Source organism: Leucopleurus acutus (assembly GCF_964270905.1).
Source record: "Leucopleurus acutus genome assembly, chromosome: 11".
Classification (NCBI taxonomy): Eukaryota; Metazoa; Chordata; class Mammalia; order Artiodactyla; family Delphinidae; genus Leucopleurus; species Leucopleurus acutus.
In genome coordinates, this window is record NC_139152.1 from 2,612,169 (window position 1) to 3,765,601 (window position 1,153,433).

The following is a 1,153,433-nucleotide window of genomic DNA, read 5'->3' on the forward strand; positions in this document are numbered from 1 at the left end:
CTGTCTTGACTGAGGTGTGCCGGGCATACCCAATAGGTAACGGAGACAAGGGAGATGCAGATTCTGTTCCTCAGCTGCTGAAATCTGATTGAAAACGTAACAGAACCGCATCACTGATGGCTCTGCCACCAGTCACGGCCCTTGGGGAAGTCACTGTGGCTCAGCTGCTGTATGAGTAGGACAAAGAGGCTGGAAAGAATTTGGGGCTCTCAAGGCTCGCTGTGCATCAGAATCTCCCGGAGGAGCTTTTAACACTCCAGGTTCCAGGGCCCCTGCCCAGACCTGCCGGATCAGAATCCCTAGGGGAGGGGCTCAGGGATCTGCCATGATTCTTAAAACGTCCCAAGGAATCAAATGCAGATATCTTGGTCTCGGTCCATCTGTAAGGCCCTTCTTAACAGTAAGGTTCTGCAATAAATTGCTGTCACGCGAGCTGAAGCTAAGGGTGCCACAGAAAAGGCCTAGGAAAGTGTCATGAGGGTTAGGAGAAGGCGAGGTGGCACGTCATGGAAGTGGAGCTGAGCAGGGCCTTGGGGAGGTGGCTGGAACCCGAACTTGAGGTCTAGAAGGGAAACAGAAGCCAAACGCCTGGCCGGAGGACAAAGCCCTTGAATGGGAATAATCGGACGGAGGCTGGAGAGGTAGGCTGAGGCCAACTTCACACACTCACTCACTCACTCACTCATTCATTCACTCATTCACTGTGTGACCTCACTTGGAAACAGGGTCTTTATAGAGGTAATCAAGTTAAAATGAGGTCATTGGGGGGGCCCTAACCCAATATGATTGAAATCCTTATAAAAAGGGGAAATTTGGAGACAGACAGACAAGCACGGGGGTTGGGGGGAAAGACGATGTGAAGATGCAGGGAGAGCGCCAGGTGAAGGTGGGGGGATGGGAGCGTGAGTCTATAAGCCAAGGCCCCAAAGATTGCTGCAAACCACCAGAAGCTGGGCCAGAGGGCTGGAGCAGATCCCCCCTCACGGCCTCGGGAGGAGCCAAGCCTGCAGACACGTTGATCCCAGACTTCCAGCCTCTGGACTGGGAGACAATAGGTTTCTGTCATTTTAAGCCCCCCAGCTTGCGGTTGGTGCTTTGTTGCTGCAGGCCCTGGAAAGTGATACGCGATGGAAGAGCGAAGGTAACAGGGGCCAAAGAACTGCCAGAGGCTGTACAGTACAGCCCTGATGCTCCCTTCTGTGCACCCAGGGGTGCCTGGGACCCCTCGCTGAGTAGAACCAGCATCCAGAAGTATTTGCTGAGTAATTAAGGAGATGTCGGTGGAAAGGGGGCGTAAAGAGGGGTGCTCGGGGAGCGTGATGGGACACACAGGAAGTGTACACTCAGTCCCAGATGCGCGAAGTTCTCCAGGAAAAGCTGACGCAGGAGGGGACTTGGGGGAGAAGTCTGGGCAGAGATGAAGTTTCAGGAATCGCCCATCTAGAGAGAATAGACCAGGTGCACTCAGGAAAATATATAGGAGAAGAAAAGAGTGTAATTTAGGGTCTCAGAAAAGAACAGAGGAAGTGGAGAGGGAAACGAGATGGACAAGCCGGTGGCCCAAGTTCAAGAAGGAGGCAGCGGCAGGACCCTGGATGGGGACACGGGTTTGACACGCGTCATTTCCTGTCCAGGAAACTAAGGGTCTGTTTTCCTTCCTTCTTTCCTTCCTTCCTTCCCTTCTTCCTTCCTTCTTCCCTCCCTTCCTTCCTTCCTTTTTTTAAACATAAATCCATGGCAAGTCTTGAATGGTTTCAAATGAAGCAGCTTTTTTTTTTTTGGGTTGTGTTGGGTCTTCACTGCTGTGTGTGGGCTTTTTCTCTAGTTGTGGTGAGCGGGGGCTACTCTTCGTTGTGGTGTGCGGGCTTCTCATTGCGGCGGCTTCTCTTGTTGCGGAGCACAGGCTCTAGGCTGTGGGCTTCAGTAGTTGTGGCACACAGGCTCAGTAGTTGTGGCTCGAGGGCTCTAGAGCACAGGCTCAGTAGTTGTGGTGCACGGGCTTAGCTGCTCCGTGGCATGTGGGATCTTCCCGGACCAGGGCTCGAACCCGTGTCCCCTGAATTGTCAGGCAGATTCTTAACCACTGCAAAGATTACCTCCCTCATGTCACAGATAAGGATGTTCAGGAAGTACAGATTTGTAGCTCAATTTTACCCAGAATATCAGGTTCAGGTGAAGAGCTGGGTTCTGACTCCCGGGGAAATATTCAAATCAAAGCACCAGCCGGTTTATTCATTCACTCGACCCGTTACTGATCAGTTGGCACCTGCCCTAGAGGCCCAGAGATGAATCGAACCATCCAGGCACTTCTCACAGGCACATTGTCAGGTAGTTTTTTTGTCTGTTTGTTTGTTTTTTGCGGTACGCGGGCCTCTCACTGTTGTGGCCTCTCCCGCTGCGGAGCACAGGCTCCGGATGCGCAGGCTGAGCGGCCATGGCTCACGGGCCCAGCCGCTTCGCGGCATGTGGGATCTTCCCGGACCGGGGCACGAACCCGCGTCCCCTGCATCGGCAGGCGGACTCTCAACCACTGCGCCACCAGGGAAGCCCCGTCAGGTAGTTTTTAAAAAATGTTAAAGACCTTAACTAGAGAAACTTTAAAAACAAGAACGTTACATTGATGACTGACTAGGTAAACGATATACAGACTCATGGATGAACCTTGAGGACCTTGTGCTGAACGAAGCAAGCCAGGCACAGAAGGACAGACACCATGATCCACTCACGTGAGGTGCCTGGAACTGGCGAATTCAGAGGGACAGAAAGTAGGAAGGTGGTTAGCATGGGCGGGGGGAAGGGACGGGACTGAGCTAACGGGGACTGAGTCTCAGTTTGGGAAGATGAAAACATTCTGGAGATGGGCGGTGGTGACGGCTGCAAAGCAATGGGATTGTACTCAAAGTCACAGAACTGAACACTCAGAAACAGCTACAACGGTACATTTTACGGGATGTACATTTTACCACAATTCAGAAAACCCACAATAATGTTTGTGAACCTATCAGGTAACGGAACAAATTAAAGCTCGTTTTCCAGGAGCCGCTATCTGAGCACACAGCCTTTCAGCTCAGTGAACTGCTAAGTTGTTGTGCTTCCAGATTCGACGCTGAAAGGAAAGTATTCCATTTTCTCTCGCCCAATTTGAGAGCTAGCAGTGCCCCACGGATCAAAAGCCACATGGAGGCCTTTGTGCCTGCGAGTCACGTGCGACAATTCTTACCCTGCACAATTAGGCAGCCGGTGATGCTGACATAGAGTTCCACCACCAGCGAGAACGGAGGCTCCCTCCGCCCTGCTGCCACGGAAGGGAAACCGCTCCAGGGCCCGTGCAGAAAGAGACCAATTCCCACCCCGACCAGGGAAGCTGTCCTTTCATTTAAATTGCGTGTCACCACTGACAGTAACTATTAACATGGGTCTAAGAACTGGCAAGCGAAGCTTCCTTTTAATACACAGAGAAGGTGTAACTGACCTCACTCGAGTAAAGAGACCGGGTCTAAGCTGCTATTCCAGGACACGCTACCTATTTTACAGTTTTTATCACAATTCATTAGCATTTGCATGGTTAAAAGTAACTTTTGGCTTTTACTTGATTACATGTTCGCTTCCAGAAATGTCAGAAAATAAGAATAAGAAAGGGGAAGAAACAGCACTTAAAGCTGTCACCTAGAAACTAACGCAACTTTGTAAATCAACTATACTTCACTTAAAACAAACAAAAAGACCCCCTGTCACCTAGAGAGAACCACAGCTAACGCTCTGCCACGGCACTTTCAGCTGAGCTTGCCCTCTGTTCCGTTTTCTGAAGCTCAACCCCTTGTACGGAATTTACCACCCGCCCCAGTTACAAATGGCAAGTGTGATCCAGAAGGAAGGCGGGGGCGACTTTCGCAGCATCGCACAGTCTGGAGGAAGGGGAGTCAGAGTCAGAATTCAATTCTCCTTTGGCCGTCCACGCCTCCTGCCACTCCAGTAACCATGTGGACAGTTCAAGCCACCGCCAACCACAGCCAGAGCTGCTGGCTGAAAACACAACCTCCTCTGAGATGGTTTCCGTTATTCGGATGTTTGAGAGCCGGCCAGAGCCTGGCCTGGGCGCTGAGTGAACATCTGCGTGAGGGACCGGCCAGAGAGCCACCCGGCAGCTGGGGGCCATATGGGCAAGCAGTCTCCCAGCCAGCAAGGCTGCTCTGCACCCCCTCCTCCCTGCACCCCTCCTCCCCCTGCACCCCCTCCGAAGATGGAGAGCCATGCCTGGGCCTTCACAAAGCACACAGTCCTAGGAAGCCACCAGGCATCAAAGTCGACACTCCAGAACATTCTATCGCAGTTTAACAACTCTGAAATCAAATGCAAATTTCCATGCTGTCAGCCCAACACACTTCAGTGACAGAACTGTCATTGCCGCTGAATGAGAGGAACTGGTCACAGTTGTTCATACTGTTGTCACTTCAGCTGAGCAATGTCCACTGTTGGTACCACACACACTGAGTTTAACTGCAATTTAAAATGTCTTCAGAAAGATGACGCCAGGATTCAGCATTGAAACACAAAGTTCTTACAACCACTGCGAAGCAGAAGGGCTGTTGTAAATTCACTGTTTCACGGGACCGTCTGAAAGGCCCTGTATCACAGGCAATTGGCACTGTTTTTCTCTCTTTGCCACAAAGAAGCACAGCATAAAACCAAAGTAGTCCAAGAACCCTTGGTTCATGTCAAGCTTAGCATCTCAGTAATTTTTTCACGGAGCCCCCAGGCCTCAAGAAATAGCTGATGGTTCCACTGAGGGAGTAGTTAAGTCCAGACAACGCGATAAGCGTTTATGTTCCAACAACTTAGAGCCATTTGAGGAGATGAAACACATAATTGGCGAGAAAACTATTCTCATCTCATTCTTAAACAACCTCACAATAACCCTTCAAGGTGAGCTCTCAACCCCCTTCAGAGATGAGAAAGTTGAAGGTCAGAAAGGTCAATGCCTTTCCCAAGGCATCAGAGCTAATAAGTGCTTCTGCCTTGTAATATGTGTCTTTCGGATTTTTGTTTCTCCTTCGAGGCAAGGACTGTCTTAGCTGTGTCTGCTTCAGCAGAACCTAGCACAGCATCTTGCCACAAAATAAAATAAATAGTTCTTGAATTAAATAATCTCTTCCAAAGAACTCCTCCGGTTACAGCATCTTTGGCATTTTGAGTAGCTAACTCTGCACTTGCCACGTTGAAGAGGATGATGAGAAAAAGATGAAGGGAAGAAAGGAAATGAAGGGAAGAAAGCACGGCTGGTTGCAGAGCCCGGACAGAGGTGGCTGAGAGCTACCGAGTGCAGACCCTCGTGGGTCTGTGAGTTCGTTTCATGAGGCACTTCTGCTCACGTGCCCGCCCCACATCCTGAGCCCGAGCGCGGGCTGTATGGTTACCATGGCGCTGGCAGAATCTGTCCCCGGGGCACGCACCCAGGAGGAAGCCTGGGCGGATTGGCGGATGTGACACAAGATGTACCCACAGGCCCCTGTGGCTGTGAAATGACAGCACGTGGAGAAGCGGGGGCCCCAGGGCTCCTGAGACCTCAGGACCCATCCGCTGGGAGCCATGTGTGGACAGAAAGCTCAGTAAACAGGACTGAACAGAAATAATCTGGGAGCCACCATTGAGCCCCAGAGTGAGCAGTCCCCGCACCCCTTCTTCCAGGCCCTGGGTCTCCCCCTGCCCCTCTCGATGGGGCGGTCGGGGCAACAAGGTGGCAAAATGAGAGCAGCCTGGCAGTGTCTGCTGTGACCTGGGCCTCTGTGGACACGAGTGTCCTCACATGTCACCCCCTTGGTGAGCGGCAGGGCACACGGCAGTCACAAAGGCAGGTGCTGGCCCGAGGTCGGACAGCCTGGTCCCCGACCCAGAGCCTCCGAGTCAGGACTGTCCCCCTCGCCTCTAATCCTCAAAGCCTTCTCACCCCCATAAAGAGGGGCATGCGGCAGAGTGGATCGATTGTCCTAGAATACGAAGCATCAACCTAGTCCCACCTGCTCTCGGAAAGTGATTCCCATGAACGACAGGGCTGCCCGTGGACGGAAAGAACTGCCTGGCGTGGAGAGCTGCCTGACCCCCAGTGACGGTCATGCTACCGAAATATGACAAACGCTTCTCAGGATATTTAATATCCAATTAGAATTTCATGTTACCTCTAATCAGCTCCAATTATCTTAAGAGGCATCATGAACACACAACTCCATGAATTTCAATTCACATTTATTTAAAAGGGATACACCGGGTAGTATTTTGGGAGAAGGGAGAGAAGAGTGGCCACAACACATAATGATACATGTTGCCTTTCCAAAAAGTCTACTTTTATTTTCAGAGGGCTTTCATTCACCTCTAAACTTCTTAAGTTGTGCAAGACACAAAGGGCGTGAAGCTCAGGTGACTGTGGAGTTTGAACATCCCTAAAGACCCCCGAGCTCCAACGGCAGGTGCCTCGCTTGGCCAGCGTTCCCCTTGCACAAGCCAACTGTCAATGGGGCTTTGGTGCACCGGCCATCTGCCCCAAAGGAAAGTCCCCAGGCTTCTGAGATCCTGCAACCCTCAGGACACCAGGTAGTGACAATTACAGGATTTCCTACTTATTATCTAAGAAAACAACATTAAGTACTGCAAATAATTGGAAGATTTCTATTTTGCCGATCTGTCATGGCTGGACTGGATCTTCTAAAGATGCTCAGGTTACTTTCTCTACCAATAACTAATGCAGGATGTCTCAGAGACCCGTATTAACTACTGAACATATTTCTTCTTCAGTGACACAATGCACCCAAAAGTAAGGAACCCACAGAAGAGGAGAAAGGATTTGCAAATCATATATCTGATAAGCTACCGTATAATAATAACACAACTCAATAATTAAAAGACAAAAAATCAAATTTTTTAAATGGGCAAAGGATCTGAATAGACATTTCTCCAAAAAAAGATACACAAGTAGCCAATAAGCATGAAAAGATGCTCAACATCACTAGACATCAGGAAAATGCAGATCAAAACCACAGTGAAATGCTTCATACCCGTCTTAGTCCGTCATAACCAAATACCATAGACTGGGGGCTTAAACAACAGAAACATATCTTCTCACAGTTCTGGAGGCTGGAAGTCCAAGATCAACGTGCAAACACAGCTGAGTTCTGGTGAAGGCTCTCTTCCTAGTTTGCAGATGGCCGCCTTCCCACTGTGTCCTCACATGGCAGAGGGAGGAAGAGCAAGCTCTGGTGTCTCTTGCTCTTATCAGGGCACTAATCCCCATCATGAGGGCCCCACCCTCATGACCTCATCTAACCCCAGCTGACTCCGAAAGGCCCCACCTCCTAATATCACCACGCTGGGAGGTAGGACTGCAACATGGCAATTTTGGGGGAAATAATTCAGCCCATGGCCTTACTTATTAGGATGGCTATAATAAAAAGACAGATAATAACAAGTATTGACAAGATGTGGAGAAATCAGAACCCTCATACACTGTTGGTGGCATTTTACAATGGTACAGCCACTTTGAAAAACAGTCTGCCACCTCCTCAAAGGGTTAAACACAGAGTTACCAAATGACCCAAATTCTAAACTTCACTCCTTGGTATCTGCCCTAAAGAAACAAAAACATATTTCCACACAAAAACTCATGCACAATTGTTGACAGCGATGTTATTCATAACAGTCAGAAAGTAGAAACAACCTTAATATCCATCAACGGATGAAAGGATAAATGAAAGGGGGGCTGTCTATAGGCCACAAAAGAGATGAAGGACTACAGCATGGACTAACCTTGGAAACGTTATGTTACGTGAAAGAAGCCAGTACAAAACACCACATACTGCACGATCCCATTTTTATGAAAAGCCCAGAATAGGCAAATCTATAGTGATAGAAAGTGGATCCGTGTTTGCCTAGGGCTGGTGGGGGAGTTGGGGGAATGAAGTGATTGCTAATGGCTGTGGGATTTCTTCTAGGGGTGACAATGTTCTAAAATTGATTGTGATGATGGTCGCTCAACACGGTGCACATACTAAAGACCACTGAATCATACACTTAAAATGAGTGAATTGTATGGTATATGAATTATATCTGTATATCTTTAAAAAGTAAGTAGTAGTTAACACCCCTGGAGTCCAGCTGAGATATGCCTTAGGAGTAAGAACCTTGCCCTTGAGTAAGACCTCTTCTAAACACAGTCTAGTAAGATCTCAAACCAAGCCCCAACAAGATCTACAGGAAAGACGGAGTTAGGGTTTGAGCCCTGCCAAGTTAAAGTCTGTGCTGCCGACAGATCTGTACTAACCGAGTGCCACACCACACCTCCACTGGCACCAAGTGATCAGCCAGTAACTTAACTGTCCGCCAAAGCAAGAGACATTTCAGAGACTGACAACAAAATCCAGAGTCTTTAAAACATAGTCACACAATGCCCAATATTCAATTAAAAAAATCACTGGACACAAATAAATAAATAGGAAAAAGGTGAGAAAAAATAGTTAAGATAAATAAAATTTGACACGGTCTAGATGTTGAACTTAGTTGACAAAGACAGACCTCGAGGCAGCGATTACAATCATATTTAAATTATTAAAAAAAATGTTGAAAGAATTTAATAAAAACTTGACCTTAATGTGGAAACAGATAGGGAAACTCAGGAAAGAAATGGAGACTATATAAAGAACCAAGTGAAAATGTAAGCATGGAAAAGTACAATAACTAAAATGAAAAATTCACTGGATAATCTTAACAGCAAACTGGAGAAAGAGTCAGTGAACACTAAGACACAGCAATAGAAATGATCTAATCTGAAGAACAGAGAGTAAAAAAGGATTAAAGAAAAATGAACTAAATTCCAGGAACCTGAGTGACAATATCCATCAGCCTAATATAAATGTAATGAAAGCACCAAGATAAGAGGATGAAAATGGGGCAGAAACAATATTTGAAGAAATAATGACCAAAAATTCCCCAAATTTGGTGAAAACCACTAACTCATAGATCTAAGAAGCTCACTAGACCCCAAGAAGGATAAACATAAAAAGAACCACGCCTGGGCACATCACAGTCAAACTGCTGAAACATAAAGATAAAATATCGAAAGTGTGGGGACTGCGGGGTGGCAGAGGCACGGTATGCACAGGGAACGAAGACTTTGAAAACGATAGCTGACTGCTCATTAAAACTACAGAGGGCAGAACATCATGAAACAGCACCTTTAAAGTGCCGAAAAAAATATGTCCAGCCAAAATGTCCTTCAAAAACAAAGATGAAGTGGCGACATTTTCAAGTGAATGAAAGTGAGGGAATTCATTATCAGCAGACCTGCAGTATAAGAAATGCTGAAGGATATCCATAAGGCTAGAAACCTGGAAGAATGACGAGTACCTGAAATGGTAAACAAGCATGTAAGTATAAAAGACTCTTTTCTTTCTTCAGATAATTTACTTAAAGGACAACTGACTTTGTAAAGCAAAAGTTCGAACTCTATAAGAAGGGGTTTATAACATATGTAAAAGTAAAAGATATGACAATATACGAAGGGTTAGGAGCAGGCAAGTAGAATTATGCTGTTGTAGGTTTATCATATCTGCAAAGTATGCTCTGTGAAGAGGTACTCTAAATAGACCTGATTATTTAAGGATGCTACAGTTAGCTCTAGAGCAACACACACGCCCCTTGCAAAAAAAAGCAGGGAGGGGATGAATGGAAAACAAATATCACCGTGGCAGATTTTAACCAAACCCTAACAAAAATTGCATTAAATGATCCAAAGTTAACACCCTCAGTGGTAGGAATGCCGACATCATGTACCCCAGAGAAGATGCACTGAGGGGACAGAGCGTCCCTTCTGTGGTATTCCTGCCCAAAATGTACAACCACGACCTGCTCGTGAGGAAACACCAGGCAACCCAAACTGAGGGAGGGACAGTCTGCACGTGTACACATCCAAGTGTCAAGGTCAGGGGAGACGAGAGAAACACCAGGCAGGGTCACTGACTGGAGGAGACTGATGCAACATGACAACTAAATTTAATGTGAGACTCAGGACTGTATTGGACTGGGGGCCAGAAAAAGACATTAGGGAAAAGCTGGTGACATTGGAAGAAGATCTGTGATGTACTTAATAATACTGTAGCAATGTTAATTTCCTGTTGTTTCCTGTGCTATGGTTATAGAAAAATGTTAACATTAGGGGAAACGAAACTACTTTTTGCAACATTTCTGTAAAAAAAGCTCAAATAATTTCAAAACAAAAAGTTGAAAGATGGTACTAAATGTAAATAGACTAAACAGGACAATTAAAAGACAGAGACTGTCATACTAACCAAAATCTAGAATAACGTGAATGCCCATCCAAAGTGAATTCCATGGTATATACCCAGCAATGAAAAGGAATGAACTACTAATATCTCAGCAACACGGAAAAATCTCACAGATACGATGCTGAGCAAACCAAGCCGGACAGCAAAGAGCTGAAACAAAACCCCTGAGAATTCCGGTATAATTCTGCTTATGTGAAATTCTAGAACAGGCAAGACTAATCTAGAACGACATCAATCAGAGCAGTGGTTGCCTGAGTGGCAGCGGGTGTTGGCGTGGAGAGACTGTGAGGGGACCAGGGGACCTTCCAGGGCAGTGGAAATATCTTGATTCGGGAGGCAGTTGCATGGGTTTGTGCAAATTTATTGAACTGTACACTTAACAATGGATGAATTATACTGCATGCAAACTATACTTCAATAAAGTTGATCAAAAAGAAAAAGTAAGGGAAATCCCTGGTGGTCCAGTGGTTAAGATTCCACGCTTCCACTGCAGAGGGCATGGGTTTGATCCCTGGTCGGGTGACTGAGATCCTGCATGCTGCGTGGTTTGGCCAATAAATAAATAAATAAAAAGAAAAAAGGAAAAGAAAAAGTTGCGCACACACCCCCTCCCCCATTCAGCTGCGACAATACAGGGCAGCACGTGAAGAAACAGAGGGCAGAATGCATGAAGCTTATGAGTTTTGAGGCCGCCAAGATCTCCCCCAGCCTCCAGATGCAAACAGCATGTGGAAGGAAGCTCAGGACGTTTCTTCAGAAGCAGGCCTCCCAGGCTGCACCCATAAAAGCTACATGCCACTTCAGGCTTTTCCTTAAGGACGAGTAGCAGTGCACCTCGACAATCTCACTTGAAAGAAAACAGTTCAAAGCTGTCTGGCAAAGTCGAGACCAGGATTCTCCTGATTTAGCTACAGTATAACAAACTGTATGTGAAAATGCAAAGTCGCTGGGGTCAGATTACTGTGGAATTGACAGGTTTGTGTAGCTTATTAATGCCACGTCTAAATGTGAAAATAACACCAAGGTGACCCCTTGTCTTCAGACATAACCCAGCGTCCGAGGATGTAGGCAGAGCCAGTCACTGGCTATTGCGCAAGAGTGGCTTGCCAGGTTGTTTAGAAGCACAGAGTGCACACCTGCTGGGCACGGCTTTCCATGGGCAAGGCCCTGCTAAGTGCTTCCCACGTGTTTCCTTTAATCCTCTCAACGGCCTCTAACAGATGAGGAAACAGAAGGCAAGAAGGTTTGGGTGGCTGGTTCAAGGGCACCTCTGGGTGTGGTCACACTGCTGGGGATTTTGTGTTGTCTTGTTTTGTTTCGTTTTTGGTTTTGTTATTTTTTGGCTGCGTGCCTTGCGGGATCTTAGTTTTCCGACCAGGGAATCGAACCCGAACCCTCAGCAGTGAAAGCGCCGAGTCCTAACCACTGGACCGCCAGGGAATTCTCACTGCTGGTGAGCTTTGGGGCCGGGACCGGGCTCCTACTGGGCTGCAGAAGTTGATTTTTTAAGCACTGCACATAGAGATTAGACTTCCTCTTTCATGATAAACACATTTGTGTTCATGTTGATGATGTTTTTTCTGACATACTTTCCAATGCCAAGGCAGTGAAACAGGAAAATATAAAATGGAAAAAACAAAAGGCCCGGCACTCTGGTTATAGGATGTAACTTCCTTCTGATCCTTCGGGATAGGATTTTACCACACCAGACAAGCTTCCACAAAGTTTTCAAAGACCCTCTCCTAGAAATAGAGAAATGAGAGGACAGGTGCCACGTAGGAATCACTGCTGAGTCAGCAGGGGCTGTGTCTCGTCAGTGGATTTAAAGAGTCTCTGGGTCACCTACCCACTCTGTACATCCTGCAGGGATGAACAGTGCCTCTCAGTGGTTATAAGCCACTTTCACACACATCGTCTCACTTAATCCTACAACTTGGTGAGGTAGGCACTGGGGGGGGGTACATTGTGAACCCCAACAAACAAATTACAAATGAGGCCAGGGAGGCTTGTCCAAGGTCCCTGGGAACACAGGGGCAGTGACCCTGGACTTCTGATTCACAGGTGACCACAGGGGGCCGACCGTCCTCAAGCATCCGGGTCCGAGGTCTGTGGGACATCTGGTCTTTGCCTAGAATTTCCCACCTCAGTTCTAACTCTAGTCAATAGATGGTCAGCATGGAGGTGACACTCTGAATACTCTATTTGGCAAACAAGAGGAGCACATTTCCAAGGGAACACCAAGGCAGCCACCAGGAAATGACAACAGGTCACCTTAATAAACAGTGATCAACGACACTGACTTATGTCGCCAAATCTAAGATGCCATTTATCTCAAAATGCACCATTATTCCATCCCACTAAGGGAGAAAAGTCCTCCCAATTAAACACATTGACTTTAAGATGAATCCTACAACAAGGTCCTACTGGATAGTGCAGAGAACTATTCAATATCCTAGGATAAACCCTAATGGAAAAGAATATTTTTTTAAAAATTATTTTATTTTATTTATTTTTGGCTGCGTTGGGTCTTTGTTACTGTGCGTGGGCTTTCTCTAGCTGCAGCGAGTGGGGGCTACTCTTCGTTGCGGTGCGTGGGCTTCTCATTGCGGTGGCTTCTCTTGTTGCAGAGCATGGGCTCTAGGTGCGTGGGTTTCAGTAGTTGTGGCATGTGGGCTCAGTAGTTGTGCCTCATGGGCTCTAGAGCGCAGGCTCAATAGTTGTGGTGCACGGGCTTAGTTGCTCCACGGCATGTGGGATCTTCCCAGACCAGGGCTCAAATCCATTTTCCCCTGCATTGGCAGGCGGATTCTCAACAACTGCACCACCAGGGAAGTCCCAAGAATGTGTGTGTGTGTATATATATATATATACATATATCTCTATCTCTCTCTATATATATATTTATATCTATATATATATATCTCTGAATCACTTTACTGTACAGCAGTAATTAACACAACATTGTAAATCAACTATACTTCAGTAAAATAAATTTTAAAAGATTATTAAGCTAGCTCTATGTTAAATTTCAAATGAATCCCTTAAGATGCATCCTGATCTCAGATATGTTAAAATGTGTCTTAGCATAGAGAACAGACTTGTGGTTGCCAAGGGGGAGGGGGTGGGGAAGGGATGGGTTTCGAGTTTGGGATTAGCAGATGCAAACTATTCTATATAGAATGGATAAACAACAAGGTCCTACTGTGGAGCACAGGGAGCTATATTCAATATCCTGTGATAAACCATCATGGAAAAGAATATGGAAAAGAATATATACATACACATATGTATAACTGAGTCACTCTGCTGAACAGCAGAAATGAACACGACTTTGCAAATCAACTATACGGCAATAAGATACACTTTTACAATGTGTCTCAGTATTGATGAAATACGGTAATCCATGACCAGCTTTCTCCAACTGGGGTGATAACCTTAGGCGTCACTAGCTCATTAGTCTCTCAATACTACTGAGTGGTAATGATGCTGATTGCTGGGACTACTCCAGGGACCCACTCAGGTTGGGTCCTTCAAGGAAAATTCCAAGAGCCTGGAGCCGTGCGCCCACAAGAGCGCCTCGTGAGAGCAGCTGCCATAGAGGCGAACTTTCAGATTCCCTTTGTCTCCTCACTGCCCAAACCACGTTACAAACACTCAGCGCTTCTGGCCCAAACCCTGAGCAGGCACTGGAGCATCTGGGTGGCGGCCCCTTGACACCTTCAATCTGTTTAGCAGAAGTTAAAGAAGGGGGCTGACACTGACTCCGCGCAGGAATTGCCCTAATTCACACAAATCATCACAGTGGATTCTCAGAATAACCCTAGGAGTTGGCCGTTATTATCCCTGTTTAAAAGATGAAGAACAGGGAGCTCAGAAAAGCTCGGCAGCCAGGGTGGGGTCTATCAGGCGTGAATGGCTGAGTGGGGATTCAAACCCACGTGCATCCACTTGCCCCCAAAGGCCACGCGCTTTCCACTCCACGGGGGACAGAAAGCAGGGAGGGCAAAGGCCTTCACAAGCCTGAAAATCACAGCCGTGCTAACCTGGAGCCTGGAAGGCTTCCGCTGTCTAAACAATTGCACGGCAAACAACAACCCTTCTGCTGCAGAACGCCCCACTCCCAGGGGACCCGCCGGTCAGCAGGAAGGCCAGTCACCCCCCTGACGTGGTCCCCTGCACTGCCCCAGCTGCACAGAGGGCCTCCCCTAAGATCTGCTGAGAACACAGCGTAACCAGCCACGTGCCTGGTAGGGAGGATGAGCCGTGAACACAAATGATCACGATGTAAGACAAAGTGTGAAAAGGGCCACACAGATGACCTCTGAACTGCAGCAGCCTGCAAGCTCCCAGACAGAGAGGGCATTTCTGACAGAGGCGGGCAGGGGGCTGGCATCTGAGGTGCACCTTGAAGGACAGGCAGGTTCCCACAGGAAGCGGGGGAGGGCGCCTGGCTCAAGTGGACATCGGGGAACGGGACACAGAGATGCAGAGGAGAGAAGCCTGGGAATGTTGGCAGGGTGAGGACTGAAGGCTACTGAACATCACAGTCAAGATATTCTATCAGTTCAGTGGGGTCACAAGGAGTGACTCAAGGATGCCGAGCAGGGGACGGACCCAGGGCGGCAGGGCGACCGTCCGGGAGCAGGTGACTGATGTCCCTGGCGACTGGACCAGGGACCAACAGCTGGTGGGAGAGCGGGGGCCCTAATTCACATCCCTCACATGAGGGCTCACGCCCAGGTGAGAGCCCCCAAACAGGATGCAAAATGGGTAATAATTCCAAGGGATTTAAGGGAAACGGCAATAAGGAAAGGTTCTCAGGAAAGGAACAGACACCCTTTAGAACAGCGGTTCTCAACCAGGGGCAACTTTGCCCCCAGGGGATAACGGGCAACGTCTGCAGACATTTTTGGTTGTCATCACACCGGAGGGCAGGTACTACTGGCGTCTAGTGGGTGGGGTCAGGGATGCTGTTAAACACCGCACAGTGGATAGAACAGCCCCTGCTACAAAGACTCATTGGGCCCAAAATGAACAGCGTCAAGGTTTAGAAACATGGTTTGGGGGCACAAGGAGAGGAAAGCGGCCCCATGCTCCTCGCCAGGCAGCTCATGAGCCCAAAGGCAGAGGAAGCACGGCGCCTTCTCTGCAGAGACGCAGCTACTCGCCAGGACCAGTACACACCTCTCCCCACGCCCTTCCTCGACATCCCTGGGCACGTGCTACGGCCGGGCCCGACAGGCACCGAGGGTGAGGACAGGGGCAGCCCTTGCCCTCAAGGAACCACCTTCCAGAAGGGGGACAAGCATAGAAGAAACACACACGTGTCTGAAAATGCTTACGTGCTCGCACATGTCACTGGTACAGACTGAAAAGGGACGCCTTTTTCCTGCGCGAGCCGGGAGGCCAGCAGAGCACTAGGAGCAGAACAGTGACACGATCTGACCTGTCTGAGCAGGACGGCTGCCGCTGCAGCAGGGAGGCCAGCTGGGAGGCTGCTGGCGGTGGACAGAGCCAGGAGGGGGGCATGGAGGGGTGAGGAGAGGCCGGGGGTCTGGGGATCTTCTGGGAAATTAGACATGTCAAGATCCACTGCTCCTGGGCTTCCCTGGTGGTGCAGTGGTTGAGAGTCCGCCTGCCGATGCAGGGGACGCGGGTTCGTGCCCCGGTCCGGGAAGATCCCACGTGCCGCGGAGCGGCTGGGCCCATGAGCCATGGCCGCTGGGCCTGCATGTCCGGAGCCTGTGCTCCGCGACAGCAGAGGCCGCAACAGTGAGAGGCCCGGGTATCGAAAAAAACAAAAACGATCCACTGCTGGACTGGATGTGGGCCGTGAGAGCAGGAGAGAAACCAAGGAGGATCCAGGGCTTACGGCGCGAGCGACTTGGAGGGTGCGATGGAGCAGGTCTAAGGGGAAAGGTCAGAAGGTCAGGCTGGGACGCCCCTCAGACCGTCTAGAGAAGGTGCTGCTTGAACAATCGAGATACCAGTCTGAAGGTCAAGGGAGAGGGGCCAGCAGGAGATGACGGTGTGAGATTAGCAAGAGGGCGGGCGGTACTTACAGCCATCGCAGTGTGCAGAGAAGAGAAGAGGTCCGGGGAGAGGAGGGACACCCAGAACCTCAGCCAGTGAGGGAGGAGGGAGCCTGGGAGAGTAAGGCATCTGGGGGCCAAGCCAAGACCGAGCGTCAAGGACGGGGCGACGGTGCAGCCGCCCGAGGCAGACAGAGACCCTTCTCATCAGGTCTTCTCAGATTATATTCAGTGGGACTCTACTGGACACTGGCTGGGCACTGGGACCAAAGACGTGCATGCTAGTAACTTCTAGACGGTGCCAGTCGTCTGCAATGACAGCCTAGCGAGGTAGATGGCTGTGTGCGCAATTCACTCACGGAGCTCCTAACCCAGGTCCTTCCCCACGTCTCCATCTGGTCACACACGGGTGGAAAATGTCCCGCTAGCAACGGCACAGGGAGGAACGTTCCAGGTCCGCCCGGGAGCAGCCGACCATCCGGCCTGAGCAGAGGCCAGGCCAGCGCTTCCTCTCTCGGATCTTCTGGCCTGGGCTGCTCCTGAGGCCTCCCGTTCTTCTGCGTTTCCAACTCTCTGCTGCATCCCCAAACCACCCGCAACGCGTGTGCACTGTCACAGATGGTCTTAAGCACAGGGTACGGGAGAATAAAAGACTCGAGAGGTTTTCGAATTCTGCATACTTGCCGTTTGTACATAGAAGGAGTTCCTAGAACAAAAGCTTCTGAGGTTCAGGGACTGTATCTTATATCCCCAGCGCCTGGGACTTGCCTGGACCAATATTTGTTATATGAATAATTCAATCCACAGAAAAATCATTAAGGATGGCATCTTTTTAGGCAAAATAGGCCTTTTCTAGCAAAGAACATCCTATACAATCACAAAGCTCATTGCCCTAAGATCAACAGTCACAGCTGTTTTGGGAGCACCGTTAAACTCAGGCACCGTCAACACTGTTTCAGCCCCGAGGATGCGTGGAGAACAGGAAAGACACAGGGTGGCAGACGTTTAACAAGAACTAACAAAAAAAGAGAGTCTGAGACGGTGATGAGTGCTCTAGAGCAAAGAGCCAGGAATAGAGACTGTGTGGGGGGGGCAATTCTGCCGCTGGGGCCTGAGGGTAGGGGTCCATCCAGCACAGAGAGGACCGCCCACAGCATCACGTGCGCCACGTGGACAGGAGGGCGGGACCGGCCACAGGGAGCTTGGTAGACCACGGTGTGGGGTCTGGGTTATGTTTAACTGCAGCGGAGCTAAGGAGGGTATCTTCTGGGAAGCGTGCAAACTCCCTGTTAATCCAGGAAGTCCCCTACATACGAACGAGTTTCGTTCCAAGAACACGTTCATAAGTCCAGTTTGTTCGTAAGTCCAACAGAGCTAGCCTAGGTGCCCGACGAACACAATCGGCTATATAGATAGTACTGTACTGTGATAGGTCTATAACACTTCTCACACAGATAATACATAACAAACAGAAAATAAAGAAAAGATGTTTAATCTTACAGTACAGTACCTTGAAAAGTACAGTAGCACCAGCACAACAGCTGGCACAGGGGGGCTGCCATCGAGTGAACAGGCAGGAAGAGTTACTGCCTGGAGGAGGGAGAGGAGGTGGGAGAGGGTAGAGCTGAAGGGTCGTCAGCAACAGGAGACGGAGGAAGCTGCAGTGTCACTCACGCCTGACGCTGATGGCGCGGGTTCTGGGCTGGAAATAAAGACACTGTCCTACTGTACTCTATACAGTACCGTACAGTAAAGTACACAAAAGCACAGCCACTTGTAGGGGATGCACACACGTGACAACGTACGCCAGACACGTGCACTAACTTACGTGATTGGACATGCGAACGCACGTCCGCACCTTTGACAGTTTGCAACTTGAAGGTGCGTATGTTGGGGACTTACTGTATCCGGAAAGATACACAAAATCTGCAGAGAAGCCCATGTGTGATGGCCCCGAACCTGACGCTCTGAGAGGTGGAACTGTCGGCGCAGCTGGAGACTAGGTTAGGGGCAGGGCTGGGGACGGCAGCCTCTGGGCTTTGACAAGTTAAAGGACTTGACCCAACCCCCTAGGTGAGGCCTGACCTCCACCTTGGAGAAGGGCCTGTCGCCTGCAAAGCCAGTGGGTCCCCGCTTGTCAGCCCGAGGTCCCCCGTGGTCACAAGGAAAGTCTGGGACAGCGTCCAGCCAGCAGAGGCCTTTGGTGGGGCGGAGTCAGTGGATTTGAACGCCTCTAGGTGGGAAACGCCCCTCCAGTGTGCACTGGACCCTGCTCCACAGCTGGCTGCTACCACCGCCCTCCCGTCCATCCCGCCGTTCGGCCCTGCCGGCTCCTGGGCGTACCTGAGCGCGAGGCCCTTCACAGGTGCTCTGCGGCTCGTCTCAAGGGTGGACGGACCTGGCCTGGGGAAAAGGAAGACGCCCTCGGGGGATCTCCCCCTGTGCATTTAAAGCATACTTCAGGTTTGATTTTGCAGAGGTTACCTTTTTAAGAACAAGAAAAGACAACATGTCAAGATCCTGAGTGGTTTCCAAACGCAGGGACTCTCCCGGCACCTGCTTAGTTAAAAGGACAGACTCGTGTGAGGCGGGGCCCTGATCGACCCCCAGGCTACAGGCCCCGTCGGCATCCTGACAGCATCCACTTTTCCTTCCCTTCACAACAGCCAACGCTGAACACCCAGCCCCTCCCGTCGGCGGTCGCTCCACAAACCGGGACCCTCCATCCCATGGACGTCACGCCGGATGGGATGCGTTTGACGCCCACGAGAGTCATTCCCTTCCAGGACTGGCGGGCACACGCTTGACACGGGCAGCTCTGTTAACAGCAGGGCGGGTTCCAGGTTCCTCCCTCACAGCTCGCAGCCAACGACGCCCAGCCCGGCACAGCCTAGTGCCCTGCACACCCAGACCTCACCACCAACTGCCTCTCGGCAACCACGCGAGAGGAACAGACAGTTACTGTTTCCACTTACAAGTGAGGCAACCGAGGTACAGAGAAGCCGGGTTACGTGGCTGGCTTCTGAGGGCCGGGCCACAGCTGCAGTGCCACCCCGAGGCCCAGCCTCTAGCGTCTCAGCTTCCCGCAGCCTGCGGACTCGGGGCATCAGCCACAGTGCCGCCCGGGACCCTCGCGCCATCCGCCAGCCCCTGCTCCCCAGCGGACAGGGCATTTCTAGCCTTACGCTTAAATACAAAATCTCTTTAAAGGTTCAATTACAGTGATTGCAGGTCTTGTAGCCAGACAAGATCTGTGTGAAGTGTCTAGTAATTCATTACTCAGAGTTTCCCAGGAGAAACTTCCCAACGAGCACGGGTGACGTATATAACCTTAGAGACGATTCCACAAAGGGAACCGACTTCCTTCAACCGCCCTCGGAGACAGGAACGCCATCATCTCTGGGTATCTGCTGGGGAGAGGGGGCGCCCAGCAGGAACAGAGCCCAGGGCCGCTCTGAGGCTTCTCCCCCAAAGTCCCCTCCGAAAGGAGGACAGAGTGAGACCCGGCAGCGAACAGGGTCACCCCGAGCCCGTGTCAGAGAAGCTGTGTTCTCATTTCTTTTGCTCTCCCAGCAGGGCTCAGAGCAGATCTACTGACTGGACACTCCAGGTAACTTGGATGTGACCTTCGGGCGCTAAAGTCTGTGAACCAAGAACTTCTCACACTGAAGCCAAGACCTCGGGAAACCCACCCCGACCCTTTATCAATTAGTGAGACAGGAGTGACCCTGGAGGGGCTAGCATTTCTGGGGCTCAGGGACCCTGGGTGCCCCCCAGGAACTCAGGCCCTGGCCCCTAAGTCACCAGCAGCTGGACACAGGGCCTCGAGCCATTCTTGGGAGGCCGGCTAACCACAGGGGCCCCTCCGGGCCGGAGCCCAAAGCCAGGAGCACAACCTGCGCCTCCAGCTGGCCCACAAGCCCTGCCTGCAGGCCTGCAGGGGGTGAAACAGTAACTGTGAAGGCAGCCCCGACGCCCCTCCGTCACCGCCCCTCCACCGGGAACAGACGCCTTTGACTGGCTGCCTCCCCACCCCTGGGCCTGGTCCACAGCAGAGGGATTTCCAAAACGGAACCAGCTAGAGCTGTTTGAAACAACAGCCTGTTAGAACTGGAAGGGCCTCCAGGGCAATCTAATCCCAAGCGCCACATGACGGGAGAGACAACTGAGCCCCCAGAGGAGATGCTACAATGCACCCCTCCCCCAGTACCCCTCCCCTCGAAACCTCACACAACAACAGGACATACAGGCGGGCTGGGTCCTCCTGGGTGTTGGAGGGTCGGGGTGCAAAAAGAAACACCCCTGTGTCTTTAGGGCCTGCACGTGCTCCCAAGGGGGCCCGGGGGCCCCGGGCTGGGCTGGCGACAATTGCAGTCAGCACGAGGGTCTCGGTGGCCAGGCTTGAGCTCCCTGAAACTCTTCTGTGCCTGACATTTGGAGGGAGAGCTTCCCCAGTACTAACCAGCTTCCAAAAAGAGCTGGGAAGAAAGCCCCGCGGGCAGAAGATGGGAGGAGAGAGGCCAGCTTTAGAGAGTCTGGAGGAGAACTCAGGCTGCAGAGTTGGGAAAGACCCAGCTGCAACCACAGGGCAAGAAAGTCTGGAAACGCTGCCCAGCGGCCACAGGGCGAGACCGAGAGCCAGTGGGTCAAACTGGGATGAGGGGTGGAGGCTTAAATTTACCCAGGTAAACAGAGCCAACTGGGGGGCTGGGACGAGTGGGCCATCACTGCCAAGGCCGGCCAGACTGGACCAAACTGCAGGTCCGCTCTCCCAGATCTGCCAACTCGCTGCCTGGGGGAGTGGACAGTCGCCCCTCAGAGATGGGGAGAAGGTGACCTTTTTCTTTAACATCTTTATTGCAGTATAATTGCTTCACAATGGTGTGTTGGTTTCTGCTGTGTAACAAAGTGAATCAGCTATACATATACATATATCCCCATATCCCCTCCCTCTTGCGTCTCCCTCCCACCCTCCCTATCCCACCCCTCTAGGGGGTCACAAAGCACCGAGCTGATGTCCCTGTGCTATGCGGCTGCTTCCCACTAGCTATCTATTTTACATTTGGTAGCGTATATATGCCCACGCCACTCTCTCACTTCGTCCCAGCTAAGCTGGGAGAAGGTGACTTTTACCATGAAAGGTGGTTCAGACGGAAAACGATAGGGCCTTTCACCTTCATCACAGCATCCGTTCCCAAGCCCTCTGCTGGATTTCTCTGGACTGCTGGAGGCAGTTTGAAGACACTTAATGGAACCCAGCCAGGACGCCCCTGGGTGTCCTCCCCTCACTCGGGGTTTCTCCATCTGCTATTGTGAGTCTTGAAGGGGCTACAGAAACAGCACCAACCAACCAACCACTGAAAACCCTGAGGACCATGTTCAGGTGTGCGGATGGAGCACAGGTGGCGTCTGAGGGCCTGTTCGGAAGATGATGAGGGGACGAATGACAGGCAGGTTGGAAAGGAGCTCGGGAGCACAGACCAGAGCAGCGAACAGGAAAGCTCTGTGGGCTCAGTGGCACTTACTCCGGAGGCGGCTAGCACCAGCGCTTCAGGTAAAGCCCTCGGCCCCTGCTAGACATGCCGGCATGGCCGTCCAGGATCCGCAGAGCCATCCCAGGAGTGAAAATTAGAACAGCCTCGCCTGGGCTCCTGTCCTTCTTGAAGGAGAGCCAACAAAAAATCTTCCAGCTGCCGCTAGGGCAAGCCCAGCGTGAAACGCGCAGGTGAAGAATAATCCCAGATTTTCTCTTTTCACAGCACGTGGCTCCCAGCAATCTGGCTCACGCTTCGGGCATAGAAATTCTTTTTTCAGAAAACAGTTGTTTCAAGCCAACAAGACACCCTTGGAGACATGAGCACGACCAAAGGACACGAAGAGGGCTGCTTTCGGGCACACCGAGCAAACGCCTGTCACACATTCACACTGGAACACACGGGAGGTCGGGGCCTGGGAGAGCAGGGCTGCTCCTGCTTCCCGGCAGGCAGACCCCAGCGGGTCCCACGCCCGAGGAACGAAGGGGGGCTGCCCTTAGGTCCTTATCCACATGTCACCTCGGTAGGTGCTTTGCTCCACGAACCTCCTTCCCTGCGTCTGCTCCACCTGCGCCTTTTGGGGCAGGGACCTGGCCCCAGTGTGCCTCTGGCCTCGGGCCCCGGACTGGACGTCCCCACAAAGAGCCCAGCCCCATCACTCCTCCGGCGAGCGTGCCGAGGGCTCTGAGCACTGCCCTTCCTTCCCAGGAGACGCACCTCCTTCCTCCTGCTATTTATAACCACAGATCTTCTGTGTGAAGAGAGAACAGATGCTATTTTGAAACAGAGGAAACCACCACTCAGCCTTCCACGTTCCACAGGTCGGCGGGTCTGCCGGGGGGCGCACGTGTGCTCCTGGCGGGCGTGTGGGCACAAGCTCGGGGCCGGGCCTCGCTCACCCACGCCTGAGATCGGAGCCTTGCCTTTCATAAGTAAACTGCACATCTGAGTCAGCAGTAGGAGGGCCGGGGTCCAGGAAAGGGTCCTCAGCTCTCCCAGAGTGTGCCCGCCACGCCCTGGCCCCCGTGTTGCCTTAGGGCCAGCCTCAGGGGGGGTCACCCTAAGCTTCCAGCCCTGTGCCTGCCTGGGTGCTGGTGTTTGGCCAGGAGCGCGACTCCGCCCACACCCACGCTGATGGCATCACAGCTCTGGCAAGTGGGCCCTTCCTTGGCCGCTAGACTGGTAACACGATCCTGGCCTTTCTCCTCCAGGTACCAGGCTGAAACTCTGCCCAGGGTGGTAGCAACTGAACGCTGTTGCCAAGCAGCCAGGTGGCAAAAGCAGTGAAGAAGGCCCGGGGGAAAGTGGAGAGCAAGTTCCCCAGAACAGCTGGGTCACCACTCAGCTCCCCTCTCTGCAAAACAGAAGCAGTCCCGCTCCAGGCAAGTGGAATGGTCTCTCACGAAGACTTGCAGGATGAGAACATCTAGGAACGGGGGCTCTAACTAGAGTGCGTGGCCAAATATCGCCTGCGGCTCCACGAGGAGGTGGAGAACGGCCACCCCGCACCTCTCCCGGCGGGGATGGAAGAGGCAGGGCGAGCGGAGGCGCAATGAAAGAAAACAGAAAACTAGGAGGACCAGCCGGAGACCTGCTCGGGCTTAGGCAGGAATCCAGGCACCAAACTAGCACTGCTCGCGGGGGTTAAAAGAATCCAGATGCAGCTCTCGCCACAGTCTGGCGGGCGCGGGGCGCAGACCCCACCGCGGACCCCAGCTGGGCCCGAGCGAGCCGGAAAAGCGCGCGGGAAGCTCGGGGGCTCGCGGCGCGCGGACGGGCCGGGGCCGAGCCTGCGCGCCCGGGGGCGGCTCCCCGCGGCTCCGCGGTCGCCGCCCGGGGACCGAAATTGGCGACACCCGCCCGCCGGGAGGGCGGGGACCCTCGCTACCTGCCGGCTGGAGGCGGCGCGGCCCGGGCGCGGCGAGAGCCCGCGGCCCCAGCTTTGTTCGGCGGCGGGGACCCCTTCCCCTGCGCGCCCCCCGCGCCGCCGGGCCCCGGCCCCTCAGACCCGTCCCGGGCCGAGCTCGCGGTCCCCGGGCGCGGGGGGTGGAGGGGAGGCCCCTCCCGGACCGCACCTCCCCGCTCCCGATCCGGGTGCCCCGACCGGCCCGCGGGCGCGGGGAAGTTGGGCGGCGGGGCGTGGGCTCTCGTTTCCCGGCCGCCGCCAGGCTTACCTGCGCGTCCGCGGCTTGTCAGGCCCGCGGGCTCCGGCTCGCTCTCTGCCCGGCCCGGCCCTTCTAGCGCCCGCGGGGCCGCGGCGGCCGGGGGCGCCGACTCTCCGCGCTGCGCTCCGGTCCCGCCGAGTGTCCGCCCGGCCCCGGGGGTCGGCCGGTCACCCCCGCGGAGCCCGCGCTCCTTGCCCCGAGGGCTCCCGCGCGGCGCCGGGTCCGAGCTGATGGGCGGAGGCGGGGCGCGGGCGGCGGCCGAGCGGAGGAGGCCGGGCCCTGCGCGGGGCTCTCCGCCGCGGCCGGGAACTTGGGCCCGAGTTGGCTGCGGCGGTGGCGGCCGCGGCTCTGAGTGCAGGGCCGGCGCCGGCCGGCGGGTCCCGGGCCCCGCGCCCCGCCCCGCGCCTCCTCCCCGCCCCCGCCCCGCCGCGCCGAGCCAACCCGCCCCCGGGGCTCCTCACGGGCGGCACCCGGCCTCGCACCTGCCTCAGCTCCCCGCGCGCCCGCTCCTGCGCGGGCCCCGACCCCCGGGCGCGCGTGGGGAGCCCCCCCGGACCCTCCGCACACCCACCGGCCCCTTCGCCGGAACTCGACCCGGTCCTCCGGGAGCACCTGGGGTCTCACGCGCCAGCAGCCCCCGGGGCGTCCAACTCAGGGACTGCGGGGCTGGAGGCTCTGGGACTCACGTAGTAGCTTTTCTACTCACATCAAACACTCACACGCGCTTTATCCTCCTTGAATCTCCCCACGGAGTGGAGTGATCTGTTATTTCTGCCTCACAAACCCGAGCCATTCCCTCTGGTCCTGGACCCCTTTCGACAGCACCCAGCAGAGCCATCCCTGGGACAAGGAAAGCTGGCGCGGCGCGGATACACCAAGAAGAGTGCTTCCACATGGGAAACGCGCGCTCCCATCGCTTCTGGGGCAGCGTCCGGCCTGAATTAGTCCATAGTCACTGACCGGTGCCTGAAAAGTCACTAGAGGCTCGGCTGGGACCGATGTCCCCAGGTCTGGGCAGTGCACCCTGGGTGAGCTGCCCCAGAGGGAGTAGGCAGAGCTCCAGCTTCAGCCCTGGACCCGATTCCAGACCCCAGTAACAGGGCACCAACCAATGGGGCCAGCATGGTTTGAGGCCAGCCCTCCAACTGCTTTTTTTTTTTTTTTTCAAAGTTCTGAACACCCCCCCACCCCCCGGCCCTTCTCTTCCCTGAGTGAGTAGGAGGTCGCTCTGCTAAAGAAATTGCCTTTGAATGCAGTACAGTGAGAAGAAAAAACAACAATAGCAGTAATCGAAGGCTTGGCCTTTTTTAATTAGTAACTGAACAGGGTGACAACCTTCCCCTTTCAGTGGGGGAAGGGACCGCGGGGGGCGGGCGGTGGTCAGGGAACGAGGGACCAGGAACCCACCGTACTGGGCTGGCAATAAGGAGCTATTGTCCTCTGGGTTTTACGATAAGAAAAGTAAGAGCAGTTTTAGCAAATACCAGACTAGAGGGAAAGTCTTCCTTGGAATTGTGCCGTCTTGGCCGGAGGTGCCTGACGACTCTTCTCACCTCACAGTGAATGGGGTTTATGAGACCGGGTCCAGCAACCTGAAATGAATGGCCTACGATTGCCATGCCCCCCACACCGCCCCCTTCACGGAGGGGAACTAGTTCAAGGCTTTACCTTTGGGGACAGATGAGACACAGAGGGTAGCTGGCCTCGTGCAGGACGAGAGCTTTGAATCCACCTTGTCAGATTACAAATAGGCCCAGCTCCTCTCCTCCTGAGGAGAAAGCATCGGCTCCGGGGTTAGGGTCTTTGCGGGAGGTCAAGGGAAGACCTCATGCAGGAGGCCCTGATCATTCCGGAATGCAGACTGGGAGAATTTGGGGATTTGCTTCACACTCACATTTCTTGAGCCCTAAACACACAGAGATGGCTGAGAGCAGGTCCCAGCCGCAGGAAGTTTAAAGTCTAAAGGAAGGAGCACAAGAACGAGCCACTTTGCTTCCCCACCCCCACCCCCCGCCCCCACTAGCTGACCACCCAGGGGGAGGGCAGGTGACAGATGACAGCAACCCCAGCTGTCCCTGGAGTGGTCCTGCACCTCCCACCTCCGTCACCGTCCAAGATGAGTCAACAGTTGTGGTCCAGCGAGGGAAGCTGCAGCTACCCCCGCCCCCGCCACCCCCAGGAAAGGAGCATGTGGCTGAGTAGCTGGGAAAGCATTCACACGAGGAACCCCGAGTCCTGGGCTGGATTCCCAAGGGAAGTGGTGAGCGCCCCACTGCCTGAGTCAGCCCGGAGATGAGAGCCGATGGGACTGTGGGCAGATCTCGCCCATGTTTTGTCTGTGATTGCTGGGCGGGGCCTCTTGCCTTCTCCCCCAGATAAAACATACCCTGACTTGGCATTTGTGGTTTAAACAAAGAAAGAGAAAGCAAGTATCTGGACATATGGAAATTAGTAAAGACTCCTGCTCTTTATTGGAGGCCCTATTCCCCCGTCCTGGTCATGCCCTCACAGGCCACCGGCCACACTGGGAGGCCCCTTCCAAGCCAGAACAGCTAACGAAACCCCATCAGAAAGAGACAGGAGGAGCCAGCCTGTCGGGGTACTAGGTCTAGGGCTGACCTCTGCCCCTTGGGCCGTGCACGCTGAGGGCGACCTTTCCCTTTCCATCCCGGCCCCGGGAGGAAGCGCTTCGGGGGGCGCGGCTGCTCCAGATGGAGCAGGAGGAAAGCGCCCCGAGGTGGGAAGGTCCGCCCCCGCCCCAGCCTGCTTCTCTGGCCTTTCTAAGGCTTCACAGGGACGCACAGAAGATTTCTTGGGGGCGCCAGCCTGATGAGCCTTTGAAGCCAGAGGACAGAGAGGCAAACCTGGTAACCGCCTCCCAACAGCCACTTCGCAGGCGCGTCGCCTGGGCCGTTCGGCTTCATTCTGTGCCGCTTATCTGGATGCCTTTCTGAGAACGAGGGCCGAAAACAATGGTAGATTCGGACCCAAATGTCCGGATACCATCCGTAGATTCCCCCCACGGACTCAACGGTAGCTGAGCCCTTCTGGGACGTGTGGGTCGGGGGATTCTAAGCCCTGAAGGCAGCAGGTGAGAAGAAAGTTCTGCCGTCATGAGCTCGATCTGCAGTTGACTTCCTGGGAAAAGTTCACCCCAGGAGGCCAGCAGCCCGAGGAATCCGTGTAAAGGCAGAAGGAGTCTAAAGTATCGACCGTTCCAACCGCTGATACGTGCGGAGATCTATCCAATGAGGACAGCTCCGCTCGCCGCACTTGGAGGGGCCTCCTGTGACCGATTCTCCCCACAGAGAGGCCAAGTGCCCTCCAGGGCGACGTCTAACGAGGGTGCTGAGCAGGGGGCTCCACGTCAGCCCCCCCGGGAAGTCCGGACTCACTGCCTGTGTGATCTTGGGCAAGACGCCACTGCTGTCTCTCAGCCCCGGTTTCCTCATCTGCAAGGGAGTAAGACGGCAGCCTGCCTGGGGGAACCCGAGGCCTAAGTCAGGCAATGCAGGTGAGGAAACCGAGAGCCACGTCTTGCATGTGGTACACACTCCATAAAAACTAGTAACGGTGTTACTACTCCGGAGTAGACAGGGCTGAGTTCGTTCCCATTTGGACAGTCTGCTGTGGCTCTCAGCCCTTGAACTCCTGGATCTTCATCCCCATTTTTCTCCTACGAGAAGATATACAGGGTCCTACATTGTTCCTTGAATGAATTACTGCTTCACAAATATGTAGAATGAGGCAGCTGAAGGTGTCACTAAAGACTGGCAAAATCCGGAGACCCTAGCCTCCGTCAGCATTGCCTGCCGAGGCCCCAGCGTGCGCGGACGGGAAGCCCTCATGGGCGGGGCCCCAGGAATGAACTGCTCCAGAGTGTGGCCCAAAGGGAGGCCCTGTTTGGAGTCGCCACGGACACGAAATGCTACATCCCTTTTGAGATGCCAGTGTCCCCATGTCCCTCCTGTTTCCCCTTCTCAGCTTTGACTGAAGTCCTTTCGTGTGTTCTGTACGGATGGATGTAGGAGGGCACAGGGACACGGGGCCCGTGCCAGGAGGTCTGCCCTCACGGTGGGGCTGGGGGCCGCAGAGGGGCACACGGCCAGGTCAGGCGCCCCGCTGTAGATCCCGGTGCCCTCAGGACGGGGTGGACCCCGCGCAGGTCACCTCCTCTCTTGGGGCCGCCGTGTCCTCGCTAACCTCACAAAGCCAAGACTGGGTCAAAGGGAAAGGGAAGCGGCTGGAGGTGTGGGTGGGAGACGAGACTCTGACCCCACGTCCATCTCGTTTTGAGAGTCAGTGGGGCGGTCAAGTGTTGACGGCAGGAAACAGCGACCCGGAGCGGGGTTAGAGGTCGGGGTGGCTGGAGACGCAGCTCCAGCAAACTGAACTGATAACTGTGAAAGCCAGACGGCCAGGGTCAAGGTGGGAGGGGATGGAGCCCCGGGGATAATCCCTGCACGGTTAACTGGGAGGAGAGCCGGCTGGCAGGGGCCCTGGGGTCAAGTGATGTGCTCTTCACAATACGGCCCCGGACACGCTTGAAATCAGAAGAAAAGTGAGGCGGAGGAGAAATTCCTGGTGTTGAGGAGGGGGCTGGGAGCTCGGAGGGGTGGTTAGCAGTCCACGCCCCGAGGGGCCTTCCTCCCTCCTCTCCAGGGGATGTTGGGTCTTGTGACCAGAGGGTGTCTCGCCATCCTCGGGCTCTGAAATTGCTGCCTGGGAGGCTTCCTAGGGCCCTGGTGGGTTGGATTGTGGGTTGATCAGAATCTCCCAGGAAAGACTGTTACAGACACAGACTCCCAGGCTTGCACCTCAGGCCTTCGGAACAGGTGTGTCTGTGGCCTGTACTTTTAAGGCCCCACAGGTGATTCTGGTCCTCAGCTCGGTCTGAGACTCGGCCACAGGGTCCCATAGGTCCACACCCAGCAAGCCTGAGAGGAGAGGAGAGGCGCCCTGGCTCCCAGAGGCCCAGGCGGACGGCAGGGCGGAGGGGAGCCCACCTGGTTCCCCAGCCCAACTCCAGCCCACCTTGGCCTTGGAGATGCGTCAGCTGAGACTGGGCTCCAGGTCCGCCATCACCATAGTGTTTGAGAGTTAACTTTCGCTAAATGGTACTAATGACGATGAAAGAGGAAATCCACAGGTAATCCAAACCTCTCACGGTTAAGTCATGGTTTGTCCCCCGCCCTGTACTTATCATCAGAAGCGTTTATGAACTCCTGAATCCCACCTTCTGAGCTGGGACGCTGTGCTGGTAGTTCCCTGGCTGGAGCGTTTGTTTGGCTTGAGAAAACATGGTTGTACCACAGAGGCGAACAGTGACACGTGGGAATGTATCATGGTAATGGAGTTACACTGGACGGTGTGAAATTTTAAGCACTTAGCCCAACACCCTCCCCTGTTCTCTGATCTTTCTCACTCTGTCTACAAGCCTCTGGGTCCTAACACATAACTAAGTTCAGCACCTGCACTAACCCTGGATGTCCGTAAACGTTGATCAATGAAAACAAGTCACAGGAAACAGCAATCAGCTTCAACGCTAACGAGACGCTGGGGACTCCGCCTTCCTAGAAGCCCTTCTTGAGACTTCATGCTCTGGCCATGAAGACAGTGAGCCGGAAAGATGATGAGCAAAGAGACTGGAATTATATTCAGTGTTTCCTTTCAAGTTTCAAACATGGGCCTTAAACACCTTTGATTCTAAGAGAAGAAACATATAAATGCCATTGGCTTTGAGAGACTTGTTGGTGGGCTAGAGGGGCTGACCCGTGTTTCCCAAACCTGAGTGGGTGGGAGGGAAACTGATAAGGAGAGAACAGTGTGGGAGGTGACTGCCCAGGAGGGGAAAGTGCTGGCTAGTGACCTCACCCCCTCCTTTATCAAACTCCTAACCACCACCACCCCCCCGCCAGCCCTGCTTCATTTCCTTTTTGCCTTTCTTGTAGCCTGGTAACCACACCTGTATCCCGTCGGCCGTCGGCTGATTTCAGTCGTGGGCTGCCATCTGGGGTGCATTTTAAGCAGGAATTTCTGGAAACAGAAGAGCTACCAGACCCACAGCAGATTCTCCAGTGGTGGAATTTCAGGCACCACAGCATCTGGATGGAGGAGATACTTCAGGGCCCCGGGGGTAGGTGGGACGCTGGGAGCCTTCCCAGTACCTTTAGATCTCAACACCCAGGCAGCCGCCCACCTCCAGTTCGCTCCCCAAGGCTCTCTGTCAGGGCTCCTGTCCCAGCTGGTGGCAGGCAGCCAGGAGCTGCTCGCTCAGCTTTTCAGTTTAAATGTCCACCTGGGTTTGCAGTGAGTGACAGGGACAGGGTCTCCGGAAGCTGACAGAGAAGGCCCAGGTCATCGAAACCCAGGCCTGGCAATCCAGGGTCCCCAGGAATTTCACTCGCTGGGATGGGTTTTGAGTGTGTGTTTCAAAGATGCCTTCATCCTAACTGTTAAAGGTTCAGACCTGACCTGGTCACCATCAATATGTTAAAAGCCTCTCCCTTTGCACTTAGAGAACCCTGAGCGTGGCCGTTAGGACAGCAACCCAGACAGACAGAGGACACTCGTGCTCCAGCTGTGGAGCACGTACGTTTTGACTTAGGGCCAAGCCCTGGCCCGAGAGCCTTTGATGTGGGGAGACAGAGATGAATCAGGCGGGTTGGCAGTTGGGCCAGAGAGAGGGAGGGAGGGGAGCTTCTCTCTGGGGAGGAGCTGGCTCAGAGCTGCTGGAGGAGGGGAGGGAGGGCCGGAGCTGGGGGGCCTGAGCAGGGGTGGCCCGAGGGGGGCAAGAGTGGGCAGCCGGCAGGCGTGCCGGGAGGGCCTTGGGTCAGCCGCCAACGCCACGGGCTGGAGTGTCCCCACCAGCCGAGTGGAGTCCTCACTGCTTGAAACAGAAGAGGGAACTCTCAGCCTTGTGCCCTGGGGGCCGAGGGAAGAGTCACCCCCAGTGAGGGAGGGGTGACAAGGAGGCCCTCACTGCCCAGGACTGGGCTCCAGATTCCCCGCTGCCGAGAGGTGGTCCTGAGACCGACGGTGCCGGAGATGGCGCATCCTGTCCTGTTCCGCACGGGCGGCCCCATCGCCCCGGCCCAGCCCCACGCCGAGGCCCAGCTTTAACCGCAGAGCCCAGTCTGACTTTCTTTCCCGTCTCAGTGGGCTCGGGAGGGGCTGGCGGGCTGGTAGCCATAAAGGATGTTTTGGGCAGCTGAAGCCACAGGCATGCACTCAGCTACGGACAAGCTGTGGGGCAGCCCCAGGGCACCACCCGTCCGCTCCTCGCCCAGGGCAGCCAACAGGAGGAACCACCTGGGCCGTGTTCCTGCTTGCAGCCCTGGCCCGGCCAGCCCTCCTCGCCCTCCAGTAGCCCCCTGGGTGTCCCTGCACCTTCCTCGGGGCCCTGGTGCGGTGGTCAGGTGGGGCTGCCGGTTCTGGGGTCGGGGAGGGAACACCCTCTCCAGCATAAGAACCACTGTTTGGGAAGCGCAGACCCCGGAGCCCGGCTTTTGGGAAAACCTTCCGGATTAGGATAGTTCCCATGGCAACGAGTGAGGGTGCTTTGTCAGTTACACCGTGTCACAGGGATAACTGTTAGCTTTTATGGATGTTCCACTAGTATGTGGTGTCAGGAAATGTGTGGGGGGACACCTGCTCGGTCCAGAGATTATATTGTAACAGCATCAGGACAGCACTGACCCGTCCTAACGGAGCGCGAACCACGGGCTGAGGAATGTGACCCTCCTAATGGCACTCTGAGGACAGCACCCTTGTCATCCCATCTTGCAGGTGAGAACGCTGAGACCCAGCGAGGCCAGGGGGACCCGGGTCAGGCCTCACCTGTCCCCAGGTGTACAAGAGCCAATGTGGAGACAGAGGCTTCTCCAAACTCCGCCCCAAACACCCCAGGTCTCCATCCCACGCCCACCATCACTCAGGGGCGGGAGTCACGCTGGCCCAGTTCTATAAGTAGCGGTGGGAGCGGGGCGGGCTGCGCTGGAGACGGTGGGAGAAACACAGAAGATAAACTGCTTTTCTGCGTAATCTGTTCAAGCTCACAAGCAGGCGGGAAACCAATTTCCGCCAAACTAAGAAAAAGGGCGGTTCTCTGGCCCCTGGCGCTGGAGACATGATGCTTTTTTTTTTTCTTGCGGTACGCGGGCCTCTCACTGTTGCGGCCTCTCCCGCTGCGGAGCACAGGCTCCGGACGCGCAGGCTCAGCGGCCGTGGCTCACGGGCCCAGCCGCTCCGCGGCACGTGGGATCTTCCCGGACCGGGGCACGAACCCGTGTCCCCTGCATCGGCAGGCGGACTCAACCACTGCGCCACCAGGGAAGCCCCGACATGATGCTTTTAATAAAACAATTCTGGGGTCGTACCTGGAGCTCCGGGGAACAAGCGCTGCCTGCCAAGCCGCTCAGGCCGGGTCAGGCCCGAGCAGTGGGAGGCTGCTGCTTCCTGTGCGCTGTGTCCCCTCCTGCCCCACCAGCCAGAGGCTGCAAAGAAAGCAAAGACCCACTGCATCCCAGGGTGGGAGGCTCCCGCAGTGGCCCTGTGGGCCCCCTCGCTGGTGGCCCCTGGGGTCTCGACGGGAGGAGGGAAGGAGGGAAGGAGGGAGGGAAGGAGGGAGGGAAGGAGGGAGGGAAGGAGGGAGGGAAGGAGGGAGGGAAGGAGGGAGGGAAGGAGGGAGGGAAGGAGGGAGGGAAGGAGGGAGGGAAGGAGGGAGGGAAGGAGGGAGGGAAGGAGGGAGGGAAGGAGGGAGGGAAGGAGGGAGGGAAGGAAGCAGAGGTCTGAGCAAGTCCAGAGTCTGCCATAGGAGAGGCCGGTCCACTCCTGGGCGTGAACCCAGGGGTGGAGAAGATGCATCAGGACCCCGAGTTCACGAGAGCAGAGGGGTGGAAACAGCTCAGACATCCACTGACTGACGGATGGATAAACACAGTGCATAGAAACACACAGTGGAACATTATTCAGCCTTAAAAAGGAAAGAAAATTTGACTCAGGCTACAGCATGGATGGGACTTGAAGTCACTGTGCTCAGTGACATAAGCCAGACACACCAGGCTCAATATTGTGTGACTCCACTTACACGAGGGCACCGAGAAGAGTCAAATACGTAGAGACAAAAAGTAGACTAGTGCTTACCGGGGCTGGGGGAGGGGCGGCAGGCCCCTTTGCTGTTTAATGGGGGCGGAGCTTCAGTTGGGGAAGATGAAGAAGTTCTGGAGACGGATGACTGCACAACAGTGTGAATGTACTTAACACTATTGAACTGGACACTTAAAAATGGTTAAAATGGTAAATTTCATGTTATTTATATTTTACCATAATAAGAAAAAAAAACAAGAAAAGAAAAAGAGGAAATGTGTCCATCCATTCTTGTGGGGAAAAACACACCTTTTCCCAGAGTCCTAAAACATTTCCCAAATCACCCAATTTGTGTTGAAATTTCCTGGGCTTGTCTCAGCCTAGAATGGAATCTAGGGGGGATACTGTCTTAAAATCCATTCAGTTTGGAAGAATAAATTGGGAAGAATTACTGTACCTGATGTGAAAACTTACAATATAGTTGGAGTAATCAAGGCAGCACGGCTTCATGGAAGGACAGACAGGTCAGTGGAACAGGGTGCGGAGCCTGGGGACAGACCCACACAAACACCCCCAAATGCTGTTGACAAAGCTGCAAAGGCAGCTCACTGGGGGGACGGTTGTCCCCAGCAGTTCAGTCTTTTTTTTTTTTCCAACATCTTTATTGGAGTATAATTGCTCTACAATGGTGCGTTAACTTCTGCTGGATCACAAAGTGAATCGACCATACGTATACACATATCCCCATATCTCCTCCCTCTTGCGTCTCCCTCCCACCCTCCCTATCCCACCCCTCTAGGTGGTCACAAAGCACCGAGCTGATCTCCCTGTGCTACGCGGCTGCTTCCCACCAGCCATCCGTTCTACATGTGGTAGTGGGACGAACAGTCTTTTCAGCAAGGGGTGCTGGGGCCACTGGGCACCCCTAGGTTGAAAACGTGAGCCCCAACATCATACAAAAATCAACGTGCTCATCACCAGCCACCAGGAACACGCCTGAAATCCACGGCGAGGTGTCGCCCCAGGCCCACGAGAACAGCTAAAATGCACAGAGCGACAATACCAAACACCGGTGGGGCTGTGGGAAGCTGGCTCTCTCATAAGTTGCCAGTGGGAATGCAAAATGGAGCAGCCTCTCTGGAAAAGAGTCTGGCAGTTTCTCTAAAAACTAAACATGCGCACCGTACAATCTGGCATTCGCACACCTGGGCCTTTATCCCAGAGAAATGAAAACTTGCGCTCCCACAGAACCTGTACCTGGAAGTTCATAGCAGCTCTATTTGTAACAGCCCAGACTTGGAAACGGCCCACATGTCCTTCAACAGGTCAGTGTGTGAACAAAACGTGGCCCGTCCATACCACTCAGTGACCAAAAGGAACCAACACTGATCCGTGCAACAATCTGGGTGGATCTCAAAGACGTTCTGCTGAGAAAAGCCATTCTCAAAGGTTACAGACCGAGGGGCTTCCCTGGTGGCGCAGTGGTTGCGAGTCCGCCTGCCGATGCAGGGGACGCGGGCTCGTGCCCCGGTCCGGGAAGATCCCACATGCCGCGGAGCGGCTGGGCCCGTGAGCCATGGCCGCTGAGCCTGCGCGTCCAGAGCCTGTGCTCCGTAACGGGAGAGGCCGCAACGGTGAGAGGCCCGCGTACCGCAAACAAACAAACAAAAGAACATATAACACTTTTGATTTTAACTGTTGGTAAGTACACAACGCAGTGACACTGAATTCACAGTGTTGAACAATCATCACCACGATCTACACTCAAAAGTTTCACGTCATCCCCAACAAAAACTCCATTCTACATTCTGTCTGTATTTCTTTTTTAATTAATTTTTTTACTGTGATAAAATTTACATAAATGTTACCATTTTAACCATTTTTTAGTGCATAATTCAGCGGCATTAAGTACATTCACATTGTGTGTGACCATCACCACGGTTCACATCCAGAACTTTTTCGTCTTCCCAAACTGAGACTGTCCCCGGTAAACACTAACTTCCCATCCCCCTCCTCCCGCCGCTGACAACCACGCTCCTACTTTCTGTTCCTGTGAACTTGCCTGTTCTAGGGACCTCCATAAGGAGTCACACCATATCTGTCCTTTGGGGTCTGGCTTAATCACTTAGCATAATGTCTTCAAGTTTCCTCCGTGTTGTATCCTGTGTCAGGATTTCTTTCCTTTTTGTTTTAAGGCCGAATAACATTCCATCTTATGGATACTTTGTTTCAGCTGTTCACCCATCGATGGACACTTGTATCGCTTCTACCTTTTGGCTTTTGTGAATATGCTGCCACGAACGTGCGTGTACAGGCGTCTCTTGAAGACCCTCAGTTCTCCGGGGTATAGACCCAGAAGTAGAGCTGCCAGGTCATCTGGTAGTTAGTTTAGTTTAATTTCGGAGGGAATTGCCATATCACTTGCCGGTAGCCTTTGAAAGAGCCCCACAAGCTATACCCAGAGAAGAGGCAGAAGAGCCTGGAAGGCAGGAGAGGTGGAGCCAGGCCGGGAGCCAGGCAGCCCCGGGGGTCTACCCAGCTGGCCGCAGCCGGGCTGCGTGAGCCCGTGTATGCGGCATCCCGCTCTGAGCTCTGTTTCCTTCCCATCCATTCGTGGAGTGCGGTTTTATCGAGCACCTAGGATGCGGACACTCTTGTATGCAGAGGGTACGCTGATGAGAGAACAGATGTGAGCCGCATCCGTCTGAAACGCAGATGGGACCCCGGTCCGTCGCGTGGCCAGGGCTGGCTTGGCGTCCAGCTCATCGCACGCACTTAATCAGCGGCCCCTTCCTGCCCTCCGCTTGCAGCCGGGCGACCGAGGGCACCGCATGTGCTCTACAAGTAACTCCTTTCTCAGTCTCGTTTCTTAAACTCACAGGGGGCCACCCGGCAGGACGACCACAAACCACTTTGGTTGTGTGGTGGGAGCTGGCGGGCCGGGGGGCTGCCCCAGGGACGTGAGTCACCCCCCGCAACGGCAACTGATGCAAACCTGGATGCAGACCTCACAGGGGCCCCCGGAAGAGCTGGTGAGACACAGACGTGAACCCCGGCGTCGGGCCAGGAGAGTGCCCTGCAAGCCACCCGGCTGCCCACAGCTGGGGCTCTGAGTCCGGGAGGCTGAGGAGGGAGCGTGAGGGCGCGCGGAGGGGAGGATCCCTGCACGCGGGCCGCCCCGCGCTCCTGCCCGGCCGCGTCCTCCCCCTCGGATGCCTTCCGGATCAGCTCCGGAGCCTTGCCCCAGACACGGTCCAAGTTGGCCACAGCTGCACGTTGGGCCGTTGGGCTTTTAATAGTTTATGATTTAAATCTTGCCTCTTGACACCTTCTTTGCAGGCCTCCGAGGGGAACAAAAATGCGGAATTTGTTTACTCATTTCCTTCATGGCAGGGAGACCCTCTGGGCCAAAGCCTGTGGGTACGTGTGCGTGCGAACACGCAGTTTGGTTGGGTGGCTGTCCGTACACACACGCGCACACACATCCACATGCACACGCTCAGGGGGAGGGGAGGAACCTTTAGAGAGACTGGCTGCCACCGCAGTCCCTGGCAACTTCCCCGAACATCAAACAAGCCTTCAGCACGAAGACCCTCCTCTGAAGAAGCGACCCTGCCGTAGGCTCCGGGTCTCTACCCGCCGCGGTTGGCGACGCAGGAAGGAGCCTCGTCAGACTCCTCAGAAGCTGCTGGAAAGAAAGGAAAGTCTCAAGGCCCCAGAGGACCCGGTCCCAGGGGAGCCGATGGTGAGGCCACGGCAAGGCCCTCAGCAGGGTTCCGGGGCTCCAGGCTCAGTCCCAGCTGCCCCCCTCCCAGCCTGGAGGCAGGATTGTGACTGGGCAGGGGGCAGACAGGTCTCCTCCTGACAGCCACCCGGCCAGTACACTTGCAGCCACACGGGCCGGAACCGGGCCCGCTGTGGGATGGTCCTGGAGTCAAGGCTCGTGGGAGGCCGCCGAGTGCACGGCAGTCCCAGTGTGAGCACAGGTATGCGCCACTGCATGCAGGGGCCCCAGAGAAGGAGGAGCCGCACGCCTGCCCTCGGGGTCCTTCCAGCCGCAGGCCCGGGCAGGGGAGCGGGCTCAGCTGCCGTCTTGGATGGGGACACCGCACCTCCCGCAGGTTCCGGTCCACGTCGGGGGCTGCGGGCTGGAGCCCACGGCGTGACGTCCTGGCTCAGGGACCCGGCATCAGGCTCCAGTCTCCCAGGTCCCTTTTGCCAAATGGGACAAAGTCCGCATTCAGGAGCCCAGCCCCGTGGGAGGGTAGCACGGCCACGGCTGATGAGGCAGGCACGTTGGCATCTGGCGCGTTTCCCTCTACAGCGGAAGCAACCTGCTTGTTGGCATCTGACGCCCCTGGGGGAGGGCACTGCAGCCAGGATGGAGGGGCCTGGAACAGGGCAGGTGAAGAGGCCCGTGACCCCCCGCAGAAGACTTCCCACTCCAGGTCCCGTGTCCCCCATCTGTGGGAGTGGGCATCCTTACCTCTATTTTAAAAATGAGGAAACTGAAGGTGAGAGAAGCCAGGTGGACCCTCCAGGGCCACACACCTGACCCGCAGTACAGACCGGACGGAGACCCCGTCTTCCGACTCCCGGCACACCGGCCTTCCCGCTCACGGCCAAGGGCCCCACGGGCCAAGCCCTACTTTGCCCTGGTTGCCCACCGTCCAGCAGGGTGGGGATACTGCTCCCCATACCTCCACAGGCCCCGCAGAGGCCAAGCGTGGGGAGGGGCCGGGCAGCCCGGAGACTCGGTCCCTCAGTGGCCCCCCGGACAGGAAGGCTGAGTGGCTACTCGAGTTTTCTTTTTCCCTAAAGCATCAGGTGGCTCATCCTGACGTCCGCACTATGGTGACAACCCAAGGAGAGCCTGACCGAGCCCTCCAGCCGCCCTCCTCCGCGAGCTGTCCGGGCGTGGAGGCCCTGCCGTCGAGCTCGGGAGGCCACCCGTTGCCCACCCAAGCTCCAGGCAGGGATGCCGCCCGCAGCTTCCCGCCAAAGCCCGACGGGAATCCTGAGAAATAAATTCATGGGTGGATGCTGTCCTCGCCCTCCCGGGACCGCAGAGCACGTGCCTTCAGGCACAGGCAACCTGGGGACGCCCAGGACAGGCAGCGGGTGCCAGGTGCCGTATGGATGGCGGCGGGAAGGCAGGGCGTCCCTCCTGGCCCAGGTCCCCGGGGGGCCCCCCGCCCGGTTCCTGCTGGTGAGAGCGTGGCTCCCCTCTACCCTCTGAACCCCCACTGGCCTCGATGCCCCAAACCCTCCAGCCAGGGGAGGTGTCCCCACATCCTCAGCGCCTCCCTGGCTCTGAGCCCTGGACTGGCCATGAGCCACTCAGAGGACAGGGAGGGAGGCTGGGGACACCGACAGGGGTCAACCCCTAGGCCCCTCACTCCCTGCTGTGTAACCGGGACCCGGGCCCAGCCTCCTCCCAGCGCGTCCCACAGCCTCGGGCTGGCGGACTGCTCCCTCCCAGCCCAGACACCCAGCTGCCTTTCCCCGGTCAGCTCCCCGCGGTGGCTGCAGGGGGGACCTGGGCGCGTGTGCCACGCTCCCTAGCAGGCCTTCCTCTCCAGGGCATCGCAGGCCTCCGGGCACTGACCTTGGGCCCCGCCGTGCCCTCCAGCCGAGCGAGTGACCTTGCCCTGGGGACACCAGACCACTCGCCCGTGTCCCTTCCTGCCTCCCCCTCATCCTTGAACCCCTCTGCTGGCAAAACTGTCTTCCAAGGTCAAACTTGAGGCCTGTGAGGAGCATGGCCTGCCCTCCTCTGCCCACCTCCCCTCCCCACCCCACCCCCGTGGACCCCGCACGCCCAGAGAGGTGGCCACTGACGGGGGTGGAGAGCACAGCTCTGGAGACAGAGCCCCGCCGTGGACGAGCGCACGGCCCTGGGAAAGCTGTGTGGCCGCCCTGGGCTCACCTGTGAAACGGGGCAAGAGGACCTACCGCACGCGACGGCCACGAAGGTGCCACGAGACAAACACGTGATGCGCCGAGTCCTGAACTGGCGCCCAGGCCACGGCCCCGGGCGCCCGCAGCTGAGCCGCTGAGCGTGGGTGAGGGATCCGGGGGTCTTGGGGGAAGCACCGCTGCAGGGTGTGAATGTTTAAGAAGACACACGCGGTGGACAGAGCAGTGTGAGGAGCTGGGTGCCCAACGCCCGGCTTGGACAATGGCTCACAGCCCGTCTCCCCGTGTCCACATCTTGCTCACCACTGCCTCCGCGGCACACGGGCTGGAGGATCTTAAAGCAAATCGCGGACGTGAAGAAAGCAATTCTATGCTTCCCACTCTTAAAGCAGCTTTCAAACAGGTGAAACAGGATCATCATTATCCCCGTTACAGCTTGTGACCTAGAGAAGGTTGGGAGATGAGGTCGAGGGCGGCCGAGGCTCCGGGCTGCGAGTCCAGGGTCCCCCCGGACACCTGGGAAAGCGTGTGGATCTCAAGCCAGCGTCCTCAGAATGGCCCCTCACCCAGGGTCTAACCAGCCCCTAACTGTCTTTGGGTCAGCCCGAGATGCTCCAAACAATCGCAATCTTCTCCGGATCCAGAGAAAAACCAAGTGAATGGACGGAATTCTCCACTGAAACTTCTCCTCTCACGTATTTTCCTTAAACCTCGGGGTCTCTGCATCCCTTTGTCTGCAGCTGAGCTGGTGACCACGGGGTGCAACAAGCAGCAGTGAGACAGGATGAATGGAAAACCCTGGGACCGCGACCACTGCCACCTGACGGCTGGCCGTGGACACACCTGCTCATGCTGGTGATTACATGCAGCAAAATCCGCATCCTGCCAGCAAAACTGTTCCCGCTTCACAAGGGAAGGACGGGCAGCAGCGGGTCTTCAGCCCTGTGAGCAGCGCCGCGTCCCAGGCTGGAGGGGGTGAGGCCGGGCAGAGCCGGGCGTGGCAGGGCTACGGGGGGGCGGCACTCGGCCCCCAGTGCCGACGCCCGGGTCGGGGGCCGCAGGACCCGCACGAGAGCAGGCCAGCCCCACGTGGGAGACGGAAACAAGCGAAGCAGAAAACCAGCTCTCACCAGAGCGCCCAGAATAATTTCTCCCTGAGCACCAGGACCAAGACAAATGCCAGAGCTGGAGATTTCCTGAGCAGACGCTCTCGGCGGCCTGGTCCTCCTGGTACCCGCCTTCTGTCGACTGACTCAGCTCACACCTCTGAGTCTACACATGGGTGCACGTCCCAGGGGAGCTCCAGCCCCCCCTGAACCAGACCCTCTGAAGCCGCGCCCGCCCTGTGGGCACTTGTTCTAAGCCCTGGAATCGTTAGAGCTGAATCGGGGACAGGGGCTTGGGCCTTGGTGTGCGGACTGTGAAACACAACGAGGGGGCTGCCAAGCTGGGGTCCAGGTGGGCACCCAGAGGGGCGCCCCCTTCTCCGCGTCAGGGCCAGGGTGCTGTCCACTCTTCCTCCCTCCCCTGACCCGGGCATCCCTGCATCCCTGGTACCCCGAGTGGGGCTGACCTCGTGGGGACCGCGGGCCTCTCCTGCTTTGCACAGCTTCTGAGGACACATTCCACTTGGATGAGCGGACTGCACGAGGCTCAAAGAAAGACACAGCGCGTGATCTTTAAGTAACTTTACAATTTCCTGATGGATTTAGTTTGTGAGTAAAAAGGAAAAAACGAACAAAGCGTTTACAATAATTATCAAGGCAAATCCGACTCTCAGTTTCTCTGTAACGTCATGATCGTGTCAGCCGCACGACGGGGCAGGTGCACAGCTGGAGGCAGCGGTGCGTTCGCTCACAGACCCCACCCCTCAGCAGCTACTGCTGCCAGAAGGAACTCAAGCTACAGGGGGTCAGTGCCCGGCGCCCTGGGGCCTCACCAAAGGGCAGCTCTCCCTCTGGAGCAGCGGGAGCCCGCCGCACACCCGCTGGGCTCGAAGGCCCCGGGCCGCCCCCAGGGGTCCACCGGGCCGAGGCGGAGAGCACAATACTGCTGTGGGAGGGTGGGGGGCTGCCCCAGCCCGGGGGGGCTCTCTGGCTTTGGCAGGGGCCACCTCCTTTCCTGGCCAGGCCACTGCTAGGGCCCAGACGGATGGCCTGGGCCTGGGAGACCTGGGCTCTAAAAAGCTTTCAGGGAAAGGATCCAGGAACTGAAGCCAAAGGAACTGGGCTCTGAGGAGGACTCCCCCATCCAGATCATAGGCTCCAGGCTGGCCGGGGCTCGGCCCGTCTTGGATGGGCCACGGGATGATATAGCACCAAGTGGGCAGGAAGAGGTCCGGCGCCAGGCCCAAGTGACCACACAGCATCCGGCGCACGGGGCTGCGGCCAGTGTGGGCTCACAGATCTGGAAACACCCCGCAGAGGTCCTGAAGGTGGACGGGCAAACCGGGGCCCAGGAGCCTGTTCCCCTAACTCAGCGGTTGCCTCCTTCCCTGGGTGGTCGCCTGCCTGGACCATGGCCACCGTGTTTCCCCAGAGGCCAGCTCAGCTTCCATCCCAGCCAACTCGGGGGGATGGAAGGAGCCTGGCTGCCCCATAGCTTGAATTCCTTTATTAACATGATATTGGAGGGATTTTTAAAAACACAGCTCTTTAATTTTTCAGTCCTACAACTACTTTGTAATATCTTAATAATCTCAACAGTGGACACAAGGTAACCGCCCCAATTCTCTGAACCACACAGACAACATCGACAAGCAGAGAAACAAAAGAGGAGGTGGGTGTGGGACAAAAAACCACTCCCCCCAAATCAATCCCTAAAACCACCTCTCCCCCAAGAGTCAGGAGGAGAAATACCTACAACAGGGTCACAGCACTCGCCAAACACGTTGGAAAAACCCAGGAGACACTTGGTTACAGTTTTGACACTAAAAAGTTTGGAAAGTTTTGCTTAAAAAGAGTAAGACAGCCATTTTGTTCAGAAGGATTCCCCTGGATGTCTTCTTCTTGCCCAAATGTTCCCTTAGTTCACGTGGGGGAAACACCAGATTCCTCTGAAGACACTTATCTGACGGTGCGTCCCTGCCAAGAAGCCGGGGCCGGCAGTGCGGGTGCGCCCAGGTCTGCTCGGCCCAGCTGCCCGCTCCCCCGGCCCCCCACGCCCTCCCCTCCCCTCCCGCAGCCCTGGGCTCCCGCCGGTGGGAGACGAAGCTGCGGGGGCGGGACGCAGGGTCCGTGGGGACTCGGGAAAAACCACTCGAGGGCCACGTCTGCACGGCCACGCCCTCCTCCGCTGCTCTTGCCTCAACGGCCCCAAGGCCACCCGTGGGCCTGTGCTTACACAGTGGGCTCCACAGGAGGGCGCGCGGGCGGGATCAGCAGGGCTCCAGCAGCCAATCCCAATGCCGATCCTGACCACCAGCCATCGGCCAAAACTTGGAGACGACCTCCTCTTCTCCTCTCCCTCTGAGGAGCGGGTGAGCCGGTGGCTCCTGGAGAAAACCCAACAGGCCTTTATGGACACACAGGGCCGAGCCCCGTTGCCTCCAACCACACTGGAGGTGCCTCGGGTTCCGTCTGCTTCACTAGTATTTCTAAAGCCCAAGTGTCAGGAAGAGAGGCGCCTTCGGATGGTAAGGTACACGGTCAAGGTTAGAGCCGAGATGGATTTGGGGATTCCCATTCCCATTTCTTCACATGTTAAAGCCCACTTAAAATCTTTTCCATTTCAAACGGTATCCAAGTCCTTGCAAATCTCAGTCCAGACACTGCATCAAGAGCTCAGTGAATGCTTGGGATGGAGGTACATGGGAAGAGGACACGGTCGCATTGTCCTTCTTCTGTCCTGAGCCCCAGGGCGGATGCCACCCACTCTCCCTCTTGCTTCCCCCTTCATGATGACTTTGATCTGGGTACAGAGCCGCAGGTGCTAAGGGGAACGAGACTTGCCAGTGGGATGGAGGAGTTTGGTGAGCATCACAGGTAACCCGCAGTGAGTTTTCAAGGTTACAGATCCTCGGTAGCAGCTGCATGAACTTGTGAAACCATGAATATCAGAAGAGGTCACGGAATGACAGATCCCGTGTGATGGGAATTGTGCATTTAGCAAATGTTGGCTCAGTGAATGACCTAAACTTCGTAAGACACTCTAAATGCTAAAAACTATGTTAACTTTGCCTGTGGTATAAAGGCAGGTCCTTGTTCACTACTAAACTTTAGCCAGAGCCGACTTTCATCCAGGACCCAACAGCCCCCAGAACCATCTGAGATGCCAGGATGACCACCCAGGAAGCACCGAGGAGAGTCCCGCTGCGCTTCAGAGGCAGACGGAAGGCGTCTGCCCAGAAACCGCTCTTCTCAGGAGCACTTGCCCAGAGGAATCCCGTAAGGCCCTGGAGGGGAAGCCGCAGGAAGGAGAGCAGGCAGGAGGGCAGGTGGCAGGGGTGGCATCTGATGGGTGACGTGGAATCAGCGGGACCCGGGAGACCAGCTAGAGAGAAGCCGGCCAGGCCCGCCGCTGCTCTGCACGTGGCCTCTGGGTCCTGTTCCCTGTTTGCTGTGGTCCCGGGGAGGGTGTCCTTCTACCGCAGTTCTTGCTCTGTGGTGGACAGTGTGAGATTCCCGGACTCCAGCCCTAAAATCCTGGGGGCTTTCTACATGATTTATGGGCAGTGCCGTAAACAAACGGGACTGAGGTAATTGACCACAAACGGTCACCACTTGCTGTCTAACCTCCGCTGCACCCCCTCTCCAGCCAGCCTGGCTATCAGGAAGCATCTCAGTAAGAAATTGATGAGCAGAGTCCATTTAAACCTTCGGTAAGGAGTACTCGACAGCTTCTCACAGGGAGTCGGGGCAGCTGGAGATGTGACCATATAAGTTAATGGTACAGTCACAGGCTGCTGGCGGGAAGATACAGGACTGATGGCTGTGAGGACCTAACAGGCAGCATCGGAGAACTTGGGGAGGAGAAAGGAGAAAACGCAGGACAGACCCATCGAGCCCAGCAACTCTTACCAGGATGTGAGCGTCTGGTGGGTGTCTGGCCAGAGAGGTGGTCAAGGGGCTACAGAGCTGGGTGAAGTGATCTACTTCCTGCTGCCTGACGTTTAAGGCTGCCATTATCTACGCCTGGGGAAGACGTCCACACCTTCCACGGGATTTGCAACTTTGGGGTCAATTTTCTGTTCTGCAACATGGACCTGGCTGAGTTCGACAAGGTGCACCTGGATGTCTAGAGAAAACATCCACCGTTGCAGCCCATTAAACAGTACACTCTCTCAGGGGGACAAAACCCCGAACCCCAAGTCACCAGATGGGATTCTGCAGGCGAGTAAGTGACTCAGCTCTCTGCCCCCCAAGACCCATAAATTCCATTATAACGAGAAATGCTGATCTGTGGAAGATTTTTCTGGAAGAGATACCTTCTATTAAGGTGGGGGAGGGGAAGGGTGTGCCTCTTACTGCTCTGACTGGACCAGGTGGGTCTCACAGAATCCTCGACTGCCCTCGCCCCCCGCAGACAGGCTTTCTTCCAGGATGGGTGCCCCTCTGACTGGACCAGGTGGGTCTCACAGAATCCTCGACTGCCCTCGCCCCCCGCAGACAGGCTTTCTTCCAGGATGGGTGCCCGACAGCGGCTTGCACACAGGAGGCACTTCATAGCGATTATCCGAATGCGAGAAAGGGGGAAGGGATGCGCGTGGGAAGAGAAACACTCATCCGAAGCAGAAGCTCTGGTTCAGCAGGAAAGCTGAAGGGGGGAGGCTGGGCCGCCTGAGCGTGGGGCACGGGCGGTGGGGTGAGGCAGAAGCATGCTTTGGGACCTAGACTGCTGACGAGGGAGGTGTCTGGGAGAAGCCGGCCTGACCCCGAGGACCGGTCGCCTTCCACAGAAGCAGAGCTGCGGGGGTGACCACACTGCCCTCTTCTCTTTCAGTGACAGATGTGATCTGACACACCAAGGTCCTCAACAAGAGGGACTCGCCCCAGAGGCTAGGAGAAGCGCAGGCACCAGTGCGGCACGGAGGCCAGGATCTCCAAGCCCCGGCGCAGCCTGCCCGCAGTCCCGCACAGACGGCCCTGGTGGAGAGTAACCAGGACGGATGGGAAAGAGAAGAGCCGGTCGGCTCTCTGTCCTGTTCTCTCTCCCCGCCGTCTCCTTTTTTAATACTCTTTTTGAGATTGTTTTTTGTCTTTTTCACCCTTTTACGAGAAAGCACCTGTTGTGACATTAGAACACGCGGCGCCCTGGTCTGCAGGGAAGGCGTCTCTCGGTGAGCTGAGCTCTGCAGAGTCCAGACCTAGTTCTCACGCCACGGACAGAAGGGAGGAGGGCTCTGCCCCGTGTCCCTCTGTCAGGGCACAGCCGCCCGCGTCCACGGTGTCACTGCCGATGGCTGGATGGCAGCTCTCCACGGAGGCTCGGCCACTCACCCGGCCTGGACAGCAGGACAATTAGCGCAGAGACAACAGTGGAAGACAGGAGGACAGACGCAGAAACGGTGCTGGAGCCACACTCGCGGGACTAACCGAGACAGGGCAGAGTCTGGAGTGTGTGCTTGCTGCCAAGAGCCGTCTGAGCGCCCTCTCCTCGCTCCTCGTGCTTCTCCCTCCTCGGCTCCTGGGCTCATCGAGCGGGCTACGGTACTGGGCTGGCCGCTCCCCACGGAGACGGTCACGATGACTCTTCCAGGGCGCTGACCACCTGCTCCAGGATGTCGGGGCAGCGGTCTGCTATCTGCTGCAGGACGGCGTTGGCAAACTCCTGTAGCTCTGAGTTGTCCCGCTCACCCTTCTCTAACTCGTTCTGAAGCTGCAAGGAGAGACGGATTCAGGAAAAATAAAACAACCCTACTGGCACTGAGTTAAGAATTGTTGTTCACCAACAAAGAGATGACATTTGTAACAACGTGGATGAAACTGGAGGGCATTGTGCTCAGTGAGATAAGCCAGACAGAGAAAGGTACATACTGCGCGGTGTCACTTATATGTGGAATCTGGGGGAAAAAAAGTCAAATCAAATTCAGAGACACAGAGAATAGAACGGTAGCTGCCAGGGGCTGGGGGTGTGAGAAACGGCAGTGGGTGGGGAAAGGGACAGACTTTCAGTTATGAGATGAATGAGGTCTGAGGTCTAAGGTACAACACAATGACTAGACTCCACAACACTGTGTTGCAGACTTGAAATCCGCTAAGAGAGCAGGACTTAAGTGTTCTCATACAGAAAAAAAGGAAATCGTGAGATGACGTATGTGTTGATAACTCGACCGAAAGGATGGAGAATCCCTTCATGACGTCTGTGTACATCACACCATCAGGGTGTATACCTTGAATATATTACAATTTCGTCAATCTTAGCTCAATAAAGCTAAAAAAGAAAAGAGAAATGACAAAAAAGAGGTAGTTTCTATGTGAAGTCTTCCTGTGTCAAAATTAACAATCAGGAAAGTGTAAAAGTAAATATCAAATGTCTCTTCCTGAAAACGAAGGTTAGTGACTGGTCCAAGGCCCCGAGAGGGTGACCTGCAGAGCTGGGCTCCCACCCCAGGGCTCGCGCTCCGGGAGTATTCGCCCACTGGGCGACACCATCACTCACAGGCCCAGGAGAGGGAGGGGTACACACGTGATCAGGCAGGATCTTCGTCTTGCACCCTGGTCCCTGCCTGAGGGAGGCTTCTCCACCGGCCACGTGCCACTTCCTTGCTGACTGAGCCAAAGAGAGACGCGTCTACTCCTCTGTTTGTTTACAAGTATATTTCCTATTGCTTTAAACACTGTCTCTGACATGCCTTGAGGCACCGAACCAGCATGTACTGAGGGCCTACTATGTGCTAGGTGCTGAAAGATGAACGGATCTGCACGTGCACAGACGATTATGACCCAGCAGGGAAAGGGCCACGACCGAGGCCTGAACACGCTTCGGGGGAGACAGGAGGATGTCCGCTTCACCCTGGAGGAAGCCGAGATGTTCCCGAACAGGGGTGTGTCCAGGAGATCAGAGACAGAAGAGGCGGTCGAGCAATAAAGCAAGTGCAGACGCGCAGAGCCACCTTGGGGCTTGGTGCAGACCTCGGGAGAGTGAGCCTCCCCTGCAGCTGAAGCATCAGGTAGGGGGCTGGGTGCAGAACGACAGAGGTGAAGCTGAAGGGCCAGACTGGGGCCAGACAGCATACACAGAGCTGTGGGGTTCGGATTTCATCTGGTTAGAACAACAAGGACGACAACAACAGCAGCAAGTCCGAGACCTTTAAGACAGCAGAGTGACGCGATTACCTTCATTTTCTCAGAAGACACTGGGAAGATAAAGCATGTCAGTCTGAGTGGAAGGAGGGACATGTCGAGGGAGGTTACTGTCACGAGCCCGGGTAGAGTGAAGCAGGACTAAACCTAAGGTGGGCCCAGGAACAGGGGGGGACCAAGTGGGTGGGAGATTCTCCAAAGGCAGGACTGGCAGGAGGCAGGGTTATGTGAGAGAGAACAGAGAGTCAGACAAATAAGACTGAAAATACAGGAGGCAGAGCAGGTTTTAGGAGAGGAAGTAAATTAAAAATTGGGTTTAGGGGCTTCCCTGGGGGCGCTGGTTCGAGTCCTGGTCCGGGAAGATCCCACATGCTGCGGAGCAACTAAGCCCGCGAGCCACAACTACTGAGCCCGTGAGCCACAATTACTGAAGCCCACGCACCTAGAGCCCGCGCTCTGCAACAAAAGAAGCCACCGCAGTGAGAAGCCCGCACACCGCAACAAAGAGTAGCCCCCGCTCGCTGCAACTAGAGAAAGCCCACACGCAGCAACGAAGACCCAACACAGCCAAAACTAATATATATATATATATATATATATATATATATATATATAAATGAGATATTCATATAAAGTACAGTACAATGCCAGACACACAGAAAATGCTTGGGAAATGTTAGATGTTGTTGTCATTATTATTACCGTTGTTTTTATTAAACAGATAAGATTACCCAGAAAAGACCATGTAGATTAAAATGCAAAAAGAATCCAAGTTTCAATTACACTGTTGACAGAACCTAGATGCTCTGAGCCAAGAATGACTACGCTGCTTTTTCAAACATCAATATAGCAAAGAGCTGGGAACAGATTTGGCAATCTTCTTTCTGCTAAACGTTGCTAAAAGACCAGGACGTGCAAGGGCCAGATTCAGACCACACGAAGTCTTGGTGTACCTCAAGCTCTGGCTGCATCATATGAATAAGAGTCTCTGAAACGGGGAAACCAGAGAGGCAAGGGGCCTTATGAACACGGCCGCATAGGCCGTAACCCAGAAATACTGCTCAGTGAAAATGCTGCAGCTCTCAGGTCTCTTCAACCAGCTGAAGTAAGTGAGGAGGTTATGAGGTTGTACTGCTTCAGTTTCTTACCTTAATCCTTCCCAGGAATTCTCTGGACAACTTTGGTTTATATTCTGAGCCAGGAGTCTTCACAAGTCATGTAGCTATTGCCCATGAAATATTTTTTATTCTAATTTGGGTTCTGTTAAGTTGATAATCATGAAGTTACTAATGAATATATTTTAGTTTAACAACATTTTTTCAAGGGTTTTATTTTTCTGATTTAAAAAGTATTACACATGCATTGTAGAAAATTTAGAAAAAAAGGCACCCCCCCCCAAATCACCTATAATATTAGCATCAGGAGATAACCACTTCTATATATAGTCATATATTCCTTGAGACTTTGTTTTATTTTACATACATGTAATTTTAGAAACAAAATGGCAATGATATTATATAGACTATATATAAGCTGATTTTGTTTTCACCTAAAAATATACTCTAAATACATTTCCAAACCAAATCCCAAAGGCTCTTTTTGAACCTTGGTAACTGATTCTACAATTTATCCTCAAGTGTAAATATATAAAAAGAGCCAAGAAAACATTTTAAAGGAAGAAAAATGGTGTAGGACTTGCCCTACCAGATTATAAAACAGTATAAAAGCACACTAATTAGAAGAGCATTGCATTGATACAATTAGATCAGTGGGATTTAGAATATGATCAAGATGCATTTGAAACCAATGAACTGTATTAGGAAAACTGGGCCCAGCTGTGGTTAGATTCCTACTCATGTCATACGTAAACATAAATTTAAAACTGGCTAAAGATCTAAATTTAAAAATTATACTGGGGCTTCGCTGGTGGCACAGTTGTTAAGGATCTGCCTGCCAATGCAGGGGACATGGGTTCGAGCCCTGGTCCAGGAAGATCCCACATGCCGCGGAGCAGCTAAGCCTGTGCGCCACAACTACTGAGCCTGCGCTCTAGAGCCCGCGAGCCACAACTACTGAGCCCGTGTGCCACAACTACTGAGCCCACACGCCTAGAGCCCGTGCTCCGCAACAAGAGAAGCCACCGCAACAAGAAACCCGCGCACCACAACGAAGAGTAGGCCCCGCTCACCGCAACTAGAGAAAGCCCGCGCGCAGAAACGAAGACCCAGCACAGCCAAAAATAAATACGTAAATAAATAAAATAAATTTATATAAAAAATAGAAATGTAAAAACATTCATTCAAAAAGTATTGATTGATTCGCCCATGAAAAGGAAGGCAGTTCTGATACATGCTACAACATGAACCATGAACACATTATCTGGACTGAAAGAAGACAGTCACGGAAGACCACACTGTACGACTCCATTTTTATGAAATGTCCAGACAAGGCAAATCCAGAGTTAGAAGGCGGATCAGTGGTTGCCCAGGGCTGGGGTGGGACGGGGTGATCAGAGGGAATGATGAAAATGTTAGAAAGCTGATTGTGGTAATGGTCGCACAATTCTGAGAACACACTAACCCTATTACATTGTACGCTGTAAACGGGTGGATTGTATGATGTGTGAATTATACCTCAAAAAAACTGTGAAAGCATACTGCCTGAGTCCTGCATGCAAAGTGCTGTAAAGGCCACAGAGAGGAATGAATGAGCGCTACAGCCTTCAGCTTGGGTAGAAAGGGGAGTTGGCAGTAGATGTTAGAAGACAGAAAAAAGGGTCATTCCAAACAGACAAACAGTAAGAGCTGACCAGGCACGGAGGAGGAGATGCGCTTGGCTGGTCCCCGAGGTTTGGGTCTCTGCAGAAGCAACGCCAGGTGTCCCCAGGCTGGCCAGGCGCAGGCACTGCCCCCAGGACCCCCCAGGCCACTCCACGCTCTCAGTGAGGTGAGCACCTCTTTACCAGAACAGCGGAGACAAACTGGCGTAAGTTAAGAGAACGATGGCAGGTACAGCTAAGACGCAGGGTTAGAGGAAATAAACAGGAGACTTGGAGGAGCGGAGACTGAGAGCGGGAATGTGATTATGACCCACAAACATAAGGGGTTAAGCAGAAGTGGGAAGGGTGACGGCACTGGAGGAGGACGCAGAGCCAGAAGTGATGGAAGAAGACCAGGGGAAAAAAGCAGAGGTCGACCATAAGGCTATGGTTTTTCCAACATCTAATGAATGGTCTGCCTGGGAAAAGGTGTTTAAACACAGAGAGGGTCAGAAGAATCAAAAGTTTGGAGAAGGCAGTGTTCCTTCATTGGTGGGAGCTGCTCTCCATCCCGCAGGCCTTCCTGTCTCCAGGGGTTACGGCTGGTTTGCACTTTATCTGGAAGCAGCATTAAACGTGGTCACGGCTGAGCAGGGAGAGACCTCACTGGCACTTGATCCATTATAAGTTCCTGTCTTGAAAAAAAAGAACTCTCAAAGATCAGCCTTTCTTGTGAAACTGGAATTACTTTTTAAAGGAGGATTTTTGTTTTGACTTTGAAATGCAAAGCTTTAGTCATCCTGAAGTCCGAGGAGCACAGAATGTGTCGGGAACATGTGGTTAAACCTTCAGACAACTTAGGAAAGAAAGGCAATGTGAAGAAACCAAAGGAGCAGCTCTGGACAGCTGTATTACACAGCACAGGTGGGAAAACAAATCTTGAGATGGATGAGTACCTCGTGATTTTAAAATGTTTCATTAGCATGCGCAGCGCGTGTAAAACGGAAGCTTCTGCATGGTTTCAGACGTGGCAGGTCCCATGGATGAACTGGGAAAGGTATATTCCAGCTTCTGAAACTTAATTTCTCAGATCTCACTCAAGATATTCCTGTCCCCACCCCTGCTCCCACCCTCAGGTCTGCCTATCCATCCCTCACCCGCCCCCCCCCCCCCGGCAAAGAAAGGGCCCCTTGGACTTGACACCAGGAAAGAACTTCCCAAAACGCGCACACATGTGATATTTGGGATTTAATGAAAATGCTTATTACATCTTAGCCACAATGAATTATATCCTCCTCTGTCCCTCTTCCCTTCCTTGTTAAAGCTACAAATCCAAATTTGGTGGATATAAATATGACTGAGTAATCCAACGAGATCTTCCATATCCTACTCTCTGCTTTCTAATACTGGCAGGCCAGTTCCACCACCGCAAGTACTACAGTGAAAAACACTGTCTTCTTGTTTACTTTCTTAAAAACATTATAATTATACGTAGCATGTAGGTTTACACAATCTCCCTGCTAGATACAGAGATGCAATTTTCCCTGTATGTACTGAAAGCTTTGCATCTAAAGACAAACAACAACAACCCTAAAAACATCTCCAAGTAAATTAATTTCCACTAAACTTCAAAACAAACTTGTTCCCACGAACCCCGCAAGCTCCTTCTGTTATGTAAGCATTAAATCCCAGACCTCAGCATCTCCGTTTCCTCCATATACAGAATATCTAACACAAAACCTTCCTCAAGTGTCTTGGGCCTCTTTCCATTCAACCTTAAGTGAACTAAGATGCTCTGGAGGATGGGACTCTTGTAGTAAGAGATGTACAAGTATGTGCCTCCGATAGAGAAAACAGAATACAGGCTCTGCTAAAAGAAACAGGGGCTCGGACATGTGGGTCAGGATGACCGGGAGGGCAGTGTCCTGCACGTGGGCCTGCTGCTGTCAGTGGCAAAGGGCACGGCTCAGGACGGCTCCCGGTGCCAGCAGCCGCGAGCCTGAGGACTCATTACTACGGTAACGCAGGCCTGACACAGCCTACCTCAAAACGACCCCACGACACTGCTGTTCTGCCTCCTTCTCCAGGCTACCCTGACCACCTCCCACGTCTCTGTGCCGTCAACTAACTCTGTTTCCAACCTCTGCGCTCCCCGATCTTCGACCACAGCCTCAGAGGGCACTCTCACCCCAAACTTTCTGAGTCTGCATCTCACAGGCTAGACCAATTTCCCTTTCTTTCACCATCAAACATCTAAAAGAACAGTCTACATTTGCTACCTCTGTTTCTCATTTCCCTCCTTAACATCTCAGAATTTAGTTTTTGCCATTTCACCAAAACTGCTCTCTCCAAAGTCTGCTAAACTAAGACTTCTACGCTGAAAACCACACGACATTATCTGGAGAAGTAACACAGCTCTTAAATGGAGGGAGACGTGATGACAGATTGGAAGACTCAGTATCGTAAAACTGTTTGTTCTGCCCAAACTACCCATGGATTCAGCGTAATTCAAATCACAACCGCGGCAGGTGTGTGTGTAACTGACACGCTGACTCAGAGTGTGAGAGGAAATGCAGAGCCCAGAGCAGCCCGAGCGATCCTGGAGAACGATCGTGGAGAAATCTCGCTACAACACAAAGCTCCCGTCACTAACACAGCTTGCGACTGGCACAAGAACAGACACAGAGACCACAGGAACAGAACAGAGAATTCAGAGGACGAGCCCAGTCCTGGGAGTGACCCGAACGTCCCTCAGCAACCGACTGATAAGCTGTGGATATTCACGCAGCGGAGTGTCAGCGGTGAGAACGGATGAACCACACCCACGCACAACGTGGTGCTGAACGGAAGCCGGACAGCAGAGTTCAGGCTGGGTGAGTCTGGGCATATAAAGCTTAGAAATGGGCAAAACCAGCCTGTGGTGCTGCAGGCGGGCTGCTCTGGGAGGCTGCAGTTGTGGCCGGAAAGCAGCCCTGCCTCTCGTGCCCGGTGCTCGTTCCACGGGCGTGTAAACTCACAGGCTTGTACACATATGACTCATGTAGTATGCTGTGTAGGTGTCAAACCTCCAAACCAAACCGAACCTCAGGGATCTCCTAACAGCACAACCTGTCGGCCGCTGGTCTTCGTCCAACACAAGCCCCCCTGGACACTTGGCCCTGGGGACACCTGCTCCGGACTCTCCCTCCCGCGCTTCCTGGCTCTCCTCTACCTGTCTGTTAGTCCATCTGTGTGTGTGTTTCTTCCTTCTCCTGCGGCTGTCCCTCCCCTTTCTGCTTCCTGCCCGACACGCAGGGGTTCCCTGAGGCCTACGGAGACTGTCCTCTGTTGCCTTGGGTCACCCTGTCCATCCTCGCTCCATGAAGTTCAATAATCATAGCAACTAACCTACTGGACATGGATCCCGGCCGGGTCTGCTCTACGTGCTTTAGTGAACCAGCACATTTAATCTACTTTCTTTGCCAACTTAATTATTTCTTTTCAGGTGGGTTTTGTAAGACCTTTTTATTTAGCAGAGAACTGCACACATATACAAAACAAAACAGTATAATAACCCTCATATGACCTAAATTTAACCATTTTCAAGGTATGTGTAATTGTAGCTCCCTTCTTTCTCCCGAGCTTCAGACTAACATGCAAATGCCTGATAAACACTTTTTTGTGAATGTTTTACTTATACATCAATTCATAGTGTTCATACTGTTTAATAAACTGTTCTTTTCACTTAATAATGACTAAAAATAGTTTTTCATGTGATTAAGTATTCTTCTAAAACCTAATTTTTAAATGGGCTGCACTGTAATCCTTTCTCTCTTTTTCTTTTTTCTTTTTCGGCACGCGGGCCTCTCACTGCCGTGGCCTCTCCCATTGCGGAGCACAGGCTCCGGACGCGCAGGGTCAGTAGTCCTTGTGCGCGGGCTTAGTTGCTCTGCGGCATGTGGGATCCTTCCGGACCGGGGCACGAACCCGCGTCCCCTGCATCGGCAGGTGGACTCCCAACCACTGTGCCACCAGGGAATCCCCACTGTAATCCTTTTAATGGATGTATTATAATTTATTTAACTAATTCCATTATTAGAAATGTAGTTGTTTTCAGTTTTTCACTACTATAATGTGTTGAAATTTTCTGTACATAAATCTTTGCATATCTATGACTGTTTTCTTAGAATTCCTGGGTCAAAGGGTATACACCTTTTTAAAGTTTTTGACATGTTACCAAACTGTTCAGGACAGTTGTACTAATTTTCAGTCAACAAATAAGGGTGACCATTTCCCAGCCTCCCGGTCCACTGGGGTCACACACACACCCCAACCCTGCCAATATGACAGGGCTGCTTTCGTTTGCAGTTCTTTGTAGTTCTTTTCATTTGTGGTGAAGCCAAAAACAGAGGCGACACATTTAAGAATATATTTACGGGCCCTTTCATCTTCTGTGAGATCCCTGTTAACGCCCTTTCCAGGCCATGCTTCTTTCGGTTTAGTTTCCTCCTTGCTGATCTCCTGGTCACAGCCCTAACACAGGCTCTCATATCTCAGCATCTTTTGCTTATTGCAATAGCTTCACAGTCATTTCAACCTTGGTTTGTAGGAGTAATCTTTCTAAAACAGGTTGGATTAGGTTCACTCCTCTTCCAAGGTCTTAAGTGATTTCTTACCTACAACAGAGTCCAATCTCTTTGGCATGGCAGCCACCCTCCGGCCCCATCCTACTTTTCCAGTTTCATCTCCTGGTATGTCCGTGCCACCCTCTGCCTCTCCTTTCACTCTGATGAGGTTCCCTCACCCTGGGGTGAGGACAATCTTACCTCCTACACCTCCCTCTTCCCCATCTAACTTATTCTTCCTGGTGGAGATCATTCGCCCCTTTTGTCTGTGGAGACATCCCTTTTCAGAGGTGAACACGCTGAAGTATTCATTTTGTCTCCTGTTTCAAGAGTTCCCTACATGTTCAACTCCCCAACTCTTCAGCAAGCTCCTCAATGCATTCTTTTTTACATACCAAGGCTGCCTAGCAGAACAACCTGCACATAGCAGACAATCGAAAAACAACTGGAGAATGAACTAAAGGAAAAGATGCTAATCCTGGGGGAAAACACCCATAACTTTCCCAAGAGCTTTTTAGGGTAAATCTGAAGCATCTCCAAGTCCAGACCGTCTGATGGTGCAGGGCTTGTAGCATCCGTGGTAACACCCACGTGGCCGAAGGTCTCAAAGGACAGAATATGGCACAAGCACAGGATACCAAGGTGGCCTCTGGCAGGAACTTTCTGGCTTTGTCTGCTGAATGTTATGATAATGTATTCTGTTCTTAGTAGCTATTCCAGCCCTCAGAGTAGTAATATGATTTCTAGAGGGACCCCAGCCAAGAATCACAAATGCAACAGCAACCCAATCTGGACGCTCAAAGCAACACACATGGGGAGGGTGTGTGGCAGAAAGGCGGAGGGGGGGCATGTCAGCCTCCACCGCTGCCCAGGGAAGAAGGCATTTCAGAGAGGATACCTCACAACCTCCACACTCCACAAAAACACGTCATGAAAGGCTGACTGTGAGAGAGACCACTCCAGCTCCCTTCCTGCTTTCCACGTCAGGATAGCTGTCAGAGAGCAGAGCTGACAGTGGCAGGATGATCCGGACACAGCTGGGCGGGACGGAGGGGCAGAGGTACAGCGGAGGACGGGCTGGCAGACCTGAAACTGCCCAGAACAGCCACCGCCAGCACAAGTCAGGGTTTCGGGGCAGGGGCGGCCTCTCTCCACAGCTGAGTCAAGGACAAGGGAGAGCGAACAGAAACCCGTGAAAAAGGGAAGGCTTAAAGGAGAGAAAAAGCCTTATTTCAAGGCAAATAGTTCTCTATTCACAGACACAGGATGAGGTGAGAGAGGAGGATGGAGGGATGGGTTTAAAGGAGGGATGGTTACAAGAAACCTGACTGAACAGATTCAGTCGTGCTTGGTAGTGACTCAGATTAATTCGTTTCTGCAGCTGGTTTGGTGGTGGGTGGGGAATTACACAACAGATGCTCAGTTTGGTTTAATCAGACACGAATCTGAACTTGAAGTTTTTGACAGCTAGGTCCCAGGACGCAGAGGCCATGAGGTCTGAGCTGTAAATGGACATGATGACTGGAGCCTTCCAGAAGTGACAGTGAAGCCAAAGCGGTCCTCTATCCTGGCCAGATCCGGGCTACAGTCCCCAGCCCCAGTTAGCAGGCTGCTTAACTACATGCACCCAGGAGATATGAAGACACGTAATACCCCGAGTTTGGATTTTCGAACAACTAGAATAAATTGCAATGTATTTTGTCATAATTATCTACTGAATAAAACATAAAACTTACATGGTCAGAGGGACCTGACAGCACGGAGGATATTTCATGCCCAGGCAGTAAATATTTCATTTACTTTTCTACAGGAATTGGGTCACTTTTTTGCTCTGTAGAATCCCTCTAGCATTTAGTAACAGGGAAAATGAAAGTTGCCCTTGAAAAACTCCAAGGCCCTCCCTTCCTTGTATTTCAAGTCCGAGCTTGCAGCTTGAATCTCCCAGTTTCCTTCCCAAGGTCTCCCCCCACCCCAGCTGCCTACTGTTAAGAGCCTGAAGCAGCTGCCACCCTGCCCGGACTCTGCAAGATGACCGGATGCGGTGGTGACGGTGAAGTTGCTGCTGGGCCTTCCCCTCCCCCTTCCCTGCCTTGCAATGAACCCCTCTGCCCGGCAGGGTCTGGATTTGTCTTCCTAAAGAGGGAAACACTGTTGTTGCTTAGGCCAAAAGTAAACAAGGTGCCATTGCTCCTCCATGACGAATCTTGGAACAAAACGATGCAATAAAAACCAGAGTTCATTCCACCAAGGGGATCCACAGTCAGTTCCACTGATGGCAACAGGCCTCTGCACGGCGATTTCCTCAAGATTCAATTGGTGAAATAAAGGAACTTCCTCCTCTCCTTCCCTCACCTCACGACAGGTAGCAAGGCAGGAGGAAAGCCCCGGCACTAAAGCCTCCCGAAGCATGAAAATCATAAATGACTTCCCAGTAGTGCCAAGAGCACGTTAAGCCTGGCACGTAGGGGGTGCTCCCTAAACAGTTACTGAATGAACGCTTGCCATGTGCCCTGGGGGAGCTAGATTTTTCAATGGTTAAAAACTAAACAGAGATAAAAACAAACCAAGAGCTTCTCTGCTTCCCGGCTGCAGCAGGGAAGTCCTGCAGTGTGGTACTGGCCACCCCCTAGCCCCGAAGGAAATAAGGCAGAGGGGGTTTTTCGTGACTCTGTACTAGTACAAAGCACACGATTTAGTTTCTACACGAACCCCCTCCCCTACAAAATATCAAACAGCGGAATTACCAGACCTAAAAGCAGGCCGATTCCAAAACTGAGAACCAAAAGCCTGGAAGGGAGCTAACAGAACCCGGAGTTCAACTCTCCAACCTTAAAGTGAGGCGAGGTGACGGGCCTGGTGCAGTTTAGGCTGATGGAGCGTGCACCCCAGGAAACCTGGGGCTCGTCCTTCACGCCCTGACAGCAAGCGGTCAGGGACCAAACTGCTGTCTCCAGATGCACAAGTGCTCCAGAGAGAAAAAGAGGCTATCTCTCCTGCCTCAGAGGCAAGTTTTACAAGAAGGCTGGTCTTGCTGGCTAACCACCGGCCCTCTTAGAGCCGGCATGTCACTGCCGCTTATCATCTTTTGAAGATTAGTGTCAGTCACGGTTCTGTGAGAGTCAACAACCCGGAGTGAACCCAGGTGAACTGGGGTCAACGGATCTAGGGACCAAAACACAGGTTGCTAACACCTGGATACAGCAGGCGCTGGAACCGGGCACCGTGACACCACAGTCCAGGTTTAGACGGTCATCTGCACATAAACCAGCACAAACTTCTGCTTGCTGATAATTCTGTTTTGTACTTGCAGGTGTCACTAACATACTGTCTTAATTTCTAACCTACTTAGGTCTAGACACTTCTAAAATGCTGGATGCGTTCCTGCCTGAAGTATTCTTCCCTGGCTGAGATAATCTGAGCTCTTCTTTGTGATATTCAACCTCCCAGGTTACTCTCTTTCCAGAAAGGTTCTGTCTTGATATAGGTGTTATACCTTCTCTGAACGAGTTAGGGAAGGGAGTGAACAGAGGAGGAGACAGAAGACATGGCTACAAAAGATAAAAGTGGGAAGAGACCCCCCCCCCCAAACCCAGTAGGAGGTTTACGTTGGGCTGATTGGCCTCCTATACATTAAATTTCAAGAACCAAGAGAATGGTGGGGGGGGGGGGGGAAGAATGGGGAATCCTCTCTTGTGTAAAAACCTTGCAGAACACCAAAGGAATCTGACGTATCATCCCGTTCAAACAACAAACCAGTTGTGACTACAGTTGATAACACGGTATTGTGTAACTGAAATGTGCTAAGTAGAACTTTAAAAAAGGTAAGTAATGCGAGATGATCAATGTGTTAATTAACTTGATGAGGGGAATCCTTTCACAATGTATACGTATAGCAATCATCACACTGTCCACTTTGAACATCTTACAATTTTATCTGTCAGTCGTATCCCAATAAAGCTGAAAGGAGCAAGCCAGGTGCCCACGTGGGTGGGGCGTTTAGATGCAGTGCGTCCTGAGGCAGAGACGGACCACTCCCCAGTCCAGACTTGCTGGGGCAGCACTGGAGGCTGGAGAAAGTACGGAGGTTTAAAAGGGGAAGCAGAATTCCTGCCACGCAGAATTTTCATTGGTAACACCTCACACCACCTCTTACAAACCCGTTAACTGACGTGAGTAGGGACATTCACTTTAAGAGCCTGTAGTTATCCACACGGGGAAGAATGTCCCTCTCTGTCAAAGGGACCATCAGAGCAGCAGCAGGGTTCTGAGAATCTCGGACACGGCCAGGCCAGGCCAGCCAGGCCAGCATGTTCAGTTTGGCTTTCAGAAACGGAACGTGTCAAACGGAGAGGATCAAAAACAGAAAACAAACCACCCAAACAACTAAGAAATCTAATGCTGAGGCCATCAGGACGACAAGAACAAGGCTCTGCTGTAACTGAGATTTAAGCGCTAAACCAGCACACAGCCAGTCCACGCCTATGAATCCCTGGCTGGGCAGGTCCGCTGCAGCGGCACGTGCTCAGGGCACATTCCATGTCTAGCACGTGGCACCCGATTCTAGGGCCGGCGTGACGGGAGAGACTGGCAAGGCTCCCTCAGGGAGCCATGGATCTTGTTTCTGCTTTCTTTTAGTGCCAACCTGACGTTCCCTGGGTGGTGAGATGACAAAATGACCTTTCACAAGCTCCTGGCCCAGCAACGCAGAAGGGCCAGGGAAGGGGTGCCACCACCGCTTAAGGCTCCGGGGCCGTGTGGGCTGTTCTGAGTGACCCCCGGGCACACACGACCATCGTCTGGAGGACCATGTACGGTGATGGGGTGGGCACAACGCGAGGACAGGCACCTGTGCTGACGTGGAGAAGGCTGCTGGGGCGGGGCCTGGACGGTTACTAATTTGGGGTGCAAAAGGGAAGAGGATGTGATTTGAAAGCTCCTGGGCAAAGCTGGATTGGAAAGAAAAATATTCCCTCGGCCCCCTAAAGCTCGGGACTTCTGCAGTCGTGTTTCCTTAGGTGAAGAAGGGTGGGAGGAGAGACCCAGGGACCTTCCAGTCCCGTCTGGCTCAGCGGACGCTCAAGGCGCAGCACACGGGGAGCACAGTCCCCTGGAAAGCGTGGGCGAAGCCACGGTGCCGCAGGGCCCGAGTGGCCTCCCACAGCGTGGTTTCCACGCGGCAGGAACGGCCGCGGTGAGAAGGGAAGTGCACAGTACTCCCGGGAGGCTTCTCCCAGCCCCTGCAGAGGGGGGTCCCCGAGCTTCGCGAAGCAGCAGCTGGAGAGGGAGGCGGGCTCAACCTTCAGCAGCGGCCCAGTGAGCAAGGATGCTCTGCGCGGGTAAGAGGAGACGGGGGCGGGGGGGGGGGAGTGACAGGGTGGGGCGCGGACCGCCCCCGGCACACGGCCCAGCGGGCCCAGCGGCCCCTGCGTGCGGCTCTCCGGCCACCCCGCGGCCCGTGTCACCAGACAGGACAGAGCTTAGGAGCCGACCGCGCGGGGAGCAGGCCGGGGCTGGCAAAGCCACAGCCCCGAGAGAGGCCAAAGAAATCTCCGGACAGGCATTTTAATGACCTCCTGCTCACTTTCCTCCCCGAAGAAAGTCCCAGTACTTGGTCGGCACACGGGGCCCGGGACAGACAGGCATCCATCCCTCCACACACGCGGCCTGAGCCCGACGGCGACGCCCGGCAGCCCTTGAACGCGACCACCGAGAACACGCCTGTCTCGGGGGCGTCCTCTGACAGGCGGAGGGGGTTTTCTCTCCCGGGGACTACAGGGGGATGTGGTGGGGACAGGTCTGGGATGGAGGGAAACGTCCAGGCCCCATCTGGCCACTCGGCTTCATCTTCCCAGGCAGGTCCCGTCGTGCCGCCTCAGCTCCCTCCCATGCAAAGCACCAGGGGCAGGGGATGAGGCTGAGTAAACGCAGCTGCCCCTGACGGAGCAACACGGGACCCAGCTGAGCTCCCGAGGCCGGAGCGTCGGAAGGGTCTCCTCTCCTGGCTCCTTGTCTGGCTCTCATCACAGGACGCTCCAGAAAACTGGATACCCTGTCTTTTCGGTGACTCCCCGCCTTCCCATGAGGTGCATCCTGACGCCCATGTGTGCTAAACTTAATCTTATGAATAAATATCTGTGGACACAAATTTAGGCTAAACACTTGCAGAGGGCTGCTGTGGACTTGAGCTGTGCGACAGGCCGGCATCAGCGAACCCTAAGGACGATGATGCTTGATCACCAGGCCCGGGTCACAGTGGAGACTAAGCTGGTTTTTAACGTGGCAGCGTTGTTCCCTTCTCAACTCTCCTCTTCCCAGCCACTCACCGTTCCTATCATCCTAACGTTCAGGCGCCTTGGGCAGGCTAACGTGGGAGACACCGTGCTGCCCTTCGTAGAAACGCCTGCATTTAGAAAGGTACTAACCTCGGAGAGATGCTTGATTCAAAGGAATAAACGGAACCAGTGACCGTCAGGCAGGGGCCCCATCAAACACCCCACCCCTGCCTTAAGCTGCCCACAGCCTGCTCTTCTGTTAGGATGGCAGTGAGATCCTGGCATTGAAGTTTGGCTGAGAGTTTCTATTAGAAAAAGTTATTTTTTTTTTAGTTTGATAACATTAAAACCACTATTTATCTTTAAAAAGAACCCCATGAAAAATCCCGTCCGTCAAAACCTGATTTTTAGGGTGACTTGCGTATCTCTTCCATTTACGGCAAGATCTGTTATCTTCAGTGTTAAAATTACAGGCTCCCTTTCACCAGGAGCACACGCTAGGTGGGGCATTTCCCCTTGTGCCGAAGTGGTCTTTAAAAAGAGGTAGACAAAGCAGTAAGGTAGCATTTATACGGTGCAGACGAATGCCACCAGCTCACCTCCAGAAAGTTCCCGATTTCATTCGCTCACTAAGCAAGCACCTGCTTCCTACTTTATGCCTTTGTGTCTGTTACACAGCTTTTAAGGAAAGGTCCAGTTTCTAAGTTGTGTCACAGGGCACTCTGGACTGACATCACCAGCAGGCCCTGCATCCCCACCTCCCCCCACCCGAGGGAGGAGTCTGTAATTAGTGGCTGTGAGCAAGGCTCTCCAGCACGCCCTGCCTCTTGATAGGCGGCCCCTGGGATTTATGTGGAAGGCCCTTTCCAGAGCTTGCTTGGAAGGTGGTCGTTGGAAACACTGAAACAATTACTTAAGTGGTAGTTAGGGCCCCAGGAGGCCCCATGGGCTACTGGCCATAATGTTATGGGCTGAGTCATGTGCCCTCCCCCAACTCACACGTTGAAGCTCTCACCCCCAAACCTTAGAATGCGACTGTATTTGGAGAAGTGATTTAAAGTGGTTAAGTTCAGATAAGGCTGTTAGGGTGGGTCCCACTCCAATCTTACTGGTGTCCTTGTGAAAAAGAGGAAACTTGGACACATACAGAGACACCGGGGATGTACCTGCACGGAAGAAGGACGATGTGAGGACACAGGAAGAAGGCGGCTGTCTGCAAGCCAAGGAGAGAGGCCTCGGGAGAAACCAACCCTGCTGACACCTTGATCTTGGATTCTGACTTCTACCTTCTGTTGTTTAAGTTACCCAGTCTGTGGTACTTTGTTGTGGCGGCCTTACAAACTAATACAGTATTGTTGGTGAGCAGTGTCACCTAACCATCAAAAAACCTAACCATCACTTGTAACATTTTATATATTGGGAGACGCCTTCTGCATCCCAACTCCTGCATCGGAAACACATCTTCACTTGCCCCCGTGGCAAGTTGAGTGTGGCCTGGTCCCATCTTTCCCACTTAACACTAGAAGGGGTTCAGGGAGAAAAACCTCACTGATCCAGCCGCCCTGATGTTCTTACAAGAGGTGCAGGAGAGTCGCTTAGAGGCTCAGCGAGTAATAGGGACAACAGTCAGAACAGCAGCAAGTGGGGACTGGGTCACTGGGAAGAGGGGACACCAGGAGGGAGGCTGTGGCAGTATTTCCCCCCTCTCTGGGGGAAGCAGCGCTTTAGGTCAGGAGGCACAGGGAGTCTAGTGGGGAACAGCAACACTGTCTGTAAACTGGGAGAGGGCTGTGGCCCAACACCTTTTCCTGTTTTGAAGTTCACACAGGTTTTCCCTAAGAATTCTGCTGTACATACATACGGCCAGCGTGACAATGGAGCTTGGTATTGTGCAGGTGCACTGGGGAAGAGATGTGGCTGGGACCATGCTGGACGCTGCCCACTAGACGTTTAAGTGACTTCTGTTTCTAGACTGTCCCACCAAATCTTTGGTAAAGAATTAAATAGTGGTTTGAGGAAAGCTAAGGACAACTTATTTCAAAGCTCTGACTAGATGGGAAAACTGCCGTCTCCAAGGCTTCTCCGCTCCACGGGCTTCGGGGTGGCAGTGCCTGCCCCGGGCCAGTTTCTGGACGTTCGCAGGGGTAAATTTCCCTGCATTATCTCTGTAAGTCAATGTGCTGGACTGTAGGAGTTGTCAAGACTCATGAAAACTCCAAGATGGTAACTAGCTGCTCCTGCGGCAGCTCCAGGGAATCACAAGCGCTGACCTCCTCCTTCCGTGGGAATACTCTCAACACAAAGGAAAAACACAGGGCAGCTAACAGATACTAAGAGCTCTATAAATACAGAGCTTCATAATTAAAAAATGTTCCATATTCCCATTTCAGAGCTCTAAAGGGCCCAGTGCAAGATCAAGCTAATGGAAACAAAATTAAAGGTTCCTGCCCTCTTTGCTGCCAAGCTGAGGGCACAGGAGACCTGAATTCAGACTAGGTGTTTCACGTTCTTTTTTTTTGCGGTACGCAGGCCTCTCCCGTTGCGGAGCACAGGCTCCGGACGCGCAGGCTCAGTGGCCATGGCTCACGGGCCCAGCCGCTCCACGGCATGTGGGATCCTCCCGGACCGGGGCACGAACCCGTGTCCCCTGCATCGGCAGGCGGACTCTCAACCACTGCGCCACCAGGGAAGCCCCATGTTCATTTTTATTTAGCCCCGGCCCGCTGTGGGCAGAGGCCCTGGCGACAAGGATCGGGATGGGGAGGGAGAGACTGTGGACAAGAGAGAAACAGCAGAATCCCCTTCTCTGAGATAAGTGAAGGGAGGAGATGGTCTGGAGGGATCTTTTGTATCAAAACAGTTCTGGCCTAGCTGAGTCTCTTAATGCAGTATTGTCTCTCCACAAACAAGATGACGCAGCACGTGCAGCCCCAAGCCTTTAGGTTAGCTCCTGTTTAGGTGTAGCCTTTCCTGTGTCCGCCATTCAGCTGCCCTCAGGTCGGGAGTGATTTGCAAAGGATTAGTGTCTGTGTCATTTCTACTGTGTGAGCGAGGTCCTCACCTCCTCTGCATTCAAAGCCTCTCTTCCTCCTCCTCCCCGCAACCTTGTTTTAGGGGATTTTACCGGAAGTCAGGCCGCAGGCTCAGGGTCTCAGGGCCCAAGCCAGCAGCTGGCCAGGCCCTGTCCTCTCTCGTGGGATCTTCCAGCGCTTCTACCTCTTTTTTTTTTTTTTTTTTTCCTTTTTAGAACAATCTCTTGTCTGCCAGATTTTCAACATCCAGCTGGCAGGATCCTCTGCTCTTTGCATGAAAAGGTTAATGGAAGCTGTCAGGAGGGGAGAGTGCCAGACCGTGAGAGCAGAGGGGAGAGGAAGAGTGAAGAGTGAGGCTGCCCCACAGGGTTTTCTCATAAACGTGAGACAGACAGACAGACAGACACACACACACACACACTCCATCCCCAAGCCCAGTCAGGCACAGACCCCGCCTGTCCTCAGGGCCTGCAGCTCTTGCTGCTGGATCGCTGGTCGCCTCGCTCAGCCTCTCATGCTCTGCCGCTCTTAGTCTTTTTGGACGAGAGTTCAACGTCGGAGCCGAGGAAACAGTGCAAACATCGCAAAGAGAAGAAAACCAGATCAGAAACATGCAGGCTGGGAACCAAGACAGAGTTTGCTGCCCATAAAGAACCCATTCTTCTCTTTTCTCTCTCTCGTTTTCTCTCCCCGTTGCCCCCAAAAGCTCCCGTGTCCACGTGGCCCACTTGGGGGCTATGACGATCTGTGCAGATGCATTCACGAGAGAAGAGTGTCACGTCGTGACTGATGACCCACGAGCTCCCGGAGTGAGGGCCCAGTGCCACCCCGGCGTCAACCATCCCAGACTCACCGCCCTGAAGAGAGAGGGGACAAGCCAAGCAGCCACTGATCAAAATCGAGAAGACAAATGGAAGACGGGCTCCGAGGAGACGACGAGGTCCGAGCCAAGTTGTGCAACGATACTTCCCTGAAGGTCAAAACCGGACTGGGTGCTGGGAAAGGGGCTGGAGTCCACAGCCGTGACCCGCGGAGTGAGCTGGCCAGTGAGGGCTCGTTCCAGCATAGTCGGCCATCAGGGCGCTGGCCTTCGTGGTGGAAAAAGGACGTGTGCTCCAGGGAGAGATTCCACGTTCAGCTTTTCAGCCGAATCTGCCTATCAGTCGACCTGCTTCAAAAAGTTCGAGAGGAGACTGGAAATGGGGTGTGACTTTTCTGTTTTTGTTTTGAATTAAACCACCATTGACATACAGCAAGATGCACAGATCTCTGTACATCAGGGTGTACAATCTGATGAATTCTGATCAATATATACGCCCACATGACCATCTCACCAACCGAAACACAGAACATCTCCATCGTCCCAGAAAGATTCCCGGGACCCCTTTCAGTCAGTTCCCACAGGCGCCCAGTGTTCTAGTTTCCATCACCACAGATGAGTTCTTCCTGCTCTGGAAATGCCATACAAAGGGAATCAGACATTAATCAGATATTCTATTGCATCTGGCTTCTTTTGCTTAACAGTGTTTTTGAGATTCATTCATCAAGTTGCTTGTATTAGAGTTCGTTCTTTTTGTTGCTGAGTAGTACGCCATTGTATGATATACGATACTTTAAAAAAACCTCTTCTGTTAATGAACATTTGGGTTGTTTCCAGTTTGGTGCTTTGACGAATAAAGCTGCTCTGAACAATTTTGTACACATCTTTTTGTGGACGTGTTTTCATTTTTCTTGAGTAAATAAGGAAGAGTGGGATTGTTGGGTTACAGGACAGGTGTGTGTCTAATTTAATAAGAAAATGCCTAACAGCTTTTCAAAGCCTTGGACCATCCTCACCACTGCACGTAGAGTTCCAGCTGCTCCACACCCTCGTGGACATTTGGTGAACGTGTAAAATTCACATTTGGTGAATTTTAGCCATTTTCTTGGAATTGCCCTGCTGTCTCACTGTGGCTTTCGTTTATGTGAGCACTGTTTTCGTGTGCTTGGTTTGTGTATTTTCTCTTGTGAACTGTCTGGTTCAAGTCTTCTGCCCATTTTAAAATTATGTTGTTTTGTCTTTTTGTTTCTGATTTTAAAAATATCTTCTCAACAGAAGTCCTTGGTTCAATATATACACTGTGAATATTTCCTCCCAGTCTTCTGATGAACTAGAGTTTTGATAAAGTACAATTTTTCATTTTTTCCTCTCACGTTTAATGTCTCTGTGCTTGCTGAATTGGGGGCAGTTTCAGCAACATATGTGCCATTTGGCTAATACCTAGAATTAAGACATAACGTTCATTTATCCCACTACAGGTGACGTTACCTTCAGTCATTTGGGTTTAGATGGTGTCTGCCAAGTTTTTCCAACGTAAATCAACTAAAAGGATTTTGTGCTAATTGACTGAAATAACTTTTTGTGTGCGTGTGTGAGGAGACACTTTTAGACTACGCAAATATCCTGTTCCTCAACCAACTTTCCAGTTCAAATCAGTTATTACTGTGATGGTTGCCAAGTGGTGATTCTCTAACTCCGCCACTCTTTCTCCATGTATTAGCTGGCATTCTACTACAGGGCATGGCCCCTGCCCCACCATGTATTTGCTTACTGATTTCTCTACACTAGTACAGACTCATAGATTCCTGTTCTACTCAGTGGGCTGTAATTTGTTACTATTATTAATTTTGCTGCTCAAATTCCTGAAGATTTTGCTACTGGGAGCCCCCCATGTCCTTCTTCTTTTTTTAAAAAATTTATTTATTTATTTATTTGGCTGTGTTGGGTCTTTGTTGCTGTGTGTGGGCTTTCTCTAATTGCGGTGAGCGGGAGCTAATCTTCGTTGCGGTGCGGGGGCTTCTCATTGCAGTGGCTTCTCTTGTTGTGGAGCACAGGCTCTAGACACGTGGGTTTCAGTAGTTGTGGCATGCGGGCTCAGTAGTTGTGGTGCACAGGCTTAGTTGCTCCGTGGCATGTGGGATCTTCCTGGACCAGCACTCGAACCCATGTCCCCTGCATTGGCAGGCGGATTCTTAACCACTGCGCCACCAGGAAAGTCCCCCCTCCATGTCCTTCTGACACCCCCCCCACCACTCCTGGAACACTCCGTTACTTTCTGGTATAAGATGCTCTGGATTTATGTTGTACTTTGCCACACACAGTCCTAGGCTGAGCCATGTCTCCAAGGAGCCCTGGTTCCTTTTGGTGAAAAAAGGCATCTATAAACCAGGAGCTGGGAGCTAGGTGAGCTTCTTGTTACTGGTGTATCACTGCTTCTAGGTGCTTCAGCAGATAAAACTAGGAAATACACACATGTATCCATGTAGATGAGCACACAAGTGTACACACAGAGAAAGCTATATCTATTGTCTGTCAAAAACCCTGAGTCCATACGGACACCTCCAACAGCAGCTGAATGCCACTGCTGGACTTGCCTTCACCCTTCTGTGTTTGTTACTTCCTCCTCCTGGAGTAACAAGCCTGCTCCCATGAGCTTCAATATACTTACTCATTTGTTCAGTCTCCTTGTATGTAGCCAGTCTCCCAACCATCTGCACCATCATCTTGGTCCTTGCCTCCAAATGCCACCATGCCAGCTGAATCCTCAGCCCTGGCCCTGCCAAAAATGCTGGCCACATGGGCCGAATCCTTGATCCAAGCCTGGCAAACACACCAGAATCTTTGGTCCCACCAAATATATAGGCCAGTGTCAGTGCCAGATTTATGGAAACACTAACAAGGTTTCCTGCCCAGGAGCTGGCAAGAGGGCCTGGCAAAGAAAAGAAGACACCTTCTGTAGAAGGTGTGTGGTGTGGGAAACGTGGACCTGGAATTTCAATTATGAGATGTGATTCTGGAAGATAACGGACAGCGGTCAAATATGGGGCTGTCCTAGAATCAACAGAGAAGATGTTTAAATCTAAAACTGAACCTAATGAAACCTTTTTCTTCATTCTAGCCACCTTGTACCACTACAGCATTCTACTTTGACACGACCTCAGTCTACTTTTTCAAAGAAAGTTTCTCTAGGGCTCCAGAGCCATACTTAAAATGGTATGAGACTTACATTTATCTGAAAAATTTCAGCTACGTCTTTTCTTCCAATAGCAAGTGACTAGAAGGCTCAGGTTCAGTAAACACTAATGAACAGAGAGATAGCCTGAGTAGTATGATGTCATTTATTTCAACTTTATATCACACTGAACAATACTGCACATTGTTCGTGTAAACAAATACGTATATTAAAAAGGTAAAAACGTGGACTGTAAAAATGCAAACCAGTTTAGGACGCTGGTTGCCACTGCAGATGAAAAAAGAAAAATGCAACTGGGTACAAAGAAGACTAACTGCATTTAGCATTAACAGGTAAGAGCAGCCTGCACTGGGAGAGGACAAGAGTGTGAAGGGGGAGCCCTGTGGTGTAGGCAATGAAGGAGCTACTGAAATCCAGGAAAAGTCAGCACTCAAGACTTTGCACTAAATGCACAATCACCACTGGAAAATTTAAAGCCTGTGGAGCGAAGAAAGCAACTCAAACCCAGCTCAGTTACTGACTTGACGCAGTTCCCAAATGCTAATGGTCTGACAGAAGAAGAGGAATTGCCTATTTCTAGACATAAATGTTATTAATCTCAGTTTCTACTCTTCTTTTACATATAATATTTACCACTTAATAAAAAATGAGACACAAAAAAAGCAAATGAACTTAAAGACATATTGATAGAAATTATCCAAACAGATAATAGGAATCTCCAAACATAACATGAAAAAAATCCCCCAAATAAACAAACAAAAGCCCCCAGACATTGAAGAGATGTGGAACAATATCAGATGGTCTAACAAATACATAACTGTAGATATAGAAAGGGAAGAGAGAAAGGGACGAAAGACATATCTGAAGAGATAAGGGCCAAGAATCTTCCAAAATTAATGAAAGACAACAAAACATAAGCCCAAGGGACACAGAGATCTCAAAAAAGATTTTAGCACCGACAGGAAACATAACGTAAACTACAAATAGGCACATTATTTTCAAATGGTTGAAAACAAAAGTTAAAAAAAAAATCTTGAAAGCAGTCAGAGAAAAAAGAAACATGAGAGGGTGGGGGTGGAGCACACATAAATACAGTAGACTTTTCAACAGCAACTATGGAAGCCAGAAGGAAATGGAACAGCATCTGTAAAAGTCAACCTAGAATTCTATACCCAGAGAAGAATATCTTTCAAAAACAAGGTATTAGCTTGCATGGGCTGCCATAAGAAAATAGCGCAGACTGGGTGGCTTAACAACAGAAATTTATTTCTCACAGTTCTGGAGGCTAGATGTCCAAGAGCAAGGTGTTGGCAGGGTTGGTTTTTTTTAAGGCCTCTCCTTATCTTACAGATGGTTGCGTTCTTGCTGTGTCCTCACGTTTTTTTTTTTTCTCTGTGAGCACACAGCCCTGGTGTCTCTGTATGTCCCAATCTCCTCTTTTTACAGGGACACCAGTCAGATTGGATTAAGGCCCACCTATCAGCCTCCTCTTAACTTAATTACCTTTAAAGGCTCTATCTCCAAATGTAGTCACATTCTTGGAGTCAGGGATTCAAGAATATAAACTTTGCAGGGGACACAATTCAGCCCATAACACCCTGCCTTCTCTACTCCCCACACTCACGTTCTTCCCACACACAAAACACATTCACCCCCATCCCAGCAGCCCAAGAGTCTTAACCCGCTGCAGCCTCAACTCTAAATCCCAAATCTCACGTAAATATCATCTAAATCAAGTGTGGCTGAGACTTAAAAAACGTGATTCATCCCGAGGCAAAATTTCAGTGTGGACCTGCTGGACCCAGACAAGTTAGCTGCTCTGAAATACAGTGGTGGGGCAGGCATAGGCTAGACACTCCCATCCCAAAAGGGAGACCCTGGAAAGAAGAGAAAGGGGTCATGGGTCCCAAACAAGTCCAAAACCTGGCAGGTCAAATTCCATTAGATTAAAAAATATATATTTATTTATTTATTTGGCTGTGTTGGGTCTTCACTGTGGCAGGTGGGATCTTTTGCTGCAGCGCTCATTGTGGCTCGCGGGCTTCTCTCTACTTGTGGCGTGCAGGTTTTCTCTTCTCTAGTTGTGGCGCGCGGGCTCCAGAGAGCGTGGGCTCTGCAGTTTGCGGCACGTGGGCTCTCTTGTTGAGGTGTGCGAGCTCAGTAGTTGCAGCGCGCGGGCTTAGTTGCCCTGCAGCATGTGGGATCTTAGCTCCCCGACCAGGGATCGAACCCACGTCCCCTGCATTGGAAGGCATATTCTTTACCACTGGACCACCAGGGAAGTCCCTCATCAGATTTTAAGGCTTGAGAATAAGGCTCTTTGGCTGGATGCTGTCCTCCAGGCCCACTGGGGTGGCAGCTCCAGCCCTCTGGCCCTGGGTGGCAGCCTGGCCTATTGAAATCAAGGAGGAAGAGACAGCCTTGCCCCCTAGGCCTGTGTCCTCTAGGCTGGTGAATATATGTTGTCAACAAGAAACTCACTGTAGCTATAAAGACATCGACAGCTTAAAGGCAAATATATGAAAAAGGGTTTATCGTGCACTCACAATTCTAAAGAAAGCTGGAATGGTTACGTTAATGTTAGACAAAGCAGACTTCAGAGCATGGAGTATTACCAGCTTTGAAAGGAGATATTACATCATGATGAAAGAGTCAAGTCATCAAGAAGATACAGCAATCCTTAATGTGTATGCACTCAATAACAGAGCTTCAAGATACATAAAGCAAAAGCCGATAAGGTAAGAAAAATAAACAAACCCATAAATTTAGTTGGTAAGATAGCCAGCCTCTAAGAGGGCAAAGGAAACAGAACAATTCTGGGAAATCTTCAGATGTAAAGTAATATTTCTGTAGGCCAGGCAGTTGCAGATAACAGGGTCATAACTCAGGATGGAGTCTGAGTGGTTCTCCTGACATCAACGTCAGATTATCCAAAGCTACCGGACGGCACTGAGGAAACTGTCTTGGGTCACCAAATAAACCATCAGCAAGGTATATACTAATAAGCATTCTTTACACGTACAGTACTGTGCCAGGCACTTTAGAAATACAAGACATGGTTCTGGCAGTGAAGAAACTCATCTAGTTAGGGAGTAAGAATCCTAACTATGAAATACAAAGTAATAAACTAAGCAGAACTCACTAGAATTCACTCACTCATCTGAGTTAGTAAGCAAGTACCAAGTACCTGACGTGGTGTGAGTTTTAAGATGAAAATGATATGGTTCATGTCCTCAGCTGACAGAAAGCCTAGACTAACGGGAAGACAGATATGAAAACTAGTAAGTACGAGTGTCACAGGTCATACAGAAGCCCTAAGGAGGGAGCGGCACATTGGGCCTGGGGTTTCAGGAAAGAACTCAAAAAAGAAATGATGTCTGAGCTGAGTTTAAAAACTCAGATTCCTATTTAGATATTCCCCAGGGAGACAAGGCAGGAAAGGGCAGAGCAGGCAGAGACACAAATGTGAAAACTGTAAGTCAATTAACAGTTTCAAAGACTGTCAGTTGTTGTATGCTTCAGGGATAGGGTGAGAAGAGATGTGCATTTAAGAATCAGGCCAAATGAAAGGAGGCCTTGTGTGCTTTGATAAGAAGTACGGACTGTATCCTGCGTGCCTTTCTCCTTCCCTTTCTCTCATTCCTTAAACAAACCTTTACTGCGCAGATACTATGTGCTAGGCATTATTCTTCGTACAGACAACAGTGCTGAAAAAGACAGACAAGGCTCTTGTCCTGTGCTCACGGGGGTGTGTGACCGAGGGGAGCATGGTGGCAGTGAAGCGCATGGGACATACAGAGTTGAGCAACACCAATGTCAAGTGCAGAAGGCTCTGTCTCCCCGAAGAAAACACACACGCAAAATAAACCAACGTGCATGTTGAGCGGTGATCTCTAGCTAATGTTTCTTGGGCTTCAAAACGGAAAGTCAGACCTTGCTCACAATAGGCAAGTCATTTTGTATTATCACAGGTCATCTTTCTCGACAGCCTGCACCACTCCCTTAAAATCTTACTTGGAGAGAGGTGGCAGAAAATGGGCTGGTTTCTCCACCAAACTCGAGCTGCTCCGGAGAGGCTGATGGAAGGGGTGGTTAGCTGCTGTGCCCCTTTACAGATGACCCTAGTCACCTGCTCCCCAGGTTTTCCAGGGCTGCTGCTGAAGATGCAGTTTCACACACCTCATGCAACAACTTCAGTAACTGAAGCAGGTTCTCAGCCAAGGGGAAACGTGATAATATTAACATGATTCATGTATGTGAGCAAAGCTGTTTGGATGATAACATGTGGGATGGCATGCCTTCTATTGAATTCCTGGTTTTTCACTCAAAACTTTCTGGAAGACTCTTAGCTTGAGATTTTCTGCCTTGGCCTCACCCTAAAGGTATCTTTTTTCCCCTTAGAAAGACTGATTGCTTCCATTCAGGCATATTTGGAAAACAGGACCAAGCCAAAATACTTTTTTTCGTTTCAAAGACAAGTTGTTTCACTAAGAAATAATTTAATGCCAGTTAAACTTTGATACATCACTGTTCGTGCTTTAAGATGCCCTGTCTCTGCAAAATTTTGGAGTGGAGTTTCTGAAATTAACTGGCTGTGTGCTCTGTTTCCAGCGGGCTTCCAGTGGCATGTTAACTTCATGGTTATTAATATCAAAAGGAGCTACTAGAAATTCAACTTAATTCTGTCCTTTAAATTTCTCCCTCTTTTGAGAAGAAAGAAATTAAAATTTCCATGGCAACACGCTAAATCTGAGAGGTCGGCCTTACCTTTTCCATCACACAAATCAGGTGGGTGACCGACAGGCCGTTAAATGGGTCTGTTTTTAGGCAATGTCCACACCCGGGAGTCAGTCCCGCCCCGACCCCAGCGTGCAGTTCTCGACCCGCGGCCGTCACTGCTCCCTGCAACCTCACACCACAGGATGTGCCCTATCCGACGCAGCCTCCGCTCACGCGTTGTGGGTGAACAGACAGGAGGCGTTCAGCTGGAAGACGGTGCACAGCTTCGACACGCTGGTGCAGAGCTCCAGCAGACTGATGGCACGATCACATCTACAAGGGGCTGGGACACCATCAACCCCACTCTGTGGCCGGGAACAAAAGCAGCTTAGGATTACTGTTCTAAAGCTGCTCGATTTCTTCTTTTCTATTTTTATTTCTCAGTGTTTATTCCATTTTTCTTTCTTTTACTTTCCATGTCTGCCCTCACCCCGTTTTCTCCCTGTTTCTTTTATTCATGGTTTTTGCCTCCTTTTAGCCTTCTCATTTTCTCTACTGAACTAAAAAAATCACGACATGGAAAAAAGAGAACCAATGGATTTTACAGGCAACAGTAAACAGAAAGTGGAGCAGAAGGGGGTAACCTAAACTAATTCACCTAATGGCCCTTTTATTGAAAAACTTAGCAGGTTGTGACCCACAGTTCCCTAGAGACAGCTGACTTGTCAAGGATCCTCATCCAAATATCCCCAACTCAGACTTCCTTTCCGTGGTCACAGTCACGAGTGGCCATCAGTTCTGTGAAATAACAGATTCCCCTTAACCCTCTCCCTTCCGAACCAGCCCTTTCTGATTCTTTGGCAAGTTACACTGGGGGAAGAATAAAGTGGGGCTTACTTCAAATGGTAGCTCCTAATACCTACTGAAGAGCCAACCACTGTTAAGAATCTTGACTCTGAACCCCGAATACTCCAAGGCAGCTTCTACTGCGCCAACCCAAAGAGCAGCTGAATTTTGTGAGGGTGTCGCCAGAGCTCAGGTGAGAGGCTTACCTGTTCCTGGGTCATCTTCTGCAGCTCATTCTCCCATGCTGCCTGGTCATCGTCCAAGTTATAGGAAGCTGGTGGAGTGAGTCCTTGAAGAATCAGGGGGTCTCGGTCATGGCAGAGGGCTGTCAGGTGTCCAATGTACAACTTTAGTTTGCTTCTGTTTTGGTCAAGTTCTAAGAGGGGCTGGATGATCTGAGGTGAAAAAAAATGAGGAAAGTCAAGGTCAATCTGAAACAAGAAGTTCCAGTCTCTTTATGCCTCCCAAGGCAAAGAAACGGAGCAAGACTAGAGCTCTTGTAATCACTACCGCAGTCTTCGGGACTGTAGAGAGAAGCAGGTCCATACACCTGCACGTGTACACGGTCACACCCACCCACCGTTCTGGGGGCTGCGTGGGGACCGCTGGCATGGACATCAACGCGAGATGCAGTTCTGACTTTGGGCTGGAGATCAAGCACAGGGTGAGCTTGTTTTTGCAGAGGTGGCATTCCTGATACAGAAGGACTCCAGTTACTTCACAATTGCTCATCCCATCTATTTACAAGGAGGTTACAAAAGACTGCTAGTGATTCACTTTGTTATGAAGCAGAAACTAACACACCATTGTAAAGCAATTATACTCTAAAAAACATGTTAAAAAAAAAAACGCCAAAACTCCTAGTGAAACGTGCTCATCTGAAAGCCTGATGCCACATGCTACGTGTGTTCCTTCACCTCCTACAATGGAAGGAAGGTTCTGCCTCTGGAGACAGTGCGTGTTTTTCTCGGCCACGAGATGTGGTGAGTGAACTCATGACTAGATCTGCCTCCTGGCTGGAGCTCCCTCGTTCACTGGGCCGAGGCCATCGATCCTCCTTTTAATGGGTGACAGATAAATCCTTACACAACGCCAGACCCCTGAGCCTGAGCCCGGGCCCAGTGTGACGCTGGGTCTCTTCTCTTGAATAGCAGTCCTGCGCTAACTCTGTTTTGTGTCCCCTTTACCCTGGATGAATAACTATCACCTCGGCTCCCTCTGAAAGCACATCAAAGGACAGATGACTTCATCGGGCAGCTCTCGGGCCCGATGACACTCGGTACTGGCAAGCCTGAGGGGCTGAGGCAGAGCTGGGCCGGCTCTCCAACGCTGAAACGCTGGCACAGCGTCTGCCTGACACACAGCAGCTGGGGGAGCCGCCAACCCACCAGATGCTGGCAGGCCCCAGACGTTCCCAGGGCTCACAGGCAGGGTCTGCACCTGCTGTGTGTCACCGGGCCGGCACTTTACACCAGCAGGACACCTCTGACCCACCTAATGGACAAGGAGCTCACTCATCTTCAAGTCAACAGAAACAAGGCCTGGTATTACTTTCAGCAGTGACACTGATTTCTTCCTGGCCTCAGAGGACTCCCCTGCTGCTTTCCTTTTAAGAGTTTCTAAAATAAAGTTTTATGTTTTTTATTGTGAAATCAATGCATATTTTACTCTGAAAAGTATGGGAGAAAATATAAAAGAAATAATAAATAGCCTATAGGTATTCCATCAAGAATACCACTTGCAACATTTTGCTGATTTTCTTCCAAGTCTTTTTATAAACTTACATAAATCAACTTTTAACAGTATCATACTTCACGTTTTGCTTAATACCCTGTTTATCCATTTAGTGTTATATTGTGAGTACTATTCACATTACGTATTCCTGGAAAACATGATTTTTAACGGTTGCTTTATAAATATATCACATTTCCTCTGTTTCTAATACTATTTCCATAAAATAGTTAAGAGAGGGAACAGCCAGGGCTTAGTGTCTAAAACGATCTTTAACTTACTAGAGAGATCAGAGTTCAGAGTTTAGGCCTACGTGGTATATAATACAATATAGAAATTGGAGCCTGTCTAGACAAACCAGAGAAAGTGAACACATTCAGCATTATTATTGCTTTTAAAACACACACACACACACACACACACACAATTCTCTAAGGATAAAGGTTACACATTCAGGGGCTGGGGTGGAAGGCTCTGGGCTCTGTAAGGGACCCCTAATCAGCAGGCTCGTGGTATGAGTCCTGTGTTACCCGTGGTATCAACACTGCCAACCACAGAAGGACGAGACTGTTTTGCAGAGGATTTGGAGACTGGGGAAGTTGGATAGCTTTCTACAAACAACACTAATCTCTCAAAAAAGACTTGTATTTTATTCCTGGCCACAAATGCACATTCACAGTGTAGAAGATTTAGAAAGAGTTCCAAAGCAGAATCTTTAAAGGCAAGTTCAAGGCAACTCCTTTAAATGCATGTTCACCTTGCACGTCAATATCCCAACTGTCTAGCCACGGCTCTCCTACCACACCCCTCATGCCTCCGCGCACGGCAGCCCTATTTCATCTCCCGTGTTTTTAGCTTGGCCTCCTCCAGCTTCTTTCATGGACACATTGATTTAAAAAAATCACTTCGGGGATTTTCATTGGATTTGTGCAACTTACTCCCATTCTTTGTGTGTCTGTGTATAGTTGCCATCACATCTGGGCTGCAAGGCTGAAAGCTGGTATCTTAGGTAATTACTGTTTGAGTTGGAAAACTGACATAAAAAAGCACGAGCTCTGAGGAAGAAGACAACGTGATAAATGGTGGTAGTGGAGAGGTCAAATTTTTCACAGTAAAATGGAACCTGGAAAGATACTAGCTCACTGCTGTATGACTGGGAATGAAAAAGTGGACTTTTTAAGGTCCCTGTTCTTAATCAGAGATGAATCTCAAACTGATTTAAATGTATTTCATGCTGAGGTGCTGACAGATTACAAAATATGTAGTGTTTTGCACTCTGAAATTTTTCAAAGTCCAATTGAAAAGTTAAAAAATGATGGAATCTGAAAAATTTTTCGAGGATAAAAATTCATTCCATGCAATGACCAAGATGCCCTTTCTTCTCATGTCAAAAGGAGTCGCTTTTTTAAAACAAAACAAAAAAACTATAGAGCTTACTCGGTGAAAGTGTATGAAACTGCCCGACCAGCACAGTTCTCGAATCTATCCATCAAGGGAAAAAAAAAAAAAAAAAAAAAAGTCACCGTGGCCTCTCTGGGACACATTCAACCATGTCAATCATGTGGGAAATGTCCTTATCTCTTCCTTCTCCCCATCTAACTTGGGCAGGCCACTCAGAAAAGAAACTGCATTTCCCACAAGGTAGAACTGCCACTGCCTAATCTCAAGAGGGAAGAGGGACACTTGCCAAGTAGGAAGAGGATGCCTTACAGGATCCGGAGGTTATGTCTTTTGTCCACATACAACCTCAGTACATTGGCAAGAAGTCCTACCCAAAGCTGTCAGTAATGCGGTCAGACCACATCAGTCCTACAGCTATGCAGAATTAGAATTAGCTATCTTTTTCTCGGCATAAAGAAGTTAAAAAATGAACTTGTCAAGATAACCTCTGCTTTTATCAAATATAATGTCAAAATGTCAATATCCCCCCAATCCTACGTTTACGGAGCTGTTAAGGAAAATAATTTAAGTTATGAAGGGGAATGAGAGCTTTCTGGTGGACTTACTGAAAGCTTTGTTTCTTCTTGCAAGGATTTATTTATGTATCAGACCCTCAAATTGGCTTCAGAGGCCAGCATTTGATGACACATGGTGATGGAAGACAGTGACCTCCAGAAGGTGTTTATTTTAACCTCCCTTCCACTCGAGCAGGTTAGATGGCTAGAGATCTTCTGGAAGACAGACCAGCTGCTCCTCTATTGTTCGATACAGATTGCAACTGAAAATTCTACAGCATCCCGTTTCTGCAACCCATTTATCTAAGACATGGGAACACATGTTCTTGGACCAGGATGGGACGTTCAGTGAAAGGCCCCTCCAGTCAATTCCATGGTCTGCCCCCTTCTCCCCACTCCACTGTTTCTGTACTAGATCTTTAATCTAAGTATAGGTGGGTTGGTTACGGCACATTCTGGGAGCTCATTCTGAGAGGAAAGGTATACCTTGAACTGAATATCACTTGGGACTTAAGGCATTTGCCCTTGCAGTACTAATATTTTATTGTTTGGAAGATGCCACTGTTTTTCAAGCTAACATTTATTGATCGTTTACTGTGTTCCTGGCAAATTATTTTTATATTTACTATGGTTCCTCTGTCGCTACAAAATCCTCTTACTCTTCTGTCTATCTGCGGAAGTCCTCGGAGGCAGGTTCAGCTGTCCCTGGATTACCGCATAAATGCCAGTAGCAGTTCTGACTTCTCACTGGGTCATCATTACACCACTGTCCCCCAGTGTAGGTTCACCAAAGAAGTCCTGGAACAACTAACGTATTAACTTCCCAGAAACATTATTCTTTTAATGACATTCTTGTCCAGAGGCCCCAGCACAGAGCTAAACTCTGAAAAGTAAAAAAGGAAGCAAGGGAATAAAATTCAATGGTCTAGCCTCAAAGTCTTTTCTCTTAAGAACTCACTTCACCTTCTTGGTTGCAGTGTGCGTGAGGATGAGGAAGATGAAGGACGGTACTGGGTCTCTTCCCAAAGTTTTGGACCTTTGTGTTGCTTTCTCACTTAAATGCAGCTACTTTGTGCAAGAATGTGGTTCTTTGAACAAAGATAGTAAACTGTCGTGATATTTTTGCTACATTAACTAGATATACTGCGTATCAAATCACACATATTGACACTGAGAACATTATGTAATTCGCTTAACAAACATTCAGTGGATGCCTTTGTGCCACGCCACAGCCAGCTTTTGCTGGCAGGAATATTAAGAACGAGATGTGGTCCTGTCCTGCATTAAAAGAAAATCACGAAATAATGGAACTAATGTGTTGAGTGTATATAAGAAGTAAAAGGCGTATATTCAGGATTTATCTTTGTTTTAACTTCAGTTTTGAAGTTTACTCTAGGCAGACCCTTAAACTGCTAAATCAGCCTCTTCACCTTGATTTGAGGCTTCGTGTGGCGTAGTCTTCACATATAAGGTTATAAAGCTCAACAACTTGCTTATTCTTAGTGGTCTCTGAGATCCAACCTTTTAATTTAGCCTTCCCTTTTGGAGCACAAACAGAAGGATACTCAATGGACCCCCTAAATGTTTTTGGTGTTATGGTCCTTACTCATTTGTAATCCTAGCAAGCTGAAAACAAATATGCCTTCGAGAATACCCCTCTATCTTATACTTCTCCTGCAAGAGAGACCCTGGACAAACATACGCCTCTCAGGTCACACCCTCATAATAACTGATATAAAGCCGGGCTACAGAAGGGTTCATGAGATACACCTGCACGACCTTCATCAGAAAACAAACCTTACTGTGAACAACGGGAATCTGGAAAGTTTCAGCAGCGTTAGCCTGAGTTTGTGCTTAGTGAGAGGGCTACAGTCTTTGAAAAGAAAAATCTCTTTTAGGGGGAAGTCAATTTCTAAAGTTTCATGAAAAGTTAAAAAGATAACCTAAAGCTAAAGGCAAGAAAGTTCAGAGCTCCAAATCCCGAGCCCCACTTCATAACCATTTTTCACGTGTGTCTATCTGACTCCTCAAACAAACTTTATAGAATGGGACTGTCTTACATTTATCTTCCAAAACAAAAAGTCACGACAAATACAAAACCCAGAACGACATTTCTTATGCTATAAATGTTTAGTAAGTACTTAGAATATTAGTTCTGTACTAAGCAGGGTCCCTTCCTCAGCATCTCTTACAGACGACCTACTATTACCACTTGTTTAGCTGATGGAAGAACTAACCAGGCAATCCCTGAGGTTCAATTAACTTTCTCATTCCCCTCATCTACATCCTGGGGACAGAGGTCTTCTCATTGACCAAATGTGGGTCAGGCTCCCCTGACCTCTCTTCTCAACTGGGCCCTGACTTTTGGGCGTTCATGTTCATCTCTATGTTGTCCAATTCCCCCAGGAATTCTAAGTTGGTTTGTATCTGACGGGGTCCCTCATCGCCCACTATCCCCGGGGCGATGTCTGATCACTCTGCCTGCCTTAGGCAAGAATCCAGTTAGGGTGGTTTAGCCGGAATCTCCCCCTATCCCTGATGTTTCCTCCTTAGGAAGTGTCCATCCACTGACCCCCACCTGCTCCTTGGCTGTAAATTCCCACTTTTCCTTGTTGTATTCAGAATTAGGCACTGTCTCTCTCTCCCTCACTGCAAAACCCCACTGCAGTGGCCCCTAAACCCATCACGATGGTCCTGAATGAAGTCTGCCTCACTGTTCTTTAACAAGTGAGTAAGTACCACTAGGAGTTCACGTCCAGGGCCACTAGTGAAACCGAGTCCCCCTAAAACTGACCTCCTCTGCCGACAGTTTGTGATTAACCTCTCCAGGGGAAACTTTATTCCGTTTCTCGTCCTGAACCCGCTCCCCTGAGAGTGAGGGGCACCACAGAAAAGGGGGGACTGAAACCACGTGCAAGCCCCTGTGTCTATATCCTTCGAAGCAAAAGCCTTTTGCTTTAGTCTCTCAGCCCTCTCCTGAGTCTCAGGAGGCTGACTCCAGAGGGAATGACCAGGAAATGTGAAGACGTAGAAGCAAAGAAGAGCTCTGGGTCAGGAACCTGGTAACAATTCAGACTGCACACCAGCCACACAGCAGAGCCACCAAACTCCCCGTTCCCTGGAAGATACGGATAAAGGCCTGACACACGTTCCTAAGCTGTCTCTAGAGGAAGCAGACCCCCACAGATGAAAACTACTGACCATCAGAGAATGCAGGCCCCAGGCCGGTTGCAACTGGAAGACTGGTGATGCTCGAAACTTCACCTTGTCGCCAACCAATCTGAGAGCTGCGTACGAGCTGATCATGCGTCCTGCGACCCTCTCCCTCACACACTGCCTGTAAAGCCCCTTCCCCGAAAGCCGTCGGGGAGCGTGGGTTTCCAGCACGAGCTGCCCGTTCTCCCTGCCGGGCCCTGCAATAAACGCTGCACTTTCCTTCACCACAACCCGGTGTCAGTAGATGGGCTTTGCTGCGAGTGGGTGAGCAGATCCAAGTTTGGTGATTTTGATTCACTAGGTGAATGAGATCAATAAACATTAATCAGAAATCTTACCACATAGAGAAATGCTGGGTTCTAAAAGTAAAAACTCTCTCCAAAGGTTTCAGATTTAAAGAGCTTTACGGTTTGTTAAAGTTAGATGTGTCTCTGAAAACGGCAAAAGGTTTGAAACATGAAAAAAACAGTGGGAATCATTTAAAAAATAAAATGTGATCATTTCCTCTTAGTTTTACAACTCAGAAATCTGTTGTCAATTTTCCTTTAAGCATGCATTACCACTCCAGCAAAACAAAACATCTCCTATTTCTTGACCCAGATATGGAGACAAATATTCTGTACTCAAAGTTGTAAGGAGATAGGAAACAGAGTTTAGAATAAAATGAATCTTGAAATCTGAACTACAGAGCTGCTAACTGCATTTTGCCTATTTACTCCTTATTCAGCTAAAACCTATCCTATTGTATTCGGTACAAGGAATCCTACTCGAATAGAGAGCAGAGTGTGTGGGCCCCGCCACTGAGGGAAGAAACCTCCTGCTGAGCCCACCTCTTCACGGCCATGAGAGCAGCGTAAGGCTGGAGGTATTGCAAGGACCTGCTTCAGTATCTGGAAACTTGTAAAATCGAGGAAAGTAAGGTCATTCACCAACAAGAAGGCAGACAAGTGAGTACAGACGAAGGCGGTGCACATCAATGGGCAGTAAGCGGAGAAAACGCTGCATGAGGCACTGAAGCCATCACGCGCTGACGAGTGGAGGGGACAGGAGGGGACGCATAGCGTGCACCCTGCGGGGACGGGCGGCCGGGGCACAGGGAGGTAGCCAGTGGCACGTGTCCCGCAGCTCTTCTTCTTTGCTCTTTCAATAGAGATGAGAAAGCACCTTCGATTTAGTTCTTGCCTTGAGGCTTGCCTTTCCACAATAAATCATTGACTGTATTTTAGCAAACCATGCAGTGGTTAAATATTTGTGTGTGTGTGTGTGTGTGTGTGTGTGTATACTTTACAGGACTTCCCCACAGTAAAGCTCCAGGGCTATACACTAATGAATTACAAATTATGGGAAGAAAGTCTGGGCGTGGGAAAGAAAACAAGGCAAAGGAGGGAGAAGAGAGGGTCACACTCTTTGAACAGGCCAGGCAACTGAAGGCTGATGCTGAATTTCAAAGGAAAAACCAGGTAGGCAGTTGGCCACAGGCGAAGACGGTGGCCTCCACCCTGCCGTGCCCGTACACACACACACACACACACACACACACACACACACACGCTGCGGCTGACGACACCTGCTCCGCCCAGTCCTCTGAGCTCTGGCACCTGAAGTGCTCGGGCTGCATTAGGGCTGCAGCCAAGCACTTCTCAGCACTGTTACACCTTCACAAGACAGAGGGATGGACGTGAAAAGCAGTAACACGCTTGTTGCCTGCCGTGTGGAACACAGTAATGACCTTATCAGGACAGTTCATTTTCTCCTCTCTCTAGCCACTGGGAGTAGAAGGAAGGCCAGCCCGAGCTGTGCCGGGTGCACAAAAGGAACCTCCTGACCTGGCCAGGATCTCGATAAGTAACCAAGGATGCCGGTCTAGATTACAGGGAGCCCACCCAATCGCTCCGCCTTGCAGGCCACAGGACGACAGAGGAGCAAAGAGCCAAGTACGCTTATCTGGTGACGAGGAGATTCGACAGCTTATCTGTACAAGGGCTCCCAAGCGGAGGCCAGGCTCTGGGGGAGACTCCCCTGTGACTGGCAGTTATTTCAAGGCTGGGTTAGAAGCAGGTGTGTGTGCGTGTACACACAGAGAAGCTGGAGGAGCAGACACGGGCAACTGGCCACTAGTCACATCATGACTGCAGCTCCAGCATCACATCCCACAGCACAGACTGCAGACACGCAGCATCTCCAGCTGAAAGCTTGCGACGGCTGCAGCTCCAGTCACTGTGTGTCCACAGGCTTTGGCTTCTCATCACACAGTGCTTCACAGGCACCTGGCCTTGGGGGTGCAGGTGGGAGGGAGGGGCTCCCTATCACCCGGAAGGCAGGGCAAGATAGACATGTACCTGTAGCTGTGTGTACACATCAGAGACGGGTATCTGTGCTACTAGAGAAAGACAGGCTACACACAGGAATTGAATCTCTTAATGCTGAAGTAGGAAACAGAACACGACCTGTGACAGGCTGAAACACCTGTGAGTGTGTATAAGGAGGCCCATGTATACGCCTGCAGTGGCGAGAGGGGGCCGGCAGGATGGGAAGAAAGATCTGTGCAGAATGGCCCTTAGCCCGGAATTCAGCTTTAGGATAGCTTAGCACTCTGCTTAACTGGGAGGGTGGAAATGTTTCAGAATATCATAAAAGAGCCCTTCAAGAACAGAAACCAGTACCAGGGCAGGGGGCACCAAGGGCATCTCCTTCACTCACTCCGGGCTGAACTCGTGCTGCCTTCTGGGGGCTGGCCTGGTGCGCCCCACCTCCACCCGCTGCTCTTCTTGTGCCCACGCCCCCCCTTCTCCATCTCTCCTCCTGACCCACCCACATGAAGAATCTTCATTTCCACTCCACACTCACACCAGAACTGTCATCTATCTAAGAATCTAAGAGGGATCTTGGCTGCTCTGACAGAGCTGTCCTTGCTGGATTTATGTCTGCCACAGTCAATCAGGAAATCATATTGCAAAAGCAAATTCTTTCTGAAAATTTTATACACCATGAACAAAACCCATGGATTAATGATTTCCAGACATCACCCCTTCCACCTTGGGAGTAATCCAGGCTTTGGGTGGAAGAAAAAGATTTGGGAAAAACAAAAATTAGGAAGACTGTTTTTCTCTACCCATTTTCTTTATTTGGGAATAAAACCTTCACACAATCACTGAATTAATCTCTCTTCCCCCTACTTCTGAAAGTTAAAATTCCTTAGCGTGACACACACTCTGGTAGACGTCACCATTTCAGTGTTTCTAGCTGCTGAGGTTTAAGCAAAGGTTTACTATCGGAGGATACAACAGTGACTATGACAAAAGAGTTCAGCTCAGGAATACCAGAAGCCCTACAAACTGTGGCTGATATTATATAAGGTAACCAGCCAGGGTAATTCAAGATTCAATAATCTGGGACCCACCAAGCCCTTCTCCGGAAGAAGGGCCCCTGTGCCCTGATTCCCCGATCCCCCTGATCCAACACAGGGCTCAGTAAGTGCTGACTGAAGATCAATTCTGAAGTGTAGGGTCAGAGCAGGGCGGTCCCACTGGGATGCGAGATACAGAGTGCTGAGAACGAGCAAACCCACACATTCCGATTGAGCCGAGAGACCCTGAGGGAGAAACTGCAGAGTACGGCAAGGAAAAAATGGGGTGCGGGGCAGTCCAAGGGGAAGGTTCCAAGGAACCAGAAACGGGGGTACACGTGAGGCTACCTGATGTAACAAAGAATAAGCAGCTTCTGGTACAGTTGTAAAGTGACCTGATAGCGGGGAAAAAAGTTAAGTTTGTGCAGAATCTTCGTATTGGTTTTATCAACCAGGCTCTAGTCCCACCTTTTCGTACTCATAAGAAACCTATCATGCACATGGACCCATATCCAAATTTTGTAGCAATTTCAGTGAGGGAATACAAAGGATAGAGACCATGTTTCTGATAGAATCAGAGGACCTAACACTTTATGGGTGTTTAGAAAACAGAAAACAACGGACAAGTGACACAGAAACTCCCAACTCTAGAAAGCAAGCAAAGAAGAAAAGGGAGAGGAGAACGTAGGAACACCTTTCTTCACCATGTTAATCTGTCCCTGTTATTAGTGCTTTCCCTGGTTCCCTCCAGGGAGCATACTTTTGGTGTTGTGGACTTGAACAGCAACGAACAGGAGGAAAAGCTCTCTCTGTGCTTTAAGCAAACTGCCCAAATGTACGCATCACACAAGTTGGGGGGATTCTTCATACTCAGTTGCCTTGTGGGCTCTAGCAGCTATAACCTTCTTATATATGAGATGCTACTGCTGACAAGAAATAGAAACATGGGGAGCAAAGTCTCTGCCATCTTATTCATCTAAGCAGTAACAGCTCATGACACTTGGTCTGATATGTTTCTGTCATTTGTCTAGCAAGCCATCCACATATCATTCCCCAGATGTGCCGTTTCAAAGCACAGTGCAGAGTCATCCTATAGTGGGCACGTGTGTTTCAGCCTATCCTGTGAGTCCGGTGAGGCACGTTCTATGTACCTGGAGGTTTTCAGCTTTCCCTGACTCCATTACCATGCCTGTCTCAATGATCATACATTTCTGTGCACGAGAATAAAGCAACAGGTTCACGTGTTAAGACACACTCGTACGTTTATGTGAACGCACGCACACACACACACACAAACGGAATGTGGTCTGACTGGGAGGGCCCAGGCTCCTCTGAACTGGAACTCCTGCATCTTAGCATCTCTTGCATCAACGACAACTTGTACGTTCCAGGGAAGCACGGTTGTTTGCCCAGCTGCTTGTCTTACCTATGATTAGGTTAGTTGCTTCCCTCATGGAAAATTTTTGTTAGTTAGCCACGGAATTCACTGAGGTGGTCCTCAGCATCTCATGATCTTAACTAGGAATTTTATCTACTTGAACACTTCTCTGGCAAGAGCAGCTGTGGCATCTCACACCTTATAGCACCACATGTTAAGCAGACACAGTGGTGTCCTTCTTTAGTGCCAGGGAAGGCCATGTGACTGGCTGTGGCCAGGGCCACGGCCACGGCCACTAACACGATCATTCAAACACCGCAGCCATATGCATGCAGGCCCTTGGCTGGTGATTATGTTAATTACTGGGCATCTAGCTTCAGAAACTGTGGTGAAAAAAGGCTTTTTTACCCAGAGGCTACCCTTAACAGAGACAGATTTGTACCAGTCACGTTGTGTGCTACAATATCTTTGCACTGCATTGATGACTGTGCAACACTGCAAAGCCACAAAGCAGTTAACAGCATGGGCTCTGGAGACAGACTGGCTTACCTCTGGGGCCTGCAACCTTCTAGCTATGAGACCTGGGACAAATTACTCTGAGGACAGTATACCTTATGAGGCTGTAATAATCCACGTGTCCATCACACGGTAAGCTTCTTCAGTAATTAGTGACCATTATTATTTCCAAGAACCTGCTTTACCATCTGTAAAATGGGAATGACCATTCTCATCCGTGTGAGGATCTGAGCACATGTAAAATGCAAGGTACTCCTGATAACTCCAGCTGACATTCTGACCCCGAGGACACCTGAACCCCATCATTTGCACTGAGCTCCACCAATGACCGGATGGCTACAAAATGGCACATGAAGAGATGAGAAGCACAAAGAAGAACTGGAAAAGCAACACAACAGACCAGAGGTCAGTAAATAAACGACAGTCCACGGACCAAATCCGGCATCACTGCCTGTTTTTGTACAGTCCATCACTAAGAATGCTTTTTCACATGGCTGGAAAAAAAATCCAAAGGGTATTTGGTGACATGTGGAGATCATCTGAAGATCAAATTTCAGTGCCCATCAATAAAGTTCTATCAATCACAGTCATATTAACCTCCACTCACTGACATACTGTCTGAGGCTGCTTTCCCACTGCAGAGCAGAGCTGAATAGTTTTGACAAAGAGTAAAGTTCACAAAGTATGAAACATTTACTATCTGGACCTTTATAAAAAGGTCTGCCAATCTCTACAGTGGACCTATTCCAGATAACAGGGTAACTATACTATTAGGGAGGAGATGCTTATAATTTTCTTACAGATTACTTAAGAAATAAATAATAATTACTGTTAAAAAACTCAATTCACAATGAATAGTACTTGTATTAATAGTAATATCAACACAAAACAAAACACTGGCTAAACAGAAAACTGGATTTGGCAATGGGCATAAAAAGAAAATTCACAGTTGCAGGAAGTTCTAATTAGTAAAATTTGATCTGGACAAAATCCCTGATTGATAAATAAAGTCATTATAAAGTTTAAATATGGAAAAGAATTGATACTAAAATGATTCAGTAAAATAAGAATATGGAAAAAGATGGACATTTTCAACCTCACGCCTGGAAAACTGAAAAAGAAACTGAATTAACTTAGTTTCAGTTCCAGCAAATATTCAGTGAAAATCCCTTGACATTGGTATAACCTGATTTAGATGTTTGTGAACAGATCAAATGTTTCTATTGAGTCAAGTATTCTCAAGGTTAAACAAGGATAAAACACTAAGTATATCATTCTGAGCACAGAGGAAGTTATTTTAGTGATCATCGAGGTCATCGACACCTGCCTCCTCGCCCCACTTTCTAAACGAAAAATTCAACGCCCGGGGAGGTGACCCGGGCCGTGAATGTGGCTGGACCGAAGTCACTCGGCGTCCAAGTGTCATAGCCACCATGGAACACATGGGCTCGTGCAGGGCTGTTTATGTGAACAGTGCCTGTAGGCAAGTTACCTTTCTGAATCACAGTGGGGCTTTCGGGCTGCGTTCTCTGCCTGGGACGTTTCTGAGAACCAAGCTTCCCGGTGATGAGCACTCTGGCGATCCTCCTGCATCCCGTCCACCGCCGTGGCATCCAGGCCGCATGGCCTCCTCCAGGACAGAGCCAGAAGCTCTGACATCCCTCCCGCCCACCCTCCACAGGTCGCCACGGCACACGAAGGTCATCGTGATCCACCCGCGCTGGCGGCACCAGCCGTGTGGCTTGTCACCCTGCCCCAACACCTGTGGAGGTTGGCAGTAAGTCCGCACGTGCTTTGACATGCCTCCCCTCAAAAAGTAAAGCCTAAGACGCCCTGGTCCATTCAGCACAGACGGTCTCAGTGCCTCGCGCTGAAGGAACGAACACAGTAGAGGTGGTGGTGTGTGACTTCCGATAATGGGTCATAAAAGTCCCTGTGGCTTCCTCCTTGCTCCCTTCTCTTGAATCACCCATTTTGGGTCCGGATGGTGAGGAGCTGAAGGTTCCTGCCAGTATGAGCTGTGGGCGAGCATCCTGGAACGGATGCTCCGTCCCCACCAAGCTTTGGACAACTACAGACCCAGCTGACATCCTCACTGCAACCGCGGAGACACTCATGCAAGAGCTACCCAGCCAGGCTGCTTCCGAATTCATGACCTGCAGAAACCACTGACCTAACAGGGGTGTATCGCTTTCAACGCTGCCAAGTTTTGGGGTAATGTGTTATGCAGAAATAGAGAATTAATTCACACCCTAAGCAGTATCCACAGGGAGCTTCTGAGAGTTCAACAGATTTACAGTATATCTGCTTGGCAATCGCCTACTGCTCCTTCAAGATGCGGCACAATGTAACCTCCTCTGTGAGCCCTTGAGCCTCCGGTGCAGACCTGGGTTTTCCTATGGCACCTCGTATTCTTTTTTCTGTTGGAGAAAATCTGTCCTTTAGTATTTGTTTTATAGTCTTGAAACATGTATTTCAACCCAGGTACCTAGTGCAGTGTAGGTACATAGTAGACTCCCAATAAATATTTTTGAGTTAATTTTCTCATTTCAGTCAGTTTTAAACCAAACAATAAAAACTTCAAACCGCACTTACGGACTTATTCTGTGTGACCTTAGGACCCAGGCGTCAGTAATGGACTGCGGAGAATGTGCATTTTAGTTTGTAAAAATATGAAGTCAGGGATAAACACCCTGGTTCAATTCTGGAGGATGTAACAGTGTGAATACTAGATTTCAAATAGTGACCCATCAACAAAATGACTGTGAGAATCTGAACATTTACGATTTTTTCATTTAATACCCAAAATGCCAAAAGAAAAATCTGAATAACTTATTTTATATTCACGTGAAAAGGAACCCAGACAGTGTAACAGCTTTTGGGGTTTGACAAATCCCTCCTCATGCAGAAAGTCTGTGATTCTAGTCTTGAAGAAGAGAGAGAGGTATATGTTCACTGTTGACTATCTTTCAATGAAAAGAAATGAAGTCTTGCTAACAAGTGGTTTGCCTTAAAACCTGAATTTTCACCGCAAAGAACTAGCCATCTGTTTTGAATATTATAAAGACTAAGCCTCTATTTGTGCTCCGCTTTGATCTCCTAGGATAACAGGAAGACAGTGATACAGTCCAGCTACACCTCAATCAAGTGTGCGCACTTAATTTATCCCAGAAACGCTGACTGACAGATCCAGCTGGAAACTGTAGTCTCGTCATCCCAGGATCAGGAAGAAGGAGGCAGACACATCAAGGGAGAATAGCTTTTTGTTTTGGTTGATGATGCATTTTTGTGTCCAAGAAAATATTCCTTTAACCCAAAACAGACAGTAACCCTAAAGACAGAGAGAATGTATAGAAAATAACAAATTAGGGAGAAGCTGAGGACAAGTTAATGAAAGAAATACTGCAGAACCCTATTGTAACAAGACTGTTGTTAAATAGTTCAGATAAAATGTGAGTCAAATCATATCCTCCAAAACATAACTCTATAGAATAAAAATGTGATACAGTAGGCAAGTGTTAGGCCTATCTTCCAAAACTGGTATTAAAAGGGGTCCCACCACACGTTAACTGAGGGGTGGCTGGTAAACCTGACAATGTATTCTAGGAGGTGGACTGGGAAGCCGGCAGTCCACGTCATAACCGCGTCAGGTTACAGGATAACCTGTTAGGGTACAGAGTAGATTAAAAGATGAAAATATCTACTACAAATGCATAAAATACAGGCAACTTTCCTTTAGGGTAAAAGCTCACCGGTTTTTATTTCAAAAACGATTTATTGGGCTCCGTAGGGCCCCCCCATTTTCAGGGGACTGTGAAAAACAATTAGGATGTGAAGAGTTTTATTTTGCATGAAGTACAAGGATATTTTTATTGTCCAGGAGGAATGTCTGAGTCACGAATGATACTACACACAGCAGGAAGCCCGCACTTCCTTATTAGTCAAATGCTCGTAATTGTTAAGGTAAGAACCCATGCCTCTGAGAGCTTATGTTCCAGAGATGTCTAAAACACTGCAATTTTCAGTCTAAGAAATACATCAAGTGAGTCACAGGACAATGTCACCTTAAATCATTCAGCAGAAACTACAAAAATGTAGGATGTACCTGTGGAACACTGTTAACTCTGTCTTAAAAATACACTGAGAGGGGCTTCCCTGGTGGCGCAGTGGTTGAGAGTCCGCCTGCCGATGCAGGGGACACGGGTTCGTGCCCCGGTCTGGGAAGATCCCACATGCCGTGGAGTGGCTGGGCCCGTAAGCCGTGGCCGCTGAGCCTGCGCGTCCGGACCCTGTGCTCCGCAACGGGAGAGGCCACAACGGTGAGAGGCCCGCGTACCGCAAAAAAAAACAAAAAAAAAAACAAAACACTGAGAGAAAGGTCTCTCCCCCAGATTACTCACAACTCACTCACGTGGCCTAAGAAGAGGTCCTTGCCTCACTGAGCTCGTGTGATCACCAAGCCTGTCAAGAATCACTTATAGCCACCGTGCAGGGGTGGTGCTCCTGCTTCTTTCTACGGCCTGAAAATAACCCTCAGGTCAGAAAACTTCAGAAGAAAGTGTCACCTGCCGCCAAGGGTGCTTCTTAAAGGTGATTAGGTCTGACAACGTCTGTGGCTGACCTCCCGCACAGATACCTGGGAGAGGTGTCTACACTGTTGCTCAGGCAGTACTGGTGACATCACTGATGATTCAGTAAAGAAGACATTTCTTTTGCTGCAGGAAAAATTAATTACTAGGATTGTGGGTTACTTGTGCAATGGGAGGAATGTTACTATATTAGGAGAGAGGAGAAATCTATAAAGTGAAGAGGAGCATCAAAGGATCTTGTAAATATTCGAGGATTTTTACCACAATCACTACCAATGTCACACAGTCCTTTACTAAGCATTTCCTGTGTGCCAGGCAGAGGGCTAAGTGCACTGAATACATTAGTACATGTAATCCTCCCAAGAACCTTCACTATAGGTTTTATTACTGCCATTTAACAAACGAGGAACCTGATGCTTAGAGAACAGGTTGAGTGACTTGTGGGAAATCACACAGCTACCGAGCTGGACTCAGATCAGATCTGGAGCCAAAGCATGCTATTTACCACCAAACTAAATGGCCATAAAGTAATATAACTGCCGTATAGGGGACACAGGAGAAAACATGCTTTGTCAGTTTCACAGGTAGGACGTGATAGGAGAAAATAAAAGAGACAGGATAAATAAAATCAGAAACGAAAGAGGAGACGTTACAACTGATACCAGACCAATACAAAGAATCATGAGGCTACTACGAACAGCTATATGCCAACAATTTGGACAGCCTAGAAGAACTGGATTAATTCCTAGAAACATACAACCTACCAAGACTGAATCATGAAGAAACAGAAAATTTGAACAGACCAATAACAAGGGAACTGAATCAGTAATTAAAAACCTCCCAAGAAAGAAAAGCTGAGGACCAGCTGGTTTCATTAGTGAATTCTACCAAACATTTAAAGAATTAACACCAATCTTTTAAAAACTCTTCCAAAAAAATATAAAAGGAGAGAACTCTTCCAAGTTCATTTTACAATGCCAGCATTACCTGATACCAAAACCAGAAAAAGATGCCACAAGAAAAGAAAATTACATGCCAGTATCTCTGATGAACATAGACGGAAAAATTCTCGACAAAATATTAGCAAACCAAATTCAACAATACATTAAAAGGATCATATACCATGATCAAGTGGGGTTTATTCCAGAGATGCAAGGATGGTTCAACATCTGCAAATCAATCAATGGGACATACCACATTAACAAGAGGAAGGAAAAAAATCACATAGTCATCTCAATAGGTGCAGAAAAAGCATCTGACAAAATTTAACATCCACTTATTAAAAAAAAAAAAACTCAACAAAGCAGAAACAGAGGGAACATTCCTCAACATAAAAAAGGCAATATAATGACAAGTCCACAGCTAACATAATACTCAATGGTGAAAAGCTGAGAGCTTTTCCTCTAAGATCAGGAACAAGACAAAGATGTCCACTCTCACCATTCTTGTTCAACATGGTATTGGGAGTCCTAGCCAGAGCAGTTAGACAAGAAAAAGAAATAAAAGGCAGCCAAATAGAAATGGAAGAAGTAAAACTATCACTGTTTGCAGATGACATGATATTATATGCAGAAAACCATAAAGACTCTGTCAAAAAACTGTTAGAACTTATAAAAGAATTCAGTAATATTGCAGAATACAAAATTAATACACAAAATCAGTTGCATTTCTATACACTAATAACACACTATCAAAAAGAGAAATTAAGAAAACAATCTCATTTACAATTGTATCAGAAAGAATAAAATACCTAGGAATAAATGTAACCAAGGAGGTAAAAGACCTGTTCCTTGAAAACGGTAAGACATTGATAAAAGAAACTGAAGAAGACACAAATAAATGGAAAGATAGCCTGTGCTCATGGATTTAAGGAATTAATACTGTTAAAATGTTCATACTACCCAAAGAAATATACAGATTCAATGCAATCCGTATCAAAATTCCAATGGCATTTTTCACAGAAACAGAACAAAGAATCGTAAAATTTGTATGAAACCATAAAAGACCCCCAAATAGCCAAAGAAATCTTGAGACAGAAGAACGAAACTGGAGGCATTATGCTCCCTGATTTCAAATATATTTCAAAGCTATAGTAATTAAAACAGTATGGTACTGGCATAAAAAGAGACATATACATCAATGGAACATAATAGAGAGCCCAGAAATAAACCCATGGATATATTGGTCAATTAATTTATGACAAAGGAGCCAAGAATACACAATGGAGAAAGGACAGTCTTTTCAATAAATGGTACTGGAAAACTGGACAGTTACATGCAAAAGAATAAAACTGGACCAAAATCTTACACCATACACAAAAATTAACTCAAAAAGGATGAAAGCCTTGAATGTGAGACCTGAAACCATGAAACTCCTGTAAGAAAACATAGGTGGTAAGCTCCTTGACATAGATCTTGGGGATGAATTTTTGAATCTGACACCAAAAGCACAAGCAACAAAAGCAAAAATAAACTAGCGGGACTACATCAAACTAAAAAGCTTCTTCACAGCAAAGGAAACCATCAACAAAATGAAGACAACCTAGTGAATGGGAGAAAATATTTGCAAATCATATATCTGATAAGGGGCTAATATCCAAAATTTATAAAGAAGTCATACAACTCAATAGCAAAAAATTCAACTAAAAGTGGGCAGAAGATCTAAAAGGACATTTTTCCAAAAAGACATACAGATGGCCAACAGGTACATGAAAAGGCACTCAACATAACTAATCATGAGGGAAATGCAAATCAAAACCACAACGAAATCACCTCACACTTGTTGGTTATTACCAAAAAGACAAGTGATAAGTGATGGTGAGGATGTGGAGAAAAGGGAACTCTTGTGCACTGTTGGTGGGAATGTAAATTGATGCAGCCACTATGGAAACCAGCATGGAGAGTCCTCAAAAATTCAAAATAGAACTACCATATGATCCTGTAATTCCACTTCTGAGCATATATCCAAAGGAAATAAAATCACTATCTTGAAAAGATATCTGCACGCCTGTGTTCCTTGCAGTGTTATTTATAACAGCGAAGACACACAGACAACCTAACTGTCCACTGATGGATAAAGAAAACTGTGGTGTATATATACAGTTACCCTTGAAAAATGCAGGGGTTAGGGGCACTGACCCTCTGAAGAGCCAAAAATCCGTGTATAACTTATAGTTGGCCTTTTGTTCTGTGGTGCCTCTGTATCCATCGTTCCATAACTGCAGATTCAACCCACTGCCCATTGTGTAGGACTATACTATTTACTATTGCCAAAAAAAAAATATCTATGTATAAGTGGACCTGTGCAGTTCAAACCTGTGTTGTTGAAGGGCCAACTGTACACACACACACACACACAGTAATATTATTCAGCCAATAAAAAAGAAGAAAATCCTGCCATTTGTGACAACATGGATGGCCCTTGAGGGTATTATGCTTAGTGAAATAAGTCAGACAAAGAGAAAGACAAATACTCTACAATCTCACTTACACGTGGAACCTAGAAAAACCAAACTCATAGATACAGGGGACAGATCTGGCAGTTGTCTGTGGTGGGGTTTGGGGGTGGGTAAAACGGTTGAGGGGGTCAAAGGTGTAAACTTCCAGTTATATGATAAATATGCCCTGGGGATATAAGGCATGGTGTCTATTGTATATCTGAAAGTTATTAAAAGAGTAGACCTTAAAGTTCTCATCACAAGAAAAAAACTGTAATGATGTGAGGTGATAGATGTTAACTAAACTTACTGTGGTGATCATTTGGCAATATATACACATACCAAACCATTATATTGTGCATCTTGGATTAACAGAATGCTATTTATCACTTATATCCCAAGAAAATGGGGGGGGAGGGGGTTGCCACATAGAGAATGAGCTTTGGTTTAAATAAACGTCAGGAGAATAGTCAAAATGTAGGCAAAGATCATTGAAGTCAGGTGCTTATAAAGCTCCCATTCTTCTATTACCTCTCTGCCGAAACCATTCTACACTGTGTGTGCAACCAGATGATTATTTTCTCTTATGATTTAACTTGGAGTACCTCCTCACTATATTATTATAAGGTTCTTTTTCTTTTTCTTCCTTCAGTGTTAAATATCACAAGCCTAGGGCCAATGCACAGTTAACCTGGGAGGTTACTAACTTCCTAAAGTAAATACCTTTTTATCCATAGCATCTCATCCTCTATGACAGGGATCCCCAACCCCCGGGCCACGGACCGCTACTGGTCATGGCCTGTTAGGAACCGCGCCGCATAGCAGGAGGGGAGTGGCGGGCAAGCGAGCGAAGCTTCATCTGTATTTACAGCCGCTCCCCATCGCTCGCATTACCACCTGAGCTCCACCTCCTGTCAGAGCAGCTGCGGCATTAGATTCTCATAGGAGCGCGAACCCTACTGTGAACTGCGCATGCGAGGGATCTAGGTTGCGTGCTCCTTATGAGAATCTAATGCCTGATGACCTGAGGCGGAGCTGAGGCGCTGATGCTAGCGCTGGGGAGCGGCTGCAAATGCAGATCATCATTAGCAGAGGTTTGACTGCACAGAGACCATAATAAATCAATTGCTTGCAGACTCATTTCAAAACCCTATCAGTGAGTGGCAAGTGAAAACAAGCTCCCACTGACTCTGCGTTATGGAGAGTTGCATAATTATTTCATTATATATCACAGTGTAATAATAACAAATAACAATAAAGTAGAAATAAATAATAGAAATAATAATAAAATGCACAATAAATGTACTGTGCTTGAATCATCCCGAAACCATCCCCCCACCCCCCAACCCCTGGTCCGGGGAAAAACTTCCTTCCACGAAACCGGTCCCTGGTGCCAAAAAGGTTGGGGACCGCTGCTCTGCGAGATGTCTAAAATAACAGCATAAAAAAGAAACATATTCTTTTATCTATAAAGGAAATGATGTTATCTGGCAATCTGCTCTCCAGAAAACTCTAGAAAGTCAATATTCAATAAGTATTAATTGAATGCCTGTTATTGCCAGACAAGACAGAGTGACTTTTCGTGTTAGTTTACACTGCTCCTTGCTGACTTAAGACTAATAAAGTAGATTTGAAGACAAAGAATATTCCTGGAAAATAAAGAGGGATATCTCATAATGACAGGGAGGTCAGTTTATCAAGAGTATACAACAATCAAAAATGGGTGTGCAAATAATAACAGAGCTTCAACATACATGAAACAAAAATTGAGAATTCAAGGGACAAACAATAATTCCAATTATACCTGGAGATTTTAATACTCCTCTCTCAGCATTTAATAGACTGCCCCCCACTCCCCTGCCAATTTTTAGTAAAGTCATAGGAGATCTGAGCAACCCTGTCAGCCACCTGGACCTATCAATATTTACAGAAGACTGTGTGCAATAACTAAAGAATATCATTCTTTTCAAGAGCTCGTGGTAAGTTCACCAAGATGATCATTTTCTGGGCCATAAAGCATAGGTCTGAGAAATGATTACATCTAGTAAGGCTCATACTTTGCTGGTACACATGGTGTTTTTAAAAATTTTTACACACAAAACATTATTTATGTTCTTAAGTTTGATAAGGCAAATCATCAACTTCAAAAGCTTGAAACTTTGTTAAGAAAATCTGTTCTCTGTAGAATTAGCAAGTCAAGACTTGGGCAATGTTTAGGGACCACTCATGCATTTCTTCAGGTAAAACCTTTATAATATAATTATATTCACAGCACATTTTAGAAAACTTGAAATACTCTACCACAGAAACTCCAGCTGTGGCCAGCTAATTGCAACTGCACTTTGTTAAACCAACGACTGTTAATATTTTAGTGCAGTAAGATCAATAGTGCAATAATTAAAAAAAAATTGGTAGCATTTGAACACTTGTTAGGAGTTAGATGCTGTTGTGGGAGAAGAGAAAGGAGAACGGAGACTCAGGAACAAGGTCATGTGAAGGTGGCTCATTTCTCAGTCTCCTGGTGAGGTTACCTATGGGCCGTGTTTCCTGTGACACCACGGGGCTGGGCTTCCTGCTGAGGCCTGCACAGAAGCCCCTGTGTTCTGCCAGAAGAGACAAGGCAGCTTCACCCTGGCGGAGGAGCCTGCTGAACTGCATTCAGCTCCTGCGCGGCCCCAACAGGCTGCACGATGCCCAGCTCCACCGCCCCCCGCCAGCGTGTAGTGTAGATAAAGAGAAGCACACGGACTTGCTCAGCTGCAGCTGTCTGGCGTGCGGGGTTCAAAGAGCTTTTTTTTAATTGGAGTATAATTGCTTTACAAGGTTGCGTTAGTTTCTGCCGCACGGCGAAGTGAATCAGCTTGAGGTAGACACATATCCCCTCCCCCTTGGGCCTCCCCCCCACGCCCGCCATCGCACCCATCTAGGTCCCCAGTGAGCACCAAGCTGCGCTCCCTGTGCTATACGGCAGGTTCCCACTGGCTACCTGTTTTACACATGGTAGTGTATTTATGTCGATCCTAATCTCCCAGTTCATCCCACACCCCTTTCCCCACCCGCTGTGTCCACACGCCCGTCCTCCACTTCTGTGCAGATGGACCTAGAGTCTGTCATACAGAGTGAAGTAAGTCAGAAAGAGAAAAGCAAATACTGTACATTAATGCACGTATGTGGAATCTAGAAAAATGGTACGGATGAACCTCTCTGCAGGGCAGGAACAGAGACCCAAAGAGCTCTGTGGTTGGCAGCACGCATCTCAGCTTCTCTCACAGCCTCAGGATAAAGCCACATGGAAAGTTTCCCGTCTTCACAGTGCACGCCTCTCTCCACAACTTACCTCATTGTTCTCCTCGGCTGTGTTTGCAGCGAGAGGTCTACACGACCCTCATCATTTTAAGGAGGGTGACACCAAGACACAGACTCTTCAGGAAGAAACAACTCCAGAAGAGTGAGATCGCCAATAAGCACAGGCAGTGAATCCAGGGGTGCAAGGCCACCAATACGTGTGAACTTACTCATCATAATTATTATTTCTTCTAAGAAAAGGATTTCCTCAGTCAAACCTCCAGGGCATGGGATCAAAGAGAGATACTGACACAGCTGGACTATATTTTCTAGCCAATTGGCCTGGAAGGGAGAATCTAGACAGTGTCCTGGCAACCGTTTAACACGGCAGCAATCCATAGAAGAGGGAAAAAGAACTCTGTAGACCGACTTTTTAAAAAGCCTTCTTTTGCTTCTTTATTTCTCTTTATTTATAAGGACAGTTTGGGGGTAATATCCAAGCTCTAGGGGTTGTCCAGGGTAGGCACTCTGGAAGAATTACTGACCCTGAGAATGCAGAGCATTCTTCTATAGACAGAAACTAAAGGTTTTAGTCCACAGTATAGGTTTTTTTTTTTTTTTTAAGACTATATACTTTAACTTATCATAAAAAGTATATCCCAAACCTACTGGCAGAGTATCTGATCAATTTTCTATTTCCAGTTTGATGTAAGTCACTATAAACCTTACCAGGACACTGTATATCATGCTAGACAGAGTAGTTTATAAATAAAATAACAACAGGAGAAATTTATCAATAGTTACATGCCCTGGAAGTTCTCCCAAAAATGCATAAAAGAAATTATAAAAGTGACTATTAACACACAACAAGAAAAAAAAGCCACAAACCCCAAAGCCCACTATGTCAGAAGCATAGCAATACACACAGGAATCAGGTGAGATGAGAAGGCAGAGAGCACACCACGGATTTAGTGAGTTACAGAGAAACAAGCGTGAGATGATCGTGTGAAAAAAAGTGACGGCAAACAAACAGCACGCATGTCTGTAGTTAAGGAGAGCCTTTCTCACCGTGCTGAACAAATGGCTGCCCTAGGAGCACGTGGACGGCTATGCCCATATGCCCTCCTCCTCGTCCTACGGGACGGCAGAGACCCCAGAGCAGCGTGGGAACGAAAAGAGCTGGTTAGTATTCAAAACAGAGACACAAGCACACTGTAGCAGCAGCAAACAGTCTCTAACCTCCTGACCCTTTTTACATGAGGCTCTGACTCGTAATTAGTTTGTCACTGTACTTCCAGCCTTCCGACCTCTCCGAGACGCTCTCTCTATCCACTGCTGGATCTGGGCAACATTATCAAGTGAGAGGCTTTTCTTTATTTTTTGCCTTTTCCTCAACCTTTCCCCATTCCTGTTTGCCTCCCACTACTGCGAGGTATCCAATTCCTTGTATGTATGAGCGAAACCTGTTTCAAGGAAAGGATCTAGTACTCGTCGTATACACACTGGCATAAACTTAATGCCAGGTATCAAGAAGCAGGCAGAACAAGCAAAGTGATGTCTGGCAGAGGGACAGACTGCTGACATCAGGCAGACGGCTCTCCATTCTGCCTGCGTCAAAGATTGTACTGCTTTCCGTCTAAAATATAAGGCCTGCCGCAACTGGCTAGGAAATGTCATCAAACCATGACTATACCTTCCGAATCTTAGAACAAAATTGCATTTGCGATATTATTGCTGCTTTCACCTGCAATATTTCTTTTTCTTCTCCTAAGACAAAGCTATGCTATCGTTTGGAGGAGATGCTCAGTGGGGGAGTTTGCCTTGACTCTTCAGTCATATGGATGTAATTACTTAACTATTATTTTTCTCCCTCAGCCGTATATTTTAAGATTGAGTGTGATGGAGATGTTGAAATCTGACTTTTGGCAATGGGATATGAGGTAATCTGTTCACTACTCTCCCCCATCCATCATATTCAAGATCTTGGGAGAGTTTCCTTCTTCCAAAAAAACTGGCATTGAATATGGTTCCCCTTCAGGCTGACTCATCACTGCCTCTTTTGCATTGATGAGAAATTGAAGGCAACAATTTAAGAATGACATAGATGGAAATGGGAGCGAAGAAACTAAGTTTCAATCTTCACGTCTACTAGGTGATGAGCAGAGATCTTAAAATTTGCAGTTAAATAATATTCAATAGTTATTACCGTTACATTGCACTGTGTGTGCCTCACTGAGCTTACAAGGAGAGTTTTGTTTTTCTACTGAGGCAGGACAGTTTCTTAAATAAGAAAAGCAGGACAGTTACAAATTAGTGAGTATCTCTGAGAAGATTAAATTTTTTTCTCATCTCAAGGATTCTTTAGTGTCCTCAAATCTGCTGAGTATCTCCTCTTAAAATAGTCAGAATCATGTACCACCCTCCTCTACAGAAACTGACTCTGTGTTAAAAAAAAAAAGTTTTCAGAAACTGATTATTTTTATTTTTCTAACTCATACCCCAGAATCTGTAATGTGCTAGTACAAAATATATCCAAATAAAAGCATACTGGTTTTCACAAGACAATCAGAAGCAGTCTTACCTGGTCTGGGGAGGGTTTATGATTGGTTTGACTGGAATGGGAGGATCTGAAGTGGTCGTCCTCATAATTGTCGGCCATGAGCTTCATCCGGTTTTGTGTCTAAGAGGAAATGATGCATAAGGTTAAATTCAGGTAAAATTTCTGTGACACACTGCAAGGTAACAAGTGCCTTAAGAATGTCCTAAGAAAGGATAAAACGAATCCTGTCCAAAATAAAATAAGTTAAACATAGGATTTCTGAGGATTTTGGGGGAAGAAAGTTTAGACACTATTATGGACTGAACTGGGTCCCCTCAAAATTCATGTTGAGGCCCTGAACCCCAAGCCGACTGTGTCTGCAGACAGCCTTTAGGAGATAAATTAGGGTTCAGCGAGGTCATAAGGTGGGGCCCTAATCTGATGGGACTGAGGCCCTGTAAGAAGAGGAAGCAGGAGATGAGTCCCCCTGCCGCGTGGGGACACGGTGAGGAGGAGGCCTCCGTGAGCCAGGAAGAGGGCTCTTCCAGGAACCAAGGCAGCTGGCACCTTGATCTGGGACTTCCCAGCCTCCAGAATGGTGAGAAAATAAATTTCTGTTGTTTAAGTCACTCAGTCTACGGTACTTTGTTATGGCAGCCCGAGCAGGCTAAGACAAGCACCTAAATTTCCACAGGAATTCTGGAGGGAGGAGTAACCTCCCTAAATTAAGCACTTTATTGCAGTGCTTGTTTTTATTTTTTAAAATAAGGATTGGATTATACTACATATAGGATAGAACTCTGCTAACTCTATTTCTTCACTTCATGATATCAATATATAGGACCCATCTTTCCAGGTTACCATAAAATTACTCACCCTTTTTAACAACTATTCCATTTGGGGGGGATGTTATATAACATACAGACCATAAATATTGGGGGAAAAGTTATCATTATCTGTAAATGAAATCATTATATACCTAGAAAATCCAAGAGAATCAATTGAAAAATGATTACAATTTACAATAAAGTTCAGCAAGGTGATCAGACAGAAGCTATATATTAAAATTCAATAGCTTTTCTTTACACCACCAATAAACAATTCAGGTTTTGGAAATGAACTGAAGATTCTGAAATCCTTCTCTTCAACCCTAGACCAGAAGAGGATTATTATCCCACTGCCTCTTCTCCATGTTCACCAAAATGGAGGACTGGATTCGTAATTCTGTGTGCTTGGTTAATTTAAAACCCAGGTGAATGTAATATATATATATATATATATATATATATATATATATATATATATATATATATATGTATAAAACATTTTAGAGAATTCCCTTTGCAAAGCAAGCAACTCAGAAAATGCACGGTACAAACACTATGCATAAAATCAAACAGCAATATTGTTAAAACCTGAAGTTTTAAAAGCATTAAAAATACATTTGTTAACATTATATGATTCAAAAATGTTCACTGTAGATAATCTAAAACACAAAAAGAAAAAAGAAAAATTACCTGTAAATCCCTCTAACCAGTGATAATCATTGTTAATATTTAGGTGCACCTGTTCAGCCTCTTCCCTATGAACATAAAAAGTAGCATGCTTTTCCGATTTATTCTCTATTTCTGCTATGATATGGTATTTTTTAAATTGCTATATCTTATGGTATATTTCGATATCTGGTAGGACATGTTGTCCTTCTCTACCAATTCTGCTTTGTCAAAATCTGATTGACACATTTTCTTTTCTAGATGAATTTAAAACATTTTGTCTAGATCCATAAAAAAGTTTAGAGAGATTTTTCTTCGGTATTTTTTCACATAATGATGCCTGAGCAAGGGTAGGGCCCAAGTGCCTGGGCCTGAATTCTAGTTCTGCCTCTTACCAGCTAGCTCAGCTGGGGCAAGCTACTCGGAGCCTCAATTTCCTCACCTTTAAAATGAGAATAACAATACCTTCTCCCCATAAGACTGTTGTTAGGATTAACCGAGTTAATACAAGCTCTTAGAAAGGTGCGTGGCATACAATCGACACCCAATAAATTTCAGCTATCACCACCGTTATGAACATTTCTTTTCAAGGCATTAAGTATCACTCTAAAACCTAACTTTAACTGGCTGCATAGTATTCAGTTGAATAGATGTTTAACAAGTCCCATATTGCCGGGCACTTGGGCTCTTTACATTTTCACCTAGTAATATATGAACATTGCTAAGCCAGTTCCTCCCTCCAGGATATAATGACAGCAGAAAAAATACTTATCAAGAAATTGTCTGTGATATCAAATTTCTCTTTTCTGAGATGACTTACAGGGACCTTGAAAATATGTAGGGCACTCTTTCTTATGTCAGACCGTACTTATGACAAAGGGAGAGTCGTCTGCAAGGCAGCTCTGGGGAAGCATGAGGGAGAGAGCAAAGGGCAAAGGGGCGCACCGGAAAGCGACAACATGCTGCACCTCACTCACTTTCACGTGGGTAAGAAACATTTCCCCGTGGACTTTAACAGGACCCTGCAGCAAAAGTACACGTGGATAGTTATTATCTTGGAACATGACACGCAGTCTTAATGCCTGATACCGAGTGTGAGTTTAAAATCTTAGAGAAGAACTAATAAAGCACATGCAAATCCACTTTCAAGGCAGGATGTATCTCAAGTATTCCTCAGGAATGAGAATGAAAGCCTCGCACAAGAACTGATCACAGGAGACAGATAAGACCAGTTACTTATTTGATCCATGTAAGCGAATGAAGAAATAGCCCTAAGAACGTCTCCATTTCTGAAAGACATGAGGTTTATCAAAGTTAACTAGTGTTCCCAGGTCAAATATTCATTAATTTGGTGTGAAGTCTGTTTCCTGCACAGTCAGAAGTTGAGCACTAAGTATCGGACAGCTCGCAGCGCAGTAGATATTATACAGATCATATAAACGACACTCTGCTCAAGAATCTCTTGTTCTACGCTCTTCTTAAGACTAAGACCAGCAAGCATGGAAGGTACTTTATATCCAAATACTTTCCCTCTTGAACCATGCCACGTGCATGTGCAGAGAGCCGAACTCCCATGGTCCCACGACATGAAGAATAAAGTTGTTTGAAGGAAGGAAGGAGAAAAAAAAAAGGACAGGAGGAAACTTGCTGAGATAAACTTTTTAAGCTGTAAACGCATATCTGTGTATATAGGTATACATACCCTCCCAGAGGAAAGGTTCATCGTTTATTCTGTTAATCTTTTCTTTTAGGACTAAGATGTCAATGCTCAAAAAAGGTGGTACAGAAACTATATGTTTCACAGAAAAATACTTAGTTAGGCTAAGAAACAGTACATGTTGGTTATTCAAACCCAGGTATTAAAAGGTTGGAATTCTGATCAGAGTTACCTGGTTGTTCACTAATCTTTCCTTTCTGGTTTCTGATAACGCTATTAACCTACCTAAATGAGTTTTAGAAAAACTACTACTTAGAAATATTCTGAGATATTTTAGAAAACATATCATAAATAAGTCTTAACCTAACTAGCATTATTTCCAGTTATAATTATCTTTAAGAAAGCATTAAAATTATTTCTGCCTATATTTGTCAAAGTTTAGAAATCATTTTATTATAGTGAATTTTAATTAAACTTTAATTTGCTATTTTGGTATTTGATATACAAAATGAGAAAAGCATAATCTTCATCATTTTCAGGTGGGTTGGACTCTGTTGGTTATAAACTTAGCAAAATTTCAACAAATTACCTATGAGCTTTATTTTAAACTTCATTTCATGAAAAAGTATAAGTAGTCATTCATTATTCTATTTTTTAGTTTTTTTTTTTTTTTGCGGAACGTGGGCCTCTCACCGTTGTGGCCTTTCCCGTTGCGGAGCACAGGCTCCGGATGCGCAGGCTCAGCGGCCATGGCTCACGGGCCCAGCCGCTCCGCGGCATGTGGGATCTTCCCGGACCGGGGCACGAACCTGTGTCCCCTGCATCGGCAGGTGGACTCTCAACCACTGCGCCACCAGGGGAGCCCCATTAATTATTCTTGAGTTGTTCATTTTATACACACTTGACTGAAGATTATCCTTCTAGCTGGGAAAGCTCCTTTTCCATTGGTTGGACAGCTTTGGGGGGACTCCCGTGAAGCAGTGTGGTAGGCAGGGGATGGCAACTAGATTAGAGGAGACAACTGTGCTGAATTTAGCCCGACAGCAGTCATGGTCAGACTACCTTCACATCCTATTTATTTTCTCAGCTGGAGTGCAAGGTCTAATAGAAAAGTGTGCTTCCTACTGACTTTGTTTTGCTTTTTAAAGAAATCAGTTAGCTAGTTTAATTTTGGTCCTGATTAGGACCAAAATGTGGAAGGAATAACCATCCTGTGCATTCTGTGTACGGTAGCAGACTTTCTGTGTCCTTCTGACATGACATTACTCTTGCGTTCCGGCAAACATGCGCTAAGCTCGTCTTGTACATTTCTTGCCCCAGATCTGGAATCAGCTGGTTTACCAAAGAGCTCATTCATTCAGTGGGACAGGAGCGGGTGCTGGGTGCTCAGTGCTGCTGGATTACTGCTTTCTGGTTGTTTCAGTTGAGAGGTAGGAAAAACTTTCTTTCTTATTAAGAGGGAGAAAATTATAAATTAACAGTGATATTTTCAGTTTAGATTTAAGATTCTAGATCTGCATCTTAAAGAATAAGTTCTTACTTAACTTCTTTGATTTTATACATCTTTTTTCCTGTTATGCTGAAAATCCTTGGTTCCTAACAATAATGACATAATTACTTTTTATTTGCTGTATCCATCAATTTAATTCTTTGAAAATACCAATACCAACGTAATCACTATCAATATGCCTTCAGAATGAACTTTAAAATTTCTCTGCATTATATTTGCTTCTCATTGGAGTATATCTTACTGAGAATGTACAGAGAAAAATCTGTAATATATAAGGTTAGTTGAACTAATTCTCTGCTGTATGTGACTATGCAACAATTTAATAAATAACTAGATTCATTTGTTTCAGTTTGTTTACAAAATTCAGGAATTGCTTTCCCCTCTTTCTGATGTAATTTTATTTTTGATTATGTAAAACATCCGTATGATTCTAGAGTCAAAACTATATAACGAGGTATAACGAGGTACTTTCAGAGAAGACTTGCTTTCAATCCTGCCTTCTCTATCCTATTCCCTTCCGCTTTTCACAGGAAATTTTTGGTGTAAATTTTAAATTTACCTTTAAATTGTTCTTTATGTAAGTGTAAGCAAGCATACACTCTCACAAACATTTATGAATTTACCCACTTTTCTCACATAAGAAGTAGAATATTAAATACACTATTCTGCATCTTGCTTTTTCATTTAACAACATATTCAAGTAGTCACTTCATAACAATAGAGATGTTTCCCATTCCCTTCTACAGCTGCACAGTACTCTCTACTCCATTGGATGTATTATAATTGATTCAACCAGTATCCCACTGTTGGGTATCTGAGTTATTTCTAATCTACTGCTACTACAAATATTGTAGCAAACACTATAGTAGCACACACGGAATTACCTTGTATATGTGTTATTTTGTAATTTTGAAAATGTGTCTTTGGGACAGATTCCTAGAAGCTTCACTTCTGGGTCAAAAAGTGAAAACATAGGTAAGTAATTTTATTACATGTTGCCAAATTCCCTCCACAGGAGGTGTGCATTTTGCACTCCCACCAGTAGAGTTTTACGAGTGTGTGGCATGCGCAGCCCTGTCAACTGAATATGCTGTTAAACCCTTCCTTGACTTTGGCCAAACAGCACCTCAGTTTGACTTTACCTTAATATGAGTGCGGTCGGGCATGGATTCATGTTTAGAGACTATCTACATTTCTTCCCCATGATCTTCCGTTCCTATCTTTTGACTATTCCCCCCACCCCCCATTAAGTTGTTATCTTCTTCTCCATTTTTAGGAATGCTCTTTTTTGGGATATTAGCTCTTGGTGATGTAAGCCGCAATTTCTCTTCTGAAGTCTGACACCTGTCTTAATTTTCAGACCCCACACTCTCAACTATGACACTATCCTGTCTGTATCTACTGTTCTTCCTTCTGATCCTTACACTTCCTCTCTTTAGTTATTTTAAAAACTTCAAGAAAATATTGCCCGTCTAGGATCTTAAGTCTTCAGAGAAGCAATCTCCTCTGTTACATCCTCCTCGTTGTGGACTGACTGTGAGCTCATCCTAAGGGTCACCTGTTTTTTTCCATGGGAATATTGTGATGTCTGGGCTGTTGAAGGATCCCAGCAGTGATACTGTAATTGCTTCTGCTAGGCTCTAATGGGGCATACATTTTTATTCTAATATTTCAGGTAGGAGCTTCCCACGCCCAGTGGCAGTATCAATTTATACTCTAAATCTGCTGGAGATACAGGCTTCAGAATTCTGACATCTTATAAGGGACCTGGGGTTCCTTCCCAAGGTCACGGCAGAGAAAAGCTTTTCTCATCTACCGGTGGTAAAGGTTTGACTCAATTAGTCTTATTTCCTTTCCCTTGAATGGCACTCATCTGACTGTCCCATTTCGCGGCAGAAGTTCAGTTCCAGGTCCCCAGTTCATGTCATCCTAAAGTCTCGCCTTCTTTCCCTGTGCGGGCACTAAAACCCAGCCCCAGCCCTAACTGGTCAGACTGGTCATAATGCCCAGGGCTGCTGCTGCTTCAGTTCACACCCCTCTTTGCTTCTGACACCTGCAGGTTTTTTCTGTCAATTGAGCTCAATCATGCATCACAAATTCTGAGAGGGGATTAACGCTTATCCAGTATCTTCAGGTTTGGAACAAAAGGATTTCAGTGTCATCTGGAACCTCTGTCAGATTCTAATAATCTGTCTACATGTCTTTTCTTCCCATGGATTGTGAGTCTGTGAGGGCTGGGACAAAGACTCACTCACCCGTGTATCAACCTAGTAACTAGTAAACTTGCCAGTATACATACATATATATATATATATATATACACACACACACACACATATACATATACACACACATATACACACACATACACACATACACACACACACATATATACACACACATACACACACATACACACACATATATACACACATACATATACACACATATATACACACATATACATACACACATACATATATACACACATATATAAACACACATGCATATATACACATGCATATATACACACATACATATATAACACACATATACACACATACATACATACATATATGTATGTGTGTGTGTGTGTGTGTGTGTGTGTGTGTGTATATATTCCTTAACATACGTTTGTCAAATTCAAGAATCTATTTTCTATGGTTGTTACATTTGGGATTATATTTTATTATTGTTCCAGCAATGAGCTTCATATTTTGAAAGCTTTTTCTATGAAATTACGTTTATTAAATAATGCTCTTTTCCATTTGTATTAATTAAAAATAGATACACTTACCAAACACAATTGCTCATAACTATGAAAAATCCAGCATTACCACAATGAGTTATCTCAGCCAAAAGAAAAGAAAATAGACATTTTAACTAACTAGCAGAGTTTTATCTCAAATAAAAACAACTGCTGTTACTTAGAATAGGTTCAGAAAGGACCCCAGCACCCAGGCACTCTGATTTATAAGCACGTATAAGGTTCTTTTCTTTGATTTCCTCATATACAAATTGATTTATGTGTGAAAAGGGGAACTTCTGACTATAGATATTCAGGTATTTATTTTGTTACTCAGTGGATTTTTTTTTCTTAAGGTTTCATGTAATCTTCTCTTATCTAAAAGGATATACTTGAATACATCACCATTTATGGCATTAAGCTCATAGGATATCTGTTCTTTCTACATATTCTGTATTTCCTAGCAAAACTCTACTGTTTTTTCCCCTCTTGGTAGAAAGCAAAGAAAACAAACTTTCTGATTTTTTTTTTTAAAGGAGCCTACGTTTTTCCGTCTCATTATAATCATTCCTTAGTTCTTAGAAAGGTTTGTGTGGGATTCCTTGCTTCCCTAACTCAGAGACGCACATATTCCTTCCTTCTCAGCCTCCAGAAAGTATTTATTAATCTTAATGCTTAGTCCTGATTATTATGTATGTCTAACACTTTCTTATATGCCATGCAGACTGTAACTTTGAACCCTGAAGGACGGAAGCTTATTCTTTCTCTCTTTCAACAAATATTAACATGAGAATAAAGACATATTCAGTGTTTTAAAACTAAAAAATACTTAAAATACTTTATAAGAATTTCTATTCTATTTCTAAATTTTGAGAGCTGTCCTGTTTCTGGCAGGCCCGTGGTGTGTATCTGCAGTATACTGGGGTGAAAAATCAGAGCCAGATCCATAAAGTTACAGGAATGAAATACCCTGTAGGCCATCTTGTTTATACTGACCCAAACCAATGTCTGAAATGAGACTGTTTAAAACAAAGTGCGATTGAAACTTTATTCCTGATCACTGCCTCAACTTTCCAGCACACACTTCTCATCCTTGCAATAAACCTAAAGTAACCCTTTAGGTTTACTTTTTTACTTGCAGTAAACCCAGTTTTAATGTTATAAGGATCATTTCTTCCAGTTGTATCGGTTCTCAAAGCAACAGAAGCACTACATTCTGCAAAATAACCAGAATGTTTAGGGGGAATATTAGCTGGATCCAGTGAGACTCACCATCATATCTAAGAAAAGAACAAAATGTAGGTAGATGCTTTCTGTTATTCTAGAAACCAGTGAACAAAGGTCAGTATCCGAGAGCATTTACCACAGCTCTGTTTATGGATTACGCGATCTGGGTGGCTAAGTATACAGTTAAAATGTTACAGATACAGAGGCCACGAAAAAGAGAAGTGACACTAAATTCCTTCACATGTAACAGAAAAGACCGACCCCCCCATTTTAAAAAAATCTTAGACTGTGTTAAACACAAATTAAAAAAAATCATTTTCTCAAGGATGGCAGCACAAACTATAGGTATCTATTGCAATGCGTTCCAACCCAACAATTTAGTGCTGCAAAGCAGGAAAGTTTAGTACTCTCACTTCAAACAGGACACCCTTTCCTTAGTAAATACACAGAAATTAACTTTAATTTATTTGATGCTTTTTATATAAAAAAAGTAAAAACGTTTCCCCCTGTTTGAGGAATAGCTGAGCAGGCAATGGGGTAATCTTCAAGAATTTGAAGCACTTTTAAGCACACACACACAGAAAAAAGATGCCTTTTAGATAAGAAGGATCAAAATTCTTAAAGTAAGAAGTTTTGAGGGAATTTTATGCTTTCCTTTTACAAAATCATGGTCCATGTGTGGAAAAGGAATGAATGGAATTGACTCAAAATAAAGTTAACTATAAATTGTACACTCATGAGCACGTACAATGAAGTATCTTTAAACAAACCCAGGGATGTGAGGGCCATTTGGGTTCTTACTGGAAACCATCCATACGGAGAGCAACTGACAGAAGGCCAGACTCTGCAATACCACCTGTTCTTCCTGTTCTGTGAGACTTCATTATAAAAGGATTTCTCTGTACATATGTGCTTTCACAAACCTTCATATGTGGTTATGCTGGTAAAATCAGCAAAAAACGACCAATGTGTTCTAGATGTCTTCTCTAGTTTCCAAAGTTACTTCTTTTTTTGTGAAATTGAGCTAAATGGCTTTCAGTCTTTTGTGTAAAGGAAAAAAACCCCTGACATTTATTAGAATCAGGCCTTTCTAAAACAAAACAAAACAAAACAAAAGATTAAATTTAAAAAAGTATCTTAGGGCTTCCCTGGTGGTTGGAAGTCTGCCTGCCAGTGCAGGGGACGCAGGTTCGTGCCCCGGTCTGGGAAGATCCCACATGCCGCGGAGCGGCTGGGCCCGTGAGCCATGGCCTCTGAGCCTGCGCGTCTGGAGCCTGTGCTCCGCAACGGGAGAGGCCACAGCGGTGAGAGGCCCGTGTACAGCAAAAAAAAAAAAAAAAAAAAAAAAAAAAAGCATCTTAAATGATCTCATATATTTACGGTTGTGGAAATACTTCACTGATCATTTCAATAAACTAAAGTATTTGAAAAACTCTGATTTCTAGAAATAAACAAGAAGCACCAGGCATAGATAGGTTCTAATAAGGAATGAATACCCATTAAGAATCATTTAAAAGGCATCAGTGGCTGAATAAATTAGTGAAACTAGACAGCAAAACTTGTCTGCTACTAGAGGTATCATTTTCTAAAACACATCAATAAGTGACTGGGGCTGGCGGGTAGTGAAGATTGTGATTTCAAAAAAACTGGGTTATCTGAATACTGGCACTAAAGTTCAAACTCTACTGGGGTCACTTAGATATCTAAACCTAGAACATAACTATTGTCTTACTAAAGAGAAAAGGTAGTTTTGCCTAAGTCTTCCTTCAGAAATAAAGGTTAGCTTTAACTTGCTGCTTCTAGAAGATGGAGCAGACATACTTTTCCCCATACCTCTGATAAGTACAAAAGTAAAACTAAAAAGTAACTGTAAGCTATACATACAAATGTAAAACTACAGCCACACCAACATAAAAAAGGTGGAGGGAAGACAGACTGGTTAAGGACACTGGGACCCAAAGAATGTCACAGGTGGTAAGTTCCCTGGATTTTCTTCTTGCCTCATATATCAGACCTGGAGCTGGAAACCAGCGACCTGGAAGCACCAACAGTCACAGACAACAAAAGCCTGAGCTCTCTAGCCCAGGAGGCCTAGAGGGGAAAGGGGCAGCCTAGCAAGATAAAAACACTTTAGACTATAATCACTCTACTCAAAAGGTCACAGGAAAAACTGCCGCCCATGGCAGCAAAGCTAAATGGTGAGCTGGGGCCTGTACCCCACAGCCTCTCCTCCCCCCGGGCAGGTGTCAGAGGAAGCCAGGGAAGGGGCAGTAACCGAGCCCCCCCAGTGGCAGCGGGGACAGGTGGGCGGAGCGGTGAGTCCCACCCTGGGAGGTGTCAGAGGAGGCCCAGTGCTGCACAGCAGGAAGGAGGCCACCCTGCAGTGCTTACGGAGGGAGTCCTACACATCCCGGCAGGAATAAGTCCAGGGAGGCCTAGCTGGGGTACAATTCATACCGCTGCCCGGAGTGACGGGGAGCCCCACTCCCTGGGTGTCAACAGAGGCAGAGGGGAGCCTGGATTTGCCTCCACTGGGCAGTAATGAGGCCTCACCACCCTCTCCTCTCTTGAGTGTGCCAACGAAAACCAGCTGGCAGAGACGGTTTAAATAAGATCCAGAGTTACAGGGCGTGCCCCAGACCCCAAATGTCCAGGCACCGATGAAAAATCACTCCTCATACTGAGAGCCAGGAAGATCGCCAACTGAATGAAAAAAGACAACTATGGTTAAAGGCACAGGGGAAGCGAAAACCTTCTTCTTGACAACAGACTTAGGTATTTGGGCAGCAGCTGATTAGCTACCACAGCGGGACTGTGAGGGGCCGGAAGCAGCCAGCAGCTGCCCCGAAGGCCTGCCCACAGAGCACCGCCCTCCCCAGCAAGCCTTGGTTCACCTCCGCCCAACCCTGGGACAGGTCAGGGAGGCAGGCAGTGGGGGCTGCTGTGTCTGCAGTAGACCTAACTCTTAGCAGCCACTTCCGGGAAACTTCTAGGTCAGGAGAGCCTATCCAGTCCAGGTCTCTGTAGCCATCTGACCACAGTTAGTCTGCAACTGGGTTCATCTAATCACCCAAAACTACAGCTTTATTTTGGTGGTAAGGACACCCCAGCCCCAAGAACCAACAGCACCCCTGCACTTCCTAGGCATGTGCAGGTAGGTCCTTTTGACTAGCCTCCCTGTTTTTAGGTTAAGAAAAATTCCTTCTTTCTCACACATGTAGCTCCTTCCATTTAGATAAATAATAATAGTAAATATTAATTTTATCAACTCATAAGTTATCAATATATTTTCACTTTTATTGATTTGAAAATTATTAATTTTGAAACTTATTGATTTATTAATCAATATTAATGGACAGCTGATGTTTATAATATAATTGATGTTTAAAAGTTCTTAATTTATGTTACTGAGGATTATGCTCTCCCAAAAATACACAGCAATTTACTGGCTGAGGATCAGTTCTAACTATATCAAGATGTGAAGTACAATTTATTACCCGACTATATGAAAGACTAGTTCATGAAATAACTGTGGCACTTAAAGTGAATAGGTTAACTTAACCAAGAGTTAAAAAAAGAAAAGGTACTAGATATTTTTGCTAAGGGATCAAATGCAGAAAGATTGAAAACTTTAGGTTCTTTAAGGGAAATAGAGAAAATAACCTGAAATCGATAGCATTTAGACTGAATTGTTTTCGGTAAGGAATTTTTTTACCCTACATTTATTTTACCTCTTCAAAATACGGCTGTAGAATTTTTAACTCCCATCCTCCTTGTTTCCAGGAACATATCTTTAATTTAAAATGTCAAAACAGCAAGAAGCCTGTGGGGTACATAATATCACAATTACCTGTGATACACTGTGCCATAAATGCTTAAAGCATTCTCAACACATGCAAATCATGGAAAAAAGATCTTAAAAGCCCTGAAACCTTATAAAAAACTTCCAGCAGTTCTCATCCAATAAAGCCGATTCTGAACTCTTAACAATGGGGTGGTGTACAGAGGGCATCTGTTTGCTGAGTTATATTATGTAAGGATTAAAAGAATGGCATGTGTTAATATTTTCACACAACTGTCAGAAAACAGTAAAAAGTAAACATAACGCCTATATTCTCTCTTGAGTAAGCAAATACATTTTTTATGGCTTTAACTGGTACTTCTATTTTGATGACTCCAGAAATCAGTATTTCTAGCTCTCATGAAGTTTTTATACTGCTTTCTTCTAAAAATGTTATTGTTTTAGGTCTCATGCTCTGGTCCTTGATTCAACTGGATTTAATTTTTGTATATGGTGTTAGGTAAGGGTCCAAACTCATTCTTTAGCATGTGGATATCCAGTTTTCCCAGCACCATTTGTTGAATTGACTGTCCTTTTCCCATTGAATGGTACTGGCACCCTTGTCAAAAATCATCTGAGGGCTTCCCAGGTGGCGCAGTGGTTGAGAGTCCGCCTGCCGATGCAGGAGACACGGGTTCGTGCCCCGGTCCGGGAGGATCCCACATGCCGCGGAGCGGCTGGGCCCGTGAGCCATGGCCGCTGAGCCTGTGCGTCCGGAGCCTGTGCTCCGCAATGGGAGAGGCCACAGCAGTGAGAGGCCCACGCACCGCAAAAAAAAAAAAAAAAAAAAAAAAAATCATCTGACCATGTATGTAAGGGCTTATTTCTGGGCTCTCTATTCCACTGGTCTGTACATCTGTCTTTATGCTAATAGCACATTGTTTTGATGCTTTTAGATTTATAGTAAGTTTTGAAATCAGGAACTGTGAGTTCTCCAGTTTTGTTTTTTTTCAAGACTGTTCTGGCTTATTCAGGGTCCCTTGAGATTGATTCCATATAGATATTAGGATGGGTTTTCTATTTCTGAAAAAAAGCATCTCTGGAATTTATATGTGACTGCATGAATCTGCAGATTGCTTTGGGTAGTAGTGATATTTTAACAATTTTAAGTCTTCCAAAACCATGAACCAGGAATATTTTTCCATTAATTTATGTCTTCTTTAAATTCTTTCAGCAATGTTTTGTATTTTTCATTGTACAAGTCTATCACCTCCTTGGTTAAGTTAATTCCTCAGTATTTTAATCTTTTTAATGCTATTGTGTGTGAAATTGCTTTTGTAATTTCTCAGTTTGTTCATTGTTTGTGTATAAAAACGCAAACAAATTTTTATATGTTGACTTAAAAAAATTTTTTTTTGAAGATTACTATTATTCTATTTTATTTATTTATTGGCTGCATTGGGTCTTAGCTGTGTTATGTGGGATCTTTCATTGCGGCACGCGGGCTCTTCGTTGCGGGCAGGCTTCTCTCTAATTGTGGCATGTGGGCTCATCAGTTGCGGCACGCAGGCTCTCTAGTTGTGGCACGTAGGCTCCAGGGCGTGTGGGCTCAGTAGTTGCAGCATGAGCGCTCCGAAGTGTGTGGGCTCTGTTGTTGTGGCATGCAGGCTTCAGAGTACGTGGGTTCTGTAGTTGTGGCACACAGGCTCTCTAGTTGTGGCATGCGAGCTCAGTAGCTGCAGTGTGCGGGCTTACTTGCCCCATTGCATGTGGGATCTTAGTTCCCCAACCAGGGATCGAACCAGTGTCCCCTGCACTGCAAGACAGATTCTTAACCACTGGACCACCAGGGAAGTTTTGTATGTTGACTCTTTGCACCTACTTTGCTGAATTCATTTACTAGTTCTAACAGCTTTTTTCTCTGTGAGAAATCCTTAGGGTTTTCTACATATAAGCTCATACCACCTGCAAACAGAGATAATTCTGCTTCCTCCTTTCCAAATTGGAGTTCTTTTATTTATTTATTTATTTTTGCCTAACTGCTCTGGATAGAACTTCCAGTAGTATGTTGAAAAGAAATGGTGAGGGACTTCCCTGGTGGTCCAGTGGTTGAGACTTTGCCTTCCAATGCAGGGGGTGTGGTTTCGATCCCTGGTTGGGGAGCTAAGATCCCACATGCCTTGCTGCGAAAAAACCAAAGCTTGAAGAAGCAACACTGTAACAAATTCAATGAAGACTTTAAAAATGGTCCACATAAAAAAAAAAATCTTAAAAAAAAAAAAGGCAAAGAAGTGGTGAAAGCAGGTACTCTTGCCTTGTTCCTGATCTCAGAGGAAAAGGTTTCATTTCAGTCTTTCACTATTGAGAATGATGTTTGCTGTGGGATTTTCATATATGGATTTTATTATGTGGAGGTAATTGAGTGTTTTTAATCATAAAAGGGTGTTGAATTTTGTCAAATCAATTGAGATGATCATGTGATTTTTTCCCCTTTATTCTGCAGATGTGGTTTATTACATTGATTAATTTTTGTATGTTGAACCAGCCTTGCCTTCCGAGAACAAATCCCTCTTAGTCATGATACATGATGTTTTAATATGCTGTTGAATTCTGTATGCTGGTATTCTGCTGAGGATTTCTGCAACAATGTTCATAAAGGGTACTGGTTTGTAGTTTTGTTTTTTTGTAGTCTCTTTGCCTGGCTTTGTTTTCAGGGTAATGCTGGCCTCGCAGAATGAATTAGGAAGTATTCCTTTGCCTTCCATTGTTGGGAAACATCGGAGGAGGAGAGGTATTAGTTCTTCTTTAATGTCCTTCTTTAAAGAATTCAGGAATGAAGCCATCAGGTCTAGGGCTTTTCTTTGTTGGGAGATTCTTGAATACTGACTCAATCTTCCTACTAGGTCTAACTCAGATTTTCTATTTCTTCATGATTTAGTCTTGGTAGCTTTTTCGCTGCTAGGAATTTGTTTCATCTAGGTTATCCCATTTTTTGGCTTACAATTGTTCACAGTACACTCTTATAATCCTTTTTATTTGTGGAGAATCAGTAGTAATGTCCCCATTTTCATTTCTGATTTTAGTAACTGAGACTTCTTTTTCTTCCCGAGTCCATCTAGCTAAAAGTTTATCAATTTTGTTGACTTTTTCAAAGCAAAAGCTTCATTGGTTTTTCTGATTTTTCTCTCCTGTTTTTCTGTTCTCTGTTTTATTGATTCTCTGCTTAAATCTTTATTATTTCCTTTCTTCTGCTGGCTTTGGGTTAGTTTGCTTTCCTTCTTCTACTTCCATAAATTATAAAGTTATATTGTTGATCTGAGATCGTTCTTGTTTTTTTTTTTTTTAACATCTTTATTGGAGTATAATTGCTTTACAATGGTATGTTAGTTTCAGCTTCACAACAAAATGAATCAGTTATATATATACATATATTCCCATATCTCTTCCCGCTTGCGTCTCCCTCCCTCCCACCCTCCCTATCCCACCCCTCCAGGCGGTCACAAAGCACCGAGCTGATCTCCCTGTGCTATGCGGCTGCTTCCCACTAGCTATCTACCTTACGTTTGGTAGTGTATATATGTCCATGCCTCTTTATCGCTTTGTCACCGTTTACCCTTCCCCCTCCCCATAGCCTCAAGTCCATTCTCTAGTAAGTCTGTGTCTTTATTCCTGTTTCACCCCTAGGTTTTTCATGACATTTTTTTTTTTAAATTCCATATATATGTGTTAGCATACGGTATTTGTCTCTCTCTTTCTGACTTACTTCACTCTGTATGACAGACTCTAGGTCTATCCACCTCATTACAAATAGCTCAATTTCGTCTCTTTTTATGGCTGAGTAATATTCCATTGTATATATGTGCCACATCTTCTTTATCCATTCATCCGATGATGGACACTTAGGTTGTTTCCATCTCTGGGCTATTGTAAATAGAGCTGCAATGAACATTTTGGTACATGACTCTTTTTGAATTATGGTTTTCTCAGGGTATATGCCCAGTAGTGGGATTGCTGGGTCATATGGTAGTTCTATTTGTAGCTTTTTAAGGAACCTCCATACTGTTCTCCACAGTGGCTGTATCAATTTACATTCCCACCAACAGTGTAAGAGGGTTCCCTTTTCTCCACACCCTCTCCAGCATTTATTGTTTCTAGATTTTTTGATGATGGCCATTCTGACTGGTGTGAGATGATATCTCATTGTAGTTTTGATTTGCATTTCTCTCATGATTAGTGATGTTGAGCATTCTTTCATGTGTTTGTTGCACTCTGTATATCTTCTTCGGAGAAATGTCTATTTAGGTCTTCTGCCCATTTTTGGATTGGGTTGTTTGTTTTTTTGTTATTAAGCTGCATGAGCTGCTTATAAATTTTGGAGATCAATCTTTTGTCAGTTGCTTCATTTGCAAATATTTTCTCCCATTCTGAGGGTTGTCTTTTGGTCTTCTTTATGGTTTCCTCTGCTGCGCAAAAGCTTTTAAGTTTCATTAGGTCCCATTTGTTTACTCTTGTTTTTATTTCCATTTCTCTAGGAGGTGGGCCAAAAAGGACCTTGCTGTGATTTATGTCATAGAGTGTTCTGCCTATGTTTTCCTCTAAGAGTTTGATAGTTTCTGGCCTTACATTTAGGTCTTTAATCCATTTTGAGCTTATTTTTGTGTACAGTGTTAGGGAGTGATCTAATTTCATACTTTTACATGTAGCTGTCCAGTTTTCCCAGCACCACTTATTGAATAGGCTGTCCTTTCTCCACTGTACATTTCTGCCTCCTTTGTCAAAGATAAGGTGACCATATGTGCGTGGGTTTATCTCTGGGCTTTCTATCCTGTTCCATTGATCTATCTTTCTGTTTTTGTGCCAGTACCATACCGTCTTGATAACTGTAGCTTTGTAGTATAGTCTGAAGTCTGGGAGCCTGATTCCTCCAGTTCCTTCTTTCGTTCTCAAGATTGCTTTGGCTATTCGGGGTCTTTTGTGTTTCCATACAAATTGCAAAATTTTTTGTTCTAGTTCTGTGAAAAATGCCAGTGGTAGTTTGATAGGGATTGCATTGAATCTATAGATTGCTTTCGGTAGTAGAGTCATTTTCACAATGTTGATTCTTCCAATCCAAGAACATGGTATATCTCTCCATCTATTTGTATCATCTTTAATTTCTTTCATCAGTGTCCTATAATTTTCTGCATACAGATCTTTTGTCTCCTTAGGTAGGTTTATTCCTAGATATTTTATTCTTTTTGTTGCAATGGTAAATGGGAGTGTTTTCTTGATTTCACTTTCAGATTTTTCATCATTAGTATATAGGAATGCCAGAGATTTCTGTGCATTAATTTTGTATCCTGCCACTTTACCAAATTCATTGATTAGCTCTAGTAGTTTTCTGGTAGCATCTTTAGGGTTCTCTATGTATAGGATCATGTCATCTGCAAACAGTGACAGCTTTACTTCTTCTTTTCCGATTTGGATTCCTTTTATTTCCTTTTCTTCTCTGATTGCTGTGGCTAAAACTTCCAAAACTATGTTGAATAAGAGTGGTGAGAGTGGGCAACCTTGTCTTGTTCCTGATCTTAGTGGAAATGCTTTCAGTTTTTCACCATTGAGGATGATGTTGGCTGTGGGCTTGTCATATATGGCCTTTATTATGCCTACTTTCTGCAGGGTTTTTATCATAAATCGGTGTTGAATTTTGTCAAAAGCTTTCTCTGCATCTATTGAGATGATCATATGGTTTTTCTCCTTCAGTTTGTTAATATGGTTTATCACATTGGTAGATTTGCGTATATTGAAGAATCCTTGCATTCCTGGAATAAACCCCACTTGATCATGGTGTATGATCTTTTTAATGTGCTGTTGGATTCTGTTTGCTAGTATTTTGTTGAGGATTTTTGCATCTATGTTCATCAGTGATATTGGCCTGTAGTTTTCTTTCTTTGTGACATCCTTGTCTGGTTTTGGTATCAAGGTGATGGTGGCCTCGTAGAAGGAGTTTGGGAGTGTTCCTTCCTCTGCTATATTTTGGAAGAGTTTGAGAAGGATAGGTGTTAGCTCTTCTCTAAATGTTTGATAGAATTCGCCTGTGAAGCCATCTGGTCCTGGGCTTTTCTTTGTTGGAAGATTTTTAATCACAGTTTCAATTTCAGTGCTTGTGATTGGTCTGTTCATATTTTCTATTTCTTCCTGATTCAGTCTTGGCAGGTTGTGCCTCTCTAAGAATTTGTCCATTTCTTCCAGATTGTCCATTTTATTGGCATAGAGTTGCTTGTAGTAATCTCTCATGATCTCTTTTATTTCTGCAGTGTCAGTTGTTACCTCTCCTTTTTCATTTCTAATTCTATTGATTTGGGTCTTCTCCCTTTTTTTCTTGATGAGTCTGGCTAGTGGTTTATCTATTTTGTTTATCTTCTCAAAGAACCAGCTTTTAGTTTTATTGATCTTTACTATTGTTTCCTTCATTTCTTTTTCATTTATTTCTGATCTGATTTTTATGATTTCTTTCCTTCTGCTAGCTTTGGGGTTTTTTTGTTCTTCTTTCTCTAATTGCTTGAGGTGCAAGGTTAGGTTGTTTATTCGAGATGCTTCCTGCTTCTTAAGGTGGGCTTGTATTGCTATAAACTTCCCCCTTAGAACTGCTTTTGCTGCATCCCACAGGTTTTGGGTCGTTGTGTCTCCATTGTCATTTGTTTCTAGGTATTTTTTGATTTCCTCTTTGATTTCTTCAGTGATATCTTCATTATTAAGTAGTGTATTGTTTAGCCTCCATGTGTTTGTATTTTTTACAGATCTTTTCCTGTAATTGATATCTAGTCTCATGGCGTTGTGGTCAGAAAAGATACTTGATACAATTTCAATTTTCTTAAATTTACCAAGGCTTGATTTGTGACCCAAGATATGATCTATCCTGGAGAATGTTCCATGAGCACTTGAGAAAAATGTGTATTCTGTTGTTTTTGGATGGAATGTCCTATAAATATCAATTAACTCCATCTCGTTTAATGTATCATTTAAAGCTTGTGTTTCCTTATTTTCATTTTGGATGATCTGTCCATTGGTGAAAGTGGGGTGTTAAAGTCCCCTACTATGAATGTGTTACTGTCGATTTCCCCTTTTATGGTTGTCAGTATTTGCCTTATGTATTGAGGTGCACCTATGTTGGGTGCATAAATATTTACAATTGTTATATCTTCCTCTTGGATTGATCCCTTGATCATTATGTAGTGTCCTTCTTTGTCTCTTCTAATAGTCTTTGTTTTAAAGTCTATTTTGTCTGATATGAGAATTGCTACTCCAGCTTTCTTTTGGTTTCCACTTGCATGAAATACCTTTTTCCATCCCCTTACTTTCAGTCTGTATGTGTCTCTAGGTCTGAAGTGGGTCTCTTGTAGACAGCAAATATGTGGGTCTTGTTTTTGTATCCATTCAGCCAATCTGTGTCTTTTGGTGGGAGCATTTAGTCCATTTACATTTAAGGTAATTATCGATATGTGTGTTCCTATTCCCATTTTCTTCATTGTTTTGGGTTTGTTATTGTAGGTCCTTTCCTTCTTTTGTGTTTCTTGCCTAGAGAAGTTCCTTTAGCAGTTGTTGTAGAGCTGGTTTGGTGGTGCTGAACTCTCTCAGCTTTTGCTTGTCTGTAAAGGTTTTAATTTCTCCATCAAATCTGAATGAGATCCTTGCTGGATAGAGTAATCTTGGTTGCAGGTTTTTCTCCTTCAACACTTTCAATATGTCCTGCCACTCCCTTCTGGCTTGCAGAGTTTCTGCTGAAAGATCAGCTGTTAACCTTATGGGGATTCCCTTGTGTGTTATTTGTTGTTTTTCCCTTGCTGCTTTTAATATGTTTTCTTTGTATTTAATTTTTGACAGTTTGATTAATATGTGTCTTGGCGTATTTCTCCTTGGATTTATCCTGTATGGGACTCTCTGTGCTTCCTGGACTTGATTAACTATTTCCTTTCCCATATTAGGGAAGTTTTCAACTATAATCTCTTCAAATATTTTCTCAGTCCCTTTCTTTTTCTCTTCTTCTTCTGGAACCCCTATAATTCGAATGTTGGTGCGTTTAATGTTGTCCCAGAGGTCTCTGAGACTGTCCTCAGTTCTTTTCATTCTTTTTTCTTTATTCTGCTCTGCAGTAGTTATTTCCACTATTTTATCTTCCAGGTCACTTATCCGTTCTTCTGCCTCAGTTATTCTGCTATTGATCCCATCTAGAGTACTTTTAATTTCATTTATTGTGTTGTTCATCGTTGCTTGTTTCATCTTTAGTTCTTCTAGGTCCCTGTTAACTGATTCTTGCAATTTGTCCATTCTATTGTCCATTCTATCTCCAAGATTTCGGATCAACCTTACTATCATTATTCTGAATTCTTTTTCAGGTAGACTGCCTATTTCCTCTTCATTTGTTAGGTCTGGTGGGTTTTTATCTTGCTCCTTCATCTGCTGTGTGTTTTTCTGTCTTTTCATTTTGCTTATCTTACTGTCTTTGGGGTCTCCTTTTTTTTTTTTTTTGCAGGCTGAAGGTTCGTAGTTCCTGTTGTTTTTTGAGTCTGTCCCCAGTGGCTAAGGTTGGTTCAGTGGGTTGTGTAGGCTTCCTGGTGGAGGGTACTAGTGCCTGTGTTCTGGTGTATGAGGCTGGATCTTGTCTTTCTGGTGGGCAGGTCCACGTCTGGTGGTGTGTTTTGGGGTGTCTGTAGACTTATTATGATTTTGGGCAGCCTCTCTGCTAATGGGTGGGGTTGTGTTCCTGTCTTGCTAGTTGTTTGGCATAGGATGTCCAGCACTGTAGCTTGCTGGTCGTTGAGTGAAGCTGGGTGCTGGCGTTGAGATGGAGATCTCTCGGAGATTTTTGCTGTTTGATATTATGTGCAGCTGGGAGGCCTCTTGTGGACCAGTGTCCTGAAGTTGGCTCTCCCACCTCAGAGGCACAGCACTGAGTCCTGGCTGCAGCACCAAGAGCCTTTCATCCACAGGGCTCCTTAATTTGGGATGATTCGTTGTCTATTCAGGTATTCCACAGATGCAGGGTATATCAAGTTGATTGTGGAGCTTTAATCCGCTGCTTCTGAGGCTGCTGGGAGAGATTTCCCTTTCTCTTCTTTGTTCTCACAGCTCCCAGGGGCTCAGCTTTGGATTTGGCCCCGCCTGTGCGTGTAGGTCGCCGGAGGGCGTCTGTTCTTTGCTCAGACAGGACGGGGTTAAAGGAGCCGCTGATTCGGAGGCTCTGGCTCACCCAGGCCGGGGGGGTAGGGAGGGTCACGGAGTGCAGGGCGGGCCTGCAGCGGCAGAGGCCGGCGTGACGCTGCAGCCTGAGGCGCGCCGTGCGCTCTCCCGGGGGAGCCGTCCCCGGATCCCGGGACCCCGGCAGCGGCGGGCTGCACAGGCTCCCCGGAAGGGCGTGTGGCTAGTGACCTGCGCTCGCACACAGGCCTCCTGGCGGCGGCAGCAGCGGCCTTAGCGTCCCATGTCCGTCTCTGGGCTCCGCACTCTTAGCCGCGGCTCGCGCCCGTCTCCGGAGCTCTCCCAAGCAGCGTTCCCAATCCCCCCTCCTCGTGCACCAGGAAACAAAGAGGGACGTAAAAGTCTCTTGCCTCTTCGGCAGGTCCAGACCCCTCCCCAGACTCTCTCCCGGCCAGCCGCGGCGCACCAACGCCCTGCAGGCTGTGTTCACGCCGCCAACCTCAGTCCTCTCCCGGCGCTCCGACAAAAGCCGGAGCCTCAGCTCCCAGTCCCGCCCGCCCCGGCGGGCGAGCAGACAAGCCTCTCGGCTGGTGAGTGCCGGTCGGCCCGATCCTCTGCGCTGGAATCTCTCCGCTTTGCCCTCCGCACCCCTGTTGCTGTGCTCTCCTCCGCGGCTCCCAAGCTCCCCCACTCCGCCTCCCGAAGTCTCCACCCGCGAAGGGGCTCCTAGTGTGTGGACACTTTTCCTCCTTCACAGCTCTCTCCCGCTGGTGCAGGACCCGTCCCTATTCTTTTGTCTCTGTTTAGTTTTTTCTTTTGCCCTAACCAGGTACGTGGGGGGTTCCTTGCCTTTTGGGAGGTCTGAGGTCTTCTGCCAGCGTTCAGTAGGTGCTCCGTAGGAGTTGTTCCACGCGTAGATGTATTTCTGGTGTATCTGTGGAGAGGAAGGTGATCTCCGCGTCTTACTCTTCCGCCATCTTCCCGGAACTCCGTTCTTGTTTTTTAATGTAAGCATTTGCAGCTACAAATTTCCCACAGCACTGCTTTCACTGTGTCCCAGAAGTTTTGGTAAGTTGTATTTTCATTCACCTCCAAGTATTTTCTAATTTCCCTAGTGATTTCTTCTTTGATCTACTGGTTGTTTAAAGGTGCATTGTTCAATTTCCACAACTTTGTAAATTTTTCAATTTCACTTTCGTTACTAATTTCTAACTTCGTCCTGTTGTGGTCAGAGAAGATACTTTGTATGATATCTATCTTTTAAAACCTATTGTGGTCTAACATATGGTCCATCCTGGAAAACACCCCACGTGCGTGTGAGAAGACTGTGTACAGGCATACCTTGGAGATACCGAGCGTCAGTTCCAGATCCATGTGATAAAGCAAATATTGCAATAAGTGAGTCACGTGAATTTTTTTCTTTCCCAGTGCATAAAAAGTTATGTTTACACTATACTGTAGCCTATTAAATGTGTAATAAAAATTACAGACTTTAATTAAAAAACATTGCTAAAAACTGCTAACTATCATCTGAGCCTTCAGTGAGTTGTAGTAGTAACATCAAAGATCACTGATCACAGATCACCGTAACAAATATGATAATAATGGAAAAGCCGGAAATATTGTGAGACTTACCAAAATGTGACATAGAGACACAAAGTGAGCAAATGGTGTCTGAAAAGCGTCACCTACAGACTTGCTTGATGCAAGGTCGTCACAAATCTTCAATTTGTAAAAAAAAAACAAACCAGAAAACCCCAACAACAACAACAAAACATAGTATCTGTGAAGCACAATAAAATGAAGTGCAATAAAATGAGGTATGCCTGTCTGCTGTTACTGCTGGGTAGAGTGTTTTGTACATGTCTGTAATGTTTAGTTGGTTTACTGTGTTGTTTAAATCTGTTATTTCCTTACTTATGTTCTGATTGTTCTATCCATTACTGTGAATGGGGTACTGAAGTCTCCAACTGTTACTGTAGAACTGTCTACTTGTTCCTTCAATTATGTCAGGTTTTGCTTCATATATTTTGATGGTCTGTCCATTGATGTGTAAATGTTTATATCTGCTTCACTGTCCTGCTGTATTGAACTTTTCATTAATATATAACATCCTTCTTTGTCTTTTGTAAACTTTTTCAATTTAAAGTCTGTTTTCTTATATTAGTAGAGCCACTTATGCTCTCTTACGGTCACTATTTGCATGGAGTATCTTTTTCCATCCTTTCATTTTTAAACTTTTTTATGTCTTTGGACATCAAGTGGGCCTCCTGATGACAGCATGTAGTTGGTTTATCTGTTTTTATCCAATCTGTCAATCTCTGTCTTTTGATTGGAGAGTTTAACCAATTTACATTTAAAGTAATTACTCATAAGGAGGGGCTTACTTCTGCCATTGTGCTATTTATTTTCTACATGCCCTATAGTTTTTTTGTCCCTCACTTCCTGCATTACTGCCTTCTCTTGTATTTAGTTGATTTTTTTTTTGTAGCAAAATGTTTAAATTCCTTTCTTACTTCCTTTTGTGTATATTCTATATCTATTTTCTTTGTGGCTACTATGGGGATTATATCTAACATCCTAAAGTTATAACTGTCTAATCTGAATTTACACCAGCTTAACTTCAATAACATATAAAAACTCTGCTCCTTTACAGCTCTGTCCCCACCCTTTCTAGCTGTTGATGTCACAAAACTACATGCTTATACAATGTGTAACCCAAAACATAAAAGTAATTCTTCTTAATGCGCCAGTCTCCTAAATTACGTAGAAAACAAGATGTGCAGTTACACACCAAAGTTACAGTAATATGAGCTTTTACACATAATTTTTTTCCCTTAAATCTATGAGTCTCTTAAATGATGCATAAAACAAAAACTACAGTTACAAACCGTTGTTACAATAATACTAGCTTTTATAATTGCCCATGTATTTACCTTTATTGAGATCTTTATTTCTCCATGCAGCTTCATGCTACTGTCTAGTGTTGTCCTTTCATTTCACCCTGCAGGACTCCTGTGAGCATTTCTTGCAGGGCAGATCTAGTGGTCATGATCTCCTGCAGCTTTTGTTTAACTCAGACTGTCTTAATTTCTCCCTCATTTTTCAAGGAGAGTATTACTGGATATAGGATTCTTGTTTCTTTCTTTTAGCTCTTTGAATATATCAGCCGCCCCAAAAAAGTCTTCTGGCCTCCAAAGATTCTGATAGGAAATCTGCTGAAAATCCGACTGAGGATCCTTGTATGTGATGACTCTCCCTTCATCTTTTGAAAGTTTGATTATAATGTGTCTCACTTTGAATTCATCTTACTTAGAGTTTGTTGAGATTCATGAATGTTTATATTTATGTCTTTCAGCAAATTTGGGAAGTTTTCACCATTATTTTTTCAGATAGTCTCCCTGCCCCTTTCCCTCTCTCTTCTTCTGGGATTCCCATGATGTGTATGTTGGTCCACTTAATGCTGTCCCATAGGTCCCTAGGCTCTGTTCACTTTTCTTAAATCATTTTTCTTTCTGTTCCTCAGCCTTGATAATTTCCCTTATCCTATCCTCACGTGCACCGATTCTTTCTCCCGCCTGCTCAAATCTGCCTCTGAGTCCCTCTAAGTGAGGGATTTCATTCCAGTTAATGCACTTTTCAGCTCCAGAATTTCTTTTTAGTTTCTTTTTAGGTTTTATGTCCCTTTATTGATATTTCCATTTATCCACACATCATTTTCTTGACACCCTCATTCCAAAAGGGAGAAGTTGGAAGGAGTAAAGGGGTTGTCAGTTCCAAGCAAGTCTGAAATCCAGCAGAACACATTCCATTAGGCTTTAAGGCCTGTGAACAAGGCCTCTGCGGCTCAAGGCTGTGCCCTCTCGCCACGTGGTGGCTTCACTGGCCTCTGCCTCTGGGCCCCCAGCAGCTCTGCTGACACAAAATCTTAACTTTAAAGTCTTGATTTTAAGGTAAAACTAATCAATACTATCAGAATTCAGGCAAGCAGTCATGTGCAGGACTGAGCCAGGTACAGAGCCTGAAGGGGAGCACGAGGGCCTGGTTCTGGGGTGCTGGTAGTGATCTGCTTCTTGGATATGTATGCTGGTTACATGAGAGTGTTTCCTTGTGAACATTCACTGACATGTACGCTTAGGTGTGTACTTTTCTGTGTGTAGATTTCAATAAAAAAGATTTTTTTAAAAAAGGTTGTAGAACAAGAAGATTTCAGCAATAGAGGAAATTATCTCTAGACAGAGAGAGTTACTTCCTTTAATTTAGCTCACGTTTTGCCATTTTCTACAGTTAAAACATTATGGTAATGAAAAGAGGATGTGAAGTTATGGCTGCTCCTACCAGCTGACATAAAAGTGAGACCTATTTCAGCCTCAGAGTATTAAAAGATACAATTTAGCTCTTTTAATATTATACAGTAAGAGAAATAGTTATTTCAGTGCATGGCCATAAGAACAGTTGTAAGCCAGTGGCTAGTAATATCATTACCATTCAGGAAGATAATCCAGGACTAGGAAATACTGTTATAAACAGTGAATGTCTAAACACAGTTAAAGATGGCAATCAGCTGAATTAGAACCAGCCTTCAAAACTGCTTTCCTGTAGCATATAGCTCTGCCTGGTTATTTTTTCTAAACAGTAAGGTAGATAGGGAGGCAACCGTGAGGAAAACTGTTGCAGAGATAACTTGATCTTACGAGTCTTCCATTTAGCAGAGACTGGGACAGAGCTGACTAGAGGGATAGCACACAGTGCGTCCTTTCTCTGGATCCGGGCCAGTGACTGAGAGCCGATGGAGAAGTCAACCAGGCTCTTACACGTGTTTAACGTGAGCCTTAATATACAGCTAGGTATTGGTTTCAGGCCTGCGAGGTGGATACATTTGCGAAGAGCACATATATATCTAAACATAGTTCGATCTCTTTGGATATTTCTGGTGACCTGGCTCATTAAAGTGCTAGGGAGGCCTGAAAGGCACATGTTCAAAACTATCTTCAGAGGCACCTAATTTTAGAGTTGACTCCTATTAGGCTGCAATCTCACACAAGGCCGGGAAAACATGATACCCAATCCAGAGTGCCATATTGAGGAGCACCACCGGCAACACCACAAACTTTATGTTAAGCACATTCTCTACCTTGAAAAACAGCTACCGCAAACCCTGTTTTAGCACTAAAGCTCATCAATTTATTTAGTTAATTAAATTCTTACACTGTATAAAATCTTTGAAATACAGGGGGAAAAGCTCTTGAACCTCAGGTATAACAGATGTTCATTCTTTGGCAGTCACTATTTTCTAGGAGCTTTTAACAGCTTTTCAATCTCTATTTGCTCTTCTTAAGAATGCAAATTTACTGATTCTTAAATTCTGCTGTTCAAAAGATATCTTAATAAATGATGTGTAATATTTTGGGGCCAGATTTCCATATATCTGCCCATGTACATATATGACAGTAACAGTATTTTCACACCAGAATCATTTGTGATGGTAATTTAGGATTACGACCACACAGGTTTTCAAACTTGGCTGCTTAAAAATCGGTCTATCTGATTTCAGATGCTCTCTGAGTTCTCAATCAGAATTCTCTAACTCTCATTAATTCAGTCAACAATTGCTAAGATAATTGTTGAAAATGAGAAGGTATCTGTTGACGTAAGATCGGGACTAGATTTTGGCCTGTCAAGATTCTGACTTTTTAAACTGAGCACAGTCCATTATGGTAATTTATTTTCACTGTAATTTAGAAAAGAGCTTCTTAAAGTACTATTTATCACGAGAGAATTACTGGGTCATTAATAATACAGCTAAAGGCTACTGAAATCTCTAACCAAAAGCCCACAATGATGGCAACACATTTCAGTGTAGTGATCAGCAGTGTTGGCAATGGAGGGACATGATTTGTTCTGAATCCCAGCTCCATCGCTTACTAGCTATGTGACTTTGGGCAAATTACTCACTGTCTCTCTCTTAGCATCTCCTCTGTACAATGAGGATAACTGTACTTCACAGGGTTGTTGTGAAGAGTATATAAGTTAATTCATGTGAAGCACTCAAAACAAGAGTTAGCTCAATAAATTCTAGATATTCTTATCTTGAATAATGTTTTCAAGAAAGCCAGATAGTACAGGTGATTTAATTTGGTCATGTACATTGTCCACGGGAAGGGCATTCTGTAACAGGTAATGTTACAGTTTTATATCACTCCTCTCGTCCTTGAATACAAATATCATTTAATTCCATATTCACTTTTAATAAGTATCCACATTGGTTCAAAAGGGACCAAAAGAGGCGGTAGGAATAGATTCTGTGGAGTACACTGGTCTCAACTGACTCCTGCCAAGAGAAGTTTAGTGGGGGAAAGGGGAACCACCCTAAACCAGCCTTCCTTTTACTCATGTTTAATGAGATCCTCAGACCAAGGTCAAGGAGCACAGGAAACAGTTATAAATCATGCCACCTGACGGGAGAAGGAATAGGAGGGGCACGTGCACTGGGGCAGGAAATCTAGGTTGATTTATTTGCATTGAGACAATTCAAGAGGGATCAGGAGACTCAGAAGGTTTATAAATTCCCTGTGGCATCATAAAAGGCAGCGGTCTGACAATAGGAAGGGCAAGCTAGATTTGACGCTAGAAAAGAAGGGAAGGGTCTTATCAAAGTTTTGTGAAGAATTTTTCTACATCTGGAATTGATGACAAAAAAGATGGAAGAGATGGAAGAAAGGAGGCTGGGAGGATTCCAGATTTCCCCACATCTCCCAGCCTCTGGACTTCACTTAACTCCAAGCAAGCAGAACTCATCAAAATATGATCTATTTCTTTGTAGGATACAAAAAGGGTTTCAAGGGGATAGTGAGTAACCAGGATTTCCTTTTTAACTTTAAAATGCAATATTTACTACTTTCATAAAGTAAGGAAATTCCTATAGACAGATTTAAACAATCCTTACATATGTGTTTTCTTATGCTTTACAATTCCTTCTTTTAAAACTGTTCCCAATGTCAGCAATTAGCAGGTAATATAGCTATAAGTAAATATATTGACTTGTCAAAAATTGGAAAATGCATAACTTTAGACCTCAAAATTAATTTTATCTATCCATGTAATATTATAGATGAGGAAGATAAGACCAGAGAGGTAAGTTAGGAAGCTTGTGACTTGATTCATTAGAAAAACCGAAAGAATAAATTAGTGGCCAACACTTACATATCAAGAGATTTGTAAGTGAAGGGGGTCAGAAAGTATAAACTTCCAGTTATAAGATTCAGTCCTGGGAATGCGATGTACAGCATGGTGATGAGAGTGAACAATACTGTGTTGTACATTTGAAGGTTACTGAGAGTCAAGATCTTAAAAGTTTTCATCACAAGAAAAAAAAAATGTAACTGTGTGATGATGGATGTAAACTAAACTTACTGTGGTGATCGTTTCACAATATACACACATATCACATCATTATGTTGCACATCTAAAACTAATATAATGCTGTATGTCAACTACACCTCCATTAAAAAAGAGAGGTTTATATATATGGATTCTCTGTGTGTGGGGGCGGTATGGATGACTGGATAACACAGGGCTCTCGTCTTGCAGGGTCACAACGAGCTGGAATTAAAAGCGGCGGCCTCTCTGGACAAAGCACGTGGCCCCCAGTTCATCATGGTCTCTCCTCTCGTCTTACATGCGTCCCTCCCCTCTTGAGCTATGGCATCTGCCTGGCCCACACAGCCCTCAGGCTCGGGGCTATAAGGCATCTGAATAGTACTCTGTAGGTTGTGAAGTGCTGTGTATTAGTTGATGGGGTATTACTGCTCCAGATGATACACTTAGTTTATCAACAGAGTTGGAGCTGGAGCTGAGGTCTGGAGCTGGAGCAACAGTTACCGGTGGGGATTCCTACATTTGAAGAGGACACTGTGGCTCAGAGTAAATAAGCAACAACTCGTAGGACAGCAAGTGAACAGTGCTGCTGCTTCTTTCCTCCTCCCGCTCGCATTTTAGCTTCTGCCCAAAGGAGGACGAATGTATGAATGAAGAAAAACAAAGAATGGCTTTGCTAATGTAAGGAAAAACACCAATTCTGTGGCTAGGAAATTCCAAACTACAAAGATGAGTCTTGAAGTGAAGATTAAAGCAGAGATTAAGCTGAGGAAGTAGAAGGCAATTCCAGAGATGAGGGCAGCGAACGGAAAATGCTTTGCATCCAGTTCCTTTCAAATAAATCTGGATACCAGCGGCAGGAAACATGTAGCTGATCCTAATGTTTGTAGTGGTTTAGAGGAAGACGTATGTATACTGAATACTTAATATGTAAGAATCTAGAACTGAAGGGAGATAGGATAATTAAAACGAGATGAGCACGTTTATCTGACCAAGTCAATACGGGCTGTTGAATCATGAAATAAGGATTGAACTGTAATCGTCTACTCTGTCAACTTCTGGATATCGGATATTCTAACCAGCAGAAGGTTTTCACTCTCTATGATCACCACGTACCAGCCACCTTCAGGGGATAACGTCACACAGATGGCTGAGAGGCTGGCTTGTGGACACGGCAAGTACAGGACAGAGCAGGCAGGCCAGCACGACACACAGGGAAGGGGTCCTCCGGCAGCGCCAGACGCCCGTGTGTCCTCTGAGAGATGCCTGCTGCGTCCCAGCACCTGGCATCGCGGGTGCGTGCTGAGTGGATGCGCGGAGGCTGGCCTCATCACCAAGAACGCCGGCGCTTGGCGAGGCGGCCAGACGCCTCTGGCTCTGCCCCCCACGTGCAGCCTCTGCAGCACTCCCGCTACCTCAACAACTTGCTGTTTATTTTTTCCTTTGTTCACTGACAGCTCAGGAGCTCTCTGTAGCTTCACCCTATTGCTGTTCTCTTTTCATAGAATGTAAAATCGTTTTGCTGTTCTCTCTCCAATGTTAGATGTCACTTTTAAACTAGTTTTAATACTATGATGAATGGGTTTTCCCAGCTGCTCCAGAACTGGTGGCCCAGGCCCAACGCCGGGGACAAAGGAGAGCTCAGCAGGTCACGTTCTAGAGAGCCCACAAGGGGGGTGGGGGGGCAGAAAAGGCACCACCGTCCACCAGGCCAGCCCCTCACAGCGCATGCCTTTTCTGGGTTGCGACTGGTGTGCGGTGATGCTAAGTCTGGCAGAAGGAGCCTTGACGGCACGGGGAGCAGACAGTCATGCACAAGGGGGGCCCCTGTGCTCAGTGAGAGAGGCTCAAAGAGAATCCAGCCCTAAGTCCTAGAGTCTTCAATCTTGAAGACGGGGTTTGAGTAGAAGGAAAGGAAACAGGCTTCTCCTTCCTTTGTTTGGCACCTACTCAGGCATCGGACTTGTTGGTTTGCCTTGTGCGCATCTGAGGAGGAGAAAGGACACCTAGAGACAGAGGGCAGGATGGACAGAGGAGCACGTGGCAGCCGACACGCTCTCTCCAGCCCGGCAAGGAGCAGCCAGGTCTGAGTCTTCCGGGCACTGCTCACCCCTCGGGGGTCAGCGCTGGCCAGAGAAGCAGCATCAAAGGGCTGCAATGGCATCAGAGGACCCCAACGCCAAAGGAAGAGGGAGAAAGGCATGAAGAGGCCAGAACCTGTCCCTTCCTGCTGCAGGCCCCTCTTGGGGGCGGAGGCAGGCAAGAGAAGATGAAGCGAGTTCTGCTCTGATGCCTCATCTGCCTTCTGAGGTCAGAGAGTAAAGTGGTCTTTTCTAGAGCTGAACATACACATGCAATCACACAGCACGTACTCCTCTACATCTGAACAGTGTCTCACCACAGGAGGACACCACTGTTTGCTTGTTCACTCACTTCTCATAGCAGCCAGCCTTCCAGACCGCCTGCACTGGTCCCCCCACGTTGTAGGTGGCTGGGGCGCGTGCAACAGGACGAGGGGAAGTGATGGTGTGCCCCTTCCGAGACAGGTTATAAGGACATCGTGGCTTCCATCTTGGCTGCTCTCTTCCCCTCCCCTGGATCATGTGCTTAGGGGAAGCCAGCCCCATGTTCTAAGTAACCCCATGGAGAAGCCTAAAAGGTACAGAGCCCCAGGCCATGTGCGTGACCCCTGTTGCCCCAGCCAAGCGTCAGGTAACTGCAGGCCTGGCCAGGAGCCTGACTGCAAACTCGTGGGGACCCTGAGCGAGCACGACCAGCTTGGGCCGGTGTCCTGGGCCTGCTCAGCGGCTGTCAGAACCCTCAGTTCCACCTGATGAAGCAACAAGTCAGGGGAGAAGTATCACGCAGGCACCCTGTGTGTCACAGGCAGCTCCCTGGAGACTAACCAACTGGTAACAGGAGAGCGGGCAGAACGTACTAAAAGACAATCACTGAAAGCAAGAGTCGCTTGACTCAGGTATTTCTTCATACCGGACCTACTGGAAATACTTGCGGCAACAGCGAAGTCCCCCCTTTTCCATCAGGGACTTAGGGATTAGGGAAATTAAGCGGTCTTATGAGGCTAAAGAAGTAACATACAGAAAACACAACAGAAAACGAGGCAAGTCTGTGAAAATGCTTGTCTGAAGAGGACAGGATCCCCCCACTGCCGCCAGGACCACCCGGGGGTCACGCAAGGAAGGAGAGCGGGGAGCGCTGGGAAAAGACTGCAGGGACAGGAGGGCATGTTTGGTCTGGGACAGTGAAACAGAAGGCCAGAGACCCTGTGAGCAGGCTCGGCCAGGTGAGCAGGTGACAGCACGTCTGTCTGACTTCCCCAGTAACAGACACGTTTCCACAGAACATGCACCAGGAGACCTCAGCTCATGACACAGCTCTGCACGGACACACTGCTCGTCTCAAGGTCTGGGTCCTGTCTGAAGACACTGACTGATTCTCACTAACTGCTCCCTAACGGAACAGGAGACGGCACCCACCTCCTAGCTGGGAGAATGACGCGCAGACCCAGTCAGCCCACCCGAGTTTTCTGCACCCACGACACAAGCACAGATGCATCGTTTACGACCCCTCCAGCCTCCTCAGTCCGCTGAGCTAGCCTTATCCATTCGTAATTCTCCTGCTGAACATAACGGAAACTGATAATTTGTTCAGAAAATGGGAAATGAGGACCAAGTAGAATCAGTTACAGCTCTTAAAATGAGACAGGTTGAGCAATGTGTGCTGGGGTGACAAACTGCTGATCAATTTTTTTGCTCCGTTTTCTTCTGTGATATGAAAGAAGTCTATCTCTCTCTCTCTCTCTTTTTCTTTTTTGTCAAGCTAGGTGACCTGAAAATGTTTATGTGGCAGAATTCCCACAAATGATGGATAAAGTGGTTGAACTTGCAATAAAGGGAGGCCCCCAGAGCACCTTTGTTTTGCTTTCCCTTGTGTCACTGGCGCCCAGGAGAGGGTGAAAGTTCACAGTGAATTCCATCTCTTAAAGGGATGAACGTCCAGGGGTACCAGAGCTTCAGTGGGTAAAAGGTTTCTTTCACTTGCAAATGAGCACTGGGTTGTTTTTTGATGGTCATCTATCTATCTTGCAGTAGGGAACATCTTCTGGTGTTTTCTCATCAAAGTCAGCCACGTAAAGTCTATTTATAAGCAGTTTTATTAGTCTTTAAAATAGAGAAAATATCTTTATTGTGTAAATAGTGATTCTTGTTTATTTGAACATTAAATATGATGCCAGGACTTCCCTGGTGGCGCAGCGGTTAAGAATCCGCCTGCCAATGCAGGGGACATGGGTTCCATCCCTGGTGCGGGAAGATCCCACATGCTGTGGAGCAGCTAAGTTCATGCGCCACAACTATTGAGCCCTCACACCTAGAGTCCGTGCTCCGCAACAAGAGAAGCCACTGCACCGCAACGAAGAGGAGCCCCCCCCCCCCCGCCGCAACTAGAGAAAGCCTGCGCACAGCAACAAAGACCCAACACAGCCAAAAATAAATAAATGAAAAGTGATGCTATCAATTGATGACTGATCCTCTAAAGTAGAAAAAAAGAAATTCCTTCACTTGAAAACTCTTTCCTACTCTGATTACTTCAGGCAGAAGGGAAAATGTGGGCAGCCCAAAGGTACAGAAAAGTGGCGGAGGATGAAGGGCATGACCTGGAAGGCAGGAGGTGGACACTCGTGTAGAACAGGAAGGCCAGGAACAGCATTGAAGATGGAGAGGACGCAGACTCTGAAATTCAGCTTTCTCCTTATCTTCAAAGGGGGAAAAGATCTGCCCCAGTTTTAAAATTGTGGCAAAGTATACACAACATAAAATTTACCATTTTAACCATTTTTAAGTGTGCAGTTCTGTCCATTAAGTATATTTACATTGTTGTGCAACCATCATCAATGAGGAAATTTCTAGCTTTTATTTTCACAGATGAAAGCCCTCACGTTAGTATTAAGCATTAAATTTGGGGAAGGTTTTGGGTGGAAAAGAAAAGGGCAAAACTTTGCTCTTACCATCAGAGCTTACCCAGCCTTGAATAACAGGAAATCACTTAAATGAAAATACCCTTAGTGCCTTCTGTAGCGGGAATCTGACTGGACGTAAGGGATAAGACTTTTCACCCGCTGGTGGTATGTGCACACCACCACCAGCTCCACACCACTGCTGCCTGCCCTTACATGCGGCCTCTGCCCCTGGAGGCACCACTGAGGACCCCAACAGCCCTTGCAGATACCCCACAGCACTTGCCAAGGACCATGCAGTTGTCAGTGCTGTGGACGACCCCTGCGGCCTGACCCCAAGAGACATGCAAACCCCCCCCCCCAAAAACCTTTTTCATTTCAAATGGGCAGAATTTCACTAATTTCATCCAGCCATTGCAAAAGTTAAAAAATTTCTCCTAAGACGTGTGACACCTTCTAAACCAGTCCTCTGACCAAGAATGCTCTGTGCTTCCTAGACAAAGCAGAGATTTGAAGGCTGAAGTCTCTGCTGGTGAAGATCAATTAGATAAAGACCAGACATCTGGCCCGAGGTGGGAGACCTGAGTGCGTGAGCCCGCACAGACGCGGGCAGCCTCCCCCAGCCCCACCAGTCATACCTGCTGCTTGAGCTGCTGCACGAGCCGGTCCTTCTCCCGCTTCAGGGCAGCCACTTCTTCCTGGGTCTTTTTCTTCGAGGATGAAAGCTCCAAAAGAGCTATATTGGCATCTTTTTCACTGATGGCGGCCAGAAGGGCTTCCTGCCTGCAAACGAAAGAAAACATCCCGATTTCCATCTAGTCCTCACAGCAATCCTCAAGTTACTAGTACCATTACCTCCATTTTATGGGTGGTGAAACTAAGGCTTAGAGAGTGTATGCAGCTGCCCAAGTTCACACTTGAAGCAAACGGTCCGGGCAGGAATCCCATTCAGGGCTTCTTGACTCTAAATGTCTTTATCAGGTCGTTATACTGACATCTTAATGAAGAGTTCCTAGATCTAGTTGTAGTTAAACTTGGAAAGTAAACGAAGTTAATGACTTTTTTTTAAAGTAGGAATTATCCTGTCATCTATACATTTTACCCATTTGACTCATTCTTTTGATAAGTATTCTGTGGTTTCCAGGCAAACGAGGCACCACTAAAACTGAAAACATTTTTATGTACAGAATGTATAACGAACTGTAAACGTTAGTAAATAGGATTCAGGAAATCAGCCAGCTGCTCCCGGGGCACTCTGAACATCTATGAATCTTTTTATCTCATCAATGCAAACACGTTTCCAGTCAAGGCTTTACTTGGCAATGATCTGCACATTTTGAAACAACAATTTAAACTTCACTGATTCCTTGTGGTTTACCTAACAACTATTTTTGGGTTCATATCCAGAAGGAAAAGAAGGTGGGGTTTTAGGGGAGGGGCGTTGAACTGAGAAATTGACAAAATAATCAGAATGAAGTTGGTGAACAATTAGTCTCATAGTCCAAACGCATTCCTCTATAGCTCATCTTTTATGTAATAAGTCATCTGGAAGAAGACGGATTTGATTTACAGGAACTATAAAAGTGGCCTGAGCTTTTGACCTGAGGAAATGCTGGATCTGAGAACGCACTGCCCAAGTTTAACCTTGCTTCTGTCTCTTGTTAAGATAATTACACTTCAACAGCAGTCATATGGAAGAGTTTTAGTTTAGCCACAAACTGGAAGACTATCTTTTGCACATTCTGACAAGGATATTCCATACTCAGATGGGTAGGTCTGGGGAACCCTGAACAAGCAGTGCTAACAAATGGAAGACGTAGATCAGTTTACATCATGGAAATGAGGATTTGTTTAACTAGTCTTTGCTGTTGGAAGGGAAGATTCGTTGACCTCAGTATAACTTTCCACTGTCCTCACTCTACATGAGTCTAAGAAATGGCAGATGGCTTATCCCATGAAGTCAACACCAAAGGGATAACGACAGTCTAAATATATCCACTGACCACTTGAAAAAAATATGTTAAGTGGTGAAATGAGCTTAAAGGTGAAGGAGTTCAAGATGGTCTCGCTCTGCGGTTTCCTGTTAATTGCTGTCATCTGTTCCCTTTTGGGGAGCCCAGAGACTGACAAGCTGGGACGAGAAATGTGCCTTCTCAATACGGGGGCTGCATTTCTGTGCATCAATAGTCAGAATGACACATTTAGCGGCAGGCAAATAACAGACGACGAATGAAAGATAAATCACTCTGTCCAGTTAGACCGAGTCATGAGGACTTCTGCCGAATGCAAGATAAAAGGCGATAGGATCTGAGTTCCATTCTGTACTTAAGGAAAGAAGCGTCATAATACGAAATGGTAAAAATGATCCTATACTGTTGAAACATCTTGACTGAATTCCAAATTCTTTTATAAATGATATGCTTGGCCAGCTAGTGTGGTACAGTTAATCTCTGGGGTAAAATGTCACATTCCCCAAATGCAATATGATATAACAGGTGCCAATTCATATTCTAAATTTTAAAATAAAGGATGTGGCACTGGAGTCTGAGCCATTGGAATGGTGCCTTTTTTAATAAGATATATATTTTGAAGTCTTTTTTTCTTTTTCTCTACGATTCAAATAGAAATTTTATTATGTCATTGATGCTATTTACTTTTTATTGAGCACTGATAATATATTATGAACTGCACAGAATCAAATTTTCTCTCCCACACCCAAGGCTCTCACCCTCTAAAAATTCCCTAGTGGATTAACATAACGCTGTCCTTTCCATTTTAAAACTGTACTCTCGATATTGACTTCTACATGTGTATGTGCCTATAAAGGGCAAGTCACAGTCAAGAGAATGAAATGTTTTGATTACATATTGCACATATGATCATGTAAACTCTGGGTAATGTTAGTATCTTTTGTGGGTTTATTAGCTTTCAGGTTTTTCTCTTGTTTTTGGAAGGGGACAGAGATTGTACTGTTTTCCCTATAATTTTGGTAAATTTGAAACGGACACCATGGGAAGAACAACTTCTTGAAAACAGTTTGGAGGACAGGAACAAAAATAAAGCTGGTAAGTAGTGACAGCCATCTAATTTTTGGGGAATAAGAAAAACTCTTGTTCCCTCAATACATGTGATAGTAAAGACCATATTTGTAGTTGAGCTTACGTGGTTAAGTTTTACAAAGAACATTCAAGTGTCTAAGCTAAGAAATTCTAAGAATACCCTGCCTTTCAGAGGGAATGGAATTTAGAGTGCAAAAAAGCAAATAGCAACAAGGATTTTATTTTAGTAGCCACCTATTCTTAATATAACTGCTTCTTTGAAAAACAGGTATTTTCTGATAACAAAGTAATGTTCATTCATTGCTGAAAAATGGCAAGATACAGAAAACTGTGAAGAAGGAAATAAAAATACCTGAAATAATTCCTTTCTAATCAGAGTCAATTACTTGAGAGCTGAAAGGCAGCTACTCTAACACTAATACGGCTCTTTCAAAGAAAATGAACCTTCCTGGGGATTAATAATCAACTTCAAAAGCTTTACTAATCCAAGGCTCTCCACAGAAAAGGAACACTTGCTGGTGGAACACTTCCCGACTTCATTTCCCATAAGCCCATAGGGACTAACACAAGCACATGAAACACAAAAGGGAACATACATAGGCCACAAGCCCAGACAAAAGAAGAACTAAGATGCTCTTCCTGACAAATCACTCTCCTTGTTCTCTTAGTGGCTCTTCCTCAGTTAAAAATAAAAAAAATGAAAATGTGGACACAGAACCTTTCAAAGTGATTAGTAATTCCCTACTGCATGACTAACAGGCCCCCTGACTTGCATAATGAGTAGGTAGTAACAGAAATCCAACTTTAAGTCATTAGTCTAGTCACACCATCCCTGGTGCTGTAAACTACCAGAACAGTTGAACCTGCCCTCTGACCTGCAAATTCTAATAGAATCAAGATGTCTCTAAAAGTTCTGCTGTGGCATTTGAGCTTCAAGAAATGGTAAGACCACCTTCTCTGTCCCCCTCCCCCTTCCAGCAAATTTCAGAAACAAGAGGCAAATACCCAAGGCAAGTGGAGCTCAAAATCCTGCTGGTAACTCCTGAATCCTTAAGGACAACACACGAGCCCTCTCTTACTAGTAAACGACGGTGGTTAGCAATTTAAGAGTGAGTCCTAGGTAAGCGTGTGTTTAACAGAAATGCAAGACAGAAAAGGAGTATGAATGAAGGGATATTATAACAGTTTATTTTTCCCTCTTCCTCCAACTGGGTATTCCAAACGGACCGATTAAATAATCGTGTTTCATAAGTTTCATAATCCAGAAAACACGAGGAAAGAGAGCAGATGAAAGCAACAGTGAGATCAGTAGCTTTGGACGTATTACTGTCAAAGACATGTAGGCACAGCTTACTCCAATTTTAAGATGAATCTGAAATCCAGATTCTCTTACTGATGCCTCCTTTACTTGTAATTTAACCGGTTAACTATCCGGGGTGAGATCTCTTTCACCCCTTCATTTCCCTTGGCGAGGAGGTCCTCCAGCCTCCCTCACGGAGCCCTCAGAGGGTGTGGCCGATACGCCACCTTACGAAAGTTCAGTGGGCAAGCCTGGCTGAAATACCTGAACTTCCAAATGTGGTCCCTGAACATCTCCTTATGTCCTCTCTAGGGAGCCTTTACTTAGATACTCAGCATTACCTTTAATATAAAATGTCTACACTAAGTCAGGTCTTCCATCCGTCATAACGAATCTCCCATTCAACGTTAACTGAATCACCACACTTCTAGGCCCACAGCCTGAGAACACTGAAAAAATTTGATTTCCTCTTTGTTCCCCAGAACCAATATGCAAGTTTTGTGGATTCTTCCTTTCTAATAGTTTTTAATGAACCCACCACTTTGTACCTGCATGTTCACTATCATGGTCCCCAGCATCCTTTTATCACAGGCCTGCATGATTCTTAAAACGCCCCCTCTGACCTCACTGCTGTTCTCACTGTCCTGCTTCCAGCATCACTTTCATCAGGTTTCTTAATGTATTAAACACTTGGGCCTAATATCTGACCAGCTACAATTTTCTATCTACTCCTTCCTCACTGTCTTCCAAGGACTGTGTGTCACTGAGACATGACTTGTTTTCACTTAGTTTTATGCCACATGCTCTACCTGAAAGGCCTGAGCTTTCTCCTCACCGGCTGCTGACTTCTCTCTGTTCAGCATTCCCTTCCAGCACTTTCAGTTTAGATTAATAGGCATCTGCTCTGTGAAGGTCCTTCAATTCTTCTACATGGGTCTGCTTCCCCAACTATACTATGCGTATGGCTTATGTCTTTAAAGTTTTCTTTTAATGTTGAGTTTCTTGGTCTTTCAATTTGTTGCTTTGCTAATTTTTAAACTTTTTTTCTTCTTAATTGTGGTAAAATACACATAAAATTTACCATCTTAACCGCTTTTAAACCAAGACCAGGGACAGGAGGCTGTCACCTGAAGGGGGGGGTGGGCGTGCCCCCAGGACGGGGAAAGCGAGTGGCGCCAGGCCCCTGCCGCCCGCTGCCTTGCTGCGAAGTGCTCCCTGGGCTGCCAGTGGCCAGGTTACAGCCCGGGTCCCATCTGCTTAAGCACCATCCATTCTCCCTGAGCCAAGAGCTTGGCCACAGGGGCCACGCTGGCCAGTGGCGCAAGGTTCCAAATGCTGTTTCCCAAGCTGGCTGACCAGAGGCTGCAGCTAGGCTTCCCTGCCAGGGGTCTGTGGGTCCCCAGGGACCTGACACAGATTTTCCAGGGTTTAAACACCTGTAAAAAAATGTTTGTTTTCATTTTGCTTACTCTAAATAAAGGACCCCCTTACCAGTCACAATGACAGAACTATTTTGTGACAACTAGAAATGAAAAGGTTTTCACAGATTAAAAAAAAAATACACATAACATTTACCACCTTAACCGTGTTTAAGGGTACAGTGCAGCAGTGTCAAGGACATTCATACTGCAGTGCAACCGTCTCCAGAACTCTTTGTCTTGCACAGCTTAAACTATGTATTAAACGATCCCCATCCTCCTCCCGAAGCCCCTGGCAAACCACCCTCGCCTTGTCTCTATGAATCAGGCTACTCTAGAGCCTCACGTAAGGGCAGCCACACAGTATTTGTCCTTCTGTGACTGGCTTGCGTCACTGAACATAAAGTCCTCAAGGTTCACCCCTGTGGCAGCATGCGTCAGAATCTCCCTTTGTTTCAAAGCTGAATAGTATGCCACTGTGCGCAGCCGCCACGCTTTGTCCATCCATCAGTCGATGGACATTGGGGTTGCTTCCACCTTTTGGCTATTGTGCATGCTCCTGTCTTTAATTTTTAAACTGTATTATTTTCCTTCTAGAGGTGCGGCTCGCGGCTGTGCATCCCGAAAGCTTGCGCACATTGTTAATTTTCTGCATTGCACGCGCCTGAGCCATTTACACTTTTTTCTCTTCTTTTCTTTTGGCTTCAGTTACTCTATACTCTGATATTATCTGCCAGTACTTTTTTTTTTTGGCCTAAAGTCTTTGCTCAGAAACAGCTGGAATACAAGCTCCACGAAGGCAGGGTGTCTGTCTATCGTGTTGTGTGTCCCAAGTGCCAAGAACGGCTCCTGGCACCAGTAGGCACTTCATACATGCACCCTGAACCAACAGCTCCTCCAGCTCTGACTCCATTCCCATCTGCCGTAGTGGTTCCCAACTGCTCCAACGTTTTCACTTATTCTGAAGCTGGGCTTCACTGTATTTTATTTATTTATTTATGTTTAAAAGGGCTTCAAATGCTTGGCTTATTTATTTATTTATTTATTTATGGCTGTGTTGGGTCTTCATTTCTGTGCGAGGGCTTCCTCTAGTTATGGCAAGCGGGGTCCACTCTTCATTGCGCTGTGCGGGCCTCTCACTATCGCGGCCTCTCCTGTTGCAGAGCACAGGCTCCAGACGCGCAGGCTCAGCAGTGGCTCACGGGCCCAGCTGCTCCACGGCATGTGGGATCTTCCCAGACCAGGGCTCGAACCCGTGTCCCCTGCATTAGCAGGCAGATTCTCAACCACTGAGCCACCAGGGAAGTCCCACTGTATTTTTAAGGCTTTTTTTTTTTTTTCAGTCCAGCAGCATGGAAAGCAACTGAGCAGAGGGTTAGAGTAGGGGATATCAAAATTCGAAAACATGAAAAAAACCAAGACTAGAAAGAGACCACTAGTTCCGGTCAATTCACATTTCATTAAAAGAAGAGATTTGCTTTTCTCTAACTAGACAGAGGACAACTGGAGAAGTAGGTTCAATTCTGGAGGCCATTATTCAAGAGGCAATTAAAAGTAGAGGGATCCAAAGGAAGGTGACAGGATGGGGTTATACAAGGGCATATTAATCCAAAAAGATTTACCCACAGAGCATGACTGATACTAGAAGAGCAGAAACAGGAAAGGCAGAAATAGGATTTTAATCTGTGTCTCTCTAGAAAGCACATATGACACTAAAGGGAGGACAGTCACAAAGATACATATTTCAGTTTATAAAGTGATCATCTAACGTATTATCTCCTGTTAATAAGTAGAACTGGGAGACCTAAAAAATGACAGGGCTTCTCCTGACTAGGTGGGTAAAGAGGTTATCAGAGGTACTGGACAAATGATTTTGCTTTGAGTGGTAAGTCTGTCCTTTTTAACTGTAAGATTTCAGCAGAGCGAATGAGATGAAACAAAAATGCTAACTAAGTGCCAATAAATTGTATAGGCCACACGTGCTGAAGTAAGTGATACCGCAGACAAAGAAAATCACCTGGGGCCGAGGACACGGGAAGTCAGTGGGCCTTATTTTGACAGAGATAATAAGAAAGACAGAGAAAGTGATGTGTATAAAAGCACAGGTCGTGTGAGGACACACGGCATGACTGGACTGGAGGGCTTCTATAGGGAAAGGACAGAGTGAGGGGGATGCTGAAAAGGTAGCTTTGAATCGGAGCACAGATGGTCTGGAATGGCAGGAAGGAGTAAACACAGACTGCGACACCCCTGAGGGTTCTAACCTGAACCCGGCAGACAGAGGGTACTCAAAATGCTGAATAAGGAATGATTTGATTTTGAGTATAATATAGAAGCATCAAAAGTTCCAGAAAAGTAAAGCAAGGTCTTAGAAAGACTGACTTAGAGGCAAAGAGGAGAGACGAAGTGATTCTGGAAGCAGAAGGGTCAGGAGGCTCCTGCTAGAGATGTATTATGAGCAGAATTCTTACATTACAAAAAAAGTTTTTAAAGATGTAAGAATAGAATGCTGCTGTCTGACTCTGGATTCCAGAGTCACAGGAGGGCTGTGATAAATCGCTATACTACTCAAAGAATACGAAACACACAATCAGTGTTGGACATATGTTTTGATGCTGGAAAGAAACTTTCAAACGTCACCAAACATAGACTCTCTGAGGGCATTTGATCCAGCAGCACGAGCTGGGGTCCTCCCTCATGTGACCTTCTCACGGCAAGGGGCCAGCCCTGTTCCACCTCCTGAAACAGGGGAAACAGACACACTGGCAAGAGAATGGGTAGAGAAGCTACCCCGCTATGGACGAACTTCTATATTTCAGAAGTCCTTGAAAAGAATCAAAATTAACATAAAGGCAGAAATTGCTGGTAGTTACAGCTCAGTAAAGGAGGCTGATTGAACAAAATTTTGTGCAGAAAAGCTGTATTCAGTTTTTCTCCTCACTTTTTCTGAAAAATGAGCATTTTGATATATCCAACCCACCACAAGTTATGACAAGTTTGGAAAACGGAGTTTTACTGTGATATTGATACTTCTGCTATAAAGCTTCTGCCTGCTTCTCAGACAGGCAAAAACTTGATGACTGTATTCCATGTGTCAGGAAAAAAAAAAAAGAGAGCCTATATCTTTTCCATTTGTTTAAATATAAAAATTGTAATCTAGTCCACAGAGAGATATAAATCAGATCAGTGTCTGCCCGGGACCGGGGACGGGGCTGCACAATAACCAGAAAGGCCCACGAGAGCTTCTGGAAGTGGATTATAGCTTGACTATGGTGGCAGTTACAAGTGTATACAGTTGTCCAAGCTCACCATACTGTGCACATGGGCACCATAAATACGGCATAAACTACATTCCATGATTAAATCGGCTTGCCCCGAAGTAAATGTCCTCGATTCCAGCTCCCTTGGGACTACTGAAAGTTTAATATTACCAGTACATAAAGATGATTCTTCTTATCCTATGTTTCCTTAAAATATAGCAAACATCCAGTTGCTTCCCTCATAAAATATACCTGTACTTACACTTCAAATGAAAGATAAGTTCTTCAAATAATTCATTTTAGGAAGTTATATAAAAACATTTATTCAATAATGTTGCCAAATTTATCTTTAAAACTGACTTCAGGGCTTCCCTGGTGGCGCAGTGGTTGAGAGTCCGCCTGCCGATGCAGGGGACACGGCTTCGTGCCGCGGAGCGGCTGGGCCCGTGAGCCATGGCCGCTGAGCCTGCGCGTCCGGAGCCTGTGCTCCGTAACGGGAGAGGCCACAACAGCGAGAGGCCCGCGTACCGCAAAAAAAAAAAAAAAAAAAACTGACTTCAAAATCTATTACATTATTTATGTATTTGGAATTATGACAAACATCCTTTTTATTAAACTGAATTTAAGTTCTGACATCAAGTCTGGACACTGAAGTTAGACAACCAGTCAAGATGATATGTTTTAGGACCACAGTGAGGATAAGAATATATTTATTTTCAGGGGCACCTCGTTAACCAGCTCTGGAAGCAACCGCCAAGAAAAGGGTTACAGACATATTCTTAGCAATGGCAGCACCAAGGGAGTAAGTGGAAAGCTGTCTAGGTGACTGTTTTGAGACCAGTCGGATCCTCAGTTCCTACACTCGTTATTTAAAAAAAGATCCTTACCACTTCATAGACAAACCTTATCTTCATGATAGATCAGGACAACACAATCTCCTCTAAACAGTATTGTGTCTAGAGCTCCCCTCCTGCTGAGTGCGACTTCCAGACTCTTGTTCTTGATACTCTAAGCTCCTTTACTTTTGAATTACACTTAATCAAAGTAGCTTTGTTCCTTTTGTAGCTCAGTGTGCCCTCCCCTCCCCACTCCTGCTCCTGGGGTGCCATGCGTCAGTGAGCCACCGTGGATTACGTGAATGGGGGCAAAACCACAGGAATGGTGGAGAAACAAGAAAGGATGACTTTGAACTCATGATAACTTTATAGGGCAGAATTAATATACCAGTTTGGACTTTGACAAGAAAGAGACATACATTTGTATACAGTTTGCTCTGTTATTTTTGTCGGAGCGGGTTAAACATATGTCCTAACTAGTTTTAATTAAATGTTTTAAATCCACTTAGCATTCTGTATACAAGAGGGAAAATCTACGAAAAGTCTACAAATAGTAAAATGACAATATAACTGGAATCTAAGAATTAGAAGAGAAATTGAGATAGGAATTAACCGCAGAATACATTCTTTAAAAAAAAAAAAGCTAGAAGAGAAAGGCATACCTTGTTAAGACAACGTCTGCTCATTTAATATGTCATTTTACTTACTGATTAGAATAAGATCCACTAAAAATTTAGAGGATCCAAAGTCAGTTGGAAAATACTGGCACACAGTACCTTTCTTTAAAACAAATCTAGAATTATAAAATTAGTCAACTATCAAATTGTATGTAAAATGTATATCTACATTCTCCATGTTAGAGGATTCAATTGATGATATATCTTTTGTGATACCCAAAGATGTGGAGACCAACAGTCCCTTCAATATGTTAAGCAGGAATTACAATTTATGGTGAAACACTACACCAGGAAGGAAAACAGTATCATTCAGACGAGTGTCTCGGGCTTTGTTCTCTATACAATCACAGCTCACTAGTGATTTGTCTCTATCTCTGGTTCAGTGTAGAAGTCATTACTGAATTCTACCTAATGTCCATCTGTTTCCAGAGAGAACTCATAAAAAGGAAGAACGTGTTTTATTTGATCTAAAATGATTTATTGTTCATACCACAATTACTGATGCTCGTCTTAAAAGGAAAAAAGCCTCCCTTGACTTACTTTCCCCTAAAGCTGCTATGCCTTCTGGTCAAAAATTTTGGCACTCCAATACAGTATTGGATTCCTGATTTCAAGATGGCAGAACAAAGACCTAGCTGCTCCCATTTCCTCTGGAAAATCAACCCCAAACACCAGAACAGCAAAAACCAGAAACAAGCCCTATCTTTGAAGATACAAGACTGATGTGATGCTGAAGTGTAATATATAAAGAGAAAATGGACATGGAAATTCTTAGCACAAGAAAGTCAACCCAAAGTGCCTACAGAGGGCAGGACTTATGAGAGGGAAGTAGATTTACCTGCAGAACCAAGAAGAGCTCAAGAATGCTAAGTCCACCACTATGGAAAGGTGTGTAACTCAAAGAAGTATAGCAGACTTGCTTTACAAGCAGTGATTCTCAAACATAACAGAAATTATTACAAATGGAAGGCTGTTCTCTACTCCTGACCTACCGAATCTGAATTTCAGGGGACAGCCAAGCCACCTATACTTTTTTTTTTTTTTTTTTTTTTTTTTTTGGCGGTACGCGGGCCTCTCACTGTTGCGGCCTCTCCCATTGCGGAGCACAGGCTCCGGACGCGCAGGCTCAGCGGCCATGGCTCACGGGACCAGCCGCTCCGCGGCATGTGGGATCCTCCCGGACTGGGGCAGGACCCCGTGTCCCCTGCATCGGTAGGCGGACTCTCAACCACTGTGCCATCAGGGAATCCCCACCTATACTTTTAAGAAGTTTTGCAGGTACTTTTGGAACCCACTACTTTACAGAAACAATTGATCGATTGATTGATATTTTAATAAATTTATTTATTTATTTATTTTTGGCTGCGTTGGGTCTTGTTGCCGCACGTGGGCTTTCTCTAGTTGCGGCAAGCGGGGGCTGCTCTTTGTTGCAGTGTGCGGGCTTCTCACTGAGGTGGCTTCCCCTGTTGCTGAGCGTGGGCTCTAGGCGCACAGGCTCTAGAGTGCAGGCTCAGTAGTTGTGGCACACGGGCTCAGTAGTTGTGGCACGCAGGCTCTGGAGTGCAGGCTCAGTAGTTGCGGCGCACGCGCTTAGTTGCTCCACGGCATGTGGGATCTTCCCAGACCAGGGCTCAAACCCGTGTCCCCCTGCATTGGCAGGCGGATTCTTAACCACTGCGCCACCAGGGAAGTCCGAAACAACTGATTTAAAAGACCAACAGTAAGGTGTTAGGTTTCCCTGATTCCCCACATCCTTGCCGAGACTGGGTTTTTAATATTTGTATTTACTTTTCCAAATTCACTAAGTACATATAAAATCTTCCAGTTCCACTGTAAAATGATCAGCTTTTCAAACTCTTAAATTCTGACGATACTGCAGATACTCATGAGACTGACCATCACTGAACTTAGAGATACCACGCAGAGATGACTCATGTGCTGTGGTTCTACCCAACAGATTGTCTGAAAGGCGAGCATTTCATGATGTATTTATAGGCAAATTTCCTCCTATCTTCATGGCAAGGGCCATCACAAGATAGACAGGTGAATGTAGGATCTTCTGCTTTCTAAATTCTGCCTTTAAAAAGAGCTGGCAAGCCAAGGGAGTTTTTGTTGGGGATTTACTCAAATCCTACCAAAATCCCTAGTGAATTATGTCTTAAACCCAATGATTTGTGTTGGAAATCCGGGGGGTAAAAACCGCTTAGCATGAGCCTCAAGAGATGAAGTTAAGTAGTGGGTTCACAGTAACATCTGGGGATGATGTGTACAGAAAGATTTATACGGCCTTTTCTTTCATTTTGTCTTTACTATTTCATAATAGTATGTCCTTTATGCCTCATGTTTGATAGTATAATATGAACAGAACACTTCAGAATATGAACTTCCCTTATAAAGATACAGTCCCTTCAAAATAATGGTCTGCTGGTTATTGTTATATTCACACTTCGGGCTGTATCATTTACTGTGTCTTCTTTTCTTAGTAAGTTTCTGTTTCCAAAGGAAAATAAAGTCTTCTTACAATGTTTCTCAGAACTCAAACACCAGAATCCCTCCATTTATTTAGATGTCTGTTTTAAGAATCACTGAATGCTTTAAGCAATTAATCTCTGCACTTTGTCACTGTCCCACTGTTGACTTAACCTTTTCCAGTTGTAGATAGATAACATGTCCATACCAGCTGCCCCCATGGTGCTACCATGGGGGCTGTCTGCCTTGCCTTTAGCTTGCACTGCATTCCGAGTCTGTTTGCTATGACATCTGCTAGAAGAATGCCAGTGTATCATGGCACTCATTCTCCACCTTCTAGCACAATCAAGAGCTCAGCGTGCCTTGATTTCACAAAATAGCCAACATTATACAGAACATCCAATGTCTGGATTTGTGGTACACTGCCTGAAATAAAAAGTAGGAACAGTTCCAATGAGTAAATATCCCAGATATCCTGCAAGCTGTCTATGAAGCCCTATGAGAGCTGGAGGGATATATATGCATGACTCCTGGGGTGCTGGGAGGGGCCTGAAGATGCTGGGCTGCTGAGATGCTGAAGGTCACCAAGGTACTTGCTGGACAAAACAGCTGAAAGCAGACTCTGCAATGTATTAGTGATTCAACAATTCCATCATTCACCTCCTATCAGTTTGTTGGCAAAAATTATAAGAACAACTCCTCTCCTACACAGGTCTCCAACGAAACATCTGGTGGGGAAATTCTACAGGAATACACAAGTGACTATGCTTGCGTTCGGTAGATGAATTGTTACTATTGTCGGCTGGGATCCCGTGTTCTCTGCATCCTCCCTTAGGTTCCAGCTGCTTGTCAAGTGATAGACATAAATTAGAAAGCAGGGCCTCTACACCTGTTTTTCCATTTTACATATAAGGGGCACATGGTGATGGTAGGCATACAAGGAGGGGAGATGTAGAATCTTCTGATAAAAGTGTTTTTTTTTTAATTTTGAAGTTTTTCTGCATTAGCAATTGTATTATTTTTAATAGGGAAAATATGTTCAAAAATAGTAAAGCAATAACCATCGCTTTACTTCTCAAAGATACAGGAAAAGGCCAACTGAAAATATTATTTCAAAATAAGTTTTAGAATTTAACGGTATGATTAATGATTCAACATTAATTAAACTTTTTAAAGTTTAAAAACTAAAAAAGTTTTTAAACTTTAAAATTTTTGCTTATTTAACAAGAGTAGTAAAGATTTTAAAACTATGGAAAATGACAACTATTACTGCTCGAATTTTGTTATGGCCTCCGGATCTCTTCCTCCTCAACTGAGTATTTTCTCTCTTACAGCACCTCTGTTTGCCTTCTGTTACAGCAACATATACACTTTTCCCACTTCCGAAAGCTGATCAATGACATGAAATTTACCACGTCCACTTCAACTCAGCCAATCTTTGAACCAGGTGCAGTGAGTGCCTAATTGGTACCTTCCTCGCAGGGGTAATTCCATTTTACTAGTCACTCTGTGACTAGTTAGCTCAGCTGATCAGAGAAAGAGTAATAAAGACAAGATACTTTCTCTTATTTCCGGTCTGTTCCACAACCAAAATTTTTACCTCTAGCACACATTTCTCAAAAGTGTATTCCACAGAAGTAAGGCAAGAGATAGTAACAAATGTCCGGTGAAAAAAGATTTCCATAGTCAAATAAACAGGAGAAACACGACCTAACAGGGCACTGGTGCAGACCTCAGAAGAGCTTTTTATGATGTAAGTTACATATCTTTAATAGGAGGCCATCTTTTAAAGCAGGGTTCCCCCAATTGCCGCCCACAGGCCAAGTCTGTCCACCACTTGTTTATGCACAGTCCATGAGCGAAGAATGGCTTTTACACTTCAATATGGTTGAAAATTTAAGGAAAAGAATATTTTTGTGATATAATATAAAATAATATTTTGTGAAAATAATGTGAAATTCCAGTTTCAGTGTCTATAAATAAAATTTTAATGGAACGCAAACATACTCATTTGTTTATGTATTTTCTATGGCCGCTTCAGCACTACAACAGGAAATCTGGGTGGTTTGACAGACACCAAATGGCCCTTAAAATCCAATATATTTAGAAAAGGTTTGCCAATCCTATTACAGACCATTTCCAAACTTACTTGAATGGAACCCTAATTCCTTCCTTCCTTCCATGTCTCAAGTAACACCTTGAGACGTAGTATTCCAAGAAAACAGTTTGGAAAGTGGTGATTTAAGGATAAGCCAATGGTTCCCCAAGAGAATAAATAAAGAGTCTTAATGAACTGGGTAAAAATTCACCATGATCAACACTGCCATGATTACTACACAGCTAGATGCTTTGCTAAGCACTTTACATGGATTAAGTAATAAATCCTTACAACTACCCTATGAACTTGAGAGAGGAGACATCTAGTAGGCAGTTGTACTGATGGGCCTGAGTTAAAGATGGGTGTGGAAATGGTCAGCATAGAAGGTAGCTGAAATAATACACGGGTCCACCAAGATCAGGAGGGGCACATAGCGCTGGTGGAAGAAAAGCCTGTCAAGAACTGAGGGCAAAAGTCTTAGTAGAAAACAAGGTGTGAGTGAGTGGTATCTTGGAAGCCAGAGAAAGTTTCAAGAAATAAGAAGTGATCAAACACTTTAAAGTGTTTATGGACAAGTCAAGACAAAGAATGCAAAATCTCCTTTGGATTTAGCTTTTAGAATGTTACTGGTTAGTTTGGAAAGCAGTTTCAGTGCTGGGAGCAGAAGCCACATTGAACAGGGTTGAGGAATAAACAGCAGGAAAGAAGTGGAAAGAGATCATAAATTAGCCTTTCAAGATCACAGAGAGCAAAACTAGAATCACAGACTCTTAGAACAGCAAAAGACCTTACAGACCACCAAATCCATCCACGAAAATGATTGCTTGATTTTGTTCCATTACATTCCTGTCAAGTAACCCTCCAGCTTACACTTAGACACATTTAAAGACATGGAATTCTAGCTATCCCAGAGTGGCCTACACTAACTGTGATAACCCCGCGCTTAGAAATGACTTTATAAAATCAATCCTGAAAGCTTCTCTTCTAAATTCCTTAATTCTATCCCTTTAGGCCACATTAAAGAAATTTAATCATTCTTCCACCTAACTGTCTTTTTAATATTTAGAAATGCTATTCTTTCTCCTCAGTGCTAAACAATTGCTTGCCAAAAGTTTGTCCAAGGTGCCGTGGCCTGATTTTGCTCTTCCTTAAGCCCAAGTGCACTGAATACAAGTCTTACGGAGCCAGGTGATCCGTATGAACTGGCAGTTGATGGGCTAACTGGCTGCTGAATTTCTAAGATGAGCAAATATGTCTAGATATTTTATTTAAAGCAATCTGTAAGCTGTATCGTGTAAAGTCTACTCCTTAAACCTCAGTTACGCAGAGCTGATAAATGTTGGATCTCTTGCCTCAATTATCTTGGAGAACAAAGTAAGACTTATAACTGGAGAAAACCATTCAAAAAGATACATGCACCCCCCCCCCCACTTTGTTCATGGCGGCACTATTTACAATAGCCAAGACATGGAAGCAACCAAAATGTCCCTCAACAGATAAATATGGAAGATGTGCTGCATATATATACACACATATGCGCACACACAATGTGTATATGTATACATACATACATACATGTGCGTGCATGCGCACGCGCGCGCGCGCACACACACACACACGCACACACAATGGAATATTACCCAGCCATAAAAAAGAATGAAACAATGCCATCTGCAGCAATGTGGATGGACCTAGAGATTACCATACTAAGTGAAATAAGTCAGAAAAAGAAAGACAAATACCACATGATATCACTTATGTGTGGAATCTAAAAAAAATGATACAAATGAACTTACTTACAAAGTAGAAACAGACTCACAGACTTCGAAAACAAACTCATGGTTACCAAAGGGGAAAGGTTGGGGGGAGGGATAATTTAGGAGTTTAGGATTAATATATATACACTACTATATATAAAATAGATAATCAACAAGGACCTACTGTACAGGGAACTCTACTCAATATTCTGTAATAACCTATATTACCTATATTCCTGTTATTACCTATATTCTGTAATAACCTAATATTGGGAAAAGAATCTGAAAAAGAATATATATATACATATGTATGTATAACTGAATCACTTTGCTGTACCCCTGAAACTAACACAACATTGTAAATCAACTATACTCCAATATAAAATAAAAATTAAATTAGAAAAAGAAATTAGTATAAAGAGTACAAATAAAATGTGGATTTTCAATGGCTCTTTCATGATCAGACTGATATTAGGAAATTTTATAGGGATTAAAATACAACATTACTGGGGAACGTTCCTGCTTGAGTCACGTGAGGAAAAATGAAAATGACCTCCTGTGAACTGTATCAAAGTGGACGAAGGGCCTTATTATCTTTTACTGATTGGCTAAGAGTTCAGATATCTTCTCTATGTTAGTTTCTACAGCAATCTCTGCAGAGCAGGAATCCTTAATGTACCATATCTCTGCAACTACCCTAGGAAGTTAAGAAAATTAAAAGACTTTTGCAAAGAAAGAACAACAACATAACATTATATCTTAGTTTATGAAGTTCATTATTTGATTTACCCAAATACACCTCTGGGTGAGATGACTCATTGCTTCTCATACCCTAGAATTTTATCACAATGAGAACTAAGAGATCGGGTTGAGTACACATGCTTAGACGGCATACAAGACAACATTTTAAAAAGAAAAAAGGTATTTCAAACAAAGTAGTCCTGTTCTAGAGTAAATACGCATTGTCTTACACAGGAGATCATGAATATAAGATTTATTTGTACATACTTTGAAAGAAACCGAAAGAGAGAGCGCAACAGAAAGTAAAACTCCCCAGATAACCTCTACTTGTGTATTATTTTAATTTTCACAAATTTCTATGACTACTCTGTGCACGTCCCATCATACTTGAGGGTAACTGCTTTAAGAGCCTAAGACCAAAGGCGCAGGCAATGAGAGATTATTTGAGGATCTACTGACAGATCTCAACTTGATGTTATCTGGATTAAGATTATGAATTCGAAGAACATTCTAGCCACAAAAATTCACCATTCTATGTAAAAGATAATTATACAAATTCACAAACTACACATGATAACATTAAAACCATTTGCAGTTTGGCTCCCAACCAATTTTCCCAGCCTGATGCTTGAATATTTGGAAAATTCTTATGTTCCCCAAATATGTGCTTCCCTTTCTTAGTGCCTTTTAAATTCTTTTCACTTAAAATGCAGTCTTCTAATCCCTCTTGCCTCTGCTGGTTCAGGTCAGTTCAGTACACGTTTACTAAACGTCTTCTGTGTAACAAGGTCACAGCACTAAGCATTGAGCCAAGATAAGAACTCAGTCCTAAGGTGTTATCCTGAGAAACCGTCTGGGTGAGTGGAGTGGGGAGGCATGATGCAGTCTCGGGTGGATGGAGTCCGGTGACCCCTAAGAGCCCCGGGAAGCAAGGAGGTGGGTGAAGCCTTAGGCCTTCGGAAGCTCCAGGGAAAGCAGGGGATTTCCACATACTGTGTCGGATGGAAAGGAGGCCGAATGGATCTTTGGGCCTTTTGAGGCAGTATACACGAAGTAGTGATTTATTTGCCAACTGTTTAACCGTATGAGAAAAGGAACTGGTTGTTTTCTTCTAAAAAGTTATTTGTAAATGACACTTGTAAAACTGGAAAATAAACCCTTTCCAATTTGACTGGTTAATCACATACATCTAGAAATTATTTCCCCCTGCATTTCATGAATAATGTCTCTGCATTAAAATAAGAGAATCTTAAATTCTTTAAGCATATAACTCTTTATATTCTGGATACTTTTGTTGAGAAGCATGTACTGTTATTTTATTTAAAATAAAACATGTTTAAAAATTTCAACTATCAAGAGACTGAGAAGTCCAGTCACAGACTGGGAGAAAATATTTGCAAAGGCACATCTGATAAAGGGCTGTTACCCAAAATATGCAAACAGTTCTTAAGACTCAACAATGAGAACCTGATTAAAAAATGGGCAGAACTCCCGGCACATCGCCAAAGACGATGCACCCATGAAAGATGCTCCGTATCATCAGGGATATGCAAACTGAAATGATGAGACACCACTACACACCTATTAAAAGGGCCAAAATCTGAACACTAACAACACCAATGCTGGTGAGGATATGGAGAAACAGGGACTCGCGGTCACTGCTGGTGGAAACGCAAAAACGTACGGCCACTTTGGAAGACAGTTAGGCAGTTTCGTACTCACAAAACTAGCCCTACTCTGACCACATGATCCAGAAAACACACTGCTTTGTATTTACCCAAGTGAACTAAAAAACTATCTCACACAGAAACCCAGACAGGGATGTTTACAGCAGCCTTATTCATAATTGCCAAAACTCAGAAAAGCCTTCAGTGGGTGAGTGGATAAACTGTGGCACATCCAGACAATAAAATATTATTTGGTGCTAAAAAGAAATGAGCTATAAAGCCATGAAAAAGACATGAAAGGAACTTAAATTCATATTACTAAGTGAAAGAGGCCATTTGACAAGGCTACATACTATACAATTCCAACTATATGACATTTTGGAAAAGGCAAAATTATGGAGACTGTGAAAAGATTAGTGGTTGCCAGGGGTTGGGGGGAGGGGGGGGATAAGGAGATAATAAGGAGAGCACAGAGGACTCCTGGGGCAGCGAAAATACTCTGTATGATACTACAATGGTGAGTACACGTCACCGTACATCTGTCAAAACCCACAGAACATGCAAAACTATGAGCGAACCCTAATGTAAACTATGGACTTTGGGTGACAGTGATGCACCAATGTAGGGTCACTGATTATGATAAATGTGCCCGCAGCTGTCACTGGGGGAGACTGTGCGTGTACAGGGATGGGAGGAATGGGAACTCTGTGTCCTTCTGCCCAGTTTTGCTGTGAACCTAAAAAATAAAGTTTATTAAATAACTAAAGCCAGAGTTAGTTAAAAGTCTCTGTTGAGAGGATGAAAAGATAAGGTACAGACTGGGAGAAAATATTTGCAAACCACATATCTGACAGAAGACTACTATTCAGAATAAAGAACTCTCAAAACTCAACAGTAAAAAAAAAAAAAATCTCATTAGAAAATGGGGAGAAGGCTGAAAAGCATATAGAGGGCAAATAAGCACATGAAAAAGATATTCAACATCATTCTCCTTTAGGGAAATGCAAATTAAAACCACAGTGAGAGGGCTTCCCTGGTGGTGCAGTGGTTAAGAATCCACCTGTCAATACAGGGGACACGGGTTCGAGCCCTGGTCCGGGAAGATCCCACATGCCCCAGAGCAGCTAAGCCCGTGCGCCACAACTACTGACCCTGCGCTCTAGAGCCCGCCAGCCACAACTACTGAAGCCCGTGTGCCTAGAGCCCGTGCTCTGCAACAAGAGTAAGCCACGACAATGAGAAGCCCGCGCACCGCAACGAAGAGTAACCCCCCGCGCACCGCAACTAGAGAAAGCCCGCGCACAGCTACAAAGACCCAACGCAGCCAAATATAAAAACAAATAAATAAATTTATATATAAAAAAACAAAACACAATGAGATATCACTATACAACTATCAAACTTGCTAAAATAAGAATAGAGACAACGGCAAATGCTGGTGAAGATGGAGAAAAACAGGATCATTTGTCCAGTGCTGCTGAGAACAGAATATGGCACTGCCAGTCTGGAAAACTGTTCAGCAATTTCCTAAAATATTAAATGGGCAACTACCGTATGATCCAGCAACTGTATACCTGGGCATTTATTCCAGAAAAGTGAAACCTTGAGTTCACACAAAAATCTGTACACAAATACTTAGAGCAGGTTTATTCATGATGGCCAAAACTGGAAACCACCCAGGAAAATTAAACAAACTGTATTACAGCCACACTATGCAGTATCACTCGGTAATAAAAAGGAAGGAACTGCTGTAGACACAACAATCTCGATGAATCTCCAGATAATTATGCAGAGTGAAAAAAAATCTGAGAAGATTACATGCGGTATGGTTCCATTTAGATAACATTCTTGAAATGACAGAATTATGGAAATAGAAAACAGATCAGCGTCTGCCAAGAGATGAGGAGGGGGCAGGGATGAGAGGGAAGTGGGTGTGGTTATAAAAGGGAATCTCCGTGGTGTATCTTGATGACATCAGCGTCTGTGGCTGTGATACTGTGCACAATATCACATCGTGGTTTTGCAAGACGTTACCATTGGGGAAACTACCTTAAGAGTACAGGGGATCTCTCTGTATTATTTCTTACAAATACATGTGAATCTACAATAATCTCAAAATAAACAGTTTAACGAAAACAACAAGACTATTTCATTCAGGTTAAAATGAAAAAATATCATGCTGTCCGTGTTTGGCTACGCATATAAATCCTAAGTGCAATTCTAACGGATTCTCTTTATCAGAGCTGGGGAATCAAATGAAGCTCCAAAGCCAGGCAGAACTCTGAGCTTATTGCCACACCGGCAATCAAGAGGACGACTGATCGTGGCTTAGCAGTCCAGTGAAGAACTTTCCAAGCAAAAGTTTCTTGAAAAGCCTATGAGCGACAATCTAAAATATTCAAGTCAGTTCTACTTTATAGAAGTAAATTCAAGAGAAAATATTAGTGACAAGTACATTTCAGAGCTATTTTTTAGGTCTGTAAGCAAAAAATCAAAGATTGGGTAGACTGAAACAGCACACAAAAAGCCCGAGGACACGTTCCGAGGAGGATGCTGAGCTTAACCAGTTCTGGACTGTACATCCCTGTGAAACAGGAAGAGAGCTCTTGGACGTGACACGAGCTGCGGCTGGCTCTGCCCTATCTCACTTCATGGATTTATGACATTTCCCCAGTCAAATACCCATCCCAGAAACCATGTGTGGCTTACACGACTGTCATTCCTACTATGGTACGGCATAAATAAATCACGGGGTTGGGTCAGTACAGCCAGCCTGGAAAGTGACTCAAGGAGTCAGCAGTACCGTCCCTAGGGCTATGTGCTTTATCACAGTAAACCTCGGAACAAGATACGACTTCCGGACTCAAGAAGCAGCCTTTAAATCAGGACACCTGGGCAGCCCTGGAATCATTTAAAAATTACAATAGGTCTCAGTCCACCACAGTTCCTCAGTGCTGGCCTGCACTCGCCCCAGGCCAGTTGCTTTTAACACTATTCAAAATGAATCCTTTCTGAGTGAATTATTATGGTGACAGAACTATTGAACAAACCTAAATGCATCCCATCCTCGGATCTCCTTTCTTTTGTCCTCCGTTCTTCCCTGACTTTATTTACCCGTTCAAGAAAATAACATTCCCCAAGTCAAATTTCCCTCTTGAGCCTTTTCCTAGACTTTAAAACTCATAAACCAAGAAGGCTGCCTTTCGGTGCTTAAAATAAAAAGGCAAGGGACCGTGAGCCTGGCCCCCACATAAGGCAATAAAGAGCACGAGCCGGAGCGACGCTGGGGACAGACCTGCCAGGGCGCCCGTCGGCTGGGCTTGGAGACCGGCACTGCCATCAGCGCGACCTGTGCAGACAGCACAGATACTCCAAACCAGGACTGGCAACAGGGCCAACCTCTCGTCAAGGAGAACAGGAAATATAACCAGCTGTAAAGGTTATGTGTTTGTTGAAAAGGGCTTTTGACATTAAGCTCTAAGTATAATCACCAAGCTATCTTTTATGTTCTCAACTGTTTGAATAAAATGCTTAACGCCACTAAGACAAACAAAAACCACATTCCTAGTTATCAAAAAGAACTACTTTTAAGCCAAGATGCCAAACAGTGTTTAGCTAGACAAAAAAACTACTGATCCGAATCAATCTCACTTTACAGATTTACTGAAGCCTCCAAGCCAAAGGCCAGTCACATGCTAATATTAACTTATGCTTCCCCTTGTACAACCCTGTATCATGACCACAGAGCTGACTCCAATGCCCCGATCCTTTGGGGGTACACTGAGACAAATTTACTTTCATTCAGTAACGACCTACTTGATTGTATATATTTGGGAACGACAGGTACAAAACAGTAAGAGACAGGCCGAGTGAAAACATGGAGTCTGGCCCATGAGCTCCGCCACACCATCCCCTGTCACGGAGATGACTGGACTGTACACATGCCTCAGGTGTTCAAACCCTTAGCATGAAACTGGAGGCCCAGGGGAACCACAACGATTAAATTGCAAACGTATCAAGGCTCAAGGCTTTCCACTGAATCAAAAAGAGAGAAAAGAAATGACATTTTGATGGCAATGTGATTGCTCATATCTCAAGGGACAAGGTCTTCATAAGTCCTGATAGGAAGTCTTGTCACGTTATACTGTAAAATATTATACATTTTTTTCCCTTAAGCTGATTCTTCACCATTGACCACACAGTCCAACAAGTTTCCTAAAAAGAACTCAGTAATGGAAGTTCTTTAATTGATGAATACTAAAACTGTTGAAACAAGAGACACAGACATTTCCTTCTTAATGACCTCTGGCTGTGTCCTGCTAAAGAAGACATCCAAACCTGGAAGAGGCAGGGGCGGGTCATCTGACCTGGTCATGGAGTGTTCCTCACTAGGAAGAGCCGCACGCCTTTGCAGCCCACCAGGCAGCGTAGAACACACTGCAAAATGAATCACACTCTAGAGGATCAACTAACTAGAGAGATACATGAGAAACTGGCGTTTAAAAAAATAACGTTCACTTCTAGATAAGCCTTGAATTCTTAACCTGGAAGCAAAAAGGATGATTTTTGTGGCATGTGTGAAAATTGATACCAATCACAAAATTCATCTAGTAGTTTGTAGGAAATAATGTCTTAAGGACCATCAAAATGTCAGTAGATAGGTTTAAGTTGTATATAATTTCTCTACATAGCAATTACTACATTATCTCAACTTCCCTCTTCAAAGCAATTAATTTTTATCTGGGTGCATTTTAAACTGACTAGTAAGTTAAGCACACTTTGAAAAAGGAAAAAAGTTCCTGGCATTAAAATGCATCTTAGTATTTTGATGACATATTTCAAGAAGATACATTTGAAAACTGCAAACAGTAAGTCTTGACAAAGATGAATAACTGTTTGTCTCATTTCTATTACTACTTAAACACTGTGCTACAAAATACCATCGTCAATGGATCCTAGCCCCAAGTCTAACCACCCCCCAAAAACAAAAAACCTCAAGATTAAATAAACACATGTCACAACACGGTTTCCCAGACACTACAGTAACTAGGTATAGTACAGTTAACCAATCCAGGACCCATGTGGACACCAAATCCAGAGACGCTCAAGTCCCGCACATAAAATGGTGCAATGCAGTCGGCCCCCCATCTCCCGGCTCCGCATCTCAGGATTCAACCAACAACATCTGAGCTGCTTCCGCCCTTTGGCTACTGTGGACTGTGCTGCTGTGAACATATGTGTACAAGTATCTGAGTGTTTGTTTTCAATTCTTTGGGGCATATACCTAGGAATGGAAACACTGTGCCACCTGCATCTGTAAATACAGGAGCACAGCCGCATTTCTTCATTAACACGCTGGCTACGGTTGCTTTTACACCTCAATGGAGAGTGAGCAGTTGTGAAAGACACCACGTGTCCTGCAAAGCCTACCACGTACTCTATCTGGACCTTTACAGCAAAACGTCTGCTGACTCTTGTTATAGTGCATTACAGTAAGATGTAGAAGGGGTGGAGAAGCAGCTGATTTTGTCTTATAAAATTAGGAGGCCTCTGTGTGTGTGTGTGTTCTGAAGGGGGCAATGGGAAGGGGAACATTAGGTCCTAACAACACTACCTTGGAAAAAATCATTCATATTCTGTTTTGACGCTGAGGTGAGGGTCATCATGCTAACCCACTACATTAAAGCATCTGCTGAGTGCTTTTCAAAGGAGGCTTCAGAGCAAGACTGAGCTTTACATTTTATGATTACAGGTTAACTACAGTTCCTCATTTTCTCGACACTGTATTCTCCCTTGGCTTTTGAGAAGTCACACTTAACTGGTTTACTATCTAACTCATATCATTTCTTCCCCTCCCCCACATGGTAAGTTCCCTAGTGTTCCAGCTTAGGCCCCCCTTTCATTTTATACTCACTGCTCATTCCTTTTGTCTGAGCTCCAAACCTACAGACACCCAGCTGTCTACTGGACAGTTCTAACAATGTCCTGTATCTCAGTGGACCACATCTACATCCACCTGTGTCTCACTCCGACCGACACCTGTCGTCCTGAGCTCCTCTATCTCTTAACCCACCACGTCCAACCAATAACCGACATGTTATGCCTCTTCTGTCTTTGGAATTCAATTTCTCAAAAATCTCTTAAACCTCATAAGCACTGCTTTATGTCAGGATCTCAACAACTCTAGATTCCTACAGTGTTTCCATGACTTAAATCTTGTCCTCTACACCTCATTCTCCACAGCAGAGTCACATATGTGAAACGCAAATATGAACATCACTTACATGTTCAAAACCTTCAGTAGCTGTTCACTGCTCCCAGGATGGGGCAGCCAGCCTCCAGAACGACCCCCGAATGATTCCGCAGCCAGGCATTCACACCCTTCTGCAGCCTTTTCTGTGTAACACCAGTGCTGATCTGGGACCAACAGAAGATGGCAGAGGTGATGCTTATCTCTTCCACGATGAGGTTACAAAAGAGACCGTGTGCCCTCTCACTCCTGGACCACTTGCTCTGTGAGCTGCCCCACAGAGAGGCAACGAGGTCTCCTGCCAACAGCTGGTGAGGGAGTGAGGACTCTTCTCGACAAGCATGTGGGGCGGCCACAATGAAGCTTCAGAGGACTTCGGCCCAAGATGGCCCCTCAGCTGCCCCTTCACGAGAGGCTGGGGCCAGAAGCACACAACTAAGTGGCTCCCGAATGCCTGACCATCAGGAACTGAGACAATCATTGTTTTAAGCCACTAAGTTTGGGATAATTTATTGACTAACACACAGGATAAAGGCCAAATTCCTTGGAATGGAACAGAAGGCCCTTGGTGAGCGTTAATAACGCCTCTCTCGCTCCCATCATGCATTATAATTTATGCTCCAATATTGCTGAAGTACTTGTAATTCTCCGAGTCTTGTCAACTGCTTCCCAGCTTTTACAATCCTTCTCTGACACCACCACCACCTAAAAGCTGTCCCTGATCAGCAACTCCCATCTCCCTTTACGCCTTACATAACTGGAGCACTGCCAGAACTCTGTGCTACCTTCACACACGGCACCCCCAGGGCCAGGGCACAGCACAACTGGCGATGTGATCAGTATGTGAACGGCACAGTGTGTCCACACACACAGTAGCTTTATGTATATGCTCCCACTTTTGAACTCGATCATGCTTTAGTATATCTGCTTATATATCTTTCCTTAGCACCTAAAATAGGTATTCAATAAGCCCTTGTTGAATGAACAGACTTGTGTTAAATTTTCAGTATAAATCGTATTACACAAACACTTAAAATATGCAACTTTAAAGAAGAAGAATTGTGCAGAACTTGCAATTAAAATTTTCATTTCCTATTTTTAATCCTAACTCACGACACAAACTTTTCATCCACAGAAAAGGAACAGACTGTAGAGACGTAGTGAACGTATCCTAGGCAACCCATATCCAAAACAGAAAAATGTTTTGTTGTTAATAAAACAAAACATGTAGATTTGAGGTCCCTTTTCACATCATGCGACACATGGAAAGTGATATTTGTACAGAGAACTGATGTGAAAGGCTGAGGCTGCTCTTGGTTCAGTGCTGACGCCTGTCTGGGACACTGCAGTGGAATGCAGCTTCCTGGGTCACATACACAGTATTCTCTCAGATCACCTTTAAAACTACATACGGCAAATTTGCCTAAAGGTGGCAGGTTTCAGAATCCAACTCCCCACCCAGTACTTAGGAAAAATAATGAAAGCACTGCAAAAGCCACAGGAACCAAACAAGACAAAGTTCACAATCTTAACTTTAGCTGTGGGCAAGGGGATGAAACAAAGCCTCTGGTGGGGATGGACGAGCCCTTGACTGCATTCTAAGTCCAGAAGCAATCCAAGGTCAGAAGCGAGGGGAAAAAATTGTGAGCATTCCCAGGAATAACCTCAAATTTGGAGGAAAAAAGATTGAAAGGGTAAACTGACAGTTCAAGAAATGAAAGTCAGGAGGAACACTTATCTCTAGAAGTCTCAGTACAGGCAAGAGAAACTACCAGGATATGCCGTTTTCTAGGAAACACTGAAGAATTTAGCAAAGGATCTGAACCCTACTCACTTCTACCAAGATGAGCATGGGACATTTATCAAAACTTCAGAAGGAAAAGACAGAGACCAGGTCTTCCGACAAAGCCTGTGCATGGCCCTAGCTGAGGCACTGTCCCTTCTCCCCACACCCTCAGACCGAAGCAGACTGAAGTCAACTCCCAGCCCCTCACACTTACTCTCAGAGGAGGAACCTATGAGGTTTCAGATAAGGTGGGGGTAGGAAAGATATCAGGGGACAGCTGCCCACTCTACATTAGAAGACACAGGTCCAGGAATTTCATAACCAACTGAATCTTCAAGTATAATGGCAAAATAAATATTATCCGGCATGCAAAAACAAAAAATGAAAAGAAGAAATCAATATCCATGTCTTTGCTTAAAAAACCAATTAAAGATAAGATTCAATAAATGAAACAAAACAAAAAAATCAAAGAATTCAGGAAAAGTAAAGAGGAGATTCAGAAAAGAGCAGGTGACAAAGCACGGAATTTAGATGTGGAACCTACACTGAGTTAATTTGGAAATTATAGTTATAAAATCAAATGTAAATATTGTAAACCTTGGCGAAGCTGAGATTATCAATAAAGCATATCTTTAAATACTGGTGAGAAGTGAAAACTTCATTTTTTAGAGCATGATTAAATGCTGCTGAAAAACATGACCTAATCTTTTAGTCTTTTCCTATCCTTGGAAAGATGTCTTAGGAATTCTTCTGCTGAACAGTAAAGAAACACTCAGTTGAAACTCCATTTGCTCGTTCTGTTACAATCAGGTAAAATGAAATTCAGTTTTTATTCAAAATGGCATGTTTCTACGATCCCATTAATTTTCCCCCTATTTTTCCTTCTGTATAATGTGCTTTAGAAATATGACAGGAATCAATACTTACTTACTACAAATGATTACTTCCCAAACAGTTGGTTTTGGGGTTATTTTTTTTCTTTCTTATTTCTACTTTTGCTATTGCTTAAATTAAAAAAAAAATAAGTAAATACATAATTAAAAACCTGACTTGAGGTACACTGTGACACAAGAAAAAGCATGTGTTTGGACTTCAACTCTGCCTTATACTTGCTGTGTGATTTGAGACAAGTAATTTCTTGAATCTCATTTTCCTAGCCATAAAATGGTAATACAAATGCCTAAATTTCCCAGAGTAGCTGTTAAGATTTTGACAATTTAAAATACGACACCTCTATTATAGCTGTGAATCTGGCACGAGGAAGGCACTTAACAAATTTTAGTTTTCCTAGAGAGCTCAGGTTGCGACAACAGAAGTAGAAAGAAGAAACCCACTTATACTCCTGGTCTTATATTTCTCTCCAATTATATCTTTTAACCTTTAGTCAATAGTCAAATGGATATGAGTTTTTTTTTTTCTAATTTATTTGTTATTTTTATTTATTTATTTTTGGCTGTGTTTGGTCTTCGTTGCAGTGTGCAGGCTTCTCATTGCAGTGGCTTCTCTCATTGTGGAGCACGGGCTCTAGGCGTGTGGGCTTCAGTAGTTGTGGCACATGGGCTCAGTAGGTGTGGCTCACAGGCTGTAGAGCACAGGCTCAGTAGTTGTGGCGCACGGGCTTAGTTGCTCCGTGGCATGTGGGATCTTCCCAGACCAGGGATCGAACCCGTGTCCCCTGCATTGGCAGGCGGATTCTCTACCACTGTACCACCAGGGAAGCCCTGGATATGAGTTTTATATCCCAAGATTAGTGTGCCTAAGGGCTGTTAGTTTTGTTACAACATGATGATGAAAATGTACCAGAAGGAGTTTTCAATATAAACTTCCATGTGGTTCTCGAGTCTTTCCTTTCCTCCTCTTCAGAAATCAGTCTCTTCTGGACTCAATGCAAAGAGAATATCACATTTAAAGTGCATTAAAAATATCTTTTCCTCCACTGAGATTTTGACTGAATCTACTGAATTCCGAGAGCAAAGGTCATGATTAGTAAAGAAAAACAAGTACCACAAAACTGATCAAGTTATCTTAAAAAAAAAAAAAAAAGCTCCTCCCCAAAAGGGACAATCCCCCTCCTCTTCAAGCCCATAAAACGATTTTAACATAGTTAGATGTTTTATTTATAGATAAAGATGAAAATGTTTTAACACATGAAGTCCGTAATTTAAAAGAGAAGCCTCTCACCACAGCTCATTTCAGCACATCAGCACGTAGCTCGGAAGCACTAGGACAGGGAGGCCCAGCACTAAACGGGAACCAGGGCTGTGCGGAAGGAAAGGAAAGCAGCTGAGACCCAAGACAGAAGGGAGAGAGCCAAGAAGATTCATGACACACATGGTCAGAGGGTAGAAAGGGTAGTTAAGTGACTGAGGGATGAGTTAGTAACAGCTACATAACTTCCTTTAAAAATGGATCCATATCAATACCAACATAACTAAACTCCAAAGCGACAACACAATCTTCTTCAAGGAAGAACAGACACATAGTTTCTATAGTAGATATAGCTTTCCTGATGTAGCTTACAGAAACCTTTTACATTAAAAGTAGCATGGGGACTTCCCTGGTGGTGCAGTGGTTAAGAATCTGCCTGCCAATGCAGGGGACACGGGTTCAAGCCCTGGTCTGGGAAGATCCCACGTGCAGTGGAGCAACTAAGCTCGTGCGCCACAACTACTGAGCCTGCGCACTAGAGCCCATGAGCCACAACTACTGAGCCCGCGCGCCGAGAGCCCGTGCTCCACAACAAGAGAAGCCACTGCAATGAGGAGCCCGCGCACTGCAACGAAGAGTAGCCCCCGCTCGCCGCAATTAGAGAAAGCCCGTGTGCAGCAATGAAGACCCAACACAGCCCTAAATAAATAAGTTAGTAAGTAAGTAGGTAGGTAGATAATAAAAAAATAAAAGTAGCATGATGACTGAATGGAATGTTTTCATGCCAAAATAATGAGAAGCAGAGTTCCCAAGCTGTAAATTACAAAGATTAATACCAAAACTGCTATCATTTGAATGTGCCATGAAATATTTCAAAATCAATGATACAGGTTAACTAGTTGCAACAAATGGTACTCTCCTTGGCGTGATGGAGTCTATAATGGAAAAAAACGGTCCTTTGCTTCGGAAGCTTGTCTGCACAGGGCTCTGCTGGTCTCATGGTGCCGACACAAGAAATCCCAGAAGAGCTGCAACATCTGCTTTAAGCCCAGGAACTCCTACACCTGTCTGTACAAACAGGGACGTTTCTGAATAAACACTTCAAAGCTGCCGAGTGCCAGGACTGGTCAGTTCAGGGGCTGTCAGGAGTTGTGGACAGCATGAGTGACAGGCAAAAAGATCACCTAGGTATTTAATCTCATTAATCTTCGAGTGTGCTTAATTCTTAAATTTAGAGAGTATTCCTGTCTGGACTCATCCAACGGATTCCTTACTGGTCTTCTGCTCCGCTCTCTCCCCGTTCCAATCCATCCTTAATAGAACCAGCACTATTTTCCTAAAATATGGATCGGACTGTGTCACTTCCCTGTTCCCTATGTCTACAGAATAAACATTTTAATTAGTGGCATAGCATACAAGGCCCTTCCAGCATCTTCCTTCAGAATTTGCCTCAAATATTCTTTGCTCCAGCAATACTAAATTTCTGATGGTTCCTCAAATACACCTTAGTATTTCATACCTCTATGACTTTTCATTTTCTACTTTATTTGGTCTATTAATACTTTCAAAGCTCTCTTCTCTTATTCCTCCTAAGAGACAGCTAGGGGGTCTGTGACACCTGCCTTAACCATCCCAGGTAGACTTGGGTCCCTCGCTTGCTTCAAGCTCCCGCTGAAGCCAGCTCATATGTCTTTTATATCCATCAACACAATATGTTATGATTTCCTGCCTTCATGAATTCCCAAGACACACCAGCAACCGGCACCAACTGTTTATCTCTCTATGAAATACAAGAAGAAATTCTGATAAATATTTTTCCAAAGTTCAAACAAAGATGTGAATATCCACTCAGTGATTCAGAAACAAACCTGTCCACAGAATTACCTTAAGTATGCCAGGCTGATCTTGGAGCCTCAAATTAATCCTGACACACGCTACAACGTGGATGAAACCTGAGTTCATCATGCTATGTGATAAAAGCCAGTCAAAAAAAGACATACTGTATGATTCCACTTAGAAGACTTATCTAAATTCGTCAAATCCATGGCAACATAAAGTAGAACGCTGGTGACCAGGGGCTGGGGCAAGGGGGAAGGACGAGCTCTTCAATGCAAGATGCAATGTCTGGAGACTGGTTAACACTATGGAACTGCATTTAAAAATGATTAAGATGGTAAATTTTATGTTATGTGTTTTCTTTAACTGTATAAACTACTTATTAACAGACAACGCCCACAAATTTATTTCTTCTTGGGCACACTTGCAGTACAGCCATGGCGGCCCGTGGTCTTGGTGTGCTGGCCTGGACACCAAGTCCCCAGAAGTGGCACAGCCTATGTGGGTCCAAGTCTGCTCCGGTCGCTCCAGGTCTTCCCGGAGCTTGTTGTCCAGACCCTTGGCCAGGACCTGGCTGTGTTTTCCATCCTTCAGGTCCTCTGTCTGTCTAAGAACCAGTCTGGGGTCCTGTACTGGCGTGGATTCTGCATGATGGTGACCACACGTTGCACCTCATCCTCAGTGGGCTGTCCTGGTCAGGTCCACGTCGGCTTTCCTCAACACCACAAGGGCGGATCTTCACCCCACACCCTTAATTGCAGCGACGGCAAAGGCAATCTTCCATCGACCACCGATGTGGGTGCTGAGTGCTCGCGAATATGGTGGACTTTCTCAGGGATTGCTAGGGAAATGGTGGCGGCCTCAGTGGTGGCGTGCGAGCCTCCAGTGAAAGAGCTATGTTTTTTTTATTTCAATAAAAAATTTGAATTAGGGACTACCCTGGTGGTCCAGTGGTTAAGAATCCACCTTCCACTGCAGGGGACGCGGGTTTGATCCCTGGTCGGGGAACTAAGATCCCACGTACTGCGGGGCAACTAAGCCTGCGTGCTGCAGCTACAGAGCTCACAGGCTCTGGAGCCCATGCGCCACAACTACTGAGCCCACGCACTCTGGAGCCTGTGCACCACAACTAGAGAAGCCCGCACACCGCAACAAAAGATCCTGCATGCTGCAACAAAGATCCCATGTGCCACAACTAAGACCCGATGCAGCCAAATAAATAAATTAATTAATTTTTAAAATTTGAATTAAAGAAAGGCAACTGCAAGTTAAAAAACATAACTACAACACCTAGGAAAGCCTATTCTAGAGCAATGCCTAAACACATGGTAGACACACAACAGTTTTCATGACTGAATATGTTAAGTAACTAAATTTCTCTAGTAGATGATATGTATTTGTGGGATATAGTTTATATCTCTGGGAATCCTCATTTAATCCCCCAATTCTGTCACGTATTTCCTATAGTATAGAATGAATGGAATTTCATGGGAAAATAGAAATGTTAATATCCAATGTTTTAAATCAGTATTTATTTGTTTTTCTGGAAGAACAGTAAAAACAGAGGTGGAATGAAGTGGCAATATACCACTTAGAGTTAAAATAACAGGAACTGGAAAACACTTTAACAAAAGGAGACCAGAAAAATAGCTTGTGGTATATCATTCAGTGGAATATTATGATATTTAAAATAATGATATACATCATTAACTGATTTAGAAAGATTTTCATATTTATTGCTAGGTGGTAAAAATCTTTATATGGAGATACAAACAGAATGAAGAATAGTCATACAACAAATAATTAGTTAGCTCTAGGGTAGGATTGCAAGTGATTTTAATTTCCCTTTCTAAATGTTTATGAAATAACTGGATTTAAACACATTAGCATGTACTCTTTTATAACAAGAAAAACATAAAACCGTTCCACTCTGATTCAAGTCCAGTGTTTCCTTGTTGATTTTCTGTCTAGAAGACTCATCCACTGTTTAAAGTGGGGTGCTGAAGTACCTGCTTTTACTGTATTCTCTACTGCTGCCTTCAGATCTGTTTGTATTTGCTTAACATTTTCAGGTGTTCCAATGTTGGGAACATATAAAATTATGACTATTCTGTCTTCTTGATGAACTGACCCCTTAATCATTACATAATGATCTTTTTGTCTCTAGTTACTGTTTTTGGCTCAAAGTCCATTTTGTCTAGTGTAACTACACCGGCTCTCGTTTTGTTTCTACTTTCAGGGAATATCTTTCTCCATTCTTTCACTTTGAGCCTATGTGTTTCTTTAAAGCCACAGTGAGTCTCTCGTAGGCAGCATATGGTTGGGTCTTGTTATTTTATCCATACAGCTAATCTATGTGTTTTGATAAGAGAATTCAACCCGTTTACATTTAGAGCAATTACTGTAGGTAAGCACTTCCTAATATGCCATCTTATTCATAGTTTTCTGGCCGTTTTCTAGTTCCCTTGTTTCTTTCTTCCTCTCTTCCTGCCTTCCTTTGTGAAATGGTGATTTTCCACAGTGCTATGCTTTCATTCCCTTCTCTTTATCTTTTGTGAATCTGCTGTAGGTTTCTGCTTTGTGGTTACCATGAGGCTGAAATAAAACATTTTATAGCTCTAATAGTCTATTTCAAGGTAGTAGCAACTTAGATCATACATAAAAAGTCTACCCCTTTACCCACTCCCTTTTATGGTTTTGAAATCACATTTTATCTCTTTTAATACTGTGTATTAATTAACAAATTACAGCAGTTACAGTTATTTTTAATACTCTTATCCTTTAACTCCAGAATTTTATTTTGTTTTTGTTTTGGGTTTTTTTTGGCGGTACGCGGGCCTCTCACTGTTGTGGCCTCTCCCGCTGCGGAACACAGGCTCCGGATGCGCAGGCTCAGCGGCCATGGCTCACGGGCCCAGCCGCTCCGTGGCACGTGGGATCTTCCTGGACGGGGGCACAAACCCGCGTCCCCTGCATCGACAGGCGGACTCTCAACCACTGCCACCAGGGAAGCCCTAACTCCAGAATTTTAAAACTCTTGTTTTATATCAGAGTTAAAACGCCACTATATTACTGTATTAGAATATTCTGAATTTGATTATATACTTCCCTTTACCAGTGTGTTTAGTGACTTGAAGTCACTAATTAGCGACCTTTCACTTCAGCTTGAAAAACTCCTTTCAGCATTTCTGATAAGGCAGGTCCAGTGATGATGAGCTCCCTCAGCTTTTGTCTGTCTGGGAAACTCTTAATCTCTCCTTCAGTTTCTCAAGGACAGCTTTGCCAGGTAAAGTATTCTTGGTTGGCAGTTTTATTCTTTCAGCGGCTTGAATGTATCATCCCACTCTCCCCTGGGGGTAAGGTTTCTGCTGATAAAGCAATGACAGCCTTGTAGGGATTCCCTTGTAAGTCATTGAAGCTTTTTTCTCTCCTGCTTTTAAGATTCTCTGCTTGTCTTTGGTTTTTGACAACTTTATTACCAAGTTTCTTGGAGAGATTTCTTTTATCTTTATCAGTTTTATGGAAACAGAATCAACATAGAACATTGTATAAGTTTAAGGTACATGACATAATGACATATAGAGAAATGATTACCACATATAAGTCTAGTTAACATCCATCACCTCACATAGTACCAAACATTTTTTTCCCTCGTGATGAGAACTTTTAGGGTTTACTCTCTTGGCAGTTTTCAACTATACCACAGATCAGTGTTAACTGTAGACTCCATGCTGTACATTGCACCCGTGGTGCTTATTAATCTTATAACAGGAAGTTTGTACATCTTGATCACCCTCACCCAATTCCCCCACTGCCCACCTCCAGTAACCACATATCTAACCTCTTTTTGATGTTTTTTTTTTTTTTGCAGATTCCACACGTTAAGATCTTTCAATATTTGTCTTTCTTTGACTTACTTTACTTAGCATAATGTCCTCTAAGTCTATCCCACGTATTGCAAATGACAAGATTTCCTTCCTTTTTCGTGGCTGAATAATATTCTTGTGTGAGACATTTTCTTTAACCATTCATCTGTTGATGGACACTTAGGTTGTTTCCATGTCTTGGTTATTGTAAATAATGCTGCAATGAACATGGGGATGCAGCAAATATCTTTTCGAGATAGTGATTTTATTTTCTTACAATATGTACCCAGAAGTGGGGTTGTTGGATCATATGACAGTTCTATTTTTAATTTTTTGAGGAAACTCTGTCTTCCATGGTGGTTGTACCAATTTACATTCCCACCAACAGTGCACAAGGGTTCCCTTTTCTCCACATCCTCACAAACACTTGTTACTTCCTGTTTTTGGGGTTTTTTTTTTATGATAGTCATTCTAACAGGTGGGAGGTGATATCTCATATTGTGGTTTGCATTTGCATTTCCCTGATGATTAGTCATGCTGAACACCTTCCCACATACCTGTTGGCCATGTGAGTATCTTCTTTGGAAAAATGACTATTCAGGTACTTTGTCCATTTTTAATTGGATTATTTAGTTTTCTTTGCCACTGAGTTGTATGAGTTCATATATATTGGTATCAACCCCTTATCAGACATGACTTGCAAATATCTTCTCCCGTTTGGTAGATTGCCTTTTCATTTTCTTGATGGTTACCTTTGCTGTGCAGAAGTTTTTCAGTTTGATGTAGTCCTGCATGTTGGTTTTTGCTTTTGTTGCCTTTACTTTTGGTATCAAATCCAAAAAATCATTGCCAAGACCAATATCAAGAGCTTAACCCTATGTTTTCTTCTAGGAGCTTTATGGTTTCAGGTTTTATGTTCAAGTCTTAAATCTATTTTGAGTTGATTTTTGATTTTTTGTGTATGGTGTAAGACAGGGGTCCAGTTTCATTCTTTTGCATGTAGTGGTCCAGTTTTCCCAACATCATTTATTGAGAGACTTTCCTTTTCCCACTGAGTAGTCTTGGCTCTTTTTGTCATAAACTAATTGACCATGTACGTATGGGTTTCTTTCAGGGCTTTCAATTCTCTTCCATTGGTCTATGTGTCTGTTTTTATGCCAGCACCATAGTCTTTTGATCACTATAGCTTTATATATAGTTTGAAATCAGGAAGAGTGATGCCTCCAGCTTTGTTCTTCTTTCTCAGGATTGCTTTGGCTACTTGAGGTCTTTTGTGGCTCCATACAAATTTTACGATTGTTTTTTCTACTTCCATAAGAAATGCCATTGGAATCTTAGGAGAGATAAGGTGTCTACAGATAGCTTTGGATAGTGCAGACATTTGACATGATGTCTGTATGTTAATTACTATTGAATGTTAATTCTTCTAATCCATAGACACAGGCTGTCTCTCCATTTATTTGTGTCCTCTTCAGTTTCTTTCATCAATGTCTTAGAGTTTTCCACATATACATCTTTTACCTCCTCGGTTAAATTTATTTTTAGTATTTTATTGTTTTGATATTATTATAAATAGGATCATTTTCTTTATTTCTTTTTCAGATAATTTGTTGTCAGTGTATAGAAATGCAACTGATTTTTGTATGTTGATTCTGTCCTGCAACTTCACTGACTTTGTTAATTAGATCTAAGTTTTTTGGTCATATCTTTAGGATTTTCTATATATGAAATCGTGTTATGTACAAATAGAGACAATTTTACTTCTTCCTTTTCACCCCTGGTGCCTTTTATTTCTACTCCTTGTTTAATTGTGCTGGCAAGGAGTATCAGTACTATGCTGGATAGGAAGGAGAGGATTTCTTTAAGCTGTTTTGTTTGGTGACTTATGAGGTTCATGTACTTCAATATCCAAATCTCTCCCCAGATTTGGCAAGTTCTCAGTTATTATTTCTTTAACTAAGCTTTCTGCCCCCTTCTCACCCTCTTCTCCTTTTGGAACCCCAATAATTCACAAATTGGTTCTCCTGATGGTATCCCACAGATCATTTTTGGTGTTCCCCAGTCTTGTGTTATTGTTGTTCTCCTCTGACTGGGTAATTTCAAAGCTCATGTCTTCATTCTCACTGATTCTTTACTCTGCTTGACCAAGTCTGCTGTTGATGCAGCAGACTTTTCATTACACTCAATGAAATGAGTGAAATCCACTGATCCTCAAATGGATCGATCTGGCCTCTCTTAGCCTAAGTCTGCATCTCAACCTTTCTCCCTTCATGATGCAAGAGACACAATAACTTCCAGGAGGCCAAGAGCCCACACACAAGGAATCCTTCAGTTAGAGAAGGGGAGAGAGAGGAATTTCTGTTTGGTTCTTTTTCATGATTTCTTATCTCACTAAACTTCTCATTTTGTCCCTATATTATTTTCCTGATTTCACCAAATTGTCTTTCTGTTTTCCTGCAGTTCACTGAGTTTCCTTGAAACAGGTATTTTGAATTCTTTACTGAGTAAACCATGGGTCTCCGCGTCTTTAGGCTCAGTACGGAAGGTTACTGTGATCCTTCAGTGGTGTCGTGCTTCCTTGATTTTCGATGTTCCTTTGAGTTTTGATTGCTGCCTTCACGTTTGAAGGTGCAGCCACCACCAGGCTTTCCTAACTGCCTGCTTCAGTGCATCCAAACTCCCTTTTTTTACTCCAGTGGAGTGCTAGATCTTCTGTAAACCTGGACTTCCACAAAGGCTCTCTTCTCTGTGGGTGGCTGTTTAAGCCAGTGTTCTCCAGGGGCTCCCAGACCTCAGTCAAGAGGACCTGGAGCTGGTTCACGAGTCACTTCAGGGTCTACAGCAGGGAATGAGGTCTGTGTGCCTATTACACACACAATGCGTGGGTGGGCGATGTTCCTTCCAGATCTCTGTGTATGACGACAGATCCTACAGCTCCCACGAAGACACTTTTATTCCCAGATGGATGCTGGATAGTTGGGGGGAGGGGGGGGTGTAGGTGGGAGGAAACATCTTATGCCTCCACAATGCTGATGCCACTTGTCTTTCCACTTTGAAAGATAAAAATTTACTGCTCCCCCACAAAGCACTGTTGACAAGATTAGAGAGATGCCAGAAATTGCTTCCCGCAGTCCATATATGGTTTACACAAGTGTTTCATCTGCATGGTATTTTGTTTTTAAGTGAACATGAATGCTTTGACACTGTCTCACTGTAATCATTTATATTATTTTCCATTTCAATAATTTACGTTATCTGCTTAGCCCTTGAATACATCTGAATTTGCTACTACAGGCTTTTACGACTGAAAAACTGGACCAAGCAACCATGGCAGAACCTTCTCACTTACGTAAATTGAACAGTGTACTCCTCACGTTCAGGTGGCTGCTTTAAAACTTAGAGTCATCTCAAATTCAAAAGCATGACAGTTTGGTGGGAGAGGACTACTTCCAGCACAGTATACTGCTAAGCCTGGAAGTCCCTCTGGTTCCATCCATCCTGGCTATGCTGAATAAATGTCTGAGCACTTGAGTGTAAACTAGAAATCTTGCAACCTAAGTAAGGGTCACCACTGTGGCCAGTGCTGAAATCTGGGCCACCGAGGGCACATCACCAGAGCAGAATAAAACTACCCATAGAACTATGCGGGATCAATTATTCAAGCCAAAACGAAATGAGCAATCTTCCTCCATTTCCTTCATCCCCAAAATCCAAACCATCAGAATGCCAAAGGCTCAACTTACAAAATATATTATAGATCTATAAACATTAAAAACATGAATTACACCATGCCACCACCCTGGTCAAAATTCTCTGACGGTTTCCCACTCTATTTAGAATAAAATTCAAACTCCTTTAAGACCTTAAATGACCTGGGTCTTGCCTACATCGTTGGGCACATTTCCTATGAATCCCCTCATTTATTGTACTCAGTGGTTTTGTTTCTGTTTTTCTAACAGACCAAGTTCAATCCTGCATCAGGGCCTCTGCATTTGCACCCATTTATGCCTGGAATGCTCTTACCCCAGACAGTCACATGGCTAACTTCTTTACAACATTAAGGAGATAAAGTTCAAGGAAGACTAAAAGAAGCATTCTTAGACCCCCTGATCTAAAATTTTCCCCAACCCCAACATACTATAAGATCCCTCCAGCAGTCAATTTCTATGAAAGATCTCTTATATTTTCCTCCTGTTACTTAATCCTTGTCTGAAACTATCTTATTTGTTTACTTATTTTATGTCTAAAATACACTAAAATGTATCCTATCCTCCACCTCCATAAAGGCAGGGCTCTTATCTGTCTTGATCACTTGTGTATCTCTTGATATTAGAGTACTTTCTAGCACATAATGCTACTTAATCAATGTCTGGTGAATGAATGAATGAACTGATCTTCAATAACTGTGTCATTTGTCAGTAGCGATATGAACTTCCCATTATCCCTTTCAGCTTGGTGTCTGAAAGCTCCTCCAATCCAATGGAGACCATTAAAATGATACTGAAGAAAGATAAAAAGGAAGTAACTTCTGTTATGGGTTTATTTCCTATTTGTATCTCTTTAGTATCAATATCAGATGGGAGCATTCAAAGAATTTCTAAAAGAGATAAAAAGAAGCAAGTGTGCTGCCAGATGAACAGGACTGGAGGAGTATCCCGCAGTCCAGGGAAATGCAGTAGGAGGCTAACGGTGAGATGGGACCAAGTCCTCCCTGAAAGACTCCAAAGAAATTCAGGACTCAAACAAGCCTGTGGGCGGGAGAGAAGGGAGGAGCCCAAAATAAGGGAATTCATTCAAACTCTAACTACTAATTCACTGCAGCAGCTGTCCCTCCTCACTTTCCTGTCTTCTTATACAGGACACGCGGCTTACTATTTTCCCCAGCTATAACAAGCAAGCAAGCAAAGAAATATGACGGGGTCCTCTATGATACCAAATACACTACTTAGGGAGATGCAAAGCTCTTATGTCAGAATCGGTGCCCCCAGGTAAATTCCTCATTCTAGACTGGGGGCCCTCCAACCTGGATCTATGCCCATCCATCCCAGCGAGATGTCTGACAGCTAACAAGTTCTGTTTATGTAAATAAAACTACTTGCCAGCTGCCTCATTCAGAGGAGAGGCCTAGCAGGACAGTAAACCTATAAACACCACTAAAGGAATCTCAATGCAGCCACCTACTGCAATCAACTCAGTTCCTAAATATGAATGGACCATTAAGGATCATCAGACGTATGTGGAAAACCTCCAAAATGAAAGAGAAAATAAATAATAACTGAGGTAGAAGGAAATACCACTCAGGAAACAGATGAAAGTTCTTAAAAAGGTCTAATTACTTTTCTCAGAGAAATTCAAGAAGATATTAAAGCTACAAAACAAAATCTAGGAGGTCATGAAAAAAGAACATTCAGATTATAAGACAGTTAAAACACTCATTACCAAAATAAAAAAAATTCAAAAGGACTGAAAGAAAGTCAAGAAAATACCCCGGAAACTGAAGAAATAAAACCCAAAGAGTTAAAAATATAAGAGAAATTGAGGATTAATCTAGGAAGGTCCCAAATCCAACTACTAGAGGTTTTACAAGGTGAGACCACTTAAAAATGAAGGAAAGGCCATCATCAAAAAATCTACAAACGATAAATGCTGGAGAGGGTGTGGAGAAAAGGGAACCCTCTTGCACTGCTGGTGGGAATGTAAATTGATATAGCCGCTATGGAGAACAGTATGGAGGTTCCTTAAAAAACTAAAAATAGAATTAACATATGACCCAGCAATCCCACTACTGGGCATATACCCTGAGAAAACCATCATTCAAAAAGAGTCACGTACCACAATGTTCACTGCAGCACTATTTACAATAGCCAGGACATGGAAGCAACCTAAGTGTCCATCGACAGATGAATGGGTAAAGAAGATGCGGCACATTATATACAATGGAATATTATTCAGCCAGAAAAAGAAATGAAATTGAATTATTTGTAGTGAGGTGGGTGGACCTAGAGTCTGTCATACAGAGTGAAGTCGGTCAGAAAGAGAAAAACAAATACTGCGTGGTAACACATATATATAGAATCAAAAAATAAAATGGTTCTGATGACCCTAGGGGCAGGACAGGAATAAAGACGCAGACGTAGAGAATGGACTTGAGGACACTTGAGGGTAAGCTGGGATGAAGTGAGAGAGTGGCATGGACATATACACACTACCAAATGTAAAACAGACAGCTAGTGGGAAGCAGCCGCATAGCACAGGGAGATCAGCTCGGTGCTTTGTGACCACCTAGAGGGGTGGGGTAGGGAGGGTGGGAGGGAGGGAGAGGTAAGAAGAGGGGATGTGGGGATATATGTATACATATGACTGATTCACTCTGTTGTGCGGCGCAAACTAGCACAACGTTGTGAAGCAATTATACTCCAATAAGATGTTAAAAAAACATTTAAAAAATAAAAAAAGTAAAAGAATTGACACTACATAAATAAAAAAAACTTCCCTAAGTTCATATTCTGCCTAAGACCAAGAAAGGAAGGAGAAGGAGCCTCTCTATGAATATCAAAAAGACAAGTGTTTCATCACATAATAAGTAGGAAATGACCTATCAAATATTTCCTGAAATCAGAGGACCAATTTTAAGCCATTGATACACCTTTTGATTACTATGATCACAACCATGACTGATAACAATGCTGATATAATTTAATTCTCACAACAACCTAAAGAGGCGCTATAATTATTTTCATTTCAGAGATGGGAGAGACACAGATAAATTAATTAACTTATTTGAATTCACACAGCTAAAAAATGGCTGAGATTCTAACTCTAATTTTGACCTATATGATTAAATAGCAACATTACCAACAAGAAGATGATTACTGAAAATACTGAAATCTGACAAGCCTGTAAATCTACGAGGCAATTTATAATAAAAAATTCTATTAATGGAAAAATGTTAAACGTCTCCATAGCGATGCAATTAGCAAAACCCAGAATGCAGGGCTAAGAACTTGGTTTTTTTCAACAAATACACTGAAAGGGGTAAACGAGATGGAAGGGAACTTAAAACAGACTTAAGAGACACACAAAGCAGCCTCAACATAGACATTGGTTTGGATGCTGAGTTGCACAAGCTACAAATAATTGAAAGTACAAACCATTTAGAAACAGCCTGGTAAATGCTAACACTAACTTTGATGAAAATAAAGAATTACTGTTAAGTTTTTTCAGCTGTGATAATGGTACTGTTGCCATGTTTTAAACAGAACTCTCATCTTTTAGAAATATATACTGAATGACTTAGGATAAACTAATATGATGTCTACAATTTGCTTCAAAATAAAACAGAATGGGGGAAGTAAGAATACAGATAAAATAAAATTAGTCATAAGTTGATCACTGTTAAAGATGAATGACAAACACCAAAGTTCACTGTTCTACTTGTTCTATTTTTAAATATGTTTAAAATTTTCCATAAAAAAAAACACCCCATGTCTTGAACACTGGAATCACACAAAATGTTATTACTTGAATTACAGACTGAGTATCAGAAACTGAAAAAATATCTTATTGCATTTGATTGACTTCTTAAAAAAGAAAAATCACAAGACACAAAACAACGAGTTGCCAAAGTAACGGAAGAGGCGCACAGCTCTTCTCACCTAGTAAGGAAGTACACAGTGACATTCCAACTCATCATGTAAAGGTTTGCTGTTCACAAGTAAAGATTTTTGGTTACAGGAGTGTTTATAAAAGGAACATTGAGCAATGCAGAGGGTATCATACATTACAAAAGTAATAAATTTTTTGCTACATATAATTGATTATTTTTAAATTTTAGAGACTTTCAAACGCCAGCAATATTCCATGTTTAGTAAACATTCATTAATTAAACAATGTTTGCGTGTTCACACTGAGCTGCCACTGTGTGGGGCAGAGTGTGTGCGCGAAGTGCCGCTGCCCGCAGGGGTGCAGTATGTGAGGTGGGGAGGGGTGGACAGACGGAAGAGGGAGCAAATGCTTCGCTGCTGCGAGACCTGGAGAACAATGGTCAGCGGAAGCATAATCTCCATTTAGAATAATGAGAGATTCACCAGCATCTGAGACTGAAAACAACACTGGAAGGTTTACTTTAAGTACTGACATTGTTTTCAATTGAGTTTGAGATGGTTCGAAAACATTCCCAGAAATCAAAGAAACAGGTGTAGCTAATAATTCTGGGATGACTAATTTGGCCTACTATATGCAGTATCAGATAGTTCTTAAATATATGTATCTCCCTCACCCTCACCCTGGGTAAAATGTGGCCACAGTTACTTCTCTGCACATAATTCATTCTCATTCTCTCTCTCTCTCTCTCTCTGCCCACCCCCCACACTCACACACACAGACACACACACACACAGACACAGACACACACACACACACACACACAGTCCTTCCAACGTTTCCTCTTTGCCTGGATTACAGTGACTGGGACTATAACCTCTGACTTGCTCTGCTGAGAGTAACACGATGTATATTCTTCTTTGGTCTCCATGAGTGACAGGTACCCTGGAAAGTCCACCAGTTAATCTTCTTGAGATGCGTTCTAGGAAGAAGTAAAAAGCTTGGCAGGCTCCAGAGTGAGGCGAGTGCGCTGTCTGGGCTCCCCTCCCACTCGGCCAGGAGGGCAGACTTTCAGGTTCATTATCACCTCAACAGTATGCCTGTCAGGTGCCAAGGGTGAGAGAAGACTGGGCCTCTTAAGGCGTCCTGGACTTTCTGACTTCTCTAAAGTAAGAGCAAATCCATAACAGACAGGTTATGTTTTAAACCTACTGCACCCATTTATCCACTTTAATTTATTGGATCGATTAGCTCAGAGTAGGAAATGCCTAACACTGGATTTGCCATTACATGGCCACCATTCGAATATCCTATTATCAGGACTAAGGGTGGGAAAGTGGACATGTGAGTTCGGGGGAGACAGGAGCACTGACTCACCTCTGATATGACCCTAACAATGTGGGCTCAAGTCTGACTGAGACGCAGAGCTTAGAAGGTACCACAGCAGAACTGAAATCCTGGTAAAGAGAGTGAAGCACAGTGGGAGGGAGAAACAGCTAACAATTGTCTCAAGAAGTACTTTCGTGTTGCACATTTAAAAGAAGAAACACGTGGGGTTTTCCGGTTTTTTGTTTTGTTTTTTAAAGCAGACAAAAACAAAAAGCAGTCATTCCTTCTAAGCAAAATATTTTCCCAACGTCTTTTCTATTTTGGAATGTGGGTTTAAGTCTTTAATTTTTCTCTGGGTAAAACGTGGCCACACAATTTCTCTGCAACTGATGTACTATTCTTTCTGCCCACACTCAGGCTTTAAAATTAGAATTATTCAGGTTTCAGACACTACATACTTATGCCCATCTTTATTGTCAAAAGCATATAGAATATTCACATTCCTCACAAAATATACTCTATACCAACTTGGACCCTCTTTTTTAAGATATAGGATTACTTTACAAATGTAATTTTTCCTATTGTGATGTTGAAGAAGCCTAGCAATAAAAAGAGAGATGGAAGAAAAATAAGGTTTCTCAATTCCTAGACTAGAATTCTCTTTATTAATCCACTGTTGAGGCACACAAACTCTTACCCGTTTTTAATCAGCAAGAGTAACGAAAATCACATGTGGAAAAGAAAGTCAGAGGTGATTGAATTCATCCAACAAAACCTAAAATGGACAAATTGAGGCTGGCAAACTGGAAAAGCAAGTGGGAAATAAAAGTTTAGAAAATACGAACAGGCTCAAAATGGGAAAATGACTACTGAGGCCAGTTACAGCCATTTTCAATAAAGACAGAAGTTCAGAATGGAGAACTGTACCAGCTGAGAAGAGGTGGACCTAAAAGAAACTGCTGAGAACTGTGGAATCATCATCACTGAAGATGTTCATATGCTGGAATCCAACACCGGCCTTTCTGGAACGGGGTCAGTGTATGAATGCTTAATTCATAGCAATTTCTATAAGCCCCAGATCTTATCAAGATAGAAAAAAAAGATGAACCGATAGTTTTTTTTTTCTCACTGAAAACTGTACACATGAGAATTAAGTGAATACGGATGTTTCTTGGAATAGTGGAAAGAATCCAGCGGCAATCAAAGTGGGATCTGGCACCAGTTCTGTCACTAAGTTGGCTTCCGACTGTGCACGAATCACTTGGCCATTCCGAATGCCAGTTCCCTTACATGTAAAGTAAGAGAACGGAAAGGAAGGAAGGAGACCGACGTGCACCGGGGGCTGGTCCACACCGTGCTCTCGTCTCACGGCAAGATGCTGACAGCAACCCTGTGGGTAGTGACTGCTCTGCTCATTCTTATAAGTGATGGAAGTTGGTTCACAGAGGCTAACTTGCCCAAGGTCACACCTACAGAGTAGGCAGCAGAGACAGGGTTTGTGTCCAGCCCTGTTTGACTCTGAAGTCTGTAATGTAAAAAAAACTGTACTGCCTCTCAGGAGTCTCAGAAAGTACCAGTGACCTAAATTCTCTCTGTTTTACTCTTGAGAGACTCGCCACCCTTTCTGCCATTTCCTGACTGAAGTCGCTTCTTCGGGCTCCCGCACCCACTCCCGACAGGCTCTCGTTGCCTGTTCCCCAACCTCATCTACTGCCCACATGGTGACCACAGGGTATTCCTAAGAGATACAAACTTGTTGTTGTTGTTTTTTGTGGTACGCGGGCCCCCCACTGTTGTGGCCTCTCCCATTGCGGAGCACAGGCTCCGGACGCGCAGGCTCAGCGGCCATGGCTCACGGGCCTAGCTGCTCCGCGGCATGTGGGATCTTCCCGGACCGGGGCACGAACCCGCGTCCCCTGCATCGGCAGGCGGACTCTCAACCACTGCGCCACCAGGGAAGCCCCAAACTTGTTATTTTTATATCCTTACAATAAAGGTTCAAAATACAGGAAAAATGCCCAAAGCTTGGGAAACACACACTGATGTCTTCATAGCGCGCTCCCAACTTTCTGCCTGCTGCTGCCCGAACAAGCCATGCCTTCAGTGCTGCAGACTGACGGGGATCACTCTTCCTTCCATCCGCACAGAAGACCTCCCCAGCCTTCAAGTACAGTCTGTCCCTACTGAGCAGCTCCCTCCATCCACGCAGCTCCAGCGCTGACCAGCCCAGAATGAGTCTCCCCTCCCCCGCTCCTCCTTCCCTCTGTGGCGAAAATCTTAACCTTTAAACCATAACTCATTGGTCATCATCTCCTCTGTGATCTCCTCCCCATCAAATTCCCTGTGAGCTGGTTCTTCCTTTGAGCTTCCATACCTTTACCAGAAACCATCTTACATTCGTTTTGAGCCTGTCTTCTCTATTGTGAACTCCCGGGGTTTTATTTACCTTTGCATTATTGCCTCCCCCCCCATCACCTATCAGTGTCTGGCCAATAATAATGACCAGACTTAATAATTTAAGTTTGTTAAATGAATTAATAAATCTGAAGAGGGGAATGCCTTCCTCAAAAGTAAACATCACTGCTTCCTCATGGACACTGCAGTGGCCCCATTTCCAGCAAACCATCAAACCACAAGAGGTCAAAACTCATTGTGTTTAGGGTGTTTGCGTGTATGGTGCAAGGGTAAGTAAGGGGCACGAGAGGAGGAGAGAAGAGAGGGCAGAAGAAGGAGCTAGGAAGACAGCTCAGACTAGACTGCACAGGGCTCTCTAAGTAAGAAGTTGAGGTTTATCCTCCAGGAGATGGGTGCTACTGAAAGAATTTTAAGCTGGGAAACGACACTGCCGTATTTACTGTGTGAAAAGCTGTTTAGCAGCGAGTGAAGTCGGAATTCAAAGGTGAAAACAGGCTGAAGACAGAGGACTCAGGAGGCAGTCTGGTTCCAGAGCTCCCCTTCTTCAACATAACCTCTCAGTAGTAAAGGGAGGGAATCCTGCCCAGAGTGAGTGCAGATGGCAGACAGGCAAGCACAGGCCGAAGGGAGCACCAATGCTCAAGAAGTGCAAACAGTTCACATCCATAATTACTTACTGTCTACTATATATTATAATAATGAACGTGTGCTAGGTACTGCGATGGAGAGAGATAAGTGAGAAACGATTCATAGTGAAGTAGGGAACACAGATTTACAAACAAATAACTAAAATACAGAATTACGGTTCAAAACAACAAAAAAAGGTCATTACCAGAGATAAATAAGTATGAGAAAAAGGTACCACAGAGTCAAAGGGAAGAAACAGTCTCGAGGGAAAAAAAAAAGGAGGGGGTTAACTAGTAGGGTACAAAATATTATAGAGCATCCACATACAATGAGGACAGAAAAGATAACAGTTTGCTTCTTAACTTTTGTTAAGTAAATAAATTCTGAAATTTCATATTGAAAAAGGCGGTGTCTCCAATTAGGTATTTTGCCCCAGGTGTAGATTAGAAATTCCCATAGTTCTAAACACGGTATAAGACTAATTCAATGTCGAATACTGTAACAATGCGGGATCTAAGTCCCTTACCGTATCAAGTAGGTAGATATCAATTTAAGTATATAGTCCTGTTATGAGCACAAGGACATTTATTCAATCGATTACAAACTTGCAAGCATATGACTGACTACTCCTCAAAGCATTAAAACACAGAAAATGATCTGATCACTGGTTCTAAAAGGACTGGCATGGAAAGAAGTAATTCCTTATTTCTAGGAATATGCTATTAACATGGGAGCGATTATGTATTTACTTAACTTTATTAGCATGAAAGGCGAGAAATGCTCCACACTGTGTAGTTGGGTACAATGAATTCAATAAACCTATGGAAGCAGGAAACAGTAAAGGAAGACAAACACTTATTCTATAAACACCCAAGTGTTATTTATAAAGATTTCTAAACCAACTGCCTGCTTTCCCAGTATAGTACCTAAAACCACGGGTAAAAGATACCCCATCTGAAGTGCCCATAGAGAATCTTCATCAGGAGTAGAACAAACTTTAAAAGTCTCAAGTTTCTAGGAATGAAGCCTAGCTTGCCTTTCAGTTACACTCAGAAGTAAAAGAGATAATTCAAAGCAGAAGCTACATTTTCTATGCTGATAATTCAATGTACAATTGATGACTTAAAAACATCATTGACAGTCAGGCTCCATGGTGTATGAGCAGCAGGCAACTGCCACTTCCACAGGAGGTACTTGTGTCTCATGAGAATATGCAGTAAAAACAATTTAATCCTGAGATAAAGTTACAAATATGTGTAGCAAAGTGAAGGTCAATTGGTTTGTAATAGGTGCTGGAGGGAAAAGACTGAGAAAATAGGAGTAAATCTAGCTTGTTAACAGCAGGAGTAAAAGGCAATCAAGTACAGACGATGCCCCTTACTCGTGGTAGTGATGCTCTATAAAGTAGCTGCGAACACTGAATTCACAAATCCTGACCTGCCGCTCCTAAGGGAAATACAGGATGAGGTTCCTGTGAGCTTCTGGGTACAACGTTTACACCAACCAGTCAATACCTAACCATGTTTTATGCGTGTTTTTGTTAAAGACACATATTTAACATACACTGCTGACTCATTACACTGGACTCCAGGCCAAGAACACGACTTACTGCTCACGCCTGAACGGAGCTTCACCAGCACACGTGTTTCCTCCGTAAGGCACATCAGAGGTACACCAGGCAGCCCTTTGTGCAAAGAGGGGAAACAAGTGGCCTCCACAGACCGTGAAGAGGACCCTGTGTGGAGTGTGAGCGCCAGATGAGAAGGCAGACAGCACGCGGCTCAGCCGCAGCGGGATGTGCACGGAGGTGAGTCACAAAGCCCGGCCACTCTGCCCACGTCCACGAATGGCTGTGAGAGTGTCTGAGTGCTGCGTTTGGAGTTACAAATAAGTGTTAGCAGCAGGTGAACTGGCATATACGGAACCCACAAATAATGAGGGGTGACTTTACTTCTCTCTCAAATGTATTAAAAGAAAACAAACCTTTATTTTCCACCCCATTAGTCAATCCTGCTTCCTATTAGAGTGACTGTGAACTGACCAGGGCCACCTCTCTTTGCATCAGTTTTGCTTCCAGTTTAGAAAAGACACAATGTAGCTGCACATCAAGAAACTAAGTTAAATCCAGGACAAGATCCTGAGGGATTCCCTATGCTTCAATCACAGCACTGTAACTTCTTGAATAAAAACATGTAAGGAAAATTGTGGATGAACTCAGTAAAGACTGAGTTTATGAATGGATCTGAAAACAAACTGGAATTCTTAATTCTGTATCTCCTCAGATTACACTTTACATGATAAGGATTCCCTTTTTCAAATTCTAAGGTTAATCTCATTCCTAGTGGATTCCTGGCATGGAAAGGTTCAGAAAGGTACAGGTCTGATTCCATCTGACATCAGTATTCTTCCACCAACTGTGAGAGCTTAATTTTATATATGAACACTCTACCACTGATTTCATGTAGACAACTTTGTTTCTAAGAGAAATAAATATGTGCTCCATAGTCATGGAAGTGGAAGAATTTACTAAGTAGAGATAATGGGAAAGTCGCAGCTCAGTAAATCCCTACATTTTAAAAAGAGGTGCTGAGAATTCACTTTTCCATTACAAAGGCCTATGAGTGAACACAGCTGCAGGAAGCAGCCTGAGAAATATAGGGCAGATTTTGTTTTTTTAAGGACCATTCTAGGGCTTCCCTGGTGGCGCAGAGGTTAAGAATCCGCCTGCCAATGCAGGGGACACGGGTTCGAGCCCTGGTCTGGGAAGATCCCACATGCCGCGGAGCAACTAAGCCCGTGCACCACAACTACTGAGGCCTGAGCTCTACAGCCCGTGAGCCACAACTACAGAGCCCATGAGCCACAACTACTGAAGCCCGCACGCGTAGAGCCTGTGCTCCACAATAAGAGAAGCCACCGCAATGAGAAGCCCGCACAAAGAGTAGCCCCCGCTTGCAGCAACTAGAGAAAGACTGTGTGCAGCAACAAAGACCCAACGCAGCCAAAAATAAATAAATTTATAAAGAAAAAAAATTACCATTCTAGGAATGGCGATGGATGTTGTCTAATTCGTTCTACAATAATAGAATAACCTTCCTCCTCCCTCTCTCCATTCTTTCAAAAAACACTCACAGGCCATGTAATGTACTAGAAGGTACAAGATGAAAACAATCTGGCCTCAATAAATAGTGAACCTATTGGAAGAGACTATAAGTAAAGAGGTAAATAAAATCTAGTGTGGTCTTTCTGTAAGATATCCAAACTGAAAGATATCCAAACAAATTTTTATCTACAGTTGAATGGATAAATAAACTAAGGTACAGTCATAGACTGGACTACACAGCCACAAGGATAAATGAACTACAGCCGCACGGAGGGGTAGCAGAAAGCAGGAGAGGTGCACATACCACACCAAGAAAAAGAAGTGTCCTTGTGCAGGAGGTAAAGGGTCGGAGACAGCGACGTTGAAAAATGTTAAGGAGAAGATTCAGCAGCTCTGAATTTTATACCAATCATTACGTCAGGCAATGTGAAGCATGCGTTACAATGAGACAAGAAGACCACTTAGGAGGCGATTAAGGAAATCCAAGCAAAAATCACCATGAAGGTACAAATTATGGTACAGAGAGGACAAGAGAAATCAAGTATTTAGAAACAAAATGTTTGTGAGCAGGAGAGTCAAAGAGGAGTCCCAGAATCGTTCTAGAAGGACCATGTGGCATTTCTTTTCTCTTCAATATTTTTTGTAATAATAAGACTCTTTAAGGGTTAGCTAAGTTTTGCGGCCACAGAAAAAAATTCTAAAATGGAAATTGCAAAAGCTACCCTCCAAAATATTTTTGAATGTTGTATACACTGGATATTCTATATTATATAGGCAGAATAGAATACGAACTGCAGACCTGCTGCATAACTGTGTATGTTGTAGTCCACACGTAGAAACTGTAATGTTTATAGAGAAGGTAGGCCATGTGGAAGCTGACCTTCTGAGGAAAATATGTGAAAACCTTGAGGTTTTGCAACATCTTCAAAGAGTTAGAAATGGTGGACACCAGAACTCTTGATAAACAAAGTAAAGAACACAGTAGTATCCGTTATTTTAGTGCTGTTCTAACTGTACTGAAATAAGTGAAACAGCATAAAATATCAAAATGTTCTACATGTAGACAGGAAAGTATTATTAAGTGAAACTTCCTTCAGTAACACAGAATGCAGCATGTGTGTGTATACATATTACCTGTTTAGATATTTTAGTGAATTTAAGCAGAGGTCATCCAAAGACTTACAGGGAAAGAAGTAGATAGTATATTGACATAAGAATGAGTTACAGCAGTTGAGTATGCTTCTGAATATGAATTCTTGTAACATTTCAGAAGAAAGTCTGGACAGTAATTAGATTGATATCCTATGAAGTCAATTTAAATACCTAAAATCACTGTCTGTTCTCTTAAGTAGTAAATATAAAACGAAGGACTTTCATAGCTACACCTTATCTTTCATAATTGCTGACCATCTGAAGTGGCAAAGAGATTGGAGTGGGTAATCTGAAGCACTCCCAAGCAAACTGATGCAGAGAGAAAGGATAAAAGTCATATGCAAGATGCAAAATTTGGGGAAGAGAATAAAACAAAAAAGAAACAAAACAAAACAAAAAGAATTGCACTTAGGATCTCTTCGGTTCTTTGGAGTTGGAGACCAATACTCAAGGCAGCTTGGACGTTTATAGAAACCACTGGTTTCTAGAAAGTTTTACAGAAACTTGCCAAGAGTCTTTTCTAATTTGATATTCTTGACAAGGAAAGTTTTATGAAGTCCTTGAGGTACAAATGACTTGGGAGGGAAAACTAATGGAGTAAATTTGGAAGAAACACAAGACATTTTAATATATTGTAGTGATAACATATACTTGTTATTTTCAAAAGCTGATATTCTTCCGCTACGCGTACATACACAACACTAATTCAAAATTTATTTCTTTGCAGGAATTACCCAGAAGTTATCACTGGCTAAATTATAGCGGCTTATAAGTAGATCCAGTTTACACACACACACACACACACACACAATACAAGACTACAACATACATGCCTGATAACATATGAGCCTGGCTTAAGGGTTGCTCATGTCAGCTTCTGAATAAATGTTTTACTCACTGTAACAGCTCTATTCTCTCTGCGTGTGTGTGTATTTATATAAAAGTAATAAATATAGGGCTTCCCTGGTGGCGCAGTGGTTGAGAGTCCGCCTGCCAATGCAGGGGACACGGGTTCGTGCCCCGGTCCGGGAAGATCCCACATGCCGCGGAGTGGCTGGGCCTGTGAGCCATGGCCGCTGAGCCTGCGCGTCCGGAGCCTGTGCTCCGCAACGGGAGAGGCCACAGCAGTGAGAGGCCCGCGTAACGCAAAAAAAAAAAAAAAAAATCTAAAAGTAATAAATATATATTAGTTTCCCACTCGTATTCATTTTTCCATTGTCTGGTAACATAAAAGAAGTCACCGTCACAAAGATCAAGCCTGGGTAATGGCCTCCTTCTGAGTAAAGCAAATGGTTCAATTCTGCCTCTACATTCACGTTTAAGTAGAGTGCAACAGACAGCAGACATTCTCTGATTCAGTTTTATCCCTCCAAATACTACCTCTCAGGATTTCATATTACAGAAATATCTTTGGCTGAAAGAATGGAAGGAATCCAAAAGAACTGACTCTGCTCCAGTGCAGCATGAGCTGGCCACTGTGCTACCCACTTTCCCACAGCTTCTCACTGAATTATGCAACTCCCAAGACAAGCATCTACTAGTTTCATTTACATACCTGAGAAAACAGAGATTGAGAGGAAATTAAATGTTTATGCTGAAGGTCACACAGTATACATTTAAATTTAGTTCCAATTTGAAAGCTCATGCTTTTACTACTATGTTAAAGAAATATTTAAAATATTACATAGGCAATACATTCACATGGTTAAAAATTTTTAAACGACTGAAAATTATACATTTATGCGTGTGTGTGCTCGTCCGACCTTTGTCTGTCCTCTTCCCTCCCACTGGCCTAGAGGATAACACGTAAGCGTGCGTGCGCCTGCACACACAGATGCTTTTGCCTCCCCCTGGAAAACGCTTTGCACACTGCTTTCCGCCCTGCTTTCTCATTCAACAATATTAGCTAGAATTACAGATGCATATGCTGTCTTACCCTACAATTCCACTGCTGGGGTTTTATGCTACAGAAATACTCGCACATCGGTTGAAATGCCTCTTATACAAGTTATTCTTATACTTATGAAAATTCTGTCTTCTTACGAACGTGTTACTGTCTTGCAGCAGTGTGTGTAAAATGGCTAAGTGTCAGGAGTAACTTGAATGGCCATCGGTGGAGGGCTAAGTAAGTACAGTACTGTGGAATACCACACTGCTGAAGGGGGACGAGAGGGAGTAACAGAATACAGAAGTGGGTCAGCAAACCTTAAAAGCCAGATAATACACAGTACATGCAGGAGACTGTGGACAGGAGTCTGTGGTAGAGCCTTCTGTTAAGAGGAGTTTAGCAACGGGAATCAAAATAAAATTTGCTTCACGTTTTAGCTCAGTAATCCCATTAATGAATCTCTCCCAGAGAATATGCTTAAATATGTGAGAAGACGCAAGTATAACAGTGTTCTTTGCAGTACTGTTTGTAATTTTGCAAAACTGGAAAAAAAGCTGTATGACCTTGAGCAGAAAAGTGATAGAAAAAACAATGGGACATCTATACGAGGGAACGCCAAGCAGTTGTTCAACAGAATATGCAGATCTTTATGTTGACATTAATAAGTACACACGACACTTTTCAGTTAAAATACTAACTGCAGAACAATGAGCCTAACATTCTGTTTACATATGTAAAGTCAGAAAGACGATATGTCAAAGAAAATGAACCGAGAGGCCTCCTCCCACCATAAACACACGCAAGTTGCGCAAGTGTTCTCTATGCTTTCCCAGTCCTACCAGAGTTTTAGGCACTCTGAAAATTAAACCTTATTACAGGTTAAGTAAAGAAATCCAGGATTTAAACATGCCAGTTACACCTCTGTGATGGCCACAAGTGTGAAAACGTAAGTCAAATTATGAAAACTTCTAACGATAAACTCAACTCACGATGCTTTGGCAATGATACCAAAAGGTAATATAGAGGAACCTAAATGGAAAGACAAAGTCTGAAGTGATACCTCATCACAATGAAGTCCTGCCATCAACCCAAGCGACACTTTTAGCAACGCAGTTTACGGGACTGACCAGCAATGTGTGCATGGACACCAGACACTGCTCTGTATCCAGAGGCCTTAGCACATCAACAGCAAAAAGCAACGTGAGGAACAGAAACTCAATGAGTCGTGATTACAACAATCACCTGTTTGGGGGCTTTCAAATCAGTTACCAAATCCGAGATGGGGCAAAGGATTAAGAGTTTTTCTATTTGCTATGTGAGCAAAGCTAATCAACAGAGGCAAGTGCTAGCCTTAAACCACACGTGCACAGACATACCACGTACAACAGTGCTAGCCTTAAACCACACGTGCACAGACATACCACGCACAACATCAACAGTAAGGGTGAATTAAACGTCAAAACTGATTCTTAAGTTATACTCTCAGCACAACTGGGCACTAAAGCTGACAGTGCCTTGACACGAAGGAATGAAGAATGAAGAAATGATCACTGTGGACTATCACGTAGCAGAAATAACAAGAGCCACCATCAAGCAAGCATCAGTAAGGTCAAAAGTCAGGAGATGGAAGAAATATGGGCCGAAAGTTCTCTTCTTTGGGAACTCTTCCCTCTTTTTGTTGGGTATGACATATTCTAACACTTAATTACTCCTACAGAGGAAATGCTTTTCTAGAAACTCTTCTTCACAATTACAAAGAGCTGAGAATCACACAGTAAATTTTTGGCAGTTAACCTGGGCGAGACCGTTGCTTGGAGCTGCTACCCCCAAACATTAAGCTTCCCAGTGAACAGGGCTGCTGTGGCCCGTGAACTCATCTCTGTGGAGGGCCCCACCGAGAGCCCCGCGTGTTCTACAGCTCGTGCCAACACCCCTTTCAACCCTCCAAAGGCTCACTTGCAACTCTGCATAAATTGTCAGTGTGTCTTGGCTCCAGAGACAGCTTCACCTGCAGGGCTTCATCTTTCTGTTTGACACCTACTGTTGATTTTCCTGCAAACTACAGAAGAGCCCTCTTCAGTGTTTCTCACACAATGACACAATCAGTCCTCTGTAACTCAGAAGAGGATTAATGATTGGGTTTTATTTGATTGTAGTTTTGATTAATCCTGACTTTGTTCAATTTGTGACCTTTGCTGGAATCCCAAGGGCTGGGAATTAGAAAATGCACACTGCACCACTGTACTCGGGGCAGTGTGAGCCTGCCAATTTACTTCACGCCTCATTAGCCACAAAAGCTATGAAATTGTAGTCCAAAACAGCTTCACATTTTTTCAGGGTATGGGTACAAAATTCTGTATGAGCTTTTCTTTCTGATTTAAATATAGTAAGCCAATAATTAAGTCTATCCTGGTTAAGCTCATAGGGTCCTAATTGCAATTGGCAGTTACCTCAGTAAATTATCAAACTCAGGCGAGTCATATCATGATGTAGCTGTCCTGACTTCCTGAGGCTTGGAATTATTAATAGTTTTCGAGAACGGGTGGGGAAAAAATCTGACTTTTTGGATTGCAAACGATTACAATATTCTTTAATAAATTTGTCTTTGGCATTAAACCGAATTTATACGACTAAATTTATCCTAGTTTGTGTTAAATCTTAAAGATATCACACCGTGGAAAAGTTGCTGCAGTTTTTCATTATTTACTATTTGAGAATCAGCTATTTATAATGTTTTTATAAATAATTTATAATACACAACATTCTACATAAAAGTGTTACCTTCTGGAGCTCCCAGAATCAACAAATTCTTTAAGAAACTGTAGAATATGCCCCTTTCTGTGATACTCAATTCTGCTACAGATTAACTAAAAAAAAGTTCATTAAAGAATGGAAAAAAAAAAGAATGGAGAAATTATACATATAAATGTACACTGCTTCACCAATTTTTGATGCAGGAGAGGTCCAAAGCTCACCATGTGATCCAATGCCTTAAATTCTGCATTGTACAAAAAGGACCCCTCAAGTTCCAGTTTTGTTAAAGTAGGGCTACTACTTAAAGACATTTGAAAGTAATTTCAGTTTAAAACACTTTTAGATTAAAGAAATTTCCCCCCATACTCAACGATTACCTCACTTTAACCTAATTCAAAAATGATTTTTAAACAATGATTTTTACTTTTATCTTCTTCCCAAAACATTCAGCTTTAGTTTCACAGAAATATTTTTTTTCTTACAAGTATGTCATTGGTTCCATATAAGATAAAAACACATAATTACAATATCCTGAATAACTGGAATAAACAAGTGTGGAAAAAAACATAACTAACTTTCAGTAATCACTCAACACGTTAACTGAGATGCGTGGGGTATAGTTCAGGACCTGGATTGTGAATGGGACGGTACAAGTAAAATGTTTAAAATCAAACTCAATTTGTGTGAAAGAATGGACCAACTCACAAATAGGGTGGATGATTCAAGCCTAAAAGCCAACGTGATTTAACAGAGAATGGTCTTTTTTTTTAGGAGTAAGGGAAGAATCAACCAAAGTTAATATATTAAATTATATATTTAAGTATATTAAAATATATTTTAAAAACAACTGCTTTTCTTCTCTGAGAAGCAAATGCATTTTAGAATCACCCTCAATGGGTTAAGAGGTCACAAGCAAACATACTACCCTCTTCTACTTGTTTCTGTCTATCACCCTTCACGCTTAAGACCAGAGGTCAAGCTAAAGGTGCTGAGGCATTCAGGGCATTCAGCAGTACTAAATTCAGAACAAAAGCTCTAATGGTGTATGCAACCACACCCCTATCACAGAGAAACAGCCCCACTTATTCCCATTATTGAGGAAATCATACAAACAGTAGTCATGAGCAGGAGAAAAGGCACTGTTAAGGGAAGAAATTATGCTATCCAACCCCCAAACTGAGACGCAAAAGACAAAATGATGCTCTTGGGGGAAACGGGAGTTACACTGTTTTCAAACAATGCAATTATGTAACCCTGGAGAGCATAAACAAGAATTGGTTTAGTTTTCCACACTACAAATTCAATCATAGAAAGCCAATGGAAAAGTTTTTATATTACTCAAACTTAATCAAATTCCATTCCATTCAGCTGTTGAATGTGTTGAAAACGCTTATTTTGGGCTATATAATGTATCTCCACAGGAAGAAAGAAAAGCATGACTAGTTCAAGAGAAACAGCCAGAAAGATAATTGATAACTCTATGTAATAAAGCAACTGCTCTTTTTTTTGAGCAAAACAATAAAATAGTGCTTATAAAGTTCCACTCCAAGAAATTTCTAGTCTAAAATAAGTTGTACAAGTTAAGTCCTGGTAACCCAGAACCTATACAGAAAAAAAATTCTGACTGTGATGCTTGCAGCCAATAAAGCAACAATGGATCTAGGTTAGAGGTGACAATAAAAATTGCATTGATAAATTATTTTCCTAGACATATGCAGAAACACCAAAGGCACATCTCTCTCTCGTTCTCTAAGTTCATAAGGCCTTTCGTTTCTTGCTACCAGAAAAAAATTCCTTACACTTGATCACTCCAGTTCTACTATTTTAGGTGTTTGCAGTTGATTCTATTAACCAACAACCACCGCCACATTAGATTTTTAATGACACTTATCAACCTACTCCACATTATGTAACTAAAGCAGTAACCTTAAGAATCTGGTTCATTACAAATGAAACCAAAGACTTTGCATTGTGTTTCTTAAAGAACAAAGTCTCAATGGGAAAATGGAAAAGGAAATAAGAAGACGTTCAAAAACAGTATATCCATGTCAGTCAATACATTATATTAAATCATAATTAAAAAGTTCTACATGAAAGATGGAGAAGATTAAAATTCCAGCAAATTATCTCAGGATTTATGTATAAAATCCGTGACATGGGCTCAAAGGCCCTGCGTGATGTAAATCTTGTCTTTTTCACACGTTCTGAATACCTAACCCCCATTTTCTACACTTGACCGCACAAGCTTTCCTTCAGATCCTTGAACACCCTAAGCCCTTCCCATCACTGGACCTCCCTTTATGCTAATACCTCTGCCTGGAATGTTCTGCTCTTCCTCTAGTTCCTTACTGGCTTCTCAATCAGATGGCACTCCTACTCATTCCTCAGGTCTTTTTTCTATCTAAATCTTTAAATACTTCCAGTATTTTGTTTCAGCCTATTGAGACATTCCTGATGTATAACATACACAAGTTCAAGGTGCACCACGTGATGATCTGATACACAGTGATGCACAGCTTGCCTCTTTTCATGGTATCTTATAATTCATGTTGGCTTTCTTCACTCCTTTTTATTCCTTTTGCTCCTCTGACTGGATGATTTCAAGCGACCTGTGTTCTAGTTAACTAATTCTTTCTTCTGCTTGGTCAGGTCTGCTACTGAAGCTCTCTAGTAAATTCTTCAGTTCAATCAATATATTCTTCAACTCTAGGATTTCTGTTTGGTTTTCTTCAGTGGTTTCTCTTTCTTTACTGAACTTCTCATTTGTTCATGCATTGTTTTCTTAATTTCATTTAGTTGTCCAGATGCTTTTTTTTAATTGAAGTATAATTGATTTCCAATGCTGTGTTAGTTTCAGCTGTACAGCAATTTAGATATATATATTCTTTATATATATAATTCATATATATACATTCTCTCTTTCTGTGTGTGTGTGAATATATATATTCTTTTTCAGATTCTCTTCTCTTATAGGTTATTACAAAATATTGAGTATAGTTCCCTGTGCTATACAGTAGGTCCCTGTTGGATATCTATATTACATATAATAAAATTTATATATTTGTTAATCCCAAACTCCTAATTTATCCCTCCTCCTCTTTCCCCTTTGGTAAACGTAAGTTTGTTTTCTATGTCTGTGGGTCTATTTCTGTTTTGTATGCAAGTTTGGCTGTATCTTTTTTTTTTTTTTAAGATTCCACATATAAGCGATATCATATGATATTTTATCTTTTTCTGTCTGGCTTACTTCACTTAGTATGATAATCTCTAGGTGCTGCAAATGGCATTATTTCATTCTTTTTTATGGCTGAGTAATATTCCATTGTATATATGTACCACTTCTTCTCTATCCATTCATCTATCAGTGGACATTTAGGTTGCTTCCATGTCTTAGCTATTGTAAACAGTGCTGCAATGAACACTGGGGTGCATGTATATTTTCACACTATGGGGTTTTTTGTAGTTCACTGAATTTTTTTAGGAGGATTATTATTCTAAATTCTTTCCCAGACAATTCACAGATCTCTACTTCCTTAGGGTCGATCATCCGAGTATTAGTTTTCTTTGGTGGAATCACGCTTCCTCGATTATTCGGGACCCTTTTGGCCTTGCTTTGGTGCTGTGCACTTGAGAAAGCAGGCACTTCTTCCAGTGTTTGCAAGCTGGCTTGGCGAGCAAAGCCCTTCATGGGTCAGCCCCTCCAGAGGCTCTGGGTAGAGGCCGCCCGGGGGTATCTGCAGGCAGGCTGGCTGGTGGAGTCCCTGAACAAACAGATCAGGCACCTGGGTCAGTGGAGATGAGCCTGGTGCTTGAGTCTGTGCTGATGGGCTGGGACCTGCATCTGCATGGGAAGATCTGGATCCTGGGTCCACTGGGGTGGACCTGGTATTTGGGTCTGCAGGTATTGGCATCTACAGGAGCCAGCCCAGTGCTGGGAAGGGCCAAGAGCCTGGCTTTACAGGAGCCAACCTGAAAGCTGTGGCCACAGGAGCTGGCTGTAGATTAGGTCTATCGGGGCCCATGTGGGAGCCTGGATCTGTGGGAATCGGCCTCGAAGATGAGGCAGCTGTGGTAGCAGGGGGTCCGTCTTGGTCCTGGAATGAGCTGGGAACCTGTGTATTCAGGAGCTGGTCTGGAGTCTAGAACCACAGAGACCAGCCTGGCACTGGAGTAGCTGGGGGTCTGGAGCCATGGGAGCCGGCCTGGTGCTGGGGTGGGTCAAAAGCATGGGGTCTGTGGTAGTTGGCCTGGCACTAGGTCTAGCTAGGACCTGGGTATGCAGGTGCCCACCTGGAACCTAGGTTCAAGAGGGATGGTTGTAAGCCTGGGGCCACAGGAACCACCCAAGGCTTCAGGAGCAACCTGGTGCTAGGATGTGCTGGGGACCCAGGCTCACTGGAGCCGGAAAGGACCCTGGGGCCACGGGAGGTGCCTAGGGCAGCAGCAGGAGCCAGCAGGCGCCGGGACCTGGCTTTGCAGGAACACACGGAGCCACGCAAGGCTGCAGGAGTTAGCCTGGTGCTAGGGGGGACCAACTCTGGGGGTCCATGGTAAAGCTGGTCACTTTCCTTTCCCCACGGGGTGGGTGTTTGCACGATGCTGTCTGGGCTTGGGCGAAAGGTAATGAGAATAGTGTACATCTATCTTTCCTACCCTCCTCAATGTACCTTTACTTCTGTGCTTCATGCAGGGTTGGAATCCCTCACATGAATCCTTGGCTCTTATAAAGGTACTTTTGTGCAGGGACAGCTGTTCCAACGGATTTTTCTGGCAGGGGCAAGAGTGCTAGGGAGCCCTACGCCACCATTTGGTGACATCACTCTCATTCCTCAGGTCTTAAATGCCACCTCATATGGAAGATCATTGCACGTTAGCTCAGACTCCTTATTATAAATTTTAATTTACTACTATACTTTTTGTTAATTAGACATTATAATCGTAACTAAATTATTATTTGCTTAACATGTCATCTTATCACTAGACTATTAGATAAAGGGACTGAATACATCTTGTTCAAAATCACATTAATGTTCAGTACGGTTCCTGAAACACAGGTACTATTACAGACATTTATTAAAAGACAGAAAAAAGAAACAAAGAATAGGAAGGAAGAATGGAGAGGGAGGAAGAGTAGAGGATGAGAGAAGTGGGAGCCAACTGAAACACTTACTGGGAAAACTTTCCCAATGTTGAGTATGTTTATAAAAAATAAGCCAAGATATTGCACCACTTTTTGTAATGAAAAAGATGGGCTGCATATATATTAACATAGCATAATTTAATAACCTGGACCAAGCACTATATACTACTCTACCAGCTACAAGTTCACAGAAATCATCAACTAGAATTAAATGTAGAGACAGGCTGATGGAAACATGCTATTAGAATAACTACTGGTCAACCAAGGTAAGTCTCATGCTTCTAACTCTGCTGCCATTTGATAAAAGCAAACACTAATACATTTAACATTGTACGAATGGAACAGGGAAGAGAAGCTAGTCGTCCCGTTTTCTTGGAATGTAGTTAGTTGTGTCTGTTTTAGGGCTTCTGGAAATTCTAGGTTGCCCTAGTGAGCGCAGTTAAGTAAGACAGGCAGGATTCAGATCCCGGTATGTCTATCCTGAAAGTTCATACCAGAAAAGACAGCTAACTGCTGCAAGTTATGAAACACGAACTTGATCACAGCCCTCCTGTATCCCTGAGAAATGTTCCCACTCCTAGGTTAACATTCCTCATTCTCCACATTTCTATGCCTCTGTTCCCAGTCTCACTCCCTTGAGAGTTATCTGATTGGCAAGTTTTGAAGAAAGAGATAAACATGCTCATTTTAGCCCTCTGCTCTCCTGTCTTCGGATTCGTCTGTCTATGCAGAATTTACACCCTGTTCTGCTCTCTGCATGTAGTAAAACGCCTGCAGTTATCTAGCTGTGCTCTAATTCACGAGTGAAATAGTAGGAAGGCTACTTGGCTGCAAATATAAAGTCGTGTACTCTAATCAGCTTTATCAGTATAAAGCTAATAATACTTTTATCTCCCTTTTTCCGACTCCTCTGTTTATCCAGAAAATCTTTGGCAAGGGATACAAAACATACCTGCCCAGGAGTAAAAATCCAGAAGAAAATTCATCCTTTTTACTATATATAGTAGCACTTTTAGAGGTTTAAACTGTTGTTTCTTTCCAATCCCCAAATGTTCTAACCTCTGATTATTCATTAAGGTTCTAATAAGTAATACAGCAGTAATTAACAGCCAAGGACTGTTTTAAGTGTTTCACATGTAGTAACTTCTTTATTCCCCTCAACATCATGTATTATTATTAATCTCCATTTGATAGATGAGGAAACTGAGTAACTGAGAGGTTAAATAATCTTGCATGTGGTCACAGATAGGAAATGGTGATGGCTATGTTAAAACCAAATTGGGCCCCAGAGTCTATGCCCTTAACTAGTCTTCCTCAGTTTAGTGGCTCTTGAGGGTCTTTACCTTGTTTTAAAAACAAAGTAAGGGCTTCCCTGGTGGTGCAGTGGTTGAGAGTCCGCCTGCCGATGCAGGGGACACGGGTTCATGCCCCGGTCCAGGACGATCCCACATGCCGCGGAGCGGCTGGGCCCGTGAGCCATGGCCGCTGAGCCTGCGCATCCGGAGCCTGTGCTCCGGAACGGGAGAGGCCACAACAGTGAGAGGCCCGCGTACTGCAAAAAATAATAATAATAAATAAATAAAAATAAAATAAAAACAAAGTAAACAAAAATAAAAAGGAACAGAAAATATCAGTGCACAGCAAGTAGAAGTCCTGTTTTGTTTGGTACTTGTTTCAGTTATTTGTGTGTGTTTGTGTGTATATGAGTGAAAGAGAGACAGGACAAAAGAGGGGAGGGGGAGAGAGAGCAAGAGAGAGGAGATGTAAAAAGCTCTTCCTCCTGGGGTCAGAGTCTCTGTTCCTAATTAAGATGCCCGCTGTCTCCCCACAGGCGGGTGAAGAGTCCTGGGTCCTCTGGTAACAGCCTGGGACACACTTTGCCCTCTTCCCCTAACAGTCTGCCATGGCAGCCATTTTTCCTGAACTAGGGTACCATCGAGTCTTATTAGCTAATATCATTCCACAATACTACCACAGTTCCCACCCTGCCCCAGGGAACTCAAAGGGGCACCGAAGAATATTTTCAATTTGGGGCAGAAACAGTGACATCTGTTAGACAACATATGAATCACGAGCTTGAGGTGGTTTCAGCACTTGCATCACACACAGATACATATGTCGAGACAGTCTCCATCTGTGAACCTGAGTTCCGATGTTTGCTGTGATGAAGAGCCCAGCACAGTAATGCACAGAAATCAACGTAGAACAGGAAATGAAGGTGGCAGTGGCCAGTCCGATTCCAAGACCTGTGCAGTGCCCAGTAAGCACACACTCCAGTAGTGAGTTACTGTGGTGATTAGAGAACAAATCTAAAATATTTTGTCTTTCAATTTATATATGATTTTTGAAGCGATCAGCAAATCGCTGATAGGACATAAATATTTACAATGCACACGCATAATTATTATTGAGAACCGTTAGGTATTTATTTTGGCCTGGAGGCCATGAAAAGTTGACTGACTGCACTGAGACCAAGAAAATGTGGGGGACCTCTGCCCTATGATAAACAAAAGCTCCCCTTAAGAAGCCGTAAGATAAAGTCTAGCATTTAAGTCGGAAGGAATTTCAAGTACTCCTTCATTCTGTGCATGTGGAACAACATAAATGGCTTTTGTTTTTCATTAAAGAGTCCTCATTTAATATAACTGAATATGAGCTCTCAGGTCTTTCGCTGCTTCTAATCTGCTGCAATACTCTGGGATCCAACAGAAAAGTGCCTGTGGAGTCATCACTATTATTCACGCAAAAAACTTACTGCTAAAAAATATCAACTGTAAAAATATGGTAATTCAGCAGCCATTCACCTCTCATCTTATCCCTGTCCCTGGCAGAGCTAGGGCTCTGCCCTACCTGACAAGCAATTCTGCTATTTTAAATAATGAAATAAGGTCTTCCTTAGGCATGATGAGTGTTCACACAAACACGGGCTTTGGGACTTAACTCCTTATGTTTTGAACCATGTTGTCAGTATCCAAATGGGATTTACAGTGGACCCAAGCCACCACTGTTCACACTGCATCACAGCTACACTAAAACACAACAAGATACCACAATATTTTCATCTGGAACTTTTTATTAGCCCACAGTTCAGTTCAGTTTGAGCCCATGAAATGCGCAGTGCTTTCTAAGTTGAAAGCCTCTATTTACAGTACTTCTTTAAGTAGCTGAGATGGAGGAGGAATACCACACAGGATATGATCCCTCTGACCTAAAGAGCAAGTAAAAATGCTCAAGTTTAAATAAAAACTCTTGGGTAGCATAAAGGAATCATCAACTTAACAGTGACTGGTGACCAAAACACTGCTCTGGTCTTAGTTTAAAGTAAAAAACAAAATACAGCTCTTGAGTCTTGTTATGCTTTAAATGTGAAAACAAAGATGGGATAGGGAAGCACCCAAAGCTAAAAAGAGGTAGGATGAGAGGAAGCTGCTATGGCAAAGAAATGCCTTCACACTAACGACACCCCAGGGTGAACTGAAGGGAAGAGTCAATTCATTCAAAATTCAATGCGCAATTTCTACTCAATGCGAAGCTCTAAGTAACGACCAACACTCTACCTAACGTGATTCTAGAGCCTGCGGACTTACTAAAGCATCTGTTCAAAACTGCAGAGCAGAGGTATGGAGGTGGGGGTAGGGTGGGGTCTCATTTTATGCACCACTTATTAAACTGAACTATTCCTTCTTTCTTTATTGGCCCAAACTTAAGTGACATGATTAACTATCTTCAGGGAAAAAAACAAATTTAGTTTATCTTCAATTCAAAGACACTAACAACAGCTGACATTTGCTAAAATAGCCCCCATCTCAGTGACAAAAGAAGTGGGATTCGAATGAGCACTGGCAGGTAATGGGTGGGCTCTGGGGCCGTTCCTGCTCTGGGGTCCATCAGCACTTCCCAGAATGGTGACTGGGAAGAAGGACGGGTCTGCCCGCTGTCCCCAAATGAACCTTCCTGAAAACAACTATGCTAAAGTATTTCTATTGTTTGCATGTGATGGATACATCATCATTTATATGTGTTGTGCAATTATCTGGATACTTTCTAACCGATGGAGGAACAACAATAAAATGAGAGGAAAACACTCTCTTAATTAGCACAGGCCCAAGATATGCACATCTGTCCTGGTGAAGAAACCCTCTGATGAGGCCCTCTTCCACATCTGGAAGCACTGACAGCTTTGAGCCTTATTACACTTCATCGCAGTAGGGCTTCATCCCCAGAAAGAAGGGCTGGAGGATCCACTGAATGACACAACAACTTAACCCTGGTGTCTCAGAATTTTCGTACTGAGGAGTTTAGTCACATTAAGCCCTCCTATAAAATAAAAATAAAACAAATAAAATATCAGAGGGAGAAATAATAAGAAATGTCCTCGAGGAAGCACAATTTCGGAGAAATGGAAAAACACAAGCACGTGTGGCTGTCTTATCTCTCCAGGAAATTAGTAGCCGAAGAGCTTCACTCCTCCAGTTTCTACTTCAATACTAATGGGTTCTGCAATTACCACATGGAACAAGCCCCCTGAATACCACCTGGTCTACCTCCCAGCAGTAAATTCCACTCCCATGCTTGTAAAGGCTCATTTAGATAGCACAGTGAGTTTCCTCTGTGAGCCTGCTCCCAGGGCTCAGAGTTGAAGATATAATGAGATACGAAGGTGTTTATCATGAAGTAGAATGGGAGTCTGAGCCAAAGCAACAGGAGATGGATATCGTGAGCAGGCTGAGAGCAGAAAGGTTTTCTTCTTTAAAGTAGATTGGAAAAATACACTGTTCCATAAGACACAAAGTTTGGGTGAAGATGAAAATCTTTAAGCAGAAGTAACTCTCCACCTTACAGAAACTTAAAAGAACAAAATAACATTTCAGAAACCAAGTAGGGCCAGCACATCTTTCATCGTTGCTTCTTGCTACCTTTCCACATAAAATTTTGGTTCAACAGAGTTGTAATTTACCCCATCCCACAAGAAATGGCAAAAATTTTGCAACAGATGTTCTGTCTAAAAAGTCGCAATCAAAATCCTTGTTATGCATTTTGAAGACTTCAAGAAGGCAAAGTATGCATATAAAAATAAAGGCCAAAAAAAATAAATTAAGAGAAGGGAAAAAAACCAAATTCTGAAAACCAATTTGGTTTAAATGGAAACTTACACTTCTGATAAACATTATGAACTAAGCCAACATATAAGGACACTTCCCTCCTGCTCCAAACTCATGAAAACACTGCATAAAATAGAAAATAACAATGAGGTATCAAGCATGAGGTAAACTAAACTGGAAGTGCCAATAATGAAGACAGAACTCAAAGTCAAAGCACTGATGAGAGATCAAGTAGAAATGGCTCATAAGGGGTAAAACACTGGGCTATAGGCCTTAATAACTAAGGGCTAGGGGAGAGGTTCCTGAATGCAGGCTCCACAGGAGACAGAAATAACCTGTGCATTACAGCTAAAGAAAGTCACAAAGGTTGGCTCCATCTGTAAAACAGGGGCCAGAAAAACGCTGCCTACCAGCCCAGCGGGGCAGTGAAGAGTCCAGAGCTTTGGGTGTGAAAAGAATCACCCATGAGAAATCGCTGGTAAACGAGATACACAAAATTCCAAGCACAGAAACTCACATAAAAACTGGTCCAGAAACAGTGAAACTCACTGTCTCAGACAAACTCAAAGCTGATCTGCAGGAATAAGACTCCCAAGGTCAGTAACCCCACAGAAGATGAGCTCATAGTCAAAGATTACAAACCATATAAGAAAACAAATCTTCATGAGGAAAGTTAAGTTACAAGAGACTTCACACTGTAAAAACCAGAAATAACTGAACTGTGTTAAAGGGCATTTAAATAGATATGAGAAGCTCTCCTAACAGAACGCCATGTATCAGGCTCTCCAGATTAATCAGTATCCTTTCTCCCTTCCGATAAATTCACTGATGTCCAAGGCATATTGACATAGGGCATCTAGGAGGCAACTGCAGAAGACTGTATCGGGCCGCCTTCCAACTTTGTTCATGGATCCACCCCTTCTTCAGCATGACTCAAAGATAAACACCCTCTTTCCAGACCTCAGAGGTAGGTACTAATAGAGTAAGACAAAAAAGGTGCACTTTTCCCTTCCCAGTGACTTGGCATGTGACTCAGTCTGGCCAAACGGACGAGGAAGGTTAGTCTGCTGTGGAAGGAGGCTGTGAAGGACTTCTGGGAAAGTTTTCCTTACATGTAAGAAAGAGACCTAGGAATACCTGGAAATGATGTCATCATCCTGATCCCAGCCTGAGGGTAAAATCAGCATACCGTCTAATGCCAGGATACCTGCTCAATAGATAATTTTAAACATTTCTACTGTAGCTGTATTTATGCCTCTTTTGCTTACCTTTTATAGACTATTTTTTCTCACTACAATGTATTCAATAATAATATTGTGAAATCAACACTGAATACTCCCCCCTAATTTTATGAAATTAAACCACCACACCCTGGATAAAACATGAATCAATGGGGAAAGCTTAGGAAACCAAAAGACCTAAAATACACAAGGAGAAATTTCTACATATCAAAATTTGGATATAGCTAATGGGAGGCTTAGAGAAAAATTTATAGCCTTCCATCATAACTGACAATATTCAAGTAATTTGGAAAAAAGTAAACATGGTAAATGTAAGGAAAATAGAAGGAAATGATAATAGACCAGAAACTAGTAGAGTGAAAACATAAAATAGAGGTGAACAAAATCCCAATCTAGCTCCTGAAAGAAAAGTATAAAGTACACAAACTTCTAGTAACACTAAACAAGAAAAAAAAAAAATACAAAAGTCACAAAGCATATGAATTAAACAGGGCATATATACAGTATAGATTTAAAAAGCACTACCAATCAGAAATAATAGCATTGGCCTATTAGATCCACTGAGAAATAAACTTTTACTGTGTTAAGTCACAGAAAGTTTTCAGCAGGTTGTGCTACTCTAGCTAACAAAGCTAATAAGGGGTAACAGGATATATATAGAACAGCAGTATTTTTTTAAAGATAGCTTTTTACATACCAGGAATAAAAAGGTAGAGAATTTAATTGAAAAAATATATCATTCATGATAGCAGCAAATGAGGTATCTAGAAATAAATCTAACGTAGATGTGTGAGAATTTTGCTGAGAAAATGCACAAAATACTAATGAAAGTCATAAAAGAAAACTTAAATGGATAAATAGGCTACGTAAGTGGATGACAAGACGTACTGTTTATAATAAATATCTAATTTTGCCTAGTCTATTAATAAATGCAATTTCTTATCAAAGTCCCAAAAGGGTTTTTTTTGTTTTTTTTTAAGAACCTAGTCAACATCATTATAAAATTTCTATGAAACAGTGAAGTTCCAGGTGATTCTGACTGAAGCACACTGAGGAGACTTCTGTCCTGCCATATACCAGAACTTAAAAGTAGAACAGTATATAAAACAGTAACGATCTGGCACGGCCATAACAGGTAAATGGAAAACTGAACAGAGCCCAGGAGCAGACTCAGGCACATATGGGCACTTACCATATTATATAGGGGATATTACAACTGGCTTTCCATAGAGAAAAACTAGAATAAAAAACTTTCCTCACACAATACATTTCAGGTATCTTAAGGACTTACATGTGGAAACAAAACTTTAACACACATAAAAACATTCTGTAAAAAATATAACATCCATTACAGGATGTTTTATCAAACGATGCACCCCTCTCATATGGCCGTTTGTGTTTATCTTCACCCACAGAAATCGTGTGTGCATAAGTCTATGAGCTCTGTGATGTGAGGAAAAAATACATCATCTCAGTGAATATTTTATCCACAGTGCTTAGCACAGTTTTGGAGCACATAGTCTAGAAACAAGGTGTAAATGGTGTAAAAATGCTCTAAGAAACAAAACAAAGAGCAAAGTGATGGGGGCACCAGTGTTGACTGGGAAGATCTAAGCTGGTTTCTTTACAGGCAATGTGATTTGGTGTCAGCCTTGAGAAAAGGGTGGAACCATAAAAGGCAGAATATGGAGAAAGCATTTAAGACAGAAGAATGGTTTTAGCAAAAGCATTAAGGAGGGAGAATGTAAGTTTGAATAGATTTGGGATAATGGAGATAAGAACCATAGAGGGAAATAAAGCCAGAAATGCTCCAAGGGACAAAATTATGGAGAGTTGATTGAAATAGGGAGCTTTTGAAGGTTTGTAAACGTCAGTGCAACATCATTAGATTTATGTTCCCAGTGAAAGTAAGAAACTTCTTATTTCCATTGAGCAACTGGTTAGAAAAAAAACGCTTTGAATATACTCCTATATATCAGAAAGGTCATGACTACTTTTATCCAGTTCATATTCAACTCAGTGATGTGGACTACACTGCCCAAAGATTAAAAATAGAAAATAAAAGCAAATGAAAACAGTAATATAAGACTTTATTATCCTTCAAGTGATGGGAGAGAGAACCATGATATGAAATGAGTACTTCTAATATCTGCCTTTCATAAAAGAAAAAAGAGAGTCAAGAGGTCTTGATTCTTTTTTTTAAAAGTTAATGAATAATATCCATACCCATGTCTGAATCAATCACACTCCCCCCCCTTCCAATGTACAGCCTTTACTTTATCTAACTCTACGAGTAATACACCCTCATTACGGAAAATTAGAAAATGCAACAAGTATGAGAAAGAAAAAAAAACACCCATTTTTCCACCATCCAAAGATAAGGACTTTTAACATTTTGGTGATTATTCTTCCCAGCTTTAAGTTTTTTGTTAAAAAATGCATCTATAGATACACACAGAAAAATCAGTTTTATGCTTTTTTTTCTCACTTAACATTGTATCATAAATGTTTCCCCAATTTGTTATTCTTTGAATGAATTGATCACACTTTTATGAGAGAACTACCCTATTCTTACTGTCTCTTTTTATAATGTTAACCCTCAACTCCAGATTTTGAGCACTGGATAAAGGCAATTAGACACATTCGCAAATTATGAATGCTTTATAAATGAGCTAAGAAAATGTAAGCAAAAAGAAAATATAAACAAGCAAGACAGTATGATAAAAACAAGAAATGATGAAAGAAAACGAAGATATGCAGGGTAGATGTGGCTGAAGATAAAGGAACACCAACTGGATGACTATATGTCTGGCGTACTGTGAGCTTGAGAGACACCACCAACGTGAGGCCAGAGCCCAGGAGGGCAGATGTATTCTGATAGGTTCACTCCAGATGTGTACGTTGCCCCCCTGTGAAACCAAGCTTAATTTCAAGATCAAACCGTTTGCTATCTCTGCTAGGTAGTAACCACCTTGCTCTAAAAAGCAACAGTATCTCTAACAGAAAATGCATGGCCACAAACACTAAGAAGAAATAAGTTAATTCTGGGTGGAAAATTATACCAATGTCCATGGATGCTGTAAGAATGTCATTATGTGGAAGAAAAGGCAATGAAGAAAAAGAATAAATCCAGTCATAATTTCTTTCACATGCATAGCAAAGACACTCTCTGCTAAAAGGAGGGGTTCGTCTGTTTCCCCCCGACAGTGACTCCTGTATAAAACTGATGTGCGCATCACAGATATTTCCCTTAGCAAATATTCCTAAACAAACAGGCATCCTAACCAAATAGCTTCCTAGAATATTAAACCACAGAGAAAAGAAGAACTCTGGATCTGAACAATGTTCAATCTGTCTTGAAGATCTAACTTGTAGAAATGACAAACAACATAAAGGCTGTTTAAAAACCATCAGTAATTTGGTTATACATTCTCTTAGAACACTTAATGTGAAAATAATTCAGTATAATTCAAAGAATATTTCCTGAGTGCCAATGTGTTGGGTACTGTGCTTGCTTTTCAGGATTCAAGAGAGGAACACTTCTGAATGTCAGGAGCCTGGAGGAAGATGATAAAGCTTGCAAATAAATGACTGTAACACGATGGGGTAAATCGTATAGAAACAGACATAATAGAGATTTAACTGTCATCTGCAAAGTTACATACAAAAATCCTTTACACATAAATATCTTACACCTTTATCATTCAATTCTTTTCATTTTCTTAATGGTGTCTTTTGAAGAAAAGCCTTTAATTTTGATGAGTACAATTTATCAATTTTTTCTTTTATGGTTAGTATATTATGTGTACTAAAATAATCTTTGCTTATTCCAAAGTTTCCCACTTTCTCCCAGAAGTTTATGGTTTTCCTTTTATGCTTAGGTCTATGATCCACTTTGAACTAATTTCTGCATATAGTATGAGGTCCCTACCTCACTTTACCCTAGAGACATCCAGTTGTAGCTGCACCATTTATTGAAAACACAAGTGTTTCCCCATTAAATTACACTAGTGCCTGTGACCGTGTATCTGTGGGTCTATTCGGTACTCTTCATTCTGTTCCATTATTCTACATGCCAGCGTTCATGCCCTAACCATACTTTTAATTACTGTCGTTGTATACCAAGACTACACATCTGGTAGTGAGAGTCTTCCGACTCTGCTTTTTCTTTCTTTCTTTTTTAAAATTTAATTTAATTTTTATACAGCAGGTTCTTATTAGTTATCTACTTTATGCATATTAGTGTATATATGTCAATCCCAATCTCCCAGTTCATCCTCCCCTACACTTTCCCCTCATGGTGTCCATACGTTAGTTCTTTACATCTGTATCTATTTCTGCCTTACAAACCAGTTCATCTGTACCATTTTTCTATATTCCACATACATGCATTAATATACAATATTTGTTTTTCTCTTTCTGACTTACTTCACTCAGCATGACAGTCTCTAGGTCCATCCACGTCTCTACAAATGACCCAATTTCGTTCCTTTTTATGGCTAATATTCCATTGCATATAGGTACCACATTTTCTTTATCCATTCGTCTGTTGATGGGCATTTACGCTGCTTCCATGATGTGGCTTGGTAAATAGTGCTGCAATGAACATTGGGGTGCATGTGTCTTCTTGAACTATGGTTTTCTCTAGGTATATGCCCAGTAGTGGGATTGCTGGGTTATATAGTAGTTCTATTTTTAGTTTTTTAAGGAACCTCCATACTGTTCTCCATAGAGGATGTATAGATTTACATTCCCACCAACAGTGCAAGAGGGTTCCCTTTTCTCCTCACCCTCTCTAGCATTTGTTGTTTGTAGATTTTGTGATCATGCCCATTCCAACTGTTGAGTCCATTCTAATTAGTGATGTTGAGCAGCTTTTCATGTGCCTCTTGGCCATCTGTATGTCTTCTTTGGAGAAATGTCTATTTAGGTCTTCTGCCCATTTTTTGATTGGGCTGTTTGTTTTTTTAATATTGAGCTGCATGAGCTGTTTATAAATTTTGGAGATTAATCCTTTGTCTGTTGATTCATTTGCAAGTATTTTCTCCCATTCTGAGGGTTGTTTTTTCGTCTTATACAGGTTTCCTTCACCGTGCAAAAGCTTTTAAGTTTAATTAGGTTCCATTTGTTTACTTTTGTTTTTATTTCCATTACTCTAGGAGGTGGGTCAAACAAGATCTTGCTGTGATTTATGTCAAAAAGTGTTCTTCCTATGTTTTCCTCAAAGAGTTTTATAGTGGCCCGTCTTACATTTAGGTCTTTAATCCATTTTGAGTTTATTTTTGTGTGTGGTATTAGGAAATGTTCTAATTTCATTCTTTTACATGTAGCTGTCCAGTTTTCCCAGAACCACTTATTATTATTATTTTAAAATTTTATTTATTTATTTTTGGCTGCATTGGGTCTTCATTGCTGTGTGCGGGCTTTCTCTAGTTGTGGTGAGCAGGGGCTACTCTTTGTTGTGGTGCACGGGCTTCTCAATGCGGTGGCCTCTCCTGTTGCGGAGCCTGGGCTCTAGGTGCACAGGCTTCTGTAGTTGTGGCATGTGGGCTCAGTAGTTGTGGAGCCCGGGCTTAGTTGCTCTGTGGCATGTGGGACCTTCCCGGACCAGGGCTTGAACCCATGTCCCCTGCATTGGCAGGCGGATTCTCAACCACTGTGCCACCAGGGAAGTCCCCCCAGCACCACTTATTGAAGAGACTGTCTTCTTCACTGTAAATCCTTGCCTCCTTTCTTATAGATTAGTTGACCACAGGTGTGTGGGTTTACCTCTGGGCTTTCTATCCTGTTCCATTGATTGATAATTCTGTTTTTGTGTCTGTACCATATTGTCTTGATTACTGCAGCTTTGTAGTATAGTATGAAGTCAGGGAGTCTGATTCTTCCAGCTCCGTTTTTTTCCCTTAAGATTGCTTTGGCTATGCAGGGTGTTTTGTGTCTCCATACAAATTTTCAGATTTTTTGTTCTAGTTCTCTAAAAAAGGCCATTGGTAATTTGATAGGTAGTGCACTGAATCTGTAGATTGCTTTGGGTAGTATAGTCCTTTTCACAATATTGATTCTTCCAATCCAAGAACATGGTCTATCTCTCCATCTGTTTGTGTCATCTTTGATTTCTTTCATCAGTGTCTTATAGTTTTCTGAGTACAGGTCTTTGACCTCCTTAGGTAGGTTTATTCCTGGGTATTTTATTCTTTGTGTTGCAATGGTGAATGGGATTGTTTCCTTAATTTCTCTTTCTGATCTTTCGTTGTTAGTGTATAGGAATGCAGGAGGTTTCTGTGCATTAGTTTTGTTTTTTTTTTTGCAGTACACGGGCTTCTCACTGCTGTGGCCTCTCCCGTTGCGGAGTACCGGCTCCGGATGCGCAGGCTCAGCGGCCATGGCTCACGGGCCCAGCCGCTCTGTGGCATGTGGGATCTTCCCGGACCGGGGCACGAACCCACGTCCCCTGCATTGGCAGGCGGACTCTCAACCACTGCGCCACCAGGGAAGCCCTGTGCATTAGTTCTGTATCCTGCAACCTTACCAAATCCATTGATCAGCTCTAGTAGTTTTCTGGTGGCATCTTTAGGATTCTCTATGTATAGTATCATGTCATCTGCAAACAGTGACAGTTTGACTTCTTCTTTCCCAATTTGTATTCCTTTTATTTCTTTTTCTTCTCTGATTGCTGTGGCTAAAACTTCCAAAACTATGTTGAATAATAGTGGTGAGAGTGGACATCCTTGTCTTGTTCCTGATCTTAGAGGAAATGCTTTCAGTTTTTCACCATTGAGAATGATGTTTGCTGTGGGTTTGTCGTATATGGCCTTTATTATGTTGAAGTAGGTTCCCTCTATGCCCACTTTCTGTAGAGTTTTTATAATAAATCGGTGTTGAATTTTGTCAAAAGCTTTTCCTGCATCTATTGAGATGATCATATGGTTTTTACCCTTCAACTTGTTAATATGGTGTATCACATTGATTGATTTGCGTATATTGAAGAATCCTTGCATCCCTGGGATAAATCCCACTTGATCATGGTGTATGATCCTTTTAATGTGTTGTTGGATTCTGTTTCCTAGTATTTTGTTGAGGATTTTTGCATCTATATTCATCAGTGATATTGGTCTGTAATTTTCTTTTTTAGTAGTATTTCTGTCTGGTTTTTGTATCAGGGTGATGGTGGCCTCGTAGAATGAGTTTGGGAGTGTTCCTTCCTCTGCAATTTTTTGGAAGAGTTTGAGAAGGATGGGTTTTAGCTCTTCTATAAATGTTTGATAGAATTCACCTGTGAAGCCATCTTCAGAGGCTGTACTTCACAGTCCTGGACTTTTGTTTGTTGGAAGATTTTTAATAACTATTTCAATTTCATAACTTGGGATTGGTCTTTTCATATTTTCTATTTCTTCCTGGTTCAGTCTTGAAAGGTTGTACCTTTCTAAGAATTTGTCCATTTCTTCCAGGTTGTCCATTTTATTGGCATAGAGTTGCTTGCAGTAGTCTCTTACGATGCTTTGTATTTCTGTGGTGTCCATTGTAACTTCTCCTTTTTCACTTCTAACTTTATTGATTTGAGTCCTCTCCCTCGTTTCCTTGATGATTCTGGCTAGAGGTCTACCAATTTTGTTTACGTTCTCAGAGAACCAGCTTTTAGTTTTATTGATCTTTGCTACTATTTTCTTTGTTTCTGTTTCATTTATTTCTGCTCTGCTCTTTATATTTCTTTCCTTCTACTGACTTTGAATTTTGTTTGCTCTTCCTTCTATAGTTGCTTTAGGTGTAAGGTTAGATTGGTTTTTTAAATTTATTTATTTTGGCTGCATTGTGTTTTTGTTGATGCACGCAGGCTTTCTCTAGTTGTGGCAAGCAGGGGTTGCTTTTTGTTGCGCTGCGCAGGCTTCTCATTGTGGTGGCTTCTCTTGTTGCAGAGCATGGGCTCTAGGCACACGGGCTTCAGTAGCTGTGGCTTGTGGGTTCTAGAGCGCAGGCTCAGTAGTTGTGGTGCACAGGCTTAGTTACTCCATGACATGTGGGATCTTCCTACAGCAGGGCTTGAACCTGTGTCCCATGCATAGGCAGGCAAATTCTTAACCACAACGCCACCAGGGAAGTCCCAGGTTAGACTGTTTATTTGAGATTTTTCTTGTTTCTTGAGGTAGGACTGTATTGCTATAAACTTCCCTCTTAAAACTACTTTTGCTGCATCCCATAGGTTTTGCATTGTCGTGTTTTCGTTGTCATTTGTCTCTAGGGATTTTCTGATTTCTTCAGTAATCTCTTGGTTATTTAGCAACGTATTGTTTAGCCTCCATGTGTTTTGTTTTTTACATTTTATTCCCTGTAATTTATTTCTAATCTCATAGTGTTGTGGTCAGAAAAGATACTTGATATGATTTCAATTTTCTTATATTTACCAAGGCTTGATTTGTGAGCCAAGGTGTGATCTATCCTGGAGAATGTTCCGTGTGCACTTGAGAAGAAAGTGTAACACACTGTTTTCGGATGGAATGTCCTATAAATATCAATTAAATCTATCTGGTCTACTGTGTCATTTAAATCTTGTGTTTCCTTATTAATTTTCTGTTTGGATGATCTGTCCATTGGTGTAAGTGAGGTGTTAAAGTCCCCCACTATTATTGTGTTACTGTCGACTTCCTCTTTTATAGCTGTTAGCAGTTGCCTTATGTATTGAGGTGCTCCTATGTTGGGTGCATGTATATTTATAATTGTTACATCTTCTTCTTGGATTGAACCCTTGATCATTAGGTAGGGTCCTTCCTTTAGGACAGTGTCCATTAGGTAGTGTCTCTTGTAACATTCTTTAAAGTCTTTTTTACCTGATATGAGTACTGCTACTCCAGCTTTCTTTTGATTTCTATTTGCATGGAATATATTATTCCATCCCCTCACTTTCAGTCTGTATGTGTCCGTAGGTTTGAAGTGGGTCTCTTGTAGACAGCATATATATGGGTCTTGTTTTTGTATCCATTCAGTGAGCCTGGGTCTTTTGGTTGGAGCATTTAATCCATTCACGTTTAAGGTAATTATCGATATGTATGTTCCTATTACCATTTTCCTAATTGTTATGGGTGTGTTTTTGTAGGTCCTTTTCTTCTCTTGTGTCTCCCACTTAGAGAAGCTCCTTCAGCATTTGTTGTAGAGCTGGTTTGGTGGTGCTGAGTTCTCTTAGCTTTTGCTTGGCTGTAAGGCTTTTGATTTCTCCATCGAATCTCAATGAGATTCTTGCCGGGGTAGAGTAATCTTGGTTGTTGGTTTTTCCCTTTCATCACTTTAAATATGTCATGCCACTCCCTCTGGCTTGTAGAGTTTCTGCTGAGAAATCAGCTGTTAACTTTATGGAAGTTCCCTTGGATGTTATTTGTCGTTTTTCCCTTGTTGCTTTCAGTAATTTTTCTTTGTCTTTAATTTTTGTCAATTTAATTACTATGTGTCTTGGCGTGTTTCTCCTTGGGTTTACCCTGCTTTGCACTCTCTGCACTTACTGGACTTGGGTGGCTATTTCCTTTCCCATGTTAGGGAAGTTTTCGACTATAATCTCTTCAAATATTTTCTCAGGTCGTTTCTCTCTCTCTTCTCCTTCTGGGACCCCTATAATGTGAATGTTGGTGTGTTTAATGTTGTCCCATAGGCTGTCTTCATTTCTTTCCATTCTTTTTTTCTTTATTCTGTTCCGTGGCAGTGAATTCCACCATTCTGTCTTCCAGGTCACTTATCCGTTCTTCTACCTCAGTTATTCTGCTATTGATTCCTTCTAGTGTAGTCTTCATTTCAGTTATTGTATTGCTCGTCTCTGTTTGTTCGTTCTTTAATTCTTCTAGCTATTTGTTCTTTAATTCTTCTAGGTCTTTGTTAAACATTTCTTGCATCTTCTCGATCTTTGCCTCCACTCTTTTTCCGAGGTCCTGGATCATCTTCACTATCATTATTCTGAATTCTTTTTCGGAAAGGTTGCCTATCTCCACTTCATTTAGTTGCTTTTCCTGGGGTTTTATCTTGTTCCTTCGTCTGGTACATAGTCCTCTGCCTTTTCATTTTGTCTGTCTTTCTGTAAATGTGGTTTTTGTTCCACAGGCTGCAGAACTGTAGTTCTTGCTTCTGGTGTCTGCCCTCTGGTGGGTGAAGCTAAGAGGCTTGTGCAAGCTTCCTGATGGGAGGGACTGCTGGTGGGTAGAGCTGGCTGTTGCTCTGGTGGGCAGAGCTCAGTAAAACTTGAATCTGCTTGTCTGCTGATGGGTGGGACTGGGTTCCCTCCCTGTTGGTCATTTGGCCTGAGGCAACCCAGCACTGGAGCCTACCTGGCTCTTTGGTGGGGCTAAGGGCAGACACTGGGAGGGCTCATGCCAAGGAATATTTCCCAGAACTTCTGCTGCCAGTGTCCTTGTCCCTGCGCCAAGCCACAGCCACGCCCTGCCTCTGCAGGAGATCCTCCAACACTAGCAGGTAGGTCTGGCTCAGTCTCCTATGGGGTCACTGCTCCCTCCCCTAGATCCTGATGCGCACACTACTTTGTGTGTGCCCTCCAAGAGTGGAGTCTCTGCTTCCCCCAGTCCCATCAAAGTCCTACAATCAAATCCTGCTAGACTTCAAAGTCTGATTCTCTAGGAATTCCTCCTCCCATTGCCAGACCCCCAGGTTGGGAAGCCTGACGTGGGGCTCAGAACCTTCACTCCAGTGAGTGGACTTCTGTGGTATAAGTGTTCTCCAGTTTGTGAGTCACCCACCCAGCAGTTATGGGATTTGATTTTATTGTGATTGTGCCCCTCCTACTGTCTCATTGAGGTTTCTCCTTTGTCTTTGGATTTGGGGTATCTTTTTTGGTGAGTTCCAGTGTCTTCCTGTCAATGACTGTTCAGCAGTGAGTTGTGATTCCGGTGCTCTCGCAAGGGGGAGTGAGCACACTTCCTTCTCCACCATCTTGCTCTCCTCTGCTCTTTTTCAAAATGGTTTAACTCTACTAGGTCCACTGAAATTCAATGTAAATTTAAAATTCCAAGTATAAGTTTCTACAAAAAGCTCCCTGTGATTTTGGCTGGGATTGTGTTGCAATAATAACTGAATTTGGGGGAAATGGTCAGCTTTAGGTTTGAATAATCAAATCATGAACTAGATATATCCCTATTTTTGTTTAGATATTTTTTATTTTCTCTCAGTAGTATGGTTTTCTGTGTAGCAATCTTGTACAATTTTTGTTAGACTTATTCTGAAGTACTTTATGCATTTTGATGCCACTGTAAATAATATTTTCTAAAATTTCAGTTTCCGTTTGCTTGTTGTCAACATATAGAACTACAATTGATTTTTATGTGTTGCCCTACTTAGACAATCATACTGTCTATGAGTAAAGACAATGCTACTACTTCCTTTTCAATTTTATTATCTCTTGACATATTGCGTTACTAGGACCTCCAAGTATAATAATGATCAAGGGGTTGAAGTGGATGTCTTTGTGTCCTTTGCAATCTCATGGGAAAAGTGTTCAACTTTCATCATGTGGTATGACCTTACCTGTAAACTTTTCATAGGTGCTCTTTTTTGAGCTGAAGAAATTGCCTTCTCTTCCTAGTCAGCTAAGAGTTATTATCATGAATGGATGTTAAAAACATTTTCTGAATATGTGAGATAATTATATGATTTTTTCTTTATTGTTAATGTAGCTGAAATTAGCTAATTCATTTTTTAATAGTGAAAAAGCCTTACATTCCAGAAATAAGCCTAACTTGGTTATGACATATTAGTTTCTTATTTAATTTGCTAACACTTTTTGTGGGAATTTTATGTCAATGTTCATAAGGGAGTTTCTCTTTATATAATGTGTTTTTCAGGTTTAAGTGTGAGAGTAATTCTAGTCTCATAAGATGAATTAGGAAGTATTTCCTTCTTCTCTATTTTCTGAAAGAGTTTCAGTAATGTTGGTATTATTTCATATTTAGATGTTTAGTAGAATTCACCAGTAAACTAACCTTTGCCTGGAGTTTTCCTTGTGGAAATATTTTTGATTACAAATTCATTTCCTTTAATAGATACAGCCTGGTCACCTTTCTATTCCTTTTTTGATCCAGTTTTGATACACCATATTTTTCAAGGAATTTGTCTATTATATCTAAAATATCAAATTTATTGGCATAAAGTTGTTCAAAATATTCTCTTTTTAAATGCCATTAGAGGGACTTCCCTGGTGGTCCAGTGAGTAAGAATCTGTGCTCCCAATGCAGGGGCCTGGGTCCGATCCCTGGTTGGGGAACCAGATCCCGCATGCATGCCGCAACTGAGAGTCCCCATGCCACAACTAAGAAGCCCGCATGCTGCAGCTAAGACCCAGCACAGCCTAATATTTTAAAAAAAGATTCTACTTAAAAATATATATATAAATGCCATTAGAACCTCAAGTGATATCCACTCTTGCCCTCTTCCATTACAAAAATTTGGTAATTTATGAGTCTTCATTTTTCCCTTGATCAGTCTTGCAAGGGGCCTACCAATTCCATTGCTTCTTTGCAGAAACCATGGTTGACTGTAAATTTTCTGTGTTGTTAGCTTTCTATTTCCTTGATTTCTGCTCTTATCTATATTATTTCCTTCATTCTATTTACTTTCATTTACTTTACTCTTCTTTTTAAATTTTCTTAGTGTGGAAACAGTTCACTGAATTCAACTTTCTTATCTTGTAATATAGGCATTTAAAGGTATAAATTTCACTCTAAGCACTACTTGAGCTGCATGACACAAAATTTCACATTTGTATTTTCATTTTCATTCAGTTCAAAATGACTTCTCATATTCCTTATGACTTCTTCTCTGAGCCATGGTATTTAGAATTGTATTATTTAATTTCCGAACATTGGGGGATTTTTCCAAAAATCTTATTATTACCTTCTAATTTAATCCCACTGTGGTAAGAGAACAATTCTGACATATTTTAGTCTTCTGAAACTTATTAAGATTTATTTTTATGGCCCAGCATATGGTCCTCATTGGTGAACATTCCATACATATTTGAAAAACATATATATTCTTCAGTTGTTGGGTGTACTACTCTATAAATATTAAATAGATCAAGTTGACAGTCTTCAGAGCTTCTATGTTTTTACTGCTTGTTTTTGGTTCACTTATTCTATCACTTTCTGAGAAATCGGGGTTATAAGCTCCAGCAATGACTGATGAGTATGGATCTGTCTGATCTTCCTTTTAGTTGTCAGTTGGCTCTTCATGAATTTTGAAGCTCTGTACTAGGTGCATGCATATGAAGGATTGTTATGTCTTTCTGGTTAATTATCTGCTTCATCATTATGGCATGTACTTCTTTATCTCCGGGAATACCCTCTGGAAGTCTCTTCTACCTGATACTAATATAGCCATACCAGATTTCTCATGATGACTATTTACAAGGACTATCTTTGTACATTCTTTAAAAGTCAACCTACTTGTGTTTATCACACTGTATGTCTTATAGACAGCATTGTTTCTTTTTTAATCAATTCTAATAATCTCTGTCCATTAACTAGAGTGTTTAGTCCATTTGATTTTGACCTAACTACCGATATGCTGAATTTATACCTATCATCCATTTGCCCCTCTCCGCTTCACTCCGCTCTTGTTCCTTTGCTGTCCTTTTTCTTCTGGGTAAATGAAGTAACTTCTAGTGTATTTTATTTCCTCTATTGGATTTTGAGCTTTTTGTCTTTGCTTTTGCTTTTGGTAGTTGCTCTACAGCTAACAACATGCGCCTTTAACTTATCAAAGTCTATCTAGATTAGAAATTATAAAACTTTGGGACGCCCCTGGTGGTCCAGTGGTTAAGAATCCACCTTCCAATGCAGGGGGTACGGGTTCAATCCCATATCTTAGGTCAGGGCACCAAGATCCCACATGCTACAGGGCAACTAAGCCTGCGCACTCTAGAGCCCGCATACCACAATTAGAGAGCCTGCACACTGCAGTAAAGATCCCACATGCTGCAACTAAGACCAAATGCAGCCAAATAAATAAATAAACATTAAAACAAAAAAAGACTTAAAAAAAATCGACCATATGTTTCTACCCTCCCCAATCTTTGGTGCTATTGTTGTCATATCTTTCAATTTTACTCCTATTATAAACTCCACCATACAATGATATTATTTTTGCTTCAGAGTCAGTTGTCTATACTTATCAGCTTATTTACCATGTGTGTTCTTCATTCCTTCCTGTAGATTCATGCTTCCATCTGGTTTCATTTCCTTTCAGCTGGAAGAACATCCTTTAGCATTTCTTACAGAATGTGTTTTTTTAGAAATGAATATTTTTTAATTGAAGTATAGTTGATATACAATATTATATTAGTCACAGGTGTACAATATAGTGATTCACAATTTTTAAAGGTTATACTCCATTTATAGTTATTATAAAATATTGGGTATATATCCTGTGCTGTACAATATATCTCCGTAGCTTACTGTATTTTTCTTTCTTTTAATTTTTTAAATTAATTTTTTAATTGGAGTATAGTTGATTTACAATGTTGTGTTAGTTTCTGCTATACAGCAAAGCGAATCAGCCATCACGCAGACATACCTCCACTTAGGGATGCATTCTTCGCATATTTATTTATCTGAAAAATGTCTATATTTAACCCTAGTTTTTGGAGTTTGTTTGTTTGTTTTTTGGTCCTAGAATTCTAGGCTGACAAATTTTCTTACAGTACTTTAGAAGAAGTTCCATTTTATTCTGATCTCCAATGTTTTGGATAAGAACTCAGCTATCACCGTTTCCCTTTACATACTGTGTTTTCTTCTTCCCTTGCTGCCTCTGTTTTTCTCTTTATATTTTGTTTCTGGCAATTATATTATAATGTTTATAGGTGTGGTTCTCTTTGTATTTACCCAGCTTGGTTTCACTAAGTTTCTAGGATCTGTAAATATACACGCTTTTTAAAAAGACTATTTTTTAGAGCACTTTTAGGTTAACAGAAAAATTGAGAGGGATGCACAGAGATTTCCCATACACCTTCATAAATCAGTGTATTTTAAATCAAAGAAATATTTCAGCCATTATTTTTACAGACTTGTTTCTACCCCCTTCTCACTCTTTTACCCTGCTGGAATTACAGTTACATGTGTATTAGCCCATCTGATAATGTCCAACGTGTCATGGAAGCTCTACTCATTTTGTAAAAACTCTTTTTCTCACAGTTGTTCACACTGGATAATTTCTATTGATCTGTTTTAAAATTTATGGACTCCTTCTTTTGAAAGCTCTAATCTGTCATTAAGACCATCCACTGAATTTTTTCATTTAAATTTCAGTTTTCAAATTTCCATTTTTAAAATGTTTTCCTTTCTCAGCTGAGATTTCCTATCTGTTCTATCATCAACATTACATTTTCTTGAAGACTTTAAAGCACACTTATAGGAGTGACTTTAAAATCACTGTTAATTCCAATATCTAGGACTTCTCTGACTTGCTTTCTACTGCATGTTTTTGTTCACTATGGGTTACATGTTACTGTTCTTTGAATGTCTGGCGATATTTTTTAATTGAATATAGAATACTGTAGATGATACACTACAAAGACTCTGGATTCTGTTATTTTCTTCTGAAAAGCAATGATTTTTATTCTAGTAGATAATTCAGTTAATAGCTGACTTCCTTGACCTTGTATAGGCTTGGATTTATCCTTTGTTGGGCTGATCTGTTGAAAGCTCAGGGTATTTCCCAAACCTCTCTATCCTGATGGGACTCATCCTCCAAATTCTACTGCCCCTGTAGATTGCCTTGGGGCTTTCAGTTTTGTTACACTACATCTATAGTTAGCTTTATTGTAGGTCATGACCCCTACTCCTAAAACCCAGACTTTCTGTTATCTCAGCAAGATGCCTTAAGTTTTAACAAGACTTTTGCCACTGTGACTGGGTTGGAACTGAAACTTCTCCAGCACTGCTGCTCTAACTCTAGCATCACAATTCCACTTCCATCCCCAGAGCAGCTTATCTCTGGTAGGCCTTGGGCAGTCTGATCCAGTGAACGTGAGGCTCAGTCCTCAGCCAAGGAATTATGGACATCTGACCCCCAACTTCTGCTCAGTATACTGTTTATATATAAATTACTTCTCTGATTTACTCAGAGCATTTGCAACTATAGAACCAAGGATGTCAGAAGGTCACCTAGTCAAAGAATCATATGATTTTTAAAATGACAGGAATCGTAGAGATGCAGGAAACCCTTTCATTTCAGAATGAGAAAACTGCCAACCGGAAAAGTTAAGTGCAAACTTAACAATCTTCAGTTGTATCATGCTTTGCAAATATTCAGCTTGACCAATTTCAAAGTGTTTTTATCACGTTATCTCATTTAATCCTCACAACAACCTCATGAGGTAGGTCAAAGTATTATTAACCGGGTTTATAACTAGCTCAAAATGTAAACACATTCTTTGCTACAAAGAGCATCTTATAATACCCTTTTACTCAGAATCTTCAGCCAGGAAAAGCTTATGATTAAATAAATGGATTACTATTTCTACATACAAAGCTTGAGGCAAGTTTTATCCATTTACAGAATGAGTAAATACCTTTATGGTACTCTGAGGGACACAGAGAATGAAGATCCTGAAAGGAAAAGATTTTTTTTTTTAATCCCAAACTGAAAAACCCTCTCATAATGGTATATTACGTAAAAAATTTTCTTAAAATGAGTATTGCAATTAGCTTAAGGCATTAGGTTACCTACCTGGAATAGCTGTCCCTTTAACTGTTTCAACTATATTAAACAAAGGGACTAGGGTTCATCCTACACCTCCAGTAGAGAAAAAAATAAAAAGATAAGTAAGAAGTAGGACAATAATCCCACTCCTTTCCCCTTTAGGAAAAAGAGGATGACCTATATTCTTAATTTCATCCCTGCACAAGCGAGGACATTCTTGCACACAAACCATATACTGATGGGGGAAAGACAGAATTATAAAAACTGGAAAAGAGAGGGACTTTGGGGCCTTTATCTGAAAAGTTCAGCTCTTTACTTACAGATTACCACAGCCATTTAAGACATTTTAAATGAAAAAAATTATTAGGAAGCATGATTTCTTCAGGAAAGTGGTTCTTCTGTTTGGAATTTACATCTGGCCTTAAATGGCTAAAAGGTAGAATGGATTTAGGATTAAGGGAGGAGAACGGGCAAGGGATATTAGGGTTGTTTGTAAATGATTCTAATTCAGGTCACAAGAAAATAAAACAATTTGAGAAAAACATTTGAAATACTCGTGCCTCATCTCGTGAGAAGCTGAGCATCACGGTCACCATTTAGGAGCAGGGAAAGGTAAGGAACTCAAATACTGTACTGTAAATACTGTAATTACTGTACTTAATTAACCCATCTCCATCACTGTCCTTAACAACTCAGAGCCCCACCTAAACTCTTAGTTCTGATGAGAAAAGATGTTTGACAGTTGATATCACACATTCTGTGAAGTAGGACGCATGAGAGAGCTGGATGTGAGGGTAGGAAAAGAGGGGACAGAATTAAAGAGTTAACCAAGGCTAGGAAGGAAGTCCCCAAGTCAAGAGTTAGAAACTTTTCTTTATAATTTTAATTAGGACCAGTCCCACTAGTGTTATTTATTGCTATACTATACAGCATACTTTGCTTTCTTTTTCAACTCAAGTGTAGGAAATTTTCATAAGAATTTATGTGATTTCCCACAAAATATTTAAAGCTCAGTATTTCAGGCCACTGTGAAAAATGCTTCCAACTCCACTAAAAGTCCTTTGTCATATGTCCAATGACTCAAACAAAGGCACTTGGTGGAAGTAGACATAAGTGTGGCTTTGCACAAAGTATACATGTTCTAGTCCTTACGTATCTTAAAAGGCATTTCAATGTGTTACTAGCATATAATTTGCACAACTATTATCAATTTTGTGGTTAATTTGGAAGACTGTCATAGATCCCCAAGTGGGATTTTATTTTTTAATGTCAGCAAATCTACAATAAATTTTAAAATGAAATTCTACAGAATATTAGGAGATAAAATAATTTAAAATACAGTCTCATTTTAATTATTCAAAGTAAAACAGATTGATCACCTAACTATACTAACCCCAAGTAGCCTGAACTTTTCCCAGTAACCATTTTCTACAGCTTCCTTAATTCCAAGCATACTGCATTTTTCTCTCAAATCAAAAGTATTTTTTCAATGCCAGAATTCAGATTATATTACTGAACTCTTCTTAGGTACATATGAAAATTTATTTTACGTGGGTGGGAAGTCAGATCTTTCTGTAGCCAGAAGTCATCTCACGAGTATATAATGTGGCCCACAGCGCTTTGGACTTCTCTAGCAACTTTATTAATGGGACGCTATTTATCACACAGCTCTAGATTCTCAAAGAAACCAAACAGCGATTCCACCACCACCTTCCGAAACAAACCAATTCTCAGTGTAGTCAAATGCGTAGTTTGATAAAAGTTTACTCGAAATGAAACGTGAGTCTTTTGAGCTGTATTCATAATGCTAACACAGGGTGAGACTGCAGTAGGACTTTGAATGCAGGGCAGTGGAGAATGAATCAGCTCATCTAGAAATCCTGATAGTGAAGCTCGTGACCTGAACTGATACTCAGAATTTATTACGGTTGTTATTTTATTACTTTCCTCCCTCTCCCGTTCATCCCTTCTTTCTTAGTCAAAGAGGTTAACATAAAAGTGAAGTAAAAAAACAGTGATTAACAAAACCACAGCATGAGGAGAAGAACCAACATGAGATCTGCCAATGAAAATGTCCCTTCTCCCCAGGGCTAGCCAAGCAACTCGAGTGCTTCTTCTGAGACACTGGCAGGTTACCAGGTGACCAGCTCCACATCTCCCCAGACTCACGGCCGTCTGTCTGTAACAGACACTCAGAAATTACAATTATAAATACTAGGGTTAGAAGAGAACTATCAGGGCATTCCTTTTGGTTTGACTAGTTCAGGATTATTCCAGAAAACTAGACTATCCTGGTGCTTTGCTGAAGGACTGTCTCTACAAATAGGCCAACCATCCTTTCTTCAGGGAAGACTTTTCTTATTCCAGATTCAGTCACACATGTTTCAGGCTCTTGTGCACATTGCATTCCCTTCATATTTCTTCTGCATTTCAAGTTCTCTGGTTATAGTAAACAAGTCCTTTTAACTTGTTCAGTTATTATTAATAAAACAATGAACACATTTAAAATATGGTGGGCCCTGCCATAACTACAGAAGGAAGAATCTTTTTGTCATTGCCAACAGCCACAGATAGGATATTACCTTTCTTCTTTTACATTTTGCTCAAATACTTTTCTGATTTCCTGCAAATTGTTGCCAGTAAGTACACGCAGCAAGCTAACAATACCCACTACTAAGGGCTTCCTATGTCAGGCACTGCTCTCAGTCCCGTATAGCAACAATTTCTTATCCTACTGTGATGAACATGCTATGAAATAGGGACAATCATTATTGCCATTTTACAAATAAGAGGACTGAAGCACAAGAAGGCTAAAGAACTTGCTGAAGACACAGAGCTCATAAGGGGCAGAGTTAGAATCCAGATTCAGGCTCTTTCATTCCAGGAAGTATGCTCTCACTATTTGCCACAAGTAATTAGATGCAGATACCATGCAGAACTCCTTGGGGGGAGTGAACTCCTTGCAAATTGACAATGAACGAAGCAAATTCTGAGCAAAGTTGTAGAACTGAGACACTCCCAACCCAGGACAGATGATTAGCAGAAACTGTTCAACATATGGAGAGGAGTCCAGAACATAGCAGAAGAAAGTCTATTCCCTTGGTCAGCTATGCAGTGAAAAGGAATCAAAAGTTTACTGTATCAGAACCCGCAATATGTCATTCATAGTGTTTTGTGTATAATTATGCTTAGGTTAATTGTACAGCTGTTGTTGTTTTTTTTTGTGGTACGCGGGCCTCTCACTGCCGTGGCCCCTCCCGCCGTGGAGCATAGGCTCCAGACGCGCAGGCCCAGCAGCCATGGCCCACGGGACCAGCCGCTCCGCGGCACGTGGGATCCTCCCGGACCGGGGCACGAACCCGCACCCCCTGCACCGGCAGGCGGACTCCCATCCACTGTGCCACCAGGGAAGTCCAATTGTACAGCTTTTGATTGAGGTTTTATGAATTATTACTTAATATTTGTATGCCAAACTTTAAAAAATTAAACTATAGTTGATTTACAATATTATGCTAGTTTCCGGTGTACAGCACAGTGATTCAATATTTTTGTTTGTTTGTTTTGGGTTTTTGTTTTTGCAGTACGCGGGCCTCTCACTGTTGTGGTCTCTCCCGTTGCGGGGCACAGGCTCCGAACGTGCAGGCTCAGCGGCCATGGCTCACGGGCCCAGCCGCTCCATAGCATGTGGGATCTTCCCGGACCGGGGCACAAACTCGTGTCCCCTGCATCGGCAGGTGGACTCTCAACCACTGCGCCACCAGGCAAGCCCATGATTCAATATTTTTATACATTATACTTCGTTTAAAATTTTTACAAAATAATGGCTATATTTTCCTGTGCTGTACAATTAACTGCTGTAGCTAATCTCCAAAATATACAAACAGCTCATACAGCTCAATATCAAAAAACAAACCACCCAATCAAAAAATGGGCAGAAGATCTAAATAGACATTTCTCCAAAGAAGACATACAGATGGCCAAAAGGCACATGACAAAATGCTCAACATCGCTAATTATTAGAGAAATGCAAATCAGAACAACGAGATATCACCTCACATCAGTAAGAATGGCCATCATCAAAAAAAATCTACAAACAATAAATGCTGGAGAGGGCATGGAGAAAAGGGAACCTTCTTACACTGATGGTGGGAATGTAAATTGGTGCACCCACTATGGAGAACAGTATGGAGGTTCCTTAAGAAACTAAAAATAGAGTTACCATATAATCCAGCAATCCCACTCCTGGGCATATATCCAGAGAAAAACATAATTCAAAAAGATACATGCACCCCAGTGTTCACTGCAGCTCTATTACAATAGCCAAGACATGGAAGTAACCTAAATGTCCATCAATAGATGAACGGATAAAGAAGACATGTTTTATATATTTATACATATATATGTATACACACACACACACTCACACACACCGGAATATTATTCAGCCATAAAAAGGAATGAAATAATGCCATTTGCAGCAACATGCATGGACCTAGAGATAATCATACTAAGTGAAGTAATCCGGACAGAGAAAGACAAATATCATGACATCACTTACATGTGGAACCTAAAAAAAAAAAAAAAAAAAAAAAGATACAAATGAACTCATATACAAAACAGAAATAGACCCACAGACATAGAAAACAAACTTATGGTTACCAAAGGAGAAAAGAGAGTGGAGGAGGGATACATGAGGAGTTTGGGATTAGCCACCACTCTCAACAGCATGTTTGGATAGACGATTTGGCCTGAAGTGCTTAATTTGTTAAAAGAAAGGTATTAAACAACCATTTTATTAAGATATGAAAATGAGAGGCAACAACAAGGAGAAATTTAAGTGCAAATTAAAGCAAGGACTACTTTAAAAACTTTAAGTCAGTAAATCTGCAGGACAAAAGTCTTGTAGAAAATCTAAGAGCAGCATGATGCTGTAGTAGTATCTCCGGAGCAGATGAGGAAGGTGATTTAAGGCACAGGTCACCTGTCAGAGCCAGGTTTTAACACCTTATTTCTAGAACTTTTATTCAATGTTTATTCATCAAATTTCTATACCACTTATAAATTCTCTGAATACTTTAATTACTTATCCCATGCCTTAGTGTGTGAGTGCTTGATCTTACCAAAAACAGTTTTGCAAATCACAGTATTTTTCTGAAATGTAATCTCTAAGCTGGGTTGGCAAGGGAAGTCCATAAGAAAGTTTAGCACTGTGGTTCCAAAAATAATAATAATAAAACAAAAAAATCACACGCAATTCCCTTTTAATGGTTTAAAGTCAAGCATTCTTTAAAAACTTCTTTCATATCTTTTCAAAGTCCTAATAATAAAGGAAAATTCCTTTACAAATCCACCACAGTTTTGCTATGGACACTTGAACTGAGTGGGAAAGATCTGACAAGTCGAGTCAAGATACTGGTACACAGAGAAAACGAAACAATACTCCTATCCCGTTGCTTTAGCAGGGTCTGTTTGTGCTTAGGAGTATCGCATCGATACCTTGTATTCCCGAATATTATATCCATCCTTCTTCTATGTTCTTATCATCAGTGATAAAACCTTGTCTTAAACTGCTTCTACTAACCTGGTCGTAAGAAGCAAACTTTCTCATCATGATACCCAGAACCCTCAATTCTCCCCGTTCTCCCTGCGCATCAACCTATTTCTGGCTCCAGTTATCTGTCACTTCCGAGAGCACATCACCTGTAATACTCTTCTAAAAGATCAGGCTCTCTTAACCTCCCACTGTGTCCTAACAATCCATAAGCACAGGGGACACCCCGACATTTGTTTCCTCAACTCCTGGGCCGCCGTCATGATAACAAAACAATCATGCCCCATGAAAATTCACGCCGAGGTGTCATGGCAAGATCCTCTGCTACTTTGTAATTCTCATATTCAACATTTATTGATAGTTCAAAGTAGCAGGAGAGGGGATGTTAGCTTCAAGCACTGGCTGGGCTCAGAAAGACTGTTTACTTTAGGTCAGAGAGAGTGCGTATTTATTGCAGAGAAGAAGGAACTAACAGAAAGTGAGCAAAGATTATGTGAAAGAAAATTAATGGAGACAGATTGCAGAGGAGGGAACCAGAGCTTAAATCTGTGATAGAAATAAGAAGGGAGCTTGGTGAAGGAGAGACGGTATCTCCTCTGAGTCAGAAGAGAAGACGACAAAAACACAGGTAACTGCTGAGGTGATGAAGGTAACCGAGGGGTCCCAGCATAGACTTGGTTTCAGGAAAATGAGAGCAGGACAATTACATAGGGGTGGGGATCAGAGTGATGGAGAAAGTACTAAGGGACTTAAAAAAGAGACATACTTGTTCTGAAGAGAAGGAAACCAGAACTTTTCAAAGTCACAGAGGAGAAAAAGAAGCAGCTGTATTATGCAGAGCAGATATATACAGCCTTCACAACAGACTATCTCAAGGAAGCTGCAAGATGCCTGGGAAGTAGGAAAATGATGTGAAGAAAGGTTCTGCTAAAAGTGACGATCCTGTGAAAGCTGACTGGAGAGCGTGGCAAATATTAATGGTTAAATATGGGGGATGGGTATAAGGAGGTTCAATATACTATTCTCTACTTTTGTGTACCTTTGGAAATGTTTATAATAAAACATGTTTTTAAAAATTGCCTAGCCATCGTATGTCCTCAGGAGCAATGGTTATCTTCCTCAGAAAGCTCAACAACTTGCCAGAACTTTCCAGAAGGTTTTAGGAATTTCAGAGACACAGTTGCATACGGATACATACACTCTAGAGGACTGCAAAATTCAGTGACAGGGAGGCAAAAAAAGTTTCCATTTGACCAGGATTTGTCCCCAATTTGTTCTAAGGAGCGAGAAACACAAGTGAGCATTAAAATTAGGCTAAGTGGGTCAGGCGTGACAAACAGGGCCAGAAGATGAAAGCGATGAGGACAAGTATTTCTACTAAGCATACGCCTGAAGACCAATATTATAGAACTTACTTCATCTCCAGAACTTCCTCTAAGTGTTTTCTTCTCTCGGCCCGAAGGTTGGTCAAATGAGTCTCCTTCTCTGCCAGCGACTGCTGCGTGCAGGACAGCTTCGCCTTCATGGACTCCAGCTCCTGCTTTACCTTCTCCATGGCCATCAGCAACTCCTCCACCTATGATCAACACACAAAGGTCAGAAACTGAGCATCTGGGCCAGGTATAGTCAGAGGAGCTGGGCAGTGGGCAACGCCTGGGTCCACAAAATTGAAGACACACCCATCAAAAATTCTGTACTCTCGCAGGATCAGACATAAATGGCAGTTAAAGACATACATCTTTCATCTTCCCTCCACTATAATTCTTCTCAGTTTAGGTCCAAAAAACCCTCATTTTCTTTTTGACAAATGTAAGGGCATCAGAAGTAACACTGTGCCAGAAACAATCCCTTCTAAGGAATTTATTTGGAAACAGTCCAGAAACTTCCATGGAAATAACAATATAATGCAGATAAAAATATAAGGAACAAAATCATAATAAATATTTCTAGAAGGATTTTAGGAAATAAAAGCCATAAACTTGACTAATACCAGATGCAGAATAAACATAAATGAGTCATTTTTATTCGTTCAAACTAAGATTCTTCTGTTTATACCATTACAAAGAATTTCTTGTTAAAGAAACAGCTAGAATTCAATCGGATAATTTCCTGCTCTAAAGCTAGGTAGGTAGAGATTTTTTGAGGAAGGCAGGAAGAAAAAAAATATATGACCAGATAGAGAAGAGACAGAATGCTTTTAAAAGACCTGTAAAGGACTTCCGTGGTGGCGCAGTGGTTAAGAATCTGCCTGCCAATGCAGGGGACACAGGTTCGGGCCCTGGTCTGGGGAGATCCCACATGCCGTGGGGCAACTAAGCCCGTGCACCACAACTACTGAGACTGTACTCTAGAGCCTGTGAGCCACAACTACTGAGCCCACGTGCCACAACTACTGAAGCCCGCGGGCCTAGAGCCCATGCTCCACAACAAGAAAAGCCACTGCAATGAGAAGCCCGCGCACCGCAACGACGAGTAGCCCCCACTCACCACAAATAGAGAAAGCCCACGTGTAGCAATGAAGACCCAACACAGACAAAAATATAAATAAACAAATTTATTTTAAAATAACTAAATAAAATAAAAGACCTGTAAAAACATGAGCGAAAGAAGACAGAACGCTAAAACACAAGAAACTAAGAGAGCAAGTTCTGTACTTTATCAGTTATTTCCACTTACTCCGGGTAGTTCCAAAATCAGATTTAAATAAACACGTTCATCTTAATTCAGAGGCGAAAAGATGTTGCCAAAATATCTGTTGTTACCTAAAAACAACCTCAACCAGAAAATCAAACAGCCAAGTATACCAATCACAAGAGTTTACAGTCAGTTTGCTACTTGACAAGAAATAATCTTGGTTATAATCCTTTCCAGAGGTAGAGGTGAGTGTAGGTAGATGGACTGGTAACAGCTGTTAAAAAGTTACACTTAGTTTTTTGGCACCTGAGTTATTTTACTTTAGGTATCTTCTCAGAAGTGATCAAGTTAATGCTCTCAGCTAAACAGCCTCCTGACAGTCCCAGTTGCTGTGAGATTTTTTCTTATTACGCAGATCTCTTTGGATATGTATTCACATATCAGCAAGCTTTACAAGAACATATAACTGCCTGCCTTTTTGAAAACTGTCAATAAGGATGATTCTACGTTATCAGTTTAATTCATATAAAATCTTAGCAAAAACCAGATTAAATTACGCCCCAAGGTATACTCTTACAACACAAAATCAGCCATCAACAGCATCATTTATAGAAGGTCTAATAAATAGTGAGATGTGTCCATCTTTTATGAACTTAAGCGTATCTCACAACATCTCCCTCCCATCCTGTCCTTCACTGCTCCAGGCAAGCAGCGGTGTCAGTTTCTTACATAACTTGAAGAGATATCTTATACATACACAAGCAAGCATGTATAAACTATTCCTCCTTTTCCTATACAAAGGTAAGCCCACTCTATACATACTCTTATGCATCTAAAGTTTTTAGTAAATATTTATTGAAATACAGCATAAAGAAAAATATACAAAAATTATAAATGTATAACCTAAAGAATTCTAAGTGAACAAACCTATATAAAGAGCACAGACCAATAACCAGAACATTACCATCACCCCAACCCCCCCATATCCCTTTTCTAGATTAAGAGTAACCATTATTCTAACACTCCAGATTAGTTTTGTCTATTCGTTTTAACTTTACACAAATGGAATTACATAGTATATAATTTTAAGCACGGATTTTCCCCCCCTGGTGTTATATCTGTGAGATTCATCTACATTGCTGGGTAAAACTGTAGTTCTGTAGTTCTCATAACTGTATGATATTCCACTGTGCAAAAATAGCAAAATTTCCTGAAAGCACTTCTGATAAGCAGAAGTTTTAAATTTTAATGGCATTTAACAAAATTTTTCCTTTATACATGTTTATGTTCAGAGCTTTTTGTATAATGAACATGACAATTTTGTCAACCTCAAGGTCATGAGGCTACTATCCTTTCTTCTAAATCCTTTCTTGGACTATACATTCACATTTAAATATATGACGTATATGCAATTGATTTTTTAATATGGTGTAATGGTCAGACTCATTTTTATCAACATGGATATCCAATAGGCTCAGCACTGCGAACGGTAGAAGGACTTCACAGTCATGGTAGGAAGGTACTTTGGGCCTACTTGGCAAAAGATCAGAAATTACTTAAAGACAACTTATAAATTATAGGAAAAATAATTTAACAATGTTTTATATTGCACATAACCACCTTTAAATTTCATAAATGATCCATCTGAAATATCATATGCACTGATAAAAGGCGTATGTATATATTCTAGAGCTAAGAGCAAAACACACACTTACATACTCACGACCCAGTAGCTTTTGTTAAGTGCAATTATCCAACTGTATTCTCTGACTCTCCTGTGATAGGTAATCGCTATTCTTAATCTGTGTACTTATTCCCTTGCATTTCTTTATTTTTACCTCTGATGCATATATTCCAAAATAAATCACTACTCAGTTTTATCAGTTTATGAACACTGAAAAAATGCTATTACTGACTTTATTTCATCCAAAATTATGTTTACTCATGCATATAAAAGAAGGGCCCACCATAGGAGTATAACCCGGATCTAAGAGCAAAACGCACACCTACGTCCTCACCACTCCAGAGGTAAAAGCAATGACAGTCAACAGCACTGAGGACCACAGCTCTAAGGTTACGGTTTCTCACTAAACTGAATGGGCTCCTTGGAAAAATTACTGATTCCAGATTAGGAGGCAGAAATATACAGAAGATGGACTTTGCACATGCAGTGCCAAAAAAACAAGAGAAAATAAGGATCATGACACAGAAACTCTGATAAAACCAGAAAAAACACAGCCGAAGAAAGAAAAAAAGAAAGCTTAGAGGAATACCCCTTATGACTATACAGATGCAAAAAATACTATAAAATCAAAGCCAGCAAGATATAAAAATTGAGATTTATCCCAAGAATGCAAGGTTGGTTTAACATATAAAATAAATGTAATAAATCATATTAATAAAATACATGGCAAAAACCACATGATCATTTCAAAAGATATAGAAAAAGCATCTGACAACTTCCAAAACCCTTTCATGATAAAAATATTCAAGAAACTAGGAATAGAGGAGAACTTCCTCAAGCCAATAAATGGCATCTATGAAAAACTTTTAGTGATGAAAGACTGCATGCTTTCCCTCTAAGACCAAGAACAAGACCAGGATGTCTGTTCTCACCACTTCTGTTTAATATTGTACTAGAGATGATAGCCAGTAAAAAGCAAGCTGCAAAAAATTTAAAGGCATCCATATCGGAAAGGAAGACACACCATTTTCTCTAGCTGAAGATGATATAATCTTATAAAGAGAATAATCCTAAGGACTCCATCTTAAAAAGTAAACAAATAGGGGCTTCCCTGGTGGTGCAGTAGTTGAGAATCCACCTGCCAACGCAGGGGACACGGGTTCGAGCCCTGGTCCGGGAAGATCCCACATGCCGCAGAGCAACTAAGCCCGTGCACCACAAATACTGAGCCTGCACTCTAGAGCCCGCAAGTCACAACTACTGAGCCCGTGTGCTGCAATTACTGAAGCCCACATGCCTAGAGCCCATGCTCCACAAGAAAAGCCACCGCAATGAGACGGCCGTGCACCGCAACAAAGAGTAGCCCCCACTCGTTGCAACTACAGAAAGCCCATGCGCAGCAACAAAGACCCAACACAGCCAAAAATAAATAATTTTTTTTGTGTGTGTGTGGTACGCGGGCCTCTCCCTGTTGTGGCCTCTCCCGTTGCGGAGCACAGGCTCCGGACGCGCAGGCTCAGCGGCCATGGCTCACGGGCCCAGCCGCTCCGTGGCATGTGGGATCTTCGCGGACCGGGGCAGGAACCCATGTCCCCTGCATCGGCAGGCGGACACTCAACCACTGCGCCACCAGGGAAGCCCAATAAATTGTTTAAAAAGTAAACAAATAAGTATACAAAGGTTACAGGATACAAGATCAATATATAAAAATCAACTGTATATCGATACACAGACAATGAACATTCCAAAAATGAAAGTAAGAAGACAATTCCATTTAATATAGCATAAAAAAGAAGGAAACACCTAGGTATAAATTTAGCAAAAAAAAAAAGAGCAAGGCTTCTGTTGAAAACTGTAAAAGGTTGCTAAAAGAAATTAAAGATTTAAATAGAAAGACAACACGTTCATGGATTGAAAGATGTAATGTTAAGATGGCAATACTCTTCAAACTGATCTACAGGTTCAACAAAATCCTTATAAAAGCTCTCTTTGTCCCAGAAACTGACAAGCTGATCCTAAAACTCATATGGAAATGAAAGACAGCTAAAATAAGTAATCTGGGGGTGGGGGGAAAGAGGACTCATACTTCTTGACCTCAAAACTTACTACAGAGTTTCAGGATGGTACTGGCATAAGGATAGACAAAGAGACCAATGGAAAAGAACTGAGAATCCAGAGATAAACCCTAACTTTTATGGTAAACTGATTTTTGACAAGAGTGTCAAGGCAATTCAATGAGGGAAGAGTATTCTTTTGATTGAAAGGTGCTTGGACAACTGCCCTATTGCTTTACATTTTAAAGTTCCCATGCCATTAACTTCTTAGCGAAAATGAGTCACTTGTCTTATAGAATGACCCACATTTTGGATTCAGTTGACTGCTTTTTTTTAATGATACTATTTGTGGTGTTCCTCTGGTCCTCATGTTTCTTGTAAACTGAAAGTAATAGGTAAAGGCTTCATGAGATTTGGGTTTGTTTGGTCTTTCTGACAACAGTACTCCATAGGCAAGGTGTGTACACCATATTATATCACATAATGACTGTCTGTCTCACTTTTAGCAATAACACTGATCAGTGTCTCAGAACCATTTATTGAAAAATCCATTCTATCTTCACCTTTGACATCCATCCCGTATACCCGTAAACATGGGTATGTTTCTATGCTTTCTATTATGAGCCACTGGTTTGCCTATTCCTACACCAAAACCACATTATTTTAATTATTATAGCTTTATAAGGTTTGACATCTAAGAGAAATGGTGTTCTCTTTTCAAGAGCATCTTAGCTATTTTTGAATTTTTGCAAAAAATATTTCCTGAGTCTAGCATAATCCGGGCACTGTTCTACAACAGTTCATGGAAGAGCTATATGGAAGAGATGTATATTTAGGACTTTAATATCTTTCAGAAAAGATTTATAATTTCCCCCATAATGATCTTGAACATTCTAATAATACTTATTCCTTGGAACTTTATACTTTTTTAAATGCTATATTAAATATTATCTTTTTTAAAAAATGTAATTTTCATCTTGGTGCAGGCTATAGAAATGCCACTGATTTCTAGAGACTTACACTGTATCTAGTGTCTACTTAAACAGTCTTTATGGACTTCTTCTCTACTATGTAGACAAACATTCATATCTTAATGATAGTTTTCTCGCTTACCTTCCAATCCTTATAGTATTTATTTCTTTTACTTGCCTTACAGCAGAGCCCAGAAAGTCTACAAAGATGTTGACAGCACGCACTCTGTCTCATTTCTGATCATAAATAGAATACTTTAAAAGTTTTATCCATAAGTAAGTAGTATAATTTTTAATAGCTGTCCTTTGACAGGCTACGGAAATTCCCGTCTACTACTAGCTAGTTAAGAATTTTTTAAAATTATAAATTAATGTAAAGTTTCTGCATTTCTTGAGATGATTATATGACTTTTCTCCTATCACATTTCAATGTGGTAGACTACAGTAAGTAGTCTTCTAATGAAACCACTATTAAAATCCTGGAATGAACCTCACTCCTTCAAGCATATCTTTCCTCTTCACACACACTCACCTTGGACTCCAGTGATATTTTGTTCAGGAATTTCTGTATTTATGTTCGTGCTTGAGACAGGCCTAAACTTTTACTTTCCTGTATTAACTCTGTCAAGTTTTGATATGGAGTTATGCTGGCCTTATAAAATATGTCCCTCTTTTTTATTTTTCTGGAATTGTTTCTATAAGATTGAAATGATTTGTTCCTTGTATGTTTATTAAAAATCACCAATATAACTCTCTGGGCTTGAAATTTGTGGGAAAAAATTTTATTACCAACTCTTTCTTTTCTTTCAGGTTTTCTTTTTCATATTTAGCTAGCTTTGCTGAGTTTCATTCTCCTTGGCATTTGCTCACTTAGTCTGAATCTTCAAATGTGCCGGCAAAGATACCCTTGTATCTTTTCAATACTGGCAGGACCTGGAGTTAGGAGCCCTTTGTCATTCCGGAAGTTCCTTGCTCACTGTGCCTTCTTTCTTCTTCTCTTTTAGTCTCACCCAAGGCCAGTCAATTTTCTCAGTGTTTTCAAAGGACCAATTCTGGGTGTTATGGACCCTTTTTATAAAAAGGGGGGAGGTTTGTCTCTTAGACTCTCTACCTTGGGCTGCCATGGACATTTTCTTTTGTCCTGCCAAGATACAAAAACCAACGTTCAAGTTCAACAGCTTACCAAGTACTTATCTTTGAATTCCCTCTCTGTTCATCCCCTGGCCTGAGAATTTTCTACATTCTTGACAACTTATGAATGCATATTTTATCAGCCATCTTCAATTGTTTCTGTGGAAGTTATTTTCCCAGCATCTAGTCTGCCATGGTTACAGATATGTTTTATCTTTCATTCCAAACTTGAACTTACAGAATTTCCTTGTTAGTAAAACATAATTTTCTCAAAGATTGCTTAATTTTCCCACCCATTTGAGTGCCAGGTCAAGGTGTCAAGGTATTTCCACCTCAGATCATACATACATCCAAATAAGCTTTAAAGCACTTTAGCATTCAATGCAAGAACGGTGCCACGAACCAGGATTTACAGCTAATCACCTGATTTGTGCTCTGGTTCCAAGCCAGGGAAACAGCTTCAAAGCCAGATGGAAATTCTGCACTTTCTGTTACTTTCCCACAGTCCCAGAGAACACATTCAGCTGTCTCCACTTGGACACCCACCCCGCTCTGTGCCCACCACACAGCAGTTGTTGTGTAGTTTTGGGTACAGACACTGAGAAACGAAGGTAATGAAAGCTGCGTAGAAGAGGAGATACATACCACACCGAACAATGAAGAAATTCTCCACAATTTTAAAATGTGCTCCAGGTCACAGTATGATTTTCGAAAGCACACGCTATAAGACATTTAAAAAAAAACAGAGCTGGGATTCAAGTATGTAACCTAACTGCCTCCACTAAAATATTAAGGAGAAAGTTCAAGGCTGACAGTGTGCAGTGCCAGCAGGACCAGATGGTTTGCTTAAATCACAAGCTAATAAACTTTTACTCAGAATAAGAAGGGAACAAATCATGGCTTTACCACAGACCCATTTTCCCTAAAAGAGCAAAGCAACTGGGCGCTTCAGGTAGGTGCTGGCAGAGACTGCATCTTCAAGTTTCCCTCCTTCTTCTGTTCCACAACGAAGAGCAAAATACTTTTTGTAGTTTCCAAGATGCTTATGGAAAATCTTGTTACAGTTTCTTGGGAAGATAAGAGGCATAAGTCTCCAAAGGAGAAAGAAATGATTAGAAGAAAAAAGGAGGGATACAAAAAGAAGATTATCTAGAGGTTAAGCATTCATTAATGTAAATGTAATTTACATTACATTTACATTAATGTAATTCTGTAAGTCAGATTTTCGTATAAGTCCCCTAGTTTTCCTGATTTCAATGAAATTCTAGATTAAGAGCCACTCTGTTATACAAGCCCCCCCCAAAAAAAGTTATCTAGCTCTTGAGTTGAGAAGCATGTTTGAAGTATTAATGAGAACTTACATACATACCTACATACACACATTCCCCTACCTTCTCCTAACAAACTGCTTTAGGTACCTCACAACCACTACTAATGAGAATTTGAATTCACAGAATTCCCAAGAGATTTATGCTAGTATTTATACTAGAAATCATCTCTTTATCCCCATATGTTCTCTTTGTCAAAGCATGGTAATTCTTTGACCAGGTATATACCAATAGTGCGGTATTTTATGAATATGGAACACCTATAGCTCTTACAATAATAATAAGAGCAACTTACATTATCTGAATACTTTGAATGCGCTAAGCCTTTTACATATGTTGCCTCATCATCCTCACGAGGATCCTATGAGGTGGCACTATTGTTAGCGTCAGTTTTACAGAAGAGGGAGCAGGTTCAGAGTTTAAGTGCCTAACCCCAGGTCACACAGCCGGAGGAGGCAGAGCTAGGGTTCCAACCCAGGCGGTCAGAAGGCGGTCAGACTCCACTGCTGTTCACAGTTAATGCTGCTTTGCTACAATGTATCAGTGTTCAAAAAGTCCTAAAACAGCCTCCCACAACTGTATCTAAGGAATCCCTCGGGGAGTGTGCCTGTGCCCACTTTTGCATCTTTCTATCCGTCCTTTCTCTCCCTTCTCTCCCATCCGCTCCCCACCCCCCCAGGTACTTAACTCCCTCCATGTGCCAGGCACTGTGCATTATACCACCAGGGCTTAATAGAAATACACGTGCTTCCCTAGTGCTCCATGTAGAGATACAGTCATTAACTAGTAGTATTTGTAAATGTATAATCATAAATCATGAATAGTTTTATGTAAGGAAGAACAAGACGCCATGAGAATAAGTAACATGAGGGCTTCCCTGGTGGCGCAGTGGTTGAGAGTCCACCTGCCGATGCAGATTCACGGGTTCGTGCCCCGGTCTGGGAGGATACCACGTGCCGCGGAGCGGCTGGGCCTGTGAGCCATGGCCGCTGAGCCTGCGCGTCCGGAGCCTGTGCTCCGCAACGGGAGAGGCCACAGCAGTGAGAGGCCCGCGTACCTCAAAAAAAAAAAAAAAAAAAAGTAACATGAGACTTTGATCTATGTTTTGGGGGCCTAGAGAAAGTTTCCCCAAGAAAGTCAAGGAGCAGATGGGGAGGAAAAGAGCATTCCAGCTCCAGCGCCCAGCAAGTTTAGAAACCCTGAAGTGGGAATGCATACACCTACAAGAGAAGATGAAAGTATCGCAAGCCCTGAGAGCAAGAGGAAGAAGGGTGCACACGTGGCAGGAAAGGAGGAAGCGGGCAGATGCAGCGCTGTGCAGGCCATACGAGGGGGTTTTGGCTTTTCCCCCCAAAGCAACAGAGGTACCAAAGGATGTGACCAAACAGAGGAGCGAGATGATTTAGAATGTTAAAATCAGAATGACTAAAATAATGGCCCCAGGAATCTAAGCTGAACAGAGAGGGACGCCAAGCCAGGGCCAGTGGATTGGTATAAAGCAAAAAGAGACAAAGAAACTCAAGAAACATAGTCGCAGTGGAAACCTGAAAGCTGAAATGACAGCAAAGTGTGATCTGAGAGGAGGATGCTATAATGAGTGGGCTGGAGGTGGACTGGGTTAGCAAGGTCTAGGATGCCAGATATGGAATGAAGAAAGGCGGCAACCTCTCGGGCCAGGAAGCAGAGAGGACAGACAAGTGGGTTATCCACACAGATGCTGAAGCTGCTGAGGCAGCAAAAGCCTGCAGTGAAAAGCTTCACACTACAGCTGAACAGCATGAGCCCTGAGGAAGCAGAGGCTCACATGGGTGTGACGGACCAGAGGTCTGAAGGGTAACAGGAAGCAAGACGGAATTCACATTTACTGACCACCAGGAAGGGCTGCGGGGAGTTTGCAGGGGAGAGGCCAGATTACACTTCGGGCAAAGAAGGTGAACGTGGTCCAAGAAGTAAAATAAGAGTGTTTGTGCCAGGACCAGGCACAGAGCAGATACTCAATGAGTATCTGTTGAATGGGTGAATAAGTGAAGATAGATGAATCTGTGAATTCTGGTGACCTAGAAGGAAATGTAAAAGGGATGAGAAGAGTGGAAGAGCTGGGTTAGGGCAAGAAGGCACTGAACAATATGGGGACGAAGGTGCAGAGCACAGATGCTCGGGGGCTTCTGGCGGTGGGGAGCAACATCTGCTGAAATGCAGGATGAGAGGCACAGCAAAATTAACTCCAATAGGTTCGCTGAAGAGAGTGGGCACTTCAAAATGAATCAGATGCCCCTAAAATAAGAATTTAAATATTTTGGGTTTTTTAGTCCCCATTTGAATGCATATGACATATGATAGTATTGATTACAACTCTCTATTCTGTTTATTGAAAATAAGATATAAGTGATTCTTGAGGTAACCTAACGGTAACAGATGCCACTGAACTCAGCAGAATGTTAGACTTAGGGACTGTCAGGCATTACTACTATCTTTTATTCCGGACTTTATAAAGAACCCAAACATGGGTAGAAGTCACAGATAACAGCACTGAAGAAAAACCACAGAAACCACAGTTCAACTTTGGGAGCCACTAGATTTCTTGACTTTTTATATGTAGTTGGATTTCTCCAATATTCGACAATGCCAGATGAAATCAGCAAATGACACTTTTAATAACTAATGTGCTCCATGGGTGAAGAATTTACAAGGTGTTTTTACTGTCCCTCAAAATATGCTTCACATTCCCTCAGGACACTTAATAATGCTTAACAATGCATGTGGCTCACAAGTACCCACACAGTTGAGGCTGACATGCAGGGGAGCTAAATTCACACTGACTGGCTGCATTCCTTCACTGGTAGCTGCCTTTAAGTTTCCAGTAACATTACGCTGTGGTAACAAATCTTCAACTGAAGATCAATTTTAAAAGAGTGGAAACACAACAATGTGAAGGAAATGCTTCTTTTTCAAGCCATCTCGATTTTCTTTCTTTTTTTTTTTTTTTAAAAACAACGCAGAGGGCTTGGGTAGATAAATCCTAAAATCATCACTCCAAAGTGGAGCTTGAAAAATCAGACATCAATAAAATGTGGGTGCACATTTTCAAAGCAAGGCAAACGTCCCCCTACTGGTAGGACTCTCATCATCTGAGTGACTGAGGGTGGAAAAAGGCTTTGAAAGGGCCAGTGTTTATCTCACTGCCAACTCTCCTTAGGTGATTTCTTGGTAACACAGCATCAAAACTAAAAGGTAAAAATCCGAATTAAGCACTGAAAACTATTTTTTCCGGAGACTGTTACTTGATTAATGTCTCCTATAACTTGCTTATCTTAGCAACAAACAGGTTGCACCAGCATCAAGTAAAATATAAACTTAATAGTTTCCCAGGTCCACATAAACTCCACGGCTCCTATTCTATGCCCGTAAGAAAGGAGGACAGAAATAATCTAGATAGCATCACACTTTCTGTCTCCGGCGAAGAAGATGGGACAACTATCATTTTGCACTTTTCTGCATCTGGGTAACTCAGGAAAAGAAATACAAAAAGAGGAGGAATGACAAGACTTTCCCTTGAACTTCGAGCTCTGGTAAGTTCTCTCCTGAAAAACAATTGTTTCTGCATTGCTGGGAAGTCAAGGTAACAGGATACAGTACATGACAGGAGGGCTGTATACATTGCCTATAGGCTTTGGAAAGAAATTTCCTGAGTTAAAATTATGTATTTGGTTATTTCACATGGAGAAAACCTTAATTGACCTTTATTACAGAAAACAGCAGTCCTCTCGCTAGCATGGAGTCGCCGACAGGGAAGAGAGCATTAGGGCTCAAGCCCTTCCTCTAAGGTCAAACGAACAATTTGAATAAATCAGCTCCAGACTGTTTCCTTAAGTTTTCAACAATGAAACCAAAAACTCACTGGCATTTTAACTGGAAATGTTAATGCTCATCTGCATTGCTAAAAAAAATCAAATAGCTACCTAGAAGTAAAAAAGTGACATTTCATTAATTAGAGATACATTTTGCGGGGAAAACATATTTCAATATAACCCCTGAAAAATGGTCACAAAGAAAATATTGACCAATGACAGTTATTTGACCTTATCAAAAGTATATGACTAGCCAAAGGAGTAAAGTAAAAGTGTGGGATTTAACGTCTGGCAACCCAAGGATACCAAGAGGGAACTCATAAGTATCTCTCTCTCTCTCTCTCTCTCACACACACACACACACACACACACACACACACACACACAGGATTATTCTGGTCTGGCCATAATAAATGAGGCTCAACATTTGTGTCCTGCCTTTAGAGGCGACCAAAACACTCGTGGGGGAATAAGTTACTCCACACAGGTGAGAGCACAGAGCCCTAGAAAGACTATGAAACTCGCCCTACGTCACAGCTAATAAACAGAAGAAACCGAACCCACGTCCCCTGATGCTGGCTCAAAGCCCTTCACACCCACCCTCGCTGCCTCTTCGTTAACTCACTAAAGAGGGTGGACGTCAGAGGAAGGGACACAGGAGCACCGACGCAGAGCTCGGGCCACGCCGCACACGAGAACTATCTGCTGTGCAGGATAAGTGCCGCTGTGCAGGTTTCTCTAGGAAAACGTGTTTCACTGAAAACACCCAGGAAGGCACAGCCAAGGAGAACGTAAACTGCATATAAAGATCAGCAGGAAGCCATCTGGCTCCCACGATTTCACCTTCAGCCGTATCCTGGATGACTGCCTCTATCATCAATAACTTGGTTTCTCAAACTGCACAGCAGGAGGTAACAGAATAAGGGCCAGACACCCCAAGAACCATTACAAGCAAACTAAACATCATCTGTTACAGATCTGCCACAAAGATTCCAAAAGCACTTCCCAGTGTGGCAGTGGTTACACAGTTTAGACACAAGTATAAAAACACACCTACTTTGAAAACCAGCATCTACAGACTCCCGCACTCAACTGTGTGGTTCATTTTGGGGTATGCCAAGGTTTTATTTCTTCTCCACTGCAGTTAATTTTTTCATCTGATTTTAACTTTTGAAAACACAGATGTGGCCCTTTTGTTGAATAAAAAGAAAAAATCAACCTGAAATTCAGAGCCACAGATATTTCCTGAAGTTCCAGGATAACATAATCATGTACTATTTTTTCAAAACTTTTCAAAGGTAAGAAACTAACCAAAAAGACAACCAGAAGTGTACTATTGTAAGAGCTACTCCACGAACTGCTGGTGAGTATAGGGGTTTTGTTCTGTTTTGTTTTGCCATAACCATTGTATGCGGTTACTTCCTGGAGGCTTCAGTTTTCTTTCAGACTTTCTTTAGCTGTTGTCTAGTGACCCCATCTGGCAAAATTATAGAGGAAGTTATATTGGCCCAAGCTTCTGGCAAGTCAAACTTTTTAAATTTTATGTAAGAAGGAAATAAGAAAATAGAAGTTCAGGGTGAGAGAATTTTAAGGATTTTTAGCTTCATCCTTCTGTAATACATAGGATAAGAGGAAAACCATGTAATTAAGAAAAGGTCATGCCATTCTAACTGAAGGAATTCATGTTGCTGCCTTTTCCTTGTTATTCTTGAAGATGCTTGTTTAATATTCTGATCTTCTATTAAAAGTTGTATTAAAACTCTGAGATTTCTGCTTGCTTGTTTAATACAAAGATGAAGTAATTAATTCAAAAGTGTATCCAGCATAACTGGATGAATAAGATTTTGAACAGTACAAAGCTGTTTAAATTTTTAAGTAAAGAGTTATTAAAGACAGAGAAATGTCAGTTTAAACCATGAAAATCGGCCTTGAGATGGTAGGCTTTAGTTGTCTCTCATTCTTACTATCAACATTCAGAGCTTGATTTCACTAAACGGGGTAAAAATTACAAGCAGAAACTGAAGGAGCGCTTTTAAAACACTGAGAGTTTCATTTTCATTCACCATCTGACTTATTCCGCACTTGTGAAGGTGGCTACAACATTCACACAGTTTCAGCTCTTCTTTTGAACGTTCACTGTCTGAGACATTTGAATTTTTAGACATGCTGTTATTTGAACATATTTGGGTAATTTCCATTAATAAGTGGATTGAAATGCAGAATAATATTGGGTCGCCATTACCGCAGACTGTATCATTCCTTTAACTTGAAGCCCATTTCATACATCTCTCTAAGATCAAAAGGAGGAGAAGTCTAAACATGGAGATTTCTGCTATGGCCGGGTACAGCCATTTAACTTCTTCTTTCAACAAGCCAGAGATGGCAGAACTCTCTTTGAAGTGGCAGCCCTGTTGGCCTTTGAAGTCCCTTGTCAATTGCAGAAAGGCTCTGGTGGGGTTTGTTTTGTAGCCAGCTGTCACCGTGAAGGCAGACATGACGTATTTCCAGCAGTCTCACTTCAGGGTCTGTCAAGTGACTGATTTCATAACCAGTCACCATAACAAAGGAGATTCAAACTCACTGACATGAGAGCAAGAGTCCACAGTGAAACTTACTAGGTTCCTCTTGACAGAGCCTGATTTAAATACTCAAGTGATTACACAATGGCAAAGAGATGACGGCTGTGAAGTTAACTGTCACATCTCCTCGGATCCTTGAATATTAAAAATGTACTTTCCATATGTTTATCAATAAAATGTTTCATAACAACAGTATCTTCAATCTTTGCACTGATGAGAAATGATGACTTCTGCAGAAATCAGTAAACTGCTTTAAAAGCACAGTTTACATTGCTAACTTACAACTAGACTTTCTTGGATAAGACAATGATTCTCTATAGTTCTGAGACAAATGTTTGCATTTGTAATGCTTTTAGACTGCTCAGCTACTCAAGTCAAAAATCCCCACCACTCCTGACACAGAAATCAGTTTAAGACTTAAAAGGATAAGTAAAGAGAAACAATTTAACATGTGTTAAGAAACTTCCATGAGCTATAAATATAGCCCATGATAGCACTATATAAAAGGAAACAATCTTAATAATATTACAAATCTATTTTTAAGGTGGGGAGAGATGACACCAATCTTGAAAAATCAAATGTTAAATTTACCAATGATGATCAGAAGTATTAATTCCACTGGAAGGAAAACAGGGTAGGAACAAAAAGATTTTCATACTAATCTGACCATAGTTTATGTCTGTTATGTAGAACGTTTTGAGCTTTCAGATGTTTTTATGAACATGGCTTGCTGCTATCAGAGCAGAAGACCAGATGTACACAAGACGTTTAGCTCCCAGGGGCTCTCAGGCCAACCTCAGTGTGGTTAGTGCTGCACGTTCGTCCCAGGAAACACAAGTCCTCTATTTCCCAATGAAGAATAGGTCACAGGAATCCCAATGATTCCTAAATTTTACTTTTCCATTCTGGCTACCATGCTTTAAACTCAAGCAACAAAAAAAAGGGTAAATTACGCTCAAATAACGATATCTATTCTAAGTCTTTAAATCTACAATTCTGAAATCTTTTGAGTTTTTCTGATCAGATGACAAAGCGCTTCATTAAATCCCATGGAAAGGAACTGCAGCAAAGAATAAAAACATGTATCAATTTAAAAAAATGTTTGGTAATGTCTGTAAGAATCATAAACTTCCATGAAACTTTAAATTGTTTAGTAAATAAAGTGATGCTGCTGCTATTAGGGGTATAGACACTCAGGTGGTCAGAATTAAATTTCATTCATTCACTCATGCACTCAAAAAATATTCAATGATTGCCACTGTGTATCAGACGTGATGGTAGGTATCAAAGATACAACAGTAAACAAGACACAGCCTGGCCCTCACGGAGCTTTCATTCTGCTAGAGAAGACAGAGAGTCTCTTCGGTGATAGTAAATAAGTCATAACAACACAGTAAAACAAACAGTACAGGATGCTGCTGCAAAACATGGGGGAGACACGTAACTCAGACTTGGAAGGTCAGAGAGGAATGTATGGAAGGAGAAGTGGGATTTATGCAGACAAGAGAAAAGGGCAAAGATGAAGACACTGCTTCATACAGAGGGAAATGTAGTTTCATAAATGCAAACAAGTCTTCACCCTTCTGAAAAAGGACCCAATGAGCACTGGTGCTCTTTTTCTGTCCAAGAAATATTAAATACATCCAAGACTTTACTATCGAAATGATTAAACAAGACTACTGAGAAAGCGTTATCGTGGAGACTGGCAGCTAACAGGTAATCAGTAAAGGCAGTACCTCGAGCAGTCGTTGTATTAAGAGAAAGATGCTATGTACGCGTCCTGTGGGCCACATCTTCTGGTAGTAAGCCAGGCACATATTTATGGACTCATCAAAAGCTTACTTTGCAGAAATATACAGAGTAAACAGGTACTCTCTCAGTTTATGTGCATTTGAGGGTAACTGGAAGAGGCGTGTATGCTGTGAATGGCAAACACAAAGCTAAAGTGAAGAAAAAAAGCCAGCCATACCTCATCTCCCGACTTTATATTCTGAGCTCAGAGCAGTCTTCTGAGCTAAACGTGTATATCCAACTGCCTACTTGACATCATGAGAAACAGGACACAGGCACCTCCAATTTAACATGTACAAAGCTGACCCCCTACCTTAAACTCCCCCTCCTCCAGCTTCCGCAGAGTTGAATAAGCACCACCACCCTCCACTTACACCGTCATGGCGGAAAAGGTGGGCATCGGCCCCCCCACATCCTCCTCCCTAACCTTCCCCACGCAGACCAGCAGCAGACCCTGCTCGTCCCACCTCCAAGCAGCCAACACCCTCCCCCGCCCTTGCATCATGCCGCATCTTCCTGACAGGTACGGCCCTCCTACCCGTGCTCTCTCTCTATTTATTCTTCAGATAACTGCCAGAATAGGCTCTCAAAACCTAAAATGGATTTTCATCACCCTTCTGTTTGAAACGATTTACACCACAATCTGGTCTCTTCCTACCTCTCCAGTTTCATGTCAGACCGTCTGTTCTCGCTTGTTTATTTACCCACGCGCCTACCTACGCACTCAGCCACCAGCCCGCTTCTACTCACTCCTCTCCACTAACCGGCTTTCCTTTGGTTCTCTGATTGCGCCTCGCTCTTCCATCAGGGGGTCCACACACCGTGGTTCCCCCGGAGGTAAACCTCTGGCCATTCTTAATCTCACTAAGTCCTGTATACTTTTCCACGTCTCAGTTTAAGCATCAATGCCTTTGTGATGCCTTCCCTGACCATTCATTCTAAATAAGGTCCTCTTGTTATACTCTTTCATAAAACACTATACAGGACTATGATTTGTTTGTGGCACAACTTTAAAGAATATGTTTAAATCTGTGATCACCGATCTCCCTAACATGTAAACGCCGTTAGGAGAAGGGACCATTTTGTCTGGCTCACAAAAATAGTCACAGCTTCTAGAACACAGCAGCCTCTCAATAAAATTAATTAAATGAACAATGGAATAAATGAAATAGGTGATATCTCTGAGGCCATTAAACTCTTAACAATGCTGGGGTGGCACATACTCCTGGGGGACAGACATCTCCTTCTCACTTGTATAACTATTCTACTCCTTTTTCTGACACTAACTCCAATGCTCATGCTATAAATTTAAGTGTCTAGTTATATGAATATGGGGAAACACACATGATTATGACATCTCATATTTCCCCATTATTTCTTAAAGGAAAAATTACTTTTGACTAACATGTAGACCACGGATGTTTTCCCAAAAACAAAAGTGAAAAAAGGACCAAGGACAAGCAAAAAAGTGCATGTACTTGTATATTTCATTTCTACAACTCTGACAGGCTCAGGAGAAAAAAACTGAGTAGTAGCTGCTGAGTACATGTGTGTCTATGTATTTATCCATCCATCTTAACACAGCAGAGAATCCAGCTGTCTGATACACTGACCACTGGACAGATTAATTAAATAAATATAAAAACTCAGTCCTGCCGGGGCTCTAGCCACAGTTGAGGTATTCAACTGGAACATGTGGCTGGGCTGTCATCTTACTCACATCTTATAAGACACACCCAGCGTCTCCAGGCCCTACTGGAGAGGGCTCCTATAGACTTCGGAGGCTTCAGTAACCAGCAAGCACTTGTAACGAAAAATGTGTATCCACAGAATTTATGTCAAAAGTGAAAAAGTAACCTCTGTTTAGAATTCAAATCCTTTTAATAGGGAATGGGATTTGGATACCACATGTGAGCACCAAGAGTGTACACTGCTACTGAAAAAAATCTGTTTTCTAGGTACTTTCAGTACACAGGAAGTGTGTGTGTGTACATCTATGTGTTTAAGGGGGAAAAAAAGTCATGAAAATTCAAACAGTTATTTCCAATTGTAATTTAAGGTTATGAGGATCAAACACAAATTTTTAAAATCCTAAATATTTTGTATCTTCTTATTTCTAGGAATAAGGTATAAGCATAATGTTCTAAAATCCATATTTTGCTTCTGATAGTGCTAAAAAAGTATTCTTTTCTTTCCCTTTCTCCTTCCTAAAGAAACCCACAGAATACACGACTTTGTAAAACTGAAAAATATTTAGCATTAGGATAGGATTTCACAGTACACATTTCTAGTCCTTTACTAAAGCTACCCATACTATCTTCATGAGGAAAACCTAAAAGTAAACTGGAAAATAACGCACAGACTACGATCCTGCACTGACCTAAGACACACTCTCAGAGAACGAACAACCCAGTGAGCAAAACCATGCCCACCTGAGCAACCTGTTAGCTGGCTGTGGCATCCTCAGCTGAGGTAGATACTACAAAATTCTAGGCCAGGCAAGGGGAGAGGACAAGGATTTCCTCAATTCACAGGAATTCAAACTTCATATATATGTAACCGGGAACTTTTAACAATAAGCATGTCATCACTGGTACCGAATCAACCAGGTAGGGTCTACAGATAGTAAGTTTCTCTGGGGCCTAGCCAGGTTGGACCAGTCCTCCCCTTGGAGCTATCGAGGGCAGTGGTGGTAGCAAGAGAAGTATCAGTGGTAGCTAATGTTGACTGACTACTCTCTTTACACATACAACCACCTCTCTTCATGCGGTAGATATACCAGATTATGCCAGCACCTTTATAGCACTATATACCAGTACCAAGTTTCTTTGACAGCTCAAGAACTGACACAGCCACCAGGTACTATAGTTTCCCTAAAGTTCTGCAGTGGCCTTCTGAACTAGAGAGTCACAGTATAAAATCTCTGTACCTAACATATCACTTCTGCCTTTCTTGGACTTGATTCTCCTAACACTGAGGATGCTAATTTCAGCTTTGTAGGATAAGAGTGTTTTCTCAGATGAGATGAAAAAGCCTGAGGGAAAAACTGGTTTGAGGCTAAGAAATAAAGAGTTCTGGATTTGGATGGTTTCAGGTTGAGATTTCAATGAAATACTGGAGTAAAGATACAAAGTAGATATGAAGTAGACTTAGCTTGGATCTCAGAAGAGAGAACTGGGCTGAAAGTACAAACCTGACGTGGTAGCAATTCTACTTCTCCTACTAATACAGCTAACATTCTTCAGCACAATTTCTTAGTTCTTATCCTGAACAAGTTTCCTGCTAGGGCATTCTCATCTCAGAAAACGGAACCACCACCTCTCAGGCGTCCTGTCAGAAATCAGAGGATCATTTTTGCTTCTTTTTCACCCTTACCCATACATGCAATTCATCAAATCTTTTTAGCTCTGTTTCCATGCTAAACCTGCTCACTCTTCTCCACCTCCACTGCCAGTATATGAGGTACTCAGCCTAATCTGCCCGCCCGCCCCTAGACCAGGAGTCTTCCACGACGACTGTGTTTGTATACCTCTTAAAGAGTTTATATAACTAGGATCTTAACTTGATATATCATTTTTTGGCATCATAAGTTAAAGAGTTGGTATCGCATCATAAGTTAAAGGGTTGGCAGGCATCGAGGGAATTTAAATCAACATAATAAAGGCCATATATGACAAACCCACAGCCAGCATCGTTCTCCATGGTGGAAACCTGAAACCATTTCCACTAAGATCAGGAACAAGACAAGGTTGCCCACTCTCACCACTATTGCCCAACATAGTTTCGGAAGTTTTAGCCACAGTAGTCAGAGAAGAAAAGGAAAAGGAATCCAAATCAGAAAAGAAGAAGTAAAACTGTCACTGTCTGCAGATGACATGATACTATACATAGAGAATCCTAAAGATGCTACCAGAAAACTACTAGAGCTAATCAATGAATTTGGTAAAGTAGCAGGATAAAAAATTAATGCACAGATATCTGTTGCATTCTTATACACCAATGATGAAAAATCTGAAAGAGAAATTAAGGAAACACTCCCATTTACCATTGCAACAAAAAGAATAAAACAACTAGGAATAAGGGCTTCCCTGGTGGTGCAGTGGTTGAGAGTCCGCCTGCCGATGCAGGGGGCACGGATTTGTGCCCCGGTCTGGGAAGATCCCACATGCCGCGGAGCGGCTGGGCCCGTGAGCCATGGCCGCTGAGCCCGCGTGTCCGGAGCCTGTGCTCCGCAACGGGAGAGGCCACAACAGTGAGAGGCCCGCGTACTGCAAATAAAAAAAACAAAAAAAACCCACCTAGGAATAAACCTACCTAAGGAGACAAAAGACCTGTATGCAGAAAACTATAAGACACTGATGAAAGAAATTAAAGGTGATACAAACAGATGGAGAGATATACCATGTTCTTGGACTGGAAGAATCAACATTGTGAAAATGACTATACTACCCAAAGCAATCTACAGATTCAGTGCAATCCCTATCCAACTACCAATGGCATTTTTCACAGAAGTACAACAAAAGAATTTCACAATTTGTATGGAAACACAAAAGACCCCGAAAAGCCAAAGCAATCTTGAGAAAGAAAAACAGAGCTGGAGGAATCAGGCTCCCGGACTTTAGACTATGCTACAAAGCTACAGTAATCAAGACAGTACGGTACTGGCACAAAAACAGAAATGTAGATCAACGGAACAGGATAGAAAGCCCATGCACATATGGTCACCTTATCTTTGATGAAGGAGGCCAGAATATACAGTGGAGAAAAGACAGTCTCTTCAATAAGTGGTGCTGGGAAAACTGTACAGCTCTGTGTAAGCTCTGTGTAAGCTCTGTGTAATGAAATTAGAACACTTCCTAACACCATACACAAAAATAAACTCAAAATGGATTAAAGACCTAAACGTAAGGCCAGACACTATAAAACTCTCAGAGGAAAACAGAGGCAGAACACTCAGTGACATAAATTACAGCAAGATCCTTTTTGACTCACCTCCTAGAGAAATGGAAATAAAAACAAAAATAAACAAATGGGACCTAATGAAACTTAGAAGCTTTTGCACAGCAAAGGAGACCATAAACAAGATGAAAAGACAACCCTCAGAATGGGAGAAAATATTTGCAAATGAAGCAACTGACAAAGGATTAATCTCCAAAATATACAAGCAGCTCATGCAGCTCAATATCAAAAAACAAACAACCCAATGCAAAAATGGGCAGAAGACCTAAACAGACATTTCTCCAAAGAAGACATACAGATGGCCAAGAAGCACATGAAAAGCTGCTCAACATCACTAATTATTAGAGAAATGCAAATCAAAACTACAGTGAGGTATCACCTCACACCAGTTAGAATGGGCATCATCAGAAAATCTACAAACAACAAATGCTGGAGAGGGTGCGGAGAAAAGGGAACCCTCTTGCACTGTTAGTGGGAATGTAAATTGATACAGCCACTATGGAGAACAGTATGGAGCTTCCTTAAAAAACTACAAATAGAACTACCATATGACCCAGCAATCCCACTACTGGGCATATACCCTGAGAAAACCATAATTCAAAAGGACACATGCACCCCAATGTTCATTGCAGCATTATTTACAATAACCAGGTCATGGAAGCAATGTAAATGCCCATCAGCAGACAAATGAATAAGGAAGATGTGGCACATATATACAATGGAACATTACTCAGCCATAAAAAGGAACGAAATTGAGTCATTTGTTGAGACGTGGACGGATCTAGAGACTGTCATACAGAGTGCAGTAAGTCAGAAAGAGAAAAACAAATATTGTATATTAACGCATGTATGTGGAACCTAGAAAAATGGTACAGATGAACCAGTTTGCAGGGCAGAAGTTGAGACACAGATGTAGAGAACAAACATATGGACACCAAGGGGGGGAAAGCAGCGGGGGGGGGTGGGGATGGTGGTGTGCTGAATTGGGCGATTGGGATTGACATGTATACACTGATGTGTATAAAACTGATGACTAGTAAGAACCTGCAGTATAAAAAGCAAACAAACAAACAAACAAAACAACTAATACTAAACTTTCTTTGGGTTATTTGTATGGAAATATGTTAATATAAATGTTTCAGACATTATATGAAATTCCTAAAAATCTTATATGTTCTGGTATAATGTTATAAGTCATAAATTCTAGTTATTACTTTAAAATGTATATCTCAGAAATAACTAAATTTCCTTGTCAATTGCATTATTATGAACTTTCATCAAATCTTTAACCGTGGTCATTTTTAAGGCTTTTGTCATTTACAGACAGTTCTGGGTGTACTCTGATGCTTTTGCAAATACGTTCCTACAAAAGGGTTTCATCTTCAGGGAATTCATGGAAAAGACTCTGACAAGTACAGGTTTCTGGTAACTGACTATACTGCTGAACTGAATGAATAAGCATTTTCAGAACTCTAATGGAAAACTGATGAACTCATAAAAGTGCTAACAAAAGATCAAGATAAAAAAAATTAATTACATGGGACTGAGTGAACTGATGAGGATGATTATAATTTTTGTGACTTTCTGTTTGAATTAAAAAAAAAATCCCACAAGGACTCAGAGGCAAAAAATATACAAAACAATTTTCTCTGCAAAGTAAAGGAGCTGTTACAGTGGAGGATTCCTGGACTGAATGTCAATATTACGACATAGTATGAGTGTGTTTCGTGTTTGGTAATTGCAATTATTGTTGCTTTTGTTGTGGTCACCCATTTACAATGCTTGGTGTCAGTCTCTTTATCTCTTGTAAAAATAAAATACAGTGTGTGTGTGTGTGTGTGTGTGTGTGTGTGAAAAAAGAAAAAAAAGAAAGTACAAGAAAAATAAATAAAATAAAAATAGCCTATTGGGCTTCCCTGCTGGCGCAGTGGTTGAGAGTCCGCCTGCCGATGCAGGGGGACACGGGTTCGTGCCCCGGTCCAGGAAGATCCCACATGCCGCGGAGCGGCTGGGCCCGTGAGCCATGGCCGCTGGGCCTGCGCGTCTGGAGCCTGTGCTCCGCAACGGGAGAGGCCACAACAGTGAGAGGCCCACGTACCGCAAAAAAAAAAAAAAAAAAAAAAGCCTATTAATATCAATCAATCTGCCCCAGAAAGCAAATTATAAACAGTTCACACAATAGCTTAAAAAAGAACATGTAACAGCAGTCTATATACCATGACATGATTTATTATTAATTGCCAAAATTGCTACATGATCTCTGGTATGTAAGACTTGTCACTAAACAATGATCCCAAAGCAGAAAAAAATCTTTACAGAAAGACAAAATGGGGAACATTTTGAAAATAGAGGGAAGAATGTCAAAAAAGATAAAATCAAGATACAAAAAAATCCTTCCTTACCCTGGAACAATGGTTGACACTACCCCTTCTCTGAGGCTCTCCACTACCCAAGCTCTGTTTAACTGTACATTAATAGATATTCAAATAGAAAGTGGACCGAGACATTTATCTAAGAATAGGGCACTGAAAGAAACTCATTCTGGAAAGATCAATTTTCCTTCAGCTTTGCTAATAAATGTCAGTTTGTCTTTCTACACTTGACACTAGAGAAACCAGATCCTTGTATCTAAGCTATGAGGGGACTCCCTGTAGTACACACCATGACACGTCTGCTTTGAAAGGTACCCCCCTTCCTTGCTATGGCGCTGCCCTAGCTCACAAGAGCTCCGGTGGTCTGATCAAAGGGCTCCCCAAAAGATTCATGTCACCCTCTCACTGAATACTTTTTACCAATAGTTTGGCACTTATGTTTCTCCAACAAAGAGATGGAAACAACACTGGAAAAGAGACACTCTTATAATGGGAACTGAGATTAGAGCCTTCACTTGTTAACACTATTTCTTCCATTCAGACCTCCCACCTTTATTCTTCCTAATAAAAAGTTTAAAGCAAGGGTAGAGAATCTAAAAAGACATAGAAAAACATAGAAAACAAACAGAAACAGCAGAATTCTTTAACAAGTCACCTCCGGGTTGAGATGCTGATCTGGGACTCCCAGGTGTCATGACATCCATGTCCTTCATACCTGTTACCAACCTCAACTTGTTATAACTTTAACGGCTCTTGTGAACAAGACAGGCTATAAAATAAATAAACGTTTTGCTATTTAAATCAACGTCTTTGACTCAGAAGTGTTTGTGTTTTCCCATTCAATTTAAAAGCAGGGCTGTGCTCAGTCTGGTGACAGACAGGCAAGTTAAATTTCATCTCATCAGATGTGTCAGCATACACAACATCAATATATACAAGTCAGCCCCAAATATGTAACGCACAGATGACTGCATTAACATGAATCAATTCTTAATACGGCTATGTTTTAATTCTTATTTAACTCTAAATACTTACACTCAGTGAAGTGCTTTGAAACCCTGCAAACATACATTATGTACTGTTCACCTAAGCCATACTGGCTGGGCTTCACCCTCCTTTAACCAGCAGCACTGCCGTAACTGTAAAAAATCGCAGACCTGTTTTTCAGCACTGGTCCTGGCTGACTCCTCCTGTGCCAGCACCATCTCTCGCTCTGCAGTTATCTGTACACTTTCTCTTAGTGCTTCTTCCAGCTCTTCAATCCTGTCATCCTTCTTACGGAGACTGTCCTGGAAAACGACGGAAGACCAGGTGAAGGAGACTAATTAACTCAAGGAGAGCCCATTTATCAAGGAAGGGCTATGTGCTTATAAAATGTTCTTCCCTTCAGAAGTACATCTAGGCCAAAAAGATATGGACACAAAGGAAAGAATAAAACAGGGGAAGAAAGATGTAAAGAGGTTGAAGAAGTAAGTATATTGTTAAGAGCAAAGGGTCAAGTTAGTTAAGCAAGAGAAACCTGTGATGGACTTCCTCCGTAACACACAGAAGAAAACTGTTAGTGTTAGGCAGATGGGCGGCAGGGGCCTGATTATCTAAAAATGCAAAGCCGTTTCTGAGCTACTCTCTAAACTGGGCTTATAGCCAGCTTTGATGAAGCCTAAGTCACAAGACTCAAGAGCTAAACATTCTCTCCCTGCAAAGTTAAGCCCAGATGAAAAAGTAAACAGCATGATCAGTCGGATTATATGCTACATATAGACAATTGTTGGCAAATTCATTTTTTAAAAAAGAAATGCAAAAGGAGATTTTTCCTCATGAATTCAAGAGAGTGAAGTTTTCTCTCAATCTCATATAAGAAAACTAAAAATAACTGGTGAGAAGTAACTGGTCTGGCTAAGGATGAGTAATTTGGTTAGACAACCAAAACCCACTAGGCCTAATATTCTACACAAGTCTAAGAAGTAACTTTTGGGGAGGTAAATATGGATTTCTACCAGAAAGACAAACAAAATCCTACAGGACTTTAAAATCATGTAAGACAGACGATATTAAAAGAAGAAGAATAAATGAAACAGTTTTCAAGTAGTATGAAGAACTGGATCCATCAGATTATTCTAAGCATTTCTTCTTTAAATAGAACCAGAAGACTAAGAATAAAGTGCTGCCTTTTATTAACAGATGAAACAAAGAACAAGGTTTGTCCATTCATTCTCCAACTTGCTGAACACTCACATCAGCAAAAGATACCAAAGGATTTTGTCTTTTATCTATGCAACTCTTATTTGATCTTATTGTAGTTCAGTTTTCATAAGTACAAAGTACAAGAAAGTCCTTTTTTGACAACTCTGTCTTCAGAAATCTAGAACTGAAATCTAGAACTGAAACCTCTCGAACTGAAATCTCTAAGTCAGCTTTTTCTCCCAACTTTGATGGAATGGCATCTATTATTTAACATCCTTCCTAATAAAAAGTTGTTATATCTTTTGCTCTCTCCCATTTTTCTCAATTAAAAAAAAAGATTTAGGAAAAAGAATATTCACATTTTGATGATGTATGTTCATTTTTCTTTTTAAGTATTCATTCTTCTCGGAGATAATGTTATAAAATACTCTGATTTAGTCCCTAAGTAAGGTTCTGTTTTATGCAGGGCAGTTTAGCTACATCAAAAAAATGCTCTTTGGTGAAATCTAAATGCTTCCAGTTTGCTTGCCATTAACAGCGGAGTACAATAAGTGTTTCTACAATGAGGCCAAGCAGAGAGAGACAAGGAATGACTCCCTTGAAAACAAAGTCCAACATAGTTTCTCTTGATTCAAAGAAAATGAAATGTAACAGAAGGATTAAGTGGAAAGGAATGGATGCAATGATCTGTGCAGTCCTGTCAAATCCTCTAATGAATGACTACATCTGTAGTAACATGGGGATTCTGAATTACAGATTCCTGTAAGCAAATAGAAACACAAATGGTTCCCATTATCAATTAGCTGTGAATAGCTCAGTGTTATGTTTATGTCCAGCCTATTGCATCCTTCACCCTTAAACTGTCTTCTGGAGATCTCCTGAGAGGCTTCTGGTAACCTAACCTAAAATGAGGGTTATTCCAAGTAACTTCCCAGGAACCCAATTTCAAGCAAATAGGTTTACTTGCTCTTCTGCATGGGCCAAAAAACAGCTTTGAGGCTTTATCAATCAAACTTTTTTTTAGAGTGAGGATAATTAGTAATTTGTCATACTGAAAGTTTCCCTGAAACCACTGTTAAAACCAGAGTCTACAAGATGAGCTGTGTGTGCAACGTCATTTATTTAAAAGTTTTCTGGAAAAAAACACTTTAGACTTCCGGGAAGATGGCGGAAGAGTAAGACGCGGAGATCACCTTCCTCTCCACAGATACACCAGAAATACATCTACGCGTGGAACAACTCCTACGGAGCACCTACTGAACGCTGGCAGAAGACCTCAGACCTCCCAAAAGGCAAGGAACCCCCCACGTACCTGGTTAGGGCAAAAGAAAAAACTAAACAGAGACAAAAGGATAGGGACGGGTCCTGCACCAGCGGGAGAGAGCTGTGAAGGAGGAAAAGTGTCCACACACTAGGAGCCCCTTCGCGGGTGGAGACTTCGGGAGGCGGAGTGGGGGAGCTTGGGAGCCGCGGAGGAGAGCACAGCAACAGGGGTGCGGAGGGCAAAGCGGACAGACTCCAGCGCAGAGGATCGGGCCGACCGGCACTCATCACCCGAGAGGCTTGTCTGCTCACCTGCCGGGGCGGGCGGGGCTGGGAGCTGAGGCTCCGGCTTTTGTCGGAGAGCCGGGAGAGGACTGAGGTTGGCGGCGTGAACACAGCCTGCAGGGCGTTAGTGCACCGCGGCTAGCCGGGAGGGAGTCCGGGGAAAAGTCTGGACCTGCCGAAGAGGCAGGAGACTTTTACGTCCCTCTTTGTTTCCTGGTGCACTAGGAGAGGGGATTAAGAACGCTGCTTGAGAGAGCTCCGGAGACGGGCGCGAGCCGCGGCTAAGAGTGCGGAGCCCAGAGGCAGACATGAGACGCTAAGGCCGCTGCTGCCGCCACCAGGAGGCCTGTGTGCGAACACAGGTCACTAGCCACACGCCCTTCCGGGGAGCCTGTGCAGCCCGCCACTGCCAGGGTCCCGGGATCCAGGGACAACTCCCCCGGGAGAACGCACGGCGCGCCTCAGGCTGCAACGTCACGCTGGCCTCTGCCGCCGCAGGCCCGCCCCACACTCCGTGACCCTCCCTACCCCCCGGCCTGAGTGAGCCAGAGCCTCCGAATCAGCGGCTCCTTTAACCCCGTCCTGTCTGAGCAAAGAACAGACGCCCTCCGGCGACCTACACGCACAGGCGGGGCCAAATCCAAAGCTGAGCCCCTGGGAACTGTGAGAACAAAGAAGAGAAAGGGAAATCTCTCCCAGCAGCCTCAGAAGCAGCGGACTAAGCTCCACAATCAACTTGATATACCCTGCATCTGTGGAATACCTGAATAGACAACGAATCATCCCAAATTAAGGAGCCCTGTGGATGAAAGGCTCTTGGTGCTGCAGCCAGGAGTCAGTGCTGTGCCTCTGAGGTGGGAGAGCCAACTTCAGGACACTGATCCACAAGAGGCCTCCCAGCTGCACATAATATCAAACAGCAAAAATCTCCGAGAGATCTCCATCTCAACGCCAGCACCCAGCTTCACTCAACGACCAGCAAGCTACAGTGCTGGACATCCTATGCCAAACAACTAGCAAGACTGGAACACAACCCCACCCATTAGCAGAGAGGCTGCCCAAAATCATAATAAGTCTACAGACACCCCAAAACACACCACCAGACGTGGACCTGCCCACCAGAAAGACAAGATCTAGCCTCATCCACCAGAACACAGGCACTAGTACCCTCCACCAGGAAGCCTACACAACCCACTGAACTAACCTTAGCCACTGGGGACAGACACAAAAAACAACAGGAACTACGAACCTTCAGCCTGCAAAAAAGGAGACCCCAAACACAGTAAGATAAGCAAAATGAAAAGACAGAAAAACACACAGCAGATGAAGGAGCAAGATAAAAACCCACCAGACCTAACAAATGAAGAGGAAATAGGCAGTCTACCTGAAAAAGAATTCAGAATAATGATAGTAAGGTTGATCCGAAATCTTGGAGATAGAATGGACAATAGAATGGACAAAATGCAAGAATCAGTTAACAAGGACCTAGAAGAACTAAAGATGAAACAAGCAATGATGAACAACACAATAAATGAAATTAAAAGTACTCTAGATGGGATCAATAGCAGAATAACTGAGGCAGAAGAACGGATAAGTGACCTGGAAGATAAAATAGTGGAAATAACTACTGCAGAGCAGAATAAAGAAAAAAGAATGAAAAGAACTGAGGACAGTCTCAGAGACCTCTGGGACAACATTAAACGCACCAACATTCGAATTATAGGGGTTCCAGAAGAAGAAGAGAAAAAGAAAGGGACTGAGAAAATATTTGAAGAGATTATAGTTGAAAACTTCCCTAATATGGGAAAGGAAATAGTTAATCAAGTCCAGGAAGCACAGAGAGTCCCATACAGGATAAATCCAAGGAGAAATACGCCAAGACACATATTAATCAAACTGTCAAAAATTAAATACAAAGAAAACATATTAAAAGCAGCAAGGGAAAAAAAACAAATAACACACAAGGGAATCCCCATAAGGTTAACAGCTGATCTTTCAGCAGAAACTCTGCAAGCCAGAAGGGAGTGGCAGGACATATTGAAAGTGTTGAAGGAGAAAAACCTGCAACCAAGATTACTCTACCCAGCAAGGATCTCATTCAGATTTGATGGAGAAATTAAAACCTTTACAGACAAGCAAAAGCTGAGAGAGTTCAGCACCACCAAACCAGCTCTACAACAACTGCTAAAGGAACTTCTCTAGGCAAGAAACACAAAAGAAGGAAAAGACCTACAATAACAAACCCAAAACAATTAAGAAAATGGGAATGGGAACACACATATCGATAATTACCTTAAATGTAAATGGACTAAATGCTCCCACCAAAAGACACAGATTGGCTGAATGGATACAAAAACAAGACCCACATATTTGCTGTCTACAAGAGACCCACTTCAGACCTAGAGACACATACAGACTGAAAGTAAGGGGACGGAAAAAGGTATTTCATGCAAGTGGAAACCAAAAGAAAGCTGGAGTAGCAATTCTCATATCAGACAAAATAGACTTTAAAACAAAGACTATTAGAAGAGACAAAGAAGGACACTACATAATGATCAAGGGATCGATCCAAGAGGAAGATATAACAATTGTAAATATTTATGCACCCAACATAGGTGCACCTCAATACATAAGGCAAATACTGACAACCATAAAAGGGGAAATCGACAGTAACACATTCATAGTAGGGGACTTTAACACCCCACTTTCACCAATGGACAGATCATCCAAAATGAAAATAAATAAGGAAACACAAGCTTTAAATGATACATTAAACGAGATGGAGTTAATTGATATTTATAGGACATTCCATCCAAAAACAACAGAATACACATTTTTCTCAAGTGCTCATGGAACATTCTCCAGGATAGATCATATCTTGGGTCACAAATCAAGCCTTGGTAAATTTAAGAAAATTGAAATTGTATCAAGTATCTTTTCCGACCACAATGCTATGAGACTCGATATCAATTACAGGAGAAGATCTGTAAAAAATACAAACACATGGAGGCTAAACAATACACTACTTAATAATGAAGTGATCACTGAAGAAATCAAAGAGGAAATCAAAAAATACCTAGAAACAAATGACAATGGAGACACGACGACTCAAAATCTATGGGATGCAGCAAAAGCAGTTCTAAGAGGGAAGTTTATAGCAATACAATCTTACCTTAAGAAACAGGAAACATCTCGAATAAACAACCTAACCTTGCACCTAAAGCAATTAGAGAAAGAAGAACAAAAAAACCCCGAAGTTAGCAGGAGGAAAGAAATCATAAAAATCAGATCAGAAATAAATGAAAAAGAAATGAAGGAAACGATAGCAAAGATCAATAAAACTAAAAGCTGGTTCTTTGAAAGGATAAACAAAATTGATAACCATTAGCCAGACTCATCAAGAAAAAAAGAGAGAAGACTCAAATCAATAGAATTAGAAATGAAAAAGGAGAAGTAACAACTGACACTGCAGAAATACAAAAGATCATGAGAGATTACTACAAGCAACTCTATGCCAATAAAATTGACAACCTGGAAGACATGGACAAATTCTTAGAAAGGCACAACCTGCCAAGACTGAATCAGGAAGAAATAGAAAATATGAACAGACCAATCACAAGCACTGAAATTGAAACTGTGATTAAAAGTCTTCCAACAAGCAAAAGCCCAGGACCAGATGGCTTCACAGGCGAATTCTATCAAACATTTAGAGAAGAGCTATCACCTATCCTTCTCAGACTCTTCCAAAATATAGCAGAGGGAGGAACACTCCCCATCTCGTTCTACGAGGCCACCATCACCCTGATACCAAAACCAGACAAGGATGTCACAAAGAAAGAAAACTACAGGCCAATATCACTGATGAATATAGATGCAAAGATCCTCAACAAAATACTAGCAAACAGAATCCAACAGCACATTAAACGGATCATACACCATGATCAAGTGGGGTTTATTCCAGGAATGCAAGGATTCTTCAATATACGCAAATCAATCATTGTGATACACCATATTAACAAACTGAAGGAGAAAAACCATATGATCATCTCAATAGATGCAGAGAAAGCTTTTGACAAAATTCAACACCCATTTATGATAAAAACCCTGCAGAAAGTAGGCATAGAGGGAACTTTCCTCAACATAATAAAGGCCATATATGACAAACCCACAGCCAACATCGTCCTCAATGGTGAAAAACTGAAAGCATTTCCACTAAGATCAGGAACAAGACAAGGTTGCCCACTCTCACCACTGTTATTCAACATAGTTTTGGAAGTTTTAGCCACAGCAATCAGAGAAGAAAAGGATATAAAAGGAATCCAAATCGGAAAAGAAGAAGTAAAGCTGTCACTGTTTGCAGATGACATGATACTATACATAGAGAATCCTAAAGATGCTACCAGAAAACTACTAGAGCTAATCAATGAATTTGGTAAAGTAGCACGATACAAAATTAATGCACAGAAATCTCTGGCATTCCTATACACTAATGATGAAAAATCTGAAAGTGAAATCAAGAAAACACTCCCAGTTACCATTGCAACAAAAAGAATAAAATACCTAGGAATAAGCCTACCTAAGGAGACAAAAGACCTGTATGCAGAAAATTATAAGACACTGATGAAAGAAATTAAAGATGATACAAATAGATGGAGAGCTATACCATGTTCTTGGATTGGAAGAATCAACATTGTGAAAATGACTCTACTACCCAAAGCAATCTACAGATTCAATGCAATCCCTATGAAACTACCACTGGCATTTTTCACAGAACTAGAATAAAAAATTTCACAGTTTGTATGGAAACACAAAAGACCCCGAATAGCCAAAGCAATCTTGAGAATGAAAAATGGAGCTGGGGGAATCAGGCTTCCTGACTTCAGACTATACTACAGAGCTACAGTAATCAAGACAGTATGGTACTGGCACAAAAACAGAAATATAGATCAATGGAACAGGATAGAAAGCCCAGAGATAAACCCACGCACATATGGTCACCTTATCTTTGACAAAGGAGGCAGAAATGTACAGTGGAGAAAGGACAGCCTATTCAATAAGTGGTGCTGGGAAAACTGGACAGCTACATGTAAAAGTATGAGATTAGATCACTCCCTAACACCATACACAAAAATAAGCTCAAAATAGATTAAAGACCTAAATGTAAGGCCAGAAACTATCAAACTCTTAGAGGAAAACATAGGCAGAACACTCTATGACATAAATCACAGCAAGGTCCTTTTTGACCCACCTCCTAGAGAAATGGAAATAAAAACAAAAGTAAACAAATGGGACCTAATGAAACTTAAAAGCTTTTGTGCAGCAAAGGAAACCATAAAGAAGACCAAAAGACAACCCTCAGAATGGGAGAAAATATTTGCAAATGAAGCAACTGACAAAGGATTAATCTCCAAAATCTATAAGCAGCTCATGCAGCTTAATAACAAAAAAACAAACAACCCAATCCAAAAATGGGCAGAAGACCTAAATAGACATTTCTCCAAAGAAGATATACAGAGTGCCAACAAACACATGAAAGAATGCTCAACATCACTAATCATTAGAGAAATGCAAATCAAAACTACAATGAGATATCATCTCACACCAGTCAGAATGGCCATCATCAAAAAATCTAGAAACAATAAATGCTGGAGAGGGTGTGGAGAAAAGGGAACCCTCTTACACTGTTGGTGGAAATGTAAATTGATACAGCCACTATGGAGAACAGTATGGAGGTTCCTTAAAAAGCTACAAATAGAACTACCATATGACCCAGCAATCCCACTACTGGGCATATACCCTGAGAAAACCATAATTCCAAAAGAGTCATGTACCAAAATGTTCATTGCAGCTCTATTTACAATAGCCCAGAGATGGAAACAACCTAAGTGCCCATCATTGGATGAATGGATAAAGAAGATGTGGCACATATATACAATGGAATATTACTCAGCCATAAAAAGAGACGAAATTGAGCTATTTGTAATGAGGTAGATAGACCTAGAGTCTGTCATACAGAGTGAAGTAAGTCAGAAAGAGAGAGACAAATACCGTATGCTAACACATATATATGGAATTTAAGAAAAAAAAATGTCATGAAAAACCTAGGGGTGAAACAGGAATAAAGACACAGACTTACTAGAGAATGGACTTGAGGCTATGGGGAGGGGGAAGGGTAAACGGTGACAAAGCGATAAAGAGGCATGGACATATATACCCTACCAAACTTAAGGTAGATAGCTAGTGGGAAGCAGCCGCATAGCACAGGGAGATCAGCTCGGTGCTTTGTGACCGCCTGGAGGGGTGGGATAGGTAGGGTGGGAGGGAGGGAGACGCAAGCGGGAAGAGATGTGGGAACATATGTATATATATAACTGATTCATTTTGTTGTGAAGCTGAAACTAACATACCATTGTAAAGCAATTATACTCCAATAAAGATGTTTAAAAAAATAAAAAAAATAAAATAAAAGTTTGCTGGACCTAATGGCAAAGCCTGGTGCAAAATCTTTCTCCATGACAAAAACGAAAAACAGAAGCCAAGTGAAACCACAAATAAAAAGAAAAGGAGAAGAGACTGTTGAATCATTTTTATGAGATACTGTAAGTCATGTTACATCTCAGTATAAAACTAGGTATGGGACCATCTGCTCTAAGGAACTCATATTAAACCAGGGCAATAACGAGAAAAATGAAGATAGCAAATCAAATACCCCCCACCATCTTTAACAAAGTCCAACTACTGAAACCATACAGTGAATAAAATTTGGCTCTAGTTTTGTTTTTGGAATCTTAACAGATATCTGCTAAGGCAAACCAAGGAAGTTTCCTTTGTACTGAACAAAACCTTGAATCTATTTCATTTAATAAAATATTGAGCCAATGCCAGAAATAAATAGAACCTTTTAGTTCTACAAATATTGGAGCCCTAACCACACTGCTAGGTCATATTTATAATTATTCTTTCTTGTCCTCACTGTTTCTTCAAGGTTAAATACATTTTTCTGCACTTAGATTATAATATGGGTACTTTTTGGTAACGTTTAGAATACTAGAAAAAAGAAAAGATCTTAAAAAGTTTAGAAGGGGCAAAAATGATCACCCATAAAGAATCAAAAAGTGGAAGGCAGTGGAATTTTTAATGGCAACACAGAAAACTAGAAGACGATTGAGGCGATGCCTTTAAAACTCCGAGGGAAAGATGACTTCTGATATAGAATTCTACATCCAAACTATCAATCTAATGTGAGGGTGGAATGCAAAGTCTGAAAAACTTTACCTCACATCACAGACCCTCAGAGAGCTACCAGGTCTGTGCTCTGTCTCAAATGCATGGTGAAGGGAACTGTGGAGGTGACAACCAGCCTGGAGAATAAGTACAGTTTGGAGTAGAGGACAGAAAACTCCAGGAAAGATGTTTCCAAGAAAAAAGTGCATGTAGAGATTACCTGAGGTTAATTAATAAGGGATGATGTATTTTACAACAGTAACAATATTGGGAGGAATGTCATGGTTGGAAAAAGGAATTTGGGAATAAACTGGTGATATGTATACAAATAACTAATAAAACAAACAAACCAATTACCACCACCAGGAAAAACTACAAGTCCAATAAAGGAAATGAAGTCATAATACACTACGTGCCTTGGTCACAATAATGCAAAACTTGATATAATTATATTGGAAAGACAGAGAGGGAAGAGTGTGGGGTGACTTGTATAAAAAAGCCAATTCCTCATCACTCAGGATAAGAACTCAATACATAGCTAATGTCCAAATGAGAAAAATAATCAAATAACGATAAAAAAGTGGAAGTAAACAACAGAAGAAACAACCCAAAGAGGTGAAAGTGGTCATCTCCGAGGGGCAGGAATCAAGGTTAGACAAGAACGAGGCAGATGAGCCGTACAGTACTGCCTTGCTTTGTATACAATATAAATATATATTCTGAAAAAAATCAAAATGAAATTAAAAATGTTAAAAGAATAGTGCACACTGCCAAGTAAATTAATAAGAATATAGAGAATTTTTGGAAATAGTTATAAATGTGGTGACTATTTCAGATACTGATACTCTAAACATACTAACTATTTATTACGGAAAGAGAAGAGCTGACTGGACAAATGTGTCACAACTCAGTGCTAACGGCAAAAAGGAATAAAAGTTTAAGAAAACAACATGTATGAATTTTAAGCCACTGTACTCTTCAGTTTTCTCTTCAAAAGTCCTGTGAAGACACAGGGAACAGACTTGTGGTTGCCAAGGCGGTGGGGGGACGGGAGATGGAGGGACGGGGAGTTTGGGATGAGCAGATGCAAACCATTATACACAGAATGGATAAACAATAAGCTCCTATGTACAGCACAGGGAACTATATTCAATGTCCTCTGATAAACCATAATGGAAAAGAATATGAGAGAGAATGTACATGTATAACTGAGTCACTGTTGTACAGCAGAAACTGACACATTGTAAATCAACTAGACTTGAATAAAATACAATTTTTAAAAAGTCCTGTGAATTTCTTCATGCCAATAATTTGCATGAGTGGGTCAAAATGATGATGATAAATTCCTTTCCAGTCTTTAGGTAACTGTGGGATACTCCAAATAATAACATTTTTTAAAGGAATGATAATGTTGCCATAAGTTCTGCTGTTAACCCAAAGATTCTGAAGATATCTAAAGCTTAAACATCTCAGCAGCCGAGGTCTGAGGCACCAAGCCAAGAGCTTTCAAAACTGTCCCCCATCCCCTGTTCTGTGCAAATGGTTTCTCACACACACACACACACACACACACACCCCTATAAAAATAGCAGTGAGTAGATTTCGGTGATAGAGTCTGACAGAGAATTCTGGTGATAAAGCTGCTCGTCTACACTGTACTTAACAGAGCGTTTTGGTTTGAAGAGAAAAGTCTCTCATCTGTTCACTGCCCTAACTTTGAGCAGAAGTGACAGTGACCACCAGCTTCTCTGAATACGTGTGATGCAATAAAATGTCACTTGGTAAAGTGGTGGACTTCAGAAACTGTGAAACACAACAGACTCGGTACACTCTCAGGCCCAGGCTCGAGGAAGCAGGGATGTGCTGAGCCCCCGGAGAGCACGCCTTGGTGGCTCGGAGAGTGACTGTACCAAGTACAGCCTAAGGCCCTGAATGTGCTTTACAGCCTTCACTAGACTTTCTCTTTCAAAAAGTCCACATTCACCCGTCGTCAACATAAATCATGAGGCAGCCACACCACTCAAGTCTGTAATCCTGGAGAAACCTGCACAGAAGCTCCGAGATCCCTAATCCCTTCTATCCCTGGGACACTCCACAGGCTCGAAGGCTCTGAGGCATCCAGAGAGCAGAAAGATGACTTACTGGAACCAAATGTAGATAGAGATTAAAGGTAAGCTTGAGAACTTCATTCCTGTTGTTCATACGCATTACTGATTTGCAGCTAGCCTGGAATAAAATCGTAACTCCTCATTTGTCTTGTCCAATGCAACACAGCCACTAGCCACATGTAGCTAATGAGCACTTAAAATGTGTCCAGACTAAGATGTGCTATAAATTCTAAAGACTTACTGCCTCCCCAAAAAAGGAATGTAAAATAGTTCATTAATAATCTTCACATTCATTATGTATTGAAATGGCAATATTTTGGATATACTGGATTAAGTAAAGTACATTATTAAAGTCATCTGTTTCCTTTTAGTTTTTTTTGTGATGCTATTAGAAAGTGTAAAATTATACGTGTGCTCACGTTGTATTTCTACTGGACACCGCTCAAGTTTTTACATACGAAATGCATCTATAAAAGGCTATACAACACACCATGTTTTACATAAATTCGTAACTCTTCTCTTAGTTCATAGCCTGTTAGCACATAAATATGAGGTACTAGGTGAGAATCCTTACGGAAAACACTGTCAAAAGCTCTAACAAGTGACTGAAAATTACTGCAGTGATAACATGAGTAACAGAAATTCAAATAGCACTTACTGTTCTATCAACAGAGAAAACCAAACTGTGAATTGAAAGGAAAAAGAAAAATTCAGGCATGTGGCAGATCACTTTAGTACCTAGGATATAAAGTGCCTATGTTAGCTATTAATTATATCAATTTAACATGTTACCTCAATACTTAGCAGCTTAAAAGAACAGTGAACATTTTTTGTCTCACACAGTTTCTGTGGGTCAGAAACTCAAGAGCAGCTTAACCTAACAGTCTGGTTCCAGGTTCTCTCACTGGGGGACAGCTGAGATGTCTGCCAGGATTCAGTCCTCTGCTTCCTCTTACATGGTTGGCGAGTTGGTGATGACCACTGGCAAGGGGCCTCTGCTCCTCTCCACATGGCACCTGGCATTCCTCAGAGCAGGTGACCCTGGAGAGCAAGGCAGGGCATCCATGTCTCTTGTGTTCCAGCTTCAGAAGTCACATATCATCACATCTGACACTTTCTCCTGTGCACAAAGACTAACCCTGCCACAAGACTACACAAGGCCACAAATACCAAGAGGTAAGGATGCTCTGGGGCCATCTTGGAAGATGGCTTTCATAGTAACCGAGGATATAGCTCCAGTACAAGAAAACTGGATTATCAACGAAGCAATGAAGAATGAAAACAGTGATTAACAGAACTGCTTCTGAGAGAAAAATAACTGTTAGGATAAGAGAGCCTTTACTACAAAGACACACCTTTTGTTATGAGATTATACTAAAGTGGAACCCAAATGATACCAAATTAAAATGAAATCCAAACACAGCTAAAATGTAAAAGGCAGACATTCAGAAGACATCACAAAATTGGGTTATGGATCAGCGTATCATTGGATATGAGATCAGCAAAATATGCATTCTGTCAGGAATTATTTAGAAGAAAGTCTGCAACTGGATTGAGTTGTAAGGAGAGATGTTTTCTTGGGATTATGGTAAACATTAGAGTAATCCAACTGAATTCAATGACAGTTCAGTCCTAAGAACACACAACAATATGCCAGTCAGTCACAGTTCAACTGAAAACAAACTCCTGGGTCAATGTTCGGAGAGCTATCTATAGAACAGAGGTTTATTAATATGTTTAGCCTCCACATTTTGGGGGAATTAAGCCAGTTTTTAAAGAAAATATGAGAATGAAATATTCAGAGTCTTGCTGGCTCCCACTGAGTAAAGCCCTCTATAAACTCCTGATCCCTCATGGATTTTGATGATAATTAAGTCTAATCTTTCCGCCAACTCTACTTATTAGCTGGGGTCCAATGAGACCACTTCATTCACAGAGGAAAGGGTTCAACGCAGGTGGTTTTTGTGACTAGTTCTGGGGGCATGGTAGAGGGAGAACGAGAGGAAAGGGGAAGCTACCAAAGAATTTCTCATATCTTTAAACAAGAAGCCTCCTATACTCAAACGAGATTAGGGCAAAAGCTGTGACAGCTGTAACTTAGGCAACTGAAGAAGATTGGACCAGACCCTTTAGCAAATCCCATAATCCTACTCCCCTAGAACACTCCTCTGAACTTTACTTCTTGACATCAGCTCTGTCAACATCAGCTATAAACCAGCTGTAAGACTCTACTCCCCACTGCCTTGCCTTCAGATCAAACGTTCACTAAGGAAAGCAAAGGCAAGAGGAAACAAGGAACAAGAGCAATCAGAAATTAATGTTTTGTTCTCTTCAAACAGCTCCCTCAAAATTAAAAGAAAAAACAAGGCTCACTATACAGTAACATAAAAAGAAATCACTTGATACGGACAAATCTCATTAAGCTTTTCTCAGCAGCAGAAGGAAGGTCACTGCAGATTTCATGAATATCTGAGGGAACAGCCCCCCACGTCCACTCATCCCCCTGCCCTGGTCCTGCCAGTGGAGGTCATTCCCTCAGCTTAACATTAAGAGCCACTTCCTCTGGGGTAAACACCACTTACCAGAGAGTTTAACATGCTCTGAAAGATATTAATGTTAACTGCTATCCATTCTCCTTACTGTGAAGAGACCATGCTTCCTTCTCCATCACCCTCAACCCCACTGCTATACCTCCTCCCCATCCCCCAAACATAAATACACATGTGGAAGAGTTCATTAAAATCATTCAACAGGTCAGAATTCAATTACCAACTGCTCAGATGCTTAGTGGGGGGAGAAAGTTGAAGCCAGATGCTTTGATGAAGTCAATTTTAAGAAAAGAAAGCTAGCCTAACACAGAGACAGAATTTGGTTACACACCAACCACTTTTTGGTTTAAGGAAATGCTTTGGGTTCAAATGTAAAGATATTTTCTCCCCCTGTTCCCTTTAAAGTCCCTCAAGTATCTCCCACAGTTCAAACTGTTAAAAATCAAAGTCAAAACAAAAGCAGATGCATTTCATTAAGGAAATGGAAACATATACATATAAAATAATGCTTTATATAAATAACTTTGATGGAGCACCGAGTACAAATATCCCACATAGATTGGCCAGGTGCTCATCTTGAAAATTCTGGTAGCTGGTAACAAAGTTCAGGCAAGGACATGGGGTTTACCTAATCGTAGGACACGTCTCCTCTGATCACTAATGCTTATTAAAAAGAAAAAGCACAAATTTTCAAAGTCTTCCCCCAAAACCCCAAAGACAGTCTTTTACTTAATATAATAAACAATTGATGTGGTCCATAAGAGGCTGTCTCTCTTGCCTTTGAGGTCTTGGCAAAGGTGCTATATATACACCTGTTTCTGCTCTCTCTTAAAAATAAAAGGAATCTCTTTGGAGATTCAACTTTCCAAATGCAAAGGAGGAGTTTCCACAATAACACAAAGGAAAGGATTAAACCATATGTTTCACTGAAGTGAGACCCTAGTACTTGTGAGAAATTTCATGACAAATGTAACTTTAACCACTTACTGATTTATGGGGAGCATTCCTGAAATAAGCTCAAATGATGTGATTAAAAGTTCCCATAGAAGAGGGCTAAACTTAACTGCAGGAAATAGCTTAGTAGGCTACACAATCATACTATCAATAAACATTCTTTCAGTAAATTTCATTGGCTATCAAATGGAACCGAATTTTGTCCAGAGGAAAACATGTCTACTGAGGACATTTCAAACATGGCAGAATTTCTTAAAGTCATTTTGAGACTTGTTTTGCTTTTTTCCTAAATGGTAAGAGGTGGCACAGTTTGAGCTAAAAGCTTTAAAAATTTGCACATGTGCCAACAATATAAGGAGGTGCTTTACCTGCAGGAAAACACAATTTTCAAGTTAATTTCAGCAACTATCCACAGGGTTGTAAAAACAGATGCTGATTTGTATGTACACTTTTCCTATATAATCCCTAACTCCATTTAATATTTGTTGAGAACTCCATAAAAACCCACTTATGCTCATATTCCAGATAGAAAAAGCCCTAAGAAAAAAACGAATCCAAAGGGAACAAAGGATATAGAATTAAATCTTTAAATAGGTCAAGAAGCTCTGTTAAGAAGAAACCAAAATTTATTTTTACAAAAACAAGAAGAACATTAATACATCAGAGGTATCTTGCATGTGACACATCACATACTATTTCTGGAAGGATGTCAGATAATCAATTTTTTAAAAGGTTATCTTAAACCATTATCCCCATGGTCAATAAAAAGCAAGGATAAGTGGTCTTCATTTCAGAAAGAAAGAAAGAAAAAAATCTCTTACCAAAATGGAAGAAAACAAATTTTTGTAGGTAGAGCAAATAAAATACAACTGTAAAGAAAAACACAAATGTTTCACTGATTCTGCATCTAAGAGGAGAATATGCCTAAATACATGTAAAGCTGCATTCTCCTATCTCTATTTCTATTGTTTTCACTTTCTTTGAACTTTATTCTTAATAGTCATTGGTCTCAGGAGAGCTGGCTCACAATGTTCTTTCAGCAGTCCCATTAATCTCCCTGACAGTCCTCTCTCTCAAGGTTAAATTCAGATACTTATCTTTGTCATAAAAACAAAGCACCAAACCACTACTGATATGAGCCACTACCCCCAGTTCAGTCTGCTTTGCCGTATTAGAACCTGCAGTTCTGTCAAAAGACAAAGTGTCACTGCTGAAAGAATAAAAATATGAAAGGTAGATATCCTGAACCAAGGGAAGATGGCATTTCCTTTGTTAAAATATGTGAGGCCCTTAGAGGGTAACCTGTGAAATTTTAAAGAATATTAGGGTGCTAAGTATAACATCATTATACAAAATTTTTTAAATTTGTAACTAAATTTTTATTACTTATAACAATAATTGTAGCTGTAATTAATGAACAGCTGCCTCTGTAAAAGATTAAGAAAGGCTAAAAAGAAATTTTTAAAATAGCCCTTAACCTAAGGCAGATATAAATTAGTCGGGGGGTGGGGGCGGAGAAGAATGATTAAATCACACAGGAACGATTCTAAAACAATGTATTGAAAAATATAAAACAATAAAATATAATTAAACATACAGGCTGAGGAACAACAGATAAGACAATAACAAGAACAGGGTAGAGTTCATCAACAAAAGTTAATTTTAAGCCAGAATCTTCAGGCAGGAAAGCTGGACATCCACAGGAAGAAGACTGCATGAGTAGAAGAGCGTAAGTCAGAAAACCAAGAAACTATGCTTAAGGAACACCAACACTATCAGGTTGTATAGAATAGAGTAGCTATGCTAGTGAGGATCTCACCTAAAAATGAGGCTAGAAATTCTTAAAGGATTCGGTTGACAGGAAGCTCCCAAGGGCAGGCTAAGATGCTTGTGAATGAGAGGTCTTGACATCTACTGATGCAACTGACATCAATAAACCATTTTATAGAGAACCAACAATGGGCAAAGTACCAAGACAGGGTTCCCAAACTCAAATATACGGGGAAACAACACACAAACTAACAGCATATAATACAAGGTAAGAAAAGAAGCCTTGAAATCAAAGCAGAAACAAGCTGTAATGGAACTGCAACACAGAGTGTGAGTAATTCCCACTGCAAGGATTTATGCAGGCTTTACAAGGGAGGGAACATTTGAGCTGAACCTTAAAAGATGGGTAGGCTTTCAGTACAAAGCTTTTCTAATCCCAAAATGACCATCAGTCAAATCAGCTACGATTATGCTTCCATATAACGCTTATTTGGGAGGCTCTTGTTGCTGGGATCTACCTAATTCCAGCTCTTCACACAGCAATTACTTATGAATTCCACCACAGCACATCTTTTCACATATCCAGCACAAAAAAAAGTTTTAATAAGCATATCTAATGTTCAAAGGGGGAAAAAAATTCTTATTTATCTCTATATCCTCACAGCACTCAGCGCAATGACAATTCCACAACGGGCACTCAATAAATGTTTACTGAGGATAACCACGGATTATTCTGAAATCTGACGTAGCCAATTGCAGTGGAACATAGCTTACAGAAAATGCGAATGAAACAACTCAGATCTAAATGTAACTAATACAGAGCTAAGCTCTTGAGTAGTGGAAACAGAAAGGCTGGCAAAATTTGACGCAGACTGTCAACAGAAGAGCCGCTATAATCGGAAAACATTATAGTAGGAAAAAACATGATAGTAGGAAAGGCCTGTCACCAATCTGTGCCTCATTGCTTTTATCATTCATGTCCTTTATTTGTGAATATCAACTGGAATTGTAAAATAGTTTAAATGTTAGTATGCAAGGACCATGGCAGAAACTCTTTAAATACCCATTGTATAGCAATGTCTTAGAACAGTCACACATATACCTAAGATATTCCAAGGATCTTGCGAGGGGCAGTGAATTTTGGTGAGCGTGTGACAGAAATACTGGCAAGGTAAGTATCTGGATTGATGTGGGATCATCTACTATGCCCAAGGTCAACAGGGCAGAATGTAAGGCACCCCTTTCCCCAGACCAGGGGGATCGCTGGGTACTTTCTCTCTTGACCATCCTGGATACACTGGATCAGACCACACACGGATGCTGTCCTCTTTCTCAGCCTCTCAGCAGCATTAACAATCCTCTCCTGCCTTCAGTGATGCTATACTCTTTTTCTCTCCCGCTTCAACTGGCCTCTTCATTTTACCTTCCTTCCGAGCACCACCCTCTCCGAGTCTGTCCCAGCTCTCAACGGTGAGGATCCTAAGGGTTCAGCTCTAACTACATTTTCTTCTGTCAGTATTTTACCTCTAGACGGTATCTGATTCTTATGGGTTAAAATATGATATTTAAGCGCAAGTCTCCAAAATTAATTTAACTACACCAGACTTCTCTAAACTTCAAATCTGCACTTCCAGCTGCTGGCTTGACATCTTCATCAGGATATCTCTCAGATACAGTCACATGTTGAAAATGGACTTGTTCCCTTTCCCTGGAAACCTGTTGAACTCACCCTCAGGGTTTGCCCATCTCATCACTGAGCATCGCCACACACCCTGTTCCCCGTGCCAGGCAACCTAGCAGCCATCCCCCTTCCTTCCTCTCCTTTAGTGCCCACATTCCAACCCACGAGAAATTCTTGCCTGTTCTACCTAAATGTAACAAATCTCAAATCCACCCTCTCTTCTTTTTTCTCTTCTGAGCCTCCAAAAAGCTCTATCATCACCTCTCATCTTCATTATTACTACAGGGCCTCCTACTACGATCTGAGCTCCTTTGGAGGAGGGACGTTGTTCATCATCACTATTTACACAAAGCAGGTGTGCAAGACATATTTACTGACATACACTTTCTTCAAAACCACTCTTATCCCATTCTAATCCGTTGTCCAAATACTGCAAAAAAAACCAGTACTCTCAAAATACAAATCAAATCCTGTCCATTTTTACTTAAGGTGTTTCGCTACTTATAAAATTTAAACTTCATACATGGCCTACAAGGTCCAGCGTTCCTAACACACACGGGTGCCTGTGTTCTACCTCACTCACCACACTCTGGTCCTCGAACAACCTAAGGTAAGGTTTTTCTTACCTTAGGGATTCCCTCCACTTTAAACACTGTTTCCTCTGCTTTGCTTTTTAAGACCTCATCTTCATGTCATACCCTCAGAAGGGACATCTCTGATGGCTCTACCTAAATTTGCTGCCCACCATCTTTCCCTCCCCCACTATCTTTCACGTGCCCGGTTTATTTCCTTACAGCACTTACCATAATTTCTACTTACTTGTCCACTTAGTTTTATCATTACACTCTCCTCCATGAGACAATATGCTCCAGAGGGTAGGGAACATGCCTTTTCGTAACTGCACAACCAAAGTTTAGCAACAGAGTGCTACACTTAGAGAGCATTCAATAAATGTATATTGAATAAATACAAGACATCAAGTATGTCTAAAGAAAATGAGCAAAATTAAACCTAACATCTTGGAGGGATAGAGACTTGTCAAGACATATCAACTCTGATAATAACGGTTTATTATCGATATCATCATGGCTTTAAGATTTGGGTCAAATCTTTGGAATAGTCAACTTGCTAAACTAATTCTAAATTAAATGACAGCTTTAGGATGTCAAACAATATGGAGAACACAGTAATATCTGCACTGCAAATTTAGAAATGGTATATGAAAAAAGCCCAAGATATCTATCTTGTATCATTACGTTTGGTGGTAAGATGTTTCTGAAATTCATAACTCACTTGTTTAAAGGAGATGGGAAAGTGAAGTGGGTGATTATAAGTGCTCAGGAAATATAGAGTCAATGACTATTTTTAATAAAATTTTAATTCTGAACTATTTACAGACATACAGAAAAGTTGCAAAAATAGTACAGAGTTCCCATACACTCCTCACCTAGCCTCCTGTAAAGAGTTTACATAACCACAGCACAATGATCAAAACTAGGAAATTCAGACTGGCACAATATTATTAACCAAACTAAAGATCTTATTCTGGGCTTCCCTGGTGGCGCAGTGGTTGAGAGTCCGCCTGCCGATGCAGGGGACGCGGGTTCGTGCCCCGGTCTGGGAAGATCCCACATGCCGCGGAGCGGCTGGGCCCGTGAGCCATGGCCGCTGAGCCTGTGCTCCGCAACGGGGGAGGCCACAACAGTGAGAGGCCTGCGTACCGCATAAAAAAAAAAAAAAGATCTTATTCTAATTTCATCAGTTTTTCCCTAATGTCCTTTATCTGTTCCAGGATTTAACCCAGGATCCTACATTTCATTTAGTTATTTAGTTGACATTTCTTCTAAGTGTCCTCCAATCCATCTAAAACAGTGTTCAGTCTGTCCTTCCCTGTCTTTCAAATGCTTGACATTTTTAAATATACTGCTCAGTTATTTTGTAAAAAGTCCCAGAATTTGGATTTGCCTGGTATTTTCTCATGATGGGAATGAGGTTATGCATTTTGCAGACACACATCAGCATCTCTGTACCTCCCTGTCTGCATATAAATTGAACACCATGAGTTCTTACTAGTATTTCTGATTCCAGTCTAGCAGCCCAGGTGCTTTTTCATTATTCTTTCTTGAATAATGAAAAGACTCAGCCTTCATTACCTACAATATATTTCTTTATTATTACAACATTTATGTACAGTTCTTCTGTCTTTAGCTTCACAGTATTCAAGAAAATGGCTTCCAAACCTCCTTAGGTCCGTTCCCTTCTTCCCCACCCCTTGGAGGGCAGTTATGTTACTCATTTATAAAACTGGATTTCATCTGTTAGGGTTTGTACTCCTTCTGGGGTTCCCCCAACCCCACACCTTGACTGGTTTTATCTAGTTTTTGGGAAGGGTGAAGAGAAGTGTCACTTTCTGCTCAAACCTACCACCCCCATCCCCTTCCCCTTCTTTCTACTAATCCCCTCCCAACCACTCCCTTAGATAACTGGTCTCTAGCTTACTGTTCCTGTTTTCTTTGGCAAAAAGGATCAGATATATGTGTGTTCTCTCATAATGAGCAGCATACTACAGACAGTCTTTCGTGTACCTCCCCGCCGCGGCTTGACAAGATGTCCTGGAAATCACTCCACATCAGTTCGTTAGAGATCTCCCTCATTCCTTTTTGGAGCTGCCAGTCTCCAATGCGGATGCACCACAGTGGATTCAAGCGCTCTCCTATCTATAAGCAATTACGTTGTCTGCAATACTTTGCAATTAGTACAATACTGCAAATAACCTTGCGTACCTGACCTGTGAACAACACGGGGCTTAATTTGAGTATAATTACAGTCAGCCCTCCGCATATGAGGTTCCTCTGCACCCGTGGCTTCAAACCACAGACCATGTGGTACTGTAGTATTTACTACGGAAAACTGTCGGGGTATAAGTGGGTCCTCGAGTTCAAAACTGTGCTGTTAAAGGGTCAGCTGTATATGTATCTTTACACTGTTGGAGATGTGTCTTTAGATACATCGAGATATTGGAGAGCTGGGGCAGTGAGTACCTGCATATGTATATGAGAATTACAACCCACATAAAAAAATTGCTCTGGGGACTTTACAAATTATTAAGAGCACAAAAGGGCTTCTAAAACCAAAAAGGTTGAGACTAGTTAATGTAGATCATAGTAATAACTGTTCAAATCACGAAAGTACAAACAGGATGCAGTCGAGTGCCTTCACAACTAAGGCCATGCTAAACAGCAGCAGTGCTTAGAGCCTGTGAGATCCCGCGATTCCCTCTATTCTCAGGTAGCATTTTCATTTCATATGCAAGGTATCTCTTTAGTCTCTTCAGGACACTTTTAATACGTTGAGCCAAGAACAAAGTAACAACTTATCTCGAAACTCACTTTATGCCAAAAAGAAATACTTTTATTTCCACCTGAAGTATTTTTAAAAATGGAAAATTAGAACAAAATGAAGATACCTTTTCAGAACACTTTCAAACTAAAACATGGAATTTTGAATTAAAGAAAAAACACACAGAAGAGCAAGGACAACGAATGTGCAAATGCTACGCACAACTGTCAAGGATAAGCCTCACACATGATGTTGAACAAAAGCAGCCACAGAAGAATAAATATGATCACTCTATTTACATAAAGCAAAAATATGTAAAACGAATCTATACTTTTTAAAAATATATACACAGGTTGTAAAGAAAAGCAAAGAACAATAAAAGTCACAATAATGAAGGAAGGGAAGAAATGATGATTGGGAAGGAATACATAAATGATTTCTGGGATGCCAGCAGTATTCCAATTCCTTGAGACAATCACTTTACATGTATTATTCACACTGTGCATGTGAGTGTGTGTGTGTGTGTGTGTGCTTTATGTACTTTTTAAAATGTATATTATTCTTCAGAATAAAGAAAGTTAAATGAAAAAGTAATACCACTGCTTTCTGACAAACTGTAACCAGTAAGAGGGAGGTCACCAATGAACTTAACACCATACCTGGTAGTCACTGAATAACGAAAGGCAAAAACGAACCTTCTAGTTTAAACCAAGCTTTACTCTTCACAGATGAATGAAAATACACTGTGTGTTTATTAACATGATAAGCATAATTAATCTTTGGGAGCCAAGGTGGCATCTGATAAAGATTAAATATTCATTACTCATCAAAGTTCAAAACATTAGTTATAAAGCATTTCTTTTTAACATGATAAAAAATATTTTTTAATCCTTGAATTACTATTATGCCCATACTGGAAATACTACAATAATTCCTTCCCTTCACTTCACCTATTTCATGAAAACATCAGTAATGGACCCATATGTACATTCAGAAATTTAAAACAAAAACAAATTCAGGTAATGAGAACTTTTAAAAATACAAATCCTCAAACAATTGCTTTTCTACTCCCCTACTCCCCCATGGATTCTACCATTAGCCATTTCTCCAAGAATCCCTAGTGTCTTTCAGTGGGGACTCATATTTAGAGATCACAATAGGGTCCTAGGGATACTCACCACCACTGGGTTGTCATTTGCAATGACACAGTTAAGAAACAAGTAGCAGAGCTAGTGAGTAAAAGAGCTGAGATCAGATGCAAAGTGTCCCGCTTGTAGTCCAGTGCTCTTTTTACATATCTGAATGAAGTGCATCCATGTGTATCTTGCATATGGCCATCAGCTATCGTTTTTCATAACTTGAATATCTGTCACTTACTGAGACACCTTGGAAAAGTCACTCATCCACTCTAAATTCCTTTTGTCTATATGTAATATATAAACAAATAATCTGATTCACTTATCTGTCAGGTTATATAAAGAGGAAACAAGAGATGACCTATGAAAGCACTTTTGGTGTTACTGTAACACCTGAGAGAAGATAAAAAGGGCACGCTTCGGTTTACAAAGACAGACTGGTAGCAGAAACCATTATCTGGCGGGGGTGGGGGGGAATGAGACAGATGAAACGGGTAAGGCGCTGCCATAAAGAAGGGCTTGTCTTATAAAACAAATAAATATTCTCTATAATTAAAAACAATGTGATCCTAGTCCAGAAAGCAGGTTGAACTGAAATCCTAGAAACAGCCTAATTATTAAACAATTTCATAAACCATAAAGATGTCAATTCAAACTTATGAGCAGTGAAATAATTTTCTATAAATACTCTAGTGAAATTGTTAGCAATGAAGAAAAAAATAAGACCCTCACAACACAAACTACCCTAAAATTATTTAAATTAAAAAGTAGGGCTTCCCTGGTGGCGCAGTGGTTTACAGTCCGCCTGCCAGTGCAGGGGACACGGGTTCGTGCCCCGGTCCGGGAAGATCCCACATGCCGCGGAGCGGCTGGGCCCGTGAGCCATGGCCACTGAGCCTGCGCGTCCGGAGCCTGTGCTCCGCAACGGGAGAGGCCACAACAGTGAGAGGCCCGCGTACTGCAAAAAAAAAAAAAAAAAAAAGTAAAGGTTAAAAATGAAAGCCCAAAACAACTTAAAAATATTTATAGGTAAATATTTATATGTTCTCAAAATGGGGATAAACTAAGCAAAAAATCTACAGGGAAAAAGCCACCATGGAAGACAGAGATAGATTTAAGTACATTAATAAACAAATGAAAACGTAAGACATGAAAAAATACTCTTCCTTACTGGTAATCAGAGAAATATAAATTAAAACAAAAATTAAATATTTTCCACCCATCAGATTGGCACTAAAAAATAAAAACGGAGGAAGAAAACTTATAGTATCAACTGTTATTGGCAAGGGTGAGGGAAAACTGGTATGATGCTTTTTCAAAAGTTGGTGTATTTGAGGAAATTTATACTGTTTCTATAGAGTATGTATTTTATAATCAAAGTTATATACAAGAGGAATGAAAAACGGAATTAAAAAGTCAGGTTTGCAGGTCAGAAATGAATTTGTTATAAAGCCTAAAAATGGTTTCTACGTAACAGATAACTCCTCCAAATCTCTCCAGTAAAGATTTCTGTGGCTATGCAATGTGGCATAAACACTATCGTACCAATTAGAAACTATAATGAGAGAAAAACAACCTGGCAGTGGCTAGCGGTCTTGGCAGGAGTTTTAGAGATTTCCACCACGTCTATGGCATTCTCTAAACTTAAACTTTCATTCAGACAGGTGAGAGATCCAGGGAGTCTCAGTTAAAATCACAGCCGAGCCACTGCGAAAGCTGTGTGCATGTAGGTGTAAGTAATTCAGTATTTCTGAGACCATTTCCTCATCTGTAAAATGTGCAAAACCCATCTGCCCCTCTGGACTAGTGAAGGTTAGAAACAGTGAACGACCAGGCCCTGGTTTCAAGCACTGGGCACACAGCTGGCACTTACATGGTCACTGCTACTCTTGTTACGGAGTCTGGTTTAACTTAGTCTTGTGAATAATTAGGTCCAAACATCGATTATGTCTCCAGTGAAGTAAAAAAGTATGTTTTAATACATCCTGTATGACTGAAATACACTCTCTAAACTAAACTTTTTAAAAGTAAGGAAAGAAAGAGGGAGGGGGGGAAAAGGTAAGAAAGGTGGGGGGAGAGAGGAAAGGAAGATGGAACAAAGAAGGAAGCCAGGCACAAACCAAGACCGTCAACGCACTTCAATGAAGGAAAAGGGCCCATCGCTACGCTGACCACCTGAAGCTCAACAGACCCACTCATCACACGGACGCTGAACTTACCAAGGAGGCGGGATCCCCTTGAGGAGACAGACTTTCTTCTTTGCTGAGGTCTCCAAACAAAGCTGTGGAATAAAACTTGCCTTTTCTATTTAAGGCCATCCCTTTACTGCTAAACAGCTGGTCTGAGAGGAAGGCAGCGGGCAGGGTTAGAAAGAGAGGAAGAAGAGGATGGAGAGTGAGCCACGTGCAAGCGGGGAGGGAACCTGCTCGCCCAGGGCCCGGCCCCCTGCCCACCTGCAGCTGCTGGGAGCTGTCGCTGAGGGTGTCCTCCCTGCGCCGGGCCTCCTCCAGCATCTGCGCGCTTTTCTTCTTCTCCACCTGCTCCTTGTGCTTCAGGTTTGCTACCTTCTTATTCTGGTCTTTCACTTGCCTGTGGATAAGGGGGCAAAAATCAAGCTCTTCATATATACGCACAGGAAAGAATGTTTATTCACTGACCTCCAAAAACACCTGAGAACCAGCAAGAGTTCCTGCTGCAAAACAGTCCCCTCAACACTGCAGTGCTCTTCCCATCAATGGCAGTGAGCTGTTAACCAGGGTGTTTTGGGAGCACGCATTTAAGCGTGTACTTTATGGAGCACAACGAAATCACAAAGCAAACCAAAAGAAGGCATGGGATAGTGTGAAATGGCAGAAAAGGGAAATAAAATTCAGAGATTTTCTCTGGAAATATGAAAACAGCCTCTTGACATCAATGCTATGAAACTGCAGAATGGCTATTTAAGAAAGATTTGTAATACAACTCTAATTTTACCGTTATTAAATTTTTGAAACTTTCAAAAAGCTATATATAACATATATGTGTATAAAACAGTCACATAAAGATCCAGGGCCCCAGCTTAAGCAACAGATCATCCTATCTACTTCTGAAGCTCCCTATCCAGCTCCACTGCCTCCACGCTAAGATAAGAAAACTAGACCAAGTGCTAGGTCACAGGTAAAGAAGACTCATTTCACCAGACTGGAATCATGATTACCAATCAAAAACTATGTTTAAGGCACTGCCCAGGAGAACATGGGCTCTGGAATGCACGAGGATCTACATTTGTTTATGCTTTGACAGTCTGTGAAGCTCTTTACATGCTCCTGACTCATCAGGTAGACAAGTATTTGGTTAAACGCCTCTCTCATGTACCAGGCATGAGAAATATCAATCCATGAATAAAAACAGTTCCTGCTCTCAAACACCTCCCAGGCATCCAAGCACATACAGGGTATACTAAGTGCTGTAAGAAAGTGCCCAGAAAAGGGGTCAGGGGTGGTCGTGATGATCGGGAAAAGCTTCCTGGAAAACGATCTACCTCTGAACTTTCCAAAGGTGACTAGGTGAGAGAACAGCAGGACTAAAGCCCTGATAAAAGGAGAATGTGTCCCGTTGGGAGAAGCCACATTCACTATGACTGCAGCTTAAAGCTGGAGCAGCAGAACAAAGGAAAAGGAAGCCAAAGGTAAACGAAAGCCACATAATTATATCGTGCTGAGCAAGGAAGGTGCAGTTTATCCTAAGTGTGTAAGACTTTATGTAGGGAGATGATATAATCAGATTTCCAAACTTTTGGAAACAAATCGAAGGGAGGATGCAACAGTTAGAATTCATTCAACTCTGCCTTAGAGTTGCATCAATAAACCGAACTAATAATGAGACCATACAAGCCACCATGGTCTATATTTAATTAACATCCTTTAAATCAGGTAATGACAGCCTGTAGTGAGGTCTCCTCTCAACACATTCTATAAAAGTTGCTTTATCTCCAAACTACATCATCATGGTTTGTCAGATAAAATACAGGATATCCAGTCAAATTCGTATTTCAGATAAACGACAAATAATGTTTTAGTATAAGTATGTCCCAATATTTATGACATATTAATACAAAAAATATTCAGTGTATATCTGAAATTCAATTTTAACTGGGCATCTCATATTTTTATTTGCTAAATCTGACAACCCTACAGAAACTCAAATCTTGACTAATTGTAACATTAGTCTTTCCTCCCTTCTCTATTGAATTTGCCATCTTTAGCTCATCTACAGAATACCAGGTAGTTATCTACGACTGCTATCTAGAAAAGCAACATTTACCACTTCTCAACGCATAATGGCGTGAAATTCAATACTCTTCAGTGGAAGAGTTAGGTAGATCAGCACAAGTCTGTGTTCACACACTTATTTCTATCAATGAATCATCCAAAACAGTAACACTATTTTATTTTAGGAGAAGTTAGTTAACAGAGGTGTGGCTACACTGTGCTTATGTGGCCTCCTACAAGAAACTCCAGGCAACATTATTGCTTGAGAGGAAAATAAATTAGGGAATATACTCTTGAACAACAAAGGTATTTAAGAACGCCAAAAGAATGACAAATGGAAGCAAAAAATGCAATTAACAACAGATCATTCTCTCAGATGATAAACTCTTGCCCATACGTCGAACTCCTTGTAAATAGATCCCACAGGGTCAGAAATGCTCTTGGCCTATAGAGCCCTGAACACTTTGGCTGAAAAGTAAGAAAATAACTAAGCCCTCACAATTCTACTAGACTTCTTTTTGTGAATGACATCTTATGAGGTTTTAGTGACTAGCATCAGTCAATAATGAAAAAAGTTTTCTAAAATGTGTAGAGAAATGGTTGTATGACCTAGTTTGATTTTAGAAATCAATGTAGAACTCTTTCAACAAACTAGATGAAACAGACTATAACACCAGGAATGTACTTGAGCAAGTCATAAAGTATTTAAATTTTATTACATAACAATACAGGGACTCTGGTCTTAACACGATTAGTAGGAAGCATCCCACAGATTCCAAACATTTGTCATGAAGACAGGTCTGCAAAGGCCACTGCTAAATAAAACATGGGTAATAATAATATTGCGCTTAATCTGTTTACATCTAAGAGTGAAAGAGATGACATTTATAGGCCTAACTTCCTGAATGTCTTGCCTTTAGCCAAAGGTGCTGCTATATAATAAAAAGCAAAGATGAATTATGGACTGAATCATGTCTTTTCATCTAAACATGGAATTCGTTCTTTGTATTCATTCTCTGGGGCTAATGTCACTGAACAGGAACTAAAGAGATGTGTGTTTAAGGATACAGAGTGAGAATCTTTAGTCATCGTCACTCTAAATAAAATCTCTGCTCTGTACTGAACGGAAAGGCGGACAGAGGAGGGCAGGGGAGGAAGAGCAGAAACAAATCCATTCAAAATGGAAAAGCTCAGTGGAGACACGAAAATACAACACTGCAGGTAATTGTCACTATTAACACAAAATAGGCTAAAACAAACACTGAATGAATAAGTACCTTGCCCGAAGTCACACAATGAAGTAGTCTAAACGTCCAATTCAATCTCAAACCATCAATAAATTATATTCTCTTGATGAGTTATTCAACTGGACTTGGCAAAACTGTAATTAAAATGGTGAAATGCTTCTATATTAAAAAAAAAAAGTACTAAATTCCAATCTGGAATGACAAGAGGGTTTTTTATATATTACAGCCAAAATGATCCTTGCCACTGGAAAAACAAAACTTGTTATATTTTTTATTACTTGAAAAATAAACTTATTTAGAAATAAGTATAGTTTAATGGCATTTACTGTTAACTAAAAATGAATCAGCTAAGAATACTATAATTAACCTAACTTGTAACTCAGAGAATTATGTCTACACCAATGACTTCCATGGACAAATTCTTCTGGAGCCTTTCATAAGGTTTTGTTTGGAGACATTTAGATCAAAATCTGTCATGCAAAAATCAAAATACAGAACAAAGTGATAAAACTTCCCAGTAAAACTATGAGAGCCCTCGAAGCTTAAGTTAGAGAGGAAAGTCCTCCAAATACAAGGCAAAAGCCTTCATGATATTTTTCTCCTAAAGCTGAATTGTGGTCAGACGTGGAATTACTTAAGTGGTACCCTAACAGTTTTACTACAATGTGGAGAAAATACTTAGAGTAGAAAATTGGAAAATCACTTTTAAAATGCTTGCTTGCTACTTTTATTGCAAATACTGTTAAGATTTCTTCCATAATGAATATGGTCTATTCAAAGTAGAGTGCCATAAAATGTTTAAAAAACAAAACAAAACTGAGTCTTTGGTAGTAACAAGGAGATGAAAAAGGCATTTTTTAAAAGAACGTGAGAAACATCAAGAATTAAGAAACATGTAAAAGAAGAAAAGCAAAACAGGCCAAAAACTGTCAACAAGGTGGTAAGAGAGCTAGCAGAAAACAATGTCACATAAACTATTAAAAAGCAGAGCTCCAAAAAGAAGAGAGAGAGTCAAAATTCTAACACCCCAGAAAGGCCGGTAGGCCCGAGACAGACAAGTCCACTAAACTTGGCAGAGTACCAGTGAAGCAATTTTAGCACAGCACTGAGAGAGGATTCCAAATTATATTGCTTTGGAAAATAAATGGGAAGTGTGAACGTGGAGGCATCAAGCATAAATGATTCTTTCAAAAACTGTGCAAATAAATAGAAAAGAAAAGGTAAAAGTAAGATACTGTAGTGAATTGAAACCAACGAAAAGACACTGGAAGGATTGCTTCCATGTCTTTTTAAGGATGGGGAAAACCAGGATATGTTTTATGTTTGGGAGAGTCAGTGGGAAGAAAGCGAAGAGAAACAGGGAAATAAGGAGAAGGAGGATTCAATTTATGCAACAAGGTTTTGAAAACTAGTCAGAGGGAAGGAATGAACAGGAAGTTTAGCCTTGGAACAGAGCTGGGACATCTGTCCCACTGACAAATGTAAGGTAAGGATGAGCGAAGAGAGACATTCTGATACGTAGAGAGAAGGAAGAGGATGGTTAAGAACCCCTTCATGAATTAGATTCGTATAAGTAATTATGAAACAAAAGTTTATTTTTTTAACATACACCCCAAACAAACTGCTTATTTTTAAAGAGTCAAAGGTAGGAAGACTTTTTCAGAAATTTCGTCAAGCACTGAGAAGAAATATCGGGGAGAGAGATTTGGGAAAGAGAACGTTTTTCCCAAAAAAAGCCTCAACTTCATCTTTCTACCTAGAATAGAAGTTTCAGCACCTGAAAAATAGAGTCTGAAAATGTCATTACAGAAGGGACACGGCTTCTTTTATCATCTTCTACACATAACATACACAGATTTCCACTTTCTATTAATAGTGGCAGGAGTCAAGAGCACAGTGTAGTGTTTTAAAGACCCTGAAACGTATGGCACCGTACTATGGTATCCTGGACCGAACAGGACTCCATGAAAAAAGCAAAAAGGAGTAATCGTAACAGCTCCATTTACTGACTGCTCACCTAGTGCCAGACGCTGTTCCAAGTGCTATCTGCATTAACTCATTCAAAGTCTACGACAACCCTTCAGATATTAGAGAACTACTCCAATTTTACAGATGGGAAAATGACAGATGAGAAATCTACCTAAGAACACCTGAGCAATCTGGGACTCTGATTCCTAGGCTAGAGTGCATATCATATAAAAAGCCCTGAGGCTGAAACGAGAATATCTGGCTTCAAATCTAAGTCCCACCACTAACTAGTTGGTTCTCCCTAGATGTCGAAATCACATTCCCTAATCTCAGACCCGCATCAGAATAACAATCTGTCCTGTGTAACCCACATGCTGACAAGTACTTTTATAAACAGTAAACATATATGATGTTGTTATTATTAGAAAATAGCTGGTAGGTAAACCGCATGTGGTATTAACAATACTTTCTGAACCCTATCAGAAATTCTCACACCTTAATTTACATTGCCATGGCTCATATGCAAAATAAATAACGTTTAAAATGCATGTTTCTGATTGTTTTCTGCCAGCTTCCGTTACTAATTTACTTACTAATGAAGACAGATGAGTTAGAGTTACTTAATGGACTCTGTACTTGTGTTACTTGCCTAAAAAGTGGAAATTCACGAACCTCTCTACCTACTTGCTGGGAAGATCGACTGAAATAAAACCTGTAAAGCTTCTCCCACTGAGCCTCTGACACATGAACAGCAGGACTGGTGGTTGTTTTTGTCACCACCAGTTCTACCCTTCAGCAGAGTCACAAAACAAACCCCAAACTGAAAGGGTATGTGTAGGTTTGTGTACGTGAAATAATTCAAAGGTTCTTGTAAAAATCCACAGACTGTGGCAATGTTCCCTCCCTCCTTCATGCTGCACTTTGCCTACAAATATAACAGCCAGAATGTCTCTGGATGAAAATATAATAAAATTAAAGCAATAATTTTCACCTCCTCATTCCTCTAGTGGCTTCCTTTCATCCTCGTTTCTCTCTCAGTCCACACCTGGTCAGTCTGATTCTCGCTTTCTGACCACTCTATCTTTTGAAGCACAGAACCATGAATCCACTCTTCCGATAAATCTAAGATTCATGACATTTTCTGCACTCATAACTGAATTTCTAGACATCTCGTTCCTGGGATAAGTTCCATCATTTCAGTTGCTTATAGGAATTCAAGGCAACGTTAGTATACAATGTTCTGTTGCATATCTTTGTTTTAGGACAAGCATACTGACCTTGAGGTGAGACTGAAGGAAACGGCAAATCCAGGAAGAAAGTGTGAAAGAGAAAGTTAGAAACAATTAGTGAGGGCAATATTCAGAAACAATATTATTCACGGACATAGACAAAATATAAAGCACAGGATTAGAGAAGGGAAAGGAGTCACACGGATTCTGCACTGGCAACAAAAATTAGTAATTTCAGATTTTCAACAAGTGTATTTTCATATTAGATTACACCACTGTACCTTAATGTAAGTTTCTAAAGGAACAAATTTTGTCTAAAATTTACCATTTCCTAGGGCAGGAAAAAAAGTAGTTTCTTAAACTTACAAAGGAAAAGAGAAGAAGGCTAGCTGCTCCCCTTCTCGTTTAAGCAGCTAACTGTGGTCCTACAGCGTCAGCCAGCTTAGGTCTACACACACCTACCTTAGAACTGACACCTCCTTTACCCACCCCAGTCCATTTCTTAGACCCAAGTTATCCAGGAGCAAAAGCAGAAAAACACTGACAGCTTCAATTATTCTGTAGAATACAGAACTCTGATGCATTTGGAAAATTTTGAAATAATTTTCTCAAATGTGAAAGTAATGTTTTCATAATTACACCCATTATTTCTCATTCCAAATCTATCAAATCCACCCCCAATGGTGCAATCTAAAAGCAATAATGAAGACTATATGGCTCTATAAACCTCACTTCATTTCCAATACTGCTCAGCAGAAAGAGGTGCAAAGTAGCCATGCTTCGTATTCCTACTGTAGCACGAAGCCCCTGAGGTTCATTATTGCTTTTCATAACAAGCAGTTTTCCCTGTTTAAAAATTAATCAGTTTCATTGAAAGTAGTATCGATATTATATCCTCCAAATACTTAAGACTTCTAACAGCCAGTGCCATCCAGCTTAGCTTCAGGATCTAAATGTTACTTTAAGAATCTAAAACAAGAAGTTTATTTCTTGAATGCAAGCACCATTTCAACTTGCACTTTAATGTTTTCTAATATTTCAGTACTAAAATGAGAGTTTTTTAAAACTCATTTTCAGAATAATGAAAGGCAAGGATAACAAGATTTATGATCGCCATTACATAAGATAAATAGATGAAAAACAGAGAAACAAAATGACAGACAAAACTCCTCACAACCACACAGCGAATACACGGTGGATCCGTGAGAAGAATGCAGGTCTGCTGACACACCTCCTGGGCATACTTTATATGTCCTATGATGCTTACAGATTCCTGAAGGGATCTGCAAAAATCCATGGGTCTTTGGCATTTGGAAAACAGTGCAGAACGCAGACAACGTTCAAAGTCAAAGAGAGGCCAACTTTTTACCTAAATGACTATTCACAATGCACTTTTTTATTTTTCTTGGTTATGACACATTACGTTAGAATAATTTTAGATCAACAATGACACTCACTGAAATCTCATATAGATGCAAAGCTTTACATGAGACACGAGAAAATCCCTGAAAAAAGAAAAATGAAGCTTATTCCTGTCAAGAGTGAGCAACCTTAAGGATCTTTTTAACTAATTTACAGTTCAGGAGTCTTATTTCACTTTGGCATCAAACTTTAGCTCTTGGGAAATAAATTTAGGAGAAAAAAAAATCTGCATATAGAATAACTATATATAATTCTAATGTTTCCAGTGTAAAGTAAAAACTTGAGGTAACCATCAAAATTTCTATCAAGACTGTAATAAATTATAAGGTGCTGTGCCCACAAGAAACTTTAGGAAGATGGCCTAATAGAATTGACTATGTAAAGCTGTGTGATTTATTCTTCTTTTAAATGAAATCAGTGAAATTCATCTAGGAGGAAGAAGAAAGAAACAGGCGGCCCCCCCAGGAAAGCAAGCTGAAGCCAGCAGGATCAGATAAAGAACCAGTCACCTTCCGTTATAACACTCGCAGCATCTCGTTTTCCCTTTTTCTTTTCATTTTTTTAAACACAACCCATTCTCCCTCAAGAAAGCACACACAATCACCACACTCATTTCTCCTCTGTTCCAACTACGTCAAGACCACATTCACCAACACTGTCCTTCGTGGATCAAAGATATATGACTATAAATTTAAAAGTAAGGAAATGCAGCTTCCCTGGTGGCGCAGTGGTTGAGAGTCCGCCTGCCGATGCAGGGGACACAGGTTCGTGCCCCGGTCCGGGAAGATCCCACATGCCGTGGAGCGGCTGGGCCCGTGAGCCATGGCCGCTGAGCCTGCCCGTCCGGAGCCTGTCCTCCGCAACGGGAGAGGCCACAATGGTGAGAGGCCCACGTACCGCAAAAATAAAAAAATAATAAATAAAAGTAAGGAAATGCTTTAAGGAACCATTTTCCTCATGAATTGTATACTAGTTTACGCCAAATCTATATACAGCTTAATATTAATTTCCCTATGGGAGATTTCTGAAGACATTAAGCTGAATGATCAATTTGGGATTTCTTTACAGAAAAAATATTTACAAATATGAAGATTAAATATGTAGGTTTATATTCTCAGGTTATACTGTGCCACAGATGCCTGAATATACTGTGATATCAATATAAAATCACAAACATAAAACCCACTTTCCCAATGAAAATGTCAAAAAAAATTTTAGGTCAACCTAAGCAAATAAACTTTCAGGATGCAGTTACAACAGTCAAATATCTAATTATAACAGTAAACATATTCATCTGGTTACACACATTTTAAATGGAATACATGAGAAGATAACGTTAATTTGGAAATACTTCCTTCCACCTCCAGTCACTTAAATAATTTTATTCACTCTCTTTGCGCACATCTTCAATATCAATTCACCAAAGGAAGAAGATGCGCCATTACTTTATATGTTACTAAGAAATAAAAAAATATATACCAATTAAATCACGCCATTATTCACGTATCCCAGTTTCAGTGATGTTAAAATGTAAAAATACAAGTTAGAATTGGTATTTCACTGTGACAGAAGAGGAGAGAGGTTATCTATACTTTTGTTTAACCTGCAGATAGAAAAGTAATCCTATTGAATTATATTAAATAAGAATACTTAATGCATATGCATTTACTTATATTTTTACCAAAAGAAAAGCATATGTGCAATGGTAAACGTATTACAAACATATAGAAGAAACAAATATAAAAATATATTCAATATCACAAACAAGGGTATAAGGGACTATTAAATCTCCATCTGTTTGATGAAAGGTCTGAATGTGCGGGGGATGGGAAGATAAAAAGGGAAGAAATGTGGGATGATTAGACAGTAAAATGGGAAACGAGCTGTGTCCCCATGTTTTAACGTATGTATTTACTGGGCCCACAACAATGCACAGTCTTGGGACAGAATGTGATAGATACTATAACAAAAGCACAAAAGAAAAAAAAAAAAGGACAGAGAAATTACTACCTAAGAGAGGTCAGTAAAGGTTTTTTTCCCCAAAAAAAGATAACAATTAAAAGGGGTCAAATTCCCCCAAATGAATAAGGGGAAAGAAAATTTTGGTCAAAGAGAAAATACTCAGAAAAAGCAGATAACAAAAAAGCATTCATCTCCTAATTCTAAAGCCCAGTTTTAAAGAAAACAAGGAGTTAAATCTACTAATATCAGACCAAAAGTTGGAAATATCCTGTAAACTCTAAGCTTGCCAACACATTTTGAAAGATTTATAAAAAATAAAAATAACTCCATTTTCATTACATAAAATTTCAGATAGTAGTAAGCTTTAAAAGCAAATAAAAAAACTTAAAAGGTCATATCCTTGAGCCATGAGGATTTAAGCCTAGCAACTATCTTCCCTAAATTCTCCAAATACCACCAGAGAAGTACTTTCTCTTACACATGCACACGTGCAAATAACACCACAGACTAAACCTCACTCCTGGCATAATGGGAAAACGACCCCATTCTTTGTGTTCAAGCTCAGTTCATTATTTTGATCTTGAACTACAGAAGTATAGATTCCTCTCACTTACCAAAATGAGGTTAACAGTTACTGCTTTAGCAATTTAGACAGTTAATTCAGGGGCTAACTACCTTGAGCCTGAATTCTGAGCAAACTGGGAACACCCTTACTTTAAAAAGAAACAAATCAAACAGCCCCAAATCTTACGAATAGATCATATGCCAGTTTTTTAACAGAGCCAGTTGTTTACAAATCAGAATGTAGTTCCCTTGGAAGCATTACAAACACAGGTTAAGTTTTCTTGCTAGCCCACAAAATTTAAGTTTAATCATGATGTAAAAGCCTAGAACTAATAGTTCTAGATGAGGTCTGGAAAAGACAGCAAAGAAAATGAAAGCGACCATCACAAGGCAGAAAAACTAAGTTTCCTCCTAATATTATAACTACTTACAAGACTGGCCCCCAAATGTGTTTATGTACCTATACGTGTGTGTGTGTGTGTGTGTGTGTGTGTGTGTGTGTGTGTGTGTGTGTGTGTGTGTGTGTAAATAACAACACTGGTTCCTGGTTCTCTTGCCTTTGTCAGAATAGTACCAATAGCAGCACACTATGCTGGCCTTCCCTCTCCATTTTACATCTCCATCTACGCTACAGTTCTAGGACCTAAAATTAGGAGCCTAGGATCCAAAACAACCTGCTAGCCTTCTATCCAAACAGCCTCTCAAGCCATTATCATTAATACTCGTCACAAAAATTAGAAGACCAGACCTAAGAGTCTGAAGTTCAACAAGAAGCCCCTTTTCTATAATAATTCTGTATCCTGGGGCACACATTAATTGAGTATGTTAAGTATTACTTCCCAGGAGAGCTCAACCAGACCGCAAATGGAAACGTCCTCACTGAAATTTCTAGGTACCGGCAAGCTGTGGAAGAACGCCTCTGCCAGCCTGCAGAGGAAAAGTCCGCTCCTTGCTGGAGCTCTGGTCTTCTGAGGGTAGATGATAAACTCCTTGAAGGCAGAGATTTTGTTTGTTTTGCTCCCTGTTGTGTCCCCAGAGCCCAGAACAGTGACCAGCAAATAAGAGCCTTCATAAGTAGAAAAATTAATTCATTAATTAATGATGAAGGAAAGGGTATATTTTGTGGCAAAGAGAAGAGTGAGTTATGGAGAGAAAAACTAAACTCACAGATTGGCTACTGTCCTCAAGGTCTTGATAACTACAAATCTTACTAACAGTAGTGTTTTTAGAGATGCATATTTAAAGGGAGAGTAACCAGGTAAAAGGAATAAGGAATAAAAAGAACTTTAGGACTTTCAAAGATTAAACATGTCTAAGAAAACATGTCCTTTCTTCTCATCTTTTAACCCCACTTATAAATTTCAAAACACAACCCCAAATGAAATCTATATCCATTAAAATTCCAGTTTTTATATTCCCACAAATCAGGAAATATAGTAAATCCAAATTTCTTATAAATTATTTAGGTTATATAATATTATTCTATTATCCTTTACATCACTGAAAATTCCTAACTTTCATAAACCAAAGGCAATCCTTGATACCTAAATTATGTGAAAAATCAGAAGATGGGTGTCATTCTCCAAACATAAAAGTTTCTAAGTGGGATGCTGAATCTAATTTAAATAAACCTCACATTAGAGTAAATTGAGGATTTCTAATGCAAACACCAAACTCTGCAGGTTTATTAGTGCTTCTGTATCAGAAAAAATAATGTAATAAAGCAAATACAGAAGCAAAATTATGCACGGGGGATAATGCTCCCAGTATACTGCCACGGCATGGGTATTTAGCTAAGGGGACACGAGTGAAAGAGCAGACAACAAGCAATTCTTTCAGGAGTCTGAAAAGATACTACTATCAGAATTTCATCAGCCTACATTACTAAACATTTTAAACATTATGCCAAAGAAAAGGCTATTCATCATGCATCTAAATAGAAACTATAATATGCTCACTTTAGAAGAGAAATATTCAATTTACATTTTGGGTTCCTCATGCTAATCTAAATCAATCTACTTATGTAGTATGTCAATCTTTAGGTTTGTGTTTACTATTATTTTCTCCCTTAAAATCATCTGTGGAGACTATCCAGAACCACCAGGTGATGACTTTCTGGAAGTGTCAACCTGGGTAGGCTACAGCACCCAGTTAACTTAATCCAACACTAATCTAGATGTTGCTATGAAGGTATTTTGCATACATTAAGTAAAGCCTACAATCCATTTCAGTAAAGGCGATTACTATCCCAGATGATTGAAGTGGGCATACCTCAATTCTTTGGAAGGCCCTAAAAGCAGGCTTCCCAAGGAAAGAAAAGAAACGCTGCCTGTGGACCACAGTTCTGGCCCATGCTCACGGGAGTTCTATCTTGCAGGTGATCTCCTCCTGACAGCTTTCCCATACACATTTCAGACTTGCTTAGCCAGCTGCTGACAATCACGCAAGACAATTCCTCGTAATAAATCTGATATATATATATCACATATATATAAATATATGTATGTATCTCTCCTACCGGTTCTGCCTCTCTGGTTGAACTCCAACTGATACACACCATAGTATGGAATATAAATTTAGAAATAGTACTTCTTAGATTTAATTGGGAAAAACATTTTGTATTTTCAGATGTATGGGTAGGCCTACATAATCCTCGTCTTAAAATTGCAGTAGCTCAAGACACTGGTACAACACTAAATCATCTGACAGGAACTACTATTGTTCTGTAAGAGCAGTGTAAGGGACTATTTGTTTTTCTCAAGACCACAAAGAATAAGTCTGGGAATTCTTCATGATTTAATCTAAACCTATTAATACTGGAGAATCTTACATAAGTACTAGGAAATTTTAAAAGAATAATAAGCATTTTCTTTAGCCCAATGATAACATTCTGCTGTCATTTTTGCACTTAGAAGGTTGCTGAACACCCGGTAAAAATGCATGCTACTTCCTGAATTAGGGTGTGGCACTGCAGCTGCATCGCCTGAGAGGCTACTGCTTAAAGGGCACCCCAGCAAAAGAACCACCACACAGGAGATGGGCTAGAAATCAAGAATAAGACAATTATATCCAACAATATCAGAATCTTACCAGAGAGAACACATACTTTACCCACAAGCAATGGACCTAAGAGGTACTGTTCAACTGGATATATAACCGGCTGGTCTTTAATTCTGATCAAGCAAAACCCCCAGCAAGCCCCAGCAGCAGCAGGAGTGGCAGCAGCAACCCCTCTAGTACAGAACTGTAGACTTACTTAACACTCACTTTCCCAGGAAGTCCCAAACAAACCCCCCTGACAGTTCAGGGACAGAAACGTGGCGTGGAAGGTACAAAGTGTGGGAGGCTGGCTTTCTGAGGAACAGCATGGCCAAGAGGGATATGAACACAGACAGACACAGAGACCAAAACCCCAATGGAATAGGACCAGGATAAGACAAGCCAAAAGAAAGGTGAAGAAACTCAGATGATAAATGACAGAGAGACAGACGCCCACACACAGGAAACAGTGGAATAGCAACATAAGAAGCAAATGGTTAGTAAGAAACACAGCAGCCACACATACGCAGCTCAGTACTAAAAATCTGGGAAGAAAAGGCATAAAATAATTCCAATCATCTTTTATTCCCATCTTAAACTACGCTGCTCAATTACAAAGCCAGTAGCAATTGAGTTTTTAAAACTGTTTCTTTTCTTGGTAGCCACGAAATTGTGTCGAATCTTAAAATAAGATTACAATGTTACATGACCAGAGGACAAAATTCTATAGTACTTTTTCAAATTTATAAGTAATATTCTGTGGAAAGAACAGATCATTTACAACTCTTTCCCAAAATGTGAGAAATATAGTGGCTAATAAAAGCTATCTGGTGTGCTTTGGATACAAATATAGATTTAATTCTATTTCTTACTCTCGTTCAAATCACGTCCATCTCCCCAAATCAGTATTGGGTCCAAAAATGAATTGAAACATTTTTCAAGCAAGGTATCTGTAATAGCAAGCAATAATTTCAATGCAGAGCTCTAATAAAAAAAAAATCAAACTGAAAAATAAAACTTTATCAAGAAATTTCTTTTCTGAAATACTGAAATACATTTAGTGGGAAGTCACTAATCCATCAGAAGTATCGTATTTTAAAATCTATGGAATTAAGATTTGAATAAAAGTCTGATTTCAAAAAACATTAAAAATATAAAAATAAAAATAAATAAAATCTATGAAATACTGCTGTTGATTTCAGGGTGACACAAAAGCAAAGAAAGGCATGTACTAATGTAAGTATGTAAGGAGAGAGAGTGTGTGTGTGTGTGTGTGTGTGCGCGCGCGCATACACACGTGTGCTGGGGGTAAAGATGCAGTGCAAACAGGGAAGACGTACAAAAACCATACATAATCTAATCTTGAGACTCTGATAACTTGTTAATTCTGATTTAAAGAACTTTATCCACCCACCTTATCCAGAACCAGACCAGAAAACATGAATAGAGTTAATACCAAAATAAGAGGAAACAAATGAGTAGGTGATCAGCTCATTTATTCATACTTTCAACTTAGTGATGAAGAATTGTGAGGGTTGGACTTTATCCTTTTAGTTTTTTGAAAATCAAAATTCTATGGTTACAGAACAAGAGGAAAAAATTACTTCTAGGGGAAAATATCAAGTCTACCAATATCCTAAAAATTTAAAACTTAGTAAACAACTTATGAAAGTATTCTACTACCTCCCAACATTCAAGAGTATGAAAATAAAATACTTCTATGAATCAGGCTCAGAGGAGTCACACGGATTAATGACTTCATTCTGTCACTGCCAGTCTCTCTGACTGTTCAGAATACAGTGATTAATGCAGTTCTACTGGAAGAACTATTTCTATGCACTTGTGAATTTATGTTAAATACATGGTGTAAAGAAAGAGGCCAAGAGGCATACACTTTATCTTTAGTACAAAATACCCTAACAAGAAAAAAAGGCAAAGAAAATTCCAAGAGAGCTATCTGGCTGGTTCTGTTTTAAAAAAGCTCATTTTGAAGAAGTCAAAGTCAGAGATCAAAAAAAAAATCACATCCAAGTCTCCTAAATTGTCCTCAAAATGTCCCTCCTTCTAAATTTGACCTATGTACCAATGTAATAGCTTGCTTCTCCACAATACAGAGTCTAAAAATTCACAGCCCAAAAGAGCAACAGCTCAACAGAAAAGGTCTAAACCAATGAAAAATGTTAACTCCTTGAACTTGAGGTTCATTTGTTCCTTAAACAGATAAATAAATAATTAGAGAGCAAGTGGCTATCTGCACTCTCTTGATTAACCAGTAGAAAACTTTAATTTCTTAATCAATGAATACTTTCTCTTTCCAATCAATGATGCTGAAGTCCATAGCTTTCCCAATCTATTCCCACTCTGTGCTGCCGTTCAGAGACTGCAACAAGAAGTTACACTGACTTAGAATAGAAGGTAGGTAATAAAGTAAATCCAGAGAGGCAGATATATTGGAAAAATATGACCTGAAAAGTACATAGTTTTAAAACCATCCTTCAACCTTTCTAACATAGAGAGTGCCTCTTCAGCTTCCCTTTCCTTACCTTTCCAACTCAGCAATCTTCTTATCTTTGTCATTCTTCTCATTTTCCACCTCCTTCAAGATTTCCAAGAGGCGGTCAACTTCTGCCTGGGCCTTGCTAGAGTCATCTTTGTACCTGGCAATCTCTCTCTCTAATTGCTGTATTCGATCACTCATCTCTGGACTGGCTCTGGCTTCCAGTGCTGCCTCGTGTGCCTACAAAGAAAATGTCCACATTCTATCAGATATACGTACAGTGGCAGTGGGCAAACCATGTCCCCAAAAGCCACCTATACTCCAATTTCAACAGGGTATTATCAAACATCTAATAGCTAGTCTTCAATTTATAAGGTTCTTCTCTGCTTAAATATTACATAGACAAAATATCACTACACAGTTACTTTTTTTTTTAATAACTGGAAGTTTGTACCTTTTGACCACCTCCACCCATTATACGAACACACACACACACACACACACACACACACACACACACAGTCCTCCATTTGTGACAACTACCAATCTGGTCTCTATCTATGAGTTCAGTTTTTGGTTGGTTTTTGGTTTTTACATTCCACATATAAGTGAGATCATCCAGTATTTGTCTTTCTCTGTCTGACTTATTTCACTGCCCTGCTTTAGAAACAGACATGATAAAATAGTCAAATTCATTCAACATCTAGCAGAACTAAAAAAGCTGTATAAGACAGGTATATTGTTAATTAAGATCTCTGTGATCTACTTTCAAATTCCTGGGCATAGGTAACTTATTGATTCCATAAACAGTTATGTGTTAATGAATAAAACTAAAGCTGATTCCCAAATATAATTAATACATTGCTTTTATTCTATTATTATTTTAGATTTTATTCTAAACAGCAAAATTCATACAAATACCTTCATAAAACAAGAATGAGTAAGCCTGTTCCATACGGGAAACTACTGTAACTTCAGTTCCAACATGTAAAAAACTCAGAAGTCATCACTACCATTCTTACAAGAAAAAGTTGAAAAACAGAAAATCAATGACTTTTCTAGGACCTATCAGAGAACTGAGGTCACAGGAAAAATTACCCCTCCAACATCAAGAGACACTGGCAAACCCACAGAGCTGAAGCTGAGATCTGCTCACCTGGAGCAGAAGCTGTGAGCAGAAACACTTAAGTGGTAATTTTAAGGAACTGCTGGGGGCTGAGTATGGACGTACAAGCAAACGAGTGAGAAAAGTCCCAGGGCCGGCAGTTTTAGGGGGGCCCATACTTTCATGCGCTTTAATCCAGGAACCACACCAGGGTCTCACAGTGAAGAGCCAACAAAAATCCCCTTGTGGTTCTGGCTGCAGGAGGGGAAGAGTAACAACTGTGAAATATGCCCAAAGCGTACTCTATCCAAAGACTGACCCTCAGGAGTAAAAATTTTAACAGAGCTTTATCCCACCTAGGGAAAGGGCATTTCTCCCACTCTAGCCCCTGCTAGTAAAAAATAAGACTCACATATTTGACACAGATGTTGGAATTATCAGACAGGGAATTTAAAGTAACTATGATAAATAGCTAAAGGCACAGGACTTCCCTGATGGTCCAGTGGTTAAGAATCTGCCTTCCAGTGCAGGGGACACGGGTTTGATCCCTGGTCAGGGAACTAAGATCCCACATGCCACAGGGCAACTAAGCCCGCGCGCCGCAACTACTGAGCCTCCGCGCCTCAGCTAGAGAGCCTGCATACCACAAACGACAGAGCCCATGTGCTCTGGAGCCCATGCGCCACAACTAGAGAGCCCACGCATCACAATGAAGATCCCGCGCGCCACAACTAAGACCCAACTCAGCCAAATAAATAAATAAATAAAATATTTTTAAAAAATAGTTAAAGGCACTAAGGGGAAAAGGAGACAACACCCAAGAATAGAGAGGCAATGTAAGCAGAGAAATGGACACTCCAAGGAAGAATGAGAAGGAAATGCCACATATTAAAAACATGTAAGATCTTGCTTATAATGTAGAATCTAAAAACGGTGAAGTCATAAAAGCAGAGCGTAGAAGGGTGGTTGCCAGGGGCTGGGGGTGGGGGAAATGGGAAGATGTTGGTCAAAGTGCACAAACTTTCAGTTATAAGATGAATAAGTCCTGGGGATCTAACATATAGGATATTGACTCTAGTTAACAATGCTGTGTTGCATACTTGAAATTTGCTAAGAGAATACATCTTAAAAAGTGTTGTCAACAACCTAAGTGTCCATCAGTGGATGAATGGATACGAAAATGTGGTATGTACACACACATAGGAATATTACTCAGCCATAAAAAGGGGGAAAGTCTTTTCATTTGCCGCAATATGGATGAACCTGAGAACATGCTAAGTGAGATAAGTCAGACAGAGTAGATAAATATCATTATGATTGCACTTATATATGGAATCTAAAACAAAAACAAAAAGACCAAGCTCATAGATACGGAGAAAAGACCGGTAGCCTGCCAGTAGTGGGGAGTCAGAGGTGGGTGACATGGGTGAAGGTGACCAGAAGGTACACATTTCCAGTTACAAAACAGTAAGTCCTGGGGATGTGATGTACAGCATGGTGACTATAAATACGTGCTGCACATGTGAAAGTTGCTAAGAGAATAAATCTTAAAAGTTCTCACGGGCTTCCCTGGTGGCGCAGTGGTTGAGAGTCTGCCTGCCGATGCAGGGGACACGGGTTTGTGCCCCGGTCCGGGAGGATCCCACACACCGCGGAGCGGCTGGGCCCGTGAGCCATGGCCGCTGAGCCTGCGCGTCCGGAGCCTGTGCTCCGCAACGGGAGAGGCCACAACAGTGAGAGGCCCGCATACCGCAAAAAAAAAAAAAAAAAAAAAAAAAAAAAAGTTCTCAGCACAAGAAAAAAAATTATAACTATGTATATTGATGGATGTTCAATAGATTTACTGTGGTGATGATTTTGCAATATATACAAATATTGAGTTGTTACATTGTACACCAGAAACTAATAAAATGTTATATGTCAATTATACTACAATTTTTAAAAAGCGTTCTCACCCCACACAGGATAGAAGGTAACTATTTAAGGTTGATGAATGTGTTAATTAGCTTGATTGTGGTAACCATTTCACGATGCATACATAGATTAAAGCATCATGTTGCACACCTTAAATATATACAATTTCTGGCATTGAAAAAGCTGAGGAAAAAGAAAAGAGTGAAAATGTATATTGCAAACTCTAGAGCAACCTATATTTAGGTTGGAGGAGGGCATTGTGGGAGCAGTATAATAGGAAAACATCACTAATTAATTAAAATGAAAAGTTACAGTCTTCCAGAATGAAAGAAGGGAAAATACGAAAAGTAAAATGGCAATTAGTAGAAAAACAAGTAATAAATCAGAGTAGGGGGAAGCCACCAAGTCCTCTACCCAAAGGTAACTTGATTTTTTTCTCATGAACCTAAACACAAAGTTTACGAGATCATAAAAATGACCAGCTATAGAAGTATCATGATAACAAGGAGATTAAAAATAAACAAAGAGGGGTTTCCCTGGTGGCGCAGTGGTTGAGAGTCCGCCTGCCGATGCAGGGGACACGGGTTCGTGCCCCGGTCCGGGAAGATCCCACATGCCGCGGAGCGGCTGGGCCCGTGAGTCGTGGCCGCTGGGCCTGCGCGTCCGGAGCCTGTGCTCCGCAACGGGAGAGGCCACAACAGTGAGAGGCCCGCGTACCGCAAAAAAAAATTTTTAAATAAAATAAACAGAGAAAATGTGGGATTGTCATAAATAGGCGAGTTTGGAATATTAGTGAATAACATTTATTACTCTTGACAGTTACTGCTCAGTTTCATAATCCTAAATACATCTAACAGTCTTATCTTCAATATTCCAGTATTAAATAGAAAATTACTTCCGCTTATTTAGTGCGGGGGGAAAAAAGTCAATTACCAAATCTGAATTAGTTAATCTCAAAAAAAGTATTTTCCTACTTATTCAAAAGTAACTTTAAGCTACTGGATTTTCTTCCTTTCCTTAGCTTAAGAATATGACTTCATTTCTGGCATACCCTAAATAATGATTCATCACGAGGTGTTCATGCTGAACACACCCAATGTATGGAAAAAGAACAGCACCAAGTCTCAAGACTAGGCTGGGCCCCCTTTTCATCAGTAACCACATGAACTGGACCCAGTTAATCAGAGTTGGTAACTCAGCGATAATAAGCATGAAAGTGCTTTGAAAACTACCAACTGCCATGTAAAGATTAGAGAGGAATAAACCAATGAAATGGATAGTAAATACCTGCACCAAATTCTAATATTCACTGGTACGGGTGACTGTCACTGTTAAATTAGCTCTTTCCAGGAAGCCTAATGCTAGTAGAAGAAAAATATCAGATAATTGAGATTTTTACATTGTTGTCTTACATTTCATCTATAAAGGAGTTGCATATTTTAATCTTACTCTGAATTGCCAATTTTCTAAGAGTTCGGGGACTCTCAGGAGTAGAGTAAAATCGGACAAGAACGCCAAGAGAATTAATCAAGGGATAAATGGTATTTTGAATTTTAGGAGATTATTACTCCACTGGTAAGTTATTCCATATGGACACTATAGAGTTTTCTACTATGCTGTTATTTAAAGCAAAGAAGGAACAGTAATCAAGACAGTATGGTACTGGCACAAAAACAGAAATACAGATCAATGGAACAGGATAAAAAGCCCAGAGATAAACCCACGCACATATGGTCACCTTATTCTTGACAAAGGAGGCAAGAATACAGTGGAGAAAACACAGCCTCTTCGATAAGTGGTGCTGGGAAAACTGGACAGGTACATGTAAAAGAATGAAATCAGAACACTCCTTAACACCATATACAAAAATAAACTCAAAATGGGTTAAAGACCTAAATGTAAGGCCAGACACTATAAAATTCTTAGAGGAAAACATAGGCAGAACACTCTATGACATAAATCACAGCAATCCTTTTTGACCCACCTCCTAGAGAAATGGAAATAAAAACAAAAATAAAGAAATGGGACCTAGAAACTTAGAAGCTTTTGCACAGCAAGGGAAACCATAAAAAAGACGAAAAGACAACCCTCAGAATGGGAGAAAATATTTGCAAATGAAGCAACTAACAAAGGATTAATCTCCAAAATTTACAAGCAGCTCATGCAGCTCAATATCAAAAAAACAAACAACCCAACCCCAAAATGGGCAGAAGACCTAAACAGACATTTCTCCAAAGAAGACATACAGATGGTCAACAAACACATGAAAGGATGCTCAACACCACTAATCATTAGAGAAATGCAAATCCAAACTACAATGAGGTATCACGTCACACCGGTCAGAAGGGCCATCATCAAAAACTCTACAAACAATAAATGCTGCAGAGGGTGTGGAGAAAAGGGAACCCTCTTGCACTGCTGGTGGCAATGGGAACTGGTACAGCCACTATGGAGAACAGTATGGAGGTTCCTTAAAAAACTACAAATAGAACTACCATATGACCCAGCAATCCCACTACTGGGCATATACCCTGAGAAAACCATCATTCAAAAAGAGTCATGTACCACAATGTTCACTGCAGCACTATTTACAATAGCCAGGACATGGAAGCAACCTAAGTGTCCATCGACAGATGAATGGGTAAAGAAGATGTGGCACATATATACAGTGGAATATTACTCAGCCATAAAAAGAAACGAAATTGAGTTATTTGTAGTGAGGTGGATGGACCTAGAGTCTGTCATACAGAGTGAAGTAAGTCAGAAAGAGAAAAACAAATACCGTATGCTAACACATATATATGGAATCTAAAAAAAAAAACAAAAAAAATGGTTATGAAGAACCTAGGGGCAAGACAGGAATAAAGACGCAGATGTAGAGAATGGGCTTGAGGACACGGGGTGGGGAAGGGTAAGCTGGGACGAAGTGAGAGAGTGGCATGGACATATATACACTACCAAATGTAAAACAGATAGCTAGTGGGAAGCAGCCGCACAGCACAGGGAGATCAGCTCGGTGCTTTGTGACCCCCTAGAGGGGTGGGATAGGGAGGGTGGGAGGAAGATGCAAGAGGGAGGGGATATGGGGATATATGTATATGTATAGCTGATTCACTTTGTTTTAAAGCAGAAACTTTAAATAAATAAATAAAGCAAAGCAAAAAATTGGAAAAGTTTTCTTTAACCTTTTTCAACTGTGAGTCCATCTTCAGACACTCTTCCTTCTTCTGCTCCAAAGCAATTTCTAGTGTCTTAAGCCGTGAGTCCTTTTTCAGTCCTGCGGAAGCCAGGGAAGAAGCATGCTCTTTCAGATCCAAGAGTGAAGCCTGAAAGAAGCAACATACATCTAGAATAAATACTATTTATTAACAAAATGGAGATTTAAATTCTTAAATTTATTTCCCTGGTGGTTTGTAGTTTCTTTCCATTAGCATATACTGACATATTTCCATTTCAAGAACATGAAATACAGAACAAAAACATTAGCTCTGGTTTTCAAGTCCTAACTAAACCAAAATGAATTCCCAAGAAATACCCACTGAATAGTGATTTAAAGAGCTCTACCAGTACATATCCATTCCCACAAAATAAATGGAAGTAGGTCAAGCTTTGTGAATGTACGCAGTCAACCTTAGTAGCTACACTGACTTTTTTCTTCTCTTCTAAGTTTGGAAGAAACATTCTATTACAAACTTAAATTCCCATAAATTTTCCTAAAGATATTAGAAAGAAAACCCTGAGAATGCCCCTAAAGCTCATGATTATCTGATCACAAGGCATTAGGCATTTTTGCTATTTAGGTGACATCGACAAGATTCTTCAAAAGGAAAATCAAAGTATATTAAGTCACCTAATTGGTCAACAATCATTTAAGACTTCTCTGCCAATGTTGAGGTGATCGTTAAGAGCTGATGTAAATAGACTGTCCTCCTTGTTCATATTCCGTTCGTCTATCAGCTTCCTCACCATGAGCACAATATTTCTCCAAATGTAACTGGAGAAATACTGTTATTTTAGGATCTGTAAAATGTCGTTAACAAGTAAGAAGCCAACTCATAACAGGTGGAAGAGGTAAGAGGTAAGACTTAGGAAATAAATGATTCAATCTACTATATCTCTGCAAAGCTTCCTGAAATAATCCCTGCTACAAGAAGATTCTTTAAATCTTCCAACAGATCGTTTTTTTATATGCATTCTGTAAACACCAACAACATATACACATAATGCACTGGCTAAGCAAACCAAGTAATTCCATTTTGGTGATCCTGACCTCTTTCTCTGAGAGGTCGCCTTGCAATAGGCTGACTTTTTCTTTCAGGTCTTTAAGATCTTTTTTGTAGTTATCAATTTCCTCCTGCTTTTCTCGCTCATCTCGGTCCCGCTGGTCCTTTAAGCGTTCGATTGTCCGCTCCTGATAAGAGAGCACATCAATACATGAGAAAATTCCTTTCATACTTCTATCATATGACTGCAATTCAGCTTCTAGCTGATAAAATTTCACACTTCCATCCTCCATTCAAAAGACAGTGAAAGGTTGTTAATAATTTACCTTTTAAAGAATTCAACCTTCCAACCTATCTTGCCCTAACATACATCTGGTTTTGTTCTTTTGATTCCCCTAGGTTTCTTTTCCTATAACCTTAATTAGTATTAGATGTCCCTAGAGTATTCTTTTGGAATAATCTCATTTATTCAAATCCCAAGCAACAAAAAACTTATACATATACCCTAAGGACAATAAGTAGCAAATATTTCTTTTCTATATATAATTCACATGTTGCCTACAAAGCAATGGAAACAACTCACACAGCAAAAAGGAGGAGGTTGGAGAGATTATGATTTGTTGAGCTTAAAGCATAAAGAAGGATAAAGAAAAGAGAAACCATGAAAACTTCTGTCAACAGATACTCAGGAAGTTTGAAAGTTGAAGCAATTTAAGTATATTTATGGGTATTATTTCTGAATATATTTGGGGATCAAGCCTTGATCCCTGGGCAGGAAGCCTGAAACATTCTGAGTTCAAGAGGCTTAAGGAACAGTAACCCTATTCCCTAAAGAAAAAATAATAAGAAGAACAATCCAATTAAAATGCCCCACCTAGAGTCCTTAAACCTCCTCCAAGACATTAACACTTGTCATGTTGGGCCACTTCTTATTTAGTCAACCATTCCTGAAAAAAACTAGGTTTGCTCATGAAGGCAAAATGAAGTGGCAAGGCCACGACTAGAAAAACACCAAGTACACTGTATTAATAACTAAAACCCACGAATATATTAGATCCCAGTGCAGCACAGTAAAAGAGAACTAATGTTGCCTCCTGATGGTCAGTGTCTGACATTCCCACATCACCGAATTCTAGCTGACCATACACATAAAGAGAAGATAGTAAACAGGGAGCACATGGCTGATTCTTTAGAAACTTCAGCCACTGCCCTCCAGTACGGAATCCATCCTGCCTAGCAACAGATGCTTAAATTGGCAACAACAAAACGCATCTTCTTTCCCTTACACTGGGTACGTCAGCAACAGTACAGGCAGCTCTTTTCCCTTTTGCCAAAGCGACTTCTTCTGTCTTCTCTATCAAGTCTCATCACTAAAGTGACTTTCAGATTAATGGGAAAGCAGAAGCAATGTGTCTGTGAGGAGTCTGGGCCAGTCACCCACCTTCTCGGCAAGGGCCTCCTCCAAAGTAGTCAAGGCGGTGTCAGTGTTGGTGGTGTCAGCCTGCAAGGATCTGACTCGCTCCTTCAAGCTGCTCATCTGCTTTTCCTTATCTCTAAGTTGCTCTTGGAGATTTTCAATCTGAGTTGTGTACACACATTTAAGGGGGGGAAAAAAGGAAATTAAGAGAAATACAAACAGTCACAATAAAAATCATTTTAAGTTGGAAACAGGTAGATCAGGGTTGTCAGTGTGTGCTCTGTAGAAATAATTTAACCCTAAGGGTCTTAGAACTTCATGCAAAGCTTTAAACTGGGAATTTATAGCCAGAAGAAAGAAAAGACATACACATGGGTATGGTCATACATGCAGAGTCATAAATCTCTATAAAGAAATAAGGAAAGTAGCTAGGGAGAAAAGACCCAACATATAGGGATGGGGATAAAGGGTCTTAAGACCTACAGAGAGGAAAGCCATGAGAAACTGGATTACTTCCAAACCAACAGTGCAAATGCCCAGAGAGATTCCTTTAAAAAATGCTGAGGGAGGACAGCAAATTGAACAGCTGTACGCTAAGAAAAACAAATCAGCTGTAAAAAGGAAAAACTGTTCTTAAATGCTAGTGTTCAAGTTAGGTTTTTATATCATCTTTTATTTGAACAGAAAGCATTTTCAATGAAATTTATTATTATAGTTATTCATTCCTTTATATACACGAGTACGCATTCATTTACTCAAAAAACTATTGGTGAATTCTCTACTCTATGCCAGGCACTAGTGACACAAAAGAAAATGAACAGACCCATTTTCATTACAAGATGGGAAGGGGACTTTATGCAGCTGAATCCAAGCTATGGATGGCCTTCCATGCCATCCTAACGAGCACACATTTTACTCTAGACGGATGCGAACTATTAGGGACTTTTAAGCAAAGAAATGGTCCGGTCAGTTCTGTATTTCAGACTGATAATTCTGACAGCTGTGGAGAAGATATTCAATATCTATGGGGAGTTACGTAGAGACATGGAAACTGCTAGGAGATCATATGAATTCAGGTAAGAGAGTTTGGAAACTAAATGAGCTAAGAGAGATGGAAAATAGGGGATGGGTTTGTGAAACAGTGTGGAAACAGCATTTTATCACTAGGGAGACTCCCGTACACACAATGAAAAATAGTAAGCAAAAATATGGAGGAACTGTAGAGAGACAGTCTTAATAAGCAAAAGGAAAATAAGACAACTATTCTAAAACTCACAAACTTCATTCTTTCATTCAGCTACATGCTAGGCAGTTTTCTAGGTGTTGAGGATACAGAATTAATCCAAACAGACAAAAATCCCTACCCTCAAAGAGCTTAACCCTAATACGGTAGACAAGGAATGAATGAATGAAATGAACATAGTATGTAGGATGGTGCTAAGTCCTACGGAGAAAAATGAAGCAGGAGAATATTATATCATCAACTACTCTTGAACTAGCTGGTTTATTTCACATGGCTTTCAAAAAGCAACGTAAATGTTATCTGCTTTGGGACAACTTTCTTGCTCTTACCTCCACGACAATAAGATGGCCACAGTCTGTATGCCATCACACATGAACAAAGTATTGATCTATATTATACATACACACATCTCCCATTCTTTTCTCTATCTATACATTTGTCTCCATTCTTCCATCTATCTATACATTATAGCACAAAGCTCCAACCGTATTGTTATTACTCATTCTATACACATCTCCACAAATAGACTGGATCTTACTCCTCTACCCCAGCTTTGTATCTTCATATCTGGCACACATCAGGTCTATAATAAATATTGGTTCATTAGTCAGTAAATAATACAGAAGCTTGGACTTTTATAAACTGTATTTAGGCATACACATAAACTTCTGCCAAGAAAAGAACTACAAAAGAACCTAAATCCAACCTTCAAATAATTCCTGCATCAATCCATTTAATATAAGCTCTTTAAGGGTCTGCTTCATTCCAAGCAGACCCTTCCAAGGGGAAGAAAAAAAGGTCCCTCTCTACAGTCCATGAGAATTCCACAGCAGAACGAATAAGCTAAGCGAAAAGATGCAGCGAACTCAGAATAGGGAACCATGAGTACTGTAAGGCTTGGATTTTCACTCCTTAACAAAGGAAGAATCCTACAGGTGAACCATTGAAATTGGCTCCAGTCTTTTCTATGCCAATAAAGTCCAAAGCATACTGTGAGAGAAAAGACCATCACATATGGGAAGCATTAGTTTCCTTTAGTTTAATCAGACACTCCTGTTGGAATCTCATATGGATCAATACTTATGTAAATGCACAACCACTAAAGAGATTTTGCCACTTAAAAGTCGAGTACTCCATAACATACAGAAGCCAATGCCCTGGTGTTTACATGTTTAACCAGCTGTGCGGGTCATCTTAGTTGCTGACATATAAACCTTATACAAAAAAAAAAGATATCATTTTGTTGATTAGACTTTTTTTTACCAAGAAAGAGCAGTACAACCACCTTTTTTAAAAAATAAAATTTCATAGAACCAACCAAGTTTTACATACAAGAAAACAGAGATTTGTTTTATGAGCCCACCTAATATACAAACAGCCCTTACATGCATAATAAGGATTATACCCTTCTTTCTCCTCCATCATCAGCATCTATGAAAAAATTAAGATGTTAACTGTTAACAATTCCACTTGTATAATTTGTATGTAGTCCAACTCTTAAAGGGATCCATTATTCTTTGCCAGCAAAAAAAAAAAAAAAAAAAAACAAACCAACAAACAAAAAGACTTTTCCTGATATACTCAGGTGCAGAAGCTGCTAAACCTCGCCATTAACAAGTTCTCCCCAAGCTACTTTCTTAGCCAATTACCCAGCTGTCTACACTGTTGAGTTGGAGGGGAGGAAGACGATGCCTACTCCTGGAGAGCAGAAATAGCCATTCCACGGCGAAGAAAGGGCAGCGCTCACTAGAGCTGTCTCCTTTGGGCAAGCTGCTATCGGCAAGGAAGACTTGCAGTAGATGCAGATGTGTGCAAACCAGCTGCAAGAGCATTAACCCAAAAGAGGCTCTGTGTGGTGAGTGGTAGGATGGGTGTGTACAAAGCACTTTCCATTTACCCAGCATCATGATGGACAGCAGCTGAATCCTACTGAAAACTCCTTTTATATATCCTCACTTTGGTTGTGACTCAAAATCGTGATTTTGTGATCAAGGCTCTCTGGGTTCAGACACGTTGCTAACCAAGGGGTGTATGAATGCTATCAAATTAATCTTGCCATTATTCTCTTCTTTTAACTAATCCAATATAGAGGCTGTGAAAACTGTTCACCCTAATAGTCCCATATCACACCATTTCAGTATTTACTATGCAATTTCTATAAAATGTATAGTGGAAATCCCATTCTATACCAAGTTCAATTATTCACAGGATCTAAAATATACTATTTACAAAAGCTTTGAATATAACAGCTAAGAGAAAAACTGGATCAGTTATGCACATACTTGACTATTAATGATAAAGGTGACTGTTTCAGAATCATGCTAAGTGGAAAAATCCTCCTTTAAATATGCTCAGAATATGTACCCCAAAAAAAGAGGAAAACTTCCCATTTTGTAGAAACAGAAACCACAGAATCTCTAGAATGGCAATATGATAAAAACAACAAGAAGTTACTCGTGATGGGGGTGGTGGAGGAGGCAGAGGCAGTGGCGACATGAGGGGCCACTAACACTAACAGAGAGTGTGGTATGTGTCAGGCACTGTTTTCAGAAATTTGTGTATAATGGCTATTGAAGCTCCACCACAAGACTATAATTATTAGGCAATCTACCTCCAGAATTGTACTCTTAATCACTGTGCTATAAATAATATGTTCTATGATGGGGGGGGGGGGGGGAAGAAAGAAAAGAAGAATCACACAAAGATGTCTCAAGCATCTTTCCATAAACGATTCCTCGTTATTAAGTAGTGTTTATCAATAAACACAATGTTATTACTACAGTCACATATGAAAATACTCTCCCCTACAGAAGCAAAGATGGAAGCGTGGAGCATCTTCCAGGTACTTCCGTGTACAGTCAAACATAACACAGAAAAGCTGATGGGCAGAACCAAAGGCACTTGATATCAGGATCAGTATCATGATAGTATTAGGACAGTCTGTTTAGCCTTTCAAGGGGTAGAAGGAGGCTAGTTTATTTATACACACGGACCAAGGAGCACTTAACAATAGCTAAAAAAGCTTTTCTTCTTTTACTTTAATAACTTATACTTAATAATATTGAAAGTAAAAAATTGTTGCAGAAAATGACGTATTTTATAATTCTATGGGCTCTTCCTACTTTATGCATAACCGATCTGTATTAAGAAGAAATCATTAAGCAGCTATTAACATGTATTCAATTTCTGCATGAGTAAAATTGTGTAGAGATCGAAGGAACTGGTGTTTATTCTATATATGTGTCCCTGGCGATAAATAGGGAGGGGGAGGGTCAATCAGGTTTACACATACAGCCTAAAATCATAGAGAAGAACTTAAGAGTGAAGAATTCAAGAAGGAAACACTTTTTAAATAACTGTTTAGAGAAAGAAGGCGTTTTCCTTAAAATAACCTCTCTAATTAGAGTATAACTCTGTTAACTGGGCTAGAAAGAAAATAGAAATAATTATTACATTAAATAGAGCCTTTCTTCTCCTCGTACAATTTTTATTTTACAAAGAGAGAAAAACTGATGAAAGGAAGACTAATGCAGAATGCATGCTGCACGCGAATCCATCAAATCTGCACACCAGCTCCACACTGGCACGGATTTCTTAACATCTTTTGTTTTGTTTTTTATCAGCATTGCCAGTTGTCAGAAACTATCATGGTTCAACGTGGGTGATTTATTCCTAGTCAAGTGGAACTGATTACTCCGCTGCTGAGGCCCTAATCACTGAGCAAACGTAGAAGGGGCTTCCTATAGGACGTAGTTCTAAGGACAAGAAATCCCAAAATACTTCTTGCAGTCGCCTAGCTACTTGGAACATCATTTAAAGGAAAGAATTTTTTGATGATGCCTCCACACTTGTTCTAAGCAGCCATCAGTGTCAAATGTATTGTGGAAAGCAAGTTACTCAGAAAGGCTCTGACCTTTACCTTCTTGGTTAATAATACCTCTCAGTATCAGTGGTAAAAGTACAGGCTGGATGAACTGGTCATAATCAGCTGGCAAAAGAGATCTACAGTAATCAATGGAATCTAAAAAGGAAAAATTCACTAAGTCCCCTGATCTACGCAATTGTTTGTCTACCATCCTGCAGGCCTGTGAAATGTACTAACAAGGCACAACTATACTTTACCAAAATGATCAGGGTTTGCCCAGACTGTACTGGCCTCTAAATTTTACTTGTCCAGTTATGTGTTTCCAATGATTAGAGGATACAAGAGTTAACAAAGTCATGTGGAACTCTAAGCAGTGTTTTAAACACAATTTAGGTTGTTAAAACTCCCATATCTATATTCTCAATTACTGTTTAGGGTCTTTAACAAGCCCAGCAAAGATTTTGGCTGACAACCAATTATTTCTTTGGTTGAGTTTCCCTCCCAATTGTGCTATTCTCTCATCATATAAGTAATGGACGGATTACCGTGATGAATAAATAGCTAGCTATGTCCCACAGGGCAAGTTACTTGTTCCTTCTAATTACTTACCTACAAGACAAAGACCACTAATATTCCTTTCAATTCTAAAATACAACTGTATTCTTATGATGGGAAAGACGAGAACATTTAAAAAGTAATAAACTTCAGCAGAGTACTACTGTATTTTATCTTAAAAACTGTTCAAATCGAACTATACAGGAAGTATAGGTATGACCTTTAGGAAAATACAGAGTCCATTGCTCTGGTTAGATTTTATTAATTGTTGGGAGGGAAAGTAAGTTCCTTGATAGACTTGCTCATGGTACAGATAATGGAACTAGGGACCTCTTGAATTAAAATAACTGGATAATATGAAGCAAAAGCTGGTGAGACCAAAGGTCACTGCCCGTCAAGATCTGCTTGGTAGACAATTAAGGAAATGGCTCAAATACTTCTTTTTATATCTGGCAGGCATATATAAAAATCTGATGGATATTCATATGCTAAAATTGCTCAAAAAAAAAAAAAAAGAGGATCCATAGATCTATAGTGGCTATGCTTTTGAAGCGGCAGCAGTGATGAGACTGTACTTAGGACCTCAATTCACATCTATACAAATGGCATCCCTTGAAGTTGTACAATAACAATAGACAGAACACTCTTAGATCTAATAGTTCACTACATTTTAGGGATGAAAGAACTCAGTATTTTTAAGTAACTAATTAAAGCAGAAACACTAGGCTTAGTTTCTGCCCATCCCCCCACAAAGAACCACTGTTCTTTGTATTACTTATTACCAATAACAAAGTTAGGAAAAATCAAGTACATAACAATAGAAGGCTAGCTAAATTAGATATGCTCTATCAACCACTGCAGTTCATATACTTGATGATTAATTAAGGATATGCAAACTTCTTTATTATATAATATTACATGAAAATGAAAAGTTATCAAAATGTACAATATTATCCCAATTTGAAGGAAAAGTTTATTTTTACATAGAATTTTCCTTGTTATACCTTTTCCACATTTTTCAGATATTCAGAATGGACATACATCATTTCAATGATAATGACAAAAGCAATAATTTTCTAACTCCTATCTGCGAAATCTTAGGATTTACAAGAAATATGATTAGGATCATGATAAGAGAGATTCTCCTAACATACGCACTTACCAACATGGGAAATCTCTAGGGGTTTCTGTGGGACATGTGAGCATTTCTATTTAACCCACACCTTCCACCGGTGCATACTGTGGGACCAAGCCAAGCTGTCAGAGACTTGGGGGGTTTTCTGCAACGCCAAAGCAAGACTGAGAGATGACAAATGAATCCAGAGAAAACAAGACTTTCGAAACCTATTTGAAATATAAGGTCCAAAGGAAACAGCAATAGGATGCTTCACATAGTTTAAGTCTAAATTCAAGTTCATCTCACTAAATTTTTATTTTAGCCAGGCCTACTTTTATGGCCTGAAGTAAGCTAACTTGTACTAAAAGTCAATCCTAGTGTGACAAGGCTGGGTTTCCCAAGAAGCAGACCTTGAGACAGATTTTACTGTTCAAGAAATTAGAGGGTGCTCTTGGGATCAATACCAGTGGAAAGGAAGTGGAGCAGGGGGGAGCATGATGGTGCAGAGGGAGAAATTAGGCTTCCATGAAGTCCCAAAGGATTCAGACAACCCCATGGGGAGCTCTGAATCTGTGATGACCTTTCAGAGTTGCCCCAAGTCAGGGCAATGGATTCAAGCCCTTGTACCCTACAAGGATCAATCACTGGATACCAATGGGGAGGGGTGTGGCCTTGTACAAGGTAGGTCTCTTTAGCCAAGGCAATCTCCACAGGGGATACTTCCAGCGCCTGGGGGAATATATCCTTCAACCCTCAAGGGGGGATCTGGGTCACTCATCACAGCATCCATTATACCCAGCAGCTATGTATGTGCTCTTTCTAGTTAAGTAACACTTAACATGAAATTGTAATTGCCCTCAATTTATGCTATATTTGAACCATATACATAATTTTATGGCTTTGTAAAACCTAGAGACCCTTCTATCGCAACTAGATTGTTTCACCAATGGTGGGCATTTTGAAGCAGGAGTTCGGGGATGGCCTTTAAGGTGTGTCTGACATCCCAGTCCACACAAATGAGCCATGTGCATTTTTACATGAAGAGCACCCGCAGCTTTCATCAGATTGTCAAAAGGGTAGGAGAAAAGTAAAAAATCATTAATTAGTGGCATTCTTTTCAAATACCCACAATATTTTCTAAAACGAATAGCCACTTCACTTAAAATTGCTTGCTTAGCTGTTTTACAAAGATACTGTGTTACCAAATTTGCTGTGTTAAGAGTTTGGCCTGGTTGGGATGCAGGGAGAATAGATCCAAACAACAGTTCCTCACCTAAATGCAATGGAAGCCCAAGAATCTTATTAAATTTAGTAAATTCTCCTTGGTCAACTTGAATGATTTGTCTAATCTGAAAAACCCCTGTAGGAAAAAAAAAGTGTCAGGAGAAAAAAGTAAGGAGGTCTGGCAATTACAGGAAGATAAAATAGATAAAGGACAAAATACATGTCTGATGCTGGAAGCTATTTTCTGGTGAGGGTGTACACATCGGTATGGCAGAGAGAAGGAAGAGCACAAGAAGCTACTTCATCAAAGTTTGATTTAATAACTTCTTCAGGAGGTTAATTATTTCAACTTCTCAACTAGAGTTGACAGGCACCTAGGCATCTATCCAAACAGGCATTCCCACAGGTGAGAATGCAATGCAAGTTAATTCATGCCAAATTATAAGCAGTTTTAAGCAGAAGAAAATATTAACTATGCTTCAAAACTTTGATCAAGCATTTTTTTTCCAAATCCTTTGCCCCTTTCTAGATACTTATCTATGTAATATCTATACTGTGACAAGTTCCTACTACAAGGTCTCCTGAGAGACTACTAAGAACAACCTTTGTCCCAAAAGGATGACCCTTCCATATGACTTGTTAATTACTATTTTTCAAGTTTAAAATATGTTTTCAGTCAAAACAGAAGTCAGGGCACTCCAAACTAGAGCTTGCAAGACTCTGAGAATATTACTATGGCATACGATCAACAGAAAATGGACACATTACATAAATCCTCAAATTATTCATGAAGCTACTTAAAAGTCCAAAGAAATGATGTTTTAATAAGAGTCAAAATTATTTCTGTGTTGTACAAAGCATTACACTATAAGCCTTTGAATGCTTCTTGTTTATATTATACCCTAGCACTTGAAAATAAAGCATTTATCCAAAGGCTATGTTCTCTCAGGTCCATTCCTATTGCCTCCATGACAATGGTGGTAGAACAAGTTTCTACATCTCTCCAGGTGAAAAATACAAGGCTCTTTAAAAACACATCCACTCTTATCCCAGGAATGCCAGGTTGATCCACCATACAAAAATCAATCAATATAATGTACCATATTAATAAAGAACAGAAACCACATGATCATCCCAATAGCTACAGAAAAAGCATTTGACAAAATCCAACACCTCTTCATGATAAAAAGCACTCAATAAACTAGGAACAGAAGGGAACTTCCTCAACTGGATAAAAGCCATCTGTAAAAATCCCAGTTAACATCATACTCAAGGTGAAAAATGAAAACCTTTCCCCTAAGATAAAGAACAAGACAAGGATGTCCACTCTCACCACCTCTATTCATCATTACACTGGACAATTAGGGAAGGGCAATTAGGGAAAAAAAAGAAATAAAAGGCAGCCACATTGGAAAGAAAAGGTACAGCTACCTCTATTTGCAGATGGCATTATCTTATACATAGAAAACACTAAAGAATCCACTAAAACACCATTAAAGATAATAAACCAATTTAGCCAAATTTCAAAACCCAAGACCAATAAACAAAAATCACTTGTATGTCTTTACACTAAAACTAAATAATCTAAAATGAAGTAAAGAAAATTCCATTTACAACAGCATCAAAAATAATAACATATTTAGGAATAAATTTAAAGAAGTGCAAGGCTTGTAAACTGAAAACTACAAAACATCAATGAAAGAAACTAAAAACAACCTAAATAAGTTAAAAGACATCCTGTGTTGATCAACTGAAAGACCTGATGTTGGGGGGCGCTTACTTCTTTTTTTGGACTCCCAAAAGCCAAAACGATCTTGAAAAGGAACAAAGGTAGAGGATTCACAGTGTCCAATATCAAAACCTATTACAAAGCTACAGTAACCAAGACAGACACATAAATTGATGGAACAGAACTTAAAGTTCAGAAATGAACATGTGTGTCTATGTACAACTGATTTTTAGCAATGGTCCCAAGACCATTCAGTGGAAAAAGAACAGTCTTTTCAACAAATGGTGCTGGGACAAATGGATATCCACATGCAAAATAATGAAGTTGGATCCCTACCTTACACCATATACAAAAATTAACTAGGAATGGACCAAAGACCTAAATGTAAAAGCTAAAACTATAAAACTCTTAGAAGAAAACACAGGAGGAAATCTTTGTGACCTTCAATTAGGCAATGGTTTCTTAGATATGATGTCAAAAACATAAGCAACTAAGGAAAAAACAGATAAACTGGACTTCATCAAATTTAAAACTTTTGTGCATCAAAGGATGCTATCAAGACAGTGAAGAGATAACCCAGAGAATGGGAGAAATATTTGCAAATCACTTATCTGGTATGGATGGAATCTCCCGAATAAAGACTTTCTAGAACTCAACAATAAAAAGACAAATAACTCAATTTAAAAATGGGCAAAGGACCTGAATAGACATTTCTCCAAAGAAGATACACAGATGGCCAGTAATTACATGAAAAGACATTCAACATCATTAGTCATTATGGAAATACAAGTCAAAACCACAACAACATACCACTGCACACCCATTAGAATGGCTATTTGAAAAAGAAAAATAACTAGTGTTGGCAGAAATGTAAAACGGTTCAGCCGCTTTAGAAACAGTTTGGCGGTTCCTCAAAAAGTTACAGGTAAAGTTAACATCAATTCCATTCCAAGATATAAACTCCAGAGAAATGAAAAACATATGTTCATACAAAAACTTGTACATAGATGTAACACAATCATTATTCAAGTGGAAACCACCCAAACATCCAGAAACTGATGAATGGATAAAAAAAAAAATGTGCTATATTCATTACAATGGAATATTATTCAGCCATAAAAAGGAATAAAGTACTGACACTTGCTACAACATAATGAACCTAGAAAACATTAAGTTAAAGAAGCAAGACATAAAAAGCTACATATTATATGATTACATTTATATCTAGAATAGGCAAATTGATAAAGACAAAAAGTAGGTAGTGGTTGCAGACACAGGTAGGGGTTGTGAAAGGTATGGGTTTCTTTTTAGGGTCATGAAAATGTTCTGGAACTGGACAAAAGTGATGGTTGCACAACCTTGTAAATATACCAAAAACAACTGAATTATATAGTTTAAATTAGTAAAGTTTACAGTATGTGAATTATATCTCAATTAGGGAGGAAAAAAAGCATCAATCCAATTAACCCCATGGTGCTAGCTTTAAAAGTCAAGGTTCCCCCCTCCCCCCCCACCTCCACCCAGGGGTTTTTACAACCAAAAAATGTTTCTAGATCTTGTACAATGCCCCTTTTGAGACAAAACTGTCCCTCCCGTCCCAGTTAAGAAACAATGATATAAATGGAATGAAACTATAATCTATTAATTTGAAGTGTCAATCTTTAAAAAGCATAGTTTCTGTGACAGAATAAGAAAACAGAAAAAAAAAAAAAGTCAAGGTTCCCAATATCCATCAACGAAGCATGAAACTACTCTAGTACTGAGATTTATCTGGCGCTATTCCCCAAATAACACAAATACAGATAACAGTTTAGTCAAGTTTCTCTGTTCTTAATGGACTTAAAAATTCTCTTGTAATCACTGTGTCATCCATGCACACAGTCTGACGCACATCTAGATGGCGTCTCTTCCACGTTAGATCACTCATACGCAAAAGTTTTCATCTAGACAGTTGTGCTGCTCACCTATGATGATCTCCAAATTAAATATATAGCATTAGTTCACCTTCTGCTGTCAGCCTGCCCTTTCTGCACACCTTATTCCTCTGTACCCTTTTCCCATCAATTATTTTCATACCCAGTGATAATGCCTCAACTGGGTAAAACAATTTAAAACTGTTTAGAATTCCTTCTGGTTTGAAGTGACTTCTGTTGACAGCAAAGGATGATAGACGTCCTATGAATAAGAGATTAAAACACTGAGCAAAAACACAAACAAACAAAAAGACACTGAGCAGAACATGGAAATACACAAAAAAGTCGTACGACAACAGAAAAGAAAGTGAGAGCTTTATTACCGCACCGCACAAACAAAATCTCGCCCTCATATTCTCAATCCTTTATCCAACATTTTTATTCAACTGGAGCAGATATTTTGCACAGACGGCCGCAACAATGTCTCCGACTTTACGGCTCTTCTGTAAGTGGCTTTGCCACTCCTCCAGTAAGACGTGGAGTATTTTTCTTGACGCTCCCGCCACCAAATCAAGTTAGGTCCTGTGACTACTGTGACCAAAAGAGTACAGACAAAAGGAATCCCCTGCTGCTTCCAAACCAACTCCTAGCGTAACCCTTAGCTGGCCACGTAGACACGTAGCCAGAGGCCAAGGAATACCCAGGCAGGATGTACGCAAATGAAGCAACCATCCTGGGAGTGGGTCACTCAGCTGCAGACACCCCCAGCTGTCACCAAACAAATCAGGGACAAACTATGGAAGAGAGCCCTTCCTGAATTCCTGATTCACAAATAAAATGACTGTTTACTCCACTAAGCTTCAGTGATGGTTTAGTATGCAGCGAGAGGGTTTCCTCCCCCGTCTATCTGTACAATGCTATTGCTCTTTCCGTTTTAATCACTGATATCGAAAGTGTACTGCTTCTAGATTATCAGAAGATAGGGATGAGGCATGTTGTGTTTTCTTTTATTGTTTTTATTTTTTGGAGAGGGGTGTTCTGGAAGAGGAGGGATGGTGAGGAGGAACATATAATGAAAAGATATTCTGTAACAAAGTGAACCAAGATCCTCCCTTTTTTAGGGAATAATTCTTCAATCATTGTAAGATGTCACTTGTATAATACCAGAATCATTTAAAAACAGTTATCTACTGACAAATGGAAGTTAAATCAGACTTTGCAAGTTCAACTATCTACCCTCCTTAAGGTTTACTTGAAAAAGTGAGGGGAAAAAAGTTATATGAAGCAAAGTAAATCCACATGGAGCATATTCCCCAGCAGAAATGTTATCATCAATCAGACTTCATTTACTATGCATTGTTTTTTCAATAAAATATTTCAAGAATTTAGCTATACATATTTTCCACTGAGGAAAAAAATTTTTAATTAAACTGAGTTCTATTCAAAAATAATAAAGAAAGAAAGAAAAGGGACAATTCTAATGCCTAAGTATATTAAGTTTCCAACTTAAAATCCAATTAGGGCCTGACCTGCTCTTCTTTCAACTTAGCTTCATTAGCAGCTGGCTTGTGATTTAAAAATAATATTTAGAAAACATTACAATTAATCCTTATTAAAAATAAAAGCACAATTTTTAAAATATTAATTTTCTCAGAATAAATTAGTAAATATTGTTTTCAATGATAAAATATATTCTTTCCATTTTATGATATGGAAAAAGTGAAGAAATTAACATGTCCTTAAGTCAAGACTCTACAGCAAACAAATAGAGTATATAAAGAAGCTATTCTTTCTGACTTCCTGCGGAAAACAAAGTAACAGGAGACTTAAAGAACCAATCCAGGACCACAAAAAGGGAAAACTTTCCAATTCAATTATCAGTTAGCTTTCTGCTACTGATAAATCTAAACTCTAAATACCAAAACCTAGGAAACTGGAGATGCAGGCAAGGTGAAATAAAGAGAAGTTACAGAGGCATAGAAGGGGAAGATGATAACGTCTGCGTCAGCAAATTAGACTCCAAGCTACATTACCATTTATAATCAATCAAGCAAGAAGCTGTACAATTTTAACACAGATTTTGAATGCAGCTCAGATTCAAATGCTCAATTACATTTTCCAGGTCAGTGATTTATTATAAAGATAAGAAATTTACTGTAACACAAAACTACTTTAAACCATAGGGGAGAGCCCTGGAAAGGAGAGGCCACTGCTAATCCCATTGTACTGCATGCTTGGCCATCTGCTATTGTCTCACTTCATTCTCTGAGCACAGGGCTATCCCTGTGCGTACAAATACATATACTACCTAGAAAGCTGGAAGGCTATGGGCAGGCAGTGGCGGCCCAGTCAGAGCCAAAATCGGTCCAGAGTATGTGATTCACAATCCAGCCATTATCAAAGCTGCTACTATTTTCAGAAAACAAGGACTTTTAATGCATATTTAATATGCCAAAGTAATACACTGTTTCCTGGTATTCTCCTTAAATACTAAAATAGTTAAATATTACTTAAATTTACAATTATAAGTATTATTTGTGAGAAAAATGATAGAGAATGCAGATGCCAAGAACAAGGAAAGGATGAAAGCAGAGTTACCATCTGCTCTTCCTTATGGAATAAGTGTCTAAATCAAGAAGCAAAATAGGGACCTCCCTGGTGGTGTAGTGGTTAAGAATCCGCCTGCCAATGCAGAGGACATGGGTTCAAGCCCCAGGAAGATCCCACGTGCCGCGGAGCAAATAAGCCCATGCACCACAACTACTGAGCCTGCATGCCACAACTACTGAAGCCCACGAGCCTAGAGCCCATGCTCCGCAACAAGAGAAGCCACTGCAATGAGAAGCCCGCGTACCGCAATGAACAGTAGTCCCCGCTCACTGCAACTAGAGAAAGCCTGCACGTAGCAATGAAGACCCAACACAGCCAAAAATAAATAAATATTTAAAAAAAGAAGAAGGAAAGTAGGTTAAGTGTTGCATAGAATTAAGACATGTCTCTAGGGACTTCCCTCGTGGTCCAGTGGTAAAGAATCCACCTTACAATGCAGTGGATGCTGGGTCGATCCCTGGTCAGGGAACTAAGATCCCACATGCCGCAGGGGCAACTAAGCCCATGCACCACAACTGCTGAGCCCACGTGCCACAAACTAGAGAGCCCACGAGCTCTGGAACCTGCGCACCACAACTACAGAGCCCATGCGCCCTGGAGCCTGCACACCACAGCTAGAGAAGAGAAAACCTGCCGCTACAATTACAGAGAAGCCCACGCGCTGCAACGAAAGACCCTGCGTGCCTCAATGAAGATCCCACATGCTGCACCTAAGACCTGATGCAGCCAAAAGTAAATTTAATTAATTAATTAAAAAATAAAAAGACATGTCTCCAGGAAAATCTCAAGTCCCACCTGTAAGGTTATACTTCAGTATACCACTGCAGGTAAATTTCTAAAGTTTCTGATGGAAAAACTTCAGGGCCAGGGGAAAGAAATATTGAATTCTATTTATTAGTTTCCTAAATAAACTAATAGGACAATAAAGATGAGTACATTCTCTGAAAACCTTCTCATTATGTAAGAAATGGGAATAATTTTCCCAGAGACCAGGTAATATGAGAGATCATAATAAGAAAGAAAAAAGGCAGTGAGAGACAGAGCTCTACCAGAAATTTTTAGGAATCCGTATTACAAATGTATGAAGTCCAGAGGTGAAATTCCAGGGCGTGACCCTCTGGAAAGGACACTATTCCCCTTTTTCATTCACACCACTCTCTCAGCTTGGGACGTCTTACCCCTTCCCCATCTGTCTAGCAAACCTTCACACACCTTTCAAGACTCGACTGCTAAGACCTCTCTTAGACTCCTTTCACACAAGGTCGAATCTGGAATGTCTTGCTTTGTGCCCACTGTACACCATTTGTATGTTAACTTCTTTAACTGCTACAACCCTGAGACTCTGAGAGCAGAAATGATCCTGTCTGTGTACTTAGCACAGTGCCAGGTGCACAGCAGAAGGCAATGTTGACTGCATGAATGAGACAGCTGAGGACGCCTGGGAAGACTGGGACGCCCACAGGAACATAAAGTGACTGTGAAACTATAAATGTACTCAGTAAGGGGGGAAAGGAGAGAAGCCAAGAAGATTCCAGTGTATACAAATAGACACACTGCTTAGAAAGCTAGGCCAACATGCACATGATCAAGTGGCTCACATCACTCCAAGAAGGAATTATGCAGAATGATAATGAGTCCAATGGACTCAGATTTTCAAGACAGATTTCTTCTGGATGAAGAACAGAGGAGAAAATGGATTTACAAAGGAACTGTACTGTATAGCACAGGGAACTGCTCGATATTCTGTAATAACCGAAATGGGAAAAGAACTTGAAAAAGAATAGTTACATGTAAATGTATAACTGAATCACTTTGCTGTACACCTGAAACTAACACAACACTGTAAATCAACTATACTCCAATATAAAATAAAAATTTTTTAAAAATAAAAAATAAATTAGACCTGCAAACAAACTGGGATTACCAAAAAAAAAAAAAAAAGAAAAAAATTCCTACAGACAACAAAAGGAGGTTTAAGAATTGTTTGGATAAACATATCAATCTGATAGAGTTTTCTTACAATATACCACAAAAGTCTTTTCTGGGCCTATGCAACATTTTATCACCTACATGGATGCATAAAGAATATATTCATGGGCATCCCTGGTGGTGCAGTGGTTAAGAATCCACCTGCTAATGCAGGGGACACGGGTTTGAGCCCTGGTCCGGGAAGATCCCACATGACGCGGAGCAACTAAGCCTGTGGGCCACAACTACTGAGCCTGCGCTCTAGAGCCCGCGAGCCACAACTACTGAGCCCGCGCTCTACAGCCTGCGAGCCACAACTACTGAGCCCGCATGCTGCAACTACTAAAGCCCGCACGCCACAACTACTGAAGCCCGTGCACCTAGAGCCCGTGCTCCACAACAAGAGAAGCCACTGCAATGAGAAGCCTGTGCACAGCAACAAAGAGTAGCCCCCGCTCGCCGCAACTAGAGAAAGCCCACACGCAGCAACAGAGACCCAACACAGCCAAAAATAAATAAATAAATTTACTTTTTTTAAAAAAAGAATATATTCATAAGGGTTGAAGGCATAAAACTGAAGGAGATAAACAGACTAAATAAATCAAGTTTCAAAAGATTCTCAAAGATTAGAATCATTGGCTGAATTTAGCAAAGTAAAATGTAATAAGAATAAACAATATTAACACCTATTAATATATGCATGGTATATAACACTTCATGGGTTCCAAGGTGCTTTTATACACATTACATCATTTAACAACTCCCCCAAAGTAACTATTATACCCTGTCTACAGATGAGGAAACTGAGAGTTAGTGAGTTTTCCCAATACCACATTTCAGGGAGGGCCAAGAACAGAACATTAATCACCTTCTAATCATCTCCCTTGCAATTAGATTCAGAAATCCAAAGAGTACAAGCATGGAGGAAAAAGGAGTGTAGAAAAACAACTGCCGTCAGAAAACTTAATCAGCGCAAGTAAGAATGATGGGGGCTGTCAAATATAGGCTCCCAATACCTAAAAATCATCCCGCTGAAGGAGGATTACACTTGTTCAGTACGGCCCAAGTTAATCTTAACCTGCAAACACAATAAGTAGCCAAATTCTGGTTCAAGGAAAGAGGGTCAAAACTGTCCAAGCCATTCATTCATCTTAATTGGACATATCTGACCATAAGCTGAATAAATCCATTTGCCAGACTCTGTAGGAAATTTTAATCAAACAAACAGCTGGGCTTTATCAAATGAGACTCTACATCTGCACCAGACACTGTTTCAAAATATACAAATAAACTTCTAGAGAAAGGTGGTTCTAATTTCACAATTATAAAATTAGGAATAAATTTAAAGTAAAACATAGGAAAAATTCTTTCTCAATGAAGACAGATATGTAGGTACAGAGAAGGTTTTTTCTACGCATTTTTATTATTCATATTCAAACAAAAGGAAACATATAAAGTATATAATAAGCACCCATGTACCAGCAATGCAAATTAAACAGAAGTAAATCTGCCTCCAGGTATTTTAAATATATGTCAAATATAAATATATACCTATATGTTATGAAGTATGTTAAATTACACACAAACGCATTACCCATTGTAAGAATGAGAATTACCTAAAGATACTCATATATTCTTCCTTATCCCAACCCTCTTCCCTTCCCTACCTCCAGAAGAAATAACTTTGCTGAATTTTTATCCTAAATATTCCCTTGCCCTAAAACGAAAATAATAATATATTCCACTGTGTGACTATACCACAAATTACTGACTCAATCATTCTGTCAATAAACATATGCAAAGTGCTTCCTCAGTTCTGTTTTGGTTTTTTCCTTAATCCAAACAAGGTTACTATGAGCGTTCTTACATACATCCTGGAGTTCATCTAAAGTATATGTATCTGGCAGGTACCCTTATGTTTAGTAAGCACTTTCCAAAATAGTTGTACCTATTTAAAAACCCAACAGCACTGTGTGAGAAATTCAGTTGCCATATTTACCAACACCTGATACTGTGAGACTTAACTTTTGCCAACACAGCTTACAACAGTGAGTATAAAATGGTTTCTTAATCTGGTCTTATTTTACATTCCACTGATTACAGTGAGGGTACATAACTTTTCATATTTATTTGTGTTTCCTCTTATATAAGTTTTATTAACACATACACAGGTTGTACAAAAACACGCATCCTGACCTAAGATACGGGTGCATGCATAAACACCAAAGCAAGCGTTTATTTCTGGGAGAGAATGGAGGGGAATACTCTCAAGAAAAGACATGCCAAAGAACTTTGACTCTGTTTGAAATTTTACTTCCCAAGTTGAGTAATTACTATTACTTATTATGTTATTCTCTATGCTTTTTGAATCTCACAAATAATTAAATTATAAAATGTAAAAAGATAATATAAATGCATGGTCAACAAGCAAGCACCCAGCGGACTTCCCTGGCTGTCCAGTGGTTAAGACTATGCTTTCCAATGCAGGAGGTACAGGTTCAATCCCTGGTCAGAGAGCTAAAATCCCACATGCCTCACGGCCAAAAAACCAAAACATCAAACAGAAGCAATACTGTAACAAATTCAATAAAGACTTTAAAAATGGTCTACATCAAAAAAAAAAAATCTTAAATAAAAAGGTACACTTAAAAAAAAACAAACAAACAAGCAAGCACCCAGGACCACTCTTGAAAAAGTGTTCAAAGGAGTTCTTGGGGAACCAAGAACTAAATGAAATGTAAACCTTGGGAACAGGTAAGCCATGGTGCTACAAACAGTGGTAAACATTAAATTCACTTAAACACAGAAATAAAGGCTAAACAATCTGAGTCACGATTACAGAAAAGACTTTTTCCCTTTCAAAAACCAACACAATGTAAATATGAAAAGTATCGTGGACTCAGCAAAAGACAACAAAGCTTACCAACAAAAATCAGGAAGGGGGGTTATAAACAAACTAAGTATTTTTCATAAAAAGCAGTCAAAGAAACAGAGGCAGATAAACGAAACAGACCAGAAACAGGCCCAGATTTAAACAATTTATTTTTGGCATTTCAAATCAGGAGGAAAAAGGTAGATTATTTAATAAATATTATAATGATGACTGGCCACATATAAGAAGAAAAAGCTGAATCATTAAAGCCAATATATAAATTTTATAAAACAATTTTTAGGTATAAAGAAAAAAGAAACTTTAAATGTACCAGAAGAAAGCATGTGTGAATTACTTAAAAACCTTGGTGGGCATAAAGACTTTCTGAGCATGACCGAAAACTGAGAGGACACAGAGGAAAGGACAACTAAATTTGACACATAAATTCTGAAACAAATACCATAAAGGAAGTAAAAAAGAAAATGACAAACAAGAAAACATATTTGTAAAACATGAGGAAAGAGGCCAATGCACTTACTAGGGAACCCCTACAAATCAATAAGGGAAAAAAATGAACCATCTAATAGAAAAATGTAGAAATGACATGAATATGTAGCTTCAAAACGAAGAAAACCCTATGAAAAAATGCTCAACATGCACTCAAATTTAAATAAATACTAAGCAAGAAAGTAGATATTTTTGGAACTTCCCTGGTGGCGCAGTGTTTAAGAATCCACCTGCCCATGCAGGAGACACGGGTTCAAGCCCTGTTCTGGGAAGATCCCACATGCCGCAGAGCAACTAAGCCTGTGTGCCACAACGACTGAGCCTGCGCTCTAGAGCCCACAAGCCACAACTACTGAGGCTGCGCGCCTAGAGCCTGTGCTCCGCAACAAGAGAAGCCACCGCAGTGAGAAGCCTGTGCACCGCAACGAAGAGTAGCCCCTGCTCACTGCAACTAGAGAAAACCCATGCGCTGCAACTAGAGAAAACCCACACACAGCAACAAAGACCCAACACAGCCATAAATAAATAAATAAATAAATAAATAAATAAATGGGGGGGGCGGGGAGAGAGAGAGAGGAAGGAAGGAAGGAAGGAAGAAAGGAAGAGAGGGAGGGAGGGAGGGAGGGAGGAAGGAAGGAGGAAGGAAGGAAGGAAGGAAGGAAGGAAGAAGATATTTTTAAATTATCTACCAGGTCAGTGGAAATTTTTAAAGGTTTGGCAACAAACGTCTGATGAAGCTGTGCAGAAACTCATCTTAATATATAAAAGCACAAGCTTTTTAGAGAACTGGGCATCCATCAATTTTTTTAGATGCATACAATATCAATTCATGAATGAGGTATGTTTATGTCATTAATTGTTATGCTATTATAACAAATATATAAACAAGAAAAAAACCCTATAAATATCTACTTATACAGCTATAGGACATCAGTTAATTATGGTGCAAGTGAGACACCGAAAACCATGCAGACGTTAAAAACAATGAGATAAAGCTACGTATAAAAAGACACAAAAATATGTTTATTTTTAAACGAATAAAAAAGTATGATCCCACTTGTCTGTTTTAAAAAAGGTGTGTAATATACGTATGCCTATATATGCACAGATATTTTATAGAAGAGTATACAAATAACTATTAACAAGTTACATCTCTAAGGAGCTGCACTGAGAGGGTCAAAGGATGAGAAAAGATAAGTTCATTTCATATGTTTTTGTACTTCTTGAATTTTTTTTTACTTTGAACATATATTACTTTCATAATTTAAAACTAGCTAATTTTTTAATCCACATTGTCATTTCTTAGTGTCTTTTCTTTAACTGAGGTATAACTGACATGTAACATTGTGTAGTTTCAGGTGTACAACATAATGATTCAGTATTTGTATATACTGCAAAATATCATCACAATTAAGTCTAGTTAACATCTGTTACCATATATCGTTATGAAATTTCTTTTCCTGTGGTGAGAACTTCTAAGATCTACTCTCTTAGCAACTTTCAAACATGCAGTACAGTACTGTTAACTATATTTAGTCACCATGCCATACGTAACATCACCAGGACTTATTTATTTTATAACTGCAAGTTTGCACCCTTTGACCCCCTTCTTAGTGCATTAAAATCTAGATTTTAAAACAGTTGAGTACATTTACTCAATATTTCAAATATTTCAAAACGAATATATTTCAAATATACTAGTGATTCTACATTATGCATAAAAATTAGACAAAAAAAGTTTCAGAGGCTAAACTTTTACAATGATTGTACAACTCTCTCCCGCAAAGTATACTTCAGAATTATTTTTTCTATTAAAAAAATAATTGTGGGCACACTAGAAGTTAGTAGCAAAGTTACAGCAACAAACTACAGTGGGAATAACCCAGGGATTTACAGCAAGCCAAAACATTAATACACATTGACCAAGAAAAAAAAAAGAGTACTCAAGTGTATAACAAGTTTTGCAAAGCTAATGTGTTTCAAAGTTCCCAATTAAAAAGCAATATAAGGGGGCTTCCCTGGTGGCGCAGTGGTTGAGAGTCCGCCTGACGATGCAGGGGACACGGGTTCGTGCCCCGGTCCGGGAAGATCCCACATGCCGCGGAGCGGCTAGGCCCGTGAGCCATGGCCGCTGAGCCTGCGCGTCCGGAGCCTGTGCTCCGCAACGGGAGAGGCCACAACAGTGAAAGGCCCGCGTACCGCAAAAAATAAAATAAAATAAAATAAAAATCTAACATTTATTAAAAAAAAAAAGCAATATAGGGACTTCCCTGGTGGTCCACTGGTTAAGAATCCGCCTTCCAGTGCAGGGTACACGGGTTCAATCCCTGGTCAGGGGAATAAGATCCCACATGCCAGGGGGCAACTAAGCCCAAGCGCCTCAACTAGAGAGCCCGTGTGCTGCAAACTACAGAGCCCATGTGCTCTGGAGCCCACGCGCCACAACTAGAGAGAGAAAACCCACATGCCACAACTAGAGGGAAGCCCGCGCACCGCAACAAAAAGCTTGTGAGCCACGACAAAAGGTCCCCTATGCTGCAACTAAGACCTGACGCAGTCAAAAACAAACGAACAAACAAAAAGCAATACAGGGGAAGTTTCTACAAGCTAAACATAGTCTAACCATATATCCAGCCATCATGCTCCTAGGTATTTACCCAAATGAGTTAAAAACTTGTGCCCACACAAAAACCTGTACGTGAATGTTCATAGCAGCTTTATTCATAATGGATAAAAACTGGAAGCAACCGAGATGTCCTTCTGCAGGTAATTACATAAACGAACTGTAGTACATCAGACAGCAGAATATTATTCAGCGATAAAAAGAAGTGAGTTATCAAGCCATGAAATGAAATGGAGGAATTTTAAATGCATATAGTAAGTAAAAGAAACAAGTCCTGGAAAGGGTGCATACTGTATGATTCCACATACATGACATTCTGGAAAAGGCAAAACTATAACCAGTAAAAACATCCGTGGTAGCGAGCTGGGAGAGAGGTGAACAGGTAGAACACAGAGATCTTTAGGGCAGTGACGATACTCTGTATGACTCTGTAATGGTGGAGCCATGTCATTATACATTCGGCAAAACCCACAGAACTGTACAAGACCAAGAGTGAAACCTTCTGTAAGCTACAGACTTCAGTTAATAATAATGTACCAATATCGGTTCATCAATTTTAACAAATGTACCACACCAATGCAAGATGTTAATAAGGGGAAACTGTGGGCAGGGAATAAATGGGAAAATGCCCTAAAAATAAAGCCTGTTAATTTAAGAAGAAGAAGAAGAAAGCAATAAAGGGTATCTCAAAGGCATAGGGAAGGGAAGAGCCCAGCGGAAGGTGCTCGGCTGGGGGTTGTAGTTAACGTGGGACAAAACCAGGTGACAAGCAAGGAGGAAGGGGGAAGGGCCGCACCACAGCACACAGAGCACTCGTGTGGCCAGGGAGGGGCTGCTGGTCCCGTGCTCCTCTTGAGGAACTCACAGCGAGCCATTTGTTTGTGTTCTCCACACTCACGCATTCTTCAAGTCTTGGTAACTGGAACATTTCTCTCTCCCGGCTCAGAAATGATCAGTGGAAAAGGAACCAAAACAAGTACCTCATTATGTGTCAAGATTAACCTGGGAAAACTGTGGGCTGTTGACTGAACTGCTTCTCTTAATCGGCTGGTGCTCTAGCTTTAAAAGTTCCCAGGAGACAACCTGAAATCCAGAATCTTCTCAGAACAGAAAAGAGTGGGGGAAATTCTGAATACATCATCAAACAGTAAGAGCCTCAAGCCTTTGGAAAGAGCCCAAAGGCCAAAAGCAAGACCTGTAGAGCTCTGTCCACACTGGTGGGTAACCTGATGATTATCTAACAAATTCAGCATGTGTCTACCAGAGTTCCAGAAGAGTGAGAAACCTTGGGATTCGTCTGAGTTAGAACAACCTTTGATTACAGCTGAGTCACCTCCGTGTTCTTAATACAAGTAAGACCTGGGGTCTTTTCACTGTGTCTATTCATGTGATATATGTCGCCCTCCAGTGTGAAATGGAAGGATGCCCTTGTTCTGTGGGGAAGACAACTGTGGAAGAAGGAGCTATGAGTACGGAGAGGGCCACCTAGAATGCCCCCTCCAAACCCCTCAGCAGAAGGCCTCTTCCTGGGGGCCTCTAAGAGACCCTGAATGCTGCAGAAACGCCAGAGGCTTGGGATCTGGGACCTTCCAGGAACTCAAGATCTCTCTTGCTGAGGTCCTTTCCATCATCACATGGACCAAAGTCTTCACCAAAGCCTTTGTGCTTCTCACTGTCTTCCTTACCAGGAAGCTCCACACGCCAACCAACTATCTCACTGGCTCCCTGGCCAAGACCAATCTTCTTGGCTTTCATCTTGGTCATAGCCATCTGCATCACATATACCATCACCCACACCTGGAACTTTGGCCAAACCCTATGTGACATCTGGCTGTCCTTTGGAATCACGTGCTGTGTGCATCTCGGCATCACGGCTGTGGATGGGTACTGGCCATCACCAACATCCTGTAGTACAATGAACGCCAGATACGCGGCCTCCACAGTCACCATCGTCTGGGCCATTTCACCTCCATCCTGTCGCTCTTCTCCCAGATCTCCTACATGATCTACTCCACAGATGGTGCCTTCTACATCCTGTCCGTGTGGCTCATCACCTTTCACACGGCCTCCCGAAGCCACCATATCACCACAGCCCAGCTCATCAGAGTTCACTCTACTCCCTCAACCCCCAGTCTCGCACTCAGCCAGCTCCCCTCTGTCAACCACCTGAAAATCAAGCTTTTGCTCATAGAATCCTGGAGCAAGAGGATGTCTGCACCTCAAGAAAGGAAAGCCATAATACAAATAATTATAGCTCTCTTGAGAACCTTTAACTGCCTCTAAACTTACTGTGTCTTTTTGTTTATTTTATGTGGATCCAAAAATTAAAGTTATTTCTATTTTATCAGCAAACAATGGTCCAGGAAACACATCACGAACATTGAGTCTAATGTTAGTACAGTAACTTCTACAACAAAATAAGCAGGCAGAACATAAAGGCTCTAAGCACTGAAAATGACAGTTCTAGAGGCATTATCTTAAAAGAAGCAGTAATAATCTAAACCAGTTTTGAAAGTAACTGTGCTACCTATTTGATAACTGTTTTAAGACAAATCAAAGTCTATAACATGACAAATTAGTGAGGCAGCTAGTGTACTAAAAAGAGCACAATTACCGGCCCTCTAGAGCCTACTCCACTGGCCTTCCACAGCGAAAGGCAAAGAGACTAGACAAAGCATGATACATGTTCTATTTATATGATGTCCTGTAGTGTCACAAAGCTTGAACACATACTACTGTCTAATCCTCCCAACAGGGAAGTTGTTGTCACGGGAAAAGCTGCATTTTGGAATAAGACCAACCTTGTGACAAAACCTGAAGCTACCACTTTTTTAGCTAAACAGATTTGTACAGATTTGAACCTCCCTTATTATGTAATATGTCTGGGACTTTGCTGGTTTGGGGCTTGTTTTTGTTTTGGGGGCAGGAAAGGGGAGCATGTGAGAACGGACACCAAGGTGTAAAAGTGTTTTATTAGTGAGTACTGAAATAACTTAATGGATTGGGACTAACACTTTTCTATTTCCTTTAAGAAATGGGAGAAGATAGTTCAGAGTATATTTTGTGAAAATTCTGTTTTACCTGTATCTCTAAGCATGTATGCCATACGTTGATACAGATTAATGTAAAATATATTTCTTATTATGTGTCACGGCCTAAAAATTTAGCCACTGATTATAACAGAGCAATCAAGATCTAAAATCCACTAGCAGAAAGCTGCAAGGATTAAACAAGACTACAGATATAAAGCGGCTAACATAAGTGCTGCCACTCTATTTTTACAAACTATGATTATTCCAGGATGATGAGGTGTTATTTCTAACTTCAAACCCCTGTTCACAGTAATGAAAAACTTTATTTAATGTTTATCTAGTTAAAAATAAGATGTGCATTACTTTCAAACAACCTTTGGGTTCTAACCAATGTACTTGTGACTTGGCAAAATCCACCAACATTACGAACGCATAGCCTTTCACCCAGCAATTCTACTTTAAGTAATTTACCTAGAAATATACTTCACTTATGAATAAACCAAACATGCCCATTTTTAAACTGCAGCGTCATTTTACATAACAGCAGAAACTTTAAGCAGACTGTCCACCGGTGGAAACCTTGTAATAAACCACAGCACATCCGCACAGTGCTGTTGGTAACAATGAAGAAGCCCCGGAAGAAGTTTCAAAATACATTAATGGGAAAAAAAGGAAAGCAAAGGGAAATAAAGGAATGGTAACATCTGTGTTTAGAGAAACATTTTTGCTTTATGTGGATTGTGCATAAAATGTTCATGGAAGAACACAGAAAGAGGTAAACAGAAAAAAACAGAATACATATCTGCCTGTGTATATGTAAACTGTGCCTGGAAGTGTATACAAGAAACCGGTAAGGGGAAGTGAGCAGTGGGGGGTAAGGTGAGAAGAACATATGTATAAAAATGTAAAACAAAGCAGCATCCACTAACAAGATACTACAGTCACTTATCTAGAGTGATCAAATTTTTATGTTTACTCATTGAAAGCAAATGAAAACCAAATTAATAGAGGACAACTATTGAACATGGTCCTCTGTACACAAAAGAAAGTCTGAATTTGAGGTTTAGCAAAGAGAGTTTTATTCCTGGGCTATTGTTAGAGGTTAAAAATAAACTGAGACAATGTCAAATATTTCTGATCTATGCCCTCAGTGGAGAAGAACAATAAATACCAGTGTCTACTATAACTATTATCTCAAAGGTACCCTTTAATTTAGCTAAAAGGGGGAGGGGAAGACAATTATTAGTACTTTCCTTATTTATTACAGTGTTAGCCTCTTTCCAGTTATGATTAAGGTAAAATAGGAAAGAAAGTCTTCCTTTCCTTGACGTATGTAGATTAGATGTCATTATAGTAGCATGTGTTTCTATTCAAAATTGCAGTCTTGCAAGAATCCCGGCCCACGTGCTACACTAATTCATGGCCCTACAGCTGCCGTACGAGACAGAAGATTCGGAGAGGCAGAAGAATGCCCATGCAAATACTCTGGCAATTCACAAGGCACTCTTCAGAGACAGCAGCATGGAAAATACTACTGAAGATACCAAACAGTGTTTACTTCGAAAGTTTAAAAACTGAACATACAGTTTTCACAATCTACCGCCTGCAGCAATGGTTTCAATTACGACCTGCAAATATATAAACAGAGGAATGAGAGAGAAACTCTGACAGCACTTAGGTACAACTCAGTGGTAGAAATGAGGACGTGGATCTGATGCGGGGCCCTGGGCTCAGAACACCTGCACCTCACCTTCTTCTGAAGGACATTAACTTTCCGCTCCTTCACATCCAGCATGTCCTTGAGGTCATGGATCTCTCCAGCTTGTGTCCCCTTCTCCTCAGCCATGTCCTGGATTTGTTTTGTCTTCTTATTCAGCATGGTTTCCTTCTCTTCCAAACGCAACCGCAGAGCATCCACCTAATATAACATTTTTACAAATGATTAATTGAAAAGGAACGTAATTCCTTCCAAACAGATGAGTACAGTTGCCTAAATGATACTTTTATAGTAAACTTTCATTAGAATCAAATAAAATACCACTCTAAATACAACTGTGACTATTTAGAAATGAAACCCTAAAATTCTGTGAGCACTTCCATAATAAAATAAAATTTACATCCGTTAAATTAAGGTGTAATCAAAATAAATAGATCTGAATAAAGGGGACAAAACTGGAGAATTTATATAAAGGGGTTGAGCTTTGCTACTTCTATAAAAGTGGTATAATCTATTATGTTTCTCAAATTTTAGAATCACAGGGAGGATTTAAACAGAATGCCAGGCCAAGCCACAAGTTTCTAATTTGGCAGGGTTGGGGCTCAAGAATCAGTATTTCTAACAAGTTCCCAAGTGATGCTACACTACTTTAGAAAATCCAAAATTAAAAAGAAAACCGTAAGCATCACCAAACATGACACCTGCTGTATCAGAGAATACAATCTAGCTGCAGCTGACAATCCCATAATGCACTTAGAGATCTGTAAGGCAAAGCAAGGTCTACTTTCAGATGTCAAGACTAGTCAGCTAAAGCTTGGTATCCAGGTACCTTTATCACCAAAGTTTAATACCATCCATTAGATATAACTTTAAAATAATCAGAAATCTAATATAAGTACTTATTTTTTCTTCCAGTTTTGAGATATAACTGACATACAGCACTGTGTAAGTTTAAAGTGTACAGCATAATTATTTGACTTCCATGCATCATGAAGTGATTATCACAGTAAGTTTTGTGAACATCCGTTGTCTCATACAGATACAAAATTAAAGAAATAGAAAACAACCTTTTCCTCATGACGAGAACTCTTAGGATTTTCTCCCTTAATGACTTTCACATACAACACACAGCCGTGCTTATTATCTTTATCCTGTTGTGCACCGCACCCCTAGCACTTTTTTTGTGTGTGTGTGTGCGGTATGCGGGCCTCTCGCTGCTGTGTCCTCTCCCGTCGTCGTGGAGCACAGGCTCCGGATGTGCAGGCTCAGCGGCCACGGCTCATGGGCCCGGCCGCTCTGCGCCACGCGGGATCCTCCCGGACCGGGGCATGAACCCGTGTCCCCTGCATTGGCAGGCAGACTCTCAACCACTGCGCCACCAGGGAAGCCCCCTAGTACTTATTTACCTGATATCTGGACGTTTGTACCTTTTGACTGTCTTCATCCAATCTTCCCTCCCCCGATTCCTCACCTCTGGTAACCACATATCTGGTCTCTTGTTCTGAGTCTGTTTGTTTGTTTTTCAAGTATAACTGACCTACAGCCCTATGTTACTTCCTGAAACACAGCAGTGTAAGTTGATGCTACTGTACATCTCAAAAAGTCTATTACAATACGTCACCACACAATAATATTCCACAGTTACTGACTGTATTCCCCACACTGTACATTCCATCCCCTTGACTCATTTATTTTGTAACTGTAAGTCTGTCCCTCTTAATCTCCCTCACCTATTTCTTTCCTCTCCCCATCCTCCTCTCCTCTGGCAACTACCTGTTTGTTCTCTATATCTATAATTCTGTTTCAGTTTTGCTATGTTTGTTCATTTGCTTTTTTAGCTCCCACATATATGCGAAATCACACAGTATTTGGCTTTCTCTGTCTGGCTTACTTCACTTAGCACAATGTCCTCAAGGCCCATCCATGTTGTCACAAACGCAGGATTTCCTTCTTTCTCATGGCTGAATAATAATATACACATACACAGACAACATCTTCTTTATCCATTCATCCACTGATGGACACTTAGGTTGCTTCCATATCTTGGTTCATTAATGCTGTAATGAACATAGGGGTGTACGTATCTCTTATAATTAGTGTTTTTGTTTTCTTCAGATAAATACCCCAGAGTGAACTGCTGGATCATACAGCAGTTCTACTTTTAATTTTTTGAGGAATCTCCATACTGTTTTCCATAGTGGCTCCACCAACTCACATTCCTACCAACAGTGCACAAGGATTCCCTTTTCTCCACAGACCACAGACTCACCAACACTTGTTATTTGTGGTCTTTTGGATAATAGCCACTCTGACAGGTGTGAAGTGATATCTCATTGTAGTTTTGATTTGCATTTCCCTGATGATTAGTGATGTTGAGCATCTTTTCATGTGCCTGTTGGCCATCTGTGTGTCTTCTTTGGAAAAATGTCTACTCAGATACTCTGCCCATTCTTTAATCAAGTTGTTTTTTCTTATGTTGAACTGTATGAGTTCTTTGTATATTTTGGATGTTAACCGCTTACTGAATATATTATCTGCAAATATCTTCTCCAATTCAGTAGGTGGTCTTTTTGTTTTGTTAATAGTTTCCTTTGCTGTGCAAAAACTTTGTAGTTTGATGTGGTCCCACTTGTTTAGTTTTGCCTGCTTCCCTTGCCTGAGGAGACATATCCAAAAAAAATTACTAAGACCGATGTTGAAGAGGGTACTGCCTATATTTTCTTCTAGAAGTTTTATGGTTTCAGGTCTCACATTTAAGTCTTTAATACATTTTGGTTTTTCGGTTATTTTTTTTAATTAATTTATTTATTTTTGACTGCGTTGGGTCTTCGTTGCTGCACGTGGGCTTTCTCTAGTTGCGGCGAGTGAGGGCTACTCTTTGTTGTGGTGTGCGGGTTTCTTATTGTGGTAGCTTCTCTTGTTGTGGAGCACGCACTCTAGGCACACAGGCTTCAGCAGTTGTGGCAAGCAGGCTCTAGAGCGCAGGCTCAGTAGTTGTGGTGCACAGGCTTAGTTGCTCTGTGGCATGTGGGATCTTCCTGGACCAAGGCTCAAACCCGTGTCCCCTGCATTGGCAGGTGGATTCTTAACCACTGTGCCACCAAGAAAGTCCTTTTAATCCATTTTGATCTTGTTTTTGTGCGTGGTGTGAGAGAGCAGTCCAGTTTCATTATTTTTCATGTAGCCACCCAGTTTTCCCAACACCGTTTGTTGAAGAAGCTGTCTTTTCCCCACTGTATATTCTTGGCCCTTTGTCATAGATTAATTGCCCATAGAAATGTGGATGCATTTCTGGGCTCTCTATTATATGCCATTGATCCATGTATCCATTTTTGTGCCAGTACCATACTGTTTTGATTACTGTAGCTTTATAATATAGTTTGAAATCAGGGAGCATGATACCTCCAGCTTTGTTCTTCTCTCAAGACTGTTTGGCTATTTCGGGCCTTCTGCGTTTCCATACAAACTTTAGAATTATTCTAGTTCTATAAAGAATGCCATTGGCATTTTGTACTTATTTTAAAATCTATTCACAGCAAATTTCATTAAACATACTCACACACCAAATTCTTTTGTTTTTTTGCTTTCCCACTAAGGATTTATAATTCAGCAAATAGTTACACATTTGATTACAGAAAAACAGGGAGGTGGGTTTCTTTCTGCTCAACAAAAATATAACATGAGTCATACATGCAAGCCACTTGTGAAATTTTTAATTTTCTAGCAGTCATATTAAAAAGTGATAAAGGAAGAGGTAAAATTAATTTTAATAATATATTTTACTTAATCTAATATATATACACATTATTGTCATTTCAAACCTATAGTCTATATAAAAAACTATTAATAAGCTATTTTACATTTGTTTTGTACTCAGTCTTCAAAGCCCAATGCATACTGTAATTGACACTTGTGTCACATCTCAATTTGGACTTGCCATGTTTCAAGTGCTCAACAGCCACATGTGGCTGGTGGCTACCACACTGACAGCGCACATCTAAGATAACAAGTATGTTTCTACAAAATATCTTTAATCTTGAACTTGTACTATATTATTTTTCCTGTCTGAATGTAGAATAACCCACAAAGAAAAAATAGGTCGGACTTCCCCGGTGGCACAGTGGTTAAGAATCCGCCTGCCAATGCAGGGGACATGGGCTCGAGCCCTGGTCCAGGAAATTCCCACATGCCGCAGAGCAACTAAGCCCGTGTGCCACAACTACTGAGCCTGCACTCTAGAGCCTGCAAACCACAGCTACTGAGCCCGTGTGCCACAACTACTGAAGCCTGTGTGCCTAGAGCCCGTGGTCCGCAACGAGAAGCCACTGCAATAAGAAGCCTGCGCACCACAACAAAGTAGCCCCCGCTCGCCACAACTAGAGAAAGCCCACGTGCAGCAACAAAGACCCAACGCAGCCCAACAATTAATTAATTAATTAATTAAAAAAATAGGTAATATGGGTAATGACTCACAGAGAGAATACCAAAGCATCAGGAAATATTATTATTACATTATATCATAACTGTATTATTACATCAATAACATATTGAAACTATATTATATCAAAACAATAAGGTATCTGAGAACCAGTACTGTATGTTCAGTGGCACTTACTGCTCACTAAGTATTGTGGAAAATTTCCTAGGAGACCAGTCTCATTTGAGACTGATATAGATAAGCCATCATGTACTTACAAATTACGTTGGACCATGCTGGAGAGGAAAAACATGTAAATAAACAACATTTCATTCTGCTAAACTGTATTTCTCTCAACCACTTCAATGCCACCAGTCTCACCAAGCCAGAAATTGGGGAAGCCGTCTTTTCAGGTCCCATTTATAATTCATCAGCACAAGTTCCACTGCCCCCTCAATAAACACTCTTGCACCTCTAATTTTCCTCTATTCTACTTTAATTAATGATACAGGGTAAACCTTATTACGTTCTGGAAAGGTCCACCTAAGAACTTTCAAACTCTGAAAATCTTATTTCTGAAACACGGTTCTTTCCTTTCTTCTATGCCTACTAAATCTACTCTTTGTCCAAAGTATAACCTCTGATCTACCATCCCTAACTTTTTGTTATTCACCTCCATTCTGGTTTTGTTTTTCTCCCAGCCTGAACAATCATTTCAAATACAGCCTCACATCATCTTTTTTTTTCCAGTCATGTTTATTTTTACAAACCGTTACTTCTGTATTAAATAGTTTTCTTCATTCTACCCTCAGACTTCTGAACCTTCCTGCACGTGGTCATGCATATGCTTGCCAACCACATACACAGTATATCAAAAGTCCTCAGAATTCTATTCTCAAGCATCATATTTCCTTCCCTTGTATTTCCCCTGTGGAAAATTTCAATTTCCCATGGTAACCGGCAAAACTGGTACTTTGAGAAGAAAGCAGACCGCAGATCTCAAAGCTAAAAATAAGTGATAGAGCATGGATTTAAGATTAAATGGTCTGTCTTCAGATCCTAAGCTCTTAACCACTAATTCTGTAAGATTTCACATATGTAAAATTCTACAAAATGCAAACTAATTTCAGTAACAGAAAGCAGACCAAGCGTTGCCTGGATATGAGGGAGGAAGTGGGGAGGAGTGAAGAATATCAGGGAGAGGCAGAAGAAAGGGGTTACAAAGAGGTACAAGAAAACTCTGGGGACAGTGTTCTTTATCTTGACCGTGCCATTGGTTTCAGAGGTGTGTGTCAGAACTTACCAAATTGTACATTTTGAATATATGCAGTTTATTGGATGTCAATAAATTTGATTTTTTTAAGTAAGCAAAATTAGAAAGCATGGTATTAGAACAGGAATAAACCAACAGACGTTTCCCACAGAAATGCGAGCCCAGACACACACACTCACACCATGTAGTGACCCATACACGTATAAACAGAGGTGACACTGTAACCAGTGAGGAAAGGACAGAGTATCTGATAAACTGTTTTCAGACAACTGGCTACCCATGCTGAGGGAGGGGGGAAGAACCCTGACTCACATCATACACAAAAATGAATTCTAGATGAATCAAAGCTTTATATATAAAAAGCAAATATTTAAAACTTTTAGAAAGAAAGATACTTTTTAAGTATCTTTTAAGACAGGGCAGCATGGAAGGATTTTTTTTTTTTTTTAAGACCCAGAAAGGATACATCATAAAGAAAAAATACTGGTAAGGCCAACTACGTTAAAATTAAAAACTCCTACAATGTCATTTACCATATTAAAATGTTTTAGTATTTTACCTATATTTTAAGTGCCTGAAATGGTTCTTTGTAAAAATACTACTAAGGAAAATAGAGGCATATTTATACTAGCTTTTTAATTTTTTAATTTATTTTATTTTATTTATTTTTATTTTTGGCTGTGTTGGGTCTTCACTGTTGTGCATGGGCTTTCTCTAGTTACGGCGAGCAGGGGCTACTCTTCGTTGCAGTGTGTGGGCTTTTCATTGTAGTGGCTTCTCTTGTTGCAGAGCATGGGCTGCAGGCACACAGGATTCAGCAGTTTTGGCACGCAGGCTCAGGAGCTGTGGCTCATGAGCTCTAGAGCGCAGGCTCAGTAGTTGTGGTACATGGACTTTGTTGCTCCACGGCATGTGGGATCTTCCTGGACCAGGGATCGAACCCATGTCCCCTGTATTGGCAGGCGGATTCTTAACCACTGCGACACCAGGGAAGTCCCTACACTAGCTTTTTAAAATGTTGATATTTTGTCAACTGGCCAAAATTAAATATGATGCAATACTGAACTTCAATTTTCAAACTGTATGACCATTTACAATCACTCCAAAAAAATTAAATACCTAGGTATAAATCTAACAAAGCATGTATAGGCTCTGCATGCTGAAAACTACAAACGGCTAATGATAGCAACTGAAGAAGATCTAAATGAGTTCTTCCCATGAATAGTATATGAAATGGAAACTTGACATGTGTAAAGATAGCCAATCTACTTAAATTTTTCCTCAAAGATGAGGAAAAAGAAAAGATTATTCAGCAGTGACAAAAAAAAAAGAAAGCGTTTTACTGGCAAACAGTAGAACTACAAGAAGCCAAGCCCAGAGAATGCAAAAGATGTTACATCACAAATTTCCAGTTCTGGTGCCTGAATTCAGCATTAGAGAGCTCAGAGCAAGAATTAAAATCCAATGCAGAACAAAGATGGAATACATGATCACCACTGAGTCCTCCAGCGGTCCTTTCTAAAGTGCAAGGTGACAAAATTCCTTAAGTTACCCCCAGTTTTCCTTCATCTACCTATTAAAATCAGAAACACTCCACTATGCAAAGAAGGAAAAAAGGTCCAGAAGGGAAATGTCAGAACAGACTGAATATTTATTCAACAGGGAGAAGAGAGCTGCCACCACAGAGTGAAGATGCTTGTGAATAGGAAATTCAACGACCAGGCTGTCGAGATGCCAGAAGAACTCACTGACCCTTATCCACCTGGCGTTTGTTGAGGCTCAGCTCCAGCCCGCCTACATGGCTACTAGTCCCATTTGACAGTAACAGATGTGGTTCCTATTAGTGAACCCATTACAGGGCATCCATCAGTCAGGGCAAGTCAAGAGGGAGCTCCTTGAACCCTCTGACCTGCTGCACAGTTAAAGAGGTCAAAGTCTTAGAAAGTACACATGCCAGAAACCTAAAAATAAATAAATCTCATGCCAAGTCATTTCTACCTAATTCCTACATTCTAATTTGTATTCTGTATACTATATATTCCACCTCTAATATGTATTCTATATATTCCAATAACCACAAGCAAAAAAAAACAAAGCAACTCACCTTAAAAACATTTTACCCAATACCCCTGAAATACACTATTAAATTCTTATTGCAGAAGTCAAAAGCCCAGACATTTAAACCTGTAGATAAGCCTGAACTGCCTTGTCTCTCAGTTCTTCTCAGCATTAATTTCAGAAAAATGAAAGGCTTTCTATCTGTGGGTCAGGAATCAGAATACAGCAGGAAAGCGTCCCTCATCGCTTCTAAATGTTGCTCATTCTGATGGGACCAATGTCTCAGGATAATAACTGTGGGGCCTCATATTTGTTGCTTCCTTACCAAAAGTACCCAGATGCCCCAGCTGCACTTTTACGTTAGATCCCTGACTCTGCTAAGTGACCTGGAAATGGGCCTGCACCAACCACTCATAAATACCCGCATGCCGATTTGAGGGAATGTCAGGTATGAGACCCACAAGAATTGATGACTGAAAAAGGTAAAGAATAAAAACTCTTGTTATAAACATACAAACCTTTGGTGTTATTGCAGTGGGAAATGCAGGTGTTGACATTAAAAATATTTCATATCACAAATATTAGCCACAGAAACTACCCAAGCCCACAGCCTAATTACTAAGTGATCTTTTCTTTTTTTAAAAAATTTATTTATTATTTATTTTTGGCTGCATCGGGTCTTTGTTGCTGTGCGGCTTTCTCTAGTCGCGTCAAGCGGGGGCTACTCTTCGTTGTGCAGCTCGGGCTCTAGGTGCGTGGACTTCAGTACTTGTGGCTCGTGGGCTCTAGAGCGCAGGCTCAGTAATTGTGGCCCATGGGCTTAGTTGCTCCACGGCATGTGGGATCTTCCCGGACCAGGGCTCAAACCCATGTCCCCTGCATTAGCAGGCGGATTCTTAACCACTGTGCCACCAGGGAAGCCCTACTAAGTGATCTTTTCAATTCAAATCATCTGTGTACACTTTTTCTTGGTCTGCTTTTTCATGCAATGCAGAATTAAAATGGGCTGGTCTGGAGATCTGAGATAAAAATAACCACAAAAACCACTTTGCTACTACTAGATTAACTGCTCTGAATTCTACACTGGTCTTTTGGTTTGGTGTGAACTAAATTCAGAGTATAATTTTGTGTGAGGTCTGTATTTTGCAAACCACAAAAAACGTATTCAGGAAAACCCCTCAGAGACTAGTAGGACACACAGTCATCACCCTAACACCATTCTTGGCAGGAGGAATAAGACTTTGTTTATTCACATCAACTGAACTGGAGGCACAGCATCTAACCAGCTTGCCAAGCACCAAGGTCTGTGGCAAACAGGTTATGCCAACTTCAACAAAATCAGAAGGTTTTTCCTCCACAAGACTTTCTCTACCAATGGACATGAACAGAAAAATGGCTACATTGCTGTTTTGGCCTTTTACCTCTGATCACAAAAGTATTAGTTATCTCAACCCACCTTCACCTTCTTTTGTTTTACATCAATAAACAGATCTACCTAAGAGCACATTAGCACTAGTAACTGCATGCCAGTAACAATGGCATGTTTCCTATAATTCCTCTTTTGCAATTATATGACTCACTGCCTTTCTAACTCTCTGACCACACCTTTTCAGTTTTCTTCACTGGATCCTCTGTCATTTCCCCCTCTTTACATCTCACTCTATACAACCTTCCTCTGGAGAAACCAATTCATCCCTAAGGCTTTAGCCACTACCCCCATAATGACAGCTTCTGAATATTTATTCCTAGCCTGTTCCTAGCCCCAACCAGTTCTAAAAACCTGAGATTCTAACAAAAGTTTCTGCTTTCACTGAGTATCTAGTTTAGAATGAGCTTTTTTTAAAAAAATCTTTCCTTTTAAAGGACCTTTAAAGATCACCTAATGTGGTCAAACATAAATGTAAGTTAAATCTGAGTACTGTCTATTATATTATTTTCTGCATTTTTCCTGTATTTCATAACTTTTTAAAAAAATTTATGTATTTATTTATTTGGCTGTGTTGGGTCTTCGCTGCTGCGTGCGGGCTTTTTTTAGTTGTGGCGAGCTGGGGTTACTCTTAGTTGCGGTACGCGGGCTTCTCATTGCGGTGGCTTCTCTTGTTGCAGAGCACGGGCTCTAGGAGCACGGGCTTCAGTAGTTGTGGCACATGGGCTCAGTAGCTGTGGCTCGCAGGCTCTAGAGCACAGGCTCAGTAGTTGTGGCGCACGCGTTTAGCCGCTCTGCGGCATGTGGGATCTTCCTAGACCAGGGCTCGAACCCGTGTCCCCTGATTTGGCAGGCGGATTCTTAACCACTGCACCACCAGGGAAGTTCCCATAAATTTTTAAAAAATTTAATAATCTAAACTACTCCTAATTTTAAAGCTGAGGAAATCAAAGCCAAAACTAAGTGACTTGCCCAAGATCACTAAGTATAATTTCCTATCACCACATCTCCCACTGTTCCCATCTAGAAAGGAGGACGAATGAAAGGCGTTGGGTCATGAGACTGAGAGTGTACATAAGCAGACTTTTTTAAAAGGCTATTTCAACAAACTGCACTGAGTTCTGTTTGACATTCCAACAAAAGGTTGAAGAGCTCAGAGAAACTTGCAAAAGGCCACAGGCAGAGATGTGTCCTTCAACTGTACAAAGGGAGGGGGGCTACAAAGTTATCATCTAAAAAAACCAGTGGCGATATTTTAAACCCATTGATATTTAATATTCACCTCCAAATTCAGATAAGAACTTCATAATTAAAAAATCTATTCTAGCCACATTAAACATCTATTCTAACCTTAGGAAGTTGGTATTATTATTCTTCTCAGTGACAGATGAGAAAATGGAGGATTACAGAGGTAAAATAACTCATCCAAGGTCACATAACTAATCAATGTAGAAGGCTATTTCAAGCCTAGGTCTGACTCCAAAGCCCATGCTTTGACCACAGTGCTACTAAATCCAGACTACCTCTGTGAAGGTCAACAGATTAAAGGAGATGTTCATAAAACAGGAGCAATTCCATAGATACTATATACTGTATACTGCCCAATACAAAAGGACCTCATACCATGGACACTGAACAGGAAAAAAAAAACAGGCCTTTTCCCACATCCTGTTTTTCCTTAAAGAATTTTAAAATTAAAAAAAAAAAAAACTCCTGAATCCATGTTCTTTTTCATATGTGCTTAATTTAGTGATTTGAGAGCTGGATGAAAGTCTAGGGTAGCTTCAGAGAGGAGGATGAGATCAATTAAGAGCAATTATAGGGGGCTTCCCTGGTGGCGCAGTGGTTAAGAATCTGCCCTGCCAATGCAGTGGACACAGGATCAAGCCCTGGTCCGGGAAGATCCCACACGCCGCGGAGCAACTAAGCCCGTGTGCCACAACTACTGAGCCTGCATTCTAGAGCCTGCGAGCCACAACTAATGAGCCCACGTGCCACAACTACTGAAGCCTGCAAGCCTAGAGCCTGTGCTCCGAAACAAGAGAAGCCACTGCAGTGAGAAGCCCGTGCACCACAACAAAGAGTAGCCTCCGCTCGCCGCCAACTAGAGAAGGCCCGCGCGCAGCAACGAAGACCTAATGCAGCCAAAAATAAATAAATAAAATAAATTTACTTTTTTAAAAAAAGAGCAATTATAGGAACAGAAATATAGCAATTATAGAAAAAGGTGAGAACTTTCAAAGAGCTGGTTCGAACTGTCTTTTATGGGATCCAACAGGAGAAAGCTGCTTTGGAAAAGGTGAGCCTTGTCAAGTGTCCCCAGAGTAATTTAAGAAAAAAAAGCAGATCCTGATAAACAGGCACATAACATTCACAGAATCACCCCAATTCAAAGGAAGTTAGCTTTTCTACTGTTATCTTTTAGAATGAGACCCTTATATTGGAGCAGTTGTCCTAATAACTTACAAGGGTAATTACTGAAACTCAGTTAGTCCTAAAAACAAATATAAAAACCATCCAAGAATGACCACAAATACAGTCTTTGTTCTCTGTGGTACAAGAAACCAATCGCAAGCCCATCTGTGTGAGACCTAGCTAATAAGAACACTATTTCAGAGGGTGGTACAAAGAGAAGGATGGATTGCCAAGGGGAAGAAGTCATCTATTAGACTGTGACAAGCTTTTAAGTGTTTGCATTATCATTAACCAACTGCCTGGTCCCCTGGTTCCCACACCTGCCACCTCCATCCAAAACTATCACAGCAGCAAACTTGGCAACAGGCCCACCTCCAAAACACTGGTGCCCTCTTTTGACCCTTTTGTAGTACTGCATGCATACCAGGCATTGATGTGAAAAACTCTAATAAAGCCACAAATTAATAAATTTGCAGGTAACATTTTTCAGATAATTCTATATTTGCAACTCCCTGAATAAACCTTAATTTAGCTTGATAAAAATATTAAATAGCAGACCTTCTACATAAAATTTATGCCAATGAAAAGAAAAGCAATAAGAATCTCTTACCGTTTTAACAGTTTACATATATTAGCTGATAGTATTACAAGAATTAGAATGATGCCAATAACTGACAAAGACCTTACTATGTGCCAGGGACTAGGAGTGAATAAATTCGTTTAATGCTAACAAGCTAATGAGGCAGGAACTCCTCTTCATCTTACAGATGTAAAACGAGGCACAATGAACTTAAGTAATGTGCCCAGGACCCTGCACCTGGTAGCAAGTGGTAAAACTGAAGTTCACTCAGTAACTGTGAGGCCAGAGCCAGAGCCTTATTTATCCCAAAATAGCCCTCTGAGGTATCACGATAAAACGAAACGTGATCAAAATAGAAAAAGTATAATTTGTAAGGAAAATTATAAATATATCATCCAAATCTCTCATTTTCAACAAAATCCCAAACTGTAAAAAAATAAAATACTATATGAAACATTTTGGTCATTTTCCCATTCCTCCTCGCTTGAAGATTCTGAACTTCTGGGTCTGAGATGTTTTTATGCATTCTTTTTACTACCCATTCCTTTTTTCATTGCACTATGCCTTTATTTATCTATTATCTTGTTCTTTAAAAGAAAAGAAAAAATTAATCCATACTATATGCTTTATTTTTCTTCTGTACAGCAGAACTGCTTACCTATTCCTACCTAAATTCTCTATTTCACTGAGATCTTTAGAAAATATTTTCCTTAAGACAGCAAATCCAAATAGCATCATCAATTCCTTCTCATTGCAAATATGATAGATTCTCATCTGTCTGGAATTATTTAGTGTGTTCCTACCTCTAATCAAGGCTGGCAGACTAGATAATCTTCTAATATTTCTAAAAATGCTAACTTTATTTTCAAACAGGACATGAAGTCACGTGTCTAATAATCTGCAGTTCAAAACAAGATTTATCTCAAACATTTCTAGATGCCACAGTTTGCTTACTTAAAGCTATTCATAATACCAAAAATTAAGGACACTTAATAACCCAACACAGGCTGACCAAGCTCACTCCCATTCATGACTGAAAGATTTACCACAGGTGAGGACAAATGCTTTTACAACTATCTTTTCATTTCATATCATTAGTTTAAAGTCTACTTAGAAGCACAGACTTAGTCAAAGTCTGAAGTATCAAAAACATATATTAACTGCACGGGTTTAATTTGTTAGATACAAGAACAACAGAAACAAGATGGCTATAGTTTAGTACTATAACTGACCACATCGCTAAAGAATCCATCATAATATTATTCATAGCTCCCGTATCTCAACACAACGAGAAGTGCACAGGTAATACACAAGAAAAGGTGCCAAGGAATGGGCTCCGTGCAAATCCCACAACTCCTTTTACCTCGGTCTGCAGGATGGCAGCCCTCTGCTCCTTAGCAGTCAAGGACTCCTTCAGCACTTCAATGTGTTGCTTGCTGTCTGAGAACTGGTTGGTGAGTGTTTCCAGCTTTGTCTGTAGGGCTAGTAGTTCTGTGTCCTTTCTGGACAGCTCCTGCTTCACCTGACCAATCTAGAGAAGAAGAAAAAGCAGGATAAGGAAAAAAGAAATAAAACCACCACCTCTGATCTGGGTCTCTGACAGATCCACGTCAAGATATACAGCATTAACTTTATGACAGGACACAATTCATCTTTTTGCATCATCTAATCTTAGCTGACCCCCCCAAAAAAAAACAAAGCTTATTCAACTAATAGCAAAATTTCCAGTTTTCATTTATTGTCTCCCCTAAACTTTTGAAATCCGTTAGAAAAGGAATGGAAGAAGAAAAATCCCAATTCACTTAGATGACTATGAGACAGCAGTAAGCATCTGAACATGACTGAAGCAGTTTTCATCTTATTAAGTCATAAGAAACTTCAAATCATACAGCAGGATTAGTGTAGATGGAATACAGAAAGAAAAAAGAAACTTCCTACTATTGCTATTTAAACTCAAAAGCTGCACATTTATTTTTTCATTGTTTTTTTTCATTCTCAAATGAAAGTGTACATAAAGTCCTTCTTAAAAAGCCACTTTAGTGTTATAAGGCATTATAAACATGTGCTTTCTGAAAATTATGTAATTTTGAGGAGTTAGGGGTACTGACCTAAAAAAAAGATTCCACCTACAAAGTTATATTACCTACAACATGTCATATCAACTAAATGGATAAAAGTATATAACCTAAATAAAGAATGCATAAAATCTCATTCTGTAAGAATCTACATGTGTAATCAAATTTGAATTACTCTGACAGAGCAATCCATAAATCGATAGGTGCCACTCACTCTCCCATAAATTTTTCTCATCTTAACTTAGAAAACGTTTAACATCAAACATCTCCTTTATATTTCTACTGTTTCTAAGAATTTTTACTCTTTTATTCTTTTTTTTTTTCGGTACGCGGGCCTCTCACTGTTGTGGCCTCTCCCGCTGCGGAGCACAGGCTCTGGACGCGCAGGCTCAGCGGCCATGGCTCACGGGCCCAGCCACTCCACGGCATGTGGGATCTTCCCGGACCGGGGCACGAACCCGTGTCCCCTGCATCGGCAGGCGGACTCTCAACCACTGCATCACCAGGGAAGCCCTTACTCTTTTATTCTAAATGTAAGCCAAATTAACAGAAATCATATCTGTTTTTACATTATATCTACTGCCTAAGCAAGGTAGCTAGCTATACACTAAAATAGAGACTCTTGGAAGTATAAATTTGACAAGAAGTCAGTAATCTCAGTATCACTGATGAAACAAAAAATACTTTTTAAAAAGTTGAATGTATCTAAAGTATTTTGACTGTAATAATCTTAGGCATAAGGGACAAAGTTTTTGTGAATAATTTCCCATGAGAAAGTATGAAATAAATTTTACTGTAATTAAAATTACTTTTAAGGAGCACTAAAAATAAACTTATAATTTAGTGTTCTGTTTCAGCAGGAAGACAAGCATTTTTCTCATATGCATGAAATCTCTACTTACAAATATAATATTCATTCATTCAACAAACATTTTTGTGTGCTCACTGTATGCAAAATACTTGCAGCTGGTAAGGACATCAGTGGAAGATAGCTGTAAACAGCAGCTACTTCCATCCTGTAACACAGATACGTACCCAGGAGCTGCCACATACTGTAATGGTGTAGCATTTCATGACATCCCTTTACCAACGTCCCACCCCTAACAAACAGAATGCACTAAAAACGCACTTGTGGTATGAATAAATAGTCAGGAGAAATGTTCAAAATGTTCTCACCTCATCAGCTAAAGAACTATGGCTTAAAGATTACTCAAATTTCCAGCTACCTCTGGACCATGTGATCAAAAATAACTATAAAATCTCAGTTTCCTCATCATCTGCATTACTAAATAATCCTGAAATAATGCTATACTGACCATAAAGACTGAGAAAACGAAGAAAATATCCTAAATAGAAGAGTTTAGAAGCACAAATTTTCCTTAAAAGTTAGCAGCATAGGGCTTCCCTGGTGGCGCAGTGGTTGAGAGTCCACCTGCCGATGCAGGGGACACGGGTTCGTGCCCCGGTCTGGGAAGATCCCACATGCCGTGGAGCAGCTGGGCCCGTGAGCCATGGCCGCTGAGCCTGCGCGTCCGGAGCCTGTGCTCCGCAATGGGAGAGGCCACAACAGTGAGAGGCCTGCGTAACGCAAAAAAAAAAAAAAAAAAAAAAAGTTAGGAGCATAAGGCTTTTGCAGTCAATCCCACGTGAGAACGAATGAGTGTGTCTTCTTGGATAACTACCTCTCTAAGCCTTGGTTTCCTAATCAGTAAGATGGAGAAAGCAAACCAGTGCCACTGTATCGCATACAGATTAAACCAAAAAAATGTATAGAAGGTTTAGCCTGTTGTTTGACACAAAAAGAAATTAATAATACTAGCTGAGGAAAAAAAAGTTATAGATCAACTTCTCCTCTAGACAATACATGGTTACAACAAACCAAATTGGACCCTTTTAGACAAAATATCTCACTTTTCTATCTATACTATAAAGTGGTCCACAAATAGCAAACACTAAATTAGCACAAGTGTTTTTTTTTCCTTTTAATGCTGCATTCCAGTCTTATCCTACCGTAATTTTCAGAAGCAGTTTTTTTCCTGACACTTGTGAGACAAATGTGTGCACAGCCTAGTATAGGGCAGTGGAGTGCAGAGCTTACCAGCACAGGTTCTGGAACCAAATGGCTTGTGTAAAACTCAAACTCTGCCTCTTACTAACTGTGTTTCCTGAGCACCACTGTGTACCTCAGCTTCCTTGTACAAAAATTGGGTTGAGAATATACCTACCTTAGTAGGTTATAAAATGCTTGTAATAAGTACTCAAGTGTTAGCTATTTTATTATAATTATTTTATCACAGTTTGAAATGGAATTTCAAGTTCTCTAGACAGATGATTGAGCTACTGAATAGATTTAGAGACTTTAAGTTTCATGCTACTTCTAATTTACTAGATAACTAAATGAGCTAATCACTTCAATACATCTGTTCGTTCCAAAGAAAGTAAAATTTGTTGCAAAATCACCTATCGGGGACTTAAAGATGATGCCTACATATGAAGGTAAAGCACTTCACTCAAGAAATCAGATTGAAATAAACCCTGGGTGATGGACCTAGAACATCTGCACATTCTTTGTACCTAAGAAGAGAAAAGAGACCATTCACATAAATCAACAAGTTTCTGGTAACAGGAAAGGAGTCGAGAAAAAACAGCTTTGAAGCACCATCCACACAGTGGCAAAGCAACAGTAGAAAACCAGGGACAGGGCGTCCAGAGCACGTGAGGGCTCGCTGCACACAGGGCGGCACGTGGGTCAATGGGTGAACAGGAGTCGGTCAAAGAGCAGAGCAGGCTGGTTAGTGCTAGTACCGGGCGAAGCTGCCGACCACAGAGTGAAAGTGTGAGCACCCGGAGCCAGAGCAGCGGGGCCCCACTGTGGGGCCCCTGCACGCAAAGGGTAAATCTTACGGCAAAGACCTCGGCCTGAAGACCAGCCGCTCTCTTTTTCAGCTCCTCCCCTTGAGCCTCTTTCGAATTTAGCTCCTCCTTCAGTTGCTCTACCTGTCACGACATTGTTATTCTTTTTCACTCATGTGTCAACTTAGGTCTTTTCATTATCTGCTTTTGAGCCAGAGCAGTAACTGGAAATAACAATAACTCATATAACACAATCAAATCTGTCCCCCTATCTCCTCTTCAAAGGGCCCTAGATGGGCTCACTATTTTCACGGGGTAACGGACTGAGATGTGCTAATCAGCAAATGGGAAGCAGAGGCAATATTTTATTTTGCTCTCAAGTTAGAATGGTGAGTCAACACTAACAGAAGGTTGGACATGTGAAGTTTTAAGTTCTAAAAGTTACATGAAATTGGCCATAGTCATTGATAACAGATTCTTAAAATAACAGAGGAATATTCTACTGACTTATATGCAGGTATGGGTATCACAGAAAGAAGCCAGAAACTGCATCATTAAAGGAACAGTTTTCACTTCTGAGAAATTAGGGAACTAACACAATTGGGATATGGGGGGCAGGGGGAGGGGAAGGAACACTTACTTTCTAGCTAATATTTTACAATTGAAATTATGATCTTTAGAACACCACAGACCTGATAAACTGATAACTGTAATAAACTAAATCCTCCAATTTACCTAAAATAGTTTATAGAAACAAAATAAATGCCTTTGGCTCTAAGGCAGGAATACTGTGACTGAGGTTATAATACAGACTGATATGTCTCAGCAATGCTTATCCTACTGTACATACACCCCAAGTGCACGTGGGAAACAATAAACCTGATACACATGGGTCTTCTCCAAGGGAGAGCACAAAGGGGTTTCCTTTAGGGAACTGTGTTTGAAGGGAAAACACGGTTTTATTTAAGCCATTTCAGGAAAAAAAAGGGGAGGTGGATTCAGTCTCTTAGGCTGAATTTCACTTCTAAATTTGTTCACAAGACATCAAGAACATGATGTTTCATATAGTGAGAAAAACTCATCTGGATGTAATCCTACTAATCGCCTCAGAAGTACTGGTAGACATGAAATGTTAAACCGTGATAATACACACTTAGCCTCACACAAGTAATTTTTCTTTTAAGTGAAATTTGAAATAACCATACAACATCAGTAATTGACTTTAATTCTGGAAAGTTCTATCTGAAAGAATTACGGTACAAGTATTCTTCCCTGAAGCCTGATAAAACAGCATGAAGTCCATCATCACTACAGAAGTAGGAACATGCATCAATTTTTCAAACCCCATTTAAAAATTACAGTATCACACACCATTACCTTGTTTTTCATAAATTTAGAATGGCTCCGATAGACTTCCATTTGCTTCATTTCTTCCTCTCGTTCTTCAGTACTCAAAGCCCCGTTCGATTTCAGCATCTGAATCTCCTCTTCCAAGTCTCGGAGCCCACGCTCCATAGAGGAAATTTTTGAATCCTGAGGACAAAGGAAGAGTTAGACATTAAAGTATTCGCAAAAAGTCAGAGAGGTTGCACAAGCCTGTCTTTACAGATGTGAAATTTAATAAAGATAAACAAATATGTAGAAATATTGCAACTGGTGCCTTGCTTCTAAAATATATCCTTCATGGCCATATGGTGGAGAGGAGGAGGACTGAGATCTATACTATGATTTTTTCCTCTAGCCTTTCCTCTGCACCCTTTTGATTAAAGTTGAGAGTATTAACTGAAGAAGTAGAAGCAATGGAAAACTAGTTAAAGTTTCTTAGTACTTTATGGTCAACGAACTTCTAGTGAAAACATTTGTAATATTAACAGTAAAACCTTTTCTAGCTATAATATTTTATTGTTTTACTTGATGACCTCTAAAAGGCTTACTTACGCTCCCAAAGGAGTGGGGAAGAGAGTAAGAAGGTTTCAAAGACTTACACAATAATTCGTATAACCCTATCTACAATAATAAAGATCTGATAACCTCCCACTGCAGAAAAACAAAGGGATGGATAATTATGCTAACAGTTACATTTTATCACACGGTGGTCCCGACTTATCCACAGTTTTACTTTCCGTGGTTCTGCTTTCTGTGGTTTCAGTTACCTGAGGTCAACTGCGGTCAGAAAATATCAAATGGAAAATTCCAGAAAAAAACAATTCAGAAGTTTTAAACTGTGCACCGCTGTTCCAATCAATATGATGAAATCTCACACCATCCCATTCTGTCCCACCGGAACGTGAATCATCCCTTTGTCCAGTGTACCCCTGCCCGTTAGTCACTCACAGCAGCCACCTCGGTTATCAGATGGACAGTCCTGGCATCACAGTGCTTGTGTTCAAGTGACCGTTTTTATGTGACAATATTTTATTTACTACCGTCCCCAAAGCACAAGAGTAGTGATGCTGGCAATTCAGTTTTGACAAAGAGAAGCTGTAAGGTGCTTCTTTTAAGTGAAAAGGTGGAAGTTCTCACTAAGAGAAAAAATCATATGCTGAGGTTGCTATGATCTACAGTAAGAACGAATCTTCCAGGAGTGAAATTGGGATGAAGGAAAAAGAAATTTGTGCCAGTTTTGCTGTTGCACCTCAAACTGCAAAAGTTACGACTACAGTGCATGACAAGTGCTTAGTTTAGATGAAGAAGGCATTAGATTTGTGCAGTAAGATACTGAGAGAGAGAGAGAGAACGAGACCTATTCACATAACTTCCATTACAGCATACTGTTATAACTGTTCTGTTTTACTATTAATTACTGTTGTTAATCCCTTACACACTGTGCCTAATTTATAAAATTAATCATAGATATGTATAGGAAAAAATACAGTATATATAGGGTTCGGTACCATCTGTGGTTTCAGTCCACTGAGGGTGGTGGAACCTATCCCCTGCAGATAAGGGGAGGTTACTTACTGCATTAGTAATCTTATTTATTCGCTATACTTCACCATGCATGTGAAGTATCTCATAATGATTTCAAAAAAGAAACATCACTGTCCTTATAAATCAGCATCACCACGAATATCACCTCCTTGTACAACAACCATCTACACTCATTTTCTTGGTTTTGTCTGTCACAGTATCTAGTTTATCCCCAGATTACTTTAGATGTCATCAATTACAGAAAAACTCCCACACAGAATAGATACTTTATAGCTGCATATGCTTATTCACCTAAGAAGTAAAGACCTCAAAGAGCATAAATGCAGTATAGCTTTATGTTATTTGGAATTTTATAGAAACCATTTCTTTAGGAAGAAATTTTGAGACTGACTTCCTCTTTTCACTTTACCTCAAGCCTGTCTTGACTGACTTTCCTTGCTATCTGAGAGTGTGCCGATAAGAGTTAAAGGACTTATCATGAGACAATTACAACTAGCTAGTTTTAGGTTTGGGGGGAGAAGCGAGGGCTGTACTCCTCTGACTTGCATTGCATTACCTTTAAAAATAACACAACAAAAATTTTCTTTTACAAATCTATTCAAATGCAACTTACATTTAGTTCAAAATTAAACATATTTAATTAACACAATCAGAAACGTCCTAAACCTAAACCAGGATTTTTTTTTTTTTTTTTTTTCCTGTACGTGGATCTCTCACTGCTGTGGCCTCTCCCGTTGCGGAGCACAGGCTCCGGACGCGCAGGGTCAGTGGCCATGGCTCACAGGCCCAGCCGCTCCGCGGCATGTGGGATCTTCCCGGACCGGGGCACGAACCCGTGTCCCCTGCATCGGCAGGCGGACTCTCAACCACTGTGCCACCAGGGAAGCCCTAAACCAGGATTTTGATTTACTCGTTTAAAACTATCCTGGCCCATAAAGAATAAATAAACGACTTCAAATGCACTATCTGAAAATCCCAGCACAGACAGAGAGGCAGCTCTTGACCAAATCAGACACTCACTATCAAATCATGCACCATAAAATCTGCACCTAAAAAGGGACCATAACTGCAGCTGTGAATGCCATGAGGCAGAAAAAGAACCTTCCAGGCTACTTTCTGGGATGAGGCCAGAAAATTAATGCCTGATATGTTGGACTAGTTGTAGCACCGACCAGTACTCAGGCTGGGTTTATTTGAGGACAGCCCTTTCCAAGGAGGTTTCTTACTCCTAGAATGTATCATAACTAAATAAATAAAGTTTTTATCATCTTACTACTCTATACTTGCCCAGCCCTGGGTCTCCCATCATTAATCAACCAACCCCACTGAGTCCACTGAAACCCTCTTCTCCTTGTTAAATTTCCCAAATCCTCAACTATTTTTTCAAAAGTTGTCTCCCTGCTCTAAGTAAACCCAGGCTTTCCCAAAGGATAGAATTTCCCCAAACGCTCTCCAGTGAAGTCCACTAATCCCCCAGCATCACAGAGTGGCAGGGAGAAGCATGGGCACCTCCAGGTTCCTCGATGCTGCTCCCATTTATTTATTTATTTTGCGGTACGCGAGCCTCCCACTGCTGTGGCCTCTCCCATTGCGGAGCACAGGCTCCGGACGCGCAGGCTCAGCGGCCATGGCTCAGGGGCCCAGCCGCTGCGCGGCATGTGGGATCTTCCCAGACCGGGGCACGAACCCGTGTCCCCCGCATCGGCAGGCGGACTCTCAACCACTGCGCCACCAGGGAAGCCCACTGCTCCCATTTAAAGCTCACACTCCTCTTCACTCTCCCTCCGCACAGCTGCCATCTAGGGGCTCCCCCGCCACTCCCGCCCACTGAAGAAGTCTTCAGCACCCGGCTGACAATAGATCTCTCCTTCAAATGCCACTCTTGCCATAATCCTAGGATTTCAATGTCCGACTTCCTTGACGTCCGTAACTCCAACGCCCGCATCCTCCGGTCCATTTTAGCTATCCAGTTTACAAGACCACATCACCCAGGACTCTCCTCCCAGGCCTGACACACTGTCACTCACATTAACTGCTGCTCTTGCATCTCACTGAGTCCTCCACCTCCCTAACTTCTACGTTTTCTCCCAACCTGTCCATCCATTCTGAATTCTCTTCCTTCCTATCCAGGCTACATTCCTGGACCGATCATCCCAACTACTCCTTCACCTCCACCCTCACTTCACTTGCATCCCAGTAATACTGCTGTATCTACCCAGCAAAACTCTAACCCTAGAGCAGTCCAGTAATTCCTCCCTGCTCCTCCACTGCTAAAGGGAAAAGAAAAAGTTAGAGAAGGGAGAAGGAAGCAGAGGGAAGAAAGTGGGAGAAAGGAGGAGGGAGAGGAGGAGGAGAGAGAAAAGAATGTTACGTCACCTTGAAGACAGCTGGGCTTTTTATAGTCCACCATCACCTCCTTTCCCATTTCCCCCAAAGACCAGTCTAGACCTTCATGATCCTCTCAAGCTCATGCCACACTCTCAGCATCTCAGCTACATCATCTGCAATTTCAACATAACATCCACCTGACCCCACTGGGCCACCAGAATCTCAGTCTCTTGCTTCTTAGCAGAATGGCTGGAGGTTAACACAACTTAAAATAGATCTACTGCCAGTTAAAACCAGTACACTTCCCTATGCCATCAAAAGGCAAGCAAAATAATTCTGTGAACATAGGTACACTCGTATGTTTTTAGGTTCCAACAGGGATCAGGAAATAACATGTACAAATAAACTTGTGGGAAATGTGAACATGTAATTAAACCTTTCTAGAGGCTGTTTACAAGATTATGTTCAAGACTATGAATTGTCTAACTGTAAAGAACCCAGAATCCACTAATTTGCTATTTGTTTAGTAAACCCTTTCCCCAGTGAGAATAAAGATGTATACAACAATAAAAACATAGTTTTAAGAGGAAATCATCTAAATTAAGAGAACCATTCTGATAACTGTACTTGAGAAGCATCTATTTTCATAAAACTATTTATATACTAAAAACTAAAGATTCTTGTCACATCAACAAACATTAAATGAAGGCACATGATGCAAAACACCGTGTCAAACTTTTCAGGGGATACAAAGAAGTTAAAAAAAGAGACAGAGAGGGAAGGAGGGGTAGAGGGAGGGGTCCCTATCTGTAAGAGTCTTCTAGCTCTTGCAAGAAAGAATATGTTTTTAATAAAAATAATAATAGCATAGCAGCTAACACTGACTGAATGTTTACTATGTGCCAGGTCCTGTTTAAAGTGTTTTACTTGTTTTAACTAATTTAAACCACAAAGGAACCCATGGGATAGGTACTATTGTTATCGCCATTTATCAATAAAGAAATTAAGGCATGGAGAGGTTAGGTTACTTGTTCTATGTCATACAACTGGTTAAATAAAGCCAGATTTTGAAGCCAGGGAATTTAACATAGAAGGCAAGTGCTTAGTCACCAATCACCATAACGTTCAGCCTAAAGATTTCTAACTACTCAGTAACCTAAAGCAGAGGTTTTCAAAGTATAGTCCGTGAAAACCTGGGGGTGCCTCCTAGCCCTTTTGAGAAGGCAGAACTATTTTCGTAATACTACTACGACTTTACGTGCCTTTTCCACTGTGTTGACACGTGCACTAAAGGTATAAAGGACAGGCAAAAGCGTTCGCTGCCTCCGGACAACAGCGTCAAACCGTACTAGCGGTCAGTGTATTCTTCAGTGTCAGCGCTCTCAGACAAAAAAGAAAAATAAGAAAGAACATTTTTAAAACACTGGCTCACTTAGGAATGTCCCTGGTGACTTTTCATATGCTCAGCCCTTGAGTATGTATCTCTGTACCATTCTGTGTGATGAAACAGGAAGGGGGGGCCCGGCTGCTGCGCCCTGGGTGTGATGCTGCTCCCAGGACAGCACTGGGTGCTCTGTGAGCTGCAAGCTGAATCAGGTACTTTTTTCACGGAACCCTATTCTTTCTCGAGAGAAGAACTGACACACAAACTTGGTATTTGGCAGACATTTTCTTAAAAACGAATGAAATAAGTCATTTTAAAAGAATAAGGGGCCCTGATATCAAAAGCTTTGAGAACAGCTGACTCCAAGAAATGCTGGAGGAAACGAAACTGAAGTTCATTTAATGTGTCGTTTTCATTAAGTCTTACTATTTCTTCTCAGCCTACAAAACGAGTGAACTATTATTACATACCACTTTCTTAAACTCACACATGAAAGTGTGATCACTTGAAAGTGTGAAATGACACATAAGATTCCTTAGGAAGTTCTCACTTACCTTCATTTCAATAACAGTTTGCAGAGCTTTAGTTTTGGCAGAATCGGGGGCATTCTCAAATCTCCGATGCATCTCCTATACAAGAGAAGCAAAAAAGAGAGTAAGTGTCCTCCTTTTCATTCTCATTTTTTCAACAGGAGAGTGGAGAGGCAAGGGAGTAGTAGTTACATGCAAAGATGACTACCCCGGCCTTGTAAGATACTCTGATCCACTTTCTGTCTTCCTGACCTTTCCCTGTGGACCAGGGAGCACACAGACTGCATTCAGGCTAAGGGGCACAGGAGGGTCCCCATCTCTGCACACTTGGTTATACACGGTAAGTCACACAGACCCCAGCCACCACAAGAGGTGACGCTCCGGCACATCCCCATGTTGTATGTCACTCTTCCACAGGACTCTGAGACATATTATCATAACTCCAAACAATCCAAAAAGGGTATTAGAAATAGTCCCTTTTTAAAAGGAGAAATCAGGACTTCCCTGGTGGCACAGTGGTTAGGAATCCGCCTGCTAATGCAGGGGACACGGGTTCGAGCCCTGGTCCGGGAAGATCCCACGTGCCGCAGAGCAACTAAGCCTGTGCGCCACAACTACTGAGCCTGCGCTCTAGAGCCCATGAGCCACTACTACTGAAGCCCGTGCGCCTAGAGCCTGTGCTCCGCAGCAAGAGAGGAGACCGCAATGAGAAGCCCATGCACCGCAGTGAAGAGTAGCCCCCACTCACCGTAACTGGAGAAAGCCCGCGTGCAGCAACAAAGACCTAACACAGCCAAAAATAAATAAATTTATTTTTAAAAAAAAAGAAAAAGGAGAAATCAAAGTAGCCACAGTCCACACTGCACAAAACAACTGAAAGCATTTGTGTTGACAACCTCCTTTGCATAGCATCCTCCCCCAGAGCAACAACCACCGGGCTACCTACAATGGTAATCGCTCTCTAGAGGGGCTACGATCAGAAAGAAAAAGAAGGTAAGACTGCTGAACAAGTTTCCTAAACAGTCTACCTGTAGCAAATAGCAGAAAAACATAGCTATTTTTTTCAATCCAAATGTCAGTGCGTTCAGGATCAGAAGGGAAAGGAGGAGATGGTAGAATATCACAGTTGGGGTCTTCAAGGATCCCCCTGAAGTTACCAGACCTCCTCAGGCTATCTTCTTGTCAGATTCTGTCGATGTCTCTGAGCCAGCCAGTACCAGAGTACCCCGGTACAGCCCCTAGTGATGGCAGAGAATACAGATGGAGACTTCCCATCTGAACAGTGCTGGTGAAACTCTAGCCCTGCCCTTGCTCTGCCCATCTGACATGTATATAGATGTTTACTAGGTCACTCAAACGTATTTCATTCAAAACAAAACTCGTGATTTTCTCCTCTTTAACCTAGCCCCTCCTCTGAAGATTGATGAGTCTTGCCCATCTCCTTAAACGGCATTGCCCTGCCGGTGGTTCAAGCCAAACAGCAGTGTCTCCTTTCATTCCTCACACACCTTCACTTCCTACCACCTTCTAGAGCAGGTCCTAATTGTTCCAGCTTCAAAAGAGTCCTTGAATTTATCATTTCATTCCACTTCCAGTCTAGTTTAAGCCTAGATTACTACAACAGCCTCGAGTTAAGTTTCCTTTCATTTCCTCTGTCCATTTTAAAGAAAGCAATGGTGTACTCTAGATAAGGCATCAACAAATCATGGCAATAGTCTGTTTTCAATCCTTCAACGAGTTTCCTATTTACTTCTCACCCTCTACCAGGTCAACACAATCTGATCGTAACAGACAGAAGACTAGCCCTCCTGTCATAACTATGTTAAAATTAGACAAAAATGCAAAAAGCAACTGTTTTCAGACACTGGAAAACAAGCAGCACAGGACTATGATCCTTGAGAGAAGAGAAACTAACAAGGTTATGGTCCGGACTTGCTATCCAATGTGACGCAGGGAGAGGAAGACCAAACGGAAAACAGCAGTCCCGCAGAGCTCAGAAGACAGATCAGTGGGTAAGAGTCCCAAAGACAGTAGAAATGTGCAGAGCAGAATGACACAGAGGAAGACGCTAGCCAGAAAAGCAGCAGTGTCTGATCTGACAGGGGTCCCCTGGAGTCTTTGACCAAATACTAAGCCTGCATGTACAGGGAAAGACTCCACAGTGTCAAAGAACAACTACTGGGGACAGAACAACTACCAGAGAGCTACGAGTCGAGCAACTACCTGAACTCACATGGGGCTGGGAAGAATTCAAGCTCCAGAGAGCCAGAGTGGAGAGAACATCAGAGGCACTGAGCAGAGACACCAGGAAGGCCACATCTTAGGAGTAGAGACAGTCTAGCCCTGGAGGGGAGGCTACCTAGACTAGAGCCAACAGAGTGTAAAAGCAAGTCTCCTTAAGGATCGAGTTAATCCACAATTAACCCCTGCAGGATAAAACACTTCATTAAGACAGTAAAATGCAGAACACATTAATCCGGGACAAAATCTGAACACATTAGTTCAGGCCATAATCACCTCTCACCTGCATTAAAACAACAAATTCATCAGTTAACCCCCCAGCCTCTAGTTTGTCCACACTGAATCTACTCCCTACACTGTAAACAGGTGACAAATTGGGCACACAGATATTTAATAATATGTTTAATAAATGACTGCAAACTTTAAAATGTAACAAAAATAAAATGAATCCTGCTAATTGTAAATAATCATCACCTCTCAATAAAATCCTCTATCCTACACTTCACATTTTTCACTTAATATTTCTGCAACTACTTGAAATACTAAAACTGCATTTCTCTGAAATATCTCACAATTCAGACCCTGAACTAATTTCATGTGACGCCTTTCCCATTACCTACTTCCAAATTAGGGAAATTTCCAAATGCTTTACAGTGAAACTATTACAATTTCATTTTAAACTCTAGCAAGCATATCAGCAATATATAAGGAAAGAAATCCATTTGAATAAAAAAAAAATCCTCCTCTGCTAAGGAACTAGGGTGCACTTTAAACCATTCGCAGGCATAAAGCTTTCCCGTTAAGATCTTGTAAAACCTATCGGTCGTAACAGATTTCCATTCAAAGGCCTGCGCATTAAAGCTCATTATGAACACATCCTGCAGTCACTGGGCTGGCCAACTCCCCTTTCCCAGAGAGCACATCGAGCCTCTGACTCCTGCACTGTTAATAAAGGGAGAGGACTCTGGGAATAAAAAAGAATGTAGCATTCAGACAAATGTGAGAAGTCGAATGTGCTAGTGCTTGCTTTATTTCCCTCTTTTTAGCCTGAAAATTTGCACTGCACAGAAATTAAAGTAAAGTACAGGCAGAATTATCTGGATCTTGTTATACCGCCAACTGTGGTACACGGCAGAAAATGTGTTCAGTTCCTCTCACTGACTTACTAAAGAATAATGACTACAGAAAGAAAACAAACAAGTTAGGAACAAAATTTATCCGTTGTTAGCAGTTTCTTTCTTTTTAAAAGTAAGTCAACATTTACTTACACAACTGAGAGAAAGGAGCATTTGTGACTGAAAAGTAGTACTTATGTCTGAAATTTCTTTCTTTCAAGTTTCAGGTTTTAGCCTCCAGCACACCCTTGGTGCAAGGGTAGACGTCCCTTCAGCAGGTTTCAATCCTCCACACAAGTTCTGGCTTTACTGTACTCCACACGGAGAAGTGAAGAAGGAGCCCTCTCTACCCTTCCTGCACCTCAACTCCGCCGTTGTAAGGCAGCACTGCACTGTGGCCCTTTACCATCTCAAGCAATGGCATGCTTCTGAGAAAACATATCTTCCTGTCAAAACGGAAATGAGGCACAAATGACACACCAAAAAAAAGATGAGGAAGGATAACCTGAATCAAGTTATGCGATGCAACTGTTCACACTTTCCAAAATCACTAGGAAAGGGCAAACTAACTAGGGACCCTTTTTCTTTTTTAATTCTTCCTACTCTTTTGTCCAAGGTTTCTATTTTTTTTCTATATATGTTTATTTCTCTTTTTTTCCCTCTAACCTCCTCTGCTTTTACCTTACAACTGCCAAAGATACAGACAGGCATTCCTCAGACATGTTAGAGCCAGAACTCCTAGCTTAGAACCTAGTTAAAGAGTAGGGCTTTTAAACCTCAAACACTGCTGCAAATCTTATCATGAGAGCAGTTGTTAAACAAGGTTTGCTGACTGAAATATTATAGAGACAAAAATTAACATACGTGTAAACGTTTTAAAACAAATTAGCATTTTAATTTCTTTTTTTTTTTTTGGCCGTGTCGTGCATCATGCGGATCTTAGTTCCCCGACCAGGAATCGAACCCATGGCCCCTGCAATGGAAGCGCAGAGTCCTAACAACTGGACCGCTAGGGAATTCCCAACAAATCAGTATTTTATTCATCACAATAGGATCTACATTTCAAAAAAACAGGAGCACATACAGAACTGAAATATTTATTCAGCCTATAGACAATGCTTGGTATGCACATGGATAGCCGATCCAAACATTCCATAGCCAATTCAGGTATGTTCTGCCAACAGACTGAGAACCAAACTTTGGTGTATCACAGAATCACCTGTAAAGCCTGTGAAAACTCCATACGCCTGGCCCCAGGCACTAACCACGTCTTGACTGTAGTTCAGTATGTGTCCAATAGATGTCTTCACGCTTCTATCCATCAAAGGAAAGGCACTCCAGTAAACAATACAAAATCTAACACTAAGTCACGTAACAATGTAATTTCAGTACCAACAGAAAATACAATGCTTAATTTAATTTTTGTTTCTCTTCTTTGGCTTTTATTTGGGGGAATTATTTACCTGCTAGCTACAGAATCATGTTCATAAACAAAATGGAAAACTAATCACAAATGTTCCTGGATATGAATGCCATTTTAATGTTACTGTATTTCATCAAATCTAAGATGCCACCGATTGTAAGGCAAACCACTGTTTAATGCGCTGGAAAGAAAAGAAGGAAATGCCTCCAAATAAACCATGACCCAAGCTTCTATCATTCAGAATTTTTATTTTATACTGATTGCAAGACTCTTTTTTACTTATTTAACCATAAAGTTTAATCATATATCATTCTGAACTGTTTTATAACTTTCTCCATAACAATAACTGTTTGTTTCAATGCTGATTCACAGCATAATATTACTGAAGACATAATGAACAACAGCTAAAGTTAACATGAGAAATAGCAAAAATGCTCACAACATTGACTAAAATGAGCAGCTGTTAACTGTTTGTGAGTACACAGGCAAACAAATAGAGCAGGACTGCGGCCTTGCTGACAGAGATTTTAAGATGCCATCAAGGATAAGACTTATTAACTCAATTTCATACTGTTGAGATGGGAAAAGCTATGAGCCTTGGAATTGATGAAAACCCGCTTTTTTAAAAGATGGACAATAATCCAATAATAATAAAACCTATGGATACCCCAGTGTTGCCAGCTCTCAGTTCTTTCTGCCTTTCTTGACACACGAGTGATATAATGTACAATAGCCATTTCAAGCCACCACTCACCCAACCTACGGTTGTTAAGTTCTTTATTAGACTTCCTTGTTCACTCGTAATTCTCCCTCCCCCATTTATTCTCAACACAGCCAGAGTAAATTTTAAAAGCTATACTACATCACTCCCTTGATTAAACATTGGCGCAGTTTTCTCTTGTACTTTGAATAAAATTGTTGCATTACCTGCAGGGATCCTGAAGCAAGTGCTCTGTCTCCTAGAGGGCATGGATTTTTGTTTTGTTCACTGCTACTGTATTTCCCTGTGCTCTGCACATGGGTTAGTGCCCAACAAACATCTGATGAATGGGATGAGTGACTCTGGCCCTCGCTACCTCTTCAACCTCTCATCTCATGCCTGTCTTCCCCTCAAACAATATGCTTTTGTCCTCTAGTCTCCTTACTGTCTCCTGAAAACTCCTTCTCATCAGGCCTTTGAAACCGTCAACCTTCTTCATGAAACGATTTTACCCAAATGCTCAGCAAGACTGCTTCAACTTTCTTCAGATCTCCCTTAAAGGGCACCTCCTCAAAGATGCTTACCCTGTTTATCCCCTCTCCCAACATAATTAGACTCAACTAATTTATTTCCTCTCATAATTATCAGTTTATTGTCTCTCACCAGATTTTTAAGTTCTAGGAGGGCACAGACCATGTGTTCTGACATGAAAAATGTATACCCAGCGTGTATCCCAAGGTCACACACATTCTAGAAGCTCAATGGATGTTTGTTGAGTAATGAGCAAAGAAAGGCTGTGCCGAGTGCCTCTAGCACCTTGTCACTCTGGAAACGAAACATCAAGCCACAATGTTACAAAGCTTTACTCCAAATTACCATTTTAGCTTCTGTTGCCTGTATTTTCTAACATACACAAATTTAATTGTTTAAGGCTCTTGCTATGGCAATAAAAGATTCTTTCCTGTCTCAAGATTGTATTAAAACCTTTTTCTTACATTCTCTTCTAGTGTTGTTATTTTTTAAGAAGTAGCTCTTTATTTCACCTAGAACTTCGCTTGATGTAACTATGTACTGTCTTCCAAATAGATGGCGATTATCCCCAAACATGCATCATATGCTTAAAACTCTATTATTTCTGGGTTCTATTCCGTCTCATCAATCTAGCTATCTATTACTGTGCCGGTACCACACATTTTAATATCACTGGGTTTAAAACACATATATCGTGAGCTGCTTAAACAAGTGTCCCCGCACTGTTCTTCTTGCAAAGAAACTGCAACATCATTTGGGCACGTGTCAAGAATATTCCTATCGGGATTACATTAAATTCACAGAGTTGGGGGAAAGCAGCACCTTTATATTAATGTTCCCATCTACACTGTAATGAAAATTTAGCCCTATCCTTTCCATTACCGTTACTGATATTATTTATTTCATTTTCCTTATCTAACGGCACTGCCTAACACTTCCAGAATAATGTAAATACTGACGAACACAGCTGTCTCTGCCTCTCCCTAACTTTAATGGATGCGTCTTAGTGTACCTCAGAGTAAGCACAATTCTGGCTACGAGTTTAAAATATGTTTATAATACACATTTACTGAGTTGTTTTATTTAAATCATGCTATAAAAGTGTCATTCAATTCTTATTTTTAGTTCACTTGGTTTAGTTTTCAAAGTGTCTGTAACATTTTATCTAATGTCTTTGAGACAGCTATCAAACACTACAAGGTTGTCTTTTCCTTTCACCTCTTACAAATCATAACTGTGAATGCCATATTGAGCCGTTCTGGATTGCTAGAATAAACTCCTTTGGGTCAGAATATTATCCTTTTATCATAATGCTGATTTTATCTGCCAATATCTTATTTATAACTTCTACATCTAAACTCATAAGCAAAACTGGTTTGGGGTTTTAGTTTGTTTCCTAACCTTTGTTAGGTTTTAGTATCCAGTGGTCACACTGGAGAAAAAAGAATTGGAAAAGCTATCCTTCTTTCTGTAAGCTCCAGGCTCAAACTTCTTTCCCTACATTTCAACTTATTCAACCAACATTTCTTGAGTACCCACTGTGCATTTGTTAGACACTGACAAGATAAAATTTCATATATATATATATATATATATATATATATATATATATATATATATATATATCTCCACATCCTTGGTGCAAAAAATTAAGTGAACAATGAAGAAACACACATGGAAGTATACAATAATATTACTGGCTCATCTACATATATGTATAGAGCTGCACAAGGAAGAATTCACAGAAGAACTGAAATTTGAGCTAAGTCTTGAAGGCAAGTAGGAGAAAAAGAAAGGGGAACCAGCATTCTAAACATGTGTCCCTGAAGCAATCACTTCTACTTGCTCTTAAATAATTTTAATCTATAGGACTGTGTTTCCTGTAAGATGATGCTACATTACTAATAGCAACTGGAATTGTGTATTGATACAACTGACAAGGCCTATACTTCTTTCCACATTATGTTCAGAAGTGGGACTTAATATTTGTAGAGCTTGTTACTTCAAAATTAGTCTTAAATTCATTTTTTTTCCTACTACTTGTTCAAATTCACCATATTTCTGGTTGTTCTCTGCCAGAATAACACTGTGGCTTTTCATAATCCTTAACTATTCACTATTTATTAACTCTAAAACTCAAAAATAAATGGGCAGAAGTTGAAATATTCAGAACAGAAGGAGTAAAAACATAACATTCAAAGTTCATCACGATGCTGGTAGGGTTTTCCTGCTGTATGCTATTTGATTTGAGATGATCACACCTTCTCTAACAATGTTCTATGGCCTGGCTCCAGGTTACCTCATTAAAATATAAACTCTTTAAAGTAAAATGAAAGAAACTCAGGATAGTGCCTACAACACAGTAGTTGTTGATAGAAAATTTTCTAAAACAATACAGCCCAGTAATTTGAAGACTGTAACATACACAGCTGCAGATTAACCGTAAAAAAACAGTATATGCTTCTGGGAGGATAAACTGGTCCAATCACTCTGGGAGACAAGACTGATATTCAGAGTTTTGAAAACGTACACACGCTGAGCAGATTCATTTCTGGAAATTTATGCTAAAGAAAAAAATTAATGTACAGGGATATATGGCTAGGGATATTCACTGCAGCACAGTTTTATAATAATGAAAAATTAACAGTAGTCTAAATTTTCAACAGTAAGAAATATAAATAAATACAACAGAACATTATAAATTCAATTGAAATTACAAAACTCTACATGTACTGACAAAGAAAGAAAGATGGTCAAGACAAATTATTAAGAAAAGCGGGTAACATTACATTATGCATCGCTGCACTACCTAATACAGTAGCCACTACCTACACAGAGATACTTAAATTTAAATTTGATTAATTAAATTTAATTTTAAATTAGTTATATTTAAATAAAATTTAAAATTCAGTTCCTCAGTCACACTAACCACATTTCTACTACTCAACAGTCACATGTAGCCAGTGGCTACCACATTGCAGAGAGCAGATACAGACCGCTTCCATCATCAGGGGAAGTTGCTGCTTTGCTGCTTTTAACTGCCTTCCTCACACTTCATTTAAAAAGGGATTATTCAGACTGGCACTAAAATAGTTCCGAGATTTTTTTTCCCCCTATCCAAATGTGAAAATTATCTGAAGACTCTGACCTCATATAGGGAAGTAGAGCTGTCTTTTTTTTAATTCAATGTAAGATGAATTCTTCACTTAAGCTTTCTTAAAATGAAGCATTACATAGAAAAGTGAAAAATTATCAGTAGTCACAGTGGTCAGCTGAAGTCTGAGGTTCCTCTCTAAAAATAAGTGACAGCATACCTCTGTATCATTCCCTCTAGCTGTGCCTCCAGGGCAGCAAATATATATTTTTTTAATTTTATTTATTTATTTTTGGCTGCATTGGGTCTTCGTTGCTACACGCGGGCTTTCTCTAGTTGCGGCAAGCGGGGACTACTCTTCATTGCGGTGCGCGGGCCTCTCATTGTGGTGGCCTCTCTTGTTGCGGAGCACGGGCTCCAGGCACATGGGCTCAGTAGCTGTGGCTCGGGGCTCTAGAGCACAGGCTCAGCAGTTGTGGTGCACAGGCTTAGTTGCTCCGCAGCATGTGGGATCTTCCCGGACCAGGACTCAAACCCATGTCCCCTGCATTGGCAGGCGGATTCTTAACCACTATGCCACCAGGGAAGCCCAGCAAATAATTTCTATCACGTATCTTTTACAGCAAGACAACAGTTTCCATGGAAACCACAGGGCAAACATCCATTACTGCTGCCTAGGACTCTATAAGCACACCGAAAATGAGGGAATCGCTTACTTTCAATTATTAATATTTTAAAATTGAGCAGTAGTTAGCTACTCTAATTCTGGTTTTGTTGTGTGTGTCTCTATGAACAAATCAAGAGATGAAAAACAAATCAAGAAAATTCTGTGCCCCTCTAGCAACAAAATGAGTCTACAGAAATCAGGAGGGGGAAAAAAAACCCCAAGAAAGGTATTAAGCCAGTATACATGCCAGCCAATGTCATCTCATACGAGATAGCAAATCAGAACAGAAATCAGTGCAGAATTTAGGTAAGAAAGAAGAAATTCCCTTGCACTAGTTCAGGAGAGCATATAAATTTATCTAGGTCAAAATGCTGGCTAATCAGGAAAAAAAGACAGTCGTAACAACTGAGAAAGTGGCCACTCACCTCTCTCAACAGAGCGTTCTCTTTTTCCTTCTGCTCCAAAAGGCTTTCGAGGTGGTGGACGTGCATCTCTGCCTCTGCCAGTCTCCTTGTTCTCTCATGGTCCTCCTCAGTAGCCTTAGCAGAAAGCCCCTTGCTCTGCAACATCTCCAGAAGCTTCTTGATGGATTCGTCCCGAGCGTTCAGGGTTTGCTTCTGAGTCTCAATCCGCAGCTCCATCTCCTCCAGAGTCTTTCGAAGGAGGAACAGCTCCTTGGCCTGCCGCTCGTGCTCAGTGTGCAGCCTCTGAAAGTTCTCCTCCGTCAGCTCTGTCACACAAGGCTCACCAGTCCTACTGTTACTATCCTGTTGAAACAGCTGGTTCAGGTCCCTCTGGATCCGCAATTCATCCTGGAGAGCCTGGATTGTCATTTGCATGTGCTGGTATAAAGACAAAAAGGAAAACCCAAATGAGCTTTCCTCCTCAAGTAGCAGAAACAAAGCAGATTACGGGGAGTGAGAAAGCAGCTACCACAGCTCTCAGAACCCTGCATTTAGCAAATGAGGATTCACATTATTCTGTTTCACACTGTCTTTAAAAAGGGGACACGGGTTCGAGCCCTGGTCTGGGAAGATCCCACATGCCGCGGAGCACATTATTCTGTTTCACACTGTCTTTAAAAATGATTGAGATAATCTGTAAAATGTCAGTAATTTAATTTGTGTTTATTACCAACAGGAAACAAGGTAAGTCTGGCAGCTCCTCACTTTGCTTGACTAAATAAAGACACTGTTCAAGATTAACAGAAGGTATTACATGGAACTGAAGGTGAGGAGAGGGAAAATCTATAGGAATACGGACACATCATACAAAAAATTTCACCAAAAAACAAAAGATGTCAAAATACAAAATGACTTTTAAGTGTTTTACAATTAAGTTAGCACATTAAATAATAAACATATGAGTGCATGCCAGAACGTGCTTTGCACTCCTTATGTGTTAATTCATTTAATCCTCACTATAACACATGTACTATTATTCGAATTTTATTGATGATGACACCATGCATGCAGAGACTTAAATACTCACCCCAAGATCACACAGTAAGTAACAGAGCTGGCATTCGAATTAAAGCAATTCTCGCAGCCCACTGAAGCTAGTACCCAAAGGTAGTAAGATAACTTGAAGCTTTAAAAACAAAACACAGGGCTTCCCTGGTGGCGCAGTGGTTGAGAGTCCGCCTGCCGATGCAGGGGACATGGGTTCGTGCCCCGGTCCGGGAAGATCCCACATGCCGCGGAGCGGCTGGGCCCGTGAGCCATGGCCGCTGGGCCTGCGCGACCGGAGCCTGTGCTCCGCAACAGGAGAGGCCACAGCAGTGAGAGGCCCGCGTACCGCAAAAAAAAAAAAAAAAAAAAAAAAAAAAAAAACACAAAAAACTGAGGCTGTGTGAGCTATTTATACAGAAGATAACAATATAAGAGAGTAATTTGAGTAATTAAATGAAAATGTTAGTGCAGATAAGCTAGTAAAATGTTTCAGAGGGTATATCTTTAGCCTGTATCCCTAACGAAGGTATATGAACCTTTAATTTGAATGGATAAATTCTAGAACATTATACAAAGAACCTAAAAGGAAGTTACATCAAGAATCATGTTTTTAGAAATGAAGAAGCAACAATAGAAAATCACTCTTTGTATTCAAGGTATTCAAGGTCTGGCAGTGTGCCGCAGTGGAAGGAAACTAACCCACAGTCAGAAGACATGAGTTTTAGTTCCAGCTCTCACACCGAAGAGCAACCTGATTTGGAACACATTGCCTTCTTTCTGGGTTTCAGGTTCCTCATATTTAAAATGAGGATGTAAATGCCTGCACCATCTTTTCAAAGAGCTAATAGTATCATTGAAATCTTTGTGGCATATATGTTAAAACATACATTGTTTAAAACTTTTGGCAAACTGCAAAACAGCAGTAAATATCTCAAGGAAACGATCTGGCAAGTGTACAAAGACGCTCATTGTTGTTTATACCAGTGACAAAATTAGAAACAACCTAAATGGATATTAATAGGTGATGAGTTAAGTAAATGAGAAATGTCCACCCAGTTTAATACTATGCATCAATTTTTTTAAATGTAGATTTATATTTACTGATAAAAACTACAGTTACAACATATTAAGTGTAAAAAAGCAGATATATAATAGCAAGTATAGGATGATCGCGATTCTAATTTTTAAAATGTATATACATGTAGACCCAACACAGCCAAAAATAAAATAAATTAATTTTTAAAACAAAGTATATACATGCAGAGAAAAGTCTAAAAGGATGCAAACAATTACCAGTGTCTGGGTATGGGTAGATTTTACATTTTTCTTCATACTTTTTTCTACTATCTAAATCCCCTACAGTAAGCAAGTAATCAATAAAAAGAGACATTTTTACCTTTAAAAATAAGAGAAAAGACTTCAGAGATGCCTGCTTGGCTGTGTTCAATTTGTTACCACTTTGGTTAAAAGGGAGGGAACAATAAATATTTACTATTTACTATAAATAAAAAATATCATAAGAAATAAAAATACTTCTGTAATGTTACACAAGAAATAATTAATTTGGGGGAACGGAGGAAGGCAAGAAGGGAGGAAGGGAGGAACGGACTGGAATCACTGAGGGACAACATGTAAGAAAACTTTATTCTATTCCACATAAAAATTTTTTTTAACTGAGGTGTAACTGACATTGAAAATTTTTTAATAATAGCTTTATTGAGACATAATTCACATATACCATAAAGTTTGCCGGTTTAAAGTGTGTAAGTCAGCAGTTTTCAGCATATTAAAAGTTATGCAAAAAGAAAGATTGAAATAAACTCATGTGTAAATGTTCAAAAAAATTTAAAAAGTCATGCATCGATCACTACTATCTAATTCTAGAACACTGCCATCATCCCTTAAGAGAAATCCCATATACATCTGCAGTCACTTCCCAGCCACTTCCCATCTTTCTCTCCTCCTAACCCTCCTCTTGTATTTGAACTAAATGTATGTACTACCCACTCAAAAATTAAATTTTAAAAAATGCCTAATGATATTTTTCAGCCTCAAAAAGGAAGGAAATGCTGACACACGCTGCAACATGGATGGACACTATGCCAAATGAAATAAGCCCGTCACAAAAGACAAATATTACACGAGTCCACTTACATGAGGGTCCCTAGAGCAGTCTACCTCACAGAGACAGGAAGCACAAGAGTGGTTGCCAGGGGCTGGGGAGACGGGAGACAGGGAGTGATTGTTTGATGGGTGCAGAGATTCAGTTTTACAGGATGAAAAGAGTTGTGGAGATGGATGGTGGTGATGGTTGCAAAACAATATGAATGTACCTTATGAACTGTACACCTGAAAATTGGTTAAGATGGTAAATTTAACATGGTGAATGTAAGCTGTATTTTACAACAATTTTAAACACTGGGGAAAAAATATGCCTGCCATAGAATTCCAATGTGTTGATATTAAATAATTTACTTATAACTATTGATAAATATTTAGTTTGGTTCTCATTTTCCACTATTATAACGGGCACCTTCACATGTATATTTCTGCACATCTATCCAAATTTTTCCTGGAGATAAATTCTGAAAGGTGGAATTCCTGGATCAGAGGGTATGCAGTTATGATTTTAATACACACAACAAATTACCTCTAAAAGGGTCTGTACAGATATAAACTTCCACCAAACGATGTCTGAGCACTTTCCTACACCTTTGACAATTGGGTATTTTCTTTCTTCTCTTTCTTTTTTGGGCTTTTCTTTGATTACAAGTAAGACTGAATATCTGTTCACATATCTACAGGTGCTTTGTATTCCTTCCTTTGTGACTCATCTGTCCTTGTTCTTTGTTCATTTTGTTTTGGGGACATTTAACCTTTCTCCTAATCCACTTTAATATCTTTTTATATTTGGAAAACAACCTTTTGCCTGCTGTGCATGTTACAAATATATTTCCAAATCTGTCATTTTTCTTTTAACATAGTTTATGGCAACTTAAATAGAGAATTTTTTTTAGTGCAAAGATAAGAACCTCTTCTTTTATAGTTTCTGGTTTTGGTATTATGCTTAGCAAGTAGTGAACTTTCAATTATGGCAGTCTTCAAACTCTCGAAAAGCACTGGCCTTTTCTTACGAAAAATAAATTTACAATAAAATTATCAGGTATTTGAATTCATGAATATGATTCTTTAAATAAATTTAACTACCCGCATCATGCTGCAAAGATTCTCAACAGTTGTTGGAGTTCAAAATCCTTAATAAAAAGATGTGTCAAAATGCTAATTCTCTGAAGCCTATAATCAACCCCCAGTTTCATTCTTTACCTTTGGAAGTCAAAAAATCCAAATAAATCCTGAGCAAGTTTATCCCACAGGGAAATATCAGAAGTTAAATTCAACAGTGAAACTGATTTCTAGGTACAACCGTCCCTCCTTTTCTGGACGCTCATCACCAAATTCATTCAAATCAAGAGAAACAGATGTTGACGACAGCTAACAGCCTCACATACACTTTAGCACTTGTGATTATACTAGTATGGCAAGCACTGTTTTGGTGAAGAAAGAAAATACAACGACTAATGTGCCCTGCTTCTCCAGCTCTGCTTGCACTCATTTTACTAGAATATAGAATTAAAATAATGCTCTGACTGGTAGCCGAGAAGGCTACACAGCAATTTTCTCCGTCGTAATGGGAATCAGCACCCCTTCTTTAGGCTACATTCAAGCTAGATTCACTTTATGAAAATTCCTGCCAACTCCCTTGGGAGAAGAAAGAAGCAGCAGGCAATAAGCCAGCCTGCCCTTTCTCTAGCACATTCGTACTGAAGATAAAGTGAGCATATCTGCACATATCACAGACATTTACCATGATCGACCAAAAACAGACATGCTGAATTTAGTAGGACGATCTCAGTTGTCAGATATTAGGAAAATTTCTATTTGGGAATTCTGCTCATGACACTCTCCAAAATGATCTCACACTTCTCACATTCCAAATTGTACACCAACACTCACTAGTCTACTTCTGCTCACTCTAACACTCAGTTTGAGCTGGAAGACTGGAAAAATAACAGCTTAAAATTTAGTTCAAGGATTGTGCTAAAATTACACCAAGCTGTATCTCAATAAAATGGTAGGATGTTGTGAACAACAGTAATGAAAATTCTTAAATCTCTGATAGGGTTTATGATCTTTTTTTTTAGAAAAATACATCTCAAAAACAACAAAAGATCACAACAATGCTTCATATATTTTAGACAAATATCAGAAGCTCTTCTGAGGCAAAACTTCCATTAGTTTCTCTGAAGAGAACGCTTTGATCCAGTTTATCCTGATTTCTAAAATGACAGAACCATGGAGTCTAGAGCTATTTTTAGTTACAGAAAAAGAATATTATGGATACATGAAAATGGTCATCATCACAAACATTATACTCCATCCCAGAGAGTTCAATGCACTATTTGTCAAGATAACCATTAGAAAAATTACCAGTACTGCATCCTATTATGTTAAATTAAGACCGATTTTTTTCCTGAAACATGTAAATACATACATTGAGTAAACTTTATCAATGCAAAATGCAAAAGAGTTTATAATAATTCTTACTAACATCACCCAAGTCGATCCTCAGGCTCTGTGATGTTCTGGTCTGTGCTGTACCGTATGTGTCCCTAAGAAGAGCACTTACCAGCCCAATCTGCAATTTATTTCTTTGTATCTGTCTTCAAGAAAAACTTTCTAGAGCTTGGGACTTTCATCTTTTTACTCAGGGGCATGGCACAGTGTTTGGTATAGTAAGTGCTCAATAAATTTTTGATGAAAGACTGACAAAAACAAATTGTCACGCATTATTTTGAAAGTAAATGGCTACTAGATAGTAGATGCAAATCAAGTCCCTGGAAAATTATATCTTTCCCCTATAACAGAGAGAATTACTCTCATTCTGTAACAATTAGTTCCTTACCAGCTAACACAAAAAAAATTCTATCTCAAATACAAACTGGCCAAAATACTAAATGCAATCCTAATTTTTAAAAAAATGTTAATTATACACTCTGGATTTATTTGTGTTTGATCTGAAGTGAAGAGAAGCATTTTCAAATAATAAACTGTCAACAAGTATCTTTTATACTTTTAATACTATACAACATACACAAAAAGTGTAGGATAGAGTTCTTGTCCAAAAACAGAGCGTACAAAGTGGTAAAACTTAATAGCTGTATACACACACTCACACACCAGCACTATACCTTATTATAAATTTTAAATTAAGAATACTCAAGAAGGAGAAATGGGACATATAAAAGCACTTCTTATATATGCAACATACTCAAATGAAGTTTAGATTCTACAAGATCACTATGATATGGATTCACGAATCTTTAATATGAAAAGAAAGTATTCTAATTTCTATCATTTTAGAAGAAGCTCAAAGTTTTTTAATGAGTCTGAATCTCCAAGACTGAGACAAAGGAAGAGCCTCTAAGGTAATTCATTTCATCTGATCATTCGTCTAGTATTCTTTCTGTTGATTCTTTCAGTTGATGACAAGGATTTATTTTCTGTGCAGCAAAGCACACTGTAAACTCTCAAATATTAAACCAAAACCAAGTTCTCAGACTGATCTAAACACAAGCAAGAGACATACTGCAATGCAAGAAACAACCACACCAGAATTCAAATGGATAGATTAAATTGTTTAAATGAATGCTACTTTGAGCTTATTCTCCTCTAAAAAAGATGTCAGAGTCAAGAAAATGAACAAGCAATTATTCCAGATTCCTAGCAGCTACTCTCTGCTACTGAATCCAGGAGAGAAAAAAGAACATCTGCCTTTATGCCAGCATAACCCAGAAGAGAAATTAAAGAATAAATGAAAATACTATCAAAATGGGCAAGTCCCAAGGTCATTAATACATTCTATTATTGTGTGCTCATAAAGACAACTCAAGTGACAATAAACTGATTTTAGTACAAGTTCTAGAAATGCCAAATAGCTTTCAGTTACCCAAACTCCCATACCATTTACTTACCCCTTAGCCTCTACTTAAAGAGTATCCTCTACCCGTTCCCTCACTTTCACTGCCAGCTAAATCCTACCTGTCCTTTCATCCTTAGATCAGGCATTATCTCCTCTAGAAAGCCTGTCTGACTCTCAAACTGAACAAAAGGCAAAAATAGAGAGGAAGGAATGGGTGGAGGAAGAAAAGTACAGAAAGAAGAAAAGATAATATCCCAAACCAGATATTACAATAGTAAAAATATCACACTAAGCAATGTCAGGGTTGAAGACATCATTCCATTAAAAAATAACATCAAAATAAAAACTTTTTTAACCTTAAAAGTAAAATCAACCAGCAGAGGGATCCTATAGTAACCATTTCCATAGTGTTTACTTGAGAATGCTCAGTACTAACAAAGCAATGGCAGAATTAAATACAAGGGACCATAAAGGTACTGTTCAGTCTAGCAGCATTTTAAGTATCAAGCTCACTTCTTTCTTCATGCTCTACAACCCAAAAGTTTCAAGCACCTGCAACAGATGTCAATGAGGCTAACAAAATTCCCAGATTTAGTCCCTGAAATACTAGTATATAAATCAAGAAGAAATAAGGGTAAAGAAAGAAGAGTTAAGCGATACCAATCAGCTGTGAACATGTGAAGAGCTAACCCTGGCAATGCTGCAACTCGGAGTGGATTCAGCTGAATAAACACACACCGGAGGCAGCAGCTTGGCTGTTGGGGGGCGGGGGGCGGTCCCTGCTGACATTCAGCTGCAGCGCATGGCATAAAGCTAACAGGGGCTAATGTCTGTGTCTCACAGAGCTATGTCAACACTGAAGTCACTGTGTGCCCAAAGCTTTCCAGAAGCTATAGAATTCCCTTCTCCTTTTTTTCCCCTCCTTTTCCTCCAGAGAAAGAGAAGAGGCAAGGAAGACTGATATTGAGGGAGAGTACAAAGAGATCATGACCTTACAGTCTTACAGAAAAGCACTCGTGTACACTGCCATTGTTTAAGATGCTTTCACACACACTATCACTAAACTGTGTTCAATTGAAATGAAGCTCACCAAAATTATTTACATAAATAATTCTGTCTTGAGGAGAAAACAGCATAGAACATATACAAAGAACATCAGCTAACCAGAATAAACCAACCAAATTACTCACATTTTTTTTCAAGACTTACATCTTTAATAATGGGCTTTCTTGTAAAAATCAAATCTACACTAGGCAACTGATAGACTACAATAGTCCACTGTTATATTTTGTTCTAGAGATACTAAGACCAAGTGCAGTAAGACAAGAGAAGGAAATCAAAGGTATAAGAATTAGAAAACAAGAAACAGTCATTATACAGGATGAAAACTCAAAAGAAATTACAGACAAAATATCTGTATCATTAAGAGTCCAGCAAGGGACTTCCCTGGTGGTCCAGTGGTTAGGAATCCACCTTCTAATGCAGAGGACGCGGGTTCTGCATCCCACATGCCACGGGGCAACTCAGCACGTGCCACAACTACAGAACCCACCAGGGCCCACATGCTCTGGAGCCCGCACACCGCAACGAAAGATCCTGCATGCTGCAAGGAATATCCCGTGTGCAGCAACTAAGACCTGACACAGCCAAAAATAAAATAAATAAATAAATAAATATTTTTTAAAAAAGAGTTTAGCAAGCCTGGCGCATATAAGATCAACATATAAAATTTAACTGCATTTCTCTACAAGGAACAAATCTTTAAAAAGTGTAATTAAAAAGAGAGAGAAAGAGAATCTTGATAAATAAAACCAAAGAAGCATCTGGGGATAAAATAACAATAAAAAGTCAAACTATTATGGAGAAAATCATAATTGTTTCGAAAGCAAAGCACCAAGGTATAAATAATTTTTTTTGTATACAATCCCTTAAATTTTCCATGGCAACCATCAAATAAGGCATATCTAAGACTCTTTTGCACATGCTTCTGTAAAAATGTTAAGTAGATAAAAGAAATCTTTAAAAATTAATAAAATTTTTTTGAAAATCAATTTAGGTACTAAACAGACAATACAAAAGATTGCTTCATGTTTTAGCAGCATGTTGAGAGGAAATAAAGCCATATGGTATCTTCATGGGGTATTTAAAAGGAAAATACATTTGTTTTCTTGACTCTCACCAATTTTATCACATAAACTCCAGTAAATACATGTGTTACCATTATTTTCATTTATCTCCTATATCCATATTTACTCATCACGTTATATTTTCAATTCGAATACTTAGGTCTATGACCACAGAATCTTTCACTTCACTTCAGCTGACTGCATACTTTTAGGGGAAAGTTAAACATGCACTTACCCTATGACCCAGCGATTCCACTTCTAGATATTTCCGCAAGAGAAATAAAAACATGGCCACAAACACATCTGTATAAAAATGTTTACAACCGCTTTATTCATAAGAGCCAAAACTGGAAACAACCCCATCAACAGGAGAATGGATAAACTGATTATGCAATATCCATGCAATGAAAACTACTCAATATTAGGATGACTATGGATACATGCAACAACACGAATAAACTTAAAAAAAATAGTACGCCGAGCAAAAGAAGCCAAACACAACAGGGTACAGACTGTGTGGCTCCATGTATAGGAGGTCCTAGAGCAGGCAAAACTAATCTAAAGTGAAAGGAATTAGAGCACCATCTGTGTGGGGCAGGGAAGATACTGATTGGGAAGGAGCCCAAGGGGGCCTTACGGGATGATGGAAGTGTTCCATATCTTCATAAGACTGCATTATATGACTACTGGCATTTGTCAAAACTCATGGAACTATGATACTGAAGATCCATGTATTTTGCTGTATGTAAACTATACTCCAACAAAAAATAAATATATTAGGGCTTCCCTGGTGGCGCAGTGGTTGAGGGTCTGCCTGCTGATGCAGGGGATACGGGTTCGTGCCCTGGTCCAGGAAGATCCCACATGCCGCGGAGCGGCTGGGCCCGTGAGCCACGGCCGCTGAGCCTGCGCGTCCGGAGCCTGTGCTCCGCAACGGGAGAGGCCCCAACAGTGAGAGGCCCGCGTACCGCAAAAAAACAAAACCCAGACTGGCTGCAATGAGGCTGCACATGAGGGGGAAAGAGAAAGACTGGGGGAAATTAGGAGACCACTGCAATAATGTCAGCCAACAGCGACATGACCAAACTATGACAGTGGCTGTGGGGTGGGAAAATGGATGGCTTTGAGAAATGCTTCAGAGAAAAAGGACCACCAGGATTTGACTGGCAGGGTGGGAAATGAGGGAGTGAAGCAATCAAGGAAAATTCTGAAGTTTCTGACTTAAACAACCATGGACAAGGTGGTGGCACCATAAACAAAAATGGGAAAAAATAAGGAAGGACCAGAATTGAGGGGAAATCTTGAGCTGAATGGAATGTGCTTTTGAGATGCTGAGAACAGGTTTGAGGGAGCAACTGGGCATGTGGGTCTGGAGCTTAGAGGAACGATATGAGCTAAAGATGTAAGTGTGGAAGCTCTCGTACACAGATGTTAACTGAGGCCAAGGTAGTGAATGAGCCTCCCTAGGAAGAGAAAACACAGCAAGAGGAGATAGTCCTAGGACTGATTCCACATTAGATGGCAGGCAGAGGAGACAAGGGGAGCAGTCAGAGAAGTGGGTAGAAATCAGGAAAGCAGTGTCACAGAAACTGAAAGAAGTTGATAAGGACCCTCCCTCTAAGGGGAGAACACAGGCCAAGAAAGATCTGGCTCTGGGTTCAATGCCTGGTTCCCTCAGGATGACTTCAGTGAAGTTAATTAAACACGCTGAGCCTTAATTTATTAATCTATACTATGAACATCATGAAATTTAATCTACAGGGTTATTATAATAATTAGCAGTAAGACAGAACACCTATCACGCTGTAAATTATCAATAAATAGCAGCTACTGTTGTTGCTGCTGTTTGTAAAATCAAAAGGTTTGGTTAATGGCTTATTGAACCCAGCCCTGGGAAGCCCTAGGGGTTCTAAAGAACATCTTCAGGGAATGCCTGGCAGGGCCACACTGGGGCATCTGCGCTCCCCAGTCCTGCCTCAATCAGAACAGCTTTGCCTTCTTTTTCATTTTACTTCTTAAAATAAGTTTTAGGGACTTGCCTGGTGGCACAGTGGCTGGGAATCCACCTGCCAATGCAGGGGACACGGGCTCGAGCCCTGGTCCGGGAGATCCCACATGCCGCAGGGCAACTAAGCCTGTGCGCCACAACTACCGAGCCTGCGCTCTAGAGCCCACGCGCCTAGAGCCCGTGCTCCACAACAAGAGAGGCCACCGCAATGAGAAGCCTGCGCCCCACACCACTCGCCGCAACTAGAGAAAGCCTGTACACAGCAACGAAGACCCAACACAGCCAAAAATAAATAAATTTTAAAAAATAAGTTTTATTTTCATATCTGAATAATATTCATTCGAAAAAAGGGGTCTGCAGCTTAAAGTGTTTTTCAAAAAGCAATGACTGGATCATCTCAATAGCCCCTTCAATTCATTTGGATTACAGCTCGTAATTCTTTTTTTTTTCTTTTTTTGAATGTTTGAAGTTTTATTTGTTTTTTTACACAACAGGTTCTTATTAGTTATCTATTTTATACATATTAGCGTATATATGTCAATCCCAATCTCCCAGTTCAACCCACCGCCACCCACCCCCCCCGCCACTTTCCCCGCTTGGTGCCCATACGTTTGCTCTCTACATCTGTGTCTCTATTTCTGCCCTGCAAACCAGTTCATCTGTACCATTTACAGCTCGTAATTCTTCACCAAAGTAAAACATGTGAGAAATAAGGACAAAACAACACACTTGATAACATAATCCCTAACATGAACCTTATTATTTAATTAGAATAATGGTTATAAATCAATTAGCTCTGTTTATCTACTGAAAATTGTACTAGGGTCAGTGCCATTACTGCCATTGAAGCACCACAGCCCTATAATCAGCAATTTTTTGTTTGTTTGCTTAAGATTATAACCCCATGAGCAGTGAAGAAAAGAGTTAAGCAGCATTAAAATCACAAAGGGCTTTCTTTTTTCATGAAGAATAAAGTTGGTTAGTGTGCTCAAATTACTTGTTTTCTTTTTGAAAGCCCTGCATGAAGAAAACCAATTAGTAAAGAATCAAAATATCTCACCAGCCTTTTCTCATTGAAATCAGTACCTCTAAAAACTTTCTTTTAATATCCTTTTCTTATGCTATTGATTGTTTGTAACGAATCACTTTCCTCGTCATCATTGTGTGTGGTCCTCTTGTGATAAACATCCCACACTCTCCAGTTTAGTCTATTGAGCAATCACCATTCTGGGGCAGCTGAAAATTCTCAGGGACACTAGCTTGAATCTCTATGGCACAGATGTCCTAATACTTCATTTTAAAATGGGGCAAAGGTTTTACAGAGCCTTGCTGATCTTCTGTCCCAGACACTGGCTGTCGTTTTCATCTAGGACATAATCAAAAATGTACTGTATTTTAAGAAGTGTACTGTATAAGTTTTGTAACTACAACTTTAGAATTTATACTCTTAAATACTAAGTCAGTTCTCTTAAATGACAGAATTTCCTTCTATTTAATTGCTGGAAATTTTAAGCAATTAAATAGGAGCTGACGGTGGATCAATAGTTGTCTTCGTTCTAACAGCTCACCCAATAATGAGGAACATGAGAACTGCATCTGGAAGATTTGGTGTGAAAGGAAATGACTTCTGAAAGGCTGACTGATTTATTTGTGCTGATACTGGCACAGACTGTCCTACTTTAGGCAGATGGTTAGGGAAGGTCTCTTCGAAGAAGTACCATTTAAGTGGACACCTGAGGCAGCCAGCATATAAGAAGAGTGGGGTAAGAATGTCTGACAGCACATAAGAATGGCAAATATATATATATATGTATATGTGTATATGTATGTGTGTGTGTATATATATATATTTGAAGGAAATTTTTTTCAATGCCCAATTGGCCATTAATACAAATTGCAAGCCTGTTATAATCAAATCAATGTAGTCCTGGAAAAAGAATATCAACAAAGAGATCAATGGAACAAATCTCACAATAATTAAGCACTTAAGAAAGAAAAAGGAGGGCTTCCCTGGTTGTGTAGTGGTTGAGAGTCCGCCTGCCGATGCAGGGGACATGGGTTCATGTCCCGATCCGGGAAGATCCGCGGCTGAGCCCGTGAGCCATGGCTGCTGAGCCTGTGCAGCCGGAGCCTGTGCTCCACAACGGGAGAGGCCACAGCAGTGAGAGGCCTGTGTACCGCAAGAAAAAAAAAAAAGAAAAAAGAAAAAGAAAGAAAGAAAAAGGAAATGCCACAAACCAAAAGAAAAGAGACTGATCGCAGTATTTAGAAAGCTTTTCAATTATTAGGAAAACATCAAAATAAATATGTTCTCCCCACACAAAATTTAAAATAAGTTCCAGGAAGATTAAAGAAGTAGGTATAAAATGCTAATTAATTAGAAAATAAAAAGAAAAAAATATTTAATGATATTCAGATAGGGAAGGACTTTCTAAACAAAAAAAGAAATGTAAGAAATAACAAATTACAGATGTAAGAAAAGTATAGTACATTTTACTGCTTAGAAATCTAGAATTATATACATCAAAAGTCAACAACTAGGGGGTGCTGTGGCCTGCCAGCTTCTCCTCCCCCAGGCACATCGACGCCTTCTGGTACAAGAGACACAGGAGGAGGATGGCGAGGCCACAGCCGCAGCTCTGGACACATGTGCCTGTCTGCGAACCCGCACCCCCAGAGCATCACGACAGAGCCATGAAAAGGCAAATAAGGGGATTGTCAGGTACCATCCAGTACTCTGTCTACGACTGGATTCTGCCCATTACCCCACACTCCTCTCTGTGAATCCCTATTCCCGCTCCATTCCCCCCACATATCTAATGTATTTTATGCTTGGAACTATTTTATAGACCCCTGATCATGCATCCCTGCAATAGAAATGTGCTCCAGAATTGACCACAAGGCTCTAAGTGTTCAAAAATAATAATCTTCTGGCCGCTGAGCCTGCACGTCCGGAGCCTGTGCTCTGCAACGGGAGAGGCCACGACAGGGAGAGGCCCGCATACCGCAAAAAAAAATAATAATAATAATCTTCTGGATTGAGAAATCGGTACAATTATTATTGGTATGCAAGTAATCAAAATGACACAAGGATATTACAGTTATGGTAAATAATTACTAAACATAAAAAGTAAAATTTAATAGATGGAGAGGGCTAATCTGTTTTCTTCAGTTAGTTCCTATGTCCACAAGGCTCAGCATCAACTCTATTCTTATTTTTCCAATTTATACATCAAAACACTGAAAAAAATCCCATTCCCATAAATAAACTGATGGCACCAGAAAAAAAAAAAAGTCAACAACTAATGAGTAAATGACAAAAACTAAAAATTATTCATAACTGTGAAAGAACTTTATCCTCACTATTGAAAAAGCCCGTATAAGTCAATGAAATACTAAGACCTTCCTGTACCCAAGAGAAATTAACAAATAGGAATAGACCAATCACAGACAATATGCAAATTGTCAATAAACACATGAAAATGTAAACAAAGAATTGCAAATGAAAACAAGGTAAGACAAAACCTTTTAACCTATGAAAGAGGTAAAAGGTTTTTTTCAGGCAAAAGATTTTTAAACATTATATGAACAGGTAAGGTGATACATGCGTTCTTATATGCCTGATCACCTAAAGTGGTCCAGTCCTTCTAGAAAACAGTGTGTCAATAAGTATATTCATCTCTTTTATAAGCACAACTGTATCATCCTTAGGAAGCAGAAACTATCTTCTAGCAATGTTGCTTTTCTCTCCAAATATAAGGTAGATAATATAGTAATTTATAGGGTCATTTTTGTAACAGTATCTCATTACAAAGTAATAAATATACGTGTTAAACATTTTAAGAATACATAAATTTATATGGGAAAAACTCTCCTATAATTCCTTTGATCCCCTCTGATGAATAGATTCAATTTTTTAAACAACCTATCATAGGAAAATAATCAGAAATATGAAAATGTATTAATAAAGATGGCCATAACAGTATGGCACGCCTCAGGCTGGTGCAACATCACGCCAGCCTCCGCCACCACAAGCTCACCACGCACTCTGTACCCCTCCCTCCCCCAGCCTGAGTGAGCCAGAGCCCCTGAATCAACAGCTCTTTAACCCCATTCTGTCTGGGTGGGAACAGACACCATCAGGCGACCTACATGCAGAGGCGGGTCCAAATCCAAAGGTGAACCCCAGGAGCTGTGCGAACAAAGAAGAGAACAGGGAATCTCTTCCAGCAGCCTCAGGAGCAGCAGATTAAATCTCCACAATCAACTTGATGTATCCTGCATCTCTGGAATACCTGAGTAGACAACAAATCATCCCAAAATTGAGGTGGTGGACTTCGTGTGATTTTGTCTGTACAGCTTTGCTTTTACCAATTGTCCTAGGGTTCTGTCCGTTTTTTTTGGGGGGGGGGGTTATAGTTTTTAGCACTTGTTATCATTGGTGGATTTTTTTTTGGTTTGGTTGCTATCCTCTTTCTTTTTTTTAATTACTTTTTAATTTTTTTATTTTCAATAATTATTTTTTATTTTAATAACTTTATTTTCTTTTTTCTCTCTCTCTTTCTTTTTTTTCTCCCTTTTCTTCTGAGCCATGCGGCTGACAGGGTCTTGGTGCTCCAGCCAGGTGTCAGGCCTGTATCTCTGAGGTGGAAGAGCCAAGTTCAGGACATGGGTCCACCAGAGACCTCCCAGCTCAACGTAATATCAAATGGCGAAAGCTCTCCCAGAGATCTCCGTCTCAACGCTAAGACCCAGCTCCACTCAACGACCAGCAAGCTACAGTGCTGGACACACTATGCCAAAAAACTAGCAAGACAGGAACACAACCCCACCCATTAGCAGAGAGGCTGCCTGAAATCATAACAAGGTCAATGACACGCCAGACACACCACCAGATGCGGACCTGCCCACCAGAAAGACAAGATCCAGCCTCATCCACCAGAACACAGGCACCAGTCCCCTCTACCAGGAAGCCTACACAACCCACTGAACCAACCTTAGCCACTGGGGGCAGACACCAAAAACAACGGGAACTACGAACCTGCAGCCTGCAAAAAGGAGACCCCAAACACAGAATGTTAAGCAAAATGAGAAGACAGACAAACACACAGCAGATGAAGGAGCAAAGTAAGAACCCACCAGACCAAATAAATGAAAAGGAAATAGGCAGTCCACCTGAAAAGAATTCAGAGTAATGATATTAAAGATGATCCAAAATCTGGAAAGTAGAATGGAGAAAATACAAGAAACGTTTAACAAGGACCTAGAAGAACTAAAGAGTAAACAACAATGATGAACACAATAAATGAAATAAAAAGTTCTCTAGAAGGAATCAGTAGCAGAATAACTGAGGCAGAAGAACGGATAAGTGACCTGGAAGATAAAATACTGGAAATAACTACTGCAGAGCAGAATAAAGAAAAAAGAATGAAAAGAATGAAGGACAGTCTCAGAGACCTCTGGGACAACATTAAACACACCAACATTCGAATTATAGGGGTCCCAAAAGAAGAAGACAAAAAGAAAGAGACTGAGAAAATATTTGAAGAGATTATAGTTGAAAACTTCCCTAATATGGGAAAGGAAATAGTCAATCAAGTCCAGGAAGCACAGAGAGTCCCAGGCAGGATAAATCCAAGGAGAAACATTCCAAGACACATATTAATCAAACTATCAAAAATTAAATACAAAGAAAAGATATTAAAAGCAGCAAGGGGGCTTCCCTGGTGGCGCAGTGGTTGAGAGTCCGCCTGCCGATGCAGGGGACGCGGGTTCATGCCCGGGTCCGGGAAGATCCCGTATGCCACGGAGTGGCTGGGCCCATGAGCCATGGCTGCTGAGCCTGCGTGTCTGGAGCCTGTGCTCCGCAACAGGAGAGGCCACAGCGGTGAGAAGCCCATGTACCGCAAAAGAAAAAAAAAAAAGCAGCAAGGGAAAAGCAACAAATAACATACAAGGGAATCCCCATAAGGTTAACAGCTGAAACTGAGTTTCAGCAGAAACTCTGCAAGCCAGAAGGGAGGGACGGGACATATTTAAAGTGACGAAAGGGAAAAACCTACAACCAAGATTACTCTACCCAGCAAGGATCTCATTCAGATTCTATGGAGAAATTAAAACCTTTACAGACAAGCAAAAGCTAAGACAATGCAGCACCACCAAACCAGCTTTACAACAAATGTTAAAGGAACTTCTCTAGTCAGGAAACACAAGAGAAGGAAAAGACCTACAATAACAAACCCAAAACAATTAAGAAAATGGTAATAGGGCTTCCCTGGTGGCGCAGTGGTTGAGAGTCCACCTGCCGATGCAGGGGACACGGGTTTGTGCCCCGGTCCGGGAAGACCCCACATGCCGCAGAGTGGCTAGGCCCGTGAACCATGGCCGCTGAGCCTGCACGTCCTGTGCTCCGCAACGGGAGAGGCCACAACAGTGAGAGGCCCGTGTACCGCAAAAAAAAAAAAAAAAAAGAAAGAAAGAAAATGGTAATAGGAACATACATATCAATAATTACCTTAAATGTAAATGGATTAAATGCTCCAACCAAAATACATAAACTGCTGAATGGATACAAAAACAAGACCCGTATATATGCTGTCTACAAGAGACCTACTTCAGACCTAGGGACACATACAAACTGAAAGTGAGGGGATGGAAAAAGATATTCCATGCAAATAGAAATCAAAAGAAAGCTGAAGCAGCAATTCTCATATCAGACAAAATAGACTTTACAATAAAGAATGTTACAAGAGACAAGGAAGGACACTACATAATGATCAAGAAGAATCACGCGCTGAGCCTGCGCGTCCGGAGCCTGTCCTCCGCAACAGGGGAGGCCACAACAGTGAGAGGCCCGCATACCGCAAAAAAATGAAACAAAACAAAACGAAACAAAACAAAATCTACAAACAGTGAATGCTGGAGAGGGTGTGGAGAAAAGGGAGCCCTCTTGCACTGTTGGTGGGAATGTAAACTGATACAGCCACTATGGAGAACAGTAGGGAGGTTCCTTAAAAAACTACAAATAGAACTACCATATGACCCAGCAATCCCACTACTGGGCATATACCCTGAGAAAACCATAATTCAAAAAAGAGTCATGTACCACAGTGTTCACTGCAGCACTATTTACAATAGCCAGGACATGGAAGCAACCTAAGTGTCCATCGACAGATGAATGGGTAAAGAAGATGTGGCACGTATATACAGTGGAATATTACTCAGCCATAAAAAGAAATGAAATTGAGTTATTTGTAGTGAGGTGGATGGACGTAGAAGTCTGTCATACAGAGTGAAGTAAGTCAAAAAGAGAAAAACAAATACAGTATGCTAACACATATATATGGAATCTAAAAAAAAAAAAAAAAAGGTTATGAAGAACATAGGGGCAGGACAGGAATAAAGACACAGACGTAGAGAATGGACTTGAGGACACGGGGAGGGGGAAGAGTAAGCTGGGACGAAGTGGCATGGACATATATACACTACCAAACATAAAACAGATAGCTAGTGGGAAGCAGCTGCATAGCACGGGGAGATCAGCTCGGTGCTTTGTGACCACCTAGAGGGGTGGGGTAGGGAGGGTGGGAGGGAGACGCAAGAGGGAGGAGATATGGGAACATATGTATATGTATAGCTGATTCACTTTGTTATAAAGCAGAAACTAACATAACACTGTAAAGCAATTATACTCCAATAAAGATGTTAAAAAAAGAGAAAATGAAAAGTCCTAAATGTCTTACAATAGAACGGCTAAAAATATAGCAATTTTATGTAGTCATTTAAAATAATGCTCCTGAAGAATATGTACTAAGATAGGAGAAATGCTTACCTCATATTAAATTTAAAAAATAATACAAAGAGAAAGAGAGATAGTGTGTGTGTACACACACACAGGCAAATAGACACACAAATACAATCCCAACTGGGTATGTCTATGACAAATGTGATTACAGGAGAGTTTTTTTCCTACATACATTTATGTATTCTTAAAATGTTTTACCATATTTATTTATTACTTTGTAATGAGGAAAAAAACATTCTAAAAATGACTCTATTAGTTACTATATTATCTACCCTGTGTTTGGAGAAAGAAGCAACATTGCTAAGATACAATATCTGCTTCCTAAAGACAACATAATTGTGTTTCATAAAATAAAAGGGACTGAATTAAAGAACACACAAAACAATATTCTTAGCAGCGCTACTCCGATAACAGGCCCTTACCCATATTTCAAAGTCAGTCTTCTAGGAGTAAAGTTAGTCTCCAGTCAAGAAACTCTGATTACAACCACATAAACTATGAAATTCGCTGACCCTTCAAATATACACTAATGAGGGACATTTAGAAGCTATTAAGCAATAGTTTTCCTTGCTTTCCTTCCTATATGTAAAATCTGCCTGTTAGGAAAATTCCTTCCCCACTGTCATCAAGGTTCTAATCAAGTTCAAAGTTCACAGAATTGTAAAACTTAGGCAGCAAATAACATGAAATCAACATATAAAAGCTTCATTAGGCAATATAAATATGATCTGTATACTCAAGAGAAAGTCTCATTTAAGCAACACACATAGAGTTTACAGACACAGACAGTAACAAAGAAACTGTAAAATCATCTTATGCTTCTAACAAAAGCACTAGTAAGAGTTTATGCCTATCATTCAGAAACTCTGAAGTCACTGTTTGACATTTGGAACAAGACTATAACAGGATCTTTGAAATCAAAATGTCAAGCTGACACAAACAGCTATGGAAATTACTCTATAAAGCAGTAGCTAAAATGGAATACAAAGTGGCAAACTCCAAAGGACACACACACAGTCAGTTTTGCTATAAAGTGTGCTTTTAATATCACGAATTAGCTCACACAGGATCATGATAAACAGAGGACTAATCATTACATCAAAGCTCTGTTGTTTCATAAGCAATTTTTCCAAAGCAAAGGAACAACAGAGGGCAGATGCAGAATTATAACCATCGGCAGGAAAGGAGAATGCCCTCAGCCTGGCTGCTACATAAACAGGAATCCTTTCAGCTTTATTTCAGGACAATTAAAAATGAGCACCTGCAGCAGGGCTCCCTTCTTACAGGAGTGCACCCTGAAGCGCTCACAGCTCTCAGTTCAAGTCAGGCTGCACTTGGTCTTGTGCTCAGAGATCCACCTCCATCTGCATTGTCTCAGCACTGCAAGCAAGCATCTCTACTGGATTATTTTTATGAGTTTTCAATACCCGCTGGAGCAGCCTCCAGCCACAATGACCTGCAATCCTGGGGCTATCCAAGTTATCTCCTGAGGTACCATTTATTATTTCTTTTAACTGTTCTGGTTACAAAGTTGCACCGATTTTTGAGGAGTCTCCCCCAAACATTAACTACTTTCCTACAGCAAACTTTCATAGACACTACCAACTTTTCAAAAGTCAATCTAGTGGTTGACAACCTACATATTTTTTAGTAAAACAGTAAAATTTAAAATATCTAAGTACATCTCACATAGAGAGAGCAAATGTTTTATCATGAAGCTTATGTTTTGATTATTTAGGCATATATATATATTCTATATATTACATGATATAACATATATTTCTACAATGGATTATGATCAAAATAGTGCTTAGTTTATGCTAAATATATATTACTAAAACAATTCAAAATATTAGCGAGGGAATTCCCTGGCGTTCCAGTGGTTAAGACTCGGCGCTTTCACTGCAGTGGCCCGGGTTCAATCCCTGGTCAGGGAACTAAGATCCCACACACATGGCACGGCCAAAAAATAAATTAAAAAAAATAAATTAGCTGTAACTAAATAGCTTAAAAAGAAATATTGATTAACTACTAAATGTTACTAAGTTTTCATTAGGGACTTCCCTGGTGGTCCAGCGGTTAAGATTCTGCCCTCCCAATGTAGGGCGCCCGGGTTCGATCCCTGGTCAGGGAACTAGATCCCACATGCCACAACTAAGAGCTCGCATGCCGCAACTAAAAGATCCCACATGCCACAACGAAGATCCCATGTGCCGCAACTAAGACCTGGAGCAACTAAATAAATAAATATTTTTAAAAAAAAAAGTCCATCTTTGTCCCCTGCTAAAACTTACATTAAAAAAACAAAAACAAAAATTTTCATTAAATGATCACCACTGTTTAAACTGAAAGTGCTACTGAAGGAGGCAAACATTCATTCACATAACGCGGGGGTCCCCGACCTCCAGGCCACAGACCACTACCGGACATGGCCTGTCAGGAACTGGGCCACACAGCAGGAGGTGAGCGGCCAGGGAGCGAAGCTTCATCTATATTTACAGCCGCTCCCCATCGCTCGCATTACCACCTGAGCTCCACCTCCTGTCAGATCAGCTGCGGCATTAGATTCTCATAGGAGTGCGAACCCTACTGTGAACTGCGCATGCAAGGGATCTAGGTTGCGTGATCCTTATGAGAATCTAATGCTGATGACCTGAGGTGGAGCTGAGGCGCTGATGCTAGCACTGGGGAGCAGCTGCAAATGCAGATCATCATTAGCAGAGGTTTGACTGCACAGAGACCATAATAAATCAATTGCTTGCAGACTCATTTCAAAATCCTATCAGTGAGTGGCAAGTGAAAACAAGCTCCCACTGACTCTGCGTTATGGAGAGTTGCATAATTATTTCATTATATAGTACAATGTAATCGTAATAGAAATAAAGTGCACAATAAATGTAATGCGCTTGAATCATCCCCAAACCATCCCCCCCCACCGCCCCTCCGCCGGCCATGGAAAAACTGTCTTCCACAAAACCGGTCGCTGGTGCCAGAAAGGTTGGGGACCACTGATATAATGTTCTCAACGGACCAGTCATGCCTAAAACAGCGATATCTAACAAACTCCAAAAAGAGTATATTTAACCAGGATTTAGAACTAGGCACCAAAAAAGAAAAAGAAAATAAACTATCAAAACAGAAATTCCTTTCCGAGTTAAAAAAATTAATTTACTATTTCTTTTTAAAAAATCACATTTAAACTATTTCATACAACATACATATTTTCGTTAAATTTTTAAGTATAATTTTCATCGTTTCTTTTAAATCAAAAATATAAAACTTAGGGAACTCCCTGGCGGTCCAGTGGTTAGGACTCTGAGCTTCCACTGCAGGGGGCCCGGGTTTGATCCCTGGTTGGGGAACTAAGGTCCCGCAAGCTGTGCAGCGCGGCCAAAAAAATATCAAACTTAAATACATGAGGTTGCAAATACAAACACTTCTTCTATAAGGGAAAAGAAAAGCTTTTCAACTACAATACAGAAAACTGTAAGATTAAAAAAAGAATTCAAAAAAGTGCAAGTTCATAATCAGATGATTCAAACTGGCAGTTTCCAAAGTATCAGATTAATACAACAAAGCTAAATTTATGACTTAAGATGCTCTAAACATAACCAGAGCAAGGTAAAGAACAAGAGTGTTCTCTACTAGCCAGTCTTTGATTAGATTTCAACAGCTCACTCTTAATTTGATTGATAAACTAGGTTTAAAGTGATTCAAGTCAGTATCTTGAAGAATTTTTTAAGCCCACTAATACAGTTCTTTGTTTTTCTTGTTCCTAATACCTATCTTGCAATGCTGCCATAAGGATTAGAATAAATACATGTGAAGTCTCCAGCCTATAGTAAATACTCAATAAGTGACAGCTATAATCATCATCTTCGTAAGATGATGATGGCTGCTCATCAACTTTAAAATTTATAATTTATTGAGATGAAATTCACATAACATAAAATTAACCTTTTTATTTATTTATTTACTTTTGGCTGCATTGGGTCTCTGTTGTTGTGCGCAGGCTTTCTCTAGTTGCGGCGAGCGGGGGCTACTCTTCGTCGTGGTGCACAAGCTTCTCACTGCAGTGGCTTCTCTTGTTGTGGAGTACGGGCTCTAGGCGTGTGGGCTTCAGTAGTTGTGACACACGGCTTCAGTAGTTGTGGCTCACGGGCTCTAGAGCACAGTCTCAGTAGCTGTGGCGCACAGGCTTAGTTGCTCCGTGGCATGTGGGATCTTCCCAGACCGGGGCTCAAACCCATGTCCCCTGCATTGGCAAGTGGATTCTTAACCACTGCGCCACCAGAGAAGTCCCCAAATTAACCATTTTAAAGAGAACAGTTCAGTGGCATTTAGTATACCTGCAATGTTGTGCAACCACCACCTTCATCTAGTTCCAAAATATTTCCATCACTCCAAAGTAAAACTCCTTCCTTACCCATTAAGTAGTTTCTCCCCACTTCACCCTGCTCTCACCCCCTGGTAACCACTAACTGGTGTTCTCTCTCTCTAGATAAATCTATTGTAAATATTTCATATAAATGGAATCATACAATATATGACCTTCTGTATCTGGTTTCTTTCACTTAATATAATATTTTGGAGTTATACCCAAAATACCCACAGTGGAGTTATACCCACTGGAGTTATACAGTGTGTATCAGAACTGAATCCCTTTTTATGCCTGAATAACATTCTGTTTATGCATATACCCATTTTATTTATCCATTCATCCATGATGAACATGTGAACTACTTCCAACTTCTGGTTATTGTGAATTTTTTCTATAAACATGCATATACATGTACTTGTTTTGAGTGTCAGTTCTCAGTTCTTTTGAGTATACACTTAGGAGTAAAACTGCAAAGTTATATGGTAATTTTATATTTAGCTTTTTTGAGGAACTGCCAAACTGTTTTCCACAGTGCCTGAACCACAGTGCCCTGAACCAATGCAGGGGACATGGGTTCAAGCCCTGGTATATACTACATATTTTGATATATTGATTTTTTAAAGCTATATATAAAGTATCAAATTTGAAGAAATCCTTAACATTAATATCCTGTTCTTATGAAAAATCCAATTCTTGAAGCTAGTCTAGGCCAAAATACTCTAGAATTCCACCCCTACAAAAATTCATCTTTAAGAAACTCCAGAGCATATCTATTTCATGATAACATGCTTTTAAACTCCTCAAATACCTGTCACCGTTTCTTTCTCTTTCTCCTCGCTCCCCTTCCTTAAAAAAAATCCCTCAAAGCACCCAGCATATTACTGGGCATTCATAGTAGGCACTCAGTAAATATTTATTGATAGACTGGCTAGACAGTGCTATGTTGGATAGAGATCATGCAGAAACAATGGTCATCTTGTGAGAGTGAATGCAGCTGGACCTCCTTTCTCTCATCAGGAAACCACATGGATCCCCCAAAGCAGTCCATCCAGATAATGCGCAGTGACACACCACTAGAGAAACAGCTAACGCTGCCACTCTGCGTAAATGCTGGACTTTGACTGCACTGAGGTCAATAAATACACAAACAGGCAAGGTACAAACCAAGAGAATTTTTTTTAAAGTGGGGTGAGGTGAGAATCCCAGTAACACACAAATGACAAGCAAAAACAAAAATCCTAAAGGGCTTGCTACACGCAGTCCTAGCCAATTCCAAGTGCTCTGTGATGTGTGTCACACCACAGGGCGTGCCCAGGTCCTGGGCATTTGGCCTTAGAGCAGCCCCCTGCAAAGAGGGAAGGCAGCTCCCGATGAGCCTCAGATTTCAAAGTCTGGCTAATCCTCGTGGATTGAGAATCATGATGGTTCAAACTTTGAATACAGAATTTTTATAGCATATAACATTCAAGTAATATTCTTTGTGAATTTTCAGATCCTTATCCATGAATAAAGGGAATTCATTTTAAAAAATAGTAACCTATATATTTTTTCTGAATCTAGAAGGCCAGGGCACTAGAGATAACAAAGGTACTATACTTTGACATGCAAATTACTGGAAACACTTGAAACATGAGCAAATACTGCCTAGAAAGGCAGGGGAGCTTGAAGACCACACTCCCATTTGTAAGGGAAATAAAGGTGGTTTCCAAGAAAAGAGACCAAATTCCCAGACTGTATGATAACTGAAGCAGACACCTCAGTAATGTGCAAAGTCTCTACTTTTGTCTTCTACATATACTTAGTATGAGGGCTCCAAATGTGAGCTTGCCTGCTTGTTAAAACAAAAACAGAGAGGATTATTCTCCTAAGGTCTACTTTGTGAGTGAAGATAAAGACTTGTAACAAGAGGGAACAAATAATCCAGGAAGGAAAACAAACAGAAAGAGTCTGGAAGAAAGTAGAAAGAAACAAGTGTGTCAAGAGGATAATTTACAGGAAATATGTGATATTTAGAACAAATGAATAGATAGGTGGGTGGATGGAAGGAGGGAGGGAAGGAGGGAGTGAAGGAGGAAGACGAATTGAAGCTCTACAAAGCTTTTCATCAAACAGTCCATACTTTGCAAAGCCACATACAAATCCTCACTTCAGAGAATGGTGAGGAAAACTCACAGAATCTAGCAAGTTCAGGGAATCCTGTTATTAGCTTCAAGATTAAAAAATATATAGAAGTGATTAATAATGCCCTTCAGAAGAATATAAAAACAGCGTAATTTCAATCCCACGAAACTAACTTGGCTGGGGCGGGGGGGGGGGGGGGGGGGGGTGGTCTCTACCAAAATGAGCCATCTATTTAAAGCAGGAGAAAAAGCTAGGCTAGACTAATCAAAACCGCTTTCACTGTTCCAGAATCAAGTTGACAGCACTAATTATGAACTCAGTGTTTTTTCCTCATTTTGTACAGAATGTCAGTTATATTTAAGGAAAAACAAATTGTTTTAGAACTGAACAAATGGTACAGTTATCCCTTCAGGTTCTAGGTTCCTATGTTTTCACAGCTGTCACATTTTTACACCACTGTACAGAGCAGCTTACCCTTTCTCCTCCCAGATGTCGACACACAAATGAACTCCGCTTATTAATTCTGTCAACTATTCAAATAAACAAATTACTTAAACATAAAACAGGGTACTGTGATTGCATATGACAATCTCATTTTTCAATATATAATACTTTTTGATGTTCTTCTCAGATTGAGCATATAATCAGGATTGTACTTTTTCTTCTGGCCTTATTTCACTCTGTTGCCTAAAAGACTGATCAAACAAGTTAACAGAACACAGTTACCTCTTCGAGATTATGGTAGTTCACCCCAAAGAGCACTGATCTCAAGCCCCGAGAAGTTGCCATACTTCAGGCCTTGTAAAATTGTGAAATAAGTTGAAATTGTGAAATACATTGGAAAAGTGTGAAATAAGATACAGCAGCCTATTAAGACCAAAACGGGAATACTAATTCAAAAGGAATATTTCTCTACACACCGCTAACATTTGCTAATTCTAGGTAATGTATACTTGGGTTTGTGCTTGTTCTATTTTTAAACTTTTCTGGATATACATAGAGAAAATAAATCTACGTCTAATGTTCAAGGTTTCTAGCTGGGTTGACTAGATTAGTGTTTCTTCAAGTGTGATGCTGGAGCAGCAGCAAAGCATCACCTGGGAAACTGTTAAAAGCATAAATTCTTGGGCCCCGCCCCAGGCCCACTCAATCAGAAACTCTCAGGGTGAGGCCCAGCAATTTGTGTTTCAACAAACCCTCTAGGTAATTCTGATGCACACGTACGTCAGCACCATCTGACTACGTAGAAGATCTTACCATTCACCCTGAACAGAAAACAAGAGAAGCAGGCTGGGGCAGAGCAGATAATCAGGATAAATAAAGAGCCTTCGTGCTTTACCAACTTACCTTCTTTTCCCTCCTTCCTGCCACACCCCTAGGTGGCCACTGTCTGCCTTCTAACTCTCCCAGATAAATTTATTTAGCACTCATGAATTTATGCTTCTTAGTCTGTTCACATTGTACTTTTTTTTTAAATCTCTAAATTCTCAGCTCAAAATATACATTACAATTACCTGGGAGAATGTTTTAAAAATACTGATGCCCACTGCTTCCACCATATGAGGACATGTGAAGAGAAGGCAGCAACCCGGAAGGGGGTCCTCGCCAGACCGACCCTGCCATGTGACACCCTGATCTACAACCTCCAACCTCCAGAACTGGGAGAAGTAAATGTCTGTTGTTTATTTAAAAAACAAACAAAACTGATACCCAGGTCCTATCCCATACCAATTAAATCAGATTTTCTGGGGCTGGGGACTGGCCAAAAGTATTTAAAAGCTCCCCAGGCAATTCTAGTGTGCAATCAGCAGAAAACCACTCAGTCTAAATGAAAGTTTTTGTCTCTATTTAATATATTTCCAAGTATGATGAGGAAAGTACTTGTATCAGAATCACCAGGGGCACATTTCTCACAATGATAGTTAAGATAATCTTCAATGATACATACATATGACCTTTTTAAAAAATAGCTATGTATTTACTTTTACAGGTTTTTTTTTTTTGCAAGTGATATGATTTCCACATATGGCAGTGAGAAGTTCATTTTAAAATGCTTCCATTTTTTTAAAGTGTGCCAACTTTATAAAAATACTAAATAAGAGAATAGCACCAGGGATGGGGCAAACATTGCAAAGATGCTAAGGGAACAAAAAAGTTTGGTTAACTTTGACCAAAGTGCTTGTTAAACTCCTGAGGCCTACCCCACAGTCCTAAACCAGAAACCTGGGAGTGGGGTCCAGAATTTTACATTTTTATCAAGTGCTCCCAGGTGATTCTTATTCACTAAAGAGGTATTTTATTCTTATTCACTAGTAAGAGGTATTTGAGCCTTTTGCCACTAGGCAGAGAACAAGTTTGGATGTCAAAGGGAACCCTCTCATTCCATTCATTTCACTACCACCACTTCCTGGTCTCACAGGATGAGCCCAGCTACACCTGCCGGGTGAGGAAGAAGCAGTCCCTAGGTGAAGAGCCATCCTGACTTCCCATTCCGTCCCTTTACTGCAAGTCTCTCGGAAGCCAGAGCCCATTCCAATTTTGCTCTCTTCTCACCTGTACATCCTCCTCAGCAACAGCCCTATGCCTTGAGCATTGCCACTCCAACAGACTACCTCTCGTCCCGCGCTCATTCAACTCTCCAGCTACCCTGTGAAGCTAACGCTTTTGAAATGTCACAAAATATTGACATGATCTAATCACCCCAGGTTATATTTGTGCTCTCAGTTTCCAATGATAAGCATTCTCTATCCATTCAAATTGAAGTTGTTTTTAACTACTTGTTTATTGTAGCTTGGAAACAAGTCACCCCACTAGACAGAGGACTGAGAACAGGTTTCAGTTCACCTAGCAACTCTTATCCATTAGTAGTAGCCAGTAGTTCTCCACCTTGACAGCACATTAGCATTACCTGGGGGGCTTTTAAAACTCCCCACATGGAGGCCGCACCCCAGCCCCAATTAAATCAGAATCTCCGGGGGCGAGGGTGAGACCAGGCATCTCTCCCCCACCCCCTTAGGCTTCTCAGGTGATGCCAACAGGCAGCCAAGGTTGAGAACCACGGAGCTGGGTTCAGCTAGCAAGGTTACCAGGACAGGCTTAGAAGCTGTCTGCCATGGGTGGGCAACGCTCTTGCCATTACTGCGTGAGATTCACTTAGCCAGATACAGGAGACTGACACGACAGAGACTTCTGAGGACAAAAATTCCAAGTCCCAACACTAATATTTAAATATAAGTTCAAAGCATATTTAAATACAAGTTCAAAGTTCAATACCATACAGCACAAACAATTTCAATTGTTTTTGGAGTATCTGTGATACAAATCCCTTCCATCTTCATTATACTCAGTAAAATTAGATCTATTAATTCAACATCCTGGACAGACTGCAGTCTAATATACTGTAAATCTTTTGAGTATGTGGAACTCAGATTTTAAAACCTATTTTGTAATAAATATGCCACAAAAAAATGTATTATACAACATCAAGTGAAAAGTATACTCTTAAAAAAAGTAATAACATTCATTTTACTCTTGGTGTGACAAAGAAATGATGTTTAATTTTAGGAAGCTACAATTCTTCTAATAAATGAAAACCTGGTAAAGAGAGTCACCGTTGTATCCACTTCCTGCCATAAATGCCAACAGCAAGTACATCCAATTTCAAGTTCCTCTGAAGCCAGTGAGTGGGCAGAAAAAAATCATAGCCAAAATGGGAAACACATGGCATTCATTCTTTGAAAAAAAGTCAGCAGTGGATTACAACCAGGAGGGGAAGCCATCTGTCACAAGAGAAGGAGGTGGCAGTAGCTATCAAGGACTAAAACATGCCACCTCAACCGGGGCAGGGTCAAGTCTTAGATTTTAATTCCAGCTAACTCTTGTAATAAGCAACAGTTTTCAAAATTATTAGTGTCAAATTATGGACGGAATGGGTAAGAAGAAGAAAAATCTACCAACACAGTTCAGTTCTACCAACACTGTTAACTCTTGCCTTGCTATGAGGAAGAGCAACAACATAGTAGATGGAAACCACACACACGTAAAAATCAGAACAAGTCAACACCTGGACAACTTCCATTTGCTCTAGTATAAGAAGGACTGGCAGTTTTATCTGCGCTGTATTTCTAGCCTATAAACACTGGCCCAACATGAAAAAGGAGAGCAACTTTCCGAACAGGAGAGTAACAGTGAACCCAAGTCAAAAATCACCTTTGCCACTGCCCCCACCCTTCACCTAGCCCTCCAGCCACCCTAGCCACGCCCAAGCCCTGCAGAACACTGGAGCTCCTGCTTTGGGCTCCACCTTTAAAAAGGTAAACTCTTCGGGCAACCTCAAAGGTTCGAAAGTAAGTGAAGGCCTGAAGTGTCAGGCCTATCTTCTCTACGGTCCTAAACCCACTAAAATTGGTCTCAGACACAGTAGGCTTCTAGGCTTCTAGGCTTCAAAGGATCCCAACAGTGAGTATCAGTTACCATCATTTTTAAATCTCAAAATACAGGTGCTGTTTAATTCAGATACAGTGTAGCCACTAGGCCTCTATTTACTGAAAGCTGCATTTTATACTGTCGTCAGAATGTATAAAAGCTGTTTCTGAATACGATACAATATTTGTGAAATTATAATTGGTCACACTAAGTCCAGTTTAGTCCCTCACTTGCTAACATTCCTTCCCTCATTCTAGTGGTTTTTGAAACCTCACTTCCTCCCCTCAGAGCCTTCTTCCCTAAAAGGAAGACAGTGATTTCCTCTAGAATAGATTCATCTAAATATCCAACTACTGGTGATTCAATTTTTTTCAGACTTTGGCATACAAAGCCATACTTATTCTTTACTTTAAAACGCCATTACATTTTCTAATTAAAACTCATCTGTTTGCGTCAACAAAAGTTCAATTTTTTAATATAATCGACTTGGGAGGTATACCTTCTGCTCCTTAAGAACAAAATAATAAATATTTATGATGACGGCGAAGAACACAGTTACTCTCTACCAAGGTAATAGTTATTATTCTAATTATACCAAAAATTAGACAATACGGTCCCGAAATGACCTTCACTATCTCAAAAGTTCAATAAGGAGGACATCAAGAAGTAGATCATCTCAATCAACAAACCTCTGGGAAAAATCTACGGAGTCCAACGAACAAAAAAGTTCAGGAATCATGAAGCAATCAATGTTGATCTCTTCCTTCTGCTCCTCAATAACATTTTGAGCAACTACAGCGTAAGGCTACTTCCCTCCTTTCCTGAAATAATTAACGTAAGTGTGAAGGATGCACTTAGTGTCCTGCAGTGTCCTATTTGTTTCTTCTTCCTGACCATCTAGTACAGTAGGAAGGAGCACAGACGTGGAGCTCAACTTCTGGGCTTGAATCCTGCCTCTGCCACTTACCTGCTCTGTGACCTCGGGCAAGTTACGTATTCTCTCTAAGCCTCTGTTTCCATATCAGTAAAATAAAAATAACAGTACCTACCTTCATAAGATCGTTATGATGATTAATAATAAAGGCAGAGCACATAAAATGGGGCCTGCTTCTTAGCAAACACTATACAAGCTATTACTGCTTTGAGTAGTAGTAGTTAGTTATCACTACTTATTCTGTTGTCTAAACCAGATGTCAGCAAACTTTCTCTGTAAAGGGCCAGATTAAATATTTCAGGTTTAAAGGACCATATGGACTCTGTCACAAATACTTAACTATACTGTTGCAGTGGGAAAGCAGACATAGACAATACACAAATAAATAAGCATGCCTATGTTCCAATCAAACTTTATGTATGGACGCTGAAGTTTGGATTTCATGTCATTGTCACATTCACAAAAACTACTCTTCTTTTCATTTTTTTTCAATCATTTAAAAAGGTAAAACCATTATTAGCTTGCAGGGGATGTATGAATCCTCTGGACATGATTTGGCCCACAGACTGTAACATAAAACCCCTGTTGTAAATCAATGCATCTTAAATGCCAGTCCGTGACCAAGTTTCCACCAATCCTTAATAAAATCGTCACTGTAAACTTAAAAGCTATATTTTCTTGGTAAGGACTGTTCTTTACTCTGTAATTAAGCAATTCCAACTCCTTTGGTGTTACAGTGTTTTTCCTCTTATAAAATGATACTAAGAGTATGAGGTCATTTATCTTTTTTTAATTGTCTTTACTTGACAATCCCATGAGGTCCACCCTCCTACTTTTTTGGGGGGCGTGGGGGGGTGGTTGTTGTTGTTTATTTCTTATTTTACTGGTGTGTGAACTCCAAGTCTAGGAATCATTAACCTAAAGCTTTCTGCCTAATCAAAACAAAGAGAAGTAGTGATACGTGTCACTGACACCTGCTGATAGTTAAACTAACCAAATTACAACTTTACCATCTGCTAAGCTGTTCACCTGAATCTCTTTTCTCGGCCCTTTCTCTTAACTTAACGTTGACTCCTTCCCAGAAGCATTTGGATCCTATGATACTTCCCTTCTTGTATTTCCTCCTCCAACTAAAATATTCACATTTAATAAATGACTATGTACATGTTAATTTTTCAATAAATATTTTAAACAAGTATCTGCATTTCACTCAGTTGTTCTTAGTTGAAAATGCCACAATGACATTTTACTTGGCTTTGTAACCAGAAAGACCAAGATCTGTCACTTCCCAGATACGAGATGTGAACAGATTACTCTCTTGATTTTTAGTTTCTTCACCTATAAATGAGGACAGTATCACTTCCCTACAGGATTTTTGTTAGAATTAGAAAATAACATATGAAAGAATCTAGTATGGCATTTGTAAATGCTCTATAAAAGTAGTTATTAACATGTTCATTGGGTTTCTACAGGAGGTACTCAGAGATGTATTTGACAACAGTGTCACTGTAAGACTTAATTTTCACTGACAAATCTACTACACTATTTTTAAAGGTACAATAGATGACATATAAAAACCAAAGAGAACACCATATGTAACGCTACATTTTTAATGGCAGTGAAGTAATAAGAGATAATGTGAGCAAAGAGCACTTTTTAGTGACATATATTAATATTTATATAAAAATTTCAGCTAGAAAAAAGTAACAACGCAGAAATAAATAGTTTTAAATAAACACAAGTGAATATATTCTGTGTTGTCCATCCTCAAGAATTCTCCACTGTTTTGTAAAGGTTAAGTCTTCTTTATACAAAGTCACATAGTTTAAATTATTGACAGAGAGTTTTGGGTCCAACTAACTAGCCAGAAACTCCTTACCACAGAGATAAAACAGAGCAGTAAAAAAACTATTTCCAGCAATATTACATTCCTTTTGGGAAAGCACTCTATAATTCATGGATGAGTCACTGTGGAAATAAAAAAGTTAAATAATGGGTAAGACTGTAACTGAAAATCCTGAGAGCTAATTACCCTACTCAAAGGTCCTGGTAACTCCTTCAGGAATATTAAGGCTACACTGGTAATAATTAGTTATCCAAATGAAACTTATTATCCATGGTGACCCACTTTCTAGAAAAACTGTATAGGTCCCATGCTACTGCTTCCCTCCTCAGAGCAGATTATAAGATACATCTCATACTTCAAAAAATGTTCTACAACATTCTTTGTATTTATGAAATACGAGACTTGGTTCCAATTGACACTGATTGCTCTGTATACCTATTATGGCATTTAGTCTTGTCCATAATTTTATACATATTATCTCCTTTAATCTCATTTAATTATCACAACAATCAAAAAAGCATTTTCTCCATGTGACAACTGATGAAACTCACAAGAAAGCTCTTTGCTCTTTATATGCAAGCACTGATTTTATGCTGCCTACCTTGGAAAGGACATCAATAGTCAAGTATTTCTCATTCCCAGAAGGGCCTACCTTGGTTATGTGAATCAGTCTTGAACCAGGGCATTAAATCAAAGTGAAGAGATTCTTAGAGAGAATTCCATTAGGAAAACTGACAAAAACAAATCAGATAACTGGTGGGACTTCCCTGGTGGTCCAGCAGTTAAGACTCCGCACTCCCAATGCAGGGGGCCTGGGTTCCATCCCTGGTCAGGGAACTAGATCCCGCATGCCGCAACTGAAGATCCCACATGCCACAACGAAGATCCTGCACGTGGCAACGAAGATCCCACGTGCCGCAACCAAGACCCGGCACAGCCAAATAAATAAGTTTTTTTTAAAAATCAAATAACTGTAGAAGTAAGAAAGAATCTCTAGAGACCACCTTGTCCAACCCTCTAGGGTTTACAGATGAGAAAACGGGTCCAAAAAGATTAAACCATGTACCCATGGTCACACACCTAGTTACTACTGACTGGCAGAGCCAGGATCAAAATGAGAATGCAAGTCTCCTTTTTTAGAATCAGTGTCCTATCCACTACACCAGTGATTCCCAAGCTCATCAGACCCAAGGCCACCCTTCCCCTTCTTATAACAAGTATTTTGTAATGTGCCCTTTACTATCTTAAAATAAAATTCATAGATAATAAGCCTACCCTCACATGAAATCCAAAAATATTAATATAATGCTCTGTGAAAGAAAGATAAGGAGTTTTATAATAAAATAACATGTATTTTAACATGTGAAATGCTGACATGGGCATGTGCAGAGAGAGGCTGTTTGGTGGATGCATTGGTCAACAATGCAATGTTGCTGCTTACGTCATTTTCTAAAATAATAAAAACTCTACATAAAGTTCCAAACAAAACAAAGTTACGATCTTCCATCAACTTACACAGTAGTCCCAATGCTAGAAAATTCAATGTACACTACAGCTATTCAAAACGATGCTAATGTATTCATGCACATTTATGTATATAGTTAGGATCTAGGCTCAGGTCATTATAAACAGATTTCTCATCTATACAAATTTTTGGCAAGACGTTTGAAAATCATATGGAATAAGGGAGAATTTTTCAATGCAGGGCTATCCTAAGCATTTCAGGGTATCTAGGAATCCTGGGCCTTCTCTACCCTAAATCCAAAAACTGCCTTCTGCATCCAAATTATGCTTCCTGCCAATGTTCCCAAAACTTTCCAATAACTGAGAACAACGAGTACCTATCACCAAAAATACCAAGAGAAAGTCAGGAATCTAGCCACTACCATTTAAGTAGATTCTCTTTTGACTGCTTCGTTTCTTGAAAATGCTCTGTACCATGGGTAGCATGTTTTCTCAGAGAAACAAGAAATATACCTCATGAAATTACAGGATAGGAAAGGTTGGAGCTCATTAAGTATGCTTCTCTCCTAAGAATGTGGCACCTATGCTAAGTGCCTATGCCCATGAAGAGCCATGTGGCTCATAGAATACATTACTCAGATTATCAAATCTATGAAAGATAATTAAAACTAAGAACGTTTTCTGAATATATTCTTCTACTTTCTCAGTAGATTTTATATCCTACACAACGACAGTTTTCACTTAGCTCCCCAAAAAATGCTTTTCTTTGAAATAGAGTGAATGCTGTAGGACATTTATAATGTAAACAGTGCAGCTGTGTAAAAATAAATAAACAAAAATACTATGCTTAAACAAAGATGTATCTGTGAACAGCTAATCAAAGCAGATTTGCTTTCATTTTAATACCATTATCTCAGACCAACAACAGGAATGATACTGGTGTACAAAGAATAATATATATAAATACCAGTCCAAAAGTCTTTACAGATGGTATGTAAGTCATCTATAACATACCATTATTTATATTTTTTTGACAATGAAAATACCTGAATTACAGACACATATCTCTTCCTAGATTTCACAAAACACAGAAGGAGAACTCAATATAAATAATGAAGAAACTGGGGCTTCCCTGGTGGCGCAGTGGTTGAGAGTCTGCCTGCCGATGCAGGAAACACAGGTTCGTGCCCCGGTCCGGGAAGATCCCACATGCCGAGGAGCGGCCACTGAGCCTGCGCGTCCAGAGCCTCTGCTCCGCAACGGGAGAGGCCACAACTGTGAGAGGCCACAACAGTGAGAGGCCACAACAGTGAGAGGCCCGCGTACCGCAAAAAAAAAAAAAAAAAAAGAAACTTAACCTGAAAAAAATATTTCTCAGTTATGCTTTTAAGGACACAGTTCTTCATCACAAAATTTTACAGCACAGAGGAAAATTTAAGAGATTAACTTGTCCAAATCCCTGCTCTAAGGCAAAAAAATGTATTGTGTGATAAACCAGTGGGTGACAACCTCTCATCATATCTTATGCTACAGTATCAGAAAATAAAAATACATATTTTCTCTTTTCTTTTACCGTTCAGAGAATTTAAAAACCAAATCAAGATGAAACATACAAAATAATAGGCCTAAACATTCACAAGGTAACTTTAGCAGAAACCAGCACATATCGTGGGCTCTGCACTCAACAACAGCTCCCTAAGTTTAATGGGTATTCCTCAAGCACAAACTAGGTAATTAAAAAGTTACATAAAATTTTCCATGAGAATGGCTTAAAATGCACTGCCTGCCAATATTCTTAGTCTTTAAAATTGAGCTCTCCTTCAGAATTTTACAATACTTTCTAATAGTTAAGCAATAGTAATACAGATTCCCACTGTCAAGGAATTCTTGATGATTTGCTCTCATTTTCAGGGCAACAAATTATAATGTTCAAGCACTGCTCACAAGTCAATTTTTAAAGTATGCAGTAGTTCTTGAAGAATTTAAGTCCTCCTTTATTTAAGGTTATGGATATTAAATGGATCCCAGAGAGTGAACAAATTTAAAAATCACAATTACAACCAAAAATTGATCAATATATCCTTTTCCTTTTTTTAGTTTCTTCACAGTAAAAACTGGGTAACTGATGAGACAAAGAGGAATCCTTACTGCAAAGCATTCCATAAGGAGAATATTTACTGCTTAGACAACTATAACTACTGGCTAAGACAGCCTACCCAAGGCACCTCTCTAATGACAGAAAAATATATGCCATTAACAAGCAGCAACAAGAAGAAAACATTGGATCTTTTGACCTTTTTCAACTTGTTGCTATTCCTTTCACTGATGTTTCTACTAAGGGGTACACTATGTATTTCTAGAAGTCTATTATCCTCCCATTCATTATACCCTACAAAATAAGATACAGTGTGAAAAGAACAATCCAAGAGATAATGTAAGTATTCTTTACATAGATCCTCTAAATCACTAAGACACTTTAATGTTCATGTTAATTCAGGAGTCCAAAAATTCAAGAAAGCAATTTACCACCTTAATAGTTTTCACATTGCTTTCAGCTTTATTTCTAGTTTAAGGTCAGTTCAGCAGAAAAATACAATAATACAAAGGGGGTGTTCAATATTTGTTAAGTCAACAATATTAAATATTAAACATTAAAACTAGTATTTAAAAACAGATGGGGCCTTCCCTGGTGGCGCAGTGGTTGAGAGTCTGCCTGCCGATGCAGGGGACGCCGGTTCAGGCCCCGGTTTGGGAAGATCCCACATGCCGCAGAGAGGCTGGGCCCGTGAGCCACGGCCGCAACGGGAGAGGCCACAATAGTGAGAGGCCCGCATACCGCAAAAAAATAAAAATAAAATAAAATAAAATAAAAACAGATGAACACTTTCACAAGCTTGCCAGAAAAAGGGTGGCATCTCTAACCACAGTTTATATCTGAGAACACACAACCAAAACGATTAAGGATAGATCTCAAAGTAGGAAGTTTCATTCAATGCACATGGATAAATTCATTCCAAAACTTTGAAGAAGCACTTTTCCAGCTTTCTAAAACAGCAAAGCTTTCTATTATTTAATACTGTCTGGGCTGAATTTTGGTATTAGGTTTTATCCAGTCTTTTCCCATTATTTACTATTACTGAAGAAACAGTAAAATTTCCTAAACCATGGCAAAGAAGCAAAAGCCTTGCTGATGTCAAAGACCACGACGTTTTATTACAACACAACAGATAAGAGAAGAGGGGTATTATAGCTAAAGAATAAACTAATCAAGACCCTTAGTGGCAACCTCTTACCAGAGTCAGAAGACCCCAGTAAGGCCTTTAGACTTGTAGTCCCTTCTGCCTCGAACATTTCACCCCCAAGAGTCACATCATTCAGGTCTCTCTTTCTCAGAGGCATAAAGCACTTCTGCTGCACACTGAAATACAATGGCTGTCTCAATGAGCACCATTTTAAAAGACTGAACTCAAAACCAATGATTATTCAGACTCAGGTATACGGATAAATTTTTCTCAAAATTTAAACTAACGTGTCAACTCAAAGACAATAACTGGCAATACTTCTTGCCAATGATAAAATCCGAGTTTCAAGGAAAACTCAGAATTTTGGAAAACTTGTATCTCCTGCCTGGTGAGCTTACCAATACTTGAAGACTCTTCTGATGAAATAAGAAGTGTTATTAACGAAAGAATTTTTTTAATCTAATGAAATGTGTCGACATTTGGAAGACCTACATAACTCAATGAACCAATATTTTCCAAATGACCAATATACAGTGTTACAAAAGCGGGAGAAGGCATATGTATTATTCATGTATGTCCTCTACATGTAAAAGATCTGTTCAGAGCGCAAGACAGACCAATTTATTTTAATGTAACAAAGTATGGAAAAGTCACTGATAGGATTTCAGATTCCACACTGCACTAACTGTAAGAAACTACCACTCACTGATGAAAATGTTCTAAAATTACATTATGGTTTTGATTGCACACCTTGCAGTAAATTTACTAAAAAAATTAATTGAATTGTACACTTAAAATGGATGAATCTTATGGCACGTAAATCATACCTCAATAAAGCGTTAAAAATAAAAACTACCACTTGTCAAATTTTGGTGTGGTTTCAAAACATATCCACAGGCTTCCCTGGTGGCACAGTGGTTAAGAATCTGTCTGCCAATGCAGGGGACACAGGTTCGAGCCCTGGTCCAGGAAGATCCCACATGCCACGGAGCAACTAAGCCTGTGTGCCTAGTTGAGCCTGCACTGAGCCTGCACTCTAGAGCCCGCGAGCCACAACTACTAAAGCCCACGTGCCGCAACTACTGTAGCCCGTGTGCCTAGAGCCCGTGCTCTGTAACAAGAGAAGCCACCACAACAGAAGCCCGCACACTGCAACGAAGAGCAGCCCCTGCTCGCCACAACTAGAGAAAGCCCGCGTGCAGCAACGAAGACCCAATGCAGCCAAAAATAAATTTAAAATAATATATATATATCCACAATTATCTGAAAAGGCTTTTAAAATACTCTTGCCGGGGCTTTCCTGGTGGCGCAGTGGTTAAGAATCCGACTGCCAATGCAGGGGACACAGGTTCGAGCCCTGGCCCGGGAAGATCCCACATGCCATGGAGCAACTAAGCCCGTGCGTCACTACTGAGCCTGCGCTCTGGAGCCCGTGAGCCACAACTACTGAAGCCCACGGGCCTAGAGCCTGTGCTCCACAACAAGAGAAGCCACTGCAATGAGAAACCACCGCAATGCGAAGCCCGCACACCACAACGAAGAGTAGCCCCCGCTCACCGCCACTAGAGAAAAGCCCGCGCGCAGCAACGAAGACCCAATGCAGCCAAAAATAAATAAATAAATATTATAAATAAATAATAAAATAAAATACTCCTGCCTTTTCCAACTAATTTATATGAAGCCTGAGTTTCTTCATATACTTCAATCCAAACAACAAACTGCAACAGACCACTGAAAGCAGAAACAGATATGACAGTTAGCTGTCATCTATTAAGCCAGACATTAGACTTGCAAAGCTATTTTTCATTAAAAATGTTATTTATATTAACATTTAATGTGTTCATTATTTTTAAATATATCAGTAAATATTTTTTGAATTTCTATTTTAGTCTCCAATATGGCAAATATTGATAGATAAACACCTACATACACAAAAGCTACTTGAGGTTCCTTAATAATTTTTACAAGTGTACCGCATCCTGAGGCCAGTTTGAGAACTGATGCTAAAGGGGACCATACCTGAGTGCCTGAGGGCTCCTCCAAAATCAGAACAGTTCCAAGGGTGGTTTCAAAGCAAAATAGGTCCTGCATATCACATGCTCTGGAAGTGTATGAGCCACTAGCACAGCTAGGGATGGTACAGTATGCGCATCAAGGCTGAATCGTTTCTCACCTTCTCAATCTACAAGGTCCACAGATGAAATTAAGCTGGACAGGTGTCATTTCAACCAAGTATTCTCCACCAATTGTCAAAATGCAACAGAACTTACCATGAGCCTATTAGGTAGGAAAGACTGCCAGAACAAACAGAAAGGGAGGTAGTTTCAGTAAGCATTACTGCTGATAATATGGAAAAATAGAAGGAACACATTTCTGTTAAAGACTAGCTTTCCAACTCCAGAAGGAAACATAAATGTTTTTGGAGATGCACATGGCAGCACAGAAAGTGAGAAGAAACAGTTCATAAAAGATTTCTAATCTTGTCCTTAGGGAAGAACAGAACACTTTCAATATGAAGTTAATCATTTTCTTGCTGAAAGCACATTTCCACAGTACTTCTCTTTTTGACGAATTTACTCCAAATTCATCATGCAGAGGTACCTGATTTCAATGAACTTGTTAACTAAAACAAAATAAAGGACGTCTATTAGCAAAAGTTCGTCATGACAGGAATATAAACATTCACCTTTCTAAATGAAGAGTGACTTTCGGTAATCGAGAGAGTCACTCAAGTTATCTACCGTCAAAGAGAAATACCACAAGAAAGACAGGAGACCAAGACACAGACACAGCGGGTGAGAAACCATACATAAAACACGTGCCGTTAAATGGCTTCTCTCTTCCTCTCCACTCCTAACTCCCACAAGCAGGGACATTCAGCCTGTGGGACTGAACTAACTAGATCAGTACAGTTTCCAACATTAACAAGCAAACATATAACAACATCCCTGTGCCTGTACCTGAGGTCACAGTCACTAGTCTCTTATCTGCAAATGCTTATGAAAAACTTCTCCTCAAATAATGAAAACTAAATTCACCATTTCTTACCCTTAATCTAGTTCTACCTTCTAATCTCTAACCATTTATCATCAATCGCAAAAACATTTCCTCAGTCTCAGTACCACAGTTCATCGCAGTCTTCTCTCTTGCCATCACAGTCTATATCCAAATATCTCTTTGAAAATACTTGGTGGATGTGCACCTCCTTCCCCATTCCTTTTACCCAAATAAATCCAGGCCTCCTGCAACGAACTCACTCGCTTTCCCTGCCTGCCTTCCTTCAATCTGCTCTGCAGACGAGCAATAAAGGCTGCTCCTAAACAATTTTTTGGTTATGTCATTCATTCCCTTGTTCGAGAGCACCCTAGGGCAACTAACTTCCTGTTACTTTCTCAAATTCTTCTTTGAATAAGTCAGATTAAGGAAGAAAAAAGTTACACACTTTTAAAGGATGAATTAAATTATACCTCAATAAAGTTGTCATAAAGGGAGAGAGGGAGGAAGCTAGGCCAGGAGCGGCAAAAGAAGGTGAGAGGAGGGGGAACTCTTTAAATGGCTGCCGGAGAAGTCACTGCAGGCACCCTGCAGAGCTGAAAGGCCAGGAGCACCCACACAGCTGTCTGAGGCATCGGGCCTCCCAGGAACCAATTCCAGTGACGGTCAAGCACTGGACTGTGAAACTGACTCTTGCATCAAACGGATATAGCTTTGTTAGAAAATACATTCCTCCATGGAGCCAGAACGTAAAACCTTCATATCTGTACTCATTTTTCCAGTACTGGCTTTCCAAAAAAAATACCAAAGAAGAAAGAAAGGGCAAAAACTTTCCTCTTCATGGCTGCCCGTCGAAACACAGAGTATAACTAAAATGCCACACGTCTCTCCTTTAGAGTCCCCACAACCACTTGTTATAAAGCATGGTTTCCAGGCCCCTCCAATACTCTTCCGGGCAAATAGAGCACTGGTAACATGATAGCAAGTTCCAGGGGCAGCATGATTTTAAAAAGTAAAATGGAACTATGACCTCCCTTGATCAATATTAGTGTAACTAAAAAAAGCAAGTTCATTTTCTGGTTTCTTTTGCACGAAAGAATAAAAAATGGGTTTCCCAACTCATATCTAAGCTGCTACTATCTTCATAGATTCTGTAAATTAGCAAACCCATAAAACTAATTCTATCACTGAGATGAAATCACACACTAGACCACACTGCAAAATGTACCAGAGGGGAAAGAGAGACTGCAATCCTCTGGCAACTTCTCTTATTTCCTCACAAATAAGCCCTGTCAGGTATTTGTACAACAGTTTTTATTAGATTCACTGGATCATTTTCCATAATACTCCACTACATCCCAGGTAAGCAAATTTACCAGCTCTACAAGAAGCCAATTTCCCACATGCATTTATATACCTTCGCACATGAAAAATCCAATGGATGAGTAGCTTATATTTCTATAAGCCACACATGAACAAATTTTGCTTCTCAAAATGACTGTTAACTCCCCAACAGGAGCATATCTATCTCACATTTGACTTAATTTTCTCAGGACATTCTCCACAGTGCCTCTAACACATGCCATTTCTGGAACGCCAGAAAAGATCAAATCTATCTGGAAAAGAGACTAGAATACCAATTTATCCACAATACTCTGAATAATCATTCATAATTCATCTCTGTGTTAAAACGGGATTATCAAAAAGAAAAGTTAAACAAATAGTCCAAGACAGAGATCCCAGATTTTGAAATCAGACGCTAAATGACAGTGAAACAATTAGCAACCTCATGAAAAAGTTTATTTAAATTCAAATAATAATGGCTTTCACCATGTAACAAATCAAGGTACAACCTAAAATTATTAAAATGTTAACAGTCACAAGTGTCCAAACAGTGAGAACAAATGACAAAACAAAGATTTACAGAGAGCAAGTCTCTTTTTTAATTTCTGAATTTCAAATTCTCTTGATCCCTAAATAATAAAATCAAAAAATCAGAATCCTAAATAAAATCAAACTCCAAGAGCAAAAAAATACAAAAAGCAAAACATTAAACTCACTTGCCATACTGTAACAGTTTTTTAAAGGTACTCTGATCACACAAAATTCCAATGAAAGTGGTTTAAAATAATTATTTTAAAAATAAGCTTCCAACTAAACATACAGGAATATTACAAGGCATAATAACCAAAAAGAAGTATGACAGTATCTTTACTAGATGCCGGTTAGAATAAAATTTAAAAATATAAATCATCCACAGCCTTAGCTTTGCAATTAACCAAGCTCACAGCTGGACTTCTATTCTTCATCAAGTAAACACACCAAAAGCCTTCCTCGGGCTTCCCTGGTGGCGCAGTGGTTGAGAGTCCGCCTGCCGATGCAGGGGACAGGGTTCGTGCCCCCGTCCGGGAAGATCCCACATGCCGCGCAGCGGCTGGGCCCGTGAGCCATGGCCGCTGAGCCTGCGCGTCCGGAGCCTGTTGCTCCGCAACGGGAGAGGCCACAACAGTGGGAGGCCCGCGTACCGCAAAAAAATAAAAATAAAAAAAGACTTCCTCATTCTCAATTTTAAAAAAGAAAAGCCTTTTCCTGTTAAAACATATATTGTTCCATTTCTCCAACACCAGTACTTGAAAGTTCAGTAACAAAAACAGCTGGATATTTATTTTTGAAACAATCTTCTAAAAGAACTTCCTAATAATGAACCATACACATTAGGCAATTCTAAGCAAATGTGTTTTTTCATTTGATAGGATTCTAGACCAAGATCTCTGTGGTCCAATCAGATCAAACATTTAGAATGTGTCTAAATCCCCAATCTCAAACTGAAATGGGGAAATTTGTTTAATTACTGTAAATCCTATTAAACCAATCTTCTTTGTAAAGTGGAAAATGTCCAACCTCTGAGGGCTATGGAGGGTGTAATGAATGCAGAGTTTAATTAGGGCCCACTGCCGGCTCACTATAATCTATTAATTAGCATTCTCAGTTCTCTGTATCTCATTGCAGTGTCTCACTTTACTTTAAAATTGCACCCTTCATTTTTTGGACCAAAGTTATACAATTTTAGGATTGTGTGGTAATTATAGTGGGTGCAGGAAGAATACACTCCTGCCAGCACTGGTGTGTAATTAGGGCAGGGGGCGGAATCTCGATAAGGCATTGTTCACCCTCCTTCAGCACATATGGTTTTTTTGGCATCAGAGCTCTGTGGACTGTTTCACTTCCACTGGACTAAAGTGCTGAGTTCCCACCATAGTCTTTTCAGAAGATTCAAATATTTGCCTTTGAATGTAGCTTGATAATTAGAAAGGTTATTGTCACTGCTTTTTATCCACATAGCTTTTAAAGTATAGGCATAATTAGCTGCCTGAATTATTTGAAAATAAAGAAGTAAGCCAATAATTTTTTTTCTCGTTAAAATGGACTGGAAATTTCCAGGTCGCTGGATAATTAAAACCGTCTTGGTGACAGGCATATTTTCAGCACCATCAAAAAGGTACACTGGCTAGCTAATTCAATGATAAATTCAATAACCTCAATTTAACATTCAACTTCTACCAAAATCTAATTTATATTTTATATATAACCAATCACAGCAAGTTGCCTTTCTTCCACCTTAAATCCTCAAATTTGAAGAATTAAAGAATTTTTTTAAAAAAGGATCCTGAAGTTAAACTTTCCTAAATGTCAAGAGAAAGAGCTGCTACTCATTGTTGGTACTTAATAAATATGTACAATGTTAACTTTTTAAAATTAATTTCTGTTCTGTACTGTCAGGATATTGATTTGCCTTGTGATAGGTATTTTTTTAAGATTGACTTTTTTAACACTTACTATGGTAAATCTTAACGCTATACCCCACGTAAGTTACACAGCCTGAATAATTTTGATAATGGATCTTAGAGCATGTGGCAAAATTACATTCTCATAAGAAGTGAAAAAAGATAATATATGCTGAAAGAAAAGAGGAAGAAAAAGAGAAGCTAGGGAAAAGAAACAAGCAAGAATGGTGAGCAAGCAGACATGGCAGCCAGAAAGAAATTAAAGCACAGGACCAATGTGGAAAAGGCGGAGAAATGGAGAGCACAACATACTAAGAAAAACAGGAAGAAGGAAAATAAATGAACCAAGAAGGGAAAGACCTAAGAAAGGAGAGAGAAAGAATGGCTCATTTCATTTATGTACATGAATTGTTTCATAAATACAGAATACAGAAAGGCAAACATATATATATATATAACTAACCTGGTTTTCCTCCTGCACAACTCTATACTGTTCCTTCCAAATAGTGATTTTGGAAGCTTCATCTTTTCTCAGGGCTCGTTCTTTCTTCAGCTCTGGGCTCCAGAAGGTCTTGATGCTATTCATTGAAGAACTTAATTTGCTCTCCTTTACTTCCACATCCTTTCGCAAGAGATCATTTTCCCTTAATACTTCCTTCAGCTGTGTCTGCAGATCCATGATTGTGTTATCTCTTGCTTGACGAAGAGAGTGAGGAACGGTGGATGCCATGCTCACAGGAGGGAGGTGATGCTCTCCAAATGCTATGGTGTCACTAGCAACCCCACTGCTAGCTATATTGGGGCTACTGCCCATAGCAGTCATCCTCACACCATAAGGCAGACGTCCTCCAGAACGGCCAAGGGTCATGGTGCTTTTAGGTGTTTCCGAACCCACATTTTCATGGTCACTTAGGTACATAGGGCCAGAAGTGGCATAGGCAGCGTTTAAGGACTGGATATTCTCCATTGAAAGGGTTTTCCCACTGCCACCTCCGACACTGCTTCCAGAATTCCCTCCTGTACTATTGGTTCGACGATGACCCAAGCGAGGGGAACGTGGAAGCCGAGGTGATCGCCCAGGGCTCTGGTTGCTTGGTTCCACCTTCCCAACTGAGCGAGCACTTCCATACATGGTTGCAAGATGAATTCAGGTGCCAGGAAAGGTGTAAAGCAGAAAACAAAATACGGAACTCTGTGAGGTTTCTCTATGGCTATAAGTCTGCTGAAGGCTAATCAGAAATACCAGGTCCTCAGCTGCCCAATCTTGAAGAAATAGCTTACACCATATCTGTAATGAAAAGATCACACATTAACTCCTCCAAAAAGAAACAATTCCCCTCTCAGACACTTTTCATTGCCCCCCTTGAGCAAGACCTCCCCTTCGATCATCTATTTACTCCTGCCCCTGTCTACAGCGTAACTTATTTCTCAGTAAACATCATTGTAAAAACACTCAACATGTCTCGAAACTGAATACTGAAGCCATACCAAGGAAAGGGAAAAGAAGCAGAGATAAGAGTGTAAACATTGGCAAGAAAAAGATAAAACTCAGTGCTTGAATATATGATTTTTCTAACTGGAAAATCCAAGATCATCAGCTGACAACTACTAGAACCAATAGGAGAACTCACTCAACAAACTGCTTAGGCACAGATCAATACATACATATCAGTACTTTTCTGTGCACTAGTAATAACAACTGGAAAATGCAATTTAAATAAAATCCCATTCACAACAGCAACAAAACCATAAAGACACTTTGCTATATAAATAGAACAAAAATGTGTACGAATTTTTGGAAAAACTACAAAACACTCCTGAACAAAAGGAAAGTTATCCATGTTCATGGAGGAGAAGACAAACATTGTAAAGGTGTCCGTTCTTCCCCAGCTACTCCACATGCCAATGAAAATCTCTACAGGATTCCTCACATAACCCAACAAGCTGACTCCAAAATGCAAATGGAGGAGTAAAGGTACAACAATAACCAAAACAATCTGAAACAGAAGAACAAAGGAAGATGTCCCCTAAATAGCAAGACACATTATAGGTCCATGATCCTTTATTTGCAATGCAAAAATGTTTTAAAACTCTGAAAGTAAGGTGTTTTTTTTTCTTTTTAACTTATTTAGTGGCAAAACCTGGCAGGATTTGATATGAGGTCACTTATTGTTTATACGTATCTCACCTAGTGTGATTATTCGTACACGTCACTGGGAAAACAATGTGTATGATTACCGGATACTGCATAACGCCCACTGGGCATTATGGGGAAAAAACCTGGACTCCAAAACCATATCTGACCCCTAGGATTTCTCATAAGGACTCGGAGTCTTTTAAAGCTATAGTGATTAAAACTGTACAGAAATGGCCAAGAATAGGCTCTAAACTATATATGTGAATTTAGCAGATGCTAAAAGTTAACATTTCAAAACAGTGAGAAAAGGACAAATCATTCAATAAATGGAGTTCCAACAACTGGTGCTCTTGGAAAAAAATAAATTACATCCCTACTTCACACAGTACACAGAAATAAATTCTATGTACATTAAAGATACAAATTTTAAAACTATTAAAAGTACTAGAAGAGGGACTTCCCTGATGGCACTGAGGGTAAGAATCGGCCTGTCAACGCAGGGGACACAGGTTTGATCCCTGGTCCAGGAAGATCTCACATGCTGCAGAGCAACTAAGCCCGTGTACCACAACTACTGGGCCTGCGGTCTAGAACCCGCAAGCCACAGCTACTGAGCCCGTGTGCGTAGAGCCCACACCCCACAACGAGAAGCCACCGCAGTGAGAAGCCCGCGCACCGCAACAAAGAGTAGCCCCCGCTTGCCACAACTACAGAAAGCCCGCGCGCAGCAACGAAGACCCAATGCAGCCAAAAATAAGTAAATAAATAAATAATTTTTTTAAAAAAGTACTAGAAGTCTTTTCCCTGGTGGCGCAGTGGTTGAGAGTCCGCCTGCCGATGCAGGGGACACGGGTTTGTGCCCCGGTCTGGGAAGATCCCACATGCCGCGGAGCGGCTAGGCCCGTGAGCCATGGTCGCTGAGCCTGCACGTCCGGAGCCTGTGCTCCGCAACGGGAGGGGCCACAGCAGTGAGAGGCCCGCATACCGCAAAAAAATAAAAATAAAAAAAAATTTAAAAAAAGTACTAGAAGAAAACGTAGGTGAATATCGTTGTGAATTTGAGTTAAGATACGGCTTCTTAAATAGGAAACAAAAGGCAAAAAAACAAAGAAAAATGACTAATATTCAATCATGTCAAAATGACAAAATACACCAAAAATTAAAAGAAAAACCAAACCCTTGGTGAAAAAATATCTAACATATGTATAAAGATTTGTATACAAAATATATAAAGAATTCCTACATGAGAAACGCCAAATTTGAAACAGCAGTGGTTAGATGGGAAGGGACTTTGCCTTCTAAGCTTGGGGGGAAATGTGTGTGGAGGCTTTAGCTTCACTTGTAAAGCTTTAGACTCACAATACTCAAATGCTTCAATCTTTTAATAGGAAAATATGTTCATATTCTACAAGTATAGTAATTAAGACATTTTAAACACACATATCATAGCTATCTACTTTCTACACTCCTCTCAAACATAAATCAATACAGATCTAAACTAGATCTCTGTGATTTCCTAATATCATTCTACCAAAGAATTGGCTTAGGTCAAGAAACAGATTTCAACGTATTCAATAATATTTTAATATGCACTTGAGAGTGCAATCCAAGTAAATCACATGGTCAAAAGATTTTAAAGGGTCTATATGTTTGAACCAAACTCAAACAAGTTAAAAGATCTTCAGAAATATGAATATACTGGCAGTCTCGTCTCTAGTGATCCAGTAAAGATAGACCACTAAAGATAGACCTAAGGTAACAACAAGCAGGACAGGAAAAACACAGAGTCTGAGCCTTCCGTCTCAGAAATAGCAATAGTACACCAAGTTCAGATATTGCAATATTCTACTAGTAATGTTAGGAAATTCCTTCCCAGGACTAACCTACCTCAGAAAGTAAACATGCCTTTTCATGATTAATCTGGACTGTAAGGTAGATGACACACTACTGTTCAAGTGAATTCTATTTCAAGACCAAAGAGGGTTGCAAAGTTTTTTATTTTTTTAAGTCATCTGAATATTGCTTAAAATAAGAGAGCTATTCATTACCCAGAATCCCTTGAATGATAACAGAAGCTAACATACAGTAAGTGTTTACCATATGTCAGGCGCTGTGCTAAGAATTTTATAAGATTTAATTTAATATTTATAAGCCCCCTACAACACAGGCATTGTCGTTAGCTCCACTTTACAGATGAAGAAAGTGAGGCCTATAGGTGTTAAGTGACTTAGCTATTAAGTGGTAGGGTGCCCTAATTCCAGAGCCCTGGAAACCCTTAACTACTATGCTTATCCACCATCATCTGCTGATGTTAACACCTCAATTGTCCGTAGGATATTAAAGGCCTCCAGTTTTAAGGCAGGGTGTCCTGCTAATCTAGGACTCTAAACCTAAACTTTAAGGCACACCTTAGGTTTTCCATGGTGTAATGCTTCAATAATCACATTTATCTTTCTATTAAGGAGAAAGTCTTTTTTAAAAGATGGTGGGCAAAAAGAACAAAATAAGGAAAACTAACAAAATAAAGAATAATAATTCAGAGTCTCAGGAATCATGCCATCAGAACTTTAAAGTGCCACAGTCAAGAAAAAAATTCCCAACTGTGCTTTTGTGCAAAACTCTATTTTCCTGTAGTCAAGTAACTAAGCCACACTATTAAATAGGCTAAGATCCAGCAACAAAAATCCACATCGAGTTTTCAACATTAGCGGGTGCACTCTAACATTCAAGCCACTTTCAGACCCAAAATGGCATTTGCATGTGGAGTCTCTTGTTGCTATCAGAACTATATTCACTTCTACAACAAAAGAAGAGAATTCACCAGCTCTGTCTAAAGCCCTCATTCTGGCTTTCTAATATGAGCTTCAGGGAAGACTGGGCTTCAAAATGTTTAATTGCTTTTAAAAATCTGCCAGATCCATCACCACAAGATAATAATTCCTGCACTTTAAACAGCTAACAAAAAATAATTCCGACCAGAAAAAAAAAAAGTTAAGCCATGTGATTTCATTTATATAAAATTCTAGAAGGACTCCATTATGACAGAAAGTACATCAGTATGTGCCTGGGGCTGGGGCTGAGGGATGCATGGATCATGAAGGGGTAGGAGGAAATTTTTGGAGTGATGAAAATGTTCACTATCTTGACTGGGGTGAGGCTTCCCAGACGCACACAGGTCAAAACTCATCGAACTACAGACTTTAAATATGTTCAGTTTATTGTACATAAATTATACCACAAAAGTTTGAAAAAAATAATTTCACATTCCAAACTCCCCTGCCCTTGATTAATCCAAAGAAACACCTTCACCAATAACCTACCTGGAGTCCTGACTGCTGCTGGAAAAAATCATGCATCTGTTCAGTTTGGGCCCATAGTGTTGGCCCCAGAGTCCGACAAGTCCCTTAGTTTGCTTCCTATCCGATATTTTGTTAGCTCCCTATCTAGTATCTGTTGTGGTTACTTCAAACCTTCTCCTTCTACTTATCAGACAGAACACATGAGTCTCCTGAGTCAGAGACAAAGAACTTTATTACTCACAGCACAGCCAGCAGTACAAGCATCCTGTTACCCCCAAGTCCCACAAGGTGACACAAGGGGGCCCAGACAGATGCTACACATGCAGTGGATTTACAGAGGAACGCTGAGTTTAGGGAATCCACCACTTTTACAGCAAGCAGTAAGTAAGCCTGGTCTTCCCCAACGGGAGACGTTACCTCATCCCTCAAGGTGGCTCGCTGCAAACACAATCCTGAGAAACGACCCACGTTAAGAGCACTCAGGCCCTCGCATTCAGGACATGCAGGAAAGAAGAGACCCATGGAGGACTCACTCTCTCGACAAGTAGTTGTGGTAGTTTTAAGGTACCTGAATAAATTCTTTGATACTCCTCCCTTCAAGAGGGGAAGCAAAATTCCTCTCCCTTTGAATGTGTACTAGACTTAAAGGATTTGCTTCTGATGATGTATCACTTCCAAGACTAACTCATAAAGACACTGGGACTTAAGTCTTGGTCACTCTCTTGGATCACTCGCTGTGGGGGAGTTAGCTACCATGCCGCTGAGCCTGCTCGTCCAGAGCCTGTGCTCCGCAATGGGAGAGGCCACAACAGTGAGAGGCCCGCATACCGCAAAAAAAAAAAAAAAAAAAAAAAGAATAGGGAATTCTGTACCTAAATCTTAATTCCAAGAAAACAGCATAAGCTCAACAAGAACAGACTAATATCCCTCATCTTCTAAGAAAATTTTTTAATTCATACACACAAACACACACAGCAATCATGCAGAAAATATCATGCCTATGTGTACATATCTGTTCTCAATACTGAAAAATCTCTGTCAAGTTAGTATCATAGCCAGACTTATCAACTACCTAAAATGAGTTGTTTTATCCTATATTTTGAGTTTTAAAAAATACCTAAAACACCAGCACAGCATTTAAATCTCTGCAAGTCTGCCCAGATTTAGGTTTTTTAAAAAGTTCCTAAAATCTAATTCTGATAAGTTGCGGAGCACAGGCTCCGGACGCACAGGCTCAGCGGCCATGGCTCATGGGCCCAGCCGCTCCGCAGCATGTGGGATCTTCCCGGACCGGGGCACAAAGCCGTGTCCCCTGCATCAGCAGGCGGACTCTCAACCACTGCACCACCAGGGAAGCCCCCTAGGTTAATTCTTAAAACAATGAAGTCACTTTTTTTAAACTTACCCAAATGAAGTGGAATGGCAAAAGTTAAAAATACAATTCCAAATCATGAAGCAACAGTGCTCAGGATACATGGACATGGTAGTTTTTATATTTTCCTCCTTAATTAACACTGCTGCCCTCTGTATTAAAGCATATTAGTAACACTCTGCTTAAGTATGAAACCAAAAATGTAACCTGAAATCTTTTCTACAGGGTAAGCATAAAAATGTGCAAAACAAAATGCAATGCATAGACCTTAAATATTTACATTTCACCCTAACAAGCGCCCTGTGAAGTAATTCTTATCGTGCTCCTGAGGCTTAGTTGTGTAGCAACTAGAAGGGAAGGCTTGGGCTGGTTCAGCTCCACCATTTAAACATTGTAGCTTTCAACGAATAAATAAATCTCACAGTGCCGCAGTATCATCTATTAAATGGGCATATCATCTTCCTCAAAGGATAGCTAAAAAGATCAAATTAGTGAGTGAGTATAAAATATCTGGTTCCTGGTAGGTTTTCAATAAATGTTAGTCATCGCATGTCTAGGAATTTATCTTACACATATTTTCACACAAGTGGGAAAACTGAGTAAAAATAAACTGCAGACTTCTTTGAAATAACAAGACTCTGGTTAATAGTCTATATAATTACGGGAATACTGTGCAGCTATTAAAAAGAATAAGGTTAAGTCTGCAAGTAGTGATAAGAAAAGAGATACAAGATATACAAGATACATTTTTTAACATCTTTATTGGAGTATAATTGCTTTACAATGTTGTGTTAGTTTCTGCTGTATAACAAAGTGAATTAGCTATATGTATACATATATCCCCATATCCCCTCCCTCTTGTGTCTCCCTCCCACCCTCCCTATCCCACCCCTCTAGGTGGCTGCAAAGCACCAAGTTGATCTCCCTGTGCTATGCAGCTGCTTCCCACTAGCCATGCATTTTACATTTGGTAGTGTATATATGTCAATGTTACTCTCTCACTTCCTCCCAGCTTACCCTTCCCCCTCCCCATGTCCTCAAGTCCATTCTCTACGTCTTGTGTCTTTCTTTATTCCTGTCCTGCCCCTAGAGTCATCAGAACCTTTTTTTTTAGATTTTATATATATATATATATATATATATATATATATATATATACACACACACACATATGTTAGCATACAGTATTTGTTTTTCTTTCTGACTTACTTCACTCTGTATGACACACTCTAGGTCCATCCACCTCACTACAAATAACTCAATTTCGTTTCTTTTTATGGCTAATATTCCACTGTATATATGAGCCACATCTTCTTTACCCATTCATCTGTCGATGGACACTTAGGTTGCTTCCATGTCCTGGCTATTGTAAATAGTGCTGCAGTGAACACTGTGGTACATGACTCTTTTTGAATTATGGTTTTCTCAGGGTATATGCCCAGTAGTGGGATTGCTGGGTCATATGGTAGTTCTATTTTTAGTTTTTTAAGGAACCTCCATACTGTTCTCCATAGTGGCTGTATCAGTTTACATTCCCACCAACAGTGTAAGAGGGTTCCCTTATTCTCCACACTCTCTCCAGCATTTATTGTTTGTAGATATTTTGATGATGGCCATTCTGGCTGGTGTGAGGTGATACCTCACTGTGGTTTTGATTTGCATTTCTCTAAAGAATAGTGATGTTGAGCAGCCTTTCATGTGTTTGTTGACAATCTGTATACCTTCTTTGAAGAAACGTCTGTTTAGGTCTTCTGCCCATTTTTGGATTAGGGTGTTTTTTTGATATTGAGTTGCATGAGCTGCTTGTATATTTTGGAGATTAATCCCTTGTCAGTTGCTTCGTTTGCAAATATTTTCTCCCATTCTGAGGGTTGTCTTTTTGTCTTTTTTATCGTTTCCTTTGCTGTGCAAAAGCTTTTAGGTTTCATTAGGTCCCATTTGTTTATTTTTGTTTTAATTTCCATTTCTCTAGGAGGTGGGTCAAAAAGGATCTTGCTGTGATTTATGTCATAAAATGTTCTGCCTATGTTTTCCTCTAAGAGTTTTATAATGTCTGGCCTTACATTTAGGTCTTTAATCCATTTTGAGTTTATTTTTGTGTATCGTGTTAGGGAGTGTTCTAATTTCATTCTTTATGTAGCTGTCCAGTTTTCCCAGCACCACTTATTGAAGAGGCTGTCTTTTCTCCATTGTATATTCTTGCCTCCTTTATCAAAGATAAGGTGACCATATGTGCGTGGGTTTATCTCTGGGCTTTCTATCCTGTTGCATTGATCTATACTTCTGTTTTTGTGCCAGTACCATACATTTTTAAATTTATAAAAAGAATACAAGAATTCGTGGGGAAAAGTGGGTTTTCACATTTTTCTTTTCTGCACTGAGGTTTTAACATGAATATGAATTACTTTTATGATTTAAAAAGTAATTATAGAGCTTCCCTGGTGGCGCAGTGGTTGAGAGTCCGCCTGCCAATGCAGGGGACGCGGGTTCGTGCCCTGGTCCGGGAAGATCCCACATGCCGCGGAGCGGCTGGGCCCATGAGCCGTGGCCGCTGGGCCTGCGCGTCCGGAACCTGTGCTCCGCAATGGGAGAGACCACAACAGTGAGAGGCCCGCGTACCACAAAAAAAAAAAAAAAAAAACAGTAATTATAGACCCATACATATATGGACAACTCATTTGTGACAGAAGTGCAGAGGCGATACAGTGGAGAAAGTGAGGCAGTGGGGCTCCCATGGAAGAAGACCTGAACGCACACCTCCATGATTGCCACAGTCCACCCCTCACCCTGCAGTCACTTCTGCACACAGGGACGGGAAGCAGCTTCTCCAGGATTCTCACAGGCCTCTGTTCTTGAGGGGATCAGAGAAGAGGAAGGTTACTGGAAGAAACTAGAGCTGCCGCTGGTCTCAGGAGCACAAATGGTCTCATCTCTCCCTCCTCCACTACCCTAAATGGCACCCAGCCTCAGTCTGCACCCAGCAAGGCTTAGTGGCTTACCTGATGGCAATCCAAACACTCCTTCCTAATAGGTCCTCAGCATGTCCTTCTCAGGCGAGGGCTGCTTCACATGTCCATTCACAGTTAAGATGGGGCAAGGGGGTACCAAAAGATGTCCAGCTGGATCACCTCGGTTCTACTACATGCATTATCCCAGCCCCCATTATGGTCACAATAGTGAAAAGTTACGACCTCAATGTCCAACAATGGGGTACCGGCTATGTAAGTTAAGGTACAACTATAAGATGGGTTACTATCTATAATGAGTTGAATAGCATCCCCCCAAAATTCACGTCCACTAGAAACGCCAGAATGTAACCTTATTTAGAAATCAAGTCTTTGTAGATGTAACCAAGTTAAGATGAGTTTATACTGGATTATGTTAGGTTCTAAATCCAACTGGTGTCTTTCTATGAGGAAAGAGAGAGATTCAGTCACAGAGACGCACAATAAGACCACGCAAGAAGGGAGGCTGAGATTGGAGTGATGCGGTTACAAGCTAAGGAACACCAAGGATTGCCAGGAGCCACCAGAAGCCAGGAAGAGGCAACGAGGGGTCCTCTCTAGAGGCCTGAGAGGGAGCAAGGCGCTGCCTACACTGATTTTGGACTTCTGGCCTCCAGAATTATGAGAGAATAAATGTCTATTGTTCTATGCCACCAAGTTTCTGGTAATTTGCTACAGAAGACCTAGAAAATACACCATGTCATTACAAATGATGATGTGGCTCTATACTTAACAACAGAGAAAGGTATTTGTGATCTATTGTCAAACCAAGCAGAAAAAAGAAAAAGTTATACACACAGATTCCACCTGAGTTTGTGTTTTTAATGTTACAGCAGGATACACGATTCTGGGTAGTAAGATTTCGGGGTGATGATCTCACTTCCTCTCCAAGCCATAAATTTTCTTCTATGAAGACATACTATTTTTATAATCAGGACAAAACAATAAACCAATTTTGGGAAGGGTAGTGTAAAGATATCCAACAGAAATGGTATAGATAAGGCTCTAGGTACTAAAAACTCCCACTACCACTTCTAGAATAAAGCCAGAATGGTTTCCTTATAGCCAAATTCAATGGATTCTCTTCACTTCTACTGCATTTGATGCTACTGAACACTTCTTTTTATTTTTTTAATAAATTTATTTATTTGTTTATTTATTTTTGGCTGCGTTGGGTCTTCGTTCGTATGCGGGCTTTCTCTAGTTGCGGTGAGCAGGGGCCACTCTTCACCACGGTGCCCGGGCTTCTCACTGTGGTGGCCTCTCCCAGTGCGGAGCATGAGCTCCAGGTGCTCGGGCTTCAGTAGTTGTGGCACGTGGGCTCAGCAGCTGTGGCTCACGGGCTCTAGAGCGCAGGCTCAGCAGCCGTGTCGCACGGGCCTAGTTGCTCCGCAGCATGTGGGATCCTCCCGGACCAGGGCTCAAACCCGTGTCCCCTGCAATGGCAGGCGGACTCTCAACCACTGCGCCACCAGGGAAGTCCCGCTACTGAACACTTCTACCTTGAAACTCTTACCTGGGTCTGTCTAATACTCTTCTGCTACTCCTATTATCTCTCCAGGACAATTCTTTTCTACTACATTTTATTGGCTCCTCTTCCTCCGCCTACCTTTAAAACACTAGTATATGCATATGACATCACTTATATGTGGAATCTAAGATAAGACACAAATGCACCTATATATGAAACAGAAACAGAATCATGGACATAGAGTACACACTGGTGGTTGCCAAGGCGGAGGGGGTTGGGGGAGGGATGGAATGGGAGGTTGGGATTAGCAGATGTAGGCTTTTATATATGGAATGAATAAACAACAAGGTCCTACTGTATAGCACAGAGAACTGCATTCTATATCCTGTGTAAACCATAATGGAAATTAACAGAACACTGTAAATCAACTATACTTCAATTTTAAAAAATACGGATAAAACACTGGTGTATGCCTTAGAGCGCTGTCCTCAAACATGTTCCTGGGCAATCTCATCCACAGCCACTGTTTCAACTAGTTTCAATTATTACCTATTTTAAGTAGGTGCTTATTTTAATTTAGGTTATCTCAGTAGTCCCAACTCTGGCTTCTCCCTTGGGCTGCAGACTTACGTGATCAACTACTTACTGTACATATCTGCCAAGATTTCCCATAGGTAACTCAACAGCTCTAACTGAGCATATATTTGCCCTAAATATGCTCCTCTCCTCCTATGTTCCCTATTTTGATAGAATTCATTTTGACTCCCCCTTTTCACTCCTCTATTCAGCTTCCCATTAACTAGTCAATCACTGTGCACCATCAAGCTTATCTTTCTAATATACTTCCTTTCCATCAAGCTTATCCTTCTAATATATTTCCTTTCTATCTCTACTGACTCATCCTGTGTGGCCAGTACTATCACAACAATCTCTGAAAACAGTCTCCTTGCCTATACAGTCTTGCCTCTTTCCAATCTACTGATGATCCTTAATTTTATTTTCTCAACCCAACATATTTAAGGGATATGACACATTATCATCATCAATAAGAGCAGTTCACTTTGCTAGACATTCTCAAATTGAGGGTGGAGGAACATGAGGTCAGAGGGTTAGTTTTCATTTGATAAGAGCTCCATATTCTAATATCCTACTCTGGACATTTCATATAAATACTATATGAGGCCTTTTGTGTCTGGTTTCTTTCATTTAGCATGATGTTTTCATGGTTCCTTTATTTTGTAGCATGTGTCAGTACTTCATTCCGTTTTATGCTGAATAGTATTTCACTGTATGGATATTCTACATTTTGCTTATCCATTCATCAGCTGATGGACATTTGGGTTGTTGATATTATGAATAATCCTACTACAGACATTCGTGTACAAGTTTCTGTGTGGACAAAAGTCTGCAATTCTCTTGGGTATATACCTAAGAGTGGAATTGTTTGGGCAATATAAAAGCTCTGTTTAGGGAATTCCCTTGTGGTCTAGTGCTTAGGATTTGGCGCTTTCACTGCCCTGGCCCCGGTTCAATCCCTGGTTGGGGAACTGAGATCCTGCAAGCCACACGGTGCGGCCAAAAAAAACAAAAACAGAAACTCTGTTTTGGGCTTCCCTGGTGGCGCAGTGGTTAAGAATCCGCCTGCCAATGCAGGGAACACGGGTTCAAGTCCTGGTTCGGGAGGATCCCACATGCCGTGGAGCAACTGAGCCTGCGCTCCAGAGCCCGCGAGCCACAACTACTGAGCCTGTGTGCCACACCTACTAAAGCCCGTACGCCTGGAGCCCGTGCTCCGCAACAAGAGGAGCCACCACAATAAGAAACCTGTGCACCGCAACGAAGAGTAGCCCCCGCTCGCCACAACTAGAGAAAGCCCGCGTGCAGCAACGAAGACCCAACGCAGCCAAAAATAAATAAATTAATAAATTAAAAAACAAACCAAAAAACTCTGTTTGGGGCTTCCCTGGTGGCGCAGTGGTTGAGAGTCCGCCTGCCGATGCAGGGGACACGGGTTTGTGCCCCGGTCCGGGAAGATCCCACGTGCCGCGGAGCGGCTGGTCCCGTGAGCCATGGCCACTGAGCCTGCGCGTCCGGAGCCTGTGCTCTGCAACGGGAGAGGCCACAGCAGTGAGAGGCCCGCATACCGCAAAAAAAAAAAAAAAAAAAAAACTGTTTTAACTTTTTAAGAAATATCAAACTGTCTTCCAAAGCATCTGCAACATTTCACATTCTTAGCAGCAACCTATGAGGAGCCCAATTTCTCCACATCCTCACCAATACCTGTTACTATACGTCTTTTTTATTACAGTCATCCTACTGAATATGAAGTGTTATTTTATTGTGGTCTTGATGTTATGACTTTTCATTTAAATAATAATCTTTAAAAAATCACAAGCATATTTGGAGTCATTTGGTGTACTTTTTGGTACACTTTTTGGTATTATGTGTTATTAATGTATTTAACCTATGACATTAAATGTTACTATTAAATGAGTGATACATGCATGTAGAAATGAAAATTCAAACAATAAAAAGTAAGTCTCTCCCCAGTGAGTTCTCCTCATTAGAGATAACTACTTTTGGCCATTCTGCTTTTAATTCTAGTGGTTACCTCCATAACTCTAAATTGTTTGACTCCTAATCGCTAAATTTAATCTCCATAACTTATTTCTTCATAACATTTATTACCATATAATACACAATTTCTTTCACTTCTCTGTTTATTGTCAGTCTCCTTCCCTAGAGTGAAAGCCCCACGAGGACAGTGACTGTTCCCTTTTCTGCTCACTGCTGCACCTCAGCACCTAGAATGGAGCCTGGCACATAAAAGGTAGTCAATACATTTATATTAAATTAAGGAATAAGTATCTACTTCTTGATTTATCTAAATCTTTAAATACATTTTCTTGAGTCTCTCCCCATAAAAGGTGAAGAATTTTGTTCATAACCCTCTTTTTTTCCCAATTTTTGTTGAATTATAGTTTACTTTTAGTTTTCTAATGGTTATCTTTATAATTTTAACTAATATACCTTAACTTTCCTCCATAAAATTTAAACTCTTAACCTCCCACCACCATCTCAGTATATGATGAGGAACAGAGAGTTCCAATACACCCAGCTACCTCACATTAATGACCTACACCGTTACTTTTACATTGTATAGGTATGTGACATTTATTTTCTGATCTATAACTGTCTTTTCTTTGTCTACAAATCAAATCTGAAGACTGAAAGCCAATAAACAGTTTACAATATGATGATAACGTAAACAACACTCACTGCAGAACCAAGTAGCAATTGGAACTACAGAGAACACACAATTCCATTTGTTCCCTTCCAAGGATTTACTACAATTTACAATTACCCTCTTTACATGTTGTCTGTATTTCTTATTACACCATAGTCTATGAGAATAGGATTTTTATACACACACACACCCTTGTTCATTACTATATCATGCACAGCCCTTACTACTATACCTGGCACACAGTATGCATTCAATAAGTACATGTTTGTAAATAGATGAATAGATTTGTGGAAGGAAGGGGAGAGGAGAAAAGAAGAGGGAAGGTCAGATCATCAAGGATACCAAAGCCAATCTACTTTAGACATTAAGTATCTTTATACAACATCCATCCTCCAGCATCAACCTGAGACAGAGTTAAAGTGGAAGGAAATGAATCTACATACCCTATGAGATCTATCAGTCAAGCAAATGTCAACCAAACATTCAGTTAGAATTTTTTAAGAAGTGGTGTCCTGTTTCTGTAATTAGAAAATTTTTATTGCTTTTACTAACTCATTTCTCCTATTTTTAAAAACCTTCTATACATGGGGGCAGGAAGGAGGGGGGGATTTTGAGTTTTTCTCCCTTAGTTCTTCAGTAAAGTTCCTTCTGAAAAACTTCAATCTTAACTGCTATAAGAAAAGTGCTTTTTCTTTGAATTGAGTTGAATATTTTAAAACGCTGTATTTCAACATTTTTTTATTGAAGTACAGTTGATTTACAATATTGTGTTAGTTTCGGGTGTACAGCACAGTGCTTCAGTTTATATATACATACATATATACATATTCTTTTTCAGATTCTTTTCCTGTATAGGTTATTACAAAATACTGAGTGGAGTTCCCTATGCTATACAGCAGGTCCTTGTTGGTTATCTATTTTATATACAGTAGTGTGCACATGTTAATCCCAAACTCCTAATTTATTCCTCTCCCCCAATATTTTTAAGATTCTGTCCATTTTGTTAAAGGGTTAAATATGTCACTAGGGACAAGAAATATGCTGCTATCTTAAGTCCTCTATGAAAAGATTAACAATAGACCAAAATTTTTTAATCCAATTCAAGTAAAATTTTGCAGAATCTATCAAATTTTAAATGTGTATACCCTCTGACCTAGAAGTCTCACTTTTAAAATTATTCTCTGTGAGACGTATTTCACAAGTTTAAAGATATATGTGCAATGACGTTCAATTACTGTATTATTTTGTGCCAGCAAAAAAGAGACAACTTAAATTTCCACCAAGAGTCTGGTTAGATAAATTATCATATCTCCACACTATAAAATAGAACACAGCTGTGAACAAAAGTTTTAAGTAAATCTCTATATCTGACAATCTCTATAAAGACATCTATGACATACTGTGAGGTGGGAAAGAAAGCAAGTTACAGAAGAACTGTATAATACAATCTCATCAGTAGACAAAAGTACAGACATGTATGTTGGCAAACACACAGAAATGATTTGGATAGCAAGAAGCTATTTCTGAAAGGTCAGATAGAGCTACTTTTTCCCTTGTATATATAGGTACTTCTTTTTTTCTTTTCTTTTTCAATTGTTTTAACAGTGAGTATGTATTACTTTTACTCACACACAAAGTCTCCCTACAACTAAGGGCTTCAATAAGCCCCTCAACCATTCAACACTATAATATGGTAATGAATGGGCTAGGCCCCTTACTAGGAGGTTAAAAACAACCCTACAAGTTAAAGGAAGCACAGATGTCTCTGTTTCCACCCTCAGCATGTAGCGTATCAGTTTTGTTAACACCAGGCATCAGGTTGTACGATCTTAATCTGATTCTCCTGGAGACCAAAAAGTATAGAACTGTGAGGCTAAAGCAGCACAGTTTTGATGACATACCAAGAAAGAGCACCTCTGCAAGGAGCAGCCATGACACACCTGTCACAGCTGCTGTTTCATTCTTTTTTAGGGAAGGGTGAGAAGGTTGAGTAACTCAGTTACAATCAAGGTAATTGTGGTTTTTAATAATTGTTATCAATCATTTAATCAAGTTAATTGTAAGGTCTATCAAAGTTCTCACCATGACAAATATCTTGTCAAGCAGATACTTAAAGCAAACACAAGGTTATTTATTAATCACAGTTGTTCTCTACTTATATCAGCAACTTGAGCTACTTAGCTCAAAAGAGCCAAGTTCTAGGTTGTGTAGCCTTCCCCAATGACTCCAGTCCTCACTGCTATCTGATTTCTAAAAATCCTAAAATATTAAATTGTTTGGATGGTAGTTACATTGTCTTCCATTTTATACCACATCTCATACTACATTACGATCAATTCAACAAATCCTACCAGACTGATTAAACTGAACAAATACACTGAATAGACACACATGTTCCCAACCACGTATCTCAATTCTAAAAATCTCTGAAAACCCCAAAATTTTGTAAATAATTTGGTGACAACATCACATCTGAACTCATACTGAAACACCAATGTGTCTGATGAAGGAATTGGAGGGTGCCCCCCACCTGGCTTGGAAAGTTAGATAATATATAGTATATGCATCACATCACCTTTCTAAAATCTGAGAAATTCTGAATTCTGGCCCAAAATATCTTGGATACAGACCTGTGTTATTGGATAAGAGTAAACATTCACATCACTGTTGGTAAAGACATTTATAACCAGCGAGAGCTATGCAAAACGTTTTTAACTCTACAATTATTTATTAAACTAGGTAGTCAGTACACAGATATTTATTAATTAGACAATTCTATCTTTTTGCATGTCTGAAACATTTCATAAATTTAAAAGTTTAAGTGAAAAATTATAAGTACCCAATGTTTTATTTTCTTCCTTAAAATAATAAAAGCATTTGTATCGAAAGTGTTTATTTTCATCCTTAAAAAAATAAGAGCATTTGGGAAGCAGCAAGTTTGAAAATGGTTAAGGGTCTTAAAAACATTCATATCTTTTGATCCAATAATTCCAAAAACAGGAAGCCCATCTATTTAAATGACCCAAAATGTAGAGAAAACCAGCTACATTATGACTTATGATATACAAGCTTTACTAGTACTCATTCAGTTGGAAAATGTTTAAGTGAAATCTTTATGATTTAACATGCCATCTACAAAAAACATTTATAACCAATGTCTGTCATAAAAAGTTTATAATACAGTAAGTGAAAGTGGATACACATTTTGACATACAGCATACTCTAAATTTTGAAAATACAGTTGACCCGTGAACAACACAGGTTTAAACCTCACGGGTCCACTTACATACGGATTTTTTTTTTCAACAGTAAATACTACAGTATTACACAACACATGGATGGCTAAATCTGCGGACGTGGAGAAATCCCTGTCATGGAGGGCCAACTGTAAGTTATACACAGATTTTCACCTGCAGGGAGGGTCAGAGGCCCCCACTGGTTCAAGGATCAACTGTATACATATAAGCATAGCAAAAAGAATGGTAGGAAATCTGTTTACTTTCTTCTTAACAGTTGCCAAAATTTTCCAAAAGGAAAGAAAAAAAATGTTTAAAAAGAAACAATATTTAAGCCACTGTAAATTAAGGTGAGCATTTCTTCCTTTTGGACCTGGTGTCAAAAAACCTGCCCAGCACAGCACTTCTGTGAAAGCCCGCGTGCAGCAACAAAGACCCAACGCAGCCAAATATAAATAAATTAAATAAACAAATTTACTTTTTTAAAAAAGTCACAATTCCTTCCTCTTTGACCTAGTAGAGTCCATTTTTCTCCTCTTTGTTACCATGCTTCCCTGAATACCATGAATTACCAAGGGGTTTTTTTCATCATAATCCCTTACATGTTTGTACCCAAATGTAGAATTATAGACTCTTTTTTTTTTTGAATTATAGACTCTTAAATTCTATAGATTTAGCCCAGAATACAATGAAATCATAAATTTAAAAGTATCCAAAGCAATTCAAGCAGAATTCACCAGTTCCTGGAATAACCAAGAGAAAGAATGTGACCATATAATACATTTCAAGGTTCCAGAATTAAAACAGTTTTTCTACTACAAAGTCCACTTAAGTGAAACTTTACAAAAGAAATACCATGTTACACTGCACATTAAAAAAAACAAAATATCATTGTATAAGGCATTTAACATAGTGTATGGACCATAATGAGCAGTCATCAGTATGAATAATACGTGTATTTCCTCTATTTTAAGATATACTTTTCCTCATAATTTAAAGTTTCAGAAATTGGGATTCAGCTCATAACAACATGTAAAATTAAAATAGGGTTTTTTCCCTAAAAAAAAAGAATAAATTATTAAATTGATGGTACACTCCACAAAAAATGGCAACTAAGAAATGAGGAGACAGGCACTATACATGGTAAATACTTGCCATGAATACTTCCTTTAACCTTTCTGGCAAACCTTTCAGGAGAGAGACTTTATCATCCCATTTCTAGATGAGGAGACTACGGCTTAGAAAGGCTCAGTAAGTTGCCCAAGATCACACATCTGATTCTAAACTCAGACTCTCAACCACTGCAATGTGCTGCATTCTCATTTACTATTTTACTCTCACCAGACAGATTTACAGATTTCTTTTTTTTTTTTTTTTTTTTTTTGCAGTACGCGGGCCTCTCACTGCTGTGGCCTCTCCCGTTGCGGAGCACAGGTTCCGGACGCGCAGGCTCAGCGGCCATGGCTCACGGGCCCAGCCACTGCACGGCATGTGGGATCTTCCCGGACCGGGGCACGAACCCGTGTCCCCTGCATCGGCAGGCAGACTCCCAACCACTGCGCCACCGGGGAAGCCCCAGATTTCTTTTTTTAGTGGAGCACGGAGAACTTAATATTGGGCTGTCCTAAATCAAGCTTGTTTTTTTATCTCCACATTCCTCACAGTCCCCACCATCTACCTGTCTATTCCTACACCTCTTACCTGAGCTCCAGACCTGAATTCCCAACTATCAAGTGAATGCAACTGATTATTCCAGAGCTGCACTGTCCAATGGTAGCCACTAGCCACATGTGGCTGTTGAGCACTTGAAACGTGCTCGTGAGACTGAGGAGCTGAATTTTTAATATTATTTTATTGTAATTAAAAGTTAAATGTAAAACCTGGTAATTCAGTTACTGAAAATTTTAAGCATGTTTGAAACAAGCTGGATATGTGAATCTATTTCTTCAACTGTAAATTTTTATGAACTCTAAATACAGATCAAGTATTTCTGATACAATCTTTGCATCTGAATTAAGATATGCTATAAAAGTATACAATTGATTTTAAATACTTAGCATGAAGAAATAATGTAAAATGGCTCATTAATAATTTTTTAAATGACATGTTTCAACATGTTGAAAATGACATTTTGGATGCACTGGGTTAAATAAAATATATTATAAAATTATGAAATCTAACCATTTCTTCTTACTCTATAATGTGGCCACTCAAATTTTCATTACGTAAGTGGCTCATACTACATGTCTACTGGACAGTACCCTTCCTAGAGATTCCTGTTGCCCTCACCACAGCCATCAATAGCTCAATGAATGGCATCACCATCCCTCTAGGGCAGTGCTGTCCTACAGAACCTTCTCTGTTCATGAAAGTGTTGCATATCTGATGATGACTGGATGGTGGTGGTGATAATTGTTTCTGACTCACAGAATCCCTAGGTTATTGTGGAGACAGAGTTCTTAGGAGACTGGAGAATACCACCTATTATTTTGACTTTCCTCTGGGGGAAGAGGTAGTCAGTACCAAAAATTGCAGACCAGGGTTAAGCAGCAAAACTTTCTGTGACAATGACAATGTTCTATATCTGCACCATCCGATACAGACGCCACGAGTCCCATTTGGCTACTGAGTACATGAAATACGGCTAGTGCACCTGAAGAACTAAATTTTAAATCTTAATTCATTTAAATCAGTTTAAATTTAAATACCCATATATAATGGGTACTGTATTAGGCAGCACTGCTTCTAACCTACCTGCTCCATCTGTAAGTCTGGAAGTCACCTTAGTCTCCTGCCTCACCACCAACTGCCCCTTCTCCCACGAAAGTACACACACACACACACACACACACACACAGAGACAGATATTCAATTAGCCAGCCCTGTGTTCTTTAAAGCTTTCATTAAGGCCACAGCCTCCTAGCTGGCCTCCTCACTTAGCCTCCTCCTACCCACTCCCTGTAAAATGTAAATAAAATTTGTTATTTCCTTTACACGAAAGTCTCCAAAGTCTTGGCATCGCCCCAAGGTAAAACTCTAGACTCTAACATGATCGACAAAGCCCTCCATGATCCAAGCCCCATTTCCAGCCTCATCTTTCACCACTCCCGTCCACCTCCCAATTCTTGCTCATATCATTAACCCTCATCATGCTCTATTAAAACTGCCTGTGTACTTGTCTCCTTCAATGTCTCTAGCATCCTGAGAGCAGAGAGAGTGTCTCAAAAATTATATTGCTAAGACAGAGCACAATACACAGTACACAAATGAAGCATACTAGAGTTTCTATAAATATTTTTTGAATGAGGGAAGAAAAGGGAAAAAAGAAAAAAAGGAAACAGATGTGTACTCTGGGACAACTATGAAAATAAAAAATTTGTAAAGCAGATATTTTTGCTATATTATTTAAAAGAATTTTAATATGAATTTAAGTAAAGAATCAACCCCTAATTTCAAGGAAATCCTGATTGGTGCTTTTAAGAAAGGCATATAAAAAACTTGCTATGTAGAAATACATACTATATTATCTGCATTTGTGAGTTTAAACCTAAAGAATAATTTATATCCATTTTTTTTCTTTTTTAATATTTACTTTTATTTATTTATTTGGTTGCGCTGGGTCTTAGTTGCGGCAGGCATGCTCCTTAGTTGCAGCTCACCGGCTCCTTAGTTGTGTCATGCGAACTCTTGGTTGTGAGATCTAGTTCCCTGACCAGGGATCGAACCCAGGCCCCCTGCACTGGGAGGGTGGAGTCTTATCCACTGTACCACCAGGGAAGTCCCTATATCCATATTCAATTAACTTATTTTCAATAACCAGGAATATAGATAGAAATTGCTGCTCTATTAAAATCAAGAAATACTAAGCCTAAGCAGTACTCCAATTATTTCAGAATAGATTCAGAAACTTGGCAATACTAGAAAATTAACAGCAAACCACTAGAAAAACCACCAGAAAAATCAAGTGAAATGTCCAATAACACCACTTTCAATAACTTCTTCTACTTTATAACTTTCTACTTATGCATGGGAGAAAAATATCAAGCAAAATTCAGCCTAAATTTGATACAGCAGTTTAGAAAGGGATGCAAAACTATCTGAAATATTCGAAATTATCTGCCACTAATGAAAGCAAAGTGAATACTGCCATGAGGGTAGAAAGTCACCTGTGTGGCATCTGAAGGGATGGGTCCTGAAAGATCTGAAGGGATGTACGCAAAAAGACTGTTGCAAAACACAGCTACTTTTTGTTTCAGAAGAAATCCTGAGCCTCTCGGATCTTTAATAACTTCTTACTGATCAATCATAAGTTCAACTTAGTCTTTCTTCCTTGAAAGAAAAGGTCAGCAACAGTAAATTCTATATGTATGAGGAGAAAAATCATACATATACATAACACAAGGGGAAAAAGTCAGGTAGAAATGAATTTTAAAACCAGTGTAATCAACCACATTAACAGGTTAAAAGAAAAAAAGACTGTCTCAATAGATATGAAAATGTATCAGGTAGATTTTAACATTTATTAATGATTAAAAATATTAACAAATTAGGAAGAGAAGGAAACTATCTCAATCTAACAAAGGATAGGTGCAAAGGCAAATAAGTGTCTGTAGGGGAACAGGCACCTCTGCTGCTGCATGTCTGGTGACCTGTAGCATTCTGAGTCTAGGCAGAACGCTTCTGACCTCCTCCTGCCCCCCATGCACCACCCCCACCCCCGCCCCACCGCCCAGAACAGGAGAGGATGGGAGGCCTACAAGAGGCAGCTACCAGGCCATCTCCCAGAGTTCCCCTCTCTCCCTTGGAGGCTGTCATGAGAGAGTTTCTCATTGCTGCCTGGAGTCTGATGAGGCAGGAGACTTTCAGCCCTACCCATCTCAGAACAGAGCTGTAGAATATGAAACCACGTAGGGGCAAATTAGAATGGGCTCCTTAGGGATAGGGCACCCCACAGCTCACTGTAGTCATCAGCAATGGTTTTGTTTTGGTGTCATCCTTTTTGGCCTATGGGACAAGAGTCATAGAGAGCTGGCACCTTTGGCTCCACTGCCCATGTAAGTGATAAACTGTCTAACCTGGAAGCGTTCATTGTATCTATACCAGTCAAATCAGTCAGGCCTTGGTCTTGGCCTTGGCCTTGCCTTGTCTTGTGTGTGTGTGCCTGACAACACCATACTTCACAGCGAAGAATTAGCTGCCCCAGCAACCACTGATTTGCCTTTTCTAGAAATTTCATGTAAATAAAATTATAAATGGCAGTTCTTTCCCTGAGCAAAACATTTTTGAGGTTCATTTATGTTGCTAAATGTATCAGCAGTTGTTCCTTCTTATTACTCAGTAGTATTCCATGATATGAATATACTGTATTTTGCTTATCAACTCATCAGTTGATGGACATTTGGATGGCTTCTGAGATTTGCTGTTAAGAATAATGCTGCTATGAATATCTGCACACAAGTCTCTGTGTGGACAGATGTTTTCATTTCTCTTGGCTAGATACCTGAGTCGAATGGTTGAGGACATACAGTAAATACATGTTTAATTTAAGAAATTACCAAACTGTCTTCCATAATGAGTGTAATATTTAACATTTCTACCAACAATGTATAAGAATCTCAGTTTCTCCACATCCTTGCTAATACTTCGTACTTCAATCTTTTGACTTTACCATTCTAGTGGGTATGCAGTGGCATCATACTGTGGTTTTAATTTGCATTTTCCTAATGTATAATGATGGTGAGCATCTTTTTCAAGTGCTTACTGCCATCAATATATCTTCTTTGGTAAAGTGCCTATTCAAATCTTTTGCCCATTTTGGGGGGGGTGATGTTTATCTTTTTTTTTTGTAAGAGTTCTTTAGATATTCTGAATGTTAAGTCCTTTACCAGATATATGATTTGCAACTATCCTCTTCTGATTTGTCTTTTGTATTTTCTTAATGAATTCTTCTGAAAAGCAAAATTTTCTAATTTTGATAAAAGCCAATTTATCAATATTTTTCTTTTATGAGTCATGTTTTTGGTGTCATATCTAACCCAAGGTCTCAAAGACTCTCCTATGCGGTGAGGCTTGAGGTTCATTTTTTTTTGCATACTGAGATCTAACTGTTGTAGTACCCTGTGTTGAAAAGTCTATCCTTGCTTGCACTGAATTCCCCTCCCACCTTTGTTGAAAATTAATTAACCATATATGTGTGTTTATATCTGGACTCTCTACTTAATTCCATTGATGTCTATATGTCTCTATGCTGATACCACTCCTGTTACTGACCATGACAGTCGCTGACCGACAATTAATGTCAAGACATTCCTGGAAAAAAACAAGGTGGGAGCACTTACTCTACCAGGTATGAAGACTTACTATAAAGCTATAGTAACTAAGACAGACTGGCACTGGACCAAGATAGAGAAATCAGTAAAACACAACAGAGAGCCTCAATTTATTACAAAGCAGTTGAAAAAGGAAGGAACTGTCAATAAATGATGCTGAGAAAATCAGGAACCAAATGGGAAAAAAATAAACCTCACAGCATATGCAAAAATCAATTATAGGCAGATCATGCTGCTATATGAGAAAGGTAACTTCCAGAAAATAACAAAAGAGTAACTTCATGACCTTAGAGTAGGAAAAGATTTCTTAAACAGGACATAAAACGCACTAACCATATAAAGGAAAATATTAACTGGACTACTCTAAAATTAAGAATCCAGTTCTTCAAAAGACACCATTAAGAGAACAAAACAGCAAACCACAGAGTAGAGTGGGGATATTCGCGACACAAACAGCCAGAGAAGGGCTCATTTCCAAAATACATAACTCCTATAAATTAATTAGGAAAAGAAAGAAAATCCAACAGAAAACTGAGCAAGATATCTGAACAAGCACTTCACGAAAGGTTCTCCAAATGACCAAAAGACAGAAAGGTATTTAACCTCATTTGTAACTGGTGAAATGCAAATTAAAACTATAAGATACCACTATAAATCAATCCACCAGAATGGCTGAAATTAATAACACTGACAATAATGGCAAGGATGTAGAACAAAAAGAAACTCTCAAATACTGCTTCAGGGCATGTAAGTTTGTACAACTACATAGGAATAGTTGGCACTTATCTAGTAAAACTGCACACATGCATACTCTATCACTGAGCACTTTTTTTTTTTTTTTTTGCAGTATGCAGGCCTCTCACTGTTGTGGCCTCTCCCGTTGCGGAGCACAGGCTCCGGACGCGCAGGCTCAGCGGCCATGGCTCACGGGCCCTGCCGCTCCGCGGCACGTAGGATCTTCCCGGACCGGGGCACGAACTCGTGTCCCCTGCATCGGCAGGCAGACTCTCAACCACTGCGCCACCAGGGAAGCCCCCATCACTGAGCACTTTTATTCCTGGCTATGAAAGCATCAAAAATACATGCACCAAAAGACTTGTGTAATAACGGTCATACTGGCATAATTCATAATGCCCCCAAACTGGAAACAACCTAAATATCCATCATTAAAATAATGAATAAGTTGTGATGAACAGAATACTATTTGGCAATGAAAATGACTAAACCACTGCTACACACAACAAATCTAAATCTCACAAAATGTTGAGTCAAAGAAGCCAGACATAAAAGAATATATACAACATGATTCTATGTATAAAGTTGGAAAACAGATAAAACTAAATAATAGAATTATATGAAGAAAAGCAAGAAAATGATTCCCGTGAAAGTCAGGACAGTAGTTACCTTTATAGGGGAAGGAATGGGTTGTGATTGGTAAGGGGCAAAGAAAGTTTTTAGAACGCTGGCAAGGTCCTAATGTTTGACCTAGATGATGGTTATACCAGTGTTTATTCCATAAGTTTTCAAACTATACATTTGTTTTATACACTTTTCTCAATGTGTGTTACATTCAAGAAGGGCTTCAAGAGGGAATTAATTCCTTCAATTGATAAGTTATATTCCCATAATAAAATTATGTTTCAGGTCCAAACTTCTACTTCGTGAAATGTTTTCACAATTTCAGAGATGTTTAACTGAAGTTCAGACAATGAGTTACCTAATTTCCATGAAAAGGGCTTTTAAACAAAAAAGAAGGAAAAAATGAAAAGAATATATATACACACACATAAAGGGGCTGTCAGATGGAAACCATTGTCTATTCATCTCGCAGCACACCATACTAAAGAAAGCTAAAAGGAATACAAGGTTTAGCTTCATTCTGGGTGAACCACTAAAAATGAGAGTTCATATGGACTTCAGGTGACAGTGATGTGTTAATGAAAGTTCACCAGTTATAATAAATGTCCCACTCTGGTGGGAGATTGATAATGGGGGAGGCTATGCATGGATGGGGGCAGGGATTCTATGGGAAATCTCTACCTCCACTCAATTTTGCTGAAAACCTAAAGCTGCTCTAAAAAATAAACTCTTTAAAGTGTTCAAGAGTTGCTGTATCTCTAAAGCACAGCTCTGATCATGTGTCTCCTAATTAAAAACCTTCAATAGCTAGCAACACAGTATCTCAAGATTGGAAGGAACCTTAAAAATTACTCATTCAATGCCTGGAACACAACAGGGGATGCGGTACCTCATAAAAACATTCACACCATCACTGGACAGCAATGACTTACAAAGTCCACAGGGAATAGTAAAATGGAAGGTTGCAGGAGAGGGAAAATCAAGAACACTACATGTATTTCTGGCTTGAACAACTGGTAGTGTCATTTAACAAACTAAGGAGCATCAGAAAAGAGAGGAACCATACATTTAGTTTTGGATGTGCTGAGTGTAAGGGGCATCCAAGTGGAAACACTGGATAACAATAGCCCTTAGACACAAAAGAGGTAAAAGCTGAAGACAGAAAAATGAATACTCAGCATACAGATGAAAAATGAAATAGAAGATGAGATGAATATGACCTAGCAATCCCACTACTGTGCACATACCCTGAGAAAACCATAATTCAAAAAGAGTCATGTACCACAGTGTTCACTGAAGCACTGTTTACAATAGCCAGGTCATGGAAGCAACCTAAATGCCCATCAACAGATGAATGGATAAAGAAGGTGTGGCACATATATACAATGGAATATATTACTCAGCGATAAAAAAAAACGAAATTGAGTTATTTGTAGTGAGGTGGATGGACCTAGAGACTATCATACAGAGTGAAGTCAAGTCAGAAAGAGAAAAACAAATACCATACGCTAACACATATATATGGAATCTAAAAAAAAAAAAGGTTCTGAAGAACCTAGGGACAGGACAGGAATAAAGACACAGACGTAGAGAATGGACTTGAGGACACGGGGAGGGGGAAGAGTAAGCGGGGACGAAGTGAGAGAGTGGCATGGACATATATACATACTACCAAATGTAAAACAGATAGCTAGTGGGAAGCAGCCGCATAGCACAGGGAGATCAGCTCGGTGCTTTGTGACCACCTAGCAGGATGGGATAGGGAGGGTGGGAGGGAGATGCAAGAAGGAGGGGATATGGGGATATATGTATATGTATAGCTGATTCACTTTGTTATAAAGCAGCAACTAAAGCACCATTGTAAAGCAATTATACTCCAATAAAGATGTAAAAAAAATAAAAATAAAAGGTTTGTACTAAAAAAAAAAAAGAAGAAGAAGGAAAATGAGATGAGCCAGAGAAATTCAAACATTTAATGAATGGTAGAAAAAGATTCAACAAAGGTGATTGGAAAGAGAGTCCAGAGAACCAGGAAGGAGAACAGAAGCATAATCTAAAGATCCCAAAAGAAGCGAGAGTTTTACAAAGGAAGGAGAAATCTACTGTGTCAAACACAGCTGTAGTGGGCAATCTTAAAAATGGCTCTGAATGATGTCTACCTCTGAGTATCCATGCTCTTGTGGAATCCTCTCTTGCCTGTGCCGGACCAAGTGACCCCCTTCAAATGAACAGGATACAGCAAAAGTGACAGACTGTCACTTCTGAGGTTAGGTCACAAAAAGACTGGCTAGTAACTCCCCTCCTCAATCTCCTTGATATAGGGCTCGACCCATGTTGTGAGTAATCCTGTGCACAGACCCAAATGGCAAAGAGACTGATTTCTCCATCAAACAGCCAGCAAGGACCTCAGGCCTGCCACGAGCCACATGACTGAGCCGGACTCAGACCCTCCCTGAGCTGAGCTTTGAGATGACCAGTCCTAGTCAACATCTGAGTGCAGCCTTATGAGTGACCCTGAATCTCACACACCAAACCCAGATGCCTGCCAAAGAAACTGTGAAACAATAAATGTTTGTTGTTTTAAGTTAAGTTTGGGGGTAACTTGTTACATAGCAATAGACAACTAGTACAGATGCTAAGAGGTTAAATAAATGGATAGAAAAATAGCCAGTGTATTTAAAGAAAGCCATTAGTAATCCCAGCAAACATTTCAGTGGAATTGTGGCAACAGAAACAAGACAAATAGATTGAGAAGAAAATTACAGGTGAAGAAAGGGAAACATAAAGCAAACGTAGACAACTCTCTCAACAAATTCTGGCTGTAAAGCAAAGAGCAAAGCAACTTAAAGCAAAAGGCAAAGAAAGTATGAAGTTGGAGAAGAATCTGTTGTCAAAAATGAGAGACTTTTCTTAAAGTTTAAGTGATGATAAAAACAAGCCAGTTGGGGGACTTCCCTGGTGGTCCAGTGGTTAAGACTCCGTGCTCCCAATGCAGGGGGTCCCAGTTCGATCCCTTGTCAGGGAACTAGATCCCGCATGCCACAACTAAGACCTGGCGCGGCCAAATAAGTAAATAAATATTAAAAAAAAAAAAAAAAGAAGCCAGTTGGGTGGGGAAATACACCCTCAAGGAACTTCATTCCGTTACTAAGAAACTCCTCTAAAAGTTCTCAGTACCTCTCTGCCTTCACTGATAGCTGGCTTTCCCAGGATGCCTCTTCCCATGCAGCCCTTTCAAGTGGAGGCTATGAAGTCTCTCACGTGGCACACCCAATATTGGGAAACGAGGCAGTTACCCTTCTTTCTTCCACTGCCACCTCCAGACCACTATTCCTGAACCTCATATAAAATCCTTGTTACTCTGATTTTCATGCTACTCAGTAACACAGTCTTCTACCTCCACCTCTTCACTATCAGCTAGTGATGACCTGGACACCCTCCACACTCAGCGAGGATACGCTGGCAGCTAGCTTACATCGCCACTATCTTCTACGCCACCACTCCTGGATCTTTCCAATACTATAAACCTGGATGAGAGAGCTAACACCAGTTCCTCTAACCCAGAGGTCCCCAACCTTTTGGCACCAGGGACTGGTTTCATGGAAGACAATTCTCCCACGGCCGGGGTGGGGGTCGGGGGGCTGGTGGATGGTTCAGGTGGTGATGCAAGCGGTGGGGAGCGGCAGATTACACTTCGCTCGCTCGCCTCTCACCTCCTCCTGCCGTGCAGCCCAGGGGTTGGGGACCCCTGCCCTAACCCATCTTCTGCAGTAAGCAGATCTCCATTCTCTGCATCTAGCCATTTACAACTAGTTGTGACTTCACCTAATTGTACCATTCTCCATTCAGTCATCAAATATTTAGTAAGTATCTGTTATTTGCTTAGTAGAGAACAAATAACAGTCCCCGTTCTCATGAAATCTAGGACATAATTTTTCATATTTTCCACAAAGACAGCATAGAAAGATCTAACTGAAGTCTAGACACATTACAACTACTACATTTCCTTTATTTATCTGTCTGGGAACCATGTCAGTTCTAGAAAACTAGAATTATTGTCTGATGTAACCTAGTGAATCCATGCTGTATCCCAGCAATCACCTTTCCCCTGACAAGGCTTCTAAAACTACTTTTTAACTTTTTAAATAATCTGTTCTAAAATATTGCCATAATTCAATTAGATTCCTCAATCTGTAAGTGTGTAACTGTGCTGCCCTAAACAGTAGCCACTAGTCACAGTGGCTATTTAAATTAATTGCAATAAAATTAACAATACAGTTTCTCAGTCACACTGGCCACATTTCAAGTGCTCAAAAAGCACATGTAACTAGTGGCTACTGTATTTGATGGTCAAAGGCAGAACACTTCTATCATCACACAAAGTTCTATTAAACAGTGCTGGTCTAAAGTTTTTGGTATTCACTTCCTTCTTCCCCGGAAAAAGTTAAAATGACAGATCCTTTTCCAGTCTCCCGAGCACTCTCTGGGGCTCCAAAATATCCTAAGGAATTCCATACTTCACGATCATTATCACCATCATCAAAGTCACCATGATCAAAATCACCACCACCAAAATGTCATCCTCAGGGCAGCTGATTTTTATTGAGTACTTACTGTATTCCAAGCATCTTATTAAAAGCTTTATGAGCATTAGCTCATTTATTCTTCACAACAATCACATCAGATAGGACTATTATTCTCATCTAATGAGAGTTTAACTGAGTTTTAGACAATAAAGTTTCTCATCCAAAGTTATACAGCTAGGAAGTGACAGCAATCCACAAACAGTTTAAGCAAATTAATCATGTAATCATTTTGCCTTTTTAAGACAACACACTTTTTCACAGAAAGGAGAAGTGATGCCCACACCTCACACTAGCACTCAACATTCCAGCCAGACCAAACTATCTTCAGATCACTCTACCTGCCCTACAGCTTTCTTGCCTTTGGGTCCTGCACATGCTGTTCCCTCTGCTTGCATCCTTTTCATCTGGCCAAATACTACTTATCCTTAAGATCTCATCTCAGATCTTCCTACAATCCATCCTATGAGCCCATTCATGCAACTAAATAAACCACTAACTAATTTGACTTTTACACAAACCTATGCTTCTATTCAATCAGAGAATATTAAAAGTAACACTAAATGGCTTCACTACCATTTAACTGGAATCAAAGTAATTCACAAACGTTTTCCCCACATAATACGCAAAACAATACTTTACTTAAAACCAAAGGTCGGGGCCTCCCTGGTGGTGCAGTGGTTAAGAATCCACCTGCCAATGCAGGAGACACGGGTTCAAGCCCTGGTCTGGGAAGATCCCACATGCCACGGAGCAACTAAGCCCGTGCGCCACAACTACTGAGCCTGCGCTCTAGAGCCCACGAGCCACAACTGCTCAGCCTGCACACCTAGAGCCCATACACCGCAACAAAGAATAGCCCCCGCTCGCCGCAACTAGAGAAAGTCCACGCGCAGCAACAAAGACCCAACGCAGCCAAAAATTAATTAATTAATTATTTTAAAAAAAAGAGAGCTTTAAAACCAAAGGTCAGGGGAATGACTGCTAATGAGTTTGGGGCTTCTTTTTGGGAGGATGAAAATGTTCTAAAATTGATCGTGGTGATGAATGTACCAAAAGAATTTAATTGTACACTTTAATGGGTGAATCGTATGGTATGTGGATTGTCTCTCAATAAAGCTGTTATTTAAAAAAAAAAAAAAGGTCTGCAGATAGCTAGACTTAAATTATAAAAACAAATATTAAGCCTGCAAAACAAAAATACATAGGGGATAAAAATACTAAATGCCGTGTTATTGCACAAAATTTCACTTTTAAAATAGCTAAATTTTAAAATAGCTAAATGCCGTGTTATTGCACAAAATTTCACTGGTTAGGAAAAACAAGAAACTGGAAACAGTGTCTGCCTTCAGGAGTAACTGGATGGGACAGAAGAGACTTATTTTTTTCCCTGTATACTTTTATAACTTCTGATTTGATACATGTATTAAAAAAATAAGTGTCCATATAATTAGTAACAACAGTGTCATACCTCTCTTTAGTACAAGTATAAACTCCCAGGTTGCATATTTTGTTCTGAAAAGAATAAAGAATGAAATATATATGTTTTTAAAAATCAGTCGAAGGAAGTAAAAAACTGAAAGATTCTTACATTTGTCTCATCTCACACTAAAAAGCATTTAGTCATTTCTCTGTTATTAGACATTATAATCAGGCAGAATTCTTTCTTACCCAACAGTCTGACACATCTTTAAACAATGACACAGTTGACCATTCCCTCCTCCTTGAAAACTTCCTTTCCTTCATCTGTAGTACATCACACTCTCCTGGTTTTCCTCCTACCTCAATAACCTCTTATTAATCTCCTTTGCTGAGTTCCTCTTCATTTCCCAAGAAGGTGTCCAGAAGGTAAGTTCCATGAAGGTGGGAATTTTTGTCAGCTTTGTTCACTACTGTATTCCCAAAGGCTAAAAAAGTACCCAGAACCATACTCAATAAATAACTGTTGAATGAATACATGAATGAATCAGCACCTCCAGGCTCACATTTTGAAAAGCCATAGAAGTAAACTATATTCCACATAACCTTTATGCTTAATTTACTTTATTACATTATATTTCTCTGAAAATTGTTTATTAAAATTGTTTATTATTGGATTAGCCAAAATACTTCATTCCCTGCTCTTCCTCCATCAATGTGTTTTACACAGAACGTGCAAAACGCACATTTAACAGCTCTTATACTACTTCTAAAAGCATAAACATAGCATAGAAAAAGAGCAGTTGTTGCTATGGGAATTTTCACTTGTTTCTAGTACTAACGTTGAATTAACACAATGACATACTTATCTGACTTTAGTAATTAAAAAAAGGGGGGAACACCCCAGTAGACGTAACTAAGATATCACAGTAATGACTAGCAAGCCACATTTCTTGAAAAATAAAACATACCAGTTTTCTCAGCCTTAAGAAATTCTAAAGAGAAATAGAACACTTCTACCCTACATTTCCCCAAATCATATGATTGCATTCCAACAAGAAGAATCACATCCCACTGTCACCCATGGAAATGTCATTTTAGCACTATACAAAGTTTCACCGCTATTTTAGTTCACATTTGTCCCCATGTGTACCCCATTAAATCAAAGTATAATTTATAAGCCAAAACCAGATATGTGAATTTTAATCTTTCCTTCTAAGTGACTAATCCAATATCAAAACTATTATTATACCAACTTATAATTTGACCTGTTGGAATACAATTAAATCTTTAGTTTATAATTACAAATTGGACCACACCCTTTCTCACTTAATAGCTATTATATCATCTGTTTCCTACAAATTTCGTCAAGCAGAAATATTTGCTAGAATAATCTGCTCATTAAGTAGGCATGTTAAAAAAAGGCACCTACTGACACTCACTCTGTATATTACTCTCTCAGGTTATGGGAAAGCACTTCCCTGGCTATGTTCCCAAATAAATTGAGTAAGCCTTTGGAAAGTCACTGCTTAAACTCCATTTCATGACGGTTTCCCTTCCTCCATAAATGAATTACTGAGAGTCATGCCTACTTCCATCCATTATATAACAAATGTCAATCTCAGGGCCTGTTTTCCGAGGAAGAAATAGCTTAAATGATATTAACTGATAGGTAAGGCCAGTGAATACTGTAATCTAATAGGGAGCAGGAATCCAGAAAAGAAGATTCTGATTCAATGTGCTAGGTTGTGAAACACTGAAGTGAAGAACGTTGAACACTGTTTACTCTTAGTAACATCTCCCTATACAACAACAGACACATGCCCCCCAAAATGTTACTAAAGAGCATTTTAAAAGCACCTGACTCCAAGAACGTTTCTGAGAAATTGAGGGACCTACCAAAAAAAAATTATTCCACTTCACTTTTAAAGTGTCTAATAAAGACATGTGGAATTGAGAAATTTTAGAAATCTCCAATAATTAAGTGTTAATTAAGTGTAACTTTACAACAATTAAACACAAAATAGCTGTCAAGGTTTACTAAAACATGAGTTGTAAAAGACAGTTTGCTTCAAAACATTTAAGTATGTTTCGCATAATTAGCGCCAACAGAACTATTCAAATTGTTCATTGTATCCATCCAAAGCAGTCAACCAGAACCACGTGCGACTACTCCTCAGAAACGTGTCTTCCAAAGCAACCACCTGATCCTCAGGCCCTCTCTTAAGGGGCCAGGATAGAGCTCTGAAAACGAGGTGGCATAGAGATCGTTCAGGCACAGAAGAAAGACTGGAAGATAACGCCTTTAAGGAACTAAGTGTACTGGGACCTATTCCCCAATGTTGCTGCCAGAAGGAAGTTGTCTAACCCAAGATCTCGCTCGTCTTGAACGGTGTAGAACTCCAAACCCATCCACGCTCACACCCCGAGCCAAAAGCAGAGGGATTCTCCCCGCCCTCGACGCCCCACCCGCTCCGCCTGGAGGAAAAAAAGACCCCAAATCCTAAAGTAGAGGTGCGAGACCTAGTGCAATAGCTTCTCGAACTGCCTCAAAGGCAACATCCACAGCTCATCTTCCTTCTGGAAGCCAAGCCTCCATCTCCTACCTGACCACTTCATAGCAGGAAAAAAACCAGAATCCTCGTCTCTTTCAACGCTGTACATCAATACTCAAACCCCAGACCCAGCCGACCGCACCCCAGCCTCCCGGGGCTCCGCGAGACGTACACCTCCCCACCTCGCCCGCAACACCACGCCTCAGAAGCCGGGCGCCCGCAGCCGCCGCCGCCGCCCCCGATCTCGTCGGTGGGCTGGGTGGGGCCGCCCTCCCGGACGTCCCATCCCCCCCGCAGAGCGCGGAGGGGGAGGGGTCCCCGCGCCTCACCTACGGCTCCGCCCTCCCCGGGGGCGCGCTGCCGGGACCCAGCCAGGGCCGTGAGGAGGAGCGGGCGGCTGAGAGCCGAGGGGCCTAGCGCCAGCAACGGGCGGGAAGCTCCAGGCGCCGCCCGATCCCGAGCTGCCGCCACCGCGGCCGTCTCACCCTGCTCAGTGCTGCCGGTGCCGGTGCCGCTGCCGCTGCTGCCCGGGCGCCGTCGCCGCCCCCAACGCCGCCGCCACCACTACCGCCGCCGCCGCCGCCGCCGCCGCCGCCGCCGCCGCCGCCGCCGCCGCCACCGCCGCCACCACCACAGCCACAGCTCGGCCCGGGCGCCCGACGTCACCGCGCCCCGCCCCCTGCGCGATTTCCCCAGCCCCGCCCCTGGATGACGTCAGCGCGAGCCCCGCCCCCGCCCGACCGCGCCCGGTCGGCGTCCCGCGGCGTCCCGCAGCCTCCCGGGAGCGCGACTCGGGCGCGCGCGGGCCTCGGGCGCTTTCCGGGGTCTGGCGGGCGGGGGCTCTGGGCTGCCGGCAGACGGGGGCGCACAAGCGCACACGGCAGGCGCGGGTCGGGCGGGTCTGTCTCCTCCCGCTTGCCGTAGGAGGCGGTGCGGCGCGGACAGTGGGCCGCCGCCTCCGCCGCTGCCTCAGGGGGCCAGTCACGCAGAACCCTGGGCTAGCCGCCCCGAGGAGCCTGGCGCCCGCGGACAGGTGGGCTTCCCGCCCGGAGGCCCTCGGGCTGCCCGCACGGCCCGGGAGACACCGCCAACGGCCTTTTCGCGGTTCGTCTCGGCGGCCGGGGAGGGAGGGAGGGAGGGCGGGGCGGACGGCCGTCCCAGTCCTCGCGGGCGGCAGCTGGCCCGGCGTCGGGCTCCCCAGTTTCTGGTACCGAAGCGCAGACGGTTTCCTTGTCGGAGCCACGCACCGTTAATGTAAGGCCGTAAGTAAGCTATCGTTGCACTAAGAAAGTAAGAGTGATTTGAATCGTGTTTTTTCCCGGCTGGCGATTGTTTTATCAGTAACTCTAAACGCCCCTGAGAGCAGTTGAGTCACCGCCAGCGTCCACGCCCTCGTGGCCCCACTGTCACTTTCCCGTCCCTCGTCGGGGTTCTCGTCCCTTCATTCGTCATCGCATCCCCATCCCGCCCAGCGTCCCCCGGCCTGCTGTACAGTCGCCCCCTTCCGTAGGGTCCGTACGCGGCCGCCGCTGTCAGGACCGCTGCCGGGGGACGCTCGGTCCTGCCAAATGAAGCGTCCTAAAGTGTTTCATTTTCTCGAGCACCCGACTTCACTCAGGAATAAACCAACTTCCTTTGACTGGTTCTCACGATCCTTCTTATCTGACTGCTGATCCGCTCGTCCTGCTACTCCCCAGCGGTGTGGTGAGATGAAGGGAAAGCAAAGTGGACTCATCTTATCTTTCTAGTCTCCATTCTGCCAGTGTCTACGTGTGTGACCTTGGGAAAATCCCGTTACTCCTGGGTCCTGCTTTTCGTAACTGTAAAAGTGGGTGTGAACGAGATGTCTCAGATCTATCCCATCCCTGAAATGGGGGGATCTGAAGAGTGTGAGATGCTAAGCATTGTTATTCATGCACGGGAGTACTGTCAATATCACAGACACAGAAATTTTTTTGGTTTCTTTTTTGTCATTCCATTGTTCTTTTTTCTTATTTACTACTCTGCCCCACATATCTTTTTTTAAACCTATACTTAGGATTTTTTTTTTTTTAATTAAAGCTGGCTGAGTGCATGCATTTGTTGCCTCTTCTTCCTGGAACCCCATTAAAATGCTAACAAAGGAATGAAAAATGATAGAAACCCGTACAAAACAGAAAATGGGAAGGGAGCCACCAAGAAATTTTTTTTTCTAATTTTACACACAGAAAGTGGGTGAGGTCTGATTAAACAAAATGGAAGAAACCATAATGTGGAATAGGCGTGGGGGGGGGCACTGCCGCTGAAGAAGGAGGCCTACCTGCCAGAAGTGATTTAGAGAAGCTGAAATTTGGAGACACTGACAAGACAGAGCAAGAGTGAGAAGCAGGGCTGAAAACAAGGACACGAAATAAAGGTCTCTATGTAGAACAGCAGAACCCTCCCTATACCTCAGATACAATAGCTAGGCATTTATCCCAGGCTAAAAGTCAAGCATTCTCATCATCTCTGGGGAGCATTTAATGACTAAGAGTAGAGCATTCTTTATTCTGGCACAATAGCCAGTTTCCTACCCACTCACCCTAGAGGGAAGTTGTGCAAGTTGGCAAGACCCTCCCAAGTTCTAAAGATGCGTCATCAGCATCCAGCTACTTCATCTTAAATATGAATGGACAACCAGGGACTGTTAGGTGTTTAAGGGAAGTCTGCAACTTGGGGCTGGGGAAGGGAGGGAGAGGATAAGGAGAAAATGTGACCACAGAGGAAAAAGAAACTTCAGAGGACTTAAAAATATGCTCACAAACTTTTATTACAGGTATGAAACAAGGATAATGTACTCAGATAAGTAACAATCCAAGAACAAAAAGTAAGTCTTGAAATTAGAAATAGGAAATTGCCAAAATTATAATTTCACTGGAAGTGTTGAAAGGTAAAGTCCGTGCAATTTTAAGAATAGAAGAAATACGTAAAGAGATGGAAATTGCAAGAGAAAATATAAGAAAAATAAAAAGTCTATCCAACAGGACTAATACCACAAGAGAAAGAGAAAAGAGAGTAAATAAAAGATGGAAAGTTACCCCAAAAATAATGGAACAAAATTTCCCAGAGCTGAAAATGTCCATTAGTGGAGAACAAAAACAACTTTGTGAAATGTTAAAACTCTAAAGATAAAGAGAAGATCCTGAATTTCCAAAGGAAAAATGTGACCCATAGGGACCTCCCTAGTGGTCCAGTGGTAAAGAATCTGCCTTCCAATGCAGGGGACGCAGGTTTGATCCCTGGTCGGGGAACTAAGATCCCACATGCCGTGGAGCAACTAAGCCGGTGTGCCTCAGCTAGAGCCCACATGCCACAAACTACAGAGCCCACGCTCTGGAACCCATGCACCACAACTAGAGAGAGAGAACCTGCATGCCACAACTGGAGAGAAGCCCACACACCTAAAGGAAAGATCCCGAGTGCCGCACCTAAGACCCAACGCAGCCAAAAATAAATAAATAAATAATAATAATTTTTAAAAGTGACCCGTAAAAGAGTAAGACTCACACTGCGATTAGAATTCTTACCAGCAACACTAGATATGAGAAGATAACAATGACCTTCAAGTTTCTGAGGGAAATATTTCTTTAACTTCAAATTCTAAGAATTTTTTTATTAAAAAAAAAACTCTATTCCTAGCTGAATTATCATTAAGAGAGCAAAATGAAAACATTTTCAGATATGCAGAGACTCATAAACTCCAACTCCCACATAGGCTTTTTTTCAAAATTTAAAGATGAGATAGAAATGAGGTTTCTGACAGCATCACTATCCAGGATTCACTAGATCTAATTCAATAGTAAAGGGAAATCCCAAGAGCTAGGCTAGATTGGGATGGAAGGATAGGAGTTCTGGGAGAGGATTCAACTGAATAATTACTATGATAGAAAGCTTAGAAAATGCTGGTTTCTGATGTTCAACTTTTAGACCAAACCTGTTAGTAAATTATAATCTTGCTGTAGTTGAAGCATAGTTTATACCAATGTTGACAACATAAAGGTAAAAAAATACAGCTGGCAGTTTAAGATGTGAAACATAGGAAAGGTAGAGGTAAAGGGAAAAGCACTCGAGACGATGTGTATAGTTGGCAGAATAAGAAGCAGTTGCTAAAGTGTACTGTTAGAAGTAGGAAAAGTGACCAGTGGAGGAGCAAGGAATTATTAGGCTTACTGAGAGGATAGGAAGAAACGAGGTACAGGGTTTATAATTAAGCTAAATCGTCATCAAGAAATAATAGAAGACTTAATATTGTTAAAATAAGCAGTACTCCTCCATTTGTTCTGCACATTCTATGCAATCCTATCAAAAATCCCAGCTGCCTTTTTTTTTTTCCCTAGAAATTGACAAGCAGATCCTAAAATTCACATGGCAATGCAAGGGACTCAGAATAGCCAAAAGAATCTTGAAAAAAAAAAAAAAGTTGAAACACTCATTCTTCCTGCTTTCAAAACTGACTGCAAAACTACAATAATCAAGATAGTGTGTTGTACCAGAATAATGATAGACGTATATATCATGGAAAAGAATTGAGACTTCAGAAATAACCCACACATTTGTGGACAGTTGATTCACTGAGAAAATAGTCTTCTCAACAAAGGGTGCTGGGACAGTTGCATAACCACATGCAAAACAATGAAATTGGACCCCTACCTCACTTACGCAAAAATTAATTAAAGGAACTTCCCTGGTGGCGCAGGGAATCCGCGCCAAGGGAAGGGACATGGGTTCGACCCATGGTCCAGGAAGATCCCACATGCCACAGAGCAACTAAGCCCGTGCACCACAACTATTGAGCCTGCACTCTAGAGCCCACGAGCCACAACTACTGATCCCGCGTGCCACAACTACTGAAGCCCATGTGTCTAGAGCCCATGCTCCACAACAAGAGAAGCCACCGCATTGAGAAGCCCACACAGCACAACGAAGAGTACCCCCACTCACCTCAACTAGAGAAAGCCCACACGCAGCAGTGAAAACCCAACGCAGCCAAAATTAATTAATTAATTAAATTTTTAAAAACTTAATTCAAAATGGATCATAGACCTAAATATAAATGCTAAAACTATAATACTCTTAGAAAAAAACAGGTGTAAACCTTCATGACCTTGGATTAGGCAATAGTTTCTTAGCTATGAAACCAAAACCGTAAGTGACAAAATTTTAAAATTGGACTCCATCAAAATGGAATATAGAAAACTTTTGTATATTCAGCTTTAAAAAGTATGGTGAGCCTTGAAGACATTATACCAAATGAAATAAGCCAATCACAAAAGGACTGTATATTGTATGATTTCATTTATATGAGGTACCTAGAATAGTAAAATTCATAGAGACAGAAAGCAGAAGGGTGGTTGCCAGGGGTTGGGGGAGGGCAGATGGGCATTTGCAAGCCAACCAAACCTGCCAACACCTTGATATTGGATGTCCAGCCTCCAGAAATGTGTGAAATAAATTTCTGTTGTTTATGCTGCCCAGTCTGTGATATTTTGTTACGGCATCCTCACCAGACTAATACAGATTTTGGTACTGAGAAGTGGGGTACTACTGTAACAAATACCTTAAAAATGTGGAAGGGGCTTTGGAAGTGGGTAATGAGTGGAGGCTGGAAGATATTTGAGGTACATGCTAGGAAAAGCCTAGATTGCCTTGAAGAGAGACTCTTGGTAGAAATGTAAACGTTAAAAGGTGACTGTAGTGAGATCTCAGAAATGAGGCGCATGTTATTGGAAACTGGAGGAAAGGTGACCCTTATTATAAAGTGGCAAAGAACTTGGCCAAACTGTTTCCTAGTGTTCTGTGGAAGGTAGAAATTAAAAGTGATAAACTGTGATATCTAGCTGCAGAGATTTCTAAGCAAAGTGTTGGTGGTGCGGCCTGATTTCTTCTTACTGCTTAAAGTATACAGGAGGTGAGAGATAAATTAAAGTAGTTGTTAAGCAAAAAGGAACCAGAACCTAAAGATTTGGAAAATTCTTAGCCTATCTACAATATTGTAACTTGCAAGAAATATATACTGGTGAGCATTTTGTAATATGCTTAAATGTCAAATCACTATGTTGTACACCAGAACTAACATGTACATATAATACAATACATCAACTATACTTCAATTTAAAAAAAGGAAATATACATTTGGTCATTCATATGACCAAAATATATCTCATATTTGGTCTTCATCCAAGGTTCTTGACTCACAGCTCCCAAAACCCTTGGAATTTCCTGAGGGATAAGAGCAACGGGAACTTCTCCTGTCATAATGTTTGGTCTCTACTCCTCAGTTCCTGAAATCACTTTCAGAGTCATAAAGGTAAAATGGATGTCTTGTTATTTGTAACAAGCCCCTTTCTACCACAACAGGATTTATGTTAATGAGGTGACTTTTGGAAAGCCCTAAGTATGGGGACTTGTCAGCAAAGAAGCCAACCATGAATACAGGATTGGAACTTTCAGTCCCACCCCCTGACCTCCAGGGAGGGAAGAGAGGCTAGAGGTTGAATCAGTTGCCAATGACCAATGATTTGATCAATCACGTCTATGTAATGAAGACTCCACAACACTCAAAAGGACAAGGCTCAGAGAGCTTCTGGTTGGTGAATACCTGGATAAGTGGGGAGAGTGACACACCAGGAGAGGGCGTGGAAGCTCTGCGCCCTTTCCCCATAGCTTGCTCTATGCGTCTGTTCCATCTGGCTCTTCCTTTTTTAATATCCTTTGATAACAAACCAGTCATCCAGTATGTAAAAATGTTTCTCTGAGTTCTATGAGCCACTCTGGCAAATTAATCAAACCCAAGAAAGGGGTCATAAGAACCTTTGATTTATAGCCATCAGTCAGAAGTACAGTCCACAAGCTGGACTTGCAATTGGCATCCTGAGCTGGGAGAGATTGTTGGAACCTCCAGTTTGTGGCCAGTTGGTCAGAAGCACAGGTAACAACCTTGCTTGCATATGGCATCCTGAGAGGGCAAGAGGGGTGTACAGCGGTCTTGTGGGACTGAGCATTTAACCTGCAGAACCTGATGCTGTCTCTGGGTAAATAGTGTCAAAATTGAGCTGAGGTGCAGGAGACCCAGCTGGTACCCAGAGACTTGCTCCTTGGTGGTGTTGGGAAACCACCCCAACTCCTCACATGTTGGAATTAGGTGTAGAACCCAATTACTATCCATATTACGATAAAAGAAGTATGTTCTGGAGAATACATCAAGGGTGTAGCTGGATAGTCATTTGATAAAGAGGTCATGGGTGCAACTCATGGATTTAATCAGTCATCTCATAAGTAACCAGGAATAGAAATAAGATTATACCAGTAGAAACACTGCCAGTTTGAACTAAGGGGCATAGAGACAACAAAATGGAGGAATACTGTCAGGCTTCTGGGAGTCTACAGGATAGGACAATAGAGCTACCTGGCTGCCAATTCACATCACCCTTCAAGAAAAGCGAGAAATGACACCAAAAGTGATTCAGAGAGCAACAGGGCTGCTACTCCAGCCACCAGCCCAGAGAGTACAGGTCTGGGGGGCAAGCTGTCTCCTTGGTTTCAGTGGAGCCTGCTACCAACCAGTGCCTCAGGAATAAAGCTGATGCCCAGGGCTGAGGGGCTGGAGCCACCACCCAGGGCCAAGGGGATGAGGTTGCCACCCCAGTGGGCCTGGAAGGCAGAGCATTGAGCCCAAAAGGATTACTCTTGGGCCTTAAAATCTAATGAAATTTGCCTTGCTGGGGTTTGTACTCGCTTTGGACCCATTTCCCTTTCTTCTTCCTGATTTCTCTCTTTTAGAATAGAATATCTCTCTATGCCTGTCTCACCAGTGTATTTTGGAACCACATAACTTGTCTGATGTCGCAGGCTCACAGCTGGCAAGGAATTTTGCCTTCGAGTGAATCATATCTCAAGTCTCAACCATACCTGATGATATTCAGGTGAGACTTTGCACTTAGAGTTGATGCTGGAATGGGTTAAGACTTTGGGATGGGGTGAATGTGTTTGCCTGTGAGAAGGACAAGAATTTTGGGTATCCAGAGGACAGAATGTTTTGGACTGAGCTGCATTCTCCCAAAATTTATGTGTGGAAGCCCTAACCCACAATGTGACTATATTTGGAGACAGGGCTTTTAAAGAGCTGGTTACGGTTAAATGAGGTCATATACAGTCTGTGGTATTTTGTTATGGCAGCCCTAGTAGACTAATTCAGACACCACCAGGAAAGTGAGAAGACAATACACAGAACGGGAAAAAAATTTGCAACCACATATTTGATATTATATCCAGAATATGTAAATAATTCTTAAAACTCAACAATAAAAAGACAACCCATTAAAAAATGGGTACAGGATTTGAACAGATATTTCTCCAAAGAAGATATATAAATAACCAATAAGTACATGAAAAGATGTTCAACATCATCAATCATTAGGGAAATGCAAATTGAAACCACAGTGAGAAACCACACCCACTAGGATGGCCATAATCAAAAAGAGTGTAACTGTTAGTGAGGACTTAGAGAAATCAGAACCCTCATACACACCTGGTGGAAATGTAAAACGGTGTAAATGCCTGACAGTTCCTTCAAATGTTGAAAATAGAGTTACCATAAGACCCAGCAATTCTACTCGTAGCTGTATACCTAAAAGAATTTAAGATATCCACACAAAACCACAAACTTTTGTATATGAATATTATAGCAGCATTATTCATAGTAGCTGGACAGTGGAAACCAAATCATGAATCAATTCAAAAAAAATAATAATTTTTAACAAATTGCTGACCTGCAAGAAAGTAAAAGAATTGCCCCCAAAGACTCAGTGGCTTATAAACTGCAAATATTTATTTTTAAGTTAGTTGGGATTTGACAGCTGGAGGGAGGGGCGGTCAGCTGCTGTGCTGTGCTCGAGGTACGAATCAGTTCCACACATCTCCCATTCAAGGAACCAGACTAAAGGAGCAGTAGTCACCTGGGTTGTATTTTCCTCATGATGGCAAACAAGCATACAAGAGGCTAAGCCACAGAATCACTTGAAGCTTCTGCTCAAGTGTGTCATATGTCCTGTGTGCTCACACTTCATTAACCAAAGCAAGCCACGCAGCCAGGTCCAACATAATGGTGTGGGAAAGTATACTCCTTTCATGGAGTAGAGGAAAGGAAGAAAAAAGGGAAGGAAAAAGACATGCCTTTCCCTTTAAGAAAACTTCCTAAAAAATTGTGCACACCACTTCTTTTTATATCCCATGGTAAGAGCTTAGTTCATGGTCATTCCTTGCTGAAGGGCAAATTGGAAATATAGACTTTATTGTGGATGGTCATGTACCCAGTTAAAATTAAGAAGTTATATTACTAAAATAAGGAGAAAATGACTATTGAGAAAAGCTATCAATCTGCCACAAACTTCTAAAACAATTAGCTGATATTTAAAAACTTAATAGGGACTGCCCTGGTGACGCAGTGGTTAAGAACCTGCCTGCCAATGCAGGGGGCATGGGTTCGAGCCCTGGTCCGGGAAGATCCCACATGCCGAGGAGCAACTAAGCCTGTGAGCCACAACTACTGAGCCCACGTGCCACAACTGCTGAGCCTGCATGCCACAACTACTGAAGCCTGCGTGCCTAGAGCCTGTGTTCTGCAGCAAGAGAAGCCACCGCAATGAAAAACCCGCGCACCGCAACAAAGAGTAGCCCCTGCTCACCGCAACTAGAGAAAACCCATGCGCAGCAACGAAGACCCAACACACCCAAAAATAAATAAATGAAATAAATAAATTTATAAATAAATAAAGACAGGGAGGATAGAAAAGGCAATCTCCTACTTTAAATCTACTTAGAGTCCCTTAAGGAGAATCTAGAGAAAGGAGGTAAGCATCTGTTCATATAATGGGTTCATATAATGGGTGAGGACTTTCCAAACTAATAAGAGACATAAATCTATAGATCAGGAATCACTAAGAACAGGACCAGTAAAAAGAAATCCAATCTAGATGCAGTGTAGTGAAACCGAGAACATAAAAGACAACACATCTTAAAGTCAGTTGCATTAGTTTCCCATGTCTGCTGTAACAAAGTGCCACAAACTAAATGGCTTAACATCACAGGAATTTATATAGTCTCATAGTTCTGGAGGCTGGAAGTCCAAGCTCCAGGTGTCAGCAGGGCCTTGGTCCTGTGACGGGGAGGAGAGAACCCTTCCCTCCCCTCCCTAGTTTCTGGTGATTTGCGGCAATCCTTGGCATTCCTTAGCTTGCATCTGCAGCCCTTCAGTGCCTGCCTCCCCGTCACATGGCATTCCCCTTTTGAGCGTCTGTGTCTCTCTTCCTCTTCTGATAAGGCACCCAGTTATATTGGATTAAGGGCCCACCCTTCTCCAATACGGCCTTATCTTAACTAATGGTGTCCACAATGACGCTCTTTCAAAATAAGGTCACGTTCTTAGGCACTGGGGATTAGGGCTTTAACCTATCTTTCTGAGGAATACAATTCAACCCATAACATGAGACAAATAAATATCAGCTTACTTACAAAGGAACAGTAATTGGCTGATGACAAACCTATGAACACACAAGGGAAGCTGGAAGACAGAATAATCTCTCCAGGTGCTGAGAGACAGTAACTGTCATCTCAGAATTGTGTACCCAGTAACACTAATTTATGAAATCAAGGACAAAATAAAGACATTTTCAAGTAAACAAAAGCACATGGTTTATTACCAATTGATCTTCATTAAAGGAAAATCTAAATGATACTTCAAAGGAAAATAATCCTGCAGATGAGGATCCAGAGGCATACACAGCTGCAGTGTGTGCCACCAAAAGGGGTACAGGGGGACTTAAAAGGGCCCAAGCTAAAACCAGAATCTGACTACCAAGTGGGAAGCATGTCCACACTGATAGGAACCCAGGGTTTTTCTTCCCCCTGGGGGTCTCATGATCATTAACCATCTGTGTCGGCAAAAGGCAGTCTTCCAGCTTTCGTATCAGATGGAGGCAAGGGTAAAAGTTGGTAGGAAACTTACATGACTTGGGTGCGTTCCTGTGAGTGGGCTGAAGCTCAGTCATGCGGAAAGGGGAGGGTAGGGCTGCGGGCCTGAGACGGGACTGACAGAATGGAGTCAGTGAGGTTCAGCCACAGCGTCACTGGGGACCATGCCAAGAGCAGTTTATTCAGGTGCTTGAGTTGAAAGTTTGATTAATTGGTTCAAGAGAGAATGGGATGGGTGGAAGTACAAGTTGTGAGTATTAGCAATTCTTTAGAGAATTTCTGTTATAAACAGGAGTGGGGAAATATGAGGTCAACATTATTTTCCCATGTACCTTTCTCCTATTCCCAAATTCCACCTGACGTCATCCACTTCTGGTTTGGGATACTTGTACGTGGAGGCATACTGGCTGGTTTAATAGTTTGGGATTCCCCCTTTATTACCTATTTTATTTGCATAATGAGAAGATAACTAGACTTACGTATTAAGTGTTAAGTATCTCGTACAGCATTTTAACTCCAAAATGGCAGAGAGGAGTATGAGAATAGTTTTTTAATCATTATTTCACCATACACAATATTATCTAACTTTACCTCTTATATTTGAAGTTTTTTATACCTGATTAATGTCCATATTTATGTGAGGGTGAAAAAGAATTTACCACAGTAAGGTTTATAGTTATAGTTTTATGTCAAATTATATAACCACAAATACTAGAGGGCAGTATAGCAGAGTCTCAGGTGCAAGGGCTCTGGAATCAGACTGCCTGGGTTCATATTCTGGCTTAAGCTATCCAGGCCCTATTTCCTTATCTAAACTGGAGATAATAATTGTAAAGGTATTATAAGGATTAGATGGGGAAATACATGTAAAGTGCTTAAACTAGTAAACACTAAGTATATAGTAAGTTCTTGATAAAATTAACTAGTGTTATTACTAAGCAGTGAATCAGCTGTCAGTAAGAGAAGACCTGACTTACAGTGGCTTAAATGAGAAGGGTTTGTTCTGCTCACACAGCAGGCACCCTGAAGATAGGTGGCTGCTAAAGTTTGCTCATTTCTACAATGCCAGGGCTTGGCCTTACTTCAGTTCCCTTGGACTTTCCCTCACGATTACACCATCACCAATCACCACATTCTCAAACAAAGGCATTCAAAGGCAGAAAGCAGGAGGCAAGGAAACAGAATTTCTGCCCCTGCGCCTTTCTCTTTTTAGGGAGGAAACCACCACTCTGTGTGTTGTGTTGTGTTCTTCAAGATTGTCTTAGTTTGAGAAAGCCCTCTGGCCAATAAATGGAGGTGCTGGCTTTTGGTGGTCAGGCAGTCCTAAGTGCACTGATGTGGTCCACGTGAGGCGCACGGATGGGCGAGGCACCAGCTTGCTGCTACAGCTGTCTAAAGGGCATCTGATGTGGTACATATATACCTGGAATACTGCTCAGCCGTAAAAAAGATTGAAATAATGCCATTTCGGCAACATCGATGGACCGAGAGATTATCACACTAAGTGAAGTAAGTCAGACAGAGAAAGACAAATACTATATGATATCACTTATATGTGGAATCTAAAATATGACAAATGAATTTATCTACAGAACAGAAACAGACTCACAGACATAGAGAACAGACTTGTGGTTGTCAAGAGGGAGGGGGTTGGGGGAGGGATGGATTGGGAGTTTGGGATTAGCAGATACACACTACTATATATAAAATAGGTAAACAACAAGGTCCAACTGTATAGCACAGGGAACTATATTCAATATCCTATAACAAACCATAATGGAAAAAAATTTTTAATAAAGGGCATCTAAAATCTTACACATTGAAGAACACACTTCTAGGGCTTCCCTGGTGGCTCAGTGGTTGAGAATCTGCCTGCTAACGCAGGGGACACGGGTTTGAGCCCTGGTCTGGAAAGATCCCACATGCTGCGGAGCCTGTGCACAACAACTACTGAGCCTGCGCTCTAGAGCCCGCGAGCCACAACTACTGAGCCCACGTGCCTAGAGCCCAAGCTCTGCAACAAGAGAAGCCACCGCAATGAGAAGTCCGCGCATGGCAAGGAAGAGTAGCCTCCACTCGCCGCAACTAGAGAAAGCCTGCACAGCAGCGAAGACCCAACGCAACCAAAAATAAATAAATAAATTAATTAAAAAAAAAAAAAAAGAACACACTTCTAATTTCTACCCCCAAACCTACTCTTCCCACATGTTCCCCATCTCAGTAGGTGGCAACTCCATCCTTCCTGTTACTCAGACCAAATGTTGGAGTCCTCCTTAATTCCTCTGTCTTACACATCACATTCAATTACACTGTAGTTAATTAATCCTGTCAGATCTACCTTCAGATTCTGTCCAGAATCCAACCACTTTCATCACCCCTGTCATCACCATGCTGACCCAACCCACCATCGTTTCTTGCCTGTATTATTTCAGTAGTTTCCTGACCGCTCTCCGCTTTCTCCCCCACCATCCTTTTAAAAGCTAGATCATAATTATGTCACCTTCTTGCTCAAAACCCTCCAGTCTCAGTAAAGCCCAGTTTCTTCTCGTGGCCTGTAACTCCTCTAAGAGATGTGGTCCTCTCCGACTCTGCCCTTGCCTGCTGCTTGCCCTCTAGCTCAGGCTGCCCCAGCTGCACTGACCTGCTTGCTGTTCTTTAGTCATGCCAAGCATGCTCCCACCTCAAGACCCTTCTGATGGGCACAGTCTTCTGCCACAGAGCTTCTAGAGCTTCTAGTGAGCTTGATTCCTCACTTCCTTCAAGTCCCCGATGTCACCACCCTGAAGTCATCCCTGCCCCTCTCCATACTCCCTGCCCCCCTCACTGTTTTAGTTTTCTCCATCTAACATGCTATATACGTGTATTTATATACATGGATGTACTATGCTTCTTTATTTATTTTCTTTCTCCCCTCAGAAATGTAAGTTCTGTGAGGGAAGGAACTTTCTTTTTTTCCCTGTTTTACCCCTAGTGCTTGGAACCTATTAGACGCTTGGGGGAAAAAATGCTGAATGAGTAAATGAATGAGCGAACAATATTATTTAAAAAAAAAAAAAAAAGCTAACTGCCTGATGACCAGACTGCAGCCGTGACACAAACTGCTCCATCTTTTTTTTTTTAACAGAAACCATTTTATTTATGTATTTATTTATTTTATTTATTTTTGGCTGCGTTGGGTTTTAGTTGCAGCATGCGGGATCTTTCTTTGCAGCGCATGGGCTTCTCTCTAGTTGTGGCACACGGGTTCCAGAGTGCGCAGCCTCAGTAGTTGCGGCATGCAGAGTTAGTTGCCCTGCTGCGTGTGGGATCTTAGTTCCCCGACCAGGGATCGAACCCATGTCCTCTCCATTGGAAGGTGGATTCTTAACCACGGGACCACCAGGGAAGTCCCAGCAAACAATATTGAACATTCAAGTTGCTTCAAGCTTTGTGTGTACAAGGCTTTGTGCATTTTCTTTCCGTGTTTTATGATTAATACCTTTTATGAATAATTCTCAAAATGAGATTATTGAATAGGAAGGTAAAGGCATTTTTTGGCTTTTAATAAAAATAATCAAATTGTTTTCCAAAATATTTAAACCAGTTATGTAGAGGGCACCAGTTATATGATGGTCCTGCTAGGCATTCTACGTTTAAACTTTTCCATAAATTTTGTAGGAAAGACTAGAAAATTTGATTATTTTTCCATATTTATTTATAACCATCAATAGTACTGTTACTTTTTTCTTTTCAGTTTTATTGAGATATAATTGACATACAGCACTGTATAAGTTTAAAGTGTACAGCATAATGATTTGACTCACATACATCATGAAATGATTATCACAATAAGTTTAGTGAACATCCATCACCATATGTAGATACAAAAATTAAAGAAAAAGAAAATTTTTTTCCTTTTGATGAGAACATCAATGTATTTTTAAATAAATTAATTAATGTAATATAAATATTACTTTAAAAAATTAAAATCTCACCCACAGGCTTTCTCAGGTTCTTTCACCTTTTTGGTTCTGACCTATCCTTAGCTGACCTTAATTAAAGGTGAACTTAGTAACCTACTTTAGACAATGCTTCCTATGTTCCTCCACTAAGTATCATACCAGCCTCACAAGTTCTGGATTCTAAGTCCTGTTTATTAGCTTTTATCGTGGTTATAGATTCTCATGCTGGAGGGAAAGGCTGTTTTCTCTGCCTCCATGACTATATGCCCTTTTTAAAAATACCATGCCCCTGCCCGCAATACGTTCTTTATCCTCTAATAATATGAATACAAGTATAGCTTATATATGCACACTTGAGTATACTTTATACAGCTGTAAATATTTACATAGAATGAGAGTAGTTATATATAATCACACATGTATTTTTTGTGTTTCAAGATCTCAGCAAGGGATGTACCTGGCTTTGGTTATCGATGAGAAATGTAGCGAATAGAACATTCAAATTACTCTTATACCCCATCCAAAATAACTCAGTTGTTAGTTCACTTTCTTCAGATACCACCTTGTCTCATGAGCCACCTACTCCCAGATGTTATTCTAAATTACCATTTGCAGTCACTTCTCACAATGCCCACTCCCAGCTGCCTTTCTAATTCAACATTTCACAGTTCCTGCTTTGTTGCTGTTCTTTCTAGTTGTCATTTTAATCTGAGAGCTAATTATCTTTGTCAACCACCATTCCTCATAGGCCAAACTTTCAAACTGCAAGGCTTTCAGGAAGTCATTTGGTTAAATATTCCCTCATTTTTGGTTACAAATGCCTTGCTTTTTATTTTAAACTATGGAAAGCTTCATGACTGTATTAGATTGTGCTAAATAAGAATCCAGTGACCACACTAATCAGCAAAATGATTGTGACTCTGGAAACCAGGACTAAATTGCAGTTATATCACTGGAAGTGTAGGTGGGATGTATGAAGACCTTTCTCAGTGCTCACTGATGTGACATTTAAGTCAATAGAATGGAGGTAACAGTTCCTAAATTATCATCTATAGACAGACAGATAGATAGATATAGTTAGATATTGTGCCTAATAAACCTTTCTACATAGTTTCTTCATTTTGCCCCTTCTAGATTTTGTACTTCACACTTAATATTTTAAAACCTGCTTGTTGTTTGCATTCCTGTAATGCAAATAACATGTTCAGTTGTGAATATATATAAGTGAATATTTTCATGTTTTATCTAGCATTTGTCATACATAATTCAATTAGCACAATCCCACCAAATTCTCATTTAAATAAAATTATTGACCATTTTACTTTTTTTTTTTGCTGTACACGGGCCTGTCACTGTTGTGGCCTCTCCCGTTGCGGAGCACAGGCTCCGGACGCGCAGGCTCAGCAGCCATGGCTCACGGGCCCAGCCGCTCCGCGGCATGTGGGATCTTCCCGGACCGGGGCACGAACCTGTGTCCCCTGCATCAGCAGGCGGACTCTCAACCACTGCGCCACCAGGGAAGCCCGACCATTTTACTTTTGGTATGAATCAATTCTCATTGTTGGAATGTTAAATGATTCTTTGGTGTTCCTGGGATGCAAAAAAAAAAAAAAAAAAAACCCCAAAAAACCCCTAAAAGCATGTATTTTTTTTCCTACAAAACTCACTAATTCTTCATTTGTTCAACAACTATTTATTGAATTTCTGCTGTGTGCAAAGTATAGTTCATGATAGTGAGGATATAGTGGACAAACTCTCTGCCCCCACTGAGCTTGTATCCCTATAGGGGTACTATATTACTAGTATATTACCAGTATTTACTATTAATATAGTTATACTATAACTATATTACAAAGCTATAGTAATCAAAACAGTATGGTATTGGCTTTAAGACAGGTACATAGACCAATGGAACAGAATTTGGAGCCCAGAAATAAACATATACAGTCAACTAATATTTGACTAGGGAGCCAAGAATACTCAACAGGGAAAAGATAGTTTCTTCAATAAACAGTGCTGGAAAAACTGGATATTCACATGCAAATAAATGAAACTGTATCCCTATCTTACACCACTCACAAAAATTAACTCAGAGTGGATTAAAGACTTAAATGTAAGACCAGAAACAGGAAAACTCATAGAAGAAAATGTAGGGTAAAAGCTTCTTGACGTTGGTCTTGGCCACAATTTTTTGAAACACAAGCAACAAAGCAAAAATCAATAAGTGGGACTATAGGGCTTCCCCGGTGGCGCAGTGGTTGAGAGTCCACCTGCCGATGCAGGGCACACAGGTTCGTGCCCCAGTCCGGGAGGATCCTACATGCTGCGGAGAGGCCCGCGTACCACAAAAAAATAAAAAATAAAAAAAATAAGTGGGACTATAACTAGGAGCTCCCTGGCAGTCCAGTGGTTAGGACTCAGTGTTTTCACTGCCATGGCCTGGGTTCAATCCCTGGTCAGGGAACTAAGATCCCACAAGCTGCGTGGCATGTAAAAAAAAAAAAAAAAAAACAGTGGGACTATGACAAACTAAAAAGCTCTGAACAACAAAAGAAACAATCCAAAAAATGAAAAGACAACCTATAGAATGGGAGAAAATATTTGCAAACCACATATCTGGTAAGGGCACTAATATCCAAAATATATCAGGAACTCCTACAGCTCAATAGGAAAAAAACAATCTGATTAAAAATTAGAGAAAGGAGCTAAATAGACATTTTTCTAAAGAAGACATACAAATGGCCAACAGGTACATGAAAAGATGTTCATCAGAGAAATGTAATTCAAAGCCACGAGATATTGCCTTACAACTGTTAGAATGGATATTATCAAGAAGACAAGAAATAACACAGTTGACAAGGATGTGGAGAATGTAAATTGCTACAGCCACTATGGAAAAAAATTAAAAATAGAACTACTATATGATCCAGCAATTCCACTTCTAGGTATTTATCCAAAGGAAACAAAAACACTAACTTGAAAAGATATCTGCACCCCCATGTTCATTGCAGCATTATTTACAATAACCAAGATTTGGAAGCAACCTAAGTGTCCATGGACGGATAAATGGATAAAGAAGATGTGGTACATATATACACAATGGTATATTACTCAGCCATAAAGAATTAATGAAACCTTGCCATTTGTGGCAACATAGATGGACCTTGAGGGCATTATGCTAAGTGAAATAAGTCAGGCAGAGAAAGAGAAATACTGTATGATCTCACTTACATGTAGAATCTAACAAAACCCTCAAACTCATGGAAACAGAGTAGATTGGTGGTTAGGGAGTGGGGGTGGGGAAGGATGTCTGAAAATGGTCAAAGGGTACCAACTTCTAGTAGTAAGATGAATAAGTTCTGGGGGTGTACGTACAGCATGACGACTGGTTAATACTGCATTGTATACTTCAAGTTGCTAAGAGAGTACATACTAAAAATTTTCACCACACACAAACACACAAAGGTAACAATGTGAGGTGATGGATGGGTTAACTAACCTTTTTCTGGTAATCATTTCACAGTACATATGTATATCAAATCATCATATTATACACCTTAAACTTACATAATGTAATAAAGGAAAAAAAAGAAAAATGTGTAAATATATATTGGTCTCTGTCCCTGCTTCCCGGCACAGAGCTCCTAAAACTCTTGTATCTTCCTAAATGATAAGAGTGCTAAGAGCATCTTTTGTTCTAACATTTGGTCGTTGACCCTGGTTCAGTGACACAGAGCTTTAGGAATCCTTTGACATTTCCTGCATGATAGGAGTGTCTTTTGTTCTAATGAGGTGACTCTGGGTGGGCTTCTAAATAACTTCAGGAGGGGGGCAGGGGAGGTGCTGGTCACCAGAAAGACCAAGCCATGATTAGAAGGTTGGAACATTTAGACCACACCCCCCCCCCCATCCTCTGAGAAGACGAGAGGGGCTGGAGACTGAGCTAATGATCGATCATGCCTATGTGATGAAGTCTCCATAGAAATCCCAAAATTGGGGTTTGGAGAGCTTATGCTTGGTGAACATATCCATGTATTGGGAGGGTGGCACACCCCAACTCCATGGGGACAGAAGCTCCTGCGCTTGGGACCCTCCCGACCCACTTCCTACATATCTTCTCATCTGGCTATTCATCTTGTATCCTTTATCATATCCTTTGTTACATAATAAACTGGTCGACCTAAGTAAGTGTTTCCCTGAGTTTTGTGACCTCTTCTAGCAAATGATCAAGTCCAAAAAGGCCAGTAGGGGGAACCTCTGATTTGTAGACAACTCAGACAGAATTGGTGGATAGCTTGGGGACCTATTATTTGCAAATGGCGTTTGAAGTGAGGGGCAGTCTTGTGGGAGTGAACCCTTAACCCGTGGAGTCTGCCTGTCTCCAGTTAGCGTCAGAACTGAATGGCGTTGTAGGACGCCCAGCTGGTGTTGTAGAGAATTGCGTATGTGCAAAACCCACACATTTGGTGTTGGAAGAGTGAGTGTGTCAATATTATGAGAGTAAAGGAGAAATGCACAGGAGGAAGGGGGTAGTTTTTCCCTTATAGCTTCTCACTCATTTCATTTCGTTCTTTGCAAAGTCACCTTACCCGAGACGCCTTCCCCAAATCATCCCTCCATCTAAACGGCGCCGCCCCTGCCTCCGTCTTCGTCGTAGCCCCTCCTCTACCGGCCACACCGCACAGTTTACTTGCTCACCCTTCCTCTGCCTTCTAGGATTCAAGCTCCAGGGGTCCTGGACTTCGTTCTTTGCTCCCTCCTCAGTGCCTGCATTGGTGTCTTTCACACAGGAATGGCTTAATACATATTTATTTGATGAAAGATGAATAAATGAATGAATGAGAAATACTAACCATTTACTATACTATGGGAACCCTTAACTGGTAAAATATTTTGAAGTGACATGTTACACAGCACTCTACACAAAACAGAGGAAAGCCACGTATCTCACACGGAAGCTTAAGACCATTTTAACAACATAAATGAACACTGTCCTTTTAAAAAATTGTTCTTCTATGCCCAGCAAAGGAAAACCATCAACAAAATAAAAGGACAACATGTGGAATGGGAGAAAATATTGGCAAATGATGTGACTGACAAGGGGTTAATATCCAAAATATACAAACAGCTCATATAACTCAATATCGAAAAAACAAACAACCCAATCAAAAAAATGGGCAGAAGAGCTAAATAGACATTTTTGCAAAGAAGACATACAGATGGCTAACAGGCACATGAAAAGATGCTCAACATTGCTAATTATTAGAGAAATGCAAATCAAAACCACAATGAGGACTTCCCTGGTGGGGCAGTGGTTAAGAATCCACCTGCCAACGCAGGGGACACGGGTTCGGGCCCTGACCCAAGAAGATCCTACATGCCGCGGAGCAACTAAGCCCGTGCGCCACAACTACTGAGCCTGCACTCTAGAGCCTGCAAGCCACAGCTACTGAGCCCGTGTGCCGCAACTACTGAAGCCCGTGCGCCTAGAGCCCGTGCTCTTCAACAAGAGAAGCCACTGCAATGAGAAGCCCGCACACCACAATGAAGAGTAGCCCCCGCTTACCGCAACTAGAGAAAGCCCGCGCAGCAACGAAGACCCAATGCAGCCAAAAATAAATAAATAAATCTATTAAATAAAAATAGGACAAGGAATACCTGTATACCCTTTACCCAGATATGCCTTATAGTTAACACTTTACTCCATTTGCTTTATCTGTGTTCTATCTACCTACCTATCTGCCTATCTATCCATCCATCTATCTATCCATCCATCTATCTATAATTAAAGGGTGAGTTTCATCCATCGTGGCTCTTTAACCCTAAATACTTCAGTGTATATTTCCTAAGGATAAGGGTCTTTCTCCTCTAACATAACCATAGTTGTCAGCTTTATAAACTCATAAGATTACCTTGATTTCAGAATTTAACCTATCATCCATATTCCAATGTGATCAACTGAGCCAAAAACGTCCTTTATGGCATTTTCCCCCTCCAGCACAGGATCCAGCCTAGGGTTGGGTACTACATTTGTTTGTCAAATCTCTTTACCCTCCCTGATCCTGGGACATTTTCATAGCCTTTATCTTTTCTGACACTGACATTTTGAAGAAGGCAGTGTCTACCACCCCTGCGCCTAACACACACTTTTTCTCTTGTAACTGAACGTTCCTCATTCTGCATTTGTCTGATGTTTTTTGTGATTAGACTGACGTTATACATTCTCTGTTGTAACACGGCGAGGGGATGCTGTGTCCTCCTCAGGGTGTCACATCTGGAGACAATGTCCAGTTATCCTCACTGGTGATGTTAATTTGATCACCTAGTCAAGGTTTGCCCAATTTCTCCACTGTACTATTACTGTTTTTTTTTTTTCCTTCCTCCTTTGCAGTTTATGTCTATGGGGAGACAGTTTAGGATCATGCCAGTATTCTCCTCATCCAAATTTCCCCTCAGATTTAATATCCATTGATGATGCTTGCCTGATTCAATCTTTACCACGACAGTTGCCAAATGATAATTTTCCAACTCCAGCACCTCCTCAACATTTGCCAGTTGACCCTTGTCATTCTGCTATTTTTTTTTTTAATTGGGAAGAACTCATCAATTCTTCTCAGTACAACTTTCCACATATCCAAAACGTCAGGTAATCTCTCAGCACCGTTTTTCCCCCTGTACACATTCCATCTGGAGCTCTTCGTCCTCTCCTCCACTTCAGACTCGTGGTCCCCTGGCTGCTGCATGGCTGCCTTCCTGAGATTTTCACTTCTTATCATCTAAGGAATTTCATGGCCTTTTTTCTGTGTTGGATCCTGTTTCCTGAGTCCTGTGCCTTCCTCTTTCTTAGTTTCCTTTTATGTTTTGAAGAGAAGAGACATTCTTCTCTAGCTTTCTGAGAAAAGGTAGGCAACAAGTTAATTTTTTTTGAGCATATGTGTCTCTAAAAATATCTTTACTTATTCATTCACTTTACTGATAATTTGGGTATTGAATTCTAGGTTAGAAGTTATTTTTCCTTGGAATCTTTAGTGTCTTTTAGCTTCTGTTGCTGCACGGAGGAAATCTAAATGCAGTCTGATTCCTGATACTTTTGATGTAACCTGATACTTTGTATGTAACATACTTTTTTGGTTTTCATTCTGAATATTTTCATTTAAATTATTTCCTCTACCTCTTATGGTATAAAATTTCTCAGTGTAGCTACTTTTTAATTCATCATTCTGAGGTCTGGGGTGGGACCTTTCAATATGAAGACCTATGTCTTTCATGTCTGAAGAGTTTTTTTGTGTTTTCTCTGTGTTAATTTCTTCCAGGTGTTTTCTTATTCTCTCTTTCTGGAATACCTATTTGTCAGATGTTGGACTTGACTGATGCCTTAATTTTCATATTGTTTCTCTTTTATTATCCATCTCTTTGACCAACTTTCTGAGAGATTTTTTTAACCTTATCTTCCAAACTTATTAGTGAAATTTTTATGTTAGGTACCATATTTTAAATTTCTAATTGCTTTCTTTATCTAATACATTTTTTCTTTTTTCTTAGAGTATACTGTTTTGTGAACAGAATACGTATATCTTCTTATCCTAGAATGTTATTATGTTTTCTTTGGAAAAATGTTTTTCTGTTTGCCTTCTCTCTTGGATTCCTTTTTCCTTTGCTTTAATAGCTTTTATCTCAAAGATATTCCCTGTGCTCCTTTACTGTCTTCATATTTAAGAATGAGGTACTAGTCATCTCATGGGAAGCTTTCTGAGTGTATGGAAGTTCTCTGATTTGCCTCATTGTAGGCAAGCTTTTAAAAATTATTTTATTTTAATTAAAAAATTTGAAATTGCAGTAAGATACACATAATATTTACCATCATAGTAATTTTCAAGCGTACATTTAAGTGTACATCTCAGTAGTGTTAAGGACATTCACATTGTTGTACAGCCAGCCTCCAGCTCTTTTCCTTTTGCAAAATTGAAATTCAATATTCATTAAAAAACAACTGTCCCTTTCCCCCTCCCTCCAGCCCCTGGCAACCACTCTTCTACTTTCTGTCTTTATGAATTTGACTACTTTAGGTATCTCCTGTAAGTAGAATCATACTGTGTTTATCTTTTCGGACAGGCTTCGTAATGTCCTCAAGCTTCATCCATATTGTCCCAGGTATCAGAATTTATTTCCTTTTTAAGGCTGAATCATAGTCCATTGTGTGGACACACCACATTTTGTTTATCCATCATCTGTCAGTGGACACTGGGGTTGCTTCCGCCTTTTGGCTATTGCAGATAATGCTGCTATGGACATGGGTGTGCAAATATCTGTGGGTGTGCAAATATGGGTGTGCTATGGACATGGGTGTCTGTAAAGACTCTGCTTTCAATTCTTTTAGGTATATAACTAGAAATGGAATTGTTGAATCATACGGTAATTCTATTTTTAATTTTTTTGAAGGCCCACAGTTGTATTTGCACCATTTTACATTCCTATCTGTAGCGCACACTATTCCAATTTTTATACATCTTTGTCAACATTTGGTATTTTCTGTTTTTAAACAGTAGCCATCCTAATAAGTGTGGGTAAGCTGTTTTAAGCGTATAGTTTTGGGCCCTGCTTTTTCCACAGAAAATGATCTTGAAAATTCTTTTTTCCATGTCAGTAGTTTTTGTTTGTTTGTTTCATTTTTAGGCCATGCGGCATGCGGGCCAACCAGGGATCGAACCTGGGCCCCCTGCATTGGGAGTGTGGAGTCTTAACTACTGAACTACCAGGGAAGTCCCCTCAATAGGCATTTTTTTAAACATGATTTTTAATGGCTGTACTATTTAACAGATTCCATAATGTAACATTTTAATTCATTTTTAGTAATTTTTCAGGGTATAAATAATGTTGTGCAGAATATCCTTATAAAGAAATCTTTGTGTACATCCCTGATATTTTTCTTAGTTGCTAAGGTCCTACAGGTTGAATTCTTGTATCAGAGGATATATGTTTTTGATATATAGTCCCAGATTGCTTTCCTGAAAGGTTGCATCAGTTTATATTCCTACCAACAGTATGAAAGTATCATCCACACTGAATATTATCAGACAAAATTATTTCAATGTAAGATCATAAATACAAGGTCAGTAAGACTATATACATCAACAGATAGCAGTGGTCAACTCTGAGAATAGTTCTGGTTTTGACATATGAATGGTTATGTAAAATGCTAGATTAATTTTTATTGTTTGTATTTTTCAGTAAGAACATATGTAATAATTATATAAAAATAAATATTTCAATTTCCTAACAAAACGGAAATGGTTGAAATTATATACTTATTTTATTTTTTAAAAATATTTATTTATTCACTCAAATTATCTACTTCTAAATGACAAGATCGTGTAACTCTAATATGAAATTTTCTCATAACTTTTTCTGAGAGCAGTGCCACGTAAGCAGTGCAAGAAACCTTGAATTTTACCTTCTTTATTTTTTAAAAATTTTTTTGATTTAATTTTATTATTTTTTTTTATACAGCAGTTTCTTATTAGTCATCACTTTTATACACATCAGTGTATACATGTCAATCCCAATCGCCCAATTCAGCATACCACCCCTGCCGCGTCCCCCCCCCCCTTGGTGTCCATACGCTTTTTCTCTACATCTGTGTCTCAATTTCTGCCCTGCAAGCCTGTTCATCTGTACCATTTTCTAGGTTCCACATATATGCGTTAATATACGATATTTGTTTTTCTCTTTCTGACTTACCTCACTCTGTATGACAGTCTCTAGATGCATCCACGTCTTTGTTCTTTTTATGGCTGAGTAATATTCCATTGTATATATGTACCACATCTTCTTTATCCATTCATCTGTCAATGGGCATTTAGGTTGCTTCCATGACTTGGCTATTGTAAATAATGCTGCAATGAACATTGGGGTGCATGTGTCCTTTTGAATTATGGTTTTCTCAGGGTATATGCCCAGTAGTGGATTGCTGGGTCATATGGTAGTTCTATTTTTAGTTTTTTAAGGAAGCTCCATACTGTTCTCCATAGTAGCTGTATCAATTTACATTCCCACTAACAGTGCAAGAGGGTTCCCTTTTCTCCACACCCTCTCCAGCATTTGTTGTTTGTAGATTTTCTGATGATGCCCATTCTGACTGGTGTGAGGTGATACCTCATTGTAGTTTTGATTTGCATTTCTCTAATAATTAGTGATGTTGAGCAGCTTTTTATGTGCTTCTTGGCCATCTGTATGTCTTCTTTGGAGAAATGTCTGCTTAGGGGGCTTCCCTGGTGGCGCAGTGGTTGAGAGTCCATCTGCCGATGCAGGGGACACGGGTTCATGCCCCGGTCCGGGAAGATCCCACATACCGCGTAGCAGCTGGGCCCATGGGCCATGGCTGCTGAGCCTGCGCGTCCGGAGCCTGTGCTCCACAACGGGAGAGGCCACAACAGTGAGAGGCCCGCGTACCGCAAAAAAAAAAAAAAAAAAAGAAATGTCTACTTAGGTCTTCTGCCCATTTTTGGATTGGGTTGTTTGGTTTTTTAATATTGAGCTGCATGAGCTGTATATATATTTTGGAGATTAATCCTTTGTCTGACGATTCATTTGCAAATATTTTCTCCCATTCTGAGGGTTGTCTTTTTGTCTTGTTTATGGTTTCCTTTGTTGTGCAAAAGATTTAAGTTTCATTAGGTCCTATTTGTTTATTTTTGGTTTTATTTCCATTACTCTAGGAGGTGGATCAAAAAAGATCTTGCTGTGATTTATGTCAAAGAGTGTTCTTCCTATGTTTTCCTCTAAGAGTTTTATAGTGTCCGGTCTTACATTTAGGTCTGTAATCCATTTTGAGTTTATTTTTGTGCATGGTGTTAGGGAGTGTTCCAATTTCATTCTTTTACATGTAGCTGTCCAGTTTTCCCAGCACCACTTATTGAAGAGACTGTCTTTTCTCCATTGTATATCCTTGCCTCCTTTGTCATAGATTAGTTGACCATAGGTGCGTGGGTTTATCTCTGGGCTTTCTATCCTGTTCCATTGATCTATATTTCTTTTTTTGTGCCAGTACCATATTGTCTTGATTACTGTAGCTTTGTATTATAGTCTGAAGTCAGGGAGTCTGCTTCCTCCAGCTCCGTTTTTTTCCCTCAAGACTGCTTTGGCTATTCGAGGTCTTTTTTATCTCCATACAAATTTTAAGATTTTTTGTTCTAGTTCTGTAAAAAATGCCATTGGTAATTTGATAGGAATTGCATTGAATCTGTAGATTGCTTTGGGTAGTATAATCATTTTCACAATATTGATTCTTCCAATCCAAGAACATGGTATATCTCTCTGTCTGTTTGTATCATCTTTAATTTCTTTCATCAGTGTCTTATAGTTTTCTGCATACAGGTCTTTTGTCTCCCTAGGTAGGTTTATTCCTAGGTATTTTATTCTTTTTGTTGCAATGGTAATGGGAGTGTTTCCTTAATTTCTCTTTGAGATTTTTCATCATTCGTGTGTAGGAATGCAAGAGATTTCTGTGCATTTATTTTGTATCCTGCAACTTTACCAGATTCATTGATTAGCTGTAGCAGTTTTCTGGTGGCATCTTTAGGATTCTCTATGTATAGTATCATGTCATCTGCAAACAGTGACAGTTTTACTTCTTCTTTTCCAATTTGTATTCCTTTCATTTCTTTTTCTTCTCTTATTGCCATGGCTAGGACTTCCAAATCTATGTTGAAAATAGTGGTGAGAGTGGACATCCTTGTCTTGTTCCTGAACTTAGAGGAAATGCTTTCAGTTTTTCACCACTGAGAATGATGTTTGCTGTGGGTTTGTCGTATATGGCCTTTATTATGTTGAAGTAGGTTCCCTCTATGCCCACTTTCTGGAGAGTTTTTATCATAAATGGGTGTTGAATTTTGTCAAAAGCTTTTTCTGCATCTATTGAGATGATCATATGGTTTTTATTCTTCAATTTGTTAATATGGTGTATCACATTGATTGATTTGCGTATATTGAAGAATTCTTGCATCTCTGGGATAAATCCCACTTGATCATGGTGTATGATCCTTTTAATGTGTTGTTGGATTCTGTTTGCCAGTATTTTGTTGAGGATTTTTGCATCTATATTTATATACTTATTTTAATATGTATGCTTTTTGGTTTTATTAAAGTTAAACCTTTTTTCCTCTTTATTATCTTTCTCCTTTTGTGAAATATCCACTCACTTCATTTGTTTGTATTTCCTGAGTTGTTAGAAGTTTTTATATATGAATTCTCTTCACCATACATGTCAATAATATTTCCCCCTCTTTCTTGTTTATTTTCTACTTCCAGAAGCTAAAAAACTTGAATGTAGGTAGCTACATTTATCCATCTTTTACTTCATGATTACTTTATCAGCTTTTATAGTTAGACAGCTTTTTTCTGCATGCTGAGGTCGGATATTCATCTGCATATTTTTTTTACTTTGTTTTATGTGTATCTGCGTGTATTTAACATTTCACCCTTGAATTCAGCTGTAATTTATTTCAGTGCATATTTTGATAAGGAATATAACTCCAAACAGTAACTGTCTCAGCACCATTTGGAAGCCAACATTCCTTTCTTTACCAAATGCACTGGGGGTGGGGGTACGGGGATGCTCCCGGGAGGAGTGAGCAGTCAGCTCAGCTGGAGGTGACTCGCCCGGGGCTTTGCTGCTCACATCGGGGTCAGCGCGGCTGGAAGGGCTCCCGGGCAACAGCTGGAAAACGCAGAGACTGATTTTGTTGGAGTTTTCCGCAATCAGCTCGGAGTCGCGATGACAACTTTTTAATCTTGCTTTGCTCGGTTGCTGTAAGATGTCCCGAGCGCAGGTCGCCACGCAGCGTCTCTCTCGACGCGAGCGCCTGGGAGTCCTGCAGACCCGGGGGCGGGGGTGGGGGGGAGTGCGGGGAGGTGGGCGTGTGGAGCCGGGAGGGAGACGGGGTTGTGCGCTGGGCGGTGACGGGCGTGTGCCGGGCGGGAGCGGGCGCGGCCTGGGCCGGAGGGCTCCTCGGCCTGCGATCCAGGCCGCGCTCTGACGACCGGCCTTAGCAGGATGCAGGAGAACGGTCCTCTCCCGCAGCAGCCTACGGGCACTGAGCGGCGCCAAGCCGTCCTGCCGCCCCTCGTCGGGCTCGGGCTGCCTGACTGGGAGAGCTGAGGGCGGCGCCACGAGGCCAGGCGAGCTCGCCGGCCGCCAGGGGGCAGCAGAGATCCCGGCGGCGCAGGGCCCGCGGAAGCCAAGCGGAGTGAGCGGCGGCACGGAGGTCAGGTTCACGCTGTTAGCTTGCTTTTGCGGCTCTCGACAGACGGCTCTGCTCCCGCTCCGACTTCAGTTGCAGCTCCTCTTCCTGTGCCCGGCAGTGGCCCAGCACGTTTTCGGTCTGACCTTCTTCCGCGGACCCTTACGCGCGTACACGCAGTTATGGCCCGGGGCAGATTGGCCCGGACCGTTTCCCCAGCGTCCTCTGCGCGGTCGTGCCGGAGCGCCCTTCTCCGCGTTCAGCCCACCCCAGCCGGGCGCGCTCTCCCTCCCGGACCTTATTCCCAGCGTCCTCTGCGCGGCCGTGCCCGAGCGGCCGTGCCCGAGCGCCCTTGCTAGCGTTTAGTCGGGACGGAGCTTCGTGCGCGCTGCGTGGCCGAGGCGCGTGAGTGGGGTCTCCGCCGGGTGGGGAGCTCGTCTTGCGAGTCCCGGCTCAGTGGTCCCAGGCCCAGCAGCGTGTGCTGAACCGCGAGGGCGCTGCGGCCCGAGGGCGCCGGAACGGGCGGGGCTGGGACTGGGCCGCGGGGTAATTGGTGCCCGCGGGCGGGGACGGAGGGTGTACGCGGCTGGGCCGCCGGGCGGGAGAGGCGGCGGGGAAGGAGTTAACCGTTTAGGAGGGATTTGACAGGTGAGCGCGTCTTCAGCCTTTCTAGACCTTTCTTTAAAAATTGAGAGAGAATTCACATACGACTAAATTCATCCTTCTAAAGAGACCAGTTGAGTGGTTTTTAGTATAGTCAGGAGATTGGGCCGCCATCACCGCTGTCCAATGGCAGAGCGTTTCATCGCCCCGGAAGGAAATCCCGAGCTCGTAGTAGACGCTTCTCCTGTCCCGCTGCCCAGCCCCACCAGGCCGCTTTCTATCTCTGAGTTTGCGGGGCCAGGATAGTTCACCTCACTGCAGTCAGACGGCGTTTGTCCTCTCGTGGGCGGCTCCTTGCGCGCGGCACAGGTCCTCGGGGTTCGTCCGCGCTGTAGCAGTGGTCGGCACTCGCCCCTTTTTACGGCCGAATGATAATAGTTCAGCGTAGGGAGAGACCATGTTGTGTTTCTCCGTCAGTCGATGGGCATTTGGGTTTTTGCACCTTTTGGCTTCCGAGACCTTTTGAGCTCTGTTCCTCCACGGAACTCACAGTCGGAGGCACAGTCAACTTAAAACCCTTCTGCCAACATTGAACTCTGGGATCGGAGCTGGTAGTGTTCCAGTGGCGTCGGGTCAGCTGTCTTGCAGGAAAGTTTGACAGGGTTTCTGTCCTCGGCTCAGCACTTGCTCGGCCGTCGGCTGTGGTGGTCACAGGCAGAGAAGCGTCGGTGTGCGGGTGTCATCAGCGATGCCGCCAAGACCTGTTGGCGCGTGATAGGAACTGGGTGGACTCGGAGATGAGCGCATGAAGAAGGTGACTGAGAGCTGTGGGAGACGTCTGACCTCCGAGCACGCCCAGTTCATCTCCGTTATCTGCGGATGCACGGCCCGGCTAAAACGCCTCCCTTCTTCCCTCTCCCCACTGATAACCACTGGTTTGCTCTCTATATTTGTAAGTCTGCTTCTTTTTTGTTTTGTTCACTAGTTTGTTGTGTTTTTTAGATTCCACATATAAGTGATATCATGCAGTATCTGTCTTTGTCTCTCTGACTTATTTCACTTAGCACAGTGCCCTCCAAGTCCATCCGTGTTGCTGTGATTTCACGGTTTAGAATGTTCTCCAAGCTTAGTGCTGAAGTGCTGTCTGGTGTTCGAAGTGCAGGGTGGCTGTGATGTGCCTTACAGAGACACGCACGGCAAGCTTCTCTTAGATGAGCTTTGTTCGGGCCTGAGTTATGTGCTGTTGGCTGTGATTTCAGTAGTTATGCATCAACAATACATACTAAATAGGGTGCCTTTAATAGACAGAAACAGGCAGAGCAAGCTTTTGTATTGACTGGTCGATGAAAACGTAGTGACTGGAGGCTCGCAGGAACCTAGGCCTGTATTTCTGCTAGGAGCAGTGGCTCGGTGTTGGATTATTGAGTGTTCGTGGTAACTGTAGAACATGAGTATCATGAATAGTGAGAATGGACTATGTAACCAATTTAGTTATTCAAGGGCAGAAAGCCTAGTGGGGATATTGATTCAACTTCTGTGACTTTTAACATTTTTCCACTCAAGGTATTCATTTTTAATAACGTTCTGGCAGTTTTGAAGCGGAGAGGAGCTAAAATAAAGCTAAAATGCTGTTTATTCTGCAAGCTGGGTAGGGACTCTGCTCAGTCCTGGAGATCCGGTAGCTAGTATAGGGCCCCGCTGTTCTCCAGCGGCAGAGTGTGGGCTATGGTGTGCTGTGATAAATGTGTAAATGCTATGGGAACATAGGGTTAATTCTGTCGAGAGTGTAGTGAGGTGTGTAAGGCTTCAAGGAAGAGATGACATTTTGAGATGTTTCCTTCTTTTTACTTAAATAATTCTTTTTCTACTCTGTTGCTAAATTTTGAAAGAAGTCTTACGAACATGAGAGTAGCATGTACGTAAATGAAAATAAAGAATTTTGATACCCAGTCCTGTTCTTCTTGATCTGCACAGTCAGAACTTCACCGCGCACTGAGCTTGGTCACTTCTGCCTGTGACGCAAATCCAGAGCCCACCCCTTCTCTCCGTGGCTGTTCTCTTGGTTGAGCCTCTGTCATTTCCTCTCTGGACTGTTGTAACGTAGACTCCGGCTGCCCTCCCCATCAGTTATTCGCTGCTGACACAGACCTTTAATTCTCAGCCTGAAATTTCCATTGCTCTCCCATGTTTACAAACTAAAGTTTTACGCTTTTAAAGGTGGCTTATTTAACCCTTCATGATAATGCCCTGCCCTGTCTTTAATAAAGATGAGGTCATACAAAAGAGGAAACTCTCCTTATGTAGCGTGCCTTCTTTTCTCTTTACTCCTTCCTTCCTTTCTCTGTCCCTCCATATATAATTAGAAATGCTTTTAGGTGATAAGGAAATAGATGAGAATAAAAAACATTTTTGCCAATCTTAATATCTTGAATTCTTCAGTTTCGTGATTACAGCCGCTATCTTGGCTAAGGCTCTTACCCCTCACCCGCCCAAAGATCTTTTTTTTTTTTTGGTCATATGTTTTTATTTCTTTGGAAAAATACCTATCAGAAGAGTTCTTGGGGCATATGGCAAATGCATGCTTAATTTCTAAAGAAATTGTCAGATTTGTTTCAAAAATTATAAAACCATAAAGCTTCTAGAAGAAAATATGGAAGAATATCGTCATGATCTGGAGGTGTGCAAAGGTTTCTTAGACAAGACTCAGAAAGCAGTAACCACTGGGGGAAAAAAAGATAAATTGGATTACATTAAAATTGAAAACTTCTTATTTAAGGTAACTATAAGAAAATGAATAGACAAGCTCTGACACCTGTTTGACAAGGAACTGATATCCAAGGTATGTAAAGAACCATTAGGGTTCAAGGCCTGGGACTAATCCCCTGTGGCCTGCTGCTCTAAACTCTGGAATGCTGGCTTCATCTTCAAGTCATTCTTTTTCATGAAGGGTACCATGTGTTTATAGCTGAGTAGTTTTATCAGCCTGTTTCCTGCCAACAGTGTATGAGCATTCTGGTTGCTTCACATCCTTGCCAACTTTTAGTGTTGTCAGTCTTTATTTTTAGCCATTCTAGTGGGTGTAGAGTGGTATGTCATTATGGTTGGTTTTAATTTTAGTCCTTGATTACTAATGATGTTGAGCACTTTTTCCTGTGTTTATTGACATTTTTATATCTTCCTTTGTGAAGTGCCTGCTCAAATCTTTTGCCCATTTAAAATTGGGTTAATTGTCTTTTTATTATTGAGTTGTAGGAATTCTTTATAGGTCCTTTTTATATCCTGGATATCAGTCTTTGTGGTTGCCTATTCATTTTCTTAGAGCTGTTTTTTTTTTTTTTTTTTTTTTTTGCGGTACGCGGGCCTTTCACTGCTGTGGCCTCTCCCATTGTGGAGCACAGGCTCCGGACGCGCAGGCTCAGCGGCCATGGCTCACGGGCCCAGCCGTTCTGCGGCATGTGGGATCTTCCCGGACCGGGGCACGAACCCGTGTCCCCTGCATCGGCAGGCGGACTCTCAACCACTGCGCCACCAGGGAAGCCCCTTAGAGCTGTTTTTGATAAGCAAAGTTTTACATTTTGATGTAGTCATATTTGTCATTTTTTCTTTTATAATTATTGCTTTCTGAGTCCTAAGTAAGAAATCTTGGTTACCTCCAGGTTGTGAAGGTATACTTATGTATTTTCTTGTAAGAATTTTATAGTTTTAGCTTTTATGTTTAGGCCTATGATCCATCTCTAGTTTTTGTGAATGGTATGAAAATTATTTTGTGAAGAATATTAAATGTTCTTCCCATACAGATATCCAGTTGTTCCAGTATCATTTGTTGAAAATGCCGTTGTACTGCATTGGTACCTTTGTTGAAATTCAGATGACTGTATACATGGCAGTTGATTTCTGGACTCTTCTGTTCCATTGGTCACTCCTTATGTCAGTACCACCCTGTTTTAATTATAGTAGATCTTTTTTTAAAAAATAAATAAATGAATACATTTATTCATTTATTTATTTATTTTTGTCTGCGTTGGGTCTTCGTTGCTGTGTGCGGGCTTTCTCCAATTGTGGCAAGTGGGGGCTACTCTTTGTTGCGGTGCACAGGGTTCTCATTGTGGTGGCTTTTCTTGTTGCGGAGCGTGGGCTCTAGGTGCGGGGGCTTTAGTAGTTGTGGCTCAGGGGCTCTAGAGCACAGCCTCAGTAGTTATGGTGCATGGGCTTAGTTGCTCCAAGGCATGTAGGATCTTCCCGGACCAGGGCTCGAACCCGTGTCCCCTGCATTGGCAGGTGGATTCTTAACCACTGCGCCACCAGGGAAGCCCTATAGTAAGTCTTGAAGTTGTGCAGTGTACGTCAACAACTTTGTTGTTTTTCAAGTTTGATTTCGTTAGTTTAGATCCTTTGCATTTTCCACGTAAATGTTAGAATCATCATCTTACCAGTTACTAAAAAAAAGTCTCGTGGGATTATGATTGCAATGGCATTGAATCTTTAGATCAATTTGGGAAGAATTTACATATTAACAGTATAGAGTCTTCAAATGTATGAACGTGGTGCATTTCCTGTTTAATTTAGGTCTTTAATTTCTTCTGGTACTATTTTATAGTTTGAAGAGGTCTTATGCATTGTTCATTAAAATTACTCCTAAGTATTTTTTTTTTTTTTTTTTTTTTTTTGCGGTACGCGGGCCTTTCACTGCTGTGGCCTCTCCCATTGTGGAGCACAGGCTCCGGACGCGCAGGCTCAGCGGCCATGGCTCACGGGCCCAGCCGTTCTGCGGCATGTGGGATCTTCCCGGACCGGGGCACGAACCCGTGTCCCCTGCATCGGCAGGCAGACTCCCAACCACTGCGCCACCAGGGAAGCCCCTAAGTATGTTTTTTTAACTCACAGTGGAGCCATCGTTCACAGTGTTACTCTGTAGACAGTGTGCCATTTTTTTCTGACTGCTTTTAAGGTTTTCTCTTTATTTTTGGTTTTTAGCATTTTGCCTACGGTGTATCTAAGTGTGATTTCCTTTGTGTTTATCCTGCTTTGAGATTTGCAGATCTTCCTAAACCTATAAACTTATGCCTTTCACCCAATTTGGGAAAATTTGAGCCATTATTTTAAAAAAAATTTTATCCCTGTTCTCTTTAACCTTTTCGTTTGGGACTTTGATTATATGTGTTAGCCATTTTGATGTTTTCCCCCAGGACCCTGAGGCTCCTTTGTTATTTTCAATCTTTTTTTTTTTCTTCTTCTTCAGATTATTTAATTTCTTTTGAAGTATCTTTTTTTTTTTAACATCTTTATTGGGGTATAATTGCTTTACAATGGTGTGTTAGTTTCTGCTTTATAGCAAAGTGAATCAGTTATACATATACATATGTTCCCATATCTCTTCCCTCTTGCGTCTCCCTCCCTCCAACCCTCCCTATCCCACCCCTCCAGGCGGTCACAAAGCACCGAATATCTGGCTGCTTCCCACTAGCTATCTACCTTATGTTTGTTAGTGTATATATGTCCATGCCTCTCTCTCGCCCTGTCACAGCTCACCCTTCCCCATCCCCATATCCTCAAGTCTGTTCTCCAGTAGGTCTGTGTCTTTATTCCTGTCTTACACCTGGGTTCTTCATGACATTTTTTTTTCTTAAATTCCATATATACGTGTTAGCATATGGTATTTGTCTTTTTCTTTCTGACTTACTTCATTCTGTATGACAGACTCTAGGTCTATCCACCTCATTACAAATAGCTCAATTTCGTTTCTTTTTATGGCTGAGTAATATTCTATTGTATATATGTGCCACATCTTCTTTATCCATTCATCCGATGATGGGCACTTAGGTTGTTTCCATCTCTGGGCTATTGTAAATAGAGCTGCAATGAACATTTTGGTACATGACTCTTTTTGAATTTTGGTTTTCTCAGGGTATATGCCCAGTAGTGGGATTGCTGGGTCATATGGTAGTTCTATTTGTAGTTTTTTAAGGAACCTCCATACTGTTCTCCATAGTGGCTGAACCAATTCACATTCCAACCAGCAGTGCAAGAGTGTTCCCTTTTCTCCACCCTCTCCAGCATTTATTGTTTCTAGATTTTTTGATGATGGCCATTCTGACTGGTGTGAGATGATATCTCTTGTAGTTTTAATTTGCATTTCTCTAATAATTAATGATGTTGAACATTCTTTCATGTGTTTGTTGGCAGTCTGTATATCTTCTTTGGAGAAATGTCTATTTAGGTCTTCTGCCCATTTTTGGATTGAGTTTTTGTTTTTTTGTTATTGAGCTGCATGAGCTGCTTGTAAATTTTGGAGATTAATCCTTTGTCAGTTGCTTCATTTGCAAATATTTTCTCCCATTCTGAGGGTTGTCTTTTGGTCTTGCTTATGGTTTCTTTTGCTGTGCAAAAGCTTTGAAGTTTCATTAGGTCCCATTTGTTTATTTTTGTTTTTGTTTCCATTTCTCTAGGAGGTGGGTCAAAAAGGATCTTGCTGTGATTTATGTCATACAGTGTTCTGCCTATGTTTTCCTCTAAGAGTTTGATAGTTTCTGGCCTTACATTTAGGTCTTTAATCCATTTTGAGCTTATTTTTGTGTATGGTGTTAGGGTCTTTTGAAGTATCTTAAGTTCATTATTGAACTATCTTAAGTTCTCTTTATATCTAATTTTGCATTTTGTGAACAGGATTGACAGTTTGGGGTGATTTACAAGATTCCTACTTCGAGTATTTCCTATTCTTTTAGTAATTTTATTATTTATTTATTTTTTGGCTGCGTTGGGTTTTCGTTGCTGGGCCCTGGCTTTCTCTCTAGTGGTGGCAAGCAGGGGCTACTCTTCATTGCGGTGCGCGGGCTTCTCTTTGCGGTGGCTTCTCTTTTTGTGGAGCACGGACTCTAGGCGCTTGGGCTTCAATAGTTACAGCTCGCGGGCTCTAGAGCGCAGGCTCAGTAGTTGTGGAGCATGGGCTTAGTTGCTCCGCGGCGTGTGTGATCTTCCCGGACCAGAGATCGAACCCATGTCCCCTGCATTGGCAGGCGGATTCTTAACCACTGCGCCACCAGGGAGGCCCCTTATTCTTTTGTAAGTGTAGTGAGTATGTTTCTTTATTAGAAGGCATTTGGGGGGAGATGGTTATATATCCTTTGACTTTTAAATGTTCTCTTGTCTTGTAGGATCCTAAATTTCCCCCTTTTTGCCCTTCACAGGACAGTCTCAAAGGGCATCCGTCATTCCTTTTTCCTTCTTCTCAGAAGCCCCGCCTTGCCAGTTCTGCCTCACCGAGTTGTACATAACACTTGTCTCTTTCTCCATAGGCTGCACTCATCTCCCAGAATGTTTCGTCGGTATCTTCATACTTAGTGTGGGTCTTCATTTTCCGGGAGTGATTTTAGTTCTATCTTGGGCTCTCCATCCTCCTCTTCTCCCTTCTATGCATTTCTCTTCCCATCTGGGTCCCACCTTGCTCTCCTCAAAAAGTCGAGATGAGAGTTCAAGAACTATCTCCACCAGAAATTGATATATATATTTCTTTACTTCTAGGCAGTTTGAAACTTCCACTTTCAGTCTTCTCATTATGTTAGGAGGTGCAGGATGTTTGTGGTTTTATCTGTTCCTTCTGTTGGCACGTATAGTTTCTGGCAGATGTATTGGGATATTTAGATTTATGGAGCTGCCGTAACTTTGGCTATCAGGAAGTCTTTCCTAACATTTTTTTTTCTTTCCTAACATTTTATTTTGAAAAACTTGAAGCCTCTAGGAAAGTTATACAATGAATGCCTGCATATCCTTCACCTAGATTCATAGGTTTGTTACTTTATCTCTTTCTCTCCCTGTCTTTACACATGCACACATTTTATTAGTTGAATGATTTGAGAGTAAGTTGCAGAAAACATGACAGTTTATTCTAATACTTTATCATGTATCTCCTAGTAACAAGTTCATTCTCCTATATGACCATGATAGAGTTACCACACTCAGTATCTGTAACAGTGATACAGAACCATTGTCCAAAATGCAGTTCATCGTCAGATTTCCCCCATTGCCTTAGTCATATCCTTTACAGATTTTATTTTTTCTGATCTAAAATCCTATAAAGGGTCACACAGTGTGTTGTCCTGTCTCTTTAGTCTCCTTGAATCTAGAAGAGTTCACTGTCCTTTTTGTTTTGCTTTGTTTTGTTTTTTGAGGCACTGATATTTTTGAAGAGTTCAGGCCTGGTAGGCTTCAACTTGTCTGATGATTTCCTCATGATTAGAGTCGTGATTAGATTGGTAGAGATGTTGGTGATATTATTATGTTTGACTGCTTGGTTAAGGTGGCTGCCAGATTTCTCCATTGTGACGGTGTCTTTTGCCCTCCTCCATTTTTTCTCCAAGTGCAAGTAGATTATTTGGGGACTGACCTCAGGACATACTGGGAGAACAGAGAGGCAGTGAGAAGGGACAGAAAAGGCAGTCAGCAAAGGGTGCAACCCAAGCTGATTCCACCAGGAGCCTGGAGCCAGCGCAGAACTCACGGCTTAGCTTATCCCACAGAAGGGGTGAGAAATCTAGGGTCTTTAAACTTCAGCCAGCTCCTGTCAGTCTCTGAGGGCTGCTCCCAGGGGCATCCGTTCTCTGGTACTTGCGGCTTACCCTGAACAGGTGCAGAATGGGCCCCATGCCAAGCAAGCCCCCAGGTAGAGATGCAGGTGTTGGCGTGTGGAAGTTAGGCTGGGCGTGTGCTGTTGCGGTGAGAGCTGATGAGATAGTTAGCACAGCACCCCTAGTGTCTGATAGGCCTGGGGACCCCGGGACCTAGAGCTTGAGGCAAAAGCTTATGTGGTATTATTTTTTTAGGAAGTGCAATTCCAGGAAGCAGAAGTGAAGGAAAAGGGGATTGAGAAGAGATGGAGACGAAGTCAGTTCAAGCGTGCATTTCCAGGCTGGCCACCCCTTGGTAACAAGGACAGCTGATTGCTTGGTTTCCTTAAGCTGTCTCCCTGGAGGAGGTATAAGGTGCCACACCCCAGGACAGCCACCTAAATGAGGAGAGGAGAGGATCTACTCCTCAGCGCCTTTGTCTCCCTGGTGAAAGGTCTGCCCCGTGGTATGTCAGCTCCACCAGATGTGCAGGTTGTGCCCGTGTGGGCATCAGGTGGGTCCCACGGGTTCTCACACCTCTAATGCGGGAGCGAGGCCAAGGGTGGGAGGTAAGAGGCATCCCTGGGAGCAGGAAGTAGGGGCCGTAGGGTTGTGCCCGTGTGCTGCTGGTCGGGACCCGCGCGTATGTGGTCCTCCTGATGGCAGCCAGGGTGGAGACAGTGGTCTGAGGCCTCAGAGACAGGCAGGGCCAAGACTTGAGGTCCTGCGTAAGATATGCCTGATACATTGGGAATCTACTTTGGTTTAACAGGTACGCATGTACATACACATAAAACACACATATACAAGCACAGTCATATGTGAAGAAGATAATAGCTATCTGTTGCTGGTGGGAATCCAGCCACATTTTACTTCTTCCCATATTTTTGATATGTTTAAAGCTTTCTACAGTAAAGACATTTTAATTTTATAACAGGAAAATGGTTTGTGGACAGTTTTAGAAAGGGAGGCGGAACAGTAAGCGTTTTTTCCAAAGTTAAAACTGGCAAAAAGAATAATTCCAGGGCTTCCCTGGTGGCGCAGTGGTTAAGAATCCACCTGCCAATGCAGGGGACATGGGTTCAAGCCCTGGTCCAGGAAGATCCCACATGCCATGGAGCGACTAAGCCCATGCGCCACAACTACTGAGCCTGCGCTCTAGAGCCTGCGAGTCGCAACTACTGAAACCTGCGTGCCTAGAGCCCGTGCTCCACAACAAGAGAAGCCACCGCAATGAGAAGCCCGCGCACCGCAACGAAGAGTAGCCCCCGCTCGCTGCAGCTAGAGAAAAGCTCTCGTGCAGCAACAAAGATCCAACGTGGCCAAAAATAAATAAATAAATATTTTTAAAAAAATAATTTCATGTTTTAGTCTATAGAGAGACTAGTTTCAATATATTGAATCTTATAAGATTGTTTAGAAAAGTAGAAACAAATTGCTTTTTAAATGTGAGAAGTGTAACTGCTGCCTTATAAAATTAGTTTCTAGAATTAAAAAATATACCTTGTCTATATATCCTGCATTATGTATTTCTTTCATTCACTGGTGTATCCGTTCATTTAATATTCAGACACTTCCCTTCCTGACCACCTACTATGAGCAAGGTACTATGCTAGGCCCTGGGGGTGCCACAGAGAGTCAGGAAGAACCCCCCACCTTCTAGGGGTTCTTACTGGAGTGGGGAGAAATGGATGTGGTAGAGACAGTACTCACCAAATATTTAAATGCCTTCTTACATTTCCCAGCCTCTGGGGCCGTGTGACTAGTTCTGTCTGGGGAACTGTGACCAGAGTGATGCATGTCACAGCTAAGGCAGCTCTGAGCTGGTATGACTGCTCCAGCTCTGCCTACCCCTGCAGTGCTGACCTCAGGAGTCACACATGCCACACGGCATGGCTATAGGATGGACAGGGCCTCCAGACTGTATTAAATCTTTCATGAGTGAGATAGAAATCTTTTCTGTGTTAAGCTATTCCCCTCCTTTTTTAAAATTGTGGTAAAATGTACATAATGTAAAATTTATCATTTTAACCATTTTTAAGCATGCAGTTCAGTGGCATTAGTACATTTGCAGTGTATACCCTTGTTTTTAACAGATAACCAGATAGGCTCTCATTTGACTTTGTGAACATCCTGTTCACCTACAGCTTTTTAGTACCCCACTCTGTGACGTGTGGGCCAAATCTGCCACCTCTTTTTGTAATAAAGTTTTTGTTTGTTTCTTAGTTTTTATTTTATTTATTTATTTTTGGCCATGCCATGTGGCATGCAGGATCTTAGTTCCCTGACCAGGGATTGAACCCATGTCCCCTGTAGTGGAAGCACCGAGTCTTAACCACTGGACCATCAGGGAAGTCCCTAAATTTTTATTTTATATTGGAGTATAGTTGATGAACAATGTTGTGTTAGTTTCAGGTGTACAGCAAAGTGATTCAGTTATACATGTATTTATTCTTTTTCAATTTCTTTTCCCATTTAGGTTATTACTGAGTATTGCGCAGTGTTCCCTGTGCTGTACTTTAGGTCGTTGTTGGTTATCCATTTTAAATATAGCCGTGTGTATATGTCAGTCCCAAACTCCCAATCTATCCCTCCCCGCCGGCCTTCCTCCCTGGTAACCATAAGTTTGTTTTCTAAGTCTGTGAGTCTCTTTCTGTTTTGTAAATAAGTTCATTTGTGTAATAAAGCTTTATTGGGACACAACCATGCCCATTCATTTATGTATTGTCTATGGCTACTTTCACGCTAAAATGCCAAAGTGAAGTAGTGACAGAGACCATATAACCTGCAACACCTAACATATTTACTCTCTGGCCCTTTATGGAAAAAGTTTGCTGACCCCTGCTTTATGGAACAGGTATTTAAGTTTTTATTTTTATTAAAATAATACATGCACATATTTGAAAAGGAAATAGCACTAAAAGTTTTATTTTTAAAAAGGCGAGCCCTGCTGCACTGTTCTTCACACCAGCACCACTCCTAAGAGATGTTTCTTTCTTTTACTTGTCTTTTCTGGCATTTATAGTTCTAAGTAATATCCTCATTCCACTATTTCTTGATTTAACAATTTTAGACACTAACTATTGACTAACCTAGTATAGGCCACTATCCTACTTTTTAGTGCAAGATTATAAATAAATTTACCAATTCTTAGCTGAAAGGTAATGTTTTATGATCATTTAGTTTTCTGCATTTTCATCATAATGTATGTAAGAAAATTAACAAGAACTTAGCAATAACTAACATTTATTATTTCACATGTGCCAGGCACTGTTCTGATGTAGTTTTTTTTTAAGTTGAAGTATAGTTGATTTACAATGTTGTGTTAATTACTGCTGTACAGCAAGGTGATTCAGTTTTATATATATATACACACACACACATTCTTTTTTTTATATTCTTTTCCATTATGGTTTATCATAGGATATTGAATGTAGTTCTCTGCTGTACAGTAGGCCCTTGTTGATCCGTTCTACATATAAAAGCCTACATCTGCTCACCCCAACCTCCCATTCCATCCCTCCCCCAAGCTTCTCCCCCTTGGCAACCACCAGTCTGTTCTCTATGTCTGTGTTTCTGTTTCTGTTTTGTAGATAGGTTCATTTGTGTCATATTTTAGATTCTACAGATAAGTGATACCATATGATATTTATTTTTCTCTTTCTGACTTAATTTCATTTAGTATGATAATCTCTAGTTGCATTAATGCAGTTTTTATGCAGTTTCTCATTTAATCTTTACAGAACTCCTAGGAAATGTAGATACTATTGTTATCTCCATTTTCTAGATGATGAAACGTCATTTAGAGAGATTATGTGATTTTTCTCTTGGTCAAGACCTCGTGGGTGATGGAGCCAGAAATCACCACTTGGAATGTCAGCTCTTAAACACCATCTTGGAACACTGCGTGGGGAATCATACTGGTTGACGTTCATAGATTTGTGGTCCTACTGTGAGTGAACAATCTGAAGATTTATAGCATGCAGATGTGCTGAGGCCCCTTTGTTGGATCTGCAGCGGGTGGGGCACTCAGGTAGCGGGTCAGCCATCTGCAGCTGCTTTTTCTGAGGGTAATTCTCTTTTCTAATAGACTGCACACTTGCGTGGTCTCAGTCTAATGCAGTGGCTCTCAAACTGGAGCTTGTGTCAGAATCACGGGGTGGGCTTGGTCCAGCACTCATACATGGGCCTCACCTCTGGTTTTGGATTCAGTGGGTCTGAGGTGGGGCCTGAGAATATGCATTTGTAACAAGGTCCCAGGTGATAAACTGCAGGGACTACTAGTGGTTTAATGCTGTGCCCTTTCTGAACACAGGGTCTTCTGTGCCATCTGGCTCTTCTATTGCGTCATGTCTGTTACACTCCCCCCTGCTGGCGTGTTGGCTCCGCGACAGCAGTTCAGCTACCGTGGCCTATGTTTCCTCTTCAACCCCACAGAGGTCAGGGTCATGATGCCCATATAGCAGGTGGTCATAATCTCCCCTAGCACGCTTTTGTAATTCTGACTTTTTCAATTACGAACATTGTAATTATAACATACAATACATTCTTATTGTAAAAATCACCTTTAATAGCACCACCACGCTAGCAAAATTTTAGCAGAAAGGTAGAAGCAGACCCTAAAGGATTTTAAGTGGTTTGTTAGGTGATAGCTAAGCACTGAGGAACTTGGCCCTTGACTGGGTCAGTGTTTAAAGTATGCAAGGAAAGTTACTTCATCTGATTTTTAGTAGAGGCTCTTGCCTTTTACCACGAGCATTCTTTGAGATCATTTTTTTAATCTTCTTTTTATTTAGAGGTCAACCTGAATCAACATGTCTGGGACTGAAGAAGCAATTCTTAGCGGCCGTGACAGCCATCCTGCTGGTGGCAACTCTGTATTATGCTTTGGTCAGGTACGTGTGTTTTTTTCATACCTGGAAGGAATGAGGTTAAGTGAAAAAGGTACGGGGAAGCCATTGGTAGAGCACCATCATATACATGTAAACTTTTTTTTTTTTCATTTAAGTGCATCATTTGGGAGTCTTTGACAAGCTCTGAGGGCATTTTCGAAATTTAGCAGCACTGGGGGTTACATTTAGATTTAAATTTTGTTTATTTTTTGGATAGATTACATTTTCATATGCTGTAACATTCAAAATGAAACAGACTGTATGTAAAAAGTCTCACTATTTCCTATCACTCTTGTCCACATGTCACCCAAATCTCTTTTTTGGAGGCATCCAAAGTTTCTGGTGTTGTACTCTTTGTGGAGATATTCTGTGCATATAAGGGAGATTCTTGCTTTGTCCCCCCAAATTCTATCTTTGTCTTACCAGAAATCTGTGTGTATTTATTCAGGGCAAGGGGAAAAGTATTGAGGGGATGAAAATCTAAACAAGTAGGAGTGTATTTCTCTATGTGTAGGATGGGAAATTGTTGAACTAGAGAAGAGGACAAATGGAAGCAGGGCTTCCTGTCATGTTTTCTCCTCTCCTGCTCCCTTGCCTACATACATGTCATATAGACTCCAAGGAGGGAAGTTTCAGTTTCCCAGTTCTGGCTCGAGAAAGTTTTGTAGGGATGGTAACATATTAGTAACATCTAAGGCAGTGGTTTTCAAAATGTGGTCCAGTGACCCCTGGGGGTCCACAAGACCTTTCAGAGTCTGTGAAATCAAAATTATTTTCATAATAATACTAAAATACTCTGTGCCTTTTTCACTCTCATTCTTTCATGAGTGAGGGTGTTTTCCAGAGACCATATAGCATGTGCTGATATCACTGCTCTGATGGTGACTGGAATGTGTGCCTGCAGAGTTTCTCATTTTTAATTCCTAGTATTGATAGATATAACCCACATAAACAAAAGCTCATAGGATCCTCAGTACTTTTGAAGAGTGTTAAGGGGTCTGGAGACCAAAAAGTTGGGGACTTGCTGATAAGGAATGGTGGAAATGTCAGTTTAATTTTCCCTTTGTGGATTACAGTACCAATACACAGCACAAGAGTACCAGGCCATCCAGAATGCTCTGAGGCAGAGGCTGGGCCCAGAATACATAAGTAGCCGCGTGGCTGGAGGAGGCCAGAAGGTGAGAGAGTTTACGTGCTTGAAAAGTGGGTGCCCACAACGCCGACTATTCCCATGAACTTGCCAACTCCCTCTCTTTTCCTCATGGATTCAGAAGGTCTCTCATTCACTGTTAGTGGACGTTTGTGTCTTTGGGCGGGGATGGGTTCCAGCCTTCACTGTCATCTGCAGTGGCCCAAGCATGGCCTGGCCCAAGACACTAGTTCTAACTGGCTCCTCTGGAAGATCTTTGAATTAAGTTCACTGAGAAATTCTCTGGAATGTTTAAGGGTGGTTTTGCCAAAAGAGCTGGTAAGGAATAAATTTTTTTTTTTTTTTTTTTTCCGGTACGTGGGCCTCTCACTGCTGTGGCCTCTCCCATTGCGGAGCACAGGCTCCGGACGCGCAGGCTCAGTGGCCATGGCTCATGGGCCCAGCCGCTCCGCGGCACGTGGGATCTTCCCGGACCGGGGCACAAACCCGCGTCCCCTGCATCGGCAGGCGGACTCTCAACCACTGCGCCACCAGGGAAGCCCAGATTAAGTAAATTTATTTATTTATTTATTTAGTGGTACACGGGCCTCTCACTGTGGTGGCCTCTCCCATTGTGGAGCACAGGCTCCAGATGCGCAGACTCAGCGGCCAAGGCTCACTGGGCCCAGCCGCTCCGCGGCATGTGGGATCTTCCCAGACCGGGGCACGAACCCGCGTCCCCTGCATCGGCAGGCGGACTCTCAACCACTGCGCCACCAGGGAAGCCCAGATTAAGTAAATTTTGATCCACATTTAAGTATGGCAAGGAATTTTAACAAGCTTTTTTTTCTTCTTTAAATTTTTTTTCCAGGTGTGTTACATCGAGGGTCACAGGGTAATTAATCTGGCCAATGAGATGTTTGGCTACAATGGCTGGGCACACTCTATCACACAGCAGAACGTGGGTGAGTATGCTTCCTGGCAGTGCCTGCTTCTTCGTTTCCCTTCCTCGGCATTGGCTGACTTCTGGCAGGAGTGTTTTGTAGGCAAGGACCTAGGGAAGGCGTGCTCAGTCGCCAGCAGGAGGAATACAGGTGAGGCACAGCGTTCAGTATCCTCTTCAGCTGGTTCTCTTTCCCACTCCTAGATTTTGTTGACCTTAACAATGGCAAGTTCTACGTGGGCGTCTGTGCGTTTGTGAGAGTCCAGCTGAAGGTGAGGGTGATGGAGGGGACATGCTGCCTGCAGGCACGGGGCAGGTGGGAGAGTGAGCAGGTACGGAGGCCCCGGGGCCCAGAGAGGGGGTGGGGTTGTTCAGACATCCTCCCTCATGTGCCCCTAAGAGAATTTTGAGGAACTCTGTTCTCTTGCACGTTTTTAAGTTGACTCAGTTTTCACCATATATATAAACACTTGTAAGGGTGTATTTTTTGGCATATTGTAAAATTTTACATTCTAAAATAAATCTGTTACATCTTTTTAACACGTACCAATGTATTCTAAATACCATAGAGGATTAAATGCTGTCATCCATTTAAAAAAAATACATGCGCAAGCTATTTTTCTTTTTCTTTCTTTCTTTCTTTTTAAATATTTATTTATTTATTTGGTTGCACTGGGTCTTAGTTGTGGTGTGCAGGGTCTTTAGCTGTGGCATGCAGGATCTAGTTCCCCAACCAGGGACTGAACTTGGGCCCCCTGCATTGGGAGCATGGAGCCTTAACCACTGGACCACCAGGGAAGTCCCTGTTTTTCTTTTTTTTGAGCAAGTTATTCTTCGGTCATCAGATATCTTACGTTGTTTCTTCTTGAACACGTATTTCCATTCCATTTCCCCTCTGGCTTTTATCCTGCTATATGATTGAAAATCTTTTATTAATGATAACCTTATTATACTTGTGTGTGTAAAAATTTTAGGGGATAAATTTCCAGTGATCTTAAGGCTCTAACTATTGAGAAATTTCTTTTGGATTGAGTTACTATTGATATTACAGGTGCTGTTAATACACAATTTAGTCAGTTGTGTTTATGTTGAAGAGACAACATAACTACATCAAAATATTTATATTTAATAAAATTTTATGGAAAATGCATTTCTTGATAAGATGGATGAGCTATTTTTTTCTATTCAGTTAGTTTGTATATCCACAGTTAATATTACTTATTCCTAGACTAAACATTTAGCATTAATTCTATTCTGACTTATTTTTATAAATACTACCGAAAACCTTATTCACATAAACAAACTGAGAATGAACGAGTTTCGTTACAGTGTCATTCATTTCTTTGACTACTTGTGAGTTATATATCAGAAATCACAATGCTATCATCAAACATTATAGTCAGCTCTCTGTCAGCTAACAGCTTGATCAGGCCCACCTTTACTTTTGGTGGAAGCCGAGAAACAGGTACCACCTGACTTGTGAGAGGATTTGCTATCCAGTCATTAGAATCTGTTAAATATTTCAAATTTTTGGTTTGGTGCCCCAGAGGTTTTCATAGTGTGGGTGATGTGTCTTAGTAAGATGTGGGGCGGGTCAGGTGTGTGCCTAGTTATGTGAAGAGGAAGGAGAATTGTCTTGCACTTGGAGCACAGGCACATCTCTAGGCAGATCCGGTCCAGGAAGTAGCCCTGGAAATGGACTCTGGCAACTCCGCCTGTGTTCCAGGCCCTGGGCTCTGTCCAACCAGTCTGAACACTGATGCTTGAGGAAGAGGAGAGCTCTGCAGCCAGGGACGGGGCTGCAGCTCCTCACGTTGGACCCTGAACTCCTTTTCTGTCTACAGGATGGTTCGTATCATGAGGACGTGGGCTATGGTGTTAGCGAGGGCCTCAAGTCCAAAGCCTTGTCTTTGGAGAAGGCGAGGAAGGAGGCAGTGACCGATGGGCTGAAGCGAGCACTGAGGTAGGCAGATCCTGTTCTTCTCAGATCTGGGTTATAACACCCACGTGGTTCAGAAGTCGAAATAACATAAGTCTTCCTCCCACCCTTGACCCTGTGCAGCCTGTTTTCCTGCTCTCTTCTGTCTTTCCCCAGTGCTTCTTTATGCTGAGGGCCCACTTTTTGGGGAATAAGTAGTAGAATCCTGTGTTCTCTGTTCTGTACTTGACCTTGCCTTCCCCACCCCTCTCATCAGCAGTGTGTCTTGGAGACCTGTCCACACAGCACATACATTGTTTCCTCATTCTCTTTAATACACCTACACAGTTCTTCATTATGTATATGTAACATAGTTAACTTAGTTTCATAGAGCAGGGTTTTTAACCTTTTTTGGGGTCATAGATGCCTTTGAGAATTGAATTACCAGAAAAATACATGTAAAACGTGCACTAAAAATTTGCAATACCATGACCTGTGGGGGAATCCAGATGTCCCAAGGAAAGAACGTTGGTCATGGAGGTCTGTGCCCCTAAAGTGCGCGTGCTCACCATTACTGGGGAGTTGGAGCAGTCCCTGGGAAACATGCTGTGCTGTGGAATTCGTGTCTGCGTTGGGAGGTGTGCTGGTGCGATTGTGAGCGCTTGCTCAGGCTTTCTGTGCCCACTGCCCCTCCTGCGGGCGGGTTTGTGGCTGCTGTGCTCACTGCTGTATTCTCAGCGCCTAATGCAGATGCGTAATGAACATTTCTGATGCTTATCAGAGTCCATCTCCTCTGCTGTGTTGAGAAGCAGCTTGTACAAAGGCTGTAGCTCTGTTCTCTGATATTCACATATAACGTTCTCAACCCCGTTCCCCTCTTTTCTTACCCGTAGAAGTTTCGGGAATGCACTTGGGAATTGTATTCTGGACAAAGACTACCTGAGGTCGCTAAACAAGCTCCCACACCAGGTATGTTACAAGTGGGGGGTGGAATGCGTCGCAGTAAAGGTGCAACTGATGATGCTTTTGTGTCATGAGTGAGTATTTGGTGATGGAGAGAGAAAAAGTGAAGACTTGGCTATTTAAAGGGTCTGGAATGTATTTCAGACGTCTTTGAACATAAGAGCCAGCAGGAACCAATTACCTTAATGTACCAATGAGGAAATTGAAGCCTGGAGCATTTGTGTTACTTGTCTCTTATGTAGAGAGAACCGTGCTTGGCAGTGGTCTGTGAGACAGAAGGAGCACAGATCCCTTGCAGCACTGCCATTTCTTACAAACACTCAGAGCCTCACGCGTTCAACCTTCCTGCTCTTCCTTAGCTCGGGTGTCTTTAAGGTTTAGATCTCCCTTGTTTCTGTAGTTGCGTGTCATGTGATCTGCGCGTTTGCCTTCGGAGAATGGGGTCTGGAGTTTAGCATGCCTGGGCCAGTCAGGCTCTGGAGCATTCCTGTTGCCTGGTGGAGTGTGGCTGCTTCACCTGTGGTTCTTTGGGTCCCTGCAGTGCCGCCACCCTGGGCAGCCTTCCCTCTCTGGTACTTGAGGGGTTCTTTTTCTTGTGCTGCCCGTAATAGAGGTGTGTGTCAATTGGCAGCTGTCAAAACTCCATTTCTTGGGGCTTCCCTGGTGGCGCAGTGGTTGAGAGTCTGCCTGCCGATACAGGGGACACAGGTTTGTGCTCCGGTCCGGGAAGATCCCACATGCCGCGGAGCGGGGCCTGTGAGCCATGGCCGCTGAGCCTGCGCGTCCGGAGCCTGTGCTCCGCAACAGGAGAGGCCACAACAGTGAGAAGCCCGCCTCCTGCAAAAAACAAAAAAAACAAAAAAACTCCATTTCTGTCCTTTCTCTAAATCCTTTTTACATATAAGTGGACTCAGTTTGCTAATATTTTGTTAAGGATTTCTGCATCTATATTTATGAGGGATATTGTAATTTTTTCTGTTTTTAAAACATTGTGGTAAAAAACACATAACATGAAATTTACCATTTTAACCTTTTTTTTTTTTTTTTTTTTGTGGTACGCGGGCCTCTCACTGTTGTTGCCTCTCCTGTTGCGGAGCACAGGCTCCGGACGTGCAGGCTCAGCGGCCATGGCTCACAGGCCCAGCCGCTCCACGGCATGTGGGCTCTTCCCGGACCGGGGCACGAGCCCGTGTCCCCTGCTTCGGCAGGCAGACTCTCAACCACTGCGCCACCAGGGAAGCCCCATTTTAACCATTTTTAAGCGTACAGTTCAATAGTGAAACACATCTCCAGAACTTACAACATGGAAACCTCTGTACCCATAAAACAACTCTCCTTTTACGCCTTCCTTCAGCCCCTAGCAACCACCATTCTACTTTGTTTCTATGAATTTGACTATTTTAAATACCTCATATAAGTGCAGTCATACAATTTATGTCTTTCTGTGACTGGCTGTGTTACTTAGGATAATGTCCTCAAGGTTCATCTGTTTTAGCATGTGTCAGAATTTCCTTCCTTTCTAAGGCTGAGTAATATTCCATTGTATGTATATATCACGTTTTCTCTATCCCTTCATCCATCAGTGGATATTTGGGTTGCTTCCATCTCTTGGCTATTGTGAATACTGCTGTAACGACCATGGATGTGCAGATACCTCTTGAGGACTCTGTTATCATTATTTTGGATATATATCCAGCAGTCGGGTTGCTGGATCGGATGGTATTTTTTTGAGGAACTTCCATACTGTTTTCTGTGATGGCTGCACTATTTTGCAGCTCAGCCAACAGCGCACAAGGGTTCTGATTTCTCCACATCCTTGCCAACATGTGTTATTTTCTGTTTTTTGTTTTTTTTTTTTTTTTTTTTTGCGGCACGCAGGCCTCTCACTGATGGCCTCTCCCGTTGCGGAGCATAGGCTCCAGATGCGCAGGCTCAGCGGCCATGGCTCACGGGCCTAGCTGCTCCGCAGCATGTGGGATCTTCCCGGACCGGGGCACGAACCTGCGTCCCCTGCATCAGCAGGCGGACTCTCAACCACTGCGCCACCAGGGAAGCCCATATTTTCTGTTTTTTTGATAGTAGCCACCCTAATGGGTGTGATTTGAATTTTTCTGATGATTAGTGATGTTGAACATCTTCTCATGTGCTTATTGCCCATTTGTGTATCATCTTTGGAGAAATGTCTACTCAGGTTCTTTGCCCATTTTTTAATTGGGCTATTTGATTTATTTGTTGTCAAGCTGTAGGAGTTCTTTATATATTCTGGCTATTAACTCCTTATCAGAGATATGATTGCAAAGTTTTTTCCCATTCCATAGCTTGCCTTTTAAGTTTGATATAGCTCCATTTGTATATTTTTGCTTTTTTTGTTGCCTGTACTTTGCTGTCACATCCAAGAAATCATTGCCAAATTCAATGTCATGAAGTTTTCCCCCCGTGTTTTCTTCTTTGAGTTTTATAGTTTTGGGTCTTATATTTAGGTATTTAATCTATCTTGAATTTATTTTTGTATATGATGTAAGATACAGGTCTAACTTCATTCTTTTGCATGTGGATATTCAGTTTTTCCAACATCATTTGTTGAAGAGACTCCTTTCCCCATTGTGTAGTCTTGGCACACTTGCTGAAGATCATTTGGCCATACATGAGGATTCATCTCTGGGCTTTCTGTATTATTACATTGACCTATGCACCTGTCTTTATGGCAGTATCATACTGTTTTGATTATTGAAGCTTTGTAATATGTTTGGAAATCAGGAGATCCTCCAATTTTTTTTTTTCAAAATTATTTTTGCTATTTGAGGTCCCTTGAGATTCTTTATAAATTTTAAGGTGAATTTTTTTATTTATGCAAAAAATGTCATTGGAATTTTGATAGAGATTACACTGAATCTGTACATCACTTTGGTAGTATGCATATCTTAACAATATTAAGTCTTCCAGTTCATGAACATGGGAAGTCTTTCCATCTATTTGTGCCTTCTTTAATTTCTTTCAGCAGTGTTTCATAGTTTTCAGTGTACACGTCTTTCACCTTGGTTAGGTTTATTCCTAAGTATTTTATTCTTTCTGATGCTATTGTAAATGGAATTGTTGTCTCAACTTTTTGATTGTTCACTATTAGTGTGTAGAGACACAACTGTTATTTATGTGGATTTTGTATCCTGAAACGTTGCTGAATTTGTTTATTAATTGACAGTTTTTTTTGTTGAGTCTTTAGGGTTTTCTACATAGAAGATCAAGTAATCTGCAACCAGAGATAATTTTACTTCTTCCTTTCCAAGTTGGATTCCTTTTATTTCTTTTCCTTGCTTAATTGCTCTGGCTAGGACTTCCAATATGTTAAGAAGTAGTGAGAGTGGGCATCCTTGCCTTATTCCTGATCTTCCAGGAAAAGCTTTCAGTCTTCACCATTGAGTATGATGTTAACTGTAGGCTTTTCATATATGGCCTTTATTATGTTGAGGTTGTTTCCTTCTATTCCTAATTTGTTGAATGTTTTTATCATGAAAAAATTATTGAATCTTGTCAGACTTTTTTTTTTTGCATCAGTTTAGATGAACAGGTGGTTTTGTTCATGGATCACATTGATTGATTTGTGTATGTCGAATCATCTTTGCATTTCAAGAATAAACCTCTCTTGGTCATGGTGTATAATACTTTTAATGTGCTGTTAAATTTGGTGAGCCGGTATTTCATTGAGGATTTTTGCATCAATATGCATCAGGGATATTGGTCTATAGTTTTCTTGTAGTGTCTTTTTTTCCACCCTCCTCTTATAGTGTTTTTGCCTGGCTTTGGTATCAGAATAATGCTGGCCTCTTAGAATGAACTTGGAAGTGTTCCCTCCTTTTCAGTTTTTTGGAAGGGTTTGACGGCTGGTGTTAATTCTTTAAATGTTTGGTAGAATTTTCCAGTGAAGCCATTTAGTCCTGGGCTTTTTTTTCGTTGTTGTTGTTGTTAGGTTTTTGTTTACTAATACACTCTTCTACTAGTTACTGGTCTATTTCTGTTTCTTCATGATTCAGTCTTGGTAGGTTGTTTGTTTTAGGAATGTATCCATTTCTTCTAGGCTATCTGATTTGTTGGTGTACAGTTGTTCATAGTATTCTCATAATTTTTTTTTTTTTTTTCCGGTATGTGGGCCTCTCACTGTTGTGGCCTCTCCTGTTGCGGGGCACAGGCTCCAGACGTGCAGGCTCAGCAGCCATGGCTCACGGGCCCAGCTGCTCCGCGGCATGTGGGATCTTCTTGGACCGGGGCGTGAACCCATGTCCCCTGCATCAGCAGGCGGACTCTCAACCACTGCGCCACCAGGGAAGCCCTGCCCTAAGCTTTATTTCCTATCTTCTCCTAGCTTGTGTCAGCTAGAAACTTCCCTGTTAGTACTGCTTTTGCTGCATATGTAAGTTTTGGTGTGCTGTGTTTTCAACATTTTCATTTGTCTCAAGATATTTTCTAATTTCCCTTGTGATTTATTTGACCCATTGGTTGTCTTAAGAAAGTACTAATTTCCACGTTTGTGAATTTTTCATTTTTCCTTCTGCCATTGATTTCCAGTTTCATTCCATTGTGATCAGCAGAGATTTTTTTTGTATAATTTCTGTCGTCTTCAATTTAAGACTTGTTTTGTAGCCTAACATGTGGTCTCTCCTGGAGAATGTTCCATTTGTACTGAGGAGAATGTATATTCTGCTGTTGTTGGGTGGAATATTCTCTATATGTCTTAGGTCCATATGGTCTGTAGTGTTCAAATCTTCTGTTTCCTTATTGACCTTCTGTTTGGTTCTATCCATTACTGAAAGTAGGGTACTGAAGTCTTCTGCTATTACTGTCTTGCTGTGTATTTCTCCTTTCAAATCTGTCAAAGTTTGCTTTACATATTTAGGAGCTCTGATGTTTGGTATATAAGTATTTGTAATTGTTATAGCTTCACAGTTAATTGACCCTTTTATTATTATAGAATGTCGTCTTTTGTCTCTTGTAACAGTTTTTGACTTAAAGTCTATTTTTTCTTATATTAGTATAGCCTCCCCTGCTCCCTTTTGGTTACCATTTACATGGAGTATCTCTTTCTATGCTTTCACCTTCAGCCTGTGTTATGTCTTTAGATCTGAAGTGAGTCTAATGTAGGAAGTATGTAGTTGTATCTTGTTTTTTGAATCCATCCAGCCAATCTATGGCTTTGGTTGGGGAGTTTGATCCATTTACATTTATTATCGATAGGGAAGGGCTTAGTATTTATTATTTTGTTAATCATTTTCTGTATGTCCTGTAGCTTAGCTTTCTTTTTTGTTCCCTTCTTTCCTCTCTTACTGCTGTCCTTTGTGTTGTGTTGATTCTTTCGGTGGTAACATGATTTGATTCCCTTCTTGTTTACTTTTGTGTATATCCTATAGATATTTTCTTTGTGGTTACCGTTGCAATTATATGAAACATTTTAAAGTTATAACATTCTATTTTAAACTGATAACTTGAATTGCATACAAAATCTCTAGTCCTTTACAACACCACTTTATGTTATTGATGTTACAGATTACATCTTCATATTATTGTATGTCTATTAACATAGATTGTTATAAAAGTTTTAATGGTTTTTACATTTAATATCTGTATTCATTATACAATTTTAATGTTTTTCTTCATTTAAATTCCATGTACCAAAATTATGATGATACAGGTTACTGTTTTTGTCCGTGTATTTACCTTTACTGGAGAACTTTTTATTTTCATGTTGCTGCCCGGCATCCTTTTGTTTCAGTTTGAAGGATTCCCTTTAGCATTTGTTGTAGAGCAAGTCTAGTGGTAATGAACTCGCTCTGCTTTTGTTTATTTGAAGAAAATCTTAGTTTCTCCATTTTTGAAGGATACTTTTGCTGGATACACTATTCTTGGCTAAGTTTTTTCTTTCAGGACTTTGAATGTATCATCCCACTCCATTTTGGTCTGTAAGAGTTCTGCTGAGAAATCTGATAATCTTAGGCAGGCACTCCAGTATGTGATGATTTGCTCTTCTCTTGCTGTCTTCAAGATTTCTGTGTCTTTGACTTTTTTTTTTTTAACTGAGATATAATAATTGACATACAACATTACAGGCATACCTTGTTTTATAGTGCTTCATTTTATTGCACTTCACAGATAATTGCATTTTTTACAAATTGAAGGTTTGTGGCAGCTGCATTGTCAGGTGATGGTTGGCATTTTTTAGCAATAAATTATTTTTTGATTAAGGTACGTACATTGCTTTTTTTTGACATAATGCTGTTGCGCACTTAACATACTACAGTATAGTGTAAACACAACTGTTATACGCACTAAGAAACCAAAAAAATTGTGCGACTTGCTTTATTTCTATATTTGCTTTATTGTGGAGGTCTGGAACCAAACCTGCAATATCTTTGAGGTATGCCTGTATATTAGTTTCAGTTGTACAACATAATGATTCAGTATTTTTATATATTGCAAGATGATCACCACAATAAGTGTAGTGAACATCCATCACCACACGTAGATGCAGTTTTTTTTGATGAGAACTGTTAAGATCTATTCTTTTAGCAACATTCAAATATACAATACAGTGTTACTGACTATAGTCACCATGCTGTACATTACATCCCCAGAGCTTATTTATTTTATAACAGGACGTTTGTACCTTTTGACTCCCTTCACCCATTTTGTCCACCCCCGACCCCTGGCAACCCCTGTTCTCTTTATCTATGAGCTCAGTTTTTGTCTGTCTGTTTAGATTCCACATATAAGTGAGATCATATGGTATTTATTTTTCTCTCTGAATTATTTCACTTAGCACATTGTCCTCAGGATCCATCCATGTTATTGCAAGTGGCAAAATTTTCTTCTTTATGCCTGAATAATGTTCCCTTGTAGATATATATATACTACATTCTTTATCGGTGGGCATTTAGGTTGCTTCCATGTCTTGGCTGTTATAAATAATGCCGCAGTGAAAATGGGGGAGCATATCTTTCTGGGTTACTGTTTTTCTTTTTTTTGGATAAATACCCAGAAGTGAAATTGCTGCATCATATGGTAGTTCTATTTTCTAATTTATTATTATAATTATTATTATTTCTAGTTTCTAATTTATTCAGGAAACTGTTTTCCATAGTTTTTCCCGTAGTGGCTATGCCAGTTTACAGTCCCACCAGCAGTGCACAAGGGTTCCCTTTTCTCCACATTCTCACCAGCACTTGTTGTCTCTTGTCTTTTTGATAATAGCCATTCTGACAGATGTGAGGTGCTATCTTATTGTGGTTTTGATTTCCATTTCCCTGATGGTGAGTGATGTTGAGTATCTTTTTATGTACCTGTTGGGCATCTGTAGGTCTTCTTTGAAAGCATATCTATGCAGATCTTCTGCCCATTTTTTCATTGGATTGTTTTGGTTTTGCTTTTGAGTTGTGTGAGTTCTTTATACGTTCTGAATGCTAATGCTTTAGCAGTTACATCATTTGTAAACTTTTTCTCCCATTTAGTAGGTTGCCTTTTCACTTTGTTAGTTGTTTCCTTTGCTGTCAGAAGCTTTTTAGTTTGATATAGTCCCACTTGTTTATTTTTGCTTTTGTTGTTTTCGCTCTTTGGTGTCAAATACAAAAAAATTACCATCAAGACGAACGTCAAGGAGCTTATTGCCTATATTTTCTTCCAGGAGTTTTACGGTTTCAGGTCTTTAATCCAGTGTTAATTTTTGTGTATGGTGTAAGTGATCCAGTTTAATTCTTTTGCATGTGACTGTCCAGTTCTTTTGTTTTTGTTTTAATAAATTTATTTATTTTTGGCTGTGTTGGGTCTTCGTTGCTGCGCACGGGCTGTCTCTAGTTGCAGCGAGCGGGAGCTACTCTTTGTTGCGCTGCGTGGGCTTCTCATTGCAGTGGCTTCTCTTGTTGCAGAGCATGGGCTCTAGGCTCATGGGCTTCAGTAGTCATGGCATGCGGGCTCAGTAGTTGTGGCTCACAGGCTCTAGAGTGCAGGCTCAGTAGTTGTGGCGCACGGGCTTAGTTGTTCTGCAGCATGTGGGATCTTCCCGGACCAGGGCTCGAAGCCGTGCCCCTGCATTGGCAGGTGGATTCTCAACCGCTGCGCCACCAGGGAAGCCCTGTTTAACTTATTTACTTCTCAATGTCAGTACGAAATCTCACAGTATAATTTTCATTTTCATGTTATCTTTATCCAAAATGTAGTCATCTCAATCACTCATATTCCTTTATTCTATCATAATCATATTATTGAGAGAGAAGTTCTCCCAAGTGAAAAATCTCTGGGTTTCTGTAGTGTGATGATGTGTGATCATTTCCATTAAAAAAAAAGCAGACAGCATCAGGTCTGGTTGCCAAGAAAAGACTCAAATTAGATTTTACAGAGCATTTGCCCTCAATAAAAACTGAAGTATGATTCCTTATCAAAACTTCATTAATACATAATGGCATAGGTGGAAAATGAAATTGTTTTATTCCTCATATAATTAAAATGACTTGAACTTATGGATCCCTTGTCCCAGCTTCTTAGGACCTAGAAGGAATGATGGATAGAGGATCGTGAAATGCCATTTTTCAGGTATCTAGATCCTTGAGGAAGGGGAAGAGCAGTTGGAAGAAGTTTTCTCCCCTTTTTTCCCTCATTAGCTGCCTCTTGAAGTGGATTTAACTAAAGCAAAGAGACAAGACTTTGAACCATGTGTGGAACAAGCCAGATACAGCAGCTGCCAACGGAACCCGACTCTGGGACCCCCCAGACCACAGGAGGTGACGTCTCCTTGCAGACCAAGCCACCACGTTGTGATGCAGGGGATGAGGACAGCGGCTCCGGGTGCGGGCTGCGTGCCCTCCCCGCCCCTGCTCCTTCCCAGGTGTCTCCCCCTGCCTCCCACTCCTGCCTTCACTTCAGAGCCAGCACACTGGCTGGCCCGTGTGCTCCCTTGGGAACTGTGTGTTGCTGCTCACCAGTTAACTCAGGAACTCACCTCCCTGTTGCTCTCCTGATGCAGAAGCCCGACCTCCGCTGCCACAGAGAGCGATGCCACGTACCAGCGGAAGCTCCGGCAAAGACAGCTGCAGCAGCGGTTCCGGGAGCAGATGGAGAAACAGCAGCAGGAACCCCCGTCTGGCCCACCTGCCGAGAAGCAGGGTCCTGGTGAGAGGACGGAGCGTGGGCTCTGGGGGTGACTGCTCTCCCCACTCTGCAGCAGGTCGGGTCCACACACAGCACAGAGGCGGCCACGGGCTCAAACTGTCACGTCCTGCCTCGCCATTCCCCGTGACTGAAGGAAGACACTGGTCTTTTGGGCGAAGGAGACGGGCCCTGACATAACCTGGAACTATCTGTCTCAGGGGACAGAGCTTCTTTTCGCCTCAGTTACTTTGGCCACGTGTACACGAGAAAGCCTTTCTGAGCTTTTATTTTTTTTTAATTATTTACTTATTTTTTTAACTTTTGGCTGTGTTGGGTCTTTGTTGCTGTGCACGGGGGCTTTCTCTAGTTGTGGTGAGTGGGGGCTACTCTTCGTTGCGGTGTGCGGGCTCTTTGCAGTGGCTTCTCTTGTTGCAGAGCACGGGCTTCAGTCGTTGTGGCACGTGGGCTGTAGTTGTGGCATGTGGGCTCAGTAGTTATGGCTTGCGGGCTCTAGAGCACATGCTCAGTAGTTGTGGTGCACAGGCATTGTTGCTCTGTGGCACGTGGGATCTTCCTGGACCGGACTTGAACCCATGTCCCTTCCACTGGCAGGTGGATTCTTAACCACTGCGCCACCAGGGAAGCCCCTGAGCTGTCTCTGAACATAAAGCAAAGTTGGGTTTGAAGAGAATGGGTTTTTGGCAATTCTTTATCCCTGAACTTTTTATTTCAGAGTCCAGCTTCAGTGGGAGTAGTAGATACAGATTTTCTTGGAGTCTTTCTCAGAGACTAGAAACAAAGAAAGACCAAGTGGATTTTTGCCCAGCTTCTCCCTAAAAATTACAAAGAAGGTTCCAAGGACTTGCTTCATGTTTAGTTCTTTATAATTCCCCTCAGCAGTACTGGCAGGCTGAGGTTAATGTAGGGGAAAAAAACCCAAAAAACTTACTGTGCTGGGGATGTTCTTAATAAGAATTACTATTCTAGGTCTTCAGCTTTCAAACCATTGCGGAAGCTCTGGGGATCAGGGGTGGAGGAGGAGTCATCTCCAGGACCTCCCCCACCCCAAATCACACAGTCATCATCTTGGTTTTACATATTCATTTCTGCTTAAGATTTTGTTTGAACAAGAGTTATAGCTTCAAATAGTAAAAACTGGACAAAACGGCTTACAATAACTCTTCCGTTTCTGCTAAAGGAGAAACAAACTTCTCAGCGTTTTTTTCGCAGTTTGATGAGAAGAATATAGTATCGTCAGTCCTATTTTATATAGATCTGTAGGTAGGACCAGGATGCAAGGTCCCGAGTTCTGCCCGCCGCGCCGACGAGTGTAACCCCAGGCGGCTTTGCACGCACTTCCAAGGCCGCCCGCAGCCCAGCTTGGTTACGTGGTTTTGTCCTTTCTCTGCAGCAGCGCTGCCACCGGTGCCACCTGCCGGAACTGCTGCTTCAGAGCCGCTCACCCAGACAGACGTGCTTCCAGGTCAGGAGGGCTAAAGGAATGGCTTCAGTCCTAATCAGTAAATACCTATCAAGTGTCTGTAAGTTACTGTGCTGCATACTTTCCGTCCTCACAAATACATTTCAAAAGAGGCATAAGGTATCTTCATTTTCCATTGGTTTTGTAGAAAGTGCTGATAGCACATATGCAGCTCCTCTACTGTCCGGACCTTGGTGTACTTTCATGGGTCGGGGAAAGAGAAATTCCAAACGCCATCGTATAGAGCATTCATGATACAGCATTTCTCACGACCTGTTATTTTTCCAGCACCTCATCTGTTGATGCTGCATTTGCTTGTGACCTCTGTCCTTGCAGACAGTCTTGAAATGTGGGACATGGCTCTAGATGCAGGAGACAGTGTGGTCAAGCCCTTGTCTAAACCAGAACCGCCACAAGCCCCTGCCACCTCCGTCCTGCAGAACGAGATGGAGACCTGGAACAGGACCCCACAGAGCCTTCGCCACCAGAATCCACAGGCAAAATCTGGACCCTGGCACCTTCAAACTTACAACCTTAACCAACACATAACAACAGGTAGCAAAGTGTTTTAGGAGCAGAAATGGAAGGGAGAACCTGGGTATATATAATTCTATGAATCTTAAAGAAAGAATGACATTCCATTTTAAGAAGTTGGAGGGGACTCATGCCAGACCAGTAGCAGTCTAAGAAAATGGAGTGTAACTGGATTAAGAGTCGCAAGTCTTCCTTGGAGTCCTGACCTGAGGTGCAGCTCTTTCTAGCTGATAGAAGTGGGACACTGAAGCATGGCTGCATTCCTCTTAAAAGCAGGCCTGTCATGATCTCTCCTGCAGCTTGGTCTAGTGTTAACAGAGCGACCTGTCCCCCTCATAACAATTTTCATTCTTGGCCTTTAGTTTAAAGTAGGACAGTAACTAATACGATTCAAAAGTTTTTAGCTGGCAGTTTATTCCTTATTTTTACATCATGGCAGCTGTATGTGAACAATTTTCTCTTCCATAGGAGACTATGATTCATATAGGAAGAACCAGGACACGAAGAAAAGGAAATTGGATTCATCTTGACCAAGGCTCCGAGCGTTCACCTCACTGGATTCTGTCACAAAGGGACTTTCAAAAACTGCTTGCTGGCCATGAAATGACCCATCATCCCTAGGGGGTGAGCTTTACCTCCGGGGATTTACCTCGCTTCATGCTCAGCTTCGCCAGAGGATTTCACTATTGGAACCTGACGCAGATCAAGCTGGGCAGGTTGGGAAGCCCTGCGGAGATTAAACAAACACACACCTTTTCTTTGGCTCTTCACTATTTATTCCTAAGCTTTCACGTTAATAAAGGCAGAAATTCTAGGAATCTCAGTGGCCACTTTCCCCACGCACCAACCTCGACAGCGGCCTGCGGTATGTCACTGTGTGACCTCTGACCCCTTTCGCTGCCACTCATCTACAACCATCTGTCACTTATAGGCGCATCATGAAACTACCTCCATTTTTTCCTAATAAGGAAATAATCTAAGACCAAAGAAAAGGCATTTTAAGAAAGCAAAATAAAATCCTACTTTGTAACAAAATAACAGGCATACCTCTTTTTATTGCACTTCGCAGATTTTTTTTTTTTAAACAAGCAAATTGAAGTTTTTTGGCAATCCTGTGTTGAGCGTTTTCCCAACAGCATTTTAAAGTATATATTGTTTTAGGGACTTACTTCCCTGGTGGTCCAGTGGCTAAGACTCCACACTCCCAAGGCAGGGGTCCCGGGTTCGATCCCTGGTCAGGGAACTAGATCCCGCATGCCACCACTAAGACCTGGTGCAGCCAAGTAAATAAATATTTTTTTAAAATATATTCTTAAAAAAAAGGTATATATTGTTTTAGATATAATGCTATTGCAGACGTAACAGGCTATAGTGTAAACAACGGTTATATGTACTGGAAAACCACAAAAATCTGCGTGACATAAGCAGCTGTTTAGCTATTTCGGATGTGCGATTATCACCCACCTTAACAAATTCTTTTAGTGTTTAGATGTTTCATAATCCTTTCCCCCAACTAATGAGTGTGCAGTTTTACTTTTTAAGGGCATTTTGGGTTGGGCCTTGTACCCAGTCTTGAGTTTGTTGGAGCACAGGCCCATCTGGGAAGCTGTGCCCCTAGGCCACCGCCGCGCCTCTGGAAGAGGAGCACGGGGCTTTCCCTGACCTCCCGCCACCTCACCTGAGCTGCACAGCTTTGGGCGTAGGTTCATCTTCTGATTTTCATATCCTTACCATGGTCTTCAGAAAATATATCTTGCCTGTCTGCAGCATCTTAGTTCAGGTCAGAACTGCTGTTAAAAAAAAAAGGTCCTGGAGATAGGAATCCAGTTATAAATTGCACACAAGTCAAATCAGAGCTAATGAGATCACGAAAAAGACATGCGCTGAAAATGAAACCCCACAGCTCAAGAAAAGCAAGTTTGGTTTATTTGAATGGTTTCATCTACAAAGGTAACAAACGGAAACAGAAAGCGTGTCCCCCGGGGTTTATCCCAAACGCACGGGTTGACGGGCTGCCGAGAACCCCCAAGGTTTGAATTTAGTCTGTTTTTTTAAACAGTGTACATTGTTAAATAATGTAAGGAAAACACTTATAATTCAGAAAGAATTTTTTTAATGTGGAAAAAGATACTCAAAGTGTACTATTAACACAAAAATAATTTAAACAGTTCAGTAGCACTAGGTTCATTCCTCTAGGCTTCAGTTATTTCATCCACAGGAGGGGAAAAAAACAGTAAATAAAAGCAGTTCTTACTTTCCACCTGTGAGTGAAGAGATCTCAAAATGATTAAACCCAAGAAACAAAATAGTCACGTGCTGCACTCTGGCTCCTCCTTCCTCTGCTGCAAAGCCCTGCCTCCTTGCCCGGGGTCCGTTCCCCACTTCCTTGGCGCTTCTTGTTCCGTCCTTACTCTTGTCATCTCCCGAGGATTATAAGCAGAGAAAAAGTAAGTAAACAGTTTCGAAGCAAACCTTGGAACGCCTGCCCTTTTCATTTCTACCTTCCTACAACCTTCAGCTCTCATTTGCATCTTTGGGGTCTCGGCTAACTTAAAATGACCACCGGAGGACAGGACAGCCATCCAGGCTCTTCCTGTCATGGGGATTCCTGGGATGTGCCACTGAGGTGGGTAAGAGGTTGGAATAGGTCAGTTTCCCAGCTCAAGAGTCAAGACAAGAAGCACCCCAAAATTAAGAGTTCTGGCTTCTTTCCCCACCTTCTGGGAGAACAGAGATCCCAAACTCAGGCAATGAGGAGAGTATTTCCTGAAAGTTCTGAAAGTAACAGAAGTGCCCATTACAACTAGGCACAGCACTAAATAATACTGGTTGGTTGCAGTTATTACTTCAGGGGAATATCTGTTTACAGAGAACGTGAGAATATCAGCTGTTAATTCTAGAAATAAGGTGGTGCAAGAGATTATGATCCTGCAACCATTTGGACATTATATAGGAAGCGGGTAGGAATAAGCATTCTTTCCTACAATGCTTAATTCAGATGTGGGTCCACTTTCCACAAACTACAGTACCCCAAGCTGAGAAATACACGGGACATTTGCACCAAGAGGGAAGCAATCCAAATGATTTTTCTTAGAACAACTTTCTCCATCTGTGACATTTCACTATCACATTTCCTAGCTTAAAAACTAGCGCTCCCCCCCCCCAACCCCACCCCGTGCCCTTCCCTTTATATTCAGCCATTTCTTCCAGGTCTCCTCTGCTCAAGCCCAGCTCAGGTAAGTAAGGCTTATGGCAGCCACTGGCCAAGCATCACCTATCTTCAAAACAAGTCTGTTCTCCCATCCCGTAGTCTTTCTTTTTCTTTCATCACTTATCGCATACCACGCTCAATCTTGTAAATTGCCCGATTTTGTGACAACACCCCTCCTCACCTGTCCTGAAACAGAGTTTTCTGCTTTTAACCACTACTGTCAACTTCTCACCTGCTCATCTTACACCTGCTCTAGACAAAATTGTTGAATGACTTGAAAAAAAACACTCCTTCAATTTCCTTATTGCATAATCCACTGCTGGGTCACATGGACACCCAAGGTTTCCTTCCATACGCCCTTTTGCTGACTGGGGTCTGATGAGAAGTTGATGTTAACGGCAGAAGCAATAGAAGTCCAAGGCACTAAAACATCCAGCAAGCAATACTGGGAGAACAGAAGTATTCAAGTACAGTAATTTATACAATTTTACATTCACATTTATTTATCTAATACAATGGAAATACAAAGGAGAAAGTAAAGTCTCAATAGGTAAAGGACAGAACTAGCTTTTTTCAACTTTTTAAACCTTTCATATCTTACTTTTAAAACTACTGTTGTCCAACAACATTTATATATCACAGTGTTTCCACATCAAAACTGATGGCAAAGTTACATGTCCGCAGGGAACTTACTTTTGTTTTCCTAATGGCTAATGCTGCAGTCAAAGCTGCGAATACCATCTGCTTAAAGCACTAATGACCTATCGTAAGAGAGGGTTGGAACCTCCGTCCCCTGCTGTTTTCACTGGGTTCTAAAGACTGGCTGGGGTGGGGACAGGGTAGGAGAGAGCCCAATAGTTTAGTTTTTTGTCTTGCGGTTTATGTTCTTGAGGGGATAAGGGACTTGCGGTGGGTACCAAGATTAAGAGCCCCACTACTTGAGAACACAGATGGGCTTTGCTTTTCCACTGAGCTCTCTAGAAGCTTTCTGATCAACACGATTCTCTTTCCGAGCGCTCACTGCTGGGGAGAGATAACAAAGCATACACAAGAAACCTGCTCTTTCTTTCCTTCTCATCCCACTCCAATGAACGGTGAAAGCACAGGGAGATTCTCCACTCTGAGGGCTCTAAGCGGTATTAAACACATTCCTGTCTGGCAAGAAATAACCAGTTAAATGCAGCGCTAGTAGTTAGTAGGTAGGCTCCTTTCCCATCCCCCTTCCACCTGCCCCTCACCACTCCACCTCCTGCCCCCAATCTACTCCGTCAACGCCTCTAGGTCTAAGTGGTCCTCAGGTTGGAACCTGGAGGGTTGCTGATGGACTTCTGCAAGTTGCTGATGTTGAAGTTCTGTAAGGAGGCAGTTCCCACAGGTTGGAACTGGCTAAGTGGCTGTGTTGCTGGGCCGCCCGTGCCGCTCCACTGCGTGCCAAAGGGGGGGGTTGGGAAACCGTACTGCTGCGGGGGGCACATGGGCTTGGGGAAGTGGCCTAGAGAGGTAGCTGATGCTGCAGAGATGGGGGCAGAGCCACCCAGGGTTGAGGTCATGGAGACGCACAGCTGACCAGGTGCAGAGAACTTCCTCGCCATGCCAGGGCCCTGAGGAGAGAACAACGCCGTGTGAAGCTGGTGTGGGTGTGAAATGGGTGGAACTGAGACAGAATTCCAGAAGCGGGCTGCTCTCATCTTGCAGGGGACACTGAAAACAACACCCAGACAACCTTCCATCATAATTATTGGCTCTTTATATTTATCAAATACTTGTTCTGACTGGAGGTGGGTGGTGTCGTGTGTGTGTGTGGTTCAGAGTGTGAAAGGAAAAGGGAAGAAAAAACTGAGCTGACCGATACAGAGCTCGGGATTCAGGGCAGGAAAACTAAAAGGGAACCTGGGTGATTTTTGTCTTGTTTTCTTAAAAGTGTTAAAACTCATGAGCTACTGAAGAAGGTCCCTCATATGAGCGAGACACGTGCTCACTGATACTCTGATGGATCCGGAAAATGGCAAAAGGGGCAGACTGACCTCGTAACTCATGTGTCCTTTGCTTCCTCTCCTGCCTGAGAGATTCATGGCGTCTCGGGCCCAGTTGTCCACCAACTTGTGCAGGTCATCTGTGAACGTGCCCTTCCTGCTGGAGGTCATGGCAGGAGGCTGAGCCTGGGCGGCCTGACTGTTCACTGTTCCCCCAACGGTGTTTGTGCTGCTGGTCCCTAAAGTCAGAAGAAGAAACAGAGTACAACCATTAGAAGAGGCTTGGGTTGTAATTTCAGGGAGAGGAAAAACTTCCGAGGATGATGAATGGCAAACCACGGAATGGGGAGGGTGAAGTGGGAAGCCATGCAAGAAAAGGAAGGTTCCAAGGTTCTTATGTAGCCAAATGCTCTGGCATCACAGGGTAATGGAAACAGGTTCTCTTCAGGAGCTCCAGACGAGGCTGAGCAACTCCGGATGAGGAAAGGCACAGAGGGCGGGGACCTCCTCCTGCCCATTCTCATGGCATCCTGGAGCGCAGACACTCGCTGCTGGGCCTCTATGCCCAGCATCACCTGGGGGAGAGGAGAGCTGTGCGGTGTGGCCAGTGAGGCTGGCTGCTCTAGAATGCTGCAGAACAGGGCAAGAGAAGGGGATCCCTGGAGCACTGGGCAGGGTTCATGGAGGAGTTAAAGGAACGCAAAGACAAGCCCCAGGAAAGATGGGCTCCCAAACCACGTGGGACCATCATGGTCTTCAGCCATTCTTTCACAGAAAGGGGCGACAAGAGAAAGCGTGCTCTGGTCGGAAACCTTTTTCACCTGGACCCATAAACATGAACTGCAAACGCAAACTTGCGAGAGTTAAGGCTTCAACGTCTCCCCATCTCCTTTGCGTAAAGAACCAGGAGCGCTCAGGAGGTGTGCCTGAGTCTTTCAGCTCCAGGAAGGCGTGGCTTCCCAAAGATGACCTCAGTTCCGCTGCTTCAAGGCCTCTACGGCCCCCACTCCCCAGAAGAGCAAGCACTCTCATGCGCGCCCGGCTGAGGCAGGGGTGCGGAGGGGGAGGACGCTTTGGGGCTGTGATGAAGGAACTCTATTTCTATGGTTTGATGAGAAAGAAAGGAGTCTGTGTCCTGCCTGATTTCGGCTCTGCTGGAGGGCACACTGGCGATTATTCGAAGAGGCGAGTTTTAGGGAAGAGGGAAAGAAAAGTCACGTCTTGTGTTTTCCCGTCACCCCCCACTTTCTTACCAGATCTCACATTTGCTGCAGAATAAATGAAAGCTGTTGGGGTAGGCTGTGAGCCATTAGGACTTAAGATCCCCAACTACTGCCAGGGCTAGATATTTAAATGCATGCATCTTCCTGCTTTCAAGATCCAAGCAGCACCAGAGCACAGCAGCACACCGGAAGCAACTCTGCCATGTAGAAGCCCCCTGTAATCCACTGCTGCTCTCGAGGCCGGTTCGCACCCTGCCACCCAGGAATGGCACACCCGAGCACACGTGTCCTAGAGGAACAGCTATTCTGAGGTGAAGCTGCAGAGTGCGAGGGGCACGTGCTTCTTATCAGCAAGGCAAGACAAGCCGGGCCGACTGCACGTGTTGTCAGCTCACTCTCTCAGTGCCCGCCAGAGCCACGGGGGCTGCTATCACACACACCGTGTAAAGGGGAGAGTAAGCTCCCTGTGGAACAGGAGGCCCAGGTGCAAAGTGGAAAAGCACAGGAGACAGCGTTCCTCGAACAGCAGCAGTGAGACAGCGCTGGGGCGGGAAGCGCAGGCAGCGAGGATGGCGGTCGTGCTAATGGCGAGATCCCGAGAGCAAGCACATCACATGCATGAGGACCGCCATCCTCCTTGAATGACAGCTGCTTCGCGAGCTTGAGGGTGAGCGAGACGATGAAAACAAAACATAATCACAAGTGAGCAGAGCTGTCAAAAGCCAAATTCAGAAGCTTGCGGAGCTGAGCACTGCCGGCCACAAACTGCTCGTGCTAGAACCACACCCTCTGGTCTCATGCCAGTCGCCGCTGATGCTGAGGCCCCTTTATGGCCTCATCTTGTTACACGACACTGGATTCTGAATGTGGGGTTTACACCACGGGGGAGAGTCAGCCTCACAGTTCACCTTCTCATTCTGGCTTCTGAAAATAGCTTTCCCATTAAAGGACACAGACGAACACACACATCCCCTTTCTGACCAGGAATTAACTCCCAGGAAGAGCTGACTTGGCTAATAAAGCCCAGGAGAACGGGGAGTGCGTCTGGCCCACTGTAGCACTAGAGTGCTGAAGAGCACTGGTAAAGCAGGTATTTCTGAGAATGCTGCTTGCCTTCCTGAGAGGATATGACTCTCCTTTGAACCTTCTTCAGTTCTGCTGAAAGCTCTAAAAGTCGTGCATCCTCTACCACCAGAAGTTCACTTTCTGACGTTCTCCTGCCGTAATACATGCCCCCACCCCACCGCCGGATCCTAGTAACAACCCTACGAGCCACAGCTTACTGCCCAGTCTCCCAAGCACAGAGTTTTCTGGAGGGGCCTCTCGGTGGCTGCTGAACTGTCCTCGCTCTCACGAGAAGCCTCCTGTCTACACGGAGTGTCCCTGCCCTCAGCAGCCCAGTAGCCACTCCCACTGCGATGTGAGGGCCCAGGCTCTCGCAGGCCACGGTCCCGGCCGAACCCCCGTGGGCGCACAGCGCCGGGCGCACGTTTTTGACTACAGGACTCTCTCCCAAGGAGCCAGGCCTCCCTGAGGCCCCTACGCACATCTGCAGGCGCCTCCACCCACAGCTGTCACAGAGCCAGGGCACGGGGCCATCAATGAGAGCACTGTGAGGCGACCTTGAATCTGGAAGGACAGCCAGTGGCAGCAACTGAGCATGTTAAAGACGACACCAGAAAAGGGTGCAGGACTAGCCGGACGGGAGCTGGGAGTCCGAGAGTCATGAGGCTTCGGGATTCAAAGACCTCAAGCGCAACAGGCTTTGCAATCAAGGGCCGGAAGTAACAGAAAGAAAGGATAATTACTACAGAGCTGGTTGCAAGGACAGACTTTTTTCACCATCTTCCCTGAAGCACAAAGAGAGAGCAACGTGTTAAAGATAAGGACACATCAGTGTAAAGTATTCAGAATCTCCAAACAGCACACGAAGTCCCAGCAAGAGAAAGCAGGAGGGGAGACGGACTGGAGGGACCCGGGAGCCCTGCCACAGATGCCACTCTGTGTGATGGACCCTCCTGGCTGCTGGTTCCCGGCTGGCAGAAGTGAGTTTCCACACCCAGTCTTTGTACCTAGAAGAGCGATGCCCTGCACCAAGGTTCGGGATGAACCCCAGTCTCTCTCTGGGTCTCACTGCTTGAATTTCAAACACCCAAGCAGTCTCTCCACCGACCCTGTCCCCCGCTCCTGCTTCTCTTGCCGGGTTGTTAACAAAGCACTCAATTAAATGCATTAACAATTCTACCACAGGAGGCTGACAGATGGTACCATTGTTACAGTTTTAATTTAAATTGGCTAACACTCTATTTCCACATCCTAGACATACAATACTAACCCTTTCCCTCCTAGAAAAATCTTTAAAAATATGTGGAAAACAAGCAACTTTTGAACATAAATAAAGCATTAAGCCAAGCCGTGCTTCCAAACCATTATCTATTTTGAAAGCATAGAGTAAAGCATCGAAGACTAGTTAAGACCCCATGCCTGTGAGCCCCGGTTCTCTTTCCATATTTGCTTTTTTGCTTTTTTTTTGTTTTCTGGCCTCGTTGCACGGCTTCCAGGATGGGATCTTAGTTCCCTGACCAGGGATTGAACCTGGGGCCATGGCAGTGAAATCACCGAGTCCTAACCATGGGCCCTCCATATTTGCTTTAAACCTGTCTCTTGTGATTTGTTCATCAAGGCTTACGTGATGTACACTGACATGCCTTCAACAGAGGTAGGGCCTCTAATTTTAAAACCCAAAAGGAAGTGATAAAATTTAATACTTCTAATCACTTTCACCTGAACAACAGTGTAATACCACCTACCTTTAAGAGTGTGATGAGAATTTACTGAATTATTTAATCTGAAGTGGTACCTGTCACACTACACTTCCTTCACAAAAAAGCCTTGGTTCTCTTTCTTCCCTCTTAGACATTTCAGGCTACATAACACAGGCCTGACACATCACACTTTATTTCAAAACACTTGTCTCCTACTGTTAATGTCTTTTCCTCTTTCTAGCTGGACATATAAATAAATAAAATGCTTACTTAAGTGTCAAGGAGCTAATATTCTTGGTCCAGCCTAGCCTTGCCAGAAAAGCTACTGATCTCAGTGCTCAAAAACCTACCAAATTGGGGCTTCCCTGGTGGCGCAGTGGTTGAGAGTCCGCCTGCCGATGCAGGGGACACGGGTTTGTGCCCCGGTCCGGGAAGAAGCCACATGCCGCGGAGCGGCTGGGCCCATGAGCCATGGCCGATGAGCCTGCGCATCCGGAGCCTGTGCTCCGCAACGGGAGAGGCCACAACAGTGAGAGGCCCGCGTACCGCAGAAAAAAACCCTACTAAATTGGGTAAGCCTTCCACCTCCCTCTTTGTTAAACAGCCCTAGACCAGTGCCCAAGGACCTCTGAACCATACTCAGAAACAACGATGGTCCGAGCACATGCATTTAAAAAGCACTTCAGTAACCACATCAGAAGTTTGAGGCCTTAACAGAGAAGATCTTTACCTGAACTCTAACAAAGGTTTTCTACTTGAGCCTTATTTTTGTTTAAAAAATTTTTATTTCAACATACGTTTACCGACTACCTGCTACGTGCCAGGTAGGTGTGGTTTAATCAGAGAGAAATAATGTCTTGTGCCTGTGATCTTATCTGATTTGTGTAGGACCACCTGCATTCCACACATGGGGAGATGGGCTGGAGAGGTTGGGTGACTTGCTATTGTGCCCTGTTCAGGGGAAGAAAGCTGAGAAATCCCAGCATTCTTGTTAAAAAGCCCATTTTTGCTTGCAGGTGCTGGCCCTTCAGTCTTTAGTAAGCCTTATAAGAAGAACTACACTGAAACCCTTTCTGAAATTCTGATTTCATGGAGTTACAGGGTAGTGGTGGTGAAAACATCCAATAAAGAGATTCTAGCATCTTCTCAATTGATAGATGGTTATGCTTAATTGAGGGGAAAAAAAAAAAGATTCCAACCTACTCTGCAGAAGAGAAAAATAGGGTGTAACTTTTCCCCGGTACCAGTGGCCAAGATGCTTTCTGTGGCTTCTAATGCCACAGCAGGGGGCAGTGCTGAGCAGGACTGTGAGCCCAGATTTCGCTATGCTGAGCGACCCCGTGCCCTCTGTCATGGGCCTAGGAAGAGGCAATTCTTCCAGAAACTTATTTTGATGTTTACAGAAACCTACTGTTATTTCTACATCTTTTATCATAATTAACAGAGACCCAAACTTCTGAGGGTAATAGTAGTTCAGCCAAGACAAATGCACATGGACTGCGTGAAACAACAGATCCAAGCGGCAGAAACACAAGGACAAGGAAGGAGTAAAGGTGTTACACACAAAGAGCCAAGCAGGGCGTACTCAGAAATCGGGTCCTCCTGCCACCAGGTTTGAACGTCACCTGCTCAGACGCACAGTTAAACTTCGCACAGCCTGTGAGAGGGGAAGAACAGGGAAGAATGGGGAGAGAAGAGACAGAACACAGCTACGAGACGTTAGAACCCGAGGCTGGAGAGTGAGATGCGCTAGGACAGCACACAGAGGAACGAGCTTCCAGGACAGGCCTGGACGTGGGGCAGGAGGGTCAGGCCGCAGTCCCGCCACCTGCCTAGACCGAGCGCCTCCCCCAAGGACACTCATCCTGCTGGGAGGCAGCCTAACGCCTAACTTCTGTGGCGCTGTGGCGAAAGCACCTACTTCACTATCTAGATTCCTGATTTCACTCTTCTCCACCCACATGCCCAACTCCTTTCAGCTTCTAGATCTAATGTTACCAGAAGGTCTTTCCTCTACAGGAATGTTCTGAGTGATCATTTTATTAAACATCTGTTTATTAACCTCTATTTGGGAAGTAGATTATGGGTAAAAACTTGAATGGACTTCAATTCATTTTAGTATGTGTCTCTCATACTTAGAAATTTTAGAAGTCTACGCTGGCTAATCAAATGCATTAACTTTCAGAAATGGCTGAAACTCCTTAGAATGTGGTCCAGGAAATCCCAGTCTAGTCCTAAAGCATAAGCTCCAGATCCCGAAGGAGTCACTCATCTCACTGAGGCTTCACAGGGCACAGGTGTCACTTTTTACTGTAGTCCCTTGAAAAAACCTATTTCCACCCGATGGGAGCAGTGATCCCACCCACTCCCCTTACAGCCCAAAGAACCATGTGGGTACCGTGCGGCTGGTTCCTGGTCAGCTGCTCCTCCAACCCACCTGAACAGGTTCCTCACCAGGCTTTTGTCCCACATATGGCAATATGTCCATTTTAATGTTCTTGGAAGATGCTGGCTGCTCTGATTTCTTACCTTGACCTGGAGCAGAAAGGCTTGGTACTGAAATGGCACCATCACTGGTGAAGGCTGAATACAGGTTGTCACTGGAGGGAGATGGCTTAAGGGGCTGTAACAGCTGATTCTGCCCCGTCTCTGGGATGTTGCCAGGAGCGGGGAGGGTCTGCTGCGGGTGCAAGACTGAAGCTGCACTCTGGCCAGACAGGTTACCTGCCAAAAGACACAGCGGCATGAGGGAACGTGCACAGCCTTCCAACCGCACCTGACAGGCACTGTCTTTCCTCCAATGTGTCCCACTAACGGATTAATAATGGGCCAAAAACTATAGGAGATCAAAGAGCAAGGGTCTCACTGACAGGAGGGGAAGTGAGATGTAGCAGGAGACTCAACAGGCAACAGGGCTACAGGACCCCATCCCTGAAGATGCTGAGCCATAGACAACTTGGATGATTCCAAGTCTAAGCTGAGTAAGAAGACTAGCATGTGCAGTGGACATGAGAGAATTCCACTTTGCAATCTCAGCATTGCCTTTTTTACCCTCTTATAAACACTGAGTTGGATCATGATACAAATTGGTTCCAGAGACAGTCTCTGCTTAGTCTTTCCTGTACATGTGTCAGATCAAGTACAAAAGAGATGTCGAAAATGATGTAGGGATTGGAGAGTAATGCATATTTAAAATTATTCTTAAAAGGTGGCTTTCAATCATTAGCCAGGTGGCCTGAAATGGACTAACTTCTCTATTCCTTAGTAGCTAGTGGCTAGAAGTCCACGCAAAAAGAAGGTCAAAATTGGGATCAGAACCTGAATTAGCTGCTACAGCTTATCATCACATGTCTCCTAACCAACTGGTTCTCATGTGCTAGAGAAAAGCTTGGGGTCTCTGAAAGCTTCCAGAGAATGGAAAGCTGTTAAGTTTACAACTGCTTTCCAACATATTTATATTAGAACTGAAGAGCAAGTATGAGGTATAAACTTTTTTTAGCTGCTTTTACTTTTCAACTAGTTATCTGTTAACATTACCATAATTTCACCAAATGGTAAAAACTCGCTATCATAATAAAAAATAGGCAAACTACAATTCATTTCCAGAGATTATGATTTAACTATTTTTTTGATTATAAACACTAGCAAGTTCTTTATTCCAATACAGATAAATAAAACAAAAACTTTAGCCAAGGAAATTATCATATGACATACCCAAATACTTACATGAAATTTACATTCATCCCTGTTGTAATTATGACCAATTCATTCATTAAAAAGGAAGAATCTACCTGGACTTTACTGACAGAGAACAATGAATTTTCTCTCAACTGCCTACAAGCTTGGTGAAATGTGAGCTCCACGAGTTAGCAGGCAAAGCTAACTGTTTTATCCTCATCAACAACTATAAACGGAGGTAAAATGGATTACAAAGGAATAGGTCATAGCACTGACCTGTCTTCCATAAACTCAAAAGACGTTCTATAAATACGGGGAGTAGACAAGGCAAGGAAGCAAGCGTATTAGGGAAGTCAAACGCCTTCGAAATTTAACAAATGTTCCGTAGGTTATATACACATTTGGAGACAAAAACATAAGATGGGACACCCATGGCTGACCTGGTCCAGGGCTTTTATTCCCCAAGGAACTGCTACGACTAGACTTGTTGCCTTTGCTTTTGGTGGGTCGCCTTCTTCTCCCTGCAAGGGGGGCAGCTGGGGGAATGATGACAGCAGGAGGAACCTTGCCCAGTTTGGTATACAAAGATTCAATTTCATGCTTCTGGCGACTCTGCAGGTCTTGAATCTCTTTAAGATGTCTATGAAAGATAACCAAGCATAATTCAAAAATATAACCACCTTTGTTCAAACAAGAATTAACAACATTATTTAACCTCCATTCACGTATTTACTCACCAGTGGATCCTTCCCCCAAATGTACTGAATCTAACTGCTGTCACCTTGTGATTCAAGTGTGTCAGCTCCTCTTGCTGGCCTCCGTTACCCAAGCCAAATTCCAGCAAGCTCCTAGCCAACCACAAATGGTTGGTGATGTGTTAGGAAAAAGAGATTTCCTGACTTGGAAGCTCTACACAGGAACACTGAACTTGCGAATCGGACCCAGTTCATCAAACGTGACCAAGAAAACCTGCTATCGTAATCCATATCCCAGTGTCATTACCAGATTCATCTGGTACACCAATAATAGCTAAGATGAGGTTCACAACGCAAAAGAGCCACTGACAACAATAACATGCTACGAGTAATGCCAAGGTGCTGAAGCAGTTCTGTAAGAACTACCTTCAGACAGCCAGCTCTTGTACACCCCACCCTCTAGCTCTGGGAGCCAGCTCTTCATACGGCTCTGCTGGTACCCTTTCACAGGAGAAACGCACGTACTTTTCTCGTAGCCGCCGCAGCTCTAACTTCAAGTCCTCATCTTCAATATCTGATTCATTGTCGCTGCTCATGTAAGAGGAGTTGAAGGAATGACTCAGGCCCTGGACAGGGAGGCTCTTTGAGCTCAGCTGCGGGGAGTGCGGACTTCCTGAGCCATCGTCCACATCCCGAGCGAGGAAGGCAGCCTCCAGGTCAGAGGACGGCCCGTTCAGATGTGAAGCCTCTGACAGTTCGGGCTTCTCTTTCTTTGGTATCACAGCAGGAAGAACGTCATGTCCCAAATCCAGAAAAGGAGGAGATACCACTGGTCCCTCCTTCTTTGCCTCAGTAATCTCGTCTTCGGTTCTTGAAACGGAGAAACGACCGACTTTGCTTGCTGTAGTTGTCACCTGAAAACGTCCAACCTTGGTTGGCTGCCCAGTTTCAGGAGTTTTACGGGCGCTACTATCTGGCATATCTGAAGAGACGCCACGGACGGCTATCCCATTGGGCTCTGGCCTCACCAGGGTACTCTCTGGACTACTGCTTGACAGCACTGAGGACTCTGAAGTACTGGATTCAAAATGAACAGACTTTACATCTTCTGACTTATTTTTACCCTCTTTCTGGGGATCATCCATTGCAACTGAAACCTGATGGAAAGAGACCAAAAGTGAATCACTTTATTTCCCAGTCTGAGTAGGCTGATTGTTTGCATAGCCCCTCCATCTCTGACTGTGAAAATAAACTGAATACCATTCACTGTAGAGCATGACATATCCATACTGAGATGTACAGATGAGATGTAGATTCTGAGTGGCTGGCTAAGCTAAGTAAGTAAATTATTTACTTTCATATCTCATGTTGTGCACAGGACTCAGATTACATCTTAATGAAAATATAAATAACAACAGGTCATGGAATATTGAAGGTTGCTTGTGAACAAGAAAAACTACAAAGATTAAATCCAATAAATGTTAAATGCCAGCTAAGCTTCAAGAATCAGCACAACTAGCTGGTGCTAAAAGAAGGATATAGATCGTTTTCCTAGTTCGACAATGTATTATAAATACAAACTCAGGGCGGCGACAAACTCTGAGAAACTCAGTTTACAAATGAGAAAAATATGACCTAATATCCCCAACTTCAATTGCTATCATGAGAATAATAAGAAAGCAGGTGTGAAAACAGAAAAAGAAAAAAAAAGATTTTCAAAGCTTGTATAGCCCTATGTACTAAGCCAGAAAATGTTCACTTGTTTCCCAACTGGGAAAATACAATTAGATGGTATTATTTGATGATGACTCAGTATTTTCACTTTGGAAATTAATCCTAAGAAAATTATCCTAAACATGGAAAATGTTTTTATATACAAAGACGTTCACTGTTACTTTACTTACTGTGTTGGAAAAATCAGAAACCACCTAATGACTGACAATAGGAAAATGGTTAGATATACCTACTACTAGATGGGAAAAAGCTACAAAGTATCAATATCATTCAGAGGAGAAGCAGGGCCAATTTTAGATATACACATGTACAGAGCAAAAGGAATAGAAAGAAACACACCCCAAAAAGTAATCCCAGGGGGGTGGGGTGGAAGGATGGGCAGACAGTGTGACTATCTACTGTTTTCTCTACTGTTCTAAATATTCTTTATTTTCTTTAATTAGCATGTATTATTTTTAAGAGGGGAAAATGATAAAGAGCTAAAAACTGCTTTATATAAAAGAAATATATCATTGATGGCAATTCGGTCCTAAAAGGTAGATAATAATTTTATTATATACACACTCCCCCCAAACTGGGAATCCCTTTTTTATTATATACACAATCCCCCAGCAGTGACTGTCTTACCTGAAATCGCCCCATCTTAAAAACACCAGTCCCTGAAGTGGGTGCTAGGATAGGACCTTCTGTGACTTGAGACACTGAAACAAGTACATGGAGGAGGAAAAGAACTTAAATCAGCATCTTTTTTTAGTTGGCTTCTTTTTGCTTCAGCCAGAAACACAGCAAAATGAGACTACATATCAGAAGAAGAAAGTTGTTACAGGTAAGGGAGATTTCCTTACCCCCCTTTCCCTGACCCTGTCCAACAAGGGGAAACAGTTACTGTTTGCTTTCCTACTAGACACCTTGAGTGTGAAAGACTGTATCGCTGTGAAACCCTCTACCTTCCCTTGTACACTCGCACAGAGGACATGGCACTGTTTGGAGGAATAGAAGTCACACAGCAGCAAGGCGGCTTCACGGCTTAACTCAAACATGAAGAGATACTATAAAAACTAAGGCTGGGCTTCCCTGGTGGCGCAGTGGTTGAGAGTCCGCCTGCCAATGTGGGGGACACGGGTGCGTGCCCTGGTCCGGGAAGATCCCACATGCCGCGGAGCGACTGGGCCCGTGAGCCATGGCCACTGAGCCTGCACATCCGGAGCCTGTGCTCCGCAACGGGAGAGGCCACAACAGTGAGAGGCCCGCGTACCGCAAAAAAAAAGACAAAAAACAACAAAATAAACTAAGGCTAACAGGAAATGACACTACAATTTCATCCTATGATTCAAAGGCAGAAATAAATGAAGTAAACAGTAAGATTTTTACCTAGGATACTAAAGACCCATTTTTAAATGAAAACCAGCTATGACAAACTGGTTTAGGCAACACTTAAGCAAAATCCTGGAGCAAGACAGTGTAAGCGGCAGAATCACTGGTAAGTAGTTTTGAGCCACTTTAAAGCCACCGAGGTCCTCCTCTTTAGGGACAATCACTTGTCTGAGTTTCTTTCTAGAGATAATTAATATATATCAGCATTTTCTTTATTTTATACAACTAGTAGAATATTGATTTTGATATTTTCATTTAATGATGTAACTTAAGAGATCTTTCCATATCAGTCTCATTCTTTTTAATGGCTGCATAGTGTTGTAGTGTATGTATATACATATGAAAAATTTAAAAATGTACCATATTTTATCCAGGCTTCTACTGATGGAAATTTAACTTATTCCGAACTTCTTGTTACTATAAAAGTGCTCTAATATGTATATTCTTATAGATCTGTGAAATAAATACCTAAAAATAGAAGTATTGGGTTGGCCAAAAAGTTCATTTAGGAACCCAAACAAACTTTTTGGCCAACCCAATACTGAATCGCTGTCATTTAAAACACTGACAGACATAAACTGATCTCCAAAAAGGCTGTACCAAGTCACTAGTGGCTTTTAAACTTCTGAATTTACCAAGGACAGGTGAGAAATACAATCACTTGTAGTTTTATTCTGCATTTCTGTTTCATGAAAGAAGTTAAGTATCTTCATGTCTAAGTTTCTTTTTTTTCTGTATCTTTTGATTATTTCTTGGTCCATGCCAAATTTACAGAAATTCTTTATATTAACAAAACTAGTCCTTTTTGTGATACGAATATACAACACACACATTTCCCAGTTTTCCATTTATCTTTGGACATAACAGTACTTTTTCTCCCCATGCAGAAATTTAAAATCTATTAATGCTTCTGGGTTGGGGATTAAATGTAATAACATCTTTCTCTATATCAGGGAGCAGCAAACTATGATCTGTGGACCTAATTTAGCCCACTGCTTGTTTTTATAAATAAATTTTATTGGAACACAGTTAAACTCCTTCCTTTATTTATTATCTATTACTCCTTTTAGGCTACAATATGTTGGATACTTGAGTAGCTATGACAGAGACTGTATGACCAGCAAAACCTAAAATATTCCCTTCCTGGCCTTTTACAGAACAAGTTTGTCAACCCTGCTCTAGACAATTGGAAAAAAAAAAAAGATTCCTTTTGTTTTTGTACAGTCCTATTTTATGAGCTCATTTTCCATCTTTGTTCCATTTTGAATTTACTTTGGCCTAGGCTAGTGATCTATCTTTACTTTTTTCCAAATGGCTGTCCAGTTGTCCCAAACCATTTACTGAGATATCCCCTTTTCTCACTGATTTGAAAGGTCACCTTTTTCATTTTCTACATTACATTTTAGTTTGTCCATTTCTAGACTTTCTAATCTGTTCCACTGACTTTCAAGTCACTTCTTTTAAAATGAGAGCCAATTCAGATTGTGACTGCCTTGAAAATAATTTACTTTAGAAAGGTTTTAAGTGAAATTTAGCACTTAAGGAAGACAGGAAGAAGAACATTCAGGTAATCTTATTAATAGTTGCTCAGGGAATTACATTTATGTCAGGTGGTGTTGAGGAGAATGGATATAATAAAAAGGGAAAAATATTATTAAGCACGTGCTATATAAAATTACATTAAGCATATCTCAATTATTTCACTTTTGATTATAAATGATTCTGAAGGAAAAGGCAACAAAAAATAAGTGTTACATTTCCCAGGTTCTGTGGGACTGATGGTGAAAAGAGATTTACAACAAAACTTTACAGCGCTAGTAGTTGATAATGAACTTATGACTAAGCACATGGTGATAAAAGTTCTAAGAAAACATTTAAGTTGTTGGTATGGACAATTTTTACAAAATTAAGTTGGAAATGTGCCTTTTTAAAAAAGAGATATTTATGGACAGACCAATTCTAGAGACTCCAGAAATAGATTAAAATGTTTGGGGGCTTCCCTGGTGGCACAGTGGTTAAGAATCCGCCTGCCAATGCAGGGGACACGGGTTCAAGCCCTGGTCTGTGAAGATCCCACATGCCGCGGAGCAACCAAGCCCATGCGCCATAACTACTGAAGCCTGTGCTCTACAGCCCATGAGCCACAACTACTGAGCCTGTGTGCCACAACTACTGAAGCCCGCATGCCTAGAGCCCATGCTCTGCAACAAGAGAAGCCACCGCAATGAGAAGCCCGCGCACCACAACGAAGAGTAGCCCCCGCTCACCGCAACTAGAAAGCCCACACACAGCAATGAAGACACAACACAGCCAAAAAAAAAATAATAATGTTTAAACTGATGATGTGAAATCTTACATTTGTATTTCTACCATCCATGCTGTTCAAACTTATCTATACTTCTATACATCTCAAAAGCCAAGAGGTGGCCAATGAATTAACTTTTATAAATATGCTTGAATTTCCTTGTATCTCTTACCAAGGATTTGGCTGAGCTAATAATAACAAAGGGTCTTATGCTAAGAAACTATCATTACTCCCTGGCATGCTACCCCTCAAAAAAAAAAGTAAAAAATTCACAACTTTGCTGATATTACATGCTCTCAATATTAGTATCAATGCTCCTCAATCATGAAATACATAAAAATGTTGTTCAACACGGTCTCAAGTACACCTACGAACTCTCGAGAATGTGTCTTTGACACAGTAACCTCTACCATCAATTACAGGAAGGTCTGGAAGTGGGAATACAGAGGAAGAAGGATGCTTCTCACCATCCTTCTGAAGCTGGGCTCCTGCTTCCACAACTGCTGTTGGAGCCACCACGGACACGGGCTGCAAACACACACAGATACACAACATCTTTAGCATCAGTGACTTAAAAAAAGAGTGACTTTATAACCTAAAAATAAGTCTGAGGTAAAGAAAGACAGGCATTTTATAGATTTTTAAAAGAAATTTTGAGTCTTAACCTCTCCAAACTGCTTTTTTAATTTTTCTCATGGAATGCTCAAAAGTATAACTTGGATATTCATAGAAAAAGTAGTTTTAATCAGAACATTATTGTGTCACAAGCCTAAAAGGAAGAAGTTAAGACTTCGAACTTAAAGTATAGCCTCCTCCAAAGCATAAACACAAAGTCCATAGAACTGATCGGTGGTATGATTGTAACCACAGGTAAGACAAGAAAAGTGTCTCCCAAATCAAATTTTTTCCATAGTTACACTACTGGGTCAGTGTTACTCTTTCATTCATCGTCTCATTTCTGTCGACTGGAACAAGCAAAGACTCTGACTAGGTGTTAAAGGTATTAATAATGGTCTAGGTTACAGCTTATATTCCAGAAATATAATATATTAGGGTTGTGGGGAGATTTTATCAGAACTCACACCAACTGCAGACGTCAGCACAACGGTCTCTGGACTGAGCGTTCTTCTCAGCTGAGCATCCAGATCTCCCAGGGGCTGCTGGGGCTGAAGGACACAACACAGTGAGCACAGCCTCGGGCACAGCCAGAGCCAGCTTACACAGGACACACTGCTTCCTGCTTCGGGGCCACACAACATAACACGCATCTGCTCACTCAACATTAAACTCAAAAATATCCTAAGTTCAACTTAGTTGTAACTGCTTGAATGAATTACCAAGCTCTCAAAATTTTACTGTCAAGTTCTCAAGCCACAGAAAAATTCAGTTACATTTATGTTTTTACAGTTTTGAAGTCTTCTTTCTTACCTTCTATGTTTGATGTTACTTAGAGATAGAAAAGTTAACTATTTGTCCTCTCCTTAAAAATATATTCTGAAAAATGTATCAAGATTGATTGGTAGATTAACTGTATTGTTCCCTATTTTCTTTTTCAGTTGGGCACATCTTTCTGAGAGCCTGTCCTTATGAATAAAAGATGGCATCACCACACTCTGTCACTACCTTGGCTTCTATCTACCTCTGCCTCTCCAGCCGTCATCTGTGCTTCTCCCTCTACATGCAGCAGCATCCACTTATCCTCACCCACTACATATCTAATTTGCAGTTTCTCATCACATTTTGGGCCCTCTTAGGAACTGGAATACATGTTTTTAATGAGAAAATAGGTTCAAGACTTTCACAATGCATTTTTTTTTTCAAAATTTAGCAGCCGATGGAATGGGTTCTCTATTGGAGTTATTACTTTATTATGGCAAGTTCCTTAAATTACGTTTTACTGTACATCTGGGATTAAAGAAGTAGGATAAATTCAGACTTCAAGTTAGCAATTTACCATGTTTTTCTTATATCTTATTCTAAAATAAATTCCTAACTTATTTTCAATGTTTACTAGCCTGTCCCATGTCAGAAGTTTTTTCATAGTTACAATGGGATCATACCAAGTACTTTATTTATGGGAATTCAACTAATGTGTAGGGTCGGGGGTAGGGTGGGAAAGGGAAATAATAATTTAAATAGTGCAGGCAATTCTGACCCATAGTGAGCAGAACTGAGTGTGAGATGGGAATCTCACATTCACGTCACCGGTCTCAGTTCTTCTCGGAGCAGTCTCACGTTAGCTGAGCTGTGTGGTTTTTGTACTTTAAGATATAATACCTGTTTTTTATAAACATGACGCTTACATCCAATTACTTCATTAGGTGGTCACTGAAAAAAAATGTCAAACATTCAAGAAAAAACAGGTTGTACTGAACTCAGAGAAAAAGGGCGTTACCAGTTATCAGGGTGGTAGCCTTTCCTCAGGAACTTTCACAGTTAATTTTGATGACATATAATTTTTTACTTCCACAATGGTCTAATCTTTCACTGCTCTACAAAGGTATGAATGACAGAGGAATTATATTTCTTTTGGCAAACTGTCACGTTTGCTATCTTCTTTTTTCGTAAGATATGAAAAAATATTAATATCAAATGATTTTTAGATGATTTGCTTCTTACTTTAAGTAGGGCCTGTATCATCAGCTATGGTGTTTTAAAAGAAAGTTTTTACTAAGTCAAAATCAAATAGGAGCCAGAAGGCAAGATCGTGCAATGGAGAATTTAAATGAGCTTGTGAAAGAAAGCAGAGGCACAAAAAGAAATCTGCCAAGTCTTGGGGCACCTGCGTTAGTGAAGGTCCTGGAAAAGGTGGCAGCTGCTCGCTGGGTGGAGTACCAGCTGGAAGTTCAGTACCCACTGGCAACACCTACAGACACGAAGGGAAATTCAAGTCCATGAGACACTAAGAGTAAAGACTGCATACTGGAGAGCAAACCAACTAATTCAAATGCAGAAGCATAAGAATAAAATGTATCTAGTTAAGGCAAGCTTCTCACCTGGGTTACACTCTGGTATCTACCTTAAATAAAGGACATTATAATCATGATACTATTACAGGGGTTACTATGACATACCAATAAAACGAACAGAAAAGTTTAGTAAAAGGCAATCCCCTAGTGAAAGCAGAGAGAACAAAGGCTGTTTAGACACAAGAGGCACAGTCCAGATACTCCTGAGCCTCTTATTTGGTACAGTATTATCAGGCTTTCCTGGGAAAACAAAACAGTTCAGAAATAACCATGGGGCAGGTCTGATAACAAAAGGCATCAGAAATCTAATACTATCAAGTAATCTGTATTTTGTCTGAGTGAAGCCTCTATATTACCCTGCTGTAAAAAGAATCTCACATCAATGGCAATGCCGAAAGATGGGCAAAGCATACAATACAGTAGGAGAAACACAGCCTTGTTATTTGGAGAAGATGAGAGATTGAATATGGCAGAATGAGAGGAAGCCACCATAGCAGAACCAAAAAACACTTTCTAGTTATTTTATCCCTAGCATTAGATTAATTTCTCCTCCACCACATCGAAGTCATCACCAACTTCCAACTTTTTATAAACCTCGAATTGTACATCTATGGAATCTGAGCAAGGCAGAAAATTTGCTTCATTCTCATGGAAACAAAAACTGTGAACTGCTGTTACTATGTACAATCGCCAGCAGAAACACTCAGCTCCCTTTTGGGAAATGGATTTCTTCAGTCTGTACCAATTCAGAAATAATGCTTGTATTTTACCTAACTGTTATATACACTCTTAGAAAATCTTACAACATAATTAACCCCCAATCCTGCCATATTTCATAAAAAAAAAAAAACCTCATGTTCACGTACATACATCCTAAAATCACCTTCAATCAATTTCTTTAATAAATACTGAGTACCTACCACAAGCTAGGCATCTTTATAACTATACTGCAAGGCTGTATTGTTAAAAGTGTACTTTTGGGGGAGGGGGAGAAGAGTGATCTTATTTTTCAAACTATTTCAAAACAAGAAGCTTACTGGAGGCTTAGTTAAAGGTGGCTTTGGTGCAGCAGTTCCAGGTTTCACTCCTGGTACAGCGCTGACTGGGGTGGAAACTTGCCCAGGAGTGACCGCTGGTATAACTGACGAACCAGTTGTTCCTAAGGGCAAACTGGTTGGTGGTAAGCAAGTACTCGTAGTGGAAGTCATGACTTTGCTTGGTGCAACGGCAGTGGTTGGGAGGCCTGGTGTGACAGTGGTCTCCATGACGAGTGACGTGTCCAGCGAGACAGAAGCATGCTGAGCTCCAGATGAGCTGTGCTCACTGAAGAGAGACCGCAGTTTTTCCTCTAAAGTCTTTATGTCATCAATCCCAGGAGCTTTGGGTTGAGTATCAGCATCTATTTCAGGACAGTGAGTATGGGGCTGGTTGGGAAGCAAAGCTGGTTGAGGTTGACTATGAATTAGTGTCTGCTGTACAGCAGGCACATTGGCAACAGGTTGTACCAAAGGTGGGATACTAGCTTGGGGTAGTAAAGGTGTGGAAGTAGGTCCTGCCTGGGAAAGGGCAGGAGTAGAAGCCACAGCTAATGGGATGACCAAAGGATGAGCCACACCAGGCTGAGAAACAGCACTAGATACCCCTGCCCCCAGGGAGGAGGGAGAGGAAGATGACGCGGGGAGGGACAAAGCCAATCCGGTCATGCTGCTATGAGATATCTTATCCAGTGCGTGCGCACTAACCACTACAGTCTCAGCTCGAGTAAGAGCAGAGGTGCTGCTGCTGGGTGGAAGGGACGGCTGTGCAGCTAGACTCGGGACTGGAGCGGTTGCCGACACGGATGTTAGCGTGGCTGTCCCAGCCATGCTGCCTGCCACCTGCTGCGACGATACAGGTGAAGGCTTAGCACCTGGGGCAGCAGCACTGCTCACTGCAGAGGCTGCCGTCACTGAGACTGGTACAGAGGGGAATGTGCCTGTACCGGAAACAACGCTCCCAGGTGTGGGAGCCTGAACTGACTGGGATGTCGCTGATACTGAGATGACTGCAGGCACTGTGATGCTTGACACCACACTGGAAAGTATCGGGGATTCAGATGCAGGTGGTACAGGGAGACCACTGGAGGGTATTACACCTGTGCAGGTGGCAACTCCAGCAATCCCCTTTTCAGTGGGCACTGCAACCTCAGACTGAACGGCTGATGCGGAAGCGTCACTAAGAGGGCAGCCCGTGGCAGGGGCTGACGCTGAGGGTACGGCTGCCGCTGTGGCTGGAGCTCCAGCAGGGCTGATCACGGAAGGGGGCACTGCTGGGAACGCTGGCCCTGTCGGACGGAAGTTGGCAGGTGCTGTGCTCGGCCCTTCTGCCATTTGCGTATGTCTAAGTTCAGAAAAGGCCTGCTGTAGACTAAGGGATGAAGCAGAGTGAGACAAGCTCATTCCAGCACCAGCAGATGTAGAAGCAGCAACTGCAAAGGAAAATAAAAACTCAGAATCAGTTCTTTTTAAAAAGGTGGGTTCAAAAGACTGTCTGAACAATCTACTTTTGGGATTCCCAACAATGCCACATACCAACAAGGTATAAAACCTCCCCCAAGGACATGATAGGCTCTAAAACGGCTAAGTGATATAGCAGTTCCAGCAAAAGAAATGATCTTGTATGAATATCTATTTCTGAAAAAACACGGAGTAACCTCAAACGATATACAGCAGCGCTAAATGGAGATACAAACACACAGTGCTGAATCTACACAGTATCAGTCACACGGGCTGTATCTAGTATGACCACCCTTCTGTGCCCTTTTGCTCAAATCCTCTCTATTCATCACCTATTTCCCTGTCTCCAAATGTTTATCTGTTGGTCAGTCTCAATTTTCTACTATTCTTTATTGTCTATTCATCATTTGAACTACTGCTTGATGACCAAGCTTCCAATAAAGGAGAGACACAGGGTTTATATATGTATGTGGTAGAAGCAATTCCTTACCTGTATCTGATACTTCACTGAAAATTTTTGATTCTCGTAATCGACTTTCTGGCACAGGACTTACTATAAACCGTCTTCCGGCAGAATGAACAACTTGAGTTAAAGAACTGGTAGGAAGGCCTGCTTAAAAAGAAACAAACCATTTAATTGCATTATTATTATATACATTGTCACTCACACAAAGCTTCAAGATTCCATTATTAGCACATAACTTCTTAGGTCAAAGGTAAGAACAAACAATGGAAAGAAAAAATCACCTATTTGCTGTGGCATGGAAGATGCAGGAATTGGTTGTTTGAACTCTTCCAATTTCTACAACAAACAAAAGTGATTAAATTCATTCTCTCACTCAATCTTAATGAGCAGGCACTAAGCAAAGCGCCACATGCAAAAAGAACATAAATGTTGATAATCTCAGTTACAGGTGTAATGTGGTACCGCTGGACATCGTGCAAGGCAAATTTAGCAAATATTTAACATAAACGAAGCTTCACTACAGGAACGGTCAACCTACTTGAGAGCCTGCAAAGCCATAGTCATCCTTTCCCTGGAGACTCTCCAATCCCTGGTCACCCTCTGGCTCCACACTGACGTCCTCACTGAGCATTTCATCAGCTTTTTCAATAATATCCCGCACTTGTTCCACAAATGCCTCTCTCTCCATTGCCAGAATAAAGTCATTGTTCACCTGTCAAAGAAATGTGACATCAGCTTAATTAGCAGTGTTCCCCAAGCTTTAGGTCATTCAATCACCACTTCCATGACTTCTGTCCTATCTGCACACCACCTGTATTATTATTTAGTTAATATGTAAGTTAGTTCTTCAATACCTAGTTAGACATGCCCTACACAAAAGCACCTCTAAATCACAGGTTCGGTGTGCTAGTTATAGTCACATTGAAATAAATATTTAACTGTCAAAATAGTTTACAAAATATTGCATATTTGCCTAGGGCAGTGGATATGAAGATAAAGTATGAAGGAAAAATTTGGAACTCCAAAAACAGACATACCATAATTGTTGCTATCTCCTCAGGGTTGTCACCATCTAAATCAAATTTGAATGTAACCATTTTCCGATTGTGAGTCTCTAATTGACATTCTACTACCCGGTCTCCTTTATTTGAAACCTGAAAAGAAAAAAGAAAAGGTACTTCATATCTCAGAAGAACCATGCTCAGATCTGTTACTGAATGTGACAAAGTAACATAGGTTATCACTTGAACTTAAGCCGAATGTTACCACTATTCCTTGAAGCACGGCTACTTCGCCTCTTAAACTAGGAGCAAGAAAACCTGAAGAAAACATCAGCCTTTCAGCTACTTACACATCTTCCACTGAAGGGTCTGGTAAGAATGTAAGATCTTTGTTTTACAAATAAAAACTCTCTGTATTTTTTTTTTTTAGAAATATGGAATTTAACAGTATCATTTGGGTGATACAAGATCCTAAACTTTCATCAATACACCCAAGCCTTAGAAATATTTAAATGGTACGAACTAACTATATGAAACCCAGAAGTCAGCAATACTTACATTCAAAATTCTCAATTTTGGGCGTGAAGTCTTTTCATGACGAGAGCGACTTCTTACAGATTTGCGATAATGCCGTTTGGTAGTTCTCCCTTCATGCCTTCCACTGGATGATGGGACATTCTCATTGCCGTCACTCATACCTGAAGCAACATCTGAATGTGCACTTCGGAAAAAAAAAGTTCAGTTTACGATGAGATTTAAAGGTGAGACATTTTAACGTTTCCTACCATCCTATCTACCAGTCAAGAAAGGAGAACTGTACTGTCACATACCTGTCTACAGAAGAGACCAACGTAGCAGGCTGGGTAGGTTGAGGCTGAGCCACTGGAACTGGCTCTGGAGGAGCCACCTGAGAGACGCCCTGAGTGCTCTGTAAACAGAAAGGATAATTCACACCTTGGCAGTAATATACTTTATTTATTGTCGACCATCCCCAATACGCTACTCTTCCTTTCCTTATCCCTCCCCTAAGTCCTAGAAGCACTACATTTACTAATAATTCTTAATATTCAGCATCTGCAGACAGTCATCTTAAAATTGCAAAGGAAATTTCTAAAGCTAGTCTCTGGTACAGACTGCACAGTGTGTCATCAGCCAAAACAGCTGCTAGTTAGTGAGAAACTACAACCTGCCGTGCAGCCAGCATCTCACCAGAATGTGCAACAGGGCAGGCAGAGCAAAGTGCAAAGACAGCTCAGAGCTTTCTCCAAGAGGGGCAAAAATGATCACCGGGAGCACAGCAGGGTAAGGTATTCTGGTGACTTGCCAATGGCAGGAGTTTGTGAAAGGATAAGAACAACGGCTGAAGGGCTAGCTAAAGAAGTGAAGTGCTAGCAGCGTTATCTCCTCCAAGGCACACTCACTTCCCAACAGAACAGCCAGTGGCAACAAGGCCCCACACTGGCATTTCACTCGGCTGCAAGAAGAAGTCATTCAGAAGTTAGTTCGCAATAGTTTCCAAGTGCATTCTAAACCAGGGGAAACTGTATTTCTCCTTTGTCATTTTTATCCCATTATACATATAGTTTAGACATAAACATGCAGGAATTCCATTTACCTCCAGAGCTGCTTGCTGGGAGGATGTAGTGGGGGCTTGTGCTAAACTCACTGCTGGCTGGGACACTTGAACCTGTCCTCCTATACTGCCCACAGGAACCAAAAGGCTTGATTCCACATAAGGCTGCACCACTGTAGGAAAGTAACCTGGTGCAGCCAGTGCTTCTGCCGGCATGGGAGGGGACAGGACTGTAGAAGGAATGCACACAGAAGCCACGCTGGAAGAGGGAGCAAGATTTGAGTCTCCTGGGTACTGTGGTGGCAGTCGAGGTGGGAAGCCCTGTGACAGAAACGAGGAAGGGGAATTAGTGCAGGTTGGGTCATCAAATGAGTAAAACAGCAAGACAAGCAAGAAAAAAAAAAGAAAAAAAAAAAGGGAACATAGTGAAGAAAAGTAGCCTGATCTTTTTCTAATAATTTAAAGAAGATTCTTGAAATGAAATGGTTAACTGATTTCAATTTAGGGGACAGGACTGTACACAACTATACTTTTAAGTTGCTATTTTTTTCCCTCCTGGAGACTATTTAAATAGGAGGAATAGACATAATTCCTTCTAGAAAATAACTACTTTCTACCCAGTCAAACAGGAGAATGCAAAAACTCTTCAAGGTGTCAGTCATTCCAGTCATATAATGACTTGCTAATATTCTAAATCTAAACCCTGAAACTTTTTACTGATACCATGTCGGCTACCCATATTTACTCTTCCCATAAAAAAAAGCCTGATATATTCTATTATTAGCCATATCTAGCTTTCAATCAGCTTACACTGAATATTGAGAGAACCATTTTTCTCCCAAGAGATGTCTTGGGAAAAATGGAAATGAGTCATCAGACATCATCGCCCTGTCCTTTCTCAGAATTTACTATTTTAGCATCTCTGGTTGAGATCAGCAACTTTTGTTATTGTTAGTTATTCTGATATTCAGTTATTAGGTTTTTAAGTCCTTGATGTTCTATCATTAGAACCAAACCCTCTGGTGCCCTCCTTCTCACCAGCCAACACGGTACCTGGTAGAGAACATCTCCAGAGGGGAGTGGAGCCTCAGCAGTCTGCCCGAGGTTAGCGGCTATCCCCATGGACTGAACTGCTGGCTGCAGGAGCTGCGGGTGAGCCTGACTTGGCAGCTGAGTCACAGGCTGCAGGAGGGTGGGAAGCTGACTAGGGACCACGGCGGGTCCCCCTGGGACTGCAGCTGCTGGAGCAGAGGAAGCCAAGGTAAGCAGAGGCTGATTAATGCCAGCTGCCATGGTGACAGGAAGCGGGGAGAAAGCTGGCTGAGGAGCTGAGGGGATCTGAGAAACAGAGTACTGGGGGAGTGAGGAAGGCGGGAGTGGCTGTCCCACAGGGAGGAAGTGAGCACCAGAATGGACTGGAACGACTGAGGGCTGTGTCGCAACTGGGATCTGAGGTTCGCCTTGGATAGTTGGTACTGGCTGGGAAACTGGAAGCTGGGAAGGTAAAGAAAAACAAAACAGACAGACTTTAAAAAAAAAAAAGCAAGGCTGCCAAAAGCAAGACTTATGTATTAGCCAAAAAGAAAGAAAATTAAAACAAACACCAAACCCTTGCATACATTAGTGTAAGTTAATGTGCCACATAAGAGCAGGGAGAGGACAACAGGAGACAGGGAGGCTGACAGACTGGCTGCTGTTTCAAATCTTTTGTGGCAGGAAATTTTGCTCATGCTTCATCGTTCAACAACAAAGAGAACCCTTCCATATGAAAGGTTGTTTTCTTTACAGCCTGGCTGAGATATGTTTCACATACCATAATCCACTGGTATGTTTGCTGTCACTAAATCTACAACTGATACTACAGTGATGACTGAAATTCAAAGGACTTCCTTCTCAATGGAGTTAGAGCTCATCCATAGTGCTTCCACAATTCTTAAGTCTAACACAGGCCTGTAAAAGTAGGTCTAATTACTATATTTCACTGATTGTACGATGCAATCATCCCTTTCCACCACCTGGTCATTTTAATGTTTATGACATTAAGATATATCTTACAATTAATGGTATGTCAGTTCTCAGTGTTACATAAAATAATGATGCATTTTACAATTGACAGTATCTCAGATGTGATGAAATATGACAAAAACAATACAAGCACAAGCTGCCCCGATGTTAAAGCTGAAAAAAGGTCATTCAGAAGAGCTTATCTTCTACAGGGTTACTTTTCTTTCCTTTTTTTTTTTTTTAATATTTATTTATTATTTATTTGGCTGTGCCGGGTCTTAGTTGCAACACACAGGATCTTTAGTTGCAGCATGCGGGATCTAGTTCCCTGACCAGGGATCGAACCTGGGCCCCCTGCATTGGGAGCACGGAGTCTTAGCCACTGGACCACCAGGGAAGTCCCCAGAGTTACTTTTCAAGTGACTAGAAGGATAACTTAGAAAAAAAAATCATTCCATATAAGGGTTTTTTATGACTTCAGAAGGCAATGAAGGAAGGAAACAATGCATAAATCTACGTGAAAACACAGCATTAACTGCAAACCTAGAATGATAGGTACAACTGACAATGCTAGAAAATGTCATAGGTCCAATTACTACAGCACCTTTATCAGTTCTATACCTGTCAAACTGATTTTAGGCTGATAAACCTAAAAGTTAAACATTTTTGGATTATTGCTGCTGTATATACACATTTATATTAACCAATGCATATACACAAAAGAAGCAATTTTCACTTCATTTCTGCAGTGAAAATAACCAATTTTCACCATTAGGGAAGGTAGAAGTCATGTGGCACTCCTTTCTAGAAGTTAAGCGTTCACCTGTTTTCCTGCTGACACATGCGAAAAGGACTGTGGAGGTTGAGGCTGACTTGTGGGCTGTGCAGTCATGGCCTCGCTGGAGGCTGACATCTGGGGAAGTGAATACTGCGCTGTCTGCTGAGAGGGGGTTGTCTGCTGCACTCCTTGCTGCTGAGAAGAAAACCATCACTCAGTTTTATTTCAAGTCATTAATAGCATGTTTCTAAGGAAGTATGTTTGCCTATCAGTGTCTGTAAAAGATGGCAATTAGTAATCAAGACATGCACAAACCCAAATTCACCAATTCCCCTTTTTACACATCTTTCTTTTTCATCTGGTGTTCTTTATTTGTGATGGTACAACCAAGAACTAACCCATGTTTCAAAGTTTGAGTCACCACTGGTTCTTCACCTAATAGGCTCCCTGCCCCAGTAGCAGCTCAGGTATTTATAAACACCTTCAGACACCATGTCCAAACAGACCCTCTCTTCTCCAAATTCCTCCCTCTTTGTTCCCATTTCTTGATAGCAGCTCTCACTTTGGTCCTATATTAAACTAATCCAATCTCTTCCTTTAATCTCTTTCCCTTCATCTATCAATATTTCATCAACTGTGTAATTAATTTGCTTAAAGAATAGCTTTGATAACGGCTACAAAATGGGAGAAAAGCATTGAATTTTGAACGCCAGCTTTACCATTTACTAGCTGTGATACCTTAGAGATTGCTCATTTTACTGCCAAAATGAGGTTTCCTTCTTTGAAAACAAGGACACTATCACTCAACTCAACGTACGGCAAAGGGAATGTCATCTGGAAATCAAGCATGTGCTAGGCACTCTGGTATAATACACCTAAACTTGATGAATGGCATGTAATTGTACCCAAACACTAAATTTTGCAATAAAATTAATGGCCCCCTCTAGCCTAACAAAAATCTGAACTTCATAGCTGACTTTCAAGCCTCTTTAATACCTATAACTAATTTAAAATTTTTAATTTTTTTTTTTTTTTTGCGGTATGCGGGCCTCTCACTGTTGTGGCCTCTCCCATTGCGGAGCACAGGCTCCGGACGTGCAGGCTCAGCGGCCATGGCTCACGGGCCCAGCCACTCTGAGGCATGTGGGATCTTCCTGGACCGGGGCACGAACCCGTGTCCCCTGCATCGGCAGGCGGACTCCCAACCACTGCGCCACCAGGGAAGCCCAAATTTTTAATTTTTAAATACAAAAACAATACCTGTTTGTAATAAAAATTTTAAGCAATATATTAGATTAATAGAGTTAAATGAAAATACCCAACCTCATTTCTCCACAGGCAATCACAATTAGTGGTTTGGTGCATCGACTTTATGAATTTTCTTCTATGCATAAGTGGTCATTTACACACAAGTTGATTTTGTTTTTAAAAACAAAACAAAAACACACCCGTTTTATAAATACTGTTCTCTGACATGCCATTTTCATTTTATTTATCAACGGCACTGATATCCTAATGATGAACACTTTGGTTGATTGAATTTTTTGTTACTTGAAATAATGCTACAACCAATGATAGCCTTTAGCAGCCTTAGCAGCCTTCAAACATATAATACAGTATTATCAACTACAGTCACTATGCTGTACATTGCATCCCCAAGACTTATTTATTTTTGTTTTTATATCTATTATGCATCTACCCACCTTAACAAGCATCCTAGATTTTGTTAGGTGATAATCTGCAAATAATATTTTTACTTTCCTGATATTTATTCCTCATTTCTTTCTTATTATACGAATTAAAACCATCAAAAGAATCCTGAAATGTAATAGTGACAGTAGTCATGTTTGTTTTATCCTTATTTAGCTCTGATAATGTATTCTTAACTTAAAAAAATTAGAACAAATGGCTGAATTATATAAAATTTATTTTCAGCAACTAAGATATATCATATGTATCCAACTATAAGGCAGCTCTGAATATAAGACTATTTTGCCCATTTTCCCACTAAGAAACAAGAACCAAGACAGTAGAAAACCTTTTTGGTTAACTTGAATATATTTAAACTTTAAGGAATTCACCGTGAACTATCTACAGTTATCTAAGTCATTAATATTCATACCTAAATAAGATTGTCTTTTATATAAATATACTAATTCAGAAATGTTGCTCCCCTTGCCTCATTCAAAATCTTCACATGTAATTATACATCAGCATTTTTATCTTCAGGGAAGCTACACTATGAATGATCTCGCTTTTCTGGCGCATAACATAGTACTTGTTCTTTAAGTTGTGTCTTGAGATAAAATCTGCAGTGACAAGCATCTGCTTGATTATTAGTATTAGGACAGTTCTATTGTTTTTGCAATTGTCTTACAGGTGTATATTCATGTAACCTTTAAGTGATCTTTAAATGTTATTTACAATGAACCTGGAACAGTGAAGTTGTTCCCCTAAGGACAAAATCTATGTTTAATGTCTTGGCATATATAAAACCAATTCTGTCAGATACTGCCTATAAACATTTCCAACTACATATACCCTTTAAGGTCCTTACAGGCACACTTGTTCTCAACAGTTTCACTTTATTCCATTAATATTTTTTTGTGTTATTGTTCAAAGCAAAGACCAGTAAGAGCCCCGTGATGTGAGCCTGATGAGAGTTTGACTAAGTGGTGATCCCCCTTCTTCGTAAAGGTTCAATCTGAGCAAATCCCCTGCCCCTTATATTTGGGCGCAAAATTACCTCTCTCCCGCACCCCCTTCAACGCAGACCCTTGCTTATATCACAATTTGGACTCAATCAGCTCTTTCCTGAACTCACAACTTCACTTATTTGTTTTTTGTTTTAGGCCGTGCCACGTGGCATGTGGGATCTTAGTTCCCTGACCAGGGATCAAACTAGTGCCCCCTGCATTGGGAGCACGGAGTCCTAACCAAAAGTCCTGACTTATCTGTATTCTAGCTACACTGAACCCAAGGTTTATTTGTTTCTGTCTCACAGCTTTCTACCTTTGTGCCTTCTACCTTGCTTATACTGCCCCCCTGCCCTTTTCTTTGGGCCTAGAATATTCCTTATCCTTCATCTGAATCTAACTCATAATCAGAGTCCAGTTCAAATGCTCTTTCATAAACCTACTGATATCCCCCTCCCTGCTCAGAAGAGATATAGTCTCCTCCTTTCATGGAGTCAGACTACTTGGATTTAAATTCTTTCTGTCTTTTAGAAGTTTGGGTAAAGTACTTAGCGTCTCCAGATCTCGTTTCAGCTTTCCCATCTGTACAATGGAAATAATGATAGTACCTATATTTTATATGATTCATAGAAGGATTGAATAAAAACACAGGTAGATTGCTTTGCACACTATATATGTTAGCTATTATCCTTACTCGTTTTGTAGGAGTTGACGTATATGGTTACCAGATTATTCAGGCTCCCTGAAAGTAGCCTTATATGATCCATCTTGGTAGTCCATCAGTGCCTAGCACATGGTCCTTCAGAGCATGAACTCAGTTAGGAAAAAACTGTTTAATTAGTTGTCTGTGTGTGTGTGTGTGTGTGTGTGTGTGTGTGTGTGTATGTGTGTGTGTACTGTCAAAAACGAGCAGTTTTATAAACATATACCCTCACTCCTTGCTTAGAATAATTGAGGGTGTGTGTGTGTGTGTGTGTACTGTCAAAAACGAGCAGTTTTATAAACATATACCCTCACTCCTTGCTTAGAATAATTGAGAGGCATGTATGCCAGTTATACATTAAAGCATTTATAGAGAAGTGGCACCTCTGGGTAGGACAGGAGGATATGGTTTTTTTTATTTTTGCACAATCACACTGGCTAATAATCAACACTTTCGCCAAACAAGTACTGTTTAGCATAGCAACTTGGCATCATGCTTTGCATAAAACTGCCTCTTGAAAACAGCCTGTGACCGTGTACTATCTGTTGGACAACGGTGCTTGAAAAAAATGTTCATGAGCCTCAGTTGAACAAAAAGTAAGAGATACCTACAGACTCTACATGTGCCCTATGGATGAAATTATTAAGGAAGCAGGGTAGCTCATGACCTTTCGTGGCAGCAAAATACTCAGATTTCCGGTAGGAGAAAGTTATTTCTGGTACCTCATTAAGACACGATATACCACTAGAAGAGATTCTTGATAAAAACGTGAAAAGAAGCAATCCTTTATTCAGTATATTTCAGAAACACAAGAAATAAAGTAAATTTCAGCTAAAGTTCATCTCTTTCCTCACATTAGTAAAATTAGAGAGATTGTTTCCTACGGTGGTGTTGGGACGTGACGGTATGCAAAACGAAAATCAGATCTAAAAACAGACTCTAACTGTACAGTACAGAAAGTTTACAATCTTCCTTTTCTATATATGGAACCCCAGAAGATAAAACAAAAAAATACAGCTCCTTGGGCACCTTTGCAGAATCATGAATCCCCGTAGAACTTTAATGAAGAAAAAAGAAAACTACTGTAGAAATCTTGGATTATGGTTTGTAATGTTTAGTTCTATCTATTGGCTATGCAACCCTGGAAAAGTTAAATATTCTAGACTGCATACACTTATTTAGATTGAGGGCTCAATTTTATGATTCTATTTAACTCATCCTATATTTAAAATAACTCACAAAATAAAAATATCTGAAAAAAGCATCACTGAAACGGGAATTTTTGTTTGTACTGTAGAGATAGCCATTTAGTCAGATCTTTTCCCAGAAGAGTCAAGCACCTGATTCTTTTAACCTGACATTTGTGGAGCTGCCCCCCGCCCCCCGACTGTGCATACTTTCATCACCATTAAACTCAATGGCTTATTTCACTGCTTCATAACAAATTCCTTTGGAAAAGGAAAAACAGAGCATACACTTAAATCTGCACATTTTATTGGTATTGGCCTGTGTCCAATGATAAGCGAATTAGGAGACTGGTATCCATGATAGCGTTTCTGTCCTCACTCAGCTTTATGTAACTTTTATTTTGTATTCTTATCAGGGGTTGTTAATATAATTAAACCTGTTAAGCTTGGCAAAAATGTGACTACTTGAACGTAACTATAAATATATATAGATTCAGATACTTGTCTGGAAGAAAGGGCACGAGCAAGACAAAACGTGTAATTCCCAGCCCTTCTATTCTATAAGATAGAGCTGTTGGCCACAGAGAAAATGTATATACAGGCATCTCGGAAATATTACAGGTTTGGTTCAGATCATTGCAATAAAGTGAATATTGCAATAATCCAAGTCACGTGAATTTTTTTGTTTCCTAGTGCATATACCTCACTGTAGTCTATTAAGTGTGAAACAGCATCATGACTAAAAAGACAATGTGCGTACCTTAATTTAAAAAATGCTTTATTAATAGATGCTAACCATCACCTGAGCCTTCAGCAAGTCATAATCCTTTTGCAGTAGTAACATCAAAGATCACTGATCACAGATCACCGTAACAAATATAATAGTAATGAAGATGTTTGAAATAAGTGTGGGAATTAGCAAAACGTGACACAGAGACACGAATGAGCAAATGCTGTTGGAAAAATGGTGCTGACAGACTTGCTTGAAGCAGGGTTAATACAAATCTTCAATTTGTTAAAAAAAAAAAAAAAGAAGAAGAAGAAATGTAGTACCTACGAAGCACAAGAAAGCGAAGCACAGTAAAACAAGGTTTGCCTGTATAACCAAGCTAATCTTGTACAAGGAACATCTAATCTTAAACCAGCATCAAACGACCACATGATCACATGCTGGACTGTGAGCAGGCCATTTGTAAGGAGAACTGAAAACTTAGTTTCAAAAACTGATAGAAACAAGCCAATTAAGAATTTGGTGGTTTGAAAACACACTGCATAGGGAACTATCAACAAAATAGTTCACTGGGAAGTTTTTATGACACATGTAGTGGCTATAAATTTTATTTGAAACAGATAATAAATATTCGATTGTGCCCCCAAAGCATTATTTCCATGTAAATAACTACTGTTAACTAATATCAGTGATGCACTACAGATATTTAATTTTACAATTACCAGTTTTGCTGTTGAATACATCAGCATTATACTAATCCCTTGAGTTCTCTGAACCTTTGGGAACAAATTCCCCAAATCATTTTTTTAAAGTTCCTGAAGTAGTTGTTCTTAGGCTTTCATTCATTTCAGCATAAAATCTGATGCCCCACCCCAAAGATTAGAAATAATTAAAAAGGAGTGGAGCATTACTAGAGTCAAGCACAGTGAAAGCAATGGTAAAATGCTCACAAAAGGACAAATCGTGAAATACATACACACAAAAATGACATTCTTTGTACAGTTGATCCTCGAATAACACGGGTTTGAACGGCGTGGGTTCACTTATATGTTAATTTTTTTCAGTAAATACATACTTCAGTACTATGCGATCCAAGACTGGTTTAAGCTGTCGATGTGTAACTTCAGAGAGGGAGGACCCACTATAAAGTTATGCACATATTTCTGACTGTGCAGAAGGCCTGTGCCCCTAACCCCCTGTGCTGTTCAAGGGTCAACCGTATTGTTAAAATAGCGTAGAATCATCTGTTTAAGAAGGCACATAAAGTATGTCAGTAAAGATAATTCTTTTGAATTTCAATGTATGTCTAATCTAATAGACCATTCAAAAATACATTAAACAAAAGATTTTCTAAAATGTTACTGAAGACAGGAAATGTTATGCCTCTAGATTTTCCTTTCAAAAACTTAGCAAGCCATTTACATCAGGAATCCAATTCACGAAAGACGTAAACCAGTGTTTTGGCTACTGCTAATCCATAAAACGTAGCAATGAGTTGCTCTCACCTGCTGAGAATGTTGTATGGGTTGGGAGGATGAAACCCCTGTTAAACTACTTGAAGATTGCTGACCCTGGCTCTGCCCCTGTGCCTGAAGGAGAGAAGTGAATACAAAAAATTAGAGCAGCCCAAAGGTACGTTTATACAGAGGTCAGGATTTTGCAATAAATATGTGAGCTCCTGAGAGTCTGCCTGAGCAAGATGAAACATTCGCTTGATTAAGTATGTAGGGAGAGACCACTGGGGCATGTTTTTAAAGAGAAGGTTAGAGAAGGATCATATTACAGAACATACTCTGATTCCATGCAAAAACCACTGATGGTTAAAACCTAACCTACCCCGCTGCTCAGGCTATATTTTTTGCCAAAATAGTAAGATTCAAAATAAAATTATTATTGAAAATAATCAGGAAAAATAATAAGACTATCAATGTGAAAAAACTATCCAAACGATTAAAGAAAAAAGGGTATTTAATAATGCTATTTGGTTCCTTTTGCTATTTCTTGTAGTGCTATAGCGACTTTTGTCAAAAACGTAAAAATAATTATCATCATTACCTGCCAAGTACCTAGAGCAATGGCTCTCAACCAGGGGCACTTTGCGAACCCCATGCCCCTTCCCAAAGATGTATGGCAGTGCCTGGGGCTAGTTTTGGTTGTCACAACTGCTACTGGTACTTGGTGGGGGGAGGCCAGGGATGCTGCTAAACACTCTACAAATGCACAGGGCAGCCCTCACAGCAAATAGCCATCTCACCTAAAATGTCCATACGGTTGGAATTTGAGAAACCCTCACCCAGAAGAGATCTTAAGTTAAAATAAATTAGAAGGTGAGAACTGAATGCAGGACTTGATAATAGGTGAGCTAAGAAAATGAAAAGGCCCAACTTTGCTGTTTCATTTCAGTTTAGAGGGGCTTCTCTGAAGCTTACTTGGATAGAACATCACATTCTACTGCATCTTAACCACTGTGAGTATACATTCTTTCTGCACCTTTTCTGTAAACTACCTGATGTTTGAAATTTCATTTTGGAAAGTTTAAAGGAGCAAGGCTGGCAGTGCATACACGTTCACAGTATGGGCTGGCAACCAGTGTGTTAATGTGAGCGTACCATACCGCGTGTACACACAGTTCAAGTTTCTAGATCTTTTTGCTTCTTAGTACTGCTCTAAGTAACTGATACTTTATGTATATTTTGGGGGTTATTTATGCCCCTGATGGGGGAAGAACATAGGAAGAAAGTACAAAGAAGAACATATAGTTCTTTATAAAAGAGTGGGATATTTAAAACATCTAAATGATATCTTGAATATATAATTGCAAAGTTTCCTATTTAACTGCATAGTCTCCTACATAAATTTTATAAGACTTATACATTTGACAAAATATATCGAAGGAATAATATATGAAATAGTCAATACTGACTCCACTTCTTGAATGCTATTACGTCCATCACTTTGTCTTTATTTGCAAGAGTGTGCATATGCTCATATTCATAAACAACAAAATCTAAATTTGTTGAGGAAAAATCTAAGAACTGAGGTATCTAATGGTCTTTACCTTGCAACATGTACCACAAATCCCTAAAACAAAAACAAAAAAACCCCCGTCACCCACACTAGATTCTAACTTAGTTGCTAAAAATTAGAATCAATTTTGTGGATTAACATTTTATTTGAACATATGATACACAGTGACCTGTTTGACTAATGCCTTTTTTTTTTTTTTTTTTTGGCGGTACACGGGCCTCTCACTGTTGTGGCCTCTCCCGTTGCGGAGCAGAGGCTCTGGACGCGCAGGCTGAGCAGCCATGGCTCACGGGCCCAGCCGCGGTGCGGCATGTGGGATCTTCCCGGACCGGGGCACGAACCCGTGTCCCCTGCATCGGCAGGCAGACTCTCAACCACTGCGCCACCAGGGAAGCCCTGACTAATGCCATTTTTAAAAGGCATCCTCATTTGTTAAGACAAATTCCTAAGATGTTTCCTCTCTGTCTTTTAAGATCCTTCCATACTAATGAAAACTCTGTATATTCCTAACACTACTTAAAAAAAAAAAAAGATTTCTTATTTTTCATTCTTTGCATTTTACAGGAAAAGAAATGTTATCTTCTCTATTTTTTTTTAAAAACTAGCCATGTTTGTTTCTAGGGAGAAAGAAATACTTCACATTAATATTTGTAAATAATCAATGCTCAGTCAACTTTACAGACATTTATGTGTTCACTAATAGCTGAAAACTCTGTCCACTCTACATATGGACAGAAGTAACTGATTTTGATGAGTAACTAAAATTCTAGTTTTTGTGCTCTCTTTTCCAAGGGTGTACACATGTTATTGGTAAATCGGGCCGCTTCGGTCTCATATTTTGCTCTTAAATACAAGTAGTTTAAAATCACCCCCCCGCAATGGAGAAACTCCATAATAAAATTAAACAATAACCCTCATGAATGGAAAGGAGGGATAGAAAACTTAAACATAATGGTGCACAGTAGGGTAGTGTAAAAGAACCGTGGAAGTTTTCCTATAACCTGTGGATGGAGTGCAGATCCTCCTGAAGAAAATGAGGCAGATAAAACCTGCGGAGATGTGGCTCCTTGGGGGAAACAGAAGAAAAGTGGGGATTCTTGTAACACTGTCTGAGGCAGACGGATAAAGGGTAATGAGACGTCAGAGCCAAAAGATGCAGCTGCTCCCCCTGTAGGGGGAGGTGATTGAAAATCACTGGGGTCTGAAGAAGTGATTTGTGAGGAATCACTGGAATATTCTGGGCTTCCTATGGGCCAGCTCTGTCCGGTGGGCTCTACCACAGAGACGGTCAGTTCTGGGGCCTGGAAATCAGGCTGTTCTTCAGTCACAGGCTGCAGGCGGCCGTGTAATCCTGTGGATTGAGGAGGTGGTTCTTCCTGATTCAAGTCCACAGCAACCTGTCGATTTCGGTAAATGCGCTGAGGCAAAACTCCTCCTCCTCCTTCTCCTGAAGAGGAGCATGGAGTACGAGCGTGAAACTCAAATACACAATTGCTTCTGCTCTCATTGTTATGAGTTAACACAGCAGGTGCAGAATGAGGAAAAAAGACAGGGTGAAATTTCAAGCCTGTAGCATCTGTACTGATAGGTGCAGAAATGCTAGAGAGGGGAGATCCTGGGCTCAGTCCAGAATCTAATCTTAAATTCTGGAGGTGTCCTACCACGAAAGCCTGTCCGGATGGAAATTCAAAGACAGAACTTGAGGTAGGGCCCCCTTGCCCTGGCTTCTGTTCAGGTGTCTGTCTCATAGGACTTGACAGGACTGGTGAGTTGTATGGAATGCCCTCAAACTGTTCTGCCACCTGGGCCTGGTATTGTACCCCAGCTAGATACACTGCTTCCTGAGGAATAAAGTAGTGAGCTTCTTCCGGAAGTACTAGTCCAGGTCTATAGTCACTGTAAACTTGAGTTGGTTCAAACATAGGTTGGACCTGTATCTCACATGGCTCTCCAGTGACTCTACTGGCTGCAGTACCCAACATAACTACAGCCTCTGGTGTCCAGTTAGTTGGGCTGCCACCAGGTGGAAGAAGATTTTGGCCAACAGTCCTCAGCAGGGGTTGGAAGTGGTGAGTTTGGGCTTCCAGGAAGGAGGTGCTCTTACGCCGCTGGGAAATGGCCACCTTCGGTGGACAGGTGGGAGGTGGTGAAAAAGAAACTGGACGTTCATGAATAGTTGGGAAAAATATCTGTGATTCTGGGTATGTTGGGGTCCCCCCACACGGATGCGCCATGGACTGAGGCTGTATCAACATGAATAAGACAAGTAATTCATACATTCATATGTGAAATTACATTGACATGCACAATTGGGTAACTCTGTGTAATGCTATGAAACGGTTACACCAAATTTATAATTAATAAAGAAATAACAATGCTTTTGGAAATTATGTGCATAGTAAAAATCCATTAAATACATCCAGGGTCAATAAAATTATTCTGTGGGACTCTTTGCATTAGATAAGAGCTGCTTTTCCACAACTTTCCCCTCTCAAAGGAAATGGAAGAATTTAACCTTCTAAGTGATTATTCTGAATTTACCTACAATTTGTATGTTCACTTATAACTGTACCAAGTCTTCCTACTCTGAAGCCTTATTGTCTGCTGGTGTGTTAGAGGCTCCAAGGGTTCATTTCTGATCAACTAACAGTATGTCTTCTGACTAGAAATCAGAAGAGATTTTTGGTGTACAGTAAAATATACACCACTTGGCCAGTGACTGTCATGTCTTTCCCCTGTCTGCCCCGAACCAAATGCAGTTAATTTTACTACATGAAACATGTTACAGATGCCAAATCATTGAATGTCCACTTTTCTGATTCTAGTTGTGTTGACTAATTTGGTGTTCAAAACAGGTGAAAAGGATAATTGCACACGGTAATAATTCACTTTCACGGACTCTTTTTTTAAAAGGGTAGATCAGTTTCATTCTTTCAATAGGGAAGACCCCTATCAAATAGGCAAAATGGCTCCACTGTTACTTCTTCACAACAGCTAAAAGGAGGTTTCTGTTTTGACTCAGAATGCTCCGTCTTACTGTTGTTTATTCAAAGAGTATCCCAAAGCCATAAAACACTATACAGTTAATCATTCTCCTAGGTAAAAATCTCAAGATTTGGGGGTTGCTAGATCAAAATGTTAACTAAATTCTCTATCTGGAAAAGCAGCAGCAAAGTACCACAGTGTTTAAAACAACTCTGAAAGATAGACCTTCCACAGACAGTAATGGGGCCAAAGAAAATCACATGTACTATATGCGTATCTAATGTGTTCCATTAGAGTCAAGATCCCACCTTATTCAAAGAAAAAAAATTCCCAAGAGGGAACATTATGTGGGGGCTTTTAGTTTATTGACACCTCATTTTAAACAGCTAACAAATTAAAAGCAACTTTCCCTCTTCAATTATTCTTCACTCACTATTGGAAAAAAATGGACTCATCCATTGTCATTAGTGTCTCTTTGGAATAAAGTGAGGAGAAAACATGTTTGGGTAATGTCTGATAAAGAGAAAATTTGCTTTTGATTAAGCCAACGAGTTTAAAATTAAATAATACACACATTCTTTGCTAAGATATGAAAATGCAAGGATCTAAATACGTTGGCGGGGGACAGGAGAATATAACAAAAGCTCAATTTTATGGCTCCCCGCTGATAGATGCCAAGGGTGTTAGAAGCATTCTCTCTCATGACCCCCTTGCTTTTCTCCCCCTTAAAGCCTTACATAACAAAAAGTTATGGGAAACCATAGGAAAAACTGGTAACGTAAAAGCATAATATATTAGTAAGTCTAGCCCTGTTCTTTACTTAATTTGTATTAAAATTCTTGATGCCTGGATGTATTCACTGGTAATAAGTTTTGTCAGGAAGTTTATGTTACATACAGTACTGACAAAGAGGGAAGGCAGGCTGGAGCGTCGGTGCTTGCGCTGAAAGGCAGAGTGCATAGGCAGGACACTCTCCAATGCTTTAGAAAGCTTTTCGGCAGAGGTGTCCTCGGGGGCAGTCCGAAGGAGGGAAGGAGAAGGAGGTGCAGACAGCACTGGTGGTGGGGTGGAAGGAGCACTGGGAGAGATGCGGGACAGAGAGGGAACAGCAGAAAGATGGGGGACACAAACTGACATGCTACGGCCACGACGAGGCTAAACAGAAAACAAACACACACATGAAAAACATAGCACTCTGAAAACAGGATAACCAAAGGTACAATGGTAACAGGGCATACTTGATGTAAAGAAATGTTCCATCCTCCTCAATTCCACAAAGCCATGTTTTGAGGAGAGACGGAATCCCGCAAAGCACACTTGGCAGATCGTAACTATTGTCTCTGCACTATTGGTCACGTATGAACAACCACAACAATGACCAGGTATCTTCCTAAACATTCTGCAATAACATTAATTGTTATGAGTGTGCGAGTAAGAATGACCGACTGACTGAGGTAGCAGAACAGACAGGGAAAATGATGAATGGTGGCTTGCAGTTTCTGCAAACTTATTAAGATTAAACAAGAATGAATTCTATTAGTTTCACGTACATTATAAGATGTAGAAGATTTTAAGCCTGGATCGCTTTGCAGGAGCTCTGGAAACCTCAGACATAAAAGATTTCTCAGTTCTATTTTAGAAGGCATTAGACAAAAAAGTTGTTGGCTCACAGTATTGTACTTATTACACTTGCCTATCTTTATCTATAGGTTAAAAAGTCATTTCCTACTAGGAAGAGCATTAGCTTTCTATACATAATTCGTAATAGATACAGGAAACATTCTGTATTTTTATTAAAGTAGTCAATGGAAAAATAACTGAAATGTGAATCTCTAAAGAGTAACGTTAAATTTTTTTCAGCCACATCAGAGGTTCAACTTTGGTTTACAAAGTTAGAAAGTCTGAAGCACCTTAACATAAAGGTTTTTAATATAGCTACAAAGCAGTAAATCTAACGCTGCAAGGCTGTCCTGAGCAAATTTGTTATTTCCTTTCAGATATTGTGAACTGTGTAACTGATTACATTTTCTTTTTTCCCCACTCTTGCTTCTCTTTTATTCTTAATTCCACTTATAATTGATACATACTGTTGCAAGCCACAGTAAATTCTTTCTGGAATTAGAAAGGAATAATTATAAAAGTTTTGAAAAATCCTCAATATTTAATAACTCTTCATAATACTTCCACAGAATATTGTCATTAAAAGGCAAGAAGACTGTCATATTTCATTAAAGTCTGCTTTTAGAGCATCAAATGTAGCTGTATTTGTGGCGCAAATATTTAACATCTTCATAAATGATCAGTCCATTTCCTTTTCTAAAACAGAGACCCAAAGTTCATAAACCCTGTCATGAGGGAAGCCAAGAGATTAAAAATAGTTTTAAAAAAATCTATAGTTATGATGATCCAGAAGAAATCAACAAGAGTAGAAAGTGACAAGAAATGCTGACAAATAATATTTGTTAGATCACAGAAATACACCTGTACAGTCTGTATAAAGCTCTTCTACCCTACCTACTTATCTTAAAGGTTAGAGAAGTAGGTTGTTAGAACATTAGTACATTGGAAGTTTTCTTTCTGTTACTGTGGCCATCCATCTTGAGACCTAGCCAAACATCTTTTATTCCAAGCTGTAGGATAAGAGACCACAACAAGCAGAAATATTTTCTTACCAGAAAAAGACAGAGTTTCATTTAATGAAGAGCAAGAGTTCCACGAATTCAGATTAAAAGCTTTCTGAGAAAGAGGGACAATGTATCTGCCTAAAGATCTCACTAAACAAGGGCCCTACAGTGACCAGTAATTCTCAGTTCCTTCCTGAGGCAGAAAATGCATCTTATTCACCTCTGAAGACTTCACGGAGGGTCAATATAAGAAATGGGGTATTATCTAATGATCTATTTGAACATTCTCTATATGAGAAGCAAGAGTGGCTAATGTAAAACATGGGTAATAATGTGTGTGTATGTGTGTGTATATATGCATAGATATAAATGTATAAAATATTTCAGGATATAATTTCTATAAGTTGATGCTGAAAATAAATCAGTCATAAAACAGATACCAAAATAAAGGGAAAAAGCAAATGAACATATACTGGGGAAGGAACTCACGTCCAACACAGACTTTAAGGCAAGAACACGCACAGCAACTGATGACTGAACACAAGCGCTAAATTAAATGGTCATTCCTTCACTATAGAGTACTCACATGCAGCATTCTATCATGGCCTAAAGTCTTACCTGTGTTTTATACATTAAGACACCTTACAGAAAACACTCAGTAATTCTTTTAAGTAACTTCTGAAAAACTCTCCTTGCCCCCGCCCCCAAACCACTTGTGTGCCCGTCTTACACTGCTTGGAACAGTTTCAACACTGAAGGGCTAAAGAGAGCATTATCTTTAATCAAACGCAGATTGGTTTAAATCTTGTAAACAGTGTCTTCACACATTAATGTAGGTATCCTCCCCTGCCTGAATGACTCCGATTATACTCTGTGATAAACCTGCCTCCTTTGGTAATGCATCATTTGTATTTTTTACTCTGGACTCATGCTGTTACTAATTTGGCAGAAGAGTCTGAACTGAACACATTATAGGCTTACACTCTCTTGCACGGCTACTCACCATACTTGAGGGTGGATATACCCCATGGGGCTGAGCCTGTGCTTGGACAACAGACGCTGTGTGCCCTGGGAGGGTGCCAGTGGAATGTGCCTGCTCATGCTGGGAACCATACGAAACTGTCTGTTGGCTGCTCACTCGAGACTCTGTGAAGACAGAAGATCCCTGACCACTGTCAACCGTCCCGTCAGCTGAAGGAGAAATAAATTGCCAAAAAACAAGACAAAGAGACAAATCATGAAAAGAAGGTTCACATTTTCCCATCACAAACCCCTGATTTTAGGGTTAATTGGTTTTTTCTTTGCACAGACCTGAACTAAATAAAAAATAAATACTAATTTTACTAAGTAGATTTCCATGTTTAAATGAGGGATCCATACAGAAAAAAGTTCTGTCTTAAAAAAAAAAAATTCCCTATCACAGTATTTTCCCACCTGAAGAACAAGGGGAATAAAACAGAATGTTATTAGTCAGCCTGAAGTTTGACAGCTTCCAAAGTCTTAACTGTGGAGACCAGTGGGTCCTTAGTATTAAGAAGGTAGTTCAAAATACTAACTAGCAGTCTCATTAGTTTCTAGTTTATACGTTATTCAGCTTTGCTAAAAGAGCTGAACCGGATTAGTGGGTTCAAAAATAAGCAGCTAAGATAAACTTGTTATTTTTCACTACTAATTATATTTTAAGGAATTATAAGAAGTAGAGATCTACAAATTAGAACTTTCAAGATGTTGGAACCTGTAGAATTGTTTTATATCCTAATCCTATTTCCTCACTGTCCCATCCATACTCTATTAGCTATGGACGTAAGAAAGGTAGATGGCAACCATTTCAAACTTCTTATTGACACATTAGATTTCTACTTCAATACCAAGAGGTCAGTGCGAAATGATGACTGCGAAGATAAAAAGTCAACTAGGAGTATCTTTAGCAACCCTGCGCGCTTCCCCCAGGACTCACACAACACAGACACACCAGGTGGCTGGTGCTGCAGCTGTTGGTGCTGATCTGCCTCGGGCTCCTCGGGCTCTACTTGTGTGGAAACAGAAGCTGAAGTGGTAGAGGCCGCAGGTCCACCAGTGCACGTCGAAGGGGGCTGCTGGGCTCCTGCCTGGGAAGCACTGGACTGCTGCTCCCCCTGCTGTTTGAGGCTGCTCTCTTCCTGCTTTCTTTTTTCTTGCTCCTCCCGCACCAACTGGCGCTGTTCTCGCTTTCTCTTAATTAATGACACTCTATCTTTGATGGCTTTTGCCATGGTCTTGTGATCACCTTCACAGACATACCCAGAGTCTACCTGAAGGATAAAAGGGTACATTAGGAAGCAACAGGATATCAAAAGAAAACAAACCAAACACAAAAAAAGGTACTTTTGGGGAGAAAAGTAGAGAAGAAGGGGAAGAAGGAACTCTCTAAGGACTGGTCTTAACCAAACTGTGAAACTACTGGTCTGCATTATGCACTTCACCACCATATTCTGAGATACTCATGGGGTGGGTGCTATTATCTTTGTAGAAACTTATGGGGTACATGTACCTTCACTAACTATAACAACAAAACAATGGGGAACCTAAACACCAAAGTTTTTATTTATTTATTTTTATTTTAAATTTTTATTTATTTAATTTATCTTGGTTGCACCAGGTCTTAGTTGCAGCATGGGTGCTCTTTAGTTGTGGTATGCATGTGGGATCTAGTTCCCTGACCAGGGATCGAACCCGAGTCCCCTGCATTGGCGGGCAGATTCTTAACCACTGCACCACCAGGGAAGTCCCAACATCAAAGTTTTTAAACCAAAAGGCTCATTCTATTATATTCACTCTATTTCCCGCTCACATGTAACCATCAATATTAATATTAATATTAATATTAATATTAACCTGTGTTGCTTTTACTTCCTTTCACTAGACAACCACTTAACCAGATAAGACAACTGTGGTAAATATATGAAGGTTAAAAATAAAAACCTCAAACAGTATAAAAACCTGACAATTAAAAATAAGTACCTCTTTCATACCTGACCCCTTCTCAGAGGTAAGTAGTACTGAATGGTTCTAACACATTCTAGCAGAGACAGTCTGTGAGTATCTTTGCACAGTAAATGGCTATTTAGGCACCATGGCAAGCCTAAGATGGCTGAAGAGTTTCCTTTCTGAACAGTGATCTTTTAGACATACTTCAAAAATGATTCACCAAGGGCTGCCTACTAATAATTGATCTTGAAAACCCCCTTTGAAGTAAAAACAATGTGTGATCTATTTATAGGGTTTATCCAGATGACTGATCAAAGGCTACTGTATCAGTATTTAGAAAACATACCTTGTCATTCTAACTAAATAGGTTATACTAATTAGGAGTCAGTCAACCTTACAGACTTTCAAAATTACTTCAGAATGCTTTCTGGTTTGTTCTCTCTCTTTCTGTATGTCTGTCTGCCCGCCTGCCTGTCTGTCCGTCCATCCATCCTTATACGTATCTATGTCTATATACATCTCCTAATATACACGTATCTATGTCTATACATGTCTCTTAAAATAAAAATAGCTTTTAGGGCCATTAATCAACACAATTTTATATCAGTGGAATATGCCATATACACTGCTTCATAAACTGCTTTTCTGCTCAACAGTATCAATGTATATAAGTCTACATCAATTTTTAAATGGCTGATTAGTGTTAGTTTACCATTTCTTGAGCAACCTCTTCTGGCACATCTCTCTCCAAGTCAAAGGAAAACTCAATAGCTTCATTGTCTTTGTATTTCCCCTTTAATTTCTTAATATCTTCAATACGTAGCCATAATTTAATGGCTATCTTTTCGCCATCATCTTCTTCTGCTAATTCTACCCGTACCCCTGTTTCCTCCTGGAAGAAGGCATGGTTCAAAAGGTCTTTGATAGAGTATCTTCAAAAGAGAGGGGAAAGAAACAAAAAACAAAATACCATTAGATTTAAAAGATACTTTTCAAGTATGGCTGATTATTGTTATTGGAATAATGAAAACAGACTGCAAAAAGAAGAACAAGGGAAATTCTGTAACTCATTCTACATTGCTCCATTTGAACAGTGATTATAGTTTTATTCAAGTTACAGAACATCAGAATAATCTCATTTATGAATAAGAGCTCAAAGTGATATTTTTAAAATCTAATAATCTAATCTCATCTTAGTTAATACTGTACTAATAATAGCGAGTAATACATAGAATGTCATAGCTTCAAAATATCACATAATCATTTACATAGTGCTTATAGTTAACAAAAAATCTCGTATGCATGATCTCATCTGATCCTTTACCAACATCCAATTAAATATCATTTCCTGATTATTAGGAAATGGATCCTCAGAGAGACTGACAATCTTGCTCACAGTTATAAAAGTCATAAATGGTGGAATCAAAACTCGAAAATCTTTTTATTTCTAGTACATTACCTTCTACTACAGCAACCTTTATTTACTCCAATATATCCTCTCAATTCTTTGTTCAACACCTTGTGTACTAGGCAAGCAGAAGTCTGATTGTGGAACAATTTTCTCTAGATAAATGGTCTCAAAATACCAGTAATCTAGTAAACTGTTCCATCCAGTAAAGAAACAAGAGTAACACACGCTAAGACTGGAGACAAATATTCCTTTATTTATAGTTTTTAAAAAAAGTTCTTAAAGAGATTAAAGACTCTCCTTTTTAATCAGTGTATATGAAAATAGAAACCCAACTAAATTTCTACTAAAAAGCCTTAAAGATCATGATGTTAAGTTCTTCCAAATAACAAAGTTGTGGAAAGAATATGAGACTGGAGAAGTGAAGATATGGAATTCTTTAATTTGGTTGATGTACCTGATCACTCGCATTCTTCAGGAGGTAGATTATTCTCAATCTACAATTTCTATCTGCACTACCTGGTCTACTTTTTCTTCTTTGGAGGGTGAGGGGGGATGGTGAAAGTAGATTATTTTTCAAAAACAGACACTGGCCCTTTGCCACGCCTAGCGGGTGACGAATCAGCTATATGGCAGGTCAGATACCTGCCCTCCTCTGAGAAAAGTCCTCTGTAAGCATAAATGACTAAGCCAGATCTCCTCCCAAGCTCTGGGTGAAGTCGTCTCTTCTTACTCAAAGGAATTTTGACATTTTGCTCTTCTTCAGTTCTGGCATAGTAACAGCAAATCAAGACCTGCATAGCTGAGTTGATTTTAAAGAGCCAATGTTTTATTTCATCTTTTAGAATTCAATGGGTAAAGGACTAAGGAACAGATCTGCTGCATTAAGGACAGAACCCTACTGAGTTTTACAAATCATGCTGATGCTGTAAGTAGTTCTTACTGAATACAGCAGCTATGTTTAAGGTGGTTTTGGTTTAATTAAACTCTACCAAACCACATTCTTACAACATTTCAGTATACCAAATGTGAATACTACCTTCAATGGACAGAACTCTACTTTTAAAGATATTACAAGACAGGGCTTCCCTGGTGGCGCAGTGGTTGAGAGTCCACCTGCCAACGCAGGGGACACGGGTTTGTGCCCCGGTCCGGGAAGAACCCACATGCCGCGGAGCAGCTGGGCCCATGAGCCATGGCCGCTGAGCCTGCGCGTCCGGAGCCTGTGCTCCGCAACGGGAGAGGCCACAACAGTGAGAGGCCCGTGTACCGCAAAAAAGAAAAAAGAAAGAAAAAAAGATATTACAAGACATAAACAGAGAAACTAATCACAAGTAAAGTATTAAATACACCTTAGATTGAGAGTTCTATTGAGAGCCTATTACACTTGAAGTTTTTGTTTAAGCAATACCCAGGTCAAAAGAGACAACTTACCTTTCATCTTTGTTTTGCCGTATGCATCCTTCAATAATTTCCTTCACTTCAGGAATTGCTACTTTGTCAAAACTGGCTGGCTTCACCCCCTGAAAATCATAAAAATAGCGACAGAAACAGGTTAACAAAGACAGGGACTTTGAACTTTATTTTTACTTGCCTCTTAAGGTTCTACTAGATTCCTTCTTACCATCCTGGCTTTTTTCTGATCTGCCTGCAGGATCTAGTCCATGCAGGGTTAGAGCTCGGAAGTGGCGATTTAGCCCCTTCGAGATAACAATAGGGAATAGTTAAGGTAGTGGAGTCACTCACTTCCATGGCTTCATATGGCTAGCGAAAAACTTAGGCTGTTGTTACCATCTTTTGCTGTGTTTCAGGTAATGGAAGTTACTGGCTAAAAAGAAGGCCAAATGTTCTAATTGGTTAGAAGATCTTCTGTTCAACCTCGTTCCCTAACACATTAATCAGCATAACATTTATGGGCATGAATTCGCATGCTCAGTTTGGCAAGTATTCTATTTTGGCAAGTATTCTATTATTATATGTTATATTATATATGTTATGTTATATAATAATTCTATTATTATATGTTATATATATGTATTCTATATATTATATGTCTATGTTATACCTTAACAACCTCAACCAGAAGAATTTGGATTGGTTTGGCATAACTGGATAACTGAAGAGCAAACTGTCTTGTACATATGAAACATAAAATCACAAGTGATACATCAGACCCATACGAAAGACAAGCTCTCCAATTAATCTCCGAAGAAAATTCAATACTAAACAGTATCACAGTAGTATTTTAGAATCTTCACAAAGTGTAAATTTTTTGCAAATAAAATTTCAACAGTGTGTGGAAAATATATATAAGAAAGAAGAATAACAAACTACTCCTGTCTGAGAGGTGGTATGGAGAAAAACATCTCATTATCTATTCTTGCCTCATCTAAGTAACCACATGGATTGATTTGAAGTAGCAACACCGATATACTGTGCAAGTGGCACGGTAAGTCTATAACCACATAACACACAGGGAGTAGGAAACAGGAGACAGGACTAGAAAAGTTAGAATATATTATAAATTATAACAAGCTACTGTCTCAGTGATGATATATATTAGAATTAGTGATATAATTTGATAAATCACAGAAATGTGTGTAATCTCTCACAGATTGAAATGAAATATATCAAATGGTTAGCTCTAAAGTCTTTAAATACTAGGGTTGTGGTGGGATAATTCTCATCAATTACTCACGACATTATTCAAAAGTTCTAAAGATAAATCAATCAATTAATTAATTTAAAAAGGGGAAGAGACTTCCCTGGTGGCGCAGTGGTTAAGAATTGGCCTGCCAATGCAGGGGACACGGGTTCGAGCCCTGGTCCGGGAAGATCCCACATGCTGCAGACTAACTAAGCCCATGTGCCACAACTACTGAGCCTGCGCTCTAGAGCCCGCGAGCCACAACTACAGAGCCCGCGCGCCTACAGCCCGTGCTCTGCAACGAGAAGCCACCACAATGAGAAGCCCACGCACTGCAACGAAGAGTAGCCCCCACTTGCTACAACTAGAGAAAGCCTGCACACAGCAACAAAGACCCAACACAGCCAAAAATAATCAATCAATTAATCAATCTTTTTTTTTTTAAAAAGTCCTGATTTGGAGGAGTCTCCCTCTAGGGCTAACTTTCCACAACACGAAACTGTCTAATAAGGCTGACCCTAAAGTTAAAAATCCATGTATTTAAAATGTTTGTTTCTAAGTAATGACTACAAAGATAAGTATTTGTATTTTCCTCAATCTTTTTATTTTTCAAGGCCAGCTAAGTTTTCCAACTAGTCTTTGTCTTCACATAATCATTCTAGTGAAAACAAAAAATAATGCTGCTGAAGCAAAAGAATGCTTTAACTGAGCAAGCTGGTATGGTATTTCAAATTAAAGCTAAAGAAAACAGGAACTGTTTTAAGGAAAAAAAGGATGATACTCACTAAAAGTTCTCTGGTAGTAGAAACACTGGGAATTTTGTTTTATATTTGTTTTTCTACAATAAACATGTAAAAGTATATAAAAGCAAACTTTTAAGATGCTATTTATGAATATAATGGGAAAAACAATCTAGAATACCATATATTAAGTTCTTAGAACATTCACTATTGGCAGAAAATTATCTGAAGGACTGTTCTTTGCTAAAATTGGACATTAATATACAGTTGGCCTTTGCATGTAAAGACATTCCATATGTTACAGGGAAGTAGTTAAAAGAGGATATAGACTATGATTAGAAAAAATGTTCCTACTTCCATAAACACATACACTTTAGAGGAATGTAGTTTAGCCTTCTGGCAATAAAACTCTACATACTGAGTTAATAAATCACACCTATACTGCCTATATTAAAAGACTCTTCTGTTTCAATTTAGCATAGGCATATTGGAAAGATCAAAGGATGTAACAGAAGACTTGAAATCACTGTGAACTGGACAAGCAGAAGCAGCTCTGAGCTTCAGAGTCCCTCTCAACAAATGGGGATAATACCTGTCCAACTATATTAATGGGAACCAGAATCATATGTGATTATCTAGGTTGACATCTCTTTGAATTATTAAGTTTGCTGACCTAAGGCACACCTCTGACTTCAAAGGCCATCACCAAAGATAATAAAGCTTACAGTTAAAAGGAAGCAAAGGATTCTCTTCGAAAAATAATCACCAAGATCCACAGTGAACCTGCTTTCATCCTTGGTTGTCCTTAAAAATAACCCTCTTGTTAATCCTACCCATGCAGACATACATACATTCATGACTTTACAAACAGGAATTCCTATTTACAAGTAGAAATGCTAGTTGAACAAATGAGATATAAGGTCATAATGACAAAACCAGCAACTACGCATCATATAACATGTTGACTCTGCTAGGCTAAGCTGCTTTCTCAACATATAGCCAAGATTTAGGTACAGAAAATTCCATATCAATGCTACACAACATATTCAGATGCCACTGCTGCCTTAAAAAATGTTGCAGGTGCCAAGACAGCCAATAAAACGGAGACAGTCCAGCAGCTGGTATTAAAACATTACCCACTGAGATAATGAAAAAGACAAGAAGAAATCTCAGCAACCATCAAGAAACCAGAATTATCAAAATATCTAACAGAAGTATTCTGAATCATTTGCAAAGAAGCAAGAATATCTAGGGATTATATCCTAAAAATGACCAAAAAAAAAAAAAAAAGTAACAATGAGCATGAAACGTCAATGACCCTGAAAGTGACCTACAGAAAACGCATCTGGGACACATGATGGAAAGCTGCTTAAAATAAACAAGCACGCGTTTCAGTGCGCAGCACTCATCATACTTCGAGGCTTCTTGTTCTTAGGAGACAAGAGAACTCCAGTATGCATAAAATGGAGAACTAGTAAGAACCCGCCGTATAAGAAAATAAAATAAAATTCAAACATTAAAAGAGAGATAAGAGAACTCTATTTTTTTATAATTGATAATTTTTTAAAATTAAAAAGTTGGTTTAAGATTATTCTAAAACACGATTTAAGCACCAGACAGAACAAAATAATGATGAGAAAATGTTTTAATGATAATATTTCATCTTTTTTCCTTTTAATTTATGTATTTCAACAAAGATAATCAACTTAGAGTCTGAAAATCCTTCAAATGTCACCTCTTTTCTATACTGTCTGATTTAGCCCCAGAGAGTCCTATTCTAGTCCTGTTCTGACCAGCAGAAGCCAAGTTTTGCTCACCTATTCTGAATGAGGTTCAAAAATACAAAACAGAGAAGTGCTAAGGCAGATAAATTGGGCTAATGTTTTACATATAAGAAAAATTAAGTTAGTTAAAGACACGCACCCTGTCACTCCATCCTTCCAGAGCTAGCAACCTGCCAGCTCTAGAAATATTCTTCCTTACTGTTGTAATTCACAGGATCTCTCTTTAGGCAGCAGTGCCATATTATGTGTTTTGACATGGGACAGTAACATGTTTCTCTGCATTAAACAAAAGAACTTCTTGAACAGCTAACGTACATTCATTTAAGACACTTCTGCGATTATATAAAATTATATATTCTCTTAAACAAAAAAACAAAGGTGACTCTTGTGCAGTCTTAAATGGAGTACAAAAAGAAAACAATAACAACAATTGTGACTCTCCAAGGGCACACCGAGAGTTGATATTTTTTTAAAAAAAAGAGTTGATAAAAATGTTTATAAAATATGTTGCTTTATTTAAACTAAGAAAAATCCCAAACACATACATGCATCTTACAGACTAAGTTTTTCTGTCAATTCTATATACTTATAGTTTGCAACTAATCTGCTGGAATAATAAAAGTGAGTCATAATAAAAATATAAGTGAGTCATAATATAGTATTCTCTGGTTCAATCTTCTAGCTCTTAAAGAGTGTCAGCACTTGCTTCTTAAAAACTTACGTTTCAAATGTGTTAAGGTAACATTTTCCTTTTCATAAGAGCAAAACTTCTCCTAACCATTCAGAATTGAGAAAAGTCTCCTTCCTCCTCATACAAAATGTTGTGTAAGTTAACTAAACTACAAAACTAACTTATTTTAAAAAGCATTCTGAACTAAACACTCTCAATACTTTAACTGAAACTTTCCACACATATCATCAAATGGCTACAACATACCTTTTGTACACACTGGAAATTCTTACCCACCTCATTTACACAATCCTTTTGAGGACAGCAGCAGCAATGAGAATTTACGATGACAAACACTGAACAAAAATCTCTCTTTGTAAAATCCATCAGAAAAGGCAAAATAGACTTGTTATAGTTAGAGGAAAATGAGGGGGAAAATATATAAGATGTAAATTAACAGAGTAACTTAGCCCACAGCATAAGCAAGGCAGACATCAAAATCAGGCTGAAGTTTCGTTTCTTGTTTAACACTAGCCATGCTTCCCCAACTCTCAGACATAAGTTTCCTCTGAGCCAACAATGTACTTATTCTAGATCGGCCCTTTAAACAAAACTACATGCCAAACAGCAAGGAAACTTAGTCTGCTACTCCTCCTCCTGCTTCTCCTCCAACAGCAGCAGATCCCTAAACAAGCAAAATAAGATTTTTTTTACTTGCTCAAAGCTCCACCCATTATGTCCACAGGTTCTGCCTCCTTGACATCAAAACCTACACCAGAAATCTGTTTATCTAAACACCCCCTTCCCCTTAATCATGTTGAAACTATGCTTTAAAAGAAAATGGGGAACGAATTCAATGACCAAAATGTAAACTAAGAATATACAGCCAAAAGAACACTGGACAAGGAAATCCCAATACTGGGAATGAGTTCCTAGTTCAACCTCTCATGCACCAAGTTTGTGTGACCTGGGCCATATTCCTTAAACTCACTTGAAAAGTGAGCATAATAGTTCTTGTTAACCTAATTTAAAAAGTGGTGACATTAAGGTAAACTGCCTTACCACTGTCTCATGGTACGTTAAAAAAAAATTAAATAGCTGTGAACAGCTTCTTATCACCCAGAAGTGATAAGAATTTATCCTTCTCCGTTCCCTCCTATTATTAAAAGCCTCAATATGAAGATCTACCTACAGACATTTCTATTTGCCAGGAAGATCTCATGGAGCCAAATGACTACTACTTTGATTTTAGTGATTAAGGAAAGGTTTTTCTTCATGCCATTAACAAAGATGGTAGAAAAAGCACTGTTCACTGCAATATTATAATGGATAACATAACAAAGTGCTATCCCTTGTAATTTGGTAAGCCTGAATCCCCATCAAGGCAGTGGGTACTAAGGCTTTAATTACTCAGTAACAGGAGGATAAGGGCTTAGAAGTTATTTGGTAGGATTATTTCTACTCTAAAGGCTAGAAATGACTATTATTTCTAACAAGCTGTCTCAAAGTAGCTGCCACAGATCTCTTGCTCAACACAATCTGTCACTACGAAGTACACTAAGTAGGCGGTGTAGGACGCCAGCTATTGCTCATAAACACAGCAATGCGGTCCACCAATGCCTCTGACTTAAGTGTCTGACCAAAGCTGCTTAGGACTATGCTAAGCTAAATGAAAACAGAAGAGCCAGAAAACGGGCACCACGCTCCCTGCTTCAGAGGTTCATCAGACATAACACGTGAGTAGGTTTTTAAACTTTACTGTGCAACAAACAAAACCAAAAATGAGGTAGCTTTTTTTGGACAGTGGTATAATGTAGGCACAAATATCTAGGTCTATGAAGATGAGCCTTTTTTTATATATCAAAAGAAAAGTTTTCAATGTATACAATAAAAATACCATTCACATACATGTTAACAGTTTATATGTCTAAACTCTACTTCTTCCTTCTCTTCAAGTCAGTGCCTTTCTCTGGATTTCCTCCATTTCTTTCAATGGTATCATTATTTCCAGAATAGAAACCTTAGTCTTCTTGGATGCTTCTTCTCCCACAATATTTAAGTACTATTATTCTCTAGGAGCTCTTTAAACAATGAGAAATGTTTAAAACAGCTCATATATAGTTCTGCTGCTAGTACTCCTACTGCCCCTCCAAAAGCCAAAGATCTCTGGTTGGACAAAATGAGATTTTTACTGGCTTGTTACTTCTCAAAATCATTGCTTCTTCTGCATAACAACTGTGACCACCAAAATCCAGATTATCAACACCTCACCTCTTTAAACTTAGACCAATTTAAGATGGGTCTCACTGTTTCTATTCTCTCCAATTTGTATTTTACATCGTGGCCAGCTCAATCATCTGGCTTCATCTAATCATCTGACATTTAACCATTTCCAATCATCTGACATCATTTAACTCACAACACATTACTCAAATATGGTTAATAGTTCTCCACACCTACAAGATGACCACAGGATCACAGATCTAGAAAGAATCTGAGTTAGAGTCCCAACTTGTTCAAATGAGAAAACTGTAGATCAAAGAGATTAATGCCATGTCAAAGATGGAATTAATTCATTAATTCACTGGCATCTACGAGGTGTCATGTCCAGTCTAGTCTAGTATGTATAAGACACCTACTAGATTTACCGCATTACCTTCAGCACCTAGAATACAACAAATAGAGCCTATATTCTAGTGGGTAAGGGCCTAGTCAATGGTAAAGCAAAAACTAGAATCCAGATTCAACAATGTCTAGTTCAGTGTTACTTCTAGCCCACATTATAGTGCTTTTAATTTCCTTAATCTGGGGTGAGAAGCCCTCACAAGTCAACTTCTACCTACTTCTCTGCTCCTATCCCCCCCAAATAAGTCCAGCCAAATTAGTTACTTTTTCACTGAATACTTAATGCACATTTTCACAAGAATATTCTTTCTACTGCTCCCTTTTTCAGTCAACTGAGTCCTACCCTTCTTTCAAGGTATACCTCAAATCACACATAGAGAGAAGGTGGCAACTACAAAGTATTTGTATGAATCTTCTGGCATATAAATTATTTACAAGATACCAAGAAACTCAATACTATTATAATTTACTTAAGCACAGCAGAAACCATCTCTCTATATCCTATCAGTTTTTATTCTGTAGTCTAATGCTGTGTGAATTATAGATCAACATTCAGTTGGGATAAGTAAAACTAGCTTTTCTGTGAAATTCTGAAATAGGGATTTCACAATTGTTTTTTAGCACCGAAAATGTTGGGAATGATACCCAACTGTTTGGTTTAAGATTAATGGTCTGATTAAGACCCTTTAATATTAATCAAATCACAGGACAGTAATAGAATGACTTTGAAAATCATGCAAAATGTTCCTAAGATACACCCTATGATACACCAAGTTTTCTCTTATGTGTATAATTTAAATTTATTGGATGGAAGTAGGAATAAAATTTATAAAGGAATCATTTCAGCTAATTCCAGTGGATTTAGATCTCTGGGATATCACACACACAAAAAAAATCCAACTGCTAAAGAAAAAAATACGAAGTTTTTCCCAACTTTTCAAACCCTATCTATAATTAGGAATCAGCTTCACTTGTTTCTGTAAAAAAGTAGGGTGAAATGCAATCTGTTATATAAAAGCCAAAAGGAATTTCACCCCAACTGCTTTGATTCTGTTTTTCCCAGACAGAATGTTCAAACCTTGCAATCCAAAGGCTAATGGAATCAGTGACAAAGTCAAATTACACAAACAAAGTAATTAAAAATCCCCATTATTTCTAACTTGGTTGTTATGAGGCTGGATTCAGCCAGATTCTTACTGGTATGAACCATTAGTTTACAGGAATTTGAACATACCTTATGATCCCATTGGAAAACAAGCCTCTTCAAACTCCCTACCAAATCCAACTAGCTCTATCCAAGGAAATTAGCTGACCTCATGACTCCCCAAGGCTCATTACTCTCTGGATACATGAAAGCTTGTGTACTGCTCCAATCTCAAATGCACTATCCTCCATATAAAAAACTGATGCCACTGCTTACCATAGTTTCTATTCTTTTAATAGCAGACAAAAATTGTGCTAAGTACATTACTACTCTTATTTGGATCTTTTCATTGCCAATGGCAGAAAACTTCAAGATAAGTTTTTCTCTTTTGAACAGGGATCATGAACCCTGTTAAACAGGGGCTCAAACCTGTGACACCAATCTTAGAGTTATGCTACCCACGTGCCCTAAATTTTTTTTCCCTTGAAATCTAGGGGAAAAAGTTTACAAAACAGAAACAGGAAAAGGAAAACATTTTAAGGTTTGTATTAGTGTTATGTTAGAGATGCTTGATTTCTGACCCTACTATTAGTATTTCTCCTTCATGTCCTTGGGCAAAATGCTTAACCTCTGAATCTATCTTCTCACCTGTAAAATGAAGGTATTATCTACTTATCAAAATACAAAAGATTAAAATAAGATAGTATATGTAAAGCACTTTGCAAGGTGATTGGCAAGAAGCAAGATGATAAATAAATGTGAGCTCATTTTCACTCATTTAAAACTTGGCTTTATTTTAAGTTCATTAAACACATTTTAAACACTGCTATTTGTTGAATGTTGCTAGGTAAAAGAATAGAACAAGAGACAACTTATTTCACTACTAAGCATGTCATAATGATGTTAATGGTAATAATGGCAATGCCTAGTAAGTACTGACTGCTAACTGATTTAGGCACTTTTCTCATTTAATCCTCATTACCAGCTTAGGCTCAGAGAAGTTAATTAACTTGCCCAAGGTTTCAGCTAGGAAATGACATTGCTGGGATCTGAACTCAAGCAGACCCAACTCCAGAGCCCATTTCCTCCACAGGCAACATTGTGTTTCACTCCCTATAGTTCTGTATTCGTGTATTCATCTCGCAAACACTGACTGAGTGCCTATTACCTGCCAGGCTCTAAGCACTAGGAAAACAGCCAAGAACAACTCAAATAAAACCCCCACAACCCACAGAATTTATATTCTAATTGGGGCTTTAGATAAACACTGTTAGGCTGTGATAAAAGCCATGAAGAAAAATAAAACCATAGGGGATAGAAGTAAAGTGTGTGCACACCTAAGACTGTTTTAGATGGATGGGCAGGAAAGGCCTCTCTGAGACCTGAATGAAATGCATGTGCAGAACAATGACACAAAACAGTTCTTTATCAGTGCACCACAGAATATAGTTATTAAGCCAGTACATTACCCATTTACCCCTTCACATTGGCACTTACACAGACAGGTTTAAATGCCCTCAGGTCACAGACTGACACTGTACTAGACATTTATGAATTCAGTACAGAATTCTGACATGAGCAGGGGACCTGGAATCAGAATAACAGAATAACTCTGTTATTTTCTAGATATGTAATCATGGGCTAGCCATCCTGGGCTTCAGATTTTTATTTTAAAGTGTAGACAACAGCAGTAGTAAACCACCCCCAATGAGGTTTGTTGGAAGAATTAAATTACATAATAATGCAAAGTGTTTAATGCAATGTCTGAGACATAGGATGTATATGTGTTAATATTTATACTGCTATCATCTGCTATTTACATGGCAGTTGTACCACTGCAAGGCCAGACATGTAGTAGTGAACTGGTCTACAGAGGAAAAAAACCCGTCCTTGAGACGCTCAGTTCTCATGGGGGGGGGGGGGGACAACAGTTAATATCAATATAATTATCATTATAGTATATTAATAAGACAGAGGTTGAGTATGATGGAAATACTGAAGGGGCAACAATATTGGCATGACTTTCTTCAAAAATCCTAGGACTTCCCTGGTGGCGCAGTGGTTAAGAATCCGCCTGACAATGCAGGGGACACGGATTTGATCCCTGGTCCGGGAAGATCCCACATGCCGTGGAGCAACTAAGCCCATGTGCCACGGCTCCTGAGCCTGCGCACCACAACTACTGAAGCCCACGCTCCCTAGAGCCTGCACACTGGAACTACTAAAGCCCATGCTCTGCAATAAAAGAAGCCACCACAATGAGAAGCCCGCACAGCGCAGCAAACAGTAACCCCTGCTCGCCGCAACTAGAGAAAGCCCATGTGCACCAACGAAGACCCAACACACCCAAAAAAAAAAAAAAAACCCTAGAAATATTTCTGGTAAAGAGCTCCAGACGACCGGGGTTACTGGCTCATTCCTTCATACAGATCTGCCTTAGCATCCCTGACACAGGCCAATAAAGCTCTCAATTTAAACCAACTTTCTCAGGAATACTGTCTCTGACTCTCTCAATGAGATCAAAACCCTGTACCTCATTATGTCTATAAAATCCACGTGCTTTATTATATTTACTACTTCAATGTTTACCTTCCCTACAAGAAGGTGAAAGAACACTGAAGCATATATCTTGTTCACTGCTGTATCCTCAACCTGGCACACAGAAGACACCTAACTAATGGCTGTTAAGTAAGTGAATAATCGTTAAAATAAACTGAAAAGAAACTGAGAACTAGAGTTTATGATTCAACTGACTAGAGTTCTGTGATCTTCAAACCTGAAAAGGTAATCCTAGGCTGTTAAACACTCTTCTTTGTATCCCATTTCTAAGATAGTGCCAAACCCATAGGAGGCCTTGTGAGTTTAGGAGGGGGCAGTTCACTGACTACTATTGGTAAACAGGCGGAGCATAGTAGATCTGGGATGGAAACCAGGAATCTGGAGTGGCAGGGGGCAGTCTGCATTAGGGAGTTTGATGATCTCTCGATGGATAACCAAACATGTTTCCTTAATAAATGTGCAATCGTTAGGCAGACCAATGCTGACATATCCTTTAAAAAATTAGTTCAATTTACACCCAAAGCAAACTTAAGGGAAAGTACAATACTTCAAGGTGTATTTCAATAGAGTCACCACTAATGCTTATACAATCATATAAATCATTGTATAATCAAGGTAAACTCCCCACACATTTATCTCAGCACCCAAAACATGAGAAAAACTTCAGAAAATTAAAAAAGGACATAGCCCTTTTTATTCTTCACTGGAAGCCAGAAGATGGGAATGGAGGTTAGTGAAACCAAGACAGAGTTTCCCAGATAAGGAATATAATAACTGAAGTACAGAATAACGGACTGTAGATAATACAGAGCTCAGTTTTCACAGCTGAGAGGAAAAACAAAGAACAAGTAAATGCCTGCAGTATCCTCAGAGACCAAGGGTTCCAAAAGTTCCAACTGACTTAACTCCTCAAGCTTTTTATTCCAGCTTTTCCACGGCTTGACTTACTATTTTGCGTTTCTAAAAAGCAACTCTTGAATAGGCAGAAAAAAAAGCAATTAAATAGGGTTAGATTTCTAAGTCAACTTGGTTACTTGTAATGCTAGTAAAAAGGTTCCATGAACAATGGAACAAAAATTTATTCAAATAATGCTTGATATACAATATTTAGTCTTTTTTTTTTAATTTAACCAAAAAGAAGGTATACAGAACTGGAAGGGACCTGAGGTGATCACTGTTGTAGCTCACACTTCTCAAACTTTAATGTACACACAAATCATCTTTGGATCTTGTAAAATGCTGGTTTTGACTCAATCCGTCTGGGACGCGGCCAAAATTTTACATTTTTATAATAACAAGTGTCCTAGGATGCCAATTCTGCTGGTTGTGGGGACTGCACTTTGCACAGCAAAGATCTCAATAGTGATTTGAGAACTGATGGAAGAGCATGTGAATAGATGACTTTTTCAAATGCCTTTCTAGTCCTGGAATTTTGACTCTATTAAAGTTATTGTTTTCTGCTCTAGTTGTACCAAACAGCTTTTCCCATTCTACAAAAATATATTGTATATGTACATATATAAAGTGTATGAGTTTCTACTTGCTACTATTCAATTCCACGTTAGTAGGATAATTTTAGTATTTCTAAGGTGACCTTATTTTGCAGGGTAAACTCAACTGTCCCAAATTGACATAGTGTCTAACTTGACTATATCTGGGATTCCTTTAATTGAATCATTTATTCTTCAAAGTATCACTGAGTGCCTACAATGTGCCATATGCTATGCTACAAACACAAAACTATAAACAAAGATTTAATAAGTCGGGCTCTAGGACAATACCTTTTAAAACACTGTATATTTCATCCTTCCTGTTCCCAATTCCTCTCCAGAGGTGAGGGTGGCTATAGGTTCAAACAGTTTAAACAATGAGAAAAGGAGGAAGAAACTACAGAAATAGAAAGAAATAAAACCTGTTGAACATTAAAAATGTGCTACATTCATACAATGCAATATTATTCAGCTACAAAAAGGACTGAAGTACTGATTCATGCTAAAACATGGATAAACCTTAAAAATGGTTATGCTAAATCAAAGCATAACACAGAAACAAAGTGTAACACAAAAGGCCACATATTTTATGATTCTATTCGTATGAAATGTCCACAACAGGCAAATCAAATCCATAAAGACAGAAAGTAGATTAGTGCTTGCCAGGGGCTGGGTGGAAGAGGAATGTGGAGTGACTGCTAACAGGTGTGGGGTTTCTTTTTTGGGGTGATGGAGTGGCATTAGTGGTGTCGATTGCAGAACACTGTAAATACACTAAAACCCACTGAATTTTACACCTTCAAATGATTTAAATGGAGAATTTCATGGTATGTGAACTTTATCTTAAAAAAGAAAAAAAACACAACCCATTGACAAACTGAAAAAAGGGTAAATACTACACTAAGACTATGGAAACAGTGATATTGGTCTTTCTAGGGTCTATTAAACTAACGCCAAACACTTTTTTCATTTGAGAAGGGGATTTTCTTCTCAAGTGAGCTGGAGTTTGTGTTTGCAAATAAAGATTCATTTGTTGATTAGACAGTATCTCAAATGCATTATCTTAAAAATCAAATTAATTTGTTTTCTTTACTTTTATCAAATTATTGCTTATATAAACTTTTATCTGATTTTATGGCAGTGCTGTGTCTGACAGTCTGAAGCCAAAGAACACTGCTTTTAGCCCTGAGCCTCCGGTGAGTAGATTTAATCAATAGGGTTTACACTATTTTTCACCTACTCATCCTATACAGTCATTATATTTAACCAGTTAAACATATTTAGTGGGTAAGGTATAAAACAAGGTAGAATTTAATACAGGTCACCCATAAATTCTGCATTAAAAAACAAAACAGGGCTTCCCTGGTGGCGCAGTGGTTGAGAGTTCGCCTGCTGATGCAGGGGACGTGGGTTCGTGACCTGGTCCGGGAAGATCCCACATGCCGCGAAGCGGCTGGTCCCGTGACCCGTGGCCACTGGGCCTGCGTGTCCGGAGCCTGTGCTCCGCAACGGGAGAGGCCACAACAGTGAGAGGCCCGCGTACAGCCAAAAAAAAAAAAACAGTCCTACCATATAATTTATAACTTTATTTCTTTAAATAGCAGAGTTATTTTTTAGACTTCATTTTACATAAAGAAACTAAAATTCCATGATCCCTCGAGATATTTTAAGTAAAAACCTTTATTTGTTTAGAGAAATAGTCAGGAATTGAATTCACAAGATTAATTAGAGACACCTATCACTAGACAACCCGGTAATGCCTAGGCAGTGTCTCTAACAGCAAAGCACTGTCTGATGGTTCACAACAAAGTCTACCAAGTTTCAAAGTAGAAATATTGCAAGACCCACAAAGAAGGCTGGTGGCTGAGAGACAGTAGAGAATGTTTAAATATATGGCTATCTGATGGATACTTCATTCTTCTGGTCTATTCACTATCAAAACATTCAGTACTGCTGGAAGGTAAATAAAAGATATTTGTTAATAAGTCTTTGTGTTTGAAATCCAGAATGATCACCTCAAGCAGTAGTACTGGGTTTAAGATGCTATTTATTCTTAGGCAATAGAAAGAATAAATATGGCCAGTGAAAAATGGGTGTTACATTAAAACCTGTTATGTTTTCACCACAGAATTAAAGTGATAGTTCTACTCTTAACAGAGAGAAAAGACTGCCCACAAATTATCAGAGCTAATAATTTAAGTAACTACTTGCTCACACTGAGATTCTCCTGCCTACTCCAAGTACAGAGGCTAATAGCATTCTAGTAGAACATTATCACCACTTTTGCAGATTAGAAATTAGTTACAGAACTCTTCAGAGGAGAATTTTTTAAGAAGTTCTGGTGTCATGTGTTTGATTTTTTCTTGAATTTTTGAAATTTATTTATTTTTTTATACAGCAGGTTCTTATTAGTTGTCCATTTTATACATATTAGTGTATATATGTCAATCCCAATCTCCCAGTTCATCCCATCCCACCCTGCCACTTTCCCCCCTTGGTGTCCATACGTTTGCTCTCTACATCTGTGTCTCTATTTCTGTCCTGCAAACCGGTTCATCTGTGCCATTTTTCTAGGTTCCACATATATGTGTTAATATACGATATTTGTTTTTCTCTTTCTGGTGTCATGTGTTTAGAATCAGAGTCAGCAACATTCTCCGTTAAGAGCCAAACAGTACATAATTTAGGATTTTTGAACCACAGAGCCTGTTGCAATTACTCAACTCTGCCACTGTAATATGTGAAAACAGACATAGATAATACAGAAACAAATAAGTGGCTGTGTCATTACTTTCTTCATGGACACTGAAATTTGAATTTCATATAATTTTCATAGGTCATCACATATTATTCTTCTTTTGGTTTCCCCCTCAACCATTTAGGAATGTGAAAAGAATTCTTAGCTCATGGCTGTACAAAAATGGGTAGGAGGCTGGATTTGGCCCATGGATCATAGTTTGCTAATCCCTGGTTTAGAGTGTGATGGAGTGAAGAAGTTATAGACAGTAAGTTAGTAAATAAATTACACAAACCATTTTACGTACAAACTGTATATTTTATAGTCCTAAAATTTAATGTATTTAACCTCTTAATCAGGTTTAATATTCAGTTTGATCTCCTTAAGAAGATATGTATTTACAAAGGGTATTTTCACATTATTATTTGTTTTCATAAATATTAGGTGGAAAAGAACACGTTAGCTTAATTGAATTCAGATTCATAAAGAAAATCAATCTCTTGTCCATCCACTTTGGCCATCTCTACTTTAACTCCTTATTTCAGTCTATCGGTTATTCCTTCAGATTAGTGCAATAGCCACTTAACTGGGTTTTCAGCTTTTTAGTGTTTCCTCATAAATCCATCCTCCACTCTGCAGCCGGAAAACTCTTTTAAAAATTTAAGTCTGATCTTATGACACCTACCAAGTCTTTTTTTGGGGGGGGGACAGGGGGCGGGGGCTGCACCTCGTGGCCTGTGGGATCTTAGCTCCCCGACCAGGGATTGAACTCAGGCCCTTGGCAGTGAAGGCACGAAGTCCTAACCACTGGACCGCCAGGGAATTCCTACGACACCTACCAAGTCTTATAGCGGCTGCAATGGTTCCCCCAGTGCTCAAGTATAGTCTAAACTTTCACTTTCCTCCCTTATCCCTTGTCTCTTCTTTTTCCTGTTTTCAAACTGTAGACATACAAAGATTTTTCACATGCAACTCTTAGTCTTTCCCTATTTATTTAACATAATTTTCCTAACCTGTCCAAACTCAATTAGGCACTACTTCCATGTGCTTCTGTTACATACCTATCCCTAGAATAACTGCTTTTATACACTATGGTAACTGTCTGGTTTACTTGTTTGTTCTCCTTTGCCTAGTAGTAAGCTCTTGAGAGACAGGTTTGTGTTTTACTTAACTATAATATTCAATACCTAGGATCTAGAAAGAAGTCTGGAACATAATAGAGACTTAAATATTTGTTGGATGAACCCATGAACTGTTACGGGTTGAACTGCGTCCCCCGCCCGCCCCCCCCACAAAAGATATGTTAAAATTCTTATCCTCAGTTTCTCAGAATGTGACCTTATTTGGAAATAGGATCGCTGCAGGTATAATTAGTTAGAATGAGGTCAACCCGGAGCTGGGTGGCCACAGCTCAATCTGACCAGTCCTTATAAGAAGAGGAGACACGAGACACAGATGAGCGGTGAACTCCATGTGATGCTTTCTAGTGTTGTTCCCTTTTGCACGGTTTGATGTTATACAGCTTCTTAGCCTAAGATCACCAGTCAGTTAGGACAAGACTTACACTGGTCACTCGACGGTAGATCTGTGCAGCATTTTGGCACTCGGAGTAAGGGTATTCAGATGTGGCCATCTCAAGCATGCACATCCCAAAAGCATAAACGTCAACGGATTCATCATATTTCTCTTCATACATCTCAGGGGCCATGAACTCTGGGGTACCTTAAATTAAAAGAATGATTCAGACTCAGTGTGAGGAGAAGCTGCGATTCATGGGGAGGGCAACAGCAGAGGGGTTGACCTGTGAGAGAAGAAAGTGGAAGGGGGGTAAGAGGTGAGGGAGGAAAAAGAAAGAAAGGTAGGTAGGTGGTGGGGGGAGAGGAAAGAAATCGTCTTAGTCTGTTCCATCAAATATGTTATAGATCTTACACTACAACTCCTTTATAAAAACTGGCGTAGGATCAAGTGTCTATTTATTTACTGTTTCAAATGGATTAGTGTCATACAATGTCAAAATAGAGCCTTGCATAAAAGATAAACTGATATATTGAAAACAAACGGAAGGAAAAGGTAAGAGACTACTGAGGAATAAAGTAGACATAATGGCATCTACCTGTAAGATAGGATGATGGGTTAAAAAAGATCAAAATCCTTGTCTGCCCCCTACTGTATGGTAGGTGTAAGGTTAACATTCATATAATAGCTAGTCTCTTGCCATTAACATTCCATCTGATCAGTTTCACTTTTAAGGCGGCTTTTCAGTAAAAAACAGATAATCAATACATTTTTAAAACGGTAAAATAAACTGTAATTGTCTATAAAGGCCACTCACCAGAGCCCTTTTCTTCACACACTTACCACCCCCCCCTGCAGTACACAAACCTACTGCAGATGTAAGAAGTGTAGTGAGGCACATCCTACAGACACACACACAAATAATTCGGTCTGCACTTGAGTTCTCAGACTGAATTATGAGCATAGAGTGAGTGTATGATTCCACACACCAGGTTTCCAATGTTTCCAAAGAAATTAAGCCCGAATACCTCAAATTATAGGACATTTCTAAGAACAGGCTTGCACACTATGGTTTAAACAAAAAAAGAAATAAGAAAAAACCCTCTTGGGACAGAGATTAAGATGCCAAAGACAATCAAAGAACTGTTTCCTATAAGGAGGGCAAAAAGGAAATTCATCTTTAAATAACTCTTCCCAGGAACACTATTTTGTAAGGATGTGCAAATTACTGGTGTTCAATTTTTTTCTTACTAAAACATAGGATTCTAGCCCACTTAAAAATGAATGGCTTGGGATTCCCTGGTGGCGCAGTGGTTGAGAGTCTGCCTGCCGATGCAGGGGACACGGGTTCGTGCCCCGGTCCGGGAAGAGCCCACATGCTGCGGAGTGGCTGGGCCCGTGAGCCATGGCCGCTGAGCCTGCGCGTCCGGAGCCTGTGCTCCGCAACGGGAGAGGCCGTAACAGTGAGAGGCCCGTGTACCACAAAAAAAAAAAAAAAGAATGGCTTTCCTGCTGTTGTTATTGTCATCACCTTTGGGGAGAGTAGAGTGTTTGTGAAGATTTCAAGTTTTCAAATTGTCATACCCTCCTCAGAAAGTGAAAGCTTATAAAATAATCAGCATTAAATTATTTTTCCAGCTACAACTCTCTAACATAACAGTTAAAGGCTGAAAGGACAGACTTGTTGTATAGATCAGTGATTCTCAAGAATGATGATTTGCCCTATAGGGGACATCTAGCAATGTCCAGAGACATTTTTGGTTGTAACAACTGGGGGGAAGTGGGCAAGGGGGCATGCTACTGGCATCCAGTGAGTAGGACCAGGGATGCTGCTAAATCATCTTACAATGAACAGGTCAGTCCTTACAACAAAGGGCTGGCCAACCCGAAGTGTCAATAGTACTGAGGCTGAAAACTGTTTCAGGTATATCTTCTGAAGAGTAGGAGTTAAAAAAAAGTTGATAATGAACCATCATATTTTCACATTTTAAAATAAAGTTTTGGGGCTTCCCTGGTGGCGCAGTGGTTGAGAGTCCGCCTGCCGATGCAGGGGACACGGGATCGTGCCCCGGTCCGGGAAGATCCCACATACCGCGGAGCGGCTGGGCCCGTGAGCCATGGCCGCTGAGCCTGCGCGTCCGGAGCCTGTGCTCCGCAACAGGAGAGGCCCGCATACCGCCAAAAAAAAAAAAAAAAAAAAGTAAAATAAAGTTTTAATAGGCAGATATTTTTGAATATACATATATCCAACAGACTTCTTCAGAAACTAAATAATATATATATTCAATTTCTTTAATGGGGAAAGTAACATACTTTATCTGTTATATAAGTAAGTATATGATACTAAGTATCAATGAAATGACTCAGTAAGGTTAACAATTATTACATAATGTTTTGTAGGCAAAGTTCACCTTACTTCTCTTCATATAACTTTACAAAACAACAATGGTCTTCAAGATGATTCTAGAGGCAAAGAAATAGAGAACTCCACATCACTTCCTGGGTTCAAGCTCTGAATTTCTGAAGGTTTAGTTCACATAATAAAAGCTCTGACAAGGTCAGGTTTCTAAATAAAAGGAATGTCAGAAAGCCAGTGAGACTGCAAGGTACACCTGAAACATACCTATCACACTCTTGGCAAAAGAAGCCCGCTTCAGGGTTGCCAGACCTAGGTCTCCAATCTTGACTGAGCCTGTAGGGCCAGTGATAAAGATGTTGTCACACTTAAGATCCCGGTGAATAATAGGTGGAGTTCGAGTATGAAGAAACTGAAGTCCTTTAAGAATCTGACGGCACCAGCTTCTCAGAACTTTGATCTTCATCACCTTAAACCTTTTCAGGTACCTAGAAAAGGCAAGGTACACCAAACAGGTTATCAATGATATGCATTTATTACTTTGAAGAATTCCATTAAATTCTAGCATATCTGAGATGGGAATATCAAGTTCAGAATATTAAGATTCAGTAAGCTTAGGTTAGTGCTACTTTTAGTAAGGTTAAAGGGGATAGGATAATAAGTAGTTGGCAAGCAAATTCTGATAACAAAGCACAAAAAATAAATTCCTTAAAATTAGATCACTGCTAAAATGATTTAAAAGTTAAGAGGCAGAGTTCGACTTCTGGTAATGGTGAAGCAACTCTTATTGGATGCAGATATAATTATAAACTCTAGTAAATACACACACACACAACTACTCGAAAGCTCTGGAGGAATCAAAATCAGGCATAAACTGGAAGGGAGTACACACGAGGGAAAAGGGAAAGCACTAGTCTGTGGGGGTCGCTCAAACCTGGACTGAAACCTGGAGCATTATTGGCTGAGGAATGAATACGAGGATAGAGTTCAAGATTACCTCAGGGTCTAGAACAATGTTATTCAACAGAACTTTCTACAATGACAGTCTGTCCAATACAATATTCACTAGACAAATAAGAATATTCTTTTTTTTTTTTTTTTCGGTATGCGGGCCTCTCCCATTGCGGAGCACAGGCTCTGGACGCACAGGCTCAGCGGCCATGGCTCACGGGCCCAGCCACTCCGCGGCATGTGGGATCCTCCCAGACCGGGGCACGAAACCGTGTCCCCTGCATCGGCAGGCAGACTCTCAACCACTGCACCACCAGGGAAGCCCAAGAATATTCATATTTAAATGAATTAATTAAAATAAAAAATTTTCATTTCCCAGCTGCACTAGTCACATTTCAAGTGCTCAACAACTGCATTGTAGCAAGTGGCTACCATTTTGGATGGTGCAGATTACAGAACATTTCCATCACCACAGAAAGTTCTGTTGGACAGCAGAGATCTAAAAAGTGAAGGAGGCAGGGCGGGGGGCTGGAGGGTGGGGGTGGTGTGTAATCCCAGAAAGGAGGTACAGGGGCTTCCCTGGTGGCGCAGTGGTTAAGAATCCGCCTGCCAATGCAGGGGACACAGTTCAAGCCCTGGTCCGGGAAGATCCCACATGCCGCGAGCAACTAAGCCCATGCGCCACAACTACTGAGCCTGTGCTCTAGAGTCCGTGAGCCACAACTACTGAGCCCACGCACCGTAACTACTGAAGCCCTAGTGTCTAGAGCTGGTGCTCCGCAACAAAAGAAGCCACTGCAATGAGAAGTCCGTGCACCGCAACAAAGAGTAGCCCCCGCTCGCTGCAACTAGAGAAAGCCCATGTGCAGCAATGAAGACCCAATGCAGCCAAAAGATAAATAAATTTTTTTTAAAAAAGGAGGTATAGGGCTTCCCTGGTGGTGCAGTGGTTGAGAGTCCGCCTGCCGATGCAGGGGACATGGGTTCGTGCCCCGGTCCGGGAAGATCCCACATGCCGCAGAGCGGCTGGGCCTGTGAGCCATGGCCGCTGAGCCTGCGCGTCCGGAGCCTGTGCTCCGCAACGAGAGAGGCCGTAACAGTGAGAGGCCCGCGTACCGCAAAAAAAAAAAAAAAAGGGGGTATAGAAGGGCATCTCCAAATTCTGTATATTCACTCTGCCTAAATCTCTGGCTGACCTCTGAAATATGTGTGTGTGTAGCAGAGTCCAAGCAGCCCAGCTAATGTTAAAAGAACAGGACAGAGATTTCTGATTAACTGAGTTCTGATGCTATTTTATCTGGAAATATTCAGGGAAAAAATGAAGAGCACTGATGGTAAATATAAAAGACTACATTTTCCTATTACTATCTTTATGTTACATATGACTACTTAAAGGAAAATCTATAACATTGTATTACAGGATCTAAACAATAAATGTAACATATGAAAATTATAGCATAAAGTATAAGTACTAGAAATACATGGGCCTATATTTTTGCAAGTTTCCTTTATTTTACATGAAATTGTACAGTATCAAGCATGTTGTGAAAAGTTAAACATATAAATGCAGTATCTAAAGCAGCCACTAAAAAAGATATTTCAAATGCACACACACACACACACACACACACACACACACACACACACACAAGTGGAGTTTAACCAAAAAGCTAATACAGAAACTAATACAAAACCTTAAAAATAAATTAAAAACTGAAATTCTGCTTCACTTGGGTGGGATATGAGGTAATTAAAGAAAACTAATGGTGAAAGTTGGTTTTATGGTTTAAAAAATATATATAAAAACAGAGTTACTTCTGGAGGGTGAGGAAAGGGCTGCCTGGAAAGGGCTGCCTAGGAAGAGGTTTAAGGGCATGTATTGAGATGATGGAAATGTTCTATATCTTAACGGTTTCGATTACACGAGTGAGGTATCACATTAATAGGACAAAGGGGAAAACAACATGATCATTTCAATTCATGCAGAAAAGGCATCAGACAAAATCCAACACCTTTCCATGATAAAAAAAAAATACTCAAACTAAGAATAGTAGAGAATATATTCAACATGATAAAGAGCATTTATGAAAAACCCACAGCTATACTACAGTGGTGAAACACTGAAAGCTTTCCCATTAAGACTGGGAATAAGACAAGAATAACCACTGCTCTTCAGTGTTGTACTAGAAACTCTAGCCAGATTAATTAGGCAAGAAAAAGAAAGGTACCCAAATTGGAAAGGAAGAAGTAAAACTCCCTCTATTTGCGGATAACAAGATCCTATATATAGAAAATTCTAAAGAATACATACAGACATGCACACACAACTAGAGTTAATAAACGAATTCAGCAAAATTGCCAGCGTACAAGATCAACACGCACAAATGAGTTGTGTTGTACACCCCAACATTAACAACCTGAAAAGGAAAGCAAGAAAACAATTCCATTTGCAAAAACATCCAAAAGAATAAAATACTTAGGAATAAATTTAACCAAGGAAGTGAAAGATTTATACACCAAAAACTAGAAAACACTGTTGAAAGAAATTAAAGGACACCTAAATAAAATGGAGAGATGGGTTCATGGATTGGAAAACAATATAGTGAAGATGGCAACATTAGCCAAAGTGACCCACAGATTCGATATATCTACGGATAGATTTGATTATATCTACAGATGCAATCAAAATTCTAGCAGACTTTTTGCAGAAATGGAAAGCTAATCCTCAGGTTCATACGGAATTACAAGGGGCCCCAAATAGCCAAAACAATATCAAAAAAGAAGAACAAAATTGGAGAACTCACTTTTTCCAATTTCAAAACATATCACAAAGCTACGTTTTGTAGTATTAAAACAGTGTGGTACTAGCATAAGGATAGATACATAGAACAGTGGAATAATATGGAGGGTCCAGAAATAAACCCATGCATCTATGGTTAAATGATTTTTGACAGGGGTGTCAAGATCATTCAACAGGGAAAGAATAGTCTCTTCAACAAATGGTGCTGGGACAACTGGATATCCACATGCAACAGAATGGAGTTGGATCCCACACCTCACACATACACAAATGTTAACTCAAAAACTGGAACGTTCTAAATAAAAGAGCTAAGCCTATAAAACTCTTAGAAGAAAAAATAGGGGTAAAACTGCATGGCCTTGGTTTTGGCAATGGATTCTTAGATATAACCCTAAAGGCACAAGCAACTAGGGGAAAAAAAACAGATAAACTGGACTTAATCAAAATTTAAAACTTTGTGCATCACATGACGTCATTAAGGAGTGAAAAGAATATATAGAATGGGAAAAATATATTTACAAATCATGTACCTGATAAGGGTTTAGCTTACAGAATATATAAAGAACTCTTACAACTCAACAAAAAGACAAACAACCCAATTTAAAAATGGACAAAGTGGGCAAAGAGTTGAATAGACATTTCTCCAAAGATGTACAACATGCACATGATAAGATGCTCAACATCATTACTCTCTAGGGAAATGCAAATCAAATGAGATACCATGTCACAGCCAGCAAGATGACTATTAAAAAACCAAAAACAAACAAACAAAAAAACCAAGTGTTGGCAAGAATATGGAAAAATTGGAACCCTTATTCATTGCTAGTGGGAATGTAAAATGGTTCAGCCATTGTGGAAAACAGTTTGGTGGTTCCTCAAAAAGTTAAACACAGAATTACCATATGACTCAGCAATTCTACTCAAAGGTATATACGTATCTAAAAGGCATGAAAACGGGTACTCAAATAAGCACTTGTACACAAATGTTCATGGTGGAAACAGCCCAAATGTCTATCAATAAGTGAGTGGATAAACAAATTGTGGTATATCCACGAAATATTAATTAGTCATAAAAAGGAATGAAGTACTGATACATGCTACAACATGAACCTTGAAAACATGGTAAGTGAAAGTAGCCAAACACAAACATGTATTTTATATTCCATTTATATGAAATACCTTGATCAGATAAATCCTTAGAGACAGAAAATAGTTGGTGGTTGCCAAAGGCTGGTGCAAAGGAAGAAAGGGGAATTGTTTAATGGGTTTTAGTTTTGCAAGATGAAGAATTCTCAAGATTGGTTACACAGCAACATGAATATATTTAACTAAACTATACACTTAAAAATGATAAAGGGCTTCCCTGGTGGCACAGTGGTTAAGAATCCGCCTGCCAATGCAGGGGACACGGGTTCGAGCCCTGGTCTGGGATGATCCCACACGCTGCGGAGCAACTAAGCCCGTGTGCCACAACTACTGAGCCTGCGTGCCACAGCTACTGAAGCCCGCGCGCCTAGAGCTGGTGCTCCGCAACAAGAGAAGCCACGGCAATGAGAAGTCCGCGCACCGCAAAGAAGAGTAGCCCTCACTCTCTACAACTAGAGAAAGCCCGCACGCAGCAACAAAGACCCAACACAGCCAAAAATAAGAATAAATAAAACAAATTTTTTTAAAATGATTAAGATGGTAAATTTTGTATGTTTTTACCAGAGTAAAAAAAAAATGCCCATCTATAAATCCTAGAGATCAGCTAGTCCACTTATTTTACACATGGAGAACTGAGGGCCAGAGAAGGGGATCTACTTGCCCTAAATCACAGCTGGTCAAAGTCAGAGCAGAGAGCAGACTCCTACTCTAAGTCTAGTGCTTTCTACTTTACCTCTTGCTGCTTTTGCTTTGAGGCTCAGAAACTGAAACAGACAATGATGGGGAAAAAAGAACTTTAAACTTAAAAGAAAATGGTTAGAAACTTGGATCATGTGCAATTAAAGAGAAAATATACTACGTGGGAAGGGTAATGGGGAGTAACTGCTTAATGGGTATGGGGTGTTCTTTTAAGGTGATGAAAATGTTTACGAACTTGACAGATGTGGTTACACAACATTGTAAATGTAATAAATGTCACTGAACTGTACACTTTAAAAAGGTTAATTTTATGTTATATGAATTTCATCAAAACTTTAAAAAAAAACTAACTTTATTTCTATCTACTGACAGACTACTGACAACCCACCAAGTATTCAAACCAGAAAAAGAATCTCAAGATGCAGATATACAAACAACTACTACCACAGAATTTTCCTTAATTCATTCAAATATTTATCAAGTTTCAGGCACAGTGCTAGGGAGCACAGTCTAGGAAAAGAAACAGGCATGTGAATAACAAGAAGCGTGGACGACTAGCATAAAGATGCTGCCATAAATATTAGAAAAGTTGGATGGGAAAATTAGAATGTGGAGGAGGGAAATAATCTGTTGGCTTTTCAACATGTTAATTTTGAGCATCCAAGAGCATCCGGGATTTTCTACATCCAGGAAATACAAGACTATGTTTCAAAGATCTGAGATTAATCAGCTCAGTAGCATTAACTACAGAAGGTTATAAAGAATAAATACACACTACAGAGACAATTTTTCACAATCCAATTCTTCCACAAAAAATTTACACCATAGAAGTTACTCTAGTTTCCTCTCTGAGTACAAATAGATACTCTATGAGACACGGGACTCCAAAGGCATACAGGGAATTTCTGCATTTGACCTATCCATATTCCTGAAAGGGATGATAGGTCTAGATGTTTTGGCTTCAATTTCTGATGCTTTGGGAATGAAATTATCTAGTGATAAATGTCACAATACAATTTGTATTTGATACAATATGTGCATAGTTGTAGCAAAAACTGCCCAATATGAGGTGATAAAATAAATGGGTAAAGCTTGTCAATAAGCTTCAATTTCATTTTAACCACTAGAGGGCTACCTTGTCATTTGATTTCTGATCTCTTAGCCACTCAATTTTAGAAATGCCAATCACCATAACTTAAAGCAACTAGGTTTATTCTGCAACAACTTCTCATTTAAATACTTACCAATACATAATTATCAAACCACTTTATACACCAGAGGACCTTGTGGGCAGGAAAATGTGCTCATATACTAACATTTGGAGCAACTATTCATTCCCTCCTTAGTATACTGGGCAACAACAGAAGAACTGATAAGGCCTGAAATAAGAAAATTCAAGTTCTCTCATACTTCTTGGTCAGCTTTTACAATATTGATGAACTTACGTTTTAAGTGTTCCAGATGTCATAAGTTCAGTCACCAAAACGATGCACTTCTTTCCCTTTACTGTGGATTCCCAGGAATCATAGAATCGGACAATATTGGGATGCTGAAGACCCTTTAACATCTCAGCCTCTTCTTTAAATCTCTGCCTCTCAGACTTTGTTAACTTTCGATCCTAAAATCAAAAAGCAAGACAGAATACAGTTCAAGATTGGGAGTTTGGGGTTGACATGTACACACTACTATATTTAAGACAGATAACCAACAAGGACCTACTGTACAGCACAGGGAACTCTTGCTCAATATTGTGTAATAACCTAAAAGGGAAAAGAATTTGAAAAAGAATAGATACATGTATATGTATAACTGAATCACTGTGCTGTACACCTAAAACAAAAACAAAGGAAAAAACAAACAGAATATGCTTTTAAGATAATAAAACACCAAGTCACATAGTTACACTTAGATGCTAAACATGTGCAAAATTATAATGACCAATACTGTTGAAATAAAACATCCTAACACTGAAGTTACTAATAATTAATAATTTCATCAGCCTGTTATATGAGTGTGAGAACAGGCTAAAGTGTATTTAAGAAAACTCTTGATTATAAAGTCATGCTTGAGGGATTTCCCTGGTGGCGTAGTGGTTAAGAATCCACCTGCCAATGCAGGGGACACGGGTTCGAGCCCTGGTCCGGGAAGATCCCACATGCTGTGGAGCAACTAAGCCTGTGCGCCACAGCTACTAGCCCGCAGGCCACCACTACTGAAGCCCGCACACCTGGAGCCCGTGCTCTGCAACAAGAGAAGCCACCGCAATGAGAAGCCCTGAGAAGCACGCGCACCACAACGAAGAGCAGCCCCTGCTCACCACAACTAGAGAAAGCCTGTGTGCAACAATGAAGACCTAATGCAGCCAAAAAATAAATAAATCAATTACTTAATAAAATAAAGTCATGCTTGAGATTATTTTAGTATTTTTACTGTTAATATGTGCTTCAGATACACGTTTTAGATGCAGTTAATTTACCACTTCCAAAATAAGTCACCTATTGACAGAGATATGCAATTTAATAATGGAACAAGTATGGGTTTTGGAAGTGGTGAGATCTAAATATAAATCCTGTCTTGGCTTCAACTAAAATTTCCTTCATGAATAAAGTCAAGTCCTCCGTATTCATGAGTTCACATACCCAGATTCAGCCAACTGCAAGTAAAAAATGGGCGGGGTGTGTGTGTGTGTGTGTGTGTGTGTGTGTTGGGGGGATCAGAAAATTCCAAAAAGCAAAACTTGAATAGTTTGCCCACATGCTGGCTACTATTTACATAGCATTTACATTGTATTAGCTATTATAAGTAATCTAGAGATGATTTAAAAGTATATGGGAAGATATGCAAATACTGTGCCATTTTATAAAAGGGACTTGAGCACCCACAGGGGTGGAGGGTGGGGTCCTGGAACCAATTCCCGCCACCCCCCGGGGATATTGAGGGATGACTGTGAATACCTTCACCTCATAGGACTCTTGTAAGAATTAAATAATCTACTAGGTAGATTTAATTTAATTTAGTCTACTAGGTAGATTTATTTAAAGTGCCTGGCACTTCATAAGTTAATTCACTTCTTATCTGAGATAACTGGACAAAAGCACTTAATCTGCTCTTCTTCCCTTAACAGAGTCCCATACACACAAACTCTGTACTGTCCTGTAAATTAAAACTGAAACTGTCATGTAATACTCTATCAAAGCACATAATACGTATTTTAACGAAATAGGCCAGGCATACAATAACATAATGTGTCTATGATACAGTCAAATAATTAAACATTAAAGACATAATTTAAACCTTCCTATGTAACTAGATGGCCTTTCCCATCACTACTCCTCACCCTTGAATAACAACCACTACCCTGATCAGATATACCATTCCCATATGGGTTTTTACACTTTAGGTGAAATGTTAAGATTTCATAAAAAGAAGTTACAGAGCATGTACTATCTGGAAGGTGGCTATTTTCCACTCAACATTGTTTGAGCTCACCCATGATGGTACAAGGAGACATTACAAGATATCTACCGTATTACTGTAACTCCATTCATTATCACTGCTATGCAGTTATGCACTGACTGAATACACCACAATTTATATATAACCTCCGACTGATCAATCTTTAGGCGCTTCTCCATTTTTTTGCTATTACAATACGGCAAAGGTTTTGCAGTGTTAATCTCTAGGATGCAGGCTCTTATTTTGGAGTCTATAAACCCCTTTAAGGCAGGTTTGTGAACATGTGTGAAAACAAATATATCTTTATTTTTCATTAACCTTGAATTGAAACTTAATATTTCCTTGAATGAATGTACGTACCTAATAGCATTCAGCAGTACCTGTGATTTGTCACCAACAGACCTAGGTATTTTCATATCATGTAACAGTGGTTGCAGATTATCTCAAAATACCGCACTAGGCATTACTTTGAAATTATGATAGCTATTAGATCTTCCAGTAGATCTTATTAATATACATTAATAATGCATACTATATCACAAATTTAAAAGTTTTGATAACTATTTTAATATAATTTGTTTCCAATATAATCCTATGTATTTTACTATATGGACTTAAAACAAAACATTTTTCTAGCCTTCACTAGCCTTCTGGGGCACAAAAAAAAGAGGAAGTACACCTACTAGGATATATAGCTAGCGGTAGAAGTGCATAGGGAATAGGCATCTTCAGTCTTCATAGGTATCAACAAATTGCTTTTCAAAGGGACTGTGCCAACTGAGTTTCCCAACAGCTTTGTATGAAGGTTCCCACTAGAGTACATGGTCACTAGCAACTGGTATTATCAGACATTAACTTTTGTCAATTTGATGGGTGTAAGTCATGTTCTATAGTTTAATTTACATTTTCAGAGTCACTAAAAAGTGTGAGAAACTGTTTTCTTTGCAGACTACTTAAGACCCCTCTTCTGCAAGGAACTGATGCTTTATCTTACTTGTAGCAGTTCTTAATAGATTATGGATGCTAATCCTTTATTGGGTTTTATGAGTTACAAATACCTTTTCTCAATTTGTGGTTTGTATTTTCACCTTGTTTATGATATCTTGATTTACAGATGTTTTTATTTCACTGTATTTCAATTCATCTATCTTTTACTTTATGGTAGGTGGATTTTATGTCTTCAGTAATTTTTCCAGACACTAAGGTCATAAATATTTTTCTTTTCCTTTTTAAAATATAAATTTGTTTTGTTTGCCACATCTGGGAATTGTTGAGGAATTTATTTGGTTGGGTAAAAGAAGGGCTGACTGTTATTTCTGTTCTGTATCAGCCAATGGCCCCAATATCATTTAATGAACAATCCATCCTTTCCATAGAAGTACAGTTCTGTCTCTGGATTCTACACTCTATTCCATGGTCTGTCTAGTCCTGCGCTAATACCTCACTTTCTTAATTGCTATCACTCTTGCATGATAGTTTAGATGGGTGTAGAATTCTAGGTTGGTGTTCTTTCAGCACTTTCAAGATACTGTTTCATGGTACTCTGGCGTCTACTGTAGCCCTCAGTATACATGTCCTCCTTTGTAGGTTATCTGTATTTTCTCTCTGGTTACTCTAAAGGCTTTAAAAAAAAATTGTGCTCTGCTCATTCACTACCATGCATCTAAGTTTTATTTTATACATAATGGGGCTAATTGTGCTTTTTAAGCCCAAAGTTTCAGGTATTTGTCTTCGCATCAGGAAAATTCTCAACGATTACCTTTTTGATTACTGCCTCCTTCCATTCTCCATTCTCTTCTAAGATTTTCTATGTATGTCTGTATGTGTTATGTGTAAGGGTGTGTGTGTGTGGAACCTTACTCGATCCTTCATATCTTTTAACTTCTCTCTCATTTTCCATTTCTTTCTCTCTGCTGCCTTCTGGGCAGTGTTCTCAGATCTACCTTCTTGTTCATGAATTCTCTCAAGTTGTTATCACGTCTAACCTGCTTATTACCTTAAAATTTGTTTTAATTAATCAAACTTTAAAGTCTAAAGGAGGCAGAGATGCAAAGGACATGTGGCAAGGTCTCAGTCCCTGCTCCAGAAATAAGAGATGAACACAAACTAGACACTTGCAACTAGCCATACAAGTCTTCAAGGGCTGGGTATACTGGTGAGTCAGACATGTATTTGGACATTCATACAGAAAATAAAACGAGGTCAAGCAGTCAGTCTGTCACCAAAAGTACCCACCGGAGGGTCTGATAAAGGGAATTCAGTCACTACTTCAGTCCCTACTTTCCCAGCTAGCATCAAAAACAAAGCAAGGTGGGGAAAAAAAGAAAAAAAGTTGGGCACTAACTAAAGACTTCAGTGGAGAAGGAATTCTCCTGCCACTTCTCTAGGCCCAATGTCTGGGGGAGGGATTTGTCCCCACTCAGTGGTAACCCCACACATGGGGTTTTGAATGAGAAATGATAACTGGCGGCTCAATTTGCAATGATCCCAACCAACCTCCACCCCATCCCTGCTTCATGAACAGACAAGTTTTCCCAGCATCCTCCTTGGAATTTCCTCCCTCTCAGGGTTCATCTCCAAAATTATTTCCATCTCCAAATCATCACTGCAAGATTGCCTTCTCTCAAAGTTCTATAAAAGCCCACTTTCACAGCCCAGTATCACTTTTATTCCCACTCCTAACCTGAAGCTGCAACCATCCACAAAGTCACATACCCTGTCCACTGACACTCAGATCCATAGCTGTTTCATCTTGGGCTATCTTCCTAAACCATTTCTTTCCCAGAGAAGAGACGGCCAAAGGGCCAAAGGACAAGTCGAAGTATCTGGGGCCAAATGACTGAGGAAAGTGGCACTTGTTACTTACTTTTTAATTGCAATACATTTTCATTTCTTGAAGCTCTTTTTGGATCTTTATCAAATCAGTCATTCACTGCCCACTCCAATACCATCTTGATGTTTTTGTGGTTTTAGTTTTTAATCCTTTAATTCTTTTAAAATAATGTGCTTTAGGGGCTCAATTCAATAACACTTTTATCTGAGTTACTGGGGATCGAATTTTGCCTAGTGTTTTGGCTGCTGACATTCATTCATGGTGGTTTGTTTCCCCTCATGATTAACAATAGTGGATAACATGGTTATCTTAAACTGTGATTTGTCTGTTGGAATATCCTCAGTTGTGGGTGTATTGCTGTGGACAGGCTCTGAGTTTATTTATGCCTAGTGCAGCAGGGATATTACTAGTCTTGGTGATGCCTGCATGTAATCCGTTCAAATTTGAATCTCATACTTTTATGAATACAGGTCCCTGATTATGTATTCTCAGGGTAAACTTTTTTCAGCTGACTTGGGAAAAACTGTCTTTTCCCTGACTCAGAAACTGAAATTTTCTCTAGTCTGTCTTTATATTAAAGATTTTGTTCCCTTTTAAGGAACAAGTTTATTGGATCTCAGTTCCAATATCTGCTCGGGCTTAAGACTTCCTCTATCCTTGGGGAGACAGTAAAACCATGCGTCTTAGTTAACAAGATTGGCAATTGTCCCAAGAAGAACCCTAGTGTCAATTCACACTTTTCCTACTCTGGTTTCTAGTTTCTTCTTAGTTTCTAGACCTTGGAAATTATCCTGACAGCCTTATAAGCTCAGCTATGCATTTAAAGAGATAGGTTTCTGTAGTTCCTCTCATCAAAATTTTCAAAATGTCTGGTATTTTACAGTGGGAAGAGTTTTCAGCTTGTTTGGTTTTCTATTTACTGACAATAGGGTTCCCCAATATATGTTTTTTAAAAAATATTGTTTACCATATATTCTTAAGTGTTCCTCATTTAAGGGAACCTTATTCAAAACATGAAGGAAAATCTAGATCACTTGCTGACTCTCTTATACATTACTGTTGAATTACAAAAGCTTATTTTAAAGAAATTGTGAAAAGTTAAGCTATTCTCAAAGCAATCAGAAGACAGTAATCACGAGCCAAATGAATTATAATATTCTACCTACCATTAAGTGAATATTTAATTTTTATATTTTAATATATAGTCTACCTGATTGTCTTGATAACTACTCTTATTTTCTGTAACATGCAACATTCATTTCAGTTTTAGCAATTAATGTATATACTCATATATGTTTAATTAAATTTTAACAAATGCTTGAGTACCCTGTGTCAGACAACAGGATAGGACAAACATTAGAGACAAGGTTCCTGCTATTCTAGACCTTACAATGTAAGAGGCAGAGGCATTAATTTTATTAGGTATTATAAAGAGAAAAAACTGAGTGCTTTGAGAGCATATCAGAAAAGACCCAATTCTGTGTGCACAAGCTAGTGTTAGCCCCCATATCAGCAGGTTACCTTAAGGGTTGAGATCATGAGCATGAAAGTACCCAGAGTTCTAGTTTTACAATACTTGAAATGTTTAAGACCACAAGAGTCTGTAAAAAGTGCTAAAGGCAAACTTCGAAATGCAGGATAGACTGGAGGCAAGGAGACTAAAAACCTTAATAACAGTGAGCTTGTAAACCCTTTCGGCAGAAACTCAAACCAAAGTAATTCACTCTTGTCTGTCTCTACTACCACCACCCTATTTCAAGCCATCACGGTCTCCTCTGGATTTCTGCAATAACCTACTAGCTGTTTCCACACGGCTAAACTTCTCCCTGTACAATGTGTTTTTCCACTCTGTCCAAATACAACCAGAATATTTTAAGGTCAACTTAATCAATTCTGCAGTATGCGTACTTTATTAATTCTTAGAAATTTTGTTTTCCACATTTTTAAACATCTCTGAAATTAGAACGTATCACATAATTGAAATCTTAGACTCAGTGAAGTACTGTATGTCCTAATCCTGTTAGGATAAAGGTGGAAAATCATTGTGACCAATGAGGTCCCACACAATGCAATCCTTGCCCACTTTTCGAGCCTAATTTCTTGTCACTTTCATGTGCCTTTCTCAGACATGTCATGCTTCTTCCAACTCAGGTCCTTCACACACGCTGTTCCCTCCATACAGGATGCCCTTTCATCAACCTTTTTTCCCTGGTTAATGCCCAGCCATTCTTCAAAGATCTGTCATTTCCACGGGGATACCTTCCTTGGCTGCCCCTCACTCTAGGTTAAATCACCCCCTGCCATATACATGTATAGTTTCATGAACTATGTACATGCCTCTTTCAGAGCTCTTAATCACAAGTAATATACTGAGACTTACTCTAAAAGCAGTGACAAAATGCCTTTTTCAGTGTTCTATCTTTAGCAACTGACAACCTAGCATTGTTCAATTGCCATGTGTTGAATGAATCCATGAATGTACTTTCCAAAAAAAATTGTGTGTGTACATTTTTCACAAGTAGTTAGCATTTCCCTAGGAATAGAAGAAATTCCTATGACTTAAAAGCAAGGTGAGGATTGAAATTGGGCCTCTGAGACTCAGTAACTTAACACAACTCAAACACTATGACCAACCTGCAATGGTCAATGCTGCCACCATTCTGATTTTAAAAAGTATTTGTTAAAAGCCATTGTAAAAAATCTGCCAACTGGGGCTTCCCTGGTGGTGCAGTGGTTGAGAGTCCACCTGCCGATGCAGGGGACACGGGTTCGTGCCCCGGCGCGGGAAGATCCCACATGCTGCAGAGCGGCTGGGCCCATGAGCCATGGCCACTGAGCCTGCGCGTCCGGAGCCTGTGCTGCACAACGTGAGAGGACACAACAGTGAGAGGCCCGCGTACCACAAAAAAAAAAAAAAAAAAAAATCTGCCAACTACTTATTTATAGCAAAGTATAAATAAAGGTGGGCGGGGGGACCAAACAGGGACTTCTTCCTTCTTCCAAAAACCTACAATCAATTTTCTTCTTAAGAATAAATACACTGAATGGCAACCTTAAAATTCTATGGATTATTGTGTTTAACTTTTATCTAATTTTGCCTAGAAGTCATCTATACTGTAAACAGAGGCTATTTTCTATGTCTATTATAGATTTTTAACCTCCCTGAAAGCTACTGATGATTTATTTTAAGGGGTCTGAGAACCTCACTTTAAACCTTTAACAGCAGAAATATGACTACAGGGACTTCCCTGGTAGCACAGTGGTTAAGAATCCACCTGACAATGCAGGGGACACAGGTTCGAACCCTGGTCCGGGAAGATCCCACATGCCGCGGAGCAACTAAGCCTGTGAGCCACAACTACTGAGCCCGTGTGCCACAACTACTGAAGCCCGTGCGCCTAGAGCCTGTGCTCTGCAACGAGAAGCCACGGCAATGAGAAGCCTGTGCACTGCAACGAAAGAGTAGCCCCCGCTTGCTCCAACTAGAGAAAGCCCATGCGCAGCAAGGAAGACCCAACGCAGCCAAAAATAAATTTAAAAAAAAAAAAGAAAGAAATATGAGTACAGCTTCTAAGTAGGGAAAAAAACCAAACAAATAATTTGGTGCTTCTTTCAATAATCTGTCAACTTGTTCTATCTATAAGCCTTCTATTTTTTAAATCTAGGATCATTTCATATCTCAGAGAACTATACTATTTTAGCATCCAAAAGAATTTGTTAAGACAAAGTAAAATAGATCAAAACTAACATAAGCAAAAATACCTGTAAGAACAGCTGGGGTTTTAAAAATAATATTTGTTGGGTGTTTGCTATTTACACTAACTGGTTGTTTTACTTCTGTTCTCATTCTCAGAAAACCCTTGTGAGATATTAGGAAATATTACTTTATTTTAACAGATGAACAGACTCAAGAGAAATTTAATATCTTCCTCCAATTCACAATGAAAAGCAGAACCATGAATTAACTGAAAATTTGATTCATAGCTCATGTTCCATTCACTATACTAGACAAACATATTTAATTTCTTCTAAAACATTTTTCAGAAAAGCCACGTTAATATTTCTGCTATTAACCAGGGATCACTGAAAAGAACTAGGCACTTTACTAAATTATAAGTTATAGTTGAAGGTAAAATAAGAGGAGTATATATTGTTTAAACTATATCAACTGTCAAATACAAACAAAAAAGCAGACTCACAGATATATATAGAACACACTAGTGGTTACCAGTGGAGGAGGGGGCCAATCTAGGGGATGGGGGAGTGGGAGGTACAAACTACTGGATGTACCATAGGCTACAAGGATGTATTGTACAACATAGGAAATCCAGCCAATATTTTGTAACAACTGTAAATGTACTGTAACCTTTAAAAAACTGTATCAAAAATTAAAACTTGGGCTTCCCTGGTGGCGCAGTGGTTGAGAGTCTGCCTGCCGATGCAGGGGACACGGGTTCGTGCCCCGGTCCGGGAAGATCCCACATGCCACGGAGCGGCTGGGCCCGTGAGCCCTGGCTGCTGAGCCTGTGCTCCGCAACGGGAGAGGCCCGCATACCGCAAAAAACAAAACAAAACAAAAATTAAAGACTTCAACACTTAAAAAAGCATTACCAAGTGTTAAATTATCGTGAAGACAATGCATTACCAAGTGTTAAATTATCGTGAAGAGAATGATAAAACTTATTTTTTATTTTAAGTATCAAATGAGATTTAGAACAGATTAGCACAACTGCTGCTTTTTGGTGCCTTCTCTCCAGCATTATCAAACTGGATATTCCTGGGGGCTTGATATACTATCCCAATTGCAACATTCATTACCTTCAGTGCAAACGAGAGCTGATGCAGCTAACCCGCTCTATTCATTTCATTCATTTCTTTCCACCTACATAAAATTGTTTTGACAGGCTAAATGAACAAAACCAAGGATCACTGTCACATGACCTCCCATAACATGCACAGCTCCCGGAGGCTGAGGGGTGGAGGTGGGGGCCCAGCAACAACTGAAACAATTGTTCATCTCAGTACCATCCAAATAACAGTGCTCAGTAGATTATTTGCTGATGCAATTTCTTCTTGGGTGAGTGAGAAACACAATGTTAATATTTGGTACAATGGCCTTACAGCAATTTTACATCTTTGGTTCCTTGCTTTGTACAAAGTTATTTTATTTTAAATAACCTCTACAGGCATCTTCTCTTTATCCCTAAATTTCGGTATTTTCTGAAGTAGCAATCCTATGCCTTCCTATTGCTTATTTTATCAGCCCCAGAAGCAAACCTTCCAAATAAATTATGCAACTGAAACAGTGAGCTTGATTTTCATTAAATTAAACCAGAAATATTCACTTTATTAGCTAATATCTGTACCCCCAGAAAATTTGACCCTCTAGACTTATTAACATTTAAACTTCTATTGCATTTTATTTTTAGCAATATTCAAAGTTTTACTACTAAATTAAAACCACATGTTGTAAGTCTACATATCACAACATGGGTGGAGAGAAGTATCTGGAATTCCTTGATTAGAATATTTTAGGTCAATATTGGAGTCCTCCCTACTTATCATTTTCTGCACCACACTGACTTAGCAAAGACCTAGGCATCTATTCCATTTTTTAAAGTGATACTAATTGTTGGGTGTTGGAATGTGGAAATAAAAACATGTCTTCAGGCAGAGAGAACAGCAGTTTGAAATATTGCTTTCCAATGCAGCATGGGTTCCAGTTAACATTTACCAAAAATTTTTAAAATTATTCTGTATTTTGAAAGAAGGAATCACATAAATGACTATTTAGTCTGGCATACCTCTCTCTCATAGGCCTACATGGTCTAATAACAATTCAAACACTGCAGAAAAGTATTTTGTACTCTAAACTTCTATCTACTAAATACTTTGCCCTATTCTTCTTGAAAACTCCCAAATAATTAGACACTGAAGGCCTGGGGAAAGGTGGGAAAAATAACTCATAGAAGCAGAATAATGATGCTCATGCAAAAACTCTTAACTGTTAACAACAATGACAAAGATTAATAAGGCTTTTAAGATGTTTTGAAATACAATATGAAAATTAAACCTGGATTTTATGTAGCCAAATCTACAGAGTAAACTCCTACTACAAATTTCATTATGACCTTCCAGTCTGATACCCTTAAAGAGGAACAGGGTCTATCCCATAGGGAAGAGAGTCTATTTGAATTTTCCTCAATAGGTCAACAGATATGATAATTACGGGGCAGGGGCAGGGAGTAGATGGACATTTAAAAAATGACACTGTGGGGCTTCCCTGGTGGCTCAGTGGTTGAGAGTCCGCCTGCCGATGCAGGGGATGCAGGTTCGTGCCCCGGTCCGGGAAGATCCCACATGCCGTGGAGCGGCTGGGCCCGTGAGCCATGGCCGCTGAGCCTGCACGTCCGGAGCCTGTGCTCTGCAACGGGAGAGGCCACAGCAGTGAGAGGCCTGCATACTGCAAAAAAAAAAAAAAAAAAAGACACTGTGTCCCTTGCTTCTCCCTAGCATCCTCTAAGAACTATTCTGAAATAGTCCCAGTTTCATACAGACAGAAAAAAAGTCATCAAAAGAAAAGCAAAAAAGAACCTGGCTGTTCTATCTAACTCCTCCTCCACCGATCCCTTCTTCCTCTGGCTCATCTTTATTTGCATTTTTAAAAATTTATTTATAAAAAGGTTCTCTGTATCAAAGCAGGACAAAAAAATAATTACTTACACAAGAAAATCTACAGTGCTTTCTCAAACCAGATGTGTGCCAATTTATACAGTTCTACCACTAAGCATCCTGTACTTCACCCCCAAACCTTGGCCACAAATATATAAATCTGGGGCCTGAGATTCTCTTCACCCCTCTCTTTTCAGGGGCACAAAAACCAAATGGGGGCTTCCCTGGTGGCGCAGTGGTTGAGAGTCTGCCTGCCGATGCAGGGGACACGGGTTCGTGCCCCGGTCCGGGAAGATCCCACATGCCGCGGAGCGGCTGAGCCCATGGGCCATGGCCGCTGGGCCTGGGCGTCCGGAGCCTGTGCTCCGCAACGGGAGGGGCCACAGCAGTGAGAGGCCCGCGTACCGCAAAAAAAAAAAAAAAAAAACCAAATGGAACTCAAAAATATCTAGAGCCTGGCACATATAGAAAGTTTTATGTTAATGCTAAAAATATAGCAGATACTTTTAACACCTGAACCACAAAAATGTAAACACATTTAGTCCTATTAGAAAACAGCAAACTATTTTCACTAAATGACTTAAAATATCCATTGTATATAATACAGCAAAATTCAGAACACTACCCCTAGCCATTCTCATAAATTTTAAAAGGTTTTATTGAGAGAAATTAGATTCATTTGAATGTAAAGGCAATTAACTGACAGGGCTAAATTTCAATTGTTATAGGTAGGACCTTATACTAAAACTTTCTAAAGAAAACAAAAAGGCCAAGGAGGGGACAAGAAGGGGAGATGAATGTGGGCACAAAGATCCAAAAATTCTTGCTTATTACAGGAAGAAAAATTTTACACTTCAGAGACAAATGTTACTCTGCAATGGATATAGAAAACAGTGTCCAAAGTTTTTTTAAATGGGGTAATGAAGGGTGGCCAAAGGGGGAGACCAAGAAAGCAAAAACTTAGTGGGCATCCTGTTAAGAATCTGCCACCATAGGAAAGCAAACGTGGTGGGCACACATCACAAAAACAGCAAAAATCTCATCACAGAATTCAGAGCCTGATATCCAAACTTGTTTCATTTTGTTCAGGAAAGAAATCAATAAAATAAAGTCCAGTATATAAGAACACAATGTATTAGCTTTTCAGTGTGCATGACAAAATATTCATCTAAGAAAATAAGAATGCAAAAAAATTTTTTTAATTAGAAAAAAAAAGGAGGGAGGACTCCTTAACATACCTGTTCATGTAACTTTAAATACTCCTATGTTATCTTTTCTTCTAGAACCCTCTCATCAACTCAGTCTTAACCTCTCTCTCTTTACCATACCACTTGAAGGGCATGGAATAAATATTTCAGATTTCCAATGAAACCCAGAAGTGCAGAGAGCAGTAAGATTTGAAGAGTAAGGAAAAAAACAACAAACAAACAAAAAAAAACCTGAAAGCCTGATTTGCACAAGCACATCTGCCCTAACAGAGTTTTATATTGAGAATAAATACTTGATATCCTCATGCTTACCAAGGTCGGACTATCTTACTGTAATGTTTTACTAATTCTGGAGTTCAAATTAGTATTTACAAACGTCTACTGCACATTTTACGACCAAAGACTCAATATACTTCCAACCCTACAAAGTTTCTTCCACAAATCAGCTTATCCACTTCAATTTCCCTGTTTCTCTTTGTCTTCCCAAGCAGTAAAGTTGGAATCTCTTTTAATCTCTGAAATTCCATCATTTTCCACTTCTCATTTACATTACTGCAACCTAGTAAAAGGTACAACTACCTCCTATCAAAATAACTATTGCCTAAATACTTTTTTCCTGCTTCAATCTATCTCTTAGATGCAGATGATCTCCAAAACACTTTATTTTATTTTATTTTTTTGCGGTACGCGGGCCTCTCACTGTTGTGGCCCCTCCCGTTGCGGAGCACAGGTTCCGGACGCACAGGCTCAGCGGCCATGGCTCACGGGCCCAGCCGCTCCGCGGCACGTGGGATCCTCCCGGACCGGGGCACGAACCCGCGTCCCCTGCATCGGCAGGCAGACTCTCAACCACTGTGCCACCAGGGAAGCCCCCCAAAACACTTGATAATCACACCAAGTCCCCTGCTCTGAAATAGTGAGTGTAAAATTAGCCAATCAATTTCTCCCAATTACAAGAATCTTCAGGGGCGCTCGTTAACCAAGGATTCTAGGGCATTACCTAGTGCATCAATCAACAGGAGAAAGAGCTTGTTATGACCAGTAAGTTTGGGAAATCCTCTATTACATCAAATCCATATTCCAAAGCCACTCAGATCCACCTTCTTTTTCAACACTTTCCAAAACAACCCACCACAGGCAGGAGGGAATCCTATCATGGCATACTCATCTCTTCTTCTACATGCCTATAACTTAAGAAACTGACATAAGTTTCTCCTTGTTGTAAAATGGAAACACCATCTTTCTTGACTAGCTAAGAGTTATTTTCAGGATTCAACATACTGCATGTGAGCTTTTAAAACTGTGAAAATAATTATACAAAGAACATAATTTTTATGTCAGATACTCCATTCATAGCGATTTATTCCTCTATACTTACTCCCGAATATAATTCACATTTGGCCGTTTTTACACTGCGGTGGAACAGACTACCTGAAGTCTTCTTCTACCTATGCAAGTAATATTTTAATAATTTAAGTCACGCTAACTGTCATCATTTTTTTTCCTTTAAAACATGTCTAACAACGAGATAGAACTTCAAATCCATTAGGAGGCTACTGTTAAAAACAAAAACAAAAAAACTTAGAGACTAACAAGTGTTAGCAAAGATACAGAGAAACTAGAACCCTTGTGCATTATTGGTAGGAATATAAAACGGTGCAGCCACTGTGGAAAAGTTTGGCATTTACTCAAAAAGCTAAACACAGAATTACCATATAACCCAGCAATTCCACCCCTAGGTTTATACCCAAAGGAACTGAAGCAGAGACTAAAACAGATAACTTGTACCCCAATGTTCATTGCAACAGTATTCACAGTGGCCAAAGGGTGGAAACAGCCCAACTGCCCATCAGCAGATGAATGGAAAATAAAACCTGGTAAATATGTAAAATGAATATTATTCTGCCTTAAAAAAGAAGTTCTGATACATGCTATAATACGGATGAAACATGAGGACATTATGCTAAGTGAAACAATACAGACACAAAAGGACAAATACGTGAATGACTCCACTTATATGAGATTCCTAGAATAGGCAAATTCAGAGACAGAAAGTAGGAAAGAGGTCATCAAAGGCTGGAGGGAGGGGAGAATGGGGAGGTAAGTATTTAGTAAGTTCAGACTCGCAGTCTGGGAGGATGAAAAAGTTCTGAATATAGATGGTGGTGATGATTGCACAACACACTGTTAACGAACTTAACAACTGTATATACACTTACAAAATGGTACATTTTAGTAAACTGATGCTGTCTATATCCAACCCCCTACAAGTCTAAACATTACTGGATTTTTGTGGAACCCTGTTCTTGACACTTAAGAAAATGAAGTACAAAATTCAATTCAAGGTAGGGGAGAGGCAGGGGGATGCTACTGGGGAGAAGCCCACTGAGAACTTCAAAAAGTATAAACCATGTTTCTACTTCCTATACTAGGTAAGTACTTGATGTATATGTTGAAATATATGAGATATTGTATATAGTTCTTTTACACTTAAGAGAAAAATAATGTCTACTGATCACCTTTATCAACTCCCTAAATAAGAGAAAAAAATAAGTTGTAAGTTTCACATTTTCTTATTTTCAAGGCAAGTAAATAATTCTACCTCAATACCGATCTCTTCATAAGTTTAACTAGGAACTAGACTAGTTTTTGCATTAATATTATTATTATTATAACCTAATCCAACTGTCATTTCACCCAATGAATTGATTTTAATGTATCTCTTTTTTAAAAAACCACTGTTAACAACATGATCAGTGGGTATACAGGGAATGTAAATATTTTAAAACTTTACATAAACTTTTTAAAGAATACAGAAATGTAAAATATACATATATCTATGTATGCACCTTCTGTACTTGTCACATCTTAAGTTTTGCCATATTTGCTTTAGATTATTTTGTAAGAAATAAAAATACTGTTCTCTTCCTTCCCCCTCCACATAGCTAGCCACTGTCTGGAATATGGCATTTATCACGCCAATGTATATTTTTATAGTTTTACAACATATGTACACATTCATGAATGATATACTGTACTGTTTTATATATTCTGATTTTTTTTTTTTTTTTTTTTTTGGGCAGCATGCGGGATCTTAGTTCCCTGACCAGAGATCGAAGCCACGTCCTGTGCACTGGAGGCGCAGAGTCCCAACCACTGGACCGCCAGGAAGTCCCTTGATTTTTATATAAATGTTACTACCTCTGAACCTTTTCTAAATCTTACTTTTTTTGGCTGATGATCTTTTAAAATGAACTAATTTCCTATCCCAACAGAGTGTACCTGACTAAATAAAACACATACCCTTTGTCAAATTAGTAGCAATAACTATGGATTTTCAAAGTAAGCATTATGTATCTAACTATAGTTTGCAATACAGAAAACTAACCTTTGAATTAGCATGCTTTTAGAAGCTGCTCCTTAATCAGAGGGAAAAGAATATGCATGTTTCCTTTTAGCTAAATCTTGTTCATAATTTTCAAAATATGGATACTATGGAAAACAGATCTTATTTATTGAACATATCCACCTAACTTTAAAAGTTAGATCTGACTGCATTTTATATTTGGCCTTCAGCTGGCTTGAAAGTTTTTCTGGCAAAAAAGAAATTAGTTGCTGCTTTAAAACTATCTTCTTATTTACTACCCACCTTGACAATGAAGTTTTAGTTTATGTAGAAACATAATACTTTCATTTAAAAACAAATATAATTCCTCAGTCTTAATCTTTAAACTCTGACATGAGAGATCAGTTCCAATCCCCTACATGTCCAGACTTATATTCAAAGAGTAACTGAAAATTAAGTAAAGGGTTTTTACCATTGCCTTCTTTTATTTCTAAAAAAAAAAAAAAAATTGAAAAAAAATCAGATTTGTTTCATATCATGGCTTTAGCAACATGTTAAAGGCATCTCTATAATCAATCATAATGGAACTCTAGTATCAACCAATATGTTATTCATCCTAATGTCAGCTCTGCAAAATCCAATTCTTACTGAAATTATATACAGGGTTATTAAGTACTATGCTAAAGCACAAACAATCCAAAGTATAAGAAGGGGAGGCACCTGCACTTGAGAAACTTAAAGGGGGATGAGAGTGGGGAGTGTGTGCTCCAGGATAAAAAAAAAAAATGCTGAATACAATTAACCATATAATAAGACTGAACCAAATAAAACTGTCATGTTTGTCAGTCATAATGACTGAATATAGACCAATGATTCAACCCAACACATGACTGAATTATTTTCCTTTCATTTCTTCTCCCAGTGGTTTGGAAGATACCCTTATTTAATTCTATCGGTGCTTACTTTTAGTTGCCCAACAACATTCTTTAACTTATATCTCGACTCAGGATCTTTGGAGTGCCTTACGATTGAAGGTGTTTACCACCTTCCTTACCTACTTCTTGCTGAAGTTATCTGGAGATTGATCATTGCTTGCTTTTTGATTTCAGAGATTGTTCATCATAAATTCCCCTTACAGCCATGCTTACATTTTTAACAATTTCATATATATTGTCAGTCATTATAAATAAAATGGCTTCAATTCTTGATGCCTTTTTTTTGCGGTACGCGGGCCTCTCACTGTTGTGGCCTCTCCTGTTGTGGAGCACAGGCTCTGGACGCACAGGCTCCGCCGCATGTGGGATCTTCCCAGACCAGGGACGAACCCGTGTCCCCTGCATTGGCAGGCGGACTCTCAACCACTGTGCCACCAGGGAAGCCCTTGATGCCTTAATTCTTGTTTCAATACTCCAGTTCCTTTAAACACAGAACATGCCATGGTCTTCTGGCATCTAATATTGGAGTGAAGACTCTGATTTTAGATCTTTAGTAACAGTATTTCTCTACATGGATATTTATAAACTGCCCTTCTCCCAATCTTTAAAGTTCAATTATTTTGCTAGATTCTTTGTGTAAGATGTGGGTCTCTTCTTGGTTTTTTACTAGAATGAAGTAAGTTCTATCTGTCTGTATGCAAATAACTTTTTTGTTTTTAACTCAGTCTTGTAGTCTATCAGTTATTGGTCTCTTAGAAATCTCAATTATCCATAAATTGTTTCTCTCTTCTCTGAATTCACTTCTCATTATTTTTGTCTTTCTTATTTCATCTGCATTCTGAAAGCAACCTCCTTGTCACTAATTTGATTTTCCATGGCATCAGTTTTTTGTTTTTTTTTTTTACCAAGTTCAACGTGGTTTTATATTCTGCTCTTGTTTTCTTGAATTGCTTTCTCCAGCCCTTCTTAAAATACTGATTTTCTTTCTCTCGTGCCAAAAGCCAAGTCTCCATGTATCTTACTGAATATGCTGGCATTTTAACTTATACTTTTGGATCCTGCATGGTTCTTCTGGATTCTCTTCTTACACCCATGCTTTTTTCTTTTGGCTCTTTCTTGAACAAGGATAGATCTTCCAAACTTGTGTTTATAGCCCCACTGCATGCCACACATGTGGGAGGCAGGTGACTGGGTAGGAAAATTGACAGCCACCCAGCAAGAAATCTGAATGCTAGAGAAAAGCTGAATGATTTTATTACTCTCTCTCCATACAATACCACAAATTCATTGCCAAATGAAAAGGTGATCGAAGAAGATGAAGCCAAAAACGCAGGGCGGGAAGGATTTAAAACTATGTCAGATAGTTAATAAAAAATTTTTCCCCCGGATTTTGTGATAATTTTTGGTAATTAGATCTTTTAAGTTTGTAACTTGTGATTTCTTCTCTCATTTCATGTAAATATATATTTTCATAATTTCTTTTAAAAAATTTTTTTAGAGTACATTAACAAATACTGTGACTATAAAACAGTAAAACTGTAAATGAAAGGGCAGGGAACTAGAAGTAACTCTTAGAAATTAAAGATATGCTCATCAAAATTAAAATTCAATGAACTCTTGCAAAAATAAATGCCAAATCAAAATAGCAGACAGGGGCTTCCCTGGTGGCGCAGTGGTTGGGAGTCCGCCTGCCGATGCAGGGGACACGGGTTCGAGCCCCGGTCCAGGAAAATCCCACATGCCATGCAGCGGCTAGGCCCGTGAGCCCTGGCCACTGAGCCTGCGCGTCCAGAGCCTGTGCTCCGCAACGGGAGAGGTCACAACAGTGAGAGGCCCACGTGCCGCAAAAAAAAAAAAAAAAAAAAAAAAAAGCAGACAAGGGGGACTTCTCTGGTGGTCCACTGGTTAAGACTCCGCCTTCCAACACAGGGGATATGGGTTTGATCCCTGGTCGGGGAAATAAGATCCCACATGCTGCGCGGCAACGAAGATCCCATGTGCCGCAACTAAGACCCAGACAAAAAAAAAAAAAAAAGCAGATAAGGGGTTGGTGGCAGAGATAAGGAGGTGGGGGTGGGGGAGGAGCAGAGTCATAACATGAGTTTCAACATACAAATAAATATGCCCCAGAAAAAAGAGAACAGGGAAAAATAGGAGTAGAAATTAGAACATTCCCCAAAGCAGAGAAACATTTCAAGGGTCCATTAACAAACAACCCAACACAATGGATGGTGAGAAAAAGTAAAAACAAAACTAACAGAAAGGACGCCCATTCCTGTAAGTTTACAAAACCAAACAATATCCAGAGGGTGGGGAGGAATATCAGCAGTACCAAGGAGAAAAAAACAATATTAACAGAATCCTAAACAAACCCAGAATTCGAAGTTTACCATAATGCATACTTTCTTATTAGCAAACTTATTACCATACTTTCTTCTATTTGTCTTATACTGACAAATTTTAAAAAAAGAGAGAGGAACACAAGGGATTCAGGAAACATATTCAATCCATTAAGGAAAACAAACAAAAGCCACACACAGTTGTGCAGCATACTTAGAGAGCACCAAGTCCAGAGCAGGGGTATAGAAAACTCTGAAAGGAAGACTCAATATATCAGGTAGGACAATGTAAAGAAGACTTTGAAAATGTGCTAAGAAAAACATCAAGGCAACTGGAAACTACATGAAAAACAAAGCAGTACACATTAGTACAAAAAGGAACTGTATCCATACTACATGGCTCAGAGAGAGATATGGACGGTCATAAATACTTGATTTTCACTTTTAGACATTTTTAAAGCAGAGACAGAAGGTTAATATTACTCATCTTGATAATTTAAAATACATATAATAAAGGTTGGATAGTAGAATTGAAGAGAAGATGGTATGGGTGGTATTATCTTCATCTTACAAAGTAGAAATAGAAACTGCCTTTGATGGGACAATAACTAAGCGTGTGGCATATAGGTAGATTATCTAAAGTTGCCACTGAAACCATTTAAACTCTGATCATTTCCATACCACCATTAGGACTGCTGCAATAATATCACGAACTTTTTTTCTTTTAACCTAATGTTTCCTCAAAAATCCATCTTCTTATAAAACTTAAATTTATGGTTAAAAGAAAACTTATATTACTACTCTGAATAAAATCCAGTGATCTGAGGTTTGCACATCCATTCAAGGCTAAAATAAAAAAGATACACAAGAACAAATGTTGACAAAGACACAGAGAAAGTGGAACCCTAATCCACTGCTGATAAGAATGTAAAATGGTGCTACCACTTTGGAAAACGGACTGACAGTTCCTCAAAAGATTCAATATTGAGTTACTTTATGACCTAGCAATTCCAATCTTCAGTATGAGCCCAAGGGAAACAAAGTATATGTCCATACAAAAACTAGTGGCATTAATGTTCATAGCCACATTATTCATAATAACCAAAAAAGTGGAAACAACACAAATATCAATGATGAATGGATAAATAAAATGTCGCATATTTTGAAATATTACTCATTGTATGGATATTACATAAAAAAGAATGACATACTGATACGTGAAGTACTGATTCATCCATACAACATGGATTGAAAACATTATGCTAAGTAGAAGCCAGTCACAAAAGGCCACATATTGTATTATTTCATTTATATAAAATGTCCAGAACAGGCAAATCTCTGGAGATAGAAAGTAGGTTAGTAGTTGCCCACAGCTGGAGGGTTGGAGAGAAAAGAGGTTTCTTTTGGGGGTGATGAAAATGTTCGAAAATTGACTGTTATGATGGTTGCACAATTCTGTGAATATATTAAAAACCACTTGATTTTATACTTTAAATGGGTGAATTGTATGGTACGTGAGTTATCTCAAAGCTGTTTTTAAAAAATGCAGATGGCAAGTTAATAAAATAACACAAACCATCATCAAATGGATTTAAAAACTGCCATATGTAGTCAACCCTATGGTCTGTCTAATCCAGTGCTCTGTCTCTGACAGTGCCAACAAACAACAACAAACCATATACATAGTAAGAAGAAATGGTCCATTTCCTTTAGAAAAGATTATGGAGAGAGTTCTAAAGCCATACTATCACTCATCTAAATCCTTTAAAGAACTGTTATCAGCCTCTCTTTGTACTTGCAATAATTAGTTCCAATGTTTACTAGCCACTGAACAAAGAAATACTATCCTTATTTTTATCCTAAGTTTACTATTTAGTTCTTTTGTGCATGTGTCATTTTAATAGATGACAGGAAGACCAATATAATAATATATTCTCCCTCATAATTTTATATAGACTCTTCAGGTCATCCAACTTTGGCAAGATCTGCTTTATAAAGTTCTTCCATAGACAGCTAACAATTTGGTATCACAATGATTCTAAAAACCACAAAGAAAAGGTCTCATTCATTCTTCATGACACAGCCCTTTAACCATTCGACAACAGCCACCATTGCTAGACCCCCTAGAGATTTTATTCTTTAGATGTAGAGGGCTGACTGTGCTCTACTGCTACAAGTTTATTTCTTAGCTATAAAAGGATGATACAGAAGTGTCCTGGCCTTATTTCTTAATAATAGTAGCTACTATATGTTAGTATACGAAGAACTAGTTACCATGCTAGAGAGGCCATACGTAGTCTCATTTAGTATTTGTAATAACCCTAAAAGGTACATGCTATCATTATCCTCATCTTAACAAATGAAGAAAACAGAGGCTTTAATGGCTTAGCTGGCAGTTGAATCCAAACTGTGTCTCTTTTCCTCAGAGTTCCACAGAACCTCCACGAGTTAAAGTTAAGGATAAAAAAGCAAGTCACAGAACAATATGTTTACAATTTTTTAAAAAAATGTGAATATAGAGGCTTCCCTGGCGGCGCAGTGGTTGAGAGTCCGCCCGCCGATGCAGGGGACGCGGGTTCGTGCCCCGGTCCGGGAAGATCCCACATGCCGCAGAGCGGCTGGGCCCGTGAGCCATGGCCGCTGAGTCTGCGCGTCCGGAGCCTGTGTCCGCAACGGGAGAGGCCACAGCAGTGAGAGGCCCGCGTACCGCAAAAATAAATAAATTAATTAATTAAATAAATGTGAATATATATTTGTGTAAAGGCATGGAGAACTGGAAGCACATGAAAATATATGAAATAGTTGCCTCTGGGCAAAGGAGTGAAAGCAGGAAGGCAGGGGCAAGAAGAAACTTTCAGGTTCTGCTGTAAACATTTACATATAGCTTTAATATTAAACAATGTAAATGTACTCCTATTTGTATGTTTTTTTCTTACAAGAGTAACAAAATTACAAAAATAGAAAAAAAGAGTTTTATTAACTAGAACTAAGACTACTATAGTTTTGCACCAAGCTCTTTGACCTTTAGATCTTTGCTCTTCCTCAGCCTATAACCTGCGTTTTTCCCTCCTGGGCTTCATGTGGCTAATTTCTTCCTCCAGAAAACTTCCTTGACAAAGTCTCCCACTTTTGGGGGGTAGGAAGTAGCAGTGTTTCAGTATTACCGAGATAGTTAAGGAAGTTCCTGTCCTTAGGCCTCAGTGGCGAAAAAGCAGACAGTTAGTTTCGTGTAATGGGAAATCCCATAAGTCTTCTCTTCTGTTGTGCTCAGTCTGGCTTAAAGTCCTGAGCAGAATGAAACTGCTATTCCTCACTGAAGCCCCGAAATGGGATATTATGATGTATATTTAAACCTGGACTAATAATTGACTCTTGTATTGCCATATGTATAAAAAATACAAAGACTGAAAACAACAAACATTCTCCCAATTTAAAATTATAAATGGAGAGAAAATTATCAGGAAAGGACATATCAATCATATTAATAGTTAATGTTATATACTTAAGTACAATGCTCTGTGCTAAATAAACTACAAAAACAGACACTTATCTGCCCTCCTCAATATCTTTCACAAAGTAAATCATTAATAAATACCTGACAAACTAAAATGGCTCACCATTTTATGGCAGGTTATGCATGAAATGTACCTTTTTTTAAAAAAAAAAAAAGAAGAAGAAGAAGCCCTCTCAAGCAAATATAAACTCTTGCTTGAGAGTTTACTTGCTTGGCCAAATATAAACTTAAACCAGGAACTACAGAAAAGCACAGATCTAGGTTTCAGGTAAATTAAGGACTGTGTTGTACAAGAAGTTCTTATCACATAAGCGTTACAAAGAACCAATATTTATATGAGCATCCAGGTATTGCTAAAATTTTGTATATACACATAAAAATTTCCAGATGGGCCTCACTATTCATGCAGTAATTGTCTCTTTTTCTCTCAGATACAAGAAAGACCTTTTTTATATGTTCATAATTTTTTTAAAAACATAGTAAAATTCTATTACTGACATTTCTAGATTTCTTTTCCAAGTTTGACACTTAATTACTATATACTGTGCTACTTATGACATCCACAAAATTTATAATAACCCACTAACCCTAACAGAAACAATTTTAATCCCTTCTAAACATATCAGGCTCTCTAGGGTTTAAAAAGATCAAAGACAATTGTCTCCAGCATCTTAACAGCACATTTTCCTTGGTTTTCCACTACAGCTGCAACTCATTTCCCTAAACAACCCCGATTCTAAACCTAGCTCTACAGGCCAAATAATATCAAGCACATCATTTAACCTTTTTGGACTTCTACATCTTCACCTCTAAAATCAGAAGGACAAGATAAGGCAGAACCAAAAGATGTACTTAAGTTCCATTCCAAAAAGAAAGAGAGAGAGAGAGAGAGAGGAAGAAAATGAAGATAAGGGAAAAGAAAGAAGAAAAGGGGAGTGAGGGAGGGAAGGGAGAGACTAAAGTATCATTTAGGCTGTAAACTGTATCTTCCAAAGTTAAAAAAAAAGTTAATACTGAAGTATGGGACATCAAAAGATGTTTGTCATTTTAAAACAGTGATTAGCAGCTTCCTACACGGCCTTTATCTCACAGAACACGTTTCATTCAACTAAACCAGTTGCTACATGTTCCTTTTAATAGAAGGTGAAGACAAATTCCTAGGGAAATATGTTAAACATGTTTACTATTCTTTTTTTCTTTTTATTTTTTTTGCGGTACGCAGGCCTCTCACTGTTGTAGCCTCTCCCGTTGCGGAGCACAGGCTCCAGGCCATGGCTCACGGGCCTAGCCGCTCCGCAGCATGTGGGATCTTCCCAGACCAGGGCACAAACCCACATCCGTTGCATCGGTAGGTGGACTCTCAACCACCGCGCCACCAGGGAAGCCCATGTTTACTATTCTTAAAAAAAGAAAAGACAAGCAGCAATGAGGATAGCTTAGAAGGATAAAGGAAAGTCTTCCTACTAATCTCCTCCTATCCACAAAACTCAGTTTAGAAACCACTTTATCCAAAAGTGGTTTCCTTCTTACTCTAACTTCCTCCCCATCACTCAAGACTGAGTTAAGTAGCAGGTATTGTCTGCTGTCTACCAGCCATTCCCAAACTCCCTTCTTCTTGCTAACAATATTCACTTATTTGGTTCAAGTATCTATCCTGTGATAGAAGAAAAGTAGGCCTATCTCCAGTCCAAGGGAATGAATCATGGTTGGCCTAAACCAATCTCAGAGGTCCCATTTCCAGTACCTGATTTAGGCATGGGCGTGTGACCACAACTCTGGCCAGTGAAACATTAGACAATCTGAAAGAAACTGTTTCTGGGACTTCCCTGGTGGTCCAGTGGGTAAGACTCCACTCTCCCAATGCAGGGGGCCCAGGTTCAATCCCTGGTGGGGAAACTAGATCCCACATGCCGCAACGAAGATCCTGCGTGCTTCAACTAAGACCCAGTGCAGCCTAAATAAATAAATAAATCTTTAAAAAAAAAAGAAAGAAAGAAACTGTTTCTTCTGCTGCTGAATACTGGCCAGGACGCATGTGATGCTCGAGACTGGGGCCATAAGGGGCACTGGTCTGAGAGTTGCAAAGAGATCTTTGATGACATAACTGAATCAACCGACCTGGAAATGCCCTACCTCTTATGAAAGATTATAAATCTTTATTCACTAAAGTAGGCCTTTCTGCTACTTGCAACCAGAAACATCCTGAAAACTCTCAGCGTTTTCAGAAGACACTTTATCAAAGTAGATGTATCTAAAAATACTATCACAGGACTTTTCATAAAGACTATTTGCAACTTAGAATGGCTCCTTGATCTTTGCAGCATCTGGGCTGAGAGTATATCCTCAATACGTGTCCCGCGAATGACTGTGCTGGTGTACGTGTATAAGGTGGGAAGGAGATGAAGCTAAAAATGTCGGTTGCAGCAAAAACCTGACCAAGCTAAGGAATTTAAACTTATCTTGTAAAAGTCCATGATTTCCCGAAATGGTGTCACATAGAACACTGTTCTGACACATTACAAGACATACCAAGAAAGAGTACCAAATGCATTTGGGAAATGCTGGTAAACCTAAGTTAAACAGGTTTCTTTAATGCAGGACTTCTTCTGAATCTACAATACGCAACATGCACACTTAACCCCCAAATGTTAGGACAAAGCAATTTTAGGCAATGGAAAGTAACGTGAAACATCAAGTTTGTTTCATAAAAACAAGTCTGGTGGCAGCGCAGAAACAGAAGATTTTTATTTATGATTGGGTGGGGTAGTATGGTGGGTACATGCAAGGGGTGATGCAGCTGAATGCTGACTAGATTATCAAAACATCAGGACGAGATGATGTCCTAAATTAAGGCAATGGAGAGGGGAAAAGAGAGCAGAAAAGAGAGAATAGGTAGGGTTTAATTAAATGGGAAGAAACAAGAGTTGAAATATAACCACACAGTTTCTACCTCAGGAAATGTGACACAATTAACCTGAGCACTGAAAAGAGAAAGAAGGGCTAATATAGGTAGCAAAATTGGGGACAGGATCTAAATTTTTTGACTAGTAGGGCGTATTATTTACCACACCATACTATCCTGGTTAAAAGTTATGCTTTAATTTTAATAGCAAAACATTCTGTGGCTTTTTATTTTATTCTTTAATATTAACTGTCTATATATAGTACACTGTCATGCTTCTCAATAACTACAATGAAAAACCATTGGGATTTTGTGCTACATCTTTTTTCCGATTTATGATTCTTATTATAAAACAGCAGCCCTGTTTGGTGCCATCAACACAAAAGGACCCTCTCCCGTAGTGATAGGCTGCTTATGAATCTTACCGCCTCACCTACCAATCTATTTCTATTCCAGTCCCTACCTTTTCCTTCACCCCCGGTTTCACCAACAAAGATGTAATGTAAGCTCGGTATCCTCTTTCATTAATGCCTTAGTTGAAGTGAGCATGTGGTCTTCATATCTGAGCATTAAACTATTAAGTATTTCACAAAAAGTGTGATAAACAGAGGTTAAAGTCTAAACAACTTTTAAAGTTACTGGTAACCAAGCAGATAAATGGATAGCATTAAATGTTGTTCTCTTCCATTTTTAAATAGGTTTCTCTTGCATACGTAACATATTTCAGACAATGTGTGGCTATCAGTTTTTGCTGGCTATTCCAGGAACAATCATTTCTAGTACTGGCATTACAGGCCTTTTTCACTTAAAAGTCAACAAATGACCCATAAACTTTTAGAGTATGATCTATATATGCATAAGCTGACCTCATGTTAGCACTGTATACCTCTAAAATTATATTTTACTAAATATCTGGATAATTATTAATTTCCATGTAGTATTACATATAGTAACTTTTTTCTTTTTTAATTTCAAGAGGCTGATGGGCAAGGACAATCTATCCTGAAACTATATGTCCGTCTATGACGGTTTAATGTGTTGACTTGGCTACAGTCCCCACTTATTCAAATGAACACTAATCTAGGTGTTGCTGTAAAGGTATTTCGTAGACGTACTTAATACCTAAAATCAGTTAACTTTAAGTAAAGGAAACTATCCTCAATAATGTGAATGGGTCTTATCCCATCATTTGAAAGGTAGTAAGAACAAAACTAATATTTCCTGAGGAAGAGGAAATTCCGCCTCAAGACTGCAGAATCAGGTTCTCCAAGAGCTTCCAACTTGGTGGCCTGCCCTGCCCTGTGGATTTCAGACTTGCCAGCTCCAACAATCATATAAGCTAATTCCTTGAAATGAAATAAACCTATAATATGTGATATTGTGATTTATATTAATATACATTTGGTCTTCATCCCTATTCCTGGCACAGAGCTCCTAAAAGCCTTGGAATTTCCAAAGTAATTTTTTTTTTTTTTTTTTTTTTTTTGCGGTACGCGGGCCTCTCACTGTTGTGGCCTCTCCCGTTGCGGAGCACAGGCTCCGGACGCGCAGGCTCAGCGGCCATGGCTCATGGGCCCAGCGCTCCGCGGCATGTGGGATCTTCCTGGACCAGGGCAGGAACCGGCGTCCCCTGCATCAGCAGGCGGACTCTCAACCACTGGGCCACCAGGGAAGCCCCTCCAAAGTAATTTTTAAAGCGTCTTTTGTTATGTTAAAAAAGTGATGTTTAGAAAGCCTTTGGGCAACCTAAGGATGGGGGCTGACTGCTAGGGGAACCACCCATGTGATTAGAAGGCTGGAACTTTCAGTGCCACCCCTGACCTCCTGGGGAGGAGACAGGGGCAGGAGATTAAGATTAATCACCAGTGGCCAAAGGTTTAATCAATCATGCCTATGTATTGATAACAGAGCCTCCATAAGCCCCCAAAAGGACAGGGTTGCAAAGCTTCTGAGTGTGTAAACATGTAGCGATCTGGCGAGAGTGGCATGCTTGGAGAGGGCATGGAAGATCCAGGCCCCTTCCCATATACCTTGCCCTATGCACCTCTTCCATCTGGCTGCTCCTAAGTTATATCCTTTTATAATAAACCAGATAATAAACCAGCAATGTAGTAACCAAAATGTTTTCTTAAGTTCTGTGAACTGCTCTGGCAGATTAATTGAACTGGGGGAGGGGGTTGTTGGAACCTCTGATTTATAGCCAGCTGGTCAGAAAAGCAAAGGTAACAACCCTGGAGTGGGAGCAGTCTTGTGGGACTGAGTCCTTAACCTGTGGGACCTGACACTACCGTCAGGTAGACAGTATCTGAATTGAGTTAAATTTGTGGGACACCCAACTGGTGTTGAAGAATTGCTTGGCAGTGTGGGAAAAACACACACAGTAAATAATCTCCTATTAGTTCTATTTCTCTGGAGAACTCTGACTGATACACTACCTCTCACACCCAAAGTACACTTACACACACACAAACACACACACAGTATGTAATTAAAGCATTTAAATACCCATGACACCATCCAAGATGTTAGTATTTTTGGTCGAACCTATCCAGAAGGTGGAAGAGGGGATAAAGGGAGAAAGAGAGGGAATAAACAGATAGTGGCCAAAATAAAAAAATAAATAAAAGTAGAAAACTCAACTGAACAGAAGACAGACTTGAGTCTTTACTAGAGAGCACCCAACACACAATACAGAATAATAAACATGGAATTGTAAAAAGCATGAAGATGAATTTCTTAAAACATACAGAAAGCAAATACGGATTAAGGACCAGGTATGCATCAACAAATGGGACCCACGAGAACTATGCTAATTAACATAGTTTCAAGCTTTTGTTAATAACTGACATCTAATAATGATAATAACTAACAGTTATCGAGTCCTTACAATATGCCAGGCCCTGTTCTGTGTTTTATATATATTAACACATTTAAACTTAGCAACGTCCCAGTGAGGTATGTACTGTTATTATTCTCTAAGAATGGAGAAATGGAGGCACAAATGGGTCACAGTCAAAAAGTAGCAAAGCCAAGCCAAGATCCAAACACAAGCTGTCTTGATCTAGAGGCTGTGCATTTTTTCGTTATACCCAAGGAATAAGAGAAATAGTATCATTTAAAAAAAAATAGAAATTAGTACTAAAATGTTATATTTCAACACAAATTTTAGGGTTATCAGTTGAATAATGAAAATATATAAAACATATAGACCACGAGGGATAAAAATGCATCAAAGAAAATCAGGCTAAAGAAAGGAAAGGCAGCGGCTTCCCTGGTGGCGCAGTGGTTGAGAGTCCGCCTGCCGATGCAGGGGACACGGGTTCCTGCCCCGGTTTGGGAAGATCCCACATGCCATGGAGCCACTGGGCCCGTGAGCCATGGCTGCTGAGCCTGTGCGTCTGGAGCCTGTGCTCCGCAACGGGAGAGGCCGCAACGGGAGAGGCCACAACAGTGAGAGGCCCGCATACCACAAAAAAAAAAAAAAAAAAAAAAAAAGGAAAGGCAGAAATAAAATGCACAGAAGGCAGGAAGAAGACCAACTCCAAACATATCAATTACCACTATAAATGTGAATAAGTTAAAGTTCTCTATTTTAAGAGAGACCTTTGGCGGGACTTCCCTGGTGGTCCAGTGGCTAAGACTCCACACTCCCAATGCAGGGGACCCGGGTTCTATCTCTGTCAGGGAACTAGATCCCACATGCCGCGACTAAGACTTTGCATGCCGCAACTAAAGATCTCGCGTGCCGCAACTAAGACACAGCACAGCCAAATAAATAAATTAAAAAAAAATATATTTTTTAAATTAAGAGAGACCTTTGGGACAGGCGCTTACAAAACAACTCTACCTAAATGTTGTTTATAAGAAGCACATCTTGGGCTTCCCTGGTGGCGCAGTGGTTAAGAATCCCCCTGCCAATGCAGGGGACACGGGTTCGAGCCCTGGTCCGGGAAGATCCCACATGCCGCGGAGCAACTAAGCCCATGCGCCACAACTACTGAGCCCGCGTGCCACAATTACTGAAGCCGCGTGCCTAGACCCTGTGTTCCGCAACAAGAGAAGCCACCGCAATAAGAAGCTGCACATTGCAACGAACGGTAGCCCTTGCTCACCACAACTAGAGAAAGCCTGCATGCAGCAACCAAGACCCAATGCAGCCAAAAATAAATAAATAAATTTTAAAAATAATACAAAATAAAAACATTGCAACAGAAATATTCATGTTAAAAGCTGAATTATGAAGACACTCATAATCACATGAAAACCAAAAATAAACAAAACCATAAGAAAAACGTACACAACATAGCATATGAAAATTCACTACAATATTACCAGTATTATTTCTGGATGGCTGAAACTCAGGTGAGTTAAAACTGGCATATAACACTACATCAGTTTCAGGTATACAACATAATGATTTGATTGTATATACTGAGAAATGATCACCACAGTAAGTCTAGTTAATACCCATCACCATACACAGTTACAAAAACCTTTTTTTCTGGTAATGAGAACTTTTAAGATCTACTCTCTTAGTAATATTCAAATATGCAATGCAGTATTATTAACTACGGTCACCATGCTGTACATTAAATCTCATTACTTTTTTATAACTGGAAGTCAGTACCTTTTGACCCCCTGTATCTGTTTCGCCCCCTCGCCCCACCCTGACTCTGACAACTACCAATCTGTTCTATCTATGAGCTCAATTTCTGCTGCTGTTGTTGTTGTTTTTAAGACCTTACATATAAATGAGATCATATGGTATCTGACTTTCTCTCTTTATTACATTTAGCATAATGCCTGCAAGGTCCATCCATGGTGTCACAAATGTCAAGATTTCATTCTTTTTCATGGCTGAATATTTCATTGTTCATAAGCAACACAGGTAGTTTTTCTTTTCACCTCTAGATCTTCCAAAATGTGCATACCGAGAGAGTATTAATATTCTAATAATGAAAATATTTAAAATAAATACGTTTTCTTCAACTTGAAACTGAGGAGAACTCAGGAGAATCAGATTTCACCTATGCCTGCAACCATAGCCTCACTACTGATACAGCATAATCTAAAACTTTTATTACCAACTTCTTGAGATGGTGGGATAAGTTTGCTCAAGAACAGTTTAGCAAGAGGTCCTTAGGATTCAGGAGTAAAAAAATTGGAAACCTCAAAACTGAGTTATCCAGTGATGGTAGCCACTAGATAAATATGGCTAGTAAAATACTTCTTTGAAATGTTGCTGGGAGGGAACTATAATCAATATCTTGTAATAACCTATAATGGAAGAGAATATAAAAAAAGAATATACTTAGATATATAGATATATAGATATATGTATAACTGAATCACTTTGCTGTACATCTGAAACTAACAACACTGTAAATCAACTATATTTCAATTAAAATTTTTTTAAAAAGAAATGTTCCTTAAAAAACTAAAAATAGAACTACCACATGACCCAGCAATCCCACTACTGGGCATATACCCTGAGAAAACCATAATTCAAAAAGAGCCAAGTAGCACAATGTTCACTGCGGCTCTATTTACAATAGCCAGGACATGGAAGCAACCTAAGCGTCCATCGACAGATGACTGGATAAAGAAGATGTGGCACAAATATACAATGGAATATTACTCAGCCATAAAAAGAAACGAAATTGAGTTATTTGTATTGAGGTGGATGGACCTAGAGTCTGTCATACAGAGTGAAGTAAGTCAGAAAGAGAAAAATACAGTATGCTAACACATATATATGTAATCTAAAAAAAAAACAAAAACCAAACATGGTTCTGAAGAACCTAGGGGCAGGACAGGAATAAAGACGCAGATGTAGAGAATGGACTTGAGGACACAGGGAGGGGGAAGGGTAAGCTGGGACAAAGTGAGAGAGTGGCATGGACATATATACACTACCAAATGTAAAACAGATAGCTAGTGGGAAGCAGCCACATAGCACAGGGAGATCAGCTCGGTGCTTTGTGACCACCTAGAGGGGTGGGGTAGGCAGGGTGGGAGGGAGACGCAAGAGGGAGGAGATATAGGGATATATGTATATGTATAGCTGATTCACTTTGTTATAAAGCAGAAACTAACACACCATTGTAAAGCAATTATACTCCAATAAAGATGTTAAAAAAAAAAGAAATGTTGCTGGTGTGAATTGAGATATGTTAAGTGTAAAATATATACTGGATTTTGAAGATTTAATAGAAAAAAGGAATATAAAGTATCTTTATAACTTTTATAGACTACATGTTATAATGACATTTAGATATACTGGGTTATATAAAATATATTATTAAAATTAATTCTACCTCTTTCTTATCTTCTTTTAACATGGCTACCAGAAAATTTAAACTACATATGTGGTACTCATTATATTTCTATTGGACAGTGCTGATTTAGGAAATTTTTTTTTTTTTTTTTTTTTTTGCAGTACGCGGGCCTCTCACCGTTGTGGCCTCTCCCGTTGCGGAGCACAGGCTCCGGACGCGCAGGCTCAGCGGCCGTGGCTCACGGGCCCAGCTGCTCCGCGGCATGTGGGATCATCCCACACCGGGGCATGAACCCGTGTCCCCTGCATTGGCAGGCGGACTCTCAACCACTGCACCACCAGGGAAGCCCCACGGCATTAATTTTTTAAACCTACTTAATTAGTCATGAAGTCTCTCACTACAATTTTATTTCCACTTTGTTTTCCTTGAATTTCACTTAGATTTCTAAATTCTAATCAATTTCATTGACTTAGGAACCCCATAGTGATATATTCAATGATATATTTACAACAAAGCCCCACAGGAGGATCCTCAATTTTAGAAACATTATTCCACCAAATAGTTCCCTTGGTTTTCTCACCTATAAAATAGGGATGACAACATACTATATGCAGGGTTACTGAGAGAACTGAATGAAATGATGTACTATAGGACAAGTAAGTGGCACTGTTATAGACTTACTAGATTAAATAGTCAGCTATGGTATTAAATAGTCAGCTAATGTTAACTGCTACTATACAACTTTCAGAATTCAGGATTCAAATTCAAGACTCAATGAAATGAAAATTAGGTCGTGAACTTTCAGGGTCACTTCAGGCCAAAAACCTCCAGAAGTTAATATGCAAAGACTATGATAATGACTTATAATTACATAAAATTTCACACTGTACTGTGAGTATACTGCATTTTGGATTATTTCTTTAAATAAATTTATTTATGTATTTAAAATAATCCAGTCAAATACATAAACTATCGTTTTGAGATGAGGAAAAAGGCTTAAAATTTAAGGGAGTGAGAGGTCCAGGGTCACAAATATTAAGTATTATTCCAAGAAAACTTTATTTTAATCCTTACATTTAAAAAGTAATCTACAAATTCCATAAGAACTCAAACCTGGGGGCAGGGGAGGCCTGTGGGGAGATAAAGGAATCTGATAGAACTAAAAGATTGACAAGTTTGAGTTAAATATCTCTTTCTCTCCATATATATAGATAGATAGATAGATAGATATATCTATGTATCTCTTGATTAGAACACAAAAGCAAAGAACTTATTTAAAATAACAGCACATGTATGCCTTAAAATTAAATCTGTGTTTTCTACAAAATACCTTTAAAAACTCAAATCCAAAAAGGTGCTGAAGATTTTTTGTGCCACCGGTTTGTGTCATAGCTAATGCCAGTATTGTGTCTATTAATACGGGATGAAATAAAAAGCAGAAATAAAACTAACAGATCATTAAATTATCTACACTGAAGACTAAGCATATGCCTAACTTCAGCTGTTACGAAAAATCATTATCATTTGTTCCTTCCTGAGAATGAACACCATGTTCAGAGCTTGTGTTCTTGTTGACATTGTTAACAAACAATGGCAGGAGCTAAAATTCATATAGCCACTACATGTTCACCTTGTGGAAAATACTTATCAACAACTTACTGCTTGATTTAACTAGTTAAGTTAAAAAAAAAAAAAAGGACCCAGCTTCAAGTTTATACTCTAAATGGAGGGTTTTTCAAAGAGTAGATTGTAAATCACCTTGTAAAAAAAAAAATGAAATAGAAAACATAACTCATCACTACTAAGGTAAGTATTCTGTGAAACTTCTGTCATTTAAAATGTGTATGTGCTAGGTCATAACGTAAAATGTATTTCTTAGAATGAGGCTCAGTTAAAAAGGTTTGAAAGCCACTGAAAAGTAGTCTGTCTATAGCAAAGCTACTATATGTTAAGTAACTGGAGAAGTGTTGGGGAAATCAGGCTGAATCAAAGTAAAAATCTTCCTTTTTGATTGTTCAAGAGGACACAAAGCAAATTTAAGGCAACAGACTAAAGTTGAAAGGATCCTTAAACAGATTCTATCACTCATTTTATCAGTAAGACAACAAACTTAGCCAAGTTTGTTCTACAGTTAGCATTAGAACCAAGTTTGTTCTACAGTTAGCATTAGAACCAAGTTTCCATTTTAATTCTCTCTGCACTAAATTAGGCTGCAAAAAGCCACTTTAAAAAACATTATCAGCATTTAAGGGATAATTCTGAATTTCCTATTTTGGTTTCTAATAACCAAAAGAAATCGCAGTTTAACATGCAACCATTTCCTCAAGTACTCTTCTACTAGATTAATGACCACACCAGCTCGCCCATTAAAAGCTTTTCCCAGCTAGTTACTTGGTACTTAGCTTTTTATGGCACTTTTCTTTTCCCATTATGCTCAGTAGTGCATGCAACACACCAAGTTTAGGAATGCAACACACTGCTTTTGAAAATGCATGGCCAGGGCCACAATATAAATGAAAATTTCCTAAGCTATATTCTGTCCAAATTTTAGAAGCAAAGTGCTACAAAATGTAATTAAATCAGATGGGTTTTTTTGGTACTCTGTGTACCTCACTCAGAATGAAACATTATAAATATTTTAAGTGGTCTCATTCACAACAATAAACCTGGGTATATATGCAAAATGCTTCATTCTCATCTCCTGACAAATTTTCACCAATAACTGAGTCAGTAAGAAAAGAAAAGAAACATGTAATGATTGAAGTCTAAAGAGAGTTGATCGCTCTACAAAAAGCAAGAAAGATTAAACACTGCAAGTGGTGGGCAGATTATCACCATTCCATTCTACAAGCAATTGTTTATTTCTATATCCTTTCTCCTAATATCCATAATAAAGTCATAGTATTATTTGCAAAGAACTCCCAAAAAAGATGCCTCAAATTATTTCTATAAAGAACATTAATTGTTCACCCTTAAACAACTGTTAATGATTACCAACAAAATTCCAGATTTAACAAATTGCTAAACACTGGGAATGGTCGAGATACGAAGTTATTTCTTCTGACTTCTGAGCCTTATGCTGAGTAGTCAAACCAAGGTAGTACACAGAAATTTCAAACAAATTTACGGAAGAGGAAATGGAAGCTGACTGAGGTGGTGTCCTTTACACCCAAACAAAAGAAAATGTCTTAGCTATTCTTTATTTCTCAAACCTCCAGTATAGTGGGAGAGATTTTTTTTCTTTGCGGTACGCGGGCCTCTCACTGTTGTGGCCTCTCCCGTTCCGGAGCACAGGCTCCGGATGCGCAGGCTCAGCGGCCATGGCTCACGGGCCCAGCCGCTCTGCGGCATGTGGGATCTTCCCGGACCGGGGCACGAACCCGTGTCCCCCGCATCGGCAGGCGGACTCTCAACCACTGAGCCACCAGGGAAGCCCAAGAGATATTTTTTAAAAACCAGTATTTTTATTCCAGTCCAGTCAATTCACAAGACTGTATATGAATTTTTCTCTTAGAAGATTAAAGGAAAGGGAATTTATATAAATGTATGTGTGTATGTGTATATTTTAAAGATAATACTCACAGCAACATATCTTAGATTATTTTCCCAGCAGGGAATTCTAAATCTGAAAGCAAGTACCAGTCACATGCCAGCAGATGAGCTGCCAAAGTTCACTCACCCATTTTTCTAAAATATAACAAAAATAAATATATTATTCAACTCTTTTGAGAGAGTAGACAATATGATCATCACTGTTAGGAGAAATACATAATCAGTGGCAGTTTTAACAGAAGAGAATGCTATCCTCCTGAATGTGTAAGGGAAAAAAACCCTCAGACAATCCATTTTCCATTTTAGAGTAGTAAAATACGCAAAACTGCAAACTCCCATTCCTCCAACAACATTCCCCATAGTTGCTTATTCCTCCCATGTTTATTCCTCCTTCAGTTCCAAGATTTTCTTAAAATTGAGCTTCCTGGCAATATGTGATTTTGATAATAATATTTTTAGAACCCCACCCTGGCCCTGTGGTGGGGTTCACCATGTTTCCAGGGAGAAGTCATACCTATTACTAGACTACTACCAGTATTACTAAGAAGAATTTAACATTTTTGTTCTACAGTTTAAAATACATATTCCTAGTGGTTTTTTCTTAAAATCTTTCATTTTTCCATAGCTTGGTTATGTTAATCTCTTTGCAAAGTTGATATGTCCTGTCCTATATTATTAAGTCATTCATAATCTTAAGCCCTAATCACAATGAACATTAGCACCATGAGTGTTTCCTTCCAATTTCCACAACTCACTTATTAATAACAAATTACTCACCTAGTATGATAATCAAGTAGTCACAATATGTCAACTTTTCTAGGTTTATATTATATTTATATTTCATTAAAATATCTTACCATTAGCATTTCTACACAAATTTTAATGTCTATAAATTTTTTTAAAAACTCAAGCACCAAATCATAATCACAGGTATGAAAAATCTAAATATTAAATACTATAAGACAACAGCTCTCTTCTGGTTTCTCACAGGTTAAGTAAACAGTTTAAACAAAATTTAGCCTTAATTATAAGCAAAGATGTGAAATCACTTAGGTTGGAAGATAATTCCCCTTAGGTGAAAATATTATAATTGAAATCATTAAGAAACCAGGAGCCAGCTACTACTACTTACAGATTTCTAAGCTGGGCACTAAATAAGAAGTGAGGCTTGAAATCCATCTATAGCCACTAACAAGGTATCCATCGCCAAAAGTTCTGAATTATGTTTCAGTCACATTTCCCTGTGGCTACAATTCAAAATTAAATACCACTCAAAGCTTAACTTTAACAGTACAATTCTGCCATATCTCAACAGGACACAAAGACAGATGAAAAATATTGTAAATTTTTGGATGCCAATCATTCTAAACTTTCCTGAACCTGTGGTAAATTGTTTAAAATAGCTACCATGTAATATTAATATTTGTTTCACTGAGCAACTACAGTGAACTTTGATACTAAATGTTTGATACCATCTGTCATTTCAAAAGAAACCCTAAGAAAACCATAATTCAAAAAGAGACACGTACCACAATGTTCACTGCAGCACTATTTACAATAGCCAGGACATGGAAGCAACCTAAATGTCCATCGACAGATGAATGGATAAAGAAGATGTGTCACATACATACAAAAGAAAACATAAAAAGAAAAAAGAAACGAAACTGAGTTATTTGTCGTGAGGTGGATGGACCTAGAGTCTGTCATACAGAGTGAAGTAAGTCAGAAAGAGAAAAACAAATACCATATGCTAACGCATATACCTGGCATCTAAAAAAAAAAAAAAAAGGTACTGATGAACCCAGTTGCAGGGCAGAAATAAAGACACAGACGTAGAGAATGGACGTGAGGACATGGGGTGGGAAGGGGAAGCTGGGGCGAAGTGAGAGTAGCATCGACATATATACACTACCGAATGTAAAACAGTGAGCTACTGGGCAGCAGCAGCATAGCACAGAGAGATCAGCTCCGTCCTTTACGATGACCTAGAGGGAAGGGATAGAGAGGATGGGAGGGAGGCTCCAGAGGGAGGGGATATGGGGACATGTGTATGCATATGGCTGATTCACTTTGGCGTACAACAGAAACTAACACAGCACTGTGAAGCAATTATTCTCCAATAAAGATCTATTTAAAAAAAAAAGAAATAGCACACTTATAGCAAGCTTTGCTTTCCCTCTCTTCGAATGCTTCCCGTAGTATCACAATACTTGAGAAATTACGCAGCTCAGTAAAAGTTCCACAGTAGACCATATCTAGCTCTATGTCAAAATTCTAGCAGACTAAATTTGTCCCAAAGTAACACAAGCATCTAACTCTATGACAAAATCTTGATTTCACACAGAATCTAACTCTTAGCTATCTAAAAACAGCAAATGAAAAGCACAGATACTGACTGATTTTATCCAATGAAAACAGTGACCAAAAGTAACAATGTACATCATGGAAGGGGTTTAACATATGCAAATAATTCTCAATAAATCACAGAACAGTAGTGTCAACTGAAAAAAAATGAGAACTGAGAATTCCACAGTGGCAATAAAAGGGACTAATGGTCATGAAGTCCAGTCCTTTATCTACCAAACTTCTTCTGGATGAGCACCTACTTCTGTGAATAGGTCTTTGTAAACATTCTAATCAACAATTACAACTCAAATAGAGGATTACTGACCAATTTTCTATAGTTCATATTCCTCTCTAAATCCCTTTTTTTTTAACTGCCTCTTAGAAGTCCTTGGAAAACCAAGTAACTTCTCTCCAAAAGCACCAGCCCCATTACAAATGCCATACAAAGAAGAACACATTGAGATTCAATTTTAACTTCATGTACTTAAGACAACATCAAATGCCAGATTAAAAACTGAAACATTACCAATTTGGTCTTTGGGTCACACACAGACAACCTAAACTATTCATTTTAATGTACACTACTAGGTAATTATAAAGTTTGAAAAGAAGCATGCTGGCTTTTAGAAGAAGAACTTGGGACTTCCCTGGCGGTCCAGTGGTTAAGACTCTGCACTTCCACTGCAAGGGGCATGGGGTTGATCCCTGGTCCGGGAACTAAGATGCCACATGCTGCGCAGCCCGGCCAAAAACAAACAAACAAACAAAAACCATAAAACAAGAATGAAAAGGCAAAAAATAGAAAGAAACAAGAATGATTTGAGCTCAACTCCCACCTCTACCATTTGCTAGTTGTGATCTGGGCAAATCATTTAATTTCAGCCTCTTCACGTGTAAAATGGTGATTGATCTCTGTGTCACAAGAATTAAATGAGAATGTATGTAAAACACAGTGCCTGGTCCATAAACAGTACCAAATCCTCACCCTTCTCCCAAGTCCCTTAAACAGAAACATACACTTCAAACTTTCTATCAGATTTCACATTAGACCCTAGAAGGAGTTGCTAATGAAAACACAAGTTGTCATAATAAGACAGAAATTTGAAGCAAACTGAATGAAAAATCATTGTGTCACAAAAAACAGTGTTACTTGATGTGCCGTCTACCTCATCACATTAAGTAATGTCTTAATTTACTCTCTAAATGCTAATAAGGAAACTAGAAATGAGGGAATAACGACTAATGTGACTGTAAAAGTAAAATTTTAAACACTGATGAGAAGCTATACATTCGTTAAAAATCTGTTTCTGTATATAGAGTTAAAATTTGAATCTTAATACTATAGCATAAATAAGTCCACAACGACAAAACAGTTTTTTAACACCAAGATCAGAAAAATAAGAATCTTACTTATCAACTTTAGAGGGAAGACTCACTATAACGAAAAAGTAATGAAGAAAACAGAATCAAAGACAATATGAAAGAATTAGAAAAAAGCCACAGATTACAAAAAAAAAAAAAAAATTAGCAAGAAATAAACTGTTATCCAAAATACACAAACTCTTAAAAAACTCAACAATAAGAAAACAAACAATCTGGTATAAAAATGGGCCAAAGACTTAACAGACACATCATCAAAGACGATAAACAACTGGCAAATAAGCACATGAAAAACCCGCATATGTCATCAGGGAAATGAAAATTAAAAAAATAATGAGATACCACTACACATCTATGGCCAAAACCTGGATCACCAACAACACAAATGCTGATCAGGACGTGGGGCAACAGGAACTCTCATTCATTACTAGTGAGAATGCAAAATGGTACTTTGGAAGACAGTTTGGCAGTTTCATAACAAAACTAAACATTTCTTACCATACAATCCAGCAATCATGCTACTTGGTATTTACCCAAAGGAGCTGAAAACTTCGATCTACATAAAAACCTGCATAGAGGTGTTCACAGCAGTTTATTCGTAACTGCCAAAACTTGGAAGCAACGGAGATGCCCTTTAGAGGTGAATAGATAAACAAACTGGTATATACAAACAATGGAATATTATTCAGCACTAAAAAGAAATGTGCTATCAAGCCATGAAAAGACAGAGGAATCTTACATGCATATTACTAGGTGAAAAATGCCAATCTGAAAAGGCTGCGTGTACTGCATGATTCTGACTACATGATTTTCTGGAAAATGGAAAACTATGAAGACAGTAAAAAGATTACTGGTTGCCAGAGGTGAGGATGGGAAAGAGATGAATAGACAGAGCACAGAAGATTTTTAGGAAGTGAAAATACTCTGTATAATATGTAATTATACATTCATCCAGATCCATAGAATATATAACACCAAAACTGTGATTATGATGTGCAGGTTTGTCCTTGGTTTAAAAAAAAAAAAGTACCATTCTGCATTCTGGTGACTGATGTTGATAACAGGAGAGGGTATGTATGTGTGGGGGAAAGGGGTATATTGAGAAATCTCTATCTCCCTCTCAAGTTTTGCTGTAAACCTAAAACTGCTCTATAAAAATAAGTCTTATGAAGAAAAAAAAAAAAAAGAATATTGTACCGTTGACACTCAGTTCCCAGCACTGGAAAAGATTTGCTGAAAATCTAATTAATATTAATTTTAATAATATTAATTTGATTTGAAGAATTTATGAAAATTGATTAAGGGAGAAAAGCACTGGAAAATAGACAAAATATATCAAAAGACAAAAGAGGGAATACAATTTGTTATCAAGCATATGGGGACAAGTCCTGAAGACATAAAATATAAAGCAATGAGAAAGTTTTAAGATAATATATTGATAAATGGGCAGTGAAAATAAGAACTCTCACTTGGGTCACCGTATCTATTCTGGAAAACAATCTCACAATATGTAGACAGTACTTATTTGTTCATACTCTTAGAAACAATAATTCCATTTCTGAATTTACCACTAAGAAAATAGTTCTCAACTGTGAAATCAGAGGTATTAATTTGTGTTTTGTTCACAAGGCCATAGGTGAATTCCTTTCCCCTATTCCAAGCCTTTGAAGTCCTTAGCCTCAGGGTCTTTTGGGTTATTTTTAGAACCAGCAACTAGAAGACAATCCCCTCAGCTGGCTTCTGTTTGAGAAAGCCCATGCCCAAAGAGAGTAACCAGAGAGAGCAGGGATGAAAGGAATGAGGAGGAGTTTGAGCAGGAGGAAACTGGAGGGAAAGAAGGGGATTAGAGGATTCACCCAGACCAAGATCAATACCCTCAGCCCCACAGGGAGGTGAGCAGGTAATGGAGAGACAATGACGGTAAGAACATTGTTTTAGAAAGTTCTAGAGGAGAGCCTATTACCCAATAGTCTCTCTAACTTGGCCTTCAAAGGAACCTTCCAGGCTTAACATAAACAAGCATGTCAATGACAAGCAGTGTAGGCAGCAGACCAGAAAGGACTTTCCTGATAAGGTTCTGGGTTATATGAAGTTACCCAAGGACTGGGGGGAGGAGGAGGTGTACAGCAGAATAACCACCGACTAAATTAGGTGAGGACACAACACAGATTAATTTTAGTAAAATAGGAATATGGTATTTCATAGATACAACTTATAAAATAAGACTCATGCCTACTATATTTATAATCAAAAATATAATAACCCTGGGGGTAAACTATGCTGTTTCCACATAAGGAACTATCATACAGCTGTTAAAAATATTTATACTAATTCTTATGTTACAATGAATTACGAAATTATCATAGTGTAAAATTAGTGGGCCAAACATTCTAATTGATTTTCTCTTATTGAGAATTTAAAAGAAATAATACATACTCAAATAGGAATTCAAGTGTTGTACAAACTAACTTAAGATCAAAATGCCAGTTCTGAAACTGATGTCACAACTGCATGTGCAGTAGTACTAAGTAACAAAAACAATTATAATAGTGCACAAACAATACCTTTTTTAAAATCTAAATATATATGATCACATACACACATACCTATGATTCCAGTAGTACGTGAGTTCCATGAGGGCAGGGTTTTTCCTCTATTTGCCAACTAAGTACCTGGCACATAGGAGTTCAATAAATATTTGCTGAATAAGTATAAAACCCACCTTGAGGGGTAGGGAGAAACAAAAGGAAAATATTCCAAAATGATACATCAGCATTGTCTTTTAGTGATGGAAATTTAGAGGGGTCGTTTTGGTTTCTATTTTTCCCTGTCCTCTAAGATGTCTCTGCATCTACATACCTTCTATAATGGAAAAAAACAATTAGGAAGCAGTCCACTTTAAATGCATTAAGAATTTCCTATATTTTCAAAACATCTCTGTAGAGTTCTACAGCAGCTCTAGAGTACACTTAGCTGAAAATTTAAATAAAGGAAGCAGATTTAAGTTATCTGGAGTGGGTAGGAAGTAGAAAAAGCACACTAAGGCTTTTTTCCCGTTGTAGTTTAGTCAATATACAAAACTAAACTTCCTCAAAGAACTTTTAATGTACCATTATCAAAGCCCCTAATACTCAATTATAAACTTTTCAACCACAGTAACTGTTCTAGAAGCAAACTACTGATTTAAAATATTCTGACCATGCCCAAAATCATAAGAGGCAGTGAATGAACTCTCTGCTAATCTCTCAACAAAGGCTGAAAGTGAAAAAACTAATCAGCTTTGCAATATACCAACCATGACTTTTAAACTTCTGTTCAGAGTGATCAAATGCATCAATGATCAGTTTCCAAGATTTAGCTGAAAGTAAATGTTGGCATTTGTGAGCCAAACATTCTAACTGATTTTCTCTTACTGAGAATTAAAAAAAAATAATACATACTCAAGTAGGAATTCAAGTGTTGTACATACTAACTTAAGAGCAAAATGTTAGTCCTGAAACTGATGTCATAACTGCATGTGCAGTGGCAAAAAGTCAAAACCAATTATAACAGTGCACAAATACTTATTTTTATCTAAATACTTAGTACTTTATCTAAAATTTCTAATTTTTAACATGAGAAATGCCTTTTTCTATAAGTCAAGCAAATTATGCCACCTTAATAGCATAATCACAGCTATATTAACACACACACACCAATTATGACTATAAACAGTATTTGTTGGTTTTGATCTAAAAACCTCAAAAATTTTTTTAATTTATTTTTTGCATTTTATTTTATTTATTTTTTATACAGCAGGTTCTTACTAGTTATCTATTTTATACATATTAGTGTATATATGTCAATCCCAATCTCCCAATTCATCCCCCCTCAAACCCCATCACCACTTTCCCCCCTTGGTGTCCATGTTTGTTCTCTACATCTGTGTCTCTATTTCTGCCCTGCAAACAGGTTTGTCTGTACCATTTTTCTAGATTCCACATATATGCGTTAATATACGATATTTGTTTTTCTCTGACTTACTTCACTCTGTATGACAGTCTCTAGATGCATCCACGTCTCTACAAATGACCCAATTTCGTTCCTTTTTATGGCTGAGTAATATTCCATTGTATATATGTACCACATCTTCTTTATCCATTCATCTGTCGATGGGCATTTAGGTTGCTTCCATGACCTGGCTATTGTAAACAGTGCTTCAATGAACACTGGGGTACATGTGTCTTTTTGAATTACGGTTTTCTCTGGGTATATGCCCAGTAGTGGGATTGCTGGGTCATATGGTAATTCTATTTTTAGTTTTTTAAGGAACCTCCATACTGTTCTCCATAGTGGCTGCATCAATTTACATTCCCATCAACAGTGCAGGAGGGTTCCCTTTTCTCCACACCCTCTCTAGCATTTGGTGTTTGTAGATTTTCTGATGATGCTCATTCTGACTGGTGTGAGGTGATACCTCACTGTAGTTTTGATTTGCATTTCTCTAGTAATTAGTGATGCTGAGCAGCTTTTCATGTGCCTCTTGGCCATCTGTGTGTCTTCTTTGGAGAAATCTCTATTTAGGTCTTCTGCCTGTTTTTTGAGTGGGTTGTTTGTTTTTTTTAATATTGAGCTGCATGAGCTGTTTATATATATTGGAGATTGTTACTTTGTTGATTCGTTTGCAAATATTTTCTCCCATTCTGAGGGTTGTCTTTTCGTCTTGTTTGTAGTCTCCTTTGCTTTGCAAAAGCTTTTAAGTTTCATTAAGTCCCATTTGTTTATTTTTGTTTTTCTTTCCCTTACTCTAGGAGGTGGGTCAAAAAGGATCTTGCTGTGATTTATGTCAAAGAGTGCTCTTCCTATGTTTTCCTCTAAGAGTTTTACAGTATCTGGTCTTACATTTAGGTCTCTAATCTATTTTGAGTTTGTTTTTGTGTATGGTGTTAGGGAGTGTTCTAATTTCATTCTTTTACATGGAGCTGTCCAGTTTTCCCAGCACCACTTATTGAAGAGACTGTCTTTTTCCCATTGTATATCCTTGCCTCTTTTGTCACAGATTAGTTGACCATAGGTGTGTGGGTTTATCTCTGGGCTTTCTATCCTGTTCCATTGATCTATATTTCTGTTTTTGTGCCAGTACCATATTGTCTTGATTACTGTCGTTTTGTAGTATAGTCTGAAGTCAGCGAGTCTGATTCCGCCAGCTCCGTTTTTTTCCCTCAAGATTGCCTTGGCTATTCGGGGTCTTTTGTCTCCGTACAAACTTTAAGATTTTTTGTTCTAGTTCTGTAAAAAATGCCACTGGTAATTTGACAGGGACTGCACTGAATCTGTAGATTGCTTTGGGTAGTATAGTCATCTTTACAATATTGATTCTTCTAATTCAAGAACATGGTATATCTCTCCATCTGTTTGTGTCATCATTGATTTCTTTCATCAGTGTCTTATAGTTTTCTGAGTACAGGTCTTTTACCTCCTTAGGTAGGTTTATTCCTGGGTATTTTATTCTTTGTGTTGCAATGGTGAATGGGATTGTTTCCTTAATTTCTCTTTCTGATCTTTCGTTGTTAGTGTATAGGAATGCAAGAGATTTCTGTGCGTTAATTTTGTATCCTGCAACTTTACCAAATCCATTGATTAGCTCTAGTAGTTTTCTGGTGGCATCTTTAGGATTCTCTATGTATAGTATCATGTCATCTGCAAACAGTGACAGTTTTACTCCTTCTTTTCCAATTTGTATTCCTTTTCTTTCTTTTTCTTCTCTGATTGCCGTGGCTAGGACTTCCAAATCTATGTTGAATAATAATGGCAAGAGTGGACATCCTTGTCTTGTTCCTGATGTTAGAGGAAATGCTTTCAGTTTTTCACCATTGAGATTGATGTTTGCTGTGGGTTTGTCATATATGGCCTTTATTATGTTGAGGTAGGCTCCCTCTATGCTCACTTTCTGAGGAGTTTTTTATCATAAATCGGTGTTGAATTTTGCCAAAAGCTTTTTCTGCATCTATTGATGATGCATCTATTGAGATGATCATTGCATCTATTGAGATGATCATATGGTTTTTCTTCTTCAATTTGTTAATATGGTGTATCACATTGATTGACTTGCATATATTGAAGAATCCTTGCATCCCCAAGATAAATCCCATTTGTTCATAGTGTATGATCCTTTTAATGTGTTGTTGGATTCTGTAAAAACCTCAAATTTTTAAATGGGAAAATGTTTTTGCTATGCAGTAAAACAGGCAAACTGTACCACCATACAGTATAATCACAACCATAAAAAGAAAAACACACAGAAATTATGTTAACAATGCTTATCTCTAGATGAAGAGATACATTCCAGGTAATTTTTATTTCCTTTTTCCCTCTAATTTACTAATTTTTATAATGAGAATGTGTTACTTTTATAAAATTTTCTTATAAATATTTTTTGTGTGATTATAAAAACTATGGTAGAAATAAATGAAGCTTATAATTCAGATAATTGAGTCAAAATCAAATTAACATGTAGCTCTAAAAAATGACTATCAAAAGGGCTTCCCTGGTGGCGCAGGGGCTGAGAGTCCGCCTGCCGATGCGGGGGACACGGGTTTGTGCCCCGGTCTGGGAAGATCCCACATGCCACGGAGCGGCTGGGCCCGTGAGCCATGGCCGCTGAGCCTGCGCATCCGGAGCCTGTGCTCCGCAGCGGGAGAGGCCACAGCGGTGAGAGGCCCGCGTACCGCAAAAAAAGAAAAGAAAAAAAAAAAAGACTATCAAAAGGTCCTTATACAAAAGGAAAATAGGTTTCTGGGGCCATTAAATTACCATATAAGAGTTTGAAAAGCATTGTCTTGGCATCTCAAATATTTTACAACTTTATTAAAGCAGTTAGCTACATTTTCAGTAATCTTTTCATCCTTATTTATTGTACAGGAACAGCTAGTCAAAAAATTAACTATTTTGGGAAAATAACGCAAATAAGTTGTTGACCTATAAATAATGTCTCTTTTTAGGAGCAAAAGACACCAAAAATCAATGAAAACTATTTCTCGACATCATGAAAACAGGAATATGGGCACTAAATTGGTCAACCAGGTTAAGGAGCCACAGTGGCCAGTAATGATCAAAGAATATAAATAAAGCAGCAAGATTACACGTTCGATATACATCCAAACATGCATTAGCAGTTTATTTGAAATAGACAAAAGTGTTTATAAGTATTTCAAGATATTTGTCAAAAAACTGACTTCTAACATTCTCTTGGCAACAACTAAAGTACCCAAAGAATAAGACCATAAGAAATATTTCTGATACAGACATGCTGGAAAACAACAAAAGATAAAATTTTAAAGAACTGGATGCCAATTTTCATAATAATCAGGTATTAAAAGCACCACAAACCAAAAAGAAAAGACTTAAAAAACCCAAATTTCAGTACTTCCCTGGTGGTCCAGTGGGTGAGACTCCAGGCTCCCAATGCAGGGGGCCCAGGTCCAATCCCTGGTCAGGGAACTAGATCCCGCATGCATGCCACAACTAAGACCCAGGGCAGCCTAAATAAATAAACAAAAAAAGAAAAAGAATGAAACACCAAATTTCTATGTTCAGCAACAGCAAAAGAATTATGGTTTGCAAAGGGTGCTAATGAAATAAACCACAAAAAGGAAGGTGTTAAGATATTTTTTAAAAGGAAGTAGTAAACTTAATTTACTGCAGCATCAGCTCTCTTACAACATTTTATTTGAACAGAATAGTCTAGGTCAGTGGTGGCCAACAGAAACATAATGTGAACCACACATGCAATTTTAAATTTTCAGGCAGCCACGTTAAATAAAGTAAAAAGAAACAGATGAAATTAATAATATATTTATTTACCCAATACATCCAAACATTATCATTTTAACATGTAATCAATTTTTTAATTGGAATATTTTAACTTTAAAAAAATACTAAAATCCAATGTGTCTTTTTTATACACAGTGTGTCTTAATCTGGATGCTAAATTTCCATCAGAAAAAACTCAGAAAACACTAATTATGAATAATTTTGATACTAAGATTCATAGAAGTTATTTGTATTTACAGTAAATTCATGGCAGTTCATGTCACCTGTTTTCTTGTAAGGCTTTAAAAAAAAAAACAAAAGCTGCATCATATCCCCAAAAGCAGCAGCAGAGAGAATGTAAAAGGACAGAAAGTAAATTAATTTTCAAAGAGTAATGCTGCCAAGATGTAGAGAACAAATGTATGGACACCAAGGGGGGAAAGTGGTGGGGGTGGGATGAACTGGGAGATTGGGATTGACATATATACGCTAATATGTATAAAATAGATGACTAATAAGAACCTGCTGTATAAAAAATAATTTAATAAAATTCAAAAAAAAAAAAAGATTACTGCCGCCAGAGAAGATGTTAGAGGGAGAAGGGATGGTAGCCCCACTGCAGTGAGAAGGGTGCCTGAGGGACACCAGCCCAGAGGAGCTAAGAGAATGGCTACTCTGAACTGTCTGTACTCTCAACACCCTGACACCAATGGCATGGTGTTTTTCATGCCACCAACAAATTTTTCAGCTCTCTGGTCCCCAACTGGGTGTCCTACGGATTCAATTCATTTCTGACACTAATCACCTGGAGTAAGCATGGACTCCGCAGATTAAGGGCTCAGTCCTACAACAGTGTCTCCACTTCAGATGCTTGCAAGTCCCAGGTTGCCACCTATACTTCTGACCAACGAACAATAAATCCGGGGTTTCCATGACCCCCTCCTCAGGTTTGACAACTTGCCAGAGTGGCTCAAAGAACTCAGGAACAGCCAAATGGAAGAGATGCATAGGGCAAGGTATAGGAGGAGGAGGGCCACAGAGCTTCCATGCCCTCCCTCTCTGATGTACCCCCTCCTAGCACCTTGAAGTGTTCATGAACCCAGAAGCTCTCTAAACCCTGTTGATTAGGGGGTTTTATGGAGGTTTTACTACATATGCTTGGTTGAGTAAATCACTGGCCATCAGTGAGTAGCTCAATCTCCAGCTCCTCTTCCCCTCCTCCCACAGAGGTGGAGGTGGGAATAATGCTGAAAGCTCCAACCCTCTAATCATGGCAGGGTCTTTCTGGTGACCAGCCCCTACCCTGAAGCCATCTAAGGGCCAGCCAGTCAAGAGTCACCTCATTAGAGCAAAAGATACTCCCATCCCTCTGGAACTTCCAAGGCATTTAGGAGCTCTGCCAGGAATCAGGGGTAAAAATCACATAAATTATTTCTAGACTATGCCAATTCATACATACATTTAGGATAATGAGAAGCAAGTCTGTCACTCTCAGAGAAGTGGGGTGTACATATATGGAAAAGGGGAAAGCTAGAATGAACTCTGTGTTGAATAAGCATTAGAGATATCAACGTGAACTCATGGTTTTCAATAGATATAGATGTATACACACACACAGAGGCAAAAACACATGCATACACATAAATATTTCCTAACTCTTCACTAGAAGAGTCTGGAAACAGTGATGCCCCAGGAGCCTTGTGCACACTTGACCCCCAGATCTCATTTTCTGAATTCTGTTCTACCATAAAAGGAACCAAGCTCCTTGGAGAAATGGCTGGTCCACTGCTGGGATGCAGAAAGAGGAAGAAGAACCTGGAATATCTTGTACAAAAAGTAAGATTATTATCAAAAAATGATAAGATCATGTTAATTAAAAGGACACAGGAAGCAGCTTCTGGCCAGATGTGGGACAATTGCTATGTCTGAATGTATTTCACAGTAAAAAGTTTTTTTAAAAGTATTACTATATCTGTCCATCATGTGAAGAGGGAAAAAATTATATTGTGTAACATTTAGTTAAGTACTGGTTGTTAAAGAAGTCATCTTTAGTCACTGTAGAGGGTAAGGATGATAGATGTTTAAAATACTAAACTAATAAGGTATTCAAACCAAGTGAATACTCAGCAAGATCTATGAAAGCCTGGAAGGGTGGTATTATTGGGAAGTATGGCAGTTTCACTTCTGTCCTTATAAGAGGAATGGAAAACAGGCAAGATGCTCAGCACAGAAATCGAAGCTATGCTTTAGCCGGAAGATGCTCACCAGCAACAGAACACTAACGCTCCCCTCTCCACTTATGTCCAAGAGAAAAAAAAATCTGTAGAGACATAAGAAACTACTGGTACAGATGCAACACAGTTTGTTCACGGAAAGTAAAATCTAAACTAGCACCTCTATGTAGTAGAGTGCTTGGTTAGGCAGAACCAATATTTAAATTGAGAGTCTAATGTTTAAAAATTTCTGGTGTTTTTTTTTTTTTTTTGTCCAGGCAAAAAAGAGCAATGTACCTTGGAGTCATCATCATTTTTCTGAAAGAACCACTTGAGTGGACCTTCTCAGTTGGTAACTGAAGCAAATTCTCTGGACCAAGAGAAAGGGTGCACAGTGGACTCTATTCTGACTTGATAAAAGCTATCCCTATGAGTAATATTAAATAGTCCTGAAATAAGATAAAGTATGTAGAAAGTATGCAAAAAAAGGCCAGAAAGTGTTCTGGTAAGCAACTAAGACTCCAAGGCGTTCCCTTTTAAGTGTACTGTTATTAGAAATTCTCTGATTCACTTAAATGGTCCTGAATGAGGTCCACTGGCAGCAAAGTTTCCCCCATGTTATACATACACAATGACGCAACTTACCTTGAAATAAAGGAGAATGAAAATCTAACCCTATGCCTGGGGATGAAAGAGGGAGGGGTGATTTGCACAGTCTGTAGCTGAAGCTGAAAACCCTTAGAGGCCCAGCTACTCTAACCACAACAGTAATATTCTGTAAATCTGTCATATTTTGAGGTGACATCTTGTGTGCCTTAAGTATGGTTACCCCTGGTGTAATGGTATAGGATTGTCTGACTTCAAAGAACCATTTTAGCCTAAAGAATATCCAGGAATCCAGGTCTATGGGTTGATATGCTTATTATTCTGTGCTGGTGGGTAGGTATATAAGCAAATACCACTCATGCACTTTAAGAGTATTACCAAACTTAATACAAAGTCTTGTTACTTGGAGAAGAAAATTTAACTTACCAGGAAATCTTACTGGAGATGAGATAACATCTTATTTCCATAACAATGCTGAATAAATTAAACATTCCAGAGGATTTCAAAACATAATTATGTAATTTATACAAGATTTCTATTTGGAGTTCATAGAAACAAGAGAGGCAAATACTTCCCAATAGTATATATAAAATGTCAAAGTAAACAGTGAAGAGAAGGAAAAAGAGGTAAGATCAAAAAAAAAAAAAAATCAGGGAAAAAAGTCAATTCATACTGTCAGTATCAAGAACTAAAGCTACAAAAAAAAAAAAAAGAACTAAAGCTACAAACTATAACCTCAATCTCCAAAGTAAATAAAACTAAGTCCTATGGAAATTATAGCAATTAACATGTTGATCTATTCATTGTAGATCCAATATCCTTAAGTCTGCTTTCCTGGTGAGTAAAAGGTAGCATTGATACAATTTTAGGAATTTGTAAGTCCAATTAATTATTACTAACAATGTAAAACTTGAATATGAACAATCTGTATACACAGAAGTCATCTAAAGACCACTGACCAAAATCCCACTAACACTATAACCATTCAATTTGTCTCTATTAGGTAGAAATTTGATACACACAGAACACTAGAAATAACATTCCTTCTCCTTAAAGATTTAAGTCTGAACAGAACGTTCTAGGGACCTCCCTGGTGGTCCGGTGGTTAAGACTTCACGCTTCCACTGCAGGGGGCGCGGGTTCCATCCCTGGTCGGGGAACTAGGATCCCGCATGTTGAGTGGCCAAATAACTAAAACTAATAAAAATAAATAAACTGAACATTCTATATCCAATGTAAATAACCAATGTAAATAACATCTAAAAAACCTTGGACACACCAAAAAGTTAATAAAACAAACACGCCATCTCCCTCCTTATAGCATCTATATATGTACACTAGCTAAAAGGCCACTGAAGTGGAGAGTTATTTCATGAACTCAAAGTATAAAAGGTACATGTTGCTCAACGACAAATTATAATTGCTAAACAGAGCAAAAGGACTTAGAATTCCACTAGAACTCAAACTTCTTCCTGGTTTAACTGAAGTATTTTGCAGTGGAAAAAACAAGGACTCAGATAGGCCACGTGATCTTAAACAAGTTATTAAACCTGAGTTAGCTTCCCCAAATATAAAAGTAAGAACATATCTGCCTTGTACTGTTGTTGTGAAAATAACAAAAAATATGATATGGGCATAGTACTGTGCCTGTCACAAGAAAAAAAAAGTCCTATTAGGTAGGTAAGTATTAGTAATTATTAATACTTTTCAGATTAATTAGCAAGGAACACTCTTCAAAAAGACAAGGGCTAGGGCTTCCCTGGTGGCGCAGTGGTTAAGAATCCGCCTGCCATTGCAGGGGACGTGGGTTCAAGCCCTGGTCCAGGAAGATCCCACATGCCGTGGAGCAAGTAAGCCTGTGTGCCACAACTACTGAGCCTGCGCTTTAGAGCCCGCGAGCCACAACTGCTGAAGCCCTCACGCCTAGAGCCCGTGCTCTGCAACAAGAGAAGCCACTGCAATGAGAAGCCCGCGCACCGCAACGAAGAGCAGTCCCCACTCGCCTCAACTAGAGAAAGCCTGCGCACAGCAACGAAGAACCAACGCAGCCAAAAATAATAAATAAATAAAATAAACAAATTTTAAAAAAAGACAAGGGCTGAAGAAAGTATATGCAGTTTTTAGGCTTTTTGTTGTAAAACAAGTCCACTTTGACGACATCCTAGAAACAACATAATAATTAAGAATCTTTCTCGTAATGGAGATCTGTTTCCTCAAGTGACACACAAAGATGGTCATTTTAGATGCTCCACTAATAAAGTATGTATCACAGGACTAATACGCAAAGGTAGCATTAATGCCAGGAGAGAAACAAACTGTTTAAGAATCAGCACATCACTCCCAACGACTGAGTATTCTGGAAACTAGTTGATAAATGGCATATGAAGTATGAAAACTCTTTAGATTGAATTTAACCATTCATAAAGAATAACCAAAACTAAAACAGTAACTGGCTTAGAATAGACACTTACGATAGATACTGAAGCAGAGAAAGCAGACAAAATATTATATTTCAATGCTTCAACTTTTTAGACCTTTCCTTGATCATCTATCTATCCACGTCATCCTTGATCACGCCTTCTACTTACCTAATCTTTCTTGCCCCGTATTTGTTCAAACTTGTCTAAAGAAATGGCCTACTATTTTTGTCTCTACTTCTTAACCTCCCTCCGCCACTCTTTAAACCCACTGCAAAGTTTCCACTCTTCTGAAACTGTTAAGATCACCAAATATCTGGAGCAAATGTGACATAATGTTAATTTTTGTTAATTCTGCATGTATATGTGAGTTTGTGATAACATCCTTTGTATATCTTTTCCAAAAAAGGAAGTACTATTTTATTATTAATAGAGAATACATTTTTTAAAAATATTTAACACTTCAGTTATAAAAGCACCACCACACTGTATGTTCTTTGTGGTGTGAATTATATCTCAATAAAGCTATTTCTTTTTTAAAGCACAACTTAACACACGATCTAGATACAGCACATTCCAACAGAACCTTCTGCCATGATGGAAATGTTCTATATGTGCCATCCAGTATGGTAGCCACACATGGCTTCTGACCACTTGAAATGTGGCCAGTACAACTGAAGGATTAAGTTTAAAGTTTTTATTTCATTTTAATTAATTTAAATTTAAATAGCCACCTAAGGCTTTATAGATAGAGAAATTTAGTGACAGTGACCAGCCCAGAAATCTAGGATATTAGCAGAGACTTATACACCTACTTATGCGCTCCTCCCTTATGCAACCTCCCCTCTCATGTAGATAATCTTGAATGTTGCTGGTTAATGACTTAATAGCCAAATGCAATAAACAACTTCAACTGCCTAAACTAATCTCTACACTTTTTTTCTATGCCTTCTAACATCCATTATCCACAACTACTACTATGCCAATTGGACTTCTCTGCTATATTCCTTCCTGGAATTTTATTCCCTTGATATTACCATTCTCCTAGTGTTCTACTTAGCCTAACCCCTGGGCTCCTTTTTCCTTTGCCCATCCATCAATTATTCTTATTTTGCCCTAGGCCCATTATTCTCCCCTGTCTCTTCCTCTACTTCTCTCTTCATATATATCCTCTCCTTAGATGATTCCATTTACTTCCATTATTTCAGCTATGACTAATATAAACAGCCTCTATTTCTACCTCAGACCCATTATTTGAGCTTCATGAATGTATCCAACAGCCTGGCTGAACTTCCTGGAGGTTTCACAAGTATCTCAAAGTCAACATGTCAAACTGAATACATCTTCATACCCCTTCCCCTCTCAAAAAAACAAAACTCCTTGCTTATGCCCTCCCTCAGTTGACAGAACCATCACTATCCCCACCCACCCTCTTACCCATGCTTCATTTTTCCTCCAAACTCCACTTAATCACTAAACTCTGCATATTTTATCTACTAAATATTTAAAGATTCCACTCCTCTATTACTGTCCTAGTTCAGGCCCTAGAAATCTCATACCCACACATAAAACTAAACTCTACACATCCCTCGTACTCCTTAAATCCATTCTCCACAATTACTACTACGCAAATCTGCCAATTAACTTCTCTGCTTAAAATTCTCTCCACCACCTACAGTTGAGCATTTGTGTGGGAAGGGTGTGAGGACAGTTGGAAGAGCATGTAAATATGATAATGTCTAGGAACTCTTCAGCATGTTAAAGAGATGATATGCTGTATTTCCCAAACTTACCTTAATCCACAATGATGTACCAGTCCAAGTAAAAAGGATATCCACAAAGAGATGAATACAGTCATCCCTCAGTGTCCACCAGGGACTAGTTCCAGGGATGCTCTCCAACCCCCACCCCATGGATACCAAAATCCACGGACGCTCAAGTCCCTTCTATAAAACAGTGCTGTGTTTGCATATAACTTATACACATCCTCCTGTATACTTTAAATCATCTCTAGATTATTTATAATACCTAACACAATGTGAATGCTAATATAAATAGTTGTGAACACGATGTAAGTGCTATGCACACAGTTGCTACAAGTGCAGCAAATTCAACTTTTGCTTTTTGGAACTTTCTGGCATTTCTTTTTCCTGAATATTTTCTATCTACAGTTGGTTGAACCTGTGGATGCGGAACCTGCAGATATGGAGGGCGACTGCATATCATGTTATTTAGCTCAAAACTATTAGCCATGAAGATGATCCTATCATTATCCCAAACAACCTGTTTACTTCTATCGACTAATAGAGGAAATGTGTACATCAATAATTATTTGATTCACTAATTTGCTTCACCTCTCACTGTTTGGTTTATATATTAGTGTTTGATTAACACAAAACCATTCACCATGTACATAATGACCAAAACACAGATCATCTGTCACTGAGAAGCTGAACCCTGCCTGCACAAAAGGCATCTACAGAAACAGTGGTTTTACTTAACTAACCCGAATATGACGATTATACCAAGTAGATTTCCAAACACTTTCTTAAATTATTCTTAAACTCTTACGTTTCTTAAGATTTCTTAAATTCCAGGGAAAACTGTATTTGCTTGTGGTGACAAACAGCTTATCTGATGATTCTTTTCTAAAAATCATTAAGCACATTAATGTAGCACAGCACATTTAATATGTCAATCTTGTAATGCCAAGACTCAAGTCACAACATCAAAAACTAAATTCTTTATGAACGCCCACCTGAAAAGTCTAAATTAATACAAATTAAGGTGGACATTATACAATCAATTAAGTCAACCACAAAACCAAGCAAATACTAAAGTTTCTCCTCTTCTGCAGAACATATCAATAACCAATCTTTTTAAAGCCACACACAAAATTAAGCCTGCCACCTGTCAAAGGCATAGTCCTCTTCCAAATAAAATCACTCTTAAGAAAAGCTCTGGCAATTTCTCTTCAGTCTGAAAAACTACTCCCTTCCTTAAGATATAATAAAATCCCTAAACTGACAGAACAAAAAGCTCCTAAAACCCAACTTTAACTAAGAAGTTTAAAATAATTAATTTGTAACAAGTGATAACTTAGAGCCTTCAAAATGGATTTTTTTAAAAGAATTATCGTTTACATTTTTCAAAGTACCTTCACATAGTATTTCAGTTGCTTCTCAACAATCCTGTGAAGTCAGTAAGACATGTTACTAATAAATCAGTGTTACAGATTAAGTTCCTTACTCAGGGTCAGGTAATTGGGTAACAAAGTTTTCTGCCTTTGAGTCGGTTTCCGTTATACAGTGTTGTATTATACCAGAGTCAATCTCCAAATACAAGATTAGAAAATCTGCTGTGGACCAATGAAAGGCAAGGAATATGGATGAAACAACCCCGAGATCTACAACTATTTCTAATAACAGAAAAAACTTAATATTTATCAAAGTATATTGAGCATCTATCGATACTTATATCTTCAAAAACCCCAAAGATTAGTGGAGTAGACAAAGAATGTACATGATTTTTAATCAATGTGAAGAAAAGTATAAGAATGATCCCAAGAGGAAAGATCCCAGTAAATTCGGGAAACTAGTAATTCAGAAAGGTTGCCATTTGGGAAGGTGACAGGTCATGAAATTAGAAAGTTAGTCACAGGACAGCTAAAGCTAAGGGATTTGAAAACACTGATGACACCATGTTCAACTCCAACATTTCTCCAATAAGTATGGTAGCCAAAGTAAGAGTTCTGCTACATTTTTCAAGCATAAATGTAAACAAATCAAAATTTTCATCAGTACCCTCAAAGATAGCCTAAAAAGATGCTGCATCATCACAGTTAATATTTATGTGCCAGGCTCTGTCCTAAATGTTTTTTATATATACTAATTCATTTAATCATCACAACAACTCTGTAAAATAAGTGCTCTTATTACGTTCCATTTTACAGATAATAAACTAGCACAGAAGTTTACCCAAGGTTACACAATCATTAGCTGAGCCAGGATCTGAATTGAAAGTCAGGCATTTTAAGTTCTTAATCACTGTGTTATACTGCAGAAAAATAGTGCCTTCTCCAAATTCAGGTCATGCTAAGTCTCACCTATTCCTGCACACTTGATTGACTTATTTTAAACACGGGACCAAGCAAAATGCAAGATGCTAACAATAAGTAAATATAAAGAACTGGTACAGCAAAACCTGATAACTAATTATAGTGAATTTTTCCCTAGTATATGAACATTTTCAGAAATTTTAATTTGAACATAACCACTCTTGCTGTTTTTACACCTTTATCTAAAAAATTTAGAAGTTACCAGAAAACACAAATAACAGGTTTAAGATGACTTCTGAAAATCAGAGCCCCGTTTTAGATGAACGTTTCCACAGGGATTAATAACTAGGGTGACTTTCAAATGACCAGGATCTTGCACTAGCATCCAAATGTCAAAGAGTGAACTGAGTCACCAGGCAACAAAAGATTCCCAATTTGTTTTACACAAAAACAATCTCTTGGGCATCCCTGGTGGCGCAGTGGTTAAGAATCTGCCTGCCAATGCAGGGAACTCAGGTTCAAGCCCTGGTCTGGGAAGATCCCACATGCCACAGAGCAGCTAAGCCCGTATGCCACAACTACTGAGCCTGCGCTCTAGAGCCCATGAGCCACAACTACTGAGCCGGTGCTCTAGAGCCCATGAACCACAACTACTGAGCCTGTGAGCCACAACTACTGAAGCCCACGTGCCTAGAGCCCGTGCTCTGCAACAAGAGAAGCCACCGCACCAAAACAAAGAGCAGTCCCTGATCACTGCAACCAGAGAAAGCCAATGTGTAGCAATGAAAACCCAACGCAGCCATCAATCAATCAATCAATCAATCTATATTTTAAAAATGGTCATCAAAAACAAATCAAAAGGGCTTCCCTGGTGGCACAGTGGTTGAGAGTCCGCCTGCTGATGCAGGGGACACGAGTTCGTGCCCCGGTCCGGGAAGATCCCACATGCCGCGGAGCGGCTGGGCCCGTGAGCCATGGCCACTGAGCCTGTGCATCTGGAGCCTGTGATCCGCAATGGGAGAGGCCACAACAGTGAGAGGCCGGCGTAACGCAAAAAAAAAAAAAAAAAAAAACCCAAAAGAAAATCTCTCTTTCCAAGTTCTTACACTAGAAACAACTGTGATATTAAAGGTAAATAAGAGAAAAGGAAAACATTTAAGCTCTTAAGACTTAAGAACTAACTATATCATTAAAAAAAAAAATCAACCTAAATGTAATTCTTTTTCAATAAATCATAATAATAATTTAAAATATATGCAATAAATCTACATATATTTTAAATTAAATCTTACCTACCCCAAATTATCCTGTCCTTAATTCTATTCGGTCCTGTTTAGAAGGGACAAAGGATTACTTCAAACAAGTCACCAATCATTCTTTAATTTGCACAGCAGCTACCCTTGAGTTACCTGAATTCTGCCCATACTCCAAAAATCAGTGACTCGGAGAATTTAAAAACAAACAAGAAAAACTCCAAAGACTATTCCCTGAAATTCAGTTCCTGAAACTAAGAGTTACTGCAGGTTCCTAAAAAACAAGAAATGTGGCACAAATTTAAAAAATACAGGTAAGAAAAATCCTCAATATTCAAATGGGAAGATACAGTTCAATGAATTATTTTAAGAACTATAGCAAAGAAATGTTATGGTTTCTTAACCACAGAACCACATCCAATTTCTGCAGCACTGACAAACTTTTCATAAAACATTAATATCATATACTCATGATGAGACATGAGTCTTAACTTGCGAAAAGCCAGAGGAAAATAGACTATAAGTATTTTGGAGCTTAATCAAAATTTATGATTTGACCTCTCCTTTCAGGTAGGTCTGGAAACAATCTCATCAATATATCAAGTGAACTCAGTATTTAGAAGTAGCATGGGGAGAAAAGTGCTTAGAGTAGAGCAACCATTCTTGAATTTCCATGTTTTCTTCAAGCAAACTATGCTATGTTTCTTTAAAACAAAAAGCAAAGAAGAACCCTTCCTAAAAAAGCAACGTAAATTCTGCAAAGTCCAGCAATAACATTTTCTGACCAAGCCAACAGAGAAGTAAAATTAAAGCACAGCCTACCTAATAAAACCAGGTAAAGAAATTTTCATCTTAAAAGATCTGTTATCTCTTAAAATCCTGTGGTATCAAAGTATTACCTACATATTATTTATTAAGAGTCAATATTTGTTTTACTAAGTAACTATGCATATTGTGACTCTAAAAATAAGCTTGATGGAAACAAATTTGACTTGTATACCACATTCACCCATTCTCCACCCCAAAAAGCCTATTTATTTCTCCATTTGAAGTGATAAAATCAACACCCAAATCAGAAGTCTGGAATTTGCCATGGTTACAGGATAGGATTTCTCCAAAAATCTGACAGTAACTTCCACATCAAAACAGAACAGCTTCATTTGAGATTTACTAATTAACCATCTACTGTATTACAAATGCTTTAACATTTCTCAAATTATTAGAATCCCAACCAGTTTAATTTCCGTTCTTTATCAACCCAAGCAAGTCATTTACCTGCTCTATGACTTCAGGTTCTTTATTTATCAAATAAGCAGCTGGGCAGAATAACCTAAGATCTCTTCCAGTTTTAATACACAAGATTTTTAACTCGACAACTGAACACAATATTTCTCCAGTCCTCCTACAGAAAAATATGCATATTAATAAATATACATTTAGTGAAAAAAAGCTTTCCTTTTTTCCCAGTGATTTAGTAATCCCTTGGCTTGTCCTTCAGTTTAGATCCAAAGACAAAAACCCAAACATTAACCTACTGAATAGGTTATTAGGCAAAAGTTCTGGCCAAAAAATCATAAACACTGTCCAACTACTGCTATAAAGGATCCTGGGGCTAAGATAATCACATTTTAAAAACCAAAATGAAAAATTGTAGAAGTAGGGTCAAATGACATATATGGAAGGTTCCAAACCAGGGTACCAAACAAATGAACTAGGATTCATTTGGTTCTCCAGCCAAACCCTGAACTAACGTAAAAATAATATGGCGACATTATTATATGTAAGGATAGCAGATATTCTTTTGTTTAACCATGACCATGCCTAGGTAGAGAACAAAAATCTAAAAAGTCATCAGTTCTAGGAAAAACTGAGAAGCTTAGACAAAATTCTTATTCTGACATTAGACAAATTGAGGTTTTCTTCCCCACTGTATCATTAGTTTCAGGATAATAAACTATCAGAAAATTCCAAGTGACAAAAAAGGAAAACACACACATTGCATCCATAAGGTGCTCAACATTTACTTGGGTCTAGTCTTAAGAGAGTAAGGTAACTAATTAAGGGAAAAAAAAAAACTGTTAAAAAGCACCTATTCAAACATGAAACTATAGAAGAATAAAATCCAGGATCAGTAGCAATAAGCACCTGAAGTACAAAAAAGAAACAGGTGTCCGCCTGTAAACCAAAAGAAACCAGACATAAGCTTTTGAGTATGACTGACCAACCAGAATAAAGTTATAGTTTCACAATTTTTTTTAAAAAAAGGTCTGCCACCTTCCCAACTCTAAAACACTATAAAATTGAGTAGGTTTTATTTCACAGTGCCTTAGAAGTTCTATATCACTAACTATAAAACTTAAGAAATTACATTCCAAAAAAACCTGTCAGTTTTGAAGTTTACTTCCTTCCACATGTTAATTTCCCTTCACACTTGATATGGCCTTGGTCATTTGGAAGGTGACATTCAAAGGGTTAAGTGTTAACATATTAGTTCATGGATAATAGATAAATTCCTAGATCACTCAGGTACTTTCATACCCTAATTCAGCTTGGTCCATTTTCTTGGCAAGAAGAATATGGATACTGGCATTTTTCATGTATAATGTAAGTGGCTTTTTCATTCAGTTCAACTCTGCTTCTTCCAATAATCTATGTATGTTCACTTCCAGGTGAGGACGACATTCAATCAAGCTGCTACAGGTCAAGCAACAAGTAGCCCAAACCCAGCTACTTAAACCTAGAATATCCTTGTCAACCAGGATGACACACCATGAAAATCATTTCATTTACACCATGAAAACCTCCCAGAGAGGTGAAAAAGGAAGCTTTGTGACTCCTTTGTACTCCTGGGAAAGTCTGGCTTAAAAACTTTTTACAACAAAGTTAAAACAACGATAATGACATTACGACTCTCAAAGCACATATACAATTTTACATAAGCTCCTGTACTACCCACAGTATAGTGAATGGGCTGAAGACATACTAGTTTTAATTAACAACGTCAGATCACTGCTAGCTATCACAAGGTTTATGCACCATTAGGTGAAACTGTATCAACCACTTACTGTAACTTTCTAGTCCCAAATTATTTATCCAGAGAAGGAAGCCTTTCTTATAGTTTATTAAATGCCTGTGTGATCACCAACTAAGATATATCCAAAGGAAAGTCAGTCAGGAACAAGGTCGTTCTTAATCTAAAAGGACAGCCTGATCTCAGGAACGGAAACACGCATCTAACACACCAGCAGCTCATCACTGCAGACCCCCTGAGGAGCACAAGGCAAGAAGACTGTACTTTCCTAACTCAAAAACTTCCCCACTAATTCCGTTTCCTGCCAGACGAGTAAAACAATGACGAATAGGCAATGCGTTTGTATCAGGATGACTTTCATCACTCCTCCCTAGGAGCACATCTCTTTGGCTACCAATACTAACTCCTATCCTATCCAAACACCTAGCTGCATGCCCCAAATTCTGGCTTCTCTTCCAAAAGCTGGGCTCCCCCCATTTCGGAGCAAACAATCAGAGAAAGACATGCAAAGGGCGAACTCGGCAAACTGGCCGAACCGAGCCAAATCGGGGATCCAAACCACCGAGAAATAAAGAAGTAGGTGGGGCATACCTGCAGTTCACACCAGGCGACCTCCACGGTGGTTTCGGTGTCCAGACCTTTGTAGACCGTCTTAAAGGAGCCCCTGCCGATCTCGATGTCAAACTTGAGAAAGCGGCCATCATTGGACATTCCCACGGCCTTGGTCTCCAGCTCTTCGATGTCATCCTGCTGCTGGCTCCGTTCCTCCTGGGGTTCCTTGGCGCTGCCGCCGCCGCTGCCACTTCTCGACGACGGGGGCTCCTCTTTGCTCCCCGCGTGGCCGGGCTGGGCAACCTGGCGGTCTCTGCCGGCGCTGCCCGGGGCCGAGGCGGCGGCTGGGCCCGCGGCGACCGGCTCCCCGGGGGCGGCGGCGGCGGCGGCGGGCGGCTGCTGGGCCACACGGGCGGCAGCGGGGGCCAGGGTCTCCTCGCGCTGGGGCTCCGGGGGGCTCCGTTGCGGGACCACCGCGGCCGCGCTCGTCTGGGGCAGCGGGAGCGGGAGGCCGGGCAGCTCCAGCGCCGTGGCGTTGGAGTCGCAGATAACGCTGCGGCGGAAGAAGCGGTGCTCGGTGGTGGTGGTCGCGGCCGCCCCCCGGCTGTCCTTGTCCATGGTGTGGCGGCGACGCCGGTACTCCTCCGTCCTGCCGGCTCCGGCGTCGGCCGCCGCGGCGCCCAGTTTCTCTCCCACCGAGGAGTCCGAACTGGAGCCATTCTTGGGGGGAGGCGCCGGCGGCGAGAGGAACAGGGAGCCCGGCGCGCTGCTCTGCTGGTCGGCGGCGCCGCCAGACATGGTGGGAGCGGGAGCGGGAGCGAGGCGGGCGGCTCGAATTCGCAGAAGTGGGCCGGCCCGGGGCGGCGAGGCTGCGGGCCGACGGCCCCTCACTCAGCACTGACTCGGCGGCCCGAGCGGGAGGCGGGGCCGCGGGCCCGGTTGCGGCGGCCGCTGCGGCTCTCGAGGCGCGCTGGTCGGGGGCGGCGGCGGGGCGGAGGCACGGGGGCTGGCGCCTCACGGCCCGCAGCCATCATGCGGCAAGCGGCTGCCGGGCGGGCTGGAGCGGCGGGGGCGCGCGGTCATGGGGGCGGCGCGGCGGCCCGCACCGAGTCCAGACGGAGGCGGCCCGGCTGCCCGCCGCCGCCGCGGCACGGGGCGGGCTGGGCCCTGAGGCGGCGGCGCGCGCGGACCCCCGAGCGGCGGCGGCTCGGCGCGGAAGCAGGGGAGGCCGCGCCGGGGCTCGCGGCCAGGCGGGTGGCCGCTCCTCCTCCCCGCCCTGCTGGACGGCCTCACAGGCCGCCCATCGCCCGACGCGAGGGGCCGACGCGCGACGCGGAGGAGCGGCCCCCGGCCCCGGGCCTCGCCGCCCGCCCCGGGCCGGGCGGACCCCGTCCTCTCTGGGCCGGGGCCGGGGGCTGACGGAGGGAGGGCTGGCGTGGGAGGGCCCGAGCCTGCTGCTCCTCCGGGCCGAGGAGGGCCGGGAGAAGAAGGGCAGTCACCCGCTTGGGCACCTTCTGTCACGAAGACCGGTGCAGAGACGCCGCGACAGAAACGCGGCGTCCGCGGGCGAAACTCGGCGCTAAATGGCGCCGGGAGTCTGAAGCCTCCACACAGCCCGCTCGAGCCCCGCCCCCCGCTGCACGGGGCACCCCACCCCCCACCCCGCTCGCGGGGCTCTCGCGCAGGCGTGCCCGCCCCGAGACCCACTGGGACTTGTAGTTGGCTTCTTGAGGAATGAATGGGACAGAGGAGGAAGGCGCCTACAACTCCCGTGATGCCCTGCGATGGCTTAGGCTGATGCCTGACGGGAGCTGTAGTTCTCTCTGAAACCTCCCCTTCTGGAAGGCGGATGGGAGCGTCACCGTGAGTCGCTAAGCCCCATCCTTCAGTGGGCGCTAGCTAGGAAAATCATGACTTAGGCATTAATTGTGTTAGGAAGGAAGGGAGAAGAAAAGGAGAGGGAGGCAGGACAAGGGGGAGAGGCTCCCACCATGCTGTGCCAAGGCGAGAGCGAGCTCTTGGGGTTGCCATGGATGGAAAAAGAGCTGCTGTTCCTGTTTAATGTGGAGCGGCGTTGGTGCCGGGGCGTGGGCAGAGAGCCGGGGGAGCTGGACCCCTTTCCTGGGGCGACAGACTTTGTGCATAACATTGATTGGATAGGTTAGGGAACCTCCCTTCCATGGCACTTAAGGCCGCATCCTCGGCTCCAGCCCAGGACAGATATTCTGGCTCTCAAGAAACGGGCCGCCCCACTGCAGTCAAGGGTCACAGCGAACTCCGCCCGGAAAAAGCGCGCAGCACGCGCGGGAGGGGGCGGATTCAAGAAGAGACGGGGTCTAACGTATCTTTGCGTCTTTTACCACAAACTTGAGGGCCGAGTTGACTCGGATGAAACTTAATGTCCGCCTGTTTGCTTGGTGCTTAGTAAAACAGCATCCAGCTTCCTCTAGAGGTGCCTGCATGTACCCGTGTGATTGACACCACGGCTTTGGACGTGCGGCTTTCTCGAAAGCATCCTTGGGCTCCCGGGACCTTTGCTCCTCGCAGCCACTCAAGATGGTGCAGGTGATGAGCACCAGGGGGCGCCCTACGGAGGAGGAAGCCAAACCCAGATGGCGGTTGAAAGTCTAGCCCAACGATAGGAGCGGGAAGTGCTGAAACGTGCGCAACCGCGCCGAGCGCGCGCGCTCCGCTCAGTCTCGGGCCCCCGAGCCCGCTGGGCACCCGCTCGGGAGCGCACGGCCCGTGCGGCCGCACAGGGAGGACAGCGGTTGGAAGCAGGCGGACGTAAGATTCTTTAGCGCTTAGTTTCCTAGCAAATGCCCAAACGGGCTGCATGACCTCCACTTGGAGAAGTTTGTCTCTGCAATTCATAGCAATTCATCTGATACGTAGAATAGTTACACTACTTCTCAATTTTTTGTTTATCAAAAGCTACCCTTTGAGGTATACAAAAACAGTTTGCTTTAAAACCGATGGTTGTCAGGTTTTATGAAGGTGGAAGATTATGAACATTTTAAAATGCGAGTTTAGTAGGGGCCACTAGAGTCTTCAAATATTAGAGTTCCATTGTTTTAAAGAATATCCCCTTCACTCGTTTGCTATGGTAACGGCAAATATCATTATGGTATATGTATTAAGTGGCTTGTCTCAACCGTAAACTCGGTGCAAAGCAAAGGGAGAAATGACTTTAAAATACATTTGTATGGTACTTCTTGAGGCAGCTTCTTAGAACTTGCACAATTGTTGCTTTACTAGGAAAAGCAGTCTACTTTAAAACATGAGACAACTAATTATAAATTGATGAGTTAAAGGGAGATCAGTAAATCACAATGGTCGTGTTTTGGCACCATAAAAAAAAATGAGGATATTTCTGTGTGAATGGTCATTAAAAGCCTTTATTACTACCTGGCCCTGCTTACTGGGCCATGAACCTTTGGCCACACTGCATTGGACACAAGTCCCATGACAACCACCATGCTCTATTGACACGTTATTTCAGCAGGGAACAACTAAATTCATTGTAAATAATTGAATTAACTGTTGACTTAACACTAGGCTTGCCCATGTGACAGCTTTTCCTACTTGGGTTATGTTAGCTTCACCAGGAAAACAGGTACAATGTTAGATTTAAAGCTTAAACTGTGTATGTGAATATTTTACTATGGACACTTATTTGTTCAGCTCCCTTTTCAACACTTACCCACTTTCAGTTAGCATGGTATTTTCTATTACTTATTACTATTATATCCCTAATAGTTCTTTTCCTTTCTCTGTCACTTCAATTTTCAAGTAAAGAATTGACCTCTCTGTAACCCATATAAGACATCAAGAGGTAGGAGAAAGAACCCAGGACACCATGGATGCACTAAGCTCAGAGATTTGACTTCCTGGTGGGTACGTCCATACTAAGAATACAAGTATTTTATTCTCTCTCACCATGTTCTTAATTCACTTTAGTCCTTATTCATTTTATCACGTTGATTCATATTTCTTTCTAGTTCCCATCCATTCACATTTTATGTTTACATGGTCCCTGCCATTGGTAACTGGCCAGCAATGAAAGCCAGAGATACCTTTGATTTAGACAGTGGATGAATACACAAAATCTATTTTATTTTGTATATGGCATAATTTATAGGGTAGCACCTTGAAGTGTAGAGAAAAAAGATACCATCTTAAGAGAATTCCTCCTTTTTTGTCTCTTTTCCCTCATTTCTCATGCTCTTTTGTCTTGTCTATGATACTTCTTATTTTACCTCCTTGTTATTTGCAACTCAAGGAAGAAGGGAGAATCAGACAGTTAAACAATGAAGAATAGATTTTTAAACCTTTTTTAATTATAAATGAAATAAAGGGGGATGAGACTTGCCCTATACCAAAGCAAATTGGAAAACCATAGGATTAAATCTGTATGGTATTGAGATAAGCATAGATAATGGAGAGAATACGGAAACATGTGTATTTAGAGTTCTATGTGTGTATGAGCATCCCATAAACGAGAAAGGCGGCGTTTCAAGTCAGTGGGGTAAAGATTAATAAACAGTGCTTGATCAATTAGTTATTAGTTTGAAAAACAAATTAGGTTAGATGTCTACCTCACACCATTTACAAAATTAATATCCACACAGTTTAAAGAGCTATTTTTTTAAAAAGAGCTGTAAGAATTTTTAAAATATAGGGGAACATGGGATAGGAAAGGACTTCAAAGAACAATCCAAGAGTCATAAAGAAAAACATTTGACTGTTATCAAAGTTGACAATTCTGGTCAATAAAGCACAAATGATGAGCTGGCAGAAAAACTTAGAACCTATATAACAAAAGGCTAATAACCAAAATACATAGATAACACCTTAAACCACAGAGAAAAAGACACCTGTATAGAAAAGGGGGGAGAAGACAGGAAAAGACAATTGAGACAGTGGGAAATGCAAATGACTGAAAAAATTCTGGAATCCAGTAACTAGAGAAGTGCAAGCTAAAATAAGATATATATTTTTTCTTCAAAAAAATTAGCAAAATTTTTAAGGGTTTATAATATCAAGTGTTGGCAAGGGTGTGGAGAAACTCGTGCTATTAATGATAACATAAATTAGTACCACCTTTTCTGAGGGCAGTTTCTTAGTGAAAATGTACAATGTGCATAGCCATTGATCCAGCAGTCTCCCTTTCTGGTACCTACCTGAAAGAAATACTTGCGCATGTGCACGAAAAATGAGAAGGTCCACTACAGCTTTGTAACCAAAAAGTGAAACAATCTGCATGTATGTTGACAAGAAAATAAACTATGGTATACTTAATTTTGACAACACCACGCAGCAGTAGAAGAGCAGGAAGTAAATATATATGTGGTCACATAAAAATAGTAAAAAAACTCAAGTTGCAGAATAATAGGTATTAGATCATATGTTATATTTTTACATTATGTTTCTATATGTATTTAAATGCACAGAGAAAAAGCCTGGGCAATACCCACCAAAATGATATGGGAATCCATACCATCTTCCAGGCCGTAACAAGTTCTCACAAGAAGAGATTGATCAGCATTACCTAGGAAGCTGTTACAAAACACACCTGCTGGAGCGTTTCACCACCACCACCCCACCCAACCTGGGTGTGTTTTTGGTGAAAGAATTCATTGCAAGCAGACCTGCACTACAATAAAAGTCGTTGTTTTTTAAGTTCTTTAGGAAAAGAAAATGTTAGTAGATGGATTAGTAAATTAGGATTTCAATAGGGAATGAGAAACACTGGAAAAAATAAATTTGTTGGGAAATAGAAAAGCATTCTTTTAAATCACATTAAAAGATAAATATCAATTTAAAGAAAATATAATAATAATGTATATAATTTACCTTTATAAATTTATAAGTTACTTTTATATATAAAAGAAAATGGATAACAGTTACAGCACGAAGGACAGATAGGGTAATGGAAGAATACTATTATAAAGTTCTTAACACTATATGTGAAATGGCATAATATTATTTAAGGGTAAATTATAATAAGTTAAAAATATATACAGTAAACACTAAATCACTAAAATTATAAAACAAAGTTATAATTAATAAGCCAATAGTAGAGATAAAATTGAATCATTAAAAGATACTTAAATCAAAAGAAGGCAGAAAAAAGGGCTTCCCTGGTGACGCAGTGGTTGAGAGTCCGCCTGCCAATGCAGGGGGCACGGGTTCGTGCCCCGGTCCGGGAAGATCCCGCATGCTGCAGAGCGGCTGGGCCCGTGAGCCATGGCCACTGAGCCTGTGCTCCGCAACGGGAGAGGCCACAACAGTGAGAGGCCCGCGTACCGCAAAAAAAAAAAAAAAAAAAAGAAAATTACAGTTTAATATCTCTCATGAACATGATACAAACATCCTGAACAAAATTTTAGTAAATAAAAACCAGTGATATTTTTTAAAAAAGGATAATATATCATGTTCAAGTTGGGTTTATCTCAAGATATAATAATAAACATAATATTAATACAAAAATAATCAGTGTGATTGGCCATATCAGCAAACAAACAAAAAAATCATATGATCATCTCAATAGATGCATAAAGATCACTTGACAAAACTCAACAATTATTCATTATTTAAAAAATCCTTCCACTGACTATAAATAAAAGGGAACTTTTTCAATGTGATAAAAAGTTCATCTACAAAAAACCTAGAGCTAACATCATGCTAAATGGTGGAAGAACAAATGCTTTCTCTCTAAGGTGGCAGACAAGGTAAGAATATTCACTCCCACTACTTTATATAACATGGTACTGGCTGTCCTGCTCAGTGTAACAAGAGAGGATAAAAGATGAGAGGCATGCAGACTATGAAGAAAGAAGTAAAAGTGCCTTTATTCACAGATAGCCTAAGGAACGTAAAAAAAAAATAGCACTGCTAGAACTAGGAAGTGATTTAACAAGGACACTGGATACAAGGTCAATATACAAAAATCAACTGCATTTCTACATACAAGCAATGGACAATCTAAAATTAAAAATTTTTAAATATATCGCTTGGCTTTCAGACTTCAGCAAGTTTCCAGTGACTGTCCCCTCACAGAAACATCAATTTGAACGAATATCCACATGCAAAAATACCTTCCCAAGAGCTAAGGATTCCAGGTGGGGATTAGAGCACCTGGGTGGAGCAAGAAGTAAGAAAAGATGCATTGAGGAGGGAAAGAAAGACAGTTTCACATTATCTCTGTCACCCCTTCCCCAACCCCAGGCAGCCCAGTGTGAAGAGAGACACCCTCCCAGTGGGAGAAAGAGAATGAAATGAACACTTGAGCTTACTAAAGCCCCAGGACCAGGCCTACCCCAATGCCAGACCGACCCCTGTGGCCCCAAGCTCCAGCAGAACCAGAGCCCCGGCCTGCCCCAGCAGACCTCAGCACTGGGCCAGCCCCCATGGGACCAGGCTTGATGCCTAATATTACAGTCCAAGATACCAGGCCTGCCTCTGTGGACTCAGGTCTTCAGCCTACCACCACAGCCTTAGGTACCAGACCCGCCCCATGGATCCAAGTGCCAAGCTCAACCCAGTGGACTTAGGCTTCAGGCCCACCCCATGATGGACTGAGGCATAGGCCTGCCCACCTGTTGACCCAGGCACCAGACTTGCTTGCTGAAGGGCTCCAGAGCAAGCCTGCAGATAACCAACAGATGTGCAATCCAGAATCCCTGGATGGGCTGCCTGGTGAAGGGCTTTCCCTGTCGAAATCAGTCTGCAAAGACTAGAAGAGGTGCCTGCTTCTTCAAGTGTACATACATCAACACGAGGCCACAAGGATCACAAATAATCAAGTAAACATGCTAGCACCACAGGAAAATAATAGAGCTCCAATAACTGACCCCAAAGTAGTGGAGATCCATGAACAGTTCGACAAAAATTGAGAATAATCCTCTTAAAGAAATTCAGTGAAATACAAGAAAATACAAACAACTAAATGAAACTAGTGATTTCCTGGGTATGACACCAAAAGCACAAGCAACAAAAGCAAAAATAAACAAGTGGGGCTACATCAAACTAAAAAACTTCCGCAATGCAAAGAAAAGAATCAAAAAAATGAAAAGGCAACCTAAAGAATGGGAGAAAATTTTTGCAAACCATAGAGCTGATAAGGGATTAATATCTAAAATATGTAAGGAACTCATACAACTCGACAGCAAAAAACCAAATAACCTGATTTAAGAATGAGCAAAGGACCTGAATAGATATTTTTCAGAAGAAGACATCTAAATGGCCAACAGGTATATGAAAAAGTGCTGTGTCACTAATCATCAAGGAAATGCAAGTCAAAACCTCAGTGAGATAACACCTCACACCAGTTAGAACGACTGTCACCAAAAAGACAAGAAATAAGTGTTGGCAAGGATGTGGAGAAAAGGGGACCCTTGTGCATTGTTGGTGGGAACGTCACTTAGTGCAGCCACTATGGAAAACAGCATGGAGGTTCCTCAAGAAAGTAAAAATAGAACTACTATATGATCCAGCAGTTCTACCTCTGGGTATTTATTTGAAGGAAATGAAAACACTAACTCGGAAAGATATGTGCACTCCCATGTTCGTAGTAGCATTATTTACAGTAGCCAAGACATGGAAGCAACCTAAGTGTCCATCAATGGATGAATGGATAAAGAAGATGAGGTATACGTACAAAATGGAATATTATTCAGCCATGAGGTAAAAGAAAATCCTGCCATTTGTGGCAACATGGATGAACCTTGAAAACATTATGCTAAGTGAAATAAGCCACACAGAGAAAGACAAATACTATATGATCTCACTTACATATGGAATCTGGGGGAAAAAAAATGATTGAATTCATAGAAGCAAAGAATAAGAATGGGGGGGCAGTGGCAGTGGAGGAAACAAGGAGATGTTGGTCAAAGGGTACAAAACTGCAGTTATGTAGGATGAATAAGTCCAGAGATCTAATTATAGGCATGATGACTATACCTAATAATACTGTATTGAACACTGAAAATATGCTAAGAGAGTAGATTTCAGGCAAACTGATCACATCCAAAAATGTAATTATCTGAGAAGATGATATGTTAATTAGCTTTACTATACTAATAATTTCATTATGGATATATATATCAAATCATCAAAAATATATACAATTTTTATGTTTAAAAATATAAATAAATTTAATGTTAATTAAAACAGTGTCAAGAACATACTATACTTAGGAATAAATTTAGCAAACTATGCAGAAGATTTATATACTAAAAGCCACAAAATATTACTGAGGGAAATTAAAGACAAATAAATGGGAAGATATATCCTGTTTTGGATCAGAACACTCAATAGTGTTAAGATGTCAGTTCTCCCAAAATTGATCTATAGATTCAATGCAACCTCAATCAAAATCCCAGCAGGGCTTCCCTGGTGGCGCAGTGGTTGAGAGTCTGCCTGCCGATGCAGGGGACACGGGTTCGTGCCTCGGTCCGGGAAGATCCCACATGCCGCGGAGCAGCCGGGCCCATGAGCCATGGCTGCTGAGCCTGCGCGTCCGGAGCCTGTGCTCTGCAACGGGAGAGGCCACAACAGTGAGAGGCCCGCATACCGCAAAAAAAAAAAAAAAAAAAAAATCCCAGCAGACTTTTTAAAAATGAAAATTGACAGGGACTTCCCTGGTGGTCCAGCAGTAAAGAATCTGCCTTCCAATGCAGGGGACGCAGGTTCAATCCCTGGTGGGGAACTAAGATCCCACATGCCATGGGGCAAGTAAGCCCACACGCCACAACTACTGAGCTCATGTGCCTCAACTAGAGAGCCTGCATGCTGCAAGCTACAGAGCCCGTGTGCTCTGGAGCCTGCGCCACAACTAGAGAGAAGCCAGCACGCCACAAAAGAGCCCGTGGCCGCAACGAAAGACCCCGCGTGCTGCAACTAAGACCCAACGCAGCCAAAAAAGAAAAGAAAACTGCTCTGATTTTTTCAATACCTACGTGTAAAAGAGACTAGGAAAATACAGCCACCGTAATACTTTAAGACAGTATATAATGGGACTTCCCTGGTGGCGCAGTGGTTGAGAGCCTGCCTGCCGATGCAGGGGACACAGGTTCGTGCCCCGGTCCAGGAAGATCCCACATGCCGCGGAGCGGCTGGGCCCATGAGCCACGGCCGCTGAGCCTGCGCGTCCGGAGGCCACAACAGTGAGAGGCCCGCATACCGCCAAAAAAAATAAAAAAGACAGTATATAATGGAGGAGTCTAAAAAAAAAAAATTGACAGACTGATTCTAAATTTACATAGAAATAAAAGGACCTGATATAGCAGAAACAATTTTGAAAAAGAACAAAGTTGAAAGACTTATACTACCTGATTTCAAGACTCACTGTAAAGCTGCAGTCATCAAAACAGTGTGGTCCTGACTTAAAGACTGACAAATGATCAGCTGATCAGAATAGTGAGTGCCAAAATACAAATAGACAAAGGTGGCAAGGTAATTCAAAGGAGAAAGGGTAGCCTTTACAACAAATAATGCTGGAACAATTGGGTGGCAAATCCTTTCCTCATATAGTACATAAAACTTTACTTGAGTTGGGTCATACACTTAAATATAAGAGTTAAAACTGTAAAACTTCCAGAAGAAAACGTAGGAGAAAATCATTGTGATCTTGGGTTAGGCAAAGAATTTTTGGACACAAAATGCACATAAAGAAAAAATTGTTAAACTGGACTTCATAAAAATTTTTTTTAATTTGTTTTTTAAAAGAAATGTTATAAAAATGAAAAGGCCACAGAATAAATATTGCAAAACAAATATCTGGAAAAATATTTGTAAACAAAATATGTAGGGAACTCTTACAACTCAACATTAAGATAAATAGTGCAATTTTTAAAAAGTGTGCAAAAGATTTGAACAGATACTTTACCAAAGAAGATAAATGGATGACAAATAGGCACATGAACAGATGTATTGCATCATAATTAGTCATTGATGTAGTGAAAATTAAAACCACAGTGTAATATTACCACATACTTACTAGAATGACTAAAGAAGACAGAGAATACCAAGTGTTGACAAGGATGCAGAGCACATGGTTCTATCACACGTTGCTGATGGGAATACAGTGGTACAGCCAGTTTGGAAAATAGTGTGACTTTCTAATAAAGTTGAACATACACTTACCATATAATCCAACAAATCCACTGCTAGGTATTTCCCAAGAGAAATGGAAATGTATGTCCACACAAAGACATTTCAGAGTAATTTTATCATGATAGCCAAAAACTGGAACTATACCAAATACCTGTAAAAAGGTAATGAATGGGTAAGTAAACTGTGGTATTTCCATGTAATGGAATGCTACTGAACAATACAAAGAAACAAACTACTGATATGTACAATAATATGGATGAATCTCAAGAGCATTATGCTAGCTGAAAGAAGCCAGACACAAAAGACTACAGATTTCATTTATATGTCAATCTAGAAAAGGCAAAATTATAGAAACAGATCTGTTCCTGGGTTGGGGGGGTGGGAGGAGGGATGGGGATTGACTGCAAAGGAGCACGAGGGAACTTTTTTTCTTTCTTTTTTTTCTTTTTGGCTGCACTGTGGGGCATTCTGGATCTTAGCTCCCCGACCAGGGATGGAACCCGTGCCCCCTGCAGTGGAAGCACAGAGTCTTAACTGCTGGGCCGCCAGGGAAGTCCCTTGAGGGAACATTTTGAGTGAAGGAAATGTTTTCTGTCTTGATTTTAGTTGCGGTTACGTGACTGTATTCATTCAAAACTCATTGAACAGTACACTTTAAATGGGTGAATTTTAATTGTACATAGATTACACTGCAATAAAGCAGATTTTTAAAATGGCATATAATTCTACCAAAATTAGTCATTTATGATCAAGGAAAATTATATGTGCTACTTTAACATTCATAATTTTATATGTAGTGTTAACTTTCTGACTCTTAAGATGATGATTTTACTGAACATATGTTGCTTAATTAATCTCCACAGTCAGATTTACTCTGTAACTAGAAAGAGTATTCAGCAAATTCAGTAACAGCAGCAATAATATTTCATCTTCCAAATGTCCGTATGTGTTTAGACCAATTGAAGACATTGTAAATTTGCTGTCTTAGAATAGCTGAGAATTAGGTAAAGAGCTCCAAGTTCTACACTGAGTAATGACCTAGAGTAGACAGAAGTATACATTATTTTAAGACAATACTAAGAGTCCTTAAATAGTAGTCTCATTTTTCTCCAACTTAATCACAAAGCTCATAAAATTATACACAATACAAGGAAACAATCGGGGCAGGTGATGAGGGAAGAGGAACCCGGGCCATCTAGGGCTGTAGTGATGAGACTAGCAGAGCTGGGCCCTTCACTGAACTGAATTCATAATCGGTTGGTTTTCCTTTGTCAGAGTGGCAAGTTACTCCAACCTGCTCCCTCTGGGGCTTCTGGTGGTGTCTTTATAATTTCTCTAGGAAAACCCTGAAATGATTACTTCTCTCCCCCTCCACTACTGTCACCCTCTCCTAAAGTACTTCTCAATTTCTTTTGTGTGAATCTCTAGACCACTGGAGAGCAAGCATGTCTGATTTCACATTTTATATGCAGTATGATTTTAATTCTTGAATACGGGTGCTAAACACTAACACAAGTCACGATGCTAATAAGAGCCAGGTTAGGGATGTGCGTGCGGAATCTAGGTCTGGAACGCAGGGGTTCCCTACAGAAAGACAAGGCGGTGCTGCCTCACAGCTTAGTGCACCTTGGGAGCAGCTTGTCACAGTAGACCTTTCCAACTGCCAGGCTGACGTCAGCTCTCCATCCGTGCATCTCTGCAGCTCTTATCCCCGAGCTTCAACAGAGGTATTAAGCTATGACAGAATAGGATTGGGGAATCTTATCGCTTATCTCTGCCTGTAACAAACCAGGACAGATTGCAGTGCTGGATCAGCTACCCAAGAATCAAGACGTAAGGGCTAGACCTTGGTTAGAAAAAATAGTCACAGGTAGTCATTAGAAGGGGCCCAAAAGTCACAGGTAGTCATTAGAAGGGGCCCAAAAGGCTGAACCCTGCCCAAAGAGAAATTTAAAGCCCTTGTAGAGACTTAGCCCCTATCTTATTGCCAAATAAACTTTTTTCAATTTTTTTAATAAATGGGAAGAAAATCTTACCTCTGCAGATTCCTGTGACACACGGTTATTACCTAAAGACAGACAACATCCCAAAAAAGACTGACTAAGATGTTTTCAAGTGGACAGGTCCTCTCAAGAAGCATCTTCTGGTCATCAGATTACATGAACGGAACGTCATGTAAGGACTTCTGGAAAAAGCTGTCAGCTTCCTATGGGGATTGTTATTGACTTTTCCACATGTTTAAGGCATTTTTCCACATCTGATGTAGGCCTTCTGTAAACAAGGTCTGTGCCTCATAACAACTGTGTCCTCTGCAAACCTGGGAAGGGGCCCTGGTCATAGCAGATGTCAACCATGTGATTAATTTAAAACATTAAATTCAACTCTGTGTATCCAAGATCACCACCCCCCCACCACACACACACACACACATTCATACGCACAACAAACTAGGTCTATAATAAATTCTGCTCATCAGAACAGCAAAAGACATACTTTAAAAATTATATTATTTTGGGCTTCCCTGGTGGCGCAGTGGTTGAGAGTCCGCCTGCCGATGCAGGGGGCATGGGTTCGTGCCCCGGTCCGGGAAGATCCCACATGCCGCGGAGCGGCTGGGCCCGTGAGCCGTGGCCGCTGAGCCTGCGCGTCCGGAGCCTGTGCTCCGCAACGGGAGAGGCCACAACGGTGAGAGGCCCGCGTACCGCAAAAAAAAAAAAAAAAAAAAAAAAAAAATTACATTATTTTATCTCTATAAAGGCCAGAAAACCGTTATATTTGTTAACTCTTTAAAAACTAACCTTCATTGTTTTATTCTTCCAGGAGTACACATTTTATTTTTAGAAAATTTACAAAATAGAGATAGGCAAAAAAAAAAAAAAAAAAAAAAAAACGTGTAAAAACCACTCATAATTCTACCACAGAGAGATAACCTCATTAACATTTTGATATATTTCCTTCCGATATTTTTCTATGCTTTTACATTTTTTTTTAAGAAGATGTTGGGGGTAGGAGTTTTTAGTAATTTATTTATTTATTTTTGCTGTGTTGGGTCTTCGTTTCTGTGCGAGGGCTTTCTCTAGTTGCGGCAGGCGGGGGCCACTCTTCGTCGCGGTGCGCGGGCCTCTCACTATCGCGGCCTCTCGTCGCGGAGCACAGGCTCCAGACGCGCAGGCTCAGTAGTTGTGGCTCACGGGCCCAGTTGCTCCGCGGCATGTGGGATCTTCCCAGACCAGGGCTCGAACTGGTGTCCCCTGCATTGGCAGGAGGATTCTCAACCACTGCGCCACCGGGGAAGCCCCGCTTTTACTTTTATGTACGTTTCTTCCTTTCTTTTTTTTACTTCTTGAGCATGTTTTATTTTTTAACCTAATACTATAATCATATTTCCATCAAAATTATCACTAATTTTTAAATATACAATATTATTTTAAGTGACAGCATAATCTTTCATCACATGGCTGAACTAAACACTACTTCAGTTTATTTAAACACTACTTCAGTTGGGACTTTTAAGTTGTTACTAATATTTCACTACTAGATACAAGATGCTTGTGGAAGATCTGTCGCTATCCCCAGGTCTATGAGTGGAAGTTATGTGCAGTGGGGAATAGAGAAAGGGTAAAAATGTGAGCTGACTCCACTATGACAGAGACATCCTTCTTCTCTTCCAGGCCTAGCACATCAACAGACTTCCCTTAAGAAAGATCTTTTAAATTATCATTATTTAAGTACTAAATGTAGGACATAGAGCTTCAATTTCTTTACCTCTGCATCCCAGCGTGGCTCACCCAGTCATCCAATTTGCCCTAACTCATCTTTATATTCATTCCTCCTTTCCAAAAATTGGTTTCTGTCTTCACTAATACTAATGACAGTTCACTTCATGAGAAGAACACTTCAAACTTTATGCAGTCCGATAGTCCTGCTGCGTTGTAATCACATGTAGAAAATACACAATTAGACTGGATATTATCACCAGCGCGTTCTCTTGAGGAGCTGGGGGGAGGACCAAAACGAACTTCTTAATGAGATTCTGTTTGTCGGTACAAGCTTGTATTAGAGCCTTTAATTCTTACTGTTAGAGGCTCTGTAATGAGCCTGATTAGAAGCAGTTCAGTTAAGAGATGTTAACTCGACTTATTTCCGTGATCATTTTGAAATATATACAAATACCAAATCACTACGTTGGACACCTGAAACTGATATAATGTTGTATGTCAATTATACCTTAACTAAAAAAGAACAAGGAAGAAGAGAGATATTTCAGTAAAGGAGGAGAGATAATGTGACAAAAACAACACAGACTGGCAAGTTAAGTCCCTCAAACTAACATTTTTTTTTTTCTGTGATCACTGAGAATAACAAGAGTTGACAATGGGGAAAAAGTGGGGAAGGAAATAAGTAGGAAATCGTGACAAATAGACATGAGAGCCAAGCTCCATTTAAAGGTCAATAAATCCATTTAGATATTACGATACCTGTCAGCTTCTAACACACTATAATCTTTCAGTATTTATTATTAACCAAAGTTTTTTTTTTTTAAAGGCCTTCTTTATTTTTTTTTTCAGGTAAAAATAAGGCACCAGGGGCAGTCAATGTTGTGTCGAATAAAGTCTGACCTGCTTAATCCTGACAAGAGTCCACTGCACAGTTAAAAATTGACAGTAGTCGCCGAACTCGCAGTGGCAATTTGAGTGACTGAATCTAAATGAGGCCAGCAGTCCTAATGCTCACGTTTAATTTAGGATTAAACAGTTTTCTAGCTGGGTTTGCATGTCTGTGTTTGAAAGGTGATGCAATGACATACTCAACCTGGTCATTTTACTGTAGTTTTAATTCTTAAAATGTGTTGATTGGTCTTCAATGGTTATTGCTCACGACAGATCCACTCTAATAGCATCCTGTATTTTCCTAGTATCTTTCAAACTAAAAGCTTTTCACATAGTCGTACCCTTATTTTCATTTTCCCACACTCCCTCTGAGGAAGGGAGGGAGATGGGATAAAACAGGTGGGAAAACAAAGACACAGAAAGGGAAGCGTGTGGCCCTGGTCACCCAGCCAGTGACTAAACTAGACCAGTGGGTTCTCTTACATCCAAAGTATAATGTCTAGCTAGACCAAGGCATTGGATCTTATGGATGTCTTCCCCCTCGTATTTGCTGGTGAGAAAGAAATTTCCTATCTGAAAGTATACCTTTCTGGGCAAATAGCGAGTGCTAAGGGTGCTCTTTCGTTCTCTTTATGTTCCAGATATGCAATCTGGAACCAGGGCAGAAATCCTGAGAGAGGAAACTAAATTTGCAGATGACGATCCAAGAGTTTTCCTTACACTGAATTTGGGATATATTTTATTTATTTATTTTTGGCTGCATTGGGTCTTTGTTGCTGTGTGTAGGCTTTCTCTCGTTGAGGCGAGCGGGGGCTACTCTTCGTTGCGGTGCGCAGGCCTCTCACTGCAGTGGCCTCTCCTGTTGGGGAGCATGGGCTGTAGGTGCACGGGCTTCAGTAGTTGTGGCACATGGGCTCCGCAGTTGGGGCACACAGGCCCAGCCGCTCCGTAGCATGTGGAATCTTCCGGGACCAGGGATCAAGCCCGTGTCCCCTGCATTGGCAGGTGGATTCTTAACCACTGCGCTGCCAGGGAAGTCCAAGAATTTGGGATTTTTAAAACACAAAGCTGTATAAGCACATGTATTCTCTAGACAAACTAACTGGGTGTCTCCAAAGGGCAAACTGGGAGAAGTTACAAGGAGACATATTTTAGCTTAATGTAAGCAAGAATTAATACAATTAATGTAATCAAGAATTAAGATAAGCACTCACACTTTTTGATTTCAAAAACATACTACAAAGCTACAGTAATCAAGGTAAGGTGGTACTGGGATACAGATAAACAGATAAAACAGATCAATGGAATAGAATTGAGAGTCTAGAAATAATCCCTCACATTTGTGATAAGTTGACAACAAGAATGCCAAGACCACTCCATGGAAAAAAATAGTCTTTTCAGCAAATGGTGCTGGGACAACTGGATAGCCACAGACAAAAAAAAAAGAAAGTGAATACCTACTTCATACCATACATAAAAATTAACTCAAAATGAATCATAGATCCAAATGTAAGGGCAAAACCTATAAAACACCTAGAAGAAAACCTAGGAGTGAATCTTTGTGAGCTTTAGCTAGGCTATGGTTTCTTAGATATGACACCAAAAGCACAAGCAACAACAACAAAAAATAGATTCACTGGACTTCACTGTTGTTAGGAATGTAAAGCGGTGCAGCTGCTTTGGAAAACAGTCTGGCACTTCCTCAAAAGGTTAAACACAGGACTACCATGCAATTCCAGCAAATCCAGCTGGAATTATGCTATTTATATATTTGATAAATGGAGATAAGAGGATAAAAAAGCTTAGGAAAATTCCACTCCAAAGTACATACCCAAGAGAAATAAAATATGTCCAAACAAAAAATTGTACATGAATGTTCATAGCAGCATTATTCATAATAGCCAAAAAGTGGAAACAACTCAAATGTCCATCAACCAATGAATGGATAAATAAATTGTGGTATATCCATACAATGGAATATAATTCGGGCATGAAAATGAATGAAGTACTAACACATGCTACAACATGGATGGACTTTGAAAACATTGTGAATAATCTGCTGTTAATCCCATCCAGTATACTCATTATCTCAGACATTACAGTTTTTATTTCTAGAAGTTGATTTTGGGTCTTTTAAAAATATCTTCCACATCTCTACTTAACGTAGTCAATCCTTCCTTGAGCCTCTGAAGCTAGGGAACAGTTATAATAGCTGTTTTAATGTCTTTGCCTGCTAATTCTAATATCTGCATCAGTTCTGAGTCAGTTTGTTTACTTTCCTCATTATAGGTCATATTTCCCAGTATGCCCAGTAAATTTTCATTAATTCCATTCACTGTGAATTTACCTTGCTGAGTGCTGGATATTTTTGTAGTCCCAATTCTTGAGTTTGTTCTGGGGCACAGTCGTTTGGAAACAATTTGATCCTTTCAAGTCTTTTTTTTTTTTTTTTTTTTTAATTTGTTAGGCAGGACCAGGGCAGCATTTAGTCGAGAGCCAATTTTGCCCCACAACTGAGTCAAAATCCTTCTGAGTACTTTGCCTAATGACTTGTGAGTTATAAGATTTCCAATCTGGCTAGCGGGAACAGGCACTATTCAGGCCCTGTATGAGTTCTTGTTACTGTTCGCGTAATACTTTCAGGTGGCTCTTTCCCTGACCTCGAACAGTTTCCTCACATTCATGTGCTGGTGAGGGGGACCCTCTGAAGATCTCTAGATTTTTGTTGTTGTCATTTTTCTGTCTGTGTGTAGCTCTCTCCTATCTGGTATTCTGTCTTGCAAACTCTAGCTGTCTTGGTCTCTCTGGACTCTAGCTTCAGCTCCTCACCTCAGGGAATCTTCGAGGCTCTACCCAGATTCCACCTTTCCATGCCACCATCTGGAAAATCTCTCAAGGCAGTAGGCTGGGCACTCACAGGGCTTACCTCATTTGTTCCCCATTTCATCAGGCCTGATGTCCAATATCTCGAAAATGGCTATTTAAAAAAAATGTTTTGTCTAGATTTTTAGTTGTTTCTGGTGGGTGGGTAAATTTGGCCCCTTTTACTCCATCTTGATAGGAAGTGGAAGTCCAAGCTCATGCTAAATTTAGCAAAAAAGTAGAATTAACTGGTTCACAAAACCACAGAAAGGAAGAAAGTATACTGGCCTTAAAGTTGATTGGATTTATTGACGCAAGTTTCACCAGAACACTTTCTCTTTCTCTCTCCTGTCTGTCTGTCTCATTTCTACTTCTATATTTTGGCCACATTCCAGTGGAGGTCACAGCCGCTGTCAGCTCTAGAGCCCACCCTGACAGCCAGCATGCCAAGGACAAAGACAGAACTCCTTTTCCATCTCCCACTTGGATAATTCGGTGGAAGGTGGGGCCTGACTTGGATGTACCCCATGTCTATGCACCAACCACTAAGCCCTAGAGGGTATGTTAAAAGACTGACCCAAGAAGCAACAATCAAAAATGTATATCACCTACCCTACTATTGTAGGTTTGGGCATTTGTAAGTATTTTCTCATAATAACTTGCTGTAAATTGCTGTGTCAAAGGTTTTAGACAAAGCTTTTTGCATATTGTCAACTGTTCCACTGAAAAGTTGATACCACTTTACCCTCCCACCCACAGTGGGTAATTGGTACATTTCCCCTCACCATTACCAACACCAGGTACTTTTTTTTTTTTCTTCAGTGTTACAAAGCTGGCCGGTGAAAACAATTTATTTCACTGTTATTTTAATTTGCAGTTCTTTATTATTCCTGAAATCAAATGTTTTTCGTAGACATTCATTCAGACAGTGGGTATTTACTGAGTGCCCGCTATGTGACAGTCACTATTCTAGACACTAAAGGTATATTAGCCTTTTGTATTTTTTATTTTGTGACTTTCCTATTATTTGGTCATTTTTCTACTGAGGCATTTGTCTTTTTCTTATTGATCTGTGAGAATTTCTTACGTACAGATGGCATCAACTCTGTCACACACATAGCAAAATTTTAAAACTTAAGTCATTTGTCTTTAATTTTGTTTTTTATAATATTTTGGTGTACAACTGTTTAATATGTCAAATCCTTTAGATCCCTGCCCTTGACATTGATGTAGTCTTGTCACTTTTACGCTGGTCCCATCTGGCATGTTAGCCAGTTTCTGTTTGAGACTCACCAAGTCATATGTAAAACTCAGCTCTCGGCATGTGCCCCTCCCGGAGCTTAATCTACTCTTGCTCCTTATAAGACTCCCGGGGCTGCAGGCAGTGATTCAAAACAGGTTTTCTCCCAAAAGGCTAATTAAGAGAGGGAAGACTTCTGCTGTGTTTACCAGGTTCATCACAGACTTGGGTTATAAAACAAATATTCTAGGTGATAATATTATCTGCTTATCAATTTAAGAAAATCTATGAATAATGAGACTATTAAGTCAAATAACAACACATTTATTTTTCATTTAGGACTCTTTAAATTTTGATTTGCTCTGATCTGACAGCTGACATTTCCTGGTAGTCCCAGGAGAAAAGCAGGACAACAGCGTCCAAAAACGTTGGTTTGCAGGAGCTGCTTCTCTCATACAGGCTCATTTATCTGGAACAAATATCCTGCATATTCAGTGAAAGTAACAAACCGAAACATGAAGAATGTGGCTTCTTGGCTATGTTAGAAGGGGTCTTCTAGGCTCCAAATATATATATTTTTTGTGTGTAAAATACACAAAACTTTCCTGCTATCGTTTGCTTGGCAAAGTTAGTGTCCAGTAAAACTTTCTGCAATGATAGAAATGTTCTATATCTGTGCTGTTCAAGATGGGAACCATTAGCCACATATGTGGCTACAGAGCTCTTGAAATGTGGCCAGTGAGGCTGAGAAAATAAATTTTAAATTTTTTATTACATTTCAATTAATTTAAGTTTAGATAGCCATGTGTGTAGGGTTACCAGATTTAGCAAATAAATATATAGGATGCTCAGTTAATTATTAATTTCAGGTAAGCAGCAGATAATTTTGTAGTTGAAGTATATCCCAAATATTGCATGGGACACATTTACACTACAAATTTATTCTTTACTTATCTGAAATTCAAATTTAACTAGGTGTCCTATATTTTATCTAGCAACCTTATATATGTGGCTAGTGTCTACCATATTGGACAGTGCAGGTTTGAAGAACTCACAAAGTTCTTCACAATTACTCAAAGACTCTTGCAGGATTAAATCAAGGAGGAAAAATGGTTATGGTCATATCTTGGCAAGAAAAAGTAGCCTGAATTCTGAAAGAAAGCCATTAGATGCCAGGGCCAGGACACCAAACCAATGAAATTCAATCCAACAATCGTTTATTGGAAGCCTTCTGTGTGCAGAAAACATACTCAGCTGTATATACCAGTATGGCTGTACAAATTGCTGAGACCAGTGTCCATTTGATTTGGTCGGTTCCTGTTCTGTACTGGGTGTTAACTATCTTGAATATCATCCCTCACTGTGAAGAAAACAAGGCAGGATGTCTGGAGATCCTCCTCTCCAGGCATTTACAACCTGATAGAACAACAGCTTTAAAAACAAACAAAATCAAGAAGCCCTTTAACAAAAGATAGATGCTAAGTGATATATACAAGGAAAATGCTATGGGAATGTGAAGTGTCAGCCACGGAGGGAACCACAGGTGGATGAGGTTGTTTGCTCGGTTGTGGCGTTTTGTTTGTTTTGTTTTGCCAAGGTCTAATAAACTCATCTTCTTACCTTTTCTTCCTCGAGCTCGACACATTTTATGAACAAGACTTGTAGACCCCCATACGATTAAGTCAAGGTGGGCATACTGGTGCAGGTATACTCCAAGAAAAATTCCCCCACTTTCTGCAAAGAGAGCCAATGGATCCCTCAGTCAGAAACGCCAAACCAGTGAAATGCTATTCAATGCAAAAAGACGTGTAGAGTACCTACTCTGATTCTGGGCTATGGAGTTAAGTTTCCAGGTGTAGCAGTCCAGTTATTCTACTTCCTTAATTTCTGCAGTCGAGAAGAAAAACACAGACTTCTCCGTCAAGCCACAGACATAGCTGGCTTGTATCAGGCCATCTAGGCCTGGCTCTGGCCCATCTCCACTGCGGAAAACTGACAGTCACACGATGGCCCTTTCTCCTCCCCTCCCCAAATCTCAGCTCCTAGAGGAAATCTGGGACAGTTGTCCATCTGAAATCTGTCATGTCTGACATCATGACAGTTCAACATTTTCCCTAGATTTTGGACTCTGAATGTGGCTCACAGCTGCACGGCAGGTTATAGCAGCTGCAGTGTTGGCTGTTGGTGGTTCACAGCTGAGCTCCCTCTGAAGGGCCCTTGGCGAGGGAGCTGCCTTGGCCAAGGTTCCACCCCTCCCTGGGGCCACCAGCATCAAATGGCTGGTCACTGGGGATGTGAGGCCACACCTCGTTTTATTGGGGACAACTCTGCACCGTTATCCAGCCTCCACGGGCTCAGCTGAGGCCCCAACATCGAAGTTCACCTCCCTCTGCCCAATTCTGCTTCCCTTACTGCCGTACACGTGTCATTCCTAAGAATATACTCCACCTCCAAAAAACACAAACACAAAAACAAAATAACCCCAACACCCTGTACGCATGTCTCCATCTAGGAGTCTGTTTCAGGGGACACTTACCGAAGACATAGGTTGTTGAAATATCTCTTAAGTAAACTTCCAGCTTCTCAGGACAAACTTCTCGCTTTGTTGAGACTGGCTTTTTCTATTGCTTGGGAAAAACATGGCCTGAACTGCCTTTTTCCAGACAGATGGGCAAACTTCGCAGAGGCGGGAAGCTGAGCAGTTTCTGGAATGAGAGGAACCTTCCAGTGTTGGTTATATTACATGGGACGAGCAGACAGGTGCCTGCAATTAATCTTCCTATTCCTCAGTAAAGTGCCAGGACCCAGCGAGATACATAGATTGCTAAATACCCCTGAGCTAATCCAATCCTGCCCAGCAAAATAGTCACTTATTACAGGGAAGGCCTCCCAAGAGCCAGTTTCACGCTCTGCTGGGAATAACTGCCTCCTCTTTCTTCCAGGAGACTTCTCACTTGTCCCTCTCCTGACTAACTTTTCTTGCAAGAATAAAAGCTGCTCTTTGGAGTCTTGGAAGTGGACTTTGCCACCTCTGATTCACAGCCGATTTCTCCTGTGGAATTTGACCAACATGTCTCTTATTGCCAGCTGTCACCCATTCATCTTTCCTCTGGCTTTGTGCCTTCTTTCGGCTTAGCTGCAAAGTGGGAAACGAGGGTGGAGTGGAGGGCGGGGGCTCCTACTGGGTACCAAGCACTGTGCTGGGCACTTCACATTATCTCATTAAACCTCACAATAAACCTGGAAGATATATAATATGTGTGTGTGTGTGTGTGTGTGTGTGTGTGTGTGTGTGTGTATGTATATATGTGTGTATATTACACATACAATATATATGCTCTTCCCCCACCCTCCAAACACACACAACACCAAGGTTCAAAGAGTTACATAATTTAGTTCTTTAAGATGTGTAACCTCTCCTCTTTAGGAAGTTATCAGTCTTAGCTAGGTTTCCGTATGATTGTGAAGCAGCGTCCTAGGCTAATTCTAATGCAACTTATGTCCGTATTGGTCAGACTTGGTCTGACAGTGGTCTGGAGGCAGATCTAGCCCTTCAATAACCCCTAATTTTACTCCTAAATCCTTTACAGTCTAAACTGTCCTAATGCTGTAGGTCGGAGGAGGCATCAGAAACTGGGAGAACCTCCTACCAGCTGACCAACCTTCTTGTATATAACGGACTAATGAACTCATTTAACGAGTATTTACTGCACTGTTACTGCCTACCATGTGCAGGAAGCGTGGCTGGGGGACGCTGAGGCCCAGGAATGAAGAGCATGGACTCGGGTCAGACTGCTTGAGTGTGAATCCAGGCTCCATCACTTAGGAGCAGCGTGACCTATTGAAGATCTACTATACTAGATACTAGATATTAATCTACTGTACTAGATATTGCTAACCTCTTGGGTCCTCAGGTTTCTCACTTGTAAAGTAGAGATAAAGCACCTATGTCATGGGGTGGTGGGTAGTTGTGAGGTTTAAATAGGATTGTCTGTGTAAAAACAGTCAGGATCCGGATTCAGGAAACACATGGTTCGGGAGGGGAGGTAAGATGTGTGTGTAAATAACAACATACATTTAGAAAGTGATGGACGCCATGATGGTAGAAATCATGCATGGTGAAATTTAGAGGAAGGAAAGATTACTCCTAGGTGAGGAAATCAGAGAAGACTTCTTGTATAAAATAGCATTCAAGGGGCTTCCCTGGTGGCACAGTGGTTGAGAGTCCGCCTGCCGATGCAGGGGACACGGGTTCGTGCCCCGGTCTGGGAGGATCCCACATGCCACGGAGCGGCTGGGCCCGTGGGCCATGGCCTCTGATCCTGCGTGTCCGGAGCCTGTGCTCCGCAATGGGAGAGGCCACAACAGTGAGAAGCCTGTGTACCGCAAAAAAAAAAATAGCATTCAAGTTGATGATATTCACACTGACCAGTAGTAAACCTGTAAGTGGCAACCCTCTTGTCAACCAGTAAGTACCATCTAAAGTTTAAAACAGCACCAAGGGACTTCCCTGGTGGCACAGTGGTTAAGAATCCACCTGCCAATGCAGGGGACACGGGTTCGAGCCCTGGTCCAGGAAGATCCCACATGCCGTGGAGCAACTAAGCCCATGCGCCACAACTACTGAGCCCACACACCACAACTACTGAAGCCTGCATGCCTAGAGCCCGTGCTCTGCAACAAGAGAAGCCACTGCAATGAGAAGCCTGTGCACCGCAATGAAGAGTAGCCCCCGCTCGCCTCAACTAGAGAAAGCCCACGTGCAGCAACGAAGACCCAACACAGCAAAAAAAAAAAAATTCATTTTTAAAAAAAGCACCAAGTAACCGAGCCCTGGAAACAGCATCACGAGGCTGGGTGCCCAATGGGGATAATGATGTGCCTATGAGATCAGGAGAGGGTAACACATGTCCAACCCACAGGTTCTGCTTTCCAGGCGGCTCCACAGGGTCATTCTGACCCAGGCAAGGTTTCTCCTGCCCAGGTGACTTTAGTCTGGGAAACACTCCAAATTAATGACTGTTGGCAAGAGTTTATAAAGCACACGCCATGAGCCCTGAACAAAGGTATGGGAAAGGATATCAAAAAGAGAGAGAGGGGGGGGGCTTCCCTGGTGGCGCAGTGGTTAAGAATCCTCCTGCCAACGCAGGGGACACAGGTTCAAGCCCTGGTCCGGGAAGATCCCACATGCCGCAGAGCAACTAAGCCCATGAGCCACAACTACTGAGCCCACGTGCCACAACTATGGAAGCCCGCATGCCTAGAGCCCGTGCTCTGCAACAAGAGAAGCCACTGCAATGAGAAGCCTGTGCACCACAACGAAGAGTAGCCCCTGCTCGCCACAACTAGAGAAAGCCTGTGTGCAGCAACAAAGACCCAAAGCAGCCAAAAATAAATAAATAAAATAAAATAAATAAATTTTTTTAAAAAATTTTTAAAAAGAGAGAGAGAGAGAAAGAGAAGAAGGAGAAGAAGGAGGAAAAGAAAAATATGTGACCTCTGTTTCAGGGAGTTTATATGGTCTAGTTAGGAAGATAAGATTAACATACAAAATGGTTTTTATAACATTTATTGTTCTTTCTCCTGTTTAGAAAAGCAATACAATTTCACTGCAGAAAATTTAGAAAATTAAATAGAAGAAAAGCAAAACCATTCCAAATCTCATTACCCGAGATTAACCACAGTTAACAGCGTGAAGTGTGAAGTTTTCCAGCCCATCCTCCCCACCCTTGCAGACAGCGCACTGTCCCTACCCTCACCTCACACTTGCTCATGGGAGGGGGTTCCTGGGGATCATAAATCCTCCCGTTTCCTCTTTCCCTTCTGGAGATGTCTGCCTGGGAATGTGATTTGGCTTAAAGCACAGAGAAGGGTTTTTTTAAGCCTCTTCAGGCTCTCAGTGTAGCCATCGATCAACGACAGCTCTGTGGAGGATGATTCCCAGGCAGATGGGCCTCTTGTAAGGTGAGGACAAAGGAAGTGGCTGCCACAGCTCTGCACCAAAACTCTAAGGCTATTCCCACTTGGGTCAGAAAGCATCATGTTGTTTATGGGGAAATGGTTTCTTCTATAAGGCTGCTCCGGAGAGCACCGTACTGGAGAGTTAATATTAGCCGTGTGTGTGCGTGAGTGTGCTTGTGTGTGATTCTGGATGACTAGGAAGAAACCCTAATTCTACATCTCTCAAGGGCAGTGAGAGCTTAAAAGGACGCAGGCCCACTTTGAGCGGACCTGCTTAAGGCAAGGCCCCCTGTGGTGGGCGTCTAGACTACAGGTCCTCAGCCAGGAGCCCCACGCAGTGTCAGATGGTACTGCGCTTACAACTGAAATTAGCATTCAACGGGAAACCATGAGGAAATACCGTATATATGTTTTTTGGATTTTCAGCTTTTATTGAAAGAAAGAGAAAGAGAAAGAAAGAAAGAAGGGAGGGAAGGAAGGAGGGAAGGAGGGAAGGAAGGTCTGATAATCAAGGGCTCTTTTTTTTTAATTAAGGAAATTAGCCCTTTGGGTGTCATATTTTTTCCTGGTGTGCTGTCTTTTTAATTTTGGGGGGCTTTTAATTGTCATTTGTTTTTATTTCTGTGCAGGAATTTTAAATTATGTAGTCAAATTTATCAATCATTTCTTCTATGACTTCTGAATTTCATACCTTGCTCAGAAAGGTTTTAGTCACCTGTATGAGTTTGAAAACCTGCCATAACAGAGTACCACAGACAGGGTGGCTTAAACAACAGAAATTTATTTCCTCTCAGTTCTGGAGGCTGGAAGTCCCAATCAAGGTGTCGTCAGGGTTGGTTTCTTCTGAGGCCTCTCTCCTTGGCTTTAGACAGCTGTCTTCTCCCTGTGTCTTCTCTCTGTGCCTGTCTGTGTCCTAATCTCTTCTTACATGGACACCAGTCATATCGGATTAGGGCCCACTGCTATGACCTTATTTTAAATTTAATTACCTTCCCTATCTCCAAAAACAGTCACATTCTGAGATACTGGGGGTTAGGACTTCAACATATGAATTTTGAGGGAACATAATTCAGCCCCTAATATCATCCAAGATTATTTCCCTAAATTGTCCAACTGTTTTACTTTTATGGTTTTATTTTTAACATCCAAATATTTGATCCATCTGGAATTTGTTTTGGTATAAGGAATGAGGTAGGGATCTAATTTTTTTCTAGATAGTAAGTTAAGTGTTTCAACTCCATTTATTAATAATTTTACCCCCAAAATCTTGACATTCTACCTTTTTCTTTTTTTTTATTTTTTAAAATTTATTTATTTTATTTTTGGCTGCGTTGGGTCTTTGTTGCTGTGCGCGGGCTTTCTCTAGTTGCGGCGAGCAGGGGCTACTCTTCGTTGCGGTGTGCGGGCTTCTCATTGCAGTGGCTTCTCTTGTTGTGGAGCACGGGCTCTAGGCACACGGGCTCAGCAGTCGTGGCCCACAGGCTCTAGAGCACGGGCTCAGTAGTTGTGGCGCACAGGCTTAGTTGCTCTGTGGCATGTGGGATCTTCCCGGACCAGGGATTGAACCTGTGTCCCCTGCCTTGGCAGGCGGATTCTTAACCACTGCGCCAGCAGGGAAGCCCTGTACCTTTTTCTTATACACATTTCTCATGTATATTTGGGTCTATTTCTGGATACTATCTTATACCACTAATCTGTCAATTCCTGTGCCACTGGCAAACTTTTAATTATGGTAATTTTATAATATATTTCAATCCTCTAGGGCTAATCTTACCCTGTTATTTTTCTTTTTCAGAGTTTTATCACAATTTCTGCACGCTTACCTTTCAGCATTTACTTTAGCATTGCCTTGTCTAGCTCTAGAAAAGTTCTGATGGCATTTTTGGGGGGTCAAATATATAGATGAATTTAAGAAGACTTTACATGTTTGTATAACTGGGACTCTACATGTCAATATCATTTCTTAGCATTGTTTACCCTTTTGTACTGTTTGACTTTTTAACCATGTACATGTCTTATTTTTTGAGACCAGGCAAAAGCGTCTTTCCATTCAAATAAAAAACAGAAAAAGTAAAAGAATGCAGCAGAGGTAAACAACGATTAGCAGAGAGAAATTTATCTAAAGGAGCCATTTTGGAGCTCCTTAAATTCTCAACCCCACAATTACATCTTCTGTTTACGGTAAGTCTTGCTTTCTCACGGTTGGAGCAAACTAGAATCAGCAACGCATTTTGACACAGTCTGCACGCTGTACCAATGAGAAATGTTAGTTCTCCCCTCTGCCCCATCTCATCTGTGCAAATTCAAAAGAGACGCGCCTCTCTCAAAGGTTGTCCAGGCTGAGAGAGGCCGACGGTAGACGTAGCTGGTTTCCCCAACCCTCCCCGGCCACGGCCATCACTGTGTGACAGCACCCAGGAGGGTCAGCTTCCCAGCGACAAAGAAGCTGCTCCAGGACCTCCTGCAGCCTCACCAGCGATCAGCTGCTCTTGTCACACGAGCTCCAGCGTCCTGCCTGCCCTACCGGCGCACAGTCCAGGCCCCGTGCGCCAGCGCCCCGGCCTATAGCGCAGGGAGAAGGTGAATCCGGGGCCACACTTCTGAAGAGGCCGTTTCCAGCGTTGTTGCTTGGGTGCCAAGCGAAGGCCTGCTAGCTCTCCCCTTTTCTTCCTTGCTTCGTGCATTCCCGTTCCGCACATGTGTGGGAGGATCCTTTTGAAATGCAAGTCAGCACTGTGTCACTCCTGTGCTCACAGCCCTCCGCTGACCTGCACCCTCGCCCAGAGTGAGAACCCGAGTCCTCACAGTGGCCGACTTCTGGCTCCACGTGATGCGCCCGCCCACCCCAATGCCTGTGACCTCGCCTCCAGCTGCACTCCCTGCTCCTCACTCTCCTCCAGCCACACTGGCCTCCTCGCTGTCCCCTTAGCGCCCGGAGCCCCCTCACCTCAGACGGCCCCACGGGCCAGTCCCGCACCTCCTTCAGATCTTTACGCAAATGTCACTTCTCAGGGAGGCGTTTTCTGGTCACCCTACCTAACACTGTAAGCCCTGTGCTCCCCACCCCCGTTCCTGACTTTATTTTCCTTGCCAGAAACAACAGCATACTTAAGTTTCTTAATTAGCATCCGTCTCCCCTCACTAGAGTGTAGGCAGGGATCTTCGTCTGTTTGGTTGAGCGCTGTAGTCCCAGAGCCTAGCACAGTGCCTGCTGTAAAGGTGTTCACAGGCTCACAGACATCTGCTGAATGAATGAACCGGTGACGAATCCCTCTGGGCTGGCATCAAGGAGATCCACCATCTCCCATCTCCCCAGAGCCACCCAGGCTTTGGAGTCCCTGGCTCTGGCTCACAGAGTAAGAGCTTCATTTTCATGGAGCCATTCGACTGAGATCTGGGACACCTAGAGACACAGCTCCCCTTAGTTTTTCAAGGAAACTGCCTTGTTTGCAGAGTGAATAATTAAGATCTCTTCAAAGATAAACCAAATCTAATTTTGCCTATAGTCCAACCTTCCTTGTTTAATAGGAAGGAAGCTCTGCCGGGCACGATGCATTTATTCATTGTGCATTTATTGTAATTTGATGCATAGCATTACTGAAATAAATCTGTTTTCTAGCTCCCTTAGTCAGGGGAGAGAGGGTGCTCAGATATTCATTTATTGAGTGCCAACTAGAGCCAGGATCTTATACGGCGCTGGAGATAACTCCCGCCTTCATGAAACTCACGGTCTCCTGGGGGAGACACACAATAAACTGACTAGTAAACATACAGTTACAAACTGGAAAAAGAACTATGAAGGTAACAGAGACAATACTGTGACAGATGATAATGGAGATGGACCCTCTTCGATACGGGGAAGGAAGGCCCGTCTGAGGAGAAAGTATTTAAGCTGAAATTTGAGGGTGAGAAGAGTCAGCCACGGCACACGCGGACACGGAGATCTGGTGTGTTCTCAGAGCTGACGGGAGGCCGAGGCAGCTGGAGCAAAGCGAACGACAAGAAGAAGGCCTCGAGGATGTTGAGGATGTTGGCAAGATGAGGCCAGACCGTGGATCCCCTTGCAGGTCTCTGTGCACCGTGCAACCACTGAGGAGTTATTAAGCGGGTGATGACCTAATCCAACTTGCTTCGTTACAAACTCACTCCGACTCTTGTATGAGTGTGGCAGCTACCAGCCACATGCAGCCACGGAGCACTTGAAACACGGCATATCAGAGCTGAGGTGCACTGTAAGTGTACAGTATACATGGTCTGGTGTATTTAAAATGATATTAAAAATGTAAAGTACTAATAATTTTTATATTGATTATACATTGAAATGATATTTTGAATATATTAGGTTAATAGAATGTATGATTTAAATTAATTTCACCAGTTTTGTTTTGTTTTAAAGTGGCTACTGGAAAAATTTTGATTACACACGTGGTCATATTCTATTTCTGTGGACACTGCTGCTCTTGCTGTTTACGAAAAACAGATTTGAGGGACTTCCCTAGTGGTCTAGTGGTTAGGATTTGGTGCGTTCACGGCTGTGGTCCGGGTTCAATCCCTGGTGGGGGAACTGAGATCCCGCAAGCTGTGCGGTGTGGACAAAGAGAAAAAGAAAAGCAGATTTGCGAGGGAGCAATGGGGGAAGTGAGATGACCAGTGATGAGGCTCTTGCTGGAATTTAGAAACGATGGACTAGTTATGATGGCGAGGGTGTTAGCATGGAAAATGGAGAGAAGTATCAATAAACACATTTGAGGTCTGCTTTTTGGTGGTGATGGGGGGTGGATCTGTAGGATTTACTGATGAATCAAGGATGATTCCCACATTTCTGACTTGAGCAGCAGGTTACATGGAAGTGCTGTTACTGGGATGAGTAAAACCAGCGGAGGGGTGGGAAGGGAATCCCAAGCCCAGTGTTGCACATACTGAGATAGCCCCTCCCAAAGGACGTGTCAAGCTGGCAGCTCTGAGGCCGGAGCTCAGAGGAGAGGTTTGGACTAGACTACAGAGAAAATTTTGAGCACATAAGAGGTACGTGGGGTTAGGAAGATGGTGTAGAGAAAAAGAGAAGAGGGCTGGCGCACGGGACCCCGGTGGGCCCGTTAGTTCATGCGCCATAAAGACAAGGGCCCCCAAAGGGAGCAAAGGAACAGAAACCTAAGAGGGACACAGGGGAGTCGTGGTGCCACCGAACAAGGGAGGAGCCTGAGAAAGAGCGTTCCCAGCGGGGAGAACTAGCCGGAGAGTCCAGCGGAGAAGCACCGACAGAGTCCACGGGTCCCGGCTACGCGGGGCCGGATCCAGCGCTGAACCCGACGAGCCACTTGTCGGCGCAGGAAGGGAGGGAGATGGTGGCAGACGGAGGGGCAGTCCGCGGTGAAGACTTAACCCTCCCAAGAGGTTTGGGTCGAGGAGGGCACCCGGAGAGAGAAGAAGAGTGCGGGAACGGTGATAGCCGGGTGGGATTAAGGACACGGGACGGGACAGGCATGAGCAAAGGGACACAGCCCTCCAGTGGTGGAGGAGAGGAGATGGGCCACGGGGGCAGGAAGCTCCAGCCTCAGGGCTCCTCCCTGCCTGCGGCGCTTTCAAGGCCTGGTTCCGATTTGTAATTTTGTGTTCTTTTTCTTAAAGAGGGCCCCCAAGTTACATAGACTGCGGGCTGCGCAAAACCTGGCTCCTCTACACCCCCGCCCCCAGCATGCAGGGACTGACTTTTGATAAGCGGAGAGATGGCCCAGGGTTTCTCGAACTTCAGTGATGACAATAAATGAAAAAAGCCTCAAGACATGAAACATTTTGTCAGAGGGACCCAGGAACTTGGGTCCCCAGCTTGAGAGTCACTGACGTGCTGGAGGCGTTCACACACCGGACTCAGGACGGGAACCCGAGGCCAGGCTGGCTTCACGGAGTGTGGCCTGCGTGGCCTCAGAGGCTCAGAAGGACCCCGGCTCGGTGTAGCGGCCTGCTGTCACCACCTTCAAGTTCCTCATGGTATCTGAACAAGGGGCTGCGCATTTTCACTCTGTACTGGGCCCTGCAAGTTATGCACGGGGCCCGGCCAAATGTTGCTATTTGACTTTTTGAAAATTGAGATACAATTCACATGCTGTAATCCCTGACCCAGTGGTACCTCCGTTTCCTCATCTTCAAGTCACCATGATGAACCCCTCTGAGGTGGGTGATGGGACAATGAATGTGGGCTCCGTGGGCTCCTCTGACCAGGTGACTCTTCCCACAGAGTACGCCCTCGGCTGCGTCTGGGGCGTCACTGCTCAGCGTGCCCTGGTTTCCCGCAGCTGAGGCTTTCTGTTCTCAACCCCACCGATGGGATTTTTTTCTTCGTTTTTCCACCAACAGCCTTTTCCAAACGAGGGTTAAATACATCGATCGCATCCTTCTCTCTCCCAAGCTGTCTCTGCTAGGGCTTGGGTCCATCAGTGACTGCCCCATGCAAGAGGTACAAGCAGATGCAGACGCAGGACTGGACTGGGCAGAGCTAGTGCTTTCCGTCCCCTTTCTCCTATGAGGGGGCCTGAGACAACAGATCGGCAGTTAGCGAGAGAAGGAAAAAGAGAGGCAGGTCTGTTTCTGGCGTTTGCAGGGCTCAAGGCGCAAATACAGACAAAGAAACAGACGACAGAGTTAACATTTAAAGTTTAAAACTTAGGCTAACAAGCTGTTAAAATCTTATATCCTTCTACTTTGACAAACATATTTTCATAACGCTGGCTTGGTTTAAATTTGGAGTTTTTGCTGGAACGTGACAGTGTGAAGTGAGCCGGCCTCCAGTCCGCTCCACGTCTCTCCCCATTCGTGGCTGAAAACGTTTTGGAGGCGATGGAGCAGTAGCCACAGAGGGACAGAAGGCACTGGGGACAGAGAACTTCCAAATCTTGCCCTTGAGCCAAGCTGGGCTTGTGAGCACATCCTGGTTTTATGATCATGATGGGGATTCAGTCCTCAGTATCGGGGAAGATGCAGGAAAGCTGGGGTCAGCTGAGGACAGCGCTCAGGTTCACGCCGTCACCCGCGCCCTGCACACCTTGGGGTTCGCTCCCCAGCCTCTCGAGGTCCTCTCCGTGAATGACTGCCCGGCAGTACCAGGTGCCTTCCCATGGGCTTGATGAGCGCAGCAGAGGTGCACGGAGAGAAGGAAAGGCGCGGCAGGAGGTCTTGAAGGACAGGTCCCCAGGCGCCGTGTTTTCCAGCCTTTCCACAGCTGATCTCAGCCTGTGTCCTTGACAAGAACAGGGTGAGGTGCTTGCTCTCACAGGAGGTGCGGGAGTGGAGGGGCCAGACGCGGATGTCCACAGGAAGTCGTGGTGAGGAGAGCAGACCTCGGATGGATGTCTGAGGTCTCCCCCCCCGAGAAGGATAAGCTTCAGCCTGACGTGAGGCCACCACGGTCACCAGCACGACGGTAAACGGAATTTAGCTGAGCACCTGGTAGCTGGCTTGCTTTCCAGCATTTATGTCAGAGAGATGATGAGCAGCAGGCGGAGCTGCCAGGTGGAAGGAACCTTCCTGAGAATAAAGCCAAGACAGAAGAAAGCGGAGCCCGCAGGCTCAGGGAGGCGGCGGGCGAGAGCGACCCCCGATGGCGGGCGCCCAGCCTTGCCAAAGACGAGAGCTTGGCCATCTTGGCTATAGGCCAAGAAATTGCTTCTCTGCTTTTTTTCTTTTTGTTCCCACGAGTAAGTTTAAATTGGTTTTCTGTCACTTGTGGATGAAAGCGTCCCAACTAATGCCTGGAGCAAGGCTCTGTAACGAGAGCGGCTGGAGAGCTGACATGAGTTGCTGGCACAGGGACGACCCTTCCAAATGTGAGTGTGGCATAAACTAGACACATCACTTTGTGTGTGTGTGTGTGTGTGTGTGTGTTTTGTTTTGTTTGTTTGTTTGTTTTTGCGGTACGCGGGCCTCTCACTGTTGTGGCCCCTCCCGTTGCGGAGCACAGGCTCCGGACGCGCAGGCTCAGTGGCCATGGCTCACGGGACCAGCCGCTCCGCGGCACGTGGGATCTTCCCGGACCGGGGCACGAACCCGTGTCCCCTGTATCGGCAGGCGGACTCCCAACCACTGCACCACCAGGGAAGCCCTAGATACATCACTTTGAACAAGAACCGATCAACATTCTCCGGGGATCTGTATAAGCATGTGACCAGAAGCCACTCCTTCTAACTCCACTCCTCTTAACTACCACCCAACTACCATCACCACACTCTGTCCGTTCCCACAACATACACACACCAACCACTGCCTGAAATTCTCCAGTGTGGAGAGCAAAGAAGCAAAGAAAGCCATATATATGTCCACCAACCAACTGACAGTAAGACTGTTTTTGCTACTGACTCCCAGGGTAAAGGGCGTATTGTCGTAATGACATGATCACACACAAATACTTACTGAGTTCCTACTAGGTGTAAGGCACTAGGATAAATACTGTGGCAGGTTCAGGGGAGTGGAAAACACTGGTCCTTCCTTCAAAGAGTTTATGAAGTTAATGGGGAGATAAAGCCTAAATAGTGTATATAGAAAGTTTAAAAAAAATACAAGCGTTTGGGAAACAGTTTGGCAGTGCCTAAAACAGTTAAACATGGAGTTACCATTTGATTCTACTCCTACGTATATACCCAAGTTTTGTCCACACAAAACTTGTATATGAATGTTCTGTTCACATCAGTACTATTCACAATAGGCAAAAGGTAGAAACAACCCAAATGTCTCTCAACTGAGGAATGGATAAACAAAATATGGTATATCCATACAATGGAATACTATTCAGCCATAACAAGGAATAAAGTATTATGGAACAATAAAAACTATATATCTAGTCTCTGTCCCTGGTTCCTGGCACAGAGCTCCTAAAACCCTTGGAATTTCCTAAGTAATAGGAGAGTCTTTTGTTATGCATAACAAGCCCCTTTCAACCACACCTGAGTTTATGCTAATGAGTTGACTCTTGGTGGGCCCCTAGAAGGCTTCAGGTTGGGAGCTGGTTGCAAGAAAGACCAATCCATGATTAGAAAGTTGGACCTTTCAGCTCCATCCCCAACATCCAGAGAGGGAAGAGGGGCAGGAGATTGAGTTCAATCACCAATGGCTATAGATTTAATCAACCATGTAATGAAACTCCATAGAACCCCCTAAATAATGGGGCTCAGAGAGCTTCTGGGTTGATGAACACATCAAAGTGCTGGGAGGGTGGTGTGCCCTGAGAAGGCTTCAGGCTCTGGGCCTCCCCTCACCATGCTTGGCCCCATGCACCTCTTCCATTGCCTGGTCCTGAGCTGGAGCCTTTATAATAAACTGGTTACTCTAAGTGAAGTGCTTTCCTCAGTTCTGTGAGTCAGAGTCATTCTAGCGAATTATCAAAATTAAGGGGGGAGTGGTCATGGGAACCCCTGAATTTGTAGTTTCCTGGGCAGAAATGTGGGTAGCCTGAGCACCCCATTTGCAGTTGGTGTCTGAAGTGGGAGCAGTCTTGTGGAACTGAGCCCTTAATCTGTGGGGTCTGGGGCTCACTCCAGGAGTTGGTGGAAAAACTGAATTGAATTGTAGGGCACCCAGCTGGTGGTAAAGAATTGGCTGGTGTCAGGAAGAAAGAACTCAGAAGTACTGACACAGGCTACAACATGGATGAACCCTGAAGCCATTATGCTAAGTGAAAGAATCCAGACACAAAAGGTCACATATTGTATGATTCCATTAATATTAAATGTCCAGAATGGGCCAGTTTCTAGAGACAGAAAGCAGATAGTGGTCCGTGGGGACGTGGAGGAGGGGGGGAGTGATGGTTAGTGAATACGGGTTTCTGTTTGGAGTGATGAAAAGGTTTGGGCGTGAGATGGTGGGGATGATTGTACAACTTTGTGACTATACTGAAACCACTGAATTGTACACTTTAAAAACAAAATTAGTGGGCTTCCCTGGTGGCGCAGTGGTTGAGAATCTGCCTGCCAATGCAGGGGACACAGGTTCGAGCCCTGGTCTGGGAGGATCCCACATGCCGCGGGGCAACTAGCCCCGTGAGCCACAATTACTGAGCCTGCGCGTCTGGAGCCTGTGCTCCGCAACAAGAGAGGCCGCGATAGTGAGAGGTCGGCGCACCGCGATGAAGAGTGGCCGCCGCTTGTCGCAACTAGAGAAAGCCCTCGCACAGAAATGAAGAGCCAACACAGCCATAAATAAATAAATAAATAAAATTTTAAAAAAAATTAAAAAGGCAAAATTCCTTTAAAAAAACAAACAAAAAAATTGAAAAAAAAAACAAATTAGTAAATAAACCTTTGATTAAAAAAGCAAAAGAAAGGCATGTAACCCAGCTACACAGGAGAAGCTATCACACTGGCGGCCCCTGCACAAAACAATGTGCTGTGAGGAGCTATAATGACAGGCAGGAGAGATGACAGCTTCCGGTCAACTGGAAGTGACTTCAGAATAGCTGATTCCATAACAGTGGCTCTTTTCAGGCTATTGCTTTTGCTTAGCCTAATACAGAAACCAAGTATTTCTATCTTAACCACACAGCCAAATCCTTCCTTGCTGACTCTTAACATTTATTTTCTTCTTATCTTATATCGCTGGTCACAAGAAATCATTTGTTATCTTTGACTAAAAAAAAAAAAAAAAGAAGAGATATCAAAAGACTAAGGTTGCTGTATTAGCCTGTGTTCTTCCTGGAAAGCAAGGATTGAGACCAAGGCTTGAGTAAAAGCATTGGAGCTGGCGGGGGCTAGGTGGGCAGTAATCTCATGGAACTGCGGAAAGGAGGGAAAACCGGTACAAAGGTGTGTTTTCATAAGGGTTGTTGTAGGAAACTGAGTCTCCGTCTCTTTAGGACTTTCTGAGGAGCCATGTTGAATGGCCTCAGAATTATCCACCCTAGATCGGGAAGGACTGGTTCTTGATCCCATTGGTCAAGGTTCTCCCCACAGGAAACTGACTCCCCTGCACTTCTGGGTTGTGAGTGCGTGAGTGCTGAGTGGATTCTGCAGGTATCCCTCACCTCAGTCTCTGAGTTCTGGGGCAGAATACAAGAACTGCACCCAAGAAAAGTTGGTGGTTTCTCCATGGGACTTACACCACTGGCTCCCCTAGGTCTCAGGACTTCAGATTTGGACTGCAGCTGCATCACCAGCTCTCCATGGCCTCCCTCTTGCTGACAGCAGATTGTGAGACTTCTCAGCCTGACGCTGCATTAGAGGACATTGGATGCATGTAAAATCATGCCTAACGTAGATGCTTAACCTGACATTAAGAGAGTCATAATGAGCTGTGCAGCTACCGAGAGATCATAGGAGCCCCTTCCTTGGTCTCCTAGACTGTTCCTCTGGGGACAGCTCAGTACCATGTTGTGAGGACACTCAAGCAGCCCTACAGAGAAAACCTAAGAAGATCTGAGGCTTCCTGCCAACAGCCAGTACCAATTTTCTGAGAAGGTGTAGCTACAGAGAAGGTGTAGTCTAGGAAATAAGCCCTCACCAAACACTGTGAAAAATAAGTTTATGTAGTTTGTGAGAAAAAAAGTTGGGAGGCTGGAGCAAAAGGTAGCCAATTAATAATTTTTTAAAAATTATAACACCTTAACTTTACACAGTGTTAATGTCAAATACATTTCAATTTAAAAATGCATACAAAGGGACTTCCCTGGTGGCACAGTGGTTAAGAATCCGCCTGCCAATGCAGGGGACACGGGTTCGATCCCTGGTCCAGGAGGATCCCACATGCCATGGAGCAACTAAGCCCGTGTGCCACAACTACTGAGCCTGTGCTCTAGAGCCTACAAGCCACAACTACTGAGCCCTTGTGCCACAACTACTGAAGCCCACACACCTAGAGCCCATGCTCCGCAACAAGAGAAGCCACCGCAATGAGAAGCTCGCGCACCACAACAAAGAGTAGCCCCTGCTCGCCGCAACTAGAGAAGGCCCGTGCACAGCAACGAAGACCCAACGCAGCCAAAAATGAATAAGTAAAATAAATAAAAATTTTTTAAATGTGTGAAAAAAAATATAGGCAATGAAAGTTAAGAGATCAATACAAGATGGAATTGTTTCAGGCTGAAGAAGTAGGGAATCATGAAAGAGGCAAAGCTTAGGCTTGTAATATTAACATAGCTCCATATAATATCTGGTTTCATTACTGTATTTACTTAAATACATTTTGTTTATATGCTGCTTACAATTTAAGTAATTCTCACTTTCCTTATCTTAGCAGAAAACTTAAAAACATGTAAACATAAAAGAAAATAAGACTGGGGAAAGATAGTCTTTTCAACAAATGGTGCTGGGAAAACTAGATATTCACATGCATGAAGTTGGATTCTTACTTCACACCATACACAAAAACTAACTTGAAATGGATGAAAGACCTAAACATATGTACTAAAACTATAATGCTCTTAGAAGAAAACACAGGGAAATTTTTCATGACATTGGATTCAGCAATGATTTGGCACCTGACAACAAAAGTACAGGCGAGAAAAGAAAAAGTAAATAAATTGGACTTGATCAAAATTCAAAACATTTGTGCATCCAAGAATACTACCAAGAGAGTGAAAAGACAGCCTATAGAATGGGAGAAAATATTTGCAAATCATATATCAGATAAGGAATTAGTATCCAGAATATACAAAGAACTCCTACATTTCAATAACCAAAAAAAACACACTACTCAATACAAAAATGGGCAAAAGACTTGCATAGACATCTCTTCAAAGCAGATATTCAGATGGGCAATAAGCACATAAAAAGATGCTCAACATCACCAGTCATTAGGAAAAAGCAAATCACGACCACAATGAGATACCATTTCACATCCATTAGAATGGCTATTATACATATTTTTTTAAAAAACGAAAGTGACAAATGTTGGTAAGGATGTGGAGAAATTGAAACCCTAGTGCACTGCTGATGGGATGTAAAATAGTGCATCCACTATGGAAAACAGTTTGACAGTTCCTCAAAAGCTAAACATAGTATTACCGTATGATCTAGCAATTCCGCTTCTGGGTATATACCCAAAGGAATTGAAAGCAGGAACTGAGATATTTTACACCCATGTCCATTGAAGAATCATTCACCACAGTCAAAAGGTAGACACAACCACAAGTTCCAAGGATGAATGGATAAAAAAACGTGGTCCATCCACGCATTGGAATATTATTCAGTCCTAAAAAGGAAGGAAATTCTGACGCACGCTACAACGTGGATGCACCTTGAAGACATTATACTATGTGAACTAAGACAGACACAAAAGAACAAACACCGTATGATTCTGCTTATAGGAGGTACCTAGAATAGGCACATTCATGGGGACAGAAAGCAGATCCAAGGTTACCAAGGTCTGGGGCGGGAGGTACGTGGTTACTGTTTAGTGGGTACAGAGTTTCTGCACGGGGTCACAAAAAAGTTCTGGACACAGATATTGGTGATGGTTGCACAACACTGTGAATGTAATTAATTACCACTGAATTACACATTAAAATGGTTAAAATGGTAAATTTTATGTTACGTGTATTTTACCACAATAAAAAAAAAGTGCCAAAAGGAAGGAAGGAAGAGAGGGAGGGAGGGAGGGAGGAAGGAAGGAACAGAATGACGTCGAAAGTTCTTCAAAGGGACCCCTTCAGCAACATCCAGGGCAAACTGGTAACGTCTTAAATTAAAAAAACAATTTTTAGGGGCCTCTGGAATAGGCAATAAGGCAAACTGGATGAGCAGGACAGGTGACTGTCACCTGTGTGTCAAGTGGGGCATCTATAGCTGCCGTGCCTGGTAGTGACAACGCTTTGAGAAAAGCAGCTTCAGGTTGGGCGGTTGGCTAGGGTCACTCTGAAATCGAACCCTTCGAGGTGGAGCTGTCCTCGTGGCCTCTCTGTTTGGATGCTCTTTTGTTGCAATGAGCCAAGACCAAGGCCAGATCCCCGCCTGGCAGCCAGGATTCAGGAGTGTCTCTTCAGCTTCTGCCACCGGCTGCGATTGATCCTGCTGTGCTATCTTTGCTTTTAAAACGTCAGTCTTTGAGCCCTTCTAGGCACTTTTTGCCAGAGGTGCTGAATGGGCTTCAGAACCGTTGTTCTTGTTCTTCCTGTTTCGCACCTGCTGTTGTGACTGCCCTCCGAGAGTCACAGCAAATGGGCCTTCCTTGCAGTTTCCTTTGACCGGGGCGTACGACCTGCTCCAGCTGGTGTGCGGCCAGGAATCCAGGCGTTCTCTCCACTCTCTTCCGCATTCTGCCTTCAGACTCTCTTTGTTGGACACAAGAAGTGCCTGTCCTCACAGCCACCACACGTCCAGCCCGTGGTGGGCATTCCTGCATGTGGCACTATTTCCCCTGAGGACTTCCTGCTCGCCCTCTTCCGTGATCCTTCAAGGCTTTGTCTTTCGTATCCTGTGGGGGGATTTAGCTCTCTCTTTCAAAGGCTTACACTGGGCAGCATCAGATCTATGACTATTTTCAGAGGACTGTGTACATGGGAAAAAGTCTGAGAAACGTTCTCTTAAATGCTCTCTTGATGAAATTTAATTTTGACATTTTGCCAATTGTGGTAAAATACACCAAACATAAAATTTACCATCTTAAGCATTGTTTTTGTTTTTGTTTTTGTTTTTTTGTTTTTGAGGTATGCGGGCCTCTCACTGTTGTGGCCTCTCCCGTTGCGGAGCACAGGCTCAGCGGCCATGGCTTATGGGCCCAGCCGCTCCGCGGCATGTGGGATCTTCCCAGACCGGGGCACGAACCCGTGTCCCCTGCATCGGCAGGCGGACTCTCAACCACTGCGCCACCAGGGAAGCCCCATCTTAAGCATTTTTAAGTGTGCAGTTCAGTAGTGTTGAGTATATTCACATTTTTGTGCAACCAACCCCCAGAACCCCTTTCGTCTTGTAAAACTGAAACTCTGTCCCAATTAAACAGAAACTCCCCTTCCCCCTCCTCCACCCAGCCCCTGGTACCACCACTCTACTTTCAGTCTCTGTGAATCTGACTAGTCTGTGCCTCATATAAGTGGAATCGTGCAATATTTGTCTTTTGGTGTCTGGCTTATTTCATTTAGCATAATGCTTTCAAGGTTCATCCACGTTGTAGCATGTGTAAGAATCTCCTTCCTTTTTAAGGCTGCATAATATTCCATTGTGCATATACACCACATTTTGCTTATCTATTCATCCGTTGATGGATTTGGGGTTGTTTCCACCTTTTGGCTGTCATGAACAACGCTGCTATGAACACGGTTGTATAAATACTTTTCATTGCTTTTGGGTATATACCCAGAAGCAGGATTGCTGGATCATATGGTAATTCTATTTTTAATTTTTTTTAGGAACTGCTATACTGTTACATAAAAGTTTTAGAGGATAACAAAGTCACCCAGAAGTGATCAATGGAGGAGACTGGATTAAAGTAATGCAAGATGATATCTTTGGCATCTTTAAAATTCATCATCAATATTTTCTTTGTCCTTGGCTTTTCCTTAGACCCGTCTCTTGCCTTTCATTTTAGCCTACGGAGTGAAGATGGTACAGTTCTCTGAGTACCCAAGGCCTCTGGTAACAGTCTCAGTTTGTTGGAGAGTGCCTTTGGGATCCACAGCAGAGGAGGAAGGAGGAGTGAGTAGAAGGAGGAGTTGAGCTGCCATGCAGGCGTGATGGCTGGTGTGACGGCAGCCTCACCCAGCCCCACAGGGAGCTTAGGCTCCAGAATGGCTCATCATGTAATTCCGTGTCGGGCCGAAACAGCGGAGTCTTTATCCCTCCTTGGTCACTGAATATGGGCTGCCTTGGGAAGGACACAATGTTGAGCTAGGGAACCCTTTGCAGCTGAGACGGGTTCTGGAGCCAGCAGCTGTCAGCCACATTCCAGCAGCTGGGGCCACACGTCCATCCGTGAAGGGGAGTTGTGCAGCAGCTCACCATGTCCACCACAGTAGTTTCTGGGAGAGACTACTGAGGAAAGCTTCAGAAGTACAGAAGGTCATGGTCCACAGGCACCAGCAGGAATGTGGCCATGCTACCATATGATATCACTTATATGTGGAATCTAAAATATGACACAAATGAACTTATCTATAAAACAGACCCACAGACATAGAGAACAGACTTGTGCTTGCCAAGCAGGGAGTGAAGGGGTTGGAGGAGGGAAGGATTGGGAGTTTGGGATTAGCAGATGAAAACTATTATACATAGAATGGATAAAAAACAAGGTCTTACTGTATAGCACAGGGAACTATGTTCAATATCCTGTGATAAACCATAATGGAAAAGAATATGAAAAAGAATGAATATATATATGTATAACTGAATCACTCTGCTGTGCAGAAGAAATTAATGCAACATTGTAAATCAACTCTACTTCAATAAAAATACATTTTTGAAAATGTGGCCGTGTTAGTACAAAGCAGGTCATTCGCTGTGAGTAGGAGGGTCTGTGTGTGGTGGTGAAGAGCACAGACCACCTGGGTGGGAATCCTTGGTTCTGTCCCTCCCAGCTGGGTGACCTTGGTCAGGTTATTAACATCCCTGTGCTTTAGTTTCCTCCTGTGACGAGGGGTCATACTAGAATCTGTCTCATATAAGCGCTTACCATCGTGTCACACCCATAACAAGCACCGTATGTGTAACTGTTTTCACAGATATACGGAGTTTCATGAAAGCTCTGAAAGAAGATAGGGGCTTTAGAACCTATAGAATCCGCGGTAAACTGGAAGGAAGGTGAGGATTCAGAGAGCTAGGTGCAAAGTGAGCAATGAAAATGAACAAGGCAGGGACTTCCCTGGTGGTGCAGTGGTTAAGAATCTGCCTGCCACTGCAGGGGACATGGGTTCGAGCCGTGGTCCGGGAAGATCCCACATGCCGCGGAGCAACTAAGCCCGAGAGCCACAACTACTGAGCCTGCGCTCTAGAGCCCGCCAGCCACAACTACTAAAGCCTACGTGCCACAACTACCGAAGCCCGTGCACCTAGAGCCCATGCTCTGCAACGAGAGGCCACCACAATGAGAAGCCTGCGCACTGCAATGAAGAGTAGCCCCTGCTCACCACAACTAGAGAAAGCCCGCACGCCGCAACAAAGACCCAACGCAGCCAAAAATTAATTAATTAATTTTAAAAAATGAACAAGGCAGCAGAGCACTAATGAGAAATGTGACACACAGAGAAAATAATAAAAATGGCTGGGAAAAGACTGTCCAAGTGAACCTGAAAATCAAAGGGCAACAAATTAAACAATTTGAAAACAAAAACACGACAGGGAGTTGGTTCTCTGAATATTTAAAGGATGTTACTTGTAGCAAAATTGTGACTCCCACTCCCTTTCCTCTTTCCAGTCGCCCCAATACTTTTCATCTTCCTCCTCAAGACTCAACCCCTAGTGACCCATCCCAGGAACTGCCCCTGTAGGCACATCTACTACAAGCACAAATGTAGCAGGACTTGGATGCTGCCCTGAAGCAGGTTAAGAAGATGACACAAGAAGACCGATACACAATGTGTATAAAAGTCAAAATATTTCAAGCTAGAACATAAAGCAAAACAAAAGAAAAAAAAATGAGAGCGCCTTCATACACCTGACTGACAAATGATCTTTCATTTTTCTGACTTGAGTGGAGTCCTGCACCACCCCATGCACGTGAGTTGGACCTCTCCCCCAGACGTCTTACTCCTGCTTCGCCCAGGATCGTAGGAGTCTGCAGAGCTAAGTCCACCCAAACCTGCGAGAAGGGCCTCCTCTGGCTGGGCTAAGTGTGGTCTGAGTTCTGATGTGTGTGTGTTCGGCATTGTATTGGATACTGGATTTCCCCCCGACTTCCCAGCACATCTTAGAAAAGCGGCTAAGCCCCTGAGAAAACTCCAGACGAAAGGAGAAAGCATGCAGGGATCCCCACGCTCAGAGCCCCCCTTTAGCCACCGCGCCAACAACGGAGCATTACTCTCCTCCCTCAGTCAGCAGGACGCATTGTTCTCGGGCTGCAACACGAGTGGGATAAACAGCAGCTGTGAGGCCCCTGCCCCTCCGCCTGGGAGGCCCAGCTGCGGAATGTGAGAAGCCCCGCCTCCGTACAGCCGGTTCTGACAGCTCTCCAAAGACAGAGTTCATGGAGATGGGGACATCAGACCACTCATTACACACAAAATATCACCTGCAAGGAAGCAGGAGGAGGAGGCTGAGAAGTCACAGTAGCCGTTAGCACTAATATCTTCCTATATCCTGCATGTGCAATAACTAGAGAAACAACATAGTTTTGCCTAATTTATGTAAATATATTGCATCTGCCAAGCCTTATGTAACCTCTGAATCAATTTTCAAGTTTTTCTTAACTTTTATGGTGCTTTCCTGCACCGCCATCCCTCGGATTCTTTAGATATGTAGTGAATTTGAACTTTCCAGGGTAGGTATGTTCTCTGAAGTCGCTGCAGGTTAGGGCCCTGCACGTCTCTGGCCACATTTTCGTCAACTGAAGTCATTACCACTGAACTCAGGGCCCACAGCACATAACTTGTGCTCACCGGGAGCACTAGTTTCTCTGTGAGGCACAGCGCAGGCTTCTGCACTTAAGACCACGAGGCAGCACTTCAGCACTGTGCCCGGAGGCCATTGTCTACAGCAAAAACACCAACAAAAAACACAAAACTGCAAAAATGTGGCACAGCGTGGACCTCTTGTTTAAGAGTGAATAAGACACTTGTTTCCAAAAGGAGCAGAACCAAGAAGGAGAGCATTGCTTCCACCCACCAGAGCTGGGAACACGCGGGCGCTTGGACAGCTCTGCGCGTGTCTGCATGTCCTCAGAAGCCCTGCCAGCTCCGACTCTGGGGTTACAAATACATTTTAGCAAGTAGACAAATTCACAAATACAGAATCCTGTAACTGTACAAAGTAGAGAATGCGAATGTTTTGTGGGTGAAATCTTGCACGTAACCAGAAATCAAGAAAACGTGGTTCTTCAGCTTTCAGAACGTGGAGAATTCTATTCCAAGTACACTTTGGGATGCACTAGCCTTCGTGCATAGAAGTGACAGTGCCACGTTCCCTAACTCCACCGTCATTAGGCCACATATTGGGAGATGGTTTTCTGTTATTGGCCATGTACTAGCTCGAAGCCAGCGTTTCTCAAAGCATGGCCCTGGATGGAACTGTTAGAAATGCAAATTCTCTAGCAGATGCAAACTATTACATATAGAATGGGTAAACAACAAGGTCCCATTCTATAGCACAGGGAGCTGTATTCAATATCCTGTGATAAACCATAATGGAAGAGAATATGAAAAAGAACGTGTGTGTGTATATATATGTACAACTGAGTCACTGTGCTGTACACCTGAAACTGACACAACATTGTAAGTCAACTACACTTCAATTTAAAAAAATAAAAGAAATGTAAATTCTCGGGCCCTACTCAGATCTACAGGATCAGAATCTCTGGTGATGGATCCAGCAATCTGGGTTTTAAAAAGCCCTCTGGGAGATTGTGCTGTGCCCGCAAGTTTGACGGCACTGCTCTAAGCCATGCAACTCAGCTGGTCCCCCTGGTGGCTACTGGCCTGTGGTGGGCCTGCTTCGCTGTCCTTCCCTGTGGAAGGAGCCAGGGCTTCAAAGTCAGAATTGGGGTCAAATCCCACTTCTGCCTTTTGTAACGGGGAGACCTTAAATGACTGAGATACTCTGACCTCACAGTTTCCTCATCTGTGAAAATATGGAGATTAAAAGAAATAGTAGATGAGAGGCCCTCAGGAAATGTTAGCATTCTTTTATTTCCCTCCCTTTCATTATTCATTCCTGAATGAAACATGATGGGTGATGGAAAAAACCCCAGAGAGACAGTGTTCTTTCTTTAGAATAGAACAGAGCTTGGGGTTTATCTCAGAGAAAACAATTACTATTTTCATCACTCTCTCCCTCCCCTTCCATTCCCCCCACCTTCTCTCTCTCTCTCTCTCTCTCTCTCTCTCTCTCTCTCTCTCTCTCTCTCTCTCTTTGTAAGGAAAGCTGAGACTCTGCTCTCATTGTAGCTAGAGGGGGGAAAACACACTGATGTCCTTTAAAGAGAACTCAGACTGTTTCACTGAGCTCCTTTACCTTCATCAACAGTCGAAAAGTAAATCCCTGGACTCCTTCCATTCCTATTTCCCTTCTGTCTTCTGCCTCTGCCCAGCAACTTCTCATTCTGCTCTCCTTTAGCCTAAGGCACTAGGAATTCCTTGCAGTTGGCTTGCGAGGATCCTTGAGGGCTTTATTTGAAAAATGGGTCAGTACAGTCTACTGCCAACGCCTCCCCCCCCACCAACCCCCCAGACGGAGCTGAGGGAGAATCCAGGTTGCAACTTGCCAGCCCTTATCCTGAGCCACACCATCACTAAAATCAAAATAGAGCCCAGCAAGGTGCTGTGTCATAGAATGTAATGCTGCGTATTGGAAATTGCCTTTTTTGGTTCCTCCTAGGATTGCAGTTGATCTTCTTTGGCTGCCTGCAGTGACACTACCTTCCTGTAGACCTGCTACTGCTGCCGGCGTATAAAATAGTTTGCCACAGTCTTGATTCCTTGCCCCCGAGCATTGGTAACGCATTATGCTCGGTTAGCATTCAGCAGGCTAACCGACATTTACAATGAGGAAGAGAGGGTTGCAGTCTTGGAATTTTACTGGTAAAAACCAACAGGAATTTAATGGTAAAAACCAACTGCCTGTTCTGAGCCAGGGAAATTCCTTAATACAGGTTTCGAGATATCTCACCAGCTTTCCTCACCTTAATTTTTTTATGCTTCAACTCAGACTCTGCTTCAGCTGGACACACCTATTACCATCTCCTTCCCCATGCAATTTCCTTCTCTAGAAAACAGAGCTGGAGGAAGCTGAGACCCAGAAAAGAGAGGTGATTGACCCAGATCACATTTGGGTCCAGGGCTCCTTCTCTAGCATCACATCTCTCTTTCCGACTCCTAAGCCATTATCTCAGGCCTTCCCTATAATTCCAAACCTTGCTGTCTCCTTTCTACCAAAAGCCTGCCCTCAAACCTGTCAAATGTCTCTTGAAAATTCATCTTCTTTGAGAAATCAGACCTTTCTGATCCTCACCTGACTCAGATCACCCCATTTACTACGAGATCCTCTTTCTCTTTCAAGCAAAGAATTATAGACCGTAGGACCATAGCCATTTCTGGCTTAGAGGATTATCCCAATGTTTATAGATAAGGACCCCAACTAGCTAAGTCATTTGTCTGAGGTCCCTAAACTGGTTAAGGAACAAAGCCATGTCCAGAACTCAAGTCTTTGAGTCCGTAGTTCAACATTTTCTGTTTTTACTGCATGGAAGTCTCTATCTGTGCTTCTTCTCTCAATCAATATTATGTCTTTACATGAGGTCCCATCTTCTAATATCCTTTGTCACCATTACCATTATCATAATGTCAATCAACAGCACGACTCAGCAGCTCCCCAGAGCACCCTGCATGGTGCCAGTGCGTACGCTGTAACCATTACCGATGGCCCAGCCCCTTAACTCTTTTTCCTTATATCCCAAATGATTCCAGCTTTATCACCCAATGAGTGTCCATCACCCTCAAAACTCAAGGAGACCAGAGTTGGTACAATGAAAGACACACTGCTACTGATGCAGGAAATCCACTCCTTTATTTGAAACACCAAATATCAAAATACAACTTGCTGAACTGAAAGAGCCTGATAGATGGCGCTCATATGGGACATAATATCATGGAAGTTGACCCAAGTCTTGTCTAGTAGGACTCACAGGACCTGATACCAACTAGAGTGAAGGTGCTGGATTTCAGAAGAGCCTGTTATACCCTGGCTACAATGTACTGGCAGCAAGGAACTCCTGACTCAAGCTGGGCCAATCCGACTCTCTAATGGCAGTTTAGAACTGAGATCTAACACTCTGGTGTGTGTCCTGTGGAGGCTAGAATTGTGCAGTGATGTAAACCTAGGGTCCAGATGGCCATGCCTGATGAAGCTGTGAAAGAGAGAATGAAGCAGAATCTCAGAGAAGCAGAGGTTAAGACACTCAAAGAAACAGACAGTGATCTTGGGTCCTGGTTCCAGCTCTTTGTGGTCTGTAGGAAACCCAATAAATCCACTCAGCCCTCTCTACTCCCCTTTCTTCCGTTTTTTCCCTTTGGCCTGAACGAGTTGAGTGGGTTTCCTTTGCAACCAGGAAGTCTTAAGTAAGACCCTCCCCTTCTTCCCAGAGCTGAAAGGTGAATGGGGCAGCTGCCCCTGGCTGGGAGGTCAGGGAGAGGCTTGCCAAGGACTGGAAGGCAGTGATTGTTTCCCTCTCCGTAGGTGGTAGTGCTGGTCAGGCTGTGGTTTTCTGTGCATCAGAGCTCTCAAGCACGGGTGTTTCCCTTGGGCCCACCCCCATCCAGGTAAACACAGCAGCTGCTGCCAGCCTTCGGCACTCCCACAATTTAACTGCCTCTCATGCACTTCTTTCTGAAGCACCTGGAGGACACTTTTGTTTGGTTGCGGACAGAAACAAGCTCAAAGCCTTATTAAAGTGAATCCAACTGGTCTTGGCTTTTTGCCTCTAATCTCTGTTGGGAAGTAGAGATTCTCCAACTTTAGTCACCAGCACTGCTTTTAGGATTTCTGACATTTCCACATACCCCCTGTAATATAATTTTCTTACTATTTAAAAAATATGTATTTTTAAAATTTTGTTTCTCCTAACCTATAATATTCACTAATGAAACCATAGGCTTTAATGCGTATTATATTTTTTCTAACAAATATTAAAATGAAAAACTATTACCAAAAAAAAAACAACCATATTTTTTACCACCTAAGATCACTATGTGTGCACCACCTCAGGGAACACTAGTATAATGTGGGTTTTGGAGTCAGGCCTGGTTAAGCACTGCCGCTTACTACCTGCATGACCTTGGACAAGTCACTTAATCTCTCTAAACTTCGATTTTGTCATATGAAGTGTCTTCCTCGGGATTTTGGTGAGGATTAAATGGGATAACGTTACATATAGCGTATTTCATCTGTGTAGCACGATGCCTAGCACACAGGACATACTCGGTGGATGTTAACTACCATTGCTGTTGGTACTGTACCCTCTACTCCTTCACTTTGCTCACTCCTATTTCCTTTCTTCTCTTCTCAGTTGAGGTTTGAAACAGGCACCAGCATGAAATGGGTTTGCTTACTGAAGTGTATGGAATTTATACAAATCCCTTCAGTGGCCAGGGTAGAAAGCTAAGCGTGCAGCCTCTGCTTGGTCCAGATCTGTGGTATCTAATGATGTGACTTACTGCTCTGTCTGCAGCAGTGGCTGAGATAATGACATTGTTTCCATAAAATCTAGTTCCTAAGGTGTTCAAAGCCCCACGGGCATTGTCTAACTCATCCCTACTGAGGGTGGACCAGCGTTATCTTCCTCGTTTTTCAGGTGGGGGAATCAAGACCCTAACAGGCCTGGTCTGGTTATCAGCAACTCTGTGACAGAGCCGCACAAAAGCGCCCAGGCCCCCCCCCACCCCCCACCCCCCCCCCCGGTTCAGAGGCCACGATACTGCCTTAGCGCACCACGTCCCACGTGACGTGGAATGTCATGCGGGTCTTCCAGAAGCGAGCAGTTAGAGTGTTCCGGCTCAAATAAAATGGGAACAACGCTGGATTAAACACAGTTAAGACCGGCTTCTTTTCTGCAGCACTTCAACCTTTCACATGCCAATGTGCACTAGGATTCACCAACAGAAAGACAGAGAATACTTTTGCAGATGTGGCCACAGCCCTACCTACTTAGCAATTCTTAAGATAGCTTTCCTCAGAGCACTAGTTTAGAAGCAGGGCCTGAGTTGAGGATACTGGTAGGAATTCTACTCATCTGATTCCTTTCCATTATAAATTCAAGCTGCTCCTGGAATGCTGAAAAATAACCATGTCTGAAGTTATTCTACTCCCGCATCCCTCTGGTCCCACCCTGGAGACTAACATCTCATTCCTGTAGCACAAGTCATTACACACCCGGGGAGCTGATTCCCTCCACGGCTTGCCTTGGTCACACACTTGCTAATGTGCAATATTTCAGCTCTTTATCTGGTCCTTTTTAAAATTAAAAAGGGGACTTCCCTGGTGGTGTAGTGGTTAAGAATCCCCCTGCCAATGCAGGGGACACGGGTTCGAGCCCTGGTTCAGGAAGATTCCACGTACCGCGGAGCAACTAAGCCCGTGTGCCACAACTACTGAGCCTGTGCTCTAGACCCCGGGAGCCACAACTACTGAAGCCCGCGCGCCTAGAGCCCGTGCTCCGCAACAAGAGAAGCCACCGCAATGAGAAGTCCGCGCACAGCAACCAAGAGTAGCCCCCGCTCACCGCAACTAGAGAAAGCCTGCACGCAACGAAAACCCAATGCAGCCCCAAAATTAATTAACTTAAATTAATTTTTTTTTAAAAGACCACAGCACTCCTAGAAACAGAAGTGAAGTATCCTGTCTCCTGGCTCAAGGCCGGTTTTCACTGCTGAAGTGATCCCTTGGCTTAAATGTGCAGGTTAGGCATATGACTGAGCCCTTTGAATTATCCGGACTCTGTGTTTCTCATTTGGATGTTTAGCATGAAATACTGTGTGGGGAGGGAAGGAAGAGACAGTCGTGGAAACATCTGCTTTAGAAATATAAAGTGGACCCAAAAATATATCTCCACAGGGGAACCCCCTTGTTATACTGACGAGGAATTTGAGAACCAATCCCGGGTAGAAAGTCACCTTGGTTATGTCAGGCTCTTCCTTAGTTTAGTGGTCATGCTAAGGATGGGTGAGCAGCATTCCCACCCCTGAAGTTGGGGCTCCCTTGCTGCAGGAGAAGTGGGGCACAGTCAACAGGCAGAGCCTGAAGAGGAGGTCATGTGACAGAGGATTCATGCTCTACGCACTTCTGTTTTCTGAAGAGGTTTGAGACAGCTTGGAAAAGGACATGCACTCCATAAAGTATCAGGATTGTTGAAAGTAAGAGGAAGCAAAGCAGAAAGCCCACCATACGTACTGAGGATACATTTGTCTCTGAGCTTTCTGGCAACCACAACAGAAAGGGAAACATGTTATAAAGAAAGGTGGATGCCTACCAATTATCCACAATAGAAAAAGATTTTCCGGGAACTAAATTCTTTAAAAAAATTCTTTCACCTAAGACCTTATTTTAGGGGCTACTGTGCAATATAATGGACAATGTCCTGGACAGTGGCTTTACAATAAATGCAGAAATTTTCAATCCAGCTTGTTTCCTGTAAACAAGCTACAGCAGCAGACTCGTCTCTGATGAAGCGCAAGATACTGTTTCTAGGCCTCAGTTCCCTCTCCTATAAAATGAAGGAATTGCCTTTTAGATCAGAGAAGAGGTAGGAAAACCTATCAAATTCATCTGCGCGTTTATTCAAAATACACGTTTTTTACATTTTCCCTACCACCTGCATATCAAATGCTTTGTGAAAAATCATTCCAGATGACTTAACAGTAATGAGGGTAACATAACATTCATGTACTCTCCACTTAAAATGAACAACTGTTAACATTCAGTCGTATGTTTTTTAGACCTTAAAAGTAAAAAGAAGGAATAAAACATTACAGATAAAGATGAAGTCCCTGTACCAGTTAGGATGGGCTAGGCTCTACTGCAGTAACAGACATAGAGTTCCATCATCTTAGGGGCTGAAAGCAGCAAAGGTCTGTTTCTTGATCACGCTTCACGTTCACTGTGGGGCATTTGGGGACTTTGTTGTGTGCTGTCCTCACTCCAGGACCCATCGCTAGTCACTACAGCAAAAGGAAAAAGGCACAGTAAATTGTGCATGTGGTTCTTTTTATTTTTTCTTTACATTTTTTAAATTGAAGTATAGTTGATTTACAATGTTGTGTTAGTTTCTGCTATATGGCAAAGTGATTCAGTTATACATATATATATATATATATATATGTTTAATATTCTTTTCCTTTATGGTTTATCACAGTAAATTGAATATAGTTCCCCATGCTTCTTAAATCTTCCACCCAGAAGTAACACCTCTACTCACATTCTTCTGGCTAAGGTAAGTCATAGGGCCATTCCTACCTGCTGAGAACGTGAGGAAGTACAGTCCTACTGCGCCTTTGAGGAAAGCCAGAATATTCGTGAACAGACCCGACGATGTCCCCTGTGCTTCTCTCCCCAGATAGTTTCCTTTCTGTTCAGAGCCAGCCACTGCCATGAACTAGGTGCATATCTAGACCCTATTTTATATTTTTACTGCAAATCAGCATTTATAAATAATATATACCATCAATTTGTGTGTTTCACAAAACATTTGTTAATGATATCACACTTTTATGTTATCCTACAATTTTTTAAATGAACATTTTGTTTTCAGGATTTATTTATGCTGAGTCATATCGATCTGGCTCATTTATTTAATCTGCTGCATAGAATTCCATACCATCAATAGACTGTGACTTATTTATCCATCCCCTACAGATGAACAAACTGTTTCTAACTTTTTATAACTACTGGTAGTGTGTATTGTAAATATGTTTGGGAGTATCCCCTGGCAGTCTTTCTCTGCTGGGTTTAACAAGACAAATGTCAAAATGCAACCACTGTATGTAATGAATTAACTTCCCTCCTAAGCATCTAGAATAATACCAGTATGCACGATCCTTGGGAGAGTTGAGAAAGTAGTCACTCAAATAATTGTCTGTGTACCACGGTTCATATGAAGAACCCATATGAGAATTTGCTGAGAGTATAACATAGAAGTAGATGGCAAGGTTTTAAAATATGGACATTTTCAACTTTTCTATGTATTGCCAGATTGTTCTCCAAAAATTGTAATTCCCATCAGATGTGAATGAGTTCTCTTTTTCTGACACCTTTACCAACACTTGTTATTTTTTTTTAATTTAAAAAAAATTTTACGGAAGTATAGTTGATTTACAATGTTGTGTTAATTTCTTCTGTACAGCAAAGTGACTCAGTTATACATATATATATTCTTTTTTTTTTATTTTTATTTTTCATAATGAGAAACAATGCCGTATTTTATTTTAATTTTTTTTGCGGTGCGGGCCTCTCACTGTTGTGGCCTCTCCCGTTGTGGAGCACAGGCTCCAGACGCGCAGGCTCAGTGGCCATGGCTCACGGACCCAGCCCGCTCCACGGCATGTGGGATCCTCCCGGACCGGGGCACGAACCTGTGTCCCCTGCCTCGACAGGCGGACTCTCAACCACTGCGCCACCAGGGAAGCCCTGCGTATATATATTCTTTTTCATATTCTTTTCCATTATGGTTTATCACAGGATACTGACCATAGTTCCCTGTGTTATACGGTAGGACCTTGTTGTTTATCCATCCTATATATAATAGTTTGCATCTGCTAATCCCAAACCCCCAAACTTTCCCTCCCCCATCTCCCTCCCTCTTGGTAACCACAAGTCTGTTCTCTAAGTCTGTGAGTCTGTCTCTCTTTCATAGATAAGTTCATTTGTGTTGTATTATAGATTCCACATATACGTGATATCACATGGTATTTGTCTTTCTCTTTCTGACTTACCTCATTTAGTATGATAATCTCTAGGTCCATCCATGTTGCTGCAAATGGCATTATTTCATTCTTTTTTATGGCTGAGTAATATTCCATTGTATATATATATACCTCATCTTCTTTATCCATTTATCTGTCAATGGACATTTAGGTTGTTTGTCTTGGCTACTGTAAATAGTGCCGCTATGTACATAGGGGTGTGCATATCTAGTTTTGTCTGGGTATATACCCAGGAGTGGGATGCTGGATCATATGTCAACACTTGCTATTGTCAGACATTCTACTGTGGCCAATCCCATGAGTGGGAAATAGCATCTCATTGTTTTAGGTCATATGCCCCTGATTACCAGTGAAATGAGCATTTTTTTATAGTTAGTAGTTGCATTTCTTTTTCTGTGCAACACTGTTCAAATTCCTTGCCCATTTCTCTTCTGGGTTGTTTATGTTTTTCCTGTGGATTTGTAGTAGTTGTTATACATTTTGAATCTAATGATTTATCTGTTACTATGTGGCCATCTCCAGGCGATTCTGGTACCTCCTCCACCTACACATCACCCGCCACTAAAGTCATTACTTTTTTTTTTTTTTTTTGGCTGTGTTGGGTTTTCGTTGCTGCACACGGGCTTCCTCTAGTTGCGGTGAGCGGGGGCTACTCTTTGTTGCGGTGCACGGGCTTCTCATTGCACTGGCTCTTGCTGCGGAGCACGGGCTCTAGGCACACGGGCTTCAGTAGTTGCAGCACACAGGTTCAGTAGTTGTGGTGTGCACGGGCTCAGTAGTTGTGGCACACGGGCTTAGTTGCTCTGAGGCATGTGGGATCTTCCTGGACCAGAGATCGAACCCGTGTCACCTGCATTGGCAGGCGGATTCTTAACAACTGCGCCACCAGGGAAGTTCCTCTTTTTTTTTTTTTTAAAGTCATTTTAATCTCTAACATTTTATGTATCCATATCATGACTTGATACAGATACATATATTCACCCAAACCAAGGACATTTTAAACCAAGCTACAAAGAGTTCTACTAAATATACAGATGCGTTTCATATATTCCTTCTATCCCTAGGTAACCTCTTCCCTGAACAGAGGACGTATCCTGGATTTGCCTAAATTACAAGGAACTTAGGTACGGCCAGATCTGGACACGGCTGTGTTTGTTACATACAGTTACTATTACCTGAAGATCAGCCAGTCCAAAGGCCCTCTTCACAGAGGCCTTCTCTGACCTCATGGGCAAAAGAACTGTTTAAAATAAGCTGACGGGTCCTTTAAATGAAACTGGATTTGTGGTTACTCTCTAACAGACCAAGGCAGAGCAGTCAACGGTGCCCTGTGCTCATGCACTGTCAATAGTGTCTTGAAAAGGGAACATTAGCTTAAAAGACATTCTAAGGGCAAAATTACTGTGGTGATTATAGCAGTAAGCGGAGATTCAAATTTTTCCTAAAACCTCGTCATTATTAAAGTTGATTCTGTGCAGCAGTGTATTAGGATCATGACGTTTTTATGGTATTTTTTTCTTTTTCTCTAGTCCCCAAGCATCCTATAATAGACTTATACTATATTAATAATTCAGAAATCATAACGAGAAACAAAACCAAAATGTAACCCACTGCGATTACAAGGATTCTCAGTTTCTCAATTAGGCGTTCACTTCAAGCGGAGGGAGAAATCAAAGAAAAGCATAAGGGCCTTTCCCATTCGTAAGTTTTTCAAAGTCAATGTGAAAGTGCTAGAAACCTGCAGGCTCACCCAGGATGGGGGAGGAAGTGGCCCAAATGCTGTGACTGAAGGTGCCGAGAAAAAGTGCTGTGATGGAGGGGGAGGACCTGAATGGAGAGAGGAGGCAAAGTTCAAGGGGGTCCTGGAAGAGGTTTTCACGCCTGGCTAGCAAGGCAGCAGGTACAGGCAAAGAAGACCAGGAGACCTGGTGCACAAAAAGTGTGAGCTGGGGCTCTGACTGCCCGTCGGTAGGTCACTCAACCTCGCCTGTGAAATGCAGGTCACGCCCAGGGCTGTCATGAGCCCCACAGGCAACAACGTCTGTGAAAGCACTTGCTTAACGCTGAAGTTCCCTTTAATAACTCAGGTGAGTTATTACTAGTGAGAAAAGGGTGCCAGTGCTTTTGCAAACAGCGGAGAGAAAAACAGCTCCAAGCCGGGGGCAGGGCGGGAAGGTTGCCCACGACAGAGAGCGGTGCACACAACACGGGGACCAATCCATGCCTGTCGCCGCCTTCTTCTGTGACTGATCTGGGGCCATCTTCCAGGGGGCACGCTCAGGACACGGCGATTTGGGGGAAGAACACGTTGTACGCGCATTGTGTCTATCTAAAGTCTAATGATGCTATTCCTCATTAGATCTCCTTGTACAACATCGGGTTATGAGTGCTTGCCAGCAAAGGGTTCCACGTCATCTAGGTCTACCCCAGTGCGCTTCACCTTCGGGGTGGGGGGAGGGGATGACATCACCGGATATTGTTATCGAAGAAACTGGCCTCCGGCTGGTGTCCCTGACTCAGCTCCCCAAGGTTCGGTTGACTCCAGGGAGTGACAACTGCCACATGTGTGTTTTTTCCCTCACGCACCCCTAAGGCTGCACTTCGTAATTTTTCTTTCCCCTAAAAGGTTAATTGTACACTGTCTTCCTTTAAACCACAGTTCACCAGAAAAAAAAAAAAAAAAATCGTGGCGTGTGTGATGTATAGGAGGAGGCCTTCAGGCCCGCCCCTCCCCCCAGCCCCCAGTTCCTGATCCCTGGGACCACAAATATGGTGGCAGTTTTCACTGAGGAACTAAGGCCTCCAAAGAAATTCTAATTTGCAGTGACTTAAGCTTGGCTCTTGGCTTAGAAACCCCTAGCTTTGGGAAAGGCCTACCTATTAGGACCTTTCCTCATTACACTGTTGGAGGAGCTCTTATGGGCTCCATGTTACAGATGTGGCTACTGAGACTTAGAGAGATTACGTTTCCCAGAGTCTGGAATGGTGTATGGTAAGGTTTTTAATATTAGTTTCAGAACTGGTTCTTTTTACATGTAGCTCAGTGATTGCCAAGGGGGAGAAGGTAAGTGCACACCTCCTACAGGGATATTTGAGCATGTGTGCCTGCGTGCGTGCGTGTGTAGGTGTGTCTCCAAGGGGAAGGCTGAAATTATATTCAATATAATAATTTTATGTGTGGCTGGAAAACAAACCCTATTGATTTCCTTTGGCAAACTGTAGAAAGTAAAATTTGACAAATATCTTCTTGGCTACTGAGTATATGCAAAGATAATCTTCCTTAATATGGAGGACGTTCTGAGCAGGGAGAGTGAGATGTTTATGGTCTACTTATCAGATGGGGGATGTAGGTTCAGTCTCCACTGGCTACATATTCCTGCTTTGGATCATTCATGCTTTGTATTTAATATCATCTTGCAGTGGAATTATTCTCAGTGTTGTGCATCTGGAACTTCACTACTTGTCACAAACAGCCACTCCTAATTTTCTCCTGTATTTAATGACATAGCCTATGGTCTGAATGTCTTTGTCCCCTACCAAATTCACACGCTGAAATCCTAACCCCCAAAGGTAATGTTATTAAGCGGGGCCTTGGAATGTGATTAGTTCACAAGGATGGAGCCCTTCTGAATGGGATTAGTGCTCTTATAAAAGCACAAAGGCCCCTGGCCCCTTCTACCATGTGAGGTTACAAAGAGAGGTCTGTAGCCTGGAAGACGGCCCTCACCCAGCCACACTGGCAGCCTGATCTCGGACCTCCAGCCTCCAGAACAGGGAGCCATAAATTTCTGTTGCTCATAAGCTACCCAGTCTGTGGTATTTTCTTACAGCAGCCCGAACTGACTAAGACATGTTAGGAAAAAAGTACTCACGGTATAAAATGGAAAGAATGCAAGGTTTTACATATAGTATAATCTCGATTTTATGAACTTTTTTTTTTTACTGATTTATAAGTTAGTATGAGAGGCAGTGTACCATAGTTGGAGAACGCATGGGCTTGCAGTCAGAAAAACTAAGGTGTGAATACGGCCTCCGCTGCTTACTGCCTGTATAAACTCTCTGCTCCCCTGTTGTCTTATCTGCAAAATGGAGAGGGTGGGGAAAGAAGAACGTTTATTTCAGGAAAGTTGAATTAAATCAGAACTAATTTAAGTGAAACTCTTGACACATAGAAAGCACTCAATAAATGATCTCATTATCTTGAGGAGGGACTAGAAAGAGCCAGCCTCATAGGCATATGACTGTGGCCACATGGGGCCTGGCACTTGGAAGGGCTCCGAACTTGTTTTAATGCTGTGCTGCTGCCATCTTAAAATTTGTAATAATTTTTTAACAAGGGGCTCCTCATTTTCATTTTGCGCTGGGACGTGCAAATTAGAGAGCTGGTTCTGGGAAAACACACACACACACACACACACACACACACACACACACACGGAAAAGACTGAAAAGCAATAAACCAAAATGTTAACAGTTTATCTTTGGGTGATTTTTATTTTATTGCTTATCCTTCTGTGTATTCTACATTTTCTGTAATGAACATATATTACTTTTTTAATCAAGAAAAAAATGAATACATGTTCCTTTATAAAATTGTTCTCCCCATTTTGCAGATGAGTAAAACCAAGATAACAGATAGGAAATGACTCACCTAAGGCCACATTCTGACATGTGAGTAGGAAACTGGGGTTCTAGTTCTGCACCCCTCTCTCAGGTCTGAGTTACCCAGTGTTTCCACAAGAGTCTCTTTGGGCTTCTGACTTGGTTTGGGCACCAGCACCACCCTCTGCAGAAGGACCCGTCGGAAGCCCGGGATCACTGCCCTGGGTGCACCCACTCGGGCTGACTGCTCTGGGAGCTTCAGAAGCAGAAGCCACGGTCCTGTTCTCGAAGTGTTTCCAGACTAGTTGTACACAAGATGGTGAAGTAAATACTGCCGTGCGCACTCTAGATGCTGCGAGAACAGCGGGGGAGGAACTGGCTGTCAGAAGAGCAACTGAGAGCCTTTAGCACAAAGCCTTTTCAGTAGGGCTGCTCGCCAGGAAAACAGGAGGGATGCTGGAGTTGGCTCCTCTGAATGCCCCCCACCCCGCTCCCCCCTGCAAAGGTATCCAGAGGTGAGCAGAGGGAAGGAGGGGGGTATAAACGCGCAGGATAATCCCGCTTGTATTTTCCACAGTTCGCGGCATTAAAGGTCTCTGACAAAATCCCACCGAGGTTTCTTCATTTCACGCTCAGAGCCCGAGCAGCAGCCAGCCCCGCCCTCTGGCTTCCCCTCCTGCGCTTCCTCTTCCGCTCCTGCTTCTCTTGGTTGAGCATCCAAATTCGAACGTTTGGCGCTGTCCCCGACCATGCCACCACGGATGTCCCATGGAGGTCCGCACGCTTTATCCCGCTTAACCCAAACTGCTTCCTCCAAGAGGGACCAGACCTTCGTAGACCAGCGTCTTTAAGGACCTTTAGAACTCATCTCGGGCAGAATTTTCTAGGCTCAGACTCGAGGCTCTGGGCTGAGATGAAAACAGGGGAAGCACTCGGGAGAGTTAATCAGCCAGGCTCACGCCGGTGATCCTCACATGAAAATTATCGCTAGCTCCATTATGGAGTTCTTCTCACTCCGTGCCAGGCAGGTAGTTTGCTTTACGTCCATGATCGGATTTAGTTTCAGCCTCACAATCATCTTGATAAATCAGGCACTGTGGTCCCCTTTTTTACCAGGGGAAAGGAAGCAAAGCCACTTGCCCAACACAGCTAGTCAAAACCCATAGAACGTATGACACCAAGAGCGAACCCTAATGTACGCCTAGGACTTTGGGTGATCATGACATGTGATGTAGGTTTCCTGACTGTAACAAAGGTACACCTGTGGCGGGGATGTGACAGTGGAGGAGACTGTGCACGCGGGGGGGGTGTCTACAGGGACCCTCTGCGCTATGTGCTCGACTGTGCCGTGAGCCTAAAGCTGCTCTACAAAATAAAGTCCATCACACACACACACACACACACACACACAACTAGTAAATAGCAGGACCAGGGGTTAAAACTAGGTCTGTGTCCTTAGGTGATGGTGAGATACTGTCTTCAAAAACCCAACCTCTACTGCACAGGTAGCAATAATGATAGAGTGTGTGTGTGTGTGTGTGTGTGTGTGTGTGTGTGTGTGTGTGTGTGAGACATCCTACTGTAGATCACAGTGGCGTGTCTCTGCGTGTGTTAAGCAGTCACCCATGTAAACGGCCATAATTTTGACTGTGCTTTTAAAATGTTCTTCTTCCTGTTCTTTTTTTTTCCCCTAATATGTCATTTCAAGACTTGAAAAACTCCACACAATTTTGTGTGACTTGTGATCACCCAGCGCCGACACACCCAAGGCCCTTAGAGGCTTACGAGCCACGCTACCCGCTCAGAATTCGAGGGGTTCCCAGGAGGTACCTTAAGGGATAACTTGAGAAATAGAGGGTGGGACAGGTGAGACGGGAGTGATGTGACTCCAGGGTCCCAGCAGCCTCACTTTAACCTGCTTTATAGTAATATCTGTACAAGATTTCATGTAAGAAAGGTTCCCTTGCTTTGAAAAGTTTGCAGTCTCTCTCTCCTACTACTAAGAAGACGTCAGCTATTACTCTCCCTTAAGCCCCCAAGAGAGTGCCAGGCACCTTTTAATCAGAGGTGAGAGGTGTTTCATACCAACACGAGGAGGCCCTGTTATTAATCATTCAGTGAACGGTGAGTCACAGTTAAAATCCCCCTACTCTGAATGCAAAAGAACACAGGGGAATTTTACTTACCACTACCAAGAGCATCCTGGGCCTCGTGGGGCATTCCCGTGAGAGCTGTGCGCCCTGAACTCCTATTTATGTCACATCAGCCTTGCCTACTGAACATCCATCAATGCACATCCATGGTGGGAATGGTTAATATGTGGTGGCCACTGCTCAACAGTGAATATACGAATATTGAATATACGAATTTTGGGTTAGAATTTCACTGTCCAATATGGTAGCTACTGGCTATTTAAACGTAAACATACTGAAATTAAATAAAATTTAAAATCCAGATTCTGTCACACTAGCCACATTTCACGTGCTCAGTTCCTCCATGTGACTAATGGCTGTTTTGCCAAACAGTGAAGATGGAAATGTTCTGTTGGAAAGTGCCAGAGTCACCCAACCTCATTCTTAATGATCCCTTTGGCCAACTGGGCCCCGTATCAGTCCCTGCACTGGCAGCTCTCTCCAAAGATCCCCCCAAAAGTTTCCCTTTCCCATCCATCCTAGCTCTAGGATTCCTGGAGCAGTGACTTTGGAAGTGACTGAATTAATGTGTAAGTGAGCATAAATGAGTTTGTAAGTACGTTCTGGAGTTTGCCTTTATTCTCACTTCTGTATCTTGTTTGTTGTATGTCTGCCCCGTCTCCACTAGCAGAGGTAACAGATGGGGGTAATTTTTCCTAAAATTTGCCTAATTACATAAAGACTCCTTGAGAAATCCTTAACTTTTACTTACTAAAATTCAGACCTGGATCTGAGATCTTATACTGTTACACAAGAAGTGTTTAATAATAAACACACATTAGAAACAGAATTTAAGAGCTGAAGGGATTTAGGAATCATCTTTTTTGACAGCATCACTTTTCACGAAGGAGAATATAAGACCCAGAGAGGTTCAGTGATGTGCCTGAGAACCTACAGTGACTCAGCACACACAGGATCCCAGGTCACCCGGTTTTCACCCCAGGGCTTCTCTCACAATTCAGCATTAAGGGGTCTTCTTACTGCTGGCTTCTGTAGGACCCGACAGCTCTTTGCTCCCCCTACATAGCAAGACAGCCCTCAGGTCTCACAGTAGGCCCCCTATTCCATGACCACTTTCTGAGTTGCTCTGAGTGTTTACTTATCTATAAGATCAAGCATATTGAAAAAAAAAATACTTCCCAAGAGGCAGTTTCCCTAAAAATGTCCCTTGGGCTTCCCACTGCAGAAGTCACCCTAGCAGTAAAGAGAAACAGACTGAAGAGCCTCCTTGTAGGTATAGTTTCAGTATTACAGCCAAAGGTCAGAAGCACTCTCCGCTAGAGCTTAACTTTCCATGCATGTGTCTCACAAGGGCATGTATTTTTTATTTTATATCATATTGTCCTTGCAGTGGGAGCTCAGCTGTCACCTCTCAAGTGGGAATAAGACTTGAAATACGTGGTCTGGCGTAGAAAACAAACTAACGATTACCAATGGGGATAGTGGGGTGGGGGGAGCAGGGGGGATAAATTAGGAGTTTGGGATTGACATATACACACTACTATATATAAAATAGATAAACAACAAGCACCTGCTGTATAGCACAGGGAACCATATTCAATATTTTGTAATAACCTATAATGGAAAAGAATCTGAAAAAGAATATATATATATATATACACACACACACACACACACACACACATATATGTAAATATATGCACACACACATACACACACATATAACTAAATCACTTTGCTGTACACCTGAAACTAACACACATTATAAATTAACTATCCTTCAATTTAAAAAAAAAGGTTATAAAAAATAAGACAAATTTAAAAAAAAAGGACCTGGTCTGGGAGCTTGGACATAGCTGTGATAATGAAGACTCTGGATCCTCTTTCTGTTTAGAAACAGAAGTCAGCAGACTATGACCTGTAGGGCCAAACTGGGCCCACTATCTGTTTCTTTTTTTGGGGGGGGGAGGGTAGGAGTTTATTAATTTATTTTTGCTGTGTTGGGTCTTCGTTTCTGTGTGAGGGCTTTCTCTAGTTGTGGCAAGCGGGGGCCACTCTTCATCGCGGTGCGCGGGCCTCCCACTATCGCGGCCTCTCTTGTTGTGGAGCACAGGCTCCAGATGCGCAGGCTCAGCAGTTGTGGCTCACGGGCCCAGTTGCTCTGCGGCATGTGGGATCTTCCCAGACCAGGGCTCGAACCCGTGTCCCCTGCATTAGCAGGCAGATTCTCAACCACTGTGCCACCAGGGAAGCCCCCACTATCTGTTTTTGTAAATAAAGTTTTATTGAAACATGGCAATAGTCCCTTATTTACATATTGTCTATGGCTGCTTTCAGGCTGCAATAGCAGAGTTGAGTAGTTGCAACAGAAACCAGATGACCTAAAAGGCTAAAAAATGTCTGTTCTCTGTCCCTTTACAGAAAAAGTTTGCCGAGCCCTGGTCCAGAGTCACAGAAGATAAACCACTTTCTAAATCCTGCTTGCTATTTACTTCCAAATGATGCTTATGAAGTGGGGAAAGGTCCAAAGCCAGGAAAAATCTTCCAAACTAAAACCATTATTACAGCCAATTGCAGCTGTTTCCTTTTAAAACCAATGTGCTTATTAATAAGGTTTTCGGGGGGGGGGAACATATTCAGGTGATTTTCTCTCTTGAATTTTCACGTTCTGGTTTCCCCTCCATTTAGCCACATGCATCCATACTGTCTACAGGATGACTGGGATTGTTACAGATAGAACTGCAAGGAGAAATTAATAGGTGACATTTTGTTTCTGACATCCCAAATACGGTTTTCCAGCAAGACGATATTTTTGATAGCCCGGTTTTGTTGAGAAGGAGGATTTTCTCAATTTCTTTATTTCCTTTTTGAATTATTATCAAAGAGTCCCACATAAGGCAAGTCCCAACCAAACAGAAAGAGAAGACAAGCCCACCTTTTCTGATCCTAGGTTACGAGGATTGTGGGAAGAAGGAAAGCAGAGGAAGAGGAAGCAGGTGTCCCGACACGGGTGTCAACCTCCCCTCTCCGAGCCAAAATCATGGGTAAGAGCGTGGCTCTGAATCCAGATCGCCTGTGTTAAAATCTTGGCTCAACCCCGGGCAATTTAACCTCTTTGTGTTTCTGTTTCCTCATCTGTAAAACAGGGGTAATGCTATTACCTTCCTTGCAGAATTGTTCTGAGAACAGAGTGAGTGAGTGTTGAAGAGCTTAGAACAGTGTTTGTTTACTTAGGGGCATTGTGGTGGAGGATGCAGGGGATGGATGTTACAGTAGATCTTGGAAGGAACGCTGAGAAGAGGGTGGGCCCTATCTCTCACTCCCATTTTGGGGTCTGGAAGGAGATCACCCTAAAGGCTGCCCCTGCACCAACCTGGAGCAGCCCCATCAAAGCTAATTCTTCACCAGAAGTGGGGCTGAGCTTGTCCTTGTCCAGAGACTCAGGACCAAGAGCTGAGTGCCTGGTAGGAGGGTTTCCAGAGGGAATCGTCTCGGGGCGGGGGTGGGGGCAAGGAGACCACTGAGCTGGGACCACTGGGAGGGCATCTGAGTCACAGCAGGTCTCAGATGGTCCAGTCACCATCAGAGCCCAGATGGGGCAGAGTCAGCAAGGGAGCCCACCATGTCCCTAAGAGCAAAGAGAGAAGGACCATGGGTTATCCTGGCCACAGCCATCAGCCACTGACGCCAGCAGGAGGCCCAGGAGCAGGCCCAGCCTCACCCCAGCAGTCACCAAGCCAGGGGGCGCCTGGCCCCTGCCAACAACTCCCGAGTAGAAACCAGCAGAGATGGACAGGCCACCACCCCTCCACCACCAAGCATTTGGAAACCACACCCCTCTCCTGTGGGGAAGAGGGGTGGAAACTGGAAAGACTGTGTATTCTATCTAAACTGTTTACTATTTAAATTAAATCCAAGTTTGTTCAGACTTCCCTGGTGGCGCAGTGGTTAAGAATCCGCCTGCCAATGTAGGGGACACGGGTTCGATCCCTGGTTTGTGAAGATCCCACATGCCGCAAAGCAGCTAAGCCCGTGCACCACAACTGCTGAGCCTGTGCTCTAGAGCCCACGAACCACAACTACTGAGCCCATGTGCTGCAACTACTGAAGCCCGTGCTCCGCAACAAGAGAAGCCACCGCAATGAGAAGCCCGCGCACAGCAACCAAGAGTAGCCCCTGCTCGCCGCAACTAGAGAAAGCCCGCGCACAGCTACGAAGACCCAACGCAGCCAAAAATTAAATAAATATATAATTCTTTTTTAAAAATTCCAAGTATGTTTATTACATTAGGTTGAAATATAGTCCTCATATCACAGTTCAGCCCCCCCTCTCACCACCTGTCCAGCAGGATGGGGACCTTTATAAACATATTAGATCATTCAGTAGAAGTAAAGAAATTGCCCTTTTTATTGTTGCACATTTGAGGGTGGCGGGAATACATTTGTGACTCTGCCACTCTCCCCCCACCTTCAAACTGGATTACATGCTTAATGTCTCCTCTCACGCCCACACATGCACAAGCCGGTGTCTAAAACCAGCTTCAGGAACAAGCCCGAGGAGTTTTCGGCTCTAAGGTAAACAAGAGAAAGAAAACCTTTCCAAAAAAACGACTCATTCCTGGTAGCTTTAATTTAAAAGCAGGGAAAATGCAACTCCTTGTATAAACAGAATTTGAAAGCACAACTTTTTTCTCCTCTCTTTCTAGCTGATCAAGGGAGAAAATGACAACCAACCTGTCAATAAAAATGTATTGTTCACTCACTTCGTAGAATAAGGCTTATGCTTTGGGTCTATTAGGTAAACTACAGTTTGTTTTTTTTTTAACTTTTAGGGACAGAGGGAACAAAGGAAAGAGCAGAAATCCCTAAGCTTCAGTCTTGGGAATACGCTGGAGGCCACCCACCCTTGGTGACTGGAGACCCCACTCAGTTCCACCAGCGTGAAGTCAGACGGTGTCCTCAGGCTGTTCCTCAATTTCCAGGATAAATCCACAGGGTTTAGTAAAGCTCTAGCTCAAAGCAGACTGGGTGACCTCAGACGTCTCCTCTGGGGCAGGAGGGGCGTTGGGGCCACTGGGGTAAAAACAATGCTGTCACCACCAACTCAAAAGGCCACCTGTCAATGTGCCACATGCCACTGCCTGGAGCGTGCACATGTGGGCACACACACACATACACACACGTGTATGCACGTGTACACTCCCCAGGCGCCGAGGCCAGGACGGCATCCCACATCAGATGGGTGGATAGCAGGTCTGTCTCGCCAGCTGGGAGCTCTCTCCCACCCAGAGAAAACAGCAGAGCCTGGGCAGCCTGGGAAGCCCATGCAGTCTGACCAACGCTGGGCAGCCCATGCAGTCTGACCAACGCTGGCCTGTGAAGGCAGCAGGATGGAACCAGAAAGCGGAATCATCGACCTTCAAGTAAGTTCTCTGTGGGAGAAAGGGGAGTGGAGACGGGGAGCAGAGGTGAAGTTGGGGAGGAAGGATGAATGTTTTGGTCACTCGATATTCTCCCCTTGCGCCCATTCCCTTTGTCTCTGCTTCCCTGCCTGGTTCTCTGCTTGTTCTGAAATATGTGAGAAATGTACTGTTTAAATCCCTCTTGGCCTCTGCTTCCTCCTGTCAAAGAGTTAATTACGCTGGTATTACCAGAAAACCATTTCACAGTCCAAAGGGTGCTTTTCCCCAAACCCCAGGACTTATTTGAGGGCTGCCAGGCAGTTCTGCAGAGAGGGGAAAAGATAGGAGTTTGGGGTTAGGGAGGGGGCAGCTGGCCAGCTCTGCATTTCACAGGTTGGAAAAAACTGGAGCCATTCCCCAAATCTCCCCACAGGACAGAGCGTCTCATTTGAACAGGGCAAGGGAAGGACGTCAGGGTAATTGCCCAGGAGGAAGCAGAGACCTGTGCTCCCCTCCCTGGGACAGGTGTGGTGGCACCCGAAGGTCCAGTCCAGCATCGCAGGAGGCAGAGGAGGGTTCTGGTGGGAGGGGGTCAAGTCGCTGGGATCAGTACTTTCTGACTCTGTCTACTGAACAGGGTCGACCCTCCTAATTTAGAGACCACAGAGGTTGATGAGAAACTTTCAGAGTCGAACAGTTGAAGGATGGAGAAGGACTCTGGAGATCAAGCATTTTTGATCACAGAATCTGTTCTTCAAGCACAATCTTAAGCAGCACCCTACACATGCTTCAGATCGAAGGGGAGCTGCTGGGTATGTGGGGCAGGGTGGTGGGAGCCTCCGCCTCAGCCCCTCCACCCCTGGGACAAAACCAGGGAGGTTCTAGGATTGCTTGGAGACCTGTGTCCAAACCATTGATGCAGTATGACCACATCTCAGTGTGGCTTTCCTTGCCATCCAGCCTCAAACGTGGTCTCGTCTCGTTTGCTGGTCCCTCCACCTGGAATGCTCTCTTGCTTGCCTGGTCTCCTCTAACACTTTCAGGTCTTGGCTGGAATGCCACTGCCTCGGGGAGACCTTCCCTCCCCCCCCCAGAGGAAACCTCCTCCCAGTTTGTCCTTATCCATCACTATGGGCAGTTATGCTATTTGTTTATTGCTTACTTATTCAACCTAATCACTCTCATTAGGACATAAACTCCAGGAGAGCAGGGCCTCCTCTGTTTATTTATTGCTGGATCCCTAGTGTCCAGGGCTGCACTTGGTACACAGCAGTTGCTCAGAAAATATTTGTTCAATGAAGGAGTTAAGGAAACCATGAGGGGGTCAACTATAAGGTCGTCAGTCAGGACTTCAACCCAAGCTTCTGACCAGGGGTGTTTTCTCTTTTTACTTCGTCTGGTTCTTGCTTCCACTGGATCCTGAGTAGCTAAGGAAACAGTATTGTTCATTTTCAGTCTCTGAAGAACAAGTTTCTTACATGCGGATGGGTTAAACAATCCTAAGTTACAGGCTAAGGACTCTGCACTTGGAAGAAAGGTTCAGAAAGAAAGAGGTCGGTAGGACTGCGGAGGAAGGACCAGCCAGACCTTGAAAAACATCTCTACCTCTGGCAGGTAGCTGCCGTGAGGGTGCCCTTTTCTTCTTCACTAGAAGGAGAGTTATTCTCTCTCTCTTAATATACTTTTTTTTAAATTTATTTTTATTTTTATTTATTTATTTTTGGCTGCTTTGGGTCTTCGTTACTGCACATGGGCTTTTTCTCTAGTTGCGGCAAGCAGGGGCTACTCCTTGTTGCGGTGCGTGGGCTTCTCATTGCGGTGGCTTCTCTTGTTGCGGAGCACGGGCTCTAGGTACGCGGACTTCAGTAGTTGTGGCACACAGGCTCAGTAGTTGTGGCACGTGGGCTTGGTCGCTCCGCGGCATTTGGGATCTTCCCGGACCAGGGATCGAACCCGTGTCCCCTGCATTGGCAGGCGGATTCTTAACCACTGTGCCACCAGGGAAGTCCCTAATATACTCTTTTATTCTGGAATCTTACTCACACCTCCCTTAGGTCATTTGTTTACTTGGTCAGAAGGTTACCCATTGTTTCCACAACTTCCCGACCAGCCCTCTGGATCACATTAAGTCTTGGATCCTTTTGGGGAAACTGCAGTCATCTGAGAAGGTGAGCTTCGCTTAAGGACAGGTGGAGGTGTCTGTCACCTCGTGGCACGATTTCACCCTCTCCTCACATGGCAGCTGCCACGTGAAATCCAGAGGAGAGACATGTATAAAGACCCTGGGATATTACTGACTGAATAAATAGTTCCTGCTCTGTTTGGGGGATGGTTTCCCACGGGTGGTAAAGCTCTATTACTGTAACTCAGCATTTTATCCATTCATTCAACTCGTGTCCTCTGATCAATGAATGACAATATACTTCACTCTATGCTTGCTAGGTATGGAAAAGTTATCTTATTTCATGAGGTCAATATAGTGGGTTGAATTTCTATATGAGCTAAATAATGTTCCTCTGTTCTATAACCCCAAGACCAATTCTTAAACTTGTAAATGTGTTATTTATTCCAAGAATGACAGCTAGAATGTGAACGATTTACTGTTTTCCATCCTGATCACCCCAGTCCAAATAATGATAGCACAGTCTTTAAACCAGGCAACTTTCTTTAGCATATAAATATTGTTCTCCCCTTTATAATCCTGACCTTAGAGACTTCACTTATGTTAAGTACATAGGTTAAGTCTTATTGCTTAGTACCCCATCACCAAGACAAACCAAACCAAAGGAAGAAAAATATTCATTGAGCTTCAGCACTCCAAGCACCAAAGAAACCATGATACCTGACCTTAGAAAGCTTATAATTAAGTGAAGGAAATATACACAATTAACTATAATATAAACTGTTTAGTTAAAACAGTGTTTCCCAAAGATGTACTATAATTACCACCGATGGGTAGAAAAGGTACTACCAATGGCTGACAACTTCTTTGGAAAGATTTTTTTTTTTAAGATTTTAATTTTTTAATTTATTTTTGGCTGCATTGGGTCTTCGTTGCTGCAGGTGGGCCTTCTCTAGTTGCGGCGAGTGGGGGCTACTCTTTGTTATGGTGCGCGGGCTTCTCCTTGTAGTGGCTTCTCTTGTTGCGGAGCACGGGCTTTAGGCGTGTGGGCTTCAATAGTTGTGGCACGCAGGGTCAGTAGTTGTAGCACGCTGGCCTAGTTGTTCCGCGGCATGTGGGATCTTCCCGGACGAGGGATCGAACCCATGTCCCCTGCATTGGCAGGCGGATTCTTATCCACTGTGCCACCAGGGAAGTCCCTGACAATCTTTTATTGTCACAGTTACCGTTATAGTTTTAGTGTGTATTACAAAAAGTGTAACTAATCCATTAAACCTGTGATTTCAAAATTTTTACTGCTTAGGATGACACTAAAGTAAGTGGCACGATACACTTTAACACCTTAGGCAGCCCTTGCGACTCACGTGGTCACACCCTGAATGTTTGAACAATTGTATGTCCTATCTGTTCAGAAGTGTGATGGTTCAGATGATATGAATCACGGGTGTGTGTGTGTCTGTGCGTACTGCTGGTTTCTTTTCAATAAAACACTGAAATCTCGAACAAGGTACAGCTGTAGTTTGGGAAACTCCAATCTAAAAAGCATTAATTTAAGTTTCTGCAATCAACACTGCAGGTGCTTTCCCAGGTCAGGACCTGTGAGCCTGGGATGGCTGTAGTGGGACAGTTCCGAGTGAGAAAGAGTGACACAGTCCTCAAAGCAGGTTGCCTCTACCCGGGGAATGACGGGACCCGGCCCTCTCCCAGGCTCTGGACTTGACTCGTTTTCCATCCTTCCCCAGCTCCCAGAGTCTGGATGTATGAAGGGGTGAGGACAATCCCTTTCTTCCCCTTCAGCCAGAGTTGCACCCCGACCCGGAGCGTGGAGTCCAAGCTGCCCTCCCTGCGCCTTCCCGAACTGAGCTCGTCTCCTGTTTGCAGACTCCCCTAAATAGATTCAGTCCTCCGCCCCCTTTTTCCCACCTGTGCTGGATGTGGAAGCAGACAGGAAGATGGTCGGAGATGGTCTCCTAGTAGAATAACTAAGACTCGTACATACCAAATGCAAATGCAGTGTGGAAGGGGTGAAGTACAGCACGAGAGAGCGAGGGATAGAATGCAATGGGAGTGGAGAAAAAACTACTCATGAATAGGGGCTGTAGACAAAGTGCTCGGGAAATATTTTCAGATGAAAGTCCAGAAAACAACTTGTTAGTACGTATCAAGAGACTTAAAAATGACCCAGTAACCCCGCTTCTAGAATCAGCCTAATAATCAGACACATGTTCAGAGGTGTGAGGATGTTCACTGAAATATTATTCATAACAAAAATGGAGTGTCCAACATTGAAGGAATGGTTAAGTAAATTTTGGTACATGTGTGAATGATATCGTGGAATATTTTTTTTCAATGTTTGGGAAGACTAAAGTAATACCAAAATTCTAATTATATCTTAATTCAAAAAAGTAATAATATATACAGAATGTTTATACAGAAGTATATAAACATTTAGCCCAATTTCCTTTAAAAATCATATAGAGTAAATATGTGCAGGAAAGCTATTCACAAGAAACACGCCAAAATGTTAATACTGGTTATTTCTGGATTATAAATACTTATTTTCTTCTCTTACTTTTATTATATTTTTACTTTTTATTTCCTCTACATGTTTTCTACCAACCCATATATTATATTTAGAAGAGAAAAAAACCTGCAGTTTAAAAAAGAAAATCAAAGAAGCAGATGTGCCTATACGCAAATGAGAAGATTTGTGACCATGAGCCATAGCGGATATATATACACATATGTATTAATTCCCCATCTCTGATTACCACAGAAATAAACAGCTGACTAATCTTTTATGTAAGTAGGCTTCTCCTTTTAAGCGGTTGTCCCACTTTTTAAAAGTTTTACGTAGTATCGCAACTCTTGTTTTTCACATCTGAGAGTGCTCCAAAAATAGACTTCAGAAATGTGAAATCCAGGGACAAGCCTGCAGACCACTGAGCCCCTTCAGAGGGATACTATCAGACACGAGTTGGAGAGTGGCAGGCTGCATCCCTGAGTTACATTCTATACCTGACGATTCTAATAACATGTCCAGCTACCACCCACAGAAAAATGTAAAAATCACTTGTATTAAATAGAGAGATACAGAGGTGATAGCTAGACAGAGAGACTGATGACAGAAAGATCTGGGGTGCCTCCTTGGAGGAGGTGGTCACTGGGTGAACTCGAAAGCACGAACAGGACCCTGAGCAGCAGAGGACATTCTGGTCGTGAGGGCAGTTTGAACAAAGGCAGAAAATCATGGGGCATATTTGGGGAAGGATGAGTAACCCAGTTCGTCTAGACTACATGGTAAATGGAGGAGAGACAGCGAGAAATGTGATTATAAAGGTAGGTTGGAACCAGATCATGATGGACCCTGAAGGCCGTGTCACCCTCCTCTGGGATGAAGTGACCAATGACTCTGGTGATGGATGTTCTGTGCTTTGCAGAATCACCTGGGCTCTCAGATGGAGGTCCTGGAAAGAGGTGGGAAAGGAATGAAAACAGTGGCTGTGTCTCCCAACACCTAACCCCCTCCCAGAGCTGGGCTTAGAAGTGGGACCTGGAGGGGCAGACCTAGCAGACCTAAGGCCTTCAGAAGAAAACTGAGGTCCAGAGATGTGTGATGTTTAATTGGGCCTTCAGAATCCTCACAAGTGACCTGTCCAAATCAGCCACCACACTGGGCTGCGTATCTAGACAGCAAACTCCTCAGTAAATACTGTATCTGTTGACTCACCCACGTATGTGGGTATTTACTGAGGAGTTTGCCAGGCAATTTGCCAGGCACAGTGAAAGGGTCTTTCGAATACTAGAAGCAAATAATCCTCCCACCCACCCCGTGGCCACGACTCTGCCTTTAATGGAGGAGAAACTGAAACTCAGGGAAGCCACGCACCGCATCAGGGCAGGTGAGTGACAGGGCAGGACTCAAATCTAGGTTTTCTTTTTGCTCTGCTCTGGCTCAGTGGTTTTCAGATGTGGTCCTGGTGCAGCTGCTTCCCGTCCCTTGGGAGCTTGTTAGAAATGCAAATTCTCACTCCCCACTCCAGATCTGCAGGATCAGAAACCCTGGGCACCGGGCCCAGCAGTCTGTATCTTAACATGTCCCTTGGTGATTCTGATGCACATGAAGTTTCAGAACCACTGCTGAGACTCGGCTGATTGAGGCTGGGACAGTGGGCAGTATGGAGGCTCCAAGACTGGCCCCGTCTCTCCCAGGTAATGCTAGATCGATAAGCCAAGACATAGCACTGGCACCAGACCTAGAGGAAGGCAGCCCACCCAGGGTCAGGCAGGGAGGCTGGCAAAGCAAGGGCCCAGGCTGGAGCAGATGCCAGGGAGGCGGGGCTGCCCGTCACTTTCTGAGAGCACAAAGGCTCTGAGCCTCCTAAGTCCAAACTTCTCGTTTTCATGCAGGCACCCCACACTGTCACTGCTGCTACCTGCCTGCCGCATACCTGCGGGGATTTACACCCACTCTGATGAGAGATGGTCTGGGGTTACTGCAGCCTGGGAAACAGGTGTTTTAGACTAGACAGGCCCACCCCACTAGGGAGATTAAGCATGATGAAGGGCACTGGTGAAGATGGATGTCTCTCTCCCGTCACCCAGCCCTGCATCTACGCGAGGAGGGCAACTCCGGGCAAGAGTGGGATTTTCCCACAGGGCACCCCGCACGGCCGCCCGGGTCAGGGGTGCTCACTTTCTCTTGGGGTGGAGAAAAAAAGGCACAGGGCCTTGGGGACAGGAGGAGGGAGGGCGGGGGCAGTTCTCAAACACCAGCCAGGTGGGGTCATGCAATCCGGCGCGTCACTACAAAAGGGCTGCCGTGTCCTGGACGGCCAGCCTCGGAGCTGGGAGCTCGCCAGGCCCCAGCCAGGAAAATGGGAAACCCCTGGGCCTCTCCGAGGTGACCTCCCTGCTTCCACCGCCCCCGTCCAGGAACCGGGGCAGTTCACCCCCGGGTGCGAGGCTCAGGCTTCGCTCTTTGTTTTGTGTGCTTGCCTCGTGCCAGGGGAACACGTTTTCAGTCCTAATCTGTACGCAGCCAGGCTGCTCTCCTTCACGCAGCCGGGACCTTTCCCCTTCAGCTGCAGTTTCCAGGAAATGTGGCCGCCCAGTGTTACGATTCAAACAGCGCTCAGTCCCTGTGGATAGCAGGGCAGGGCGGGGCTGGCAGTGCTGGACCTTTAGTGCCACGCCCTGTCTCTGCCTCTGCCTTCCTGGTTTTCCCAGCAACCTACGTGATTTAATGCTCATCCACACCCCCTGCTGTGAGCGGCCTTCGGGAGGGGGAGGGGTGGGGTGGGGAAACAGGAGATCTTGCCAAACCCGTCATTGCTCTGGTTGCCATAGCAGCCTCTGTGAGCCGGACAGACAGCCAGGGCCTTCCCGGCCCCAGGCGGCTTCCAGGCTGCCGCGCTCAAGGAGCAGAAGCTGCAGGCTCCGGGTGAAAGCTGAGATCTCTTGTCTTCAGCAGCCTAGCGGGTGTGCGGGGAGGTGGAAGAGGAGGCGGAGGGAAGGAGGAGAGCAAGGGGTAGACAAGCTTCTGTTCTGTGCAGCGTCCACTGGTGTCCCCAGACCCCAAGAGTTCAGGATCGCCTGTACTGTCCCAACATGCATTTCCCAGTAACAGCAGCCCGCAGGGGACTGTCACTGTGCAAGACGGGGGTGGGTGGGGGTGGGGTGGGGTGTAAAGACACAGACCTAGCAGAGAATGATCTTGAGGATATGGGGAGGGGAAAGGGTAAGCTGTAACAAAGTGAGAGAGTGGCGTGGACATATATACACTACCAAACGTAAGGTAGATAGCTAGTGGGAAGCAGCTGCATAGCACAGGGAGATCAGCTCGGTGCTTTGTGACCACCTAGAGGGGTGGGATAGGGAGGGTGGGAAGGAGGGAGACGCAAGAGGGAAGAGATATGGGAACATATGTATATGTATAACTGATTCACTTTGTTATACAGCAGAAACTAACACACCATTGTAAAGCAATTATACTCCAATAAAGATGTTAAAAAAAGATGGGGGGGGCGCAGAGAGGCTGAGGGACAGAGAGACAGGGACAGAGGGGAGCGCTGTTATTTTGTTTTCCATTCTCCATGGGACCTGCAGTATTTTTTCCTCCTCCCATAAGAAGTCAGCGTCCTCCCCCACCACCCTGATGTGACCTACTTATCTACACCCTTTAAAGGGAGGGACCCTGGAAGGCATCCCAGGCCAGGGCAGTTCTGAGTTTCAGAGACGAATTCTTTAATAAGGGAAATCCAGAAGCTGTAAAATCGGGGGGCAAGGTGGTAGGGAGGTCAGGCAAGGCTGGGAAGAAGGGGGATAGAGGTGGGTGCCACTGGAGGAGAGTGCTCAGCGGCGGCCGCTGGCCGTCAGGCCCGAGTCATGCCATGACTAAGGGGAAGAGGTATGGGGCGCAGGAGTGGCGGAGCAGCAGATACCAACTGCTGGAGAGAGCGCACAAACACAGGGAAAACCAAACAAGATGCCAGCTTCCCCAATGTCTGCCCCTAGTCCACTGAGCTGAGGTATCTCATCTCTGAGCCCCAGTTTCCTCATCTGCAAAACGGGGATAAGAATTTCTACCTCAGGAGAGTGATGAAAAGATTATTTACCACACCCTCTGTTCCCTCCTAAAGAAAACTCGACTAGGTCTCAGAACAATGGCACCTGTAGGATAAAAGCCACTACTTCTAAGCACTACCTACTCTGCAGGAGACGCTGTAAACGTAGTTTATCTCACTTAATTCTGCGAGGAATGTAATATGCCCGAAAAGGAATCCGAGGCTCAGAGGAGTTAAATCATTTATGCAAAGTCACGCAGCTAGGAGCAGAACTGAGCTTCACATTCATGGATGTCCACTCAAGGCCTGTGCTCTTAAACACCTCCCCTGGACCGTAGCATCACTGGCCTTAATGAGAAAGGATTTGGCAAAACCTGTGTCCCCAAATCTTAAGTAAATTTAGAATGCTGAGTCAGATTCGGGCTGGAGGAATCAAAAAATAACTGGGCTGTATAATGCTATCGTTTTGTCCTCTTGGCACTCAGCAGAAGCTGTCCTGCAGTCTGGAGGCTGTAAATGGCTATCTGGTCTCGAGCTGCTGGGCCTCCAGCCTGGCCCCCCTCCAAGCCATTCTCCTCACTGTAGCCACAGAGAGCATTTTCCTGCTCCCAGTTGCCCTCAGGATTACATCCAGACCCAATGTGGCCAGGGCCTCTCCTATCCTTAGTAGACCTTAGGCCTAGTAGGCAGGCCCTACCCCATTTTTTATAAAATATACTAAAATACACCCATATCATTCACTAAACGTGAATTTTTTCATGTATAAAAATTTGAAAGGACTTTTAATAATTTGAACGTTGAAATGATTAATTTAAATATTCAGTTTTCATATGTAGGTGCCAATGCATTTTTTTTCAGGCCTCAAATATTTGGGGCCTTTGGAAAGCTTATAAGCACTATGCACATGGTGCCCTAATGGATGAAACAGCCCTCTGGGTAGCCTAGGGCCACCTCCCCTGCATCCCTTCTGTAAATAGAGTTTACTCTGCCTAGAATTTTGTTTCTACTTCTACAGCTGTAAGCACTCACACCATTCTCCCCTCCCTCATTGCCCTGCAGTTTATTTATTTTGACCTAAGGTCATAGATACTTAACCTCTCAGTTTCCTTGTGTGTAAAATACGTTTTAATAAAACAGGAATAATATAGGGAGGGTGGGAGGGAGGGAGACGCAAGAGGGAAGAGATATGGGAACATATGTATATGTATAACTGATTCACTTTGTTATAAAGCAGAAACTAACACACCATTGTAAAGCAATTGTACCCCAATAATGAAAAAAAAAAACCAGGAATAATAGCAATACCTACGTCATAGGATACGTTTTCAGAGGATAAGTTAATACATGAAGTATGATTCATGAACCATCACCTGGAAGCTTGTTAGAAATGCAGAATCTCAGCCCCGCCCCCCAGATGGACGGAATCGGAACAAGATCCCCCTGTGATTCAAAGGCACGTTTAAGTGTGAGAAGCACTGCCCTAAAGCACTTATGAAAATGCCTGTTACTTAATAAACACTCAATAAATGACAGCCGCGTCGATTACTATTGTCATGACTATTAAAGGTCAAGCTTTCATAGCTGTCTCCAGTTTCCCCTCTTGACTTACTTTTAACTTCCAAACTCTAGTTCAGTGGTTTTCACACGGAGTTCCTGGGGAACACTGGCATCCTGCGCGCATCCCAGCTAAATGCTGAGGTTAGTCAAGACGTGTTCGTTTCCTGCACTCAGGCAGCCTCCCTCCATCTGCAGGAGACAGAAGGAAAGAGGTAATTGCAGTAGGTGGTGTGACACCGGCTACCAAGAAAAGGATGCAGAGGTGCTTCAGAGGCAGCTGACCCCGGCTTGCTGGATCAAGGAAAGTGCTATTTAAATCTAAGAGCCGATAACTCAGGATTCACCCCCAAAGTGTGGTTCCTATTTAAACGGTGGACTGACTGCTCCCACAGTGTGAGAGGGGCTGGAAAGGGCTTAAACCTTGCTCTAGGGAGCAAAGATCTACTAAGTAGGTCTAGATCGATTGGCCTTGCTGTTTGCTCCCCCAGGCAGACAAGGGAGCCATGGGGATTTGAGTCTGGACTCTATGTGGTGTCCTGGTACGAAGCCCAGTCACTTAAAAGAAATTTTGGCTACGTTGCCAACTGACCCTCAGTAGTTGTAGAACTGTTACGCTGGGCACCTTGGTTTCCTCATTTGCAGGACGAAAATGATATGCCCATACAGGGTTCCTGTAAGAATTAAGTGAAAGGCAGGAGGCCCAGTCCCAGGAACACAGCAGGGCAGAGGCAAGGGTTCACGGGTTCTAGGCTGTGCAGCAGCATCTGGGCCCGCGTAGGCTGGACCTCTGACGTTGCAAGCATTTCTTCCTAAATGTACTTGCAAAGACCACCCCCCAGCCCGGGCTGCGGGGCTGAGCGGCCGAAACAGCCAGTCAACGAGCAAGATACGGGGCGGTCAGCTAGGGTCAGCCGGGGTCGCGAGTGGCTGCTTCTGAAGCGAAGAGAAGGCGCTGTTTCCCGGGCCGGGGCCGCCCCTAACGGATGCTCTGAGGGCCCCAGAACAGACTCGGCCCAGTGCAGCCGCTGGCAAGGGCCCCGTGGAAACGAGAACACTCTTTACAAACAAGAAGACTCCTTACACGGAGGTTACCACGTAATCTACGGGACGTCCACTGCATCCGACCTTTCCCGCCCCACGCGCCACGAGAGACCGGCCGGCGCAGGGCCAGGAGGTCGCGCGTCGGCCGCCGCCGATTGGCTGCGAGGAGCCGGGCCACCTTTGATTGGCCGCAAGGAGGCTGGGCAGCCGCCAATTGGCTGCGAGGAGCCCTGGCCATCGCCGATTGGCTGAAAGGAAGCCCGGCCACCGCCGATTGGCTGCGAGGAGACTCGTTGGACCACTCCGCGGGCCCGGCCCAGCGAAAGCGAGGTCAGCTGACTGGGTTGAGCCCGCGGAGAGGAAGCAGAGTTCTGGCGCTGGGCGGGTGGTGGGTTTGGCCTTGAGCTTTTGTTACGTGGCTGTTATTGCTTCCTTCCCCAGCAGAAGGCCGAGGCCAGCCCTCGCCCTTTTCTGAAGCAAAACACCCCCTCCCCACCCCGTGGCTCCGGCCCGAGGGCAGAGGGGCCTCTTCCCGCCGCGCCTCGCGGAGCGGACGCGCTGACCGTGGGCGGGGCCTACGGGGCTATTTCGGTTCCTTCTCTGCCCCGAGTCTTTGGCTTCCTGCTGGGTTTCCCTGCGCTTCCCCTAGGCCGTTAGTGACCACAGACACCACTTTCCGACCGCTTACTTTACGTCAAGCAGGCCCTCTGCGTATTTCTTTGCCTGATTTTTCAGGGCAACAGTGCGGCAATCACTAACCCCCATTTACAAAAGAGAAAACATGCAGTTCAGAGAACTTAATTTGCTGAATGTCACAGTTAAGGAGTGGTTCCGCTGGGCTTCACCTCCTCGCTGTCTGTGCACGTTGCCCCTGCCTGCCCTCCCTCCGGGTGAGGCCATGCCAGGACCATGCTGAAGAATGGCTGTGGTCAGCCCCATTCTGCCCCGGAGTCACATTTGGGGGGCCAGGCTAGGAAATAACCCAGCTCTAGGGAATTGTTAGAAAAGATTTCCCCTAGAGCCTGTTTTTTTAGCACAGGGATCTAATCAAAGCTTGTGATCTGGAATTCTTTCCTGGCTTCCTGTGAGAAGCACCCAGGCTTGGGGCACATTCCGCCTCCCATCCTCATGCCCCTTCCCGCCTCTTGACCCTGCAGAGAACGAACAAGGCACCGCATTTGTCCAAAGCCTCTCCAATGGGAACTCATCTGCAGATCAAGCATAAACATCATGAACCCAGAGAAGGGGAAAGTAAGGCACGGGGCGCTTCTGGGCAGTCCCCCTCCAGTGGGCAGAGTGCTTGAGAAGGACAAGTCTCCCAGGTCTTCTCCCGCTTGTCCCCACGGAGTAGACACATCTCACGCCCCCAGGAAAACCTCTTCTCAGTGAGAGGGGAGGAATGTGTGAGAAAGTGTAAGTGACAGCTTTGAAAATCAGACACATTGTACACGTGGAAGACAGGGTTTTTGTTTTGATGAGACATCAGTAAGGCCATGGCTGGCTTTTATTATTTATTATAAAAATAGTACAGGCCAATCGCCAAGTAATTCCACCTTGTAAACATAACTACATAAGAGAAAAGCCTGAAACCCACCTGGAGGACCCATGCCTCAAGATCCCTCGACAAAGGGGATGCAGACAATTTATGAAGGTCACTTCTTACCCCATCTCCAACCTCCAGCCCTCCATTCACCTGGTACTGAAGGTGGGAGATGTCTGCGGTAATACAGCCACAGAGGGGTGGGGTGGGAATGATTCTCCTTCTACATGTGAGTGAACACAATATGAACAGAACAATGAAAAATTTTAAATACGGTTAAAAGGGGAGGAGGAACAAGTTACCAGGCACCTGAGATGAACTGATGACTGTAGTTGAAGGCCCTGGAGCCAGGGAGGGGAAGGTCTGAGCAGCCCACAGTGCCATGGCTCCAGGTATACTGTATGTATTTTAAAAAACTACACGTTATCAGGTGGAAAGCCCTTATAGTTAACCTTTTTTAAAGCTTCAGTTTCCACATTTGTAAAATACGGACTTCGGATAAGATGGTTCCTAAGCTGCCCCCAATGTGGAAACTCCTGATTCTGCAGCGTCCAGATATTTTCATTAAATGACGCTCACCTCCTCCATCTCAACAACGTGTTAATCATCTGACTAACTGTTCAGCTTCCCTGCTTTATGAGATCATCCGTGCCGGTTCCAAGTGCACCTGGCTGCCACACAGCAAACATTCCATGTGTGAGCTGGAGGTACATGTTGTTGGGGTGCTAGGTCTGGCAAACTTGAGGCGTGAAACAGCACGAAACACAATGCAGTCCCCAACAGGCTACTGGGGGCCTGGGCCTGGGGCAGAGCCTCCCGATTCACTTTGAGGTAGCATTGGTTGTTATGCCTCGGGGCTTGGAGGTGCCAAGAGCCTTCGCCTACCAACGATCCTCAAACAGTTATCAGGCCGACCCTTCCTTCCGTCAGGTGGGGGCCATTACACCCCTAACCATCAGCCTTGTCTGCTAAGTCGAGGTTCTACTTAATAGGATCCACAGTTGGGACTAAAATCGTCCTCAGGAGGCGCTTGCCGGAGAATCTATGTATATCCCATGACTACACACAATCATGGCAAATGGTCATGATCTCTCAGTAGCAACCCACACATAGTTTCCAGAAGGCATCAGTAGCTCCTTATAGGTATACCTCAAACCTTCAAATCCACAGATAAAGCCATAGGTTAGGGTGGGACCCAGGATTCTTTTTTCTTTTCAGTTAATTGTCACACCACGTTCTGAGTGCCATCACTGAGGGAAGGAAGAGAAGGGGTGGGAAAGGGCACAGTTTTCAACACCTTCAGCACAGTGGTTAAGAAAACAGGCTCTGGAGCTAGACTGCTTGGGCTTGAATCCTGGGTCTTCAATTTTCTTGCTGTGCTGTCTAACCAAAGGCAAATTACTTAACCTCTCTGTGCCTCAGTTGCTTACAGGACTATTATGAGGGTGAAATGAATTAATTGATGTAAAGCACCAAGAGCAATGCCTGCCCCATATAAGTGCTCTATGAGTGTGACTATTATCATGGCAAGTCTGTGCTAACTGCCTTCCACGTATTATTTAGTTAACATTATCAACAATTCCTTCTGAAAAGGAAAATACAGGAAGTTACTGAGTTCTACACTAGGTATAACAATGTCTGTGACTGGGGGGATATATAAGAAAGGAAATAAACATATTTGGACCAAGGCCTTGTTTCTTCTATTAGTCCTTTCTATGTAAAGGGTTTCATACTATGCCTGATTATGCTTTTTGGACACAGTAATATGAATTGGAAATCTTTCCATGTCAGAACATGTGGATCCACCTCGTTCTTTTTAACTGCTGTGCAGTATTACATAATATGGATATAAATAGACGCTTTACCTATTCCCATATATTTCTTGTGTACCTAATGTTTTCTGTGTCCATACAGGATGTGGAAGCGAGCATAGGTGGCAAAGCAGCATACAGCATGTTCCCCAAGAGGCTTGTCATTTTGTGGGGGGGATTCAGGACTTAGATTAAATAATCAGAGACAAGTACAAGAGAGTATGTAATAAAGTATCAAATTGAAAAAAAAAAAAAAAGTATCAAATTGAATTTGTGTCCACGCTAGTGATTTAATAGGACTAACAACAGACTGTAACAGTGGAGCTGAGGGCCTGCCTCCTGGAAGCCCTGGCTGGGATAGAGAGGAAATTTACCCATTAATTCTTCCAGTCTCATTGAAAAATTACTCAAGACAGGAAGCACCAGCCTGCACTCACTTAACAACAGTGCGACACAGCAGCACTGGTGTCCCAGCTGGAGGTGAAATGCTGCAGGCCCGGTGTCTCCTGCAGCTGGCTACGGGTGGGCAGCCCCTTCCTGCTAACGCGCTGCAGGGGCTCGTCCTCCCTTCCACCTTCTGACGAGGGCTCGTGCTGCTCTCCCTGAATCCCAGGTGGTGCAGACCCCTCCAGGCACAGCAGCTCTGTTCCAGGAGCCAGAATGAGAGCTCCCTTCTTTGAGGTCCTCAGTCCTCCGTCTGGCTCTGCTTCCTTGGGAAGCGTTCACTGGGTCGTGAGAGCAGCTGCCACATAGGCCCGGCTGGGGACATTCTGTGCGTAGGTACTCAGAAGCATTTGCTGAGGCTGTCTTTCTTTCACCCCAGCCCTGAGCACGAGTCACTACCTAAATCAGTAACACTTGGCTGCCTCAGAGAATTAGGTGGTGTCAAAGCCCACTTGACATTCCTTCCGCGAGGCCCTACCCAGCAACATTTTCATACCTTAGTGGGGGTAAACCTTTCGGCCTCATCCTTGACCACTTATGCTTCCACACATGCCTCTGTATGGACAAAGTCAACAGTCAATGAACAGAAAAATATTTACTAGGTACTTCCTATGGATTTAGCTTCATACAAAGCATGGGGTTAGGGATTTGGGGGGAGGGAGGGTTATAGGAAAAGAGAGACAGGGTCCTGCCTTAGGGGCTTAAGACCTTGATACACAGAGGAAAGCAACACAGTAGGTCCCCAAGTGGTCACAGCTGGTGGCGTGGGAGAGCAGAGAAGCAACCTGGAAGGGAGTGGAGGGCCCCTGCCAAGATGCTCTTGACAGAAGCATCTATTCTCACCTCCCAAAGCATCCACGTCAGCATCTCTGGGGAGTGAGTTCAGTAGGACAGGATGACCCAGTATAGCAAACAGATCCAAGTCTGGTCACAGGGTCACAGAAAGTCAGTGTTTCCCCAGTCATTTGAATGACTACCCCACCTTTTCCTCTAATTTTGAAAAAGTGGAAAGGCTTGTGCAATGAATATTCTTAAACCCTTCACCTACATTCATCAATGCTCTCACATTTACTTTATCTCTTTCTATAGTTACACATTTCCCCCTCATTTGGAAGTAAGTTGCAGATACCATCCCTAAATACTTCAGCACAGATCTTCTAAAAAAAAAAGTATTCTCCTGCATAGCCCCAATATCACGTTACTCTGAAGAAACTGAACACTGATACACAGTTCACAGTCACTTTTCCCAATTGTCCGTACAATGCCCTCTATAGCTTTTCGCCTTTTTTAAAAAAAAACTGAAATAGAATCAAGGATTAGTCATTGCATTTGGGCGCCTTGTTTCTCAAGTCTCTTTTAATCTGTAACCGGACCCTACTCCCGTTTTTTTCCCTTGCATCATCTTGACATTTTTGAGGAGTGCAGGTCAGTCATTTTGGAGAATGACCCACAATTTGGATTTGTCTGTTTTCTCATGACTGAAAGTAGGTTCTATTTCTTTTTCTTAAAATTATGGTGGTGAAACATCTGTACCACGAAATTTACCATTTTAGCCATGTTAAGTGTCAATTCAGTGGCAATAAGTACATTCATAATATGGTGCAACCATCACCACTATCCATTTCCAGAATGTTTTCATCATCTCAGAAATTCCACACCCACTAAACACGAACTCCCCATATCCTGAACCCCCAGCTCCTGGCAACCATTATTCTAATCCTTCCGGGTCTATGAACTTGCCTATTCTAGGTACCTCATATAAGTAGAATCATATGATATTTGTCCTTTTGTGATTGACATTTAACAGCATCATGTTTTCAAGGTTCACCCCTGTTGTAGCATGGGTCAGAATCTCCTTCCTTTTTAAGGCTGAATAATATTCCATTGTATGTACCGCATTTTGTTTATCCACTCATCTGTGGACAGACAACTTGGGTTGTCTCCAACTTCTGGCTACTGTGTATACTGTTGATATGAACAGTGGGGCACAAGTATCTGTTTGAGTCCCTGCTTTCACTCCTTTGGGGTAAATACCTGGGAGTGGTATTGCTGGATCATATGGTGACTCTGTTTATCTTTTTTTTTTTTTTTTTTTTGGCTGTGTTGGGTCTTCGTTTCTGTGCGCGGGCTTTCTCTAGTTGAGGCGAGTGGGGGCCGCTCTTCATTGTGGTGCGCAGGCCTCTCACTGTCGTGGCCTCTCTTGTTGCAAAGCACAAGCTCCAGATGCGCAGGCTCAGCGGCCATGGCTCATGGGCCTAGCTGCTCTGCGGCGTGTGGGATCTTCCTAGATCAGGGCTCGAACCCGTGTCCCCTGCATTGGCAGGCAGATTCTCAACCACTGTGCCACCAGAGAAGCCTCTGTTTATCTTTTTGAGGAACTGCCTGACTGTTTTCCACAGTGGCTGCATCATTTTACATTCTCACCAGCTTCTGATTCTCATGAGGCGTCCAATTTCTCCAATCCTTGCCAACCCTTTTTTTTTTGTATTTATTTATTTTTCATAATAGTCATCCTAAAGGTAAGAGGTAGTATCTCATTAAGGTTTTGATTCCCATCTCCTCAATGACTAATAATGTTGATCGTCTTTTTATGTGCTTATTGGCCATTTGTATATCTTCTTTGGAGAAATGTCTATTCAAGTCATTTATCCATTTTTTAATCGGGTTGTTTGTTTTTCTTTAAGTTATAGAAGTTCTTTTCATATTCTGGGTGTTAATTCCTTATCAGATATATAATTTGCGAATATTTTACTCCCTTTCTGTGGGTCATCTTTTCACTCTCTTCATAGTGTCCTTTAATGCACAAAAGGTTTTAATTTTGATGAAGTCGAAATTATCTGTTTTTCTTTTGTTTGTGCTTTTGGTGTCTTATCTTAGAAATCATTGCCTCATCCAGTGTCACAAAGATTTTCCTCTATGTTTTCTTCTAAGAGTTCTATAGTTTTAGCTCTTAAGTTTAGGTCTTTGATCCATTCTGAGCTAATTTTTGTATATGGTATAAGGTAAGGGTCCAATTTCATTCTTTTGCATGTGGGAATATCCAGATTTTCCAGTTTGCTGAAAAGACTGACCTTTCCCCCATTGAATGGTCTTGGCACCTTTGTCAGAAATCAATTATTTCTGGGTTCTCTACTCCATTGGTCCGTATGCCTGCCCTGTTCCATTTTAAGACGTATATGGCTTCTTCCAACCTCCTCCGAATACTTGTATCCACTCTCTCAAAGAGAAGGAGAATGAAGAGGAAAAGTCTTAACCACAAAGGAATTTAATGTTATGAGGCCCTGGATCTGGATTTGAAAGCCAGGATAAGTGCAACCTTCTTGAGGTGCCCAGTTTTCAGATAAGCCTTCAAATTGTTGGTGTTGAGCAAGCTATTTATTCTATCTGAATCCATCCACTTACTAAGGCACAAACATTCTCTACATTTTTTCCCCTGTTACCAAACTTAGAGGACTCAAATATGCTTCAAGCCATGTTGTTTTGAAATCCTACACAATGCGAGTGAGACTGATGTTGTGTGTGTGTTTAGCTTTCAACTCACAGAAGAAGGAGGTCTGCAATTAAACAAGTTATTTATTGAGCACACTTTATGTGGGGCACTGTAACACAAAATTCATATGCATGGTGGCTTACAGTGTAGTTGGAGAGGCAAAGTGTGTCTATACATGTGTGTGACTTGATGAGTACTTGGAGATGGGAGAGGTGAAAACCGAAATAGTTGGCAAACTCTCCGAAGGCGGGGTCTTCAGGGGACTGTTAAAGAGGAAGAGTACATTAAGATTCAGGGTTGAAAGGGAAGAATTCTGGGTATGGAAACACAAAGGCAGCAATGAGTAAGCTCTCTGGGGACAGTGAGAAGGGCAGCCCGACTAGATTAGCAGATGTGTGTGGGAGAGCACCAGTGGATGGGTGGGGTGCGGCTAAATTATGTAGGATTTTAAATAACCGGGCAAAGGAATGTGTACCTGATTGACTACACAGTAGGTCACCCTTAAAAGTTCTTAAATGATGTGATTAGTTTTCTGAAGGGAGGAGTGGGGTCCTGTTTTAGGTAGGTTGGTCCAGGAGGGGATGTGGGATAGATCATTGGAGAAGAGGAATTGATTCATTTCTCATTAGGGCTTCCCTGGAAAGAAAAGTAGTAGCTCTCTGCCCCAAGTCCAACTCCAGACTGAGGTGTACTGACAACCCTTCTTACTGAAATCTGCTGTTAGAAAATGCACTGGATCTAAGATCCTATGAGATCGATTTACCCACATTCAACCCAGCCCACTAACCTTTTGTGGCGTAAAATCTCCACTGCCGGTTCTGTTTTGCTTTGGCGCCCTCCCCAGACTGCCTCATCATGGTGTCATGCTTCCACAGCTTCCAAGCTACAGGCAGGGCTGCAATTTTCGTTTCTTCATTTTTACGGAAGGTCAAGTTTTCTAAAGCTATTAGTGGGTCAGCTGGAATCTGTCTGTGTTGAGAAGGTGCAGGAAAACTGGGGGACACTGCAGCTGACCTTTAGAACCTTCTCGCCGTTTCCCCCCCTCCTCCCAGCTCCCTGCCCGAGATGCTGAGCCTCATCAGGACCTGGTACTTCCTCTTCACTCAGTGCTTTCCCACCACAGCTGAAAACTGTCTGTGACACACACAAGGGATTCAAGCCGCTCAGTCCCAGACAGGAATGTTGAGCCTTGCCAGGTGACATTCTGGGGGTCACAGGAAAACAGAAGCTAAGCAGGAAGTGTCCTGTGGGCTAGAATCAGAGAGATGCAGGGACACGGGTGAACGTTCTGGAGCTCAGCGCTGGACGATGCCGTGGGAACCATCAGGCTGGCATCCCCTGTGGTCAGAGGCTATAGCTGCATTTTTACCCTCCCCTCCCTGACTGAATACTGCCGGCTCTGGCATCTCCTCAGATGGCTACCGTGTTTGGTTTTCAACCAGGACAAACAAAGAGAAGGGGTTTGTTTTGCTGTCTGCTTTTGCTGAATGGAATCTCTGATTCTATTTACCAATCATGCCTCAGACACCCTGGGGCTGGTTAGGACTTTAAACCCTGAGCACACTGGACTCCTAGCTTTACTGAATCCTTTTCCATATCCTGAGGCTGGTACAAACTTCATCCTTCCCCTTCACCCCCAACGTCCCTTCAATCTGTGGGTGATTCTGCAGCCAATTCCTGGCTAATATTTCACCCACAAATTACTATTTCAGCTGAACTTCCCCAAACCTGAGCATCCTTACCAGATACTTTGGGGTTCCTCACAATGTTGTTACCTTCAAATCTGCGTGCCTTTCTGGTATAATTCTGAAGTGGTGAAGAATCTCTAATTTTAAAGGGCATACAGTAAGCTCAGCCCCCTAAGGGGTGTTGCAGAAATCTGGAGTTCTACCCTATTCATACCTAATTCCAGCCTTCCAGGAGTTTCAGACAAGATGTCTTAGGAAGCTTTGTGCTTTGGCGTTCTATTTTTCACCTCTTCTTCCCTCTAACTGAAGATGGGGTAAGGAGCATGAAAAGGGGCTGTGAACCAGAATGACTAGAAAACAGCACACACAATACGAGGCGTCTTCACCCTCCCTGCTCCTGCTCCCAGGGGTCAGCAGGCAGAGGCAGCTCTCAGGTAAGTAAATTTGCAGATGCCCACGCATGTCCAGAGCATTCCCAGTCATCAGAGACTGCCCAGCGGGGGTGGGGGTCCAGCCTTCCGTCTGGGGTTTCTTTTAGAACTTTCGTCCCGAGAGCATCCTGTTCTGTTATATACATACCCACGGCCGTCGCCAGATTGCTGGGTTGAGTACAGCCGTGCTCAAGGGCCTGGCGCTGGGTTAGAAACAGAAACTGAGCTTCAAGGCCCGGTGGGGGGCCTGAGACAGAAGCCATGGCCCAGTCCTCCCCACACGCCCTTTGCACTTGCCTCTCCTCGTGGAGATCCCAGGCTTAACCCCTTCCTCGCTCGACTGCTGAGGCATGTCTAAGTGTTTTCAGATGCAGGTCCAGAACGTCGGGCGTAAAGCCGAGCCCCGTCCATCACCCACCCTCACGTGGGTGGGTGGCTTGGCTGCTTCCCGCCCGGGAGGGGAAGAGGCTGAGCTGGGGTCTCTCGGAAGGGGGCCCTTGGCCCAGACGCACAGCCCCTGAGTGAGGACGCCCACGAAGGGAAGGGTCGGCGTCCTGCTCTATTTAGAACCGGCTTTCCTGCTAGTACAGGCCAGAGGGCTGTAATTGTGACTGGAGAGCCACTTTCCCTCAAAGCTCTATTTTCAGGCATTTACCATTTTCTTTAAAGCCTCACAGGCAGGCGGCCCCAGAGCACTCAGTCTCCCGAGGAAGGAGCCTGGGAGGAGTTTGGTCCAATTTCTCTGAGGGGCCCGAGAGGGCCTGTCCATCACTTAGACGGTCAGCGAGCCTTGGTTCGCTGCATGGACAGACCAGGAAGGCGAGCTACTGCCCGCTTTGCAGACCTGTGCTTTCTCCATCCAGCTGGCACAGCGGCCAGTGGAACTGGACAGCCTGGGTTCAAACCCCACGTTGCTGGTTGTGAGACCTGCTTACTAGCTGTGTGAACTTGGGCAAGTTCCTCACCAGTGGCACCCACCTTACCGGACGGCTGTGTAGGACGGGCACTGACCTATAGCACATAAGCAACACCATAATGACACGTTCTCTTTCTTTGTCTGTAAACTGAGGAAATGCTATTAACTGCTGTGCCGGTCCTTCTGCCTGGTGGACAGCAAGCGTGTCCACTGTGTGTGGGTGATGCCAGGAGGAGATGCGCAGGGAAGGAAGGGCCTGGCTCCCATCCTCTGGGAGGGCCCGAGACTCCCAGAGAGACTCCCAGAAAATACGCAACAAGGGAGAAACCCGCTCCCCACTCTCCCTCGTGGAAAGGGCCGTGACACAGAGGCCTGTCACAGGCTCCGGCCCGGGGGTCACTTCCCCACCCTGAGTGGGACGCCAGCTCAGCCCGGGGTCGGAGGGAGCTGTGGAGGGGTCTGCGGGCCTCTGACACGGCCGGCCCTCCTTGCACTGGGTGGCCCCCTGTCTGGAGCAGGGTGTGAAAGAGGAGCTGGAGGACTGACAGAACTTGGCCTTACGGTCAGAAAGAGGGACACAGACGTAGAGAACAAACGTATGGACACCCAGGGGTGGTGGTGAGATGTGCTGGGAGATTGGGATTGACATATATACCCTACTTTGTATAAAATAGATGACTAATAAGAACCTGCTGTATAAAAAAATAAATAAAATTCAAAAATAAAAAAATGAAGATCAATATTAAATGAGTTAAAAAAAAAAAAAAGAACTTGGCCTTGCTGAGTGACAGAGATCCTCTCGTGACAGGGTCTCTCGAGCAGCTAGCTGATGGGCTCCTGTCACTGGGCCCGAAATCCACCCCAGAGACTCTGGCTCCACCTCCGGCCCTGGCCCCGCACTCAGAGCCCAGGCTCCGGGCTCACTGGTGCCGTCCTTGTTGTGTGTGTGGAGGGCCACAGCCATGTCCCCTAAATCTGCCCCTGCCTCTCTTGAAGCCCCAGTCCACTCTGGGCTTTTACAATCAGAGTCCTTGCTTTACTTTGTCCATCTAAATCCTACCTAAATCTGTCACGTCCATGTTAGTCTCACCTCGTCCATGAAGCCCTCCCTGCCTGCCCAGCTCACACCACCAGTCTCACTCTCCTAAGTTTCCTAGTTACCTGTTCCATTCATTTGGAAAATAGGAATTTACTTAATTATACGTCCCCCAATATTCGAGCACTCGTTTGACTGCAAGGCACTGGGGGGGAGATGTTGAGGGACATCTCTAGAAGGAAAGGTCATCTTCTATCAAGAAGCTTAGATTCGGGCTTCCCTGGTGGCACAGTGGTTGAGAGTCCACCTGCCGATGCAGGGGACACGGGTTCGTGCCCCAGTCTGGGAAGATCCCACATGCCACGGAGCGGCTGGGCCCGTGAGCCATGGCCGCTGAGCCTGTGTGTCTGGAGCCTGTGCTCCGCAACGGGAGAGGCCACAACAGTGAGAGGCCCATGTACTGCCAAAAAAAAAAAAAGCAGCAGCAGCAGCTTAGATTCTAAAGGGATGGCCTGGAAACTCCTTCCTGCCATATGTTGCTTTTCAGGTCTGATGGTATTATTTAACTCAGTAATAGTAATAATAAACAATTGAGGGGTACTCGCTGTGTGTTGGTCCTGTTCTAAGAACTTTACGTGGACTACTTGACCTGCGATAGTCCTCCTGTAAGGTAAGCGCTATCATTACTACTTGACAGATGAGGAAACTAAGATGCAGAAAGGTAGGTTAGAGATTGCCCAGCGTCAGCTCGCGAGAGAGCCGGTGTGTGAACCAGGCTGCTGGACTCGGCTGCTGTGCGCTTAGCCTCTGTGCCGTATTTGCCCTGGGTTTCGCCTTCTCTGTCCAACGAGAGTGAAACCCCCAGAGGCAGGCACCCCGTCTCATCCCTCCTCACAGCCCTGCAGCCCTTGGTGAGTCGCCGCCTCTGCAGGTGGGGCTGTGTGCAGGTCGTGAGCGCTTAGCGTCCAGGGAGGCCGTGGCCAACAGGCTGAGCAGCACAGAGGAGAAGGGGTCGCCCACGAGTCCTTAGGTCTGGGGCAACAGAGAAAGGAGTCCAGAACGCCAGGGCCCAGACACTGCTCTGTACTGACTTCTAGCTCACACTGCCTCCTTGCTAACCCCGTGCCTGCCCCCAGCCCAGACCAGGCAGGCATCCAGCTAGGCCTTAGGAGGCCTTATGTGACGTAGGCCCACGGGGAACAGGCCCAGAAGCCATAGTGACTTCAGGTTAATGCTTACCAGGACCAGGGAGACGCAAACAGCGCCTGGAACCAGGAATGTTCCGTCTTGAGGACAGACTCATCCCCCCGCAGACGTACCAGCCTCCAGCATCTTAGGGATTTCTTACCATATGTGCCAAGTTACAGGGGTTGTACGTCTGAGAACAGAGAGCACTTCAGGCAAGAAAATATCTGTCCTCATTCATGGGACGGATTTTCTGAAGCTTAATGAAAACCTTGCTCACGTGCTAGTTACTCACCCATCATGTTATCTATTTCTTTCATATTCATTGATTGCCTGCTTAGTATAAGAAGCTATGTAAGCACCAAAGACACACACACAAAACCTGGCTTCCCGCACTCCAGCAGAGACGATTCTAGCTCTAGACAAACGTATCTACAACGTGAGTTGTGTGATAATGATTATCCTAGCAACCATTCATTAACTGCTTACCCTTTGCATCTGTGCTAATAAATGTTTTAATAGAGTTTATCTCATTTAATCTTTGTAACAAATCTGGATCTAATTATCCCCACTCCACACACGGTGGTTAAAGCTCTGAGAAGTTAATTTGTAGCAGAGTTAACGACTCAAGCCCAGGTTTGTTGGACCTTGGAGTCTGCTGTTCTCTTGAGAGGTTCAGACTGAGCACCCATGAAAACAGAGGTCAAGGTCACTTTTGGCTTAGTTGACCAGAGCATCTTGGTGGAAGAGGATGCTGTAGTAGTCTCTTCTAGATGACTCTTAATTCTTCTTCTCTCTTTTTTTTAACTTTTTCTCCAAGCTAGCCTCCACAGAACTACCAAATTAACCTCTCTAAGATACAGCTATGATCATCATGAACTCCTTTGCTCAGAAACCTTCAGTGATCCCCCTAAAAATCCCAGACTACTCTTAAGCCTGACATTCAAGGTCCCCGGGGCCAGGTCCATCCAGGCTCTCCAGCCTCCTGTCTGCTCCCTCCCCCCGCGTCCTTGCCAAATAGAACTGTTTGCTCTTCCATGTGCCATCACCGCCACCGCTTCTGATCACCTTCAGGCCACTCCTTCCACCTAGAATCTCCTCCTCATCTTGGTCTCTCCAACTCTTACCCACCCTTCAAGGTCCTGCTGAAATGTCACTTGCTATGTGACCGACAATTACTAAGCTAGAGTATATTTATTTATATATGTTAAAAACATGTATTTATTTATGCATTTTATTTTCTCCAGTGGACAGCTAGTTCTTTGAAAGAAGAATCCACATCTCATTTGGTCTTCTTTTTTCCCATATTCTAGTATATCTTTATGTTCTTCCATATCCTAGCATCCTAACCCGATTAGCGCTCCATAAATATTTATTGGATAAGTTAATTTTTAAAATCAAAGAATAAAATAATTCAGTGGGCGGATCTGAATGTGTAGGGCCCTCCCCTGCCAATCTGCCTTCGAGGGGCTCCTACCATTACACGACTTGCAAAGATATCTAGACAAGTATATGTTTAGGGTCCTAGAAAGCTGGGACAGAATTGAACCCAGCAGGGTGAGACTGGAGAACAATGCATCATTTGCACAGCACATTGTTCAGGAAAAGGATGGGACTAGAGCTTAGGGTGGGGGAGAGGAAAGGCTGTAATAGAAATGAATTTCATTCTTTGCAATATTGCCTAACATCCTGGTATTTGGGGAATGTACCTTCCTTGTCCGGTGTGAACTGTGGCACCCTCGCCAAGCCCGGCAGCCTAGACTCTCCCTGGTGGACCGGTTGGTTTTCCTCTGAGCCCTTCCAGACCTCCTGCCCCCTCACTCATCCCGGGGCACATGACGGATGTGAACTAAGTCTAAGGATGGATGTTCTTGGGCCAGTCGAGCTTGGGCCTGGGTTGATAAATGACCACTGGGCCTTTAGATTCAGAGCGATGTCTTGTGTGGATAGGAAAAGCCGCTCCCTGACTTGAGCTCATTCATTCGGGGTCTCCCAGCACTGAGCATGCCGAGAGGGCTGTCTCGGCAGGAGGATGAGCCCCAGAACAGGCGCCTTTACGCAGGATCTGAAGGTGAAAGGGGAGCTGCACCTGGGGTGGGGGAGGGGCCTGGGAGCTGGGGATCCTTCCCAGAGATGAGACCAGTTTTCCATTTCTGGGACGACAGGGCTGCAGGCCCACAGTCTCGAGGGTAGAAATGTATAAAAACAGCACTGTCGGGGGAGGGGTCCTGCCTCTTGGGTGGTTTCTGTTCCCAGGCCCCTTTCTTGGCTCCATTCACCTTGCACCTGCTGCCCACAGAGCCCAGCCTCCAGGTGAGGTCTGCACATGCGATGCTCCACCTTAGAGCACGCAGCCTGAGTCTCACATGTCTTTCCAAACTTAAGGAGCCTGTAATAGCAGGTTGGGAAATGGGACGCTTCGAGGTCCCATTAAAAGTCTTGTGGGACTTCGGGGCTTAGATTTGTGGAAAACGAGGAGAAGGTAAATGTAAACTTATTGAAAGCAATCCACGTGAGAGCAGGATCTCCTCACCCGGGGTCCACGGGGAATTCATGGGGTGGTGAACCCGCTGAAGCTATGTGTGAAAATTATCCATGTACGGGTAGGTGTGGCTGCATTTTTTCTGGAACAAGGGTCTGTAACCTTTATCAGATTCTTAATAGGTCTGTGACCTCCTGAAAAGTTAAACAAAACAACACAAAGCATTTTTCTAGAGGATAAAGGTGGGAACTGGGTGTCAGGGGAATTTGTAGGACATTCCAACTCCTCCCATTTCCCATGTGCTGCAAACATGTGTGCAGTGGGAAACAATGACAAATGCAGGGAAGTGACAGGTCACCTTTTAAAAAAGACCTTCAAACGGGCAGCATCCTGAGGCTTTCTGGGGTTTTCTTATAAAAGCTGTCCTCCTCCCCTCCAGTAACACCACCCTTCTCACCTGTCCCCATCCCTCCATCTTGCCTTCACCGCCACAGGACCGCCTACTCCACTCTCTGCTCCTTGTGCAAGGGGACCGAGGCCAGGAGGGGAGGGGGCTCGTCTGTCAGGCCGGAATAGGAGCCAGTCCAGGAAAGGCTGAGCACGCCCTTCATCTGATCCCGTAGGAGCCAAACTCCTCAAGCTTGTACCCCTTAAACACTTCAAAAACTCCTCTGGATTCCTCCAAGTAACTGTCACCGTACTTTTACTGTCCGTGAATGAAAAGCTACATGCTGATAGAAAGCTACAGGGCATTCAATAATCCTTTTAATATGTGCTTTTAAAATTACAGCAGCATCTCTGTGTGCTTGGAAAACAGCACAGCACCTACTTGCAAGGGGAGTTCTTTGGTCTAGAGGCAATGCTTAGTGTGCATGTAGTGTCAAGGAGCCCCTACTGTAACTGAGGAGCCTCCCCTATCTCACAAAGTGGGAATCACTGGTCTAATTTCAGCTCTTCACTTCACACTTGAGGAAACTGTGGTCTAGAAAACGAAGCGCTTCATTACAGAACCCAGGTCCCCTAACTATCTCCTGGGCTCTTTGTGGGATGCTCTTAGGGCACCCAGTCTCCCATCAGCCCTGAGACTGCTCCCCCTCCCACACCTGCTCCCCGCACTAAGACACCTCTGAAGGGCGCCCGAGGGAAGGAAGGACTCCACAGGGCTTGCGGGGTCTGGGAAACGATCAGAGAAGAGAGTCAACCATGTAATGCCAGGCCTTGGCAGCAAACTAGACCACAAAGCCCTGACGATGGCCGCCATGGGCTGAGGGTGAATGGGCTGGGAAAGCCCACCTCCTTCAGTCCTCACAACAGAGTTAAGTATTATCTTTATCATCTTCACTTTACAGAGGAGGAGACGGACGTTTAAAGAGGTAATGACAAGGTCACACAGTCACTGAAGGCTTCAGAGAGAGGATTCAAAGCCAAGTCTAAATCCAGACCCCGAGCTGGTGACCGCTTTGCAAAGTTACGGCACGTGAGGCTGGCTGGGCTCCGGATTCTCGGTCCCACGTTAGGACTAACTTATTTTGCTACCCCGGCGCTCAGGGAATCATTCTAAACCCAGTCGCAGCTTAGCAGTAATGCAGAAGCCCCTCTCTTCCAGGAGCCAGGGGGCATCTTCACCACACCTTCCAGGGATGATACTCTACCCTGGAGGGCAGAGGCGCTGAGCCTTTCAAAGTCACATACAAAGGAGGCTGGAGAGGGTCAGCTCCTCTGCTCACTCCCACCTCTGCTCAGGCCGCTCTCCGTCCTAAGATGCCCCCTCCCCAACTCGCTTACTAACTAAAGGGAATGGGCCCAGGTAAAGGCTTCCCTTCCCCAGGAAGCCCTTCAGAACCACGTGCTTCCACACTGAGTTTTCATTCCTTCCGAAGCATCTTCTCTTTGGCCTTAAACACACCGTCTGCCTTTTGTCTCTTCTGACTCATGCGTGAGAGTCTTACACCCCCGCAAGCTCCTTGAAAGCAGGGACCAAGTCTTAGACTTATTCTGTCTCCCCAGGCCCAAGCTCCCGGCTCGGGGCTGGACACACCGTGGCCCACAAATAAGAACTTGCTGAATTAAATCCAATGGTCCTGAGAACAACTGTCCTCCCTCCAGAAGGACATACCATTTGGGCTACTGCTCCCTCCAGACGCTACGGGCCCCCTCCCCGTGAGGCTCATGAGCCTGCTGGGGTTTATTTTGGGCCCCTTTTCAGAAAGAAGCCTGACCTTTCCGAGGACCTTTTGTCTGTGGGGCCCCCGTGGCTCTGCCTGGAAGACGTGAGACCTGTTTCTCTGCGGCTCCGGAGTCCAGGGCGGTGGGTCGGAGGCAGAGACGAGGAAGGCGTGGTCAGCTCCACTCCTGTCACTTCTCCAGGGCTCTTGTGAACCAAGTGTGTTTGCCTTTTGCTACCCTGGGAGGCTGAGAGCCTCTTTTTGTCTGCGGACTGAGACGGGACGTCTCGGGGTAAGAGGCAGTTCAGCTTCTGCTCCGACACCCCTGTCTCCCCCAAGCCCAGCTCTCTGGCACTGTGACTGAGTGGGCCCCTGGCCGTGGTGCTGTCCCCTGGACCTTCGCTGGGTCAGCCCAGACTGCTAACCGAGGCCTGCGGGAATCTTGAGCCAGCCACACACCTCTCTGAACCTCAGTTTCTTGATCTGTAAAGTGGAGGGGTTGGGCACCATTGAGCACTAGATTCCTCCCTGCAGTAATGTTCTTGGGCCCTAAAATAACACGGCCTTCTCAACACCTCCCCCACTGCTACCCCCATCCTGACACCGACTGCCCCAGGACTTTTAACCTCACTACAGTCAGGGCAGAGCCTCGACATGGTCCAGCTAGGAGCTCCCATGCGCTGGGATAGGCCTGTCGACAGAATAGGGTTGCCGCCATCCAGCACCCTAGAAAGCTGGGGGCCGCGGTGGCGGCGGGGACACAGGGGCCTTTACTCAGTTTGATGCTGAATCAGTAAGTCAGGTTCTCCCCTAGTTACCTTTGGAAAAGTTACCTTTTGGTAGTCTAAACGTTACCTTTTACGGCAGTACTATTATTCACTGAATAATTTTAATAACAATAACATCTGAAAATTTGACCTCTTCTTTACAATTTATGAAATAATTTGACAGCTACTCACTCAATTTAAAAATCCTCATGACAACCCCATGTAGAAGACAGGGATTATTATTCCCATTTTATAGACCGGATGAATGGCCGGGTTTACCTCAGTTACCCAACCAGAATGAGCGCTGAGAATGAATGTTCCAATAGAAACCATAGGTTCCTGGAAGCCAGGAGCAAATACACACCCTTTTAAGGATTCTTACGTTACCACAGGAGAGGTCAGTGGAGCATCTGAAGGAACAGTCTCACTAATATATAAATTACATGCAAATAACACGTACGTGTGGCTCTGGAGGTTTTGAGCCAAGAGCTTGGAGGCCTCTTGCAAAGGGACAGGGCAGCTCTTATTCAAGCCCTTCCCACAAGCGGGAGCCAGAGAAAGCCGAGGAGGCGGTGAGGAAGCGGATGTGGGGCCATTTCCAGCCTGCTTTGTTCTCTCTCCTGACAGTTCTTGTCGGGGGAGAGAGGGAGTGGGAAGGGCAGCGGGGATCTGGGCCGGTGAAGGGCACAGAAAAGAGAAAAGAGCTGCTACGTGTGGCTCCTCTCCGCACCCTGCAGCTCTGCCCAGGGCTGGACAGGAAAAGAGAACCGGACTTGGGCTCTGAGTCCTTCACGAAGCTGCCCTCACCCCAGGAAGGCAGGGAGGGAGGGAGGGAGCTCCAGCTGCGACCCCTCCACGCGCCCCAGTTCTCGGACTCGCATGGGCCGGGCCCCGCTGGGACCGAGCCTCCTGCTAAAATGTGGCATCTTCTCTCCAGAAAGACTTTGAAAATGGTGACCAAGTTAAACTATACAATCACCTAAATTGGGCAAAGGAAAACGAGGTGACCCTTAAGAAGGTGACGTAAGACCTCTATACCCACATCATGTACCGTCTGGAGAGGCAAGTCAGGTGACCTCGGGGCAGCTCTTCTACAACTTTATATACTGTCCCCCAGGACAGGAAGGAAGTCAACTGCTCTGCGGCAGGAAAGGCCTTGGGTCAGGCAGGAAAAGCCACTCATCTGGGTCATCCCAGGAAGACTTGCTGACCAGAATTCACAGGGTGACTGCAGAGCTACAACTGACAACATTTCTTAGAAAAGAAAACCACTGCGCTCATACTTATTCAAGGCTAAACACTTTAAAATTATCTCATTTAAACCTCCCAACATCTCTGTAAGAGAGGAATCTTTGGGACCTCGTTTTACAGGGGGTAAAGGTCAAGGTCGCTAGCCCACGGCAGAGCCAGGTTTACACTCAGGAAGGGTGACCCGGAGCCTGCACTCTTGCCCAGAGCACGGTGCTGCCTCCACGTGGGGGTCTTTGACCCGCGGCACCCAGAGGAGAAGCCACCGTCAGGGACAGCCAGGCTTGGTAGGAACAGAGGCCTCTGGACAGCAGTGGCTTCAGATCAACTTGTGAAGCAGAAGCCAGTTCCGAGGACCCAGGGCAGTTGCCCAACTTCTGCGGCTCAACAGAGAGCTGGGGTGAGGAAATCAGAACGTCCCGGGGTGCAAGCAGGGGACAGAGAACACGCCGACACCATGGGCGGGCAGGGACACCCTGCAAGCCTCCGCCTGCAGTCACCTCCTTGGAGACTCCGGGACCTGGCAGAAAAAGCACAGCGGCCAGACTGGTCCTTTCATCCTGAAGAGCTTGAGGGCTTCACAGACACCCCTTCATTACACGCCCAGGAGGGAAGGGGGGGTGAACTGTGCTTTGGCCGGGACACGCGCCTCAGCAGCTGTCGTGAAGACAGGTCTGGAGGTAGAGGGATGCTGGGCAGTGGGTTTTGGGAGCAGGTGTTAGACATGGTTTCTCAGCTCAGCCGGGGCTCTGACTTCAAGGGAGGAGCCTGTGCGGGGCACACGCTGGTCCCTAACATCTTCCTTCTGACGCCATCTGGGCATGTGCCAGGCTTCACAACAACAACTTTCCTAGGTTAGGGGACCCAGGACAAGAGCAGGGGTGAGCAAGCTCATGAGATGCAGGCAACCTGAGCACTGCAGGTGCCAGAGACCTGCCACCTTCATTGCGGAAGGCAAGCGTCTGGGGATTTTTAATCCTTTATTGGCGTAACTAGGGATTCTCATCTCTAGGACTAGGTGAAGAAGAGTCTGCTGTATGGAAGGGTGTTCCATTTGGGACAAATCTTAAAGGTGTGAGGAAGGAGAGTACCATGCAGTTTCCTTGCACCGTTCATAAGTCTTGCTTCGAATTTAGAAGTTGGGAGACAGGCCCACGTCATAGTTAAGAGGCCCCTGATCTTGGCACCTTGACCTCCTTCCTATGTGGGGACAGGGCGGGGGTGGGTTTCCTGGTGAAACTGTAACACTGTCGCTGTCATTTGCCCTGGACCAGAGCATACATTTCCACTGTCCTGAAGAGAGCACACATACGGATGATTTTCCGACATTCCATCCCTGAAAACTGTGCTGCTACCACCCAAGGATCCAGACACGGGTCCTCCCTAGATCAGGCCCTTGAACCTACACATATTCCTTTTCTCTGCAGTGCAACCCATAATTAATCAGCAGAATGCAAGGCATCTTGAGGCACAAACCAGAGAGAGGTTAGTAATTTCTAGGTACACTACCCAGTTGCTCAATGCAGCATGACACAGTTAACCCCAATGACCAGGTCATCATCACTGCCTCTGTTTCCTGCCTCTCTCCTCCGGCCCCGACTCCTGGAGAAGTCCAGGTCTGCTCCTGGAACTATTCTGTCTGTAGGACTTTGCTTCAATCTCGGCCAGGCAGCCACTCAGGATGGTGGTGTGGTCTTGGGTTTCCACATCCAGAGATCCCCTTGAACCAGTCCTTCACCTCCCTGAGGACTTCCTCTGTCCCAGGAATTCTCATCAGCTTTTTTTTTTTTTTGCGTTACGCGGGCCTCTCACTGTGGTGGCCTCTCCTGTTGCGGAGCACAGGCTCCCGACGCGCAGGCTCAGAGGCCATGGCTCACGGGCCCAGCCGCTCCGCGGCATGTGGGATCTTCCCGGACCCCCTGCATCGGCAGGCGGACTCTCAACTACTGTGCCACCAGGGAAGCCCCCTCATCAGCTTTTTTAACCAGTTTACCTGTAGCCCATCTCATTAGAAGAGCTCTCTGTAGCCCTTCACCCCAGATGGGGCCCGCTAGGATGGATACCCCATGTCTCGGAGAGCAGTCCTCACCTTTCAGCCCTGTCCTTCCCTATGCTTCCCACACCCACACCAATCAACCGGGCCTGCTCTTGCCTATCCGTGGGTATTGAAGCAGGTATAGGAAATTGTGTGGGGCACATTTCCTGTGTTCCAGGAGCACGCAGCCCACGGGCTGAGTCTCACACGTAGCCCTCAGCACTACCCCATGGTACACGCTGTCCTGGGGGATGAACCCGATGCTTTGGGAGGATGGAGAAAGAGGGATAAATTTAGCCTACGGGGCTGAGGAAGGCTTCCCAGCTGAGCTGGGCTCTGAAGGGTAAGTGGGGTTTCTTCAAGTAGAAAAAAGAACAGGAGACAGGTATAGCTTTTGAAAGGGCAGGATCAGTCCTTTTAAAAAATCATGCTCCTTTTGATAAACATAGTAAGTTCCCACGTTCACTCTATCACCTGAGATGCCGATGTGCCTTCCTAGTGGGGCCTGCATCTCTCCTCTGAGAATCACTCACTAAAGTGAGAGAGAACTATAGATTGTCATTTCTACCATCACAGGGAAACCAGAAAGGGTTCCTCCGTGCGTGCACACACACACACACACACACACACACACACACACACACACACACCCCTTTTGCACGTTCACACCACTGCTCACCCGATTCTTCAGAGAACCTCCCTGGGGTCCCTGCTTGGCCTCTGTGGTAACGTCAGGGGCGTGAGCATGTGAGCGGGAGAGGTCAAGACCTTGGGCTGGACCACAGCCTCCCGAGCTAGGCAGCTTCCTCACCTTTGCCTGAGAGCTGTGCTGTTCTCAGGGCGCTGACACTGCATGCCACCCGGCGTGTGAAGACACAGTCCTGCCCTCAGGCCCCGGGGAACCTGAGCTAGAGACAGACTCAGCTCTGGGTGCAAACTCAGCCCGAAAAGAGCAGGCAGGCTCTGCCCTGAGGTCCGAGGCCTCGGTCTCCTTGTCTGAGGAATAAGCGAGCTGACTCAGGACCTCTCAGAAGAAGGCAGCTCTCGGGCGCCTGCGGAGTAGGGAGTAGAGGATAAGAGGGACGTGGGACTCGGTCAGGACCCCGGTGTTACAGAACGTCTGGGGATGGAGGGGGAGGGCGGCCGTGGGTGAGTGGGAAACGCGGGCAGAGGCAAGGACTGGGGGAGGAGGTGAGAGGGCAGCACGTGGCCAGAGAACAGGGCCACCTGCCAAGGCTCCTGCGGACACAGGCACACCTCCCCCCCCCCCCCCCCCCGCCCTGGGGCCCACAGCCCAGCTCTGCTGAGCAGGTGCCCCTGGAGAAGGCTGGAAAGCAAAGGCAGAAAGACGGAAGGGATGGGTCTTCAGGAGGAGTACGACCGGCCACAAAGACCCGCCATTCCCGCTAGACCACCGACTCCCTCCCCGGTGCCATCTCCCCAGCCGCACGTCTCGGGCGAGTTGCTTCTCCTCCCTCAACCTCATTTTCCTCTTCTGGAAGATGGGTTCTTGTAGGGTTTTTTTTTAATTGAAGTATAGCCGATTTATAACATTGTATTAGTTTCAGGTGTACGGCAAAGAGATTCCAATTTATATATCTATTCTTTCTCAGATTCTTTGCTCTTATAGGTTATTACAAGATACTGAGCAGAGCTCCCTGTGCTGTACAGGTCCTTGTTTTTTATCTGTTTTATATATAGTGGTGTGTATGTGTTAATCCCACACTCCCAATTTAGCCCTCCCCCCAACTTGCAGGGTTTAAATGAGACAGCGCCTTGGAAAGTACCACACGCCACACGTGGCACGCAGTGGAGACACTCACTATTCCTTCGTCGGAAGAAAAGCCATTTACTCTTACATGGTGAGATTTAGAAGTAGAGAGAATGACCCAGAAACAAGAGAAAAGGATCTGTTCGCACTTTCCTAGGAGCCGCAGAAACGGCAGGTTAGACACAGCCATCGTGGGGTTTGCTCATCAGCAGGTGGGTGGCTCAGAGCACCCAAAGCAGGCCAGCCTGGGGGGCAGGGGAGGGGGTGTGAGGAGGAACCCTGGGGCCAGGGCCAGGGTCCCATCCAGGCTCAGCCACTGGACTGCGTGGCTTTGGGTGCATCACCACCTCCGTGGCCACACTTTGCCTGGTGCCTTTTGTCCCTTTCACCCCAATCCTGCGATCCCATGAGGCCTCCCAGCAGCATCCCTTGGACAGTCCACGGACTGGTCTGCTAGCCAATCAGGCGATCAATCTATCCATCCATTTAGTTCACCTCTGACACTTCTAGCGTCGCAATGATGAAAGCATCCCAAGTGAGGGGAGTAGGGGGGCTGCAGAGGCGGGGGCCCCCATTTTACAAGGATACCCAGACCTTTATAAGGAGCAGAGGAGACTCTGGCGCTTCTGGTTACGGGACAGAAACGAACCTGAAGCGTCGAAGACCAGGAGGGGGATTTACTACAGGCGGCAGGGGGTCATTCCCAGAAACCACAGGCAGCGTGATCGGGGGGCCCGTCACTGGAAGCAGAAACCAGGACACCTGCCGCCCCCGGCGGCTTCCTTCCCTGTGCCTCACTCTGCTCCTCCCTGTGCATCGTGGTTCAGGTCATCAGCACAGGCTTCATAGCAACGGTGATCTCATTGCCACATGCAGGGGAGAGAGAATCTGATTGGCCCTGCCCTGGTGGGAGGCTGAGCCCACGCAGCCTCAGCCAGAGGACCCAGGCACGCAGGGGCCACTGTGATAATCCTGTAGATACGATCTCACGAGGCTGCCTCCTGGTGAGCGGATGGGGGGCGGGGGAGCGATCTCAGAGCAGGGGAAGTTGTGACTGGCCTGACAGCCCAACGGGGGTTGTGTCAGTCAGGACGCATGTTCGGCTGCTGTAACCAGACCCCAGAGAATAGAGGCTTAGGGAAGACGATAGTTTATTTCTCTCCGTGTGTAGCGGTGTCAGTGCAAGCAGCCCAGGGATAATACGGTGGTTCCGCGGTGTTGGGGACCCAGGCTCCCCGTGCTTGTAGCTCTTCCCTAAGGACGTCTGCCTTGTGCACACGGTGAGCATGGCTCCCCACAAGGTCAAGGAAAGACGGGGAGGGAAGGCACGGGCCTTCCTTTTAAGGGCGCAGTCACTGCTGCTAACTTCTCAATGGCCAGAACTTGGTAATGTGGACATGGTGCAAGAGAGAAATGGGGAATGGATGACCAGCTAGGTGGTCCTGCACCCGGTCAACAACCTGTGAGGTCAAGTAGATGCTGGGGACGACGTCCTACATGGGGCAATATGGCCTTGGTTCCTGGGAACTCAAGGAGGTGTCTGTTTCTCCTGACTGTGGCTTTGGGAGGAGGTTATGCCACGGAGGAGTGTGGCCAGCACGGGAAGACCGTCATCGTGGGCCCTGCCAAGGAAGATGGGCCGAGTTCACACCAGCGACGTCTAGACGTTCTGCTCTCTTACACCACGGCGAGGAAGTGCCTCTTCCCCTCCCCTCATTCAGGGTGCAGAACAGGACGTTCTTGGGCCAGGTTGCGGAAGTCAGGGTGATAACACGGGGTCCTGTAAAGAGGCGGTTTCCGGGGCTGCGGTTCTTGTAGCCCCAGCGTGGGCTGCTTGCCTGGGGGAGCAGAAGTCTCTTCCTGCAAGCGCTGGACCCACATGCTGTGTTCTGCCAGGCAACCGCGTCCCTCGGCTGTGTTGGGAGCAGCTGATCCAGCAGTGAGGCTGTGTGGAGCTCCTACTGCATGCAGGGCAGGTGCTGGCTGCTGGGCGGGACCCGTGGCGGGGGGAGGCTAAGCCCACTGTCCCTCCTCTTGGCCGCCAGCCTGACCTTCTCCTCAGCCACAAGCTTCCGGCTCACCAGTACTTACTTGACGGGCGAGAGGCTTGGCGTCAGCGACTGGATGGGTCATGAGTCACGGTGCACGGGGCAGTTTTGCAGCTGAGCAGTCATGCCCTGCACTGCGCTTCGGGCCAGAGAGGAGATGCCAGAGGGGCCGATGCCCGTCCCTGGGCAGCACTGGTTCTGTGCCTGTTGGGTGTTGGGATGGGGGAGGCGGGGGGTAGACAAAGGAGCAGGAACTAGGGCTGGACCTCGCAGCTCTCGGTCACGGTGATGTCCAGGGTGGGAGGAGAGCCAGCGGCACAGAGCCGAGCCAGGGTCCACCTGAGGCCTAACGCTACGAGGCTCCGACTGGTCTGAGCGACCTTCCACGTTCAAATACCATTTCCCTCATTGTAAAAAACCAGATAGGGACTTTCCTGGTGGCACAGTGGTTAAGAATCTGCCTGCCAATACAGGGGACACGGGTTCAAGCCCTGGTCCAGGAAGATCCCACATGCCATGGAGCAACGAAGCCCGTGCGCCACAACTACTGAGCCTGCTCTCCAGAGCCCGCGAGCCACAACTACTGAGCCCACATGTCACAACTACTGAAGCCCGCACGCTCTAGAGCCCGTGCTCCACAACAAGAAAAGCCACCGCAATGGGAAGCCCGCACACCGCAACGAAGAGTAGCCCTCGCTCGCCACAACTAGAGAAAGCCCGTGTGCAGCAACGAAGACCCAACACAGCCAAAAATAAAATAAAATAAAATAAAATAAAACAAAACAAACAAACAAAAACCCCAGATAATAACTGTCTTGTTGAATCTAAGGATTTACACAATGAAGAGCACCGGCAAAGGTGAGGTCTGTGCTCACTGGTCTCCGTGCCCTTCAGCACTGCACCTGGACACACCTCCGTGTGTGTAGTGACCCCTCCGTGCGCACCGTGTGGACCGAACCCCTGGGATCGACTGGTCCATTTACATGCAAGGAAACTGAAAGCCAGCAAGGGACGGAGACTGGCCTAGGTGACACGGGCCAGCGGGGACAACAGGCCTGGAGAGCCCCGGTCAGGACGGGCCTCTGCTCATCAGCACCAGGGCCCTTCCTCTCCAAGTGGCAGCACCCAAGTTGGATTCAGATCTTTCACCTCCAGTGCCTCTGCTCCCACCCCTCACTGCACTGTCCCCGGCTTGGTTGGCTAACAGCATAAAGGCCGGAAAGGGACCGGTCTGCAGGAGAGCTGTGGCGGATCCCTGCCCACCAGGGCACCGGTGCCCGGGGCTCAAGTACAGAGGCTGAGTAGCAGGGGCTCTGGAGCCAGACTGCCTGGGTTGGAGTCCCAGATCGGCCACGCGTGAGCTACATGACCTCATTTCATCCCTGTATGCCTCAGCTTCCTCGTCTGGAAAATAGGGATTGAGATGGTATTTCAGGTCACAAGGCTGCTGTGCTTAGGAAAGTCCTGGCGCACAGAGTTTACGTAGTTAAGTGTCTGCGGCTGTTTGAGGCTCTTAAGTGTCAGAGCTTTACAGAGGTGGTGACTACAGTTGGCCTTCACAGGACAGCCTTTTGCTGATGGTGGAGTTTGTTGTTTCCAGATGGGACAAGATTCCCACAGGTGTTTTAAAGGACTGGGGGCTCTGCAAACTCTTGGAGGACTGGGCGCTTCTCCCGTAGAGACGGTCAAGGACTGAGTACAGGGCCATCCAGTTGGTGGACGGTTAGAAAACAGTGACCAATAACTCCTGGGGAGGTACAGACCTGGGAGGACGTCCTCTATCCACACAACCTGAGGGCTGAGATGGGACACCAGCTTCCTACAGACACACCTCCTTTTCCTTTAAAAATCTTTAAAATCCCAGCTTTTATTCAAATTTGTTCAGCGTTGGAAAGTCAACGGAACCCTCAGCACAAAGAAGGTGGCTGAAAGCCAAGAGGACCAGAGCCAGGAAAACTGTGGTGCAGGCAGCCCTGCTCCTGCCAAGAGTGGGATGCGATTCCAACCCTACCCGCGCCCGAGTGCTGGGGCAGGACACCCGCTCTGCTGAGAAGGTGGCCCTAGTTCAGCCTCACCCCCCTCCCCAGCCCACCCCGCCAGGCATCATCCCAGGCTCCCTCACTCACAGCCACACCTGAGAGGTGGTGTTCCTCATGGTTTCCCACGTCAACACCTGGCCTGACTAACCTGACAGGTTCCTGGAGTAGAGCCGTCACCTGTTTCCTGCTATAAACATGCTCTCTGCCTTCTCTGCTGTGCGCCTGTCTTTGTAATCTGGTCCCGAGCACCATGTGCCATGGTCCCAGGAATGCTTCCCGAGATGGTCACCCCAAAGCAGTCCCAGCTCCACCAGCATCCTCCCCGTCATCATCTACAGAACACCTTGCAGAGGACTGGCTATGCGGCCAGGTATTTTAGACAGCATCTTTAATCCACCCGGCACCCAACCTCGCAAGGTTGATCTATTAGGACAGTGCTTCTCTGACGTGAATGTGCATATAAGTCACCTGGGAATCTTGTTAAAATGCAGATTCAGCTGAATAGGTCTCGGGGAGGCCTGAAAGCCTGCGTTTCTAGCAAGCTCCCAGGTGACATTGATGCTGCTGGTTCTAACTCTTTGAGGAGCAAGTGTATCAGGCGGAACATTTTGGTTGCAAGTGACTGAAATCCAATGTGAACTGCTTAAGCAGGAAGATGAATTTATTACGAGGATGTCGAGTGTCTCACAAGGCCAGCTACAGCACGAAAGCCGGGCCTCGGGAAGAGCTGGGGCCCGGGAGGACTCTCGTGGCCTCCGGACTCTGCTTTCTCCTTCCGCCCACTTCATGGCTTTGTTCTTCCTCTGTCCCTTCCTTCCGTCCACTCTGTTCTGGTTAGTACCAAGCAACACTCCCCACAGGCCTGTGGATTCTGTGTCTTCTTCCTCGATCTACTCTTTGATTTGGTTGTGCATATCTTCCAGTAACTTCCTAAGAAAGTGAGCAAGGGAAGCAAAATTTTTGCTACTTACATAACTGAAAATATCTTTATACTTGATTGACAATCTGCCCAAGTATAGAATTTTAGCTTCCAGAGTGGCTGTTGTGATAACCGATGCCATTTCCATTCTCTATCCTTTGTACCTCGTGTCTGAAAATTTTTAGATTCTTCTCTCTGCTCTCCAGTGTTCTCAAGCTTCATGGTGGTGTGCCCTGGGATGGGTCTTTCCTCGTTCATTATACTGGGCACTTGACGAGTCCTTATGACCCAGAAACTTTTGTCCTCCTGCTCTAGAAAAAAAATTATTTTATTATTTATTTGGTTATTTCTTTCCCTCGTTTTTCTTTGTTCAATCTGTCAGGAGCCCGTTATTAGGATGTTGGATCTCCTGACAGGATCCTTTAATCTTCTTATCTTCTGTATCTAATTGTCCATCTCTATCTCTTTGTTTTAATTTCTGTGAGGTTTCACAAACCTCTTTTTCTAACTTTTCAAGTTGAGTTTAAAAAATTTATATTTTTATTTCATATTTTTAATTTCCAAGAGTTCTTTTTTTGTTGTTATTCTCGGAATATTCCTCTTCTTTTCCTTTTTTTTTTTTTTTTGCGATGTGTGGGCCTCTCACTGTGGTGGCCTCTCCCGTTGCGGAGCACAGGCTCCGGACGCGCAGGCTCAGCGGCCATGGCTCACGGGCCCAGCCGCTCCGGGACATGTGGGATCCTCCCGGACCGGGGCACAAACCCGTGTCCCCTGCATCGGCAGGCGGACTCTCAACCACTGCGCCACCAGGGAAGCCCTTCTTTTCCTTTTTAAAAAATATTTATTTATTTATTTTCCTTATTTCTTTGGCTGCATCGTGTCTTATTTGCAGCATGCAGGATCTTTGCTGCAGCACGCGGGATCTTTCATTATGGCGCTCGGGCTTCTCTCTAGTTGTGGTGTGCAGGTTTTTCTCTCTCTAGTTGTGGTGCATGGGCTCCAGGGCATGTGGGCTCTGTAGTTTGCAGCATGCGGGCTCTAACTGAGGCACACGAGCTCAGTAGTTGTGGCACGCGGGCTTAGTTGCTTCATGGCATGTGGGATCTTAGTTCCCCGACCAGGGATCGAACCTGAATTCCCCTGAATTGGAAGGCGGATTCTTTACCACTGGACCACTGGGGAAGTCCCTATTCCTTCTTTTAACGGAATACTGTTCTTATTTCATTGATTTAATAGCTTCTCTACTTCTCCAGGGATATTATTATTTTCCTTTTTTGAAGTTTTTTCTCTCTACATTCTTTTCTCTGAGTTTCTGGTTTCTTATGGTCTCTTTCATGTAACTTTCTATTTATATTAAAGGGTGAGGCACTAAACAGTTTACTGGAAGGGGAACTAAGTAGTGACAGATAGAAGACCTCTTCATTGTACCCTTTTCATTCTTTTGAATTCTGAGCCACATTAGCAGAAAGTGTATTCAAAAAACAAAAGTTTTTAAAGTTTATTTTAAGCTTTATGTGCATGGGTGTAGCTCATCCATTGAAGAACTTCACTGTAGACAAACAGAGAACTTCACTGTAGACAAACAGACATTTAGTGTTTGTTTGTAGACAAACACTAAATGTCAGTGTTTAAAAGTCTTCTTTCTGGGTCATCAAGTCTTTTCTGATGAGAATCTTCTAGACCTGCGTCTGGGGATAGGTGTTGGGGGAGGGTATCCACCTGGCTGAGAGTTTTCTTGAATGAGGGTGGAAGGAAGGCTGAAAAGCCCACCGTTCGGAATGCAGATTTTCAGCCAGGGACCTCAACCCTCTCCCAACTACACATACAACCGACCTGTCGGCCTCTAGCACCTGCTTCTCAAGCCATCTGTGCTGAAGGACCAGTTATTAATCTCCCAATCTGTCAGGACCCACACATAGTCCACTGCACATGACAGTACACGTGACCCACCACACGTGACCCACAGTAGGGGGTCAAACATCAAACTGGCCGGTATCCTGTTCAGAAAGAAGCCACTGAGCATACGCCTGAATGTTGAGGCCATTTCAGATTTCTATAAAAATTCTAAACACTCTTACTTTTTGTACTTCTGTATCTTCCTGGGGCTAGTAACGAAGCCCGTGGACCTAAACCAGTTCACAACGACACTCTGAGAGCACTGCTCTAGAAAGGAACAAATCTCTAGACTCTTGCCTTGAGGAGGAGCTGCCACCAGGCTGGCAGGGTGGGGCGGGGGGGGGGGCACGGAATCTGGAGGGTGGAACTGCTCTGTAAACAGGATTTCGGGCCATCCCCCACCTCAGCTCTGCACTTCTCTCACACGCCTTGGTACCCTGTTTCCAAATCTAGTGCCTTCCTGAACTGCTCATGTCCTTTCTGCAGGCATCAGGACACAGCATCTACTGCTCAGCAGAGCCATGTACACCTCCTCATTCTACCTGTTTCTGTTCCCATCCTCTTTGCTCTCGCAGCTTACACTTTTAAAAATACATATATTGTTGTTAAGATGGCAATACTCCCCACATTGATGTACAGATTTAATGAAATCCCTATCAAAATCCCAGCTGATTTCTTTGCAGAGTTGATCCTAAAATTCATATAGAATTTCAAGGGACCCAGAATAGCCAAAAGCATCCTGAAAAAAAACCAACAAGTTTGGAGAACTCACATCTCCCAGCTTCAAAACTTACAACAAAGCTACATTAATCAAGTAATCAAGTGTGATAGTGGCCTAAGGATAGACATATGGGTCAGTGGAATAGAACTGAGAGTTCAGAAATAAACCCTCAGCTCTATGATCAACTGATCTTCAACAACAGTGCCAAGACAATTTGATGCGGGGGTGGGTGGGGGAATAGTCTTTTCAGCAAGTGTTGCTGAGACAATAGATATCCACATGCAAAAGAATGGAGTTGAACACCTACCTCACACCGTACACAAAAACTAACTCAAAATGAATCACAGACCTAAAGGTAAGAGCTAAAATTTAAAAACTCTTAGAAGAAAATATAAGAGTAAATCTTCACGAGGCAAAGCCTTCTCAGATATGATACTGAAAGCACAAGTAACATAGGGAAAAATAAATTGGACTCAGGAAAATTAAAAACTTTTGTGTCTCAAATGACACCATCAAGAAAGTGAAAAGAGAACCTATACATTGGGAGAAAATATTTGCAGATCATATATCTGATGAGAGACTTGTATGCAGAATATATTAAAAAAAACTTTTACAACCTATGATAAAAAGACAAATGACTCAAGATTTAAATGAACAAAGGATCTAAAGAGACATTTTCCCAAAGAAGATATACAACAGCACATGAAAAGATACTCAACGTCATTAGCCATCAGGGAAATACAAATTTAAACCATAATGAAATACTACTTTATACTCACGGGGAGGGTATTATCAAAAAGACAGATAATAACAAGTGTTGTTAAGGATGTGGAGAAACTGGGACCACACATATTACTGGTGGGAATGTAAAATGGTGCAGCCACTTTGGAAAACAGTCTGGCGGTTCCTCAAAAAGTTAAACATAGACCATATAACCCAGCAATTCCACTCTTAGGTGTATATATTCACGCAATGAACAACTGTCGAAAGCAACGTTATTCATAATAGCTAAAAAGTGGAAACAACTCAAACGTCCGTCAGTTGAAGAATGGATAAATAAAACGTGGTACAGCCATACAATGGACTATTTTTCAACAATGAAAAAGAAATACAGCATTGCTACACCGTGAATGAATTTTGATTACACTAAGTGAAAGTCACAATGGATCACCTTTGGATGATTCCATTTACATAAAATGTCCAGAACAGGGAAATCTATGCAGACAGGAAGTAGCTTAGTGGTTGCCTAGCCTGGGGCCTTGTCGGGAGGGGAGGAAATGGGTATAGGGTTTCTTTTAGGGGTGATGAAAATGTTCTAAGATGGACTGTGGCGATGGTTGCACAACTCTGTGACCATACTAAAAGCTACTGAATCGCACTCTAAATAGGTGAAACGTATGGTATGTCCATCAAGTGGCTGTAACGGATCTGGCCCACCAGGTCTGACTGCAGGTCTCCAGTGCCATCAGCTTTGACCGTGGGCGTCTCCAGCATGTCTCACGTACAGGGCTTCTCAGTTATCACCACGTTAGGGGATCAAATCCGAAGTCACACGTTTGTTCTTAACCTAATGGTACTTTACCAGATTGCTATTGGCTTCATTAGGGGATGTACCTAAAAATGGTGTTTACTGAGTCAGACAAATTAATCAACTGTGCCTGACTTCACTCTCTTATTACACAGGAAACGGTTTCTTTTATTTTTATAGAAGAGATCTGGGCTTCCCTGGTGGCACAGTGGTTTAGAGTCTGCCTGCCGATGCAGGGGACACGGGTTTGTGCCCCGGTCCGGGAAGATCCCACATGCCGCGGAGCGGCTAGGCCTGTGAGCCATGGCCGCTGGGCCTGCGCGTCCGGAGCCTGTGCTCCGCAACGGGAGAGGCCACAACAGTGAGAGGCCCGCGTACCGCAAAAAAAAAAAAAAAAAAAAGAAGAGATCTCTTTTTATTAATAGCAAATAATACAAAGAGCACCTGCCTACTTGCCAGCCTGGGAATGCATTGCATTCTTAAATGAGGACACAAACCCAGTTCATTCATTTAATCAACAAATATTTATCGAGCATTCACTCTGCACTGGCTACTCTACCAGATTCCGTGAAGGCAATGGTGAACAAATTATAGAAAGGAGAGAGCTAAATAAATAAGCCTTTAGGTCAGTGTCAAAGGACAGAGATATCCCTGCCAGAGGACTTGGTGCTGTTTTAATTATCGAGATGTTCAGAGAAAGGTCTATCCATCTATTTTTTTCCCTTTGAGAACTCAAGGTTGAGTTTTTATAATTACATAAATATTAGAATAAGACTAACAGAAATGGAAAAAAGGAAGTTTACAGCAATTCTGCCACCTGGCCCTCCCCCATCAATCTAATTTCAAAACTTTTCTCCTCTCCACCCACTTTTTAAAGCTTCCAGCTCCATCTCCCCGAGAGCTCTGTCCACCTTCGCTGCATGTCTCTCGGAGGACCCAGTTCAAAGGACCTCCTGAGACTCACTGAGAATTTCAGACCTGAAACGTTGAAGCCTGGTGTCAGCCAGGACTCCCCAGTTGCTCAGGAGCCTGGGGTGGGGGGCAAAGGAGTAAATGTGAATCCCAGCTCCAGCTCACTTCTGGGCACATTCCGCACGACTCAGAAACCACGCAGCAGAGACCAAAGGAGGCGGGCAGAGGGCTGCCGTGCCCAGCTCTGCAGAGGCAAGTCCCTGCCTTGCAGAAGGTTTGAGGGTCAGAGATGTGCTGTAAAGTCTGGCACGGCCTCGGTTCTCAGGAATGGTGGCTTGCACTGTGTCTAGGACACCTGCCCTATTCTCAGGGGCTGCGATCCTCCTAATTTCTAGGAGTCTGCTTTGTTATTCTCATCACTCGGGGAGTAGAATTTTTTTAACGTTAAAAGACTTATTTTGCAATATGACTACAAAGTAATACATCCTCTTATAGATCTTTGAAATTTTTCAAAAAACAGCACAAAATCAAAATAATCTATAATCTGACCACTCAGAAACAACCAGTTAACACTTTCATGTGTAGTCTCCCAGTATTTGCTCTATGTGCATAGTATGATAAATTACACATCTTTACGTCCTATTTTGTATCCTAATGACATTATTCGAACATTACCCATGTCATCATAATACTTATATAAAAGCATTTAAAATAACTAGCATTTAAAGATACTAATATCCCATAGTATGATTATAGCATAATGACTTAACCAACCCGGTATTGTTAGTTACGTCTGGTATTCACGATTACAAATAGTACCATCATGAACATTCTTAAAGCTAGATCCTTGCACACATTTCTAATTATTTTCCCAGGATAAATTTCTAAAATGGAACTACTAGGTCAGGCTTTTGAGACCCACTCACAAATTAACTGGGAAGAAAATACTTTTTAAGTTTGTGTTTTATCTGTTTAACATTTCTCTCTTTTTCTACTTATAAAAGAAATACATTCTTGTCCAAAAAAATTTTTTTAATTGTAGAAACATATATTAAAAAGGATTTAAATTTCCCTGAATTCTACTGTCCAGAGATAATGCTACTAACAGTTTGGTGGATATCAGGAGCACCTCACATGACACCAAGTGGTTGGACTCAACTGATGGCCACTTTCTAAACGTCTCCCCGCTTTCCGTCGTTCCTCACAAGCCCAGGCTGTCATGAGAGAGCTCCTTCTTTGAAGGTTGCCTGTGGCCAGGACTGAGCCATCCGCATACTTGGCTCAAGCCAAGCTGGCAACACAGACAAGCTGAGGAGGCCACCTCGGCCCCTCTCTGGATCCACCGCCGGTCCCCTCCCCGGGAACAGGAGGAGGGAAGGGCCACCAGAACGGAGCAGAGGAGACCTTCACCTGGTGGACGCAAGTTCTGGCATTCAGCCCCTTGCTGCCCAGGGGCAGTGAGTGAAAGGCCCTGTGATATGGCCAAGTCTGGAATCCTCCTAGGGCACATGAGAATCAGGTCACTGGAAAGTACTATCTGTACGTATCCACACACACATGGGGTTCACAGCCGTGGGCTCACACACAGCATCAGCACCTGGATTCTGTCCACCAAGCTCCCTACCCCCACCCCCCATCTACCAACATGCTCGTTTCTCAACAGAAAACTTATCTTCAGATACTTGTGAGATGTGTTTATATATGAGAGACTAACTTGTCTCTGGAAGGAACCTCCCACCTAAACAAAAGAGCCCAGAGTCACAAAGAAAAACCCTATTGGTGATCATAAAAGGTCCCTTATGCTGGAAGGTTCAATATTATACTAGAGGCGCAGCCAGGCAAAAGCCTTCGGGCCTGTAACAGTCCAACATCCCTGCAGACCAGCCTCACCCCAGTCCATCCTCACCTTCCATTCAGAGTTCCCTCCACTTTTCCTGCTACAGTTCCTATGCCATCTCCTAGTGCTAACGGCTGCTGGTAATTCCAATTAGAAAATGCCCCTTCCTCCTCTATGACATCTTCTTGGCCAATGACAAGAAGTGGGAATTGCACTTGGCCCTATTCTGTCTCAAGGTACAATTTTTTGGAGACTTTTTCACTTCATTGTATGTATAAAACATCTCCTTGACTTTATGTAACATGAATAATGCACGCTGCCTTTGTTCCTTGATGTGTCTGACCTATTTTCACTTGTCCATTCCTTATAACTGGTAAGTCTGTCAGTGTCAATGTGTTACCATGTTCTCGGTACAACCCTTAGCATCCCTGTCAACAAAAAAGAAGCCCGTGTGTAAAAGAGCATATGGTAACAGTAGCAACTCTAAGGGTCATTGAGCAGTTACTATGTGCCAGGCGCTGCTGGGAGTCCTTTAAGTGCATTAACCCATTTAGTCCTCATAGCAACCCTATCAGGAAGGCATTATTGTTATTTTCATTTCACCCATAAGAAAACTGAGGCAAAGAGAGGTTAATGTCTCGCCCAAGGTCACACAGGTGATAGCACCAGACAGTACTCAAGAGCTCACCACCTCTAACTGCTAACATTTTAGTGTATAGCAGTCCACTTTTTACCTGTGTATGTAAACCATTTTGTTTTATTTCAGAAAATTGAGATCATAGATATACTTAATAGGTGTGTCTTTCTTTGTTCAGGATATAAGTTTGTAATATTTGCCTTTTACTTTTAAGAAGTTCTTCATGTGGCAGGAAAGTTTAACCTTTTGATATCTATTAATTTTTTTCTTTGTGATTTCGGCCACATGAAGTCACAGGTATTTTTTTTTTTTTAAGGTTTGAAAAAATCCTTCCCCGTTAAAGGGTCATTATCTTGTCTTCTGGTTTTATTGTTTCTTTTTTACCTTTAGCAATTTGAGCTATTTGAAATTTATTCGATGAATAATGTATCCCTTTCCCTGGGGTAAGTTTTGATATTTCCTTAAGATCTGTGGACTGATCTGTTTATTTAATAGATGTTATTTTGTAGGGCAAGTCTTCCCTCTTCAGTCTTTTTTTTCTAAGTGTTTGCCTTAATATTTTGCCAAATGAACGATAGAATTGTTACATCAAGCTGGCTGGCAATAAACCTGACAAATTATCTTGAGAAGAGTTGCCATATTTAAGATATTCAGATTTCTAATTTTTTCCATTAAAAAAATCATCTCCTACCACATTTGTAACATCTTTCTCAATTGTCCTTTTGTCTACTTGTATTTTCTGTTTGTTTTGTCTTGATTACACTTACAGAGAATGGTTGATTATACTTTTTCTTTGGCCATGCTGCACAGCTTGCAGGATCTTAGTTCCCCGGCCAGAGACTGAACCTGGGCCACAGCAGTGAAAGCGCCGAGTCCTAACCACTGGACCGCCAGGGAATTCCCAATATACTCTTCTTTCAAAAAACAAAAATCAATCCCAGAGGTTTATATACTAAATCTATTGACACTATGCTCTGTAATGTCACAAATTTCTGGAATCATCTTAATTTTGTTCTTTTTTTCTATTTTCCTTATGTGTGTTTAACTGTTCTTTTCATAACTTTTCTGAGGTGAATTTCAGTTTGCTTATTTTCATCATTTCTTTTTTTTTTTTTTTTTTTTTTGCGGTACACGGGCCTCTCACCGTTGTGGCCTCTCCCGTTGCGGAGCACAGGCTCCGGACGCGCAGGCTCAGAGGCCATGGCTCACGGGCCCAGCCGCTCCGCGGCATGTGGGATCTTCCCAGACCGGGGCATGAACCCGCGCCCCCTGCAGCAGCAGGCGGACTCTCAACCACTGCGCCACCAGGGAAGCCCCATCATTTCTTATACTGGCAGCATTTACCTTTAATACAATTTTGACTACATTCCATAACATGTTCTGATTCTCATCATTAGCTAAGGAGTCTGTAAATGATTTTTGTTTTTGAAGAGAAGGAAGTTTTATTCAGGGAGATACACACTCCATAGACAGAGTGTGGGCCATCTCGAAAGGCAAGAGAGGCTGTAATGACTTTTTTTAAACAGCATTTTTGGAATATAATTTATATACCATCAAATTCACCTGTTTACAGTGTGCAGTTTAGAGAGCTGTACAACCAGCACCAGAACCTAATTTTAGAACATTTCTGTTAGCCTAAAAGAAATCCTGTACCTGTTGTCACTTACCTCTCACTCCTCCCTCCTCCCGACCCTGGCAACTATTGCTCTACTTTCTATCTCAATAGATTTGCCTATTCCAGACATTTCATATAAATGGAAAGATGTAATACATGGTCTTTTATGTCTAGCTTCTTACACTTAGCATGTTTTCAAGGTTCATCATGTCATGGCCTGTATCAGAACTCCATTCCTTTTTATGGCCAAGTAACATTCCATTGTACGTAGATTCTACATCTGATTTATCTATTCCCTGACTGATGGACATCTGGGTTGTTTCTACTACAGCTCTTATGAACACAGTGCTGCTATGAACATTCGTGTACAAGTTTTCATGTGGACAAATGTTTTCATTTCTCTTGGGTGGACATCTAGGAGTGGAATTGCTGGGTTATATGGTAACTCTCTGTTTAGGCTTTGGAGAACTGCCAAGCGGTCCGAAGTGGTTCCACCATTTTACATTCCCACGAGCAGGTGAGTTCCGGTTTCTGCACATCCTCATCAACTGTTGGTATTTCAATCATTTTTATTGTAGCCATTCTAGTGGGTGTGAAATGGTGTCTCATTGATCTGCAGTGATAACTTATGATGACTAATTATGTTGAGCATCTTTTCATGTGCTTATCAGCTGTTCATGTAGCTTTTAAAGAAAACGGCCATTTTAAATTAGGGGTTTTGTCTTCTTATTTATTGGGTTATAAGAGTTCTTTATATATTCTGGATATTAATCCCTTATCGGATATATGATTTGTAAATATTTTCTCCCATTCCGTGAGTTCTCTTCTCATTTTCTTGATGGTGTCATTTGAAACAAACAAAAACATTTTTAATGCTTCATTTATGTATTTATTTATTTATTTTGGCCACGCTGCGAGGCATTTGGGATCTTAGTTCCCCGACCAGGGATTGAACCCATGCCCCTGAGGTGGAAGCACGGAGTCCTAACCACTGGACCACCAGGGAATTCCCAAAAGTTTTTAATTTTGATGAAGTCCAAGTAATTTTTCTCTTATCACTTATGTTTTTGGTGTCGTTTCTATAAAAAACACCTTCTAACCCAAGGTCACAAAGATTTACTCCTATATTTTCTTCTAAGTGTTTTACAGTTTTAATTCTTTAATTTAGGTCTATATTCTATTTTGAGTTAATTTCTGTATATGATGTGAGACCAGGGTTCAAGTTCAGCCTTTTGCATATAAATATCCAGTTGAGGTGTGCTCTAAGTGTAAAACACACACAGAATTCTACAGACTTAGAATTACTAACATGCTTAAAGGAATAAAGAAGATTGAAAGGATAGAGGAAGAACAGAGACTATCAAAATAAACTTGAAATATTAACAAACTAACAAAATAGAGTTTCTAGAAATGGTGAAAAAAGCCAAAAAGCTGAATACCTCCAGCAATGATAGTAATTATCATTGGTAGTAACATCTCTGGTATGATTCCACAGGTACTGCACTATTTTACATATATTTTCCCTTTTCATCTGCACAGCAGTCCAGTGAGGTAGGGACAATTATTTGTCCCCATCTTCAGGAAACTAAGGCTCAGGGAACCCAGCTTGTCCAAGGTCACCAGGCGGGCAAGTAGGAAAGCCAGGCCTGACCCCACTCTGAGTTCAAAGTCCACATTTTTATCTGTTATAGATTCTTGCAAGAACGCAACAAGAATGCAAACAAGATATGTATTTTGGCTACAGCCTGGCCTAGATTTTAGACAGTTGGAGGGATGAGTAGAGCAGGAGGAGTAAGGGGTGACTTGGCCAAAATGGGGGGGGTCTCTCTGCTCAAAACTGCCAGCTTATTTCACAGAGCGCACCTGCCGTTAGCTGGTTCTGGCTCTCAGAAAGCTCTCGCGTTAACATGACGCCCAGGCCCTGCCCCCACGAAGCCTGGCAGCGCCCCCAGCCCAGCCGCACCATGAGATAAGACACGAGGAGGGACCTGGGGAAAGAGGCCAGCCCGGTGACGCCCGACTGCTCCCTCCGTGACGTCTGTCCACAGCAGACACCATCCCTCCAGGGACTCAGGGCTCAGCCCAGAGCCCTCTGGTTTAAGACCAGCTCTACAGAGCTCTGGTAAGCGCTGCCCTTCCAGAGGCTTCTGCAAACAGAATCGCCCCCGACCCTCTGGCCAAGGCAGCAGATGAGCCAGCCTTCAGTCCTGGGCAGGGGGTTCTCTGCAGCTGAGGCTGGGAGAGAGCAGGGACCGTTGCATCAGGAGAGTCAGCCCTCACACGGCTGACGTGTGCGGGGGTGGCGTGCTGAACGTGCAGGGCCGTTTCTGCCCCAGCAGAGTGCTGTCAGCAGGCAGGAGGTGAGGGGTGACGCTGCAGGGAGTTGTGAAATCTAGGCGCAGTGCCGCTGGGACCTTGCTGAGGGCTGGGGCCCCATCAGCCTGCAGGACGTAAAGCTGCCTCTGCTGTTGGTTCACAAAAACCATGGGAAGGAGCGGGGCCCTGACATCCAGGCAAGAGCCAGAGGACCCGGGGACCATCACGCCTCCCCCATGATCTGGGTCGCGACGCACAGTTCGCCGCCTGATCGGAAGTGGTGCTGCCCTGGGTGGTGGGGACTCCGAGATGCCCCGGCGCGGTGACCCTGCTAGACCGCTGTCCTCGGCACCAGGCAGATAGGCGCCCCTTGCTTGCTGCAGAGCCGCGCTCCTGCAAAGCCGTTCATGAGGTGAATCCTATAGGGCTGCACTGCTGCAGGCGAGATTCCAGACTGCGGGTTCAACCAGAAACCCAGGGGTCATCCTTACCCCTCCCTTTCCCACACCCTCCGCCTCCATCATTCAGCAGCTCCCCGCATTCCACTTCCATTCCCGCCGCCCCGCCCCGTCTCCCGGACTCCTGACTCTGCCCTCCCGTCCAACTTGGTGCTGCCTTCGCAGTGATCCTTCTAAAATGTAAAGAGGGCTTCCCTGGTGGCGCAGTGGTTAAGAATCTGCCTGCCAGTGCAGGGGGACACAGGTTCGAGCCCTGGTCCAGGAAGATCCCACATGCCGCGAAGTAACTAAGCCCATGCGCCACAACTACTGAGCCTGCGTGCCGCAACTACTGAAGCCCACGCGCCTAGAGCCGGCACACCGCAACCAACAGTAGCACCCGCTCGCCGCAACTAGAGAGAGTCTGTGCGCAGCAACGAAGACCCAACGCAGCCAAAAGTAAAAAACAAATTAATTAATTGAAAAATAAAATGTAAGGCTATCACTTCTCACTGCTCCCCGGGGCTCCAGGATAAAGTCTGAGGACCTTATGGGACCGCCCAGCCTGCCCCACACGCCCACACCTCTCCTGCCTCACCTACAACCTGCCATCTTGCATCCACGCCCAAGGACCCCTTGGGTCCTGAGCTTGAGCCCGCTGCTCCCTCCCTGAGATTCTGGCTCCTCCTCCACCCCAGGAGAACTAAGCCTGGAACACGCTTCTCCCCGCCCTGGCACCTTCCAGGCCTGAGGGCTCCCCCTAGATCTTCCATCTGTCTCCGCCCCTAGAGAAGAAGTTCCCTGAGGGCAGGAGCTGTGTTCCTCAGTCTCTGCAGCCCCAACATCTAGCATCAGTGCCCGGGACTCAGCCGGGGCACCTGGAACCTGCTTATAGAATAAATGAATATCCAGGAGAGGGTGTTGTTCTGCTATTTATTTATTGTATTCTTAATCTTCATTATGTTTTTCCTGATTATAAAAGAAGGATGTGCAGGTATTCCATTGCTCCTTCCCCTTTTATTGAGGAGCTACTGGAGGCTCCATAGTCAGGCAGAGAAAAGAAAAACGAGTGAATTCACCACCCTGAAAGTATGTTGTCTACAAAGTAATAAGCATTTATTGAGTACCTGCTGTGTTCATAGCGTAGACCCTAAGTTCTGTGTTGGAGGTAATGCCGCTGATTCCACAGAGCTCACTTGCACTCAAACTTAAGCAGAAATGCAACAATAATTTACACACTTATTAAGACAGAATTTAGAAATTTTAAGTAAGATTCAGTCATCAACACCAGGTTAAGCTCCTGTAGATACCCTTGGAATGACCACAGTTTGCATTTAATGTCTGGCATTGGAATCGTAAAGGAATGAGTTTTCATATTTTACTGTTTTTAGCACACCAAGGTCAAATCTTCACTGTACCCTACAATTAGTTATTTCAACCATTTTTTTCATCAACCACTTTTTACTCTATAATAACTATAGTTGCCTTGCCTAGTTGTTACCTATTTTCTCTGTGCTCATCTAAAATAAAGCATGACAGACAAAAAAAAAAAGACGTGTTAGTTGTCAAAAATTGAAATTGAGAAAATATATAATTTAGAAAGGGAAAGTCCTTACTGTGAGATAAATTCCTTCCATATTTTATACTATGCTTACACTAATGCACAGTAGTATAAAATAAATACTCTGCATATTTCGCTTAGTTTTTACCAATATAAGATCATATCTTGGACTTCCCTGGTGGTCCAGTGGGTAAGACTCCGCGCTCCCAATTCCAGGGACCTGGGTTCGATCCCTGGTAGGGGAAGTTCTGCACGCCATTTGGTGCAGCCAGAAAAATAAATAAAATAAATAATAAAGATCATATCTTGGGCTTCCCTGGTGGCGCAGTGGTTGAGAGTCCGCCTGCCGATGCAGGGGACACGGGTTCGTGCCCCAGTCTGGGAAGATCCCACTTGCCGCAGAGCGACTAGGCCCGTGAGCCATGGCCGCTGAGCCTGCGTGTCTGGAGCCTGTGCTCCGCAACGGGAGAGACCACAACAGTGAGAGGCCCGCATACTGCAAAAAAAAAAAAAAGATCGTATCTTATAAACAGCTCATACAGCCCAATATCAAAAAAACAACCCAATCAAAAAATGGGCAGAAGATCTAAACAGACATTTCTCCAAAGAAGACATACAGGTGGCCAACAGGCACATGAAAAGATGCTCAACATCACTATTTATTAGAAAAATGCAAATCAAAACTACAATGAGGTATTACCTCATACCTGTTAGAATGGCCATCATCAAAAAGACAAGAAATAATAAGTGTTGGTGAGAATGTGGAGAAAAAAGAACCCTCCAACACGGCTGGTGTAAATGTAAGTTGGTGCAGCCACTATGGAAAACAGTATGGAGCTTCCTTAAAAAACTAAAAATAGAGCTACCATATGACCCAGAATCCCACTCCTGGGCATATATCCAGAAAAGAGGAAAACTCTAATTTGAGAAGACAGACGCACCCCAATGTTCATAGCAGCACTATTTACAATAGCCAAGACATGGAAGCAACCCAAATGTCCATCAGCAGATGACTGGATAAAGAAGATGTGGTATATAGGTGTATACACACACACACACACACACACACACACACACACACACACACACACACAATGTAATACTACTCATCCATAGGAAGAATGAAATAATGCCATTTGCAGCAACATGGATGGACCTAGAGATTATCATACTAAGTGAAGTAAGCCAGACAAAGACAAACACCATATGATATAACTTATAGGTGGAATCTAAAATATGATACAAATGAACTTATTTACAAAAGAGAAATAGACTCACAGACACCGAGAACAAACTTACGATTACCAAAAGGGAGGGGGGGAGGGATAAATTAGGAATTTGGGATTAACATATACACACTACTATATATAAAATAGATAAACAACAAGGACCTACTGTATGGCACAAGGAACTATACTCAGTGTCTTGTAATAACCTATAATGGCAAAGAATTTGAAAAAGAATGTGTGTGTGTGTATATCTATTTATCTGAATCACTTTGCTATACACCTGAAACTAACACAACACTGTCAATCAACCATACTTCAATTGAAAATATCATATTATATTCATAATGACTTTTCCCCTTTAAATACATTTCATATTACATTGTATATATCCTCCCACATCTATGCATGGGGTTCCACATCTACCTCAATCTTTTTCAATTTTTTTTTAAATACATTTATTTATTTATTTATTTATTTATTTTTGGCTGTGTGGGGTCTTTGTTGCCACACACGGGCTTTCTCTAGTTGCAGCAAGCGGGGTATACTGTTCGTTGTGGTGCACAGGCTTCTCATTGTGGTGGCTTCTCTTGTTGCTGAGCATGGGCTCTAGGCACACGGGCTTCAGTAGTTGTGGCTCACGGGCTCAGTAGTTGTGGAGCGTGGGCTTAGTTGCTCTGTGGCATGTGGGATCTTCCTGGACCAGGGCTCGAACCCGCGTCCTCTACATTGGCAGGTGGATTCTTAACCACTGCGCCACCAGGGAAGTCCTACCTCAATCTTTTTAAAGACATACATAGTATTTCATTGTGTGGATGTAGCCTGATTTATTTAGCTAACATGTCATGGGTTAGAAGTTGGGTCATTTCCAATTTTTTTACATTCCCAACAATGATGCAGTGAATATCTTGTCTTTTTGCACTTTGGGGAACATTTTATGTGGGAGAAACTCCTAGCAGTGAACTTATTAGGTAAATGGATAAGAATATTTTAAATTTTAATAGATAATTGCCAAATTGTCCTTCAAAAAAAGACTGTAGTAAATTTGGGTAATAATTTACGTTCCTACCAAGTGTGTGAAAATGCTTGTTTATCCACATTCACCAACACTGAGAATGATGCCTCTTAAATCTTTGCCAATCTAAAAGGACACACCACACACACACACACACACACACACACACACACACACACACACACACACACACGATACAGCTATTTGTGATTATTCTTCAGTGCTCGTTTGTCCATATTCTCTATTTTTCTATTGGTTCTCTTTAAAGACCTCTGTGTAAAGCAGGGAAATCAGTCCTTTGCCCTACGTGTTGCAATTTTTCCTCACTTGTCTTTGTCCTCTGACATTTTACGTTGTGTGGCAGTGTGGGGAGTGGCTACAGCACAGAATCTGAAGGCAGACTACTAGGTAATCCTCGTTTGTCTCTAATTTACCAGCTCGGTGACCAAGATTCAGCTACTGAACCTCGGGTTCACGGGCTTTTATGAGAATGAAATGAGTTAAATGTGTAGAAAGGGTCCGGCACAGAGCTTAGCATGAAAAAGTGCTATGGGGGTATATGCTGCTGTTGTTACTATCTTGTATTCAAATAGCTTTCATTTTTATGCAAAATCAAATTCACTGATCCTTTACGAGTTCTGGATTTCACGTCATGCTTAGAAAGACTTTCCTCAGTCTAAGATTAGAAAACTAGCCACCAAGCGCGCCATTTAAAGGAGTCTGTGGGGAGTCCATCTGCAAAATGGATCTCCCCTCCCCAGCCCTCCCCCACTGTGTGGATGGTTTTAAAGGGGAGGCCTGCCTGTGTTTCCATCATGTGCAAGGACCAGGGAAGGTAGAAGGCACAGTGCTTTGGGAAATGGATGACAGTAGCTGCCGTTTCATGTCTAAAGGGTGGGCCTGGGCAGGTCACCCCTGCTTCATTAACTAAACCACTTCTGCTTGTCCATAAGTGGCAGCCTCATGACAAGTTTCTGACCCTAAAGGAATTCATAGTCCAACATGAGAACAGACTAGTCATCAGGCGGAAGGTGTCACTGAAGGCCTGAAGGCCTCGTGGGGCGAAAGCATCCCTGGTGGGAGGAGACTCACAGGTTGGCGGCAAGGAGGGGTGCAGAGGACGTTCCCAACACAGGGACAGGATGTCCCATCAGGACTCTGCAGACACACGCCAGACCCTCCCGCTGCCTGTGCCCGCGGCCCCGGGGTGTGGTGCTGGAAGGAGGTGGTGAGGTGGAGACCAGCCAGAGGCCAGAGCAAGGAGCCGAGACTAAGACAGGAAATCTGGCTTCTCTCTCAGTTCCAGGACTTAACTTGTCAGATGGTCTTAAGGAAGTGACTTCACTCCTCTGTGCTCGTTCGCTCATCCTTAAAATGCAGCCTCAGCTTGTGTCCTTAGGCCGCGCAAGTTCTACACGATGACACATGCGCAAACATTCTGTCCTGTACGATGTAAACATCTGAGGTCCTCGGGCACTTTCTGCTGCTAACTGGTGACTGCAGCTGGTCCTGCCTGGGGGCTTCACTGTGGGTTAGGCCGCTGCTTTCCCTGGGGCTCCGCCCTGCTCCCTGAAGTGGGGCAGCTTCGCAGGGACCCAGGCCTCCATGTTTGCACCCCTTCCTGGTCGCCGGCGTCTCCACCCGACTCTCCTAGTCCTGCTGTTGACCCAGATCAGGGCTCTACTCCAGCACCCTTTAACCCTGACACAGCTCCCACACGTGAAGGGGCTGAGCCTCCTCCCCTGACAGGTTTCGGTAGCAGGTTAGAAACTGCCCGCAGGCACTTCTGGCCTTGTTTTCCTCAGATGCTAGTGTGGGCCCTCTCCATCCCTGGCAATTCCACCATCTGCTCAGATTAAGGGTGAAAGGGCAGCGAGCATCCGGACCTCAACTCCTCTCCACACCGCTAGAGCCCAGCCGACAGCATCCTCCAGTGGGCGGCAGGGGTTGCCTCAGGAGAGCAGAGTCCTGGAGGTCTGAAGACCACTGCGGAGGGCAGCCCCTGAGCCTGGCACCCACAGTCCAATGCGTAGGGTTCCTTTGCGGGAAGGGCACTTGGTGGGAGTTCAGGAACCTGGGTTCCAGTTTCAGCACTGGCTGGTCATGTGACCTTGGACGGGTCCCTTGCCTTCTCTGGTTCTCGGTTTCCTCTTTGGTAAAAAAGAGGGTCGGGCACAGGGCTGAAACTGATGCCCTGCTGGCAAACAGAAGTGTGCACGGTTGGTTTGGGGCTGAACACCTTAAAGTGAGGCCGGCATTTCCCATGAGAAGAATTTCCTGCCACTTCCACCATGGAAGGCATCTGTGTTTGTGTTCTTTGCTGCTCCCCAGTCCTGGCACTTGGGAAAGGAGCTAGGAGCCTCTGGCCTTTCTGGCACCATTATTTAAGAGAGGCAGAAAATGCCACTGGCCACCAACAGGAAGAGCTAAGTACAGAACCAGATCTGGCAGGTTATCTCACCTCTGGAGGCCAACCTTAACCCAAGATGCAGTGAAGAGTCACTGCGTTTCCCAAGGGCGGTGGTCCTCTTGCTGACAGAAATCCTTAAACCTTTTCCCTGCACTTACTAGCAGCCTGGGCTGGCTTCAAGGGGCCTGCTCAGAAGGGTCAGCACTGAGAAAGGGCCCGCCCGTGCTTGGTTTAATGCCATTAGCATCTTAAAATTCTTCATACTTTTTTTTTCTTTTTTTTTTTTTTTTCCGCTGCCGTGCGGGATGCAGGATCTTAGTTCCTCGACCAGGGATCAAACCCGTGCCCCCTGGATTGGGAACGTGAAGTCTTAACCACTGGACCACCAGGGTAGTCCCTCCTAATACAGTTTGAACTAGGGGCCCTCAGGTTCATTTTGTACTGGACCTGCAAAGTATTATATGAACACCCACTTTGAAACTTTCACCAGTCTCTCCATTAGGGTACTGGTTCCCAAGGCAGGACTCTGATCTCCAGAGGAAGGACATCCTGAAGGACTCTTCTAGTCCCTCAAGATGAGCTGAGACGGCATACAAGCCCACAAATTCTCCTCCAACCTCCCCAAGTGGGTGGTCTCCTGTTTCCCACTTCAGCTGTCTCTCTCACAAGGCACCCACCTCTTTCTGTAACTCATCCCAGACTCCTCACCCCCGGGCCGTGCCCTCTGTACTCTGACTTCCTCAAAACAGAGGATGCTCGATAAACGTCTGTTGACTGAGGAAAGCAAACAGAGCTATCTTCTCAGAACAGGGTGCAGGGCAGTGCACACAGTGGGTGCTCAATCAATGCTGCTGACTCATGCACAGAGCAGGCTGCGGCACTGCACCTCATGGCCGTGCCTGTCCTCAGCCGAGGCATCACGTGGACCATCATTCTCTCCCCTTCCGACCTGGTGAGGAAGGAAGGAGAGGCCAGGGTTTCCTGGTGCGGAGGTGGAAGGACTATTCCCTACCCACCCCTGGGGTTCCAGTGCCAAAATGCCCTGCAGGAAATGGTATTAAGAACCCCCAACACTTGCAAAGCCCTTTAAAGTTTAAAACCCGCTTTCATTAACTTTCTCCTCAAACTGTCTTGCAAGTCAAGATGAATACTCCAAATACCAACTGTGGGTTGTTGTTCTAACATTTTTTCCTTCACTGAGTATATTCCTGGAGGAAAAGTTAGGAGATGCAGTTAAAGCCCAGAGAACAAGGACACCTCAAATCCTAGGGCCTAGAGATGACACTGTTAACATTTTAGTCCATATCTCATGAGATTTATCTCCGTACGTAATATAAACCTTTCAAAACAGGATAACACTGTCACCGCTTTGTAATCTTACTATTCCCAGTTTTACAGGAGGCTAACAGAGGTCGCAGGTCATACAGCTGCTAGGGGTAGTGCTGGGGCCTGACTCTGGTGTCCTGACTCTGATGCTGGTGTCTGTATCCCTGAACCCGGCTGCTACTCAGACTCCACAGGGGCCGGAGGGGCTGATGGCCATGGGAACGGAGCCCCAGCCAAGAAGGGTTTGCTCGGACTGGGCTTCAGGGAAAACACCCCGAAACTGCCTGGGTGTCCCCCAGCTCAGCACGGGCGGGGCCGGGCCAGGCCACGTGGCTCAGAGTTCCCACCTCTGCAAATCTGGACTTTGCCTGGCAGTAAACAGTCACAGGGATACGGGGTCAGCTGTCAGGCAGGGGCCCAGAGGGAGCAGGTGTCAGGTGGCAGGATCGGGCCACACAGCAGTGACCCTAGAGAGCAACTGGATATCTGTTGGTGGCCTTGGAGGGCTTGTCTGTTTGTATTTTTAGAAAAAGTGAGGGCACAGCAGTGACCCAGCAACTGCCTCGCTGCCTGGGCAACACGCTGGGCAGTGGAAAGGGGCTTCCAGCCTGAGTCCAGGCTGGCGGCTAAAGGCAGGACCGGCCGCCTCCCTTCCTTCTTTCCCTCCCCCCTCCCTCCCTCCTTCCTGAGCTCACACTACTAGCCAAATACTGAGTTAGGCACTAGAGGAAAGATTTCCTCAGGGCCCTGGCCTTCCACGAAGGTGGCAAAAGAACGAGAGCTGACCAGAGGCTTACAGAACAATAGTGGTCAAGAGCGAGAGCTCTGGCCTCAGACGGACCCAGGTTCAAATCTTGACTCCCCTGTCTCTAGCTGTGTGACCTCAGGCAAGTTGCTTAATCTCTCTGAGCCTGCATTTCCCCTCTTAGGGTCTATGAGAAGCAAATGAGATAGTGCATAAACACACATAGAAGAAGGCCTGGAACCTGGTAAGGGCTGTATAAACGCAGCTATGGAAAGAGAGGCTGTACCTTTGGAAGCATTCTGGAGCTCGGGCTGCCCAGCAGCGTCAGCATCACGGCTGGATCATTCCAGAGGATGCCTTGGAGCTTGGCTGAGAATGGGCCTGGGGCTTTCACGGCCCTTCAGCCAAGGGTCTGGCAGCCTGGCAGCGGCTCATCCCTTCCACCACACGCTAGCCCCTCACAGTGAAGGAGGGGCCGGCATCCTCTCGTTTTGCCAAAGAGGAGTCTGGGAAGCAGTGGGGTTGTGGGAGCTGCCCGAGGTCACCAGGGAAAGAAACGGCAGCCGGCTCCCAGCCCAGGGCCACCCGTCTGCTGACCTTCATCTCCCCCAGACCCTGGCCCACGACACCAGAGCTGCCTCTCAGGGTGCAGGAGTTGGGGCTGGAAGAGGGGTCTGCTGGGCCTGGCGGGAGAGCGGGTGACTCCTGGGGCTGCGGCGGGGGCGGCAGCAATCCTGGCAGGCAGGCTCTGGGCCGAGAGGGCATCTGACTCAGGGCTGGCCGACCCTGAGGGCTGTTTGCACCTGGCTTTGCTATCTGGGACCCAGTGCCCTGGGGACGCCTCACCATCTTGATCCCACCCGCCCGGAGCTGCAGCTGGGCTTCTTCCGGTGAGAACAACAGCATACCCCATCCTCTCTGCCTGCCTGTCTATGCCCGGCCCCTGGCAGTGCCGACCCCAGGGACAACGGACACACATGCACACACACATGCACACACGTGCAAACACGCTGAGGCTGTGATGCGGCACGGAGGGCCGTGTCAGGAGTGGACGCGCCTATGGAAGACAGGCCCTTTCCTGCACCCACAGAGGGCTCCGTGTAAGAGGTCCAGCCAGGGAGCACAGCTCACAGTGGTCCTCCCTCCTCAGCCCCTGGTGAATGAACACAGGGGTGCCAGAGCCATCGTTGGCTCGTCAGGCTAGGTGCTGGGCTCTGGGATACAGCCATGGGCAAGACGGATAAAGTCCTTGTTTCTGTAAAGCTTATCTACTGGGGTGGGACTGAAAAGGTCTTTTTACCTCCCTTATGCTTCCCCCTTTATGCACTTGATGCTCTACTAATCCTTGTCATTTTAGGGGATTAGGCGAACAGGGGTGTCAGGAAGGCGGCGATCTCGTGGTATCCTCGCTGCCCAGCACATGCTAGGAGCGGAGAACACATAGGATGTTGGCAGGTCTGCGCACAGCTGGGTGGGGTGGGAAATTCACCACCTTCCCTTTTCCCATCTCCGTGACAGATGTGATCTCCCGATGAGGTGTGCTCCCCTGGACTGAAGCCAGGGACTGTCGGCACAACGCTCACTGCTTCTCATTCTAATTGCCCGAGGTTCCAAGGAAGTAACGCTCGCCTTTTGCAAACACATCCTCTCGTGGGAACGTACAAAACTCACACGCACCATCGCGTGGAATGTTGATATTTTGCTTTACGATGAATTGTTCCAAGTTGTTTTCACTTACCCGTGTGTAGGCTTCTTATCTGGACACAGGTTCCGCCACAAAATCTAAGGTTCTACAAAACCAAGGAAGGCTCAGTAAATGTTTGAGTGAAGACATGAAGAGGGTCTAAGGATAAACGTGTCAGGACCTGTAAACAGGCACGCGGTGGGCATGACCCGGCACTGGGGACGGGAGCTGCTGGCATGTGCGGCTGGGGCCAAACGAATAAATTGGTTTTATTCGCCATTCAGCGGGGAGGTCTGGAGAGATGCCCTCTGCATCCTTCAGGGTCCACCTCTGAGGGGTTTCAGGACCTACGCTTCCAGGGACTAAAGACTGTAGTGGTTAAGGACACAGGCTCTTTGGAACTTCCCTGGTGGTCCAGTGGTTAAGACTCTGTGCCTCCACTGCGGGGGGTTCGGGTTTGATCCCTGGTTGGGGAACTAAGATCCTATATACTATGTGGCACGGCCAGAAAAAAAAAAAAAAACACAGGCTCCAGAGCCTGCCTGGGTTCAAATCCCAACTCTACTTTCAACAGCTGGGTGACCCCAGGCAAAAGTACTGAACTGTTCTAAGCCTTGACCTTCTCATCTGTAAAACAGGTGTTGTTAAAAGAACTCAGTGACAGTCGATGGAAGTGTCTAGCACGGAGCTTAGAAGATGGTAAGCATGTGAGGCGTTGGTGACGAGCTGTGTGGCAGTGCAATGTAGACCAATGGCCCTCACACTTGAGGTGCATCAGACTCCCCTGAAGGCTTGTTAAAACACAGAGGGCTGGGTACCACCGCGAGTTTCTGATTCAGCAGGTCTAGGGTAGAATCTGAGAATCTGCATTTCCAACAAGTTCCCAGGTGATGCTGCAGTTGCTGCTTTAGGGACCATACTTTGAGAACCACTGGTCTAGAGAAGGGAGAACTCAGGTGTAGGACTTGGGAGCTGGGACCATCCCGCAGTGTCTGGTGACTTTGGGCAGTTAATCTCTTTGAGCCTCAATGTCTTTGCTTGTAAAATGGGACTCTTAATATCCCCTTCACAGGAATTCCCTGGCGGTCCAGCGGTTAGGACTCTGGGCTTTCACTGCTGAGGGCCCGGGTTCAATTCCTGGTCGGGGAACTAAGATCCTGCAAGTTTCTCAGTGTGGCCAAAAAAAACCCCAAACGAACAAAAAAACCAACCTTATGGGGTCATGCCTGGCATACAGCATTCTCAGTATTTAGTTATTACTGCTTGAATTTTGGCTCCGTTTGTTGGCCCTTGAAGGATGGGTAGGATTACCATGAGCAGAGATGGGTCAGGCAGGCTTGCGGGACGCTGCTGAGAACCCCAAAGCCCGGAGCAAAGTGCCGGATGGATCTGGAAGCCCCAGAGCAATGTGCTAATTCGGAAAGAACTCGTTCTCCAATTCTGTGGAAGTTTCTATGTGGCAAACCCACAATTAACTTTGGACCCTGACCCAGATGGCTGACAAGGTGACCTAAGAAAAAGGAAGCAGCCCCACGGGGTTCCTATCACAGCCCCCGCGCCTTCCCGACCCTGCCTGCCCACTCTGCTCCCGCGTGTCCACGGCCCCCTTTTGTCAGAGAGAAAGCCTGTCACCTCTGGACTCACAGGGGGATCAAAATCCCTGGGGCCCCTGGCCAGGCCGGGCTGCCCCAGGGCCCACGCAACCGTGTGCACCTGGGGCAGGGCTGGCGCCTCGCAAGACTGCGCCCAGGGCTCAGAGGAGATTTCTGGGCCAGTTTGGTGTTATGACGGGAACAGCACGCAGACACCCCATCCGCGGTGGATCAGAGCCTGTTGACGTTTAAGGGCGAGACCCAATGCTCTTGGCACGGGAACGCTGCAGGTTGAGTGCCTCAGGGGTCCGGGCCTTGGCAGGCTTTGGCCTGAAGACCAGTGACAGCAGCCAGCCTGAGTCACTGGTTCCGAGGCAGGATACCCGGGGAAAAAGGGCTCTCCCTGGACCAGGGGCACAGATTCACTGTCCAAACAGCACGCTCCTCACCCAGCAGTCCTTGGGCCTCAAATCCCACCCTCAGAGATCCATTCTTTGGTCTTTTTCAAAAAAACTCTTTGAAGTAACTCTTTCATATAAAAAATTCAATGCTGTGATCGTTTACTGTGCATTTAATGTGGGCAAATCACTGAGTCTGGCACCGTAGAGACCCAGGAATATGGAAGATGGATTCCCCACAGGAAAGCAGGTGGCTAGAGGGGCCACCTGGAGGGCTCTGAACACAGCCCAGGGTCTAGAAGGGAGGGCCGGCCTCCCAGGGGGCATGGGGAAGAAAGGCCTTTAGTCCTGGAGGGGGCAGGAGCAGGTGGAAGGCTGGGGCTTCAGGGAACAGTGAGTCAGGCGGTATGGCCCCGTAAGGAGGGTGAGCCCTCAGCCCCTCCAGGGAAGGCAGAGGAGCAGGACACCAGCTGGAGACGCAGGTGGAAGCCAGCTGGGGGGGGGTCTGCACAGCAGGGACCGTGGGGACCCAGTGTAGGTGGGCTTGTCTGAGAACTTCCCTCCCTGGGAGATGGGCCTGCAGCAGCTTGAAGGGGAGCGTCCCCCAGGTGACAGGCGAGGAGACAGGTTCCCGGATGGGTAGAGAAGGGTTTCAAAGGCCAGGGGTGCTGCTGAGAAGACAAACCTTTGGAATGTGGGCTGGGTCGGGCTGAGTCAGCACCTAGTACTTAAATGCCTCTAGGCCCACAGGTGGGAGTGTGGTCCTGAGTAGGAGAGTTTTCTCTCTCACCTCATCCTTGTTCTAAGGCTTCACAGCTTTCACAGCACATTCACCCACATCACCTCGCTGATCTTTTTAACAGCACTTTGGGCTAAACAGGGCATATTATTCCCATTTCACACATGGAGAAGCTAAGGCCTAGGTGAGCTGAAGTTATAAATTCTGCTTTATAGGAACCACTGGGCTTTTGGGGTGCATATTCGTTTCTGTTTTTATTTATTTATTTATTTATTTACTATTTATTTTTAGATAGTTCAAACATTTACATGAGTCAAAATTCAAAATGTCCGGATGAAAGCTTCTCTGTCAACCCTATTCTTCCAGCTGCCCGGGTCACCTCTTACCAGTTTGAACTCAAGCCTTTTGACTATGGGTGTAGGGCCCTTTCTGCCGCAGTGGGGCAGGGGCTCAGGACACAGCCCCCCTGTAGATTCAGGAAAGCCCAACGTAAGTGCCACCCCAGGAGGGGTGTTATACCTCCTCTGACAAGTGTCCATCTGGTCTTCTTTCATCTGAGGCCACATAAGTCTATCTTTAGAGCCTAAACTCCTTGAAGGCAGGGAGTCTATCTTCAACTTCTGGGAGGTCATAGAGTAGGGGTTAAAATTAGAGGCTCTGGCATATAGAGAACTGGGATAAAAACTGTGCTGTGGGACAAGTTACTCAGGCTCTCTGAGGCTCTGTTTTTTCAGCTACGATAAGGATGCCCTCACCAACTTCACGGGGCTGTGTGGGGACTGGATAAGATGACTTACGTCCCGTGTTTAGCTGTGTGTCAGGCACAAGGTCTGTGATCTGTAACTGGGAACTGCCATCGTTCCCAGTGTTCTGGGGCCCGCGTGTGTCTGCAGCATGACAGACCCGGGCACCCTTTCACACTTAATCCTGACAGAGAATCAGGGATCTCAGGCAAGTCGGCACAGTAGGTCCCTCAAATCCATGTATCTGAACCAATCGCTCACTCTTCCTGGGCTGGGATCTGCCCTTCCCGTTTGTGAAACCAGCCCTCCAAAGGCTGGCTCTTCACTGTCTCCTTTCAGGTGGTTTTTCTGGGGAGTCGGGCATTTTGACAGAGGGGCCGACAGCCCACGGCTCCTCTGGGCCTATTTTGTCTAATGCCCTGAGTCTGAGCTGATACACGGGGAAGCTGCCATATGGCTTTTCTCAGGGCTGACAGGAATGACTCACTGGAGGGTCACCCCTGCCCTGGAGCTGCCGAGGGCAAGTGACTCATGGCCTCTGCCTCTCGGAAGCCATGTCCTCGGCCCCTGAGACTACAGGCAGAGGAGGGGGCTTCCCCGCTCCTAGATCGCTCTGGGTTGGAAGGGAGCCAAGACATCATTTATCCCACCTCCCTCATCTCGCAGATAAGAAAGGGAACCTGGTGGTGAGAACAGGCACACAGCCAGCTGGTTGCAGGAGCAGGATTTGTACCTGCCTTGACTTCTGTGGTTCCCTCTGGGCTGCGGCAGATCCCCACCCCTGGGCCTTCCAACCACAGCGCCCTCACTCCTGCCTCGGGCTCCAGGTCCTAAACACTCTGAGCAGTGGATCCCGTGGCTTTTTGGTAGGACAGTTACTTACCCCTTTGGAAGAACATCCCTGGAATCTTGTTTCCAAGAAAGGGCAGAATGATCTGTTGGAGCTGGTGTTCCCACGGACCTTAGGGTCAATAAACAATATAAAATTGTGTTTACTTTTCTCTTAAAAAGAGGCATTCCTTTCCCATCCAACTCAAGTTTTGTCAAGAAACAAAAATATAGGCCAGCAAGGATTAAGGGATAAATAATTGTCTGGCAGAACAATGGAGCAATCCATGACTTCAAGGGATGGAATCCACACCAGCCTTGGGAGCTGGGACTTGGCAAGCAAGCCAGAGCCCGGGAACAGGGACGGAGGGCAGGGCGAGGAAAAGGGAGGGAAACGGCTGTGCTGGGGCAGGGCCAGGCGGGGGACGACTCGGGGGACCCGGGGAGGGGTCTGTGGTGTCATCCCACCCCATCTCCAAACCCAGGTGCTCTTGCCGCCCAGAACCCCGGAGCCCGGACTTCCTATCAGCAGGGCCCTGCCTAGGCGCTCAGCTGCCGCGGGTGGGCAGGTTGAGGGGCGCGCGCATCTCCAGCAGGGGCTCGTCTCAGGCTTGGCGCCCCGCTGTCCTGGAGGAACAGTGCAGGGCGGGGGTGGGGGCCTGAGACGTAGACACAGAGGGTCAGGGGTCACGGCAAGACGCACTTCAGACGGGAAGAGTACGAGGCTCGGAGTTCTCTTTGCTTTGGGGAGGAGCCCGCTCACTCGGCCTCCAGAAAGGGATCTCCCCGGTTTGTGGATGTGGAAACTGAGGCCCAAACTGGGAGGCCCAGAGCCGGGGGTCCCAGCCGCCAGCCCCCGGCCCACGCCCGGAGGAGTCAGACGACGACAGGGGTCTGGGGAGGCCCGCGCCCACCGCGCCCGCGCGCTCCGCAGACCCCCGGGCGCAAGGGGCGGACCCCGCGGAGCCGCCGGTAGTCCCGGGTGGGAAGGCGCCGGGTGGGGAGGGCGCGGGCGGAGGAACTGAAGTGACTCAGGCCGGTTCTCAGGCCGGGCCTTTGTTCCCGGGACGCCGACCTTAAAGGGCCAGCGCCCGAGGCAGAAGCGCGCCCGGCGGCCTCCCCCCGCCCCCGCCCCCGCCCCCACTCCCACTCCTCCTGGGGTCGCTCTTGGGCTCCGGGCTCTTGGCAGAAAGTGGGGCGTCCTGCAGGATTCAGGGGTTCATCCAATCGAATCCTCAGGCCATAAGGGAGGGCCCTCAGGTCATTTCAATCATCCCTCTGCCTCAGGGCAGGGCTGCACCTAAAGTAGCTCAGGGGGATTAAGAAAACCCTTTTCCTGCTTTTTAAAGATACTGCCACGGGGCGACCCCTTTCTAGGCAGCGTCTCCCAGGGTCTCCCAGCCATCTGTCTTCTAACCAAGTCCCCACCCTGCAGGGTGACCCACCCACGCAGGCCCCAATATCAGGACTGGATCATTTGCACCCTCATTTGACACGCTTGGTGGGTTTTAGGCCGGCCTGTGCAGACCTGTGAACAGGCTCCCGTCCCGGGCCTCCACGGGGTCCAGGTTTCACACCAGTCCTGTCCTGTCCGAGGATCCCTCGCCACTCCACCCCCCAACGCCGCGCTGCTGGTACCAAAGTTGCTCCTCCGGGCCCTGAGCGCCACCACGCGGACACGGGAGAACGGTGCCCTGGGGGACTTAGAGGGGCCCCTGAGAGCTTCCTGCCACCACTCTCAGTTATAAAGCAGCCTGAACTGGCGCAAATCAAAATAAAAGCAGGCCCTAAATTAAAGAGGAGAGGATGAGGCCTGTCCCCTCCTGTGCTCCCGGGAACCCACATCCTCTGTGAAGCGATGGCCCTGAGATCACTTAACAACCAACGCCCATCAGGTCTATTAAAACCTAGGAACAGCCGTCGTTGCTGAGGCTCTGGAAGACCTGTGCCCGTGATACCCACCTCTGCTACCCCTGCCTCCACTCCCTCTCTGCTGGATGCTCAAAAACAAAACAAAACAACGAAACACCACTAGAGGTTGGGATTGATGGTTACGCCCACTGTTCATATGCAACTTTTCAGAGAAGGGGGTCTCTCCCTGAAGCTTTCTTAGTAATTTCACAGTTTATCAGATCTTGGACTTAGAGCCGGGTTGGGAAGGAGGAGAAAGTGCAAAGCTCGTCACTATGGGCAAACTGGAGGTGGGGGGGGGGGGGGAACAGCGGCAAAGAAGCCCCAGCTCACAGCTGTGCCCGACAGAGGCCTCTGCGTCGTGGAGAGAGCCGGGGGCTGCCCTGTGGACTCATTCTCCTTGTGAGGGCATTTTATACCCAGAACAAAGATTTGCCAGGTAAGCTAGGACCACAGGCTGTAGCCTCAGGGCCGACAGGGACAGTGTGGGCTTCGTGGGGTATTGGCCTTGGGATCCCTGGTCCTAACCAACCAGGCCAGCCAGCTCCAGACAAGCCCAGAATCCAAAAGGGGCAACCAGAGTTCTCTGAGACCTGCCCCATCCAACCACCCGCGCACCCGCCCGCTCAACAGACATCCCGTCCAGGCTGTAGCATCTCTGAGACCTCCCTTCCTCTCCTTTCTCACCCCCATTCTCCTTCATTTCCTTGACAGCCTGACCCTAAATCAAGACCATAACCTTTCAACGGGTCTCCCTGTCTCTGGGCCCTCATGAGCCGCTGCATCCCAGGCGCCATATACTAAATGAATCTCCCTAAAACCTACCCAGGTTCTCTCGAGTGACGGCAGGGTTGCCTACACCATCCAGTCTGAATTTCTTGGTCCAGCGCAGAGGCCCACACCACAGGCACTGCATCGTGACTCTCTCTTTTAGAGTGAGTGACTTCTCAAGAAGAAGAGCTTCGTTTTAATATTTCAAAATCAAATCAAATGTAAATTATGCTTCAATAAATTCTCACCGAAAAGTAATACAAAAACAAACGAAGAGCCTTTGGCCAGTATGTTTTGCTGTGTGCGTGCGTGTGGGCACACAGACGTGTGCCCGAGCAGGGCTGCGGCTCCAGAGCTCCCCGCGAGGGCTGGGTGGGACCCACAGGCAGCTCCTGTTCCATTTGTGAAGCTCTGCACCCCACCTCGGGGCCGCATTGTTCTGGAAGAAGAGGTGCCTTTTCCTTCTCCAGCCAGGCCTCAGAGCTGAGACGCTTTCCTCTTGGGAAAAGAGCCGCCCAAGGCCAGGCCTGGCCCAGGTAAGATGGCGAATAAAATGAGGACTGCTCGTTTACAAGCAGCCCAGGCTCCTCCCTTTTGATGTGTGAAGGTGTGAGGCAGAGTGACCCTCCATGAAATAGAAATTACAGCACAGCATCATTTCCAAGTTCAAACGCACATAAGGGTTTTCTAGCCCACCTCTTTATTCTTTCAGACCACAGCACCGAGAAGGGGGTTACCTGCCCTCATTTCCCACCTGGTGAGGGGAGACCTTTAAAACTCCACTCCTCTTCCCAGCCTCTCAACCACTTTCCTTCCGGAGCCTCCCAGGTAAGCCTGTGTTTTGTCCCCTACAGCCTGGGAACGCCAGCCCCAGGAGGAGCCCACCCATCAACCTGAACCACTATGCCACGGAGAAGAGCGTGGCAGAGAGCATACTGGACGTGGCCCTCTTTGTGTCTAACGCCACGCAGCTGAAAGCGGTGCTGGAGCAGGGGCCGTCCTGTCATCACTACACCACCCTCGTCACCCTCGTCAGCATCTCTCTGCTTCTGCAGGTGGTCATTGGAATCCTCCTCATGGTCATTGGTGAGGAGTCCAGGCCTAGAGTTGGCCTCGGGGTGGGGGGGTGCCCCCCCCCCCGGTGGGAAGAAAAGCCTAAGTGCCTCCCTGTCACACCCTGCATTTGCACAGGCCACCTTCTCAGCCATAAGCTGCTGTTAGCCCTGTGCACCTTCAAATGCCCAAGTAACAACCACACAGTGCAGGCAGGCACCCTGTCCCACCTCCTGGTATCCCATCTAGTGGCCACTCCATAATACCTGCTGAATGACTATGCTCACTAACTCATAGCAGCGTTCCTTTGAGCCTCTTGTGCGAGCGTGCATCCCTACCCTCAGAAGACCCAGTATAACTTTGCAAATCCCGGCTCTATTGAGTGCCACATGGATAGCCCACACTGGTCAGCTGGGGAGAAAGCATCTCAGCACAGTGGCTGCCACCTCCCTTGATTTCTGAGGGACCAGACTTTCTCTGGACTCTAGCAGCTGTGGTGGGGGAAGCTCCAGGCTGTGGCCACCGCCCCCCGCAGACACTTACCTGCCACTCCCCCTTCTCCACAGCTCGACTGAACCTCAACGAGGTAGAAAAGCTGGCGACTAAACCAGCTCAACAATGCAGCCGCCACCTTGGTCTTCATCACCGTCGTCATCAACGTCTTCATCAAGGCCTTCGGGGCACAGAAGACTGGGTTCCTGGCTGCCAGGACCTCAAGGACCCCTCTCTGAACACAGCCTAGAAGGCAGGTGAGGGAGGATGGGAGGTCCCCAGGTGGCGCTTCTCACCTCTGGGGCTTTGGGCTGGGAGAGAGAGAGCCTTGCCAAGCAAAAGGGGAAGACCTGGGGCAGGGACGGGCTCTTGGAGAAGAGCTTGGCTTGGGACTCCCCAAGGTCCCCTTGTGCTCTCTCTTCTTAGGCTGGGCTTCTCTCCAGCCTGGGCTGGGTGGAGGCTGTGGTTAGTGGGGGGAAGAGGGAGATGTGGGTTTTCTCTTTGGCACTGTCCAGCAGCCCATACAGCTCCAATCGTGGTCCACGGGCCAGCAGCGTCAACAAAACCACTGGGAACTGGCCGGCAGTGCAGAGCCTCAGGTCCCGCTTCAGATTCAGATCCGAACCCGTACCTGCGTCCTGAGAAGCCTGCCAGGGCAATCGTGGGACACTTAAGCCTGAGGCACTGGTCTGACCTGCCCTCCTCACCATCTCTCTGCTTCCCTACAGGTTCTGGGCCGGCCACTGCTTCCTGCTCTCTCCCCCGCTGATCTGCCAGGCTGATGGGCACAGTCCACAGCCCCTGGGAGAGCTCCTGGAAGGGCAACGTAGATACCCTTGCTTCCTACCCTCGGCCCTGGAACAAAGATGGGCCCTTTTACCAGCTTAAGTGAACTCTTCTCGGCCTGGTGTCCTGAGCTCGGACTAGGGTACCACCCACCTTCCTCCTGGCAGCATCTCCTGTACCTCAGGCATGCATACCGAAGGCTGGGCCTGCCCAGCTTAAGGACTTTGGTTCTGACCCCACCCCATTCCTCCGCTCTGCTCCAGGCCTGTTTTCCCTTTCTGTGGGATGGAATGATTTCTCTTTATAAAGGTTTCTGCAAATCCACCGTGAGTCAGTTTTTCCGTCTTCAGTTGGGGAGGCTCGAGCACCCGGGCTGCTCTCTCCGTGTCCTAGAAACGGCTCAAAGGTGCAAGCCCTAGCCCGGAGGGAGAAGAGGCTTTTAAGTCATTCCCTCTCCTCTGGGTCCTGCTGAGTCAAATTTCCCGGCCGAGTGCCTTGGGCTAATTACCATCTGCTGCATCAGTGGCAGACGAGTCATTTCTGGATTGGTGTGTGTGCGCATGGTGCTTTTTGAGAACCTACTATAGGCTGCCCCAGCTTTCATAGCAGCATCTTCTCTTGGGCATGAGTTTAAGGAATACAAACTAATTTTGATCTCTGCCTAGACCAAATATGACTAGGACAGTACCTTTGTACCTGTAAAGCAGCAACAGGGCACCCCCAGCTCAAACAGAAATGACTTTTAGATTGTCTGCTCTTTTATTTTTATTTATTTATTTTAACATTTTATTTATTTATTTGGCCGCGTCGGGTCTTAGTTGCGGCACGCAGGATCTTCATTGCGGCGCGCGGGCTGCTCTCTAGTTGTGGCACGCGGACTCCAGAGCCCGTAGGCTCACTAGTTGCAGCACGTGGGCTTAGTTGCCCCGTGGCATGTGGGATCTTAGTTCCCCGACCAGGGATCGAACCCGCGTCCCCTGCGTTGCAAGGTGGATTCTTAACCACTGGACCACCCAGGAAGTCCCTATCTGCTCTCTTAGAATAAGCCACACCTCAGTTTCTCTCCACTGTTTACCCAGCCATCCTGTGTCCACCATCCTTTATCAACTGAAACCACCAACCTCCATGAATCTAGTGCTCAGAAAATGCTTCTCAGACAGGAACCAGGTACGCCCCTTCAAGTAAACCACAGCCCAGGGAGGGTTGACCCCACCCCCCAGGCGGTGAAGAGTGGAGGGTCCCTGGCACATCCGTCAGAGGCTTGACAGCTGCAGGACGGCGACGTGAACCCTGGGCCCACCCCTCTCCCACCCTGATGGGCCAGAGGAAAACACAAGAGCGTTTTGTTTTCTGAGAAGATGCTGTATTCAATGCTTTCCCTCCCCCCACCGTACACATTTCCCTACAGAGTAGGGGCCATGCCAGGCCCTCTCCATTAAGGCAGGCGGTGTGGAGGTAACAAACATCAAACACAAGGCACTGGCTGGGGCAGGGGGGGCTGGGCGGGCTCCCGTCGTCAGGAGGGGTGAAGCGGGAGGGCTGTCTGGGTAGATTCGGACCTTGCAGGGCGATGCCCAGGGATACGAGCAGCCCCAGAAAGCAAGCTGGCACCGCAGCCAGCCAACTGCAGCTCTCGCCTACTCCCTACAGCCCTTTTCCCAAGGCACGGAGCCTGAGCAGGAACCATAAAACGCCACGGCCTGAGGGCAGATACGGCCTCCGCCAACCACAGTCTATGAATTGAAAAGTCTGTGTCCTTCCTGATTTCTTAAGAGGGAGGCAGGGATTCTCTTCAACCTCCAGAAGGTTCTCGAGGGGCTCCATTCTCCCATACGCCAAGTTCATGCTCTTGGTGAATGCAGGGCCCACCAAGTAGACCCAAGTAGACTTGGACTCCGCCACAGCACAGAGCCTGGGCCCAGCCGACTGGCCCCCTGGGCCCTGCTGCACCTCCCCCTACGCCCTTCCTCACAGACACTGGGCTTCGAGATGCAGTGTCCGATGACCGTTGGTGAAGCAGAGTAGCGGCAGAGGCAGCAGTAGTAGAAAAATCCCCAGCCGTGACGGCGTCTGGGATCATTAGTGCAAGGTACGTCTGTGATCGTAGGTGACAGAGAGGGTGCCCCAGACTATGAAGGTCAAGGGCTGTGTTCCCTGAAACGGCTTCGCTTTTCATCCTCCGGCCCTGCTCCCTTCCACGTGAGGAAGTAGTTCAGAGCGATCCCCTCACCTCCCCAGACCTTCCCCCCACCGGGTCCCTGTTCCCTAGTTCCGGGTGTCTTCCTCGTCTTCCCCACCTGGCCGGCCTGGGGCCCTCTCTGCAGGAGGGAGCTGGGCTGTGAGGACTCAAGCTGCCCACTTCCCTTCTCATCCCTTCCCGCTGGATCCCACCCCTCCTCTCCTCCTCTCCTGGCTCTGCTTCACATGGTCCCCAAGGCCCAGCTCACAGGCCGCTGGGACAGAAAGGGGCTTCTCGTCCCTGCCTTCCCCACCTTGCCCATGATACACGGCCTATTCACCCAACACCAGGGGGCCAGGAGCCCCCTGCCCATCGGTTCCCCGGCTCCCAACCCCCCATGGCACCGGGAAGAGGATGCCAGTCTGGAGTTAGTGCCGCCTGGAGGGTAAGGTTAATGCCCTAATTGGTGGCCAGCTGTCGGGTGGCCACCTGGGAGAGATATGCGTGTCCTGGAGCCACACGCCTGCGGGAGAGCTGAGAACGACTCCACGTGAGGCCAGCTCCTCGGTTACCAATCAGCTGTTGGTCAAGGACCGAGCGACGCACCTGTGGGTCTGAGGTATGCGGGGGCCCCCCTAAATGCACGACTCTGCCCCCTCACAGTCAATGCTGGATCTGGACAGGTACAGTTTTGGTTTTCTGTTAAAAAAATAAAAACCCCAATAAAATACGTCCAATAGGAGAGCTTCCCAGTCCACGGCCACTGCCCCCTGAGGGGCCCAGGGTGGACGCTGGAAGGCACCTCCCGGTCAGGGTGGTGTTGCCCAGGTAGGGCTTTCCTTCCTCAACCCGGTTCCGCGGCCCGTCCCAGGAGCTGTCCCGTCTCTTTCCCATCTTCTGGCCCCGGAGGCCCAGAGGTGGGGAGAGGCCTTGGCCTCCTCCCATGGAGGACAGCTGCCGGCGCAGGGGGTGTCGGCTCGGAGGCCCCTCGGGCCCAGCGCGGCCCCTGCTCCCCTCCTTCCTTCCCTCCGGCAGCAAGCGGGCACTGGCCAGGCCACCGTGGTGCAGGGGCCGGAAGCGGTGGGTCCAGCGGGCCACCCCCGGGGTTACGGCGTCTTCATCTGGCGGCGGTTCCACATGCCTCGCTTGGAATGGAAGTGATGGAAGAAATTCCGGAGGGAGAGACGCTCCACTTCCAGGCCTGCTTGGAGGATCCTGGGTGGGAAGGGGCGGGATAAGCAACAGGTGCACAGAGGCGGGGGTGGGGAGGGGGGCCCCCCGAGGAGCCTGCCTTCCACGTCTCCGCCAGGCCCTGTCACTGTCACCCTCTGGCTACTCCCCAAGGGGCAGGGGAGTGGGTGGGGCAAGCAAAGAGAGCCAAAGGGCCTGGGCTGGAAGCCCAGCTCCGGACCTATGAGGCACGGCATCTTTCAGAGCCTCTCCCTCTACAAAGGATAGCGATGGGCTGGGTACGGCGAGGGTGAGGCGAGGACCAGTGATGATGGAGGCGGGGGTCAGGGGTGGAGGGTGGAGGCCACAGAGCAGACCTCACCCATCCCTCCCCGCCCCCTTTCCATATACATGGCCTGTTAGGAGGCCTGAGCTTCCAGCAGGTGGAAATAACTGGAATTTGGAGCCGTTTCTCTCTCCTCGGGCTTCAGAGGAGGCAGGGAGGTCCAGAACTGGTCGAGGTCTGCCTCTTCGCAGCGGTGGGGGTAACACCAGCCTAGGCTTCTGTCCACCTTGGGGTCTGACTGACAGAGCTTTACGGGAGCTGCGTTATCTAATACAAGCTCCCTCACCCTCCCTCCTTTGCACCTTAAATTCCCTTAGTTTTGTCACCTTCCCTCCTGCCTGCTCTCTAGGGAAAAAACAAACAGACCAGGTTGTTAAGCCTCCAACAGTCATAGCTGTGAGATTTGAGGCAAGTTGTTAACTTCTCCCCAAGGCTCAGTTTTCTCATCTGGAGAACGGAGACAATCACACCTACCTCACAGAGGTCTGGGGCGCAATAAAGGAGGTGATGGATGTAAATCACCTGCCAAGTACAGGCGCCCAGTGATTGGTGGGTGAGGAAGTGCCCTGTCTCTCAGGAAGAAGAGTGTATCTTCCCTGTCAAGGTCCCCTCTCTCCCGGAGCCCCTGGCCTTGCCTGTCCACCTCCTCTGGGCACTGTTCCAGCAATTACACCCTTTCTCTCTTGGATTTTTCCCCTCTCCCTCCTTTGCCCCCACCCCTCAAGCTCAAATCTCAAGGGATCATCCGCCTCCCCTTCCCTTCTCTTGGCAATAAATTCTTGAAGGAGGAATCTCAGGCTAAGCCTCCACTTCCTTGCCACCCACATGCTCTGAAATCCCCTCACCCTGGGGTCCCACCAGCCTGCTCTCTGCTGCAACCCTTCTTCCCACCGCTCCCTGCCGCCGGCTGGTCCTGCCTCTTCTTTACGTACCACAGACCCTGTCCTCCTCCCCCAAACTCCCTTCTGCCAGGTTCCAGGGACCCAGAACCTCCTGGATACCTGTTGCCCTTTAATGGTCCACACTGGCTCTTTTCCTGACCCTCTGCCGGGTCTCTTATCCACCGCCACAAGCTCAGCCTCCTCCCCAGCCGTGTTTTCCCGAGTGGGCAGGTGGGAGCCTTGCCGAGAACAGTACCACTCACATCCACACAGCTCGGAGCCTGTGTTCTTCCCCCCGACAGTCTGCCAGGCACCCACCACGCCCGCCCTGTGACACAGGCAGAGGCGGTATCCCCTCCAATAGATCCAGTCTCGGCGAGGGAAGGAATCTGACCCCCAAGAGGCGGTGCTGGGCCTGGGGGGGATCTAGCCCTGCCCCCACCCAGGGCCCCTCCCCCAGGTCTCTCAGGTGCCCTCGCTCCCCACGCACCTGTCCAACAGCTCCCAGTCCTCTCCACCCCAGCGGTCTCGGAACTCCTTGGTGTTCATGCCCCCGATCCTGTCCAGGTCTGACTTGTAGATGCCGAGCAGCCCAAAGCCATTCACCTCCCAGTAGCCTGTGGACAGACAAGCCCCAGATGAGCTGACCCAGGGCCAGGAGGACAGAGAAGGCCGAAAGCTCTCATCTGCACGAGCCCCTCGCCTATGTGCGGGGGGAAGCCCCCGGAGCTAAGGTTCCGGGTCCAGGGGAGGCAGCAGTCCTACCAGGGAGGGACCAAGGGCCGGCGACAGCCCTACAGGAGGCTCTGACGGCAGCAGCCCCCGAGGGCACAGCCTTGCGCCGGGTGGGGAATCTTCCTCCCATCTTTGTATCCTCACACAGCACGCCGTCTGGCACATAGTAAGTGCTTAATAAAGGTCTGATGAACAAAAGAAGGGGAAGATGAGGCGGGAAATGTTCATCGCTGCTGCTGCTGCTGCGTCAGCTCAGCCCTGGGGCACTTCTCTGCGGTCTGTCCAGCAGGGGGGGGCGGGGGGCAGCAGAGGAGCGGAAGGGGAGGGTGGGGGAGGGGTGCTGCCATTGTAGACACGAATATTTCCAGCTCTGGGTTAAGAAGCAAGACAGAGAGGCCTTTCCTACCCTCCCCAGCCCAGCACAGGCTCACCCTCAGGCCACCGGGGAGTGGCGCCGCAGTGCAGCCTCATGACCATGGGGGCGAAGGCCATCTTGCCCTCCACACAGTGCTTCCGGATGGTATCGATGATTCCAGCTGGGAAGTGGATGTGGAGGTCACAGAGGAAGATGATGCTGTGCGGGTCCTGGGGACAGAGGTGGGAGGGTCAGCAGCCCCTACAGACCACGGCGAGGAGGCCAGGCCGCTCTCTAGGGCAATCCTCAGGCTCTTTCCCATTTCAATGACTGACAAACTTGCGTGAAACAAATTGTTGGATGGGTTTCCAGGGTACTGGGCATCAGGGCACAGTTCTCACCATGAGAGAGGGAATCCCAACTGCTCCCCGACCTTTCACGGACTCTGAGGACCCCGCATGAACGCTCCCACCCTGGTACCGGCCCTGTGGCGCAGCAGAGAGCACCCTGTGTCCTCGTCCCTTCCTCCCCGAGGAGCCGGCCGTCTGTGCGTCTCTTCAGCAGCCTTAGTCACGTCTCTCAGGCAGCTTACCTTCACCAGGTCCACGCCAGCCTGAAGCCCGGCTGAGCGTTCGAAGTTCCCACTTAGCTTCATGTACTGGTAGCTGCGGGGAGAGCAGAGAGGGGCTGAGCCTCAGAACCCGGCTGTGGCAGTCCCAGGTGGAAGCTGGCAGGCAGAGAAGAGGTGGTGCGTGCACCTGGGATGGGCCTACGGGCGGGCGGGTGCGGCCTCCGGGAAGAGCTAGAGGCTGGGGATCAGGGAAGCTGGCGGGGCTTCAGGAAGAAGTGGCTCAGGCTGTGCCGTGCCGAGAACACCCTCACCTCCGCAGCCTGGACCTTCGCAGGGCCATCTCGACGTCCATGTCCTCGCTGCTGTAGTCGGTGATGATGATGTTGAAGTGCGGGTCGCCGGTGACACCGAACAGGGTCTCCATGTCTCTGATGAATTGCTGCACCCAGCGCGCCTGGTTCTTTACTGCCCGGTGGGGCAGGCGGAGTGGGCGGGGAGAAAGAAGCAGAGGTAACGCAAAGGAGGGCACCTCCACTCCCGGTTCCTGCGTGCTCAGGAGTCCCATCAGACTTTTGCTGAGGGTAATGCGGCTACGGGAAAGGTCAGCAGAGCAGCGGGGGACGGAGGGTAGAGGGAGAGCTCACCGTTACAGGGGCCTCCACACCACCACCCCCCCACCCCCCGCAGAGCCTCCCAGGGAGGGCTCTGCGAGAAGGGCGGGGGCTTGTCATCAGCTCATCCTGGTAACCCTCCTGGGCTCTCACACTCAAACCTTCTAGCTGTCCATCTTACGGTCATCCTTCACGTTGTGTCTGACCCCACGGCTACACTCCTTGACAGGCTCCCCTCTTGCTATAAAAACCAGCCAGTCTGCCCTCCCTGTCGCACTGCCCCAGGCCAGCAGCCCCGGCTGATTTTCACGTCCACCCCTGAATGCTGGGTCAGTAAGAAGAGCCGCTGGCCTATGAGTCAGCGTCCTTCCCAGCTGCAGCCCTGACTGCCCACATGACCTCACACTAGTTACTTTTCTCCTGTGAGCCCGTTTTCTGAAGTGGCCTCTCCCACAAGTTCTTGTGGAATCACATCGGGGAGCAGAGACCGGGTGCTCGTGATCACGTGAGGCCCCTGCTCCGCGGACAGCGCCCAGGTGGCAGGAGGCTCACCCGGCACAACGAAGTGGACCACGGCGTGGTGGTTCCAGGAGAAGCCCTGGGGCCAGCACAGCTTGGGCTCCGGGGCCCGGGCACTCAGGACATGTCTCTGACGGTCGTGTGGGCTCCACACCAGGCCTTGCAGGTTCCGGGCCTCGGCCTCTTCCCCACCAGCGGCATCAATGCCCTGCCTGCCACGCGTGGACACGAACTCCGAGAGCCGCACCAGGTGCTGGCCTCGTTCCAGCAGCTCAAGCTCCAGCAGGTAGCGGCCCCCACGGAGGTGGTCCTGACGCTTCTCCACGTTCACGATGCGCCGCAGCTGGTACCTCCTGGCGGAAAGGGTGCGGGGCTTGGGTCACCCTTCCCGCATGTGGGAGCAAGGCCAGTCGTCAGGAGACCTTGGTCTTCGCCCAGCTTTGCTGTTGGTTAACATGCTTGCGTGATGCTTACCTGCTCCAGTGAGCACTGCTGCCATCTTTAAAAATGCACCTATTGGGGCTTCCCTGGTGGCGCAGTGGTTGGGAGTCCGCCTGCCGATGCAGGGGACGCGGGTTCGTGCCCCGGTCCGGGAAGATCCCACATGCCGCGAAGCGGCTGGGCCCGTGAGCCATGGCCGCTGAGCCTGCGCGTCTGGAGCCTGTGCTCCGCAACGGGAGAGGCCACAACAGTGAGAGAGGCCCGCGTACCGCAAAAACAAAACAAAACAAAATGCACCTATTGGGCTTCCCTGGTGGCGCAGTGGTTGAGAATCCGCCTGCCAATGCAGGGGACACGGGTACAAGCCCTGGTCCGGGAAGATCCCACGTGCCATGGAGCAATTAAGCCCATGAGCCACAACTACTGAAGCCAACGCGCCTAGAGCCTGTGCTCCGCAACAAGAGAAGCCACCGCAACGAGAAGCCCACGCACGGCAACGAAGAGTAGCCCCCACTCGCCGCAACTAGAGAAAGCCCGCGCAGCAACAAAGACCTAATGCAGCCAAAAATAAAATTAATTAATTAATTAAAAAAAAATAAAAGCGATAAAAACGTTCTGGAATCACGTAGTGGTGGTGGCTGCACAACATCCTGAATACACTTAAAAACCACTGAATCGTACACTCCAGAATGGTGAACTGAATGGTATGAGCCTTTTTGTTTTGTTTTGTTTTGTTTTTGCGGTACGCAGGCCTCTCACTGCTGTGGCCTCTCCCGCTGCAGAGCACAGGCTCCGGATGCGCAGGCCCAGCGGCCATGGCTCACGGGCCCAGCCGCTCCGCGGCATGTGGGATCTTCCCGGACCGGGGCACGAACCGGTGTCCCCTGCATCGGCAGGCGGACTCTCAACCACTGTGCCACCAGGGAAGCTCGGTATGTGCCTTTTATCTCAACTAGAAAAATGTTGGTAGGTTGAATGAATGAATGAAAGAACAGAGCACTCATCCATGCCTTCTGCCCCCGCCCTTCTAGCCCACATCTGGGTCTCAAGGTGTCTTTTTAGCCCCAGTTTTGCCTGTCCCATCTCTTTACCAGCTCCCTCCCTGAGAGCCTTCCCAGTGTTCAGCCTGTGTCCTGGGCCAGGCCCCAGGGATCTCAGACCTTGCCTGATGGTGGGACCGAGACCTGACAGGCACTCATCCTCCCAGGCGCCTGCGGCCAGGGCCCCCCCCTGCCCAGCCCACGAGAGCCCTTTACCTTACCCCCGGCTGCGCTGGTTAAGCTTCTTCAAGAAGACCCGCGTGACCTCGAGCGCCTCCTGCTCGGGAAGCAGCAGGTTGCCAGACGTGTTACAGCTCAGGTCAATCCAGTCGGTCCGCAGGGCTTGGAAGTCGAGGTTGCCGGCACTGAAGGTCTGGTCCCAGTTCACCACCGGGTCGAACATGGACAGGTATTCCAACACCTCCCTCACCTCCTCCTCCTCTTCTTCCCCCTCGTCCTCTCCCTCCGCTCGTCCTTCCTGGCCGCCAGCTGCGGCCAACACCTCCTCCGCCTCCTTAGGCCAAGCCCTCCTGGGGTCCAGAGGCTCCGTCCTGTCGCCCCTTCTCTGCTTTGCAATGTATGACTCAACTTGACTCAGCCACTGGGACTGCCCCAGCGTCTTCCCGGGGTTGCCACCTGCGGGTCTGGGCCTCTTCACTGGAGGCGGGTGCCCTGCTGGGCGTCCCGGGGGCCACTTGTCAGGATGCCGTGGAGCCTGGTGGGGCTCGGGGTTGGGCTTCCTGGCCTCCTTCTCTGCTGGCTGGGCCGGGATGGCGCTGGTCCTTGCTGGGAAGGGGGCTGTGGAGTTCTGCGTGGGAGGGGGCACCACCAGGCCCCCCTGCGGCCGAACCAGAAGCCTCCGCAGGCTTCGGAGGCGGCGGTTGGTGGCGTCCTGCCCGGGGGCCGTCGGGGGCCCTTGCTTCCCCTCTGGTGTCCTGGCGTTCTGGCCGTCAGGGGCAGGGGTGTCCTCTGCCGCTTCTCCGTACTGGGATTCTTCTAGAAGGCCTTCCTCGGAACCTGCTGTCAACAATCATCCCTCGCGTGGGGTTTCAACCTCTCCCCAACAAGATCCACGAGACGGCTGAGGACCAGTGGGTGTGCCAGCGGGGGTCCCTGGCGGGGCCTGCACTGGGCCCGGGGTGAGTTACTCAACCTCAGCTAAAGCCAGGGTCTCCCTCTTCCATAGGGTTGTTGTCAAGAGTGAGTGACACGAAGGACAGAAAGCGCTAGCCGGGGCCTGGCACATGCAGGGACCCAGCAGATAGCCCCACTTAGTCCCCAGTACTGCAAGGAGAGAGGCCACAGGAAGACAGTGCTTCTGCACAGCAGAGCTTCCCTAATGATGGGCCGGGGTAGCGAGGCCCTCGGACAGTTCAGGTAGCGTCCCCCATGGCCCTTCGTCCTCTACATGTGCCTTGGAAAGGAAGAGGGGGGAGAAGGGCTCCTCCCCCCACCCTTGGGGCTGGGGGGAAGGGCTGTGGGGTTTGCATTCTAAGCTCCTGCGGGGGGAGGGCGGCTCGGCTGTCACTCTGTACCTGGCTGCTCCGGCCCGTGCTTCGGAGGCTGGTCAATCTTGATGTAGTCCTGAAAGTTGAGCCTGCAGGAGTGAGGGAGGCTGGCATGGGCACCCTGCAGGCCATGGCGGGGGCGGGAGGGGCGGCCTGAGGTCACGCCCGGCTGGGGGTGCAGGGGGGGAGGCTGCGTGTGTGCACGTGTGCTTGTGTGAAGCACCCAGGAAGCGCCACGGCTCCTTGGTGGAGGGTCTCTGTGGCCCTTCTGGTACAGGCAGCCCTCCCGGCTGCTGCCCCATCAGTGTCTCACCTGTCCTGGTAGTAGGAGTTTTCCTGGTAGAAGCACTTATTATGGGTCTCCATGTGGCTCAGGCGGGTGTAGTCATTGGGGTAAACAAAGGACAGGTGAACCTGGAGGCGGAGAGCAGGGCTGCTGTGGACACAGCACCTGGATTCCACCCCACCCCTGACGTGCCGTCCCCTGGGCTCTGGACTGAACGTGCCCGGGTCAAGCTCCCCGTGTGCACATCCCAGCCTCCTGCCCTGGCTCGTTCTCCGCAGCGGCAGCCGGGGCCACCCCTCCACCCCGCCCCTCCTGCGGCCTTGCCCTCTCCTGCCACCTCCCACAGGCCTCGGCCACCAAAAGCCTTCTCAGCCCTGCCCCACGGCTGCCCCCAGCCTCTCCCGCCGTCACCTCTGGACCCAGGGGCGCAGCAGGATCCTGCCCCTGCGGCTTCCGTGCGGGCTAGGGGTTCTCTAAGGCAGAGCTCCACCTCACCAGCGCCTTGTCTATAAGTTTAATAAATACCGCCACCCTCGGGGCGGAGGGTGGGAGGCCTCAGCCAGGCCTCCCCGCACAGCTCCGGGCCCGCAGGGCAGCCCATCCGGGCCAGGCACAGCGAAATGCCGGTTCTCTGGGCCCCAGGAGGCATCCCACCCGCTGGCGTGTGGAGTGGGGAGGAGGCGCCAGCCTCTGCAGTCCCGGCAATGGGCAGCGAGCCCCCTCCCACGCCTGTCCCTGCCGCCTGGCCCGAGACTTACAAACCGGAGTCCCTGGTAGCGCTGCAGACGAAGCCCGTCCACCAGGTAGCTGGGCTTGTAGGGACAGTCGGGCAGGACGCGGCGGAGCTGGGACCTGGGGATCAGTGGCACTGGGACAGAAGGAGGCGGAGTGAGGTTGAGTGAGGGAGCCTGAAACAGGCTGGCTCACAGCCACAAAGCCTCCAGGCTGTGGGGCGAGGGCTGGATCTGCGGCCCCAAGCCCACACGTTTCTGTTTTCACTCGTGGCAGCATCCAGCCCGGCAGCTGAGGCCACCAAGCGGAGGCTGCCACCACTCTTGGGGGTGGGGGTGGATTCCAGGGGCAGCTGGAGGCAGAGAGCTCGCACGCAGCACCTGATTCGAGGCACAGGACAGTGCTGGGATCGCTGTACAGGGCCAGTCTCAAAACAGGTTTAGAAACTCCCAGTGAGGCCAAGAAGCCTCCCCCTAGGGCAGTGCCAGTAACTGAACTCTCTTCCGGCTGTCATGGCGGGGACAGGGCTGGAAGGGGACACTTTGTCGTCTTTTAAAATGTAAACACTCTGGACAGCTTAAGACTCCTACACCTTAGTGGGGACGTACTTCTCTCACTGGACAGCAAGAGCTAGAATCCAATAAGAAACCGATATACGTGATTGCAGAGGGCACACCTGGGTTCTGGCTCTATTTCTTGTCCTTTAATGTTTGCCCTGTAATGATTTGTACAATTGCAAAGCTGTACATCTGTCTTTTTGTACCTTTCTGTATGCATGTTATATTTCATACAAGTAAAAGAAAAGAGTCTCTGATTTGGGGATGTTGCGGTAGCACAGAGGCCTCCTCCTCGACATCCGTGGACCTGGCACCGCGTCCCCCGGCCGGAGGTCAAGTCCACAGGGAGGTCGTACCTTGATAGAGGGTGTCCCGAGGGTCGGGCCGCAGCATGTCGGCCAGGGGCTGCTCATCACTGGGAAGAGGGTCTGGGGAGCCTGCATGGCTGGCTGCTGTCTGCGGGATGTGGCCCACCTCATCCATCCTCAGGACTGTCTCATCTGGGCCCAGGGAGGAAAGAACAGAGGGCAGCTGTGACTCCCAGAGAAAGTCAGCCCAGAAGCCAGGACCCTGCCTCCTGGAGGGGCCAGGAAGGGGCCGACTGAAGGCTTCCGTATCCGCAGGCTGGTACAGAATGTGACGCGCTCAATCCCGCTTGCCCCCAGCCCTGCCTCCACAGCCTGTGGTCTCCCTTGGACCCCCTCCGCCAGCCCAGGGCCAGCACACACCACAGTTTTGTGCGAGTTGGAAAAAGCCACCTCTTCCTCAAAATGTGTGACCTGCCATCTGCTGGAAATTCATCATTAGAAGTCTGTTTATTTAACAAACACAGGAAGGGCACTTACTAAATAATAAGCCAGGCGCTGATCCAAGCATCTTACAAATATCAACGCATTTAATCCTCAGAGCTGCTGGGGCTTACGTACTATTACCATCATTCCCACTTTACAGACAAGGAACTTGGGCAAAGGGAAGCAAAGTCACGTGCCTGAGAGCACACAAAAGCTGAATGAACCCAGGCCTGTGTCTCAGCCTCTCCAGCAGACAAGCCCAGGCCCAGCAAGCAGGGAGCCCCTAGGCTTCCAGCACCCACCCCTCACCTCCCTCTGGGGGTCTGGTGTCAAGACTACTTGTCCCCTATCTGACCAGCCCCGGGGGCTGGCTCCTTGTCTCTGCTCCCTGCTTCCTGAGATCATCTGCCGTGGCCCCAGATAAGAGCTCGGTTACCTCTGGCCCATCTCACTGGCTTCTTACCTGAATTGGCCTCGGGCTTCCTTTTTCTTGGTTCACACTCAATCTATGGATTCCAATCTCCCTTCCTCTTCTGGCACCAACTGGCCCTTCTGCCCTGACCTCCTGCTTCGGTCACCGGCAGCCTCCCCCGACCCCTCTCGCCCCTTCCTCACTGCCGCCCTCTCCTGTGAACCAGACCTTCCGTTCCGCTCTCCCTCCTGCCCTCCGTGCAAACGCTCTTCCCACCGTCTCCCGGTCTCCTCCAGACCCACCTTCCCTTCCTCGCCAGGGCTTCTGCTCTGCCAGCTCCTCCTATACCTGGGCCCACACGGCCCACCTGCCGGTGGTGACTTCTCAGTGGGGCCTCCAGGCAGGGGGAAATCATAAGCAACAAGTATACTCGGGGAGTCCACTGACTGCAGCCTGAGAGAGGTGAGAACGCTTCCTCTCCTCTGGCCACAGCCGTGCGAGAACCATGGCGGCTCATCTGCAAAATAGGGACTGGCCTCCCTCAGAGGCTTTTCATCTGGAGTGAGCGTCCTGGTCTCTGGATCCCCTTGAAATCATACAGACAACACCGTGTGGAGGCGGACGGGTGTTTCTCTGGGGCGAGGGCTCGGAGAGGTTCCGGAAGGCGCTCACAGGTCACCGACCCCCCGGGAGCTAAGGACCTCTGACCATAGCGCCCTTCAGGCTCTGCTCCTTGGTCCGGACCCTCCACACCTTGTTCCAAGCAGCCCTCCCAGCCCCGCCAAGCCAGCCCCACCTCGGCCCGTCCCCAGGCTGGGGCAGGACACTCACTTGTGAAGAGGGACAGGGAAGCGGAGTCAATGATGCTGAACTTGGCCCCGGGGTCATTCCGTCGCCACTGGGAGAGGAGAGAGGGTGGACGCGGCAGGTTGGAGGTGGCTGACTTGGAACAGGGCTCAGGGGCCTGGGCAGAGGGGCGGCCAGGCACAGAGGCAGAGGGGACCTCGGGGGCTCACCGCGACTTCCACGTGGTCGGTGCCCTGGTCGTTCTGCTTGTGTAGCACCTCGAAGTAGTACCTGCGGGCGGCTGACAGGCTGGCGGGAGAGGGCAGGGAACAGGGGGCTGTCTCCCAGGCCCCCACGCCGCCTGAGCCCCCTCCCAGCGCCACACACGCCCCGTCCCTCCCTCCCTTCTCCTGGTCCCAGGGACCTGCTGGCGAGCATCTGGGTCAGAACCCCCATCACCGCTTACTGACAGGGCGGCCTCAGTCTTCCCTCCCGTGAGATGGGATAACAACAGCACTAACCTCCCTGAATACTCAGCTCTATGTGGAGGCACTGTGCTCAGTGCTTTACACACATGAACTCACGTAATCCCTGTTTGCAGGTAAGAACCCTGAAGCGCAGAAAATTTGGGTAATTTGCCCAAAGTCCCCAGGTAATAAGGGGTGCAGGTGGGGTTTGGACCCAGGCAGTCTGGCTTTAGAGCCCTCATCCTCGGCTGCTGTGCTGAGTCACACGGGAAGTGCTGACCTCGGGGGCTGGCACGGTCAGTGCTCTGTGCAAGCTGTACTGTCTCACTACCATCAACACCAGCACCGGCACCTTCAAGCCAACACGTGTTCTTGCCAGTGTGTGCGGGCCACCAGGTGGCGCTCTGGGGCTGGGATGGGAACCATCCCAGCCACTCCAGGCCTTCCCTCCAGCCTGCCCAGGGGCTCCCCGCCATTCGGAACTTTCTGCAGCTCAGAAAGAGCAGAGGCGGTCCAGCTGTGGACCCTGCAGGGATGGAGAAAACGGGCAAGCAAGGGCGGGAAGAAAGGAGACCCATTCTGTTTTCCAGTCCTGAGTGCGTCTGAACAGCTGTGTGACCCTCATTAAGTCACAGCCCTCTCTGGGCCTCAGTTCCTCATCTGTAAAGTGAGGAAGGATGGGCCAGGTGGTCTCTAATCAAAGACCTGGTTTACCTGAATGCACGTGGCCCTGGCTCACTGAACCTCTGTGATGGGGCGGCGGGGGGGAAGTGCCCCTCGGGCCCGGGCCCCGGCCCTGAGCCGGCCTCTCGGCACCTCACGGAGGCTGGGGTTTCTGCCGTTCCTGTCACCACACTCCCTACTCACCTCACTGGCCTGGACATTTGACTCCGAAATTTCCCGAACTCTCCAGGGGCAGTCCACTCTTTTCCAGTCTGGAGGTGTGGGGAGCAAGGGAAGAGAAGGGCGGACACAAAGGCAAAGTATGGAGGGTGGGAAGTGGCGAGTGAGGGGACACAGGCAGAAGGAGAGAGGAGGCAAGTGGGAGGAGGGGGGAGGGGAGATGGGGAGGGTGGGAAGGGACACGGGACCACTCGGGAAGTAACTCCCCTTCCCCGCACGCCCCTCCCCCAGCATCAGGACCAGAGCACCCAGGACGGGTGTGGCCCAGTCCTGAGTCTTCCCAGGGTCTGTTCCCGGCCACACCCAGTCCATCTCTCTGTAAGATGGGAGGCAGCGGGGGAGAATGCAGCTTCTCATGCCTCTTCCCTGGCTGTCACACCAGACTGTCCTGATGGAGGCAGGTGACCTGGCTCCCGGGGGCAGTGGGAGGGCCCATGGGACCGTGGGGACCCTACCTTGCCGACGCTGGCCAGCAGCTGCAGGCCTGAGACCTGGTCGTCACGGCTCAGCCAGAATTCTGCGTTGTCGTCGGCGGCGATGGCAAACTGGATCTCCCCTGGGCATGAGGGCAGTCTCCAGGTGAGAGCAGGACGGGCCTCCACAGAGCGGGGTCTCATGTCTCAGGCTAAGTCCTCTTTGGGGGCTTGCTGCTGGGCTCCCCTCTTTGTAAAGTGGGGGTCTCTACACCCTGGGAGACCCCGTGGAGATGGAGACTTACAGGGAGGGACCAGCTAGTTCCAGACCCTTCAAATCAGGGCGGGAAGTGGCCGCCTGGGGGCCTGCGTGAGGCCTCACCACGGCCAAACTCCCCCCCTCCCCTGAGGGTGGGCTAACAGGGTCCAGCTGACCCAGGGCAGGCAATGTGCTCTGGCACCCTGAGAACTCGGGCAGGAAGGGGAAGAGCGGGATCCGGGGCTGGCCTCACCGTCGCTGAAGGGGTGCAGGTAGCCAAAGATGCGGAGGCCATAGTTGGTCCACTTGGGGGACACGGCCAGCTTCCTCAGGGTTGTGCGGATCTGTGCCGGGAAACCAGAGGCGGATCACTACCCGGAAGAGGGAAGAGGGAAGTGAAGAGGCTGGTCTGCTCAGGGCTGGCGGGAGGACAGGAGGGCGGGAGGCGGGCGGGAGGCCTCCCGCTCCCACTTGCTTCTTTGTCTGGGTGGCCTGCAACAGGGCACAGCCCCGCAGCCGTGCGTGGCGGCCTCCTGGGCAAACTCTATTGCCAAGGACAGCCCTGGGGAGGGGACAAGGGGACACTGCGGGCGTTAGAAGGGGGCCCACAGGGTAAAGGAAAAGAGCAAAAGCACGGGAAGGTGAGGAAGACCGAAGCGGGGTGCGGGCGTGAGCGCCAGGAGCGGGGCAGGAGGGCAGCGGGGGAGGAGGCACTCACGTGTGGGTACAGGGGGAAGTGGAGGTCCCTCCGCAGCTGCTGCATGGAGCTGCCGCACCAGTCTTCAAACACGTGCAGGTTGACGCGGCCCCGGAACTGCACGGGGCAGGGACAGGCTGTGAGCATGAGATGGGGCCGGCCTGCAGCCCCGGCCCGAGCGCTCCTCACTGTTGAAGGTCATGGTCCACGCCAGTCCCGCTCCCGTCCTCGGCACCCACGGCTGCCTGGGGAACCTCATCCCCGTGGCCTGGCCCTGAGGCCTGGGGCTGTTTTTCTGTCCTTGCACGTGTCCACACGCCCACATGCATGTACACGCACATATACACACTCCCGGCTCTTTCCATGCAGGAAGTGGGCTGGTCTGCATCCCCCAGGCAGGGAGAGTAACAGCCAGGACAGAATGGCAGGAGGGAGGTGCCAGGCTGGGGCTTCAGCCGGACCCGCTCTCCCTCCCCTACCGCCTCGTAAGAGGACACCCGCACAGCTGTCTGGGTGAAACCTCACCCACCCGTGGTCTTCGTGCTACTGGCTGCCCTCACGGGGAAGCAGCTGGCAAAGCTGCAGGAGGTCTGGGGGCCCCATCGGCAGAAGGGCTCTGACGGCTCTCCTGGGAGCTCAGAGCCTCATGCTGCCCAGGCCTCTGCTGGGATGCCCACCAGGTGCCTGGGCCTTCGGGGCAGCCCTGGGAAGGTAGGAGCAAGGAGGTACCTGCCTCCCCTCCTCGGCTGTGGGGCTGGTGGGCACGGGACTGAGCTTGGAGGCCTGGAGCACAGGGCCCCTCTTGGAGGGGAGGGGAGGGCAAGGGCAGCAGACTGGACCCTGAGTGGGTGGAAGGGTGGGGAGTTGGAGAGGGGAGGGGGGTGGGGACAAGGTCCCAAATTATCCTGACAAAGGGCTTCAGATCACCCCATCTCAGCCCTTCCCCACTCCCCGCACCCCTCCCCAGCTTAATCTCCAGGTTGTGGGAGGTGGGCCCCAATCAGGCCACACAAACAGGCCCTGCCCTTCCCGCCGTCAGATATCAGAATCCGAGCCGCCCTTAAGGAAGACAGAGGAGGAAGGGACACCCAGACTGGAAGCCCAGACAGAAGGGCTTCAGCAAGAGATCCGCAGGGAGGGATGACGGGAGAGAGAAGGGGCCGGGGAGGGCCCCCTGACAGGACTGTCCCCTCCCCGTGCGGAGAGCCCGTCACCCCGTCCCCTCAGCAACTTGGTTCTTCCCGGGACCGCGGGTAGCAGCCGTCGCTCCGCAGAATATGAGTGGGGGGCTGGGACGGGTGGGAGAGAGAATGTGGGCTGGGTAGGTGGGGGTCGGGCTAGGGCTTCTTGGAACGAAAGAATGGGGACATTGTGCTACTTCTGGGGAAATTCCTAAGTCCCTTTTACAAGACTCAGTTGTCTCCCCCATGCCCCTCCCGGGAGACTCGCCCCCAGGAGTCTGCTGTGCTCAGCCAGCAGGCCAGAGGCTACAAGGGCTTGGGCAGGGGAAGGAGGAAGGAGCTGGGCTAGCCCCCCACGGCCCCTCGGGGCCCTGCTTAGGTAGCGGCAGAGGAAACCCAGGCAGGGGGAGGACTGTCCACATCCCCGGGGGCTAGGCCCTGACTCAGCACAGAGCCAGCGCCCCAGCCACGCTCCGCCTGCCCTCAGGCTGTAGGAGGGGATGGACACCATCCCCGAGGGACCAGTGGGCACCTTCTTCCTCCCCAGGCCCTGACTGGTGACCCCCACCCCCACCCCGGGGCCCGTGTCCCTCCAAGCTTTGGAGACTTTGTGTCAGGCAGGGACATGGGACTCTGGCTTGTCAGCACGGCCCTCTGCCCCCTCTCTCCACCGTCCAGCAGAGCTAAGGCCCAGGGAAGAGTACTGGTTACTCCCACGCCCAGAACATGCCCACGGCCAAAGACGGATTGGAACCTTCTGCCTACAAGCAGTGGAGAAAGTACCTGTTGAACCCTCTCATTTTATTTTTTATTTTATTTCTTTCTATTTTTTGGCCTTGCCACACGGCATGCGGGATCTTAGCTCCCCGACCAGGGATCGAACCTGCGCCCCATGCAGTGGAAGCTCAGAGTCCTAACCACGGGACCACCAGGGAAGTCCCCTGAACCCTCTCATTTTAGAGGTGAGAATATTGAGGCCCAGAGAGGTAAACTGAGCCCCTAAGGACACACAGCAATGAACCCTGTGGAAGGGGGAGGGCTTCTGGGGGTGCGGATGCAGCCTGGTGGGTGCTCACCCACCACGTCCACTGCCTTCCACCCACCACAGGGTCCCTGCCAGGCCTCGCTGGGCTCACAGAGCCTCCCAACCGGACGGAGGCATCTCCCACCACTGACTCCTCACACTGCCTGTAGAACTGTCTTTCTAAAGACAGATCTGATCACTCCACTCTGCCACTTCACACCTCCCAGGGTTCCCAGAGGCTTCTGGACAAAACCTCACCCTGCCTTCCCAGCCTCACCTCACCACACTCCCGGTCATACCTACACCCCAGCACGCACACGCCTCTGTGCCTTTGCAGATGCTGTTTCCTGCTTGGAAGGCCCTTTCCTTTCTTCCCCACCCGGCAAACTCCAGCTCACCCTTCAAGGTTCTTTCCAAATCTCTCTCCCTAGGCTTCTGCAACTTCCTCAGGCAGAGTTCCAGCTCCCTCCTGTGGGTTCCCTGCACATCTTAATGATCTGAGTGAACAAATGCTTGGAGAAGCTAAGTCTGGAACCATATGTTCCTTCATTTATCCTATAAGCACCAAGTGTCTGCTCTGTACCAGTGATGATGCAAAGATGAAAAGGGTTCCTCAGAGGAGAGAGACATGCAGACAAACGAGCCACCTGTGCCAGGGCTACTGCAGAGGCTGAGATGCAGAGGGTACGAAGGCGGGGCGGCCAGGTCCACCTCCAGGAGGGGTGAGCAGCCCAGCACGGGTGTGAGCACAGACCATGCTGCTGCTTGGCCAGCCCGAGACCAGCACACCTGGCTGGACCACGTGACTTCCACCCAGCAGGACAGTGAGGTCACCAGTTCCTACACACCGGACTCCCGTTCAGAGTTTCTAGCACCCGAGCTACTATTTTTTCTTTTTTAATAAATTTATTTATTTTTGGCTGTGTTGGGTCTTCACTGCTGCACACGGGCTTTCTCTAGTTGTGGTAATCGGGGGCTGCTCATTGCGGTAGCTTCTCTTGTTGTGGAGCACGGGCTCTAGGCGCCGCAGCCTTCAGTAGTTGTGGCACACGGGCTCGGTAGTTGTGGCTCGCAGGCCCTAGAGCACAGGCTCAGTAGTTGTGGCGCACGGGCTTAGTTGCTCTGCGGCATGTGGGATCTTCCCGGATTAGGGCTTGAACCCGTGTCCCCTGCATTGGCAGGCGGGTTCTCAACCACTGCATCACCAGGGAAGCCCACCCGAGCCACTCGATTCCTGTTCACACCTGCCCCTCGAGGGAGGTCCCACTGGGAATCCAGGGGGTCCCAGCTCCAAGAGGGTAAGAGGTGGCTCTAGATTTGGAGGACAGGGCCCGAGGCCCGTCTGGTGAAATTCTGTTGGAGGGAATTGTCCCCACTGGAACAGATGGTTTGTAATTGAACTGTGGTGTCCCTTGTGTCTCCCCACGGTGACAACGTGTATGATGGTGGTGGTTCAGGGCCCTGAATAAAGGGCAGCCTGATGCGCTCTGAAACCCGTACACAAACGTTCACGGCAGCTTTATTCCCAAGAGCCGAAAGAAGAAACAACCCAAATACCCATCTATCGAGGATCATGAAATGTGGTCCATCCACACAGTGGAAGATTATTCAGCAAAAAAATGAACACAGTTCTGATGTACATGCTGCCACATGTTTGGGCCTCCAAAACTTAATGCCAAGCGAGAGAAGCCAGACACAAAAGGCCACACAGAGTGTACGATTCCCTTTATATGAAGTGTCCGGAGCAGGCAGGTCTAGAGAGACGGTAGATTAGTGCTTGCTGGGGGCTGGGGGCTGGGGGGCAGTGAAGGGGTGATGGCTAACAGGTGAGCGGGTTCCTTAGTGGTGAGGAAAATGTTCTAAATTGAAAGTGAGGGATGCACAACTCTATGAATATACTAAAAGCTACTGAATTGTACACGTTAAGTGGGTGAATTATATGGTATATGAACTATATCTCAATGAAACTGTGAGAAAAAAGCGGGGGGGGGCCTGAGAAGGGGAATCAAGGTCCCAGCCCTCCTCTCAGGAGAGAGACGCCACCTCACCAAGCCCGCATGACGTCACCCACGGACTCTGACTTGCTTCGATCTGATTCTGCGTTCACCAAATTTCCTTCTTATAATTATTTTGGTTTTCTGGGGGTAGCGGCCTGAGTAGCAGACAGTGTCTGGTCAGTGGACCGTATACTGACTGCTAAGTGAATAAAGTGGCACCGAGGTTTGTTAATTGGTGGGGTTTGCTAGTCAGTGTCTTATGATCTGGGCCGACAGGGACAAGTCTTTGAGAGCGGTTACCCCATGCAGCCCAGCCCACCAGCCGTCCACTCCCGGTCTCACAAGGGAGTGGACTAAGCCTGCTGTGCTCGAGAGCGACTGCTGGCCTTAGAGATCCTGAGCTGCCGGCCAAGGGCTGGGGCGGGGAGACGGTCAAGGGAGAGACCACGGTCAGCCTTCCCGTGTTCTGTCCGTGCTCACCGGCAGGGCAGGGCTGCAATAGCTACGCCACCTTGGGGGAGTGACTGAGTCAACCCCTCTGGAGCCATCGCCAGGAAAGGGGCAACAACAGTGCAACCTGACAGCCGTGACAACCAGCAGATGTTCAATAAATAAATGACAATAAATAAATAAATGACAATAAATGACATTTATGAAGGTGTCCTTCACCTGAGCACTTCCTGCTGAAACCGTATGTCAAAAGGCAGGAGACAGGTAAGGAGAGGGGAACCGAGGTCCCCACGACGGGCTGGAGGAGAGGGCACCACTGCAGCTGGGAGACGGCATATGCTAGTTATTTAAACATTCGGGGCCTAACTATCCTTGCCGGTAAGATAAGGAGACTGGATCAGTGATTCCCTGAAGATCCATGAAGACTGTAATGAGCATTTTATAAGCCACTTTTTGTTTTCTTTTGGCCACGCCGCGTGGCTTGTGGAATCTTAGTTCCCTGACCAGGGATTGCACCCCGGCCCTCGGCAGTGAGGGCCCACTGGACCGCCAGGGAATTCCCTATAAGCCACTTTTAATAATAAAAGGACAAAGTCAGTGGAAATCAGGCATTTACCACCAAAAGGCTAAACACACTTACTAAAAGATCAACTATTTCTTTAAAAAGTCAATTCTATTTTAATCACTATTTACTATTTGTCACTGCTGTCATGGAGATATATACGTATATATCTCCATCCTTGATTGGCCAAAAAAGCTAAGAAAACTAATGATTAATAAATGCAGATTATTATGTAGTTATAATCTTTCAAAATCATTGGTTCATTAAGAAAAATGATCCAGGGACTTCCCTGGTGGTCCAGTGGTTAGGACTCTGCGTTTCCACTGCAGGGGGCACGGGTTTGATTCCTGGGGAACTGAGATCCCGAGAGCCGAGGCCAAAAATAAATAAATAAATAATCCAACTGGCCTCAAAGGACAGAAGGCTGGATCGCTGGACCAATGGTTTTCGCAATGCCATCTCCAGGTGGGGCGGGGCAGGGCCTAATTACCTGATGATATCACCGGGTACAGGTGTGCCGGTGTTGTAATCCATCCTCTCTCAGGGTTGAAACAGAGGCAATTTCACGGTGTAAATAACCTACCATCATATTTTGTATGACACGGCACCCTTCACGCCCGCCCCATGGCAAATGGGTGGACTGGAAATAAAATCACCCAGGTGGAAGAGGTCAACCTGTGACAGGTATGGACGAGATGACGGGCTGGCTGAGAGCACCCAGCCAAGAAAGGCTTGGACAAGTTGCACGATACAAAACCTAACTTTACAATGTTCACCCCCAAAGCACCACGCTGCTCTGGAGTCTGCACAAGCTTTTACTCAAGGTGATCTCGTGCATATGATTAACCCCCTGAGCCTCTGCTTCTTCACAGAAAGAAAAAGAATCTGTCAAATCCTATGTAACAAAAGGTATGATGATGCTTATGACAACTTTCATTCACACGTTTAACCGCTTCCTATAAAAATTTTCTAGGGCTTCCCTGGTGGTGCAGTGGTTGAGAGTCCGCCTGCCGATGCAGGGGACGCGGGTTCGTGCCCCGGTCTGGGAAGATCCCACATGCTGCGGAGCGGCTGCGCCCCTGAGCCATGGCCACTGAGCCTGCGTGTCCGGAGCCTGTGCTCCGCAATGGGAGAGGCCACAGCGGTGAGAGGCCCGCGTACCGCAAAAAAAAAAAATTTTCTAAAGCGGAGTTTCCTAGTATATGTCCCTTAGAACACTGGTTTCATAGAATATTAACGGTTCACGGGAAACGGTAATTCTGGAGAAAAATAAGTTTGGTACGTGCTGAGCTAACAAACCCAGTCAAACAGATGACCGCAGAACTCAGAGCCTTTCACGTGCTAATGTGTATTTCCAGGGAGTGGATGTCTATAGATCTGAAACCATATTTAACAGTGGATTCCATTCTGCCTGGAATATCTTATGGGATTTAATGGTCCATGAAAGACAGTTTGGGAAGCCGAATTTTATAACTGGGGATTAACACGGACACGAAAGTCCTGTAGCTTTCCTCAGCTTTGCTTTCCTCACCCATAAAATGAGGACACTGTGTTATCCTATAGGGTCATAAAGCTGACAGGAGATTATGCACGAAGCCTGGCACCCAGCAGGCCCCCTGCAAATGTTAGAGCTTCTCTAAAGGAAGAAAATTCAATGAGCCTGGAACCCTTTCATTTTTTTCTTCAAATATGATGAAAAATTTTAATAACAACCACTAGAAGAAAATTTTCTGGAGCCTCTGGAATTCCCTATAAACATTGTTTTTTAACCCTCTCCAAGAGCAGCCTCACCTCTGACAGCCAGGGGACCGGCTTATTCCACTTCAGGTAGCTGCTGTTCCCCCCGCCACCTCTCGCAGAGTCTTGGTCCTGGCAGAACAGACAAGAATGAACTTGGTGGGAATATGAGGGTGACAGCAGGATCGGGGCCCCTTGAAAGTGCCTGTGGAAGCAGAGGCTCAGGAGACCCAGCCCTGCTGTCGGAGGCTTATCGACTTACGGACACTCCCCTTTCTGGCTCACACTATATCCCTCAGGAATATACCTCCAATGTATAACCCTCAGGTGCTTCTACTTTCCTGACTTTTCTCAGTCTTCCCATATGGAAAAATTTTTTTCTAATTAGACCAGGCTCTCCTGAGGGCAGGGACCTTGCCTCCCTCTCCTGTGACTCATCTGTCCTAACAAGTGGGGGCCCCCCTGGGGGAGACACCCCACCCCCTCCCTACCCTGCAGGTCCATGGGTGCAGTTTGGCTCTGGTCCGGCCTTGGAGATCCATGTCTGTTCTAGGCTCAGAGGCTCACCCTTAGGGCTCCAGGCTGAACTGGACCTCAAGTTCCCTAATCCCCACCCAGAGCAGCTTCTAGGGACCATCAGCCCAAGAAACACCACAGGGAAAATACTCCAGTACAAAACTGTCCCCCAGCTATTTGCAGGGAGGGGCCGTCTCTACCGCATCATCTCTGACCCTTAGCGGCAAGCACTGGGACTGTCACTAAAGTACCAGCCCAGTCTTCATCCCAGCAAGAGGCGAGAGGTGCTGGTCCAGCTCAGACTGCTGATGGAGGCCACATGCCTGGACGGCTCAGACTTGGGCATCTTGAACTATGCGACAAGGCTTTGGGGAAGGCACGATGGACGTCTCTACCCACGAAGCTAGGAGAGCCCATGAGGCCAGCCTGCCATCCAGGGACTCCCTCTGCTCTGCCCTCTCCTAACACAGGACGTGAGGATGCCCTTAAGGCTCTGTGGGCAGCGGAAGCCGAGGACCCATGTTAACGCGCCAGCAGGGAGGACGGGCTGACCCTGCCACGTACCTTGAGGCCCAGCCTCTGGGGACGGTAGAACTGGAGATTTGGATCCACAGCCGGAATGTTCCTGCTGGCCAGAGCCTTGGCCAATTCTCTCCAGCTGCCATACCCTGAGGAAGGGAAAGAAGAAAAGAGGAACAAGGTCAGCACGACCTGAAGACCTCATAAATCCGCGAGATTCAGGGCGTAATAACAGAGGTAATTGTGTACCTTCTGTGGCTCCTGAGCCCTCGTCTTGGGGTGGGTATGAAGTGGGGTGGAGTGTAGGGGACAGTTACAACCTCGGCCAAGGTCAACACGGCAGAGAGCGAGGGCGTGAGCTCATCTCCTGTTAGGACTCGCTGTCTTTCCCAATTCAGAGGAGGAACCAGGTCAGGTGAACCCGGAGCTTTGTCCTGCCATGGGACCACCACAGGCTGCCTGTCGAGGCCAATTTCGCCCAAAAGCCACTGGGTGCACGGCGCGAGCTGAGCTTTCCCCTCACAACATCCCTGCCCCCGAGCCAGGAAGCCGGTGGGGCTATCTGACGGGGGGCCCTCCCCCTGCCCACCGTTAGTCGCTGGGCTGCTGGATGGACCCAGAGCTGGGGGTGCCAGGAGACCGTGGGCCAGGACTTGGCATTTGCCTTTCAGAACTATAAACAGCTGGAGATATGAGATTTGAGGCCCAGCTCCTCCTGGATGCACCTAGAGGCTGTGTGTGACGGCTGACATCTGTGCCCTGAGGCCCTGGAGCCGGTCGGCTTTCACACACCTGGGAAGGTAACAGCCAAACCACGGTGAGAATGAGGGAGACGCACGTGCATTCACAGCCACGCAGAGGGGCAAGGAGCCGCCGAGTGTTTGGGGGGGAGAATCAGAGCTCAGTGGTCAGCACTGCTGTCCACTGGGGGCTGGGGCTGCCCACAGGTCAGGGGGACGCTCGGGCAGGATGGAGACTTTGTGGAACCGTAAGGCAGAATTACAGGCCACCAAGAGCTGGGAGGGGCCTTCAAGACCACCTAGTCCTATTTCAGGTAAGGAAATGGAAGCCCAGCTGTCTGGAGTCACTTAGCAAACACAGTTGACCCCCTTGTCCACAGGGGATACACTCAAGACCCCCAGTGGATGCTTGAAACCACACGTAGTACCGAACCCCATATATACGATGTTTTTTCCTATACATACTTATGATTAAGTTTAATTTACAAATTAGGCACCGTGAGAGATTAATAATGTTAACTAAAACTCAAATAGAACAGTTACAACAATATATTGTAATAAAAGTTATGTGAATGAGTCTCTCTCAAAATATTTTATTGTACCAATCGAATGCCTCTGCCATCTTAATGGAGCACTTATCATTCACTGTGGCTGTAGCTTTTGCAGTTTGAGGTGCGACAGCAAAAACAGCAAAAATTTCTTTTCCCTTCTTCACAATTTCACGGAGAAAAGATTCGCTCTTGCCGTAGATCTTAGCAACCTTAGCATACGGTTTTTTTTCTTTCTTTAAGTTTCACCTTTTCACTCAAAAGAAGCACCTTATGGCTTTCCTTTGGCAAATGTGAATTTCCAGCATCACCGCCGTTGCACCGTGGGGACAGTGTTAAGGAAAATAAGGGTCCCTTGAACACAAGCACTGCGATGCCAGGACAGTCCATCTGGTAACCGAGACAGCTACTACATGACTAACGGTGGGAGGGGCTGGAGAAAGGGGCTGACTCACTTCCTGGGCAAGAGGGAGCAGGACAGCACGAGATTTCGTCACGCCGATCAGACCGGCACACACTTGAAAGCTTATGAATTGTTTATTTCTAGAATTTCCCATTTAGTATTTTCGGACCCTGGTTGACCTTGGGTAACAGGAACCATTGAAGGTGAAATCATGGCTCAGGTAGGACCACTGTAGTGACAAAGCTAAGGCTAGAACCCAAGAGTTCAGATGGAACCCACTGGAAAAGCGCAGAAAGCTCTCCCACAGCTTCATCAAGATGCTCCCAGGACACTGCCGTGGGCGCTGCCCGGCAGTTAGACTGGCACCACTGGCCACCGTGAGCCAAGAGATGCCTGGAAGCAGAAGCATCCTAGGACCCCCAGGCGGGCACCAGTAGAGGCACAGCCAGCCAACCAGACACAGAGGAAAGAGCACAGCCCACAGAAGGCGGACATCAGCGCTTTGCCAGAGTGTGTGTGTGTGAATACCTCCAGGAAGGTGGGTGGAATGTGGGGCGCGGCGGGGGAGCTTTTCTTACCCAGTTGCATGCTGGGTGCTCCACAGGGTTTACTCAGCACCTCGCAGGCGTGATCCCATCTGGGCGAGGTCTGATTACCCCCGCTTCACAGATGGGGAAAGAGAAGCCCAGGGCTGAAGGTCACGGAGTCCGCCATTGCAAAGCGGGCATCGGAACAGAGAGCCTGTCTGCCTCACCAGCCAGCCTTTCCTCTTCCCGCCTACGTTTTCTCCTGTGGATGCTGTTTGGTGTGGACCTGGAGGAGACCCGGGGGCAGAGCGTCCGCTGGGGATCTGTGCCCCTGGGTTTCTGCGCAGACATGAACCGTCCACTCGTGTTATGTTTATCGGGACTTCCGCAGGTTTATCCTGCTGCCATCAAGGTCTCTGCTGTTTCCATGGCTGGCCAGCGGGCAGGCAGAAACAGGTCAGACTAGTTCGACGCAGAGAGATGTTCTGGGGAAGAGGATCCAGGAGCCAGTGCGGTGACGTGAGGGGGAGGGAGGGAGGGAGACAGAAAGAGAAAGAATGTTCCCAGACCCAGCCCTACCTTCCTGCCTGGTGTTCCTGCGCTAACCAGTCTAAGACACTGCTAACAAAGGAGCCCCATCCCTGCCCAGGCCCCGGGGACAGTGGGTTAGTAGCTGGAGGCTCAGGGGCCTGGGGGACAAGTGAGTCGTACCGTGGGAGGGCAGGGGAGGCGCTGCCTTGCTCTGCCTCAGAACGACTGGGTCACCTCTTCCTTGACTTTGCTCTGTGGCTGAAAACGACCTACTTGTAGACAAGGTTGTGAGGATATAACCCTAAAAATTCAATTTGCCGGGCTTCCCTGGTGGCGCAGTGGTTGAGAGTCCGCCTGCCGATGCAGGGGACACGGGTTCGTGCCCCGGTCCGGGAAGATCCCACATGCCGCGGAGCGGCTGGGCCCGTGAGCCATGGCCGCTGAGCCTGTGCGTCCGGAGCCTGTGCTCCGCAACGGGAGAGGCCCCAACAGTGAGAGGCCTGCGTACCGCAAAAAAAAAAAAAAATTCAATTTGCCACATCCGAGAGAGTTCCGGCATGTCTCCCAGGCACGTTCTTTCCCACACACTAGTTTTCAGTGCCAGCCAAATTCTTTGACTCCTGGAAAGTGAGACAGGTCACCCCAAGGTCAATGGACTCTTCCCGTGGTCTTCACTATGCCGTGTCCTTGCATTTACTGGGAAGTGACAAGGAACACTGTCTCCTGGACCAAACTTCGGAAGGGCTCCTCTGAGCACTCTTTTCGACTAGGCCGTAGTCCTTGGGCCCTGTCCTTGGCCCGCCCAGCCCAGATTTTAGGAAGAATCCTGTTAACTCTGTTTACAAAACCCTCCACCCTTGATACCTGAACCCAATCAGGTAGCCAGGATGCTGCTAGGCTGGGCTAGCAAGAACCCCCCACCCTGATGTCTCCTCCGGTCAATTCTCCATCCACTGGCCCATCGCGCTGCTTGTGGGCTGTAAATCCCTGGCTGCCTTTGGAACTGAGCCCGGCTCCATACCTCGGTCTCTCTCCCGCGCTGCGGTAGTACTGAATCAGACCTGCCCATCACCTTGAACTTGTGCCTGGCTCTATTTCCCTTTAGAAGAGGGTAACAGGTGGCTCTCCCAGTAAACAAGGACAAATCCACAGAACGAAGGGGATGTCAGGGGTTAAACCTAACCAGGCCCTGCCCAGGTCACAGGTGCGTCTGGATGGCTTTGAGATTACTTGGAGCTGAGACAGTCAACAGCCCAGCCTTTAGCAGTTCAAGGAGCAGGAAACGCCCTTGGCAGACTTCACAGTGTGGAGAAGACAAGAAGGCTTGGAGTCAGGGAGCTCTCCATGGATGGCCACCATTATACATGGTAACCGCCTGAGCAAGTAACTGAACCTCTCTGGTCTTATCTCTCTGGCTGGTGGAGGTAAGACCCCTGCCCCTGCCGTGAGGATTAAATACTCTGCGTGTCAGACACAACTAGCACCCCGTCCCCCAACAATGTCTGAGTTCAGGGTTTTGGACCTGGGCGTCAGAAGATGTGAGTCCCAGCACCTCAAGAATTTTATAAAAACCGGAAACGGCCAGTCGCCGCCTCTCTCCTCTGGGCAGAGAAGCAAGACGACCATAGGCAGCAGCGACTCAGTGGTGGGGGTAACAGACAGCACGTCCCCTCTGCTGCCCGGCTGTTCTCTGCACCCCTCCCGTCACCCACCTATCCTCCCAACCCCGTTAATATTCACTGAGTGCATAGCAGGCGTCAGGCACGGTGTGGAGCTTTTCCGCTGTGTTAACCCTGCCAGAGGTACCCAGGCCCCACTTAGCCCCCTGGGGGAACCAGGAGCTAAAGAATGTGCTGATTTAACTACTGACACTTGTCACCTGCCCTCGGGTAAGTGAACTCCTGCTCCTGGCCAGGGCGCCAGCTGCCAGGGCCCCTTTCTCCTGCAACAGGTGTCACATTTGTGCCAGGAGACAGACACCCCGATCTCAGGTGACAGATAAAGCACCACCGTGGGCCTCACGTTCTGCCCTCACAAAGCTGGGCTATCAAATTCACCATCAGCCGGAACTCTGCCAACATCTCTCCTCTGTGCTATGTGGACTCTTCAAAGGCCTGGAGAGCATCTCTTTGGCTCTTTGGTGAAAATACAGCATAAGTACAGCCCTTGGTGCTTTCTTTTTTTTATTTCAGATGATACTTTTTTTTTTAATTTATTTATTTTATTTTTGGCTGCGTTGGGTCTTCACTGCTGCGCGGGCTTTTCTCTAGCTGCGGCGAGCGAGGGCTACTCTTTGTTGCAGTGCACGGGCTTCTCATTGCTGTGGCTTCTCTTGTTGCAGAGCACAGGCTCTAGGCACGTGGGCTTCAGTAGTTGTGGCACGCGGGCTCAGGAGTTGTGGCACATGGGCTCAGTAGTTGTGGCGCAAGGGCTTAGTTGCTCCGCGGCATGTGGGATCTTCCCGGACCAGGGCTCGAACCTGTGTCCCCGGCATTGGCAGGTGGGTTCTTAACCACTGCACCACCAGGGAAGCCCCCCTTGCTGCTTTTTTTTTTTTTTCCCAAAATTCTCACCTATATTATTTCCCTGCATCCTCACCAACTCCCTGTGAACTGTTGTCGTCTTCTTTAGAGATCAGGAAACAGAGAAGTGAAGTCACACAGTGAATAAGATAATCCATGTTAAGGACTTAGTGCTTGGAACACAACAAGCAATTAACCCATTGCAGCTCATTAGTTTATGATCCGTCACAGCACTGCAGGTGTGAAACTTGCATTCGTTTCTCCTGATCTCTGGTCTGATTCTCTTGCTGACGTGTCACGTGGTCCACAGGGACATTCACACAAGGGGCAAAGGCAGCCCCTGGCTGCTCAGACAGAGTTTGGATAGATTGTGAAGTTTCAGCTGAGGGACTGGACATGGGGAGAGGAATCAAGAATGATTCAGGATTTCTGCCCTGGCCGTTGGAAGGCTGGAGTTGCGCTTACTGAGGTGGGGAGGACGGGTGTCAGAGGAGAGGCCGGGCTGAGAGTAATGCCCAAGAGAGAAGTGGAGGCATGGCGGGGAGGGGGTGCAATCAACGTGGTGTTTCTGAAGCTCCATCTCCAGTTTGGGCAGGGCTCTGCTGGAAAGGGCTCCCACCTGCCCTTTTTGCAAGAGGGGAAGGCCTGCACCCTCAAGGGCTGTAGGAAGGTGGGGTTCAAGGACGAGCCAGGAGGGCTGGTCCCACAGGCTCCATAGGTGTAAAGGACCCAAAGATCTGCAGATCCTTAGCAGACGATCTGCTAAGAAGCTCAGCGTCTGTAGAGAGAAAGGTGGTGAACCCCAGAGGAGCTGAGCAGAGACAGAGCCCTTGTCCCACTAGCGAACAGCAGGTTGTCCAGGGAACAGGAGGTCATGACACCCCGGCACGGCTCCACAAAGGCCAGGAACCAGCACGGAGTCCTGGGATGAAAAAGCAAGGCTCTGGCCTTGGAGTGCACCCGAGAGCCAGTCATGTGGGCTCCGCAGAGCAAAGCTGCCATGGCTGGACGCCAGCAGGGCCTGGATGCCACCAGAAACCCGAGGTGGCACAGTCAGGGATGAAGCCAGGGACTGTCACCTGGGAGAGAGTCTCTAAGGCAAACCAGAATCTCTGACAGCAAAGACACGGCCTTTCCTTTCCAGCCGTGACACCCCAGAGAATGTGATGCAAGAGGAACTATTATTAATGTAACCTTAACGTTTACGTGTCGGGCATATACTTATATTTATAGTAAATGAAATATAGATGATTTTATTTAGTACAAAAACCCTATAGGAAAATAAGGCTTAGAGGATAAAAATCTCACTGAAAGTCCCAGAGATAGTAAGTGACAGAAGATGTGAACGCTGTGTCCTGAATTCCATGCCTCTTAGACTTGAGAACCTGGTCCAGCTATGCCACCTCATCACCTGGTGTCAGGCACACCTTAGTCACCGGCCCATCCCTCCCCGACACCCCCCAGAGTAGCTCCCCACTCCCTTTAACGCCAGTAACGCCAATAACACCTCCCCATATACGCCCAATAAGAGCAAGAGGGCGCATGGAGACCCAAACACCCCCGAACAGCTGGAGAGCTGGGCAGAAGGCACCTGCGAGCAGGCCTGCTGCCCTCGCCCCGGCCTCTGAGCCTCTTCCTTCTCGACACGAGGGTGAACCATGCAGCCGCGGGTCTGGAGCAGCGTGGGCCCCAAGGAGGGTCCTAAGTGTGGGTCCAGCTCTGTCTCACGCTCCCTCGTAGCACAGGTACAGGGCGGACATCGTGACAAAGAACAAAACAAACCCCACAACCTTTCAGGCTCCATGTCACTCATCCGGGTCATGACAGGACAGTCAGAGCCACAAACACAGTTCTGTCGTGGGGAATTTTGACGAAGACCCCGGATGAAATGAGATGGCTTCAGGAAAATCTGGAGGTAACAGGGTCCAGGATTTCTAAAACTGGTCCATGCCCACTGAAGAGGTGCTTGAATCCTCGGGGGGACCTGGTAAAGGGTCAGACTCTCTTGTCCAGTCATCCCGCTGGAATGGAACACAGACAAGTTTCGGAACGTGGAGAAGCAGTGGGGCGATCCTTTCCCCTCCTGGAGTCTTTCAAAGAGGAAGTTCAGTGGCGGTCAAGGGTAAGCAATGGCAGGCTGGGAAGAGTGAATGCATGAATCAATGAACCAACCAATCCCCAGGCACTTATTGAGTGCCTGTTGTATACTCAGTGCTCTGCTAACTGCTGCAATGGGGAGAAAGGTACAAAAGGAGACATTCAGCTCCATCCACTCCTGGCACACCTGGGGTGGGCGTCGTGGTAAATGAAGGGATCCACGTGACTGTGGCCTCGTGCATGTACTCTGGACCCACGCCGCGCCCCATGCAGGGCACGCACAAGCCATTCCTGCTTTAGGCAACAGACAGCCACACCTCAGGCCGCTGAGCTCACCAGATGCTGATGGTGTGATGCTGTGATGATTTTCCAGACTTGCAGGAACCTCAGACAAAGTGCTCTGCTAACATTTTCTGGGACCAGAGAATGGGTCTCCAAGATCCTAGCGTTCTGGAGAAGCAACACAGAGAGAAGAAAACCCTGGTTGCAGAAGATGGCCCTGGAGTCATCCCAGCAGAAAGGTCGCCAGGACCCACCTGAAGACCTGACGCAGCCCACAGAAGCTCTGGGGTTTGGAGCCACAGCGGACCATGGCCCAGCAGCTAGTCAAAGCCCATGCTCTCGCTCCCGCGCCTTTCCAGGTAGAAGGATGGAGAAGTGGAGGCCCGAGATCCCAGAACTCTCTTTCCCGACTGGATGGAGGTGGGAAGGGTACTTTCCACAGTTAAACTGAACACTGGAAAAAAGGCTGGGGGAGGGGGGAGTGGAGATTCCACTAGGAATGTGCCTTTAAAAAAGGAGGAAGAAAAAAAAGAGAGAGGGACTTCCCTGGTGGCGCAGTGGTTAGGAATCCACCTGCCAATGCAGGAGACGTGGGTTCGAGCCCTGGTCCGGGAAGATCCCACGTGCCACAGGACAACTAAGCTCATGAGCCACAACTACTGAGCCCGCGAGCTGCAACTACTGAGACCGTGCGCCTAGAGCCCATGCTCCGCAGCAAAGAGAAGCCACCACAATGAGAAGCCCACGCACCGCAATGAAGAGTAGCCCCTGCTCGCTGCAACTAGAGAAAAGCCCGGGCGCAGCAACGAAGACCCAACACAGCCAAAAATAAATAAATAAAATTATTTTTAAAAAATTTAAAAAATAAAAAAGAAGAGAGCGTCACCCAGCCAACTAACGAGAGACATGGAAGGGGAGAAGTGGGAAACATGAGACAGCAAAGTTAACTACGAAGACTGTGGGGAGGCCATAGGGAAATGCCAGAGGGGACCGGTAGGGTAGCAGCACTGCTTACAAAGCCCCCGTCCACCCATTAACCCGCCCCACCCAGTGGTCGGCTGGTACCCTGTGCACATGACAGGGTGACCATCACAGCTAACACGTGTGCACTTGCCCAGGCCGGCGTGTGCTAAGCACTGGACAGGTGTTGTCTAGTTTAATCTTCATACAATCCTTTCAGGATGGTGCTAATATTCTTCCTATTTTACAGATGAGAATACTGAGGCCCTGGGCAGTTCGGAGAGTACACTCTGCTCAAGACCTCAGAACCCTTAGAAAATAGAGCTGGGATTCTCAAACCCAGGGCATCTGACTCATTCCACGCCAGGGAAGTCCCATCATCTGACTCTTTTAAGACAAAAAAATATTTCTTAACAGGTATCTAATACAGACCTTTTTGTTTGTTGAGTGAGGAAACAATGGAATCCAAAGGGAGCAGGAAGAGAGAGGCATCCCGAGGCCAAGAAAGTTTTCTAGGGCCACACAGGGACTAGGTTTGGGACCTAGAGCCACCAACCCCCAGGCCTCTCTCCCCTGATGTCTCCGCTGAGAACAATGTACTCTTTCAAGCTGAACCCTTCTCTCTTCTCCATCAGCCTTGAGAACAAGGAAGATGAAGGATCTGATCTGAAGGCTGCCAGCCACTAGCTGGTGAGGTCTGATGGAGCTGACGTGCCAAAGCCAAGCTGAGGTTGTCGTAACCTGTCCTGGGGAAGGAGGGCCAAGCGTGAGACCGGGAGGCACGCCCGGTAGTAGCTCTGGTCTCCAGCTGAGGACCTGGGCGCTGCGTTCCTCCAGAATATCACACTAGCAGAAGCTCAAGGGCGAGACCACACCTAGGATGGAGGCTGGCGTCCTGTGTTAGCCCCCAGCCCTGAGTCAACAGCATCCCACCACGATCCACCCATCCAAGGCCTTCATGTCCAAGCTCTCTCTTATATTTTCATCCCAATCCTAGAGTCATGTCCATTTTGCTGACGGGGATACAGAGACCCACAGATAAGTGAACGGACTTGTCTACCGTCAAAGGGGAGTCAGAGTTAAGACCGGACTAGAGCCGAGGCCTTTGATTCTGGGCCTGGAGCTCAGAGCATCACAGCACCGTGCTCACTCGTGGCTGCTGGGTTCAGTGGGCTACAGGGAGCCTGGCTGGACTCAGTCTAGGAGAGGGTCGAGCATTAGCAACACGCTGGCAGGAACTAGGCCTCGTCATTACATTCACACTGTGTAAATCAGCTGGAATTAGAACCACCGTCCTACTTCCTGTCTCTGTGAATCTGACCACTGGGCACCTCAGATAAGGAGAATCCTACAATATTTGGCCTTTGGGTCAGGCTTCCTTCACTTAATGTTTTCAAGGTTCATCCGTGTGGTAGCATGTGTCAGAATTTCCTTCCTTTTCCAGGCCGAACCATATCCCATCATATGGATGGACCACATTGTGTTCCTCCGTTCATCCGTCGATGGACACTTGGGTTGTTTCTACCTTTGGCTACTGTGAATAACGCCGCTGTGAACATGGGTGGGCAAGTGTCTGTTCGAATCCCTGCTTTCTCTTCTTTTGGGAAGGGGCTCTCTCTTAAACTGCTAAAAACTTTGTCCATTCTTCCAGAGATAGGCCAAGGGGGGCCAGGCTGCTGCCCTCATGGCAGAGACATGGTGGGAAACCTCGTGTCCACCTGAGGATGCAGGAAGTCTGTGGACCGTGGGTGGGAGCAGGGTGGAGTCTCCCAGCCAACACGTTAAGAGGGAGAGCAGAACTTCCGAGGGTGCCCAGGGTGGGGCCCTCCGCGTGGACAGCAACGTCCTAGTCTACTAGCCTCTATGGAAATGAGCAGTTTCAACAACACAGCCCAGCTTCTGAGACAGGCTAAGTTACCTGGGCCCCTAGAACTCCAGCCCAGTGCCAACACGGGTCCACAAACTGGGGGCTACCCGTCCTCAAGGAGACAGGTACGGGAGCTTAGAGTAAACGTTGGGAACCTGTGGATGCAAGCTGACATTTCTGTAACACCAACATAGGACAGTGCGGTGTGAACCACTTTGGATGTCTCGAACTCCCACGGTGAGTCATGAGGGCTGCAAGCTACTTACTGGTAACGTGTAGTGAGACCACACCGGTGACAGGTTGGGGGCCAAAAGCAAGAAGTAGAAACACTGGCCCTTCACTCAAGATAGTTTGTTCAGTTAGCGCCAGGGGCCTGCCTGCCTGTCTTCCTTCCTTTCCCTCCCCTCCTTCCTAATTTGGACAAAAGGCAGTTTGGGGAAAGACTACAGCGTGGCTCACAGAATCAGCGAGAAGCACACAACCAGGCTCCAGAAAGGCCAAGAACCAGCGCAGTGATGGAGGCCCCACCAGCCGGCCAATGATGCTCCAGGTATCTGTGTGTCTCTACTCAGAACACAAATTCCCAGGAAAGAGTCCAAGTGGCCCCAGCTTGGGCTGGGTGTCCCTCCAGTGGTGAAGGGGGATGTGCTGTGGGCAGTGGGGCTGAGACCCCTGCAGCTCCTCTGGAAGAACAGGTGGGGGGAGGGAGCCTGCTCCCTCCCTCCATGTGGAAATCATGGGGATTTTCTGAATCTTCCGTGTGAAAATAGCTGAACTCAATAATTGACCATTATTCCTAAAACAAAAGTGGGACTTCTCTGAGAGTCCTATTTTTTAAGCAGGGGCACATAAAATGCAGATATAGCTGAAAGTATGAAAAACACAGACATACAGAGTTGGTTCTATAATACTTAAAAGACTTTACAAGATAAGGGAAAGATGGGAGAGTTGATTATCTAGTATATCCTCAGGAAAAGTAAATTCCAGACTCATCCAGACACACAATGTTCAAAACACAGTTCTTGGGAAGAGAGGTAAAACCATCATCTGTCAGAGCCTTTGAAAGTAACACGTCATCGATTCATTTCAACCTTGGTTAAAAAAAAAAAAAATGTAAGCACTGCAGTCGAGGGGAGCTGAGAAATCGTCACTGCAGCCCCCTACATGCTACATAAAGAAAACTGACGCGTGAAGACCGAGGTCACTATCTGAGGTCACAAAGCAAGTTCGAGGCAGAACTGGCACTAGAACCCAGGTCTCCTCTCTTCCAGATCAGGATCTTCCGTCCAGACCGCAGGACGAACCTGGTTGTCCCCTGTGATGAGCCTGGCGCGAGGATCGGGGGCGGTGACAGCACTTTGTGGCCCTCCTGAGGAAAGGGCCATGACCTAAAGCAGCCTGGAGAACATGTTTCTCTGGGTATCTGATAGCTTGCTCGTTTGGGTCCAGCCAGTTCTCAATGTAGAAGCTGTGAGTGTATAAAGGCAGGCCTCAGAGCCCTTCAGAAGCAGAGCTGCACCACATGCACCTCCGACCCCCCTCAGCCACAGCTTTAAGTATGAAGATGTTCGGTTTCCTTTGAGACGAGATGGTGGAGTAGAAGGACCCCACCGAGCTCACCTCCTCTCACAAAAACACCAAAACATCACAAATAACTGCTGAACAACCATCGGCAAAAAAGACTGGAACCTACCAAAAGAGATGTTCTATATCCGAAAACAAAGAAGCCACAATGAGATGATGGTAGGAGGGGCCCTTTCACAATATAATCAAATCCCATACCCGCCGGGTGGGAGACCCACAAACTGGAAACTTCAGTTTAAAATACTCAACTCCATTAAAGCAATATCTGCATTTAAAATAAGCTGGGTAGGGGACTTCCCTGGTGGTGCAGTGGGTAAGACTCTGTGCTCCCAATGCAAGGGGGCCCAGGTACAATTCCTGGTCGGGGAACTAGATCCCGCATGCCGCAACTAAGACTTCGCATGCCACGACTAAGGAGCCTGCGTGCCGCAACGAAGAGTCCACATGCCTCAACTAAGGAGACCGCATGCTGCAACAAAGATCCTTCGTGCCACAACTAAGATCCAGTGCAGCCAAATAAATAAATATTTTAAAAATTTTTAAATAAATAAGATAAAATAAACTTGGTATATTATAATGCATAACACTCAAATGTTCACTCAAGCTCACTTCTGTATGGAATGTTTTCCAGTAGAGTAAGCCCCCTACATACAAACGAGATCCATCCCGAGAAGCCCCCTACATACGAACGAGATCCATCCCGAGAGCACGTTCCTAAGTCCAACAGAGTTAGCCTAGGTACCCAACTAACACAATCAGTTATATAGTATTGTACTGTGATAGGTCTATAACACTTTTCACACAAGTAATACATAAAAAACAAACAGAAAATAAAGAAAACATGTTTAATCTTACAGTACAGTACCTTGAAAAGTACAGTAGCACCAGCACAACAGCTGGCACACGGGGGCTGCCATCGAGTGAACAGGCAGGAAGAGTTACTGACTGGAGGAGGGAGAGGAGGTGGGAGATGGTAGAGCTGAAGGGTCGTCAGCAACAGGAGACGGAGGAAGCTGCAGTTTCACTCACGCCTGACGCTGATGGCGCGGGTTCTGGGCTGGAAATAAAGACACTGTACTACTGTACTCTATACAGTACCGTACAGTAAAGTACACAAAAGCACAACCACTTGTAGGGGATGCACACACGTGACAACGTACGCCAGACACGTGCACTAACTTACGTGACTGGACATGCGAACGCACGTTTGCATCTTTGACAGTTCACAACTCGAAGGTGCGTATGTGAACTTGAAGGTTCACAACTTGAAGGACTTACTGTATGTGATCTAAAAAGTGGCTGTAGTCAAGTTCAAAAGAAAGCTACTTTAAGGAACAAATCCAACTGTACTAGATACGCTTGTAAATAAACTTATGGCATTAAAAAAATGATGTTCAACGAACAACTAATGATTTCATGGAAATAACTTTCATTGTTTTTATCACAGTTTGTCCTCTAAGCACCTTTATTAAAAAATATTTAATCCACGTATACAGACGTATCCACAAGCACATTAAATACTCCTTTGCCAGGTTATCTATCAACACTCTACATGGAAGGGAAAAAATACCCTTTTCTCTGGGTTAACGACCACTTTTTAAAATAAACAAACAAAGGTAAGTATAGTTGAGAATAGGGAGGAAAGGAGCCAGGCAGGAGCAGTGATGGTCAGCTCGGTTGATGTTATGTCTGTTTCCTACCTTCACAAATAAGACTCTGCTCATTGGACTACAGTGTAGTTGTTAAAATATCTACATTAGTGCCAATGCTACTGAGCTAAATACCATAAGAGAATCTCTACCGGGCTATTCTTAGCTTCACAAATGCAGTGAGGACTTCCCTGGCAGTCCAGTGGTTAGGACTCTGTGTTTCCACTGCAGGGGGCACAGGTTCGATCCCTGGTCGGGGAACTAAGATCCCACATGGCGTGTGGCGCTGCCAAAAAGAAAAACCACACATGCCCACAAATGCCATGAAACATTGCCCTCTAGGATGGCTGATTAAACTATTAGGATATGGTCTTTACATCCCTAACAGTCAAACACCAGCTCTAGGTCTACAGAGAAAAGGGCAATAAATAGGAGAGTGAAAATCTGATGAAGTCAACTGGTTATTTGATGTGTCAGTGACCACATTCCCTGAACTCAAAGTCCGGCTATGTGGTCTGACCAAGGCAAGAGCACATCTGCAACAGTTCATCGTTCCTGGAAACCCAGGCCAAACAGTCACATTGTTTATTTGACACAAAATTATCGGTTTCACAGATCGCCATTGTCTTAGCCTCACCAAATCTGCTAAACGCACTGGTGAAATGACCAGACAGGACTGATCTATGCAACTCGATCTAGCCTATCTACAGCTGGGTTAACAGGAATCTGCCCAAAGATGCACAAATAGCTCGAGAGGATAAAGTTCATTCCAAGACCCTGTACCCCATGCTGTGCCCTCACCCCCCGCCCCCCACCCCCCACCATCTCCCCAGCACTCTCCTCCCCCTGAGGCACAGGCCATGCTGGACAGAGGGACAGCCGGCCCAACCCATACAAGAGGGGGCAGCACAGAATCACTGCGAGGCCAGGTATGTTTTGGAATTCCCCCACATCAAGGACACGTGGAGGGGTAGAAAGCCAACGACGTCTAAGTGGCCCCCCTGGCAAATCAAAAAAAAAAGACTTTCAGGGTAAACATCCCCAGGATGGCCACGAGCACTACGGAAGGTGAGGGGAGGCTCCACTGTACCCGCTTTTTGCTGAGGATACTTTGCTAAGAAACACGGTCACCCAACCCGAACACGTGTGCCCGATGTGTCTTAAAGAACCTCAGCGAACCAACAGATCAAGGTCCAGCAGGAACCAAAGAGGAACTCAAGGACTCGTGCCCGAAAGCAGACAGACGGACGGCGCTGATCCTCCCCAAAATAGGAGAAAGTGAAAGAGAGAGCTTTGGAGAAGGAGCCAGGCCCACAGGCACGCTCCAAAGGCGCACAGGTGGGGCTCACGACCACCGAGCCACGCGCTGCCATCAACCTTTGAGATCGCAACCTTTTGGTCCAAGCAATTCTCGTTTTACCTGTGTGATACCTAAATGGTTTCTGGGGTACTTGTGAAGACAAGTGAGGCACTGAGAACTTAGATTATTTTTTGGCCTCCTGAGCATAAACTTTGATATTTAATGACCCGTGATAGCGGTCGGTATCCTAGTAATCCAGAAGACCCTTGGGGATCTATTAACTGTTTAGCATTCCCAGGTCTTAGGGGAATATGTTTTCCGTCTTTCAAAGAGCCTGTTGTAGGCAATTTGAAGAGTAAGATGCAAATATTCCCCAGAGTGGGCAGAGCACTGCGCTAGGTTTCCCCAGAGCTCACCAGCACACAAAAACAGACGCCGGCTTCGCACAAAGAAGGCACAGTCTCTTATTTATTTTGAAGTGGCTGCTTGGATCAGCTTCTTAGAGTGCGAGGGCTGCACTAAATGGTTCATAGTGGGAAGGAAGCTCAAAAAAAAAAGAGAGACCCATGGAATTAAAGCGGAAGCTGCAGGCAGTCAATTAGCTGGATTTATTGAGCATCTAGTACGTACCCGTAGCCGCTCTGCCCGGCTCTGTGTGACGAGCCAGTTTGGAAGCCAGGAAGATCTGGAATCGAGCCCCAGTCCTGTCACTTCCAGCTGTGTGAGCTTTGGCACGTTCCTTAACCTCTCAGGGCCTCAGCTGAGTCAGCTCACCACCACCACCCCTTTCCCTTAGGAAGATTAATTAGACCCTTGAATGAATTAAACCAACATTTGCTCCCTGCAGACGGGGTAACGGGCAGCTTCCTCAGCATCACGGTACCAGCTGCTATTTACCAATTGTTTACCCCGTCCGGCATTTTTCATTCATTAATTTCCAACATACACTAACCCTGTAAGGTAAATATTTCTCTCCCCATTCTCCCAGTAATAAAACTGAGGTTTAAAGAGTCCACATGGGACTTCCCTGGTGGCGCAGTGGTTAAGAATCTGCCTGCCAATGCAGGGGACACAGGTTCGAGCCCTGGTCCGGGAAGATCCCACGTGCCGCGAGCAACTAAGCCTGCGAGCCACAACTACTGAGCCCGTGCGCCACAACTACTGAAGCCCATGCGCCTAGAGCCCGTGCTCCACAAGAGAAACCACCGCAGTGGTTTCTGCGTGCGTCTGGTGCGTTTCATACCGCAACGAAGAGTAGCCCCCGCTCGCCGCAACCAGAGAAAGCCCGTGCGCAGCAACGAAGACCCAACACAGCCAAAAATAATAAACAAATAAAATAAATAAATAAAAATAAAACTTTATAAAGAGCCTACATGATTTACTCAGGATCCCATAAGTGGCCAAACTGGGAGTCAAACTAGACCTGTCTGGCTCCAAAGTTCACAGTCGTCCCACCGCTGCCGGGTTGACCCTCCCAGCAGCCCGGTGATGGCAGTGGCTATGGAGCCGTGGCCGGGGGGGTGGTGGGGGGGAACGGAGGCAAAGGACCCAGCCCAGGTCGGAAGGAGGAGCCTCAGCCAGTGCTGCTAACGCACAGAGGGCTCCGCTTCCACGCACAGGTCTGATGCCTCCTGTGCTTCCACGACACAAGTCTGCTTCACACACGCAGGGCGCAGCGAGGCCCCTGGAATTCAGAGAGGAGGACCCTGGTGGTCCAGGAAGACGTCGTGGTGAAGGAGGTCCAGGGCAGGTGCTCTGGGAAGCGGGTAGAGTTGCTGGGCCTGGGAATGGAAGTAAGTCGCCGCCCCTAAGGAGTCATGGTTTTTACAGGGCAACCTGGGTTGTTTCCATCTCCAAGCCCCACCCAGGCACCCACCTTGGCTCCCCGCGTGGAACACAGAAGTTTTTACCAAGATGAAAGTAGCCTATGAACACCACCCTCCCCGAGTGTCAGAGTGCAGAGGTTCACCAAGAGAAAGCGATGACCCCTGCAAGCCCCACTGCCCCCGCTCCGGGCCACCGCTCAGTTCTCTTGCTAATAATGCCCTCATTACGCCTACCTTCACAGCCGGATAACCCACCCTGGGGCTCAGTCTGGACTATCCTCTTTCCTGTCTACGCCCCCACTCTCTGGTCCTTGGGTATCCCGTCTGCACGTGGACGACTTCCCCAGCTGCCCCCTGCCCGCCCCCCCGAAATTCACATCTGTATCTCCGATGTACGAACCCACTCCCCCGCCTGGAGATCTGAGAGGCACCTCAAACTCAACAGGCCTGAAACCAAACGCCTGATTTTTCCTGCCAAACGTGCTTGTTCCCCGTGCTCCCCATTTTAGTAACGGCAACTCCAGCCTTCCAAGTGCCGGGTCAGAAATCTCTGAATCATTCTTGATTCCTCTCCCCACATACAGTCCATCAGCAGGTCCAGTCATCTGCGCCTTCAAAAGCTACCCGAAGTCTGACTTCTTCCGACACCTCTACTTCCTCCACCTTGTCCCGGCCACCGTCTCTCGTCTGGTCCCTGTGCCTCCACCCTCACCCCCTACAGTTCAGCAGTCAGAGTGACCCCACCAAAATGCAGGCCACGTCAACCTCCTGCTCAGATGCTCCAGTTCCTTCCCAGCTCATTCCGAATACAATCCAAGGTCCTTCAGATCTTATGGGTGAGGCTTACTGGGGGCAGACCCAGGTCACACTGCTTCTTCCGGCAGCCTTATTATCAGCACTCACTTGCAGGATCAAAAGTGTCCCACAGAATGTAAACTGGTGCAGCCACTATGGAGAATGGTACGGAGGTTCCTCAAAAAGCTAAAAATAGAGCGCCATATGATCCTGCAATCCTACTCCTGGGCACATATGCAGACAAACTATAATTCGAAAAGATACATGCACCCCAATGTTCACAGCAGCACTACTTACAGTAGCCAAGACATGGAAACAACCTAAACGCCCATCGACAGAGGAATGGATAGAGAAGATGTGGTACATATATACGATGGAATACGACTCAGCCATAAAAAAGAATGAAATAATGCCATTTGCAGCAACATGGATGGACCTAGAGATCATCACACTAAGTGAAGTAAGTCAGACAGAGACAAATATCATATGATGTCACTTATATGTGGAATCTAAAATATGACCCAAATGAACTGATCTATGAAACAGAAACAGACTCACAGACACAGAGAGCAGACTTGTGGTTGCCAAGGGGGAGGGGGGTCGGGGAGGGCTGGACTGGGAGTCTGGGATGAGCAGATGCAAACTATTATATAGAGAATGGATAAACAACAAGGTCTTACTGTAGAGCCCAGGGAACTCTATTCAGTATCCCGGGATAAACCATCATGGAAAAGAATATGAAAAAGAAGGTATATGTATGTATAACTGAATCACCTTGCTGTAGAGCAGAAATTAACACAACACTGTAAATCAACTCTACTTCAATAAAATAAAAATTTTTAAAAAGTGTCCCACAGACGATAGGGTCCCTCGACTGGAGATGCCCCTCATGTTAAATCTCTGCCCCGATCTCCTCTCCCGTCCCCTTATCACTGTTCCGCTCCAGCTGCTCTGGTTTCCTTGCTGTTCCTCCCACCACCAGGCATGCAGTACCTCAGGGTCTTCGCACCCCTAGACTTGGACATGGCTGTTTCTCTCTTCCCTGGTCATCCCATCTACAACAGTTCTCTCTGCCCCCAGTCACCACCCTCTCTTACCCTGCGTTATTTTTCTTCCTTTTTTTTTTTTTTTTTGGCCGTGCCACGCGGCTGGCAGGATCTTAGCCCCCCGACCAGCGATCGAACCCACAACCCCTATAGTGGAAGCACGGAGCCTTTACCACTGGACCGTCAGGGAAGTCCCCGTTACTTTTCTTAATAGCGCTTATGACCGCTTGACTTGTTACGCGCGTGTGTGTCTAAAATCTATCTTCTCCCCATACCTATTTTGTTTATTATGCCTAGCACACAGTAGGCACCTGTTGAGGAAATGATGTCACTGTTAAGAGTATCCATCCAGCTCCACACAGCGGTTAAAAGGAAGAGCTGCAGGGCTTCCCTGGTGGCGCAGTGGCTGAGAGTCCGCCTGCCGATGCAGGGGACACGGGTTCGTGCCCTGGCCCGGGAAGATCCCACATGCCCCGGAGCGGCTGGGCCCGTGAGCCGTGGCCGCTGAGCCTGCGCGTCCAGAGCCTGTGCTCCGCAACGGGAGAGGCCACAGCAGTGAGAGGCCCGCTATACCGCAAAAAAAAAAAAAAAAAAAAAGGAAGAGCTGCAGAGTCAGATGCCACGGTATCTAACTACATGATCTCAATCTCTAAGCCTTGGTTTCCTTCTCTGAAGTAATGATATTAGTAGGATTTACACCTTACGGGGTTACTGGTTATGAGGATCAAATGAGAGTGGCATATAGTAAGTGCTCAATAATACTGGAGATAATAATAGAAAAAAACAAGGATTAAAACGTTTAGCATTTAATATGTGCCAGGCAGTGTACTAAACATTTTATAAATATTATCTCACTTAATGCTCACAGAAACCCTTTGAGGTAGGTACTGTCATTATCTCCATTTTACAGATGAGGAAACTGAAATTCAAAGAGGTTAAGTAACTTTCCCAAAGCCACACAGCTGGTAAGTGGCAGAGCCAGGATTTGATCCCAAGGTCTCTGGTTCCAGCATCTGTTCTTACCCACTCTTCTGCTTTGAGTACAAACTCTTCCTGTGTGTGGTTCCTTTTGTTTTCTAAAAATTCCAAGTGTTCATCACAACCGGTGAACTACAGAGAGATACAGTTGGCCCTTGAACCACATGGGTTTGAGGTGTGTGGGTCCACTTAGATTAGGTTTTTGTCAATAGTAAATACAGTACTAGTGCTACTGTAATAATAATAGTTCAACAGTATTACATGATCTGCAGTTTGTTGAATCTGTGGACATGGAGCTGCAGATACAGAGGAACCACAGAGACGGAGGAACCGCTGATACAGAGGACTGACTATAAGTTATACTCGGATTTTCAACTGTATGGGGAGTCATCACCATAAGCCCTACCTCGCTCAAGGGTCAATTGCATGTGATTTTTAAGGTTATCTCTGCTCCTTCTTTCTCTCCTCACCACAACTAATGGTAACAGTCAGGCCAACTTCCATACCTTTGCACTTGTTTACACACTAACAGAATTCTTAACTTTTTTGTTTTAAAAGATATATTTATATTACTCTGGAACTTGCTTTCCTCACTCGCATTGTAGACATTTCTCTTGGTTAAAACATAATCCATTTTTTAAAAATAGCTGCAATAACATTTCATGGTATGGCTATAGCACAAGTTAGCAGACTGTTTTCCTACCGACAGCCATTCACTTGTTTCCAAACGATGCTTCCAGCTCGTGTGGCTGCTACGATCTCTACAATCAAGTTTCAAAGTGAGACGTCAAGGTACAATATATTTTTAAAATTTTTAGTAATTGACATATTACTTTTCAAAATGGTTTGAAAACAATCCACCTTGTCAACAGCGTGATTTAAAAGCATCTGTTTCCAGGCAACTTCATCAGCACCACAGGTTCGTCTTTAAAATTTTTGCCAATCTGATGGAAGTATGTGTTTTTTAAAACACAGATGAACTTACACTATACATATTATCCTGCAACTTGCCTCTTCTTTTCCCTCAACGATAGTATCATGGACATCTTTTCAATTGTTGTAAACATTGCTGTTTACCTCATACAATTCACCTCTGTGTCCTGGAACACATTTCTTTCCCACATGGGACAGCTGATCTATGGGCAAAGATGCTGACCTACCTTAATTGGCAAGAGAAGGTAGAAATTATAATAAAACAAGTACAGAATCACTTCACACCCAGTGGGATAGTGGTCATCAAAAAGACAGAAAACAACAAGTGCTGGCGAGGAGGTGGAAGAAATGGAAACACTCATATACTGCTGGGGAGAATGCAAAACGGGGCGGTCACTTCGCAAGACAGTCTGGCAGTTCCTCCAAAGGTTAGACGTAGATACCATGATTCTACTCCTTGGTGTACACCAGGAGAAACAAAAACACCACAGCACTATTCACAATAGCTGAAAAGTGGAAACCACCCAAATGTCCATCAGTGATGAACAACTAATGAAATGCAGTAGTGTATCCACAGTATGGAATTATTATTCAGCCATAAAAAGAAATGAAATGCTGATCCAGGCTCCAAAATGGAGGGGCCTCGAATGATGCCAGCACAAAAGGCCATGTATCGTACGATCCCATTTACGTGAAAGTCCACAAGAGGCCAGTCCACAGAGACAGAAAGTAGATGAGAGGTCGCCAGTGCTCTGGGGGAAGGGAACAGGGAGTGACTGCTGTGCCGTGCTGGGTTTCTTTTGAAAATGATGAAAATTTTCTGGAATTAGATAGTGGTGATGGTTGCACAACCTCGTGAATATACTGAAACCACTGAATTGTATACTTTAATGAGCAAATACACCCACATGGCCTCTACTTCTCTTTCCACCGAACACCTGAGGCTCCCCACTCCCCACGCCTTCCCGAGCATCTCCACCTCCAGTTCAGTAATCCTCATCCTGAGAGAGCTGGCAACAGGTTTCTTTTCAAAGCCGCCCGGTAGGGTTTGTCGATAGCACTGCCCCACCCCCACCCCGCTCAGACCCAACCCCCTCTACTTTGTACCCAGATCGTTTACTTATTAAACCAATTAGATTAAATGACTCACGCTGCACCCTTGGGCAGGAGACGGGTAAACAGCTCACAAAGGAGTCTGACTTGGACTGGAAAGGGCCTGCTTCCCTCTCAGCCCAGACTCTCTTTACCGGGCACCCCCCCACCGCCCACCCACCCCCAACAAAGCGTTTCTCAGGTCGCAGGAGGATGCCTGAGATGGGGGGGCGGTTTGCTGCCCCCGCCCACTGTGCTTTCTCACCCCCTAGGACGCCCACACCTATCCCTCAAAGAGCTGACAAAAAGAGCCTTATCTCCACTGCTTACACAGCCAGCAGGCCACCAGCCCAGCATCCGCGTAAAGGCTCGTAGAATTCCTGGTTCTCCCAAAACCTGTCCTTGTGCAAAACGGCCAGGAGGGTATCTGGCACCCTTTGCTGCCACATCTTAGCCCCACAGAGGGCACCTCGCTGCCCCATCTTCCGAGGCTCCATCCCTGTCAAGATGTGCTCGGCTTGGAGGCCGTGGAGAGGCCCTGCAGCTAACTGGCTGAAGCAGGCGGAGCTCCTCACTCATCTTACCTAAAAACAAGGGGCAGGGTCTGGATCATTCCTCCAGGCTCTGAGACTCGTGACTGTTCAGTTCCATGAACACTGACTGAATTCACCGGGTCCTGGAGGGGACAACTGTCACAAGGTCTCCATCCCCGGGGAAGACAGCGGGGGACGGGAGGGCTGACCCCCAAGGACACACTCTCTGGACAGTGCAGGGGCTCCCTGGGAGTGTGGACAAGCAGGCCCCGGGTCCCCTTTGCTCCCTGCTTCCACACCCAACCCTGCACACGGCGGAGGCTGCAGTTAGAACCACCCTGATCTGCTCTCAGCATCTCCTTCCAAGCACTACCTCTGAGGCAGCCCCCTGTGACAGCTTGGAATCCGGGAGGGAGGTGTGATTTGAGTCAGATCCTGTCCTGGAGTGGAACCACATCCTCTCCTGCCAACCCCCCCCCATCCAGGAATTTCCGCCTTTGTATATTTATAAGACTCTCTTAAAATAGGTCCCGGCAAACAGGAGCAGAGACCTGATTTGGGTCGATGAAATCAACATTTGGGAGGGTAAAGACTCCTGGGAGTAAAGCTGGTATTTTCCCTCCTATTCCGTATCTGGCTTCCAGTACCATCCAAATCCCCCAGGAGGGCTCCCCTCCCCCACTCAGTGCTGCCCCCCAAGCTTCTCCTACCCTGGGAACCTCCCCGTCTCCTGTCCTCTCAGTGCAGAGTTTCTTAAAACACAGCAGTCCCCGGCCACCCTCTAATGCTCATTTATTGTTAAGCAGCTGCATTTTGCAAAGTCCTTCTAGGCTGTCAGCCTTTTGCTCAACAAGCCCATCCACCCACCTAAATGGGGTCTGAGTTTTAGAAGGAGGGGACGCAACGATCAAGGGAAGGTCAGTAAGTACAGATGTCTGTCCTCGGCCCCCATCGGCCTCAGGACAAGTTGTCCATCATTCGTGAGGGGCTGGAAAGCAGGCGGTGATAAGAAAGGCAGCGTCCCGGGAGCGTGTCGGCCTCAGACACCGGCTGGGGCCTGGCAGAGACTCCCGGTCGGGTGAGAAAAGCCAGTATGGTCTCCACCTTTCCCAGCGGAGCCTGGCACCTCTGCCCGGCGTGGGTTACACACTGTCTGGTCAGCCTCCCTGGGCTGCATGGGAGGAAAGGACATCGGCTCCCCTGATCCTTTTCTGAGAAAGGACTTATTCTATTTTGCAGTGTGGGAAGCCTGCTGGGGTCTTTGTGGAAGGAGACAGAGGGTTGTCTCTTTCTTCCCTTACTCTGGTTTGTCTAAGTCCCAAGGCAGAGAAGGTCAGGCCTAAAAGGAGTCCGTTTGTAATCCCTGGCTGAGGGAAGAAGGGCCCTGGAGCTCTGCTACTGGGGCCTGTGTAAAGGAGAGGTCAGAGGGAAAAGACCAGGGCTGAGGCAGTGGACGTGGGGCTTGGGATGGTAGGGAGGGTTTAAGGCAGGTCAGACGCTATGGTGTTCCAAGGGACAACTCCAGATAACAAATCTGGGTTAAACAGGTGAAATATAAAAATAAGATGCTGGGCTTCCCCGGTGGCGCCGTGCTTAAGAATCCACCTGCCGGGCTTCCCTGGTGGCGCAGTGGTTGAGAGTCCACCTGCCGACGCTAGGGGACACGAGTTCGTGCCCCAGTTTGGGAAGATCCCACATGCCCCGGAGCAGCTGGGCCCGTGAACCATGGCCGCTGAGCCTGAGTGTCCGGAGCCTGTGCTCCGCAACGGGAGAGGCCACAACAGTGAGAGGCCCGCGTACAGAAAAAAAAAAGAAAAAAAAAAGAATCCACCTGCCAATGCAGGGGACATGGGTTCGAGCCCTAGTCCGGGAAGATCCCACATGTCACTGAGCAACTAAGCCCATGCGCCACAACTACTGAGCCTGTGCTCTAGAGCCCGCAAGCCACAACTATTGAGCCCATGCGGCACAACTACTGATCCTGCATGCCTAGAGCCCGTGCTCTGCAACAAGAGAAGCCACCACAATGAGAAGCCTGCACACCGCAACGAAGACCCAATGCAGCCAAAAATAAATGAAATAAAATAAAAAATAGCTTTTAAGTAGAAGGAAAGAGATGGAAATAAAAATAGAGGAGAAGCAAAATTGGAAACCTGTGCTAATATTCCACTGTCCTGTAATAGGAAGGGCACTGGGGCAGGGGTCAGGAGGCCGGGGTTTTATCCTTGTCCTCACTAGCTTTGGGACCTCTCTGACCCTTGGTTTTCTTCCCTATCAAGTGACGACATGTAAGGATATTCCAAATGTCACCTTCTGTGATTTGATGATAAACACACATAAATGAAAACTGCATGTTGCTGGCAGATCCATCCTGGGTCCTCTTTAAATATTAAAGACCCCCTCCCCCATACATTTAAAATATTTCAGTCCGTAAAAAAAAATTCTGAACTGCACAGGATTTTTCAGGGACAAGTCTACAGGTACACTGTACCTCTGCAGTTTTAGAGGTTAGAAAAATGAGAGAGAAATTGGGTTACAGTCTGATTTATAAGAAGAGTGCTGGCTGATGCTTAACTGGCTCAAATCTATGCAAATGAAAGAAGACAAAAAAGATGGGTGGAGTTGCAAATGGCAGTCCTCCCGCTTGTCCCCAAACTAGGGCTCTTCATGGGAGAGGGCTGGAAATCCTTGGCGGCTCCGAAGAGCTTTGTTTCCAGCTCCCCACGCACCACCCCCAACTCCTATCAACTCCGGATGCCCAGGAGATTTGAGAGGCAGACCTATTCAGAGCCCTATCTCTCTGCAGATAGCAATCCTGGGCCTGGTTAACGTGAAACGAGGGTCTTCACTCGACAATGGAGTGTGGCGGGGAGACAGTATCACATCCAGTGGGAACATTCCGAAAATGGGACGAGAAAGCGTGAGAAAGGCCAGAAATCGCAAAAGCGCAACTCAAGGATGGGGACAAATTTCTCCCCCTAGCAAATTTCAGCAACAGCCAGTTCTTAATCGATTTGGGGTTTATCCAAAGAAACTCTCCAATCCAAAAAGGATGGGGGCGGGGAGACAGTGTAGATGTGCCTTCCCTTCCCCGGCTGGGCTCTCAGGGTTGGAAAGGACACTGGCGCCGTACTGCCTGTTCCCGTGGGGCAGTCAGCATGGTGGCCACCCATCCCTGTCTTTACCCTTTCACTTGATGTTAATTTATTCTAGGAAGAGAGTCAAAGCCGAGGTACCAGATAACTAGCTAATTCACCGCTTACATAGTGTAGAAGTCTGCTAAACCCTGTGGTGAATACAAAGGGCAAAGCTGAGTCTTTTACAAAACACCAACAGATATAAATTAATACAGTGCAAACCAGTAAGGATTAAGCTGATGCGTAACTGGCTCAAATCTTAAACTAGTAAGTACTGAACTATATTAATATAGTACAAACTGATGAGTGGGCATGGAATAATGGAGTGATTAGAAGTGCATGGAGTTAGCCTCGGAACTGGTAACTCTGTGTAAGCCCAGCCTAGGCCCTCCTGCCCTGGCCGTGGCAGCCCTGGCACTCAAGGCAGATAGAACTCTGGACCTAGAAATCAGACCTAGATTTCATCCTGGTTCTGCCACTCAGCCATGCTGCCACTCTTCAGTGGTGGGCCATTTTCTGTTTTAGCCTGTGTCAAAGAATAACAACCCCTGCCCTTTCCAGAATGTTACAAGCATCAAGGAAAAAAACAAACAAAAAAACCCATTATATATATAATGAGTGCTCTGAAGTCCACGGAAGGAAAAAGCGCCAAGATCAATTCAAACAAGTTCTGTGTGTTAGTTTCCAATATGAAATAAAAGAGATTTCAAAGGCAAACCGAATGTAACAGTGGTCTTTGTTACGAGGTCTACACTTCCTCTGGCCTGAGCCTGTCAGCATGCACGATAATTCGATCAATGACCCACACTGCCTGGCACAAAGAGGGAGACAGACCAGCGTGGCTAGACACCAGTTCTGCCCACAGTCTCACTCACTTCACCCTTATCTCAACAGGGCACCCAGACCCCTGTCCCTCTCCCCTCCCATGATTTTATAACTGTGACCGGACAACCCCTTTAATCCCCTCCTCCCTATAAAACTCACCGCCTTCTGGCAGCGCTAGGATTTCAGATACTACAGGCCCAAGGCCCATCTTCCGTCTGTACTCCTGGTTTTCCTTCCCAACTCAGCCTTCCCTCTCTAATTGCCTTTCTTCAGCTTTCCTTCTTTCCCTGGGGTAGCACAGGAGACTGCCCCCTGAGTTCTGAGTTAGGGGTTCCGAAGGAAGGAGGGGGAGGTCTGAGGACAGTGCTGTGGGCAGTGAAGACGTGGTTTTATCCTGTTATCTTCGGCTGACAGGCAGCAGGTTAATTTTTTTAAGATTTTTTGGCGTGGACTGTTTTTAACGTCTTTATTGTATTTGTTCCAATATTACTTCTGTTTTATATTTTGGTGTTCTGGCCACGAGGCATGTGGGATCTTAGCTCCCCAACCTGGGATCAAACCCGCACCCCCTGCATTGGAAGGTGAAGTCTTAACCAGTGGACTGCCAGCGAAGTCCCGGCAGCAGGTTAATCTTACTGTACCTTCTCTCTATAACAGACTCTGCATATTAGCAGTGGGCGGGGGTTGGCTGATACTAAAATCTCGGTGTCAGAGGGCTTATTGCTCAGCTTTAGGCTGTATGGCACTTGATAATACAAGGCAGGCTTAGCTGTCACCCTGGCCAAGCATCCTAGGCTACAAAGAAGTGGGCCACGTTTAACATTCCTTGATCCGTGGCGCATAAGGGGGCTGGCAGAAACCCCAGGCAAAGTGTCAGAGAAAGGGACCTGACCCAGCGGTGGGCCACGGAGTCATACAGACATGTGTTTGACTCCTGGCTTTGCCATTTAGTTGGTAAACATCCTTGGGCAAATTCTGACCCTCCCTGAGCTGTGGTCTTTTCGGCTGAAAACGACCTCAAGAGCTCCAACAGAATGGAACTGAAAGAAAACCTCACGTGGAATCACAGAGCTGGGCGGTGTGTTTTGAGTTGAGGACCACCACCCATCAGTGGTCCATGAAATCAACTTAGTGGGACACAAACAGTATCTTTAAAAAAAAAATGAAAGGAAAGCATCACAGTCACCCCCTGAGCGGAAGGAAGTATTGTGTTGTTAAATTGTTCCAGTTTCATCTATAATGGTAAGTGTGTGTTTGCACTGGCAATGCAAAGTGCACTTTTTTGTGGATCATGGTAAGAAGTTTGAGTCCCTGACCCAGAAGGATCAGCTAAGATCTGGGGAAGAGTTAGCAGGTGATGTCACATGCGTCCCCTACATGGAATACCCTGTCTCCCTGTCTGAATCTGTAAACATTGGCCTGACATTCGTTCATTCATTCTTCTCAAACAACCCGGCCCCATCACCACACACGCTCCCCTGCACTCCCTTGCCCTCCCCCCACACTGGGACTTTGGCTCAGCCTCAGCATCTGTCTTCCGAGCCACTGTCTGGGGCTCGCCTACACCTCCCCAGTCCAACCATAAGCTCCCCGAGGGCAGCTGGCAGCGTCTTATCCCTTTCTCAACAGTGGGCAGCAGAGGCCCTACACGGGGTGGGGAGGGGGGCATTCAGCAGCAGGGGAGCAGGTCCAGGTTTGTGGAGGGAGAAGGACAACTGGGTCCCTTTAGAATTCGATTCAACAGGATTCTTACTGAAGGCTCGTGCCGTGCTGGGCACCGTGCTGGTACCATCACTAGCACCGTATGTAACTTGAAAAGAACAGGAATTATTATTCCAGTTTTAAGGGTGAAGAAATTGAGGTTCACCCAACAAGGAAGCAGCAGAGATTTGAATGCTAGTCTAACTTTCTTATTATTCACTCATTCCTTCATTCACTTATTCTTTCAAAGGACACCTAACAAAGGCCGGCCATACGCTAGGCATTGTGCCCAGCACTGAAGACACAGTTAAAGATGAACAGTCCCTGACCTCAAATAAGAGCTAACAGACACTTAAATACGTGAACCTGGTAAATGCTTAGAGAAGGGGATGGGCAGAGCGGGCTAGATTTGAGACACGTTTCACGATTATACGGGAGAGGTGGGAGGACTAGTGATCTTTATATTTTACTTAAATTCAAGTCTACAATGTTGGATTTTTTTCTTTCTTTCTTTTTTTTTTTTTTTTTTTTTTTACAACGGGCATGCATTACTTGTATAATTTTAACAAGGACACAGGTGGTCCGCGGCGTCGGATGCTGCCGAGGCCGGCGGGATGAGGCCTGGAGAAGTGGGGTCTGCCGGACCCCAGGCTGGGGGGACCTGCCCAGATAATCAGCGCTTGTCTGCATGGTAGACGGTAAAGAAGTGGGGGCAGGGCTGCTGGGGGCGGTGGGGGAGGACAGAAGCCGACTTCAGACAATCTTTCATCTGACAAGCCCCAAGTTCCTTAAAGACATGGATTCAGGGCTCCACACAGCAAGGAGGGTTAGCAGCGATCAGAAATCTGAGACACAGACAGGAGGAACGCTTTGTGCAAGAGCCGCGGAGGATTTGACCCCCGATGGCAGCGATGTCGGGGGCTCCCGGGAAAGGTGGGCTTGTGGGGCGGGGGGGGGGGCGTGTGAGCTGCAGGGGGGCGTGTGAGCTGCGGGGGGGGGCGTGTGAGCTGCAGGGGGGGGCGTGTGAGCTGCAGGGGGGCGTGTGAGCTGCGGGGGAGGGGCGTGTGAGCTGCAGGGGGGCGTGTGAGCTGCGGTGGGGGGGGCGTGTGAGCTGCAGGCACAGCCCTGGTGGAGGGGGGAGGCACCGCTGGGACGTAGGATCACGGGGTGCGGCCCTGGGTAGGTGGAGGACAGGGGTGCAGGAGAGAGAAGAGGTGGGCCAGGCCGCGGCACCCAGATCTCACCCTGGGCAATGCCGGGAACAGCGGGTGCAAACCCCAAACGGCCTCGGCCTCCCGCTTGCCTCTGTTGAGCCACTGCACCTGCCTAGGAGTTGCTACTCGGGAACTTGCTTAAACAGAAAGGAAAGATGTCACCCGTCCTGAAAAGATGGGAAGAGCTGCCACACTGTCCGCTTCGGGGCTGGGCACCTCCCCACCTCTTCCCCACTTTCCCAGACTTCAACGTCTCCTTGCCTGGCCTGTCATGGCCTCTCTTCCTGAGGCTTTTCTGCCCCTTCCTCTCCCTCCTCCCACTGGTCTCTCCTCCCTCCTCTGACCCCTCTGCACTGTGTCTCCACCCCACGTCCCCTGTGCCACCTTCCACGTCCTGACGGTCCTGATCGACACTGGGAGCCGACCCCGCGAGGCTGTGACGATGGCTTCCATCGGGGGAGGCCCAGCCCCGGGCAGGCGAAGGGCCCTGGCAACAGCTGCTGTGGGCAGAGCCCCGCCAAGGGCTCAGGGGTGCTGGGGCCGCTGTCAACAGGTGGCCCGCACAGGCGGCCAACTGGGCCCATGCCCTAAGGGCGGTGATGGCGAAACCACCCATAAACAAGTTCGTCTGCCTGGACCGGATCTCCCCTCCCGGAAGGACACCCAGTCCTCACCTTGAGCGTCTGGTTTATCCTGAAGCCCAAGAGGCTCGGGTCCCTTCTCCCCTTGGCCTTTGCTCTCGGCCTTAGGGGAGGCCTAGACCCCTCCCGGGGGGTGGGACAAGATGTGTGACGGAGGCAGCAACACGGGGTGGGGGGCCGGGAAGGCCCCACCCCAGCTGGCTGAGAAGTTCCTTCTGGTTCACATCTGCCCTCTGGCCATCACACCCCAGCCGGCGTGCGTCTGCACCCACACAGGGCCTGCTTCCTTGACGTAAGTCACCTGCTTGGACCTTAACTTGCTGATACCCCAAACCCGAGCTAAACGTACAAAGGTCAGAATGACTAGATAGGCGACTCCCATGAGGCCACACCCAACCAGCTCAAGCTTCCTGAAGGGGGACAACAGTCCTTGAAGCCTCCCCAGGCCTCTGAAAGAGGTCTGTCCACAGCTTCTACATTGCTGGGCTCCCTGGGTTCTGACCCAGATCACCCCCACCAGATTTTCCGTCTTCCGGCCACACCAAAGCTCCATTGCCAGGTCCCTAGGTTCGCCAACTCGCCATTTAATTGGATTTCCCAATTCCACCGGCGAAGAGATACGGTCACGGAGATTCTTTCCAGGGCAGGCCGATGCCCCGTTGGCTGTCCAGCTCCTGGGAGGAGGCTTTTTAAGGATGGGCTTGGGAACACCCAGGAAGACAAAGTTATCAGTGTTGCCTTATCAACACAAACTCCTCCTCGACTCTGCTGTCTGGGTTTTCTTTCCCTCAGTTTGCTGTTGCAATCAGGAAATTTTCTTCTCTTATAGGTACCAACCCAGCCATTCCTGCCTCTCCCCACTACCCCGACCTATGATCCCACACACGCGGGAATCCTCGCCTCCTGAGAGCTTACCAAAAACCAACACAGGTGTGGATCCAAAAAACGAAAAAGAAAAAAAACCCCACAGACCAAGGAATGGATCAAGAACCAACTAAAATCAGGAAGTCAGTGTTAAATGGGCCCACAGATGCAGCCATTAAAATTCATCGTGGGGGCTTCCCTGGTGGTGCAGTGGTTGAGAGTCCGCCTGCCGATGCAGGGGACACGGGTTCGTGCCCTGGTCCGGGAAGATCCCATGTGCCGCAGAGCGGCTGGGCCCGTGAGCCATGGCCGCTGAGCCTGCGTGTCCGGGGCCTGTGCTCCGCAGTGGGAGAGGCCACAACAGTGGGAGGCCCACGTACCGCAAAAAAAAAAAAAAAAAAAAAAAAATTCATCGTGGGTCTGACAGCATCCCTCCAGCACGTAGTACAGGGCACTGGTTTGAAGCATCAAAGCCAGCAGAGTGTGGCCCTGTAGTGACCTGCAGTCTGAAGTGTCTAGTTTTGGGTGGCAAGTGGACTTGGGTGGAAACGGGGGTGTGGGAGCTGGGGTGACGTGGCAGCACCTTGTTCGTTCAAAGGCCAACCTCAGGATACTCCTCAGAAGCAGCATCAATCAGGAAGAGGGAAAAACAATCTCTCTTCGGGTCAACCGCGGGGCACTGCTAAGGTATCAATAAGCCCAGGGGCAAGCACAGAGGACTTGGCAAGTGGCCAGGGTGGGGGAGGGGCATAAGGCTAGAGGAGTAGAAGCAGGTCTGTTTATTGTTTAGTCACTGCACCGGAAATCTGGGATGGGCATCCAAGTCGGGGGGCAGGGGAGGGCAGGGACTAAGAAACCCAGTGGGCATTGTACCCAGGAGGGGTCTTAAGGATCACAGGCTAGGAGGTGCCTTAGGGCATGAAATCCAAACACCCCGGAGGATGGCTGTCCTACTGCACAAGAGAGTAGCAACAAGGAGATGGCAAGCCGGCCTCACCAAAGACAGGATGTCTACATCCTGGCATGGAGACGAGGTGAAGGTGGAAGGATGGAGACAGGGAGGCCAAGCATGGCACAAAGTGCTCAGAGAGAATGAACGAAGGCCGTTCCTCAGGAAGAAGAGTTACCATGTGACCCAGCAATTCCACTCCTAGGTGTACACCCAGTAGGCTTGAAAACAGGTGTCAAAACAAATATTTGTGCACCAGTGTTTAGCACTATTCACAACAGCCAACGGTGGAAGCAACCCAAATGTCCATCAACGGATGAATGGATAAACAAAATGTGGTCTGTTCCACACAACGGAATATTATTCAGCCAGAGAAAGGAACAAAGTAGTAATAACACGCTACAGTATGGATGAATCTTAAAACCGTTATGCTAAGTGAAGGAAGCCAGTCATAAAGGGTCACATGCTCTATGAATTCGTTTATACAAAATACCCAGAGTAGGTAAATCCAGAGACAGAAAGCAGATTAGAGGCTGGCAGGGTTGGGGTAAGAGGAATGGAGAGTGACTGTCTGAAGGGTACGGAATCTCCTTTGGGGGTGACGAAAACATCTTGGAACAGGGCAGAGGTGATGGTCGTACAACACTGCGGATGTACTAAATGCCACTGAACTGTACACTTTAAAAGGTCAATGTTACGTGAATTTCCCTTCAATTAAAAAAGGAAAGAAAGGACGTCCCTGCTGGTCCAGTGGTAAAGAAGGCACCTTCCAATGCAGGGGACGTGGGCTTGATCCCTGGTTGGGGAACTGGGATCCCAGTAGCATGGGATCCCACATGCCACAGGGCAACTAAGCCCACGCAGCACAACTACTGAGCTCGTGTGTCTCAACTAGAGAGCCTGCGTGCCGCAAACTACAGAGCCCATGCGCCCTGGAGCCTGCACACACAACTGGAGAGAGAAAACCTGCCCGCCACAACTAGAGAGAAGCCCACGTGCCAAAACAAAGAGCCCACGTGCCACAATGAAAGATCCCGCACACCTCAAGGAAGACCCTGTGCGCCGAAACTAAGACCCGATGCAGCCAAAAAAAAAAAAAAAAGAAGAAGAAGAAGAATGAATAAAGTCAGTAAGGGAACAAGGCTGAGAGACGCCAGAAGAGTAAACAGGAACTAGAGGTGGGCAAGGGATTGAGTTACCATCACTTGCTCTCCAGGTCCACTGCTCTCAGCCTTTTCTCTGCCATAATCCTTGACAGGTGACCTGTCACGGCACATCCTTGGGCATAGTTGGGGCTCTTCGCAGCTCTCAAGGAGCTAACGAATTTCAACCTTTTCTCCACACCTCTAGAAAGCGTATTGGAATACAAGTGAGGGAAAAGGACATGAAAGCGCTTTTATTTTATAGATACATATATGAACACAAAATATATACTACCAGTAAAGTATAACAATGTATACATTTAAAATATAAATCCTCCATGAGCATTGATATTCTTGTAATTCTTCTCTTCACAACCGCCTGGCCCCTGCTTCCATCATTTCATGGGGATACAATTTGGGAGATTAGGATTGACATAAATACACTACCATGTGTAAAATAGATAGCTAGGGGAACCTGCCGTATAGCACAGGGAGTGCAGCTTGGTGCTCTGTGACGACCTAGATGGATGGGATGGTGGGGGGCGGGGGGCACGAGGCTCAAGAGGGAGGGGATATGTGTATACATACAGCTGATTCACATCACTGTACAGGAGAAACTAACACAACATTGTAGAGCAACTTTACTCCGATAAAAAAAAATAAAGAAAAAAGAAAGCTTTCCAAGGGCAAGACGTAACCCTGAACTGCTCCAGCATACTCAGGACTACCCTTAACCTACCTGGTACCTTTGTGCCCTTCCTCTGGGCACGCAACTTGGTAAGTGGAGCTCATGCTAGATTTTGTCCCCGCACACTCCCCAGAAGGGGAGCATCTGTGCAGTATACAACCTGCACAACTGTACACACAAGCCCTGAGCACGGGTTGGAAATATAATGGATACTTCCTAAGTGCTGAAAATAGGAAGCAAACTTAGACATCATCACATCTCACCTACGGCATATTTGAGGTCTAGGCGACCCTTCAGTTTCTTATTTCAGATGGTGCATTTGGGGAAGGGTGCACTGGTCAACTGAGTGAAGGCTTACGATGAAAGTCAAGGTGACAAGCGGGAAAGAGAAAGTGCCAAGGATTCCAGAGAAAATGAGGACCCTCGAAGAGGGCCTCCCTGGAAAGCCTCCCCCAGTTAAGTGAACCACTAAGCCAAAAGCACTGGAGAAGAGCAGTATACTGAGGTAGCTAGGAGCATGGATTCTGAAGTCAGATAGACCTGGACTGAAATCCTGACTCTGTTACAGTTGGCCTGTGCTAAACCTTCTGAGCCTCAGTTTACCTATCTGTAAAAAAAAATAATACCTACTTTGAAAGAGGGCTTTTAAGATTTAAATGAGGGGAGGGGCAAGATGGGGGTAGGAGATTAAGAGGTACAAACTACTATGTATAAAATAAATAAGTTACAAGGGTGTACAGTACAACAGGGAATATAGCTAATATTTTATAATAACTATAAATGAAGTATAACCTTTAAAAATTGTGAATCACTATGTTGTACACCTGAAACATATAATATTGTACATTAACCATATCTCAATTTTTGAAAAAGGCCTTAGACATCAAGAGACAAAAGACTGAACAGTGGAAAAAAAAGAAAAAGTTTTTTTTTTTTTTTTTTTTGCGGTACACAGGCCTCTCACTATTGTGGCCTCTCCCGTTGCGGAGCACAGGCTCCGGACGCGCAGGCTCAGCGGCCATGGCTCACGGGCCCAGCCGCTCTGCGGCACGTGGGATCTTCCCGGACCGGGGCACGAACCCGTGTCCCCTGCATCGACAGGCGGACTCCCAACCACTGCGCCACCAGGGAAGCCCAAGAAAAAGATTTAAATGAGCTATTGCACAGAAAGTGCTCCACAAATACCAGTTATTACTAATCCTCCAGCACCTGTTTATGCGAGTCTGAAGCTAACAAACTCTAGGTCTCCCTTTACACCCCCAGATTTCTAACTCCTAACCAAAGGAGCCAGGTGGGACTCTCACAGTATTTCTCAAAATAACAAGGGACATCTGATCCTAAACCCTGTAAATGCTCTGGTTAACAACTCTCGGTTACAAGGAAAAGACACTCCAGGGAATTTCCCGGCAGTCCAGCAGTTAGGATTCTGCGCTTCCACTGCAGGGTGCACGGGTTTGACCGCTGGTCGGGGAACTAAGATCCCACATGCCTCGTGGCACAGCCAAAAAAAAAAAAAAAAAAACAACACAGGCCCCCATCATCAGACAGGCAGCCTGCCTTCCACTCTCCCACCACTGCCCTCGGGGCCCTGTGTGCTCCGCTTTTGGTGCTCGTGCCACTTGCTCAGTGCTATGGCTGGTGACCAGGGGCCCATCAGTGGGTCTTCCTTCATCCCTGTCCTAACGCCTCAGCTTCCAGTACTACTCACGGGTCTCTGAGACAAGGAAAGTCATATCCCTCCGGAAGTTCTCCCAAGCCATACAAGTTACACCTGCATGTTAAGCTGGTCCCTTCCCATCCTGCAGCGCTGCTACAGAGTGGGGAGGAGGGAGAAGAAACTCAGGGCCCAAGGACTCACCTGCTGGCCTCCTGGCTCCTAAATTCAGCACTATTCACAAGGGCTAAGTGAGCAGAGTTCAGCTTAAGTAAAGGGCCACTGGCTTTCCCTGCTGGTGCCATGGATAAGAACCCACCTGCCAATGCAGGGGACACAGGTTTGAGCCCTGGTCCGGGAAGATCCCACATGCCACGGAGCAACTAAGCCTGTGTGCCACAACTACTGAGCCTGTACTCTAGAGCCTGTGAGCCACAACTACTGAGCCCGTGAGTCACAACTACTGAGCCCGCGTGCTACAACTACCAAACCCCACACGCCTAGAGCCCGTGCTCCACAACAAGAGAAGCCACCACAATGAGAAGCCCACGCACCACAATCAAGAGTAGCCCCCACTCACCACAACTGGAGAAAGCCTGAGCACAGCAACGGAGACCCAACGCAGCCAAAACTGAATGAATGAATGAATAAATAAATAAATAAGTAAATACTGCTTGAAATGCCAGAGCTTGCAATGTGAACTCTCTGACTGATGGTACATTTTGCAGAATGGACAATAAGGCCCTTTTCTAAAGGTGACCTATGCCCATGAGGATGAGAACCACACTGAGAAGACCTCAGGCTGAGAGACCGATGCAGAAGCATGGTCAGCCTCCCAGCATGGACTCTGATGCTGCTGGGCCATCAGTTCCAGGTGATGTAGAAAACACGCCACCCACCTCGATGGCTACTGTTACTTCTATTAATTTTTTAAACTACCTCCAAATCTTGACGATTCACATTTAAATGAGATGGAAAATATATCTGAGGCCATGTTAAAAGCTCGTAGATAAAGGTAGGAACTACTAAGGAAAGTGGCTGATATACTGACAGTTTTTAAACTCTTGATAGATATAATGGTGAATTACTGAAAGCTCTCCCTCTAAGATCAAAACAACATTCATTGTATTTCAACACTGAACTTACTAGCCACCACAGTAAGGCAAGAAAAAGAAATAAAAGGCATAGTGACAGGAAAGGAATGAATAAAACTGCATTTATTCTTAATCCAAAGATTATGTACTTAGAAAACCCAAAGCAACTGAGAAACTATTAAAATTAATGAATTAGGGGCTTCCCTGGTGGCGCAGCGGTTGAGAATCCACCTGCCAAGGCAGGGGACACGGGTTCGTGCCCTGGTCCAGGAAGATCCCACATGCCGCGCAGCAACTAAGCCCGTGCTCCACAACTACTGAGCCTGCGCTCTAGAGCCCGCGAGCCACAACTACTGAGCCCACGTGCCACAACTACTGAAGCCCACGCGCCTAGAGCCCGTGCTCCACAAGAGAAGCCACTGCAATGAGAAGCCACGCACCACAACGAAGAATAGCCCCTGCTTGCCACAACTAGAGAAAGCCCACAAGCAGCAACGAAGACCCAACACAGCCAAAAATAAATAAATAAATATTTTTAAAAAGTGTTTTAAAAAAATTAATGAATTAATTAGCAGGCTTGCAAGACACAGGGTCAATATACAAGTCAATTGTATTTTCTACATACTATCAATAAACAATTGAAAATGAAATTTAAAATACAATATTTACAAGAGTATCATAAAAATCAGACACATTGGAATAAATTTAGTGAAAGATGTGCATGAACTTGACATCGAAAACTACAAACCATTGTTCAGAGAAATTAAAGAAAACCTGCAGGGAATTCCCTTGTGGTCCAGGTTTTCACTGCCAGGGCCCAGGTTCAATCCCTGGTCAGAGAAGTAAATCCACAATCCATGTGGCACAGCCAAAAAGAAAGAAAGAAAGAGAGAGGGAGAGAGGGAAAGAAAGGAAGAAAGAAAGGAAGAAAGAAAGGAAGGAAGGAAGAAAGAAAAGAAAGAAAGATGCCATAAAAAAAAGAAAACTTTTTTTTTCTGTATAAGTAGAGAAATATTACATTTTTATTAATTGGAAGACTCAGTATTACTAAGATGTCCATTCTCTCACAATTTCATTCCATTCAAAATCCCAGCAGACTTTTTCTAGAACTTCATAATGAGCTGATTCTAAAATTTGTAGGAAGGCTAAAGGACCATAAATAGGAAAATCATAAAGAAAAAGACCAAAGTTGGATGACTTATACTATAAGATTTCATAACTTACAATAAAGCGACACCAATTAAAAGAGTATGATATGGGTATCAAAGTTGGATAGTCCAATAGAAGAGTCCAGAAATACACACACACACACACACACACACACACACACACACACACACACCTGATTTTCAATAAGGATTCCAATGCAGTTCAACGGGGAAAGGAAAACAGGAAAATATTTTAAAATAGAGTTAGAACATATAGATATCTGCATGGAAAAAAATTAAACTTAATCCATATCTGTCACCATACAGAAAAATTAATTCAAAATGGATCACAGAACTAAAGTCAAAAGCTAAGTTTCTTGAAGAAAATATATCTAAAAGATAATAGCTTAATAACCTTGGGATAGGAAAAGATTTATTACACAGGATATAAAAGGCACTAATGATAAAAGACAAAAAGAAAATTAACTGGACCTCATCAAAACTAAAAACTGCTCATTAAAAGACAAAGAAAAAGCCTGAAAGTGAGGGGGAAATGTGTAAAACGTGTCTGACAAAGGACTCATATCCAGAATATTAAAAAGAACTCCTGCAAGTCAATAAGACAATTCAATTAAAAAATGACCTAAGATTTAAATACTTCGTGAAAGATACAGGAATAGCCAACAAGCAAACGGCAAGGTCCTCAACTTCACTGGTCAACTAGGAAATATAAAGTAAAACCATAATGAGATACCACCTCAAAACCACTTGAATTACTAAAATTAAAAGACTGATATTGTCAAATGTTGTAAGGATGTACACCAACTGTAATGCTTATACCTTAGTAGTGAGAGTATAAAATGATACAGATACTAGAAAACAGGTCGGCAGTTTCTTACAAAAATTAAACATATACCTACCCTATGACCCAGAAATTCTACTCTTATATACCCAAAAGAAATAAAAGTATACGTCTACACAAAGTCTTGCATAAGAAAGTTTATAGTAGTTTTATTTACAACAGCCCAAACTGGAAAGAACCCAAATCCCCATCAAGAGAAGAATGGATAAACAAATTGTGGTTTAGCCAAAATTAGGAATACTCCTCATCAATTAAAAAAAAAAAAAAACTGTTGCAAACAACAACATGGACAAATCTCAAAACCATTTCTAGTGAAAGTACCAGACACGAGCCCATTACTGCGCGACTCCATTCACACACGGCTCTTCCTCGACTTATGACGGGGTCCTGTCCCAATAAACCCATCATAAGTTGAAAACATCATAAATCGAAAATGCGTTTAATACACCTAACCTACCAACCATCACAGCTTAACCCCTCCTAGCTTAAACATGCTCAGAACACTTATATCAACTTACAGTTGGGCAAAATCACCTCACACAAAGCCTATTTTATTATAAAGTGTTGACTATCTCATGTAATTTATTGGGTACTGTACTGAAAGTGAAAAACAGAACGGCTGTCTGGGTGCTACAGGACGGTTCTAAGTGTATCAGTTGTTCACCTTCGTGACTGCAGAGCTGCCTTGGAGCTGTGGCTGCTGCCGCCCAGCATCTCGAAAGAGGATCAGATCACAGTATCACTACTGCTGCAAAAGATCAAAATTCAAAATGCAGAGTACAGTTTTGGGGTTTTTTTTGGCCATTCCCCGAGGCTTGCGGAATCTTAGTTCCCCGACCTGGGCCGCTGGTAGTGAGAGTGGGGAGTCCTAACCACTGGACCACCAGGGAATTCCCCAAAGTACAGTTTCTACTGAATGCCTATCGCATTTGTACCATCATAAAGTCGAAAAATCGTTAAGTCAAACCATCATAATTCAGGGAACATCTGAATGAAGTTCAAGAACAGGCAAAGCGAATCTATTAGAGAAATTAGAACAGTGGTTGCCCAGGAGGAGCTGACTGAAGAGGGGCTTTTCCCCTGCCCTAAAACTCCTCTGCACTCCACTGACACATGCCTCCCCTTTGCCCTAACCCTAGACAGTCGCTGATCTTTTTACTGTCTCCACAATTTCACCTTTTCCAGAATGTCAAAGAGTTGGAATCATACAGCATGTGGCCTTTTCAGACTGGCTTCTTTCATTTAATAATTCGCATTTAAGGTTTCTCCATGTCTTCATGGCTTTGACAGCTCATTCCTTCTTAGTGCACTGTCTGGATGTATCAGTTTATTGAACCATTCACCTCCTGAAGGACATCTTTTTTTTTTTTTTTTAACATCTTTATTGGAGTAGAATTGCTTTACAACGGTGTGTTAGTTTCTGCTGTACAACAAAGTGAATCAGCTATACATCTACATACATCCCCATATCTTGTCCCTCTTGCGTCTCCCTCCCACCCTCCCTATCCCACCCCTCTAGCTGGTCACAAAGCACTTAGCTATCTCCCTGTGCTATGCGGCTGCTTCCCACTAGCTATCTATTTTACATTTGGTAGTGTATATGTCCATGCCACTCTCTCCCTTCATCCCAGCTTACCCTTCCCCCTCCCTGTGTCCTCAAGTCCATCCTTTAGGTCTGCGTCTATATTCCTGTGAAGGACATCTTGGTTGCTTCCAAGTTTTGGTAATTATGACTAAAGCTGTTATAACATCTGTGTGCAGGTTTTGGTGTGCACACAATCCTTTAGGTAAATACCAAGGAGCATGATTACTGGAGTAGATGGTAAGAGTATGTTTAGTTTTGTAAGAAACAGCCAAACTGTCTTCCAAGTGGCTGCACCATTTTGCATTCCCAACAGCAATGAATGACAGTTCCTGTTGCTCCACATCCTCACCAGCATTTGGTGTTGTCAGTGTTTTTGATTTTGGCCATTCTTACAGGTGTGTAGTGATATCTCACTGCTGTTTTAACTTGCAATTCCCTAATATCATATGATGTTCAACGTACTTTTCATATGCTTACTTGTCATCTGGATATCTTCTTTGATGAGATACCTTTTTGGGTCTTTTGCCCACTTTTTAAAATCAGGCTATTGTTTTTCTTATTGTTGACTTTAAGAGTTCTTTGTAGGGGCTTCCCTGGTGGCGCAGTGGTTGAGAGTCCCCCTGCCAATGCAGGGGACACGGGTTCGTGCCCCGGTCCGGGAATATCCCACATGCCATGGAGCAGCTGGGCCCGTGAGCCATGGCCGCTGAGCCTGTGTGTCCGGAGCCTGTGCTCCACAACGGGAGAGGTCACAACAGTGAGAAGCCCGCGTACCACACACACACACACACAAAAAAGAGTTCTTTGTATATTTTGGATAACAGTATCACGTGTGTCTTTTGCAAATATTTCTCCCAGTCTGTTGCTTGTGTTCCCATACTGTTGACACTGATTTTTGCAGAGTAAAAGATTTTAACTGCAATGAAATCCAGTTTACCAATTATTTCTTTCATGGATTGTGCCTTTGGTGTTGTATCTGAAGTCCTTGTTATACCTAACATGAGATGGTTTTCTCCTGTTAACTTCCAGGAGTTTTATAGTTTTGTGTTTTAGATCTTGTAATCCATTTTTTTTTTTTTTTTTTGCGGTACGCGGGCCTCACACTGTTGTGGCCTCTCCCGTTGCGGAGCACAGGCTCCGGACGCGCAGGCTCAGAGGCCATGGCTCACAGGCCCAGCCGCTCCGCAGTATGTGGGATCTTCCCAGACCGGGACACGAACCCGTGTCCCCTGCATTGGCAGGCAGACTCTCAACCACTGCGCCACCAGAGAAGCCCTTGTAATCCATTTTGAGCTGAGTTTTGTGAAATGTGTAAGGTCTGCCCTAGATTCATTTTTTTGCATGTGGACGTCCAGTTGTTCCAGCACCGTTCATTGATAAGACTATCTTTGCTCCATTTTACTGCCTTTGCTGCTTTGTCAAAGTTCAGTTGACTAAATGTGGGTCTGTTTCTGGGCTCTCTATTCCATCCTGTTGACCTACTTCGCTTTTCTTTTTTTTGTGTCAATACCACATTGTCTTGATTACTACTGTAGAGTTATAGCAAGTCTCGAAGTTGAGTGGTATCAGTCCTCCAATTTTGTTCCTCTCCTTCAACAGTGAGTTGGTTATTATGGGTCTTTTGCCTCACCATATAAACTTTAGATCAGACTGTATATATCCATAAAATAACTTGCTGAGTTTTTGACTGGGAGTGCATTGAATCTATATATCAAGTTGGGAAGAACTGACATCTTGACAATATTAAGTCTTCCTATCTATGAACTTAGAATAGCTTTCCATTTATTTAGTTCTTCTTTGATATCTTTCCTAAGAGTTTTATAGTTTTCCTCATAACTCTTGTACGTATTTTACTAAACACCTAAGTATTTCATAGGGGGTAGTTCTAATGTAAGTGATAATGTGTTTTTAATTTCAAACTCCTTGTTAATTACTGGCGTGTGGGAAAGAGATTAACTTTTGTATACTCATCTTGTATCCTGCAACCTTGCTACACTTGCTTATTAGTTCCAGGAATTTGGGGGGTTTTGGAGGGTTTTTTGTCGATTCTTTCAGATTTTCTGCATAGACGATATCATCTGTGAACAAAGGTGGTTTTGTTTCTTCCTTCCCAACCTGTGTACTTTTATTTCCTTTTCTTGTCTTACTGCATTAGCTAGGACTTCCAGTATAATGAAAAACAGTGGTAGGAGGGGACATTCTTGCCTTGTTTCTAAACTTGACAAAAGCTTTGAGCTTCTTACCATTAAGTACAATATTAGCTGCAGGTGTTTTTGTAGATGTTCTTCGTCAAGTTGAGGAAGTTCACCTCTATTTCTAGTTTGCTGAGACTTTTTATCATGAATGCATGTTGGATTTTGTCAGAAGTTTTTCCTGCATGTACCATATGATCATGTGATTTTTCTTCTTTAGCCTGTTGATATGATGGATAACATTAACTGATTTTTGAATACTGAACCAGCCTTGCATACCTGGGATAAAGTCCACTTGACTGTGGTGTATAATTATTTTTATACACTGTGGATTCAGTTTGCTAATATTTTTTAAGATGTTTATTTTATTTATTTTTTAATAAATTTATTTATTTTATTTATTTATTATTTTTGTCTGTGTTGGGTCTTTGTTGCTGTGCACAGGCCTTCTCTAGTTGCGACGAGCGGGGGCTACTCTTCATTGCGGTGTGCGAGCTTCTCACTGCAGTGGCTTCTCTTGTTGCGGAGCACGGGCTCTAGGCGCGCAGGCTTCCGTCGCTGTGGTGTGTAGGCTTCAGTAGTTGTGGCTCATGGGCTCTAGAGCGCAGGCTCAGTAGTTGTGGCGCACGGGCTTAGTTGCTCCGCGGCATGTGGGATCTTCCCGGACCAGGGCTCGAACCCGTGTCCCCTGCATTGGCAGGCGGATTCTTAACCACTGCGCCACCAGGGAAGCCCCCAGTTTGCTAATATTTTGTTGAGGATTTTTGCAGCTATGTTCATGAGAGATAATTGTCTGCAGTTTTCTTTTCTTGTAATTTTCCCCCCCTGGTTTTAGTATTAGGGTAATGCTGTCCTCATAGAATGAACTGTAAGTAAAGTTAACCCTTGCACACCACTAGTTTGAGCTTTGTGGATCCACTTATACAAGGACATTTGTCAATAGTAAATACTACGGTACCACATAATCTGTGGTTGGTTGAATCCATGGATGCAGAGGAACCGTAGGTATTAAGGGCCAACTATAAATTATACCCCTGTATTGTTCAAGGGTCAACTGTATTCCCTCTGCTTTTATCCTCTGAAAGAGACTGTTGAGAATTGGTAAACTTTCTTCATTAAATGTTTAGTAGAATTCACCAGTAAGCCCACCTGAGTTTTGTGCTTTCTGTTTTGGAAGGTTATTAATCATTTATTGAATTTGTTTAATAGATATACACCTATTCAGATTGTCCATTTCTTCCTATGTAAGTTTTAGCAGACTGGATCTCTCAAAGAATTGGTCCAGTTCACCTAGGTTATTAAATTTGTAGGCAGAGGGCTGTTCATAATATTCCTTTATCATCTTAATGTCCATGGAATCTACAGTGATGTCCCCTCTTTCATTTCTGATACTAGTAATTTGTGTCTTCTCTTTTTTTCTTAGCTTGGCTAGAGGCTTATCAACTTTATTGATCTTTCCAAAGAACCACCAGCTCTTGGTTTCACAGATTTTCTCTACTGATTTCCTATTTTCAATTTCACTTATATTTCTGATCTAATCTTTAAAATTTCTTTCCTTGCTTACTTTGGAGTTAATTGGCTCTTCTTTTTCTAGCATCCTAGGGTGGAAGCTTAGGTTATTGATTTCAGATCTTTTTTCTTTTCTTATATATACATTAAAACAATGGTATAAATTTCCCTCTAAGCACTGCTTTCACTGTATCCCACAAATTTTAATAAGCCGTATTTTCTCTTTCATTTAGTTCAAAATATTTTTGAAATTTCTTCTTTGACTCATTATTTAGAAGCATGTTGTTTAATCTCCAAGTATTTGAAGTTTTCCAGCAATCTTTTTGTTATTTATTTCTAGTTTAATTCCATTGCAGTCCAAAAGCAGACACTGTATGATTTCTCCTCTTTTTAAATTTGCTAAAGTGTGCTTTATGGCCCAGAAAGTGATCTTGGTGAATACTCAGTGTGAGCTTAAGAAGAATGAGTGATATGGTGTTGCTGGGTGAAGTAGTCTATAAAAGTCAATTATACCCAGTTGACCGATGATGCTGTTGAGTTCAACTATGTCCTTACTGACCTTCTGCCTGCTGGATCAGCCACTTCTGATAGAGGGGTATTACAGTCTCCAATTATCTTAGTGGATTCATCGATTTCTCCTTGCAGTTCCATCATTTTTTGCCTCACATATTTTGATGCTTTGCTATTAGTCACATACACATTAAGGATTGTTATGTCTTCCTGTTGTATTAGTATCTAATGCCCCTCTTTATCCCTGATAACTTTCTGTGCTCTGAAATCTGCTCTGAAATATAGCTATTCCTGCTTTCCTTTGATTAATGTTAGCATGGTATATCTTTCTCCATTCTTTTATTTTTAATCTATATGTATCTTTATACTTAAAGTTGGTTTCCTGTAGACAATGTAGGTGGCATCTTATTTTTGGATCCATGTGACAATCTGTCTTTTAACTGGTGTATTTAGACCCACTGATGTTTAAAGCATACATAGTCAAATACCTTGTTGCTATTATTATTTTGAACAACTGTTATTTGTGAAACATAAAATGTTTTTTATTTTACTTTCATGTATTCATTCTCCAATGCTCTTCCTTTCTTTATATAGATGAGTTTCTCACCTATATAGTTTTCCTTCCCTCTGAAGAACTTCTTTTAACATTTCTTGCAAAGCAGGTGTACTGGCAATAAATTCCCCCAATTTTTGTTTGTCTGAGAAAGTATTTCTCTTTCACTTGTGAAGGATAATTTCACAGGGTACAGAGTTCTAGGTTGGTGTTTTTTTTCTCTCAACACTCTAGATACTTCACTGCACTCTCTTCTTGCTTGCATGGTTTCTGAGATGTCAGATGTAATTCTTACCTTTGCTCCTCTATAAGTGAGGCGTTCCACCCACCCCCCAACTTCTTTCAGGATGTTTTTCTTTATCTTTGATATTCTGAAGTTTGAATATGATTGGGGGGAAGGGATTTATCTTGCTTGGTATTCTCTGAGCTTCCTGGATCTGTAGTTTGATGTTTGACATTAACTTGGGGAAATTCTGAGTCATTATTGCTTCAAATATTTCTCCTGTTCCTTTCTCTCTTCTCCTCTGGTATTCCCATTGCACATGTTACGCACTTTGTATTGACAGTTGTCCCGCAGTTCTTGGACAGTCCATCCTGTTCTGTTTTGTTTTGTTTTCCTCAGTCTTTTTTCTCTTTACTTTTCAGTTTTGGAAGTTTCTATCATCACATGCTCAAGCTCAGAGATCCTTTCCTTGGCATGTCCAGTCTATTCATGAGCCCATCAAAGGCATCCTTCATCTCTGTTACAGTGGTTTTGACCTCCAGCATTTCTTTTTCATTCTTTCTTAGAATTAAGATCTTTCTCCTTACATCACCCATCTGCTTTTGCATGGTCTACTTTTCCCATTAAAGCTCTTAGCATATTAATCGTAGATTTTTAAATTCCTGGTCTAATACAGGATGGCTAGAATGGCCTGGAGTTGGGTATTTCCCTTCCCCCAGGTACATCAGGCTCTGGTAAAACACCTTCTCCTTAGGGCAGACCTTGTTAAGAAGAACAGTGTGCTCTGGCACATTTCAAAGTGGTCCTTTCCCTTCCCCCTGCCGGAAGCATATGGGTATTTTCCTCCAGTGTTCACTGTAGGTGAATGAGGACCTGGTAGAGCTCCAGGAAGTAAAAACACAGAAGTGTAACCTCCCACCCCCATGACTGGGCACCCGTGAAGTTTTGGGGTTTTTTTATTTCTTTTATTGAGACTTAATTGACATAAAGTGTACAACATGTTGATTTCATACATTTATATGTTGCAATATGATTACCACCGTAGTGTTCGCTAACAGCTCTATCACGTCACATACTTGTGGTGGGAACAATTATGATCGAGTCTCTTAGCAACTTGGAAGTTTATAATTCAGTGTTGTTGACCATAATCACTGTGCTATGCGTTAGCTCTCCCCCCTGAAGTTTTCGACTCTCAGACTTGTCCACGCGGAGCCTCCAGCAATTTGTCAATTACAGGTTAGGTTTTCCTACCCTGGCACTGGTTCCTATGGAGCTTGCGGGCTCCACCATGTTTTGTTTTTAAATTAACTATATTTGAGTATAATTTATATACAATAAAATGTATCCATTTTAAGTAAACAGTTGTATGAGCGCTGACAAACATACATGCCTGTATAACCTCCACCCCTTTGCCTGGATTATTCAGCTTCCTGGATGGTCTAGCATGCAGCTGGGGCTGAGAACCACTGCTCTGTCATTCTCTGTGGCCAGCCAAGGGCTTGGGACTTCCAACTCTGAGGTTATTCACTTATTTCTGGGTCTTGGTTTCTTCACATCTCTTGCTCCTGGATGGAACCTCTGTGAGCACCACCCACCACAAGAGTACCTATTTGCTGATTCCTGATATTATAGAATCCAGCTCAAAGTGGACACAAAATTTCCTTAAATGGTCACCTCAGCTATCTCTCACATATCTGTTGAGCCTGTAGCCATTTCCCATAGCTGGCTCCTCCCTCCGCATCTCTCGATTTTAGCCACCCTTGGACTGTAAGGACCTCTTTCCTCTCCCTGCCCATCTTCCCTGGGGAATGCAGCCACCTCTGCTCCCATCAGGGCGTGAGGAAGAGCCTGGCCTGGCCCTCTGTCTCACCTCCATTTATCTAAGTTCTCCGCATCATTTGTGTCCCAGTTCAAATCCCACCTCCACCACACAGCCTTCCTCCCCCAGCTAGATTTTCTTTCTCTTACCTGTACCAGGCACTTGAGCACATAGTCACGCTCCAGGTTCCCTCAGCACTCACCTTGTACTAGTTATCTCAAACAATCAAATTCAATTAAACAAATATGCAATCAGCTGAGGACTTTCTTTGAAGAAGGCATAAGGCTAGGTTCTGGGCAATACCAGAACTAAGACCCAAAACAGACATGGTTCCTGCCCACATGACAGACTCTAAACAAAAGTAATAAGCTTGGGCTTCCCTGGTGGCGCAGTGGTTGAGAGTCCACCTGCCGATGCAGGGGACACCGGTTCGTGCCCCGGTCCGGGAAGATCCCACATGCCGCGGAGCGGCTGGGCCCGTGAGCCATGGGCGCTGAGCCTGCGCGTCCGGAGCCTGTGCTCCACAACGGGAGAGGCCGCAACAGTGAGAGGCCCGTGAACCCGAAAAAAAAAAAAAAAAAGTAACAAGCTTTACCCAAGGTGAGGGGGTTTCTGGGCACTGGGGAGAACAAGCCAAGGGGATGTACTATCTCTGATGTACACATCTGTCTGTGCAAGAACACCATAGCTCCTGCAATACCAACAGGGTGGGGTTCACACTTCTCTGTACCTGCTGCAGCTCTCACACACCGAATTACCAAATGTTCATTGACTGGACCTGAACTCACAGAACAGGTACTGTTGGACAGGTATGGGGTCATCACAGGGGGTAATTTAGCATCCTGCAACACTAAGCTTTTTTTTTTTCATTTTCTCCTCTTTCCTTTCCTGCTCACTGTCTCCTTCCCTGTTCCTTGTCCCATTTCCAGGCTTCCCTGGCCTAATCCTGGACCAGCCTGGGGCCCAGGGGCATCCTGGTCACTGCTCAGCTGTGTACTCCCTTCCTCTTCACGGACGTTTATTTCTTAGCTCATCCCATGCGGAGAGAAACCGCAGCCCTAAGGTGGTCTACCTTGGCTACTCGTTAGAATCACCTGGAAAGCTGATGCTTCGCCCTCATCCACCCCCCAACCTAACTGATTGACTTGCGGTGAGGTCTTGGTAAGGACAGGCCTTCAAGTTCCCCAGGTGATTCAAATGTGCAGCCAGATTGAGAACCACTGGGACAGACTAAGGATTTCAAAGCCTTCCCCTTCTCAGTTGAGGGTGATGGTGCCTCCCCAGAGATAACCACAGAACTTGGCGTGGGCCAACAGAACAGTATCGCTCACGCTGGGGGTGGGCTAAAGACAGGACTTTGTATCTCTAGCATCTCAGCTCCGGAATGGACGTCATGGCAAAGTTGAAGCCAGCTCCCCTGGAGAAGGCAGGGAGAAGAGAGTTTTATTGACAGAGGAATGCTGAGAGCAAGAAGGCAGACTGCCTGGTGCTCTCGGTGGGGCAGAGGGAAGATCAGAGGAGGTACCACCTGAGAAGGAGCTGACACAGCATTATTTCTCAATAAGTGTCAGCTTTCACACTGATACAGTGCTTTTATATTCAAATTATTTGCACAAGAAGGATCACCAAGTAAAATGAGTTCCATTTATCAGATTTGGAAGTAGAAGTTTACAGAGATTAAGTAACCTTCCTGCCTTTGTATCCTCCACCCAACCCCATAGGCCAACTGACTGCGAAATCAACCCATGTAATGGCTAGGGTGTCCACACTCAAACTTGACTGCAAAGATGACTCGCCACAAAACCCTGAACAAGGTAAGTAACCTCTCTGAACTTTAGTTTTCTCACCCGTAAAGTGGCAACTGTGTAAAGGCTCCCATCCCCACAAGAGCCATTGTGAAGATTGAATGAGCTCCTTGCAAAGTACACACGGTGGGCTATTATCACAATAGCTCTGCACTAGCACCCCTCACCTGCCAGGTAATAACTGATTGACCTGTCTCTCTTCTGCTTACCTAAGCCCCCCAAAGGCCATTTTTCTGTAGTTTGTAAACTCCCCGTATTTTTAAAATTACTTTTTAAAAGAATTATATCATACATATAAAAGGATACAGATGAATGGTTTAAAGAATAACACCTGGACTTCCCTGGTGGCGCAGTGGTTAAGAATCTGCCTGCCAATGCAGGGGACACGGGTTCGAGCCCTGGTCCGGGAAGATCCCACATGCCGCGGAGCAACTAAGCCCGTGCGCCACAACTACCGAGCCTGCGCTCGAGAGCCCACGAGCCACAACTACTGAGCCCACATGCCACAACCACTGAAGCCCACGCGCCTAGAGCCCGTGCTCCGCAACAAGAGAAGCCACTGCAATGAGAAGCCCACACACCACAACCAAGAGTAGCCTCCGCTCACGGCAACTAGAGAAAGTCCGCACACAGCAGCGAAGACCCAACTCAGCCAAAAATAAATAAACTTATTTTTTTAAAAAAAGAATAACATTTGTATGCCCATGAGTCTGCCTAAGAAGTAGACAAAATCAATTCCTTTGAAGCCCCTTGTGTCCCTGTCCAATCTCATTCCCATCTCTCTCCCCCAAAATAACACCTTCCTGAACTGCTTCCTTGATCTTTTTTTTGAAGGTCAAAATCTTTAATTTTTGCCAATATGACGGTGGGAAAAATGGTATCTTTTTGTTGTTGTTGTTGTTTCCTTGATTTTCTTTTCACCAAAAACAGATTGAGTCCCAGCAACTATTTTTAATCTTTGTATCCCCAGAATATTGAACTTTACAGTATTCAATAAATAGCGGATAAATGAAGAAATGTCCTAGCAGAACTAGAACCACAACTGGTTTTTTTTGTTTGTTTGTTTGTTTGTTTTGCGGTACACGGGCCTTTCACTGTTGTGGCCTCTCCCATTGCGGAGCACAGGCTCCGGACGCACAGGCTCAGTGGCCATGGCCCACGGGCCCAGCCACTCCGCGGCATGTGGGATCTTCCCGGACCAGGGCACGAACCCGTGTCCTCTGCATCGGCAGGTGGACTCTCAACCACTGCGCCAGCAGGGAAGCCCACAGCCGGTTTTTTTAATTCTCATCTGCTTGACCTTGGGCAAGCTTCTCTAGTCTTCAGTCTCCTCGTCTGTAAAGGGTGAGGACAGTGTCCATGCTCCCTGGGTCCCCTTCCAGCACAAGTCTACGATTAACCCAGGAGCTGTCTCCTGGGGCTAGGACTTGGCATGCTGGAGAATGATGTCACAGCCTCCAACAGGTGTGTCCTGACCCCCTGGTGGGCTTCGCGTGGGTGACACAGGTGCCAGTACCAACCCCTTGAGTTCCCGGGGCAGCAGAACCCTAGGGCTGGCTGTCTCCAACCACAAATATGCTTATCTCTTTACCTCCATATGTGAGGCAAATATCTTCTTCTGTCATTTTTGATGTGTGCCAAGAGGAAAAAGGTTGAGAAAAACGATATTAGACTTAGCTTGGTGGTGAGCGGGAGGCTGGATTTAGCCCATAAACCCAGGACAGTCTGGGGATTCTGTCTCTTCTCCATGTTGCCCCAGCTGCCCCACGATGGAGGTACCCTATCAGTAGTTTCCGGGATACAGAGCCATCTAGAAAGAGACGGAGGAATGAGCTATCTTCATGCAAGAAGGGGAAAGGAAGACTTGGAGAAAGCAGTGGCTTCAAGGTCCCACCCCCTGTGCAGAGGAACCCTTGTCCCCCCAGGCCATCCCTGCAGCTGGGACAGAGGCAGGAATGTGTTCCCGAGAGCAGACCTGGAGGGCCGGGCCCAGGGCTCCCGGCGGGCAGCCCAGCCCCACTGCCAGGCAGCCACAGCTGTTGGCAGGGAGTCCCCAGATCTAAAATTAGCCTCCTGCTCTCCACCCAGGCAGCTCCACGCTCCCTCTGCCAGATGGGCCCTGCGGTGAGGTAATGGGAGCCTCAGGACAGCAAGGGGGCAGGGACCACAGCACAGAGCAGAGTCCCGCTTCCCCCGCAGGGTCAGCCTCAGGCTGGGGGACCGGGAACAGAAGCATGTGTGTGTGGAAGCTCAGCTTCTCCTCCGCATCTGCACCTCTGGGAACACGCTGTCCTGTTCTGAGCTCGAAGTCCAGCAAGGAAAGGAACACACCCTCTCCTGAGAGCTTAAATGTGCCAGGGCCTCAATGGCCACCACGGCCTTGTGGGGTCAGGACCATCATTCCCATCACACAGAGAGCGTGGGGATGCTCACCGAGTCAGCTGACCTGAGCCAGGGACCCTGGGAGGGAGAATCCAAAAGTGCCCGCCCCCTTCTTTGGGAGGGGCACCTCCTCCAGGAGGGGCACCTTTTGAGGCAGAGCCCGAGCCCGTGGCTCCCTGACCCCCACCTCCAAGCCCCCCAGCTTCTGACGGTCTGGTCAGGAAGCCTGTGGCTGGAGCTGCAAAAATAAGAGGCCGATCCCGGGCAGCAGGCCTGCCTCTGGGGGCTGAGCACACAGAGGGCTGCCCAGGGGCAGGGCGGGGAGGCTCCGGGCGGGGGACTGCTCAGAAATGCAGAGGAGTAGGAGGGCTACAAGGAAGATGACCGTGGTCACCAGGGGCTGTGAAATGCCCACAAGGTCACCGAGCCTCTCCAGCCAAAGGCTTCCGAGACCATCGCCCCCAGGCCCATTACCCAGGGCTCATCCAGCCTCACCCCTCCCTCACCGACCCCACCTGGGGAGCCTGTCCTCCCACCCCCAGGTGAGTGGGGGAAGGGAAGGTGGGGGACGGTCACTGTCTCGCCAGTAAGAGCTGGACCCAGTGCCCAACTCCCACTTCTGCCTGCCTGGGAAGGCAGGGTCACACGGCTAGGAAGGGAGTAGAGAAGGGCTCTGAATCCGGCACCTTCTCGCTTCCAATCTTTCTCCAGCCACCTCCAGCTCAGAATCCTCAGTGCTGATGCAAACACCGCTTCCTCTGCGAACAATGTCAGAGCCAGAGAGCACCTCAAGGACCAAGGAGCGGAGCCTGCTCCATTTGCAAGTAAGGAAGCTGAGGCCCACAGGGCAGAAGTGACTTGCTCAGTCACAAAGCCAGTTCAGATCAGAACCAAGATGAACCCAGGTCCCCTGACTCCAGCCCAGGGTCCCTTCCCCTAACACTGCGCTGAAAAGAAAGCCCAGATGCTCCGGTTCTGTAACATGGCCTCTCCTCTCCTCCTTCTGCTAGGACAGGCCTCAGTCGATCAGCCAGCTCACCAGTGACCTCCTGCTGCTTGGCCAAGCACGCCAGGCCTCCCTTCGGGACCTCTCACCCGCACCTGACCCTGCTGCTCATCTCTTCCTTAGCAACACGACTTCTCCTCCACGTTTCCTTCACGGTTCGTTCTGTCTCCCTCGTTGGCTGGCTGTGGACAGCCAAAGGCCCCCGCAGGTGCAGCCCCTTCTGCTGAAGACCAGATTCGACATCCCACTCCCCCATTCCAGCTCTGGCAGCCCAGGGAACATCCATCAGCTGGTGGAGGGGAGGGCTCTGGGCAGGATAGGACAGTGACACCCTTAAGGCACAGCCGTGAACCCAAAGGCCCTGCACAGGTGCTGAGCTGCCCAGGGGAGAGCCTGGACCACAGACTGCAGCCTGCTGAGCTCCTGAGCCATCCGCATCTCTCTCCTGTTCTGAGAGTCGGAACCCTCCAGTGGGTCTCACGGGTTTGTCTATGCCGGCACCTCTTGCCTGCCCTCTCTAATAAAGGAGCAGCCCTAGCTGCTGTCTTCCCCGTGAATTCCAGGGTTCAGCACGCAAATGGTCCCCCACCCATAGACTCTGGCCGAGGACACCCTCCCAGACAGGTGGAAATGACTAATCTTCCTTCGGGAAAAGGGGCAGCAGCCTCTAATCCCAAAGTATGCCGGCAGCCTGACTGGGTCCAAGTTCCCAGGAAGAAGGTTCCACGTGAAACAAGGGCCACTGTTCTCCCCAGGCATCCATGCGTCCCTCACGTGACTGGTTCACGAAAGCCCTGCCAGCTGGGGAAAGTGCTCACCGCCCTGGGAGTTTCCAAACCTTCCCAGAGACATAAAGGAGCAGAAAAGTATAGAAAAACAACTCCTTCTTGAGAATGTTTTTTTCTTGGTTTTAGAAGAAACAACTTTGGGGTTTTCTTCTGCCTTTCAGGCTTCCCGACGTCTAAATATACCAAGCGTAATCATTTATTGTACAAACCAAGTTATGTACAATATATGTTTATCTTGCTAAACTAAGAGAAAACTACTTTGGATCTGTAAGGGGTGCCAAAAGTATTTCATAGTTGTTTCCCTAAAAATATTACAGTATATTTTCATGTCCCAGAAATCGAACCCCCCCTAATTTTTATAAGAGCAAGTACCTTGGGCAGTTTATACCCATTTCTTTTTCTCAAAGTGGTAAATATCAACTTCCAATTTAATAGCTCCTGCTTCCGTAAATGTTTCCCTGCAACAGACAGGTGGTATTTCCTAAGTAGTATAATTAAAGCTTCACTATTGTAGCATGTTACTTATGCAAATATTTTCCTAATTTTCATGCATCAGAGCAAAATTGAATTCTTATTCAACATGCTAAATCAAGCTTTAATATTATTTTTTCCACCTCCTCTCTGAACTCTTCCAAACACGTTCTGAACCCACTTATTGCTGTCTACCTGCAATTTTTCTTCAACTTGTCATCCATTTCATCTTTTACCCCCAAAAAGAACTGCCTCTTACAGACTTCCATAATCCTAGTACTAGGATTATGAAAACATCAGCCTTCATCCGCTTGTATCCTTCTACAGAGAAGGAAGGAGAAGATAACATTTTTCAGAATTTGTTACATGTTTTCCTACCAAAGGGTTTCATGATTCACGTGCTCCTGGATTCTTCTGATTTAAAATCAACTTTGTCGCAGTGAACACTGTGGTACGTCTCTTTTTGAATGATGGTTCTCTCAGGGTATGTGCCCAGTAGTGGGATGGCTGGGTCATATGGTAGTTCTATTTTTAGTTGTGTAAGGAACCTCCATACTGTTCTCCATAGTGGTTGTAAGCAATTATACTCCAATAAAGATTAAATCAATCAATCAATCAATCAATCAGCTTTGTCTATTGCTATTCCCCATCCCTCCTCAACTCAAGGAGGTAAGACAGGAAATCGTAACTCCACGCGCTTTTTTTTTTTTTTAAGGTCTATGCTTCTTTAGCAGAATGGGCTCTGTTTTTTGTTTTTTTTTTTTTCGGTACGCAGGCCTCTCACTGTTGTGGCCTCTCCCGTTGCGAAGCACAGGCTCCGGACGCGCAGGCTCAGCGGCCATGGCTCACGGGCCCAGCCGCTCCACGGCATGTGGGATCTTCCCGGACCGGGGCACGAACCCGTGTCCCCTGCATTGGAAGGCAGACTCTCAACCACTGCGCCACCAGGGAAGCCCAGAATGGGCTCTGTTTTGAGGAAGGGAGGGTGCAAGGGACAAAGGGACCTGCTGGATGAGGACTGTCACGTCTTGGCCGCCCTTTGCAATATGAGAATTCAACATCAATAAGAACTTCCTTGCAGGTGACCTTCAGCTATCAGTGCACTATCAATGCAGAGTGTCGCTGGAGAAATTTCAGAAAACCCACAGATCAGCCCAACAGCAGCTGAGTTGGACACATGATCCACCCCCAGCTAAACGGCAATAACTTCAGCTAGGTAACTGGTAAGATAAATAGATCTGAGAACCAGTCATATGCATACTTAGTACACATCAGGGAACAAGGACCACGTGAATCTCAGACATTAAAAGGAAGCTTCTCAGCAAACAGAAAGGGATGGTGAGAGCACTGCGTGGGCACTGGGAGTCCTGGGCCCAGCACCGCTCCCTGGGCAGGTGCTGAAAACACTCTCGGCCTTAAATCCTTCACTGGTAAAATCAGAAGGCTGCGCAAACACTGCACTTCAAGAGGCAACTCCAGTCAACTTGTAGCGACAGCCCGGCGAGCTGTGTTGAGAAAAATTCTGAGTCTGCAACTGGGCTCAGGAAGAGAATTTCATGTTCTACTGGAGATGCCTGCCACTGACCTGGAATAAGAAAGGCAGGTATTTTCCATCTCAGAATTTTAAAATCTCTGCGCTCCATTCCTATCCTAGGATTCTTTATGATATGTGAGAGAAAGCCCCCAAAAAACAATCAAAAGAGAGACAAAGGGGCTTTACAAGCTGATTAAGTGATAATAATAATAGCTAACGTTTATTAAACAGGAACTGTACCAGGAACTGTTCTACGTACTTTATATGTGTTACTTCACTTAATTGTCATGATGAAACCCAGTGAGGTAGGTACCACTCTTAATAATTCCATTTTATAGGTAAGGGACCAGGACACATTGATGCTTAGTCACCTGCTCACAGATTTAAACTCAGGTAGTCTGACTTCTGAGCAAGCTAGGAGGGAAAGGAGGGAGGGAGGGAAGGAGGGAGGGAAGAGAGGGAGGGAGGGAAGAGAGGGAGGGAGGGAGAAAGGGAAGAGTAAAGACACTGGCAGGTGGCGTGGAGGATACCACAGCAACCTCAGAAGTTAAGGCAGAAGGGCTGGCAGTGTCCACACGGGGGAAATGCAGGCCCAGCGAAGGCTGTGCGGGCTGAATTCTATCAGTGCTGAATTCTATCAATTCCATGAGTGCTCGTGGGGAGGGTGAAGCAAACTGCCATGACCGGACACTTGGGAGCCACCTCTGGCTTCTCTGACAACCTAAGCTGGAGTTCACAAGAGCAACCCAGACGAAGGAGGCATCAAAGAAGATATCAGCTGTGAGTTTCAGATAGTTCAACAGACGTTCCAGAGAGGGTGAGGTCAGCTGGCACAGAAACAACGAGGAAGGCTTCAGGAAAGGGATGAGGCCGACAGGATGGGCAGGGGCGTGAACGGCAGGCAGAAGGGTATCATGAGCCTGCAGAGCAGCGGTGAAGAGTTTGAGGAAGACCAGCCCGAGGGACAGGAGACCCCAGCTCCGGCTCCCCATGGCGAGAAGCGACGGTGAAGCTACTGCTCTCTGGACAGTCACTCCCAGAGTTTATACACGCTCCTCTGCATCTCCTAGCAGCCGGACTGCTTCCTGGCTCTTTGTTCCCCTCCCCACCACCGCAACTAGGGTAGAGGGATTTAATTGGGAGGATGTCCCCAAGTCAACCAAACTCTGAGAATTTACCATGTGCAGGTATCGGGCAAGGCACTCAGGCAGAGTTCTCAACTAGGGATCCACAGAGGGGTGTCAGGGGCCTGTGCACCTCCCCAGAATATTATGCAAAATATGAGGGGGGAGGCAAATTTCTGGGGAGAGGGTCGCCAGTTTCCTCATCAGATTCTTACAAGGGTACACAAGCCACAAAAGGTTAAAAATCTCTGCACCAGGGAGACCAAGGGGGAAGTGCCCAGGTCCGGCACTCAAGAAATGCAATCTCGTGGGGGAAGACAGACAAACAGAAATAACCCAGGCAAGGCAGCCTCTGAGAAGTACCCTAACGGAGTACAAAAAAGCAGAGTGAGGGAGGGGGGCAGAGGTTCATTCCAACGGGGATGCCCACAGGATGTGCTCCCCACACCCCAGTTTTGGGATCCAAGTTTGCAATGAAGGAAAAACAGACGTTACAGTAAGTCCCCTACGTATGAACCTTCAAGTTGCGAAATTTCAAAGATACAAACGTGCAGTCCATCAACGTCAGGTGTGAGTGAAATTGCAGCTTCCTCCGTCTCCTGTTGCTGGCGATCCTTCAGCTCTACCATCTCCCACCTCCTCTCCCTCCTCCAGTCAGTAACCCTTCCTGCCTGTTCACTCGATGCCAGCCCCTGTGTGCCAGCTGTCGTGCTGGACTACTGTATCTTTCAAGGGAATGTACTGTAAGATTAAACATGTTTTAATTTGGGGGTTTACTTGTTTTTATGTATTAGTTGTGTGAAAAGTATTATAAACCTATCACAGTACAGCACTATATAGCCGATTGTGTTAGTTGGGTACCTAGGCTAACTTTGTTGGACTTAGGAACAAATCGGACTTACGGAACTCGTTCGTTTGTAGAGGACTTACTGTATTACTTCTCCCCAAGCCTAGACAGAGCCCCTGGCCAGAGCCCCTGGCTCAGGTACTCCCAGCAGGAAACCAAGAGTGTGAGGCCAACCTTATTCCCCCAGAAGGAGGGGGAAGGAGGACACTGCTCCAGGACTATGGGAGGTGGCAGGAAGATACCCTTCCTGAAAATGAGCACTGACCCTGGTCCACCCGTCCCCGCTCTGCCAGCTCCCATCCTCTGAATTCCTGGGGTGCTTGTGGCACTGACCCTCGGGAGCCCCTCACTCTCCCGGCCTCAATTCTCCCACCCTTTGTCCAAAACCTTTGTGCCATCACCTGTTTCATTCTCTCCCAAGACCTCACCGCCATCTGAAATTCTCATCTCTTTGTTGAAGTGTTCATTACCTGTCTTGTCCTCATGAAACGTAAGCTCCATGACAGCAAAGCCCTGAAATGTCTGGTTCCCTTCTCCATCCCTAATACCTACAACACTGCCTAGCACGTACGCACACTCACTACATATTTGGTGAATGAGTGTCTGTCTCCTGTCCCTTTGTATGTATTCTCTTGAAGGACCTGCACGGCATCCAGGTCCCAGAGGAAAGTGTAAGAAGAAACAGAGGCACTTTCTTCCCCAGAGACCACTTCTGAGATACTGGGTGTGCAAGGCGGCCCTTAATTTAAATGATTACGGCAGAGCGTAGCCAGAGGACCACGTGTGAAGCTCAGAACTTTAGTATCCTATCACCTTCTGAACCAACAATACTGCCAAAGTGTCATGTGTTTCTCTGACAGGTCTCAGCTTTCCTGTCACCCACCTCAGCTAGGCACTCATCGCCCACACCTTAGGTCATTGCAGTGACCACCTAGGTGGCCTCTGTCGCCAAACCATCTTACGAACCTCCAGCAGCTTCATCTGCCAATAATCACTGTTCCTAGGACATAAAAGGTGTCCACAGACTTCCCTGCTGGTTCAGTGGTAAAGAATCCGCCTTCCAATGCAGGGGATGTGGGCTCGATCCCTGGTCGGGGAACTAGGATCCCACATGTTGCGGAGCCACTAAGCCCATGTGCCACAACTACTGAGCTGGCGCACCTCACACAAGAGCCCGCGTGCCGCAAACTACAGAGCCCACGCTCTCTGGAGCCCGTGCGCCACAACAAGAGAGAAGCCCAGGTGCTGCAACGAAGACCCCGCAAGCCACAACTAAAGACCCGACGCAGCCAAAAAAAGTAAATAGAATAAATTTTAAAATAAATAAAGAACTGCTTTAAAAAAAAAGGAAAAAAAGGTGTCCAGTAAGTGTCTGAAGAATTAAAGCATGAATCCGTGGATGAAAATAACAAACACTGCCTTCGTCATATAAAATCCCTGCTTTCAAAAATCTATGTTGCAATACAACAAACTAGTGAATATAACAAAAAAGAAATAGACTCCCAGATAAAGAGAACAACCTAGTGGCTACCTGTTGGGAGAGGGAAGGGGGGAGGGGCAATAAAGGGGTAGGGGGTTAACAGATACAAACTACTATGTATAATAAAAATCAGGGGCTTCCCTGGTGGCGCAGTGGTTGAGAGTCCGCCTGCCAATGCAGGGGACACGGGTTCGTGCCCCGGTCCAGGAAGATCCCACATGCCGCGGAGCGGCTGAGCCCATGAGCCATGGCTGCTGAGCCTGCGCGTCCAGAGCCTGTGCTCCGCAGCGGGAGAGGCCACAACGGTACGAGGCCCGCATACCGCAAAGAAAAAAAAATCAGCTACAATGATATATTGAACAACACGGGGAATACAGTCAATATTTTATAATAACTATGAATGGAGTATAGCCTTTAAGAACTGTGAATCACAACAGACTCACAGACTTAGAGAACAGACTTAAGATACCAGAGGGGAAAAGGTGGGGCGGAGGGATAGTTAGGAAGTTTGGGATTGACATGTACACAAGGCTATATTTAAAATGGATAACCAACAGGGACCTACTGTGGAGCACAGGGAACTCTGCTCAATATTCTGTAGCAACCTAACTGGGAAAAGAATTGGAAGAAGAACAGATACATGTATATGTATATGTATAACTGAATCACTTTGTTGTACACCTGAAACTAATACAACATTGTTAATCAACTATACTCCAATATGAAATAAAAAGTTAAAAAAATTGTGAATCATTATATTGGACACCTGTAACTTATATAATATTGTACATCAACTGTACTGCAATTAAAAAAAAGAAATTAAAAAAATTCTATATTGCTCTCTACCAAGTCCAAACGCGCAGCACCCTGGCACTCGAGACTCTGCAGTCACGTCACAACCACCCTTCCAATTTCATCTCCTTCACCCTGTGGGAGCCTCTGCCCTCAGGATCTGAGTTCCCTAAACTTATAGTTAGCTTATGCTAGACACCCCCTCCAAATAGCCACCTTTGCTTAGGCACACACACACACACACACACACACACACACACACACACACACCAATAACAACAGAATCTTGGAGCTGGAGGAGGTCTTAAAAACTGAAGCCATAATATGTGTATGTATAGCTGATTCACTTTATTATAAAGCAGAAACTAACACACCATTGTAAAGCAATTACACTCCAATAAAGATGTTAAAAAATAAATAAAAAATAAAAAACTTCAAGCCAGAGCTCTTCTTTTGGGGAAATACAGCAGAACACTAAGAAATGCTGCATAAAATTTGACAAACTTATTTACATAGCTAAGGGCTCCATAAAGTAAGGGCAATCTCCAGGGGTCAAAAAATGAAGATGTGAACATTGGTGTAGCTCTAGATAACATACTAGGCAAAATTAATTTTAGAGTATTAAAAACAGAACAATTTTTAAAAAGGAACCAAATCTGAAGTAGAGCCAAGTAAAACTTACAGATATGAAAAATACAGTCATTGAATCCAAAGAAAAAATGGGGTAGATGCCTCTGCCTCAAGGTCCCTCCCTAATTTTCTACCCCTTCTTTGTGCCTATGCAGCTTGCCTGCCTTCTGTTGCTGGAAGTTGTTCACCTGAGATGTGCTCTCAGCCTCTCCCTTTTCCCAGCCCTCTGCTCAGCTGAAATAAAGAAGCAGAACCAGGAACTGAGAATTCACCCCGACACTCTGTGCCTGGCTCCTGGGGAAGCCTCCCAAGTCCTCACCGCACCCCCCTGCCCCGAATCTTTGGCTAAGAGGTGGTGGTGAGAGGTCCAGAGATCAGCTGGCCGGCGAGGGGGCTGTGCATGTGCACAGGCCTGCACACATCCATTTGGACCCCGGTTGGCAGGAAGGGTGGAAAGGAGAGGATCAAGGGATTTGTAAGAAGATCTCAGCAGAGAGGCCTTTAATCTTTGAAGCAACTGCCTGAATGGAGGCCACATTGTCAGGGATGACCTTGGGGGCCAAATAGCCAGAAGCGCTGGGATAACTGCCACCCCTCCGCCAGGCAACTGAGTCTTGAAAGACCGGAGCCCAAAGTCCAAAGATGGACTGGCCCCGTGGCCCCTTTATGACACGGTAGTGGCTCCAAACCAGACCCGGAAACAAGCATCCCATTGAATGGAAGACTGCGAAACTGAAGCCCTCAAAAGAAACAGCACCTGTGCAAGCACCCGCGATAAATCAGCTTCAGAGCTTGGATCAAAACAGAAATAAAGCCCAGTGTTCCTGCCTCTGAGACCCGGAAGTCCTCCGAGCATACTCAGGGACACGCAGTAGAGCGACAGGCTACGTTGCCCAACTGCTGAACTTTGGTGCCCTGGTCCGTTGCCAAATGGCTCTCATTCTCCACAAAACCCTTGACTTCTAACCCACCCCTCCCCATCAGTGCAGATCTGTGTCTGGGGTGCAGACAGAAAGATGGAGGATGGAAAAGAGTCTTGTGGCAGAATGCGCGTGTGGTGGCAGGTGCGGGCGTGGATGGCCTGGAGACGGCAGAGGGACCGGGCACAGCTGTGTCACGGGCCAAGAAGCTGGAGAGACAGTGGCAAGAGGGCCAGCTGAGGAATGCATCTCCATTCTCCTGCCTGCCAGCCTTTTTCTAATTCTTACCAGATTGTAAACTCTGAAGGGGAAGAGATGGGAGCCAACTCTCTCCTAGCTCCTGACATGTGCTAGGCTTATGTTCAATCTAACTGGGCACTTCACATGTGCAAGGCTGGCTAAATCTTATCGAATCTAATCATAAGAAAAGCTCCACAGGGAGGTCATATAACCCCATTACCCAGATGAAGCATCTGAGGCTTGAAAAGGAATAAGTACTTTATACAAAGTCCTGCAGCTGGTGAGAAATAAAGCTTGGATTTGAACCCTGCCCTGTCTTTAAATTCCATACGTTTTTCCAGGGATCATCAATGCTTTTTATCCCACTCAGTCCCCCACAAAAAAGTAAATGCTCCATAAACATCTTACTTAAGTTTTAAAATAAATCACCTCTGCAGCCATTCAAGATTTGCAAAATAAAAAAAAAACTGAAAACTACACATCACTCAATTTCCTGGCTTTACTGCACTTCGCAGATATTGGATTTTTTTTTTATTCAAACAGAAAGTCACAAAAATTATAATCATCCTCACCAGTTCACTCAGTCCCATGTAATTAATTTTTTTTTCATCTTGATCTTTTGTTAGCACTTTTATGAACTCATCAGTTTTCCATTAGAGTTCTGAAAATGCTTATTCATTCAGTTCAGCAGTATAGTCAGTTATCAGAAACCTGTGCTTGTCAGAGTCTTTTCCATGAATTCCTTGAAGGTGAAACCCTTTTATAGGCACATTTTTGCAAAAGCACCAGAGTACACCCAGAACTGTCTGTAAATGACAAAAGACTTAAAAATGACCACGGTTAAAGATTTGATGAAAGTTCATAATAATGCAATTGACAAAGAAATTTAGTTATTTCTGAGATATGCATTTTAAAATAATAACTAGAATTATGACTTATAACATGCATTTTAAACATGCATTTTATAACATGCATTTTAAAATAATATATAACATGCATTTTAAAATAACAACTAGAATTATGACTTATAACATTATACCAGACTTATAACTTATAACATTATAACATTATGACTTATAACATTATACCATATACCATTATACCATTATACCTAAGATTTTTAGGAATTTCCTGTAATGTCTGAAACATTTACATTAACATATTTCCATACGAAAGTTTAGTATTAGTTTCTTTTTTAACTTATTTTTTTATACAGCAGGTTCTTATTAGTCATCAATTTTATACACATCAGTGTATATATGTCAATACCAATCGCCCAATTCAGATACTGGATTTTTTACAAATTGAAGGTTTGTGGCAACCCTGCGTTGAGTGTCGAGCAAGTCTATCAGCAGCATATTTCCAACAGCCTTTGCTCAGTTCGTGTCTCTGTGTCACATTTTGGTAATTCCCACACTATTTCAAATTTTTTCATTATTATTCTCTTTGTTATGGTGATCTGTGATCTGCAATCATTGATGTTACTTACTTTTTTTAATGATGTTACTATTACAAAAAGATTATGACTCACTGAAGGCTCAGATGATGGTTAGCATTTTTTTAACCAATAAATTATTTTTTCCCCGAATTCGACCAATAAAGTATTTTTGAATGAAGGTATGTAGATTTTTTTTTTTTTAGACATAATGCTACTGCACACTTAATTGACTACAGTATAGTGTAAACATAACTGTTATATGCACTGGGAAACCAAAACATTTGTGTGACCCTCTTGCAATATTCACTTTATTGTGGAGGTCTGGAACTGAACCCACAGTGTCTCCCAGGTCTGCATCTATAAAATCCATGGTTTGTCTGGAATATCATTTCTCTATTCCCACCCCCACCTTTCCTTCTCCTTTTCCCACCTTGGGCCCTCTTCCCAGGCCTTGGTGCCATAAAGGGCAATTCCACCTTCAATGGCTTATGGGATCTTAGTTCCCCAACCAGGGATCGAACCTGGGCCCTGGCAGTGAAAGCGCCAAGTCCTAACCAGGGAATTCCCAAAAACGCAGTTTAAAAGAAGAGAAGAAATGGGTAGGAGGCAGATAACACCTCTTCCCCTGGCCTGTTGTCTCATGTTAGTAAAGGGGCTGGACGACTCATGTTCGTGACTTTCTACACCCAGAAGCCACAGCTCTTCACGCTCCTGGTCCCCCCACTGGCCTGGGGGGAGGTTAGAAGCCCAAAGGACAAACTTGAGGTTCCTGGACTTCCTGGCCAGTCCCCTCGGTTGTTTTATTAGTATTGTCAGGGGTGCCCCAAGCTTTATTAAATTTTCCTTACATTTATGTCATTGTTTCCAATGACAGTGGCTCAGGCCCCAGCATGTCAGTAAATTCCAAGCTTTTGATGTCCACTTCACACATAAGGAGGTGAGAATTTATTTTTGAATGTCATTCAATTTTTCAATACCTAAATAGACTAAAAACAAAAACATCAGGAAAATAATAATTCATGTTTTGGGGGGGGTTTAATCTAGAATTCTTTCCAGAATCCAGCACCTGGTTATCACAGCTATTATACTTTATTTATTTATTTTTTTTTTGAGGTACGCGGGCCTCTCACTGCTGTGGCCTCTCCCGTTGCGGAGCACAGGCTCCGGACGTGCAGGCTCAGCAGCCATGGCTCATGGGCCCAGCCGCTCCACGGCATGTGGGATCTTCCCGGACCGGGGCACGAACTCATGTCCCCTGCATCGGCAGGCGGACTCTCAACCACTGCGCCACCAGGGAAGCCCCTATACTTTATTTTTTCTTTTCAAGAATCTCTAGGTCAGAGTAGTGGGATTATAGGTGACTGTCAGTTTCTTCTTCATACTTTTATATATACCATAGCACTTTTATTGATTTCTTTATGCCTTGATTTGGTCCAGAAAAAGTTAAAACGGCTTGCAAGTACCACAGAATATAAGATGACATAAACTAATAGTAGTTGTGGGAAAGAAAGAAAAAGATAGAGGAATAAAATTGGTACCAAAGTGCAAATCATAAAATCTTTTACACTTTTTTCCAAATGAACCAAAAACTGAATTCTAAAGCTTTCTAGTAACCAACACAAAGGGAGAAACCTGTGTGGTTATATAATTTACATGGCCAATAAAAATGAAAACAAACGGATTGCTCAAGAGAGCAGAGCTAGTTCTAATATCAAGATCAGAAGAAAAGTTCTCATCACAAGAAAAAAAATTGTAATTATGTGAGATGATGGATGTTAACTAAACTTACTGTGGTGATCATTTTGCAATGTATACAAATATCACATCATTATGTCGTACACTTCGATATGTCAATTATATCTCTAAAACTGGGGAAAAAAAATAAAGACCAGAAGAAACGTTTCTGGAAGGTTCTCAAACACAGGATAAGCAATGACTCTCAATCCCATCCTTGGAGAATGTCACAGGGCTATATCTCATAACACTTAGGTCCTGGGTCTTGCCCCTCCTTAAGTTATTGAATCAGTTGTACTAGGTGCCTCATGCACAAAAAGGTAATTTTATAGGGGTTACTGTGGTCCAGATACACAGCCATTATCTGGTATAATGAACATGTGTTGTTTTTATAATCATAAAGAAATATTATTTTAAAATAAATCACATACTGTGTGATTCCATTTCCATAAAGTATAGAAATAGACTATATTAATCTATGCTTATGGTAGTGACAGAAATCGCTGGTACCATTCTGTTTCTTCATCAGGGTGTTCGTTACAAGGGTATGCTCAGTTTGTGGAGATTCATCAAGCTGTACCCTTACATGTGCACTTTTCTGTACATATAACATACTCCCATGGGAATTTCCTGGTGGTCCAGTGGTTAGGATTCTGGGCTTTCAATGCCAGGGGCCCAGGTTCGATCCCTAGTCAGAGAACTAAGATCCCACAAGCCACGTGGGGCGGCCAAAAAAAAAGAAACCAAACCAAACAAAAAAACCCAACAAACAGAAAAAGGTACTTCCATGAAAAGTAAAAAAAAAAAAAAACAGGGACCACATGGACAATTTGCATGTTTATTTTCTACAAAAGTTGGTCAATGGTAAAAAAAATTTTAAAGTTTAGCATAAGAAGTAAATTACATACTAAAATATCACAGAGATTAAAAAAAATATATGGATACTTCTAACACTGAAAGCAGTGCTTGTTGGAACCTAAGAGTCTGTAAAAATTTAATCTATCCATCATGCTTTGCTCAAATGTATAACATATTCAGCCCGGGACCCTTTATATATACCCCATCCAAACTACTCTCACCCCTTCCAGTAGTACTTTTTATTATCAGGTAACATATAAATCTATTAATTGTGGATCACAAGGTCAAAGGAGGGTTGTCTGAAAGCTCAGAACGTATGCTTGGCCTAGCTGAGACCTCATCATCCTCGGACAGAAGGAAGCGTGCTCGTGGAAATTAAAAGGTAGGATTTGAGAGCGGTGCAACTCGGTACAGAAGCAGACAGTCAGCGGCCAACTGCAAGAACAGCCTCCAGGCCCCCTTCCAAAGCAAACTCTGCTCTGGCGGCTGCCCTGCTCCGCTCCATAAAGCCCAGCCCAGGCTCTGGGGTCTGGAAAACTACTGCAGCGCGCCGCCAGCCACTCCTAAAGCCAGCACAGAAGTGGCTGCTTCAAAGGCCTCGTGCTGCAAAGCAGTCAGAACCGTGCGGGGCATCTGGACACCTCCCAGGACAGGCGCCGCCGGCAGCCCAATCACCACCGAGCAGGAGATCGGGGCCTCAGCCCACACGAGGGTCCCTGGGTGACAGCAGGATAGCAGGGCCGGCTGTGCTGCTGGGATTCTGCGGCCACGTCAGAAAGGACTAGAGAGCCCAGAAAAGGAGAGGCCAAGGCTGGGTGAGGGCCCCTGTCCTCACACCCTGTGGTCCTGGTGCAGACGGCGCTGGTCCAAAGGAAACACACTTTTAATAGGAAAAGCAGTGATGGCTTAATTCTTATCCTTCGCATTTGTGTGTAAAGGCTACTGCTGTTTATATGTATTATGGTACGAGGAACAAGAATTCCTAGGTTCTATTCTTGGATCCATCACTGATAAGCCAAGTATCTGCCAGTGAAAATATCAGGTGCTTGGAAATTCAGAGCTTACCATCCATAACCAGAAGGTATTTGAGTGCCCAGTATTTGCCCTGAATTGATTACTGACTTGAAGTTCCAGGCAGCAGCCGGGTGGCCAGAATGGCAGCATAAAGAGAGGTAAGTAGGACGGAGGAAAAGGAGCCAGAGGCTCCACGGGAAAGAGGGGCAGCCCAGCCGGGGCGACATGCGACAGGGTCCCGGGCCCAAGGGGCCCACGAAGCAGCTGTGCTTCCCTCCACACTTGCCTCTGCTCTGAGGCTCAGCTCTAAGCCACAGCCTTCCCGCTCTGCCCACACATCTGTCTCATCTGTTTTTCCCTCTCTCCTGGCCTGCGTCTCAGATTACCGTTCTGCCCTGAGCTACCTCTGTCACTGGAGGGTTTGTCTCCCTTCCAAATCGGAATGTCTGTGGCGACCCCGGGAGCCACAGGGCCCGCCTGACATCTGTGGCTATGCCACCGCAGCCCACTCGGAGTCACTTAGGAATCGCGGGGGCCAGCCGGACAGATGTGTTATAAGTTTCAGGCTTGGAAACACCTTGGGGTTTAGCAGGTACACTGGACACTTAAATGGGGACATTGCAGACCCAGCCTTGTGAGACGTGGAAAGAGGCTGGTGTGCACCACCATTCGGCCCTGGCTCTGTGGCCAGCTGTGATCGCTTGGTTCCAGCACCAAGTTGGTCTCAGCAGCAGGTCAATTATCGAGCAAAGAACCTAGAAACCATTTTAGTCCAGACCTCTGCCCTCAGGCAGGACGTAGCTAATTCAGTCTGAACAAATGGGTATAGCTCATTAAAAGTTGCCAGGACGGGGTCTTTAACTTCCAATAATAGTCTGGGCCCGGGGTTGCTCTCAGCCAGTACACACCGGTACACCTGTGCCAGTTCTCAAAATACTGGAACACTTATGAACGTGTTGGTATATAGTGACTGCCCCAGGCCCTCCGAATGTCCCACTAGAGCCCTGACCTGTCCTCAGGAGAGCTCCATGACCCAGCAGCTAAAGACTAATGCCAGCCACAGTAAGGAACCTTCCGCCCCATCCCAGCACCACCATCCATACCAAAGTACAGTATGGTTAAACAGTTTTACTATTTCCCTATCCATTCAGCAACACCACCTTATTCTAAAACTTTCGACTGCTTTCTCTTATCTACTGAATAAATGCCACCCTTTAAGGTTGTTCTTCAGAGTCTTTCATACTGTGGCACCATTCCCTATCCTCCTTCACACCCTCTGCTTCACCAAACCCAGACGCTCAACATTTCCAAACACTAACTTGTCCTTGACTATTGGTCTTGGCTTCTGCTGCCCTCTCTGCCTGGAATAGCTTTCTCTTTCTGCATCCACTAAAGTCTTACCAACTCCTCAAGATCTCCTGAAATGTCACCACTTCCATGAAATATTAGTTGAAAGAGCCGTGTCCCATTTCCAGAAGTGTCACAGCAACGTGTAGGTTCTACCTCTGTAAAACTTAACGGTTGTCTCCTATTACGATCATTCTCATATACGCACCTGAACTCCCCTCCTAGAGGGAAAGCTGTGAGAGGCAGAAACCATAACAGAGTCATCACCACATCTAAGTGACCGAGCACAATGCCCTGCTCGAGCTACGTGCTAAACAAATATTTGTTTAAATGAGTGAGTATGAAGCCCGCGCACCTAGAGCCCGTGCTCTGCAGCAAGAGAAGCCCACGCACCACAACTAGAGAAAGCCCACACGCAGCAACAAAGACCCAACGGGGCCAAAAAATAAATAACTGAATAAATAAATTTATAAAAAATAATAATAAATAAATAAGTGCGTGAGTGAGTAAACAGCTCTCATTCTTTTGTCCAAGGGACCCATTCTTCTATCCGTGAACAGTTTCGGTGGCTTCTCCCTGAAGTTACTCCAAATGTGGTTGTATCTTTTTCTACAGATGGAGCCCAAACTGCATATCACGCATCTCAAACTACGGGGTTATTCCATAAGAAGCAGGAAGCGCGCTCCCTGTCATTACTTAACCACCCTGGAGTTTGTAACTACCAGCTCTCCATACATTTCTCCCAGCACCAGATCAGGGCGGCAGTCACACAGGGACAGGCAAATGAAAGGTTCTTGGTAACGGAGGCTGGCCTTACAGATGACAGGAAGGCTGGTGGTGCAGTGAGCTGGCAGGGGCTGCTTCAGAGAGGCAGGGTGGCTTGCTGGGAAGCAGAACCAGGCTGGGGCTCTAGTTGCTGCTGTATGCCAGGGTGTACGCGAGGGAAGGCTAGCAACCCTCTTCTTACCGCTGTGCTTTCTAATCCCTCCTTCCCCACTCTCCCTCCAGAGGAATGGCTGGGAGTAAGACCTATAAGACAAGACAGGACTTCGATGCACGACGTCTGAGCTTCTTAAAAACAAAGGACGGGGGACCAGGAGCCAGAAAGCACAGCCACTGTCTAAATCTCATTCCAAAAGGAAATCAAGGAAAGAGTAGAATACGATGGGACAGCCCGGCATGACAAGCCACCCTGCCAGCAGGTGGGCTTCAAGGCTCTAGGAGGCTGAGAAGAAGGTACGAGGGATCCATCAGTGCCCAGGCTTGGGCCCCCGTTAAAAACAACAGTTAGGGAAACGGAAAGCCAGTTCTGGACTAGGAAGCTGAGAACATTCTTCTGGAGAAGGGTCCGTTTGGAAAAGGAAACAAAGAATAAGGAAACCCAGTCAGAAAGTGAAGATTCATCTAGAAGGGAAAAGAAACTGACCCAGGAATTGATGGCTAAGGACGAGAGAGCCAATAGGAGACAGAGGTTGGGAGCCAGGTGTGAGATGATAATTATGGCAAACTGCTTCCGGTCTCTGAGGAGAAAGCTCACTTGGGGTAAAGGAAAAGTATGTGCTGGGGGGTGAGGGAGGCGGATGGGAGGCCATTCATTTCAGGGTCACAAAGCAACTGCTCTGCTCTCTGGGTTTGGCCATGCCGCAGCGTGCGGGATCTTAGTTTCCTGACCACGAGTGGAACCCGTGCCCCCTGCAGTGGAAACGTGGAGTCCTAACCACTGGACCGCCAGGGAAGTCTCTCCTCTCTGGTTTTAATCTGTGCAGTGGACGCCACTGGCTACCAGGTTAACAAGATGGTGGCCAAGGAGGAGAGAAGGGAGATCCCTCCCAGGGCCTCCCACCCACCCACACTCCCCCTGGGCTCATCCACAGGGGACCCTCTGAGTGGCCGTGGTATGGAAGAGTAGATACACTCTGTCTTTCAGAGGAGCGAGCAAGGCCTGGGGAGCTGAGGGAAGGCAGATTGGTCTTCAGAAGGAAGAGCTCTTCCTACTTGAGACCTGTGGACCTGACTTGTGAAGACCCTTCCTGGTGGTGTGCTGGGCTCCCTGACCCTGGAAATGCTCAGGCGGGGAGATCACACAATCGTAGTGTTCACACTGAAAGGGACCAACTCCCTCCTTCTACCTGAGAAGCTGCCATTTGCGCCTGGATTTCCCAACTAGTTAGCGTCAGAACCAGGAATGGAAGCCCAGTCTGCAAACACACAGCCAGAAATATTTCAGCAGCCACAGAGTGAGAGGTTCCGCCATAAATACCCATCTCTGTCCTGAACCAGCTCAATTACTGACCCTAGTAATTCCCTGTCTTTGGCCACAAGAGGAGGCAAAGCACCACACCCAGCCCTGGGCAGAACAGCTGACACAAGAACTTAGAGCATCTTCTCACCAGAGTTCCATCCATCGTCCCTTAGTTTTCCTGAAAGGGGGAATGTTTGTAATTCCATACGTTGTCTGGAATTATAACCCTCCCCCCTTCAGGACTGGGAAGGGCACCTAGTAGTTCTGGGAGTTTCTCTTTTTTCCAACTATTGCAGCGACCTTTTACACAGTGCCTGACACTTCGGAGGTTTTACTTCACTCTGTCAGTAGTAAACTGAAAACCACCTCGGACAGGCATGCCTGTTGAAGTAAAAAGAGAAAGAGAGCATCCCCTCCGTTTTCCTAGGAGGAAACTGAGACAAATTTTAAGTGGCTCTGGCTCCGTGGAAAAAGAGAAGCAGGAATCTACCCACTGCCCGGTCCACTGAGCTGCCCTGAGCAGGGTATGGGGGTTCAGCTCATTCCGCAGGGTTCCCGAGGGGGGCTGCAGACAACCCGCTGGGGGTGGAGGGTGGCCAGGACCAGGAGAGGGGACCGCTCGAGGGAGGTGGGAGACTTGAAGGAAGAGGAAGGGGCTGGGAGGGGAGTGGCCTGTGGGAAGAGGGGGAGGCGAGTGGCTCACGGCGGTATCGTTAAAATAAAGGACCCCCCCCCGAAAACGCCGCAGGGGAGCAAACGGAGCGAGCCACGGAGAAGGCGGGTAGCAAAGTTTGGGTCGCGCGGACCGGAGCGAGCGGCCTGGTGGAGGCGGCCGAAGGCGCGCCAGACACGGACCTCAGCCCGCGTCGACGCGTTTCTCTGGTACCGGGTCTGCGAGCCGAGTGCGGCCAGGGGTGGCCCCGAGGCTCCCCCGGCTTCCCTCCCGCGGGGCGCCCGGCAACTGGAGACCCAGCGAGGTGGAGACCGGGTCTGAGATGGGGGGTGGGTCCCCCCTGAGGCGGGAGCCGCCGGCCCTGCCCCCTCCCTGCTGCGCGCCTGCCGCGGCCCCGGCGCTACTCACTCCGGTTCAGGGGGTTCCCGCCGACCTGGGCCGACGCCGCCAATTCCAGATAAAGAGTCCAGAGCCCCACGGACACCACGGCGAGCAGCAGCAGCAGCCGGAAGCGCCTCCGCAGCAGCTTGACCGGGCGCAGCAGCAGCAGCAGCCGCGCGGCCCGGGGGCCCCCCATGGCCCTAAGCCCCTGGCCCCGGCCCGGCCCCGGCCGGCTCTCAGCGCCGGGCCCCGGCCGCCCGACCAGGCCGCCCCGCCGCGGGGCGCCGGCTCATGCTCCTCCCGAGGCCCCGCCGGCTCCTGCCCACGCCCGGACGCGGGCTTGCTGCCGGCCGCCCCACAGCTCCTCGCTCGCCGCCCGCTCTCGGGCTGCCCACGAGGAGGCTACCCAGGTGCGCCGCCCCGCCCCGCTCCTCGCCCCGCTCCTCGCCCCGCCCCCTCCCGCGCCTCCGCCCGCCGCCCACCTGCCCCGCCCCCGGGCTCGCCCCGCCCCCGCGGCACAGGTGGGCCCCGCCCCCGAGCGGAGCCGGGAGAGGGACGGCCGCTCGGGCCTCGCTGGTCGATACCCGGCGCCTCCGCCAGCCGGGGGTGCGTGGGGCAGGCATGATCTGCACTCTGCTCCCCAAGCACGAGTGAGGTCGAAGCTTTGTAGACGCGGGGCGTGGGGCGGGGGTAGTGTTGGGGAGGCTGCGGCTTGGGGCGTTTCGTGGCCCGCAGCGACCCTACCCCTGCCTTAGAGTAGACATCGGAGCTGGGGAACCCTGGCGTCTCAATTCAGTCGCGGTCTCCTCTCCCAACCACATCTCCAAGAGACCCTGGGAGAGTTGTACGGCCCCCGGGGTGAACCCAAGTAGTTGCTCCCAGACGAGGATGACAGAGCCCGGGGGGAGAATGGATGTTGGAGGGTTCTGAGGAAAAATTACAAATCAGAAAATAAACCAACAAAACGACAACAAAAACACAAACTCACTCCTAGAGTTAAAAAAGTTCATCAAGATATTCTGCATTCCAGTTCTCTGCCTTCAGGCAGGTAAAACATTATTACCTGATTTAAATGAGAGAATTAAAGTCCAGAGGAACACAGTGGACTGCCTAAGGTCATTCATCCGGGAACACTGCAGTTTTCTTTTTTGCTTTTTCTCCTGGGGACAATGCTCAGGAGACTATGGAGAAAGCAGGGGGTCAAAAGCATTCCCGGACATTTTAAAGCCACATGAACAGCATGCAAATACTGTTGACACACCGCTGTTCACATAACTGAGTGGTTTCCCCTCCCCTCTGCTACCACTGTAGCTGGATGTCCAACCATCCCATAGGCCCTACTGGACTATTGGAACTTTTCTAATTAGCCCCCCAACTCCAGGCTCCCCACCTGCCACCACCCCCCATCTTCTCTACTACCACCAGATCGTCTTCATAAAATCCTCTATGCCTCCATACACCTGCTCAAAAATGTGCTTACTGGTTAAAGTGCAAACTGTGAATCTGGCATTCAAGGCCTTCCGAAACCTTTTCCAACTTTACGTGGCCATGCGAAAGCTGCTGCAGCTGAAATGAGTTGATTCACCGCCTCCAACACATTTTCCTTTCCAGTTGGTCCAGTTGGTCAGGTCTGACCCCTCCTCCAAGGTCCATTTCAGGTCTGTGAAGCTTTCTTGGACCCGCCCAGTCCTGAGCAACCCCATCCTCCTTGGAGCTTTGGCACAACTGGCAGCCTGATGCGTACCCACCTACTGGTAGGTGCACACTCACTTTGAGTTTGAGTATAGTCTCCCAACTTCCCTGTGAGGCTTCAAAAGTGAGAACTGAAAAACAAATATCGCATATGAATGCATATACGTGGAATGTAGAGAAATGGCATAGATGATCTTATTTGCAAAGCAGAAATAGAGACGTAGAGAATAAACAAACAAACGTATGGATACCAAGGGGGAAGTCGGGCGGGGCGGGGGGGGGGGTGAATTGGGAGATTGGGATTGACCTATATACACTATTGATACTATGTATAAAATAGATAACTAATGAGAACTGACTGTATAGCACAGGAAGCTCTACTCAATGCTCTATGGTGACCTAAATGGGAAGGAAATCCAAAAAAAGAGGGGATATACGTGTACAAATAGATGATTCACTTTGTTGTATGGTAGAAACTAACACAACGTTATAAAGCAACTCTACTCCAATAAAAATTAATTTTAAAAAAGGCGGGGGAGAACTGTGCACCCTCAGGATGCAGCACAGCGTCCATTTGTCACTTGGTACCCTTTAAGGAGGGAGGTAGTCCCAGGAGGGAACGTCCCTCAGAATTCTCAGTGTAGTTATTCAGCAAAAGGTGAATCTGAAGGACAGTTCTCTACTAATAGCCCCGGGGAAATGTCTCTGTGAAGGTCCAAACCACAGCTGTGTGCACTTCCCACCCCTTCTTTCTCTCCCAAAGACCAAGACAGGAGCAGCCAGAGGGTACAAGCTTGGCCAAGGCAGGTGGGAGGTGACCAGGGCCCCTGCACGTGGAGTCTCTCTCTCTCATGGGGGGCAACCACCCTGGACGTTAGGCTGAATCACTTTCAGGACTTTGTATGAAAATTGGTGGCAGCCCCACGATTCTCTCCTTAAAGACTGGCCCTCTGGGGCTTCCCTGGTGGCTCAGTGGTTGAGAGTCCGCCTGCCGATGCAGGGGACACGGGTTCGTGCCCCGGTCCGGGAAGATCCCACATGCCGCGGAGCGGCTGGGCCCGTGAGCCATGGCCGCTGAGCCTGTGCGTCCAGAGCCTGTGCTGCGCGACGGGAGAGGCCACAACAGTGAGAGGCCCGCGTAACGCAAAAAAGACTTCAATCTACCAGACCCTTGAAGTGTTTATTATGTGGGAACTGGGAGAGATATAAAACATGGAGCATGCCATCTAGTTGAGGAAAAAGACATTCCACTAAAAAAGAAAAGTGACACTTTAAAGGTAGAGTTTCTGGTCCAAATAGTGAATTCCAAAGAAATTCAGAAAAGGAAAGAGATCAGTCTGCACCTCTCAGTCCTGTGCCCTCCTTTTCTCACTCCTCCTCTGTTCTTATACCTTGAACAGATGGTTACTTTCGTGCTTATGGTGAGAGGGCACAGGGGTGGGGAGGGGTGAGGAGGCCAGGAGACTCCTGGGACTCTCCCTCCCTCTTCTGTTCTCTTTCCTGCTGTGGTTGCCTCACATCAGACCCTGATTTCAGACCACTTGCTCCAAATCCCTTTTCGACTCCTAGTGACATCACAGCAGGGAAGGATCTGGATTCCTTTCTCAATCGGTTGAGCTTGCTGTCATCCTCCCTCAGGTCCAGAGGTATTTGTGGTGACAATTTTTGGTGGCATAATATTGCCACCGAGGTCTGCTCATCGTTGTGTCAATTTAACTGGATGCTCGCTGGTACTTCTGATGATTTTCTCCATCCTTTCACTCTCCCACTTCAGCCCTGGCACCTGCCCTGAATGGCCCAGGGCCATAACACACAAACTGTACCTGAAAGGAGAAAATAAGTTCCAGCATGTCACCTGTAGTATTGATGGGACAGACTCTGTCTTTGGCTCGGCGAGGATGTCAGAGTCCAGCCAAACCACAAAGGTTCTTCTCCCAAATTACAGAGGCTTTCTAAGAGAAGTCAACCTAAGCTTTCTACAATGGGCCGTGGCTAGCACAGGGAGCAGAAAATTCTGATTTGTAACAGGGAGGGGTATCCACTGACCTGTAGGTATGTGAGCAGAACTCTTGTATCCAGAGCAATTCTTACTCTAGACTATGGGGATGTCAGAATATACTAGATCCCGTAACCCCAGTGTTACCCTTCCCCTTTCCTAAAACCCGATATCTACGTTATAATGCAGCACCTTTGGGGAATTCCCTGGTGGCCCAGTGGTTAGGACTCTGTGCTCTCACTGCCGAGGGCCTGGGTTCGATCCCTGGTCAAGGAACTAAGATCCCACAAGCCATGTGGCATGGCCAAAAGAATAATAATGAGAGTAATGCAGCACCTTTGAACTTACAGCACGTGTGTTTTATTTCTCACCATCACGGGAGACTAACAGGGGAGATATTCTCCATTTTACAGACAGACTTCACAAGTAAGCTTCGGTTTCTTGAAGGTGACCTGCGCCAAGTTCACGTGACCGGTAAGTGCTGGAATCAGGACTAGAACGAGATCTTAAGCCTCTGGCGCTCTTCCCATTGCACCCAGGGAGTCCTACCTCTCCCGCCCCACCCTCCATAGTGCTTTCAACCCACACAGAGCCTCACCCTCCTCTTCTCTTTTACTACGGGAGCTTCCCTGCTATTCAAATGTATTTCGTGGAGATACCTTGGTTGGAAATTCCAAGGATAAATCAGCGAGGAACTCTGGGCCATCACGAAGCCAGTGTCTTCGACGGAGACACAGAGGCCTGAGATCCTTTGAGAGAAATCCTGAGAGAGGAATGAACAGTGCTGAAGTGATCCCCAAGGGCCACAGTCAACTCATGTAACTCATCCATACCCAAAGCTGTAGGTTTCTCTGATTCCATTTTGCACGTAGGAAATGGGCTCAGAGACGATAAATAACTTACTCAAGGCGATGTAGGTAACCCTATCTCACGTGGGACTCAAACTCAGGCTTTCGAAGTTCAGACCTGGTACTTTTTTCTTTTCTCCCTTTGCACATATTGCTACCCTGGAGAAATATAGTCACCCTGGAAACTGTGAGCTCACTCTCAGCACGTCTGTAACCCACTCAGCCACGTGACCGTTCTTCTCATCCTCTCCTCCCCACCCTCATTCATGCTGCCTGGGCGACTCTTTACTAAAGACGGCTTTTTTTTCCCTGTCCCTTTCTTCCACGAGTCCATCTTTCACAAATCTTTCTGCAGAGTTCGCTACTGCAGAGGTCAACCCCAGGAGAAGGTGGAGACCCTCACTGAATGCTTCTTATTGGCTACTTCTCCTGATTTCCAATGCGGTTGAGTCCTTCTGTCTGGCTGATAGAATTGTATGAGCCCGGGCCAAGCCCCTAGCCTTAGCTCCACCATCTGTGTTCCTAAATCATTTTGCATACTGGACTGGGAAACAGATGAATATTTACCATCCCTGTAGAAGGATCTGTGCAAGACTACATCACAGAGAGTCAAGGGAACCAGAGGAAGAGGGTAGAGATGTTGTGCTGAAGGGTCAGAACAAAGCTATTGGCTGGGAGAGATCCCAGGCAGTTCACATACTGAGAGCATATAACTTCATCTCCCTCCCAGGCAAATGAGTCTCGAATGCAGTCCTCAAACTCGAGGCGTGACCCAGACCGGAACTATACGCTTTGAAGCTTTTTTGGCATCTATGGCTGGGTCTGGCTTCCCTTTCCAGCCTGCACTGTGATTGCCTCCAAACCAGCACAAGCTCTCTTCCAGCATTCTTCCCCCAGGAAAGAGGATTCCCCAGCAAGTCAACAGACAATTATCCAGGTTGAAAAACTAACTTTGACTTGTGCAGTTTTCACCTGAGTAATACCAATTATTTCCCTCCACTCAGGTCTGCTTGGTTGCTGGGAAACCTACAAGGAGAAAGGGTAAACAGTAGTCTTCGTTGCTCATTCATTGTTGCTGAAACAGAAGCTAAATCAGCTCTCCCTGAAGCTCCGCCTCCTGTCTCTCTGCCACTGAACGCAGTGGAAAGGTATCCTCTCACCTTCTCTGGGAAGATGGTCTCTCCTGTCTGCATCTTCCAGCCTGCTGCTACAGGTACTGGCGAGGAGCTTTGCACTGAAGCTAAGGATGACGACCCATGGTTCTGAGTAAACGTATGACGTCTAGAAGCTGTGTGACTTCCAGTGGCTCCAGGCCCACGGTCCACAGCGCCCGTACCTCTGAGAGAAGTCTTGGGGTTCCCGACTTTTCTTCCAAGGGCACATCCCACAGACCGGGTCCCCACGAGCACAGACACACAGGTGTACACACGCTCCCCTTTGGGGGCTGCACAGGTGGCAGCTTCCTCTCACACCTTAGCTCTCTGACACCACCTCCTGCAACGCTGAGGGTGTTCTCTCAGCATTTGCTGAATAGGCTGTAGGTCTCCAGGCCTCTGAGCGAAGCTGGATTTCCTGCCTCTCTTCTTTGATCCTGGAAAAAGAAACTCTTTCATGTACGTCTCCCACTCCTGACTTCACAACTTCTCCTGTCCCCAGCAGGGCTTGTCGGTGACCACACCTGTCCTACGTTCTATAGTCTGTACTGCTTCTGAAGCGTCCAGCCCAGAAGTCATTCCATAAACACTTTGTACTCACAGAACATGTTCTTACCCCTGCTCATAGGAGGTTCCGCCTCTTTTAAAGCCCATTCATGTAAGGACGCCTTCCTCTAATAAAGCAGAAACGGGAGCATGGATGTCCCTTCCCTCGCCTCAAATACCACTGAATCCACTCCTCTGCTGGGGGCGCTGCAGGCAGCCCAGGCAAGGGATCGGCAGGGCAATGTCAACCTACCTAATGGCTTTGCTGGGGAAGAACAATGATCCCAAAGCCCGGGACATGTGCCGAGTGCCACAAAACAGCTCAAGTGCTCAAGCCCCAGACAGACTTTCTGAAAACCTTCTTTGTCTGAGTTCATAGGTCCAGGCTATGAACCCTTGTGCGAGAACCCCAGTCACTCCACTTAGCGTTCAATCACTGCAGCATCTCAGCGGCCCGACTCAGGTTCCAGACAGTGATGCTGGGCACCGATGGAGCTGAGCTGTTGGTTTCAGGTTTCTCAGCTGTGTTATCTAAGGACCGGCTGCTTGGGATTTGATCAGGGCTGGTTTGGGAGAGAGGCAGACGCTGTCTTTTCCCCAGAACAGACTACTCTTTGAGCTGGGCCGCCACCCGGACTGGGGATGGAAAAAAGAAAACACAAATCCCCACTGTATGTGGTTCTCCGGAATTTAGCTTGGCCCTGGAGAAGGAAAGTTAACAGCAACATCGCTCTCCTCTCCAGGCCCTCTGCAGGCAGCAAACCCCATTAACTGAGGCTTGTCCGGACTGGGAAGGCTTAGGGCAGGGCCAAGAGCGAGGTCTGACCCTCTCAGCAGGGACCGAGGCTCCTGTCTCTTTCCAGGTCAGTACTAAAGTGCTGAGGGCAGGAGACTGATTTCAAGTCCGTTTAGGAGGACCGACTAACATAGAACATTCTCCTCTGGCCAAGCTCCGGAGAAAGGAGACCAGCCCCGTCTAAGGACTTGGAACGAGACAGTCAGTGAAACGACTCAGGGGATGCGGTGCAGGTTCTGTTTTCCTGGCCCCTCATGTTCTGCCCATGTTCACCACGTGTAGGTGGTGGTGACGGAGGGCCATTGGGGAGGGTGTTCGATGTAAGGACCCGTCTTTTGGAGAACGTGACCTGCTGAGTTCTTCCTAAGCTTTCAGAGCTGATGAAAAATTCTTCTGCCTTGACAAAGGTTCTGCTTTTCATCCAGGCCTCCTACCGTCCAAAGAGGGCTGTCAGTGCAGGTCACTGAGAGACGTGGAAAACCTTTTATTCTGTCATCCCAGGTCTTTCTAGGGGACGTTGCACACTCTGTTTTCCTTTAGAGTATTTAGAAGGTGACCTCAGAGACAACCAATCCATCTCTGAATTATTTTTCTCATCTTGCTCAGCTGTCCTTTGCTATCCATTTTCCAATCCCAGTGTGATCTTGGCTTTCTAGGTGGCATATTTTTCTTCCAGGTGTGATTTCCCTTAAATCCCATACTGTTCTCAGGGGCAATTACCCCTGCTTTCAGAGACCTCCAGAAGAAATCCCACATCCCCACCATTAGTAGTTGGAGTTGTGGAGAAACTTGAGCTCACACGGGGGGGAGGGGCTGTGAAGAGAGCCTATCCGAACCCTGGGAACCAACACTGATGGGATGCACGGAAGAGGGGTCAGAGGTGAGGAGGGGGCCAGCCCAGCAGACACGGGAGTCCGACGAGAACAGGGCTCGAAGGGGCAGAGGGCAGGGGGCGGGGCAGGTGGGGACAGGGCGGCACATCTCAAATGCCAGCACTTGGGAGGTGAAGCTGGGGACCAGCTTTGACCACAAGGAGACGGGGAGGGATGAATTTGAGAGGGGTCGGGTCAGACTGAGCCGAGGTGACATTCAGAATCCCAAAGATATTAGAGAGGATTTAAGCAGAGAACATACAGAGAAAGAAGAGTTTTATAAGGTTGTTTTTTGGGGGTGTTGGTGTTCGTTGGTTTGACATGAAGTGAGAAAGAGAACAGAGCTATTTGCCCACAGAGAGCAGAGCTATTTTCTGCAGAAGCTTATCAGGTGCTGGCTGGGCCTGGGGAGCGACACAAGAAAAGCAGGGCTGCGGTGGGCAATTGCTCTAAGTAAAAGAATCCTGGACAGACCAGTTCAATCCTGATGTATCACCGAGCTTGGGGCCAAAGGAACTCTTACAACAATCTGCATGACAGCACTACTACAGTAGGCTCATCCAGGTTTTAGATCTATTTACTATTTATTTTTTAAATTAATTTTTATTGGAGTAGAATCGATTTACAATGTTCTGTTAGTTTCTGCTGTACAGCAAAGTGAATCAGTTACACATATATCCCCTCTCTTTTAGATTCTTTTCCCATATAGGTCATTTAATATTTAATGATCACTGCTCAAATGTCAAGCTGAGGTGGCCAATTAAGAGACTCTGGAACTGTCAACAGAGCAGTATCAAAATTGTGCTCATTTAAAATTAGCCCGGACGTTGCTAGATACTAAAGTGCTTAGTGGATCTGAGACAATTGGGAGCCAGAAGGAGAAGAAAATGTCACAAAACCAGCACAAGGCCCAACAGTGTGATCCAATCTGGAGCTACTGAGATGCAAAAACTGCAGACTAACCATGTCCACATGGAAATGGGGGGAGACTGGATCCTGTACATAGGATCACTGTGTTCTTTCTTACCACCATGTGCGAATCTACAATTATCTAAAATGGATAGATAGGTAGGTAGGTAGAGGTAAGCTGACGTATCAAGCATATTATTTTATAATACATATTTGTCTAAAATAAAAAAAATATATTTAGCATGCCAACGTGAAATGCCTCTATACCCCAAATTCCGATGTAAATTGGGTGTATTTCTCAACCTCATATTCCTTGCCATTGGCTGGTCTGTTCCTGTGTCAATACAACACGGTTGTTTTTTTTTAATTTATTTATTTTATTTACTTATTTCTGGCCGCATTGGGTCTTCGTTGCTGCGTGCGGGCTTTCTCTAGTTGCGGCGAGAGGGGGCTACTCTTCGCTGCAGCGTGCAGGCTTCTCACTGCGGTGGCTTCTCTTGTGGAGCATGGGCTCTAGGCATGCAGGCTTCAGTAGTTGTGGCGCACGGGCTCTAGAGCGCATGCTCAGTAGTTGTGGCGCATAGGCTTCTATACACAGTGACGTGGGTGTACTGTGTTGTCACCTTAGGAGGTAAGTAATTCCCCAGAAGTCCAGGCTGTATCCACACCAGCGTTTTGTAGGGCTAACTTGAAACTAGGCTACTAGCCACTGCAGGAGTGGGAGACTTCACAGCTCAGAACCATCAAGCAATGTTTTCATAGCGAGACTTAAAAAAACCCTTTCCAAACACTTTCTTTGCTGAGCCTTTCCTTTCGCTTGGCAGCCAAGCCTCCCTCCAGCTCCACCTTTTGTTCTGCTGCTCTGCCTATTCCTTTCTTTAAAAAAAATACTAATTTATTTATTTGGTTGTGTCGTGTCTTAGCTGTGGCAGGCAGTCTCCTTAGTTGTGGCAGGTGGGCTCCTTAGTTGTGGCTCCAGGGCTCCTTATTTGTGGCATGCAAACTCTTAGTTGTGGCATGCATGTGGGATCTAGTTCCCTGACCAGGGATCAAACCCAGGCCCCTTGCATTGGGAGCACAGAGTCTCATCGACTGTGCCACCCGGGAAGTCCCTCTTTTTTTTTTTTTTTTTTGAGTAGCTAGGTCCAAACACTTCATTTTTTACTTATTATTTTTAAAAAATTTTGGCTACGCCACACGGCTTGCAGGATCTTAGTTCCCCAACCAGGGATCGAACCCAGGCCTCCACAGTGAAAGTGCAGAGTCCTAACCACTGGACCACCAGGGAATTGCCTGGTCTGCCTATTCCGATCCTTTTGGGGCTCTGTGCTCTTATCCTGGGGAAGCTGGGAGGGCGCGTGAAGCAGACTGGCTTGCTACAGTCGGAGGCGTTTTTCCATCGGCGGTCGACTCAGCTCCGTGTCCTTCGCCAAGATCTACTCTTAACAATTCTACCACCTGCCCCTCATCACTCTTTCCTGGCTTGCCACTCTTCTCAAGCTCCACTCACATCAATGCCCCATCTCACTTTCGGTGGATGGCTCTGATTTTATTTTCTATATGAAAAATCAGGCAGCCACCTTTCCACAGTTACCTGCTTCTCTGCTCTGATTGGCCTCCATCAGCACCGGCTCTCACCCTCCTGCAGCTTCTTCCTTCACAAACACCCCCTCATCCCTCTGTCCTCAGTACTGTCCTCTGGCTTTTTCCTTTCAGTCTATAAATGTGATCACGTCTTCCCCAACCTGAAACCAAGGAAAACTGCTTTCCTTGGTCTTATCGTCTCTAAAGCTACTTCCCATCTTCCTTCTTGTCTCACTCCTCAGCCTAATAGGGGCCCACTTCCATCTCCACTTCACTGGAATTGCTTTAAATTCACCTGCTACTAAATCACCAAATCCAATATCGCAATTCTAGTTTAGCTTATTTTTCTGCAGTGTTTGACAATGCTGCCAACCTCTCACTTCTTGAAGTTCTCGTTCCCCTAGGTTTCCAGAACACTGTTTTCTCGTGATTCAGACCGTTCCTTTCTTACCAGCCATCTCTCTGACCATTAAGGTTTCCCCCTCACCTACATCCATAGTTTGGATCCACAATTTCAATTATCTTCTTTATGCTAGTAACTCTCCATCTCTATCTTTAATCCCAACTTCTCTTCGGACCTCCATATCCCTATTCTCAAATTTACTGGAAACCCACTGCTAAATCTCAGTTAATGGTGTCACTGTACACATGGTTCCCCAAGCCAGAAACTCTGGAGTTAGAGAACTACCCTTAACTCTTTCCTAACACTCACATCCATCACAAAGAAATGATGTCCTGGGCTTCTCTGGTGGCACAGTGGTTGAGAGTCCGCCTGCCGATGCAGGGGACACGGGTTCGTGCCCCGGTCTGGGAAGATCCCACATGGCGCGGAGCGGCTGGGCCCGTGAGCCATGGCCGCTGAGCCTGCGCGTCCGGAGCCTGTGCTCCGCAACGGGAGAGGCCACAACAGTGAGAGGCCCGCGTACCGCAAGAAAAAAAAAAAAAAAGAAATGATGTCCTTTCTACTCCTGAGTGTTCCTCAGATTTGTCCCCTCCTCTCTATTCCTGATGTCTCCCTCTAGCTCAGGCCGTGAATTTCTCTTCTGGATCAGGGCTGTAGCCATCTCCTTTCTTCTGTTCTCATGTACCGTGAGTGGTGACAGCATAGTCTGCTATGTTGCAAATATTACAGGGAATCTTGGTAGCCAACCTAGTGTGGTGTGGGTGGAGACGCAGTAGGAATCATAAGACTGGACCAAAAATAACATGGCCAGAGGCGATTTTATGTTGTGAAAAATCACATAAATTTCATGGATAAAAAGTGATTTCTTCCTAAGCAACTCCTAAAAAGAGAAAATTTAAAAAGCAAAGCAGATGACACCAATGGCTCTTTTCTTAAGATCTAAAGACCATCCTTGGGACTCTCCTGGTGGCGCAGTGCATAAGACTCCACACTCCCGGTGCTGGGGGTCCGGGTTCAATCCCTGGTCAGGGAATTAGATCCCACATGCATGCCGCAACTAAGAGTTTGCATGCCTCAACTAAGGAGCTCTGGAGCCACAACTAAGGATTCTGCCTGCCGAATCTAAGGAGCCCACGTGCTACAACTAAGGAGACGGCGGCTGCAGTTAAGACCCGGCACAACCAAATAAATAAATAATAAATATTAAAAAAAAAAAAAGAGACCATCCTTTGCTTGGTTCCTGCAGATACTGCAATAAGCCCTGGTATTTAGTGATTGTGCCTTACCCTGATCCACAGTACAAAGATTTCCCAAGAAATAAACATTTCATAGATTTATTATTGCATCATGCTTACTCTCACCCCTAATTTTTAAGAAAGTGAGTTTGCATTTCAGATTCTTTCTTCATGCATGAATTGATAACACTATGCTTCTTTTTAAATTTATTTTTATTTATTATCTTTAAAAACAAAAATTTTGTTTGGCCCTACCACGCAGCACGCATGAACTTAGTTCCCCAACCAGGGATGGAACCCACGCCCCGTGCAGTGGAAGGGCGGATGCTTAATCACTAGACTGCCAGGATGCTTCTGATTTTGGTTATTGGGTCTTTTTTTCCATTTTTAAGCAAAATCAAATGTTTTCAATTATTGCAAAGGTCTTGAAATACGTAACAGATTTACATTATTCTGTTAAGTGAAATTTCATACCATTTCTTATGCCCCATGTTCTAGGACTGTCTCCTGTATCCTACACTTCCCCAAACTTTCCGTTCTCCCTGCCTTTGCACATGTTCTTTTTTTTTTTTTTTTTTTGCGGTACGCAGGCCTCTCACTGCTGTGGCCTCTCCTGTTGCGGAGCACAGGCTCCGGACCCGAAGGCTTAGCTGCCGTGGCTCACGGGCCCAGCCGCTCCGCGGCACGTGGGATCTTCCTGGACCGGGGCACGAACCCGCGTCCCCTGCATTGGCAGGCGGACTCCCAACCACTGGGCCACCAGGGAAGCCCTGCACATGTTCTTTTTCCACCTGAAATGCCCAGTCCTCTGACTCCAGAATCACCTCTAAGTTCAGCTCAAACATTACCTCATTTAAGCCACCTTTTCTGCTTTCTGTCCTCTGCACCCACAGCGCTCATCTTCCCACCAACCTTTGGAGCAAGAACACTGCTTTTGTGTTCTCTATAAACTTAAGATCCAGCACAATTTCTAGGATGTACAAAGCACATAAAAATAAAACGCTGAATGAAGGAATGAATGGTATTAAATACATCTTGGAATCTGAATGACAATGTTGGGAAATAGATAGGAAGTCAGTTGAAGCCAAAATATAGAAAATAGTTAACTGTAATTGAGTGCCCACTGTATGCAAGGCACACAACTAAGCCATTTCATAGACTAAAAAAAATTGATAAACCATCCACATAAAATTCACCTTTTTTTTTTTTTAGCTGCACCACGCAGCATGCGGAATCTTAGTTCCCCAATCAGGGATTGAACCTGTGCCCTCCTGCAGTGGAAGCGTAGAATACTAACCACTGGACCTCCAGAGAAGTCCAAAATTCACCCTTTTAAAGTATGCAATTTAGTGGCTTTTAATATATCCACAGATTTGCAAACCATCACCTGAAAGAAACTCTGAACCCATTAGCAGTCACTACTCATTCCTCCCTCTCCTTGGGAACGAACTACTTTCGTTTTCTATGGATTTGCCTGTTGTGATGTTTCATTTATATGGATCATTAAACATGTGGCCTTTCGTGTGTGGCTTCTCTCACGGAGCATCATGTTTTCCAGGCTCACCCACGCTACAGCACGGGTCAGGACTTCACTCCTTTCTAGGGCTGAACGATATTCAATTGTCAGGATGAATGACATTTTGTTTACCTGTTCACCAGTGGATGGACGTTTGGGTTGTTTCCATTTTTTTTTTTTTTTAGCTACTATGAATAATGCTGCTTTGAACATCTTCGTACAGTTTTTGTGGATATGTATTTTCATTTATCTTGGGTGCACACCTAAGGAGTCAAAGTGGAGGATCACATGGTAACTCTGTGTTTAACTTATTTTTTATTGAAGTATAGTTGATTTACAATGTTGTGTTAGTTTCAGGGTGTACAGCACAGTGATTCAGTTATACATACATATATATGTAAGAATATGTATATATTTTTTTCAGATTCTTTTCCCTTATAGGTTATCACAAGATATTGAGTATAGCTCCCTGTGCTATACAGGTCCTTGTTGGTTACCTATTTTATTTTTTTAAAATTTATTTATTTATTATATCTGGCTGCGTTGGGTCTTTGTTGCTGCACACGGGTTTTATCTAGTTGCGGCGAGTGGGGGCTACTCTTCGTTGCGGTGTGCGGGCTTCTCATTGCGGTGGCTTCTCTTGTTGTGGAGCACGGGCTCTAGGCGCGCGGGCTTCAGTAGTTGTAGCACACAGGCTCGTGAGTAGTTGTGGCTCGTGGGCTCTAGAGCGCACTCAGTAGTTGTGGCGCAAGGGCTTAGTTGCTCCGCAGCATGTGGGATCTTCCCGGACCAGGGCTCGAACCTGTGTCCCCTGCATTGGCAGGTGGATTTTTAACCACTGCACCACCAGGGACGTCCCGGTTATCTATTTTATATATAGTAGTGTGTATATGTTAATCCCAAACTCCTAATTTATCCCTCCTCATCCCTTCCCGTTTGGTGCGTGTTTAACTTATGGTAACTGCTAGACTGCATTCCAAAGTGGCAGCACCATTTTACAATCCCACCAGCAATACGTGAGGCTTCCAGTCTCTCCACACCTTTGCTGGCAGTACTGTCTTGTTTATTCTAGCCATCCTGGTTGGTGTGAAGTGGCATCTCATTGTTGATTCCACTTCTTTAGTAACTAATGTTGAGCATCTTTTCATGGGCTTGTTGTCCACTTGTATATTTTCTTGGAGAAATGCCTATCTGGATCCCTGGGCCACTTTCTGTGTTGTTTTTTATCGCTGAGTTGTAAGAATTCTTTACATACTCCCGCTACGAGATTTTCTCTTTCTTAATCCTCACAATCACGCTGCTTAAGCAGGTAGCTTGATCTCCATTGTTTAGGTAGAGACTGGAGCCTGGAATTCTAGTGAGAGGCATGACGGAACCTATATCTGTGAGTCTCCAAAGCCTGTGCTCGTCCCACTACTCTTTACTGCCTCTTGGTGATGGAGTAGCTTTAACTGACAATGAGGTTTAGAGAGCGGCTACACTAGCGTGTGGTTAATATGAAGACCGACGAACGTCGCTGGAATTGAGGCCAGGGTGCTAGAAACGTTATTGACTCACTGCTGAACCCAGTGGGGGGAGGCCTAAGTCGCATATGAAATAAAATCTCTAAGATTCCTTCTTATTCTGAAATCCTGTGATTTGATAAGTCTTTTTGTTTTGCCCAGCATCAAACAGCAACAGTGATGGATAGCTAAGGCCTCAAGTGTTATTAGGACAAAAGGAAGCACCGCCCACTGACGTACATCCCTCTGAAGCCCAGGACTGGTCCCTCTGGGAATCTGTCTGTTTATCAGCGAAAGGCACTTGATCTGCTATCACAGGCTTTGGGGAAAAAAAAAAAGCAGTATCTCCTACTGACAGTTTAATCACCACTTTTCCTTAACACAAATATAAAACGCTGAGTTCTTTCCTTCGTCGTGGGTAACAGAACGATGCTATACTAAGCCAAGACCAGCTGAATTCCCAGAGGCTGTCCAGGTACATTCACAACGACTCTGCCCCAAGCGCATAGCTATTTGCCTAGAAGAAGGACAGAGATGGAAAAGATGGATACGGTTTTAGTGTCGTCATCTTATACTATCTTTGCTACCTCCAAAACGAGACGATTTCAAGGGATGCATTTAGGAGAACTTTAATACTTGTAGAGCACTGTAGAAACCATGGACTAGGTAAGTAAACTGAGTCACCAATAAAGTATAAAAGTGGTTTTAACAAGCGATTATAGAAAACTCAAATAGAATATTTTCAAATATATATTTTATTGAAAAATAGTTAAATTAAAATATATACATTATTTTTAAAAAATCATAGTACTGGGGCTTCCCTGGTGGCGCAGTGGTTGAGAGTCCGCCTGCTGATGCAGGGGACACAGGTTCGTGACCCGGACCGGGAAGATCCCACATGCCGCGGAGCAGCTGGGCCCGTGAGCCATGGCCGCTGAGCCTGCGCGTCCGGAGCCTGTGCTCCGCAACAGGAGAGGCCACAACAGTGAGAGGCCCGCGTAACGAAAAAGAAAAAAAAGAACCATAGTACTGGTAAAACACTGAAATTTTCATACAAGGATCATTGAAGTTTCACTCATGCTTACCAAAGTGTCACCTTTCCTTTCCCAGACAAACATTTTGCTTAAGAGTAGGGCCTCTGGTGCCCTCTGGTGAAACTTCCTGAGATGGGGTGTCCAGAAAGGAACTCAGGCCCTACAGCTCAGGGCTGACAGAACTGCGGCCGATTCGCGTTTGACAGGCTGTGATTTGCAGCCTTTGCCCTCTGCGCAGGAGAAAGGCAAACTGAGACCAGAGTCTTTATCTCCTGGGGTGGGCGCTCCTCCCACTAACACTCAGCCAAGCTCACAGCAAACACGCTTTCTTTTTTGTCACTGTCTTCTTAAAAAAAAAAAAAAAAAAAAACAAACCCCTGTCATTATAAATGGGAGAAATAATGTGGGAAAGTCTGTAAATAATTCAGATTATAATCCAGACCAAATCACACCCCCAGCCCCACCCCCCCAAAAAAAAACACAGAAAAGGTTAACAGGACAGCAAAAAATCATAAAGCTTAGGATGCAAAAAAAGCTCATCTTTACCTTGCCTTTATAATAATGGATACCACTACTCTAGACAACTCTGTGCCTACGGTTTCTGGGAGAAGGTGACCTTTTCCTCACATTTCAGGAAGCAGACCTACTCCAGACGAGTGCCAGTCCTAAAAAGTAAACATCAACAGAGTCTAAGTTCGTTCTCCAGGCTGAATACTTTGGACTTGAGGTTCTTCAGTTCTCCTTGTATTCTATGTGCCCGTCTGTTGCTGTCACGAACCTCACACAGGATGGCAAGATCCTGGTTTGCCCGGGTGTTAAGTGTTGCCTAGAGATTTGAAAAGAAGAAGAAGAAATGATTACGGCAGATGCCAGAGAGAAACCAGTCATAAAGACCAGGCTCTGTTGGCTCCTTTCTATGAGTCTTTTAGTACATAGGATAGCTTCGATCCTTAGTTTAGTGACTAGCTAAAAGAAGGAAAATATGGGGTAGAATTAAGGCACAAAAGGCATGAGACGCTTTGCTTTCCCACACAACAGTAAAGGAGCCTTGAGATAGAGGTCAATCAGCAATTAACAATGAGTAAAAGGAAGAGACCGACATAAACATTATTAGTAAATTTGCCAAACAATGAAAGAAAGCATCTCTTCTCTTCTGTCATTAACCTGCTTGTCGCACAGTGATCATTCAGGGTGTGTGGATGACCGGTTAAACCTCTCCAAGGAGGCACTGAGGGCAACTCGGATTCTACACAAAGCCAGGTCTGACAGGAAAAATTGCTTTTTAACTCAGCTACTCACTTTCCCCATTTGTAAAACAGACACAGTGCTTTGTTTCCTCTCGGCTGCGCCGCGCAGCTCGTGGATCTTATTTCCCCGACCAGGTACTGAACCCCGGCCCTGGCAGTGAAAGCGCCGAGTACAAATCACTGGACCGCCAGGGAATTCCCCGTAGACACAGTTCTTTTAATCTACTTCTTGAATTGGGCGGGATGAACATTTCTGTTGAATTTAGCTTAGGTGGGAGCATGATGATGCCGTCATTCAATTACTTCAGCCTATTCTGTCCTCCCTCCGGCATGCACTGTTTAAAGTGATTTTTGTGAGAGTGATAGGGTGGGGATGCGGCCCAGCTTTCCTCTGAGGGGCCCTCGTGCCCGTCGGCTCACCCGCACCTCTTTTCTCCCTCTTGGTAATTCAGGATCAATTACCTTATAGAGCATCTGCTCCAAGTCTTTCAGTTTTTGCTTGAGAGCCTTAATATCAGTCTTAAAGCCTTCTACTTCCAAGACACGTCGTTTCTCCAAGGCCTCGTAGCGTTTCGTCATGACCTGTAGACGCCTCCCCATCTTGTTGGTGCGATCCTAAACACAGGGACACAGGAGGGCATTTGTGGAGCTGAGGGAGCATCCCCACGCCAGCTGCACTGCCCACCCCGTCGCGAGTGCAGAGAACTTCACACCTTAAAGATCTCTCTCCTCACTCCCTCCTCCTCACGAATTTGGGCAAGTTCTTCTTCTAGGGAAATGCACTGCTCTTGGTACATGCTGGACAGCTTTTTCTCTTGTACTATCTTTTCCTTCAGGGACTGTAGGTCAAAAGGAAAAAGAAATTAATACTCTGTTCTGGAATTCAGACTACTCATATAGCACTTGTAAAGAAAGGAAAGAAAGGATTTCTAGAAGTACAGAATGAGTTAAGCAACAAGACTCCAGCAAGGAACTCTGGAGAATGTTTGAAAACCTATTTCTAGAGGAATCTCTTAGCTTTTTTCCTAAAGTGTACACAGTAGAAATTCTTTAAAATAAAGCAAATATTTTTGGCTCTGGGAAGAGTCAGATAATGGAGTTCAGAACTGTACCAAGTAAGACATTACAACATACGTTTTGGGACATATTTCTGAAGTTCTTCTTTAAAAAGGAAGAAACATCAACAACACTTAAAATACACATGTTCCATGGAGCAGCCAGAATGATCTTGAAAAAACCCAAAGCAGAAGTCACTTCCTTACACACAATCCTTCAAAGACACAGGAAAGCTGAGCGCTGCGTCTTCTCAGCAGGACCGGGAAGGCCCCACGTGAGGGCCGCCCCCCCAACCTCCGAGCTCATTCCTCCAGGCCCACGACGACCTCCTCCCTCACACCGGCTCTTCGCTCTGCCTCATGCTCTTCCCCGAGGTCTGTGTGGCAAGCTCAGTCCCGTTTTTCAGGTCTCAGCAAAAACACCAGACTTAAGACGGTGTCCCTGTGCTTCTCTACGAAAGTACACCTCCAACAACAATATATAATCTTCATACAACCCTTTTATTCCTTAGTACCACTTCTGAATTTTTTTTTTAATTTAAATTTTTGGGGGTATTTTTTGGCCGCGCTACGTGGCTTGTGTGATCTCAGTTCCCCAACCAGGGACTGAACCGGGCCCATGGCAGTGAGAGCCCAGAATCCTAACCACTGGCCACCAGGGAACTCCCAGCACCACTTTTTTATAACCCATCGTCTCCTTGGTTATTTGTTAATGTTGCTGCTGTTTCTCACCCATTAGAATGTAACAGCTTGTTTACTGCCCCAGAGCCTAGCTCAGCGCAGGACTGCGACAAGTAATTGTTGAATGAATTTATCGATCGAGCCATACTTTAATTTTCTGCATGTGCAAACACTATAATGATGAGCTACTCTTTGAAACCTACTTCTTGAGGTTGCTGCTACAACAGCTTCCCGGACTAAATGGATCTTATTTGACAATTATTAGGTTCTTTGAAATTCTCTGAGTTCTTTCAACAATTCCAGAAAAAAAAAAAAATTCTGTAAAAGATAGAGCAAACTACCTTAATGTATTCATTTTGGTTGTAATGACTCTCATGAACTGGCCAAACTTTTCCACTTTTATCTTCTTTCTTCTTACACTGCACCCTGTATTGCTTAATCTTTGACATCAAATGATCCTTTTCAAGCATCCAGGACTTCTCCTTATTTTGGTTTTCGAATTTGAGTTGCAAGAAGTCTTTGGTGCTCTCGTAGAGCAGTTCCTTGGCGTGATGGAGACTAGGAAAGAATGTACAAATGCGGACATGAAGATGCTTCTATAGCACATGTGACACAGTTATTCCAAACAAAGCAAAGACACAGGTCCTTAAAGATGGTACAATATGTAAATTCTGTAAAATATTATTAGCAGTTTTAAAAACACACTTCATCTGTTCACTGGCAATCTTATATATGTTATTGGACAAAGTATAAGCATCTACACTGGTTCACACACTGGTCATTACAGATATTCTCCCGAGGGCTGATTTCAGGTTATATGATTAGAAGGACTATAGAAATATTTACACACAGCCTAAGTATGGACTTTTCCCAGGCATCAGACTTTACAATAAAGAACTAAACCATGGTGTTCTGAATGAAGGTTAGCACGAGTTCTAAAATGTCAAAACAGCTTTGCTTTTTTCTGTGCTATGCTCCACGTGTAAGCTGCCCAACATCAAATCCTGGCCTTTTTTCGAGATCAACTTCCTCTATGGCGCCACCTCAGCCACTTCAGCCCACGCAGTCTCTTCATTCTCTGAAATTCCCCATCGCTTTAAATCTACGTCCCTGCGCTGTAATTTGACACTCGCTTAACCTTACTTATCATTTATTTTTGCCCCGATACCACTAGATCATCAAGGACAGTACCAACTACTGGAAACACACAGGTACTAAATACAGATTCCTGCTGACTGAGATTTAGGAAAAGGCAAATGACGTTTCCATCTTCAAAAAAGAATATCCCTAAGAGTTAGAACTCATTAGTTTAATATCAACAGCTAGAAAAATACTGTATCAAATGATCAAACTGCTTGCAAAAGGTATTAAATACCGTGAGGCAACCACTGCAGTTTTCCACTGAACAAATGTCAGATCCATGTAGTTCTTTCCATGAGTAACACAGTAGAGATAAGGGGAAAATGATAACATAATGCCAGAAAGGTAACTGTCACCAGAGGAATATATATATATTATATACAGAAAATACACATATATATCCTTATTTAGGTACGTGCACACGTGTATAAAGAGGGAGAAATTGATTCAGTTATCACAAGGACTGCTCTTGCTTTCAACAAGTTATTTTATTCTATCTTATGTTATGGTCTCAGTTACAAACTGGGAAAGCATGATCTTGTTAGCGTACAAATGGTTTGAAAGTGACACCTAAAGGGCAGCCATTAATAGCCTTGGATTTCATGCCATTCAATACTCTCAGGATGATGAGCTAATGGAAGGAGCTGATTGTGTGCTCAGATACGCAGATGGCGCTAAACTAGGATGGTTATTAATAATCTGGAAGACAGATATAAAGTTACAATTTACCATGACAATTTAAAAATATTGTTCCCTTAAAAACAATTAAAACCCAGCAAAGAGTGGAGCTGCTATGCTTAAGCACAAAATACCAACAAGAAAAACGGAGAAGTGCCAGCCAAATGCAACATGACACTATGTTAAAAGCAGCAGAGCCCGCCGAGGGCTGGGAGGCATCTTCTACCTGCACCGATCAGAGGCTCAACTTGAGTATCACCTCCAATTCTAGTGACCACACTTTAAAATGGAGGAAGAGACACTAAAGAAAGTCTGAGAAGACAAACAAAAAACACAACAGGACGAAGAATGCAACGTGAAAAACTATTTTAAAATGTAGGAAGTTTAATGCAGAAAGGAGAAGGTAAGCTAAATCAGCAAGTCTTCCAGAATTATTTGTTGTGCACACGGGGCAGGGCAGAGGCTACAGCCAGACCCTGGGAACAAAGACACAGTTATAACAGAAGGTGAAAAGGCCCACCACGTAGTCATGATGGTCATCACAGGAAATGGGGAAGGAGACGTGTACCTCTGCTTGGGAAAGGTGTCAGAGAAGGGGTGACACTGCATAGTGAGGGGCCTGCTACACCGCAAGTGCTCTGTGAACAATGGTGTTACTGGTCTGACTGAAGAATGAGGTGAACTACAGCCACAGAGGAGCAGAGACTGAGGGATGAGGCTCCTAAGGGCTGAGGCAGCAGGACTCCATCAGAAGATACACGCAGTGAGGAAGCCTGCAGAGCACAAGGGTACCAGTGCCAGGAAGCACAGTTAGTTACTGCAACAATTTAAACAAGAACACAGCCTGGGCCAAGGTGGTAAGACAAACAGGGCAGAGAATGGACTGGACACAGGTTTCTCAGGCTCACACCTGACAGGGTCTGGAATTAGGGAACAGGAGAGCCAGGAGTCGAACATCATCCTGAGGTTCCCAGCTTGGTAAACTAGGTGGATGTGACAGCATTAAACTAAATGGGGGGCTTCCCTGGTGGTGCAGTGGTTAAGAATCCACCTGCCAATGCAGGAGACATGGGTCCCACCCCTGGTCTGGGAAGATCCCACATGCCGCGGAGCAACTAAGCCCGTGTGCCACAACTACTGAGCCTGCGCTCTAGAGCCCGTGAGCCACAACTACTGAGCCCATGTGCCACAACTACTGAAGCCCGTGCGCCTAGAGCCCGTGCTCTGCAATGAGAGAAGCCACTGCAATGAGAAGCCCGTGCACTGCAACGAAGAGTAGCCCCCACTCGCCACAACTAGAGAAAACCCATGTGCAGCAATGAAGACCTAACGCAGCCAAAAATAAAATAAATAAAATAAATAAATTACACACAAAAAAAAAGAAATGGGAAAAGAATGAAGTAGCAGGTTTGAGGTGGGGGAGGGGTGCTCGTTGGGAAAGAGAAAGTTGAGTTTCAATCACAGTAAATTTGAGGTGTTCAAACATATTCGCCTGAAGATGCCTTTACAGCCCAGGTCTGGCCACTGGAAGTGGACAGAAGGCTGAGGAGGGTTAGACAGGAGGGAAAGACAGGTGCTGCAGGAACCAAGGGAGACTAATTTCAAAGAGGGGGTGATCAGAGGGGCCAGACACATAGAAAGACACTCATTACAGCTGGGACTGTGCAGAGGTAACTGGTCACAGAAATTAAGAAATCAGTGATGACGTCAGAGAGGGCACACTTAGTAAAATGGGGGGGACGAAAGCAGACTGCAGAAAGCGGGGGGACAGGCAGGCAGGTCTGGGGCAAAACAGCAGGTTCAGATAGTTTCCATTTTCTTGTGCAGGTATGTTATAGTCAGGTAACACATCAGTGGAGAAAAGGACATTTCTTGACAGTAAGATCAAGCTAAAACCCGCAAATGGGTTGAAGGGAGTGTGTGGAATCCCCCCAGCCCTTCAGGAGAAGCATCAGCGCACCCAGGAGCCTGGAGAGAGGCGGGCGTCTGACAAGACACGTCCTCAGCGCCGGGACCCCGTGCTGCGAACGGACAGGACTGCCACCTTCTAAAGCAGCGGCAAACACCTTAAACCCACTGGTGCGGCCCTCTTGAACACTCACTTTCTGGTGAGCTCTGCAACTCTCTCCCGATCCCTCTGCTGATGAGCCTGCACTTCCTCCATGCGGATCCGCCTCTCTTCCACGAGCCCCGCCATCTGCTCCTGCGAGAGCCTGCTCCGCTCCTCCAGCTGGGCCTGCAGCGCTTCCACCTGGACGGGCCAAAGGGGCAAGGTGTCCACTCCCGCCCTCCCCCACTCACTTCTCACCTCTAAGTGAGCCTTTCTCCAGAAAAGTTTAAAAACAAAAACCCCACGAACAAAAGCACAGCAACACAACAAACAGGAGAAAAATCTCAGCTGGACTCCTCTTCACTGTCTTACAAGTGGGCTTAGGCGACACAAGAACAGACTCCGTCCACACCGAGCAAAACACCTACATCACACCAGGAAAGCTGGAAAAGCCAGTCTCCCCTACCTGGGACTCTCATCTTCTCACCACCTCCCTTTCTGGACTTTTAGGACCGTCTCCCTTTTAAGACTTCCTAGTTGCACAGAGAGAGAATGACTCGTTTCTTCATTGTTAAATTTAAAAAGTAGAGCAGAATGTGTATAATGTAATTTCCTTCTCTGAGGCTGGCCGTCACAACCCCAAATGGAGCTACTGGCCAAAGGTACAAACAGTCATTTAAATCAATACGCCCCCTGATAAGGACAGGAACTTGAGTGCAACTAGATGAAAAATCATGGTTGCAAGTGACATAGAGAGACCAGGTGGTTAGAGGATGACTTGCTACTTTCCTAGACTTTAGAACACACGCACCAGACAAATGGACTCATCCCTGAAGGTCAGTGTATCGGGACAGACAACTGCAGCTCTGTGTGTTTCAGCGCCAGCTCCAGAGGGAGTTCTGACTGTGATGGCTTTGTTGGGAGGGTTCGGCCTATGAGCTGAATGAACTGCAGGTTCAGAAAAGCACTGCTAGAATGGTGGAATACAGGGTAACGGTTGTAACACAGAACGCTGGGAAATTAAGAACCTCAGCCTTCCAATCACATGGCATCTGGATGGACCATGTGGGCAAGGAGGCACTAGGCATATGTGACGCCCGAGCCAGGCTGGTGGACAGAAATGGTTGTGGCCTGTACCTGCAGGATGAGGGTCTCCACGTCCCTCTGGTGCAGCTGGGCACTCTCCTCCTTCCGTCTCACTGCTGGTTTTCTCCTGCTGCCTTTAGAATCTAAAATAGGACATAAAAGTGAGGGGAGACCTTTACTTAGCTTTTCTTTCTGCTATTCATGCATCAGCATTACCTTTGCAGAGGAGTTTGGTTTCCTTTATCTGTAAGGGAAGAAAAGGAAGAAAAAAGACAATGTACAATAACTATAGTGCTAAATTGTTCAAAGAGGAATCTCTTAAGGGAAGTCTGCTAGGATATCATCGGGATAGTAATATTCATCTTTCTGAAGAATACACTACTCAATTTTCTTTGGAGTTGTCTATTTTCTTTGTAAAATCTTATTTAATTAGAAAGGGTAATGAATAAAAATACTAAGTCCAAACATTTTAGTTATAATGTATAACCCAATTTTCAATGGACAAGATGATTTTAAAAATAAGCAACACTAAAACTGCACTAAACATAATTTAATTCTTTAGATAATTCAAGAAGCTTATTTAGGGACTTCGCTGGTAGTCCAGTGGGTAAGACTCCGTGCTCCCAATGCAGGGGGACCGGGTTCAATCCCTGGTCAGAGAACTAGATCACAAGTGCATGCCACAACTAAGAAGCCTGCATGCCACAACTAAAGATCCTGCATACCACAAGTAAACATGCCACAGCGAAGATCCTGCGTGCTGCAACTAAGATCCGGCACAGCCAAAATAAATAAATAAACATTAAAAAAAGAGAAGCTTATTTATTTTTTTCTTTTTTTAAATTGAGGTATAGTTAATTTACAACATTAGTTTCAGGTGTACAATGCAATGATTCAAATTTTTTACAGATTATACTCCATTTATAGTTATTATGAAGTATTGGCTATATTCCCTGTGCTGTACAATATAGCCTTGAAGCTTATTTATTTTATACATAGTGGTTGGTACCTGTTAATCCCCTACCCCTATTTCACCTCTCCTCCCTTCCCTCTCCCGACTGGTAACCACTAGTTTGTTCTCTGTATCTGTGAGTCAGTTTCTGTTTTGTTATTCTCACTAGTTTGCTTTATTTTTTAGCTTCCACATGTAAGTAATAACATATGATATTTGTCTCTCTCTGTCTGACTTATTTCACTTAGCATAATGCCCTCTAAATCCATCCATGTTGCTGAAAATGGCCAAGACTTCATTCCTTTTTATGGCTGAGTAGTATTCCACTGTGTGTATATATACACACCACATCTTCTTTATCCATTCATCTATTGATGAACACTTGGGTTGCTTCCATATCTTGGCCATTATAAATAATACTGCTGTGAACATTGGGATGCACATACATTTTCAAATTAAAGTTTTCATTTTCTTTGTAAGAGAGTAGATCTTAAAACCTCCCATCACATACAAAAAAACAACTTGTAACCACATGCGTAGTGATGCATGTTAGCTAGACTTGCTGTGGTGAACATTTTGTAATATATACAAATATCAAATTACTATGTTGTACACTAGAAACTAATGTTATATGTCAATTACATCTCAATTAAAAAAAAGAAATAAAATTGGGATTTCCATTAAAAAAAGAGAGAGAAGGATAAGGAGACTGAGGCTTAGAGAGGCTAATTAATAGTCTGTGATTCCAGAAGTTGTCCAAATCTGTTTTATGACTTACCACCATAAGCAAGTTAACTATGTATTTTTTATTCTACTTCATTAAAACGTCATGGAAAGGTTTAAAAAAAAAGGCAGCTCAATAAGGCCTTAGACTCCAGAGGCATCATTACGAACATTCATTATCACTATATGGTATGAAAAAGTTTCTAATTATTTGTACTGTGCTTTTTAATTCTGCATCAATAAGAATTTCTAATAATGTGGTTGGTACCTGCTCTGAAAGCTGAAGATTCATTCTGTTCACTTACTTCTACAGCTTGGATAGTCTTTTGGAAAATGCTGACCTGAAGAATCAAAAAAAAAGAGAAAAAAAAAAAGGTACAGAAATAGCCTTCTTATAAATGCAATATTTCACTTTTTAGCTTTAGTTCTGCAGATTAAACATTATTCATAAATTAAATTGGTCAAAATTGATACAATCATATGAGGATGTCATGCATATGAGAGACCAAAGTGGACAAAGTAACAAATTGGATAAAACCCAGTGTTTTGAATATAAATTGGATAAAACCAGTGTTGGTGATATAAATGAAAAATAAAACTTCAGGGTTATTTGGTAATATCGGCCAAAAAAAAAGCAGCCTTTGACAAGGTCCTTTAGGAAAGTAACAGAAACACAGAAGTATGCATATATAGATATGTATAGAAACTGCTCATTGAAGAACTGCTTACAGAAGTGAAAAAAGGAAAATCTCAAATACACAAATATTTCTATATGAATGGAAAAAGAGCTTTATCTCTGGGGTACAGAATTATGAGAGACTGCCACTTTTATATTAGATTCCTGAAATATGTGTGTTATTTTAACAAAGACCATGCATGAATTTTGTCATCAGTATAAACAAAGATTTAAAAAGAAACTAGTACTGAAACTTGTTCCCACACTAAGTCTGCTCCTGCTGTTCTCTCTAATCTCATCCAAAACATCTCCTCTGAGCTTTAGGTTTCCAAATGGTGAAACGGGGTAAACAATGTTACTTCCAAGGTTTTTGAAAAAAACTCACAAAGCTCTTTGTAATTAGAGAAAATGCTTTGAAAACTTAGGTAAATGTGAGACTACCATAGCTAATTCTCCTTCTAGCTTCTTTAACAAGTACCAAAATTATTCTGATTATGGACCCCAGCTTGTATTTTGTAAAAGCCATGCCCACCCTGCTATACAAAGGATTACTTACCTTGTTGGGAGGCTCCTTATAAAAATAGGTCACTTCTCCAGTGTCTGTTCCCACAAGAGCCAAGAGATTCTGAATCTTTTTCTTGTCTTCTAGCTCCCTGCAATTCTCATAGAGAATAAGCAAACAGTGTCCAGAGTAAGTAGATTTTTGCTTAAAGGCTCTCCCTTCTGACTTTTTTTTCTTTTTTTTTTTTTTGGTGATGCCACTTGGCATGCAGGATCTTTAGTTCTCCGACCAGAGATCAAACCCATGCTCCCTGCAATGGAAGCGCGGAGTCTTAACCACTGGACTGTCAGGGAAGTCCCTCATTTATTTTTAAAGCAATGATAACCTCAAGTTAAAATTAAATAGGATTAACCCTCCTACACTGTTGGTGGGAATGTAAATTGGTGCAGCCACTATGGAAATCAGTATGGAGGTTCCTTAAAAAACTAAAAATAGAATTACCATATGATCCAGCAATCCCACTCCTGGGCATATATCTGGAAAAGATGAAAACTATCTAATTTGAAAAGATACATGCACCCCAGTGTTCACAGCAGCACTATTTATTGAATATAATAGCCAAGACGTGGAAGCAACCTAAGTGTCCATCAATAGAGGAATGGATAAAGATGTGGTACATACACACACACACACACACACACACACATATATACACAATGGAATATTACTCAGCCATAAAAATAATGAAATAATGCCATTTGCAGCAACATGGATGGACCTAGAGATTATCATACTAAGTGAGTCAGACAGAGAAAGACAAATATCATACGATATCACTTATATGTGGAATCTAAAAAAATTATACAAATGAACTTATTTACAAAACAGAAATAGACTCATAGACATAGAAAACAAACTTACGGTTTACAAAACAGAAATAGACTCATAGACATAGAAAACAGACTTACAGTTACCGAAGGGGAAGCAGTGGAGGGATAAATTAGGAGTTTGGGATTAACAGATACACACCACTATATATAAAATAGATATCCAAAAAGGACCTACTGTATAGCACAGGGAACTCTACTCAGTATTCTTTAATAACTTATATAAGAATCTGAAAAATAGATGTATATGTGTACATACATACATACATATATACATATGTATAACTGAACCACTTTTCTGTACACCTGAAACATTGTCAATGAACTATACATCAACTAAAAAAAAGTCAGGGCTTCCCTGGTGGTGCAATGATTAAGAATCGGCTGCCAGTGCAGGGGACACGGGTTCAAGCCCTGGTCCGGGAAGATCCCACATGCCGCAGAGCAACTAAGCCCGTGCGCCACAACTACTGAGCCTGCGCTCTAGAGCTTGCAAGTCACAACTACTGAGCTCGCGAGCCTAGAGCCCGTTCTCTGCAACAAGAGAAGCCACCGCAATGAGAAGCCCGCGCACCGTGACGAAGAGTAGCCCCCGCTCGCCGCAACTAGAGAAAAGCCCACACGCAGCAACGAAGACCCAATGCAGCCAAAAATAAATTTAAAAAAGAAAAGGTCAATAGAGAGGAGTCAGCATCTGCAACAGGCTCCAAAAAATTAATTAACTAAATTAAATTAAATAGGATTTATCTAGACCTTACCTCTAAATTTTTTTGAATTTTATTTTATTTTTTTATACAGCAGGTTCTTATTAGTTATCTATTTTATACATATTAGTGTATATATGTCAATCCCATGGCAGTGACTGAGTCGCAGTTCAACTTCTGCCCACTCAGACTTCCCTTACTCCCTCAAAGGTGGTTTATTCCTGAGAGCACTCCCCAACACACCTCCTGCAAGCAAATCTCCATTGCAGAGTTTGTTTTCCAGGGAACCCAACCAAAGACAGTTGATACCAGAAATGGACCAAGGAAGCAAATTTTAAAATGACATTTCAGAGCCTGTGATACGATGTGTTACAGAACACAGTGTTCTTAGGAGCAAGACAGATGAGTGATCAACAGGGTATAGCTTAAACAATTAAATAAAATTAAAGATGGCGGGGGGGACTTCCCTGGCCGTCCAGCGGTTAGGACACCGCACTTCCACTGCAGGGGGCATGGGTTCCATCCCTGGTTGGGGAACTAAGATCCCGCATGCTGCGCGGCACAGCCAAGAGAGGAAAAAAAAAAATGGGGCGGAGCTGGGGGCTGTATATTCTATACAAACTCACAATCTCTGACCCATTTTCCATACCTCTGCTAGTTTTAAGACCCAGAGACTGTTACCTAAAGGAGAAGCTGTATCTCCCAGGAAGTAAGACCTGGTGATACCACAGCAAGTGTACATTGTAATGATTCCCTCATTACCTCCAAGGGCTTAAGCCATTTATTCAAGTAATCGTACACTGTGGGAAAGGAAATACCCAGACATTTCAAGGATTGCTGGATGCAGAGTCTCAGCTGACACCTGGTGACGTGAGCATTATCTAGGGCATTTGGGAACCATGCAATAAATGGAATTTTGGTCCAGGTCCAGCTCAAGCTCAAAGTGGGTCCACTGGATCCAGACCCAGTCAGTGGTCATTTCCCCCATCTCCAAACGTATAACTGGAATGGACATAATTGGTAGCTGGCAAAGCCTCCAAATTGCTTTCTTGGTTTCTGTGCTAAAGCGAGTGGCAGCCTCTGAAACTGCCCCACCCCACCCCAGCCACGATGGTAAATAAAGACCTAAAGGATGCAGGGGTGGAGGTCCCCATCAAATCCCCATCAATTCACAAGTATGACTCATGCAAAACCACACAGTAACAGTGGGCTACTACCAAGTAGGTCCAATTCTGGTGACTGCCAAATGTAGCAGTATTTTTGCTAGAGCAAATTAACTTGGTTTTAGGTACACAGCATGTGGCTACTGATTAAGCAAAATGTATTCCTTCCCACTTGTAACAGGACCAGAGCAGTTCTCATTCATGTGAGGGGAACAACAGTATACTTTTACAGGCTTCCCTAGGACCTCGTTAACTCTTCTGCTCTCTATCAAATTTGTCCAAAAGGACCTGGATCTGGCCATTCCACACATCATGTCAGTTCACTACTGAGATATCCTATTAAATCAGACTGGATAGACAAGAAGTGGCGAGTGTGTTAGAACCTTACATGAGCTCTAAAGGGTCAGAGGTAAACCCTATGAGGCACATCAGTGAAGTTTTAGGAGTCTGATGTAGGCTTGCCAGGATACTGGCAGGGACAAATCCCTGCACCTCACACCGACCACCACCAAGAAGGAAGCATAATGCAGGAAGAACTCCTCAGCTTCTGGAGACAACTTTTCCATACTTTGGAACATTACTCTGACCCGTAAATCAGGTGACGTGGAAGGTGAGCTTTCAGTATGGCCCAGGGAAGCTCTGCATGAGGTCAAGGCTGAAACTATTAAGGAGATTAAATCAGTAAATCAAAAACCTCCCAACAAAGAAAAACCCTCGACCTGACGGCTTCAGTGGTGAATTCAACTAAACATTTAAAGAAGGACTAACACCAATCATTCTCAAACTTTTCCAAAAACTGAAGAAAAGGCGACACTTCCTATGAAGCCAGCAGTGCCCTGATGCCAAAGCCAGACAAACATTACAGAACTACTACAGACCAATATCCCTTATGAACACTGATATAAAAATCCTCAACAAAATATTAGCAAACTGGTATTCAGCAGCATATTAAAAGGATTATACGCCATGTGTAAGTGGAATTCATTCCTGGAATGCAAGCAAGCATGGTTCAACATATGAAAATCGATCAAAGTAATACAGCACATTAACAGAATGAAGGAAGAAAACATACGATCATCATCTGATACAGAAAACGCATCTGACAACATTCAACACCCTTTTGTGACAAAAACATTCAACAAATTAGGGATGGAAGGAAACAACCCCTGCACAATAAAAGCCACATATGAAAAACCCACAGCTAACATCATACTCAATGGTGAAAGACTGAAAATTCTCTTCTAAGACCAAGAACAAGACAAGAATGCCCATTTTACAACTTCTATTTAACAAAGTATTGGAAGTCCTAGCCAGAGCAAGTAGAGAAGAAAAAGAAAGAAAAGACACCCAAATTGGAAAGCAAGAAATAAAATTACCTTTGTTCACAGATGACACGATTTTATACATAGAAAACCCTAAGGGTTCCGCAAAAGACTCTTGGAACTAGTAAGTGAATTCAGCAAAGGAGCGTAACACAAACTCAACATGCATTTCTATACACTGTCAACAATCCGAAAAGGAAATTAAGAAAAGAATTTGATATACAATAGCATCAAAAAGAATAAAACATGCAGGAATTAACCAAGGAAGGGAAAGACTTACACACTGAAAACACTGCTGAAAGAAATGGAAGAATAAACAAGTGGGAAGACATTCTGTGTCCCTGGATTGGAAGATGTAACATTAAGATGTCAGTATGACTCAGAGCAATCTATAGATTCAGTGCAATTCCTATAAAAATCCCAAAATTTTTTACAGAAATAGAAAAATCTACCCTAAAATTCATATGGAACCTCAGGGGACTCCAAATAGTCAAAATAATCTTGAAAAAGAACAAAGTTGGAGGGCTTACACTGCTTGATTTCAAAACTTTAGTACAAAACTACAGTAATCAAAACAGTGTGGTACTCCAAACAACAACAAAGGGAATTCCCTGGCAATCCAGCAGTTACTACTCCACACTTCCACTGCAGGGGGAACGGGTTCGATCCCTGGTCAGGGAACTAAGATCGTGCATGCCATGCAATGCGGCCAAAACAAAACAACACACACACATATACACACACAAAACAGTGTGGTACTGGCATAATGACGGACAAATAGACCAACAAAATACAATAGAGAGACCATAAATAAGTCCTGCATAGATGCTCAAATGATTTTCAACTTTTAATGGGGAAAAAGTCTTTTCAACAAACGGTCCTGGGAAAACTAGGTATCCACGTGCAAAAGAATGAAGTTGGACCCTTACCTAATACATATATAAAAATTAACTCAAAATGGATCAAAAATCTAAATGTAAGATCGAACACTATAAAACTCTGGGCTTCCCTGGTGGTGCAGTGGTTAAGAATCCGCCTGCCATTGCAGGGGACATGGGTTCGAGTCCTGGTCCGGGAAGATCCCACACACCGCAGAGCAGCTAAGCCCGTGTGCCACAACTACTGAGCCCATGTGCCACAACTACTGAAGCCCACGCGCCTGGAGCCTGTGCTCCGCAACAAGAGAAGCCACCACAGTGAGAAGCCCGCGTGCCACAATGAAGAGTAGACCCCGCTTGCCTCAACTTGAGAAAGCCCGCGTGCAGCAATGAAGACCCAACACAGCCAAAAATAAATAAATAAATAGATAAATAAATTTTAAAAAAGAAAACTATAAAACTCTTAAAAAAAACCATAGTGATATTGGATTTGGCAATGATTTCTTGGATTTGACACCAAAAGCAGAAGCAATAAAAGGAAAAGTATTCAAATTGGACCTTATGAAAATTAAAAACTTTAGTGCATCAAAGAACACTATCAAAAGGGTAAAACGGCAACTGTCAGAATGGGAGAGAACACTTGCAAATCACTTATCTGATAAGGGATTAATATCCAGAATATATAGAGAACTCCTAAGACTAAATAACAGCAAAAAGCAACTCGATTCAAAAATGGGCAAAGGACTGAAATAGACATTTCTCTAAAGAAAATATGCAAATGACCAATAAGCAATGGAAAAAATGCTCATCATCAGTAATCATTAGGGCAATGCAAATCAAAATAACAACGAGATACTACTTGACATCCATAAGGATGGCTTATTATTAAAAAATGGAAAACAGGGACTTCCCTAGTGGCGCAGTGGTTAAGAATCCGCCTGCCGATGCAGGGGACACGGGTTCAAGCCCTAGTCCGGGAAGATTCCCACATGCCATGGAGCAACTAAGTCTGTGCGCCACAACTATTGAGCCTGCGCTCTAGAGCCTGCGAGCCACAACCACTGAAGTTCGCACGCCTAGAGCCTGTGCTCCGCAACAAGAGAAGCCACTGCAATGAGAAGCCTGCGCACCGCAGCAAAGAGTAGCCCCCGCTCACCGCAACTAGAGAAAGCCTGTGTGCAGCAACGAAGACCCAACACAGCCAAAAATAAATAAATTAATTAATTAATTTTTTAAAAAAATGGAAAACAAGTGCTGGCGTGCTTTAGAAGAAATTGGAACCCTTGTGCACTGCTGGTGGGAATGTAAAATGGTGCAGCCACTGTGGAAAACAGTATGCTGGTTCTTCAAAACAAATAATTAAACACAGAATTAGCATTTGATCCAACAATTCCACTTCTGGATAGATACACAAAAGAACTGAAAGCAGGAACTTGAACGGGTATTTGTACACCCATGTCCAGAGCAGTGTTATTCACAACAGCTAGAAGGTTCAAACAACTCAAATGTCCATCAACACATGAATGGATAAACAAAATGTGGTGTATACATACAATGGAATATCATTTGGCCTTAAAAAGGAATGAAAGAAATTCTGACACATACGTTGTACAATGTGGATGAACCTTGAAAAAATTATGCTAAGTGAAATAAGCCAGACACAAAAGGACAAATACCGTATGATTCCACTTATATGAGGCCTAGAATAGTCAAATACATAGAGACAGAAAATAGAAGAGTGGTTACTAGCGGCTGGGGGAGGGGAAATGGGGAGTTAGGGTTTAGTGTTTGGGATGATGAAAAAGTTCTGGAGGTGGATGGTGGTATGGCTGCACGATGACGTGAATGTACTTACTGATATTGAACTCTACACTTAAAAATGATTAAAATGGTACATTTTAGGTTAAGTATATTTTACCACAATAAAAAAAAGTGCACTGTAGTGGATGCCATGGGACACTGCTCAGATGCCGCCCTCAGGACCAAGATGCCCATAACCCGGGAGCTGCCCTTGACTGAAGGGGGCTGCCTCTCCCGAGCTTATCTCCCTGGTGGCAGCCTGCATGCAATGACTGACCACCGCTGTGGGGTTGGCTAAGGCCTCTGTTACCTCGGTGGACTCTACCACAGTTCAAATTCTCCCTCAACCCAAATCTGCTCATAGCTGTTCTTCCTAAGAGCCTCCCTGCTAACCATCGTGCAGGCAAATCTCCATCTCAGAGCCTGTCCCCTGGGAATGCAACCTAAGAGAAGGACCACAGAGAAATGTATCTTGTTGAGCTTGATTTAGAAATATACCCCCAACATTTCCCTTCTCTCACTTGGTACCTGATTCTCAGTCGGTCGTTTTCTGAATAGAGGCGTAAGACATGCTCCCGCTCCTGGAAGAGGCAGACCTGCACGTCGCTTAGAGCTTTCCGCAGCTCAGCAATCTCTTCCTCCCTTTGCTGCAAATCCCATTCAAGTTTATGCTGGGGAAAAAGTTAGTTGAAAACACACTGGGCTTCATAGGAGTATCTCTCGTTGGATGCGGCAGAGTCAGTTCACGTAGAAATATTACAAAGCAGATGGTTTCATCAATACAGGATCCAAATGACAACAACAGGCTGTGTACAGACAAGTTGAAAACTACAAAGTGAGCGTGACGTTTGCATTCAACATCAGAGCTCTCACGGTTCCTTTTACAGACGAGAGAACCCAGGACGCCACGTGATCCACCTGTTCTAGTCACACTTTTAATGCTTTCTATGTAAGAAGCATTGTTATGAAATTCCAGAAAACAAAGATGAAAAGGTATGATTCTTGCCTACAGAGCTGAGGAATTGTGTGGGGAGACAGACATGCCAACAATTAAAATGCAAGAATTATTTAATGGAGAAGCACGCACGGTAAAATGGTAGAGGGGGAAGGTACGGCAGGAGAAGAATCTCTGGAGCCTGTTGGGGAAGCCAGAGTCCACCACCAGAAAGCTGAAGCCTGAAAGGAAGGCCGTTAGAGACAAGCAGAGGGCAGTGCTCTCGGGAAAGAGCGTGGTAAACCAGCACGAACCAGCAAAGAGCCGGAAATGCTTGGCCGACCACGAGGACCTCAGCATCGCTGGAGTGGAAAGTGAGAGGCGGCCGGGGTGGTGTGGCGCTGGAGGCTGGGACCGTGGAAGATGCTCAGGTGAGATGAAACTGGAGTTTGAATAGTGCGGTAGCAGCAGTGATGAGGTGGCCGGAAGGGACTGAGCGACATTCAGGACGCAGAATCAGTGGGTCTTAGCGAATGACTGAATGGAGGGCTGGGCAGAACTGCAGGCAATGACGCCAGTCACGAAGCCACAGAATAAAGAAAAGTTAAGAGACAGGGGTGAATGGAGGGAAATGGCAGTGGTCTATGCGCACACATGGGCAGGGAGAGGAAAAGGAGGTTCGTGCAGATACAGACACACCACCCTGGAGCTCAGGAGGAGAACGAGTCAGCACTAGTTACCTGGATGTCACAGTCCCATAGGCAGAACTACAATGCATGGATAAAACGAGATCATTTACGGTGGAGTCGGGAAGAACTTGGGAAGACTAAGGAAGGAGAGCTGTCAACGGACACTGAGAACCGGTCAGAGAGGGGGACAGACACTGGGAAAGAAAAATGACACCGGAATCAAGACGGGAGCAGAGTTTTGGGAAAGGAGACGTCGACAGTGACAAACACTGCAAAGGGCACAGAGAGATGAGGTAACTTTGGCAGCAGGTCCTGGAGTCCACAGGTGGAGCAGCAAGGACAGGACCCAACCACAGTCAAGGAGTTGCTGAGTGGGTGAGGAAGTCAAACTATTCCGGAAGGGTGGCTGGGAAGGAAGGCGCCTCCCCGCTGAGAGTAGGTGGGGGTGCAGCTAGAGGGGTGCCTTTCTCTTTTGTTGGGAAAGACTTGAATCTGTCCATATACTGAGGAGGAAAAGCCAACATCAGGCAAGAGGTTAAAAACAGAACACAAAGGGGAGTTCCCTGATGGCCTAATAGTTAAGATTTGGGGCTTTCACCGCCATGGCCCGGGTTCAATCCCTGGTCGGGGAACTGAGATCCTGAAAGCCGTGCAGCATGGCCAAAAAATAAATTAAAAAAAAAAAAAAAAAAACAGAACACAAAGAGGCGAGGTAGCAAAGCAGGGTTTCTTAGGAAGGAAAGGGGGGTGGGGAGCAGAGAAAGTGCTGGATCATTCAGCTCACTGTGGTCCCTGGATCAGTAAGGAGGAGGAGATGGATACGGACGCAGGTGACTGTGTGTGGATGGGCAGGAAGCTGGTGTTCCCTCTGTGAACTGGGAAGCAAGGCTGCCTGAGGAGAGAGGGAGCCTGCGGGCAGGAGGGGAGCAGTGAAGGCAGGGCACAGGCGTGCAGGGACGGGGAGCCGACCACTGATGGGTAAGAAAACTGCTGTGTGGTGACTGAGGATACAGATGATTTGTTTACCATGAATTTATCCTGTAATGACCTGTGACCTTTCTAGGACAGTGGTTCTCAACTGGGGTGGTTTTGCCTACGCCCCCAGGAGAAATCTGGCAACATCTGGGGGCATGTTGGACTGTCACAACTTGGGGGTGGGGTGGGCTACCGGTATCCAGCGAGTAGAGGCCTGGGATGCTGCTACACATCCTGCATACACAGGACGGCCCTCACAACAAAGAATCACCAGCCCTCACGTCAGTAAGGCCAAGGCTGCGAAGCCCTGCTCCAGGACACAGGCGGTCGCGGATGGGGTTAAGCCACAGGGAGGGCTTCTGCCGGGCAAGGGGCGCAGATGAGCAGGGCCGCGTGCAGGCAGCACAGCGACTAGACTACTGGAGAGAAGCCCACGGGCTTCGGGTTAGAAGCGGGACACGGTGGCCAGAAGCTGCCCTGCTGCCCTGAGCACACTGAGAAGCCAGGAGCTGTGGAGGCAACACCGAAGCGAAGTCAGGTGTGAGGGAGAGAGAACCAGAGGTGAACAAGAGGCTGAGACAAAGAGTGAAGACTTTAGAGATGGAGCACTTTAGGGCATCATGATCCAACGGGGCACCCAGATGGTGGGCAGCTCAGCTGGGGTGGAGGGGATCAAAAGAGGATGTTGAGGACTTTGCTGGTGGCGCAGTGGTTAAGAATCTGCCTGCCAATGCAGGGGACATGGGTTTGAGCCCTGGTCCGGGAAGATCCCACATGCCGCGGAGCAACTAAGCCTGTGCGCCACAACTACTAAGCCTGCGCTCTAGAGCCCGCGAACCACAACTATTGAGCCCACGAGCCAGAACTACCGAAACCCGCGAGCCTAGAGCCTGTGCTCCGCAACAAGAGAAGCCACCGCGATAAGAAGCCCACGCACTGCAACGAAGACCCAACGCAACCAAAAATAAATTAATTAATTAATTAAAAAAAAAAAAGAGGATGTTGACAAGTGTACTGTGACACCAGCTGGCACTCGAAGGCCTTCTCAGCAAGGGACGGGCTCACGCAGAGTGCACGAGGGTGCACCGGCTCCTCCTCACCTGCCCTTCGCAGGCCTCTCTGTACAGCTCCAGTTTCTTCAACAGGCCCTCGTTTTCTGCCTCACACTCAGACATCATCTTCTGGTAATATTCTAGAAGCTCCTGAGAAGGGCAGAGGACGGCCAGACGATCTTCCACTGAAGGCAAGGGAGTTGACTGCACGGAATCGGAGAAAGACACCCCCTTCCACCTGGTGGGGCCACTGAAGCCACCGGCAGCCTCCTGCTTGGGGAGAGCCGTCAGCCTGTGTGAGATTAGGAAGGACACGTTCATAAACTGTCTGGACATTTATGAGATGTTACAATTTCTTAAATTAAAAATCAGGTTTATGTCCTTAAAGTGCTTATAATTAAGGTGCTCACAAACCTTGAAAGTCTGATGTTACAGGTTTGTGAATAATCTTATGAACTGCTTTCCAGGTATTAAAGGTTTAAGGCTGGATTCAAAATACAAGTTAGAGAGTAAAAAAAATCATTAAAAAAAAAAAAGGAATATCAACTAGGTAAGACCAGATAGTGACAGTCAAAAATTTGATACTATAAGACATACAGCAATAGGAACTTATGTGCTGTTGATGGAGTGTAATTTGGTGAAACTACAGACAGTAAATTGGCACAATCTAGTAAAATTGCAATTTCTTTTATCTGCACAGACGTATGAGGTAACACATACAAAAATGTTCATAATAACATTATTTGTGATAACAAAAACAGTAAAGCTTCCAATGTCTGTTTGATAGGATAGTGGATAAACTGGTATATTCATACAGTGGAATATTCTCAGAGTTATAGAAACTATGAATTAGATACATGTATGAATATGAATGAATTATCTAAACATTAAATGCAAAAATGTATGTAGATGCATATACAGACGATATTGCCATTTAAGATTAGAACATGCATAATGAAACAGTTTATTTTTAGGGGTAGATATATAAGTGGGAAAACTTTTAAGGAAGGGCATGATAAAAATTCAGGATTAGAAAATACAGGCTAGTCAGTAACCACACGACCAATCAGACCCTAGTCTCTAGCATCAGAGACTTGAATTACATGGACCAAGACCAGCCAAGATCAAAGGCTAATCAAAGGCTGGACCAGAGGGATTTTTTGTTTGTTTGCTTTTAGCAAACAAGAGACTTAAGCTGAAAACAATGAAAGTTAGAAAACAAATGATACGTAAGTGGAGAAATCCTCATGTGAGAATTAATCCACTTTGGCTAACTGCCTGCAATTTATTATACAACAACAAAATAGACCACAGAGTAGAGAAATTTTATACCAGAAGCCCCGAGTTGTAGTTAATGAAGGTTATGGGCAGCACTTTTAATAAGTGAGCACGTACAGGAAAGACATTAAAATCCACTTTCAGCTAGCATGAAGAACAAATATTTTCTCAATCATCAAAAGCTCACAACAGAAATATTACTGTACTTAGTTTCATGTTTTGAAAAGGTGTTGCCTTATAACTCTGGGATATAGGTTAATAGATAAACTAAGAGGTATTTCTGAGATTCTGCAAACGAGAGTGTGGCGATGAGGATGAAGATGAGGCATCATGCAGGTTGACACAGAGGCAGAGTCCAAAGTCCCCTGTGTTTGTCTATTGGTTGTTTCCTCTATAATCCAAGGGTCCACTGGCACCGTATGAGGCCCACATAAAATGCCTGTATTCTTGTGTTAACATTTACTGCCCACATAAAATGCCTGTATTCTTGTGTTAACATTTACTATGTCTTAGTTTTTAATCTAAATTCCACATAATTAGAGAAATGAGGTCTAATATAGTCCAAATCCAAAACTCTTCTAGTTCCTAAGCCAATGTGTACTAAGAAGTCTGGATTCTTTATTTCAACAGCTCAAAAATAAGCAAACGTCTTACCTTCTGCACACAGGAGATTGCGTCGGGGTAAAGTTCATGCTGTTCTTTCCCACCTGTCAAATACACAAAAACTCAAAATGAGGGGTCAGGAACAGAAAAAAAGTACAGGACGTACAGACAGGTCCCTCCCCACCAGCATCAGATGTGCTTCTGACAGCATCAGAATGTGATGTTTTATTTTTTGTTTATTTATTTTTTTTGCCACACTGCTGGGCACGTGGGATCTTAGTTCCCCAACCAGGGAATGAACCCGTGCCCCCTGCATTGGAAGGTGGAGTCTTAGCCACTGGACCACCAGGGGACACCCCAGAATGTGATGTTTTAGAATGTAGTATTCTTTAAAGTAGTTCCAAATCCTGAAATTCTATGAAGGCATTCTTCCTTATTATTATTTTCAAATAAAATCAGAATGGCATTTAGTATTTCGATGGACAAGCAGACAAAAGAATAGCCTTAGTATGAAGGTTTACTGCAACAAATTTACATGCAAAACAAATTTACAATCCTTTTGCTGAAATTATAGGAGAGGGAGATGCAGAAAAGTTTCTAATAACCAAGAGAAATTAAGTGGATATTAAGGTAGAGGACCCATCATGCTAAATTTAAGATAAATACAAAGCCATTGATGTTATCTTTATTTGGTGCGCTGTGTCTATTGTTTCCCATCCTCCTCCATTCAACAAGTCACTCCTGCATTTGATAGTGTTAACCTCCCTTTTAAAATATTGCTTTGTCGTTGAGAGCTCTGAAATCAGACAGACTTGGATTTGAGTCAAGGTTCTGTCCCCTATTAGTTGTGTGACCTCAGGCAAGTTTTTACTTAACCTCTCTAAACTTCAGTTACTTATTAGAAAATGGGGATAAAAATAGCATTATGTCATAGGTTGGTGTAAGGATTAAATGAACAAAAGGGCTGAGCACGTGTCCAACACATTTAAGCACTCAATAAATGCAGATGACTGCTGTTTTCACTGAAAATTTTACTCCCTTGGTTCAAAAGGTTCTGTCTTCAGGGACTTCCTGGTGGTCCAGTGGTTAAGACTCCACGTTCCCAATGCAGGGGGCCTGGTTCCATCTCTCGTCAGGGAACTAGATCCCGCATGTCGCAACTAAGACCCGGCAGAGCCAAATAAATTAAAAAAAAAAAAGGCTCTGTCTTCAACTTTCTTTACTACTTCCTCTATCCATTTCTTCAGGAACATCATTATTCCCACTGCTTTTATGATTACCTCTATCATCTAAAACACTACCTGGCAAAGAGTAACTAACAAGTACTTGTTTAATGAATAAATGACATCTCTTTTCATCTCCTGACTTGAATTTCCAATTATGTAACAGACATTTTCACCTATATGTCCCACTGGAGCTTGAAATGTTTAACTTAAAAAAAAAAAAAATCCCAGACTGAAGCAGCTCACTCCTGGGTCATGAACCCAAAGATTTGGTCAAAATTGACCTATGAAACTCCTTAATATTAAAAAAAAAAAAAATCATTCAAGTCACATATTTTTTAGCACCTCAAAGCTAACACTTCTCAAACCAAATACAGCATCTTTGTCATCCAAACATATCCCTTTTTTCATATTTTAGTTAATAATTCAGCATCTTCCAAACCACCTGGACTTGAAATTTTATTTTTTTAATTTTTATTATAGTTGCTTTACAATATTGTGTTAGTTTCTACTGTACAGCAAAGTGAATCAGCTCTACGTATACATATATCCCCTCTTTTTTGGATTTCCTTCCCATTTAGGTCACCACAGAGCACTGAGTAGAGTTCCCTGTGCTCTACAGTACGTGCTGATTAGATATCTTTTTACATAGTATCAATAGTGCATATACGTCAATCCCAATCTCCCAATTCATCCCACCCCTGCTTCCCCCCTTGGTATCCATACTCTATGTTGGACTTGAAAATTTAAATTCATCATTTCAATACTCCTTCTCTTGACCCTTTCATCCAACCGTATGAAAAGCCTGTATATTCGGACAATGGCCATGTTGCCTCAGGACCTCCACATCTTCTTACCCACCCTCCTACAATGGCTTAACTTTTACACCCCGCCCCTCTCCTGGACCATCTTCTAATAAGTCGTAACATTCATCCATGGCTCCTGAGAGTCTAACGCACTAAATCAAACTCTGCCTAAACGTCATGCCTTTTTAAATTTAAAGACCAAACCTACCTCTCCTACCTTACTTCCCTCCACTCACCTAACGTGCCCTTGGTTTCCAGATAACCTTGCCTCCGTGCCTTTGTTCATGAGCCTCCCTCCAGCGGGCCAATACTTCCCTCCACTCTCTTAATTTCACTTAATGAAATCCCAGCTCCGCACGAAAACTCAAATACTACCTCCTCCATCTCTTCTCTGCGTCTCTCCATCCAAAAATGAACTAACTGCAAAAGAATCCCATTTGTAATTGTCTAAAACTGAACACAGTAGAGTTCTTTGTGGCTACCACCTCTCCCACGATGGGGTACGTTCCCTGTAGGTGGGAACATGGTTCTATCTCCCGAAAGAACGATACCCTTGTTTATAGACAAACTACTGGGTTTCATCCAGCTTCTATCCATCCCTGTGACACCCCTGTTTAGGTATATATATTTATAGCTTATCTATTTACAATTAACATCTGCTGAGCACTTGAACATTTATTTTCTTTACTCCACAACTCTGTTTAGTATTTTTATTACACCTCAACTTTACAAGTGAGGAAAGTGAGGCTGAGACCGGCGGGGGGTGAGGGAATTCCAGGGGCCCACATTCCGTACTCTTTTCTCCATTTCTCCCCGTCTTGACCCCCGGTGACCACAGCCTCCCATCCTCCAGCGCCCTCCCCCGCCCCACCAGCCCTCCGGCAGATGCTAACGGTTCCCTCCGGCCTCCCGACGCGCCCTCCCAGACTCACACCCCTCCCCTTGGCACTCCTCCCGCAGTTACTTCCCCGCAACCCGCCTTTTCCTCCCCAGACCCCTTCCCTGACCCCCGTTCCGGAACCCGGAACTCTACTCACGCCGCCCAGAGCCGCAGACGCCGAGAGCCCAACCGAAAAACAAGTCAAACCACCGGGCGTCGCGGCGCCACGGAACGTGCAAGACCCCGTCCAATCGCCCACTGGTTTACACGGCCCTCTGGATTGCGCACCAATAGAAAAGCTGTTCACACAGAGGCCCGCCCCATTCCCGCCCTCCCTCGCGCGCCTTGCCCCGCAGAGGTCGCCGGGAAATGTAGTTTTCCTTCTGCACACAGCTTTCTTGATGGAGGAGGTGGCACGCGAGCAACCCAGCGCCTCCCGGTACTGGTGATGTTGATGTTTGGGGTCCGACGCCCTAGTTCTGGCGCACTTTAGGGCTCCCAGTTTAGGCTTTCTCAACTACTTTGTTTTCATGAAAGATGATGCAGAAATGCTGTGCATAATCACAGGATTATTATGATTTGGAATATACGAGTTTATCTCAAGGAGGTGAAGAGTCTTAAGAAGATAGTTTCTTCTTCAATGACCTGATGGTGTAGAGCCAAGACAGGACCTGTGGATCAGTTTCTACAGTCAGAGGAGTATGTATATAAATGTTGTTTTTATCAGGTAGCAGACACACCCTCCTTTTCCTGAGAGGTGTGAGAAACTGTCTTTAATCATATATGTTAGTTCAAAAGCTAATTTTGATCTCATCTTTGCAGAAGAGTTGGGTGTAGGGGGAAAGGCACTTTAATATCAGAGCTGCAGCTACTGAGACAGGCTGGGATGTGGGACCCTTTACTGCAATGCTTGCACCTGGACAAACGTCTCCTCCAGCAACAGAATACAAAGAAACTATGAGAGACTAAAAATAACTGCATGCCTGCACAGTTGCGGCAAAACAGGAACAGGAAGATACAACAAGGCCAAAACCCACCTGCCACGATCCCTGCACACAGCACTACCGGGGGGGTGGGCAGACCCCCTAAGCCACCCTTCCGGCCCGGGGTTGAGCAAGGGCACCTGTTACTTGTTTTCACTCCCTCCCTGCTGCAGAATGAGTCCCAATAAAGCCTTGCCTGAATTCCTCGTCTGGCCTCTTATCAATTTCTATTGATTGAAAAATCCAAGGACCCTGGTTGGTAACACTACTGGTATGGAAAAGCTGGGACTCTTCACTGGTCTGAGACCTAAGGAAGTCTAAAAGGAACTTGCCATCTTCTAAATCTACTTTTTTTTCCCCTTTTGTGATTTTCTGTTAGTTATATCAAGATTTTCCCAGACACCTTGGCTCAGTACTTTTGTCTCTCTTTTGGCACCTGCATTTTTTTAAAAAACAAATCATGGTGATCTTACCTTCCTACTAGTTCTCAAATTTATATCTTACTATTTATTTCCATTGTGTGTCTCATTACCATTAACTTGGATTACTTCAATAGGTTTCTAACTGGTGTTTTTGCCTCAGGTTCTTTTTTTCCTTCTCCAATCCATTCCTTAAAAGCTGCTTTTTTTTTTTTTTTAAAGCACACTTCTGGATAGGTCATACTGTTACTGACCTGGGTTCTTGGACTCTTTAATCATTATAAATTGATGAGGCCAGAAGAGAAACTCAGGCAAGGCTCTATTGGAGCTCATGCTTCAGCAGGAAGGAGTGAAAACAAGTAAACAGGTGTCTTTGCTGGCTCCCCGAAGCGGGGGTGGTGAGATGGTCCCTTAACTGGGGTGAGGGTATGGATGGATCGGTGGATCGGCCCGAGGGGTGGCTTAGGGCGTCTGCCCACCCCCCTGGTGGTGCTGTGTGCAGGGATCGTGGCAGGTGGGTTTTGGCCTTTTTGTATCTTATTGTTCATAATTTGCCCAACCACAGATGCATGCAGTTATTTTTAGTTCCTTATAGTTTCTTTGTGCTCTGTTGCTGGAGGAGAAGATGTTTGTTCAGCTGCAAGCACTGCAGTAAAGGGTCCCAGGTCCCAGGTCCCAGCCTGTCTCAATACTCCTGCTCATAACTTCTGGTGACTCCCCACAGAGTAGAGAATGAAATCCAGATAATAATAGGGCACTCAAACACTGCCACAGTCTGACCACACTTTCTCCATTATAATAATTAAATAGTTATTTCTTGAATGTAGCATGTGCTTTCCAGCTTTGGCTCACACTCTTCTATCTGGATTGACCCTTTCCATGAATCTTCATAAATTTCTACCAAGGCCAATGCAAATACCATCTCCTTAATTGGATGTTATTCCTCCCCTTTGATATTCATGTAGCAAGTTGTCATTATATATATATTTTTTGTTTGTTTGTTTTGTTGTTTTGTTTTTGCGGTACGCGGGCCTCTCACTGTTGTGGCCTCTCCCGTTGCGGAGCACAGGCTCCGGACGCGCAGGCTCACTGGCCATGGCGGGCCCAGCCGCTCCGTGGCATGTGGGATCTTCCCGGACTGGGGCACGAACCCGCATCCGCTGCATCGGCAGGCGGACTCTCAACCACTGCGCCACCAGGGAAGCCCCATTATATATTTTATAGCACAGCTTCTATTCGGATGTCATCAGTCTTGAGTCCTTCTCTGACCGCCCTATCCCCCGCTTAACACCCTCCACACCCTCCCTTCTCTACTTTTTAAAAGACCTCATCACTGCCTAGAATAGTATATATTTGCGAGTGCTCATGATTTTGTCTCTCCTCACCACTAGAATCTAAGTTCTGTGCGGAGACATACTTTGTCTCCTTGTTGTTGCTCATTGCCCACATATCCAGCACATAGAAGATTGCCTGGCACCACGCTAAATTCATCGATAATGATGTTCCTCGCCTTACAGCAGCCCTTTATTTGCTCAGTGGAAAAGCATAGGTGATTAGGAATCCATTCAAGGTCATACAAATTCAATCATAGTGAAGTAACTAATACTTATATCTTGGGTAAAGCATAAGCTGTGGACACTTTGAGGGAAGGTAGCCATAGATTAAATATGAGTGTTTAAATATGAATGATTTGAAAGTAGTTGTTGATGCCTTAATTAAGGGAGGACAATAAAAAGTGATAATTTGCAAGTAGTTTCTGTCGACTTCAGTTAAGGTACAAATATTTTCATTGATTGTCTTGAAGAAGAGATAAAATAAAACTATCAATTACATATGAAGAATATGTCAAGGTTTAAATTTTTTTCAAAAATTGTGGAATTTTAAGGCAATGTTGAAGCCAATAATAAGTTCAGTTAGTACAGCATAGTATTCCAGGAGAAGAAAGAGAAGACAAATATAGAGGAGCTTTGGTTAAGAAAATACATTTATATCAGAGTTGTTGTTGTTGTTGTTTTGGCCATGCCGCATGGCATGTGGGATCTTAGTTTCCCAACCAGGGATCAAACCCATGCCCCCTGCAGTGGAAGTGCAGAGTCTTAAGCGCTCAACTGCCACGGAAGTCCCCAGAGTTTTTAACATAGTGATCTTTCATTTAAACATTAAGATACAGAAAAGGAAGTTATAAAGGAAGGGATTAATTCAGTATTGCACAGCAGCAGTTCATAAGAATTTGGAGATTGCTTGTAAGTGTCAGGCCTACATCATATTTAATGGCTCTGGTAGGAACGTGATCTGAAGATTTTTTTAAGGCAATATTTCAAGTGATGATTACAGTTGATCCTTGAAAAGCACAGGTTTGAACTGCATGGGTCCATTTATACATGGATTTTTTTTCAATAGTAGATACTACAGAACTCCATGACCTCAGATTGGTTGAATCCATGGATGTGGAATTGTGGATAAGGAGAAACTGCAGATACTGAGGCACCATGGACACAGTGGACTGGAAATCATAGTGGATTTTTGATTGCATGGAGGGTTGGTGCCCTTAATCCCTGTGTTGTTCGAGGGTCAACTTATTTCCTTATAAACATCATGATAGGGACTTCCCTGGCGGTCCAGGGGTTAAGACTCCGCGCTCCCAATGCAGGGGGTCCGGGTTCGATCCCTGGTCAGGGAACTAGATCCTGCATGCTGCAGCTAAAGATCCCGCATGCCACAATGAAGATCTCGCATGGGACAACGAAGATCCCGTGTGCGGCAGCGAGGACCCAGAGCAGCCAAATAAAAACAAACAAACAACCTTTGCTGCAAATCAGTTGATCATAAATACAAGGGTTTATTTCTGGAAACAAACAAACAAACAAACAAACAAAAAACATCATGATAAAGGAAGAAGGGATATTTTAAGCCATAGCTTTTCAACCTGTATAGTTCATAAAAATTGAATTTCTCCCTCCTATTCCAATTTGTCCCCTATGAAGTACTTGGTGTCTGTCTTCCCAAACCCCACTTAAAAATGTGTCTTAAGTATATAATATATGTATTCCTATTAATTGACTCTGTTGGCTTTTACTTTCTCTACTTTGTAGTACAAATAACAATTTTTGTCTCTTTTCTAAATACTAAGTCTGGTTTTGCTAGGTCCATATACATGCCTTCCCCAGACTCCATTCTGACACACGTTAAGAGGCACTGGAGTAAGTCATCAAACATAACATTGGGTGGGAACCAAATGTTAAGAGAAATGTTGATTGAATTGAACATAATTGAATTCAATCACAGACCACCAGATACAAAATGAACTGTCATTATTTGGGCCTAAATGAATTTAAGGGTTTGTTAATTATACTTGATTCCTTGTAATGTTAAAGTATGTCAGAGAACCCATTTTATTGTATTTTAGAAGAACCTAGTGACATATACAGTGTAAAAACTTAAATGTTTAAATATTTAAGAATCAAAGATCTGTTGTTGAGACTGTTGCTCTAATAGGTTATTTACTTTTCTTTCCTCTATTTTTAAAACAGCTATTTATTTACTTATTGGCTGCGTTGAGTCTTCGTTGCGGTGTGCGGGCTTCTCATTATGGTGGCTTCTTCTGTTGCAGAGCACAGGCTCTAGGCATGCGGGCTTCAGTAGTTGTAGCTTGTGGGCTCTAGAGTGCAGCCTCAGTAGTTGTGGCGCATGGGCTTAGCTGCTCCACGACATGTGGGATCTTCCAGGACCGGGGCATGAACCCGTGTCCCCTGCATCAGCAGGCGGACTCTCAACCACTGCGCCACCAGGGAAGTCCCTCTTTCCTCTTTTTAAAGCAGGTCTTTTCCAGTCCTTTCTCCTTTATTATGTTAATTCAAATTATAGGATAAACCAGCAGTTCTCAAAGTGTGGTCTACAGACTCCTATTTGTCCCCAGACCCCTTTGGTCCCTGAGATACTTTCTGAAGGTCTTGCAGTCAAAAGTATTTTCATACTAATACTAAGATGCCATTTTCCTTTTTCACCAATGATATTTGCCCCAATGGTGCAAAGGCAATGGTGGGTGAAATTGCTGGTCCTGTAGCACACACACATCACAGTAGCACCAACACACTGTAGAAGTGGTCTTCATCACATGCACTCACGGTTTAAAAAAAGCCAGCTTTACTTAAGAATACCAGATGAAGCAGTAAAAATATTCATTTTAATAAACCTTGACTCTTTAATACATGTCTTTTTTAATAGTCTGTGATGAAATGGGAAGTACACATGGTGTACTTCTGCACCAAGTGGGAGTGTCTGCTCAAGGGAAAACACAAGCTAAACGAGCCATTTTTTCCATGGAACACCAGAAGGCCTAATAGACAAACTATAGTTATTCAGATCTAGGTTTCTGACAGACATTTTCTTGAAGATGAACAATGTGAGCCCATCTCTTCAGTGGAAACAATGGATGGTATTTGTTGATAATGAATATTTGAGCTTTTCAAGTAAAAATTGTAATTTTGGGGCTTCCCTGGTGGCGCAGGGGTTGAGAGTCCGCCTGCCGATGCAGGGGACACGGGTTCATGCCCTGGTCCGGGAAGATCCCACATGCCGCGGAGCGGCTGGGCCCGTGAGCCGTGGCCGCTGAGCCTGCGCGTCCGGAGCCTGTGCTCCGCAACGGGAGAGGCCACAACAGTGAGAGGCCCGCGTACAGGGAAAAAAAAAAAAAAAAAAAAAAATTGTAATTTTGGAAAACTTGTTTCTGTCAGTATGAGTTTGACAGCTTCCTAATTTTTTGATAAGATCAATGGTAATATTTTTGTGATTTAAAAATAATATATGATATGCATCAACATTTGGAAGATCTGTATAACTCAGTGAACCAACATTTTTGAAATGATCAATGCATGATGTTACAAAATGACTGGGTAAAAAGTCCATTCAAGGACAAATGTTGACTACCATTTTAATACAACAGAGTACAAAAAGTTCATTGATAAAATTTTAGATTCCACATTGCTAGCCTCAAAGAAATTACAATGATTTGAAAAGGCTAAAATTTTAAAAAATACTTGTCCCTTTTCCATTCACATCTGTGTGGTGTTGGATTTTCTTCATATATTTTAACCCAAACAACATATCACAACAGATTGAGGGCAGAAATAGATATGAGAATCTAGCTGAATGCCACTAAGCTAAATATTTTTTTTAAAATTTCAAAAACTGTAAACCAATGCCACCCTTTTCACTAAATTTCTTTTGGAAAATATTGTTATTACTCATCAAATATATTTATGTTAACGGTGTGATGTGTTAACTCAGAGGGTGTTTTTTTGGATGAGATTAACATCTAATCAATGAACTTTTAAGTATAGCAGGTTGCCCTCCATAATGTGGGTGGGCCTCATCCAATCAGTTGAAGGCTTGACTAGAACGAAAAGCCAGCCTCCTCAAGCAAGATGGAATTCTCCTGCAAACTGCCTTCAAACTTCATCTGATAAAGAATGAGTAGGAATTTAGCCAGAAAAGGGATATAGGAAACTGTGGGGGTGGGGAAACATTATCTGTGAAGGCTCAGAGGTGAGAAAGCATGGTGCATTGAAGTCACCACAAAAGTTTCTGTGTACTGCATGGAGAAGCATAAGAGAGGAAGCTTGGGGGTAAGACAGCAAACAATAAAGGAGTTTGGAGTTGTCGAGTTTGTTTTTTTTTGTTTTGGTTTGTTTTTGGCCCTGCCATGTGGCTTGCAGGGATCTTAGTTCCCCGACCAGGGATCAAACCCATGTCCCCTGCATTGGGAGCACGGAGTCTTAACCACTGGACCGCCAGGGAAGTCCCTGGAGTTGAGTTTGGAGATGAAAAGTGACGAGGTGAATTCTGTACTTTAGACCAAGCAACCTGATAAATGAGAGGAAAGAGATGTGACAGGGGGCAAGAACTGAGCTGTTATCACAGTCCAGGGGAGAGAGAATTTAAATTAGGATCGTGATAATTTGGATGGAGACATGGGTGGATTTAAGGTTTTTAGGTGATAGAGTCTCCAGACTTGACACAGGGTTGTATGTGGGTAGTGAGAGAGCAAGAGTTAAGGATTATTTCTGGATTTCTGGATCAGGCAACTGAATAGATGAATGAAGTCATCCGTGGAAACTGGAAACACTGAAAAAACAGTAGGGAACTATGAGTTCAAGACACATTGAGTTTACCAAAGTGTAGTTGTCCAGTAGGTAGCTAGATGTACTGGCTTGTAACTCAGGGGAGGAGTCCAAGCTGCAAGTACAGATTCGGTAGTCATTAGCCATAGCTGGCAATTTAGGTCCTGGGGGAAGCTTAAATTGAACAGGGAACATGAGATCAAGCCCTGGGAAGTAAGTCTTCCTTCCAATAGATAATACAAGAACTACCGTTTCACGGTTTCTTCTTTAGTACTTTCTGCGTCATTCTCAGCAACTTGGAGGAAGCGTCTATGCCCGCCGGCACAGAGATGTTCGACAAGCAGGGCCAGAACAGCTGCCGTAGCTGTTACAGAAAACTGAGAAAGGCTCCAACGGTTGGAAAAACAAGGTCAGCAGCCGTTGCTTCTCGGAGGACGAAATCAATTCCCGGATGGTGGCGGAGGCCGGCCCACGGGGAGATTCGGAAGGGTGGGCCGGACCCGAACTTGTTGCTATGGAGATGGGGCGGATTAAAGTGGCCGAACGAGATTATTCGAAAGGGACACCAAAGGTGAAAGGACTAAAAAAAGGGCGATGCCGGAAAAGGTAGTTATCTGGAAACAGACAGACACGGAGGTTGAAACAGGCAGCCCTGCGAGGTCCGGTCGCTTGGGTTCCGGTCCATTTGTACACAAAGAGGGACCGGGCTCCGCTCGCCGGAAGTAGAACCTCTGCCCCCGGCGCATTACGCATCCTCCGCGCCGGAAGAGCGCCCCGCTCGGTCCGGCCGCTTCCCCCACAGCCCAGTAGGAGGGGCGGCTGGGCCGCCGGGCTGTGCAGCTGGGAGTCGTCGGCAGCGCGGAACTTCGGCGCACGAGGAGCCAAGGAGCGACCTGCGTTGCCGGGAGAGGGAGGGGGAAGGAAGGTCGCGTAGCGGGGCGACACGTCGCTGCGGAGGGATCCTGTTTCTGTTGGCGGAGGGATTTGGTCGCACGCCGACTTCCGGTGAGCCCCGATCCGAGAGGAAAAGCCCCGAAGGAAACAATAACAAACGCAGGAGGAAGCGGTTTTGGGGTTCGTGTGTTGAGCGGGTCTCGCCCGAGAAGATGAGCTTCGGCCCCTGTCAGGGGACGTGAGCGCAATCGCCGGGCCCCAGCCAGCGTTTCTCCCCGTGGGTCCCCGGTGCCACCATGGCGGCCGTGGGGCCGGGGGGCTACGCGGCGGAGTTCGTGCCGCCTCCGGAGTGCCCGGTCTTTGAGCCCAGCTGGGAGGAGTTCACAGACCCGCTCAGCTTCATCGGCCGCATCCGGCCCCTGGCGGAGAAAACCGGCATCTGCAAAATCCGACCGCCCAAGGTACTGGAGTCTGATCGGCTTAGCTCGACCTCCCGGTCCGCTGCCCTTTCGCGTTCGCTCGCATTGGCGTCTCGACACCTGGACTTTAAGTTTCTCCGTGTTTCCGCTTTGGTTTCTTTGGGGTCTTCGGTAGGCACGTCTGGACGCGAGAGTCGTGTCCCGGGGCCTGTCCGCCAAGAGCTTGGGAACTGATACTTTTCATCTCCTCTTGGGTTGTGGGCAAGGGTAACAAAGGCTTTCGGCCTTTCTTTGGCCGTAAGGTGACTGAAGTATCGTGACGTGACAGCCCTACCCTACGCTCGCGTATAATCCTCGTTACAGTGCGATAGGAAAAACTGCCGTTCCGTCGGCTCTTGCTTCCTCCTAGCCCTGCTGACGCTTGATTTATTAAGTATCTGCAGGCCTCATCTCAGGGCTAAGGTTTCTTAAATGGTAATCTGAGCTCTAGTTGTCCCTTGAGGTGGTATCCCCAAACAAGCACCCCAGACTGATTACTGCGGCAGTGAAAAAAAGTCTTCCCGGGGAAGGAGAAGGAAAAAGCAATTATTTTAAACATTTAGAGGTTTAGAAAAAATTTGTCAATAATGGAGGTGGAAGAAAACGTTGAAATCTTAAAAACATAAGAATCGCAGTTATTGCACGTAACTGGGTTTGCCTCTAGGTAAGTTAGGACCCTGTCTTTACGGTGAGGAAAGCTGATACTACTCTTTGTTTTGCGGGGATTAGTGCCCCAAGAGGTTGAGGGTTTGCTCAAGGTCAAAGGTTTTTTCTCTACCCGTTAGGTCCAGTGCTTTCCAAATGATGTTCCTGGTCCACCTGCACTAGGGTCGACCGGATGCTTGTGAAAATGCAGATCCCTAGGCCTCATTCCCAGACTGGAATCAGTTTCGGGATATGGAAGTTCTAGAAACTGCTTTTCTAGCAAGTACTCTCCTGATTCTTAATGAACATTAAAGTTTGTGAACCATGTCTTAGTGCTCCTTAAAGGGATATCTTGCTTTATGTTTTGTCTACTAGTAATAAAATAAAATCCAGTCTTTTTACACCTTGTTGCATTTTAAAAAGCTTCTCTCACCGCAAACTAGCACAGAAGTGTGCAAACTACCACAGTGAATAAAAAGAGCTTAGATGGAGGGGGGAGGAGGAGCAGTTAGTGTAGCATTTACAGATGTTTTCATTTAATATTCTTTGAAGCCTCAGTAAGTAAATAAGGTCATTTTACAGATGAGACAAGTCTGGATAAGTTAAATAACTTATCAGATGTGTGATCTTGGGCAATGGCAAAGTAGATTTTGAATCTAGATCAATCTATTTGTTTCTAAAACTTAGGTAAGCTACTTCCCTTATGCTCATTGAATTTGATTAAGATTATAGACTATCAGTTGCAAGCAAAGGATTAAAAAATAATTGCTATGATGAGTGGTGGTACGTGTATTGGCATCCTCCCCAAAGTTCAGTTAACTCTTTTATGAAAAATTTATTTTCACTTAATTCTTTTTCTATCAAGATTACCTGATATTGACAAAACCTTAAGCACTGAGGCTTTTCCTAAACCATATTTTCATTTATTCTGTTGCTTTAATGAATTAGAAATTCTATACAAGGTTCCTTTTAGTTTAAAAAATATATATATACGTATAGCTTTTTGTTACTTACAAAATGTTGAAATAATATACCTTTTCTTTGTGTCACAATATTATTATTGAAAATAAATGTTGTTTACAAGCAGAATTTAATTTCAATGTTGGTGGATTTCTTTAGTTTCCAAGGTAAGATAAAAATTTTTTACTACTTTTCACATTTTTAAACAGATTACTATTTAGGCTAAATCAAACTATGGTCTCTGGAACTCTACTTGAAATGTGCTGTCTCATTTCAGTTATACCACATCTCCAATCTGGAAATTGTCCTTGTTCTGTGGGTTTGCTATTTTTTAAAAAATTTTAATATTGAAAAAAAATTTGGGTGCCCAGAAGCTGGGCTTTGAACAAAACATTTATATAACATAGACTTTAAAGTGCTGTGTCACATTCCACATGAATGAAAAAACACATTGTCCAATTACATAAGTACTTTTAAAACATTACCTTTTGGTCTTTAATTTTACCTTTTTTTGTTTCTTTCAAATTCTATTTTCTTTTTATTTTGATAAACTTGGATGTTTACTAGATGCTGTATTGAGATGAGCTTATTGCATTCCACTTGAGTAATTGGGGAAAGCGTAATTGTCAGATATAAATAATGGGACTGTGAGATTTGAGGAGAAAATTGATAAAATAAGCTTAGTATTAGAATGTTAGAGATAAGTAATAATAAATTATTTTATCTAAAAAATATTATTCTTTCAGTCTCTAACTAAAGAAGACTTGTAAGTTGATCTGTTGTCAACATGATTTGTGGCAACTCACCCCTTAAATTAAGGGAATGAATAGTGCATTCCTTGCTTATTAACCAATATGGTGAAGAAATTTTTTCTATTTAGGATTGGCAGCCTCCATTTGCATGTGAAGTAAAAAGCTTCCGTTTTACTCCCAGAGTCCAGCGTCTGAATGAACTTGAGGTGAGTGTTGTTACATCACCGTTTCTGTCTCCTGATCTATTCTTTATATCAGGACTCCAGGTAGAGAACTTTAAGAAGCTCATGTACCAGGGCTTAAAATTAATGTTAATTGGGACTGAATGGAAGGAAGTTTCTGATTAAAAAAAATTGTTTATAGTAATTACAGTTTCTTCTGCTTAACTGGGATTTTGGGACACTATCTCTAGCCATGTTTTTCATGGTGGAAATATCCAGTATCTAGCTTTAGAGAACTGGAATTCTTAAATTCTACTTTCTTCAGTGCTAATTATTCTAATAAATTTTTCTTTTGTTAATGTTGGAGGATTCTGTATCTTGTAGTTTTTGGAAAACAGTTGTAAAAATTCTTCTGTTAAAAAAACCTAGTTTTCCAAGGTGTTTTTTGTATGTTTGTTTGGTTTTTTGCTCTAACAGAACTTTTCCAGGACTCTTAATCTGATTTATTAAGATCTCCCTTTAAACATTTTGAATGTCTCTTAAATTTCTAAGTTGAAATCTGTTTAGATAGTTGTTCTTCCTGTTTTTGAGATTTTCAGAAGATTCTTCAATGTGGTAAAAAACTTCCAGAGTACAAAAGAGAAATCTTAGACAGGGCTTAATGTGTCATGCTGAGTTTGGTTTTTTTCCTTGCTGCTCCTAAAACATTTATTTTTTGAGATTTTAATACCTTTTTTTTTTTCCTTTAGTCTCTTATAAGATACTTGATGGAGGATCTTAATATCAGTGAGGTGGAGAGTTGGTGTACTTGAAGTATGCATATTATCTCTAGATGAAATGACAGGTTTAGAATGCTTAGAAAAAATAATTCGATTTACTAAATTTTCTGATTAGCTTAAAGTTTACTTTTACAAAAAATTGCTTTGGTTGATAATATGAGAACTTTTCACATATATTAGAGTAACTTTTTTGTCTTAGTAAAGTTTAATAGAAGTATTTTGCTTCTTTTTTATTGACTTATAAGGTTGGACTAAGCAGTAATGAGAAGTCTGAATTTCTTTAAAGAAATGAGTACCTTTGTTAAGTAAAACTCATTTACTTTCACCAAAACTTAATTCCTATCTCTCATTTCTGTATTTTAATAATCTCAGGCAATGACCAGAGTGAGATTGGACTTCTTGGATCAACTAGCAAAATTTTGGGAGCTTCAGGGGTCTACCCTCAAGATCCCTGTGGTGGAGAGAAAAATTCTGGATCTCTATGCTTTAAGCAAGGTGAGGCTTGTACTTTGTTAAGAAATTGAACAGGGGCTGGTGAATTTATGAAATTAGGAATTTCAGATATACTTGATGGAAAACATCGCTTCCTATGTAGGATTTGTTTGACAATGAAATGCAAGCATGAGTAAATGGAAATGATAGATTTCCAAGTTATTTTTAAAATCTATTTTATAGTTTGTTGTGAGATTAATATTTAATAGCTACTCAGATTAGTAGGTTCTGTTTACACAGTATGCAAAAGAAATGACAGAGACATCCTAATATTATTTTGTATGAAATGAACAATGTCCTATATTGAGTTTGTCAGCTTTTTTTCTGCTTCTTAATTGAAAATTTGGTATATTAAAGAGATTAATGTCACTCAGCATTCTCATGTGTGGTACATACCAGTTGTATTAATACCTGTAAGTAGTGTTAGTGGTTAACTGAGGGCAGCATTATCTAGTAGGATGAATATTAACTTTGTAATGTTACGTTCCCTAATGTGAAAAAAACTAACTGACCTGCAACAGGGTTTGTAACGATGACCTTGACAACATATTTTGTTAATACAATAAGAAAAATCTATGACTGCTCTGACTTGTGAATGAAGATAGCTTGATTATCTGAGGAATTTTGCAGAACAATTTATTTTTTATGTATTTATTTATGTACGTATTTATTTATTTATGGCTGCGTTGGGTCTTTGTTGCTGCGCGTGGACTTTCTCTAGTTGCGGCGAGTGGGGGCTACTCTTCGTTGCGGTGCATGGGCTCCTCATTGTGGTGGCTTCTCTTGTTGCGGAGCATGGGCTCTAGGCGCGTGGGCTTCAGTAATTGTACCTGGCGGGCTCAGTAGTTGTGGCTTGTGGGCTCTAGAGCACAGACTTCAGTAGTTGTGTTGCGCAGGCTCAGTAGTTGTGGCGCACGGGCTCTAGAGCGTAGGCGCAGTAGTTGTGGCACACGGGCTTAGTTGCTCTGCGGCATGTGGGATCTTCCTGGACCAGGGCTCGAACCCGTGTACTTTGCATTGGCAGGCAGATTCTTAACCACTGTGCTACCAGGGATGTCCCAAAACAACTTATTTTTGTGGCCTTTCATATGCTATGATTGATAGGCTGTTTTGAAGTAAAAATTTATTCTCATTTTAGGAAGCTTCCACTTTCAAGGAAAAAAAATGCTAGAATAATTATATTTAAATTATTTTTTATGATACATTTAAAAATTAATGTCAGGTCAGAATTCTCTAGAATTTTTCTTTTATGTAGTACTAAGCATTTTGGAAAGTATAATCTTACGCTAAAATAGCAGTGCTAGGCTTATTTTATCAGTAAGGTAATGATATCAGTAATTAAGGACTGTGAAAATCATGTCATGCAGTTGTATAAAAAAACTGTGATACTGGGGCTTCCCTGGTGGCGCAGTGGTTGAGAGTCTGCCTGGCGATGCAGGGGACACGGGTTCGTGCCCTGGTCCGGGAGGATCCCACATGCCGCGGAGCGGCTGGGCCTGTGAGCCATGGCCGCTGAGCCTGTGCGTCCGGAGCCTGTGCTCCGCAATGGGAAGAGGTCACGGCGGTGAGAGGCCCGCGTACCAAAACAAACAAACAAACAAACAAAAAAACTATGATACCAACGGGCAAATTATAGTGAATTTGAAGGATAGGTTTTTGTCTTGTAGGAAACCATTAGGATAAAAAATTTGTTTTGAGAATTCTCTTTTTTGACATTTCTATTCAGTGAAAACTTACCTATTAACTTTTCTTTTGTTTGGCTGCATTGGGTCTTCATTGCTGCGCGCGGGCTTTTCTCTAATTGCTGCAAGCGGGGGCTGCTCTTCATTGTTGTGCGTGGGCTCCTCATTGCGGTGGCTTCTCTTGTGGAGTACGGGCTCTAGGCGCGCAGGCTTCAGTAGTTGTGGCTCGCGGGCTTAGTTGCTACGCGGCATGTGGGATCTTCCCGGACCAGGGCTCCAACCCGTGTCCCCTGCATTGGCAGGTGGATTCTTTTTTTGCGGTACGCGGGCCGCTCACTGCTGTGGCCTCTCCCGCTGCGGAGCACAGGCTCCGGATGCGCAGGCTTAGCTGCCACGGCTCATGGGCCCAGCCGCTGCGCGGCATGTGGGATCTTCCTGTACCAGGGCACGAACCCGTGTTCCCTGCATCGCCAGGCAGACTCTCAACCACTGCGCCACCAGGGAAGCCCTTAGACGTGATTTTGACACTTTGATTTCCACTACTGTTTAGCGGGAAGCAGATTTTCAATCTCCTGAGTCATTAAATTATCAATGTGTTTGTTCCTGTTTTGATTAAGTCACTTTGTCTTTCTCCCTGGTTATTATTTTTGATAGTAAAAAGTGTTACTTGGAATGTCTGTAATTTAGTGGAATTCTGCATTAACAATTACTGTTTATAAACAGTGCAGCAAGGAACATTTATTCTAGCCATTTTTAAAAGAAATTTTTGTTAAAGTAATACATTAAAAAAAAATAAAGCTTAAAATAAAAACCAGCAATCTCCCTTCTTCATCTCTCCACTCTCTTTACTACTCCTTAGAGCTAATCACTTTCATTTCTTTTAGCTGTTTGATTTTGATCTCCATATTTCAAAAAAACATGCTCATTATGCTATTTCTTCACTTTTAAGTATTAAATATCATATACGTACTGATTGCCTACTATTAGAGATTGGCAATGGGTATAAAAATTAAATTCTTATGTACTTCAGGTACCCTATTCCCTTATAGTGTAGTTAGGTCAATTTTTTATTAATCAGAAATTATTGCTGTGACTGTATAAATACAAATTTATTTGTACCTGTGCCTAATGGTGTGCTATGATTATGTCTCATGTTAATAGTGTGCTATAATTATGTTACCAGTTTTTATTTTCCTTGGACTTAAGAGTCCCGTTGCCTTTCTTCATTTTGTAAGTTTTCCTTGTGACTATTAAAACTTTATTTTCAGATTTTCCAGAAGTATAAATCTCTCAGTGTGCTCTCACCCATCAGAAAATCTGCCAGTTTCCTTTCCTTCTTGGATCCCTTCCTCTGGAGTTCTCTTTCCCGCTCCAGTCCAGACTAGTTTTTGTTTTTTTTTTTTAAGGTCAGCTCTCAGCTTAGAACTTCTTTCACTATTATCATTCTGGGAATTCCCTTTGTCTTTCTCTTTGTTTTAAGTCTTCCTATTACTTGGTTTATTCCTATTTTAGTAAAACATTTCTTCTGCTAGTTTGATGAGCAAGAAGAAAAATGGAATGTAAACTTTTTGCTTGTCTGAAAGTGTTCTGCTCTTAAACTTTATTGGTAGTTTGGTGGGTTTAGAGTCTAGACTGCAAATCATTTTACTTCAGAATTGTATTTTGAAAGCTTTACTTCATAGTCTTCTAGCTTCCAGTGTTGCTGTTGAGAAGAATGATGCTATATTAATTCTTGTGACTTTTTCTTGAAGACACAGGGTCTAATCTTTATTCCCAGTGTTTTGAGATTTCACAGTGGATATGCGGTGGTATGTGTTAATTTTCATTGAATATGTTGATTGCACTTGATGGCCTTTTTAATCTGAACTCACCTCTTTGAGTTCTTGTAACTTTTCTTGTGTTAACTCTTTGACGGTTTGTTCCACTTACTTTTTCTTTCTTTTTGAACTCTTATTGGTTGGATGTGAGACTGTTAGACCGATCCTCTACTTTACTTACCTGTTTCTATCTTAGGTTAAGAGTCCCTTCTTTTCAAACTCTCCTGAGAGTAAATCTCCAGGCTTCTGCTGTTGTTGGAGAGGGATGGTTGCCTGGCGTGCTAACCGGGGGAGGTCTGATTGCTTTTATACAGGTTTTCACTCAACACTGTTCTTTTTAAATTTAATTTTAAAGGTACTGCTGCTTCCATTTCTTAAGCCTTTCCAGGTTCTATGTTGCGAAAGCTTCTTGTTAGCTTTCTTCTGTTGCAAGTGCTTGGGGCTTTTTCGTCTGTTTTTTTGTTTTTGCTTGCTAGATGATCATTCCTACATCTGCTTTTCTCTTGGTCTTTTTGTCCTCTTGGGAGTATGCCTTTTTGTCCCTTCCTTTTTAGTGGAGCTTTGAGAGGGAGCTTTTAAGTAGAAGACTGCTGCTGTTTTTCGTCTGTTAAAATTGTCTCTTGCTAACTGGACTTAGTTTTGCATTGGACTGAAATTTTGGCCTTGAGTGGCATTAACTCTTGTTAAGTTTTAATTAAGGGGCTGTCTTCATTGTGTTCAGTTTAAGTGCATGCCGCGTATTTCTTTATAGGGCATGGGTCATGTGATGTTTTTCTAATGACAGTGGTGTGATATAGTGCATGGCAAATGTTTGGAATAAATGGTTTATATTTTGAAATTATGCATGGTAATCCTTGAATCTCTCAGCTGAAGAAAAGCAAGTATTAAGGTTTTGTGTGTTTTTATAGTATTAGGCCCGGTTAGATTGTTATAGAGTATCTAAACATGAAGCCAAAGTCATGGCTTTGATTTCTTTGTTAGTTTTGTCTTACCCTTGGCCATCCCCGACTATGGTGTGTCATTGTCACAGCTGTGTGCCAGAAATGGTCAGAGCTGGGTGGGAAGCATGACTGGATCCGTGCAGCTATGTCATTACCGACAGAAGCAGATTATTATGTCATTGTGTTGGGAAATGCAGATACTGAGAGGGCTCCTGTTCCCTCTCTTAGACTCTTACTGCTCCTCCCCACTTGCTTCAGCCACAGTGGTTTCCTTATTGCTCCTCAACATGCTAGGCAGGCTCCTCATGGGGCCTTTACTCTGGCTGTTCCCTGCCCTGTATATCTGCTTGGGTAACTGCTTCACCTCCTTCAAGTCTTTGCTCAAGTTTCACCTTCATAATGAGGCCTTTTGTGACTGTTTGATGCTTCAATTTACCCTCATTCTCCTACTTGGGAGGCTTTTAAATTACTCTTTAAAATTTTTTTCACAGCATTTGTCACTTCAGAATTGACATGTTATGTTTAGTCTTCCACTAGGCTGTAAGCTCCAACAGGGCAAAGATCTTTATTTTATTCATAGCTGTATCTCCAGCACCTAGAACTGTAGCTGACAGAGTAGAAACCCTGGGAAGCTATGAATGAAAGGCATTCTCACTCATCCATTTGCTTCCAGACAGCCCTCTATCCAAACCACCCTTAATGTGTCTTCCTCTACACTACAAAATTTGAAAAATAATTTTTTTTTTTTGTGGTACGCGGGCCTCTCACTGTTGTGGCCTCTCCCGTTGTGGAGCACAGGCTCCAGATGCGCAGACTCAGTGGCCATGGCTCACGGGGCCAGCCGCTCCACGGCATGTGGGATCTTCCCGGACCGGGGCACGAACCCGCGTCCCCTGTATCGGCAGGCGGACTCCCAACCACTGCGCCACCAGGGAAGCCCTGAAAAATAAATTTTTTTCTCTACATGATTTTTCCCTGGTTGGCTCTCATTAACAGAGGGAGCTTCTTTGAGGATGTAATAAGAAAAGCTAAAGAATTGAAGATGGGTTCCACTCCTGTGCACATGAACTTCTGTGTTTCTATCAAGCTTTCAGATACTTCACTAGAGGAGAATTTTCCTTTGGCTATAGTTTCATCTTTGCTATAATAAAATCCTAAGCACAATAGTAGAAAACGTATCCTTTACTTATTTATAGCATGTATAGTCTCCCCCCAACCCCCAACTTGCCCCCCATACAGACATTTATAATACAGCCAACATTGATACAGTGTTTACTGTGTTCCGGTGCCATCCATTCATTCATTCATTTTGGCTGCGCTGTGTCTTAGTTGCCGCACACGGGATCTTCGTTGCTGCACGTGGAATCTTTGTCGCGGCATGCGAACTCTTAGTTGTGGCATGCATGTGGGATCTAGTTCCCCGACGAGGACTTGAACCCAGGCCCCCTGCATTGGGAGCGTGGAGTCTTAACCACTGCACCACCAGGGAAGTCCCTGTTCTGGTGCTTTTCATGTTTTAATTTGTCTTCACAGCAGCCTCATAATAAGGAATAGATACTGTTATTATTACTCTTTTAATAATGGTGAGGAGTCTGAGATGCAAATTATGTAACTTACCCAAGGTCATACAGCTACTGAGTTAGCAGAACTGGGATTTGAACTCTGGTAATCTGGCTCTGGAGTCCATACTCTTAGCCTTTAAAAAGAAGTTGTGGTGAAACGTACATAACTGTTTACTGCTTTTCAGTGTACAATCTTATGGCCTTAGATATTTTCAGAGTGTTGTACAACCATCACTACTGTCCATTTCCAGAACTTTCCCCTCCCTGTAGCACCTGGTAAAACCATTATCATACTTTCTATGAATTCACTTATGCTAGGTTATCTCATTTAAATGGGATCATACAATATTCATCTTTTTGTGTTTGTGTTATTTCACTTAGCATAATGTTTTCAGGGTTCATCCATGTTGTCACATGTATCAGAGTTTCATCCATTTTTAAGGCTGAATAATATTCCACCTACGCCTTCACCACATTTTTTTTTATCCGTTCATCTCTTGATGGATATTTGGGTTGTTTCTATCTTTTGGCTATTGTGAATATGCTCCTGTGAACACTGGTATGCAAGTACTGTTTGAATCCCTGCTGTCAGTTCTTTTGGCTATCTCCCTAGAGGTGGAATTGCTGGGTCATATGGTAATTCTGTTTAATTTTTCTCTTAACTTTTTGATATAGTAGAATACAGTAGTGTACACTCAAAGAGGAAAATTGTTTTGAATTCAAATAACTTAATCACACTCTTTATTCTGTCATCAGTGAAACTGAAAACTGCCTATATTTTAGAATGTGAGAGATGTACATATCAGTTTCTGGAAGATGGGGGCCTGGGTACATGTCTGCTCTATACTGTGGCTGGTTTGATGTGAGCATTCAGCAAAAATTGGCCAATTTATCCCATTACTTCCTACCTTAATACATTCTGTGCTATGTTCTAGTACATCTCCGGAATTTATTTTTCCCCATCATTTCTTTATAATATTCTGTGTAAAGCCTTTCTCTTTTTGAAAAATTTTAGCCTCTTTTTCAAAATATCCTCTGAATCCACTGTTTGTTTGACATTTTTGTTAAATCCTGTAAGTTAGTTGCTATATTTTCTAGTATTGGGATTTACATTCACTTTATATTGTATAATAACATTCACATGTCTATACTTGGTCTGTTTTTAATTTTTATTTATATTTTGAATTCCATGTGGATATAGAGTACATATATGTATTTAATTTTCTCAAGGTGCATAGTGTGCAAAGCATAAATTCATTAAATATTTTTGAATGCTTGGTTCATTGAAGGTACGCACCGTGACCAGTAATAGAGTTTAAAACTTCCAAAAGTTATTGTCTCTTTTCCATACTTTAAATGTTGATGAGTTTCAATTTTGTCACATATTTCTTGAAAGGAAATTTAAAATCTAGGCCCAGAATAATTTTTCCATTTAGCAGACAAGATGTAGAGTCAGAATACATGAATCTACCTCTTTCCCTAAATAATTTTTACTTTCTTTTCAGATTGTTGCCAGCAAAGGTGGTTTTGAAATGGTCACCAAAGAGAAGAAATGGTCTAAAGTGGGTAGCCGCTTGGGATATCTGCCAGGAAAAGGAACTGGGTCTCTTTTGAAGTCACATTATGAAAGAATTCTCTACCCATATGAGCTTTTCCAGTCTGGTGTCAGCCTTATGGTGAGATGCATCACTGTTTTTAGGGGTGGATAAATCCACTCTGCAATATATAAACTTTAGATTGTTTACTATAACAAGATAGCAATTGGCAATGATTTCACCAGGTACTGAAATTTGGGGGGAGCAAGGTGTAGTTTAAAAATCACAGCTATTTTTGGTGGTTTACAAGATAAAGGCTAATGGGAATGAAGAAAGTTTTCTTATTAAAATGTGTAAGCTTATGCAAGACTTACGCTTTTAAAAAAATTCCTCCACTTGGTTTCATGTATTTTTTTTTTGAACAGCTTTATTGAGGTATAATTTACATACTACAGAATTCACCCATTATAGGTACACAGTCAATAAGCTTTAGTAAATTATACATTTATGCAACTATCATCACCATCCAGTTTTAGAACACTTCCATCAGCCCCCAAAATTCCTTTGTGTTTGTTTATGGCTGGTTCTTCTACCCTCAAACCTGGACAACTCCTGATCTGCTTTCTGGCTCTATAGTTTTGCCTTTTCTAGAAATTTCATGTACATGGAATCATACAGTATGATTTTGTGTATGGCTTTTTTCACTTAGCCTGATGTTTTTAAGGTTCATCTATGTTTTAGTATTCGTACTTCATTCCTCTTTATGGCTGAATAATACTCTATTGTATGGATATACCACATTTGTTTATTCATTTATCACTTATGAACATTTGGATTGTTTCCAGTTTATGGCTGTTATGAATAATGCTATGAATATTCATGTACTAGTCTTTGTGTGGACATACGTTTTCATTTCTCTTGGGTAGATACCTAGGAGTGGAATTGCTGGGTTATACGGTAAGTTTATGTTTAACTTTTTAAGAAACTGCCAAACTGTATTCCAAAGTGGCTGAACCATTTTACATTCCCGCCAGTAATGTAGAGGCTTCCAGTTTCTGCACATCTTTGCCAACACTTGGTATTGTCAGTTATTTTGCTTACAGCCATTCTAGTGGGTGTGTAGTGGTATCTCATTGTGGTTTTAATTTTATTTCCCTAATGACTAATGGTGTTGTGTATCTTTTCATGTGTATATTAGCCATTTGTATATCTTCCTTGATGAACTGTCTGCTCAAATCTTTTTTTTATTGGGTTGTCAGTCATTTTATACTTGTTTTAAGATTTTGCTAAATAGTCTGGATATAAGTCCTTTATCAGATATATGATTTTATATTTTCCTTTAGTTTGTGGTTTGTCTTTTCATTTATAATGGTGTCTGTTTGAAGAGTAATCTATTGATTTTCTCCCTTTTTATGGATTGTGCTTCTGTTATCATATCTAAGAAAATCTTTTCTTCACCTAAGGCCAAGGTTTTTTTTTTTTATAGTTTTAGCTTTTATGTTTAGGTCTGTGACCCATTTTGAGTCGTTTTTTTGTGTATAGTCTGAGTTAAAGGTATAAGTTCATTTTGGGGGCAGCGGAGCGGGGGTATAGGAATATCCAATTGTTCCAGCACCATTTGTTAAAAGACTACCCTTCTCCCATTTACCTTACCAAGGTGATTTACCTTGGCACCTTTGTTGAGAATCAGTTGACTATAAATATGTGGGTTTATTTCTAGTCTGTTTTGTTCTTTGTTTGATCTGTATGTTTTACCCTAACACCAATACTATGCTGTCTTGAGTACCATAGCTTTATAGTAAGTTTAGATATCTGGTAGTGTAAGTCCTCCAGCTTGGTTCTTTTTTCAAAATTTCCAAACAATTTGCATTTCCACATAAATTTTGGGATCCACTTCTCAATTTCTACAACAGAAGCCTGCTAGGATTTTGATAGGGATTGTCTTGAATCTATAGATCAGTTTGGTGGGAGAATTGTCATCTGGTTTCATGTAGTTTTAGGGATTTTTTAGAAATTTATTATTTTTCTCCTTATTCTCAAATCTGATTTCTTACAAGTGAATCTGCCCTCTTCCTGTGCTCTCAATTCTTTAGGGTGTACAAATGCCTAATTTAGATCTTAAGGAAAAAGTGGAGCCTGAGGTTCTTGGCACTGATGTCCAAACTCCCCCAGAGCCGGGCACAAGAGTGAACATTCTGCCGAAGAGAACAAGGCGTGTCAAGTCTCAGGTATCAGTTTCCATGGGCCGCTTTTGACAGGCGTTTCTAGAGTGTTGACTGTGCAGAACACTTACTTGGCTCTGGGAGGTCATTCACGTGCTGTCGTTCTTTAAAACTCGGAGACGCGTTTCCATATACCTTTGAGATGAACGAGGAAGGGATTGTAAACTTCATTCTGATTTGATTTAGAGTTCTTTGTTAATTTTGAACAGCTATGACAGGGGTGGCGGTTCAGAGAGTGACTCTGGATACTGTAGGGCCAATTTCATAGACATGCTGATGAATTCTAGTATATTTTATTTTCGTGGTTAGTATAAGTGAGAAGAATAGGAAAGAGTGGTTTTATCTTTACTCATCATTCCTTTAAAAACCAGTGGGTAAGTTTCTTAGTCTCCGAACCATTCCAGTGTAATTTCTACAGTGTTCTTGTGACCTGGAATAATTTTAAAGCCTAATGAATACATCGGAAGAAAAATGCCCTAATTTCTTTTTGTCTGCCCCTCTTCCCCTCCACCTTTTTCCTATTCCCATTTCTTTGTGGTCCTTGAAGTTGTGTTTCTAAAGGTTTTTGGTAAAGACAATCTGTAGGCTGGGGAGAGTGAGGTGCCCTTAGGACTCTTGAGATGTGGCCCATTTAAATTAACATATGGGTGAACTGGGACAGCAGCTTTTCTGGGTCCTAAACACATTTAAGGATGGAAGTGGTTCACGTGGAAAGTGGGTTCACTATTAACAAGAGATACTGGATCTGGGGTTGTGAGGAGTCCTGTCACTGTAGAGGCAGGCTAATGATACTTCATCTTGCTTTTCTGTAGCTCAGGGGATATGTCTCTTTCATGCCATGTCTACTTTCCTTGTTCTGAGTTTATGCTCGCTAAATAACCTCCTGATTAATAATTTAGCTTCTTAGGTACTCTGATAGCAGAAAGGTAGGTGTCTTGAATGGGGCATGTGAATTTAATGGAAATTTTTGGAAAATGATAGCTCTATTTTATTTTTTTAATTTTTAAATTTATTTATTTATTTTGACTGCATCGGGTCTTCATTGCTGTGCGTGGGCTTTCTCTAATTGCGGCGAGCAGGGGCTACTCTTTGTTGTGGTGCACGGGCTTCTCGTTGTGGTGGCTTCTGTGGTTGCGGAGCACGGGCTCTAGGTGTGTGGGCTTCAGTAGTTGCAGCACTTGGGCTCAGTAGTTGCAGCACGCAGGCCCTGGAGCATGCGGGCTTCAGTAGTTGCGGCGTGTGGGCTCTGGGGTGTGCGGGTTTCAGTAGTTGTGGCTCGCGGGCTCTAGAGTGCAGGCTCAGTAGCGGTGGCACACTGGCTTAGCTGCTCTGTGGCATATGGGATCTTCCCAGACTAGGGCTCGAACCCGTGTCCCCTGAATTGGCAGGTGGATTCTTAACCACTGCGCCACCAGGGAAGTCCCAATAGCTCTATTTTAAATTAGTAAACTCTGGTTTGGTTGTTAAGTGATTTTTATTACCATGGTTGATCTCAGAAGTTCTGATCGTCTTTGGATATATAGTGAAGATTCTGTCTTAAGACCTGAAATACTTGAAGACTAGTCTCTTTGACATGGTGACTCAACTTTGAAGAGTTGCCCCAGGTGGGCCCATTTAATCAGTTGCCAGCTTGTGGTGAAATCCCTTGATGTTCCTTCTGAAACCATGAAAAAAAAGTCCTGCTTATTTCTGATTGCCTTTCATCAGATTATATAATGATTGCCATTCATTATGTAACAATAGGGACTACACAGAATACTTCTACCCATTGCAGTAATTGTTGCTGTAGTCAGATTGATTGATATTGGATTGATATTAGAACCATTTGAGGATTTGCAATTAAGAATTTCTTCACCTTGCAGTTTGTCCTTAATTAATATTGCCAGTCTGCCTCATTCCTAGTCTTCTATTTCAGAAAGACAGTAAAGGCTTTCTGGTAGAACTTCAGCCTCTTGCCCCATACATGAAACTATCTGGTGTTCATTCTTAATCTCTACCTATCTCTGTGGGCAGAGTGTGCCTTTTTCTCCAAGGGTAATCCTTCTACTCCCATCCTTCCCGGCTTTAAAAACAGAAGCCCTCTTCCTAGATAGTTCCTTACTCCTTGCCTCTTTTCATGAAGAAGTTCCCTGGAAAATCATCTATATTTTCTCAGTTTCCTCAGTATCTGTTTAGTTTTTAAACCCTGTAATCTGACTTTGAGCTAAATAATTTCCTTGAAACTACACTATTCAAGTTACCACAGAGTTAATAATTGTCAGATGCTGAGACCCCTTTTTCATTTCTTAACCTACTTCATCTCTGATCATGTTTGCATTTCTTGAAATTTGCTTTTTCTTTGGCTTCTGTGACACCTCTCTTCTCGTTTCCTTCGTCACTCTCTGACCACTCCTCAGTAATCTTTGTTATCTCTTCTCTCTGCCCTTCATGTAGTACTCTCAGTCTTCCTTATCTTCACTCTACCCAGCTGTCTCTTCCACCCTGTGATTTGTTACTACCTATCTCTCAGGACTCCTAAATAAGTCATGACATCCGTGCTTCTTCCCTGTTCACCAGGGGTCTTGAGTGCATGTGTGTATATGTATGCCTTGGTGGCCACACACAGCTAAACTCAGTATGTCACAAACATTATCACCTTTTCTAAATCTGTTTTTTTAAAAATATTTTCTAGCTTGGTGATAGTGACAAGCACAGCCATCGAATAGTTTCCCAAACAAGAAATGGAAGTTAAGAAAGTTATCCTACTTCCCTTTCCCATCTCTATCACATCGCTTGATATACTCTGCTTTAATTGTTTTTTTCTGTGACCTCACTAGAATGAGTTCTTTGAAAGCTGAGATTGCAGTTTGTTTATATCAAGAATGACCAAACCCTTAACACTTATACATTAGAATGCCAGTATGTCCCATTTTTGGTGACACTAAGTTTGAGCCAGCATTTCTTCATTATAATGTACTATTCTCCTTGTAATAAAAGTAATCAGAGTAAACTATAAGACTGTGGGAATAACTTGTTTTCCATTAACTTTCCATTATTTTTCAATAACAATATTTCCATTATTCCATTAACTTGTTTTACCCAATAGTTTTAACATTCATTGATAATCCTTGCCTCAGTTAATTATGTTGGTGGTTGCAAACCAGGTGATTTTCTGGTTCTGTCATTTCTTCTACGTTTATTAGTTAGCATTTTTCTTTAAAAAAACTCTACTCCCACGCTTGATTATTTTTCATACAGTAAAATGTGTATATCTTAAGTGTACAGCTTGATGAATTTTGATGAATGTATATACCTATGGAACCAACCTTGAGTGTCCCTCCTCCTTTTATAGTCTCACTATAGAGCATGACTTTTTTGATAAATGTCTTATAACCTATTACTACTTTTTATTCCTTTTTGATACTCAAATTGTTCCAAATTTGGCCTGCGGGAGCCCCTTCAAGAGGTTCATATGTTCTTTGACAAGTCTCCATCAGTTTTTTTTTGTTTTTTAATTAATTAATTAATTAATTAATTTTTGGCTGTGTTGGGTCTTCGTTGCTGTGCGCAGGCTTTCTCTAGTTGCGGCGAGCTGGGGCCACTCTTCATCGCAGTGTGCGGGCTTCTCACTGCCGTGGCCTCTCCCGTCGCGGAGCACAGACTCTAGACGCGCAGGCTCAGTAGTTGCGGCTCACGGGCTTAGTTGCTCCACGGCATGTGGGATCTTCCCAGACCAGGGCTCAAACCCGTGTCCCCTGCATTGGCAGGCGGATTCTTAACCACTGCACCACCAGGGAAGCCCTCTCCATCAGTTTTTGAGCACTTACTTTCTAGCACAAAGAATCCCATTGTCTTCTTGCCGTGACTTAGACCTGGAATCAGCCATTTCTCCAAGGAATCCTGGTTCACTTTAGTGGGAAATGGTATTTAGAAGCCAAGATTTGAGCACAAGGTGTGCTTGTTCCTACTGGGATACCATTGCTTGTAGCCCCTTCTGGTGGCCAGGGCTGGGAAATCAATTTTTAAAAATTGTGACTTTATATTTTCAGCTCATACTGATAATTCTAGTCCTAATCTAGCATCACAAAGTTCTTTTGGTTTATGTTGTAATTGTTTTCTTAGCACTTTGAGTTGGGAACTTAATTCATTTATTCCTGCTCTTTTGCTTTGATTGCTGTGTTTAAGACTATAGAATTTCCTGTGATTATTTCTTTCCTTTGTTCCAGAGATTCTGATATATGATATATGTGATATATGTATATACAGAGAAAAAATTCCAGGTGGAAGGGCCTTTTGATTTTGTTTTTTTTTTTTCTTTTTTGCGGTACGCGGGCCTCTCACTGTCGTGGCCTCTCCCGTTGTGGAGCACAGGCTCCGGACGCGCAGGCTCAGCGGCCATGGCTCACGGGACCAGCCGCTCCGCGGCATGTGGGATCCTCCCGGACCGGGGCACGAACCCGTGTCCTCTGCATCGGCAGGCGGACTCTCAACCACTGCGCCACCAGGGAAGCCCGGGCCTTTTGATTTTTGATGTTATTTCTAGCTTTATGCCAGTAAGATCAGAGAATGTTGTCATATTATTTCCACTTTTGGGGACTTTATTGTCTGTCTGAAAAGGTGGTTGTAAGGATTAATTGACTAGAATACTTTGATATGGCATATACTATATACTCACTATGTTAGCTTTTATTACTATGTACTTTGCTTTAACAGTGGTAAAGAATGTGTAGTGTTAGGGGCTTCCCTGGTGGCGCAGCGGTTGGGTGTCCGCCTGCTGATGCAGGGGACACGGGTTCGTGCCCCGGTCTGGGAAGATCCCACATGCCGTGGTGCGGCTGGGCCCGTGAGCCATGGCCGCTGAGCATGCGTGTCCGGAGCCTGTGCTCCACAGCAGGAGAGGCCACAGCAGTGAGACGCCCGTGTACTGCAAAAAAATAAAAAAGAGAATGTGTAGTGTTAATGTTTTTCATTGGACTGACTATAGGTTAATATAACCAAGTCAGCCTACCAAAGTTTAAAGATACATTTTGAAATGCCATTTTGGTTGGTTTGGTTCTTATATGCTCTTTTAGTAGTCCAGGCTGCCTGTGTCTGTCTGCTGTTAGGTCGCCATAGACTTATAAAGTAGTCTGTATTTTATCCTGGTTTATTTTTATTCTTATCGACTAAGTATATTTTAAGTAAATTTTGGTTATTACCCTGCATTCAGAGATTATCTAAATTCAAGGTGTAACACTGGTGTCTGTCATGATGCTTTAATCCTCAAGTACTAGAATGCCAAATGACAGTAGCTTAAACATTGACAACACAGTTTTCACATGCGGACACATTTTCCACATTAGATTTTCAGAGATAAGTAGTTCTAGGATTCGTATAGCAACTTCACATTGTCATCAAGGGCCAAGCTCTTTCCATCTTCCTGCCTGGCCTTCTTCAGTGTATGGGTGATACATATATCTCCTCTTAATTGCATTGTGGCTGCTGTAGCGTCCAGCGCTGTGCTTCCATCAGACTGAGTCTTGTAGCAGTGGGGAAGGAAGTTGGGTCAAAAGGACTTACTCTTTGAGATGCTTTCTCTTTTATTAGAAGATGAAAATCTTTCCCAGAGGTTTGCAGTAGACCTTCCTTATGTCTCACTGGCTAGAACATGATAGCATTCCCACCCTTAGCTAGGTGATCACCAACAAAGAGAAATGGCATTGGCATGATTGACTTAGGACAGTCATTATTCATCTCCTAGGATGGACATAATTGCCCTAATCAAAGATGGGTGTCCATTAGCAAGTTAGAAGTGGGCATTTCTATCCAGTTATTACCACTGTTACACCAGTAATTACCAGTAGTGTCTGTCTCTGGACAGAACCTAATTGACAACTATGCTTTTATGAAAGGTAGATTTTCTTTTGTGGAAAGGAATCTGGGTGTTGCAGAGTGCTTTGGTGACTTCAGCAATGAGGCAGCAAGTGGATTTAGAAAAATTAAAATTTTCCTTCATTTTGAATTGGATCTTGAGACTTTTCTTGGGTAAGAAAATAAATTTATGAATCACAATAATTAGACTAATGTGAGTTTATTTTTTTTTTAGTCAGAATCTGGAGAAGTGAATAGAAACACGGAACTGAAGAAACTTCGGATTTTTGGGGCTGGGCCTAAGGTTGTGGGCTTGGCAATGGGAGTAAAAGATAAAGAAGGTAAATCTGTTATTTGGTCACGAAAAGAAATAAGGTACAACAATATGGTTTTAACAAGATTCATATGATACTCGATCGTAGTCTGCCTTGGGATTTTCTTAGGCAGCATAGTTCCTAGACAGATCACCTTTTTAGTGGCAGATAATCTTAAGGTGTGAGGAGCCATATTATGTTGAATTTTTGTAATATTTTGGAAGAGAGAAAGTTCCTCCTCCATGTCTAACACATGACACAGAAATTGTAGTTTCTAAAGGCTAGTTTATAAGAGAATTGCAAAATTAATGGTTCTCACCTGGTGATCTAAAGCTTATTATTTTTAAATTTAAAGAGAAATAGAGGATTTCTCTGACTTTTAGTATCAAAATATACTGGGGAGAGCTAATGATTTAGATTCTAACCATAATTTTGATATTTTTCTTTAATTGCCTTTGCATATTATGATACTTCATTTAAGTAACCTGTTTAAAGAATGCCTAGTACTCTCAGCTTAGCATGTTAGAAACTTGTGAGTAAAATTGCTAATGCGGAGATCAAGTTTCACAGTTCTGTGTGCATGTTAGTTTTAAAGCTCAATTTAACAAAGATTGTGTTGGATATGTTTTTACTGTGTAAGAATTTAATGAATTGCTATAATCACAAGTCATATTGATTACTGTGCATTTTATGATATGACTAAGTCTTTATTCAGATTGTGGGTTGAACTCTGGATAATCAGGTAATATTCTTCCATCACTCGCAAAGCATTCAGTGTGATAGGACTTCTAGATACATTATAATGTTTACTATTGCTCTTTTAAAAGATTAAGGACTTTATCTTTTTTCTGTTTGTAATTGTATTAGCTGGCAGTGATCTCAAAGCTAGTCCCAGATTAGTCCCTGATAAGTACTACATATGGGCAAGTGTAGAATTAGTAGTTACGCTCTCTGGAGCTTGATTGCCTGGACTAGAGTCCCAAGTCTGCCGCTGACTGGCTGTGTGATTTTGGTCAAGTTATCTAGCTTCTCTGTGCTTCAGATTCTTTATCTTCAGTGGGGGGATAATAGTTTATCTACCTCATAGTGTTGTGAGATTTTAACTAATTTAAATAATCTAAAATAGTGTCTGGTCCATGGTAAGCTCTCAACGTTAGTTTTTACTATTATTATTATATAACTATTTTTATTTCAAGATGAGGTCTCCCGAAGACGAAAAGTTACCAACAGGTCAGACGCATTTAACATGCAAATGAGACAACGGAAAGGAACTCTCTCTGTTAACTTTGTAAGTGTTCTGAGATGTGTCAGGAGGGAAAGGATTTATTTTATTTTAGTTTTGCACTTTTTACCTTGCTATATCTTAGTATGTTATCTAGTTAGTTTATTTAGTTGTAAGACTTGATGGTGCATCTGAACTTGCAGCTTTGGTTTATATAATACTAACTTTGCTTTGTCCCATATACACAGACTGTTCCCTGAGTCTTATACCTTGTAAGTGAGTGAGTGAGAGGATGAAGTGAAACTGTAAATCCTTAGCTGTATTAATGCTCGGTATTCAGCCCTCTACCAATAAAGAGTATTTGTGTATAGAAAGGGTGATGTGGTATATTTTATTTATATAAATTGACTTTCAAGTACCCTAGATTTGTAGTCTTCCTTTATTCTCATACCTTGATATGCTTTTATTAATTTGCTTGTAGAAGCTCTGAGGAAATTTAGAAAGTTTTATGCAAAGTATTTAAATACAGTTATTTAAAATAAATATTAAGGATTTAAGTTATGTTTACTTTTTAGTGTACATTATTTTGTTTCAATTAAGGTGTTCGTGGTAAAAATTTAGTATTACTTATTACAGAAAATAAACTTTTATTTTATTTTGTTTTTTTAACAGGTTGATCTTTACGTTTGTATGTTTTGTGGTCGGGGAAATAATGAAGATAAATTGCTGTTGTGTGATGGATGTGATGACAGCTATCATACATTTTGTTTAATTCCCCCACTACCTGATGTGCCCAAAGGAGACTGGAGGTGTCCTAAATGTGTCGCTGAGGTATAAGCCTAACCTTACCTTTTGGAATTAAGAACAGTAACACACACATACACATGTACAGTGAACACATTCCGTGAAGCTTCTTCTCCTCTCTCTTTGTTCTTCAGTGTTTGAAATCGCCAGGATTTTTGAAGAGTGATAGTGACTGGAAATGTAACAGTTCTACTGTGGCAGTTTGTTTTTTAAAGGGTCTTTTTCTGACTGTTGGTTAGATAATTCTGTTTATTGCTGCAGACTTTGCTCAGAATATTCATATTCTTGGAAAACAATAAAAATGAAGAAAGTCTGTAGGTTATTTGTTTTTTCTTTTTTTTAAAAAGTAAAAATCAGACATGAAGCTCTAGAACTTAGGATTCATGCATCCAGTTTTCATGCTACCAAATAAATTGGTGGTATCTATTAACTTGTTTAAATTTTGACTTGATTGTACTAAATTGTTATTGAAAGATTATAATGATGTCATTATCATGAAATGTCTGATCTGTTTACTTATTTTAACAAAATGTGATAGGACGTTGAAGGGAAAGAGATGGTATATCTAGATGTAGTCAAAGATGGATATTTATGGCCTTTGAATTATTTATTTATTTATGGCTGTGTTGGGTCTTCGTTGCTGTGCGTGGGCTTTTCTCTAGTTGCGGCGAGCGGGGGCTACTCTTCATTGTGGTGTGCAGCCTTCTCATTGCGGTGGCTTCTCTTGTTGTGGAGCACGGGCTCTAGGCGCACGGGCTTCAGTAGTTGTGGCTCGCGGGCTCAGCAGTTGTGGCTCGTGGGCTCTAGAGTGCAGGCTCAATAGTTGTGGCGCACAGGCTTAGTTGCCATGTGGCATGTGGGATCTTCCCGGACCAGGGATCGAACCCATGTCCCCTGTATTGGCAGGCAGATTCTTAACCACTTCTGCTACCAGGGAAGTCCCTTGAATTATTTTTTAATTTATTATTCTCAAGGTTAGATGATTCAGTCCTACTCGAAGTCAGTATTTGTGTTAAGAAATTGGTCATGGTGGTTGATAGTATGAAAAAAAATCATTTTTCTAGCTAATTATCCTAGCAACCCGGTGAATATCCCTTTGTCCTTTACCTTTTCTCCCTCCATGAACATTTATTTTTTCCACTGAGGATAATAGACATCCCTGGGCTTGATTCCAGGTTGGTAGTCCTCCAGGTGTTTGTCTTGGTGCCAAAGCTTAATGACAACTCCAAAGCCCAAAGCTGTCTCTTTGCCACCTTCCTACTGGAAGGTGTGAAAATGCAGTTGAAGTTTAAGAACATTATTTCCTGATTCCACATTAATACTTGTTTTGTGGTCTAGAGTTGACTGGATTTGCTTCCCCTAGGGAAATGATCAAAGAAGGTAGTACCTGAGGGCCTTAATGCGTACTTCAGTTCAGTTTCAGTAAGTTAATCTTAGATTTTTTTTCTTCCCAGGAATGTAATAAACCTAGAGAAGCCTTTGGATTTGAACAAGCTGTACGAGAGTATACACTTCAGAGCTTTGGAGAGATGGCAGATAATTTTAAGTCTGACTATTTCAATATGCCAGTTCATGTGAGTATCTATCTTTTAGGTCACTTTGGGAAAGTATAAAAATTTATCTGATTCCAAAGCTTTTGCGTTGCTTTTTAAAAACTTTCATTATTTTGTAGAAAGCAGGGACAGCATAAAGAAGATGATAGAACACCAGATCTGAAGATTAGGGGCCTGGGATCTGTTTTTGTTTCTTTTACCCTCTGCCGTGGCAGTGTGCACTGTAGAGAAACTGACTTCGACCTTCCACTTGTTCTTTAGTGCTCTGGGAGCACTGTCCTTTACAGACAGGCACGGAGGATGCGGCAGTTGCTGCTTTGGTTTAGTTATTTGTAGTATGAGGTTTGCTTCTTTCCCTGGGGGATCTTGGACTTTAAAAAAATCCCTTTCGAAATAATTTGCCAAAGCTGTTAAAATTCAGCCTTGATTTTTGTATTTCCTTTTCCTTCCTTATGTCCTGGGTCATCTTTATCCTTCTTAGTTGGAAAGCAGCTTGCAGAAGAAGGCAGTTCAAATTCATTATGTTTTTCTGAACATCTAAGTTGTCTTTAGCTTTTTCCCATCGTCAGTCAGAAAAGCTAGGACTGCAGTCTTTTCAGCTCTGGGAATTGAGAAGGTTTTCTGTTTTTTCATGGGCTTTTTGTTCACTTGACCTGTGTATTATGTCATAGTGGGTTATGGTTATAAGAGAGTTGGTAATCTGTAATCTTTGTTTTCCCTGTGTAGATGGTTCCCACAGAACTAGTGGAGAAGGAATTCTGGCGGCTGGTGAGCAGCATTGAAGAAGATGTTATCGTAGAGTATGGAGCTGACATCTCCTCAAAAGACTTTGGAAGTGGATTTCCTGTAAAGGATGGTCGGAGAAAGATGCTGCCAGAAGAAGAGGTGCAGAGCACATAGTAGTATCCAGATTTCTTACCCTGAAGCTGATTCAGCCTTTACATAGTAGAAAACTGCCTTTCTTTAATCTTAAGGGACCACGTTCATTTAAAATATTAAATATGTAGAATTTGGACAGTAAAAATAATCTTCAGTTTTGAAAACAATAAATTCAGAGTACCATTAAATATTATTTAACTTTGCATTTTATCAATTTTTTTTTTTTTTTTTTTTTTTTGGCCGTACGTGGGCCTCTCACTTGTTGTGGCCTGGCCTCTCCCGTCATGGAGCACAGGCTCCGGACGCGCAGGCTCAGCGGCCATGGCTCACGGATCCAGCCACTCCGCGGCATGTGGGATCCCCCCGGACCGGGGCACGAACCTGCGTCCCTTGCAGGTGGGGAGGTGGACTCTAAACCACTGTGCCACCAGGGAAGCCCTTAACTTTGCATTTTAAAACCAGTTAAATTGGTTTAAAACTTTAACTTCAGTTAAGATTTTGCCTAGCTCTTTCTGTTTGGAAATCTAGCAAGTGACAAGATTTTTTTAAAAAATTACATTTTACTGGTAGGTCCACAATTAATTTTCCTTTAACACCTGGGAAGGTAGGTTTTCAAATATGCATTTAAACTGTAACAGATAATGAAGTACTGTCACCTAGGAGATGACCTCTGTGTGTAAACCTGAATTAAGATGATCATTTATTTCTTTTTCTCTTTACTTTGGTCCTTGTCACCTTTTCTTTACCTTTGTAATTGGCAGTAATTGAGAGTTTTATCTCCTATTAAAAGAGTTCACACATGGTCAAAAAAAAAAGTTACATAGTGGAGAAGGATATACAATTAAAAATACGGCCACTGTAGGTCTCTTAGGGCTACCATTTACATGGCATATCTTTTCCATTCTTTTACTTTGAAGCTGTTTGTATTTTGGAATCTGGTGTGTGTCTCTTATAGGCAGCATATGATTGAATCTTGCTTTTTTAAAAATCTAGTCTGAAGGTTGACTTATCTATTTATTTATTTGTCTGTCTGTCTGTCTGCCTATTTAGCTAGCTAGCTAGCTAGCTAACTAGCTAGCTAGTTAGCTGCGTTGGGTCTTTGTTGCTCCGCGTGGGCTTTTCTGGTTGCTGGGGGCTACTCTTTGTTGCAGTGCGCCGGCTTCTCATTGCGGTGCCTTCTCTTGTTGCAGAGTATGGGCTCTAGGCGCGTGGGCTTCAGTAGTTGCAGCACGTGGGCTCAATAGTGCAGCTTGAGGGCTCTAGGACACAGGCTCAGTAGTTGTGGCACGTGGGCTTAGTTGCCCTGTGGCCTGAGGGATCTTCCTGGACCAGGGCTCAAATCCATGTCCCCTGCACTGGCAGGCGGATTCTTAACCACTGTGCCACCAGGGAAACCCTATACAGATATATTTTATAGGAACAGTTCAGTGTTGAAATGTGTACATGTTCAATGTCACTGAATTAAAACCTGCTTTGTAGAAGTATAAAGAAATGCATCAACCTTAGTTTCTTCATACCCTTCCATTGGCAAATGGTAGGCAATTACCTACTTATTGGGAAGAGGCTTTGTTTTACAGCTTTTAACTTTTTCTGAATTTCATTTTGGTTTTGAATTTTTAAGTTGCTCTTGAACAGATATTTATATCTTCTAATCTTAAGAGATAAGGTCACAGAGTTTTTATTTTTTAATTTTTTTTATTTTTTATATATATATTTTTGCGGTACACGGGCCTCTTACTGTTGTGGCCTCTCCCGTCGCGGAGCACAGGCTCTGGACGTGCAGGCTCAGCGGCCATGGCTCACTGGCCCAGCCGCTCCGCGGCATGTGGGATCTTCCCAGACCGGGACACGAACCCATGTCCCCTGCATCGGCAGGCGGACTCTCAACCACTGCACCACCAGGGAAGCCTGGTCACAGAGTTTTTAAAGATTACTTTAAATGTGGTTAAATGTCAACCCTAAGTAAACAATATAGATATTAATCCTTCTAAATGTTTGAATTCTGTATGAATATTCATCTGTTTTTGCTTTTGCTCCATTCACCTTCATATAAGAATGTGGAGGGCTTCCCTGGTGGTGCAGTGGTTTAGAGTCTGCCTGCCGATGCAGGGGACGCGGGTTCGTGCTCCGGTCTGGGAGGATCCCACATGCCGCGGAGAGGCTGTGCCCGTGAGCCATGGCCGCTGAGCCTGCGCGTCCGGAGCCTGTGCTCCGCAGTGGGAGAGGCCACAACAGTGAGAGGTCCGCGTACAGGAAAAAAAAAAAATGTGGAGAAATTTGGGCTTTAAAGACATCAGCATAGCATGAAGAGACAGGGATACAGCTCTTTTTTCTAGTCTGGGTCATCGGTTTGCTATTTATTTCATAAGCAATAACGTTTTACTCAGGATTCTGTTTTTATGTTGTAAGATGGAGTGAGAGAACCCATTTATACAAAAGGATTTTAAGGACTAATTAGACAGTGTATATAAAATCTCTGTATTTTTTATACTTATATTTTCTGTCAGTTTGTTACTCTTCTCTGGAAGTTACTCTTAGAAAAGTAGATACCTGCCGTCTTTTCCCCAGGAACTGTGCATGTATGTTGAACTTCTGTATGAGTTAGCTTCTTGGCATCTGACAGCATGCTTCTCTGGTATCATAGTTTAGTGGAAAAGTACTTCTGAAGTTAATACATTTGTCTTATAAATACAAGTGCTCTGTAAACAGGGCTTCTGAGGAATAAAAATAGGCATAGAACTTGAAACCTTGGAAACATTTTTTTCATCTTATCCTCTCTGTGTCGTAAATCACTGAATAAATCCTGTTAATTTATTTTTCATTATTTTCTGTGGGATTGGCCTCTTTTCAATCCCACTACCACCGTCCTTGTCTCCATCCTGTCATGTCATGTTGGGATAATTGCCGTGGTCTTACATAATGATCACTTGTGTTGGGGGTTCCCCAGAGCTTCTCAGGTTCGCTGAGAACTCATGACTGTGACTTATTACAATGAAAGGATATAAAGTAAAATCAGCAAAGGGAAAACAAGATGTGTGGTCAAAGTCTGGAAGTAGCCAGTTGGAAGCATTCAAGAGCCCTCTCTCCCTGGAGTCACACAGGATGCACTTAGGTACTCCAGCATCAGACTGACACCATGTGTGAAGCATCCCCCACCAGGAAGGCTCATTAGAGACCCAGAGCTCAGGGTTCTTATAAGCGGCTGGTGACATAGGCACCTTCTGCCTAACACATAGCAAAATTCCAGACCCCCAGAAGGAGATCGGGCGTGCATAAACCACACTGTGCAGCACTGCGAGCCACCTGTGTTAGTGCCACGAACTGTTTACCATGCAGCTTTCCAGATGCCAGCCAGGGGCCGAACTTGAAGCGGGCCTTTTTTTTTTTTTTTAAATAAATTTATTTATTTTTTATTTTTGGCTGCGTTGGGTCTTCGTTGCAGCACGTGGGCTTTTCTCTGGTTGCAGCGAATGGGGGCTACCTTCGTCGTGGCATGCAGGCTTCTCATTGTGGTGGCTTTGCTTGTTGGGAGCACAGGCTCTAGGTGCGCGGGCTTCAGTAGTTGTGGTGCACGGGCTTAGTTGTTCCGCGGCATGTGGGATCTTCCTGAACCAGGGCTTGAATCTGTGTCTCCTGCATTGGCAGGCAGATTCTTAACCACTGCGCCACTAGGGAAGCCCCGAAGCGGGCCTTTTGAAGGGTAGCTGTCTTAGGCTTGCTCTGTTAAAGTAGCTTTTCTGAACACTGCCACTCTCTGCAGTCTCTCTCATACATTGCTTTCAGTTAAAATTTTAAGATCGGTGGGTCTTGGGGAGTTCATTTTGCAGTTCTGTCTATTTAAGTTTGAAATTTTCCATAATCAAAAATTTTAAGATAAATATAAAAATATTTAAGATGTTTATCATATTGTTTCACTTTTCAGAATTTGTTTTATTTCCCTTTTGAATATAGGATATCATCCAAGCTTCTTAGTCTGAAATTTAAGATTAAAGATCCAGTCTTCTCTTCTGGTCTTATTTCCTGCTTTTCTGAGTATGACCATTCCACTCTGCCTCTTTACCAGCCAGACCAATATATTCTGTCTCTTGTCATTTACCTTCAAATCTTACCTAGTCTTCCAAGATCAACCCAGGTTTTTCCTTTTCCACCAAGTTTTCTTATTGATCCAGACTCATGATGATGACTATTTTGTTGTCCTCTGAAGAACTATATAATTTACTAGTTTATCTGTGTTTGGAGTTTAATATATATTGTCTCATCTTGGAACTGTTTGTATGTAGGCCTGGTCTCTTCACCTAGTTTCAGTATTTGTTCAGCCAACTAAAAAATATATTGAGTAGTATTTTTGAAAACTGCTTTTTTTTTTTTAAAGCCTATTGAGGGTAGGAATCATATCTCTTTATTATTCCGTATTGGGATTCCTAGTTAAGCCTTTGTTGGAATTTCTTCTATCCTCTGTAACTCTTAGCTACACTTTTATAATTTCCTTATCTCTGTGCCGCATTATGGATGATATCCTCAAATCAGTCTTCTGGTTCACAGATTCTCCCTTCAGCTTTGTCACTGGCTATTTAGCCTCTTAATTTGAGGGTTTTATTTTTAACTCTATATTATCAAAACTTTCAAATGTATAAAACTAAACATAGTAATGCACTTCCCTCCCTCCCTACCTGGCATCCAGGTTCAACAGTTATCAGCCTTCTAGTAGAAGGCGGATTCTCTTACCTGTTTTTGCATTCAGTCTGTTGCAATATCACATCACATATCCTCTGGAAAACTCACACTACATTTCTGCAGGAATGAGAGCGAAAAAGGCAAATAACATCTTAGAATTATAATGAATGTAGTTTGACTTTGCAGGTCCCCTGAAATAGGCTTGGGTTCCTTAGACCCCACTTTGAGGACTGCTCTGCACAAGGATAATAGCACTTTGAGTCTGTACCGCATACCGCTTCAGAGGTGGCTGTTTGAAACCCATGTCTGGAGCTTATGTCCAGTTAGAAACCTCTATGAAAACTCAGACAACAGCTTTCCGTGTTCATTCTGGCTGTGCTTTCTTCCTTTGTTTTTGGAAACTGCGAATTCTTTTTTCTCTTGAGTTCATCTATGAAGCAAAATTTTTTTTGATGTTGTAAATGGATGTGTTTGTGGGAGTTGGGGGTGCTTTCTGCACCGTCTTGGTCTTCAGTGTTGCCACAGATTCCGGATTCTGTGTCTTATTATGTTTTGTCTTCACAGTATCTGGCACCATTCTGTAAATATAGTGGTAAACATTTTGGGAAGTTATGTTACCGGGGATAAAGTCGAAATATAATAGCGACCTATTAAAATGAGTCTTAGAGTATTTTACTGGTAAGCTATGGGGGCAGGTGGGGAGTAATAAAAAGCCTTATATGCTTCAGAGTAAACAGAGATATCTGAAATAATTAAAGGGAAATATAAATAACACTTAGGAGATAGGATTAAATATTTAGGAATATGAGTTACATGTAGAGAGCAAAGAGCATATATTCTATGGACTAGATTATTGTAATTATTATAAAATTTTTACTTTTGTTTTTGAAGACTCCCTTGAGGTTTCTGTTGGGCACTTGTCATTTCTGATCTCTTATTTACATTTTTTTCCTTTTGTAGGAATATGCGCTTTCTGGTTGGAACTTGAATAACATGCCTGTTCTGGAGCAGTCTGTTCTTGCACATATCAATGTGGACATCTCTGGCATGAAGGTGCCATGGCTTTATGTGGGCATGTGCTTCTCTTCCTTTTGCTGGCACATCGAGGATCACTGGAGCTATTCCATCAACTACTTGCACTGGTATGTACAGTCTTTGTTAACAGCACACATACTTAGTGACCTTTCTAAAGGTGTAACAGTGTTAGATGATGTGTTAGGGAGAGCTTACTTGAAAGTATTTTGTACCCCAAAGTTGGATAATGTGCTGTGTAGAGGTCTCAGGGTACAACATGTCAGACACTTTCCCTCTTCAAGTATGTGCATGCAGCAGAGCCTCGAGTTTCAGATCCAACTATCCTACATTTAGCGCACATGAGAATTTCTCTGGTATAACTTTTGAAATGCAAGGCAGGATGTTTTTTAAAGTTTATATAATTAAGATCTGACTAACCTTCAGTATTTAAGGTTGAAATTTGAAAAATTTCAAATTGAAATTTTTGTTTTTCCTTTTTAATAACATTTTCTCTAAAAATGCCTATGTTACATGTGTATTCATTAAATTTTTTCGCTGGTGTTTTTGTTTCACACCCACAGCTTTTATTTACTTACCCAGTTCCTTGTCCAGTATTCTCATCTTAACCAAATGATGTATTCCTCTCCATTTGAAAGATACTGCTCAGATCACACTATGCATTGGAAAGCTAATGATTTTCTTTCTCTGCTTCATCGCTGTGCTGTGTAATATGATAGCTTCGAGCCACATGTGGCTATTTAAATTAGTTAAGTAAAATTAAAGTTTACTTCCTCAGTTGCACTAACCGCATTTTAAGTGCTATATCGTCACTTGTGACTAGTGGCTCCTGTATTACCCAGCATCGATGCAGAACATTTTCAGTCATCTCAGTAAGTTTCTGTAGAGACAGCACGGTTAATTGTATGAGGGTTAAGAGATTCAGCTATTCTGTAGATAGCATGACTAATTAAATCCAGTTCCTTAAAGTTCAACTTAGTATTATAAATAAAACTCTAGTCCACTAAAGTCTAGTGTATTAATGATGCCAAGTGTTTGGTCTTAAGATTCATAGAACTATATTCAGGGTTTCAACAATTTCTCGCCTTGGCTTATTTCCTTGGATAGTAAAATTGAACTCAATGAAGTTACGTAAAAGTACTCTAAAGGGCAGTGACTTTTACTTTGATCATTGTGGGGATAATTGGAATGTCCAGTGGACCTGTGAATCAGGCAGTATGTCAGTATCCTTTGGAACAATGCTTGCTTTTCATATAGCATCTTTCCTATTTGAAGATGCTGTTTAGTGATCTACCTTAAAGAGTTTATATACTTTGAATTACTTTTCTGTAGTGATAAGTACGTACCTACCTATCCATATACTCCTGCCTTACCCCCTATTATGAATAATAGCACAGATTTTTGAGATGGTTGCTAGGATTCAGGGCATATAATCTATGGCCATGGAGCAAGACAAAGTTAATTATAATTTAGTGGATTTGAATCAGAGACCCTGGCCTCATTGGCACCATGCTCTACCTAGATAAACAGTTATTTCTTTTGCTAGGGGGGAGCCAAAGACATGGTATGGTGTGCCATCTCATGCTGCAGAACAACTGGAGGAGGTGATGAGGGAGCTGGCCCCTGAGTTATTTGAATCCCAGCCTGATCTCCTACATCAGTTAGTCACCATCATGAACCCCAATGTGCTAATGGAGCATGGTGTGCCTGTGAGTCTTTTTGCATCTCCCTTCAGTATTTTAAATTTAAAGTTATGTACGCTTTTGATTAGAGTCACAGTATATGCTTGTTTTGTAATGGGAAATAAAAGATCACATCATCTTCAAGCCAAATTAGAATTTATACTCTGAAGGGAACAACATTTATTTGATTAAGAATGGGGTGTTGTAAAGTATGAATCACATTTACCTTATGTATAGCAACCTATCAGAATAGCCATGTTTTCAGTATATCCTGCTTTTAATAAAAATCTCATATTCTTTATTATCCCCATTTAACCAAAGTATAAGTATTTTAAGTTGTTGTTCTAATAACTAATGCTTATCCTTGTGGAGATCATATTCCCATATTTCGTATAAAGATTTCATAGCCTCTTTTTCACATGAGATAATGAAGTAAAAATATACAATGAATACCTTTTCTGCTTTTAAACTTTTAGGTTTGAAAATGATTATTAAATTTAAGCTACGAATACCTGATAAAGTATAAATTTAATGTTTGCTACATGTAGTCAAGTAGTCATCATAACCTTATTAAGAAAGTAGATCGAGTGATAGTAGTAATGTTACTTTGTCTTTAAAGAGTAAATTTATGCAGAATCTGGGACTTTTCAGAAGACATAGTATTGTCATAAAACAAAGAGATTCAGGAAAACTGATTTGGGGGGGTCTCTCCATATGACATATGAGCTAATCAATTAGTTTCCAGAAAAAATTATCCAAAAGTAGGATGAAATTACATCCTTTCCCACTGTTTACAACACAGGAATGAAAGGAATAAAAGAAAAATTCTCTTAACTGTAAAAATTTTATTAGGTTAGGAAACTAGTAGCTCGTGAGAGCAGCATTTTCTCCTTGAAAATTTCTTTAGGCTGTGAACTCTTGTCATGAATTACTATAATTTACAGTGACTATTTTAAGAAGGTGAAACTGACTGCTTCTTCAAGCCTGATACTGTTTTCTGGTCTGTGTAGGTTAATGCTTTATTGTTTTAAAGTTTGAAAAATGCTTCTGAAATTGACATAAAATGTTTCCCTTTTTTGTTGTTTTTCTTCTGTTTTGTTTTTGTACCCTGTTCCCAATTTGCATTTAGGTGTATAGGACGAATCAGTGTGCTGGCGAGTTTGTTGTGACGTTTCCTCGGGCCTATCACTCTGGATTTAATCAAGGCTACAACTTCGCTGAGGCTGTGAACTTCTGTACTGCTGACTGGGTCTGTTCGATAGCAAGTAGCTGTTGTGTCTACTAACAGCCCCGGAAAATGCATCTTAATTGCTGTGCTTGCTTAGCTGGGGAGGGGAGGGCCCACGGATATTTCAGTGGAAACTGGAATGTCTCTTGCCATTTACAGAGTTCCAGGGTAGTTTTTATTTGGAAGATTTGATAGTTCGTTACTTCTCATTTGCTACTTTCTCATTTTATTTGAATTTTACATGGGCAGTTGATGTTTTCTGAATCTTTTTCTGAGAATGTAATTCCTCCAGTCTTTGCTTTCTCTGAGTGCTTTTGGATTTTAGAAGGGTGACCACATCTTTTCAAGAATTAATTGTACCACGTTTACAAATATCTAGCTCTGATTTTTATCTTAAAATATCCAGTTCTGATATTTATCTTAAAATATTCCTTTATTTTTTTCCTTCTGATAATTAGGTGATTTTATTCTTCCTGCTATTTTATGTTTTCTATATTCTTTTAAAAAAATTTATTTTAAAGGGCAGCTATAATATTGAGATCTCTGTGGGCTGCACTTTTGTGTAAATGGTATTGCCATTGATTGCTATTTTGCTTTTAAATGAGGGTAGATATCAAAAAGTAATTAGTTATTTTTATGTCATGTCGGTGGGGAAAAGACTGCAAACCTATCATACACTCTTTTCTTTTTTTTTTTGGTGATACGCGGGCCTCTCACTGTTGTGGCTTCTCCTGTCGCGGAGCACAGGCTCCAGACGCACAGGCTCAGCGGCCATGGCTCATGGGCCCAGCCGCTCCGCGGCATGTGGGATCCTCCCGGACCGGGACACGAACCCGTGTCCCCTGCATGAGCAGGCAGACTCTCAACCACTGCGCCACCAGGGAAGCCCTAGCATACACTCTTTGACTCTATTTTTCTTTCAGTGAAGCTGTTTTTTGTCACCTCTCCTGACATTTGGGGGGATATTTTTTAGTAATATTGGATCTTATATTTTCTGTGGGCACCTTAATTTGTTAAATTTCATGATTAACAATATTGTTTCCTTGGCTAATGAATGAAATTGTATAATGAACCATCTTACATGACCTAGTAATTCTAAACTTCTTGTTAGAAAGCAACAGGAGCAAGACTGAGGTTAGGACTTTGCCTTGGACTTGAACTCTATTTTAAAACCTCAGCTAACATGTATTATGTATTTATGATTTAGGTGTTCCTTGGCTAGGTAGGTGTAGGGTGGGAAATGGAGGTGATTCAGAGATGAGTTAGAGATGATTTCTGCCTTTAATGTGATCACTATTATTGATGTTTGATCTTGGACAGCACTTTTTTTTTTTTTTTGGCTGTGCCACGTGGCATGTGGGCTCTTAGTGCCCCAACCAGGAATCGAACCCGCAGCCCCTGCCGTGGAAGCATGGAGTCCTAACCACTTGACCACCAGGAAAGTCCCTTGGGCAGCACCTTTTTTTTTTTTTTTTTTTTTTTTTTTTGCGGTACATGGGCCTCTCACTGTTGTGGCCTCTCCCGTTGCGGAGCACAGGCTCCGGAGGCGCAGGCTCAGCGGCCATGGCTCACGGGCCCAGCTGCTCCGCGGCACGTGGGATCTTCCCGGACCGGGGCATGAGCCCGTGTCCCCTGCATCAGCAGGCGGACTCTCAACCACTGTGCCACCAGGGAAGCCCGGGCAGCACTTCTTGTTTTTTTGTTTTTTGTGGGTTTTTTTTGGCTCTGTTGGGTCTTCATTGCCGCACGCAGGCTTTCTCTAGTTGTGGCGAGCGGGGGCTACTCTTGGTTGTGGTGCGCAGGCTTCTTGTTGCGGAGCACGGGCTCTAGGTGCACAGGCTCAGTAGTCGTGGCTTGCGGGCTCTAGAGCACAGGCTCAGTAGTTGTGGTGCATGGGCTTAGTTGCTCCACGGCATGTGGGATCTTCCCGGACGAGGGCTTGAACCCGTGTCCCCTGCCTTGGCAGGTGGATTCTTAACCACTTCGTCACCAGGGAAGTCCCGGGACAGCACTTTTAGTTTCACTGGTCCTAATTTTTTTTTACCTACTGTGTAAAGATGCTAAGGTTCACTTAACCTCAAACAAGTGAGATGATATTTGTGAGAGAAGGGTGATATAAATGAAAAGTAAAAGCAGCTTTGTATCTGGAATGAAGTGATGGTACTGATTTTTATAAGCCACAATGGACAATCAGTTGTATTTTATGTGGCTTCCTTGTATATTGTATCAATAATAATTAAACTGCAAATCCTACAGTTTTGTTTTTCTTCTTGCTCTTGTTTTAAGTATTTGAGAAATGTTTAAAGAGTAAATTTCTGAGAATTAAGAAATGAAAGAATTGTATATTGTTATTAGACAAGATAGTCGCCAATCATAAGCTCAGTATATATATTTTCTTGGGAAAGATTGTTTCTTTGGAAGAGTCCGGAAATAATGCTTGATTCAGAGATAGTCTTGTACTCTGGAACTCTGATTCCTGTGATTCCCTTCTGCCTTTCTCAGAATGGAGGCGAGCTCTAAAAGGTGTTCTTAAAGGTCCACTTTCTAATTTTTTCTGTTTTATATTATGGTTTTCAAATACAAACCAAAACTTCAGACACCTGGGTTTTTCCACTTGAGGGAAGGAAAGAAGCTGGAGAGAGAGAGTTTGTGTAGCATAGCTAGTATCAATTTGTTTTAAAGCTTGATAGATTTTCAGAAGTTATCTTAAAAAGTGTAGCTGTTGATTTATGAAAAGTGATCATTTAGTGATTTATTTCACTTAGGAAAATTAAAGTATATAATCTCATGGTTTCACTTTGAATTCTCTTTAGGCCAGACTGGTAGTTTTAAAAATAATCTCTAGATGCTAAAATCTAAATTGTCTTTTGCTTTGGTCCTTATAAAAAATAAAGTTAGTCCATGTGAACTGCTTAAGTAGTGCTTTCTTCCCCTCCCTCCCTCCCTACCTTGTATTGATAGTAGCATCTGTTGTTTGTTCTGTGGAAACATCAATGCTGAATATGTCCAGTTATCCCTTGATAGCCTGAAAAATGTTTTTCTTTTTCCTGTAAGAGCGGTCTCATACTAGACTGGTCTAGAAGAGTTTGCTGCCTCATTTATATATCAAGGAACTCATACTTCTTGAGGTACATAATGAGTAGAAAATCAGCTTAGGCCAGAAGCTCAACATCTCACATTATGGGAATTTCCTGTGGGAAGGCCTTTGAAATTCTTGCTGGGCGGTAAGGGTTTAATACTTACAGTTACCTCTTATGTTCAAATGGACGTTGTTATTCTCTGTTCTTTATAATAAAAGAGAGGATCTGGGGGGCAGGTAGTGGTTCTGTTCTGGAATGTGTTATAAGCAAGTAATTTAATTTGAGAATCTTGTTTTCAGTTGCCCATTGGCCGTCAGTGTGTCAGTCATTACCGTCGGCTGAGGCGCCATTGTGTCTTCTCGCACGAGGAACTAATTTTCAAGATGGCAGCAGATCCGGAATGCTTGGACGTGGGGCTTGCCGCCATGGTGTGCAAGGAGTTGACTCTCCTGACTGAAGAGGAGACACGGTTAAGGGAGTCTGTTATGCAGATGGTGAGTTTGCTGAGTACGTTTCCTGTAGTTGATACTGCTCACGGGATATACCAAAATTTAAACCAGTGGAAAGAATCCATTTTCATCTTTGATCCCATTAGAAGTTGAACGCAAAAATTACTGGTTTGGAGAAGATTTCCCACTTCTGTACTTGCCGTTTTGGTTTCTTTAAGTTGAAAAAGTTTTAGGAATCTTGATGTCTTCATCTCCAGAGTTTTAAAAATGCAGTCCTATCAGGTAGAATTTCTTAGGTATGTATGTATTTTTTAAAATCTCCTACATATAGTATTACTTCTTTAAGCAAGAAAATTCAAAAATTTTTTTCTCTCTCAGCTTTGTAATTGAATAAAAATTATGTTTCTGGTGATTGCAGACTGTCAGAGTTAATCAATCTGTGTTTCCCTGCATTCTAAGTTTTTAATGACTATAAGAAGGACCGAATAACCCAGTGTTGGGATTTTGAATGCTTAGAATAAACTAAACATTGATCATATTGAAATGGGTAGTAAATGAGAAAATCTGTGTCTTCAGCCACATCTAGGCCCATTTTCCCTAACCCTCCCTACATAGGTAGCCTCACTGGGTTTGTACCATGCTTCCTCCTGCTCTCGTAGAGTCCACTTTCTTTCTTTCTTTTTTTTTTAAATAAATTTATTTATTTTTGGCTGCGTTGGGTCTTTGTTGCTGTGCACGGGCTTTCTCTAGTTGCAGCGAGTGGTGGCTACTCTTCCTTGTGGTGCATGGGCTTCTCATTGCGGTGGCTTCTCTTGTTGCAGAGCACGGGCTCTAGGTGCATAGGCTCAGTAGTTGTGACTCGCTGGCTCTAGAGCGCAGGCTCAGTAATTGTGGAGCACGGGCTTAGTTGCTCCGTGGCATGTGGGATCTTCCTGGACCAGGGCTCGAACCCGTGTCCCCTGCATTGGCAGGCAGATTCTTAACCACTGCACCACCAGGGAAGCCCTAGACCTGAAGAGTCTTAAGACAGTGAAAATAGTTTTAAGCTAAGGAAGAATACAGTGGACTAGCAATTTGGATCTGAAAAGTAAAGCTGATCCAATTTAACTACTCTGCTCATTGGCACAAATGGGGGGAAAATCTATAAAAGAAAATGTAAAACTATACATTTTAGAAATGATATAAATACTATTATTACAAAATATTTAAATGCTGGTTATTTTTAAGAATTTAAGTTGACTTAGAAATAAGAATACTTGCTAAATGGTTAGCTTTCTTTTTCTATTTACTTGAATTACCTGTGAAAGAAACAAGAGTAAGATGCAAATGCATCTTCTTAAAACATTTTTTTTTACATTTTGGGGATATGTTAACATATGCCTGATAGTTACTATTCTCACTTTATACCTGTATTCTTAAAGCTTTGTTTTGATTATGTTCATTTATTTATTTGTTTTAAATAAATTATTTATTTATTTTTGTCTGTGTTGGGTCTTCGGTGCTGTGCGCAGGCTTTCTCTAGTTGCGGTGAGCAGGGGCCACTCTTCGTTGCAGTGCGAGGGCTTCTCACTGTCATGGCCTCTCTTGTTGTGGAGCACGGGCTCCAGGCGTGCAAGCTTCAGTAGTTGTGTCACGCGGGCTCAGTAGTTGTGGCTTGCGGGCTCTAGAGCGCAGGCTCAATAGTTATGGCACGCGGGCTCGGTAGTTGTGTTTCGCGGGCTCTAGAGCTCAGGCTCTGTAGTTGTGGCGCACAGGCCTAGTTGCTCCGCGGCATGTGGGATCCTCCTGGGCCAGGGCTCGAACCTGTGTCCCCTGCACTAGCAGGCAGATTCTTAACCACTGTGCCACCAGGAAAGCCCTGATCATGTTTTTTTATTAACCTTTTGTATTTTATTATTTGTTTTAACAAGACTTTTTTTTTAAGAGTGTTTTAAGTTTATAACAAAGTGAGAGAAAGTCCAGAGAGTTCCCATTTATCCCCTGCCCCACCCACGCACAGCTTCCTGTGTTACCTGTATCCCCCACCAGAGAGGGACGTTTTTTATAATTGATGAACCTACACTGACGCATCATAATCACCCCAAATCCATAGTTTATATTATGGTTCACTCTTAGTGTTGTGTATTTTATGGCTTTGGATGAATATATAATGACATGTATCCATCATTAGGGTATCATACAGAGTATTTTCACTTCCCTGTTTATCTTCTCTGGCCCCCAAACCCCTGGCAAACACTGATCTTTTCACTATCTATAGTTTTGCCTTTTCCAGATTGTCATATAGTTGAAATCATACAGTATGTCGCCTTTTCTGAATGCCTTCTTTCACTTAGTAATATGTGTTTAAGGTTCTTCTGTGTTTTTTCATGGCTCAATATCTCATTTCTTTTTGGCACTGAATAATAATTCATTGTCTGGGTGGTTTATTTAACCATTCACCTACTGAAGGACATCGATTGCCTCCACGTTTTGGTAATATGAATAAAGCTGCTGTAAACATGTGTGTGCAGGTTATTGTGTGGACGTAATCTTTCAACTGTTTGTGGGCTTTCTATTCTGTTCCATTGACCTATTTGTCTATTTTTTCGTTAATACCACCACATTGTCTTGGTTACTACTGTAGTTTTTATAGTAAGTCTTGAAGTTGAGTAGTGTCAGTCCTCCAGCTTTGTTCTTCTTCAGTGTTGAGTTGGATATTATGGGTCTTTTGCCTTTCTATATAAATTTTAGAATTAGTTTGTCAATATCCATAAAATAACTTGCTGGAATTTTGATTGGGATTACACTGAATCTGCAGATTTAAGTTGGGAATAAGTGACATCTTGACAGTATTGAGTTTCTCTATCTGTGAACGTGGAATATCTCTCCATTTACTTAGTTCTTTGATTTCATTCATTAGTTTTGTAGTTTTCTTCCTTGTACATATTTTGTTCAATACCTTAGTACAGTTAAACCTTGAACAATGTGGGGGTTAGGGGTGGCAACCCTCCACTGAATTGAAAATCCACATAGAATTTATAGTCAGGGCCTTCCCTGGTGGCGCAGTGGTTAAGAATCTGCCTGCCAATGCGGGGACATGGGTTTGAGCCCTCGTCCGGGAAGATCCCACATGCCACAGAGCAACTAAGCCTTTGCACCACAACTACTGAAGCCCGCTCACCCTAGAGCCTGCAAGGCACAACTACTGAGCCCGCATGCCACAACTACCGAAGCCCGCACACCCAAGAGCCTGCGAGCCACAACTACTGAGACCGTGAGCCACAACTACTGAAGCCTGCACACTCTAGGGCCTGCGTGTTGCAACTACTGAGCCCACGTGCTGCAGCTACTGAAGCCTGTGTGCCTAGAGCCTATGCTCCACAACAAGAGAAGCCACCGCAATGAGAAGCCCACGCACTGCAACAAAGAGTGGCCCCCACTTGCCACAACTAGAGAGAAATCCCACACACAGCAATGAAGACCCAATGCAGCCAAAAGATAAATAAATAAAATAAAATTACTTAAAAAAATTTATGGTCAGCCCTCTGTATACGCTGTTCTTTTGCACACATGGTTCTGCATCTGTAGATTTAGCCAACCACAGACTGTACAGTACTGTAGTATTTACTATTGAAAAAAAATCCGAATGTAAGTGATCCACAGAGTTCAAACCTGTGTTGTCCAAGGGTCAACTGTATTTCATTTTTAGGGGTGCTAATGTAAATGGCATTATGTTTTTAATTTCACATTCCACTTGTTCATTGCTGGTATATAGGAAAGAAATTGACTTTTTTTTTTTTTTTTTTTTTTTTGCGGTACACGGGCCTCTCACTGCTGTGGCCTCTCCCGTTGCGGAGCACAGGCTCCGGACGCGCAGGCTCAGCGGCCATGGCTCACAGGCTCAGCCGCTCCGCAGCATATGGGATCTTCCTGGACTGGGGCACGAACCCACGTCCCCTGCATTGGCAGGCGGACTCTCAACCACTGCGCCACCAGGGAAGCCCAGAAATTGACTTTTGTATATTAACCTTTATCCTGTAACCTAGCTGTAATTGTTTATTTTAAGAGTGTTTTTGTTGATACTTTCAGACTTTCTACATAGATGATTTTGTCATCTGTGAACAAAGATGGTTTTGTTTCTTTCTTCCCAATCTGTATACCTTTTATTTCCTTTCCTTGTCTTATTGCTTAGCTAAGACTTCCAGAATGATGTTAAAAAGGAGTGATGGGAGAGGACGTCCTTGCCTTGTACCTGATGTTAGTGGGAAAGTTTCTCATTAAATATAATGTTAACTATAGGGTTTTTTTTTTTTTTTTTTTTTTTTTTTTTTTTTTTTTTGTGGTACGCGGGCCTCTCACTGTTGCGGCCTCTCCCATTGCGGAGCACAGGCTCCAGACGCGCAGGCTCAGTGGCCATGGCTCACGGGCCCAGCCGCTCCGTGGCATGTGGGATCTTCCCAGACCAGGGCACGAACCCGTGTCCCCTGCATCGGCAGGCGGACTCTCAACCACTGTGCCACCAGGGGAGCCCTATAGGTTTTTTTAAATAGATACTCTTTATCAGGTTGAAGAAGTTCCACTCTATTTCTAGTTTATTGAGAATTTTTACCAGCTATAGGAGTTGGGTTTTGTTAAATGTTTTTTCTGCATTTATTGATGTGATCAAGTGATTTTTCTTCTGAAGCCTATCAGTAGGATTACTTTAATTGATTTTTGAACGTTGAACCAGTGTTGCATACCTGGGGTGAATCCCACTTGATTGTGGTGTATATACAGTGTCGGATTCAATTTGCGTACATTTTATTGAGCATTTTTGCATCTGTGTTCACAAGAGATATTGGCCTGTATTTTTCTTTACTTGTGATGTTTTTGTCTGGTTTTGGTATTAAGGTAATGCTTGGCCTCAGAGAATGAGTTAAGAAATATTCCCTCTTCTTCCATCCTCTGAAAGAGATTATAGAGAATTGGTATAATTTCTTCCATAAATCTTTGGTATAATTCACCAGTGAACCTGTCTGGGTCCAGTGCTTTCTGTTTTTGGAGGTTATTAATTATTGTTTGAATTTCTTTCTAGATACAGACCTATTCAGGTTGTCTATTTGTTCTTGTGTAGGTTTTGACAGCTTGTGTCTTTCAAGGAATTGGTGGGCATAGAGTTGTTCTTAGTATTCCTTTATTATCCTTTTAATGTCCATGGCATCTGTGATGTTCTCTTTTATTAGTTAGCCTGGGTAGAGGCTTATCAATTTTATTGAATTTTTCAAAGAACCAAGATAAAATGAATGGAATTCTTCTTTTTTTTTTTTTTTTGCGTTATGCGGGCCTCTCACCGTTGTGGCCTCTCCCGTTGCGGAGCACAGGCTCCGGACGCGCAGGCTTAGCGGCCATGGCTCACGGGCCCAGCCGCTCCGCGGCATGTGGGATCTTCCCGGACCGGGGCACGAGCCCGTGTCCCCTGCATCGGCAGGTGGACTCTCAACCACTGCGCCACCAGGGAAGCACAATGACTGGAATTCTTTACTGTAAAACGTCTCTGATCTGTTAATATGCTGGTATTTGTTAAGCTCTAAGTTGGAAGGGATATAATACACAGCATTTACCTTCCGCCAGATTTACTTCTTTATTTACTGGTGTGTAAGTACCTTGCTCAAGTAAGTAGAAACTGTAAACGGAACCCCCTTGTCTATTAAATGGAAGTCTTTGTAAAATGCACTTCAAGTGCCTTTACTTTAAGTGGCATGCTGAATTTGATAAGCTTTTTTTTTCAACTTTGATATTTTTTTATTGACATATAGTTGATTTACAATGTTGTTAATTTCTGCTATATGGCAGAGTGATTCAGTTTTACATATATACTTTTTTACATTATGGTTTATCACAGGATATTGAATATAGTTTTTTGTTCTATACAGTAGGATCTTGTTGTTTATACATTCTGTATATAAAAGATTAACTTTCTTGGGAATTCCCTGGTGGTCCAGTGATAGGACTTCGCACTCTCACTGCTGAGGGCCCAGAGTTCAATCCCTGGTCGGGGAACTAAGATCCTGCAAGCTGCAGTAGGGCGGCCAAAAAAAAAAAAAAAAAAAAAAAGAATAAAATTTGTTAAAAAAGCTTAGCTTTCTTTTCGATGCCTTTTTGAAGTAGATTATATTTACATTTGCATAGTCTAATTTTACATTTCTTTATCCTTGCATATGTTTGATCAGTGTTATTTTTAGATTATAGATTACTAATATTTCTGGTTCAAGGGTATATTGTCCCTGGGGACAGTAATTTTTATTTTCGATTGATCTTTTTCTTATTTTATATAGGAAACAAAACCACATAAGACAAACAAGAACTTCGTGAATTATTATGTAGTAAACTTTGTTGTCATCACAGTATGGTCAGGAAATAGAACTTTTATCAGCTAGCCAATATTTTGTAATAACTATAAATAGAGTGTAACCTTTAAAAATTGTATATACAAAAAGGCCTTTAGGGCAAAATACATTAGAAAATAATACTAGTAAATACAAAAATATTGGCTTACTGTGCAAAAAAAATCTGTCAGCCATCTTCAAAGTACCTCCCAATTGTAGATTCCTTTCCTTCCCTCAAAAAATGACTTTTAACATTTGTAGTAATCATTTCTTGCATTTAAAAATGTTTCCTCAGTCACATGTGCATTCTTAGACACCAAGGTTTAGTCTTGCTCATAAAAAAAAAAATTGGTGGTGTTTTTAGAAAGTATTTTGATGATGTGCCATTGTACCTCCCATGTTTATATTGTTAGAGTAGAAAAAAATTTAACAACTGAAGTTCTCTGATGCTCGAAAGACTGGAAAGACTTGATGTAGTGACATCAATTGTATTTCAGGGCGTCCTGATGTCGGAAGAAGAAGTGTTTGAACTTGTTCCCGATGATGAGCGACAGTGTTCAGCATGCAGAACCACCTGTTTTCTCTCTGCTCTCACGTGTTCCTGTAATCCTGAGCGGCTTGTGTGTCTCTACCATCCAACTGATCTGTGCCCCTGCCCCATGCAGAAAAAATGTCTTAGGTATCCAGAAGTTTCTTGTAAAACTTCTGTTACCGTCTTTTAAAATTAATGTCAGTACTGTCCTTTGTAAAGCCCTTCCCTGTGTTTGGACTGGTAACCTCTTGTCTGTTTGCCTCCTTGCTTGAGGACCAGCCCATTAAAGTTGGCCCTAAACTTGGCACCTAAAGTTAGTTGTTTTATCAAGTTGATTTCACATGTTCCTTCTCTCTCCCTGAATTAAAACTCTGTGGGCTTCTTAGATTTTCTCTTTATGTATATACCAAAACCCCATTCCCCTGGCCATTTTACTTTCCTTAAGCTGATTGTATGTCAATTTTAATTTATTTTCAAGTTGTTGGTTTTTGGAAGTTTTTATTTTCTTGTGTGGTGTTTTTTTTTTTTTTTAGATATCGCTACCCATTAGAGGACCTCCCTTCTCTGCTGTATGGTGTGAAAGTCAGGGCACAGTCGTATGACACTTGGGTCAGTCGTGTTACAGAAGCATTAGCTGCCAACTTCAACCACAAGAAAGGTTACGTTTCTTCCTTTCTAAGCACACACTGAAATGGTTGTCACTTTGCAAGAGGCGTTGTTTTGTTTTCCTCCAGGAAGGAAAAATCCTAGGCTTCATATGAGATTTGAGACTAATGGGTTGGTTCACTACAGAATTAATTTCCTGTTTGAGAATCTTCTTTTAAGTGAAAAAGTTGATGTAAAATGGGACAAATAGCTAACTTGCAGTAGATGTATCATATATTTTTGGGAACCCCATTGTTACCAGTGGACTAACATTAAAGGCTTATTGAGAAAGAGAAATTGTCTATAAGGATTAGAAATGAGCACCTGGTCATAAGCAAAAGTATTATGTATTGGTGAGATTTTCACAGCTGTGGTGTGTTTCTGCTAATTGGTTGGTGAATGGTTTTTTATTTTCTGTGGTCATAGTATATGGCTTTTAATTTATTTTTACAGATTTGATTGAATTACGAGTAATGCTGGAAGATGCTGAGGATAGGAAATATCCAGAAAATGATCTCTTTCGAAAACTCAGGGATGCTGTAAAAGAAGCTGAGACCTGTGCTTCTGTGGCTCAGCTGCTTCTGAGCAAAAAGCAGAAGCACAGGTAAGACTAAGAAGAGCTGAGTTCTCCAGTGGTTTTCTGTTTTGTTTTGTTTTGACCAGAATAAAGGCAAAGTCTTAACTGGCCTGTGAGGCCCTGCCCTGTCTTTTGAGGCCGTGTTTTCCCTCCCCCAGTAATGCCCTAACCGTGTCTCCTGGTCTCCCTTCTTTCTTGCTCCACCCTGAACCCTCTCCCTCTGTTCTTCATACACACCAGTGTCTTCCTGCTTAGGGCCTTCATGCTTGCTCTTGGCTCTGCTTGGAGTTCTCTTCCCCTGATACCCAGGTGGCTTATTCCCTCACTTCTTTCATGTCTTTTACAGACGTTGCATTCTTGGAGAGGCCTTCTCTGATAACCCCTGTAAAATTGCAGCCTTTTATTCTTCTTTCCTGCTTTGTTTTTCTTCTGTCCCTGTCACCTCCTGATAGACGAATTTACTTATCTATTATCTTATCTCCTTCTTCCTTTCCCAGCCCCACTAGAAGGTATGCTAGAATAGAATGTTGGGGATTTTCATCCTTTTTCTTACTGCTGTGCTTTGAAGAATGCCTGGCACTGCGTAGGTGTGCACTAAGCATTTGTAAATAAACGATACTCCAGGCTGAAGGCAGGTGGCAGCAAAGAGTAACCTGGGTGCCGGGGAGGCTGTTACAGAGCTGGAAGTATGTGCCCTTAATTTCATGTAATTCACGTGTGTTTAATTCCCTGTGGTATTGTTTCTTAGTAATTCCAACACGTTTCTTGTATCTGAATGCCTTTTTCTATAGCAGTTCACATTGGGTCTCTAATTACTTTATATGTTTTTTTATATTCTGTTTTATCAGAGAACTTTTCTTAGCAACATCGATCAGTGACTCTTCACCTGTCATTGGGTCACTGACCCCCTTGGAGGATCTGGCGAAAGCTTAAAGACCCTTTTCTTAGAAAAATGCACATACTGACATAGTTTTGAATCAGTTTCTGAGCGTTTATAGTCTCCTAAGCCAGGTTTTAAAGGTCTTTGTTCTATATCTTGAGTTTCTTGAGGTAGAAGATTTAGTTTTATCAGTGAACTTAACATTTTACTGTGAGGAATTTATTAAATGTTTGAAATGTTTAATACTTGTGAGATTGGAGGAACTGTAACTTGGAGAGTCGAATCTTTGAGTCATTACCCGAAGAGCTAAACACTTAATTTGGAAGTGATCACCATTGCAGTGAAATCCCTCAAACACTAGTATTCTGGGATTTCTTGGGTTAGAATTCTAAAGAGACTAGAAACCCCTTTGATATGGGAATGACTGTGAATTTTTCTTACTTACGTCTCAATATTATTTCACATCAGGCAGAGCCCAGATAGTGGGAGGACTCGGACCAAACTGACAGTGGAAGAGTTGAAGGCCTTTGTCCAACAGCTTTTTAGTCTTCCATGTGTCATCAGCCAAGCTCGACAAGTAAAGGTGGAGTATCACGTTCTTTTTTGGGTAATATCCTTTGTAGTATGGGCTCCTGTTTTGGGTAAAGAGAATAGTGTGTCGAGATTCGTTTTTTTGTTCTGTTTCTTTTCTCAAATAAGTGCTGCTATTTAAGGATTTTTAGTAGGCAATAAGAACTCTTGGCTTCATTCTTAGTCTTTGATTCCCCCTTTAGAATTCTGGAACTAAGCCTAGTTTAGAATATTTTTTTCTATATTAATTTTAAGCCAGACCCTCCGTTTAATTTAGATGTAATTGAAATGTAAAAAATTAGTTAAAGGAATCTGAATGTATCAGTGATTACTAGTTCATGAACTTTTAAAAATGCAGAACTCTGAAATTACCAGGGCCCTCATGGTTTAATGAATATGTAAAATCTCAAAAGTATCAAATACATGAATCTGCATAGTTAGTAATCTTCTGATAGTTTGTGGTGTGTTTTTGTGATTTGGCGATGGCTGTGTATCTAAAATGTTTTTTACCAAGATTATCAACCATGAAATCCAGTATCAGTTGTGTTGTCTTAAGCCCATGTCATAAGAGCGTTTTGCTGGTTGACCATGCTTTCCTTCCTGAGAGACTTTCTTTTCTAAACATCTGACACCATACTCTCTGGTTTTCTTAGACTCACAATTCACAGTTCCTTCTCTTTAGGGAAGCTTTTTGATTTCTCCTTGGCTTGGCTTCTAAGTTTGGAGTATATTGGGAGTCTTGGCCCTTTCTTTAATATCTTCTTTGGTGACGTTAAATATCACCTATGTCCAGCTGATTCCCAGCTCTGCCTTTCTTCTTTTCTGCAGACTCGTACATCCAGTTGCATACTCTGCATTTGCCTTTGGCAGACTAAAAGACATCTTAAAAGCCTTCTAATGAATCAAAATTCTTGATTCCTTTGTTTCCCTTATGCACCACATTCCATCTCTAAACAGGTTTTCCTATTGTATTATTTCTAAAACGTCTCCCAGAGTGAACTAGTCATCACCTCCACTGCTTCAGTTAGGCTCTGAACCACTGGAATCTGCCACTTAGGTTACTGCAACAACTTCTTAACTGGTCTCTGTTCTTGTCCCCGAAAGTTTATTTTTTATTCAGTAGCCAGAGTGATTATGTAATAAAATAGGAATAAAATCATACCACTACCATGTGGTTAAAATCCTCCCAGTGGTTCCCCAAAGCCATTCAAATGAAATGCAAACTCATTGCAATTAATCTACAAGGCACCATGCAATCTGACCTCTGCTTATTCCTAACTACTTTCTCCTGCTTCCACTTTGCCCCCCATCAGCCACTTAGGAGCAAGACACAAGCTCATTCCTCTTTAAAAGCTTTTGCAGGGACTGTTTGCCCTGCCTGAACTCCTCTCTTCCAGGTCTCCATGCGGTTTCCTCCTCTACCTCCTCATTTTAGTTTTGGCTCATCTGTCTTTTGCGACCATCATTGCGAAGGAATATGCCCCTCCCCCCCATTCCCTCTGATCACTTTTGTATTATATCGTATTGTATTGCCCCATTTGATTTTCATAGCACTTAAAGCTAACCGAAACATTTTATTCATGTCTTCACTGTCTGGCCACTTACATTAAAATATGTGTTCCTTGAAGCCAAAGGCCTTGTACTTTTGTTTAATGCTGTATGCCTAGAATAGTGCCTGTAACTGAGTCAGCAGTCATTAAATATTTTTTGAGTGAAATAATCATATTTAAAAGTAGGAGTATGTAATTACAGAGAAACATATTTTTGCCTTTATCATATCTGTTCGGTGCTATGATGCTGAGATTATTAGATAGTCTAGAATTTGGTAGTTTGCCTGAACTGTATGTATTCCATACTCATTTTGTGTCTTTTAAGTTTGTTTTTTATTTTTTTTCTTTTGATCTTTTCAGAATCTACTGGATGATGTGGAAGAGTTTCATGAACGTGCTCAGGAGGCCATGATGGATGAAACCCCAGATTCTTCCAAACTGCAGATGTTGATAGATATGGGCTCTGGTCTCTACGTGGAGCTACCTGAATTAGCCCGACTAAAACAAGAGCTACAGCAGGCTCGATGGTTGGACGAAGTACGACTGACCCTGTCAGATCCACAACAGGTCACTTTGGATGTCATGAAGAAATTGATAGACTCTGGGGTGGGGTTGGCGCCCCACCATGCGGTGGAGAAAGCGATGGCTGAGCTTCAGGAGCTCCTCACGGTCTCTGAGCGATGGGAGGAAAAGGCCAAGGTCTGCCTGCAGGCAAGGTGAACACATACGTTGGGGACTGTCACGTCTTTAATAACTAGATTAGAGAGTGGAAAGGGAGGAGGAACATGAGGGTCTTAATTAAATGTTTTGTGCCTTCCCTGACTGGTCACTAAGTTACCAGATTGGGCTGTATACAGACAGTTTCAAGTATTGTGTGCACACTGTGTGCAGAGTACTTGTTTTAATAAGAGCCCTTCCATTACTGATACTCTAGTTAGGAGCTAGGAAATATAAAGCTGTGTTGCAGTATGTTGTTAACTGAGAGATCCAGAAAAATCCTAGAGGGATTCAGAGGAGGAGAGGTCATTACTAGCCTAGGTGGTCAGAAGAGACGCTTGAGAGAAAGGTAAGAACTTACATAGAGCCTTGAAGAATGAGTGGGATTGAAGTGGAAGGGGAGGTAAGAGAAATATCCTAAGCTAAGCTTAAGGAATGTGTAGGATGTGCTTAGGTGACAAAAGTGAAGTGGTCTTCACATGAGTGGGGGATTCATGCAGGAAAGTAGAGGGAGATACGGCAATCAGGCAGGAGAGCGTGAGGGGTTAGCATCGGCACCCATTGGACTGGTGGGATTGAAGTACAGCGCCCATCAGTTTGACGGTAATGCTCTTTATGAAAGTGTTTTTTCAGCACTTAAGATTAGTGTGTGTGTAATTTCCTTTGTGAGGATGAGGAAGCCGGGACGCTTACAGAGATCACGTAGCTGTCAAATAACAGCACAAGCGTAAGCCTTTTCCACTTCACTCCAGCACTGCTTCGCCAGTCACGTAGTTTGCATGCATTTGATAGGCTTTCCCTCAGATGATTTGATCAACATGGTTCTGTTCAGCCAGGAGAAGGCTCCACATGTGCTGGATGCCAGATGCCACTGAGAATATATAATAAAGTTTATAGCTTTTCCTATCTGAAGCATTCAGATCACTCTATGTCTTCAGATTCATGGTGGTTCTAGGAGGTGGGAGCATATTAAATGGGAAAAGTTAAATAACTTTGGAGTGCAGACCATGATTTGGTACACCTGATACAACTGACAGTAGTCTGCTGAGTGAAATTTTATTGCCAGTAATACTTGAAAATTTTCTTTTTCCCATTTTCCTACATTTAACCAGTTTTAGTGATTTTTGCCTCCAGAATGCCTTTTGAATCTCTCTTCTTCAACTCCACTGTCACTGACCTAGTTACATAACTGTTACATTTTCCCTCGATCTTTGCAATTCAGTGAGTATTTATGGAGTACCTACTACACGCCAGGTGCTGTTTCTAAGTGGAGGCCACAGGGAAAAGACACAAGGTCCCTGCTCTAAAATAGAGCCGACGTAGTGGGGAGAGTCAGGTGAATAAGTGAATGAGTGTGTGAATTTCAGATAGTGTCGTGAAGGGAATAAAGTTGGTAAAGAGAGGACTGATGGGGTTGGTGGGGATAGTGGGAAGGTGAATCCTCCCTTTTCTAGCTCCTGTTGAGTTGTCTTTCTGAAACGCATACTTCGTATTCTTCATCTCTTAGCATTGGTTCACTGTCACCATTCCTTTCTGGCTATCTTCCTCCTTTGTCTTTGACCATCTATGTCTCTGTGCCTCTTTCAGAATGGCTTTCCTCAAGATTCTGGCCTAGACCACTTCTCACTCTTTACACCTCCTTGGAAATTTCATCTTAATTTCTTGTCTCCATTTACCACCTTTATACTGATTAATGTCAAATTCTCATCTGTAACATAGATTTTTTTTTATAGATACCGTCTGCCTGTTAGATAATTCCATAGGATGTCCCATCGGTACCTCAAATTCCCCATATTCAAAATTACCCTTGTTAACTCCTTCCCATGCTCTTTCCCTTTGTTCCTGTTTTCTTTGACTTATACCCTCTTTCACTCATTTGAACAAGCCAGAACTTTGGAAATTAACTTTGACCCCACCCTTCTGTTTCTTTGCCGTCAGACTCAGTTAGCTACCAAGTCATGCTGATGATATTTCCTCAGTGTTTTTCACTTTCATTCTTTTTCTCTGGACTGTTGTTACGGATGACTTGGATCACAGCACCAGGTTCTGTCTATGACCTCACCCCTCAGTAAGCCATTGTCCGCACTGAAACTAGTATTTTCCTAAAATACAGCTGTGACTGTTTGACTCCCTTGCTTAAAGCCCTTCACTGTTTCCCATTCCCCTTGGGATGAAGTTCACATTTCCTTAACCTGACTTATAAGGCCATCTGTAATCTAGCCCTTTGCTTAAATATCTACCCTCACCCCTTGCCATCCTCCCTCTTGCATTCTGTGTTCTAAACATAGTGATTCCTCCCCCTGGTTCTTCAGACCTGCCGTGTTCTGTCTTGTCTCTGAACCTTTGCACATGTTTATTTTATTCCCCTGTGGAACACTCTTGCCCTCTGCCCACCCACTGTGGCGCACCTCCACCACCCCTATCCAGTGTCTGGTCCCAGGTTTCCTGACTAGTTCCTATTCAGAAAGGGTAAGCGAGCTTAGAGGTCACTTCTGGGAATTCTTCCTTCACTGCCAAGTCAGTTAAGTTCCCGTACTGTATATTCTGATAGCATCCTTACTTTCCTTTAGGATTGCACTTACAGCGTATTGTAACTTTTTATTAATAATCACCTCCCCCCAGATGAAAGAGTTTCTGAGGCAAGGACTCTGTCAGTCTTGTGCGTTCATCATCTCTAGGACCTAGCACAATGCCCAGCACATAGCAGGATTCATGGATGGTCAGACTGTTTCCACACTCAGTAGCTTCCTGTTGCTCACATAGGAAAATTCTTGTCTCTCAAGACCTCTCAATCTGCGTCTTTCTTTCCTGCCAAGTTCCCCTGCTTCTTGCTTTTACTCCTGCCCCACCTCCCATTCTCACCATTCCCCATCTTAAACTTATTTTTAACTTATTTTTAAATTTTTCTCTATGTCTTTGTTCATTATATTCCTTTTGTTTTTCCTTTAACCCTTCACTTGACCAAATTGTACTTCTTCTTTAAGGCCTAATTCAAAACCCTTCTCAACTCCCCCAGGCAGAATTAATTACTGCTTCCGGTGGTAGTGAACCTATAGTAATTTGTTCTTAGTTCCCAGTACAAGTATCATTCTTACCTTGTATTTTGATGAGTTGAGGATAAGGTCTATGTTTTATTCATCTTTGTGTAACGAGGTGTTAATGAAAGTAGTTGAATTAAATATACTTGGTCAACGTTAATGGATTTCTAGACTACTGCTTTCTACATAGCTGTTTAATATGCATCTCTGACAATTTCAGATATTGTGAAGAACTAAAGTAGAAGTAATTTAGTATAGTGAAAAAAAGAGCATGGGATCTGAGATTCATTCTGAGTCAGTGTTTCATGTGTGCCATTTACTACTTTAAATGACTTTGGGGAAAATAATTGATCTACTTTGACTTAAACTTTTCTTGTCTGTAAAATAGAAATAGAGGTAATACCTGTTTTGCCTCCCTTATAGGATTATGGTAAGAATTAAGTGAAGTCATGTGTATGAAAGTTCATTACACATTCTAAAATGTTATTTAAGTGTTGGTAGTAGTATTTTGACTTTTCCTCATGCATCCACCCTATTTTTGTGTTTTTTAAGACCACGGCACAGTGTGGCAAGTTTAGAAAGCATCGTGAATGAAGCTAAGAATATTCCAGCCTTTCTACCCAATGTGTTGTCCCTGAAAGAAGCCTTACAAAAGGCTCGAGAATGGACAACTAAAGTGGAAGCTATTCAGGTAAAGAGCCTTTTGAATTGTCCTACCATTCAGGTAATGCTGTCTCATAGATGAATCCTTTAAGCCTTTACTTTTTTAGAATAGAATAACTGGACTAAAATAATTATGTACTTAAAATTCACTTGTTTTTCCATGTGATTTTTATTTCAAAATATATATTACCTGTTTAAACTTTACTTGTTTCTGTTGACTCCCTGCTATGAAAGATGACAGAATTAGCCATTTAGTTAGTGCTTAACAGTAGGAGTGTATTTCCTGCTGTGTTCTTTGACTTTTTTGCCATGTACACCAATTACTTTTTTCTTTAATTGTAGTATAGTTAATTTACAGCATTGTGCTAGTTTCAGGTGTACAGCAAAGTGATTCAGTTATACATATATTTGTATTCTTTCTCAGATTCTTTTCCATTATAGGTTAGTACAAGATATTGAGTATAGTTGCCTGTGCTATAGAGTAGGTCCTTGTTGTTTACTTATTTTATATATAGTAATGTGTATATGTTAATTCCAAACTCCTAATTTCTTCCCCCCACTCCGCCCTGCTGTCCCCCAAGTACTTTTTTTTTTTCCCCCAAGTACTTTTAAAATAAGTGGCAGAAAAAGAAACTGAAATCAACCTTTACTGAACCCCACAGTACTCTTGGTACTATACTGGTTGTTTGGGAGCAGAAACGTAGGGAAGGGTGTAAAGATAGAACCCTGGACCTCAACATTGTGTATTCTAGTTGGCGAGACATATATCATACATCTGTAGTTCAAGACAATGAGCTAAGCGTTAGATAGAGATGAAAGTGTGCTTGAATACATAATTTTTCTTCTGAATTACAAAACCGTTAAGCAGCATTTACCGTATTGAGTATGTAAATACTGTTTATCGTAGAACTACACTGAAAGAAAAAGGAAGCCACCTCTCCCCCTAAGCTGGTGCCCTTAGAAAGAGTATTCTAAGTGTCAAGTTCTAATGACTTCTCTGTTACTTTCTTTTCAGTTGACTTTTTCTGAGACCTGCTTAACTGCTACTCTTTCTGTTCTGTTTTCTAAAATTATCTATTTTCATCAGGACAGCTCCTCTGTTTGTTTCATCTTCGACCTATTTCAGGCAGTTGGTTGTTCGCAGATGACTGAGAATCCTTAGTTGGCTGCTTCTGATTGAAGGACCGAGCCTGCAGGTAGAGGTAGCTGTCATGGTTTTCCTGTGTGATTATAGAGGACTGTTCCTCACCAAACGCTTCCCTTCAGTGGGAGGACTGGCTTGTCAGCTCTAAGAGAGTGGACAGCTTCTGCTGCCCTTTAGGGTACGTCGCCTGGGAGAGGCTGTCTATGTCTGGGCTTAGCCAGAAGGTATTCTATAGTCAGATGGCTGTAGTTGGGCACGAAAGGGAGTAGCAGTAAATATATTTCTTGAGCCTGTCTGTATCTGAGCTTTCTTTTCTCTTTCAATTATTCTCTTCTTTGTCTATTCTTATCCTAGTACCATAGTGATTTAATGATACCATTATAATATCTCTTACGGCTAGAACCTTCTCATTCTTTTTAAAAATTGGACTGAAGTTTCTTGTCTTTCTGTTTCATTGTAACTTCTAAAATGGATATATAGGCAAATATGTCAGGTAATACGTGGGAAGTAACTATTGGAATGTCAGTTTAGCACGAAACACTATGCCTTTCCTTCATAGCTTCTGAGTAGTGATGAATGTTATGGGGATATACACAGTTTCTTATAGGAAAGGTTATGTGTTCTGTTTGCTGGGGGATTGATGCACTCTGAGGTGTCGCGCTGAATTATTGTCTACAGGCTGCCAACCTACTACTTCTGATATTCTTGCCGAGTCCCTGGAATGGATTACTTGTTAACTCTCACTTCCTGTAATGATTCAGTTATTTAGTAAATTTAAAGCCATATAAATTCGAAAAACAGTAGTTACTTCATTATGTGGAAATATTGAAACATTGTGACTTAGAAGGAAAATATCCATCTTGTTTGTGTTTGTAGGACATAAAATGGAGGTGGTTACCAGAACTAAAATACTGCTCTGTAGTAGTTGGAAAAATTGTGAAAGACTTTGAAACAGGCAGAAGAGATTACTTATGTCCTTTCTGTAGAACGGTGGATGTCATTTAGCGAACCATCCAGGATGATTTGATTCTAGGAGTGTATGCCTTAGACTTTCTTTGACCAAGCTATTTTACAACTCTCTCAGTTGTTTAAAAATGATAGTAATGTGAATGAATTAGTCTGTAGAAAAGTAATTAAATTTGTAAGGAACAAATGATTTTCCACACTGTAGAAAAGATGATTCCATTGATGGGTATGATATTAAATACCTGTTTCCATCTACTAGCAAATTCCTTTCCTCATTCCTAATTGCATTTATATATGTTTGTTTTTAGGTTGTCCTTTGAACTAGTTTTTACATCTCACTGGGTCCCTTGTTATTAATAAAACAAAAATCTTTGACAGTGTGAATTTATGCAAACTTTTTTTAAAGGACGTTGGAAGGCTCTGTTAATTCAAGAGATATTGATACAGTTAGGTTCAAAGAATAATATTTAATGAAAAAATTAACGCTAAAGTCTTTGTGAGGTCTACCAACAATATATTGCCAGACTTTCTAAGAGATTGCAAATTGTGTAAGGATGCCCTTTGTTCTCCAGAGTGGCAGCAATTATGCTTACTTGGAGCAGCTGGAAAGCTTATCTGCCAAAGGCCGCCCTCTCCCTGTGCGTCTTGATGCGTTGCCCCAGGTGGAGTCACAAGTGGCGGCAGCACGGGCCTGGAGAGAACGGACTGGGAGGACCTTTCTTAAGAAGAATTCCAGCCACACGTTGCTGCAGGTGAGGGGCGGTTTACTTTACGTGTGTGCACTTCAGCACCCTCATCAGAAGTTGCTGATGTAATACCTGAGGTGAGGGTTGTTTTCAGTTTATCTGGTCATGGTTACACAGGTGATTCCGTTTTGGGTAATATCAGATGTTGACCAGTAATCTGGAGCCTTGGGCAGACTTGTTTCCAGTTCATCTAATACTATGTCTAGAAAAAGAAGTCAGCCTGATCTTATCTCTGCTGTTATAATGGACTCTGTCACTGAAAGATCTTATTTCTCAGAGGCACAAATTTAAAAACAATCTTTTTTAATTGAAGTATAGTTGATTAACAGTGTTGTGTTAGTTTCTGGTGTATAGCAAAGTGATTCAGTTATACATATATATTCTAAATTTATTGATTGATTGATTGATTGATGGCTGCATTGGGTCTTCGTTGCTGTGCGTGGGCTTTTCTCTAGTTGTGGCGAGCAGGGGCTACTCTTCACTGTGGTGCACTGGCTTCTCATTGTGGTGGCTTCTCTTGTTGCGGAGCACAGGCTCTAGGCACGCAGGCTTCAGTAGTTGTGGCTCACAGGCTCAGTAGTTGTGGCTCGTGGGCTCTAGAGCGCAGGCTCAGTAGCTGTGGTGCATGAGCTTAGTTGCTCTGCAGCATGTGGGATCTTCCCGGACCAGGAATCAAACCTGTGTCCCCTGCATTGGCAGGCAGATTCTTAACCAGTGCGCCACCAGGGAAGTCCCACAAGTATATATTCTTTTTCAGATTCTTTTCCATTATAGGTTATTACAAGATGCTGAATATAGTTCCCTGTGCTATACAGTAGGACCTTGTTGTTTATCTATTTTATATATAGCTAGTATGTATCTGTTAATCCCAAGCTCCTAATTTATCCCTCCCCCCATCTTTTCCCTTTGGTAACCATAGGTTTGTTTTCTATGTTTGTGACTCTGTGTCTGTCTTGTAAATAAGTTCATTTGTATCATTTTTTTTAGATTCCACATAGAAGTGATATCATAATATTTGTCTTTCTCTGTTTTTCTTCACTTAGTATGATAATCTCTAGGTCCATCTGTGTTGCAGCAAATGGCATTATTTCATTCTTTTTTATGGCTGAGTAATATTCCATTGTATATATGTACCACATCTTCTTCACCCATTCCTGTTGATGGACACTTAGGTTGCTTCCATGTCTTGGCTATTGTGAATAGTGAGAAGCACAAATTTCAATACTCATTACCCTTTTCCTATTGAACAGTTGAACATAGTAGTTAAGAGCATAGACTTTGGAGTAAGATATTTTCATGTTTGAGGACTGGCTTCCTAGTGCTAACCCTGTGTCTGTGGGCAAGTTGTTGCCTTTCTGGTTTCCCTCGTTTGTACAGTGCCGATAATACCACCTACATCAGAGGCTTGTTGGCAGTTTTGAATTAGATAATGCATATGAGGTTCATAAGAACGTGTCTAAGACGTGTGAGTGGTCAGTAAATGGTTCATTTTATTTTCAGTTTGGAGATTTTTTTTTTTAAACCAGAGCTCCATATTTGGTTTTATTTTTGTAGGTGCTTAGTCCCCGAACTGACATTGGTATTTATGGGAGTGGAAAAAATAGAAGGAAAAAAGTAAAAGAACTAATAGAAAAAGAAAAAGAAAAGGATCTGGACCTTGAACCTCTGAGTGATCTGGAGGAGGGATTGGAGGAAACCAGAGATACAGCCACAGTGGTAAGAAATTATGTAGTGCATCTTGAATTTGCTTGGTGAATACAGAATTCTGTGAAGGTATTAGCAGAATCACTGTTTTTTATGTTCTTAACTATTTTTGTTTTTGTGTACTTTATCTTTGGCTTTATGGTTATACATATTTCACATCTTTTTTAATATTTGGAATCAAAGAATATAAAAAGTTTACTCTTCTCTCTCCCTAACATTGTCTTTTCCATCTCTCTTCTTTATTGTTATTTTAGTAGTCATCTAATATTCCATCAAATTATCCATAACTTGCTGAACACTTTTCTGATATTGACCATTTTTGTTGTTACTAGGAGTTCGCTGTTATGGATAATAGCAAAGTGAACTGCTTTGTATAGCCTTGTCCTTTCTTCACATCATTTTCCTGCACTTGACTCTTAGGAATGGGATTTACTGGGCTAGAATTTCAGAGCATTTGGTGCTTAGTGCTGTTGTGCTTTTCAAAGGACTTCTACCAGCTGACTGACAGCAGCTGCAATTTGCAGTGTCTCCCTCTTTTAGCAGCATTCAGTAGTATAGTGAGTGTGCAATAAGATGTTTGTAGCTAATTAAAATTATGGGTTTTATTGGAGAGTAGGAGGAATATGTTACAATTACAAGGAGACTGAGGAGGTAGAAAATAAAATGAGTTTGGGCAATATGTAGTAGTAGTGAAATCGCATATACTAAGTGAGTTCATATGGCTCTTTCTGCCTAAATGATCCTGTTTTGAGGCCGGTGGAAATAATTTCTTGTTAGAGAGCCTGCCCAATAAGTTAGTCTCGCCAGAAAAATAGCACTGGAAGTTATTTCAGAACTGCTTCAAAGCTACCGGCGTTTAAAAAGAAAATGCCCTGACAATATTCATAGTAATTAAATTTTGTTTTTATATACTTCTTTGAAATGAGTTACATAAAACCTTGTTATAATTAGTCATCGGGCTTTGTTATTCTTCTTCTACATAAGTTGGAAAGTCCTAGAAAGAAATAAAAATTGGTTTGTATCAAACTTTCCCCCAGAGAATGAATTACAAGGGGGTGAGGAGTCAGTATTGATTGAATGTTTATCTTGTGCCAGGCACCAAGTTAGGCACTTCCATACGTTATCTTATTTAATCCTTAAAACAGCAAAAAGAGGTTAGTAGTGTTCTCATTTTTCGGAAGACTGAGATTCAGAAAACTTGTAACCTGGATCAGGAGTCTGTTAAGTGCAAGAGCCAGGCCTCATACCAAGGCTGCTTGATTTCAAGGCATACCATCTTTCTACTGCACCCTATAGAAGAATTAAAAAGTACTCTACTGATGCGAATTGTGAGTACTTGTGAATTTTGCAGATGAGGAATGTTTGCACAGAAACTGTCATGCTGCCCCAAATTTTAAGAAATTACTGATTTTTTTTTTTTAAAGGACAATGCTTTGGACTTCCCTGGCAGTCCAGTGGTTAAGACTCTGTGTATCCAGTGCAGGGGGGCGGGTTCGATCCCTGGTCAGGGAACTAAGATCCCACATGCTGTGCGGTGTGGCCAAAAAAAAAGACAGTGCTCTGTCACCGTGAGGCTACAACATGGAGGTGATCCCTTAGCCTTGAAGATTTGGTACTTTTAGGGTATTTTGCAGTGACTCCCTTCACTTAAATGTTTTTTGTACACAGGTGGCAGTTTTCAAAGAACGGGAGCAAAAAGAGATTGAAGCCATGCATTCCCTCAGAGCAGCCAACCTTGCCAAGATGTCAATGGTAGACCGCATAGAAGAAGTAAAATTTTGCATTTGCCGCAAGACAGCGAGTGGGTTTATGCTCCAGTGTGAGCTCTGCAAAGACTGGTTTCATAACAGCTGTGTTCCTCTTCCTAAGTCAAGTTCCCAGAAGAAAGGGTCTAGCTGGCAGGCTAAAGAAGTAAAGTTCCTTTGCCCTCTCTGTATGCGGTCTCGAAGACCTAGGCTAGAGACCATTCTGTCCCTCCTGGTATCCCTTCAGAAGTTGCCTGTACGGCTGCCTGAAGGAGAGGCCCTTCAGTGTTTGACAGAACGTGCAATGAGTTGGCAGGACAGGGCCCGGCAAGCCCTGGCCACAGATGAGCTGTCCTCTGCCCTGGCCAAGCTCTCTGTGTTGAGCCAGCGGATGGTGGAGCAGGCAGCTCGGGAGAAAACTGAAAAGATCATCAGCGCAGAGCTCCAGAAAGCCGCTGCCAATCCAGACTTACAGGCAAGTTTAGAATTTTCTTTTTTTTCCTGTTTCATGGGGATAATATTTGTCAGTGTGTAAGTAGTAAATCAAATCTATCTTACCAGTAGATTAGGAAAATAACAGTAAGTTGCTAGCAACTATATTATGCATAATTTCCTCTTTGCACGTACGCCCATAGGATTTTCTTTGGGTATATACGTAAGGTCGTTTCAGTGAAGTATTACCTGGAAATATCATTCAGGTGGACCTTAGCGTTATAATCAGATAATTTGATCTGTACTAACTGTTGAATTCTGTTAACCAGTTTGCAGGTTTGTTAGGTTTTGGTGGTCTTAAGCATACATGAATTACGCATGTTTTTGTAGTGTGTCTCTCTACTCATCTTGGGATTGCTTGTTGTTTAGGGACACTTGCCTAGTTTCCAGCAGTCTGCTTTTAACCGGGTGGTGAGCAGTGTATCTTCTTCCCCTCGGCAAACGGTGGACTATGATGATGAAGAGACGGATTCTGATGAAGACATTCGGGAGACATATGGCTGTGACACGAAGGTAAGTACAGGGCAGGCCGTGTGGGCACATACCTGATCACTGAGTTTGTTCAAAAAAGCTGTTGAACACTGGTGTTTGAAGCCTGAAAGTGGAAGAGAAAGCTAGTCATCTCTCTATCCTAGTTGATGGTGATAGCATTTTTTCAGTGCTCCAAAAAATATATAGATTGATGAAACTTAATTTTTTTTTAAAGGATGGAATTTTTTAAAATCTGTATTTATTTTCCTCACCCTGAGGCTTAGAGGGACTAGAAAAATTATACATTTAAGTTATTGAAAACTTTCGTGGCTGATTTCATTGTTTTTTCCTTTGGGTTGTTAAAGTCTCTGTAGTTTTAAGAATCCCATTCTAGCTTTGCTTCGAGTCTTTTTCTCTGATCTCCTATCTGAATGGTGCTAGACAGCATGTCATATTCAGGGATGGGTTATACTTGGGCCCATGGTTCGAATTTGTGGAGTTACAGTCACAGTTAGAACAAAGTATTTGCCCCAATATGATTGTTTTCATAATGACACCACACTGGGATGAAGGGAAGGTTTTGGCAAGGTTTTGTGTTGGATCCTTTTGGCCTTTTATTGTTGTTTTGTGTCATGCCCAAGACCTTTGCCTTTTGTCTAGTAATAACATCATGATCTAGGCAGACACTCTGCCAGCTTACAGTTAATCTCTTGATCTGTTTTGTATTATTCTTTGTTGAGCTAATGTTTAGCATCTATGCCAGTAACCGGGGAGTTCGTACTCTGATGTATGAAAAAACTAGGGTGCCTTCTCTTCCCAGTCTGTTCAGTGTCTTTTCCTTTGTCTTTTCAGCATACTAGGTAAGCTCATTCTTAGAGCATGAATACCATCGGCATTAGAACTCCCAGGATATAAAGTTAAACCATCTATCATAGATGCTTGTAAATTACCCACTGGAAAATGTTTTTATCAAGATAAAAATGGATCAAGGGGATGTTTTAATGAGGGAATTTTTTAAAATTACATGAATTAAAGACGAGAAAAGTTGAAACTTGAATTAGCATTTAAAATAAGGTTCTAGGGCTTCCCTGGTGGCGCAGTGGTTGAGAGTCTGCCTTCCAATGCAGGGGACACGGGTTCGTGCCCCGGTCTGGGAAGATCCCACATGCCGCGGAGCGGCTGGGCCTGTGAGCCATGACCGCTGAGCCTGCACGTCCGGAGCGCATGCTCCGCAACGGGAGACACCACAACAGTGAGAGGCCCGCGTACCGCGAAAAAAAAAAAAAAAAAGGTTCTAAGTGACTTCCCTGGTGGCGCAGTGGTTAAGAATCCACCTGCCAGTGCAGGGGACACGGGTTCGAGCCCTGGTCTGGGAAGATCCCACATGCTGCAGAGCAACTAAGCCCGTGTGCCGGAACTACTGAGCCTGTGCTCTAGAGCCTGTGAGCCACAGCTACTGAGCCCACGTGCCACAATTACTGAAGCCTGTGCACTCCAGGGCCCGTGCTCTGCAACAGAGAGAAGCCACTGCAATGAGAAGCCTGCGCACGGCAAGAAAGGGTAGCCCCCGCTCGCAGCAACTAGAGAAAGCCCGTGCACAGCAACGAAGACCCAACGCAGCCGAAAATAAAATTAATTAATTAAAAGTATAATGATAAGGTTCCTAAGCACCTTGTTATCCTTGTGGTTAATGACCATCTTTATTTATAAAGTTGGTAGAATGACCAGGAGCAGCTGAAAGGGAATGCTGCCCACGCCACGTATAAGTTCGCCAGTACTAGAATTGCCTGTTTGCCGTGGCTTAGAGGCCCTCAGTACTTCGGTTATCTTTCTAGCACATTAGGTATCAACCAGCACTCTAGAATTGCTAAACAGGATGGATTTCGCTTGGAGGCAGATTGGTAACCTATGAAAGCAAAACATCCCAGGTATTACATGATTTCAGGGCTAGGGATCAGAGCAGCGGTTGATTCAGTTGTATGGAGTAGTCCTCTGTTTGCAAAATATATATGGGGGTCTTAGCTTACAGTCTGAGGAGAGGGTGTTTGCAGGGTAGAAAGATAAGATTATGGATTTTATAATGTTAGCAGTGTATTTGACAGCTTAGGACAGTGGAAGAATGGTGGCAAGACATGGTAATTCAAGGTCAAATTTACCTTGATGGCAGTATCTTTGCGCTAAAAAAATTATACTCTTGAGGATTTTCCTATAGCGCAAGCACCGATTGTGTAATGAAAATCTTGTTTGCCAGTTTATTTGCAGTTGGCTTGGTGATTTTTCCCTTTATATGATCTCCCCTGCTTGTGACCATGAAATCATCCTTAAAATAGTTCAAATTTAGTGTCTTTGCTAGGATGAAGAGCCCCTGCTGGTTTAGGAAGAAGAGTAGGTAATTATAAAGAAAAATAAAATCAGTCATTGATCCTAGTTATCGTAGCATTGAAATGTTTAAAACCGACAGTGTGTGCTTTGCATTGTTTGATGACTTCACTTTGCATGTGATACCCTGTGATCACTAAAATAATCGGAGCAAGCAATTCAAAAAACTCGTTAGTTAGGAAAATCTATATGAAACAAAGTCTGTCACAGATGTCTTGTGATTGTGTCTGGGATAACCTTTCAGATATTCATATGATTATTTCCTTTTAAGGCATAGTGTTTACCTTTACTGGAACTGTCTGTCCATATTACAGTTTATATTTTTCAAATGCATACGTGTACAATTACACACCAGAAAGGAGGGTATAAAATAGTAGTAGGTATTATCTCCCAGGAAGTTCTTTTTTTTATCCCGGTAATTTCTTAATTTACAGAAAGGCAAGTTAAGCAGTTGGATTCTTTCATTTTTTTTCTTCTCTATGCTTGTTAACACTTGGGTGGCTTGAGCTTTGGTGGAAATAAAGTCCGCTATGTATGAACCTTCAAGTTGCAAACTTTGAAAGATGTGAACGTGCATTTGCGTATCCAGTCACCTAAGTTTGTTCACGTGTCTGGCGTACATTGTCACGTGTGTGACAGCTAAGTCCGCGCATGGGCTTAGTTGCTCCGCGGCATGTGGGATCTACAAGTGGTTGTGCTTTTGTGTACTTTACTCTATAGTACTGTATAGAGTAAAGTAGTACAGTATCTTTATTTCAAGCCCAGCATGTCCAGAAGCAAGTGTAGAAGCTGGTACTACTGTACTTCTCAAGGTACTGTATTTTAAAAAGGTACTGTAAGATTAAAAATGTTTTTTTGTGTGTGTGTGTTTGTTTTTTATGTATCTGTGTGAAAAGTGTTATAAACCTATTACAGCACAGTACTGTATAGCCGATTGTGTTAGTTGGGTACCTAGGCTAACTTTGTTGGACTTAGGAAGGTGCTCTCGGAACAGAACTCATTCGTATGTAGGGGACTTACTGTAGAGTAGATTTTGTCTGAGACTTTAGTCCTGCTAATATCAGATAAGGTGGAGTGACAGATCTGTGTGTGAAACACATTTCTCACTGAGAAGCCATTCCTCCTTTCTTGCATATTTGCCATTAGTGCAACTGAACTGTAATTTTCCTTCTTAGGAAGAGTAATTTGTTTAAGCTTGCTGTTATCAGTTGTTTTACCTTCAGCCTATCTGTGTCTTTATATTTAAAATGTGTCTTTTGTAGACAGCACATGTGGTAGGGTTCTTTTTGGTGTGTCATTCTGCATATATATGCGTTTGTAGAATATATAGTTAAATCTTGGTTTTTAGGCAGTATTACAATCTCTGTCATTTAATTGGGGGTGTTCATTTACATTTAATGTAATTGTTGACATGGTTGGATTTAAGTTGACCATCTTTATTTTTCATTTTTTTCTGTTTTTGTTCCTCTGTTGCTTTTTCCTGCCTTCTTTTGGGTTGACAATTTTTTTAAGGTTTCATTTTATTTCCTTTATTGGTTTCTTACCTATACCCCTTTTTATTTTTTTCAGTGATTGCTCTGGGGCTAACACTGCCTCTTTAACTTACCAAAGTCAGTGAGTACTTCTTCATATTTCATACTTCACCCTGGGGAAGTAATTTTTTTTTAATTTATCTTTACCTATCTTTACTTTCCATCATTATTTTCTATGTATCTATCTATCTATTTATTTATGGCTGCCTTGGGTCTTCGTTGCTGCACGCGGACTTTATCTAGTTGCAGCGAGCAGGGGCTACTCTTCGTTGCAATGCATGGGCTTCTCATTGTGGTGGCTTCTCTTCGTTGTGGAGCATGGGCTCTAGGTGCACAGGCTTCAGTAGTTGTGGTGCACGGGCTCTAGAGTGCAGGCTGAGTACTTGTGGCTCACGGGCTTAGTTGCTCCGTGGCATGTGGGATCTTCCTGGACCAGGGCTCAAACCTGTGTCCCCTGCATTGGCAGACGGATTCTTAACCACTGCACCACCAGGGAAATCCTCAATCATTATTTTCTGATCACTTTCCTTCCTAGTTTGGAAGCTTAACAGAAAGTTTCCTGCATGAGTTACAATGAAATGAGTAGAGTCAAGGTTAGAAAAAAAAATTGCAGTCAGTGAGATGACACATCTGGGGACTGCAGTAGGCGAGTACTAAAGTACTCTCCTATCTGTTGCCTTTTAAGACTTAAATTCTTCAATAGGAAATAAGACTTACACGAACTGTGCTGTTCCTGAATTTTCAGTGAGTGACACTGTCTTCCAGAATCTTCTTATGAAACCTTTTAAGTATCCTGTTTAATTAAGGATAGGCTCGTGATAACAATAGACCTTCCTCTCATGCACCCTACAAAGAAAATCAGGTGTTGCATTAGTCATTGAGCTGTTGTCTCTCGTCTCCTAAGCTACTCATTTATACTCTGCTTGGTGATGCTAGGTCTGGGACTCTACACCAGGGCTTGGTAAACTTTTTCTGTAAAGTAATATATGTATATGTTAGCATACATTATATGTAGTGATATTCTCTAGGTATATTATGTAAAGTAAATATTTTGGGTTTTGCAAGCCATATTTGGTCTCTGTTACACCTTCTCCTCCTTCCTTTTTTTTTTTTTTAAATAACAACTCTTTAAAAATGTAAAAACTATTCTTAGCTCACGCTCCAAACAAAAAAATAGGCAGCCAGCTGGGTTTGGCCCGCAGACTGTGGTTTGCCAACCCCTGCTGTACACATTTATCCTTTGCCTGCTGCCCTCCCCCTCCCCCCGCCAGCACAGGGCATTAGAGAAAATTAAAAGGCCCGTGCAGTGAGAAGGGAGTTGATCCTTCCCCTGTTTTATTCTCCATTCCTGTCATCATTGAACTACAATTGTTTTTCGTTCTGGGGGGGCTTTTGTTTGATTTTTGTTTTTGTTTTTTTACCCTGGCAGTGGCAACTGGTTCCAATTTCTAGTTGATGTTTTTTTCACACTCCAGAAGTCAGCCACATTGTATTCTATTAGGGATAGCAGAACCAGCACTTCCTCCTCAGAGGTCTGGGTCCCAACTCTGCAGGCCCCTTCTCTGAGCTTCTTGGTTCGAATAACCCCACTTCTTTTCTCTGTTAACCTCAACCCTTAGGGATGGCAACTCTTTTCTTGCAGTTGTCTTAGTGTTACTTTGGTGTTTCTGTTTTGCCTTTTCAAGACTTTAATGTACATTTAACGAGTTCACTTTATTAAATTCTCCTTGTTGAACTTTTTGTGATTTCTGTCTCCCTGATTGCACTGTGACCGTTGAAGCTGTACTTGTGGGTTATTCTCCCCTAACTATAGGGGAGGATCGTCTGAGCCCTAATTAGACTTGTCACAGTTGTCTAGCTCGAATACTGTCAGGCTGTTTATTATATTAAGAGCAGTTGGTAAGCATCTAGATTTGAAAACCTTTAGAGAGGATTAAATAATTTGTGTCCTTAAGTTGTCACATCTAAACCTTTATTCCCCTCCTAAGTCCATTTTATTTTTCTTAAAGGGTCAAAGTTCCTTAACTTGTGACTACAGGAGTTTTTATGAGTTTCAGACTGTAGAAAGTTGATTACGTAATCGTAATTTTCTTGTAGGTTTATTATCTCTGAGGATTACTTTTTTTTTTTTTTTTTTTTTTTGCGGTATGCGGGCCTCTCACTGTTGTGGCCTCTCCCGCTGAGGAGCACAGGCTCCAGACTCGCAGGCCCAGCGGCCACGGCTCACGGGCCCAGCCGCTCCGCGGCATGTGGGATCTTCCTGGACCGGGGCATGAACTCATGTCCCCTGCATCGGCAGGCGGACTCCCAACCACTGTGCCACCAGGGAAGCCCTGAGGATTACTTTTGAGCTTTACTCTTTCCCTTCTGGCTTGAAACTCTGGTGATTTCTGTTTTTTTCCCCAATGGACATTTTCTGTCTTACTAAATACCATATATTTAATTTTAAGATCTTTTATTTATTTGTTTTTTTAATATATATACTGTGTTATATTAGAAACTTTAACCTGAAAGCCTGTATTTAGATTCTTGTCACGGGATAAGTTGTTTCCAATTCTCCATACCCGCTTCGTTTCTTCTACAGGACACAGCCAGTGTGAAATCCTCCAGCAGTCTGGAGCCCAGCCTATTTTGTGATGAAGAGATTCCCATCAAGTCCGAGGAGGTGGTCACGCACATGTGGACGGCACCGTCCTTCTGTGCTGAGCATGCTTATTCGTCTGCTTCTAAGAGCTGTTCTCAAGGTATTACGGCCCTTGGTAGCGGCATGGAGAAGAGAAGCCTGAAACCATACTGAATCTCTCTTTCAGTACAAACCCTGGCAGTGAAATGCGATAGAACCTGAAGAAATGCAACTTTGGAAAAGCCAGTCTCTGTTAGCATTTTTCTGTCATTAGGTCATAACCTGACAATTTCCATAGCATTATTGAATCTAATTAGAAGGACTTTAGAGGCCCTCTGGTCCCATTCTAGTCCCATTTTATTTTGATCAAATCCCCGATAGGTAGTTATTTATCCTCTATTTGTTTGTTACCGGTTGTTGAGGAACTTGCTGCTTTTTAAGAATATTCATTCTGGTTTTGGAAAGCTTTGTTAGTTTTTCATCCCTTGGTAAGTAAGTTCTCTGTTATGTTCACTTTCTTTGTCCCTAGTGAAAGTGAGTCCGACTGCTTTAGGTCACACCTCTGGAAAAGGGAGAGTATTTCTCTCTTCACAGTGAAATTCAGGATTTTATGGAGCAGCATATATCATTCATATGGGGCAGTTATATGCTTAGTCGTCTGGTATTCTCTGAAATGGAGAGAGCGCGGGGTAGGAGATTCTCTCCCATTCCCCTTCCCCTCCAGTCACAAGGTAAAGAATCAATAAGGAACCTGTTTTTTTTTTTTAACTCTAAACCAGTTCTTTAGAGCGGTCATTAGAATTCTAGGTCTTTCTGTTCTGTATTTTTAAAAATTTTATTTTCACTTTCATACTGATGCAGTGAACCCAAACTTCTAAATTAAATGTTGGAGGAGGAGGGACCATTCTTCTAAATATTTACTTTCAAAACATTACATTTTTTCAATCGTTTTCATTATTTTGTCTTATATTTTGGGGGCAAGGTTCTAGCACCACAAGGAAACAACCTCGGAAGAGCCCTCTGGTGCCCCGTAGTTTGGAGCCTCCGGTGCTAGAGTTATCGCCTGGAGCTAAAGCCCAGCTGGAAGAACTTATGATGATTGGAGATCTCCTGGAGGTGTCTCTGGATGAGACCCAACACATATGGCGGATTTTGCAGGCCACACACCCACCCTCTGAAGACAGATTCCTGCACATCATGGAGGTATGGATCTGAAGCTTACTTACAGTGGTTTTAAAACCACTTAGAACGTCCAGGTTCCTTGGAGGTACCACAGATTGCCACAAGGGGTGGCAGGGTGGGTAGGACTCTGATTGTCCTACTTTCTCATTACGCCAAAGTAGTTCTGCTTTTCTTTATTGAGATTTTATGTAATATTCAGTTTTTAAAAAGGCCATTTCTGCTGAAAAGAAAGGGAGGCACTGTAATTCACAAGTTGAGAACAACTTCCTTAGCCCAGACTCACACTGGTGAAAGGCCCAAAGTTAGGCAGGGGGCAATATAGTGGTTGAAAACAGGAAGCAAGGGAATGGTTAAATAGAAGTGGATTGGGTGGGAGGGGGAGTCCACATACATTTATACAATTTACACACTTGTATACAATTGTAAATCACACAGTTTCTTATTTATACAGTTTATACGTGTTGTTCTATCCATGATCTCATTCGTCCTCACCGTAGTCCTGAGGGGGAGGGAGAAAGGTTAGACATGGCGAGTATTTAGCTCATTCTGCCTGTGACGAAAGTAAGGGTCAGAGACATAGAAACGTGCCTGAGGTCACACGTGGAGTAAAAACAGAGACCTGGGTTCTCTCTCTGGCATTAGACTCCAGTATCCTTTTCATTATTCTTTTCCATGACTGTTTCCATGAGGCGGAAGGTACACTGTCAGCAGCAGTTGACACGGATACGCCTGGTACACTGTGGTTTGTCTTTGGTTTGGAAGTCAGATTGAGGGTGCCGGACTTAGATAGTATTTTCCAGTCGCAGAGCATTTTGTTCACATCCATTATCTCATTTGATCTTTATTTCACATATAAGGAAACACAAAGTGTTGAGAAGTTAAATATCTTATTCAAGATGTGATAGACTTAAGACACTTGTAACCCAGTGTTCTTTACGAATCTGTAGATTCTGAGGTTCCTGTCAAAGATATTCCAGTATCACATCTGTGGGAAAATAAATTCTCAAGTGTTATTTCTTAAGTAATTATCAAGCTTATGTTTTTCAGTATTTCTTTTTCTACCTTACCCCTTGTTCTTTCTGTTACTGGACACACTTTTACTATTAAAATCTTTAATGTTTACTACCTTGGCACATAAATAGCAACAATATTAGACAGTTGAGAAAAAAAAAGGCAAGTGTTTTTGCTTCGTGACAGCAACTGTTTTCTTGTGAAAGTCACTACATACCCTTTGTAATGAGATCATGGATAAAATTTTGTGTTTTGCTGACAGTTTTGATAACTTCTTAACCACCAAGGATTTATTGAGTTAATAAAGAACTTTAGTACTGGTAAATGGAGACCCAAAGAGTTATTACATAATTAGTTAGTATACATTTAGCTTTCTGTGTATGTTTTCATCTCAGTTACGTAGAGGTGCTACAGACTATACTAATATATGCAGACACTTTTTTTTGCCTTTTTTTTCCCTCTGATAAGCTAAAAATAAGTCAGATATTTTATTTAGGGCTTGTCATTATTTTCTGCTGTTATCTTCTTTGAATATTATATTTGCCTTCTTAAAATATCTTCAGAATATTTATTGTGGTATAATGTACACAACATAAAATTTATCATTTCAACTGTTTTAAGTATACAATTCAGTTGTTTTAATTACATTTATAATATTATACAACTATTACCACTATCCATTTCCAGAACTTTAAAATTATTCCTAACAGAAACTCTGTACCATTAAATAATCCCATTTCCCTCCCCCCAGCCCCAGTAACTCATATTCTATTTCCTGTCTCTATGAAATTGCCTATTCCTGATACCTCATGTAAGAGGATAAAACAGTTTTTAAATGTCTTGCTTTAAAATTGTTTCTAATTTTATACTTATGAAGGATGACAGCATGGAAGAGAAACCATTAAAAATAAAAGGAAAGGACTCTTCAGAGAAGAAACGGAAACGGAAGCTAGAAAAAGAACAGCTTTTTGGCGAAGGAAAACAGAAGTCCAAGGAGCTAAAGAAAATGGATAAACCTAAAAAGAAGAAATTAAAATTAAGTGCGGAAAAATCAAAAGAGCTGAACAAACTGGCCAAGAAACTAGCAAAAGAAGAAGAGAGGAAGAAAAAGAAGGAGAAGGCTGCTGCAGCCAAAGTTGAACTTGTGAAGGAGAGCTCGGAGAAGAAGAGAGAGAAGAAGGTGCTGGACATCCCCTCCAAATATGACTGGTCAGGAGCAGAGGAGTCTGACGACGAGAACGCTGTGTGTGCCGCGCAGAACTGCCAGAGGCCCTGCAAGGACAAGGTGAGTCTAGCTGTACCCGCCAAGTATGCGCGGGGACGTGGAGCAGCGGCCGGGCACACCTGGGTTTGAGGTAATGATGGTCTGTTTGGCCTTGTGACGTCACATGTTTAATTCAGTTTCTAGAAACATTTTCAGTTATGAGGCTCTTAGTAGAAGAAATGTTGTGTTTTAGAAATCGTATACGTGGTGATCGTCCTGACCGAGCAGAGAGAAGCTGTGTGGTACCAGGAGCGGTGTGTCTCGTGCGTGGGCACAGCAGGGCTCAGAGCAGTTGTGTCCCTTCCCTGCAGGGTGCCTCGGGGGACTAGACATCTTGTCAGTTAGCCACAGTGGCCCGAAAAGTCCTGGGCCGGTATCCTAAGAGCTGTGGCAAATTGCATTGAGATCAGTTCTGAAGACCTAAAACTAGGAGGTTAAATCTTCCCTTTTGGTCTGTGTCTTATCCACACCCAGCCCTATGTGTACTCTCCTAAATAGAATATGATTGTTTTCACATCTCTTGCAAAAAATAAAGACCTTTAAAGGTATTATTTTTGAAATGTCAGCCCTGAATTCTAAATATTAGCAAGGATATGATGGTCTTTCTTAGGGTAATAATTGATGTTATAAACTTCTGAGAAAGACGGATGGACTTCATGAAAAATCCTAGTTCATTAAATGGCTGAAGGTATCTATTATAGTGTTCCCATCAAGATTATTAGTAAATTCATGGTTTTAATTTTATTATCTCCATACACCACTTGATGTTTAGAATTTTAATAGCTCCTCAATTTGAATATATCAACAGAATAAACACAGCTGCATCACTATTCCCTTACTTTCCTCCTCAGTTAAATACTTGTTAGAGCTTGAAGAGGTCACCTTGTCCAGCCTCTTCATTTCACAAATGATGAAGCCAGGACTGAGTGAAGGTAAATGATGTGACCAAAGTCACAGAGCTCATTAGTGGCAAAACCGAAAGTAGAACCCTGGCTCCCAGACCAGGTCCTCTCCGCTAATATCCCCACCCCTCCGGTAACTGAGATGCAAGTACAAGAACACAGTGCAAAACTAAATGACACGTATTTAAATTATACTTATTAAAGGTTTTCTACTCACTTTTGGAAAATGAATATATAGTAAAATTTATATCCCATAGTCCAGCTTTCTGAGGACCACAGCTGTAAATATTTTAGTGTGTTCCCTTCCAATTATTTTCCTGTATAGTTTGTTTTATATCGTGTCATACTGTCCACTTTTGTATCTGCTTTATTAGTTTCGTAAGTATTTTTCTATATTATAAATATTTTAAAGCATTTTGGTAGATGCATTATATGTGCGTGTATTATTTTTATCTTTCATTTGAATTTATTCTCATCTGAATCTGTTTATTAAAGAGGCTGATGACAGGTTAGCAGTTTCTCCTTGGGTCTGAAGTATTAGCAGCTTAGTGTTGGCAGGACCTTCTCCCTTTTCTTCCTCCTTTAACTAATTGTATGGCAGTTGGAGGACTGGCAACAGGATATGTTTCTTTTTCAAGCTTTCCTATCATCCTTCCTACAGTGTTTATATCCATCATGAACCTTTCTCTTTTTTTCTCCTTTTCACTTAATAACCTCTCGCCTCTCCTCTGTTCAGCATTTAAAATACAGTTCAGTTCATCTACTATCCCTGTTCTTTTCCTGTAGCATATAAACGCTACAGGCAGTTTTTTTCTCAGCTGCCATAAAATTGTTAACACATGTCCTGCTTCCTCTCAGCGTGGTCAAGGAGTAAGGTGAGATCATTTGTATGTGAAAGCACTAGTTAACCAAAAATGCAACTTAGGTGTTAAGATGTGATCATTATTTTTAGATGAACCCTGGGATTTACTTCTAACATTATAGGTATTTAAAAAAAAAAATCTAGAAAGGGGAATCCCCTGGAAGTCCAGTGGTTAGGACTCCACAGCGCTTCCACTGCAGGGGCCCTGGGTTCAATCCCTGGTTGGGGAACTAAGATCCTGCATGCCACATGGCGTGGCCAAGAAAAAAAAAATCTGGAAAGTTATCATCTACATTTTGATGGAGCAAAAGTAGATTTAGCTGAATATTTAGAGAAAATGTCTATTGTTTAAAACGTACAAAGATTTGTACACATTAATTTGTTAAGATTAGTACAAAAATTGTCAGAATACATACACAGGTGAGCAGGTGTGCCTTAACCTGTCAGTAGCTACATGAAAGACACTTATATGAATGATGTATTTCTATAATGTGTTTAATTTTAAACAAATTATTTCAGATTATAAACATTTTGCCCATCATTTCTGTTTTGCAATTTTTATGGTTCTCCAAGTCTGTTTCTGACACCAGTTTTACTAAATGGAAGGTGTGTTTCTTTAGAAACTTGGTAAAGAATTTTACAACTTTCTCAATTTGAAGTATAGTGTTTCTCTAAGGAAAACAAATAAATGCATGGTACGTATCTTCAGAGCAAAAGGATGACAAGAAAAGAATGTTTTTTAAGGAAGTCTGTGTTCTTTAAATATCATGTAGCAAAAAACCCACACAACTTCTTGGGTTCATTTATATTTAGGTAAATGTATTCTAACTAGTAATTACTATTATTTTTACCTAAAAATGTGCAGATTGAGAAAACTTTGAAGGATTACTTAAATGTACCTAGCTTCAATTTCAAGATGTTTTAGAAAGAAAAAAGAAAAATATTATCAGAAAATGTAAAAGGTTTAAAAAAACCCCAAACTATCTCTTCCATCATTATCAAATTCAAGTTGAAATTAATTTTAAAAATAACAATGAAGAACTGTTTTCAAAAAATTAGTTTTAAGGTTCAGAATCTTTTTCTCCGTGAATTTTGCCACTTTCATTCAATCTTATTGGTACCAAGAGTAAAACGAGTTAATTTGAAGGAGCAAATTCTTTCAAGCTAATATTTAAGTAACATTTTTTCTGCATTAAAATAAATATTTAATCTTACTTATGAAAATAGATTTTTTTTCTCTTTACTTTTTTTTTAACCTTCTTACTATGGGCTTTTTCCTTACCCATTACTACCTCCCTAAGAAGTTTGGCACGATAAATAAAGAGAAACTATGTTTATAAACTTCTGTCTCTCACTTTTACTATTTGTTAGCCACTCTGATTTTTTAAAAAATAAATAAATTTTATTTATTTATTTTTGGCTGCATTGGGTGTTCGTTGCTGCGCACGGGCTTTCTCTAGTTGTGGCGAGCGGGGGCTGCTCTTCGTTGCGGTGCACGGGCTTCTCATTTCGGTGGCTTCTCGTTGCAGAGAGTGGGCTCTAGGCGCACGGGCTTCAGTAGTTGTGGCGCATGGGCTCTAGGCATGCAGGCTTCAGTAGTTGTGGTGCGTGGGCTCAGTAGTTGTGGCTCGTGGGCTCTAGGCGCGCGGGCTTCAGTAGTTGTGGTGCGTGGGCTCAGTAGTTGTGGCTCATGGGCTCTAGGTGTGCAGGCTTCAGTAGTTGTGGCGCACGGGCTTAGTAGTTGTAGCTCACGGGCTGTAGAGCGCAGGCTCAGTAGTTGTGGTACAAGGGCTTAGTTGCTCTGCGGCATGTGGGATCTTCCCGGACCAGGACTCGAACCCATGTCCCTTGCATTGGAAGGTGGATATTCTTAACCACTGCACCACCAGGGAAGTCCCAGCCGCTCTGATTTTAAAAGATTTTTGGGAGAGTTGTCTCAGCAAAAGTGTTTGCGTTATCAGTGGCTTTATCATTCATATCTCCTTTTGGCATAGGGTAATCAAAGGTTGGATTACCTGAATGAGAGACACACACAAACTGGTGATGTTATGATAGGGTAACCAACTGTCCCAACTTGCCTGCGACTTTCCTGGTTTTAGCACCACAATTCCTGTGTTTTGGGAAACCTGTTAATCTTAGGCAGACTGGGAGGGTTGGTTACTTACTGTTAAGATCACCAAAAAAACATACACAGGGATTGTGAACATATGTCATACTTGATTAAATTGTTTTAATTTTGAAATCTGGCTTTTGCAAGAAACTTCGGTGCAAAAGAGATTGAATGCCAAAATAAAAAGAGCTCAGGTGGGTAACTAAGCTAAGCCTGTCACTAAATCACGAGGCTTTCTTTTTTCCCAGTGCAGTAATATGCACTAAGAAATGAACAAAAAATGTAATGTGCCAAATATTTTTTCTTACGTGTAAATATGAAACCATATAGCAAAACATGAAATGCCAAACTAACATTATATTTCTCACTGAAGCACACATTTCCCCCAATCCAAACCCAGTAAGCTATTTTTACTATAGTTAAATGTCTTATCAGTTAATATCTGAACAGCTCATTGCTGTGAAGCTTTTCAGGAATTACTTTTTTTTGATTTGATAAGTATATCTCCCAGAAATACTGAAAGGGGAAATGACTATTAGAACTTACTATGCGGTTAGCCAAATTCTTTGTTCTTGAGTGTTCAGGCTACTGCATAGTCTGCAGGTTCAGTTGACATTCCAGACAAAAGTAGAACTGGATTTTGATTGTAAGTAGATGAACATGATAGGAAGATATTCGTAAAGAGGGCTATTTTTTAAAAATAATTTTATTTATTTATTTATTCAGTTTTGGCTGCGTTGGATCTTCGTTGCTGCGTGTGGGCTTTCTCTAGTTGTGGCGAGTGGGGGCTACTCTTCGTTGCGGTGTGTGGGCTTCTCATTGCGGTGGCTTCTCATGTTATGGAGCACGGGCTCTAGGCGCATGGGCTTCAGTAGTTGTGGCGCATGGGCTTCAGTAGTTGCGGCTCGTGGGCTCCAGAGCGCAGACTCAGTAGTTGTGGCGCACGGGCTTATTTGCTCCGCGGCACGTGGGATCTTCCCGGACCAGGGCTTGAACCCATGTCCCCTGCATTGACAGGCGGATTCTTAACCACTGCACCACCAGGGAAGTCCAAGAGGGCTATTTTTTCCCTGCTAGATTATTAGGGTAAATTGTTGTGTAACAGGTAGGCTGGGATAGCATCTCAAGAAAAGTTATATACTTTTTTGGGATGGTGGGAGAGCTGGGCTTAGGAATGGACCTCTAGCCAAAATCACAAAAGGAAATGTTGTCTTCCTTATTTGAAAGACAGCAATAGATATGATTTTGGGAGACCGGAAGCCAGGGCGTGTAGTGCACAATTAGATTCTAAAAGACATGGGGCCGCTTTTCTCGGCAGCAAATAGTGGTGAATTGGTAACCCTCTTACCCGGTGGGGGCTGGACTGGGTTAGATAACTGGAGGCAGGAGTAGTTACCTGTTGACTCAGGGTTGTCATAACCACGTTGGCACCTCCAGGCTGGGTGGCCCAGAGAAGCACAGCTCTCCCAGTTCCGCTGATCAGCTCCAAATAGCCGGACAGTTGGGCTGAGCTCACCCCCTGTCAGATTAGCACTTTATAAATCTTCACCTGCTGGTAGCATCTGTATTTTTGAGTCATTGTCTCCCTTTTCTGTCTCCAGGACAGTTTGCCACAGCAGGGACATTTAGATCAGTTGTTTTCTTCACTGCACAGACTTCAGAAGCTAAATATCACACAAACAATTGCAGAACAAAACCACAATTTATGTCAGGAGGTAATTAAGTCACTCCGAACTTACAGAAAGCAGGACCACGTAGTGCCAGCGATGGTCAAATTTAGAATATTTAAGAATTACCTGGGAGCTGGTCACAGTGCAGGATTCTGGTTTGTCCCCCAAGATATTCTGAGTCTGTGGGTTTGGGCTGGGTTTCAGCTACACGTTTAACAGACGCAACAGGTGATTCTGACGCAAGTAGTGCCGCAGGCAGTTACTTGAAGGTGCAGAATGTTTTGTGGAAGGTAGGACAGTGAGTAGAGCCAGGAGACTGTGATCTTAAAAAGTGCCTTCAGTGTCCCAGGCTGGGGACCAGGTGTCTTGCCAGACATTATTTTACCTGATCCTCTAAATAATCCTGTGAGCAAGAGTTGATCTCCATTTTACAGATGGAGAAATGGGGCCTTAGGGAGATTCAATGACTTGCCTCAAAGTTTACAAAAGAACTCTAGGAACGGCGAAAGCAAAAAGATTATTTTGACAGATGATTTCTCCCACCCTTTACTAAAAACCTGGAAACTACTAACCAGGAGTATCACACTTTTGATAAGTTTTATAGTATACGGACAGATTTTGAAAACTCCTCACTTTTCCTGAGACTCATTTCCCTACAGCCCAAACCTCCTTCCTCTGTTCTTTCCCATAAGCTGTACTGAAGTACTTAATTGATCCCTTCATACTCCATACTTTGCCCTGTTTTCTGGCAAAGCTCATTGTTGTAAGTGACTTCGTTGCTAGTGAAGTTATCAACTTCTGCACTGGGGCGAGAAGGGCAAGCAGCTCTTTGATCTTAAAGGTCCTAATCCGCAGTGGCGTAGCTGTAAAAACGACCCCAGTCAGCTGCCAAATAGGAAAGCCCCAGCTCACCTCACTGTTAACTGTGTGCCCCAGGCTTAAAGTCAGCAAACAGTAGTCCTTTTCTAGCCTCCTGTAATCACAGTGTTCTCTGGAGGGTCCGAGCTGCCACCGACCTGTCAGTCACCCAGACTTTAATTTGAAACCTCAGAGTGATCTGTTGACCTGTGTCTTTGACTGTTTTAATTGGCTAATTTGTAAGATTTGACCTCTGATATTTGCTAACTTTTTATAGGGAGTTGTATTTGTAACGGAAGAAGAGAAGAATAAAAAATATTAGTTTAAAAAGTGGCCTATGTGACTGCTTTTCTAAAAAGGTATTTAATGCTCTTAGTACTTTGGCTTATCTCTTTGAAATAAAGCTAATACACAGGATTGCCTTCACATTGTTGTACTCTTCTTGATTGATACTTGCATTGTCTTAGAGCCTAGAAATTGTTAATATTAGCTAAAACTACTTGGCTGCTCTATTAGAAGTTCCTTTTTTGTCAGATTTTCTCAAACATGTTTCTGCCTCACTAGGAGCCCCAGGTATTTATGAGGTAATGGAGTACCTAAGAGGCCTAATTTTGTGGACATATTATGGAAAAAATAATTTGGGGGTATTAACTTCCCAGCTTCTTTCTTTAAAAAATAACCCCGTAAGAAGTCATTGTCTATCTCTGGGCATCCCAATTATTTGCTATCATTTAAGCCAAGAAAGCTCTTTGGTTTGCTTGTATTCCAGGCTTAATGTGTATGTAACCTAAACATTCCCTGATCTTGTCTCCAACAGGTAGACTGGGTGCAGTGTGATGGTGGCTGTGATGAGTGGTTTCACCAAGTTTGTGTGGGTGTATCTCCAGAAATGGCTGAAAATGAAGATTACATCTGTACAAACTGTGCAAAGAAGCAGGGGCCAGATAGCCCAGGTCCAGCAGCACCTCCTTCTTTCATAATGAGCTACAAGCTACCAGTGGAGGACCTTAAAGAGACCAGTTAGCAGGTGCTGGGTTAGCTTGGGACATGGGGGAAAACGGACCACACAGAGACCGTAGTCAGTAGAGTGGTTTACATCCACTCAGAATGTTGCTTCCAAAGACGAATGGCCTTCTGAGCAAGTCCTCCCAGCCGACTTCCTCTTTGCATGGACGCGGGATCTGCGTTCTCTGTCAGCACATCTGTGCCGAGGGTGTCTGCTTTGGTCCAGCAGCCAGTGTTTCAGTTCGTGTCTCCTCTGAGATTGCTTGTCACATTAAGGCCAGACATTTGAGCGCTAGGGTGGCTGGTTGGCATTAATGCGTTGGTGTGCTGGCAGGGCATGTAGGCTGCGGCTTCTGGCCAGTTGGTACTAGTTAGAGGTTTGCAGCCAGCGCCACCCAGAGGTGCTGATCCCTTGGATCTCCTTAGTTAGGCCAGTGGGGGAGGAGTAGAGTAGCAGTTTCCTTCCACCTGCCCTGGCATTTGACGCCCTACACATCCAGCTAGGAGAGGGCCAGGGCTGAAGTTAGTCCTGTTAGAGGCCATGGGTGGTGAGTGGCACAGCCTGTAGACCTCAGCTCCATGTGCTTGTCTGTACCAAGAAGAAAACCCCAGCTGAGAGGCAGATCACCTCATCTTCCTAAGGAGGAGGATGGCATCTAGTTCAGAAGTCTGACTAGATTGGATTCTGGGAAGAAGAGATTTTATTTCAAGGCAAGGAGCCTTCTTTTGGCTTTGAGAAGTCTTGCTGCCTTGGGTCTGCATTTTAAAGAAGAGCAGGTACGTGGATCCAGGCTTCTGCGGTAGCAAAGAAGACAAGTCAGAATGTTTTACTGAGCCACAGCGGTGCCTGCTTTTCGGGGAACCCTTCATTCACAAGTGCACCAGGTGCCACCAGGCTTCAGGCATGGCCCCGAGCAAGACCAGCAAATAACAACTCTTGCCTTGCAGCCCGGCCCCCACTGGCTGTGGTTTCCAGGACTGGCCGTTTCTGACCGTGGCCCGCGGCAGATGCTGTCGCACAGCACGTGGCTTCATCAGAGGACGTGGGCTTAGAGTACCTCTGGGTGACAAAGTTGTTTTAGTAAATCCATTTTTTAAAAAAAGAAAAAAGGACTTGTTTTTACTTTTTTCTAAATGTCTCTGACTACTGACTGTTCTATAAATAGATTATTTTTCCTTTTTTAATATACATATATGAATATATATATATATATATATATATATACACACACACACACACACACACACACATACACTGTTACCAGCAGCTTATGACAGAGTTTCAGCATCAAAAATCCATTTGGGGGCTTGCTTTCTCATCTTGCTTTTTAATAAAGGAATCCCATTCCTTCCTTGTAGTACAAGGAGTTAGCACTTCCTTCTCCATCCTAGCCCGACCAGATCTTCCATCTTGGTTTTGTTCAAATTGGTAATTATATTTCGTTTGTGTGTTGGGACTTGTGTCCCTTTCTGTGGGGAAACCTGGTCATACTGTATCTGTGATGGTAGTTCTGTTTTGTACGTGAAAGTTTGGAACTACGGTGCTGTGTTCTCCTCCCTCCTGTTGTGTTCTGTGTCCTTGTGAAGGTGTTAGGTAAGCTGTATGGAAACTCTTATTAGAAGGGGACTAATTTTTTTTTTTTTTTAGGACAAAAAAACCCAAAAACCCACCAAACAAACTAAAAATGGTGTTTTGTCTTCACTATCCTGTGTCCCTTTATTTTGGTTTAAAGATCTGTGGTTTGACTTAAATTCATCAGTTTTCCTTTTAAAAGGGGGGAGCAGGGTGGGCCCAGAGAGCAGCTTTTAGTCTTGTCTTCCCTTTGTGCCCCGATCTCTTTTAAAGAAATGTCTTCTAGTAACTAGAAGTGAAATGTACTGTCCAGTCACAGTTTGCGTGGGTATGAGATTTAACTCAAAAGGCATCTTACTAAAAAAAGCAAAACCTTTCCTATAAAATCTAGTTTCTGGAAATGCTTTCTCTACGGTTCTACTACCTATTTTTTAGTCATTTCTTCCTTAATATCATATAACGTTTTGAGTGTCTTGGCCTGTTAAGAGGTTCATAAGTGTTGGTGTGCATGGGTCTTAAAATCTCATCTCAAGTGTGTGTATGATTTAAGATTTCAATGGAAAGTACAAGGTAACTAAGTAACCAGTTTCATAAGTTATCATTTTGCCAGTCTCTCAATACATAAAGATATTACTACTTAGTTAAGAATTTCATCTGGTTGATATTATAGAAGAAAGCACAATGTTTTTTGCCGTTTGGTCTTCTCTGTAAAAGTCTTCAAGTGCTTGTGGGTTAAAAATTGAATGCAGTCTTAAGTGATGGCTGCCCGGAATACATTTTAAAATATCTTGTTTTTCCTTCATTCCTCAGCTATCAGTGGAGGGGCATGAGGTGCTGAGAAAGACAGCTAAGGTGCTCTGCTGCTTGGAGTGTGGTGGATGGATAGAGGGCTGTTTAGGGAATAATTTATGTTCATAATAGGTATTTGCCTGCATATTTGACTGAGAGAAAAACGCAAGGCAGTCTCCAACCATGAATAGCTCCCTGTTTATCTTCTCCAACCATGAATAGCTCCCTGTTTATCTTCTGACATTTTGAAACTCAAATATATCATTTAATTGATACTGTGGGATTTTCTGTATTTATTTGAAAGTCACAGAGGATTTGGTCTGACTTTTGACCATTTAGACCAAAGGTTGAGAACAGATGAGAGACAGTTTAAAAGAAGAAAGAGAAAAGAAAAATATATAGAAATGTGTAATTTTGTAATTAGTGAACTAAGATTCATCTGTTAAAGAAATCACGATGTTTTTTCACTTAGAGGAAAGTACTTATTTTACAAAGTAACTCCATTCTGCGGTGTTTTAACATTTCATATTAAAACTTGATTTAAAATGTTTCTTTACCCTTCCTATCTCCTCAGAGTCGCAGTTCTGCACCACTCGTTCTTTAACTTATTCGTTAATTCTTTCAAAGGTATTTCTCACCACGTTCATTATAAACCATTTTGGCAAAGGTTATAGGAAGGAAGATGAAAACTGGTAGGTCAAGAGTAGGTCCTCGGAACCGCGCAAGAGCAACGACAGCTCTCTTGTGGTCCCTCCAGCCGGGGTTGGCCTCGCTGCCTGTAGTGACCCTGCAGAGAGATGTGTGGAGACGCAGGGCCAGGCTCCTTCCCGAGCTGCTGCCTCCCAGCTCTTCCTGACTCACACGTGGGCATCACGGAAGAACAGCTACTGCAAGTTACGCTTCAGATAATTGAAACGGCAGATGTGAAACCTGGGTCGCCCGCGATGTACTTGAATAATCAAAACCCCAGCGAGGGCTGGCCTGTGAGATGAGAACGATTTCACCTGTGCTTCACTTCTCTACTTTTGTCTTTGACACACGTCCAAGAAATGTCAGTTTGTTTGTTTCTCTTAATTTTTAGATTCTGATGCAATTCAGTGGGTATAAGAGAAACTCCCTACTTGGCAATATTTTAATTCTACAGTACATTTGTGTGAATATCAGCCAGTGCTTAAAGTAGGAGGGTGAAACGGAAAACTGAGAAAGCCCTTCTTTCAGAGGGAGGGATTATCCACTTTTTAAGGAGAAAGTGGCAATTTGAAGGGGAATTTGAAAATTGTGGGAAAATTAAGCAAAGACCCACACGTAAGCAGGTTCAGTAAAGGTATACATATGAACTAGCTTCATATGTGTGTAAAAAGTTGCTTTTGCAGTGCGTCCTTAAGTATAAATTTTTAAAAGCCGGCAATTGGTTTGCCTTTTACCTTTTGAAATCCCACTTTTTTGTTTGCTTTTAATTAAGGCATATCATTACTTTGGATGTGGATGTGCCATGGCATTTAGTATTTACAGCATGAGAAGGAAAGAATGGATATTAATATATTTTGGAATTCTAGTCTTCTCTTGGTCTGGATCGTATCCAGTCACCACTATGCAACGAATGATGTGCACTGGGAAAGGATGTGACGGGTTTTTAAAGATGTGTCCTGCTTATTCTTACTTTTGCAATACTCCAAGATGTCTAAACAGGAATGTCTTTTGTAAGCCTCAAGACCTATTGATTATTCTCTTACATGTTTAGTTACCTGTTAGTGAGACACTTCAATATAATATGGACTCTGATTTACCAGGGATTTTGGTGGTGCCTTATGAAAAGTATAACTTGATTTCTTGTTTTCTGAGCATGTTTTGCATTTCTTTTGTTTTCTGAAAGAATGTTAGGTATAGTTATTTGCATTACATCTAAAAAATTTTTTTAAATTGTGTGTGTGCTCAGGTCCCCCCTACCCTGTCATTCACATTGGTGGCAACTCTAAGTGGTAACCAAGTAAAGGTAGATTTTGGTAATTGATCTGAGAGCCACTTTTAACCTGTTGCAGAACAGTTTCTAATGTGCATTCGCTCTCTATAAAACAAAGAACTGGCCTCAAATAACTTCACCAGTGGTGTGATTAGCCTGTTACATTGCTGAGAATAGTGTTTGCAGAAAGCGTGAAGTAGGAGAAGTGATTCCTGCAGATTTCACGTTTCTCTGTTTTCAGCAAGAGTCCAGCGATGGCCAACAGACATTTTCCCCACCGTTGATTTCTTAAGCTGTTTGTCCCTTTGTAGCGAACCAGTGATAAAAGCAGGAAAGATGAAGAAATACTTCCTTTTTCCTTTGGCCTCCTAGTACTTAAAACTAGCTCAAACTGCACCTTACACTTCAGAGAAGTAAATGGCCCTTTTTGCTCATTGCCAAGGTTATCAGGTCATGCAGGCGAGGGACAGATCATTCCTGAAAATGTTAAGGTTCTGCCTGCAGTGAAATTGGCCTCAAACATGAAGTGTTTGATTGTGTATATATGTGTTAGGGAGGAGAATTAGTGGGAAGAAGGAGGAAGAAAAAACTGGTTATCTGAACTTGGAAAGGAATTTTCTTGCCAACAACAAAAAAAACAACCATGAAATTTCGTAAGATTGACAAATTCTTTTTTTTTTTTTTTTTTTTTTTGTGGTACGCGGGTCTCTCACCGCTGTGGCCTCTCCCGCCGCTCCGGACGCGCAGGCTCAGCGGCCATGGCTCACGGGCCCAGCCGCTCTGCGGCATGTGGGATCTTCCCGGACCGGGGCACGAACCCGTGTCCCCTGCATCGGCAGGCGGACTCTCAACCACTGCGCCACCAGGGAAGCCCAATTCTTTTCTTTTTAAAAGTTGTGTGGAATCCACCCAGTTTAGACCACGTATTTCTTGGGGCCTTGGCATTGTGGTTGATACCAGTACATTGAAGATCCAGAATCTCTTCATGGGAAGCTTAGCCTTGCATTGGGAAGTCTCAGATAACACGACGAGCGAACAATACAGAAGAACACACTCGAGGACTGTATGCTGTGACAATACAATTTGGAATTTCTTGACTCTTCTCACCTATTTGCTCTTTAAAGTGTGTTTCTGCCCTGCTTTTAGTAGGCAGAAAGATGATTTAATGTTTCCATGTGACGAAGTCCCATGAAATTTCTTTACTAGGCAAGGATTTTCTCTAAGCTCGTCTGTGGAGCCAGGATGTATCTTTGTTAATGCAAAATAAAGATGCCACAGACAGCCTTAAAGATGGTTTGGTGGTTCCAGCTGGTGAACCTTGTAGTAAGGAACTCTGATGAGTTGCCAGGGACGTAGCGGTGAGCTCAGAATCTAATGTAGTCCAAAAACAACACCCCCTCAAAACAAAAACTTCAGAAGCCCAGGTGAGGACTTCAGGGTTACATAAGAAAGAATGTTGGATTTAGGAATGCACTGATGTGGGTATTAGCTCTTTGTATGACGTTCTGTTGCTTACTTCCCTTTTTGGAATCTGTTTCCTACCGTGTGTGGGTTAGTTCTTGTGGCTACAAAGACATTTAAGTTACAGCCCTTCTCCTTGAAGGAGGATAAGGCAGACGTTTCTAAGGATGTTTCTTACAAAAACTTTGATGGAATTGAGAAGGGAGGATAGTAGAGAGGTTTTGGACATGTAGTCCAAATTCCCATTCCGTACTCCTGAGGAGGGAACGCGCAGGCTCTACTGAATATTCTGTTGTTAGAAAATGTAAGTCTCGGTCACTAACGTTCATATTAGAGCACACCCGTGGTCTCCACTTGGGTCTGAATTTTGCGGAGTTCATCAGGCAGTTTGACGTGTGCCCCAAGACCAGTATCTTGCTGTGCTATTCAGTAAGACGAGTGTATCAGACACTTTCCGACAGACCTAACTGTGCCCCTCCCTCCTCCTGAGTTGGTAGCTACCTGGTCTTAGTGAGAAATTCGCGCGCCCGCCCCCCACCCCCCCGCCCCCTGCCCGCCAAAGCATCGGCCCCTGCCCTCCTCATTCTGGGCCAATTTCTGCTGAGACCAGTAGGCCACCCGGGCCCTAGTGGCTTTAGTTTCCTGACTGAACCCTGCCATCCTTTCTACTTGGCACTAAGCTTTGTGGTCGGTTGTTTCTCCGTCACTCTGGCCCTGCAGGAGCTCATCCCCGGTCGGTTCCGCCATCCGATGTCGTCGCTGCTAAATACTGCCGAGTACATGCCCTTGATGGGTAGCTCTACAAACTGACTCAAGGAGGCCGGCTCTCAGAGCAGGGCAGCAGCCCTGAAGGTCCAGCAACCCCTTCCATTCTTTTTTTTTTTTGCGGTACGCGGGCCTCTCTCACTGTTGTGGCCTCTCCCGTTGTGGAGCACAGGCTCCGGAAGCGCAGGCTCAGCGGCCATGGCTCACGGGCCCAGCCGCTCCGCGGCCTGTGGGATCTTCCCGGACCGGGGCACGAACCCGTGTCCCCTGCATCGGCAGGCGGACTCCCTAACCCTTCCATTCTTAAAGACACTTCAGACCTTGGTCTCTTGTCCAGTCCCCATCCCACCACCTCTCTTCCCTCAGCAGAGGCCTCCCCTGTAACACGGAGGAAACTGAAGCCAGCAGGGGGGCTCGGCAGCCACATCTGTGTCAGAACAGGTGTCTGTCCTCCGGCCAACACAGACCGTAGGCAGACGGGCGAGCCGTGAGTCCCATCCCACGTCACCTCCGCAGAGACCTCGCCCCCTCCCTCAGCGCGTGAGCTCAGGTCTCTCCCGCTGACGTGCTCCTGACCTTGGCTCCCTCTCCTGCTCTCTTGGTCCTTCCTTCGTAGCCCAGCCCCGTTTGTCCCCACACCTCACTTTAAGGTCCCTCAATCTACGGTAACCTGGACCCTCCTCTCCACATTCCACTGAGGCTGCTCTCACGGAAGCCATAATTGACCACATGTTGCCAAGTCTAGTGGGCACTCCACTTCGTATATGACATCTGACACTTGTCCACTCCCTTGGTGAGAGACCTCCATTTTCTTGGCCACTACATTTTCCTAATTTTTCTTCTCTGCAGCTGCTCGTTAGTCTTCTTTTCTGTTTACCCTTCGGACAGTGTCATCAGAGGCTCATCCTGTATCTCCTCTTCGGGTGCCCTCGTTCCCCGCCCCCACCAGCTAACACTTTAAGTCAGCTGTTTCCCAAACCAAAATCACCTGCCCAGGCTGGCTTGCTCTGCTCTTCAATCAACTGGTAAACATTTCCACTTGTATTTGTTTTAATCACTCCAAACTCTTTGTGTCAAAACCTGAACTTACCACCTTCTCACCCCCAAACCAGTTCCTCTCTATACCCTAACCGAAAGCACAGCTAGGTGCCCAAGCCAAAATTCTGCAAGCCATCCTAAGTCCTTGCTGACCGCTCGCTTCCCGTGAGCAACGAGGTGGTCACTAAGTCCTTTAGGTTCACTCCCATCTTCATCTCCGTCTCTTCCGTTCCTGTTGTGATGCATCACTTCAAGTTCTCACCACTCTCGCCTGTTTTTTCGGACTAGTCTTTAGTCTGGTCGATCTCCAGTTGATCTTCCAAATTTCTACAGAATAAACCGTCTAAAGAGCCGGTATGTTCAGTGCGTTGTTCTACGGAATCTGCTCGTGTTTATCTTTCTACATGCATCTGCTTCCACACACTCTCAGCCGCTGTACTTCCGACACGTGGATTTTCATTTCCTAAACACGCCAGGCTTCTGTCTCATTTTTGAGGTGCGGGCTTAAATGCCACCTCTTCAGAGGCCCCGGTTCTCTCACAACAGCTTGTTCTGCTCCTTCATGGGACTTTGCAGCATGCGACATGATTGTTTATAAATTCCGTGAGAGCAGGGGCTTTGTTCCCTTTATCTCCATACCCAGCACCTAGAACAATACCCTGTGTAGAATAAACATCCAGTAAATAACTTGAGAGGCTGCTGGTTTGTGCCTGTGTTCCTCGCTGTACCTTCACTCTCGCTCACCCTGTACATTACTCTGTGCCTTCGTACTTTCTCTTTCTTCAAAGTTCAGCACACCCCAAACCTCTGCTGAGAAGTCTTTTTACATCACTCCTCTCCTCCCGATCTGGTTTAGATGCCCTTTCATGGAGCTCTGATAACATTTAGATTTACAGCTTCTCCAGGTGTGGTCCCCGGATCCGTAGCATCAGCATCACCTGGGAGTTTGTTAGAAATGCAGATTCTTGGACCTTACCCCAGACCTTCCGAGTCAGAAACTCCAGGGGCGGGGCCAACAACCTGCGTTTGAACAAGCCCTCCAGGTGACTGCAGTGCCTGCTGGCATTGGAGAACCACGCAGTCACTGCATTTGTATCTCCAGGATTAGCACAATGCCTAGAACAAGATTATTGTAAAGATCTTCCTTGCAGAGAACTGAAATCCATCCTCCTGTGGCCTTCGCGGCAATCCTGATTCTTTAGAGAATCTGAAAACTAGTTCACCCTGCCCTTGTTTGGTAGCCTTTCAGTGTTTAAGGATAGCCATTATTTCTACTTCCCGACCTTCATCCTCAATCGTCCCGTTTAATACTCTTTCTCATGTGCTGTGACTGAGTGCCTTCAAATTCAAACTCATTGGATTTATCTGAACAAACGCCAACGTACTTCATACCCACCTTAAGCATATATATTCAGAGCATCCTTTTAGCTTTCAAGCTACAGTTCTAAAAGTGGAGCCATATGTCTGTATAGTCACCCCAACACGGTGGCATTCACGATGACCATGACAAGGTTCCGTTGTAGAGTTGGGGATGGACAGTGGAAACCAAGGGTGGTCCAAAGCTCTGTATATGCTCCATCTCAGAGAACCTGGCCGTGGTGTCCTGCAAGTCATTTTGTAAAGTGGTTTCATATCACTGCATGGGTGGTTCTCAGCCGTGGTGGCACACTTGAATCGTCTGGAGAACTTTTAAAAACCATTCCTGCCACTCTCGCCCCAGACCAATTGAATCACAGTACCTCAGAGTAGAGCCCAAGCAAGAGTATGTTTTGGACCAGCTTTACTGAGGTATAGTACCATGAAACTGTCTTATGTACAAGTCAGGGATTTTCAGTAAATTTACAGAATTGTGCAACCGTCATGCCAGTCTAACTTTACAATGTTTCCCTTACCCCAAAAAGAAACTTCATGCCCATTCATATGGAAACCCTGTTTCCACTCCCCAACCCCAGGCAGCCACGAATCTACTTACGTTTCTATAGATTTACCTTTTCTAGACCCAAGCATTAGGATTTTTAAAAAAGCTTCCAGGTGATTTTAAAAATGCAGCCAGGGTTGAGAATCGCAGCACTAAATGCATGATAAGGAATCAGTGGTTTTTTCAGAACTGTGTGTAAGGAGGGTATTTCACACATTTTCACATTTTTGTCTCCCTCTTAGCCGGCACACGTAACCATTACTAGTATAAGATCATTAACTTGATAATGGGAGTTGATGGGCCATTCTATTATTTTCCCTTTATACCTTGTAGTATCAAATTCAAAATTGCCTCCCATGCTCTCCCCAGGCTATTTAAAAACATCTCTAGTCTGCTCTTTCCCCTTTGGTTCATGAATTAACAGCGACGGAAGTTCTCTTAGAGCATTCTCCCTGAGATGATGATGTCTCCAAAGATGACTGCGAAGTATCTGTGTCGATCCCATGCATAAAGTTACTTTCCTTTAAGAATCCTTCACATTGGTGTTTCTTTATCAGATGTTTTGCTGTCTGACTAACTTCTCTGCCAAATATAGATTTTTTTCTTTGTAAATACGCTAATATTTCTAAAAATTGGGGGGGAAATATATTTCTTGTTTTTTAAATAAACAGTACATGAACATTTGTTTCAGAAATATTAAAAAAAAAGAAGTAAATGAAAAGTCATCCTCCACCCAAAAATGACCACATTAAGATTTAAGCAAAGTTACTTTCAGACAGCTCCCTTTGTATATTTAGGTATGCGTATCTACAGATATGTACACCTTTACATGAATGTACCGCTTTGTAACTTGCTTCCTTTACTTAATGTCAACATTTGTATATGACAATAAATATAGATTTGTATTGTTTTTAATGGCTGTATAGTTTTGCATTCAATGGAATCTTAATGATTTTTAAGAGTTATGTATATTGAGGACATTATTTCTTTGTCTTGTGTTGCAAAATTTTGATCACCTTATTAGTCTTTTAACCTTATTTATATTTTTTCTTTATAGACGTTATTAAATCTCATGCTGTAAACTTAACCTCTTTAATTTTATAATTCCTAATTTTCCTGACATGCTTAGAATGACCTTCTCTTCTACAAGATAATAAAAATACCTCCACGATTTTGTTTAGTACTTTTTATAGTTTTATTGTCTACACTAAATTTTTGTTCCATCTTGAATTAATCGATGTGAGGAATGACACGTTTCTGTAGATTATTCCTCTCTTGGCTACGTTTCTCAGGTGTCTACAGCGTCTGCATTCACTCTTCAAAGTTTTTTGTTTTTTTTGTTTTTGTTTTTTTTTTGCAGTAGGCGGGCCTCTCACTGCTGTGGCCTCTCCCGTTGCGGAGCACAGGCTCTGGACGCGCAGGCTCAGCGGCCATGGCTCACGGGCCGAGCCGCTCCGCGGCATGTGGGATCTTCCCGGACCGGGGCACGAACCCGCGTCCCCTGCATCGGCAGGCGGACTCTCAACCACTGCACCACCAGGGAAGCCCCTCTTCAAAGTATTTGAGCACCTACCTAGCATGTCTCCGCGTGTGTAAATGTGGTCATCCCCCAACTTCTACCTGCTCTGTGTGTGTGTGTGTGTTTACACTCAACGTACCCACTGCGCTGGCTCTCTGTTGCTGTGTAACGATATTACCACAAACGTCTCAGCATAAAACAGCACAATTATTACCGCACAGTTTCTGTGGGTCGGGAGTCAGGGCTGGGCTCTGACCTCTGCTTCGGGGTCTCCCGGGCTGTCGTCAAGGTGCTGTTGGATGTTGGCTGGGGAGGGATGGCTTCCAAGCCCACGTGGTGGTTATCACATTTAGCTCCTTGTAGGCTGTCGGACTGAGGGCCTCCGTGTCCCGTGGGCTGCATCCTCAGCTCCTGGGCTCATGCGCTTCCCCAACGGGGCCACTTGTTTCCTCAATGCCAGCAAGGCAGGGGGTGACCAGCAAAATAGACGTCACAATCGTGTATAACACGGTCACATACACGCGATCACATACGGCCTGTCACCTGTGCCACATTCTCCTGGTTCGAAGTCACAGGCCCTGCCCACACTTCAGGGGAGGAGGTCCCAGAAGCCATGAACCCCAGGAGGCAGGGGTCCCCAGGATCTGTCTGCCTACCTCACACAGTCCCTGTGAGCCAGACGCTGCGTCAGATTCACACTGCAGTGCCCGAGAAAGGAAGCGCAACGAAGCTCACTCTGTTCACGTTAGATTGAAAAGGGAAAGTACGATGGCTTGCTTTCTCTCACGTTCATGAGAAGAAAAGCAGTAACTTTTTTCACTTGGGCTGAACGTTTATACGACCGCCGCAATTTGGGATAATTATAACTGCTCTTTGGCATTCACTAGAACAAACATTTTCTCCTCTTAGAGAAACAGAAACCTCCAGATCTCATCAAGTCTATTTCTAGTGTTCTGAGTTCCCTGATCTTACTGGTAGTTCTCTTCTGAACACACTCCAAATTGTTCATATCCCTTTTAATGTCTATGCAAAGTGTTCTTTTAATCTTTAAGTCACAATTCTGGATGAAGGAATCAGATTTCCTTGAATTTTTTAATTCATAAGACTCACAGTATGTGTAATTAAGAGACTTTGCAAATTTGTTTCCTCTCTGTACGTTTTTCTTTTTTCTTCTGTAGCCTCATGGTTTTGGAGGCTGTCAGCAAAAATTGTTCTATTTTCCATTCCCGAGCTCCATTCACAGGTACGGAAATGGGAGGATTCCCTCATCACGGAAATGACTCTTCTTATCTTTCCCGTTCATCCTGAGAGTTCCTATTTTTTAGTTCCTAGGGATGGGTAAGGCAGCTTAGTAAATTGATTTCTTGGTATGTGGTAAGAAAGGATAAGGCGAGAGAGGAGACTGGAAGCAGAATTCAGAGTCTGAAAGTATCTCATCCCAGGTTTGTAAACTAATAAGTAATAATTCCTTTCCAAGGTAATAGGACTGTCATCTCTGCTACTGACAGGCAATTCCTGTACATTCACTTGACTGGCAACTCTTCCCCTCAACAGAGAGTGTGTCAGGGCTAGCTGTGTGTGTTTGCTTTGCATTTCTTCTTTTTTCTAAATTTAATATTTATTTATGTATTTGGCCATGCCGGGTCTTAGTTGTGGCACGTGGGATCTTTGTTGACACGTGTGAGATCTTCATTGAGGCGTGCAGGATCTTTTAGTTGCGGCATGCAGGACCTTAGTTGTGGCATGCGGGATCTAGTTCCCTGACCAGGGATCGAACCCTGCGTCCCCTGCATTGGAAGGCAGATTCTTAACCACTGGACCACCAGGGAAGTCCCCTACTGTTCTAGGTTCTATGGATATCTAACTATCTATCTACCTGTCTATCTAGATCTAGATAGAGGTACTAAATCACGTCTTAGTATTATATAGTCTTAAGATTTCCAGGCATCCTCGTATCAGTTTTTCCATGCTTCTGCTGCCAGTAGGATAGGATTGGGTTAGCCAAAACGTTTGTTTGGGTTTTCCATAAGATGGTATGGAAAAACCCAAATGAACTTTGTGGCCAACCCAGTATCTAAATTATTCCTCAAAGATGGCTAATCTTTGTGTGAAAAATGTGTCTGGGAAATATGATGTGTGAATAGCTAAGTTCTCTCTCTCTCTTTCTAAGATTTTTCTGATTTATGAGATGGCTGCCATTGTGCAGGGGTATCAAGGCTATGGAGACAGTGAGTGGACGGGTGGGGGGAGAAGCAAGTGGTGTTCTGAGTTCACACAAAATCCCCAGTTTCCAAGGTATTTCTTTTCTAAGCTGTATTTTTCCAAAGTTGTATCTGCACTCTCTGGTTTGCAGAGAGGGGAGGAAAGAGGGAAAATCTGTTTTAATCTAAAGAAGAGGGATCTGATAACTAAGGTCTAGATGAAGGGAACCCTAGATAAAAAGTAGTGTTAAAATATTTTGATGGGGGGAGACTTCCCTGGTGGCACAGTGGTTAAGAATCCACCTGCCAATGCAGGGGACACGGGTTCGAGCCCTGGTCCAGGAAGATCCCACATGCTGTGGAGCAACTAAGCCCGTGCACCACAACTACTGAGCCTGTGCTCTAGAGCTCGCGAGCCACAACTGCTGAGCCCGCATGCTGCAACTACTGAAGCCCACTCGCCTAGAGCCCATGCTCTGCAACAAGTGAAGCCACCACAATGAGAAGTCCACGCACCACAGCGAAGAGTGGCCCCCGCGCGCCAACTAGAGAAAGCCTGCGCGCAGCAACGAAGACCCAACGCAGCCAAAAACAAGAACATTTTGATGGGGTTAGAGAAGAAGGTGGAATGAAATGTGAAAAATTCTGGGCCCATGTAACAGAAATTGAGGTATAGAATGCTTTCTCTTTTCTCCTCTTTTTTCAAGTCATTCCTTTCCAAGTGACTGACAGGCAGTGCCTTGATGGTTACTAAAAGCAGCTGAGGCTCAGTCCCCATCAGCCGCAGGCTCTGGTCCAAAGAGCAGACCGTGAGAACAAGGCGGCAGGAGGGGCAGAGCCGAGTCCTTAGCCCGGCTCTGGGGCAGAATAAGGGGGCTGTGAAAACCAGGGTGGAGAGCCCATGGGGTGAAACTCCTTCCAGCAGGCCTGCCCCAGGGAGACAGGAAGGAAACCCACAGCTGTCATGGGGGAAGCATCCCATGGGTACCAAGGAAGGGTGGGAAAAGAATGAGTAGTGAATGACCCACGTTCAAATGGTACAAGGGGAATTCTCTGTTGCTTCGTTAAAGTACCAGCATCGCTCACAGAGCAGAAAGCCAGCACGATTCTTCTTGAATTCATGTTTTAAAAATGCCCTCAGCCTGAAATTACTACACAAGATGGTGTTTTTGTGAACTCGGGAAGCTGCGTGCAGGGCTAGATCTAGGTTTTCTAGGACCTGAAGTTTAGTCAATTGTGGAGGCCCTCCATATGCAAAATGGTGCATAATTAAGAATTCAAAATTAGCCACGGGATTGGAAGGCACCCTATGCAAGGGAGGGGCCGTGAAGCTCAAGCTTTATTAACTTTACTAACTTTCGTTAACGGCGTATCTGCCTCTGCTGGGTGAAGCAGGAGGGTCTGCGCGAGACCTGAGCTCAAATCCTAACTGTGTATCTTAGTAGGTTTGGAACCTTGGGCAATTTGGTTCTCCTTTCGGAAGTTCGGTTTCTTACCTATAAATCAGGCATGACGCCAGTCCTCCTGGGTTGTCAATAAAGACTAAGGAAAAAGTATGTTGAAGTGCCCAGCAGTGGCCATCACTGCAATATGGATGGCTTTCTATGGTGCTGCGTTTCGGTGGGTATAGCTGTTGATGAAGAGGTGAACACTAATTACTGTAGTCATTATCTACAGCGCTAATTCTTGGAGACTGAGAAAAATATCTTCAGTTCATTCAAATGTTTCAAGTACCTGCTGAATGGCCTGAGTGCTCTGAGACTTTTCTGTGTCCGGGAGGGCGCAGTGTACTGTCTTACAGAAGCTCATTCTAGTGGTGCTAGGTCTGGACTTCACTCCCTGCTCCTCAGAACTGGGACAGTGATAACTGTTGGAATGACTGGAGTTACTGGGAGACAGACTTTGGGCAGGTCAGGGAGACGCGGAATGAGCAGACCGTCTCTTTTCTATCACAGCCTGAGCTCAGCTGTGGAAGATTCAGAGCTGAAGGGAAACCAAGAGATGACCCAGTCTCACTCTCTTATCCCACGTGTGAAAAACGGGGGGCCTGAGGGATGGAGTGGATGGCCCAAGGTCGTCAGACCCAGGACTGAATGGTGGCTTCTGCCTCTAGGATATCCACTGTTTTCATCACACCGAAATGTGCTCTTGCCTCATTTTCCATTTATGCCCTTTATTTCTGCCTTTCCCCCCACATTGGTCGCCTTGCAGAGCTCACTGCCCTGTTCCGATAGTCGCTTCTTCAGGCTTCTGCCTGGTAGTCCGCTGGTGTGTACAGAGGGTTCCTCAATTGCTGAAATCGTCATCGCTGGAAACCAAGAACTGAGTCAGCAACTCAGAGCCACCGCTGGAGCGAACACAGCCCAGCGCGTCAGCAGGACACGGCTTGGGGGAGTCAGGAGGACGTCCTGGATGCTGCAGCCTGACGGGGATGTTTAGCGCCTGGAGAGCGTCCAGAGAAGAGAGAAGGGAACAGTGGGTGGGGTAAGAAATAAGGCCTCTTAGGAAAGATGAAAGGGTTTGTGATTATTTATCTTGGAGAGGAAAAAGCTGAGAGTGGGTTTCAAAAAGAGTTTGAAATATAAGACCAGCTGTAGTACATCTTCCCTGAGGACAGAATGAGAAATAGGGAACAGCAGTCAGAGGATTTAGGCTACAGAGATTTCTGACTGTAGTTCCAACTCCACGCCCAGTGGAGTCATCCAGGGAGCCTTAAAAGACCTGTGTCCAAGCTACACCTCAGGCTCTGGCTCCCAGTCTTAAGGGTTGGGAGCCAGGCAGCAGTCACCTTTTCATGCTTCGCCGGTGATTACAGCGGGCAGCCACGGCTGCGAACATAGGCTAAGGGTGACGGTAAAACTCCTAACTGCTGAGGATCATGAGATTTGGGAGGGGGACATGGAGTGGGGTGTGTGATCTGACCTTCCTCCTTGCAAATGACGTCAGCGGATACTAGACTCTTAGCTCGTCTGAGAGCCAGGTTTCGACGTGGGAACTTCTTCAGATGCAGTAGCTCCAACCCTGGTTGTGCATTAACAGCACCTCGTGGGGCTCAGAAAGTACGAGGGATCTGGACCCCAACCTGGAGATACTGGCTCAGAAGCTCTCAGGCTGGGCCCAGGCTATACATTATACATAAGTTACGGACAGTATGTGTACGTAGCCAGCTAGCTAGACAGCTGTGTATAGGTAGTTACACTCAGCTCTCTATAAATTCTACAGCTCTACAGTGATTTTGCTGCAGTCCGTGCTGGGAATCACTTTCCAAGGAAGGATCACGTGCTCCTGGGTTAGCTGTCCCTTCCGTCGGCAGGCGCTCTGTGAAAGGCACTGCACGTGCGATAGCATGAGCTGCGTGATGCCTGGGGAGAAGTGCATGCTCACCCCCGCCTCCCCCTTCCTCAGTTTTCACATGCATATCCCACCCCGGGGTGGGAGCCTGACATGGATCAATCAGTAGGTGTGTCCAGCACCATGGTGTTCCTTGGAATAGAGAAAACTAAGCTTTCTCCCTTAAGGAGTTCACAAACTCCCGCAATGGAACCAGTTAGAGAGCAACACAGGAAGGACTAAGGGCTGAATTAAATGCACAGAAGGTTGGCTGAGAGGAAGGGCAGCTGAGAGCTGCGTGGAGGGTGTGGGGTGTGAGCTGGGTCTTGAAGCGCCAGGAGGGGGTTGGAGGAGGGAGGCCCGCGAGACAGGAGCAAACGGGGTACGTCGAGGAAAAGGGTGTTACTAGAGGGGGAACTGGGGTGGGTGGGACCAGATTACCTCGTGTGTGGCCATCAGCCATGATGTAAGGACCCTTAACAAAGCAGGTGACCCCTGGAGCAGGTGGGATGCTAGTGAAAAGGGGCGTCAGCAACGCCAAGGAGGCTGTCCTGTTACCGTCCTTCCCTCCTAGTTGATACAAGGCCACTAAAACCAGGCTCCACCAGACTACCCATCAGTGCTCTGCCACTTCCGATCCCGAAAAGCTTACATTTTAATCTTGTGGAAGAAGCAAGAGGAAAATGGCCCAGGGACGTCCATCTACTCTAAAAAAATTTTTTTAATGGAGGGTGTAGCAGTGTTACCGATCAGCGCGCGTTCCTGGCCTTCCCCAGTCAATAGAAATTGACAAGAGGCCAGACAAGAAATTCAGGCAAGGCTTTACTGGGGCCCCTGCTGCGGCAGAGAGAGTGAGACAGCAGGTTCCCTTGCTCACTCCCTGGGGGGTGTAGGGGCGAGGCGAGCTGGTTCCTTATATGGGGTGAGGGTAGGGGTGTGTCCAGGGGTCGGGCTGGACGGACGGCTTAGGTGTTTTGCCCACCCCCTTTCTGGTGTTGAGAGCAGGGGGCATGCCCAGTACCCTGCTTTTGCTCCCGCCCTTCAGAAGTGGCAGTTGGGTTTTTTTGGTCTTTTTGTATCGTGTTGTCCATAATTTGCCCCAGCTCTGCAGGCACGCAGGTATTTTTAGTCCCTCATAGTTTCTTTGTTGCTGGAGGAGACGTCTCTCCAGGTGCAAGCACTGCAGCAGATGGTCCCAGGTGCCAGGTCCCAGCGTGTCTCAGCAGCAGGCAATAATAAGAGTGAAGAAGGATGACACTGGGCTTAGTCTGAAGGCTGGAGGATACAGGAAGAGAGAAGAGAAGGCCGGTGGCCAAGGCCTTGAGCAGAAACGTGGGATCCCCCTCCCCCACGAGTCACCACCTCCCACCCGCTCAGCTCAGCCCTCTGAGTGCATGGCCGCTGTGGCTGAGGGAAGAAAAGGGGCCCCTGACAGCTGGAGATGGGCCGGGCCCTGCCAGCCAGGCCTTGGTGCTGCCAGAAGCTGGGCCTGGTTCCACGTCAGCACCAGACAAGGCCACGTGGTTGTGGTGGATCAAGAAAAAAAGAAGCCCAGTCAGTGATCAAAGATGGAACAAAGACAGAAACGTGAACGTGGTCCAAACCCCCAAAACGAACCGGCACCCCATGCTGGCTCACGTGGGTGACTGCTGCTTCCTTACCGATTCCAGGTTTTAGCTTCACTTCATTCCTCCTGCTTTTTAGACAAGATTCATTAAGAAATCCAATCATAAAATATCCCTGCTTCCAGGGACTTCCCTGGAGGTCCGGTGGTAAAGAATCCGTCTTCCAACGCAGAGGCCGTGGGTTCGATCCCTGGCTGGGGAGCTAAGATCCCACATGCCCCGCGGTGCAGCTTCCAGATAGCGTGCAAGTCCAGAGCCATGCTCTGCTCCCTGATCCCTCCTCACAGCCACCTGACACACTGATCTCACAATAGACCCTTCCTTAACGGCCCCTCACGGACACACGTGGTGGGCATCCTCCCTTCAGCTGTGACTAGTAAACCACAGGTGTGTTCCTGGTGGGCCTCGGCTGGAGGTTGCTGACACGGCACGTTTGAAGGGGCCCTGTGGTTTTTTTGTTCAGGGAAACCAGGACGGAGAGAGCTCTGTGGTCATGGCCCCCTTTGCCTCCCCTCTCTGGACTGAGAAGAGTCATCAGCAGGGAGAGACGAGAGACACCCATCAGCTAAGTGATCAGCCATCAACATATGTCTGGCCCATCGCGAACTCCTGCAGTGGTGTTTAAAAATGTTTAGGATAAAAGACCCCCAACTATTGATGTTTTCAAGCATGAATCTTAACATGCTGTCCCCTGGCCCTAATCCCTCACCAGAGCTCTGGGCTTGTAGACCCCATTTACCCTGATGGCCAACCGTTCATCAGACACAAGCTTCCTGCCGGGATTCGTGACATAAACGTTGCAAACTCTCCTCTCTCTGTGCTCTGAGAATCAGGCAAGAAATCAGGGTGACAGGATCAGAAGAAACTGGATACAATTGGAAAAGAACTACAATTAATTTTCTGGAGTTAAAGAGAAAAGGTATGATTTCCTTCCCTCGATAAGAGGGCGGAGTGGTGGGGGAAGATTGCAGAACACACTGGGATTGGAATGAGTCTTCTCATTAGATTTTAAGAATATTCTTCAGATCTGATGAAGTTTTCAGTGAAAACAACATTTTTCTTGTCATTTCATTATTCACTTCTATCCTAAGAAAGTACGTTTAATCCCAGGGGGCAGCCATAGGCCAAAAAAACACACTGCCGGAGCTGTTCTTCTTAACCTTTATTCTTATCTTTCTCCCCCTGGGGTTAAAGTGTAGCGTGGAGCATGGTAGGTAGAAGTAATGGACTTCAGAATCCTACAAGCCTGAGTGCAATTTCTGGCTCTACCGTTTTCTAAGTTGCGTGACCCTCGGCAAGTCATTTAATTCCCTCTAAGCCTATGTTTTCTCATCTTTAAGATGGCCATAGTGGCAATCCCTGTTTCACAGGCTTGTTCTGAGGATAAGATGGGATGGTGCGTGGATACGTAGCACTGGGCACAGTGCCTGGCACCTCGGAGGTGCTCAGGAGACATTAGTCATGGTGACGATTGATGTTATTAATGTTCGGTGTCATGAGTTTTATTTATGACTTGGGCTTATAGACTTTAGGCTAATTGTCCTATCTGGAATCAAACACAGCACAAGAGAACACATCACAGTAACAGCCATGGTTCCCGAGCGTGACATCAAAGCTTTTCACAGCAGAGGCAAGGACTTGGCACGACAACAGTCAGGACCACATCATCTTTTTTAACAAGTTTTCTTTTCAGTTAATTCCGGACTTACAGAAACGTTGCAAAAATAGTACAGAGAGTTTCCATACACCCACCACCCATCTTCCCCTCGTGTTAACAAGTCACGTAACTATTGCGTCGTTTGTCAGGATATGACCACCGGTAGAGTACGATTCAACTAGACGTAAGACCGCTTTACGTCGACATCCCCCTCTGTCTGGCATCCCATCCAGGACTCCACCCAGGACCCACGCTGCACTCAGCTGTAATTTCCCCTCAGTCCCCTGTCCTGAAGATTTCGTGGTCAGTTGTTTTGCCCAATGTCCCTCACTTTGGGTTTGTCTTATGTTTTCTCACGAGTGAAGTACATTTTTGGCAAGAATGCCGCAGAAACGTTGTGTCCTTCTTAGTCATCGTCTCACACGGTTCAGGATGTGGATACTGATGTCTTGTTACCTCGGTCACTCAGTTCAGGTGGCTTCTGCCACCGCTGCTGCATTCTGCTTGCTCTCCTGTGAAGTTCCTGTCTTCCCTTGTAGTTAATCAGTATCTTGGGGGAAATACTTTGGAACTGCGTAAACTCTGTCCCTCTCGAACTGTCACGCCCTGATTTTAGCATTCATGGTGGGTCTTGTCTACAACAGTTATCATGGTGATATTTGTCTAGGGCTGATTTTCAATCTCTCTCTTTCCTTCTGCATCTATTAGTTGGAATTCCACTGTACGGAAGGGCTGGCCTTCCTCCCCCATTTATTTATTTAATGGATTATTTAGTTAGTTAGTGTGAACTCGTGAATGTATTTTATTCTTTGGGGTTATAATTCAGGACCGTCGTCCTTCACTTTTTTGCTCAAATTGTTCCCGTTGTAGCAAACCATGATTTCTTGTTGTTTAGTCCATTCCACTTGCTCCTTTCTTCCTTTTTGGTGTGATCTTTGAAAAGAGATTCAAAAGGTCAACAGGGATCAGAAAGGTCCCTCACCCCTGTGGTTAAACGAAACTATGCCCATTAATTTACAGGATCTCCCGAGGAGAGGACCGCCCCCACAGGCCACTCCCTTGGCCAACCCATTCCAATATTGAAACCCGTGCTGCTCGGAAATATCCTTTCTGAAACGAATCAAGCTCCTTTGAAAATTTATTTGCTCTTGTTTCACTCCTAGCAGAGACCCCAAAAAATTGTTGGGAGACTAGATCATGGCATGTTGGCATCTAAAAAACCCAGGGTCGGGCTTCCCTGGTGGCGCAGTGGTTGAGAGTCCGCCTGCCGATGCAGGGGACGCGGGTTCGTACCCCGGTCCGGGAAGATCCCACATGCCACGGAGCGGCTGGGCCCGTGAGCCATGGCCGCTGAGCTCCGCAGCGGGAGAGGCCACAACAGTGAGAGGCCCGCGTACCGCAAAAAAAAAAAAAACCCAAACACACAAACAAAAACGAGAACAAAAACAACCCAGGGTCAATTTGATAGAAACCAAGGCCTCCTAGTCTGCTTCTCCAGGGTCTGCCTTGTTTCGTAGATACTGCTCGGGGAGGACAGACTCCAGTCACCCTCACTAACGATCTCAAGTGCGTCTTGAAACTTAGCAGCCTCTTGAGAAGGGAGCCTTGAACGCTGATTCTAGCACTGTCTCCAGTTCCCGGACCCTGCACCCAGGAGACCCAAAGATGCTAGTGACCCGGGGGAGACAAGGCTTGTCCTGCCGGACTTGTGCTCGACCCCAGACAGAGTTGTGAGGAGCTGTCGTGCGCGCTCATCTATCAGGGTCCTCACACTTCTTTAAACTTAGTCAGCCTAGGCAGGGCAAAAGACCTACCGCATCTCTCCTGCTTTATAGAGAAAAAGAAATTGGAGAGGAGTAAAGCTTTGGAGAGGAACGAAGTAGCAATCAACATGGTAACATGGCAGCAGTTATGCAAAAATAATAGGATCAACGAGAAAAACCAGACATTGCCTAGTACAGGAGCAGCAACTCAGAACTGACTCAGACTTACCCCACTGATCCTGGACGCTGGGATCCCAGAGGCTCCCCTGCGTCAGGACACAGGAGGGCTGAGAAGCATCGCCAACAGCTGCGCGGCATCCGGCTTCTCAGAAGACCTCGGCAAACCTCAGTTATCCGGTGACTTTAGATTACAAGTGCCAGGTCATCAGTAAGTACGGCCCGCTGATAAGTAAGGATGGAAGTTAATTGCTTTTGAAGATGGGCTTTTTTGCATGAGTTTGCAGCCTTTCTCAGGAAACCCTTGTTGTCTATTGCTTTACACACTTAAATTAGACGGATGGATGGTGGTGGGGAGAGGGAAGGGGCGGCAGAAACGTTAAGAATAATCATCTCCACGAGGCTCCTTGGGTGTTTTCAGGATGTGCTTCTGCGCCCTAGATGGGGGATGGGGGATGAGAGGGATAGAAACTGCCTTAGAGTCTCTGATTTACCCTCCTCACTGGCACATCTGTACGATCCCACTCAGTCACCCCTCATACCCCCTGACTCATTCCTTCTGTCTGGCAGGGGCCGGCTTTGCTCAGGGGTCTCTCAATCCCGTCCCCTTCAGGAAACTTCCTTGCTCACCGTGAATACTTTCTTAAGGGTAAATCAGGGCTTGCTGTGTGTTAGGCCCTTTACTCAGATCTCCTGAAACCTCCCACAACTTTGCAAGGTAAGGAATATTCCCCTCTTTCTTTTTTTTAAATTTTTATTTTTTATTGAAGTATAGTTGATTTACAATATTTCAGATATACAGCAAAGCAATTTGGCTATACATGCACATATGTATCTATTCTTTTTCAGATTCTTTTCCATTATAGGTTATTACAAGACATTGAGGGACTTCTCTTGTGGTGCAGTGGTTAAGACTCCATGCTCCCAATGCAGGGGTCCTGGGTTTGATCCCTGGTCAGGGAACTAGATCCCACATGCATGCCGCAACTAAGAGTTTGCATGCCATAACTAAGGAGCCCATGTGCCACAACTAAGGAGCCCTCTGCCACAACTAAGACCCGGCGCAACCTAATTAATTAATTAAAATTTTTAAAGAAGAACACTTAAAAAAAAGATATTGAGTATAGTTTCCTGTGCTATACAGTAGGTCCTTGTTGGTTATCTATTTTATATATAGTATGTATATCTGTTAATCCCAAACTCCTAATTTATCCCTCCCTCTCCCCTTTCCCCTTTGGTAACTGTAAGTTTGTTCTCTGTGTCTGTGAGTCTGTTTCTGTTTTGTAGGTAAGTTCATTTGTATCATATTTTAGATTTAGGATATAAGTGATATCCTATGGTACTTGTCTTTCTCTGTCTGACTTACTTCACTTAGTATGATCATCTCCAGGTCCATTCGCTTCTCCTCTTTCTATAGGTGAGAAAATAGGACTCTTGGAAGCTGGACACCTTGTTCACGGCCTCAGCCTGGGAAGGGGTAGGAGCAGGACCCAGACCCTGGACCACGGGGCCTTGGAGCCCGAGCAGCCTCCACGCACTCTGCACATCCGCCCTGGTGGGGCTGGGGCTCCGATGACTCCACCCTCCGCCGTCCTCTTCCCCATCTGTCAGCTCTTGTGCCCTGATGGGGGTAGGACTTTGCTTTGCTGTGAACCTTGACACTTCCTTTTCTGTGTTGGTGGAGACAATTATTTAAAAAATCAATTCTAGCACATTATTTAAAACTTCAAATAATACTAAAGCTTAAAAAGCTTTACTTCCTCTCCTGACCCCAACCCCACTCTCCAAATGTAGCCACTAATAACCGTTCAGCGAACACTTCTTCAGACTTTTCTATATGCAGGTAAGTGCAAGCGCGCTTGTGCACGTGTGTGCACGTGTGCGTGCGTGTGTGTGTCTGTCTATGTGTGTCTCTGTGTGTGTGTGTGTGTCTGAGTGTCTGTGCGGAGCGGAGCGGAGGGGGAGGGAGCAGGGGACGGAGGGCGGAATGTGGGCGGGGTCAAGTTTAGAATTACAAGTGCCCGAGGAGTGGGAGCCACACTTTAAATAGGCAGCACCTCCCTTTCCCCCTGGACAGCTCTTCTCCCCTCTGACAGGACCTCTGGTAGCAGCTGCGCTGAGGTTGGTGCTGTTTTCTTCTCTTTTGCTCCTGCTTCTGGGTCTCAGACTGTAGGTGGGTAGGATTCACGGGACCTACAGTCAAAGGGTTTTGGGATCCTCTCCTGGAAACTATGACATTTATGTGTGATGTGCAAAGACTACATGCTATTGTCTTGACTTTCTGGAACTTCAGTGGGCCGCTGATTTAAGGGCCAATGTGATTTGGAGAAAGAGACCAGACGGAGAGGAAAGACATTTGGGTTTACTTCTAAGAAAATCAAGGCTCTCTTTTCTGAGACAAGATTGAAAGTTGAAAGAACATAAAACTTTTGACAGGATTAAAAGAAAATAAAAATTTGAGTGCCTGTTATACTATGAAGTGCATATGTCTCTCTCTATATCTCCTCATTTAATCTTCATGGCTGTTATACTATGAAGTGCGTATCTCTCTCTATATCTCCTCATTTAATCTTCATGGCTCTTATACTATGAAGTGCATATCTCTCTCTATATCTTCTCATTTAATCTTCATGGCTGTTATACTATGAAGTGCATATCTCTCTATATCTCCTCATTTAATCTTCATGGCTGTTATACTATGAAGTGCATATCTCTCTATATCTCTCTCTATATCTCCTCATTTAATCTTCATGGCTCTTATACTATGAAGTGCATATATCTCTATATCTCTCTCTATATCTCCTCATTTAATCTTCATGGCTGTTATACTATGAAGTGCATATCTCTCTATATCTCTCTCTCTCTATCTCCTCATTTAATCTTCATGGCTGTTATACTATGAAGTGCATATATCTCTCTATATCTCCTCATTTAATCTTCATGGCTGTTATACTATGAAGTGCATATCTCTCTATATCTCTCTCTCTATATCTCCTCATTTAATCTTCATGGCTGTTATACTATGAAGTGCATATGTATATCTCTCTCTCTATCTCCTCATTTAATCTTCATGGCTGTTATACTATGAAGTGCGTATATCTCTATCTCCTCATTTAATCTTCATGGCTGTTATACTATGAAGTGCATATATCTCTCTCTATATCTCCTCATTTAATCTTCATGGCTGTTATACTATGAAGTGCGTATATCTCTCTATATCTCCTCATTTAATCTTCATGGCTGTTATACTATGAAGTGCGTATATCTCTCTATATCTCCTCATTTAATCTTCATGGCTGTTATACTATGAAGTGCATATATCTCTATATCTCTCTATATCTCCTATTTAATCTTCATGGCTAAGTGTATCCCGTCACCCTCGCTTTTACAGACGCACAAACTGAGGCTCAGAGTAATTAATTCACTTCCTTGAAGTCGTGTGGCCTCTGGTGCAGAGCTATGATTTGAACCCAGGCTTGTCCTTCAGTCGCACGATGCTGCTCTGAGGACTGGTACCCAGCGCGGCTAAGGGACCCAGGGGTCCCTAGGGGTCTGTTCTTCTAGGGTCTGGGGGAATGGAGAAGTGAGGGAGATGGTGCTTTATCATTGGAAGACATCCATCAGCCCCAGAACCTGCACAAGACGTGAGGAGACCTTCTCCAAAGGACTGGGGAAGCTTCTGGGGGCCAGCTGCTTGGGTTTCTCCTTCTGAACCCACAGTCCTTGAAGCCCATTCATTTATCAAATACGCAATATGTTCCTGACCTCCCTCTGACTTTCTGGATCCCTCGGGGAAGCCCCGCTGGGAAGGCAGAGCCACAGGAGAATCTGTGGCCAGTTGGGGCTCCTGTGAGAAAATTGTGTTCATGCGAACGTTCCTCGGGGAGTAGAAAGAAGTGCGTGTACCCACTTCTCCAGAGAGGGGGCCGCCGTATACAGTCGGGGATGCCACCAGCCAGTATGACTGCGGGAGGTAAGTGAACAAGCAAGGCAGCGTGGGCTCAGGTCCCGGCTGTGCCACACGGCTGCACCCGTGTCACCCAGCCTCTCTGAACTGCAGCTTCCTGCTTACAAAGCAGAGGGAATACTGCTCACGTCTCGGAGCTGTGTGGATTGAACGAAATAACTATGTAAAGCACTTAGTCTACAGTAGCTGTTCACTGAACGTGGGCCACATCCAGTCGCATCCTCAATCCCAGTACGAGTCTAGGAAAGGGCCAGGAAGGGTGTAGCACTACGGCTCTGTATTCATTTTATGTTGCCTTCTCTACTTAATAGAGTCGTGCACCGGCCACCACCAAAAAAGAACCCAGAGTTTGGGACTTCCCTGGTGGTCCAGTGCTCCCAGTCGGGGACGGGGGCACAGGTTCGATCCCTGGTCGTGGAACTGAGATCCCCCATGCCGTATGTGCGGCCAAAAGTTAGCTCATCTTACGCAGAGTGCTTGGTCCCGCTCAACCACTCTCACCCCCTTGCAGGGGTCCAAAAATACTGACATTTATTTTCCTATTACAAAATAAAACATGTTCTTCGATGAAAATGTAGAAAATATAGATAAGGAAAACATGCCTATAGCCCATCCACTGGTGGATATCCTAATCTTCATGAATACAAATGCTTCATAAGGTATTTTCCCAGCAAAATCATGTCATGTGTGCTATTTCCTAACTTTTCACTTCACACATTGTGAACAACTTTTCATTTCACTACACTTTCTTCTGCAACACATTTTTTCATGATTCTATAGTAGTCCATCGTGCATGCCTTAATTTATTAACCTATTTACCATTTCTGAACATTTATATACTTTCCAATATTTGGCTGTTATAAACAGTGAACTTCCTCAGTGCTGAATCTTTACCAACCATCACAATTATTTCTTTAGGGTAAATTCCCAAAAGGGAAATTGGTGACTTTGAGGATACATTCAACTCCTATCCTTGTGACTGTCCCCATACATGGAATGGAGAAACTGAGGCACATGCTAATGCAGACGAAGCTGGCTGTAGGGTGGAAGGGAGAACTCCGACAACCTGGGGCACATGAACACCCCGTGTCCACAAGCCCAACCCAAGGAACCTTCTAGGGGAGCAGTGTCTGTGGCTCAGGGTCAGCACTTTCTTCCTGACACATGAAAGGGATATATACTCTCAGCAGCTGTTACCCAGCCTTTACCAGCAAGAGATGCTAAGGAGGACGTGGATCTGCGGACAGGAGTAGGATTCATCTCTTCCAGGGCTCTATTCCCTAGGGAATTTCCTGGCGAAGGAAGGGGGCAGCTTTCCTTCCAGGCTTCCCAGCAGTAACGGAGCACCCTGCTTGTTTTCCAGGTGGAATGGATAGCAGGGTCTCGAGCACAACCAGTAATGGAGAGACAAAACCAGTGTGCCCAGGCATGGAAAAGGCGGAGGAGGCTGGCGGCCTGCAGCGGGGGCACTGGAACAACAAGATGGAGTTCGTGCTGTCCGTGGCCGGGGAGATCATCGGGCTGGGCAACGTCTGGAGGTTTCCCTACCTCTGCTACAAAAACGGGGGAGGTGAGAACCACTGTGTCACCCTCGCCCCCCACCCCCACCCCAAGGCTGTCTCCATCTCACGCACTTACTGCCCTCTGGGGAGTCCCATGGACGCAGAGGATACTGGAGTTGGAAAGACCCTCAGGGCACTGCAGGAGAGACACCTAGACAGAGGGGCGACTTCCTGGGGGGTCCCTATTGTGGCTTCAGAGAAACATGGGTATAGGCTGGGAACCAGACGGATGGGAGTTTGGGTTCTGCCTCTGCTACTTACGCCCTGTAATCTCAGGCAAGCCTTACCTTGGGAGCTCAGGTAAATGCTGTCAACGGAGATAGTTCTACCTGCCCTTCAAGGCTGTTGTAACGCGTAGAGGTCACGTGTGCAAAGGACCTAACGAACGGTAGCTATGCTGAAGAGGATGTCGGCACCCAACTGTCCCATGAGGTCTCGAGACTCCGTAGCCGTGACTTCCTGTCCTCCCCCTGCTCTGTGACATGTGTCCCCCCATGTGTCACCTTTGATACCAGTGGCTCTTCCTTTAAGATTTTCCCACTGAAATGTGTGTGGGGGGAGCATGAACTCTAATTCTTTGCTGCGTCTCTCCTGCCTCTCATTCTCCGCCATTCCAGGTGCTGCAGCCACTCCACTGCCCCTGTTGCTGGTCACTTTCCCACCGGGGACTCTCCTTCAGGCACTCCTGGGCCTCTGGGGAGCCCCAGAGGGATTTCCCAGGTGTGAAGTGCTCTGGCCGAGCAGTGGGCTCGGAAGGTCCCCTCGTTGGTGGGTAGAGCTTAGCGGGGCTGGGCTCCCAGGGCTGGTTTTATGGGAGGCTGCAGCCTGCGCTAGAGGAGGGGAAACGCCAAGGTGGGTCACGGGGACAGGCCGAGGGGGTGGGAGTTCTGTAGGCCACGAGGCCTGGAGGGAACCCTAATGCCACACCTACCCCTTTGTGGGGTGTGGGGGCCTCCGTGTGTGAGCCCAGTCTCAGTGGTTTTGAGGAGATAATGCGATGCGGGGTGGAAGAGGGAGCATGGGAAGGGGGTGACACACAGATGCTCTGAGCCCATAGTCTTACTTTCAGGATTGTGGCAACCGGGGATTGGCCGTGGGGTTGGAGGCTAACTTGTATTTTTCCAGAGGGGTGGGAATGGGCTGATGTGTTCCCTCTCCACAAGACTTCCTGGCCGGCAGCCTGAAGCCGCAGGACTTTGCTCGGCTGACATTGCGAGGGAAGGAGGGAGGTCCCGACCCAGCCCTGGACCCTCCGCCGGCTTGTTCAGACATTTAGGCCCGAGGGCGGAGGGACGGGGCTTGTCGTTCAGGGAGGAGAAGGAGTCTGGGGGCTAAGCCGGGCCTTGGGGCTCCGTGTCTGGAACGCGGTAACCAGCTTAGCTCCTCACGCGGCAGGAAGGTCGGGAGGTGAGCCGCTCTCCCCAAGCCTCTCAGGAATTGGGTGAGGGTGGCTGGGGAATTAGCAGGAGTGGCACGAAGAGGTGGGAGGGGGGTCCCAGGCTTGGTGCCAGCCACTGGGCTGAGCAGGGCCTGGGCAGGGCACACGGGGTCATCCTGTCGAGGGGAGGCCTACGTCTGAGCTCCGCCTCGGGGCTCTGTGTAGGCTTGTGCGGCCCAGGGAGGTGTGGCCGTGTCTCGGGGGAAAGGCAGGCCGGGAGCAAGCGTGTCCACGGCCCCTGGTTCCTCACGTGGGTGCTTCGGGGGGAGCAGAGGCAGGAGGGTGGCCACCTCGTGCCCGGGAAGAGCCTGCCCTCCAGCACGCCGGTCCCCACGAGCCGTTTCGGGGCTCACGGAACGGTCCGCGGAATCCTTAGGCCAGCACCCCGGTCTCTTCCCCGATAGGGCACAAGGCCTTGGGCTTCCTCTTCTCTCTCCTTGATGGACAACAGCAGCTGGAGGAAGTGCTCGGAGGGGCTCTGGGGCCGGGGCCGAGGCCGATGCCCGGGTTTGCTCTGAAGGGCATGAGTCAGCCAGGGCCACCGGGTGGACATGCGGGAGGCGCCCCTGCCAGTGTGAAGGGGACAAACCCGGGACCCGTGTGGCCTGTAGAGGGGCCCAGACAGGCCCGCTTTTCCGGGTTTTGGTGTTCCCAGAGGCTCAACCTTTCTGTCCCCTTTACCCCCTCGGCCCCTCCCCCCAGAGCACGGGTCCCACACTTCATCTCGTCACCTTCTCGTCTCTTTGTCGAGAGGGGACAGAGGCCTCCTTATGACAGGACCCTTCACTGCCGACATGGGGAAGGGGGTGGGGAGGACGGAGACCGTCTAGGTTGGTTTGACCCCATCCTCCTGCTTTAGTGATTTTATTTAAACCCGTGGTTCTCAGATTGGGGCTTGGAGTCCTGGGGGCGAGAGGGACGTTCTGAGCAGCTTCTGCAGGAGGGTGCTGGGGTCACGGGTGTCATCAGCCTGCTTTTTTCTGGGCCCTTTCTTGAACTTCATAGCTGTAAGTAGCCACTTTTGTGCTTGGCTGGGGGGATAAACTCGGGACTTTATTATCATTAATGTTTGTTTGGTGGGGAAGTCAGGGAGGAAAACGTCCCCAAAGCGTAATTTCAGTTCCAATCTAAAAATATAAGTGATATCTTCTGCGGTTCCTTCCAGCTTTAACGTTTGGTAGATCCTAATAGAAGTGAGTCCCAGAGCAGGGAAAAGGCTGAGGCAAGCATATGATAGAGGAACAGGGAAACGGTGAAACACTGTAGTCGAAAACCAGAGATGCTGAGAAAGTGGTACCAAGAAGCCTGTCTAAAATCCATCAGGAGACGGGTGCAGGGGGCGCCCGCCTCAGCCACCTCCTAGATAAGCGCCCTCCCTGCCGTCCAGGCCTTGTGGCCAGTCTACCCCGAGCACCTGCCCGCCCCCCTCCCCATGGCTTTCGACAGTCAGGCCAGCCAAGCCCGGACTGTGTCACCCAACGACAGTGACTTACTGTGGACCCACCACCTACCAGGAATTATTCCGAGTTGTTGTGATAATCTATAAACAGAACAGACCCCTTCCCTGTCCTTGTGGGGCTTACACTCCTATTGTTTATAAACAATAAACACAGTAAACAAGAAAATTGCATAGCATATCAGAAGTTCCTGAGTGCTACAGGAGGGGGGCTGCGGGCCGCCACACTGAGAACGTTAGAGTGAAGTCTTGCCGGTGAGTGAGAGCCGGCCACATGGATATTAGGGGGAAAGTGCTCCAGGCAGAGGAAACAGGTGTTAATGGCCCTAAAGCAGGAGGTTGGCTGGCGTGTTTGGGGAGCCACTGGAGGGGAGTCACTTTGGGGGGGCAGGTCACCCAGGGCTTGTCAGCCACTGTGAGACTCTGACTTTCCCTCCAGTGATGGGGAGGCGGGCCAGGGGTTTGAGCAGAGGGGCCAATCTTACACTTGTACACTGTCTGGCTGCTGTGTTGAGAACTGATTGCAGGGGACTAAGGGGGGAAGCAGACTGGTTACAAGGCTAAGAAGCTTGGAGTCTCCTTGATGTCCTTCTTTCTCACATAACTGGTGGCTCTGCCCAAATACCCAAGTCCTGGCTGCTTCGGAACCTGGGCCTTCAGCTGGAAGCCCTCCAGCTCCCTGGACACCGGCTACCGGCAGACTGAGTTGCCCAACACCCAGGCTGCCTGGGGCTGGAGACCCACGTGAGGCTACCGCAGAATGTACCACAGCTGGACCTCTCAAAGCCGGGATCTTAGAGGGAAGGGCCATAGCCAAGTAGAGCCCACCTCTGGATGTCAGGGAGAGGGAGCATGGGGACACCAATGTCAAGGGAATTAGATGGCCCCCGTTTGCCCTGAGGTTGTCCGTAGATATACTAAAGAACGAAGAGAAACAAGGAGCGTTTTTCTTCATGTAAGAGTCACGGTTATTTTATGAGTACGTGACAACTGGTCACCACTTTTAGTTAATGAAGCAATGCCAAGTATTGGTCCAGCAGTGTTGATTACAGCATGTAATAGTCGTGCATGTTCACTGCTGTGCTGCTCATGTGGCATATCGTCAGTTTGTCCTAAAAAAATGTCACCTGGAGCCTTACAGGTGACGCCACAGAATGTGTTCCTATCGAGAAGGGTGTCCAGCAGAATGATTCCTTTCCAGGATGGGCATATGGTCTCTCCCATCCCATGGGGAAAAATGCCAGGACATTTTAGAATTTGGGCAAGGAGACTAAACGGGGGATTTGGGGAGCAGATAACTGACTCCATCCTCCGTCTCCAGGAGTGGCTCCGTCTTTGAGTGGTGGTGACTGGGGCTTGGGTGGGGAAAGAGGCAGTGCCCCAGGACTGCCTGGTGGGCACCTGGGTCCCTCCTGGGCTCTGTCTCTTCCCTAGCTCCCTCCCCGGTTTGGGGCCAGTGACTCGGCCTGGCGGGTATGGACCTTGTCCCCTCTGGCCAGCTGCCCAGGAGCTCAAGGAGGCAGAGGGGGAGGGGCGCAGACTGACCACCGGACCCAGTGCGGTTAAACATTGGCTCGGTTCACTGGGGAAGAGCAGGTGGCACAAAGATGGGGATGAGGGCTTGAGCCAGGCTGAGAACTCTCTCCCCCGCCCCCTGTCTTCTCTCTCTCTCTCTCTGCGATGTTTCCAGCTCCCAGCAGGACTGTTCATATCAGCTACTGGGTTCTCTCTTCCCTAATTTCCCCTTCCTGCCCAGCAAGGCTTGGGCTGATTTATCTACTCACGGGCCTGAATTGTTTACCATCTTTCTTTGCCCTTGTGGTCACCAAGCGTTTCCTTCAGTGCCTGAATTACGGATGCGTGGACTCGAGGCAAAGAGCTGGAGAAGCCTATTCCCCACCAACTTTTGTTTTAGCAATTTTATGACGGTATAATTGGCTTACAACAACTTGCACACATTTGAAGTGTACAGTTGGATAAGTTTCGACACAGGTACACGCCCTTGAAACCATCACCACTATCAAGATAATGAAGGTATCCATCACTCTCCCAAATTTCCTCCTTCCCTCTCTCCCACCCCTGACCTCTGCTACCCCATCCCAATGCAACCAAAAACCTGTTTTGTTTTTTAAAAATATAACTATTTTCCAGCTTTATTGATATATTATGGATAGTAAGTTTAGGTGTAGAACATGATGATTTAATACATGTATGTATTGCAAAATGATTACCACAGTAAGGTTAGTTAACACCTTCATTCCTTCATATAATTACCTTTTTTTTTTGGTGGTGATAACACTTAAGATCTACTCTCTTAAGAACTTTCAACTATATAAGACAGTATAGTTCACTGCAACCACCATGCTGTATGTTGCATCTCCAGAAATTGTTTATCTTATAACGAAGTTTGACCAACATGTCCGCATTCCTCACACCCCCAGCCTCTGGTAATCACCATTCTGCTCTCTGCCTCTATGAATTCCACACATAGGAGAGGACGTGCAGTATGTACTTTCTCTCTGTGACTTATTTCACTTAGCATAATATCCTCGAGGTCCATCCATGTGGCTGCAAAACGCAGAATTTCTTCTTTTTTTATGGCTGGATAATATTCCATTACACATGTAGCATTTTCTTTATCCATGCATCTGTTGAGGGACACTTAGGTCGTTTCCAGGCCTAGTTTTCCAGGTTGTTTCCAAACTATATAGTAGTTTGCATTTCTTATGATTTTCTATAAATGGAATCATGCAGTATATACTTTACTTGGCTTCTATCCCTCAGCATAATTACTTTGAGATTCATCCATCTTTTTCATGTCTCAGTAGTTCCTTTCTTGTTATTACTGGGTAGTATTCCATTATGTGGACATACTACAATTTATCTCTTCGCCTGTTGATAGACATTTGGGTTGTTTCCAGGCTTTAGCTATTACAGATGAAACTGCTAAGAACTTTTGTGTACAAACCTTTGTATAAACATGTGCTTTCATCTCCTTTAAGGGAACACTGAAGTGTGGAATGGCGGGATTATATGATAGGGGCACCTTTAACTTTTTAAGAAACTGCGGAACACTTTTCCAACATGGTTGTACCATTTTTACCTTCCTGCCAGCAGCGTATCTGAGTGCCAGCTTTTCCACAACTTGACCGATACTTGGTCTGTCTTTTTAATTTTAACTTTTCTAATTGGTGTGAACATTACCTCATTGTCACTTAAATTTATATTGACTAATGATGTTGAACATCATTTCATGTGCTTATTTGTAGCCCACATATCTTTTTTGGTGAAAACCTGTTCAAATCTTTTGACCATTAAAAAAAATAGGGCTTCCCTGGTGGCGCAGTGGTTGAGAGTCCGCCTGCCGTTGCAGGGGACACGGGTTTGTGCCCCGGTCCGGGAAGATCCCACATGCCGTGGAGCGGCTGGGCCCGTGAGCCATGGCCGCTGGGCCTGCGCGTCCGGAGCCTGTGCTCCGCAGCGGGAGAGGCCATAAGAGTGAGAGGCCCGCGTACCGCAAAAAAAAAAAAAAAAAAAATAGGTCGTTTGTTTTCTTACTATTGAATTTTGCTACTTCTTTATATATTCTGGATACAAGTCCTTTATCAGATATGCATTTTGCAATTTTTTTTCTCATTCTGTCTTATATTTTTCCTTTGCTTAACAATGTCTTTTGAAAAGCAGAAGTTTCAAATTCTGATGAAGTGCAGTTTATGAATTTATTCTTTTATGACTCATGTTTTTGATGTCACATGAAAGAAATCTTTGCTTAACCCAAGGTCTCATATATTTTCTTCTAGAAGTTTTATAGTTTTAGGTTTCACACTTAGGTCTACCATCCATTTTGGGTTAATATTTGTATAAAATGAAGGTATGGATTGAAATTCATTTTTTGTGTGTATGTATATCTACTTGTTCTAGCATCATTTATTAAAAAGACTATCCTTTCTCCAATGAATTGCCTTTACACCTTTGTCAAAAATCAATTGTCCAAATGTGCATGGCCCTGTTGCTGGACTCTATTCTGTTCTGTCGATCTATTTGTTTATTTTGACACCAAAACCACACTGTTTTAATTACTGTATCTTTATAATAATATGAAAATAAGGGAGAGGTAAGCCTAAAACTTAGTTCTTCTTTTTCAAAGTTGTTTGGCTATTTTAGGTTCTTTGCATTTTCATATGAACTTTAGAATCCGTTTGTCAGTTTCTACAAAAAAGTCTGCTGGGATTTTGATTGGGATTACAGTGAATCTATTGATTAATTTGGGAAGAACTGACATCTTAATAATATTGAGTCTTCTGACCCATGAAAATGGTATGCCTCACCATTTATTTAGGTCTTCTTTAATTCCTCTCAGCAATGTTTTGCAGTTATGAGTGTACACGTCTTTTGTCAAATTTATTCCTAAATAGTTCATCTCTTTGATGCTGTTATAATGGTATTATTTGTTAAGTTGTAATTTATAATTGCTTGCGCTAGTAGAAGAAATGCAATTGATTTTTTATGCTGATCTTATATCTTGTAACCTCACTAAATTAACTTATTTATTCTAGCAGCTCTTTGGTACATTCCGAAGGATTTTCTTTCTTTTCTTTTTAAATACACTTTATTGAGGTATGACTAATGTACAAAAAGCTGTACACATTTAATGTATACCACTTGATGAGTTTGGAGGTAAACATATACTTGTGAAACCATCACCACAATCAATGTCATAAACATATCCATCACGTCCAAAAGTTTCCTTCTGTCCTCTTTTTTTCATTTTAATTTTTTGTGTGTGATAAGAACACAACATAAGATTTACCTTCTTAGCACAATTTTAAGAAAACAATTCAATATTGTTCACTGTGGGCACTATGGTTAAAGTGGATATCTAGGATTCATTCATTTTGCAAAACTGAAACTTTATACCCTTTGGCCAGCATCACCCTGTTTCCCCCTTCCTCAGACCCTGGTAATCACCATTCTACTTTCTGATTCTATGAGTTTGACTATTTTAAATTCCAACGGATTTTCTACATAGGCAATCATGTCATTTGCAAGTAAAGCAGTTTTATTTCTTCTTTTCTAATCTGAATAACTTTTTTTTGGAATAACTTCTAATTCCTTTTATTGCCTTCTTGCCTTGACTAGAATCAATATTGATGGAACCAATGTTGAATAGAAGTGGTAAATAGTAAGACTGGACACCCTTGTCTTACTCTCGACCTTAGGGGTTAAGCAGTCTTTCACCAATAAGTATGATGTTATCTGTAGGTGTTTTGTAGATGCCCTTTATTCCCTTCTATTCATCACTTGCTGAGAGTTTTTTTTTTTTTTTAATCAGAAATGGCTGTTAGATTTGGTCAAATACTTTTCTGCATTTATTGAAATGATTATATGGTTTTTCTTTTTAAATTTATTAATATGATCCACTGATTTTTTTTGAATGTTAAAACAACTTTGTATTCCAGCGATAAACTCCACTATGTATTACTTTTTTTATATATATTGTTGGATATCTAAAATTTTGTTTAGAATTTTGCATCTATGTTCATGAAAGTTTGATCTATAGTTTTCTTTTCTTGTCTTTATCTACTTTTGTTGTCAGAGTAATGCTAGCTTCGTAGAATGAGTTGGAAAGAATTGCTTCTAAATTTTCTGCAAGGGTTTGTATAGAATTGGTGTCATTTCTTCCTTAAGTCTTTGGAATGTCCCCAGCCTTGCGTGAGTACCACCAGGCTCTATCTTCTTGAGGGATTCTTTCCTCTCCTTGGGTAGTGTCCTCACACGCATGTGCTGACCAGCACTCAAGCTCATAGGGGACCCTCTGCAGGCACTTGGGTCTCTCTGTGCACATCTCTCCCCCTGGGACTCTCCTGTGAACTCCCCTGCCCAGTTGCCAGCAGATAGAGGTCTATGGTGGAGCAAATGCCAGCATTTCTGGCATCAGTAGACTTGTCTCAGGCAGTGACTGTGAAAACAGAAGCAGAAAGGATTACTAAGGGAAATCTGATTTCAGTCTGCTAAAAGCCCCTCTCTACCATCAAGAGCAATCATTTCCTTGACAAAAATTATAGACTGTGGGCTGTGGGAATGCTCCTGGATATCTGTGACTTGGTGAGCTTCTTCTATGGCCACAAGCTCTGTGTTATTTGGGCAGCAACTGAAGTTGATGGGGACCAAACCTTGGAAGGTATAGATGGAAACTTCAGAGTGAAGGAAGTGACTGGCTAGGTCCTAAGTAACTTGGTGACACCTGATCTCTGCCGTGGTTCCAGACATCTAGACAGATGTCCCCGCCATTTTGCGCAGTCCCCATCCCCGGGATTCTGACTGGAAGCATGGGGTGGTAATGGGGGGAGATGACCGTGGACCACAAGGAGGCTAGTGCCACATAATGGACAGCCTGTTTCCCACCCGCAGGTGCCTTTTTCATCCCCTACCTCATCTTCCTCTTTACCTGTGGCATTCCTGTCTTTCTCCTGGAGACAGCACTAGGCCAGTACACCAGCCAGGGGGGCATCACAGCCTGGAGGAAGATCTGCCCCATCTTTGAGGGTGAGTATCTCTGCACCCGACTCCAGCGTCTCTGCACTAGTTATAGTTATAACTAGTTATAGTTACAAACCTTGTTTGGAATAACTGGGTGGTGTATCAGCAGTGCTGATACAGATAAGACTCTGTATCTTTATGTTAAACCTTCCACCGTGGGCCCAAGACTGAATTACTGCCAGGGAGTTCCCTAAAAAGAGAATTTTAATGAGAAAAAAATAATAATTCTACCATCTTTGGAATTCTCTGGCAGTCCACTGGTTAGGACTCTGTGCTTTCGCTGTCAGGGGCCCAGGTTCAATCCCTGGTGGAGGAACTAAGATCCCACAAGCTGCGTGGCGTGGCCAAATAAATAAATAAATAGATAAAATGTTTACATAGCATGGGGAGATCAGCTCGGTGCTTTGTGACCACCTAGGGGGTGGGATAGGGAGGGTGGGAGGGAGACACAAGAGGGTGGAGATATGGGGATATATGTATACGTATAGCTGATTCAACTTGTTATAAAGCAGAAACTAACATACCATTGTCAAGCAATTATACTCCAATAAAGATGTTAAAAATTTTTTTTTAATTCTACCATCTTGACACAATAGCTATTTAAAACTTAGGATGTTTTATTTCAATATTTCTCTCTATATAGAATTTTCTTTAAGATTCCATTTTGAAACAATTATATGTTCACAGAAAGTTGCAAAAGTAGCCCAGAGAGGTCACGTGTACATTTCACCCAGGGACATTTTCATTTTCCTCAATGGTAAAAATCTTATAGAGAACAATATCAAAACCTGGGAATGGACATTGGTACAATCCGCAGACCTTACTCAGATCGCACCCGTTTCCATGCACTTGCTTGTGTGTGTGTGTGTGTGCGTATAATTCTGTGTAATTCTATCACTTGTGTTGATTCGTGCAAACACCCCCGCTGTTCCATGACCACGGAGATCTCCATCCTGCTGCCCCTTCATAGTCACACTAACCCTTCCCCTCCCCACCCCTATAACCTCTGACAGCCACTAACTTGCTCTCTATCTCTATAATTTTGTCGTTTGGGGAATGTTACATAAATGGAATCATACAGTGTGTGACCTTTTGAGACCGGCTTTTGCACTCGGCATGATGCCCTTGAGATCCGCCCAGCTTGCTCTTGTATCAGTAGTTCATTCCTTTTCATTACTGAGCAGTATTCCATGGTGTCGATGGTTGTCCTATGGTTTATTTAACCATTCACCCACTGAAGAACCTTTGGGTTGTTTCCAGTTTGGAGAGATTTACTTCATTATTTCTTTCTCTCTATATAAAGTTTACATATCTATTAATATGAAATATACACAGTTTCTGTCGTTTTTGTGTTTTTTTGGGCCACGCTGTGTGGCAAGTGGGATCTTAGTTCCCCGACCAGGGATTGAACCCTCCCCAGCACTGGGAGCGCAGAGTCTTAATCACTGGACAGCCAGGGAAGTCCCTCTGTTTTTTAGTTAGTGTTATTTTCCATTTTTTACACAACAATCATGTGATTGCATAAACTTCCGTCAAGGGGATATATCATAATTTGCTTAACAATTCTCTGTGCTGGGCTTTTTGCTTATTTTCAATCACTGATAAATGGATATTCTGCTATCATGTATCTTCGTAGAGGTAGCCTTTACCCCCCTTTTTTGGAGTTATTTCCTTGGGATAAATTCTCAGGATTAGGATCACTGGATCAAATGGACAACCAAGTTGATGTCCCTTGACCATGCTTATTAAGTTGTTCTATGGAAGTGTTATGCTGACGTACACATCACCAGACTTGAGTAAGCGTCTTTCCTCCGTATCTTTAACAGCTCTGAGTTATATCCCTGGTTCCCAAACTTGTCTGCACACTGGAATCACCCCAGGACCTTCCAAACATCCTGAGGCCTGTACCCCACCCCCAGAGATTGTTATTAAATTGGTCTGGGGTCTGGTCTGGGCTTTGGAATTTTTAAAATATTCCCAGGTAATTCTACTACTATGTGGACAAGTTTGGAAATCACTGAGTTATATCGTTTGTAAACATGTTCACTAGTGTTGCAGATGCAGAATGGTAGCTCATCATTTTTCATTTTGCACACCTACGATTATGAGGGAGGATGAGTGTGTTGTGAGGATGTTCATTGCCTGTGTGTGTGTGCTCCTCTGTGAACTGTCTCTTCCTGCTTTTAACGCGTGTTTTTTTTTTTTAGTTTTATTTTTTGGCTGCATTGGGTCTCCATTGCTGCGTGCGGGCTTTCTCTAGTTGCAGCGAGTGGGGACTACTCCTCGTTGCGGTGCACGGGCTTCTCATTGCAGTGGCTTCTCTTGTTGTGGAGCACGGGCTCTAGGCGCGTGGGCTTCAGTAGTTGTGGTTCGCAGGCTCAGTTGTGGTTCGCGGGCTCAGTTTTAGTTTGCGGGCTCTAGAGCGCAGGCTCAGTAGTTGTGGCGCATGGGCTTAGTTGCTCCACAGCATGTGGGATCTTCCCGGACCAGGGCTCACACCCGTGTCCCCTGCGTTGGCAGGCGGATTCTTAACCACTGTGCCACCAGGGAAGTCCCTTAACGCGTGTTTTTACATTTCAGAAATATATCAGACGAACGCCAGGGAACATTAGCTATTGGAATCTCGGAGTTAGCCTTGTACATTTGTAAGATAGCTTAGAATCAGTGAACTTGCAGCATACAGATGAGAGTGTACAGGCAGCGGGGCAGGGCAGCAGGAGACGGGAGGAAGCCCGGCCTGGCCTGGGGGTGCTGCACGACGGGAGGGGGCAGCGAGCCAGGAGCCCAGACCCCATACCCCGTGTCTCAGGACACTCACAGGGGAGCACAGACCCTCTCCTGAGCAGGGGTGGGCGGAGCCAGAAACCTGCCCCGTGTCCCCAGCCCCGTGTGCCTCCGCCCAGGTATCGGCTATGCCTCCCAGACCATTGTCATCCTTCTCAACATCTACTACATCATCGTCCTGGCCTGGGCCCTCTTCTACCTCTTCAGCAGCTTCACCATCGACCTGCCCTGGGGGAGCTGCCGCCACGACTGGAACACAGGTGAGGTCACCTCCACCTGCTCTGCTGCGGTGACCAGGAGAGGGATTGTCCCCATATCCTGGTCCCCAGGCCCCATCCTTCACCTGGGACATGCTAGAAATCTGCCAAGGAGGTGACAGAGGTCTTATGTCAAAGATAAGAGCGAGAGTCCACCAGCATCACAGGAAAAATATCACAGACTTTTTCGAAAAATTCATGTGTTGAATCAACGTTATTATGAAGATAGAACTGACTTCTTTTTGTGCAGTTTAGCCCTTTATGGATGTTGATTTGAAACGTGGTTAGTTTGATATATGGATATATTATTTTCTCATTTATTTATTCTTCATGTCTTCTTTCTGATACTATTTTAGGCCTTTCCAACTCCCAAGTCATGGGGATTTAACCAGGGATAAGCTGTTTTGTATGGCATCAATATAATTTACCATAGCAATTAATTTTCTCCCGTGATTTTCTTTTAAGACAAGAGCCTCTATGGCGATAGAGCTACTAAATCTAATGAATTGAAAGAAAATGTTAAATTAAAAATACAAATTAAAAATTTCTAGGGTAGTGCTTTCCAAAAGAACTGTCTGTGGTGATGAAATGTGCTTTGTACTCTCTGGCCACATGTGCTATCGAGTACTTGAAACATGGCTAGTGCGTGTGAGGACCTAAATTTTAAAGTTTTTATTTAAGTTAAGTTAATTTAATGTAAATAGCCACAGGTGGCTGGTCACTGCCCTGTTGGACCGCGCAGGTGGACACTGTCCTGCTCCCAATGTCCAGACACCTCTCGTGCCTGTCAGTGAGGCCCTACCTGTGCCGTGATGAACTTTTTCTTGTTCGGATAAGTTACTCAGTTCTGAGCTAGAGTATGAATCTTTTACTCACTTGCCAGGGAAGTGGTTTTGCACGTTTATCCTGGTGTTCAAGGCCCCCTCGCCCTCATATTTGATGCTGTCTCTCCAGGCTTTCATTCCCTTGTCACCACTTTGTCCCACTACTTGTCAAGTGAAAAGTCAAATCTTGGAGGTACCGCCCCTGACACCCCGAGATCTGCTAGGTTCTTCTCAAGTGTGTCTGCTAGTGCCTACACTGGCCCCGGCCCTTGACTGTGGCACTCACTCCGCTTTTCCTCTGTTTGTTGCAAGATCTTGAGGGCAAAAATGGTGTCTTCATCTCTACACCTTTTGCACTTAGCATCATGAGCTCTCAAAAAATATTCATGGAATGAATCAAGTTTTTAAAATCTGTTTTATTCTAATATTTTCTTTATCATGTGTTTTTTCTTCCTTCCCCCTTCTTTCCTTCCTCCCTTCCTTCCTTCTTCCCTCCCTCCCTCGTCTCTCTCTCTCTCTCTCTCTCTCTCTCTCTGCACTAAAATCCGCCCTGCCAGCTTCTCAGATGGGGATTTTATCCAGGTCTCAGTGCAGTTCCTCTTGTAGAAAGTTTCTGCCTTTCTGGTGCCCAGGGGCTTGGCCTCAGGCCATCATCAGGCCTGTGTGCTTCTGGCTGACTTGGCAGGGGGAGCATCTCTGAGGCAAACTCAATACCCAGGGCTTTGGCTCCATGACATTTTGGGCATTTCTCCTGGTGAGTCTGGAGTCCTCGGAGCCTAGCGTCTTGAGTAGTACAGGACATCCCATCCTGTCCAGAAGGAACAGCCCTTCTGGGTGTGCTGAGGCTTCAAGGAAAGTGACTCGGTTTGGAGGAGAGAGGGCTCTGCTAATATCCCGTGGTTCGGCAGGTGTGTGTGGAGCCCCGGCTCTACCCCAGGCTCTGTTCCAAGTACCGGGGACATGCAAGGTGCAGAAACAGAGCTCCTACCCTCGTGGCTTTCATTCTAGCGGCAGAAGACAGACCAGAAACAAAATCAGTGCATCCCATGTGTCATGCTAGAGGCACTGCTGTGCAGAAAACTAAACGGGGAGGAGAAACTGGGAATCTTAGGGGTGGGGTGTGATTTTAAATAGGGTCATCGGGGAAGGCATCTCTAAGAAGGTGACGCTGGGTCATGCTCTGAAGGAGGAGGGCGTGTGGAGGCAGACACTAGATAGGAGAAGCAGCAGTGCAGAAGTGGGGTGGCATCCAGGGGGCAGCAGGGCAGGTGTGGCCGGAGCAGGTGAGTGGGGGCGGGGCAGTAGGAGAGGGGTGGATGGAATGGGGCCTTGGAGGCGATGATGAGGTTTGGGCTTCTTTCTCTGAGTGTGATGGGAAACCCTTTGGAGGTTTCTGAACTGGGACATGACAGAGCCATGACATGACTGAAGTTTGAGCAAAGCCTCTCTGGCTGCTCTCTGGAGATTTGACTCTGGAGGCAAGAGCAGAAACGGCCCATCAGGGAGCCGGGAGCCGTGGTGACCTGCACCAGACTGGTGCTCATACCTGTAATGGGAAGAGTCAGATCCCAGATTTTCTGAAGGTGGAACATACACAATTTGCTGAGCTGGATCCCAGCCTTCACGTCATCACAGACAAGCGATGCCGGGCCATTTCTAAGAAGATCAGCTTTCGTGTGTGCACAGTGGGGAAACGCTCTCTGTCTTTATTGATATTTCCCAGGATTACTGTCCTAATAAAATGTAAAGAAGAGTGTGAACACTTTGTGAAAAGTCCATAGTCGTAGACGGGTAATTAAAAGCCACTCTTTATGGAGTGCCGGGCAGTCTCCGCTTATCAGTCCTACACTGGGATCTTCTCATGTACATTTATTCATTTAAATTTATTTATTTATTTTTGGCTACGTTGGGTTGTCATTTCAGTGCTCGGGCTTCTCATTGCGGTGGCTTCTCTTGTTGCAGAGCACAGGCTCTAGGTGCATGGGCTCAGTAGTTGTGGCTCGCGGGCTCCAGAGCACAGGCTCATTAGTTGTGGCGCACGGGCTTCGTTGCTCCACGGCATGTGGGATCTTCCCGGACCGGGGATCGCACCCACGTCCCCTGCATTGGCAGGCGGATTCCCAATCACTGCGCCACCAGGGAAGGCCCCTCGTGGACATTTAGAGACCACGGAAGTGAGTTAGAAAGCCACACAGCGAATAACCGGAGGGGGGCAGGGATTCAAGCCAGAGTCTTCTGATCTGTACCTGTGCTCTTAGCCCTCAGCTGCATCACTTCCCCAGAAGGCATCCTTATTGTTCCTCAAAGGCCACTCTCTACAGGACAGTGGCCCAGAAATGTTCGTATGTTTGAAGCTGATGGCGTGCAAAGCATCTTTCCTGAGGCCGCCTGATGGTGCTTTAATGAGAATGTGCTACACCCACCCACCCCCGCCCCGGCTCCACCCCGGAGAAGTGGGAGAGGGTGCGGTGGCTTTGTTGAGGTCATTATGTGTTTCGTTTTGTGTTTTATTATGAGGCTGTTTTGTTTAGGCACCTTCAGCCCAGATACCGTGCTTCCCAGTCTCCTGAAATTTCGCCCCACTTTCTGCTCATGTTACATACTGGCCAGTGATGTTTCTCTCGCTCCCCGCCCCACCCTGGACCCCCGGCAGAACACTGCGTGGAGTTCCAGAGGGCCAGCAGCTCCGTGAACGTGAGCTCTGAGAACGCCACCTCTCCCGTCATCGAGTTCTGGGAGTAAGTGAGGCCCCTGCGCCATCGCAGTGTGGGCGGCGTGTCCCATAGACGGGCGCGGGGCTGGGGACCCCACGGGCTGCAGGGGACGAGTTTCTGCCTCCTCCTTTGGTGGCGCCGTCACCCGAGTGGCGTTTTCCCACCGTGCCTGTATTTGTGGTTAGGGCAGGACTCTTCCCGAGGCTCTCCTCGCGCTGGGCCTGCGTCGCTCCCCGCCCCCACCCCCAACCCACCCCCACCCCCACCCCGCCCCGCCCCCACCCCCACCCCCACCCCGCCCGCCTTGTGGGTCCGCCCTCCCCTGCGGCTGCATGTGTGTTGCTTCTATTGCCCCTGCCCGAAATATTGGCGTTCACCGAAGACATGGTTCCTCATATCAAAGCATCCTAACCCTCCGGTTGAGAAAATACGTGTTCGCACCCCCTTCTCTGGGTTAAACTGGTCCTCAGCCTGCCAGAGCAAACCCGCCTGGGAACAGTTTGTCTTTGCCTCCTCTCTGTCTGCTCCCATCTCTGGGCTAAGCAGAGCCTCATGGATCAGGGTGAAGGAGCCGACAAGCCTTCGGACCAGAGCCGGAGGCCCGGCTCCGCTGCCCAAGCTGAGGCCGGCGGCACAGGTGCAGTCGCTCACCCTTCTCTCCCCAGGAGGCGAGTCCTGAAGATCTCGGACGGCATCCAGCACCTGGGGGCCCTGCGCTGGGAGCTGGCCCTGTGCCTCCTGCTTGCCTGGGTCATCTGCTACTTCTGCATCTGGAAGGGCGTCAAGTCCACGGGCAAGGTCTGTGTTCGAGGGCCCCAGGCCCTTCCCTGGGCCACCCTGCTCCCCCGGGGGGCTCAGCCACCCAGGGGTTCCCCAAGTTGTACCTAGTCGGGGATGGGAGGGAATGACCCCACGAAGAGTTCACATGTCTCTCTTCCTTGATTCTGTGCCTTTCCTGGATTCAGTGGTATGTCCTTCTGGTATTTGGGGAACTGGAATAGGGGAGAGAGAGAGAGGACAGAGAGAGAGAGGCAGGAGGGACACGTGGGGATGAATCTGATCTTGGAATGCACCATGCGTGTGGGCACACCGCACACTGAACACGGTTCACGGCTCCCCGTTTCATACAGCTGTTCTTTGGGAAAGCAATTCCGTCATGACTATTAATCTCAACATGACTGTCAGCCACCCCGAGACCCTGGGGAGACTCGTTGCCCTGGAGTGCATGAGGGCATCCCGAGTTCTCCTGGACTCCCGCCCTGGCGGCCTCTGACCAGGCTTCCCTCCTAAGCTGGCTGCCCGGTTGTGCTAAGCTTGTGAGCTCTGTGGGGACAGGGGTCATGTGTGACAGAGCTTCTTGTCCCTGACGACCCTTGCCACTGTTCTAAGCTTCTTGTTGGGAGCGTGCCTAAGTTCGCTCAGTCACTCAGCAGATATTTGCTGGGTGTGTGTCAGGGAGACAGAGGGAGGGGGGAGGGCTGAAGGCTGAGGGCTGAGCAGCTGCGGGGGGAGCGGGAGGGCGCAGAAGGGGTGACCTCTGCCGTGGGCTTGGCGGCTCCTCCCCCTGCCCCCTCCCCGTCCCCCCGCTGCTGGCTGCCCCAGTTCCTTACCTTCTCCTCTGCCCCTTGGCCAGGTGGTGTACTTCACAGCCACCTTCCCTTACCTCATGCTGGTGGTCCTGTTGATTCGAGGGGTGACGCTGCCTGGGGCCGCCCAAGGAATTCAGTTTTACCTGTACCCAAACCTCACGCGTCTGTGGGACCCCCAGGTAAGACGCACAGACGGGGCCGTCCCTGTGCTCAGCTGGGCATCTCTGCTCCTGGACAACCCCAGGCATCCACGCTGAGGGGGGTGTCTCCACGCATCTCCCCCTCCTGGGTTCACAGCTGCCAGGGAACCCAGGGGCCCTGAGGCCCTCGTGGTGTTTTGTAGTGTTTCTGGGGGGCTGTAAATGTGTCCTAACAGCCTTTCCCCCAGGCTCTCCCCTTCCACTACCTCCCATCCCCTCTGGGTGTCTCCTTTCATTTCGAGCAGCCTCTCTCTCTCCTGACCCTCCACCGGCCCCTCTGGCCCGCCCTCTGCCCACAAGGCCCGCTCCTGGCCACGGCCCCCAGCGCCTCCCAGGGCCAGCTGGCTGGTGGTGCTGAGTTTCCTGTGTGCTGTCCAGAGGCCCCCGGCCCTTCCTTCAGGGTCCACCCTCCGGGAGGGGGCTGTCTGCTGACGAGGGTCTGGACGGCAGGGCCTGCACTGAGAAGCCTCTGCCGGGGTCTCGTCTTCCCTTTGGCAGCCGTTCTGAAGGCCAGCAAAGCCAGGAGGGGGCCGGGGGTGGAGAGGCCGCGGGTGAGCACAGCCCAGAGCCCCGCCCGGCCCGGCTGTGGCCTGAGCCCGCTTCCCTGACAGAGGTCACCTCCCGGGGCCTCCTCCTGGGCTGGAAGGGCTGTGCCCCTGAAAGGGACGCCCAGCTCAGAGCAAACCAGAAATTGAACGGCTTTTCGTACGTTTCTATAGTAAGGCAGCGGCACTGTCACTGCTGAGAGGTGAGAGGGGGCAACAGAGGAGGGAACAGCCCCCCAGCTCCCTCCGAGGCGGGGACCGTTCCCACGAAGGCAGTGGCTCCCCTTGTGCGGAATTTGGGGTGGCTCTTCTCAAGCCTCCCAGCACCCCCGGATGAATTACGAGCTCTTCCATCCTGAGTCCTGCGGCTGCCAGGGCTCCCAGAAGCAGCAGACCGCTCGAGCCCGGAAGCCTCCCCAGCCTCGGCCCGGGCTCTTTCCCCACGACATCCGGTGGGATGGGAGCTCACCCTCCCGTCCCCGTTTCTGAGACAGATAGAGACACAGGGGCAGCCACCTCGTCTCCCCGTGGACCCAAGGGCTGCAGTCGGGCCTCGGAGCCAAACTGTAGGACCGCAGCTGCTGAAGCTAGAAAACCCCCAACGTCATCTCTGCAAACTTCTCGCTGCACAGATGAGCAGACAGGGCCCAAGGTCACGTGGAAGGAACGGCAGGCCGGGACCCAAAGTGCCGTGGTGGAAGGCAGGCAGCAAGCAGGAGGTTGCGGGGCAGCAGAGCTGGGCGAGGCCTCGGAGGCCGGGGGTGGGTTCAGCTTGGATCCCTCACGCAGGAGGGAGCCGCTGCGGTTCTGGGGCAGCGGTGTGAACCGGTGGCTGAGCCGCAAGCCGTCTTCTCCTGGAGATCAGGCTGGGAGACAGGCAGGTAGAATGAAAGAAGGAAGGGAGAGAGGGTCCAGCGTCTCTGGAACTGACCTATGGCTTCTGTGATCGACGCTCTGTTTGTCCTGACCAGCTTTTTAGCTAACAACTGCTGAGCGCCCGCTATGGCCCTGGCATCGTTAAGAGGGTCACATGCATTATTTCAGCTAATCCTCACCGCTGACCAATGAGGTATCCCCATCTTATAGACAGGAAATTAAGGCCTAGAGAGCTTAAAGAACTTTCCATCCGCACACCTGCACCTGGAATCCAGGTCTGCATGGTGACAAGTCCCACAGGTTTTACGGTCTCTAGAAGGCAACGTCCTGTCTGCTCGTCTTTGTTTCTCTCGCAGCTCATTCATTCAGCAAAGATTTATTGAGCGTCCATTTTGTGCCAGGTATGTTCTAGGTGTAACGTTTGCTACGTAATAGCTGCAGGCAAATATGAAGAAGGTGGACCAGAGCGCCTTCAACTCTGAGAGTTAAAAGGCCGTAATTCTGTGTCTGGGTTACTGCAGGGAATAAGACCTCTTTCAGGCTTCTCTCCAGGACACCATCCTTCCAACCTGGGCAGCTACAGGCTGTGCAGGCAGCGATGTCGTCAGAATCCTCTGAGCCCAGGGAGGGAGACGTTCCAAGAGCCAGGCTTGGTCCTGAGCTTCCGAGCAGACTTACTAACGGCTGGTCCTGGCCTCCTGCTGAAGCCCACCTTTCAGTCAGTGAGCAGAGCAGCCTCTGCAGGGCGGGATGCCCCCCACCAGAGCCCTAATGGGAAGTAGCTGGCGCTCCCCAGGAAGTGTGCCAATGCCAACCTGCATTTGCCTGGCACTTGAGAAAGCTGTAAACTTCCTGCAGCACAAAGACCAGAGCGCCTCTCTCGGCCAAGCTCTCGGTCTGGAGTGGAAGCCAGGCGGAGACACTGCTGAGTTTATCTCGTTGGCCAGGCTGCTGTGCGGTGGGGGATTGCTGCCTCTCCCGGCGCCCCCAGCGCCGTCTCCTTCCCACTGGGGAGCGGCCCCGGGAGACTCCGCTGGTGCAGCGTGTGCTGGGTCCTGGCGCTTTTTCTTTCCCTCACCCTGACCCTTTGTTCCACTGCACTTTGGTAGATCGATAAGGACAGGGGCTGGGGACGAGGTGTCCGGAGAGTCCTTGTTGAACACCTGAAACCTCTACCTTAAGCTCTCTAAGGAAGGGTTTATTTAGGGAAGGAGGTTGGAGCCATTGATTAGAACGAGTCTTTTCATTTTGATGTCGTGCATTGAAACCTATGGGACCTTATTATTACTGGAAGGTGAGTTGCTTCTTTAAAATAACAGCAATGACAAATAGGCCAATAGCTGACACGTGTATTATGTGCTTACTGTCTGCCAGGCCCTTCCCTAAGAGCACAAGACAGTTTAGTCCTCACACTAATCCCACGAGTTAGGTGTAGCCTCATTTTACAGATGAAGAAGTTGGAGCTTAGAAAAGTTAAGAAATTTGCCCCAAACTATGAAACAAGCATGGAGGGGGAGCTTGGGTTTCATCCCAAGTCGTCTTTTGGGGGTCTTCTGCCTTAATCACCATGATATACATTTCCCAAAGAATATGAATGATTAGTTTTAAGAGTTGATTTTTATTATTCTAGAATTAATTCTGAAGTGGGGTAGGGAACTAATATTTCTTTATGTGTTAGGCATTTTACATACATTATTTTTATTTGTTATTTTACCCATTCTATTTCTTAATATAACCATTTGTTATTTTACTTGTTATTATACCCATTTTCCTGATGAGAAAAGTGAGGTTCAGAGAGGTTAAGTGATTTGCCTAAGATCACACAGCTAGTTATTAACAGAGTTAGGAACTGAACTCAGTTCAGTTTGACTCCAAAACCCAGGCTTACATACGATTGCCTTCCTGAAAATAGAAAATGTAATAGTCCTTGGGGTTGGACTCAGGTTGAAAACATCTTTCCTGGACCTTCTAGAAATTCTCTCTTCCTCTGTCGGCCCTCCAAGACCTCTCTTTAGCCCACACTCCCTGAAGCGCTTTTCGCTTGTATTGTCGGGCAGTCTTCTGCGCCAGCCAACCACACCCTGGAGCTTTGCTCCCGAAACCAGGGCTCGCGGACAGGGCACGTGGCAGGTCGCCTGTGGGGGGTAGAGAATGGCTTGCCCTGCTGTCCTCCGGCCCTTCCCGCGGCCCCGCTGCTCTCCCGCCCCAGCAGGCTGGCCAGGAGCAGCTGCGAGGAGCCGGCTCGCCAGCCTCCAGCCAGTCTGAGCCCCGCACTCTGAGCTCTCAGGCCTCCTGCTGCCTTTTCTTCCGTTCTCCTCAACCTCTCCTCCCAACTCGGTCTTAGTCTCTCCCCCTCCGGGCGAGGTGACCTGCCAAATCACAGCTTTTCTTGTTTCTTCTTCCCAAGCCCAAGTCTGCAACACTTCCTAACCGTGGGATCTGCACGTGCGCAGCCACGGAACATCTCCGAGGAAACAGAGTTTCCTGCGTGGACGGCGGGTCAGGCTGTAGCCTGGGCCCCGCCAGGCACGGGGGGTAGGCCTCGGTGGCCCGAGGCTGGGCAGGTCCGGGGCTGCGTCCTGGATAACCGGCCTGGAGACACCTCCCCGGCCCTCCATCCCAGCCTGGTGGGATCCTTCCTGCACAACCTTAGAACCTCTTGCCACAGCAACCCGCACTTGGGGCTGTGATAATGAACAAAAAGGAACAGTGACCTTCAGACCAGAGGCCACTGGGTCTTCCTGGGAGGACTCTCCTCGCAGAGTCTGGGGCAGGTTTAGAAGAGGAAAGGATTTGAGACGTTGCAAAGGAACAACCAGGCTCCCCGAGGCACGTCCTCGGTCTGGGGTGTCCTCGGAGTTTTGTGGCCTGTCCTCGGCTTCTCTCCTTTCATTCCTGCCCTTTCTTTCTCCAGCTTCCGAGACCCCCTCTTCTTTCCCCATGATCATTTTTCCTGAGGTTTAAAGAAGCTCCCCTTGGTGTTTTCGACCTTGCCTATTTCCTTGCTGGCCCTGGCTCCTCCCTTGGGGTCTTCTTCTGTGCTTCCTGCCCCGGACACCCTGTCCCTGGTGGCAGCTCCCGCCTCCCTTATAGCCTGGGGATGGGGGTCCCCGTGGGCAGGAGGGGCAGAAGGTTAGAGACAGTCTCCCCGTGTCCTCACCCTCTTTCCCGCTCTGTCCCCATCCCTGCAGAAGTGGAGGGAGAGCAGGAGGAAAGAGTGCCCGGGTGGATGCCAGTTCTCAGGGGCTGGAAGGCAGGGATCCCCACATCTGACTGGTCATGAGGGTCGCCCAGGAAGCTTTGAAACAATACAGGTTTCCAGGTTCTCCTCTAGGCCTAGTTCAGGGTCTCACCCGGGGATGCTGGCTGAGGAGTCTGCGTTCTGATGCTGTCAGCTGGCACGGGTTCCCTCAGACGCACCGCAATGCCGAGGAGAGTGGGCATTTGGGGGGTGAGTGGTGAGAGAGGAGGGACGTTAGGGGTGGTCACGACGGTTAGGGATGTGGGGAGGGAACAGGTAGGGGCCGAGGAGCTGTACACAGAAGCAGCTGAGGCTTTGGTGCCCGTGGGCCCTGCAAGCCCGATTTTAGTGGAAGAACGGGGGCCTGTTTGGGGGCTAACGAGGAGGGCGGACATGAGACAAGAAACGCGGACCCAAAAGTGTTAGGACACCAGCCTGGCGATGTCCGCGGCCACGGTTTGGTGCTCAGGTCCCCTGAAGGCAGGAGGTGCCCGGGGAGGGTCTGTGGCCGCAGGACCCCACCTCCTGTGGGTCTGCAGCACCGCAGGTCCCGTTCTCCTTGATCTCCTTTCCCTTTGGGATGTTATTCTAGCTGTTAAATCTAAATCATAACATGCACAGGCTGGGCCAGCCAGCTGAGATAATAACAAGCACAGCCATACCCTATGTTTAGCTGGAGAGCTCTCTTCCCCCCAGGGAGTGCAAAGCTCTTCACAGATGACTTCTGTTCATCCTCTCGACGCCTCGTGACCTGGGGCTCGCTCTTCCTGTTTTGCAGAGGATGTTGAGGCGCAAGGGGCAAAGCTACGTGCCCGCGAAGGCGCTGACGCAAAGGACCCGCATCCCCGCAAAGCCCGTCGCTGGGATCCTTCCAATCTCGGCACACTGCCGGGGGACCTGGGGTGGGGGACGTGGAGGTAGAGCCCTGGGCTTTGCTTCCATTACAGAAAAGACGGGCCAGGCCTCACTCGCTTCTAGAGCACCAGCTCGTCGGCCTCCATCGTGGGTCCTGTAGCCTTTCTCCAATGCCTGATGCCCGTGCCATCCTGGGGGTGCGAGAAACTCCGTCTAGGGGCCCGGGAAGTCGAGCGCATCAGAATAGCATGGCCGCGGGGCTGCCTGCGCGGGCTGAGGGCAGGGGCCTGCCATCCTGTGCCTGGCTTGGCTGTAGGCCTGTGTGGTCCGTGGAGCCCAGACAGCCCGGCTCCCCTGAGGCACAGCTTTCTCGTCTTTTCCCTGCATAGGTGTGGATGGACGCAGGCACCCAGATCTTCTTCTCCTTCGCCATCTGCCTAGGGTGCCTGACGGCCCTGGGCAGCTACAACAAGTACCACAACAACTGCTACAGGTGAGCCGGGGGCTTTCCACGCCCCTGGAGGGATAGGCTGAGCGCCTGTCCCTCCAGGTGTGCTAGAGCAGGGGAGATTTGAGGGTGCACCAGCTCGTGGATTTCCCTACGCCCCACCTGCCTTCACGCCATTTTCCAACCCCCAGGGCTGCCAGGTGGTGAGAGGAGCCAGTGGCAGCACGGGCGAGGGATTGCTTCCCCCAGGACGGGACGGTGGTGGGTGGCCGGGAACCCCCAGCAGGGCCCAGCCTGGGGCTAATGTAGAGGGCAGTGGGCACAGGTGTGCAAGCAGCCCAGCTCGGGAGTGACGTCATACAGGGCCTGGTCCTGTGTGCTCTGTACCTGCGCCCCAGCAAACACTGAATCCCCTCCCTGTGGTTCCCTCGGGCCCACCTGGCTCACGTCAGAGAATTTAAGCCAATTTTAGTATTAGCTAAACAAAATCACATCATGCATTTCAAAATTGAATTTAGGTGAGTACAGAGCACCTGTTGCTTGGGTTCTCCGTGCCCCTCTGCTCTCCATTAACGTACCGGCATGCGTGGGGTCACAGGGGTAGTGTCCCAGGAGGCGCAGTGGCAGCGTGATGGGAAAGGGGAGCTGTGTGGCCATGGGTAATGTTTAGATTCTGTTACTTCCTTAGGGTCTCATTCTTGCAGGATGACCGTGGGTTTAGTCCAAGTCTGAGCCCATGGAGTTGGGGGGACAGAACCAGCCCCTTGGGTTCCCTCTGCCCCTGCCAGGCCGGCGGCGTCACCTGGGGTTCCTGCGTCCCGGCCTGAGGCGCTGGCTGCCCCTCTGACCCTCCTGTCCCCACCTCCCCGCCCCGCCTGCAGGGACTGCATCGCCCTCTGCTTCCTCAACAGCGGCACCAGCTTCGTGGCCGGGTTTGCCATCTTCTCCATCCTGGGCTTCATGTCCCAGGAGCAGGGGGTGCCCATCTCTGAGGTGGCCGAGTCAGGTGGGTGGTGTTTTGAGGGGTGCGGGGGGACTAAGACAGGGGACTCTGTGAGCTTTGTTTGAACCTTCACTAGTCCGCCTGGATCTGCAGGCATTCCTATTGTCACGTACACAGTGGCTGCGTCCCGGGGAGACCTGGGATGGACTTAAACAGCAATTCCAGCTTCAAAAGGCGAACGGGTGTGCAGAGAACACTGTCCCCTGCACCCTGGCCTCCAGCTCCTCACCCTGGAAGCAACCAGTGTTACCAGGTTCATGGTTTTACTTCCAGAAATAGTTTAGGCTTTTATGAGAAAAAGAATACACACACATCTGTACGTACACGTTCAAACACGCGTCCGTATTACTGTTTCTGTCTCTTACACCTCGTAACAACCAAGTGATAACGTGCTGTATACATTGTCATGCATCCTGCCGTGTCTCGTTCCCCTTAACGTGTGTCTCAGAGGTAAGTTAACTCCCGGCACGTGGAGTCTCCTCCTCTAAGTGCCTGCCTTCCCACCATGCGGTGCTGCTCTTGCTTTTAAATAAAATCACAGACGGATCCCCCATCTGGGTAAGCGGCCGGTGTTTGCCTTGCTCGCCCCCCACGCCTGTGGACCACCCACTTGCACCTGTAACAAGATGATTTTGATCGTGGGGTTCACAAGCTCCCCCCGTCACACCGGGTGCCGAGCAAGGGGAAGCTGACATCGCTGGTTCTTGTTAAGAACGATCGTGTTTCTCTTTGACGAAGCACAGCTCTGTGCCAGGCTCGGTGCCGTGTGGTCGCTGGTACGTGGGCGGGTCCCAGCAGCCGGGAGACGGGCGGAGGAGCTGACCACTGTCCCGGGTCCCTCGGTCATACCCTTCCTTTCAAACGAAGCTTCCTATCGAGGACCCGGCGCTGGCACGTGACCTGTTCCTGCCGTTTGAGCCAGCTGAGGGCAGCAGTGTGTTTGAGAGGATGTGTGTCGTGGGTATTCTGAAACTCACGCCAGCTCACGTGCTGTAGGGTGACAGAAAAGGCTCGGGGAGCAGCGGTGGCCAGCGGTGGCCCCAGACCCAGTCTAGTCTTGGAGGTATTTTCTTTGGGACTTTACGGAAACCACACAGCGCTTGCCTTAGGGGGCAGGACGGCTCCAGGTCCGCCGCTCCCTCCTTTTACACTGGGGCAGCTTCACAATCCGCGGCCTGCCTGGCCCCCAAGCTCTTTGTAAGTTTGAAAGCTCTGCTTTGGGGGCAATAGGTCTGGAGAGTGAGCCCTCAGGATGTGAGGTAGAACTTACAGAAATGCAGGTGACGGACCCCCGTCCTCTTCTCTTTGCAATATCCCGTAGCATGCTCACAGCCTTCAGGTTCTGTTGCTGCCAGTGAGGAAACGGTGGGCGATGCGCTGGAGACTGGGGACCGGGTCAGGGTTGGGTGGCTTCTCCTGGGTGGGGACGGTGCAGGGGGTAGCTCTGGGGCTTCCGCTGTCCCGTGTCCCACACTGGGAAGCCCACCTTGGGGTGGCACTGGGCCGTGTCCCTCTCTCCCCGCCGCAGGCCCTGGTCTGGCCTTCATCGCCTACCCCCGGGCTGTGGTGATGCTGCCTTTCTCGCCCCTCTGGGCCTGCTGCTTCTTCTTCATGGTCGTCCTCCTGGGACTGGATAGCCAGGTATCGAGAGGTGGCCGCTCAGAGCCCGAGGGACGGTGGTGTGTGTGGGCCGGGGGCTGGGCGAGTGTCAGGCGCGGATGCCCTGCCTGGGAACAAAGGGAGCTTGGAGGGGGGGTCCGCTCCGGGGCTGGCAGGAGGCTGGCAGGGCTGCCCCGGGAGCGAGGCGCCAGCTGGTTGACGGAGCCTCTCGTGAGGGCTCTTGTCCTCCAGTTCTTCGCCCTCTCGTCCAGTTCGTGTGCGTGGAAAGCCTGGTGACGGCGCTGGTGGACATGTACCCCGGTGTATTCCGCAAGAAGAACCGGAGGGAGGTCCTCATCCTGGGGGTGTCTGTCACCTCCTTCCTCGTCGGGCTCGTCATGCTCACAGAGGTGAGGGGCTGGGCGGCTCGCAGGTGGGGCCCGGCGAGGGGGAGAGCCCAGGTGGGTGACTGCCACCTGGCGGGGGGGGCAGGCTGCTGTAGTTACAGGTCACCGCCTTCTGGGCTTCGGGGCCCGGGGGCTCTGGCCCTTTCCCACCCCAGGAGGCACTGACCACCTGGCTCTGGGCGTGGCGGAGGGGTGCTTTGTCTCCACGGAAGCTGAGAGGTATAGACATGTTGGGCTGGGAAAAATCGCCTCTCCAGCAAGATCCCATGAGTTCCCAGGCAGCTGACCCACGTTCCAGGGACAGACTTCAAAGGCAGAAAGGGAGCCCTGGGGTGGGTGACATTCTGAGTGATGTCTCAGGGGAGGAGGGGGATGGAGCTCGTCAGCCTGATGACACCCGTGGCGGCCCCTATCCTGACCCTCTGTCCAAAATGCACGCTGTCCTGGACTTTTGGGCCCACCCCTGCGTGTTCTCAGGGATGAGCTAACAAGGGCTCTCTCATGCATCTTCCTTCCAAAAACAATAATCAAACATTATTATTGTCCCATGTCTGCCAAGTGCTTTACAGCTTACAAACTACACTGTCCCTTAGTCTCTGTCTCCTGTGACCCTCCCCACCTCTGCTCCGTGCCCCGAGGGTGCCTGTTTCCTCTGGCTAAAGTTCTGTCTCTCTCTCCTCCCGGGCAGGGCGGTATGTACGTGTTTCAGCTCTTTGACTACTACGCAGCCAGTGGCACGTGCCTCCTGTTCGTGGCCATCTTTGAGTCCCTCTGTGTGGCGTGGGCCTACGGTGAGTGACTCTTCCCGTGGTCCTGCCCAGGGCCCTCGGACAAAAGAGAGACCTCACTGCTCACACCCACCTTCTCCTCAGACTTCTCTCCCTCCCAACCTCAAACATCTCAAGAATCCTACCTACATTGCTACCATTGGAAAAGCCCTCCAGAGGCGGCCTTGTCCACCCTCCTGGTGCTGGCTGCTCCCGGGCCACCCAGGTGGGCCCGTGTCCCATCCTACCCAGAGCTTTTCAGCCTTTAACAACCTTGATCACCAGAAAGTTCCTGCCTTTGCCTAAGCCAGGTTCTTCCCACTGCTGTTTATGCCTACGAACTCCATCCAGGGAAGGCTCTGCTCCGAGCAGGGACTGGAGAAGACAGCCACGATGTCTTTTACAGACTGTCCTTGCCCTTCCTGGTTGGTGTGGTCCCCATCCTGATGCTTTGGATGCTAAAGGGTGTCCTTTCTCCCCCTTCCTTCTCTTCTTCGTGGCAGGTGCCGGGCGCTTCTATGACAACATTGAAGACATGATTGGGTACAGGCCGTGGCCCCTTATCAAATACTGTTGGCTCTTCCTCACACCGGCTGTGTGCACAGTAAGATAACCTCCGGGGGGGCTTCCCTGGTGGCGCACTGGTTGAGAGTCCGCCTGCCGATGCAGGGGACGCGGGTTCGTGCCCCGGTCCGGGAAGATCCCGCGTGCCGCAGAGCGGCTGGGCCTGTGAGCCGTGGCTGCTGAGCCTGCGCATCCGGAGCCTGTGCTCCGCAGCGGGAGAGGCCACAACAGTGAGAGGCCCGTGTACCGCAAAAAAAAAAAAAAAGAAAAAAAAACAAAAAAAACGATGACCTCCGGGAGGAAAGCCAGATGAAGGGAGAGAGATGGTAGAGCAGAAGGGTAGACGGGCCATAGCCCTAGAAGGTACTTATCTGTGGGCATTGAAAATCATTTAAAAGTTTCATTCATCCTCCTGTTGGGTTCTAGAAAATGCCAGCAGGATAGATTCTTCCTTTCCGTTTCACAGAAGGATAAACTGAGGGCCAGAGCTGTCAGACTCAACCCCACGGTGTGAGTCTAATGTGGCAGGTGCATCGGGCTACTGAGAACAATACCGATAAGCACCGAGATAACAGCAGCAGTTCCAGAGCACTTACTTCCTGCCGGGTACCAAATGCTTTATGCGTTTAACCCAGTCAATCCTCACAAGAACCCCACCAAGTAAGAATTACCATTATATTCACTTTTCAGGTGAAACGGAAGCCCCAGAGGTTAAGCAGTTCGCCCAAGCCGGAAGGTGGCCGAGAGCTGGGGCTCAAGCCCAGGCAGCTTGGCTCCGGAGTCTGGGCCTGAGCCACTAAGCGCTGCTGCTCTGGCTTTACCTGTGTCAGCAGCACCCACTGTGTGCCAAGTATGATGAGGCCGGGGCGACCCAGGCATGACCCCTGCCCTCCAGGTGCTCACGGCCAGGCACAGAGCCATGTCCCAGTTGAGGATGCCCAGGGGCACGGGGACCCTGGAGGGACAGGGTGGGTGCCCCGGAAGTACCTCCTGGGGGTGTGGATTTTGAGCAGATGTGGATGGAGTTCGGAGGCAGATTGGCCCAGCTGGTCGGGGGAACCCATGCTCCCCCAGCCGCGTCTCTTCTCCTCTCGCCCTCAGGCCACCTTCCTGTCCTCCCTGATCAAGTACACCCCACTGACCTACAACAAGAAGTACCTGTACCCCTGGTGGGGCGATGCCCTGGGTTGGCTCCTGGCTCTCTCCTCCATGATCTGCATTCCCGCCTGGAGCTGCTACAAACTCAGCACCCTCAAGGGCTCTTTCAGAGAGGTAGGGAGCTGGTGGGGAGGAAAGCAGTCAGAGGATGAGCTGGGGTCCCCTTGCTGGCAGGTGGCTGCCTGCCTGGGTAGAAGCTGGCACACAGGAGGGCCAGGGACCCTGGTGTGGGGTCAGAGGGACAGAGGGAGTGCTGAGCAGTCCCAGGAAGAGACAGGATGCCTGCAAGACACCGCTGTGGTTAGGGTGTTGGCACCTGGAGAGCAGGTTTGGCACCTCTGGGGAGGCAGCGAAGAGGGGCGCTGGCAGACTTGCCTCCTCTCCGGCTCATGACGGACCCCTCCACTCTGCTTGCAGAGAGTTCGCCAGCTCATGTGCCCAGCTGAGGACCTGCCCCAGTGGGCCCGAGTGGAACCCTCTGCCCCGGCCACGCCCAGGACGTCGGAACTGGAGTCTCACTGCTAGGGGGCAGGCCCTGGGACAAGGGGCCAGTGAGCCTGGCTGTGGGGACAGTTGCAGAAGGAAGGCACAGAAACAGCCCTGCTGTGCTTCTCTGCCCCGCACCACCCGGGGTAGACAAGATAAGAGGGGACATGCTGGAATCCACCTCTGAGCTGGGCATCTCCCACCCCAACTTCCCTGCTCCAGGGGTGGCTGGACAGGTGTGAAAGGCCAGGATCAAGAGCGTTCCCTTTGAGAGGGGCCTTGGGAGGTGGGGTGAGGCTGCAGGCGGGGGCGGGGCGGGAGAGCTCTGTTTGGCGCCCTTCATTCCATTAAATCCACGTTCTTCCCACCAGCTGCTAGCAGTTCCGCTTTGTTTCTGCCCCGCCCCACCCCCGCCTTGCTGCCTTGCCCACCTCCTCACTTTAAAGTGGGGCTTTTAGGGACTTCCCTGGTGGCGCACTGGTTAAGAGTCCGCCTGCCGATGCAGGGGACACGGCTTCGAGCCCTGGTCCGGGAAGATCCCACATGCCGCGGAGCAACTAAGCCCGTGCACCACAAATACTGAGCCTGCGCTCTAGAAACCGTGAGCCACAACTACTGAGCCCTCGTGCCACAGCTACTGAAGCCCGCGAGCCTAGAGCCTGTGCTCAGCAACAAGAGAAGCCACCGCAATGAGAAGCCCGTGCACCACAGCAAAGAGTAGCCCCCGCTCGCCACAACTAGAGAAAGCCCGTGCACAGCAACGAAGACCCAACGCAGCCAAAAATAAATAAATCAGTTAATTAAAAAAAAAAAAAGGCGATGGAGGGGAGAAGGAGGAGGCACCCGAGCCCCCGCTGGAGGAAGGAGGAGGAGAGCGGCTGGGCTTCTTCCTGCCCGATTTCCCCTACCGTCTCCTTGCCTTGACCTCGCCTGTGGAAACTGTGTGCGCCCGCCAGGGGCTTGGTGTCAGGGGTACGAGAGCGGGACAGCAGGGACCGCGGGCGGAGCAGGGCACTACCCGGCTCGGCCAGAAGAGGGAGCCGCTGCCTCGGGACCACCACGCTGCTCCGCTCGGAAGGAACATGAATAGATGCGGATGCGGCAGCCCTGGCGCGGCCACGATGGCGGCGCACCGCGGGGACCTCCGCTCGGCTGCGGGGCCTGAGCGCGCAGACGCGCCCAGAGAGGAGCCAGGTGGGAGGCAGAGCCTGTGCGACGTCGGGGTCAGCGGGTCTGGCCTTGGCGCCCCCGCCCCCCGCCCCCGGCTCCCACAGGCGTGCGCCGCAGCCTGGCTCTGGGCAGGTGCCTGGAGCTGGAGCGGGCGCGTGTGTCCGGGGCCCACGGGGGAGCGGGGACACACAGCAGCCCTTCCCCCCGCATGTCTTCCTGTGTCCCCACCTCTGTTCATGTAGCTCTTCTTCCCGAGCTGTTCCTGGGAGGTGCAGGGCATTTCCTGGGCGATTTTCTTACGAGTCAGTTAGTGGGAAAATGCACCGAAGTCTTCAGGTTTTGATTCTTCGCCGTTGGGAGAGTTTATTAAAATCGGTGACAGCAGCCCTGCTGTGTGTTGGCCTTGGTGGTTCCTTCCTGGACAGTGGCTGGGCACCCCCCAGTGTGCCAGTAGCAAGGCAGTCCTAAGATGGAAGAAATAAGTCTGCTAGAGAAATGTGTGGACCTCGAGGTCCCGCCCCTGGCGTCTCCACCCGTCTGAGGACATTTCCAGGACACCTACTGCATGGTGCTGTGCTTAGGACTCACGAGGAGCAAAAAATAGATACATCTCTTGAAGGACAAAGGATGACAAACGCTACGGAAGAGAAGCAAGGTCTCAGAATAAGTGGGCGTGGGAAGGATCCTGAGGGTCTAGGGTTGGGGGTCTGGGAAGGCTGTTCTGAGACTGAGGTATGTCTCTCTCTCCATCCTAGCAAAGTTGCAGGGATCTGCCAGGCCCAGGGAGGGGGGTGAGCAGTTCAGTCACGGTGGTTTGAACCCTATTTCGGAGCTTCGCTGACGGTGCGATACGGTGTGAAAGTAACCCGCCGGCACCGGGGTCAGGAGACACAGCTTCTAGTCGTCACCGGCCTCGGACCTGCTGTGTTTCTTGGTGGAATTCTGGTCTTCTTTTTTTGCAGATGGAGGTAATACTGGGCATCCCGCCCACACACGGGTTTGTTGTAGGGCTGGATGGGGTCATGGGTGTGAGAGCCCAACGGTGAGGTCATGAGACCAGTGGGGGGAGGGCTGATCCGGACCTGCTCTAAAAGCCAGGGGTCACGTCAGGGAACGGCAGCAGGAATACCCAGACGTGGCTTTGCCCCCTCGAAGGGGTAGTGGGGGCGGGGCCGCTTTCTGTCCCCTCTACTGGAGCTCTGCTTGGAAGGGCAGATTCAGATCCTGCAGGTCCCAGAGGAAGAAGACAGAAAAGGAAGGGGAGCCCTTTGTCTAGAGGCCACACCTGTCAGAGAAGAAGACCTTAGGACACATCATTTAGCTTCTATTCACCCGAATTTTCTCATCTGTAAAATGGGCTAACAACTCCTACACTTCAAGGTTCTTGTGAGGCAGGCATAGAGCCTCAGGTCAAGCGATAGCTGGAAGGAGAGAGGAGCGCAGCGGTACCCGGAGAGTTAGGACTGGAGCCCGTGGGGATTGGGGAGCCACGGAGGGGGCACTGAACCCGTCAGGCTGCCGTGGAGCCTCAGACCTCAGACCGTGTTCAGATCACACCCAGGTCTCAGATCCACACACGTGCGCACACACAGTGCTTCACTCTCCTCAGATGAATGTGCATAGACCCAGACACCACAGTCTGCCAGGCGTACCCCTTTACGGAGGCTGGCAGGCCTGGTTTAGGTCTATGTGCTCCGTGACCTTGGGCAAGTTCATCGCTCCGATCCTTAATTTGCTCCTCTATAAAATGGGAATAGTAGTATTTACATCATTGTGTTGTTAGAGTCCAGTGGAGGGTGTAGGGACAGCTGCCTTGGGGACATATTTCAAGCAAATCCATCCTATTTTCCATGATTCCACCCTCCCCCCACCTCTGCATTGGGCTGTCAATGAAACAGAAAAGCCCAGAAAGAGCTCAGTGACATCCTTGCTGCCCCCTGGACTCCCCAGCCACAGGCATCAGGTTGCATTAGGCCCCAGAAAGAAGGCTACACATTTATTAACTAAGCATTTTTGCCAGGAGGCAGGAGAGAGGCAGAGCTAAAGGAACCTGCATCCTGTGGCCTGAGAGCCTTGCTCAGCACCAGCAGTTTTGTCCAAGAAAAGCGAGACCTGAGTCCTTCCAAGCCCTAGTCTGTCCCCTGTTTCTGGGAGAGCAGCGCCCTTTCAGAAGAGGGAAGACTGAAATCAAAATTCCCCTCAAGTTGCATCCATCCATCCATCCATCCTTCCTTCCTTCCTTCCATCCATCCCTCCATCCCTCCATCCCTCCATCATCCATCCAAATGCCTACTCTGAGCCAGCACTATATTAAATGCTAGAGGCAGAAACAAAGAATTATGAAAAGTGACCCCTGCCCTCTAGATACTCCTGGTCTGGGAAACACTTTGCGGCAGCGGAGCAAGCAAAGATCTTTGGAGCCGAGAGGCCCAGCTTCAAATGCCGGCTCCCTCCCTCACCGCCAGTCAGTGAAGCCTTGGGGCACGCCATTTAGCCTCTAGTTGCCCCAGTTTTCTCATCTGTAAAATGGGCTAACAACTCCTGCACTTCAAGGTTCTTGTGAGGACAAAATGGGGCGACACGTAAAGCACCTAGGCTGAGTTAGGTGCTCAGGAGCTAGGTTCCTTCCACGCCAGGCCTTCTAAAAGTGTGCACGGGTTAGAAGATGACTGTGGTGAGGAGAACGTTCGACTGCAGGGTTTCACTGCAGCAAGATAACGGATTCATTATTGCATCTCGACTCTGGGCCCTCCCCCGTATGGAAACAGGCCTGTCTCAGGTAGGCTTTCCAGGTAACTTAGGGAGCCCTACCTGTTGTAAAATGGGGTCTCCTGCCCCCAAGAGTTCACCAGTTGTTCTGAATGCCCAGTGGGGGCTGAAGCTGCGGGGTTGGGTGGGCTTGAGTGAGGGAGTTCGGGTGTTAGAGGGAGGCGAGGTCAAACACGGCAGCTCTTCTCTCGTGAGGTGGAGGGGAGGCGACATGTGTATCCCCAGGTCCTCGCAGAAAAGCCCCAAATACTGTAGGCGTGAAGTAACATTTCTGACTGAATGACAGAGCTAGGAAATTCACCCTCTGCCCAGCCTGGTTTTCCTCCCTCTGGCGCCCCTTCCCGGAGAGGCTGGGTCTTCTGTTCTGAGTGGCTGCGGCCAGGTAATCACACGGACTTTGGTACCCCTCTGCAGCGAGCTGTACAGTTGACACACGGTGGGGACGGGGACAGGGCATTGCAGCAACTCGATCACTCCGTGCCCGCCGAGCACAGGGGAAACCGTGTGAATTCGGCCGGGCACAGCCCTTCTCCGCCCCAGCCCGCCTGGCTTGCTCTCCACAGGGAGCCTCAGGGAGATGCTGAGAGGGGCCTGAGACACTGAGCGGGGGGTGCTCGATGGAAAACTACAGACTGAGACTCGCGCTTCACACCCCAGCCCTGCGGGGAAGTTCTAGGACACACAGGGGAGGAACAGGCAAAGGGAAATTTCCCTTTCTCCTCACAGCTTCTCCTCCCCCCACCACCTGGGCCCGAAGAAGCGTCTTTATTATCCGGAAGGGGGCACCGTCTGTCCTGAGTGAATGGCCCCGGACGGTCCTGTACGAGCACCGCGAGGACATCTCAGAAGCAGCGATGAGGACCCCGTTCTGGAGAAGCTCACCGGGCACGTCGTGGGGACACAGATATTTATTCAACAAGTACCAGTTCACCACTGATGGCCGTCAGGCAATCAGACAAGTCCCAGCTGTGTGCTGAGTGCCCAGAGGTCCCCAGAGCGTCGTCACTGCTGCCTGGGACACTCCAGCATCCCAGCCCCTGCTTCCAGACGACCCTTCAGCAAACATCACCAAGTGCCCTGAAGCACCGACGACACGCTAAGCAGTCTCCCAGGTTGCCTTTCGCCCTCCCAGCAACTCTGTGAAGCAGGTGTTGTCACGCACCCTTGACGGGTCGGTAGACAGGGGCTCAGATGCTTGTCTGGCCGACAGACAAAGGAGGCGTCAACCCCAGGCCTGTCTACCTGCAAACCTGGGTCCTTTCTAGGTTCTTGAGGTGTGTTCTGGCACCTTCTCTAGGAAAATCCCAAGGAAGAGGGTTGTGGCTGTGAAGGTCCGGAGCCTTGCTCTGAAACCACAGAGGGCAGGTACTTGGTGGAAAAGTCCAGCAGTGAGTCACCTCCTCCCACCCCCTCGTCAGCGAGGCCGGTTCCCCTCCCGAGATCTCAGCTTCCAGCCTGGCTGTTGGTGGTGCCCATCCTACCGCCCCGGTGAGAGAGGGCTGTGCCCACCGGAGGAGAAGGAGCCAGCGCCAGAGGGGGCACGGTGAGATGGGGGGGAGGGACAAGGGGCAAAGGTGGGGAGACGAGGGGGGCATGAGTCTCCGAGCCCAGCTCTGGGGGGTCGTCTTGGGACAGCGCCCGCCCGTGGGGGAGCTCTGGCCGGGAGGGAGGTGGGGAAGAGCTGGGGACAGAGGACTTGACTTTCCGAGCTTGGGTGTTGTAATCCTGGCTCACAAACTTTTGGCCTCAGTCCCTCCTGCTGCTGTGGTATTTCTCTGCCCCTCCACTTCCCAGTACACCAGCTCACACTCGAGTGTGCGCGCACACACACACACACACACACACACACAGAGTCGCTTTCTGTCTGGGGGTCCCAGGACCACGACTGGATGGGATTCTGAGCTGGGAGGCAGAGAAGGAGCGAAGGTGGGGGACAGTTTCCCTTTCAGGTCGGGTCTCCTAGCGGCTTCCCTGGGACTCTGTTGGGGCCGCGAGGCTTGCGGGACCCGGGGAGCCAGACGGGAGGAGGTGAGCTCCTCGCAGAGGGTGCGGGGTGGGTGGGTGGGGCGACACCTGGGAGGGGGACTGGGTGGCAGTGTGTGTCCGTGCCGTGAGCGGGGCCAGAGGGAAGTCTGGTGTTGGGGAATCCTGGGACAAGGGGGTCACCCCAGCTCCTTTGCACCCTCTGCAGCATCTGAGCTGCTCAGGGACAAGCCTGGCTGGCAGAAAGTCCTGAGACGGGGAGGGGGCTGACTCCAGGGAGCGGGGGAGAGAGGAGCGACCCGGACCAGAGAGCGAGAGGAAGGGGAGACAGACGGCGCCCCGCAGCTGGGAAGGAAGCGGCCAGCAGAGGGGCCAGACCCGTCAGCCTCCCCGCGGGCTCCACACAGGGGTGCGGACAGCAGGGCGGCCTGTGCCCCGGGGGGCATCGGGGGTGCGGGCGGCCCACGGGGTGTGAAGGACTCAACGGGGGTCATGTTTTGGTGCTGTGCACACAGGTATGTGTGTGCAAGGGGACGTGACGGGAGCGGCAACAGCGTGTGTGCTGAACGGGGAGCTGGTATGTGGGTGTGGGCTGAAGTGGGGCTGGGACGTCCAGGGCCCGGGCCGCTGCCCCCAGGGGCTCGTGGAGGGCAGCAGCATTTCCACCTGTGTCCGCTCCTCCGCCTACCTGCCCAGACCCTGAAAACAGTGAATTTGGGGCTTGTCAGCCTCCTGAAGGTTTCCTCTGCTTCTGGAGAGCACTGGCGTGTGGTGAGGTCCAGGCTGCCCCACACCCTGCCCCAGCTTAGCAGAGCAGATGGGCAGCAGGGCAGCTGGTGCTAGGGGTTGGAGAGGTGAGAGAGCTGGCGTGAACCCTCGGGACGGTGGAGACTTCTGAAAGTCATCTTGACTGAGGATAACACTGTGTTTAAGTATTCCTGGCAAACGGGCCGGGGGTAGAAGGGCACAGTAGAGGGGGGCAGGAGGGTGGGGTGCTCTCCTTTGGCCTTTAACCCCCAAAAGGAGAGCTCAGTACAGCTTTTATGTCTAACGTCCTCCTGGAAAGTTCTTCCTTGAGTCTAACTTGAGTCCCGCTTGCTGTAAGGTAAGCCTGTTTCCCCTTGACTTGCCATGGCCCTGGGCCAGCTTCCCTTTTCACATGCTCTTGCTTTCATTCTGCCATTCCGGTTTTTCACTCTTACCCATAAATCATGCTCCTCTCAACAGACTTTTTGAAAAAGAACAAACTTGTCACGTGAAGGTCAGCTCATCTGCGTTCTCTTCTCCCAAATCCTGCGCCCACCCTGGGCTCTGGGCTTTGCTTCCTCAGCCTGTGTTCCCCTCTGGCTTTCCCTTCATTTACTCCTTTCCCAGGTGGGTCTCCCCCACCTCCAGCTGTTGAGGACAACTTGGCCCTGAAACAGCTGCCTCTGGTCTGGGGACAGTGAGGCTTGTCTCCTGGCCACCCCGTTGGTGACCCTATGCTCGGACCCCGAGCTGGGCTACGCGATGGCTTGGCGAGCAAAGGCAGTATCTCTCCTTGTCTTTTATGGATCTCATGCGTATACCCTGCCCTCCCAACACCACAGTTGAGTAGGGGTCATTCTGTCTTTCAGGGAGACTTAAAGCCCAGAGAGGAGGTGTGATTTGCCTAAGGTCACACAGCAACGTGGCCGCTCAGCTCCCCAGTTACTGTACTGGTAAGTTTGTTCAAAGCATTCAAAAATGGTTTACTGAGCACCTGGGGGTGTCAGGGCCTGTTCCCTAATCTCTCTGGGCTTCATTTCCTCATTTATAAAACAGAGTTAATAGTAATTCTTCAAATATTTTTATGAAGATGAAACTTAATAATGCATGTGAGGATGTGTATGTTTTCAGCACAGTGCTGACTCAAATGTCAACTTCTTTCTTTTTTTTAAGCCTTTTACTTCAAAGGACAGGGACACAGGGGCTGGTATGCTGTTTCAGTCCTCCCTTTTCTCTGATACCCCTCAATCTTGAGGGGAACAGGTGTTGGACAAGAAATGGAGTCAAGTTTTTTGTTGTTGTTGTTATTGTTATTGTTTGGGGTTTTTTGGCCGTGCTGTGCAGCACGCGGGATCTTAGTTCCCCAGCCAGGGATCGAACCCGTGCCCTCTGCAGTGGAAGCGCGGAGTCTTAACCTCTGGACCGCCAGGGAAGTCCCCCGTTAACTTCTACTATTACTAGCCAGGTCTGGATCAGACCTTGGGTCTCCTGTTGGATGCTTCTTCATCCATGTTTCTGAGTCCATTCATTCATCGGATAATGATTCAGGGGTCAGTCCTCAGAGTCCCCCAGCCGCAATTCTGTAGCAGTATCCACAGTTGGTTCAGGTGTCCCCAGGGGCCAACCCGCCCTGTTCTTTCCACCTGAGGCTCAGTTCTCAAAGCCCCTGGGGTGTGGCTGATCTCTCTGAACCTGGAGCTCTCTTTCCTTCCCTTCCTCCCCCGCCCCTTCCTTTATATCAGAAGGTGAGGCCTTTGATTCCACGGGGTGCCTCTCTCCGCGCCTGCCCTCCTGGGCTGACCTTGCCACGGAAGCCTCCGAGTAGGTCCCAGTACCAGAGTTTCACCCCGACATTCTTTCCCATTCCTGGGATAACCTGCACTCTGCAAGTCACCTTCAAAAATTTCCATGACCTCGGATGGCCCTGCCACACCTTTCTAACTGACTCGGGCTTGGGCTGTTGCCTGGGTTAAAAGGACCAACAAGTAAACACAGACTCTTCTTTTAATAAAAAGAATCCCTTGTGTTTCTCTAGAAACTTGGAGGAGCAGAGCCCTTGGTAGCTCCTGGTCACTTTGGTTCCCCACTGCCCCTTGGAGGCAGAAGCGGGGGGCCTGGGGGAGAGGACCCTTCAGCAGCCCGGCACGTCTTCCTGGCAGAAACAAGAGTGGAGGTGGCGGAGTGTGGGGAGGGAAGGCCCGCAAGGATTCTGGATAGAGCACGCATCGGTCTATCTCCTGGCAGCAGATAAACAGCCCGCGAGAGGGACAGGGTAGAGCAGAGGGTAGCTGCTCTTTAGGTGGGCAGGGAGTTGGGAAGGGCAGTGACCTGCCGTGGTGAGCAGTCACTTCTGGGTCTCCCCTGAGGGGACCGCTCGGATCCGGAGGTGAGCGCCCAAGTGAGGGTCCCTCTGGTGGCCACTTCTGCCACCAGAACCCCCGCCTGCTCTCAGGACAGAGGTTCAAGAACCAGGGTCCCCTCGAAGGCCGCTCCTGTCCCGACCTGGCCTTGTGCCCCACCCTCCTCTGCCCTCCCAATCAGATGCCCGGAGTTAGCGGGCTCCCATGTTTACCTAGAGGCAATCGATCACGCTGGCACAGCTACGAGCACACAGCTGGCCCAGGGAAGACCAGGCAGTTACCGGGCCACACCTGCCCTTTGACCTCCTGTTACCCCCGACAGCCTTTGATCCCTTCTGGCCTGGAGGCCGGAGGCTGGGCGGGTGACACCCACTGACACTGAGCAGCCGGGCAGAAGGGCCAGCGGGGACGGCAGCTGACTGTGAGGATCAGAAGAGACTTGGAATAAGAGTCCCCGAGCTTGGGTTTCGATCCCAATCTAGTCCTGAATGGTCTCAGGCAAGTCACTTCACCTTCAAGGCCTGGATTTTTCCATCTGCAAAATGGGCGAACTAAGAACAAACTGCTCCCTGTTTGTTCTCAGAGCTGTGAGAGCAAAGTGTAACTTTAGGTGTAAATATCAAGAATTTGGGAGGAAAATCAATAGTCTGACACTATACGACAGCATTCCAGCAATAATGAAAGGTTAGGATGGAGAGAGCGGGGGTGACGGGTGTCCTTGGGGCTGCCCAGCTCATTCCTTCTTGTCCCCGCAGGCCGCGCCTCTCCTGCCGTCCTGCCCACTCCCCTCTGTGTCCTCCCAGCCCGTCCATGGCTGCAGACGACAGAAAAGTGGCAGTTCCCAAGGATGGGCCTTCTGTGGTCTCCTGGGTCCCTGAGGAGGGAGAGAAGTTGGACCAGGAAGGCAAGGACCAGGTGAAGGATCGGGGCCAGTGGAGCAACAAGATGGAGTTCGTGCTGTCCGTGGCCGGGGAGATTATCGGGCTGGGCAACGTCTGGAGGTTTCCCTACCTCTGCTACAAAAACGGGGGAGGTGAGTTCACTCTGAGGTGCGGAGAGCAGTGCCCACCTGGGCACCTCCTGCCTGGGCAGTGGAGGGAGGCTGGCAGGGAGCTTGACTCCAGCATCCCCCCGCTGTGAAATGGGGACGCTTCCTCACGGTGAGCTCCTCGCAGCTCCCACTCTGGGCCACCCTTGCCAGGCACCGTGCTCGATACAAAGCACAACACACTCCGGGTTACACTCCAGCAAAGGGCAGCAGACCACAGACAGATACGTCCACTGTGGTCTGTCACATGGTGGGGAGCGACGGGCCAGAAGCAGAGCAGGGAGGAGGGGCGGGGAGGGGCGTGAGATGGGAAGCGAGGGGACCAGGAAAGGGTCCGTCCGGGAGGTGGCCTTTGAGCCCAGACTTGAAGGAGGTGAAGGAGCCAGTCTCAAGGATGCAGTTCAAGTGAAGAACATTCCAAACGCAGGGGACGGCAAGGGGACAATGACAGGCGTGAGAGGAGCCAGAGGTCAGGGCTCAGCCCCTCCGGGCCCTGCTCTGAGTGACATGGGAGCCACTGAGGAATGTTGATCAAAGAAATGACATTATCTTGTCTATGATTTTTTTTTTTTTTTTTTTTTTGCAATACGCGGGCCTCTCACTGTTGTGGCCTCTCCCGTCGCGGAGCACGGGCTCCGGACGTGCAGGCCCAGTGGCCAGGGCTCACGGGCCCAGCCGCTCCACGGCACGCGGGATCCCCCCGGACCGGGGCACGAACCCGTGTCCCCTGCATCGGCAGGCGGACTCTCAACCACTGCGCCACCAGGGAAGCCCTATGATTTTCTTTTTTAATTCAAGAAACAGTTTTATATTTTTCAGCGCTGGTAGTAAAAATGAGCAGGGGCACGGTGCGGAGGGATCAGAGTCACCTTTGTAAGTATACAATTAAGTGGTTTTAGTATGTTCACAGACTTGTGCAACCATTACCACGACTGAGTCTAGAAAATTTCCATCACCCCCCAGAGAAGCCCTGTACCTGTTAGAAGTCACCCCCGAGCCCTCTCTCCACCAGCCCTGGGCAACCACTCATCTACTTCCTGTGGCTGTGGATTTAACCTATTTGGAATATTTCACATAAATGGAAGAATTCATTTAGATGAGTTTATGTGTGACTGGCCAGATTCATTTTTGCCTTTTGAAAATAACTGTATTCCTCTTGTGGAAATGATATATGTGGATATTAGAAACATTCCAGAAAGGTAAAAAAGAAGGAACATTCCTGTTTAAAAATAACCAGTTTAGAAAATCCTTCTAAACACTGTTTCTATTTAATTTGACAAATATTTAGTGAACATCTACCACGTGTCTTGCTCTCTGTTTTATTTATTTATTTTAAAAAATTATTTATGTATTTTATTTTCGGCTGCGTTGGGTCTTCGTTGCTGTGCATGGGCTTTCTCTAGTTGCGGCGAGCAGGGATTACTCTTCGTTGTGGTGCGCGGGCTTCTCATTGCGGTGGCTTCTCTCGTTGCGGAGCACGGGCTCTAGGCGCGTGGGCTTCAGTAGTTGCAGCACGTGGGCTCAGTAGTTGTGGCTCGCGGGCCCTAGAGCACAGGTTCAGTAGTTGTGGTGCACATGGGCTTAGTTGCTCCGCGGCATGTGGGATCTTCCCGGACCAGGGCTCGAACCCGTGTCCCCTGCATTGGCAGGCGGATTCTTAACCACCGCGCCACCAGGGAAGCCCTTTTTATTCATTTATTTGATGTGGACCATTTTTTAAAAGTCTTTATTGAATTTGTTACAATATTGCTTCTTTTATTTTACGTTTTGTTTTTTTGGCCACATGTGGGATCTTAGTTCCCTGACCAGGGATCGAACCTGCACCCCCTGCATTGGAAGGCAAAGTGTTAACCACTGACTACCAGGGAAGTCCCTTGCTCTCTGTTTTAAAACTTATAGTTCTTGCTGCAAATTGCCTAAACTGATGACTCCAAAGAAATAGAAATGGGACTTCCCAGGCAGGCCAGGGCTGGGGTGAGAACTAATGCTGGGGGAGGATGAGGTGGCTTATTCTTGCCCCGGCCGCAGTGTCACGGACATAGAGGTGGCTATGACCAAAGATGATCTCGTCAGAGCCCTTGTTCCACAGAGGAGGACAGGGGCCCAGAGACCTCAACCACTTGCCTGGGACCACGGAGCTGGTTGGCAGCAGCAGGCCTGGGAAGACTCACCAATCCGTCTTTGCTCTCACGTGTTGCTATTGGGAGGGCAGACGGTACAAGAGTTTGGGAGGGCAATTTGGAAATGCCGGTCAAAGACCTTAAAAATGTTCACCCCTGGGACTTCCCTGGAGGTCCAGTGGTTAGGACTCTGTGGCGCTTCCACTGCCGTGGGCCCGGGTTCCATCCCTGGCCGGGGAACTAAGATCCCGCATGCCTCGTGGCATGGCCAAAAAAAAAAAAAAAGTTTATTCTGAAAAGGTGGAAACAACCCAAACGTCCATCAGTGGATGAATGGATAAACAAAATGTGACCTATAGTGACACTGGATAGTTATTTAGCCTTGGAAAGGAAGGAAATTCTGATACATGCTGCAACACGGATGAAACTTGAAGACATTATGCTAAATAAGTCAGTCACGAAAGAATAAATACTGTAGGATTCCATGAGGTGCCTAGAATGATCAAGTTTGTAGAGACAGAAAGAGGAAGGGTGGGTGCCGGGGCTGGGGGAGGGGGAGGGGAGTGAGTGTTGAAAGGGGACAGAGTTTCAGTTTGGGAGGATGAGAAAACTCTAGAGACGGACGGTGGTGATGGTTGCACAACAGCGTGAATGAACTGAAAGCTGCTGAGCTGTACACTTAAAAATGGTTAAAATAGTAAAAGTTATGTTACGTACATTTTATGACAGAAAAAGCAAAAAAAAAAAAAAAAAGGTCCATTTCCCTTGCCCTCTGACTCAGCAGTTCCTCTGCTGGAAGTTTAAACTAAGGAGCAGAGTAGACAAGTGCACGAGAATGTGGGCAACGGTCCTCACCGCAGCAGGCTAGCAGAGGAGCGGCCTTGTCTGCAGGGGGCCCAGTTCAGACCAGAGCCTGAGGGAGGGGAAATACCCTCTGAAAACGATTACAGGGAAAATCATTTTCCCAAGGTGTTTTTGTTTGTTTGTTTTTCTCGAAAACGTAACAAACTTGACGATTTAATAAGCATATCAAGTTATACAGAACACGTTTTTCGGTTCCAAAAAGAATAAATGGACTAGACTTGTGACGCACACTGAGAAAACACATAGGGCATATATTAGGGTCTCCATCTCCATTATCATTCATTTCCCTTCGAAGGTCTTTCCTATGCCGGGTGGGGCGCGGACTGGAAACTTTCCGCGGGGCCCTGCTCACAGACAGGAGGAAGCTGCTGTCTTGGGCCCCTGGGGGCTGCGGGGGGCGGCTGAGGGGTTGGCTGCCAGCTCAGCCCCCTTCCCCCTCCTCGGCAGGAGCCTTCTTCTTCCCCTACTTCATCTTCTTCTTCACCTGCGGCATCCCAGTGTTCTTTCTGGAAGTGGCGTTGGGCCAGTACACCAGCCAGGGCAGCGTCACAGCCTGGAGGAAGATCTGCCCCCTCCTCCAGGGTGAGTGCGTTCCAGCCACACACCCCCGGCCATCACCCTCCCTGCTTCCTTCATCCACCCCGTGCTGAGGGCTGCAGAGGAGCTAGGACGTGTCATCAGGCTTCCTGGGGCCCGAAGCTTCTAGAACCTGGGTGGAAGCAGTCTCCAGGAAGGACGATACAAAATTATAACTGGGCACAACATGAGGTGCAGAGTCTTGGGAGGAGTCCTTGCCAGTGAGGAACCCTGAAGCTGAGTCTTCACAGCTTCGCGGGAAATGTGCTCCTGAGCGCGTGGCCTGGTCCCAGACACGCCTCCGCGGGGTATAATCATGGTGATGTTGGTGATGATGTGCCAGGGCTCACGTCAGCACGTCACATGCGTTTGCGTCCTCACCTAACCCTCCAGGAGTGTCTGCGTTACCCTCGTAAGATGAGAAAATGAGGCCGTTCACTAACGCAGGTCTCCGTGGGTTTGTGCTGTGTCCTGTGTTAGGGACTAAGCTGGTCCCAGCCCCTGCCCTCCCTCTGGGGACCTGCTGGCACTGATGTGAGCAGTGGGGATGTCCTCTTCCACCCTCTGTTCGGCTGATGGCACCCTGGTGGCCAGTGGGAAACCCAGGGGCCTCCTGGTCCCTGCGCGCCTCCTTGCATGGTTGCGGGGGAGGCAGGACTCTGCCTCGGACGCCAGGCCCTAAGGGGCCGGGCCCAGGACAGGCCTGTCTGGGGGCCGCCAAGCCTCCGCTGGACGGCGTGGACGTGGTGGAACCACGCTGGCTCCTGAGCAGACGGGGAGCCTGACCGGGGGCTGGGCGGCGGGGCATGGCTCGTCTGGTGCTTACCCCTCTTGGGGCGTCAGATGGTTTTGTGGGGTCCTTGGGGGGGTCCCTGTGGGATCAGAATGGGGACCCTGTGGGGTCTCTGGGACGATTTCCTCGGATCCTTGCGGTCCGTGTGGGCTGTGTGTGGTCCACGTGGAGTCTGTCCTCGGCTTGCTCCCTGGGGTCCACAGCCCCACCGAGGCTGCCCGGGTCCTTGCCTGATGCCCACACACGCGTGGGTTCCCTCCACCCCCCAGAGGCTCGGATGCCTAGTGAGACCCGAACTCAGGAACCTCCTGCCTCTGGCCTCGTGCCTTGTTCCTCCTGTCCCTTGCAACTTCACAAGTGATGCTGATTGTCACAGAAAAACTAGAAAAACCAGAGAAAGAAAAGAACTTTTAAAAGTGAACTGAAATCTGTCACCCAGAGACCCACCTGTTAACCTCTGGACGATGCTCCTTCCGGAGATTCTCTCATGAAAAAACAAATGCGTTCAGATATACATCATAAAACTGGGAGAATGCCTAGGGTGGTGCTCTGTCACCTGCTTTTCTTACTTAGAAAGATAAGGAGTAAAGGGCCTCTCAGGCCCATGAATGAGCCCCGCGGAGTCTCTGTGGCCCCTGTCCTTCCAGCACGGTGGGCGGCCCCCAGGCTGACGCTGGTCTCTGGGACCCCCTTGTTACTCCCCCCCCCCCACAAGGCATTGGCCTGGCGTCTGTGGTCATCGAGGCCTATCTGAATGTCTACTACATCATCATCCTCTCCTGGGCCCTCTTCTACCTGTTCAGCTCCTTTACCTCCGAGCTGCCCTGGACTGCCTGCACCCACTCCTGGAACACAGGTACTTGTCGTGTCGGCCCTGGGACGGGGCAGCTGGGGCCGGGCGAACAGTGATGGAGCTCCCGGCAGAACAGCCCCCAAGCCGAGCTGGGCGGGCACAGGTGGCCACTCTGCTGGCCGACCCCGTGTGGGATCTCCAACCAGCCGCCAGGACAGCCGACAACCCGGTGGGACGGTGGGTGACAAGCGGCTGCCAGGCGCTAACACCCCCCAACGTCCACCCACCGAGCCAGTGTTCACTGCGGGCCTACTGTGTGCCAGACCTTCAAGACCCGGTGGTGGGCTCGGTTGATCCGGCCCAGCCCGCACCAGGGACAGTCAAGCGCTGGGAACAGACGAGCGGACAGAACAGTGGCAGATTTTGACGGGTGACCACGGAAGGACGGGAAGGGGCCTGCATGGGGACCACTCCCGGCGGGGCCGTCCCGCGAGCCCATCCCCCCACCGCTGGGGAGTGAGGTGCACACGTGGGCATGGGGGCCTGGCCTGAGGTCTGGACAGGGTCAGAGGTGGCTGGCAGCATGGCCAGAGGAGCAGCCAGCTTCACCAGGACGAGAGCAGTGTGAGGCGCCCAGGGACGGGGGCTGGTCACCCGAGCCACCCGAGCAGGGACTCCTGATGCTGGAAAGCGGGGGCTCCAGAGGAAGCTCTGGGGACCGGGAATGCGAGGCCAGAGGGGGGCGGACGGGGTGTGAGGGCGCCTCTGCCCGCCTGGCCCGCTGCTGACGCCCCTCTTGTCCCCTGCAGAGCACTGCATGGACTTCCTGAACCGCTCAGCAGCTGGCGCGGCGGCCCCGCCCGTGAACTTCACCTCCCCCGTCATGGAATTCTGGGAGTAGGTGCCCGGCCTGGAGGCCGCCTCCCGGGGGCCCCAGGCGGAGGGAATTTGGATGTCTGGGGCCCGGGACTGGGGGTGCAGGTGTACACCTCTCTGTGCATGCTTTCCAGCACTCACGTCACTAGGAGATGAGGGACCCTTCACACCTACCGTCCACACCCTCACGCTCGCCCCGCATCCGCCTGTGTCCACCTGGACTCACGCGCGCGTCCACGTGACTTGCATCGCACACATGCCTTCTTACAGTCACCCACCCGCACCCACACGCCCGCCTGCACATAGACGGCCACGGCCGACGGCCAGCGCGAGCTGGGAATCGTCTGCGCCAGCTCCGTGTGCCCTGATGTCCTGGTGGTGGCTTGAAATTGGCCGACGTGGGAGTATTTACACCACAGGAACTGGCAAATTTCTACACTCACGCCTGCACCCTCCACACAAGCACTTGCACCCCAGCGTCCACACGTGTCCACCCTTGCGCTTATACAAGTCTACCCGCCCTCACACTTACCTTGGCCCACAGGTACTCACCGACAGTCTCCCCGGGGCGCCCTCCCGGCATCCACGCCGCCCTCATGCCCACCGACCCCGGCACACACGTGTTCCCATCACCCGTCACTCTTCAGATGCTGACGCCCATCCAGCCCCTCTGTCTGCTTCCCGAGCACCTGCCCGTATGGGTCTCTGCTCCCCACGGGCTCCAGCTCGCTCGGACGCTTACTGCCCTCACTCTCTGTCTCTATCTCTCTGACAACAGAGAAAGCTGAATGAGTTAGACAGATATCTATGGGATTACGTGGCCGTCTAACGGCCAGGGGCTTAGAGACCACAGGTGGGAACGTGCTGGCCATGGGGCAGGGGAGGGGCGGGGGCAGGGAGGCGTGGACTCTGAGACCCGTGGGGTCAGCTCTGAGGATGAGGACACCTGATGGCGGAGGCCACTGTCCCCTCGGCCTCACCTGGTTGTGTGTCTCCCCGTCCGCAGGAGACGTGTTCTGGGCATCAGCTCCGGCATCCACGACCTGGGGTCCCTGCGCTGGGAGCTGGCCCTCTGCCTCCTGCTTGCCTGGGTCGTCTGCTACTTCTGCATCTGGAAGGGGGTCAAGTCCACGGGCAAGGTGAGGGGTCCTGGCTCCGGGACCACTCTCTGTGGCCCCCAGGGTCCACGGGGACACACATGGCATCCCTCTGGAGACCTGAAAGAGAAAGCCGTGAAAGGGAGAGGCCTGCTGAGAACAGGGGACGTCGCGGGAAGGCAGGGTTTAGCTCAACACAAGGGAAGGCTTTCTTTTTCGGTATGACTTTCAAAGGCCTGTTTACGTAAGTGACGTGCAGAGCAAAATAAGAACCATGAAAGTCCCGGTGTCAGAGCTGAGCCACCAGCGGGCTGGCGGGGTGTCTGCTCATCCCTGTCAGCGTTTTGCTGGTCGGCTTCTGGCTTCCTTTATACGCATGTGTGTGAGTGTGTTGTGTGAATATCGCACAATCAGGATCACACACTCGTACGACGTGCTTGTCTCGTTTAACAACACACCAAGACCACGTCTAGGATGAAGTGGCAAACAGAACAGTCTTTGAGGTGGTGGGTTTCCAACCTCTGAAGGCGCTCAGGCTGAGGGTGGACGCGTGGCCTGTTGTGTGTACAGAGTTCACACCGGAGCATCATTTCCAACCCAGGGAGTCTGGCATTGGTGCCCCGCGCTGCTACCGCCGGGAGCAGACAGGGCCCCACCTTCTCTGCTTAGCCCCTCCCAAGGCAGCCCCCCCTTCCGCGGATCGTTGTAATAACGATAACATAAAAATAGTAGTAATAACGACACGGACAGTGCCGCCCTCTCGGGGAAGGGGCAGAGTGGAGCCCCCGTGTGTCTCCCGTCCCCCAGAGCTCAGGCCAATGCTGCTCCCCCAGCCTTAAGCCTGGAAAAGCTCAGTCTAAATTTCCCCACTGATCACTGTACAAATCTGCTCACCTTCCCCCTGGGCGGGGGAGTCCCACCCTCTTCAAGGGGGCAAGGGGCTGGCGAACAGCCGGGATAAGGGATTAAGAGAGACCAGAATCTGGATTCAAAAAGAGTCCTTGAGGGCTTCCCTGGTGGCTCAGTGGTTGAGAGTCCGCCTGCTGATGCAGGGGACACGGGTTCGTGCCCCGGTCCGGGAAGGTCCCACATGCCGCGGAGCGGCTGGGCCCGTGAGCCATGGCCGCTGAGCCTGCGCGTCCGGAGCCTGTGCTCCACAACGGGAGAGGCCACAGCAGTGAGAGGCCCGCGTACAGCAAAAAAAAAAAAAAAAAAAAAAGATTTCTTGAAATGTTACGGGTGGAAACTCATACCCCTCCCTGTCCTTCCTCCTGTCCCTTTGCCTCGCTGATGTGTGTCTCATCCTCTGCTGGGGAGCCCCAGACACCCCAGAATGTGTAAAGGAAGGGGTGGGAAGTTTCCTGTGCTCACCCCTGCTCCGAGGCGGCTCGCGCTGCCTGGGGAAGGGTGACCTTGGTCTTCTCCCCTGCAGGTTGTCTACTTCACAGCCACGTTCCCCTACCTGATGCTGGTCATCCTACTGATCCGGGGCATCACCCTGCCCGGAGCCTACGAGGGCATCATCTACTATCTAAAACCAGATTTGCTTCGGCTCAAGGACCCCCAGGTAGGAACCTCACTGGGGACTGTTTCCCCAGGCATCTCCCGCCCCAAACCAGATCTGGAGTTTTGAAAACCTTTGATTGCTTTTCGCTGTTTAGAGGCAATCTGTGCCCACTGGAGGACAAAGTAGATAATAGAGAAGAAAATTATGAAAAAGGAACTAAAAACCTCTCGTAACCCCACCACTCAGCTATAACCTCTGTTAGCATTTTAGTATATTTCCTTCCAATATTTTTTTCTATCTGGTGTGTGTGTGTTTTCACGTAGTTGAGACAATTATTCGTGGAGATAAATATATTTTCACTTAAATTATAGTGTAAGCATCTTCCTTGTTATTAAACCCATTTGTAAATGTCATTTTATCATTTGCATAATGTTTCCTCCGTCCCCCATGCATCCGCTCACTCATCCAGCCAGGATGTACTGCGGTCCCATAAGTCCAGGTACCTCTCTAGAGCTGGTGTGGGCAGCGGGCGGACAGACCCGGACATATGACCTCTGGGCATCCACACCTAGGGCAGGTGTCGGCCTTTACTCAGTTCTTCCCTGTTCCTGCACATTTAGGTCATGTATTTTTTTTTTTTTTATGATTGTACAGACAACTGCAATGAACACCTTGTGTTTAAATCTTTGACCACATCTCTGATTATTTCCTGACAGTAGTCAGACGTAGAAGTGGGATTAAAGTCAGGGAGTACGCACCTTTTAAGGCTCTTGACGTGTGCTGTGGACTTTGACCGCCCGTGTTGGTGGGTACCCTTCCTTCTGTGGCCCATGAGAGATTGAAGTAGAATTAATTTTGACCTTTGATAGGTAAAAGTAGTAGCATGTTGCCATTTTCATTTTTTTTTTACTAGTGCGATGTTGGACATTTTGCCCCTCTGGACTTGTCTGAGCACATTCTTTGCCCCTCCCACTCCCCCCCCCCCCCCCCCCCCGTGGAGTCTTGGTGTCTTCTCTCTATATTTGAAGGCCGTGGCCTCTGCCCACATGGCTGCCTGGGGGCATCTGCAGGTTGAGGGCGGCCAGGTCCTCAGCTCCGCCCTGCAGACAGGCCTCCTTCTCTGGTTCACCATCTGTGGTGAACCAACTAGAAGTTACAGTCACGCGCGCCGACGTGGTGCGTGCTGAGTGCCCAGGGAAAGAGGATGCGTTAGTGGGCGTAGGCTGTAACGTGGGCTCTGCGGGGACGGAGGGGCCGCTGGTTGTGGAGGTGCGGGGCGGTCACTGCTCCAGGCCCTGGCGGGCTCCCCCCATCTTCCCACCGCTTCCTCGGGGTCTCCTGCAGGTGTGGATGGACGCGGGCACCCAGATCTTCTTCTCCTTCGCCATCTGCCAGGGGTGCCTGACGGCCCTGGGCAGCTACAACAAGTACCACAACAACTGCTACAGGTGAGCGGGGCGCAGGTCCTGGGAGGGGGCCTTCCTCCGTTGTGAGCAGGGGCCCGAAGCTGTGGTCCCCTTTCCAGACCTGGTCTTTCTCCCTCCCTTTCTTCTCTTCCCCTTCCGGTACCCGGTCTTGGGCTCCTTTCCCCCACTTCCTTTCCTCTGTCCTCTTTACCGCTCACCGTCTTTGGATGTCCCCCCCACGATGGGTTTCTTTCTCCCTTTTCCTTCCCATTTTCTGCAGGGACAGCATCGCCCTCTGCTTCCTGAACAGCGCCACCAGCTTCGTGGCCGGGTTTGTGGTCTTCTCCATCCTGGGCTTCATGTCCCAGGAGCAGGGGGTGCCCATCTCTGAGGTGGCCGAGTCAGGTGGGCGCTGCTTTGCTCCGTGGGGCCGGGGAGAAGGAGGGGCAGGGGACAGGAGGCCAGGGGTCCCAGAAGCTGGGTACTGTAGGAACCTTTCAACATCAGGCGGCCGTGCTAGGCACAGAGCAGAACCCCAAAACCAGGGGAGGGAGGAGGGAGGCAGGGACGGATGGAAGGACGGACGCACGAGTGGAAAGCGTGCTCCCCAGAGCAGTAGAAGAGCCAGCCGGCCCTGGGGAACCAGCGCACGCACGCACGCGGGCGCGCGCACGCGCGCGAACACAGGGGCGGGCCCCTGATGGCGTCTGTACCCGGCAGGCCCCGGTCTGGCCTTCATTGCCTTCCCCAAGGCTGTGAGCATGATGCCCCTGTCCCAGCTGTGGTCCTGCCTCTTCTTCATCATGCTCATCTTCCTCGGGCTGGACAGCCAGGTTCGCCCTCGCCCGCCCCCGCCCGCCCTGCGACCCCCTTACTAGCTTCTGCGTCCGCCGCCATAACCTCCCCGACCTCGCTGTCCCCCGCCCGGACTTCCCAGCCCTGGCCCCGGCATCCGGGGCCTGTCCTTGAGGCTGGTCGGGGGACGCCCGGCCTCCTCTTCCGGGAGGGGCCACCTGCTTTGCTCCCCCAGGCCCGACCCTTCCGCGCGCAGATGCGGACGCGCCCTCCCAAACCTTCGGGCCGCCCAGCCCCGCCCAGCCAACCCTCGCGGCTGGCACCTTCCGTGGTGGACACGAGGCTGAGGCAGGGTTGGCCTCACCCCGGTTCTGGGCCCCATGCACTTTGTGGGCCAGCGTGGGGTTGGGGAGCGAGGAGGCAGCGGCCCCTCTTACCAGCCCCCTCCGGCCCACAGTTTGTCTGTGTGGAGTGCCTGGTGACAGCCTCCGTGGACATGTTCCCCAGGCAGCTCCGGAAGAGCGGGCGGCGGGAGCTCCTGATCCTTGCCATCGTGGTCCTGTGCTACCTGATCGGGCTCTTCCTGGTCACCGAGGTGAGTGGCGGGGGCGGCCTGCAGGCTGGCGACCCCCTGACACCCTCAGAGCCACATTCCCTTCGCCTGCCCGGCCCTTCACTGCGAGGTTGGAGGGACCACATGGCGGAACCTTCCTGTGTTGGTTCCCTCTCCTTTGGTTTCAGATGACAGAAATCAAACAAGCTGGCTTAAGCAGGAAGGTGAATTTTTTTGGTTAGGAAACAGAAAAGTCTAGAGATGCTTCGGTTTCAGGCACGGTTGGATCCAGCAGCTCCAGTGGCATCCTCAGGGATGCTCCCCTCTATCTCCTGGCTTCCCTTTCCTCTGGTGATGTCATTCTTGAGCAGCTTTCCCTCCTGGGATGTTACAGACGGCTCTGGGCAGCTTCAGGGTCCCCTTCTGCCACCAGCCAACCCCTGGGGGGATAGGGCTCTTTCCCTGAGAATTGGCCATTGCTCTTCTTTAGGCCTGGAGCAGGGAGGGGCGCACACTCAGAGTGAGGTGGCCGCAACTCGGCAACTTCCGGAAGGTGGGATGCTGGATAGACAGCACGCTGTACGTGCACCACAGTCCCCGGGGTCCTCGCAGATGTCAGAGATGTCGCCAGATGAGGGCAGGGAGGCTGGGAGTCAGGGACAGGCGGGGCAAACTCTTTTTGCCTGCAAGGGATGAATTCCCTGGACCGGGCAGGGTGGCATCCCAGATGGGCTTCTGTCATCTCGTGTGGGCTGGGGCATGTCCCCTGCCCCCCGGCCGAGGTCTCACTCTGCCTCTTGCCCCACAGGGCGGGATGTACATCTTCCAGCTGTTTGATTATTACGCCTGCAGTGGCACGTGCCTGCTGTTCCTTTCCGTGTTTGAAGTGATCTGCATCGGCTGGGTGTACGGTAAGTGGGTGGGTGGGGGAGGCTTGGGGCCATGCGAAGGGCAGGATGTGCCCAGGGTGAGGACGGGCCCGCCGGTCTCTGCGGGTCTTTGTGCTGCTGTCCTGGTCCTTTTTACTTGAGGAGTTTAGCCGTTACTGGGAACCCAGGTGTTTCTCATTACGGCAGTGGAGCTGGGCTAATGACAACGGAGTTCTTTGAAGAGTGAGAATGATTATAAATAACTGTGCACAGCTTTCTGGGTGCAGAGGCTGTTGGAGGCCTTCTCCCATGGGAATCCTAGTCAAAAGGGACCTCCTGGGCCACTTAGTCTGATCCTTCAGAGATTCCCACATGCGCTTTCAAAGTCATCACCCAGGCTTTGCTTGAACACTTCCATGGACAGGAAGCTCATCCCCGTGTTTTTGACGTAGCCTTTTCTGTTGTGGTGGTCGTGCATTTCTTTCTGATACTTTGGTGAATTCTGGCTTCCACTGACTCCCACCGACAGCCCCGCCCCCTCGGCACCGAGGAAGTCAGCCAGCGGTGCTGACCACATGGTATCCAGGCTGTTATCGTTCCTGATGACGGCGGCGGCGGCCTGGGGTGAGGTTAGAGGAGAAGCTTTTATGTTCCGAGCACTGCACTGCTGAGTGCCGAGTGCTGTCTCGTAATCTGCACCACAGCCCTTCACAGGGGAAACCGAGGCTCAGAGAGGTTGGGTCCCTTGCCTGTGCTCACGCAGCAGGCAGGTGGAGGAGCCGTCATCATGCCGCAGGTCCCTCTGGCTCCACTGCACCAGCTGGGGGAACGGATTGTCAGTGTGCCAAAGCTCAGGGCAGAGAGGGTGCGTGGGTACCATGCAGCAGGGCCCCAGGACGAGCCGCGACTAGGAAGGGTTTTATCTTGCTACCCTAGGCCTTCCTCGTCGGCGTCCTTCCCACCCCACGTGTCTCCTACCTTTTCGCCCTGGTTTCCCCGCTGCTTTCCGACACTTGTTCTCAGAGAGGATCTGACAAACTCGATCACAGCGAGGTGTAAACGGCTGATGATATGTTACACCTACATACCTGCTTTTCACCTGGGGGGAGGTTAAGAAGCCAGAGGGATGACTGTCTAGCGTGGCATTTCGCAGTGTTCTTTTGTGGTGGTGAGGGGGTGGCTAGAGGGCTCCCAGGCCTTTCCCAGTCAGTGGCTCTTTACTTCTTAGAAGGTGGAGCAAATGTGGAAACCTAAGGACATTAAACCAAGTAAGGAGGCAGTGTTTCCATGGCCACAGCCCAGCCCCCTTCTGTGCTTCACTGGGAGCACAGAGGGGCCCCCTGGAGTCTGGGGTGCAGGTGCCGCCCCCGCCCCACAGGGCTCAGCGCTGGGCTCGAGCATCGGCCCCCTTGGTGTTTTGCTATTTTTACTTGAAGCCGAGTTCACCTCTGCAACGCAATAAGCATGTGTATAGCCGCTGAGCCCCGTTTGGGCTCACCCCCTCCTCTGTGTTAGGACTCGGGTCTTCATCCGCAGACCTGAGAGCAGAGAGACACTGGGAGGTTAGGGGCTCTCGGTTGGTGGCGGCCTCCCCGCCTCCAGTGTCACTCACGCGTCCAGATCCAGGTTCCCCACCACGGTGCGGGGAGGCGGGCGAAGCAGGTGAGTCCTTCCCCGAGCCCACCCGCCGTCCCTTTCCTGTCCTCACATTCTCCCCCCACCCACCTGGTCAGGGGCCGACCGTTTCTATGACAACGTGGAGGACATGATTGGCTACCGGCCGTGGCCCCTAGTGAAGATCTCCTGGCTCTTCCTGACCCCGGGCCTTTGCCTGGTATGTGCCCTCCAGCACCACCCCCCCCACCTCCTCCTGCCTCTAGCCATCTCGGGGCACGGGCAGAGTTCTGGGGCTCCTTCCCTCCTGCGCCTGCGCAGTCACCTGCAGGGGCTGCTTCGTGCCCTCTTATGTGCCGGTTCCCCGCCCCCCTTTTCTCACCCGTCTCTTTGCTTTACCAGCACTGCCATCTGCTCTAGTTCCTGCTCCATCCCTCCCTCCCTCGCACCTCCGTCTGTCTGTCTGCCTGCGTGATTTCCCAGCTGTCGGTCTCGCCTCCCTGCCTCTGAGCCCGCGGTCTGTGACGCACTTGTGGAGGGAGCCTCTGCTCTCCATCTCTAGAGGCGCCAGTGTGTTGGTGTTGAACTGCTCCGTCCGAGGAGAGGGTTTCCCGGGCCCCTCCCGCATCTGCGTCCTCCCGCCGTCTTTCTAGGCCACGTTCCTCTTCTCCTTGAGCAAGTACACACCTCTCAGATACAACAGCGTCTACGTGTACCCGGCCTGGGGCTACGTCGTCGGCTGGCTCCTGGCTGGCTCCTCCATGAGCTGCGTCCCACTCTTCATCGTCGTCGCCCTCCTGAAGACCCAGGGTTCCTTCAGGAAGGTAGGGGCTGGGGAGGTGGCGCATCAAAGGAGGGCACCGAAGGGGCTGGACTCTGGGCAGGACACCACGGCCGGGCCAGCTCTGAGTGCCGGGCTGCCCTTCGCTCTAAGGGAATCTTAAGGAGAAGGACCTTTGAAGAAGGGCTTCATTTTCAGAAATGTTCAAGAGTCCTAGAGTCCTAGACCTTCAGCATCTGACCTCCAGCAGATCATCTGGGCAGGTTGACCAAGGGCAGCTGTCAAGGGGTTAAGGGGGAAAGTAAGTCACAAATAAGAACACAAGGTGCCAGACGCAGAGGGTCATAGAGCACAGATTCCTGCTCTTGGAAACTGGGACCAGCAGCCATGGTTCATCCACACAGGCTCCCGGCTTCTCTCCTCCTCTCAGCCCTGCCTGCGAACCATATGCAAAAGGCTCCCTGTTTAGGGTTCGGGACATGTCTTCCTGGAAGGGATAGAGCCCGTGTCCCACAAAGACCTTACATTTGTGGAAATCTGTCTCGCCCACAAGTCACAGAAAACCCAACGTGCAATAAGCAAACGGGCTTGGTTTCTTCTTACATATGAAGAGGACTAGAGACGGGGGCTCCTGGCGTTTGGTCCAGCTGCTTAAAGAGGCCGTTAGGGACCAGACACTTCCTCTATTCCTGGACTTCCATCCTGGTCATGTTGTCTTTTCATCATCATGCTTATCACCGCATGGTCACAAGAAGGTTGTCCTGATTCCAGTCTTCACGTCTGCATTCAAAGCAAGAAGGAGGTGGCACCAGTAACAGCGGTAATCGTAGGACTGCTACTAGGAGGAACAATGATAGACACTTACTGAGCGTGTGATAATAGCAGCAGTAAGAACAGTAACAACAAGAACAAAATAGACGCTCGCTGATCACTTAACCCTGTGCCGGGCACTGTTGTCTGAGGTGTGTGCTGTCACCTTACAGACGAGTCGCAGTGTGGCTCAGTGGGGTGCCTACGACCGCGCAGGCGTCAGTAACAGAGCCAGGACGGGAGCCAGGCGGTTCGCACGCTCAGTCACACGTCACTGCCTCTTCTCACTTCTCGAGCCCTGTGCCCTTTCACTCACTCACGCTGAGCTGCGTGCTGGGCCCTGGGGACACAGGCACGAGGGCACGTCTTTGCCTCTCTGCCACCAGCACCACTGACTCCTCTTCTCCCCGCAGCGCCTGCGGCAGCTCGTCACCCCTGACCCCAGCCTGCCACAGCCCAAGCGACACCTGTGTCTGGACGGTGGCAGCAGCCAGGACTGCGGGCCCTCCCCAACGAAGGCGGGTCTCATGGCCGGGGAGAAGGAGACGCACTTGTAGGATGTGGCTGGAAACCAGGTGGCTACTGAGCCAGGAAGCTGGGTCAGGGCCCCCGTGCCCCCGGCGGACAGCCTTCACCTCTGCCCCCTCCTACAGCCCTGCCGAGACGCTCTGTGATGTCCGTGGGCATCCCCTCCCGGTGGGCTAGAGAGGGTGCCGCCGGAGCCTGCCTTGCCTGTTGGAACACCCCGTCTTATCTGTGAAGGAGGTGGTCTTTCCGGAGCCCACCGTCTGGTTAGAACAACTGCAGTGTGCAACAGCGGATCACCCACTGTCGGGAGGCTTCCTCTTAGCACTTAGGATCTCTGTGCCTGGGGAGGGTAGCGCCCGTAGAGATACATGCCACGTTGCATGTGACAACTGAACACCCCATGCTGCGTCCTGACGCTCCACTGGAGGGCTTCCTCACCTGGCTTAGTGTCCTGGACACTTTGGACACTTTGGACCCGTGAGTCCAAAGGCGGGAAGGAACCAGAGAAACGGCCACCGTTGTCTTGCATTTTCCCGGAGGCGGTGTCGCAAGGTGTCCCCAGCTCCAGCCCTAGTTCCACGCCCGCCTTGCAGTGGTGTCCTTAACACACAGAGCATTGGGGAGGTAGGGGCTCAGGATGGCCCCCACACTTGGCAAATAGGCACGACCGTGGGCCTGCCCCCAGGACAGACATGGCTAGTCGGCCGCATGTTCTGTCCCAGCTGATGCCCTCCAGAGACAGTGCCCCTGGCAGCTCCCGACCCCGACTTCATGGATGAGGAAACTGAGGAACCCAAGGGACAAAATGATATTTCAAGTTCAAGAAGCTCCTTGGGGCCAGAGACACGACTAAAGCCGGGTGTCCTGCTCTCCAGCGGGTGTCCCTCCCACTGCCCCCTCCTGCCTTGTTAACAAGCACCCGTGGGTCACCTGCCGTGTGTGCCAGCCTCCTTTCTGTTCATTGTGGTTCTTGGGGTTCTTGGGGAGGGAGAGAGTCCCCCTCAAGCAGCCCGCCCAGGTTGGCAGCCCTACCCTGGCAGCTCCTCCACTAGCCCATACCCCTCTGACCGGATTTCCTCCCTGGACTTTGGTCTTCGTCCCACTTTCCACTTCCCCTCCCCCAGGGTTTGCCTGGGCATCTGGGAGAGCCACCCCCTGGCTCCCACGGAGACAGGTGTGGGGTGCTTCTCTCCCCAGGCCCCTGCCAAACCGCGCCAGACCCTTCCCTGGCTGGGGAAGGCTTCCTGGAGGAGGCTCTGTGGTCTTGTGTTCCAACGACAGGGTGGGGGGGGGGGTCTGTGGGGGGTAGGCCACTTCTGGACAGTGTCCTGGGGAGAACCTGGGGTCTGGAAGAAGGGCCACTGCCTGCAGTGATGCGAAGGTAGGAAAAGTCACTGCCTGGTGACTGGAGGGAAAATCTGTGGTCCAGCCAGGGTGAGCTCCAGCCTGACAGCCCCAGGCATCCTCAGATCATCCGCCATCCTTCGCCCAGATCTGCAAGGGCTTCTCAGCTTGTGAGAATAGGGACGCTGGCACCCTGGGCACAAGCAGACGTCCAGACCCCTGGGTTCTGGACGTTCCCTTCTGCCTCGACTGCTCGCGCACTGGTACTCACTTTTTTTTTTTTAATTTGTTATTTACTTATTTGTTCATTTTTGGCTGCGTTGGGACTTCGTTGCTGCGTGCGGGCTTTCTCCAGTTGTGGTGAGCGGGGGCTACTCTTCGTTGCGGTGCACGGGCTTCTCACTGCGGTGGCTTCTCTTGTTGCAGAGCACAGGCTCTAGGCGCGCGGGCTTCAGTAGCTGTGGCGCGTGGGCTCAGTTGTTGTGGCTCGCAGGCTCAGTAGTTGTGGCACACGGGCTTAGTTGCTCCGCAGCATGTGGGATCTTCCCAGACCAGGGCTCGAACCCGTGTCCCCTGCATTGGCAGGCGGATTCTTAACCACCCCGCCACCAGGGAAGTCCCTGGTACTCACTTTTATTGGCGAGTCAGTGGGTAAAGAAGGAGGTCCAGCAGAAGGGGATGGAGAGGAAGTCTGCGCCAGCCAGATCGCCCTCATTTACCAAACTGGGGACCTGAGTGGGGCAGGCATGGTGCCCTCTGCTGCCGCCTAGTGGCATAAGGGAACAGTGCCGCCTCCCCAGCCCTGCCTCCCACCTCCTGAGCCCCTTCCCCAATGCCCTCACTGGACAGATGGACAGACTGAGCGTTTCCCCCTCCGCGTGCAAGCTGTCACCTCCAGAAATGAAAACTTCCTACACCCCCTCCCCGTGGCCCCGACGGGTGTGCCCAAGAGAGTCGGCTGCCTTTGGGGCAGCCCAGCTGCCAGGGACGCGGGCTGAGGGCCAGCAGGCTTCTCGGCCACCGGCCATCTGCCCCGAGTGCTGCGTGCGGAGCAGCCAGGGCGCCACATCGCCTGCTACAGGCAGTCGGGCAGCTCTGTGCGTGGGTGGCGCACAGGCTCTCTCCAGCTCGCTGGGCCCTGGGCCTCACGTCTCTGAACACTGTTCACAGCGCCCCCCCCCCCCCGCCATAATTCACCTGCTCTCTCAGCGGCCCTGATCCCCACTTTACACTCACAGCCTCTCTGCTCTGGCATGGGGACTGCTGAAGGCCTGTGTCTGTAACATCCCTCCCTCTGACTGCTTTCCTGTCCTGGCACTCAGTACAGCCTCTGACCCGTGAGTCCAAAGGCGTCAGGATGGGTGGGTGTGGGCTGGAGGGAACAGAGCAAGGGAAGGGACTTCAGGCCACTGCACAGCTCACGGGAACCCGCTCGTATCAGGTCCACGGCATGGGCAGGAGCAACTGTCTCAACTCTTTAAAGTGCCCAGAGCACTGATTCAGGGGTGTGCGTGCGTGTGCGCACGTGCGCGTGTACATGCTCGTGTGCATACGGAGCAAGTGCAGCTTATAACTTCGGGTGTTCCGTCCCATCTCTGGCGCTGAGTTTTAAACTGATGGCCTGAGCGGGCAGCTGTGATTTGTTTGGCCAGTGCGGCATTTTAAAAGAAATCTAAAGTACATGCCTCAGGCCCTCTCCGTTTCGCCACAGGCTCCACCACTCCCTATTACCCTTATCCAACCTTCTCGCACATTCATAACCCGTGCCCTGGTGGAACAACCCAGAAACCTTGCTTGAGCAGAAGCGGGAAGCACAAGCCAGCCGTCTCCGGAGCCCCGGTGCCTCGGAAGCAGGTAGTTGTCAGACAGCCACCAACCCCAGCTTGTTCACGTGTGGACTCCCATTCAGTAGACCCTTTCATGCTGTTTATTAATCCTGGGCCAATCCCCCTCCCACCAGGCCCTTCCCTTTCCCAAAGAAGGGTGCTGGCTAAGTTTATTTACAAACTAGGTCTGAAGTGTCAGGCCACAGAGCCCCACCCCCCACCCCGCGCCATGGCAGAGTGGACGCCAAAGCCCAGAAGGACTCGGCTGGACTTTCTGCAGATTGGGGTCACCTCTGTCTCCGACCCCATCAGTCCATCCAGACGTGCTCAGTAATCATCCCCCTTCTCCCTTATTTTAGGCAGGCGCATCTTTACCTGACAGGCGCTCCTCCTCTCTGTGTCCCCGCTTTCCTGGTGCCTGGAGCTCCTCCTGGGAATCCGCCACCACCCACATCCTCCCCAGGCTGGGCTTCCTGCCGAGCTGGCTCTCCAGGGCCACCGATGGTGTCCCCTGCGCTCACCTCGGTCCTCCCGTATGTCCGCCTTGCCGAGGCTGAGCCTTGGTGCTGGCTGGGCTTGGACTCTCCCCTCCTGTCTCATCTGAGAGCCCCTCCCTCTGTCCGGGTGCGGGTTGTGCTGTGCAGGAGTGAGCTCAGGTGTGCTCGGCCCCGCACCCCCTGCCCCCGGGCTGGGAGAGCTCTGGGAGCTGAGGAGGGCCTTGAGCCCTGCTGAGGCTGGGGCCCCTAACCCTTCATAAGTGCACTCTGCATTTGCAAGGTTGTGGTCTGTGTGTGTGAGGCCAGAAGGGCACCTGACCAGGGCAAATTGCCCCCCTACCAGCCTGCCATCGCCCTTTCACAGCTTTTCCCACCCACTCCACACAGAGCGCCACGAGAGAGGAATGGCCTGGGCTCCCCCTCCAGCTCCCCAAACCACCCTCCAGGTCCAGGCCACCTTGCGGCAGACCCTTAACTTCTGGTCGGGGCCTCATGCTGCTCTGCCCCCCTGGGACAGAAACATCAGCTGTGCCCTCCCGCTCTGTGTCCGTGCTGCCCAGGGATGCAGGCTCTTGGGCCTCAGGTCAGGACCTCCCCTCCCCCCAGTCAGGGAGGGAGAAGGCAGGCCGTTCAGCCTGTGAGCCTTGTAGGGCCTCAGCTGCCGAGGTGAGGGGACTGGGCTTGGGAATGGGATTGGGGGCAGGAGAAAGGAATGGGATCACGTCTCGGCGGGGCAGCGGGGAGGCAGCGTGACACAGACTAGGAGGCCTGGAGGAGAGAGGTGTGGGGAAATATAATCGCATAATCACAGGGCTAGAGCTCAGCTCCCTGGAAAGGCCTGCACCTCATCCTCCAGTGGCCAGGGGTGCAGAAGGAGCTCCCTGGGAAACGTTGCAGCCCCTCCACCTGCTGGCCCCTCAGGCCTGGTAGCCAGCCTCCAAGACGGCCCGGTGACCCTCAGGGATGTGGATGGACTGCAGGTGGGTGACTTCTGCAGTGGGTCTAGAAGCCACTGAGGCATCCACCTTGATCTCTCCAATCACTCACCCTGGGAAAAGCCAGTTGCCATGCTGTGTGGACACTCAAGCCGCCCAATAGAGAGGCCCCCATGGAGCCACCCCCGAGGATCCGCCAGTGAGTGAGCCATGTGGAAGTGGGTCCCGCAGCCCCAGCGAGCCCGCCGACGACTATGGGCCTGGCCGACAAAGGCTGCGACCTCATGAGGGGCCCCTGAGCCGGAAACGCCCTGCCAGGTGGGTCCTGAATTCCTGACCCAAGTGAGAGAGAGTGAACCGTATTGTTGTTTTAGCCACTGAGTTTTGGAGTAACTTGTTAGGCAGCTTCGATAGCTGATACAGCCTCCCGGCTTCCCCGGCTACATGAAGCACCCTCTTTGAGGGTCTGGGAAGGGGCAGCCTTGCTGCTGTTCTTCCTGCCTGAGTCCTTTGTCTTCCTCTACAACCTCACCACTCCTGAACCACACAGAGCCCTCCCTGACCCTGGCCTTGCCCTGTTCTGTCTGCTCTGGGGCCGGTGAGGGCCTGCTGCCCTCAGCCTCACATGCCCACTCCCTGACGACCCAGTGTGCCTGGCTTCCCTGCAGGGTTAGCAGCTCAGCGAAGTGACAAGAGCTGACTGGACCCGACAGGGGTGAAAAGCTTGTTAATCACCCATCAGGAAGACAGCGCGGCTGAGGCCGGCTGGTGCCCAGGCCCCGGGGCCCTGCATTCTAGTACTTTCTGCTTCCAGTCGGACCGCCAGCCAGCACGGCCAGGTCACTCGCTCTTGTGGTCTGAAGGGCCCTACTGTCATGCAAGGGGTCCAGGAGGTGAGCACAGAATTGCCAGGTGATGCCACAGAGAGAGAGGGGAGCCCTCGATGGCAGGGGTCCCTCCGCAGGGTCAGTGCCCAGCCCCACTGCTGTAGCAAGAATCCAGCCGAACTCCTGACGCAGCCGCATTCTGAGGCTTTGCTGCCCACACCATCTCACCGAAAGGGCCTGGCCCTGAGGCCAGAACTCCCACGATCCACGGTCACCAGCAGCGGACAAGCCCCTGCCAGCAAGACATAGACTCCCAGCTGCAGGCGTAAGTGCAGGTGGCCGGTCCAGCCTCAGCAGTGCATTTGGATCTGGGTCTGTCGTCCTGAGGAGGCTCCAGGAGGAGGGTGGGGACAGGGACAGAGGGTGGCTAGAGCAGGCCAGTGGGCCAGAGGAGGAAGGGCCCCTCACCAGCTGCAGGCTTTTCCTCTGAATTAATTCTAAATTTCCCCCTCTTGATGCTGTAGGGTTTTTACATAGATAATCAGACTGTCAGGAAATACTGATACTTTATTTCTCCGATCCTCACTGCTTTCATTTTTTTTTCTCGTCTTCCTTCACTTGGTAACTAGAAGTGGTGGTAGCAGGCGTCCTTGCCTCTTTCCCAGTTTGAAAGGAATTCTAACGTTGCACCATTGAGTAGGATCGTTGTTGTAGATTTTTGATAGATACTATTTATTTGGCTATGAAGTTTTCTTCCAAGGTTGCTGTTTTTTTTTAAAAAATCAAGAATAAGTGTTGATTTTTAGTGATTGCTTTTTCTACATCTTTTGAGAGGATCATATTGTTTTTATCCTTTAGTCTTTAATGTGGTGAATGATATTGATGGATTTTTAAAACATTTAACCATCTTTTAATTCCTGGGACAAACCTTAATTTGGTCATTGTGTATGGTAGTTTTGTAATTCAATGCTAGATTCAGTTTGTTAATATTTTGTTCAGAATTTGGCATTTATGCTCACAAGCAAGAGTGGCCTAGAGTTTTCCTTTCTCATATTGTCTTTGTCTGGTTTAGTTTTTGTTTTTAAGGTTACACTAGACTCATAAAAAGGCATTTGGGAATTTTCTTTTTCTCTTCTCTGAAAGAGTTAACAAGAGATCAGAACTGTCTGTTCCTTGAATGTATAGTAGAATTTTATAAAATCATCTGTCCTGGGGCTTCCCTGATGGCGCAGTGGTTAAGAATCCACCTGCCAATGCAGGGGATACGGGTTCGAGCCCTGGTCCGGGAAGATCCCACATGCTGCGGAGCAACTAAACCTGTGCACCACGACTACTGAGCCAGCGCTCTAGAGCCCACGAGCCACAGCTACTGAGCCCACGCGCCACAACTACTGAAGCCCGCGCACCTAGAGCTGGTGCTCCGCAACAAGAGAAGCCACCGCAATGGGATGCCCGCGCACTGCAACGAAGAGAAGCCCCCCACTCGCCACAACTAGAGAAAGCCCGCGCACAGCAACGAAGACCCAACACAGCCAAAAGTAAATAAATAAATAAATTTATTTAAAAAAATTATCTGGCCTGGTGCTGCTTTTTAGGGAGGATGGTAAATAGATTTTAAACTACATATTCAAATTTCTTTAAGGGTTATCCATCTCTGATGTTCTACTTGTTCCTGAACGAGTTTTGGTGAGATATTTTCTAGAATAATGTTCATTCTGTGAAGGTTTTCAAACTTACTGTCAGAGTTTATAGTTTATTTGTAGTATTGTCTCTATTCATAAGAAAATCTCTGCGGGACAACAGTCCCACTTCTTCACCCTCAAGTCTTTTCTCTGGGCCGACTCTCTCATGATCGTCTTACCAGAGGTTTGTCAATTTTATTAGTCATGACCTAGAACTAAATTTTGGCTTTGTTAAGCCTTTTTATCGTATATGTATTTTCTGTTTCATTATTTCTGCTCTTGTCTTTATTATTTCCTTCCTTCCTTTTGCTTACTTTGCGATTATCCTGTTGTCCTTTTTGTAACTTTTTTAAAATTAATTTTTTTATTGGAGTATAATTGCTTTATAATGGTATGTTAGTTTCTGGTGTACAGTGAAGCGAATCAACTATAGGTATACATATATCTCCTCCCTCTTGGAGCTCCCTCCCACCTCCCCCCCGCCCATCCCACCCATCTAGGTCACCACAGAGCACTAAGCTGAGCTACCGGAGCTATACAGCAGGTGCCCACTGTTTTACACATGGTAGTGTATTTACGTCAAACCTAATCTCCCAATTCGTCCCACCCTCCCCTTCCCCCACTGTGTCCATTCTCTACATCTGCGTCTCTATTCCTGCTCTACAAATAGGTTCATCTGTACCATTTTTCTAGATTCCACATATATGCGTTAATATACCGTATTTTTCCCTTTCTGACTTACTTCACTCTGTATGACAGTCTCTTGATCCATCTACATCTCTATAAATGACCCAATTTCGTTCTTTTTTATGGCTGAGTAATACTCCATTGTATATGTGGACCACATCTTCTTTATCCATTCATCTGTCGATGAACATTTATGTTGTTTCCATGACCTGGCTATTGTAAATAGTGCTGCAGTGAGCATTGGGGCGCATGTGTCTTTTCCTGTGTGGGGGGGTTCTTTTGGTTTTTTTTTTTTTTAGTACTGTGGGATTTTTAAAAATTTACTTATTTAATTTATTTTTGGCTGCGTTGGGTCTTCATTGCTGCGCACGGGCTTTCTCTAGTTGTGGCGAGCAGGGGCTACTCTTTGTTGCAGTGCGCAGACTTCTCATTGCAGTGGCTTCTCTTGTGGAGCAGGGGCTCTAGGCGTGCAGGCTTCAGTAGTTGTGGCTCACGGGCTCAGCAGTTGTGGCACATGGGCTCAGTAGTTGTGGCTCGCGGGCTCTAGAGCGCAGGCTCAGTAGTTGTGGTGCACGGGCTTAGTTGCTCCGCGGCATGTGGGATCTTCCCGGACCAGGGCTCTAACCTGTGTCCCCTGTATTGGGAGGCGGATTCTTCACCACTGCGCCACCAGGGAAGCCCTGCATGTGTCTTTTTGAATTATGGTTCCTAAACAGTCCCCTAATCCGTAAAAGGAAGCAGCTAGGTTGTTACGCCGACCTGGGTTCTTGGATTCTTTAATCAATAGAAATTGTTAAGAGGCCAGACAGCAAATTCAGGCAAGGCTTTATTGGGGCTCATGCTGCAGCAGCATGAGCTGAAAACAAGTGACAGATTCCCTCGGCGGGGGTAGGGGGAGTAGGGGAAGCTGGCCCCTTAACTGGGGGGAGGGTATGGATGGATGGGTGGATCCGCCGGAGGCGTGGCTTAGGGGGGTCTGCCCACCCCCCTGGTGGTGCTGTGTGCAGGGATCGTGGCAGGTGGGTTTTGGCCTTTTTGTATCTTATTGTTCATGATTTGCCCCAACTGTGCAGGCACCCAGTTAGTTTAGCTCCTTATAGTTTCTTTGTATTCTGTTGCTCGAAGAGAGCAGACGTGTGTCCAGGTGCAAGCACTGCAGTGAAGGGTCCCACGTCCCACATCCCAGCCTGTCTCATAACCTGTTTGCCTCCAGGTCTGACATTCGGGACTCTGTGACTCCCTGTGGGGGAGGGAGGCTGCTTCCTACCCAGCTGTCTCGGGAGGAAGAAGGACTGGGTGTTCCTGGGAGGGCAGCAGGTCTGTCCAGGGGCTTTGGGAATGTGGGAACATGAGCCAGCTCCCCTGGTGCTCTCCTTGCCTGTGGCCAGTTCCCACAGTTTTTCCAGAGTTTGCCCTGAGGTTTTAGGGTCATGGGAGCAGGAAGCACTGAGGTGCTAGGGGCTGGCTAGTGGGGTGAGGGCGCCTGGTTCTCTAGGGAAAGAAGCCACCAGACCTGCAGGGGGGGAGGGGAGGAGGGGGTGAGGAGAGAGTTCCCATCCCTCATTCTTTGGCCTCCTCCGGAATGGAATTTTCCTGGCGGGATGAATTCTGAATCCAGGCTGGGGCCTGGGGCTGATACTGGGCCCGGAGGCCTTCCTGGGAAGGGGAGGGGAGCAGATAAGAACGCAGCCTGCAATTCCAGGCCACTTGCCTCAGGAAGGGTCTCTCCCAAGGCCAGCAGTGCTGGCTGGGGCCTCTCCAGGCCAGGCCTTGCCCTGGGATAGGGGGCTCCCCTGGCGTCCCCGTCGGCATCTGGCCCAGTGGCCGTGTTCTTCTCAGTGGCTCGCTCTGGGGTCCAAGGAGATGGAGCAGGCGGGAGGTGAGGGGAGCAAGTGAGGGGACCCGCTGTCAGGCAGCGGCCGGGTTGCCAGGGCCATGCGGAGCCCTAAAAGGAAGCAGCCCGAGGGTCAGGGCGGTGGGGAGCCAGGGACAGAGCTGACGTCCCTGCAGAGCCGCATCCATGAGCGGTCAGAGAACGATGGGCCCGCGTGAGCGGCCCTGGGTGATTCCTCCAAGGGCCTCTCTCCCCGGAGTCTCAGCCCAGGCCTAGCCTGCACCTCCCGCTCTAAACCAGCCCCATCCAAATGCCTTCCCTCGAGGTGGGTCAGCGTTAATTCCATCCTGGGTGTCCACATACGGTGATTGGTGGTGACCCCTGGAAGGCAGTGATCAGTCAGCCGCGTCTGTGAAGGCGGGGAAAGGGGTGTGTCTGCCAGCCCTGCTGTAGGAGAGTCAACCTACGAAGGCCTCACCTAATTCATGCTGAGATGAGAAAGGCCGTCAACCCCAGGACCAGGTGCTGATAGGCCACGGGGTCCATCCTGTTATTTTTCTGGATGGCCAGCGGGAGTCTGTGAGTCCACTTGGGAATAGGTGGACAGCGTGGCCTGCAGGCCAAGCAGGCCGGGGCTGGGATCCTTCCAGCAGGAGCCGCTCTGGGCAGCCGCTGCTGGCTGCCGGGGCAGCTTTCCTTGCTGCTGGGCTGGTCTCCCGGGCCCTCCTACTGCCGCGGGCCCTTCGCGTTGCTGCCGCCACCCAGCCTGCTGGGGCCGCCCGACCGGGCCGCTCACCCTCCCTTCCTTTCCCGAGAGCCCGGTGACCGTCTGTCCTGGGTTTCCTAGGAGAGGCCCATTTTATCATTTCCTCAGTTAAGGTGGTTTTATTTATTTTTTTTTCAAGTTTTTTTTTGATGTGGACCATTTTTAAAGTCTTTATTGAATTTGTTACAATATTGCTTCTGTTTCATGTTTTTTGGTTTTTTGGCCACGAGGCATATGGGATCTTAGCTCCCCGACCAGGGACTGAACCCACACCCCCTGTACTGGAAGGCGAAGTCTCAACCACTGGACCACCAGGGAAGTCCAGGTGGTTTTAAAATGCATTTAAGATTTAGTAAGTAAGTATATTTTTGTATCAGGAAATATATGGCAGACTGTCCTGGTTTCTGCCGCATTCCACACCTAGAGGTGGTCTCTGAGCTGCTCACCTGCCCCCAGACCCAACCTTGACCTTGTTGAATTTGCTGCCTCACAGAGGCTTTCCTTGACTGTTTGCTCTAACCAGCCCCGCCCATCACCTCTATCGCACCACCATCCACTGTGTGAGAAGATTGGTCCATTTGTGTATTTTGGACGGCGCCACCCAACATGAACCCCTGGAGAGCAGGCACTTTGCTCAGCCCATCACCGCGCATCCCCCACCCCTGGACCAGTGCCGGGCGCACGCCAAGCACCAGGTGTCCCTAAGCTTGTTGGATTTTCCCTCTTCTAGCGCTGGCATCTTCTGACCCATTGCTCTCAGCCAGAAACCTGTGAAGCCTGGGCCCCCTTGTTGGAGGCATTCTAAGTCAGTGGCTGATGAGTCTGAGGTTCCCCCGTCTAAAGGGTCGCTACAAGAAAGAGGCACTGACCATAGCTGTCCATCCGTATGGCGGGTGGACCCAGAGGGCCTGGGGCACCAGAGGCTGTCTGCCTTTCTACCGGAGGGCTGGCCCCTCCTCCTAGATGGCCTCGAGGCCAGAAGACTTGGAGAACGGTGCCCCTTCCCATGTCCACGCCCCATGTCCCCACACAGACAGCAGCAGTCCCATTTGGCCCTAGGCCCTCTCCCAGGCTTGGGCTGAGCCGGGTCCCCTCAGGGGTGCTCTCGAGGGACCAGGCCTCAGCTTCCTGGGTCAGAAAGTTCTCAGGATGGGACAGGTCAAAGCCGGCTCCAGGCTTCTCCTGGAATTTCCCGTTTCTTGGAAGGAGGGTGAGGTCATGTTCCTTTTCACTTTAATGGGGTAATGGGGCCCAGCCTGGGGTGCTGTCTGGATTTCTGTTCAGAGGTCTGGTCACCAGGAGAGCTGGATGCCCTTTTTGCAGGTGGCCCCGGACCAGCCATCCCGCCCAGTTGATTCTCTCCCTCGGTGCCTCAGCTTTGCTGCAAGGCTTCTCCTCTCCCTGCTGCCAGGAGGCATGACTTTGGGGCAGGCCCCTGCCATGGAGCCTGATCTGCACCTTGCACGTGGTGTGAGTGCCGGCCAAGCACCCTGCGCCTCTCTCCAGCCCGGATTTCAGTCTTCTCTCGTGCATCACAGTCACCCTCGCCTCTGTAGGATCTTGGCATCCCTTCCAGCTCCAGCAGGGGACCCGGCACACCTCGGGCTCCATAAATGTTTGCTCCACTCCACTCTGTGGCTCTGTGACTTTTCCCAACAATGTTCTGCCAATCCTTTCACCTGGGCCTGTTCCCCTCCACTTTAGGGAGGGTATACCCTGGGGCTTCTCAAGCCAGACCGTGTGATTAGAAGGTCGGGCTTCAGAGCTGACATCTGGTGAAAATCACCCGAGGCTGATGACCAAATGTGGTCAGTAGGACCCTGCCACCCAGCATACCCAGCCGAGCGGGGCAGATGGAGTCCTAGCCCGCTGGACTCCCACTCTGCTGGGGTGCACGTTGGCCGTCGTGGTGCTTCCTCCCTCCAAAGCTGCCCTGGTCGCCACTGAAACCTTCTCTCTTACCAGGCTAGAAGGTGTGTGTGTGTGTGTGTGTGTGTGTGTGTGTGTGTGTGTGTGTGTGTGTGTGTGTGTGTGTGTGTGTGTGTGTCTGTGTGTCTGTGTGTGTGTGTGTCTGTGTGTGTGTCTGTGTGTGTGTCTGTGTGTCTGTGTGTGTGTCTGTGTGTGTGTCTGTGTTGGTGGGGGTCTCTCTCTGGCCTGCCCGCCCATCAGATGGCTCCTGGCACCTAGCCCCGTTTGTTTAGGAAGGGGTTCCCTAACCGTGTCACAGGGTAGCATGGAAGGGGTGGCACCCCTGTGGCCAGAGGAGGCGTAGCTGCTGCCCTGGGCCCTTGCGATGCCGCCAAGATGTGATCTGAGGTGGAGCCCCCTCTTGGAGAATGAAAGAAACAGAACCGACACAGTTTGCTCAAGTGACATATTTCAATATAATCTCTAAAACTCTATGAATTGAACAGATAAAATACCTCTGAGCTATTTTGTTACAAAATATTTGCCATTTGGATTAGTTGCTGGGTGCAGCCGCCCTGCCTTTCTTTCCCTAGAGAGGCTGCTCTCTGAAGGGGGGGGGGCGGGGGGGGCCGGGAAGGGTGTGTGCAGGGGGAGGGGTGCGGCAAGGATGTATGTACAGCAGGACACGGGGACAGACGGACCGACGGTTATCGGGGAAACCTATTGGCAAAGAGAGACGTCTGGCAGGCGGTTGGGGGGACAGGTGGGGCGGGGGCCAGGGGCCTGGGGCTGATCGCGTGGGTGCCTTTGCACGTAGGCAGCCAGGCTTCCAGGACATGCTCCAGCTCTGGAGTGGGCTGGCCCCAACACGGGTGGGAGAGCTAGTTTCACCTCCCGCTCCTGATTCTGGAGTTGGGGCTAAATGGATAAAACCAGAAGGGGGCCCGGTCCCCAAAGTAAGGCCTCGAGTGTCGATATCGCAGGGCTACCTTGGGGTCCTTGCGCGTGTGCCCAGGAGGCTGTGTCTGGGAGCCCAGTCAGCACCCCACGGCTCCCCTGGCCTAGGGGTGAGCGGGCGGCCTGAGAGCATTTCCAGCTGGGCCCTCCGGGAGGATGGAGGCCCTGACGTGGCCACAGCCACGGGGAGGACACGAGGCTTGTCACAGCTGTCTGGGGGCTCGGCTCTGGGGACAGGCACGCAGACGGGTCCCAACGTCAGCCTGCTGGCTGGTCAGGGGAGGGGAGTCACAGAGGCCGGGAACCCTTGCTTCCCCGACTGTGAGTCGGCCCCGCCGCACCCTGCCCCAGGCCTTCGGGCATTCAAGCCCCTCGCCTCTCAGAATTCGCTGCACACGCTGCTGACCGCAGGCTGGCGTGCTTCCTCGGCCAGGATGCCCAGTGCCGCCGGTGGGGCCCAAGGCAGCCACCGCAGCGACCGGGGCCGGCGGGGAGTCCCTACCCAGGGGAGGGCACAGAGATACCGGAGCATCTGGGCCCCCAGAGAGATGCTCCACGGACGTGCCAGCCCTGAGGCGCCTGCAGGTCCCAATTTGGAAAGTCTGGGCGTCAGCAGAGTGGGAGGGGGGCACCGGGTGAGCAGGTGACAAGGGGCCCGGGAGCTGGGACTGTACCCCCATGGCTCCCACCCCATAAACATATCCAGCCACTCGTAACTCCTCTTCTTCTGAACCCACACCCCTGCCGCCCAGGCCTCGGGCACCGGGTGTGTGAACCATGCGCCCCATCAGTCAGCCGCTCTGCCCTGAAAGGCTGTGATTGGAGCGACCGTGTGACAGAAAAGACACACGAGAGGGGCCGGGACAACAAGGACGGGGGCGGCGCGGGGGGGGAGGAGACAGCAAGCGGTCACACGTTATGGACACCCGGCTGACGAGACAGGGCCAGAATACACGCGCTAGGGGACAGCATAGTGACTCCTGGCGATCACACACAGACACACGCAACTAGGTCACCTAGGATCTCTGAGAGCAGGGGGAGTCCGGCCTCCTAGTGGCCCGGGGGCCCGCAGCTGGGCTGTGGGGTAGGGGTTAGGGAGAAGCAAATGCACGCTAGATCAGTATTCACCTCCACCTCTCGGGATGTCTTGGACCTGGGCTCCGAGAGGGAGGGGACCTTAACGAAGGACAGCAGTGAGCTGTCGGCTCAGGACCAGAGGAGGGTCTGGCCTGGCTCGGGACCGACAGTCCCTGGAAGGGTACCCACCCCGGGATCTTTGAGGCGGGGCTGCCTGAGCCCTGTGGGGCTGCACAGAAGTTGGCTCTGATCCTGCTGGGCTCTGGGTTGGGCCGCGAGCCCTCTTGGCTCTCCTTGGTGATTTTGAAGGTGTAGGGACTCTTCCCCGCTGCTGCAGGCGGGCCTGCTGCCTTCTGGGGTGTGGCGGGGGCGGGGCTTAAAGGGCTAGTTTGGGACGGCAGCAGGGGACATGCCAGGCCTCTGGAGCACCTGGCGCTCTCGCCCACTTCTGCGTCCACGTCCCTCGTGGAGGCCACGGAAGTCATTCAGGAGGGTGCCTGGCCCTGGGCCGGAATCCTGCCTCTGCTGGCTGCATTCACCCCTGGGCCCACCCCTGCCCCTCCCCGTTTCTGCTCCGATACCTGGATCTCCTATGTATGTGTTTATGCCCTGGGCGCACTGGCTGGGTATGACTTGGGGCTAGAGAACAAGAAACTCTTTAAAAGGTGCATTTTGTAGATACGTGACCTGATTCCCTGGCTCTGTTGAACGGACCGAGAGAGCTGAGATGGGTGCCCCCTCCCATCCCCCCCTTTCCCAGTGCTCTCCTGAAGTCTCGGCAGCCCTGAGCAGGCAGCGCCCCAGCCCCTGAGAAAGCAGGAGAGGCCCTGGGAGGAGGGGAGTCTGTGGCCAGGACAGCCAACATCCCTGGGCGCAGAGGAGTCACCTCTGCAACCTCTGCAAGACTGCCGGGCTTGGCGGGGCGGGGGGCAGCAGAGAAAGCCCCCTCCTCATGCCTCCCCCTGACCTGGCCGCTCCAGGGACCCAGGGCTGACTGTCCACCACCCAGCGTGGCACCCAGCGCTGGGGCGGTGAGCCAGACCACCTTCTAAGGCTTGGGTGCTGGCCACCCAGCCCTCACGCCTGGCAGACTTGGCCTGGAAGCCGGAGAGGCCCTCAGTCCCTGTTCCAAGTGGCCAGAGTAATGGTGCGGGGAGAGGAGGCCTGGCTGTGCCTGGCTGTGTTGGGCCCCAGGAGAGTGAGGGGGTGTCTGCAGATTTGGGGGGAGGGTCGCTCAACTGAGCAAGGGAAGCTTGGGCCAAGCAAACCAGGTGCCAGGGACTGGGATTCTCTCTCTGAAACGACAGTGGTGAGTGGCCAGGAAGGCAGCGCGCCGGGCGTGGGGAGCAGCGGGTGAAGGGGCAGCGGGGGCCCCGACGCAGCCCCCCGGGACAGCAGCGTAGGGGGGTTGCCGAGCCTACACCAGGCGCCGGTGCAGCAGGGAGCCAGGCGGGCAGAACTGGTGCGGGTGGTTGTAGGGGGGCGGGGCGGGGGGCAGGGGCGGCTGGTGGGCCGCCTTGACGGGGGAGCCCGGGCCGCCCAGGGCCGTGGAGGAGGACGCGGTGTAGCAGGATAGGGCCTGGCTCAGCAGGGGCTCCATGCGGGCCAAGCAGGGCTGGTCCAGGACGATGACCTTGACAATCTGCTGGCACTGCACCAGGGTCCCGGGGGCTGTGGGCGGCGGTGGTGGCAGCAGAGGGGCCTGCTCCCTCGAGGGGCTAGGCTGCAGGTCTGGCGCTGGCGCTCCCCTCGCGGCCCCCAGCCCGGAGTAGTGCTGGGACGTTTGAAGCCTGTTGTGAATTGACACCTAGTTTAGAAACAGCCAGAGAAGCGTGAAATGTTACAAGACTAAGTCCCAGCTGCTAGGACTGGCCACCCTGGGCCTCCCTTCCCCCCTTCCCCGGCCCCTGTGCCCACCAGGGGCTCGCAGCCCTCACCTCGGCCCGCTGCCCATCTCTCCGCCACCCAGAGGGCACCCAGCTGGCAGGCAGAGGCGCTGAGCCTGGGTGGAGTCCAGAGACGCTGTGCTCTACCCGGCCTGAGCGGCCTGGCTCCTTCTGTGGGATGGGCGGCTGGACCGATGGACTCAGGTCCTGCTGGGTGGCCCTGGGCCCCAGGTGGGCGCCCACCCGCCTTCCCACCGACCTCGAGCTGGGAAAGCAGGGGTATCTGCCTGCGCCCTGCCTCCCAGGGGTGTGCGGCGGACACAGGGACAGGGTCTGGAGTCAGGTGGCTTGGAGCTCTGCAAGCCCCTAACCCTCCCACCAGCTTTTTAAAGGGAGGCCTTCTCATCACTGTGAATCACAAAGGTGTCCAGACCCTGGAATGCCGGGGACCCCGAGGGGCGGTGTGGACCTGCCCCATCCTCCCAGACTCCCCAGGGCTGTGCCCACACATTCGAGAGCGGCCAAGGCCAGAGCCAGGTCCCCAGCTGCCCTTCTGGCCCAACCTGGGCCCTGGAGAAATCCGTCCCGCTGCAGGAGGGGGAACCCAGAAAGCGCTCTAATCTTTCCCCCTTGGGCGGGGCATGAGGGGGTGGCCCATGGAGGGCACTGGGAACCAGCCTGGCCTCCTCTTGCTAGCAGGGGAGGTGGAAGAAATAGGATGATTCTGGAAGGAGAGGGGTTTAATTCCTCATCCCTCCAGCTCACCAGCCTGTAGATACGACACACGATCCCACCTGGACCCTTCAGGGAGTGGCTGAGACCCTTCTCTCTGAGGATGCCCTTGGGTACCACGACCCAGGCCCGCTGCTCAGTGCACGGGGGGCGGAAACCGAGGCTGCAGGGGAGGGGATCCTATGGCCAGGTCTAGACCAGGAGGGCCCTGCCCTAAACCATCTCAGAGCCCTAAGCCTGACCCTATTTACTGGCAAAAGGTGCAGTTTCAGGAACGCCCCCTCCTGGGTCCGGGCACTGCTCTGCTGGGCTGCTCGGCTCTCCAGCCCCGTTCCTCGGCCCTTGGGTTTTCACAAGCGCCCACCGCCAAGCTCCGCAGGCTGCAGGCTCTACTCCCCATTCTCAGCCTCCAGCCTCAGCAGTGTGTTCTAAGCCTGAGCTTCCCCACCTCCCAGTCAATCAAAGGAGCCCCGGAGCCCCCTCAGTGCCCTGCCAAGCCCTGGGCTGGGCCGAGGGCAGGGCTGCGTCCACCTCCCTCTCGGGGAGCCCTCTGTGGTCCTCACTGGGACAGAGGCCTCTGTCCACTGCTGCTGGGGACGGGTGGGTGCGGCTCCATTCCCCACCTGCTTGTCTTCTGAGTTGTTCCCTGGGAGAAAGTGGCCTGAGACAGCGGGGCAGGCCTTCTGCTCTCCGCCCCCAGACCTTACAGCTGCCCTTCCCCAGGCAAACGCCTGGCCGCCCCAGTCCAGACCCTCCGAGCCCCGCTGTGGCCGCAGCCCTGGCCTCACCCTGCACCTCCTCTTCGCCTCCCCTTCCCCCCTCCCCCTCCACTGTCTGCACCTCCCTCCGGTCAGTAAGTGAAAAGCAGGAAGTGACAGCAAAACGTTCCCTCATTCTGACCCCCTTCCCACCTCCCTGCTGATGAAAGAAAGAAGAGAGAGTGGGAGAGAGAGGGAGAGAAGATGGAACATGGGTGGCAGGCCTGACAGCTCGGACAGGCTGGAGAAGGGCCTGCCGGGGGGCGGCCAGGCAAGGACAGAGCGGGTGGAGGACGCGGGAGCGCAGGGTCCAGCCGAGGCCGGCGGTGAGGCCGCATCTGTGCAGGGGAGCAGAGGCTGTCAGAGCCCCGGGACTAGCCGGGCTGGCAGCCTTGCAGATAGCCACGTGGGCCTCTGGGCCGGGGAGGAGGGGATAATGGTCCCCAGATCGCGGCCCTCCCTGGGCAGGCGGTGCTAAGCCACAGGCAGGGCTGGTAGAACAAACCGAAGGGAAGGGCTGGTAACCTCGTGTGTTTATCTGCAAGGCTGGAGAACGGGCAGCTGCAGCATGATGGGCAGAGGAGGGGCAGGGGATGGAATACCCACCCTGGGGGCTTGTCAGCTGCTGGGGCAGGAAGCTCCTCCGTGCGAAGGTGCCTCCTCCAGACACAGGTGTGGGGGGGGGGGAGGAGAAGCTGCGGTTTTCTGGGGTGTCCTGGGGCTTCCCCAGGCTTAGGCTGGGGGCAGGGCTCCTCCCTCAGAGCCCGAAGTTGGGGCTCCTCCAGCTTGGAGTGAGGGTCTGTGTGAGCAGTGAGGGTCCCTGGAGGCCTGGCAGAAAGGAGTGAGGGGCTCACCAGGGTCCGAGGGGAGCCAGTGGGGAGGGCTGGGGCCCAGCAGGCCTGCGGGGCAACTGCATGCCCCGTCCCGGGTGGCCGCCGGGGGCCTGGCGGGCACCAGCTGCTGCTGCTACTTCTCCAGTCCCCTCCCTCCAACGTGGACAGTCTTCAGATGCAGCAGCCGCCCGCCCCGCTCCAGGAGAAGCCCGAAGACAACCCCACCCCCACCTCGCCTCACCTCCTCCTGCACATCCCACCCCGTGGCCAGCTTTCCAGATGGACCAGCTGTCCTGGGAGGAAACTGTACCCTCCCAGCCGCCTCCACTTTCCCCAGAGGCATCCAGGAGGGCAGGGTCTGCCCCGCCGTGCTCACTCGGGCAACAGACCTAAGGGGTGATTCTCGAAGGGGCCAAGCTCCCTGCTACAGAGGCTGGCAAGATGTGGAGGAGGGAACCTTGGTCTCTGATACGGGAGCATCAGGACCACAGGCGTGTGCGGGGTGGCGGATTTGGGGGACTGCGGGAGGGGTGCGATGGGGGCATTCGGGGCTTTATCTGCACGCATTAGTGTGGGAGCTCAGCCTGGGGGGCTCGGCGGGGAGGGCGGGCTGGGGAATGGGAGGGGGCACTGTGGCTTGATTAGGTGCTGGAAGAGTGGTATTACCCATGCTAGCAGTAACTTTTAATTGTATCTCTTGAAATTGGTAAAATGGTGAGTCGGGCTGGGGAGGCATTGATTAAAACCTGAGAAGAGAAACAACAGAGACAGTGAGAGGAGGGCAGGGGGCACAGACTCACTCACCTGGGCAACCAGGCCTCCACTCACCTCCGCCGTGCTCTCCGCCGCCTTCTCTGCCGGTGCCGCTTCCCTTTTGGCTTTGAATGCAAAGAGCACAGGGCTCACTCTCCAGCTGGCCCCGTCCCCGCACAAAGCCCTGTCTCCGCCGCCCCGCAGCCCCCAGCCAAGCCTCCCTGCAATTCAGTGCGGCGGCCGGAGGCTCCAGGACCCCCACCGCTCCGGGGGCAGTGGACTGGGTGTCTTGAGCCCAGCTCTGCCACATACGAGCTGTGTGACCTTGGGCGAGATGCTACACCTCTCTGGGCCCTCATGGACTAGAAGGTCTCTGACATTTTTCCCTGCTGGGTATTGTGGAGTCTCCTTTACCCACAGTCAGAGCGCCCCATACGGACTGTGCAGGTTGGTTGTGAGGAGGCCTTGGTTCTTGGTTCCCAGAGCAAAAGGGGGCTCCTCTGTGTCTGTGGCACAGGCTCCGAGAGGGAGGGGCCCCGTTCCTTTCCTGTTCCTGCTCCTTAGCTGAGCGGTGAGGGTTCAACTGCACAAGCCACAGGGCAGGGCCTGGCACGAAGAGCTGCTAATGGCTCTGACTGCTACCAGGGCCTCCTGATGGGCCTGGCACAGCACCAGGGGCCCTGCAGACACCCGGGGACAGCGTGATGATTTTTTCTGGCTCAGTCACCCCTGACTCCCACCCCTACCCCCAGCAGGCACCCCAGAGCCCTCGGCCAGGGCCCCTCTGATTTCTCACACCCCTGGGGAGGGTGCTAGTTCCCTTGCTGTGCACATCCCTCTGCTTTCTGTAGCACAAGAGGAAGCTGGGGAAGGAACTGATGGACAAGGCCCTGGAGATACACATCAGGGCCTGGCCAGGGGCTGCAGCTTCCCAAAGAGGCAGGCTGGGCTGCAGAGAGTGGAGTGGGGCAGGGTGTCCGGGAATCAATCACAGCTGAGGTTTGACTCTATTACACAGCTGTGAAAACAAGAGCGTGTACTCTGACCTTGTAGAAATAAAGGGCCAGGACTTCCTTGGTGGCGCAGCGGTTAAGAATCCGCCTGCCAATGCAGGGGACACGGGTTCGAGCCCTGGTCCAGGAAGATCCCACATGCCACGGAGCAACTAAGCCCGTGTGCTACAACTACTGAAGCCTGTGCACCTAGAGCCCGTGCTCCACAACAAGAGAAGCCAGTGCAATGAGAAGCCCGCGCACTGCAGCAAAGAGTAGCCCCCGCTTGCTGCAACTAGAGAAAGCCCACATGCAGCAATGAAGACCCAACACACCCCAAAATAAATAAATAATATAAATTTATAAAGAAAGGAAGGAAGAAGGAAAGAAGGAAGGAAAGAAGGAAAGGAAGGAAGGAAGAAAGAAAGAAAGAAATGAAGGGCCAGCTGAAAACCAGGGCAGGTGGAGAATTATGAACACGTGGTGGCGGGTCAGACCCATACACCGAGGAGCCACCACAGCGAGGGTCTCCATGAGCTAAAAGAGCCCCGAGTCTTGCTTGGAAACAAATCTCCTCTCCCAGCTGGTGTGACCAGTCCTGTGATGCTGATACAGCATCTCGGCGCCACGGCCGTAACCGGGGGTTTGGAACCAGCATGGAGCCCACTGGAGTGTCTCAGCGCAAGCTGACGTCTTGCTGGGACCCTGGCTTTCCAGGGCTTAGCACGAGGCACACAGCAGGCACTCAGTAAGTGTTCATTAAATGTAGGAATAAACGACTGAATTAATTAGTGAACAGCTCTGGATGGTTCGCTGGGGTTTGCTGGGATGGGATTTAATTCTCATGCCACCTCTCCTAATTCTTTTCTGTTTGGGGCAGATGGAGCAGGGGTGGGGGGGTGAGGGGTGGAGACAACTCTTCCTGTCTCCCTGCAGGTTGGGGGGAGGGGGAAGGTAGGAGGGGGCAGTGGGAGCGGGTCTAGAGAACGTGGCCAAAGGTGATACAAAATCTGAAGCTGGCTTGACTTCTCTGGAGTGAAAATTCAACTTGAAGAAATCATTTGAGAAATTGGGTTTGAGGGTTCATCTGGGTTTTGGGGTGCTGACTCGGGCCTGGGATTAGAGAGTGATGTTGGCTCATTAGGGGAAGGTCTTGATGGGGCAGATCAAGATTTCCAGACCCTTCTGGCCACCTGCCTTCTCACCTGCTCCCAGCCACAGACACGGCACTTTTTCCTCACGTGGCTTCCCTTTCCCACAGCCCTAACCCCCGGTGTGCGGAGGGAACAGGTGGGCACTGGCGCCCTGAGCCTGATGCCTCCGGGGGAACAGTGACCTTTCTAAGTGGACACGTTTCTCTCTCACCTTCCCCCTCAGTCTCACTGCTAAAGACCCAGCAGATGAGGCCACGGAAACGAGCCTTTCCCTCACCCGAATCCCCAGGACCCCAAGGCCAGGGTCGCTGAGTGGCCTGCACGTGGACCAGGGCCGCAGGTCTGGAGCTCACCTGTGGGCGATCCCTGCTTCGACCGTGGCTCCCCCTGGGCTCCCCCAGCCTTGAACAAGAGGGTCTTCGTTCCTTGCTGCTTCTCCAGCTCCCCTGGGGAACGGAGAGGCGCGTGAATGGAGAGAAAGCCCGACCTCCAGCACAGAGGGGAGAGGAGACGTGAGACGAGGGCAGGAGGAGGCCGACCTCCAGCACACAGGGGGGAGGAGAAGTGAGACAAGGGCAGGAGGAAGACGAGGGGCTCCCAAACACGCGGCACCCACGCCACGTCAGCCTCAATGAAACCCCGACCTCCAGCACACAGAGGAGAGGAGAAGTGAGACAAGGGCAGGAGGAGGACGGGGGGCTCCCAAACACGTGGCACCCACGCCACGTCAGCCTCAATGAAACCCCGACCTCCAGCACACAGAGGGGAGGAGACGTGAGACAAGGGCAGGAGGAAGACGAGGGGCTCCCAAACACGCGGCAGCCACGCCACGTCAGCCTCAGTGCTGGGGCTGGCAGCGCCTGTCCTGGCAGCCAGAGAGGAGGTGCAAGAGGGAGGCAACAGCCGGGGTCTGCATCCTGGCTCTGATGCTGCCTGGCTGTGTGGCTTCAGGCAGGTTACTCATCCTCTCTGTGCCTCCCTTAAGGGGACTGCAGTGTCCACTTCAGAGTGTCATTAAGAGCATCACAGGAGGGGACTTCCCTGGTGGCACAGTGGTTAAGAATCCGCCTGCTGATGCAGGGGACACGGGTTCGAGCCCTGGTCCGGGAAGATCCCACATGCCACGGAGCAACTGAGCCCATGCACCACAACTACTGAGCCCGTATGCTGCAACTACTGAAGCCTGCATGCTGAGAGCCTGTGCTCCGCAATGAGAAGCTCGTGCGCCGCAACGAAGAGTAGCCCCCGCTCGCCGCAACTAGAGAAAGCCCATGCGCAGCAACGAAGACAAATAAATAAATGTATTAAAAAAAAAAAAAGAGGATCACAGGAGGAAAGACATTAAGGCACTCAGAACAAGGCCTGAATGCTGCAAGGGCTCAGTAGATATCAGCTCCTGTGACGACATCAAAGGCTCACGTGGTGTAGCAGCCTCAGCACCGCTGGTGCCGTCCAGCCAGCTGGCTGAGCTCCCCCGACGAGGAGGCCCCAGTCGCCCCGGGGGCCCTGGTCTGTCTGGCTACTCGGCTTTAACTCCTCTCTCTAGACCGTAAACCTGTTCCTTCTGTCTTTTCTCGGTGGTGCTGGAGAATGGCCAGTTACCCTCCTTGGAGATTTGACAGCCGTTATTAAATCTCTCCTCCGTTCCTCTTTTCCAGGAGACATCACTCAAGTTCCTTGTATTAAAGCTACTCTCTTGGGTCCCATTTTCTGCCTGTCTAGTCATCTGTAATCGGGGGGCACCGGCCTGCAAACCCCAAACCAGAACCATTTGTGCCGATTGCCCGAGTCACACCATCAAGCAATACTCAATATTTTTACTGAAGTGAGAGTGGCTCTCTCTCCCCAGAGGGGCCGTCTTGGCTTTGGAGAAGTTAGCGCTGTAATTACAAGCAGGGCATCCGAGGAACCTGGGTGCCAGTCTTGTCCTGTCAATGACTGCGTGAACTTGGACAACTTCCTTAAGTTCTGTTAGACTCAGTTTCCTTATCTGCAACATGAAGATAATAATTCTTACCTCCTGGAAAGATGTAGCAACAGTTCATACAGTAGGCTCGGCATTCAGCCCAGCGTGGGCATGTAGTAGGTGCTCGAGAAACGGGAGCTGTGGCTACTTTTTCCTGTTTTCTACTTCCTTTCTCCCTGCCTCTCTGAGCAGCCCTTCCTCTTTCCTCAGCTTTCTTCCCTTTCTCTCCAGACATGAGCCTGGTCCCTGCTCTCCTGCCCTCAGCACACGGATCTTGGCGACATCTCCTCCTTAGTACTTGGAGGGGCAGGACGTGCTGCTCCCAGGCTGATGGGGAAAGGGACTTCTGGCAGCCATGCTGGTGCCCACCCATGGGCTCTGTGCTCCGCGGCTGTGCGGACCCATCTAGGACATACTGACAAGAGGGTGTGTCTCTGAGAATGTTCTAGATCAACAGCAAAGGTGGCATTGAAAAGAGTCTGTCTGTTACACCCCTGAACTCACGTCGCCGACGGAGAGCAGAAGGGGAATTTACACCCTCCCTGTACCAGGTGATACTGAGTTAGTTTCACAGTCTGGTCTGGTGAGGTGTTTTTTTTTTAATTTAATTTATTTATTTTTGGCTGCATTGGGTCTTCGTTGCTGCGCGCAGGCTTCCTCTAGTTGCGGCGAATGGGGGCTACTCTTCGTTGCAGTGCACGGGCTTCTCATTGCTACTCTTGTTGCAGAGCACGGGCTCTAGGCGTGCGAGCTTCAGTAGTTGTGGCTCGCGGGCTCTAGAGTGCAGGCTCAGTAGTTGTGGCGCACAGGCTTAGTTGCTCCTCAGCATGTGGGATCTTTCCAGACCAGGGTTCGAACCCGTGTCCCCTGCATTGACAGGTGGATTCTCAACCACTGCGCCACCAGGGAAGTCCCTGGTGAGTTTTTGTTTTAACCTGATTTCGTTGTTTCTTTAGGAAATTATAACAGAAGCTGCCCTCTCATATTCAGGGTGGAAAGTACATGAACCTTAGAATCAGACGCCACTGCAACGGCCAGATCCTCCGCTTCTAACATGCACCTTAGACGCATCCCTTAACCGCTCTGAGTCCCATCCGTGAAGTGGGGGCCAACACCTGCCTTGTAGCCTCCCCATGAACACCTCAACAAACCACCTGGCACACAGTAGGTGCGCCAAAGATGCTGATGAACTAGCACCGCCCTGGCGCATCGGCCCGTGCTCAGAAACTCCCACCGCCTTTCCTCCTGCCCAAGGGCTTTATACCAATTTAGAAATACTTTTCAACTAAGGGCCATGTAAGGCAGACCTGGAGTCTGTCTTTATTTTCTGTTTTAGTTTCTGAATCCATTCTTACTTAATTTTCCTGTAAAGGCTTTTTGAAGCCCCTGCAATACTTCACCAGGAAAGCTTGCAGGTAGGCAGAGACCACAGGGCGTCACTGCTCTTTTCTTGAACCAAGAGGTGACTGGTAAACCACCGGGACAGATGAAGAGGCGCAGAGATTGTCTACAGTACCTGAACGGGAGCAATCGGGAACCGAGGCACTCCTTGGAGGCCAGAAAGACAACTCCAAGATGAAGGACAGTCAGAAAGCCAGACTGGACTCTTCAAGGAGATGACATTATGAAAAAATTAAGTGGGGGGCTATTCTAGGTTAGAAGAGATGAAAACCATGAAACAACCGGGTGTGACGTGTGAATCTGGACTGGGTCAGGGGAGGAGGCTGCCAGGGAGGTTGGGTGGGAAGAAGTGCTCCAGGCCCGGACCTCCTCGGTTTGCAAGCCCGCCTTTAGGGCCGGCTCGCTCGCTGGTCCTGGTCAAACCCAGCAGAGTTCTCCGTTCCGAGGGGCCCACACGCCGCCCCACGGCCTGGCTACATGTGCACACGCATGTGTACACGCTCAGGTACCTTGCCTTAGCTGTGAGGTGTCCATCAGCCATGATGGTGCCGTGGGGCTGAGGCAGGGAGGGCTCTGGAGGGCAGGAGGGGCCTGGCTCGCCCACACACCCTCCGCAGGGGTGCAGGGAGTGTCTGTCTGCAAGCGACCCTGCTCCCGCTGACCGGAGCCCGGCCGCATGGAGGCTCTGGGGTCACCGCGTCCTTACACTCTATCCGGATCTGCTCCAGCTCCGTCACCTCCGCGATGGACTCCTTCAGGTCCTCCACAAACTTCCGCATTTCGTCCAAGCCCAGGGCGCAGAAGTGCAGCACCTGCTTCTTCTCGGAGCCCGAGAGCGGGGTCACCAGTGTGATGCCGTGAGAGTAATCTGGAAACCAGACCCCAGGCCCCACAGGCCGTGAGCGGCTGCAGGTGAGGAGGGGGCCTCTGGAGCGCCTGCCCCTCCCCCTCCCCTGCACCCCCCGCCCTCTGCCACATCCACGGGTGACAGAGACTTACACTCGTTCTCAAAGAGGTGGAACTGCATGCCCAGGAGGCCCACGGACTTGCAGAAGGTGTACGTGGAGGAGCTCTTCTTCTTGGGGCAGAGTTTGAGAATCTGTCCAAGACAGGGGAACAGCCGTGCGCTGACAGGTGTGCATGTGTATAAACGTGCCTTACACGCCTGGATGAGTGAACACCCAGGGCTCCTGTGAACACAAGTAAACACCCAAACCCCTCACAGGGTGGGCAGGCCACCTGTGAGGTGGGGGGAGAGCATCTGCACTGAATGAGGAGAGGCAGGGGGCCGTGCAAGGTCTGGGGAGCTTTTCAAGCAGACGATGGCGCCACAAGATGAAGGCCTGAGACGGACGGAGCCGGGAGTTGGCCTGGGGAGGCAGCTGGTGGGGCAGGGGGCGGGCGGCAGAGGAGAGGCGTGGAGGGAGGTGAGGTCTGGGAGCTGGCGATGCTTACTCCGCGGAGGTGGACCTCAGGCGGGGAGCGTTGGATTTGGGACAATTTTCGAGGTAGTGCCAGTATGACTTGTGGATGGAGAAGGTATGGGGTTTGAGGAAAAGACAGAAGCCAGACCCTGTTCACTCTGCTTCCCAGCACTTAGAACACTGCCTGGGACATAGTTGGTACTCATTAAATATTTGTTGTATGGATACCTGTGTTCAAAGAGCAAAGGCCGAGCACCCCACAGACGTGTGCGCGCGCACATACACACACACACACACACACACACACACACATGCCCACACGCACACCAGCATCCCCCCTGGGCCCAGGGACAGTGTGGGCCCCCCTCAGGCCTCCTGCACTTCCCAGGCTGTGGGACGGACGTGCAGCCCTGTACCCTCCAGCCCCAGGTTCCCCACAATGGGGGGGATGCAGAGGCTCTGGGACCTAATCCATTCGCACCAGGACCCGGGAACCATGAACCTCTCTGTGCCTCGGCCTCATAACTAACAAAGTAGGAAGGATCATATCTGCCTGGGCTACCTCACACCCACACTGGAAAATCAGCCACTGGGTATGCAGCATCGTGGCATCCTGGGGGGCAGGGTGCCCTCGGGGCCTCCGGCCCTCTGGGGGTCCCCACTCACCACCAGCAGGTCGTTGAAGAGGAACACCTCCCTCTGGTGTGCGGCCTGCTTCTGCAGCTTGTTCACATCCGTCACCTCGAAGAGCCGGCTGCAGCAGACCAGGCGGCGATGGGGCTCTGACAGCACCTGGGCCGGGGCACAACGCTCACAGCCGGGGGAGCCGCCGAGGTCGCAGCCTTCCTGCCCCCAGCGCCCACTTTGCAGAAGAGCAGATGCAGGCCCAGGTTGGCCCTGACCCTCCCTCTTTCCTCCCCCGGGCTCTCTCCCCTTCCTCAGCCTCCTTAGGGAGCAGGGCTGGGCCAGAGGGCTTCACACTGCTGGACGCAGTGAGCAGATAAAAGGCAGGGAAAAGAAATCGAAAAGAGCCTTCGGGCTGTGCGCTCCGTCCCTCCGAGGCCTTCGGGCTGTGCCTCTCCTCTGCTGCACACCCAAGCACCAGTGTGCAAGAGGGAGGGGTCCCGGGGACACCGCGAATCTGCTCCTGTGTGTGAAACAGCCCCCTCAGGGGGCGTCCGCAAACCTGACAGAGGCTCTGACCTCAGCACAGCAGGCTCCAGCCAGAAAAGGCCGGCCCCGCGCGACTGGGCGGAAGCGTCCAGCACAGAACCTCAGACGAGGTCCCCAAACTGCTCCCTGAGCCAAGAATTTGGGGAGGTTAGGGTTAGGGCAATGGAGGCCAGGACCTTTATGTCTACGGTATACAGAGCCCCTGCTGACGTCTACAGAGGATGCTCCCTTAAAAATCATTGCAAACTTGGAAAACGCTGCAAACTGCCACACAGGCTACAACTCAGGGATTTGAGAACCCACATCTAGAGCCTGCTCTAGCCCATTTCCTGCCTCCTATTCAGTAGGACCATCCAGGGTGCCCAGCACCCACACCACCCCAAACCTCCCCATCTGGCCATCCAGATGCCTCGACCCTAGAGCACCCGGCAGCCTTTCTCAGTATTTCACTCCAATCTCTCCTGCCGCAGGAGCCGGTCGCAGGGAGCGATGAGGAAATCGGGCAGGTGGAAGGAAGAGGGTGCCCCACAGAGCACACGGAGGCACTGGATACAGTAACTACAAGTGAGCGAAGAAGGGGAACACATTTCTGAAAGATGCGGAGGGGATGCCAGGAAGAAGGAAAGGGAAGGAGATGGAGACAGGGCCTCTGCGGCCTGGGAGGGGAGATGATGCCCCGCAGGGAGCGCTGCTCTGTGGTGGGCACTTACTGTCTTCATGCCCACGATGGACTTCTCCACCTTGGTGACATACGTGACGTGGTCCTCATTTGACTTGAGCTCCTTCTGCTGAATCCTTTCGTAGATGCCGACCACCAGCTCCCTGGGGATGTCAGCCCCGTCATCCACACCTACGGCCATGGAACGGGGAAGGGGAGGGGTGTCAGGGGCCTGGAGCCAGAGAGGGGGCGCCCCCTACCTGACTGCCGCTCCCGAAGAATGGCCTTGATTTTGTCCTGCCCCCGCTCCGAAGCCTTCAGTGGCTGGCTCCCCATACCCGCTAAAGTGGGGATGAACTCCTTCGCCAGGCACCGGAGCTACTACACTAGGGCCCAGCACATGCCCCCAGCGCCCCCTCCTGCTGTTCCATAGCCAGAGCCTCCGCTGCCCCCTCCCAGGCCTCCTTCCCCATCTCTGAACGCGGCCTCCATGGTCCTGCCTTTGCTCCCCCGGTTCTCCCGTCCTAACAACCTCCACCCCAGCCCCGCCAGGAGCATCGCTGTGTCGGTCTTCAGGCCCTCCCCTCCCCTCCGGTAGGGAGCGTGGAGCTCAGCGATTAGTTGTTGAGTGGTGACAAGATTCTCCCCTCGCTGGGAGCACGGGGTGGCGGTGGTGGGTGGGTAGTGAGACATTAAGTGAAGGAGAGGAGGGAAGCCCCCGTGGTGGTGCTGTGAGGAGACCGCCACCCATTTCCCACTTCACAGTGACCTTCAGACTCTGGTAGCCAGAAATACCAGCAGGAAGTATACCAACACGAAAACAACTTTCCCCAGAAGGTAGAAACAGAGGCAATAAAAAAAAAAAGTCTTCTTTCTACTTTTTCTAAATCTTTCTTTAATGATTATACACTCCTTTGTTTTAAGAGGGAAAAATTAAAAATAAAACATCTTGAGCTTCCCTGGTGGCGCAGTGGTTGAGAGTCCGCCTGCTGATGCAGGGGACGCAGGTTCGTGCCCCGGTCTGGGAAGATCCCACATGCCGCGGAGCGGCTGGGCCCGTGAGCCATGGCCGCTGAGCCTGCGCGTCCGGAGCCTGTGCTCCGCAACGGGAGAGGCCACAGCGGTGAGAGGCCCGCGTACCGCAAAAAATAAATAAATAAAAATAAAATAAAACATCTTGGGCAAGGGCTCTCCAAGGAGTTTTCCTAAGTGCTGAGAGGACATTACACCTTCTGTGAGCGGCCCTCTGTATTGACTCTGTTTCTCCCACATCTGAGTTTGGTTCTGAAAGTCGGGCACCCAGGGGCCTGGAAGAAGCCAGGCTGGGGGCAAGAAAGAGCAGGCCAGGGACTGAGCACACGGGGCTCCCAGGTAAAGACGGCAGGTTGCACCCCCTCTGCTCCTTCTGAATGCCCTAGAAAAGGGAATTTTTTTTTTTTAAAGGCAGAGACGGGGGAAGAGGCAGTGGCACCAGGGGACCTGGAAGTGGGTGAATGAGTACATGGATCAGCAAACCTGGGAAAGAAGACACAGAAGCCCGCAGAGAGGTTAGGAGGCCCGGAAGCACCAAGCGCTCTGGAGTTGGTGCAGCCCCTGGAAGCGGAGGTGAAGTTGGGCTCGAAACAGGAAAGCCGGTTGAAAATCGGTTTAGAAGGCAGTTAGACATCCCCGCCCCTTCCTGCACCCCAGTCTTCTGATGGAGGCTTCATCCTCTGGAAGGGATGAACCAGGAACTCTGGGCTGGGGGACCCCAAGCCCAGCCAAGGGTGGGAGTCTGTGCTGAAAACTGGGGGATGGAGATGATATCTACGTATTAGGAGACCCTCTCAACCCACTTCCCACAAAGATCTCGGAATACTGGCAGACAGACTCATACCCTCTGCGCAACAGACTGGACATTATTTCTCTTTTGAAGAAGCAACCAGCACAAGAGAAAATATCTAAAGCATCTGCAGTCAGGCCTCCCAGTGAAACAGCTCAACTAAATCTTGCCGTGAGAATGCCCATCAGTCAGCAGCCCCGTACACGCTCAGCGTTCTAATCAGCCTTTCAGTGGCTCACTGTTAAATCTGGACGGACAACCAGGTTTCATCAGAAAAAACATCCTACCTTCAGAGATGAGTAAGAAGATACTGCATCTACAAAACAGGAACAAAATGCTGTAGGAGAGGAGCACTTAGCAAAAAAGAGTCATTGAAAGTGAAAAATAAGATAGCAGAAACGAAAACTTAGTAGGAGATTTGAGAGATAAAGCTGAGCGACATCCTCAAGAAAGTCAAACGAGAAGCCAAAGATGGCAGATAGAGAGCCCTAACGATCAGAGGCTCAAGCTGGGAGTTCTACCACCTGAATACTAGGAGTTCCAGAGGAGAGTATGGAAAATGGAGAGGGAAAATGATCAGATACAATATTTAAGAGGAGTTCCCACCTGAAGATAAATTCTAATTAGAGATATTGCATATTGGAGTATATGTACGCAGTTTTCCAAAATGATATAAGCGTACGCGAAGATGTCCGGGCAGTTGCCAGATGGGGCAGAACTTCTACACTTCACAGAATTTTTAACACTTTACCAGTAGGGACGCCAAGGAGTCTGTACAAATAATTTGATCTGCAATTACTATTTGAGGTTAAATATTTTGTGAATATTAAATTATCAGGTCTATCTGTGAGTTAACCAACAACTGGATACAGCTGAAAGTACCAACTGATTTTCTTTTCTGTTTCTTCCAGTTTTATTGCTATACAATTGATATACAGTACTGTGTAGGTTTAAGGTATACAGCTCAATGATTTGACTTACGGAGATGATGAAACTGTAAGCAGCTCCTTTGCCCCTCTTCTGTTTGTTCATCCCTGTATTCCTCAGACCTTCATCATAAAGATGAGATCACTAAGCCACATTCAACCTAGTCCCTGATTTCTGCTTTACTAAATGTACAAAATGCCTTGCTCTTAACCTGTTGATCCCTTTCCTGGATTAGAAGGAGTAAGAATGAAGGATTAAGCAGTTAAAGAAGGACTAACTCTCTACCCCTAGGTCCCCCTTAGTAAATTTGCAGGTGGACCCCGAGGGCACAGGCGGACCACGTGGGTCAAAGAATCCAATTGCAGACGGACCACCTGAGCCACACAGCGTCCCAAGGAAAATCTGGAGAAGTCAGCAGGTCTGCATGCGATGGAAAAATGACAAAGAATCTGACCTCCTGCCTTAATGATTAACTGAGATCGTTTCCCCTTTTTCCCTTTAAAAATTGTCATGGTCGAGCAGAATCTTCAGAGTTGGTCTCTGGACACAAGTCCACCTTCTCCCCAGATTGCCGGCTTTTCTGAATAAAGCATCTTTCCTTTCTATGAAAAAAAAAAGTTCCCACAATCAGAGGCATGTGTTTCTAGACTAAAAGGAAGAACGCAGCACCCAGCACAATGGATGAAAGGAGGACCATAACAGGGCACATCATGGTGAAAATTCAGAACACAAAAGACAAACAGAGGAACCTAAAAATGTTCAGGGAGAGTGAAAAAAACATAAGCAAGAGGTCAGGGATTGTAACAGTGGCAGCACTGACACCTAAAAATCAACGGAGCAATGCCTCCCAAATTCTGAGTTCAGTGTTTCCAACCGGGAATTCTGCTCCCAGCCAAAGTCTCAATCAAGACTGGGGATAGAAAAAGACACATCCAGACATGCAAACTCTTAAAAAGTTTGTCTCCAGTGTACCTTTTCCCTGGAAGTGAACTAAAAACGAGGAAGCGATGAAACCCAGGAAACCTGAATCCAACACACATCAGTTAGGAGACGACTTGGCTGGTAAACGCCATAAAGCTTATCTCAAGGCCCTGCTCGCGGCTCTTCTCTCCTAAGTCGTGGAGCACGAAAGGGCCAGTACCACCCAGACAGCAGCCGTGGTGCCTGGGGCCCAGAGGTCACCCAACGGACGACGTTCCACAGAGGGCAAGGGGCATCGCCCAGGGGCCCTTGCCGCTTGCCGCAGGACAGTGGCAGCAGCTCCTGGAAACTCCCCCAATGCCTGGCATGCTAGCAACTTCCCCAGGGCCGCTCGGCGAGACCGGGCCCAGAGAGCGGCATGCAGTGCCCTTGGCCACCGGGGTGACGACCTAGCATCGGGGCTGAGGCTCCCGGAACGACCCAGGCAGCGTCCCCGCTCCTCCCGCCGCCGCCCCTCTACCTCGCAGGTTTCGGATGAAGTCCTCCAGCATCATCTTCCGGTCGGGCTTAATGTTGGGGCTATACATGTCGGTGTTGAGGAGGATGACGGCGAAGGCCAGGATGAAGACGGTGTCCGGGTTGTGGAACTGCCGCACCACCTCGGGGTTGCACATGCAGTAGCGCTGGCTGTGCGGGGAGACACGTGAGGGTGCTGAGGGCCCACACCCTCCCTGAGCTCCAGCGACGGGGGGACCTGGGAACGTGTCCAGCCCTCCGAGGGCTTAAGCCCAGGGAGGCTCCCCCTCCTGCCGCTGACTGCCGTCTGCCCCGTACCTCGGTCCCCATCCCCTCCGAGGGGACGGGGCAGCTGTCACACACCCAGAGACCCCTGAAACCCCACTCCCGGCCCCGTTCCAGCTTCACACAGACGCTCAGGAAAGATGTGCTGGTCGATGGGGACGGTGAGGTGACTGCAGGGAGAGCCCGAGGAGTCTGTCCTGCATCTTTGCTTCCCTCCCGGCCCTCCAGGGACTCCTGGCCCCCAGGCTTACAGCCACTCTGCTTCCCCGCCCCCAAGTCCCGGGTGTGTGCGAGGGGAGTGGGGCTGGGGAAGGGTCCCACCTGAAGGTCTCTATGAGCCGTTCCACCTTCTGGGCCTCGCCCTGCACGCGGATGTGCGCCTGGAACTTGCGCAGGGCCTCGTCCAGCTCCATGGCAGAGAAGTCCATCTCGTCCACCACGCAGCTGAAGCCGGGAAGGGAGGGGGTCGTGAGGGGCGGGGGCCCCGAACCTCGCTCCACCCACCAGAGCTGGGAGGAGGGCTGGGCCACCCGCCGGCTGGAAGCCCCACCCTGGTGGGGAGGGGGGACTTGGTGTCTGTGACCAACAATGGGGGACTTACCCTACCCACCCCCAGGGTCTCCTTCCACCGCCCGCGAGGACGCTCGTTACACCTCCTCCCACCCGACGGCCCTGCGAGGGACCGCCTGAGGGCCTCCCTCCCACCTCCGGACCCTGGGGTCCGGGGCTGCAGCCAGCTGTCCGAGGCCCCAGGGCCAGGAGGCTGAGCCTGCTGCCTCCGAAAGCAGGTCCTTTCCTCTCAGCCCCAGGGTGCCCAGAGTCAGGGGTTCAAACGGTGAACAGTGCTTTCTCTTCTGTCCTCTCCAAGGCCTCTCGGGGCCTTTCTCCCTGGTTCCGCCCCGTTTGGGAACCTCCTCTTACACCAGCACCCTCCCAGGTCGGAGCGTCTGCAGACTCCTGGGCCTCCCTCCCGAGGCCCTCCCAGCCGCCGGCGTATCCACGCTTCCCCTCCCCGGGGAGCACCGCTTCCAGCGCCATGAGCAGCGGGCCCCGTGCCCCTGAGGGCCACAGGCCCCCCCGTGCAGCGGACATGTCGCCTTCTGCACCCACGCGCTGCACTGCGCTCCTCTGTCCTGGTCATCGTACACCTGCCCCACCCTGCCCTTTCTCTGTTCCCACAGCCCGTGGTGGACGCCACCAGCGTCACAGCCCTGGACACCACTGCCCACCTGTCCCACCCTGAGCAGGCCCCAACTCCTCCGTGATCAGCTCTGGGGCTGCCTGCGGCCTGGGAGACTTGGGGGCCCCGCTTGACCCTGGCTCTGCTGTCAGTTTTTAGGAGAAAGCAAGGAGCCCCCGTGGCGGCAGTCAGGGCCCTGGTGGTCGGCAGCCCCGCCTCCCCCCACTCCTCTTGGGGGAAACAAGGAGGAAGGGGCGTCCCAAGGCCACCCAGAAAGGGCAGGGCCGGGGGCTCTTTCCCCCAGGACAGGGCAGACGGCTGTCTGCAGGCTGGGAGCCACACTCAGCTTGGTAAAGCCCGGGCTTCTCTCAGGCTTGGCGGCCTTAGTAGAGGGTGGGGCAGGGACTGGGAGATGGGAGGCAAGGACTTGGCCCAAGGATGGGAATGGGCTGCGTCTCGGCACCTGAGACAGACAGCAGGTCCAGCAGGCGAGAGGGCAGCTCCTGTCACCTCTTCCCTGGGCCATCCCCAGGTGAGGGAAGGTGAACTCAGGGCAGCATCACAGGGTCCACAGCTGCGTGTCCCCCAGCCCAGCCCAGCCAGGCCAGGAGGGACGCATCGAGCATGACTGAGCCAGACAGGATGCCGGTCGGAGGGGGCGAACCGGTGCGGCAGGAGGGCCATGAGCGGGAGCCGGGGAGGGAGCCAGAGACACAGAGACAGCGAAAGATACGGGGGTAGAGACTCAAGTGAGAGAGACACGGAGGGAGAGACAGAGACAGAGAGCAAAAGAGAGACAAGAGGAGAAAGAGGGAACGCCAGCCAGAAGGGAGCAGGCAGGGCAGACGAGCGGGACGAGGCTCGGCCGGCGGGGCGGGGCAGGCCTGGTGTGCAGCAGCGGCAGCCACACTGCAGCCTCTTGCCCTCGGGCCCCGCCGACTCCTGCAAGGCCCAGGCCCAGGCAACGGGCCCCAGCCTGGCCACCCCTGACACACAGGCCGGCTGCCCGGAGGACCCAGAACGGCCCTGGTCCCCCCGGTCTGGGGTCCAGGACTTGCCCGTCAGTCCATCCATCCCACCCCCAACCTGGCCCCCCTGCACGACTCTGAACCCCACGGGCCCGGCACCCTGTGTCCCTCAGTGGTGTCCTTCCCAGAACCTCTGTCCATGGACTGTCCCCCATGCTCTGGACCGGGGCTGACCCCACGATGGGCACCGAGGGAAGCGGCGGGAGGTGGCCGCAGAGCAGCCGGGAGCTGGCGGACGTGCCCAGCCAAGCACGGCGGCCGGCTTTCCAGCCCTTCACTCAGGTGACTGCTGCTGGCCGCTCCAGTAACAAGCCGGAGAGTCAAGGACCAGGGCAGGAGACTCGGCCGGGTGGCAACGCCAGCCCGCAGAGCAGGCAGCAGCCTACACCACCCACGGCGCAGGCTGTGCAGGCCTCTGCGGGCGGACACCTGTGCCAGGGGCTGGGGAGGCTCTACAGCCCACCTCTTGCAGGACCCCATGGCACAGCCTTCAGGCAGCCGGTTAAAATGCAGGGCCCCGGCCCTACCCCGGATTTACCAACTAGACGATTGAGAGCAGTGCCTGGGAATCAGCATCCCTCAAACTCGCCAGCCGATTCTTAGAAACAGAAAACGAATGGCTGAGCCGAGCGCAAGGTCGGGGGGATGCTTTTAAAATGAGAGCCCGGGAGCTCACGGGAGCACGCGTGTCCTCTCGGCTCTCAGGGGCTGCTTTTGTGGTGGGGTGGTGAGGGAGGGAGCGTGGGAGGGAGAGACAGACAGCCCCACCCCTTCTGCACGGCACGTGCGCATACACACACGTATGCGCGCGCAGGCGCACACACGCACGTACACGCGCACGCGCGCGCGCGCAGGCGCACACACGCTGATTTCCTGCCTTGCTCCCTGCAGTTGCCACCGCGGGCATCGCTGTTTGATGGGCAGGTGGTCTGGGGTTGTCAGATCTTTGAGAAAAAATCTAGACGTTTTCTGCAAAACCCCCAGAAGCTGTCTTGAGAGGCGGAACGACACTACTGCCTGCAAATCGTTTCCTGTCTGTGGAGCTGGGGGTTGGGCCAGGTGACCCCTTGCCCCACCATGACATTCTCTGATGAGGACCCAGACCCAGAGCCGGCCCACAGGCAGTCTCTGGAGGCGCTGCAGATGCTTGCAGGCAGCAGGGGAGGGCAGCGTCGTTTCTGGCTGGCTTTGGAATACAGCTCACACGACTGGCTGCTTCTCCCCGCCTCCCAGGGAACCAGTGCCCTCCTGGGGCAGGTGGCCGGGCCGAGGCCATGCCCTGGTGGACCCTCACCTTGTAACGGGGGCTCCGTCATCCAGGAATCACTCCCCACCGTCCTCGCCCCTCTGCACAGCGTGGCTCTCCTTTCCCTCCCTAACGTGCCAGCCTGCACCTGACCTTGGCTCTCTCTCCTCTCCTCTCCCCGTCTCCCGTTCTTCCCGTGTTCTGCAGATCACTTGCACCTAAAACCTCCCCTCCTGTCCGTCTTCTTCTTCGTCACCCTGAAATCCTGCTGGGGGCAGGCTGCTGGCAGTGCTCCAGATCCTCTGCCACCTCCACCAGCACAGCCAACAGCCCTCTCCTCGCTGATCACCTTTAAGGTGAAAAAAACCACACGTTCCTGGGTGGTCGTTTCTGGTGTATAATCTCCCTATTTTACAGAAGGTAAAACTGAGACTGCAAAGGGGCTTGCTTGGTGTTCCCTCTGCTAGGGAGACCCTCCCCAATCTACGCCAGTGGGCAGCTCCCTCTGCACCTCCTTCACTGAGTATTTTTTTCAGTGCTTCACTAAGTGGGCAATGACTTCATCTCCTCAGTCCGGTGGGATATTAAGCATCATCCTGTTATTTTTTACTATATGAGGAAACCAAAGCTCACGAGAGAGCTGACCTTGCAGGGGGCACTGCACACATCGCACTCCTGGCATGTTCCCTCCCGGGGGCTGTTGCTAATGCATCTCTCGCTGGGGGCTGCTCTCTCACCCAGATGCCTGGTGGGACCTGTGAGGGCCCAAGGAGGGGCAGTTGGACACATCACAGAGTCACGGGTGAAGGCCACTCCACTGTCAGCAGTCACATGAGGCCATGTGGCCACCCTGCAGTTTCTGAGCTGGCCTGGTACACGGAGCCCACAGCAGCGGACCAAACCCCTGACCCCCTACCTTCTGCCTCCTGGGGCTTTCTCTGACCCCCAGTAGCTAAGTTGCCCTCCCCCTCCCTCCCCCACCCCCCGCATGCATTGAGCACCTCTGCATATGCAGCACTGTGCTAGGGACCTGGAATAAGTGGCAAACAACACAAACACAGATCCTGTCCCAGTGAGAGAGACAGGCATTAAGCGCAGAGTCAAAAATAATTATTTTGGGCTTCCCTGGTGGCACAGTGGTTGAGAATCCGCCTGCTAATGCAGGGGACACGGGTTCGAGCCCTGGTCTGGGAAGATCCCACATGCCGCGGAGCAACTAGGCCCGTGAGCCATGGCCGCTGAGCCTGCACGTCTGGAGCCTGTGCTACACAACGAGAGGCCGCGATAGTAAGAGGCCCGTGCACCGCGATGAAGAGCGGCCCCCACTTGCCACAACTAGAGGAAGCCCTCGCACAGAAACGAAGACGCAACACAGCAAAAATAAATTAATTAATTAATAAACTCCTACCAACATCTAAAAAACAATCTTATTAAAAAAATAAATTAATAATAATAATTATTTCATTATAATCGTGACAAGTTCTGTGTAGGGAAAGGACAGGGTTTTGTGAGGGGACAAAGGAGATGTACTTTTTATTGGTGTGTCCAGAAATGCCTCTTTGGGGATGTGACATTTGAGCAGAGACCTAAAAGATGAGTAGGATCTGATTAAGGGAGGGGGAGGGGTGGGGGAGACATGATAAGATCCAGTTTGTTTTAAGATGATTTCTCTGGTGTTGGGCGAGAATGAATGAAAAAGGAAGGGCAGGAGCAAGAGAGAAGCAGGGGGCCATCAGGATGCACCTACAGAGGTTCAGGCTAGAGACGACGAGCCTTGGCTAAGGTGGAACAAATTGAATGGACCTGAACAGACCTGAACGGACCAGGCCAGCTCAGAATCTGAGAGACATCCTGGAGGGAGAACTGATGGGACAAGGTGATGGAAGGAATGTGGGCGGTAGGGAAAAGGAGTCGGCGGTGAGTCTCAGAGCTCGGGCATGAACACCTGGGGGCCTGGTGGTACTAGTTTTTGAGATGGGTGGACATACATGCTGGAGAGATCGAGACTTCAGTTTTGGACACATGAAGTTGGAGATGTTCTTTCATATCAGTTTAGTATCTACTCAATCATCGTCATTAGCACCCAAAGTCTTGCCTTTTCTATTTTACAAATTAAAACCCAGCCTCAACCCTTCTTTGCTCTGTAGTCACTAATTCTTTTCTCTACGCCTCTTTTTTTAAATATTTATTTATTTATTTATTTATTTTTGGCTGTGTTGGGTCTTCGTTTCTGCGCACGGGCTTTCTCTAGTTGAGGCTAGCGGGGGCTACTCTTTGTTGCGGCGTACGGGCTTCTCATTGCAGTGGCTTCTCTTGTTACAGAGCACAGGCTCTAGGTGCGGGGACTTCAGTAGTTGCGGCACGCGGGCTCAGTAGTTGTGGCTCGTGGGCTCTAGAGCGCAGCCTCAGTAGTTGTGGCGCACGGGATTAGTTGCTCCGCGGCATGTGGGATCTTCCTGGACCAGGGCTTGAACCTGTGTCCCCTGCATTGGCAGGTGGATTCTCAGCCACTGCACCACTGGGGAAGTCCCTCTACTCCTCTTTGGAGCCAAACTTCTAGAAGTCATCCCTACTCTTGCTATTTCCACTTGCTCAATCCCATTCACTTTTCAACCCGCTCCAGCCAAGGATCTACCCCAGCATTCCATTAAAACTCTTGTCAAGGCCACCAATGGCCGCCATGTTGCCAAGTCCAGTGGCGCCAACGTCTGTCCTCATCACACCGGCCTCCTGGCAGAGTCAACGCAGTTAAAGACTCCCTCCTTGGAACACTCCTCTCTCTTGTTTCCATCCCATTGCCCTCCCCTAGGTTGACTCTCTCCTCTCCAGAGGCACCCCTCCTCCATCGCAGGCCCTCCTCCCCCTGGCCTCTAACTCAGGGCTGCCCACCAGGTCCCTTCCCCCACTTTACAACCTCTTCCTAGGGGCCTCACCCATTCCTATGGCTCTGAATGCCACCGCGCACTACAACTCTTAAGTGTAGCCGTGAGTTCACCCTTATTATTTTACCATTAGTCACTAACTAGTTAATTTTTGTTGTTGTTGTTGTTAATCTACAGTGTTCATAAGAGACCCCCTTAAGTAATGGTGCTACTAAGCGTGGATGAGGGCTGCTGAGTGCAAAGGTCAGTCCTTGGGCAATCTTCACAAGGCCACAGGTTGTGCTGGCATCTCTCGCAGGAAAGTCAGGGTGGACATATTTTATGTTTTACCAAGTATTTAATATTTTAACTTGCTCTGAGTAAATATTTGATAATGTCTAGTTTGAGGAATTCTTCAGATGAAATGTCACCACACCCAGCATCGCTCTCCCCTCAAAGCTAAAAATATATACGTGTTTATTTGGTATAATCTGTACAGATTACTCCGGCGGGCCTGCAGCGAAGACATATTCACACACAAAGATCTAGTGTTCCGAATCCTCAGCAGCCCAGGAGGCTGTTTGCTGTGACCGGCCACCTCTGTTCTCCGCCCACCCCAGTCACCAGACCCTGCTGCCTCTCGCTGCCTCTGGGCTCCACCCGCCTCTACCCTCCCTGCAGCCTCTGCTGAGGGTAAGGGCCTCATCATCTGGCCACAACCGGTCCTTCAATAGCCTCCGAACCAGCCTCCCTGCCTCCAAACCATCTTCCGGAACGACACTTCTAGGACGGCCATTTGGCCCCGTCACTCACTCCTCTGCTTATACTTTTTCGAGGTTTCCCACACCCCTCATATGAAGCCTGAGCTCCCCAGCAGAGCACGGCCCTGGCTGCTCCCGGACTCTCCTGCCCCTTCCGCGTTCTGACTCCAGCCCTGCAGCCTGGCTCTCCTGCGGCCCCAGGTTTGCACACACTGCTCTTCCTTCCTGCCGCCCACCCCCAACCTCCAGGTCTGCCTTCCATCTCTCTGGAATCTTCCTGGACCTCCGCGGTGCCTCTGCTGTGTCTCCCGTGTCACCCAAGCATCTGCCTGTCCTCCCACCGTGCCACGCGCTCCCCGACGCCTGGAGTCGGTCTCTGCATCCCTGGCGTATGTATAAACTCAGTAAACATTCCTGGGGTGGATGAATGAGTGAGTGACAGACCAAACTCAAGAATGAACGGGGCTGTGAGCACACGGTCAGCTGGGGAAGGAGCCCTGTGGCCGGCGCCTTTGGAAGCTCTGCCTGGTGGCCCTGATCGGCTGGACCTGACCCCTGGAAACGGCTGCCGAGGGAAGGGCCCCGTGGATTCCAGACCACGGGCAGCGAGGCGGCCTGGAGTGCACGTGCTTCCCATTTCCTTCAGCCAACGACGCGGGCCAGTTTGTGCTGAGAACCCGGCGACCTGGCCCTGAGAGGCAGCTCCTGACGTGCTGTCTGGACCTGCCTCGGAGGGGCCGCTGACTGGGGGTGATTGCGGAGGTGCTCTTGCTGGGGTGGGGGGCTTCTCCTTTCTGTGGGTTTCTGTGGCAAGTCCCTCCCAAGGGCTGGGGAAGCGTAAGCACAGCTGTTCCCTGCATCTGTATAAACAGGTACAACCTTGCAGGAAGTTGCTCGTTAACACATCCGCGTGTGGCGTCAGTCTGTGTTGCAGGGAGATGAAGCGGCGCACACAACTGTGATCAAAATGAATTTCGCCATCTCCACTATTTTCTTTTTTAACGATAGCAAGACAGTGTCTGGCAGACAAAGGAACTGGTTGGGAGCTGAAAATAGGTAGTGATAGCAGCAGGGATTTTTAATTGTCTGGAAGAGACAGCAAAGACCTGGAAGGTGAGGTACAGGCCAAGGCCAGGAAGAGGTGTGTGCGGTGCCCATGTGGGTCTCTGCTCCAGGCGGAGCCGGGGCCAGCTTTCAGGATTAGGATGGAAAACGAAGCTGCCCACCGCCACGAGCTGGAGGAACCCGGGTGTTACTTCTGCCGTTCTTGTCTCATCCGATTCAATTAAAAATGTCCCCACCCGCCAGGGAGTTATTTTTGTTAGTCGGAACTCATAACGAGCCAGACGAAGGTCGAGGCTTTCTGGAAGAGTGCAACGTGGCCAAGAAACTAGAGCAGGAGGACCTGCCAGAGTCCCTGGTGACAACACGGGGACAAAGAAAATCTTGTTTGAAGTCCTCAGAAGGGATGGCGGCTGGCGCACCTTGAAACCGCTCCCACAAATCGGAGTCCGTGTGGATGCGGAGGCTACTACCCTTTTGCTGGGCCCGGCAGCCCCCTGTTCGCCCGTGGTTCTCAAACCTGAGGGCGCACCAGAACCACCCAGCTGGCTGATCAACTGCACGGAGCTAGGCACCACCCCAGGGTTTCTGAATCCAGGCGTCTGGGCTGGAGTCCGAGGATCGACGTTGCTAACGAGCTCCTGGGCACTGCTTCTGTTCGGGGGACCAGGCTTTGAGACCCACGCTCTGTGCCAGTGACAGGGGTAGGACGGGAAGAAGTCAGGCCTTTGGTGTCAGGCACCCTTGGGTTTGAATCTTGTCTCCACCATATAGGTCTTCAGTTCAAGTCACTCAACCTCTCTGTGCCTCATTTTCCCCATCTCTAGAATGGAGCTAACACCTAAAACGTCCAGTGGGCGGGTGGGGCGGGGTGGTATGGGTTTTAGAAGAGACAATGTATGTAAAGCTCCCAGCTTGTAACAGAGCTTAAGGAATGAGGTTCTCCAGGGCTTCCCTGGTGGCGCAGTGGTTGAGAGTCCGTCCGCCTGCCGATGCAGGGGACACGGGTTCGTGCCGCGGTCTGGGAAGATCCCACATGCCGCGGAGCGGCTGGGCCCGTGAGCCATGGCCACTGAGCCTGCGCATCCGGAGCCTGTGCTCCATAACGGGAGAGGCCACAGCAGTGAGAGGCCCGCATACCGCAAAAAAAAAAAAAAAAAAAAAGAAAGAAATGAGGTTCTCCAGACTTGTGGTTGCCAAGGCGGGGGGAGGCAGGGGAGGGAGAGGGATGGTTTGGGAGTTTGAGGTTGGTAGATGCAAATTATTACATTGAGAATGGATAAACAAGGTCCTAATGCACCTTGCACAGGGAACTATACTCAATATCCTGCAACAAACCATAATGGAAAAGAATATTAAAAAAAGAATGTCTACATGTGTATAACTGAGTCACTGTGCTGTACCGCAGAGATTGGCACAATATTGTAAATCAACCATACTTCAATTAAAAAATATATATTAAGAAAAAAAGAAACGAGTGTTCTCATTAGGGACTGAACCGGAGCTGACGTGCCCCGTGAGTAAGTAGATCTGTACTTCCCTGTAGCGCAGGTGTGAAGACTCTTTCCTTCATCGCCAGTGAACTCGCCTGAAATTTCAACATCAGACCCGTCAACTGTTTAAAACATACATCCATCAGAGAGAGGAAACTGAGTTAGCTCAGATCAATGCAGATTTGTGGATCAGTTTCTCAGCTCTGTTTTCTTCCCAGATGAGAGGGTTGGGGCCCAGCAAATAAAGGTGAGTCAGGGATGGGATAGCATCTGATTCAGTTCAGTTACCCTGCCCCTGGCCTGGGCACTAGCCATTTCTTCTCTCTGGGCCTCAGTCCCTGGCCGGGTAGAATGAGAGAGCTGGACTAGCAGACCGTCTAGAGCATTTCTCAGCACCACGATTCACAGCTGGGCTCTGACAAGCACTGTAAAGGCATTCAGACCACGCATCTGTCGGGATGACGCACAAGGTAGGATGGTGTGGCGTTTAGGGCTCAGGTTATGGACCTCTCTGCCAGGCTTCAGGTCTCAGCCGCTGCTCAGCCCTGGGGCTGTGGCAAGCGCCCCACCCTCTCTGTCCCTCTGTTTCCTTTATTTGGTGCAGACTCCCAGCACTGGCCTCACAGCACTGCTGGCAAGATGGTATGCGGCTTTGCACGTAAGGTTCTTAGAACCGTTCCTGCTGGCACACGATACACGCTGGATGTGTGTGAGCTGCCTGCTCGCTCACAGATGGCCCTCCTGAGAAACCCGCGGGGAGTGACTCCCAGGAAGTCCCACGGCAAAGAGCGGCCAGTTTCAGCCACACCTGAACATCACACAGGGTCCAGAGAGACCTCTCCAGAGCCGGGCCCTGGGTACTCAGGAGGGGAATGGGTGGTGGGTACGTTCATTTTTGTGTAAAAGTCCAATTTCTATGCAGCTGTGACGAAGCCAAGAGAGTCTCAACTCTGGAGTTTTTCACCCCACTCTGGGGTTCCAAGATCTCCACATACAGGAGCGAATGATCCTTTTAAATGCCAGTGACTCTCTCCTGTTAAGTAGAATCTCTCATCTCTGTGGGTGTGAGCGCGCGTGTGTGTGTGTGCGCGCGCGCGGTGGTGGGGATAGGGGAAAGGGCACTGGAGAGGTGAGGAGTCAAGGTCATAAAACCCAAAGACACCACAGTTAGAAGAGACCCCCTCCTTCCATTCCTCTGAGTGGGCGGCAGCATCAAGTTTTCAGAACAGTGGAAACAGCCCCCAAAGTCTTCTATCCCTGCCTGCCTCAGCCTCTCTACAGACCCATCAGAGTGGGCCTGGGGCCCAGCCCGCTCTCCCTGCCCCGTGGATCTCCTCAGGAGCAAGGCAACCCTTCCGAGGCTACACACAGACGACACGCAGGACCTGCTCAAACCATTCCTTCCTAGCGAGGAGAGGCCAGAGCCTTCCAGCCTGCGGAGTTTGACAGACAATCTGTCTTCATTTCTCAATGTCCCCTAAGAAGAGCCAATCTGCTGCACTCTGGCCAGAACATTTCCATGGAAATGAAATGATGAAATCCGACGGAAACGTCAGACTCTAATATCTAACAAAGAACGGGGCAGACACAGTGAGAGAAGGAACGTCCGGGAAACTTTCTTCTGGCTACTCAACCCCAAAGCTGCCCTTCCTGCGTTTCCTTGGAAACGACAGATGCCCTCCGCGCCGGTGTGAAGATCACCCGGGCCGGGAAAGAGACTGCTCACAGCCAGCACACAACGTTTCCCCATCCGCTGGCCTTCAAACCTGCTGAAGCGCGCATTTCAGAAAGGAAATAGAGCAGAGGCAAATTTCCCAGCCACGTGAAAGCTGAGAGCGAGACGCTTGCAGCCCCAGAGAATCCTGATCTCCGCTGCCCTTTGTCTCCCACTGCCCTTCCCCCTCAGCACCAGGGGAGGACTTCCTCCAAGCTCCAGGTGGTCCCCTCCCTTCCCCGGAACTCTGTCTCAGACCAGCCCCGAGGAGTGGGAGGTTTCCCTGTGTTGGGGGAGGGAGCCGAGGGGAAGGGGAGGCGGGAGGGGTCTAATGCCCTGTGCTTTTAAGTGGGAGAAATAATAATAGAAATAGCTGACATTTTAAAGAATGTACCAAGCCTCAAGCACTGAGTTAAGCACTTTATATGCCCTTAAAAAAAGTTAATTCCTATGACTGGGTCTATTATCCCCATTTGACAAATGAGGAAATTGAGGCTGGTTTCTCCTAAAACAAACAAACGCCAACGACCAAAACACAACACCTTCCCAGGTCAGCACTGGAATGGACATGACCCTTTGAGCTCAGAATGCCTCATATTATTATTTGATAAAGCCTGGTTGGATACATTCTTCCTTGGAATGGGGCATCCATGGAACCAGGACACAAAGGGATGGAGAGGTCAGCTTCCCAGAGCACCGAGGGCCTGACCCCGGAGGCAAATGTCATCACCGCATCTGTGATGCTCAGAGGCGAATCAGTGGCTGGGACAGATTCTGCTTGGCCCAGTTCCTCCGCTCTTCCTGTGCCCCCAGGCCCAGGAGTGGGGGGAGGGCCCCATCCCTTCCCCTCCCAGAGACTTTCAGCCTCTCCCCTTCCCATCTGGCTGCATCATGGAGAGAGCGGTGGCTTGGGCTGTCTCGGTCTCCAAGGGGATGGGTGATTTATGTCTTTTATTCAGCAAACAGCTTTGTACAGAATGGATACGACAGGCTGAATGTCAACGGCGGAGGCGGGGGCGCGTGCAGAATCCCAGTGAAGCCTTCCCGGCCTGGACACACGGCACTGGGTGACTGTCACTGTGTGTTTTCTCTGGTGGGAGTTAGGAAGAGGCAGTGGATCCTGAAAGGTTCCGAGAGAGCTGGCTTGAGTGGCAGGGAGATACCAAAAACCCCAGCGTCTTGCTGCCCTGCCAGTGCCTGTCTCTTCCTGCTTCTTCATCCTCTCCAGGCACCTCGCAGCAGACAGACCAGGCCGTCGGCGCGCTGCAGACCTGGGGGAGGAGGGCTCCTTTCCGTGGAGCTGCCACGCGCAGGCCGTCTGCTGGGGCCTCAGAGCCCGGGGCGTGCACGGCTGCAGAACACAGCACGAGGGACTGAGGCGTTCACTGTGGCAGAATTAGGGCTCAGCTCTGTACTCGACGCCCCCTAAGCCCACAGTGCTCACTGGAGGCTCGAGGGCCCCTCGCTCTCTTTCCATGTTCCTCCTCGCATCTCTCCCCGTTGAGACCTGGGTCTATAACTTCCCTGAGGCCACGAGCCAGGCCTGTTCCTCTCCCCGCGCACCCCGCCCCGACACGTACACACGTGGCATGCCCAGTGCAGCCCTATTCCCAGCATACAGTAGGCACTCAATATTTGCTGAATGAGTGGTGAATGGCCATCTCGTTCCCCCGTGAACGCTGGCACCCCAGCCCCGTCCTGGAGCCTGAGGGCTGCTCTGGGCAGCTCTGGCAGGATGACAAAGCTTGTTCAGGGCAAATGATTTTGCATGACGCCAGGGTGCTACAAACGCACTAAGGATTAGGAAAGACGATACATTCACTGGCGCTGGAGGGACCTCTGAGATCACACAGCTCAACCCTCTCTCTTTGCAGATGAGGAAGCCTGGAGAAGTGACTTGCAAACGCTCCAGAGCGTGTCAGGAGCAGAGCAGGGGCCAGAGCCGGACTCTCGGGTCCAGCCACCTCTCCTGTCCGCACACTGCCTTCTCATCCAAGCCTGAGCCCGCTCAGCTGCAAGCCCTAGACCCCAGCCCACCTCCCCTCTCGGCATAGGCACAGGTGGCAGCGGCCGGTCTGCATCTCCAGCCCACACGATCGCCCAGGCAGGATGTGGAAATTGGTCTCCATTGTGCTGCTCAGCACACCCCGGGCTGCAGAAACACCGTGCGTTCCCAGAGCTACAGATCAACAGGGGCCTAGCAGGTCAGGATTCCGGGGCCAGGCCACATGGGGTCTGGAAAGGCAGAAGGGAACAGACAAGGCAGTCAGGGCCTGGGAGTGAAGCAGTCACCCCTGCCCCAGAGCAGACGGACAAAGCCGGGTCACCCAGGGGGTGTGGGGCAGCAGGAAGGAATGAAGCCATCGGGCGCAGCAACTCTACTCCTTCGCCAGTGGAAAGGGGACAAAGGCAAATGAAAAGTTCATGCCGGACGGATGAACCAGATAGAGGAAAACAGGAAAGGAAGGAGACGGAACACTTGATCTTTCTCCTCTTCTGCCATTTCCTCAAGGCATCCCCTCGGGGCACCCACACAGCAGGGGTGGTGGGATGGGGAAGGGGAGCCGGAGGGAGAGGGGGAAGGTAAAGAAATGCTGTCGGGGCTTCCCTGGTGGCGCAGTGGTTAAGAATCTGCCTGCCAATGCAGGGGCCACAGGTTCAAGCCCTGGTCCGGGAAGATCCCACATGCTGTGGAGCAACTAAGCTTCGCCACAACTACTGAGCCTGTGCTCTAGAGCCCTTGAACCAAACCTACTGCAGCCTGCACACGTAGAGCCCACGCTCTGCAACAAGAGAAGCCACCGCAATGAGAAGCCCGCGCACGGCAACCAAGAGTAGCCCCCGCTCGCCGCAACTAGAGAAAGCCTGTGCACAGCAACGAAGACCCAACACAGCCAAAAATGAAATAAAAATAAAATAAATAAATTAAAAAAAAAAAAAGAAATGCTGTCCATTTAGGGGTTTAGGCACTCAGAACACCAGCTCTGGGAGGAAGAGCTGATTGCCCAAAGCCACCGAGAGTCAGAGGCAGGAGCTGGCTTCTGTCAACTAAGGGCCATCAGGGATTTCACGGTCCCTTGAATGGGTCCAAGCCCCTCTCTTCTGACTGCACTCAGGTAACAGCTATCCCGTCATGAGTTTAGGAATGTGACAGGGATTCCCGAGCACAGCAGATCTCCCCTCCTAACCCAGCCCCTCCCACCTGCAGGCACGGAAATGCAGGCCCAGAGAGCAGACACAGCAGCGGGGCGGCTCCATAAAGAGAAGCCAGGTGTCTGAGTCCCACCCAGGGGACACTGACAGGGACTCCGCGCTTCTACGCCCTGAAGCAGGAGCCCCCAGCCCTCTGTAGCCCTGGCTGCTTCAAGAGCAAGTACGAAAGGACGAGGTTCTCCCAGGACTCCTGCAGACTGTACCCAAGGAGAAGGGGGTGGGGAGAGAAGTGCGGAGGGCTCCTTACAGAATGGTGACCTTCGAGAAGGAAGTGAGCTTGGGGCGGGGGCCCAGCAGAAGAGAGGAGGGGCATCGGGAGAGGCGTGGGGAGAGACGGTCAGGAGCAGACTTCACGGAGCCTCGCCCCCTCTCTGCCAGAGGAGAGGGGGCTCCAAGGCCCTGCCCCTCCACCCCAGGGAACGCTCCCCCTGCCCTGGGGCTCGCCTACCTAGCCACAGCACCACACCCACGAAGCAGGGCGCTATAGCAAAGGCGGCCCCCTCACCGCCAAATCCCCCACCTCCTGGACTTCAACCTTGGTGGTCAGTCTACCTTTATGGAATCATAGTACATTCTGGCTCTAAAACCCCTCAGTCTAACCCCTTCTTTTTCTGCCTCATGTTTCCCCAACGATATAAAGCGGACACTCAGGGGCTGGGGGCTGGACGGGTGGCAGGAGACGGTGCTGAAGGGCCGGTCCCCCAGGCGGAGATGGCCCCAGAGCTGACGGCCTTCTTTTTTCAGGTTCACTCTCATGCCTTTTGGTCTCCCTTGACCATTTCTGTGCCAGCCCCAGCCGCGCGCGTCCCCAGCGCCAGCCGCGTCCCCATCCACAGCGCCTACAAGGCCTACGCGGAGGAGCACCTTGGTTCAGTAAGCGGCAGAATGACTGGAGGGGAGGCAGGTGATTGGCTAAGGACCATGGGGATTCTGGCTCCTGGACCAATCAGGAAGCCACCAGGACCGGAGCCAGGACTTCCGGGAATCCACCCAGACTTTAGAGGTCCTGTCCTCCCCGCGGCCTTCCCCAGCTGAGGTCCCAGGCCGCCCAGGAGATCCGGGAGGGTGGGCCAGGAGGGCGGGGAGGAGCCCGAGGCGGGGCACTCACTCGAGCACGTCGCGGTTGAACTGCTTCTTGCTGTTGCCCAGGAACTCTCCGATCATCTGGCGGCTCAGGCCCTTACGCTGGAGCAGGAAATGGGCCACTCCGATGGGGGTGTCCGGGATGAAGCCTCGAGAGATCAGGAACTGGATGCCCTTGTCCGGGTTTCTGGGGGTGGGGTGGGGAGGGGAGGAGGGGTAGAGAGTGAGGCAAGTCTCCCCATGACGCCTTTCCTCCCTTTCTTCCTGCCTAGGGAACCCACAAAAGTGCCTGGAGGTCCTTGGGCAGCATTCCCAGGAAATGTCAGCATTCCTTCCACTGCAGAGGGGCTCCCCTTAAAAAGCCCCTCTCGCCACGTTCTCCTGAACCTCCCTGCACAGGAGCGAAGATGGTGCGGGACTGGGGAGGTCTGGCCAAGTAGATTCCAGAGCAGTTGGAGAGGTGTCCCTTCCGTCTTCCTGCCTCAGTCCCACTGGATCTGACCCTGAGGTCCCCAAGCCCTTCCTCCCACCTGTATCCTGCTGTCTACACTCAGGACCCACGCTCGAACCGGGAGGGCAGAGGAGACTGGGAAATGGAGGTGGGATCTCCTACCACACCCCTCTTCCCTGTGTGTGGCAGACACAAGAAAGACCCAGCTCTTCAGGGTTGACTTTCCCAGGCTTGAGTCTGTGTGTGGGTGTGGGTGTGAGTGCTGTGTCTTAAGGCACACGTGCTCCCAGCTTGGTCTGCAAATCCATGCTGCTCCCTGAGCTGAAGCTTACCGGTCCAGGAGAAGATAAGTACAGAAATAGAGGCTAAGCCTTTAGACCCTTTTATAGCACGTTGACATTTTCAGGACAACCAAGCATGTGACTGTTTTTCTAGCAACTCATTTTAATTGTATTTTACAGAAGTGTCAGCCCACAACATATCGGGTAAAAACCCAAACTGGTCCTTCACTATAGATAATTTGAGAACCACTGTCTTGTGGGATCCAGGTACGTGTGTGTGTGCAGAAGCGAGGGTAGGGCTGTGCTCACCAGGGTGGCAGCCTGAGGTACACGGAGCAGCGATGGGAGTCACACAGGTCTGACTTCACCCGGCTCTGCCGCTTACTAGCTGTTTCACAGGGCTCAGCTCACCTGTGTGAGCCTGTTTCCTGGTCTGTAAAATGGCGTAATGATGCTCTCTCTAGAACTTGTTAGGAAATCTGCAAATGTTTTATGTCAGGTGAGCTATGAACGGTAGCTATTCCCCCTAGAATAGAAGCTGCTTGAGACCGGGGGATGTGTCTTCCTCGTCTTTGTGGTTTCCGTGCCAAGCACTCCAAACATAACTTCTGAATGAGTAAATGAACACACAGGTGAATGGTTTCTGCTCAATCCTCATTGATTAGGCAGGAGGGACGCCGTGTTTCCCGGCTCAGGGCTATGAAGGAAGGGGTGAGTGGAGGGTGGAGACGAGTGCCTCATGTACTTGACATCTCCACAGGACGGGCAGGTGTGTTTCCTCTGCTTGCCACCAGCTGTATACCTCTTGGTTGCAAGGAAGTTCTGGCTGGGGGCTCTGAGCTATGGTGGTTGTTCATTTCTCCGCTCCCACGCCCCTGTTCTCTTCTGCTTCACCTCTGCTTGCTTGACACTCCCCTCCTATCCGCCCCCCGCACCCCCATTCCTTGCGCCAGGTCTCTGCTCCCCCGACCCTTTCCTCCTTTGGTCACTGCCTCTTCTCTCCGTGTCATCAACCCCATGAGACTGATATTCCCTGTTTTCTTAACTTCATGTCCTACCCGAATGCTTTCTGCCCAAGCCTTATACTACTTGTACTATTATTTACTTAATAGTGCATTTTCTCTGAAATTTTCTCACTTTTCAAAGCCTAGCTTCATCTAGCAGTACTAGTGGTTAAAGCATAGGTTTGAGGTGTTTTAACCCTAATCTTTAACATAAATTCTTACCAATTAAAAATAAAATGAGGGGCTTCCCTGGTGGCGCAGTGGTTGAGAGTCCGCCTGCTGATGCAGGGGACGCGGGTTCGTGCCCCGGTCCGGGAAGAGCCCACATGCCGCGGAGCGGCAGGGCCCGTGAGCCATGGCCGCTGGGCCTGCGCATCTGGAGCCTGTGCTCAACGGGAGAGGCCACAACAGTGAGAGGCCCGTGTACCGCAAAAATAAATAAATAAAAAAAAATAAAATGAGTATTCCCACACTATCTCAAGGATCAGGCGTGGCCCAGAGGCCACCTGGGAGGACACTGGGACGATTCGGTCCATTCCCGGGCCCGCTGCTCACCCGTAAGTGCAGCCCCTGCCCCGCATCTCCTGGAACTTACATGTTGAAGAGGTTGAGGCCGATGCGGTAGAGCCGCTTGCGCAGGGTGTCGGTGGAGAGCGTGGGAGACTTGCAGCTGGCCGGGTTCTCGCAGTGGTAGCGCGGCAGGCTCAGGATCATGGCCTGTAGGGCCTCCTTGGAGGCCGAGGCCGACGCTGCCGATTTGGTGGACGCGCTGCTGCTGCTCAGCTGCTCCGAGCTGTCGCCGGCCTCGGCCTCCGCCCCTTTCCCCGCCTCCTCGGCCTCCTCCTCTCCGTCTTCCTCCTCCTCCGCCGCCGGCACCGCGGCCCCCGGCGGGCTGGCGCGCAGGGCCTCGTCGGCTCCCGCCTCTGCGCTCGCGCCCTCGGCGGGCACGTCCTCCTGGCCGGCGCTGGGGGCCTCCAGGGCCTCCTGCCCGCCGGCCTCGTCCTGCTCGGCCTTGCCCGCCGCGGACTCTGCGGGGGCTGAGGCCGTCGGCGCGCCCAGGCAGTTGGCCACGGACAGAGCCGTGGAGGAGGAGACGGAGATGTTCCGGCTGGCGATCTGCACGGTGACGTCCCGGAAGGCCATCATGAGGGTGCTGCCGTGGCCCTGGGGCGGGCCGGCGGGCTCGGTGGGCTCGGCCCAGTCCCCCGAGTGGGCGCCCTCGGGCTCCCGCGCCTCGGTCTCCAGGCCCGGCGGCCCCGTGCCCGCGCGCAGGGCCCTGTGGACCTGGTAAGCGCCGCTCTCCTGCAGGGAGCACACGGTCTTGAGGCTCCAAGTGCTGAGGGCGTCGTCGATGGACTTGGCCAGGGACTGCACCTGCTCGGTGAAGGAGTCCTCCAGTTCGGTGAGTGTGCCCGCGATGGTGGGCGGCAGGGAGGGCGAGCGCGCCAGCGGCAGCCCCGAGAGGCCGCAGCCCTCCAGGAGCGCCCTCTCGGCCGCCAGGCTCTCGGCCGTGGGCGCGCGCGCCTTGCGCAGGGAGATGCGCCGCGGCAGGCGGCTCTCCAGGAGCGAGTTGCGGATCTTTTCGAAGTTCTTGCTGAGCTGGTACTGGCGGAAGGCTGTTTGGATGGTGCAAGCGGCGCGCCGGGACACCAGGTGGCCCCCGTACTTGTGTTCTAGCATTTCAATCTGCAGCGAAGACAAAGAGGCGCGAGCGCAGTTAGGAAAGGGGTGTGACAGTCCTTGAGAAAGACGGTGGCGGCGGCTGTCGACTGGGGCAGGGGGTTGAGCTGCTAAACTTTGGCGGGGGCGCGGGAAGGCACAGCTTCGGGGCACTGAGGGGCTCATGTCTGAAAACCCTAGCCCGCCATGGCCTGAGATGCCAGGGCTCCCAGAGGTGTGGGATGTAGGACTGGATTCCGGGATTGGTGATGCCAGGGGCAGGGGACGGACGAGGTGCGAATGGTAGGGGGCGGTTATTTCCAAATGTTCATATCAGAGATACATACGGTGGAGTTCATGGCTGAAATGCATGACATCCTGAATTTGTATTGAAATACTCCATCAAAAGAAGTGGGAGGGCTAGATGAAACAATATTAATAAAACTTGTTAGGGCTGGGTGGTGGTTAAATGGGAGTTTATTACACTATTCTTTCTACTTTTGTGTGTATTTTTTTTTTTTTTTTTTTTTTTTTTTTTTTTTTTTGCTGTACGCGGGGCTCTCACTGCCGTGGCCTCTCCCGCCGCGGAGCACAGGCTCCGGACGCGCAGGCCCAGCGGCCATGGCTCACAGGCCCAGCCGCTCCGCGGCATGTGGGATCCTCCCGGACCGGGGCACAAACCCATGTCCCCTGCATCGGCAGGCGGACCCTCAACCACTGCGCCACCAGGGAAGCCCTTGTGTGTATTTTTAAATAATAGAAAATTGAAAATTAAATAGAAAGGCTAAAAAACATCGCTGCTACTCCTGTACACCTGCTTTCTTTCTCAGCATTCGTGTCATGCATTGGGGTAGTTTCCTGTTCCTGGGAGCCTCATAAGGGTTGGGATTGGGGTTGGATCATCTCTGTGTTCCCAGCATCCAGCCCAAGGACTGGCACAGGGTAGAGCTCAATAATTGTGAATTTCATAAAAAGACAGATGGGTGATGGATGGATGTTTCAATAAGGGGAGTCCCTCCAGGCTACCCTGCTCCACAATTCCAGCCACCTCTGTTTCCAACAATGGGAGCTGTTACAACCAGGGCAGGGCTTGGTGGGGCTGGTTGGCAGGGCCCGGGCTGGGGACGGCCCTGCCTCATCTGGGCAGATGTGAACACAGGAAAACTTCTGGCACTGGCCAGTCTGCCTTCAAGGCCCTTCCTCCCCTCCTCTCAGCTCTGTCCCCCATCTGTGGTCTTTTCTCCTCCTTGGGTTGCTAAGCTCTCACTTTTTCTCTCTTATCAAAAACCTCTCAGGAAAGGACTAGAAAGACATTCCCCCGAGGTGTGAATGACCAGTAACAGTTAGCAGTGCTCCTTCCTAGAGATTTTTGCACTTAAATAACAGACAAAGCCTGTGTGAAGGGGATGGACAAAATGGTAGCACTGTGGTGGGTTCCATAGTCCTTAGGGAAGCCTGGGAAGTGAGAACGTATTCCTGGGCCCTGAAACTATGTATTCCCAGCCGTACACTCCACTTACACAGAGCAGCTTTCCTGAACTAAGAATCGGGACAGGCGGCTGAAATTAATAGCTCAAGGCAAGAACGACGTCACTCCTCCATCCTCCCCCAGGATCATGGGGGAGGGGTACAGACACAAAGGCCAAATTTCATCCCCCAATACCAGGAACACTTCACCGCGCTTCCCGCTCCCCCAGGGACTGCAGCTGGAGTGACTACTTCCCAACTACCCTGGCAGCCCCCTCTGTCCCTTCCCTGTGGGTGCCCCACAGCTGGACCAGCAGAGACACCCTCCTAGCCCAGGAGACCTCATAGATACAATCCCAATGCCCAGGGACAAGCCCAGGTAAACGGGACCTCCTCAGTGTGTGTCCTGGGCTCTTCCTGTCTCACCATCCAATGCCCTTTCCCATCCCCAAGCCTAGTGGCATTATGCTGCCTCTCTCCCCACATCCACTGCTTCTCTCTGAAGAGACTTGGAAAACGTATTCATATTAAGGTTTAGAAGGCCACTGAGTCTTCCTATAGGACTCCTCCCAGAAGCACTTGCAGTTCACAAGGTGCAAGGCCTTAAGCAGGAGGCAGGAAGCTCTCCTGGGACTCACGGCCCTGGTGTTGCAGGGACATCCAAGGCGCTCTTCTAAAGCATGCCAAGTGTGTTAGTTATCTCCTGCTGCAGAACAAATTACCACAAAGGTAGCCGCCTAAAACAACACCGTTTATTTCCTCGCAGTTCTGGAGGCCAGCAGTCTGGGCACAGCTCAGCTGGGATCTCACCAGGCTGAAATCAAGGTGTCAGCTAGGACTGCAGTCCCATCTGCGGGTCGGGGTCCTCTTTCAAGCTCACTCCTGTTGGCACATTTCAGCTCCTGGAGATTTAAGACTGAGGCCTCAATTACCAGAAGCTGCCTGCTGTTCTCTGCCACCTGGTCCCCTTCACAGCGTGGTCGTTTGCTCCTTCAAGGCCAACAAGAGAGCCTCTGTGTGAGGCCTCACTGCCTTTAAAGGGTCCACCTGATTCATTCAGGCCACCCGGGATGACCTCCCTTTTGACTAACTCAATGTCAACTGATTGGTAACTTAATCGTAGTAGTGACACCCATCATATTCACTAGTCCCGCCCACACTCCAGGGGAGGGGATTATATAGGCATGTCCACCGGGATCAGGCATCTCTGGGGCCCTCTTAGAATGCTGCCTGCCATACCAACTGGACAGTTGCCTGTGGGCTTTTATCTAGGCATGACCTCATGTACCCAGGGGCCCCAGAGAAACACAGGTATCTGCCTCTGATGCCTTCTCCTCCTGCTTCTGCAGAAATCACACCAGAAGGAAGAGAGCATGGTAGCTCCCGAGGCCCAGAATCGGCCTTGGCAGGAAAGTCCTCCAAGGGGAAGAGTAGAGAGGGAGGGGAACTGACTGCTCACCTGCCTCCTTCTTGCCAGTTCCACCTCCCATTTACCCCTCCCCAAGCACCATGAGCAGCTGACCCCAGACAGGAATTCACATCTCCTTCCTCCCTGGCCTGCTCATAGGTCTAGGGAAACCCCTGGCCCAAGAGCTTCTCTTCAGATTATGAGATGCTACTGGCAATAGAGGGAAGGTATGAAATCCCATTGCCTGAAGTGTTTCCAGAGTGGTGAAAGGTCCACCCCCTGGCATGGTGTCATCCCACCTAGAGGCACGGGCTGGCTGAGATAACTGAGGAGACTTCTTCTACCAGCCAGTGTCCGCGCTTCACCCAAGGAGAGAAGAAAAGCAGATTTTAAATTCCTGAGTCTGTTGCATCGGGTCCCCCACTGGACTGTGAGCCGCATGAAGGTGGCTTTGCCTGCCATGCTCACTGCCCTATCCCCAGTGCTTAGCGTCCATAGTAGACCTTCAGTGAATATTTACTGAATAACTTAAAACCTTCCTAATCTGACCGTAACTTTTCTCTCCCGGGCTGATGATTTCACCCTCTCTGGCCTCCTTTGTAAGTTTACTTCATCCCCTAGTCTCTCCTACTTGCATTTCCAGCCTCTACCCTGGTTTTGACTCCTTTCCACCAGCCTACAGACCCTCCTTAATGTCCCAGGCTGAAACAGGACCCTGCTTGACTCCCCTGCTCTGGGCCACTAGCCCAATCTCTGTATTTTTCCACCAAACCTATAGGAGGACCAGTCTGCCCGCTCTGCCTCAGTCCGTGAGCACGTGCCGAACCACTGGCCCGCCCCGTGTGCCCTGACTGCTTGCAGCTGCCTCCTGCTACCACCAGGCTAATGAAATGACTCTCAGAAAGGTACTGATGACCTTCAGTCACTAAATCCCATCCTCAGCCTTCCTCCCCATCCTTTCTGCAGCTTTGACACTTTATCACCTTGACACTTTGGCCTCCGCTCTCATGACCCAGTCTGTCTTGGATTTCCTGTCTCCATACAGCTCCTTGAGCCTATATTCTGACCACAAGGCCCCTAACCGTGCTAGTTACGAGTCATATGCGCGCTCTCTTCCGTTCTCCAGACACATTTTAATGATTTTCCTGTGCATTTCTGGACGTCTTCCTTGACTTCTATGTTGGAAGTCTTTAGAGCAGCCCCCTGGTAGCTGATAACTAACAGCTGATGAAATGAGAACTAGCTCATGCAGAGCCTTCGTGGCAACTCTAAAGGTGTCCCGCGGGCTAATGTCTTCTCACCTCTTGTCTGAGATCCTCGTCTTCCATTCACTCTGATAGGTGGATGAGCAAGCCCATAGGGGAAATACCCAGTCCCAGATCTGCCTCTTCCCTGATGGTTGACCTTGGGCAAGTTTCTTAACGTCTCTGAACCTCAGTTTTCTTATCTGTTAAATGAAGCTAATCCTGCTGACTCTGTAGCTTGTTGTGAGAATTAAATTATTTCCCGTAGCACCTGGCACACAGTAGGTGCTCAATAAGTGGTAGCAGTTTGATGTTGACAGTGATGATTCTGGGACTCTCAACTCTCCATCCCTGGACTCCATCCTAGACCTACATTTCCAAGAGCCCATCGTCTGCCCCGGCTCACCCAAACCAGCTCTGGATGACGTCCTTATTCACCTAACAGCACCCTGGCTACAAGGTCATCCAGTTTGGGGACCTCGCTTTTGTCCCTGGGTCGGCCTTTGCCTTATCCTCTGCATTTGTCAGGCTGAAAGTCCTATGGCGCCCCCCCCCCATGCCTTTTGCAATCATCCTGAACTTTCCACCAGACTGTCACCACGTGGGGCTCTCCTGGACCCCCCATTTGGACCACTCTGACAACCCCCCATCCACCTTGCACTATATTCCCCTGATCAGTATCCTCAGAGAGCGGGTGTAAACACAGGACTTCCGGCGCTTGAGACCATTGCCCTAAACAAGTGTAAACACCATCTCCTGGGGGTCTGGCGCTGAGCAGCCTGGCCCCGCCTACCCCCCAGCCCCTCCTACTACGCGGAGTCCACACTCACGCGCCAGCCCCGCCTCCTGCTCCCCCCCTCCCCCAACTAGGCTTTCCTGCTCCGTGGATCTCCCGCTCAGCCTCCCCGCAGCCGGCTTTGTCCTCTCCAGCCTCACCTCCCACTCTCATGCCCTTTCCCCTTTCTTCAAATGTGCCTCCTCCACGAAGCCTCCCAGTTCCCCCAACCAGAACGGGGTCTCCCTGCCCTGAACCACGCCCCCCCCAGAAGGTTGTTTCGTGCTTCTCTTTGACACTCAGTTTCCCCTGCTAATCTTGGTGGTATTCATCTAACTTAGGCTTCCCTCCCCTCTCCCCTCCCCAAGACCCCATTAAGCATAAGTTACTGGAGGCCCCGGATGTGGCCTTCGCATCGTCTGGTGCACGGACGGCCTCAGCCCAGAGCCTGGCCCGAAGCCACAGCTCAGGACGGTCTCTGAATTCAGCTGAGGGATCGTCACCGTTTGTCCCCATCGTCTAACACAGCTGGCTGCCACTCATCCTGGCCTCGTGCCTGCTGCCCCCAGTGTCCCCACCGCTTCCTTCGCATCTCAGCACCCCAGACGGTGCGTCACAGGCGGCACGGCGTAATCCGCCTCTGCATCCCCCGTGCCCAGCGCTGAGCCAGACCCGTGTTTGGGGCTTAATCAATGTTTGCGGTCGTGAACTAAACTGAACTCTCTCCTCTGCACCAGGGGAATTGCAGTCCAGGCTGTCTTCTGGGTCTGGGCTTGGAGCCAAAGGCTGTACCACCGGCCCCGCCCCCCATGTGCATTCCCCTCCCCCCATGGTCACAGGCCTTGGGGAATCGGTGGTTCCCCGGGTCAGCTCCATCCGCCCCGGCCAGGCCGCTCTCACCTCCCTGACCCTGTTCTTAGCAGGGCCAGGCCAGAGAGCTGAGGGACCAGCTCGTGGGAGGGAGGGGTCCCTGGGCCCACCGGCCAAGGAGCAGCTCCGCCCACTTCTCTCGAATACCCGTGAGTCCTGGGTAACTGTGGCCTCCCTCCTCCCAGGACAGCCATCCCTCGGCTCCTGCTGGGGAGGCAGTGGGCGGGGCTGGCGGCTGTCTCGCTAACGAGCCTTCAGTGTTCATCAGAACAGGCTCCCTCTTCCAAGCGGCTGCATGGCTGAGCCCGACGGGGCCTCTGAGGGACGTTGGGGCACCAGGCCCGGGTGAGGGGGCGGGGATGGGTCCCACGTGCGCCAGGATTGCTCAGTTGAGAAGATTAAAGCAGTACGTGGTGTGAGTCTGCAGACCTTGGCGAGGCGAACCTCACACCTCACCTGAGGCTCCTGGGCAGAGTCTGGGGAGGGGAGAGGAGCCCGCAGGACGGGTGGCCTGCACTGAGCAGGGTTGTTCTTCTCTGTGTGCCCACCTCCCTGCCCACCGTCCAAAACACAGAAAGTGTTCAGCATGGCAAGGGGCACAGAGGCCTGCTGGGGAGCAGGGCTGCCCTGGGACCCTCTCCCGATGCAGCCAGGTAGGGGCGCTGGGGAAGAGCCGCGGCTCAGCTGCTCCCTGAGCCAGATACTCCCTCGGGTGGGGCTGCTCCAGGAAGCCTGCTCTGAACCCTGGTCGGGCTACTTGCCCTGTGCCAGGATCCCGCAGTGCCCTGCACCCCGCCTCCGCAGAACCTACCCCTTCACCGCGGTGGCAGCAGATGGGGAGGGCTCTGGGTTAAAATCGTGGACTGTGGGTCTGTTCTGGTTGCACCGGGGTGCATACCTAGGAATGTGTCCTTAGGCAAGTCACTTAACATCACTAAGCCTCGGTCTTCTCATTCCTAAGATGGGGACAGTGAGAGTCTCAGGCCGCAGGGACATTGTGCAGATGAGGGGGGGGAGATGGCGCACAGAAAGTGCTGCAGTGCTGTTAGTGTCGCCTGTGCCGTCCTGTGTCAGCGCCCACCACTGGCACCGGAGCTCCCTGAGACCGGACTGCGTCTTGCGCATCGCGGTGCCCCCAGGCCTTGCACAGGGCCCAGCACAGCAGCTGTGCACCGCCGTCCCTGAACTGAGACCACGGAGCAGAGCAGCACCCTGGCGCATCTTGCCTTCACCGCCACCCTCGGCAGCCTGGTCCACTGGGGCCCTCACGCCCGCGGTAGCGCTCTCACCTTCAGAGCGGGACAGAGCCTCAGACACAAGTGAGCAAACTGAGGCCCAGAGAGGGACGGTGACCTGGAAACATGGCCACCACTTCTCGCCTTGAGAGGCACCCCATGGTGAGGCTGGACCCTGAGGCTTGGGGTCCAAGAGATCTGCTCTCCAGACAGAGAGCGGCTGCCACCCAGGACCCTGACTCAGGAGCAGGGCCTGGATGCTATGAACACAGCTCCACGGCCGCCGGGCTTGGACAACACAGAGACCTATGCAGTTTGGACATCCCAGATGGGCTCCAGTGGGTGCTACCCGACAGGTGCAGAGAACAGGACACAAACTCCCTAGAGAACTTGAACTTGGAAATCACACGCGTGCCCTCTGTATCTTTGCCATGGCCACTTCCTAAAGGAACCTCCCCGCAAGGGGTCCACATGCTCCTTCCCTCTAGGGTGGAGCCCCAAGGATCACCTTGAGGTGAAATGGGAGAGTTGAGGGCACAGCAAGCAAAGGAAGACAGTCTCCTCCCTGTGGGGCCTCGGGGAGGGGGCCCGTCGGCGCACGGTGCTCAGGGACAGAGAACAGGGAAGCCTGGGGGCCTCATTCGTTCATTGGCTCGTCCATCCCTGTGCTCCTCCAAGGCGCCAGGCTGTGCTGGGCGCAGGAACAACGGCGGGCATGGCCGGCAGTGCCCGGGGCTCACCCCCAGGCAGTGCTCACTCCTCCCCCGACAGTGACGGCACTCCAGAGGCATTCGGAGCACAATCTGCTCACTCTGCGACAGCCTGGGCATGATAGAGCCCCTGCCCTCACGAGGGGGATGCGGCCAGACGGCAGAGCCCGCCGTGGGCACTCAGGAACAGCACACTCCCCGGCTCGGGGGCTCTGAGCCCAGACTGAACTGTGAGTAGGGATCACTCAGGTGAGTGTGACCGGGGATGGGTGGGGAGTGTTCCCAGCAGAGGAAGCGAAGTACACGAGGGCTCAAAGGACAGCCAAGAGGCACAGCTGGAGCCCCGAGTGGGAGCAAGGCAGGATGTGGGGGCGGATCTGGGGGCGGCAGGGCCTGAAGTCCTTGTCCCCTAGAAAACAAGGGGCCGTAGGCGCCTCCGTGTGGGGTACCGTGACCGCTGTGATGCAGCTGCGGTGTGGGGACTGGGTCAAAGCAGAGGGTCTATAGGAGGCTTCCCCAGGGGCACACAGGCCTAGGGCCGGGGCGGGGGGGATGGCAGGAGAGGATGGGACTTGGGAAGTGGTTAAGAGTAGCATGGGGGGTGGGGGGCTGGATCAGACGCAGGGCAGAGAGAGGAGCCACGGAAAACACCTGGGAGTTTGGACTGGCCGATGGAGCGGGCCTGGCAGGTTGGTGAACTGGGGAGATAGTGATTTTGTCCCAGATCCCTTCCAGCCCAAGGACCACAGGATGTGGGTGACTCATGAGGGTCACAGGAGCAGAACACTAAATCCTAGATCTCTAAGAAACCTGAGATAGAGTCAGGACCTGGCCCAGGCTTCATGCCCATCCCCATCCCCTTCAGGTCACTGAACTGTTACTTTCCCCTCTTCATCCTTTGAGCATCTTCTCATGTCAGGCGCTGTGTCGGGCACCAGGGGTGTCATGATGGATGTCTTTGCCCTGCCTTAAAGGAGACGTCAAGTAAACAGGAATGGTGATCCTGGGCTGAAGGGCTATGTCAGGGAACGCCTGGGTGCTGTGGGACCACTGAGAAAGGGCATCCAACACAGCCTTGGGAGGGCGGGGAGAGCTGCCAGCGAGGAGGAAGGTGCGGGAGAGGAAGTCCTAAAGCAAGAGAAGGAGTGAGTGAGGCCAGTGCAGGAGTAGGAGGGGGGTAGGAATGGTAGCAGTAGAGGCAAAGGGCTGTATGAGGCAACTGAGGCCCAGAGAAGTTAAGCAACTTGCCTAAGGTCACACAGTTCATCTGCAGAAGAGAGAGTTGTGGAGCTCCATCTTTTGTAAACGTGTGCTGTGTTTTTAACCACTCTGCTCCCCTCAGTCCCTTTCTCCCCTCCCCTTCCCACCCCTAGCCTGTCTTGGCCTGGAGAGCTACAGGGGCCAGGGGAGGCGGGCTATTCCCCAGGGCACGAGGGCTCCACCACACCCGTACCAGCCCTCATCTTTCCTGCCCCACTGCTGCTGGCCTGACATGCAAACCCATCTACTAGAATTATGCCCACCATGAAAAAGGTCCACAGTGCCCGTCAGAACCCTGCACAACGCTCCCTATCCCACTAATCAGTTAGAATTAAACTAATTCCCTGCCCAAGCAGAAGCACCAGTTTCCTTTGGTGTTACTAACAGGATACTCCTTAAATTGAACTGTAATCTCTTTGGGGAGCAGGTAGGGACCATGTTTTTTTTCTTTTTGGTACCCCACTCCCTCATTGCTTTACGCATCGCAGTTATTCAAAAAATACTCACTCGCCAAGCTCTTCCTCTGCCCGAGGCACTCTGCTGGATGCCAGGGGATGGGATGAATAGGACACGGTCTCTGTCCTCAAGGGGCGGAGCCGAGTGGAACTGAGAGGACGTTCTCATCTGTGCCAGCTGACCGCCCACATCACAGCATGCGGTTCCAGATGGACTGCCTCCCAGCCCCGGCATGGGCCTTCTCTACCTCAGAAGCGGGACAGTCTACATTTTTAACAGCTCTAATTGTTAACGGAGCTAAAAACAAACCCCTTCCTCTCCTACAAGTTTCATGCATTAGTACCACTATTTTCACCTGGAATGATAGAAAATAGTCTAATCCAGCCAATTCACATTCAGCTCTTCCATGTCTAAAACTGGTTTTCATGTCTGCAGTTTCCCTGTATGACCCCAGCCAGTTGTTTTCTTTCTTAGAAGAACCTTAGAACCTCAAGATTCTCTTTTTCCCTCTTAAATGAAACCCCTAGAACCAGACGGCCTGACCAGTAACTAGTGTGGGGCTCCAGGCAGTTGCCCCCTTACACGGGGGGTTTTATCCACCCATCTGTGAAGGCTGCTGGACCCATATCATTGGCAACTGCTTCGTGGGCTATTGACGCATCTTGAGCTTATAGTCAACTGAATCCCGAAGGCCTCTCACCCGCGACCAAGCCTGCTCATCTTATAGTAGTGCTGTGGGATTTTCAAAGCTAAGAACAGAACTTTAGATTTTTCCCTCTTTCATCTGATTTTTTTCCACTTAAACAATATTTCCTAATGAGTTTTTTTCCTTTTTTCAAATCTGGGATTCTGTCATCAAGGTATTAGCTTTTCCCTTTCAGCTTTGCATCAGTCCTTTTTTGAAATGGTTGACCTGGGCAGGACCAAGGACAGTGCCCCACTCAATGACCCTGGCATTGGCACTGATAGAAAAATCAGTGTTTTTTGACAATTCTGTTTGAGAACGGCCCACCCGACTATATTGTCAACTAACCCACTTCCTATCCTGTCCACGTAGATATCACGGGAGATTTTGTCAAATACTTTACTGAAGCCTGGTGCACCGCCTGCAGCCCCTGACCTTGGATAATAGCTCGACAGCTACGCTGAAAGGAAAATAAGACTGGTTGGGCTTGACTCAGTCTTAGTGACTTTTCTATTAGCTTCGCTTCGAAAACTCACAGTCCGTTGGGTTAAAGAATGGTTCTTTAGAACCTACACCTTTTAGAGCTAGAAGGGACCTCAGAGATGATCCAAGATCTAATTCCCAATTTTGCTGATGAGGAAACCAAAGCCCAGAATGCTTAACTGGCATTTTCCCAAGTCACAGAGGAACTAGAATAAGAACAAGGATTGGATCCCACATCTGTGCTCCGTGCTCAATGCTCTTTCTTAGCAACATTAAGTCATAAATTCTTTCTCTAAATGCGTTCGCACACACACACAGATCTTCCTTCAGGTCTCTTAATTTCCCACCCGTACAAGCCATGCCGTTATCATTTTGGAGGGTGCAGCTGGGACCCAGTGACTGACTTCTTTCTCCTCCTGCTTCACAGAATGGAAGCTGGAGGCTCAGAACTCCTCAGTGCAATTTGTTCTCCAATAAGGGGGTCTTTGGACTCCCCCAGTCTGGGCTGATCTTGGGACTCCTCAGTCTACCTGGAGGAGACCACCGTCTTCAAACCTCCTGTGAGCCTGTGTGTGCTGAGCAGGGGGCTGGCCCCTTGGGTGGGCAGGTAAGCTGGGCCTTCTCTTCTGGGGTGGGAATTGTGTCAGCAGCTGGTCTTCCTGCAGTGGTAAGAGGGGCAGAGCCCTGAACACGCTGCCTGTGGGCCTGGCATTACAAGGGTGACCCCTGCCACGGAAGGCTGGTTGCCTGAGGAACTGGGCTGCAGGGAAGGGCAGTCACTTGGTCCAGTTTGGGAGAACTAGAGGCAAAGAGGTCTGCCTGCAGCAGAGGCGGCCTAGACAGGGGCATCCCTGGTACCCTGGACAGCGCCCGAGACAGGGCCCTCCACCACCCTTCCCACCCCCCTCGGAGGCCCTGGGTACCTGTTTATTCTTTAGGTCAAGGGAGAGTTCGTAATCGGAGGCGGCAGGGGCGCGGGCGCAGAGCGCAGCTGCCGGGACAGGCTGCTGCCTGCTGGGGGAGGCCGCACAGTGGAGGCCGGCCCGCGGGGAGGCGCCCCCCGCCCCCGGCCGCTTCTCCTCCTCCTGCAGCTCCTGGGCTTGAGCCTTCGGGGCGTGGGCACTGGGTCTGCTGGCCGCCGCCGCCGCCGCCGCCGCCACGGAGTCCTCCGTGCCCGCACCGGCCTGGGCGCAGGAGCCGTCACTGTGAACGAAAGGCAACTGTGCTCGGTTGGGGGTAGGGGCGGGGTGCATGTGAGTGCGGGGGAGGGGGGCTGGGGCCCTCTGGCAGCGACGTGCCTCACCCGCGGAGGGGCTGGTGGGGGCCTCCTGCGGTCCCCATTAGGGAAGGGCCCCAGCCCTGGAGGAGAGCCTGAACTTGTGGAGGGTCCCCGGGGGGCAGAGGGAGGGAGTGGCTAGCACTGGCCGCAGCTCAGGAACCTGCTTAGAAGCGGTAGAGCAGGTGCTTAAGGGTAGACTACCTGAGTTCCAGGCTGGGCCCTGCCTCTTATTGGCTCTGGGGCCCTGAGCAGGTTACGTAACCTCACGTTTCCTCTGTTTCCCCATCTATAAAGCAGGAATAATACTAGTGCCTACCTCATAAGGATGCTGGAAGGCTTAAGCTAGTTAAAGTTCTTAAAGCCGTGCCTGGCCCATGGTCCCTGCTCTATGTGTGTTAACTACCGTAATTACCCATGGCCTGGCCCCTGGTCCCTGCTCTATGTGTGTTAACTACCGTAATTACCAATGGCCTGGCTTTCTGGCCAGTGGCTGAAGTAGCTGGGAGGAAGCTGATCCTCGCTGAGCCAGCTCCCTCTGTAGACTGCCCAAAGGGGCTGGGGGAGGAGTGGTGCTTATAATCCTGGCTTGGGTTATGAAGTATCTGTTCTTCCCCAGCCCCTACTCTCTTCCTGTGGAGCCAGCAGCAGGCTGGCCATAGCTGCTGCCCACCCGCCTCCTCTAAGACGACACTCTGGCTGCCCGGGGGGCTGCTACACTCAGGTTGCTCCCCTCCCCGGCCAGCCTCTGAATGCTGCCCGTCCCCAAGGCCCAGTGCTGAGCCATCTCCTGCATGAAGACGTTCTGGTGTTGCCAGCTTTCAGTCTCCATCTGCTAGAACACCAGAGAGTCACCGCCTCCTTCACAGAGGAGAAGCATCTCGGCTCACGGTGGGGCTCCAGTGCAGCCCCGCTACTGTGTGGCTTTGGTCAAGCGGCTTTTTCCCTGACCCCTGGTTTCCTCATCAGTATAGAGGAGGCACTAGTACCTGCCCTACGGGCTCATGCAAGGCGTAAGGGAGTCAGCGTATGTGAGGTGTTTAGCACAGTGCCCGGCACAGACTGAATGCTCTGTAAACCTTAACTCTTATTTCCGCCATCTCCCTTCCCCGCCCCCACCAGAGCCCGGCGCTTGTATTCTATGCGAATCCCTTCTCCTCAGTTAGTGCTGAGCAAACAACGAAGGCTCCATAAAAACTTGTTGAAGGATGAATTGAAGAGAACCCAAGGCTACTGGCATGGCCTCCGCAGTGGACAGAGTCTCTAAGGTTATCTAGCTCATCCTTCCCATCTCCCTTTTTCGCATATGAGGAGTGGGGGCCCAGGGAGGTGGGCTGGCTCTGGTTGAGGGCCAGTCAACCTTAGGGCTTATTTCTTCCACGGCTTTGTCCCACGTAAGATGCCCCAAATCGTGCCAGAGAAGGGACCTCTTCAAGCTCTTGTTTCCACCCAAACTTTGGAGCCTCCTGGTGCTAGAATAAGCAAGGGTGGAGTGAAGAATCCTCTCTTCATTCAACTTCATCTGTCCCCCCCAGCACTCCCCTGCACCCCACCAAACATAGATAAAGAAGAGCTCACTGGCCAGCCCTAGCGACGAGCAGCCTCAAACTCCTTGCCACTGCATGATTCTTTGCTTGGTCATTTTTTCTGTGGCCATCAATCAAGCTGTAGAGTTGGATGAGCTCTAAGTACGTGGCTTTTTCACTAGTATCACCAGGAAGTTCTTTTTAAGATCTAACTTCAGCTCCTCTTGTGATAGGACATGGCCATTCTTCCCGCAGAGCCCATGGAAGTAGCCCTTTCCCACTCCCAGCACAGCTCGCCTCCTGGGGACAGCATTGGGTCTCACCCATCTCTGCTCTGCACTGTCCTTGGTACTGATGCCCAAGGCTTCTTAACCCTAAAAGGTTTTCAAGACTCTTTAGAGACCAAACACCTTTAAAGATAGCCCTCTGCTCCCTTTATGCTGCTGGAGGATGCTTGGCAGGAGGTTCTAAGGAGTTGGTGCCCCTCAGTAGCAGTGCTCCACCAATGGTAGTGGAGGCTGGTGGACAAATACCCCAGCGTCCTTGTCTCTGGGGCAGGACAGCTCTGAGACACATTTCACACCGTCTCCCAGACGTGCCCCATGGGGTTGAACCCCAGTTGCCCAAAGCAGTGACCTGATCATTAATGAACCTACATTGGCTTCCTTCTCTTTTGTGTCTCATTCGCCACTCTCCTGTTGACACTTCTTGGGGTCACCTGGTCCCAAAGACACTACTTACGTTAAAACAAAACACATTTTTAAAATAACCTCTTTCGTGGGCCACCACTCTGGATATGGACGACGGCTCCAAGGCCTTCTCACCTGAGCTCGTCTGTAGGGTCTGGGAGATAGGAGGCCCCCATTGTCATCTCCAGCATGTGCACGTGCACGTGCATGCACACTCACACACACATACACTCACACACACGCACAGCGTTCTAACTAGCGCTGTGGCGTCGGGTAGCTCGCGTCCTCCTGAGTCAGTGTCTTTACCTGCCACCTCGCAGGAGCTTACTCATCTCCAGGGACCCTCCAGCTTGGATGTTCTGGGAGCTTGGATTCCGTGCCGAGGCCAGACCACCAAGGCCCACCAGCCCCAAGGTTCCAGGCTCTCTGGCTGGTGGAACCAACTCTGTCTTTGCCCACCTATGTGCACAAGGACCTGAGAGACTGTGCCCCCCAAGGTATATGATGAAAAGTTTTGGAAAGGGGACCCCATCCTTGTCGTCCTTCCTTCTAATACTCCACAGACTTGTGTGGTAGGAGGTGGTGATGGAAACCCAAGACGACTGTCATCAATATGGCAAGGTTTAGGCTTGTCAGTGGAGGACAAAGAATATGGAAGGCAGACCTGGGTTAGAATCCTGGTTCTGCTACTTATGATGTGGCCTTGGGCAAATTACATAATCTCCTTGTGGCTCTATTTCTTCATCTGCAAAACCGGCATCCTTGTAATGCCTTTACAAAGTTGCTGTGAGGAATAAATACAGCTGGCACAGCCCCAGTACACTGCCTGGCACACGGTAGTTGATAGCAATGGTGGTTGTATTCTGAGCTGAAACCCTATAGCATGGAGTCCCACAAGAATGCCCAGAAAAATAGCACGGAGCATTCCTAAGTGGAAGAGGTTCTCAATATTTAGCCTTCCTGTCAACCTTCACAAAATTGAAATAATAGGGTTTTTCCTCGTGCCTCGTGGCCTTTCCCAGACCCCCGACTAACTCCCAGGGTCTTTAGGGAGAGGAGTGAAGATGGACTGGCTCCCACCACTGTTCCCCACCCACTGGAGAAAGAGCACAGTGAAGAACCTTGGTCTTGGGAGTTACCAAGTCATGGGATCCATGGCCTCTGAGGAACCTGTGTGTATTCACCCCCTGGTGGGACCCACCACGGTGTGGGGCGTGCCCTAGGTGGACGTCTGTCCAGTGCTGGTGGTATGGATTTGTGCTTTGGGCACAGGGAAGGAAGCTCAGATCTTCAGCCCAGGGTGTCATAGCTGGAAGGACCATCTCTCTCAATCCACAGTCTCTTACGGAACTGGAAGTCCATTGTTCCAGTGCCCAGAGCATCACTCCTCCCAAGACACTGGCTGCGTCCCTTAAGTTTCCAGAATTTGCCAGGCTGACCTCACATCATAAAGCCGGCATCCCTAGTGGGTCCAATTTCAGGCAGCCTGGCGCGTGGACAGGAATCGTGTGAATGGGATTAACTCTGTGACAAGCAGAGCTTCTTTTAAGCCCCTGGCTTGAGCTTCTGGAGAGGAATCCTGATGAACTTAGCTGTCCTGGGCTTCATGTCCAGCTGCAGAAACAGACTCCTTGAATGGCAGTCCACTAGCCTGGGGCAACTTAAGGTCGCTGCTGACATATGGGAGATGCTGGTCACAAGAGTCTTGCCTGGGTTGGGGCACCCACTTGAAAAGGGAAAAGTAGAATGTGGGTGTCGTCGGAATGAGAGGTTCTTAGAAGGCTTTGGTTACACCCACATGACATTAGGCTGATACACGTACAGGGGCCTAGGCCATCCACGGAGGTTATGCCACGCATGAGAACACAGGGCGTGAGTATGGGAAATGAAAGTCTTTGAGAACTTGGGGGAACAAGCAGTTTCTCAGAGGATACTACATGCACACAGGACCAGAATGATCTGTGTTGAAACTCAGCATCATCGGGGAGGGCCACTCATGTGGGACACTGGCTTGTGCGCAGTGCGGTTGCAGGAACCCACTGAGCAAGCCTGGTCCTGGCACATATAGGACTCCCCTGAGGCTCCAGTGACCACCCAGCCTGTCTCATCTCTGCTATCAGAATTGACTTCCTAAAATGCGATGTATTAACGCCAATCCTCTGCTCAAAACCCAGCAGTGACTTTCCAGTAATGCCGGATACAGTTCATTGTTCCACTCATGTCCGTGTGGTACTCAAGAGCGGTCATGATCTCACCCCAATCTCCTTTTCCAGCCTCATCTCCAGGAGTGACCTAGCCACTCTGTCCACGCTGAAACTCTCCCCAGATCTGCCACACAGCCTCAGACCACCATGCCTCTCCCGTGATTTCCTCCCGCCTGAAAGGCCTCATGCCCCTAACCCTCCCATCCATTCTTTCTCTGCCTTGTCAGCTCTTTCAGGACTCACTCATGGCCCCAGGAAGAGTCCACCCCACAATATGCTCCAGTAATCCTTGGCGCTTGCCTCTGTTTCAGCGATGACCACTTTGTGCCCTAATTATTCATTGATATGTCTCTGTCTTCCACCAGACGGTGCTATGTACACCTTTTTGTCACAGGTGCTTATCACAGTGGGCTGGCTTTTAGGTCATGTTTAATAAATGTTAAATGGATGGAGGGATGGGTGGGTGGATGGGTGGATGGGTGGAGGGAGGGAGGGAGGAATGGATGGGTGGATGGGTGAATGGATGGGTGGATGGATGGAGGGAGGGAGGGAGGAATGGATGGGTGGATGGGTGAATGGATGGGTGGATGGATGGAGGGAGGGAGGGAGGAATGGATGGGTGGATGGGTGAATGGATGGGTGGAGGGATGGAGGGAGGGAGGGAGGAATGGATGGGTGGATGGGTGAATGGATGGGTGGAGGGATGGAGGGAGGGAGGGAGGAATGGATGGGTGGATGGATGGAGGGATGGGTGGAGGGATGGAGGGAGGGAGGGAGGAATGGATGGGTGGATGGATGAATGGATGGGCGGATGGAGGGAGGGAGGGAGGGAGGAATGGATGGGTGGGTGGCGTTTGATCTTTTACACTTTCCCAAGGGCAGAGATACTGCGGTGAGCTTGGCGATGTACCACCCAGACCCTGCTTCAAGGACTGCTTGCCCAGCTCTGGAGGTGCTGTTGAAGATGGCCTTCATCTGTCAGCTGCCCCCCACCCCAGTTCCTTCAGGAACTGCAGTGAGCTACTGGGCCAAAGTCAAATCCTCCCCAGGGCTATCTGCATGCAACAGCTGACAAAGAGGGGACGTAAAGGCTCAGCCGTATGACCCAACATGGGTTGGCTAGGTCACTGTCCCTCCAGAGCCCCCGTGGGATTAGCTGAGGCTCCTGGTGGACCTGCAACACGGTTGACTTCTCTCTCTGCCGCATGCCGTGCTCCTGCCCTCCCTTCCATGGGTGTTGATCCCAAACACCCTCCAGCAAGCGTCCAGCACCCTGAACTCAGAATCTCCTTCCCAGAGGCACCAGTCAGCGATGGAGACCCAGCTTTTCTTTTTCCTTCCTTTTCCTTGTCAGCCAGGATTACCCTGGTCTCCCTGCCCCCAGACCTGCAAAGCCTTTCTGGGCTCCGGATGTCTTTGATAAAGACTCTGGACTCTCTTCCCAGAAAATGCACGTGATCTCATACACGCCAAGCTTTACCTCCACTTTCAGAGGCTTTACAGACTCCGCGGATCGGGCTGAAGACACTCTCCTGGAGGGATGATCATGGATTTTGTCCATATGCTGAGAGCTGCGCCAAGCGCTGCAGGTCTGGTCACACAGAGGAAACACGAGGGCTTTCAGACACCGGTCACTGCTCCCTCAAAACCGACGGATCCTCGCTCACGGGTAAGAGAGCTTGAGTGGAGGAAGCCCCTGGTCCTACGACTCACTAGTCAGGCGATTTCGAGCGAAACACTTCACTTTTCTGCACCTCGGTTTTCTCATTTGCAAAATGGGGGTGTGAATATCTCCTTTCCAAGAGAGTGAGGAAGACGAAGTGACCTCCTAGGCTGGTGTGCTGGCCACCGTGGAACATACGTCCCTAGGAAGGATGAGGGAGAAGGAAGGGCAGCTGTGCAGCCCCCGCCAGGGAGCTGGTCCCGGCAGAGGTGTCCTCCCCGGGCTCCCAGGCAGACCCTTCCCGGTGCCAGGAGCTGAGGGGACAGGAGCTACTGCAGAGCCTGTGAGGGCCAGGGAGGGGGCTGCTATGCCTGGGGAGGGGAAGACTTCAGGGGAGGGGGCCCCCAGGTCCTGGCACGAAGGCAGAGAAAGGCAGGAGGAGGAGCCTGGAGGCCCAGCCCCTGCGGCTGGTTGGTGTGGGTGATGGGCGGGGGGGCGGGGGGGGGGGCGGGGAGGCAGGGCCGCTTTCCCCTCCCTGCAAAGGCCGGAGCAGCAATTACCAGAGACGCAGCCAGGAGTGTTTTGAAGGCTGGAGGACTCCTTGGGCTAGAAGATTCCCCCAGAGGGCCTGACCAATTGCACTAGATTATCTCGGTCTCTGCCAGCCTTTCTTAAAGCTCTTCTGGGACAAAGAAACTAGGCATTTTCCAGACAAAAGCTAACAAAAAGCCTCACATCTCCAGATTTTTCAGCCTTTACTAAAACACTCCTGTCTCTCCCTCTCCTGAATCGATAAAGTGATCTCGGGTGGTCAGAATAAAGGCCAAGCAAGGGGAGTCAGGTGTCCTTGGGTGTCCCAGGTGGTACTGGGGAGAGGTTGCAGTGAACAGAGGGCTAGCGTCAGGAACAAATTCACTCGCCGCCCATTCCAAGCACAGGCTAGGAAATGCCGGCCGCCCTGCACCTTCCTGTTCACACCACACGCAGGGCCACAGCAGAATCCTCGCCGCCTCCCTGACCCCGCGTCATCCAAGCTGGACGCCACAGTTCACGGTAGGATGCCCTGGAGGAGGGCGGCCGTGTCTTCCCTGCTGTCCACTTGCGGAGGCCGCCCTGCCTTCATTGGCTGTGACACATCCCAAGGCCCCGAGAGAGTGAGTTACTGTCTGTCCCGGCGGCTCCTGGGAGACTCCAGGCTTTGACTGCACGGCTGCTCCAGCAGGTGCTGGCTGGGTTGCTTTGTCTGGGGGGGTTTCTTGTTGAAGTCGTCACACTCCTCCTCCGGGCCTGTGGCCCTCCCCAGACCCAGGCCCAGTCACGGTGGGGCCCCAGAGTCCAACGTGGAAGCGGCCCCTGCGTAGCCCACTCCTCGGCGGGACGCCAGCGCCAGGGAGGCCTCACCTAGAAGCTTCCTCAGGACGCCTCCCTCACAGACTCACAAGCTGGGCCACACGGACTAACGCCATCTCATTGCCCCTGGAAGCCTAATATTTTTGAGCGTTTGTTTTCCTCCCAGTAGACGTGGATCTGGAAGCAAAATCAGGCTGTAAGGACGCCCGCCCCGCTCGCTGCCTGACACACCGCACACAGCTCCCAAGCGCATGCCCCTCTGAGCCCCTGAATACACCTCGGGCTTTCTTACCTCTGTGTCTGCCCACATTCCCATCTCACCCACCCTGAGGCTGCAGCTGCAGAAGTATGGCCTGTACTCTGTCCCTGACACACCCCACGGTCACCTCACAGCTGCACTGAATGGTTACAGCCTAGTGAGCTCTGGCTTGTCGTCCACGTTTTCCTTTTATTATGAACTATCTGATGCATGCAAATACGAATAACGTGCACACGAGGTTCAGAGAAAAACCTTCGCTTGCACCCAGCTCAGGAAACAGCCCTTCCGTACTCGCGGGTTCCTCCTTCTCTCCTCGGAGGAGTGCCTGCCCTGGATCTGTGTTTATCGTCCCCAGCTTCTCCTTAGGGGCAAACCTCCTCCTTGTCATGTTGCATAAGCAGCACTGGCTGCTGGGCAGGGGCACTGCCAAGTGCGCCTCGTGCTGGCGGGGGCGGCTCGGGAGCTCTCAGGGTCTAGCAGAGCCCAGGAAGGGGCAGGAGGCCCTCCCGGGGGACGGCCCCCAGCCCCCAGCTCCAGTCCGGACTGGAAAGATGGCAGGGCTCTGACGCAGCCAGGCTGTGCCCGTTCCTGCAGCAAGGAGGGCTTTCGAGTGAGATAATGGACTTGCTCCCTAAGGAACCCTGCTTCTGGCCCCGTGTGGCCAGATGGGTAACGATTTCCGAAGGCACCGTGGGGACCGTCCGGAGCCATGCAGAAATAGCCCATGGAAATGCCAGGTGAGGCTGGCAGAGGTAGATTCGGGAGAAGCGTCAGCCTGTGAGCCGCTGGCAGCCAGGTCAAGGGTGTGAGTGCCTTTGGGGTCCCTGAGAGGAGGGAGCGCGCGAGGCGGTGTCAGCACAGCACGGCAGAAGTTACAAATGCAGACCCAGCGCCAGGCGGCCAGGGTCTGCCATGCACCTGCGTGTGGCCTTGGGCAAGTCTCCTAACCTCCTTGGGCCTTACTTTCCTCTCTAGGAAAGGATCGCAGTAGTATTGTATATGAGATGCACTCAGCCCTATATAGGTGGCAACCATCGTTTTCCTTTTCAGGATTTATAACATGTTATTTTGTCAAATAAGATAAAAAGCAAAAGCACCGGCTTCCCTGGTGGTGCAGTGGTTACGAATCCGCCTGCCAATGCGGGGGACACGGGTTCGAGCCCTGGCCTGGGAAGATCCCACATGCCGCGGAGCGACCAAGCCCGTGCGCCACAACTACTGAGCCTGCGCTCTAGAGCCTGCGAGCCACAACTACTGAGCCTGTGAGCCACAACTACTGAGCCCACGTGCTGCAACTACTGAAGCCCGCATGCCTACAGCCCATGCTCCGCAACAAGAGAAGCCACCGCAATGAGAAGCCCGCACGCCGCAATTAAGAGTAGCCCCAGCTCGATGCAACTAGAGAAAGCCCGTGCACAGCAACGAAGACCCAACACAGCCAAAAATAAATAAATAAATTTGTAATAATAATTTAATTTTTAATAATTAATTTATATAAAAAAATAAAAGAACCAGACAGACGGCTGTGGTTAAAATCCCACCTCTCACTAGCTGTGTGGAGCTGGGCTAGTTCCTTAACTCCGCTGAGCTCGTTTCGTCCCGTGTAAGGTGGGGATACCTATGTTGCTGGGAGAGTTAATAAAACAAAGACCATAAAGCCTCTGGCACCTATCTGATGCTCGGTAAATGCAGGTTTCCTCCCCTAATCTGGGCCTGTTGTGCTTCCCTGGCTTCTGGGCTGCTGTGCTCTCCCTGGAGAGCAAAGACCTCATCTGGTCCTTCTTGGATCCCTCCAACAGCCCTGTGACGGTGGCCCACACAAACCATGTGCGGACAGCCCATCCCAGAGGCGGGGCATGAGACCACGTCTCTCCATTTCCCTCCTCCAGGTCCACCCAAACCAGCCCTACCTCACCCAGCAGAGATGTTTCCTACGTTTCCTTGGTCCTGAGCCATTTTCAGGGAAGGCTATCCTCCCACCTCCTCGCATTCCACCCCACATTGGGGGAAAGGTCTCTGATGGCCTACAGGTGCCTGTGTCAGTCAGGTGTGTGCTTGCCAAAAACCAGGAGTCTTGGGACACAAGAGATGGAAATGGCAGAATCACCAGCCGGGTAGGACATTGCTCTAGACATCTGCCAGGTTACTATGGAGCAAGATTCCTTGCCTGTTTCTTTATGGTCACCTTCCTTATCTTCACCTTTCCTCCTGGAAGTCCTTCCTAACGTCTAGCTTCAACCTTTCTTGCTTCAGTAGAAACCACTCCAAGCTCACAGTATCAGAATGGCCAGGCAATTTCGTACATGCCTGTGGGTTTCACGGGTCATCTCCAAAAGTGTTTGGGAGGAAGGGCCAGCAATGCGGGACACAATGGCTTTGGGGAGAAGCTCCAGAGCTCCCAGCATGGGGAGCCACCCCCTTCCAGGTAGGGCAGTGGTCAGTGCCAGGCCATAAACCTTTCCCTGCGGGGGCTAAACTGTCTCCTCCTCTTAAGAGGAAGCCAAGCTGTCGTCTGGCTAGAAGATGTTCCTGATAAAATGTCTCTGCCCTTAATCGCATCCTCACTGCACTGTGACAGCCCAGTGCTGGGTTAAATGATTTCCTCCCCGGCCCTGACGTCTAGAAAATCTCCTCTCCAGGCCTGTTGGCCCTGCTTGACTGTCATTCATCGGGGCTCTTAGCTTCTTTGATCTCTTCCCCAAATTGGTCCCTCAGTTCTTGAGTCACCCCCCCACCCCGCCCTGCTTCTCTCTCTCGTTCTCTCTCCAGCCAACTCTGTGTGTCACAGGCTAGGCTTGAGTAGAAACATCTGAAAGCGGCCCCCTCCCCCATGCCATCGCCTGCTGTCCAAAGGAGGGACTGGACCCTCTCCCTGAAGGGCACAGCTCAACGACCCTGAGCAAGATGCAGGTAGTGGGTCCCCTCCTGCTTACCATACTAGGGGCTCCTGCTGGGACCCCATCCCCTGAAGGAGTCGGCCCACTCTTTCTAAGTATTTCTCAGTCACACCTGAGTTTCTAGACCCCTTCTCCTGGGGCTCCTGGATCTTAACTGATGTCTCCCTCTGTGCTCTTGAAAAATCCAGCTTTAAAACAGCTAGCATTTATTGAGTGCCTACTATATACCAGACACCTTTGCACACGTCATGTTGTTGAATCCTCCAATCAACCTAAGAGCTAAGTGCTACTGTTGTCCCCATTGGACAGATAAGAAAATCGTGGATTCCAAAGCTTCAGTAATTGCACCAAGGTCACAGAGTTTGTAAGCGGCCAAGCCAGAACTTGAACCTGGATGTGAGTTACTCTGTCCATGCTCTCAGCTGCGCTGCATCCTCGTGCTTCCTTGAAGGCTTCCTGAGCTCACCTTCCAGCCCAGGCACTCCTATCCCACCTCGTCACCCTCCTCCTTTCCGACCTAGAAGGGAATCCACAGAATCTGGTGCTCATCTCTCCGCCCTCAGAGAAGAAAGGGAATTCTCTGTATTCCCTTGTATTGTAGAGTTCTTCGTTGGTCAGTAATTAAGAATCTCCTGTTTACCAGAATCGTTTCTTGTTACGAATTAGTAAATTCATACTAATGTGATACATCAGTGTCTCATGAATTTGTTTCTGGTGAGTCAGTCCCCCTGGAATCCAAGAACCACAGGGATGCCTAATTGATTCTCCAAACCTGCAAGACTACAGCCTAGACTTAGAGCCCGGTGCCCACACCAGTTCCCGCCAGCCTGCGGGGGGTGGGGGGCAGGAGGAGGGGGCCCCAGGCCCATCAAACAGTGACAAGAAAGAGGCGCCCCGCCGCTCCTCTGTCTGCACGGGCTCTGTCTTCACCTCCAGAACCTGAGCAAGTTGCTGCCCTTCCCTGAGCATTTCCTCGGCTGCAAACTGGACGCAGGGATTCTCGCCCTCGTGACTTTGAAGGTTTGTGGGGAGGATCGGTGGAGTGGAGGGTGGGAAGGAGCCTGTCTCCTGGCAGACGCTGCACACAGTGAGCTGAGGCTGAGGCTGGCTCGCCACCCAACGCTTCCTGGTTGCCGGGGGCCCAGTCCAGCTCCCAGGCCGCGCCCTGGGGAGGCGACGGGGATGGAAACGAGACAGGTGGTCATGCGAGGGCAGTGGGATCGTGCTTGTGAGGTGAGGCTGGTCTCCTTTAAAACTGCCTTTTGTGTTTTCACAGTAAGTGAAATGGAGAAAGAAACCCCGTGGCCAGCCACCCTCCCAGCCCTCCTCTGACTCAGGTTCCATTGCTTCCTCCCCACGAGCCTCCGCCCAGGCGCTCCTGTTCAGGTCACAGCACTTTGCTTCATCCTGCTTTGCAAACGCTCCTGGTCCCTTGGCCAGATGTGGATGCCTCATCCAGCCAGGGCAGCTCCTTGCCGTCCTATAGAATCACTGGGGGGATTAGACCGGCCACCACCCATGTGATAGCTGAGGCCACTGAGGCCTAGAGCAGTGGGGGGGGGGGGCACCAGCACTGTCGGGTGGCCTGAGCCCTCCCTGTTCCGCGTGACCCCAGCATCACCAGCGGGAGACCTGGGGTGAGGCACTTCCTCTCCTGGGTCTCCTGTCTGGGCAGTAAAGGGCCAAGGCTTCCTGGTTCTCTGCCGCCTTGACGGCCTGTGGTTCCAAGTCCATGGACCCCTTCTCTGTGCTCCGCCACACTTCTCCTGGCTCCAGACAGAAAAACACGTCTTCCTTCACCAACAGCTGTCTTTCCTGTTTTGTTTTGTTTTTTAATCGTCACAAAAGTTATCTCTAAAAATCTCCTTTCTTAAACCATTCCAATGCCTCTCAAAGGCAGTAAATTCTTGAAGAATGCCTGATCTCATGCAATCCCTCCTGCGATAGACTATTTCCTCATTGGGGGTCTGAGGAAACGCATTTAAAACTCTTTCTGTCATCCATCAGAAATGCTTATTGGAATTATGTCATTTTCATAGTTGTGCTATCGGTTACAAGATAAATGAACAGGTAAAGGTGACCTTTCACAGGAGAAAACAAGACAGCACAGGAAACAGTGAGGTTAGAAGAATCTCTAGGCCTGCGAAGAGAGGCCACGCTTTCTGGGAATGAAACGAGCATATCCAAAAGATTCAAGCAAGAAGCTTTCAGCAAATGGAACGAGAACTTGTTTCCCCCCAAACTGGACAACACTCTGCGTTAATAAACACCAGTCCTTGTGATAGCTTTCATTTTGTTATTCTGGAAGCATTATCTTGGTTATGTTTATCTCTCTCTCTCTCTCTCTCTCTCTCTCGTGGGATCTCAGTTCCCCGACCAGGGACTGAACCCGGGCCACGGCAGTGAGAGCCCAGAATCCTAACCACTAAACCACCAGGGAACTCCCATGTTTATTTCTTTAAATAATGAAGCCTAGAGCTTTTCTCCTCTAAAAATATTCTCTTGGTCATTTCTCTGTTCCGTCCGGTTGTGCTGATGTAGTTACCTAAGGCTGCCTGAGTCTCCTGCTGGGAGGGGGGTGGCAGGGAAAGGCCCCGACTTCTCGGTCCCTGGACCAAGAGCCAGGTTCTCCAGGAGGGGCTGTGCAGGGTGGCGGCCACACTTCACTTCCTGCAGCAGCGAACCCCTCCCTTCTTTTGTCTCCAGTGATAGAAGCCGTAACAGACGCGGTTCAAGTCCCAGCTGTGCCGTTTTCCGGGTTTACGGCCCGTGGACAAGTCATTCATCACCTCTGAGCCCCAGCTTGCATGTGTGTAACATGGAATAACAACATTTTATGAGTTTTCAGTGAGAATTAAATAATACCCGTGCCTATGGCACACAGCAAGCGCTCAGCACGTGGCAGCTAGCATTCTCCTTCCCTTTGGTGGGTGCAGGGACACGTACTAGAAACACCGAGGGAGGAGGGATTCTCTAACCTGCTCCAAACACGCTGCTGACTGATGGGAAGCGGGCTGTCTGGAGGCGGGCCCAGCCTGGCCTGGCTCACATGGCG

The 1,153,433-nt window shown here is 44.8% G+C and overlaps 10 protein-coding genes and 1 pseudogene across 46 annotated transcripts; 5 read left to right on the top strand and 6 right to left on the bottom strand.

Annotated features, from left to right (window-relative positions):
* Positions 1-40,484: 40,484 nt before the first annotated feature.
* Positions 40,485-440,109, bottom strand: ERC1 (ELKS/RAB6-interacting/CAST family member 1). Of its 6 annotated transcripts, none has more exons than XM_082850730.1 (19): positions 439,997-440,109; positions 405,963-406,787; positions 361,364-361,780; positions 351,192-351,266; positions 345,372-345,527; positions 344,055-344,138; positions 340,430-340,597; positions 326,931-327,098; positions 299,947-300,084; positions 298,553-298,693; positions 297,468-297,608; positions 291,310-291,503; positions 275,539-275,674; positions 249,750-249,881; positions 224,657-224,817; positions 134,125-134,269; positions 99,586-99,684; positions 73,759-73,947; positions 40,485-45,881 (listed from the first exon to the last, which is right to left on the bottom strand). In XM_082850730.1, the coding sequence occupies exons 2-19, from the start codon at positions 406,629-406,631 to the stop codon at positions 45,744-45,746; spliced, it is 3,351 nt and encodes a 1,116-aa protein (XP_082706856.1). In that variant the 5' UTR covers positions 406,632-406,787; positions 439,997-440,109; the 3' UTR covers positions 40,485-45,743. The 6 variants fall into 6 exon arrangements, with proteins under 6 accessions (XP_082706856.1, XP_082706854.1, XP_082706855.1 ...); XM_082850728.1 differs by having other exon boundaries at positions 344,046-344,138; XM_082850729.1 differs by lacking the exon at positions 439,997-440,109 and adding an exon at positions 439,841-439,965 and having other exon boundaries at positions 344,046-344,138.
* On the bottom strand, positions 165,193-169,222 carry LOC309968248 (small ribosomal subunit protein uS13-like; annotated as a pseudogene). Its single transcript has 2 exons — positions 169,212-169,222; positions 165,193-165,682 (listed from the first exon to the last, which is right to left on the bottom strand). The product of its transcript is annotated as a small ribosomal subunit protein uS13-like (transcript).
* A 618-nt stretch (positions 440,110-440,727) lies between the features above and the next one.
* RAD52 (RAD52 homolog, DNA repair protein) lies at positions 440,728-498,934 on the top strand. 7 transcript variants are annotated; one of them, XM_082850738.1, is made up of 13 exons: positions 440,728-440,773; positions 447,309-447,451; positions 481,676-481,774; positions 482,848-482,949; positions 483,772-483,865; positions 484,048-484,175; positions 485,688-485,806; positions 486,655-486,730; positions 495,364-495,587; positions 495,726-495,871; positions 497,262-497,333; positions 497,667-497,885; positions 498,336-498,934. In XM_082850738.1, the coding sequence occupies exons 3-13, from the start codon at positions 481,694-481,696 to the stop codon at positions 498,392-498,394; spliced, it is 1,320 nt and encodes a 439-aa protein (XP_082706864.1). In that variant the 5' UTR covers positions 440,728-440,773; positions 447,309-447,451; positions 481,676-481,693; the 3' UTR covers positions 498,395-498,934. The 7 variants fall into 7 exon arrangements, with proteins under 7 accessions (XP_082706864.1, XP_082706863.1, XP_082706865.1 ...); XM_082850737.1 differs by lacking the exons at positions 440,728-440,773; positions 447,309-447,451 and adding an exon at positions 468,042-468,081; XM_082850739.1 differs by lacking the exons at positions 440,728-440,773; positions 447,309-447,451 and adding an exon at positions 468,110-468,222.
* An 842-nt stretch (positions 498,935-499,776) lies between these two features.
* WNK1 (WNK lysine deficient protein kinase 1) lies at positions 499,777-635,865 on the bottom strand. Of its 14 annotated transcripts, none has more exons than XM_082850713.1 (28): positions 635,019-635,865; positions 573,744-573,916; positions 566,970-567,190; positions 564,396-564,553; positions 547,870-547,958; positions 545,740-545,959; positions 544,018-544,351; positions 543,064-543,251; positions 534,930-535,013; positions 528,154-528,300; positions 526,380-526,820; positions 525,369-525,647; positions 524,584-524,681; positions 524,312-524,474; positions 523,790-523,906; positions 523,291-523,464; positions 523,034-523,088; positions 522,777-522,896; positions 520,829-522,258; positions 519,605-519,688; positions 517,905-517,988; positions 517,290-517,350; positions 513,771-513,844; positions 511,935-512,566; positions 511,155-511,354; positions 509,566-509,760; positions 503,100-503,287; positions 499,777-502,676 (listed from the first exon to the last, which is right to left on the bottom strand). In XM_082850713.1, exons 1-28 carry the CDS (start codon positions 635,775-635,777, stop codon positions 502,359-502,361), a joined length of 7,086 nt encoding a protein of 2,361 aa, XP_082706839.1. In that variant the 5' UTR covers positions 635,778-635,865; the 3' UTR covers positions 499,777-502,358. The 14 variants fall into 14 exon arrangements, with proteins under 14 accessions (XP_082706839.1, XP_082706838.1, XP_082706837.1 ...); XM_082850712.1 differs by having other exon boundaries at positions 528,154-528,303; XM_082850711.1 differs by lacking the exon at positions 526,380-526,820 and adding an exon at positions 537,453-538,694 and having other exon boundaries at positions 528,154-528,303.
* A 132,243-nt stretch (positions 635,866-768,108) lies between these two features.
* On the top strand, positions 768,109-770,388 carry NINJ2 (ninjurin 2; the record flags this gene model as incomplete). The annotated part of the gene is given in 4 exon segments (XM_082849510.1): positions 768,109-768,123; positions 769,459-769,690; positions 770,224-770,251; positions 770,253-770,388. Coding segments are annotated over 4 exon segments (411 nt in total).
* A 3,832-nt stretch (positions 770,389-774,220) lies between these two features.
* Positions 774,221-866,005, bottom strand: B4GALNT3 (beta-1,4-N-acetyl-galactosaminyltransferase 3; the record flags this gene model as incomplete). 2 transcript variants are annotated; one of them, XM_082850735.1, is made up of 20 exons in its annotated part: positions 774,221-774,329; positions 776,002-776,128; positions 776,678-776,831; positions 777,194-777,266; positions 777,484-777,637; positions 778,336-778,655; positions 780,005-780,800; positions 781,319-781,380; positions 781,605-781,705; positions 782,336-782,445; positions 783,223-783,366; positions 784,901-784,967; positions 785,086-785,164; positions 786,190-786,257; positions 786,681-786,781; positions 787,151-787,241; positions 787,616-787,711; positions 794,600-794,677; positions 795,626-795,729; positions 865,837-866,005. In XM_082850735.1, 20 exons carry the CDS (start codon positions 866,003-866,005, stop codon positions 774,221-774,223), a joined length of 3,003 nt encoding a protein of 1,000 aa, XP_082706861.1. The 2 variants fall into 2 exon arrangements, with proteins under 2 accessions (XP_082706861.1, XP_082706860.1); XM_082850734.1 differs by having other exon boundaries at positions 780,005-780,803.
* A 15,624-nt stretch (positions 866,006-881,629) lies between these two features.
* CCDC77 (coiled-coil domain containing 77) lies at positions 881,630-905,060 on the bottom strand (the record flags this gene model as incomplete). Its single annotated transcript, XM_082850310.1, has 11 exons — positions 881,630-882,722; positions 883,606-883,758; positions 883,857-883,982; positions 885,221-885,437; positions 888,800-888,948; positions 889,885-889,976; positions 891,777-891,849; positions 892,741-892,837; positions 899,969-900,111; positions 903,139-903,382; positions 905,023-905,060. The coding sequence occupies 11 exons, from the start codon at positions 905,058-905,060 to the stop codon at positions 882,576-882,578; spliced, it is 1,479 nt and encodes a 492-aa protein (XP_082706436.1). The 3' UTR covers positions 881,630-882,575.
* An 11,230-nt stretch (positions 905,061-916,290) lies between these two features.
* KDM5A (lysine demethylase 5A) lies at positions 916,291-1,000,150 on the top strand. Of its 3 annotated transcripts, XM_082850725.1 has the most exons (28): positions 916,291-916,756; positions 919,239-919,316; positions 920,423-920,545; positions 928,050-928,220; positions 930,173-930,307; positions 936,366-936,471; positions 937,641-937,732; positions 938,339-938,497; positions 939,925-940,044; positions 940,750-940,908; positions 946,537-946,718; positions 948,155-948,317; positions 949,420-949,539; positions 952,898-953,092; positions 959,889-960,070; positions 960,457-960,581; positions 961,022-961,172; positions 962,494-962,608; positions 964,506-964,861; positions 968,453-968,591; positions 971,246-971,425; positions 972,974-973,135; positions 974,792-975,343; positions 975,730-975,873; positions 982,327-982,486; positions 983,348-983,568; positions 985,436-985,843; positions 993,042-1,000,150. In XM_082850725.1, exons 1-28 carry the CDS (start codon positions 916,592-916,594, stop codon positions 993,246-993,248), a joined length of 5,070 nt encoding a protein of 1,689 aa, XP_082706851.1. In that variant the 5' UTR covers positions 916,291-916,591; the 3' UTR covers positions 993,249-1,000,150. The 3 variants fall into 3 exon arrangements, with proteins under 3 accessions (XP_082706851.1, XP_082706853.1, XP_082706852.1); XM_082850727.1 differs by lacking the exon at positions 948,155-948,317 and having other exon boundaries at positions 949,428-949,539; XM_082850726.1 differs by lacking the exon at positions 930,173-930,307.
* Positions 1,000,151-1,017,024: 16,874 nt separating this feature from the next.
* Positions 1,017,025-1,050,324, top strand: SLC6A13 (solute carrier family 6 member 13; the record flags this gene model as incomplete). Its single annotated transcript, XM_082849826.1, has 15 exons — positions 1,017,025-1,017,126; positions 1,020,336-1,020,542; positions 1,029,840-1,029,974; positions 1,032,872-1,033,012; positions 1,036,487-1,036,571; positions 1,037,213-1,037,345; positions 1,038,181-1,038,315; positions 1,044,243-1,044,346; positions 1,045,183-1,045,307; positions 1,046,833-1,046,945; positions 1,047,176-1,047,313; positions 1,047,999-1,048,101; positions 1,048,581-1,048,681; positions 1,049,743-1,049,913; positions 1,050,217-1,050,324. The coding sequence occupies exons 2-15, from the start codon at positions 1,020,341-1,020,343 to the stop codon at positions 1,050,322-1,050,324; spliced, it is 1,794 nt and encodes a 597-aa protein (XP_082705952.1). The 5' UTR covers positions 1,017,025-1,017,126; positions 1,020,336-1,020,340.
* A 4,341-nt stretch (positions 1,050,325-1,054,665) lies between these two features.
* SLC6A12 (solute carrier family 6 member 12) lies at positions 1,054,666-1,076,794 on the top strand. 9 transcript variants are annotated; one of them, XM_082849816.1, is made up of 17 exons: positions 1,054,666-1,055,767; positions 1,057,824-1,057,907; positions 1,059,637-1,059,812; positions 1,060,070-1,060,347; positions 1,063,794-1,063,928; positions 1,065,431-1,065,571; positions 1,066,318-1,066,405; positions 1,067,391-1,067,523; positions 1,068,914-1,069,048; positions 1,070,333-1,070,436; positions 1,070,675-1,070,799; positions 1,071,115-1,071,227; positions 1,071,647-1,071,784; positions 1,072,551-1,072,653; positions 1,074,345-1,074,445; positions 1,074,879-1,075,049; positions 1,076,230-1,076,794. In XM_082849816.1, the coding sequence occupies exons 4-17, from the start codon at positions 1,060,125-1,060,127 to the stop codon at positions 1,076,371-1,076,373; spliced, it is 1,854 nt and encodes a 617-aa protein (XP_082705942.1). In that variant the 5' UTR covers positions 1,054,666-1,055,767; positions 1,057,824-1,057,907; positions 1,059,637-1,059,812; positions 1,060,070-1,060,124; the 3' UTR covers positions 1,076,374-1,076,794. The 9 variants fall into 9 exon arrangements, with proteins under 9 accessions (XP_082705942.1, XP_082705945.1, XP_082705949.1 ...); XM_082849819.1 differs by having other exon boundaries at positions 1,054,666-1,055,612; XM_082849817.1 differs by lacking the exon at positions 1,054,666-1,055,767 and adding an exon at positions 1,056,048-1,056,150.
* An 18,770-nt stretch (positions 1,076,795-1,095,564) lies between these two features.
* On the bottom strand, positions 1,095,565-1,127,942 carry IQSEC3 (IQ motif and Sec7 domain ArfGEF 3; the record flags this gene model as incomplete). Its single annotated transcript, XM_082850956.1, has 11 exons — positions 1,095,565-1,095,639; positions 1,095,722-1,095,771; positions 1,098,146-1,098,238; positions 1,101,866-1,102,027; positions 1,102,159-1,102,258; positions 1,103,250-1,103,375; positions 1,104,467-1,104,606; positions 1,108,605-1,108,771; positions 1,109,207-1,109,329; positions 1,124,552-1,124,713; positions 1,126,858-1,127,942. The coding sequence occupies 11 exons, from the start codon at positions 1,127,940-1,127,942 to the stop codon at positions 1,095,565-1,095,567; spliced, it is 2,283 nt and encodes a 760-aa protein (XP_082707082.1).
* Between the last annotated feature and the right edge of the window lie 25,491 nt (positions 1,127,943-1,153,433).

Coding starts and splice junctions, on each gene's coding strand:
- ERC1 (XM_082850728.1), bottom strand. CDS start 406,631: ATGTATGGAAGTGCTCGCTCAGTTGGGAAGGTGGAACCAAGCAACCAG. Junction 345,528..351,191: donor AAACTGTTATTGAAATGAAG/GTAAGTGAGAAC, acceptor CTTTGTCCTCAG/GATTCAAAAATTTCCTCTAT. Junction 298,694..299,946: donor AGGAGGCCCTTGCCGAGAAG/GTGGGTGACTGG, acceptor CTCTCTTATCAG/GAGCGGACAATCGAACGCTT.
- RAD52 (XM_082850738.1), top strand. CDS start 481,694: ATGTCTGGGACTGAAGAAGCAATTCTTAGCGGCCGTGACAGCCATCCT. Junction 481,775..482,847: donor CTGTATTATGCTTTGGTCAG/GTACGTGTGTTT, acceptor TGTGGATTACAG/TACCAATACACAGCACAAGA. Junction 484,176..485,687: donor GCAGGTGGGAGAGTGAGCAG/GTACGGAGGCCC, acceptor TTCTGTCTACAG/GATGGTTCGTATCATGAGGA.
- WNK1 (XM_082850711.1), bottom strand. CDS start 635,777: ATGTCTGGCGGCGCCGCCGACCAGCAGAGCAGCGCGCCGGGCTCCCTG. Junction 503,288..509,565: donor CCTTTCTGCTCCAGGTCAAG/GTAAGAAATCAG, acceptor TTCTGACTTTAG/GGACCAGCAGCACAAACACC. Junction 502,677..503,099: donor AAGGACACATGAGTTACGAG/GTCAGTCTGCCC, acceptor TTCTCTCCTCAG/GGCCCTGGCATGGCGAGGAA.
- KDM5A (XM_082850725.1), top strand. CDS start 916,592: ATGGCGGCCGTGGGGCCGGGGGGCTACGCGGCGGAGTTCGTGCCGCCT. Junction 930,308..936,365: donor CAAGGCGTGTCAAGTCTCAG/GTATCAGTTTCC, acceptor TTTTTTTTTTAG/TCAGAATCTGGAGAAGTGAA. Junction 938,498..939,924: donor GTCCTAAATGTGTCGCTGAG/GTATAAGCCTAA, acceptor TTTTCTTCCCAG/GAATGTAATAAACCTAGAGA.
- SLC6A12 (XM_082849816.1), top strand. CDS start 1,060,125: ATGGCTGCAGACGACAGAAAAGTGGCAGTTCCCAAGGATGGGCCTTCT. Junction 1,065,572..1,066,317: donor CACCCACTCCTGGAACACAG/GTACTTGTCGTG, acceptor TGTCCCCTGCAG/AGCACTGCATGGACTTCCTG. Junction 1,071,228..1,071,646: donor TCCTCGGGCTGGACAGCCAG/GTTCGCCCTCGC, acceptor TCCGGCCCACAG/TTTGTCTGTGTGGAGTGCCT.